Source organism: Stegodyphus dumicola, chromosome 12, assembly GCF_044657685.1.
Source record: "Stegodyphus dumicola isolate Sdum_Otavi_A_Nest chromosome 12, ASM4465768v1".
In the NCBI taxonomy this organism is placed as follows: Eukaryota; Metazoa; Arthropoda; class Arachnida; order Araneae; family Eresidae; genus Stegodyphus; species Stegodyphus dumicola.
This window is the reverse complement of record NC_140779.1, coordinates 43,465,837-44,619,269: the sequence shown is the minus strand read 5'-3', so window position 1 is coordinate 44,619,269 and position 1,153,433 is coordinate 43,465,837. Positions and strand designations below refer to the sequence as shown.

Here is a 1,153,433-nt window from a genome sequence, read left to right as displayed (position 1 = left end):
CAGCACCTATCACAAAGTTGAAAATCTAAAATTTCTGTTTAATTTTTAAAGATTGCAGAGTTTCGAATTTACACGCAATGTATGCAGAAACGGAGTTACATTTCTCATTATTAAAAAATATAATGTAGATAATATGCAAATTTATATCAAATCAATTACTAACGAAGATGTAAGTAGGTATTTCTTATTATTACAAAAATAACTTTTTTCTACACGTTTCACATTAAAAGAACATTAGTTTAAGCCAGACTTCAGGTACTATGATAGAATCTGGCTACAAGTTTGTTTTCAGTTTTGTCGAGTAATATAGTGAAACTCTTAATATCTTTGATATTCGATAATGTGAAGTTATAAAGATCACATAAAAGATAGTTTTTCTATCATAATATCAATGTCGAATGTTTCAGATTACGCATTTTCATCGTAAACCTTAAGTATTACACAATATCAGAATAAAAATAATTCCTATTTCTTCTAAAAAAACCAAAGCAAAACTCCATGACGTAAATAAAATTGTGCAAACACACACATGACATGAAAGGTATAACTTCTAAATACACTCTAGGAAATTGTCAAATACTTCCAAAAGCCCATTACAAACTGGTTTCAAAAGATGCCACTTAGAAAGGAGAAATCAGCCCAGAAATGTATCTTTGAGAAGAGCATTTGGTCGGCGGGCAATTTCCTCTCTAATGCCCCACGAGACCACTCCTCGTCGACAGATTCTTTCTTCTTCGTGAAAAAGGCCTAGTGGTATATGACGGGCAGTGTTCCACCATCAGAGTTTGAGAAATTGCTGGCGCTTTTTGCTTTATTTTCGGTATTTTGAGAGAGGAAAAAATGTGTATGCGAGTAATAGGTTATACTTTTTCCCTCGAGGATAAAGCGTAGAACTTTTAAGACGTTTAAAATAAAGAGAGGGAGGAGTGGGATCTTCCGAAGAATGGTTTTTCATTTTTTGTGCCATTATATGGGCGCGAGTGCTCACACACATGTACATATCTCACAAGAAAGACTCGGAATGGTGTCACGCAAAATATAATGATATAAATCTTTCTTACATTATGATTTGGCACACACTTAAAAAACACTAGGTTTATAACAAATTCCAGACATGTATGGAATATTCATGCACTTCTTTCTAAATCTGATGAAATTCCGCCAAAATGTAATTTTTATTTTTCCTAGATCTCAGTTAGAAATCGCTTTATATATGTTTCAGAATACTATTTATTTAATGCCCCAAAATGTATTGCAGGTCTTCAAATGAAATCAACGTCAAAGATTAAAATTTTACCAATTATTTTATTGCACTAAACGTATTTCTTGAAGCATTAACACTTAACCTATCAATTATATGTAAAATGAGATAGATAACCAATTAAGGTAAGGAAGTTTCTTCCATTCCGTAAATTTTAGCTTACAGTTTAATATTTGAGATAAGGTTTTAAACTTATATAGGTAAAAAAAATATATGTGTTGTTGCCAACTGATAAAACTAAATATTTATTGTAAATCAAAATTAAAACTCAACTCGAAAGAAAAGAATGGGGAATGAAAAGAAAAAGAATTCAATTTTGAAACCTCGTGTTCTTGTTTCTGTATTTCCATCTTGAAAATTATGAGGAAAAATTAAAAAAATTTGAAAAGTACGTCACCGTTTAAAAAGGATTACCATTTCAATAAAATTAAATAGGAACTACAATCTATATTCGGCCCACCAGCGGCCGAGCGGTAAAGTCGCTGAACACTGGTAGTTCGGTCCGAGGTTCGAATCCCGCGAACGGGCTGGCTGCATGGGCGTTTTCGTGGTTTTCCCCATGTGTAACGTGTATACGAGCCAGTTTCCCTTAGAAAGTCCTCCACGAAAGGCATTCCTCCCCTTAGGCAGATAGCCCTCGTGTGCTTTGCCATAATTAAATACACCATACACCACAATCTATATTCTATTACAATATTTGTTCATTATCTTTAGACTGCATTTTTAATGCATGAAATATTATGCATAACAACTAAAATTAGAAATTTTGCCACCGGCTTATTATATGGCAGAAAATTTGGCGAAAAAAGAAAATTTAGAGTAGGTTCTTCTAATGAGATTTTAAATAAAATAGCTTTTCTATTAATTTCGAATTTATGCTGATAAAGCACTAATGTGCTATAGTGTGTGGAACCATATTGTCTTCGTTATGATAATAAGACTGCACTTGTTGTAAAATATAATTAAAAAGCAAAAAATTGCTTTTCAACAATTTACTGCCTCTCATTGATCAAAAACGCACTTTTATAATATATAAGAGAAAAGAAAATTCCATTAAGAACAATTTCCGATCTATATTTGCAGCCAACAAAAATCGCTAATTTAAAACAATAACAGTTCCATGAGATGTTAAACATGTTGCCAGTTTACAGATAGAAGTTAAGACTTAATTTCATTCATAATCCCACCTATAGATATCTTCGACTTGAATTCAAATTAAGGAGATAGTAAACATAAATATTATTAACAATAACAATTCCATGAGATGTTAAACATGTTGCCAGTTTACAGATAGAAATTAAGACTTAATTTCATTCATAATTCCATCTATAGATATCTTCGACTTGAATTCCAATTAAGGAGATAGTAAACATAAATATTCTTCCAAGGGAGAAAAAAGTAAATAAAATTAAAACTTTTTATACACCTTAAATGTAGAAAATTCACGTACAAAATCTAAGACAATTACACACGTAGAGGTAAAAATAAAATGCGATAAGATCGATCAAACACGGGGGTGGGGAAGGAGTTTTAATCATTAAGCTTTGAAACTATACGGATTTATTTGAAATAAAATTATTTCTTAAAGAACCCTTCTGAAAGACTTTATTGTTTATTATTTTTTTCTAATTTTTTACCTAAAAGAATCACAAACAATAAATTGTTGGCAGCAATAAACAACAAATAGTTGTAAATTTGATATGAAACTGTTGAATTTCTATGTTATTTCAAGACTTAGAAATTCTGAACATATTCTTTGAAACATTAAGATAACTACATGCCACCTAGCATCAAAAATATTCCTGAAAGAAAAAATAGTTATTATGACTTGTCGCAGTTACCGAAGAAATGTATGTAGTTGAGGATGAGATACTTATGTTTTCAATCGCTTAGTATGAAGCTGACTGTATAACGTTTCTGTACTTTAGTTTCACTATTATTTGTATTCAGTATATTTGATCAGTAAATTTGATTCTTTAAATTATTACTGTATATTATTGCTGCATATCGGAAATTTGTATGAAAGAACAGCTTACTAGAACGCATGATATTTTTGCTTAAAACTCATGCTTGCTTTTTAACTTTCACATGGATATATTTTGATGATATTTTAAATGTAATTAAAATAGTTGCATTGAAAATTTTTTAGATAGGAATACACATAGCTTCGAATTATGTTTTATGAAATGAAGTCTAAACATTTTGTTTTTTCATGGCCTAAGTTTTGAAATTATTAAACACATCACTTTGAAAAACACATCATTTTGAAAATAAAAAGCCGCGTTCGAATATGATTAAGATGTGTAGATGCAGTCTAACTGGATTCTGCCATATGTTTTACTTTAGGCTTTCGTAACACGAATAGGAAAAAAAAATTAATTTGCAATTTCAAAACTTCAGATTACAGTTTAAAGCACCAAAGAAGATTTTCACGTGAAAATAATGTGAAAAATTAAAAAAAAAAAAAAATGCAAATATTTAACTTTTCTTGCTAAATAAAATTAACGCCTGTTGTTTACAACTATTAAATCTAAGCTTTACCGTTTAAATTGTGACTATTATTTTCAGCTCTATCAACCATTAAGCGTTAAACTGCACACTATCCTATCGTTTCTTGGCTGCCATTATAATAATTCTCTTAGCTTTATGCAAGTTTAAATTGTATGCAAGCAAAGTTTAATAAGGCTGGTTCTTAAACACAAATTATGGTACAGTAGAATCACAAGAGAAATGCTGAGATTACTCTGGAGTTGTTCATGCTAATGAACATGAAATTCCGACCAAGGAGTAAGTGGTATTATTGCTTAGGTTACTATCGCAAATTAATTCAAGTATCTTTTCGTGTGAAATAGGCACTGACAGTGCAGATTGTAGAAAGGCAGTTAGCTAGCAAATATATTTAAAGTCACATATAGCACAGTCTTGTTTTGTACGGTATTTCTTAGTTTTTTCCATGCTGTAGAATTAAGTACATTTTTGTCATTGATATTTAGTTGTCTACAAACATATTTAGGCTTAATAAGTCTTAGCTTTGGTAAAAGCTATAGTTTGTTGTGACACTTAAAACAGTTTATACATTTTGTAAGAGATTTGTTTATGAAGCGGTGTCAAACTATTGTTTCGGGTAGAGCTACAAAATTAAATTAAAATTTAACTGAAAAGAAATTCCTGTTTTAAGGTTTGTTTTTGCTCCTGTTTTTTAAATGCAAAATGGTTTAAAAATGATATTATCAAAAGATTAAAATGTTTACTGCACTTTGAATGAAATTAAAAAATGAAAAATATGTAAAAACGGTTGCAGTACGTATGTAACTAAACATTCTCTCATTCTAATCAGATTTTATTTTTGGTAACGAAGGGAATGCTCATAAGAACTCGAGTTTAGAAGTTTACTATCGAAATAATACGTGTTAGAAGAGTATTTTAATTGTTATTCGAATAATATAAAGTGACATATTCGAATAATATAAAGTGACATGTGTTGCAAAATGCTTTTAATGGTCGCAGATTGTTTTAAGTGACTCATTTTGTTATGCTGATGAGCAATAAGTTTTTATAATAAACAGATTAAATAATTGGAAGATTTTACCCCTCACCAGCTGGCAACGTAGCTTCTTCTAATGCTCTTAATTTTTATTTTATTTACCAAATTTTATCCATCAGATTAAAGAAATAAGACCATTTGAGTATGTGCTGACGGTAATTTCTTTGATTGACCACAAAGTATAAATTTTTATCTAAAACTAATTTCTTTTACTGGATCGAAATGTGCAAGGTTTTATTTCCCTTACGCAAGCAATTTTCTCCCGTTCTTTTGACAGCTTTCTTTATTCAGCACTTGCTATTCTTGATGATGACAACTTTTCTTTGCAACAAATAGAGGAATGGACAAGTAAAGGAAACCTTTTACGACGTTTTTCAATGAAACCTGTGTAGGTTTGAACGAATGGTTTTAAACTGATTGAATTGCACTAATGGGAGAAAACAGAAAATGCATGGGGTTTCATTGAGAGAAAGTAAAAGTAAAGAAACTACAGTCAATTATTGTTATTCTACAAAATTTTGAATTCTTTTTCTCATTTTTATTTTATTTGGAAGTAATGATAGTCGTGCAAAAAATAGTGTGTGTGATTATGGCAAAGCCTCGAGGGCTATCTGCCTAAGGGGAGGGATACCTTCGTGGAGGGCTTTCTAAGGGAAACTGGCTCGTATACACGTTACACATGGGGAAAACCACGAAAACGCCCATGCAGCCAGCCCGTTCGCGGGATTCGAACCTCGGACCGAACTACCAGTGTTCAGCGACTTTACCGCTCGGCCGCTGGTGGGCCCCGTGCAAAAAAATAAAACGTTATTTTGCAGCCATACAAATATATATTGATATAATTAACAACATAAAGATGAAATATAATGTTATTCGAATCTTTTTATGTTTACCTTCAATCAGCTGTTGTGTGCATAAACATTTAAATTCTATTAAATTGGATATTTTAAAAGAATATTGAGTAAACAAAATTGTATAGAATTCTTATAAATTCGGCACTTTAGTTAGTTTTTGCTGTATGCTGTTTAAATGGCAATGCTTACATTTTGCTTTTTCCTAGTAAATCGGAGATAACGCTAGTCTGCTCTGTTATAACTGTTTGAATAACAGTTTATTAATGTCAACTTATCAATGTGACAAAGATATAGGTAAAATAGCAACATTTTTATCTTAATTGCTGACTTTTTTATTATATATTATGAAAGCTCACTTAAAATTTAAAAAAAAAACGTAAACATTTCGATTTTGTCAGAAAATAGAAATGAAGTGAATTAATATGCTAATGAAATTTATTATGTGTTTGTCTATTATTAAATTGTTGCATTGCATTTCTCTGAAAAATTTTAATTAACTTACAAATATTTGTTTTTACAATATGGCAATACATTGAATCTTACTTTTTAATTCCAAGAATTTTAATTTCAGTGTTAGGAAATAAAAATTGATTTTTCAGATAGAAAAACGGAAATTAAGAGGCGTTATTTATCAGAGAAATAACGATGTTATAAAGCAGAGAGAAGCCAAGGAATTCAAAGAACAATCTTAAACTGATTACTAAGATGATTAATTAATATTTTTTATTTGAATTTTTTGTAAAGAAGAAAAGTTTTAATTAATTGGACGGCATCAGGATATCACATGTCTGGCTTTTCTAACAAAACCTTTATTTAGAAACTGGATTTAAATAAAATATTCATTCTCTTTATGAGCAAACAATAACAGCTTTCAGCTTGAATGAATTAAAAATGAATTTGTTTTCTCGCTACTGTCATAAAAGCATTAAGTTCGTGTATTATAACTGAGGGAAGTTCAAAAGTAAAGCATTGCTGATAAACAGTAAAAACATATCGAAATATATTAATTAGTATTAATTAGTTCATTCATGTTCTGAAAACTGCGGAATAATTTGTAATATTTATAATTCACTCAAGCAAGATATAATTTTAATGACAGCTTTTTCACTGAATAGTTGCGTCTAAAGTTTAATGAATATTTAGACTTAAAAGAAAACATTCTGTTATTAATTAAATAGCAAATGATTTTTCTTTAAATTACACTACTTTTCAAGCTATTCCAAGTAAAACTTACGAAAATCATAAGGAAGGTATGCAGAGCTTAAAACACTTTTCCTGTAGCTTAGGTAACTTATACATAGATCACATAAAATGACATTTTGATGCTCTAATTTAAGAAGTAAGTTCTTTTACTTATGTTAACTTTACCCGAGGGAATAGAAATGCTAGACGTTTAAATTAGATGCTGCAATTAGCCATTTTGACAGCACACCACTTTTTCATTCTTACTCAACTAATGACAGTCGCAATGAGCATTTTCTCATGCGATAATGATGTAACTTTTATTATAATGTATTAATTAGTATTAATTAGTTCATTCATGTTCTGAAAACTGCGGAATAATTTGTAATATTTATAATTCACTCAAGCAAGATATAATTTTAATGACAGCTTTTTCACTGAATAGTTGCGTCTAAAGTTTAATGAATATTTAGACTTAAAAGAAAACATTCTGTTATTAATTAAATAGCAAATGATTTTTCTTTAAATTACACTACTTTTCAAGCTATTCCAAGTAAAACTTACGAAAATCATAAGGAAGGTATGCAGAGCTTAAAACACTTTTCCTGTAGCTTAGGTAACTTATACATAGATCACATAAAATGACATTTTGATGCTCTAATTTAAGAAGTAAGTTCTTTTACTTATGTTAACTTTACCCGAGGGAATAGAAATGCTAGACGTTTAAATTAGATGCTGCAATTAGCCATTTTGACAGCACACCACTTTTTCATTCTTACTCAACTAATGACAGTCGCAATGAGCATTTTCTCATGCGATAATGATGTAACTTTTTTTAACAATTCATATAAAAACGCAATTCAGGTACAAATGGAGTAGGCTGCTTTGGTTATAAAGCTGCTGATTTTTTTTATAATTATCTGATTTATTAATTTTATTACAAGTTCAAAACAAAAAATCGCCACTCGACTCTACACATCATGAATCTTCTAAAAAATCTTGTAGGAAGTAAATTTGTAACCTTGTTGAATCGTTAGGTTTTCGTGCAGCAGGAGACGTGAAATATCTGCAGTACCCTCACTGGTTCTCGAACCATGGACCTCTCGAATACGCATCGATCATGCTTCGAATTACATCACGCAGACCGAATTTTTTAAATATTTTTTCGTTTATATTATTTATAAACTAACTGAAATATTTTGTTAATAAAATGAAAATGTTTTTTACTCAACAGAAATGTAAAATTTAAAAAAAAGTCAGCAAAACAAATATAAACATTAATAGTAATATCTCAAAAGAAAAAATTCAAATTTGTATTTATTTTCTACTCGAAATCTAAGCTGCAAGATATTTTTGTTGGTTACGCTTTGTAACTCAAATACATTGACAGCCAAACATTAAATCTTTACACTGACTTTTATTTCAAATAGATGTTTAATTTATCCTTAAATAACTTACTTTAAATTCAACTAAAACTAACAAATTATAAAAACTTTCTAAGTTTGAGAAAATTTTCCAAGTAGGACAAAGCTTGAAAATAAATAATGGCTTATTCCTCTTATTTACTACATTTACTAAACGTTTTGAGGCGCATAAATAAAAGTGCTTGTGTGTTGTATGTAAATAATTATAAATTTTTTCTGTCGCCTTGTAGAGAAATTGCTAGAAATTTTCTACATCACAGATTGTAAATGCTCATCGGTCAATGAAACTTTTTTCTTATTAATGTTAAACTGTAAAAAATAGCTTTTCACATGTAAACACTATATTCCCAAACAAAGCGATTAATTCTTAGTTTTGAACAAGCATGCATTAAAGTTAATAAAATCTGTATCTTCAAATCTTTGAATATGATTTATATTACATTATAATTAAATACCTCCATTTATAGATTTTCTGGCGTTTTATTCATATTAATTTTTTAGTGGTAATGAAAATAATGTAAACTCCGTCTAAAATTCTAAAATCTTTTGCAACAAATGCATAACTAAAATGGATTTGCGTGAAACAGTTTGAAACTACTGGTCTCGGTATTAACGTTAATGCTATAACTGACAGAAATACATTTTGATATATTTTAAGGTATTTCAATTGTATTTTTTCAAGTATTATGCTAAAGTATATCTTGGTACTTCAATTAAAATACACTCACTTATTATTGAAATGTGTTTTCTGATATTCTTTGTATAAGTATTTAAATGCTAAGTACTTTGAAAGGAATTACAATATTTTAACACACTTGAATTAGCCATAAGTAATACTTTATTGTAATAACAATAAATCACAAGATTTCTAACTGCTGTTAAACTAAATGAGCAAATTTAAATCAAGAGGAATCAACCATAACAACAAACAATACAAAATTTCCTTATTTTTGACAACCAGATTTATTTAGCAAATAGATTAATAAAATTGCAACGAATATGTTTTTACTTTCTTGTACGAAGAAAAGAAAGTATTTGTCATCCTGAGAAATTCCGGGTATCATATTTCAGCAAAAATATCCATCTTAATGGCTATTGAATGAAATTTAATGATGTTTTTGCTTGACATTTGTACGTAAGGACAGAATAAAGGATTCTTTTTCTTCAAACGAATTATAAAGCTGATTTAAAATGGATTCAAGAGAGATCTTTTCTCGGCGTCTGTACGTATGTATGTATCTCGCATAACTCAAAAATGAGTAGCCTCAGAACGTTGAGATTTTGTATATAGGGCTGCTATAATATGCAGTTGTGCACCTCCCTTTTTGGTTGCAATCGGCAATAGCAGAAATATATATATATATACCCACTCTGTTACTCGGCTCAGTGAGCTCAGTTATTTTTATTCTTATATGTTGGTAAATTGTGCATGTTTTTCTTTAAAAACGATTGAATTACGTTGTTCTTACCTTCTGGTTAAGGTTTTTATGCGTTTAGTTAATCTGCATGCAATAGTTGTAGAACTATCGACAATTTAAAAGTTGTTTAAGTGTGGCTAAGCCTAATTTTTCTTACCATAGCAGCCATATTTGTCTACATTATAAATTTAGCAGAATAGTGAGATGCACCTTCAGTGTCTTTTTTCCGAGTGGGATCAGAAAGAAACTTTTAGTTTTGTGCACTGAATAATCTGCACTTTTGCCTGCTGGCTGAATTACTTGTTTTTGCGCAGAAACTCTAATTTTAATTGTAAACATTGTGTTTTTAATTGTTTTAACTCTATTTGGTGTTTTGCGTTTCTCTATATCTGTAAGTTTTTAATGAATATATTTTTTGTTTTTATGTATTTTTGCCTTGCCGCGAAATGGAAAGTGAATTAATTGAAGGCAAAATGTAACTCTAATGAAATTAGAGGGAATAAACCTTTCGTATTAGCAGGAAATATTGTCGCCAGTCTGTCTTGGACGGAGGATAATGTTTACGAGTAGCACATGCGCATTAGGCAAACGGCGCTAAATCTTCCGTGAAAAACTGTTTCTTTTTTATTTGTTTAATTTTTTTATACATCGTTTTGGATTTATTTTAGTATTTGAACAGAACATGGGGCAACGATTAGATAACTCTTCAGATGTTATAATGTTTGTGGATTCTGAGTTATAAAATGAAAGAGATTTAACTTATGTTAAGGAACCTATCGCCAAAGTGTCGCTATGGTAAATAAATATAGTGAATTTTAAAAAGTCCATTTGTTCTATTGTGGTTTATGCTGCATCGACGAAGTAGATTTAATTCAATTCAATAAGTTTAAATGAAATGCAGGAAAAATGCGTATAATTATTTCGTACAAAGAAGTCATGTGGTGTGTACATCAGATTTTGTTTTATGAGATTGGCAGGCAATTGTAAGAAGGAAGCAAACTTTTTTTTTAACATAAACCTAAAAGCAAAATTATATTCATTACCTCGGAAAACCTAGGAAACGACATTGGTTTCTGCAAAATGCTTCTTAGTGAATAAATTCCTCATGCAATTTTAAATTCTAAATAAATTATCAAATTCGATAAATTAAGTATTATGTAAACTTAAGAAATTAGTATCATTTCGCCATGAGGAATGCAAGAACGAAATCCCATCGGCAAATGGCGACCTATAGGCTGTTTTTAAAACAGAATTTAGCTTTGTCGTAAATCACTATCTTTCATGTTACTAAATACTTCTAGTTATTTGCTACGCTTGTAGGACGCAGCTGGTGAAAAAATATTATATCAGGACGAGAGATGCGACCTTAAATCAAAAGAACACTTCAGAGAGCCTACAAACGGAACATATATCAATGAAACTTTCTCTGCATATGCTCAGCTCTAGCGTTTTGACCTCAGAATCAAATTTGCATTTTAGCAAAGCTTCAGAAATGATCCTGATACCCACAAAATGCAGAATCTCAAATGTGTAGCTTTATCGTTTATCGTTTACAAGTTCCATTTACACTGATGGCATCATCACTCAGGTTGACATAATGATAGAGTGGCGTATTACGTTCGTTTCCGAAGCGTAGGTCTTTGAAATTTTCTTGGATGGGCTTTAGTTTAGTTCTGTCAAGAAACTTCCCTAGCGTCAAAAAAGTTTCGTTCGCAAGGCATGTGTTTAAGTTCTTTTTAAAAGCAAATAATAAACGCCGTCTTAAGCTACTTCAGCGACGCATTTAACACAAATACCCTTTTCAGTTTCACTAAAAATAATTTCGAGCTCTTCTCATAGTTCGAATGTAATTCCAGTAGCATATTTCACAAGATAAATTTTGTGAAAGATTTGAACCTTCTGTTTAAATTCCCATGATTTATTACTCAGAAACATTTTCATATGTATTCATTATATTTGTATGCATATTAGGAATAACCTCTCTGAAGGGAAGTGACGAAAATAATGAGCTTCTTTGAAATAAGCTACACCGTTTCAGTCTAACTTTCTACACGTAAGTAATTAAGCAAATAATATATATATTAAATAAATATATAGTATATATATTTATGCTTAAAAATTTGCTTTAAAAATTGTGTTTATTAATCAATTTTCAAGCAACTCCGAATACTCAGCTTCGTTACTGAAATTTATTGCGGCAAAATAAATTACATTTATGTGGTTTAAAATAGAAGTCTTTCTTTACGAGTTTGAGAGAAAACAGTTTCGTATGCCCTCCGTGAAAAGTGAACTAAAATTTCAGATTATCAAATCATGCTCATTTTCTAGAACGTAAGAAAAAATGCAAATAGACAGATATTCTTATAGTTATTGTAATAATGGATTTTAAGAGAATATGAATAAAGGGGGTAATATTTCTGAGAAATATCAAGAAAATTGAGCTTATGACAGAAATGCTAAAAATCGTATAATGTTAACAGTTCTTTTGTCATTGTACATTACAGCTACAATATAGCACTAACTACTTAGAAAAAAAGAAAATAAATTTAGCATAGTGGGAACATCTGCTTTTGTTTTTTCTAATAGTAGACATTTTTGGAATATCGAAAAAATCCAAGAATTTCTGATCTTTTTCATTAAATTTCTGTTACATATATTGTTAGATAAATTTTATAATTAAATAACATTTATTATAAATACTTTGTTTCCTCAAATATGCTGTTAAATAATGCTATTTCATAACCAAAGGAGAATTTTGAATTAGCACAATTCTTGTTGAACTTGTGGATTATAAGGAAAAAAATCTGTATAAGTACAGCGCAATGTATAAGAACACCATATAATAATTAAGTGGTAATTTAGATCTAAAATAACGATAATGAGTACATTTTTAGAACTTGACCAGTTTATAAATGAAAATTTCATTTAAAAGTTTTAAACTAATGTTTATTTAATTATGCACTAGTTATTTGTATTGTTGCTTGGCTTTTGATAGACACCCCTCTCCCCTAAATACAAAGAAAATCTACGATTAGAAAATTATTCAAGAAATTATTTAGTTATTTTAAATTATTGAAGAACAGTGAAGCACAGTTTACATTTTTTCTTTCTTTATGACTTCATTTCTCATCTTTGTTTCGACTCATTCATATTCATATTGAAAGAAAAGTATGTTATTTATGTCATTTGGAAAAAAGTAACTTTCTTTATGCAACTTTTCTCTCTGAAATATTTATGGATGTTTCTTTTAATAGATGAAGTAGTTTCTCCAATAATGCTTTCTTTCTCTCCATAGCATTCGGAAAATATACATTAAGATATGAGGGAAAGAAATAAAGACATGGCATATCACAGACCAGTGCAGGCTTTGTAGTCTGGCTAGTCGATAGAAAGAGGCCGTTTAGAGGAATAGAATATGCAATGAATCTACTGCCAGTTTGTTAAGAAGTTTATGTTTGTTAAGAAAGGAGATTTCATTTTCTAGTCTTTTGGTAAGCATATTTTGATCCGACTGCTGTTTGCCTTTTGCATTGTTATTTAATTAGACATTGGTCATTAAAATAGCAACACGGGAAAGGAATGATATGACGAACGTCAAAATCACATGAAAGGAGGAAATTGGGATATGCAAATGATTAGTATTTAAGCACATTTAGACGACGCAGGAGAGAGAAACGACATCTGAAGCATTGCATAAAAGAAACGTTGTATAGTGGATTTCTCATTCGGAAAGTGTTTTGTAAAGTTGGATTTTACTCAGAACATCGTGTTACCTCGAATGAGAAGAGGAAATGCTTACCAGCGTGTTTCGAAATTTGATAAAGAAGGATAGTTGCCTATCAAAAGTGTAGATTATCGTTCCGTGATATCGCCGGTCGCACTGGACGACATCCAACCACTGTCATGCCCTCCAATGACTAACGCCAGGGAGGACAGACATATTGTGAGGTCATCTCTGCAAAACCGTACGACGACATGACGGACCGTTAGTCAGGAAATGGGCATGTTTGCAGCACACCCAATATCCGCTCATACATTTGCAGCAGCGTGGACAACCACAGGGTGATCATTACTTCGGTTTCCCTTAACAAAGGCATTCGATATCGGCATAGAAGCCCTGTACCTGGTGTGATGGTTTGAGCAGCCATTGGGTACACAATACGCTCATCTCTGGTTGGGATCGACAGTAATTTGAACACAGATGGATACATTTTTGATATCTTATGTCCAGTGGTTGTGCCCTATCTTTGTGTTAGCATTTAATTAGTTTATTAAAAACACATTCCGTCAAACATTAATTGTTAAATACTTGCTTTATTCAGAAACATTACCGTCAACATTACTGCTCAAAAAACATTACCGTTCAAATTATTATCGTTCTGAAAAAAACTGTTGTTGCCAATCGTGAAAATACATTTTAAATAAAATTAATACGTTGCGTTTACATTCGGGCATCCTGACTTAGTTACGACCTCGGAACATTAAGAACTTATATTTAAAAAATTAAATCTGTAATATTATTGTTTATAGTTCGAAAGTCTTTAGCTGTCATGTCGTCGTACGGTTTTGCAGAGATGACCTCACAATATAGATTCAGCGTCGTTTTCTATTCTTTTTCCGTGTCCTAGTTTTAGTAATATGCGGCGTGTTGTTATCGTTATCCCCAGTAACACTAATGTCATCACCATCATCATCGTCTTCTTTTGATTCAGCTTGACACTGCCATGACTTTAATTGGCTCACATGAGCTGTCGTACTAAAGAAATGTCCTTTCACCTTCTCTTCTAATTGAGTCACTCTATATCACTTGGTAAAACTTCTGTAACTACCAAAGGTCCTCGATACTTTTGTTGTGTTTTGGTTGATTCTCCAGTTGATTTAGGTACTCTTCTCATAACTACTATTTCTCCTCGTTCGAATGTTAAAGAATTACTTTTCTTCTTGTCATAATTTGCTTTCATTTTCATCTGCATATCTTCAATTCTCTTTCTAGCTTCATTCTGTAAGATTACTGGATTCTCCCATTTATCTGCGTCTTCATCTGTAATCATCCTCATCAATCCGTCGTTAAATTTTGGTGAATAACCGTGAAGCATTTCGAAAGGAGTTTTATTTGTAGTCTTATTTATCATATTGTTTAGATTTCTTTCGCATTCCTTAATCTTTTTGTCCCAGTCTCTCTGATTCGGATTTTCCATACTCGTTTTAATCGTAGCCAAAATTGTTCGATTTGCTCTTTCCACCATTCCATTACCACTTGGATGCTGAGTTGAATTGAGTGTATGACTGATTCCATTATTTTGACAGTACTCTCGAAATTCCTTCGCTGTGAAACATGTTCCTCTATCGCTGATAATTTTTTCTGGTAACCCAAAATCATCTACAAAATTCTTCAATGCAACTAACACATACTTGGTTGCAGTACTTTTCATAGGATATAAGCGTGTAAATCTCGTAAAATTATCAATTATTACAAATAATTCTGTATTTCCTCTTGAACTTTTTACGAATGGTCCTAAATGATCTATATGTATAATTGCAAAAGGTCTTCTACCAGGTCTAATTGGATGCAGTACTCCTTGTTTCTTACCACTAGGCATTTTATTTACTAGGCATTCGAAACACATCGAAATGTGACACATAACATATCGTTTCATTCCTTTAAACCAGTATGATTCCTTGATTTTGGCAACAGTTCTGTCTGCTGAAAAATGTCCCAAAAGATCGTGAAATTTTACTACAATACCTTTTCTCATCGATTTAGGTATGACATATAACAATTTCTCCTTTTCCTGATCTTTCACTTTACGAAACAATCGATTATTCTTCAAGACGTAATTTTCAGTTACATATTTCTCTGCATTCGTTCTATCATTTATCTTTTTCTTTAAAATGTCTATTAATTTGCGTAATTCTGGATCTTAATGCTGAATCATAAGAATTTGTTCATCTATCGTTAGCGTTAAACAAACTTCCAAGTTGTTTTCAATTATAGAGTCTAAAGTTTCTTCTGGCTGATCAACTGGCGATCGGCTCAATGCATCTATGTGACTCATTCTTTTGCCTTGCCTGTGCTTTATTTCAAGATTGTATTCCTGGATCAGATTACTCCACCTTGCTATCTGAGGATTTGAAGTTTTCTTCGCGTTTAAATAAACTAAAGCTTGGCAGTCTGTAATTACCGTAAATCGGATTCCAATTAAAAATTGTCGAAGTCGTGTCGAAGTCCAAACTATAGCCATTAATTCTAATTTGCTTGAATGATAATTCTTTTCTGTTTCTGTTGTTCCTTTACTTACACAATAAACTAAATGCCACTTTCTATCTTCACCTTTTTGCAACAGCATTCCTGCCAGTCCTTTGTTGCTCGCGTCTGTGTGCACTTCAGTCTCTGCTTCGGGATTATATGATGCTAGTATTGGTTCATTAGTTAAATGATCCCTTAAAGTACTAAATGCTTCTTGCTGATCTTCGTTCCAACGAAATGTTTCATCCTTCCTCGTCAGTCTCGTTAGCGGCTCAGCCTTCTTTGCGTATTTCGGTACAAACCTTCTAAAGAAACTTGTAAGACCTAAAAATTGTTTAACTTCATGTTCATTGGTTGTTTAATATGGCTCGTACTTTTCTTGGTCCAGGTTGCATACTATTTGATTTTATTAGAAATCCCAAATACTCAACTTCATCTTTTCCAAATTCGCATTTTGTCAGTTTCAATGTCAGCATTGCTTCTCTCAATCTATCAAACACTTTCCTAAGTTTTTCCATCATTTCTTCCCAAGATTTAGCCGGAATTAATATGTCGTCCAAATAGCACAATACTTCTTTATTAAGCAATGGACCTAAAACTTGATTCATAAGTCTCTGAAATTCTGCAGGTGCATTAGCTAACCCAAAGATCATACGTTCAAATTGACCAGTATCATCTGGAGTGATGAAAGCTGTTTTCAGTTTCGCTTCTTCAGTTAAAGGAATCTGCAAATATCCATGAGCTAAGTCCAATGTAGTGAAAACTTTACACTCACTAAGACATTCAAGAAGATCATCTATCCTAGGGAGTGGAAATTTATCTTTAACAGTTTGCGAATTCAACTTTCTATAATCTATCACTAATCATAATTCACCTGCTTTTTTCTTTACGAGTAAAACTGGACTAGCATACGGAGATCTTGTTTCAGTAACAATTCCATATTTCTTCCATTCATTTATTATCTTCTTTATAGAAGCACGCTCTTCGGCATTGATTTATACGACTCATGCAAATAGGCTTACTCCCTTCAATTTCTTTAATATCCATTTTTGTTAAGTTTGTACACCATAATTCCTCCATATTTAATGCAAAACAATCTCGATACTCATTTATCAAATGTAAAACTTCCTTCTTTCTCTCTGGCGTAATATTGTTATTAACTTTAATTTCTTCTAAAGTAATCGGTCTCCTAAACTTCTTAATTTCATTTATTATCAGTCTTCTAAAGTAATCGGTCTCCTAAACTTCTTAATTTCATTTATTATCAGTATTTCCTTTTGACTTGAATTTTCAGTTTTCTGATCTGAACTTGGTTCAACTAATTCTGCTACTTCCGCTCTACCGATACATTGATTCTCTTTCAAAATTAGTTTTCGATCGCTGTAGTTAGTGACTGGTATCACTGTTTCTCCCTGTATTACTTTCAATAATGAGCCTAACTCATCTTCCGATCCACTTATTAAAACATAACCGTTATTTATTTCATCAGTTTTAACTTTCACGAAATTAACTGTATTACTTTCGATTTGAGTTTCTTTGGAAGCCTTCAGTTTAATTCGCGGAGTGTTGCTTTCATTTTGCAACTGTGAAAATGGGCAGTCATTAGCATAGCGTATGTGTAAGGTATTTCCTATCTTGGCGTATGCAATATGCGGTAAATCAATCCATGTTCGACCAACTAATAAGTCGCATGGTTGCGTTTCATCTCCAACAATTAGAACTGTAATGTCCTTTCCTTCCACATTATCAATCTCTAAGTTAACAGTTACTTTTCCCAATGTTCTAGCGGCTGGTTTATTCTGGTTCCCAAAGCCAAACAATTCTTCCACATCAGGTTTTACAATAAGATTCAGTCTCTTAGCCGCAGACTGTTTCAATAAACACGAACTAGAACCCGCATCTATGATTGCAGTAATTTCTTCTCCATTATTGATGCGAGCATACTTTAAATATACAGCTGGTGAAACACCTGAATTCTGATCCACGGATAAATTATTTTTAACATTTGTCAAGTCTGGATTCTTAGACGTACACCTTTTAAAAGTATGACCCTTTTCATTACATTTCCTGCAAGTAATTTCTTTTTTAGGCTGAGGACAATCCATCGCTATATGTCCATAATCATTACAATTGAAGCATTTCGGCTCACCCTTTTCATTGCGGATGCCAGAATTATATTCCTTTTTCCTTTCGTGTGTTTTATAAAATTTATCTCTCAGATTGTATTTATTATCAAAACTATTTTTAAAACCCACTTTGAAATTACCATCTGTCTGCATGGAATCGTTAACATTTCTTTGTCTTGAATACTGATTATAGGACCCTTCATAAAATTTAGAACCAGATTTGGGCTTAGAATTATTCCTAAAAGTTTTATTTTCTACTTGAAGTACTTTTATCCCTGCCCGAATATTTTCATATTCATCTAGTTTTTCAGCCAACTCTTCAGGATTTATGAATTTAGACCAATCATCAATGAAATGGTCTCGGATAGCAGCGGGGACCCTCTTCTTTAATTGATCAGTAATAATAAGTTGTTTTAAAGAGTCAAAATCTGTTACATTTAATCCAGCAAGCCACTCTTCAAAATAATTTTTTAATTCAAACGTGAAGTCCTTCCACGTATTACGCAACGTTTTAATATGATCAATGAACTTTTGCCGAAACTGTTCAGGGCTTAACTTAAATTTTCTCAGTAGCAGTTGCTTAACGTGCTTATAGTCGTTAGCTTTTTCTTCTGATTCACGGGCAATTAATTGAGTTATTTCATAAGGCAATAGACCCAACAGCTGCGAAACCCAGTTTTGTTCTTCTAACCCAATACGTCGTGCCTGTCTCTCAAATAAAACTAGATAAAAACTTATATCACCTTCATTCAAATCATACTTATGCATTAATTTACTCATATCACAAATATTACTTCTACTAACATTAGAAGGAACAGAATCATTTACATTACTACTTCTGATTTCCGCTTCTATTTTCAATTTTTCAAGTTCAAATGCTCTTTGTTTATCTTTTTCTTTTTCTAAAATTTCTACCTTTTCCCTGTCTAAACGATCATTTATAATTCTATCTAGCATTTGTTTAGTAAAGTCTTCGTTATAATTCTTACTATTCAAAATCATATCTCTTAAGCCTACAATTTTAATATCAGAAGGGACATCTACATCAAGTTCCAAAGCAAGTTCTTTTAAATCACATTTTTTGCCTCTTGCCAAATAAGCCATCTTAGACTTCAATTTTCAAATACTAATACAATAATTATACATAAGTTCTTTCCGTTTAATACTTAGACATAACATAAACAGTTTATAAATTCACGTACCTTTCTACTTTCAGTTTTGGCGAGCTTCCGCATTCAGTTTAGGCTTAGCGTACGTTAAGGCAATAAGTTGTTAAATCTAGATAATAATTCTAGTTTATCCCACTTCTGAAATGTTAGCATTTAATTAGTTTATTAAAAATACATTCCGTCAAACATTAATTGTTAAATACTTGCTTTATTCAGAAACATTACCGTCAACATTACTGCTAAAAAACATTACCGTTCAAATTATTATCGTTCTGAAAAAAACTGTTGTTGCCAATCGTGAAAAGACATTTTAAATAAAATTAATACGTTGCGTTTACATTTGTTATGTCACGAGTTTTAATTTTTAATATGTGTTTTAAGTTATCATTATTCTAGTATTTTTATTTGTACTCATGTGTATTTTAATCTGGTAAAAAGAGTTTTCTTAAATTGTTAAAGCCTTATTTAACTGGTAATTCTTGAAAGTGTAGTGTAAAAAAGACAGGAAACGGTTGCAAGAGCCACCTGTATTTTTGGTTTATGGCTTTTTTTCTAACAGTAAGAGCAGTTACGTTATTGTCGCTTTCTTCGCTGGTGGTCTTTTCTACTAATGGCGTCGTAATAGAAAATCGTCTTCCTTTCGCTTTGTTGTATTTGCAATGTTTCTTTCAGTAAGCTTAGGTAATTGGATTCTCGTATAGCTTAGTTTCCGCTTGTTAGTTAGGGGATCCACTTTATTTCCCACGTTGTGTGTACATAAGTTTTTGGACACAATTGTCAGATTTTTCTTGTTTTTGATTCGTTGTGGGGGTGTAATTTTCTCAGTTTAGATAAAGTAAAAAATTCTGGCATTGGTGTGATTTTAACTTTATGGTTTTTTTGTAAGCCAATGAAATTTTCGGGAGGTGAGAGGAGAGTTTACCTCGGTGCTTACACCTTGTCTGAATTCATTCTGATTCTGATTTTCGAGCTAAAAGGAAGAGCAGAAAAGAGTGGGGGCTTGCTCTCGCGAGCTCCGGCTATTGATTCAGATTTCGGAGCGGAGTTGCAACATTTTTAAAGTCTCGTAAGAGTGCGCGGGGGCTTTCGCCCTGCGGCTGGCTTCGACCCAAAACGGCATCGGGACATTGACTAAGCTAAGAAGAGCGTTTTCTTCTAGAAAGATTTAAAATAAAGTGCTAATTTCCAAGAGTACTCTACCGACTACGTTAAGCACTGATTACTTCTGGTTATCTTCTTCTTTATTCTTTGTTCTTTATTCTCTGCTGTTATGAACGCAGCGTTAAAGGCAAATCATTTTAATATCTGTGAGGAGTATCCGACGCGGTGCGGGTTTCGACAACGGTTCTTTTGAGGTCATTGACTACTTTTCGCAAAGAGATGATTCCATGAAAAGGGAAATAGACTTTTCTCGGTGAGTAGAAGGATTGTAATGTTCCTAAGAATCTAAGAGATGAATTCACGAAAAGAAAGAGACTTTTCCCTGTGTCTAGAAGGATTGTATGGTGCGGAAGAATCAGTGAGTGATGATTTTGTATTTTTTATTTATTTTGAATTACCTTAATGATTATTCTCAATAACCAGGCTGGAGTTGTCAGTTTAATGTTTGCTGAAATTAGAATATGATATCGTAGGGTTAAATTTGCTTAAAAAATTAATTAATCGTTACCTTGCAAATTTCTTTATTCTTATAGGCAATTACCATGGTTAACACTTGATGTCAAAGATGAAATGGGTAAAATATTAGTGTTACAGTTATGATACTGTAGGATCTGAGAATGTTAACTTAATTAATGTGTAAGCTGTAACTGGGTGTGATATTCAGTGTTATTTAGCACATTATTATTATGGTAGGGAATTGATCAGTTTACCTAGTTATCTTATGTTTGAATGTTCTAGAAATTAATAAATGTGTTTGATATACATATTATGTTTCATTTGCTTAATTTTGTGTGTAATTTACTGTGGTCTGTCATGTCCCTCCATTTGTTTGAGCCGGGAGGCTTTTTAAGAAACATATAGTTAATTGAATTTGGATTATTGTTTTTCCTTTTACTTAGGTTTTCTCACAACGCGAACCAAAAATTTAACTTGTACTACCATTGTACGATTGTTGTTCTTATGATATATGATATGTTCTTATGATGATTATATTGAGTTTGAGTTTTTGTCCGGTAAAATGAGCCAGTTTGAGTTAAAGTCATAAATGTATACAACCCCTAATTAATTTGTCTTCCTACACTACTGTTTTCGTGTAATAAATATCTTTTTTGTATTTGCTTTCCTTCATGGTGTTGCATTTTTATTGGCCAGCAGTGTATATTTTTAAAATGTCTAGAATACGAAAGACATGAAAAGAAAAATTCCCATAAAAAGACGAAACTGAAAACTTGAATGTTACAAACATACAAGATTCAGAAATGTAGAAATATAACTGGGTATATTTGTAATAATATTTATGAAGGAAACAAAGGGGGGAAGCAGCCCCTTGTGGAAAATTAGCAACAAAACATTACGTATTCAAGGATAAGGACGTTTTGCAAAAGTCTGTAACTATGTTCAAATCCTTACAAGAAGGATATGTTACTTATTAAAGATGAGTTACTCAAAAACAAAAGGTATGGTTATTATCATCTTGATATTAAAGTTGTTACAGTTTGAATTCTTATGATTAGAAAATTAAATATCTTAATTTTTAAAATTGTAGGCAAAAATTATAAAAGACAGGATTAAAACTTTGAGTAATAGCTACAGTATACAGAACTAGTTTACTTCCAATATTGAAATTCTCAGTCTTAAATAAATATCTTACATCTTAAACTGATATTTCTTCTATATATTGGTCTGGTTTACGCACATTTTATAAGCGGTCCCTTGAGAGATGTATAACTGGTACTTTACTGTATAAATTCTAGACCACGAAAGTTTTGCGAATTCTGTTCGCCCCCATCACGATAAAATTACTCCCTTGCTTATAAACCATAATTTTTCTCTTCGAAATATCGGCTGCTTACGGCGAAATGTTTAAATGGAACATTTTGTTGGATTCTTCGCAGTCGATAATCTGATGCTATCGATTCAAATGCACAGCAGTAAAAAGGAATAGCGTTCGTTCTCAAAGCACAGTGCAACTATTATGAAACAGTTGCAAGCAGTTTACTGCAAAATAATGTGTAACTGCTCTTACTCGTCTTTTTATTCACCAGATTTATTACCTGCGGATGCTTTCTATTTTTTAAAGCGGGATTTTACTTTGAAAGGAACAATTTTCAGAGAATTTCGGGTGTTCAGAAAATCGCAATAAAGGTATAAATGGTGCTTTTCAAAACCTGCCTCTTACGAATTTATAAGCTCTCTACAAAGACGCAAATATGTAGAGGACTTTCTAAGGAAAAATGACTCGTATTAACACGTAACGCATGGGGAAAAACCACGACAGTGCCAATGCAGCAGCCCGTTCGTGGGATTCGAACCTCGGACCGAACTACCAGCGTTCAGGAACTTCACGGCTCAGCCGCTGGAGGGTCTTTTTCATGCATTTAATCCTAAAACTTTGTAGATGATTTGTAGGTTCACCTTGATAATTTTCGTGATTTAACTAATTACAACATTTGCAAACTTTCTTATCAACAGTTATATGTAAAAATAATGAAAATAAAATCTGAAAGGTTTCATATTTTATATTATGCCCAAACGGGCGTCTTTTCATTTACAGACACTTACGCGTTCCGAAAGCACTTGGGTTACCGCTACTTTGGGGTAAAAATATTTAAAAGCAGCATATCTTTAGAATTTTCGATGGACACTCTCGCGCGCTAGAAATGAAAATGTTTTATTCCCCACAGTGTTGCCACTATTTATAAAAAATGAAATAGACAATAAAACAATTTCCAAATTCCGGGTTCCAGGTGGAGGACTATGCTAATCAGAATTTGATGGCTCAGTTTGATTTCACAGTGCGAGAAACATACACACATTCATGCAGATTCTTTTTTATTTAGTTTCTTTAAATATAATACAGGGCGATTATATTTGGTGGCAACAAACTGAAAAGTAATACCTCGCATTTATGTAATTCAACGCAAAATGCCGTTTTGAGATTAACAGCGCTTCTGAGCTAGGCTCCTTTGAGATAAAAAGTAATAATAAAAATAAATAAGAATTAAGCTGAAATGGGTAAAATGTAAGAAAATCCCATGTAATCTCCACAATCAAATTACACACTTAAAAGCTGGATTAGCACATACTTTAAAATATTTTATACATTGTGAGTTCAGGGCACACGTTGCACTGCATTACCATCAGAATAATGTAGCAGAAAATAATTTTGACAGCATTATATTTTACATCGTAGGTTACGTTTCTCAGGTAAAGTATCATTAATATTCATTCTCTTGTTTATTAAAGAAACCCAGCTGCATAGCCATCAATGTATTTAAAACTAAGTTTAGCTGCTCTCTAGATTATAAATGAAGCTTCTTTTAAATATGTAAGGTAATCAATCAAAAACTTCAACAAAATATAACACCAAGACTGGCAGACTTTTAAGAAGAAGGGAAAAAATAACGTTGCAAAGATAATATTTTTCATCTTGATGCTTTTCTTTTTTAGATCAGAAGTTAAAAACTTCTTGAAGAATATAAAATGTTAGTGCATTTTTTCTAGCATAGAGTAAAATTTAAATCTTTAATGTTACTTCTGGTCTTGACAGCTAGTTTCCACCAGTTTCAGATTACATTAACGTGTTTGCCAAACGTACGACGTTATTTAACTTAGTGTATGATTTTCCTTGGTGTCGTTTAAATCAGAACGATGATGCGAGTATTATTTCGGATTATTATTTTTATTCTCTTAGTTACTCAAGCATTTGATAGTTTTGAATTTAATCTCTGGAATTGCCCCAAAGTACAATTTATTCAGAAATTTCTACTGCTAAATTCTAATGCGTTCAGTAAATTTTCAATACACTTTAACAAATGAAAAGGAAATACTTCTTTTGTTTCAAAAAATTTCCAGAAGTTATCCTTGTCATCTAGTGTAGTTTGTTTTAATCAAGTAATAGTGTTTCGTCGTTGGTATAAAAATGAATGGCATCACAGTGTCACATGGAAAAGTGTCACATGGAATTTCGCTTTAGCATTATGCATCGATTCACTGTATATGCCCATATCACTTTTCAGACTGTTGCCACTATATATTATCTCCCTGTGTTATGTTTAAATGAATTGAATAATGAATAATCTGAATAAATGTATGTATATTTCTCGCATTCTGATAAAACAATGGTACCTAGAGCCATCAAACTTTGAATAACGTAATCCTCCTCCGAATATGAAAGCCCAATTGGAATTTGTTTTATTATCGATTTCATATTTTGTAACACTTTAACGAATTCTTGGTTAAGAACTTCAACGATTCCAAAGTGAGCAATGGCAACACTCTACGAAAATAAAATAAAAAAAAAACATTTTTATCTCCAGCGCAGGAGACTGTGTAACGGAAATTCTAAAGATATGTTCATTGTAAAGTTATTTTGCGATATTGCTGTTGAATTGAATTTTATAGTTTAAGTGCGAAGAACATAATATATAATAAATAAAGGTAACACAGAAAATGCTAAAGAAACACCCTGTTGGGCGTAATGTAAAATCTGAAAGCTTTCTGATTTTTTGTCTTTTCTTGATTTTTAAGTCTTTCATGAAATTTATAAATATAACTGAAGAGCGTACTGTTATGTATTCATATAAATATTTGTTATGCGTTCATATTTTGCTGTATCAAGTGGTAACATAGGAAAATTTTAACAGAATTACACTTTCTGCTTTCATAGGTAGCGAAATGGTTCTAAATTGGTTATCTCACTTCATCATGAATATTATTATCTGGCTAAAATAACTGCTATTCAGAATCATTAGCTAGTTTAATGTCAGTTTCGTTTTGGATATAGCTACTTTCATATTCTGTTCACTGTTTCCAGAGATGCTTTAGCTTCTTAAACATAAGTTGCAGCCTACTTTCTGAGAATTGGAATAAGAGAGCCGATGCGGCAACTTTCATTCCCTGATCCGTACTGAACATATTTCTTCTTATTGCTGAACATATTTTCTAAGTTAAATTTCTTAAGAGTTACGTGCTGCACAGAAATCACAATTTGCGCCATGTGAATTATACAGAGAAAACTCTAGAGACTGATCTTTTCTGAAGCTGTCTTAGTGGTGTTCCACATGGGGAAGTAGATTTACATTGACTTAGTAGCGTTACACTGAAGGAGAAACATTTTCATAAAACACTTCACACATTTTTTCCTCCATTCGAATTGTTCTTTGCAAAGTATTACCATAATATTCTACATTTTCAATTTATTTCTTCCGAGCGCAATGCTGCAGTACTGTTCTACGAATATGAAAAAAATAAAACCAATGTGGACATTTTCCGTTGAGGAATCAAAAACGAAATTTCTGTCAACCAGATGGTATAGTGGTTAGGGGAGCCTACTACGTTACCGAAGCGCCCGGGTTCGAATCCCGGGAAAGACATGGATATGTGTAAATGCATAGGGTCGGAGAGGGATGGCGGCACTCTAGGCACTCGAAATATGCGACGAGTCGAAAGTCTTCTCGTGGGCATTGGTGGGAGAGGAGAGGGGTGGGAGACCCCTCATCCCCCCCGCCGGGATGCACTCTCTCAAAATTGGAGGTTAGAATAGAAGTCCAACTACTCTTCGGACTCGGCTCTGGCAACTATTGTTCCATATAATGTGGACAAGACAGCAACAACAACGAAATTTCTTTAGATGCTCTGATTTGCTGTGCTTCCATATGCTGGATAGCTAAACATAATGCCCCATACAAGGTTCTTCTGCGGTAATTATTCTGTTCAAGCACTGAGAATATTCTTCTGTTTCTCGTAGGAGAAATGATTGGTAGTCATGGAGATTAAGTTCTTCATTCACTGAACGCAATACAAACAAACATGAGACACTTTCACCTGCTTTTGAAATATGATGTGATATATTTCGACCGTTTCAAACGCAACTCTGGGAGGCATTCTACCAAAACACAGTTACTCGTCCGAAAGGGGTGTCATTACTTCCTGCAACGTGAAAGTCTTCTTTCTCCTGAAAGAGAGGAGACCTCGCTATGTTCGACGGAAAAAAAGTCCCCATCCTTCCCCCTTTTTTGACTATAATTCTGTCCCAATGGCGCATATGTGTTTGCTCTCATGGTCGCGGATGAGTCGATCGAACTGTACTAACATTCAAGAGCGGATCATTAAATATCTGTTGTCTTTCAAAAATGTCCTTGCTTTCCCAATTTCCTTGTTGTTACAGATGTTGATGGGCGTACATTCTTAGGCTCATCTACATACTGCGTTTGCCTTCCTTGAAATGCTTTCTCCAATTGAATGCAGTCAGTCTCAGGATTCTTTCTTCAATATACTGTAGTTTCCTGTCAGATATTTAACTACTACTCCGTAGTTCAACAGTGAACAACAACGAAAATTTAGATGGTAATTAAAGGTATAATCTCCTCGTCTACTAGAAAATTGAATATAGACAACTGACTTCTCTAAAAAGAAAAAAATAACTTCACGCTGCTCTGGTTATATTAATAAAATATGACAGAGGCTATCTTAACCGACGGACAGTTATGGAATCGCTCCTACAGAATGTGTGCAGGGTTGCCAGTCTATGAACTTTCGGAACAGCCGTCGTATCTAATAATGTAGGACCACCATTCTTATTTAATTGGTTTATTTAATCTTTTAGCTAAATCCGTTATATTCTTTTATTGCTATTTTTACAGCCTGCTGTGAATTATTTTCCACCTCTGCTGGAAAGAAGCATCTTCCTCCGAAATTCTGCCCTGCATGTTTTAAAATAAACAGTAAAAAATTTTTCTTGTTTTTATAAAACATATTGCTGCTATTTTGGTGAAACTACCTTCTTTTGACGTATCTTTATTGTGTTATATCATATCTCCATAACCGCCTTCATGATTAATAATAACCATTTCTTTATGATGTTTGTCATTTATAAATATTTCTGAAGCTCTTGTTATGAAAGCTTTTCATAAGCACTAAAATCATAGACAGATTTTACGTGCAAAATATAAATGTGTGTTTAATCTTTTAACGATCAGAAGACGGAAACGCCTGCTCTATTTAAAGAAATGTTTCTTTGTACCTTACTTTTTTCCACTAATTGAACCTTTTATTACATATAAAAAATTTGTGTAAATCCTAGTGTAACGAGATGTGCAGCCGCGGTAAGGTAGCTTCCTCGCAAAGCAGGTTTAAGGTTGCTATTAAATGTCAAGTGAAGGCAGGGCTGCCAGATTTGGAGAGAAATTGCCCATTTGGCAATATGTCATGACGGATGGAGAACCTTCTGGAACGAATTCTTACTGGCTTAGCCCAGAATGTTCTCGAACGCAAGCCAAAAGTTATATAAACCCTGCTGGTACGCGGAGACTCAGTGTGGAGTCTATCGAGTTGATAGTCAGTGAGTGAGTGCCTAGTCCAGTCAGTTAAGAGTCACTAAGGAGGGTCTCTTAGTCTTGTGCGTAGTTGGTCGTCGAGTGCATCGACAGAGACTCTTAGTGTATCACGAGTTAGTGCATCGTCGAGTTTCATCTTATAGAGTGTGTTGAGCTCAGAACGACCGAATCGAGTCGGGAGCTGTACTCTAATATATCGTCGAGGGCATCGCAAGGTTTAGCGCTCAGAGTCTTAAGAGTATACAGAGTTCCGAGAACGATCTAGAAGAGTCAGGTGCTTTGGCTTGAAGCTGTCACCACCGTTATAGTCTGATAGTGTGAAGGCTATGTCGCTGATTGTTTCAGCGTGTTTGTAGTAGTTCTTCGACGGCTCTAAACGTGTTATTGGAGCTAAGCAAAAATTAATTACAGATTGACATTAGTTTAAAGAAACTAAGATCTTTATGAGAAAGACAGGAATACTATCCTTCTTCGAGGAATATATATCTTGTATGCCATGAATTAGGTAGAATTTTCACATACAATTTCTTATAATCTTATGTTGATTTTTGCCTGATTAAAAGTTTTACCATATTTCATAGTATATATACAATTAATTCCTTTTACTCTTCAAGTAATGCCGTAGTCGGTTAAATATTTACAGCTATTTATGTAATACTGTTATCCTGTTATTAGTGGAAGGCTGTAGGTCGGCAAGAAAAAACGCAGTAGGATATGCACGTGAAAATTACTTTTCACAAAATGTTTACTAATTTGAAAAACTTACGCTGCTTAACAATTTAAAGTCAGGCAAGAAAGCAAATTGATATTAAAGTAAATTTTAAATAATAACTAGAATAAAATCACACACTCATTTTATTGAAACAAATTTCGCGACATTTTTAATGGAAACATTGTGTTTGAAATATCATTTGACAGAATAACATCTACAGTTTCTACATGTCTAAAATATTCGCAAGAAAAATGAGCTAATTACCCAAAGCCTAAGAATATATCATTAGTTCATCGTCACTACATTCCTTTTTATGCACCACTACTGAAGTTTGCTACTGTTTACTAAAATCTAGAAGATTCTGTGAATAAAATATTTTCAAAAACAAAAATTATACTTAAGATACAATAACACGCCAAACAAGCATTAATTTAGAAAATTATAAAACTAAAACTCAGTGGCGTAACAGCCCTAATGGGTCAAGGCCTACAGTGCCCGAAATTTGCTTTCTTGACTTTGGGCCCCGGAGTGCGTAAGCATATGCTCTGGTCAGCTTGTCGCAGGACCCCAGTGTTTAGTCCCCAAGCAAACTTGGTACTCATTTTATCGACCCAAGTGATGGAAATCAAAGGATGAAAGGCTGAGTTGACCTTGCCCAGCCCGCGAATCGAACGCCGGACCTGTGGTGCTGCTGCACGCCTGATGCGCTAGCCACTGCGCCAGCGGGTCTCATAAAAATTATACTTGCTGCAATATTTTTTACAATAATCTGCAGAGATGCAAATGCAAAAATTTCGCTCTTCAATTTGTGTATGCCTCCTGAATTTGATTCCTAAACTTGATATCAAATGTATCAGCCAATTTTTGTCGTACGGCAACTTTTTTGTGTCTCGTTGTTTATAAGGAGTATGAAATTTTCCTAAATATAAGGATACTAAGACTGTTAGCACAATTTTAGATGATATTCATTGCAGTTATAGAAATATTTTACCTAACATTGTTATGCTTTAAATGTTCTGTTTGATAACCCTTATTCTTCATTATCTTTATACACCATGATTTCCAAGGCAATAAAGCCTTTTGTAGTATGGGAAGAGGTATTTTATCCCATTGCACTCGAACAGCTTTCCAATATCTAAGGAGGTTGTAGGTCAACGTTTGGACGACTGGTTTTTGAAAAGAACAGAAGCGCAAAAATACATCGGTGGTAGATCAGAAGATCTAGCAGGTATATGAGTGAAAGGTAGGGCATTGATATCCGTTTCTTGTTCCATTTCTTCCATTAAATTAACAGTAGATTTTGATATGCCGCTTCTTGCTTTATCTTGATGCAGTTCTACTTATTGATCACACTGTGTGTAAAGAAAAGGTGTTTCATATTTGAAAATTTGGTATTCAATATATTTTTGATATTATGTGGAGTTGATCTTAACATTTTTCTTCAGTTTCCTTATTTTTAATTTGCCGTTATATGAAAAACCAACAACAATCATAAATCCCTTACAAAAACATCTTTAGATTCCTTGAACCATGTTTTAAGAATTTTTTCCCTGTTTAATGATAATAAATGGATCTCTTTTTATTGCAGCCATTTAAGTACATTCAAGATTCATCCATCGTAGCAACATTTTTTAATTTTTATCCGAATAAATGCTTCCCATAAAGAATTCTTCAGCGCGTTCTGCGTTCGGGGATATGTCGTGCAGAAAGTTATGCACGTTATGGCTTTTTGCTTTTTTACGTTTCAAAGCGCATTAGTGACGTTGTTTACAGTTGAAATTGATTTTGCAACTGTTCTTTGACTCGGCAGATTTTCTTTTAACATTAAAGATCTTTCTATTGCAAAATTCGAAGTATTCCGTTTTTTCCTTTGATAGGTATTTAGAATAATTTTCCCACTTAAAGCTAAATTTTTACTTTTTTCTTTTGTTGTTGCCAACATTACCTATCGTAGCTTTAGATATCGGAAAACCGTGGCTTTCACAACGTTTTTTCTAGTAACTAGATACAAATAATTTTCTTCGGAAAGAATACAAACATAGCCATCCATCCATTGCTTCTTTGAAAGCAACATTTTGCACCAAAACAAAACTATCAAGTAGCAGACGATAATTTATACTTTCAAAAAATTAAGCAGTTAGAAAAAATTCCAAGTAGATGTTTTTACAGCAGAGCAAAATCGTCTAAAAATGCGTCAACAGCCTCTGTAGAAGGTGGAGAAACGTCGAAAAAGTTAATTTCGTAATTTTTATAAAATCGACTTTTTGAACTTAGAACGACTTATGAAAATTTGAGCTATTTAAAACACTTTTGTCACTGGAAGTAGTATATGTCTACGATCAACGATTGCGAAAATAAAGACCTGGTAAGGGTTTTTGTGGACATGGTGCATAATTCCGTAGAGGCTTTGAATGTAAATCATATTTGATGGTCAACTGCAGTCAAAAAATTAATCTTGAATTTAGAATTTTGGAATTTAATATTATTTAGAATGCCCCCAAGCAGCACAGACACAATACATTTACAAATAACCATGCCTTATCCGTGATTCAAATTCGAGCCTTTTGGTATGAAAGTTAGCGCTGTTAGCCACTATCCCGTTTGAACGGCTCAGGACCAGTTTTACTCATTAGTCAATATTTCTTCTTTCCAAAAGATGGTTAATGTCATAACGCATAATTTAGTAATCGGAATTTTCAGTGAACAAGGATGATGTGAAATTTTAAATGTTTTTATCGAAATTTTTTCCTCTTAAAATTATTGTATTCTGAAATTGTTTTTTGCTTGATTCATTTTTAAAATATTTGATGTTTTTGTTTAATTGACTGCAAAAAGAGTGCAAGCATTAATTATCTTCGAAAAATTGCCTTCGTGGATGATTCTCTAAGGTGAACTCGTTCTGCTCATTTTGAAAACTGAAAAAAACTATGCAAACCCTTTCATAAGGAAACAAACTTGCAATAAACTACCAAATTTCAAGAGTTTTCTTAGACTGGAATAATCAGTTGGCCACAAGATACGAAGTCGGGATATTTAGAATTAACTAACTATGTCTTAAAATTAATTGTTTTTAATGAAGTTTTCTCTTATAGGATTAATTGGAAATATGCACATTTTGCAAATTATTAAGGTGCTTTCGCTGTTAAAATATTTCCTCATTTGGTCAAAACGGAAATTCTGTTTCACATATACACTTTTAATGTTTGAATGTGTACTTTGTTATTTAAAGTTCTTTACATTTCGCGTGTTTTACAACTTAATTTTGCATTTTGAATTTGATTTGTATTTTAAAACTTTCTTTTAAAGCAGAGCGAGTAAAATTGTTTTTCTAAATGATCTTAGCTGTATAACATATCAGATATTGTGTTAATAATAATTAAAATAGTCTGTATAGTAATTAAGAAGTTTGAAGTTTTTCAAATAGTCAGTCAGAAGAATAATAGCCAACTAGAATGAATAAGAAAATAAAATGGTAATCTACTAGAACTATTGCTTTTCTGTTACTTTATTGCTATTTATAGTTTAGTATAGAAGTTATATAATTAGAGAATTTAGGCATTTAGGGTATTTTAACGTGTTTAGGACTTCAGTCAATGCAAAATGTTAAGCACATAATTTTTAAAGTACGGTATAAATGCATTAAAAATGAATAGTTTTGTAAATAAGAGGTTGACTAAAAACAGAGAATTATTCAGCAGTCGAGTGCAACATTTTTTTTAAATATAACCTCGATATTCTCAACAATTCTCAAAAGGGAGTCATAAATTTCAGAAAATAAATTAAGTAATTATTAGGGGATTTCCATACCCAAGGAAAGCAAAAGATTTGGGAAAACACAATCACCGTATAGCTATCGAATTACAAAAATATACTGAAAACCCCCGTGAGAAGAATTAAGACACCGCAAACTAAATAATGTAAAATACTTTGCTAACGACGAATTTAATATGTTCACATGAACTAGAGTAACCATTTATATTTAGAAGGAAATCCGTAGAGAATGAATTAGACTCATACTAATGTATCAAAAATTGAGAAAAATCAGTGTATGTCCCAGAAGTATAATCACAAAGTCCCTTAAGTGCAGTTTGGCAGGTATTAATTCAAGGAAAGTTTCAAGATCTTGATTTATGCAAATGTGGCCTCTAGCCAAAGTGTTTAAAAGGTTGTTTTACAAAATTAAACAAGGGGAGAATTTCAGGATAGGTAGAAAAATTTCGTATGTTCTTCGAAACCAAATTTCGAACAAAAAAGAATAAATTATGAAAGTATCGAAGATACATTGATAATAAAAGTACTATTAATGGCTAGCTTTTCTCGTAATATTCTATATTTACATAAATATTTTTGAAGTAAAAACTATAAGGCGAGAGCAATTAAAATGTTGGCTTCTCAAATTTGCGTACGGTTTCTGCTACTCTATTAATCATTCTTATTGGAATCTCAAATAAGGTGTTATTATTTTCATATAATATGTAAAATGCGCAGATATGGTCATATTTATGAAAACCTAACGCATGTCAAGTACCCGAAAAAATCTGAAAGTAATACTTGGCAAGTGTTATTATTTTGAGAAACTCAATTCTAAGTAATTTAATTTTTAATGCTATTTTATTGATGTTTCAGTTTGATATAGTTTTAAAAGTATTTAATTTATAATATGATATGCTCAAACGATAATTTTATGAATATTTGCAGCTTTTTTATGATTAATAAACATATTTATAACGCAGTACTTTATTTTATGCAACTGGTACGGAATCATTTGTTTTAAATTTTAAATTGTTTACACTTTTAACTTCTTTTTTTTTTTTTTTTTTGAAAATTTTAACAATAATTAATTACCTTGAGATATTTAAAAAATTCAGAATGCATTTTATATGCTGTTAGCAGACTGTTTGTCTTTCCTATGAAGCAGTATCACTTAAAATTTTTATATAATTTATTACATTGAGGTACTTTAGGATGGTCCCGCACGGAAAAAAGCGTTTTAAAAAAACTAGATACAAAATACATTTATACTTCCTTTGTATGAAGTAAAGGAAATAATGTAATTGCGAAAATTTTCGGGTACATATTTCAACGAAAATATCCATTTTGATCTCTCTCGAACCAATTTATTTATTTTTTTCCCTTGACATCTGTACGTACGGATAGAATAAAGAACTCTTTTATCCAAAACGGATTTTGAAATAGATTTAAAATGAATTCAAAAGAGATTTTTTTCGTAACGTCTGTACGTCTGTATCTCTCTCGCATAACTCAAAAACGAATAGACGTAGAATGCTGAAATTTTGTATACGGGACTATTGTAACGTATAGTTGTGCATCTCTCCTTTTTGTTGCAATCACTGCACCAAACATATACATATATATATATATATATATATATATTCTCCTCCCTGTTACCTTGCTCCGTGAGCTCAATATTTTTATTCTTATATTTTGGTAAACTGTGCATTTTTTTTAAAAGCGGTTGAATTGTGTTCCTCTTAGGTCCGGTTAAGCCTTTAGTTAATCTATGTTAAAGCAATAATTGTAGAGTTACCAACAACTTAAAAGTTTAAATCGCGCTAGGCCTAACGAGGCTCTGCCATTTGTTTCATCTGAAAATCTTAGTAGAATAGTGAATTAAGTCAGCTTGGTGCACCAAATTCAGTATCTCTTTGCCCCGTGGGACTAAAAGTTAACTTTGTGCACCTAAACTAACAACTAACAACTTTGTACACCGGAACTTTGATCTTCCTGCTCGTTGATCGAATTGCTTGTTATGGCGTTGAAGATCTAAGTTTAATTGTAAAAGTTGTTTCTTTTTTAACTATATTTTTTAAATTTAAGTTAAAAATTTTAATAATGATGTTTTTAAGTTTAATGGATTTTTGTGTTTCCGAGAAATGATAACTGAATTGATTGAATGAGAAATATATCTCTAATGAAATTCGAGGAAATACGTTTAAATGAAGTTCAGGAAAAATTTTTATAACTTAATAGGCCGCACAAGGAAGTAATGTGGTGTCCACATCAGATTAATGTGTTTATAAAATAACAAAGGAATATCTCCGCAGTGTTATTAACAGTGGATGTGTGAACACATCGCCTATAAGTGATCGAATAAATGTCTTATTTTCAATATAGGCTCATCATTTGAATCTAATCCAAGAGGTGAAAGCCTAGTGCTTCGTTTTGAAAACTAAATTTCACCGACGGGTGATTTCTCCTGAGAAACGTGATTAGCCGCAGTTTCATCGTTAGGCTGGATTGACTAGTGGACTATCTACGATGGAGGTCGAGACTGAGGATTTCTGTTCTGGAGGTTTAATCACTGAATCATTGCCTGTGAAAGAAGTAAATGTTTAGTAGCTTTATGTATGTTGGACCTTTTTCTTGTCATCTTTCTTCTTTGGTAGTTTGCCCAGTAAGAAAGATGTAGGAATTCATTTAATTTATGTAAGAGCTAATTTTATTTTTTGAACAGCCTGTCCTATTATTCTCGTTTCTCAATCCACAATTTTTTTGCCAGAATGTTGTTGAGTCAGCGAGCTTGTATTCAAATGAGGTAGAAAGAAGTTAGTATTTAAGGAAAGGTTTTGCAAGATGAATTCAGAACGAGAAGAAAGCGTATTCTGGCTTCTGAAAGCTATTAGATATGTATAGCGTTGAGCACTTCTAGCCATTAGGTTTGTTTACACCGACGTTTACGAGTCACAGCCTGCCTGCGCGTTAAGTAACCTGTGAAAGTCTGTTAGGCTAATTTAATTCTATTTTATTTTAAGTTACTTGACCTTTTGAGTTAAGTCAGAAGTGTTAGCTTTCTGTAAACACGAGTCGGTGCCATCTGTGAAAAGTTAGTGAGATAATAAAAGGGTCTTTACATCCTTCTCTGGATTTTGTCTTTTTTGAGGATAATTCTTCATACAGTCTTCTAGCATTTCGTTAGTTTATGCTTGCTAATAATACTAAAGGCTACAAAGAAAAATCATCATTTTCCTATGTTACCGGATCGCCTTCATCTTGAAGAATGGTAAATATATTATTCATGAACTCTACTGAGACAGGTGAGCTTAACGGTGCCTTGTTACGGGATTGTTACTAGTCCGTATCTTCCGTATCCGATTTGGTCAAATGTTGCACAAAGTCATTTTCCAAGTTGGTTCAGTAGCATGTATATTCAAAAAGGTAAAGAGTAGTGCGAGACTACACAATTCAATTTTAGCTAAGAGGTTGATTCAGAAACTACACCAGCAGGATAGTAACTTGGCAGCAAGAATGTGTAGCCAACAATGCATAACAGTTGGCAGAAACTAACAACGCGCGCACGCTTACAATAGCGAATCCCGCTCTGTCTAACGTTTTCGCTCCAACAGTTTAAATACTCTCGTTCACTCAGTTACATCCTGACAAAGAAATGTGAGAGAACTGAGAGAATTCAGGAAAGGCTCACAAATTAAAATATCTATTGGTAAAAATAAATAGAAGCCTATAAAGCTGGGTAGCATTATTTTCGTAAATGCCCTTGTCTATTATAGTTTACTGATTATATTTCTATCACACTTTATTTCACTTTATTGTAATTTCTGTTTCAGTTTGCCTTGCTCTCTTCCACTGCTTTCAGTCTTTTGTCAGCTCCATCACCGCTTTCAGCAGCACTGTCTTTTTTCGTACTCTTTGTACTTTTTTACTAGCATGAATGTGCAGTACTTACTTTCAGGACATGCTCCATAGCATTCTTCCTGCAGTCTGAAATTAGAGTTGCGTTAAGTTTTCAGTATCAGTCATCAGTTCTTGAAGTGTTTCTTCTACCTTCTGTTGTCGAGTTACAAGCCGCAGTGAGCGGTAATAATTGAGAAAGCTTTCTCCAAACCACAGACCTAATACATTGATCAAAGCGTCAATATCTGAACGTTTTCCTGTTCGAAATGTCAGTAAGATGACAGTAATATCTTCTGTCAAAGACGTAGCCAGATTCATGGCTTTGGTGACAGAGTCCCAAAGATCTGCCTACGAAATCATTTGAAGATATGTTTTGTAGACGCTCCATGATGGCTTCTTGTCGCACGAAGACAGCTTAATTGTGATACGAAATAAAGAAATGGGGACAAACACAAAACAAACAAAAGAAAAAAATAAATAAATGCAATAAATACCAATTTCTTCCTGCTCATCTGAAGTGAGTATTATATATATATACACACTGGTGTTTGTTTTTCAAAAAAATGATCAATTATGTCTCGTAGTAAATAGTGATTATCGTTTGATCACGTATCCGAGTTCGACAGAAGGAGGATAGTGGCCTACCGAGGGTGTGGATTATCTTTCATGGAAATCGGTAGTCGTGTTGGACAAAACCAAACAACTGTAATGCGGATATGTGACCGTTGGCTGTAGGAGGGTACGACGGAACGACGTGTTCGATCGCATCCTTCTCAGTGCACCACTTCACGTGATGACAGGCACATTGTGCGCATGGCAGTGACGGATCGCTCGGTCACATCTCGAACCATAGCACAACACATTCAGTCTGTAACGCATCATCTAGTGTCTGCGCCTACCATTCGATGCCGTTTACAGCAGAGTGGTCTGCCCGCAAGACAACCATAGCTTCGTCTACCCTTGACGCAGAACCACAGACGTCTCCGCGGCAATGGTGCGATGAAAGAAGGATGTGGACGGCAGAATGGAATGAAATTGTCTTTACTGACGAGTCACGCTTCTGTCTGCAACGCCACGATGATCAGATTCGAGTCTGGAGACACCGTGGAGAGAGGATGCTGAACAGCTGTGTTATGCGCCGCCACACTGGTCCTGTACCGGGTATTATGGTATGGTTCGGTATTAAATATCACTCTCGCACTCCTCTAGTACGCATTGCCAGTACTTTAAACAGCCAGCGCTACATCTCCGAGGTGTTGGAGCCAGTTGTCCTTTCTTACCTTCAGAGCTTGCCCACAGCCATATTTCAACAGGATAATGCGCGACCACACATGGCACGCATTGTCCAAGTGTTCTTCGTCAATCGTCAAATTGAATTGCTTCCCTGGCAGTTTCGCTCTCCGGATCTTTCGCCGATAGAAAACATGTGGTCCGTGGTTGCTGAACGATTGACCCACATTACATCCCAAGCTGCCACACCAGATCAACTTTGGCAACGTGTGGAAGCTACCCCAAGAACACATCCAAACGCTCTTTGAATGAATGCCGTGGCGTGGGGCAGCGGTGATCTCCAACAATGGCGGCTGTGGCAGCGGTGATCTGGCTACTGATTCTGGAAGGAATCACATTTCCCAGAAGTCTATAAATTTAATCATTTGATACGTGGTCAACATGCTATCTACTAAATAAATTTTGTTGTGATATCTCTTGTCTTTCTTGGTGCTGCAATTTGGGTGGCCAACAGTGTAGTTCCTAGATATAAATAATTATCAGAAATTTCTATAAAATGCTTAAACAAAGTTATAAAGTGGAATGAAGTTTTTAGCTATAAAACTCTTTCAAACCTTTTCACAATTAAGTATATTGATAAAACAAAGGATAGTAGTGACATCATATTGAAAATAGATATGTCGGAAGAAGTTGCGAATATTGTTACGAAGTGCCGAGCAGCGGTAAAATAGTTTCCCTTCAAAGCGGGTTTTAAGTTTGCCAGAAAATGGCAAAGGAAGGGAGTGTTGCCAGATCTTTTGCCGATAGAAAACATGTGGTCCATGGTTGCTGAACGATTGACCCAGATTACATACCAAGCTGCAACACCAGATCAATTTTGGCAACGTGTGGAAGCTGCTTGGTCTGCTGTACCCCAAGAACACATCCAAAGTCTCTTTGAATCAATGTCGAGGCGTGTGGCAGCGGTGATCTCCAACAATGGCGGATACTCTGGCTACTGATTGGTCAACATCTTATATGCTGAATAAATTTTGTTGTGATATTTCTTGTCTTTCTTGGTGTTGCAATTTGGTGGGTAAAATGAATGAGTTGGAGCTTGGCGGTTGCGTAATAGATGAGTAGCGGAGAAACTTAGCAAGGGAAGCATGTCTTTGACCCGCTACGGTAGACGTTGAATTTAGAAAAATAAATCCAGAAGAGTTCTTTTCCCGCGCAGAATAAATAAATCCTGGCGTCTAATTAATAAGCTGTGATATTTTAGCAGTCAGGAGCATGAGTTCCGGACGTTGTTGCGGCTGAGTGTTAAGGCAGCATCCAATGACGACGCAGAAGGATTTCACATTTTACTATTCCGCATCTTTATTTCAATTTTCACCGCAGATCATTTTTATTTTAGATGAAATTCTCCAAATTACATATTCAATAGTGATTTAATTTAAGTACGATTAAAGTTAGACTTTCTGCGTCATAACTATTCTAACAAAGGAAAGATGGGTTAAGCAGCAGCGAAGTGTTATAGCGCAGGAGGAGAGAAGCAATCAATCTGACGCAAAATGGCGCGACTTCATTATTTATGGAAGCGGTTACGTAATAGGCTCGAATGTTCTGCAAAGTATTGGTCTAGGGGGGAGATCCTGAATTGCAGAAATTTAATTAAAGGTTGGTTATTATAGACACTGCGATGACATTTCCACTTGAATTCCAACACACAGAACATGTATCCTGTCAACTCAATTGTAATAAATTCAGGAGCAGGAGTTTTGATGGCTTAGAAGTGTTGATCCATAATGACTAGGAAATTGGAGGGGAATGCAGATTAAATCTTCAGTTTTATTTTCAGCAACATGTTGCGGCTACACACAAGTCAGCACATTAAAATGTGCCTGTTCCAAAAGTCTTACATTTTTGACAACTTTGTAGCAAGAAAGCAGCAGCAGACAGGCAGCAGTCTAGCTAAGCCAAAGCTTGAAAAGCATGTGCGTTATGTTCAGGAGGAAAGCTCAAATCAGACTGAGTTAGTTTTGGTTTTCAAAGAATTTTGATTGGACAGTTAATATTGTTGTAAAATTACTATTGGCTGGTTGAGTTTTAGTTCCATTTACATCATCATAATTACGTAAGAATCATATGACATAGAATAGTCTCGAAATGACGCAGTGCGGAGACGGGTTATTATTTTTAGAATTGAGAAGGGAAATTTAAGTTGCTAATTTAATATTTTACATACCCTTTATTTTTCTTACATATATATATATACTATTGCGTGTTCGTTATGAAATGAATGCACAAGTCCGATGAAAAATGAACAAAAATTTATTATTATCACAACAAAAATGCTTAAATTTTCTCAAATTATCATGCAGTATTACAATATCTCACAGTAGTTATCTTTTAACTACTCAAATGTCCAATAGAACGTAATTCAAAACAGCTAAAGAACGCTAATCCGTGAATTCGCTACAATCAACAAGAGCAGTTTTCTAAACAACAACAAACTAAGCAATTACTACAAACTGAGATGTTTTCCTCATTTTATAAGATTTTAAAATCACGCGCTAGAATTTTCCAGTACTTTCTCGAAATCAAAAAGAGATATTTATTTATTTAATGCACGCGCTCTTGTATTTTCAATTTTCCGGCTTAGCTTTCTTTTAATATTCGTCACGCGCTGCACTGCGCGAGAAATAAAACCATTTAATTTGTAATTGAACTAACATTCGCTTTTTAAATACCAAATTCGTAACACTGCCCCCTTCCCAAGGACTGCACGTCCCGGGCAGTACAATCCCTGGACAGGAAGCTAAACTTAAAACTGTGGCATAACTGCAACTGAGGCATAAACATTACATCACAATATCAAACAACATGAACAATAAATGCAATAACTAACTTAAATCAAATGCTATCAAATACTAAATACAAAACAAATACTAAATACAAATCAAATCAAATATACATTTAAAAACAAAAAGGACCATGGTCTTATACTATTTACAATTATTTACATTACGTACTATGGCCATAGTAATGAGCTAACCTGTCGTAATGAACGACTTTAGGTTTAGAGTTCGAAGACTTACGAATCCGAACCACGACGTCATTCAGCCTATTTAGGACTGTGTACGGGCCATCCCAAGGTGACTGTAATTTCGGACAAAGTCCTTTCCGTCGAGTCGGATTCCACAACCACACCTTGTCTCCTTCGTGGAATTGATGTTCAGTAGCTCTTGTGTCGTAGCGGGTCTTCATCTTCTCTGTCGCCAAGTTGACTCTCTTTCGTGCAAAGTTGTGCATCACTTCAAACCGGGCCTGGAGATCTTGAATATATTCCTCAGACGATGAAGGAGAATCCGGAGGGCGACCAAACAATATATCACAAGACAGACGAAGGTCACGACCGAAGAGCATCTGTGATGGGGAATAGACGGCAGTCTCGTGAACAGCACTGCGGTAAGCCAGTAAAAAGAGTTTTAATTTCTTGTCCCAGTCCTGCTGGTTTCTGGAAACCACTAATGAGAGGTTATTAAGGATGGTTCGATTGAACCTCTCTACCATGCCGTCCGACTGGGGATGTAATGGCGTCGTTTGGGTTTTGTCAATGCCGAGTAGTTTGCATAGTTCTTTGATTACTACCGAGGTAAAATTCCTTCCCTGATCGGAATGTAACTGAAGAGGCACCACGAACCTGGAAATCCAGTGCTGTATCATCACCTCAGCTACTGTAACAGCCTCTTGATCAGGAATAGGATACGCTTCAGGCCACTTGATGAAGTAATTAATGACAACGAGTATGTATTTCTTACCATCAGCAGTTCGTGGCAGAGGTCCCAAGATATCAAAGGCGATACGTTCAAACGGCGCACCTACGTTGTAACGTTGCAGCTTACCTCGGCTGCGTTTCCTTGGTCCTTTCCGACCTGCACAGGCATCGCAATATCGGCACCACTTTTGCACGTCATCCTTTGCATTATTCCAGTAAAATCGCTCACGAACTCTCAGTAAGGTCTTCATAATTCCAAAGTGACCTCCTGTAGGGCTGTTATGTAATTCTTTGAGGACATCAGGAATCCGGGATCTTGGAAGTATCAGTTGCCATCGGAACGTCTTCCCATCATCCGACTCGAATTTCCGGTATAAGACGCCGTTTCGAATGTGAAGTGAATCCAAGAGTGCCCAGTATTGTTTTGTTGTAGGACTACAGATAGAAATGTCCTGCCATGTAGGTTTTCTGTTTGATGACTCTATTAAATCAAGTATGGGTTTAATGTCGCGGTCTTCCAGCTGGTCTTTCCTGACTTCATCATCACTCCACGGGTCTCGATCAGCCGATGTTGATGTTGTAATTTGTCTTGCGACCGGAGTCAGCAGCTCGTATTTCGCTTCCACCCTGGAGCAATATCGGCAGCTTTCTGGGCAAGGTCTATTAGACAGGGCGTCGGCGTTCCCGTGTGATGATCCCTTTCGATGACGGATAGTGATGTCATATTCTTGGAGTCTCTGTATCCACCTGGCTATTTGACCCTCAAGATTCTTGAAATTTAAAAGCCAGGCTAATGAGGCATGGTCCGTGCGGAGGAGGAATTTTCTGCCGTATAGATAATGATGGAAATGTTCTACAGCTTTGACTATGGCGAGCAACTCTTTCCTGGTGACACAGTAATTCCTCTCCGGTTTAGACAGGCACTTGCTCCAGTACGCTACTACACGTTCTTGGCCGTCTATTTCTTGGGACAAAACCGCACCGACACTTTCATTGCTCGCGTCCGTGTCGAGAATAAATGGTCTGTCGAGCTGAGGATACGTCAGGATTGGAGCAGATGTTAAAGCTTCCTTTAAGTTGTTAAATGCATCCTCGCATTCTTTTGTCCACAAGAACGTTTGCTTGCTCTCTGTCAGCTTGTGAAGCGATCTTGCGATGGAAGAAAAGTCCTTCACGAATCTAGTAGGTGCAAAGCCCTAGGAAGCTTCTCAGCTGATAGACATTTTCGGTACGTGTCCAGGATTTAACCGCTGATACCTTTTCAGGATCCGTGCGTACACCTTCTGCAGAGATGACATGTCCCAGATAAGTCACTTCCTTTCGGAACACTTTGCATTTAGCGGGACTCAGCTTCAGATTGTCTTCTTTCAGTTTCTGAAGCACCTTCCTAAAATTTTCTAAATGTTCTTCAAAACTCTTTCCGACGATGATGATGTCGTCCAGGTATATCAGGCAGGCTTCGTAGGAAAGGCCTTTCAAAACAGTCTCCATAAGACGTTCGAATGTTGCCGGCGCATTACACAGTCCAAACGGCATCACCTTGAATTGCCAAAGCCCTTGTCCCGTAGTAAATGCCGTCTTTTCTCGGTCATCAGGGTGTATTTCTACCTGCCAATACCCACTCTTTAAATCAAGTGTTGAGAACCACTTGTTTCCAGAAAGAGTGTCCAAAATGTCGTCAATTCTAGGAAGAGGGTAATTGTCTTTCTTCGTAACCTCATTCAACCGACGATAGTCAACGCAAAATCTTGTTGAGCCGTCTTTCTTTCTGACAAGAACGATGGGAGATGCCCATGGACTTGCTGAAGGCTCGATAACATCGCTTTCTTCCATATCCTTTAAAAGTGTTCGTACCTCTTCCTGGTTAGCAAACGGTAGGCGTCTTGGATGTTGCATGATCGGGTGATGATCGCCGGTATCGATTCTATGTTGTGTCAAACTAGTTCGACCCACGTCAGAAGACGAGCGGGAGAAAACAACTTGAAGATCTTTAATGACGCGTTCGGCAGCATTCTTCTCTTCATCGTTTAATTGCGCATTCTGCAATAACTCCGGTGTAATGCTCTCTGAGGACACGGGTTCTGGGATGTTGCTCTTTCTTTCAAGGCTGGTTACTGGAGTACATGCTGCAACCACGTCGCCTTTCTTAATAACTCTCGCCTTCTCAGTTACATTGGCAACTCTCACAGGAATAACCATTCTCGATAGGTCGACGAGTGTTGAGGCTACTAGTACTCCTTTCGGGCTATTACAGTTATTGGGATATTCTATGATGCCGTAGCGAAAATCTCTGTTTTCGGCTATAGATCCAGGGAGTAAAATTTCTGTTCTTGCCGGTATTGTGATATTGTCTTGTGCTATGATTCTGTGGACAGATTTAACTTCTTCATTATTAATTCCAAATAACGTTATGTCCTCAGACGCAGAATGCAATTCATTATTTTTAATGTCCAAGGAAAAATTATATTTCCTTAAAAAGTCTAATCCGAGTATGCAAGGATCTGTAACGTCTGCTACATATGTCATGTGATGGTAAGTGGCACTTCCAAACCTGATATTAACGTTCACTTTCCCCGCGATATCGATCTTCTCACCGGACACAGTCTGGAGGGTAACGTAGGGCGGCGTCCAGATAAGTTTGCTTCCCAATTGTTGAGCCAAATCTTTTCGGATGATGGTAACGTTGGCTCCTGTATCTATTGTCATATTGCAGGGAACTCCATTAATATGTCCTATTATAAAAAGTTCATTACTGCCGCCTCTCACTGCAGAAATCTGAAGTGCTTTAAACTGGGGCTTTTCATTATCTGGCAACCTCCGCCCCACGAGATGGCCACTAATTAGTTTCCCTGCTGCTTGCTAGGAGCGGTCTTAACATCCGTGCCCTGGGGTGTTCTGCAGTTTCGTCGTATGTGTCCTTCAGCACCGCAGTTCCAGCACTTAACGGTCGGTTTCTTATCACCAATATTCCGTCTCAAGGTGTTGAGTTGTCTAGTTAAATCGTCTAGACGAGCAGTGACTTGATTCTCTGGCTGATGGACTTGAGCAGCTCTCACGGGGTGGCGGTCTTGACGAGTGGCTTGCTGGGCTGCCTCGAATTTCATGGCGTACACTAAAGCGCTTTTCAAACCTTTAACATCCGCCATTCGTAGAGCCTTCTGTATTTCGGGATCCCGGATGCCATCGATAAAGTACTGCAGGGACAGGATTTCCCTCGTTTCTCTCGGGCACTCCGTAAAGGCGAGGTGGGACAGCGTTTCAACATCTGTGGCGAGTTCCTGGAGTGATTCGGTGGGCTTCTGTTGACGGGATTTTAATTGAAGCCTGCTGTAGTCTTTTAAACATTTCTCGCCAAAGCGCAGCTCCAATGCACCGGATAAAGCTTCGAAGTCAAGTCTTTGGTTTTCTGGAAGCGTCTGCAGGATATCCGCTGCGTCTGCTCTTAGAGAAGCGGCGAGATGGCAGGCCTTAGTTTGGGAATCCCATCCATTCGCATCCGAAACGATAGAAAATTGTGTTTTATACACTTGCCAGGATGTCTTCCCATCATATGTGCATAGCTTCAGAGAGAAGCGAGCAGGCATAGATAGAAATTTAAAACCTTCAGAATTGCTTCCTGCCATCGCTATGCACTTCTTTAGGCTGTCAACTTCTTTGGCGACGGCACCAGAAACCCTATCATCAATTTGGGATTCGATTTGTTGTTGAACAGAACAAACTCTTCCTTCTATTTCTTCTTTGACAGAATCAACTCTGTAACCTATTTGTTGTTCCACTGCCGAAACTCTGTCTTCTATTTGCTCTTTCACAGAAAAGACTTTTTTTTTCAATTTGTCCAACTTTAATTTCAACCGCGTCTATTCTGCCTCCCATAACCTCAAATTTATTTTCTATTATGCAGGTAATTTCTCTTTTCATCTCTTCTTGTCTTACTTCAATCTTTTCCTGTCCTGCTTCAATCTTTTCCTGATTAGATTTCATTTCTTCTTTCAACGAGGCAAAGGCTGAGATCAACTGCCTTAATTGCTTTTCCATCGCTCTTGTTATTGGCATTCAAACCCCACTCCTGACACCAAAAATTATTGCGTGCGTACGAGTTCGTTATGAAATGAATGCACAAGTCCGATGAAAAATGAACAAAAATTTATTATTATCACAACAAAAATGCTTAAATTTTCTCAAATTATCATGCAGTATTACAATATCTCACAGTAGTTATCTTTTAACTACTCAAATGTCCAATAGAACGTAATTCAAAACAGCTAAAGAACGCTAATCCGCGAATTCGCTACAATCAACAAGAGCAGTTTTCTAAGCAACAACAAAAACTAAGCAACTACTACAAACTGAGACTTTTCCTCCTTTTATAAGATTTTAAAATCACGCGCTAGAATTTTCCAGTACTTTCTCGAAATCAAAAAGAGATATTTATTTATTTAATGCACGCGCTCTTGTATTTTCAATTTTCCGGCTTAGCTTTCTTTTAATATTCGTCACGCGCTGCACTGCGCGAGAAATAAAACCATTTAATTTGTAATTGAACTAACATTAGCTTTTTAAATACCAAATTCGTAACACTGCTCCCTTCCCAAGGACTGCACGTCCCGGGCAGTACAATCCCTGGACAGGAAGCTAAACTTACAACTGTGGCATAAATGCAACTGAGGCATAAACATTACATCACAATATCAAACAACATGAACAATAAATGCAATAACGAACTTAAATCAAATGCTATCAAATACTAAATACAAAACAAATACTAAATACAAATCAAATCAAATATACATTTAAAAACAAAAAGGACCATGGTCTTATACTATTTACAATTATTTACATTACGTACTATGGCCATAGTAATGAGCTAACCTGTCGTAATGAACGACTTTGGTTTAGAGTTCGAAGACTTACGAATCCGAACCACGACGTCATTCAGCCTATTTAGGACTGTGTACGGGCCATCCCAAGGTGACTGTAATTTCGGACAAAGTCCTTTCCGTCGAGTCGGATTCCACAACCACACCTTGTCTCCTTCGTGGAATTGATGTTCAGTAGCTCTTGTGTCGTAGCGGGTCTTCATCTTCTCTGTCGCCAAGTTGACTCTCTCTCGTGCAAAGTTGTGCATCACTTCAAACCGGGCCTGGAGATCTTGAATATATTCCTCAGACGATGAAGGAGAATCCGGAGGGCGACCAAACAATATATCACAAGGCAGACGAAGGTCACGACCGAAGAGCATCTGTGATGGGGAATAGCCGGTAGTCTCGTGAACAGCACTGCGGTAAGCCAGTAAAAAGAGTTTTAATTTCTTGTCCCAGTCCTGCTGGTTTCTGGAAACCACTAATGAGAGGTTATTAAGGATGGTTCGATTGAACCTCTCTACCATGCCGTCCGACTGGGGATGTAATGGCGTCGTTTGGGTTTTGTCAATGCCGAGTGGTTTGCATAGTTCTTTGATTAACTACCGAGGTAAAATTCCTTCCCTGATCGGAATGTAACTGAAGAGGCACCCCGAACCTGGAAATCCAGTGCTGTATCATCACCTCAGCTACTGTAACAGCCTCTTGATCAGGAATAGGATACGCTTCAGGCCACTTGGTGAAGTAATCAATGACAACGAGTATGTATTTCTTACCATCAGCAGTTCGTGGCAGAGGTCCCAAGATGTCAAAGGCGATACGTTCAAACGGCGCACCTACGTTGTAACGTTGCAGCTTGCCTCGGCTGCGTTTCCTTGGTCCTTTCCGACCTGCACAGGCATCGCAATATCGGCACCACTTTTGCACGTCATCCTTTGCATTATTCCAGTAAAATCGCTCACGAACTCTCAGTAAGGTCTTCATAATTCCAAAGTGACCTCCTGTAGGGCTGTTATGTAATTCTTTGAGGACATCAGGAATCCGGGATCTTGGAAGTATCAGTTGCCATCGGAACGTCTTCCCATCATCCGACTCGAATTTCCGGTATAAGACGCCGTTTCGAATGTGAAGTGAATCCCAGAGTGCCCAGTATTGTTTTGTAGGACTACAGATAGAAATGTCCTACCATGTAGGTTTTCTGTTTGATGACTCTATTAAATCAAGTATGGGTTTAATGTCGCGGTCTTCCAGCTGGTCTTTCCTGACTTCATCATCACTCCACGGGTCTCGATCAGCCGATGTTGATGTTGTAATTTGTCTTGCGACCGGAGTCAGCAGCTCGTATTTCGCTTCCACCCTGGAGCAATATCGGCAGCTTTCTGGGCAAGGTCTATTAGACAGGGCGTCGGCGTTCCCGTGTGATGATCCCTTTCGATGACGGATAGTGATGTCATATTCTTGGAGTCTCTGTATCCACCTGGCTATTTGACCCTCAAGATTCTTGAAATTTAAAAGCCAGGCTAATGAGGCATGGTCCGTGCGGAGGAGGAATTTTCTGCCGTATAGATAATGATGGAAATGTTCTACAGCTTTGACTATGGCGAGCAACTCTTTCCTGGTGACACAGTAATTCCTCTCCGGTTTAGACAGGCACTTGCTCCAGTACGCTACTACACGTTCTTGGCCGTCTATTTCTTGGGACAAAACCGCACCGACACTTTCATTGCTCGCGTCCGTGTCGAGAATAAATGGTCTGTCGAGCTGAGGATACGTCAGGATTGGAGCAGATGTTAAAGCTTCCTTTAAGTTGTTAAATGCATCCTCGCATTCTTTTGTCCACAAGAACGTTTGCTTGCTCTCTGTCAGCTTGTGAAGCGATCTTGCGATGGAAGAAAAGTCCTTCACGAATCTAGTAGGTGCAAAGCCCTAGGAAGCTTCTCAGCTGATAGACATTTTCGGTACGTGTCCAGGATTTAACCGCTGATACCTTTTCAGGATCCGTGCGTACACCTTCTGCAGAGATGACATGTCCCAGATAAGTCACTTCCTTTCGGAACACTTTGCATTTAGCGGGACTCAGCTTCAGATTGTCTTCTTTCAGTTTCTGAAGCACCTTCCTAAAATTTTCTAAATGTTCTTCAAAACTCTTTCCGACGATGATGATGTCGTCCAGGTATATCAGGCAGGCTTCGTAGGAAAGGCCTTTCAAAACAGTCTCCATAAGACGTTCGAATGTTGCCGGCGCATTACACAGTCCAAACGGCATCACCTTGAATTGCCAAAGCCCTTGTCCCGTAGTAAATGCCGTCTTTTCTCGGTCATCAGGGTGTATTTCTACCTGCCAATACCCACTCTTTAAATCAAGTGTTGAGAACCACTTGTTTCCAGAAAGAGTGTCCAAAATGTCGTCAATTCTAGGAAGAGGGTAACTGTCTTTCTTCGTAACCTCATTCAACCGACGATAGTCAACGCAAAATCTTGTTGAGCCGTCTTTCTTTCTGACAAGAACGATGGGAGATGCCCATGGACTTGCTGAAGGCTCGATAACATCGCTTTCTTCCATATCCTTTAAAAGTGTTCGTACCTCTTCCTGGTTAGCAAACGGTAGGCGTCTTGGATGTTGCATGATCGGGTGATGATCGCCGGTATCGATTCTATGTTGTGTCAAACTAGTTCGACCCACGTCAGAAGACGAGCGGGAGAAAACAACTTGAAGATCTTTAATGACGCGTTCGGCAGCATTCTTCTCTTCATCGTTTAATTGCGCATTCTGCAATAACTCCGGTGTAATGCTCTCTGAGGACACGGGTTCTGGGATGTTGCTCTTTCTTTCAACGCTGGTTACTGGAGTACATGCTGCAACCACGTCGCCTTTCTTAATAACTCTCGCCTTCTCAGTTACATTGGCAACTCTCACAGGAATAACCATTCTCGATAGGTCGACGAGTGTTGAGGCTACTAGTACTCCTTTCGGGCTATTACAGTTATTGGGATATTCTATGATGCCGTAGCGAAAATCTCTGTTTTCGGCTATAGATCCAGGGAGTAAAATTTCTGTTCTTGCCGGTATTGTGATATTGTCTTGTGCTATGATTCTGTGGACAGATTTAACTTCTTCATTATTAATTCCAAATAACGTTATGTCCTCAGACGCAGAATGCAATTCATTATTTTTAATGTCCAAGGAAAAATTATATTTCCTTAAAAAGTCTAATCCGAGTATGCAAGGATCTGTAACGTCTGCTACATATGTCATGTGATGGTAAGTGGCACTTCCAAACCTGATATTAACGTTCACTTTCCCCGCGATATCGATCTTCTCACCGGACACAGTCTGGAGGGTAACGTAGGGCGGCGTCCAGATAAGTTTGCTTCCCAATTGTTGAGCCAAATCTTTTCGGATGATGGTAACGTTGGCTCCTGTATCTATTGTCATATTGCAGGGAACTCCATTAATATGTCCTATTATAAAAAGTTCATTACTGCCGCCTCTCACTGCAGAAATCTGAAGTGCTTTAAACTGGGGCTTTTCATTATCTGGCAACCTCCGCCCCACGAGATGGCCACTAATTAGTTTCCCTGCTGCTTGCTAGGAGCGGTCTTAACATCCGTGCCCTGGGGTGTTCTGCAGTTTCGTCGTATGTGTCCTTCAGCACCGCAGTTCCAGCACTTAACGGTCGGTTTCTTATCACCAATATTCCGTCTCAAGGTGTTGAGTTGTCTAGTTAAATCGTCTAGACGAGCAGTGACTTGATTCTCTGGCTGATGGACTTGAGCAGCTCTCACGGGGTGGCGGTCTTGACGAGTGGCTTGCTGGGCTGCCTCGAATTTCATGGCGTACACTAAAGCGCTTTTCAAATCTTTAACATCCGCCATTCGTAGAGCCTTCTGTATTTCGGGTTCCCGGATGCCATCGATAAAGTACTGCAGGGACAGGATTTCCCTCGTTTCTCTCGGGCACACCGTAAAGGCGAGGTGGGACAGCGTTTCAACATCTGTGGCGAGTTCCTGGAGTGATTCGGTGGGCTTCTGTTGACGGGATTTTAATTGAAGCCTGCTGTAGTCTTTTAAACATTTCTCGCCAAAGCGCAGCTCCAATGCACCGGATAAAGCTTCGAAGTCAAGTCTTTGGTTTTCTGGAAGCGTCTGCAGGATATCCGCTGCGTCTGCTCTTAGAGAAGCGGCGAGATGGCAGGCCTTAGTTTGGGAATCCCATCCATTCGCATCCGAAACGATAGAAAATTGTGTTTTATACACTTGCCAGGATGTCTTCCCATCATATGTGCATAGCTTCAGAGAGAAGCGAGCAGGCATAGATAGAAATTTAAAACCTTCAGAATTGCTTCCTGCCATCGCTATGCACTTCTTTAGGCTGTCAACTTCTTTGGCGACGGCACCAGAAACCCTATCATCAATTTGGGATTCGATTTGTTGTTGAACAGAACAAACTCTTCCTTCTATTTCTTCTTTGACAGAATCAACTCTGTAACCTATTTGTTGTTCCACTGCCGAAACTCTGTCTTCTATTTGCTCTTTCACAGAAAAGACTTTTTTTTTCAATTTGTCCAACTTTAATTTCAACCGCGTCTATTCTGCCTCCCATAACCTCAAATTTATTTTCTATTATGCAGGTAATTTCTCTTTTCATCTCTTCTTGTCTTACTTCAATCTTTTCCTGTCCTGCTTCAATCTTTTCCTGATTAGATTTCATTTCTTCTTTCAACGAGGCAAAGGCTGAGATCAACTGCCTTAATTGCTTTTCCATCGCTCTTGTTATTGGCATTCAAACCCCACTCCTGACACCAAAAATTATTGCGTGCGTACGAGTTCGTTATGAAATGAATGCACAAGTCCGATGAAAAATGAACAAAATATTTTTATTATCACAACAAAAATGCTTAAATTTTCTCAAATTATCATGCAGTATTACAATATCTCACAGTAGTTATCTTTTAACTACTCAAATGTCCAATAGAACGTAATTCAAAACAGCTAAAGAACGCTAATCCGCGAATTCGCTACAATCAACAAGAGCAGTTTTCTAAGCAACAACAAAAACTAAGCAACTACTACAAACTGAGACGTTTTCCTCCTTTTATAAGATTTTAAAATCACGCGCTAGAATTTTCCAGTACTTTCTCGAAATCAAAAAGAGATATTTATTTATTTAATGCACGCGCTCTTGTATTTTCAATTTTCCGGCTTAGCTTTCTTTTAATATTCGTCACGCGCTGCACTGCGCGAGAAATAAAACCATTTAATTTGTAATTGAACTAACATTAGCTTTTTAAATACCAAATTCGTAACACTGCCCCCTTCCCAAGGACTGCACGTCCCGGGCAGTACAATCCCTGGACAGGAAGCTAAACTTACAACTGTGGCATAAATGCAACTGAGGCATAAACATTACATCACAATATCAAACAACATGAACAATAAATGCAATAACGAACTTAAATCAAATGCTATCAAATACTAAATACAAAACAAATACTAAATACAAATCAAATCAAATATACATTTAAAAACAAAAAGGACCATGGTCTTATACTATTTACAATTATTTACATTACGTACTATGGCCATAGTAATGAGCTAACCTGTCGTAATGAACGACTTTGGTTTAGAGTTCGAAGACTTACGAATCCGAACCACGACGTCATTCAGCCTATTTAGGACTGTGTTGGCCCGTACATTGATGTTCCGAAATTACAGTCCGAAATTACAGTCACCTTGTCCTTTACAGTCACCTTGAAATTACAGTCACCTTGGGATGTACATACACCGTACATCCCAAGGTGACTGTAATTTCGGACAAAGTCCTTTCCGTCGAGTCGGATTCCACAACAACACCTTGTCTCCTTCGTGGAATTGATGTTCAGTAGCTCTTGTGTCGTAGCGGGTCTTCATCTTCTCTGTCGCCAAGTTGACTCTCTCTCGTGCAAAGTTGTGCATCACTTCAAACCGGGCCTGGAGATCTTGAATATATTCCTCAGACGATGAAGGAGAATCCGGAGGGCGACCAAACAATATATCACAAGGCAGACGAAGGTCACGACCGAAGAGCATCTGTGATGGGGAATAGCCGGTAGTCTCGTGAACAGCACTGCGGTAAGCCAGTAAAAAGAGTTTTAATTTCTTGTCCCAGTCCTGCTGGTTTCTGGAAACCACTAATGAGAGGTTATTAAGGATGGTTCGATTGAACCTCTCTACCATGCCGTCCGACTGGGGATGTAATGGCGTCGTTTGGGTTTTGTCAATGCCGAGTAGTTTGCATAGTTCTTTGATTAACTACCGAGGTAAAATTCCTTCCCTGATCGGAATGTAACTGAAGAGGCACCCCGAACCTGGAAATCCAGTGCTGTATCATCACCTCAGCTACTGTAACAGCCTCTTGATCAGGAATAGGATACGCTTCAGGCCACTTGGTGAAGTAATCAATGACAACGAGTATGTATTTCTTACCATCAGCAGTTCGTGGCAGAGGTCCCAAGATGTCAAAGGCGATACGTTCAAACGGCGCACCTACGTTGTAACGTTGCAGCTTGCCTCGGCTGCGTTTCCTTGGTCCTTTCCGACCTGCACAGGCATCGCAATATCGGCACCACTTTTGCACGTCATCCTTTGCATTATTCCAGTAAAATCGCTCACGAACTCTCAGTAAGGTCTTCATAATTCCAAAGTGACCTCCTGTAGGGCTGTTATGTAATTCTTTGAGGACATCAGGAATCCGGGATCTTGGAAGTATCAGTTGCCATCGGAACGTCTTCCCATCATCCGACTCGAATTTCCGGTATAAGACGCCGTTTCGAATGTGAAGTGAATCCCAGAGTGCCCAGTATTGTTTTGTTGTAGGACTACAGATAGAAATGTCCTACCATGTAGGTTTTCTGTTTGATGACTCTATTAAATCAAGTATGGGTTTAATGTCGCGGTCTTCCAGCTGGTCTTTCCTGACTTCATCATCACTCCACGGGTCTCGATCAGCCGATGTTGATGTTGTAATTTGTCTTGCGACCGGAGTCAGCAGCTCGTATTTCGCTTCCACCCTGGAGCAATATCGGCAGCTTTCTGGGCAAGGTCTATTAGACAGGGCGTCGGCGTTCCCGTGTGATGATCCCTTTCAATGACGGATAGTGATGTCATATTCTTGGAGTCTCTGTATCCACCTGGCTATTTGACCCTCAAGATTCTTGAAATTTAAAAGCCAGGCTAATGAGGCATGGTCCGTGCGGAGGAGGAATTTTCTGCCGTATAGATAATGATGGAAATGTTCTACAGCTTTGACTATGGCGAGCAACTCTTTCCTGGTGACACAGTAATTCCTCTCCGGTTTAGACAGGCACTTGCTCCAGTACGCTACTACACGTTCTTGGCCGTCTATTTCTTGGGACAAAACCGCACCGACACTTTCATTGCTCGCGTCCGTGTCGAGAATAAATGGTCTGTCGAGCTGAGGATACGTCAGGATTGGAGCAGATGTTAAAGCTTCCTTTAAGTTGTTAAATGCATCCTCGCATTCTTTTGTCCACAAGAACGTTTGCTTGCTCTCTGTCAGCTTGTGAAGCGATCTTGCGATGGAAGAAAAGTCCTTCACGAATCTAGTAGGTGCAAAGCCCTAGGAAGCTTCTCAGCTGATAGACATTTTCGGTACGTGTCCAGGATTTAACCGCTGATACCTTTTCAGGATCCGTGCGTACACCTTCTGCAGAGATGACATGTCCCAGATAAGTCACTTCCTTTCGGAACACTTTGCATTTAGCGGGACTCAGCTTCAGATTGTCTTCTTTCAGTTTCTGAAGCACCTTCCTAAAATTTTCTAAATGTTCTTCAAAACTCTTTCCGACGATGATGATGTCGTCCAGGTATATCAGGCAGGCTTCGTAGGAAAGGCCTTTCAAAACAGTCTCCATAAGACGTTCGAATGTTGCCGGCGCATTACACAGTCCAAACGGCATCACCTTGAATTGCCAAAGCCCTTGTCCCGTAGTAAATGCCGTCTTTTCTCGGTCATCAGGGTGTATTTCTACCTGCCAATACCCACTCTTTAAATCAAGTGTTGAGAACCACTTGTTTCCAGAAAGAGTGTCCAAAATGTCGTCAATTCTAGGAAGAGGGTAACTGTCTTTCTTCGTAACCTCATTCAACCGACGATAGTCAACGCAAAATCTTGTTGAGCCGTCTTTCTTTCTGACAAGAACGATGGGAGATGCCCATGGACTTGCTGAAGGCTCGATAACATCGCTTTCTTCCATATCCTTTAAAAGTGTTCGTACCTCTTCCTGGTTAGCAAACGGTAGGCGTCTTGGATGTTGCTTGATCGGGTGATGATCGCCGGTATCGATTCTATGTTGTGTCAAACTAGTTCGACCCACGTCAGAAGACGAGCGGGAGAAAACAACTTGAAGATCTTTAATGACGCGTTCGGCAGCATTCTTCTCTTCATCGTTTAATTGCGCATTCTGCAATAACTCCGGTGTAATGCTCTCTGAGGACACGGGTTCTGGGATGTTGCTCTTTCTTTCAACGCTGGTTACTGGAGTACATGCTGCAACCACGTCGCCTTTCTTAATAACTCTCGCCTTCTCAGTTACATTGGCAACTCTCACAGGAATAACCATTCTCGATAGGTCGACGAGTGTTGAGGCTACTAGTACTCCTTTCGGGCTATTACAGTTATTGGGATATTCTATGATGCCGTAGCGAAAATCTCTGTTTTCGGCTATAGATCCAGGGAGTAAAATTTCTGTTCTTGCCGGTATTGTGATATTGTCTTGTGCTATGATTCTGTGGACAGATTTAACTTCTTCATTATTAATTCCAAATAACGTTATGTCCTCAGACGCAGAATGCAATTCATTATTTTTAATGTCCAAGGAAAAATTATATTTCCTTAAAAAGTCTAATCCGAGTATGCAAGGATCTGTAACGTCTGCTACATATGTCATGTGATGGTAAGTGGCACTTCCAAACCTGATATTAACGTTCACTTTCCCCGCGATATCGATCTTCTCACCGGACACAGTCTGGAGGGTAACGCAGGGCGGCGTCCAGATAAGTTTGCTTCCCAATTGTTGAGCCAAATCTTTTCGGATGATGGTAACGTTGGCTCCTGTATCTATTGTCATATTGCAGGGAACTCCATTAATATGTCCTATTATAAAAAGTTCATTACTGCCGCCTCTCACTGCAGAAATCTGAAGCGCTTTAAACTGGGGCTTTTCATTATCTGGCAACCTCCGCCCCACGAGATGGCCACTAATTAGTTTCCCTGCTGCTTGCTAGGAGCGGTCTTAACATCCGTGCCCTGGGGTGTTCTGCAGTTTCGTCGTATGTGTCCTTCAGCACCGCAGTTCCAGCACTTAACGGTCGGTTTCTTATCACCAATATTCCGTCTCAAGGCGTTGAGTTGTCTAGTTAAATCGTCTAGACGAGCAGTGACTTGATTCTCTGGCTGATGGACTTGAGCAGCTCTCACGGGGTGGCGGTCTTGACGAGTGGCTTGCTGGGCTGCCTCGAATTTCATGGCGTACACTAAAGCGCTTTTCAAATCTTTAACATCCGCCATTCGTAGAGCCTTCTGTATTTCGGGATCCCGGATGCCATCGATAAAGTACTGCAGGGACAGGATTTCCCTCGTTTCTCTCGGGCACTCCGTAAAGGCGAGGTGGGACAGCGTTTCAACATCTGTGGCGAGTTCCTGGAGTGATTCGGTGGGCTTCTGTTGACGGCATTTTAATTGAAGCCTGCTGTAGTCTTTTAAACATTTCTCGCCAAAGCGCAGCTCCAATGCACCGGATAAAGCTTCGAAGTCAAGTCTTTGGTTTTCTGGAAGCGTCTGCAGGATATCCGCTGCGTCTGCTCTTAGAGAAGCGGCGAGATGGCAGGCCTTAGTTTGGGAATCCCATCCATTCGCATCCGAAACGATAGAAAATTGTGTTTTATACACTTGCCAGGATGTCTTCCCATCATATGTGCATAGCTTCAGAGAGAAGCGAGCAGGCATAGATAGAAATTTAAAACCTTCAGAATTGCTTCCTGCCATCGCTATGCACTTTTTTAGGCTGTCAACTTCTTTGGCGACGGCACCAGAAACCCTATCATCAATTTGGGATTCGATTTGTTGTTGAACAGAACAAACTCTTCCTTCTATTTCTTCTTTGACAGAATCAACTCTGTAACCTATTTGTTGTTCCACTGCCGAAACTCTGTCTTCTATTTGCTCTTTCACAGAAAAGACTTTTTTTCAATTTGTCCAACTTTAATTTCGACCGCGTCTATTCTGCCTCCCATAACCTCAAATTTATTTTCTATTATGCAGGTAATTTCTCTTTTCATCTCTTCTTGTCTTACTTCAATCTTTTCCTGTCCTGCTTCAATCTTTTCCTGATTAGATTTCATTTCTTCATTCAACGAGGCAAAGGCTGAGATCAACTGCCTTAATTGCTCTTCCATCGCTCTTGTTATTGGCATTCAAACCCCACTCCTGACACCAAAAATTATTGCGTGCGTACGAGTTCGTTATGAAATGAATGCACAAGTCCGATGAAAAATGAACAAAAATTTATTATTATCACAACAAAAATGCTTAAATTTTCTCAAATTATCATGCAGTATTACAATATCTCACAGTAGTTATCTTTTAACTACTCAAATGTCCAATAGAACGTAATTCAAAACAGCTAAAGAACGCTAATCCGCGAATTCGCTACAATCAACAAGAGCAGTTTCCTAAGCAACAACAAAAACTAAGCAACTACTACAAACTGAGACGTTTTCCTCCTTTTATAAGATTTTAAAATCACGCGCTAGAATTTTCCAGTACTTTCTCGAAATCAAAAAGAGATATTTATTTATTTAATGCACGCGCTCTTGTATTTTCAATTTTCCGGCTTAGCTTTCTTTTAATATTCGTCACGCGCTGCACTGCGCGAGAAATAAAACCATTTAATTTGTAATTGAACTAACATTAGCTTTTTAAATACCAAATTCGTAACACTGCCCCCTTCCCAAGGACTGCACGTCCCGGGCAGTACAATCCCTGGACAGGAAGCTAAACTTACAACTGTGGCATAAATGCAACTGAGGCATAAACATTACATCACAATATCAAACAACATGAACAATAAATGCAATAACGAACTTAAATCAAATGCTATCAAATACTAAATACAAAACAAATACTAAATACAAATCAAATCAAATATACATTTAAAAACAAAAAGGACCATGGTCTTATACTATTTACAATTATTTACATTACGTACTATGGCCATAGTAATGAGCTAACCTGTCGTAATGAACGACTTTGGTTTAGAGTTCGAAGACTTACGAATCCGAACCACGACGTCATTCAGCCTATTTAGGACTGTGTACGGGCCATCCCAAGGTGACTGTAATTTCGGACAAAGTCCTTTCCGTCGAGTCGGATTCCACAACCACACCTTGTCTCCTTCGTGGAATTGATGTTCAGTAGCTCTTGTGTCGTAGCGGGTCTTCATCTTCTCTGTCGCCAAGTTGACTCTCTCTCGTGCAAAGTTGTGCATCACTTCAAACCGGGCCTGGAGATCTTGAATATATTCCTCAGACGATGAAGGAGAATCCGGAGGGCGACCAAACAATATATCACAAGGCAGACGAAGGTCACGACCGAAGAGCATCTGTGATGGGGAATAGCCGGTAGTCTCGTGAACAGCACTGCGGTAAGCCAGTAAAAAGAGTTTTAATTTCTTGTCCCAGTCCTGCTGGTTTCTGGAAACCACTAATGAGAGGTTATTAAGGATGGTTCGATTGAACCTCTCTACCATGCCGTCCGACTGGGGATGTAATGGCGTCGTTTGGGTTTTGTCAATGCCGAGTGGTTTGCATAGTTCTTTGATTAACTACCGAGGTAAAATTCCTTCCCTGATCGGAATGTAACTGAACAGGCACCCCGAACCTGGAAATCCAGTGCTGTATCATCACCTCAGCTACTGTAACAGCCTCTTGATCAGGAATAGGATACGCTTCAGGCCACTTGGTGAAGTAATCAATGACAACGAGTATGTATTTCTTACCATCAGCAGTTCGTGGCAGAGGTCCCAAGATGTCAAAGGCGATACGTTCAAACGGCGCACCTACGTTGTAACGTTGCAGCTTGCCTCGGCTGCGTTTCCTTGGTCCTTTCCGACCTGCACAGGCATCGCAATATCGGCACCACTTTTGCACGTCATCCTTTGCATTATTCCAGTAAAATCGCTCACGAACTCTCAGTAAGGTCTTCATAATTCCAAAGTGACCTCCTGTAGGGCTGTTATGTAATTCTTTGAGGACATTAGGAATCCGGGATCTTGGAAGTATCAGTTGCCATCGGAACGTCTTCCCATCATCCGACTCGAATTTCCGGTATAAGACGCCGTTTCGAATGTGAAGTGAATCCCAGAGTGCCCAGTATTGTTTTGTTGTAGGACTACAGATAGAAATGTCCTGCCATGTAGGTTTTCTGTTTGATGACTCTATTAAATCAAGTATGGGTTTAATGTCGCGGTCTTCCAGCTGGTCTTTCCTGACTTCATCATCACTCCACGGGTCTCGATCAGCCGATGTTGATGTTGTAATTTGTCTTGCGACCGGAGTCAGCAGCTCGTATTTCGCTTCCACCCTGGAGCAATATCGGCAGCTTTCTGGGCAAGGTCTTTTAGACAGGGCGTCGGCGTTCCCGTGTGATGATCCCTTTCGATGACGGATAGTGATGTCATATTCTTGGAGTCTCTGTATCCACCTGGCTATTTGACCCTCAAGATTCTTGAAATTTAAAAGCCAGGCTAATGAGGCATGGTCCGTGCGGAGGAGGAATTTTCTGCCGTATAGATAATGATGGAAATGTTCTACAGCTTTGACTATGGCGAGCAACTCTTTCCTGGTGACACAGTAATTCCTCTCCGGTTTAGACAGGCACTTGCTCCAGTACGCTACTACACGTTCTTGGCCGTCTATTTCTTGGGACAAAACCGCACCGACACTTTCATTGCTCGCGTCCGTGTCGAGAATAAATGGTCTGTCGAGCTGAGGATACGTCAGGATTGGAGCAGATGTTAAAGCTTCCTTTAAGTTGTTAAATGCATCCTCGCATTCTTTTGTCCACAAGAACGTTTGCTTGCTCTCTGTCAGCTTGTGAAGCGATCTTGCGATGGAAGAAAAGTCCTTCACGAATCTAGTAGGTGCAAAGCCCTAGGAAGCTTCTCAGCTGATAGACATTTTCGGTACGTGTCCAGGATTTAACCGCTGATACCTTTTCAGGATCCGTGCGTACACCTTCTGCAGAGATGACATGTCCCAGATAAGTCACTTCCTTTCGGAACACTTTGCATTTAGCGGGACTCAGCTTCAGATTGTCTTCTTTCAGTTTCTGAAGCACCTTCCTAAAATTTTCTAAATGTTCTTCAAAACTCTTTCCGACGATGATGATGTCGTCCAGGTATATCAGGCAGGCTTCGTAGGAAAGGCCTTTCAAAACAGTCTCCATAAGACGTTCGAATGTTGCCGGCGCATTACACAGTCCAAACGGCATCACCTTGAATTGCCAAAGCCCTTGTCCCGTAGTAAATGCCGTCTTTTCTCGGTCATCAGGGTGTATTTCTACCTGCCAATACCCACTCTTTAAATCAAGTGTTGAGAACCACTTGTTTCCAGAAAGAGTGTCCAAAATGTCGTCAAATCTAGGAAGAGGGTAACTGTCTTTCTTCGTAACCTCATTCAACCGACGATAGTCAACGCAAAATCTTGTTGAGCCGTCTTTCTTTCTGACAAGAACGATGGGAGATGCCCATGGACTTGCTGAAGGCTCGATAACATCGCTTTCTTCCATATCCTTTAAAAGTGTTCGTACCTCTTCCTGGTTAGCAAACGGTAGGCGTCTTGGATGTTGCTTGATCGGGTGATGATCGCCGGTATCGATTCTATGTTGTGTCAAACTAGTTCGACCCACGTCAGAAGACGAGCGGGAGAAAACAACTTGAAGATCTTTAATGACGCGTTCGGCAGCATTCTTCTCTTCATCGTTTAATTGCGCATTCTGCAATAACTCCGGTGTAATGCTCTCTGAGGACACGGGTTCTGGGATGTTGCTCTTTCTTTCAACGCTGGTTACTGGAGTACATGCTGCAACCACGTCGCCTTTCTTAATAACTCTCGCCTTCTCAGTTACATTGGCAACTCTCACAGGAATAACCATTCTCGATAGGTCGACGAGTGTTGAGGCTACTAGTACTCCTTTCGGGCTATTACAGTTATTGGGATATTCTATGATGCCGTAGCGAAAATCTCTGTTTTCGGCTATAGATCCAGGGAGTAAAATTTCTGTTCTTGCCGGTATTGTGATATTGTCTTGTGCTATGATTCTGTGGACAGATTTAACTTCTTCATTATTAATTCCAAATAACGTTATGTCCTCAGACGCAGAATGCAATTCATTATTTTTAATGTCCAAGGAAAAATTATATTTCCTTAAAAAGTCTAATCCGAGTATGCAAGGATCTGTAACGTCTGCTACATATGTCATGTGATGGTAAGTGGCACTTCCAAACCTGATATTAACGTTCACTTTCCCCGCGATATCGATCTTCTCACCGGACACAGTCTGGAGGGTAACGCAGGGCGGCGTCCAGATAAGTTTGCTTCCCAATTGTTGAGCCAAATCTTTTCGGATAAATGGTAACGTTGGCTCCTGTATCTATTGTCATATTGCAGGGAACTCCATTAATATGTCCTATTATAAAAAGTTCATTACTGCCGCCTCTCACTGCAGAAATCTGAAGCGCTTTAAACTGGGGCTTTTCATTATCTGGCAACCTCCGCCCCACGAGATGGCCACTAATTAGTTTCCCTGCTGCTTGCTAGGAGCGGTCTTAACATCCGTGCCCTGGGGTGTTCTGCAGTTTCGTCGTATGTGTCCTTCAGCACCGCAGTTCCAGCACTTAACGGTCGGTTTCTTATCACCAATATTCCGTCTCAAGGCGTTGAGTTGTCTAGTTAAATCGTCTAGACGAGCAGTGACTTGATTCTCTGGCTGATGGACTTGAGCAGCTCTCACGGGGTGGCGGTCTTGACGAGTGGCTTGCTGGGCTGCCTCGAATTTCATGGCGTACACTAAAGCGCTTTTCAAATCTTTAACATCCGCCATTCGTAGAGCCTTCTGTATTTCGGGATCCCGGATGCCATCGATAAAGTACTGCAGGGACAGGATTTCCCTCGTTTCTCTCGGGCACTCCGTAAAGGCGAGGTGGGACAGCGTTTCAACATCTGTGGCGAGTTCCTGGAGTGATTCGGTGGGCTTCTGTTGACGGCATTTTAATTGAAGCCTGCTGTAGTCTTTTAAACATTTCTCGCCAAAGCGCAGCTCCAATGCACCGGATAAAGCTTCGAAGTCAAGTCTTTGGTTTTCTGGAAGCGTCTGCAGGATATCCGCTGCGTCTGCTCTTAGAGAAGCGGCGAGATGGCAGGCCTTAGTTTGGGAATCCCATCCATTCGCATCCGAAACGATAGAAAATTGTGTTTTATACACTTGCCAGGATGTCTTCCCATCATATGTGCATAGCTTCAGAGAGAAGCGAGCAGGCATAGATAGAAATTTAAAACCTTCAGAATTGCTTCCTGCCATCGCTATGCACTTCTTTAGGCTGTCAACTTCTTTGGCGACGGCACCAGAAACCCTATCATCAATTTGGGATTCGATTTGTTGTTGAACAGAACAAACTCTTCCTTCTATTTCTTCTTTGACAGGATCAACTCTGTAACCTATTTGTTGTTCCACTGCCGAAACTCTGTCTTCTATTTGCTCTTTCACAGAAAAGACTTTTTTTTCAATTTGTCCAACTTTAATTTCAACCGCGTCTATTCTGCCTCCCATAACCTCAAATTTCTTTTCTATTATGCAGGTAATTTCTCTTTTCATCTCTTCTTGTCTTACTTCAATCTTTTCCTGTCCTGCTTCAATCTTTTCCTGATTAGATTTCATTTCTTCATTCAACGAGGCAAAGGCTGAGATCAACTGCCTTAATTGCTCTTCCATCGCTCTTGTTATTGGCATTCAAACCCCACTCCTGACACCAAAAATTATTGCGTGCGTACGAGTTCGTTATGAAATGAATGCACAAGTCCGATGAAAAATGAACAAAAATTTATTATTATCACAACAAAAATGCTTAAATTTTCTCAAATTATCATGCAGTATTACAATATCTCACAGTAGTTATCTTTTAACTACTCAAATGTCCAATAGAACGTAATTCAAAACAGCTAAAGAACGCTAATCCGCGAATTCGCTACAATCAACAAGAGCAGTTTTCTAAGCAACAACAAAAACTAAGCAACTACTACAAACTGAGACGTTTTCCTCCTTTTATAAGATTTTAAAATCACGCGCTAGAATTTTCCAGTACTTTCTCGAAATCAAAAAGAGATATTTATTTATTTAATGCACGCGCTCTTGTATTTTCAATTTTCCGGCTTAGCTTTCTTTTAATATTCGTCACGCGCTGCACTGCGCGAGAAATAAAACCATTTAATTTGTAATTGAACTAACATTAGCTTTTTAAATACCAAATTCGTAACACTGCCCCCTTCCCAAGGACTGCACGTCCCGGGCAGTACAATCCCTGGACAGGAAGCTAAACTTACAACTGTGGCATAAATGCAACTGAGGCATAAACATTACATCACAATATCAAACAACATGAACAATAAATGCAATAACGAACTTAAATCAAATGCTATCAAATACTAAATACAAAACAAATACTAAATACAAATCAAATCAAATATACATTTAAAAACAAAAAGGACCATGGTCTTATACTATTTACAATTATTTACATTACGTACTATGGCCATAGTAATGAGCTAATCTGTCGTAATGAACGACTTTGGTTTAGAGTTCGAAGACTTACGAATCCGAACCACGACGTCATTCAGCCTATTTAGGACTGTGTACGGGCCATCCCAAGGTGACTGTAATTTCGGACAAAGTCCTTTCCGTCGAGTCGGATTCCACAACCACACCTTGTCTCCTTCGTGGAATTGATGTTCAGTAGCTCTTGTGTCGTAGCGGGTCTTCATCTTCTCTGTCGCCAAGTTGACTCTCTCTCGTGCAAAGTTGTGCATCACTTCAAAACGGGCCTGGAGATCTTGAATATATTCCTCAGACGATGAAGGAGAATCCGGAGGGCGACCAAACAATATATCACAAGGCAGACGAAGGTCACGACCGAAGAGCATCTGTGATGGGGAATAGCCGGTAGTCTCGTGAACAGCACTGCGGTAAGCCAGTAAAAAGAGTTTTAATTTCTTGTCCCAGTCCTGCTGGTTTCTGGAAACCACTAATGAGAGGTTATTAAGGATGGTTCGATTGAACCTCTCTACCATGCCGTCCGACTGGGGATGTAATGGCGTCGTTTGGGTTTTGTCAATGCCGAGTAGTTTGCATAGTTCTTTGATTAACTACCGAGGTAAAATTCCTTCCCTGATCGGAATGTAACTGAAGAGGCACCCCGAACCTGGAAATCCAGTGCTGTATCATCACCTCAGCTACTGTAACAGCCTCTTGATCAGGAATAGGATACGCTTCAGGCCACTTGGTGAAGTAATCAATGACAACGAGTATGTATTTCTTACCATCAGCAGTTCGTGGCAGAGGTCCCAAGATGTCAAAGGCGATACGTTCAAACGGCGCACCTACGTTGTAACGTTGCAGCTTGCCTCGGCTGCGTTTCCTTGGTCCTTTCCGACCTGCACAGGCATCGCAATATCGGCACCACTTTTGCACGTCATCCTTTGCATTATTCCAGTAAAATCGCTCACGAACTCTCAGTAAGGTCTTCATAATTCCAAAGTGACCTCCTGTAGGGCTGTTATGTAATTCTTTGAGGACATTAGAAATCCAGGATCTTGGAAGTATCAGTTGTCATCGGAACGTCTTCCCATCATCCGACTCGAATTTCCGGTATAAGACGCCGTTTCGAATGTGAAGTGAATCCCAGAGTGCCCAGTATTGTTTTGTTGTAGGACTACAGATAGAAATGTCCTGCCATGTAGGTTTTCTGTTTGATGACTCTATTAAATCAAGTATGGGTTTAATGTCGCGGTCTTCCAGCTGGTCTTTCCTGACTTCATCATCACTCCACGGGTCTCGATCAGCCGATGTTGATGTTGTAATTTGTCTTGTGACCGGAGTCAGCAGCTCGTATTTCGCTTCCACCCTGGAGCAATATCGGCAGCTTTCTGGGCAAGGTCTTTTAGACAGGGCGTCGGCGTTCCCGTGTGATGATCCCTTTCGATGACGGATAGTGATGTCATATTCTTGGAGTCTCTGTATCCACGTGGGCTATTTGACCCTCAAGATTCTTGAAATTTAAAAGCCAGGCTAATGAGGCATGGTCCGTGCGGAGGAGGAATTTCTGCCGTATAGATAATGATGGAAATGTTCTACAGCTTTGACTATGGCGAGCAAATCTTTCCTGGTGACACAGTAATTCCTCTCCGGTTTAGACAGGCACTTGCTCCAGTACGCTACTACACGTTCTTGGCCGTCTATTTCTTGGGACAAAACCGCACCGACACTTTCATTGCTCGCGTCCGTGTCGAGAATAAATGGTCTGTCGAGCTGAGGATACGTCAGGATTGGAGCAGATGTTAAAGCTTCCTTTAAGTTGTTAAATGCATCCTCGCATTCTTTTGTCCACAAGAACGTTTGCTTGCTCTCTGTCAGCTTGTGAAGCGATCTTGCGATGGAAGAAAAGTCCTTCACGAATCTCCTTCACGAATCTAGTAGGTGCAAAGCCCTAGAAAGCTTCTCAGCTGATAGACATTTTCGGTACGCGTCCAGGATTTAACCGCTGATACCTTTTCAGGATCCGTGCGTACACCTTCTGCAGAGATGACATGTCCCAGATAAGTCACTTCCTTTCGGAACACTTTGCATTTAGCGGGACTCAGCTTCAGATTGTCTTCTTTCAGTTTCTGAAGCACCTTCCTAAAATTTTCTAAATGTTCTTCAAAACTCTTTCCGACGATGATGATGTCGTCCAGGTATATCAGGCAGGCTTCGTAGGAAAGGCCTTTCAAAACAGTCTCCATAAGACGTTCGAATGTTGCCGGCGCATTACACAGTCCAAACGGCATCACCTTGAATTGCCAAAGCCCTTGTCCCGTAGTAAATGCCGTCTTTTCTCGGTCATTAGGGTGTATTTCTACCTGCCAATACCCACTCTTTAAATCAAGTGTTGAGAACCACTTGCTTCCAGAAAGAGTGTCCAAAATGTCGTCAATTCTAGGAAGAGGGTAACTGTCTTTCTTCGTAACCTCATTCAACCGACGATAGTCAACGCAAAATCTTGTTGAGCCGTCTTTCTTTCTGACAAGAACGATGGGAGATGCCCATGGACTTGCTGAAGGCTCGATAACATCGCTTTCTTCCATATCCTTTAATAGTGTTCGTACCTCTTCCTGGTTAGCAGACGGTAGGCGTCTTGGATGTTGCTTGATCGGGTGATGATCGCCGGTATCGATTCTATGTTGTGTCAAACTAGTTCGACCCACGTCAGAAGACGAGCGGGAGAAAACAACTTGAAGATCTTTAATGACGCGTTCGGCAGCATTCTTCTCTTCATCGTTTAATTGCGCATTCTGCAATAACTCCGGTGTAATGCTCTCTGAGGACACGGGTTCTGGGATGTTGCTCTTTCTTTCAACGCTGGTTACTGGAGTACATGCTGCAACCACGTCGCCTTTCTTAATAACTCTCGCCTTCTCAGTTACATTGGCAACTCTCACAGGAATAACCATTCTCGATAGGTCGACGAGTGTTGAGGCTACTAGTACTCCTTTCGGGCTATTACAGTTATTGGGATATTCTATGATGCCGTAGCGAAAATCTCTGTTTTCGGCTATAGATCCAGGGAGTAAAATTTCTGTTCTTGCCGGTATTGTGATATTGTCTTGTGCTATGATTCTGTGGACAGATTTAACTTCTTCATTATTAATTCCAAATAACGTTATGTCCTCAGACGCAGAATGCAATTCATTATTTTTAATGTCCAAGGAAAAATTATATTTCCTTAAAAAGTCTAATCCGAGTATGCAAGGATCTGTAACGTCTGCTACATATGTCATGTGATGGTAAGTGGCACTTCCAAACCTGATATTAACGTTCACCTTCCCCGCGATATCGATCTTCTCACCGGACACAGTCTGGAGGGTAACGCAGGGCGGCGTCCAGATAAGTTTGCTTCCCAATTGTTGAGCCAAATCTTTTCGGATGATGGTAACGTTGGCTCCTGTATCTATTGTCATATTGCAGGGAACTCCATTAATATGTCCTATTATAAAAAGTCCATTACTGCCGCCTCTCACTGCAGAAATCTGAAGCGCTTTAAACTGGGGCTTTTCTTTATCTGGCAACCTCCGCCCCACGAGATGGCCACTAATTAGTTTCCCTGCTGCTTGCTAGGAGCGGTCTTAACATCCGTGCCCTGGGGTGTTCTGCAGTTTCGTCGTATGTGTCCTTCAGCACCGCAGTTCCAGCACTTAACGGTCGGTTTCTTATCACCAATATTCCGTCTCAAGGCGTTGAGTTGTCTAGTTAAATCGTCTAGACGAGCAGTGACTTGATTCTCTGGCTGATGGACTTGAGCAGCTCTCACGGGGTGGCGGTCTTGACGAGTGGCTTGCTGGGCTGCCTCGAATTTCATGGCGTAAACTAAAGCGCTTTTCAAATCTTTAACATCCGCCATTCGTAGAGCCTTCTGTATTTCGGGATCCCGGATGCCATCGATAAAGTACTGCAGGGACAGGATTTCCCTCGTTTCTCTCGGGCACACCGTAAAGGCGAGGTGGGACAGCGTTTCAACATCTGTGGCGAGTTCCTGGAGTGATTCGGTGGGCTTCTGTTGACGGGATTTTAATTGAAGCCTGCTGTAGTCTTTTAAACATTTCTCGCCAAAGCGCAGCTCCAATGCACCGGATAAAGCTTCGAAGTCAAGTCTTTGGTTTTCTGGAAGCGTCTGCAGAATATCCGCTGCGTCTGCTCTCAGAGAAGCGGCGAGATGGCAGGCCTTAGTTTGGGAATCCCATCCATTCGCATCCGAAACGATAGAAAATTGTGTTTTATACACTTGCCAGGATGTCTTCCCATCATATGTGCATAGCTTCAGAGAGAAGCGAGCAGGCATAGATAGAAATTTAAAACCTTCAGAATTGCTTCCTGCCATCGCTATGCACTTCTTTAGGCTGTCAACTTCTTTGGCGACGGCACCAGAAACCCTATCATCAATTTGGGATTCGATTTGTTGTTGAACAGAACAAACTCTTCCTTCTATTTCTTCTTTGACAGAATCAACTCTGTAACATATTTGTTGTTCCACTGCCGAAACTCTGTCTTCTATTTGCTCTTTCACAGAAAAGACTTTTTTTTTCAATTTGTCCAACTTTAATTTCAACCGCGTCTATTCTGCCTCCCATAACCTCAAATTTATTTTCTATTATGCAGGTAATTTCTCTTTTCATCTCTTCTTGTCTTACTTCAATCTTTTCCTGTCCTGCTTCAATCTTTTCCTGATTAGATTTCATTTCTTCTTTCAACGAGGCAAAGGCTGAGATCAACTGCCTTAATTGCTCTTCCATCGCTCTTGTTATTGGCATTCAAACCCCACTCCTGACACCAAAAATTATTGCGTGCGTACGAGTTCGTTATGAAATGAATGCACAAGTCCGATGAAAAATGAACAAAAATTTATTATTATCACAACAAAAATGCTTAACTTTTCTCAAATTATCATGCAGTATTACAATATCTCACAGTAGTTATCTTTTAACTACTCAAATGTCCAATAGAACCTAATTCAAAACAGCTAAAGAACGCTAATCCGCGAATTCGCTACAATCAACAAGAGCAGTTTTCTAAGCAACAACAAAAACTAAGCAACTACTACAAACTGAGACGTTTTCCTCCTTTTATAAGATTTTAAAATCACGCGCTAGAATTTTCCAGTACTTTCTCGAAATCAAAAAGAGATATTTATTTATTTAATGCACGCGCTCTTGTATTTTCAATTTTCCGGCTTAGCTTTCTTTTAATATTCGTCACGCGCTGCACTGCGCGAGAAATAAAACCATTTAATTTGTAATTGAACTAACATTAGCTTTTTAAATACCAAATTCGTAACACTGCCCCCTTCCCAAGGACTGCACGTCCCGGGCAGTACAATCCCTGGACAGGAAGCTAAACTTACAACTGTGGCATAAATGCAACTGAGGCATAAACATTACATCACAATATCAAACAACATGAACAATAAATGCAATAACGAACTTAAATCAAATGCTATCAAATACTAAATACAAAACAAATACTAAATACAAATCAAATCAAATATACATTTAAAAACAAAAAGGACCATGGTCTTATACTATTTACAAATATTTACATTACGTACTATGGCCATAGTAATCAGCTAATCTGTCGTAATGAACGACTTTGGTTTAGAGTTCGAAGACTTACGAATCCGAACCACGACGTCATTCAGCCTATTTAGGACTGTGTACGGGCCATCCCAAGGTGACTGTAATTTCGGACAAAGTCCTTTCCGTCGAGTCGGATTCCACAACCACACCTTGTCTCCTTCGTGGAATTGATGTTCAGTAGCTCTTGTGTCGTAGCGGGTCTTCATCTTCTCTGTCGCCAAGTTGACTCTCTCTCGTGCAAAGTTGTGCATCACTTCAAAACGGGCCTGGAGATCTTGAATATATTCCTCAGACGATGAAGGAGAATCCGGAGGGCGACCAAACAATATATCACAAGGCAGACGAAGGTCACGACCGAAGAGCATCTGTGATGGGGAATAGCCGGTAGTCTCGTGAACAGCACTGCGGTAAGCCAGTAAAAAGAGTTTTAATTTCTTGTCCCAGTCCTGCTGGTTTCTGGAAACCACTAATGAGAGGTTATTAAGGATGGTTCGATTGAACCTCTCTACCATGCCGTCCGACTGGGGATGTAATGGCGTCGTTTGGGTTTTGTCAATGCCGAGTAGTTTGCATAGTTCTTTGATTAACTACCGAGGTAAAATTCCTTCCCTGATCGGAATGTAACTGAAGAGGCACCCCGAACCTGGAAATCCAGTGCTGTATCATCACCTCAGCTACTGTAACAGCCTCTTGATCAGGAATAGGATACACTTCAGGCCACTTGGTGAAGTAATCAATGACAACGAGTATGTATTTCTTACCATCAGCAGTTCGTGGCAGAGGTCCCAAGATGTCAAAGGCGATACGTTCAAACGGCGCACCTACGTTGTAACGTTGCAGCTTGCCTCGGCTGCGTTTCCTTGGTCCTTTCCGATCTGCACAGGCATCGCAATATCGGCACCACTTTTGCACGTCATCCTTTGCATTATTCCAGTAAAATCGCTCACGAACTCTCAGTAAGGTCTTCATAATTCCAAAGTGACCTCCTGTAGGGCTGTTATGTAATTCTTTGAGGACATTAGGAATCCAGGATCTTGGAAGTATCAGTTGTCATCGGAACGTCTTCCCATCATCCGACTCGAATTTCCGGTATAAGACGCCGTTTCGAATGTGAAGTGAATCCCAGAGTGCCCAGTATTGTTTTGTTGTAGGACTACAGATAGAAATGTCCTGCCATGTAGGTTTTCTGTTTGATGACTCTATTAAATCAAGTATGGGTTTAATGTCGCGGTCTTCCAGCTGGTCTTTCCTGACTTCATCATCACTCCACGGGTCTCGATCAGCCGATGTTGATGTTGTAATTTGTCTTGCGACCGGAGTCAGCAGCTCGTATTTCGCTTCCACCCTGGAGCAATATCGGCAGCTTTCTGGGCAAGGTCTTTTAGACAGGGCGTCGGCGTTCCCGTGTGATGATCCCTTTCGATGACGGATAGTGATGTCATATTCTTGGAGTCTCTGTATCCACGTGGCTATTTGACCCTCAAGATTCTTGAAATTTAAAAGCCAGGCTAATGAGGCATGGTCCGTGCGGAGGAGGAATTTTCTGCCGTATAGATAATGATGGAAATGTTCTACAGCTTTGACTATGGCGAGCAAATCTTTCCTGGTGACACAGTAATTCCTCTCCGGTTTAGACAGGCACTTGCTCCAGTACGCTACTACACGTTCTTGGCCGTCTATTTCTTGGGACAAAACCGCACCGACACTTTCATTGCTCGCGTCCGTGTCGAGAATAAATGGTCTGTCGAGCTGAGGATACGTCAGGATTGGAGCAGATGTTAAAGCTTCCTTTAAGTTGTTAAATGCATCCTCGCATTCTTTTGTCCACAAGAACGTTTGCTTGCTCTCTGTCAGCCTGTGAAGCGATCTTGCGATGGAAGAAAAGTCCTTCACGAATCTCCTTCACGAATCTAGTAGGTGCAAAGCCCTAGAAAGCTTCTCAGCTGATAGACATTTTCGGTACGTGTCCAGGATTTAACCGCTGATACCTTTTCAGGATCCGTGCGTACACCTTCTGCAGAGATGACATGTCCCAGATAAGTCACTTCCTTTCGGAACACTTTGCATTTAGCGGGACTCAGCTTCAGATTGTCTTCTTTCAGTTTCTGAAGCACCTTCCTAAAATTTTCTAAATGTTCTTCAAAACTCTTTCCGACGATGATGATGTCGTCCAGGTATATCAGGCAGGCTTCGTAGGAAAGGCCTTTCAAAACAGTCTCCATAAGACGTTCGAATGTTGCCGGCGCATTACACAGTCCAAACGGCATCACCTTGAATTGCCAAAGCCCTTGTCCCGTAGTAAATGCCGTCTTTTCTCGGTCATTAGGGTGTATTTCTACCTGCCAATACCCACTCTTTAAATCAAGTGTTGAGAACCACTTGCTTCCAGAAAGAGTGTCCAAAATGTCGTCAATTCTAGGAAGAGGGTAACTGTCTTTCTTCGTAACCTCATTCAACCGACGATAGTCAACGCAAAATCTTGTTGAGCCGTCTTTCTTTCTGACAAGAACGATGGGAGATGCCCATGGACTTGCTGAAAGCTCGATAACATCGCTTTCTTCCATATCCTTTAATAGTGTTCGTACCTCTTCCTGGTTAGCAGACGGTAGGCGTCTTGGATGTTGCTTGATCGGGTGATGATCGCCGGTATCGATTCTATGTTGTGTCAAACTAGTTCGACCCACGTCAGAAGACGAGCGGGAGAAAACAACTTGAAGATCTTTAATGACGCGTTCGGCAGCATTCTTCTCTTCATCGTTTAATTGCGCATTCTGCAATAACTCCGGTGTAATGCTCTCTGAGGACACGGGTTCTGGGATGTTGCTCTTTCTTTCAACGCTGGTTACTGGAGTACATGCTGCAACCACGTCGCCTTTCTTAATAACTCTCGCCTTCTCAGTTACATTGGCAACTCTCACAGGAATAACCATTCTCGATAGGTCGACGAGTGTTGAGGCTACTAGTACTCCTTTCGGGCTATTACAGTTATTGGGATATTCTATGATGCCGTAGCGAAAATCTCTGTTTTCGGCTATAGATCCAGGGAGTAAAATTTCTGTTCTTGCCGGTATTGTGATATTGTCTTGTGCTATGATTCTGTGGACAGATTTAACTTCTTCATTATTAATTCCAAATAACGTTATGTCCTCAGACGCAGAATGCAATTCATTATTTTTAATGTCCAAGGAAAAATTATATTTCCTTAAAAAGTCTAATCCGAGTATGCAAGGATCTGTAACGTCTGCTACATATGTCATGTGATGGTAAGTGGCACTTCCAAACCTGATATTAACGTTCACTTTCCCCGCGATATCGATCTTCTCACCGGACACAGTCTGGAGGGTAACGCAGGGCGGCGTCCAGATAAGTTTGCTTCCCAATTGTTGAGCCAAATCTTTTCGGATGATGGTAACGTTGGCTCCTGTATCTATTGTCATATTGCAGGGAACTCCATTAATATGTCCTATTATAAAAAGTCCATTACTGCCGCCTCTCACTGCAGAAATCTGAAGCGCTTTAAACTGGGGCTTTTCTTTATCTGGCAACCTCCGCCCCACGAGATGGCCACTAATTAGTTTCCCTGCTGCTTGCTAGGAGCGGTCTTAACATCCGTGCCCTGGGGTGTTCTGCAGTTTCGTCGTATGTGTCCTTCAGCACCGCAGTTCCAGCACTTAACGGTCGGTTTCTTATCACCAATATTCCGTCTCAAGGCGTTGAGTTGTCTAGTTAAATCGTCTAGACGAGCAGTGACTTGATTCTCTGGCTGATGGACTTGAGCAGCTCTCACGGGGTGGCGGTCTTGACGAGTGGCTTGCTGGGCTGCCTCGAATTTCATGGCGTAAACTAAAGCGCTTTTCAAATCTTTAACATCCGCTATTCGTAGAGCCTTCTGTATTTCGGGATCCCGGATGCCATCGATAAAGTACTGCAGGGACAGGATTTCCCTCGTTTCTCTCGGGCACACCGTAAAGGCGAGGTGGGACAGCGTTTCAACATCTGTGGCGAGTTCCTGGAGTGATTCGGTGGGCTTCTGTTGACGGGATTTTAATTGAAGCCTGCTGTAGTCTTTTAAACATTTCTCGCCAAAGCGCAGCTCCAATGCACCGGATAAAGCTTCGAAGTCAAGTCTTTGGTTTTCTGGAAGCGTCTGCAGAATATCCGCTGCGTCTGCTCTCAGAGAAGCGGCGAGATGGCAGGCCTTAGTTTGGGAATCCCATCCATTCGCATCCGAAACGATAGAAAATTGTGTTTTATACACTTGCCAGGATGTCTTCCCATCATATGTGCATAGCTTCAGAGAGAAGCGAGCAGGCATAGATAGAAATTTAAAACCTTCAGAATTGCTTCCTGCCATCGCTATGCACTTCTTTAGGCTGTCAACTTCTTTGGCGACGGCACCAGAAACCCTATCATCAATTTGGGATTCGATTTGTTGTTGAACAGAACAAACTCTTCCTTCTATTTCTTCTTTGACAGAATCAACTCTGTAACATATTTGTTGTTCCACTGCCGAAACTCTGTCTTCTATTTGCTCTTTCACAGAAAAGACTTTTTTTTTCAATTTGTCCAACTTTAATTTCAACCGCGTCTATTCTGCCTCCCATAACCTCAAATTTATTTTCTATTATGCAGGTAATTTCTCTTTTCATCTCTTCTTGTCTTACTTCAATCTTTTCCTGTCCTGCTTCAATCTTTTCCTGATTAGATTTCATTTCTTCTTTCAACGAGGCAAAGGCTGAGATCAACTGCCTTAATTGCTCTTCCATCGCTCTTGTTATTGGCATTCAAACCCCACTCCTGACACCAAAAATTATTGCGTGCGTACGAGTTCGTTATGAAATGAATGCACAAATCCGATGAAAAATGAACAAAAATTTATTATTATCACAACAAAAATGCTTAAATTTTCTCAAATTATCATGCAGTATTACAATATCTCACAGTAGTTATCTTTTAACTACTCAAATGTCCAATAGAACGTAATTCAAAACAGCTAAAGAACGCTAATCCGCGAATTCGCTACAATCAACAAGAGCAGTTTTCTAAGCAACAACAAAAACTAAGCAACTACTACAAACTGAGACGTTTTCCTCCTTTTATAAGATTTTAAAATCACGCGCTAGAATTTTCCAGTACTTTCTCGAAATCAAAAAGAGATATTTATTTATTTAATGCACGCGCTCTTGTATTTTCAATTTTCCGCCTTAGCTTTCTTTTAATATTCGTCACGCGCTGCACTGCGCGAGAAATAAAACCATTTAATTTGTAATTGAACTAACATTAGCTTTTTAAATACCAAATTCGTAATACTGCCCCCTTCCCAAGGACTGCACGTCCCGGGCAGTACAATCCCTGGACAGGAAGCTAAACTTACAACTGTGGCATAAATGCAACTGAGGCATAAACATTACATCACAACATCAAACAACATGAACAATAAATGCAATAACGAACTTAAATCAAATGATATCAAATACTAAATACAAAACAAATACTAAATACAAAACAAATACTAAATACAAAACAAATACTAAATACAAATCAAATCAAATATACATTTAAAAACAAAAAGGACCATGGTCTTATACTATTTACAATTATTTACATTACGTACTATGGCCATAGTAATGAGCTAACCTGTCGTAATGAACGACTTTGGTTTAGAGTTCGAAGACTTACGAATCCGAACCACGACGTCATTCAGCCTATTTAGGACTGTGTACGGGACATCCCAAGGTGACTGTAATTTCGGACAAAGTCCTTTCCGTCGAGTCGGATTCCACAACCACACCTTGTCTCCTTCGTGGAATTGATGTTCAGTAGCTCTTGTGTCGTAGCGGGTCTTCATCTTCTCTGTCGCCAAGTTGACTCTCTCTCGTGCAAAGTTGTGCATCACTTCAAACCGGGCCTGGAGATCTTGAATATATTCCTCAGACGATGAAGGAGAATCCGGAGGGCGACCAAACAATATATCACAAGGCAGACGAAGGTCACGACCGAAGAGCATCTGTGATGGGGAATAGCCGGTAGTCTCGTGAACAGCACTGCGGTAAGCCAGTAAAAAGAGTTTTAATTTCTTGTCCCAGTCCTGCTGGTTTCTGGAAACCACTAATGAGAGGTTATTAAGGATGGTTCGATTGAACCTCTCTACCATGCCGTCCGACTGGGGATGTAATGGCGTCGTTTGGGTTTTGTCAATGCCGAGTAGTTTGCATAGTTCTTTGATTAACTACCGAGGTAAAATTCCTTCCCTGATCGGAATGTAACTGAAGAGGCACCCCGAACCTGGAAATCCAGTGCTGTATCATCACCTCAGCTACTGTAACAGCCTCTTGATCAGGAATAGGATACGCTTCAGGCCACTTGGTGAAGTAATCAATGACAACGAGTATGTATTTCTTACCATCAGCAGTTCGTGGCAGAGGTCCCAAGATGTCAAAGGCGATACGTTCAAACGGCGCACCTACGTTGTAACGTTGCAGCTTGCCTCGGCTGCGTTTCCTTGGTCCTTTCCGACCTGCACAGGCATCGCAATATCGGCACCACTTTTGCACGTCATCCTTTGCATTATTCCAGTAAAATCGCTCACGAACTCTCAGTAAGGTCTTCATAATTCCAAAGTGACCTCCTGTAGGGCTGTTATGTAATTCTTTGAGGACATTAGGAATCCGGGATCTTGGAAGTATCAGTTGCCATCGGAACGTCTTCCCATCATCCGACTCGAATTTCCGGTATAAGACGCCGTTTCGAATGTGAAGTGAATCCCAGAGTGCCCAGTATTGTTTTGTTGTAGGACTACAGATAGAAATGTCCTGCCATGTAGGTTTTCTGTTTGATGACTCTATTAAATCAAGTATGGGTTTAATGTCGCGGTCTTCCAGCTGGTCTTTCCTGACTTCATCATCACTCCACGGGTCTCGATCAGCCGATGTTGATGTTGTAATTTGTCTTGCGACCGGAGTCAGCAGCTCGTATTTCGCTTCCACCCTGGAGCAATATCGGCAGCTTTCTGGGCAAGGTCTTCTAGACAGGGCGTCGGCGTTCCCGTGTGATGATCCCTTTCGATGACGGATAGTGATGTCATATTCTTGGAGTCTCTGTATCCACCTGGCTATTTGACCCTCAAGATTCTTGAAATTTAAAAGCCAGGCTAATGAGGCATGGTCCGTGCGGAGGAGGAATTTTCTGCCGTATAGTTAATGATGGAAATGTTCTACAGCTTTGACTATGGCGAGCAACTCTTTCCTGGTGACACAGTAATTCCTCTCCGGTTTAGACAGGCACTTGCTCCAGTACGCTACTACACGTTCTTGGCCGTCTATTTCTTGGGACAAAACCGCACCGACACTTTCATTGCTCGCGTCCGTGTCGAGAATAAATGGTCTCTCGAGCTGAGGATACGTCAAGATTGAAGCAGATGTTAAAGCTTCCTTTAAGTTCTTAAATGCATCCTCGCATTCTTTTGTCCACAAGAACGTTTGCTTGCTCTCTGTCAGCTTGTGAAGCGGTCTTGCGATGGAAGAAAAGTCCTTCACGAATCTCCTTCACGAATCTAGTAGGTGCAAAGCCCTAGGAAGCTTCTCAGCTGATAGACATTTTCGGGACGTGTCCAGGATTTAACCGCTGATACCTTTTCAGGATCCGTGCGTACACCTTCTGCAGAGATGACATGTCCCAGATAAGTCACTTCCTTTCGGAACAATTTGCATTTAGCGGGACTCAGCTTCAGATTGGCTTCTTTCAGTTTCTGAAGCACCTTCCTAAAATTTTCTAAATGTTCTTCAAAACTCTTTCCGACGATGATGATGTCGTCCAGGTATATCAGGCAGGCTTCGTAGGAAAGGCTTTTCAAAACAGTCTCCATAAGACGTTCGAATGTTGCCGGCGCATTACACAGTCCAAACGGACTCACCTTGAATTGCCAAAGCCCTTGTCCCGTAGTAAATGCCGTCTTTTCTCGGTCATCAGGGTGTATTTCTACCTGCCAATACCCACTCTTTAAATCAAGTGTTGAGAACCACTTGCTTCCAGAAAGAGTGTCCAAAATGTCGTCAATTCTAGGAAGAGGGTAACTGTCTTTCTTCGTAACCTCATTCAATCGACGATAGTCAACGCAAAATCTTGTTGAGCCGTCTTTCTTTCTGACAAGAACGATGGGAGATGCCCATGGACTTGCTGAAGGCTCGATAACATCGCTTTCTTCCATATCCTTTAAAAGTGTTCGTACCTCTTCCTGGTTAGCAAACGGTAGGCGTCTTGGATGTTGCTTGATCGGGTGCTGATCGCCGGTATCGATTCTATGTTGTGTCAAACTAGTTCGACCCACGTCAGAAGACGAGCGAGAGAAAACAACTTGAAGATCTTTAATGACGCGTTCGGCAGCATTCTTCTCTTCATCTTTTAATTGCGCATTCTGCAATAACTCCGATGTAATGCTGTCTGAGGACACGGGTTCTGAGATGTTGCTCTTTCTTTCAACGCTGGTTACTGGAGTACATGCTGCAACCACGTCGCCTTTCTTAATAACTCTCGCCTTCTCAGTTACATTGGCAACTCTCACAGGAATAACCATTCTCGATAGGTCGACGAGTGTTGAGGCTACTAGTACTCCTTTCGGGCTATTACAGTTATTGGGATATTCTATGATGCCGTAGCGAAAATCTCTGTTTTCGGCTATAGATCCAGGGAGTAAAATTTCTGTTCTTGCCGGTATTGTGATATTGTCTTGTGCTATGATTCTGTGGACAGATTTAACTTCTTCATTATTAATTCCAAATAACGTTATGTCCTCAGACGCAGAATGCAATTCATTATTTTTAAAGTCCAAGGAAAAATTATATTTCCTTAAAAAGTGTAATCCGAGTATGCAAGGATCTGTAACGTCTGATACATATGGCATGTGATGGTAAGTGGCACTTCCAAACCTGATATTAACGTTCACTTTCCCCGCGATATCGATCTTCTCACCGGACACAGTCTGGAGTGTAACGCAGGGCGGCGTCCAGATAAGTTTGCTTCCCAATTGTTGAGCCAAATCTTTTCGGATGATGGTAACGTTGGCTCGTGTATCTATTGTCATATTGCAGGGAACTCCATTAATACGTCCTATTATAAAAAGTCCATTACTGCCGCCTCTCACTGCAGAAATCTGAAGTGCTTTAAACTGGGGCTTTTCATTATCTGGCAACCTCCGCCCCACGAGATGGCCACTAATTAGTTTCCCTGCTGCTTGCTAGGAGCGGTCTTAACATCCGTGCCCTGGGGTGTTCTGCAGTTTCGTCGTATGTGTCCTTCAGCACCGCAGTTCCAGCACTTAACGGTCGGTTTCTTATCACCAATATTCCGTCTCAAGGCGTTGAGTTGTCTAGTTAAATCGTCTAGACGAGCAGTGACTTGATTCTCTGGCTGATGGACTTGAGCAGCTCTCACGGGGTGGCGGTCTTGACGAGTGGCTTGCTGGGCTGCCTCGAATTTCATGGCGTACACTAAAGCGCTTTTCAAATTTTTAACATCCGCCATTCGTAGAGCCTTCTGTATTTCGGGATCCCGGATGCCATCGATAAAGTACTGCAGGGACAGGATTTCCCTCGTTTCTCTCGGGCACTCCGTAAAGGCGAGGTGGGACAGCGTTTCAACATCTGTGGCGAGTTCCTGGAGTGATTCGGTGGGCTTCTGTTGACGGGATTTTAATTGAAGCCTGCTGTAGTCTTTTAAACATTTCTCGCCAAAGCGCAGCTCCAATGCACCGGATAAAGCTTCGAAGTCAAGTCTTTGGTTTTCTGGAAGCGTCTGCAGGATATCCGCTGCGTCTGCTCTCAGAGAAGCGGCGAGATGGCAGGCCTTAGTTTGGGAATCCCATCCATTCGCATCCGAAACGATAGAAAATTGTGTTTTATACACTTGCCAGGATGTCTTCCCATCATATGTGCATAGCTTCAGAGAGAAGCGAGCAGGCATAGATAGAAATTTAAAACCTTCAGAATTGCTTCCTGCCATCGCTATGCACTTTTTTAGGCTGTCAACGTCTTTGGCGACGGCACCAGAAACCCTATCATCAATTTGGGATTCGATTTGTTGTTGAACAGAACAAACTCTTCCTTCTATTTCTTCTTTGACAGAATCAACTCTGTAACCTATTTGTTGTTCCACTGCCGAAACTCTGTCTTCTATTTGCTCTTTCACAGAAAAGACTTTTTTTTCAATTTTTCCAACTTTAATTTCAACCGCGTCTATTCTGCCTCCCATAACCTCAAATTTATTTTCTATTATGCAGGTAATTTCTCTTTTCATCTCTTCTTGTCTTACTTCAATCTTTTCCTGTCCTGCTTCAATCTTTTCCTGATTAGATTTCATTTCTTCTTTCAACGAGGCAAAGGCTGAGATCAACTGCCTTAATTGCTCTTCCATCGCTCTTGTTATTGGCATTCAAACCCCACTCCTGACACCAAAAATTATTGCGTGCGTACGAGTTCGTTATGAAATGAATGCACAAGTCCGATGAAAAATGAACAAAATATTTTTATTATCACAACAAAAATGCTTAAATTTTCTCAAATTATCATGCAGTATTACAATATCTCACAGTAGTTATCTTTTAACTACTCAAATGTCCAATAGAACGTAATTCAAAACAGCTAAAGAACGCTAATCCGCGAATTCGCTACAATCAACAAGAACAGTTTTCTAAGCAACAACAAAAACTAAGCAACTACTACAAACTGAGACGTTTTCCTCCTTTTATAAGATTTTAAAATCACGCGCTAGAATTTTCCAGTACTTTCTCGAAATCAAAAAGAGATATTTATTTATTTAATGCACGCGCTCTTGTATTTTCAATTTTCCGGCTTAGCTTTCTTTTAATATTCGTCACGCGCTGCACTGCGCGAGAAATAAAACCATTTAATTTGTAATTGAAGTAACATTAGCTTTTTAAATATCAAATTCGTAACACTACATTGAAGTGACAAAAGTCATGGGATAGCAATATGCAAATATACAGATGGCAGTAGTATCGCGTAGAAAAAATATAAATGCGAATATTTTTTAATTTTATATTTGTTTTGGCAGGGCTTTCATTCGTGTTCAAGTTATTCATGTGAAGAGGCTTTGACGTGATTATTGCCGCACGACGAGAATTAACAGACTTTGAAAGCGGAATGGTAGTTGGAGCTGGACGCATGGGTCATTCCATTTCGGATATCGTTAGAGAATTCAACATTCCAAGATCCACAGTGTCAAGAGTGTGCTGAGAGTATCTAAGTTCAGGCATAATATTCCACCATGGACAGCGCAGTGGCCGACCACCTGCACTTAACGACCGAGACCAGCGACGTCTGCGTAGAGTTGTTAATGTTCACTGACAAGCAACACTGCGTCAAATAACAGCAGAAATCAATGTGGGACGTACGAGGGACGTGTCCGATAGGACAGTGCGGCGAAATTTGTCTTTCTTGGGCTATGCCAGCAGAAGACCGACTCGAGTGCCTTTACTGACAGCACGACATCGCCTGCAGCGACTCTCGTGGCCTCGTGAGCATATCGGTTGGTCCCTAAACGAATGGAAAACCGTTGCTTGGTCAGATGAGTCACGATTTCAGTTGGTAAGAGCTGATGGTGGGGTTCGAGTGTTGCGCAGACCCCACGAAGCCATGGACCCAAGTTGTCAACAAGGCACTGTTCAAGCTGGTGGTGGTTCCATAATGGTCTGGGCGGTTTTTACATGGCATGGACTCGGTCCTCTGGTGCAACTGAACCGATCATTGACTGGAAATGGATACCTTCAGCTACTTGGAGATCACTTACAGCCATTCATGTACTTCACGTAGTCAAACAACGATGGGATTTTTATGGATGACAATGCGACATGTCACCGGGCCACAATTGTTCGCGATTGGTTAGAAGAACATTCTGGACAATTCCAGCGAATGATCTGGCCACCTAGATCGCCCGATATGAATCCCATCGAACATTTATGGAAAATCATCGAGAGGTCAGTTCGTGCCCAAAATCCTGCACCGTCAACACTTTCACAATTATGGACGACTATAGAGGCAGCATGGCTCAATATTCCTGCAGGGGACTCAAAACTGACTATTCTAAATTTTATGTTCTCCCTTTAAGTTTATCTTTTCTCCCAGATTCGAGATCTCTCCAAATTGCGTAACGCGGCTTACAAAGAGAACTAAAACCTAAAATTAACCAATCGCAGCTTAACTGTTGTAGTGCACCTGCCTAGTATAAATACTGCTTCGCGAACAATTACGTCATTCTTTTTCTTAACTTCTGCTGCCCTGCAAAACCTCTGCGCTGCTATGCTTAATTGTCCCCCTTTGTTCTTTACTTAAAACCCGTGTACATAAAAATTTTGTATTGAATTATGATCGAGAAATATCTTGTCTACTAAAAAATGATTTGCTGTCCATTATCATGGAATAAAATGATGGTTCCAAGCGGCCACATCTGTACTCAAGTGCCATCTTTCTAACTGCGCAATTTTCAAGCAGCGCATTAAAATATCACATATATATGTAGTTTCGCAGCAAGTTTAATTAGCGAAGAATTAAATCGGAGCATTAATTAGCAAAGACTGTAAATCACCTTTCAGTTGTGAGATTTTTAACACTTTTCGGCACGCTACCTTTTAAAGTTGGAGATTTGTTAAAAAAAAAAAAAAAAAAAAAAAAAAAAAAAAAAAAAAAAAGAAGCAGTCTAATTAGGCCTAGAGGAGTACACAAGTAAAAGTTTGTGAAGATAGCACTTATCGTTTTAATTCTGTGGATTGAACAGAGCTTCGAAAAGAGTGCTGAAACGAGCATTGTTGTTAATGAACTGACCGATGAGATGCGGAGAAACAAAGAATACAGACTGTCAGTTGTCCTAGATTATCAGTGAGCCCAGACTGGGCACACCTAGGGTTCACCGTTTGATTTTAGCAAGATTTTAAGGTAAAAATTTAAAACTAATATAGAATAAGGGAATTAGCATACAGCCAAAAAAATAACATAAAAAATTTCTTTTCAAACAATTACTTTTATACCGTAAAAAATCTGGAAGATTTCTTTGAAAACTGAGGGTCTTAAAAAACTAAACATGGCTAAAATATATGGATTAGTTTGTGTTGAGCTGCCATCTACTATAAATAAAGAGGCTTCAGAGTAACCTATAGTAACCTATTAATCCTTTTTCATTCAACTTTTCTGTGCGTACAGAAGGAAATTTTTAGGTGTGTGCAGACCGGACACACTGTGCCGCAAAGGTTTAAATAATAAAGAATAATAATTTGATTTTAGAATTCTGATGATTTGTTGATGTGATTTCTGCTGTTTGAGCGATATTATCGAAAGGTTAACTCATTTAATTTAAAATACTTAACATTTGGCATAATCACCATTGCATTTTTAAAAATTTCCTGGCAGAAGTTAGAAGAAAAATATCAGAAGTTTTTCAAGAACTTATAACAAACTTATCGATTTAATTAGTTGGAGAACTATTTGTGTCCGGAAAAATCTGAACGATCTCTGCAAGAATTAATTTGGATGTCTTTAGAAACAACAAGCTAGTATGTGAAATGGCTATAAATTGTCCAATATAAAGACAATAAAGATCAAATTAAAAAGAATTGTGAATTATTCAGCAGAAGATTGCTTCGGGTGTGAAACCAGAATATGAGCACTGTGTACTAATATGTTGTGTAAGTGCTTAGTCAAATCCACTTCATATATGACAAGAATATAACTTTTATTAATATTTGAAAATAAACAAAATTGTCGCATAGAACAGAAAATGCGAAACATTTTATACTTTTGTATTAGGTTTAATATATTATCAGCTTTATTTCAGATTTTTTAAATTTGAAAGTGACCAGAAATAAAGATTAGCTCTTGAATTTGTGGCCCTTGGGACATTTCTTAAAGTAATTATCAGTTTAATGCGATCACTTGCAATGTCCGAAAAGCGAGTCCCGCTTAATTAACCACTCCGTCAAGATGTTTACTTTTCGGATTTATGGGGTGATTTCTAGACTATCCCATTAACTTGCATCTTTATTATCCCTTGTTTATGGCCTAAGCTATGTCATCTGGACATTGCAGCTGAAGCGTAAATCATCACGTTTGAGCTAGAAAAGCCTCTGTCCTGTTTTTGTCCAGTATCTAATCCTTCCTCTTTTAATCTTCTTATGTGATAGAGCACACGACATTTGGTTGTGTCACTTTGGAAGCAAACACAAAAAATACCCTATTTAAAATGTGTTTTCCTGACGCTCAAGTTTTATGGAAAAGAAGTATCTTCCATTTGTTACTTATTCTCCACGATGGGCTATTTTTCTCAACAAGTTTCCAGTACAGAACATTTTCAGCAGTAGTTTTATTTACAAGGGTCGTTTAAAATAGGCTGAAAACAAGATATGTCAAAAACATGAAAAAAGAGAGAAACGTACTGCAAATGGGAATGCAATTTAGGTGCTTTTCGTATGGTTTAAATGAGCTAGTATTTTATTTTTGGAAGAAATATTTTCATACTAACACAGAAACATCAGAACATCCTAGCGCAGACCATTTCAGCAATTTAAAGGAACTTAAATTGACTCTTTAGAGATAAACCATTTCGAATAGATGAAACTAATTGAAATTAAATTTAAGTAAAATATAGATGTATGTTCAAAACACAGAGCAAATACAGCATCCTTTTGATACCATATTAAATATAAATTAAATCTCATTGGCATTTTATTGCACTTCCGTAAAATTGTGCTTTGAAATTGTTCGAGAATAATTGAAAAAAAAAATTATAAGCAGTTTATAGGAATAAAAGTACTTTTCGGGAATTATAAATACTATGTGAAGTTATTAAGATTCTTTTATCGAAAGTATATTTATTATCTAAGTTTTCATTTTACTTTCTTGTATAAATTAAAGGGATTATTGTAATCGCAAAAAGCTTCGGCTATCATATTTAAACGAAAATATCCATTTTGACCGCTCTCGAATTCATTCAAACGATTTTTTTGCATGACATCTACATATGCGAATAGAATAAATGACTCTTTTCCCCCAAACTGATTGAAAAATGGATTTAAAATGAATTCAGAAGAGATTTTCTTTTTTTTTTTTGTGATATCTGTACGTAAGTACGAATGTATATATCTTGCATAACACAAAAACGAGTAGTCTCAGAATGTTGAAATTTTGTATATGGGATTGCTAGAACATGTAGTTGTACACCTTTCATTTTGGTTACAAACGGCTACACCAAAAGTACATATATATATATATATATATATATATATATACAGACATAGAGAAAGTGGCAATCCCCTCTGTTACTTGGCTCGGTGAGTTTAGTTTTTATTCTTATGTGCCAGTAAATTATGTAATTTTTGTTTTAAAAGTGATTAAATTATATTGTTCTTGTGTTCAGGTTAAGATTTTTATGGCTTTAGTTAATCTGCATGCAATAGCTATAGAATTATCAACAATTTGAATACTGTTTAAACGCTACTAATCCTAACGAAACAGCTATTTGTTTATATTTGAAAACTCTTAGTAGAACAGTGAATTAAGTGAGTTTCTGCATCTTCAGTGCTTTTTGCGGAATGGGAGCACAAGTAAACTTTCAGTTTTGTGCACCGAAAAATATGCCTTTTGGCCCGTTGATCGAATTGCTTGTTTTTCCGTAGAAACTCTAATTTAAATTTAATTTTTTTTTTAACTGTGTTAACTGTTTCGTATTTCTCTGTATTGCACAATTTTTAGTGGAGATGTTATCAGTTTTGTGTATTTTTGCCATGCCCCGAAGTGAGAACCGAATTAATTGAACGAGAAATATATCTCTAATGAAATTCGAGGAAATAAGTTTAAATGAAAGGCAGTAAAAAATGTGTATAAATTAATAGGGCGTACAAAAACTCATATGGTATTCACATCAGGTCTTTTATTCTAATTTTAGGTTTAGCTTTGCTTGAAAACGGTATTTCCTACGAAATAAAAAAAATTCTTATGACATTATAAGGGTTGGAAGTAATTTTGACTATTAAGTAGCATGAATGGTGGCAAAGATTTTCGATAGTATGAAATTACAGAGCCTGTGGACTACGTCTTTGTAGGACATAGCTGCTTCTTACATCCGCTGATCAGGTTGTTAGAATTTAAGAAATATTAAGTACTAAATTTGAAAATTAGGATGATTGAGAGCTTTCTTTAAATTCTTTTATAGGTTAGGCTAGGCTATTTAATTACGGCAAAGCCACGAGGGCTATCTGCCTAAGGTGAGGGATGCCTTCGTGGAAGACTTTCTAAGAGAAACTGGCTCGTATACATGTTACACATGGGGAAAACCACTAAAACACCCATGCAGCCAGCCCGTTCGTGGGATTCGAAACTCGGACCGAACTACCAGTGTTCAGCGACTTTTATGTTTCGCACACTCAGTGTTCGCTAACATAATTCCTTTATTAATATAAAGTTATTAACTGTTTAGAAACTTTAATTTACAGAAAAGAGCCTCTTATCTCATATCCTTTGCAAATAAAATGTCACCAAGTGTCTTAAGGGAAACAAAATCTTCCGCTAAAAAGATAACAATTTCTTCTTTCGTTTTATTGATTATACAAATTTCTCGAATGCTCTATAAATTCTGAAGAAATGCTTTTCCAATTTAATAAAACATCTTTTTTTATTTTTAAAGACTCAATTATTTCATTTATCTCTTAAAATTTGCAGCGTAGTGTCCATATGTGGTTTAATGTACAAGGTGTCCCTTTCACTCAGAAAAGTTGAAATTTAACTGTTAGCAGTAACTACCAGTATATTTACAGAACAATGGAAATTTCCTTAAACATACTTTGAAGTGAGGAAATTTAAATGGATTGCAAAACAGACCTTCACAATCCAAAACGTTTGGCTATTTTAGCTTAAAGTGTATACACATCTGCAACTACATATAATGCAGTGAAATGTGATTTTTCAGTTGGCTGGAAGGTTTCACCTGTTACCGAGTGGCTAAGACTATTGAATTCTGGTAGTTAGACCTTCAGAGAATAAGCTAGTTGTGTGTTTGCGTTTTATCGTATTCCCAATATGTAACATAAAGGAGGGCCAGTTTATCTCAGAAAACCATCCACGAAGACATTCTTCCTCAAGCATATTACCTCCATGTGCTTTGTTATATTCAAATAACTTAACCTAAGCAGTTACCAAACTATTACATTTTGAAAGTAAGTTACAAATTAAACGGTATTTTGAATTGCAGTTTTAGAAAAGCTACAGCATTTATTACAATTTAGAAAAGCTACAGCATTTATTACATTTTGAAAGTAAGTTACAAATTAAACGGTATTTTGAATTGCAGTTTTAGAAAAGCTACAGCATTTATTACAATTTAGAAAAGCTACAGCATTTATTACATTTTGAAAGTAAGTTACAAATTAAACGGTATTTTGAATTGCAGTTTTAGAAAAGCTACAGCATTTATTACAATTTAGAAAAGCTACAGCATTTATTACATTTTGAAAGTAAGTTACAAATTAAACGGTATTTTGAATTGCAGTTTTAGAAAAGCTACAGCATTTATTACAATTTAGAAAAGCTACAGCATTTATTACATTTTGAAAGTAAGTTACAAATTAAACGGTATTTTGAATTGCAGTTTTAGAAAAGCTACAGCATTTATTACAATTTAGAAAAGCTACAGCATTTATTACATTTTGAAAGTAAGTTACAAATTAAACGGTATTTTGAATTGCAGTTTTAGAAAAGCTACAGCATTTATTACAATTTAGAAAAGCTACAGCATTTATTACATTTTGAAAGTAAGTTACAAATTAAACGGTATTTTGAATTGCAGTTTTAGAAAAGCTACAGCATTTATTACAATTTATATAATCCATGGTGCATTGAATGGATTCGCCGAGTGACTTATTGTGTAAGCTATCCAGTATATTAATTTTTAGATTTAATGGTACAAAGAAAAATGAGTAATGAAAACCGCTTAAGTCAATTTATATGCTCACTTGTCTCACAATAACATCAGAACAAGCCCACGAACTTCAGCGAAGCTACGAGAGCAAGACTGCTCCTGTCGTTGGCAAGAACAGACAGCTGACAGAACGACTTTGCTCAGTCTGCCCTCAGATTTGATTGAGAGCTACCCGGAGGGATGGTTCCGAGGGTTTCCTACCTCTCTTCCCCTACCACCAACCTCCCGAAAGGACTTTAAGCTCGCCGCATGTTTAGAGCGCCCCCCCCATACCGCGCAGCCACTATAAATTTAAGACTCTACCTGTTTTTACGAGCTCCTTAATATCTCAGAAAGGAAAATTTCGCTAATTCGGAAGCAAGATTAATTATTACCTATATGTAGTTATTTTTTTATCTTAAATTATCATCGATTGAAAAACGCACATTTAAATTAAACCGTCCTAGAATTATATGCTTTTCATATCGGGACGGGAGGACACAAAATTATGAAAAAAAAAAGCATAAAAGCTCAATTTTGAAAATATTTGTCATTTAAGTATTCTACAAAACCTAACTTCTATGTAATATTTTTCTTTATATTTAGATTAAAGGTAGCAGTGAAAATCACTTAAACAGTTTTAATGCTTTTAAAAAACTTATATTGGTGAGTATGTATTGCTCATTCGATAGAGGTAATATTATATATTATGTTCTTCTTTTGACTCTAATATCTTTCCTTTCTCGGGCTTCATACTAGTACAACGAATTTAATTTTTTTTTCCAGTAAATGAGCAACCTAGATTAAATAGCAAACAAAACACCATATCAATTTCCTTCCGTCAGATGGCGCTGATTTTCCATTGTACTCTTGTCTATACGAGTTTGCCATTATTCTTGCCAAATAGACGTTCCATTAGTCTTCTAAAAAAATGACTGCATTATCTGAAATTCTTTTAGTGCTGCTCGTTTTATCTTGCCTTCCAAAAAAATACAGGTGTAAGCTTTTTTCAAGAGAAACTTTATCCCGATTAAGAATATTTTCTGCATGATTACTCTGGAATTATTTCTTTACAAAAGAAAAAAAAAAGTTTCGTTACTTAACACTACTTGTGCATGTTATAAAATCTAACGGGTCATTGCTCGCTACAACAATTATTAGAAGGGTAATGGAATTAAATAATAAAATCTTTTGTAGTCGATACAATGTTTGCGTTGTGTATTTAAAATTTACCGGAAAGAATTTATAATAAAATTTTCGGAACTTTGCGCATGAGTTAAATGCAAACAATGAAGAAGTTAGCGAAACTACGTTGCAGTACTAATATTTCGTTGCAGAATATACAGCAAATTATACAGCAGATACAGCATAATATACAGCATATACAACATCGTATACAGCAAATTCAAAGCAAACTTTTGGAATGCCCACCCTATTCGCAACTAGTTGAGAAAATGCTTGAAACAGATTTTATATAGAAAACACAGCATCTACAATAAGTTTTTTTTAAGCCTTCTGATATGGTTTATTAGATTACACATAGCACAACCTTTAAGTCTTTCCGTAATAGTAAAGTTATTCAACTTCTGACGACCAACTGCTTCACTACGGCAATTCACTAATCGCAGAAAAGTTCTTATTTTAAGTATAAATGTTTATTAAACGAATATTTAAGCCAGAAAATTCGTAACATGTGTCTGCAATCATACACACAGAAATATTTCGCTTTAGATTTTACATGCGTATTTGGATGAGGTCACTTTCCCAGCTACAATGTTCGTTTGCATACTGTGTTAACAATTCTCAAATAAATAATAATCGAACTTAGGACAAATGTTCCATTACACTGCTCATAATAAAACTAAGAATAAAATTTTTATTCGTTACATACAGTCTTTTGCATAACAATCGAAGCACCATGAAGGAATTGGTTGTTTTTGATGAAATTGAATATGTGTATAACTCATACACAGATAATAAAATGATTAAAAAATCAAGATCATAGTACCTGTTCACTGCTCACAATCACCCATTGAGTGTTCAAATTAGTAGTTGGTCGAACCGCCCCTGGCGGCAATGCATGCTTCAATTCGTCGAGGCAAGTCGGGTCCTAATGTCGTCCTGCGACACATTCTGCCAGGCATTCATCAGTTGTCCCTCCAGATCGGCGATATTTTGTGGTGCCCGAGTCTGGCTGTTTACTATTCCCCAGACATGCTCGATTGGTGAAGAGTCTGGTGACCTTGCTGGCCAAGGAAGAATATCAACCGCACACAGACAGTCCAGAGATATGCGAGCGCTATCTGGCCTGGCATTATCTTGTTGGAAAATGGCCCCAGGATGACGTGCCATGAAGGGTAATGCAACCAGCTGCAGTATGGTATCAACATATCGTTGAGCTGTTAAAGATGTACGAAGGATGACTAAAGATGACTTGCTGTCATAAGAAATAGCGCACCACATAATCACACCAGGGGTTATGGCTGTATGCCTTTGTAAAACAAAGGCTCATTACGATCGCTGGCCCCACCCTCTCTACAGACGAGCATGGTGGTCGTCTGCTTCAAGAGTGAAGCGGGATTGATCGCTGAACACTATACGATGCCAGTCTGATGGCAGCCATAATGATCGGCTGCGACACCCCTCCAGACGACACCGCTGATGTTGTTGGGTCAAAGGCAAACATATTAAAGGCCTCTGTGAGCATAAGCCCGCCTCAGATAAACGCCGTGATATGGTGATATACCTCCCGTGGTACCACGGGAGGTATAGACGTGGCTGTAGTGCGTTGAATAGTGGACAATGATACCAATGGGGCGGTTCGGGCCTGGCGAAGAATAATCCTATCTTGCCTCGCATTTGTGATCCCTGGCCTTCCACAGCCTTCATTTCGTCGGCAATTTCTTTGTAGCAACCATTGCTGCCAAAATCTTTGCACAGCAGTGTTTGTACGCTGCAGGTGGCGGCCTAATGCTCAGTATAACCACCCAGCTCCACGCAACCCTACAATACGACCCCGTTTGAAGTCGTTTAGTTGTATATAAGGTCTTTGATATCGTCGTAATGGCATCTTTAGTGGCTTCTTTACCGAATTATAATGGCAGCAACATAAAAAGATAAATTTTCCGCCTCTGTTACTGCTATTTTATACTTTGCGAATTGCGCACTAGAAATGCGCGCTAGGATCGTAATTCCTGTTCATTTGCCTTGAAACTTTGATCATTTGCATGTCCGATCACGTTGTTTTTGCATACCAAATTTCCCCAGGATTACAAAAATCTTTCTTGGTGCTTCGATTTGTTTTGCAAAAGAGTGTAATTAATGTGCAAAATTTAATTATGCGTATCTAACATCAAATTTGCATTAATATTTATGTACTTTACAAATGTTAAATTTGAATACATATGTAAATATATACTTCAGTTATTCACACGTATATATGACACATACATGTTTGTTAGAGCAGGTATTGTTATGTTTTACCTGTCCAGAAAAAATTTGTGAAGTTAACTTCGAAATATTTGCCTTAAGTAATAACTGTGTGTAGTATATGATTCCAAATATCCAGATAAATTTTAAATGACAAGGTTTTTATCAACGGTCAGCTAGGGATTGTTTTCGAATATTTCAGAATAAAAAAATATATCGCTATAATGTTACGTAAAATTTGTAAATAAGGTAAATAAGTGCAAGTATTTTACGTACATTCTTATGACTTTGGTTTCCGAACATACGTTGCGTACGTTTTGTATATAGTAGGTAGTGTTAGTTATTAATGTTCCATTCCCAAAGGAACACTAATAAGTAACATTACAAAAGTAATATAAACATATAAACTGCACTTTTACATTTTCGACGAAATTCGGATTTAGAGACTTTAAAAGCAGCAACGAAGGCTTGAAATTGTTAAACTTTCATGTCCTTTGCTATTGTCATATACAATGTAAAATTGCTGACGTTCAGTAATTAATAGCTTAGTGACACAACTGTACGAATTTAACGTAATCATTAAAGCAGTTTTCTTTTGTGGCTTTTATTTATATTAAACGTATTATTGTCTGTTTTTCATAAAAAAAGCTCTTACCAGTTAGTCTGCAGCTGTCTGTTCCAGTAGAAACGAGGCTTGACCCATTTTTCGAAGGGATGTCTTGAAGATTTACTTTTCAGTTTGCTATCTTGGCGCATTTAAAGATGAATTGGCAACCCTTGGTTTCGTCCCTATTTGAAATATACTAGCCCTGTTGCTATAGCGACCGCCACTCGCCAGACACTGTGGCAGGATCTATTCTCGTAGGCAGAAAGTACATTTTCCAAACATTTCCTTCGGGTTGTTCTTGAAGCTATTTTATTTAAAACATTAATATAAATTAGAAACTCTATTTTTTAGAAACTGTTGCCATTCTTTTCGATCCGTATCTATTATAGAACGAATTTCGTTCCCACTGAAGAACTGTACATAAGCCTTTTCGTATGTCTTTAATAATGAAAAATAAAAGGAGGCATTTGGGATATGTAATATCGCATCATTTTAAAACCGGTTACAGTGCGAAGGGTATTGCATTCGTGAAATTCCGCGGCATAGTTGTTATTCATGTACCAGCACCTGCATTAAATATTCCACGAACAACGGTACTGAATCTCAAGAAAGGATTGAAAAATTTTTAAGGTATTTGTAATTTTCATCTTGCAATAAATTGTACCTAAGATAGCATTCATGTTATTGCGAAACGATGATACATAAAATATTTAATTTTTCTTTAACATTGCGTAAGAACTTTGTTCAATACAACATTAATGATCGAAAAAGGTCATTATACTTGGATTTCTTAGCAATATTTTAATTTTATTTTAAGAACATAATAAATAAAACCACTTCCTAAGTAGTGGGGGGAATTCAAATTTTCTAACTGTATCTTTCGGGTTAAGTTATTGTCTGGGTCTAGACTAAAATTTAATGATTGTTCTTGAAAGACTCTTTGTGGAAACTTCTACTAGATAACAAATTTGGTACATCAAAAAACGTTTTTAAATTAAACTACTTCACTTTATGACACAATTACGAAGAAATTTTGTAGTATTAAGAGATTACAAGCGTTATATATTAGCGTTATATTTGTTTTCAGTTTTATTCAAACGTTTATATGGGTTTAATAGCTTGATATTTTTCTGTTTACAGCATTTTTATGAAAAAAGAAGAAAGAAGAAGAAAAGAAAAAAGGAAGAAAGAAAAAACAGTGCTTCTTACTGAAATTCATTTTGAGTTGACTTTTGAATTTATTCAAAAGCAAAGATACAATTTCATCAGCTGGCAGCAGCAGATGTTATGTTTATTTGAAGGAAAAGTGAAATATCTATACTTTTCTTTTCACATTTTTGAGCTTTATGCAGACTTTAAAAATTAGTGATCTTTTAGTGGTAAAGTTTTCTTTGAGGTTTCAGACTGTTTTTAATTTTATTTTTTTCGTTTTGGAAGAATTTTCTTATGATATATCGCAAACAATCTTCTGAACGGAACTGCCTAAATTAAAGAAAAATTCTTCTACATCCTACGACAAGACCACACGGTTACAGATACAAAATATAATTAAGCAGTACTAAACTGCAATATGTTTACTAAAGGAGAATCAACGAAATATGTATGTGACAACAGAAATTAAGCAAAATGTAATCAAAACTATTATTTATGCTTTCAATTTTGATTACATTTAATTACATTTAAATACGAGCGAAGATAAATAAAAACTGTTAAATTATAGAAGTAAAGATATAAGTAAATTAAAACTAAATATAAAACCAGAAACCTGAATAGCAAATAATAAAATGTATAAACAACAAAAAGTTTCTTCTTCTAGGCTATTCTGTAAAAATCTGCGAGCTCTGTAGATAAGGTAGCTCATTAATTTCACATTCAAGCGTAAAATATTATATCTAAACTCTCTTATCTTACTAACTTTTACTTAGCCAACGAAATCTCTATGTATTTCCCCTAGAGATGAAAATCGGGTTCTGCATATTAAATAAGGCTTAGCCTTTCTAATATGTCTTGCACATGACCAGAATGTCTAAAATAATAGCAAACAATAGTATATCATTTTAAAATCTTTATGTAAAAAACATAATATACTTTAGAAGGACGGAAATAATTTGCAAAGTAACTTTTTAAATTATGTTTTCCAGGAAATCATGTTTTCTAATCAGTAATGAGATGCTTAAAATTTAAAATTTTGCAAACTATATTTTCTAAATAGCTATTATTTTAGTGCATTCATATCCATGTATAATAATTAAACATATATTGCGTTTTCATAAAGTAAAACCTAAAATGAAGTAGTACGCTTAAACACACATTTATTGAAACTATAATAAAAATAAAGTACACCAAATACATATTGTAAACAAATGTTAAGCCATAAAAATTGGAGTTTGTTTCTTAAGATTATAGGTTATATTTAGAAATATGTTTTCTTTACGCTTTCTTAACATTTTGCTACACAAATAATGATCAATATTTAGTAATGCTTCTTCATTAAAAGCAGAAAAGGAGATCTCAGTTCCTATGCTTCGTTTTGTAGATATTGCACTATGTGTGGTGGTGAGGTGTTTCTAACTGAACGTGAGGTGAAACACTAGTTGTATGACATTGAGTGAAACTGCATGTTATGACAATTTTCTCGAAATGTACCGAATGAAAAGTACAAATTAGACAACTATATAAAAAATGCTAGTGCCTAAAGGTGTGTGTGGTTTATTTAGGGAAGGGCTGATAAAGACGAACATGGCATTTTCCGCGCTTCCTTCAGTCTTCCTCCTCGTTCACCCCAAAAATTTATCGAAATTCGAAAGCATGCAGTTGAAATTAATAATAACCAGCGATTGAATAAGCTGCAGAATCGTTGGAAGACTGATAAAAGGGTAGAGTCAGGTTCATTTTACCAGAGACTTGAATATAAGGGCAGAGTCAAGTGCATATTACCAGAGACTTGAATATAACGCCCAGAATCATGTGAAACTGAACAGTTTAAGAATACCGAATCCATAAATAGAAAGCGTGAGAGAGATCATTATAGAAAATAGTGAAAATCGATATGAAGCGAAGAGAACCAGGAGTGCAGTAGCTTTTGAGCGCTCTTGTGACTTCCATGTGGCCACAGGAATCCATGCATCAAGTATAGTGGCGGTGTACTTTAGGTTTGAAGATATAAATAACTTTGATAGTATAGATATCCTGGTCTAATATAAGAAAAAGAGGAGTCCCGGGTACATTCACAAAGGCTGTTTATTCATTACGCCATACTAGACTGTGCTCCATAACGATTATTCGACTCCTGCCACTGTAAAATCCTTCCTCCTATTTCTGGCACTGAAAAACGGCGTTCTTCTGTTCAGAATGTAGCTTCATAGCCTTCGTAATAACAGCCAACATCTCCAGTACGTGGAGATCTGACGAAAAGCGAAACCCAAAAGTAGCACACTCTAGAAGAAAAAAGAAAAGGTCTGTCTTAACGCATTAAATAAGGATGTGAACAGCATCTACACATAAAAACGTCTCCGGTAGTAATGCCATATTAGCACTCACTCCACTAACTGCAAGCGAAAGCAAAGAAAAACCAGCTGCGAAAAACAGGCTTCTGTTGCGTAAAGTAGCAAGATTACCAAGCAACAAAAAGGCAAAAAGTCAAGAGGTTCTTTGATACTTTGATTACTATTGTTATTATTCTGGCATGCAGCGGGGAATTCCCATCCCTGCTGTTTCCAGGTACCTGAATGAACCTTGGAATTGGGCCTGACGTCTAAGGAAGTCCGTAAATAGTAATCTCGAGATGAGGTATAAATTGTGGTGGGAAAAACTTTGAAGCCCATTGCTTCCTGCGAGAAAATGCCCAGACTGAATGAAGCTGTAGAAGGAACTGTGGTCAGGCACCGTTTAGCTGGTCACTTGGCCTAAAGCAGCAATCTAATGACGAAGTTTACGTATTCTCTCTATTTATAAGCTAGTGCTGCTAAACCAACAGTTATGTATCTCAGTCAATGTAAACATTTCACTGTGAAAGGAACAATCTATCATAATGTTCCTCTTAATTACCATACAAACTGAACGGAAATGAGTTCTTGTCCGATGAAATTGCTTAGACATGTTTTAACAAAGCTGTTGGCGAAACACGGTTGCCAAGTGAAACAGATGAAATCTCTTAGCTGTTTTTATAAGGTTGTAATAATTCGAAAGACTTAAATTTAATGTGATCTCGTGACAATGAAGGTTATATTTTCCAGACGGTTACACGAGAAAGCTCTGTTTGCAGGAAGACCTGTTATTTATCTTCGTCTTAATTCTTTACACAACACAGCCTGTTTAGCTTGGTGCAGAGAACATTGACTTTGGACTAAGCATTTGAAAGGGGGGGCTATCCTTCTCGCTGAGTCTCGATATAGCACCTCGATTTATTCTCAACCTACCATAATCTAGAAAAAAATCAAGGACATTCCATCCTGCTCACCAACATCCGACAAACAAATCAAAGAAAGATTGAGTAAACTGCAATTTTTTAACATAAGCATTGCATTGGAAGGGCCAGTTATTACATGCTTGGCCGTTCTCGACCGTATCGTGTTTAGACATGCTCATAGCAAAAGCCAACTCATTGACGCAGTCATACCAGTGTCGGTGATGATTTATTCAATGTTCCTGCTATCTTTAGAAAATCAGCGCCTAAAATGACTGAAGCTTATAAATTACGCACAACAAAAGAAATTGATTTTCAGCCTCATTCTTTACCTGCGTATTGAACGTCTTTTTACCTATACATGCACAATGTTTGTTTTGCGCTGCAAGAACCTTCGTGTTTTTAACTTTAAATAATCTGCATTTCTTAAAATTTTTCCGAAATAAATTTTCTGCAATAAAATTTGCTTGCCCCCCAGTGTCCACTAAGGCCTCTGTTGGCACGTTATTCAGTAGCATCTGTATAACAGGTAGAGACAAATGTTTTATTATTACCATATTTAATTGTACTTTCGAGGGATTTTTATCCGAACGGGATGACTGTACCCTCCTTTCAGCAATACGGCCTAGTTTAACTAGTGCTTTATCGCCCTCCCCCCCCGTTTAGAAATTTTCCGCTTATTTTGGTGATCGTCTTTCTTCTTATCTAGAAATATATTCCCGCCGTTGAATCTCCTTGTTTATTCTGAATTCGGCCTAGAAAACTGTCCGTTTAATTCTCTGGCCATAACCTCTTCTTCGAGTACTTTCTGCAATCCTCCTGCTTTTCAAATTTCACCGCCAGCTCAAACAATTGTTCTAGTGTGCTGGGGTTTCTTACTTCGATACAATCCTGCGTTTGCGGCAATAGTCGGGGCAAAATAATCTGAACAATATCTGCATCGGGCCTTTTCCCGTACAACAAATTAGTGGTTTGAACCTTCCTTAAAATAAATTCTGTTAATTCCTCGACTTTAAATTGGTACTTGCCATACAATTCGGCTTCAAGCTTCGTTTTATTTTTGACCACAGGGAATGCTTTTACCAGAGCAATTTTGAAATTTTCGAACGAACACGTGAGGATGCCTATTTCACTCAGAAGAAATTTCTCGATGCCTTTAAACCAACTTAGTGACAGTCCTCGCATCGCTATAGTTATCTTTTGAACTTAAGGGACTGGATAAAATAGAAAATGGTTGTCCAGTTGTTCTAGGAAGCTAATGACCGACGTTCTTCCGTCGAATGTCACTGGAGACCCGTACTATAGGTAGCCGAATCCTTCCATTATATTACTAAGAGCTGGTGGAATTTGCAATGTAGATGGAGCTAGCTTAACTGTAGCATCGTTTTCAGCCATCAATTCGACTTCTGATGGACGCCACTTGTAAGATCGTTTTCTCTTTAGCCACATAAACTCTACAAGATCCTACTAAGGAACCCGGTGACTTCTTGCACAGGCGTAAAGGAACACAGAACAAGAGAAAAAATAACCATTTATTATTATTCAACTATGAACAGAAAGACACGTACTTCGTGCTTACAATAACACCGACAACTTGCGATTTAACTTAAAAATTGTTACGCAATAAATTCAAGGCCAAAGAGTAGTGCTGGACTAGAACTTTAAGTTAAAGCTAACTAGGTTGACTGGAAAACCTGCCCGGCCTGGTAATTACCTAAATGGCCAAAAATGCGTATCAACAACTCCGCGTAATAGCAAAAACAGACTCGTAACGTGAGCTGGCTAGCGAAAACACGCTTTGAATAAACTCGAAGATTCACCCTTTCAAATACTCACTTAATTTTAAATTTGCATTCTGGTGAGGAAATGAGAGGGAAGTTGAGGAGTTCAGAAAACATAACAAGAATTTGAGTAATTGCTTAACTGAACTAAGGGAAACCCTACAATAATTGTCTGTAAATGAGAAAATTTAATGGGGACACCACAAGACTTCCTTGCATGGCTTTATTAAATTACGCGCATTTTTGTGCTGCATTTCATTTAAACTTATTTTCTAGAATTTTATAAGAGATATATTTTTCATTCAATTAATTTCACTTCACAGCAAAATGAAATATATTCCTGCATCTTCATTAAACATAAAAATTGAAAACATCTTCATTAAAATTCTTAAATACAGAAAAACATAAAACACCAAACACAGTTAAAAAACAAATTTCATTATTAAAATTAGAGTTTCTACACAAAACCAAGCAGTTCAGCCAGCGGGCAAGAAAGCAGATTTTTCGATGGGCAAAACTGAAAGTTTACTTTTGTCCCGTGGAACAAAAACACATTGAGGGCACAGAAAATTCATCATTCTACAGAGTTTCAAATATAAAGAAATGGCGGTTCATTAGGCTTAACTCTCTGCTTAAACTTTTAAATTTTTGATAATTCTACAACTATTCCATACAGATTAACTAAATGCATAAAACCTTAACCGGAACATCAAAAACACATAATTTAATAAAATTTAAAGAAAAAATGCTCAATTTACCAACATATAAGAATTAACTAAGTTCACCGAGCCAGGTACTGGAGTAGGAATATATATAAATATACATTATTATAAATATACATATTTATATACGACTGGTGAAGCCAGCTGCAATGAAAAAGGGAGCGGCACAACTACATGTTATAGGAGTCCCATGTATAAAATTTCTAATGTTTTACGGCTGCACGTTTTTGATTTATGAGAGATACATACATACCTACGTACGTACAGAACAAGAAAATAATCTCTTCGGAATCCATTTTAAATCTATTTTACAATCCTTTTTGGCTAAAACAGTCCTTTATTCTATCCGTACGTGCACGGAAAAACATCGTTCAGATTTTTTCGAGAATGGTGGAAATGGATATTTTCGCTGAAACATAATGCCTGAAAAGTTTCGCGATTATAATACTTCTTTTCCTTCGTACAAGGAAATAATAACGCTCGTTTAGGCGTAATATAAAGTCTGAAAGCTTTTAGACTTTATTCACGCTGTTCTATGACGAAGAGCGAACATTTCTCTGTACAGTTGTACTCTTACTTTCTGCTTGCAAAACAGAATTCAATGTCTTTCAAAACTTAATCTTAGCTGACATCGACGAAGCGGCCGTGATCAGTTATCGTTGAATGTAACTTTTAAAATCAAATTCAGCGCAGAAACAAGCATGACATCTAAAAAATGGGTTATAGCGAAAGAACTTCTTCTGTGCGTGTAAAAACTGAATTCTACATCACAAGAAATCTAAGAAACATCGCAAAAACAAGTTGTATCGAAGCCTTTTATATATGCCTGATTTTTATACATGTCTAACTTCAAAACAGAATTTGAAATCCTTGAAAAATTATTGAAATGGCGGTGACAGAGGGACATGCAGGAATGGAACTACTTCCGCGTAAGCGCAATCTTAAATTTATCGCAAAATCAAGTCTGCATCCTGAAAAGTAAACAAATCACCCTAAACTAAAAAAATTGCTAAATCGTGCAAGTATGAGAGTTTAACGTTTTTGGTATTGCCAGTTCTCATTCCGAAATAACTTTCAGGATATAGCTAGCCTCATCACGTAGTGATATAATGGTCATTTTTTATATTTATTATATTTTTTTTGGTTTCATTGTGGCAAAGCACTCGAGAGCTATCTGCCTAAGAGGAGGGATGCCTTCTTGGAGGACTTTCTAAGCGAAGCTGGCTCGTATGCACATTACACCGCCAAAACGCCCATGCAGCCAGCCCGTTCGTCAGAATTTGAACCCCCGACCGAAATACAAGTGCTCAGTGCCTTTACTGTTCGGCCACAGGTGGGCTATTTATTATGGTCATATTTAGCAAAGGTAATTATTGGGCTAATGTATAGAGTTAATATTAAAATATTAAATAAATAATGTTTTAATTTGAGCTCAAAGTATTGCGTCAATATATTCCCATGTAGCCACAACTATATCTAATAATAATATAAAAGAGTCTTCTTCATTTCCTCTTCGTGTATTTAAAAAAAGGGTATTTTTTCACTACACAATTATATATACGTTAAGAAATTAATATATTTTGCCAAGGTAATGGAATTTAAATTATTTTTTATTGTTTCAGACAAAACAGTCTTAGTTTCATTAAGTGGTTTTCTCATCGAGTTTAATTGAGTTGACGTGTTTTTATCAATCGGTTACATAACAACATTAAGAACAAAAACATAATTCTAATATAGCTAAAAGAAGGTACAATGGAACTTTATTTCTTAAACACGTCCTACACGTACTAAGATTTTATTATTCTTTCTTCTGAAAACAAAAAATCCAGCTATACATTCTTTCTCAATTGCTTTCAATTTCCCAACTCTTTCTAATATCCGAATGGTATACGATTCAATTCAGTTAAATGTGTTTCCAAGCTCCGTCTATTCAAGAGACGATATCTTTAAAACACTTTGAGGCAAACTAAACTTTCTTAACACGAAATCAATCTGAGCCCTTTTATTGAACACAGTCTGTAGTCTTTTGCCGACTAAATGCAGAGAAGAATCTAAGGTTTAAATTTTTCTTTCTTTTGAAGTGGATAAAACCCACAAAAAAATAAAAAAATAAAAAAATCTGAAAACTTTCAGGTTTTACATTACGCCCAAAGGGGCCTATTTTTAGAGTTTTGTGCGTTACCTTCGTTTATTAAATATCATTTCTTACTCATCTTCGCACTTAAATCATAGAATACATTTCAACAGCAATAGCGCACAATAATTTTAAAATAATCATATCTTTAGAATTTCCGATACCAAGTCTCGCGCGCTGGAGATAAAAATGTTTTTTTCTCGTACAGTGTTGCCAGTACACAATTATATAAATTTTTCTTATATTTTGTTCTTAATGAAGTAATTACTAAAGTTTTAATATGATACATGACATTCTTAAATTTTTCCGGTTTTGGTTATTGGCAGTCCTGGAGCTTCTTTTCTATGATTATTAAAGATAATTAATACATTTGAATTAAGATAGTGGTAGGACTAAAGTAAATTTGTAAAATAAATTAATTGTTTAAATAGAATTATGATTATACAAATAATATGCTATTAAAGTAATACTGTAGGGAATTCGGTTTGACCTTCTGCAGGTTATTTAAATTGGGAATTCCTCGATAGCTTTGGACCGCCTGTGCCTGTTCCGAAAATTCATGCGAATGAATGTTTCTTGAAAGTTTCCGCCACTCTGTTTGCCCGTGGGGTTTTTAATTGTTTTTGGATTTTGATTGTTTGGTGTTGTGCTTCGTTGTTTGTATGTCTCTTCCTTATTTTTAGTTCGTTAATTAACCTCCAATTATTTTAGTTAATTAGCTTTTTTTTCTCTCTTCTTTCCTTTTGTGGTCTTGAGGGGGTCGACCCTTTATAATCATATGGTCCAGTGGGACTAGGAGGATGGGTCTTTCCTGTATTATGACTATTATGACAGTGTTGCCATTGCTCGCTTTGAAATAGTTGAGTTTCTTAATTAAAAACTCATAAATACTTTACAAAATATGAAACAGATACTAAAACAAATTCCATGTTTGGGCTTGCCCATATTCAGCGGAGGGTTAAATTATTCAAAATTGGATGGCTCTAGGTACCGATGTTTTATCACAATGCGAGAAACATACATACATTTATGCAGATTCTTCATTATTTAATTTCTTTAAATATAATACAGGGCTCTAATATTTGGTGGCAACAGTTTGAAAAGTGAATCAACGCAGAAAGGTGAAAATGACAAAACGAAATCTTTTGAGCTAACGCCCCTTTGGGCTAAAAGTTTAAATCCGCATTGTTTTTATGTGCTAATGTATTTTATGTGAAGTGTACAAGAGAGTTGCTTATATTAGATATTAATCACATTAATTTGTCTGTTTAACTTCATATTTAGCCCAAAGGCCGTTAGCCTAGATGGGGTCTTAATTTCGTTTGGGCATTTTGCGTTGAAAACTTTAAATATTAGTTCATTTGTCAAATTTTTTCTACCAAATATTATCGCCATGTGTTATATCTAAATAAATTAAATAATGAAGAATCTGCATAAATGTATGTATGTTTCTCGCATTGTGATAAAACGATGGTACTTAGAGCCATCCAGTTTTGAATAACTTAATCTTCCACAGAATATGGACATCTGGAAACCCTAATTTGGAATTTGAAATTTGTTTTATTATCGCTTACATATTTTGTAACACTTCAACGAATTTTTGATACGAGCTCAACGATTTCGAAGCGAGCAATGGCAAAGCATTTTTATCTCCAGCGCGCAAGTTTTTGTATCGGAAATTCTAAAGATAGGCTTATTTTAAAATTATTTTGAGATATTGCTGTTGAATTGAATTTTATGATTCAAGTGCAAAGAATATTTAATAAATAAATGTAACACACAAAATGTTAAGAAAACGTCTCTTTGGGCATAATGTAAAATCTGAAAGATTTGAGTTTTTATATATATATATATATATATATATATATATATATCATGATGGTGGGTTGTGACTATGGCTAAGTAATGTGTGATGCAGAGCAGCGAATGCAGTTTTCTTCTTCTAATTTTCAAATAGTAAAAAGTGACCATATTTTAACTGTTACGGTACAAAATTTTTCTGCCTAGAAATTTTCACGAAATATTAATGTTCGAAATTCAGATATATTTAATAAATGAAAGGATTTTAAGAAATACCTTTTTATTAAAAAAATTAAAATTTGTTTATTAAAACTTTATTGATATCAGTAAAGTGATTCAAAAACAAAAATACTATAATTTAAGTAAATAATGTAAACAAAATTAAAAGACAAAAATTGAAACCTTAAATTGAATTATTTACAGCTAAATCATTAATTTATTTTCCTAATTTTAACCAGTTTAATGAAGAACATTCCCGTGGAAGTTTATACTCATTATAGACTACTACCTTTTAAACTATATTTTATATACTACCACGTCTTAAGCCATATTATATATATTACTGATTGTTATTACGTTTTATGTCTGACGGTTTAAGACTATAAAAATGTTTACCAGTTGGTCAGATGTTTCGAGGACAGATAAGTTATCAGAAAATTTGAATGGAAATTTTGAAAAATGTTTTAGATTGGAAAATTATTTCCAAATACCAGGCGTTATCAGAACCTTTTATTTTATGATATAAATATAAAGTGGTTGGTTTAATATTTGTGCATATCAAAGGTTATCAGAAAAATTATCATCGAAAATGAACATTTAATTTATAGGGATTTATATTCTATATAACAGACATTATCTGAAGTGAAAATGTTTCTAAGGAGATTAGGAGAAAATTTCCGAATATCAAACATCAGGTGTTAGTTTCATTATATAGTTCATTTGATAACTTAAATAAAAAATAGTTCCTATATATTAAAAAATTATCAGAAAGTTCTACAAAATGCTTAAACGAAGTTATAAAGTGGAATGAAGTTTTCAGCTATAAAACTCTTTCAAAACTTTTCACAATGAAGTATATTGATAAAATAAAAGATAGTGACATCATATTGAAAACAGATATGTCGGAAGAAGTTGTGAATACTGTTACGAAATGCCCAGCAGCGGTAAAATAGTTGCCAGCGCGGCAAAACGGTTTTTAGGCTTGCCAGAAAATGACAAAGGAAGGCAGTGTTGCCAGATTTAGCGCGTTATCGCCCACTCCGAGATATTTGGCAACAAAATTGGCCATATGCCATAGACGGATGGCGAATATTTTATAACGAATTCTTACCAGTTTGCCCCAGAATGTTCTTGACAGACCAAAAGGTATATAAATCCCGCCTGTACGCGAAATAGCAGTGTATCGCGAGAGTGTCTCGTAATGCATCGAGAGTGTGCGTCGTTGAGGCTATTGAGTTTTATCTTTAGTGTGTTGAGCTCCGAGAACGACCGAATCGAGTCGGGAGCTGTACCTTAGTGCTTTGCCGTGAAGCTGTCTTTACCGTTATAGCCTGATAGCCTGAAGGCTGTGTTGCTGATTGTTTCAGCGTGTTTGTTGCAGTTTTTTGACGTCTGCAAACGTGTTTTTTGAGCTGCCCTGAGTAATACTGTCTAAAAAATTGTGTTTTATTTCTCCATCAAGTGTTGTCGTTATTCATTCCAAACCCATGAACCCACAGAAACGCAACAATATTGTATTCAAGAAAATAGTTTTAAATTATTGATCTTAAATTTATTCAAAATTTAATTTTTATTCCTACTTTTCGAATTTTTATATGTATTTTCCTTTATGTTACATTTTTACTTCCTCTCAGATTTTCAAGTACGTAGACTGAGGAATCTAAATATTTTGTTAAAATAATTTTTTAAAATATAAATTTATTTCCTATTATTTCTAATTGTAATTCCTTTTCATATAAATTTGTATCTCTTTTTTAAAAACATATTGCACTCTCTAAATAATGTGTTCTTTACCTTGTGCAAAAATAAAATAAAATTATGTAACGCCGAAAGAAAAACAAAGTACACTTCTCTTTACTCTTCAAGGACGCATCACACCGTGAATGGCTTGCTTGAAAAAATGCGCGTGAAGATAGAAAATGTATACGCCATTTCTTCAAGCGCTTGGACGATTTATAATTTATCCATGTTCACGCGATCTAAGTGCAAAACTTTTTTTTTACTTTGAAAATTGGTGCAGAGACAACTTTTTAAAACACACTGAGTTTTAACTGGAACACTGAGACGAAATGTTGGCGGCTTTCAAGAACAAGACTTCGGAGAAAGACATAATAAGTTTTACATTTTTTTTGGGGGGGGGGTTATGGAAGATAAGAGCGCAGAGGTTGTTTGCGCATTTTTTACACGATTTTCCTTTGCTGTTAAAAAAAAACCATACGCTTAAAAAAACATTTTTTTAATGCAACTATGTTTTTGAAAGTATAAATTATCTTCTTCTTCTTGATAGATCCGTTTTCATGTAAAATATCTCTTTAGAGAAGAAATGGATGGAAGGTTATGTTTATGTTCTTTTGGAAGAAAATTATTCGTATCAAGTTGTTAAAACATGGACTGCAATAAAACATATCCATTTATTATCATCAAAGAGCAGAAAATAATCTTAGAAATGGTTCAAGGAAAAGAAAGTTTTCCTAAGGGATTTGTGATTGTTGCTGGTTTTTCATATAACGGCGAATTAAAAATAAAGAGATTAAAGAAAAATGTTAAGATCATCTCCACATATTATCAGAAACATATTTTATGCCCAATTTTTACAAAATCGTACAAAGTAAAGGAAGTATTGTAATCGTGAAAATTTTTGGACATCGCATTTCAACGACAATATCCATTTGACAGCTATCGAATGAGAACTTAACGATGCTTTAGCGTGACATCTGTATGTAAGGACAGAATAAAGGACTCTTTTTCCAAAAACGGGTTGCAAAACGGATTTAAAATGTATTCAGAGGAGTTTTTTTTAGTGTCGTCTGTACGTACACGTATGCATCACGCATAACTCAAAAACGAGTAGCCTCAGAACTTTGAAATTTTGTATATAGGACTGCTACAACATGTAGTTGTGCATCTCCTTTTTTGATTGCAATCGACAGCACCAAAAGTATATATATACTTATCCGCTCTATTACTCGGCTCAGTGAACTCAGTTTTTTTATTCTTATATATTGGTAAATTGCTTTAAAAAGGATTGAATTTTTTGCTTTAAAAAGGATTGAATTATCTTGTTCTTAACATCCAGTTAAGGTTTTTATGCCTTTAGTTAATATGTATGCAAAACAAATATTAATTTAGAAGCCAAACAACAAAAATCAGCGTTATATTTTCAAATTTTCACAGGACTAGTTTGGATGGTTTTACCGAACCATCATCCTCAGCAGCAAAAGCGCAAACGAACGAGATAAGATATAATGATTAGATAAGAAAAGATAAGAAAGTCGGGACAAGAAATAAGTTACTGGCGCCATCTGTTGATGAAACCAGAACTAAAACATAATTTATTTAAAGGCTGAAGGCAAAGATGGATTGGAATTAGGGTCGTTAACTAGAACAGAAAGATTTTTTTGAATGTGAAATGCCTCTAGAAAATACAGTTCACCAATGAAAGATTTCTTTTCAATAGTTTTGGCAGCAGAAAAATTGAAAGTGTGATTTTCGGACCAACAATGTTGGGCAACAGAGGACTTCTGTGTTTACGTTTTTCTAAAATATGCCTCTTGTGCCTTAACGCGAAATTTTAAGGCTCTCTTACTTTGTCCAATGTAAATTAAACCAGACTGGCAAGGAATTCTGCATATACCCCAGGAAGTTACATACGTATACATATGTTGCGAGTAACACTTGCCTATGGTGTAAATAAATGATGCATGCATACTACACGATTAACAAATAGATGAAACAAAATATTATTATATCTGTCTGTTGGAGATGCGTCAGATAATCATACGTCAAAATCGTTATACACGAAAGCCAAAGTTCCGAAAAATTCTCTTCTTACTAAGGAAAATCCCAGGGATAGTACAAAAAAATTTCAAAAGAAAATAAAAAGTAATATAAAATAGTAGTAGTAAAATGATAAAAAAGTAGAATAAAAATAAGATAAATGCAACAATAAGAAGAAATTGTAAAATTGTATATTAATAGAATTTTCATCAGCAGAATAGAGGGCGCAAATGTCATTTGTCAAATATTTTTTAATTAAGAAAACAGATACAAAACTCCTCGTGTCCCACGAAGTATTCCAGAAAGCTCACAGACGTAAGTAAATAACTCACAGTACAAGGAATTCAACATTGAAAACATCAAATCTAGGACTGTACAAAGCAAAGAAAAAAAAAAAAAAAAAAAAACAGCTGCCCTAAACTCACTTTAAATGCGCTTCTGGCAGTCGCATGCAACTTATAATGCAATAAACATCTCCCACAGCATCGCCGCAAGCATAGAGTTCACTGGTTTCAATACTGAAACGAAGTAAAGTAAGTTCCAAAATTCTCATGAGCAGTCAAAATCTGAGTGAGTTTACAATCCGGTTGAAAATGCCTACACTTAAGTAGTAGCTTCTTTTGAAACACACTTAGAAAAATCTCTTTGCCCACTGGGCCTTCGAAGAAGCAAGGTATTTAGCATTCCAATCACCCACAGTTTTCTTTTAAGCCACATGTTTCCAATAAACGTCTCATTCTTATAAGTTTTATAACCATTTAACGGCAAGATTTATGCTCAGAAACTCTGCTTGAAAACAGAACATACATCTGGTATCTTATATTGAACCTCTCTACCATTTTCCTAAAAAACAAATGCAAGGCCAACAACCTCCATTAAACTTACTACCATCTGTGAAACCAATAATACTGTATTCTTGGAAAACACTATTATCATAAGTAACAACTCTCACAGGATTTCTGTCTGAAGGGTGAGGTAAATATGAAAAAGAAAGTTTCCCAATCAAGGGATGCAAGGTTTGTTATCAGGAGGTCTATCTCTAACATCCAGATCATTTAAGATCATTAAATCAATAGGCGGAAGACCAGAAATAACGAATTCTGCCTCGTTACTAACAGTCCTGTAACCACAAATGATGCGGAAGAGAAATCTTCTTTGAATTCTTCTAAGAAGTTTACACTTAATTTTCTTCCTCAAAGAATGCCCCCAAGCTCTTGAGGCATAGGAAATGAGTGGTACAATGGCCTGATTAGAAATCAGTTTGAGAACGTCACTTTTCATCCAATAAGTGTTCTTTGAAATTTGCAGTAAGCCTTGAACTTTTTCACGTTTACTGGAAATATAAGAATTATGTTGCTTTTACTGTAATTTATTGTCCACAATAATTCCTAAATATTTAAGCCACTGCACTTCTTCAATAGGCTCACTCCCGACAGTTAAATCAATCTTATAAGACGACACTAATTTTTTGCGTATCGTCATAACTTTTGACTTAAAAGTAACCTGAAGGATTAAAATCAAGCGTGTCGGGCTTTGACAAATCAAAAATCTAGTTGAAAGTACTCTGAGAATGAGCACTGGCGTCGTTAATATTCTTACTTTATGTAGTAACAAGTAAATCATCTGCAAAAGCGATCTGATGACTGTTCTGAAATTTTCTCAAATTACAAAGCAAATCATTCATAATAAGATTACAAATAAAAGGACCAGAAGGAGAACCCTGAGGACATCCTTTCTCTAAATCAAATTTTTTTTTGTCACATTACGCGAAGTAATTGTAGCAGAACGAAACTTCAAGAAACTCTTCATTAAATGAAATAACTTCTTAGGAACTTCTAAGCAAAAGAAGAAAACCAGACCACCATGCATTATCGAATGCACCTCTAATATCTAAGAATATAAGAAAGCTGACGTAATTCCTACGCATCCCTGAGCAACACTGTTACATAATCGAAGCAAAGCATCATCAGCAGAGTTTTGAAGAACAAATCCAAACTAATCTTCACTCAAAAGACCAAAACGGCGGGCAAGATAGTTAAGTCTGTTTACACATAGTGTCTCATTTATCAAATATTGGATCAAATTATAATTCTCTTATATATAAAATATTAGAACATATTATAATTTTATGCATATTAATAATCTACAAAAATGTATTGTAAATGTATTGTAAATTTTAAAACTTTAGCATTCTGATATTTTTGCAATAGGGAGGAAAAAGGAAATTATAAAAAAATATTGTAAGTTATACATATATAAGGATTTGTACACTCAGAATGCCATTAATAAAAGTATTCTTATGTAAGATTTTTTTTTACATAAAATTGCAAAACTTAGTTTCTTTTCGATTAGTTTGAAAATGAATGCGTAGGAATATATCAGAGTAGGTATATAAGAGTTATAATTTAACTGTGTCTAAAAGCGTCTTATCGTCATGTGCCTCATAGTCTGGAAATGATTTTAACTTTCTCAATTAAAAGTTCATGAAGAAATATGCTTTTGTATCATCTAATGCGCTGTCAGATATGAAGTACACATACTTGGTTAAAAAAGGTTAATATTTTACGCTTATGAGATGCTGTTTAAAAAGATTTATTTTGCACATTTTAATGTCGTGGTATTTCATAAATTAAGGCGTCTACTGAAATATAATCCTTACGCTTATTCAGATATAATGAACGCAGTAGTTAGGAAGTTATATAGTGTTGCTCATAATTAGGGGATATACGCTATTGGATCTTTATTTAATGCTGTGCGGGAATTTCAGGAAACTAAGTTAAATTTAGCGTAAGCTTTTAAATATACTGTTTCCCATTCTTAATGACTCATCAAATTTGCAAATGGAGCAAATAATGTTTCATTGTTTAAGAATGGTGAAAAGTTCCAAATTTTAATGTAATCGTCGAATCTTTAAAATACGTGATTTATAGTACGGTAGAATTTCAATTATCCGAATCAATTGGAACCATACCCCATTTGGATAATCAAAATTTCAGATAATTGGATTTTTTCCGAAGAAAGGGCCTACGTACACTTTGATTAATTACTGTATGTACTGTATGCTGGAAATGAGAGAAAAATAAAATCCATAGATAAAATGCATTTCAAGGAACTCTGCGTTCGTGCAGCGATAAATGTGCGCGAAATGACGATTTACGCCAAAAGAATTCTTTTATGACAGCGTTCTGTGCCACATAACGCGAAACGTTTGCACTCAGATTCCATTTCAAAATCTGTTTATTTGTTCCCCTTATCTTTTTGTCAGATATTTCTGAATCACCCAATATATCAATATATATACAAATAAAAAAGTTACACTTAGTTTCAAAAATCTGTATTGCCTATATAATAAGAAGAATTAAAAGGTGCTGCACACTATAATGAACATTATTACTATTCAAAATTCTGTAGTACAGTAGAACTACAATTGTCCGAATCATTTGGGACCGAGCCCCATTCGGATAATCAAAAATTCGGATAACCGGATTTTTCCGAAGAAAGAGTCTACGTACACTTTAATTTATTACTATATGAACTGTATGTTGAAAATGTCAGAAAAAACTACTTTTAAAGGAAAATAGGTTTTAAGTAATTAAAAGGAAACACTTTTAGGTAAGAAAATGCAAAAAGGGAATGATAATGAAATAAAATTTTAATGAAAATAGGCATCTATCTAACTGATGATTTGAGTGAATATTTTTAATGTTACTTGAATTATTGAAGTTGTTTTAGAGCAAAATTTTATACATTTCAGTAAAATTGTTTTTATCCGTTGGTTATTTATTCTATTTCGCTGAAATTTTTTATTGCAGTATTTTATGTTTTTTCATGTAAGATATGAAAGTATTAATACTATTTATAGCATCAATCTTCAAACTTAACGTAATATAATGGGATGTAATCTAACCTAAATGCAAGAAAATATATACAATACAGTACAATGTTATATAATACAAAATATTACTATATAATGTAATATACTATATAATGTAATACATAAATAATGTTTATACTATATAATGCAATATATGTATAATGTTTATACTATATAATGCAATATATGTATAATGTTTATACTATATAATGTAATATATGTATAATGTTTATACTATATAATGTAATATATGTATAATGTTTATACTATATAATGTAATAAACTATATAATATTATACTATATAATGCAATATACTATGTAATGTAATATACTATATAATGTAATATACTATGTAATGTAATATACTATATTATGGTTATATTATATAATGTAATATACAGTATAATGTTTATACTATATAATGTAATATACTATATAATGTTTATACCATATAATGTAATATACTATATAATGATTATGCTATATAATGTAATGTAATGAAATAGACATGCTCTTTAACTAAACGGGTGCACTTATAATGCTGAGATTCCCAGACGGTAGTAAATCCAGACTCAGCGACCAGTGAGAGAATCTCGCACTACAGAGTTGCACGATCGATCATAGACTTGCAAGAGGCTATGAGTCTGTTTCTTTGTCGTACTTAAAAATATTACTTCGCGTATCCAAAGGGATACGGAAAAGTGATGTCCAAAGTATCCAAAGGGGGGTACGTATCTGCCACTTTGGATACCACTGATTTATTGCAGGATCAAAAATATGACTTGTTATTCTCAGTATTTACTGAATTTCAAATACAGTCGCAATAAAAATATAGAATATAGAGCAAGATACTACTCAAAATTTAAAATTCCTTCTATTTTCCTCCCTAAGGTTGTGACAAAATATAGCTATTTCATGTTTGAAGTGATGTAGCTCAAAACATTGATATCAGTGATATTCGTAACAAATGGGAACAGAAGTTATAAATTTCGAAAACATCCAACAGAAATTGGTTCACATGATCAACAAATTCATCACCAAGGCTGACTCTTACATAAAGGCAATACGCGGCATTTTCATCCACTGGCATTCAGTTCATTTGAAATACTACTGAATTTCTCGGTTAAATTTCTTCATTTGTCAGTTTTTGAAACATCTCGGATATGCAATTAAGGCAGATCTTTCCTGAAACGAAATCCACTTGGGAGCAGTTTAACAAACTCGGCCGCGTGTTTTGATCTGTTGAAGTGTACAAAATTCTCTGATAACATATGCCGCTTGATGCATCCATTCGAAACTCAGTGATATTGTATACCAATACTTTTTGCTACGTGTGGCTTATCGTGATTGTTTTGCTTTACCATTTCTTTTAGGATTTTGTCCCTTTAAGTATAATAATCGCGCCTCACGCTAGTTCATGAGCTCTAAAACACACATCTCTTTCACTTGAAGTTTTCCTAGTTCCATTGTTCGTTATTTTCCTTACTTTTTGGAAACCAGTCAGCTTTGAGTAACTGCCTAGCTGTAGATCACTAAGATTCTTTTTGCCGCTGTGAGAAAGTACTTACGCCTGAGAGATACCAGGTTAGAAACTACTCAGTTCTAAGGGATTCGATATAGTGAATGAAATTGCTTAGAGAGATGTGTAGGGATTACATTAATGCGGGGTTTGATAGAACTATTATTAGTACAAAGGGGCTTTGTCCCTGAGGGACTATTGTTTTCGTTTTGCGATTTTGAGTCGAATCACTCTGAATGTCCGTTTCACTTTTCAAACTGTTGCGACCAAATATTATCGCCCTGTATTATATTTGAAGAAATTAAATAATGAAGAAACTGCATAAATGTATGTATGTTTCTCGCATTGTTACAAAGCAACGGTACCTACAACCATCCAATTTTGAATGACGTAATTCTACTGCAAATATGGGCATGTGGAAGCAGAAATTTCAAATTTGGAATTTGATTATCGATTTCATATTCTGTAAAACTCTAACAAATTTTTGATTAACAAACTCAAGGATTTGAAAACGAGCAATAGAAACGTTGTACAGAAAAAAAAAACATTTTTATCTGTAGCGCGTGAGATTGTGTATCGGAAATTCTGAAGACATGTCCCATTTAAAATTATTTTGCGATATTGCTCTTGAACTGAATTTTACGGTTTAAGTGCGATGAACATGATATTTAATAAATAAAGGTAACACGCAAAATATTAAAGGAAACGCCCTTTTGGACGTAATTTTAAAATCTGAAACCTTTCAGATTTTCTTTTTTATTATTGACAATTTCTGCTTTTGTTATGAAGAATAAAACAGGAAGTAAATCATAAAAATCCCTGGTTAAAATCGTTGGTTCACCAACCTCATCAATCGTGCATTATATTTGTAATCATCACCTGGACTGCACGAAGCACGTTATGTTATATTAATAAAAGGTACAATCAAATGGTTTTGCATTTTCGGCTGCTTCTTGAAAGCTCTGCTAATTTTAAATAGATTTTTATCTTTTATTTTATCTTTTTTTATCTTATTATTCTCTGACCATCTTAATAAACATAAATCGAGATTTCTTATGCTTTTAATATAAATTGCTTTTCCGATATTCAACATCATCTTCCCGCGCCGAAAAACTGAATCCCCTGAACGAACACCAAACCTAAATAAAAATAAAAAAAATATCTCATAATTCTCGGTGTCGGAAATTCTTCTCCCTCAAGAAAACGTAAAAGAGGCATTAAATGAGATTGACCGGAGGCGTATCTGCTAGGCCAGGCAGAGAAGGATAGCAGTCAGTAATTTTCCCTTTACGATCCGTAAAATTATTCAAAGCTTCTAAGGCAGGAGAGAGTCATAACAAAAGCCCTTTTATCAGGCTCTCGCATTTAATCCCTTTATTGTAACAAGCAGAACAAAAGACCCATTAGAGAAACTAAAATCTGTCCTGGAAGTTTCATTACAATTTTTATTAAAGATTAATACAGCTGTTTACCTTCAGCTTCGGATAAATAGCTCACTAGACGGTTTTGTAATAAAATATGAGAATGCAAGCAATTTGATAGAAAAATTTTCCTAGTGTTAACGAACACGTGCGAGAAAAAAAAAAAAAAAAAAAAAAAAAAAAAACTAAACTAACTGCAGATCAAAACAGAAGAGAAACAAGCCAAAGTGAAACATAAAATTACCAAGAAAACAACCTTTGCGTTTGGCGTAAATTTAGTCAATAACTCAATCGTTTTTGAAGGCACACAGGTACAGGTCCCTCTTCATGAGCAAAGAAATCTGCTAGACAGGAAAGTAGTAGGCGCAATGGTCATATTTATACCCTACGGCAGTAAAGGAAACTAGAAGGTAGCGCCATCTATCGGGAAAAATATTAATGAAATACAAAAATTAAGCTAATGGAACTTTAAAAGTGTTAGGATGAATTGGAATTGGCTTAAAGTCATTAACTTTATAAGGTATTTCTCCAGCCTTTTTAGCATACCTGCGTGGTGTAGTGGTCAGCACACTCCACGCGTATTCGAGGAGTCCGTGGTTCGAGTGCCGGTGAGGGCATCGCTCACTTTCCATGTCTCCTGCTTCGAAATAACCTGATGCCTCTACAATTTATCAATAGAAATCTTTGTGAATGTGAAAAGCTTCAAGCAAATCCAGTTCACCAATTGGAGAAACTTTTTGAAAACGTTTTGCAGATCGAAAGTTAAAATTGAGATTAAATTTCTAACTATGATTAATTGTCGAAGACTTGCTAATTTCGAATTTTCGGAGATAAGATTCGTGTTTCCTTGATACAAAACTTTTACGTTCTTTAGTCGATATATCTCAAACAACACTGACACGATGTGCTATAAATTTCCCAAAAATTAAAGTCAGAAATCGAATCTTTAAAAATCAAACCATTGATTTTATTGAGAGGCGAGAAAAGGACTTAAAAATTAACACTAGAAGCGCCGTTGGGGTCATTTTGACCTTTTTTTTCCAATTTTCCGCGTTTTTTTTTAACATACAGCTGAGCTTCAAAGCTGATATTTTTTTTACTTTTTCTAAAATGTTTCCAAGTATACTATGCCAATTTTTCATATTTCTACGTTAATTATTTAAATAAATAATCGCAGATATACCTAAAGCAGCCAACTGGGGTCATTTTGACCCTCATAAGAAAAACGACATAAACAGAGAGATATGTATTTGAGTTAGATATTATGTATCTAACTCAAATACATATCTCTCTGTCTAACAAAACAAGTTTGTTCAAATATTTAATGTTAAATTCAACAGATAAAGTTGGCTAATACTTTTTTAACATTTTTCTGTTTCAAACTATTCTTCTATTATTAGAAAAGAGTTTCTTTCGCATTTTCTTTCTTGTTATGTGTAATTTAGATTAAGCTCTATGATTATTATAATCCTTCGGTAAATAAAGGTAACACACAAAAAAATAAAACACTTAGTAACTAGTAAAGGTAACACATAATAAATAAAGGTAACACGCAAAACATTAAAAAAAATCCTTCGGTTTTTTTTTTTTTAATGTTTTGCGTGTTACCTTTATTTATTAAATAACATGTTCTTCGCATTTAAGCCATAAAATTCAATTCAACACTAATATCACAAAATATTTTTTAAGAAAGCATATCTTTAGAATTTCCGATACACAGTCTTGCACGCTGGAGATAAAAATGTTTTTTTTTTCGTACAGTGTTGCCATTGCTCGCTTTGAAATCGTTGAGTTTGTTAATAAAAAATTCGTTAAAGTTTTAGAAAATATTAATATGAGGTTTTAGATAATAAAACAAATTCTAAATTCCAAATTTGGGCTTCCAGATGCTCATATTCGAGTGCAGTTATTTAGAATTTGATGTTTCTATTCAGAATTTGTTTAGGTACTGTTGTTTTTTCACATTGCGAAAAACATACATACATTTATATTTATGCAAAATTTATGTAGATTCTTCATTATTTAATTTCTTTAAATATAGTGCAAGGCTGTAGTTTCTTTAAATATAGTTTAAATATTTGGTGGCAACTTTTTGAAAAGTGAAGAGCCGGACGCAAAATGCCAAAACGAAATTAATTGCCCTTCTGAGCAAATTGCCCATTTGGCTAATAATGTAGGAAATACAATTTACTAATAAATTAGCTCTCAGAGGGAAAAGCTATTTACGGCATAGGAACGGAAAATTATGCGAATATTTTTAAAATTTTCCGAAACTAGCTCTAAAAATCTAGAAGGGGGATTACACGAAGAAATACGGTAATTATTGTTTTTTAAACTTTTTTTTAATTACTGATTTCCACATAAATATAAGCATTAAAACACGTGGTTAACTCCAATATATATTTTTCAGAAAAGCAAATACTGTGACTTTAATCTTAAATAGCTTTTCATTTCATCTCACAGGAAATTTTAAAACTGTTATTCAATAGTCTTTCACTGCACGACAAGCCTTCTGAGCTTACTAATTGCAGCTGCAAATCTCCTTTGGGATTTAGTTCCCTGTAGATGAAAGACTGACACAAAAGATCTCGTACTTCTCCTAAAATGATATAAATACGATACATCAGCCTTCTAACCTTCTGCGAATGTAATCATCAAATCAAGTACTGTATAATGATTTCCATAAGGTAATACTATGTATGTAATATTGTAAATGCAGGAAAATGTCTTTACAGGTGCACTACGTTCTCGCTAAGAGAACGCATTCCACGAACGTAATCGGATTAAAAATTGCCCTGATTTTGTGCAAAAGAAAAAAAGAAAACATAAATAAATGATGCAAAGAAAAATAAAAAATCGGAAAGCTTTCAGATTTTATATTACGCCCCCATTTATAACCTTTCCGATTTTTTATTTTTTATTTATTTATTTATTTATTAGTCCAAAGGGGCATTGTCCCTGAAGGACTATTGTTTTCGTTTTGCGATTTTGCGTCGGACTCATAAACGTCGGTTCACTTTTCAAACTGTTGCCACAAAATGTTAGAGTCCTGCATTATATTTGAAGAAATTAAATAATGAAAAATCTGCATAAATGATTGTCTATTTCTCGCATTGTGATAAAACAATGGTACGTAGAGCCATCGAATTTTGAATGACGAAATCCTACTGCGAATATGGGCATCTGAAATCCCAAATTTGGAATTTATTTTATTATAGATTTTATATTTTGTAAAACTTTAACGAATTTTTGATTTACAAACTCAATGCTTTAAAAGCGAGAAATGGCAACGTTATATAGAAAAAAAAATACTTTTATCTCCAGCTCGCGAGACTGTGTATATCGGAAATTTTAAAGATATGCTTAATTTAACATTATTTTGCGATATTGCTCTTGAACTGAATTTTATGGTTTAAGTGCAAAGAACATGATATTTAATAAATAAAGGTAACACTTAAAACGTTAAAAAAACGCCCCTTTGGACGTAATTTAAAATCTGAAACATTTCAGATTTTTTTTTTAGTCCAAAGGGATTTGAATCCCGAAGGACTATTAGTTTCGTTTTGGCATTTCGCGTCGGACGGATAAATGTCGGTTCACTTTTCAAACTGTTGCCATAAAATGTTAGAGTCCTGCATTTTTTTTTGTGTGTGTGTGATGGTATGTGTGAATGTGTGTTCAGTGTACTTCTCAGATGCAAAATTTCAGACTAGGAGTTTGATTAGGTAAGACTTCAGACAAGCTCTTGCATGAATGTAAATACATTTCGGTAGGGCCTCAAAGATTGAAATGGATAATTATACATATTAAATCAGCGTTATAATTATTTATATTTCGTAGATTCGTTTGCAAGCAAACGAAAAGAAACAAAACTGTAAGGCAATAGCAGAGCAGAAAAAGTTAAGTGGCTTTAAATGGACAGGATGGGCAGAAACATCAAGAATGTCATAATCGAAAAAATATGCTTCCTTCTTATTCGTTTCCTATCACTTTAGTTAAGTTTCTTCAAAGAAGCACTACGTCCGCACTACATATTTAAACAGCTAACAATGACTCTCGATGCCTTCTTTGATTGTTCTAAAGTGGATCATTTTGTGTTTTACTGAAACACATATTCAATTTGTGAAAAATGAATTCGAACAGACCTCATTCGCTCGCTGATATTATCAAATTGATTCATGCGTAGGTGACGCTCAAAAAGGAAATAAGTCTTTAAGCAAATCATCGCTATAACTGGAAATGTATCATAGCTGAAAAATAGTTTGTGTAACTGATAGTTTCTTATTGTCAGTTATCCCCCTACTCAAATTAAGTTAAAAATTCATCATTGTTATGAGGAATTGCGTAGCTACAGTCATTGTCCAAGGTTCTGGACGCTTTATAGGTAGTAGCACAATATTTTGCTAACTTATTATCAAGTTTGATTGAAAACATATTGGGAGATAAAATCTTATGTTCTCCTTTCCTTACCACAAGCATTTCATGTCCAGCTGAAGGATACTGTCGCGTGTCAATGGGATTGGAATTGAGTATCTTAATGAATTATTTTAAAGGGAAACGTAATTTTTAGTAAACATATACAGGTAAAATGAAACAGATCATTTAATGAGTTTTCAACTAGTTGTAGTTGATATCTTTTATTAAATTAGTTATGTTTTACATAGAATTATACTGAAGAATATTTTATTAATTAATTACGGAATAATATATTTAAATCATTAAAATTCAGGTCTATGCGTCCAACTAAGTTAAATTATAATTAATGTTAATTTAAATTAATGTAATAAAATGCCAGTCTACATATATAAAATTTTTCTATATTGTCATTAGGTATTTTTGAAGTAGGAGACTTGAAAAATGTGCAATGACATCTCCGGGACCTCTCGAATACAGGCTGAGTGTGCTATAGCACGAATGCATGCAAAAAGGGGGGGGGAGAAAACACCTAATATTATCTGGTGTGTTTTGTGCGTAATTAACACCTTCATGTTTATATTTACATATTTTGTATTTATTTTAATGAATAAGCATTTAATTAACCTGAATGCTTAGCTATACTATCAAAATTTGTCAGCTATTTTGGACAAATTTTGATAGTATTAATTATTTTGATAGTATTAATTATTTGATGATTAAAGATCTTTTACGAAGTTTCTTCAAAATATTTTTATGAGTACTTGACTAATATATGGGGTGCTTAATAATGCCATTTTTTAGCGGGTTTTATTCCTAACGAAGAGGCTGCTTGCATGAATTTTTTTTTTTTTTTTTGGTGCGTGTGTTTTTCATTTTTGTATATCTTAAATGCTATCTAGTTATCTTCAGAAAGTCCTACATGGAGGCGTCCTTAAGTGGCAAACATTCGCGTACTTTGTCATAATCCAGTAACTAACAAACAAAGTGAATGTTCATTACTTTTGCATTAGGTAGCTACAGGATACATTCGGTTACCAGGGCATTTACCAATCGAAGCACTTGGTAAATATTGTCACTGCCCGAGATATAAGATCTTTAAATCATCTTTTTAGACAAACTGGGAAAACGCAGTTTCACGAATACTTCCGTGAGGTACCAGATAAATTCTATAGTTTCTCTTTCGAAATATTAATAGCTAATCTAACAGATAATCTTTATGAAATTTTCATTGTTATTTTAATTAGCAAAAGATATTTCTGATGACTACGTTACATAAAGAATCTTTTTTTTTTCTTGTTTTTTTATGGTTTTACAGAAATATATCTGCTATTATTTTCTTCTAGCAACCTACGTGAAATGTGTTAGTTCAAAAGGGCAATTTGCCCACAAGAGGTATTAATTTCGTTTCGACATTTTGTGTTGATTCACTATAAATGGCGAATCCTTTTTTAAATTGTCACCCCCAAATATTAAAGCCCTGTATTATGCTTAAAGAAATGAAATAATTAAGAATCTACATATGTATGTTTCTGGGATTGTGATACAACACCGGTACTTAGAACCATCAAATTTTGAATAACGTACATCTCCACCCGACGGTGGGCATCTGGAAGCCCAAATTTGGAATTTGTTTTATTATCTGTTTCATATTTTGTAACGCATTTATGAGTTTTTGATTAAGAAATTCAACGATTTCAAAGTCAGCAATGGCAACATTGTACGAAAAAAAAACCCTTTTTTATCTCCAGCGCGCGAGAGTGTGTATCGGAAAGTCTAAAGATATGCTTATTTTAAAATTATTTTGCGATATTGCTGTTGAATTTAATTTTTTGGTTTAAGTGTGAAGAACATTGTAAGGATCCTAAGTTTTACTAACGTTTATTTTATTTTAAATCTTTACTATCACTTCTTATTTTCTACTTCCGGCCAGAATTAAAAGCTTTAACATATTTATGCAAATTTGTTTTGCTGACGCCAAGTACTTAAGTTGTGGCTTTTTGCCAAGCAAGAGAGAGGAAGGAGTGATTAGAAGCAGGCCGCTTGCCATAGCAGTTTTACTCGGTTGCTGGTTGCCTTCAAGGCCAGAGGTTTAATCCTCTTGATAACTTTAAACGTATCGTAGTGTTAGCAGTTCTCTGTACTACATACGGCTTTTTGATAATATACTGCCAATCTTGGAGTTAGGCACTTGTTTATTAATCCAAAGTAGTTTAGTTAGATTTTTAGTTAATATTTTTTATATTCTTACGTTCAGACCACAAGTGGTTGGTCTCTGTATTCCGAAGTTCCGGAATTCATTGTAAAGAGAGAAAAATAAAGGGTTTCGTATACCCTTCCTGTGTGTATTGTCTACTTCCCAAATTTATTGAACATAGCTTTAGTAAACTCCCTGTTCCGAGTCAGAGGCCCACCAGCGGCTGAGCGGTAAAATCGCTGAACACTGGTAGTTCGGTCCGAGGTTCGAATTCCGCGAACGGGCTGGCTGCATGGGCGTTTTCGTGGTTTTCCCCATGTGTAACGTGTATACAAGCCAGTTTCCCTTAGAAAGTCCTCCACGAAAGGCATCCCTCCCCTTAGGCAGATAGCCCTAGTGTGCTTTGCCGTATTCTCACTACACCTGTTCCGAGTCAGGACAGTTAATGTTCCCAAAGCAAGTAAGGAGGAACACAGAACCTGATAACATGATATTTAATAAATAAAGATAGCATACAAAACGTTGAAAAAAAAACTTTGTAAAATCTGAAAGAATTTAGATTTTATTTTTTACATTTATTGTTGCTAATTTTATTTTTAAATTAATGTTATTATTTCGAGCCTATGTAATAAATTACACATGTAATAAGTTACACAATAATTTTAATGTAATTTATTAATTCCATGACGCCAAGTATAATAATTATTCTGATTGAATATTTTAGTTCTTTCATTGTATATTCTTTTGAAATTTCATTCTTCATTTAAGAAACTATGACAGGCCTAGCACTCTTATTAGCATGAATAATCATTGACTGTAGAGAAAGCGGCACAGTTTCGAGAAAATCAACAAATGTGAAAATAGCGGCAGAAATATGAAAGTCAATTAACCTCCGGCAGAGCACTATTAATTTTATCGCTACAATATATCAAAGGAACTGCTTCAAACGACAGAATCCAGAGTTAAATTCAGTAGCGAAGTCACGAAAATAATCGTGTTTATTCATTCTTTAATGCTCATAAACTTATCATTTCATCCCCCGTCGTGCCACCACCGTTCTGTTTCGGAACAAAGTAGAAACAAAAGCTTTCGATCGCGGAGAAAATAAATAGTGGATTCATTTGCAGCGTATTGTGAAATCCAATCATTTTTTTTTATTCTTTCACCCGAAAGGAACTTAATTTTCGGATTGTGGCTAAATGGCGAAACAAGATGTTTGGATATAGTTCTTTTTAAAAACTGCTTTTCACGGCTTGGGAAATAAATTAAACACAGCTGTAAAAGCGGCATTTCAGTATGCTGTTTATTTTAAAGTACAAATGATGAAGCAAATGAAATTGCTTGCTTTAAGTAATGGACTTCGAAATCAGTAAACCTTATAAATGTGTCTGTTTGAGATATTTTCTTTCACGTTTAATACCATCCTTTTTCTTTGTACTATGAGCCACTGCACTTCCAAGCACTCTTATGAAATGTTTAAATACTTCCATTTTAAATCTATTTCACAAGTTCGTGCTTGCGCAGTGCATAAATAAATGCGTGTTCTCAGGAGTAATTTAGATTCACTTTAAGTACCGCCTCCCATTCGGGGTAGTGGTTAGCGACACTGATTGTCGTAGCGAAGGGTCCAGATTCTAGTCCTGGAGAAGACATGGATGTTTGTAAATGTATTGTCTTTGCGGCATGGGGGCACTCTAAATATATGGCGAGTCGAAATTCGTGTGGTTTGGTGGTAGAGGAAAGGGGTGGGAGATCCTCGAACCGCCCTCTCCCAGGTGCTTCCGCTCAAAATTGGGGTGGAAGTGTATAAGTCCAACCTTCTTGAGCCTCTGGCAACTATTCTTCTATGAAGTGCATAGGCATGACAACAACTTACATTGTAGTATGCTTGACGAGAAAAGTTATTTTAACATTATTTTCATTAAAAAAATATTTAGAACCTTCAGGTTTTCTAGCGAATTTTGTCTTTACCCTGAAGACTGTCAAGACAAAATGCTACGAAAGTACAAAATGCTACGAAACTACAAAATGAACTAAAACCTTTTATGTGATTTCTACTCTCTGTTAGGTTAAATTGTAAAGTCAATATAAAATACAAATCAGATAGCCCCTGATTTTGAAGTTAAGCCTAAACTAAACTAGTAATAAGCTATTTTTCCTTTCGGAAAAACTAAACAGTCAAAGGCTCTGTCTGACTGGTAGATTACGTTGAAATTCTCACAGAATCATTGCCGGTATAAGACTGAATCCGACTTCATCAAGTACAAGATCTGTGTGTGTGTCTGATAGTAATATAGACCAAGCCCACGAAGATCATCGTGGCAAGGAGAGCAAGATTGTGCCTGCCGTTGGCAAAAACCTTGAGCAATATACAGGTGCCGGGAGCTTATTGCGGTACCGAAGGACCCGGGTTCAGATCCAGGAGAAGGCATGGATGTTTGTAAATGTATAGTGTCGTTATGGTATGGGAGCACTCTAAATACATGACAAATCGAAAGTCCTCTCGGAGAGATTGGAGGTAGGGAAAGAGGTGCGGGAGAAGCTCGGACCCGTCCCGGCGGGGTGCTCGCCATCAAAACAGGGGGCGAAACTGAGCAAAGTCGCACTGTCACTTGTATGCTGCTCAGTGCTCTTGCCAACGACAGGAGCAAACTTGCCGCGATGAATTTCACGGGCTTGTTCTTATGTTACTGTGAGACCAGTGAGATAAGTCACAACACAGGATCTCTGAGAATGAATGTGAGATTTCATGTGGTTTCTATCACCTTTATGTTGTGCAAAATAAACGGAAAGTGCTCTTTATCAATTCAGCCAATCAAGAATTCATTATGTGTATGTGTTTTTATTGTGCGTGACGTCAAGTATAAGAACTTGAAGTTATATTCCAGTAAGTAACAGTTGCATTTAGAATGAAAACTAATTCTGAAAAATGGATATGGAAGATCCTGAATTGCAAATCGTTTTTCAACAGGATGCGGCATTTTGCGAATCATATGCGAGATGAGTTGAAGTGCTAAACTTCTGGACGAAAGATTGGCAAAAATTTGCGTATCTTACAATCGGCAAGGAATCCCATCTTTCCCTATCAGACATCTTTCTCCGGGGCGCTGTTAAAAATGAGATTTAAAGAAAGATCATCTCAAGGACAGATTGACTCGAGCGATTGCGAGCGTTACGCCAAACATACTTGCAGAATATAGACCTAAGCAAAATACTGCTATGACATCTCTTACGTTGTTAAAGCTGTTTAACTGAAACCCATGATGGTACTATCGCATTATTTCAAAACGTCCCTGCAAAGTAGCCAATTTTTCGTCAGCCTAACATATGAAAATCAGTAGGCATTTAAAAAATTAACAAAATTAAAAACGCAAAAAAAAAGTCCATAATGAAGAGTAGAAAATTACTATAAAAAACATCCATAACGAAACACCGAAAATTATATAAAACAGCAATAATATAAATAAATTAAAAACTCACCAGTGAACAGCAATATATTTTAACTTAAAAAAATCTAATGTGGACACCATATGACTTCCATGTACGGCGTTGCAAATTATACACACTTTTTGAGCATTTTATTTAAACTTATTTCCTCAAATTTCATTAGAGATAAATTTCTAATTCAGTTAATTCAGTCCTCACTTCGCGGCCAGGCAAAAATTCAAACTGTAAACTACAGAAAATCTAAAACACCGAATACAATTAAAAACAGTTAAAAAAATCAATTTTTACAATTAAAATTAGAGTTTATATAAAGAAAAAAAAAAAATTCGACCACGGGCAGGAAGGCAGATTTTTTGGTGCTAAAAACTAAAATTTTCCTTTTGACCCTGCTTGGCAAAAAGATTCTGAAGTTGACGCACCAAAGTGACTTAATTCACTATTCTACTAAAAGTTTCAAATGCAAACGAGTAGCGGCTTCATTAGGCTTAGTAACACTTAAATAACTTTTAAACTGATACTTATTCTACAGCTATAACATGCAGATTAACTAAAGGCATACAAAACTTTAACCGGACTATAAGATTAACGTAATTCAAACACTTTTAAAGTAAAAAATGCACAATTTACCAACGTACAGGAATAAAAAAACTGGATTGAACGAGCCGAATAACAGAGTGGTAATATAAATTGCGATTGGTGCGGTCGATCTAGGAATAGTGGCTGCAAAGTCAATCAAAATAAAGATTAGTATTTAATTTGCCACGGATGATTAGTTTACACCAGTTGCATATGCAAAATTTCAACGTTCTACGGCTAAACGTTTTGAGTTATGCGATATACATACATACGTACTGATGTCCCGAAAAAAGCCCTTTTGAGTCCATTTTGCAATCCATTTTGGAAGATGAGCTTTTTTCTGTGCGTACATACAGATGCCACGCAAAAAGTCGGCCTAATGAAATCGAATACTTCGTACAAGGAAGTTAAAAAAAAAAAAAAAAAAAACTTTTATCACTCACAGAAACCGCAAACATATACTTCGAATTGTACAATCCCAAGCATTAGTGGGTTGCTAGATAAAATACATTTTCGTTAAATTCAGGGTTGCCTACTTGGCGACGTAGCGCTTTGTCCTGTGATTCTTACCACTGTAGTGCAGATAATACGATAGTACCCATATTAATTTTATTTGCGATCATTATGAGCGATTGAATTAAATAAAAGTACTTTCAGCCATAGACATTATAAGAAATAGACTAACCCAAACGAGTTTTCTCCCTCGTCTGAGGCGTTACCGGCTGTCACCTTGAACACATCCGGAGGAGTAGGGACGACTTGCAGAAATTTAACATTTGTTGCCTATTGCAACGTGTATAATTGTCAAGAAAAAGCTGGTTGTAGGCCTCATTTCACAAATTAGAATTTCTACATATTTTTATTTTTGAAATTGAGATTGATTTTTAAAAATTTAGCATATTTATCAAGCATAATTACCGTTCCAAATAATTATAAAGCTATTGCATGCTTTCAGGAGTGGATATTTTTTTAGCTTTTCCTATGCTGTAAGGAAATTTGTAACTACTTCTTTTAGAAAATAATATTTTAAATCTGAACTAATAGAAAATTTCAAACAAGCAATAAAGAAATTTTATTTCAATTATATTTCATAATACATCATAGTGATAAACACTTTTGACTCCTTAAAAATGTTTATACATTTAATTCTAATATTAAAATTGTATTTAACCGTAATAATTAATTTTGCTTGTATTTTATAGTGATTTTTTTAAAATTTATTTTTAGTTCTGCATAAGATTTTTTTTATTTACTGTTAATTTAATTTATTAGCCTAAAGGGGCGGTAGCCTAGAAAGTTTCGAAGCGGCATTTTGAGCTGTTTTACTATAAATGTCCGTGTCTCCTTGTAAATTGTTGCTAATAAATATTATCGCCCTGTATTATATGTAAAGAAATTAAATAATGAAGAATCTGCATGAATACATGTATGTTTCTCGCACTGTGACGGAAACGACATTATCTAGAGCAGCGAGCACTGTACGGAAAATAACAGTTTTATCTCCAGTGCGGAAATTCTAAAGATATGCTGTTTTCAAATGCATGTGGTTTACGGGCGAAGAACATGATATTCAATAAATATAGGTAACACACAAAACTTTAAAAAAAGGTTCCTTTTGGGCGTAATATAAAATCTGAGTGCTTCTAGAGATTATTTTATCTTTTTTCTTTCCCTTCATTAGGCTCAGAAAATTTTATGCTCCGAAATTTATGAATTATTAAAATAACTAATCCACTTTAATGTTAATAATTTAATGATCATATAATCAAATAAATATGATCGTTTTGTAATGTTATTATAGTTTGGAAAATCACTGCCTGAAAATGTTCATTAAATTAAAAAAAAAAATTATCAGATCTTGTTTAATTTTACCTTACTTATTTCAAAGCATCGCGTACTATCAATCTTATTTAATTTTACTTTATTTTTACGCAAAATTAAGTTCATAAATTTTGTGCTTAGAGTTCTTACCGTTTTACCAAAGTAAAGATGTTTGTACAAGAATTACGCGTGAAAAAAAATGCGCGAAATGCAGTAAAAAGTGCTTTAATGAGATATATTAAATCCTATTTGGAAACAACTGTGGCTTTCATAACCTCATCACTATACAACGTATCACATTTAATAATTAAAAAGAGTTATGTGATACAAACGCCATAGGTTTCAGTGTTAAAGTAAACCAGATCGTCCCTACTCTTTCTTGCCGACATGTCGGTGACGCGCGCCCCGCCCACTGGGTTAGTCTACCTCTTTTAAGGTCCATGCTTTCCGCCCATTCCACGGAATATATTGATCATAGAGATTTCATAAAACCACAGAGTTCATTCCCAGAGATCTTATACACAGTCTTCAGGTAAATGCAATGCAGTTTTAAAGTAACAGTCCATTAATTGACTTCTACTTTTTCTTCATTCGCATACAACTAATCTGTTCCTAATTTACATCTTCTAAAAGGTTTGAATGGAATAGAAGATTCAAAGAAAAAAGGCCGCCAAAAACTAGAATTTAATGCAGAGCAATCAGAGCTTAAACCTGAAAAATTCTAAATATTCCACGCAATATGTCGAAACAATATTATAGCATTAACAAATACATAGTTATTCATACGAAATATTAATCTCACATACTCTTTTATGCATCCATTATTTCTATACTTAATTAAACATTGATAAAATATAATACCCTTCGCGTTCATTCACAATAAGAATAATGATCCTTTTAGTACCTCACAGATAACTTTCCAATACATCAGTAAAGAGAAGGATAATAATAGAAATATGGAAGTTAATTAACCTTTGTGTGTCCACCATTAATTTTACCTCTGCCATATATCAAATGAATGACTTCGAGAGACATACGCAGGATTAAATTCAAGGTTTATATCATAAAATTCTGTCGGCGTTATTTATACACCAGGCTTATAATTTAACACCCAACCGTTCTCTTTCAAAGCAAAGTAAAACGTAAACTGTTCGATCTATGGAAGAGACAGACGATTAATTTTCAAGTCATTAGAAAAAATAAAGAATGCTTTTTATATTGTAACATTTTTTCTGGTGAAAATGATTTAAATTACGGGAAGTGTGGATATAAATTTTTAGAATCGAGTGGAAATTTAATAGCATGATTCAGGCCCCGCAGAAAAATGGTACCTAAACGAACAGCAAGTTTAGACATTAAAGTTTTAATAAAGACATAAAGCATTTAAAATGTCTTGCCAATAACTGCAAAAGAAATAAAATTAAATTAAAATATATTATGCAAAAACGGGCATTTTTTCATTTACAGACACGTACACGTTTCAAGAGCATTTTAGATAAAAATATTTTTTAAAAAAGGATATGTTTATAATTTTGGATAGACAGTATCGCACGCTAGGAATAAAATTTTTTTCTTCTCCCAACCCTTACAGTGTTGCCATTGCTCGCTTTGAAATCGCTGAGTTTGTTAATCAAAAAATCGTTCAAGTTTTACAAAATATGAAACAGACGATAAAATAAACTCAAAATTCGGAAGTTGTACTTCCAGGTGCCTATGTTCGGGTGGAGGACTATATTATTCAAAATTTGAGGACTCTAGATTCTGTTGCTTTTTCACAGTATGCAAGAAATATAAATACATTCTAGCTGCATGTCAATGCATACATTCTGGGCTAACCTCCCTTTGGGCTAAAAAACATATCTGAAATCTTGCAGAGTTTGTATTACATCCAAAAAGAGCGTTTTTCCCATTTACAAATATATTCATTTACACATATATTTCCCATTTACACATATATTTACACACGCTTTGAAAACATTTAGGTTAATGTCCCTTCTGGCTAAAAATATATAAAAACAGCATATCTTTAGAATTTTCGATAGACAGTCTCATGCGCTAGAGCTAAAAATGTTTTTTTCCGTACAATGTTGCCAATGCTCGCTTTGAAATCTTTGAGTCTGTTACCAAAAATACGTTAAAGTTTTACAAAATATTAAATGGACAATAATAAAACAAATTCGAAAAACCAAACTCGAGTTTCAAAGTGCTCATATTCGGGTGGAGGACTACGCTATTAAAAATTGGTATTTCTATGTACTGTTGCTTTTTCACAATTCGAGAAACATACATACATTCATATAGATTCTTCATTATATAATTACTTTAAATATAATACAGAACCGGTAACATTTGGAGGCAACAATTTGAAAAGCGATATAACGCTTTTAATGATTCAACGCAAAATGCCGTTTCGACACTAATAGTCCTTCTGGGCAAGTCCCTTTGGGTTAAACAAAATACGAGTAAAGTTATAGAAAAGAGTTTTTAATTGGGATAAAATTTACCTTTTCGTTTGATTTCGAAAATTGTATTTCAAACCATGATCCGATATATCTACTTCCAGAAACGCTGTTTCTCATCGTAAGATACAAAAGAAAATATTTTTAGCGTTATATTTTGAAGTCTATGTAAATATTAGATTAATCTTTTTATTTGATACTTGCAAAGAAAATACGAAATTTTACCGCATTATAAAAACATTTATACCTAGAAGATATGAAATTTCAACACACTATAAAAACAATTATTTTACCTTATTTTATTTTCATCTGTTGAGTCTCAATGATACTTTTTCTTTTGAATTATTCTACTGAAATGTCGTTTTTCAGCAATGCAAAATATTTGTGTTGCATCAAAATATCAAAAAAATTGAATAGGTTTCGAAGATTCGCCACAAAAATAAGAAATGAATATATAAACTTCATTTAGATAGTATTTTTTCTAGCTTTCTTCCATTACGCAAACCGTAAAATTATGAGAGCTTTTGTTTGTTTATTAAACGAATATATGTTTGTTGTATAATTTGTCAAAATTTCGAAGCTTTGTAAAGATCACCGAAAATTTAGAAATTAAGCTAAACTTTTTATACAAAGTTCATTTAAAAGATTTTGTTTCGCTCTATCCGACGGTAAAATTCTTATATTTTTATTTTGTTCGTGTTTTTGTGCGAAAAAACATTCACTCATTAATTAAAAAAATTCTAAATCGAATTTTGAAGTAATCGCTTCACCACATTGCATTTGCGATCCACAAACACTTTGAGTACAAAATTTGAACTCAACAGATTACCAGAAAAAATGTTAAAAATCGATGACAAACGTTTAGCCAGGCAAACCATCACCATCAGTGAACTAAGTGAAAGTTAATAAAAACGCAAGTAGCCATTTCTGGAGAATAGCGGTTCCGTTTTGAGTAAAACACTCATGAAATGGAAAATGATTATATGAATCTTACAACGCTTCTTTAAATGAAAAGTTGTTTCTATTGCTTCTTAGTTCTGTGTATAGAATCTCTTAAATATCTTTCAGCATGTTTTAAAACATCGTGAGTGGTGCTCATTTTGAACATATCAATTTCTTCAGCTTTGGGTCCCAATCTCACCAATGATTCTAAATCCGTTTAAGGGGACTCGTACACCTTAAAACCCATAAGATTTTCGAATATGTGACTGTTGCAAGAATTGGGATAACTTATTTATTTTAAAAGCAATTGCTTCCAAATTTTTACAGCTGACTACATAATATAGCTGTTTTTTGAAATAGTGATCAGAACGTTTGTGTTGCCACAAATATTTTTATGATTTAATCCGCTTTTTTACAAAATGTTTCGCCATGCTTCCACCTTGCGCGCATAGTTTAAAACATTCTGTTGCATAATTTAATTCCATATTTAATATACAGCTTTTATAACATTTGGAAACTACTGTGAATCAAAAAATTCTAAGAATTTCATGTTAAATTTTCATTTTGTTTAGAGTCGAGTTTATAAAATGTATTTTGTTAAAAAAATATGTAATGTTTTCGTCCATAAAATTTTTTAATATTAAAATATTCATCAGATTTTAGCTTCAGTTAAAAGATAGGGCTGATATAAAGAATTCCATGAAATTTCAAGTATGTACCATTAGCCATTTTTAAAATATCGTGCGCGCAAGGTGGAAACGTGACGAAAAATTTTGTCACAAAGCGGATTAAATTACAAACATATTTGTGGCAACACAAACTTTTTGATCACTATTTCAGAAAGCAGCTATATTATGTAGTCAGCTGTAAAAAGTTGGAAGTAATTGATTTTAAAATAAATAAAATATCCCAATTCTTGCAACAGTCACATATTCGAAAGGTGTTAAGGGGTCTAAGGTGTATGAGCCCCCTTAAACAGAAGTAATAAAGAAAACGATAGACGATACATTTAGCATTGCGATACAATACATCAATCTTGTAGTTTAAGCTCAAGATTTTGCGAACTTCGAATAATATCTATTAGTTTATTGGTAGCCCAAAGGACGTTACCAGTGTAACAGCTTTAAATATTGTTGGTAAAAATCTCTTTGAAAGAGATGAATAATAATGCATACGTTACTGGCAATGTATGAAAGGCAGGCTGAAGAGCCGCATGCGGTTCTCGTACGAAGAAAGTATTAATTTTATTTTCAAAAAGTTAGAACACGTTTTTCATTCTTGTTTGCATGTCGCCTTTTTTTCTGAGTGTATCTTTAACCTTGTGAACTTAAAGTGTTAAATAACGTCAAATGCTGTGTTCCCTCAATTGAGTTTGTTTCAACGGCGAAACAAATATCACACCAAGAAGGGCTATTAGTTTAGAAACGGCATTTTGCGTCGAATCGCTAAAAGCGTTGAATCACTTTTTAAGTTGTTGCCACCAAATATTATCGCTTTGTATTATATTTAAAGAAATTCAGTATTAAAGAATCTGCATGAATGAATGCATGTTTGTCGCATTGTTAAAAAAACCAGTGGTACCTAGAGCCATCAAATTCTGAATAACATAGTCTTCCACCCGAATATTTGTTTTAAAAGCCATTAGCCTTGCTCTACTACAAAGGCTCGAAGTGGTGGCCATTTTATTACGAAAGCACCTAATAGGTTACCGCCGTTGCCTCGTATGAAGAGACAGACAGTTACACTCATAGCTTCTGGGGGATTCGAATCCAGACCCATCATCACAGTAGTCAAGGTTACTTACCACTATACCGGCGGCAGGTCACACCTGGAAGCACGAAACCTGAATTTTGAATTTCTTTTATTATCTATTTCATATTTTTTAAACTTTAACGAATTTTGGGCTAAAAATCTCAGTGATTTTAAATCGAACAGTGGCCTATACGGAATAAAATATTTTTATCTCCAGTCTATCGGAAATCCTAATGGTATGCTGTTTTTAAATATTTTTAATCCAAATGATCTCGAAACGTTTGTATGTGTGAAAATGAAAAAAAAGTCCACTTAGGAATACTTTAAAATCTGAAAGATTTCAGATTATATTTATTTTTTTCCTTTCTGTTCTCAGATTCGCTCCTATAGTCTTCGCGTTCCCAAGTACATTTTTTGTTGTTTTTAAGTGTCGATATTGAGTACTTAAGGAAATAAAAGGCTCAACTAACTTGAATTTAGAAAAGTGAATTTTATTATTAACCCAAGTAGAAAAGAATGAGCTATCGTAATCTTATATTGCTGCATTGCCAATAAAGGGAGGATGGCACGCTTTTCAGCACAACGACCATTTTCAACAAGGCCAAATATATAAAAGAAGTAGACTTTATACGCAACAACAAATATTAAACCTAGAATTAATTTGACGTGGACTATGTCCATCGAAAAATCGCAAACATTTCAGTTACAGATAAATTAACGACAAATTCTTCCTAGCTACTTCATGTTAAACATTTAAGTTTGAGACAGTAATAAGACAACTAGAAAAAATTACAAAAATAACAACAAAAGAAGTTAAACTAAAAATTTATTGAGCGTTAGCCATGCGGAACTACATGGTAAGCATTTAACTCAGCACAAAATTTTGAGCAAAATTTTACTCAAGAGAAATTCAGGCTTAAGTTTATAGACCTTGTAGAGCCATTAGGTTGTTTTGAAGCAGGATACATGAAAAAATGTGCAATGCCATTTCAGGAGCTCGAGTCTGAACCTGTCGAACATGCGTCGAAGGGCTATCGTTACACCATGAAGGCATGCTGAAATACCTTTTAGAGAAAATACCTTTTAACTTACGTAATAGATTAGGAGGTCTCAAACTTTTCAAAATAGACGTACTACCATAGAAAGCATTTCGCCATTAAAAATTAGTGCATCCTAACTGGAGTGTATATAATCAAAAAAATAAAACTTTTAAAATTTATATTATTTAATTATATTCGTAAATGAAACTTTGACATTACAATAAAATATAAATAAGTGTACTAAAAGTATATATATAAAATTGTGGTAAGTAGTGAGAAATAATATATGTATTAAGCAAATAATATAGTTGTACAAAGCAAAAAAGACACCTGAGTCACAGAGCCAGCATTGAGAAGATGCGTTTAGAAAAATATATACATTCTGTCTTCTTGACATTTTAGATACTACAAGGTTTAAAAAAAATGGTAAATATTGTGAAATTTAGAGAGTTTTCTTGGAAAAGTCGTCATTTCTGCATTAAAGCCGTAAAAGTCAAAAACTTCAATATATGTGTTTCTGAATCATAAAGTTTAAAATAAAATGTTAAAAGGGGTGCAATTTTACATTAATTTTGAACGTTCATTTAATATTTTCTGTAAAAATTGTACCACTAAAAATATTGTAATGTACCACCAATGGTACATGTACCACAATTTGAGAAACTATATTATAGATTATGGTAAAAGGTGTGAGACCTTTTCGTCTTGGAGAATTTAAAAAGCAAATTGGCTGATATTAGCTTTACGTATTAGAAAAACCACGAAAACAAGCAACGTTTGCTGATTATTATGTGATTAGCAGTCATATTTACTTGGTCTCTGGTGGGCACCTGAGGTAAAAGACGTTAAAAAGTTTTACTTTAGTTTTTATAGTGCAGTCTTTCTGGAAGTTTAGTTCATAATAAAAAAGAAAAACGTAACAGTCATTAAACGTTCAGTGAATTAATTTTAATTCTAATAACCATTGCAGATTCAAATAAATGCTTACACACATATAAGCATATCAATCAATTATTAATTAATTCTCTTTTCTGAATAATGTTACTGCATTTTACTTTATCCGTTATAAGCAGGCATATCTCAATAATATATAGTATTTTCCTTTCAGTCCAAAGGGGCTTTGTCCCTGAAGGACTATTGTTTCCGTTTTGCGATTTGGCGTTGGTTCACTTTAAATGTCCGTTTCACTTTTCAAACTGTTGCCACCCAATGTTAAAGTCCTGCATTATATTTTAAGAAATTAAAAAATGAAAAATCTGCATAAATGTATGTATATTTCTCGCATTGTGATAAAACAACGGTACGTAGAGCCATCGAATTTTGAATGACATAATCCTATTGCGAATATGGTTATGTGGTAGCCCAAATTGGAAATGTGGAACTTGTTTTATGATCAATTTCATATTTTGTAAAACTTTAACGAATTTTTGATTAACAAACTCAAGGATTTCAAAGCGAGCAATGGTAACGTTGTACATAAAAATAATTTTTATCTCCAGCGCGCGAGACTCTGTATCAGAAATTCTAAAGATATGCTCAATTAAAAACTATTTTGCGCTATTGCTCTTGAACTGAATTTTATGGTTTAAATGCGAAGGACTTGATATTAAATAAATAAATGTAACAGACAATATGCTAAAAAAACGCCCCTTTGGACATAATTTAAAATCTGAAACCTTTCAGATTTTTTTCTTTTCTTTGGGGAGGTGTTTATTTTTTTTATGTATTTATATTTACTGAAAGGTAATCTTACAATTTCAGTCCTCAACTCCAACTATTTAATTTTCTGCTTCTTACCTTCATGTAGTACAAGAGGAAGAAGGTCATTAGCTAATCTGCTTGATGTAAAATCTGGCAACATGAAATAATGTAATAGTGTTTTTTGATAATTACTCCACAAATCGAAAAATTCTTTCTTAGAAAATGTATTTACTGTAATAACAGTTTCTTTTCTTTTTAAAAATAGTTTGTTAAACGCTTTTGCTAATAAACGCATCTTGTTTCTTGTTAGGCTAACTGCGCACGCTATTTACTCATATAAATCGTACATTCGATTGCATGTAAAAAAAACTATATTTTCAGCTATATTATACTTCCAAACATTTCTCTTTTTCATATCTGAAGTCTTCATTAAACATGGAAGAGGATAAATCATTCACTAATTTGAATTCATCTGCTGTGAGTAGTCACTCTTCCTGCATTCGCCTTTAGTTGTGAGAAGTACAAGGAAGGAAACTCACCACATTTGGACTTGGGGGTGAAGAGGTCAATTAATCGAAAATGTAGTATTAGTCTCTGGATAAAGAGAGCGTTTATGCCATGTTTTTCTGCACTGTACTCTTAAGTGGTGTGGTGGTGGTTTATTGAGAATATGGCAAAGCACACTAGGGCTATCTGCCTAAGGGAAAGGATGCCTTCGTGGAGGGCTTTCTAGTACTCTTAAAAATACAGAATAGAAAATCTTTAATTTGATATGCTAAGTACGGCTGCTTGTATTCTTTAGTCAAAAATTCTCAATTTTCTCAAATGCCCGCTTAAGAATTTGAAATAGATTTTAGAAAAAAAAAATACTCATACACGAATAAGTATGTACATCTAATTTCTTAGATTATTTTCGCCACGAATTTCAGCTATTTAAGGATATATTCTTATTTCTTTAAGTTTTCTTGTCAGTTTTATTTCCCTGAAGGGTTTGTGTTTAGATTCCTAAATGATTCTCTTGGATACAGGTTCTGTTGACCAATATATAGCGAAAGAGTCTTTTATACTAACAGAAATAGTGATTTCTTTCGACAGAAACTAAACTCACTTCTTTTTTCAAGACTTGGGAACGAGCCTCAGGTTTCAATGAATACCATTATCGAGTGAAATACCTTTGGGTATTTTGGTCGAAGAAATAGCTCCGAAGAGTTTAAATTTAAAGTGTGAGATTGATAGGGATATAATGTTTCATATAAATGTTAACTTTGGAATAATATACTGACTGCGTTGAAAATTTATGTAGCAGATATATAAAGCATTGTACTTTTCTTATAGCTATTCATTATATTACTTTTCGGAAAGATTTTACTTGAGGAAAGCGATAATCTTATATCTTATCTACAAGATATTTATCCTCACTTATCAAACTAGGATTGTTTCTGTTCACTGTTCACCGTAGACTACTTGTAATTTAGATATTAGTGCCAATGTCTAGTACTCGTATTACCATTATTAGCCCAAAGGGTGTTAGCCCAGAAGGGCTATTAATTTCGTTTTAGCATTTTGCGTCGATTAACTTTTCAAACTGTTGCCGCCAAATATTACAGCCTTGTATTATATTTAAAGAAATTAAATAATTAAGAATCTACTTAAATGAATGTATGTTTATGGCACTCTGATAAAACACCGGTACCTAGAGCCATCCAATTTGGAATAACGTAACCACCCAGCGGATATGGGCATCTGGAAGCCCTAGTTTGGAATTTGTTTTATTATCTATCTCATATTTAGTCAAACATTAAAGAATTTTAGATTAAAAAATTAAACGATTTCAAAGCGAGGAATGGCAACACTGTATGAGAGAAAAACATTTTTACCTCCAGCGCGTGAGGCTTTGTATCGGAAATTCTAAAGATATGATCATTTTAAAATTATTTTGCGGTATCGCTGTTGAACTTCAAACTGTTTGCTTTATCTTGATGTTAACGTCGCAGTGTCATTTTAAAGCCGCTCAACAAAATATTCTCCTTTTGTTAGTAAGTGAATAAGGTTTATGTAGTCATATGTTTCTTTGAATGGAAATCTTAAAAATCAATAGTCAAGAAGCGAAGTTTAGATCTTCAGATTGCTATCTAGATCTGCTGACCATTGCATCATAAGTATATTGAGGAGCAAATGCTAACGTAATTGCTAATATTAAGCGTCTTAAATGACCATTAATTAAACAAAAATAATTAAGAAGACTGGAAATTTTCAATACTCTTTATAGGAACTTATTTTGATGTAAAGAAGTTTTTTACAATGTTATTATCTTCGAAATTTACTGTTACAAGACACATTTACATGCTTAAAAACGAGTCTTTAATACCGTAGACATAACAGAAACGGAAAGTTTTATCTAAATGATAATATAATAAAAATGATAGAGATGATAGATTTTTGCGATAGATTATCAATAATAAAAATCTGATGTATACATCACATGACTCGCCTTTAGTATAGTTAATGACTACTCGTTTTTGAGTTATGCGAGATACGTACGTACGTACGTACGTACATACGGTCGTACAGACGCCACGAAAAATTCTCTTCAGAATTCATTTTAAAGCAGTTTTATAATTTTTTTGGAGGGGAAGAGTCTTTTATTCTATCTTTATGTACAGATATCACGCAAAAACTTCGTTAAATTGCATTCAATAGCAGTCAAAATGGATATTTTCGTTGAAATATGCTGCCTGAAAATTTTCGCGATTACAATACTTCCTTTTTACTTCGTACAAGGAAGTAAAAATGATACAGAATACTTATAATTTCCTAAATAATCAATGTGTTAAACTTATGACTTTTAAAACGTTAAAACTAACTTTGATTTCTTATTTACAAACCTTGTAACATTCTGTATTGTGTACTTTCAAGTTACAGTTGAATGTGAAGAATCTTAAGAACTGGTAAGCGAATAATCGCTTGAATTCGTGAGACAATAAATAAAACTTGAAAAGAGTTAAAAACCCTTAATTATTCCAATAAGGTTTATCCAGAACTCCGTCTTGGAGTTTTACAATAAAGCCGCCACTCGGGCTTAAACTCAAAAACTAAGAAATTAACTAATTTTAACTAAAAAGGTAATCCGAAACTATCAAGATTCTAATCGAGTTGGCCCCTTAAAGCTGAATAACGGCGAAGCTATCAAGGGCCTAAAGTACGGCCGAGCGTAATAATAGCTTAAGAGAGAGAGTAGCCTAAAAAGGCAGACGCGGGCTAGCCAGAATCAGTGGTTCTCTCTAATGAAGTCAGTAGAACTTTGAGGTTAAATACTTCTCCTGAATTTGCATTCAAACGCGATTCTAAAAATACGTTCTGGCTGGAAGTTGTAAGTTGAAACTTAGGAAGACAGGAGAGGAACTTTAAATTTAACTGTTAAAGAAATTAACATAATCCTTACAACCTAATGGCTGATTTTAGAGCTTACATACTATCTACGCTAGAGATATAGGCTATAGAGAGCCTTTAGCATGGTTAATGACATCTCAGCCTCTAGAGACGAAAGCCTCAGTGGTCATCCCTAGGAGACAAAATACAAGGTCAGGTTTATACATGCGCAAGGCAAGCCACCAGTCAACACTGATCACCAAAAACCAAAGACAACGCAACAAGGTTAGTTCCCTGAGCTGACCAACGGATACGAACAACTGAGGACAACCTTTATATTATTTACCATGTATCAATCACACAGCCCAAGACAGACTTGAAAGTACTCTTAAGGTCTCTGCCGCGCCTGAACGGACCACCAAATTGTCGATGGTTCTAGTCAATGTAAAGACTGATTATGTACCCCAGGAGAGAGTCTGTATAAATACAGAGAGCTCATATACAGAAGTTATAGCCTGATTCTGAGTAACTAATTAGCATACAAGATAAGACTTAAGGTTACACTATAGCATAACTTTTTAAGTCACGCCTTGTGATTTGAGATGTTAAAACTAAGTTGAAGCGTTTATTCACAAGCCTAGCAGCTGATCGGAAAGTTCTGTGCCTCCCAGTCCAGTGATTGAGATCTCTGAACACTAGTAATTGGACCTAGATTCTAACGTAGGCGAATGGGTTAGCTGCATGGTGTAGAACTCTTCACCGAAACACAGAGCAAAAAGACTGTGCATCCAGTACTTTATCCCTTTAATTAAAAATGAGCTTGACCTTTATGAACAGTTCAAAACCACAGCAAAGCTCTTTCTTAAGTAATGAGCCACGGTCCGCAGATGGAGACTTAAAAAAGTCTATCGGTGCTTGTATCGCCTTCTATTCTTTCTTACTTCTTTAATAAGCTATTAATAAAATGCTTTGGCATATTTGTCTTTTTCTTTGCTTGGATTACCCTAAAATAAGTAAGAGTTTCGAACTCTATTCCTTGCGGTTCTTAGAGTTCTTAGAGTTATAATGCGTTTCTTCTACGACGGTTGGTATTTTATGGGTTCTTTTTTTTTCGTGTGTGATGTGAATACGAGCCAACTTCCCTTATAAAGCTATCCAGAAAAGCATAGACCCTTTAGGCAGTTAGCCTTCATATACAAGTCTAACGTATTTCAAGCGGATGTACGTCGAGGTACCACTGTAATTCTTATGTATTGTTGGTCCAGTCCAGGAATAGTTCCTCAGTGAGCCCTCCTCAGCTGCTGCATTTACCATTTCTAATTTGAATTATACACAGCATTTACGGTGACATTTGTATTAAATAAGTAATTTTTTACCTATCTGTTAGAGCAGGGGCTCTCAATCATGGAGAATTTTTCCCAATAAATGTAATTTGACTACCGGAAAGTTCTATCCGATAATATTCGTAATTATAAATTTCCGTACGCATGCAGTGTTCAACTGAGATATATATGACTCTCTCCCTTTATCACTATAATTATGCACATGTGCTCTTCTAAATCAATTGAAACATTTTTTTCAATGATGGGCTATAGCTGTTTACAGGCATTGGCCACTGCTAGGGCCGGAAGCGGTGGTTATTTTATTAATGAGGTACCTAATAGGTGGACTACCGATATGCCTTCTGTGAAGGGGTGGATAAATTACACCCATGCCTTCTTCGAGATTCGAACCCGGGCTCTTCGATATGGCAGGCAAATTCACTAACCACTCCTGTCTGCGCGGTACTAAAACAAAAGTGTATCACATCCTTTTTAAGTGAGACGTGATTGTATACACGTGGCTCCATAGCTACTGTTAAAATTCATTTACGGCACTGTATTTTGCATGAATTCCAACTAGGAAGAAATGCTACAGAAGACTGTGAAAATGCAGTTTTGAACAGAACGTCCAGGAGATGGTTCGAAAATTTTGAAGTAGGTGATTTTGACTTAATCATCAGCCAAGTTCTGGGTGGGCACCTTCAATCTATGACGATATTTCCAATAATAGAGCAACAATAGAGCAAGATTCTTTTTGACAACATTAGAGATTGCGGAAAAGTTAAAATCAGCTGAACAAAACCATTTCGGACCATATCCGCAAATTAAGATTGGCTTATAAATATTCTAGTTGGGTGCCTCATGAGTTAAGTGAAAAAAATTTGCATGATTATGTCGTCTTATGCACATCTCTGGTAGCTCTGGAACTACAACGATCCTATCATGGATAACTGCTGATGATAAATGGATTACCTACGAAAATATCATTACGAAAAGAAGCAATGTGTTAGCCAGGACAACCTGCTACCTCCACCTCTAAACCGAGCTTGATCTTGAATAAGAGAATGCTGTGTATGTGATAGGACGTCCAAGACCGATACATTATCAGTTTCTGAAACCTAACAAAAGGCTCAATACGGAAATTCCCTGTCAACAAAGGATGATTTAAACAAAACAGTCAAAGAAAAGATGTCGATGATGTTCAATAGAAAACACACTGCGTCATGATAATGCCAGACTACACGCTCCTTTAGAGACAAGTTATAAAATCGTAGTACTAGGCTGAGAAATTCTGCTGTATTCATAGTTCCCTGACCTAGAGCCCTTCGATTATCACTTGTGTTTCTCCTTGCTAAAGTTTTTAAAGAGAACAAATTCAAAATGGAAGCAGACGTTAGCCAAGCAATACTTGATTTTTTCTCTTCTGAGGAAAAGATATTTTTCAAAAATGGTATTTAAAATATACAAATTAAAATTTTTGCTGGCAAGAGGTCATAAATAACAACAGAAATTAAAGTGTACAATATTAATTAATGATATGAAAAATGCAATGTTTTCTTTCGCTTCCCAAATAGACAGCATATTCCGGTAAATCCCGGTATTTTTCAAGTTTTGGAAAGGAAAGGGCAAAGGAAAGGTTTGGAATGGGGCAAAAGTGTTGAGAACCATTGGTTTAGAAAAAACGCCGGACAGCATGGGCATGATTTATATATATATATATATGTATGTATGTATATTAATGTATTTAATTTAATTCAATCTTTGATATATATATATATACCGGAAAGTTGTATATATTATATATATATACGTATATAAATAAACTAGATAATCAATCGTAACAAATTTCCTAATACTTTCCTAAAGCTGCAAAGTAATATAATAATAATTTATTTATGTTAATATACTCAATTTAATTCAATCTTTTATATATATATACATATGAGATGTAATTAGACTCAGTCCTAATAGTGACAAGAACAGTGTTGGCATTTTATGACTTTTTAATGACGAAAACGATTAACACGAAGGTAACACATAAAAGAAGTAAGAAGAAAAATAAGTCTGTACATAACTGCCATCAAAACATAATAATATCGTAAGAAGGAACCAGTCCTTCACATTCGAATTCCATCACTGCTTCGGACTCACGCCATCGCTCGACTCCCTCTCAAATGGCGGACTCCTCTCTATTTTATCACACTGCTTGGAAAATCATCTACCTGCTACTGAAGTGGCCAGATTTCCTGTCGGGAGGAGTTGTAGAAGCGAATGACCACATATATATACATATGTAAGTAAACTAGTTAATGAATCGTAATAAATTTCCTAATACTTGCGCTAAAGCTGCAAAGTAATAAAATAATATTTTATTTTCTAATAGGATTAGATTGGATTATTTAATTATGGCTATGCACACGAGGGCTATCTGCCTAAAGGGAGGGATGCCTTCGTGGAAGACTTTGTAAGGGAAACTGGTTCCTATACACGTTACACATGGGGAAAACCACGAAAACGCCCACCTCGGACCGAACAACTTGTGTTCAGCGTCTTTACCGCTCGGCCGCTGGTGGGCTCTTACTTTCTTACTTTCTAATAGATTTATTATTATATTATTTCCTTTGAAAAAAGCAGTTAGAATTCTATTGAAATGAAGTATATCATTAGCATATTTAAATTGGAATCTTATATATTTCAAAATAAGATTCCAATTTAAAATATAAATAATATTAAATATATTAAATATATTTAAAATGGAAACATTAAAAAGGTATAATTAAAAGTGAAAATGCAACCAAGAAACTAAGTAATTTTCTCAAGTAAGAAAATAAAACTCCCTATTATAAAAATAAAACTCACTCTTATAAGAATTATATCCCGATTTTAAAACTGATTTTAAAACTTTACAGTACAGCCAGTTTCTTACAGAATTCTAATTAGCAATTTGAATAAACTAAAACTCATCTTTCTGAAAAGCTTTTTTTGTCACAATTCTTATTTGAGAAAAAGACGAAACACTTTCGCATTTATTAATTATTTCTAATTGATGCGAAAGTGTTTTTCCTCCTTGAAAAATCAGCTAATTTCTGGTCAATAGTGATAATAACTTAGCTTTTTGTTTGCATTTTCAATTTTAATTGTGACTTTTTAATGTTTCCATTTTAAATATATTCAAGACTTCAATTTAAATATGCTAAAGAGATACTTCAATAGAATTATAACTTCTTTTGTCAAAGGAGTTAATCTATTAAATAACCTATTAGAATATTTATATGTATATCTGTGTGTATAATGCTTTGTATAAGGATGTATCAGGAAGTTTATATTCGGGCTGTGGGTGTCCGCGTTCTCCTTGAGCTATTTTCATAACTTAAACGTTGCCACACTCAGAAAGGAAATAACAACAATTCCATATACGAAAAAACTTATGAAAAAAACATGCGGGTTCATATACAAAACAAATAATGACACTTAAAATTGTGTTGTGTGAATATAAAATCTCAATAATTTTAGATTTTTATATTTCATTTTAATAGACTGTATTTTAATCGGATTTTCTGTACAACAAAAACTCGAAGTTTCGCAGTTGACAAATATCCTCAAGAAGAAAATTATAAATTAAAATTTTACTCCAGTGAGGAGCTCAAGTCTCGAGACCATTCGAGACTATAAGAGTCAAAGTAACTAATGGCTCAGAGCTTTCGTTTTCGAAACGTAAGCGTGGGCCTTTGCTACTCATTTTCAAAAACTTTACGCAGCATTCAATGGATGTGTATCTTTTGATAAATAACAATAGACTTAACCCATGGATAGTACCCATGAACCAGGTTATAGTTCATTTTATTTTTTTATAGTCACTCTACTAAAATTTCCTAATTTATTGAGTAATTTCTTAAATTAACTTTGATTCTGTGTTTTACGACAGGAACTTTTATTCTTTACTTAAGCCATTGTCCACTCATCGACTGATATTAGCCTTACATTTTAATTTGGTATTTTCATGCCTTCAGAAAGAAAATCGCTGCAAGTCACGTTTTGGCTATTCTTTAAATTAAATCTGCTTTAAGAACCATTATAACAAAGCATCATGAAACCTAATGGTAACTCCGCTTAAGTATGTTTAATTAAGGTTAATGCGACTTAGAAACTGGAAAGACTTAATGTACTGGGTACTAAAGGATTTCTTCTAATAATGCTTTGCGTAGTTGACAATATACACATGGGTGTAGTACTTACCAAGAAAATATACTTCGACCGCGATTGAGAGGGATTATTTATTCTTAAAATAGCTTGTTTATGTATTTTATTAAGATACTTTATTTGTGACTTTTTAAGCTTCAGTTGAATCCACTGAAATCTGAACCGTCACTGATGTTTAATATGTTATCAACACTAATTTTCTCTCAATTCGTTAATTGAAGTAACTGGCATTTCTTTAGCTGCATTTTAATTAATTTACGTAAAGTGAGTTTCATACGAAACATACTGCGAATTGAGGTATATAGATCAGTAGAAAATTCAAGTTTAGTTGAAATGAAGAATGTTAATTAAAATAAGCAATGGTAATCAACGATTGTGCGGTTTTAAGCTATGCATTTGGTAATGGCGTGACTACATTTTCCGCCCGGGGTAGATCCTATGTTTTCTTCTTTTTCCAATATACACCAAAAGTCATCAAATTGGAACATATACAGGGAAATAAATTAAAACTCAGTGTTTACTTCTGGAGTTAAAAATTTTGATTTCAAGATTCTGAAAACGAGATTTTAAAGTATTATTTATTATTCTAAAGTGTTATTATTATTATTGATTTATTGTTACAAAACCGTCGATTACGTTATTGAAGTCTACTTGCTAATTAATTATCCTTCTGTATACAGTATAGTAAGATCTAATGAACGCATGATACTGAGTAGGCAATTTTAACCCGTTTTGACTTAAAACTCCTCTTATTAACTAATAAAAATTCTTATTAACTAATAAAACTAATAACTTATTAATTAAACTAATAACTTATTAATTAACTTATTAATAAAACTAATAACTTATTAACTAATAAAACTAATAACTTATTACTTAATAACTTATTAACTAATAAAACTAATAAAAACTCCTCTTATTAACGAATAAAAATTATAACAACTGTCAGAGAATTTTGCAGTTGTTTTACAATACAATGAACTCTCTCTGAGACGAATATCTACAATCCCAGATTATTTTACCTTTTTGAAAAAATATAAGCAATAAAGGAATAGCTTAGGTAAGCATTTTTTGACGAGCTGCAGGGAGCTGTTGAGCAGAATTCAGACAAAGGTTGCTTTCCAGTGGGTGGTATCACATTGTAGCCTTTGAGGAAATGAGATGGCGGACCTTTTGACAAAGAAAAAGTACGGATATTCTACAAAGGTCTTCCAGAGAATTATCCCTTTATTCTGCTAAATATGAAATCAAAAGGATTTATAAAAAATCCTTTCGTAATGCTGTTGTTAATGCTACTGAAGTCATGGAGGGTGCTATTAAAAGCCGACTGTGTCTCGGACGCTCCTCGTGCTACTGCTGAGTTTAGATTATTGACTGGACACGAATACCTTGGTACTCATTTGTTTCGTTTTAATCTGACTGTCTCACCTTTATGTGCTTTGTGTGATGCTGGACAAGTCATGGAAGCTGCTCATCTGGACGCATGCTCTGCACTTAAGAGTTTGGACTCTATTGTAAAGAAGTATTGGAAAGCTCATTGCCTAATGACCTGATGCCTGATGGTCAATGGCCAGGCATTTGATAAATAAAAAATTAGAGTAAACAAAAAAAAATTGTAAGCTTTCGGACAAATCTAAAGCAGAGCTACATCTCTGAATATAATTAACTATATTTAAACATTTTCAATTTTTATTTCCATTAATTTATCAATCAAATCCTTTTTAACATTATGTACGTCGAAATGTGAAAAAGTGCTCTGTAATTATTTTGTGTGTTACATTTTCCCCAGTAAAACAATACACAAAATAACTATAACAAAACAAGGTAACTAAAGTAAAGCAATCATTTCTATGTTTATAGAAAACGCTTCCCCAGGTCAGCAAACCTACAGTCTGTACTTACCTCAGCTTTAAACGGAATTTGGGAAAAGAATACAGTGGATTTTAAACCTCCAAAGAGAAAGCTGTTGAGTTAAAGTCAACAGCTAAATTCCTGTAGATGAAACAGAGTAAATAAACAAAACGCCTTTACTTACCAAAGGCAAACTTTTTGCCAGAATTTACTCAGCTTTAAGAATTCTTTTCTTCTGATAGTCTTAGGTCAAGAAAATATTCGCACAAAGTTTCGCCTTGCGGAATATTTCAGTCTGTACTTTCAAGTTCATTATATTCAAGTTTTGTACACTTTATTTTTGTTGCATTATATGCATATTATCATTTTTAATTACAGACTCTTGTTTGTATTTCTGTAAATATCTTTTTTTCCCGTTTCTTCCTTTCTTTATAATTTTACTTTTTGGGTGAGGCAGTTTTAAAGTAATTGTATTTTAACTTACAATGGAGCTGATCGCCGGTCTAAAAGTCAACAAGACACTGCATTACACTTTAAACTATGTCCTTACTTCCATCAGAAAGTTAATTTACAGATATTTCGTCAAATAATGAATATGATCAGAAAAAAAAATCAGTGTTTCAGTCATTATTATGGATTATAAGAAAAAAGCTGTGAAACTACTGCTACGGCGCAGTAGAAAATCTAAGAAACAATTAGCATAGAATGTTTCCAAAACAAATTTAAGCAAGTGAAAATTTGAAGAATTACAAAAAGATAGGCTTGTATACACGTTTACCATGAGAAACAATTGCTAAAGTTGCCCTAAAGCGAGTTTTTTCACCGTGATTTGTACCTACTTCGAAATACCTGAGTTAACTATTTCCTCGGTCTGTCGCCTATAGTCATGTAGAGGCATTTAGTTATTTTGAATGCAGGAGATATGAAAAATGTGCAGTGCCTTCGCCAGGACTAGAACCTGAACCTGTCAAATACGTGCCGAATGTGCTACCGTTACACTACGAAGGCATACAGAAAGCAAGGAAAAAGTACCTTATATACTCCTTCTTTTAAACGCGACTGAGGATTAGGAGACCTAGTCGTCAAATCATGGTGGTGAAGAATCATCATTCATCACCTTTTAGTTCGGGTGCCACTGTAGAGATATTAGGTTATTTTGAAGCAGGAAACATGAAAAATGTGCAGTGCCCTCGAAGGAACTCGAACCTGAACCTTTCGAATGCGCGCTGAGTGTGTTACCATTACACCATGAAGGCATGCAGAAAGCAGAGAGAAAATAGCTTATAGTCTTCGATTCATTTCTGTGATTACAAATGGTGTAAAACTGATTAAAGTTTTGAACGTTCTTTTTTACTATAATTTCTCTGTGCAATACATTCAATTCGCAATCAGGGTTCCCTATGACATCAAGTGTGTACTCTTTGTATCGTTCTAAAATAATTATAATATGAGATATTTTCCCACATTAAAATGATATCCAGAACGTCTTATATTCTAACTAATTTTTCAATGATTACGTTTTCATCATGTTAACTTTTAAGTTACTGTCTATAAGAATCAATCTGGCGCCATTCCATATTTTCAAAACTGAAAATTTAGAAAATTGTCAAATAGCGCTGCATCGCCAAATCTCATTATTTGTAACAATTTTTAACTGCTTATCTGTAGAATATTAGCAGCTAGTTCTTTTACCACATTTTATAACTTTATAAATTTATTAGATTATATATTTTTAGATAAGTAGATTGATTTTTTTTTTCAGACAATTTCAGTGTTTTAACTTGGAAGACATTCCTTGTTAAACGGTTTCTGATGTTCAATTAAAACTGTGGTTTGTAATGAACTTTAGACAGTATTCCACAATTCTAGACGGCAACCAGGCTGATCCGACGTACTGCGCATACGCGACTTAACAGCAGTGGGTTAGATTTTACGTCTTGGAGAAGGATTGGGAGTTCCGCCAACGAAGTGAAGTATAAGGATATTTTCGTCTACCGATGTCAGTTATAATGGATGCTAATATAATATAATGGCCGATTTTTTCGTCTTTGAAAATATCATCAACTCTGAAATCTATTTATATTTCTAATGTGTGCAAATTAAAATTTATGTGTGTGCCTTCATGTATTGTGATAGGAATGTAAATGAAAGACTGATACATCACTAATTTTGCCTTCCTTGCGTCTGGGATATTAACGACGTCACAGCTTTCATAATTCTTTCTTGATCAAAAATTTTCGTTATTTTTCATCCCGTATCGCTATTATTTCATTTAAATTTTAAAGCTTGCAACAGGGAACAAAATAAAGTCAATTAAGGTAGAAAAATGTAAGTATAGAAAAGTTTCAAGCCCACCAGCGGCCGAGCGGTAAAGTCGCTGAACACTGGTAGTTCGGTCCGAGGTTCGAATCCTGCGAACGGGATGGCTGCATGGGTGTTTTCGTAGTTTTTCCCACGTGTAACGTGTATACGAGCCAGTTTCCCTTTGAAAGTCCTCCACGAAGGCATCCCTCCCTTAGGCAGATAGCCCTCGAGGCTTTGCCATAATCACACACACACACACACATTTAAGAAAAGTTTCAAATCGATTAGAAAAAAATTTAAAAATAAGAATTAGCGTGTAAACCAAAAACACGTACGCGCGAACGGGCTGGCTGCATGGGCGTTTTCGTGGTTTTCCCCATGTGTAACGTGTATACGAGCCAGTTTCTCTTAGAAAGTCCTCCACGAAGGCATCCCTCCTCTTAGGCAGATAGCCCTCGAGGCTTTGCCATAATCACACACACACACACACAAAAAAAAAAAAAAAAAAAAAAAAAAAAAAACACGTACGGAATACAAATCCAAATGTAAATAAAAAAGAAAAAAAAAATGTAACGCAAAAATGAAAATGTTACTACAAACATTCTTGTTTTTTATTGTTAGGACCTTTCTGATCTTTGATTAAGTATTTGTTTTTAACCCTCGTGAAATACGTATTCTTTCGAGTTACATTTTGTAATTTATTTTTGTAATTTAGCTTATGACAATCTTTAGAAGTACAGAAACCATTTAATATACCACCTGCTTCTTTATTACGCTTTACAATTCATCAAACTCCTTTTGTCTTCCATGAATGACGTCACGAGTAAAATGTTCCTTTTTTGCCTGCGGTTACCACGGAAACTAGAATGCCCTTCATCATTTTTGGGATTGTGTAGATTCTATCTTCCATTTTATTTCCATTAGAGAACAGGATAAAAAAACTTTCATCGCTTAGAAAACAACAGAAAAAAGCTTCTAGGAGTTTTTTCAGATGGCAGTAAAAAGGAGATTTAATACTCAACTCTTCGGAATTCTCAGTATTTTTATTTCTATGGGTGACTATTTTTTATTCCGCATAGGAGGATAGATGAAATTTTTAAAACATTCTCTCGGACGGAATGGTTTCTGTACCAGGAATTCATAAATCATTGTCTTTAAATTTCATTGGAAAGAGGTGTTCTGTATTACATGGCATTTTTATTTTTATTTAAAATTATAACGTAATGTTTTATCATGGCGCAATATGAGTTTCAGGTCTAAATTCTACTTCTGAAATTCTGTTTTAATGGCTATCCTCCAGCTGTTTCCGGTTAGTTACTATGTTCGCAAAGCTTCACTAACATACTTTAAATAAGCATTAGTTAAGAGCAATAATGACTTTAAAGCAGCCACGACCTTCATAGAATTCAAATCAAGTTGGCTGTATAAATAAACACTTCAGTGTAATAATTGAGTAAGATATTTATAAATATCACAAGTTGTCAGAGATTGACTGCTCAAACTGACTACATAATCACAAAAGTAAATAAGCTACATAGTTATTAGTAACTTAAGTCATGTCCATAAAAAAAAACGAGGAAAAATTACTGACAAAAATCTTCTAATATAAACAAATAATCGCCTAAAAACGGAGTGACAACCAGTAATCATGTGCAATTTAACAAATAAAAGTGCCATCAAATCGAAAAAATAATAAAAATTAAAATAAAAATAAAAAACCTTTCAATTCTTTCATGGGGCCGACAACGGGCAACTGGTAAAAGCCGCTGAACACTGGTAGTTAGGTTAATTAGAGTTCCGGAAAATGGGCTGGCTGCATGGGCGATTTCGTGGTTCTCCACATATGAAGTGGATACAGCCCAGTTTTCCTTAAGAAGTCCTCCACAGGTCTACGTTACTTTCCGCGTAACGTCTAACGCCGAAACAAGTACAGTAAGACCCCGCTTAACGCGGGGGATACGTTCCATCGAAGTAGAGCGTAATGCGAAACAGCGCTAAGCGAGGCTATCTTAACATGTAAATAATGGGGTATGTGGAAGACGGATAAAAAATGGTTAGGCATTAAATTTAATAATGTTTTTTTAATAAAAATAAAATCAAACATTTATTTCTTACAAAAATAAAAAAACAATATAAACGCATATACTTTTAAAAACAAATAAAATGTTCATTCAGATCATTCAGTCTATTCTTAGTTTCCAATTTTCTGTTTTGTTAAGAAGGCATTATGATAGATTGGCTTAATGGCATATTGCGTTCAATTTCGTCGTCAATCCATATAGACAGTCGTTTTTCCATTTCCTCTATAATGTTATTTCTAGAACGGGTAATTCTAGTTGCAGAGCTTGACGTAGTTGCAGTTGCCGATGACAGTATTTTTTCTTTATTCTTAAGAATTGTCCTTATTGTTGAAGTTGCCAAAATCAATGCAGCACTAATTTGAGATTGACGTTCACCAGAATCTAATCTTCTAATCACTTGCATTTGAGTTTCCAGTGAAATGCTTTTTCTGGTTGCTTTCTTTTCTTGTTTTTTATTATCACCCATGATAAAAACTAAAGATCATAATATTTGTCACTGTATTAATCGTTATAGTATTATACAAATTTAAACTTACAATAATGTCAACAAATGTTTCAAATGATAAAAATGCGTCCACAAAGCAATAAACACAACTACACTGTTTCGGATATGTTATTTGGAAACCTAGCGCTGCGCACAATTTCGGAGAATCCCCGGGTTGAAATAAAAGAGCGCTAAACCGAAACAGCGTTAAGCGGGGTCTTACTGTAATAAAATAATAAAAATATGTGAGGATGATAATTAATAGCAAAGTATATAAGGACGATAGCCTATGGGACGGTCTTTACGCTGAACGTTCTAAGAGACAGTAAATTGTGTGTACATTGGTGGACAAATTTAAGAGATGGAAAACATTCTCCCACCTTTCCTCCTAAAATACCACACAAAATCTGGACAGTTGGTTGCCATATAATATCGCTGTTGCACTGGTGTCGCTGAGATTGAATTAACCCATTCTTGTGGGCGTTGCTACGCCAGCAGGAGGTATAAAAATCCCTGTCCAGCTGTTCAGCTCCTTCCGCTCTGCAACACGGCAGTGATTTTTTTTTTTTTTTTCTAATAATCTTGTTGTTTTTTTGCTGCTTTATGGGTGAAATGAATACACATCTTCTGTTAGACGAAGCTATGAGTTGGAGAATCGTGGGTAGGCTTGAGGCAGGGCAGTCCCAAGTTTAGGTTGGAAGAGAGCTGGATATAACGCTAAGTGTCACCTCTAATTTTTGGAATCACTTTAGAAACAGCGGGACAGTGTCCAGAAGACCAGTGAAAGGTCGCCGGAGAAACACAACGACCAATGACGACCGGTGTCTGGTTCTTTCAGCCAAGTGCCAGAGGACGTCTACAGCTACTCAACTGTCTTGTGATCTTGCTACTGCCACAGGAGCATGAGTTTCAAGGAAGATAGTTGCTAGAAGGCTTCATGAGACAGGATTGTATGCCAGAAAGTCCGTTATTTGCATCCCACTCAATCTCTCCAACAAAAGAGAGTGTTTACAATGGTGCGTACGACACTAACGCTGGACGCAGCTTCAATGGACTAATTAGTCGAATGAGCCACAGAACTAATTCATGGATGAGTCCAGATTCGGTCTACAACCTGATTCTCGACAATTCTTGATATGGAGGGAACCTGAAACCCGATACCATCCAAGCAACATCATGGGAAAGGTGTATTATGGTTATGAAGGAGTGATGGTCTGGCCAGGGATCACGCAAGATACCTGCACACAGCTCCATGTGTTTGCCACTGATTCCGTAAATGCCCGGAGGGATAGACAGGAGATCCTAGAGCCCTATGTGCGACTTTTCATGGGTTTTATGGACGACAATACACGACCACATAGAGCTCACCTGGTTGATGACTATTTGGAAAGCGAGCACATTCATCGAATGATTTGGTCAGACAAATCTCTGACCTTACTCCTATTGAACATGCTTGGGGCGTTCTTGGGAGGGCTATTGCAATAGGACACCCCACAGAACCATTCAGGTATTAAAAACTGCTCTAGTGGAAGAGCGGGTGCAACTTCCACGGGGACTCCTGAACTCTCTAATTAAAAACATGGCTTTTCGTTGTGCATGCTATCTGTCTATGAAAGGCGACCACACACCACACTAAGCATATTTTCCCTGCTATCTTACAAACTCAAATTTGGACTACATTAGACTCTTGGCCATAACTAAAGCTAATGAATTTCGTTTTCGTTGTTGTTTTGAACACATTGGAGGGTTTGAGTCACTACTGTGGGAGTGACTATCAGGTTGGCCTGTGTTGAGTGGCTTCAGGTAGCGTATCTGACTCCACATCAGAAGGTTGAGTCTTCAAATCACGTCTGGGTCACCATTTGAGGATTTCGGTCACTGCTACGAAAGTGATTGTAAAGTTACCTTGTGTTGAGTGGCTGCAGGTAGCGCATCTGACTTCTTATAATGATTGGGTAAGGTTGCGGGGTTGCGCATTCCTACTACATTTTAAACTCAAAACATATTTATTACAATTACGGGAAACTCTCTAAACATGTATAATTCTTAGATAGCATAGATAAGTTGTAGCGTTGCGCGCCTCCAACTTGCACGCAACCAAGAGGTGACTGTTGAAACTGGATAAAAGACAGAGTCTTGTTAAGGGTTTAAGTCCCTTTTTATTCAACGTAATAAATTACAAGTGCGTGCTCTTGACGCTCACAAATTACGCCATCTCGGCGGTCAAATAAAAATAATAACCTGAAAAGAAACTAAAGACAAGACTCTAACTACGAGGCTCTCTAAAAGTAACTAACCTCACCGCGTTTTACAATACCGCTGCTAATTCAGCAAACTTGAAGATCACGTTGAACGATTAACAATACTTCCAGGCAAGCACACAGGCCGAAACGCGGGGTTCTTCAATTTCTGGCTAACTACCTCCGCGCTCGTGAAGTAAGAACAGCACACCTCGAACTCGTTTCCTTTCTATTTAACTCAGAATACTTCCGCTGATAATTTGAATCCTTGCGCGTTCTACTAAAATTTACATATTCTGGCATTGGCAGTTCCAGGGGAAAGTAAGGCTTGACAGGAAAGGTAGTTTAAACTTTAAATAAATGTTAGTTAAAATAAATATAAACCCTACAAAGTATTTAAACGACTTATAGTCCTCATATTGTGAGGAGTCTGCTAACGAAGGTCTCTCTAGTCGAGAGCTCAAGACCATTGTAGGTTACTCTAGTCGAAAGTTCAGGAGCGTTCTTCTGATGTTACTCCGATGGCAAAAATCGTCAGACTGAATTAGCCACGCCTCAGAATTTTTGGTATCAGCCTCTGATTCGTTATATCTGGAACGATATCAGAGCAAAAATCAGATCATGGGTTCGTCACTCCTCCTGAAATCGAGAGGCTTTGACGACAGACACGGTGCAGAACATTAAAATCTCCTGACACTAGTCATGAAGTTATGTCTCTGCGATGTCAAAAACATGTCGTGTGACACATCGTAAAGGCTGGGAGCAGTAAATTGCAGGGACCGTACACACGATTTACTTATCTCTGTGTGGTCCGCCGCAACATTATTGCCATACAATAAACTATATCCATACCTAATTTCATTTATTTCTATCCGGTATTTCTCAAGATATTTGGGGAAAAGTGTTTCATTTCTTAATTTTGTGCACCATTATCTTTATAATATGTAGAAAATATGGCGAAATATTGCTTACAACCAGTTATATACACACTGCAAATCGAATTTATTACTGTTATTCAAGTATTGAAATTACCAAACAATAGCCAATTCTTTATCACTGAACCAGCAAGAATCGACAAGTCACTGAGAAATGTTTATTTTAAAATTTCTATTTATTTCTTTCATCAATTACTGAAAAGCACACAAAGGCTATCTATAAACCTAAAAGAAATATTGCCTACTTGGAGAACCTTACAAAACAAATTAGCTCATAATCGCATTACATACGGACAAAACCCTTAATATGTCCATGCAGCCAATGCTTTCACAGGAATTTGAGCCGAATCAAATTACCAGTGTACAGCGTTTGCGTCCAATCGATTACACATGGATTGTAATTATTAAGACAATAAAGTATTTCTTAATTGATTAAAAAATTATTATATATATGACGTTGTACTTTTTCCTCTCTCTTGGTGTTCAGTCCTTGGACTGACTGCTAGAATATTCGAGAGTCGGAAGTCGTTGGCTCAATAGTAAGTAATAGTGCCGACAGAACCAATTTGTTTCCAACTGTACCCAATTTTTGCAAGCAAACATTCCATTCACAAAAGTCTTGTATTAACAGAAGGCTCTAAGAATGAGGTTTTTTAAATTAAAATAATAGTAAAATATTTGATGTGGACGCCACATAACTTCCTTGCACAGCCTCTTAAATATACACATTTTTGCTACATCTCATTTAAATTTATTTCTTCGAATTTTATTAGGCATACATACATATACTATATATATGTTTCTCATTCAATCAGCTCAGGTCCCACTTCGTGACCACATAAAAATAGAAAACACGTTCATTAAAAATTGTAAAATATAGAAAAACATAAAACACCAAATACAATTAAAAACTGTTAAAAATTATTTTTAACAAGTAAAATTAAAGTTTCTACGCAAAAACTAGCAATTCGGCCAAAGGGCAAGAGAAAATTTCCATGCACAAAACTGAAAGTTAACTTTCGATCCCACACTTTGCAGAAAACACCATAGATAGTGCACCAGCTGACTTAATTCATTATCTTTTAAAAGTTCAGATGTAAACAAATGGTGGCCTCGTTAGGCCTAGAGCAGTTTAAACTTCTAAATTATTGATAATTCTAGACGTACTGCATGCAGATTAACTAAAGGTGTAGAAACAGTAATCGGAACATTAGAATAGCATAATTCAACCATTTTTAAAGTAAAACAACCATATCTTCAGCTCGTAAGATTGTCTACCGGAAATTCTAAAGATATGCTGTTTTAAAATATTTTGTGATATTGCTGTTGAATTGAATTCTATGTGTTTAAGTGTGAATAACATGATGTTTAAAAATAAAGACAACACGCAAAATGTTAAATAAACGCCCTTTTGAGTGTAATATAAAATTTGAAAGCTTTCAGATTTTTTTTTTCTTTGCCTAGGGATTTTTTATTATTGTTTTAGGAAATTTGTACCTACAATCAGATAAAGGTTAAATCAGAATATCCTTCATAACAGGCAGGAAGAGTTATCAAGGCCTCTGAGTTAATTGTTTATCAAATGATATCCTGTTTTCGCTGTGAACTTTCAGAGAGTATTTTTGGCTACTTTATCACAAATTCCCTACTTTTTACCATGCTTTACATTGTTTTATATGAAACTCTCCCTGTTTTGGAAGACCACTAGTTCTGTCCTCAAAAGTAAGCTTACACTCTGACTGTTGAGATTCAATAATAGTAAATTCTTGATGTTTTTCATTCGATCACTAAACAGACATTAAACTAGCTGTAAAAACAAAAATGGGCGCCTAATTAACGTAATAGACAGGAAATGTGCTGAGCACTGATACAGAAAGGCGGGAAGTTAGTAATTGTGAAAAACCCAATTGTGATTTAGATATGCCGATTGGGAATGAGCAGTAATTAGATCCATTTTAGATATAACATTTCGCTCTCTTGATGGGCATTCAGAGAAATAGTTTAGCGATGTTATTCAATTAATGTTTCTCCTGTCTTCGAGCCATTTAGTAGTGCAACGTTTCTATTTGAGATCGCTAATGCATTTAAATGCATTATCTAAGAGAACGATGAAATGAATCCGTTACTGGAGAGACGAATATCAATAAATTACTTTCAAAACCTCGACAGAAATCTACATTGTCATTTATCTTGCTGCCGTTATATTCCGTGAGAAGATTGCGTTAAGAACGTATTTCTTATTTCGACATCAATATTACGGAAAATCTTTTAATACATAATTTTGTAATTTTTTAATACTGAATAATTCACTAACTTAATAATCATAATTTTTGTTAATTTCCAGGTACTAGAAATAATGCATAAAAATTTACTACCACTTTTGAAGAAAAATTATTTTATAGATATTTATTTATATAATTTTCACTAATTCCTAAATACATGGACGAAAGAAGTTACGAACCTTTATGATCAAATGAATTCTAAAATTGCTGCTTCTACTTACTAGGCCTGTTCGCACATTTTTTGACGCTTTTCATTGCATTTGCAGAAATGCTTTACCTAAACTTTTGTGTCATGAATGTTCCATTTGATAACTCTTATACTTCAATATCTTTCTACGCCGTAATTTCCAAAACAGCAAAGCTTTTTTAGTAGCGGAAGAGGTATTTTATGCCATTCCTCTTGAACGGACTTCAGGTTGGTTGTAGGTCGACTAGTTCTGGGCAATCCGCTTTTGAAAAGCCCCAAACCGCAAAAATCTGTGGGTAATAAATACATCGGGATATTTAGTAATATGAGTCAATAGTTTAGCCTTAATACAGGCCATGTGGATGAACATAAAATGTTTCATATTTGAAGATTGGGTGTAATATATGCTCCTGATAATATGTGGAGTTGAGCTTAACAGTTTTCTGCACTCTCTTTAATTTTTATTTGTTGTTATATTAAAAACCAGCAATAATCATAAATTCCTTTGGAAAACTTTCTTTAGATGTTTTCAACCATGTTCTAAGATTTCATCCTTCTCTTTGATCACAATAAACGGATCTCTTTTATTGCGCTCCTTTAAACCTACCCAAGATTCATCTGTTTTGATAACAGTTTTCCATTTTTGTCAGAATAATTGTTTCTAATAGAGAATTCTGCAGGGAGTTCTGCTTTCGGCTGTACGTCGTGTAGAAAGACGATGCACATTAAAATTTTTCGCCTTTTAATTATTCAAATCAGCATTAATCACTTTATTTAGAGTTGACACTGATCATTTTAGTGATTATGCGACTTTCCTTTGACTTCAAAGATTTTATTTTAAAATTTAAGTTCTTATCTTTGCAACATTCGAAACATTCCGTTTTTTCCTTGGATATGCATTTTGAACACTGTTTCTCCTTGAAGACAAACTTTGACGTTTTTTTTCCTTACTGATAAGAGCAGTAAATTCGCTGAACACTGGTAGTTCGGCCCAAGGTTCGAATCCCGCGAACGGACTGGCTGCATGGGTGTTTTTGTGGTTTTCCTCATGTGTAACGTGTATACGAGCCAGTTTCCCTTAGAAAGTCCTCCACGAAAGGCATCCCTCCCGTTAGGCAGATAGCCCTAGTGTGCTTTGCCGTAATTAAATACACCACACCACACCACACCACACCACCACCTTACTGATAATATTAAAAATCATTGCTACAGATGCCGAAAAATCATTGCTTTAACAGCACTTTTTAATATCTATATACGAATAATTTTCTTCGAAAAGAGCACAAACATAGCCTTCTATCCATTTCTTCTTTAAAAGAGCCATTTTGCATGACAAGAAAATTGTCAAACAACAGACGAAAGGCAAACTTTAAAAATATATTTTCAGTTAAAAATTTTTTTTCCAAGCAGGCGATTCTTTACATAGAATGAAAAGTCGCCTAAAAATGTGCGAATAGCCTCTGTATTATATATTACATAATTCTATACTATTTAATTATGTTATATATTATATTATCACTACTACTAATGTTGGAGACGGCTGCTGCAGACAGACGATTACGTAACGGCTGGGCGAAGTCGACAGAAGGAGCGCCGCATTTGATTAGACTATTTTTTATTATTCTTATTTTTTCCCTTTAACTGCGAACTAAGCGGGGAAATTCCTTTTTCACTCAGTATATGTACGAAGTTGTTAGAGTAATGTAACGTTTTCAGCTTGTGTGAGATATCCATATTAAAATATTTATATTAATAATCCTTGCTGTGATTATTTAATTTGTAACCTGCACGTTGTAGCTATGAGAGTTGCATCTGGCGTCCGCGACAGGATATGTGGATACAGAAAAATATGTGGATGTGTTCCAAAAGTAGTTGATCACAATACCCTGAAAGAATTAAAAGAAAGAAATATTACCTTGGCTTATCTGCAAGCTAAAGAATATGACATTGAATTGCTTTTAGGAGCAGGTGCCATTGGGGACATTATTACTGGCAGCTCTCTGAAACTGAACTCTGGTGTAACTATAGTTTAGACTAAATTCGGATACACTGTGATTGGTAAAGAAAGAGCTTATCTAAAGAACTTACTTCAGCTACTATTCCAGCATTACTAGAAAATAATTTGTCCAGTAATTTAGTTTCGTTGCATTGTGCTAATCTTAGCGTAACTGAAATCTGGAATTTTGATGCCATTGGCATAATAGACCCAACTGTAGATGTTAAACGTAAATTTTCTCACTCTGACGCCGTTAAGCAATTTAAAGAGAATTTAAATGTTCTTCCTGATGGCCGATACGAATTGCCACTACCCTTTAAATCTGAAATTCTGTTACCTAACAATAAGTCTATGACTTTTAAAAGGCATCAAAGAATGTGTCAACGAATTAATGAAGAAAATCAATTAGATAAATATAAGGTAGTTTTTAAGCAATGGGAAGACCTAAAAGTAATAGAAAAGGTTCCTGAAGCTGAAATTGATAATTTGAGTTTTTTTTCCCTCCCATATACCTGTTATAAAGCATACTAGCTAAACAATGAAGGTAACGCCGGTGTTTGACACTTCAGCCCGAGAGAGAAATCAACCATCCCTAAATGATTGTTTAAATAGAGGGCCAAATTTAATTGAACTCATACCTGATATAACTGACAGGTTTAGATTATATTCCGTTGGTTTATCATCGGATATAGAGAAAGCGTTTCTTCAGCTGAGTATTATCCCAGAACATAGAGATTATTTCAGGTTTTTTCTTCCAACTCTTGAAGAACCTATGATTTACAGACAGTGCAGAGTGGTGTTCGGCGTTTGTTCGCCTCCGTTCCAACTCTCTGCATCGATAGAGCATCTCTTGGATAATTCCCCTGCCGAGTTTGACGATGTGACCCAAAGATTAAAGCAATCGCTTTATGTTGACAATTGTGTCACTGGGATTCACGATATCAAACAGCAAGAAACTTATATAGTTAAGGCGACAGAAGTAATGGCTCGGGGACGTTTTAACCTACGGGGTTGGGAAATAATGTTCCAGGTCATTGTATTTCCCGTAGTTCAGGTATAACTTCTCTTCTTGGAATCTTATGGGATTTGGCTAACGATACATTAAAATGTAGTCTTAATTATTCAATGGATAATGAGATAAGTAAACGTAATATTTTGGCTATGGTACATAAAATTTTTGATCCGCAGGGTTTTTTTTTTTTTTTGAATCCAAATACCTTGTTATCTAAGTTACTATTACAGGGGGCTTCGACTATGAAATTAAAATGGGATTATCCCTTGCCAGATAACATTCAGAAAACTTTTCAGAAGTGGCAGAATGAAATTAAATATCTTGAGAAAATTAGTATTCCACGATATGTAGAGATAAATGAGAATTCAGAGTTACATCTATTCGTTGATGCATGTAAGACCTCCTATGGTGCATGTGTCTAAATTAGAACTGTAACGCCCGTGGGAGTCAAAATTCGATTGATCAGAGCCAAATCCAGAGTAGCGCCGTTAAAATCTCTGACGATTCCCCGGTTAGAATTGATGGCCTGTTGCATTGGCGCGAGAGTGGTTCACTCAATATACGCCGCCTTGGATTTGCCCTTATTTGAAATTTTTTTGCATGGAGTGATTCTATGGTAGCACTGTGGTGGATTAAAAACCGTGGTGGGTGATTGGTCAGTGTTCGTTGCGAATAGAGTAAAGGAAATAAACAGTCTGATTCCTTCTCCGTGTTGGCGCCATGTACCATGTTGATTTAAACCCGGCATATATGCTTTGAAGAGGCAGTTCCCCTCGTTCATTTTCCGATTCCCTTTGGTGGGAGGGTCCGTCCTGGCTCCTGGAACCTAATAACAACTGGCCACTAGACCGTTTGGCTTACGAGACCTCTGAGGTAGAACGAGAAAAAAGTAAATTGTGTAAAGTCAGATTGTGTAACCTTAATTCGGTTGAAGAGGAAATACCTTGGTATGCAATTAGGTTTTCGAATTTTCAATCCATCATTCGATTAGTCGCATGGATATTGCGGTTTGTGAAAAACGCAAAAAGTAAACGCGCATTTCGAGAGACTGGAGATTTAACCGTTCATGAGATGAAATATGCCGAAAAAACTCTTATAAAAATTGTACAAAATAAGTATTTTCCCTACGCCGACTCTATTCCCAAAATGAGTATCGTCTCAGACAGAGAGGGTATAAAAAGGGGGAAAACGCGCATTACAGAGCGATCAGACGACCATGAATTTATTTGTCCAATTATTTTACCAGACCGGTGCATTTTTAACCAGCGTCTGATAGAATATTATCATTCACAAAATTGTCACGCTGGAACCCAAATATTACTCGGAATATTAAGGGAACGATTTTGGATAGTGAGGGGCAGAAGAGCGGTCAGGAAAGTCGAAAAAATTGTGTAAGATGAATCGGTACGAGGCCAAGTCTTCCGGTTGCGAGCCGGTGTCGCTACCAAGCGATTGTGTCAATGACGCAGCGGTGTTCGAGGTGGTAGGAGTTGATTTGGCAGGACCCATGTATGTGAAGGGAGGTGAAAAAGTTTGGATTGTTTTGCTCACATGTGCAATATATAGAGTCGTTCATTTGGAATTGACTTGATTAACGTAACGCCTCATTGTCTACCGGCGCATTCTTGTTGTCGTCGAGACGATTCATAGCGAGAAGAGGGAGGCCGAGAATAATTTATTCCGACAAGCAATTCAGAGGAGCGCAAAGAGAACTTAGTAACATTGATTGGGAAAACATTTCGAGGCAAACGGCTATACAACGCATAATATGAAAGTTTAATCCTCCCAGAGCTGCTTGCGGGGAAGGCTGGTGGAAGAGGTTAGTTCGTGTAGTAAAGGAACTGTTGAGTAGGACACTCGGGAACGCGGTTCTTACAACCGAGGAGTTGTACACAGTATTGTGCGACTGTGAGTCAATAATTAACTCTAGACCTCTTACCTATCTGTTCGAAAATCCGGATGATTTAATCCCACTTTCCCCAGCCATGTTTCTCATCGAGAATCTTGTAGCTTAGGTGTTCCGGATGTTGATTTCTGCGATTCAAAAGGTCTTCTAAAACGGGCTACACATTGCCAAAAACTGCTTAATGATTTAAGGCATAGATTTAGGAAAGAATATTTAGGCCTTCTGGTCGAAAATAAGAAAGGTCCATCGTCAGAGCTACCGCTGGGTGAAATTGTCCTAATAGGAGATGACATCAAAAAACGGATGCATTGGCCTTTAGCTAAGGTCATTCAACTAATTCCTGGGAAAGATGGCAGGGTGAGAACTGTAGAACTAAAGACTAAGCTGGTACACTGCTTCGTACCATTCAGCGAGTCTTTCCATTGGAAGTGCAGTTAACGAACATACCCACTGATCCCATACACGATACCTCTTTTACTAATCCTATTTCTTCTATTTCTAGTGATGAGTATTCAGATTCTAATGACTCTTCAAATGACTCTAGTAACATCCTGCCATGTGCTAAAGTGTCAAGATTTGGACGTGTGATCAAGGTGCCTCAGAGATTAGATGTCTTCGACCAGGTACTGTATGTCTTTGAGCCAACCTGAAGTCGACTCAAAGAGGGGGAGAATGTTGGAGACGGCTGCTGCAGACAGATGATTACGTAACAGCTGGGCGAAGTCGACAGAAGGAGCGCCGCATTTCATTGGACTATTTTTTATTATTCTTATTTTTTCTTTAACTGCGAACTAAACACGGAAATTCCCTTTTCACTCAGTATATGTATGCAGTTGTTAAAGTAATGTAACGTTTTCAGCTTGTGGGAGAAATCCATATTAAAATCTTTATATTAATAATCCCTGCTGTGATTATTTAATTTGTAACCTGCACGTTGTAGCCCTGAGAGTTGGAACAACTATCATATTATTCTATTACAACTATATTATTCTATTATATACTATTTGATATCTAAATGCTTTTGGGATTTAGATTTTTGTTGACATAAACTTAGGATTATTTGTCCATATATAAAATATACAAAGTATGAAGCTCGTAAAACAGTTAAAGAATTTAAATTATTGTTTAATTTTCAAACTTTTAAAACGCAGTCGGCATTATTGTAGAATATTTAATACCTTTTCATGGCATAAGTAACGCTTTACGAACTTTTGTTTCTTTTAATACTATATTTCTCCTGAAAACTATTTTTGGGTTATTTTTGAATTTTATGTATCACTGATTTTGTAGTCATGCTCAAAACACCTCCCATCTGTTTATTATACCCAAATATATCTGAATATAGGCTTATGTATTACATTTTATATAATATGTGGAATCAAGTTTCCGATTTGCACTTATTTTTGTTTTATAGGCCTGCAAAGGCAATATACACACACTGGCCAATGAATTAGAAACCCAAGATCAATATTTTACTGGACCACCTTTTGCACGGATAACTGGTCTGATTCGTTTGAGTATCGCGTCTACATGCTTCTGGAGGGCATTTACGTCCAGAGGATACCATGCATTGGTTATACAGCTTTTTAGATCTTGTAAATAAGATGGAAGAGGAGAGTGCTGTCGGGTGCGTCTTTCCACAATATTCTACACATTTTCTATGGGGTTAAGATATGGGCTATGCCGTGGCCAGGGAAGGTATTGGAAGTCAGAATGATGTTCAGCGAACCAATTTTGAACACTTCTGTCGCGGTGTATAGTTGCATTATCGTCCATGAAGTATCCGTCGCCATCAGGGTAAAAATGCAACATTGCAGAGTGCACTTGATCTTCCAGAATATCTAGGTATCTCATGGCTGTTTGGTTACCCTCGACGAACACCAGGGTACCACTTCCATGCCAACAGAACATGATCCATATCATTACACTCCCACCAGACCCTTGCACAGTGCGAGGAAGGCAAGATGGATTCATGGCTTCCTGAAATTTTCGCCAAATTCGACGTCTTGTGCAAAATAAGGTGTATCATTATTCGCCCAACCACATTAGCCGTTTCCAATTCTCAGCTGTCCAGTGTCTGCTTTCCTGACACCACTGCAAACGAATTCTTGCATTTCTCACAGGCTCTGACTATGTTTTCCTATCCTCGGCAATTCTTTGGACATGGTTCGAGTTGGAATCTGTTTGGAAGAGTCTTGGTTGACGATCTGTGTCAGTTGAAGCAGAGCCCTATTCTAGAGTAATAGTCCTCATTTATCAGAGATGACGCCGATCACTCTCTTGGAAAACTGCTCTCGAACCGCAGTTATGTCTCTTGGAAAACTGCTCTCGAACCGCAATTATGTCTTTAAGAGAAGGTCTGTGGGTTCTGATTCCAACTTTTGATACGGTTGCTTTTGAGAACCCAGTGAGATTTGTTGTCTTCGAAATCAAGGCCCCTGCTAAACGGGCACCAACAATAAGCTCCTTTTCAAATGGCGAAAGATCTGTCTTTTTTCACATTTTATTTCATTCATCGTGAAAAGCACTTTTACACCTTACTTGTACTATCATTCTCACCACGTGTAACCCACGTCATAAAACAATTTGCATACTATATCCCTAGCATTCAAATGAAAATTTCAAAGGTTTCTAATTCATTGGCCAAGTGTGTGTATTAAGTTCCATTAAGAAATCCCTCAGAAAGCATGTTTCACCTCAGGCAATAGCCCGCGTTTTAAAATAATTCGCTTACTGAAATAAAATTACCCTCTAATATTAGATTAACGAATATCGCTTATTTATACAGCTGCGCAATCCGTTTTTATAGGTATAGGGAGAAGTTCTTTAAAAAACACTACAATCCGAGAAGAAAATAGATACACATAATTTTAATATAGATATATTTTGAGACAAATACAAAGAAGATTTTTAAAAATATATTTGAAAATATTTTATTCTTAGAATTCATCACAGTGTAGTACATCCAGTTTAAAAGATTTCCCTTTTCTTCAAACGATACAGTGTGGCAATCTAAGACATATAGTAAAGAATGTAGTCTCAATTTACTACTCTTATTTCAGCAAAATCTGAACTGCTACGCAAGCGTTTTGATGCACTTCGAAAAAGAAATATTGTTTTTTCTGTTGAGTTAATAAAATTAAGTATTGACTGATTCCGCTGTCAGAGCACTTAGAAAGATTGCTTTCTCCTAAATTATGTGAATAGAAAAACGCGGAATAAAAGATACAGTTTTTCTTCGAAGGAAAAGATTATACCAAAGAAGAGATGAGTACAATTTCATATTTAATTTCAATTAAACAGACATGACGAACCAATTTAATTTTATTTCGTCTTTAATATCTGCAAAGATATCATGAAATTTAATTTTAAATAAATGTCGGTGTTCTTTTTAAATAAATTCGTGGTGTTCTGATTTCTCTCTAAAATTATGATATATTTCTTGGATTTTGAAAAATAATCTGAAAGCATTCAGATTTAATATTATACCCAAAGGAGTTTTTTTTTAACATTTAGTGTGTTATCGTTATTTATTAAATATCATATTCTTTACACTTAACCCACATAAAATTCAGCTTAACAGCAATATCACAAAATATTTAAGAACAGCATGTCTTTAGAATTTCCGACAAACAGACTCATATGTTGGAGATAAAAAATGCTTTATTTTTCTGTGCAGTGTTGCCATTGTTCGCTTTGAAATCGTGGAGTTTGTTTATCAAAGTATCATTAAAGTTTTAAAGAATGCGAAATAGATAACAAAACAAATTCAAAATTCAAAATTCGGGTTTCCAAGTGTCCATGTTCGGGTGGAGGATTATGTTGGTCAAAATTTGGTGGCTCTAGGCGCCGTCGTTTTTTCACAATGCTGTAAAGTATTTCTCCCGCCTTCTTAGCATGCTTTCGTGGTGTAATGGTCAGCTCACTCGGCGCGTATTCGAGAGGTCGGAGGTTTTTGTCGAGACGAGGGCATTGCTCATTTTTCACGAATCCTGCTTTAAAATACCTAATATCTCTATAATGCGAGAAACATACATACATTCATGCAAATTTTTTATTATTTAATTTTTTTAAATACAATACAGGTCGATAATATTTGGTGGCAACAACTGAAACGTGATCCCCCGTCTTGGGCTGAAAAGGTACAATTAGTAAGCAGTTTCTAATGCTACTAAAGAACGTTTCTTAAAAATTCCATTTCCATGAATACGCAAACTTGACTCCGAAAAATGTTTTCTTCAAGCCAACCAAAGCAATAATTTGGTTAACTTTATCCTCGTAAGAATAAAAAGAATGCTAGAAGTAGATTGAAAACAAATTTAAAGGAAGTTAAAATTTCAGACTTTGAAAAAAAGGCATTTTTAGCCCAAAGGGCGTTAGCCTAGAAGGGATTTTAATTTTGTTTTGGCATTTTGCATTGATTCACGATAAATGTCAGTTCACTTTTAAAACTGTTGCCACCAAATACTACAGCCCTGTATTATATTTAAAGAAATTAAATAATAAGAATCTGCATAAATACACATATATGTTTCTCGCACTGTGATAAAACAACGGTATCTAGAGCTATCAAATTTTGAATAACATTCGCTTCCATCCGAATATGAGCATCTGGAAGCCGAAATTTCGATTTGTTTTATTATCTATTTCGCATTTTGTAAAATTTTAACGAATTTTTGATTAACAAACTCAGCCATTTCAAAGCCAGCAGTGGCAACACTGTACGAAAACAAAACACATTTTATCTCCAGCGTGCGAGAATGTGTATTAGTATAATAATTTTAAAATCAGCATATGTAAACATATGGCTGATTTGAAAATTATTTTGCTTATTGCTGTTGAACGGAATTTTATGGCTTAAGTGCGAAGAACATGTTTAATAAATAAAGGTAACACACAAAACGTTATAGAAAAGCCTCTTTGGGCGATATAACCCCTTTGGGTTATAGAAACGCCCCTTTGTAAAATCTGAAAGATTTCAGATTTTATTTATTTATTTTTTAGTTCAAAGCATAAAATTATCGATCAGTAAATGTCATGTTGAAACTCTTGCGGTTTGTTGTAAAGCACGATGATAAAAGCGTAACGATATGTGTATGTAAAGAGAAAACAGGAAATTAGACATTTGGATTTTATTGGTTCACTGATGAATTAGCACAAATATATCGCCACATTTTAAAAGAAATTTGCTAACTGTTGCTGTAATTTTGTGAAATGTTAAGTTAATGATTCTATAAAGCACTGAAAAATCCTTTGGTTTTGCGCAAGTACTGTGAACTGCTCTAAACCTCTCTGTAATCGCAATATTAAAAGACTGCTAAAACTTTATTTACTTAGATACTGATATAAAAAAATCTGATGTGGGCACCACATGTTTTCCTTGTACGAAATATTAAATTATACCCATTTTTTCTTGCATCTCATTTAAACTTATTGAATTCAATTAAAGCTACTTCGCCGACAGCGCATAAACCACAATAGAACAAATGCATTCTCCAAAATCCACTCTAGTATTTATTTACCATAGCGACACTCTGGCGCTAGATTCACTTAACAGTATTATATTTCGTTCATATTGTAACTCATAATGCACAAAATTTATATCATTTAAAGAATAGAATTATCTAATCATTGCCACATGTTCTATTCGAATACTATAATAAAGCTAGAATGATGTATAAAGGATAAAGGATGTACAAAGGATTAGCGCATAAACCACAATAGAATAAATGCACTCTTTAAAATTCACTTTATTTGTTTACTATAGCGGCACTCTGGCCCTAGGTTCACTTAACAGCGTTACATTTTATTCATTTTTTAACTCAGAGTGCACTAGATTTATATCATCTTAAGAATTATCTAATCATTGCCGCATGTTCTATTCAAATACTAAATAAAACTAAAACGATGTATAAAAAAAATTAAGCAAAGTATAACAAAAAAAAAAAAAAAAAAAATTCACAGACGCTTCAGTATTTCTCCTTCAATTAATTCAGTTCTCTCTTCGCGACAAGGCAAAAATACATTAAAACTCAAGCTGTCTGTATTAAAAATTATGAAGTAAATCTTAACCACTTATTTCCTCGAATAAATTCCAGAATGGGTCAAGCTTGATTTAATTCGCAATTATAAAAGAAGGCGTTATCTTTGTTATTGCGAAGCTTACTTTCTCTATATTGGCAACAAATGTACTCTTCTGCTGTTTCAAATGGAAACAAGCAATGGCCGCCATGGAAAAAATTCTTAGGCTTAGCGGTACTTAAACAACTCTTAAATTGTTGATAATTCTAAAGGTATTGCATACAGATTCACTAAAACATAAAAACCTTAACTGGAAGATAAGAAAAACATAATTCAATCATATTTAAAACAAAAAATGCACAATTTACCGACATATAGGAATAAAGAAACTGAGATCACTGAGCCGAGTAACAGAGTGGATATATATATATATTTATATACTTTTGTGCGGCCGATTGCAACCAAAATGCGAGGTGCACATTTACATGTTATAGCAGTCCTATATACAAAATTTCAATGTTCTGAGGCTATTCGTTTTTGAGTTATGCGAGATACATACGTACGTATGTACGCATAGACGCCACGTAAATTTATCTTCAGAATTCCTTTTAAATTAGTTTTACAATTTTTTCGGGGAAAACGAGTCCTTTATCCTGTCTTTACGTACAGATGTCACCCAAAAACATCGTTAAATTGCATTCGATAGCGGTGAAAATGCCTATTTGCTTTGAAATATGATGCCTGTAATTTTTCGAGATTACATTACTTCCTTTTTACTTCGTACAAGGAAGTAAAAACAATATTATCGAACAGATAGTTGAAATAAAGTAATGTTTACTAACAAAAGAAAATAATTTAATCGTTTGGTGAAAAATGGTGAACTCTGATCAAAACTCATGGAACTTGTTGAAAATAATAAAGAGGTATATATATTTATGAAGTTTAATTATTATTCCTTTAAAAAAAGTATATAAGCCTCAGTTTGGCGTAAAAATTTGCATTTTAAATGAAAAATATCTAAACTGGTGTGAAAATGTCTGCCAATATCTATTGGTTTGTTAATATAACTAATATGCTTTTTCTCTGATTATTCGAGAACATTTAATCAAAACTTTTCAATAATTTTTTGTAAAACCAAAAGTGCGTTGAAATTCGCACGTGTTTCACTGCTATTTACCGTATACACAGACGTAACTACAGAAGACTCACAGAGTATTAATGAGATTAAAGAAGTTACTTAATTAAAACGATATTTCATCTTTTCTTCTCATTTCTTTCGAAGGAAATGCAGTGAAAGAATAGTAAAAGGAATTTACAGAATAAACAATATTCAGAACGCGCAAATGGAATTAACTTCTCTTCGAATCCCCTTTAAACCAGGCAACACGGAAGTGAAATCCTTTCCTCCAATAGGAGTCAGCAGACGCCAAATGATGGCTTTATTTCCCGGAAGAAGCCGGATTGTCGGAGATTCAAAGTTTTGCCAGGCGATGGGGCCTCCATCGAGTCTGGGGATCGAAGTTCTGGTGGCGAAGGGCGGATTGCAATTGATTAGAGAAGCTAGAACACAGTTTCCTACCTACCTCTACATCACTGTCCGTCTTTTAGAAAGCCCACTTGCTGAATCTCCGAATCTTTGTTTTCCGGGTTCGTTTGCAGTCTCCCGGGATTTGCGAGCGGAATTCTGAGATGTTTATCGCAAAGAAGGAAATGTGAACTGTTATTTTTCTTCTTTTGGGCTGGGGAAAAGTTTTAATTAATGAGTTTTATTCTTTTTAGTGCTGTGTTTGGGCACGTAACACTTTTCATGAAATTGCAGTTTTTTGTCTAAAATAAAAACATAATTTATATTTCCAGCGAAAGAGGATCGGCAATTCTAAAGAAACGCTATTTTTAAATATATATATTTTTTTAATTTTGCCGTTGAAATGAATTTTATGTGATGTAAGTACGAAGAACATGATATTTAAAAAATCTGATGTGTACACCACATGACTTCCTTGTACGGAATATTAAATTATACGCATTTTTTCTTGCATTTCATTTAAACTTATTGGATTGAATTAGATCTACTTCGCCGACAGCGCATAAACCACAACAGAATAAATGCATTCTTTAAAATTCGCTCTAGTATTTGTTTACCATAGCGACACTCCTAGATTCACTTAACAGTATTATATTTCGTTCATATTATAACTCATAATGTACAAAATTTATATCATTTAAAGAATAGAATTATCTAATCGTTGCCACATGTTCTATTCCAATACTATAATAAAGCTAGAATGATGTATAAAAGAAATTAAGCAAACAAAACAAAAAAGAAACAGTTTCTCACAGACGATTGAGTATTTCTCATTCAATTAATTCAGTTCTCACTTCGCGAGAAGGCAAAAATACATAAAAACTCAAAATATCTATATTAAAAATTACGAAGTAAATCTTAAACACTTATTTCCTCGAAAAAATTCCAGAAAGAATTAAGCATGATTTAATTGGCAATAATAAATGAAGGCGTTATCTTTGTTGTTGCGAATTTAAGTTTCTCTAGATTGGCAACAAATCCACTAGCTGCTGCTGTTTTAAATGTAAACAATCAATGGCCGCCAAAAAAAAAATGCTTAGCGGCACTTAAACAACTTCAAAATTGTTGGTAATTGTAAAAATATTGCATACGGATTTACTAAAGGAATAAAAATCTCAACGGAAGATAAAAACAACATAATTCAATCATTTTTAAAGCAAAAAATTGTACAATTTACAAACATATAAGAGTAAAGAAACTGAGATCACTGAGCCGGGTAACAGAGTGGATATATATATAAATATATTTACATACGTTTGGTACGGCCGATTGCAAACAAAATACGAGATGCACATCTACATGTTATAACAGTCCTATATACAAAATTTCAACGTTCTGAGGCTACTCGTTTTTGAGTTATGCGAGATACGTACGTACGCACGTACGTACCTATGTTCGTACAGACGCCACGAAAAATTCTCTTCAAAATTAATTTTAAAGCAGTTTTATAATTTTTTTGGAGGAAACGAGTCTTTTATTCTGTCCTTACGTACAGATATCACGCAAAAACATCGTTAAATTGCATTCGATAGCGGTCAAAATGGATATTTTCTTTGAAATATGCTGCGTGAAACTTTTCGTGATTACAATACTTTCTTTTTACTTCGTACGAGAAAGTAAAAATAAAAAGAACAAAAAAAAAAAAAAAAAAAAAAAAAAGGCGTTAACAGTAGCCAAAAATGGTTTCTTACTGTTTTTTTACGCTATCGCTGAGCTCGCAGTCTACCAGTCTGCTGTTGCACATGCTCATGCTAACCCATAAATTTTTGTCTTTTTAGCTTTATTTATAAGCATAATTTTCTTCGCCCTTCCATTTAAAATAAATACAATTAAATCAAATCCCTTCCAAATAAAATAATACAAGAAAGAGAAAGAGCATTAAAAACGGTAAATTAAAATTTATTTTACTCCAATTTGCCTGTTACAAGGAAGTAATATAAATTAAACAGTTGCTGTTCTCAGACTAGTAATGGAATAACAGGTACCTTATGTGCATTTCAGTTTATTCTTCTAAATAAATAAAATAAACTTTAACCTTAAATCAGAGACAGAGGGACATATTTTACTTGCTAGTAATACAATAACAAATTAATTTATTGTCTCCTATCTTAGCCAAGATTACTAAGACACCGTCTTACTAAACGATAGGTAAGAAATCAGATTTAAAATACTGCCGACTAAAATTTTCTGCACTGCTCAATTTCAAGGCAGTTATAATCAGAATAACTTAGGTTCTATAGAATTTGTATCCTTCAAGTGTTTGAATTATTGCCAGGAATAAGATGTGGCGTCGAATGACCGTAGTTATTTGAGTTTCCACACACTCAGTTTAATAATTTTACTGAGTAACATATTTTAGAATCCGCGTTGAATTATTTTCTGAATAGTTTAGAAACGTTTTTGGCTTAGGAATTTTTAAGCTTCATTGGAAATTTCAGAAGATCATCGAATTTATTCATTTTTGCCACATGACTTCCTTGTACGGAATATTAAATTATACGCATCTCTTTCCTGCACTTCATTTAAACTTATTTGCGCGAATTTCATTAGAGATACATTTCTCATTCAATTAATTCAGTTCTCACTTCTCGGCAGTCTCTTAGCAACCCATGACCAGGTGACAAATCTGGAAACCGTTTAGGTAAGGGAGGCAATCAAATACCCGAATAATACCGAGGAAAGTCAGACGTGCAACATGCGGTCTGGCATTATCTTGTTGGAAAATGGCGTTTGACAGGTGTCGAAGATAGGACACAACCACTGGACTTAAGATGTACTAAATGTACCGATCTGTGTTCAAATTACCGTCGATCTAAACTAGAGATGTGCGTGTCGTGTACTGAATGGCTACCTAAACCATCACACTAGGTGCAGGACCCCTATGCCGATTATGAATTTCAAGCAGGCAACGTGCAGTCTTCTCGGAGCTTCCAGACACGAATACGGCTATTAGAATACTGAACGCAGAACCGGAACTCGTCTGAAAAGACAACATTGTGCCACTCTTGTATGCAGCTTTGTCATTCATCGCACCAGAGTCGCCATCTCTCTCTGTGCGCTATTATCACGGAAAGTCGAAGTAATAGTTGCCGTGCTGATATCCACGCTGCTGCAAATGTCGAGGCACCGTACGAGCGTATATTGGTACGTGCTGCAAACATGTCCATTTCCTGAATAATGGTCCATGATGTGGCTGTACGGTTTTGCAGGGCCGACCTCACAATCTGCCTGTCCTTTCGGGAGTTACTCATGGGAAGTCGTTGAGATCCTGCATGCCGTTCAGTATCATACTCAGCAAACATTGATTCCATATTCGCATGCCAGTGGTTGGATGTTGACCAGTGCGACGCAGGATATCACGGAACGATAATATACACTTTCGATAGGCAACAATCCTACTTCTACCGAATTGCGATACTTCTTGGTAAGCATTTCATATTCTTATTCAAGGCATAACACGATTATTTTCTTATTCTTATTCGAGGCGATCTGAGCAAACGCCGACCTTACAAAGCGCTTTCCGAATGAGACATCCACTACGCAACTTTCCTTTTATGCAGTGCTTCAGATATCTTTCTGCGTTCTGCGTCGTTTAAATGCGCTGAAATACCAATCATTTGCGTATCCCAACCTCGTCTTCCTATCTTGTGATTTGTGTTTTGACGTTCGTCAGATCACTCCTTCCTGGTGTTGCAATTTTAAGTAGTGCATATTATATATATGTTGTAATAATAGCACAAGGAAAAGTGGGAACACTGTTGATGCGTACGTACATCCATATTGAAGAGGGAAAATTCTGATTGCGTGGTATGCTAATATGTTTTAATTTACTTATTTTTATTACTTATTTTACTTTTTAATTTACTTATTTTACTTACTTATTTTGTTTTCTAATTTACTTATTTTGTACAAACTGGAAGACCCCTCAGCTTTCTCCTAGTACACACATATCCAGCTATTTGGGCAGTTATTTGAAAAGTCTACACACACACACACACACACACACACACATATATATATATATATATATTTAACTCGATTAATTAATTAATACTTTTACTATGTTTTAAATATACCTTAATTAGTTTAGCATATTGCTTACTATTAATATTGATTTTTACTTGAAATAATCAAATGTTATATTTTTCTCTTTTAACACATTTCATTGCAACTAATTTTGCTTATGTTAAAGTTTTCACGGAACCACAGTATTTAAGCAGCTTTTTAGCGTTCGTACTAGAATTTCTCTTTTAATTTCTTTAATTTTGCAGCACAATGCGCAAAGTTTTTGACCACATAAGTCTTTTATTGTTTAATCTTTTTACTTTACTTTAAATTATATATATATATATATATATATATATATATAATGTTTATACTTTTGGTGCGGCCGATTGCAACCAAAAAGGGAGGTGCACAACTACATGTTATAAAAGTCTCATATACAAAATCTCAACGTTCTCAAATTATTCGTTTTTGAAGTATGTGTGATACATACATACGCACGTACAGACATAACGAGGAAATCTCTCCTTAATCCATTTTAAGCTCATTTTATAATCCGTTTTGCGAAAAAGAATCCTTTATTCTGTCCTTTCGTATATATGTAACGCAAAAATATTATTAAATTGCATTCGATAGTGGTCAAAATGTGTATTTTCTTTGAAATATAATAAACGTAAATTTTCGTGATTACAATAACTCCTTTACTTCGTACAAGGAAGTAAAAATATATTACTGATGTACTAAAAAACGCACTAAAACGTAAAATGGCAAATTACAGCTTTTTAACAGTACATCAGGTGCAGAAGAAATCGTTCCAGAAATTGGTACAGTTTAAGCTAAGATCATTTATCATTGTTAATTCCAGTGGGAATGGGTTTCCATTTCAGAGATTGAGATCGAGAATTCGAATTCTAGCTTTTAAACAGTAAAAATAGAAATATTTCTGTAAATACTACAAACAAAGTGAAAGAAAATTTTTCTTCTTTAATTCACGTATTCTTGATTAATGATCATGTAAAATAGTTGTGCGCATATTCTCGGGACAAATTATAATTGATGTTTTAGTTAAGCATTCTTATCTCTTAACGTTAAAACTGATGGTCTTTTCTGTGACCTACCAATGTACATTTGGGTTTTTAATCGTTTATTTTTAATGAAAAAAGTAGAATTTTGCTCTTTTTCTCTTGCACTACTTTGTAGTTTCTGTTCAGTGCGTTACTTTATGCGTTTAAAATGTGCAACGTTTAGCAACTTATAGGTTGTATAGTTTATTTATCAAACATTAATGGGCTTTAATGAATATGGACAAAATGTACATATCCAATATTTTGCATCTCTTGATTTTTGCAAGAAATTTACCAGTACTGCTGGGTATATGATTAATAATTTCTTCTCAACGAAGTTGCATACTTTTGACTCTGATAATAAAAAGATGAAACTGTTTCTTTAAATATGTACTCGTAAACTAAAATGCTTTTTAACTATAACATCTAAAAGCTTTCAAATTTTACATTAAGCTCTAAGGGTTGTTTTTTAACTTTTTGTGTGTTACCTTTGTTTGTTAAATATCATATTCTTTGCATTTAAGCCACATAAAATTCAATTCAGCAGCAATATCATAAAATATTTAAAAACAGCATATCTTTAGAATTTTTGATAGACAGTCTAGAGGTAAAAATGATTTTCCTGTATGGTGTTGCCATTGCTCGGTTTGAAATTGTTGAGTTTTTTTTAAACAAAAATTCGTTAAAGTTTTAAAAAATGCGAAATAGATAATAAAACAAATTCGAAATTCAAAATTTAGTCTTCCAGGTACAAATATTCTGATGGAGGATTACGTTTTTCACAATTTGATGGCTTTAGATGCCGTTGTTTGGTCACAATGCGAGAAACACGTATGTATTCATGCACATTCGCCTTTATTTAATTTCGTTTAACTTAATACGGGGCAATAATATTTGTTGGCAACAACTTGAAAAGTAATTCAGACTTCATAGTAATTAAACGTAAAATCCCGTTTTGAGGCTAATAGTTATTTTGGGTTTACATTTCTTTGGGCTAAAAAGAATTTATTGAAGCCCCTTTTCTTTAACTTTTCGTTATATTGAAAGTTAGTAAAACGGTCAATAAATGTTTTTTTTTTCTTCATTTCTTGCTAATACTGTAGTTCGCTTCAAATTCTCATTTTTTTATTACACATATTTAGAAATTCGATGCTTCATCAACGGTAGCAAATTATTTTAACTCACCTTTGGCTAACGAACTTATCTGCACATCCTGTTTTTAACCATATATCAAGTAATGAGCATTATTTTTTTGTCTTTTTTTTAAAGATTTAAATATTTAATTAATATTTTATTTGATTCTGTAATATAAATGAAACAGATTTCGATTGTCTTTAGTTACCAGTATTAATTATTTCATATTTGAAAATGTTTACTGTGTGATTATCACAACTTTGTTCAACCAAAGGATTTCTCTTTAAAAAGGACAAACTATATCCGCAGACCCAAAGCTTTATTTGCATGCTCTATTTTTAAAGCAAATGATATTTAATTGCAACTGACTATAATTTAGATTTAAATTGATAAACTGCTTACATTTTCGGATAACAATAATTTTGGAATATTTAACAATGAATTCGTATTTTTTGGCTTGTTTTTCATCAAAATCGTTTTAAGGATATGTAAGCAACTTTCTAGGGGTTAAAACGGGTTATGAAAAGAATTAAAAGAAATACTCAATTTGTTACTTTGTTAGAAGCGCTACATAATAAAGAATATTATTACGGATTTTTGATTTAGTTAGCTATTTTTAGTAGAACTGTAATTAAAGTTGTTTCATTTCCCCATGCAATGACGAATTTTAAGAGAAAGCTACGCCGAAAAAGTAAAACGTAGATGAGCGCGCGCATTTAACAAAACAGATATCTCATAATTTATATTTAAACTGGATAAATGTAATTGACTACTGTGTTAGCTGTGACCGTAATTCCACTCTTTTGTTTTCCAGAAAACTCAAGAAAACGGAAATTACCAGAACATTCTCGTGCCCGATTAAAAACGTATAAAAAGCCGGAGAGTTGAATTGCGTTCTATTTAATGTTTTTGCAGTTTAAAATATAGCTACTGATTATATTGAGTGACATTAAAATACTGTACGAATATTTTTGAGGAAAAATATATGGCTCTATGTACCGTTGTTTTATCACAATGCGAGGTACATACATTTATTCAGATTTTTCATCATTTAATTTCTTCAAATATAATGCAAGACTCCAACATTCGGTGGCAACAGTTTGAAAAGTGAAACGGACATTTATAGTGATTCAACTCAAAATCGCAAAACGGAAACAATACAATTGAGGAAGGATTGAGGACAAAGCCCTCAATCCTTCAGGGACAAAGCCCCTTTGGACTAAAAATGAGATTTGGCAGATTCTATTTGGCGACGTTTAAAAATTTCGAAATGTAGTTTTGAAATTATGAAAAGTCGTCAAGATGACCGATTCACACAACGAAATTACAGAATAATGAACGAAGATGTAAAATACGATAGACACATGTACTTTATTCTCAATATATGATAACATAAAATGAAAGGTTAAATAGATCTGATGACAGAAAAAACTGAAATACAGAAAAAACTGAAAATCGTATATCTATAGAAAGATGTCTTACATTTTAGTGATTTTAGCACTATACATGCAGTATATTCTTTACGTAATAATAAATATGTTGATCATGGTTTAATGTATGGCACAGATAAAAAATGCAGTAAAACATTTGTCAAAATAGTAATCTGTTTCACACCAGTTGTAATATATTAGTGTTTTTTAATGATATTAGACAAGTTCATACTGCTTAGTTTTCAGAGAAAAACTCTAATTTCAAATGAAAAATTCATCAACTTTGGTATGTTTTAAGTAATGAAGAAATTTGGTATTTTTTAAAGTAGAGAAGGAACACTTAGGTATTTACATATTTAATTATTAATTTTCTATTTATGATTATGTCCTAGAAAAAGGAATGTAAAACTATTGGAAATTGAAATTAAGAAGTGTTAGTACTTAAGGAACTGAGTTAAAAGTATAAGAAGCGTATAATAAATTTAAAAGAAATATAAAATTTGTAATAGTATTCATTAAAACCCATATTTTAAGAAAGGGAAAAAATAGTAAACTGAAGTTCTAAAATTGAAAATTAAATTTACATGTTTAGTCTTAGTAGCGACAACACTAGGTTTTCACTTTCAAAATCCATCTCTACCTCATGCTTTATTTACTTAATACATTTAAAAATTAGATTTTCTTTAAATGTTTCAAAATCCTTTCTCCAAAATTTCTTGCCGAGTTTAAAAATCTCTAACAGTAAACCAGAATTACATTCCTAATGACTGTTATTCAACCATACAATGTGCTGGTCTTTTTGCGTACTGACGCCAAAAGACTGAATTAAATGGAAGTTTAATTTAATTTATTCTAGACTGTATAAAATTCCATTTTCTGCCATTGTTAACAGATTTTGATGCATAGAACCTCTTTCTGAAAATTTAACCATTTTTTTGCATACTTAATGAATTATTTGACACGTTGAGTTTCTATTTGTGTAATTACAGTTGATTTACTTTTATCGTGGAAGACTAGTTATGTAGAGGTGGCGTTTTTAATTTTCATAGGTGCAAATAAGTTAAGATAATTAATTTCGGTTCCTCATCTAATTGGAAGCAAACAGAAACATAACTGTTAATGACAGGAATAGACATAATACCCGCGTCAGATTCTTCCACCTTTTGAGAACGTATGAAACTGACAGTGATGAAGCAGCTTTTTCCTAATTGTATTTAGTACCTATATTTCATATATCCTTTTATCCAGCCATTTCTTTGCATACTTAACAAATTATTTTATTCGTTGAATTTCTATATGAATAATTACAGTTGATTTACTTGTGTTATAGCACTTTGATTATGGTATTGCGCCATTTTTCTGATTATATTTAACATTTGTATTTTGCGTATTCTTCATATTTTTATTTAATTACTTTTCCAACTTAGGCCAATTTAATTTAATAGTCACTGAATTTGCTAAATAATTTTTAATAATTTGATTAAATTAAAAAAGTAGTTTATTCTTTCCCTATTTAGTTAATTAAATAATTATTTTATGTAAATCTTGGAAACAATTGCGAAGAATATTGTTTTGGAAGTCCTATTTACATAATTTTTTCCAATTTTAATATATAAATTGTTTTTGTTTGTTTGTTCCACTGTGGCAAAACAATGCGAAGACAATCATTTTAAATTTACAGTTTTTCAAAACTTAAGTGTAAAATGTCAGTTTTATCTTCAAGATAGAGCAAAATATAATCTGTTTTGTATCAAGTTCAGTATTATTTGGTTCTTTACGGTTTTCTTTTCTGTATTCAGGCACTAAAGAAAGCTGTTCCAAATTCTAAAACGTTTTTTATTTTCCAGCTTCTCTTTCAGTGCTTCTACCGTAGATGACATAATTTCAACGTTTGGTTTTTATAAGGAAAAGTTTTTTAGAGAAGTACTTTTAATTTTTTTTTTGATAAAGTAAAGAGATAAAATTTTTCGCTAAAAATTCACGAGATAAACTTATAAAGTAAAGTATTTATAGAGCTCCTGCTAATTAAATCGATTTTAAAAACTAAGTACTTCTCTCTGTAAAATAGAAAAATGAGAAAATTTCAAAAAATTAGTAGCTCAGTTAGTTTATATAAAAATTATCTGAAAGCTGTAGATGTTGCAATGAATTCAAACTTAAAAAGAACTACAGTATAAATTTATTGTCAAATGTGCTGTCTGAAGCACCCAAACACGAAATCAAGTACCTTGCAGTTCAATTTCTTTTAAAATTTTATAATGCAATTCAGTATTTGACTTGTTTTTATTTTTGCCTCCTAATGGAAGAAGATGAAATTATTCTTAAAGGAGAAAAATCCTTGCTTCTCGAAATTGAATTTTTCGTTTAACCCATAATCAATTAACCACTCTACAACAGCCCCGTTAAAGTTACTTTTGTAATGTCGATTTTTGAAAATATACTTAATATTTTGAAATAGAACAAAATTTAGTTATGGAAAGGCATATCATGAAGTATGGAACCTTAAATGACCATGTAAAACAAATAGTATGATGCAGGAACAGAAAATGAGAAAACTACCTCTACAGAAACTTCCACACCAGAAAGAAACTCATACGCAAAAATCGTTACATATTGAGAAAAATAAGCCAAAACTCAGTGGAAGATTTATTATTTTCATTTATTTGAATTTAGTTTCGCGAGTTTTCTTCGCTGTTAAATTAGAAAGGACAGCAGTAAAAACGCATTACAAATCAGAGTAAAAAAATCTGATGTGAACAACACGTGACTTCCTTGTATGGCCTATTAAATTATAAATTTTGATGCATTTTATTTAAACTTATTTCCTCGAATTTTATTGGAGATATATTTCTGTTTCGATTAATTCAGTTCTTCGCGGCAAAGCAAAAATACATAAAACTAAAAAACATCTTCATTAAAATTGTAAAATACAGAAAAACATAAAACACTAAATGCAGTTAAAACAGTTAAAAAAACAATTATTACAATTAAACTTAGAATTTCTACCCAAAAACAAGCAACTTGGCCATCGGGCAAGAAGGTAGATTGTTTGGTGCACAAAACTGAAAGTTTGCTTTTGGTCCTACTCAGCAAAAAGACATTGGCGGTGCAGAAACTGACTTAATTCACTATTTTACTGAATTTCAAATGTAAACAAATGGGGGTTAGTTAGGTTTAATTCGCCCCTTAAAGTTTTAAATTATTGGTAATTCTACAAAAATTGCATGCAGATTAACTAAAGGCATAAAAATCTTAACCGGAGTATAAAAACATATAATTCAATCACTTTTAAAGCAAAAAATGCACAATTTGCCAACATATAAGAATAAAAAAACTAAGCTCACCGAGCCAGGTAACAGAGTGGGAATATATATATATATATATATATGTCATAATAAAAGCAAAGGAAAAGACGGAATACTGTAGATGTGTGATTAGACCCATATTGAAGAAGATTTTGATTGCGTAGTATGCTAGTAATGCTAACTTGGTAATATCTAAAGAACTTGGCAGTCGAGGCAGTTTTAATTCCATTTTTATTTGCAACTGATATTTGTTGCCACAATCACTTGGCACTCTAGTCGTGCCTTTCCACAGAAGATTTACATTTTTGATATTGTTCAGATAGAAAGCAAGCCAGCGAAATTACATCTTAGCACAGTAGAGAGCAAAAGCTGAAGTGCGTAGTTATGCAAGATGGAAGCACGCGAAGAGAAAAGTTTTGGTTTACAATTATTACGTCATCAGAGTTGAGCAGGCCATAGAGTGATCTTGAAATGACGCAATGCAGAGAAGTTATTACGATTTTAGAATAGAGAGGAAGAATTAATGTTTATAGTTATATTATAATTCTGATTCATATATTTTTATCTTACATGTATATATTTATAAACGACTGGTGCAGTGATTGCAAGGGAAAAGGGAGGTGCACAGCTACATGTTATAGCAGTCCCATATACAAAATTTCAACGTCCTACGACTACTCGTTCTTGAGTTATACGAAATACATACATGCGAATGTACGTACGTACAGACGTCGAGGAAAAAAAATCTCTTCTGAATCCATTTTAAATCCATTTTACAATTCTTTTTGGCAAACGCACTCCTTTATTCCAGCCGTACGTAGAGATATCACGCAGAAACATCGTTGAAATGGTTTCGAGATCGGTTGAAATGGATCTTTTGGTTGAAATATGATACCCGAAATTTTTCGCAATTGTGGTACTTCCTTTAGTTCCCGCAAGGAAGTAAAAAAGTTAAATAACATATAATCAACACTTTGCTTAAGATCATTACTATTACTTTCGGTTTATTAAGTTCTCACGTATTGCCAAGTGTGTATTACTAACAACTTATTTTTGTTTAATTTTTTCTTTTTTTTTAGATTTCAGTAAAACCTTAGGTTTAATGGAAAGTGATTTTTAATTGTCTAGAATGAACAAAAAGTAGAATATAGTATAACTAGCTTTAAGTTTTATTCTAGCTCTGGAAATCGAGATTTAAAATTCAAACTAATGAGATTTGAAGTGCCTTTATTTTCATCAGTTTTGCATAATTTGTCTGAGAATGCGAAACGTCCTGTAAATTAAGAAATTTTTGTCGAAACATATTCTGAAATACTGTCAAGAATTTCAGATATGTCGAATTAAATTTACATTTATCACTTAATCTCGAGGTTTAAATGAAAGAATAAGAAATTAGAAATGTTTTCGTTGTAAACTCTTCATTATTATTATTATTCAGCGTTGACGTGTCTATGAAACTTACCGAGTCTGCCATTGGTTTTTTTATTGAGTACTGTCAGAAGCAGTTTTGTGTATTACGACGTAAAATCTCATAGTATTCGCAATAAAGCTATGCTATTTCTTTGAAAATGTGTTATTGTTCTTTCGATTGGACTTGAAACTGATCTGAGTGATACTTTTTTGTCACAGTCTGTGAAGTGCTTAATCCTTTGTCACTGAACGCTGACAGAAATTTAGTCACTAGTTTAAATATAAAATATTAACCATGGATTTGAAAACTATCGCAACTTCTGAAGAAAAGCTTAGTTGCTAATAAATTTTACTTTTTTCTCAAACTAATAAACTTAAAATTAATACTAATTAAAAGATTAATTGGTTGCACTGGATGACCTTCCCTTGACATTACATCTTTAAACTAGATGAACATGCCAATGCAAATTTTAGATTTTTGAATAAATCTCTGTCGACTTCAAGAATAAATCAAATGTATTCAGGTTTCTTGTTCTTTAGAAGCAAAAACAAATTTTTGAAATAAAAACAAATTATTTTTGCTCCTCAACATGAGTGATCTGTATCTGGTCGGTTTCGAAATCGAAAGAATATTATTCAGATGCTATGGCAAATGGATGATACATTTTTACATAATTTTAAACATTGCATTTTTATTTTGTTATCTATTACAAAAGTTATTTAATTTGTTATGTATCATAAATGACTATATTTTGTTATATAATTATTTGTTGTGTGTAAATCATTGTTATTTTATTATATAATGATTTTTTATGCACAAACTATTGCTATTTTATTATATGATAATTTTTTATGCGTAAATTCTTGTAATTTTGTAATATAATGTTGTTACGAAATTAGAAATAAATATACAGGGTTATCCAAATTAAACTTCTATAATTCAGAGGCCTGTGCAGAGTGTTGTATGGGTCATAATGTGATGAAATTTTAAAAACAGACACTTCAGATCATGCGCTCGAGATTTATTACATAAAAAAATTAGTACAAGAAGTTTCCGATAGGTGGCGCTGTAACACTAGTAATGTGCATATTGCAACAACGTGATTTGCAGAAATAAAGCTTCTGCGCAACTTATCCAAAAGACGAGCTCTACAAAAAGTGGAAGACAGGCCTTGCGCAGGCAGTTGTTTCCAGCTCGCTGATGCACAATGGCGACTTTGAAAGACAAAGCTCTGTTAGTGAAACTTTTCTACCAGAATGACGAGAACTCTGCTGCGATAAGAGCATTCTGTCGGCTGAAGATCTTACGCCGAGGACCAATGACACCATGCGCTCTACGAGACATGATGAATAAGTTCGAAAGAACGGGGCAGCTGGGAATTTTACAAGGTAGAGGACGACAGGTTGTGGAATCTGCACGCGTAGAAGTCGTTGCTTTGGCGGTCGTGGACCCCACTAGCCAATCGCCACATGGTGTTGTCAGTGTGCTAACTGTTTCTCGTGCTGTTGATATGCCCTATACGACCGTCTGGCGTGTGATGCGTCGAATCCTCGGTTATTTTCCTTACAAAATCCATAGTCGTCATCAGCTGTCCGACGGGGATCCTGTAGTTCGGGAAACATTTGCGTTGCAGTTCCTTTCCAGAATGGAAGTCGATGCTGCTTGGCCGTGGAACATCCTTTGGACGGATGAGGCGCATTTTCATCTGAATGGTCAAGTGAATACGCATAACTGCCGCATTGGGCAAGTGAAAACCCGCGCGCTATCCATCAAGTGCCCTTGAACCCTCCAAAGGTTACTGTATGGTGCTGTTTCACTGTAACATTCGTCATTGGGCCTTATTTTTTTGAAGAGGTGACTCCAACAGGGTTCAAAACCTGCTCTGTTACAGGAAAAGGTATCAGGACATGTTGACAACGTTTGTGATACCTGAACTGCAACAACGTGGCCGCCTCCAGGACACGATATTTATGCAGGATGGTGCACCTCCCCATGTTCTTCGTGGCGTTCAACAGGTGTTACGGGCAACTTTTACCGATGCACGTGTAATCAGCCGCTGTTTCCCTACAGCTTGGCCTCCCCGCTCGCCTGATCTAACGCCATGCGACTTTTGGTTATGGGGATTTTTAAAGGATCAGGTCTACCGAGAACACCCCAGCAACCTTGGCACATCTGAAAGACGCAATTATTCGACATGTTCGTGGAATTAATGTGGACTTACTGCGTTCCGCTGGGGAACACACTGCTTTGCGAATGGAAAGAGTTGTAGAGAACCACGGCACACATATGGAACATCTGTAGAATGTCTTGTTGATCTGCAGCGCCACCTATCGGCAACTTCTTGTACTTTTTTTTTTTTTTTTTGTTTAATAAATCTCGAGCGCATGATCTGAAGTGTCTGTTTTTAAAATTTCATCACGTTATGACCCATACAACACTCTGCACAGCCCTCTGAGTTGGGGAAGTTTAATTTGGATAACCCTGTATTTATTAGAAGTAAATAATGAATATTCTTATTTCTAACTTTGCATATATTTTCAATAATTATATGGTTTAGTTGTTGCTATTGCATCATTGTGTTATTTCCTTCTTACTTGCTCCTCTTTTTTATTCCCAGAGGATAAAAATCCCATCACTTGTGGTTATCCCACCGCGTGTGGTTAAAGATAAATCGCAACCGCAGAGGATGTTCCCAAAGTTCTAGGAAATAGCTCTAGTTCAGGTTCTAGAATTAGGACAATGATATCTACCAAAGAAAAGTCTTGTTGTTGTTGTCTTGTCCATATAACATGGAACAGTGGTTGCCATAGCTTACTCCGAAGAGAGGTTGGACTTCTATTTTCCATCCCTAATTTTGAGGGAGTGCACCACGGGGGGATCCGGGGTGTCTTCCACCAATCCATACGAAAGGACTTTCGGCTCGCAGCCTATTTAGAGTGCTGCCATGCCGCAACGTTACTAAACATTTACAAGCATCCATGCCTTCTACGGGATTTGAACCCGAGCCTTTCGGTACCGTAGTAGGCTTCCCTAAACACTATACCGTCTGGGCGACCGAGAGACAAGTCTTGACATGTTTAAGTAGCTCTCCCGTGCAGTACTGTTTAGTTCGATTTAGTTGTTTGACTGATACATGCATTCAGAAGTCAAACAACAAAAATCAGCGTTATATTTTCACAGGACTAGTTTCGATGGTTTTACCGAACCACCATCCTCAGCATCATCTGCAGCTGAGGATGGTGGTTCGGTAAAACCATCGAAACTAGTCCTGTGAAAATTTTGAAAATATAACGCTGATTTTTGTTGTTTGACTTCTGAATTAGTATTTGTTCGGCGTGTTATTGTGTCTTAATGATATACATGCATATTTTTAAAACAGTGTTTTTGCAACTATGGAACTTGCGAAGAACAATCTTTAGTATATTCCGTAAAAGAAGGTGGAAATATTAAGAATATATTTAACATCTGAGAGGAGTATTAATTCTGTTCACACATATCTGTTCTCATGTTTAAAAAAATCTTTACAGGATCTTCGATTTAAGAGTCTGATCATATCATAAATAGGGGGGGATTCAGAAGACACCGAAAAACGTTCGTTGAGAGTAGCCAAAAAAATTAGTATTCGTAGGGGAAGTGAATTCAATTAAGTAGGAATTATGTTGAAAAACTGCACTGTAATATTGAAGAAACTGACAAAAGAAAAAAGTTTATACTAAATTTATATAACTTTAAAAACCCCCTCGGATTTGGATCGATAAATACATGATCGTGATTCTAGAAATTTTTGAAGTATTCATATGTATTTAAGTAGTTTTGCAGCAAGTTTTTGAAAGAATGGCAAAAATATTTCGAGTACATTAAGATTACATAATAAGTAACTAAAGTCACGATTTTATGTATATACGTATATATATAGTATATAAATATTTAAATACATAAGAAGAAATGAAAAGGTTTAAGATGAACGGAATCTGATAACAAGTTACGTAGTTTTAAATTTCTAAACTACGCAGAACTGCAGCGAATTACCTCAATTTTATAAATAATCGATTTTTGTGAAGGAAGTGCTTCTAAATTTGGGAGCTTTTGAATAGAACTGTTTGCTGCAGAGAAGATGCAGCTCTCGTGTTACCCTGTCAGTTAGATTTAATTGGAATAAATCGGAAGCTCCGAGTGCTTTTCTTTCCCTTCCCCATTTTTTTATTTCGTTTTTATAACAAGTATGGGGTCCAATACTTTATTTACAGCAGAAGTTCGATAAATTCTTTCCTTATCTTGCCAATTTCAAAAATTCTTCCACTTATTCGATAAAAGGAATAGTTTGTACTTTGAAACTCGATAAATAAAATATTCTTCATTGGCTCAAAAAAGGTGATGATAGAAACTAAAGAATATCAGTAAATCGTTTTATATTTTAAAATTCTTGCCTGAAAATAGATTTGCATTCTTGATACTCATACTTTTCTCGAAACTGATATTTTTTCTTTTAGTATAGTTCAAAGTACGCCAAATATGCGGCTGAAAGTCTTCTGTTCCTTATCACAAATTGTTATTAAATTGGTGAAAAAATTATTATAGACTGAATGTTGGTTCAATAAGCTTGAAAGAGAACAAGCCTCATCAGTGGCCGTGTGTTTAAGATGGTTGAGAACTAGTAGTTTGGTTCGGATTCAAACCAGGCGAACGGGCTCGCTTCATATTTGGTTTTCGTAATTTTTTCCATGTGTAGCTTGAATATGTGGCAGTTTCTCTACGGAAGCCTCCTCAATGGCATCTGTTCGCTTAGGCAGATATTTTCCGAGTGCTTGCCGTATTCGAATAACATAACTTAAGTAATGAACATAGACAAAAAGTAAGAAATCTCAGTAAGATTGAAAGGTTTATTTTAATTTTTCTAATAAATCATCATTTTTAAATTTCTCTTGTAATAACCTAAACGAAAATGTTTTTTTTCCCAGAAAATTTTGAATTAAATAAACGGGAGTTTAAATAAATAAATAAATACACACAATGACGCATTTTACGCGCCATTGCATTGGCTAACTTAAACTATAATTTATTCTTTTTTTGCGATCGGCTTGGCCATCATTTGAGTCTAAGTAAAAATAATAGGTGCGGTTCCTAAGTTAAGAGACTTGGAGGATTTGAAGATATATCCCGGGATAAGTTGTATTTATTGAGACTTTAAGAAAAATAGCAAAACAACTACTTTCCCTCCGAGGTTTAGTTTACTGCTATCATAATAAATCTTCTTAATTCAGGTTAAGATAAACCCCGAATAAAGATTATTGGAGAAGTTAAACACAAGAATCTGTGTAATGTTTGTAAATTTTTGCAGGATTAGTTTCGATGGTTTAGATGCAGAACCAACTTCTTTAGCTGCCTGTGTGCAAATGAACGAGATAAAATAAGGTGATAAGATAAGAATAGGGTGATATTATATCTCATTCATTTGCACTTAATTAAATGAAGAAGATGGTTCTGTAATTAAGCCATCGATTCCAGTCCTGCAAAATTTACAAACATTACACTGATTACTGTTGTTTAACTTCTCCAATAAATCTTCGTAACTTTGCATTATAATTTTTACTTCCTTGTACGAAGTCATAAGGAAGTATTGTAATCGTGAAAAGTTTCAGGCAGCATATTTCAACGAAAATATCCATTTTGACCGCTATCGAATGCAATTTAACGATGTTTTTGCGTGATATCTGTACGTAAGGACAGAATAAAATACGATTTTCCTTCAAAAAAATTATAAAATTGCTTTAAAATTAATTCTGAAGAGAGTTTTTCGTGGCGTCTGTACGAACGTAGGTACGTACGTGCGTACATACGTATCTCGCATAACTCAAAAACGAGTAGCCTCAGAACTTTGAAATTTTGTATATAGGACTGCTATAACATGTAGACGTGCACGTCGTATTTTGGTTGCAATCGGCCCAACCAAACGTATATAAATATATTTATATATATATCCACTCTGTTACCCGGCTCAGTGATCTCAGTTTCTTTAATCTTATATGTTTGTAAATTGTACATTTTTTGCTTTAAAAATGATTGTATTATGTTGTTTTTATCTTCCGGTTAAAGTTTTTATGCCTTTAGTAAATATGTATGCAATATTTTCAGAATTATCAACAATTTTAAAGTTGTCTAAGTGCCGCTAAGTCTTTTTTTATGGCGGCCATTGAAGTTTACATTTGAAAGAGCAGACTAGTGGATTCGTTGCCAATCTAGAGAAACTTAGCTTCGCAACAACAAATATAACGCATTCATGTATTATTGCCGATTAAATCATGCTTAATTCCTTCTGGAATTTTTTCGAGGAAATAAGTGTTTAAGATTTACTTCGTAATTTTTAATAGAGATATTTTGAGTTTTTATGTATTTTTGCCTTCTCGTGAAGTGAGAACTGAATTAATTAAATGAGAAATACTGAATCGTCTGTGATTTTTTTTTCTTTTTTTTTTTTTTTCCTTTTTTTGTTATACTGTCTGTGAAAAACTGTTTCTTTTTTGTTTTGTTTGCTTAATTTCTTTTATACATCATTCTAGCTTTATTATAGTATTTGAATAGAACATGTGGCAACGAATAGATAGTTCTATTCTTTAAATGATATAAATTTTGTGCATTATGAGTTATAATATGAACGAAATATATAAGTTAACTGTTTTATAATTATTAATACTGTTAAGTGAATCTAGCGCCAGAGTGTCGCTATGGTAAATAAATACTAGAGTGAATTTTAAAGAATGCATTTATTCTATTGTGGTTTATGCGCTGTCGGCGAAGTAGATTTAATTCAATCCAATAAGTTTAAATGAAATGGAAGAAAAAAATGCGTATAATTTAATATTCCGTACAAGGAAGTCATGTGGTGTACACATCAGATGTTTTATATTTTAAGATCTAGAGTATTTTTTGTTCGTTTTTCGTATTTAAGATGTAAACAGCTGAGGTTTATATTGAATTTAATCGCATGTTTTCATAAATTTGAGAGCTTATTTGTCGCTCATGTTTTGTGATAATTTATTGAAGATATAGATAAAAAAATAGAAGTATATTGAGGCGAACAGTTGTCCATTTACAAAACTTAATAATTATAAACTAGATGCTGGAAATGTAAGATTAATTAAGGAACAGAGAGTACACCTAGACGATGGAAAATCCCATAGCAATGCATGGTCGGAAACGCGTTTTTGGTGCGGTAGTGACGACGCACAGCACAAGAAAGGATGGACACGAACAGGGTGAGAAAACATCTTAATTTTGTCCAGTGCAGCTAAAATGTTGGGAATGTTAAATTTTTGCATACATTAACAACCTTGATGCGCGTCTCCATCTGAATGCAACGTATCCATAACATTGGATCGGCAAGGGTGGTCCGGTGGCATATTTCACAAGTGCACATCAGCGTAACCACTGAGAGAGGGGTTTCGAAAATGGACCAATGAGCTTCTATTATTTTTTTGACACTAAATCTTCGCGCATGTTGTTTACGTTTTAACTTGAATCGCTGACATTTCACTTTCGCGATTTGTATCTCGCATTAATATTTGGATTGATGTTCACTGCATATTATCGCTCTTTACATCGAGAAAAATGACTCAAGCTATAATTAGCCCCGAATATTATGTATTTACTAACACCTGTGTATTAAAAGAATTCAAGTGCGTAGCTTTTTTTAATTGAGCTAAGAAGGACGGAAAGTGTCACAATGAATCTAGTGTTTTCTTATTTCAGTGCTTGCATTCTTTTGATTTTCAAAGCGTAAGATTCAGAATACGTATTGTGTGTGATTTGATTATATCCATTGTTAACATTAAAAGTTATATGTTAATAAGTTGAATATATTCATTGTGAATAAGATAAATTCATTCTGTTTGATGAATATTTCTGGAGAAGACAATACATTTAAGAGTGAGCAGTTATTAAATGTGAAATTTAACACACTAAATGTATACGAATGCAAATTAGTAAAGTTCACTTTGAATAAAATTATGCATTGGTTATTATTATAGAACATCTTTTTCATATAGACTGCAATAAAAAGTGCTGACTTCTATTTACATATATAATCGGTGTAAATATTTTTCTCATATGCATAGTTTTATGTAAAGATAGCATTTGGGTTCAGATATTTATCACATATTTTTTTCTTATTATTATTTACGAATCATTAAATAATATTTCACATGGATATTTTTGCGGAGTATCCAACATGTGTTTTTATTTATTTTAAATCCTTTCAACCAGGAAATCTTCACAGTTGCTTATATTTGATCCAACTTCGCAATGAACATTTTCAGAAAAAATGGACGATACTTTAACTATTTTGTACAGAAAATTGCGTTGCAAAATATTTTCAAACATCTTGCTCAAATATTAAAGCACGCGAAAGGTCATATGACATGACAGAAATATTACTGGATGCCGATTGGTCCATCCTAGAAGCCACTCCCTCGGTGGCTACACAGATGTGCACTTGTGGAATATGCGGTCCGGTGCATTAGCCGGCAAGATCGCCACACTTCGCTTCACTGACTACATTCTGTGGGGATACATCAAAACACTAGTGTACAAAACTCCCGTTAACAGTGTTCATAAACTTGTTGCACGCATCGTGGCAACTGCTGGAAAAGTTCGGGACAAGCCATGTATCTCCAGAACATCAGATCTTCCATGCGCAAGAGATGCGAGTGCATCACGGTTCGGGGTTGTAATTTCGATGTCGCAAAATTGAAGTCTTTCTATGATGACTATTGTTGTCGGTTTTTGTTTTCATTTCTTGGTTTCTGCTGCAATGGACATAATAAATATGTTTTGTCACTCTGTTCGTGTCCATCCTTGTGTTTGTTTTGTGTCCTCACTACTGCGCCAGGAAAGCGTTGCGGACTCGAATTGCTATGTGATTTTACATCGTCCAGGTACACTCTGTCTCTCCTGAAAGTTTATAATCAAATTGCTGAAACAACCTGTATGAATCTTTAAGGCACTATCCCACATCTGCGTTCATTAACAGTCGATTATTAAGTTGATGATTAATCGACTCTTAAACTGAGAACTGCAAAATTTACTAAACTCGCTTAGTACTAAATAAAAATAATATAAATAAAAAAATAAAATATCTTGATTATAATAAAATTAAACTTTACAAGAGAAGATAATTTAAATTTGAAACTTTAAAATTAAGTAAATTGCAATCTACCATTATCAAAAAGTGACTGGTAGCATAGTTTATCATATTGAATGGGAAAAAAAAGTAATTGCACGGAAGTTTCTCACTTGAAAGAAGAAAATATTTTACTAACTGATACTATAATTAAAAAATAAATCCCTAAGAAATTTATTAATTTTTTCCTTGAAAAATCTGGCGTTAACTATCAAATTTAATCTTTAATCTTATTCATAATGATCGCATTATTCCAAACTGTCCAGGATAAAAGTGCGGAACGAGTTAATTAGGATTAGAAATATGTATACATTGTGATGCAAGAAATACGCCTTTTATGCATAAAAACATATTTGTCAAAATCTTTCCCATAAAAAGCGAACGCAAATCAGCATGCGTTTTATTTTTCTTTTCGTTAAAGAATACAAATTAATTCTTTTTATCTTATGATTGATATAGCTGCTAACGGAAACTCGATAGGCACATATAGTCTAGGGTTTGAATTGCCAGCAAGCCCTAGATGTTTAACACTTTACTCTGTTGAAAAGCAGGGGCACTCAAACTCAGTTAACATTTTTTCAGGCTGTAGAGGCAAGTAAAAGGCTTTATTTACTTTAATGAGTTGAAAATAGGTTTACTCCTCAACATTTTTGAGGTTCTAAGTGGAAATAAAAAGCATTAATCAAACTATAAGGTATTTTCTCCCTCCTTTCCGCATGCCTTCGGGGTGTAATTAAAAGCACACTCGATGCGTATTCAAGAGGTCCAGTGAGGCTGTAAAGTTCGTATCAAAAGTGTTCGCATCTCTAGCATTAAAAATTTTCAAAAATGTTCGCATATCTACCATTAAAAAAAAAAAAGATTAAAATCTGAAGGTTTTCAGATTTTAAATTACGTCCAAAGGGGCGTTTTTATAACGTTTTGTGTGTTACCTTTATTTATTAAATATCATGTTCTACGTACTTAAAACATAAAATTTAGTTCAGCCGCAACATCGCAAGATAATTTTAAAATGAGCATATCTTTGGAATTTCTGATACAGAGTCTTGCGCGTTGGAGATAAAATGGTTTTTTTTTCCCGTACAGTGTTGCCACTGCTCGCTTTGAAATCGTTTATTTTTTTAATCAAAAATTCGTTGAAGTGTTACATAATATGAAATCCATAATAAAACAAATTTAAAATTCAAATTAGGGCTTACACATGCCCATATTCTATGGAAGATCACCTTACTCAAATTTTGGTGGCTCTAGGTAGCGTTGTTTTATCACAATGCGAGAAACATGCATACATTCACGCAGATTCTTCATTATTTAATTTCTTTAAATATAATACAGGGCGATAATATTTGGTGGAAACAATTTGAAAAGTGATTCACCATTTATGGTTTCAACGCAAAATACCAAAACGAAATTAATAGTCCTTCAGGGCAAATTGCCCCTTTTTACTACTAAAAACCAATGACTCTACAAAGCAAAAATAAATAAATAAATAAATAAATAAAAATAAAATGAAGTTTAAACCGTCACTTGAATGTGAGCATAAAAAAGGTACAATGATGTTGTAACTTTTAGATACATTATTTTATCAATATAGCGGAATATAAGTAGTCGTACTGATTAAATTTATGTGAAAATAATTTTACGAACTGATTAAATTAATGCGCGCCACTTTACGTCCCTATTTTTGAAGTTAAATAGCACTGTGAAATGCCACAATTCGCAAATAAAAACCCAAAATAGTTGTTCTGTTTCCATATTTGATCTCTTCTTGGGTATGTTCATATCTTCAATACGTCCCCCAGATTTCTTTTTAAACACACTTGGTCTAAGCATTTCGAGAGCTAAGTAAATTGACATTATATCTACTGTTAATGAACGTTTACTCATAATTCAGAGAAAGCGTTAAATTCGTCATATAAAAGATGAACAAATAGCTTTAGTTACCTGTTTTTATGATTATGTTGTACCTTTGTAATGTACATTTTTCTGTTAAGGAAACCTTTACTTTAATATGCATGCATCAATGATTTTGATTTCGAAACTTTTAATATGCAACGCCTCTTCGTCTCTAATTTCATCCGAACTATCGTGTAAATTAAATACTCCATTAACAACACATTTTCCATTGAGTTTTGGACTCTTCCTGTAGTTCTGTTACAGAATGCAATTGCACTGTGGTTGAGGCATTAAGTTATATCTAGCATGAATTACTTTTCTATCCTCTTCTACATACGTTGCTATTCTTGTGCACATCGGTCAGCTGAAGGTAAGAACCAGAAAATAATATAACGGACTAACTGGTTTTTTCCCGAAGCGTGAATCCTCCATGTTGCATAATAACACTCCATGTCGTTCCTCACATTCAGATGCTTCTAGTAACAGAATTATTTCCGAGCCCTTGGTTTTTAACTCAGAAGTAAGTCAGACCCCTGTAAATGGCATCAGATATGTGAATGTGCTTAACTACCTAATTCAAATCTAACTATACAGTTAAATTTAAACTTTGTTCGGGTATTTTCCTAGCATCTATATTTTCAGATTTTTATTTGATAATTTAGAATTTTAAATTTTGCAAAACGACTTAATTCGAAATTTTCAAAATCATTCAAATAATGGGCGCTGGATAGCCATTTTCAATAGTTAAAATTACATTAATATGATGCCAGCCTAAATCCGTCAAACGTCTAAGAAACTTAAAGTATTTTTAAACATTTGCATACTTTTATAAGTTTAAACATATTAGTATATTTTTTTCCTTTTTTTTTTTTAAGATTTGACTTTATCAGTACCTCATTTCAAACACCTAAAACTCGCTTTGTTCAATTCTTTGCTACTCGAAAGCTTTTGCTGTTTCACTTTTTTAATTTCATTATTAGTAAGAAGTATTACCTCCGTTTATAATGAGTAGGGAGATATTATCGGGGGAATGAAATATCCTTTTCTATTATCGATCGCTATACAGATAAGCTCTTTAACCATTAAGTTAATGGTAAGGAACTACGCTCAACGTTTTTCCTACCCTTTTTTACGCAACGTTTTTTTTCCCTACATGTTGATCTACGATTAAACTGATTAAATTAATGCATACTTTTCTAGTTCATTGTTAGGAGTTTTTACTTTCTATATTACTGATAAGGAAAATTATTAGCGTGGATCAAATTTTTTTCGCTTTGCCATAATTTTCATTAAAAATTAATAATCTGCAGATAACAGGATCCTTTAATGCCTCGATAAATCAGTAACAGTTAAAATTTCCGAGGTTTCCCTCCAAATAAAGCAGATCTTAAAAAAGAAATTAACTTGATTTAATTATTTGACTGCTTTAATCACTTTAATCTACTCTCTCCATCATTTTAACCTACTCTTTAAAATTATGGTATTTCTAATTAATATATATTCCTGATTAAAATATTATAAATAGTTTATTCGTAAATAAGATATTAAAAATAGTCTATTAGTAGTTGCAGACGAAAACATCGGGGAGAAAACAACGCAAGGAGAAAACGTCATAAAATGCATCGTGAGAGAAGAGAAAGTAATGAAAGAGTATCGCAGTTCTAGAACATCGTCTTCGAAAATAAATAGATTTAAAAGCATCGCACCTTTAAAACATTGTCGTCGACAATCTGTGGCAAAAAAAAAAAAAAAAAAAAAAAAAAAAAAAGAAAATTAAGACTATATATAAAAGGATTTTACCAGCATAAAAACAAAATCTGAAATGTTTCAGATTTTAAATTACGTCCAAAGGGGCGTTTTTTAACATTTTGTGTGTTACCTTTCTTTATTAAATATCATGTTCCTCGCACTTAAACCATAAGATCCAGTGCAACAGCAATATCGCAAAATAGTTTTAAAACGAGCATATCTTTAGAATTTCCGATACAGAGACTCACGCGCTGGAGATAAAAATGTTTTTTCTGCACAACGTTGCCATTGCTCGCTTTGAAATCCTTGAGTTTGTTAATCAAAAATTCGTCAAAGTTTTAAAAAATAGGAAATCGATCATAAAACAAATTTCAAATTTCAAATTTGGTCTTCCACATGCTCATATTCGTTGGAGGATTACGTTATTCAAAATTCGATGACTCTATGTACCGTTGTTTTATCACAATACGAGAAATATATATACATTTATGCAGATTTTTCATTTTTTAATTTCTTCAAATATAATGCAGGACTCTAACATTTTGTGGCAACAGTTTGAAAAGTGAACCGACATTTATGAGTCCGACGCAAAATGCCAAAACGAAACTAATAGTCCTTCGGGATTCAAATCCCTTTGGACTAAAAAAAAAGCACGTACAAATCATTGAATGACGATAACATCTCAGATGAGTTTTTCAGGCATTAAAATCTGCAAATGCACGTTCGTAAATCTGAAAATGCACGTGGAATGGATGAAATGCTATATTTATGTTCTTTCCGAAGAAAATTATTCATATCTAGTTATTAAAACATTGTAAAACGCCACGGCTTTCCGATATCTAAAGCTACGATAGGTAATGCTGTCAACAATAATGGAAATAAAAAAAAACATCAAAAGTTAGCTTCAAGGTGGAAAAATTGTTCCAAATAAGTATCGAAGCGAAAAACGGAGTGTTTCGAATTCCGCAAAAGTAAGCTATTTATTATTATTAAAACAGAATTCCCTAGATCAAAGGGACAAATGCAGAATCATTGAAATGCTCACTGCCAGCTGTAAATAAAGTGGTTAATGATGATTTGAATCGTGAAAAGGCAAAAATACGTAATGAGAATTGTCTTTCTCCAGGACATATTGCCTAACACAGAAGGCGCTGCAGAATTCTTTATGAGAAACATATATCCGGATCAAAATGGGAAAATGTTGTCACGGTAGAAGAAGCTTGGGAGTACTTAACTGATTGCAATAAAAAGAGCTAAGGGCTTCATGTAGCAAATTAAAAATAAAGAAAGTGGAGTAAAATGTTAAGATCAACTCCACATATTATCAAAAACATATTTTATACCCAATTTGCAAATATTATATACCTCCTCTTCACCCACAGTGTGGTCAATCAGTAGAACCGCATCAAGACCAAGCAAGCAGCCATACGTCAAAATCCATTAGTGTTTTCCCAAAAACAAATATAACAAGAAACGGGTATCTACGCCATACCCATCACTCATATCCCTGCAAAATCTTCTGATATATCCCCCATAGATATTTGTGCTTTTGGACCTTTAAAATGCGGGTTGTCCAGACATTGACCTACAATTTCCTTACAGCTTGGAAAGTTGTTCTAAAGCAATAGAATAAAATAACTCTTCCGATTACACAAAAGTTTTTATTGTCTTGGAAATTACGGTATACAAAGATAGTCAAGAATAAGGATTATCAAACAGAACAATTAAAACAAAAATTTTAGTTAAAATATTTCTCTAATTACAATAAAATTCGTCCAAAAAAATGAGCGAACAGCCTCACTCTCACAATACGGTTTGAGAAATAAGCTTCGAATTTGAGAAAAATTCCACAATTGCCTGACTCCATATTACTAAATTTATCAATAGAAGCGAAAAAAATTCAAGGAAATTGAATTTGGAAAAAGAATAGCGGGAATAGAGAATATTAGGAATGACTGTACTACAGAATCTGAAGATAGCTCTGAAGATAAAGCTATATTGTTAGAAAGAAAAATAGTCCAGTATATAATCAAATCCATTTTCTAAAAACCATATTTATAAAGCAATAGAAACAACAGCAAGAGGAAATGCTTTTAGACTCCCAGAGTTTTGAGGTTACATGAAACATTAAGCTCAGAAATGAAAATATGCATATTTTATAGGAGCAGGAATCTGATAACTGCATGAGAGCTGTTTAGAAAATCTTTTGCCAGAAAGTGTTAATTTAGGTGATATGAAAAATCCAGTAGACTATGTAGTTGAAGAAACCGTTGCAATTTTGAAGACTTTGATTTTGCTGTTGTTGATGCAGAACATGTTAAACAATAATTGTATTAAATTTGAAAACATTTGATAAAAAGCGACGTTCTTTAAACTGAACAAGGAGACTGAATCACTTCTATGAAGTTCTGAAAAACTCAAAGAAAGGAATGGAATATTTTGCATTTTGAAATCTCTTAGGGTGCTGTAAAATGGATATGGATCCAGATTGTAATCTAAGCACACTGGTCTAGAGAATCTTGCTGAGATCGAGACAATTATTTTTCTTTTTAGCTCATGTAAGCTCGTGTTATTTGAATATGACAAAGCAAGCAAGGGCTATCTGCCTAAAGGAAGGGATGCCTTCTTGGAGGGAGTTCTAAGAGAAACTGGACGGTATTCACTTAATACATGGGGAAAATCAAGAAACCCAATTATGCAGTAAGAATAAGGTAGAACTACCCATCCTACCCAGGTAGAACTACTAATAGAATCCCAGATAGAAGTACTAGTATTTAGTTTGTAAGATTCTCACTAGTGTATTTCTCAGTTACTGTAGAAAGTGACGAATCTTAAGAACTAGTTAGCGAATAATCGCTTAAGTTCGTGTGACAAGAAACAACAGGAAGGAAGGGTAACTAACCCTTTATTATTTCAATAAGATTTAACAAAACTCCGTCTTGGAGTGTACAATAAAAGCCGACACTTGGGCATGAACTTAAGAGACTAATAAATAAATTAAACTAAGATTAACTAAAGAGATATAGCCGAAGCTATCAAGATTCTAATCGAGTTGACCCTTTAACTCTATTTGACTACGGAACTTATCAAGGGCCTGAGTACGGCCGAGCGTAATAACAGCTTTGAGAGAGAGAGTAGCCAAAAGGCAGACGCGCGCAAATCGGAAACTCTGATTCTCTCTATAACTCTGCAAGTAGACTTCGAGGTTTAAATACCGATCCTCCTCATTAAGTATTCAGAGTGATTCCAAAACTACGTTCTGACCGGAAGTAGTAAGTTGAAGTTAAGAATTTGACAAGAAAAGAATTTTAACTTAAAACTTTACTGTTAATAAAATTAACATAATCCTTACAAGTTGTTTTAACTATTTGGCGATTGGTGGGGCTTATTTTTGTTTTTATCAAATATTAATGTTGTTAAATTAAAAAATGTAAAGCTGTTCGAATGATTCTTGATAATTCTTTCTTTCACTAGCAACAGAAAATATAATACTTTAAGTACTTATCAATACTTAATTTGGATTCATTTTCAGTTTTCCAAAAACGTTACACATAAAGCAAATAATTGTTATATATGATTAAATGGCTTTTGATCCAAGTTTAACATCAACAGATTAATGTATTGCATTAATAAAATGATGTTTGATGTTTATAATGTTGTAAACCTTTACTTAATTATTGTGCATCTCATATAGGTAATTACATCGCGAAATTATTCTAGCGGTTTGTATGGAACAGTTTTGCTTTAGCAAGGCATCGTGGGGGAAAAGTAAAGGGAAAAATTACAATGATTTATTCATTATGCAATATGCTACGTTTGTGACTAAGCTCCGATTGTGAAACCACCAATATTTCATATACTCATGCTCTTCTTCCCTTAATTTTAAAAATGGTGATACTTTTTATTTGTTAGCTTATTTAACGAATGACATTATGATACGTTTTTAGTAGAAACATACCTGTTTTTTTTTTTTTCAGCCTGAGGATCATTTTTGCATGAATAACGCAAATGAGATAGAATTTCGCCAGTATGTTCTTTACAAAAGCATCAGTTTTCCAAATACAGAATTCACAAGTGTTGGCCATGTTTTGATAACTTAAAATTTCCAAATTTTCTATATCATTATAATTTTATTTCTACTGTTTATGGCAAATTTGATATTTTCTGAAAAAAAAAAAAAAAAAAAAAAAAAAAAACAATTAGAGGAACTAGATAAAGAACTAAGACTGAAAAATTAAAGTAACTAATAAACTAAAAAAATGCCATTAATACTAATAAACTGTATCTTAAATTCCTGGACTTGTATAATTCCATAGATTTCATTAGAAATCTAGTTAAACTATTCCATATTTTTACCAACAGAATCTCCAGAATTACTTCAAAAATAAGTATTTGGCCTGTCAGTTGCTAAAGACCTTGTTTTAGATTTTATAAAATTTAAATTTCAAGTTAACAAAATAAAGCTCCATGATTAGCACTAAAACTGGTTTTTAGCATCCTTATTTTCATGGTGTAAATTTCCACATATTTTTAAAAACTTGCAATATCTTTTTTCTGCAATAGAGTCAAAGACAAAAGTCAGTCTCAAATACTCTAAAACACGAAGTAACTGGCTTACCAACCATCATCAGATAGACTAAGTAGCAATTTGATTTTGCAAAGATAATTTCGGTGTCCCCACTAATTAGAAGCGAACAGAAACATAACTGATAATGCCAGAAAAAGCAGTAGTATCGGTATGAAGATTCTTCCAGCTCTTAGGAAAATTCAATCTAAAGAGGTTATCACACATGGCTACAGTCCCTGCTAGACGGGACGTTTCTGAGAAACGAGATTCTGTTATCACTGGTTTAAACGGGAGGATTACTATCACAAAGAGCCCGCCTGAAGCGAAGTCCCGCTTAGCTACGGAAGCAATGTTGCGGCTACGCGGGATTTTCTCAAACCTCACCGAAAATGTCTCGGGTCCCGTGTAGAGACAACCAATCAGGCGAAAGTTCTGCTTCTAAAGGATCACGTGATCCCGATTTGAGCGATAATCGATTACTGTTTGGCGTTCAAGTCTTTGTAGTAAGTGAGAATGGTAACCTAGCTACGTGTGTTCCCTGGAATTGTGCGGGTTCTGAGAATTGCCCCTTTCGACGTCAAGTTCCGCGTAGCCGAAACATAATGTGATTGAGACCTGACAGTTACGTATATTACAGCTTTTTCTGAAATGTACTTAAAATTTTGCATTTCATATATTTTTTATGTATTTACTAAGTGATTTTTACAAGTTAATCCGGTTAATTTCATACATTTCAATAATTTTACTTAGTTCTTTTTATTAATCTGATAAAATTTGAACTTTTAAAATTCATTCTTTGCCTGTGTAGTTACAATTTCGCTTAATTAAATAATTATTTTATATCAGGCTTAGCAGCAATGGTGCAGAATTTTGTTTAAAGTTGTATTTAAATAATTTTTTTTTAATTTTGATAATATATATATACATTAATTTTTGTTATTAAATTTTTTAAGTATTTCAAATTAATATTCAACTTTAAAATGCTCAATACCTAGTTCAAAATGCTTTAATGTTTACAAATGCTTTTCTTAATTTTATTTACAGTTAAAATGTTTTTCAAATTTCCAGGATAGTACAATTTTTATATTAAAAAATTTAATATTAAAAAAATCTTAAGCAGCTTAAGATCTCGATTTTGTTATTATTATATTCTTTTAATCTATTTTAGTCCTTAAAAAATTTCTGAATTATTTATATGTATATTAATTCTGAATTACTTATATATATATATATATACCTTGAATAAAATCCGCATTATGAAAATGATGAAAATGAAAGAAAAGGACGTGACTTGAATGAATATAAAACATTTCTTATTTCTTCTAATTTATGAAATCATATTTAAGGCTTTTATCATTTGTGGTAGATATACCAAGTACAGGGAAATTAATTTTAGTTTTAATCGTGCTATACATTTAACATAGATGGCACATCCAACTTTGTAGGTGATTAATTTTTCTAAAAGCCATACTTTCGCGTGATGGATTTATTGACTTACAACATGAACAGCCAGCCATCCCCGCTAAATGATACCTCCACATGCCAAACTTGCTTCTTAAGGCGGTTCTATGTTGGCAGCAGAAGTTGGGAGGGTTAAGTAATCGTTCGGAAACAAGGTCACATTATTTGCGACACCAGAGTCCATTTGTGGAATAGCACGGTAATTGTTGTTGGCATCACGTGACTGTTCTGATCTTAATAGCGACATTTTTTCCTTTCATCCATGCTACTTATGGTTGAAAAAGTACGTGTAACCACGCATGCAATTAAGCAGCGAACTGTACGTGAAACTATTATACCAACCATTTTATCTTCATCAATGGCTCTGAGACAGACATCTCTAAATTAGAGGCGAACGTACACATTAAACCCTTCGAATATATATATATATATATATATATATTTTTTAATTTCGATTTATTTACCGATATTCATTGACTAGAAGGTAGAACGTTGAAGAAATTCCAAGTATTTCATTTAAGGGAGTCACCATTCCATATTTTTAATTTTAGTTGTTTTATTTCTTTATTTCAACTTTACTATGTACACATTTAGCCATTTTGTGTCCTAATTTATTAGAAGACAAAACATTTTAAGTAAAATTCGCACCTAATTAATGCAATGCACGAACTGGGGAAGGGCAAGTTTCGTTTAAATTATGAATAATTAAATAGACTGTAAAATGAATGTAGTTGCAAACACTCAAAGAACATTTCACAGAAACAAGTAAAATATTAAGGCTAAAAGTCTTAGTCAGTTCCATAGCGATAAAATTCCGCAGTTTGCTCCAGTAAGTGCAATTCTTTCTAAACTAATAAAAATATTGGATACAGTCTGATACGGTAGCTAGACTCTTCTCTTGTTTCCATTTCATTAAATCTAAAAAAAAATTAACAGAAAAACTATAAAGTTTGTTTTAATCAACCCGTTAATATTATGTTTTATACTTCCATTTCTTCCCTCAGCTTCACCGGAAATACATAAGATTCAAAAGGCGAATAAAGATGTGAATTTGAGAGTGAGAATTCGGCAAAGTTCAGACTTTCAAAAACATCTCTTTCTGATGAGAAACATTTTAGTTTTAGTTCACTCGATGGGAATTGCTTTATTAATATTATTCTCAATTTCCTTCGCAACGAGTTTCATAAATTTGTTCCGTACGAATTTTTGTTTACAAACACGGATTTTTTTATCGCCCTTTATTAAGCTTTTAAATCAAGTGTTATTAAAAATAATCAAATACTAAGATATATCTAATTGCAGTATGAATGTTTCGAATCAAATCAAACTCAAATGTTAGCGAGGATGTAACGCTTTCAACAGGTAATTAATAAAAATATTGCATTTTATTGGAAATAATTTCATGTTGCTATACAGATTACAGATAAGATTCTATTAATTCCCTTTCTTTAAAAGTCTTTACATTACATTTCAAAAGTAAAAAAAAAGGTAGTCCATTTCTAGCTCTTTTCAACCCTTTGAATGCGCACTTTCGGTGATTTAAATGCCCATTTCCGGTTTTTGCGTCTTTATGAAATTCTAAATATCTCGGTTTCTAATTAACGTAGAAACAAAAGCAGACCAGTTTTGAAAAGCTATATAAACAGTCTATCCAATGAATGAATAAAAGAAAATTGCCATTGTTTGCCAAAATTGGCCTTTTCAACGTGTTCGGATACCTTAAATTACACTTTTCGGAACAGTTACAGCATATTAAGATTTTGGGCATAAACTTGGGATTTATAAAACAAAAATCTGTTAATAAAAAAGAAAATTTCTGATGACATAATCAATAAATAAATTTTAATCCATTTTTTTGTTTTTGTATCATTAAAAAAGTGCACATTCTGTATAAGTCACGAAATCGAACAAGTATCTTCATTTCTCGGATAAAAAATGAGTTTTAATAAGGGATATGGTTACTCTGAAAGCAATGATGAACATTTGTCAGGTAGAATCACTGAGAGTATTTGAGTATTTATTCTCTTGAATACCAGCAGAAAAGCTATTTGCGAGTGCTAAACTGTTTCTAGGAGCTATAAGCGACCACCATTCTTCTTCGTAGAATGTTCCAAATATGTTCGACTGTGTTGATGTATGCAAAACCTGCTGGCCTATCCATTCGAAGGATTCTTTCGTCGAAAAGAAAACTGTGTTGTTACTTAGGCTCACTTGTTTGACAGTAACATCAGCCCAAGCACACGAAATTCCTTGTAGCAAAGAACACAAGATAAGAACACAAGATACGCCTGTCGTTGGCAATAGTCTTGAGAACCATACAGGTGACACTACGATTTAACTCAGTTTCACCCCCAATTTTGATGGAGAGCACCCCGTAGGACGGGTCCGAGATTCTCCCACCCCTCTCCCTTTCCTCCAAACCACACGAGAGGACTTTCCGCTCGCCGCATATTTAGAGTGCCGCCATGCCGCACCAACACTATACATTTGCAAACATCCATGCCTTCGCCGGTATTCGAATCCCGGCCCTTTGGCACGGCAGTCACCGACGCTAACCACTATACCGGTTGGGCAGCACAGAAAATTGCTCATTAGGCAAGTATGATATGGTCTTTTATTTACTTTACGCAATCGACAGAACAGCTGGCCCACTGGGTTAGATGCTCTTCAGCCTGTTGTATCCCTTCGATGGAATTAAAAAAAGAGGTTGCTTAGTACCGTGTCCTCCGGGAATAAATCCATTCCCAGTTGCGGCAGCATAAAGGATTACACAACTCCGCGACAAGGATCACATCCGTATGTCGCGGAGCCGTAAGTGGTCACTTCTGATAATGTACGAATCCGTAAGGAATTCGTAGACCTACCTGCCGAGACCATTATTCTATCTCCTTCAAAGCGGGACATCTTCATTCGTAAATTACTCATAATGCTAGATTCTTTATAATAATAAAGAACTACCTATTGTCAAATACCCACTAAGGCGAGACTTCTTTGAGAAAACAACATTGTCCCATTCATTTCGTCTGTACATGAGATTTTCTTGTACCTACATTTAATTGCCCTCTGCTAAGGAAAGACAAATCATTGGTCTGCAAGCATACGAACTAATGCTATGGAGTTTGTTTCAAACAATTTGAGTTGAAATACGCCCTCAGTCGCCCTCAGAACAAGTTCTCTCAAAAGAGTGGCATTCGTATTGCAGTTTCGTTTTTTAGTGTCAAATATCTATATTTATGCTATTGCACCCTTCTAGTGGTCTTCGCTTAACCCTTTCAGTTTCCCCAAATCGATTGTTTAGTCTGGAAATGACAAATTGGACATTCAAAAAGCTTCCGCCAGAAGGGGTTTCTTTTGGCCCACTTTTCAGTGACGTATGGCTATTCAGATTATAGACTCGGCTAAGTAGCAGTTAGGACATCATATTCAACGCTGCAAACTATGAACTAGTTCCGTCGATTGTTTCTAATCTCCTACTACATAAAAATGTTATACTGGGTTTTCAATTCTTTTCGAAAGCGTGTAATTTTCGTCTAAACTCAAAAAACTAAACTCAGTGGCGTAACAGCCCTAGTGAGCCAAGGCCTGCAGTGCGCCTATATCTGCTTTATTGACGGTGACGATGGACCCCGGGGTGCATGAGCATATGCCCTGGACAAGTGGTTAGTTTGTCGGAATGCCCCCGGTGTTTAGTCCCCAAGCGAACTTGGTACTCAGTTTATCGACACACTAAGATTTTCCTCTCCTCAGACAAAATCTCCATATTCCAAAGTTTGAAAAATGCAGATGATAAATTTCCTTTAAAAGTATTTTTTCTTTCCCTTTTGTAAAAAAAAAAAAAAAAAACTTATCCAATTATGTTGTTGTTTCATACCGAATTAACAGTAGCTGAAGAATGTAAATTTTTAGTTGCAGTCATAAACTATTAAATTTTACTTTTAACGAAATTAGTTTCCGGTAATCCCTGAGTATATATTCACTAAAATTATCATCAAATCGAAGATCATCTTCATTTTTTTCTATATTTTACGATGGATCTTTACTTTTAAAAGCACAAAAATAAATACTAAAATTTTAAAAGAAATAAAGAAAAGTTTTTAAAAGAAATGAAATGCTTAGCGGAAAAAAAGAACCTTGGTGTCATCACGATGTTTTAACGAAAATTCGTATTCGAAAAACCATTCCGAATTGCTTTTGACTTTCTTTCAAAAATAATTAAATTAGAGCCTTTTGGAAAAAATAATTCGATTTAAGTCCCAACAGAAAGCATCGAATAGAATTTCAGATATACGTTTTTCTTCTTTAAGTACCAGCAAAAAACAAATTTTTCTTCCTGCAGCTTGAGAAATTATTCTACTGTTTTCATCTCTCCAGAACATTTGAAGCACCTGAAAAAGCATCTCAAACAAAGAAAAACTTTTTTCCGTTTCTTCCACATGTAGTTTCTGTTGTTTTAAAACATTATAAATGAATGAATTTAAGAGTTTTTTAAAAATACCGTTATTACTACTTAATTTTATTTTAAGCTTCTTAAAAGTTCTTAAACATTTGTTTACATTAAATTTTGCATGTGAGATCAGTTTAAAGTGGCTCGTGAGTATGTATGTCCGAAAGAGTATCTTAAGAAGTATTTAAAAGAAAAAAATGTAATTAACGTCTCTCAAAGAAGAAAGTTTGCCGAGAATTAAAAGATCGCTTGGAAAGGAAGAGAATTGTCATGTTACCAACCTATAAAGAATTTAAAATTTATTTTCATTTAAATTTAAAATTAAAGAACAACAGTCGATAAATTAATTAAGATAAACATATATTAATCAAGTGATTAGATTTCTGTAATAATTAAATTTTGTTTGATAAATGCAGCAAGTTTGTAAATTTCAGTTTTGGTCAATAATTTTAAAATGTGTGATTGCTTTAAAAAAGTGCAGAATACTTGGAGTACTGCCATTCTGCAAAAGAAATTATTTTTTACTGAATTAAAAAAATTCAGATTATTTATTGATTAAAACATTTGGTGGAAAGCTTGTATTTTTCCAATATCTAGTTATCTAAACATTCTCCATCTATATATTTCAAAACAAAAGGTCTTAAGACGTTTTTGTTTGCTTTTTAAATCACCTATCTAATTTTTACTACATATAGTTTTTAAACTTTTTCCGTTCTTTTCAAGTTATTTTGAATAAAATTCACAGAAACTTAAAATTTACAGTACTTTACCTTCTTCATCTGAAAATAAAAGTGCTGTATTTAACTTTATGTTCTTACATTTTTTAATTTATTACGACCTTCCAGAACTAGTCTTATGCTTCTTTTATTTGACTTAATTTTGAACTTCAAGTAAATTAATTAATTTCTAGCGTATGCGGTCTAATTACATCAATGGCAACAAAAGTTTATAAAAAATCAGTTATTTTGTATTTAATCTAAATCTAAAGATATAAGCTTCATGATTTTCATCGCTGAGCAATTGCTAATATCAGTTTCTTCTGTACGAAGTAGATCGAGATGATATACATTGAAAAATAATAATTGCTGTTATTAATATAATTAAAGTTAATGGAACACTTTTCTATTTAAATTAAATTTGTAAATACAAATATATAGGACAGCGAAATGCGATTCGGCTTTGATTGAAAAATCAGTAAGCTATGTATTTCGTAGAAAACTGCTTTCTCTTCTCATTAAAAAGTAGGAGATTAATATTATTCCCATTTCATTAAAAGATGTTATCTGAACTGAGCATATTCAAAGCAAAAAATAATGTTTTATTATGTTTTATTAGTAGCCCAAAAAAGAGCTCTTAGTCTCGAAACACGAGTTGCATTATTTTACTTGCCTCACTGCTTTGTTGTGTGGACTTACTTTTCCAGTCTGTTGCCATTTGGAAAAGCGTAATATATTATTTCTTCATATTTAATCCGTTTGTTATTAATCATCAAACTAAGCTATTTAAAAGCAATAGTTGCAGTTTCTAAGAATATTGTTTTTTTTTTTTTTTTTTTTTTTTTTTTTTTTACTAAAATATATGTAGTTCATGATATATCTAATTAAAAATTTAAATATTTTTATTGAATTACATTACGTATTTTTTCACTTTTTAACATGACTAACATAAGATATAATGTTAAATACTATATGAAAAATAACATAAGATATAATGTTGCAATATATGCTATAAAGTGTTTCTTTATTAAGTTTGAGCTATATCTATCGATAATCTAAACTGAAAAACCATATTAAACGTAAAAAACCCTTTTGGGTGATCATTAAAATCTGAATCCTTGCATACGTTTTAGACCATATAGGCATTAGTCTCAAAACGTCATTTTGCATTGAATCACTATAAAAGGTAATACGCAATCAATACATTAATATGTATGCTATTATTTTCAGTTTCAATTGTCATGTAAATAATACTGATAATTAGTATTATTGTACTTCTTCCCCTCGTAAATTAACTGTATAAATTTTGGTATATTATGAAGGATTATTCTGCTTTCAGATACGGAAAACTTCTTAACTCATTCAATGCGGTGTGTAGTAAGGATTTAAATTGTACAAAATTGTACCAAAATGAAGAAATGCATGTAATAAAAAATAAGAATTTTCCATGAGCATACGCAGCTTGCTCTTGAATGATTGAAACCTAATTATTTATTGTTTCTATCTTTTGCATAAAGTGAGTAAAGTTGTTATTTTGGAACTTAATTATGTCTAATAAATGCATGCTCACGTCATTACTATTCAAACAGATGAAATCACTGTATTGTATAATTTCATCAGTTTTTCTCACAATTTATTATACAAAAGCTTTTCTCATCTTTTTCCTGTAATGTACAAACATGAGATATCTGATATACTCTCAATAAAATGTAAAGGTAATCTCTTTAGTCAATAGTAATGATATTATCTGAGTCTCTAGGAGAAGTAAGTCTTTTTAGCAGCTCCCATTCAAATTTCCAATAAAAGCTTCTTATAATAAGGTTTTTCGTTAATTCTATGCTTCTATGGTTTTTACCTGTTACTATCTACATGGAAAAATTTTCTGACCTATACATAGGTACTCCACGTGCTGCTTAGAAAACCAATTCACAAATATCCGAACCTTGAAACTCGTATTCATCCTAAGGAAGATTTCGATCGTTGAACTCTTGCTTGTCCTTTAGAAAACTGCCACCATTAACCATATATTAACTATAAAAATAGATGCTGCCTAACCGGGATGTTGGTTACTGAATCTCATAGCCGTACCGAAAAGCCCGCGTTCGAATCCCGGAGAAGGCATGGATGTTTGTTAAGTGTCTGCCTGGCATGGCGGTACTCTAAATATGCGGCGAGCCAAAAGTCTTCTTAAGAGCTTGGTGGAAGAAGAGGGGGAGACCTTTGAATCCATTCTCCTCCCGAGATGCTCTCCATCAAAATTGAGGATGGAATTGAGCAAAGTCGTACAGTCACCTATATTGGGCTCAAGGCTATTGTCAACGTCAACTAGTCCTGACATTACACAGTCATGCGCCCTCCGGGCTAAAGTGTCAAGAGCCGGACACGTTGCGTAATAACAGCAATATCCCGGCAATAGCAATAATGAATGAATGTCAACGACAGGCACAATCTTGCACTTCTAGCCACGATGAATTCGAATTTCGTGGGCTTTGGCTGATGTAACTGTGAGACAAGTGAGATAAATCTCAACAGAACATAAAATAGATGGGTTCATACGCCATTTGGCTTCAGATCTTCTTCCAAGAAAGCATTTTCACCATTACCGAATAAGCATCTTCGTCAGTAGCGACTCATAGCAGGCGAACGAATGACTATGATATGTATTCGTTCACTTATTTAGAGATCACATAAAACTTTTCGATAAGTATTCAGACTACGAGAATAAATATAGTAAGTGTAAAAGAAGTAAAGGCAGTTTTCAGTTAAAATGCACATTTATTCAAAATCCTTTTGAAAATGACGTAAATAACTTTTTATTTTTTAATACGCAAAGGTATACTTCCAACCCACCAACTGCTACTGAAATCAAGAAACCAGCAGTTGATACATTCGTTAAAATGAAAGCATCGCATAGAGCGCAATGGATGAACGAATGCAAACCAAATGAAGGCCCAAATGTCTTCCCTAGAAGCTTTGGAGAAATTATTACAAGAAATGGATGAAAGCAAACCAATGAATTGTAACAAGGTCATATTAATCCCCTTGAATATATTGATATTAAGTACCAGCTAGATATTGATGACTTGGGAAAGGAAAACATTCCTGATGCAATATTGAAACCAAACACTTTATATATGTTACATGAGCAATACCCTGAACCTGAATGGACTAGAGAATGCACTGATGGCTCTAAAATACAAAACAACACTGGGGTTGGTGTATACAGTAAACTCTTTTCCGAATGTTCTTCAGTGGGACACTTCCTGGCGACTTTTGATGCTGAGATCCTTGCCATCTCACTGGCTCTGGAATTCCTTAAGATAAAGATCAATTGTTTCTCCAAAGCAGTTATGCTTTTGAGAAACGTGGGGAGATAAGTAAACTATACTGGAATGCCAGAGCTTTCATGAACTCCTTGTTAAGATTACATCTCTTATGTTCCTTTCCTTTTTGTTTAAATTTTTTAATTTTTACTTTTGTTCCCAGCTCATTTAGTCTGATTCTTACTTTTAATGTTTTTTTTTTATTATTTATCATTGTTCAAGTATGATACTTGAGCTGTTTTATATGTTTGAATTGATCTTTCCAATAAAGCCATATGTAAAAACAGCAACAACTTTTTATTTTATTTTTCTAGTATCTTCCAAATTACTAGGAACAAAATACATACTTAGAAATATGTAACCTCTTTTAGTTATTAAAAACATTTCAGTATTTTTTTAATTGTTCCATATAAAGAGACTAGTCTCTTTTAAGATGTGAACTTATAACAACAAAAAGTGTCTAAATGCTCATCCTTGCTTCTTGTACCTATTGGTTACAAGTTACTTCTTCGAGTCGGCGAGTTCTTGCATTTCCTTAATGCTTCCTGTAGACGTATACAACATGTAAAGAGAAAGCTAACAAAGCATTATTCGTCACAACTTGAAGGCTTAACTTAAAACAAATTATTTACTGCATGTGAACAGCGGCTAGCTGAAGCGTGTTAGAGTTATATTATTTACAGCGTGTAGGGTTTATATTTATTTTAACTAACATTTATTTTAAGTTTAAACTATCTTTCCTGTCAAGCCTTACTTTCCCCTGGAACTGCCAATGCCAGAATATGTAAATTTGAGTAGAACGCGCAAGGATTCAAATTATCAGCGGAAGTATTATGATTTAAATAGAAGGAAACGAGTTCGATGAGTGATTCTCTTACTTAGCGAGCGCGGAGGTAGTTAGCGAGAATTGAAGAACCCCGCGTTGCGGCCTATGTGCTTGGCGGGAAGTAGTGGTCATCGTTCCAGTGAGCTTCAAGTCTGCTGAATTAGCAGCGGTATTGTAAAACGCGGTGAGTTAAGTTATTTTAGAGAGCCTCGTAGTTAGAATCTTATCTTTACTTTCTTTTCAGGTTATTATTTTTATTTGACTGCCAAGTTGGCACCGTCTGTAAGCGTCAAGAGAACGCAATTGTAATTTATTACGTTGAATAAAAAGGGACTTAAACCCTTAATAAGACTCTGTGGTTTATACAAGCTTTCACAGTCACCCTTGGTTGCGTGCAAGTTGGAGGCGCGCAACGTTATAAGCGTATTAGCTGGATTATAAGTCCAGTTAACCTACGTTAAACTAGTACAGTACTAACTGTACAAGACAGACAAAGCGTGACTAACTTTCAAAACTTACCAACCATTCACGTGTGCTTGGATTAATGGGCTCTGTAAGCAAGCAAAGCAGCAGCCAGATCATCTACAGGTCATACTGGAAATGAAATTGCTTTTTATTTTAATATATTCCGCTTGTCATAAAAGTCTGCATGAACCTAAACCGTGCGATTAAGCAACACAACAGGGCTTAAAGGAAAGAATCAACACAAGTTAACTGTTGGCAAAAACAAACCACCTGTTCTTTTTACATTTAGAAATAAATTGATATAAATTGAACAATGCGCTGCTGATAACTTGATCTTGATAATTTTTAAATGTTTATACTCATGGGCAAAGGATTGTATTCCTCAGTGCAATCGAATAAATTACAAATAAGAAAAAGCCACTATAAAAATGCAAAGAAAGCAAATTGTTATTATTATTATCATTATTATTTTTAAGAAAAATTCTAGTCGGCGCATTATATTGTTGCGTGCGTACGGGTTCGTTATGAAATGAATGCACAAGTCCGATGAAAAATGAACAAAAATTTATTATTATCACAACAAAAATGCTTAAATTTTCTCAAATTATCATGCAGTATTACAATATCTCACAGTAGTTTTCTTTTAACTACTCAAATGTCAATAGAACGTAATTCAAAACAGCTAAAGAACGCTAATCCGCGAATTCGCTACAATCAACAACAGTAGTTTTCTAAACAACAACAAACTAAGCAACTACTACAAACTGAGATGTTTTCCTCCTTTTATAAGATTTTAAAATCACGCGCTAGAATTTTCCAGTACTTTCTCGAAATAAAAAGAGATATTTATTTAATTAATGCACGCGCTCTTGTATTTTCAATTTTCCGGCTTAGCTTTCTTTTAATATTCGTCACGCGCTGCACTGCGCGAGAAATAAAACCATTTAATTTATAATTGAACTAACATTAGCTTTTTAAATACCAAATTCGTAACACTGCCCCCTTCCCAAGGACTGCACGTCCCGGGCAGTACAATCCCTGGACAGGAAGCAAAACTTACAACTGTGGCATAAATGCATTAATAAGCATTACATTACAATAATAAACACCATGAACAATAAATGCAATACATAAAACAAATCAAATGCTATCAAATACAAACCAAATACACATTTAAAAACAAAATGGACCATGGTCTTATACTATTTACAATTATTTACATTATGTACTATGGCCATAGTAATGAGCTAACCTGTCGTAATGAACGACTTTACGTTTAGAGTTCGAAGACTTACGAATCCGAACCACGACGTCATTCAGCCTGTTTAGGACTGTGTACGGCCCATCCCAAGGTGACTGTAATTTCGGACAAAGTCCTTTCCGTCGAGTCGGATTCCACAACCACACCTTGTCTCCTTCGTGGAATTGATGTTCAGTAGCTCTTGTGTCGTATCGGGTCTTCATCTTCTCCGTCGCCAAGTTGACTCGCTCTGGTGCAAAATTGTGCATCACTTCAAACCGGGCCTGGAGATCTTGAATATATTCCTCAGACGATGAAGGAGCATCCGGAGGGCGGCCAAACAATAGATCACAAGGCAGACGAAGGTCAAGACCGAAGAGCATCTGTGATGGAGAATAGCCGGTAGTCTCGTGGACAGCACTGCGGTAAGCCAGTAAAAAGAGTGGTAATTTCTTGTCCCAGTCCTGTTGGTTTCTGGAAACCACTAATGAGAGGTTATTAAGGATGGTTCGATTGAACCTCTCTACCATGCCGTCCGACTGGGGATGCAATGGCGTCGTTTGAGTTTTGTCAATGCCAAGTAGTTTGCATAGTTATTTGATTACTGCCGAGGCAAAATTCCTTCCCTGATCGGAATGTAACTGAAGAGGCACTCCGAACCTGGAAATCCAGTGCTGTATCATTACCTCAGCTACTGTGACTGCCTCTTGATCAGGAATAGGATAAGCTTCAGGCCACTTGGTGAAGTAATCAATGACAACGAGTATGTATTTGTTGCCATCAGTAGTTCGTGGCAGAGGTCCCAGGATGTCAAAGGCGATACGTTCAAAAGGCGCACCTACGTTGTAACGTTGCAGTCTGCCTCGGCTGCGTTTCCTCGGTCTTTTCCGACCTGCACAGGCATCGCAAGATCGGCACCACTTTTGCACGTCATTCTTTGCATTATTCCAGTAAAAGCGCTCACGCACTCACTGTAAGGTCTTCATAATTCCAAAGTGACCTCCTGTAGGGCTGTTATGTAGTTCTTTGAGGACATCAGGAATCCGGGATCTTGGAAGTATCAGTTGCCATCGGAACGTCTTCCCATCATCCGACTCGAATTTCCGGTATAAGACACCGTTTCGAATGTAAAGTGAATCCCAGAGTGCCCAGTATTGTTTTGTTGTAGGACTACAGATAGAAATGTCCTGCCATGTAGGTTTTCTGTTTGATGACTCTATTAAATCAAGTATGGGTTTAATGTCGCGGTCTTCCAGCTGGTCTTTCCTGACTTCATCATCACTCCACGGGTCTCGAGCAGCCGATGTTGATGTTGTAATTTGTCTTGCGACCGGAGTCAGCAGCTCGTATTTCGCTTCCACCCTGGAACAATATCGGCAGTTTTCTTGGCAAGGTCTTCTAGACAGGGCGTCGGCGTTTCCGTGTGATGATCCCTTACGATGACGGATAGTGATGTCATATTCTTGGAGTCTCTGTATCCACCTGGCTATTTGACCCTCAGGACTTTTGAAATTTAAAAGCCACGCCAATGAGGCATGGTCCGTGCGGAGGAGGAATTTTCTCCCGTATAGATAATGATGGAAATGTTCTACAGCTTTGACTATGGCGAGCAACTCTTTCCTTGTGACACAGTAATTCCTCTCCGGTTTAGACAGGCACTTGCTCCAGTAAGCTACTACACGTTCTTGGCCGTCTATTTCTTGGGACAAAACAGCACCGACACTTTCATTGCTCGCGTCGGTGTCGAGAATAAATGGTCTGTCGAGCTGAGGATACGTCAGGATTGGAGCAGATGTTAAAGCTTCCTTTAAGTTGTTAAATGCATCCTCGCATTCCTTTGTCCACAAGAATCTTTGCTTGCTCTCTGTCAGCTTGTGAAGTGGTCTTGCGATGGAAGAAAAGTTCTTCACGAATCTCCTATAGTAGGTGCAAAGCCCTAGGAAGCTTCTCAGCTGATGGACATTTTCGGGACGCGTCCAGGATTTAACCGCTGATACCTTTTCAGGATCCGTGCGCACAACTTCTGCAGAGATGACATGTCCCAGCTAAGTCACTTCCTTTCGAAACAATTTGCATTTAGCGGGAGTCAGCTTCAGATTGGCCTCTTTCAGTTTCTGAAGCACCTTTCTAAGATTTTCTAGATGCTCTTCAAAACTCTTTCCGACGATGATGATATCGTCCAGGTATATCAGACAGGCTTCGTAAGAAAGGCCTTTCAAAACAGTCTCCATAAGACGTTCGAATGTTGCCGGCGCATTACACAGTCCAAACGGCATCACTTTGAACTGCCAAAGTCCTTGTCCCGTAGTAAATGCCGTCTTTTCTCGGTCATCAGGATGGATTTCTACCTGCCAATACCCACTCTTTAAATCAAGTGTTGAGAACCACTTGCTTCCAGAAAGAGTGTCTAGAATGTCAGCAATTCTAGGAAGAGGGTAACTGTCTTTCTTCGTAACCTCATTCAACCGGCGATAGTCAACGCAAAATCTTGTTGAGCCGTCTTTCTTTCTGACGAGAACGATGGGAGATGCCCATGGACTCGCTGAAGGCTCGATGACATCGCCTTCTTCCATATCTATTAACAGTGTTCGCACCTCTTCCTGTTTAGCAAACGGTAGACGTCTTGGATGTTGCTTGATCGGGGGATGATCGCCAGTATCTATTCTATGTTGTGTCAAACTAGTTCGACCCACGTCAGAAGACGAGCGGGAGAAAACAACTTGAAGATCTTTAATGACGCGATCGGCAGCATTTTTCTCTTTATCGTTTAATTGTGCATTCTGCAATAACTCCGATGTAATGCTCTCTGAGGACACGGATTCTGGGATGTTACTCTTTTTTTCAACGCTGGTTACTGGAGTAACTGTTGCAACCACTTCACCTTTCTTAATAACTCTCGATTTTTCAGTTACATTGGCGACTCTCACCGGGATAACCGTCCTGGATAGGTCGACGAGTGTTGAGGCTACTAATACTCCTTTTGGGATATTACAGTTATTGGGATATTCTATGATGCCGTAGCAGAAATTTCTATTTTCGGCTATGGATCCAGGAAGTAAAATTTCTGTTCTTGCCGGTATTGTAATATAGTCTTGTGCTATGATTTTATGGACAGATTTAACTTCTTCATCATTAACGAGAAATAACGCTATGTCCTCAGATGTAGAATGCAATTCGTTATTTTTAAAATCCAAGGAAAAATTGTATTTCCTTAGAAAGTCCAATCCGAGTATGCAAGAATCAGTGATCTCTGCTACATATGCCGTGTGATGGTAAGCGGCACTTCCAAACGTGATGTTAACATTTACTTTTCCGTCGATGTCGATCTTCTCACCGGACACAGTCTGGAGGGTAACGCAGGGCGGCGTCCAGATAAGTTTGTTTCCTAGTTGTTGAGCCAAATCTTTTCGGATGATGGTGACGTTGGCTCCTGTATCTATAGTCATATTGCACGGAACTCCATTAATATGTTCTATTATGAAAAGTACATTACTGCCGCCTCTCACTGCAGAAATCTGAAGCGCTTTAAACGGGGGCTTTTCATTATATGGCAACTTCCGCCCCGCGAGATGGCCACTAATTAGTTTCCCTGCTGCTTGTTAGAAGCGGTCTTAACATCAGTACCCTGGGGTGTTTTGCAGTTTCGTCGTATGTGTCCTTCAGCACCGCAGTTCCAGCACTTAACGGTCGGTTTCTTCTCACCAATATTCCGTCTCAAGGCTTTCAGTTGTCTAGTTAAATCGTCAAGTCGAGCGGTGACTTGATCCCCTGGCTCCTGGACTTGAGCAGCTCTGACTGGGTGGCGGTCTCGACGAGTGGCTTGCTGGGCTGCCTCAAATTTCATGGCGTACACTAGAGCACTTTTTAAATCTTTTACATCCGCCATTCGTAGAGCTTTCTGTATTTCAGTATCTCGGATGCCGTCGATAAAGTATTGCAAGGACAGGATTTCCCTTGTTTCTGTCGGGCATTCCGAAAAGGCGAGATGGGACAGCCTTTCAACATCCGCGGCGAGCTCCTGAAGTGTTTCGGTAGGCTTCTGTTGACGAGATTTTAATTGGAGCCTACTGTAGTCTTTTAAACACTTCTCCCCAAAGCGCAACTCCAAGGCGCCGGACAGAGCTTCGAAATCTAACCTTTTGTTTTCGGGAAGAGTCTGAAGGATATCCGCTGCGTCTGCTCTTAGAGAAGCGGCGAGATGACAGGCCTTAGCTTGGGAATCCCATCCATTCGCATCCGCCACGATAGAAAATTGTGTCTTATACACCTGCCAGGAGGTCTTCCCGTCATATGTGGATAGCTTCAGAGGTGGACGAGCAGGCATTGGTAAGAATTTAAAATCATCACTCCTGCTCCCTGCCGACGCTACGAATTTCTTTAAAGTGTCCATTTCTTTGGCAACTGCAGAAACTCTCTCGTCAATTTGTTCTTTTACAGAAGAAACTCTTTCTTCTATTTCTTCTTTCACCGAAGAAACTCTTTCTTCAATATGTCCAACTTTATTTTCAACTGCGTCAATTCTGCCTTCCATAGCTTCAAATTTATTTTCTATTATGCAAGTAATTTCTCTTTTCATTTCTTCTTGACCAGCTTGAACGGCTTTCATTTCGTCCTTAACGGATTCCTGGCCCAATTTCATTTCTTCCTTAAATGATGCTTGGCCAGCTTCCATCTTTTCTTGGAATGCAGCAAAAGCACTAATGAGCTGTCTCAATTGTTCTTCCATCGCTCTTGTTATTGGCATTCAAACCCCACTTCTGACACCAAAAATTGTTGCGTGCGTACGGGTTCGTTATGAAATGAATGCACAAGTCCGATGAAAAATGAACAAAAATTTATTATTATCACAACAAAAATGCTTAAATTTTCTCAAATTATCATGCAGTATTACAATATCTCACAGTAGTTTTCTTTTAACTACTCAAATGTCAATAGAACGTAATTCAAAACAGCTAAAGAACGCTAATCCGCGAATTCGCTACAATCAACAACAGTAGTTTTCTAAACAACAACAAACTAAGCAACTACTACAAACTGAGATGTTTTCCTCCTTTTAAAAGATTTTAAAATCACACGCTAGAATTTTCCAGTACTTTCTTGAAATAAAAAGAGATATTTATTTATTTAATGCACGCGCTCTTGTATTTTCAATTTTCCGGCTTAGCTTTCTTTTAATATTCGTCACGCGCTGCACTGCGCGAGAAATAAAACCATTTAATTTGTAATTGAACTAACATTAGCTTTTTAAATACCAAATTCGTAACAATATGTTTCCAGAGTCCATTTATCTTTTTAACTGCCTCTAGTTTGAAAGCTTCATTCTAAGAACTGATTTATAGGACAGGAAATTGTTTTGCCAGAAGATGACGAAAATATTTTTCGGATTTATCACACTAAAGTGATCAATAAATCTGAATCAACACAAACTGACCTAAATGTATGAAGTTTTAGCTTAAGACTGAGCCATAAATTCTCCAAATAAATGAGACCACCAATACTGTCTAATATAAAATTAAAGTTTTTTAGAAGAACCTTGTATTTTGTACCAACGACTGCTAATGAGCTGGACAAAAATTCATGTTTTCACTGCGGAAAAAGAGTTTTTTCCAAATAACTAAGAAAAAGTCATAGCATGAAAGTACTTTATAATTTAAACTGTCATTTATCAATAACATAATTTTTGTTTTCTCTCATTACCGTTATCATATTTAATAGAGTATTTTGTAAATGTTTAAATGCTTATGTTTAGATTTGTTGGGAGCTTTTGAATCTGATTTTATTTTCACAGATTAGGACGATTATGTTTAAACATGTAGCGTAAAGTGTGAATTCCAAACCATTACAATATATTTTGTTACTTGATAGAACAAACAGTCAATCGAATATATATGCGTTTTTACATGTTTTAAGTACTACTGAATTGGCATTGACAATCTGTCTTTTAAAAACAATTGTTTAGCAACTTTTAAAAATATTAAACACGTATACGATACAGATTCAGTGGGTTCCAATAAAAAAATAACTTTCATTTAAGAAGTCTACTGGGGAGAAACGTTCTTCCACGTTAGAGATCCTAGCTTTGTTCAAGCAACAGAAGATTGGTAGTCACCGGTTCGTTTGTTAGCTACTTCCTTGTTTTTGCAATCGACTTGCTGGTTCAAGTCGTTGTTTCTATATTTTATTCTGTTATTGCGAATAGTTGAAGAAAAATACATTTCATTTTCAAGTTTGTTTTTAAATAAAAATAAACTTCATATACAAATCAGTTCATGTTTCAATGAAGGAAATCAAGTTGTCAAATCAAGAAAGTAAAAAACAATCAGCATCCCAAAGAAAGAGAAAGTAATTATAGTTTTTTACTATACCGTTCTTCTTCTTCTTCTTCTTCTTTTTTTTTTTTTTTTTTTTTTGATAAAATACATCATGTTATGGATTTGTCTCCACCCAAAATATCTTACACTTTCACCATACATTCGTTAGTTTAACGCAGAAGGTTAAAATTTAAGGAAAATAATTAAATGAACAATATAACATGGCCGTTACCTAGTAATCTTTACGTCAATATAAATCAACAAAAAACCTGCAGCATCTTTTCTATAATTTTTAACCTAAAGGGGCAATTTGCCCAGAAGGGCTATTAATTTCCTTTTTGACATTTTGCGTCGATTCACTATTAACGTCGGTTCACTTTTCAAATTGTTACCACCAAATATAAGAGCCCTGTATTATATTTAAAAAAATAAATAAGGAATAATCTGCATAAATGTATATATGTTCCTCGATTGTGATAAAACAACAGTACTTAGAGCCATCAAATTTTGAATAACGTAATCCTCCTCCGAATATGGGCATCTGGAAGCCCAAACTTTGAATTAGTTTTATTATCTACTAGCCGCTACGCGGCCAGCCTTCGTCTGGCTTTCACATGTACCAGAAAAATGCCTAAAAGGAACACCAAACATTAAATTTAAAAACTGCACAGAATTTTACTCTGCAGAACAATATAAAAAAAAGAGAGAGAAAGAGAAACCACAAATTTCAATAAAAATATATTATATATGTAAAAATATTACAATGAAATAAGCAATGCTAAAAGCGCTTAAATTTAGTTTGTGTTAAAACGGACTGCTAACAAGTAATATAAAAAAAATCAAGCTAATTCCTACGTGGTCAACAAATTAAATTTTTATTTTAATTACTTTTTATTAACATTACTAACATTTTTTTGGTTCTAATTTATGAAGCTGATGGTGGTTTATAATTTCTCATTCTATCCATTTTTTGTAACGCTTCATTATTGCAAGGAACATTTCTAGTGATTTTCGAGCAGTCCGGTTCTTCAATTAATATTCCATCTAACGATTTCGCACGCCTCAAGGCGGCATATGCTTGACCTGCTGCGAAGGGTTTCCGTTTTACAAAGAACCCATTTTAAAGGGTTATATCTTAAACATATATAATTATCACGTTAACATAGAAATATGGGAAGAATTTTCGCTACATAATGGGACATTGCATCCGCTTCATCCAACTCTATAAAACTACAATTCTTTAATTCCGTGTACTTTAAAAATCTTTCGAACTCTGCCTTTACTGTTGCCACTTATTTTTGTTAAATATTACAATCCCATTTATCACAGTCATGTGCTATTATTTTTTATAAAATTAATTTCTACAGCACGTGAGAATTCCTAATAAACGGTCATTGTTTGTTGAGTCTTATAATATATTTAATGAAAAGCAGCATATCTTTAGTTCCGGATAAACAGGAATCAATAAGGAGGAATTGACTTTAATATGTGAAAAAAATGTATTAACATCAAGTGTTATCAGCTACAAGTTTAAAAACATGTACTTGGACTTGATGAATAAAAAGTATTTTATTAACGACTGAAAATTTGAACAAGATATAGGGAGAGTGTGAGGTAATAGTAGGAATATAGTAAAAAGGAAACTTCTACGAAGGCATCTATATCCTTAGGCAGATAGCCCTTGGGAGCTTTTATAAACCAAACTAATTTACATATATTTTAGATGTAAAATAATTTCGTAAGTTTCATTTGAGATAAAAGTGTCGTATTCAATTGAAAATTTATTATTATTAAAATACTAACTTTATTTTTCCTTCTTGTTGATATATCTACACTGTCTTTTATTTCAGAATGAATAAACACGGCGGTAATTTCAAGCAGACAGCTTCAAATTAAGATTCACAATAATAATAACATTGTTATAAACAACAGTGAGAGTAAATTAGCGCTAAAAGGAAACAAAAATAACAGAAATGAGGTGGAACATCTATAAAGATATACTTAATGTAACATAGATTATTGAATTACGGCAAAATGCTAATGAAATAATGTAGTCTTAAAGATTTGGCGTTTGATGCTGAAGGTTCGGTAAGAAATCTCTATATTTAATAAATAAAGAGAGAGGGAGAATCCATACTTAATGGAGTGAAGAAGAAATGTTCCATTCTTAGTGGGAAAAACTAAAGAAAACAAGTACATTTAAATACATTTTTTATTGTTATTAATTTTATTTTTAAATTTCTTTATTAAAGTAAAAGAATTTTAACATTAATTCATCCTGTTCCTAATATCCTTTGAGTTCAAAAGATATTTCGACATTTTTACTGTCGAAATTTACTTGAATATTTTGTTACGTTTGAGAAATTTTATTTCTTTTTTATACAATTCTGCCTTCCTTAATCCTTAAAAAATTCAACCACTGCATGTTTTTAAAAGCAACATCTTTCAGGCAAAGCTATTCAGAGTTGAAATTCATTAATTCCATCTAAGATATAACTTCCAAGCCTTGTTGCCCCCGAAAGGATTAATTTACTGGCAGAAAATTGAAAAGAATTTTTAAAGGAAAAAATGGCTAAACAGTAAGTATTATTAGGATTCGCTGACATTAAATTTTAATTGGGTTTTCTTCCATTGCCGCCCAATCTTTTTTTTTTTATCTTTTGCATAAATTTAATCATCAACTTTAATTAATTTCTGAAATTTCTTTGCCCGATATTCGAGCTAATACGAATGGACAAATTGGATGTACACTTGTTATCTCAATTTTTTTTGTTCTATTTTAAATAACTTAAGATCGCATTTCAAGAAATGACTCAATTTAGGAATACTTTTAATGACTTTTTGTGTTCAGAATTTTGAGAAAAATTGCAATTTCGTGAAACTTTTTTTATTAACTTTAGTTTAATTATGAATAAAATACCAAATTAGCAATCTTACTACACATTCGAAATTTACATCTATATACTGGATTCTTATAAAAAATTTGAATATTAATTTTAGCAGATATTTTTAAAAATGAATTCATAAATACAACCAGTAACGTAGTTGTTGTTGGGGTCGTGTTCATATTACATGGAACAATGGTTGCCATAGCCTACTCCGACAGTAACGTAGTAAAAACATAAATTGCATTTTAAACCTACGTCAAAATTAAGGTTGTTGGTTTGCCTAGTTTTAAATTCTAATTTGAGTGTTTATCTTCTCTCTTGCTCCAATAAAGACAGCATTATAATGCGACATTAAGGTGTGAAGCACAATCTACGTAAATAGTTCTAAGCAAATTCCCAAACACAAAAACAAATTGATTCTGTAATTTATTTGATCTTCTTTCGGTTTACTTAGTTGTAAATGATAATTGTCGAAACTATATGACCGTCCTACTAAATTTAGATTAAGAAGAAACTCGATTTTCTTAATATAAATTTAATAGAAATCTAAATTTAGTAGATTTTTAATCTAAATTTAGTATAATCGAACTTTCCCATGAAATTAGCCTCGAAATTTTCAGAAGAAGGGTGTCAAAACATATGAATAAAGTAAGACAGTTTGCATTTTGGGGCATCTTTTAGAATAGGAAATGTAAGGCATGCATTCTTCGAGTATTTACAGAAATAGATTGGCAAAGGTTGAGGTGTGTGACGCTGTGGTTTGAGGCATTCTATCATCAGCAGATATGACATATCTCATCACAAAATTGCCCTTGTGATACACGCCATAGTAAAGTGGTGGGAAAAGGCACAGCTGTAAGCAAATTTAGTGATCGCACCATAAGTGGATGATGACACTATTAGGCTCTCTTTATGTCACACAATAGTAAAATTTAACTCCAGAAAGGAAGAGGTGTTTCAGATGATGACAGAAATGCATGCGAAATTCAAAACTAGTATAGCTACTGCTTTGCCCCACACCTTTAGATGACAGTAATGAACTGTGAGATACATATCACACGCCTTTCAGAATTAGAGGTAATTGATGGCGAATTTGTGATATTTTGTATTCGGTTATAAAATATGTTTTAGGAGCCATGAGTAATTGGCCCATTATTTTTAGTATTGTCTTGTATTTTCAGACAATTGTTATTAAGAATTTTTATTGGTCGGATAGAGTAAATGTACTCAATGTACATTCGTACCGCATTAAGTAGATCTTCGTCATCATTTTCACTAATATTTGTACCACAAGATGAGGATTACAAGTCTTTTGGCTAATCGTACAGTGTACACTATTTATTAGTCTATAGCACTATTTGACAGCAGTCGAATATGCCCATGCATTACGTCACACTATTCAAGCAGCAGTTACTAGCCCACCTGCATGCCACAGGACAGGAATGCCCGTTGTCACACAACTTCCAGTTACCAAATATATTATGTTTGCCAGTCTGTGGCTCTAAATATTGCGGAAGCATGTGCTATTTTACGCGCACTGTTTTGGAGAAAAAGAAAGATTGTTTTGAATACCGCAGTTTGGACCACAAGTTTGAATACCGCAGTTTGGACCACAAGAAATACCACAGTTTGAATCTTTTTTTGGAGGGTGAGGGTTCATTTTTGCAAGTTTTATATCAATTTTTCTCAGAAAATCCATAGTTGTTCTTGTGAGATAACTTCTATGCTATGCTGCTAGCAATTATATTCTTTAAACTTTTGCAAGCATTTTCACCGGATGTAGAGTAGTGGCATGTTATCATAGTTAAAAGAAATGCTGCAGTCCATTCAAATGCGAAATAAAAGTGGGTTGCAGAATCTTACTAACTTATCGTGACAAAATCCTGGGCTACTGTCATTATATAGTAAAATTGTCTGCCATAACGCCCATCTGATGAGAAAGGGGGCAGTTGCTAACGACAGTTGGTCTGTCTTTTACTATGATTTAGCTCTACCCATCGATCATCAACGTCCACAAAGAACATAAGTTCATTACAGTAACTGTCTATTCGTGATTTCAATTCATGAGACTTCAGCACCAAGCTAGAGAAGAGGTGTAATAACTTTAAGTTTATGATCGTAGACGTGAATGTTGGCTTTGATTAGATTTCGTTTCAATAATCTTTCGTCGACAGTTCAGATCTTTACCATTAAGCCCTTGCTCGATAGGAAAGGATCAGAACATGATCAGAACTAGGGATTGCAACGTTTTGGTGTGAAAACAGCATGTGTCGAAAAATTACTACAAATGGAGAATTAGCATCTGTCGCAGCACAATATCCTCTGCAACTCCTAAATTTACTTTTTGCTAAAGATGGCAATAACATTTAACAATTTATACATCACATTGTTTATCTGAGGAAGTATAGACTATTTCGCATCACACAAACCTTCAAAGGCATCCAAACGGCGATTAATTGGCCAAGGCTTAGACCAACATTTTCAGTCAATGAGAGTTTCCAACCACAAACAGATTTGAAATATTGCAAGAGTTCATCTCGGGAAGGATATTTCACTATTCCTTGCATTTTTAGATAACGAGCATATAGTATTACAGTGTCTCACAAGAGTGATGGGACACTTCTGCTTTACAAAAGGAAACTGTAGTGAAATAAATTAAAAAAAAGTGTAAAACTTTTTTGTGGGTGTGTTTCATACTTGAATTTAGTAACAATTATTACATAACATACATTTTCTCAATTAAAATAGTAATTTAATAAAAATACAATTGTTTAGAACGGAGCAAAAAATGGCTCACATAAGTGATGGGACACTTACTTTTCCATCAAATATTGATCCAAAAATTTTACTTCTTAAAATGTTTTAATATTTTGTTGGATTTCCTTTTACTTTTAAAACGAGATTTAATCTTCTTGGGATGGATTCGACTAATTTTTTTGTGATTTCTGGAGTGATTTTACCCCATTCTTCTTGAAGCACCGATTTTAATTGTTGTTTTGAAGAAATGGTGTGTTTGCTAATTCTTGATTCCAATTCTTGCCAAATATTCTCTATGGGCTTTAAGTCTGGAGATTGTGGTGGTGCTTTTATTATTTCAGGACAGTTATACAGCAGCCAGAGTCTAACGTTCAAAGCAGTGTTCTTGGGGTCATTGTCCTGGTGGAATTTAAAATCGTTATGATGGTTCAATTTTCGTGCTGAAGACTTCAAATTTTGATTTAAAATGTCAATATACTTGTACTGATCCATTATACTGTCAATAAAAACAAGATTACCAACTCCAGCGGACGACATACACCCCCATACCATAACTCCTCCTCCACCATGTTTTACTATTGGCACCAAGTTCTGTTTGCGAAATTCTTTCCTGGGTTTTCTCTACACCAAGATTCTACCGTCAGAACTAAATATATTAAATTGACTCTCATCAGCAAATATAACTTCATTCCAGCAATCAGAGTTCTTATTTATGTTGGATTTTGCGAAAGCCAGTCTGAGTTTTCTATTCATTTCACTTACGAAGAATTTTTTCCTGGCTGCTCTACCGTGATATCCAGCAGATCGAATTACTCTTCTAATAGTCTCAGGATTAACAGTTATTCCATATAATGCTTGTAAATCAGCAGCAACTTTAGGAGCACTCATTCTTCGATTTTTGTAAATATTTTGAACAATAATTCGCTTTATTCCATTGGATAGCTTTGATGGTCGGCCAGGTCTTCTTTTATCCTGAATCATATGATTCTTTTTATATCGTTTAATGATATTGAAAACTGTTCAATGACTCATGTTAACTGTTTCAGCAGTTTCTCTAATAGATTTTTCACGTTCAATATGCAAATTAATAACTAATTTTCGAATTTGAGGCAAAGTTTCTTTTCGTTTAGCATTCATGGCTGCACAGAGCTAAAAAACACAAAAATTCCGAAACAAACTGGAGAGAAAGACGCCAGACGATCTTATAAATTATTGCCAATTGCTTCTGAGTAAAAATAAAAACCCAAAAAAATATTTTTATTGTAGTACGTAGTAGTATCTAATGGTGCCCCATCACTTACGTGAGCCATTTTTTGCTCCGTTCTAAACAATTGTATTTTTATTAAATTATTATTTTAATATTTTGAGAAAATGTATGTTATGTAATAATTTTTACTAAATTTAAGTATGAAACACACCCACAAAAAATTTTTACATGTTTTTTTAATTTATTTTATTACAGTTTCCTTTTGTAAAGCACAAGTGTCCCATCACTTTTGTGAGGCACTGTATATATTCCGAATTAATATTATCTCAAGTAGTCATCAACCCGCGCTGCGATGAGCATGTATGTAATACTTCTCTTCCGGAGTTCAAGTTCCTTGTTTCTACGATCCAATTCGTTTTCAGATGTATATTTATATCTTTTGATTATATTGCATTATATATATTGAATTTCTGTGCTTAGAAAGCGAAATGCATCGATAAGTTGAGAATGTGCACAGGGTGTCAAACAATAGTTATCATAATTATAAATTATTGTTGTGAATGACAAAGGTATGTAACCGGGAATTTTCAGTTATTTTGTAGCAGAACATTGCAAGAAATAATGCTATCCTTCAACTAATATTCAAAAGTTACCTTAATTTACCTAATCACAGTACAGTACTAATGCCTATTACAGTGCAACATTATTTTTGGTTGAAAACCTGAAGTCATTAGTAGCTTCAGATGGCAATGCTTGGGCAACTAAGGTGCCTGTTTCATAATATGAATGACTTTTCTGAGCACCTTTTAGCTCCAGATCAACGAAAAGATGAATTGGCTGTAAAATTTTTATACCGATATCAATGTGTGAATAAAATCTACTAGATAAAAAAAGACATACTTTTCTAGAAATGAAAGATACATCTCAACTTCAAACCAGCTGCCAATCTCGAGAAAGCTCTGATGGGATTTGCCTTTTTTAAACTTTTAGAGGTTTCCATTAAGGAAATAAAACTGAAGTCTTGAAACATGCATGTTTGGAATACAAGAGGAACGAATCACGCTGCTGTTTACAAAAACAAACTAAATTTTAAAAACGTATTCCATAGTGAAAGTAACAGCGCTGCTCTGTGTTGTGTCAATTTGCATACAACGTTACGAGACTACCTTTTTAGTATAACTCAATTCAAATCACGTGTTTTGGATTCTGCAACATAATTGAAAGAACGGTCCTGAAAAGCTCGCTTTCTGATGTGTAACTACACTTTTCCAACAATGTTTGAGGTAGGCACGCAAACAGTGGTTCCCATGGTAACATACTCCAGGGAAGGAATGTCAGCGATTGTAGTAAAGCTGTCGGAAAGATTCGCTTTTTGCGGACAACGTTGCAGAGATTCTGAATTTTGTTTATCCGCCCGCAGGTATTCCTTCATCAAACAGTCCTGATAGATTCTGAAAAATTTGTATACCAAGAGGAAAAAATTTAAAGGAAAAGCGAGCAGTTTGAAAAACTATTTTTCAATAGATTATGTTCGTATTTCAATAGATAACATGCTCGTATTTTCTTTTAGACCTCAATCGTACTGTCATAACTAGTACAAATACTACTCTATTTGCGATTGCATTTTGAAATGCGTAAAATTATACATCACATACAAATTAGTCTTTTTGGATCGAATCTAGGTAATAACATCAATTTATTTTATTCATAATTTTATAATATAAGAAAGAACCTACATGTACTCATGTATGTATTTTTCTCACATTATGGGAAAAGGGTGGTACCTAAAGACGTCAAATTTTGGATACACGTAGAACCGAACATGTGCACCTCAAGGGCCGAATGTAGAATTTTTATTTAATTTTTTTACCTTTTTTTTAATGAATTTTTTATTAACAAACTCAGGTATTTGAAAGCAAAGTGTAAGTGTGTTGGGCAAAACGGAAAATATTTATGTTTCAGATTTAATCAGAAAACTCTGAGATATTAATGAGGTCTATTTCTGTTGGGTAAAACCTAAGATACGCCTAACCTAAGATAGGTTGAATAGTGTAGCACCAGGGTACCAGTGCAAAAGGCACTCCCTTGTCGAATAAGTGTTCTTTTCTGGTATTTACGGCAAAATAACTTAATTGTATTTACGTAATTTTTTACTATGTTTGAGCTTGACAGCAAGAAGATAAATAATTAATATACAATTAATATAATATGATTTTACGGTGCTACTATACGCATATATGATGTTTCAAAAAGTAATAATTATAAAAGTAATATAGAAATTAGGTAGAGGGAGTGACACTTAAAATATATTTAGTTGTTTTGCTATTAATAGAGTCATTGACACTAGTAGCAAATTTTAATTGCTTCATTTTTAATATAATGTGCGTTGATTTTAGTGCAAATGTTGAGACCCAAATGGTAATAAAAGGTACGGAGTTGCATAATATTTGATTCTTCATGAAGCCTGTAATGATTAATTTATCTAACAGTTAAATTTTGAGTTAAACTTCCTTTCCTATCATTTCTGAATTTCAACTTACAACTTCCGGCTAGAATGTAGTTTTAGAATCACGTTTGAATGCAGTTTGAGGATATTTAACGGCGACGTTCTACTGCCTTAGTTAGAGAGAACTAGTGATTCTGGCTAGCACACGTCCGCCTTTTTAGGCTACTTTCTATTAAGCTATTATTATGCTCGGCCGTACTTTAGGCCCTTGATAGCTTCGCAGTTCAGCGTTAAGGGGCCAACTGTGTTAGACTTTTGATAGCTTCGGCAATATCTTTTTAGTTAAGATTAGTTTAGTTTAGTTCTTAGTCTCTTGAGTTAAAGCATGAGTGTCGGCTTTATTGTACAATCCAAGACGGAGTTCTGTTATACCTTATTGGAATAATAAAGGTTTATTTCCCCCTTCTTACTTGTTGTTTCCTGTACCACGAACTCAAGCTATTATTCGCTTATCAGTTCTTAAGATTCTTCACATTCAACTGTAACTTTAAAATACACACTACAGAATCTTACAAGCCTATTACTTCTTGTTCATGGAGCGTTTACAATCTGTCGCAGAGTACAGATCTGGGCAGTTTGCAAGGCTCTCCGATTAGTTGTATATGAGTATGTCCAGAGAGAGTAGCTATTGCATAGCATGAAGCCTAGAATGGTTTTATAAATGAGTAACCTTGTTATCAATAGATACAACGAAATATGTCGTTACGAAATGCCCTGCTGCGGTAAGATAGCTTCTTCGCAAAGCGTGTTTAGGGTTGCCAGAAAGTGTGAAAAAAGCAGATTGCCAGATTTGGCGCGAAATCGATCACTTGATGACAGAATTGGAGATATGCAATAGACGGAGCGAGAACATCCTGTCTATTACTGTTACTAAACGCGTTTCTGAGTGGAATGTGTGATACTTAAGATGGAAATGCTAATGTAATTAAAAAATAAATTACTTAAGTTGTTTACAGTATCATTCAGAGCACGTCATAGAGTAGTTTATTAATGTTTGAACTTTCATGTTTGCGCAGTTACTTTTTATAAACATTAATCGCATTAATATAATAATATATAAAATGTATTTCTGATTTCCCATGTATATTTTGCAAACTGACTATGAAATTTCTCTTAGATTTCTACATTAGTGTTTATTTTCTATCTTTGCACTTTAAAATTATTAAATATATGACTCTATTTGGGCAGTCCTACAGGTTTAGTAACTCTGACTACCGTACAGAAGGGCGCGGGTTCGAATCCCGGAAAAGGCATGGATATTGTAAATGTATAGTGCCTTTACAACATGGGAGCATTCTAAGTATATGGCAAGCCAAAAGACCTCTCGTGTGGTTTAATCATGGAGGTAAGAAAGGGTTAAATGGTCTTACTTCCTACCACAATGGGTTTAGTGGTAGGGAATAGGGGTGGGAGACTCTGGGACCCATCCCTGGAGTACTGCCCCTCAAACCTGTGGTGGAGCTGGACAAAGTCGAGGTTTGTACAACGGGCAGACGTAATCTTATATCCCTTGCAACTATAAAATTCATAAACTTGTTCTGATTAGGTCAGAAAGTGAGATTAGCCACAACAACAACTATGTTTATAATACAATTTAATGTGCGAAAATATTTTGCATTTATTAAATGGCCACCAACAAATTAGTTTATTTTTTATTTTTTTTTAAGTCTCAATTTTTTGACAAATAGCAAATGACTTGTAAAATAGATTTAGGTCTAAAAGACATTAGGTGTAACGTATTCGAAAAGTTAATATATTAAAATTCTATATATTCCTGGTTCCAATGTACTGGTTGTTAAAATATTTACGTAAAAAAATTTGTTTATCCCCTCACGATTTCTTGCTTTTGCCCACTAATTGTGTTACGGGAAGTTGTAAATTCATTGACATGTAACGGGTTTTATATATATATATATATGACTGATTTTTATTTTTTGATCACCTTGTTTATGAAAGAGCTTTTTCCAATTAACACCGCTTTTTGTGGCATCCTGTATTGCGGACAAAGAGTTCTGTAGCAAAATCTCGGAATAATAAATTATTTGCAAATCAGGGATTTTTTAATGTATCATACTTAATTTTGGAATGAACAATTAATATAAAAAATTTTAAGTTAATTCCTACTTAGGTCAACAGAGAACAATTTAAAAAATACTATTGTATTTGACGATTTTGTGTTCTTTGAAGAACCTTGAGAATTATGCGTAGAGGTGGGTATAGGACCGAGGTTCTCTGCTACAGAAGTATAAACTGCACCAAGTTGAAAAATTAAACATAAGATTTAATCAGTAACTTTCTATCCTTAATATTTAACAACATGTATGGACATACGTGTCAGAGTAGGCACATTAATGAACTTATATGATGGACAACATACGAATGTACTAAATTGGTACACTATGACTTGATCCTGCTTAACAGTCCTTTTCATAGGCAGTTATTTGGCGATGTAGATAGATAATCCAGAATGCTTATGTAGATTCTTATCTCCACTGCGCTGTTTCTTATTAGGATATCTTGCCTCATGTTTCTGCACCACGCTTGAGAGTATCACAGCTACTGGCTACGTTCGCAAATATCATCAGATAGGCGTAGCACGAAGGTCAGACTTCAGAACCATCAGAATCTAGAAGACAGACTACCATTTCTCCGTCTCCGTTGGGAGGAACCATCCGCACAACTATATAGTTCGCCTTATCTGCTCAGCGCAATCGCGAACGGGTTAGGTTAGGTTAGGTTATTTAATTACGGCAAAGCCTCGAGGGCTATCTGCCTAAGAGGAGGAATGATTTCGAGGAGGACTTTCTAAGGGAGACTGGCTTGTATACACGTTACACATGGGGAAAACCACGAAAACACCCATGCAGCCGGCCCGTTCGCGGGGTTCGAACCTCGGACCGAACTACCAGTGTTCAGCAACTTTACCGCTCGGCCGCTGGTGGGCCTCCAATCGCGAACGAGAGAAATACAAATTTCTGTTTCTAACAATAGTTTTTGTTACTGTTACAAAATATTACAATTTCGATTTTTGTAACAAAAAATTTTAAATTACAAAAAAAAAAAAAAAAAAAAAAAAAAAAAAAAATTAATATGTGTAAAAACTGTATTAACATCAAGTGCCATCCACAAGTTTAAAAAATGTATTTGAACTTGAGTGGATGAATAAAACGTATTTTATGAACGATCGAAAATTAATTAATTAAACAAATTTTTAAGTCAATTTCTAGTTAGGTCAACAAAGAAAAATTTTTAAAATACAAAATTTTTTTTAAATTAAAAATATTAAACACTTTTAATATGTAAAAAAAAACTGTATTAACATCAAGTGGCATCCACTACAATCTTAAAAAATGTATTTGAACTTGAGTGGATGAATAAAAAGTATTTTATCAACGATTGAAAATTTAAACAAGATATAGGGAGAGTGTGAGCTACTGGTAGAAATTTGAAAAGTGTTCATTGAATACTTTTAAATAGCACTCTAGAAAAGAAGATTTGCTTGTGAAGAAGATCATTAACAAAAAGAAATATATAACAATTAATTTTCCGTATTTCTTTTCTTTATTTACATGATAGTTTTACAGAGACATCAATTCCTTAAATAATACGTACTGACTGGTTGCAAGATCTTTAAAGAACGAAACCATATTCCAGATGAATTTACGCAAATATATCAATTCGGATATTGAATATGGATTCGAAATCTTCATATTTTATTTATCTTCGTTTTCGTAAGAAATAATAAACAAAAATACCTCATTATAAATACATAGCAATTGAAGGAAAAAATAATATTTTCCTTGTGCCATATACCATGCCATACTATCTTTCCTTCAAGCGTCAAATAACTCATATCAGGTAACTTGTATTAAAAAATCAGTCTTGCATGTAAAACAGCCCTTATCTTCACGCACGATGTGCTTTGCCCTGTTCCACCCCCATCTTATTCAGTGTCTTCCAGTCCTCCCCACTTGTGTAGCATATAAAAGTCTTCATCGCTGTTGCATTCATTAAGCCCTCTCCTCATAATTAAGGTCGCGTATAATTAACTACTGGTTAACGATCATCGGGCATTTCTTTGTAATTACTTGTGTCGTTTAAAAATAATTAATTGGAAGACCGTTTCTCTTCCTTTGGCGTTTGCATAAAGTTCGGAGAAAAGAGAGAAGATAACAAATATTTGAGTACCTCAAAAGCTTTTATTACCTTCAGTTTACAACTGTTTCAGATAATATTTAATTAAGTAATTAATTTTGTAGTGTGTCGTTTGCTTTCTTGCTGGTGAGGATGCACGATATTTGATATTTAAAATTAATTATACATCTTCTCAAAATTAGCATATCACTGTTACAGTCTTATTTAATGATAATAAATTCATGAGAAGTATTTTCAAGCTAACGACAAACCGGCTTTGTTATGTGTACCTTACCTTCTCTACAGCGGTCTGGATGTAATCTGATTGCCCCTGTTAATATAATTTCGGTTCGCCTGCCCTTAATAACTAAACTCCGTAATTAAGATTAGTACAGCCATACTCGTCAGGATTTGAGATATGAGCTCATCCTTCCAGTTATTGCTGGAGCTCTATTAACTAATTTCACACGATTGCCTTTTGGATTAATATGATGTTTCAAAATTTGATAACTGTTTACAAGCTTGCAAGTGTTATGAGGGTTACGTAGCATCGTATTAAAGATTTTGAACTGTGTTCTCATAAAACTGATCACTATTAAAAAAAATAGTAAAAAAGTTAGTAAAAATTAGTCGTTTGAGTAAAAATCAGGTATTATTGTTACAAAATTTATTTATTTAATGCTAATATTTTCCCATAACAAGCAAATTTGGTATATGATCCATTTGAAAGAAATAGTTTGATGGAAGAGCTAAAAGATAATTGCTCAATTACAAATTTATAATAACTTTTTTACTTTATTGAAGATTAAAAAGCCAGTAATTGATCATTTGAGGAACGTTCAGAAAAGTTATGTGAATTTTGATGATTGTGTCCACCTCGAAAAACTTAACAAATTTCTCGACATAAATGACAGTTTAATGCAAATACGTTGTAGAAACAATGCAGTATGTTCGTGCGTAAGACGCCTTATTATTGCGATGTTAAGCTATGTTCAGACGGTGGTGTAAATGTCATAGAGGATTAGTCATAAGGCAGAAAATGCGGGAGTTCTGTTCACACCTGCGAGACAGGGTATAAGCCGAAGCCAATTAGAGGAGTTAAATTTGCCCATGAGTGGATGTGTCTACAGCAAGGATGTCAAACTCGCGGCCCACAACAAATATTTTTGCGGCCCGGCCAATATATCGGCAAATAATAATATATAATAGTAAAATAACATATCTACGAAGAAAAAAATGAAATTTTTACTGCTAAGTAATTAACGATAATTTATTCAGTGTTGTTAGATTACTCACAGCGAGCTGACACACACACTACTTAAATTACAAACGCGTGTGAGTAGTTTGCGTTCAGCTACCTTCGGCTTTTGGAAGACACGTGCACTCAGAACTTGTACGCATCCCCCGATAGCCGAATGTGGCCGAACTCATGGTCTCAGTTTTCCAATTATAGTTTTATACGATATATTGGTGGATGCATGTGCATGCACTTTGCTTTATTATTAATTATTACTTAATTCATATTGTTACGGATTTCATAGTTATTTATTAATTTAGTTTTTTTATTTAGAATTGTAATTAGATTTGCTTCATGTTGCCTTAGCAACGCAGACGATTTTTGAAAAGACAGCTGCCTTGGAAGATTAAAAATAGAACAGCGCGTGCATTTAATACCTAAATAAATAAATATCTCGTAATTGCTGTTACCATCCATAAAAATCCAGATTATTTATAGATGTTTCCAGTATATTCGAGAAATTAATTATAAAGCTTATAAAAGCCGAGAACAAACAACTCATCTCAGTAGTAGCTGTAGTTCTAGCGAACTGTTTGTTTACTTAATGCTGTGATTGATTTGTAGCGATTTCGCTGTGAGATAGAATTAGTTTCTCTGTTTTGAATTGATTTTTGCTAAAGGTTTGACATTTTGTGATATTGTTAGAATATTTTTGAAGAAATATTTCAGCATTTTGATTTATCTCTTGTGGAAAGAATAAATGTTTGTTAACTTTTTAACGTTAAGTGCAAGTAACCGTGTTTATTCCAGCCCTTTGTATTCAGTATGTCTATATCAAAACCAAGTGGTAGTAAAATTAAACGAAAAATCGCTGACGAACATAGAATATTCCAAGTAAAATGGGAATTAGAATATTTTTGCTGTAAAATAAAAGATAAAATAATCTGCTTGATATGTAATAATACTATTAATGTACCAAAGTTATATAATGTTAAACGTCATTACGAACAACACAAATCGAAATATAACAATTACGAAGGATTAATGAGAGAAGAAAAGTTGAAAGAGCTCAAGTTAGGAGTGAAAAAGCAACAGTCCATGTTTAGTAAAGTTTTGCAAGAAAGTGAAGCGGCGGTACATGCAAGCTACGTCTTGTCCGAGTTGATAGCTAAACATTCGAAGCCTTTTACTGACGGTGATTTCATCAAGGAATGCCTAATGAAAGCTGGAGAAATTGTTTGTCCTGGAAATGTGAAGGCTTTTCAATCAATTTCATTGTCTCGAAATACAGTTGCGGAAAGAGTTACTAATTTAGCCGCGAATTTAAGTGATCAGATCAAAGCGAAATCATCTACTTTCGAAAGTTTCTCCATTGGCCTGTGACGAGAGCACTGACATTAGTGGCAAAGCTCAATTTGCAGTGTTTCTTCGTTCTTGTGACAGGAATTTTAACATTTTTGAGGAATTACTGGAACTAATACTGCCTGGTACTACCACAGGAGAAGATATATTTACTTGTGTTTTTGGACTTCTGCAGAAATACAATCTACCTTTGGCAAAATTCTGTAGCTACAGATAGGCGCTCCATCAATGACCGGGAAAAACAAGGGCTTCGTAGCATTACTAAGAAAAAAAATTTTCACGGTTCAAACATTCATCATATGGATTGTATTATACATCAAGAAGTTCTATGCACGAAAGTAATAAATATGGAGAGTGTTTTGTCATATATAAAAAAAGTTATAAATTTTATAAGATCTCGAGGTTTAAATCAGCGTCAATTCACTGCTTTCTTAAGTGAGTTAGTGAATATTTGGGTTTGTCCTACTATACGGAGGTACGTTGGTTATCTTGCTTCAAGATTCTCAAACAATTATGGGATTTGAAAGAAGAAATATGTCAGTTTTTAAAAACGAAAAATCAAGACGTAAGTTTGTTTTACGATCCAATATGGATACAAGATTTATCTTTCTTGGTTGATATAACCAAACACTTAACCAATTTAAATTTATCGTTACAAGGAAAAGATCATATCATTACGAACATGTTCGACATAATTAAAGCATTCAAATGTCAACTAGTTCTTTGGGAAAAACAACTTAAAAATGAAGATTTGACGCACTTCCCGACGTGCAGTGTGAAGAAATCAAGTTTAGATGATACTTGTTCGTATCAAAAATACGCAGAAAAAATTGCAAATGTAACAACTGAATTTGAAACGAGGTTTAATGATTTTAGTTCCCTCGAAGGCAATTTTTTTTTTTTTTTTTTTTTTTTTGTTTTTGTTGTTTTTTTTTTGTTTTCTTTGATTTTCTCAATAAGTATTGACTCAGTACCCAGCCATATGCAAATGGAGGTGATCGAGATTCAATGCAACTCAAATTCGAAAGCAAAATTCATTGAAGTGGGCGTGCCTGAATTTACAAATATTTACCAACCAGGTTTGAAAAGACTCGAAAATTCGCATATGAAATTATTTCCATGTTTGGTAGCACTTATCGGTGCGAGCAGTTATTTTCAGTCATGAAAGGTAATAAGTCTCCTATTAGAAACCGTATTAATGATGCTCACCTTGGGTCAGCGTTGAAAGTTATCACTGCACACAAAATTTCTCCCAAAATAGGAAAGATAATAGCAGAGAAGAGATGTCAAGTATAATATAAATTGTTATACTAATTATTGCTTTTGTTATCATATGAAGCGCCGTCAGCTGGCAGTTTTAAACACTTTTTCTCCACGACATTTCAAGCGTGTGCGTGTACATACCTACATTATTCAGTGAAGTATTGAATTTTCAAATGTTAATGAAATTTTGGGTCACCCTGTATATATTATGTTCCTTATGGGTTCAAAATAATTCCATTCATTTACCTGAAAAACTATTGAAGGACATTCTTGGCAAATTTCTAACTGGTTTCATTTTTCGAAGCCAATTTCATAAAAAATTTCAGGAATAACTACAGAGCAAAATTCGCTTTATTGGACGCGATTTCTGGCTTCATTTTCAGTAGAACAATATTTTAGCTGAATTTGTAGCTGCTCCTTTTACTTCGATGAAATTTTTGACTAAATGTTATAAGGTATTTCTCCCGCCTTCTCAGCATGCCTTCGTGGTGTAATGGTCAGCACGCTCGGCGCGTATTCGAGAGGTCCGAAATTCCCAGGCGAGCGCATTGCTCATTTTTCATGCCTCCTGCTTCGAAATGACCTAATGACTCGACAATGTATCTTCTGATATAGAACTCTGTTTCTAAATCATAAAAGCAAAATCCAAATTTTATTAATTAGAGGTTTTCTTCAGCTGGAAATAATAAATGCGTAGATTTTATTCCACAGAATTCTTTCCACTAACACTAATAAGTTTACTATTTATAAAGCTATATCCCTTATTTTCATAAATTTACAAAATGAAATATATTGTGTTGTTCGGAAAGTATTTCGAAACCAACTTCACACTTAATCCGCATAACCATTATATGTCTTGAGAGCTGATATTACAAGGCTTGTGTGTGAAAAAGTTCTATTAATTCTACGCAGTAATTTTTGGTTGGTGCCCTTTTAAATATGGAGAGCAATAAGCAGCATTTTCGTCATATTTTACTTTTTTACTTCAGAAAAGGTAAAAATGCTGTCCAAGCGAGAAAAAAATTGACGGATGTGTATGGAGAAGGTGTGTTAACAGTACGCCAGTGTCAGAACTGGTTTGCAAAGTTTCGATCCGCCAATTTTGATGTCGAAGATGCACCACGGTCTGGAAGGCCGGTTGAAGCTGACAAAGATGCGATAAAGGCATTAGTTGATGCAAAACGGCGAATAACCACACGAGAGATCGCTAAGAGGTTAAATTTGTCGAATTCGACTGTTTATGGCCACTTGAAAGGTCTGGGCTTAACCTCAAAGTTCGATGTGTGAGTGCCCCATGTTCTTACGGAGCGAAATTTGTGTCGTCGCGTTGACGTGTGTGATTCGCTCCTCAAACGTCAGGAAAATGATCCATTTTTGAAGCGGATTATTACTGGGGACGAAAAATGGGTCGTATATAACAATGTGAAACGCAAGAGGTCATGGAGCAGAAAATATGAAAGCGTTTCTCAAAGCGTTTCAAAAGCCAACATTCACCAAAAAAAGGTGATGCTGTCCGTTTGATGGGATTTCAAAGGAATCTTTTTTTTTTTTTTTTTTTTTTTTTTTTTTTTTTGAGCTTTTACCGGACAATACAACTATTAATTCGGAAGTCTATTGTCATCAGCTGGACAAATTGAATGATGCACTTAAACAGAAGAGGCCAGAATTAACCAACAGGAAGTAGTGTTCCACCAGGATAATGCGAGACCTCATACAAGTTTGGTCACTCGCCAAAAGCTTTTACAGCTTGAATGGGACATACTGCAACACCCACCATATTCTTCAGACCTGGCGCCTTCCGATTATTATTTGTTCCGGTCCCTGCAAAATTTTTTGGATGGTAAAACCTTCACCTCAAATGAAGATGTCAAAAACCACCTGAATCAGTTTTTTGCCAGCAAGGACCAAAACGTTTATGAGCGGGGAATCATGTTAGCCAGAAAGATGGCAAAATGTGTTGGACCAGAATGGCCAATATATAATTTAATAAAATATTTATTCATTATACGAAAATTGTCTTTCATGTTCCCCCCCCCCCAAAAAAAAACGAAATTACTTTCCGAACAACCCAATAAATCTATAGCCATTTTTTACGTAAATAAGACTCTGTAGCCACACTTTAGAACACTCTATTTGTTTTAGCTTTCGTTACATTTTGCGTAAATATAACATAACAAACTTATATTAGACAGCGGTCATTTCCTAGAATAGTTATCAGCAAGCGCATTCGGATTTATATATAATTACATTAAGCTCTTAAAAGCGACAGACCTAATCCTTAAGTTCGTAACTATGTTGATTACTGAACTGCAATGCCATTTCTAGCAAAACCATTTCATTTGTCAAGAGCGTCTCTCTATTACAAGAGATACTCTAGTGTGCTATTCCTGTTAACATTTTCCACGAGTCTGCTTTTGGGCTCATATTTAATGCCTTTGTGCATCCCAGAAGTCTTCGCACTAACAACTCTCAACAAGATTAACAGGAATTTCAATAAAGGCGGCTATCTTGTTCGCTAAAGAACGTATTGTTAAATAACTTGAAACGAATTATTATCTTTAAATGCAAACCACCTGCTTTATTAAAAATTCTCAGAGCGTTTTGATTATGTTTGTGGTGATGTCAGTGATCTGAAGAATATTCTCTAGATAGGGCATTAGCCCAGAAGGCTATTAATTTTTATTTGGCATTTGATTTGGGGCTTTTCAAATTGTTGCCACCAAATATCAGAACCCTGTATTTTATTTAAAGAAATTAAATAATGAAGAATCTGCATAAATGCAAGTATGTTTCTCTCATTGGGATAAGACAACGGTACCTAGAGCTATCAAATTTTGAATAGCGTACGTTTATACCAAATATGGGAATCCAGAAGACGAAATTTGGAATTTGTTGTATTATCTGTTTCATATTTTGCAAAGCATTTATGAGTTTTTGAATAAGAGACTCAATGACTTCAAAGCGAGCAATGGTAACACCGTATGGGGAAGGGGAATAAAAACATTTTTATCTCCAGCGCGCGAGACTGTGTATCGGAAATTCTAAAGGTATGCTCTTTTAAATATTTTGTGATGTTGCTGTTGAACTGACTTTTATGGTTTCAGTGTGAAGAACATGATATTTAATAAATAAAGATAATATACAAAACGTTAAAAAAAGCCCCTTTGGACGTAATAAAAAATCTGAAAGTTTTCAGATTTTTTATAGCTTTATTAATGCTCCCTCTGTAACATAATTTTTTTTGTTTGTTTTTTGAAAAGTGAATAGTCTTACTATATTGGGGTATCTTGAATTAGAACTGCTTTCCCCAAATACATCCAGGAGAAGATAACAAGCTGCAAAGAAGACGATATTTTATTTTTCTATTCCATAACTTCCAAAACCCTGCACTTTTATAATAGAACACACTTTGAGCTCAAACCATTCATGAAGAAACGTCTCCTACACCATAATTCCCTCCAAGATATAATTAATCTCAAATTAATTTGCAAATTGCTTCCCAAAGCATAAGGTGAATGAATAAAAAATGGCACCACAAACAAAACCACTGTCAGACATTTTTTGAAAGAGTAGTTTAGTGTTGGACTGAAACAAAATATTTTCCCCATATCTTAGGGTTAAGCAAAGTAAAAATAGCTTAAAATTAAAAAAAAATCTGAAATCTTTCAGATTTATTCAAATGGACGTTTTTCCATTTACATACACATACACTTTTCGAGAGCATTTTGGTTAATGTTCCTTTGGGATAAAACTATTTAAAAACAGTCTACCTTTATAATTTCCGATAGACTGTCTCGTGCTGGATATAAAAATTTTTTTTTTTTCCCGAACAATGTCGACACTGCTCGATTTGAAATCATTGAGTTTGCTTAAAAAAATTCGTTAAAGTTTTACAAAATACGAAATACACAATAAAACAAATTCGAAATTCAAAATTCGGGCTTACAGGTGTCCATATTCACGTGGAAGACTACGTTATTCAAAATTTGAAGGTTCTAGGTTTCATTGTGTTTTCACAATGCTAAAAACATGCATACGTTCATGCACATTCTTCATTATTTAATTTTTTAAATATATTATAAGAGGATAATATTTCATGGCAACGATTTGAAAAGTGATTCAGGCTTTTATAGTGATTCAACGGAAAATACCGTTTTGAGACTAATGGCCCCTCTGCGCTAATGCTTATATTAAAAAATATAATTCTTGCGTAAAAACGATAAAGTAATGGTCAAAACAGCATTGGGGCACACAAACATATTTAAACAAAACCTCTAACAAGTTAATGATATGGAATGGTGGGCCTCCTTTCCTTTTTATGTCTTCACTGAGTCTTCTAGACAAAGATTTTGTAAGATTTTGACAAAAACTAGTTCTACGAGATTGATTTCTAAAAGATTGTTTTTAAAAGCCCAAAACAGTGAATAAATTGTTAATGATTTCTCTTTGTTTGAGACTTGAACCCAGAATCTCTTAAGCTCTGAACGAGAAAGTTATCTCTACACTACTGATGCCTCTGATTAATCTGTTTAAACTTACCTCTGTCCAAACTTTCGAATACCTGCTTAAATATTTTAGACCGAAGGCATTCATACAATTAATCAAAATCAAAACTTTGTGAAGAAAACGAAAATCCCGTTGTATTCGAGAAGAAGCACGCGGATGTAGAACAGAATAAAAAGGAAGGGAAAGAAAAACAACTTTATGTTTGCGTAGATTTCAATATCAATTTCGAGACCTATCTCATATATGTTCCTCTTCTTCAGGAAGAAAAAACTTTATTCTATTGCCACTACCATATTGTATTCTATTTTGCCACTATTATAATAATAACTTGCTACAACAGCTTTACGCATATTCGCATAGGATTGTTATAATCTCAGAACGGCACATTTTTCTCAGTGTTTTCGAACATTATTTCGACTGGTTGAACATGGAAAATTCTAAACTCATAAACAGAACACTTGTTATTCGAAACAAAAACCGTTTTCCTACTATTTTACTTTTCATATGCTTTATACGAGAAAACAATTGCTCGAAAATATCATACATGCTTTCAAAATGAGGTTTATGGTGAAACGTTGAAAACGTTTCTTTAGGTAATACAAATATAACATTTAAATAGATTTCCTTTGCAACGTATATCCAACTGCAACTCTGCATATATTCCATTTGGAGGTTTGCAGTTATGTTTACTATTATTCGAGAAAAATTAGGGAATTTGCTGAAATACAGCTGGTATTTTCTGAAAGATTGAACCTAATTTCAAAGTCCGCTGATAAAATGGCTGCATACTTTTAGCTTGGTATGACTGTTCAGACGAGAGAGTTATATTTTACATTTTTATCTTTGATGGTCGCAAGTAAACCATGTCAGTTTACGAAACTTTATTTGCTAGTCGTTTTTGACTTCAAATGTCTATATGCCTAGTTCATTTAAGGAAGTAATTAAATCCAATAAAATATCTCGACCATTCTCATTTTCCTAACCCGTTACACTCAGGACCAGGATATGGTTGATGCGAGTCAATTAGTCATATTTCTTAATAAGAAGTAGTGATGTCTAGAAGTAGCACCCGCCTTCTTAGCGAGCCTTCGTGGTGCAGTTGTCTGCACGTTCAGCGCGTAATTGAGAGGTCCGCGGTTCGATTCCCGGGGAAGCCATTGCATATTTTTCATCTTGCCTGCTTCCAAAAAAAATATCTTATGTCTCTACACAATATTCGTAAATAATATAGTGATTACGCTTTATCAATGTGTTGGAGAGACGACAAACTATTTTTGAAAAATTGAAAAATTAATTTCTAAAAGATTATATACATTTAATAAAATCTGAAAGGTTACAGATTTTAAATGACGTCCAATTATATATATATATATAAGTATTTTTAAACAATCCTTATTTAGTTACCATTTTCTGCGTTTTATACATTCCATTTAACATTAATCGTTTTCATTACTTTTATGAAACTATTGAATGAATTTTAAATTGGAAGTCTCATCACAGAAAACATTTAAAAATTGATAAAAATGTATCATTGTATTTAAGATTTTAAAAAATATAGCATCTGATTTGGCACTTAAATATCAACATATTATAAAAGCTGTAGGAATTTGATTCAGCAATTTTAGTTATAAAATTTATGCAGTTTCAGTAATTTTGAATAGCAAGATGTGATGCGTATTGCTTTAAACTTCATTAGTGATATTAAATGATTCATTAATAAAATTAAATCATAATTCTACCCATTGGAAATATTTCTAATGTTACCATTAATGTAGTTACTGGTATAAGGCTCTTCAGTAAATTTTAATTAGTAAAACATTGATGAGGGTCTTACATAATTAAGAAAATTAATCAAAAATCGCTACTCAGATTGTTGAACACAAACTAAATAATCATAAACATTTCCAGGAAGAGAAAAGAGGAATTATTTTGTTTTGTTAAGCAGAAGAAAAATTTAATTATGTAACAGAACGGTGAATTAGTAATTGTTTCTTTTATATAAATTATATTGTTTTATACAATTTATCATTCTAACCATTTTATTTACGAATGTATTACTCCTATTCAAAAATATAAATCATTATTTTCCTGCATGTAAGCTGATCTTACTAAATCTCAAAATAAATAAAGTAATTACAATGTGGTACGTTGATTAAAAAACATCTTACGCTTTCTTTTTCAAAAAACCTCAACAGAATGTTTGATTTTGTATTGGACATAAGCGTGCACATTCACTTTTTTTGTCTAAAGTGAAGAAATACGTTACCATCGATCTGAGTCAAATGTGAAATATATATAAATAGCACATAAGGACAGTTAGGTACGAAATATATATAAATAGCGTATAAGGGCAGCATATAAAGATGAAATATTAAAATATATTCGCAGGATAGACATCACATAAAGATAAAATACACTCACTATAAATAATGTACACATTTGTGTACAAGAGAGACATGAAGCGAGAGAGGAAATTTGATATAGTTGTGCGGTACTTGAGACAGCGAATAACGCAAATAGATGGAGAGTAGATATACAGAAATCTCAAAATTCTTATAAGGTATTCTTTGATAAAACTACCGATAAACTGATGCTTTTAAACAGAGGAACATGCAGTTAAAATATAAGGATCGGAATCATATACGTAATGAAAATATATGATGGCTTATGTAGATTGCTAAATAGAAAAGAATTATGAAAACACATGAAAAGGATCAAAATTACATTCATTTATAGATGTCTACTGTACTGACACGAACGTAAAACATCTCATAAACCAACAACACCCGATTTTCACAAGCATTTAAATTGTCTAAAATTTCAACCACACATTGAAGTAATTACTCTTCCCTTTCAAGTTAAAAGAAAATATATTTATTTGGTTTAATTTCAAGGTATCGTATAATACTTTCAACATCTCAAGCAAAAGGTGTGATGATATCCATTGCAAATGCGATGCTACCCACTGTATGACAACTTCTTTGCCATGGAATGGATACCATCACACTGTGTCTTTCATGAAAATAATGTAGATTTGTTAGCAAAGAAAGAAGCAATATTCTCCAAATAACAGATAACCGTATTCCTTTTTACATTGTCAAAAGCGTAATAAAAATTATTGCAAAGAAAAGCTTTTTGGAAAGATATTATTGAAAGGAACTGTCATAAAGTATGGATTAACAAACTTTTTGACATTCCTTTATGGCCCAGAAAGAAATCTGTTGCCATACTTCGATTTGTTATTAGCCATAATGGTCTTATGAAATATCTGCATCGAATGAACAGTATCCAAACCCCAATTTGTAAGTTGTACAGCCTTCATGAGGAAATGGATGCCTAACATTTGAGTCTTGCCCTAAACGTGATGCTGGATTACTCTGGGAAAAATATTGGGAAACGACACATAAAACACATTTATAGATTATACCGTGGACTCATTTTTTAGTTCTGTTGGTCTCTTTCACCTTTGCTTGTTCTGTCTAGAGTTGCTTTTCTAATCTTCCGTTAGAAATAAAAACATCTCAAGCATATGTTATGCATATATAGAACATTTATATAAAGGCTAAAACATAGAATTGGCATATAGGAAATATACACAGGATGTATTTTTCGTTTTTAAAATTATATTGAGATTGCAAGATCTTCTCCTTAAAGCGATCTTAAATTCGAGCTAATAGGATGCATTATAAAACTAAGAATTGTCCTCAAGCTTCGTCATTAATAATGCGAAATGTATTGTTCTCAGTTTAGTTTATCTTTGATATGATTTCGAAAGCATTATTGGAACATTTCCTGTTATTAAGATACGTGTGCACAAAGAGACATAAATATCCATACGTACGTAAATGGCCGAGAACCAGATAATAGCGAAATTAGTGGTACAAGTAATTGCAAAACTTGAAAACAATGTAAATGGAAACGCATATTTAAAATTCTTCTTGTAAAGAAAAGCGCATTATTTCATAGAGAACAATATATTATCAGTGAAAAGAAAAAAAGGAAACTTGAACAATTAAAAAAATCACAAACTTATCCATTTTTTTAATTAACTCTTGCTCGTTATTTCTGTAATCGAACAAGAGTAAAATTTTGATGAAAGTAAGAAACGAAAGAATCATCCAAAGACTACATTTCAAGCTTTTGAAATGTTCCTCGTATGGTTCGAATGATACTGTGCAAAAATTTCGAGTAATGCTGGTGTCCTCCGTCAGGCGTAAAATAGATCGATGCTTCAAAATACTCACATTTCCTCTCTCTTGAATGCCTCTTTCACGCCTTCCCTGATGACAAAGGCAGTTCACTTCTGGGACAATCGATCATCCAGGATATTGAAATTCCAGTCATATCGTCTGCTCGTTCAGAGCGAACAACAGAAATATTCATTGAAAAGGCGAACACGGAGTGTTGCTTCAGAATCAAACGAATTTCCGACAAAGAGTTTATTGATGAATGATCTTTTGTTCTTCGACATAAGTGTTGACTTTTCATTTTTATCATTTCGGAATCTAATTGATCTTACAAACAATTTGTAGTTTGTCTTATTAGATCGTGAATAATTTTGATGGTATGAGGAATAATTTTTAAGACTTAACCCAACAAACGTTTGCACCGTTTGTGAATCTATTAAATAAAAGAAATCTGTTATGCAAACTTTAAGACTTATTGAAACCTAAATATGAGCGAGTGGAGAGAGTTACGGAATAATTTGAAGATGTTACTATATTACAGTTTGAAACAGATGCAGCTTCATAAAATTAAGAAATAATTATTGTGCACATGAAAGCTATTCAAGCGTGCTACACGAACTAAAGGAATTCTAGGATTCGAGCTTGAAGAATTTCATTTATTCTGAGCAATTGAGTGATGAAATATCAGAGCTGCATTTTGTTCTTTTATGTCATACTTACGCATTTGCTAAATTCCTGTAATACGTAACCATGCAAAATATAAATCTGAAAGACGATAGGAACGAATAGTGATTTCATCGCTCACTGTGTCTGATTCAGAGACAAGGTTATACATATGAACTCACCTCAGATAGTTTCTTTGAGTACTTTTTAAAATTTCTTCTGATTCAGAGACAAGGTTATACATATGAACTCACCTCAGATAGTTTCTTTAAGTGATTTTTAAAATTTCTTAAACAGCTATTAGGCTTAAAATTTTTGAATATATTTTAAGCTGAAATATGCGGTATTGCAAATTTTTAGAAACATATTAGTGTTTAGAAATATCGAAATTTTAGAAACATGCTGACTGATCGACAGATAATTAGTCGACAACAGTTTTTACAATAACCGATAGCTGAATAATATAAAGCAGTAGTTTTTTAAGTTTGTTTACATGAGGAACCTTTATAAATATAACGCTTTTTCGGGGAACCCCCAATCTAGTTTTAGTAAAATATATCTTAAAATAATATTTAAAGCAGATCAAAATGTTAGAAGTAATTTATGTAAAGACAATAAAAAAATATTGCATTTTTTATTAAAAATGTTAACGTAAACATTAATGTAATTTACTCATTAATGGCATTAAATCGTTCTCCAGGTGTCGCCTACCTATGTATTTAGTGACTGATTTGAGTTTACCTTTTCTTACTGTCGAGGTCTATCACAAACTGTTGAGTTTAGCTCTATCGATGTTATCTACAGTCGTAATTTTAAATTTTGCATTTAATTTGTTTTTGTTGCCGCATATGTTGAGAAATATTTTTCATTTAAATGCGTTACTCCGAATGCCTAAGAATGTTCATTTCGTAGCATTAAAATTTACGGGCAACCAAAAAATCATCTGCACGAATCTGCAATCAAAAAATTTAGGAGTCGCCTCTTGCTTAAATTTAGATTTTTTTGTCGAATGTGTTGATACGTCGACAAGTTATTATCTGTCATTCATCGGAAAATTTCTGATTTATCGTAACACTCGAAAGGATTTTTTATCCAGTAATACTTAGTTTTCTCTTCTAGGAAAAATTTTCTTATAATTTTCTACAACTGAAAAAGGTGCTCCGTTATGCAATTGTTAACACTGTCATCTATTTATAATTCATTTTCCATTAGGAAACTGTTTAGATTTGCATAGCATGTTACGTCATTCTCTCTGATATATGTGATATGTCGACTTTTATTTTGACTCGCGGAATCCCGATGCTCCGCAGAACACAGCTTGAAGGCCACTGATACAAACTGCAAAAACGATTTCTGTTGAAGATATTAATATGAGGAACTAACGGGAAATATAATCATGGTCCATATCTTATTGGGTCAGTAATTTTCCCAAAACGAAATGAGCTGAAGACCAGACCCTACAAAATGTATACATGAAAACAAGCAAAATCTGTACAGTAAGCTATTTGTTGTCGAAACTCGTATTGCGAAATGGTCGTTAAATACACTCCTGATGAGAAACGTTTGGTTTTAAGCCCAATTCATTACAAAAATTTGACAATCCTTCTGAAATAAAAAAAAAGGGTGAGATTAAAAAAATTTTTAATGAAAGAGCCAGGAATAAATGAGAACAAATTTTTTATGCCCCAAATTCCGTTGAATATCAAGAAACTAAGGCTGGTTACTAGCTTATAAAAGGATTCAGTTTCTGTTGCTTTATTAGTTGATCTGTCGACTGTCAGTTTGCTACAGTGTGGGCAAACCGACTTTTATCTGAATTCCTAAGCAATTAAAATTTCATACCTTTTACAGAATTTGAATGCTTTATATAACTTGTGCTTATTTTGCATTTCGTAGCATTAAAAAGCATTAAAAAGAAGAAAGAAAAAATTCAGTGGAGCAACAACCTTTAGTGAACAGTGACCTGCAGCGCCCTAATATCTACTTTCTTGAACGTGGATTCCGAGGTTCATGAGCATATACCCTGAACAAGTGGTCAGCTTGTCTCAGGACCTCCAACGTTTGGTCCCCAAGCCAACTTTGCGTTTATTTCATCAGCACACTGAATGGATGGAAGGCTGCGTCAACCTTGCCCAGCCCGGGTATCGAGCCCAGGACCTGTGGTGCTGCTGTGCGACGTTAGTCACTGCGCCACCGGGCCTTAATTGGAAGCATATTAGATGCGTATTCAAGACGTCCAGCGTGCGAGTTCCGGGTCAGCGTAATGGCAAACCGCACATTGAGTTGATGAATGTTAGCGAATTTCGCTTACTGCGCATGCTCAGTGGTGTACCGTTGGCGTGGGACTAAACATACCGGCGACTAAGCATAAGCAGCCCTACACAAGCCTGTTAGTAGTGTAGGTTTCACCTTTTTTTTTTTTTTTTTTTTTTTTTTTAATATCTGCAACAGTACGGAAACTTGTGTGTGCTTATTGCATGTTTTTCTATTTCATTTCATTTTTAGTTCATAAACATTACATTTTTGTTCATAAACTTTGCAATTAATATCAGTTATTTGACTTTAATTCAGTAATTTAAACTTCCTTAATTGGTTAAAATATGTACCAATGGATCATATGGTAAATACTCAACTGCTTTTATTCCTCAAGAGTATAATCAAATAAGCATTCAGCTAATATATCTTGTAATGTTTCCTGATTTGCTATCCTTCTTAAACGCAAATTTGCGTAGTTTACAATCGATAGTTACACTAAATAATGTAGCAACTTACAACTTAACACGTTTTAAAATCCCAAACTGTTTACGCCCAGATAACACAACATCAACCATATACCGCATTTATCTTCTTTTCAAATTGCGCAAAAGTTGTAGTTGTGCCAAATTCTATTCTGGGCATGCGCAGTAAGCGAAATTCGTTTCACATTGATCAACTCAATGTGAGGTTTGCCATTACGCTTCCGATGAGGGCACTGCATATTTTTCACTTCCCCTGCTACAAAATAACCTAATAACTATACAAAGACTTGTAACATTAAATTCTGTAACTTGACTACTATGCTATAATTCTACATAACAACATTCATCACTTAAAATAAATCTGGAGAATAATCAATATTTTATTAATTTAAATAATTAATCTAGTAATTAATTTAAAATATTACAAAATCTTTTTGTTAGGAAAAGTCGGAAGTCTGTCTACAAAGCCGTAAAAATAAGGCTAATATTTCACAATATGCCTATGATCTATGATTTTTCACTAAGCTTTTCAAATTCATTTAAATTATTTCATAAACTTTATAGAAATCTTTACTTTCTAGCCAAAAATAAATTTCTATACTACTAAAAACTCACTATTATTGGCATTCTGAAAAATCTGTTTGTTAAGAAAATAATTTTTTCCGCGTCTGTTGCTTCAAATCTGGATACAGCAAAGTTTCTTTGACGTACTGTAAATATTCAAACATGGCTTAAAAGTAGACTTCCAAGCTAAATCGGTATTTTGATAATTAAAAGCATATTCGCAATAATCGCTCTCGTATTTAATCTCTATTTGAATTTAATGTAAAAAGAATCAAACGTTTCTCGAGATTTTCTTACATATGACTTTAATTTTATTCATCATACATGAATTTGAATTTTTTAAAAAAGTCTTCTTTGTTCTTTTGCAGGAATCAATGATCTCAAAGAGAAAATAAAATAAATATCTTTCGAAGAAAGGATGATACATTTAGTTACAAAAGCAATTTTTCATGAACTGCTAAATTGTAAATAATATATTTATTATCATTTCTCCTAAGATTAAATTTTGGGTATAATTATCAGCGAAGATGAAATGCAATATTCAAAATTAATGCCATTATAATTTTGCAAAGAAATGATTCCATAAAATGGCTGCATATAAAAAGTGTAATTAATTAATTATTACTTTTAAGTATATAAAAAGTATAATTAATTTTGGCACTGTAGCGCTTTTATAGATACGAAAGATTAAAGGCTTCCATATGAAATTTATGAGTTATATTAGTTTATGACACAATAAATGTTAATTCACATATTTTGAAATATCTTTTCTGCAACTACACAGTTCTGCAGTTTAAATACAGGAATTTGGTTAATAGAAATAAAATTTAAATTGTGGTCCTGCCTTTTTATTTATTTTCGTTTTCAAAAGACTAGAAGCTTTCGTTAGCCAGCTGCAACCTCCTATGCCAGCTGCAGTCACGTACCACAGCTTAATACTACAGCTGAAAATGATAGCAGAAGACTAAATAATAATAACAGTTTGCAAACTAAAAATACTCTAACATATAGGTACGCAGTTTGATTTTTCTCTGATCAGTTTACAGGAAATTTTTAATTGATACTTTAAAGTCACACATTAAAGTTTTATTTCTTTAATAATTTTATAAGGTGATTATGTAATAGTTTATCATAAAGCAAAGATAAAGTGTACTAATGAATCATAGAAATATTTTCAAATAATAGGCAAAATATTAATTAAGTCTACAATCACTACATTGCCTGATGGTGTTCATATTTTTGGATTTTTATGTAATGTTTAGGTCTATCAGATCTTTATTCTATTCATCATCTTCCATGCTTTTAATATCAACTCATAAACAGAGTGCCTCACTTTTTTTTTTTACTTTTTATTTATTCACATTGCCAAACGAAAAGGAGAAAATTTGTAATAAGAATACTTCACTAAATTCTCCAGACTAATTGAAAGGCTTAAAATTATACAGTTAACAGATAACATAAAAAAGGGCGAAAACCGCATTTTTTATTTGCCTTTTAAAATTTCACTTCCGCTGTGGCAAACAATAACGATTTAGCATCTCTCGGAAAAACTGATAAATCTCTACTTCTAATAAGCATATCAAGAAAAGATCAAGTTGTTTTTGATAGCAAAGAGTGTGGCCTTTAAAAATTTTGGTACTTTTCCGTTTCGCCGGCGCAAATCTCGCCAAGCAGACTTTATTGGCGACAACATACAGTATACACATAAAAGATATTAAAAAAATTTTAGTTCTAAGAATTCTTTTAAAAAAAGAAGGCATAAAAATTTTAATATCGCTTAAAATTTTATAAAAAGCCAATAAATAAAGACAATAAGTTTGCAAAAAGACATTAATTTAAGAATTTACTATGCTTTCATGGTTCAACATCCTGTTTCGCCGGTTAATATCACGTGACCCCAAGCGATCTAATCTCACGTAAATTACGCTACAAAAATCTAATGCTCTCAGTAATTATCTACATTAATTTCAAGTTAAATCTTAATTTGCAACACAAGTTTAAATGCAAGAAATATTTCAATTCATACGAATAGCTTACTCAAAAATTATGTAAAACTGCAGTGCTTTACTTCGCTAATGCATTCTCATTAGAATGGATGAATATAACTCTTGACTTTACCTTTTCTATATTTTCGGCTTCGGATAAGCGCTGTGATTGCATCCTAATTGACTTAATTACCGAAAATGGCCTTAGACATAAAACTGAACTATCTGATAAAAATTCTATGTAATTATATGCAGTATTGAAAGAAACAATCAAGCTGATAAGAAAAAGCTGCGACTTGTTTTGAAAATGAGGCGTAAAAGGTTACCAGCGAGAATATTCCGTTTGGCATCGGTTTTACCATTATTGGCGACTTTATCGCTTGTGCCGGCAAAACGGAAAAGTACCAAAATTTTAAAAAATAAGTCTGAAAGTTTTCAGATTTTATATTACGCCCAAAAGAGCATTTTTTTAACGTTTTGTGAGCTGCCTTTTTTTTTTATCAAATATCATATGATATCGCGCTTAAACCATATAAAATTCAATACAACAGCAATATCATAAAAAATTTAAAAATAGCTTATCTTTAGAATTTCCGATACACAGACTCACGTGCTGAAGATAAAGTTGTTTTTTTCCGCACCGTGTTGCCATAGCTCACTTTGAAATTGTTGAGTTTGGGAATCAAAAATTCGTTAAAGTTTCACAAAATTTGAAATAGATAATGAAATTCAAAATTCGGGCCTTTAAAGTGCTCATATTCAGTTGGAAGACTACGTTATTCCAAATTTGATGGCTCTAGTTACCGTCGTTTTATCACAATGCGAGAAACTTACATACATTCACGCAGAATTTTCATTATTCAATTTCTTTGATTAAAATACATGGGGATAATATTTGATGGCAACAGTTTGAAAAGTGAAACGGCGCAAGCTCTTTGTGTCTAATACCCATTCGGTGTAATAAGTTTAAGATTTTTAGCCAAAATCTTCCTTTTGACCGCGTTCGGTTACCTGAACACTATTCCTTTTTCTGAAAAGGACTACGTTGTGAACTTATAAAAATGTGGTTTCTTTGTTTCTTTGTTATAATATTGTTAATATTTTATGCGGAAGCCGGAATATGAGGAACGCAAATATAAAAAATTTAAAAATTAAATTATCAGGGTTATTTTTATCATTTAGTAAATAAATTGATAAAAACCATTTATAGACTAGCATTTTCTGTTTTTATTAACACGGACACCTATTAGGAAAAAAGCAAAGATATGCGTAATATTCAAATATAAAATTTTAATTTGATAAATTTGATATTAAATACAAAAGTTAACAAAATGTCCTTAAGCCTAATTTTAGGACAACAGGATTGTATGTTGATTTCTTAAGGTTAGTAAAAGAGGAATGTCCTTGAAAAACTTAACTAAATAGTGAACTTTCTTTCTTAAGGCATATATTATGACTATCATTCGCTGCCGGAAAGTTTTGGTTTTAATACTATTGTACAGAATATCTACTTTATTTTTTTACTCTTGTTGAACTTTGACTACATAATTATCTACAGATAAATATAAATTAAAAATGCAATAACGTGTTCAAGTCTTTTATCCTCATATTTGATACTACAGAAGAAGAAGCTGTTTTCTTTCCTATATATACAGAAAAAGCAAACCATATAATATTGCTGAGATTTCGATGAAGCGAGTAAAATATGCCCCTATGGCAACCCATAAATAAATGAAATCTGCTGACGGAAGTGGGAAAGAGATTATCGGTCCTCGTACCGCTTTCAGAGCTTTGGGGGTTTGTTAAAGAACAAATTTCGCAAACTGGATTTCTATATGCACAAATTCTGAATTATTAATAGTTAGCGAGTAAGAATGAACTACTTGCTCGCTAACTATTTTTAATTCACAGTGCTTAGAAGGCCTTTTTTTTTTCAACTGCTTATTTACTTCTTTGAAAGATTTGTCTCTGAAACTTCCCATTAAAAATTAACTTGGTGTTTAAATATTTAGATCTATTTGAAAGTCCTAAAAGTTAAAACTAGCAGAGGTTTTGGGAAAGTAAATTTAATATTTCAGAAGTATTTAATGTTCATACGCAGTAAGCATTAACGAAATTTTTCAGATGAAATAGAACTTCAATAGAAAGAAATAGAAGAATAGTATGTTCTCAATATAATCGACATTTTCTTTTTCCTACCATATTCTCGTTTGACTTTCCTATTTTTGATTTCTGTTATGGTATTTTTTTAATCCGAGTTTTAAACTACGAGACAAATATTTGAAGTGCAATCCGAAATTGATTCAAAAGAGTTTTATGATAAGGAAAGAAACCTACGTAGTTTGAATACTTTAAATTACTTATGCTCGGATTCAGATTTACGGATTCTTTAAAGTCGGGTCTTTTAGATTTTTTAGGATCTCTTTCTGTAAAACTGTCCACTGTTTAAACAGGCTGGTTTTGAATTTAGCTTTGGTATATGCTAATATATAAGCAGTAACTGGCTGTAAGGGATTTTGTGAACGAATTCCGTTGATAGTCTATAAAAACCGCATGTTCAGCATAATGTGAATGTAAGAATATAAGAATTTGAATTTCAGTATCATTTTATGGATGACTTCAATACAGCCAGCTCAAAATAAGAAATCGATGCATTGTTGAAATGAAGAAAAAAATCCAAGATTCTTCCAGACATTATTAGCAATAGCATTAATTTGCATTTATGTATTTGTATATGTTAACATGTTAAGTGCCAAGCTTGTTCTGTTTTCCTTTCCGCTTAGCTCGCAAAATCCGATTTTACTGATACACTAAACGACCAGAGATCTCTGTAGAATTTGTCAAAAGATAGATTTAATAGAAGGATATAATTTTTTAAATAGCATATCGTCAGTTAACAGTGACTGACGCTGCCTGAACGAAAATTATCTAGTCAGTTACTAGTGAGAGACGAGTACTCCCTGTCTAGAAGAACAGCTCCCGAAACAGTGTTTGCAGGTGGCGGTCGCTATAGCAACAGAGCTAGTATATTTCAAATAAGGACGAACCAAAGGTTGCTTTATTGTTATTTTGTTTTTGGCGACTGTTGGCTTAGGAGAAAAGAGTTATCATTCGTCTTCAAGACACCGCCCCTACGTAAAATGGGTCAAAGTCGTTTCCATGGCAACAGATAGCTGCAGACTAAATGGCGAGAGCTTTTCGTATGCTAGACAGAATGTACGAAAGTAAAGTATAGTGTGAGACCAAAGAATATACATAGACGTTCTTCGGTCAGACACCGGTGACTGACATGATGGTTAAGAGATTAAATAAGTTCTGTTTGTACCACTTTTAATCGGCCTATCCCGATATTGCTGCACAACTGAGGATTTTTGCATCAGATACTTATTCATAACATCATTAGCTCAAAAGTCTAATTAGTCTTAAAACGGCATTTTGTGTTTACTCACTATAAAAGGCTGTTTCACTTTTCAAATTGTTGACACCAAATATTATCGCACTGCATTATATTTAAAGAAACTAAATTATGAAGAATCTGCATGAATGTATGCATGTTTCTCGCACCGTGAAAAAACAATGGCACCTAGAGTCAACGTATTTTGAATGACATAGTCCTCCGCCCGAACATGGGAAACTGGAAGCTAAATTTGGACTTTCGAATTTGTTCTATCATCTATTTCTTACTTTGTAAAACTCTAACAAATTTTTGATTAACAAACTTAGAGATTTCAAAGCGAGCGGTGGCAACATTTCACGGGGGAAAAACATTTTTATCTCCAGCGCACGAGATTTTTTATCGAAAATTCTAAAGATATGTTGTTTTTAAATATTTTGTGATTTAGCTGCTGAATCGAATTTTATGCCTAAGCGTCAACAACATGATACTTCATTAAATGTAAACAGAAAACGTTGATAATGAAAAAATAAAAGCAAAATAAAATTTAAAGCCATCTTAATAAGAAAACTGAATATTGTTAGACTAAGCTGATGAAAGACAAAAAAAAAAAAAAAAAAAAAAAAAGTGTATGCCAACAATTAACGCTGCATTGGGAATTCTAAACTTATGCTGCTATGCTGTTTTTAAAATTTTTGTCATTTTTCTGTTGAATTGTATATTGCGTAAATGCGAAGAAAATTATGTTTAACAATAAAGCTAAAAAAACCTCCCAAAAATGGATTAGTATAGGTGAGTGTAACAACAGACTGGTAGAGCGTAAAAAACACTTTTAACAAACATTTTTTCTGCTACCGTTGAAAGCTTTTAGCTTTTTGCATATTTGTATAGTTTAAGAAATAATTTATTAATTAGCACTCATTTGTAAAATGTCCGTGTAAAAATTTAAATCTCATGCAATTTATTAGATGTCACATAACAAAATCTAAGATGTCATATGACGAAATCTGTCATTGCGTTCTTTATTTGATTGAATTCTTAAATTGGTATGACAGGCCAATGATCAAGCATTCTAATCGTTGTAAAGTGATTTTGAAATTCCTGGAAAAATTTTGAAACTGTTATGTTTTTTTAAAAATAATTTACGAAATAATAAACTTACCCGATACTTTTATTAATGACAAAATCTTTAACTAATTAATCATTTAGTCATCAAAATCTGCTATAAAGAGAAATCTGTCCTCTACTTTTATCCTTAATGAGCTGGGAAAAAAGGGGGAAAGTGGGAATTTATTCTCTTCGAAAGAAAGGCGACAAATATTGCAAAGAAGCCTGTTTCATGTCATGTAAAAACAAATAAAAGCTAATTTTATTCAGCAGTTATTTAAATTTTTGAATATTACGAAATAACTTAATTCTTGAAAGGATTTAGTAATTAGCACTCGCTTGTGAGGCAGGAAATGGCGGCTCATTAATTATTCCGGGATACGAGAAGATCGAATAGAAGTCTTTTCATAACCTTTTCGTGCCTTGTATAATCTTCTTTTCGCAATCCTTATTCTCTATATGTAAGCGCCTTAACAATTTATCGTTACCATGGTAACTTTTCGGCGGCTTGTTAAGGAGAATCAATAACAGACAATTATTCATGACTTCGCTCTACAACTTGTAGATTCTGACATTGGCAAATTCTCATTGATTTTAAATTCTGTTGCGTCATGTACCGCTAAATAAATGGGAATAGAGCATTTGCCATCAAATTAATCATTTAAGTAAACGTCATCTTCGAATTACTCTGATTTCGTGGATCTAATACTCATATTGCTATTACTATTTTACACGTGCTAGAAGCCAATATTCTGTGCATATTAATGCAATTTTTATTGCAAATTTTGGAAGAAATGTGTGTATTTTATATCTTTAAAACTCTAATAACGTCAATATATGGGCTAATTTGTTACATCTCTTTCCATATATTCGATCAATGTAAAGAAATATTTGCATACATATATATACGCACATGATTATTATTATTATGGAAATGTTTTATGATAATTTTTGCAATGTCTTTTTAAAACAGTATATATAGATTGTAGATCGACGTTTGAACAATCCTGTTTTTATAAATCCAAAAGGGCAAAAACCCATACATGATACATTATTAGATTTAGTAAGACTATGGGTGTAGAGCATGGTCTTGATACTCGAATCTTACTCCATTTTTCCTAAGAAATTAACTGTGGATTTTGACGTGTCTTGCTTTGTCTTGATGAACTTCCACTGACTAATGATATTATGAGTAAAAACAAGGTATTTCATATTTGAAAAATGGCCATAAAATATGTTCTTGCTAATATGTGAAGTTGATCTTAACATTTTTCTCCACTCTCTTTATCTTTAATTTGTTGTTCTGTGAAAAACCAGCAACAATCATAAATCTCTTTGAAAAACTTTCTTGAGATTCTTTGAACCAAGGTTTAAGATTTTTTCTCCTCTTTGATGACAATAAATGGATCTGTTTTTATTGCCGTCATTTAAATACACCAAAGATACCATCGATTGTGATAAAATCTTTCTATTTTTGTCCGGATAAATGTTTATCATAAAGAATTCTGCAGGCATTGTGATTTCGGCAATATGTCGTGGAGAAAAACGATGCACAGTACGTTTTTTCTCCTTTTTAAGATTCAAATCAACATTAGTCACTTTGTTTGCAGTTAAGCTGGCTCACACACCTTAAACCCCTTATGATCTTTGAATATGTGACTGGTGCAAGAATTGGGATATTTTATTTATTTTAAAAGCAATTGCTAACACTTTTTACAGCTGACTCCATAATATAGCTGCTTTGGAAACTAGTAACGAGAAAGTTTGTGTTGCCACATATATTTTTGTAATTTAATCCGCTTTGTGAGAAACTTTTACGTCATGTTTCCAGCTTGTGCGCATGATATTTTAAAAATGGCTAATGGCGCATGCTTGAAATTGGATGGAATTCTTTATATGGACACTATTTTCTATTCTTTTTACCAAAAATCAGATGAATATTTTAATATTAAAACATTTTATGGACGAAAACATACAGATTTGTTTTATAAAATACATTTTATAAAAACAACTCCAAATAAAATAAAAATTTAACATGAAATTCTTATAATTTTTGGTTCATAGTAGTTTCCAAATGTTGTAAAAGCTATATATTAAATATGGAATTAAATTATACAACAAAATGTTTTAAACTGTGCACGCAAGGTGGAAACATGACGAAACACAAAGCGCGTTAAATTATAAAAATATTTGTGGCAACACAAACTTCCTATTTCAAAAAGCAGCTATATTATGTTATCAGCTGTAAAAAGTTGGAAGTAATTGCTTTTAAAATAAATACGTTATCCCAATTCTTGCAACACTCACATATTCGGAGATCTTATGGGTTTTAAGGTGTATGAGTCTCCTTAATACTGAGCATTTTAATGATATACAAGTTACATATATATTTTAAACTGTCCTTTGACTTAGAGGATTTTCTTTTAATATTAAATATTTTTCTTTTGCAATATTCGAAGCATTACGTTTTTTCCTTGGATATGTATTTGGAACAACTTTTCCACTTAAAGCAAAACTTTGACTTTTCTCTCCTTTCTTGTTGACAACATTACCTATCGTTGCTTTACATATTGAAAAACCAAAGCGTTCTTTTAATAAATAGCGTTCTTTTAATAAAGCGTTCTTTTAATAAATAGATATTAGTAATTTTCTTCGAAAAGAACACAAACATAGCTATTCATCCATTACTTCTCTAAAAGAGCTATTTTGTATGAAAATAAAACTGTCGAGTAACAGACGATAATTTATTTTTTTAAAAATGTAGCTGCTGTTAGAAAAAACATTTCCAACCAGATGATTTTCTTTTATATCAAAATAAAATCGTCTAAAATATTAAAATTTGTTCGAACGGCCTCTGTAGCTTGAATGGAATTATTTGAATGTGACGTTTACTTTTACCGATGTATGTATAAAAATGACTAACGAGTTTCCTTATTGTTTAGTGCTTGTGATAATATAAAACAGTTGACAGATTATTAAGTATTTCTCCTGCTTTCCTAGCGTGCCTTCGTGGTGTACTGGTCAGCACACTGAGCCGGTATTTCAGAGGTCCGTGGTTAGTTGCTAATTTTTCATCTCTCCGTCTTTCCCAAAAATCCTAATGTCTCTACAAGGTGAGTCAGTGACGTTCTTAACTACATTTACTTAATGATGTGTATACTTAAACATATTTCTCTAAACAAATTATTACATTGCATGAATAAACTACATAAAGTAAATAAAGGAAGAAATATTGTTATCTTTAACTTTCTAAGTTTCCCCGATGGTCCCATAACATCATTAAAATTGACGATAGGTTACTCTATTTTCATCTCTATAATTTAAATTAAGCTTATACAATTACACAATCTCACTCTTTTGTGACCCATACACTAAGCCGAGGCTCCGATAGTATGCTCACAGAAACGTAAGAAAGGTGTAAAAGCACCTTTTATTAAGAACTCAAATAACTTAACAGACGGCACTTTTTGTGCTTACGAAACCAGCCAGCATTTATGGCGTAACTCAAAAGATAAATTTTCAAATTAAAGGGAAAGCTAAATGGCAATTTAGCCAAAGATGACATAGAAATGATTAATGGATAAGTTGGCTCAAGCCTACTCTGGCGTGACAAACTCTATTGACAAGAGTAAAGTAACACCTAACGCAGAATTTCAACTAGCAACGTGGCCTTCAACAGGCGCAGCAAACTCTGACTAAACAATCTACCCGCAAACTAAAATTAGTATTCTGGCAGGAAAACGGAAAAGGAGAAATGACAGCATAGATTCTAAACATAAAATAATTGGTTAAATATAATCAATAAGCACTTTAATTTAGTACCAGTTTGTAGATAAATATTGACAAAAAATATACTAGCTAGAAGAAACTTTATTGCACTTGCTTTCCAATTTATTGCACTTCTATTTAATCTTGACATATCCTGAATAATAAAAAAGGAAAGAAAGAAATAATAATTTATAGAATTATAAAAAGGAAAGAAAGTTTACATTTCCCTAGATGGGCATTCATAAGAGCAACAGATCTCCCACCCTTGATTGAGTGGGGAATATAATAGGCCATTTGACTGTGGAAGAGTATCTGGTAAGTAAGTCAGTGAGTCGGGAGGGATCAGGTTTTGTTACATAAAGCTTCTGCTGTAATGTTTAGAGTCAGCCAATAGGTAGCAAAATATGCATCTGAATTGCCTTCATCTTTTAGAACGTAAATTAACTCAACGAAATCTCATGATTGTATGCACCAGAAGAAGATATCAATTATAAAAATAAGTTTGCGCAGTAATGCTTCTTCTTTCTCTAACAACAACGGGCTGCCAAAATATATATGAATTATCTTATTATAATAGGCAGTTTTATTATTTTAATTAGAAACTGTTTTCCTTGCATTCTTTCAGGGGATCACCTTCTTGGTAAGAACAAATGACTCAGCTCTGGAGGACAGTAATCTGTCGTACTTTTCCTTATTTCTTGTCTGTTGCTTTTTACGCTTTTTCTATCTCGTGTTTCTTTTCTAGAGGTTGGGGGTTCAAAGTGAGATGGTGCTACAGTCCTTCTGTTTCTAGTTTCCCACTGAGAGAAAACTGCGTACGCGTATGAAGACCTGCAAGATACAAAAGAGGAGCCTGGTAGTTTAAGGGCGAAGCACTGTCCCCAACAAAATTCTTTGGCTAATGATTCAGATTAGAAAGAGAGATACGTAATTTTACCCACTATGTGAACTCGGCTGGTCGCTAATCATTAGTGGCTTGGAGATGAGCTATCGGGAGAGCTGTATGGGGTACTTCAGTGAGTATATAGACTTGGTTAGCCCTGGCGTCCCTTTATGAATCCCCGATGGGTGGTACCGCTAAGTCTGAATTTCTATATTCTTTCATTATAGCTTCAAACATTAACCTTTATAATGTTCTCACAAGAAAACCAATAGCTCAATCAGAAGGAACTGCACTAGAAAGAGTACGTTCCTCTCTTTCCTGTTATCACCAGTCTATAAAGTGAACTACAAAAAATGTCTTATCATTCAAAGTATTTACAGTCTTATTCAAGAAAACTACCACTCAGATGATCATCTGATAGAATCTTCATTATCTAAACAGCTGTCACTTCTTAAAATTACCAGGGTGGGACAAGCTAATGTCAAAGCTTCAGGACACGAAACACTCAATATCTCACGAAGAGAGATCATTGAGACTGATCTTCTGTCCGTGTCAGAGGATAAAATTCTAATCCGAATCTCAGATCAAAATGTGTGTGCTGTCCGGCGAATCTAGATGCGTAGCTAAGGTCAATTAATGAATAGAAAGTATAGCATCCTGACATTCTGCACGCCTGTTCTGACAAAAGTCGTTAAGAAGTTCTTTAACTATACGGTTTTAAGTTTATTAGTCTAATATCTTATTTTTATTTATATTTAATTATTTATTTATTGCCTAAGCTAAGACTTCTATGTCCATCGGCTGCCACATGCAAATTAGTAATATATATAAAAGAATAGAACTTGAAATTGGGAGAAAACATTTTACAGTTTACGCTGATCGTTTCACTACCGTTTCCGTACAGCTTCTAAACTGACTTGAATCATCGGTTTTAGAGCTTTGTTAGAGCTGTTTGCTCGCTTGAGCTAAGGGCCTGAGCTGAAACTTAAAAGAGCATTTATGAATTTACACATTTTAAATACTTAAATATCATTTTTAACTTTGCATACTGTTAATTGCGCAATCAGCGGAATTCTGCTATTTCACGAGTTGCGTAATAAATTTGCACGAATTGTGTAATAAGAGAATTTTTTTAGACTGAAGAGCTAATACAAATGTTTGTTTAGGTTTGCTGTATAGATGGTGTTTCTTTTCTGGAAGATTTAGGACTAAGCGATAAGTCGCATGGTTTATCTTTATGGAATCACAATTGGAGGTGCATGTGTTCCGTACAAAATTGTCCCGTGAGACCTTACGTTCCATAGTATCTAAATTGCGACCATTGTTAGCGTTCAGGCCATACCCATATTTCTGTCGTGGTAATCTTATATGCGCTCACTGGTTAGTAGTCTTCCCGACAGTGAAAATTTTGTTGCTGAGCTACTGAGTACAAAAGGTAAGGAAAACCATGCAGCTTTTTCTCGGTCATATCCAAATTAGAAAACAGAGAAAGAAATTAAAGGAATTAACATTACACAAAAGATATCATATACCGAGACAAAGAAAATCATAAATGGTGCCCAACCGTGACTGAGGTATCCTATGCTAATGCCATTAAACTTACTGTACTAATAGTCGTGTAAACCGATAGTGTGCAGAAGAACCAGGCCCCAATGCAAAAAAAAATCGATCTTACCATCTGTTTATTTGTCTTGCTCTTTTGTACATTTAGTGTTGGAAATTATCCTCATAACAGTAATCATTTTCCCATTTTTGCATCTCTCAGAAGAGAAAGAATGAAACTCATATTAGCACCTTGCGTTTTGTTGTTACGGCAGCTTGGGAACTCCTCTCATGTTTCTTTCTGAGCTTCCGGAAGAAATTTTGAATAACATGTTTGATGATGAAGCAGCGCAAATCGTTGCGCGTATTATTCTGCAAGTGTCTTTATATGAGTCTTTATACCTGTTGCATCAAGAAAAGAATCAAAATATCCAAAGAACTGGTGAAACTGTGTTGTCAAGAAATATTGAAAGAGCAAGGAAAATCTTGGAGAGTTTTTGTACATACCCAGGGACCATTATGTATAACCCTATTTGTCTAGAATGATATCATATGCCAAGTAAAATAGTGTGGGAAAGAGTTAGAGAAACTTGTTCAGTATATAATGACTACTGACGTTTCTTTCTGGAAGAAGATGACAGGCTAATTATCAACACAGAATAAATTTCGAATATTATAAATGTGGTAGGGAAGTTGAAGATGAGTTGCTAGGGTCAATTAATAAGTCCAACGTTTTCCACACCCCAGAACATTTAATAAAAATAACAGAGAAAAGGTACATTAAATCAAGTCACAATGCCGTTGAATATAAACAGGATTCCGGATAGCTTTTACTAATCTTATAACATAGCAGCTTAGTGCCTACTCGCACTCGCTGTCATATTATGCAGTTCAATTTACCACCTCCTCGTAGAAACATACAGTTCATATTTAACACCTTCACGTGTAAACCTACGTCTTACCAGCTTCTCGTGGAGACATCTTACCCCTTTCGCGTGGGACAGAAGTCTGACTATATGTCGTACTCCTCTTTCACATCGTTCTCGCTGCTGGCGCATAGGTGAGGTCCTCTGGTGGTTGTGTTGCACTTACATAAGTGAGACTTTTACTGTTTACTCACCACATAAATGAGACTTTTGCTGTCATTTTGAATAGTAGCAATTTTTCTCGAACATTTCCGTCTTTCAAGATACTTCCCGGAAACATTCGCATATTTTTTTAGTTCTTTCAACTCGGAGCCATGTAATGGAGGATTTACTCTGTTTGAACTAAAGAGAGCTCTGTGTGGGACACATAGGCTTTGTTCTGGTTTAGATGGTGACAGTTATGAGTTTCTGCTCCCTGTTTGCAATCAAAGGTGGAAGAAAGCTACTGCTATTCTCAAAGCTAAGCTGTAAAATGACCCGAAGAATCCCTCCAACAATCGGCCCATCATTCTTAAGAGTTGAGTTTGTAAGCTATTTGAAAAAGTAGTAAACTTTCGTAAAGTCTGTTACTTGAAAAAGAATAACTTAACGTAATAATAATGTGGTTCTGTGAAAGAAGAATTACCATTGATAATATTTTCGTTTTGCAATCTCCATCCGAAAAGCCCTTTAAAAAACGGTTTAGTTTCTTACGTTTTGATACAGAAAAGGCTTAGAAGTATAAAGATATAGAAAATTATGTGGCTAGTAGCTAGTGCCACAACCTGTAAATTTATTTTGGAATTTAAGTTAAGACATTTTAAATAACGATTGACTCTATATTCACGGATGTCTGCGGGCAAGAAGAGGATGTTAGGCTATGTTCTGCACTTTGTTATGGCTATGTATGTACTTTGTTCAGTTTGTAAATAAATTCAATGTTAAAAGAGTAACTTTCTCCTACCGTTTAAGTGTTAAAAGAATACCTTTCTCCTACCGTTTAAGTATCACTATATATTGATGACTTCCGTATAAGTTATCATGATGCAGATATGAAATTTGTGGAAAGAAAATTGTATATTGCTGTTAATAGGATGTACAAATGTCAGATAAGCATGGATTTGTATTTTCAAAACAGAGGTCTGATGGCATGTAATTTAAAAAGCAAGGATTCCATCCTGAGCTTGAATGTCACCTTGAAAGGTCACCGATTCCAATTGCAGTCAAAATAACATGCTTAAGTATGTTGTTCGACACAACACTGAGTCCTGTACTTACGGAAAAAGTTTTAAAAAAGTATTAAATGCTTTAAATATTCCGGCTAACACTCCAGAGGGAAAAGAACGGGGACATTGCTTCGATTCACAGAGCGTTTATCCGCTGTACACTGAAATCTGACTCAACTGTCTGTATCCAGTACAGTCTCCATTGTCATTGAAATTAAATCCTGTTCATCCCAAGCTATGCGAATCTGATGTGGAGCCTGTAGTATATCTCCTGTTTAGATCCCTTAGATAAACGATTATGAACCATCACTGCAGTAAAATAGAATCTACTTACTCCTATTTACTTACTCAACTAAAACTTACTGGAATGGCCAGGCTGTTTCTAGTTAGTTTTTATTTGATGATACTAATTTCTACTATAATTTCTTTGTTTGATGAAAGCTGCAATCTATTATTAAAAACACGACCATCTTGTATGCCTTTCTCCTCTTTGAATATTCGCTTAGTGATTAAAGAGTATTCCATACCTAATGTGAATACCTAGTAAATGACAAATGTTAAAATCCCAAATTTAGGATCGATCATTGAGAGACTACGCGATATATTTCGTCATTTAGACAAAAGGAATACTAACGAAACGTTATATAAGTAGCTTTTTTTCCGAGCATAGACATAAATACATCAGTTATATTTCCATAAAAGATGACTCAAAAGCAATGGGATATCATTTATAATAAGAAATCACCTCGAATGCTGGCGGTTATATGAAACTTCATTTTACGCCATCTCTAAGGGACAAATAAATATTGCAAAGTGCAATTAAATGCTTATGCGTTGTCATACCATTTTCATTAAAAATATTATGTTTTGCTGTAAAAGCTCCTTTTTCCCATCCAGTTCACTTGACAATATTTTAATTAAAACATTCCAATTTTATAAGATTGAACAACTAAAAAAAATGGAATGAGAGTTTCGCCGTAATATGATAATTCAAGACTCAGCCATTGATTTGCGGTAACACTTCTGAGTGGTTTCTTTTTCCTTCTTTTGTCCCATCAGCTTAATTGCTTTTACCTGCAGAAAGCAAACAAGCTGTATGTCTTTATACTCCGGAAATTCATTTCGGAAATCGACTGCTAGTTTCCCTTCTTTTTTCGAGTAGGAAACGCATTACTTCGTAATTACTTCATATCAGTAGAAATGGTGTTTGAAGAAATTGTCAACAGCCTTTAATGTTCTGATATATCCTCGATTTACTCAGTGGATCTCTCCAGAGTAAATGGTTTGCTGTATTTTAACGGAACACTTAAGTTGGTTTTATATCAAAAGCATTAAAATACCTTTCTACCGATTTATTTTATAAATCTCTATTTGCTCATGCATGTATTATGATTATCGTGAACTCATATTTTGGTCTTTTTTCTTTAATATTTCATGATTCTTGATGTTCTTTACAATATTAGAGAAGACAATTTGGACAGTCGTGACAACTCTTTATTCCTTCCAAATATTATGGAAATATCAGCAGACAGTCATGTATAAATGCGGGAACATTTCTGAACAGATGCAATAGAGCATTCATTGAGTTGAAGTAAAAGGAAAAAGGGAGGCGGTTTCGAGTCAGTTCTAGTTTTCCTCCTGAATAGTTTACGTAAGAACCCACATAAATATGTAAGATCGCATTAGGATTTTTTTCGAGAATGTAACTTGCTATCTACCAACTAACTGAAGACATGCGCCTTTAGATTTATTACGTAATGAGAAAGACAACTTTATCTTTTTTAGAGCAGCTCGGTTAAGTGGTTCTTTAAAGCAAAATAGGAGACAATATTTGAACAAGACATGAAAACTCATGCATCAGAATAAGCGACTGATTTAGATTGAAAAAGGAATTAGCTTTCATAATAAAAAGGAGTTTACGATGAAATTTTAGCTATTATATTATTTCCAAAGTTTTAGGACGAATCTGATAAAAATATAAACTCTTAATAAAACTTCTTATCACTATTTTTCTCGATATATTTATTCCCTTTTATATTTCTTGGCACCGTCATGGAGCTTTAGAACTGTGTAGTAAAATTCAAGCTAGAATAAGACTCCTTTAACCATTTTTAGCGCTTTCTAATTTTTTTAAAGTTTTCTAAATATTCTGTTCGAAGTAGGATTTCATTTGTAGGGAGGAATGAAGTCTGAGTATGTGAAACCTAAGGAGTAAGGAAATATGCTTATGGTTAGGTTAGATTAGGTTATTTGAATAAGGCAAAGCCTGGAGGGTTATTTATCTGAGTTGAGGGATGCGTTCGTAGAGGGCTTTTCTGCGGGAAACTGGCTCATCTCACATTATATGTAGAGTAAACCACAAAACCCGACCGTGCAGCCAGTCCGTTTCCAAGAAATCGAACCCAAACCAGGTTAACCAGGATTCAACGATCTTAACCACTTGGCCAATAGCTGGATGAAGACGTTTAAGAAATTAAGTTTTTATTTGCAGTATGTTGGTTGGTGATAATTGTAATGCTGAAAGAGAGCTCTTTTGCTTTTTGTTCTGCAATCTTTGAATCCATAAGGCAAGGTGTTGGCTGCATAAAATTAAAAAAAAAATTATATTCAACTTGATAAAAATGAATTCCTTCGCAGAGACGACTAGTAACTTTTAATTAATGCTCGTTTTAAACAATCATAAAAGCCGCAGATAAGATTTAATTAACTTCTCCACTTAATCTTTATTTATTTTTTTAACTAATCCTTTTTAAACGAAATTTTATTAAATTATTTTATCCAAACTCGCTACCACATGCCATCTGTTAAATTTAAACTTTTCCGGAATGGGCAGTAATTAAAATTACCTAGCAACTTTAAAAAGAAGTTTAATAGAAAATACATTAATGGCTTGATACCTGTATTATGTTGTATCCACTCTAATTCTGTGATTTATGAAATTTTCCTTAAGAATTAGACACTTCTGCACTGCGAAAAGATAAAAATTCGTATTTTACTCTTGTTTATACTGGTATTTTCAATCTGTATAGTACTCGAAACAAAATAAAATTAGTCAAAGAAATAAAATTAGTCAAAGTTGAGCATTATATTATTACCATAAATTACGAGGCGCATGCAGAAACTAAGTACCGTTTTGAAAAAAAAAATAGTAAAACAATTTTTTCGAATCCAATTTTATTTTTACATGAAAATACATGTCTTAAACTATTTTTCAACATAGTTTCCGCAATGATCAAACACTTGTCATAGCGGGTGACCAGTTTTTGTATACCATCGTCAAAGAAACTTCCCGCCTGTTTCGATAACCACGACTCCACAGCATTTTTCGTGTCATCGTCAGATCCAAAGCGCTTGCCACCAAGCTCGCGCTTCATGTGCAGGAACAAGTGATAGTCGGACGGCGCCAAGTCCGGGCTGTACGGTGGGTGATCGAACTGCTCCCAATGAAACCGTCGAATTAACGATTGAGTGACACCAGCAGTATGGGGCCGAGCAGTGTCATGGAGCAACACAATTCCTTTACCGAGCATTCCTCTTCGTTTGTTTTGAATGGCACGTCTTAGTTTTGTTAAAGTCTCACAATATCGTGCCGCATTAATGGTTTCACCTCTGGGAAGAAATTCAGTAGGCAAAACGCCTTTCCTATCCCAGAAGACAGTGCACATGATTTTTTGTGATGACATTGTCACTTTGAACTTTTGTTTTTTCGGAGAATGAGTGTGTCTCCACTCCATCGATTGTTGTTTCGATTCTGGTGTGAAATGACACACCCAAGTTTCATCACCTGTCACAATTTGGTTTAAAAAGTTTTCTCCCTCATCACTGTACCGCGTGAGAAATGTCAGGGCACTACCAAGTCGCTTTGTTTTGTGAACATCAGTGAGCATTTTTGGAACCCATCGGGAACACAGTTTGCGATAATTCAAGCGGTCAGACACAATTTCGAACAAAACAGTACGTGAAATTTGTGGAAATGCCTCTGAAAGAGTTGTCATTGTGAAGCGTCTGTTCTCATGAATTGCTTCATCAACTTTCCTTACCAAATCATCGGGGACAACAGAAGGCCGACCACTCCGAGCCTTGGCGTGGACACTTGTTCGACCTGCATTAAACATTCTTTCACCATTCCGTCACTTATCGCGTATTCACCGTAAACTTCTGTCACTTGACGATAAATTTCGGCCGGTTTAACATTCCTCGCGTTCAAAAATTTAATCACGGCACGTATCTCACAGTCAGCGGGAGAATTAATTGTCTTAAACATTTTGAATGTGCACAGCAAACTGAAAACACAACATAGAGCAACCAAAATGGCGACAATTGAAAGTCAGTGAATAAGAAAGACTAGTGCGCATGCGCGGGACGCCTACCACAGCGCTGCGACGGCGCTAGAATGAAACGGTACTTAGTTTCCGAATACGCTACGTATTAACTACAAAATATTTAGAGAAAATATTATATTAACAATAAAGATATATTAAGCGAAACCAATTCCTTCCAAATCAAAACAAAACCATTCTGATCTTGTTGCCCACTACAATAATACATATTTGAAAAGATATATACTACGTAGCATGAACCAAATTCAGTAATTAAAAAAAAATTATAAACAGAATTTCTACATTATAATTTGTTGCTTTTAATATCTTTAACGTGTACATTTATTCTGATTCTTACTTTGAATGTTTTTTCTTTTTACTTTGTACGAAGTAAAAAGGAAGTATTGTAAACGCGAAAAATTTTGGGTATTATATTTCACCGAAAATATCCATTTTGACTGTTATTGAATGCAATTTAAGGATGTTTTTGCATTACATCTGAACCTAAGGACAGGATAAAGGACTCTTTTCCCCCAAAAAAATTATAAAACTGATTTAAAATGAACTCTGAAAAGAATTTTTCGTGAGCTCTGTGCATACGTACCTATGTATGTATTTCGCATAACTCAAAAATGAGTAGCTTCATAACATTGAAATTTTATATGTAGGACTGCTATAACATGTAGGTGTGCACCTCGCATTTTGATTGGAATAGGCCGCACCAAAGGTATATAAATATATATATATCATCCGGTTAGTTGGGGAGCAGTGGAAATGCTCGGGGTTTGCCCACCCTTTTCGAGTTTCCTCGTTGACCAAGGAAGACGGCAATGGTGCAGATCTGTTTTAATAATTTTTTTTCTCTAAAAGATATTTTATAGGTCTTAGCAAGACCCTTGCTACAATTCGTCTATTATATCTTTTCCGTTTTGATTTAAATATAATTTGCGGTACTTTTACAAAGTATTAACTCTTTAAGCTCGCAGGTCCACCCATAAGATCTTGTATATGTTGACTAATAGCATATCGCTATTTATTATTTTTTTCTGTACATCGGCATTTCCTTTCCATTATTTGTTTATTACCTTTTTACACCTTAATGTGTTAATGTAAGCGGACGCGTCGGGAAATTGGAACAGAGAATTGAGACTAAAGTTTTTGACATAGTTTATTTAATTCATTGAAAAAAATATGTCGCGTACAGTTTCAATTGTTTGTTTCGGCGAAACGCGTGATGGAAATAGCTTGGTTCGAAGTTCATTGAAAAATTTCCCCTGACGTGCCAAAATGAACTTCGAATTGAGCTAATCATCCATTTACCGCTTCTTAATTTTAATTTTATTTTTATTTTTACTTCGATCAATTGATTAGTTCTTTTACTATGTTTTAAATATACTTAATTATTTTAACATATACCTTCCTATTTTTGTTAATTTTTCTTGTAAATATTCAAATGTTGTACATTTCTCTTTTAACACAATTCACTGTAACTAAATTTGCTTATGTTGAAGTTTTTCGCGGAGCCACAGTTTTTAGCAACTTTTTAGCGTGCGTACTAAAATTTATCTTCTAATTTCCTTAATTTTGCAGCACAATGCGCAAAATTTTTTACCACATAGGTCTTTTATCGTTTGTTCATTCTACTTTACTTTAAATTATATATATATATATCCACTCTGTTACTCAGCTCAGTGAGCTCAGTTTCTTTATTCTTATACGTTTGTATATTGTGCATTTTTTGCTTTAAAAATGATTTAATCGTGTTGTTCTTATCTTCCGCTTAAGGTTTTTTATTCATTTAGTAAATCTGCATGCAATATTTTTAGAATTATCAACAATTTTAAAGTTGTTTAAGTGCCGTTAAGCCTAATAATTTGTTTGATGGCGGCCATTGCTTGTTTACATTTGAAACAGCAGGATAGTGGATTTGTTGCCAATCTAGAGAAACTTAGCTTCTCAACAACAAAGATAACACCTTCATTTATTATTGCCAATTAAATCATGCTTAATCCTTTCTGGAATTTTTTCGAGGAAATAAGTGTTTAAGATTTACTTCGTAAATTTTAATACAGATATTTTGAGTTTTTATGTATTTTTGCCTTGTCGCGAAGTAAGAACTGAATTAATTGAATGAGAAATACTCAATCGTCTGTGAAAAACTGGTTTTTTTTTTTTTTTTTTTTTTTTTTTTGTTTTGTTTGCTTAATTTCTTTTATACATCGTTCTAGCTTTATTATAGTATTTGAATGGAACATGTGGCAACGATTAGATAATCCTTTAAATGACATGAATTTTGTGCATTCTGAGTTATAATATGACAATTCTTCAAATGATATAAATTTTGTGCATTCTGAGTTATAATATGATGCTAATATGCGATTCTGAATTAAAAAATTACATGGATGAGATGTGTCTACATCCAAAGAGATGTCTTTGTGTCTACATCCAAAGAGATGCCTGTAATTACTTCAGATGACCCGACGCTTCAAAGTATAATTGCTACTCTAATTTCTACTAAGAAAAGTAAATCCCAGAGAAAAGAAAAGAAAACCGCAGGAAGTCCTAAGAAAATAGTCGATAATACTAAGAAATTCAAACCTTCAAATTTTGAAGCAGTAGTTAACAAACACAGAAAAGTTTTTCCTAATTTAACAGAAGCTATCTCGAAAGAATATCTTAATACTCAGCTTCCGACTAACCCAAAAGATCTCTCACTCAAATTAGAAAACGAAATCGCTGATAAATTAAACTGTATTGAGTCTATGACGACATTAACCTCCCCACCAGCGATAGAAATGCGTTCAAAGTTACGAGAAGAAATTCAACAAAATCAGTTCATTTTAGCAAGCATTCAGAACACCCCTAAGCTCGAAAATTCTAAAACAGATGATAAAACAATAAATCAGAAGGATTGGCAAACTCCAAAGAAAACAGTCAAAAATACCGATTCTATCTCACCACCCGATATTCCGCAAAATAACAGATTTGAAACTCTTAACGAAATTAATGAAGCTATGGAAGTTACAGATGAAACGCAGACGACTACAACACAGAATAACGCAGAAAATAAAACGAAATTCCCCTATTAGTCATTCCAGAAAACGATTTTCATTGTCCTGAAAATACAAAATGCTCAGAGAAATATGTAGACAAAATGCTCAGAGAAATATGTAGACAAAATGCTCAGAGAAATATGTAGAAACGAATTTGAAGTTAGAATCAAAGCCAGACAGATTTTCCTTTACACTACCACCGAAACCGATTATAAAGCTACAGTTGATAAATTCCAGAAAGCACAGATTAATTTACATACGTACCAAATTTTCTCAGCCTCTTCAATTAAAGCTATACTTAAGAATATCATATCTCAAGATCCTACACAGAGCAAGCAATTCACGCAGATTTAGAACGCAGAAGCTTCCCCTATAATATAATTAAAGTAAAGCAATTCACGAAGAAAGCAGAAGACCAAATTATCCGTTTACCTATATTTTTGCTTGAACTAAAAAGAAATTCTGCAGGAGAGGAAATTCATCAATTAAACAATATGTTCGGATTCAATATCACAATAGAAAAATATCAGCCCAGAAAACGTCCAATTCAATGTTTCAATTGCCAGGAGTTCGGGCACTCCCAAAATAACTGCTTTTTAAAGCTCAGGTGCTGTAAGTACGGACAAAATCACAGATCCAATACATGTAAAGTAAAACCAGATGAAAAATCAACTTGCATTTACTGTCACGAAAATCACGTTTCTTCTTATCGTGGTTGTAAGGTATACAGAAAAAGATTCAATCATTTAGAGAAGATAGAAAAACCACAAGAAATTCCCGCTAAAGATGATTTCTCCGAATTCAAGCTTCAACCCAACCTAATCAAGAAATGCCTAAAAACCCTTACAGTGACAAAGTTAAGCAGAAAACCCCGCAGGAAAATTTAGCAGAAATCATTAACATTTTCAAAGATCAGAAAACCCTTTATCTCATGAAGTCAGTAACCACAATAGCTCAGAGAATTAAACCAGCTAATTCAAATATGCAGAAACTTTGTCTAGCATGTCAAGAATCGAGATTATTTTGATCTTTGCAGATCAAGATTAATTCGCAGCTTCTCTTATTACTTCTCTTCTAGAGACTGTGCACTAGGTGCAAAAAGTACGTTCCATCTTACTGGATTCAACTGATCATTAGAGACACCCTACTTATAATATATTGGTAAATGCCGCACTAAGACGATTGTCATACCACTACCGCACTAGGCCGATTGACATACCACTACCGCACTAGGCCGATTGACCAATTGTGTTACAACATACACATAGACATAGTTAAAATACTAATGAAATATAACACTGTTAAATGAACCTAGCACCATAGCGTCACTATGGTAAAAAAGTATAGTGAATGTAAAAAAGAGTGCATTTATTCTATTGTGTGTTATGCGCTATCGACGAAGTAGATTTAATTCAATCCAATAAGTTTAAATGAAATGCAAGAATAAATGCGTATAATTTAATCTTATGTACAAGGAAGTCATGTGGTGTACACATCAGATTTTTTTTATTATATATCATTGTTGCTGTGTGACACATTAGCTGTTTTATATGTTTGGTTTGGTCTTTCCAATAAAGCCGTATGTAACAACATATCTTTAATGTGTAACGATGTTTACGAACAGTTATGTCAAAAAAATGTATATAATGTGTGTCTGCGTAATTACATATTTTGTTAAACTCTGATTTTGTAAATCCTTTTTAGATAGCTGGAACTTAGTTGGATTTGTGGTTCTTGTTTTGTAAATCCAATAAAATTAAACTTCCTTCTAATTTATTTACAAATTTTTAATTTTTCGCTTGTTTTAATAATATAAGAAAATTTTATATTTCAGTATATACTGTATTTTAATGAATCTACTAAATTAATTAAAATAAATATGTAAGATAGATCTACTCTTCCTTTTTAGTTCCGTAAAGCATTGTTTAAACATAAAAAAAAATATTTTTTTCCTCAAAACAAAACTAGGCATTTGGTGTGATATTAAATCAAGTTATCCTCATATATTTATACTATGTAACAGAATTCAACTGGTTACTTTCGATAAAGCGTAAATTGCGTCACTTGCGTTGCAACAAATACGTAATTTGATTACATATATAAAGTAATTCAATTACTCAGATTTTTCGAATACCAGGATAGTTTGTGGTTCCAGTTAATTAGCGCATTTAAAATTCTGCTGTTCACACAAATCAGTGTTCTATTGTCTGGCTTAAAAGTTAGTCAAAGATGTAAAATATTTCGATATATTTTAAACTGTGATAAATTTTGAGACATCCTTTAGCAAAGATTTTCGGTAGCAGACCGAAATGATGCCATATTCTCCAGACGTTTTCCTTTTACTTCCTTGTACGAAGTAAAAAGGAAGTATTGTAAACGCGAAAAATTTTGGGTATTATATTTCACCGAAAATATCCATTTTGACTGTTATTGAATGCAATTTAAGGATGTTTTTGCATTACATCTGAACCTAAGGACAGGATAAAGGACTCTTTTTCCGCAAAAAAATTATAAAACTGCTTTAAAATGAATTCTGAAAAGAATTTTTCGTGAGCTCTGTGCATACGTACGTATGTATGTATTTCGCATAACTCAAAAATGAGTAGCTTCATAACGTTGAAATTTTATATGTAGGACTGCTATAACATGTAGGTGTGCACCTCGCATTTTGGTTGGAATCGGCCGCACGAAAAGTATATAAATATATATATATCATCCGGTTAGTTGGGGAGCAGTGGAAATGCTCGGGGTTTGCCCACCCTTTTCGAGTTTCCTCGTTGACCAAGGAAGACGGCAATGGTACAGATCTGTTTTAATAATTTTTTTTCTCTAAAAGAATTTTTATAGGTCTTAGCAAGACCCTTGCTACAATTCGTCTATTATATCTTTTCCGTTTTGATTTAAATATAATTTGCGGTACTTTTACAAAGTATTAACTCTTTAAGCTCGCAGGTCCACCCATAAGATCTTGTATATGTTGACTAATAGCATATCGCTATTTATTATTTTTTTCTGTACATCGGCATTTCCTTTCCATTATTTGTTTATTACCTTTTTACACCTTAATGTGTTAATGTAAGCGGACGCGTCGGGAAATTGGAACAGAGAATTGAGACTAAAGTTTTTGACATAGTTTATTTAATTCATTGAAAAAATATGTCGCGTACAGTTTCAATTGTTTGTTTCGGCGAAACGCGTGATGGAAATAGCTTGGTTCGAAGTTCATTGAAAAAATTTCCCCTGACGTGCCAAAATGAACTTCGAATTGAGCTAATCATCCATTTACCGCTTCTTAATTTTAATTTTATTTTTATTTTTACTTCGATCAATTGATTAGTTCTTTTACTATGTTTTAAATATACTTAATTATTTTAACATATAGCTTCCTATTTTTGTTAATTTTTCTTGTAAATATTCAAATGTTGTACATTTCTCTTTTAACAAATTTCCTTATGTTGAAGTTTTTCGCGGAGCCACAGTTTTTAGCAACTTTTTAGCGTGCGTACTAAAATTTATCTATTAATTTCCTTAATTTTGCAGCACAATGCGCAAATTTTTTACCACATAGGTCTTTTATCGTTTGTTCATTCTACTTTACTTTAAATTATATATATATATCCACTCTATTACTCAGCTCAGTGAGCTCAGTTTCTTTATTCTTATATGTTTGTATATTGTGCATTTTTTGCTTTAAAAATGATTTAATCGTGTTGTTCTTATCTTCTGCTTAAGGTTTTTTATTCCTTTAGTAAATCTGCATGCAATAGTTTTAGAATTATAAACAAAAAGTTGTTTAAGTGCCGTTAAGCCTAATAATTTGTTTGATGGCGGCCATTGCTTGTTTACATTTGGAACAGCAGGATAGTGGATTTGTTGCCAATCTAGAGAAACTTAGCTTCTCAACAACAAAGATAACACCTTCATTTATTATTGCCAATTAAATCATGCTTAATCCTTTCTGGAATTTTTTCGAGGAAATAAATGTTTAAGATTTACTTCGTAATTTTTAATACATATATTTTGAGTTTTTATGTATTTTTGCCTTGTCGCGAAGTAAGAACTGAATTAATTGAATGAGAAATACTCAATCTTCTGTGAAAAACTGGTTTTTTTTGTTTTGTTTGCTTAATTTCTTTTATACATCGTTCTAGCTTTATTATAGTATTTGAATGGAACATGTGGCAACGATTAGATAATCCTTTAAATGACATGAATTTTGTGCATTCTGAGTTATAATATGACAATTCTTCAAATGATATAAATTTTGTGCATTCTGAGTTATAATATGATATAATATGATGCTAATATGCGATTCTGAATTAAAAAATTACATGGATGAGATGTGTCTACATCCAAAGAGATGTCTTTGTGTCTACATCCAAAGAGATGCCTGTAATTACTTCAGATGACCCGGCCCTTCAAAGTATAATTGCTGCTCTAATTTCTACTAAGAAAAGTAAATCCCAGAGAAAAGAAAAGAAAACCGCAGGAAGTCCTACGAAAATAGTCGATAATACTAAGAAATTCAAACCTTCAAATTTTGAAGCAGTAGTTAACAAACACAAAAAAGTTTTTCCTAATTTAACAGTAGCTATCTAAAAAGAATATCTTAATACTCAGCTTCCGACTAACCCAAAAGATCTCTCACTCAAATTAGAAAACGAAATCGCTGATAAATTAAACTGTATTGAGTCTATGACGACATTAACCTCCCCACCAGCGATAGAAATGCGTTCAAAGTTACGAGAAGAAATTCAACAAAATCAGTTCATTTTAGCAAGCATTCAGAACACCCCTAAGCTCGAAAATTCTAAAACAGATGATAAAACAATAAATCAGAAGGATTGGCAAACTCCAAAGAAAACAGTCAAAAATACCGATTCTATCCCACCACCCGATATTCCGCAAAATAACAGATTTGAAACTCTTAACGAAATTAATGAAGCTATGGAAGTTACAGATGAAACGCAGACGACTACAACACAGAATAACGCAGAAAATAAAACGAAATTCCCCTATTAGTCATTCCAGAAAACGATTTTCATTGTCCTGAAAATACAAAATGCTCAGAGAAATATGTAGACAAAATGCTCAGAGAAATATGTAGAAACGAATTTGAAGTTAGAATCAAAGCCAGACAGATTTTCCTTTACACTACCACCGAAACCGATTATAAAGCTACAGTTGATAAATTCCAGAAAGCACAGATTAATTTACATACGTACGAAATTTTCTGAGCCTCTTCAATTAAAGCTATACTTAAGAATATCATATCTCAAGATCCTACACAGAGCAAGCAATTCACGCAGATTTAGAACGCAGAAGCTTCCCCTATAATATAATTAAAGTAAAGCAATTCACGAAGAAAGCAGAAGACCAAATTATCCGTTTACCTATATTTTTCCTTGAACTAAAAAGAAATTCTGCAGGAGAGGAAATTCATCAATTAAACAATATGTTCGGATTCAATATCACAATAGAAAAATATCAGCCCAGAAAACGTCCAATTCAATGTTTCAATTGCCAGGAGTTCGGGCACTCCCAAAATAACTGCTTTTTAAAGCTCAGGTGCTGTAAGTACGGACAAAATCACAGATCCAATACATGTAAAGTAAAACCAGATGAAAAATCAACTTGCATTTACTGTCACGAAAATCACATTTCTTCTTATTGTGGTTATAAGGTATACAGAAAAAGATTCAATCATTTAGAGAAGATAGAAAAACCACAAGAAATTCCCGCTAAAGATGATTTCCCCGAATTCAAGCTTCAACCCAACCTAATCAAGAAATGCCTAAAAACCCTTACAGTGACAAAGTTAAGCAGAAAACCCCGCAGGAAAATTTAGCAGAAATCATTAACATTTTCAAAGATCAGAAAACCCTCTATCTCATGAAGTCAGTAACCACAATAGCTCAGAGAATTAAACCAGCTAATTCAAATATGCAGAAACTTTGTCTAGCATGTCAAGAATCGAGATTATTTTGATCTTTGCAGATCAAGATTAATTCGCAGCTTTTCTTATTACTTCTCTTCTAGAGACTGCACTAGGTGCAAAAAGTACGTTCCATCTTACTGGATTCAACTGATCATTAGAGACACCCTACTTATAATATATTGGTAAAGGCCGCACGCACTAAGACGATTGTCATACCACTACCGCACTAGGCCGATTGACATACCACTACCGCACTAGGCCGATTGACCAATTGTGTTACAACATACACATAGACATAGTTAAAATACTAATGAAATATAACACTGTTAAATGAACCTAGCACCATAGCGTCACTATGGTAAAAAAGTATAGTGAATGTAAAAAAGAGTGCATTTATTCTATTGTGTGTTATGCGCTATCGACGAAGTAGATTTAATTCAATCCAATAAGTTTAAATGAAATGCAAGAATAAATGCGTATAATTTAATCTTCCGTACAAGGAAGTCATGTGGTGTACACATCAGATTTTTTTTATTATATATCATTGTTGTTGTGTGACACATGAGCTGTTTTATATGTTTGGTTTGGTCTTTCCAATAAAGCCGTATGTAACAACATATCTTTAATGTGTAACGATGTTTACGAACAGTTATGTCAAAAAAATGTATATAATGTGTATCTGGGTATTTACATATTTTGTTAAACTCTGATTTTGTAAATCCTTTTTAGATAGCTGGAACTTAGTTGGATTTGTGGTTCTTGTTTTGTAAATCCAATAAAATTAAACTTCCTTCTAATTTATTTACAAATTTTTAATTTTTCGCTTGTTTTAATAATATAAGAAAATTTTATATTTCAGTATATACTGTATTTTAATGAATCTACTAAATTAATTAAAATAAATATGTAAGATAGATCTACTCTTCCTTTTTAGTTCCGTAAATCATTGTTTAAACATAAAAGTTTTTTTTTTTTTCCTCAAAACAAAACTAGGCATTTGGTGTGATATTAAATCAAGTTATCCTCATATATTTATACTATGTAACCGAATTCAACTGGTTACTTTCGATAAAGCGTAAATTGCGTCACTTGCGTTGCAACAAATACGTAATTTGATTACATATATAAAGTAATTCAATTACTCAGATTTTTCGAATACCAGGATAGTTTGTGGTTCCAGTTAATTAGCGCATTTAAAATTCTGCTGTTCACAAAAATCAGTGTTCTATTGTCTGGCTTAAAAGTTAGTCAAAGTTGTAAAATATTTCGATATATTTTAAACTGTGATAAATTTTGAGACATCCTTTAGCAAAGATTTTCGGTAGCAGACCGAAATGATGCCATATTCTCCAGACGTTTTCTTTTTACTTCCTTGTGCGAAGTAAAAAGGAAGTATTGTAATCGCGAAAAGCTTCAGGCAGCATATTTCAACGAAAATATTCACTTTGACCGCTTTCGAATGCAATTTAACGATGCTTTTGCGGGATATCTATACGTAAGGACAGAATAAAATACTCTTTTCCTCCAAAAAAAAAAAAAAAAAAACTAAAAAACTGCTTTAAAATGAATTCTGAATAGAATTTTTCGTGACGTCTGTACGAACGTACGTACGTATCTCGCATAACTCGAAAACTAGTAGCCTCAGAAAATTGAAATTTTGTATATAAGACTACTATAACATGTAGATGTGCACCTCGTATTTTGGTTTAAATCGGCCGCGCCAAACGTATATAAATATATTTATAAATATATCCACTCTGTTACCCGGCTCAGTGATCTCAGTTTCTTTACTCTTATATGTTTGTAAATTGTACATTTTTTGCTTTAGAAATGATTGAATTATGTTGTTTTTATCTTCCGGTTAAAGTTTTTATGCCTTTCGTAATTCTGGAAGCAATATTTGTACAATTATCAACAATTTTAAAGCTTTTTAAGGGTGGTTAAGTTTTAAATAACATGGCGGACATATTTGTTAACATTTGAAACAGCAGAATTGTAGATTTGTTGCCAGTCTGGAGAGACTAAGCTTCGCAACACAAAAATTACGCCTTCATTTATTATTGCGAATTAAATCATGCTTAATCCTTTCTGGAATTTTTTCGAGGAATTAATGTATTTAAGATTTACTTCGTAATTTTTAATACAGATATTTTGAATTTTTATGTATTTTTGCCTTGTCGCGAAGTAAGAACTGAATTAATTGAATGAGAAATACTCAATCGTCTGTGAAAAACTGGTTTTTTTTTTTTTTTTTGTTTTGTTTGCTTAATTTCTTTTATACATCGTTCTAGCTTTATTATAGTATTTGAATGGAACATGTGGCAACGATTAGATAATCCTTTAAATGACATGAATTTTGTGCATTCTGAGTTATAATATGACAATTCTTCAAATGATATAAATTTTGTGCATTCTGAGTTATAATATGATATAATATGATGCTAATATGCGATTCTGAATTAAAAAATTACATGGATGAGATGTGTCTACATCCAAAGAGATGTCTTTGTGTCTACATCCAAAGAGATGCCTGTAATTACTTCAGATGACCCGGCCCTTCAAAGTATAATTGCTGCTCTAATTTCTACTAAGAAAAGTAAATCCCAGAGAAAAGAAAAGAAAACCGCAGGAAGTCCTACGAAAATAGTCGATAATACTAAGAAATTCAAACCTTCAAATTTTGAAGCAGTAGTTAACAAACACAAAAAAGTTTTTCCTAATTTAACAGTAGCTATCTAAAAAGAATATCTTAATACTCAGCTTCCGACTAACCCAAAAGATCTCTCACTCAAATTAGAAAACGAAATCGCTGATAAATTAAACTGTATTGAGTCTATGACGACATTAACCTCCCCACCAGCGATAGAAATGCGTTCAAAGTTACGAGAAGAAATTCAACAAAATCAGTTCATTTTAGCAAGCATTCAGAACACCCCTAAGCTCGAAAATTCTAAAACAGATGATAAAACAATAAATCAGAAGGATTGGCAAACTCCAAAGAAAACAGTCAAAAATACCGATTCTATCCCACCACCCGATATTCCGCAAAATAACAGATTTGAAACTCTTAACGAAATTAATGAAGCTATGGAAGTTACAGATGAAACGCAGACGACTACAACACAGAATAACGCAGAAAATAAAACGAAATTCCCCTATTAGTCATTCCAGAAAACGATTTTCGTTGTCCTGAAAATACAAAATGCTCAGAGAAATATGTAGACAAAATGCTCAGAGAAATATGTAGACAAAATGCTCAGAGAAATATGTAGAAACGAATTTGAAGTTAGAATCAAAGCCAGACAGATTTTCCTTTACACTACCACCGAAACCGATTATAAAGCTACAGTTGATAAATTCCAGAAAGCACAGATTAATTTACATACGTACCAAATTTTCTCAGCCTCTTCAATTAAAGCTATACTTAAGAATATCATATCTCAAGATCCTACACAGAGCAAGCAATTCACGCAGATTTAGAACGCAGAAGCTTCCCCTATAATATAATTAAAGTAAAGCAATTCACGAAGAAAGCAGAAGACCAAATTATCCGTTTACCTATATTTTTCCTTGAACTAAAAAGAAATTCTGCAGGAGAGGAAATTCATCAATTAAACAATATGTTCGGATTCAATATCACAATAGAAAAATATCAGCCCAGAAAACGTCCAATTCAATGTTTCAATTGCCAGGAGTTCGGGCACTCCCAAAATAACTGCTTTTTAAAGCTCAGGTGCTGTAAGTACGGACAAAATCACAGATCCAATACATGTAAAGTAAAACCAGATGAAAAATCAACTTGCATTTACTGTCACGAAAATCACGTTTCTTCTTATCGTGGTTGTAAGGTATACAGAAAAAGATTCAATCATTTAGAGAAGATAGAAAAACCACAAGAAATTCCCGCTAAAGATGATTTCCCCGAATTCAAGCTTCAACCCAACCTAATCAAGAAATGCCTAAAAACCCTTACAGTGACAAAGTTAAGCAGAAAACCCCGCAGGAAAATTTAGCAGAAATCATTAACATTTTCAAAGATCAGAAAACCCTCTATCTCATGAAGTCAGTAACCACAATAGCTCAGAGAATTAAACCAGCTAATTCAAATATGCAGAAACTTTGTCTAGCATGTCAAGAATCGAGATTATTTTGATCTTTGCAGATCAAGATTAATTCGCAGCTTCTCTTATTACTTCTCTTCTAGAGACTGCACTAGGTGCAAAAAGTACGTTCCATCTTACTGGATTCAACTGATCATTAGAGACACCCTACTTATAATATATTGGTAAAGGCCGCACGCACTAAGACGATTGTCATACCACTACCGCACTAGGCCGATTGACATACCACTACCGCACTAGGCCGATTGACCAATTGTGTTACAACATACACATAGACATAGTTAAAATACTAATGACATATAACACTGTTAAATGAACCTAGCACCATAGCGTCACTATGGTAAAAAAGTATAGTGAATGTAAAAAAGAGTGCATTTATTCTATTGTGTGTTATGCGCTATCGACGAAGTAGATTTAATTCAATCCAATAAGTTTAAATGAAATGCAAGAATAAATGCGTATAATTTAATCTTATGTACAAGGAAGTCATGTGGTGTACACATCAGATTTTTTTTATTATATATCATTGTTGTTGTGTGACACATGAGCTGTTTTATATGTTTGGTCTTTCCAATAAAGCCGTATGTAACAACATATCTTTAATGTGTAACGATGTTTACGAACAGTTATGTCAAAAAAATGTATATAATGTGTATCTGCGTATTTACATATTTTGTTAAACTCTGATTTTGTAAATCCTTTTTAGATAGCTGGAACTTAGTTGGATTTGTGGTTCTTGTTTTCTAAATCCAATAAAATTAAACTTCCTTCTAATTTATTTACAAATTTTTAATTTTTCGCTTGTTTTAATAATATAAGAAAATTTTATATTTCAGTATATACTGTATTTTAATGAATCTACTAAATTAATTAAAATAAATATGTAAGATAGATCTACTCTTCCTTTTTAGTTCCGTAAATCATTGTTTAAACATAAAAGTTTTTTTTTTTTTCCTCAAAACAAAACTAGGCATTTGGTGTGATATTAAATCAAGTTATCCTCATATATTTATACTATGTAACCGAATTCAACTGGTTACTTTCGATAAAGCGTAAATTGCGTCACTTGCGTTGCAACAAATACGTAATTTGATTACATATATAAAGTAATTCAATTACTCAGATTTTTCGAATACCAGGATAGTTTGTGGTTCCAGTTAATTAGCGCATTTAAAATTCTGCTGTTCACAAAAATCAGTGTTCTATTGTCTGGCTTAAAAGTTAGTCAAAGTTGTAAAATATTTCGATATATTTTAAACTGTGATAAATTTTGAGACATCCTTTAGCAAAGATTTTCGGTAGCAGACCGAAATGATGCCATATTCTCCAGACGTTTTCTTTTTACTTCCTTGTGCGAAGTAAAAAGGAAGTATTGTAATCGCGAAAAGCTTCAGGCAGCATATTTCAACGAAAATATTCACTTTGACCGCTTTCGAATGCAATTTAACGATGCTTTTGCGGGATATCTATACGTAAGGACAGAATAAAATACTCTTTTCCTCCAAAAAAAAAAAAAAAAAACTAAAAAACTGCTTTAAAATGAATTCTGAATAGAATTTTTCGTGACGTCTGTACGAACGTACGTACGTATCTCGCATAACTCGAAAACTAGTAGCCTCAGAAAATTGAAATTTTGTATATAAGACTACTATAACATGTAGATGTGCACCTCGTATTTTGGTTTAAATCGGCCGCGCCAAACGTATATAAATATATTTATAAATATATCCACTCTGTTACCCGGCTCAGTGATCTCAGTTTCTTTACTCTTATATGTTTGTAAATTGTACATTTTTTGCTTTAGAAATGATTGAATTATGTTGTTTTTATCTTCCGGTTAAAGTTTTTATGCCTTTCGTAATTCTGGAAGCAATATTTGTACAATTATCAACAATTTTAAAGCTTTTTAAGGGTGGTTAAGTTTTAAATAACATGGCGGACATATTTGTTAACATTTGAAACAGCAGAATTGTAGATTTGTTGCCAGTCTGGAGAGACTAAGCTTCGCAACACAAAAATTACGCCTTCATTTATTATTGCGAATTAAATCATGCTTAATCCTTTCTGGAATTTTTTCGAGGAATTAATGTATTTAAGATTTACTTCGTAATTTTTAATACAGATATTTTGAATTTTTATGTATTTTTGCCTTGTCGCGAAGTAAGAACTGAATTAATTGAATGAGAAATACTCAATCGTCTGTGAAAAACTGGTTTTTTTTTTTTTTTTGTTTGCTTAATTTCTTTTATACATCGTTCTAGCTTTATTATAGTATTTGAATGGAACATGTGGCAACGATTAGATAATTCTTTAAATGATATAAATTTTGTGCATTCTGAGTTATAATATGAACGAAATATAATACTGTTAAGTAAACCTAGCGCCAGAGTGTCGCTATGGTAAACAAAGTGAATTTTAAAGAATGCATTTATTCTATTGTCGTTTATACGCTGTCGGCGAAGTAGGTTTAATTCAATCTAGTAAGTTCAATGAAATGCAAGAAAAAAATGCGTATAATTTAATATTCCGTACAAGGAAGTCATGTGGTGTACACATCAGATTTTTTTCTTTTTAAGATATGAAAACTAAATTAACATTTATTGGATAACCCCTACATATAACAAAAGAAAAAGTTTGTTTGTGTGTGTGTGTGTCTTTCGTTCGTGCTGCTCGTAAGCTAATAGACCCAGAAGTACGAAATTTGATACATAGATGCATCTAGACAAAAGCCAGTGCACCTCGAAGCGACTTTTTCAAAATTTGAATCAGACATTTCTTCTTTTTTTTTTTTTTTTTTTTTTTTTGATGAAATCGCATCATTTTGAATAGTTTCATGCTTTTAGAAATGTGGTTTTGGTAACAGTTTTTCATTCAATGCTTTGTATATTGGATTGCTGACTGTTGAAAATTCGAGATAAAATATTTATTGCTTATTTCACTGTTTTTAAGGTACTAAAAAGTTTAGCCTGATTTTTTTTCAGCGTCAAGTTGGTTAATTTATTTATTAGGATAATTAATATTTGTATTAAGGGATATTTCTTATTTCATGCTGCTTATTTTCTTTGGATTTTTGGGCACGCAAGAATCAGATCGCAGTCTTCTTATTCTGATGCGCATGTGTTTCGCGATGCCCAACAGAATTTTCTTTTTTCTTTTCTTTCTCTCTCTTTATTAGCTAATGGCAAAGAGGTTTGTATATTTTGAATTATGCCATCCACAAAGCACAATTTTGATTGGTTACTGTTTTCCGATGATAGTTTTATTCTTTTAGAAATGTGATTTTGGCAACAGTTTTTCATTTATTGCTTCGGTTACTGGACTGCTGACTGTTTTCTCTTGAAAATATGAGATTTATTCCTTATTTGATTGTAATTTTTTTATATTATGTTTTAATTATATAAAAAGGTTTGCATGATGTTTTTAGGAAACAAAGTTCTTAACTTCATTTATAGCATATGAATACTTAAGATTTTAAGATTTTAAGAATACTTAACCAAGACTGGAGTTTCACCGTTTTTAAAAATACTTCATGGATAAAATATTATAAATTACAGCTCTCACACGTTTAAAAATCTCTAATTAACAGAGAGCTATATTCGAATCAACTGATTAAATATGTTATTCCTTTTGCTTTTCTAGTTTGTAAAACAGCAAGAGATTTTTTTTAATAATGCAGCTTAATACATAACAATAAAGCATTAACAATATGAAACGAAAGTGGAATTATGGCACATAATGTATTATGACTGCATACATCATTTAAGGTACGTTACCAGTATACAAAGCTACGAATTTTCCATTGTATTTTTGTTATAAAAATTAATTAAACATGATCGTGATCTTTACTAAATTACTGGAAATTCCAGAATAAAGTCATTCTTAATTATTAACTTTGTATTCCTTTAATTATGACATAATTTCTTCTCTTAGATACATGTATAGATTTCCGTCTTCTTTGGTAGCCTAAATTTAACGGTAACTAGACTAAAGTAACTTATTATTATGGCGCTGAACTCAAAATGCTCAACGCCATAGTGCTTAACTCAAAGTACTTAACTCAAAAACTCAAGAACTTAACTCAAAAGTTAAGTACTAACGTTAATCAAAAACTCAAGAACTTAACTCAAAAGTTAAGAACTAACGTTAATTCAAAAGTTTGAGTTAAATACTAACTCAAGAACTTAACTCAAAAAGTAAGAGAATTTAAATTATGTTAAGTTAAACATAAGTTATTCAGGAGGCTACACAGACCTAAAACGTGCAAGTTGGCTCAGACCTAATACATGCAAGTTGACTCAGATCTAATACATACCGTCTTCAAAAGAATCAATTAGCAAACGTGGCTTTCAGTAGGAGAAACATGCTCTTTCTATTCTCTAAAACCTTCATTTAAAATATTATCTCTTTTCCACTTCATTTGAATACACATGAACAAGAAATTTGCATTCTTGTAGGAAAATGGGAAACGAGAAAGACAGCAAAGGATATTAACATAAAATAATTGGTTAGTATAACAATATATATCCTTATACATGTATGATACAAAGAAATAAGGCTTTATTCCATCACTGCACGGAACCAGTTTCTGGCAACACAGAATGAGGAAATATATTACAAGCGGTGACAGCCCATAGATTGATGACAGAAAATTACAGCATCTATTTATATTCCCAAATGTTATTATATAACCATGCAGTGGACGTTCAAAGTACGTCTAAAGGACAACTGTTATAATGCCTTCGAAAATGTCTGCATGCATAGGCATGAAAGCAACAGCGACGATGATATATGAATATTTTAGCATTCTGTGGGTATTAGGAATTTCTGTGTAGAGTCGTCATAATGCAGATGTCTATTATATATTCTAGAATATTGATGTTCATTCAAATTTGGCACAATTTGAAAACTTTAATCTAGGCTTAATATAAATTTTAAATGGCATTCAATTTGTTTCGTAATATGATTACATAGAATTTTTTCAACAGCAGAATAATACTAAAATTCCACCGCATTCCTTCGAAATTTATGTCGAAATATTTGATTTGTTTGCTGCCTCCCTCTCCCTTTCATCTTCCACATTATGTTGCATTTATTAAACTTGTTAGACTGTTTATATTGGAATACTTAAGGCATGACATATAACAGCTAACTTTGAAGCAGGAGATGTGAAATATGTCCGGTACCCTCACCGGGAGTCGAACCCTGAAACTCTCAAATACGCGTTGAGTGTGCTTTACAACGACGACATGCAGAAAGGAAGGAGAAAATATCTTATATACTTTCCTCTTTTAAAAGAGACTGGGAATGAGGGTATCCAATCGCTAAATCCTGGTGGCTACGAATTATAGTACACCGCCTTTTAGTTCGGGCGAGACTGTAGGGTCATTCGGGTTTTTGTCTGAAGCTGTAGACTTGAAAAAGCTGCAGCGTCGAACCCTGGACCTCTGGAATACGCGTCGAGTGGGCTTCCAGTTATACCACGAAGGCATCTGAAAAGGAGTGAGAAAATAAATAGTGGAAAGGATATATCCTTTCCAAACCAAATTCAAGGAAGACGGTACAGACTCATACAGTATGTCTGACACAATGAGACAATCAGATTGGCACGCTGCACTCGATTAAATTTTTAAAATTCAAAAAACATCAACTCACATTATTAAGTCATTGTGGGATTTTAGCTTTCACGTTCGTAATACATTTTTTTTTTTTTTTCCAAAGAGAATTTTTTAAACTTTTTAGTTGTTATTCACATCTATCAAAATACAAGAGGTTTCGGGATACATAAAATATTAATGTAAACAAACTTCCGAAGTCTTGTAATCCAGAAGATGTTAACATCGATAACTATTAAAAAAATGAAGATATAGTTGACACAGTTGACACACATAGAACGAAACACAGTTGAATGAAATCATAGCTCGTATATGAATTATACAGGCATTTAAGGACTGCTACTACATAAAGTGAAGTTACAAGGTGATAACATAGCAATTCATCTCAGGACTTCAGTCCTTAAATTGGTTTGCAGGGGGGTTAGGATTTTCGTAACAGTATTTTACGGTAATCCGGAAATTAATTTATTAGTTATTAATTATAAAAATATTTTAAAAGCGAATAAAACAAATTAAATTAGTGGAGTGATCCCATTAGCAACGTTTTATAATTTAGTAGCGCAAAAACTTACTTTATCTATTTGTAACTCTCTACAAATATGCAACATTTAGTTTACATTTTATTGTTTGTAAAACTCAAATAAAATTTATAATAAATTGCAGTTGTGGTTTCATCCTTGCTTGTAATTTATTATTAATTCTTAAATTTATGCTACATTACGTTACAGGTGATCAAAGGCAAAAATTCGACAAGGAAGATCTAAAATTATATGGGTAGACAGCTGTAAATATCATAATAACTGCTCGATTTTAATATTGGCGTATGGCTTTACTAGAACACTTTTTGCCATAAATTTTCCTTTTTCAGAATCTTTCTACTATCATTGTATTTGGTCAGGAACACTATCACAATATAATGAGATGTGAGAAAGCTGTGCCAGATCCTAAAATCATAGTCAGTTACATTCAAATCTCTCTAATTTCATCTTTTAAATAAAATTTGCTGCTCTGGATAATTTTTGGGGGAAATGTAGCTTATCTATAGGTTTGGTTCAGTTCAGGTTTGTTTCATATGTAAGTTTGGTTCCCTTATCTATAGGTTTGGTTCCATAAGGTTTTCAGTTCGATTCTGGATGGTTTCAGAGGATAGGTTATCATTTATGATATATTATTAGTTTCTTGAAGGTACGCTGCCCATCTTAAAATCTAATTGGATACATAACGCAGGCTCAATACCTACAAACTAAATAATTGTTCCATAGGCTTGCGCATCGCTAAATGTTTAAAACTGAGTGATACCATAAGATAATTAGCGCAGAAGGGTTATTAGTTTTTAAACGATATGTTGGGTCGGTTCAATATAAATGTCCGTTTCACCTTTTCAAATTGCTGCTACCAAATATCATCGACTTGTATTATATTTAAAGAAACTAAACAATGAAGAATCTGAATGAATGTATGTATGTTTCTCGTATCGCGAAAACAACAACGTACCTAGAGACATCAAATTTTGAAAAACATAGTTCTCCACCGGAAAATGGGCACCTAGACTGAACGATTTCAAAGTGAACATTGGCAACACAGTACGAAAAAAAAATTATCTCTAGTGCGCGAAACTCTCTAATCATTTTTAGCCCAAAGGGACATTAGCCTAAACGCTCTCGAAACGCCTGTGTGTGTATAGATGAAAAAAACGCCCCTTTGGGTGTGGTATAAAATATGAAAGCTTTCAGACTTTTTTAAGAGTATTTTCTTCGGTGCTTTGATAAAATGTCAGGTTTATATTTAATTTGCAGTTACTTATTATTTACTAAGATTCTAAGTATACGATAAAAGCAATTTAAACTATAATAATCTTAATATTTCCGAATATAAAACGGAAGTATTATTATGTACACGTTATAAGCAAAAATTCCGCAAACAGTATGGCAACACAATTAAAGAACGTTTTCAGAAATTAAATGTGAAAACGTTTTTTAAAGAACGTTTTCACATTAAATTTGATAATTCTAGACTCATAGTCTATTTAACTTTCATTGAAGCAAAGACCAAATGCGTATATACTCATTCACCGCAGAAAGTTTAAGTCACTTAATTATAATACTTATAATCGCTACGGTTTATTTTAATTTTAGGATTTCCAAACATCTGCCAATTAAGAATGGATCCTGAAAATACTTTTATTCCAATCACACTCTCAATACAAGCTTAATGATAGTCTGAGTTATTTTCGCAACTCTTAGACGAAATCTCTCTGAGTTTTTCTATTCAAACTTTGTCGGTTTCTGCGCCATAATGAGATTTCTGGGGCTTCTTCTGAAAGTCCTTCCTTGATTTCTTTATTGGATGAAATCGGATTATCCTGAATTACCGGTAGGTTGGAATATTTCGCAAAGTTTGGTGAAGTAGATATTTTCTTTGACCATTTTTATGTTCGATGTGTTTTTCTCTGTTTTCGGCGTGTTACAATGCAAAACTGCAGTTTCTTCTTCTAATCGTTCTTAAGCGCTTTATTATTTATTTCGTATTTCGCTATGCTCGAATAAATAATCCCAGAATTATATGCTACACATAAAAAATATTCAAGGGGATACCTTGAAGTGTCTCTTATCACTATCCTTCAAAACAATAACAGATTCGAGAAAGGTCGACCCATATAATCATCTTACCCGGTTGAAAGAGTAACCATCACAAGAAGCAAATTAATGAACAAGTATGGTATTCAATTAGGTTTTCAACTTATAACTCAGTGTCAAATATTGTATGGACGTTTAGAATAAACAGGCAGAATTTATTATGTGAATCTAAAAATGTAGTAAGAACAAAACAAAACAAAAAAAAGCAATGTGAAATTATTTTGATTTTTTTAGAAATAAAACATTATCTTCTTCAAATAAAACAATTCTTCGGGAAGTAAAACAAAGCCAATAAAGCCAGACAACTGAGATGCCAGTTTCGAGCTTGTCTGGATTCGCTAGCAATGGACTAGGCTATTACATAAATATCTGTCGTGCTTCAAAATGGCCGACAGCTTTTTAGCTCGAAAGTAGTACTCCTATATTATATGATTTGGTCTCTTCAGAGAGCTATTTTAATTCAGTAAACTCTGAATTTCAGAAGTTCACAGAAAACGTACCTTATGCAAAGTGTTTTCTCATATATATGATTTAAAAATCTAATTTAATTTTAGAGCAAAAGCTTTAATCGCCGACACAGACTTAGATTTAACTTAGATACCAACTGCTAAAATATAAATTTTCAGTGATGTAAAGCAAAAGGTGTTTAGAATGGTAATGATTTCTATTTTGCACTTCTGCAGCAATTTGTACGAAGTCAGCCACACGCGCCAGAGTTTAATTCCGTTCCTAAATATCACATTAATATTCCGTAATGTAGCATAAATTAAAGAATGATCAGAAATAAATATTTTCACAACTTCAGTGTCTGTTACCGTTCTTCAAACCCACGTTTGTAAATAATTTGAAATATTCACTATTCAACAGCTTCGGAAAGGACATTACACCGCTTGAATTTTCAGCGTTTCCATTTAGAATGATAATATTTACGGAACTTTTAAAACGACGTTAAGTGCGAACTCTCAAGGCGGTTTTTATGAACAATTAATTTATTCTCTTCCTTAGCGCATGTGAGGCTCCATGAATAGGTTACGAATTATCTCCTCTGTTACGAAAATAAAAATTCAGGATTATGTATAACAGAGGAATTAAAAGTTACTCGTGAAAGCATTTGCGCTTGCTATTGCACCAAACGGAAATATAAAAGTATCGCCATGGTTTTGAATTTCCTTCTCCATCTCCCTCATTAACGGTTAGATAAAGAGGGGTTTTGGCCAGGACAAAAGGAAAAATGGCTTTTCACGACGTTGCTAAATTGTCTCCGACACAGTAGAAGGCACCGCTTTGCACGATTTCCTCTTTCTTGCCTGTTCCCGCCAGTGAAATATGAGGCAGAAATATGTCGGTATCAAAAAAAAAAAAAAAAAAAAGAAAAAAAAAAAAGAAAAAAAGAAAAAAGTGCTATCGCTGCCGGCAATGGAAGAATATCGATCAGAACCAACACGTGATCGACTGTCTTTAGAAAGTATTGGGCCTGAATGAAGCGGGAAATGCGGCGATAGAAATCGACTTTTCCCAGTCGCTGAAAATTGCTGATTTGAGCTTCCCATTTTATTTTATTTACTTATTTATTTTTATGCTTTTATAATCTGGAGTCTGCAATTCAGTTGTTTGCTGAACCACAGTCTTCAAGACATGACTGATGGCAAGAATGATGAAAGTAGGTATTAAGCCCCATTTATTGGTGAACTACAAATAGATTCCAGCGTACACAACCTAACAGACATCTAATTGGAAGGAAAATGTGCCAATAAAGGCTAAGCCTATCTAAGGTTGCATTTTTCTTAGATATTAAATACATATATAGCTAATATTTTATGAAATATCAGTGACCCGTTTAAAGAATAAAAATGAATTATTTAAACTTATTTCCATATGTGTTTTTAACACCTTCTAATATGCATGGGGGATTAGGTGATGTCAATATTATTACGAAATGTCCAAGCGCGGTAAGATGGTTTCCCCGCAAAGCAGTTTTAGGGTTGGCATAAAATAGCAAGGAAAGGCAGTGTTGCCACATTTGGAAATAAATCGCCCATTTGGCGACAAAATTAGCGATATACCATATACGGTTGGAGAACATTCTGGAACGAATTATTACCGGTTTAGTCCAAAATGTTCTCGAACACAAGCCGAAAGCTATATAAACCCAGCTGGTCGCAGTCAGTGAGTGCGTGGTCGAGAGGGCGAGTCAGAGTGTGCCTCGAGAAGTGCGAGTGAGTCAGTAGCGAGTTGGTGCCTCATCAAGCGAGTCAATCCCTGCGGAGTCGATCGAGTTGACAGCCGGGTAGCGAGTGCCGAGTGGGTCGTCGAGTGCACCGAAAGAGTCTCGTAGTGTATTGCGATTAGTGCATCGTCGAGAGAGAGTGTTGAGCTCCAGAAACTACTGAACCGAAGAGTCGGGAGCTCTGCTCTGTGTGTCGTTGAGTGCATCGCGAGTTGCAGCATGGAGAGTCTCGAGAGTACTTGGTCCGAGAACGACCAAGCAGAGTCGGGAGCTGTACTCTGGTGTTTTGCAGTGAAGTTGTCTCCACCGTGATAGCCTGATAACCTGAAGACTGTGTCGCCGATTGTTCGAGCGACTGTTTATAGTAGATCTTCGAAGATTGTAAAAGTGACTTTGGAGCTGTCCTTATTAAATATTGCCCCAATAAAGTGTGTTTCGATACTTCATCATCGTTATTCACTCCAAATCTACGAACCCCGTACGAACGTGAAGGAAGAAAATAAGTAACAACTGGTGTCAGAAAAAAAAACAAAAACACAACAATATAATCTATGAATAAACGGTAGGGTAAATTACGATTAAGATTCCTTAAGCGGATACGTCTTTCGAGAAATATTTTAATAAATGTTATGTGATAAGGTACAGCTTTGTGTTGCTGAAATTCTAAATTCTTTTCCACCTAAATTTTTAAAAATATACCTTGCTCCGAGTCATTGAGTTTATTTAGAATAAACAACACTTTAGCATTGTACAACTTTCTAAAAATTTCTGAATAATAAAATTCAATGTAACTGAACAGCTTTACGGGCATGACGCAAAATACTATTTCGTAATAATGTCAGTTTCAACCACGCACTATTCATCAGGAAAAAGAAATGATAATTAGCAAACATTACAGTTTCACTTACTCGCGGTTCAGCGTGTTATTCATGTCAATGATGCTTTAGCGCTTCATAGGCTTTTCGATTATGGCATTTGGGGAGAGGGTTCACTATAACGTTAGAGTCCTTCAAGGAAAGGTTATAGTTCTTCAAGGCTACTTATCTGGCGGAGGTGGGCTTTCTGCGCAACTTATCTGCATCCGCTAAAAATATTTGTCAGCGATAAGTAAAGAAAAATATATTATTAAAAGCAACCCTGATTATAACGTCTTCTTTATGCCATCCACATATCTCTTTAATTTCTAAATCATTAAATTTTTTAGAGTCGATAGGCTGTCCCACATGCGTGATAAAACATCGCTGGTGGTCAAAAGATTTAAAATCTAGCAAAATACACTGCTGCCAATTAAAACTGCAGCACAGGGAAAGAATGATCGGACAAAAGTTCAAATCACATGAAAGGAAGAAAAAGTTTGGATATGAAAATGATTAGTATTACAGCGCATTTAGACGATACAGGAGGCAGAAACGACATCTGAAGCACTGCATAAAAGAAACGTTGTGTAGTGGATTTCAGTACTTTGTAAAGTTGGAGTTTGCTCAGAATATCGTATTAGCCTTGAATAAGAAGAGGAAATGCTTACCAGCAAGTTTCGAAATTCGATAGAGGTAGGACCGTTGCCTATCGAAAGCATAGATTATCGTTCCGTGATATCGCCGGTCGCACAAGTCGACATCCAACCACTGCCATGCGAATATGGAATCAATAGATTGCTGAGGGTCATACTGAACGGCAGGCAGGATTTTAACGCCCTCCCATAACTAACGCTGGAGAGGACAGACATATTGTGAGGCCAGACCTGCAAAACCGTAAGACCATATCACGGACCATTAGTCAGGAATTGAGCATGTGTGCAACACGCCCCGCATTAAATTGTAAGGTGCGAGCGTTTGCAGCAGCGTGGACTATCAGCAGAGGGACTATTACTTCGGCTTCTCTTCCCAATGCAGCATAGAGAGAGACCGCAATTCTCGTGCGACGAAGCTAGGTACTGGAGTGGCACAATGTCGCCTTTTCAAACGAGTCCCGGTTCTACGTGCAGTATTCTGATGGCCGTATACGTGTCTAGAATGTCCAAGGAGACCGCATGTTGCATTCGATATCGGCATAGGGACCCTGCACCTGGTGTGATGGTTTCGGCAACCATTGGGTACACGCCACGCACATCGTTAGTTCAGATCGAAGGTAATATGAACGTAGAAGAGTAAATTTCTGACATCTTACGTCTAGTGGTTGTGCCCTGTCTTCGAGGTCCACAAACTCCCTGTTACAACAAGATAATGTAAGATCACATGTTGCACGTCGTGTTCTGACTTTCCTCGATACACAGAATATTCGATTGCTGCCCTGGCTACGGTCTTCAGATCTGTCATCCATTAAAAACGTCTGGTCATGGGTTGCTGGAAGATTGGCCCGCCACCCCTCTCCAGCTAATACGGCTGATGAAGTGTGTGATTGAATGAATGGAATGAATTGCCCATTTCTGTCATCCAAGCCCAGTTTGATTCCATGCCTGATGGGGTGAGGGCTGTTTCAGCTGCCAGGTTCGGTAGCGGTTTCTACTAATTTCGCAGCTCTGTAAACCTCCAAAATGCTTAAAAATTTAATCATTTTGTCTCCACTCCATACTGTTTACGTGCAATAAATATCTTTTTGTATTTGTTTTCCTTCAAGGTGTTGCAATTTTAATGGCCAGCTGTGCATGTATCATGACTTCAATGCAGTGAAACAGATTCTGTCTGAAAATTTTTCAGCGAGTTCTTTAAACACATATCAAATCCAATTTCTGTTATCTAAAACTGAAAATGAAAGTTTGCTGTTTCGGCAATTAGTTATTCAATAACACTTTTAAAGATGTGGTTAACCAATTCTTAACATTAAACTTAATATGAAAGTGATCTTGTATTAGTGTTTATAGTAATACTCTACAAAGTAATCAATGAGTGCTGTAAAGATTCAGAGTAGTAGCGATTCGAAAACAAATTATAATTTTGATAGAATGTACTTTGTTACCTTCGCAAAATGTTATTCACCGACTTGCTAATTCCTTACTACATTATATTTAAGAACTGTAGAATCGTTTCGTGATAATGATATCAAATTTAAAATAAATTTTTAAAAATCTAAAAGGTTTCAGATTTTAACGGTCTCCCAAAAGGGATTGTTAATTTTTTTTAAGCCCTCGCTGAGCTCGCAGTCTCCCAGTCTGCTGTTACACTCATTCCTCTTAACCCCCTGTTTTGTGTCTTTTTAGCTTTATTGTTAAGCATCATTTTCTTCGCACTTACGACACATACAATTCAACAGCAAAATTACAAAAAAAATTAACAGCAGCATAGCAGTATATGTTTAGAATTCTCGATGCAACGTTAAGTGTTGGTATACATTTTTTAATTTTTTTTCAGTCTTTTCTCAGTTTATCATATCAGTGTGCAGTTTTCTTACTAAAGTGGCTTTACAAAACTTTTTTTTTTGTCTTTTTATTATTAATGTTTTGCGTGTTTACTTTTTTTATTAAACATCCCGTTCTTGGTGCTTACGCCACATAAAATTAGGTTAAACAGCAAAATCTTGAAACATTTAAAAACAGCATATCTTTAAAATTTCTGACAGACAGTCTCGCGCGCTGGAGATAAAAATCTCCCCCTCGCGTTCACTCTTGCCACTTCTCGCTTTCAGATCGCTAAGTATGTTATTGAATATTTAATTCAAAACGATAATTAGATTGTAATGTAATTTAATGGGATATGCATATAAAAATACAATTGAAATTGCGTTGACTAATTATTGTAATTATATAACGGGTCACTATATGTAAAAAACATGGTATGTGGAGAGCGTATGGGTTTAAAATTACTGTAGAATGTATTTTTACCTTTAAAAATAAATTATTCCTTACATTCTCTCTTACAAGTAAAGTTGAAGGTTACGGTCTTTTGAGAATGCATCCAGCACTTTTTTAAAAGAATTTTTTATGTAATGCTTTAATGCTATTTTCAAACACCAGTTAACTTTTAGGGAAAAAAGAGGCCTTTTCGAGTAACTGCCGAGCAACCTGTAACCACTGGTGAAGTAACATACCCATCACTTAAAGAGGATGTGATCAGCCTGATGAAGTGTTTGTTTTTAGAGAACTGCACCTCTGAATAAAAGTAAAAAGTGAAGTAATATATAAATAAAAATGAAATCGTAATTTCAGTAAATATATTACAGTACTTGTGACGTTAAAATTAAAATACAAATATGAAAATTAGAAGGTTACAAAGTTTTGTGATTTTTTTATAAGTAATCGAAATAAACAATAAGCACGTAAAAATATTTAATTTTAGATACTTTGTAAAGAAAAGTAAGGAACACATTCCCTGAAAAAATCATAATCTTCATTTGGATTTCGCAAAAACAAGAATGTTTTGCATTCGTCTAAGTACCGAAATTTCAATATGATTCCAAAATTTGCGATTATTCCTAAAAAAACGTAATACACAAAATTATTATTCTACATTATTTGAAAAGAGAATTAATTAATTAAAAATTTTACAATTCATGTTCTCTATATTCAATTTTTCTTTTTAATTTTCTAAAGCTTTAACTCTAGAACTTCCTTTCTAGAAAAGAAAATTCTACCGCTAGGCCCTTTTTATTTTCGAAGAAAGAAAATATATAGAATGAGGTAAAACTCAAAATTCTGGAATGAGATTTCATTTTGAATACGCTGCACTTGCTCTCTGCATCTTTTACTACTTAACTTTCGCTTGCTACTCCGATCTTGAAGAACCTATATACTTACTAAGTCACTTTTTTCCGTTTTGATTTAAAAATATATTTATAAGCTAGAAGATTAATGAGTGTCATAATCGGGCATAACTGCACGCTTCTTCTTTACACATTTCTATGCCATAGACCTTCCATATTTTATATATATTTATGTGTGTGTGTGTACACATGCATGTAAAATACAAAATACAAAATTTAGAAAAAATAAGATACTAACTTTAATTTCCAATGAATCCTTAATTCTTCTTTTTAATTTGGTTATTTTACTTTTCTAATTTGGTTTTTATATATAAAAACTGTAATTGCTTATAATAAATCACTTTAAATTGAGTTATTTCTAAATCAATTCATTGACATGATTCCAGCGAAAACGCTCATGATGTAGATACTTTCATAATGATTCAGCCATGTCGAACCTAAACCTAAAATTAACCAAAAGAGACAAATCTGAACAGAAATTAAATCATTCTGAAATTAGCTTTCATCTGAAATACCCTACATTTGTTCTCCCAACGCCCTACTGCAGCCTTTCTAACACTCGCTGATGTTCTTACAATAACATCTTAAAAATGTGAAGTTCTTAAGGAACAGAAATGCTTACTGTGGCATTTTATGTGTGTTAGCTTAAAAAATTAGAAAAAAATGTTAGGTTGGCCTTAATTGCAATAACTACTTTATGCATTTGTATGTCTTAAAAATCCAAAATATCGAAAAACCAAAAGAAGAAAGAGGTAGCAACCATTGTTAAATTTTTACAGTATTAGCTTCTGTAATAATTTTCTCATTATTATTAGTGCATTTTTAATTTTTAAATTTTTAAAATAAAATTGTATGACTTTCTTTAATATTGTATTTTAGAAATTTTATTGCTTTTAGAATATCCTGTGTTGATTTATGTATACTTATTTTCAGTTAAATTATTTTATGAGTTTTTGAATTCATGAACAGTAAACGGTTTAGGTAGATAGCTAGAAATATGTATGTATGTGTATGTACGTTACATACGTATGTGTATATGTACATTGAAGCATCACTGAATAATGGATAGCAAGTCAATAACGAGATGGGCCTCCTGCTTTCTTAATAATGGCTGCCACACGACAAAGTATAGATTCAGTAAGTTTGCATTCAGGTAGAGCTGTTCATAGTTCAGAAAGAGTCGCTATTGTTGTGTAATACGCTTTCACACCTTTCCTCCGAAATATCCGAAAGATGCTCGGTAGCATTTAAGCCAGCACACTTCTAGGTCGCTAATTCATGACAGATAAGTCAGAGGAATATTCATCCAACCAGTTAATAGCCAACCGGGACCTGTAATAGGTGCAGTTGTCTTACTGGAAACTCCATTTCCGTGTAAATGACAATACAGCATAAATGGATGGAGATGATCGCCCAGCAACTCTACATACCCACTGGGAGGTTGGTACAAGTACCAAAGATCCCAAACACTGGCAAAAGAAAACACCTTAGACCATGAATGAGCCGCCATTGCCTTGTACAGTTCCAACCTGGCATGCAGAATCTATGGCTTCATGAGCCTGATGCTATATTCTCAGGCTTCCATCAGCGTGAAGGTGTCGGAATTGAGACTCATCACTATATGCTACCCGTTTCTAGACGTCTAGAGTCTATTGTTTTGGCCAGGCAAGAGGCACAGCTCGATGGCATGCACTGAGCAATGGTACTCTCGTGGGTCTATGGCTCACGAAGTCCCCCATATGGTGAAACGAGCGTTGCATGATACGTTTACTGACTATACGACTGGTGCCCTAATTCAACTGGATGGTAAACTGAGTTGATGTTTGGTTTCGTTGGCTACGTACATTACGCCTGATGCTACGTCTGAGCCGTCTCACATTACGCTTGTTCAAGCAAGTTGTTTTTTGCAATTTGCCCGATCACTAGTTTCCCCCATCCATATATTATCAGTGTACTCTAGACACTGTCGACCTTGAAAATCCTAGCCCTCTGATGATTTCGAAAATTGAATTCCCTACGCTTTTAGCGCCTATTATAGGTCTGCGATCAAAGGTGTCAAAATCAGACATTTTACCCATACTGGCAACTGAAACTACTGAATAACAACAACCATAGGACTAGCTATATATCCAGTTACCACAACGCCCTCGAGTGCTACAAAATTTGCATAACCATGTCTATCCCTAATTCAGAGGCACTTCAGTGTATAATTTTGTGCATCTTTTATGTATATATTTTTACGAATTTTGTATACGTGTAAATAATTTTCGTGAAATTATATTATATTATAGTATCTCTTGTATAATGTAACATGAAAGCTTCAGAATTTGAAATTTTGTCGTAAAATAGGGTTAAGTCCATTTAACACTGAAGTATCTGCTGTCTTGCCAAATGGCGCTAAATTTGTGACGGTTGGGCAAGACACCGCCAGGCGTCGCCGCACTTGGTGACCATTTAACAACATTTTGGTCCGATCATTTTATAACAGTAACTAGTTCGAGCGCTGTGTAATTGTAACTGAGTCCGGCCCTATGTAATTTTAACTGAATTTACCTTCCAGCAATTTTGAGATATCGAAAGTACTGGAAATATTTCGGCAGCCGAGGAGAAAAACTATAAAATAGGAGAAAGCATCAGTTTTCAGTTTAGGTCAGAGTATTGAAAGATCATTGTCCGAGGTCACGCATTTGAAGCGTTGTCCTGTGTTCGATGTTTATCGTACTTTGAAATGGTACATGTCGGTTTGGCTCTGTAATACTGAAAAGAGCTGTAATAATACAGTGTGAAAAGTTCCAAAAGTGTTTATGGAAAAATAAATTTCATCAAGCTATCATCGATTCTGTGTGCTTTGAATCCATTACGAAACTGTACGCACGTAAAAACATGTCTCTTTCTATCGCAACAGTATCCATGTAAATTTTCTGGAAATAGGTACGGTTAGAGTGTTTAGTGAATTGTGGCTTCAAATGCGAATTTATTCCGCCTCGACTGCCAAGTATCTTAAATATTACGAACTCAACATATCAGCATACTACGCAATCAGAACTCTTCCACTTCAGTACGGAATCTTTTCAATATGCCATCTACTTACTTCGTCGTCAGAATTTCTGCGTTTCTACGTCTCAATGTTCCTACATCAGTTCTTATAAAATTTCTTTTTATTAAATATATAGAGAAAGAGAGAGAGATATCTATTATATACACTTACAACATATGAAGCTTGTCTGTTCTTTACTGCATATACACACAAAAAATGGACAGTTCATTATCTCCCGTTCTACTGGGCCGATTGATAAAATTCAACTTGCGCTTTTTATATCTCGAAAGCGCGACTTAGGATATATATTATATTTATATATAACATTGTTTTAATATAGGTATTTTCGATCAAATCGAACTTTTTCTGAAATGACATGACAATATTTTTCCGTATTTCAATTCTACGACTCAAATTAAGCCAGACTGCCAAGTTTTGCAAAAATCGTGGGAGTAGGTTTTAAAAAATTAGCTTTCAAAATTTTAGTTCCTCATCAGTGTTAATTGAATTTGGTATATATTTATTAATATCTCTTTCTTATTAAACGTGTTTTATTCTTCCTTTCATATTTTGAAATTTAGGTTCTTTCCAAATAAAATTTACCCATTTTTTATGATTTATTTTTTAAAATTTCTATTTTTAAATAATTTTTATAATTTTTTTTGAAAAACATTTTGAATTATAACCAAAAAACGTTTTGCCATCATCTTAAAGTAGATGTACTTCTAAGCATACCTGCAAAATATTAAAGTTTTTTATTCAAAATTTCCGAAAATATACGTGAACGTTAGCGCGTTTTGAAATTTGGCATATTTGTTCAAAGCGTTAATAACATCAAGTGTGGTTTAATCACTTTTTAAGAATTGTTTGAAAATAGGAACGATGTAACTTTTTTTCGGCTCATGCACAATGTTATACGGGAAAGGAAAATTTTCCTTTCCTTTATAAAAAGGGAAAGGAAAATAGGTTGACATAAATTAAGAAGTTCGCCAAGTGAATTATTCTAGGCGTAAACTGAAAAAGTGCGCCAAAAGAAAATTTTAAATTTCTCCATTTAATTTCGCACCAAACGCTATAAAATTTAATATTTAGGCATAATTTGAGTCATAGAATCGAAATATGGAAAAACGATTGGCATGCAATTTCAAAACATTTTGTGTCAGAATTCCTATATTAGAACAGTGTTTTATATAAATCTAATATATATCCTAAGTAGCGCTTTCGAGGCATAAAAAACGCAATTTCGTCAGTCAGCCCACTAGAACAAAAGATATAGAACTGTCCCCCGTTTTTTTGCGCAGTGCACATACATATGCATATATAGATACATGCATGTATATAATATGTGTGTGTGAACTATATACTTTTGCCAATTTTAGTGGTATGTTATTAGCAAACCAATCTCAGAGACACTTGAATAAATAAAAGCCTCGAATACTGGGCAAGCCGTACAGCTATTTTTATGGACTGCCCCTAAGAGAAACTAATTTTTCCTTTAACCATTATAACGTATGAGCTATCTGAGTTATAATAAGTAACTTATAACATTATAACTTACTTATTATAACTCATTTATGCAAATGAATATTTTGAAAAATAGTGTAATATTAAAAATTCTTTCATTGGTGCCGTTAAAATATTTCCCTTTTAGTGCAAATAATATGTAAGTATTGATAAGATAAGATAAGTCCAACTATATGCAGCAAATACAATTTAAAAGATGAAGTTCCCAACATTAACATTATTTTCATTTTCCCTTTACTAGCTAGAAATCAATAAGAAAATAAAGATGCATATTATTTTTTTATGAAAGAATGTATGATTGTGTAATAATTTATGCTACATAAAATGTGTAATAAGTTACTAGAATACTTCATATTTAGAACTTGATTTATTCTGCATCCCAAACTTCCGAAATAGAATTTTAAATTCTTTTCTGAGTCATATGAGAAAAATTGTCATCTCCGAAAAACGTATAAATTTCTTATTATGTTGGGCTTTCAAAATTGCTTTAGGTAAAGAACACACAAAAAAAATTACTTAACAAAAATAAATACTTAAAAAAAATATGGTACAAGCATCTTTGCGCTTCGAATAGAATTTTCAATTTCATTGCAATTGTTAAAAATATATTCAAGAAGAAATAAAATAACTCTTTTATCTACATGAACTCCGAAAAAAATGTTAAAACTTAGCAAAATAACAAGGCGGTTGAGAGCCAAAAAGATACTTAGTTTCAACAAAATAACTACTTTGAAACCCCATCTTGCAATCCAGAGAAAAGAACTACTACTTTTAAACCCGTCTTGCGATTTGCGATCTGTGTACAAATTCATTTTTGACATCTTCTTTCTCAATTTTCGAGAATATAATGACACTGAAGTTTCAAAGCGGTGCGTCTAATTATCTGAAGTTCCAATCTTTCTTCAGAAAACCCATGAAGATACTTCTTTCTTCAGAGGAAATAATTCCTCTTTTCGAAAACGATATCATTTAATCTAAAGAGCGAATTTTATGCAATCAGGAAAGTGATAAACAAATCAGAAAGTCCATTAAGAATATTCGAGTCATAAATGAAACTTTTAAGAGGAAATCGAAATGAGGCGTATAAATTATTATAAGCAAGTAAAGCAATTTATTTTTTTGTAGTCCTTTAAATGCTCTGCGGACCACCTTCTTGTACCTGTCTAAAGCAATTTTTTAGCATGCGTTGTAAGGATCTTAAGTTTTACTAACGTTTATTTTATGTTAAATCTTTACTATCACTTCTTATTTTCTACTTCCGGCCAGAATTAAAAGCGTTAACTTATTTATGCAAATTTGTCTTGCGAACGCCAAGTACTTAAGTTGTGGCTTTTTGCCAAGCAAGAGAGAGGAAGGAGCTATTAGAAGCAGGCCGCTTGCCATAGTAGTTTTACTCGGTTGCTGGTTGCCTTCAAGGCCAGAGGTTTAATCCTCTTGATAATTCTAAACGTATCGCAGTGTTAGCAGTTCTCTGTACTACATACGGCTTTTTGTTAATATACGGCCAATCTTGGAGTTAGGCACTTGTTTGATTAATCCAAAGTTAGTTTAGTTAGAGTTTAGTTAATATTTTTATATTCTTACGTTCAGACCACAAGTGGTTGGTCTCTGTATGCCGAAGTCCGGAAATCATTGTAAAGAGAGAAAAATAAAGGGTTTCGTATACCCTTCCTGTGTGCATTGTCTACTTCCCAAATTTATTGAACATAGCTTTAGTAAGCTCCCTGTTCCGAGTCAGGACATTTAATGTTCCCAAAGCAAGTAAGGAGGAACACGGAACCTGATAGCGTTACTACCAGTTTACTTGTATTTTAAATTACGATTAATTAAAATCCATTTAATTTTATATTGATATGAATAAGGTAACGAACATGTATCAGATGATCTTGTTAACGAGCTTGCTGCTGGACATGTGCTTGACATCTTTTCTAATGTACATCAATTCTTACGCCGCCGCTGTGAATCTTGTAACGCTCTTGGTGGCCGCTTTTTCGAACACCTGTTGTAAACTCTTAATATGTTTTTTCATTTGTTTTGTTATTTTCCTGTGATTCATACTGCTTTACGTACTAGCGCTTTAATGGGGCATTACCACACACTGATTCCTATATGAAATCTGTTTATTTAGGTCCCCTCTACCTACCTTTACATTTTTTGCATATAGTTTTGAACCACCCTGTACATAAAACGCAAGATTCCAGACACTATATAGTTTATACTTTGTAGAACGACATTATAATGCTTTGTAGAATGGCATTTGAATGGATCACGGTATGCCACCACTTGTTACCACAAATGTGAAGCAACAGCTTCATTATCGTATAGATAAGTTTTTGTTTCCACAGCTTTTTGATTATTTCTGTTCGCATTCCGTTCTTGTAACTTTCATGACTTTTTGGTCTAATATCGATGGATCTCTGGTTCTAAGTTTATATGAAGTCTCCGGGAGGAATTAGTCTGCCGAACTAATTCCTGCGTTGTGGGTAGCTTAAAGGAAAGCATCATGAGGAAAGTATAGTGTATCCTAATATCTGTCTTGCTGATGTTGTCTTCGTAGTTGGTTGTATGCAGGACATAAGGACAATAACAGTAACCCTATCAAACGTTTCTCACGTCTGTCTGTAATTAAAGAGTTTTTCTTCAATCCTTTATCTTCCATTTGACTCTTGTTATTTTTCTTCTACCTTTATCACAGTGCTTAAATAGAACCCTGTTCTTTTTCTGTCTACACACACTGTTTCAGCGCTCTTTTCTATAACAGAGAATCTTCTGCTATTGTTAAATCTTGGTGTCTGTATCGTGTTATTTCAGGATGCCTTTATGTTAATTTTAACCAAGATACGTATTCTAGCCTTGATTTCATTTACCACGACACTGTCCCCTGACGTATTCCTTAGGATTGCAACTTTCTTTCGAAAGCTTGAAAAAATTGCTCATTTTCTGTTTTCTTGAAGTCTGTTAGTTGCTCAAATTATTTTATAATCACCCTGTATTATATTTCTCAAAGGCGTATCACATAAAATCTTTTTAAGTTAGTTAAATACGTACGCAGAATAGTGTAGGGTTATCAGGCTTCATCGTAAATAAAGAAAAAAACATTCATAAAAACCCGCTCCATTTTTATTGTTTAATATATGTTGTATATAATGAAATCTCACGAAATTCTTCAAGAGAAGAAACGCTACTGGAAAAATAAGATTACAGAGGCAAATCCATTCAACATTGAGGTAAATGGCTCTCTCGCTAAATTGGCGAGATATTGCCAAGCTGGCGACAGATTTGGCGACAGAATTGTCACCAAAAGTTTGCGAAATTTGGTTGTGGTCTCTGTATAAACGTAATTGATCTCTATATATAACTGCTACTGTATCCGGCCCTTATACGTAACTTTAACTGTATATGTCTTTTAGTAATTTCGAGAAATGGAAGTTACGATAGATTCCGGTGGTCGGGAGGAAAACTATATAAGCACGGAGAAAGCATGAGTTGCCAATTTTAGTTCAGAGTTAGATATTCGTGAGAGCTTTGCTTCTTACATGCGAGCTGTATTTCGTTCTGTATAATAGTAGTGGTAACTGCTGATTATGCTCTGTGATACTAAGAATAGCCGTACGACTAACTTTGAAGAAAGTCCTAGACCTGTAAAGTTCTTCTTTTGTGAAAATAAATTTTATCAAACTATCATCCGTTCTATGTACATTCAATTGATTACTAAACCGTACGCGCGCAAGAATATTTGGCGTCTGAAGGGGTACTGAATGCCGGTCACAAGAGCGATGGATAAGGACTAAGAAAACCGTTGGCAAGCTTTACGGGGTTTAAAGAAGAGATGAAAGCGAGCCAAGCATCCGTTAAAGAAGATTTGTAAGCGAGCCAAGATTACGTTAAGTAGCGATGAAAGCTGTTGAAGAAAAGTGGAAGAGGTCGGCAAATCAGTTCAAGAAAAGAGTGAAATAGGTCAAGAGATAAAGAGAAATTACATCAATAATAGAAAACAAATTCGAACATAAGGAAGGCAAAATAGACATACTTCAAAATAAATTTGAATAAACTGAAGAAAGAGTTTCTGCTGCAGGAATAACAAATCGATAAAAGTGTTTCTACTTTCTTCAAGGATTTTAACAGCTTAAAGAAATCCATAGAGACAGCACGAAGCAATTATGAAGGTTTTAAATTTGTACTTATGTCTTATCGATCATCTCCAAAGCTATCCAATTATGAAGGAAGGATCTCTTGACGAGTGTACAAGACTCAGTTCTCTAAAGTGTCAAACGCAAATGAATTGGATTCCGAAATTATAGACTGTCATCTCATCGCTTCCCTGAGAGTAGATGCGTCGGATATTCTTCAAACTCTACCCGTAAACCAGAGGCTAGACTTCGAAACTCTATCCAGCGCTTTGGAGCTGCATTTAGATGAGAAATATTTAAAACACGGCAGGCTTCAACGAAATCCCGCTAACAGAAGCCCAGGAAAATACTGCATTATATACTGCAGGGATATTGAAAGGATATCTCATCTCGTGTTTTCAGAATGCCCAACGGAAACAAGAAAAATCCTGCCCCTGCAGTATTTCCTGGACGTAATCTAAGATACTGAGATACAGAAAGTCCTGCGAACGGCAGATATCAAGGATTTAAACAGAACTTTAGTGTACGCCATGAAATTCGAGACACCCACTGAGCAACCCACAGAGACCGCCATCCACTCAGGGATGTTCATGTCCAGAAGCCAGTGGATCAACTGATTTTCTCATCCAGAAGATTTAACCAAGTAAGTAAATGCCTTGAGATGGAATAAGAGTAACAAGCAACGACCCTTGATGCAGTGGGAAAGGCCACGTATTAAGGAACTGCAAAACACTGCAGGGCGCAGAGACTAAGATCACTCCCCAGCAAGGAGGCAGGAAACAAATCAGTGACCATTTCGTCGAGCGGAGGTTGCCAGATATTGAGAAGCTCCATTTTAAAGTGCTTAAGGTTTTGCAATGAGTACGGGCCGTAATTCGCTTTTCATCATGAAACATAAAAATGGAGTTCCTTACAATATGAACATTAGTACAAGAGCAGATGCTACGATCATCCAAAGAGATCTGTTTCAACAATTGGAAGGTAAACTTATCTGTACGCCACACTGCGCTACCCTTCATACTATGTCTGGTAATTAAATCAACTTAGTTAAATGCTGAAACATCACCTTTGGAAGTGTGCCTACCATCACACGGCATATGTAGCAAATATTATGTACCCTTCCATACTCGGATTAGACTTTCTAAGGAAATAAAATGTAATTTCTCAGGAATTTCTAAGGAAAATGTAATTTCTAAAGAAATAAAATGTTTCCTTGGACCTTAAAAAATAACGAACTGCATTCTGCCTCTGAGGATATAATCCTATTTGGAATTAAAGATGAAAGAGTTAAATCCGTACGCCAAATAATAGATATAACAGTACCAGCAAGAACAAAATTTTTACTACCTGGTTCGTAAATATAGAAATTATATAGATAGAAATGGAAATAGAAATTTCGCCTAGAGCATAATGGAATATTCTAAAACTCCGAAAGGTGTATTAGTAACTTTGGCAATCGCTACCGAAGACAGTCCTCCCGTGCGAGTTGCCAATGTAAGCAAAGTTATTAGTAAAGGCGAAGTTGTTATCGATAAAGGAGAGTGGTTAAGTGGTTGGTCGATAAAGTAACGTTATTAGGAAAGGCGAAGTGGTTGCAACATTCATTCCCGTGACCTGCGTTATCTTATCCGTTTTGCATTCCAAACCATTGCACATTTTTTAAGTTAGTTCCTTTAAAAGATCCAGTTATTTTTTCCCCTTAACTGTCAGTAATTTTTGGGAATAGTGGAAATATTTGATAAGACTTTGAATGAAAAGAAAATATTTAGATGCAAATAGAATTAAATCATATATGTATATACGTGTTAGATAAATTAGTTAAAAATTGTAACAATTCATATCATTCATAGATAAAAATGACGCCTGTGGAAGCATCTTATAAATATAACGAATCTGTAGTTTATAAGAATTTATATAAACCAATAAAAGTTTTTAAAGAAACCTAAATTTAAAATTGATGACACCGTTCGAATTCCTAAACTTAAATTTGCTTTTACTAGGGGATATAATCCTACGTTTACAGAAGAGTATTTTTATTATTTCTCAGGTTTAAACACGGGGACTCCTATTTACAGACAATATTTAAACACGGAAGAAATTGAGGACTTTTTATGAAAAAAGAATGGTTAAATATGATAAGAGGTATGACAATTTTAAAACTGAGAAAGAAATAAAATGAAAAAGAAACAAAACTTCTATTAAATGGCTAGGTTATATAGAAAGATTTAATTCTTGGATTAGTAAAAGGAAATCTTTTAAAATGATCTTCAAAAATCTAACTTATATGTTAAGTATTTATATTTTTAACTTCATTCATTTTTTTTTTAAATTCTTTCATTATTTCTTTTTTAAAAACAAATATACGGACATTTTAATATTTCATTTTAAAGACATTTTATTAAAAAATTGCATCCCTCAAAGTGTTCTGGTGTGATTATTAATGTTAGTTAATACAGATTTTGTTTTAATTGTTTTTTAGGATATTGAATTTTTATTAGAAACATTTTAATGTCCAAACTGAAAGTTTGAGCATGTAAATAAAAGTAAATTCTAAAACTTACAAACTAACTAAGATTTATCTTTTTTTTTAATTCTTTATTTCTTTTATATGCTTTCATATTAAAAAAAATTACATTTCCTTTTTGTTACCTTCAAGTTGTTATTAATTAACTATTACGAGCTTCTTAATTTCGTTCTAAATACCAGTAAGTCCGTAGCATTCGACTAGCAAGTACATAGTAAGAGCTGGGAGTAATAAAGAATTTTGTTACTTGTATGTTAATTATGCTGTGGAAAAGATATACATACTTTTTCCCACTGAACGAAACAGTTAATGAAATATTGCAAGAACTTGTTGATAAAAATGATGATTTTCCTGAACGTTTTAAAATTTTAATATAATTTTTGTCGGTAATAGATCTGCTTCTAGTTAATTTTATAAGTTTTTCCCAAAGCTCTCACGTAAAAAAAAATATCAAAGACGTAAAAACGAAACAAAAACACAAAAATGGGGATTAAATTTGGTTTTTTCGATTTCCTACCAAAAAAAGAAAATTGCTTTTTTCCAAAAAAGAGTAAAATTAGAGCCTTTATTTTGTAAACTGTAAATTAGAATTTTTATATTAAAAGTGGACGTAATGAATCTAGGAATTATTAGTTCAAATGTGTAGCTGCTAAGTTTTCGGTTAGATATTTAGAACAACAGATTCTCTTCCTTCCGTTCTGTCTAATAAAAGACACTGCGAATTTCGCCATATAAGAAAGAAGAAGTGGTACTTGCTTTAGGGTGCATGTTAGCTGCGATCAGTACTCTGACGCAGAACTGCGCGATCTTTGCCCGTTGCGGGAGAAAAGTTCATCTCAAACGCCTTGTAAGGTAAGCAGAAATCTAAACACGATAAAAGACTGGTCCGCCGTGCTACCCGCCTGGATGGGTGATCATTAAAAATTCCGTTCATGTATTTTAGACCCCGATAGCCAAGATTATCAGAGTGCACGCCTTAGGTTTTACTATTTTTTTACAATATTGACGTCCACTGACTATGTCACCTAAAATCATCGGGCTTTTACTGAAGTAAAGGAAACATTAAAATCCCAAAGGAATATTGTATTGTAACAAATCTATCATAAAATTTATCTATGGGATGCAAACATTTCGCACTGGCTTTTTAATTAACAGTTGAATGCTCTATTTCAATTAAACAAACCTGCGTGTGTGACATTATACCAGCCGACAGTCCCCTTTTAAATCGTGTTTAAGAAAGCTTAAATTCATTGTTGATTTAAGTGTGACGTAGGCTATCATTCGTCACTTTGATATGATGATCGTCATCTTGTATCTGATTTATCTGCAGCGGAATGAGTTCTAGAATAGAACCATAAAGAGTTTTAGTCCCGTTCATGAAGGTGCTGCAATTATCTTCCCTTTATTCAATATTTTTTTTCTTTACCAATAATAATTTTAAAAAAGAAATGCTTATTTAAATTTCACAGATCGCGATTTTCAGCAAGTTATTTATTTTTGTACAAGCGGTGCTGAGGCTCTCTACCTGAAATAGATCTTAGGTTCAGTATCTTAATTCAAAGGAAGCGTATTTGCACATATAACGAATAACTTCTAAGCTGATAATGAATCATCCTTCACAAATCTTCAATACATAGATTAACTTTCCTGCATCAATTCTGCGGCGAAAGGCCATTTACACTCCATCTAGAAGCTGTCAAGTTTTATTTATTAATCCTTTGAGTGCCAAGCCTTCGGTAATAGACATGGCAAATGGATAATTGCTTCATTGCATTTACCAGTACTATTTGCTTTATGGTATAATTTATAAACCAAACTCCAACTTTCTGTCCTGGCCCATTCATCCGCTCGATTATCCCTTTGTCTTGATGTGTTTGCTGCAGCAAGGATATTATGGGAAAAGAGGAAATAATGATTAATAACAGAGCATGCATTTGTCGGCGGACTGACATATGAATCCTTTTATATTTTATTTGGGACATTTGTCTTCTGTTTCGCGAAGAATCTTTCTCTAACAAATGCATCCTAAGGTAATTCTCTAGTTTGCAGCAGCCATTATGTATGTTAATGAAGATGTTGCCTATATTAGTAAATTAAGAAAGTATAGTATGTTTTGAAACATTTGAAGACGCCCATATTTGAAATTCAGAATAGATTTTCGAATCTTTAGTAAAACAATTTTAAGCCAAAATGTTTTACTAAAGATTAAGTGATTTTTGAGATAAGTAATGGAAGAAAGTATAACTGTCATTTTTGTATCATTTATATACAACTGCATATAAGAATAGGTTGCTGTTTAAGGAGAGTCTATTTTGATATTAATAACCCTGTTTCAGAATATGAATTTGAAAAAAACTGCCTAAAGATAATTAAAGATAATTAAATAAAAATAATTAACTGCATAAAGATAATTAAATAAAAATAATTAACTGCATAAAGATAATTAAATAAAAATGACTTACTCATGAAATATGCAATTTTTTAAAGTGAGAGAGTTGAGAGGAAATGTAGAAAAAATCTTGTCATAGGAAAGACTGAAACATTTTTTTCTACATATAAACACGTTTCACTTTGGAAATAGTTTTTTGGAGAGCTCTGGAAAGATCAAAAAGAGTGCATCTTATATGGTAAGTCATATTCTTCCTCCCATACTAACTCAATATCAGCTGATAAGAAATTAATGATACGAGAACAGTTTTCTGTAAAATTCGGAAATTTACATTGCATCGAAGGATTTAATTTATAAAAGCACACAAACTACCTAACACCCCCTCACAAGTTTAATCACTATCTGCATTCTAGGCAACCCTGCTTCTTACAATGTAATACCTATAAATCAAGTATACCTATACGAGCAAGCAAATATCATACTCTAATAAGAAACATTCGGGTGCTAGTTTATTGACTCTTAATTTTGTGTTTCATCTTCATTACCGCTTTTCCCTTCTTTAAACTGCATCATTTATCGGTGCACATTACCTTTTGTCAGAATATCGTAATCGTAGTATCCTTTAGCTTTCTTTCGATATCCTTCTTTTGCCAGGAGCTCAGTGACGGCATGTTCTTATATTCCGTTGCTGTTATTTACTTGCAATAAAGAAAATTATTATTATTCGCTTATAAAGAAACGTAACTCCAACTTGGCGAAACCTGAAAGATTTGTATCAGATAATAAAAACGTTATTGTATTATTCTTGGTACAAAATAACATACTGCATCATATATGAAGTAAATCCGTAATAACTAGTTCATTGAACATAGCGTCGAACTATAATCGTAATACTCACTCACTTTATTTACAATGTATTACAATAAACCGTCACAACATCCATACAACGACAACATAGTATATGGCGCTATCATGTTTGAATGTCTCTAATATTTTACCATAAAGCGACTAATAGTTTCAGTCAGTAAGTATTGTTTCTTGATTCTTAATATTTACTTTAATTATTAGACCTGAGTTAATACTGATGTAAATTCTCAATATTTGCTTTTCATAAACTCTGATCATATGGATAGTTATTGCTATATCTACACTGGTGAAAAAAATTAATAACTGTATAAATGTGCTTTATGTTAATTTGTAGAGTATTTATGTTAATGCATACATTATCTTTTCATTTGAGCTGTACTGTCACTTCTACGTTTCGTTAGCTCTCACAAGGAAGTAAATGAGGAACATGCATTCAGGAACAAAGATCTTGAAAGTCAGGCAGAGAAGCTCTGGGAACCAAGCTCAACTTTGTGGTAATTCCTTTCCGACATCTGAGATTTACGTTATCCTGCGGTAGTCCTTTTATACAAAACATTCGCGCATTTAGTAAGCATCGAGCCAACGCTTGATAGGAACTGTGTACGTACAGAAGTTTTATTTTAGTTTATATATTATTTGACATTCTGCAAACTGCGAAGATTAAAATTTTAAGCATAAGCCGTACGTCTTTTAAGTTTAAATAAAGCGATTGTTTAAACCTTTTATCTTAATCTGCAGTTACTTTCACAAATGTGACAATAAAATCGCCTTACGTCTCAGCAGATTCAAGAAATTGAGGCAATTTAGGAGGGAAACCTACAAATTGTATTCAGTGTTGCCCGAGAAAATATAGTTTGATTGGAAGCTCAAGGTCAACTCTATCACATAGGATTCACTTTTGTTGCACAGAAATATGCAAATTTTTGCTTGCTTTTATGGCATGTGTTAAAAGGAGTACAACGGGATGGTTCAGATCTAATTTCAAGGATTTTACTAGTAGTTGGATAAAAGTGGCGCGTGTGAGAAGTGGAACCTGTTGTTCTGAAGATGTCTGACGGTTTATGAGAAATAGGGGGGCGTGACTGGTAAATGGAAGATACTAACACGAGGTCTGTAAAAATCTGAAAGTAGACAAACACGTCGTATCAAGAATCTGGACACACAGTTAAAAGATACTGGTGATATACGCAAACAATGGTTAAAATCGAAACCCTGTCACAACAGAATCTCAGGACCGTTATTTGGCAATTATTTCTATAAGACACAAGCAATTGTCGCAAGCACAGATTGCAAGGGAGCTCGCTGCAGCTAACTCAATCATCCACATTCACGTTGAGTGACACGCATAGAAAAATTCTTATACACAAGAAATTTCATAATCTGCGCCCTGCTCAGGTTGCGAAACACATCCGATTGCCAAGTGTGCGGAAATCATCGTAAGTGGAGTACCACAGATTTGAGTTCTTTTTATTGCTGAGTTTCGTGTTTATTTGGAAAGTGACCTTAGACGTGTTATAATGTGTAGGGAGCAAAAACAATGAAATAAATTGTAATGTGTCCACTCCTGGATTAATTTAAACTTTAGTCCCTACTGAGACTGTCAGATGAACTATCGCTGCTTCTATGTAAAGAACAGCTATCGCCGGACGACATGATTCCGAAATTTGGGCGGAGAATATTACTAAGGTTGGCATATCTACCAAAGTTCTCTATCTAACTTTCCAGAAATCCTTTATTATTTACATTACCTACCTTACATCCTAATGATATCCAAAGGAGTTCAGAATTCATAGTATAGATCAGGTCATAAGACAATGGGTTAAATAACTAAAATCCTTACAAAGCGTGAACACATTCTTGAAAGACATTGTACAAAGAGGTAGAATCATGTTTTGGGTTGGAATTGTTTTGAATGGCCACACTAATCTATGCATATAGCACACCTGTGCAATGTGTGTAAACATTTCTGGAACCTCTTAAAAAAACCCATGCTAAATTTTCAAAAAAGCATTTTCATGAAACGTCTAGAATGATGCAAGTTGGCTAGAAATGGCAACTACTATTTCACCAAATGACATGGAGAGTGTTTCTATCCATATCTTCGGTCGTATTTGAGTTCTTCATACAATTCCAATTCCATTCGGCTTACAAATAAGAGATTCACAATCTAATATCGAAATATATTTTATAAATACGATGAATAGCCACAATTTCAAGATTGAATAGAATACACAATTAATAACAAAATCACCATGAAAATGCACTAAATAAGTAAATAAAAATTATTAAAATGCATAAAAACAAAATTACAAACAAATAACCTCAAATATTTAAAAAGCTACAACAATAACCAACTTATTCTACTGTAATCAGTACTTGTAATTTTACAAAGAAAAGGCAATATCTAACTAAAAATCGATACTTTTGTACCTAAACCTTCGCGTTCAAGGGATCTATCTTGCATTATTTATATATAATAATAACTATCCACCTTAAAATAAGATACTTGAAGTAACATTTGTTGAACAAATTATAAAAGAGTTTCACTTATCACATAGGAAGAATAGGCACTGTAAACGAAAACCCTGAGTGACATTTATTTTAAAATCAAGTGTCTTGATCTTCAAGCTATCATGAATGGTGAGAAGCTTTTGTTCGAAAAGCGTCATAAGTTACAAACTTTCATCTGCGTTTAAAATTTTTCAGATTATTTTTCAATTTGCATAACTTTATGATGGACGAAAACATGCAAAGGAAAGACAGGGCAGTTTTTAACTAAACTCGCGTTGGATGGCCTGAATTTATTAGATTTTGATAAGGCACTTTAGTTTTATTTACCTTAAGAACTTTTGTGAATGGCATTTTAAGGAATTCATCTAGTATTCAAATTGTCTGCAAATGTTGGCAGAACTTGAAACATAAATATGGCAGGTTTTTGGAAAAGAAAAAAAATCTCATTTTAGATCTTTCTTTAATTCAGCATTATTTATGAGTATATACAGTGGTGGCCAAAATTGTGGACACTTTTGGAAATTTTTATATTTTTGAACTCTGTATGCTTATAGAAAATGTTACGTTTCTGAAAATGCAAACTTGTATATATCATTTTAAAGAGAATTTATTACTGAATTCAATACAAAACACAAAATTCAATTATTTGCAATACAAAAAAAGTTATATGTACTTTAATATAAATAAAAAACGCAGTATGAAGTGGTTTGTAATGTCTAGCTTTTCTGGCCAATCACTGTTCTTGTTCTGAGAACCAATCAAATGTTAGTAACTACCAGTAGAAGCTGACATCATGTTTACACTTGAAACAATTCATTATTTTGCTTCGTTCTGTATAAGGAGGACCTGTTTCTTATACACTGCAATTACAAGTAGGAATTTTTGTACAAATTTTTAATATTTAGTCAAGAAGCAATGACATCAAATAAAAGAGTAGATTGGACACCTAGAAAGAGATGTAATATTATTGTGTTACGATAAAGTGGTCTTTCCTATGCTGAAATTGCAAGACAGGTGGGTGGTTCAGTGACTACATCTGGAATCCGAAAGTTTTGTTTACGATATCAGGAGACAAATTCAATAAAAAACAAAGAAGGAAAAGGCCTAAAAAGGTGCACCACATCTATTGATGACAGAAGAATATAAAGACTATGTCTCTAAGATAGAAAAATGTCATCAGCGGCCATCAGAAGTGATCTGAATGATGCTGGTGTTTCTGTCAGTTCAAGAACAATCAGGAGAAGATTAACAGATGTTGGACGGAGAGGTAGAATTCCACGAAAAAGCCTTATCTTAATTTTCAGCAAAAAAAAAAAAAAAAAAAAAAAAGACTACAGTGGGCAAAGGAACACATAATTTGGACAGATGATCAGTGGTCACAAGTTATATGGAGTGATGAAACTAAGATATCGTTATTCGGTAGTGATGGGCGAAAATATATAAGATGTAGAATAGGAGAAGAGCTACATCCTGACTGCATTCAAGCAACTGTGAAGAACCCAGTTAGTGTTATGATTTGGTCATGCATGTCAGCAGATGGTATTGGTCGCCTTCATGTCATCGATGGGACACTGAATGCCAGAAAATACATTGACACTATTCTAGAACCAAAACTTTTGTGACCTTCCATCAGAGATCTCTTTTCCAACAATGCTTCGTTTATTTTGCAGCAGGATTCTGCTCCTTGCCACACGGCCAAAATATCGAAAGAGTGGTTTGGTACAAAGAGCATTAAATTTTTGTCATGGCCAGGAAACAGTCCTGACCTCATCCCTATCGAAACTTTGTGGCACCGTTTGAAAACTCTTGTCCGAATGAGGCACCGATCAAATAAATGGGAACTAATTGAGGCTATAATTGTTTCCTGGCATCATGTGATAACGAAAGAAGAGCTTAAAACTCTTCTCAGCTCAATGAAATGTCGATGTGAAGCTGTAATCAAAAATAAAGGGTACCCTACTAAGCACTGATAACTCAATCATCACTATCTAATGTATATTGATAACTATTATCGTTTAACTTTTTTTGCATTGCAAATAATTGAATTTTGTGTTTTGTATTGAATTCAGTAATAAATTCTCTTTAAAATGATATATACAAGTTTGCATTTTGTGAAACGTAACGTTTTCTATAAGCATACAAAGTTCAAAAACATAAAAATTTCCAAAAGTGTCCACAATTTTGGCCACCACTGTATTGAGCTAACGAAAGGATATTCGGTTTAGAGCTCGCTTTGATCTAAGAAGAGAAAGCTCTTTGATGTAAGAGAGCAGATCTCAAATGCGCATCAACTTTAAGCACAAATGAGCACCACGCATTATTGTGCCATTTTTAGCCGATATCTAGAGGAAACCCTAGTACTCTTCAAAAAATTGATGAACAAATTAACAACTAATTGGTGAATAGGAAAATTCTTTTGCATGAGATCTCCAGAGATATGAATATTATTTCAAGGGTTCCAGATGGTAAAACATTAAAATAGAGTGCATTATTACATAGAAAACTTATTATATGACAGTGTTTTTTGTTTTAATATTGCTGATAAAAAATGCTTCAGAAGAACTGTTTAAACTTAGTAAGGATTTAGAAAGGTTTAGAGGAAAATTTCATTTAAAATACAAATAATTTAAGAGTTTGCAAAGAAACGATTTCTTAGTAAACCTATTCGTACAGAAAAGCATTAAATTACTATATAAGAGCAAATGTTTCTTAAATTTGAAACTTCTAAACTATTCTTTGATTACTCTAATCTAAATCGAGAAAAGATGGTAAATTTGAAATATAATTAACTGCGCGTTAGTGTACCAATCTTTAAAGAAATTCGACAAACTATGAACATTAAAGATGTTTCTTTCATAGGGATGAAAGTATAGAAATGGTTTTGAAAATTTGCATTAAGGTAATTATGTAACCCTAATTGGTTTTACGAAGAAAACTATTATAGAAAAATTTATTAAGAAAGCTTGAAATGTTAATAGTTAATAGTTCATAAATTTCGGGAGAAAAGCGAAAATTCGATGAATTTTTCTTTTTGTTGCTGGGTTTTTTAATACGAAAGCGAGTATCTTGAAAGATAAGTAAATTAGTGCTTTAAAAAATATTATCTGAAGCAGAAAATAATTACAATTTAATCATCATTTATGATCAAACATTTAAAAGCAACTGGAATAATCATTGTCTCTGCAAAGTGCGAGAAGGCTATTTAAGCAACCGCAGAGAAATATTGTCAATTTATCAGACATTGGTATCAAAATCAGACCAAAATTTTATATTTATTATGGAAATCCTTTAAGCGGTAAAGAAAAAAATTCTGAAACTTTCAAATTTTATATTATAACTAAAGGGGCGTTTTTTTCATTTACATACACACAAAAGTTTCGAGAGCATTTGGGCTAATGGCCATTTGGGCTAAAAATATTTAAAAACAACATATCTTTAGAATTTCCTGTAGACAGTCTCGCGCGCTGGAGATAAAAACTTTTTTTCCTGTACAATGTTGCCATTCATTGCGCGCTTTGAAAATGTTGAGTTTGTTAATCAAAAATTCATTAAAGTTTTACAAGATACGAAGTAGATGATAAATCAGAATCTAGATTCCAAATTCGGCTTCCAGGTGTTCATAGTCGGGTAGAGGACTACCCGAATATTCAAACTTTTAAAGCTCTAGGTACCGTAGCTTTTTCACAAAGCGAAAAACATCGATAATCATCGATAACAATGATGACAAACATCGATAATAATGAAATAGATAATAAAACAAATTCCAAATTAGGCCTTCCAGGTACCCATATTCAGTGGAGGATTACGTTATTCAAAATTCGATGGTTCTAAGTACCTTTATTTTATCACAATGCGAGAAACATACATACATTTATGCAGATTCTTCATTGTTTAATTTCTTTAGGTATAATGCAGGACGATAATATTTAGTGGCAACAATTTAAAAGGTGATACGTCATTTATAGTGAAACGTTGCAAAATGCCGTTTCGAAACTAATAGCCCTTCTGGACTCATGATCATTTGGGCGAATAACACAATAATTATTAAAAAATTTTTAGCTTAAAGGCTGATGAATGGCAAGAATACAACTGCAAACGTAAAATCGTTTATTACTATTGGCATTAATAAAGCAAAATTAAATAAGACAGAATAAATATAAATAGAATTATAAATAAAAAATAATAAAATTTAATTAGACTGATTCTGGTATAAGATTGTCACATTATACCGGCATTAATCATCTTATCAATAATCCTCGAAAGTGAAAAATCCCTCGAAAGTCAAAAAAAGATTCTAATATCGACAAAACGCTCGGAATCAGAATGCGAACAGGTTTGCAACATTTTAGAATTGCTATTCAATTTTCTCTAGTGAAGTATGTAGGATTCTCCACTGTGTAATTCTAAGTTACCGTTGGAAGTGAAGAATCTTAAGAATTGATAAGAGAATAATCGCTTGAGTTCGTGTGACAGGAAGCAACAAGATAGAAGGGTAAAATAATCCTTTATTATTCCAATTAAAGTTAAAAAAACTCCGTCTTGGAATTGTACAATAAAGCCGACACTTGGGCTTGAACTTAAGAGACCTTAACTAAAAAGACATAGTCGAAGCTATGAAAATTCTAACAGAGTTCGTCCCTTAACGCTAATTGTCTGCAAAGCTATCAAGGGCCTAAAGTAGGGCCGAGCATAATAATAGCTTACGAGAGAGTAGCCTAAAAAGGCGGACGCATGCTGACCAGAATATCTGGTATGTCTCTGTCTAAGACAGTAGAACTTCGCGGTTAAATACCGCTCTTCCTCATTAGCATTCAGACGTGATTCTAAAACTACGTTATGGCCGGAAGTGGTTAAGTAAGAATCGATAGGAAAGGAAGTTTAACTCAAAATTTAACTGTTAATAAAATTAACATAATCCTTACAAGTATATAAGAGTGACTAGGGTGTCATTAGTAGTAGTATACTGGGCCATTTCCGTAACGCGTGTTTAGATCATAATTTATTTGATAGAAGCATTTTCTAGCGTCGTCCTGCCCCTTCCTCAAAATACTAATTTCATGTTTGAGGGCCTCGAATCGATGATGCGCTCTTTGATCGATTGAGGTTTCATGAAGAGTTCTCATTAGAATGGCTATACAAAGTATTTGAAAAATAATGTTTGTATTCTGTGCTTCTGTGAAAGATAACGTATGTCCAGAGGAGCTATGTTTTTTTTTCCGCCGACACTTTGTTAGATCAAAGGTTTAGAAGAATCCGACAGCATCATTTTTACTAGGACGGTGTGCTACACTTCTTTTCAAAGATTGCCCAAGATGTGTTATATTTTTACTTCCGACGATAGACAATACCCATTACTTGGCCTCCAAAAATAAATCCCCTGTAAATTCCTTCTTTTGGTTTTATTTGAAAATACTGATTTACTGAAAAATGTTAGAATTTTGTCCATACGTTAGAAATAATCCCAGCAATGATACAAGCATTATCTGAAGATGTTCATTCTCATGAAAGGTTGAGCATTATTCTGAATGTGGAATACTATTAATGTAGCACAAATAGATATATTGTTTGTAAATATATATTATTCTAGAACGCTTATTAGTAGCTATTAGTATCATAAACTGTTATTAGTATTATTAACTGGCAAACTTATTAGTATTATAAACTGGCGTTAAAGACAATTCTTATTTTTCGGATATATTTGTTTTAATCATTATATTAATGTTCAGAGAAGAATGCAGAGAACTACGCAGCCTATTAAAAGCGATCTAAAATTTAAATTCTGTTCATTACTGGTCCAGTATAGATCCGAAGCTTATAACCATTTGAGCACTGTTATTTTTATCCGAATTTCGATTACTGATGAAACGAATCAACTGTGCGTTTTGACGGATTGCCTCATTTGATATATACTACATATGACAAAGATTTCTTTAGAAATTTCGCCACCAAATCTATAACATTTGTATGCCTTGCTTCATCAAATGTTTAAATGTACAGTACATCTCCAGTTATCCAAACTCCGACTATCCGAATCGCTGTTTATCTGAATCGATTTTAGAATTTAAGAAAAAAATTAAAACTAAAAATGTTTAGCGTGTGACCACATGCAACTTCTCATTGTCAATGACTTTCAGCACTTGTAAGTACTGTACAATACTCTATATAACATATATGTAAAAGTGTTATCTTTTTATTTTAATTAATTAAAACCACTTTTTAAAAAAAAGTTTTGTTCTCCCATTTTCAACACACAGTACATATAGTAATTGATTAATTTATACATAGACCCTTGCTTCGGAAACATCCAGTTATTCGAATGGGGTCTGGTCCCAGTTGATTCGGATAATTAGAGTTCTACTGTACTTTTATAAAACATTCTGTAATGAAATAAACAAAGGAAAAGCTACAGAAAAATTATAGAATATGGTATAACTATTATGCCATTTTTGAAAAAGAAGAATAGAAGCGAACCTGTTTCAAAAAGTCAAACCTAAGTTTAAGACAGGCAGTTTGCACAAAATATCTCAAAGGAATATATCCTCTTTTAAACGTAAAACTAATTTGTTTTTCAATAATTGTGTTCACTATGATTTAATCTTAAGCTCAAGACGTCACAAAACTAAAATTTATAGCATACCATTTGAAATACATTTACGATGAAATTCAATCTTAACAATCTGTAACAGCTAAAAGAAGGAAATAAAATTGTGTTTCTAATATATACTTTATGGCTGTTCACGAAATGTATTAATTTTAAAAAATGAAACTTTATTTACTCTTTTTATTATAATAATTCTTCTACACTTTACTGATCAAGCTCTGTATCCATATAAAGAGGATTTAGCTTTTTAACAGTTTTTAAGAATTTTATTGATTTCTTGTTAAAGCATTTAAATGATCGCACCTACATATGTTTATTATACCATAAAATTTTGTTCTCTAAATTTTTAAAAAGCTTAAAAAGACACATGGCATTTAAAGTCTGTGGTTAAAATTTTCGGCACATGACGCTAAAGAATATTCTATCACGATAATCCAAAAGATATAGGATTAAACAAAATCAAACAAGATATTAAAATTATACATAAATATATTATTTATGTTATAAAATGTCATGGAAGTTAGAGCAGATGAGGTAAGCATGACATCACAAAACTGAAGCCAAGAAAATGTTAGCAGTAGTCCGTCAGTCTTATCATGAACGCTATACAGCGCAGGGGGAAGATTACGGAATATATTGTTAAATAGAGTTACTGAATTTGAAAACAAATATCAATGTCCGAAGGCTCAGAAAGATGCATTTTAGGCATAATCTGCACGAAATTTCCGGTGATCTTCCAGGTTTTACCATCTGTTATAGCTACCGTTTACACATTTTCATGTACCTTGATTTTACTAAATTTAAAAATGTTATTTGCAATCCTTGTGATTTTCCTGTATCCTGAGTATAATATATTTTATGTTAAGTGTTAAAATTAGAACGGGATACTTATAAAAGCTCAATATTAAATAGCTAACATGCAAACAAAGCCGATTGGAATCTAAACAAAATCCGCTTATGGCAGCGGCCATGATAAGTAATGACGTCATACCGTGACGTTTTCAGGGCTTCATTGACATTGCACGGGATATTATGGAGAACGCTTATACTCCATCTATTCTAACCTCCATGATAAAATGTATTAGTGAAGAAATTTTGATGTAATAGATAAAGCATTTTTTTATTATAAGCATGTGTCAGAATAGACTTTTATCTCTCTATTGAATAAAAAAAATTAAATGACTAAAATATTTTGAACACAATACATTGGTATCGTTAGTTAAAAAACATTTTTAACTCTTCATAGATACCCTTAGAGTAAGAAAAAAAATGAACTTATTTATTACACAATCGTCATCACGTTTTCAACAATGGAAATTCCGTACACTGCTCAAAAAAAAAAAAAAAAAAAAATGGGACAGTGCTATATCTCCCGTTCTACTGGGCCGATTGACAAATTTCAAACTGCGTTTTTCATGTCTCGAAAGCGCGACTTAGGATATATATTAGATTTATATATAGCACTATTCTAACATAGGTATTTTGACACAAAATGGGACTTTTTCTGAAATAACATACCAATTTTTTTACATATTTCGATTCTACGGCTCAAATTATGCCAGAATACCAAGTTTTGTAAAAATCGTAAGAATAGTTTTTAAAATATTAGCTCTCAAAATTTTAGCTCCTCAATGTTAATTGAATTTGGCAAATATTTATTAATATCTCTTTTTTTATTAAACTTTTTTGATTTTTTCTCTCACATTCCGAAATTTTGGTTCATTCCAAATAAAATTTACCCATTTTTTGCGTTTTATTTTTTAAATTTCTATTTTTAAATAATTTCTATAGATTTTTCGAAAAAAACTTTGAATTATAACCTATAAAATTTTTACCATCATCTTAAAGTAGGTGTATTTTTAAGCATATCTGCAAAAAATTAGACTTTTTTATTCAAAATTTTCTAAGATATACACGAATTTACATAATTTCGCGTTTTGAAATTTGGCACCTTTTTTTTTGAGCGATAATAACGCCAAATGTGGTCTATGGATTTTTGTTACACTGAATTGCCACAGCTATTTTTAACCTTAAACTTCAAGTAAAATTTTACGGAGAATTAATTATATGACATTTTTTCCCTCAATGATGCGTAATAAATATTTATTAATACTATATGAAAGGCTATTTTTTAAATTATAGATGATATTATTCAAATTTTTAACTATTTTTTTTTTAAATTTCTCTCGTATCTTTTCTTAAGTCAAATTATGATATAAACACACAACCCTCTAGAGACTGAATTAATGGAAGTTCAATGGTTATGTAGAAATGATCTGCAGCTACTTAATGGCTGGATAAGTCAGCAGATTCTATGGACAAGTAAGAATAACTATATAAACGACACCAACAATCTGGATTCAATAAACAACGAGGATACGATGTTTACTAAATGAATTTAAGAAGTTTTAAAACATAAAAAATCAACTCATTTTTTCCCTAAAATGTATTTTTGTGCGTAGCGTATTTTCATTATATCCTTAAAATTCTAATTTGGAATGTAATTGACAAGAATTAAATCCTAATCATCAGTAATATAATAAGTAATTATTACGGTTATTAATAAATCCTTCTTATAAAGTAACTGCAAATATTTCAAAAAACTTTCTGTCTGAATGCAAACATTTTTCTATGCAAATATTTTTAATTTTATATTAATCAAGATTTCACACCATATTACTTATTTCCACTTCCATTCTTACCGTCAGTTCTAGTAGAATTTACAAATCAATTATATTTAATTAAGGATTGGATTGGATTATTTAATTATGGCAAAGCACACGAGGGCTATCTGCCTAAAGCGTCTTTACCGCTCGGCCGTTGGTGGGCTATTTAATTAAGGAATGACCATCTAAGTTAAGAAACAGCGTACCGTAACAACATTTCAATTATTGGCGCCGTATCTTTCATGTTACTCCCGACTGGCTAGCTACATGATTTTTAATGAGTATTCGGATTTTACTAGTAACTTCACTTGGAAATCGCGCTTAAACTAGGTTAGTTGGTTATTTGAACATAGAAAGAACATGGGAGCTATTTGATTAAGATGCTTTCATAGAGAATCTTTGTAAAGAGAACCTAAAAAACTACGAAAACCAACCATGCAGCCTGGGTTAGACTGAGCAGCAAACAATTAGTATTTAACAATCTTTTTTTTTTTTTTTTTTTTTTTTCAAATGCTAGGCAACTGATGAGGCTCCAATTAAATCTCCAATTTAATATTTTATTTGTAAATATTTAAAATATTGTTGTATTCTTAGACACAAAAAGCAGAATTTAAGTTTTGTTAACTCGTTAGTAAACTACCAAGCCGTAGTGCAAATGAATATTCAATTTCTTTGGCAATAATTGTATTCACTTAATATTCTTGGAATATGAGCTAAAGAAGGAACGTTCTCGGAAGATTAAAGAAGTGTTTAAATCCAGTGATATTAGGTTTGTCTTACAACCTGAGGATCAAAACGATTCTGCAATTGCCCGAGTAGTTGACTTGTAAATAGATGTGAATTAAGCAGATGACTTTTAATCTTACGTTATTCAGCCAGAAAACGTATTCCAAATGTTTTGTATTGCATGACAATGCATCTTTTCATTATTCAATAACCAGTCGGAGAACCGCTTGTGTTCCGAAAATAAGTATGTGTACTCAATCGTCCTGCATGTTCTTCAAATTTGTCTTCTTGTGATTTTTTTTTCTTTCTCAGAAACTAAAGTTGCCTCTCAAAGGAACGTTTTTTGACATTGAAGAGACAAAATTAATATGACATCTACTTTTAGAGGCATGTCAAAAACAGATCTCTACAAACCTTCTCTTCCATTACATGTTGTGCAGTCAGACAAAAAGTTACATCAGTGTAAATTCTATAATCTATTTTTATTACACTCTGATTACTTTATTAACATACAGTGAATATATACTAAATCTTTTACTTTAGCTTAAGTAATTCGGAATTTTTGACGGAATTGTTGTCGGAACTAGAACTTAGGAGATAAGTCGAACTGGTAGTTAGGTCCTAGGTTCGAATCCCGCGAACGGGCTGGCTGCATGGGCGTTTTCGTGGTTTCCCCATGTGTAACGTGTAGGCGAGCCAGTTTCCTTTAGAAAGTCCTCCAGGAAGGCATCCCTCCCCTAAGGCAGATAGCCGTAGTGTGCTTTGTCATAATAAAATAAACCAAAACCTTTTGATGAAACCAGTCTTTCCTTTCCTCTCATACCTTTAAAATGTTTAGCCTCTAAAGACTGATAAAGGCTCTGACGAAATACTTCGTGAAGAACTTTCTAAGAGAAACCAGCTGTCATACGCGGTACACATGAGAAAATCCACGAAAACGCCCATGCAACCAGCCCGTTTACCGGGGTTCGAACCCCGGAGTGAACTACCAGTGTTCAGCAACTTTACCGCTCGGCCGTTTGTGGGCCTTTATGAAATGGAAGGCGATAACTTTATTTAAAATGATTGTCAGAAATACCAAAATGTTTCGAAAAGTTGGATACTTTTCAATATACTTTCAGAATGCTTAAAGAAAAAGAGAAGAAAAATAAATTTTTTCGTAAAATTTAGCATTCGTATTTTTTTAAATTTAAAACTTTTCAATCTTATGATATTTGATTCTTGCGATTTCAAAAAAAAAAAAAAAAAAAAAAAAAAAAAAAATTGACTAAAATAAGAATAACATTTTAAGAAACCAAATGTAGGATAAAATTGTGTAAAGCAATGGGCACAATGATAAAACTGTTTAAAGCAGTGTATGCAAGTCATCCTAAATTAAAATATCAGTTATACATCTCTCTTATTTATATATATTTTTTCTGAACGTAACATTGAAAGACGTGCAAAACTGTACTTTACTGTATTTTCTCTTTTAATATAGTATGCAGTTTTCAAACGCATCGTAGTCTGGGTTACAAAGAATTTTTCCGAAAGAAACGCAGTTCAAATAAATAAAATCAAATTCTGGAAAATTGATATTAATAAATATATTTAAAATGCTCAGTTCGAAGGAATAAATAGAAAATTTTAAAACAATTATCTGAAGAGACAATGCAACACAAACAATTAAAATAAAAGTATAAAAATTTAAAAATGACCTAAAATAAAAACTATGACGAAAAATATATATAAAGAAAACTATTTGAAAAAAAAAATAAACGCTGCACCTTTATTTCCGCAGTTCGAATAGGTAAATGGAAATTTTTAAAACACTTATTCGAAAAAATAGTGCAACTTAAACAATTAAAATGAAATTCGAAAAAGAAAAAATTACTTAAAATAATAAGTTATAATTAAAAATATAATATAAAGAATATTATTTGGAAAAAAGGAACGATGGTGACTTTTTTTCCTCTCACGGGAAAGGAAACTAGGTTGCCATATATTAAGAAGTTCGCCAAGTAAAGTATTCTTGGCGCAAACTGACAAAAAAGTGCCAACATAAATTTGTGAATTTCTCCGTAAATTTCGCTCCAAATTTTACAAAATTTCATATTTAGGCGTAATTTCAGTCGTAGAATCGAAATATGTAAAAAAATTAGTATGTTATTTCAGAAAAAGTCCGATTTTTTGTCAAAATACCTATGTTAGTATAGTGCTATATATAAATCTAATATATATCCTAAGTCGCGCTTTCGAGACATGAAGAACGCAATTTGAATTTTGTCAATCGGCCCAGTAGATCGGGAGATATAGGACTGTCCCATTTTTTTTTTTTTTTTTTTTTTTTTTTTTTTTTTTTGAGCAGTGTACATCTTACAATTATATCACCACCTCTATTATGCCAAAATGAAACCATATTCATACAGTCATTTTCGGAAATATATTCAAGAGTTTCATGAAAAATTAAACCCTTTGTATGGAAAGAAGTTGTCTACTTTTCTATTAGCTGATAACGCTGCCGCACTTAATTGCAATTTAGAAGTATGTATTAATTGCAATCAACATCAGGGCATTTAGGGCAAGGAACCTTTTTTTCTTCCCCCCCTCCCCCAGCACATGTTATTCCTGCAGGGAACACAACTTAGATTTTTAAATTTGAGGACTCATAAAAGTATCATATGAAATATTCTAGGATATCTTATTGATGTCCAGAAATTTAAAAAAAAGTGTTAAAATATCAGACGCAACATCATGGATATGATGTTAATAATATTTAATAATATAGATCTTGTAATTGAAATCTATATTATATATGTAAGTTTTCTAATTTTATTTGATTATTAAATGTGAAAAATGTTATTAAATTAATTATTATTATTATTATTATTATTTATTAGTCCAAAGGAGCGTTAGCTCAGAAGAGCTATTAATTTCGTTTTGCCATCTTGCGTCGATTCACTTACTGCGTTGATTCCCTTTTCAAACTGTTGCCACCAAATATTACCACCTTGTGTTATATTTAAAGAAATTAAATAAATGAAGAATCTACATAAATGTATGTATGTTTCTCGCATGGTGATAAAACAAAGGTATCTAGAGCCATCCAATTTTAAATTACGTACGTTTCGTTCAAATATGGGCATCTAGAAGCCCAAATTTGGAATTTGTTTTATTATCTATTTCATATTTTGCAAACCTTTAACGAATTTTTAATTAACAAACTCAACTATTTCAAAGCGAGGAACAACAACGGAAAAAAAAAAAAAAAACATTTTTATCTCCACGCGCGAAACTGTGTATCTGCGATTCTAAAGATATGCTCATTTTAAAATTATTTTGCGGTACTGCTGTTGAATTGAATTGAATTGCTTAAGTGCGAAGAAAATTATATTTAATAAATGAAGATAACACATAAAATGTTAAAATAAACGTCCGTTTGGGCGTAATGTAAAATATGAAAGCATTCAAATTTTTTTTCATTAAATTTGTTTCAACATACTATTTTAGTTTCTTAACTCGCTGTCATAACATATAATTCTATTTGTTCTATTATCCTTTCGTTAGAAAGTAACTTTTAGTGCCCATTACATATTAATGAATCAATGAATTTTAAAAATGTTAGTATTTTCCTCTGTATTGATTAGAATTTTATCTAAGCAGTTTCGATGTTAAGGTTATTTCAAGACAAATATTGTTAAGCAAATATTAATCTAGATATTAAAAGGCTGTTAAATCTGAGATTTCATTTTTAAGAATTACTAACGAAAATTATTTCTTTAATTGGATGTCGAAATTCAGTATTTACATACCAGCAATGCAAATACTCGTGCACTACTTAAACTGTTAAAACTTTAAAGAAAAAGGCATTAATTACTGAAACGTTTCAAACAACTTACTCAGAAACAAATTAAACACTCACATTTTAAAAATATTATCTTTAAAGGACTACTTTTGTTTAAAAGTACCTGAAATTATTTCCTGCTTTTAAATAGATACGTGTATAAGAGAACTAAAGAGGAAAGAATTAATATAAAAATATAATACTTATTTTAGAAACGTGCTTAAACATCCTAAGAAAATGTTCGTGAATATGTGTGGAAGTGATAAATTACATGGAATACAGTAATATTCAAAGCAATCATTATCGCTTATGCGATAATACATTTTGAGTTTTTCATAGTTTATGATAATGACGATGATGGTTATAATAGGATACCGTGACTGATTAAACACTTCTTTATTGTTGGGTTGAGAACTTCTTTATTCATATCTGAAAGCTTGCATATATAAATAGACTCAAGATTAGAGCTCGGTGTATCATAATACAGCAGAACTCCAATTGTCCGAATTAAATGCAATCGGACCCCATTCGGATAATTAAAAATTTGGATAATTGGATTTTTTTTTTCGAAGAAAGAGTCTATGTACACTTTAATTAATTACTGTAAGTACTGTATGTTAAAAACGGGAGAAAATGTATTTTTAAAGAAAAAGAGCTTTCTAATTAATTAAAATGAAAAGGCAACACTTTTACATACATGTACAGTATATACAAGTGTTGAAAGTCATTGCTTGCTAAACATCTCGGTCAAAGAAAGCTGTTTGACTTTCTTCATCCGTTTTCAGGCAGCCAAGTCGCGCATCCGCTTGACAATGAAAAGCTGCATGTGTTCACACTTGGGCTGACGCTCCATCCACTTCAGCGCAGTTTCAACCCTGGCAAAAGCTTCACTAGTTGATTGTCCCGTGTTCGTTTGAACTTCGACGTTGTCATCTTCTTCCTCGACACTTTCTTCTCTCACCCTTTCAATAAATTCATCAGCATTTAGAATTTGAAAACTAGAGTCTGACAAATCATACATACATTCTGCTGTATCCTCAGCACTAACTTCTGGACATCCAGGAATTTTCAAATGAATGTTTCTTAATTCCTCATATGACACGTCATCCTCATCTTCTCCTGTCATCCTTCTTCCCTTTGCTTTTCTTGAGCTTTATTTTTCATTTTTCTCCTTTCCCTTCTCTTCCTCAGTTGGTTCTGAAAAATTCTGAACGCGATTCGGATAATCAAGGTTTCGGATAGTCGGAGTTTGGATAATTGGAGTTGTACTGTACTGATATTTCATGCATTCATAACATTTCCAAAATTATTACATAGTTCTTTACTAACACGATTAATTTCTTCTATTTAATACTGGGAATTCAATTAAGAAAATCTTTTTCAAATAATTTTACATTATAATGCATAAACATTCCAACTACACATTGGTTTCAGATAAGTTTATTTGTAGGGATTGTGTCTGCAACTAAGTGTAAATTGTGGCGAATCCTTAAACAGACGTATAGTATCTTTATGTCTTAAGATGAAATAGTACTTGAGAAGGTTGTGAACGACCCTTTTATTCAGAACTCAAAATAATTAAACAAACGACAATTTTTGTACTTATAAACCAGTCAGCAGCCTAATTGGTATATTAAGTCAATACAGTTTGTACTGTTTTGCTTTTGAAAGCCGAAAACATATAACAAGAGATTTCACCAGATGCAGTGACTCTTCAATGTCTTTGGACCACTCGAGCGATGACGGAGCGTAACTAGGTGAAGATACTTCGAGAAACAGAAACCATTGTTCCTTTGATTTCTTAAATAACTTACCAGAAGTCACTTTACGTTCTATGTCATTTCAGTATGAAAGCGCCTCACCATATCATCGATAGTCAATACAAAGCTGCTTGTCGGACAGTTTTAGGCATAATATATCATTAACTGTGGAAATAAAGACAAAAGGCCACTGAATTCACCCCACCTGTCCCTACTGATTTATTCATTAAGTTACATAAAATATCAAGTACATAAAATGCCATCCCGCTATTTTAACTATTTACGAACCCGTATCATTCAAGCTGTATACATATGTGGTATTGCGTCAAAAATGGACACACCGAGAGCATTTAACGTTTAATATTTACATCTCGTAATTCTAGAACATAACTTGATGTTTTTTCTTCAAAATGTTCTACTGTGCTACGAATTTCTTTCTATAATAACTTGCATTTTGTTGACATGTGGTTAGTTGTATTAGTAAACTAACATCCTCCTTATAATATCACACACTCGGATTAGTGCCCTACTTATGCCGTGATCGGATACCAAGGTGTTTGCATTTTAGGGCTTCTGTTCCAGTTATTGGTGTATATAGAACGTCTTTACAAACTAAATTGCCGCCCAGTAAGGACAGTGATTAGCGAAGTTGACTGCCGTACCTAAGGGCTCAGGTTTGAATCCCAGAGAAGGCGTGGATGTTTGTAAATGTATAGTGTCTGTGCGGCATGGGGTCACTCTAAATAATCTCGAGAGGTCGTGGTAGGGGAAGAGGAGTTGGAGACTTTCAGACCCGTGTCCCTGTATGTAAAACTGTATGTATATGTGGCACTGTAACCTTTTGGATAATTGTTAAAAATGTCATCCTGCCCGCTAGCTGTAACCACGGATAACAGGCATCTGCTAATATGATAATTGCACCGAGAGACTCGTTAAGTTTTAGGGTCGGTGGTTATTTTGGTAGTGTTTCTGGGGTGCTTTGCATCAAAATAGAGGGGGGGGCGGAACTGAGCAAAGTTGTTCTATCACCTGTATGGTGCTCTTGCACTCCCTGCCACAATGAATATCGTGGTCTTGTTTTGATGTTACAGTCAGACTAGTGAGATAAGTCACAACAACAACTACTAAATTAGTGACGCTTTATATTGTAATTTTTTTGGCTAGCTGTTACAGGGTTCAGGATTAGACCTCTAATTTCTAAAATTCATTTTTCAGTCTCATATACAGCATAGTTAATTTACTGGAATTAGTTTCAACTTCCACAACTCTAGCTTTCTGCGTAGAAAAGTTACTTCGGTGTTTGAGAATCTTATTATACACACTACATTTTATTTTATTTCAAATATTTTCATAAATATTTGGCAGCAGTAAATAAAACAGAGTAAAATTCCTTTTCATAGAGAAAAATTAAATAGCGGTTTTTTTTTTTTTTTTTTTAATTCGTAACAACTTTGATCTCGAAAATTACTGATTAAACTTCTGAGAGTACTTATTTTCGATTAATCTGAAGAAAGAAACATTATCAAAATCGGCATTAATTTCATTGTCAATCATAAAAATTAAAATTTCAAATTGATTCTGTATAGTCATTAAGTTATATCGATGCTTAAACAACGAAACGTTAACTATGCTTTCGAACTCCAGACATCTCAATTACGTGTAGAGAGTGCTTCCAATTACACCACTAAGCCACGGGATGAGGCGGGATAAAAAACCCTATAACTCATTCAAATGTCAATCATAGAAACTGACATCTTTACCTGATTTCTCGTATCATCGAAGCTATGACAATAGCTAAGAAAATAACTTGGTGCAGTTGTAATTATAAAAATAACAATTCCAGACAAGCCATAAGACCGAAATCTTGAGAACCAGAACAGCTGTTTACATTATTTGCTCCTCATAGGAAAGCTTTCGATCTTGAGTAGTTATGGCGTCTGACAGACGTTGCTAGGCGACCACAGCAAAGTAATAGTTTCTAAACAGAGATCCAATTTCTGAGGTGACATTCTTCCCGTTTTTTTTCCTTCTCAGTATTTCTGATCACAATTTTGAGCTTTAAATTTCTGTAATATTAAAAGGCGAGCTGTGAAAAAAAGGAAATTGGAAAGACGAAAGGAAATTTTATATTTTGGATTATATTTTTTAATGTGTAAGCTGGTAACATTCAAGCTAAAGAAGAAAGCTAGCAAAAATCATTTAAAAACGTTTCTTGTACAATCTTGTTTTCTGCTGGGGAAGTATTATAGTTAATTATGCTATTACATAATCTTATGGATTGAATAAGCATTTGATTAAGATTTAGCTGTGATATGAAATACTACAGAATTCATATACTTTTTTTCTAAGGAGTTCTTCGAAGCCTGGTCCTTATGAAAATTCAGTGCGTATATTACACAATTAATTTTTTTAATTCGCCGTTATTTAAAACTTACAAAAAGTAAAAATTTTCATGATTATTAATTTTATTAGTGAGCAGATTTATTCAGTTTATCAGGTACGTAACAGCTGAAATTTAAAGAAATAGGATGACTACCAAATTGATACTGACCTGTCATTTGAGCTTAAGACTTAATTTATTTTTGAAAACATAAAAGCAAATATGTCAAAAAGTCGGAATACGTAGCATTTTGTTAACATTTTTAAAGATCTAAAATGACAAATAAACTCATAAAATACATTTGATAACTTCATATACGAAACCTTTTGATTATTCGGAAGCTTTACAAAAATAATGTGCAAAGTGAATATTTAGTTAAAATATCTATTATACTCAAGAAATTTTTAAAAGGTAAGTAACAAAATCATAATATATAAAATATTCCATAGGCTCTAAGAATGCGTCTGATAAATTCGTGATATTGAGGAATCCAGATTAAGAAACTTTGCATTTTGAGTCTTTATAAAAACATTATCCATAATTTAAATAGTATTTTTGAAAAACGAAGGGAAGAAATCTCTGGAAGATCAGTTGCAAAGAGATTTATTTCAACAAAGATTTATTTCAAATTTGCAATATACCCGTTCCGTGCATTAGCCTCTTGGCTACTGTAGGAAAATATACCAATCTTCAGAAGGGATGAGAACTCATTATCTGCTATCCGTCTTTATTCAACCATAGAAACCTGAATATCACCAAAACTTAGCTTATGGAAGTTAAAAACTCTTCGTATCAACGTTAATGTTAACTTCCTTTGTAGAAACATTAGGCTATTTCGAAGCAGGAGAGATGAAAAATGAGCAACGCTTTCGCCCGGACTCGAACCACGAACCTCCCTCTCGAATACGTGCCGAGCATGCTGACCACTACACTACGAGGTTCTGCTAAGAAGGCGGGATAAATACCTTATACCTTAAGCTCTTCACAATGCTTGCGTCTCCAACCAGTGCCTACTTATGTCTGGACAGTCGATCGTGATTGTCTGTAACATGCAACATTTGGTTATTGTCAGCCGCATCCGCAGCGCTTTTTACCAATTCGTATTCAACAGCGCTTTTGAATTAATTTGCATTGAGTGCTTAACGTTTGGAAGGCATTGTACACTCTAAGCTCTTACACATCCCCCCTTAAAAGAGAAAAATGTTTGATCATAGAAAAGGTTTTTAGAAAAAAGTATTAGAGCATAAACAAAACAAGCAAAATACAAATATTAATAAACTTCCTTGCTGCAAAAGAATGCAAATGTACCTTATAAATTAATAAACCTAGAAAAATGGCAAAATATGGTACAATAACAAAATAAACGGTATATAAAAACGGTTAACAAACGAATCAGCGTAACTACTTGCTAACGGCTGTGGGATATTTAAATACAATGACAAATAAAAACTTCTGTTTCTTAATACAAAATGACTTGCTTTTAGCATTATATAAATATATTAAAGTTATTAATTGTGATTTATGGCCATAAAATTCATCAATATTACACAAATGAAGTAAAAACTTAAACGTATAAAAATTGAATTTGAAATTAAGACTAACAATTTGTATATTCAAAGCAAATTACAAATTTTGTGAATAAAACTTTACACAATATAGTAATATGGACCTCGTAAGTATCTATAATTTTGATACTGATATATATATGTAATAATAAAATTCCATAGTCAAGAATACACTTAAAATTCTAACTGTATGTTCTTTTCATTTTTAATGGCGATGGTCTCTTATTTGAAAGTAGGTGGAATTAAATATATAGCCCCGTAGTCAAGTTGTTTTTCCCGCTTTTTCTACACGTACAGTTATAGAATGTTCTGGAAATATTTAAAGCGAACTGGATTGGCTGATGAGGCTGACGTCATTTCTTAAAAGCCCCGATATTCTTTTGCGAGTCCTTTTATAGCCTCTGGAAAGGCGGAGCTTCCAAGAATTTCCGATAGATAGTCTGGCGCGATGGAGATGAGATGATGGATTGAGATTAAAAATAGGTAAAATTCCAGTGATGAAAACACAATTAAACCAAAATTGAAAAATTTATGTTAAAACGAAATGTTGTTATATTGATATGTTTCTCAAATTACCTTTTGTACCCATTGTTTCATTGTCCTAAAGAATCCTGCATTTATTGCAAAAACTTTTAGTTATTTTAAATTATACAACTTTATGACTTTTGACTGTAACATTCTGCAATATTTCTAGCCATTTATGTTTTAATATATATTCTTTATTTTTATTAGCCCAAAGGTGAGGTATCACAGAAGGGCTATTAGTCTCGAAATGACATTTTGCGTAGAATCTCTAAATCACTTTTCAGATTGTTGCCACTAAATATTATCTCCCTGTATTATATTTAAAGAAATTAAACATTGAAGAATCTGCATATATGTACGTGTGTTTCTCGCATTGTGCCTAACTTAAAAATTCAGGCAGTTTTTTTCTATGTTTACATTGTAAATTTACGCAAATGAAGTTTTTAAGATTGTTTTAAGAGATATTAGGAAAAATGATAGAACAGAATCAAAATTAAAGAAATTCTAAACAAAATTTGCATTGAAATTAGATATTATTAAATCTAATTTAATTTAGATTTATCCTTATTCAAGTTTCTTCTGTGAATGCAAATTATGTCAATAGCTTTCTATCTTAACCCAGTTCCAAAACAACCACTGACACTTTTTCTGAAAATACTCTTTAACGAACCTTATGAAGAACTTCAGAAAAAGCAAACAAACATCTACTAATTGGATTGAGAAATTTGTCACCTCGAAGTTTTAATTTTGTGTCTGTATTTTGTTAAATGTGCATTTAAAAAGAAGAAGGAACAAGAAGAGATAAAAGGATTACTTCCTTTCACTTTTAAAAGATTGATTTATTTTTGATGTCGCTTGAGAAATACTCCTTTTTTTCCTTCTTTAAGTTGCTGTCACTACGAAAACTTTGATAACATAATAATTTATTCCCTGAGATCTTATTATTTAAAAAATTTTTTTCAGCTAAAAATAGATGCATTTTAAAAGTTCTATTTGAAGCGAAGTTATATACGGATTTTCTCTCAGTTGAGGAATGCGTGTATGAAAGATTATTTTAACAGAATGGCTAAATTGAATTATATAAAGAAGAAAGAAATTCAAATACAAATTGAGTTTTCTCTATGGTAATTGAAGACTGATCAAGATAAAATGCAAAAGACAGGTATAAATCATTAATGATTGAAACGTTGAACTGCAAACTTAATTTGCGCTTAACAATTTATGATATTCGAAAAGAATATTAAAAACATTAATGATGTTCAAAAAAAGATAAAAATTTACGACGAACATGAAGTTTGAGTTATATGCACCGCTATAAAATAAGTTCTATTTTTTGTCATTATTTTTACCAGTAGTGGGCAACTTAATGGTGTCCTCAAAACTTAATTGAATTCACAAATATACTGTTTATCCGTATTTGAACTTCTATATCTCATACTTATCACATCAACTCATGATCAAAATGCTCAAATTTTTGTGTAAAAAAATCAAAAATCTCTCTATTTTAGTAGCAAACAAATCAAATGCTTTGACCATACCTATGTTAATTTTAATTTAAACACATATTTTTTTTTCTACAGTCTTCTACAAGCAAACTACCCAAAAGCATATATTAATACCCAAAAGCATGTATTAATACCCAAAATCATGTATTAATACCCCAAATCATGTATTAATACCCAAAAGCATATATTAATAGTAATCTAATATTCGTAGCCGACCATCTGAAACGGCTACCTAGAAAACATCCCTTTCCATTATACTTAAGTCATGATTTTTTGTTGTCTCCATTCTTTACTGACGTAACAGACTGGCGTATATTTCTCATATAATAACACTATATCTTTCTGCATTGCTTTCCTCTCCTAAGAGTGGAACAAATACAAATTGTTCCTCATAGACTTCAGGCACTTTTAGGATAGATTTCTTTGCTTCATCAATTTCGTCACTAAATGAAACGAATCGTCCTATTCTTTACAGCTTGGAATGAAAAAGAGTTGAAAGACTAGGACGAAACATTTCTTATCTGTTATATTTTCTTCTCTTTAGTTTTGGTTTTTTTCTTTTTTTTTTCACGTTTCTTTCCTAGCTTTCTTTTGTTGCAGTTTTAGCATTTTTAAATTCTCCTCTTGCAATGCTGAGAAATACAACGTAGTTATATGAAGAAACACACATTCTCTGTTTTTCTCCAGCTAGTTAGCTTCTATTTCTAATCAGAAAAGGCTTAGAAGAAATAGTACACTTTCCAGCTGTCTACCAACGACAGCATCCACTGGCACTTGGCGTATTGCACTTCTACCAAATTAAATAGGTCTCTTTTGAATACTAGAATCTCCTGAGCATATCCACTTACACTTTCACTGTACTCCCGCTGAACAGGTTCTGCTATCTCTTTACTATAAAAGTGTAGAATGAGAACACATTTAATAACACCAGCCTACAATTTAACACCTTAAGTATTTTTTCTGCCATAAAGATGGAAATATTCCTTTTAACTAAACGCACTCGTCTGACCAAAAACTGACAGTCAAATGATAGGGTTAGTAATTTAACCCTTTCAGAACTGAACGTTTTGAGACGCACGCAAATAAATAAATAAATAAAAGTAAGATAAATTAAACAAATAAAAAGTTACAAAGTAGTGTTTATGAATGTTAGAAGAATTATCTTTCAACAGGCTAACATGCTCCTACTTGAGTTCTAGAAAGTAGATTGTAGTGGCAGTTACCACCATCTGGTTCAGTTCAAACTGTTGAGATGTGTTTTTCAACTGTCGAGTTGAAACACAAATGCCAAACAGTCGCCTCAGGAGACCTCTGGAGGTAAAAGTAAATCAATTTCTACTAGAATATAATAGACCTTAACATAGGAAGTGGAAAACACCAGCAGCAGGGCAGAAAAGGTTAAAATACTGCTAAGCCGTGTGCAAACGTGCGCAAAATTAAGCGGGACGGCGCACTGGCCAGAAGGCAGTTGTGATGTCCTTGTGGCAATTAATACCACTCTTGTAGCAAGGCGGTTTTCAAATTAGAGATGCTATTTGAAGGGAAATGTCGAGATGAAATGGTCCTTCCAAGAGCTTCCTAGACATTCCATATAAGGTTAAGTTCAGGACATCTGGCTGGCCAAGCCATGCGGTGATTATCCTCACTGTCCAGGTAATGTGCGACCAGCTAAAAACTATGTGGAGGAGCACTGTCGTCCATTAACACGAAACCGGGACCAAGTGCAATCTTGAAAAGTAAAACATAGGGCCCAAAGATCTCCTCATAGCAGCCAGGAAACATTTGTCAAATACGTGCAGGGATGTGCGGCCGTTCAGCGTAATGTTTGTTCAAACCATTACAACACCGATACCATAATGATCCTTTTCCCTGATGAGGGAGGAATGGTATCGTGTTCCAGGCTCTCTCCAAGTACAGGTACGCCAGAATCAGTATCCAGGTTGAATCTCGACTCATTTGTAAAACGAACGATGCTCCACTGTAGTCTGGTTCAAGGTGCATATTGTCTACACCATGCTAAACGCGTTCTCTTGTGTGCTACAGAGAGCGGGACGCAAACAGAGGATCTCCTGTCATACATCTCTGTCTCAGGAAGCCTTCGAGCAACTGCAGACCGTGAAAATCGGAATCCAGTGACAGCATACAGCCCTAATGTGAGCGGTGAAGCTGCAGCTATCCTGTGTCGTTTAGCTGAAAATACCACATAGCGATCCTCATTCGTCCTTGATGGATCTTATTCGACCTTGTCCATGTCTTCTCGATGTAAATTCAGTATTCTGAAACTATTCCCACAAATTGCAAACGACACTGGACGTTACATTGTTCTCTATAACACCCCTGTGTGACTAGCCTTCCTCCAATCAACGAACAATTTTGCATCTCTTTCCGTCATCCTCACATTGGTGGCTAGTCATTTTTTCTGATTCCTTATAAATTTACCCAACTCTTGCGAGAAACATGGCGAATATCGGGAAGGAGTACGAGCACACAAATCACCGTAATCCCCTTGTGCACTTGTATCATCTCTATAACCACAGCTCCGCAGACACTCGCACATAAGCTTACGTATCTGACTCTGAATATTTACATAATTCTTCGGCGGCATAAATAGTACCTCTGATTTAATACTTTTCGTAAAATAGATATAATTTGAAAATTCTTTAAATTTTGCTTACGAATGCATTAAATCTTGGTATATGATATTTTTATTTAGCACATAAGGCAATACAGATTAAAATTAACTAATAACGCTAATTGCCCATATTTAAACTTATTTCTGTATTTTAACGTTCTTCTCATTTTTAAAACTGATTTTTAAATTGTTTTGTCCCGGGTGTTATTGTTCTCTATTTGGAAACCAGAAATAGTTACCTAGGTTCCCATTTGCGTCGATATCTTTGCTCCATTTTATGAATATATTAAAAATCCTTCCCCTGTTTTCTTATCATAACGCGTCTGTATTCTCAGAGAAAAAGAACTCAGGTGGTATCTCCCTGTATTATATTTAAAGAAATTAAACATTGAAGAATCTGCATATATGTACGTGTGTTTCTCGCATTGTGCCTAACTTACAAATTCAGGCAGTTTTTTTCTATGTTTACATTGTAAATCTACGTAAATGAAGTTTTTAAGATTGTTTTAAGAGATATTAGGAAAAATGATAGAACAAAATAAACATTAAAGAAATTCTAAACAAAATTTGCCTTAAAATTAGATATTATTAAATCTAATTTAATTTAGAATTATCCTTATTTAATTTTCTTCTGTGAATGCAAATTATGTCAATAGTTTTCTATCTTAACCCAGTTCCAAAACAACCACTGACTCTTTTTCTGAAAATACTCTTTAACGAACCTTATGAAGAACTTCAGAAAGAGCAAACAAACATCTACTAATTGGTAAGATAAATACTAATTGGTAGATAAGAGGTGGTAAGAAAGAAAATGAATTTTTAGATGCATTCTGCATCTCCCTTTGAGGTTACTATTAAATGTTCTTGAACCAAATGTTGCGAATTTTCTTTCTTTTTATATTCTGTATAAATTCACATGCAATTTCACCCAAACTACTGCTAATCAATCAAAATTTAACTTATTATGAAAATTTAACGAAAATCTTCAAATTTGAAGAACAACAAATATCATCTGTTTCACTTTTGCATTACTAGCCTTATTTATTTATTTATTTATTTATTTATTTTTGTGCGTGTATGCGTGAACTCTAATTTTAACTCCTCGTGTTCCACAAACTATAGGAGGCATGTAAGGTATACCACTACCAACATACAAAAAAATGTATAATAGCACTGCAAATGGCTAAATATTATTAAAAGCAATAAATAAAATAATAAATAAAAAAACAAGTAAAAGAAAAATAAAATGATAGGTAAAATCATCTCAGTAACTCAGTATTTTAAATTGAGTATGAAATTTCGAGGATCGGAAATTGTCTCTTTAGTCTGAAAAATTTCAGAAAAAATTGGTGGCCAAGATACAAGGCCAGGTTTTTCAAAGTTGCCTGAAGTATCTTCCTCTGTTGGACATGATGAATGCACTCAAGATAAACATGTTTAATATCCGCATCGTCAGCCGCTACCGCAACTGCACAGATAAGATAAAATAATTTTGTTGTTTGACTTCTAAATTAACACTTGAAGTAAATCAAGATCGCTCTGAATAGCTCTTAAAATTACCATGTGCAGTCAAAAACTGAGTTACTTTAAAATCCGTTGAAACTCGAATAACTTTTATTCTGCGAAAAATTGCAGGAATAAAAATTTGGTGAATTGCGCTTTTGGTGAAGCCAGATATTCTCTGTTCCAAGCGTCCCTAGCTTTGGAATGTATTTTCTGAGATATACAAATTCTCTTCAGCTCTTTCATACGCGTCAATGAAGTTTTTGACTAGGACTAATTTTATCCCTAGTGAAATAAACTATATATTCTAGCTATGTAGGAGTGGTAGCAGTTCCTTGCTCGTTTATCCTACTGAAATGTAAGGTACTAGTATAAATTGTTCTCTTGTTGGTTACTTTTTACCTAGCAAATTATTGAGGGCGCATGACCTTCCTGTTTACTAATTTTTTCTTAATCAATGGGTTACATATTAATATTTTATTCTTATATGTTTGATCCATTTCTCGCTGCGTATCTCCTCTATTGTATGGTATAATTTCGTATGCATTGTAATGTACTTAACATGCTAAAGCATTTTAATCTAAGATCTAACATTTTGGCACCAAAGACTAGCACTCACCTCCTAGTTGATATACACTGAAGTGACAAAAGTCATGGGATAGCTATATGCAAATATACAGATGGCAGTAGTATCGCGTAGAAAATGTATAAATGCGAAGTGCTTTGGCGGTGCTTTCATTTGTGTTCAAGTTATTCGTGTGAAGAGGCTTTGACGTGATTATGGCCGCACGACGAGAATTAACCGACTTTGAACGCGGAATGGTAGTTGGAGCTAGAGGCATGGGTCATTCCATTTCGGATATCGTTAGGGAATTCAACATTCCGAGATCCACAGTGTCAAGAGTGTGCCGAGAGTATCTAATTTCAGGCATAACATCCCACCATGGACAGCGCAGTGGCCGACCACCTGCACTTAACGACCGAGACCAGCGACGTCTGCGTAGAGTTGTCACTGTTCACAGACAAGCAACACTGCGTCAAACAACCGCAGAAATTAATGTGGGACGTACGAGGGACGTGTCCGATAGGACAGTGCGGCGAAATTTGTCTTCCTTGGGCTATGCCAGCAGAAGACCGACTCGAGTGCCTTTACTGACAGCACGACATCGCCTGCAGCGACTCTCGGGGGCTCGTGAGCATATCGGTTGGTCCCTAAACGAATGGAAAACCGTGGCTTGGTCAAATGAGTCACGATTTCAGTTGGTAATAGCTGATGGTAGGATTCGAGTGTGCCGCAGATCCCACGAAGCCATGGACCCAAGTTGTCAACAAGGCACTGTTCAAGCTGGTGGTGGTTCATAATGGTCTGCGCTGTTTTTACATGGCATGGACTCGGTCCTCCGGTGCAACTGAACCTATCATTGACTAGAAATGGATAACTTCAGCTACTTGGAGATCACTTACAGCCATTCATGGACTTCACGTACTCAAACAACGATGGGATTTTTATGGATGACAATGCGCCATGTCACCGGGCCACAATTGTTCGCGATTGGTTAGAAGAACATTCTGGACAATTCCAACGAATGATCTGGCCCCCTAGATCGCCCGACATGAATCCCATCGAACATTTATGGGACATCATCGAGAGGTCAGTTCGTGCCAAAACCCTGCACCGTCAACACTTTTACAATCATGGACGTTTATAGAGGCAGCATGGCTCAATATTCCTGCAGGGGATTTCCAACGACTTGTTGAGTCCATGCCACGTCGAGTTGCTGCACTTTGCCGGGCAAAAGGAGGACCGACAAAATATTAGGAGGTATCCCATGACTTTTGTCACTTCAGTGTAGTTATGTCTTGCTTTACATCTTTATGTTTTCAGCTCATAGCACCAGCTCGCATGACACTTTTCCAGATGCCCTGGCATTTTCTTACTAGTCCCTACAAACTTTTTGCGACTTGCAATAGTCATCATTTCTTCCTATATATAATTTAATTATTCAAAAAAAAGTTATTAACGCCTCATTTCATTAAGATATACGGTATTTCTCTCACCTTCCTAGTGTGCCTTTGTGGTGTAGTGGTTCTGCAATCTGGGCCGGTATTCCAGAGGTCCGTGGTTCGATTCCCGGCGAAGGCAGTTGCTAATTTTTCATCTTGCCTGCTTCCAAAAAATACCTAATGTCTCTACAAAAATATGGCTAAAATTCATTATTGTACATATCCATTAGTCAGTATTTACATATATTTTTGTTAGTTCCTTGTATTTATTCCTAAATACCCGATTTTTCGATTCAGGGTAAGGTCTCTGACCTAGGTACATTGGTGTTGCATCACTCTCTAGGGTTGCTTTTCAGCCAGTTACCCTACTGTCTCTAAAATCAAAACAAAACAAACCCGTCAGTAGTATTTTGTATTCTGCCTTGTAATCAAAATAACGTGGTAATGATATTTAAATCTCCACAAGTTTGCTGGACGTCCTTGAAATAAATCTATGTTTACACTGTTTGTACTTGCAGCAATCTGTATTCCTTCTCTTGGATATGTATGAAACTTTTCATAATTATTAGCGACAAAATATTTTTTAAGCATAGTTTGAAACCTATGGATGCATCGCTTCTAGACCCATATCAGCAGGAATACCGAAACAGGTAATTCTGTGGAGAAAGTTCTAGAGACATTAGGTACTTTGTTTAAAGCAAAAGACATGAAAAATGAGCAACGCCTTCGCCGGGAATTGAACCGCGGACATCTGGAATGCGCATCCAGCGTGCAAACAACTACACCACGAAGGCACGCTAAGAAGATGGGAGAAATACCTTATAAACTTCACAAGTTTCTCTCTATTATATTTGCACTGTTTTTAATAACAGTCGATGAATTATGAACTTAATGATGAACACTGTACTTAATAACTGTCGATGAAATTTAATCGAATGAATTATGAGACATTTGAAAGTATGTCTCATAACAGAAAAAAACGCGATTTTTTTATTATACGATGTTTTTGTTAAAAGTGAATATAATTACATGAACGCATTTAATTTTCTCTAACAATGACTTTATGCGAAAGTGCTTTTGATGATTTGCTGTAAAATGGTACGGAACAATTCTTATTTTCATATTCCTAAAAAGCGCGTAAAGATTTCTTTAAAGTATATATTTTCTCGCATGTGACAAAAACTTTGTTAACACATGTAAGCAAAGCTTAATAAACTAGATCCTAATAATTTTTAAATTACGTTACTCTTGTTTGGTGACTTGGTTCACTCCATTGGACCAGCGACCAATGGAGGCAAAAATTCGACATCTGCATTCACTGTTAAAAGAACAGTCAAAATAAAATTTGCAGCTTCCGTCAGTGATTTGTTATGCACGCATTTGATCACTATTTTGCTGGCATAGGGTTTAAAGAGATGCAAAATCATCATAGTTGTAAACATTTCATAAATTATGTGAAGTATCTTCTTTCTGTTTTAAATATAGGTTAAAGGCACTTCTTATCTACCAGTAGTTCAGGTTTGGATCTGTGTCCATTCTGGTGTAAGAATATTCTCTTAAAAATAAGCTCAGGCTGTTTTTCTCCTCTTTGGAAATGTTTCTGTTCTTGAGAAAGTAACGTAAAACTGTTTTCAAATTTTGTTACGTATCATGTATCATTTGTTACGTATGTTGTTGTATCAGCGTTTCGTTTAAAACAGAAAAACCCAGAGTCTGGAGAAGTTTTAAACCGTAGAATGATGCTACTTTCTTTCTGTTATTAACAAAGATAAGTAAACCTTTGTAACGTGAATTTTGCTCTTTTTAATTACTATTCAAATAGCTTCTATTTTTGCTTTTTTAAAATTAGTTTTCTATATAATTTTACGAAGACTGTCATCTAATAAAATATATTAGCAAAATAAATCTTCGCTATTATGATAGGCCAATAAAACCAAGCAACCCATTCCCAATTTTTTTCCTTTACGCTGAGTGAATGTCCTGTTATAGCTTTAAAACTGACCTTTCCTCCAATTAATAAAATTTCATTTAATACTTTAAACTTAATATGTAAAATATTAAATATACACTTAACAGAAATAGGATATTTAAGTACAAAACTGCTGTATTTAATGAAGATTTACCTAGTAAGGAAAACAGACAGTCTAAAATGTCCTTCTATTTGACCCTTCTTGAAAACACATTTCCAGTTCATGAATGAGCTGCCTAGTGAGACTGTGCTCCATTTTGAAAACTAATGGTTCATTGTTGATATATTGCCACTCTAGACTTGTATACTTAGTAAAGAATATTCATAAATTTATGTTTTGATGTTATAAATCTTATGATTTTTCATATGTATTTTGTAATCCATAATCAATTTCCTATTTGGGTTTTATTTGCCTCATCCATGCCTTAAATCTGCTGAATTATCTATTTATTTTCTTTCCGCCAGTCTGATTGCTTTTTCCTTCCGATTCGTATTGTTTCCAGCCTCTTCACTGTTTTATTACTGGCATGTTTTCTCCAAATGATTTTCTTTTTACTTTCTAGTTTCTATGATCGTAGTTAGGCTTTTATTTCATCAATTCTAGAAATTCATTTGTTCTTTATGCTGATTTCTGCCGTGTAATATGTTCATAAATCCATTTTATCACTTATGTATGTTCTTTAATGTGTTACATATATTTAACAATTTATTCGCATTTTTTATCAATTTAATTATTTCCATTCCTCGCTTTCTTTTGTAGTGTAATACTACTTCATTTACTCCAAAGGGGTTTATTCGAATTTTGAAAAGTATACTTTAATATTTGGCGTCTACTTTTAGTTTTTTTCCATTACACCTGCGAAACACCTTGTTCATTACACACACAGACAATGTTTTTTCTCGCAAAAAGGCTTCTCTGTCGCTCCGCCTTTTTCTCTTTGAAAGGGGGAATGTGTAGGATAACAAATATGAAAGCAAACTTTTAATTTTAATTGGCTATAGTACCTTTTATTTTTTTAATTTGGGGAATTCCTGTCTATCTTAAAAATAGTGCTATTAAGTCTAAACTGCGTCATTCCACTTAATCATGTTATCTTAAGTAACAATTACTGCAGATTGCCCAAACAAATAATTGTAAACGAAAACTTTTTAACTCGAGCTGAAAATTTTTAACTCCTTTTCTTCTTCCTCTGAATTGCTGCGCCACTTTCGCTTACGCTTTCCTCCTGGCAAGACGCTCCTGCAAACATCTATCCGCTGCTATGCTTTTCTATCTAAGATGACGTCTTGCTTTCTAACCTGCGCATATAACCATTATTGTAGTTGCTTATGATCAAAAAGTATATTGCCTAAAAAGAAATGATTTTGATGTACCTAAAAATAAAGATTCGCAGAACTTAGTTTTGTCAACATCTTCTTCGTTAGGCATCTATTACGCCACCACCAATTTCCAAATCATTCATATCTGGACATATATGTATATATAATATAATATTATCTATATATATATATTCACAAATCTTCTCTATTCGTATAAAGCAAAAATAAAATTAAAATTTAATTAAGAAATTTAAATTGCAAAGAAATAAAAAAAATAATTATTATTGCTGCGAATGTTTCATGAGACTCACAACTACCAACTGAAGTGGTGAGTTTATAGATATCTTGAAATATTTTTTGCTATTTTCCTTCCAATCTGGTGGTTTCAAATCTAGTTTACCATCTTCGATTTAGCCTTAACCCAAAAAGACTATTAATCTTGAAACGTGATTCTGCGTTGTTTCTGATTAATGAGCTGTTTCACTTTTCATTCATTGTCATTCGGAAAAATGTAAGATACTTATTTGTCTTTCAAATGTAATCTTGACAGATTTAATCTATTATTGATGGACAAACTAAGCTATTTAAAAGCAAGACATATAGTTCTTTAAGAACTATATTCTTTTTCTCTTTTTTTAACTTTTGAATAAATGAAAATGCATTTAGTTCATGATATATCTAATTAGAAACATTAAATATTTTTATAATTATATTAAATATTACGTTATATAATTTTTTTCACTTTCCAAATATATTTTTACCTCAAAACTGCTATTAATCTCAAGCATGTTTTTGAGTTTTTTCACTTCTCATTCGAGTCTATTGCCATTCTGCAAAATATAAGATATTTATCTTTCAAATCTAATCTCTTTGTTGTTGATATTCAAACTAAGCTACTTAAAAGCAATAAATATATAGTTCTTAAGAATAATATTTTTTTACATTTTAATCTGATTATTTTAAATAAAAATGGATATAATTCATGATATTGTGGGATGGCATCGTTCATTATAATCGGATGAAGCGACAAGCTGTGAGAATAAATCTTTTAACTTTTCCGATGATAGAAGTAAGACGATTCCGCCATTAAGATGATGACGCGATTAAAAGATGTTTGAATGTAAAAGACGATTCCTTCTCTTCATCTGTAAATAATCTCATCTATTTCCTTCTACGTATGTAATTACTTTGTAGTTTGTAGCAACTATTCATGTTTCATTAAATATTCAAGTTTTACATAAATCGGACTAGTTTATTAGCCCTTAGACAGCCACCTAAGAAGTAAGTTTACAGACATCATATTCCTAGACAGTAAGTACCGATTCTACAATATATCTAATTAAAAATATTAAATATTTTTATAGAATGACGTTATGTACTTTCTCGCTTTTCAAATATCCCGGAGATATGTAATGTTCCCATGCTAGTTTTAATGTATATTCATCGAGTATCGTATAGAATGCTTCACTATTCAACCCGGGCTATCTCTAGTTATAATATCTACTGATAAACCATCTTAAGTTTTAAAAAAGCATTTTGGGCGAACATTAAAAAATCTAAGCCCTTTCAGGTTTTTATGTATTTTTAATGTTTTAGCTGAAAGGGCGTTTACGCAGAATTTCGTTTTCGCATTTTGCGTTGCAACCTTTAAATGTAGGTTGCTAAAATCCTCAGTCAGCACAGGCAAAGTCTTGACAGGTCTCTTTAATAACCACAAGTCACAAATGCCAATCTTCCGAAGTAATATTATAAATTCCGCTATAAATTTTAGTATTCTATAGAGGTTTTTGGCCAGGCCTAGAGTAATAGAATGCTCCACCGATTGCGTACAAATGTTGTTAGTCATAGTCAAATAACAGACGGTACAGCAACACAGCTATGGTAATTAAGTAAGGACGTTTTGTAGCTTTCTTCAAGTATAAACTGAATACGAGATAATTTCCCTTAAAACATTCTTCACGAAGATATCCCTTCCTTTAGGCAGACCGTCTCTTTGTACTCTGCCATAGCTGGTTGAAAAAAAAAACAATAAACAGATTATTCTTCCATTTCAAGAAATTTATAATTTTTTCGCTTACATTTATTATTTTCTTTATTCTTGAAACTAAGCATTTTTCTACACGAAAAAGAACTTTTTGCTTCTTTAGTACAATATGTAACCAGTCCCTTCCAGCTTCCTTTTCTGCACTTTCATATCCCAACAAACACTCTTGGCATTAAATGCTGCTCCTTCCTGGTACACAAGGGATCTATCGTATTGATTGACCCCAAAAATAAAAATTGAACACTTGGAATTTTATTCAAAACTTTACTTTCTATGTTCTGATTCAAAAAGACATTTCTCCTTTCTTCCGCCTAAGCTGTCTTCGATTCTATGTAAATTCTTTGCCATTGATTTCAAAATCTGACAATCTTGTTTTTTCCATTATGGAAAACAAATTTAAATTCTTGCTTTTAAGACAGCACATATTCTTAAGCACAGTTTCATAGCTACATGTCAAATTAGTCAATTTTTGAAGGAAAAAGTATTTATTCCGACAAATACCAAAGGTTGAAACTTTATTTCCTTTATTATTTCAATTTTTAGAGAATTAAAAATATATATATGCATATATATATATATATATATATCCACTCAGTTTCTTTATTTTTATATGTTTGTAAATTGTACATTTTTTACTCTAAAAATGATTGAATTATGTTGTTCTTATCATTCGGTTAAGGTTTTTATGTTTTTAGTTAACCTGCATGCAATAATTGTGGAGTTATCAAAAATATAAAAGTTTTTTAAGTGCGGCTAAGCCTAATTTTTGTTTACCAAAGCAGCCATATTTGTTTATATTTGAACCTTAGCAGAATAGTGGATTTGTTGCCAACCTAAAGAAACTAAGCTTAGCAACAACAAAGTAACGTCTTCTTTTATTATTGCGGATAAAATTATGCTTAATTCATTCTCGAATTATCATTTAAGTTATTAGCTTGTTTCTGCGTAGAAACTAATTTTAATGGTAAAAATTGTTTTCTGAATTATTTTAACTGTACTTGATGTTTTATGCTTTTCTATAGCTTTCAATTTTTAATGAAAATATTTTAAATTTTTATGTATTTTTGCCTTGCCGCGAAGTGATAACTGATTAAATTAGTAGCGCGTGCGCATTAGGTAAGCGGAACTGAATCGTCTGTAAAAAACTGTTTCTTTTTTTATTTGTTTACGTTCTTTTAAATATTGTTTTAGATTTATGATAGAATTTGAATAGAACATGTGGTAATTCTTCAGATGATATAATTTTTATGTGATATAATAAAGTTTCGCTATGGTAAATAAATTAAGTGAACTTTTAAGAGTGCATTTATTTTACTTATTTTATTGTGGTTTCTGAGCTATCAATGAAGTAGATTTAAGTAAAAACTTAGATTTAAGTAACTTTTAATTGAATATGTTTAAATAAAATGCAGTAAAAATGCGTATAATTTAATATTCAGTAAAAGGAGGTGTACACATCGGATTTCTTTTTTTTTTTTTTTTTTTTTTTTTTTTCTAAAGAGGCTAATTACTTGTAAAAAACATATTTATCAGTTTTCCCTACACGAAAAACAGCGCTTAATCTGAATTTTGACTTTTTTTTTTTTTTTTTTTTTTTTTGTTTTGGCAAAAATTATACATAAAGCTTCTTCACTACCTCTTTCGGATTTTCTTGGTTTAACATCACCTCTTATTAAAGATTCCAGAATTCTAATATCTTAATTTTTTACATTTCATTGATTCCTTGAAAATTTTCATATGATTTTTGCTAAAACTTTCAGGATTCTAATGACTTAGTTTTTCACTTTTCACTAGTACTTATGCCAGTAACAGATGCCAATAACAGTGCCATTAGCAGATGGCACTGTTTTGATTTACGCTTTGCTCCGCCCATTGTTTTTGATATACAGTGTTGTCACTCGTTCTATTTTTAGTCCAAAATGGCAATTTGCTCGAAAGGGCTCTTACTTTCGTTTTAACATTTTGTGTTGATTCACAATAAACATTTCATTTTTCAGATTGTTGCCACTAAATATTATCGCTCTGCATTATATTTAAAGAAATTAAATAATGAAGAACCTGTATGAATGTGCGTATCTTACTTGCACTATGAAAAAACAACGGTACCTAGAGATATCAAATTCTGAATAACGTAGTCCTCCACTCGAATATGGGCACCTGTAAGCCAAATTTGAAATTTATTTTATTATCTATTTCATATTTTGTAAAGTATTTATGAGTTTTTAGTTAAGAAACTAAGCGATTTTAAAGCGAGCAATGGCAACATTATACGGGAAAAAAGCATTTTTATCTCCAAGGCGCAACACTGTGTATCAGAAATTCTAAAGATATGTGCTGTTTAAATTATTTTGTGATATTGATGTTTAATTGAGCTTTATGGTTTAAGTGCGAATAATATGATATTTAATAAATAAAAGTAACACACAAAAAGTTGAAAAGCGTCCCTTGTCCTATGCGCATCCCTTGTCCCTTGTCCTATCCTTGTCCTTGTCTTAAGTCCTATGCGCTTAATATAAAATCTGAAAGCTTTCATTTTTTTTAATTACTTTTTCTCTTCTGCATTTTCTTTTTCGGTTTTCGAGACCTAATATATTTATTTCTGCCTTTTCTTTGAAGAAATTTCGTATCCAATATTCCTACAGCTCAATTCTGAGTATATCAATGCAAGCAGCTCCATGTGCATATTTATAATTTCATACGTATGTATGTAAAATACTGGGATATCCAATTCGCGTTTCTCATAGTAATACTTTAATCAAAACCAGAATTCCAAACTTTTCGCTTTTCGAAATTTTCTAGATTTCCAAATTTCAAAGAAGATATTTTTAAAAATTTGTGAAGAAAAATAAATTGTCGCCGAAACAACTTCCTTAAACTTATATTCGGCATTTTTTTAAGCTGATAAATTTGATTTCGTGAGCTTCGTTCCTTTCGGATTTTATGGCGCTCAAGCAAGATAAAAAATGTACTATAGAACAGGAGGACTAATATTTCAAGAACTATCTCGTATTCAAAATGCTGATGTAAGGAAAGAAATTCTTTCAGTAAGATAAAAAAATGTAGAAATGCAGACGAAAAGTTTCTGTTTAAAATATGTCTTTCACCCTCTGTAACCTCAAAATGTACATGCTAGAGGATGTTATTCTACATTCTAAAGGCAGAAAAATCTTTTTTTCTTGCTTAAAGAAACGCGGTTTTTCTCGATCAAAAATTTCGTAGTGATATATAGAATGGATTTCTTTCTTTTGGCTTATAAAATAATTTTACTGCTACTACTGCGAAGAACGTTTAGGTAGCTCAGGGTTTGAAAGGCAATAAATGTTTAGTGTTTCTGCTTAGCTTAAATGTGTTGCCCTAAAACGTTTGGGGTTATAAAACTTTGTAAAAGTTGAATGGTTTTGCGTCCATTAATGAAATTAAATCTACTTAAGACTGAGAATCAAAACAGATGATTTGTTTCAATTGCCATTATTGCTACGTTTTCTTGCAAACTAACTATTACTATGATTGCTATGTTGACGAGCAAACTAACTATTACAGTAAAAAGATTGATTGATTCGGCAAGCTCGGTAAGAATGAATGATGAATTGAACGGGAGAATGAATTAATGAAGATGTTTTGAATGTTTATGTATTTTTGCCTTGCAACGAAATGAGGACTTAATTGATTAATTGAAAAATATTTCTTATGAAAATCGAGGGAATAATTTTAAATGAAGTGCATCAAAAAGTGTGTATGATTTAATATGCCTTGCAAGGAAGTCATGGGATGTCCACATCAGATATTTTAAAACAATATTCCTTCCTAACTTTCGGCAACACTTTCTGGTTAAATGTCCAGCAAATATAAAATCATAGTGTGTTTCCAACAGTAAAAATCGCATTTACATTGAACTACGCCCATAACTACACTGCAATCGTAATGTAATAAAGCTTGCTTAAAGAAAGCCTATATTTGCGCTTCTAAACAGCTCCTTTATCCGTAGGATGAATCAGTATTTGTGGATGGTACATTGAAAATGGTTCGTTTAAATATTTTGCAAATGCAAAGACCATATAATTATCCAATAGAAAGAACTCCTGAGTAGAAAACTGAAGAAGATCCTTAAGAAGTCGTGTTTTTCAAAATTATTTTAATGCGAGCTGCGAGAAATAAAGAATCAATAACATAAATGGATTTGGAGAAAAACAGCTGAAGAATGTTTTCGAAGAGTGTTGTTAAATGAGATGCTTGAAATGTCGAATGGCATGCAATTCGTAGGTACGTGTGCCGGATTAACGAAAGGAACGAAACATTGGATGTCAAATAATCGGAATTTTACTGAACTTGATAAATAATATTTTCTTCATTCTGATGTTTTCGAATAACTCTAGATGTCTTATGTAGTCGAACACATTTAAGGAAATAACACACATAAATCAAAAGTTAGTTTTTTCTAAGAATAATGACCTTGTATTGTTCCGTTATCTTTTCTTCTGACACCAGTTATTACGTTATTTTCTTCCTTCACGTTCGTAAATTTGGAATGAATAACGACGACACTTGATGAAGTTTCGAAACATTTTATTGACCGGTATTAATCAGGACAACTCCAAAATCTCGTTCACAGTCGTCGAACTGTTATAAACACGCTGACACGATCAGCGACACAGCTTTCAGGTTATCAAGCTATCACGGTGGAGAGAGCTTCACTGCAAAGCACGGGAGTACAGCTCCCGACTCTGCTTGGTCGTTCTCGAAATTCTCCACGCTACAACTCGCGATGCACTCGGCGACACACAGAGCACAGCTCCCGACTCTTAGGTTCAGTCGTTTCCGGAGCTCAACACGCTCTCTCGACGATGCACTAACCGCGATACACGAAGAGACTCATTCGGTGCACTCGACGACCCACTCGGCACTCGCTGGCCGGCTGTCAACTCGATCGTCTCCGCACGGACTAACTAGACGAGGCACTCGTTCCTAGACGATGCACTCTGACTCGCCCTCTCGACGAGGCACACACATTCTCTGACTGCGGGCCAGCAGGGTTTATATAGCTTTCGGCTTGTGTTAGAGAACATTCTAGGCTAAACCGGTAAGAATTCGTTCCAGAAGGTTATTCAACCGTCCATGGTATATCGCCAATTTTTTCGCCAAATGGGCGATTTCTTACCAAATGTGGCAACCTTGGCTTTCCTTGTTATTTTATGCCAACCCTAAAACTGCTTTGCGGGGAAGCCATCTTACCGCGCCTGTACATTTCGTAACAGTATGTTTTAAATCATTAGTAAAGTATTCTACATTAAGTAAATTAGAAAACCTTGCATTGTTTATAATTAATAAAAAGCCAATATACATTACCAGATAAAGCACACATTTGAAACTTCGTCCTATATGAGTTAGGAGAGAGGTTTCTGTATGGGTCTTAATTTCTAAGGTAAGACCTTACATTCTTTGATTTCGTTAAAGCCAAACGATTTTAGGTCTGGCTGGTTTCTCTGGTTGCCACAAAATAGTTCTGAGCTCTGTTTTATGTGTTTTAAGTATTTATCCCATTACACTAATTAACAAAGATTGCTTTTTATCCGCGTAATTTATATGAGATTCTGTTGGACTGACAGCAACATTTCTTCAAAGAAAATGTGAATTTCCAGTTTAAATTTGAAAGTTAAAATAGAATTTAAATTCTGTTTTAAAAAAGTGTGTGAGCATCTTCACATCACAAGCCCGGAATTCAAACCTTAAAACCTATATATTTATTTTTCGTGTTATTTCGCCTTTATACTGGCGTACCAGTTGCCAAAAGCTGAAGTCGCTGAACGTTGACAGTTCGACCTAGATGCGATTTTAGGCAAAAGGGCTGGCAGGATGGGCGTTTTCGAAATTTTCTTCATATTTAACGTGGATACGAGCCAGTTTTCTTTAAAAAATCCTCCACGAAGGCAACACTACCTTTCGGCAGGTACCCCTATCTTGCTTTGCCGTAAACCAACCGTCGCTTTTTTACACTAACCGTGTAAAATCTTTTAGAATTTTTTGAAGTCATGAAATTGAAGAATTCCTCAGTGCCCTCATCGGAATTCGAACTCCAGACCTCCGAAATTCGCGTCGAGTTTGCTTCCAGTTACACCACGAAGGCATGTGAGAAGGAGGAAGAAAATGCCTTATAACCGTCAGGCCTGTTCTTCGTACTGTTTCATCTTTTATAATAAGGCGGTTATTTTTCAGAAATGTTCGGTGTCATTAGTGACTGCTTTGATTCGTGAACTGTTGCTTCTGTAATCATCGTCACCTTTGATGAATACTAGAGGAAACTGCATCAGATAGTCATATATGTGAAATTCATGCATATATTGCTAAGTATTGCACTCTCATCATGGAACGGCAGTCTTGCTTAACCATCAACTATGCGACTTCTTGGAGAACTGCATTATCCTATATCCTATACTCTTTTTTGCTTTTTAGCATAAACTGAAATTTTATAGTTATTCTTCTCAGAAATTACTTGTGGTATACATATTAAGAAACTACACACAGTTTCCCCTTTTCCCCCTCACAAAAAATGGAAGTAAAAAAAAAAAAAAAAAAAAGACATACATTTTCCATCCCCCGAAAAAGTGACTTAAGATATACATTATGTTTATAACACTTCCATAATAGTGTTTAACGCAAATCGAGTGTTTTCTGAAATATCATACTAATTTTTTTTACCATACATTACTACAAGTATCAGGACTGCTGTTCCTTCTAATTGCCTTTGGAAGCACTTACTAATCCTGAATGGGAGCAGGGAGCTTACTCAAACTATACTAGTGTGTGTGGAGGACATAAACACCACTAAGAAGAGTTAACTTACCCTTTATATCTCAAAGCTCCTGCACTTCGGGATACAGAACCAACACGTATGGTCTAAAAGGTAGAAAATAAGAAATAAACTAACTTAACTAAATAACAACTAAATTTAGATGCTTTACAGAGACTAGTAACGCGAAGATTGGCCTTTTGGCATTACAAAATACAAAAGCTACAATGCATCTTCCAATATCAGCGGAACTAAGTTCTGATCTTAAAGGCAGACATGAACTGACTGAAAAGCACGCGCGTGGTAAAGGAGCAAGAAGTCGCTTTCTCTCTTGGCTAAAAGCTACTTCCTAAATACCTATACAGTTGGCAACCTGATTAGCATAAACAATTCTATTCGTCCTTATTCTGGCCGGAAATGGGAAAATAAGAAAAGATAGCAAAGTTTTAAAATAAAATAAACATTAGTATAACTTAAAATCTTTACACACGTAATCATGCTTGAACACCGAATTTTGTAAAAAATGGATCTTCTAATTTACATTAATCCTGATATATACGAGTATATATATATATATATATATATATATATATACACCTTTTATGACTGATCACGGAATGGCTTCATCGGAACTTAAAGTGCAGGTTCTTATGAATTTCGAATTTTAATTACAATGCTTTCGTTATTTCCAAATTTTTCTATTTTTTTTTAATTTACGCATTTTATAAATGTGTAAGCTAACAAGGAAATATTTCGAGAATTTTTAAAACAGCAAATTCCTTTAAAATTTCACTGATTTGCCAGTAAATTTTGACAGTTTTTAGTATCGTCTGCGATATCAAGGATAAAGAGCTATCTGAGCACCGAGTGTCTAATACAACGTGTCTTCAGAGGGTTTCTTTGATTTGATTTAGTTTGTTATGGTAAAACAAACTAGAGCTATCTGCCTATAAGGGGAGGGATACCTTCTTAGAGACTCTCTGAGGAAAATTGGCTGATATGCACCTTACACATGACGAAAACTACGAAAACGTCCATACAGCCAGTCCATTCGCCTGGAACAGAGCCCAAGTTGGAACTACCAGTGTTTAGCTATTTTACCGCTCGACCATTGGTGGACCTAGATAACTGTTAAACTGACACCACTGCTAATGACATATTTTAAAAGATAGTTATTGATTTGATAGGAAGTAAGTAATATTAGCTACAGTTGGCTTTTAAAGTAGATGAAACCCAAATTTATTGTAAAAAATATTCAAAAATTAAGGTTACTTTTACAACATCATAAGATAGGTGTAATTACAAAGTCAACGAAGACAGTCTTACTCTCGCAAGTTACTAAGGCAATTACACGTATCAAGAATACTGTCAATTATCCCAGAAATATTATACGAAAAATCAAAAAAATTCATAAAATATATATATTTAAGAATTTCGCAACTCGCATAGACGTCAGACATCAGAGTTTTGTTAGCAATTGCAGGATTACTATGCTTTCTTTTCATTACTTTTTCCAGACCGCATTTTATTTTTAGTAATTAGTTTAGGAGAAAGAAACTTATCTTCTCGTTTTGAATTAAATAAACAATGATGCATATATTTGTTTATTGTAAAATATTCATTCTCTTTTTAAATCATTTTCTCCGCCTGTTAAGGCTCAAATTTACAATTATCTAAAAGTTCTATTGATAATATTATTTAAAAACATTAATTGTTTAATAGAAATGCAAAACAACAGCTCTGCATTATAGACTGAAAAATAATTTACGATTCTCGTAAAATGTTGACACGTGTTTTTGTTTAATATGTCAAGGACCTCACAGAAAGCGAAACCTAATATTCATGACACGAAAATATGCAGCTGAGATTCACTTTGCTGCATTAGCATAAGTAAAACTGGCACAGTAAGAACAAAGACCATTCTACCCTTTTATTATCGTTATTATTTCTCTATCCATTTTAAATGCCCCCTTTCCTGATTTGGGACCAAGGACTGATTATAAATATGCTGGCCTATTTTTCCTTGATGTTGCCGCAACCGTAAAATTTATGTTTTGATTTATAACCTGCGAAATATAAAAATTTTTAGTGATCACAAGATATGAGGTTTTGGTAAATACAATATGTATTTGTGAATAATATGCACTTCATTAGATTTTATCTTAAGTAATTCTTTCAACAACTATCATAAATTATTAACATTAATAAGCTGCAATTATCTTTGGGTGGAAATTATTTCACACTCGTCCTCAAAAGGTCCATGGATGTTTTCTGTCGTATTTTACATTATACTGTAAAACCTCTTCTCAACAATTGCAAAATTAAATTACTTTAATTTTTTTCGAAACATAAACTTTGTAAAATTATCTTTTACAATGTCATAATCATACGCACTGGAAATATTTTTCAGGAAAGCAATGCAAATTAATAGTGTATTTGAGGTAGGAAAGTTTTAAAACTATTATATAATAAATTATTCGCATTACAAATATCAATTTTCAGGAAATAGGAATGGTTACGTTTCTTCCCCTCTTCCTTATTAAAATTTTTCCTTATTTAAAATTTTTGTTGATTGTTTTGAAAATTAATTCTACTCATAATTAATTTTAAAAACAATCAACAAAAATTTTATTAATTTTTATAATATCCTTAAATAAATTACATTCAGTTACTTATTTTCGTCGAAGGATGACGTCCTACATCGTAAAAATCCTCTGTGTCTCACAAAAGTGATCAGACACCAATAATTTCTGAAAGTAATAACAAAGGTTAAAAGATCGAAATGGCACTGCAAAATATGATTTTTCTTGAAGTTAAGTTTATAAGGTATTTTTCGCGCTTTCTTAGCATGCCTTCGTGGTGTAATCGTCAGCACACTAGGCGCGTATTCGAGAGGTCCAGGGTTCGAGTCCCAGTGAGGGCATTGCTCATTTTTCCTGACTTCTGCTTCAAAATATCCTAATGACTTTACAGTATCTTCCAAACTAAAAAATGTGGTGGATGATAATTCTCCACCAGCAGGATTTGAAGATTGGGTCCCCTAATCCTTAGTCACCCTTTAAAAGGGGAAGTATATAAGGTATTTCTCCCGCCTTCTTAGTATGCCTTCGTGGTGCAATGGTCAGCACACTCGGCGTGTTTTGGAGACGTCCGAGGTTCGAGTCCCGACAAGGACATTGCTCATTTTTCATGACTCCTTCTTCAAAATATCCCAATGACAAGTTTAATTAGACTTCTTGATTTTATCCAAAATATTTTCTCACATAAATGTTTTTTTAGAGTGGAGAAGTCTGTTATAAAAGTATCTAGAAATCAGAGAGATGAAAAACAAAATCATCTACAATGAATACAGTAAGTAGATTTGCGATGTTTTTGAATCTGTTCTACAAGAAAAATTTAAAAGATTTGTGTACTGGGATTTTTTAAGTTTTCTTAGACTTCGTGTTATTTCATCGTTTCGTTAACACAGCTTATTCAAGAAAACATGTATGACTTAAAATTCGCAAATTTATTCTTAGTTTCCGATTGGAAAAGTGGAATCTGTTAGAAAAGATGTTAAAAGGATTCATTTAAAGCATCTAACTCTTCACAGGACAGCAAAATGTTATCCAAAGCAAAACAGAATTTAAAAAATATGTGAATGCTTTCATATTTTATATTACTGCCAAAGGGGAGTTTCCTTAACGTTTTGTGTGTTAACTTTATTTATTAAATATCACGCTCTTCGCAGTTAAACCATAAAATCCAATTCAACAGCAATATCACAAAATATTTAAAACAGTATATCTTTAGAATTTCTCATACAACTTACATATCTCGTGCGCTGGAGATAACTTTAAATCCTACTGAACATATCTGCTTAGAAATTGAATATAAATGATTTCTTTTAAGCAACGGTTAAAATTAATGAGACAAAATTCGAGAAAAATTACATTTGAGTTTACAGTAAAATAGCTAGCCAAATTTATAATATTTCATATTAATTCTTGTGAAAATTTTAAATCATGTTTTGACAAAGTAATAATGATAAACAAAGACATTGAAAAATTTTTATTAAATGGGAGAAAGGTTTTCGCCATTAATGCATTAAATGTTCAGCTATTTGGAGCAACAACATAAAATAATACAGCACAACTTTGCTTTGACTTACGTGGAAATTAAAATACGATGCTGATGTTTGTATTAAGGAACCCTATCTAAAAATAAACTAAATTTTTTTTCTACATTTTGTACAGTATACAGTACCGCGCTTGAGAATTCTCATTTCAAGCTTATTTTGTTGTAAACGGGAAAGTGCTAAGAAGTGGTTCATTAATGTTTGAACGAAACACAACAGGGTCTGTGTTGTCTGCAATCAAAAATTTAAAGATGACAAAGCACTAGGGTATAAAGAAATGGAACGTTATTTCTCACAGTCCACACAACAGCTTCAAGCTTTACATATTTATACATATTTAAATTACATATAGCCAATATTTCAAATATTTCAGGGTAACGTTGTAAGATATATCTCTACATTGTCCACATTAATTGACTTAGATCCTACAATGAACCTGGCGAATTCTCGCACAGGCGTGAAATAAATACCAGCACAGAAGAAGGGTGCAAAATAACCCTTTATTAACTCAAACTAATTATAACAGACAACACGGGCTTCGTGCGTTACAAAAACACTGTTCACTTGCGGCGATAACTTAAACGTAGACGAGAATACAAAATCAAATCTGAAAAATAAATGAGTGCAAGGAACGCACTTTCAGAATTACTCCTACGAGATAGACTTGTTACGGTGAAACACCGAAATCTGGAGAATGTCGACTTTCACTGGTGAATGTCAACATTCACATAGTCTCTTGGTGTATGTCCAAAATATTTTCCAAATATTCTTATTTCTGACTTACACCGATCAATGTCGACATTCACCAGGTACTAATGGTGAATGTTGAACATGTAACAATATTATATTTTCTTCTCCGTAATTCAGTCGCGAATAAACGCACTTGAAACTTGAAATAAGAACTTAAGAACACGAGAACCTAAAACACACAACACATTCAAAATGAGAAAGGAAAATAATAGAAGTTAAAAACTTACTTAATTATACAGTACGTTCTAAATGAGAAAACAAAATAACAGTAATAAAAAAGTTACTAAATTATGTGATTCAAATCTTATTTATTGCAACAACTTAAACTATTATGGCACTTTATGACCTCTCTTTTCGACTTTCACCAGAGCATATCTGTGATTGTCGACATACACCGGTGAGGGTCCGAATATACAAGAATGTAGTGAAATATTCGGTCTTTCACCGACGTATTTGGTGAATGTTGATATTCTCCGGTGAAAGTCGACATTCTCCAATTTCGGTCTTTCACGGTAACAGACTCACAGAAATGTAACCGGCGTGGTACTAAACTGATGAGGCCAAAGGGCTTACTCGAGTGACCGCGAAATAACAACGAAACGTGCGCTAGGCTAGCGAAACATGCTCTGAATAAACTGAGATAATCACACTTTTAAATAGCACTTCACTTAACTTTAAATTTAACTCCTGGCGAGAGAATGTGAGAGGAAGTTTGAGAAGTTGAGAACAGGAAAACTTAAAATAAATTTGTTACGCAAATTAAGAAAAACGCTACAAAGTATAAAAAATTAGAGAAATGTCCTTAATGTTTGAGCACTATGACTTCTTAGAAATGCTATTTAAATAATGCTTTAACGTAAGGAAAAATGTAGGAATAATCTCTGTAGATTCACGTAAATTGATCTGAACATTAGAAAGAATTAGAAATTGCTTAATTGCTTTTATGAAAGCCAGTTAGCAGCCAGACGCTTATAATAAAATTTAACATTGTCTTCAAGTGATTCCCACATGTCCTAAACTACACGTAATTTCTTTGCCTCTGTGATTTTAGACGTTGTTTCTAATTTCTACTTGTGCCTCAGTTTGTAGAAATTCTCTACTCTTGAAGCTTTTCAATATTGGAGTTCACTCAAACATGTTTCATTGGTTCAAGAGTTTTCTTAGCTAGCGAATTTGTGGAGTTCGTTATGAAGACTACTTTTCATGATACAAAGTGTTTAGAATATGCTTTCCACAGAGAGCTGTTACCAGTTGTCTGCTGTTTATAGTCTCATTAATGAACTTTAAAATAAACGTTGTTAAATGTTAACTGTACGTTGATTGATTTTGTCTTCTGGACTGGGACTCCCAAAAGTCAAGCAAAGGAACAATCACAGTTAATTCTAAATCAGACTCTAAAGATTTTAAAACACTGGTGCTATATTCATAATATGGTGCTATATACATAGTTAATTTAGAGAAGACAAGTTGACTCTTTTTGACAACCAGGTTGTCTCAGGTCAGACTGGTCTTTGTCTCTTTGGAAACATACAACGTATACTTTAACCCTCTGAGCGGCTAGGGTTTTCGCTAAGAAAGCACAAATTTCCCAAAACTACTATGAGAACAAGTTATTATTATTATTATTATTATTATTTTTTGATGATTTTAATGTAAAAACTCTCCTGGTATTTCATACCTGAATTTGTTTTCTTTTAATATATTGCCTTAATTTCTTTGACATATTTTAATATTCACGTATATATACGTTCTTACAGATATCACAAAACATATTCTAGGCCATATATATACAGCCTAAAAGGACTATTGAAGAATTATCTTCTAGCCTTGATAAACAAAACAGAAATCAGAAGAAGGGTGTATAAGGCCCTTCTTCTAATTTCTGTTTCATATCACAGATGCATTTATTTCATACCAACAACTGTTTCAAACAATTTTTTTGCCTGGTTTACTATTGAAAGAAAGATGCGCAATTTTTTCCTTCCTTTCGAAAACAAAAATTGCAAGTTGTTCGTTTTCAACCAATCAGCTATCAGCTTGTTTGTAAACGAAAACCAATTTCCCCTTTAAATGTTAACCCCAGAGTGATCTGTAGTGATTGCAAAGCAGAAAAATTGTTCCAAACAGTTGTTCTTTCGAAACAAACAGATGTGTGATAGCAGCCTACGACACTTTTATTCAAACATAAAGTTAGCAAATGACCTAACTTTGGGTTACAAGAACAGAGAATTTAAGTTCCTAAGAATAGTAAGATACTCCTTTTGCTAGTGAGTTCGTCTACTTTATAAGAAATAATTTTTAATGTTAAACCCCACCATGTCGGATTAGTCGAAAGAGTGTAAATACCCAGAAAGCATTTTTGCATTACTTTTGTTAATGTTACATTGGAGTCTCAAACTAAGAAACCATTTATATGTCTTAATTTATGTTTCTGCTATTTAAATCGTGCAAGTGGCGGAGTTTTAAATTTGTTTTAAATTTTAATAATCTGCAATTTATTAAATTCAAGTTTTAATAAATAGGTTAGTTAAAAACCTCTAAGGACTTCTTTCACGGAATGAGCGAAAACTCTCTTAAAATCTTAAATGTTAAATAATTTTAACTTAGATTTACACAGATAGTAACCCTATAACTGAATGTATATTTTCGAAGTTTTATTATAAATAACACAACTGGAAATTGTAATTAATTTTTATTTAATATTTCTTCATCCGCGTAAAGCAAGAAATAGGTATTCAGCCTAAGACAAATAGCTTCCATACTGGTAGATGATAATTTCATTTTCTTCATGATGTGTAGAAATGTACAAGAGTGTTTTACAACATTCCTCAAGTATGTTTAAAATTCTCTTTATTCAAATTTAAAAAAAATTAAATTCGTATTTAAAACATTACCTGAAGTTCTTCATCAGCACTTTATTAAATATATATTTCACAGTTTTTTATGTTTATGATCAATTAAAAGGTTTCTCTACGTAAGTTAATGAATTCAATGAGAAGTAGTGAAATTCCTACACATATGTTTTTATTAAAGACAATTTAAATGGAATGAAATGAAATCTTATGTTCTACAGAATAAGGCACAGAAGCAAGTGAAAACCATTCTGCAACTAATCTTAATATATCTTTTATTCAGATCTCTTTCTAATTTTGAAAAACAATTCCTATAAATTATGATTAAACGGCTTAATGTGATTTACGGGACTAAAATTAGAATGGAAGTTGTCATCGAACAGCATTTATATTGAAAGATACTACATTAAACAATTGAACCTGGTCATCAATATGCATTTTATGTGAAGAAAACTATTTTTTCAATATACGTTTTCAGTTTTATGTTTTTCATTTTGTTGAGTTTAATAGTATTATTTCATAACCTAACAAAGGCAGTATAAACGTCATATCACTTCTTGAACAAAGTTCCAATGCAATATCCAGCACAGATGCCACTGATACATAGAGGAAGTAGTAGAGATGCATGCTCGTCTATTCCTTTTCGAATGAAACAATGTTTCCTAATGTAAGCACGAAAATCATTTGAATGATTTCCTTTGTGTCCTGTTAAAGGTTGCTCAGTTCCAGGTTGTATCGGCATATACATCGGCAGAAAGATCCATCTTATAATGTTCTTTACTTTCTTTTAATTTTCGTTCTGTATATTCATTGACTAACGCGCTTTCACGGAAAACATCAAGAGGATCGTATTTGACGTCTAGAAAAGGTGTCTTGGATTTTTTAAAATTAGTTTCAATAAGAGTAGATGTCTTTGTCTCCCGTCTTGCGGATTCCTTTTGTTAACATTTGAAACCACATTTAAAAGTAATTCTTGCTCTGAATCCTGCAGTTTGTTGTGTCTTTCGGTATAGTCACTTGAATTATTCTCATGTTTTTCACAGTCAATGATATTATCGCAGCGATATATTTGAACCACGGTTAGAGATGTTTATTTTTATTGTTACTGTATCGTTTCCAAAAACGTCATTTCCGCTACCCGGTGTAAACTGACGAGCGTCAGAGAAATCCATTCTGTAGTGTCCTGTCGATAGATCAGCTAAATTGCTCTCACATTGTATGTGCGTATTTGCACTAATTGTGTAGATGTTCTTCCTGCATTTCTCAAGGGGTTTCTTACCTTCTAACTCAGATTAGGTACATCATTGCAAATTTCATGTCAAGTGTCCTTTTTTAATCGTTGTAAATACGCTTTCTTCAAAACATTCATTCTTCTCCTTTAGAAAAATTTGACTTTTTGTAGAGGCGCCAGTTTCATAGCATTCTTTCAATAGATCTATTAAAATAATGTCATCCAGTCGTTTCGTATTTCTAATATTGATGCTTCATGCTTATCTCGTCATGCGCGAATGGATTCATACGTTGGATACATTTATTTTGGTACTTTTCCGTTTTGCTGGCGCAGGCGATAAAGTCGCCACTAATGGTACAACTGATGCCAAACGAAATATCCTCGCTGGTAACCTTTTACGCCTCATTTTCAAAACAAGTCGCAGCCATTTTTTAACAGATTGATTCTTTCAATATTGGCCTACAATTACATAGAATTTTTACCAGATAGTACAATTTTATGCCCTAAGGCCATTCGCGGCAATTAAGTCAATTAGAATGCAATCACACCGCTCACCCGAAGGCGAGAATACAGAAAGCCAAAGTTTAAATTGATCACTTCTAATGAGAATACACTAGCGAAGTAAATCACTGCGGTTTTACATAATTCCTGAGTAAGCTATTCGTACGAATTGAAATAATTCTTGCATTGTCTTTATTTATTGGCCTTTTTACAAAATTTTAAACGATATTAAAAGGTTTATGCCTTCAAAATAAAAAATTCTTAGAACTAACATTTGTTAGCATTTTTTATGTGTATGCAGTATGTTGTTGTCAATAAAGTCTGCTTGGCGAGATTTGCGCCGGCGGAACGAAAAAAGTACCTTTATTTTCATCCGAAATTTGGATATTCCGTAGATCGCGCTTCAAGTGTTTCTCTAGTAAGACTTCTACTATCATTTGCATCAGCATCAATTAGTTTTTCAATTTCATGAACTTTACGTTCGTTCACCAAGAGCATTTTCTCAGAAATGTCTTCATTTTTATTAAAAGTAGAATTTTCGAGAAAAATACTCCTGTTTTGATAATATACATTACATTCAGTGCAAAAGTCAGAAAGTTCAATATCGATTTTTCATTTAATACATTTTAGTTGGCGACAGTGCTATATCCATAATGTTATATTTTACATCGGAATATCTTTTATCCTTTTTTTTTTTCTTCAAATTGTACACTATAATTTTGTTACTTCTAATTGTACCAAATACAGAAGCTGTTCACACATTTTTTAGACGATGTATATTGTATTCACAAAACTAAATACCAAAAAAATCTTGTGTTTTAAATGTTCTATTTGACGTCCCTTGTTCTGAACTATCTTTCGACACCGCAATTTCCACGATAATAATGCTTTTTGAAGTGGCAGAAGAGTATTCTATCCCATTCCTCCCGACCAGCTTTCCAGAGTCCTGTTAGGGTTTGGGGACAACGTTTGGATAATGCAGTTTTTAAAATTCCAAAAGCACAAAAATCCACAGGAGACATATCGGGAGATTTAGTAGGGATATCAGTGAAGGGTATGGCCTTGATACCAGATTTCGTTCCATTTCTTTTAGGAAATTTACAGTGGATTTTGATGTGTGACTGCTAGCTTTGTCCTGATGGAGTCTCACAGATTGATAGCACTGTGGGTAAAGGGATGGTATTTGATTCAGAAAAATTGGCGATAAAATATGTTCCTGATAGTATTTGGAGTTAATCTTGACATTTTTTTGCCCTCTCTTTATTAACTTGCCATTATAAGAAAAACCAGCAACATTCATGAATCTGTGATACTTCTTTGGCGATATGAAGCACTTCCAATGATGGAACACAGCAATAACTTTCATTTAACACTCAAAAATGGCGACATACAAACAAAAAGAGAAAACATATTCTAACATTTAAAAATAAATTACATTCTTCGTGCGAGAGTCGCACGTGGCACTCGAGTCTGGTTTCAAATATTGCCATTAACAAATACCTTAATGTTAATCTATTTAAATTATTTAAACTACAAGATTTTAATAATATGTAAAGTTGTTACAACCTCTCCCCCAACGGAGAGACTTTTACCGAAGGGAAAAGTTCTGTAAAATTCGAAGGTTTATAAGCTCGGCATTCTGAATTATTTTAAGAAGAGGTAATTTCTCCCATAAGTTCTAAACTTTACACCAAAATTTTATGTTTTCAACAAATACTTTTACACCACATTTAAATAGAAAAAAATGGAGAATGATTTAGTCTTCCTTTTTTTTCTTGACGGCGCCTAGATCTCTTCCATAGTGGACCAGTTCCTCGGCTATAATTCACAGCAAAGCCTTTCCTCAGTTCATCTGTGCCTTTCGGATAATATTCAATTGTCATTTGCTTTCGACAATTGTTTTCTTCGTCTATTAGTAGCGGCTTTGATATTAAATCAAAAGCCAAAAGATGATGATAACGCTGCATTGCAAAATGATTCTCAATATTAATTTCTTTATCGTTTTTCAAATTTTCGTGAACATCTTCCACGTTTAATTCTGGTGATTTAACTTCTTCTTCAAATACATATCTGGATGCTTTATTTTCTTCCTTCATCGGTTCCAAGATCTTCTCTTCAGCTATTTTTCTTTTCCTTTGAGCTCTAGTAGAAACGGCATTAAAATGGTATCACTAAGTTTACGTTCAAGTTATAAACTAATAAAATAAGGCAGTTCAGTGTTAACAGGAAGTAATAACCTGATATCACTAATATTACGTTCAGTGATGAACTAATAAAATAAGGCAATTCAATATCAACAGGAAGTAATAACCTGGTATCACTAATATTGCTTTCAGTGATGAGCTAATACAATAAAGCAATTCAATATTAACAGAAAGTAATAATCTGGTATCGCTAATATTGCGTTCAGTGATGAACTAATAAAAAAAAAATATGCACGATTATTCGATCTCGTCGGTGCCTCCAAAATAATTAAGACTGTGATACTTCTTTGGCGATATGAAGCACTTCCAATGATGGAACACAGCAATAACTTTTATTTAACACTCAAAAATGGCGACATACAAACAAAAAGAGAAAACATATTCTAACATTTAAAAATAAATTACATTCTTCGTGCGAGAGTCGCACGTGGCACTCGAGTCTGGTTTCAAATATTGCCATTAACAAATACCTTAATGTTCATCTATTTAAATTATTTAAACTACAAGATTTTAATAATATGTAAAGCTGTTACAAATCCCTTAGAAAAACCTTCTTTCGATTCTTTGGCGTTGGCGTATTTAATTATGGCAAAGCACGCTAGGACTATCTGCCTAAGGGGGGGGATGCCTTCGTGGAGGACTTTCTAAGGGGAACTGGCTCGTATACACGTTACACATGAGGAAAACCACGAAAATGCCCATGCAGCCAGCCCGTTCGCGGGATTCGAACCTCGGACCGAACTACCAGTGTTCAGCGACTTTACCGCTCGGCCGCTGGTGGGCCCTTTCGATTCTTTTAACCATGTACTTAAATTTTTCTCCCCTTTATGATAATAAATGGCTCTTTTTTGTTACAATCATTTAAATACACCCATGTTTCATCTTTTGTGACAATTGTTTTCCATTTTTCTTTGCATAAGTGTTTCTCAAATAGAATTCTGCAGCGTGTCCTGCGTTGAGCGATATGCTTAGGAAGAAGATGATGCACTTTGCGTTTTTTCGCTTTCTTAAAATTTAAATCAAAGTTTATCATTTTTTTACAGTGGACACCGAGCATTTTAATGATTTTGCAACTGTCCTTTGACTACGGGGATTTTCTTTTAACATTAAACAACCTACCTTTGCAATAGTCGAAGATGTCTGTTTTTTCCTTGGATACTTGTTTGGAATTTTCGTCCCACTTGAGGCTCCAATTTGACGTTGTTTTCCTTTCTTGTTGATGATATTACCTATCGACGCTTTCGATATCACAAAACCATGACTCTCACATCGTTTTTGGATAAACGAATTACGCATATTTCTCTTCGGAAAGAGCGTAAATATAGCCTTCGAACCACTGCTTTGATAAATTCGCCATTTTGAATAAAAACAAAACTTTCAAGCCACAGACGATAATTTTGAGTTTTAAAAACATAGTACAATTGCAATTACTACTTCTTTTGCAGCAAACGAGTTTTTATTACCGCTTACCAAAATCGTCTAAAAATGTGAGAATAGCCTCTGTAATACAAAACTAATTGTCATATATAAGTTTATAACCATGCAACTTGCCTGCATTCCAAGATAGTTAAAAGCAAAAACCACAATTACTGTTAGAATCAAGAAAGAAAATGTGAAAATTATTCTACGCAGCATCCACGCATTATGTACTGCAATCGCCGTCTTGCGGCTCATTCCCACCACCTAAAAGCAGTTATCAGTTATAAAATAGCTTTTCTACAAAGCATTAAATTAGCAAACTAAATCATATTCTGAAAACATTTCATTCCAGAAACGAAATAACGTTATAATAATATTTTAGAAATAGTTCACATTTGTTTTTTTAACTAATGAATTTTATTAGTTTTCTTTGAAGGGGCAGACAGAAAACAGGAATACGTTCTTCAACTAGTTATTACTTATATTACTATTTATATTATTTATGTTATTATATAAACATAGTTTTACTAAAGAAAATTATTTCTAAAATTGTAGTTAAACGGTCGTACTTTTCAAACATACGCTATGATATTATGTACTATATTTGATCTGCTGCAAAAATGAATCATGATTCTATTAAAGACGATAAATGTAAGGCAAATGTTATTTTTTCAAAAATTATAAGAGCGTTGTTGCTTATAATTCGAATCAATATACCTCTAAAAATCAGCTATACCATTATTACTGGAATTATTTGTTACAAAAAATTTTAATCATCTCTTTATACTGAAATAACTGAAAATATTCTTACTCAAATTGTTTTAAAGCCTTTTTTAACCTATATTCTAGAATGAGAAAGGCTGAAATGTTGTTTCTAGTGCTCACATTTATTAAATTTAAATCGATTGTCGACTTTTGGAGCAACATACCATATCTTTCAGACGAGATTTCTGTTCCAGACAAATCCATTCAAAATGTCATTTCGTTTTCCCATAATTTGATAAACAGTTGTCTGAGGTCTACAGGAATATTCGTACTTTAATTTCGTAACAAACAATCTCCTCTTACACACATTAGATCTGCTTCTAATTACGTTGTCATGACTAATCGAGTAAAAGTAATGAAAGCATAATACATAACTGAAAATTAAGGAAGTTTATAAACTTAATTCCACAACGAAGAAATATAGTAGAAAATGGAAATTTTCAAACTTTTGAGCAGTATGGTTTAATTAATACAGATCGACATCTAGAAATGCACTCAGTGGATAATTCCTATTCATATGTCATTAGTCATAAATTGATTACAGAATGTATAAAATGTAGTCTGTAGTAATACAAATTAATTATTGAATCTCATAATTGCTAGTTCATCAACTGCAAATTGCATACAAGCATAGTTACAACTAAACATCTGTCATACGTAATGAGTGCCATGCTTTTCCAAAATGTGCCACATGCGTTGAAATTCTAATCTATGTGTAATATTATACTCTATGTGTACAGCGTAGTATTCTAATCTATGTGTACGGCGTTGAAATTCCATAACTGCCTACAGAGTGAATCTGAAGAAGTGGGCAAACCTTTAGGGGGTGATTCGTCATAGAATGTAATGTAATATGTGAGTGTGCTGCAGCCCTCCTAGCTGATACTAATCGGCCTCACGATTAACGCAGCACACCCAACACAGATCACGTCATAGAATGTCTGGTCGGAACGCAAACGGCGAGCCGCTAGGTGGCATTGTAAATGGTATAAAAGGGTCGGATTCCGCTAAGGAACAAGAAACCTAACAGCATTTTCTATCGAGGATTGCCGAGAGGGTGGCTGGTTTTACAAACTATGAAATTTCCAAGGTGATGGATTGGTAAAGATGGTTCCATAACTTAGCCACTATGATCAGCGGATCACTCGTATTTGGACTTTTCCTGTCGGGTCATATGAAAAGTCTAACCTATGAGTGCCCCTTTGAAACCGATATAGATCTAGTAGCCAGGACCGTCGTTTGTTGGCTGCCATATTCTGGAAATGCCTGGTGTCTTCGGAAATGTGCGTCAGTTCCCTATCCCGCAGATGTGAAGCCTGCATTACAGCTGGAGGAAGGTCTTTTGAGCAGTTTCTTGGAACATATACATCAGCTACAGTCCTGTTAATAAAATGTATTTGAAAGTATATCTTCTCATTCTTGTGTTAATTCTTTTAATGTGACAGTGGGAATCTGCCCTTTAACTTCTCACTGCTTGCGTTCCGACCATACATTCTATGACGAATACCGCTCGTATAACTACGTTCTGTCACCCCGTAAAGTTTTATCGACTTTTCATGTTCACCTTGTATATGCTCAGAGTGTAGAGTGGTAAAAATATACTATAAAACAGGGGCTTCTGCTGTTGCTACAATTTTCGATTACCTTGGCCAACCATACCAAGGGAATGATGCTATACTGTTTCTGTCGTTTAGATGGTGGAATTGTCAATTGTCTGTCAGATGAGGATCGAAGGCAAGAAAAGGCCACACCGCCTGAACCTTGTATCACACATTCAAAGCATTTGAAAGAGGAGCTATTTAGAGCATTTTTCTACTTTGTTACGGGATATAAAACAGCCAATCACTATGAATTACTTTAGGGTTACCATGTAAAAGGAAAAGAAGTTCTCCATTGGACATGGATACCACGAGTAAACATGGATACCACGAACAAAGAACACCCATTCAATTTCTTTAATTCTATGTTGATTGGGAGAAAGCGTACAATCTAAATCTTTTTGCAGAAGGGAGGAGAATATTGCATATCTTTCTTTCCGGTAGGGAAAAAAAACCTACCGGAAATCAGTAGGAAGAAATATTTGAAATGGTTGTCCGTCCGAAAAAGATGGATATGTGATAGTGCTCTTAAAAACGTCTCTAATACTACACATACATATAGTATAATCAATCCACAATGCTTATCGGATACCACCAGTAGACTGAAAAGTAGCTGCACTTTGTTGTACAAATGATTAATAATCACTTAATTTGGCAAGCATATACGTATATGACTAATATTTAGGTGACTGCAAAATCTTTGTATTCACCTTTAGTATACCAAACCTAAGCTTGAAATCGACATGTAAGACGCGTAGATTAAACTTAATACATGAAGTAAATTCTTAACGAGAGACGTATTCATCACAAATGGTAGCAGTATTATCAAATGTAACAAAAATTGTTTTGTAACAGAGTTTTGTCTAAGCAAGGATTTCTGTCAACAATATATAGTCGATGACATTTAATTAGCAGTTATTCCTCTCTAATTAATGGAAATTCACAACGATTAAATGTTGATGTACACGTCTATAATTTGTCGTTTTTCTCTTACATATTACCAATGTTGCAAAATTAGATTTGATAGTTTTTCAGTCTTCCCGCTAGATGGCGCATCAGTTGCTAGATTAGACATGTCCCTTTACTAGAAATGGAACTAAGGTGCATAGTTTGGGTAGTTATCCTAAAATAAAAAGGAATACATTATCTTTTGGACTTTACACATACGGAAGAACAACGGGTGTAAGAAACAAAATAGCATTTAAAAAACTATTTTTCATGTTCATGGAAGATATAACCATTGAGAGTAACCTATTTTGACGTTTTTCAAGATTAGAAAGAATAGTTATTAGACGCATATGCTCTTTTTAAAACAAAGTTAAAAAATCGAGAAAGAAAGAAGCGTAACTGCATAATACTTTCATCTGATAAAATTTTAGTTTAGTTTCCAAAGCATTTCAAATTTCAGTTTTTCCACCCCTTTCTTTTTTTTTTTTTTTTTTTTCTTTTTTTTTTTTTAGATACTGTTCACCCCCAATAACTTTAATCACACACATTCCTTATCTTATTCTAAACTAACATTATAACTTTTTTTCCTAATCTTACATCTGAAATTCGCTAAAGAGAAAATGATTGCTTGAAAATGTGTAAATTCTCTCATGCCGGCACGAATTTCTTGCTCATTAAAATAAGAAGACCAATGTTGTAATTTTTTAGCGTTAGAGCTCGACAGATCCAACATCTGTTTATTTTATTCTTAGATGATCATGATACTTAACAGAACTTTTTTAATCTCTTAAATTTAGGTCATGAAGAATGTCATACGATCAAAAAGGGTTAAGTATTAATTACTTTAGAAGGTATTATGTCTGATAAAAAAAATAATGATTTAATGGTTAAAAATGATTTTTCTTCTTCAGCTAATAAATTGTTTTTGTACAGATAATTTATCAATAAGATATCATGGTATGTAAGTTTTCCAGGGATAACCTCAAATGCAAGCTGTAAAACTGCTTTAATTTTGCACATAAATAAGATTTAATATTTATATTCTTCCATGTGTCTTTTAAGTGGTTTTTCAATCACACCAACAAAAGTGGGTGTAAGCTATCAACTCCCTTTTAATTAGTATACGGTTAGAAACCTTCAAAATACAACAATTACTCTGCATTTACGTTTCGGCAACAACTGCCATGGACCACTTCTACTGAAATACTAAAATGACAAGGAACTTAAAAAGCATTGCCACTGAAAAAAGGTAGTGGATGATGATTCTTCACCGACAGGATTTGGTACTGGGTCCCCTAATCCCCATTCGCCCTTTAAAAGAGAGAGTATATAAGGTAGAATTATTGCAATTTTTGCCGCGTGGGAAGGACAGCACACAACGGTTACTAGTGAATAGCCGGAGTATATAAGGTATTTTCTCTCTCTTTTTTGCATGCCTTCGTGGTGTAATGGTCAGCACACTCGGCGCGTATTCGAGAGGTCCAATTTCGAGTCCCTGCGAGAGCAAAGCTCATTTTTAATGTTTCCTGCTTCAGCAACAGCATTTTAATGTCTCTACAGTGGCGCCCGAACCAAAAGGTGGTGAATGATAACTCTTTACCACCAGGATTTGAGGAATGGGTCATCTAATCCTCAGTCACCTTTAAAAGACGGAATATATAAGGTAGTTTTCCCTTCTTTCTGAATAACTTCGAGGTTAGCACACTCGGCGTGTATTCAACAGATCCAGGTTCGAGTCCGGGCGAGAGCATTGCTCATTTTTCATGTATCTTGCTTAAAAATAACCTAATGACTCTAAAACAGAAGTAAACATTACAAATAGTGACAATAGTAATCACATATAGCGACTGGTGAAAGAAAACTAAAATAATATTGCCAGATAAAAGGAACCAAAGTAACTTTTGGCGCACTAGTAAATAAAAATAAAATTTATACTTTTATAATCAATAATTTTCATACGGTCGACTAAAAGATGTGTAAGAAGAAGTCGAAAATACTAAAAGATGTGTAACACCAAATGAACAATGTTTGTAAAGTCGCAGATGAGCATAAGTGTACTGTCTCTGCAATATTTCCACATTCGCATAAAGTTGTAGCACTATATATATCGATTGTTTACATCAAGTAACTTGTTTACTACAGACGGTACCTAAAGCCTCGTAGGGATTTCTCCCGAACCTCCTAAAACACGTCCTCGGGAGTGCTTAATGTTACGTCCCATTATATCGACTGCAGAGTGCAGTGGATAATGTGTCCTCAGGACATCTTCACTAGTTTCCTTTAACAAGATGCAGAGATGTCGTGAACACTTAAGGACGAACTTACCATGTGCCGATTTTGCTCTCTGGTGTTCCTTCTGAGAAGAAAAAGAATTGAAAAATTATGTAATTTTTAGATTTGTTAAACTTAAATTACAATTTATTTAATAATTCTTAAAAAAAAGAAACGAAAATCTGAAAAGTTTCAGATTTTAAATTACGTCCAAAGGGGCGTTTTTTAAATATTTTGTGTGCTACATATATATATTAAATATCATTTTCTTCGCACTCAAACCATAAAATTCAGTTCAATAGCAATATCGCAAAATAATTTTAAATCGAAGATATCTTTAGCGTTTCCGATCACAGTCTCCCGCATTGGAGATAAAAATGTTTTTCCTGTACAACGTTGCCATGTCTCGCTTTGAAATCCTTGAGTTTGTTAATAAAAAATTTGTTAAAGTTTTACAAAATATGAAATTGATAATAAAACAAATTCCAAATCTGGACTTCCAGATGCTCATAGTCGCAGTAGGATTACGTCATTCAAAATTGGATGGCTCTAGGTACCGTTGTGTTTTCACAATGCGAGAAACATTCATGCATTTATGCAGATCTTTCATTATTTAATTTCTTCAAATATAATACAGAGCGATAATATATGGCGACAACAGTTTGAAAAATGAAATGGACATGCAGAGAGATTCGACGCAAAATCGCAAAACGAAAACCATAGCCCCTCAGGAACAAAGCCCTTTTGGATTAAAAAATCCAAAAGTATGCAAGGAAAAGTAAAGTAAATCTTCAGTACAAAGCACGAAGTACGGAAGATGCATTTTAAGTTTGCTTCAACAGCGTTAAGCAAAACAATAAATACAAAAAAAATTGCTATTAATTTTTAAATTGCGATTTAAAATATTTTGAAGATTTTTTTAAACAGACACCAATTCCTAAATAATAAAATTAACTGTTTAATAATTTTTTAAGATTTAAAGAACCGTCTTTCTCCAATACAAATAAATTACGGCGAAACTTTACTAGGATGTTTTGCTAACAAAAATATTTTTTACTTAAGATAACTCATATTTTTAGCCACACAGTAATAGATATTAATAAATAGTTTTGCTAAAGCAAAATTTTACAAGCTAGAAACAGTTAATTCATTGAAAATATCTTTATTATACTTAGCAATGAATAAAAAATGTAAGAAAAAGCAGCAGTGAAACTAAAAGAGTAACTTAATATAGATACCAATACAAATTCAAAGTATGTATGAAAATAAAAGCATATATATACTTCCAAGATCTGAAAATTTTAAAAGTTAAAACCGCTAGAAGAAGTGAGAATAAACGTTTGCAGAATGTTTGATGATGACATTCCTTCAGAAATGCAGTACAAATATTTTTAAGTTATTAAACGACGAAATCACCAAGCCATCTAGAGAAACAACATTTTCAAGAAATTATTTGAGATCCTAAAGCATAGCGAGTTGAGGACATCTTTCTGGGTGTTCAACTAACAAAACCTCACGCAGTTTGAGTTAAAAAAAAAAGTTAATATTTTAAAATTTGGTCCCATATAACCAAGACACACAATTTTCTATATACAATAAGATATACAATAAATATAGAATTTTCTTGACTTGGTACTATCAGTATTAATCATTATAAAAGGAACCATATTCGTGGATACTTGAATGTGTCAATTTATTCTTTTCAAAAAGGGAAGCTTTTTTTTAATCCTTATCCGAAGTAAAGGAAGCACTGTAATCGCCAATAATTTCGTTTATCATATTTCAAAGGAAATATCCATTCTGACAGTTCTCGAATACATTTGGATGGCTTTTTTTTTTTTTTTTTTTTTTTTTTTTTTTTCTTTGCTTGATGTCTGTTTGTATGGACAGGTACTGTTTTGTCTGCTCGTTGGTTGTAGAGGCGCTACATGATTTACCGAATGTTGTCCTTGCGAGTTTGCCTATCCTTGATCAGCACCGGAGGACAGACTTTTACCTGACTTCGTTCTCTCTGTAAATGACCACCATTGACGGTCGCCATTGACTTGTATGTTTTAAACTTTGACTGTATGAAATTTCCCCCCCTGGCTTGCTCGGGGTGCCTCCTTGGATGTTGTGGTGTAGTGGTGCTACAAAAAAAAACCCCGGGTTGTAATACAGGGTTGAAATGAACTTCTAACTCAAGTTATAACAATATCATGAATTTTAATAACATAAAAACATTAACAAGTGCATATCCAGACGATGTGGGACTTGAATATATTCAGTCTCATAATTTCGGAATTTTACTAACAGGAAGAATGCTCTATCGCTACTAATATTATACATGAGAAGTGATAGTTCTAGCGGACCAACATGCCCATATCTCCATCAGAAAAGTAGTCGCTTTTTTCAGTAAAAATCTTTTATATCTCATTGTGTCGTTACCTGCACTGAATTCCCGGGCAGTGGGGGCAGAAGATCCCTTCTCTCGTACGTAACAAAAGTGTCCAGATTCTGACCCTGATGGAAAGACTTTTTTTTATCTCTTTGTCTCTTGGAGTTGTAGGGTTTATATTTATTTTAACTAATTTTTATTTTAAGTTTAAACTATCTTTCCTGTCAAGCCTTACTTTTCCCTGGAACTGCCAATGCCAGAGTATGTAAATTTTAAGGATTCAAATTATCAGCGGAAGTAATCTGAGTTAAATAGAATGGAAACGAGTTCGAGGTGTGCTGTTCTTACTTCACGAGCGCGGAGGTAGTTAGCCAGAAATTGAAGAACCCCGCGTTTCGGCCTGTGTGCTTGCCTCGGAGAATTGTTAATCGTTCAACGTGATATTCAAAGTAGAGTCTTGTTATTATTTCTTTTCAGGTTCTTATTTTTATTTTACCGCCGGGTCGGCGTAGTTTGTGAGCGTCAAGAGCACGCAATTGTAATTTCTTAAGTTGAATAAAAAGGGACTTAAACCCTTAGCAAGACTCTGTCTATTTTCCAGTTTCAACAGTCACCTCTTGGTTGCGTGCAGGGTGAAGGCGCGCAACTCTACATTGGCGCCCGAACTCTTATCGAACTGAAATGGCCGAAAATCGGATGGAAGCCGCGGGACAACACCAAGAAATGGCAAGCCAATTGGAAGGATTTGGATACCTGGTCCAGACTTTGAGAGCGTCAATCAAGCCAAACGTCAATTTCGACGGAAAAAATTCGGTGGCGATATTTCTAGAAGGCCTAGAAAATCACTTTGAGCTCTACCCTGTGCCTGAAAGACAAAAAGTTGCCATCGCCACATCCGCACTAAGAGGACAGGCCGCGCTATGGTGGAAGAATATAGGCAAATTTTTATTAGGGGAATTTGGAAGCCAGACATATACATTTGAAAATTTCAAAACATCGTTAGTAAAGGCCTTCCCCATAGTGAAAGATCAAGCAAGGCTGGAAGCCGAACTATATAGTTTCTATCAACGGGATATAGAAGAGTTGACGGACTTCATTTTGCGAAAAATTAAGCTAACGGATATGCTGTATGGGAAGAAACCCGACGCGGAGATTATTGAAATAATCTTACCAAGATTGTTACCTGCTGTTCCAGACTACTTCGAAATTAGAAACCCAAGCACATTGCAGGAGCTCTTTGAATTGGCGGTGAAATTCCGAAATCGCAGAATAGCGGAAAAAGCTAGAGGGGCATCGTATTCTCAAAGTACCCGAAGGAAATCTTCAAATGAGCAAACCGCTCTTATGGGGGAAAGAGCTATCAAGCTAACTCATCAAACCTCGAAGGTCAAGTCCCAAAAAGGAAATTCGAAAATAAACATCCGCGTACCCAGAAGGCAGAAGTTGAAAGGAAAGAGCCTGTGAAAGCGAGGGTCCAGACCCCGGAAGTTTTAAAAAAACCCTCAAAAAGACATTTAAATACGGTCATCGTAAAGAACTCACATCTACCAATTATACAAGTCCTGGTTGGCGATGTACCAGTAGAAGCCCTCATCAATACAGGAGCAGAAGGAAATTTTATGAGCGAAACATTCTTCAAAAAGAATTTTTATAGGGTACGATTATTTAAAACCAAAAATACGGAAATTATAGCGGCTCAAGGAAAAACCTGTCACTGCATCGGGAAATTATCATTAAACATACAAGTAAAAGAGGAAAGCCTCAAAGTATTAATTTTTGTAGTGAAGAATCTGCAAAATCCTCTTATTTTAGGTATGGAGTTTTTAAGGGCCGCGAGGGCCAAATTGAATTTTCAAGACAGTTCAGTTGTGCTGGAGATGGACCAGAGGGTGGTGGAACCTGTGGAACAACCGCAAGTGGACCTTAGCCATCTGAATGACCATGAAAGTCAAGCAAGCCATCCAGCAAGTGGTGAGTAATTTCTCTAACTTGTTTTCAGAAAAGCCTGGTAGTTGTCAAATAGTTACGCATCAGATACAATTAACTGCCGAAAAACCTTGTAGAACTAAACCATATCGTTATGATAAACAAAAAGACGTAATCATCAAAGAACATATTCAGGAGATGTTAAAGAATAAAATAATAACACCCATAAATAGTGAGTACGCGAGTCCAGTCGTACTATGTAGGAAAAAGAACGAGTTTCCTCCTTCGGATAAAAGGGCTTGGAGGTTTGCTATCGATTACAGAAAACTAAATAGTATTACTAAATTTCCAGTTTACCCTTTGCCGGTTATAGAGGAAATTATTAGAAAGATCAAATCTACAAGATACATGTCTACTTTGGACTTAACGTCTGGCTACTATCAAATAGCTATGAGACCCGAAGACATACATAAAACCGCGTTTATAACAAAATCGGGCACTTATGCATTTTTACGCATGCCCTTTGGGTTGTGTGGGGCCCCATCAACATTCCAGAGAGCTATGGACATTGTTCTAAAGCCTGTCCTAGGAAAATCAACTTTAATTTATCTAGATGATATAATTATAACGAGTAGTACGTTGGAACAACACATTAATGACCTCGAACAAATTTTTAAATTACTAAAAGAGGCCGGTCTTACAATTAACGCCTCAAAATGCAAGTTCGCAACTAAAGAACTTAAATATCTCGGTTATAAAATTTCGCAAAAGGGTATAGAAAAGCAAGATTCAAAAATAAAAGCTATTAAGAATTTCCCACCGCCCAACACCGCCAAGAAACTTTCGTCTTTCCTTGGATTATGTTCTTACTATCGATCTTTCATAAAAGATTTCGCTAATATTGTTGAACCACTCTTAGTAATCAAAAGAAAAAAGAGTAAATTTACGTGGACAGCGGAAGCTAACACAGCTTTTGAAAGATTAAAAGAAGCGCTTATTAATGCCCCTGTTTTAAAATTCCCTGAGGGGGACGAAAACCTGGAAATTGCGGCAGATGCGTCAGACTATGCGGTGGGTGCGGTTCTTATGCAAAATAACCATCCGCTGGCATTTTTTAGTAAAACATTGAATCAGACACAAAGGAATTATACAGCTACAGAAAGAGAAACATTAGCCGTATTAATGGCTGTACACAAATTTCGAGTTTATTTCGGCAAAGCGCCAGTAACAGTCTTTTCGGATCATGCGGCTGTTGGTAGACTTTACTCGGGGAAAAACCTAACGCCCAGGTTAATAAGATGGGCTTTAAAACTCCAAGAATATAATATCACAATAAAATATAAACCGGGTAAGGAAAACAATGTAGCTGACGCACTTTCTCGTATAAAACTGGACGATGAAGGGAATGAACTTAAATGCGCTGTGTTGACTTCAAAAATTTTAGATTCTAGAGATACGATTATCACTGAACTGAAAGCTGATCCTGAATTTGGAAATATCTATGCATATTTGAAAGACCCCGAAAGCGTTGAGCACACAGATATCGATGCGATAAGAAATAGAGCAGAAAACTATGAAATAATAGATAATTTATTATTTTATACGAAAACAACAAACGAAAATCTCGAGTACAAACCAGTCATCCCAGCCTCGCTTCGATTAAGCATTTTGAAGGAATTACACGACGCGAAAACAGCGGGTCATTTAGGGGTCAAAAAGACTTTAAAAAGGGTACGCGAGGTGGTATATTTCCCGCAATTATACAAAATAGTAACTGCGTATGTCAGGTCCTGCAATCAATGTCAATTAATAAATGATATTAATTACAGCCCGGCCGGGTACTTAAATAGCATTCGCGCTACATTTCCGAATGAAATTTTAGGCATAGATCTTCTTGGTCCCTTCCCCCAGAGCGAGTTAAATAAAAATCGTTTTCTTTTAGTAATAGTAGATCATTTTTCAAAATGGACAGAAATTGTTCCACTTAAACGCGCGTCAGCCAAAACAGTCGCAGATGCATTCTTACACAGATACATTTTAAAATACGGTGCACCGATAAAAGTCATTAGCGATAACGGAAAACAATTCATTAGTCAAATATTTGAAAACATATGCACTGGACTTGGCATACGCCATATCAAAATAGTTCCGTATAGACCACAGGCAAACATAGGAGAAAGAGTGAACAAAAACATTATAAAAATAATTCGCAGTTACGTTAGCACACATCACAAGCGCTGGGATGGCTACATAAATGAATTAGCTTATGCTTTAAGAACGGCAAATCACGACACTACGGGAAAATCTCCAGCAGAATTATTTTTAGGCCGAAAGTTAATTACGCCTTTAGATAAATTATTCTTTGTGAAACAAAGAGAGCAAGAGTTTAAACAGAAAGATGTGCAAAAACTTATTGATCAGGCGCTTAAAAGCTCGGATACGGCAAGAAATAAGCAAAAAGTGTATTACGATAGAAAACGCCGTGAAGCAGATTTTAAAGTTGGGGATAAAGTATTGAAGCGGAAATATTCTTTATCAAGTGCCCCAGACAATTTTACTGCAATGTTAGCTCCAAAATTTGAAGGCCCCTATGTAATTCAGGAAATCAAAGGAGTCGTATTTTACCTTAAGAACGAGAGAGGGGAAATCTGTAAAGCAAGTCCTGACCAGGTGAAAAAATACTATAATCCAAGTGATTTTGAAATCCTTAAAAGTTTCTTGCAGGAATCAAGTCTAAAAGAAGTAGAAGGTCCAGAAATAACAACAACTGTTCCACCACCCAAGAAGCAGAGAACTGAAGAGAGACCTAGCCCTTCTACAACCCAGACGACGGTACCAAAAACAAAAAATGAAAACTTTCAAACTCCAGCATTTAAGAAAAACAAGAATGAAAAGCCACAGCGTAAAGAAACCTTGGTAAAGAGGAAAACACCACCTACAACGTATCGCAGTAGAAATTATACATCAAGGAGAACGCTCCCAGGGCCAGAGAGTCAGGTGCAAGCAAGGCCGCCGTTCCGGAAACTGAAACGATAGCAGGAGGAACGAAAATACCAGGAACAACAGAAGAAATTCAAGAAGGACTCCAGACCGGAGGACGTCAAGACCAGCCGTCCAATAGAAAAACGAAAAAAGACAGCAACCCGGCGATTACTCCGCCAAGAGGCCACCATGCAGAGGACGCAAAAGAAAAACTAATGTGGACGACACTCGGAGGTCAGTAAGGAGAAGATTGACGTCCATGAAACCTATAACGTGGGAACAATTTTGCCAGAACAGAATGACAGAGTTTCAATCATCGAAAACTCAAAGATAAGTTAAAATCTTCTATAATTTTTTTTTTCTTTTGTTCCGAAATGTTATGCGTAAGTACGAAGTTCTATGTTTTGACGAAAGTCAATATGTCTCGGTTGAGACTTAGTTTTGTTTTACTTTATTTGGCTAAGGCAAAAGTATTATTTTCTTTAAGTATAAAATCTAAGAAAAAGCATTTTCTGTTGGTCGAAAGACTAATTCTGTTATGTTAAAGCCAAAATTTGGCCGAAGATAAAAATAACTTCGTATTCTTGTATTAATAAGAATTTTAGTTTCAGTGCCGCCAGCTTGGCGAAGAATGAGTAAAGTAAAAATTTATTTTCTCTTATTCATTTTATGGTAAATTGTAAAAATCATATGTATTAAAATTTTGTAAATGTACGTAAACACTTGAATGTTATGTAAAAGTAGAATTTAGTCTAGAAGCATAAAATTTTAGATGCTAAAAGTAAATGCTTAAAAGCAATGAATTCGAATTTAAGTATTAAACTATGGATAAAATCATGCTTTAGAGCGAAAGCCTGCATGTCTATAGATGAATGAGGGGGAAGTTAGAATGAATGTGTTTTATAGGGTTCTCCACCTACACTTGAATTTTTAAGAATGTTAAAGTAGCTCATCGAGTTGTAGAATGCCGAGTAAGGTGTGTCTATTTGGTCGTTGAATTCTAACAAATCATGGTGGTTAGGGGAAGTGTTGTAAGACTAAAACACGGATATTCCCGTTTGACACCACACACGGTGGAGAGCCAGGGTAAAGTTAAATTAATGCTTGAAAAATTGAATGAATGTGAATTAAGCAATAACTAAGGAAAACGAATCGTTTAAAAACAAAAATTTATTGTGTCAAGAAAGTGTAAATTATAATGTATTTAGAAAGATACTGATACTTATTCCTTCCAGATGCTGGAAGGAAAAGACCAAGATTGATTGATGAAGTCCAGGAAAAGTTGCTGTAAGAAGAGAGAGTTATAACTATCAACAGAATTTTAGTAGACAATTTGTTACATAAGATTTTTTTTTGTGTAAACGAGGTTCTCGACAGTTAGTTCAGAATTAGAGAAACTTACAACAGGTCGTTTGTAGGACCTGCTTCCAAGTTTTCCAAATTCTGGCAGCGGCAAATGTAGGGTTTACATTTATTTTAACTAACATTTATTTTAAGTTTAAACTATCTTTCCTGTCAAGCCTTACTTTACCCTGGAACTGCCAATGCCAGAGTATGTAAATTTAGTAGAACGCGCAAGGATTCAAATTATCAGTGGAAGTATTCTGAGTTAAATAGAATGGAAACGAGTTCGAGGTGTGCTGTTCTTACTTCACGAGCGCGGAGGTAGTTAGCCAGAAATTGAAGAACCCCGCTTTTCGGCCTGTGTGCTTGCCTCGGAGAATTGTTAATCGTTCAACGTGATATTCAAAGTTTGCTGAATTAGCAGCGGTATTGTAAAACACGGTGAGGTTAGTTACTTTTAGAGAGCCTCGTAGTTAGTCTTGTTATTATTTCTTTTCAGGTTCTTATTTTTATTTTACGGCCGGATCGGCGTAGTTTGTGAGCGTCAAGAGCACGCAATTGTAATTTCTTAAGTTGAATAAAAAGGGACTTAAACCCTTAGCAAGACTCTGTCTATTTTCCAGTTTCAACAGTCACCTCTTGGTTGCATGCAGGGTGGAGGCGCGCAACTCTACAGAGTGACTTTCGAGGCTGCAACCGAAATCATTAACAAAAGCACCTCATTGAAACAGGATTTTACCACTGATCTAAAAGAGCCACCATTGCCGTCTGCAATCATTCATCCCAGACAAAGAACATCTATGCGATCTTATCACAATCGCCTCCGGAGGAGGTGGCGCATTTAGCCGCGTATGGGCTTGAAAACGGACTAGGTCTGAGAGCCTCCTTTCACTCCGGTTGATTTGTTGACTTTTAATGGCACAAAACCTTGAAGGTTATTATACACCAGACGAATGGTGAATAAAATCCAAAATGCACAAACACACTGTATCAGATGCATTGTTGAAATGAACCTGTAATGCTGATGAAGTCATGGAGAAATGACTGAGAAATGCTCTAGCAACAGGTAGAGCAGGATAAAATGTAGTTCAAATCATATAGTAAAAAGAGATGTCTTTTAAAAAATCTTATGAGGTTGATGTGAGGGTTTCTTCCAATGAGATCTGTTAAGTTAACATTCGTAGAGTTAAAATAAAATTCACGTTTTTGACTAAAAGCAGGACAGCAGGTTAAAATGTGATTGACTGAAACGGGAACGTTGCACGTGCCACAAATAGGCTCATTATCTTCTTTTAAGAGATACTGATGTGTCAGTCTGCAATGACCAGTTCGTGGAGAGTCAGTAGTACTCGTACATCCTCCTTTCGATTCCCCCTCGACTCCTAATACTCCAAATTGGGTTTTACCTGCCTAATTTGTTCTAAATTTGGCATTCCCAGAGTTCTTGCCATCTGGACAAGATCTTTGTTCTGATGTAATTCCGTATGTCTGTAAAAGAGACTTGATTTTCAGAGGTAATTTCAGCAGATTTTGCTGCGATATCGGCGAGTTCATTGACTTTGATGCCAGCATGTCCAGGCACCCAGCAGTACGCAATATAATAGCCTGCGTTTCTCAAACGGAGGTGTGCCTTTAAAATTTTTAAGACAAAGGGTGGCTGGTATTTGTATTTATTGAATCAAGAGCACTCAGAGAATCAGAGTAGATGATGAACTTTCTGCTATTCTGCCTAGAGATAAAGATTAAGGAATTAAAAATGGCAAAAGCTTCCGCAGTAAAGACAGATGCAGCCTTATGAAGTTTACTACCCTTGATTCCTTTATCACAAACAAAAGCTGCCCCGACATGATCATGATTCTTTGAGCCATCAGTAAAAATTTCTTTGTAGTTAGAATGACTGCTTCTATGCTCTAGGAAAATTTATTGATATTAGACATAATTTGGTACTGCTCTTCTTTAGTTCACCAAAAACGTTAAGTTAGTGAATATTCACTTGATACCGGGAAGCAATACCGAAAAGGTTAAAGCTTTTGGGATGCAGATCTTTTAGGTTGAGTTCTTCAATCAGTGACTGAATGCGAAAATCAAAAGGGGGGATACATGAAGGACGTACTTGGTAGATACGCCAGTACTGATCAGACGTCATGAGTCGGACAGGATGTTTGGCTTGTGACATTACTTTATAATGGAGATCAATGGACAACTGCTTGCGTCTGAATTCCAGAGATGGTTCAAAACAGATGACATATAAACTTTGGAATGGAGATGTTCTGAAGTCTCCACAGCAAATCCGTAGCGCTTGATGGTGGACTGGATCCAATTTCAGTAGCACAGAAGGTCTTGCCGATCCATAGATAACACAGCCATAGTCACGTTTGGAGCGGATTAAAGCTCTATAAATGCGGAAAGATATAAATTCTTTAGATTTAAGATATGCGAAAGGAAAGTGAGCTTTCTGTCAAATATAACTGCTGAGAATTTTGCTTCTGGCTCAACGCGGATCAAAGAGCCGTCAAGATACAGCTCTGGATCAGGATGGATCAGGATGTAGGATGTAGTCTTTTGCGACAGAAATGCACGCAGACGGTCTTCTGGCTAGAAAAATTAAAACCATTGTTGTTGGGCCATTTTATGATTCTATTTAGAGCAATTTGTAGCTGTCTCTCAATGTATCTCATATCTTGACCGTGACAGTAGATCATCAACATATAGGGAACCATGCACTGTAGGAGGAAGTTCTCTTAAAATGGAATTAATTTTGAGGCTGAAAAGAGTGACACTAAGCATTGAACTTTGGGGTACACCTTCTTGTTGTACAATTACTTGAGAGGGCAACGAACCATTCTTAACTTGGAAAGTGCGGTCCTTCAGAAAGCTTTGAATGAAGATAGGTAAATTCTAAAAACAGGGCATTGTCGAATGAAGATCTTTCCTTACGGAAACCATTTTCGTAAGCCGATAGGCAATGATTAGTCTCCAGATAGTAGGTGAGACGGTGATTTACCATTTTTTCCATAATCTTGCAAAGGCAGCTTGTGAGCGCGATGGGGCGATAATTTAAAGGACTTTTCGGGTCCTTGCCGGGTTTTACTATAGGGATAACAAAGGCCCTGCACCAGGCAGTTGGAAAATTTGTTCCTTCCATATCTTATTATAAAGAGCAAGGGAGGTGCACAATTAGATGTTATTGCGATTCAAAGAGCAAGAAGGACCACTAGAGATCCATAGGGCAGATGCTTTATCATCAAATAACTTATGCCATCAGGACCGGAGCAAGTCCCTATCAGTGAGAGATATTACACTTCTTAATTCAAACATGGTGAGATCTTTGTTACAAGATTCTGCATTAGGATGGGATAAGGCGATTTGCATCCTTTTTAAGTGCATCTTTGTGGACAGAAACTCTTTTGAGTAATTCCTACTGCCAGATACAGCAGCGAATGTATCACCTAAAGCATCGACTATGTCTTCTCTAGTGCATATCAACTTTCCATCTTTTTCTAGAACAGGAGAGGAATAATCATTATATAGTCCAGAATGCTTTGCGGACTCTTTCCCAAACCTGTTTGCTAAACATTGAGGAGGTAATAGTGGACACATAGGCTGCCTATGATTTTCTCTGACTTTACCGCCTCACTTTTCTTGCATTTGCCTTAGCTTTTTAAAAGGCAAGACGATTTGCCAGTGTTGGATACCGGCGAAAGATACGCCAAGCTTTCTTTTGCTCTCTCGAAGCTTCATGACAACCACTGTTTCACCATGGTTTAGAGAACTTTGTTGAGGACTTAGGAATTCAGAGTCCAGCTGCTTATACAATAGTATCAGAGATCATTTTTACTGCTGTATTAATGTCCACATTGTTAACCATTTCTTCAGTCAGCACAGCACAAGATGCAAAAAGATCCCAATCAGCTTTATCGTAAAGTAAGCGTGGTTGTCTAGAGATCACTGACTTTCCTACAATAACTGGGAAATGGTCACCTATCGTAGAGATTCTCCCCTACATTGAAAGGCCAGAAAGGTAGTAGAGATGGAGAACAAAAAAACCAGATCAATTGCATGAAATGTTGTAGTCGGCTGATGAAAGTGTATTCTCCATTATTAAGGAGACAAATAGAAACTCCATTCCGGTGTGCGGCGTATGGTATATATGCACAGAAATAAAAAGGCTGTTTTTTAGAAAAGGGATTGTAAAATGGATTTAAAATAGATTCAAAATGGATTTTTTCGCGACTACTGTACGTAAATGCGCATGTATGTATGTACCTCCCCTAACTCAATAAACGTTTGGTCGCATAACATTGAAATTTTGTATATGGAATCGCAATAACATCTAATTGTACACCTCCTTTTTTTATTGCAATCGGCAGTAAGAAAAGTATATTTATGTATAACTAACCCATCCTTTATCCGGCTTAAAAGTCCTTACCCTACTTTTATTCTCACAATAGTAATCACATACTTCCACTTGCAGAAGTGTTTTAAATGACGATAATACTCACGTTTTGACAATTTCAAATTAAAAAAATAGCGAAATCTAACTTTTAAATCGATCTATTGGCTCTTATACTTGTATTTTGTAACGTTTTTATAAAAAAATAAAACTATAAGTTTGACTTCCATACGAGAAAAATTGACAGGGATATTCAATTTTAAAATTTGCAGTTTTTGATGTCATTTTTAACTTGTCTTAAGGGATCAGTTAATTCAGTTAGAATAATTGTAGGAAATAAGTTTAAATGAAGTGCAGCAAAAACGTGTAAATAAAGAACAAAAGAATCCCACATGATTGTCTTGAAACAAGCAAGTACTTGTCCCTACAACAAAGTCATGTTGTGTCCTTATCAAATTTTTTACTTTCCTATTTCTGAAAGTTAAGCCTTTTTTTTTTTTTTTTCTATTTCATTAACTGTCATGCTTCTGTCATGCTATTCTGCCTTGCTTTTGTGAATAATGGAGTTATTTAAAACTGATACTGTTTCTGATTTTTCAACGCATTGTGACTATTTTAATTGAATGAAATCAAATTTTATCGCTCATTAATTATAACACCTATCCTTAAGCTACATGTTCTAACATCTTACTGATAAAAGTGATCAATGTTAAAACAACCAAGCGAAAAACGTGTACTTTAAACTAATAAAATAACATGTAGAGAAAAAGTAGTCTAAAAGTGAATGAAATATGGCATATTATATATAAATATGGCAATCTAAATTTTTATTCTAGATTCCATGTGCTGTTATTAACAGTAATAATTGTTAGAAATATTAATAACCTTAATTCTGGGCATGATAAAAAGTTTCGATGGAATTCGAAGATAAAGAAGAAGAAGAAATAAGATTAAATTTAATATGATATTTACATTAAATCTTTCATAAGCTTTTACGCGTGAGGAGCATATTGTAATATTTTCGGGTCATCTGCTTTTTAGAACAACCGAGGTCTTGAATTCCTTCCGTTATTTCTAGCGCCATGTTTATTTTTCAAGTGGGGATACGTGGTGATGATATGCATGTGTGGGAACGAATGAACGGGAAAGCACAAGGTGTCGAATCTGTAGGTGGAGATTTCTAATTTAAAATCAAAGTTGCATGTGGCGATGACGCGTGGATGTGGGAGTGGATGAATACAGACAAGCACAAAGTATCACATCTGTAGGCGGAGATTTCTAAATTAGAATCAAACATGTATATTACAACTAACATTAAGTGGGGTAAACTCTTCGTGGTATATTAAATTAGAGATTTTCACAGTAATAAAATATAACCAGGGTATGGATGTCTGTCTATGGAGAGGAGAATTATGCTTTCGGATACCTACAATCTTCTGATTTTCTTCATTGCATTTTTGATAAATTCTGTAATAACAAAGATTGAGAATGTTTTTAATATTATGATACATTTCTTTGGATCTTTCGACCTCCTGTTTCTTTGCATATTAATTATAATCAACTGATGTCTGGTTCTTACGAACTTTATGTATATCATTTAAATGATAAAAGGAAAAACATGAGGATCAAAACAACTAAAAATTACAGAATATTGTCCCATTGCCATAATACAGGTTTATCTGATTCAAAGAATTTCAGAAACCTTCTTCTTTCCTTTCCCCCCACTCTTTAAATATAATAATATTTCTAAAAATATCAAAGTTTACAGTATGTCTTTTTAACGATTATTACAGTTGACGCCACAACAGATATAAACACATTCCTTTGAGATAGAAGGACAAAAATATAGACCTAAATAAGGGTTCGTGAAATTCGGAAATAATAATAAAGAAGCGTCATTCTATTATGACATTATAGTGCAGTTATTTTCGGGAAAGATGGTTATTTAAGTTTAAATTTTGGACTTGACATTTAGAAAATTATTACTAACACTAATCATGTCACATATAAATCGTTTCGTTAAAGCCACATTTATCCCCTTTTTCTTTTGTGATTTTGGAAAATCGCCATAGTATTTTCTCATTCGATCTTTTTTTATTTAAAAAAGTATGGGTTATAAAGTAAATATACAGAAACATATGTATTGCAGACAATTAAAAGAGGAAATTATTGATTAAAAGGATAGAAGAAGGTGAGCAAGAATTTAAATCAAAATTCAACAAGTTTACTATTTTGGATTTTGAAATTTACGTGAAAACAGAGGTATTAAAATAGATCAAAAGTTAAAAGCACGGGGATTTTTGGCCGTTTAGTTCCGTAGTATTTCTAACATAGAAAAATAAACATGAAGCCTAAAGGAAAGAGACACATTTTAACTGTTGACAGTTCCCTCATTTTAACCCTCTAAGCGGCAAGGTCGTATATATTCGGCCTTTTTTGTCATATCTCTAAGAATGTATATGTTACCGTGAAAGATTGAAATTGGGGAATGTCGACTTTCACAGGAGAATGTCAAAATTCACCAAATACGTAGGTGAAAGATCGAATATTGCATTACATTCTTGTACATTCGGACCCTCACCGGTCGACAGTCACAGATATGTTCTGGTGTAGGTCCAAAAGAGAGGTCATAAAGTATCATAATAGTTTAAATTGTTGCAATAAATAAGATTTGAATCACATCATTTAGTAAGTTTTTTATTACTATTATTTTATTTTCTCATTTAGAACGTACTGTATGATTAAATAAGTTTTTAACTTCTATTATTTTCCTTTCTCATTTTGAATGTACCGTGGGTTTTAAGTTCTTATATTCTTAAGTTCTTATTTTAACTCTTAAGTGCGTTTTTTCGCGACTGAATTACGGAGAAGAAAATATAATATTCTTATATGTTGAACATTCGCCATTATTACATGGTGAATGTCGACATTTACCGGTGTAACTCAGAAATGAGAGTATTTGGAAAATATTTCGGACATACAGCAAGTGACTAGGTGATTGTTGACATTCACCGGTGAAAGTCGAAATTCTCCAGATTTCGGTGTTTCACCGTAATATATATATACGTGCATATTAAAATATGTCAAAGAAATTAAGGCAATATATCAAAGGTACACAAATCCAAGTATCAAATAACAGCAGAGGTTTTACATTAAAATAAAAAAAAATTTTTTTTCTCATAGTAGTTTTGGGAAAATTGTGCTTTCTTAGCAAAAACCCTGGCCGCTCATCTAGTTCAACATTAGGTTCTCGAAATTTAGGTACTGTATGATGATTCGGATTAAGAGCCTGCACAATTTCGACATTGCCTGTATAAAATCTGAGACGTCCGCGTATGATTTTATACGCTGTACTCCATAACACTTAAAGTTGACATGAAGCCTGTCTAATCGATTTCTGTGGCACTCCTTTAAATAATGTTCGAACTGCTTATAATGTAGCGTTTACAACCGCTTACAACAATTTGCAGCTTACAACCTCGTCAGAAACGAACGATCTGCAGCTGCCTGTGCCCTTCATGACGGAATCTGAACCTCCCTGATTTAAATAACTTCTCATAAAGGAGTGTTTTCCCATAACGTGTTTAGAATATTTATGCTCTGTTATAACTTCTTTGCTACGAGACACACATCATTTTGTACCGTCTTCAGCAGGGAGGCCATTTTAATAACACGTATCGCATTGTGCTCCTAGCGGCAAAGGCGAGTGTAATACAACTTTGGAGAAACTGAGTTCCATGTGTACCTGCAACCATGTGTACCACAGTACCATCAATATAATTGTTATAGATGATTATAATCAGGGTAAACATTTATGGATACTCTATATGATAATAACTAAAGAATCCCGCTAAAGTATTTTCATAGCGAGTAGCTAGTATATCGTATGCACTCGTGCTTATATCATAAATTATAGTGACGGTAATTATCGTGTGCATTCAGTTATTGATCAAATGAAGAATCAAGAAATACTGGATTATCATACAAAATTGAACTGCGGTGAAGATGATTTTTTATATTGGACAGAGAAATTACAGCGAGATTTCACCAGCTTCATGTTCTTACAACGGTTTCCTTCCATTCCACTGAAACGTTTGAATGTAAGATTTTGATATAAATTGAATTGTGATCATAATGACGTAAATAAGACAGAATTTTTTGCCAGGAGAGAAATATTTAGAATTTTATTTATGTTTCTGCTTTAGAAGATGAAACAAAATAGTGGAAGGACGGTCTGTCTGAACTTTTGCAGTTTACTGTGAAGTTCAATTTCCAGAATGCAGCTATAAATTTTCCTCACAATTTCTGTAGGTGTTACTTGTGAGAAACACATTTAACGACAGTTGAATTAAAAAACCCATCTTGGTTCTAAAATGAGTGCATTTAATTTAATGCTTGGCCCACCAGAGGAAGATGAATAATAATTCTGAAAATTGTAGCAGTTCGATCTGGGCTCACATTCCCCCAGTAAGATTGGCTGCGAGGGCGTTTTCTAGATTTCCCCCATTTGTAACAAATTTTTCCTTAAGCATTAATCCGCGAAGGGAGGGTGTTACTTCATAGAGAACGATTCCTTATATGCTTTGTTTTAATCAAAATCAAACAAAAAAACCCAACTCGATTAAATATTTGAAATCGTATGGTTCACTTCTTCAATTGTAATTAGTTTCGTACTATTAAATTTTTAAAAAACGCAATGTATAATTATTAATATTATCCATACGTGCAACCATTGATTATCTAAATTTCTCGCATTCACATTTTGAAATAAAACTATTCTGCAGTGTAATGTTTCAGTTACAGAATTTGACAACGCAGTGTTACTCGGTCTTTAGCTTATACTATCGAGCATAGTTCACTATCAGTAGTGGTGAACAGTAAATAAATGCACTGTAACATCATAAACTCGCACTTGAATTATGAATCCAGCTTATGTAAGTCTATATGTAACTTGTGTAATTCATTTCATTTTTTTTTATTCTTAAGAATGGAAAAGATAAGCGACTGCCTTGGAAGTGCAGTTTCTTGGCATTAAAATGTGAATTTCAAAAGCAAAAAAAAATTAAATGATTTGAATAAAATGAAAAAGGAAATTTTTGCGGTTTTACTAAAAACGAGAAGTCTATAAGCAGCCGAGAGGTAAAGTCCTTGAACACTGGTAGTTCGGTTCGAATCCTGCGAACCGGCTGGTAGGATGGGCGTTTTCGCGATTTTCCCCATGTGTAACGTGTTAAAAAGTCAGTTTGCCTTATAAATTACTTCACGAAGACATCTATACCTTCCACGTAGTTCCTTAGGGCGGAACATGTAAATAATAATGCTAAAACCAAGAGAGACAATTGTTTTCTAATAATGTTTTGTTTCTTTGTTTGAATTTTGGAAATCACATGAGAGCTATCTGTGTCAAGGGAAGAATGCCTTCATTTAAGTTTAGTAAATAGCTCATGTTTATATTGCACATGGGAGAAAACATTTAAGATCCTTTCTCAGGATTCAAAGCTACAGCGAAAAGGTTTTCAGCGGTCTTACTCAGCCCCCTGTAGTTTTTTTTTTTTTTTTTTTTTTCTTTGGGTAGTCGTTCTTAATTTGCTTTGCTGTTGTTCATATCGAAAACCCTCTTGAGGATGAAGCATTGCATTGATTATTGGTCCCTATATCATAGAAAATCTCAAAATAGTAGCCAAGGTTATATTATACAAGTTGGAAATTTGTGCTGCCAGTACTAAAGGGATTAAGACTCATGAACACTCCATGAACAGTTCGATGTCGGTTTAATCTCAGAAGAACGGGCTGTCTGCATGGTTTTTGTTTTTAATTTCTCATCTAACGAAAATATGAGGCCATTGATTCCCTTCACAAAATCCTTCATGAAGACATCTATCCTCTTGTGTGACTTGACACATTAAAATAACAACCTAACTCCTCAAATACTCGATGGCATACTCTGGAAGATCTCAACAGTCTAACCAAGGTTATATTATACATGTTAATTTCAGTTATATAATATTGTATAATCAGTATCCCAACATGCGCGTTATCAGCCATGAGTAGCTACTACAGAAATACAGGCAGCCTTTGTTAATCTAGGGTGCATTAGAGGCATTCAGAAGCAAGTGAGCAAATAAAAACAGTTGGAAATTCAACTCCTTTAAAACTTTCGGAACAAACTTAAACATTCACTTGGTTTCATAAAAATTATAATCTAATTATGACAGACGATCTTTCATATGCGTTAGTTTCAATGCGGGCTATTTCTATTCCAACAGAACAATGTGCGTAGCGGACTTTCAGTCTAATATTCTAAACTCTTGATCACAAATCCATACTTTCAGCTATATCCAACAACCGCCAAATGCAGTGTTCTTTCGTTTGATACTACTACGAGTGCGTTAGCAAGAATCTAGAGCTCGTTTTCTCAGTTTCGTTACTTGTTGGGCGAGAATAGTTTTAGAAGCTTTAAATCGTTATTTTGTGTTTGTACTTCGTGATGCTTCAACTCTTAATTTAATGAAATGCAAGCTCAAAAAATACTAAAAATGTTTAAATGTTTTCTTTCAATATCTAGGGAGAGGCGCTATACTAACTAGAAAAGGACGTTGAAGAAAACAGCCTCAGAAAAAGAGCTGAGTTGAAAGATTTTGTGAATGTAAAGATTTTTGCTGTTCATGAAGACAGATTGGTTACTTGATTCAAACCAATCTGTCTTCATGAACAGCAAAATGATTCATGAGAGATACCTTAGGGTAGTTGGTTATTCGAATATGGTGAAGCGCACTAGCGATAGCACTAGCGCACTTAAGGGAAGGAATGCCTTTACGGGGCGCTTTTATGGAAACTTTTGGCATGATCACGAAAGCAGTCATGTAGCCAGAACGTTCGAAGGAATTCGAATCCGATCTTAACCATTCAACCACTGGTAGGCGGAGGGCTATCTCGAGACGAGGGGACAAAGGACAACTTCTTTCAGAATGCAATGATTTTGCCTGAATTTTAGCGACAAGAGAAATCAATTTCTTGTTTTCGTTTCTACGCAAGAATTTCTCTATCATGCTATTACCAAGGTATCATCTTAAGATTTTGGTTCCTCCTGAACTGCAAAATCATCTTGAGGTTATTAAGACAGGTGAAGTTGAGAAAAGTGTTAAAAGCATGGTAAGTAAATGCCAATGACAAAGTAAATTTGTGAAAACTGCCAAGTGAAATGTAAAATCGCAAGTAAATCAAAGAAATGGTCAAGAACATGTTAAACTTGTCTCGGCTATTTTTATTTGATTATGCTTGACATTCAGGCATGTTCCAGTTAAGAGGTTAAACTGGGCCTCTGAATTTTTACTTCATCATTCCAATAAATGCAATATCTTGACAGTGGAAGAGTAAAATTGCAAACGCTTGTATTATACTGTGCTTTATCCTAAAGGAAAACTCACTCCTATATGTAACTGAATATTAGCATTTTTTATAGTTGAAAAATAAACCTGCATTTGATTCTCATGTAAATAACAGTAGTACGTAAAAACGCCAAATTGTGGATTTGGCAACAAAAAATGAAAATGCACGGATTTGCTAATTTTTTCTTATAATGAGTATTTGGCAATTTTGGGTTCAATAAACTCCAGAACAATTCAGATTAGTTTTTTTGTATGTTTATTTAAATTATTAAAATATTCGTTTCAATTGTATAGGCTTAAACTAAGCAGTTCGTATGAGTAGAACATAATTAAGATTGTTACATGACGCAAAAAGTATTTATGTCTTGAATCAAGAAAAACAATTGAAGATCTCCATCTAAGAAACTACTCGGCATTAAAATTGAGCAAGATATGTTCCCAAAATTTGCAGTGTGGAATCAGCTTTCCAATTTGTATTGTCCAGGCTAAGTTATCAACATGAATAAGCTTCATGCAAGTGTAGGAGTGTCAGACGCGATTATCATTTCATGGAATAGTGTTCCCATTTACTTAGAATAATGCATATATATTTTGATACTTTCAAATTTCAATACTGCCTATTTGACGTCCTCATATTCGTACTAATTTTCTTAATGAGGTAGTTGAGAAACATTTAAAACTGCTATAAGATTTTAAGTCCCAAATATACGTCAACACTTTGGCTGCCAAGTCGTACGCATTCAGATAAAATTTCTTCGAGTACCGACTAGTTAAAGTAGGAGTTTGCAAAAATTATTTTTGAAAGAAACTGAAAGGATTATTTACGATTGCTAAATTCATTTCGCTGAGTAAATTTAATTGTGTTTTCTTCTGTATTAACTTTCTCCCTAAACAACCAATTCTTGTAAAATATGATCAGTAGTATCTACACCGCATTTATTACGACTTCATCGATCAGTATTTGAATAGGAATCCGAAAATGTAATTTCGTTTATAATTATCTCTCAAAAGTCTCGATTGTTCCGCATCGCTACTATTCGAATTTTTGTAAGGCTCACAATAGGTTTCTTCAATGCTGTACGTTCCACTTCAAAATTACTCTCATTCACTTTTAGTAAAAAGTTGGGGCAACAATTTTAACACAAAAACTTTCAACCCTTTGTCACTATAGAAGAAATATTTGGAAAATAATTTTCAAATCTCGTAATCTTAGATAGTTCGCCCCTTAAGAAAAGATTTTAAACTCAATGCTTGTTCCAAAATGTTTCGTTCCAACTCCTAACAACGGAAACAATGGACGCATGGTATAGCAAATCTCGTGGCCTAACGTAGACTTCCTTACAAACTCGCGTGGCAGTCAACGTGTTAAAGACGAACACAATACAAGTCGTTGTCACTTTTAATGTTAATTTCAGTGCTAGACAGTTTGTTAGTCCCACATTAAACACTTTAAGCTACCAAGGATATCAGCAAGGTTAGCGTCACGCATAGGGAAAGCTCAGCAGTTCGAAGTAAACTACCTTTTTTTTAGGAGAAGAGGGTGGCTTTTGCCCTCCGAAATTTGATAGCCTAAACGGCTGATTATGTAGATTATTCCTGGAATTGACCTCGCAGTTCGATTCAGTATTACTGTAAAAATGAATATTTCTCAAAATAAAAGTTAAATCATAACTGCTGCCCAAATTTGTTGCACACCTGAATAAAATATTATAATTTTAAAAGTCTCTGATTTAAAATAAGTCCCAATCACTTCTAAATCTCCCAGTTGCCCATCATATACATTGCAAATTTGATTGTTAATTTTATGTCAATACTATATTAACAACAATCTAATATCTACTGCAATTCTTAATTAAGAAAAGCTTTTTGAAAAATAATTTTTGAAGCCACTGTTTAACTACCTTTAACACAAACTTTAATTTCATGTTTAAGAAACTAAACATCCTTAGAAACTAAATTCAGAAACATTTCCATACTCTTAACACTAAAAATCCTTGTATGTATAGTTGGATAGGTAGCATAATTAAACAATTCCAGAGCAAGAATATTAAAATTTTCAAACTTAGCTGAAACTTGCAATTGTAGGTTTGCTTAGAGTTTTGTTAGCTTTTCTTTCACATGAGCTGGACTTTCCTTAAGAATTAAAACCACCCTGGGAATGTGAATTCAGTGAAAGTTTTAAATATTAATTTCGAGAAATAAAGTTTCCAAAGTATCGAAAAGTGACCTGCAAATTTTCATTTAAAATTACGTAGAAAATTCTGACTACAACACAGTACTTCAAACAGATTGTTTTGAATAAAAAGAATCCTTTCGTATTTCTTATATTAGTGTTACTTGCAAAAATTTAAATTATTGTGGCAATATCCCAATTAGAATTCAAAGATGTAAATTATGTATCTGTAATTTAAATAGTAAAATGATTTAAAATAACTTAATGCCATTAAATAGGATAATGATAAACAGGTAAGTTCAGTAACTATGATAGAGAATGATTTGAAAGCAAATAAATGAGAAATGCTTAAAAACTGAATTTAATATCTACATGTTTAAAATACGAAAAGGCAGCTATATCATTAGAGTTGCATAAGTATATACAAATATCAGTTACAGAGAGAGCCGTAAAATTTGAATTTAGTATCAAGAACATTAAAAATATTAAAAGACGGTTCACTGAAATTTTCCTAAAAACAAAATACAAAATTTAAAGTTCGAATATATAAGATTTCAAGAGCTTTTACAGTTTATCACAAGAAAATATTACCCATTTCTTTAGTTTGCCGGTACCTCGTTATTTCGTGAGTAAATCCAAATTACAATCTTACATCTTCGTCAGCGGATGCGGAGTTCAGTTAATTTTGCTTTGATTTGTTAGTTCCATTCTAGGGTTCTGTTCTTAGAGTCTCAAGGATTCACCCCTTTTTTTGGAGACTCTTTCGCAGTTTTCTCAGGAACTTCTGATGGCGGACAAGCTGATCGCTTTAAACTCGCTTTTCCCTTTTTTGAAGTCACACCAGCTTTGGCACCAGCTTCGTCACTTACAGAAAACGTTGATGAATCTGCAGATGACGGTCCAGGTTCACATACTGATGTAACGTGTTGAATTTGCTGAGAAGGATCTTTGCCAGGTTCCAACTTGTCAAATTTATTCATCCTATCCTTCCTTTGAGGAAGATGGTCTTTAAACTTATCTATGAATGAAATGGGGTCATAAATAAGTTCAAGCTGCGAAAGAATATTTTCTGCGTTAGTACTCACGATTTTTGAAACTTTTGCTTTCTTTTTCAGCTCATCCCAGCCTCCCTTTTTCATGAATTCAGCTAAGAATCTATCACTGAAGAAACTCGCCCAACATGCGGGCACTGGTGCTAAATCAAAATTTCTATTTTCATTGTATTTACGCACAGCAAATTCAGCGAAAATTATACATGATCCTAGGGTTATGTCTAAAATATTCTTTTTCGGTACGAAAGCGTGCAAAAATCTTTCTATAAAATTTTCGAAACCTGGGGTTCCTATTACCAGATTTGGCTCCTTATCGAAAGCATACTTTAAGTCACTTCTAAAGCATAGTGCAGTAATAACAACACAGTATCCAATATCCTCGGTATAGTCATCAGAATGTGGTTTGCTACCGGCGAAGTTGATCTTGTTCGCTGGTACTTTCAGGTGAGCGAATACATAGCTAAATAAATCATAAGAAAAACGTTGAACTCGATCTGCCATGCTTTTCCTTCTTAATTGCCAATTACTCTTCTAAACACAAAACATAAGAAACAGCCAAAACGAAGTCTTTAAAAGCTTATTTTCAAACGCCTATTTATATAATCGTGCCTAATTTGTGTAGCTTCAAACTATCTCGTCTGGATATCGTGTTCCATTTCTTCCTTACGGCACTCTAACACGAATGAACTAATTGTATATTACTGATAATTAAATAATTTACTTTCCAAGCGCTTGGCATGGGATAAAATAAACGAACATTAATTTTTAATTTCCTGTTTATATTGGGAGCTATTTAGGTAATGCATTTAAGTGTCGCTTCCGTCATATTCTGAATTTTCGTAAACTGAATGCTGTTGTATACCAAATTTTTATTAATTATGTTAATGAATGAAAGTTAGCATTATTTAAAAGCTGGCTATAGTATTTGCGTAATAATATTGTTAAATACTGCTAAGTATGTAAAATAATGAAAAGCACATAATACAAATTTAAAATTCAGTAGATTTTAGTATAATATTTTAGTTAAGATTTTACCTGGCTTATTTATTTATAGCATTATATATAACAACCGCTTAACCACTCTTTCTTTCAGTGTTAATACAAATCGACTCTGATTACGTTCGTGTTGATACTGGCAAAATTAGAGAATAAATTTTACGTTTCACTCAGAATTTTACAAATATTGCTGGCGTATACATACGGTATAAACTCATTTACAGTTTTTAATACAGTTTACAGTGAAAACCAAAGCAGTCAACTCAAATAATTCGCTAGACTGTATTAAGTTTTTTTAACATTATTTCGGGAAAATTAGGAAAAGAAAATCTCCCTGCATAAAGAATGTTCGCGAATTCAATTGTTAAGAAACAATTTACTTGAGCATTTTGCAGTTTTACAATACATTTAAGTGATTTCACATTTTTCATTACGCATTCCATTTCGGAAGGGGGGGGGAAAAAAGCACTTTTTTTTTTTTTTTTTTTTTTTTTTTTTTTTTAAATTTTATTGGCTGACTAGTTTTTTAATTGAAACAAACAGAAATAGCTATATTCTTTTTATGGCATTCATACAAACTTTGAACTGTCACTTTCTAAGATTATTTTGAAGAGTAAGAAATATCCATGCTTCACTGTGGTTATTAGCAGAAAGAAGCAGTTTGGCCAGAAGTGTTATTAAAACCCTCTGAACACTATGACCGGCTTCATCCGGTCATCAGAAGTTTTGCTACTTGACATATATTAGCGTATAATTTAAGATAGTTTGCTTTCTTACTTTCTTTAATAATGTAAATATCATCTTAATGTAAGTTTATGAAAATACACACTAAAATAAGTAATTATACAAACTCAATTAATAAATGCTGTTTAAATACTGGTGTTCATGACGGATCTAAAATCATGTGCCGCTCAGAGGGTTAAATGTTGATATCTCGATTAGTAAAATTAAAAATATGATCTACAGTAGGCAAGTTTCCAGCAAAATATAAACAGGTAACACACTTTATAAGGTATTTTCTCATTACTTTTCCCGTGCCTTTGTGGTGTAACTGGAAGCATACTCGATAGGTCCAGGGTTCAAATCCCGGTAAAGGCACTGCAAATTTCCATATCTCCTGCTTGAAAAAAATGATGACTCTACAATGGTGTCTGAACTAAAAGGGTGTGGATGATATTTCGGAACTTTTCCGCTTTGCCGACGCAGGCGATAAAGTCGCCATATTGGTACAACTGATGCCAAACGGAATATCATCGCTGGTAACCTTTTACGCATCATTCTCAAAACAAATCGCAGCCATTTCTTATCAGTTTGGTTTGGTTTATTAGATTACGGCAAAGCACTCGAGGGCTAACTGCCTTAAGGGAGGGATGTTTTCGTGGAGGACGTTTTAAGGGAAACTGGCTCGTATACACGTTACACATGGGGAAAACCACGAATACACCCATGCAGCCGGCCCGTTCGCGGGATTCGAACCTCGGACCGAACTACCAGTGTTCAGCGTCGCCATTTCTTATCAGATTGATTGTTTCTTTCAATACTGGCATACAATTATATAGAAGTTTTATCAGATAGTTCACTTTTATGCTCTAGGCCTTTCGCGGTAATTATGTCAATTAGGATGCAATCACACCGCTCACCCGAAGGCGAAAATATAGAAAAGGCAAAGTCAAGGGTTCAATTCTAATGAGAACGCATTAGCGAAGTAAAGCACTAGGGTTTTACATAATTTCTGAGTAAGCTATTCGTACGAATTCAAATAATTCTTGCATTCCAAATTAAGATTTAGCTTGAAATTAATGCAGATAATTACTAAGAGAATTAGATTTTTGTAGCGTAGTTTACGCGAGATGAGATCACTTAGGTTCACGTGATATAAACCGGCGAATCAGGATTTTGAACCATGAAAGCATAGTAAATTCTTAAATTAATGTCTTTTTACAAATTTATGGTTTTTATTTATTAGCTTTTCACAAAATTTTAAACGATATTAAAATGTTTATGCCTTCAAAATAAAAAATTCTTAGAACTAACATTTTTTATGTGTATACTGTATGTTGTCGCCAATAAAATCTGCTTGGCGGCGAAACGGAAAAGTACCGATAATTCTTCAGCACCAGCATTTTCCGACTGGGTCCTTTCATCCCCAGTCGCCCTTTAAAAGGGAGATTATATAAGACATTTTCCCTCTACTTTCTGCATTCCTTCGTGATGTAACTGGAAGCATACTCGAGACGTATTCGAGAAGGCCAGGGTTCGAGTTCCGAGGAGGGCACTGCACAATTTTCACGTCTCCTATTTAAAAAAAATAACAATAATAATAATAATAATAATAATAATAGTGAATCAACAACTCATTTTATTATAATTTAAAGGTAATAAAGAAACAGATAAAAATTATTTAAAACTCAAATATAGCAAAACGAATTCAGTTACTATTATCAACTTGAATGCAAAACTTTTCTTCTGTAATTACAAATATTAAATATGCAATATAAATATTAAATAACCTAAATATTAAATATAAAATATCGTTTTTCTTGCATATACTAATGGCAAGAATAACAAAACCTAAGAAATAATATGCAGTTCCAGATATCCTTCTCAGTTTACTTAATAAACTTTAGATGTAAAAATACACCATTACACATTTCGATAACAAAAAATATTAATTAAATATACATTCTTACAAAATTGAAAGTTACATGTATTTATAAAAAAAATCATATTTATTTATAAAAGACCACATGTATTTATGAAAACTCACGTGCGTTTATTTTGTTAACCCTCCAGTGATGAAATTCCTATCGTTGTTCTCCTCTAGAATGCCTGACTTTTCTATTTTCAAGATTTTATAATGAATTATGTTCGTTCTTCTACTTTACTTCGAAGAATGCCTGGTCTAAAATGTGTGACGTTCACTTCTTACTGAATGTCACCTTTACATATACAATAAGGATGCCATTCTGAAATAGAGAATGTCCGCCAGTGGCAGCAGCAGATAAGACTGCTAACAACAAAGGTTCAAATTCTGACGAAGGGATAAATTGTATGGATATTTTCGTTGTTTTCCCGAAAGTAACGTAAATATGAGCAAATTTCCTTTCTTCGAAAGTCTTCCAATAAGACATTTGCTTTCAAGGACAGACAGCTCTTACGCGTTTTCCCATAACTAAGAGAATCTAATCCTATAATCCCACAAGTTTCATTTAGAAGAGCTGATTCCATTAACGGGAATGGCATTGAAGCATACTTTTATATAACAGCACTAAATAATTCCAAAGCAAACAATATTAATTTTAATATAGTATACAATTATAGTCTCAAATGACTTTTGTTCGTTTAATTAGCTTTAATGGATATCTAATTTGTATATCATACAGGAATATTTCCTCGTAAACATGTATTAAATAATCTATTTCACAGTTTTAACATAGCTCAACACGTTCACGCCGGAGCCAATTTTTATGTTCTTCGCCGTGAGGCGGCGCTCGAATTTTTGCCGCGTTTCATCTGCCGGCGTGCGATTATTACCTGTTGAAACCTGTATACGAGTTGTACGTTTGCTAATAGTATAGTGAGTACTTATTTTGCAAGTTGTGTAACTCGTGCGGTTTTTTTTTTTTTTTTTTTCATCTTAACCTCAGATTTCTGCCAATAAGTATAACTAGAAAGGCAGAATGTTTTTTTAATTTTTTCCCTTATAAATAATAGATAACAGGCATATGGAAATAAGTGATTCATCTGATGAATCTATCAATAGAAGAAGAAATAGCAAAAGAAGATATCAATAGAAGCAATCTAATAACATGAGCGAATGAGTACCACCGGTGGTACGCGGCGCCCGATAAGACGGACTAGTGCGGGCCACCGGTGGTAGGCGCCGCCCGAATGAGACAGACTAGTGCGGGCCACCGGTGGTCGACTCCGGCGTGAACGTGTTAAACCGCATAGATGAAGCGTATAATTGATAATTATTGTGCGATGAACTCTTTTGCTTAAATTAAAGAACACTCAAAACTTCCTATGTTATACAAGAAATCCAGTCATTAAAATGTAATTGAAAATAAATGCAACGAAGCTTGCAGCTGATCTTTATCATTCGTATGAAGAATTTGTGTATACGAGCCAGTTCCCCTTAAAAAGTCCTCCACGAAGGCATCCCTCCCTTAAGGCAGATAGCCCTCAAGTGCTTTGCCGTAATCTAATAAACCAAACCAAACAACGTACGAAGAATTAGGTAATCCAGAAGTGTTAAAATGATTATTTTAGCTGCTGGACATAATTGCCGAGCGGTAAGAGAAAAATTTTGTGTTTGTAAAGGCAAATAAAAATTCACTTTCTTTCTCAAAATCTCCGAATGCATGAACGAGAATAGCCGAAGCTAATTTAAAATCTTTGGTTTAGAATCATCAGTTTATCGTATGGAAAAGACCCAAAGCAGAATTTCAGGAGCAGATGTAGATACTAATATAGTGAAGACAATACTATAATTATTATATACTTCTAATTTAGTAGCAGAATATTGTGAAGAACTCCACTTTTGGAGATGCCGTATACAAAGCGTGTACACTATGACATGAATTGAAAATGTTACGTTCCTCACTAGAATATATATGACATAACTTGGAAGACATAGATTTTGATTAAAATAAAAAAAACGTATTAAGTTATGAATTTTTCCCAAAACATCATTTCCTTAAAAATAAAGGGACAGTTCCTGACAGTCTGAAACTGAAACAAAAGATATGTCAAATTTTAGGAACATATCAATTTCTATAGTTACTAAATGGGGGGGGGAAGTAATTCACTGAAACTGTATTTTTAAGTTTATTGATGATGTTGTAGAGACATTAAGTTATTTCGGAGAGATAAAAAATGAGTAATGCCCTCGCCAGGACTCAAACCGCGGACCTCTCGAATTCGAGTCGAGCGTGCTGACCACTACACCACGAAGGCATGCTAAGAAGGCGGAAGAAATACCTTATAATGTAAGAGATAAATATAAACATCCTACTGATATTTTGAAATGATTACCACAAAATTTAATTTTTTATATATTTCATATTCTACCAATCTAGTAATTTTGAAAATGAGTATGAACCTCTAATTACCATGCAAGGTTTTTCTTTTTTCTTACTGCGTGCCTTCGTGGTGTAACTGGAAAGTGCTTCCGGTAGGCAATCGGAAGGTCCTAACTTCAAGTCCAGGCAAGGGCATTGTACACTTTTCTTGGTCTTGTGTTCAAAAATAAAATACCTGTAATGCATCTGTAACTTTTCTTAAATAATCAAAACACTTCACAATGCCTAGAACTAAACATTGTCAGACAAAATTAACAAGAAATGGAAAATTTTTATTTAATTTAATAACTGAAATTAGTAATAGAACATGAGTATGGAACAAAATTAAGACAAAATTACCAAAATATTCAGTTTCAGCTATGCCAGAATATTTACACTATACTTTAAAAGATAATACTAATAAAGTAACATACTGAAATCAATTTAAAAAACACATAAGTATATATAATGTTTCGCTGCTATATTGAATAATTAATTACTTTATTAATTTTGAGGTCATTATTTTGTATTATAATGTGTATTATGCTGTTTACATTCACTTTATGCCCCCTTATTATGAAATCAATATAAAACTTTATATATTTATAAGTTTATAAATATAAAAACTATAAAATATACAATATAAAAACTTTGTATATTTTCAAACTTAAATATTCAAAAGATAACAATATGAAAGCCTCAGTACAAACCATTCTCATAAAGATAACTATTTTAAATTTGAAAAGGCAAAGACCAAGAAATGAGTGGAGTGGATTCACTCAATTATTGGTGTTTACGTTTGTAGAGTGTCAAGTGTTGCCATACCTTTCTTTTATATTCGCTACATTATTTATATATGGAATGTAAATTGATGAAGATGTCCAAATATCTTCCCCTGCAAAGAGTTACTTACTGCTTGGAGGTGTAAAAAAAGCTAAAAATATTTGGTTAACTTCTTTTTCTTATGCTAGTATCCGCCGGTGATCTTAAATAAAGGCCAACTCTGTTAGCTAATTCTGTGCATTTCGGCTGTTTTTATTTTAGTTGGTATAAGATCAGTTTCCTTTTTTCTATAACTTGAATTAAAGTCCAGAAGTAGGCTTATTGTAAGCTTGAGAAAGGTCTATCTGTTCATCTATTTTGAGTTAGAATAAAGGTAAATTTAACACTCCTTTGGACTGATTACTAGCTAGAACTCTCCGATACGTTCTAACAGGTGGCCACCTTTGCCTCCTACGAAGGGACGGGCAGTTACATCCATGCCTTCTCCGGGACTCGAACCCGCGGCAATCTCTACGGCAGTCATGTTCACTGAATAGCATTTTCTTTGATATACAACAACAGACGAAATCCTACTATATTTCTTCCTCAGTGTATTTCTTATTGTATTTTTGTATTAAAATCTGGAGGATGCTGCGAAATATAATTTGTGACATTTCTAATAATGATTTTGAAACATTTCCTTTACATCAGTTATATTTCTTGTATTTTCTGATTTAGCTATGAAATCTTATAATTTAAACAAAATTTTCTTTACATTGCATTTGTTGTTAAACTTAAAAGTTTTTAATTGAAATAGACTGTAGTGAAAAGATTTTTAATTTCTTTTTATGCCACAGAATGTACCTTTCATTTACAGATTCCTAAGCTAAGAACCGATAATAATAAAAAATAAGATAAATAGAGAAAAGATTAGCTTAATTTTTAAAAAGTGTTACTTTAAAATCAATTGACACTGAAATTTATTAACTTGTATCCTTATAACTCTTAAGTTTACACTTTCCAAACTTTAGTCAAGTCTACGGAAATAAATCCAACACACTTAGAATTTATCAAGGCTTAGGTACAGCATTATAACCACAGTCAGTACTAAAATTTTGAAATAAAAGTATTTCTTTCACACAAAAGTAAACCTTACTTGAAACGTGTACTTGTTGTATACCAAACTGTACTAATTTCGTGTTTAAAATACTTCAGAGGGTCGGTTTGGGTTTTCACTTGCTCGAAGAAAATAGAAGGGAATCAGTAATTATTATGCTTCATCACATAATTTACACGTTCCGATTTGAAATGATAAGAATTTATGGCGGTTTTAGAAAACAATCCACTAGAAGCTATTTCTGCGTCTTACAGATGCATATACGTCACATTTTTACTATAAAGTTAAATCTTGACAGAGATAATCGGATTTTATAAATACTACAGACTTATTTTTAAAGAATAAAAATTAATCCCTTTCCTCCAAAAATGCCAACTTAAACACAAATAGGTTTATCTTGATCACTTATATATATAAGATATTATTATATATAATATATTATATATAATATTATATAATATATAATATTATATATAATATATTATATATATTTAATATTTTATTGTATACTCGTTTTACAATAGCTATAATGCTAGTAGAATGATAATAAAGGACACCGTTGATATAAATTAATAATTCTATGGGAAAAGTCACCTATATGCAGTATTTGCTGATTTAATATTCCAAATAAATGAGTGAGTAAATAAGTGATTTATATACAGCATAAATGAACAAATACTGTAGCATATGAATTTAATCTTCTGGTTTGATGTATTTGCGGGATATGCAACTTATTAATCTTGCAAGGTAACCTATGATGGCGTAATATGCTTGCAAAGATCTAAATGATTAATTTTCTTCTTCCAGTTTAATGATGAAAATCAATGTACAATAAAATAAATGGAAAAGATGCGAAGTAATAAGCAACTTTAAAAAAAAATAGCTTCGATCTGATATAGTTCAAACTTTTCTTAGAACTTCATTTCTGAAAATTATGGCCAAAATTATATAGCTCACCATCGGCCAAGCAGTAAAGTCTTGAACACTGGTCGTTCGTTCTCGAGTTCGAATTCCGTGAACGGGTTGGCTGCATGGGCGTTTTCGTGGTTTTTCCCAAGTGTAACGTGTTTACGAGTCAATTTCCTCAAGGAAGTCCTCCTCGAAGATATCTCTCTCCTTAGGCAGACAGGCCCACCAGCGGCCAAGCGGTAAAGTCGCTGAACACTGGTAGTTCGGTTCGAGGTTCGAATCCCGAGAACGGGCTGGCACCATGGACTTTTTCGTGGTTTTTCCATGTGTAACGTGTATACGAGCCAGTTTCCCTTAGAACGTCCTCCCCGAAGGCATCCCTCCCCTTAGGCAGATAGCCCTAGTGTGCTTTGCCGTAACTAAATAAACGAAACCAAAACAAAGCAACCTTAGGTAGATAGTCCTCGAATTTGCCGTAATCACATAAACCAAACTAATCTGAAAATTCTGTGCTTAGATTGCTAAAAGGGAGAATTTTTTTAAATGAAGGGAGAATTTTTTCTGATGTATATGATTTTACACTAGTTGCATAACATGTGGGACTGAAAATATCTTTTATTAATTATATTAAAGCTGCACATTCTCATATAAATTCAATTGCGTAGTTAGACGGGGGACGGAGGGGGGTTGCTGCCCCGAGGGGTACATTTAAGGACGATATTTTTTACATGAAACTTTATTTTATAAGGGTTGATCATGTGTATTGTCGAAGTAGGTGAAGTAGGTACAAGATTCTAATTTGTGGTATGGAATTAAATTGAGAAGACAAGTAGTTTTGACTCTAGATAAGATATTCAAAGAAATCACCGAGACATCTCTATAGTTACATACACTTGTTATCCCTTTTAACCCTCTTTTTATTCCGTCGTAACTTTTGAATTAAAATTGCGAATACCAACTAAATTATAATCACGACGGCATTAATAGGGAAGAATTTCTCATTAAGAGAATGTCAGAATTTTCTTTTGTTTTTGCTAGGGAAAACGAAACAGGAGCGTAAAAGGACGGTCTTTTTGAATTTTTGCAGTTTGTCAGTAACACAATCTCTAGAACAATGTTGTTACAGATATGTAAAACCGAACAAAGTAAATACAGTCTCTAGAAATTACAAATATTGTAATATTACAGCCAACTTTCTTAAAAATTGTTGTATATGTTTCTAGCATTAAGAGGAGTTTTCTAAATAAAAGCCATTTAGGATGTATTTAAGAGATAAAAGCGTTTGTATTGTACTTGGGAAATCTTTGTATACTTCTGTGTAACAACAGTTGAAACAATCAAATACACCTCTACAATGTTATCGTTGGTTCTTCGAACAAATAATAATAATTACATAATTTTGAAGTATTGGAATTAACGTTTTTCTTCAGAAGCAAACGTAGAGTTTTAATTTGCCTCCTTGTATGTCATATTGTCATTTTTTTTAAATTATTAATTTGTACAGCTAGCGGAGCGGGAGTTCAGGGGCCGCTCTAGGCGACAAACTCAATGATCACCCAGAATGGGGGAAAAAATCTAGCTACTCCACTATACGGGGTGTCTCCAAATGTCGTTGCCGAACTTCACGTGTTGGTCTGTCATATCGTGACAAACAAGATTTACATAATGGCATGTGGAGAAAGAGGCAGTCCCGACCAGTATATATTCAAATGCCCCCTTACAGCAGACCATCATCTAAAAGTACAAAATTCAGAGAGTGAAGTGACTCCCTTTCATGCCCCTTAACTGAGGATATTCACATAAAATCCCCAAGAACTGATCTCTCGCCATTCCAAAGGTTTTTAATCAAAGATAAACATCAGTATCCAAAGTTTCAGAAAATTATGAAAAGACTCTCTTCCTACGGCCTACATTTCTATCAAGTGTAAGTCCACATACTGCTTAGTAAACTTTTACTTGTTTTGATTATGGATAAAATGGCTCCCCTCGTGAACTTTATAAACTGCAATAAACCAATATAACTGAAATAACCCATGGACACCCACCTCTTTAGCATTATTATTACAAATCATTTTAACATTGTGTTGCCAGTACTAATTATAATTATCTCATTATGTTTATCTGTTTATTAATTATGTTTATCTCCTATTTTTGTTGCACCAAATCAGATGTTCAATTTATCTTGTGAATCTCAAATTGTATTCCGACTATTTTGTAATCTACTTATGTCCTACATCATTATTTTAATTAAATACTGGATGCAGGGCGTACTGTGGGATTGCACGATGTACCATAATAGGCAAACTCTAGACCTTTTGGAAAGCTTCAGTCTATGTAAATTCCTATAAAACTTGCAATTCCCCCCTTTTTTTTAAAGAGTTAGTATGGGAAGGCATTACCAGTTGACCTATGGTACATCGCTGGTGTCCCCCATACTTTTATCTTTACCTTTACCTTTATTAGATACGCTACCAAGAACATCCATCTCCGAAAAAAAATCATAATTATAACGAGCTTCTTGTCCACAAGAGGCACTGAGCTATGCAGCACAACCTAGAATAATATAACAAAGCTATTATTTAAAACATAGTATGCAAGCAGACCTGGAGCTGCCCTCCATAGCATGTACGTGCGAAAGGCACCAACTGTAAAAACGCTAATGTATATTTAAGGGGAAAAGAAAGGCACTGCCCGCGGTCTGGTAAAATACAAAGCATTGCAAGCAACGCCTGGCAGGATCCCCTGTAAGTCCTGTGGGGTGTAATTTATCTGGATATCTAGTGTGGCTGGACAGTACCCATATTGCCAATGTTTAAACAATGGGTGTCCACCACATTTCTCCACATCCATATCCATATCCATAGGCAACAAGAACTTTTGTCCAAAAAAGGCCGAATGGTGAGCGCTAGATCGCAATGTTGGCAAGCGTAGACGAGAAGCAAGAAGGGATGCCAAAAGAGGTGTTAATATGAATTTTATTAAAGAATAGGATTAAATCACAAAAGGTGTTCAAAGTTCCTACCATTCGCCACAATGTATACTTCACAGCTTCGACGCATGGATTTACGGGCACGTCCAAAATGGGCAGGTATGACACGGACACATGCTGCCGCTTCCACGATCCTAGCGACAAGATCAATGTCCGGTGTTTTTGTCGTCTCACACATTATGGACTTCATGCATAGGTAGAAATCAGGGCAGTCAGGTCAAGGGATCGCTGTGGCCATACGATTGGTCTCCCTCTGCCAATCCAGCGATCAGGATGTGTCCTGTCAAGGTGTTCCCGCACCAAAGTGCTCTAAAAATGTGCAGGCTCTCCATCAGGCTGAAACCAGATGTTTCGGAAAGTCAACCATCAGATCCGGCAACACTCTTTTCACAAAATGCCACATAAAATGTCCATAAAGAACTGTAGTAAACTCATTCATCTTTCTCCTGTAACTTCATCACCTGAAATTATCACACTTCCCACTCTCCATGAGCCTGCGAGCATTTCCCTCTAGCGGTCGAGCACAAGTTCCTATGTAAATCTTGTTTTTCACGGTATTACAGACCAGTACGTTAAGTTTGACCATGATCTTTTGAGACACCTTGTATAAGTTATCAGTTGAGTATAAATTCGACGCATTTTGATTTACGCTAATTATGTACAAGAAGAATAGAAGTCAATATTATTAAAATGCGAGTTTATTGCTTTCAGATCACTGATTTTGTTAATGAATAACAGACTGCTTAAATCTCTAAGATCAAGGTCAAGATCTTATTCTTGTGATGATTACAGCAGCACTTTGTGCGAGAGGGCGAATGAAAGATAAATAAAATGTGTTATGTTTCAAGAAGTGGCAGAACTAGCCAAGGGCGGTATCACTTATTGTTTTTATTCGTCTCGGCAGTAGGTTTCCAAGGCCTTGATCATGTTCACGGATTTTGTTTTGCCAAAACAGAATTCTAATATTAGAGAAACAACACGTTTTCTTACAGGTATTTGTAGGGTTCCAGTATCTAATTAGTTTAACTTGGTCCTTTCCGGAGACTGTCAGACGATTTGTAGGCCTATCTATATGGAAATCATAAATGTGTCAGAAAAAGGTTTAAACAACCTTTTTATTTTAAACTTTACATTCACCAAATTCACGGCTCGTGCTTAAAAATAAATCTTCGCTATCTATGGGATTTCAGTATAATATAAAATTGTAATCACAATTTAACAAATAACAAAATTAAATAGTAATCAATTCTGGATGTTTACAAAGGTCAGCCTAACAAGCGTTGGCTCAAATGTAATTCATTGCACGGACACCTTGTCTGGGGACAAGCCGACGCTGGATAATTTAATGCTCAGAGTTTGGAAGAGGGAGCACAATGGTCAGAGTCGCTACCGAAGCTCTCTGTCTAACCTTTAAAAATCCAGTTCTTATATACACATATTTCATTTTCATCCTGGTAAGAGCTAACGAAAAGTGATAGCACAGTTCAGAATCGTAAGGTTATAGGTCAATTAGATGAAATAATTTACAAATATGCACTTGAAGAAAAAATACGCTATTTGGTCACAAAGTTGGTTGATAATTATTTAGGAAAAACAATCGGAAGCTGTTTGCCTTGGAAATCTCCAATAATATGTAAAACAGAATTCACGGAATTTTTTCTTTCAGCCTATTCCGTCAAACAAATGTTGGAAAAACGAGTAAGTATTCAGCGGTTTTAAGGCACTTGTCGACTAATTAAACATTATTTTCAAGCTAAATAGGTTGATTCTAATATTTTCATTCTAAATAATAATTTTAAATCCGTTTTCGAGAGATCATTTAAAAATTCAAATCATCATTTGTAGTTCGCAAACTTTGACGAAATAGCATTGACAGTTTCACAGTATCAGCGTTGGAAGATGATATTTTGCTTAAAACGTTTTCGATTGCTTTGCATTATTTTGAATATAAAAAGATATCATTTGAAAGAATTACAGAAATTTTTCGTCATCAAAAATTAACAACTGGGAAAGAAGAATGCTACGAAAATATTAAGAAAGTGGAAGAACGTTCAGTAATCCTCATACGTTGTACCGTGGCACCGTCATTGCTATACTAAAAAAAATTCTATAAAACGGGAATGTTACTTGCGACATGGTAGTTATGGTCACAAGACAGAGAAAGTTGAAAGTTGAGCCACAGTTCTTTTCACAACAGCAAATATTTCAAAAGCTCCTTTTAACAACTCTTAAGAGTAATGTTTTTGGTTTATTTTGGTTCATTAAATTAAGGCAAAGTACGTTTAGCTTATCTGCCCGAGGATGGGGATGTTTTCGTGGAGGATTTTCGAAGGGAAAAATTAAGCAAACGCCTGTGCAGCCAGAAACAGGGAAAAGTGCATGGAGCATCAGAACTTCGCCTACAAGTTTAGCTCCATCGCATTACTGTTCTAGCACACCATTCATCACGGGGCATACTGCGCTCTCCCGTTCGCCTGGAATCGAACACAGGACCGACTCTACCAGTGATCAGCAACCTTTCTGTTCGACAGTTAATGTGCATAATAGTAGTGCAATTTGTTTTTAGGTTGTTAACAAATTTTTTGAATGAATTTTGACTAACCAAATACATAAATTAAAACAAAGAATAAAAATTATAGAAAAATGCCTTTATTCTGTGAGATTAATTACTCTGCTACAATTAAAGATCTCGAAAATGCCGCATGTAAAAAAATCCTGGATAGAAGACTACGTTTTCGTACTTTCCGAGAAAACATATTCTTATTTCTCATTACAAAACTGATGTAGCACTTGGAATCTGAATATTTAAAGGCACAACAAAGAATATCACCCATATTAAATAATCAGCAATCGTCATTTTTTGTGCAAAGAACAGATTGTTAAAATGTTTATCCAAAAGAGATATATGCGTCAACGTATATTTCAAAATTAAATCTATAATTCTAAAAGAGGTTTCTTCTTTTCAACAGTATAAGGTGTTTTCTCACTCCTTTCTGCATGCCTTCAGGTGTAGCGGTAGCCACGTATTCTAGAGACCCACAGTTCAAGTCCCGGCGAGGTCATTGCTCATATTTCATATCTCCAATATCAAAATAAACGCTGAACTGAAAGGTGGCTTGTGATGATTCTTACCCCCCCCCCAAGATTTGCGAGTGGGTCCCTAATCCCCAGTCGCCCTTTACAAGGGGAGTATATAAGGTACCAAAAGTGGGCGTAGTCCGACCCACCTAACCAAACAAGTCGGCCTTATGGTCATAACAGGTGACGCAAAGGAGTATATAAGGTATTTTCTCCCTCTTTTCTGCGCCTGCCTAGCTCTAATTTTCTTGACTTGGACTTGATCTGGAAAATGTCAATTGTTCAGCAAATTGTGGATCGCTTTCATGCACTGACTTCCAGGAATGATAGCCTTGATTCATATCTGAAAAGTGCAGAAAATTGTGATGGAATGGAAAGTGTTAAAGTGATGGTGAATCTACCCAACATTGGGAATGTCACTTTCTGTGCGATGTATAACCGCCCTGGGAACAAGCTCAGTGCTGAAATTCTGGATAGACTTATTAACTCAGACTTCCCCACCTTTCTAGGTGGCGATTTAAACGCCAAGCATCTCGACTGGGGATGCCGCAACTCGAATTATAATGGACACATAGTGCATGATTTTGTGTGTAATTACCCTGTCTTTCTGCATGTGCCGGATGAGCCTACCTATAGGCCAAATATACTCAACCATCGGCCTGACATTCTGGATATTTTTATTACGACGTTCAATATTCCTATGGCTATTACGGTAACATGTGACATGTCTTCTGATCATGTACCTGTACTTGCTTACCTTGGAGTGGAAAATGCTAAGAACCTACCGCCAATTAAGCATACTGATTGGAATCTTTATCATAATACTTTGATGACCACTGATTTTAATTGTGACTCGTTACAAAGCACTACGGATATTGAACGTGCTATAACAGACTTTACTTCGTACCTGCATTCTGCTAAGTCCCTAGCTACGACTGAGGTTGACCGTGTCAGACATGAGCACACGCTTCCTGCCAATATTCGTGAAATAATCTGCTTTCGAAATCATCTCCGAAAGGAATTTAATCTCACCTGGGATCCTGCTATCAAAACTCAAATTAACAGGCTTAATAGGAAGATCAAGCAAAAGATTCAGGACCATCGTTCTAGCTTATGGCAGGATAAGATGGAAAAGATCAACGACGAACCTGGCGCCATCTGGCGTCATACAAGGACACTAAAACGCCCCTGTTCTGCCAGAAAACCGCTTAAATGCGATAACGGATTTGCTTACTCCGATCAAGACAAAGCGGAACTTTTTGCGGAACACCTTTCTAATTAGTTCATTCCAAATTCCTTCCCCTCAGATCATAGTTCGGACATTCAAGTTCATTACCTTAACCTTCTACGGAACCTTCTATCAAACTAACCACGCCGCACGAAGTGCAGAACATTATTAAGGGACTTAAATTAAAGAAAGCTCCAGGAAAGGACAAGATCACGAACCAGATGCTGAAAAACATGCCTTTTAAGACCGTATGCAAATTAACAGACATTCTCAATGCATGTTTGTATCAAAATTATTTCCCGCTTTTCTGGAAGCAAGCAAGCATCCTAATGATTCCTAAGCCAGGGAAAACACAGGATTACCCGGCAAACTTTAGACCCATCAGCCTGCTGTCCTCCATAAGCAAGATCCTGGAACGTATTATTTATCTCAGAATGCAAGGAAACTTGGACTTTCTCGTTGATCACCAGCACGGTTTCCGGAAAGGACTTTCGACCACAACGCAGTTAGTCAGGCTCACGGAGTTCATCGGCGCGGCTATGCACAACAGAATGAGTGTTGCTATCCTGATGCTAGACGTGGCAAAGGCTTTTGACCGCGTCTGGCATCCAGGGCTAATCTATAAGCTAATTCATCTCGGTTTCCCCAGAAATCTGAAACTCATTATCAAGTCCTTCCTTGAAAATAGAACTTACACCGTTGGAGTTGGAAATGCAACTTCATGTGTCAAAAATATTTACGCAGGTATTCCTCAAGGGTCAATTTTAGGCCCGCTTTTTTACATCATCTATACCAACGATTTCCCTTGCTTTTCCGAGGATACAAATGTTCTCGCAGCCAGCTACGCTGATGATACAGCGATAGCCACCAAGTCTCTAAACCCAGAGTATGCCTTGTCAAGAATTCAGGCCAAAATCCCTGCTATTGAGGGGTGGTGCAGTCGCTGGAAAACGTGCATTCAGCCAGAAAAGTCCAAGATTCTACTCATTCGAAATCGCAGACAGAGGAAAAGGGTCAGAACTGAGGTTAAACTTTTTGGCAAAATCATCCCTACAGTTGATAAAGCTAATTACCTGGGAGTTACCCTTAACAAGAACTACAATTTGAAGGATCATATGCTTAGAGTAAGCGGAAAAGCACACGAGATCATTTTCAGGCTTTTTCCTCTCCTAAAGAATGAAAACCTCACCCTCAGACTGAAAAAGAGTATTTATGAAACTGTAATCCGACCCATTCTCACGTATGCTTCCCCAGCCTGGGCAAACTACAAAGCAAACGAAATTAGCAAACTCCAAGTGCTTCAAAATAAGGTGCTAAGAATCATCACAAAAGCTCCTTACTATGTTCGGAATAGGACTCTCCACTCCGACTTGAAAATAGATACTATTCAGGACTACCTCAGCAGAATAAAAAACAACTTTTTTAATAATATTATCAATGTGAATCCCGCTAATTTCACGGACATTCTTATCTACGAAATCCTATCTGAAGACAAAAACCTCCGCCCATTTGCCGCCCACCTCTTGAGTTCAGAATTCTAAGTTCCAGTTTTCTGGTTTTCAAGCAGCATCGATCGGGGTCAGTTTCTGGGAGGGTGACCTCCCACGTGACTGGCTCCGACGAATAAACAGTTAGTATTCGGGCTATCTTACACAGGTCATCCGAAGTTTCTTTCTCCGGCCCCTGCTAGGCGGATTCCATCCAAGATGTAGCAGTACAGGAGCAAAGTGCTTCTTTTTCTCTTTTTCTCTCTCCAGCACACTTCTACCACCACGAGAGAAAATTTCTTTCAGGTTTCTACTCTGTCAGGCCCCACATGGGATCACATCAGGAACTGGCAAGAGAAGGATTTTAATTTCCTGCTGAAAGCCAGTATAACCGCAAAGTTCCAAAGTTTTTCTGCGCCCACCAGCGGCCGAGCGGTAAAGTCGCTGAACACTGGTATTTCGGTCCGAGGTTCGAATCCCGCGATCAGGCTGGCTGCATGGGCGTTTTCGTGGTTTTCCCCATGTGTAACGTGTATACGAGCCAGTTTCCCTTAGAAAGTCCTCCACGAAGGCATCCCCCCTCTTAGGCAGATAGCCCTAGTGTGCTTTGCCATAATGAAATACACACACACCCTCTTTTCTGCATGCCTTGGTCGTGTCACGGTAGCACACTCGGCGCGTATTAGAGAGATCCTGATTCGAGTCCCGGTGAGGGCACTGTACACTTTTCCAGTCTTCTGCTTCAAAATAACCTAATGACTCTGTAATATCCCCCACTTTTATTATTCTCGTCTCTGCTACGAATAAAATAATGAAAAAAAATTTAAGTAAAAGAACAAAGAGTACAATATTAATCGTCTTGTTTCGAAAAATGTAATACAGCGTAAATCGAAGCACAGAATTCTTGCGAAAATCATTAATCATCTGAAAGTCGGAATTTGTTGTGATTATAGATCGAGCATGGCTACATTTGAGTTACTACAGCAGAAAGCGATCAATTTATCATCCTAAAAGAGAAAGAAAGACCAGAAGCCTTGTTTTTGAAGAGTCTAAAGTAGGTTTCGAAGAAAGGTTTATTATGATCATAAATGTTTCTTTTTCTTTAAAAAATTAACTAAAATGAAGAAGACTCTGAAGAAGTCTGAAGCAAAATTTTATGTATACTCAAAGCAATATTTTTAATACTTTTAACTCCCATTAAAAATAAAGAAAGAAAAAAAATAGGCAAAGAGAAAAAAAAAACTAAATGCAAATTGGAAAGAAAATAAACCTATACTTTTGTGAGAGATTATAGCATTACTTTATGCGTTCACCTAGCAATCGGACGATTAATGGTTCCAGTTGTAGATTTTTCATATTTCTCAGACCTGATAATCCTAGTAATGCCTCGACAGTGATTCCTGAGCTAAAATGCGGTGGTTGTCACTACTTGGATTTCATTTAATGGGCCTTGAGCCCTTTCCTAGTCGTCCTAAGTAGGGAAGAGTGTACGGAATTAACGTATTGAACTGTTCTTTTTTATCGTACTGTCACATGCTCAAGAACTTTTAGAATCATCATTTTAATATTTTCCATTGCTTAACTTTCATTAACAAAGCCTGTAAGTGTTTGTAAAGTCTGTAAAGGCTGAATTCATGATACTGTAAGTGACTTACAGTATAACGAATTCAGCCTGAAGGGTATAAGGGCCAAATTGGGTTGCAGGTAGAGACTTTGAGCCCTTTGACACTTAAGGCCTTTTTTTCTTACTTATGATATTGTGTCTCTAAGCAAAAACTACGGGGCTTAAGAAGTTAACAATGAGGATATGGAGAATAGAATGAAGGAACATGAAATGAACTCAAAAGTAAAAAACAACAACAACAAAAGATAACTGTGGAAAAAATATCTTCAAAAAGAAGAGGAAGATAAGAAAATTTTGCTAGTTCTCTGATCCTCGATATGTCTGCAAAAAGAGGTAAGATACAGAGGTTTTATGTAAGATACCACCCTGATAAAGCAATAGCAAACTTCAAAAATACCATTCTCATTGGCAATTCTATGTCTCACTTTTAAAACCTATTGTATTCACCTTTTTAAACATGTTCTATGTCACCTTTTTAAACGTAGGCAACTACAGATAACTTTGGATAAGTTTTGAATGAGACAGAGGGCCCAGAGAATCTCAAGTAGAGTCGACTAGCTCTGAGAAACAAAGAAAAACTGAACGAAGATTCCTCTTAAAGACCTCATTTTTTTATGGAAGGGAATTTCTCATTCAAGTAGAAATATCTTCATCATTATTTTCCACTCATGCCGCCCACACTCATTCGTACAGGTACAGTAAAATTAAATAAAGATTTCTTCTATTTTTATCTGCTTAAAATTGTTTTTATGTTTTTGTTTTATATTTGCTAATTTCCACTGGTTTTGTGCGCAAAGTTTTGTTTCAAAATTTAAATAAACAATCATTTGCGGTTCAGGAGCGGATTAAGTCATTTTATATTGATTCCTATAAGGAAAATTGTTTCGGTACTCGAACAGCTTTCGGAAATAAATTGACTTCGTGAAACGATAAACTTCAGTTAAAAAGCTTTATTAAAATATGAGAAGACTCCATTTTACTAAGTATTTGTTTAAATGCGGCTAAGAACAATGTCTGTTCAAAGGCAGTATTTGGAAAAGACATTAGCTCGTACTTATTTTGCGCATAGGAAAATCGCAAAAACCACACAGGGAATTGAACCTGGGGTAAACTAATAAACTTCAGCGGTCTTATCCTCTCGGATACTGTTAGCTCTTTTACAAAGCGAAAAATAAATATTTGGTTAATATTTTTTGCACTTTTTCTTCTTCCATAGCCATTTTACTTATTTAGTTCACTTTCACTATGAAAATGTCGCTCCATATATATGGTAAAAGTGGAGTTGTTGCAAAAATAAAGTGCTAGCGGTAATATATCATAACTGACGCACTACTTTCGATAATAAAGGGGAAGGGGCGCTTATAATTCCTGTCATTTAACATTCGCTTTGGTAAATCACAAAATCGTGATAAAAAGAGAATTTCACATTGTCAAAAGAAGAAATGGTGTCAGTGAGGCATTCATCCAAAGGTGATATGTTCTTGTCATGTCGAAAGGGCGCTAAAATATGAAGAAGTATAAAAAAAGTATTCGTTCACTTTTTGAAAACTGGCACGTCATTGATTCGGCCCAAGGACCGAGATATCACGTGACAGCCTTGACCAATGAAGTGTGATGTTTGAGCGTGGATTCGTTGCACGGCCAATCGAGAATGAGCTTACGTAAACTCTCCAGAATCGATCTCTTTAAACAAGAAGAGATTTAGTCTCTTCGAGATCTTTATCGCTTTTTTTGGCGACAACTTTTATTCAAGTTTTCATTTTAGGTTTCGTTTTGCTGTCAACGAAGTGATGCCCGTTAGAATGATTCTAAAAACATCTATGGATAAGATCCTTATATTTCATGCTTTTATTTTCGTTAAAATTTTAGTTCTTTACGTGGTACACAAGACCAGCTTTTCATTAAACATTCAGCCACCAGTGACCATGTCTGGTTAAAGAATATGCTTAAGCGATAATAACTTGATTAAAGCACTCGGACTTGGGCCTCTGGCAGTTACATAAGGAATTTTGTAGTTTTCGAGAAGTGTAGCACAAGTCAGGTTATCTTGACTATTAGAGGGTTTTTCACGAAGGTTTCTCTACACTTAGGATTTGAACGCATTATTTAATATATTCAAAAGGCACGATTATAAGACATTTTTTCCTTCCTTACTGCGTGTCTTCGTGGTGTAATTGGAAAACACATCTGGATAGTAATGAAAAGGTTCTGAGACGATTCGAATTCAAGAGATACACATTTTTCACGTTTTCTAATTGATGATAACAATATATATATATATATCTGAAGGCTTTCAGATTTTAAATTACACCTAAAGGGGCGTTTCTTAACGTTTTATATATTACCTTTGTTTATTAAATATCATGTTCTTCGCACTTAAACCATAAAATTCAATTCAACAGCAATATCGGAATATTATTTTAACATGAGCCTTTCTTTAGAATTTCTGATACACAGTCTCGCGCGCTGGAGATAAAAATGATATTTTTTTCCGTAAAGTGTTGCCATTGCTCGCTTTGATATCGTTGAATTTCTTAATCAAAAACTCCTAAATGCTTTACAAAATATGAAATAGATAGTAAAATAAATTCCAAATTAGGTCTTCTTGATGTCCATATTCAGGTGGAGACGTACATTATCCAAAATTTGATGGCTCTAGGTACCGTTGTTTTATCCCAATGCGAGAAACATACATACACTTATTCATTATTTAATTTCTTTAAATGTAACACAGGCGATAATATTTGGTGGCAACAATTTGAAAAGTGAAACGGCATTTAATAATTTCAACGCTAAATGCCAAAACGAAATAAACAGCCTTTCTAGGCTAACGCCCTTAGGGCTAAAAAAAATAATTAGTTTACAAGCTTCGTCGAACTTTTGATTAAACACATCCCAGGCATGAACGCGGAGGGTCTCATATCTTTTAATTGTTCAAAATGACTTCAGATCGACAGCTTTGGAATTTTTCCGTGGTTTAAGGTATCACAGACTTCCATGCCTTATGTGGGATTTGAATTTAAACCTAAAATCTGAGATTCAATCAACTTGCGCTAACTAACGTACTGTCCAGGGCGGTCACTTCTCTTAGATAGCTGCTTTATACGGCGTGTTTAATCATTCCAGCTCAACTTTTCTTCTACTTCTTTTTAACTTTCTGGTCAGTATATAGAAGAAGAATATGAAAATCTACTTCTTTCGTCTTATTTTTCGGAATGAAATTTTAAATATTATCTTTTTCCATTTCCATTTTTAAATTTTATTTATTTATTTTTTATTTTATTTTTATTTTTGCTCTATTTTCATTTTTCCACTTTTCTTTTCAAAATTCAATTTTAACCGCTGATTTAACTCAATTTAATTTTGTCTATTTATAATTTTGTCAACTTAATTTTGTCTATTTTCAACTTCCGGCTTTATTTACTTAATGATATATCATTATGCAAAAGCCTGTTACTGTGTACCCAGATGCATCAAAACGATTGGCGATCTCATAATTAATTATTCTAAATTTTATGTTCTCCCCACTAAATTCATCTGTTCTCCCAAATTTGAGATCTTTCCATGTTACATAACAGCCTAAAATTAGCCAATCACAGATTAGCTGTACTTATGCATCATACTTACTATAAATACTGCATACTGGTATAGTCTACCACTATTGAATTCATTATACCAATATTTTACAGTGCAGTAGTGCTTTTTTAAGAATGAAGTTCTTTATAAAGCACCATACTACATCTTTATACACCTCTGTAAAAAGAATTAAGTTCATCGAAGTTAAGAAAGTTATGAAAAATAATCGCATGAAAATGTTCACGAGTCAGTTCTATTTTTTTGCCCGATATTAATTTTTCCATTAATTGTAAACAACACAAATTACGCTAAAATGGAAAAACTTTCTGAGGAATTTATGTTAAAAAATGTGAGACTTTCGACTGGATTCGTCTGAGGTCGCCTAGCAACACTTAGTGTTGCCAAGGCCAGAAATATAGATAGCATCCTTCTTACAATTTAAAAGCAATAGAATAAAAGATGTTTCTTTAATTTCGAATTCCTCCATTTTCATCAAAACTGTCTGAAGTTGAAATGAAAGTTTTAAATATTTGCTGCAATTATTCTGGTATAATTGTATCTGATATTTAGGAAGCAACTATTAATAGATAAAATTGTAAAGTCTGATTGAATTATTTTAGAACTGAAAAAAACCTTATTGGAAAAGGAGAATTACTCAGTGTTAATAGATTGCTATTGAAATAAAATTTAAATGCTTGTGAAAATAACGTTATATATAATTAAATATTAGAATTACTGCGAAGAGATATTTCTGTTACTTTTATCAATATGAAAACGCGGGTGTATCTTTGAACTGAAGACTGACAAAATAGCAACTGCATTGATAAAAAAAAAATGGAAATATTTCATAGAATTTTGACTTTTGCTTTGTCTTTTGCTCAACAAAGACAGTTCTTAAAGCGGTATACATTTAAACTATGAATGTTATTAAGCAGTTGCTGATGGGTCTAATTATTCATTTTATAATCATTTAATATCATAATACATCTCTATAACTAAGTTAACCATTTTTATACACACTTACTGAAAACGAAAATATTCATATGACAAAATTTTTCTGGGTAGCTTCTTCTGATATTTTTTTAAGAAAACCTAAATATTATTTTAAATAAATCGAGTAAAAGTAACATACACAAACAAAAGATCGTTCAAAGATGAAATATACTCTTAAATATATATGAGTGAAAAATTCCAGTTTTTGAAGCTATTTTCGATACTGTTCCTACTTTTTTTCAATTATCATTAACTAGTAATAAAAGCGTATTCTGAAAAATAATAGAATATAATATAGATATTTAGCGCCAGAGTTAACAGGGTCATGAATTTAGACAAGTTGCAATAGCCATCTGCTAAAGACAACCTTTGTAGAAAGATTTCATAAAAGATTGATTCATGCTACACCAGGCAACCCAGCGATATCACCCAGTCAATCACTAGTACAAGTTCGTCAAATCTGTTTTGCTGCATTTAGTTTAAACTTATTTCTTCAAATTTCATTAGAGATATTTCTTAGGCAATTAATTAATTCAGTTCTCACTTAGCGGCAAGTCAAAAACACTTAAAAACTCAAAACATCTTCATTAAAAATTGTAAAATACAGAAAAACAGCAACTATTGTAAAACAGCATCTACAGTTAAAAACAGTTAATTTTTTCCTGCAATTAAAATTAAAGTTTCTACGCCCAAAGTAAGTAATTCGACCAGCGTGTAAGAAGGCAGATTTTCCTGTGCGTAAAACTGAAAATTTACTTTTGGTCGCACTCGGCAAAACGACACTGAAGTTGATGCACAAACTAACTTAATTCACTATTCTACTAATAATTTCAAATGTAAATAAATTACGGAGTATTTAGGCTTAATAGCATTTAAAAAACTTTAAAAATGTTGGTAATTCTACAACTATTGCATGCAGATTAACTAAAGGCATAAAAACCTTGACCGGAACATAAGGACAGCATAATGCAATCACTATTAAAGCAACAAATGCACAGTTTACCAGCATATAAGAATTAAAAAAAACTGAGCTCACTGAGCCAGGTAACAGAGTGGATATATATCTGAATACTTTTGGTATGGCCGAATGCAACCAAAAAGGGAGGTGCACAACTACATGTTATAGCAGTACCATGTCTTGTTCTGATCCTACTCGTTTTTGAGTTAAATCAGATGAACATATACGTATGCACGAACTTACGTACAGACATCTCGAAAAATATCTCTTTTGAATCCATTTAAAATGCATTTTACAATCCGTTTTGGGAAAAAGAGTCCTTTATTCTGTCCTTATGTGCAGATGTTATTTGGAGTGGATTTGAGGGCGGTCAAAATAGATATTTTCGTTGAAATAAGATACGCGAAATTTTTTACGATTGCAGTACTTCCTTTACTTCGTATAAGAAAGTAAAAATTAGGGTACGCTTCGTGAAAATTGCTTTTTGTCTAAAAAAGGACTTAATTTATTTTGTTTGCCGAGACATACCCATTGATCTAAAGTTAATATTTATATTTTAAACATATTTAAGCTATAAATTTTAAGCAAATCTTTTGACAACTAATTAGCGAATCTCATAGAAGTTCAATTGATTAATTAATTAAATAACAAGCTTCTATATATTACTAAACTCCGAAACACATTCGTATATTTTTCCTGTACATCCCTATCATTTATATTCCTGTATGAGGATGTCTGACCCTAAATGTGCTCTTAACTAATTAATAACATATTGGAAACTATAGAAACAGTATAAAAAATGCTCTCAAAATATATTATTTTAACATTTCTCTTGAGGATATCTACAATATAAAAAGAAACATTTTAAGAATAATTCTTAGTAAATATAAACATGAGATTGATTTTCATCTTTTGTATGAATGCATAACGTGCATTTCTGACAGTTATCTATATGTATATATATGATATTGAAATATTATTTGAGAATATTAAGTACTTCTTTTCATGAATAATTGAGAACTTACTGACTGGAGCAATTGAAAATCGAAATAATTTCAAATTCTAATTCTTGATGTTCTCCGAAAGCTAAGCACATCATTATCACGCGATCAAAGAGGCAAAGAAAGCATAATATTGAAAATGCAATTCATAGATTGGAACAGATTATAGAAGAGACATAAGGATCTCTTTACAGACGCTACCACTCAAGACGAGGAAATTATCAATAAATATGTACATTAGTTAAGTAGAACCGAAGAGACTGTTTGCTCAAAAGAATGATTTAACTGAGATGCGCAGAGCACAAAATAATTTATTATATGAGTTATGTATCTAAAATTAATATTACTGGCATAAAGAAATATTTTAATTGCTGACTATTTAATTTTTTCAGATCTTTATGCTACGTTGTGTTACATTACGATGCCATTTTTCAGATATGTGCTCTAGTGTTACGTTTCAGGCGACCTGATAAGCAGATATTTTCGAAAACGTATTGGTTCCAAAATCCTGCATAAGATGTTTAATTTATCTGATAACTTACAACTGTTGAATAAATTGCGCTCTTTAAAAGCAATAAATGAACTTTTTATATTATGTTTAAAAAAATTGTTTAGTAGGCATAAAACACTTCAAATTAATAATAATTCCAGCTGATAAGTTCTCTGAAATTTGCAGCACCAGATTTCCATTTTATGGTTAATTGAGGACGTTTTTATCGTCATATATGATGAATTTGATATAGAATAGAGCATGTTTTGATTTTTATTTTGTTATCATTTAATAACTAATAACTAATGCTAAGGACCTATTGAGTCACCATTATTCTGGAGTTTCTGACGTTTATCCCAATTTCTTTTAAAAATTCTTCCGAGAAGGAAAAGCTTCTCAGAGAGACATATTTTTATATATTTTTCGTGTTTAAAAGCTCCAGGCGTAAACTTCAATTTTTTTTTTTTTAAATTAAGGAACAAAACATTAAGCAGTTTAAATAGTAGAAAAAAAATTAATAATATATTACGCCCAGACGAACATGTTTTTCATTTATAGACACATACACGTATCACGCCTTTGGGCTAAAAATATTTAAAAATAGCATATCTTTAGAATTTCCAATAGAAAGTCTCGCGCGCTGGAGATGAAAATACTTTTTTCATACAGTGCTTTTTTTTCATCATTTTTTCACTGCTCGCTTTGAAATCGTTGAGTTTGTTAATCAAAATTCCTTAACGTTTTACAAAATATGAAATAGACAATAAAGTAAATTCTAAATTCGAGGTGCCCATGTTCGGATGGAGGATTATGTTATTCAAAATTAGATGGCTCTAGGTATCGCTGTTTTTTCACAGTGCGAGAAACATACATTCATTCACACTCTTTATTACTTAATTTTTTTAAATATAATACAGGGCGATAACATTTGGTGGCAACAATTTGAAACGTGATACAGCCGTTTATAGTGATTCGATGCAAATGCCGTGTCGACACTTATAGCCCCTTTGGGCTAATAATCAGTTTAATAAATCAATTTATATGCTAACAAAAGTTGTTTATTATTCTTAAAACTATATTAGCAATTTTTAAAAATAATATTGTCAAGTAATATATTATCATGCTGGCAACCACGAGCATAACAGACGATCCTCAGCAAAGAATTAGCAATATACATCACAAACCTAAAGGTATAAAAAGCTCTTGAACGTAAATGCATGTAGCGTTTTGTACCTAACTTCTTAAAGCATGATGAATAATTTCCTAAGTTTTTCCCTGTGACAATCATGTAAAAACTTTATTATTTTGTACTATATTTCAAATATAGTACAAAGTACAATATAGTACTATAAGCAACATTTCAAGAACCATAGTACTGAAATTGTTTTAGAAAATTTCTTTATTTTAGTTTCAAAGATTACAATTGAAAGTACGTATCTAGGATCTTACAGGTGTACCGTTTTCAGATGTTCTGTTATACTTACGAATAGAATATATTCAAAATTAAGTATGCGAGAGAGTACGAAATACGTGTCTTAAAAACAAATACGCGATAGAGTGCAAAACACATATCTTAAAAACAGAGACTGAACTATGAAATGAGTGTTTTATTCCAAAGGGGCTTTGTCCCTGAAGGACTATTATTTTCGTTTTGCGATTTTGCGTTGACTCACTATAAATGTCCGTTTCAGTTTTCTAAATGTTGCCACCAAATGTTAGAGTCCTGCATTATATTTGAAGAAATTAAATAATGAAAAATCTTCAGAAATGTATGTATATTTCTCGCATTGTGATAAAACAACGGTACATGGAGCCATCGAATTTTGAATGACGTAATCCTCCTTCGAATATGGGCATGTGGAAGACCAAATTTGAAATTTGGAATTTCTTTTATTATCGATTTCCTATTTTCTAAAACTTTAACGAATATTTGAGTATCAAACTCAACGATTTAAAAGCGATGAATGGCAACACTCTACGGCGGGGGAAAAAAACCTTTTTATCTCCAGCGGGCGCGGAACTGTGTATCGAAAATTCTAAAGATCAAAACGTTAAAAAAACGCCCCTTTGGACGTAATTTAAAATCTTAATCCTTTCAGATTTTTTTAGGGGGTGGGAATTGTGGTTTTTTTTTTTTTTTTTTTTTTTTTTTTTTTTTTTTTTTTTTCCATTCGTATAAATATTTTATACCATTTTTTCAATTTAGTAAATATAAGCTTGTAGAATCATTAGTCTTTTTTCTTTTTAAATCAGGAGACTTCAAAAAATGGGCAGTGCCCTCATTGGGGCTCGAACCTTGACCTCTCAAAATACACGCCGAATGTGCTGTCGTTACACCACGAAGGCAAGCTGAAAGGAGAAAGAAATTGCCTTATACTTCTGAAATGTTTGCTATGGGATTCAATTAAACGTTTTCAAGCGACAGTAGTTTGAAAATAAAATTTAAATGCTTATTGAGTACAACAGCTTTGTAATGGGAATCCTGAATGATTTCGAATTTTATCAACAAGTTTATTTTCAGTTTTCGAAATTTTCAGTGACATTCCTGGTACTCACTTCAGACGTGGAATATTATTAGGCATAAATGGGAGACATGTAGGAGTTTAGAAGATGATCACTTGTGGATACTTCTCTGGCTTGTGTATCTTCTACTAAAACAGAGGGTCTTTGTTGTGTATCGAAAGTCGCAATATTTATGCTCATGTCTGTATACCTATCGATACCTAAAAAAGCCAAAAGCATTGTCCAGTCGGGCTAACTGTAGTATCTCTACAGAGGCGGAATTCATCGGAAAAGAATATTGTAAAGTTAAAAAGATATGCAGCTTTAAAACATAAAATAATTATTCAAGTTATGGAGAACTGTAGTGAAATAACCTTTGTTTTTTAAGAAGAATGGCTGAAAACATCTTTACTGATTATACGAGACGTGCAATCTGTTGCGTAGCTAGATAGGAGAGCTGGAGACGGTCAGTCTGCCTCGAGCGAACCTTTCTTTTGTTTAGGGGGAAGGGGGTGTTTATCATGCAAAATACAAATATCATTGAATGTGTGCTCAAAAGGAAACTTTTATTACTTATTTATTTTTAAAAATTAATACATAGTTGCTAAATGTTAGTAAGTATGCTTTCTAAGAACTTTTGTATCAAACTACAATAAATATACAAATCCAATAAAACTGTTACACATTTTCTTCTTAATGTAAACCGAACTCTTAATAGTAAAGTAATAAAACGAATTCCAGACAATTGCTTTATTAATTTTACAGCGTCAGTTGCCAATACACGTTGCGAAGATATATTGCATTTTCCCCCCTATATAATAGATAACCTCATCATTAGTTGTGTGTGTGCATGTTTAATTTGTGTCACAATTATACACAATAGCCCATTACAAAAACTTTTATAAATATTCATTATGTAGCTTGTACGTATTAAGTTCAGAACCGTCTTGTCGAATATTAAAGTCATCACATATATCATCACATATTCATCACATATGGCTATAGCCACATGTGATGAAGGAACACTTGAAATGCAGTTGCTGGAATATAACCATTTTCAACTTTCTATTTAATTAGTTTAATCTAAGTGAAAGACAAAATATTTTTCTTTAAGCATGCTTAAAATCTAACGTTTTTAAAGCATGTCCATTTTTCCCAGTATGCATTCTACTTTTAAAATTTTAGATGCTTAAAAAGATCGGACTTTTTCTATTTTCTGCTATCCATGTGTAGGTAAAACTGTTTTCACTACTTAGAATGAACTTTTAGAAATTTTGGGTAAATGGTAATATGAAAGGTAAAATAAAAAATGAAAGGTTATCGAAAAAGTAGTTTTCTATGACATTCGATAGCATTCTTTACATTTCTCACTACGTTTAAAGGAACCACAGAGGAATGGTGAAGGTTGTGGATGGGAAAAAAATGAAGTTTGTGGAATCATTTATTGGTTTCATCGAGAAAAAGAAAAATAAAACTGCTTAGACTACTTCATCTATTATTTTGTAGTAAAGATATTAGTAAACGATGAATCTGATGTTTACATTTATAAAAGTCAAACATACGATAATGCTCTTGTTATAGCTGGTCAATGTACTTATGTTTACAGATATATCAAGAAATTAATAGAAAAGGAGGATTATCGTATAAATAAACTACTAGCTGAATTTGACCGGCGTATATACAGCGCCTGTTGTGAATTATGTTACCTTTCTGAAAATTACGGAAAGTTTCTACGCATTTCTTTTTTTACTCTATCTTTAAATGGAATATTCTAGTTTCCTTCATTAATGGAAATATTAAGCGTGTAGTAGAAGTTCAGTGGAATATATTGGGAAATGTAGTAGCTTGTAAAAAGATTCACAGAAAATATATTTAGTTCTGTAGAACATTTAATTAGTGAAGACGATAGATGATGGCATGCTGTTTGTTGTGTTTTTCTTTTCGAGACTTGCTAGCTTACAGGAATCTGTCCTTAAAAAACACAACAATTTTAACTTTAAACTACAGAATCAAATATACAAGACTGTCATATAAATCTCAAGGCTAAAGAAAAATCTGAATAAAAATAGGAGAGAATTCCTTAAAAGTTTAATACTTTATATGAAACCATCTAATAGGGATTAAAGATAATTATGGATAGTCAGTGGGGATCTATGGGGATCAAAGAGGCGGAATTGAATTCAGCTGAAGGTTCATTCGACGTCTCTCTTTTTATGAAGAAAGAGATGAAAATGTGAAAGAATTTTTTGATCCGCACGAGATGTCAATAACAATTTTTTTTATTTTTTATTTTTTATTTTTTATTTATTTATTTTTTTTTTTTTTTTTTGCTACATTTTCTATACTTAACGAATCGTCTGAATGATACCAATGCGAACTAAATGATTATCAAGTTGACATTAAAGAAGATGGCGATTTCTTCGTTTAGGGGAAAATCTTTAGAGATTTCGTCTGGTTTATTTGATTACGACAAAGTACATAAAGGCTGTCTGCCTAAGGGCAGGGATGCCTTCGTTTAGTTTGCAGTTTATTCTGAAAATTTCTAGAGCTCAGTTTCCAAATATCATAATAAAGCTGTACTTTATTTTCTCAGTTTCTAAAGCATTACTAGTTATGAAAGCTGTTCTGCATGTAAAATTCATTTAAGAATATCCTACAACATACAAATGAGAAATTAAATTACTCTACTGAGCACAAGACAGGGAAAGAGTAATAAAATACACTTCTATAATATCATCCACGATTTTGCTAACAGTAAAGCAAGAAAAGTAACGTTTTAGAATGCAAGACATAAAGTTTTACTTTAAACGTTATGTATAGATATTTTCTAACTTTCTTGGTGAGTACTGAGAATTGTGGCAAACTCATGAACAGCCCCGAATGGGAGAATGTCTAGCTACGCCACCGCTTGGAATGGTCCTTTTCAAGAAAAATTGATGGAGTACTAATCTTCAAAAGAAGCCATTTACCATATTAATAAAGTATTACACTCTAGGGAGCCCACCAGTTCTAGGGAGCCCACCAGCGGCCGAACGGTAAAATCGCTGAATGCAGGTAGTTCCGACCTGGGTTCAATTCCAGGGGAATGAGCTGGTTTCATGGGCGTTTTCGTTGTTTTCCTATGTGTAGCGTGTATGCGAGCCAGTTTCCCTTAGAACATCCTCCATAAAGGCATCACTGTGCAGAGTTGATTTGGTTTAGTTTATTTAATTATGGGAAAGCCCTCGAGATCTGGCTATGGGGAGGGAGGCCTTCGGGGAGCACTTTCTAAGGGAAACTGGCTCATATACACGTTGCACATGGGAAAAGCTAGGAAAATCCCACGCAGACGGTTCGCCGGGATTCAAACTCCAGAACAAAATACCAGTGTTCAACTACTTTATCACAGGGCTTTACCGGGATTGAACTACTAGTGTTCAGCGACTTTGCGACATGCCACTGGTGAGCCCTTCACTGTTTACATAATGAACAGTTATCATTTTTGTATCAATAAGAAAAGATTGAAAACAGAAAAAAAGGCTTAAGTGCATAATTTAGAGAATCAAAATATGCGAAAATCTCTTATTAAAAAAAAAAAAGATGATATTAGAGAGAATGCTTGAAAAAAAAACGCTTACATTCATGTTATACTCGTCATAAATATAAAAATGAATTTTAAAATAAATTATTCGATACATTATTTTTCTTCTGCCGCTATAATATCTTATCATAACGAAACTGAAGATGAAATTGTTGAAATTTCCCTATTCAAATATTATGCAAATTTATTAAACGAAATTCTTCGGCATTTTAGAAAACGTACTAAAACAGGCTTATTGGGCCCACCAGCGGCCGAGCGGTAAAGTCGCTGAACACTGGTAGTTCGGTCCGAGGTTCGAATCCCGCGAACGGGCTGGCTGCATGGGCGTTTTCGTGGTTTTCCCCATGTGTATACGAGCCAGTTTCCCTTAGAAAGTCCTCCACGAAAGGCATCCCTCCCCTTAGGCAGATAGCCCTAGTGTGCTTTGCCATAATTAAATACACACACATACACCTATTAAAAACAGGCTTATTATATTCACCCGCAAGAAATTTATTGTAATAATTTAACATTTTTAATGAAATATGCTGATAAAATTCATGAAATTGGCTTTTTAGTAAACATACTGTTCCTGATTAAAATATTTTTTTAGATTTCATTGGTGGATATCATCCTATTTCTTTTAGAAAATCTTCCAAGAAGATATTCCTCTCCACAAACATATAGCCTTTGTGTCCTCTATCGTAAATGATTAAAGAAACTTAATTTTTATTAAAAGAAATATTTGCTTTTCAACTATTAAAAAAACTTCGGTATGTTTCTCAGTTTCCTAGTGCAATAAAAGAAAAATTGGCTTAGAAACATTTTTTATGCTTTTTGTGTTTACATTACAGAAAATTAGAGAGCCTTTTATATTTATATAAATTTAATTTTCCTAGTTATTTGTTCATATTCCTCTCAAAATTTAATAAAGAGCTTAAAGCTGATAAAACTTTCCTCGGTTGTTTTCGGTACTCTCTAAAGTCGCCAAATTTGGCGCCAAACTCGCTTTTCACGAAATCCAGCAACCTGGGCTCTGGAACGAACCATGTGCTTTTGAAGAAAAACAGGGTTGTGTTGTGGTGGCTGGTTCAGTTAGTTATTGGATGTTCACTTGTTAGCGTATGTATAGCGAGTTCTATATTGTGTGTTTCTTGCATTTCGAAGAACGTGGGTTTTCTGTCTTACCTATGGGTTTGCATACAAGTGCGCTATGATTTTCCATTTTGGGTTTTTGAATCTTGACCAACAGACGATTCAGTGTGATAAGTGATTGCGTTTCACTTCATTTACTGAGTTACCGAAAGTTATTAAACGTCGTTTTTTGTTTTTTAATTACTTTTTAGAAATATCGTTTCGGAACTGGATAGAAAGCGCTGTGCTCTATTAGCCATGACAAGGATTAATCTGCAGCAGTATGTTTTGATTTTCTTCATAACAGGTAAGTTCTTTTGGATGTATGTCCCAAATGTCTTCTAAAACTTGATAAATGTGTGTCAAAATATAATTCCACGTTCTTTTTTTAGAATCTGTATTCTGATAAATGCATTTTAAACTACTGTCAAAATTTGAAACTTGAAAGAGAATATAGTTTTTGCATTCTATAATTTAATCTTTTACAGCAAAAGCTATGCAAACTGTATATTAACGGCCTTATATTAATATTTTGTATTAAAAGAACACGGAGCTAAGCGTATTATAGAATAGTGTAACATTTTTTGTTTAGTAAAAATAATTCATGAGTGAAATGCATTTTTTAAAATCCTTGTAAAATACTTCCAGTTCATATATATATGTAGGAGAGTTAAATTTCTATTCATATTTTTGCGTGGTTTTTCAAAAACAGTTTCTCAGAACAGTTTGTATTCATAAAGCTTAAATAAAATGTTAAGACTTCTTGACTACTTCTCGTAGTTTTTATTATCTAAACAATGGAGTAATGAATTCTTTCTAATATGATTATCAAATTGTTTCAAAACTTTTACCCGTCGAAGAAGCAAATATGTAGAAGCATTTATACAGAAAACTGAAATTTGGGGAAAATAAACGCTGAAGGTGTGTTTTAAGATTTTTTTTGTTCTGAAACGGAGATGATCAGACATGTATAAGAACAGTGATGAATCCAAACTATTTTATGTAACTGGTTCATTAACAGTATCATCGTGAGTTTTCTAAATGACATTAAAATGGCATATTTTTAGATATACATTTAATAAATAATCAGTATGAATGGCTGTTTTGAAAAGTAATTATAGAATGCCTTCTTAAACTTCCATATGATCTAAAAATACCAAGTTTATTAAACACAGTTGTATTCCACTGTATATTTGAAATGCAAATTTAAAATCGACTATTATAATGTTAGAAACTTAAAGTAGTCATTTTAATAATGTTTAAATCCTAACTTAAAAATTTAAATTTTTCTTAATTTAAAACTAAATTTTCATTGAAATATCTAGATGCTGTATTTCTCTGCAATCATTCTTTTACAACTTAAAAGATTTTTTATTGAGAAATTAAATCATTTACTGCTTTAAAAATTTTATAACATCTGTTTTCATATTTCTAAATTTTCCGAGTGCACATTTTTGATGAGAACGAATTATGTACGTAGTTATAAATTTATTTGGAAATTTTGAAAACTGGGGTTAATTTTTGCTTTCTAAAAATTCAAATGAAAGCGTTTTAATTTTTTGGAAAAGCCCAGTAAATTGTTAAAGCTGTAAAACAGTTATTTTTTCATTCTGGATTCTATTTATTCCTGTAAGTAGAAACATGGCTGCATAAATATTTTGATTTAAAATCGAGAGAAATCTTTCTTATGCGCAGCTTGAATATCAGCCATCAGTTGTTTCCATAACGAAAATCGTCTATGAAGTCCCACATTATACGGGGAAAAAAGTAGCTTCTCCAGAAAAAAGTAGCTTTCAAGTGCTTAACTAATATTAATTTCCCTTTTAGACTCATGTTAATAAACTTGCCAAATACGATAAAATAACTATATGCTAATGAATGTGCGCCAAAGCATAATCTGTAGTGCATATTGTGACAGCATGTGTATCCAGCATATTCTCTATTTCACATCTGCAACACTTGATTATTCACATTTCTAAGCTTTTTATGCCGCGTTTTATTGAACCTGTAACACTCCTCAACATGATGTAATGATAATTTTAATTTTTGAAACATGATTACTGTAACAATTTAGTCAACTGGATTACAAAAACTCCTAACGGAAAGTTTGAGATGATGCGCACGTGTTATCGAAAATGTTTTCTTAACTAAAAGTAAGAAGAAATATCGGAACCCAGATGTCATTATAAGTCGTAAAACAAATTGGCAAAATCATATAAAATAATTTAAAATGTTATCTTAATTGAAAACTATTGTTCTATAATAATTAAAAGTGTCTGATATGTTGTTTACACGTAGTAGCAGATGTCTCAATTCGGTCTACACTAAACGTGTTTTTTGCAGTTGATCAAATAGCTCAAAGAAACAATTGAGACTTCTTAAGTCTAAGGTATTTATTTAAACCAGTTGCTGCAATTTTACTACAATTCCAAGCTCATGATAAACAAATTTTCTTGAATTATGATCAATTGCGCGAGAAAAATATTCTTCAAATATTTTGGTCCATTGAAGACGAATTTGATTCAGAAAACTCAAGAAATATAAATACTTTTCCATGTGAGGAGTTAAAACAAAAACTTAGTTATCCCTATGGAAAAGATTGAAACTAGAAAAGATTATGTATAACTTTCAAGATGCCAAAAATATTTTTCTAAATCATATAATTTATTCTACAGTGAAGAGTGCCAAACTGAATAAATATTGAAGTTATGCGTTTGTTTTGTGCATTTTAAAGTTGCAGGTCCATTGAAGTTAGGTTGTATAAGAGATTTTCTGCCTAAGGAATGCCACCGTGGAGGACTTTCTAACCATATTTCGGCTGAAATGACGGCTTAAGGGTTTTGGTATCTAAAGTAAAATTTGATGCCAAATAATCATAGAATTCCTGTGTTTACTTAAACGCTTAGACATTTAGTAATTTACTTGGATAAGTAATGTGTGCTGTCGACTCTTCACATAATTTGATGGGTTACCAAGGCAAATGATATTGAGATCACTGATGAGATTTTGGGAAATAAAAGGACTATAGGTACAATGCTTTATAATAATAAAAAAAAGACTACAGAAACTTTAATTATGAGAAGTAGTACCAGAAATACATTTAACAAATGTGCGGAAGAGTGTTATCTTCCAGCAGTAGTTCATTAAATTTTTAGCGGTGTTTAAGTTGTGTGGTCAACTTTGACTCTGGTCACGTTTTAACATTTTTTGCCTTTATTTCTTTAATGGTTAACTTATCTTTGGCAAAGCATGAGAGGATTATCTGTTTCTCATGCTTTGTTAAAAATAAGCTAACGTCCTAAGGCAGTGGTGGCGAACCTTTTGGGGGCCACGTACCCAAAATGGAATGGCCGCGTGCCCTTCCGTTTAAGATGTTAAATAAGAATTATTCATAAGTTACATCAAAATGTTTAGATCTGAAAACTGGAATCTATTTAACAATAATAGTGTTAAAACTCACCGGTAATCTGCAATAAATTTGAATTCGTTTATTAAATATTAGCTGCTTCAACTTTGTCGTATTCTTTGCCGTGTAGCAAGTAATTTGCCCAAACAATCGAAACGTCACAAATTGTGTCAATATGTATATCATTTCTATGGCGATGTATGAAAATCTTATGTCTAGCCTTAGGCCTTATGCCAGTGGAATTATGCGATAAGTAAGCTAAACGTTTAAAGAACATACTAAAACACTCATTTAAATTACATAGTATTATTTTATTATGATTATTGATTAAGGAAGTAATATTTTAATCGTGTGCCGGCTTATGAGGCTCTGCTTTTCGCCATCACTGTCCCTAAGGGAAGAGGAATGCTTTAATGGCGAACTTCCTAAGAGACTCTCGTATACGCATTATACAGGGTAAATCACGAGAACTTTGCTTATAGTCTATAGGAAAAGTAATCGCTGTTGGTGAAAACGACTGGCTTTATATAGAATTCAAACGCAACTATCAGTTTTCAGAGATGCTAAGCGCTTGAAGTTCCTGAAGACATATGTTTTCCCCATTTTTGAACTAAATATTAACAAGTTTCTCTTAGAAATATTTCATGAACCATCCCTCCCTTGGGAAGATAAACCTCATTTAGTGCCTTAATCAGCCAATCGACTAATCAATCAATCGTACTTATGTTTAAGTTTTGTGAAAGTTTCTTATTTTGCAAGGTTAGCGAACATATCCGCAGATTCCAGGACTCGTTTTCTGTAAGATGATAGTGAACATTTCCCATACATGAATTTTGAATATGTCCAGGAGTAAGTTATGGGACTTCCAACTTTAGAGATTAGCAATGTGAAGTATTTGCTATTTTCACAATATAGCATAGCATATTTCAAGCTCGTGATTAAATTTTACTATAAACTATATTGTTTAGAATTCTAAGAATGTTATTTCTGAGCACTAGAATATTGTGCTAATTTTACGCAGAAGTTATGTTTGAAACACTTTTGCTAAAACGCAAATTTCCTCTCTGGAGAGTTGAAGGAAGCTATTAGTTTCCTGGAAAACCAGCTTGAATTAACGATGCAAAAAAGTTAGTTTTTCAGTTTTTTCGTAAAATTTATTTACTTGAATACGCATATTTACTGTAACATTTTGAATTCAGCGAGATAATATGTCAGCTCATTACTAATAGAAAGCTTTCTCTCTTAATATACGAATGGAAGAAAAAGCTCCAATACATATTTTCTCATTTATTATAAAAAGGTATGTATATTTCCAAAAGTTAGTGTTTAACGAATTTTCAAATCGGTATTCAAACACACAAACACTCACAGGTGGAAAAAAAATACACGGAAGATTCGAGTATTTGCAATATCAATTTTTTTAAGATCTGTAGAACCGAATGACTCATTCCTTGTAAAAACATGATTCTTAAATTATTTTAGAAGAAATAAATTAGTTAAAGTAAGAGTTGTAAATAGCCTTTCTCGGTTCAAGTTTGGTAATTTAAACACAGAATGTTTAGAAATGAAATAGCAAGAACCTTTCGGTTCGGCTTTAGGTGTATTAATCAGAGGAAAGCACAGTAGAGCTATGTATCTAAGGAAAGATATACCTTCGTGGAAGAACTTTCTTAGGAAAACTGACTCCTGTACACGTTAAACATGGGGAGGAAACCACAAAAACGCTTATAAAGACAGCCCATTTGCCTGGAATTGAACCCATTACGGAACTACCAGTGTTCAGCGATTTTATTGCTCGGCTGCTGATAGGCCTCAAGAGCATTTCAAATTATATCAAACAGAAGTCACTTTTTCAGAATGAGGCCCACCAGCGGCCGAGCGGTAAAGTCGCTGAACACTGGTAGTTCGGTCCGAGGTTCGAATCCCGCGAACGGGCTGGCTGCATGGGTGTTTTCGTGGTTTTCCCCATGTGTAACGTGTATACGAGCCAGTTTCCCTTAGAAAGTCCTCCACGAAGGCATCCCTCCCCTTAGGCAGATAGCCCTAGTGTGCTTTGCCATAATTAAATACACCATACTTTTTCAGAATGCTGCTCATTGTTTCCAACTTCATTCTCCAAGATTGTTACACATAATCCCATTCTTCATGACAAAAGTGGGAGAGAGGAATATGATTCTTGAAAAGATGAAATTATATCATTTATAGTTTTGCTTAAGACTCTGTAGGTTTTTTTTAAGTCCTGTAAATACTCCGAAAAGAAAACTAAATTAATAAATTGTAATGTTTATTCAGCTACGCCGAATATGGAGTATACTTCAATAGTGATTTTTTATTACACTAGTTTTTAACTGGTGTGTGAATAGCTAAAATAAACTGTACCTTGTTTAGCAGCTTATCGAGAGACTCATCACTCCAATCTTGATTGACTTTATCGTTAGTTTATATCCTGCGTTGTTTTTCGTTAACCTTTTTAAATTAATATTCGGTAAATTGCAAACAGCTATTTTAACTTCTCGCCCTGAGCATAATTAATGCAGTTTTTGATATTATCGGTAAACGCTGAAGCGTTATCTCACAAATATGCTAATACTTAGAAACGTGACCGGTTGAAAGAGTTAAAACATGGGTAAATACGGTTACACTGTCCATTGATTCTGTATTACGTTATTAAAAAGAATTTCTTGCCGTTGACGTTTTTGACTGAAAAACTTTTAATATTTCTTATCGTTTCATGACAAAACTGCCAATCACTACATTTGTTAACTTTTTACATAACGTTTTATTTTCTTAGATAATTCGAAATCTATATTTTGTTATTAATGTAAAGAATTGCTCCAAGTTTACAGTGTACTACCATGTGATTTGTTTTTCTGTTTAGCCTAATATTAAAAAAGGTCTAAGAAACTGTCAAGAGATAAATTTAGGTTGCTGTAAGGTTTTTCGCTTAGGAATTATTTCACTGTTTACTTACTAATTTTTCTGACGACCAAGCAGTAAAGTTGCTGAACGGTAGTAATTCGGTTCGGGTTGCAACCCTGGTGAACGAGCTAGCTGCATGAGCGTTTTTCCCATGTGCAACGTGTATACAAGCCAATTCCCCTTAGAATGTCCTCCATGAAGGCATCTGCCTCTTAGGCAAATAGCTCTCGAGGGCTTTGCCGGAATCAAATAAACCAAATCAAGCCGTTTTCAAATTCATTTTAAGTTCTGTTCATCTTATCCAAACTAATTCAGCTGAACAATTTAGTGACTGCTTACTCATGAGTTTTAAGTTTTATCTACAATGTAAAGATTAGTCATTTTCAGAAAATTTGAGACAATCAGAAAATGAAGAATTCCACCATTCTGAGACTATAGATAAACTGGATAGTTAATCGAAAGTACTTACGATAAGCTTACTTTTTGAAGTAATACGCTCAAGTAGTTGTGTAACCAACTGAATTGCAAAATTACTTTGTGTAAGTTATTATAAAGAATTCAAAACCATGTTATATGTATTTTAGTATTGCTTCTTTTGTTCAATTTTTAACGCCAAACTCCCAATATCTAGTGGTGTTAGTACTGAGTTTTTGAAGTAGTTGATTACGTTTAAGGTGGGAATAAATTTTAAATTATGATTCTTAGCATCAAATGGTACATAATTTACCGTATCTAAATTCATTAATAGACCGACTAGTAGCTGTATGCATATTTGGAGTTTGGTCCAAAAACCTTGTGGAAGATGTTCATTTAGCCAAGTGCTTGCATTCGCTCCTGACAAGAAGCAATGCTTTAAGAAAAATCAGAAAACTTCTCACTTTTGGAATTGGTCTTTCCATAAAGATACTTTTCCGCGCATTTATTAGAACATACCTGGAGATGAGTACTTCCTTTCCAGTTTTTAAAGAATCATAAGCAAAGAATGTGTTGGGGTTCTTTGTTTAATGCTGAAGCTAAGAATTATTTGCAGAAGTTGAGATTTAGTTGTTTTTAGATTCACATTAGACATATTCTCAGCTAAATATTTTAGACTTTACCGACACGAGTTGGGCTTTTCCATATTCCTCTGTGGAAATCTTTATCGATAGTTTATTGCCAATCTACATTGCATCTTTTGGCTGCCCAAGACGGGAGAGTGGTTATTGACTCTTGACTACCATACCGAAGAAACCGGGCTCGAATCCCGGAGAAAGCATGAATATAAATCATCTGTTCTTTCATGTAAGGCAGTAGTGGCCCACCTAATTAGACGCATCCATAATAAAATGACCACCGCTTTCCCGCTTTAGTAGGGTCCAACTCCTATGGCGGCTAGTGCCCGCCATTGGAAGAAATCATTGCACCTTTTGTAATGTACATGACTTGGTGAAACGAAGTGAACCATTTAAAAACTACATATAATGTAATGCTGATGTTTATGTGTATTAATGGAAACGAGATTAGTAACATAATATTTACTGTTTGAATAATAATTTTTTGGGGGAAATTATAGTAGTGTGCGATGCAAATCTGTAAGAGACTTCAGTGCATTTAAATTTAAGAACTAAACTGAAATAAATCAAAATGCTCACATGAAAAGGTTATACGAGATAATTAACCTAAGGTGCAAAATTATTAGGTGAAACACAAGACAAATTTCCGATAATATTGTCTCAAAAATTTCAATCTTGAATTTAATTCAAGCGAAAGACTTCTCGGCAGCATTCTGGAAATATTTCATAAAATTCATTCGGAATAAATTGTGTACCCTAGAGGAGGACATTGATTATCCCTTTTCTCGGGAGTTATAAAATATCGGAAATGAGAAGTACTGCAATAGCACTGGAAAGTTCTAAAATTTATATGCACGAAATCCTGTCATCTTAACTCATTTCGTCCTCGCAGAAGATGAATTTTGCTACTCGTCTTTCCTGAAAATGGAACACGATAAGTTGACAGGAGTTGGATTTAAATTAATCTTTCACATAATTTTGGAATAAAGAGCACATTTATATAAAGCACCCAGCATTTAATTTCATTCCTTCCCTAACTAATTTATCATCACCCCATTTCGTGTACTCAAACTAAGCAAGTTTGTAATCATCTGCTATGAATAAATGTGTAACTGTATTCATGTTTAATGCAACTCGCATATAATAGAATAAACCTAAAGATCAAATAAATGAAAATGCAGAGGGGTTGGAGAATAGTTCTTATTCTTTTCCGGCATAATCCTGAGTCACAAAAGGCTTTGATTGTAACGAACTATAAATCTGAAAGTAATCGCTCTGCCTCATGTGACATTTGTAGCTTACAGTAATTACTTGATTGATTAAATACCAAGTACAGGCAAAGACTGTAAGATAGTGAAACAATTGTCGTACAGTGCTCAACCTAAAGCCTTTTTTGAATAATATTCTTACTTTCTCACTTTGGTTTTAAAAATTTCGCATCGATGAAATCACTATGTGTTGGCAGCTGATTATTGTATACACTTGTATAACTAAAGGCTCGATTGTTGGCAGATAGCTATAGTATGCAGTGGCACCTTGGCATACGCGTTCAAATTTACATCTTGCTTGGACGCAAAAGTTATTGATTGGTGACTTCGTTTGATACTTAGGTATTAACGCAGCCACCTTGGCACTTTTTTACAGATGCAAAGGTAAAATTTATTAATCAGATGAGTTTGTTATTTTTGTGAATTTTTTTTTTTTTTTTTTTTTTTTGAAAGATTCCCATACTATCGATATCTACCATAAGTCGCTAAACATTGTCTGCATATGAAAAGAAAACATACTTTAGTAATTTAAAATACAAATTCTATTTATTAACCACTTGCGCTACGACTAAACTTTGTTTTTCCCACCTTACTCGCGAGTGTAATATCAGTCTTATCGCTCTTGTGGGCCATCTACGACGTTCTGAAGAGGAAACAGCTAGAAGACTAATGGGTTCTGTCATTCCTGATGACTGCTTTCCAGGCAGTCACTAGGGGGGAGAAAACTTCGAAATCCTGCTCCTATTTGAAAGCTGATGTCATCTGACTTCTCAAAATATTTCTTAAGTTTGTCAATAGCCTATCATTAATTGTATTTCACGAATTATTATTCCAAAGGGGCTTTGTCCCTGAAGGACTAATGTTTTCGTTTTGCGATTTTGCGTTGAATCACTATAAATGTCTGTTTCACTTTTCAAACTGTTGCCACCAAATGTTAGCGACCTGCTTTATATTTGAAGAAATTAAAAATCTGCATAAATGTATGTATATTTCTTGCATTGTGAAAACAACGGTACATAGAGCCATCGAATTTTGAATGACGTAATCCTCCTACGAATATGGGCATGTGGAAGACCAAATTTGGAATTTGTTTTATTATCGATTTCATATTTTGTAAAACTTTAACGAATTTTTGATTAACAAACTCAAGGATTTCAAAGCGAGGAATGGGAACGTTGTACAGAAAAAAAAACATTTTTATCTCCAGCGCGCTAGAATCTGTATTAGAAATTCTAAAGGATGTGCTCAGTTTAAAACTATTTTGTGATATTGCTGTTGAACTGAATTTTATGGTTTAAGTGCGAAGAACGTGATATTTAATAAATAAAGGTAACACACAAAACGTTAAAAAAACGCCCCTTTGGACGTAATTTAAAATCTGAAACCTTTCAGATTTTTTGTTATGTATTTTGTAATTTGAATGGTCTTTCCCATTAAATATTTTTTGTAGTGAAGAGTTAAGCAAAGGAATTTGAAAAAATTATTTTCAAATGGTTTTTATTTCGTGTAGCCAGCCATTCTTGCAAGGAACAGCTAAATCAGTAGTACAAATTTTCGGAAGATATCCATATAATCCAATGCGACTAAATCTATCTAGTCGATTATAATTGGAAACTGAAATCTGCAACTGGTGTTCCGAGTCTAGAAGCTTAACTACACAGAATGAGTTTCAAGATGAATCTTATCCAAATCCTACCTTTGACATGTTGCTGTATGCTATTGATATCGTCCCTTCAAACTGGGTTCACTAAGATCGAGATGTTCATTGCATTTATTGTTAAAATCTCGTGTTATTTGCCCAAAGGGGATGCATTTTTCTTTCTTCTAGAAACTGCATTTTTCTTTGAATCATTTAAATGCGATGCATCACTTTTCAGATTGCTGCCACCAAATATTTATATGGCCTTGTATAATTCCCCATAAATGAATGTACGTTTCCCGCATTGTGAAGAAACAACGGTATCTAGACTCATCAAATTTTGAATAACGAAGTCCCGCACCCGAGCATGGGCACCTGGAAGTCAGAATGTGTTTTATTCTCTATTTCATATATTGTAAAACTTTAACGAATTTTTGATTAAAAATGTCGGCAATTTCAAAGCGAGGAGTGGTAGCAGTATCGCTCCACCGCGCAAGCTTGTATGCCGGAAGTTCTGAAGATATGCTGTTTTTAAATATTTTTAGTCCAAATGCTCTCAAAACGTGCCTGTACATGAAAAAAACTCCCATTTGAGTCTAATATTACAAAGTTTTCATCTTAAATATCTGAAATCTGAGATTTTGTTTTATTAGCTCAAAGGGCGTTATCCCAGAAGGGCTGTTAATTTCGTTTTGGCATTTTGCGTTTAAAACTTTAATTGTCGGTTCACTTTTCAAATTGTTCCCACCAAATATTATCGACCTGTGTTTGTGTTATATTTAAAGAAATTAAATAATGAAGAATCTTATGATTCTCGCAATGTAATAAAACAACGATACCTAGAGCCATCCAATTTTGAATAACGTACTTTTCTGGGGGATATGGGCATCAAGAAGACCAAATTTTAAAGTTATTTTATTATCTGTTTCATATTTTGTAAACCTTTAACGAATTTTCGATTAAAAAATTCAACTATTCCAAAGCGAGCAATGGCAACACTGTACGGAAGGAATAACATTATTATATCCAGGGCGCGTGACTGTGTATCGGACATTCTAAAGAGAGGCTCATTTTAAAATTATTTTGCGATATTGCTGTTGAAGTAAATTTTATGGTTTAAGTACGAAGAACATATTTAATAAATAAAGGTAACCCACAAAACGTTAAAAAAAAAAGACCGTTTGGGAGCAATGTAAAATCTGAAAGCTTTCAAACTTTTTCTTTTATTTATATTGATATTCTATTATTTTCAATTGCTTTTCTGTTTCCAGACGAAATAATTCGTTAAATTTTACTAAACCATAATTCGAGAGATGAGATATTTTCCGATGTACGTAGTATTTAATTACAGCAAGGCAGTCCAATATTTTCATAATCTCTTAAAATGCTTACACATTGTTATCATTTTATTTTCTGAATTACAATCGTGAGCATTTCCTCATTGTCACATCTTTGTAGAATGTTTTAGCCAATCAAGAATTATGTTTTTATTTCATGCTAATCTATTCTTTCAGGAATTTTTTCATAACGTTTAACATTTTTCGAATTTTATGAGACAGTTCTAAAGAAAGGCTTGCACTCCAAAATCAGTTCTGTGTGCCTATTTGTTGTATACAGAATGAATTCCAAGGAAGTTTATATTTTATAGACGTTTTTTCTGAAAAATTAAAGTAACAATTAGAGTATGAATATAAACATTCTATTTGTCTCTATTTATTTTTTACTAAAATTAAAGAATATTCTGATGAGAAATAAAAACTAAAAATTTTACGAGAGCATTTTAGTTCAAATCCCGAGTAAATATTTTGTAAATAAAATGTAGGTATACAAGTGGTATTTATGAAAAAAAATACGAGGGAGAAATTTAGTTATAAAAATATTAATAGTTTTTTGAAAGAGTTTTGTGCTGGAACAGAAAATTTAATTTTAGGGAGTTTGTTAAATTTGGTGGTTTAGCATTAAATGTGAAAGATTACTAAAGAAAAATCCATATTAAAATCTGTAACAGAGTGATAAAGTGAGGTTAAAGCTGTAATTCATTTCTAGTTAATACAGTTTTGCTTTAGATTTTTAGGAAACTGAAGTGATTAGATTGATTCTAACTATGCAGTAATTCATTATTTACGATGTAAATTAATAAAATTAAAAGTTAATTCGGTGTGTTTAAATTTGAGATTTTTTTATGGAGGAGATTTTATTGTAATAAAGTGGCAGTTAACTTTTTGCATTTTTAGGTAAATCTGGTGTAATGTTTTCTAATTTAAGGTAATTCTTTTGTAATTTTTTGTTAAACGCAGATTCTTTACTTACTTAAAAAATAAATTTTCTCATGATATATGTAAATTTTCTTAAATTTAATTATTTGATTTACCGATTATTTGATTTATCATTACTTTGGAAAGGGAAAAATCTTAAAAAATCATACATCATCGAATTATATCTTCATTTTGCTATACTGTAAAAGAAAGTTATAGATGTTTCAAGATATTTATGAAGTAAACAATGTTTAAACTGAATAGCTATTCATTTCATGTTTAAAAGCTTGCAAGTACGACAGTAAAGCTTACATTTTAAATTTCTGATGGTACAGGATAGGATTATCAGAACTTTATTATTACGCTAGGGAAGGGAGGAAAATGGTAAAATGTTTAAAAAAAAAAGGGGGGGGGCAAATTACATACAAAATCAGTGTTGGATATTTTGCTGCTCTATTTTTTCCATCGAAATTTTATCTTTAATATTTCTGAAAAGTTTTAAGTGGTAAAATTGCTGTAATGCTGCATAATGTTTTTAAATAGCATTTTCAGTGAAATAAAATATTCTGTGAAACGAGTATTGAAGTAAGAGATACATAAGTTTATTCTGATGAGAGAACTCATTTATATATGAAATCTTAACGTAATAAAATTTATTGTTGTGACGGTATGTCCATGAAATAGCGTTATCTGTAGGTACGTGTTGAGGAATTTTAAGAAAGAGAAATTTAAAATCTATGAAAGTTAGGAGTGCCCATGCCCGGAATTGCGGAGGCGTATAGAAATCAAAATTCTACCCAAATTTGCTTGGTTACTTTCTTAGAGCTATCAATGCGTTTTTATTTCGTTTTGAATTTAATTTTTAATTCGTTTTGACTCTCACTTAGTCCGTTTTAAGATCCTACTCCTAGTTTATTTTACCTTAAAAATTTTCAAGCACTGATGTATTCCGAAAGAAAATATTAAGCTCACATGAATAACAGGGGATAAAAGGTATGGAAGACAGCCAAGCAATGTAACTTCTCCTGTAAAAACCTTTGAATATTTACATATATTAAGACATAAATGCTGAAATAAATTATTTGATCCCATTTCTTTTCCGAATGAATACGTCAGATATTTCAAGTCGGAAATTAAATACAAAGTATCTTTAAGTAATAAGTGAATTTTTATGCTTCATAATTTTTTAATATTTGGAAATTCATTTCTCCGTATCTCAGTCAAGACGCTTAAGAGCCCACGACTGCCGAGTGGACGAAATCGCTGCACTCTAGTAGTTCCATTTAGACTGTCATACGAGCGAACAGGCTGGCTGCATAAGATTTTCAGTGTTTTTACCCATGTGTAACGTAAATCCGAATGTTTCGTGTAGAAAGTCCTCCATAAAAGCATACCTTATTGGAATGTTTTACTGTAACCAAATAATACAAGTTTCTGAAATATCGAACAAAAATCAGTTAACTTGGCTGAAAGAGTTAAAATATCATCATATGCTACTTAATGAAGAATGGCACTTCTTATTGAAACAAATTATTAAATTTAGCTATTAAATTTCTCTCATCACCTTGAAACAAATTTAATGACTAATTAGGAATTGATAAAAATTATTTAAAGTTTTGCATATCTGTATTAGTAGCTTTTGCATAATAAAATAAGATGCGAAAATTCTATTGTCGTAAAACTATTATTACTGTTTATTTCTAAATAATCTGCACTTCAGATTCCATACTCTCTTTAGACCATAAATAATTTCCTAGTAAGAAGTCACGAGATACACTAATCACCATTCTTCCTAAAATCAACCTGATATCTTAGTTTACGTTATTGATATAATATTTTCTATACTATACTGTTTCGATGAAAATGAATTACGCGAAAATTTATGTTAAAATTTTTTCTCTTATTTTAAGACATCGAAATCATGCTTGTTTCTCGCAATATATATGTATAAAACTACTTAGAAAAGGCGAGCTGGTTTCCTGTTTAATGATTCCACCCCTTCTCCTCTGCATAAAATGGAATATCAAAGAGCTGCACTATATCACCGTAAAACTAGTTAGCGAATGTTAGCGTTTGTAATGAATTCAAATATTTGTCTTGAAATTATTCTTCAGTTTTCAATAAAATTCAATTTCAGCGTAAAAAGCATTTATATGCATTTCTTATCCGTAGATTATTACTATTAAATGATAAAATGAGTGAAGAAATGCATAAATATTGCACAACATTCCAGTTTGTTGTGCATACATTTGTGCACATTTCTTATGCACATATATTGCAAAACATTCCAGTTTTCAAAGTGATCATTTTTGAGAAAGTCATCTAAGCAAGACGTCTTTTTAAACCAATTGATTATGACTAATGATGCTTAACGTGTCTTTATCTGTCAGATTATTGACAAACAAAACAGATTTCTTTGGCTTAAGATTAATTCGCGCTCCTCCGATCGACACTCTCCGATAGTAATCATCCTAAATCGACGTTCCCGTTGCCATATTGCTTATTCTACTTCCCAGACTCGAATCGAATCTCAAGACTCTTCTACAACATACATGAAAAGGAAACTTATGCCTTACTTCAATGCTTATCTATGATTCATTCACGATCGACAACGTTCGGAAACATATCCACGTATTCGACTGGGATGAGGGTTTTCTAACCCAGGAGCCCACAAAAACCTGAACTTCGTTCACGCATCGGCTTAAGATCAATTACATTAGTTGAAAGTCTTTATTTTGCTAAGTATAAATGGATAAAATCGTCTTCCCGATGCACAGAAAGTAAAACTGTTCTTTAGTGTAACCCATACATTATGATTAATGAACAAGGAAAGTGCACGTAAATCTAATCTAACGTAAGAATAAACTTTTCTGTGTTAAAAAACAAGAAACATCAGCTTTCCATGCTCTATTAATCGACTAAGCGAACTTTTAAAAATGAAATAAACTTTTTAACTTCGTTAACAAGAATTGGAAAAAGAAAAAAAATCTTTTTAAAACGAGAAGGAAATAAGGACTATTATCTTTTTGCTGGTTTCTTGGAAACAAGCGCTATTTTTTTCCCCTTCATCTCGTCATTGAGTTGTTTTAAATGGGTTCTGCTCGATGTAATGCTATGTGAGGGAAATTGGGATTCTCTCGCAGAATGCATGAAGAATTTTTATTGCTTATTTTCCTGGTGTAATGACATTTATTTAATTTTGTCTTGAAAAGTTGAATTTAGGCGGATTATGTATGTAATAGAAGTAATTGAATTGGAAATGACGCTTGAAACTTCATAATAGGTATTCCCAGTTTTATTGTTTTTAATTCTTATTTCTGTGCTTTTGCTCTCGTAATGAAAATGTATTATTAAAGTATCCTGGAAATAATGTAATTTATACTAAGACAAATTTCTGTATTTTTGTCCCACGAACTAAATTTTAGAAGTCTGATATAACCTACATTTTAGAATTTAGATAGTGTAATTAGAAAGTTCTGTGCACGAAGGAATGGTTTTGTGTCAATGTGAGTGTATATAAATTTTTACATGTACTGAGAATGCAAATCATTCGAAAAATAAAGATTCCGTATTTTCTTTTGCAAATGGCACAGAGTAATACGAATCATTTGCAGAAAAAATAACTTAACGGAATTATTAAATAGAAATGCTTCATTTTTGAACCACGTAGCAATGATAAAACCACGTAGCAGTATTAGAATAAATAATATAGACATTAGCCCAAAGGGGCTAATAGTTTCGCTTCGGCATTTGTGGCGTTTCACTTTTCAGATTGCTGCCACCAAATGTTATCACCCTATATTATATTCAAAGAAATTAAATATTGAAGAAGCTGCATAAATGTTTCTCGCATAGTGATAAAACAACGGTACCTAGAGCCATCAAATTTTGAATAACGTAATCCTCCACCGAATATGGGCATTTGGAAGCCCGAATTTGGAATTTGTTTTATTATCGATTTCTTATTTTGTAAAACGATAATGAATTTTTGATTAACAATCTCAACGATTTCAAAGAGGGCAATGGCAACACTGTACGGAAAAAGAGCACTTTTATCTCCAGTGCGCGAGACTGTGTATCGAAAATTTTAAAGATATGCGGTTTTTAAATTATTTTGTGATATTGGTGTTGAATTGAATTTTATGGTTTAAGTGCGAAGAATATGATATTTAATGAATAAAGGCAACACACAAAACGTTAAAAAAAAAGCCTCATTCGGCGTAATATAAAATCTGAAAACTTTCAGATTTTTTTGGTTATTATGTTCATCGTGAATTGTAAAATAAGCTAATCGTTTGTAAGAATGGCATATGCCATTTGGGTCACACCAGTGATTGAGTGGAAAACATCTGAATACTGGTAATTTTGCCCCAGTTCAGTCCCGATCGCTGAGAAGTGTCTGAATTCCATAGCAAAAAATCAAAGGAAAGTCTTTACCTTTGGCATCTACCTTAGAAAAACAGCAGTTGCGTACTTTGCTTTAATTAACAAACCAGCCAACCAATCATGCACAATTTAAGACAATAAAAATTTTGTAAAACTATCACCGTCTTCCCAAAAGATGATTTTTCCCTAATATTATAAACACTAAGATTTAGCATAATTTTATTAATAAATTTAAATGTCATTATAAAAAACCATGTTTATTCAATTAAGTTTGGGAGCCAAGTTTCGTGTTTCATCCATATAAGGGTTTCTAATAGGTTAGGTTATTTAATTACGCAAAGCCTCGAGGGCTATCTAAGGGGAGGAATGCCTTCATGGAGGACTTTCTAAGGAAAACTGGCTTGTATACACGTTACACATGGGGAAAACCACGAAAACACCCATGCAGCCAGCCCGGTCGCGGGATTCGAACCGAACTACCAGTGTTCAGCGACTTTACCGCTCGGCCGCTGGTGAGCACTAAGAGTTTCTAATAATAGAATCTCTAAAGCTCCTGTAACTCCTATTCCCAACCAGCGATTTGTTCCTACTGTAGGCTGTAGAAATTTGCTCCAGCCATATTTCATTGCTGAAAGGTTTGTGAATCCATTTGCACAGTTAATTCATTTTTATTTCCTGTTTAGATATTTACGGTAAAACAAAGAGCAAGAAAAGTAGGAACGGAGGCAATCCTATCCAAATAATATTAAACAAAACTTGAAAGAGTATTTTTGATTAGCAGTTAATTGACTGTTAGAATTTATCTTAATTTCACCATTTATTGCTTCCATTTTTAAGGTTCTAACAAGACCATAAAATTCTGAAGTTTAATTTGAAATTTTGCCTAATACTATTTAATCTACAGTGTCTCACAAAAGTGATGGGACACTTGTGCTTTACAAAAGGAAACTGTAGTAAAATAAATTAAAAAGACATGTAAAAATTTTTTGTGGGTGTGTTTCATACTTAAATTTAGGTACAATTATTACATAATATACATTTTCTCAAAATAATAATTTAATAAAAATACAATTGTTTAGAACGGAGCAAAAAATGGCTCACATAAGTGATGGGACACTTTTCCATTAAATATTTATCCAAAAATTTTACTTTTTAAAAGGTTTTAATATTTTGTTGGATATCCTTTTACTTTTAAAACATGATTTAATCTTCTTGGGATGGTTTCGACTAATTTTTTTGTGATTTCTGGAATGATTTTACCCCATTCTTCTTGAAGCACCGATTTTAATTGTTGTTTTGAAGAAATTGTGTGTTTGCGAATTCTTGATTCCAATTCTTGCCAAATATTCTCTATGGGATTTAAGTCTGGAGATTGTGGTGGTGTTTTTATTATTTTAGGACAGTTATACAGCAGCCAGAGTCTAACTTTCAAAGCAGTGTGCTTGGGGTCATTGTCGTGGTAGAATTTAGAATCATTATGAAGGTTCAATTTTCATGCTGAAGATTTCAAATTTTGATTTAAAATGTCAATATACTTGTACTGATCCATTATACTGTCAATAAAAACAAGATTGCCAACTCCAGCGGACGACATACAGCCCCATACCATAACTCCTCCTCCACCATGTTTTACTGTTGGCACCAAGTTGTTTGCGAAATTCTTCCCTGGGTTTTCTCCACAGCAAGATTTTACCGTCAGAACCAAATATATTAAATTTACTCTCATCAGCAAATATAACTTCATTCCAGTAATCAGAATTCTTATTTATGTTGGATTTTGCGAAAGCCAGTCCGAGTTTTCTATTCTTTTCACTTACGAAGAATTTTTTCCTGGCTGCTCTACCGTGATATGCTGGAGATCGAATTACTCTTCTAATAGTCTCAGGATTAACAATTACTCCATATAATGCTTGTAAATCAGCAGCAACTTTAGAAGCACTCATTCTTGGATTTTTTTTTTAATATTTGGAACGATAATTCGCTTTATTCCATTGAATAGCTTTGATGGTCGGCCAGGTCTTCTTTTATCCTGAATCATATGATTCTTTTTATATCGTTTAATGATATCGAAAACTGTTAAATGACTCAAGTTAACTGTTTCAGCAGTTTCTCTAATAGATTTTCCACGTTCATTATGCAAATTAATAACTAATTTTCGAATATCAAGCAAAGTTTCTTTTCGTTTAGCATTCATGGCTGCACAGAGCTAAAAAACACAAAAATTCCAAAACAAACTGGAGAGAAATATTGAACACGATTTTATAAATTATTGCCAATTGGTTTTGAGTAAAAATAAAAACCACAAATATTTTTATTGTAGTACGTAGTAATATCTAATGGTGTCCCATTACTTATGTGAGCCATTTTTTGCTCCGTTCTAAACAATTGTATTTTTATTAAATTAATATTTTAATATTTTTAGATGGTGTTGGTGTATTTAATTATGGCAAAGCACACGAGGGCTATCTGCCTAAGAGGAGGAATGCCTTCGTGGAGGACTTTCTAAGGGAAACTGGCTTGTATACACGTTACACATGGGGAAAACCACGAAAACGCCCACGCAGCCAGCCCGTTCGCGGGATTTGAACCTTGGACCGAACTACCAGTGTTCAGCGACGTTACCGCTCGGCCGCTGGTGGGCTATTTTTAGAAAATGTATGTTATGTAATTGTTACTAAATTTATGTATGAAACACACCCACAAAAAATGTTCACATGTTTTTTAATTTATTTTATTACAGTTTCCTTTTGTAAAGCGCAAGTGTCCCATCACTTTTGTGAGACACTGTAATTTGTCCTATTTAAAATTTGTTGTGTGTAATATTCACGAGTAATACTGCACTAAAATCTCGGAATACTTAATACAATTAGTTAATGGTATGTAATCATGAGACTTCATTCCATAGTTTGATTCTTTAATGTAACCATCATTTTAGTTGCGATGAAATTTCTAGTACGAGCCCACCAGCGACCGAGCGGTAAAGTCGCTGAACACTGGTAGCTCGGTCCGAGGTTCGAATCCCGCGAACGGGCTGGCTGCATGGGCGTTTTCGTGGGTTTCCCATGTGTAACGTGTATACGAGCCAGTTTCCCTTAGAAAGTCCTCCACGAAGACATCCCTCCTCTTAGGCAGATAGCCCTCGAGGCTTTGCCATACTCTCTCTCTCACACACACACACACATTTATAGTACCAATCTTCGTTTTGATAACCAAGTCGACGACATTGAACGTTTTTCTAAATAGTAATTTTTTCTGGAGAATCGATGTATATTTAATCATTGTTCTTTGTTATGGAGAACGAAAGGCTTTTATGGGATCAAATTTTCTTAAGACCCAGTGGATCAAGCATCTTTTTGGTGGATACAGCAGTATAGAATACATAGCGGAAAGGAATAAAAAGGAAAGGAGAGAGAGAAGACTTGATTTGAGATTATGCCACACATTTATTTTTAAAACGAATGCTAATTTCAGATTTATACTTGATTCATGTAAAAAAGACGGAAGAAATCGTTTGGTTTCCAAGCATTTAGATTTGTTGTCTAATTTAACGCTTTTGTAACAAGTTTATGTTCTCTGTTCTTCGATTCAGCTATCTTATTTTTTACGTGTTTGAAAGGCTTTCGTTACTTATTTTTCATCAAATATTTATTTTAATGAGATTTACATATGATAATGCCAACTCATTTTCTTAGCTATAAATTTGAAATGCTGTGATATGTTTCGTGAATTTCAGAACATTTTTCTCTGTGGAATTCAACTTTTTCACTTAGAAATTTGAGAAATTCATATTTTAAATTTAAAAAATATATACTTGATTCACTGATGGTAATTTTTTGATAAAATGGTGACTAGTCGCAAGAAATATTCAGAAAGGGACCTTGTCTAATTTCAAAAGATTTGTATGATAAAAGAGAGATTTTGTGTGTTTTAGATTATCTTTTAAACTATCAACTTTTTGTGTTACTAACAGAAGGACAATGTCTTTTCAAATAGTGCGTAAAAAATCTTACGAAGTACCGAAAACAAATATTTCAAGTTTTTACGCCAACAAAAGTAGGTCGAATTGCTGGGCAGCCACTACGTAGTCGAAATTCTCCTGCAGAAACGAGTGGATTTACCGGTCTTTTTTTGTTTTCCGACATTCTGCCTCAAGCATTAATTTCGAAAGCAAGTTTTCTTGCTTAATTGCCAGAATTTTCTTTCCTACCATCGCTTTTATGACAGCTTAAAGTATAATAAAACCTTTAGAAGCTCTTCATAAGATTAATTGAAGGAACTAGGGATAAAAAGGGAACAGACTACATATTGTTTCACATTAGTAATTAATTACTTTAAATTACCCAAAGATTGTTTAAAATGCTGCATTTAAATTTTTATTAAATTTTGGAGGAGAGGAAGAACTGTCTTAAATTTATTTTTAATAGGGTGAATTTACTGCACATAAAACTGTTTTTTCTGAAATGTTTTTGCCTCAGAGGTTGAGCGGATTTACGACGCAATTAGATAGACGTATATAATTAAAACTTTTCTTGAATTTTTAAAAATTGTTATTAAAATCGGAATATTTCAAAGCAAAATTTCATCGCCTCTCTTTAACATAACAGTTCCTATATTTCATTATTAGTTCTATTTTATTTATAAGGTGTATTAATCCTTTGCATTAGGAGCCGCAACTTGTGTGTTAACAACTCGACTGCGCTTGTTCGCAAAAATATAGATTATAAATTATAAAATTAAACCAAAAATGTAAAATTTAGTTCAGATATTGATCCGTATTGTTTTACACTTCATCGTGAACTGCGTTCGCCCACCAGCGGACGAGTAGTAAAGTCGCTGAACACTGGTAGCTCGGTTCGAATTCAACGAACAGGCTGGTTTCATGGGCATTTTCGTGATTTTCCCCATGTGCAAGGTATATACGAGCCAGTTTCCCTCAGAACTTCCCTTAAGCAGATAGCCTTCGAGGCTTTGCCGTAATCATATAAACGTAACCTGAACACGATTTGCGTTCGTATCTGAATATATTTCTTCTAAGCCAGTTTTAAATTGTTTTGAAATTGTACATTATTTGACGAAGGATATGAATAAATACGCTTTACATTTACAAACACCTTTTATCACTTTTTTAAAACTTCATTTGTTCTTTTTCGACGTAACACTGGCTAATATTTTTGGCACTTGCGTATTGACGCAACCAACTTGGTACTCTTTGGTATTTTTTTGCACAAGAAAAAGAATGACTTATAATTCTAAAACCTTACTTACTGTTACTTACTTTTTTTTACTGTATACATATTTCGCGCTCTAATTATGTATTTACTTTGAAAATCAAATAATAAACCTACTTATAAGCGGGTTTTCATTTCTTTTATTCCGATAGAAATTTTGTGGAGATAGCTGATTCAATGGAGGGTTCCATTTAGTGACTTTACCGCAAAATAATGTATTCCTACACAACTTTTACGGCAGTTTCTTCCATTGCAAGCAAATTCCACCAAGCGTATACTTTAAAATGAATTTAATCCAAAAACTATATTTTTTTTTATAAAAATCGTTCAGAACTTTGGAAAAATAAGGTGACTTTGCTTGTTAAAACTTAAGAATTGTTGTGTCATGGCTATTTGAAGTAGTATTATGTTTAATAGCTGCCAGTGTTTGATGCATTCCTCAAAATTTAGCAACGTCTAGTAATGCGGTTGCGCTAATAATGTAAGTACCATAGCTTTTATTTACGTTTCCTCATCCAAACAATATTTTGATTTCACTTTTTATGTCATTTATAGCAGAAAACTTTAAGGAAACATAGATTTAAAAAGTGTTGGCATAAGTTATCTCTCATAATTATAAATAAACTCTTATGTGCCTTGAGTGGGAACATCCTCCGAGAGGTATATTGGACTTTCTATGTCCCTTTAGAAAGAGCTACAGATCCCAAAGAATAAAGTTCTGTAGAAATGAGTAATGGAATCGTTAAAATCTATCTTCGCCTTTGACATTAGGTCAGAAACTGATCGACTGCATATTTTGCATAGTTTTCGCTTCAACGTGTAAGTAAATGTATGGCCACGCTCATCTCGATGGCTGTCAAGTTTTTTGAATAATATGTTTTGTACTTTGTCCTGATTCAAATCGTTAAAATTTATTTTGTAAAATCATCAAAAATTTATTTTATTCTTATTCCTTTCTTATTTTATTCTAATTCGAATTTTTATTTTTGTTGCTTAAAAATTTTCTGAGTTTACATGAGATCGTAAAGTGTCGCAATAATATGAGGGTAAAATGTATAGACAAAATATTTGATATACTGTTCATTTTCAAATAGTTAAAGAAAAAACTTCGCTAAAGAAACCATGAATTGAGTTTTAGTCTTGTATAGCAATTTATCAGTCAAACTGGCAAACGTAATTTCACCTTGGTTTTCATTTCTGCCAGAACTACTAGTTTCAGAAATTTTTTTGCGGTTTCCCTCATGTTTTTACGTAAATCAAAATTATTTATCCTCTCTAATGACGACTTTTCCTTAAACTGTAATAGCATTCTTAGTATAAGAAATATATGAATTTTTATATGTAACAGTAAGAAACCTATCAGACCATCGTGTATAGCAATAAAACAATTTGATGTGAAGCAGTGTAAAAGAAACTAAATTAGTAGACAATTGTCAAGTGAATATTGTGTTTACTGCTATTGTAGGTTACAGCTAAAAGCAACAAAATATCACGTAAACAAAATTGCACCTGCCATTTTGATAAAGTATTTATGAATACTACGAGTAATTTTTATACTGTCTTACAGTTTGTGTCGATTAGGTTATTTGAATATGGCAAAGCTGCTGCGATCTATCTGTCTAAAAGTAAAGTCGACTTTCCAAGGGAAATTTGTTGATATTCACTTTACACATGGGTAAAACCACGAAAACTAACCATGTAACAGCTCTTTTGCCGGAGTTCGAACCCAGGTCGAACTATCATTATTCAGATATCTTAACTACTAGGCCCGTTGGTGTGATCTGTATTTGCGTTGGGCTTTCCAAGAGGAAAATTGCCTCGTAATTCTAATGCACGTAGGAAGTTCACGAAAACTCCTCGAAGTCTCTTCTGAGCTGCCTCTTGTTCGTCAGTTGCAAACAAGTAATTATTTAAAAATAACTTGATTGTATTACTTTGAAAATTTATCTAAGCTATCTTAAGCTAGGTATTTTCCAACTTTCAACAACATTACAAGCTGGAAAAGCCGACATTGCCATAAGGAAAGCTCGTAAACATAATTCCAGTTTTTCCCAGTAGCTTTCTGTTCCGTACCATTTTATCGTGTAATATGCAACAGTTCATAGCCATTTATATATTTGTACTGAATGTAATACTTTTGGTGTCTTTTTTCTTGTATTTTAATCTGATAAATCTATAAAAATGCTTCAGAAATAGGTCAATATACTCTTGAAAACTCATTTCGAGAAATTTAGCTGCAGAAAAAAAATACATTCATTCAGGTTTTAAAATACCTACTCCAATGGGTAGGAGATGCATCACGGTTACCAATTCGATATAAACTATTGTTATAATCTGTTCTGGAAGAACAATAGTGAAGCTTATAGAATAGTTTTTAATCCATTTCCATCGGGTTAGCCAGCTGATACGAGAGAACAATAGTTTTCCTTTTTTAATAAAATAACTAAACTAATATTATTGTTCTATATTTGTGGAAACTATTGTTCTGGGAAGATCAACGTAGCTTTAATTCAAATTACAAATTCAAACATTCAAATGAAAGGGAAAATCAGTTCTCTACTATTCGCCCAAATGAAATTAAATACTTCGGTATTAATAACTTACCGCTAATGATTTTCAAGCCAGTAGAATTTTTGCTTTGAGTTCAAATTATTTAACTAATTGAATATAATAACTGTAACATAAAGAGTCATGCAGAATTTCAACAGAGCCTTATACTGGTAGAAGTTGTCAGACGCTCTTCTAGTGAATAGTAGTTTTTTATAGTTTTTCCCACGTCTAACAGGAATGTGAGCCCATTTTCTTCATGAAGTTCTCATGAAAGAGGAGGAGTCAAATAGCCTTATGTATTTCTTTCCTAAACTATTTTCCCCTATTCCTTTGATTCATGCCCTAAAGTAGACCCATTAAGTGGCCGAGCGGTAAATCGCTGAACACTGGTAGTTCGGTCTGATGTTCGAATCCCGCAAATAGGCTGGCTGCATGGGCATTTTTGTAGTTTTCCCCATATGTAACATGTATATCAGCCAGTTTCCCTTAAAAAGTCGTTTACGAACGCATCCCTCCCCTTAGGGCAGATAGTTCTCAAGGCTTTGTCGTAACCACATAACCAACCTTACCCCTGAAGTTAAAACAAATAAATATTTGATTTGCAAAGATATTAATCATTTATAAAACATTAAAAACAACATTATTGTAAAATTAATGTGCTAAAAAGGATTTTTTGAGTTTGTCAATTTAAACAGTGGTGTAAATCATATTAGGATTATTATTCGCAGCAAACTTAACGCTTTTTGCTACGATATAATTAATTTATAACTTATTTAGTTAGTTAAAGTTAGCACTTTTATATAAATGACCTTCATTTAATGGGAAAGACAAATTTCCCCTTTTATGACTCACTACGTGGTTCTTCTTTGAATAGCGGTTTAAATGTAACATGATCCTTCCTAGGCTTCCACCCACCGTTAGAATACTTAGGTGCAGGAGCACGGAAGAAAAGAAGGCGTCATCCGTTAACTGTTCAGTAATAATACCTTAGAAGTTCGCATCCTGTTATATTTGGGAAGATAATCCTTGACTTTTCTAGCGAAAGTAGTTTCAGTTGCAGTATACACCCTTGGACACCTACTTGTTGTTTCATTAACGCTTTTGTGCAACTTGTTGAAATTGAAATTTTCGGCCCGGAAAGGCATCGTAATTTTTGTCAGTAAATTAAAATGGCTGGTTTAGTCGTCACATGTGTTTTCAGCTACTTTTCGTAATTTTTGTCAGTAAATTAAAATGGCTATTTTAGTCGTCACATGTGTTTTCAACTACTTTTACCATATATATATTTCATGCAAAACAATACTGAAAATCCGAATTATCGCTATAATGCATAGTATAAATAAGTAGGGTTTTAAATAATTTAATCTCAGCATCTTCATAAATTTTGATAAAGGACATAATCCAGTGAGTTTTTGAGTGATGATTTTTGCTTATACTAAATGTATTTGATGCAGTGACAAAAAATGAATTCTCTCTCTTGATTAATTATATGGTTTCTAAAAATGCCTCTATTTTTATGGTCTTGCTGTATGTGGCTTTCTAAAAACCCTAGAGTTGTTAAAACTGAAACTTCAAAAGGAAGATCTTCGAGATGTTTATTGTTTGCAATTAACGGAGTTCCTGTCCATTTCAAAATAAAGTATTGCCACTTGAAATATTTAAAGCTTCGTGCGTAAATTATCCTAGAGAAATGAATTTACATTTTTGTCTTGAATAATTAAGATCTCTATATTAAATACGTGCACAAGCTTCTAGTGGTATTAATTTATAATGAAATGACACTATAGCAAATTTTGCCCCAACCATTTTGCGTTTCCGTATAAAGCGGCGAAATTATGTAGCGCATATTAATTTAATTCAATTATAAAAAGAAGGAAAAAAAGGAAACACTGCGGGGAAACTTTTATTTTTTTTTTCAGGGGGGGGAGGCAAGTAGTAAATTGCCTGGGAATTGAAATAATTATGAAATTATTCAATTATATTAACGCATGTGTTTATTAAAATATCTGTTATTTATTTTGGTACGATTATATTAAAGAAAATAAGAAAGAAAAGATAAGCATGAAAATTCCTCGGATCAGTGTTGTCAGATCGTGCGATTTTTCGCAAATTTGCGACTTTTGACAAATTTATGCTGCTATAATTTTAGTATTTGTGATTTTGCGAAATTTTTGCGACATCCATCATTTTCTTATGCTACTTTTTGCGATTTCAAAGATTTTTTTAATATAATGTAAAATGTTTTTATGTTAAAATAGTGTATCAATTAATAATAATTTATATTAAAAAACAGTTTATTTAGGCTTAAGTAGAACCTGGCATCTGACAATCTTTTTTTTACATGTGGGTTTTCCTTTACGAGGCTGCACAGGCTGATGCCGTTATAACGAGAAAGGGGTAAAGGAAGTGAAAAAAGTGGGAAGAAAGAAAAAAAAAAAAAATGCTTCGGGACATCTTATCACTTTCCCTTGTCCCCTGTGCGTTTAGTTTTGAAGTCAGTTCCCCCTCCCCCTAGTTCTGTGGTGCTAATGAATCGAACCAAAGATCTTGCGGCTTGCACACCATATACTGGGTACCCAAACAGAGAAAGAAATGAAACTCATACTCCTGATTATAATATTGCTAAGAACTAAGCGATGGAAGTAACTTAAAAATGAAAGCAGCGACATTTTTCTAAATACCAACGCAAATAAATTAAACAGTAAAAGAAGGTTTTCCTAAGTAATCAGAATTTGAAGCAGATCCACCACATCAAAACATTTAGTACAAAAGCGCCAACAATATAAACGTGAGGAATCTCTTAAGAATGGATATCCAAAAATTAATTTTAAAATAAAAACCTAAATTAAATGAAGTCATTAAAAAAGAAATGGATATTTAAACAATTGGAAATGAGCAATATATGTAGTTTTCAAATTTTCGTTAAAGCTAGGATGCATAATTAAAAAGACTAAGAATCGAAACTTAACAGAACCAATAGACGGTAAATTTGTAAGGAAGTCATGTGAGCATGCGTAACTCTGACGTCTCAAAAAGCACGTGATCTCTGACCTCATTTGAGATTTTTTGCGCCTATCTTTAGTCTCCTTTTGCTCCTTTAGTTGAAAATTTTCTGGCAACACTGCCTCAGACACCATTCCGTTAATATACGCTGAATTAAATAAAGATCTCACTTATAAATGCTAATTTAAAATTTGCATTTAACTTTAAATTTTTCGTTTTATTAGCACTGCAATTTTAAGTAAATGATTATCTTGAAAATATGCATGCTTTTATTCACATTTCTTTTTACGAGTTCCTCATTGGCCGAGTAGGTAAAACTATTAAACACTGCGTCTTAAGTTGCATTCTCGGTTGCAGAACGAGCAGATTAAACGAATCTTTATTTCCCAGATTTAACAGTCTCTTCTAAATGTGTAATGTAATGTCTTCTAAATGTCTGACGATGTAAAATGTTTTAAGAGTTTATTTATAAGGACAACTAAGCAGAAAGAAAACTAGAGTACCTAATAGAGAGGGGGACTTTCTGAACAAATAAAGTCTTCCTTGGAAAGTCAAAACAGCGTTAACTTTAGTAAATTTTTGTAATTCCTGGCGACAAACCCTGTAATATTTTGGATAATATTTAGTACACACGAACATAATATGCATTTCTTTCAATGTCCTGAATTAAACAGTTTAGTAATGCTAGAAGATTCGAAAGTAATCTTGACAAAATTTTAAATTTCTTCTACATTGCGTTGTTGACTAAAATTCAGAAGCCGCAAATTTCTTTGTGATTAAATCAATGCTACATAACAAAAATCTGTACAAAAAGTAGATCAGATTAATGACAATCGTTGTTTAATGCCTTAAAATAATAGTAATAAAACTATCCTTGCTACTCAAGCGGAAAAATAGTTTCCAAAATTACGTAAACAAGTGCCTTCCAAATAACTTCCTTCTGTAGGCAAGGACAAGAACTGCCTACAGAACAAACATTTGCCGGGAGGAACGAAACAATTTTGTAATCAAATACAGTATCAAGCTCAGCAATGGCAAAGAAGAAAAAAATAATGGAAAATTTGATAATAGCGAGTGAAAGTAGGCCAAGAATTCCTGAAGACATCTTCACCACCTTTTGGAACCTGTTTGTCGATGATACCGATGCAACCGGTTTCAATCCGTGCAAATTATGAAAATTCGCTTTCGACTTGTTGTGCAAGTCAAGAGAATCTGATGTTGAAAATAAGCTGAAACGCCTTGTTTGAGGAAAATGGAATATTCCAGAAAATAGTAAACAGATAATGATTCGTTGAAGTAAATTTCTATATGCAAGATAGAGATTGCTCAGTATTTTCGCCAAATTTATGCTTGACTAAAACAAATCATTGGTGATAAGAAAGCAGATTTGCAAAGTCAAAATCATGCAAAATTCTGGTTTTTAGTGTTAGGTTTATAAAGCATTTGTTATGTGTATGGTTAATTCTGATACAAATTGTTCTTCAAGGAACAAAAATATTTTGCTAATAAATCTTGATTAGGGATCATAAATATAGTTTTTTTATTACTGTTTATATTAAAAGTGAGTTTTTACTAAACATTTCCCGTTTTTTTATTTGCACATTCGCTAACTTAAAATCGTAAAAGGAAAAACTAACATATTACATTATCTTGAATATTTTTATAGAGGTTATACTTCGTAATATCTTATTATATAATTTATTTAATGTTATTTAGTTTTTAAAATAATAGCTTTTTCCCAAAAAATTTGCAAAGCAATCAACGCTCCATAATTCTTACAATTTATATGGTAGAATTTCAAGAGTTTCTACTTCTGTTAAATAAAATCAGTTTTTCCACAAAAGTATTTCTTAATGCATCTTTTCTAGTAACGAAAGCAATATATAAAACTTGCAAAAGTTGTCTTAGATTAGGGTAAATTTTATCTAGATGCTTTGTGCCATTTCAAAAGAATTACCTTGGGCTTCTTCAGAGGAAAGAAATATCTTAGAAGAAAATTTCATTGTTAAACTAAACAAAACTGAAGTTTTAAACGAAATTCATCGGTGTGCTTCCTTATATTATAGAATCACTGTATTTAGCATGCCATAATTTTTTAGACAAAATGCAGAAATGTTACTTAAGAAGTTAAACGTGTTTCTTCTGCATAAATCTAATGATATTTTTAGTTTTTATTTTTGTTTTAATTCAATTTTTAGTTACAGTAATTCAAATTCTTATGAAAATTCAACAACTTAATATCGAGAAGGAAGATAAAATTCTTAATTATTTTTTGAAGTCTTTCTAAAAATGAGCTTATGTGAATTTTAAACTACGGCTAATCAAATGTGAGCCTTGAAGTGGTTTCCGAAGTTTCCAGATATTTTCACACGCCTCTATAATAATTAGTTATTTCGATCAAAGCAGTTTTAATTGTATATTTCGGATTTTATGTAAGTATTTCTTTCTATTGATCTGGAATTCTTTTTCTTGCATCGACCAAAATTTATTTTAAAATTCATAAACTTAATTACTTGAAAATACTGTAGAAACATTAGTTACTCGAAGTAATAGCTTCAGTAGACTTCGAGTACGTGAATAATCGAATTAAACCAAAGAGCATTTCGATTCAGCTAACAAAAGTTTTCAGAATTTTTTATTGTAATTATCTTTTTAAGCTTTCGTCTGTGCTGTAAGCGAGTTCAATGTTATTTAAATGCAAAGAACACTCAAATGCGCCCTTGTATTTGTGGTACATCGTTTGTAATACTATTAATGTGTAGACATTTAAGAATAAAAATCTGCGTTAATTGTTGCAATTATAATATAAGTAGAATGTCTCAAACTGATGCGAAAATAGTAAACATTAAAAAGGGAAAAATATTTTTTCTCACATTTTACTGTTTTGAGAGTTTTTTTAGAATATTCCTTGGACCTTCTTATTACTGCTTTCTTGTTCTCATTCCGGATCATTACGCACCTCCAGTATCTAAATTCTTGTGTTTAATAAATCAAAATTTTCTTCCGGCAACGTTTATACAATCCTTATGAAAAATCTTGGGTTAATTTTCTGTGTGCCTGTGCAGAAGTCATTATAAAGCATTTATGAACTATAGGGTATGAAGCCGCTGTCTTCGGGAACTCGCCACAAATGTTTTTCCTCCTTTCAATGGTGGGACTAGCTATTACAGGCTTGGCCACTACTAAGGCCGTGGTCACTTTATTATGAAGACATTTAATAGGTGGGCTACCGTTGTCTCCTGTGAAGGGACAGACAATTTACACCCATGCCTTCTCCGGAATTTGGACCCTGGCCCTTCGGTATAGTAATCAGAATTACTAACCACTTTCCTGTCTGGGCGGCGTACAAATAATGTAGACCTTTGAATAATTGGCTTCTTTAGTATAAATAAATGATTTTATCAAGCTAATGTTTATCGAAATTAGAAAGCTGTAATTTTCAATATAAAAAAAAATAAAGGAGTTTGTGAATTTATGGAAGATAAATATTAAAATAGGAAATATATTTTTATAACGACACAACATAACAATAAGAACATTTTCTTAATATTTTTGAGACGTTTTAAAACAAAACTGAAAGCTGCAACCAAAATTCAAATATTCCTTGAAGTATGACCTAAAACATTTTCTTAATTTGCCCCGATTTTCAGCAACTGTTCAACAACTAAAAGCTTCTGCCATATAATAATGCGAATGTCTTTCGAACAATGAAAAGGGAAGTAATCATCTAAAATTACTCTATCTGAAAAGAGGAGTTTTCTGTTTTGCGAATTCATCGGAAGGAAACAATTAGCTCTTACTTAACGCTTACTTATTAACTAAAAACGTTCAGTGTTTTAACATAGTTTCTTAACGAATATTTCTCATTAAGAATTGCTTTTAAGTTACGTTACTGTATTGCCTCGATTCTTAGATGCGTTTCAAGTTATAAAATCAACTTTTTGCTTCTAAACTGTTATTTTTTGCGAGAGATATGAGAGACTTGATTTAAATATATGTCATTATCTTTATTTAAATCACATTTTATGGTCAGATTTTTAAAATGTAAAACTAAATAAACGTAAAAAAGTATCAATTACAAATGAGTTGCATTTTAAAATTCAAAGCGAATGTTTTAAAACATCTGAAGATTCTCAGTACATTATGTAGCTCATTAGATTTATTACGACCTATTGAAACAAATAAAAATATTCCTTATTTTTTAGTATCAATTATAAGATCATCTTTATTACAATTTAGATTATTGGCTGCATAGGCTTTATCAACCAAAACTGCGATATATCATTTTGCAACGGCCACTGGTAATTTCCTTCTGCAGCCTTGTTTCTAGAACTAATGTAAAGGATGCTTTCATGCTTTGCTTGTGCAAGTAAATAACAGTCAATATTGGAACTAGTAAATGACAATCCATGGGATGTTAAAAATTCTATTTGCATTCTTGGCAGGATTGACTGATTGCTTATGCGTTTACATGTTATCCACCTCTGTTAAAGGCTTAAGTTCCTTTATAAATACATTTATTCAAAAGCATATAGCCTTTAAGAACTCTGTGCTGTCGTACGTCGAAATGCCTAGATTAGATTCTTAGGTCCCATTTTATGTAATATTGAACACATTAAGCAAAATATTGGCTGGGTAGTTTTAAGTATTTCATAAATACGTACAAATTTCTGCAGCTCGTCGCAATAATATGGAATAATCTAAGAATCGTGAAAATTTCACTGTCATTAGAAATGAATGGTATTTGCAAATAATCACAAATAAAATACCTCAGATGAGTGACTAAAAAAATTCTTTTATTTAGTCATAAGTCTGGCGTTCCTCCTCTTAGGCAGATATTACTCTAGGCTTGGCCTTAACCACATACCAAACGAAACCAAACCCTTTAGTGATTTTGCAGAAAATTATTATATTCCTATAGACATTTTACGACACTTTTTACCAATTCAAACAAATCCCACAAGTACCTATTTTAAAATTAAGTTTAAAGCAAAAATCACAATTCATCTATATAAAAGCCGTTGTAACTTGGAATTTAAAAAAAAAAGTATATGGAAATGCCAACGTTGGTTGTTAAAATTGAAGAATTATTACGCACAAGGGTGCCAAAGTTTGGAGCATTTTAAAAATGTGTCAAATTTTGTAAACCATGCGGGGATTAGAGACATCAGTTAGCGACTTCTGTTAAATTGGTTGCGATAATACCTTTAGTACCGCGATTTTATTTGCTAAGCCCCAGTTTAAACACAGGCCACGATTAATGCACAGCTAGAGGTGCTCTTGTGGCTGGTGGTTGGACGCCGAACCCTATGACATACAGATGACCTCTGGTGGTTTACACTTGGACACATTTTTATCCAATTATTGCTAGATGATGACTCAAATTTGACTTGCGAATTTTACCTTCTAAATAGATATGTATATCTTATATAGTCATTCGTCTATCTCAACGATGTTCCTTCAGTATTGCATGGGTGAGCTAGTTGAATATGACTACTCCAATATCAACATGTTGTTTGATAATACCTATACCACTGTGATAAACTGCGCTATACTGTTCTACTGCACTGATGCTTCTTCGCAGATGACTGGTAACCTTACTCTTAGACCAATAGGTTTCACGTAGTCAGATTATATGCTATTCTTCTTTGTGTTATTCGAGTGGTGATCTGACTCTGGATATTATGTGGTTCAAAATTTTCAGAAGAATTTTTTGGGGACATCTTTAAAAGTTTGAAGAATGGGATTAAATACTGAAGTTTTTCTTTGTTGTGTAACTAAGCGACCGAAGACTGCGAATTTCTCAGTTGTACCCAACAATTTTGTGATTTGCTTAAATCTACGTTTTGAGTAATTCTGTAGATTCTCCTTCATGGTTCTGCGCATCGACTATTGAGGAGTAAATAATAGTGTAAATCTATAAATGTAATATTTAAGTATAAACAAGTACGCAGGCATTTAAATATAACCATCTCTGTCTAATTTAGCCCTATTTTTATGGATTAATTTGGTGCACATTTGTACGTTGGAAGTTTCTTATTTTAGACAAAGAAATTCGGATACGGATTACAAAATATGATGAAACTATCATCAGAAGGATTTTTTGTATCAACTTCTGCTGGGATAATGGATGTAGTATGTAATACTACTAGATAAAATTAATATTTAACTCGGAAATAAATTACTAAATTTTTTACATAATCGATTTAAACTTATCAAGATTAAAATAATTTTCTGCTGAATTCAATCTTATGCGACTATATTAAGATTCTTATATGAAACAGTTTTTTAACTGTTTCATTTTCCTGACACTTGCTTCTCCCTTTTCACAATTAAAATACCATGAGATATTTTGATAGCATCAACTTATCATCTGCATAATACTAAAGCATATCTCAATGTGCAGAGCAGATGTACAGGCTAAAATATTTTGACATTATGAGTGTTCAGAACAAGCGCATGCATCTGACTCAAGAACATGGAACCCTTCAACAAGCTCTCCCTCTTCATTCGGTCGTCGCTTTATATTCGGCCACAATTTACATAAACCCTTCTACATGTTAAGAGTACAGATTCTTGGATGCAACATTGACACTCAGTGAATGTGTCATAAATAATAAAAGTATCCCACATCTCTTAAAGCAGCATTTCTTAATCTGTGGTCCTCCAAGCCTGCCCGTAGGGCTTCCCAGATTTGAAAAAAGATAAAATAAAACAAAAAATCTGAAGTCTTTCAGATTTTACATTACGCCAAAGGGACCTTTTTTCTAACGTTTTTATGTTACCTTTATTTATTATCTATCATGTTCTTCGCACTTAAAATGCATAAAATTCAATTCAACAGCAATATCGGAAAATGTTTAAAAAGAGCATATCTTTAGAATTTCCGACAGACAGTCCCGCGGATTGGAGATAAAACTGTTACTTTTTTGTATTTTTTCGTTTTCCATTGCTTGCTTTGAAATCGTTTAGTTTGGAAATAAAAAAAAATTCGTTAAAATTTTACAAAATATAAAATAGGTAATAAAACAAATTCAAAATTCGGGCTTTCAGGTGTCCATGTTTGGGTGGAAGATTACGTTATTCAAACTTTGATGGCTGTAGGTACAATTTTTTTTCACAGTGCAAAAAACCATCCTTACATTCATGCAGATTCTTCATTATTTAATATCTTTAATTATAATAAAGGGCGATATTATTGTTGACAAGAATTTTAAGTCATACGCCGTTTATAGTGAACCGACATGTAGTGAACAAAATGATGTTTCGAGACTGGGCTAGCGTTCCTTTGGGTTAAAAATTCAAATTAACTGATTAATAAGCGGTATTGAAAAGAAAACACTATCACTGAATGAAGGAGAGCGGTTAAATGAATTCTCAAATGACACATGACTTAAAAATGAATAAAACAGAAGATATGGTTATTTACTGGACCTCAGTACCACTGAAAACAGAATGTAGTGAACTTAACATTATGTTTTAAAAATAATAAATAATTCTACGTGTCTGTGTGAAAAAAAGATTTTCATCACTAACTCGAATAGAAACTGAAAGTACCGAAATCGACCTGACGTTTGTGACGATCTCAGATTTAAGAGTACCAGCATCCATCCAAACACAGAAAGCTGTGTAAAAATAGACAGACTCATCCATCTCATTAATGTGAGTAACGCAGTTAATAAGATAGATTATTAAAATTCTAATAGCCTTGCACTGTTAAAAACAAATATAAATTTTCTTTTATAGTTTAATTATTTAATACAAATATAAAATTCAAAGAATTTTAAAATTTTAATTGGATATATTTAAAATTTTTAGTATACTGTGGTAACATGCTAAAAATATGCTTTCGAACCGGATAAGAGTAAAGAGGGTTTGCAGAGTATTCTGATTTATAGAAGTTTTCTCCGCTTAAAAAAGGTTTCCGACAGGCGGTCACAGATCATCTTATGCTCAAAATCGAAGCGATAGATATTCGACACCTGTCGGCACATGTATTCTACAAATGAATAAATTCTACGAAAAATGTGTCGCATGTATTCTACGAGTGAGTTTTCACTACACTAATTTCTAACTCTAAAAACAGATATAAAAAATAAATTTATTCCACTTCACCATTTCGATTAAATTAGTATACAGTAGAAAATTACCAGTAACCTCTTGGACCTGATTTAAAAGTCATAAACTTTATTAAAACCCTTAACTTCTTATATTCTTATGCGAGGCTACAAGCTTTACCTAGACCGCGACAGAAATTAAAACGTATATGTTATCAACACAAAGCTATCCCTTCACTAAGATCATTAGAAAGCCGTCCACGAAGGCATCCCTCCCTTTAAGCAAATAGCCCTCGTGTGCTTTGCCATAATTAAATAATCCAATCCAATCACTAAGATCAACGTGGGAGTCGCCAGCATAGAGCTAAACTGTTGTTGTGACTTTTATCTCACTTGTCTGACAGTAACATCGGAACAAGGCAACGAAATTCATCGTAGCAGGGAGTGCAAGATTTAGCCTTGTAGTCGTCAATAGCCTGAGCACCATACAGGTGACAGTATGACTTTGCTCAGTTCCGCCCCCAATTAGGATGGAGAGCATTCCTGGAGGGGACGGGTCCGAGGGTCTAATACACCTCTTCTCCTACCACTAACCTTTCGAGAGGGCTTTCATGCTGGACAAGCTCTATACATTTACAAACATCCATGCCTTTTCAGAGATTAGAACCCGGGACCTTCAGTATGGCAGTCAGCGTTGCTAACCAGTATCCCGATTGGGCGGTAGAGCTAAACTTTACACGGCAAAACAATTGTGGTTAGCAGGCTAAAACTGTCTATAAGCTATGAGGAATTTTTTTTTAACTTTAGCCTAAGACGGCCTGCCATTTAAATCTATACGAATTCTGGACTAACCTCGTGGCGAAATGAGGCGCACAGAAAAGATGCAAATTAAATATCATTTTGTTAGTAAATCAAAAATGCTACAATAAGACATCGGAGGCTTAGAAGCGAATTCATAGATTTTCCTGAATGTCTTAAGCTCTCACAGAATATTTTATACACTGTGTTGCTACTCAGGCATTGGATTTTCGATGTATCTGTTGACACGAACGAACATCTTAGGCATAATCCCTCACATTGCATCTTAGGCTAAGAATCGGCTGTCGTTGCGAACTTAGGCTCAGTCGATCACAGAATATTTTAGGGTTAGAATCGAGTAGTTAGATTTTCGACATCTGTGGACAAGAACGTCTTAGGCTCAATCCGGGGCAGGACGTTTTATAATCGAGTTAGTAATCTCGAGATGATGTCGGCGCGAGCTTCTAGACCAGCATTTCTCGGTGTGTAGTCCGAGGACCAGAAGTGGTGATCAAAGCCTAATCTTGTTGCCATACTGGATTTTCCCAAAAAAGGTCAAAAAATGAATGAAAGATGAGATTTAATTGAACTGTGGAAATTACACAGGACATAAAGTGAAATTATAGGCAGAAAAGTATGATTAATTTCTGGATCTCATTATCAGCGAAAATGAAATCTAATTAACTGAGCAGGGAGGGGTAAAATAATACGTATTTGCTTATTCGTGCCTGCGTGAGAAAGCGTTTTCATTCTTAACTGAAACCGAAAATCGAAAGGTACTGAAATCGATTTAACTTATGTGACGATCTCAGTTTTAATCTTAACATACGTGCTTATCTAAATATAGAACAACTGTGTAAAATTCAGCAAGTTCATTAATCTCAGTAATGTAGGTAACAACATGTATTTAATTTTTAGGTAATGAGATAAATTAACCAAACTCTAATAGCCTTGAATTATTAACAAATATTAATTTTAACTTAATGCTAGTATAAAACTCCGTTAATTTTGATTAATTGTATTTTAAAAATTTAAGTACATTCTAGTAACATATGCTAAAAATTGTTTTCGAAACGTTGTTCTACAAAAGATTCTATTTTATAAAAACGGTCTCTGCTTTAGAAACGTAAGAGAAACGCTGCATTAGAGTTATTCTTTCTTTCTTTTTTTTTATTACTGTTTTAGTATAAAACAGACTTGGGAAATTTATAGTAGTGGTGAAGAAAAGTAATACATTCGTTCTCAAAGTTCGTATCCGTCGCCGTTAACTATAGGAGTAATTATTCTCATTCGCAATATTATTCTTTTTAGCTGTGTTGCTACTTTTAAATTGAAATCTGAATGAAGATTTTGCAATTTTAACAATGAAAGATTTCTTGTGAAAATTAAAAAAAAAAGTTTATTAAAATCCCGAAGCTAAACACCATATTGCCCACCTATATTAACAGTAATTGACCATTGTATAAGTAAGAAAGATGTTGAAATATGAACATCAGGGCATTCAGAATACTAAATGTGCGAAATGTTCCGAAAATTACATATATTTTAACTTCATGATTGAGTGATTTAATTAAACGATGGTATGAATTATATGATGCTCATTGATAGGAATATCATATGATACATGTGTAATATATATTCGTAGCATTTAGAAATCATTAGAACATCATACGTGTGTAATACCATTCGTAATATTTAGAAAACGTTTTCCCTCCAATAATTGCACTGTAGGTTCCATGCTAATTTTTTTTTTGGGGGGGGTTCCTTTAGTATATTCTATCTGCAGGGGGAAAAAAGAGTTTTTGCAATTGTAAAGGATACATTTAAGAAAAGAATTTTCCGTTCTAATTCTGCCTCGTGACAAAAATAAAAATGGCAATGCAAGTAAAGTCCAATGTGATGCTCCCTATATTTCGATTTGGTATTCGCCGTTAAACGCAAATTCAGATTTGTTGGGGAGATGTGCCTATCTTAGATGGGAACCATCTAGGAGTAGGCGAGTGTCTTTTTCTTTCTGCATAGGTAAGGAATGCGTTCCGATAAACAAGGATATTCCGAGTTTTCGTGTCCCTGTCGATGGATAACGGTAATGGACTCTTCGACAAATACTCTTCTGAGCTCATATTTTCCTACGAAGATAAAGAGAAAATAATGCACATATGCATTAGTTGCTCCCAATTGTGAAATTCTGCCTATCAAAGTGTTTGTGTAAATGTTTACGTATAAGAGTGGATCGAGATTGACTAGTTGCAAAAAAAGTTAGCTCGGAGTAATAATAGGTTAAGAGTAAGACGCAACATCCGCTGAGTGTATTCTTAGTTGAAATTTTAAGCACTTAATATTTGTACTTGTATGATTATTTTTGTATGATTATTTCAGTCGTTATTATTTGAGTTACTAGCTATTTGAATTAAAGCAAACTTAAAACTAATTAGTTTTCAAGCGTATACTTATAAACCGATTAACTCTAATTTATTTATGTACCTTTAATGATTTCAGTAACATCTGCCTGATGTTGCCCTACCTGTAACCGAATGTGTAAGACTGCAGAATTCTGGGAGTTCGACCTGGGTTCGATCTTAGGCAAACAGGCTGGCTGCGTGGTTGGTTTTCCCAGGTTTCTCGTGTAAAACTGGAATACGAGACAGTTATCCTAAGGAAATCTTAAAGAAAGCATCCCTCCCATTAGGCAGATAGCCTTCGTGAGCTTTCTTATATTCAGATAACCGTAACGATTAGCTCATAAATTTTGAACAGTCATTTTGATTATTTTTGTTTACAGATTCGATATAATTTTTGAACACGTATCATAAATGACATTTTAAATTAAGTACTTCCGATTATCCGAACCCCGATTTCTTTTGTAATCCGACTTCCGATTATCCGAACTAATTTACGTATTGGATATACACTGATAACCTAGATTTGTATGTTATGAAAAGAAAAACAAAATCAGTGCTTTGAACTAAAAGACGTCCAGTACATTGTTAGGTTTGAGAGGTTTTCAATCCCTAACTATAATAGGTTTCAATATAAACCAATGAAAGAAGTTTATATTTTGTTTCCGACCCATATTCCTGTTCTTTTGGCGAAAAGTGTGTAAACTGTGCAATTCTTTAAACTAATACTTGAATTTGTTAATTCATGTTGTTACGCATCTCCACATTCTAGTGCCCATCGCGTATTATTTTTGTTTTTCTTACCTTCATTCTGTCTCCTATTTTACTTATTTACGAGTTGCTGCATTTAAAACATCTAATAAAATTCTATCGGCCTTTATTGAGTAATCGTTTCTGAAGCTATTTTCTCATATTTTCCAACTTATTTTGAAAACATTCAACACTAGAAATGAATCCAACATTATTACCCCTGAGTCTGAGAAATGTTCTTAGTTTCAAATCTCAAGCATCAGTTTCTTTAGAGATGATTTTAACTTCATTCCAAGCATTAGTATGAAATAGACCGCATCAAAAATCGGTGTTTCTTTTAAAAGTCGCCATTTTGGTTTTCATTTTCTGTAAATTTTCTTAGCATTAAATCTAAAAAGAAGCCTCTGCTAGTTGTTTAGCGTTTTCAGTTTGTTTATTTTGTCTTGAAACAAAATATACTTTCGCTTGAGGAAAATATTTGTTGTGAATGTCGTAGGCAAGCTTCCAGTGGAATAAGTGCTCAGATGCGATTTGAATAATTCTTTTCTTTATTAAATAAGAATGTTAATCTGCAAGTGGAGATAATTCATGATGAAATACTATCTTATCAATTGTTTTCTACTGTTTGGCTTTCTAATCTTGAAAAGCTCATTTTAATCATAAGACTTTATGTTCTTAAATTTCTGGACTACTCACTGTTAAACAAGAAGGCAAATAATAGGAGTATAGCTAAAAATTATTTAAGACTTTAAACTGTAATCAACAGACATAAATTTTAAATTATGGGTTTTTAAAAGCTTGATTTTTTATATTTTAAAATGTTTTAAATATTTAAAAATAAAAACATTTCTGAAACTTTGATAAAAATTTCCAAAGCGTTACTTCGATATTTTCAGTAATTTCTAGCCCAGAAGGGTTATTAATTTCGTTTAGGCATTTTGCGTGTCGAAAACTTTAAATGTCCGTTTCACTTTTCTAATTTTTGCTACCAAATATTATCGCCCTGTGTTATATTTAAAGAAATTAAATAATGAAGAATGTGCATAAATTTATGTATTTCTCGCATTGTGATAAAACGAAGGTACTTGGAACCAAAATTTTCATTAACAAATTCAACGATTTCAAAGCGAGCAATGACAACGCTGTGCAGAAAAAAAAAAAAAATTTTTTTTATCTCCAGCGCTCGAGACTGTGTATCCAATATTCTAAAGATGTACTCATTTGAAAATTATGTTGCGATATTGTTGTTGAATTGAGTTTTATGGTTTAAGTGCGCAGTACATGATATTAAATAAATAAAGGTAACGCACAAAACGTTAAAAAAAAAGCCCCCCTTGGGCATAATGTAAAATCTGAAAGCTTTCTTTTTTTTTTTTTTTTTGGCGAAAGTGCGTTATCCCAGAAGGGCTATTAATTTTGTTCTGGCATTTTGCGTTGGTTCACTATAAATTTCGGTTAACCTTTCAAATAGTTGCCACCAAATATTAGAGCCCTGTATTATAATTAATGAAATTAAATAATGAATCTCCATAAATATATATACTTGTATGTTTCTCGCATGGCCCACCAGCGGCCGAGCGGTAAAGTCGCTGAACACTGGTAGTTCGGTCCGAGGTTCGAATCCCGCGAACGGGCTGACTGCATGGGCGTTTTCGTGGTTTTCCCCATGTATAACGTGTATACGAGCCAGTTTCCCTTAGAAAGTCCTCCACGAAGGCATCCCTCCTCTTAGGCAGATAGCCCTCGTGTGCTTTGCCATAATTGAATACACACACACACACATGTATGTTTCTCGCATTGTGATAAAACAGCAGTCCCTAGAATTTTGAATTACGTAAGTTTCCACTCGAATATCGGCATCTGGAAGCCTAAATTTGGAATTTGTTTTATTATCTATTTCATATTTTGCAAAACTTTAACGAATTTTGAATTAACAAACTCAGATTTCAAAGCGAGGAACAACAACGGGAGGGGGGGGGCATTTTTATCTCCAGCGCGCGAGACTGTGTATCGGAAATTCTAAAGATACACATTTTTTTAAATTATTTTGCGATATTGTTGTTGAACTGAATTTTCTGTTTTAAGTAAGGCTATGATATTTAGTAAAATAAAGGTAATGCATAAAACGTTAAAAAAGCTACCCTTTGGACATAATCTAAAATCTGAAAGCATTCAGATTTTTTATATTATTTTACTTTAGAAATGGGGGCAAAGACAAAAACCAGAATTTGAATATTTTTACCAAATCGGTCGTTTGAGAAGTAAGTTTTTTAAGTTCTGCGTCATTCCTGTGAATTTCCTTTCTCCAACAGGAAACGTCTTACTATGTTGGCCTGCTGTAGCCATGCAGGAACCTAAATCCGGACTCATTATAGAATGAATTTCAATCCTCCGCCATTAACCCGCTGTTCCAGATTGGATTAAAACTGTTACGAGAGGAGTGAAGTCTCGGAATTAAGATGCACGGCTCATTCTCCCCGCCCAAATGGAAGAGAGCCATTAAAGTGGCGCCGTCATTTCCAAGTTTAGACCATCCCCTAGCTTTATCCTTGCCTCATTTGCATTGCGTTTATGTGGCGCTCCGAGAACCATAACATTTTTAAGACGTTGCTGGAGTTCTAAACATTAGTTTGCGCACAATTATGTGTTTACTGGGTTGGAAAGTTGAGAGACGCGTACTCGATTTGAGCGTATGGGAATTATTTGGTTGTTGAACTCTTATTTATCGAGAAATTTTTAAACTGACTAACGTAGCCACCCATGTAGGAAGAAATATTAAATTTTGATTTTGCTAATCATATGTTTATTACTCCTTTTAAACATAGCATAAGAAAATGTATAAAAATATTTTGCTCTAAAAAAAGCACACTTGATCAGGATATAATTCGTAAACAAACAACTTGAAACTGAAAGATGCTTTTCTCAAGCTTTATCTGACATTTCATGCCGTTACCTATTTTCACAATATTATTTTATGTCGCATGTTTTTCAACAGCATATAGCAAAATAATCTAATGGGATCCTGTGAAATATAATTTCCGTATCTGTAAATAGGAGCTATTTTCTGTTAGCAAGTTCTCAGCGAAAGCATTCCGCAAATAGTCATTCTGTGAATTGCCTTAAACGTGAAATTAGAAGGTATATTTTCCTCCTTCCAGCATGCATTCATAGTATACTAGAAACACACTCCACGTATTTGAAAGTTAGAGTCCCGGTGATGGCATTGCACATTTTTCATGTTTTCTGCTTTTAAGTATGACACATAACTATTGTGTCTTAATTACATAACTACCTTTCAAAAGCTGAGAATGAGCCTATTTGTTTTGCTTCAATTGTAATGTTTGTTTTTCTTTCCGTCATATTTTAATTAAGAGTCCAAGTTTTAATAATCTTTGCCAGAAATATTTCAATAGCTATGACTTACTTCTCGACCGTTTAATCGGAAGAGAGGTCAATTGTAATTTATTATTTAAAAGAGATTGGCTATTATTACCTAATTTAATCTGATTTGAAGATTGTGTATCGTATTTTAATGTTTAACACTTGTGTGCTTTTACCTTGCTTTTCTATGACTTCATTCTCTGGATTTGGAACATCTGTCAACCTTCCTGTTCTATTTATTAACAATTTGCTTTGAATTCATCAAGGTGCGTCATAATTATCTTTGGTTTTGCATCAATAATCCGACTCACTAACCCCCCTGCTTTAAAATAACCTTATGACTCTACAAATGGCGCCCGAACTTAAAAGGTGGTGGACAATAATTCGTTATCACCAGCATTTGGCGATTGGGTCCCCCTTTAAGAGAGGGAGTATGTAAGGTAACCAGTATCGGGCGAGGCCCAGTCCACCTAACCGTCTCAAGTACAGTTTTATGACTGTAACGGGCCCCATCCGGTCCAATCGCAAACAAATATAACTAAATATAATTGAAAATTAATAAAAAAAACTAAAATATAAGAAAGAGGGCAATATACACAAAAAAAAAAAAAAAAAAAAAAAAAAAAAAAAAAACATACAAGAACAAACGCGAAGAACAAACACACAACATAACCAACCTTAAACAAGAACGCCAACTACCCGGCGATCACTGTTAATAGATTTCATAACTACTCTACAAACATTTTTAAATTCAATAAATGTTAAAAAAAATTATCGTTAAAATTAATTTTAAATTCCTTTCTGAAATAATAGGCATCTCTCGAGGAAGTGCTGAGCATGCCTCCACCTCTCCACAGTTCAAAGAAAGATTGTCTTGCATTTTAAATCTGAAGAAGGAATACAGAGAAGCGCTCGTGCATTTTCTTTCTTTCGAAAAATATATTTAGATTGCCTTTCAGAGTTCAAACATTTATTTTCCCATTCTGTAAGATAAAATTTATGAATTAATTTAACACCAATTTTTATATAACCGTGGACATACGGGGGGGTCTCCAGAAAACTCCCCAGTGTGTAAGGTAAATTCTCTCTCCTTCCAGCATACCTTCATGGTGCAGCGGTAGCACACTCGGCGCAGGTTCAGGTTCGAGTCCCGGCGAGGGCATTGTTTATTTTTCGTGTGCTCCTGCTTCAAAATAACCTAATGACTCTAAAAAATAATAAAATGTCTTTAAAAATTTCCGATAAGCTTTAAGATATCATGATTAAAAATTACCTGTTGATTTTATTTAGACAAACATTAAATTCTTATTTCCTGAAATCAGTTATTTAAAAGAAATTCAAAGAATAAGTCTTTTGATTTTCTATTAAGGAGAACAATGAAAATTTCTGATTTCTACGATTTAAAAAAAAATGATCTAAACCAGGCTTTTTTTCCTACAATTACAACGAGCAATTTCTCCATATTTCTAATTAAAACTTAAAAATATAGATCCGCTCTGATGGGAATTTTCTGTAAATATAAAATAAAACGTTTGATATGGCTGTCGACGAGCAAAAATTTCAGTCTCTTAAATACAAAACGTTTCTTACCTTTACCTTCAAAATTCACAGAGATATGCATAACGAATACTTTCATGTATCTAATTATAAATAAGATATTCTTCGCTGCTTTACTCAGTGCGAAATCATTAACCGCCGGAACTAACAACTTATGTTCTATACTTTTTTCGTCGATTAGCGTCTTCAGCTTTGCGCGTTGATATGCAGAGAAAATTGGTATAAGTCAGTAAATTCATTTTGTATGCATTCACGGAAATATGTCCATCCTATTTCCGGGAACTGGATTTCCGGAATATAATGCAGAAGTTATTCATAGGAATACCTGTTGGACATATTAAATTAAATGTCTTTAAAATTGTGTCGATTGTAATTAAAAGTAATACAACAATTTACATGATTGAAAAGTGCTTTCATTTATTTTACTTTGTTATTCTTGAGCAGTTGCAACCCGGTTAAATATAAAAAATGCATTAAGGTCTTACATTTTGCCAAATGTCAGTCAATAATTTGGGAAACTGATATTAAAGAACCCGCGTGTAAGACTGATGTTATGTTTCCCGCAAAGTAAATACTATATTTGATAGCGTAATGCAATATTACAAAAGTTCCGGAAACGTCAGAAAATCTGTAGCCACCAATTTTCAAACATCCTTTAGAGTACAAATTATAGATGAAAATGTTTTGGTCAATACATGACTGAAAGACGACAGTTAAAGAATTGTAAATTTGAAGAATAAAGTTTTCTAATTAAAGTCTGAACTTCGTCATTCGTTTACTATTTTATAAGCCCTGCGAGTTTGTTTTAACCAATTCGTGTTAAATTAATTGCAATAGTAAAATATTCTTTTTATTCTCCTTTTTTGAATATAAGCCATTTCCATTAAAATAGAAGCATCAGCTAGCGGTAATGCGAAGAAGCATTAAAAAGTATTAATTTTAGTTTTACTTTTCAGAAGATTTTTTATTAAACTAGGCTATTAATCAAACGACATTAAACTAAAACGGAACTCCTAAACAGTTTCCTTCACTGAAGAGAGGAGAGCGGGGACTTTGGAATGAAAAAAAGTCTTTAATTTTTAATAGTGAAATGGAAAGGGAGATGCGGGAGAAATTAAATTTGGAATCCAATTTGGGTTCCTTCGAGTTATTTTTATTTAATCTCATTTTATTCCCCTTTTCCATGTTTTGCTCTCTATTCTTAAAAGTAAAAAGAGAGCCCAAGAGGAAGATCGTTTCATCTGAAGATCCTTCATCCAGTGGAACAATGAACAGACCTAGAATAAACAAATCTCTGAAAATATTCCACCAGAATCGGAAATGGTTTTGTTCTATGTCAACTATCAGTTGGGCAGTTCGGAAATGTCTATTTGAAGAACAGCAGTAATATTTTATTTTGAACATGACTTCCTAAATCCGAAATAAAAAGATTTCAGAGCCGTGCTTCCTATAATACTACAGTAAACTCTAAATGCGTTTGAAATCGTTAAAAAGTGGTTTCGTAGTATTAAAACTGTCACTTTTGTTCCCATTAAAAATAGTTTTATTTATTTATTATATTTTAGATTTATTTTGTTTTTGTTAATTTATTACTTTATATCTAATAACTACTGTTTATATTTTCACTTTGTCCTTCATTTTCTCTTTTGTATTTCTTGTTTAATCCGTTGCTTAAAACATTAACATACATTTGAGCATTTAATTATTGTTTGGAGTGGCAGCATACCGCTCACTTACGAATCCTGCCCCATTTTTGCTTCTGAAATAATTACCAGTTAACATCGAGCTATTGAATAGAAGCTTTATAGGAGGTATAAAAATGTAGAACGTGAATATGAGACAGATTTCTCTTGAAAAGTCGTCCTCGTGTACGAAGGCAACTCTCTCGTTAACCAAATAGCCCTCGTAAGCTTTGCCGTATTTAATTAACCTTACTAGTAACATAAGTAAATATATTAACTAGTATGTTAGATGCTTATATCTATGGTAAACTGTATTCATTCAATAAAGTAAATTTATAGTTACACATAGTTACACAAATATTACTAGCCCAGCAGCACATTATTATTGATTTCTAATAAATGTTTCTAACAATCAGTGCAGTTGTTGCGATTGCTTCGCGGTAGTTTAGTATATAAAATGTATCACAAAAGTTAGTTTTGTATATAATGTATCGTAAAAGTTAATGGTGGTTTTTCTGTATTTTACAATTTTTAGTGAAGATAGTCTGAGTTTTTATGTATTTTTGCCTTGCTGTGAAGTTAGAATTGAATTGATTGAATTAGAAATATATATCTCAGGAAAAAAGTTTAAATGAAGTGCAGAAAAAATATGTACAATTTAATAGGCCGTACACGGAAGTCGTGTGGTGTCCACATCAGATTTTTATCATTCATTGCTCAATGTGCTTATACTTTCCAATTAAATAGCCCAACGTTTTACTGAAAGAAAAGCTAGAAACAATAAGAATCTAAGATTTTGAAATATGTTTAAAATTAAGACTGATATATTCCACAAAATTACTGCTGAAGGTTAAATGAGTTTAAACATACTTAATGGCCCACCAGCGGCCGAGCGGTAAAGTCGCTGAACATTGGTAGTTCGGTCCGAGGTTCGAATCCCGCGAACGGGCTGGCTGCATGGGCGTTTTCGTTGTTTTCCCCATGTGTAACGTGTATACAAGCCAGTTTCCCTTAGAAAGTCCTCCACGAAGACATCCCTTCCCTTAGGCAGATAGCCCTCGAGGCTTTGCCGTAATTAAATAACCTAACCTAACCTTAAACATACTTAGAATCGAATGTGAATCAAATTTTGTATTTAAATGCTTCAGAATTGGGAAAAAATTAAGCTTGTTCTATCTAAAGTAAAAGCGAATTTAGAAGTTATTTTTACATATGGCATATTTTTGGAATCGATAATTGTATTTCTTAAAAAAATATTTTGTAGAGGTGAACACAATGCTGTATTCAGGTTTTCTGTTCGTGACATTCTGTTCATGTTTTGACATTTGTTGAAAAGTTCAAAAACTACTAGCTGACAAGGCTTAAGACCTTTTTATTTGTCTTCCAGTATATAAAAGGATGTAAGTCATTCCGTACAAAGCTGAATCATTTAAAAAGTAATTTTTTCTATACGTCTTACATCGATAATTTGTCGACTGAGAAATTTTGAACTGTATTTGGATACACTGTCATCTGTTTTAAAAATAAAAACCGCAAGTAGAATGAAATTTTGTACAAGCATAGACTGCAGTTTTCTGCCTGTGTTTTATTTAATTCAAAGAAAAACCATGTTTTCCAAGATAGCAACTTTTTTAAACGTATTCTTCTTGTATCATTTTGCACTCGATAGAAAACAACGGAGAGCTGAAGTGTTTAGTCTTTTTATATAGTTAATTTTTCTAAACTGTAAGGAATTGGTTTGTCTTTTCCGTAACAAGACAACAAGTGCCAATTTTCTGTGGAAAGATACATGAGCCGATGTTGCCCATTATCTATCTCTAAAAGTGTCTAAGTGAAATGTGATGTTCTTATTCCTTATAACAATGGTCTTGTTTTAAAAGTAAATATTGCCATTAAAAAGTTTTAAAACTGTGATGACCAAAAATTTTCTCACTTGAAGTGTCAAGTTGGGGCTAAAAGAATTGTTTGGTGCGCGTTACCCTATAACACAATAAAGATCCTTTAGTTTTATCACTTGGCAACAGTGATAAGTTGTTTCTCATTAAATGATAAATTAATTTTTAGTGAGATTTTATACTGTAAGCTGAAGTTTTTCAAAATGCAAGTGTTCTTGGTTGGTATAAGTGGTCTTTGCCGTAGTCCTTCAGATGTGACAGGTCTAAAAGTAATAAACGTAATAAAGGTCTAAATGAATTTTTACTGTTCATTGTTAACGTAAATCAAATGCATTTTAAAATATACCTACTGGATAATTTTAACAAATATATGTAGCACTGTAATTAATCACAGACGCTTCTTCAGTTCTATAAAGGAAAATAAAAATAACACAAATTCCACTTTATTGAACTATTTAAAGAAACTATGATTTCAGGTGTTGCGTTTTAGTTAGATACAGATTAGATTATTTTATTTACACAAAAAGTGCTATCTGCCTAAGTTTAATCCCAATTCTGGTGCAGTCGAGCATTCTGGTACTCCTGTTCCCTTGCTTTTGGGTAGGAAGGGCCTCCATGTGACAAAAAAGCTGCTGTCACAAATGTCCGTGCCGTCCCCAACTCGAATCCAACGGTATCAGAAACAATCGCCATGCTATAATATGACGTCCGAAGCTGCTACTTCATTACAAAATAATGTCTTATACTATATTTATAGCAAATGATTTCGGTTGCGGTTTTAAGTGTCACGAAAATTCTTCCAATGATTTCCTGGATAAGACAGAAAATGCTGATTTCTAAGAAAGGTAGTAATGAGTAATAGGACATAATTTTCGTAAAAACATCTTGTTTTAGAATATAAATGGTTTGTTTTAAAAAATCATACTTAGTATAAAAAATTAGTAAAATATTAAAAAACGCTATTTTTTGACACCTTAAGACATCCGGAATTTTAATCATTATTTTCGGAACCTGAATTTGCACGATAAGCGGTGCGAAAAACTGGTATTGTTAGCGAAGATACAAATTGGATTTCGTAAACGAAAAAGGTTATTTCAGAACAAGCTTCTAATTTTTTAATTCCACCGATTATTTTCAAGCTATGGCTATTTTTTTTTTTTTTTTTTTTTTTTTTTTTTTTGTTGTATTATTTAGCAAACTTCGGAATTACCTTTGGAATGCACTTGTAATAAATTTAATTCTTAAACAAATATTCAAATGGCTTAAGGAAAGTTCCATTTCGAAAACTCGTCTTATTGAAATAACGAAAACATTTATTTTTCATTGAACTAAAGATTCTTTCAGTATTTTGGGGTTTTATATTTTTAAACTTTAAGAATAATCTTCCGAAGCTAGACGAGTTTTCAATATTATCGATTTTGATACGTTCCGCACTCTGTTCAAAGAGTATAAACAAGCAAAAATAAAAGAAGTACAATTTATCGTTTGCATTCAGTAGCACTGCCATTTTGCCCGAAGCGAAGAAACAAAAACTCATTTTTCCGATACTTTTCGGATGGTGGCGGTCGCAATGTCAACATTTTAGAATCTTCTGTCAGGATATTAGATTTTTTGCCTCGTGAGTAAATCGCTGGCGAAATAAATTTTACATTGGGTTGTGAAATGAATTCGGCGAAGCTGTCGAATATATCACCTAGATGGCGCTTTAAAGATCTAACTGGAATTCCCGTTAACTTCTCTTACATACTAAGAATAACTAGATTCGTTTGATTATGTGCCACCGCCGTCCAACTAAGTTAAATTTAATACCTCAGGCTCTAGACATTTAGTGGGATATGATTTATAATTTCCTTTGCATCTGAGGAAAATTACGCTTCTGTCTGATGCAAATTAAAATTCAGTTAGACAAGGCGTTGAAATTATTATACATATAAATATGAATGTGAAATTAAATAAAATGAGATAATGTTCATTAATCCACCCATTAAAAGCAATTCATTTCTTAAGATTGTATTAATATATGAATTATCATACACTCTTAATGTATGAATGTATTATTAATCTAAACCATTGAGAGAATTTAGTGCTACGGGAAAATACAAGAGATGACAAATGACATAATTTTTAATTAATTCCAGGCAGGGATGGCTGTGTAAACAGAATCCAACTGAAACCATGTTTTCTGTTACTAAATGGCCGATGATAAACATCACCAGTTTAGTAACAGTGTTATGAGTGTTGATGAAATGGTGGAATTAATTCATGCTGTTTATCTCTTACCAAACTGAAAAAGGCCCACAAGCGGCCGAGCGGTAAAAACGCTGAGCACTAAATGCGTGTGCGTTTTTTTTTTTTTTTTTTTCGTGGTTTTGCCCCGTGTGTAACAGGTATACAAGCCAGTTCCCTTAGAAAGGCCTTCACGGAGGCACCCTTACCCTTAGGTAGGTAGCTCTCGAGTGCTTTACCGTAATTATATAAACCAAACCAAAGTGAAATAATTCGAAAATCACAGTAAATGCATCTTTAAAAAGAAACAGTAAAATGCGTAAATTAGGATGCCCTTTGAATCGAAGATCTGGTGTCATAAATGTAACGGCTAACAAAGTAGTATTTAGTAACAGAAACAAGTTAGGAATTTTACTGCTTTTGCGTATTTTCTTGTATGCTATACTGTATCTGCACAGTATCTGACAAACGTTGCCTAGAATGAGAATATATAATTTTTTATGGTTAAATTGTACATGTCTAAGCTACTTCTGATAAAGCGTAAGCATATACGATATTTTGTCTTTCGGTAGGTATTTCTGTCGCCATAATTGTATTTGCCATTAAATATAAAGCTGTTCTCAACATTTATTACTTCCAGATTCAGTCAACGTTTTTGAGTAATATTTGATCAGGAAATTGTATGAGTTTTCGCGTGACATCTGTACGCAAGGACAGAATAAAGGACTCTGTTTCTCAAAACGGATTGTAAAATGGATTTAAAATGCATTCAGAAGTTTTTTCGAGACATCTGTATGTATCTCTCATAACTCGGAATCTAATAACCTCAGAACATTGAAGTTTTGTATTTCGAACTGTGCTATAGCATGTAGTTATGCACCTCCCTTTCTCGTTGCAATCGGTCGCACCAAACGTGTTTAAACATATATATAATAATTTCGAGAAGCATAGAAGAGAAATCAGCTGCAATGGTTTTGGCGGAGAGAGAAGGCTTACAGATGAAGACAACAAATTATGAACTTAATTTCCAGTCTTTATTTGCACGCATGTAAAATCATTTCCATAGATGTTTATTCAATCGTAATGAAATACGAGACATATCTATGGTTTAATCATAACGAAAATATGATAAATTTCTATGTACACCGATTCTAAGAATTTAAGACGCAGGCAGTTTAGTAGGGGAAGCAAAGCGAGGAGATATTAGCAAGGTAGAAGCTAGGAAAACAGTGACACAATTAACTGCCAGTGGAATTTATACCAAGTTTGATGTGCAAGTACAGTTAATCTATGATTGGTTAGTTAGTAGCGTTACATAACGTAGAAAAATCTCGAATTTGGGAGAACAGATGAATTTAGGGGGAGATCGCCAAATTTAGAATGTTAATTTTGAGGTCGCCAATTATTTTTTTTAAAGCAGCTATCGTATTTTGCTACATCTTTCATATGTATACCCACTGAGATACCCGGGTCCATGAGCTCAGTTTTTTTTATTCTTATATTTTGGTAAATTGTGCATTTTTTGCTTTAAAAGTGATTGAATTATGTTATGTTCTGGTTAAGGTTTTTATGCCTTTAGTTAATCTACATGCAATAGTTGTAGAATAATCAAAAATTTTAAAGTTGTTTAAGTCTCGCTAAGCCTAACGAAGCCGCCATTTATTTACATTTGAATCTCTTAGTAGAACAGGGAATTGAGTCAATTTCTGCATCAACTTCAGTTTTTGCCAAGTGGGAGCAAAAGTAAACTTAGTTTTCTGGATCGAGAAATCTGCCTTCCTTCTGGCTGGTTGAACGCTTGTTTTGCGTTAGAAACTCGAATTTTAATTGTAATTTTTTAACTGTTTTTGGTGTTTTATATTTTTCTCTATTCTGCAGTTTTTAATGAGTTTTTATGTATGTTTGCTCTACCGCCAAGTGAGAGCGGAATTAACTGAATGAAAAATTTATCTCTATTGAAATTCGAGGAAATAAGTTTAAATGAAACGTAGCGAAAAATGTGTGTAATTTAATAGACCGTGCAAGGAATTCACGTGGTGTCCACATCAGATTTTTTTTCATGTCATTTTTACCTTACTGTAAGAAACTCCATTCGTAATTATTATGCATAATCAGTAATTTGTGCCAGATGAAAGGAGTGTGCTCTGCTCTTTTTAAAATATCGGGTCTGTCCATAAGTTCATGCGCATTAGGAGAATTCACTATGACGCATTTACTAAAGCAATTAATTTTGAATCTGTTGAAACTTGTCATCGTTTGACTAACATATTGTTCAGTTCATCACCAACTTTCGTAAATATCGAACGCATTTTAGTACCCACAGAAGATGAATATAGATAATCAGTACAAACGTGCTGTGCTACATTTTTATTTTCGTGTGGTGAATCTGCCAGGTTTGCAGCGATAAAAATTAATGGTGTACATGGTGAACACACTATTAGTGCAAGGACTGCCCAGAAATGGTTTAAAAAATTTAAAGTTTGAAAAAGCAGCATTGATGATGAACCCCGTTCAGGACGTTTTGAACGGTTAGAACCAAATCAAACGATTAATTCAGAAGCTTATAGTGAACAACTTTACCGTCTAAACCCAGAATTGATCAAAAAACGCCCACGTTTGGTGAATATCAAGAAAGTGTTGCTTCACCATGATAACGCTAGACCGCATACGGCTCGAACAACACTGCAAAAAATTAGTGTATTTAATTGGGAGCTTTTGCCACATCCTGCTTACTCCCCAGATATTGCCCCAAGTGATTTTCACTTATTTCATGCCTTACAAATTTTTTTTACGGGGGGAAATATTAAATTCTAAACAGGATGCACCCAATGAACTTTCAAGTTTTTTTGCATCAAAACCAGAGTCTTTCTACAGCAATGGCATAAAAATGCTGCCTGTAAAATAGCGAGACATTGTAGATATTGGAGGAAAATATATAATTGATTAAAATGTTAAATTGTGTTTTTTATATTATTTAAAAATTTACCAAAAAATGCGCACGAATTTATGGACTGACACAATATATTAAAATTTCTCTGTATGCAGTGGGAGATAGTTTTTAAAACTAATGACAGTTTCGTGTTTTGTCTACACTTGCGTTTTAATGCATTGAAGATAAATAAATATGTTCTCTTATGCTTTAATTTTAATGCATGTCTTACACTCTCAGGTGTCTGCACCTATATTTTCTGGGTCAATCAATGTCTTATACTTGCAAAAATGAAATACTGCATGTATACTTTTGTCAAACCCTCTCTCAAGGTCTTATGCTTGCATTTTACTGACTGCACTTGCATTTTAAGTCACTGAAAACATGCTTCATAACATTATTTCAACTGTTAATAGCATTACATAATGAATTCTTGGGACTCAAGTTCTTAAATTGCATAAATTAAGTATTTTCTGAGAAACCCAATTGAATATGCAAATTGGTTTCTAAAATACTCAGTTTTGTCCCCTACCTTATTTCTAAAATTTATTTAATTAATGAGATCTAAAACGTAATGATTAGTGTGACTAATGAAGAGTGGGCTTACAAGTACTTTTAAATTTCGACTTAAATAGTATTAGGATCAACTTGCGTAGGACTTGTGATGATAAGCAGAATGTTTGAAAATGTGATTACCAGCTTTATTTCCTTAAACAGCGATTTAAAATGCACTTTTAACCTTTTATGTGGCCCTTATAAAACGTAACATACGAAACGTTTAGCGTTTTTAGATGAAAAACTTGGAGAGATGACGGAGAGTGAGTTTTATGAGACAAGTTTCATCGATTTAATTAAGAGTGCTGTTTGATAGAATGCTGAAGCATCAATCACCTAAATAAAAACTAATACTTTGTAAATTTGATATAACCCTACTTTAGGCGCATAGTTTTTGTTGAATAATAAGACGGGTATCCCCCACTTATTAAAATGCATCCAGAATAAAGAAAATCGTTTTAATACTTGCGTATTATTCCGTCTACCGTTGGTGTAAATTTCGGCAGCGGTCACCAGTCGTTTTGTGGAATTCTAAAGAACACGGTTATCCATAATTGGTACTCAGTCACGCTGCTTAACCGGTCGATGGCATTATATGTAAGTATTTCGTTTTTAAATGACGATTCTTTCATTTAGTTGACAAAATTTTAATTGTAGGTTATACGTTTGATTTTATACAACGTTTTGCTAAATATAATTTTTTTCTTCAACATTTGTATCTTCAACAACATTTCGTAACATTCGCATCTTTTGTTTTATCCGTCTACCAGCGTTCTTGCGTTTTACTTGTTAGTATATAGGCGAGCGGTTGACACCTGACCTCTACGCTCGTAATCTAGAGTTAATTATATCGAATTGTATCTGTCAAAGAAAAAGTAGTAGTTTAAATCGTCTGTAATATCTTCGCGAAGTTTTCACGTCAAAAGTGTGAAACTGACATTTTTTACTAACCCAAAGGGTCAATTTTACCCAGAAGGGCTATTAATTTCGTTTTGGCATTTTGCGTTGGTTCATTATAAACGGTGTTTCACTTTTCAAATTGTTGCCACCAAATATTAGAGGTCTGCATTATATTTAAAAAAGTTAAATAATGAAGAATCTTCATGAATGTATGTACGTTTCTCGCAATGTGAAAAAGAACGGTATGTAGAGACATCAAATTTTGAAATACTCCACTCGAATATGAACATCTGGAAGCCCGAATTTGGAATTTATTATTTGCTTCATATTTTGTAAAACTTTTTTTTTTATTAACAAACTCAACAATTTCAAAGCGAGCAATGACAAACATTGTACGAAAACATTTTTTATCTCCAGCGCGCCAGACTGTTTATAGGAAATTCTAAAGCTCTTCTTAAATTATTTTGTGATATTGCTGTTGAAATGAATTCTGTGGTTTAAGTGCGAAGAATATATTTTAATAAAGGTGCTACTTTGGTAGACGGTTGCACGGATTTTGGCGATTTTTCTTTTGGCGAATAATACGACTTATGGTAAACCCATTGCTGGATAAGTTATTTATGGTAACCGATACTTTGTTGTCATTTTATTTAAGAAATAATGCGTGTTATTATGCATAAATTCCGTGTTTTAAATATTATTTATGGCTTCTAGAAATTAAAAATAAATTTAATTTTGAATTTTTATTTGAAATAAAAATTTTATTGTGTATGATATTTTATGAAATTTTATGCTGTGGATGATGTAATCAATGACGTCACCTTATTTTAAATGTAATTGGTTTTAATATCTATAAATTTAATCTAGTGCTTTAAATATTATTTATGGCTCTTAAATATTAAAATACAATTTAATTTTGCATTTCTTTTTTAAAATGATTTTATTATGTATGATTATTTAAATAATTTTAATTCTAGGCGTGATGTAATCAGCTCTCTAATTGGTTATAGAATATTTGTCATTAACGAGCTGTAATCAGCTCCCTGATAGGTTGCTGAAAATTTGTGCATTACCGCGCCATTTTAAAATTTAATTCATATCTTTGAATTACTTCAAAAATGTCTCTTTCAAAGATGAATGTTGTTTTTGATAAGTACCAAGAATTATTGGTATCGGAATCAAAAAATTGTCCTTTGAGTCCTTATTTTGGCCAGCCTGGCTTTCCTAATCAAAAATTTATTTATAAATTCTTACAAGGGTCAGAGGAAATTTATTTAAAAATTTTGGAGGAAACCTCGCTAATTGCTTCTTTAATGAAGTGCGAAAATGTAAATCACAGATGAAGATCGTTAGAAGATCCGATTCTGACGACGGCCGTATATGGTAGTGTGGTCATGTTGGAAGAAATAACCGCTGTAACTGTAAGAAAAGTATTAGACATTCCTTTTTTTTTTTTTTTACCGACAATAAACTAATTGCTGTCATTTTAGCTCTAGTGTAGGAAGCGTTCTTATTTACTTAAAGTATTTAAGTAATATTTTAATTCTTTTAAACGTTGGTATGCTTGTTGTTAATTCGATATTCAATTTACGTAATATTTTAATCCAATTAAACGTTGGCGCAATGTTTTTATAGCGGTATTTTTATTCTATTTTTTGCTATATAAAAGTAATAATTTAACCTTTCTTTAGTATTGTATACTCGTAGTAAATGTATTTATTTACATTTGCTTGCCATCTTAAGAAAACAACGTTTTCAACAAAAAATTAATCCATTATTTTTAACGATACTTATTTTTTTAAAGTTTCGAATACTTTACTATGCGGAAAATAACGTAAAAACGGCGTTTTTCAAGATGGCTGACGATTGTAAACATGCGCCAAAGTAAATCGCCAAAAATCCGTGCAACCGTCTGCCAAGGTAGCATCTTAATAAATAATGGTAACACACAAAACGTTAGAAAAACGCCCCCTTGCGCGTAATATAAAATCTAAGTTTTGATATTTTTAATTTATTAAGCCATAATGAGCATTTTTATAATTGAGATTTCTGCTGTACGAGACTACGAAGCTCAAGTGCTGAAATGCGTGGCATAAAATCTTTTACCTCGGTTTGAAAAATTTCATCACTAATTTGACTGCATAATTATGATCAGTTTCTAAGAAACTTGTATTTGCAGCCACTTTTTTTAAACTTCTTGGGTTGATAACCAGCCACTTTGAGGTACGATATCTTCCTAGCATACATACCCTCTGTGCGTATAATTATCGCCTTCTTTGCATTGTCTAGTTAATAATTAAAACAGGATTAAAGTTTCTGAATATATTAACAAATTTAAAAATTCCTAATTGAAATTAATTCATGTATAAAATGGCTTTGCGGATAAGTTCCTCTCCAACGAACCCAGATTTAGAATTGCTAGCGAAAGTTTTTGATATTCTTACTGGTTGAAAAACACTAACATTTTTAAAAAGTGAATCTTGAGCTGTTATTAAAATTGTCCTTATCTCCATAATGACTATTAATCTGACGTATTAATACGTACTTCAATAATCTTTTCCTTCATTTTATTTAATCTGCTTATGTCTGATGCCAGATTTAATTTCCCACTGAGTGTAAGTATAACTTAATAAAGAAAGTGAAATACCTGAAACGTCGCGAAATTTCTATTGTAAGGGGTAAAAATTAGAAACTGTAGAAGTAAAAATCGAGTTATAAATGAAAGTTGAATTTACAAACTCTGTATCGCTCCACTGAACCATAATACTTTGCTCGAACGGGAAAAACAATCAGAATTTTGTATCACGCAGTTTTATATGTCGAATTCAATTGGAAACTAACAAAGCGCAGATGATTTTGAGAACTAAAGTTCTATTTTCAAGAATAATGAAGCGTAAAAACTCTCTATCAAAATAGGGCATTTTCTATGTTGTTAATTCTTTTTATCTGCTCCATTATAACAAAAGTGACGGGATTCTTCATTTGTCTTTGAAGAAATGCAGTCACTAGATTTAATTTTTTACAAAGATTGCTGTAATTAATTCCTGTTCTGGTAGGCAAATGTCAAGGATAAAGAACAGCCGAGAAATATCAACAATTAATAAATAAATAAAGAAAATATGAAAATTTAGAATAATTTCCAAGTATACATTGTGATCTTATCTACTAAAATTTTACTGTCCATTTCGTCCATCAATGACAATGCTGATGAAACCTCTAAATGGCTGGTAGTTTGACAGGAATTTAACTTTCGATAAATGGCTGTTTTCATTTTTACCCCCAAAGGGGCGTTAGCCCTAGAAGGGCTACTTGTTTCGTGCATTTTACGTCAAATCACTAAAAGCGTTGAATCACTTTTCAAATTGTTGCCACCAAATATTATCGCCCTGTAGTATATTTAAAGACATAAAATAATGAAGAAGTTGCATGAATGTATGCATGTTTTTCGAATTGCGAAAGAACAACTGTATCTAGAGCCATCAAAATTTTAATAATGTAGTCCTCCATCCGAATATGCACAACTGGAAGCCCGAATTTCGAATTTGTTTCATTATCTGTTTCCTGCTTTTTAAAACTTTGACGAACTTTTGATTAAAAAGCTCAATGATTTTAAAGCGAGCAGTGGCAAAACTATACGGACTAAAACATTTTTACTTCCAGCGAGCGAGACTGTCTATCGAAAGTTCTAAAGCTATCTGTTTTTGAGCATTTTTAGCGCAAAGAGAAGTTAGCGAAAATGTTCTCGAAACTGCTGTCGAAACGTATATGTATGTGTAAATGAAAACAAAATGCCTCATTGGGCGTAATATAAAATCGGAATGCTTTCAGATTTTATTATTTTCCCCTTGTGTAACTGATTTTGAACTTTTTCTCTTAGAAAGTTGTTCTCGAAAGCATTTTTTTTTTTTTTTTTTAGGTTCCTTGGTACGCTTTGCTAAAGTAAATAAATCCAACGGGTAGTTTCCCGTTTCTAAAGTGTGTAGCTGTAATTAAATATTTATTTCTGTGTCAAATGCTTCGCGGAAAAATGGCTTTTAAAATCGAAAGCAAAATTTTCTCAAAGCGCTGCATGTTTTACAATACAAAATCGGCATGATATTTTAAAAAGTAAACTATTTCTAATAGATTAATATTGCCACTGAATCGTATGTTTATTGAATAATTCTCCCTAGCTAATACGTAAACATGTTTTCCTGCAGTTTTCCTTTCTAAAATAAGATATTGATTTGCGGCTTAGGAAGTTAGTGTTTTAAGTATCCTGCAGTGATGGCAGTATGCAGTTCTACTTCCCGTAGCATCAATCAGCTCCGTACACCAGTGCTTTCCAAACTGCTGAAATAAGAACACTGTCGTCCACAGCTGTAGACATGATAAAATTCAAAACCAGAACAGCAAGTAATCGTAAAATTATAGGAAGCAAACCGTAATAAACAGAAGAAATCATTTTTCTTCGACGACGGTAAAAATGCTGGATAAAGCCATAACATTAAAACGATAATTCATTTTAGTGCAGAATCAGGATTATGTCCCGTCAGGCTTTCTCGGGTGAAGCACTTTTAAAACAAATAGTCAATTTCAGGCTTTTCTCCGTGTGTTAGGCAGTAAGTTTCCATTTCAGCCTTTTATTTAACTTAAAGTCCGAAAATGTGATTCGAGGTTGTAGAATTTTGACATATGTGATATGATGTTATGGCGCTATGGTCCTTAACGTTGTATCTAAATTTTGTTTGAATATGAACTTCACATAAGAAGACTAAAATAACACAATAAACGTGGAAATATCCCTTATACGATTATAATTCAATGCTATCTTTAAATGTGGCTATTTTTATTTTTAATACTCACGGTTAAATACTTCTATCTATGCCTTAAATGAAAGCAAAAAATGAGAACTTTTGAAGACTGGTTTAGCATTAAATCTTATTTAAAAATATAATGCTCGAAAGACTCAAGAAATTACCAGTGATATTGCTATCAAAATATCTGATAAATTACATTCATTATTTTACTAATTGTTTAAAAATGTTCATTTCTTTGGGAAAAAGAATATTGAGCCGCATATACAGAAGTGTACTTATTACGACCATCAACCAAACAGGGCTACTGTATTGTGATTTTCAACAGATGTGTCCTATTTCCAGCTTTTATAGACAATTTATTTCAGAGCTGTTTAAAATATAGGAATTTCATTTTGAAATTCATGTTGCGAAAATAAACAATGATAGGGTTCTGTCACTGATAAATATTCGATTGCCAAGAAGTGGAATTGATTTATGAAGTTAATTCGCTGTGAATAAAATTTAGACAACGATGTGTGATAGCCATTCAATACAATTTAATAAGTGTTTGATTTTTTTTTTTTTTTGAATAATTATTTGGTAAAGAAAAAGGTTTGCTATGATATCAAAGAAGGCTGAAATGAAACCTTTGTTGCCAACTTTAGAAAGTTAAAAAACACTTTAAAAATGTGTATGTGCGCACATTTCAAGAATGAAGTAATTAAAAAACTACAAAAGGTAAATAGACAGTTAAGATGCCTGATGAAACATAAAATTATTTTCATATTATTGAAGGAGTATATTTGATTACACAAACAACAATTTGCTATTTCTTGTTTATTTGGCAAATAAATGAGAAATTTTTATTTTTAAATGCTAAAATTACGTATCCCTAGCTATTGGTTGTCAAATTTTGAATCTTAAAGGGGTTTGTGCCAACACTGAACCGAAGCAACTCTAATAATTGTGAAATAAAAAAACTAATTTGTTTAACAGATGTAAAACTGTGTAGTTAAAAATAAAGTAATAAAAAAATTGTTATATTCTAATGATAATGGACCATTTAAACGTAGTCTTGGTTAGAAATTTAAAATAAATTTACACTTCCAATAATTTTAAATAGTTTTTTAATGCTTTCATTATTAATTACCTAAACCATTCCTTTGTTCTAAGCAGATTAAATAATGCTCCTATTGAAAGCTCAATTCCAACAGAAGGAAAACTTAGAAAGCAGGAAGCAACCAAAAAAAAAAAAAAAAAAATCTTTGGCTTTTATGAACGAAAATAAAATCGTCTGCACTTCTCTTTTCTGCTACTGGTTTTCTCAGGAAAGCGAGCAGAACGAAAGGGAAATTCTCGAGGACATCCCGAATTGGGGCGTAGCAGAGAGTGAATTTTCTTTTCTCCTAGATTGCACAATGATACAAAACCACATCGATCATTGTTACGCACGGGTACCGTTTCACAATCCCTTTGTTAGGCCGAGGAGTTGTTCTCGGCCGTAATCATGGGTTCATTGCGGAAACGTGGACGAATGGTCACGTGGAGTTCCCAAAAAAGAAAAATGTCATTTCATTGTTTGTAGTGATGGCAGTTTGTTGGGCAGCTAAGCCCACATAGGTCATCCTTTTTAACGCTGCGCTTTAAAATTTTTTGTCCCTAATGAATTACATAAATGAAAGAATTGTAGGCTGATAAAAAAACTTTTAACTTCACGTATTTTCAGACAGAATGAAATGTTGCTTAATTGTTCACTATATAAATAATTAATTTCCTCCTTCAGTTCTTGTTAGAAATCTCTTTAGCGATATAGTAATTGATACTTCCCTAACCACGAATTGACTCTTCAGTATAGTTTCGCCGGTTATATTATCATTGCACTGCTTTTCACTGAAGGGATCACAAATTCCTTTATGCTCAGAATGTTATTTGTCTCGTTATCCTGCTAGTAATAAAGATTTTCCCTATATAACGAGGTGATTTTCTTTTGCTGTGATGATGATGATAGTACCAACTATAGAAGTTTATTAGCCTATTCAGAAATTTACAAAAATATCAATAAGGGCTTCATAAATGTAAAAGAAAGTTTACAAATAGGAGTGTTAAAATGCTAGCATTACTTTTGAAAATATTTCTGATGCCAATGAGTAATATATAACTCGACAGTGAAATTCCTGAATCTGAAAACCGATCATTAGTCGAGCAGGTAAAACAGTTGGACTGAATACGGGTATTACGACCGGATACTTGAAATACTCGTAATTACAAGTTCGTTTCCCATAAAAGTGTTTCAACTGAGCAGGCACCGCATATGTTCTTTGCCTGAGTCAGTTTTGCTTTTGTGAAAGAATTCCATTGAGTACTTTTAATATTTCTGATCAAAATGTTTTTAATATATTTCTGTTGAGTACTTTTCATTTTCTAATTCATTTTATATTTCTGATTTAACTACGATTAAATATTACACACCTTCCTGGAAGATATTCCGAAATCCCTGAGTATGGTATGACAACAGCCGCGATTTTCATAAATTATAATACATTATACTGAAAAAGGGGAAGTTATAGTTTTGGACTGAGCAATAATATTTATTCTAATTTTCATATCAGCACGTCAGCATTTTTAAGGTTGTTACGTCCAATGAATTTTCCTCCCCATTTTTAGGATTGGATTTCACATCGAAGTATTTCGTCGATGACGCTGAAACTTTTATTTGTTTACTCTGATCTACACAGGTTTTAGAATAATTACAGGAAAACTCTAAAGAAGACCATAAAAGAATATCTTTTCAAGCCTTTATAAGATGAAGCATCTTTTTATTTTAGCAGTCAGACGTTGATTAGTTTGGTTCATTTAATTACAGCAAGGCACACGAAAGATATCTGCCCAAGAGTAGGGTTGCCTTCGTGGAGGACGTTCTTGGGACACTGTCTCGTATCCACATTACACATGGAGAAAACCACGAAAACGCTCATGCAGCCAACCCATTCACTGCGATTCGAACCCCGGACCAAACTAACAGTGTTCAGCGACTTTACCGCTCTGCCGCTGATGCGCCTAGCAGTCAGAGGAAAAGAAAGAATAGATGCATACGTCAAAGTTGCACAGTATGGGTATAATATAAAACAAATCTCTACAGCACATCTAAAATACGAAATTCTTTTCGCAGTTCAGTGCATTTTAGAAGTTAATTTTTCCGATTTTTTATGCCAGTAGGCGCTAGTTTCTGTATCCTTGAAGGTCAGTTTAATTGTTTGCCATCGATGGTTATAAAATAATATGTTTAGTAAGTATTTAGAAATATGCTCTGAAGAAATCAGCACGTGGTATTTCAAGATTTTTATGCTGGTCGTTTCAAGCAATTTTAAAAATAGTCCCAAGTGAAAATTAAGTCGGCTAGAATTATGAACATATACTTCCCGCGTGTGTGACACTATATGGTTTTTATTGTTTGCGTTATGTGAAAAACGTAGGTGCGTATACTTTGAACTCCATAGAAAAGACTTATGTTAAAATCATAATTCACTTTTTTCTTAAATTTCAAACTTTAAAACGTGACATTTCTTAGCATTAATTCTGCAGATCTGTTGTTTTGGTGGAGCGCTGACAAACTTAAATATTCAGCTGATTTATCATTTTTTAATCATGTCGGAAAACAAGTTGTTAACTTCATTTCTGGTTCAGGAAGTTAGTATCATTTGAAAAATTACATAAAAGACAAAGTACGTTGATAAAAAATAAATCTGAAATTACTAATTTTTAGAATGTAATTTAAGTATAAAACTTTAATTTCTGTGAAAGCAGTGCAAATTTCAAATCGTATCATAGCTTTGATGAAATCAGATTACCTTCTATCTGAAGGAAAAAATTGCTCTGAAGTTAAAAAATGTTCTACAAAATTACTGTATTTTCCCTTTGCAGTTTTTTTATCTAAGACTTTTCATTATCTAGCTATGCTTCATCTTGTTTCCCCTTTTTCATAAGGAAAATCTTCTTATCATAATTAATAAATTAATTTATTAATTTCCGACATTTTTCGTTATTCGATTAAAATCAGTAAATAATCAATTTTGACATTATTTATGTAGCTGTAGACTAGAGAAATTCCCTTTTCTAATTACATTGTAATTCCACTTTGCAAGTATGTTTTTTCAACTTGGATAAACAGTAAAGATGATTAAATATGGAATACAATGAGGGATTTATGTTTACGTTTTACTTAACGAAATGTTATTTCATTCAATTCTTTCTTTTCTGCGTCTTTTTGTCACTCATTTCAGAATTTATGTAGATTTTGAGTGGCAAGCAGTTTTACTTTAAAGGGCAGAACTTTAAGAATAGGAGGGCACGTGCTTGGCCTGCTTTCCCGCTGCCTTGCCTATCGAAGAAAAAGGCTGTTAGTTACGATAGTCTTGCTGAGAATATTTTCAACCAGGGGGGGGGGAATTCCCTCTAGTTTGGAATTTCATAGTTTCAGGAGAGGGGGATGTAAACAACTTTTTATCTGCTCAGCAAAAGCTAGTTTATGAATGTAAACCACTTTTATTCAAGCATTGGTATTAACCAAAATTTTCTCTACTTTTTCTTTTTATTGTTTGACATACATTAAAAAATAATCTAATTATAAGTAAATGTATATATTTTTGAAGCTTTCGAAACGGGGGAGGCAGGATTTACAAAGTGTTTCCGCGGCAATAACTTATTGAGGGAAGAATTATTTAACTTTCCTCTGCGGTATATGTATGTATACTTCATGCATATTCGAAAGATAGGAAATTTGATCATCCTTGAAAGAAACATTTGAAAACATCGCGTTATAGTTCAATAAGCTGTGTTAGCCGAAACGGACAATTCGCCCAGAAAGGCTAACAATTTTGTTTTGGCATTTTATGTCGGTTCCCTTTTCAAATTGTTGGCGCCAAATATTAGAGGTCTGCATTATACTTAAAGAAATTAAATACTGAAGAATCTGCATGAATGTATGAATATTTTTCGCATTGTGAAATTGGTTTTACAATGTACCTAGAGACATCAGATTTTGAATAACTCCATTAGAATATGGACATCTGGAAGCTCAAATTTGGAATTAATTTTATTATCTAATTCATATTTTGTTAAAAATTAAAGAAGTTTTGATTAACGAACTCAACGATTTCAAAGCGAGCAATGGCAACACTGTACGGAAAAAAAATTATCTCCAGCACATCAGACTGTGTATCGCAAATTCTAAAATATGCTCTTTTAAATATTTTGTGATGTTGCTGTTGAATTGAATTTTATGGTTTTAGATCCGAAGAACATGATATTTAATAAGTTAAAGGTAACACACGAAACATTAAAAATCTGAAAACTTAGATTTTTATTTTATTTATTTTTATTTCGTGATATTTTGATAAGGAAGTGTTTCACAATAAAATAAATAAGAATGAAAATTTTCGAAAATACCACTGCCGGATGAGTAACTACTAACTCCTGGATTTCTCCTCCACCAAGAGGTTAGAAGATCAAAGTTTAGAAGCTCGGGGAATACTTCATTATAATAAATATGAAAAATATTTTAAGTATTAAAAAGCAAACGCATAGTTTCCTGTTACAGTTACGAATTCCATGTAAAGAAAATTTAACCGTATAAAAGACATTCTTTTGATTAATTAAATATTGTATTTTTGTCATACATCATACATTAGAAGTTCAATTTGTAAATACAGTGCTGTTTACAAATTGTATACTATTTACAATATAGTCGGATTTTCTTCCAGTCTCGTAGTTCAAGTTTTAGAGTTATGTGAAGAATTTTCTAGAGTTCTACTATATTCTTAAATTGTTCGAATGAGAATTTCTGCTGACAAATGATTGCCTTTTTCATTTGTTTTGAGATTTCAAAAGTATGACATTTTCTTTTTTCAAGATGAGCAATTTTTCACGTTGTAAGAATTTTTATCCTAACTAAATGTTTACAACCCATCAACAAAGTGTCTTTTCTTGTTTTCGAGCGTGATTTCTCTCTAGCGAAAAGTCCCATTGCGCAAGCGATGACACGACTGGCTCTTTTCCTTTGAAGCTTACAAGAAATATGTCACTGTAGTTATTTTGAAACTATACCGTCTCTGGATATATTCCGTATGCAGCGTCTGTATTTAATCATTTATTCTTTCTTATACTGTCAAGAGAATACAAGATTCTAATGATAAATGCTAAATACCTTATATTTCAAACATGCCCTTTTTTTTTTTTTTTTACTGTCAAAAGAATACAAGATTCTAATGATAAATGCTAAATATCTTATATTTCAAACATGCCTGTTTTTTTTTTAACTTGTAAAAGCCTGAGAAGATGTTTTCTGAAAATTCTCTATGTATAAAATAGTTGGGGGCCCACCAGCGGCCGAACGGTAAAGTCTCTGGACACTGGTAGTTCGGTTCGAGGTTTGAATCCCGCGAACGGGCTGCCTGCATGGGTGTTTTCGTGATTTTCCCCATGTGTAATGTGTATAAGAGCCAGTTTTCCTTAGAAAGCCCTCCACGAAGGCATCCCTTCCCTTAGGCATATAGCCCTAGTATGCTTTGCCATAATTAAATACACCACCACACTACACCATAAAATAGTTGGTTTATAGGAAACGTTTCAAAGCATGTTTATAAGAGGGCTAAAAATATTACGGAAATATTCTTCATTCTTTGTGTTACTATCCCTTGTATAGAATCGTGAACCTTCCCCATTTTTATTGGTGTTGATATAAATGACGTGGGTTCTTCTAGTATAATAGAAATTCTGTTAATGAAATTTTTCATGTCTGATATTGATAGGATTCAAATTTTTCGCTGCTGTTAAAATTTGCTTAAAAAATCTTAAAATACTAAGATTACTCGGAAAGAGTTCCATGCATAAGGACGTTTTTATTCTAAACACAGAATCTTCACAGAGGAATTTTTCTTTTTTTCTTTTTACTTCCTTGTATGAAATAATGTGTAGTAATAGTGAAGAGTACCATATTTCAACGAAAATATCAATTTTGACCACTTTTCAATCAATTTGATGTTTTTGCGTGACATCTGTACATTGGACTGAATAATGGACTTTATTTTTTCAAAGCGGATTGTAAAATGGATTTAAAATGGTTACAGAAGATATTTTTACATGCACGTATGTAATTTATATAACTCGTATATCTCAAAACTGAATCACCGTAGAGCACTGAAATTTTGTATATGGGACTGTTATAACATCTAGTTCAGCAATTTCCGTTTTCGTTGCAATCGGCTGCACCAAACTTATATAAACACACACACACACACACACACACACACATATATATAGGATGTAGTTGTACTTACAGATTATATAGCAAAAGTCTTATTGATGACAACGGGTAGAAACATTTAGTAATTTAATTACGAAAAGACGCGAGCAAAACAGACGTAATTAACACGAAGATTACTCATAAAAATAAGAAGAGCAAGTCTGTCTATAGCATCATAAAAACGGAATAACATCAAAATATAATAATCATAATTCAGTGTTTCAATTTTCAAACTTCATCGTTGTTCTCGTCTCGCGTCTTGCTGAGAAGATATCGCGTGATCATGCTGGTGAATGCGTTGCCGTTCTTATAAAAAGATGCGTATTACCACACACACACACACATATATATACACATACATAATGGCACTCTGTTATCCAGGATCGTGAGCTCAGAATTTTTATTCTTTTAAATTTTGCATTTTTTGCATTAAAAGTGATGGAATTATGTTGTTCTTATGCTCCGGTTAAAGTTTTTATGTTTTTAAGTTAATCTGTATGCAGTAGTTATAGAATTATCAACATTTTAAAAGTTTAAGTGGCGCTATGCCTAACGAAGCCATTTATTTTCATTTGAAACTTTTAGTAGGATAGTGAATTAAGTCAATTTCTGCACTTTCTGTGCCTTTTTGCAGAGTGGCACCAAAAGTAAACTTTCAGTTTTGTGCAGCGAGAAATCTGCCTTCTTGCCCGCCGACCGAATTGCTTGCTTTTGCATAGAAAGTCTAATTTTAATTTCAAAAATTGTTTAACTGTACTTGGTGTTTCATATTTTTCTGTATTTTGCAGGTTTTAATGAAGTTGTTTCAAGCTTTCATGTGTTTCTGCCTTGCTGCGAAATGAGAACTGAATTACTTGATTGAGAAATAGTATACCTTTAATTAAATTAGAGGAAATAAGTTTAAATGAAATTCATCAAAAAATGTATAATTTAATAGGCTGTACAAGGAAGTCGTGGTGTCCACATCAGATTTTTTAATATACAGCTGGCTAAAAATATTTATTGGAGGGTTGTAAGGCAACAAGAATCGACGTAATATTCACAAAATTCTTGTTGCCGTAGTGTCTCCAATAATTGGTATTTGGCGTAACTCGGCCTAAAAATATTTTTTGAAAAGACGTCTGATTACGCAGAAACTAGTATAGCAAACCACAATAACATTTGTTCACAAACAGAAGATTCACGAAATAACTGTAAGCTTTTGCACCAGGAAATCCACTGCGACCGCTACCACCACCGTACTGTAAATAACGGATAATAATTTCATAAAGATTTTGCTTGACGGAGTCAATTTATAAAAATATTTTTTCAATTTTAAGGTATATGATCAGGTAATGAATTTTACAATTCATAACGTTTTGAATAATTGAACTTTTTTCCTCCTATTTAGATTGCTTTTATGGTAAGGTCTTGGATGCATAATAATTCAAAAGGAATAATTTTAATTTATAATGTTCAAAATTTTAAAGAATGTTTAGTTTTCAGCCAAAAGCTATTAGTCTTGCGTCCTATATTTATTACTTTATTTGCCTATTGTTTATTATTCGTTGTCGTTTCAAGTCTGCCATAACAAAATTTTAAGTTTCGTTTAAATATGCGCATTCATTTCAGTGTCTGCAGTTTACAGTAAAATGACTTTCTGAGTTCATACCACTTCTACACTTAATGGAATAAAGATCAGGTTTAATTCCAAATTGCCTGGATAAAACTGGGCAAAAAATTTGACAGCTAAATGTAATGGGCTGGATGTTGCTAGTCCTCTTTTACCGATAAATTGATTATTCCCTGCCCGCGGTTTAGCTTTTACGTTATGAGCATAATATCCAGCTTACTTTAGAAGCAGCATTTAAATATAAATACCATTTGAAGAAAGAATGAGGGCGTTTTAGAATGAATGAGGTTCTTATGTTTTCCAAATGAGGATCATTTTTCATCGGTGCAAATGGATTAGACATGATTTTAGGAAATATTAATATCACAGTTCGTTCTACATTAATTTTAATATTGCATTCTCTTACCTGCTGTACCAAATTCTTTTCTCTTTCCAAAGCTTATACAAAGAATTTTTAAGTGTTATTCTAATTTCAATTTATTCAGACTTTCCGTCTAACTTCGGCGTTTTCTTAGCTTTTTATTACTAGCGGTAGAAATTTCTGAAATTATTATCGCAAAAATAAATGCATAATTTTTGTTTAATGAACTTCAGCGTTGTCTTTCCACTGCGTCTCCTCATTGTCTTCTCTCTGTCTTCTCATCATTAGTGTTTTCAGTCAACCATAGCAAAACATTTTAACTACGTTGTGCTGAATGTCACCAAAACTTTGAAATACTCATCGAATGAATCATCATACAGACATATCATTACAAAGTGAAAATACATACGGCAGGTCGCAAAAATTTTGTTTTATAATTCTAGCCATCAAACAAAAAAAAAAGTGTTTGATAATCAATATGCAAATCGATAATGCGATTAATTTACTAAGTGATAAATAAAAAACAAGTGTGCTTATTCCACTGCCTGACCTAACGTTTTCCCGTTAGTGTTGATTAACACAAATGATAACGTTCAGCCCTTCTGTAACAGGCACAGGTTTGAAATGTTTTTTATCCAATGGCGGGCGCTTGCCTATTCAGCACTGGCCACTCCTAAGGCCAGAAGTGGTGGCCATTTTATTGTGGAGGCACTTAATAGGCGGCCACCATTGCCTTCTATGAGGGTATGGACAGTTACAACAATGCCTTCTCCGGGATTCGAATCCGGGCTCTTTGGTACTGCAGTAGGCTCCTCTAACCACTGTACTTCTTGGGCGGAACAGATTTGAAATACCATCTACTACTGAAAGCCCCAATAAAAAAGCCTTGTATTTCTGAAGCAGGGTGCTGGACTCAATTTGAAGCACAATAATCGTAATATAAAGAACAATTACAGTTTTATGATTCAAATTTACATCATTCAACAAACAAGCTTACAAAACCAGGCAATAAAACCAATGCGAGATACTAAATGACTGCCTTTTTGCGGTATAAGATTATGCAAATAATCTGATCTGTTAAGCTCACTACACTTTTAAAATGCATGCAGTTTTTATTCTGTAGATAAAAAGCCACCGTCTTAACCAACCGAGGCTCTAGCAGTGGCCTAGTGGGTAAGACCGCTGAATGCTGGGAGTTCAAACGAGGTTCGATAACAGGCGAATGGGCTGCCTATATGATTTTCGTGGTTTGGGCCATATGTAACGTGAATGCGTGCCAGCTGGAATGGAACTTACAACTACTAACTACTTAATGGAACAAACATTACGAAGTCTTCCATTAAGGCATCTGTTCTGCTAAACAGATAGCCTTCGTGTCCTTTGCCAAACTCAAATAACCTAACATATCCTTAATCAACTAAGCTATGTAAAATCATGCGTGGAACTGAAAATGAAGAATAACTTAACTCCCGGGTTTTAGCCATAAAGTGATAATCCTAAATAGCTAGAATCTTTTAACACCAGTAATGTAAACACATATTTCTCCTGACGCCGTTAAGAGAAGGTCGTTTCGAAAGATTATTAAAGTTACGCATTTAAACAATAAGACTCGTGACATGCAAACCGCGAAGTTTCCTCATTTGATTCCATCGCGATTACTTTGTCTCTCCGCACGTGACAGCTGGAAGTTATTAATAAATTTCAATTCAGTTACATAGTCTTTCTGTACAGGAACAGATTGTTAGTTGAAGTCATTCACCCATTTATCGATAATGCTCATATTCTTATCAGAACATGAAACTATTTGTCCTTAATTGAAAATAGAAATGTGTGGTATTTTGAAGGTATTTCTGTTGATGATAAAGGAAAACGTTACTTAAAATTTTATATATTGGCTCCCAAAAAGGATTGGGAACACCTTACACTCTGCTATAAATATAGTTATATTATACAAGCATGTAAAAATTACAATTTTTGCTCATATTTTTAATAGCATCTCAAGATTTATCTTTGCAAAATTTTGTATGAAGCTGGTTTAAATAATTATTTTAACAATTTAAAAAAAAGTATGAATCAGTCGGCAATGCGAAGAATAAGTCCACCAAATTGTTGGGACACCGCTTTTTTCCCAGAAAAGTCAAAACTTGCGAACAATCTTTCGCTTACGAGGGCATTTTTCGCATATTTTTATTTTGAAGCTGTGGCAATAGCATAAACACCGGCTTTGTTTGAATATGTATTGCAGATAAATTACTATTATATATTCCTTAACATCACGGCATGGTATCATACAGAATATTAAATGAGGTTAGAAAATTAGTTTTATTTCAAAAGAATCTAAAAATACATAAAGCGCACTATAATCTCTCTCTCTATATATATATATATAAAGAAGAATGCGTGTTTTTTCGCGATTAACTCAGTCACTTTTATAGCTATCGTCATCAAACTTTCTACCGTTCTTTTCTAGGGTCTTGGAAAAGGTCGAAGTACACTTTTTGCCCCCCCCCGAAAAATATATTAATTAAAAACTCTGAAAACTCAAATTTTTGGCCTTCACTTTTCCGAGTGGCAACAGTCTTGCACGCTGGAAATAAAAATCGGCTTTGTTTTGAGAAGTGTTGCCGCTGCTCGCTTTCAAATCGTAGAGTTTGTTAATAAAAAATTACTACGTTTTACAATGAAATAAAAATAACACTGATAAATATTAAATACATTATTCCCGATTCCAAAAATTCGTGGAAAGCCATTTCGACTGTTCCCATATTCGTACGACTTTAATCAGCCGAAATATTAATTAAAATCTCTGAAAACACTAATTTTCACACTCATTTTTCCGAGTGGCAACAGTTTCGCGCGTTGGAGATAAAAATGTTTTATTTCGAAAAGTGTTGCTACTGCTCTCTTTCAAATCGTAGTTTGTTAATCAAAAATTTGTAAGTTTTACAAAATCTGTATGTATAACGAAGAATGTCTGTTTGTATGTGTGTGTGTGTGTTCGTTCGCGTTGATTTCTGATCAATTATAATCAATGTTTTGCCACATTTAATCGACTAAAATTGAATATCAGGGAAATATTGGATGGAACTTCAGCTCAGCTTTTACGACCATATGATTAGAGAGACGAAAATCATTAAAAATTGCGTGCCATTGTTGCTGATAATGAGAGAGAATTAGTTTATTTTTCTATCGAAATTTTTTATATGGGTTCCATATCGCATCTGACTGAAAAATGTATGGCTATGAATCGTACTTTTTGCATCGTTCTAAGAGATGGATTTCAGCGATATCGTTCTCTTTGTTATTAGATACAGTACTCCCAGTCTAATTTAACTGGCATCGGGTACTTCTTCTAGTATTATTACTAGTTTTAAAAGTAGAATTTATCCTGCATTATTATAAATGATTTTCATAGTTATAATACAAATGTGTTAATAATTGGCCAAATTAGACTTTCCTCGCATCATTCAAATTAAACTCTGGATTTTGTCAGTTAGCCATACCTAAATTAGCATGCAACTTCTGCCTCTATTTCTTCCTCGAGTAAATGAGTACCCAGATCCTTTCCCAATGACTAGGCGACGTTTATCTTTACTACTATACGTAATAAGAAGTTTTAACTCTCAAGCGATTCATTCTTCCAGTTTTCTCAGAAAGTTCCAAAGAGTATTTGTGTGCTTTATTTAGGCCATGAAGTACATGCACCCTTTGCACCCTGCAGGCCTTGCACATGAGATGAATGATAAAGACTAAAACAAAGAACATCTACTTAATTTAGCTTTCGACCAAAATATTCGAATCGTGTACCCAGAGGTCAAACAAAGCGGTTACCATAGAAACCTAAACGACAACAGGTCAATTTTCAGTTGGCGATACGGCTAGAGATTTTGAATTCCAAGTCACGCATGCGTACTTTGCCGATTCGTTTCTCGCTCTTTTCTTTACTCTCGAAAGGCCAACTAATCAAGATTCTTCCTGTTTGTCTTTTTGTCCCGCGAAACCTGGTAGAATACATGATTGGGCAGATACTTCTGTTTCTTTAAACCCGGCTTTAAGTAACCGGGTTTAGGTAATTGGTATTTCTTGGATACTTTGATCTAATTCCTTCTTTTTTATTGGAAAAAGAGTTAGCGAAGTTACGTTGGAACTTACAAGTAGTTTTAACTGAGCAAGATGTTTAACTTTGAACGAATATAAAGTTGACTGTAAATCTGATTATCAATATTGATTTGGTATTGATTACCAAAATCTTTTTTAACATTTTAATTTTTATGCTTTACATGCAATTTTCGCTCAATCACAATGCTATTAATTGCATGTTACTGTTATGTTATATTTGAATGCCAAAAATTAAATATTTCAAGCACATACGTGATTTTACTCTGTAAAAAATTTACATGTTCATTTCTAGCTCGAATTGTTTTATTCTATATCAATTTGCATACAATTATTTTAACAATTTTAAGAAAGTATGAATTAGTCGGCAATGCAAAAAATAAGTCCACCAAATTGTTGGGACACCACTTTTTTCCTAGAAAAGTCGAGACTTACGAACAATTTTTCGCATCTTTCGCATATTTTTATTTTGAAGCTGTGGCAACAACGGCTTTGTTTGAATATGTATTGCAGATAAATTACTATTATACATTCCATGGCATCGCGGCATGTTATCATACAGCATATTAAATGAAGTTGGAAAACTAGTTTCATTTCAAAAGAATCTAAAAATACATAAAGCTCATATATAAAGAAGAATGTCTATTTGTGTGTTCTTTCGCGATTAACTCAGTCACTATTATAGCTATCGTCTTGAAACTGTGTACCATTCTTTTCTGGGTCCTGGAAAAGGTCAAAGTACACTTTTTGCCCCCCCCCCAAATATATTAATTAAAAACTCTGAAAACTTAAAATTTTTTACCTTCACTTTTCCGAGTAACTTTTAAAGCTCCGAGTAACTTTTTAAGCTCTCAAACTTTAATTCTTCGCAGTCAGTTTTTAAAAGTATTTGATAAAGCCACAAATTATGTGTGAAAATTTGTAAGGAATGGAAAGCATTACTCTTATGAGTTCATGTTATCATAGACTGCCAGTAGCTGGAAGTTTTCGGTTTCGATTCCAGCAGCTATAGCTGATTTTTCAAGATTTTTATTCACGGAATTCTAAAAGCTGTACAATCTTCTGGTTGGGTTGGTTTCACAATTACGGTAAAGCCTCGAGGGCTATCTGCCTAAGGGGATGAATGCCTTCATGAAGGACTTTCTAAGGGATTTTACTCGTATACACGTTACCCGTGGGGAAAACCACGGAAACCCCCATGGAGCCAGCCTGTTCGCAGAATTCGAATCTCGGACCGAGCTACCAGTGTTCAGCGACTTTTCCGCTTGGCTACTGGGGTACCCTTCAATCTTCTGGAAACTGAAGTTATAAAATATAAGTATATATGAATTTGAAAATAAATTTCTATATCGTTGCTAATGGCTCGGTTTGAATAATCAGACTCTAACCATGCACGAAAGGTCTGACGTGACCAGCGCAAGACCTCCCGCCAATCTGATATTTTCAAGAGCAACGAGCTTTAATTAAAGTATTACTTCCGGTTGATTGTTTATGAACAAAACCTAATTCGTTGTTTCAATGAGTAGAAAGGTCTGTAATAGAAAAGCAAATTGATTAAATTTTATTAGGTACAAATAACCATGTGTAAAAAACTAGTTTTTCTGAATTTATACCAATATAATCAAATGCTTTCTCCCTTGTTTCTTTTTATTAAAAATTGTATTTTATCGGACCTTTCAACAACATATAATTTCATTTTTTTTACTTAATTATTTAAAATACATTTAAAACAAATACTTTGAAACGTATACCTGAATACAATTTTCTTTGTATCAACAAATCTTTATTTTTATTTTCAAATTTTATTGTATCAACAAATCTAAATTCGTTTTGATCTGCACGTATATCCCTGCTATATCTAGGTATTGGTAAAAAAATGTTCGTTAGTTTTTGAAATTACAACTGAATAGTCACTACAAGGCATTCCGGGTTCAGGTAATAAGCGGTTTCGAATTTGCTCTTTGTCATCATCAGCAGTGCAAGAGAATAACATATGCACATTTTGGTAATCTGGCCGTATTACAAGGATTTGAAGTTCTGCAAACGAAATGCTGTTATAAAAATCATTACCCTCTACGCCTTGTTATATATTATAAATATCATACAGTAAGACCCCGCTTAACGCTGTTTCGTTTAGCGCTATTTCGGTTTAGCGCTCTTTTATTTCAACCCGGGGATTCCACGAAATCGCTCGCAGCATACGGGGATTCCCCGAAATATTATGAAGCGATAGGTTTCAAATACATATCCGAAAGAGTGTACTCGTATTTCTTGTTTGGTGCGGTATTGTACAGACATATTTTGAAGGGGTAAATGTGGAAGATGTCGAAGAAATAATTCAAGAAGCAGCGGCTAGTCTTTCTAATGATGAGCTCAAGGAATTAACTGAACAAGAAGAAAACAAAAGTATTGACAGCAGTGATTCAGAAGAAGAGCAAAAGGAACTTTCGATGGCGTTTGTAAAAAGGAGTTTGTCTACCATAACTGAAATAATGGATCAATTCATTGAAAATGATCCGAATTTTGACAGGAGCTCAAAAGTAAGGCGTGGTGTTAGAGATGCTCTATCCGTTTATGAAGAACTTTTAAGAGAACAACGCAAAAGAAAAAGGCAAACAACATTAGATGCTTTTGTCACAAGAAGGCAGAACACTGAAAACGCGGAAGGCTAACTAAATATGACTGACTTAGAATTTTATTTGTTTTTTTTTTTTTTTTAAGAATATTCGTTTTATTTATATTTTGTTTTTATTTTTGCAAGAAATAATAATGTGGTATTAATTTGGGCTTTAAGAAATAAATGTTTGGTTTTATTTTTATTAAAAAAACATACTTTTTAAATTTAATACCTAACCAATTTCCTAGCCATCTTCCCCTAACCCCAATATTTACATGTAAAGATAGCCTCGTTTAGCGCTGTTTCGCATTACGGTCTACTTTGATGGAACGTATCCCCCGCGTTAAGCGGGGTCTTACTGTATCTAGATATAACAGAAATAACCTTAAAATATGCTGCATTATTTTAGATTAAAATCTTATGGTGATTCTCTTTTTTTCCATGAAAGTCTGTTAAGAGTTCAAGTCAAGTACCACTTTTGGTTTATATCATATGTACTCAAAATTTAATGATGTTCTGAATCATGATTGTATATGTAACGTATATACGTATGAAAATTTTAAATTTGAGAATTTTTGTATTATATCGTAATATATTTTTCACGAAAATGTCAGAGCTTCAAGAAAAGTATTACTTCCGATTCGTCAGTTTTAGCCAAAATCTAGTTGATTGAGTAAGTCTTAAACACTGAAACTAAAGTTTTGAGTTATATTTTCACGTATGCTTTCATTTAAAAACTGTTATAGGTTTCAAGTAAAGTACCACTTCCTTTTGTCCATTAAAAACTGTTCTGGGATTCAAGTAATATACCATTTCCGGTTATCCAGTTTTACCCAAAATCTAATGAAATCTCTATGGGAATGCAGAAAACTTAAAAATAGAAATTCGAAAATTTCGAAAGTTTAATACAAGAGTTATTGGTAGGCGAAAAAAAAAATCAGACATACACGCAGAAGTCACCATCAAATTTTTGATTTTTCGATCAAATCAGTCCCATCAAATTTTTGACTTTTCAATCAAATCAGTCCCATCAAATTTTTGACTTTACTTGTGTAATATAGGTTAGCTGGAGGTAAAAAGCTGATCTCGTCTATATGATTCTTTAGCCTTCTAAAAATTATAATTTGTGCCATCTAGTGATGTAATGCAGCAACTAAAAGAAATTCGTCGCAGTTATACAGACAGGATTTTAATCGAAAGACTAACTAAAACTTGTGACCGGATCTGATCCAAGAAGGTGAGCTCAAAGTATGAAACAGGATATTTAATTAAAGGAATTATTTAAGAACTTTAATCTAAATTCAGAGACATATAAACTGGCTTGATGAAAATGGTGCATTTACCAGAAGAGAATTTACGATAGGGAGGATCTCTCTCTTCTGTACTTCTGGGGTACTTTATTTAAAGTCACAGAATGTGCTTACTATTCCTTAGTAAAATAAGTGACGCATGGCCTCTTAAAATTGCTACTAGAAAAAAACCCTTAAATTCATTTCTGCTTTTAACTGTAGTTGAATTTACTGGATATAGTTCTACATTTTTCTTACTTATTTTTACGAACCGATTTCTGTTAGAATCATCTTCACTAAGTGAAGACAGACCTCTGTTCCTCGTATAATTATCAGATACTACCTTTCTCGTCATTGACTACTTTGGTTAGAATATCATCGAATGTTTCCAACAACAGTACGAAATTCTTAACCTGTAATTTTATTCTCAACTATAATTTTTTTTCACTTCGGATTCTTACCCGCTCTCCCACAGAGAAACATCTAGAAAATTGTATATGTTTGAGTTTTGTAAAGGAGAGGGAACTGATGTTCTAGGAGTGGTGAAAGGGGTGTATTGGGGCAAAAAAAAGGCTGAAAACTGTTGCTATAGATTAACCAGGTTTCCGTTCGTTTCTTTACTTCCCAAAAGAACGTTGAACGAATATTTTTCCTCCTTTGAAAAAATTTTCGGATATTTTTGAAGTTTTTCTTAAGTTTCCTCACATTGTTAACATGTGATAGCGTGTTTTCTCTGACAACATTACAAAAGAATTCGTATTTCTTTCTTCCCCGGGCGAGAGAGTAAGCAAAATTATTTCTAAAAATTTTATCAACGGAATACTTTGTGCCTTGAAGCAGAAAATTTATTTTAAAGTATGTTAATTCCGATTTGATGCAACAAGGTACTGGGAAAAAATCGAAGAAGCAAATTACAGAGGAAACAAAATATATTGAATTTGAATTTAAAAAATGCTTTTTTTTTTTTTTTTTTTTTTTTTTTTTTTTTTTTTTTTTTTTTTTTTTTGCTGAGCATATATCATATTGTAAATTATGTAAGCATATAGTACCGTTGCTTCCGATAAAAAATTGCCAAATGATTTTTGTTTTGTTTTTGTTTTCAACTAAGTGTGCTTTTTTAATTTTCCTGTCTTTAATAATTTAAAGTTGGGGCTTGTGTATTTCTAATGGCCTCTCAGACAGTATACTGATTAGAAATATTGACTGCTTTACCGATGTGCCCGGGTTCGAACCCCGGAAAATTCAGGATGTTTCTAAGCGGATAGTGTCTGTGTATCAGGGGGTACCCAAAATACATTGTGAGCCAAAAGTCTTCTCGAAAGGTTGGTGGTAGGGGAAGAAGGACGGAAGACCTTTAGAAGCTCAAGGAGTATTCTTCTTTAAAATTGGGGCGGAACTCCACAATTAATGCGGCGGGACTTTACGACCAATGGTGAAATTAATGTTTCCCGTCTACTTCTACATTTCTAGTGCACGCCTTGAAATGGATATAATATTCGTGGTCATGATAAATAATGTAAATATTACTATATGTAATAAAATCGGAAAACAGCCTTTAACTATCCACATAGCTTGCATATTTCCTCAATTTATCGTAAACATAGTAATATACTTAAAAGTCTCTCTGAACTGCGTCATTTCAAAATTGATCCTAGTCATATGATTCTTGCATAAAGCTCATGACGTTTGTATTTACACTTCGGCCAGTAATATTAAAATTTCTGGACCAAAATTTGAAATAACCAACAGAAACCATAAATGTATCACTGCTAATCTCGTATCCTGATCGGTATAGTGGTTCTAGCAGCTATATCCTATAGCGCGTAGGTAAAAATCTTTGGGAATTTTTGGATGTTTGTAAAAATTAATGCCAATGCGATGTAGGAGTATTCAAAATGCACAGCAAACCCAAAGCCTTCTTGACCGGTCTGACGGTAACAGAAGCATGGTGAGAAATCATTGGAACGAGATATTTTTTTAAAGTGGGACGAAGCTGAACAAAGCTGTCCTATTAACCTGTATGATGCTGAAGGCCCATGCCAACGACAGACGCAATCCTGCGCTTCTAGCTACGATAAAATTCGTGGACTTTTTTTTTATGTTACAGTCAAGCAAGGGAAATAAGTCGCAACAACATATTGGAATCTGCGTGTTCTGAGCCATTTTATTTTACAAATTTCTTGTAGTACCATTATTTGAAAATAATAATGTTTTAACGGAAACGATAAGTGTAAAACATTTTATTGGAGTATGTTATCTTGAATGGTAATCAGCTATCGTTTTCTCTTCCTTTGCAGGAGTAGTTCCGAATTTCGTGAATTGCATGAAATTCAGTTTTAAAATTAATATTTTATTTTAAATTTTGAATTTAGTTGTAATATACGTTTAAAACTGAATATTATGACAAGAAATCGTTTCTTATTTGAAATAATTGTTCACTCTTTCAGTCGTATTGGCGGATCAACGAATTCTGACCTGCAATCAAAACTTTAACTATCACCACAAACAAATTATGATCACGACTTATCTTAGCTGTGCTCTTTTAAGAAACAGTTGAAATAGTAATTGTCCCGTCTCTCTAAAGCGAAACCAAAGTCATTTAATTACCCCATTTCGTAATCCTTTTTACACGTAGAATAAGATGTTATTCTTTTCGCTATGCGAATTTCGTATTCTGGTAAAATAGCAGTTATTACTATTATTGGCTTCACTTGAGGATAATATTTGTTGCAAGCCTCGGGAACAGATTTATCTTGTTGAATACGAGGTAAAGCGCGTACGTTGAAATCTAACTCTGCCCTTTGTCCCATTAATTTGAGATATAAAGTATAAAATAAAATAATAGCATAGCTTCGTGTTGGTTAAATCGGGGTACTAGAGTACTTAAGTCTTCTTTATTAAATAAGTTCAGAAGTATTCATGTAACGTTAATTTATGATGGAGGGCTGTCGTACCAACCTACTCATTGCTGTTTTCAGCAAGTGGCTTCAAATTTTTATTTTGAATCGCGATATTCTAGGAAACGATTGTAGAGACATTAGGTTATTTCGAAGCAGGATAGAGGAAAAATGAGCAACGCCTTCGCCGGGAATCGAACCATAGATCTCTAGAATACGCGCCCAGCTTGCTGACCCCTATACTACGAAGGCATGCTAAGAAGGCGGGAGAAATACCTTATATACATCTCCTTTTAATGGATGACTGGGGTTTTAGGGGATCCAATCGCCAAATCCTGGTGGTGGTGAGGAATCATCATCCACCGCCTTTTATATCGGGCACCACTGTAGAGACATTAGGTTTTTTTTTTTAAAGCAGGAGAGGTAAAACACGAGCAACGCCTTCGCCGGTAATCGAACCACGGACCTCTGGAATTCGCGGCCAGAGAGCTGACTACTACACTACGAAAGCAAAGATTTTTAAATTAATAGGCCTATCGTTACTGTTTAATTTCAAAACTGTTTCAAATAATAAATTCAAATGTGAATACGAAGATCCGATAGCAGTTTATCATTTTTGTGATTTTCATTTAATTTGTTTATTTATTTTGATATTCTAAATTTTAATGATTGGGAGGGGGCTGTAATCTGAAGTTATGCAGCAGTGGTTTCCGTTGTCTGACCATTACTCAATCTTTTTTGTAGTTTTTTTCGTTATGATACAGACAGTATGCATCAAGCTAAAAGAAAATGGATCTTCATTTCTAAAGGCTAACTGTAGACGTTGAAAGCATTCTTCTTGATTAATCCTACTTTAAAATCATAGAAAATAATAGCGCTATAATGTTATCGCGTCAACTCCATTTTCCTTCTGCCTAAAATTTATTCTACGCTAAACTATTCGCAGTGTCTTCTGGGAACCGTTAATTGTTTTTCTGCCACTTATCGTCTGCACGTATCTTTAAAATTTCAGAGCTCCGTATAAGTTACCTCATAATATATCAAAAAACGTTAGCTGTATGTATCATGCTGCATTTACCATGAAAACTTGCACGAACTTTATGAAACTTAATTCGGTGTCTCAGTACTGCTGCTAATTACCTTGTTAAATGCTGATCACATTTCAAAAGTGGTCCCATTTGGTGGCGATTGCTGTATTTCATTATAACTAGTCAATTTTTTGCCGTATTTCATTATAACTAGTCAATTTTTGCCGTATTTCATTAACTAGTCAATTTTTTTCCGTATTTCATTATAACTAGTCAGTTTTTTGCCGTATTTCATTATAACTAGTCAATTTTTGCCGTATTTCATTATAACTAGTCAATTTTTTGCCGTATTTCATTATAACTAGTCAATTTTTTGCCGTATTTCATTATAACTGGTCAATATTTTGCCGTATTTTATTATAACTAATATATCAACATAGTGACGATTTGAGGCGATTATTTAATGACTAATAAACAGCATGCAAGCTTAAGCAAAACGCCTTTTGTAAAATAAATTAATCGCATAACTTGGGTTACTCGTTTATATTCATTTATGGTACAGTTTCTGAAGCCTATCTCGGCTCATCAGTGGCCGAGTAGTAAAGTTGCTGAACACTGGTAGTTCGGTTCGTGGCTCGAATCCCGACGAACGGGCTGACTGCATGGGCTTTTTTGTGGTTTTCCTCCTGTATAACGTATATACAAGCGAATTTCCTTTAGAAATTCCTCTACGAAGGTATCCCTTCCCTTAGGCAAGTAGCACTTGATTGCTTTGTCATAAACAAGTAAACCAAGCCTTACGTCTATCTGCTTAGAGAGGATACCTTAAAAAGGAATTATGAGAGGGATATTGACTTATGTTCAATAAAAATACCTACGAAATAGTTTTGTTCGAAGAAGCGTCGAATTTAAAATGTAAGTCTTCATCACAGGATCACTGTTAGGTTGCACTTTTTGCAGTAATATTTGGCTTGTAATTATTTTGATTTGAGGAAATTTGCAAAAATCTTAGACATTTTAACTCCTCATTTAGAACAAGAAATGAACTAAATTCTCCGTCGTGCAGAACTTAATTCCTAAAATTAGAAGTGCGGAAACCCTATGGAAGGCTGTCAAAAATTAAAATAGATAAAAAAACTAATAATTAGTTAAATAAAATTAAATAAAATGTTAAAAAATAAATTAAAATTAATAAATTTTTGAATTAATGGTAAATAGTCAAATAATAAAAAAGTACTTCTTATTTTGGGCTCTGGATAAAATTATAATTTCATTCCAAAACTAAGAAATGGAGGATTCCAGACTCCGACTGAATTTAAGGCCTGAATAAACAGCATAACATTTTATTTCAGGGAATGATAGAAACAAGGATCATTCTTTTCCTAGCATACCGATAAAGGAAAACAAAATGATTTAAGCCTCACTAATGAGAACAGAGAATGTGTTAGAAACAATATGAGTGTATGAAAGGAAATTTTAACATAGAATTTTAAGTAGGAAAACAAATAGAAATGATATTCAAACCATTCTGGCCACGATGCTGTCGGCGTAATTCTAGCTGTCATGAAATATGTGGCAAGGGAAAATTTTCCCGCGAATCCGAGAGCGATGGTTGATTTATAAGCTGAGAAATTTTATACATCTGACCATTTAATCTCTCTTATTTGCTTACATTGTTCCAAAATTTATGTAGGTAATCTGAAGCCATGTAAAGACCTTATTTTATGCTAACCAATTATTTCTAGTTGATTTTCCTTTCCCTCTTGATTTCAGTTTCCAGCAAGAATGCAAATTTTAATGACGTAGTATGCAAAATCCAAGTGTGTTTAGAAGTAGTATTTAAGCTGCGTTTTAAGAATTCGTAGGTGTAGTAGTCGAGTTAGTTCCGAGTTTATTTTGTTTTCTTGAAATAACTCTCTAGTTGGTGTTAGCCATCCTCTTCCAATTGTATTGATATTTTAGGCTCGGCTTTGCTGTATGAAGAGGGTTTAGATAAATAAAGAGGTAGTCGTTTAGCAGTTTTAATTTAAGGTGATTTTACATTTTTATTTTCTGTTCAATTTATTTAAGCCACAAGTTGTGGTGAATTGTGAGCACCGAGTGAGTGCATCGCTGTTACGTTAGTTCAAATAGAAAGTTATTTAAACCTTCTTTTGTAGTAGCTCTTCTTCAAAGACATGGCGAGAATTCGCTACGCAGTCTTTTCATGTAGGGTCTATCGTGAATGCTCACAGAAAGACGGACTCTACAGTCACTAACATCGGACTTAGTTCAACCGTTTATCTTAGTACCTCATTATGTTAAGCCTGTTGTAACTTGAAGCGGGTTTTTCTTTCAATGGTTTCACTTTCCCACTCGGATAGTAATTAAAACCGCCAATAGCGAATCAGTGAGTACGATAGCATAACTAGGGAGATCACTTAGAGTACTTTCGAGAATAAAAATTTTTTGCAGCCTGACCGGCGTAGTGGTTAGCGACGCTGACTGCTGTACCGTAGAGCTTGGATTCGAATCCCGGAGAAGACATGGGTGTTTGTAAATGTTTCTGCGGCATGAGGACACTCTAAATAGGCGGCGGGCGAAAAGACCTCTCGAGAGGTTGGCTTTAGGGAAAGAGAGGGGTAAACATCGGGCTCGTGTACCTAGGATGCTTTCCATTAAAACTGGGGCGGATCTGAGCAAAGTTGTGGTGTCACCTGTATGGTGCTTCAGGATGTTGCCAGAGACGGGCGAAATCTTGCACTCCTTGCCATGGTGAATTTTGTGGGCTTGTTCTGATGTTATTGTCAGACAAGTCAGATACGTCTGAACAACCAACATGAAAAATTTTCCTGTTCTCAAGTAAGCTTTAATAAGTTCATCGCACTTCCTGGAGGCTAAGATTTTGACATGTGAGAGGGGCTTTTCTTTAATTTAAATTCTCAACTTGTGTCTAGTGATTGGCTGCCTAGAGGCGGAAGCGTCTACATCGGAAGTTAGAATAGATTTTGTTATTATTAAAACAAAATTTTATGGAATGCAAAAAATTTTCTGCTAAAATTGTGGTTTATTTTCACAAAAGAAGTGCCGGACCCCACCTTATTTAGAGCTCCATTCTGCTCCTACTAGAATTACGATTTATCTCAAAAACTGAAAATCACCAGAGCTTTGCTGTGGCACATATTTTAAATCCTGCCCTCGTGAGAAATGCAGTCCAAAGCAGATGAGCAATGTTTTAAAGAAAGATTAATATAAAACAGAGGTTTTTTTCATCCCGAAGACGAAGCCAAATCGGTGCTGTCACAGATATTGGGGGAGGGAGGTCATTTAGCCTTGGACTGGTAGATTCAACCTAAGTAAAACGCTCGGAGTGTAAAAACTAGCTTGGGTGTGGTTGAAATCACGAGGTCCTGAAAGAGGCTGAAAAATAAATGCATTTCATATGTGTACTCAATAAAACAAATATAAAACATTTCCTTGTTTATATTCCATGTTTATTGTTTAATTTCCTTGTTTATTAGGTATAGTAATTTTTCTAATAGCACAATACATTTGCAGGGTAAGTTGACCACAGACCTTTTTCCATCCTGAAATATTTATTAATTCTAGATTCTAATTACAATGTTTCTCAAAATCAAGCATATGATTTTATGAAAATATTTCGAATAAGGTTTGGGATGTAGCATTCTTTTAAACATAAATGTATTTGTAGACGCATTTAAACACTTTGTACATTTGTGTGATCTCCTGAAAGATGTCCAATAACTATAATACTTATTATGCTTTCGTATTTTATATGGAAGGTATTATATATACTTTGCATGCCAAATTAACGAAAGTATTTTGTAATTAATAGTTTCCTAATACCAAATACGTAGTTAATAAGAAGAGCTTTTTCTGCCAATATGGAACCATTAATCTCAAAACGATCAACTTTTGTTTTGTAGTTTCTTCCTCAAATTGATGGCAAATCCATGACAGCTATCTAAGAGAAGAGATGTCTTCCTGGAGAGCTTTCTGAGGAAAATTGGCTCGTATTCACGTTACACATGCAGGAAACCAACCATGCAGCCTGCCCGTTCCTTAATCTGACTGAAAAATAGTCATATTTGTTGTGTTACCTATGCTTAACGTGATCTAAGGAAGGAAGCTCATTCTTTTGTTTATTTGTAAATTTTGCACCTAAAAGAATGGAACTTGCTGTATTTAACTTAGTAAGACAGCGTCGTGAATATTACTAATTAGGCTTTCTACTCTATGGAAATAGCATGAAAAAGTTTTGCATGTGATCTTTGGACAGTGAAACTGATTGAACTGCAGAAATTTGATAAAATAAGTGGAAGTACATACTAAGATCAATATTTAAGAAGATAATATTACTGGCCTCCCTTTTGAACACATTGTACACTTATTAAATGATATATACCTTATGTCTGACTATCGCTGTTCTATACGAAATTGTTTTCAATTTTGTATTTGGGATAATTTTATTTTCGAATGCAACTGTAAAGGGAATGACTTTCTGATACACTGGTGAAAATGACAGATGGAACGGAAATGATTGAAAGCCATTGACACAGAACTGAGAATTTCAAAAACTTTTTATGCTAAGTTACCTTTATGGTTACTCAGTTGAAGATTCTGATAATATTAACAATTTCGTTAAATATCGTTAATAAATGGAAAAACACTTCAGTGGAGTTTCTTTTTTGATTGTATGATGTTAGCTTTTCTTTCCTAAGCTTCTCTGTCTGGGTCTTAGCATTTTTTTAATTTTTATTTATTTATTTTTAGTTGTTTCGTTACGGAAGGTTTTAATATTTTCTCCACATTTTCTAAAAATAAAGCTATCAAAATCGACATGTCTTAATGAATCCTTATATATCCATATTTCAATATTTTAAGACTTTGTTTTAAATTTCTGTTGTAAATTTAAGGGGTATACCGACAATGTTAAATTGGCCATTTATTTTCTCAAAATCTGCTGTAGATACAAGCTTGAAATTTTTTCTGCGATTAAAGTATACCTATCTGATTATACTGAAATGAGCTTTTGAAACATTTTGAATTTTAGAGTAAATTACAGAATATTTTGTTAAGCATAGTGAAATTTAGCACTTTTCGCACACAAAAAAAAATTTTAAAAATTTATTTCTAAGCTTATTACAAAAAGCTCATTTCAGTAAATATTAGGGAACCTAATAAATAAGCCATAAAAAGTTGATACCTGTGAGCAGTAGTTCCTGAGAAAAGGTACATCGAATATAAAAAAATCACGTTTGGAGAAAAACGCGTTTTTATGTAAAAATCCTCATTGATCAAAGCAGTAGATGACAAATTAAAACTAGATTTTTTTACAGTTCTAATTTTCATAGAAATTAAAGAATGGTATTTTTAGAAAGATAAACGTGTAGAGAATTTGAAAATGCAAAAATCCGAAATCACAATTTTTTGAAGATTTTGGGATTCCAACACCCCTTAAATTAAAAAGAATTTCATAAATTTTGCAATGTGTAAAACCGAATACTTTGGGGGTTCAAATAAATCAAAACGGGCTGGAAAGATACTTGCGTTACGAAGAACATAAGCTTCTTATCTATGCTATAATCCAAGTTATCTGGGATTCTGAACACAAAAGAAGTACCAATTTTACAAGTTTGGCAATATCATGCATTTCGTTCTTAATAAGTAAGTGTAAAAATTCCCACCAACTGTTATTTAATGTCTAATATTTATCACTTGAGACATTCCGAGTGATAAATACCACTGCCTCTCCTGGAGATTGTTTGGACGTGCGTATCAGTTCTAATTGCCTTTAACATCTAATGTGCAAACCCAGAGAGCCCAAATGAGGAGGATACGAGTGTGTAAACACATAAGATCTCAACCAAATAAACATTCAAGTTCATTAGAAATCAGAAATCTTGATGAACGTGAAAAGATTTAAAGAAATCTGATTCACTTGTGCAAGAAGATTTTGCAGTAAAAGAAAAAATGTTTGCGAATGACTAACAAGGAATACAAATGAAATATTTACTAATTCGTGGTTTTCAGATAAATATTCATTGTGCTAAATTAGTTTCGCACTTTTTTATATACATCTGTTCCCGACAAAGTTTGTAATCCGGCATTGTATATAAGGCCTAAAACTAGCCGGCAATATATGAAACAATTCATATTTCACACATTTCCTGGGCATTCTGTATAATGCCAAATGACAAACCGGGCAAAGTATGAAATATATTTCCGATTCATTTAGAAGAAAAGAAACTACAGAAAATAAATGATGTAAAAAAAGCCAAAATGACTACTAAGGAGGAACCATGGAACTACTAGCTGCTGAATCGCTAGGATATGATGTTTGTGGAAAAAAATGTACATTCATTCATCCTGTTAAAGAAAGCGTCAGTACTATAAAGTATTACGTCACGGCCAAGTTATTTCCCTTACTTCATGAAAACTTATTTGAGTTCTGGAAGGGGACGACGTGACAGAATGTTGAAAGAACTTTCAACCAAATACAAAAAGGTTACATTTAACGATATTGAACTGTACAACCACATTTGTGAGCTCTGCCAAAAAAAAAAAAAAAAAAAAAAAGAGAGAGAGGGAGAGGAAGGGTATTGTTGTGAAATTTGTAATTGTTTCCGAACTTAATTACTTAATTTCCGTTGTCAAGTTACTGATTCCCAATCTCAGCTAAATCGAAAATATAAATTTATTATGTTGCATCAAGAACATCTCACTATTTTTTACATATTTCCAATAACAGTTTTTTAATGACACTGTTTCGTTAATTTTTAAAAACATTTGTATTTTTAAGGAATGAACGTCTTTTAAATAATTAGCTTTATCATAAACTTTTTCCATACCTTGCCTGAAGAGCATTTGTTATTTTATAGAATGCTTAGATATTATATATAATGCCTAGGAAAAGTATGAAATAATTCTCATATTTCATACTTTGCCACAAAACTTCCGGCACTGCCTAGGCATTCTATAGAATGCCAGGGTTTCATATTTTGCTGGTAAAGTATATATTAAAATACACTATATTCTGTTACTTTAGAATAAACACATCAGGTTGTTGCGATCCTTACTCTGCTACGATCGTAACGCATGTTGTCACTTATTTTCTCTGCCGCTCAACCGGTAAACGCTCGCCGTGCCGAATTGCCCTGGTTCGAAACCCAGAATGGGAGAATCTAGGACCCGCCCCCCCCGAAGTGCTCTCCAACAAAATTGGGTCTGGAACTAAAAACTGAACTAAATCACGCTGTTACCCGAATGGTGCTCAAGGCTGTTGGACAACAGCAAGCGTAATCTAGCTCTCCTTGCCACGAGAAATTTTGTGGGCTTTGGCTGACTATGTCAGACAAGTGAGCATAAGCAACAACTTAAACTTATTTTCTCTACCTTATTTGAGACTGTGTATTCCTTGATGCCCTTTTAGGGAAGTGAAACAGTCTAAACATAAATGAAGTGTGGGAGGGGGATGAATTTGAGGATTTCACTCATCTTTTGCAGCTGTCGTTAGGATGGTTACGAGGAAAGCCGGGAGACGGAAAATAACCTTGAAGTGCCTAATTCAAAGGAGCAGACTATGTTAAGGGAGGAGATAAATACCCTGATAATTAAAATCTGATCCTTGAGACTTTATTCAGTGCTATCGAAAGCGAGCAGAATACTAAAGCCCACATTATCCGGATTTGGTTGTTTGAAATGTTTTCGAACTTTCCTGAGAATGTGAACTAATACGAACATTTTAAAACAGCTTGCCCTGCCTTAACCCCCCCCCCACATACACATTAAGTATGCATCATTTCCCGCCTCCGTGGCACTGAAATATTTCATGGAAGTAGCGAAAGAAGTCCATCCTGGTTTTTTCTTTCCAAAACCCCCATCCGTCATTTTGCTTGGAAATGAGGGCATTGTTTTTCACCTCCCTCCCTGCCCTTGGGGAAGTTGCCATTTCAGCGCTCAGCGAAATCAATAAATGCAAGATCTGTGGTAAAGAGTGCAGGGAGGTGGAAAAGAAATTAATGTTAATGGTGATGGCTGTCTGCTTGAAGATATGATTTCAAAATTTCATTTCTCTTTTTCGTTGCTTTCAGAAAATCGTATTATCCTCTTCCGTGTATTCCCACCCCTTCTCTTTTCTTCTTCCCTCGTAAGAAATAGAGGGAGCTGAGCTGCGAGATATTGAGAAAGTTTGAAGAAGTTATATTAGCCTAACGCATGGATGTATTCCGTGCGTTAGGCTATAATTAAATATTATATGTATTCCGTGCGCAGGAAAACGTTTCTTCTCAAAACATAATCGTGATGTGAGTTTCTAAAATGCTGACAACTTAAAAATAATAGTCATTTAAAGTAGTATAAATGACAAAATAATATTTTCGTAAATTTATATTGTACATTAAAATTTAACTAATTTCACTTATTTAATGGTTCTTCTACGCGTGTGATTGATATTAAATTTGAAACTCTAAGCACAACTAATAGGGAGGGTGGGGAATTAAGATGTCTCATCCTTTAGATCAGTGATCTTCAAACTGTGTTCTGCGAATCAATTCCTAGAGTTCCACGAATCAAAATAAAAATTTAAAAGGAAAATTGTGGAGCACTGCATTGACTAATGTTTATTAACTAAAAAAAATAGGAATTATAGATTGGTTTTAAAATTTAACATGTGGTCATCATATGTCAAATAGAATGACGTGCAATGCTCTGCAAAACTGAACAGTTTGCTTGCGGAAAATGAATTGAGTTTAGATGGCAGTTTTAAAAATTGTACAATGGAGCATTTTTTTCAATTGAAGAAAAGTGTAAAAGAGTATTTTTCAGAAGCAAAAACTAACTATAAAAAACCTGTTCGAATAATAGGAGGGTGTTGGTGTATGCGACTATGGCAAAGCCTTGAGGGCTATCTGCTTGAGGGAAGGGATGACTTCGTGAGGGAAACTGGCTCGTATACATGTTACATATTGGGAAACCCGGGCGAAAATACCCATGCAGCGAGGCCGTTTGCGGGATTTGAACCCTAATCGAACTACCAGAGTTCAGCGACTTAACCCCTCGGCCGCTGCTGGGTCTTAAAATAGAAGGTAACAATGTATCAGCATATCAGTGGATTCGACATTAACATCCAAATTTAAACAGCTCCTAAATCTTTGGTTGTAGATTCGTGTAGAATACCTATAAATTTCTCCCACAGCTATAAACATTTTAATGCCATTCAGAGTAACAAATTTAAATGCAAAATCTTTCTCAACGCATGTGGCAACAAAAAATATGCAAACGAATTTAATGCAGAATATGAAATGCGACTGCAGATAATATGAATAGATCTAGACTTTGACAGTCTGTGTAAAAAGGTGAAGGCGGACTTCCGTCGCTTAATATAATGCAAGAGAAGATGATGACACCTGGAGCATGTGTTAAACGAAGCTTTTCTTTAATTATCTTTACATTAAATTATCTGTAACATTCATCTACTTGAAATATTATTTTATGATTAATTTTTCTAATGCTGGGCTTCATTTTCTCCCGACTTTCAGCATGCCTTCGTGGTGTAACGATAGCACACTCGGCGCGTATTCGAGAGGTCCAGGTTCGAGTCCGGCGAGGGCTTATTTTTCATGTCTATTGCATCCCCCCCCAAAAAAAAACCCTAATGACTCTATACCGTAATAAACCTTATAGTTCTAAGTGTTTCACGAGTCGACTAAATTAGAAAACCACTGCTTTATATTGTGGTATAAACCTTAAAAGAGGTTTCTATTCTTTGCTGTCTGTAATATATCAGCGAAAGACTTTAAATCTATCCAGAGTTGTAGTAAAGCTAAAATATAAACAAACAACGGCTGGCGTTGATTAAGCAGGGAACAATATCCTTTGAACTTCAAAAAAATATTTGTCTATATATTTTATATTCAAATATAAATTCTATATATTTTATATTCATCAAATAGAAATAATTATAAAATTCTATAAATACTAAATTCTATATTCATATATATTTAAAATGTATATACAAATATATTTATATATAGAATTTAACGATTTTCAAGTAAAACTTTAAATTCTAACATGTTTCCCCCCTTGTTCTTTCAGTATCGTCAGTGCATCTATTTCATATCCTTTTGTTCTGTACTCGGTATGGTAAAGTTTCACTAATTCCAGGTCTCATTTAATGATCAGGAAAGAATAAAATTTCCATTTGAAAGTCCTCCATGTAGACATTGCTGAGAAGTTTTACCCTAGTTTATGCTGCAAAGTGCATAAAAGGCTTAAGATGAGTGAGCATATCTGCTTAAGACCTATGGAATGACTAAGAATCCAACCAAGTAATAATGTAAATAATACTAACCTGAACATTTGTTCAAAAATTTTAAGACTTATAAGGAATTTTATTTTGTAATATGAAGAGAAATGGAGCATTTTACATTGCGTGGACTGGCCACAGCTTTATTCTTGGGTTCGCTTTGGGGAATTTCGAAAGAATTGGTGTAAAGAATCGAGGAGAATTTTAAGGACTCGTAACGTTTTCAGTATTTTAAAATTTTGTATTTAAATTTTAAAATGGAATAGTTTAAAGGAGTAATAAATGATATTTCCCGCATTAATTATTAGAGTTAAAATATATTTTAAATGAAACGTGCTGTTTAATTAAAACATGTAACATACTTTTCACTAAGGTACTTACTTACTCGATTTAAAACTATGCGTACTCTATCGTGATGTGTAAACTACAGTTGCTAATAAAGAAACAATTAGTCGAGCCCACCACAACCGAACAGTTAAATTAACTAAACGCTGATGCTGTGTCCCAGTTTCGATTATCAGCTACAAGTTAGCTTGGAGGTCTTGTGTTTTACTTATGAATTGGATCCAGTATTCCTTAAAATGCCCTGCACGATTGTATTCTTACGGAAGTAACATCCGAATTCTTTACCATTAATGACAACCGTAAAGGTGTTTTGAAGTTTTTGAACAACTCGGATATCAGCTGAATTTTTCAGAAATTCCGTAAATGGTGTAAAATGGTCAAAGGAATATTTTAGATTATTTAACCTTATTAATACGCGTTACTCATTAGTGTTATCAGCAATGTTTATTTCTTACTTTGCTATACATTTATATCTTATACTGCTTAAGCTAAGCAGTGGATGAGCGGTATAACTGCTTAACACTGACAGTTTGACGGGTTCAAACCCCCATCGAACGGGCGTTTTGTGAGAGTGTTCGTGTTTTTCTCCATATATAGCCACATATCTCTTAGGATGTCCTCCATAAAGGCATTCGTTCCTCATAAGCAGATAGTCATCTCGTCTTTGCCATAATCTAAATAATCCTGCTGCTTACGTTTAACATATTTAAAAATTCAGGTTTTTTTATTAACTTCAATAATTTTTTTTAATTAATGAGGTGTTTAGTTGGTTGATTAAACCCTAGCAATTTTGAACTGAACGCTTCTGTAAACTGAACACTGACAGTTCGACTAGGGTTTAAATACCAGTGAACGGGCTTTTTTTTTTTTTTTTTTTTTTTTTTTTTTTTTTTTTTTTTTTCTGGTGGGAGTGTTCGTGTTTTTCTTCATAGATAGGCAGTTCCTCTTGGAATGCCCTCCATAAAGGCTTTCCTTTCTCATAAGCGGCTGAGCGGTTAAAGTCGCTGAACACTGGTGGTTCGGTCTGAGGTTCGAATCCCGCGAATGGGCTAGCTGCATGGGCGTTTTCTTGGTTTTCCCCATTTGTAACGTGTATATGAGCCAGTTTTCCTTAAAAAAATCATCCACGAAGGCATCCCTTTCCTTAGGCAGATAGCCCGAGTGTGCTTTGCCATAATTAAACAAAACCGTTCTCATAAGCAGGTAATAAAAGTAATGAAATATTTAGTTGGTTGATTACACACTGACATTTCGTTTTTAAAATTCAAACAGACTGCCATTTTAAAATTCAAGTTTTTTGATTAACTTCAATAATTATTTAAAAGTAATGAGGTACTTAGTTGTTTGATTAAAGAGTAAAATATTAGAGGGGGCATCGGGGAAAAAAACAGTTCGTAATACATCTCGCATTATTATGAAAATGTAAGATGGATCAGTTGACACTAATAATAAGTCGTATTTTGCAACATTTATCTTTGAAAATTAAACTTCTTTGTTTAACCCTCTGAGCGGCCACGGTTTTCGCTGAGAAAGCACAATTTTCCCCAAACTACTATGAGAACAAATTATTTTTTTGATTTTAATGTAAAAAACTCTCCTGGTATTTCGTACCTGGATTTGTATTTTTGATATATTGCCTTAATTTCTTTGACATTTTAATATGCACGTATATGTACGTTCTTACAGATATCACAAAAAATATTCTAGGCCTTGCCGCTTACCGGGTTTTAAATTATTTGCTATTAAAACTATTAAGCCAAACACGTACTTTAAAACAACGAATGAATTCTGGTATTTCTTTTTACACTAACGTAACTTTAATCATAGAATTTCAGATGAACACCATTCATAACTGAGATAAATTACTGTCATCTCCATCTTTGTTTGCTCTGATTACTATTCAAAAGCTCATACATTTTATGAGAGATAAAAAAAATTGTTTCTCACCTTCAGGAACGAAACGTTCTGTTTTATATCTAATGCAAATATTTTCATAGTTTTAGGTACAGAGGTTCCCGTTTTGCTTTATAATTTTATGTATGATGTAATAAATTATCATGCCACCCAGTCGGTACAGTAGTCGAGGAAGCTGACTGCGATGCTGAAGGCCTGGGTTCGAATCCCGGAGAAGGCATGGTTGGAACTGTCCGTCCCTTCATAAGAAAGGCTATGGTGGCCCACCTATTAGGTGCCTCCATAATAAAGAGACCACCACATCCGGCCTTGTATAGATTAATGGACTGGGTTACATTTGTAATTGTTCACAATCTGCCATTGGAAATAAAATAAAAATAAATTATCATTAGCTGCAAAGTTTTTGCTGCTTGGAATTGCCCATTTGCTACCACAATTCTTAACGTATCTATAGTCATGTGAAACTAATTTTCCTCGCTTAGAAATAAATTAATGTTTACGTAACCTGATTTCCAATTTGAACTACGATCTTTGTAATAACGTTGTTTCAAGAAAGGAAATTACTCCAATAGAATAGGAAAAGTCTGTACTCTCAAAATTAGCTCATGTGGCTTGGAGCAGACATGTTCATCGGACGTGACTTCGAGAAAGCTTTATTAATGCTGTTTGAAATCCTTGTAGGAAGGAGCGCCCTCTGGCCCGAGTTCGGTCGATGACAAACAGGCAGGAACAGCAACTGAAGGCTTTCGGAAATCGAGGCGACGAAGTGACAGCGATTTGTCTTTTCTGAGTGCAAGCCACTAATTCTCCTTAGTCAGAAGCCTTAGTATTGATCAGCAACTTATCATATCTGAGAAGATTATTTTTAAAGATCTATTTAAGTTTGGCTTTCTTCTTCCGTATAGCTAAATGCATTACTTTTAAATATTCTAAGCAGTGTAATACTAATTCTTAATCTGGATGGATAATTTGTATTTCTAATTTGGACACAAACTGTTTCCCGTAAAGCAGAATACAGGTTTTCCTGATGTTTCTCGGAACAAATATTTCATCATTTTCAGCTGATTTTTTTTTAATATGTATAATTTAATTGTTGGTATGTTCAAGAAAGGTCAACTCTAGGGAAATCAAGATTATATTGTAGAGAACGTAGAGCTAGCATTTATACTCTTCATTAGACCGCGAATTGAGATCAACAACTATGCACACGTCCACCTGCCACATTTTGATACCTGCAATCCTAAGTTACTGCATGTCTCTTTGTAATCCTTCTAATTTTAATAAATGTCTCAATTATAAGAAGATGCAGCCAAGCCGATGAACCTGGATTCTATACTTGGATAAGGTATTGATGATTTCGACTGTTGTGTCTATGGATCAAACTAGTATAGAACCTGTCGATGAGGAAAGTCGAATCGGCTAGCCGGAAGAAGGATCCGAGATTTTCTGATAAATCCTCCGGGCGTCCAACGGAAAAAAACTGGGATGAATTTTGATGGCTTCTCAAGCTTTGGACTGTTTCGAAGCTGTCCCCATGAATAGAGTGCCAAAATCTTTTCATTAAACCACTTTTTAAATTTTTGTGGCGAGAGAGGAAATATCAAACTTTGAAAGCTGAAGACTGTAATCTGTTGCATGATAGACAGCTATGATATACTTCTCTTCGTGGGTTTACGAGGAGTTTGTGCTTTAGTTTGACATTTTATCCATTTTGAAAATGTCTTCGCGAGATTTCCGAAGTGGTGAAAGTGAAATAATTGCTGATAAGTTAGATCGTGAACTTGATAGTAGCAGCAATTACCCAGAGGAAAGTAATATTATTTCATTCAGAAAACGCTATCGCATATATTATTTTCTTGGCAGTGATTCTAAGATAAATTGGAATGAAATTGATAAAAACCCGAATTTGGAAATGTTTTTTTTAATTAGGCTTAAAACTGTGAAACAGCCAAAGCGACTTGTAATGTTCTTGATAAACTGTGCCCTTTTCATCTGTTATTGGCATATAAACTTTTAAGTAAGAAAAGATAAAAAATACAGCGAGATACAAAAATGTTTATATAATTTGGGTGGAAGTAGTCGTTACTGATGAACGCATGAAACAGTGCCTTCAACATTCAGGTTCACTTCAAAATAATAATCTAAGGCTATCTGCAGAACTTCCCAAACGTAATTCAGAAAACATTAACTATAGCTAAACTTAAATATCCACTCGAAAGGGTAGTGCATGCACTACCGTTTCGAGTTGAAATTATTCATGCAAAACTTATGCGGTGAAATCCAATAAAGTTTTTTTTAATATGGCGCTACATAAAAAAGATTGCTTTGAACTTTATTATTCTTTAATTAAATACTAATTATCATTTTGTAAAATGAACTTTTATTTTTCAAACTTAAAATAGATTTATACATGTACTTGGCCAATCTTTCCTTTAAGTACTAAACATCACGCTTCTCTTCTGCAAAGTATTAATAAACGTATTTATTACTTTTTCCCCCTTATTACTTATTTCTGGATTCTGTTTGCCTGAAAACGAATGTCAGACTGGCATAACTGTTATCGTCAAACTTTAATTTTGTCGCAATCAACGTGCTATGTATTTCGCTTACAGAAAGGAAAATATTATATTCAACCGACTTTTTCGAATATTCAGATAAAGTGTAGTGCCTGTTAGACCGAATATTTGAAATTCTGATGCATTTATAAAGTATTTAATTCGGAAAATGAGTAAACGTCGTGTATGAAACATTTCCTTAGATCTCCTTTTAATGTAGGATATTTAATCGAAAACGTCAATTTTAATTACATGTAGGTACTATAAATCGATATTTTCAATCTTCGGAAAATTTCTTCAGGCTGGATAATGTCCTTTTCAGTGAGATTAAATAATTAAAGTTTAAAAAGCAAGAATAGTATAATAAACAATACTCAGCTACATTCGCAAAATGCAATGGGCACTTGTTAATTCGGCAATAATATAGGCATGACTTTAATTTTAGTTAAAATGTAATCGTAATTTTGCTTTAATTGCATGAAACAGTTCGACTTTTATTTCTTAGTCAGTTACGGAATTCAAATTATAATTTCCGAATTAACATAGTATTTTGGATGTTAAATAAACTTTTTAAAATAACATTAAATAACTAAATAAATAAAATACCGAATAAACATTTGAAATAAAGTAAATAATTAGAAATCCATGCAAATTAGAAATTTTGGCATATTTAGTTTATTAGAAAGTGTTAATAATTACTACAGTTCGTTGGCTCCTACTACAACTATTGTATTTTCGAAATTCAGTGTTTTAAAATTTAAATAGGGTTTGTTGTATAAAATTTCTTCAGTTTCTCCCCTCCTCTTAAAATTATTTTCTTAATTCTCATTTTCATAAACACAAAGATGAAAAATCGGTTTTAATATGAGCAATAACTGCATTTTAATCAAGTTGATCACAGATTATTATTTTGAAACTTAAACCCTTATTCCTACTTGATGAGATTCTAAGCAATTAAAAAATTCATGCTTATTAACTAATATTCAGATAAAGTGTAGTGCCTGATAGACCGAATATTTGAAATTCTGATGCATTTATAAAGTATTTAATTCGGAAAATGAGTAAAAGTCGTGTATGAAACATTTCCTTAGATCTCCTTTTAATGGGAGGATATTTAATCGAAAACGTCAGTTTCAATTACATGTAGGTACAATAAATCGATATTTTCAATCTTCGGAAAATTAATTTTCAAAACATTAAATCGGTTTCATTTGTACATGCTGACCTAAATGCGAAAAAAAATCCCGCGGATATGCGGATAGGAATGAGCTTTAATTTCAAGGCTTTTACCGTTAACTTTCTCCACAACGACAATAAGAAATTCCTTATTAAGAAAAGCAGCGCATGCGCATTAATGGTTCGAAGGTCGCCAGATTTGAGCTGGTGAATTATTAAAAGCTTTTGAAACCAGCCACCGAAAGGCGATATCAAGAGGAAAAGGCGTCTTTCTTCTTTCGTTATTGTGCAGATGCTAATAATGTTTTGTTCGCTACCAGCAACATTGGGAATTCATTGTTTGCAAGCATGGCTTTTCGAGGTCTCCAGAAGAACCATATTGACTTTTATTTACATTGTTATGTAAAAGAGGGCTTTTGCCGCTGGGATTACCCTGGGCAAAGCATCTTGAGAATTCTTTACGGTTCTACTTTAATTTGGTATTTGAATCCTTTCTTTTTTATAAAATGCTTTCATTGATGTTTTTCAATATTCGTAAAATGCAAAGAAACCCAGGAACATGTAAAATATATACAGCTTTCCTGAAGTTTTGCTTTTGAAAATGTCATATTAACACCTTCCTTTCAAAAATAGTTTTGTGATTTTTACGTATGTTTTTACTGCCTCTAAACACGTTCCACTGAATGTTTTTATGATCGGCTGATTTTATTACTTCTACGTAAGTTATTTACTTCCTCAATGAGGACTCCAAATAAATATTGGTTATTAGGTTGTGTTTACGTACCTATATTAGAATGGCACCGAAATTGAAAGAGTAGTGAACAGAAATATAAAGAAAGTAGAACAGAAATACAAGATGCTTATATTTCTGTTCTGTAACTTCAGAAATAAAAACAAAATCTTTTTTGGATCGAAATGATTTTGAGAAAAGTTTAAAATTATTTTGCTCTTAACTATATTTGTTATTTTGCGACAGTTTGATTAGTTGAAATGTTTTTTATTGCTTAGCAAGAAACATAGTTTTTAGTTAATTTTGTGTAAAATTTCAATAATCGGTATATATATATATATCGTATAAAATGTTTTCGTAGTTCTATAGTTTCTTATATAAGTAGACTTGCAAAGATTGAAGCTGAAAATTATTAATCATCCAATTTTACGAACTTTAATTCTGAATAAAATGCTTTCATTGATTTTTTTCAATATTAAGGTTATCTGACTATGGAGAAGGCTGCCTTGGTGTAAGAGATTTTAAGGGAAACTGGCTCGTAGCCATGCTACATATGGGGAAAACCACAAAAGCTGTCATGTTTCCAATTCTTTTGCTGGAATTTTGAACCCCGGTCGAAGTAATAACGTAAAGGCTCAAATCAGCTAGGGCAAAAGGTATTCAGTGCCAATCTTTAGTAAGTGTATTTATATTGGATGTCAGGAAGTGTTGAAAAAGCTGTGTAAGCACTGTACAGATATTGTACTTTCCTTTATCTAGCAAACAACAAATATCGGTAGCTTTTCACATTCAGCAAATATTTAAAATTACTTAGATTATTAGTTTTATCTATTTTTCCATTCCTATGAGAAAGATTGAATAAACTAAAGAAAAACTTCTATCCATGATGATCTTTCGTGAGATAAACTCTTTCGTTAGCTTTTTTATTTAAGGAAGTAAGTGAGGTTTCTGATGAGCGTGTTTGCTTACCATTTTCTTTGTACATCACATCAATGTTAAAAGTAAATATTCAATATTTTGAAGCACGATTACTCTATTAAACATACCTATCTATGATAAATGAATTTTATATTTTTGTTACAAAGTAAGATTTTAAATTTTAATTCTTCTTTGAAAGTTCAATTTCTTTCCTGACGCGTATATTGTTTTGCGAAAGATAAAATAGAAATTATTTGTATTTACTAATAAGAATCTGGGGTTTTGGTAGAATACCACACTAAATTTAAAGCCTTGATGTAAAATAAGCCTTAATGGATATTATTTGATACGCAATCTTGAATCTTCTGGGTCCTTTTATGGTGTACACAAACCCTCTTCTTTAAAGCTCCTCATTTTTAATAAAAGTGGATTTCTTAACATTGGAATTTCCATTTTCTGCGAAGACAATAAAGGAAATTTTAGAGAAGGACATTCGCGAATCGCCTTTGTTAGCTTTTACATATTTGTGAATCATATCAGCGGAATCTAACGTGTTTACGAGAGTTTCTCTCTAGTTTCACATAAATCGAAAAGTAAATATAATTTATTCTGTAGCTTTATCACTATTTTTTTCACACAGGTTACAAAAACGTAGGACTTAATTACGAAGGAATAGGACTTTTGTTTCAAATTTTAATGTGTGAATAATCATAAAGTAATGAATCAGTGCGAATAATCAGTAATGAATTCTTGCTCAACAATTCAAATGTAAAATGTTTTATCTAGGACTTTTTGTGTCGAATTTCGAATAACCTTGTTTTCATCTTAGGGTTCATAAACAACCTTCATAATAAAAATTAGAGATTATAAATCCTTTTCGTGGTTTTGACTTTAGAAGTGAGCAAATGAACAGCTGTTTTAAAACTAAAATCTTATAAGATATCTTTGAAAATTTTTTTTGTAATATTTTTATTAGTTTCACTAAATAACAGGAATTTTTAAGGCTAGTGCTGTATGAAATTTAAAATCTCAAATTTAGCAGTGTAGCTCAATGGGAAGAGAAATACGTCAATATAAAATTTTAAAATAGTCCTCCTCAAAAAAAAATTAAAAACTGTCTTTTCGTTGATATTGAATCAAATCTATCGACTTCGCAAATAATCTGACATAAGTCTCTTCGGTAGTAAAATAATTTATGCTTCTGACTTAGGATAGATCAGTCTCAAAATCGATATTCATAATCTACTCCAATCTACGTTGATTTCTTGCTTATTTTTAATTCACAGTGAGTACATTTTTTTATAATTACTTCAATAGAGTTCAAACCTTTTGTCGTTCCTATTTAAGTAATATGATTAAGAACTATTAGGGATTTAAACGGACGTGCCAAATCCTTTACATTCCATTTCCTTTTTCCTGTTTCATTGTCGTTTAAATTCTTATGACGCATTAGCAATGTGAAACTGAAACTGAAAGTGCATTGGTAGAAGCATTTTAATGAATTCTTTCAACAGTTCTTTGAATCCAAAAGCTGACATTCTTTCTAAAATAAAGGTTGCGGAAATTCATGCGTATAAAAGTAGCTTTGAATAAATGATGTGAAGGAAAACAAATCAGCATCATTCTTGGGGGATGCAAAAATAGAGACTGCCCTATCCTTTCCTTCCATTTAACTCAAACCTGTAGAAACGAACATACAATTGAAACGACGAAAAAATATTAGGGTTAAGAGGTAATTGAAATTCTGAAAAAGTTATCATTGTTCGTAAATTCAAAATATACAATGTTTTTGGATTATCCAGTATCTCAAGAGCTAATTAAACTAGACAATTGAAATATGAATGTTTGTAGTTTCAACATTTATACAATCAACGATGACAGAATAGAGATATATCATTGTATTTAATGCAGTTAAATGACAATTCCATTTACAATGTTTTCTACAAAAGAACTTTCTTTATGAATACTCTAGTCATCCAAAGCCTAGTTATTAGGCTGCAAAATATGTCTTTGTTTCTTATCCCTGTTCTGAGGGAAAAAATCCATTTCCTTAGTTATTTCTTTGGTTTTTCGTGCGTAAAATTTAGACCAGTTTCCTTTGAAAGTCCTTCCTATGAAAGCATTCCTTCCTACGCAAAAGTTCTCAAATGCTTTACCATAACTAAATAATCTACTAACTCGTGTCAAATTTTCTAGTTTCCTTCGACTTACGAAAGCTTTTTTACTAATGCAGTACGAATGCTTTTTTTACTAGTGCAAAGGAAAACTAAGATTTTACTTTTTCACAAAATTATTTCTTGCTGTTTTTGATACACCGTTAATACAGTAGGAAAGATTATATTTTCAAGTTTCGTTACGCTTTATGTGCTGTTTTAAATTTATGAAACGATAATATGTTTTGTAATTAATCTCCAGGCGTAAACGTTTGTGATTTTCCTATCTGGGTATTCATCATAGAGGGCATAGATGAGCCATCTTTACCACATTAAAAGAATTTCGATACTGAATTTGTTGCAATAGTGCATTCTGTAATTGATGGAAGCTAAATGACGTTGATACGAAATTCCTTATCGCCTTGATGTATGTTGACTTACGAAAAGTGCACATTTAAACTGTTTACAGTTAGCAAACTTTCATTTTTACCCTATTAGCTGTTCTTGTGCTACATTTTCTTATTGTAAGAAATAATGATTCACTGAATGTATAAAGTCTACTCCTTCGGTTGAAGAATCCTCATTAATTAATAAATTCTCTAAAACTGAAGCAATTCTTTATTTAGTGGGGACAAAAAGTTCTATAAAAATAAAAACAAATTAAATTTTATTATGTATGAATAATTGTGCTTTCAAAGTGAATTGTTAGAATAGGAAATATTTCACAGTAATCTGGATAAAATAAACTTTTCGTACCAAACTCGTTTTATTTAGATTTAAGATTATTGATAAAAGTTTATTTTTGCTATAAAAATTGCTTATGGTTGAGTTACCTGCATTATAAGCACTGATTTACTGAATGGCAAATTTTGCAGTATCAGAAGAACGGAGCATTCATTATTAAAGATATATGCATTGTCAGGTTCGGTTAAAGTCTCGAAATAAAGATACCTTGCGAGGACGAAATTTCAGGAAATTTTTTCTTCAGAATTATGTATAAATATTTATATAAAAAGAGAAATTGTCACTTTCTCGGATATTCTCCTTTCTCAACAATCGAGCGTAAAAAACACTTGTGCTTTGGGCGTCATCAGAATGCAATTCGTTGCTCTTGGCAACCAACCAATCACGTTACCGAGGCTTTTGGCTTAGTATCAATAGTTTTATTGTTAGTCGATATGTCGCGAAGCACGTGATGAGCGGCACCTTGGGGTGGGTCATTAGTGTTTTCACAAGCTTTCAACTAGTAACGTGGTTGATATATCGGAAATTCGATTATTCCAATCAAATTATGATTAATTAATGCAAGAATGTTGTCTATTCACAAATGCATCAATGATTAACAACAAACTAATTTTCTTTCTGCAATGAATATTTTACTACTAAGAATAGAAACATTTTAAGCGTGGTGAAACGTGTTTTCAAGCTGCCCTTGCATAAGCGAATTACACAATTAATAATTCATGAACCTTCCTTTTTGGGAATCAAATTAGAAAATATTAATTGAGTTTATAATTTGTACGATTTTGGTTTTGAAAAATGTGTTTTAAATGATTGCGAGATCATAAAATGCGGTAAATTTTAATAGAGTGTAGCTATACAAAAAAGCAGTTTGGTCTGATTTTTTATCACAACATCACGTGCGATCCAAACAGAAGTACTAAAGAAACTCTCTGTCAATTATATTAATACACACAATTCAATTTACCGGGCTATTTCTAGCCCTTTGCACTCGAGAGCCGCAACTCGAGAGATGACTCTTGCTCACCACTTAGTTTGATGCGGAAACTCAAAGAGTGGCAATAACCGTTTACGTTTAGTTTCTTCAAAGTGGGTTCCTACGCTCTTTCTGTATAACTTTAGAAGTGTAAAATTATACCCTTTTAAATCGAGATATTTTCTTATCTGCAATCTTATCTTTTCTTATCTGTCAAAGTCTGTTCTCAGAGGAATGAACCCGGAAAAAGGCATCAAACCACATATTATTGTAATACTTGCCCCGACAAGCAGGGAATGCATCTTGGGAATTGTTACATGATATATCATACACAGAAAAATTACAGAGACTGATATTTGAGAAATTATGTTTATAAATGTGGTAGAGGAGTTGAAGATGCTAAATAACAATTCCAACGTTTTCCACACCACAGAACATTTAATAAAAATAACAGAAGGTACATTAAATCGAGTCACAGTGCCGTTTGATACAAACAGGATTCTGGATAGCTTTTGCCAATTTTATAATATAGTAGCTTAGTGCCTACTCGCACTTGCTGTCGTATTATGCAGTTCAGTTTACCACCTCCTCGTTGAAACATACATTTCATTATTTAACCACCTTCTCGTGGAGAACTACGTCTTAGCATCTTCTATTGGAGATATCTTACCACCTTCGCGTGGGATAGAAGACTCTGTGTCTAATGTCATCCTCCTCTTTCACCTCGCTCTCACTGCTGGCGCATAGGTGAGGCCCTCTGGTGGCTGTGTTGCACTTACGGATACTACATAAATGTGTAAAGATGTATAAAATGTTAAAATATAAAAATTGTATACATTAATTTTGGTGTGTAATGATTGTAAAGTTACTGGTAAGAAATTCGTCAACAAGGCTGCGAAACGTCTCGAGTTGCGTGTGCAAAGGGCTAGTAATATTCGCTATTTTCATTTCCTGGAGCTCAGATAATTCTCTGACGGTTACTTATGGGCCTTAAATCGTTCTCAGAAATGTAAATTTTTTAGCAATTTACCTTGTATGTATTTAAGATCGAAATGACTAACAGACACTTCTAACAGAGCTTAAAAAATTATCAGTATAACAGTCTTTGTTAATTTTTTCCTCTGTCATGCTGTCTCATCAGTGGCAGAATGGTTAAGGCCGCTGAATATTGATAGTTCGAATTCAGGCGAACATGCGTGTTACATGGTGAGTTTCCGCGTTTTCTCCCCGTGTAACCTGAATACAAGTCCGTTTTCCTTAGGCAGTCATTCATGCCAAATCCCTTCTCTTAAGCAGATAGCCTTATGTGATTTGCCATTTTCAAATTCATATTCGCCATATTAACCTCACCTTCTCTATATGTCTACTCATTTATATGAGAAAATTAAATTTTCATATTGGCTTGAATATAAGACAATGCACCTCTTCACCTTAAATGAACTATTAAAAATCCTACCAACCTAAAATGCATGGCGGGGAAGAAATGAAAAGGGAACTAACTGTATAATAAATTGACACGGTGCCCATTGTTAATTCCTTGTACGAAGTAAAGGAAATATTGTGATCGCGAAAATTTTTGGGTATCGCATTTCAACGAAAATACCCATTTTGACCGCTGTCGAATGCAATTTAACGATGTTTTTGCGTGACATCTGTACATAAAAACAGAATAAAGGACTCGTTTTCATCAAACGGATAATAAAATTGATTTAAGATAGATTTAGAAGAGATTTTTTCATGGTGTCTGTCTGTGCGTGCACGCACGTATGTATGTATTTAGCATAACTGGAAAACAAGTAGCCTCAAAGTGTTAAAATTTTGTATATACGACTGCTATAACATGTAGATATGCACCTCTGCTTTTGGTTGCAATCGGCCGTACCAAACGTATATATATACCCACTCTGTTACTGGGCTCCGTAAGCTCAGTTCTTTTTAGTCTTATATGTTGGTAAATTGTGCATTTTTTGCTTTAAAAATGATTGAGTTATGTTGTTCTTATCTTCCGGTTAAAATTTTTATTACTTTAGTTAATCTGCATGCAGTAGAAGTAGAAGAGTTCTCAATAATTTAAAAGTTATTTAAGTGCGTCTAAGCCTAATTTTTTTTAACCATAGCAGCCATATTTGTTTACAATTGAAAATTAGCAGAATTTTGAATTAAGTCAGCTTCTGCACCTTCAGAATCTTTTTGCCGAGTGTGACTTTCAGTTTTGAGCACTGAAAAATCTGCCTTCTTGCACGCTGGACGAATTTTTTGTTTTTGTGTAGAAACTCTAAATGTAATTGTACAAATTGTTTTTAATTTTTTTTTTTTTTTTTTTTTTTTTTTTTTTTTTTTGTTTTGTGTTTTATATTTTTCTATATTTTCAATTTTTAATAAAGATATTTTTAGGTCTTATGTATTTTTGTTTGTCGGGAAGTGACAACTGAATTAATTGAATGAGAAATATATCTCTAATGAAATAAGTTAAAATGAAATGCAAGAAAAAATGCGTATAATTTAATATTCCGTGCAAGGAAGTCATGTGGTGTACACATCAAATTGTTTAAATATGCATTCAGCGTCATTTAGTGGAAACTCTTCGCTTACTTAAAAAAAAGTCATCCAGCATCATTAGTTTACCTTAATATGCAAATGCAGCTTAGCCAGGCATGCAAACTGATGCACAGGATAAAGCCAGTGAAAGCATAGAATGAGACTTCATAAGAATGTGCACCCCAAAATAAACACTTGATCATTCACTACAAGAGTGCTGATAAATTGAATTATAATTATTACTTGAATTCGCTTGAACAACCATATCAGAATAAAATAAGAGTACGGAATACAGTTTAAAAACTAAATGAATATATCTGTATCAGGATGAAAGAGTTTGAATGTATAGCAGTCTGTGACATTACATCTATTTACCATGAACAACTGTGTGAGTTGCTACATGCATTCTTTGTGGCCAGTAGTCTTAGTGTGTTACATACTTCGCATAGCGCTTAGACTATCCCTTTGTTTTATAAATCTGAATGTTAGTTTGCACTCTTTTGAAAGTTTTAAAGCTACGTTTGTGAGTGTGCAACTGAAAATTAAGTCTGCTATATCTCCGTTTTACGCATAAGTCACGATCACAGTAACCAAATAGAAATCATCCCCTCCTTGCTTTGATTTCTTCTCGTAAACCTGCTGTTCTTAGATCTTAGAGCTTTAATAATAAAATGGCGTCTGTGCATTCTTAATGTAACGAAGAATACTACTTTATGTTACGCTTTTTCTTATAGCATTCAGTTATAATAATATAAAATAGCTACAGAATATTCAGCTACCAGAAACGACAACTACTACGACAATACCTTGTTCCCACAGAAAGATTATTCGGCAACAGCATGGATTTGATTTTAGAAGTTTAATTTGTACTTGATCTCAGGATTTATTTTTAATACTGACTCTGGTAATAATCCTTACCAGCTATACGACATGCATAAATGATGCGATACATGAAAAAATGCCGCAGGCGCTGAGATACATTACAGCTGCATTTTCACATGAGGAAAGCCACGCAGAAAGGTTTAGAAACTTAGGAGCATACGTGACCTTCCAAGAAGGGAAAGGCAATTTTGAGTGTCGAGATTATTAAGGGCTTTTGTGAATCAGGCAGAGGACATATCAAGGACTGAGTTTTTCCTAAACCATGTTCAGATATTAATATTTCGAACATGTCCAAAAAGTAAAAATGTCTAATTTAAGTAGCTTTTGTGCAATAAATTTTTGTAATCATGGAAAGACTTTATGTTCCCATTGTATTTCAGTATATCAATATAAATGTAAATTTTATAAGTATAGAAATAGTTCTTATTATTAAATGTACTTTATTTTCCTAAAATGCTAGGATCCAACATACTACTAAGTATGAAACATAAAACTTTAGTGGTTTATCTAAAACTATAACCGAATTATAACGTTTGTAAATTAAATTTTGTTTAAATTAAACTCGTTGTTAAGAACAATAAAAATGGCTTTGTAAGAACTTATATCAACCACAAAGAACAGGTATTGATATAAAAATCTGTGTTATAAAGTTGGTTTTATATGCTTCTTTACATTCAAAACATAAATTTAAATAGCTTTTGAGAAATATTTCGATGTTTCGCTAGAATAAAAGTCCAGTTTTATGCATAATCAGATTGTGATGAATTTTTTTTTTTTTTTTTTTTTTTTTGTCTGTTGCTTGCTCTTAACTTATTTCTCGGTGTACTTTTTTCTTAGTGGAAAAACTTTCCTCTTGCTTTTCGATCGAATCTCACTGCGAAATATTATATTTTTCTTACGCTCGTGAACGTTACGTTCTTACGCTCGTGAACGTTACGTTACTTAGCTGTTAAGTATTTAGTTTTAATTTATGACTTTGAAGAATTACTTTTGTTCAAGTTTTGATGTTTATTATCATTTCTGCACTTTGCTTAATTTACAAAACATTAAAAAAATATCTAGATCAGCATGTAGGATTCCACACTGTGTAATTCTAAGTTACAGTTGAATGTGAAGAATCTTAAGAACTAGTAAGCGAATTATCGCTTGAGTTGGTGAGACAGTAAATAAACTTGGAAAGGGTTAAAAGAACCTTTATTGTTCAAATAAGATTTAACAGAACTCCGTCTTGGACACTCAGGCTTGAACTTAAGAGACTAAGAATTAAACTAAACTAATTTTTAACTAAAAAGATATAGCCGAAGCTATCAAACTTCTAACGGAGTTGTCCCCTTAACGCTAAATGACTGAACTATCAAGGACCTAAAGAACGGCTGAGCTTAATAATAGCTTAAGAGAGATTAGCCTAAAATGGTTCAACGCGTGCTAGACAGAATCGCTAGTTCTCTCTAAGATAGTAGAACTTTGCGGTTAAATACCGCTCTTCCTCGATTTGCATCCAAACGTGATTCTAAAACTACGTTCTGTCCGGAAGTGGTAAGTTGAAGTTAAGAAGAGATAGGAAAGGAAGTTTAACACAAAATTTAACTGTTGATAAAATTAACATAATCCTTACAAGCATAAATGTATATAATTCAGAAGTCGGACAACAAAAATCAGCGTTATATTTCAAATTTTCACTGGACTAGTTTCGATGGTTTTACCGAACCACCATCGTCAGCTGCAAAAGTGAAAATTTGAAAATATAACGCTGATTTTTGTTGTTTGACTTCTGAATTAGTATTTGCTGGGCGTGTTATTGTGTCTTAATTATAAATGTATATATTTATTTATTTATAGAATTTGGGACAGGAGCGGGGGGGGATGATCTTCCAGAAATGGTAGCGTGGGGTAAAAAAGGCAAAGAATTACTGATTTGTTTCTTTCAACATTGAAATGGTTTTCCTGGTGCTTTCAGATTCAAAGTTCCAATTGCTGGAGTTATGATATATGCTTTTGTCTTGGAAATATGTTCATCCAAACACTTCATGCGAATAAAATCTAAAAGCAAAATAACCTTGGATTATGAAATTCTAACATTACCGTTGGTCAGCTAAATATATAACTAACATTATTAGCGGAAAATTTCAGCGACAATAAATAAGTTAATCGCCATTCCAGATATTTTAAAGCGACTGATATTTTTTATATTTTTCTGTGCAGGAATTGCATCAGTATCTTGTAAGTGTAATTTTTTATGTGCGTAAGTATACTTTCTTAAAATATCATCTGCATTTTCCGGAATGAATTATGCACATGATCTTTCCTCCTTTCAAATAAAGCACTTCTCCAACTGCAATTCGTTCGTAAACGGCTGTTTGATGAATTTTGTTGTTCCTGAACGAAGAAGGATATCATGTTATTTTTATAGCACTGCTATTATTTTTTCTCGGAAAATAAGTGATTTTGAAAACGAACACAAAATTGAAGTTTGAGGCAGATACATTTAATTGCTGATCAACTTATGAATCATATCTTCCTAATGAATCTTATCATCATAATTAATCTTGTATCCTATTAAATACTAAATGCTCCGTTATTTTCATGCTTTTATTTATTTCATGCATAAACTGTGTATTTTTATTTTATTTCATGCATAAACTGTGTATTCAATGATTCCAATTACTTATGGGATTTCATTTTCAGAACGTTTAAAATATTTTTTAATGTTTTTTATAATTAATATAAAAATATAAGTCTTTAATAATTTTTTTAATGTTTTGAATAACCTTTTTCAAAATGAGCAGATTTTAAAGTTGTAGGAGACATTAGGATTTTTCGAGAAGCAGGAAAGATTAAAAATATGCAACGTCTTCGCCGGGAATCGAAACACGGACCTCTGGAATACGCGCCCAGCATGCAGACCACCACACCACGAAGGCGGGAGAAATACCTTATATACTTCCCTTTTAAAGGACGACTGGGGTTTAGGTGACTTTAGGGGACCCAATCGCCAAATTTTGGGTGGGGAAAATCCTCATCCAGCATCCTTTTATTTGGGGCGTCGCTGTAGAGGCATTGGATAATATGGAAGCAGGAAGTTAAATAAGCAAGCGCCTTCGCTGGGAATCGAACCGCGCACATCTGAAATACGCGCATAGCGTGTAGACCACCACACCACGAAGTTATGCCAAGAAGGCTGAAGAAATATATTATAAAGCAGGTGATAAATAAATAATACATGTGAAGGGAAAGTAAAGTCACTTTGCTTATATTTTAGTAACTGATATTTGCAAATAAAAGTGAAAACCCCACAAGTGTCCGAAAACATGCGAGTCACTAGTTATAGGTTTGCGAAAAGTAATAAAATGTGTGGCATGTGTCAAAATATCATTGTCATCTAAATTACAAGATCAGCTACTGACGCTTATAAAAAAATTAAAACGCTGTATTTAATTACATTAGTTCTCATAATTTATGCAAAAGAATTTCAGTAAGAACGTTAAAATGAAAGAATTATCATTTCCTTCGCTAGACAATCTTCAATTTTATTCATGTTCGCTCGCTAAATTTTCTAATTTTCTTAATACCTGAGATCATATCCTCTATTCTGGATCAAATATTGTTAGTTAATTTTTACGTCACTGCTTTTTTTTAGTATTTTCTAAGATTACGTTCCCTTGACAACATAGTTTCATTAGGTAGGCGCAGTAACTGCCTTTAATTGCATCACCTTCAGTACTAGAGCAGACGACTAATAACGGCGGAAGAACTGTTTTCTAAAATATTTGGATAGTTTCCAACTCTGTTCCGAGGGAATAAATAATAAAGTCAGATATATTAAATAAATATTCACAGAATCTGATTACTTCCGTGTTTTTTCTTTCTTTTTAAATTTTTTATGCCTCTCGGAGAATTTAAGCTGTGCTGTTTTTCCTCTGTAAGATTTTCTTTCGTAATTGGCTCGTGTAGGTATAATGCAGTGAGTTTGATTAAGTCTGCTGTTGTCATAGCAATATTATCGAATAAACCTGGTCCCAAAAGCAAATTAGAATTTTTTTGGCCAATGCTTATAATCACATAAAAGGAGTATATTCGAATGTGTTTTTATTTCCTACGCTGTTTCCTTTCGCTGTGCTACGGATAAGATTTTTTAAATTTTAGAAGTAATTTCACTTCTTCAAAAATATATTTAATATTTCGATTTACATTATGTTTATGTTCTACTATATTTATAAAGGTGTATTAAAACTCTTTCGTCAAATATAGCGCTATATGTCTTAAAGCTGGAAAAATTAATTTTCTCGAAGACTTAAAACAAGGACAAAGAAATAATTACGCATATTAAATAGTTTCTGGCAAGGTCTTATTATAAAAATTATGTAAATCGTGCTGAGATCATGCTGTAAAACCAGGGAATGAAAGAAAGCTTCATTCGCTATTTCTATCAAACATCCAAGATCGAAGTTACTAAAGCTGATATAAAAGATCAATTCTACTCTTCTTCGGAATCGCTTTATTTAGAGTGGGCCTATCACCCAACCGTAAGCAATACGTGCATTTAACTTGACCGTGAGCAATTGTTTTAAATGTTTGATTATTATTATTACATACTTTTCCCGCGCATTGATATGTAGCGATATTGTTTGTAGGAAAATTACTGGTCACGCTCACGAAAAGGGCTTCGTTTAGAGATTAAAGGTGGCTATTCCTTCTTGAAATGTGACATTCAGATTACTTAAGACCTGTCCAAATAAAAAATAAAAGAATTAGTGGAAGTTTTCATTTCGCTATTTATATAAAGAGCTAACTTGCAATTAACTTAAATAGAATTCAAAATTCTTATATAGATTTATAATCCAATAACTATAAAAATTACCTTTTTTTCTGCGAAATTCAAAACCATCTGGTCTATGTGGGGATGAGATTGTAAGCTAATAACTGGACACAGAACCTTTTTAGTATCTGAAGCCAGATACTCCTAGTTACTCAATGTACAAAAATTAAAAAAATCTGATGTGTACACCACATGACTTCCTTGTACGGAATATTAAATTATACGCCTTTTTTCTTGCATTTCGTTTAAACTTATTGGATTGAATTAAATCTACTTCGCCGACAGCGCATAAACCACAATAGAATAAATGCATTCTTTAAAATTCACTCGATTTGTTTACCATAGCGACTCTCTGGCGCTAGGTTCACTTAACAGTATTATATTTCGTTCATATTATAATTAAGAATGCAGAAAATTTATAGCATTTAAAGAATCATCTAATCGTTGCCACATGTTCTATTCCAATACTATAATAAAGCTAGACCGATGTATAAAAGAAATTAAGCAAACAAAACAAAAAAGAAAGTTTTTCACAGACGATTGAGTATTTCTCATTCAATTAATTCAGTTCTCACTTCGCGAGAAGGCAAAAATACATAAAAACTCAAAATATCTATATTTAAAATTACGAAGTAAATCTTAAACACTTATTTCCTCGAAAAAATTCCCAGAAAGGATTAAGCATGATTTAATTGGCAATAATAAATGAAGGCGTTATCTTTGTTGTTGAAGCTAAGTTTCTCTAGATTGGTAACAAATCCACTACTCTGCAGTTTAAAATGTAAACAAGCAATGACTGCCATCAAAAACATTGTTAGGCTCAGCGGCACTTAAACAACTTTAATATTGTTGATAGTTCTAAAACTATTGCATACAGATTTACTAAAGGCATAAAACCTTAACCGGAAGATAAGAACAACATAAATCAATAATTTTTAAAGCAAAATATGTACAATTTACAAACATATAAGAGTAAAGAAACTGAGATCACTGAGCCGGGTAACAGACTGGATATGTTACGGTGAAACACCGAAATCTGGAGAATGTCGACTTTCACCGGTGAATGTCAACATTCACATAGTCTCGTGGTGTATGTCCAAAATATTTTCCAAATACCCTTATTTCTGTCTTAACCGGTCAATGTCGACATTCACCATGTACTAATGGTGAATGTTGAACATATAACAATATTATATTTTCTTCTCCGTAATTCAGTCGCGAATAAACGCACTTGAGACTTGAAATAAGAACTTAAGAACATGAGAACCTAAAACACACAATACATTCAAAATGAGAAAGGAAAATAATAGAAGTTAAAAACTTACTTAATTATACAGTACGTTCTAAATGAGAAAATAAAATAACAGTAATAAAAAAATTACTAAATTATGTGATTCAAATCTTATTTATTGCAACAACTTAAACTATTATGGCACTTTATGACCTCTCTTTTCGACTTTCACCAGAGCATATCTGTGATTGTCGACATACACCGGTGAGGGTCCGAATATACAAGAATGTAGTGAAATATTCGGTCTTTCACCGACGTATTTGGTGAATGTTGATATTCTCCGATGAAAGTCGACATTCTCCAATTTCGGTCTTTCACGGTAACAGATATATATAAATATATTTATATACGTTTGGCGCCGCCGATTGCAACTAAAATACGAGGTGCACATCTACATGTTATAGTAGTCCTATATACAAAATTTCAACGTTCTGAGGCTACTCGTTTTTGAGTTATACGAGATACATACGTACATGCGTTCGTACAGACGCCACGAAAAATTCTCTTCAGAATTTATTTTAAAGCAGTTTTATAATTTTTTTGAAGGAAAAGCGTCTTTTATTCTGTCCTTACGTACAGATATCACGCGAAAACATCGTTAAATTGCATTCGAAAGCGGTCAAAATGGATATTTTTGTTGAAATGTGCTGCCTGAAACTTTTCGCTATTACAATACTTCCTTTGTACTTCGTACAAGTAAAATGGAAGTAAAAAATGCTTATACGAAATCATTTTTAAACTATTTTTATGTAACACATGAGCTGTTGGCGAATTCCAGTGAAACTTAAGAGTAAAGAACCTGAGAACCATTCTCAATCCACGAAAGCTCTACTTAAGTGTCACAGTACGATGGAATAGTCGTCCAGAAAAACAAAATGTTTGCTAATGATGATTCGGAACAGCCGAACATACGGAAAATAATTCCGTTATAATGCCATCATTCAGAGCGGGGGAACTCTAGAGATCCATCCAGCGTAATGAATATTGAAAATACCATAGTCATCCTATTAAAATCTCTAAATTACATTTTTACTTTCAATGTCATTGAAATTGCTTTCCAGATCTACTTGATGTTGATTAATTAAAACATACTTTATCCCATTATTCTTTTATTCTCAGCACGAACATAAACGAAGTGTTCGATGAACAATTGTCATTGGGGTACAGCATTCTGGAAATTGAACAAACAGTTCTTTAATCGTTTAATAGTCATCTTCCTACAGTAAACAGCGATATTATGCATGCAATGTTCATTTGATTTTGTTCTGTTGTGTTAAATCACGCACTAGTGACGTTTCCTTTCGGCCTCTAATATCCAAATAATGAATTTGTATTATTTTCGATCGATGATGTCTACTGGTCTTCGCACAGTTGCACCTTCTGTACTGAAAATCACCGAGCAAAGAGAGCAATTCTGTGGCCAATTCTGAACTCCTCTATTATATTTTCTAACAGTCCGACCTTTCAGCCTTCCATTAAATGAGCATAATTAAAGTCAATTAAATTCATCCTTCACCCTAAAAGATCGATTTAATGAAATAAAAGAAAACTTTTGAAGACGAGGCACACTTTTCGGTAACTTTCTGTGTTGATACCTGAACAAAGTTAAAGAATCTTCTCACGTAACTCATTTGTCCCCTACGCGCCTATATTCCACATTTACTCTGTTAAGCATTGTCTTCGATATTTTCTCGTTTCGTTGGCTGACGCTGCTATATGTGACATTATTTTAGTCCTTTTTTATTTTCCTTTCAATCAAATGTAATTTGTACATTTACACAGCTATATATTATCTACAACATTGCATTTGATCAAGTTTCTAAATAGAAGTTACTTAATTTATTGTTAATAAACAGTTGCTTTTAACTTTTCAAAAGTAATAATTTCTGTTCTATTTTGTATTTTTTCAATAAATATTTATATAGGCTCTTTTCATTCTTTAGGTATATCCTTAACAGTTGCACTGGAAACTACAGTCGCTACGACTGTTTTACAAACAGAGACCACCAATGAAGAAATCTCATCAGAAACTGTTTACAGCTCTTATATTACAAGCTCCAATTTAGATTTCTCTCATACTATAACAGAAACCTCATCCCACGCTAAAGAATATGAAAGCAAATTGGCAAGTTCAACACCTGTTGAAAATTCATCATTTGATGAATCTAATCAAAACTCGTCATCTGGAACTGAGAATCAAGGATCCAGCACGTCGGTAGTGGAGGATTTAATATCTCCACATTATAGAAGTAATGATACTCAAGAGGCCTTACAAACAAAAACTTCTACAGATTCGCTGGTGCAGCCATTTCAAAAGGCGGTGACTGAATCTTTCAGTGGTTATACTACTCAGCAGAGTGAGTCAACTGAAAGCAACACTTTTAATGCAGAGAGTGTAGAATCTGTATCGGAACTGCAAAAAGCCGAATTGCAAAGAAATGTAAATGAATCTAAAGAATTTGGTACTGAGGGATCGACGACGGTCTCATTATTTCACATTGCAACGGAAACTCAAGCTACTAAATCTTCGATTCACACATCAAGTAAAACTGCTTTAAATGATGCTAGTAATACTGATGCTATCACCGATGCAGCTGAAACTTCGACAACCACAACGGAGAAAGAGATGATTATCACGGCAGCCGAAGCTGAAGACATAAAAGACAGCAGCAGCATTTCTAAAAATCCGACAACAGCAATTATAATAACTGACGTTTTTCAAAACTTCTCTACTAAATTGGTCGATAATTCGACGCCTACTGTAGATGAATTAAATCATTCTTCCCAATCAGGGGCAAAAGAATCTTTTGAGTCATCTGTCAGCGATGAAACCACCACTGCAGCTTCTCAGAAGGTGGAAGAAACGACGGTGTTTGAGAGCACATCTCAAAAATCTGAGACTGCTTCAGATGGAAAATTTACCCTACCTCTGAAAAGTGCCACCCATAAGAGAAGTTTGAACACGACATTTATTACGAAACCTAGTAATGAAACTGATTCGATTACAGTTCAGTTAACTTCTCCCTCTACAACTGGATTTTCTGTAGAAGAAATTGGTACAGAGAGAAGTCCAAATAAATCTAATTTTGATGCATCTGAAACAAATATATCAAATGAAGAAAATCATGAAATCCATTTATCTACGAGAGAAATGAGCACCAACACCGCATTATTGGGCGAAATGGTTTCTTCAGAACATCCATTTAAAGACGGAAATTTTGAGATAGACACTCAAACTGAGAAAGCAGCGACGACAATTGTTGATGGAATAAAATTTGAAGCAGAAAATGATTTTCCAAGCACAATTTATACGAACACTTCAGAAATCACGCAGACTGCCTTCTACGATAAAAGTCTTCAATCTGCTAGCAGTGTAATGACAGACGTTGAGACTAATTCCAAGGAAGCGTTGAAAGTACAAAGTATGAACAACAATGTTGAAAACATGAGCATATCTCCAGAAAGAATGGTGTCGAAATCGCATGATGGAATTGGTTTCAATTTCGTTGATCATGAGGTAAAAAATGAACCTTCAGGAATTACTTTCGATCCAAATGGTCTAAGCAATGATGATATTCAAGATCCTGATTCCATTACGTTTTCCCTTGCGACTATCAATTCCAACACTGCTGATCATGATATTCTTAATGCTGCAGGATCTGAACTGACGATCGAAATTATTAATAATTTAACAGCAGCATTTGTAAAGCAAAATATTACTATTTATGGAAATGGGCATAGCGAGCATGAAACACGAGAAATGGAATACTTGGAAAATGACAACCATTATAAGACCCCATTTTTTGCAAACCTATTACCTGAGGAACCTGGCTTTAAGGATGTTATTTCTAACAATGATTCAGAATATATACCATCCAACCATACTTCGTTACACGAATACATTTTGCTGACTCCAGAGAAAAGTGAGCCTGGAAAATTAATTCAAAATACCACTTTATTGCCGATGATGCAGGATGACAGTGCTGAAATGCTCAATGATGCTCCTCATTTATATGAAACAGAATACATTCATAGCACACGAAATAACACAACAGCTGCACACATTGCTGAATTAGAAAAGGGTAAGAAAAAAGAGGGAGTACTATCAGCCATTCACGTAACTGATGATTCTGTTTTTATGAGCACTATCATCCCTTCGGTTGCTGTAACAGAAACTGTGAAAAGTGGTTCCCCAGTAGAGCCTTTGACACTCCAATCAGTAATCCGTCCAGTTCGAATTCGTTTCACAAGCCCAGCGGATGAATCAAAATCTACCTCTATCCTGCCTGATTCGTCTTTGACAAAAAGTGTGGAATCAATTACCACACAGAGCTCTTCATTTGCCCAAACAACAGCTCAAACAGCCCTCTCTGAAAAGAGTGGACCAACGTCTCCTGAAACACCAAGCCCATCCATCCTTCCGAATCCAGCGCCAGTAGTTACAGAAAAGACTCAAAGTTCAGATCTGTCCACTATAAGAATGCAACCAGAACTTCCTGTGGCCTTCTCAGGTAAAAACGCCTCTGAAATTATACTTATGGAGCCCTTAGTTGTAGATAATGCAACAAATTCTACAATAGCTGGTGTTGCTGTTAAGACTTCAGTTTCTGTATCCCTCCCGTTATCAAAGTTGACAAATGGCAGTGAAAGTATTCATCCACTCTCCAGCGACAGCGTGCTCAGAAATGACAGCATTTCCTCCATCACTGGACCTGCCGTGAATTTTACATCTGTTTTGGAGTTAAATACAGGTACAATTTACTATTTTAATCTTTATTTAAAAGGGATATCTCTTTTTGCATTCTTACGTTAAATCGTAAATATTCCTTCTTTCTAAATAAACATTTTATTCCTAGACATTTTAAATATACATACATTTCATTATTGGACATGATTAGACATTTTGAACTAACAAAATATACAGCAAAATGTATCTGTATCTAAGCCAGTCTGATAACATAAACGACGATAAATAAAAGCTAAACCTTTTAATATTAGAGATAAAATGTGATTGCATTGACAATTATGGCATTAATGTTGTTACCTAACTAAGAAACAGAAATTCTGAAATAGCATGAAACAAATTGTATATCTTCATGTAATTACTATATGCAAATGAATGATGGAAGTTTTTCGAAGAAATATTATTAATTAATCTTTTGAACAGTATAGGTAACGCTTAAGGGGAAAATGTCTTTTCAATTTGAAAGATGGCAGAATAAACATAATGTGATATGTTTATGAGAATGCTAAAACATTAGTTTCAGATGTATATATTATGATTAGCGTTTAAATCTTCAAACTACGTTTGAAATGCCGCAGTATTAGAAGTATATTTACCCTATTAAAATGCTTTTGATGTCTAAATTTTTAATTTTTCGTTCTGTTACTTTAAACATTGAAAACAACAGGACGAAATCTTTTTATTGATAGATTTCAATGAAATGTTTCATGTGAAAATTTAGGTTAGTAAAAGGTTGCAAATAGATTCAGTGAGTATAAATTTTAATAAAATTCTGAATGAAATTTTTATTATATAACAGGAAACGTTATTCATGAAATTTGAACTCATTTATTTTGCTTTCCATTGAGTTCATTTTAGATAAGCCATATTATACTGGAAACTGCACCGTACAGATAGGATAATGTTATTTACATCACATTTTATCATACATGACAGAGAAAAAAGCACATTTTAAAGCTAAACATTAGCATTATGCAGTTAAATTCGAAAAACTTCTTTTACAGTCTTCCAGTTCAAAAACTCTTCCCATTGTAAACATTAAGCCAATAGTTAATATTTACGTTAGTTTATTAGAAGAACAAGAGAGAATTTTAAAATATAATTTTAACTTCTCACAAATCTGTAAACCCTGGATTCCAAAGATTTTGGCTCCTATCGAAAAAGCTTTCAAGTTCAGTAAAGTTTCAGATTCCCAGAAAGAAATGATTAGGCATCTTATCGCTCATAATGTGAAATTCAATAATAAATCTTTGAAACCAAATATAAAAGCGAGAGAAAAAGCTACAATGGGCGAAATTCGTTGTAACTCTGATATTATTATTCCAAAGGCGGACAAAGGTGGCCAGATAGTCATCATGGATAAGAACACTTGCATAGATGGTGTCACTAAACTCTTAAACGAAGGACCATATAATCCCTAAAGATCCTTCACCTTCGGACCTGTCAAAAATAAAAACTGCGATCAAATCTTGACAAATCCTTTCAAGCAACTTAAAACATTCGCTTATCTCATCTTTTGCGAATTGTGCCAGATTATATGCTCTTCCCAAAATTCATAAAAGTGGAAAGGAAATATATTCCTTTCCGCCCTGTTTTATCAAATTTAGGTAGTGCCTCGTATCCGTTAGCTAAATATTTAGTTTCTAGATTTTAAACTGTATTAGACAATAACATTTATATCATAAATAATTCAATAGAGTTTGTAAAAAAAGGTTAAAATTATTTCTCCTAGAAATTCACTCATGATTTCTTTTGATGTAAAATCATTATTCACCAATATTCCAGTGGAGGGTGCATTAAGATGTCTAGACACCAGACTTCGTGATTTTAATTTCTCTTGCGTCGAAATTGATAAGCTCACTCAACTCTGTTTGAAACAAACGCATTTTGTTTTCCAAAATAAATATTACAAGCAAACTAAAGGATTAGCCATGGGAAGCCCACTCAGTCCCATACTGGCTGATATCTACATGCATTATTATGAATCAAATTTGTTTGAAACTTAAACTTCCCGGTATGGTTTCGCTGCGTAGACGATACTTTTTACCCTGTTTGAAGGTAATAAAGATGATTTAAACAAACTTATTTCAACAATGAATTCTATTGATACTGCTATTCAGTTCACTTTTGAGCTTGAGACTTGCAATTCTCTTCCGTTTCTCGACATTCTGGTCACACGTAACACATCTAACTTCAATACTACGGTTTACCGTAAACTTTCCTCAGTTTGCCTTCCACCACAATTCAGATCATATATCCGACTAAACAAAAGTTAGCTTCATTTTATTCCTATGTTTTCCGTGCTCTTCAAGCTTGCTCCTCCAAACTATCCCTTGATGAAGAACTAAATTATTTAAAAACAATAGCTATTGACACGGGCTTTTCACCCAACATTATTAATCAAGTAGTTAAAAAATTCTCATCTCAACACACCAAAAGGCACACTCTTGTTTTAGGAGATTATAAAAAATTTTGTTGTCATTCCCTTCTTTCCATCAATTAGCTATAAAGTTGCACATATTTTGCAGAAATTTAACTTTCGGGTTGTTTATTCTCCCATCAATAAAATTCCGAGTTCCATACTCAAGGACCTCATTCCGGATATGACCTCCTGAGGTATTTACAGGATTCCTTGGCAGTGTGGTTTAATTTACATTGGTCAAACTAAGAGAGCCTTAAAATTTCGCATTAAGGAACATGAGGCATATGTTAGAAAAAAGGAAACACTAAAGTCCTCTGTTGCCCAACATTGTTGTTCCGAAAATCACACTTTTAATTTTTCTATTACCAAACTTATTCAAAACTCATCTTCGATTGGTGAACTGGATTTTCTAGAGGCATTTCACATTCAAAGAAATCTTTCTGTTCTAGTTAACGAAACTAATTCTAATCCATCTTTGCCTTCAGCCTTTAAAGAAATTATGTTTCAGTTCTGGTTTCATCAACAGATGGCGCCAGTAGCTTATCTCCTTTCCAAGCGTTCTTATCTTATCTAACCATTATATCTTACCTCGTTCATTTGCGCTTTTGCAGCTGAGGATGATGGTTCGGTAAAACCATCGAAACTAGTCCTGTGAAAATTTGAAAATATAACGCTGATTTTTGTTGTTTGACTTCTAAATTAACAAAATATCTCTCCAAAGTTTAAATAAATTTTATTCAGCATTAATATATTTTGTAAATTTGCTTAATTTTGTTTCTTTAAAACATTTATTCAAACTATTTGCTTTATTAGCGCCTTGAAATAAAGTCGCCTTATGTTAATAGGGTTTCATAATGTTGAAAATTATTCGTTACACAGAACGTGTTGCAGAAAAATGTATTACAGTGGCTGTTTAATATACTATACTTCTCTTGAGAGAAATGTTCCAAGGTAACCTCCATTATTTAACGGGAAAGAAAACAGAATTTTAAGATGATCTTAGAGTCATTAAATGTATTTGAAGCAAGAGACGAAAAGTGTGCATTGCCCTCGCCGGGACTCGAACCCTGAACCTCTCGAATATGCGGCCAGTATGCTTCCAATTACACCACGAAGACATGCAAAAAGGAGAAAGAAAACACATTATATTCTTGCCAAATTCTGTATCCAAAGTAGTCTAATTCTGGGTAGGTTTAAAATTATTCCTTGTTAATAAATTAAGAATTGTAATTTGAAAGCGTCTCTTATTAGCATTCAAGAAATACTTAAACACACGATCTTTTTCAAACCTCTTTTATTATCCCCATAGTATTAACTTATGCTGTGTTTCTATGATCATGAGAATGCTCTAATCCTCTGTTAATAGGTGCAACAAGTACTATATCGTTTTCTGTAATAGTGCTATGCTTTATATAGTATCATTTCAATATAAAATAACTTTAGATCAAATTAAATTTCCTAATGAATTTTATGCGTAGATTCGAGTCAACCATCAGTGAAGTCGGCAACAGATACTCCTACTACAAGTGCACCGCGAATTTTAAAACCAAAGATACGAATCCCTGGTACTTCGGACGCAGGTGCTCCCAGGACACGCAAACCTTACATTCCATCATTGAAGAGGCCCACTACCACTGCTGGACCTCCGGTTTCCATCTTCAAAAAGTCTCGCACTCGAATCGGCTCGATAACATCCTCCACGACGGCGAACACTCCAGTTCGTTTGTCGACGCTGAGAGTCCATTATGCCGACAGAATTCCTCCTGGAATGCTGCCACCGGGCTTCACCTTCCCAGAAGGTAAGTTGAAAATTTCTGAAAAAATGCACGAAATGCACCTTTTTTAAAAATGCATAACACTTATGCAGTTCTTCAGATTTAAAATCATTTTATTATTATTATTATTAAATTCTTCAGTGCAAATTTTTATAAACTGGGTTTCAATACGGGGAAAAAATCATTAGGGTTAACATGTCGGTTGTTGGGCATACAGGAAAGTTTTGAAACTAATGGAAACAAAAATCATTTTATTATTATTATTAAATTCTTCAGTGCAGATTTTTATAAACTAGGTTTCAATACGGGGAAAAAAATCATTAGGATTAACATGTCGGTTGTTGAGCATACAAGAAAGTTTTAATCATGGAAACAAATTGTTATGCCTGTTCTCAGGTTTTATGAGTAAAGTTAGGTAATATGGAAAAGGTGTTTAAGATGGAATAGAAAATTTTCCCATCGCTGCGATAGATAGTTACGATTTTTCCATTGTTTGCAATACAAAATTTTTCCATCATTTTGCAATAAGCTAAACTAATCGTGTGTTAGACAAAGTCCGGCTAATTCGCCTACGGTTAATTAAAAGTTAACGGTATTTGCAAATATATTGCATATATCATCAGAAATTTTACTCATGTTGCATTTTTACTATAACAGTTTTAAAACTTCTGGCCTAATGAAATCGAAAGATACACAATTTACTTCTTGTTAACTTCATTTCCTTTAATTAGTCTCATTCCTCTAAATAAGCTGTACAAATCACAGACGATTTTTACATACAGTATTTTCTTTACGTCGAATATGTATGTACTATTCTGTATCATTTAGAAAGAACGGGGCCCACCAGCGGCCGAGCGGTAACGTCTCTGAACACTGGTAGTTCGGTCCGAGGTTCTAATCCCGCGAACGGGCCGGCTGCATGGGTGTTTTCGTGGTTTTCTCCATGTGTAACGTGTATACGAGCCAGTTTCCCTTAAAACGTCCTCCACGAAGGCATCCCTCCCTTAAGGCAGATAGCCCTCGAATGCTTTGCCGTAATTTAATAAACCAAACCAAACCATTTAGAAAGAACGAAAGAAAAAACACTTCCTCTGTCTAGAAATAAATCTGATTTATGATTATTTATAATAAATAACTTTCTTTGAAAAATAATGTAATCGATCATAATTAGATAGAAACATTAAATAAATTTGACTTATGTAATAATTATGCTGCATTTACTATGCCATGTTTTTGAGGCAAAGTCTGCATTCGTCTACATCACAGCTCGTACAATAGTTTGGAGTTAAACTTGGCGTCGTTAGTAAGCTGTAATAATAAATGTAACAGACCTTATCGTTCTAGTTACAAACTTGATTTCTTTCATAGACTCTGTAGTCGAAATACAGTTTCTATCATCTGTGTTTAGCTTCATGTAGTGAACCATGTAGTGTGAATAGTAAAAGGAAATTAAGGATATTCCTTGCTTTCAATGAACCGTTCTACCAATTTGCAAAATAATACAATGAATTTCAAATTGTTTGCATAATATCTGTTTATTATAAATGTCGTGTTAACATCTTTTTGTTGAAGAACAAGGCTTCCTTCCACGATAATTTCTTAAGATTTGCAAAGTGGGCACTTATTTCTGAGCACGGTATCAGTAAAAGATATTCATGAGATCAGTAGTATCACAATAAGTGTTCCAAATCAAAAAAAAAAAAAAAAAAAAGTGATAAAGATAAGATTTAAAAAAATATGAAAGTAAATTAGAAAATTTGACAAGCATTCCTTTTGTGTCAGAAAAGAATTGATATGTTAATGCAGGTTTTTAAGAGTAGAGAACAAAATTCTCAGCACCCAGGATTATTAGAAGAGACATAATTAAAATATAAGTTAATTAAAAGGAGAGTAACAAAACTTCTTAATAAAGTTTTTAATTCGTTTACTTAAATTTTAGTAAAGAAATAAGTGGATGCAAAAAATTAATTTAGTAGTTTTTAATTTATAAAACTAATCGGTAAGAAGTATTTAAATGTTACTTTTCGCGATTTACTGAGATATCTGAAAGCTTTAATTCATGGTCATTTAATCTGTAATACAATACCGGGTAAGGCAAGCATATTTGCGCATTCTTATGATTTTTCTGTAAATTTTAAATTCTGCTTCATTATATAATAAATTTACAGTAATATTCGTCATAAATAATTTATAGAGACTGTTCCTACAACCGTTCCAACAACCACCACCACTGAAGAAGAATTCTCGGTGGAGCCTTTCACGGATACAACTCATGTGCCTACCGTTTCTGATGTGGATGAAGTAATCTTGCAGAAGGTAGGAGGAACTATCGTCGTCAACCGAGGTCTAAAGTGGATTGAGCAACTAAGCAATCGACATTCACCCGAGTATAAAGAAGAGGCCAAAACTGTTCATTTGCATGTAAGTTTTCCATTTTTAAAAAATTGTTTTAGCTTGAGATGCTTTCATAGTTATTTTGCCTAATCCTTATCTTCACGTACCCAACAACTCACCAGGGAGAAGAGGCACTAAGGACCTGCTTAGTAGCTGTACACGGTTAATCGGCCGAATCCCTGGACGCGATCCAAGGCGGCATAACCTCCTCCCGGTCAATACAGGGGGACATATATAATCACGCAGTCTGGGTGAAAGTACACAATGTCAAAAGTGGACGCAAGGCATCCACAAGCGAAGAAAGGAAAATGAAACGTAGTCCTTCCCAAGGCTTACCAGGGAAAGCCAAACACCCAAGGACAACCTTTGTAATCTAGCCATGTAGCAATTCCACAGCCAAAGGACAGACAAGGCAGTACCAATACGGTCCTTGTCAAGCCTGAACCATCCCCCGAATGAACAGAGGGTCTAGTCCTGTGAAGACTGATTATGTACCCCCGTGGCCGATACTAAATACAGATTCTAGTCAGGAGCTTCACAGAGTTCTCTTCATCGAATCCCCGGAGGGAGGTTTCACATACATAAATGGAAAATGAATCTCAACACCAAAAAGAAATCATTTTAGAGCAGGGATCGGCAAACTACGATCCGCAGGCGAAATCCGGCCCGCGGTTAAATAGTGTTTTTTACGTGGAAAAAGTGTAAATAAATGAAACTACGCACTTTAATGCTATTGCCGATAGTCCAGTTGAGAAGTTTTGAATAATGACGGCAAGTGGCGTCGCACATCTGCATTCTGTTCTTTGCCGTTGCCATAAAACAAGTATTGCCAGTTCTCTAAATTTTGCGCACATAATGTTGTCTGTCACATCTGTCGGCGTCGCTGAACACTGGTAGTTCGGTTCGAAGTTCGAATCCCGCGGGCTGGCTGCATGGGTGTTTTCTAGGTTTTCCCCATGTGTAACGTGTATGCGAGCCAGTTTCCCTTAAAAATTCCTCCACGAAGGCATCCCTCCCTTAAGGCAGATAGACCTCGAGTGCTTTGCCGTAATCTAATAAACCAAACCAAACTACATCTGTCGGCTTCCTGTGATTTCTCTTCATTTTTAGTTAAAGGATCGTTAGCCCGGAAAGGCTATAGTCTTGAAACAACATTTTTGCGTCGGTTAACTGTTAACATTTGCAGCGTATCACTGTTTAAATTGTTGCCGCCAAATATTAGAGTCCTGATTTATATTTAAAGAAATTAAATAATGTAGAATTTGCGTGAATCCTGCGTATGTTTCTCGCATTGTGAAAACACAACGTTACCTAGAGACATCAAATTTTCAATAATATGGGCATCCTCGAATATCAGCATCTTCCCCTCGAATATGGGCATCTAGAAGCCCGAATTTGGAATTTCTTTTATTATTTATTTCATATTTTGTAAAACTTTAACGAATTTTTGATTAACATACGCAACGATTTCAAAACGAGCGTTAACAACACTATACGGAAAAAGACTTTTTTTATCTCCAGCGTGTGAAACTGTCTATCCGAAATTCTAAAGATGTGCTGTTTTTAAATATTTTTTAATATTGTTATTGAATTGAATTTTATGTGGTTTAAGTGCGAATAACGTGCTCTTTAATAAATAAGCGTAACGCACGAAACGTTAAAAAACACCCCTTTTGGCATAATATAAAATCTGAAAGCTTTTAGATTTTTTTATATATTTTGTTTATTACCCAACGTTTTCCTGCTCTCTCAAGATCGGATAAGAGAAGAAAAGTGGACATCGAATGTCGTGGTTTAAAATCAGAACGCAGTACGAGTTATTTAGTCATATAATTAAATGACAGTTTAATAAGTTTATTATATTCTGGTATAATAATAGTGCAAAACAAGTACAGTATTCGTACCAAACTAAGCACTCCACACAATATTTAAAACTCGCAGAAAATGAGCGATTGCTATAACTGAAAAGTTCAAAACGGAATGCTCCATCACAGGGGCCTTCCAAGTCCTGCTATGCTGCCTCAACGTGGCGGGGGTGTCACTGGGCAGAACGGGTGAAGTACGTCAGGAGCATAGCTCCTGGCAGGGCCACCCTAGGCAGGCGTGAAGGCCGTTCCAACATGCCCAACTAAAGGTGAAGATCCCTCAGGGGGTTACCGTCTCGTTGATCGGGTGTCACAATCCTGGAGTCCCAGTGATCTCTCCTTTCTGCCTCCTCTCCTCTTAACTGCAACTTTTCCCGTTTTTCTTTTCCCGTGTGGTTTCCTTTTCCGAGGTTCGGGGTCGTCATAACAAACTGGAACTGCCTTATCCCTAGTTCTAGTGGCGAGAAAACTGCCCATGTGTTTGCCGAGCGTAGAGACCCGTGTCACTGGAAAGGAGGGTCCTGGTAGTTAAAGGGCGAGATACTGTCCCCAACACACTGCTTTGGCCTCTGCTTCAGTTAAACGGGAAGCACCTTTTCGTCCTCACGGGTGTTAATCGGTTGGTCACTAGTCCTTGTGTGTGAGTGGCTTGGGGACAAGCTCTCGGGAGTACCTGCTTTTGGGAAAGCCAACTGTGGGGCTTCAGTTTGCGTATAGGTTCGGCTAGCCCTGGCGTAGGAATCTGCGTTCCCTTGTTGGGCTCCATGGTGGGTGGGGCGGTCGGACCCGAATCTTTCTCCATTTAAATATGAATGATATGATTCCTGCTCCAACAATGCACCCGATACTCCAACTGTGACCAAAAGACTAAGAAGCGACATAGAAAGCACTGTATCAGATGTACTTTGTTCACGTTTCTTAATTATAACCAGCTCTGAAGAAATGAAAAAACTGTCACCCTTTCTAATAAGCAAACATCTTTTGTCTTCTATAGAAGAATTGAAAAATATTAAGAGACTTCCGTCTGGAGACCTTTTGATAGAAACTGCGTCCGGAAAGCAGTCTAACAGTCTTTTGAAACTAACTAAATTAGGACAAGCAAACATTGCAGTTAAGCCACATAACACTCTAAATTCGTCCCGAGGAGTAATCTCTGAAATAGACTTACTGTCAGTAACTGAAGAGGAATTTGTTAAAGAGTTGGCAGATCAAAACGTGTGTGGTACTCGTAGGATCAAAATATGGAAAGAAGGTCAACTCATTCCCACTAAACATGTCATACTTTCTTTCAAGTCTTCTAACCTGCCTAAAAACATCAAAGCTGGATACCTAAGCTGTTCAGTCAGGCCATGTATACCGAATCCAATGCGTTACTTTCAATGTCAGCGCTTTGGACATGGAAAGATCTCTTGTCGCGGTAGCCTCACGTGCGCTCGATGTTCCATCGTAGGTCATGCTAGTGAAAGTGCTGCCCCCTTGTGTATAAACTGTAAAGGCGAGCATCCAGCTTTTTCAAGATCATGTCCAAAACGGCAGACAGAAAAACAAATTCAGAACATTAAAGTTACACAAAAGATATCATTTTCAGAAGCCAAAAGACTTGTTCTCTCTAATCAGCCAAGACCTAATAAATCTTTCGCATCCGCAACAAAATCATTAAGATCAAATATCAACGAAACCACAATAGCCGCACAGAAAAAAGATCTAGCAATGACAGAAGATCCTAGAAACCAAAAATCAGAGAAAAAAACGTGATGTTGAAAGTAGTACGCCGGTGACTGCGCCCAAAGGAAAACAGAATGTCCAACAGAACAAACATAGAGATGGTATCAAAGAGGAAAAATAAGCAAAAACCCACGACTCCCAGTCAAAGTTCCATTGCAAGCATGAGTTCAGGACGCCTAGACGACTCAGACGAAATGGACGTTGAAGAAGGATTATCCCTTCCGAAACACATTTTGTCTCGAAAGTGAAAAGAACACCGCCAAAACAAGCATCCATAATGGGTAAATTTATTTCGTGGAATTGCCGGAGTTTTCGTCTAAACCTGGATACCATCAAAGATTTAATAAACATGCATCAACCTGCCTGTCTTGCGCTTCAGGAGACCTTGTTAAAACCGAGCAGATATGCTAAGATAGGGAGATATACCACAGTAAAAAAGGACAACCCATCTGGGGATCGTGCCTGTGGTGGTGTGGGCCTTATCGCCTCCCACAATCACCCATACGCTGCTCTCCCTTTGACGACCTCCCTTCAAGCTGTGGCGGTTCAGATTAATTTACGCTTTTCAAACTCTGTATACACCATTTCTTTACCCCCACATGAGCATGTTGGACAAAATAATAGAGCAGCTCCCAGAACCCTTTTTGCTTTTAGGTGACTTAAGTGCCCATAGTACGTTATTGGGAAGTAAGGACACTAATTCAAGGGGCCGTCAGATCGAACAATTAATGGAAGATCATTCTATTTGTCTCCTTAATAATGGAGAATACACTTACTTTCATCAGCCGACTAGAACATTTCACGCAATTGATCTGGTTTCTTGTTCTCCATCTCTACTACCTTTCTGCTCTTTCAGTGTAGGGGAGAATCTCTACGATAGTGACCACTTCCCAGTCATTGTAAATATTAGAGGAAAATCAAAGATCTCAAGACAACCACGCTACTTTACAATAAAGCTGACTGGGATCTTTTTGCATCTTGTGCTGTGCTGACTGAAGAAATGGTTAACGATGTGGACATTAATACAGTAGTAAAAATGATTTCCGATACAAGCAGCTCAACTCTGTATTCCGAAGTCCTCGACAAAGTTCCCTAAACTCTGGTGGAACAGTGATTGTCATGAAACTTCAAGAGAGCAAAAGAAAGCTTGGCGTATCTTTCGCCGATATCCAACACAACTAAGTGCTAACAATAAAATAACAGACAGCGATCTCTTGACAAGGCATTGGTTTCAACCTAGTTCTAAACGCTATGAGCCTATAACATATACCTCCTGTCCAATGGTAATAAGCGTTCAGTTTACTAAATGAATTTCTATGTTTCATTCGAATTTAGTAACGAAGAAGCCTCAGTTATGATATTCCGCACTTCTGGTACAGTTCATCACCTTGATATTACGTCTCAGTTGAGACTTGATCTTTTCCAGTCGAAATCAACATGATCATTTTATATCCTGCATTGCGCTTCTAATATTTCTTTTAATTAAAATGCATTTGTTATAGTTTTTAAACCTTTCGAAACGCACTGTTTTTTAATTTCTTGGAAATAAGATGAAAAGCTTACATCGAATTTCTCCCATTTCTTGAATTAGATTTGCAGCATATGTATGTAGTGCATTTAACGGTTAGAGAAATGTGCCTTGTATAAAATTCCGCGATAATAGTCTTCATATTATGTCACAGAATAGCAGCATTTGACAACTATATTTTTCTCTTTAATGATAGGTTTTTAAGAACTGCTATACATAAATATTAATGTAACGTGAGACTTTATTTTAAGCTCCATCATCATCATCATTGCTTAAAATCCGCATTCAGCTTGAATATTGATTTGATTGATTGTTGAAAACACGTAATATAATTCCGGAAATGGAAGAGTGCGGTTGTTCTGTACAGGTAAAAGCTGGGCCAGCACCTCTGTAGTACCGCAGGTTTTTGAAGTATTGCTGAACTTTGCTAATTGTTATGCTTCCGCCCCACTTTTGAGGCGGTTCAAGAGTCTTCCATCCCTCTTCCCCTAACAACAACCTTTCGAAAGGACTTTGATTCGCAGTATATTTTGAATGAGTTTTTGCTGTGCAAATACTATACGCTTACAAGAACTCGTGCTTTTTACGAGTTTTGGAACCGAGGCCATCAGCGACACTAATTACTATACTAACTAGGTGGCGGTTGTTCTGTACGAATGTGCCGGTAGTGAGCGACATATAAGGATTCACAACTGATCATACTTATAGTCTCGCCGCACTACAACAACGTTTTTTATATTCTTGTCTTATACGAACATATGAATACTCTTTCTTAATACAAAAAGGCTCTTACAAAATAAAAAACTGGTTATAGTATAATAAATAAATACTGACTATAGTTAATATAAAAATATAATGGTTAATGATGCTGGCTGTCGTATGCTTGTTTCCGGGCTCGAATTCCGGAGAAGGAATGGGTGTTTGAAAGTGCGTAGTATTTATGTAGCAGGGGTCACTAATAATACTGGCGAACCGACGTCCTCTCGAGTAGGCAGGTGGTGAAAGACCCTCAAATCCATCTCCCGAGAAGTTCTGCATCAAAATTAGGGCTCAGCTGCATCTGTATCACCAATGATAAAATTCTGATCTTCTGCTCAGAATAGAAAGATGGAAAATAATTTATAAAACTAAAACGTGTAATACCATTAATATGCTATTCTTGAACCCCCTTCTAATTTTAAATGTTTTATTAGTCCAAAGGGATTTGAGTCCCGGAGGGCTCTTACTTTCGTTTTGACATTTTGCGTGACTCCTATAAATGTCGGTTCACTTTTCAAACGTGACAATAATAAGTACAAGTTGTTACAAAATGTTAGTCCTACATTATATTTGAAGAAAATAAATAATGAAAAATCTGCATAAATGTATACATATTTCTCGCATTGTGATAAAACAGCGGTATCTAGAGCCATCCAATTTTGAATGACTTAATCCTACTGCGAATATGGGCATCTGAAATCCCCAATTTGAAATTTTGTTTTATAATCGATTTCATATTTTGTAAAACTTTAACGAATTTTTGAGTGACAAACTCAACGATTTAAAAGCGAGCAATGGCAACACTTTCGGAGGGGCGAACCTTTTTTTATCTCCAGCGCGTCGAACTGTGTATCGAAAATTCTAAAGATATGCTCATTTTAAAATTTTTTTACGACATTGCTATTGAACTGAATTTTATGGGTTAAATGCAAAGAACATGATATTTAATAAATAAAGGTAACACACAAAACGTTAAAAAAAAACGCCCCTTTGGACGTAATTTAAAATCTGAAATATTTCAGTTTTTTTAAAGTGCATTTGAAAACTCATTAGTGTTATCAGCTTATCGATATTCACAATTTGTTTGTTGAGACTCTACTCATATACAAATTCTTTTCATTCTTATCTTGAATCTTGTATTCTGTTTATGTCATATATTACATTGATCTCACATTGGACGACATCTGTAGCAACTGTTTTCAATTTCAGCTGGAGAGATTGTTCCGGTCTTCGCCGATAGCTTCCCGCGTGTGGAAGATAGAAATCGATGGCTTCAGGTGAGTCGTTTTATTATTCATTAACACTCTTGTGCAATATCTTCCACCCTGATGGATCGGGGCAACCTAATATGTTTATCGCCATCAGAGGCTCAAGGAAATGGAGGCTTTATCGGTTATTTTGGTGCCTGCACTTCTAAGAGGGGAATGAGATTATGAAAATTCTATCCCCCCCCTAAATTTTTATCTTCGAGATCTCGGAGAAGGTAAATTAAATTCGCGAAGACCACCCTGGAGTTTTATGCGCAGCTGTTTCTGAATATATAGTAAACGCTTGGCGATAAATTTTGATATTAAATCAATGACTGTGTCGAGTTTTCTTTATTATTCTTTTGCTACATTTGCTAAACTCATCTCCTAGTCTTCAAATTCTGGCTCGTTTTTAGTCTTAAATGGTGTTGAGGAAGACAAGCTCTGTGCTGACGGATGTTATCTCACGTATTTTGAAGTTTAATTTTATGATAATAACTCTATAAATTCTAGTTTTCTGCGTCTCACCAGTGGCCGATAGGCTGAAAACTGGCGAGTACCGGTAGTTCGTCCTGAGTCCAAACTCAGGCAAACGAGAAGGCTGTGTATTGTGCTTATCGTGGTTTTCCCCGTGTGTAACATGAATACGACCCAGCTATCCTTAGAAAGTCCTCCATGAAGGCATCTTTGCATGTTTTGTCACATTCAAATCACCAACCATTATAATCTTTATTACTGGCACGTTATATATGAAACAAAGGAATTTTTTTGTTCACTAGAATATAAATTCTTCTCTTGAAATAAGAAGGAGAGAAAGAAGAAATCAAGAAAAGTTCGTGTAAAGAAAGCGCTTATACTCGCAAAAGTGAAAGGCTGGTCTGTTTTTTTGATAAATTAAGAATCACCTTGTATTTGATTTGGTATTATACAAATAACCCTTTTATGCCAAAATAGATATGCGATTTAATTTATTAAACTGGAAGATGATAAAATTGCAATATATTGAAATAACTCATTTAGTCGCATTAAAATAAAAAGAAAAGAAAATGGTATGTTTTTGTTTAACAAACCCAAGAATTCGCGCATTTTGTTCATACAACTATTTAAATTCATGAAATTATTATTCGTAATTTGCATAATTATGAATAATTTTTTCAGAATTTTTATTTTGATTTATAATTAACATATTTAGCTAATTTAATTTATAATTGGCATAAACTTATTTTTTGTTGAGAGGAAACATACCTACTTGATGAATAAATTTTTTATTATGATAAAGGAATATATGGCTTTCTTGCCTTAATACAAATGCATTCCTGGGTAACTCTAATGGAAAATGGGTTTATGCTGTATTATATACAGAAAAAACTATAAACACTCCATTGTAGCCAACTCAACTCGTAGTCACACTTAGTCCCATCCTTCAGCCAGCAATTAAGAATTATTCATTTGCTACTTTTAAAACAGCAGAAACCTTAGTTCTAATGTTTTAACTTTGTTGGACAATATTTTTTAATCTACAAAGGATGTTGCTGAATCTGAAGAAAGCTTGGTAACGTCGGCATTCTACATTTAATTCTTTCTTTTCCGGTTCTTCATTTATTACTTGATTCTCACATTTGTATAGTAACATCCGGATTTTCTTTTTAAGGCTGCTATTTATTCTTAAAATCGGATAATAGCTTTCGATTTATACCCTAATATCAGTTATTCTACTCTTATTTCCGTGTTAAAGTGTTCCATTTATTTAAGTGTGTTATTGTCCCGTACACGATTTGGCGTATATTTTTGTTAATAACTTTTAACATTTTTAATAAAATTCTGCATTTTTCTTGAGCAAATAAATACGTCCGTTTTTACTCAGTCTGCGAAAAACGTAATTATTACTCCATTTTTGAAGAGGTGAACATTTTGAGATTGGTATTCAACTCTTCTGTCTATTGGAAACGTGAAATCAATGTATTTCGAATTGAATTTGAATGCGCTTCCAGAAAATTAAACTCCTCTGAGTGGGAAAGATAGGCTTTAAGAACCAATTTGGCATGATCGCAGCTTTACTAGCTTGCTAAAGACTAATTTCCCGAATACTAAAATGATTCCACGTTTTGAATAAATACATCAGCACTGGCGGTTCATGGATTGGAAAGTTTCGAATGGTAGAATGAACAAGAAAAATAAAACCCTCGGCTACAAATTACTTTTATCTATAACCAGCTATTGCCAGGTTGTATAAAAGTTTTTCACTCTTTTCGTGCAAACCATAATAGTAGATTTAATTCTGTATCTTGATTATTAGGTTTTGTGAAAACAGAGTATAGTGTCATATAATAGAAACCTATGATTATACAAATATAATTTCTTCAGTTGTACACAGCTGTTCTTTCTATATATGTGTAATGCGTATTCGAAATCTAAGGCTTTTTATATCCTTAACTAATGACTCCAAAAACAACAATATGTTGTTGTCCTGTCCATGTATTAGATGGAAGAACTTGTCAGAGAATCAAGGAGGTTTGCCTTCTATTTCCCCCCCCCAATTTTGAGGGGGTGGTCTGAGGGTCTCGAACTCCTCTTTCCTGCCAACAAACCACAGGAGAGGACTTTCGGCTCGCCGTATATTTAGAGTGCTCCCGTGTGGCAAAGACACTATACATTTACAAACAGTCATGCCTTCTCCGGGATTGGAATACCGTGCCGCAATATGTTTAAAAATATTCAAAATTCTAAACTTTTCTTTTATTTATCAGTATCTTCGACATAGCAAGCTGGGCATAAAAGTTTTGACAAAACTCGGAAGTGCTGATAGTAAATTTTGTTTCTCATTCATAGTCGCCATACTGAGTACTTTTTTCATTGTTCTTTTCGTTTATTTCTCATAGTGGCCACAAGAAACAACGTAATGTGAGTGTGGATTTCTTTCTGTATCTCATAAAAGCAGATGATGAAATTGCGATGGAACATCTGGCGTCGGTATTTCATCAGAAGTTAAAGAATAATACCTTCGACAGGTACAGAGTGGATACAAGTCAAACCCATTTCGAGAGTAAGTTTTAGATCTATTCTTCAGTATTTCTCAATGCATGTATGTCTTGCATGGTAATCAAATTGGCCAGTAGGTTTCATTTGGCAATCTTGTAGGTCTCCAGTAATAAAAAAGTTTTAAAAAAATCAATATGCACATTTTTAGCGTTTCAGCGTTATTTACGTTTTTAGGCTCTGCTATATATGTTTATATCTCATTTAAGGCGAATCTTTTAAAGTTTTCATGTTGACGTGGAGACCAAGTATATGTTTTAATATTATCCGATATTTGTTGAAATGCATAGCGCAGTATAAATACGTTAACAAAGCTTGCAATGAAAAATCTAATTCTTGTTATTTTTGTGTCTCGGATTAAATATTTTAGTGTAGCTCTTAATAATAGTTTTATTTTTTTAGAAAATCAATGATGAAAAGGTAACAGAAAAGTTACCTCACAAAAGTCTTTATATACTTTAAAGAACATATTAGTAAATATTAGAGGGCCATGCGCGTAGGATCGTTATCCTGGTAAAAAATACAGTTTTCAGTGCACAAATTTTAGGCAAATAATTTTAAATTATTTTTAGAATATTTAAATAAAGATCATGGCTCATTATACTATCAGTAAATACTGAAATACCTAATACTGATGATTACTTGCGTCTCCATACAAGCACCTTCATGCTTTACTATTCCAACCAAGTTTTTCGGAATGAAGTTCCTCATTTTTCCTTTTCTTTACAATTATATTTTCTTCGGAATCCAAAATGTTTAAGTTGCTTTCATCTTCAAATAAGACATGGTTAAAGTAGATTTCAGGCTTATTTGCCGTTGAGTTTGAGAAGGAAAGCATAAGCTTTCTATTTTTTGCATTTACAGAAAATGTTTATTCGAGCAGACCGCTTATGGAATCCAGTTGATCTGAGTACTCGTCGAACAGTTTCAGGTGAAACTGAAGTAGAGGATTTTCAGTAAATTCTGTAGAAATCTTTACTGCACTCAAAAATGGATTTTTCACATACTTTCTAACTGTAAATCTCTGATCACGTTCAGTTAAATTTGCCGGACGACCTCTGCTTACTTTATTTTCAATCTGATTTTCTTCTTTAAAGCCTCTTATCACATACTGCACAGTAGAATGGGATAAATGTACTAATTTAGTGATATTCCGGATTGATTTTCCACACTTATGATGAAAAAATGATCACTTTTTGAATGATATATATATGTTTTCTTATGACTATCACCCATTTTCTAATACTTAATAAAATATAGTGAAGTAAGCTAGTAAAGAATAAGGCCAAATGAAATTTTTAAATGTTATCAAAATTCAAAAATATGAGAAAAGTGGCAGACGATACTTTTATGAAATTTTACGAAAATGTTTCGGTGCACAATCACTTTTATGACGTGTCTACAGTCTCTCACAAAAGTGTTCTCACACTTTAAGAATTTGCGGAAAAGGCGCTGTAAGCCGGAATTGAATTCAAACATAAAGCCCAATATTTTTTCATATGATCTCCACGTGACTTTGAATAAAACCAAATTTTTTAATACCGACTTGTTTTCTTTTTCTAAAATTAAAAGTGTAAGGAGGCATAGATATAAAACGCCACAAAAATAATCGTACACCGAAACATTTTCGTAAATTTTCATAAATAAAATTATCGTCTACCATTTTTTTTATTTTACGTTTTGGTGACGTTTAAAAAATTGTTCGGCTTTATTTTTTTGCTTGCTTACTTCGTTATATTTTATTTAATGTTTAAAGATGGCTCGTAGTCGTAAGAAAACAACAAACAGTATTCGGCAAGCAGTCATTTTTTTATCATAAGGATGGAAATTCTTTTCGGAATATCGCTAAATTAGTACATTTATCCCCATTCTACGGTGCAGTTTGTGATAAAATGCTTTAAAGAAGAAAATCCAATCCAAAATAAAATAAGAAGAGGTTGTCCGGCAAAGAGGACTCAGCGTGATCAGAGATTTATAGTTAAATATCTGTGAAAAATTTATGTTTGAGTGCGTTAAAGATTTCTACAGAATTTACTAAAACATTTTCTGCTTCAATTTCACGAGTGTTCAGATCAGCTGGATTACATGGGCGCATGCATGCTTGAAGAAAATGTTTTGGAAGTGCAAAAAATAGAAAGCGTAGGCTTTTCTTCTCAAAATCGACAGTAAATAAGCCCGAAACATATCAGAATCGTGTCTTATTTGCTGATGAGCGCAAATTTAACATTTTGATTCCGATGGGCGTATAATTGTAGGGAAGAAAACAAATTAGCTTAATCCCGAGACGTTGTTTACGACAGTAAAGCATGGTGGGGGGGGTGTTATGTGAGGTTGTATGTCAGCATCAGGATTAAATTATTTAGTATTTATTGATGGCACGATGAATCATGCTTTTTATTTCAATATTTTAAAAGATAATTTAAAATTACGCCCAAAATTTGGATGATGGTAAAAACTTTATTTTTTACCAGGATAACGATTCGTTGAGCATACCGCTCTCAACGTCTATAATTGTCTACAAGTTTTGGAAACACCACCTCAGTCCCCAGATTTAAACCCGACAAAACACATCTGGGGAGAATTCGAGGTTAGAGTACGAAGACACAACATTAAAACAAAAACCGAAATGAAAACAGTAATGATGGAAGAAAGGAGGAACATTGATGCAAATATTATATAACAATTAGTGAACTCTATGCCCAGACTTCTAAAAGCTATCATAAATACCGCAGTATACAGGGTGGTGCAAAACTATGTGTGAAAAATGTAAAGGCAGGTAGAGGGAACCTGATTAAGCAGATTTCGTATACGAATGTGTGTGCGGTAATGTCGCATTAAAGCGCTAGCACGTAAAGCAGGAAACTGAAAAGACAAGTAAAGACGAGGGGAAAAATTATTAATAGTTTACAATAGGTGCTTGAAAGAGCGGTCACCAACAGAGATCCAAGATTTACAGTAGCGGCGTATGGATCGGCGTACGTTAGAAAAGACTTCAGGCATGTCGAGCACATGCCCAGCAGCAACAGACAAGCGGGCAACAAGATCTTCTGCATATGTGACGGGACTCCTAGGTGCACGAGACCTTTAGTATGACCCCAAAAGAAGAAATCCAAGCAGGTTAAATCAAGAGAACGCGGTGGCCAGGAAACTGGCCCTCCCCGTTCTGTCCATTGCTGTAGGCAGTGTCCAGGTGATTCCTGACTTTCCGGCTGAAGTGAGCTGGGGCTGCGTCATGCTGGAACCTAATTCGTCTGCGAATGGCTAGAGAAACATCGACTAAAATTCCAAGTCATGTAGAATCGTTCCCTATATATTCTTTGAGCAGCTAATCCATTTCCTTGTGCACATCAGTGCTCTCTACTGGTTCAACGCGGCATTATCGCACTCATATTCCTGTACGAAATCTGCTTATTTAGATCCCCTCTACCTGCCTTTACATTTTTGACATATAGTTTTGAACCACCCTGTATACTGCATAATACTAACTGACAGAAATACTACAATATTCACTAATATATGCAGATTTCTTGAAAGCGTATGAAAACTTTTGTGGGATAACTTTTCTGTTACCCTTTTATTATTGATTTTCCAGAAAAAAAGTTTTAATATGTTAATGAAATGATTAATGTAGTTTTGCTAAGAGAAATTTGTAGATATTATTAGAAATTTTCATTCTAAAATATTAATTTTTATTAATGAATAAAGCAAGATTTCACTGAAACTTAAGTGTAAAAATGTGTACGAACGCTTTCGTGAGCCATTGTATGCCTCCTTAGATTTTTTCAATTTTAGAAAAAGAAAAGTCAGTATTAAAAAAAGTTTAGTTTTATTCCGTATCACATGGAGATATGAAAAAGTATTGGGGCATATATTCGAATGCAATTCCAGGCTACAGCGCCGTTTTCTACAAATTCTTAAAGTGTACGTACACTTTTGGGAGCCACCGTAGGTTTTTGTTTTAACATTACTTATTCTTTTTATCTCTAAAATAATCGTGGATTATAATTTTAGAACACCATAAATAGGGCTTAAGAAATCCTTATTCTCTAGCCATTTTTACTTAATTATAAATGAAAATGGCAGTGAAATTTATTTGACATCAGGTATTAATTTTACCCTAAGAAATAGCTTGTCTTTTCTCAAGTTAGTAGTATTTTAGAGATAATTAACTCAATATTTTTTTACGTAAGATCGTATTTTCTTTGAGAACATCGTTTAATAACGATTAAAATTTCTTTCTATTCAGTAAATGTTCCTTAGAGAAAGACGAAAGATGATGAAGAGAAAATAATTATTAATATCAAATTGGTCATTAAAAGTATTTCACTGCAAAAGGATTTAGAAATTCTCTGTGATGCGCTTGTTAAGTGTTCTTAAATTTAAATAAGTAACTTCCGAAAACGAAAAGCTGAAGTAAAAATCCTTTCCTCATTTCAATATAATGAATATTGAATCTCGTAGGAAGAATAAAGCTAATTTTTCAGAATAAACAAAATACTTTTATTTAAATTTTAAAACAGAACCAAAAAAAAAAAAATAAATACTGCAGCTCTAAACTATCAAAATTTTAAACTGTTAACTACTGCAGTTAAAACTCTTACAACTATTAAAATATTAAAAAATCTTAAACTCTCTAAAACAAAATATATATAAAAATCTTTCGAATCCTCTTCTTGTTGCCACACCGTAAAATGCAAGTTCTTGTCCTATTATTTATATTTCACGTTCTCTTTAAGTCACGATCTTTACAAGTCATGATCTTTACAAGTCACGATCTTTACAAGTCACGATCTTTACAAGTCACGATCTTTACAAGTCACGATCTTTACAAGTCATGATCTTTACAAGTCATGATCTTTACAAGTCATGATCTTTACAAGTCATGATCTTTACAAGTCATGATCTTTACAAGTCATGATCTTTACAAGTCATGATCTTTACAAGTCATGATCTTTACAAGTCATGATCTTTACAAGTCATGATCTTTACAAGTCATGATCTTTACAAGTCATGATCTTTACAAGTCACGATCTTTACAAGTCACGATCTTTACAAGTCTCCCCACAAGAAGCACATTCGTCACCGTAGAGACAATGTTGCTCAGAGTTCATTGAGAGAGAAAGAGTTAACAGCTAACCTTGACAAAGCATCAGCATTCCCATGTGAACTTCCTTTGCGGTATGTCACAGTCATGTTATACCGTTGTAACGCTAAGGCCCAACGAGACAGTTTAGCACCATGAGGGGCGCTTTGGGTCAAGTAGGTGAGGGGATTGTGATCAGACACAATCTGCACTTTGGCACCGAAAATCCATGTGTCAAATTTTTTCAAGGCTTCGATGACACAAAATGCTTCTCGTTCGATGGTTGACCATCGTTGTTGACAGGGCGTTAATTTCTTGCTGAAAAATGCTATGGGCATTTCTTTGCCATGTTCGTCGTTTTGAGCTAAACACGCTCCAATTGCGAAAGCAGATGCATCCGTATAGAGTTGAAAGGGCTTGCTGATGTCCGGAGTATGCAGAGATGGCATTTTAATCAACTCTTCTTTAAGTTTGTTAAAAGCTGCTTCTTTTTCAGAGTCCCATGGAATATTATTTGGAACACTCTTCTTTGTAAGGTTTGTTAGAGGTAAAACAATCTCAGAAAAATTTGGGATATAATCCCTATAGTAGCTTGCTAGCCCTAAAAGACTCCTGACTTCTTTTTTAGTGGTAGGCTTAGACAGATTTCTGATGACTTCTACTTTCTCAGGATCTGGAGAGTGAGTGCCAGAACCTATTACATGTCCTAGAAACTTCACGTGGCTCTTTCCGAAATCACACTTTTCTAGATTTGCGGTTAGACCTGCGCTTCTCAGTGTCTGAAACACTTGGTCGATGTGATAGAGGTGGCCATCCCAAGTTTCAGAAAATATTGCCACATCATCAATATATGAACGGCAGTAGTTCTTATGGTTTGCAAGCACCTTATCCATCGATTTTTGGAAGGTACTTCCAGCATTTTTCAAACCGAAAGGGAGAACTTTCCATTGGTAATGGCCGGAATGAGTGATAAATGCTGTGTAGGGTTTAGCTTCTTCTTTCATAGGAATTTGCCAATATCCCTTGGTTAAATCGAGAACTGTTATGAATTTGGCTTTCCCTATTTCGAATAGTAAATCTTTAGCAATCTTCATCGGATAGGCGTCCGGAATTGTGAAGCTATTTAAAAGCCTGAAGTCTATGCACAGTCTAACGCCGCCATTCTTTTTTGCAACACATACTATAGGATGTGCCCAGTTACTGTCACTGGGTTCTATAAGATCCCATTCTAACAGTTCTTTAACTTGACGATCGACTTCCTCTTGAAGTGAAACAGGAACACGGTAGGGCCTCAATCTTTTCGGATTACATCCTTCTGTAACCTTGATGTCATGACCATCAACATTGGCTTGACCAGGTTTGCTACTGAAAACATCTACATAAGATTTTAGTACTTTAAATAGTCCTTCCCGTTGGTAATATTTTAAGTCACCTTTCGAATTTTGTAAATGGGTCCAGATATCATCAGCAGATTTATTCATAAGATCTGCTGGTGCATAGTGGATATCTCCAAACTCTTCATCTTGGTCAAAAATGATACCAACGTGATCTACACGAGCAATATATGGCCTTAACTTATTTATATGGAGTTCCCTAATACTTCCGTTTTCCATTTCGATTTTGGCAGAGTGTGGCCTGGTAAGTTTGATCACGGTAGCTGGTCCTTGCCACGTGTTGAGCAATTTATGTGATGATGATGGCATTAACACGAGGACTTTGTCCCCAACATTGAAAGTCTTTTCTTGAGAACGTAAATTGTATCTTGAAGTGTACTCTTCTTGAGATATTTTGGAATTTGCTGATGCAATGTCATGAGCTTTTCTTAATTTTTCTAAAAGGTCTTGTAGATAATTTTCAATTGAACGGGAAGCTGTAACTGGAATGCTACGTTCACCTGTCCATATTTCTTTCAGCAAAGATAATGGTCCTGGTGGTATTCTTCCATATACCATCTGGAAGGGAGACAAACCAGTGGTGCTATGTGGCACTTCTCTGTAGGCAAACAGGAGATGGAGAAGATTCAAATCCCAGTTTCTGCCATGTTCTTGGATATTTTTGTTCATCATCTCTTTTAAGGTTCTATTCCAACGCTCGACAGCACCCATACTCTCGGGGTGTCCTGGAGTGGAGAATCGTGGAGACACACCAAGTAAGTTCTCAAAGGCTCGGGTGAGTTTGGCTGTGAAATTAGTTCCCTGGTCGGAACAAATCACTTTTGGAAATCCAGTTTGAGTAAAAAACCTCATCAAAACGTTGCATGTTGTTTTCGCACTTATGTCTTTGACGGGGGTGGCTTCTGCCCATCTGGTGCATAGGTCAACTGCACATATCACAAACCGATGACCTCTCCTGGATGGAGGTTCTAATGGCCCGATACAATCCACGCTCCATACTTCAAAGGGTGTTTCCGGCCTAACAATAGGTTGAATTGGGATTCGATCTTTGTACGTAACTGTTCTCCTCAATTGGCATTCTTTACAACTTTCACAGAATTTTTTAACATCTTGCTTAATAGTAGGCCAAAAGAATGAGTACTTGATTCGTTGAATTGTCTTTTTCTCACCGAGGTGGCCGGCAAGAGGGATTTCATGTGCCATTCTTAGGACTTCCCTTCTTTTTTCTAAAGGTAATACAACTTGCTTAATGTTTTCACCACAGATATATTCGGAATGAAGTAATATGCCATCATCGAAAGTATATGAATTTTGATTTTTATTTGCCCATTCAAAGCATTTTTTCAGAGTTTCGTCTTGTTCTTGATGTGTCTTGAATTCTAGTCTTACCTTGTTCGTTGTTTTCAGAGACTCTATGTTTTCTTGGGAAATCTGATTAACAACAGCCAAATTTGTAGTAATGTCTTCAACTGGTGAGGGTTTATCATCTGTCTCTTTGTACTCTAAGGGGGATGCATCCCAATGACGATCACAGTTCCACAGTTCGATATTTCCACAGAGTGTTTCATAAGCTGAAGAACTCAATAGCAAGTCGGTAACTAGCTTTTTTGAAACAGCACACGTAATGGACACTCTACCGTGAAAATCATCGTCAATTTTCATCTGGAAAATCTTTAGTGGAGTAATTTCGTTTTCACCAAAAGCAGAAGATATCTCTATTTTACTTTCTCCTTTGCAAGGTATGTTGTCAACCAATTTCTCACGGACTACTGAAATTTGTGCTCCCGTGTCTACGATTCCATTTAGAATAATATCTCCACATTTAACTTTGACCAGTTTTAATTCATCTATGTTTCTAGATACGTCTACTGATTTTGAGACAGGAATAGAGATCTTGGCAGTTAGCACTTCTGGTTTTTCTTTTTCTGTAAGGGGTGCTTGTGTTTGTATTAAGTTGTTTTGTGCTGTTACAGAAGCACTTCTTGGTATCCGATTTTTGGTACATAACTTAGATGTATGACCTTCTTTTCCACAATTATAGCAAGTTAGTTTGAAACTAGGCTTTTGTGGTTCGTCACTCTTACGGGATGGGTACACTCTTGCCGTGTTTTCAGCGGACAGCGATTTATTTCTGAAAGCTCTTTCTGGAAGAGGAGAATGAGGTTGCCATTTTTTATTAGTTCTGTCTGCTGATGGATTACCACCAGTCCGTTTTGAGATATTACGAACACTGTCATATTCGTCAAGTTTATCAGCTAATTTGGTTGGAGAAACGAACTTCGCCCAGTCGTCCAGAAGATGGTCTCTTACTTCATAGGGTACTCTTTTCTTAATTTGGTCAGTAATAATCAAGTCTTTTAACGCGGCAAAATTTGTGATTTCAAGACCATTGATCCATTCTTCAAAATAACTTGTAATTTCGTAGCAAAAATCTCTCCATGATTTTTCAGCGCTCTTTTGGTGCATCACAAATTTTTTTCTAAAGCTTTCAAGATTTAATTTAAATCTCTTCAATAAAATGGCCTTAATGTACTCATAATCTTCAAAATTTTCTTCAGATTCCCTACCAATTAATTGAATGATTTCAGATGGCATTAAAGTCAATAAACATGAAACCCAATCTTTAGGATTAATCTTTGTCCTTTTAGCTTGTCTTTCAAATAAGGATAAATAAATCACAATATCATCGTGTCTTAAATTGAATTTGGGAATAAGCTTAATTAAATCAAAATTATGATGTCCATTTTCATTTGTTGGTGGAGTTTGTGTTAGTCGAACACGAGATTCAATTTCGAGTTTCCTCAATTCAAACTCCATTTGCTCTCTTTTCTGCTGTGCTTCTAATTCTTCTTTCCTTCGCCTTTCCTCAAGCTCTTCTTTCTCCTTTCTTCGCTGTTCCTCAATCTCTTCTTTTTCCTTTCTTCGCTGTTCCTCAATCTCTTCTTTTTCCTTTCTTCGCTGTTCCTCAATCTCTTCTTTCTCCTTTCTTCGCTGTTCCTCAATCTCTTCTTTTTCCTTTCTTCGCTGTTCCTCAATCTCTTCTTTCTCCTTTCTTCGCTGTTCCTCTTCTTTTCTTTTCCTCTCTTCAATAATCGTTAAAAACACTTCTTTAGCAAATGCTTCATCATATGTATCACTTTGAATTATTTCATTTTTTATCGCCACGATTTTCATACTTGGATCTACTTGAATTTCTAATACAGCAGCTAAAGCCAGCAAATCCTCTTTTTTCCCACGTCCCATAAAAGCCATGTCTCGATTTTATTCAACCAATAGACTCTTAGTTTTATGAAAAGCTATTTTTTTTTCTTTTCTTTTTCTATTTAAATATAATTCACAATGAATTTAATTTTATTCGACACGAAAATCAATCAGTAGAATCAATACTTAATGTGTTGTTCACCTACTCTGGCGAGTCAAACGAAATTACATTTGAACACTGGCGTATTCATTACTTTGAAAATTACATTTGAACACTGGCGTATTCATTACTTTGAAAATTACTTTTGAACACTGGCGTATTCATTACTTTGAAAATTACATTTGAACACTGGCGTATTCATTACTTTGAAAATTACATTTGAACACTGGCGTATTCATTACTTTGACAAGTAAATAAACTAAGATTCCATGACGGAAACAATAATTAACTTTTCATAATCTTAATTAACTATTTTACGTTTCCAAGGTAAATTGAGCTCTCACCTGAGTTATTTTGGTTCGTAATTATATGCGGGGAAACTCCGATCCTGTCGACTGCGCCAGTAAAGATCCTTTCCTCATTTCAATATAATGAATATTGAATCTCGTAGGAAGAATAAAGCTAATTTTTCAGAATAAACAAAATACTTTTATTTAAATTTTAAAACAGAACCAAAAAAAAAAATAAATACTGCAGCTCTAAACTATCAAAATTTTAAACTGTTAACTATTGCAGTTAAAACTCTTACAACTATTAAAATATTAAAAAATATTAAACTCTCTAAAACAAAATATATATAAAATCTTTCGAATCCTCTTCTTGTTGCCACACCGTAAAATGCAAGTTCTTGTCCTATTATTTATATTTCACGTTCTCTTTAAGTCACGATCTTCACAAGTCACGATCTTTACAAGTCACGATCTTTACAAGTCACGATCTTTACAAGTCACGATCTTTACAAGTCACGATCTTTACAAGTCACGATCTTTACAAGTCACGATCTTTACAAGTCACGATCTTTACAAGTCACGATCTTTACAAGTCACGATCTTTACAAGTCACGATCTTTACAAGTCACGATCTTTACAAGTCACGATCTTTACAAGTCACGATCTTTACAAGTCACGATCTTTACAAGTCACGATCTTTACAGCTGAATATTAAATAAATGAACGAAAGTTTGAGATGAAGATAACTGAAATGTTTCACCTATGTAACTGGCAAGTGTTGCCATTGCACGAAACAAAATCTTTAATTTATCTTTCAAGTTTAACTTTAATTGCTCAGCAATTTAAAAGAAAAAATCTCGCTTAATAATTAAAATCTTAAAATATATTTTTTAAAAAATAAAATAATGCAGCTTAAAATACATTTGGTTTATAATGTAATCAATAGGCACTTGGACATTTGCAATGTTATTTTAATTAATGAATTTCGCATATATTATGTACTATCTATATATAGATGAGTAGAAGCTGTGTTTAGATTATATAGGTATTACAGGAAATATATTATTGCACGTAATTATAAAAACATTATATACTTAAAAGTTTTTATTCGTTTGAATAGTAGAAAACTTCATTGACTCTACATTAAGTCTGACTTGCTTCTTGGCTGTGCAGCATCAAAAGGCGAAACTTCACCACTATTTGCTTTACGACAGAAATGCAAAAATAAAATTTGCTTTTTAAACAACTTCGAAATAAACTGCGTGAAACAAGTAACCGAGAAATAAGTAGCCGTGTTTTAAATATTACAGTGTAATTGAATTGTAATCAAATTTAAAAAACGAATTTTCAGATATATATTATAGTCAGCGATATTTATATTGTATTCAAACAGTGTTTGGAAACGGAATTTTAAAGGACAGTTTCACTGCAGCATCACTACAGCTTCATGTAAATTTCAACGGTCATGTGAAATTTCTTTCGTGCTTGAGAATTTACCTCTGAATGGAAACGCTGAAGTGGGAAGCTCTTCTTTTCTATCCTCTCGAATGAAACTGAAATGAAATGATTTTCAAGAAAGCTTGAGTGCTGTTCGAGAGAGCTATATAATGAATTATTACGAAAATTTATCGTTGCCACCGTAATATGCAAATTCTAAACTGTTATTTTGTAAATTTTTGTATTTTATATTCGTTGTAAAGAATTAACTTGTATGATTTTTGTTATTCACCTAATATTGTTTATAGGTTTGAGCTTGACCAAGAATTAAGAATTCAGAATATTGAAATGGCATTTTTGCTTGGACGAGGCAAAGCAACTTAGACTATACTATCGCTTACTATTCTCTTACAGAACTGAATTAAATGAGACTCATAAAGTACTTGCTGTTATTTGTATGGCGGTTTATATGGAATCAAATTGTAAATCAATCTTTTGTAGTGTATCCTAAAATCTGCTTAAAACCCATCTGCGACCCACCAAGGCAATTTTTCATGGCTTACATTATTGTTACGTAGCATCTTCTGAGAAAATAAATTTCAAGCTGTATCTAATGTGCATGATTAATTTGCCCTAGAGCTTGATTAATTTGTGGAATAGAATTTTGATGGATCGTTATTAGCACGGATGACGGGTCGCGTTTCCTAATTTGAGCAAGCAAACAAGTTGTCCGAGTAAAGCCTCATTGCAGGTTATAATTGCGGATTTACTTTTCAGCAGTAATTCAGCTACGAACTGAAGTGAAATGTTATAAGAATCGACAATAAGTGGATTACATAGTCGCTTTCTTTATTACTATTAGGATATGTGAAGCGTAAAACTATTTTACTATTACATGAATAGTTTTAAATGATATTTAGTTGAAGTTTATTTCGTCTTATTTAATGTGGAACACTCAAATTTTGTTGTGATTTGTTATAGAGCTTACTGAGGCCAGCCAGTAAATGACTTGTCATTGATCTGTGTTTAAATTTTATGTATCGGTTTTATAGAGTATATTTTAGTTATGCTTCTTATGTAATTTTCAAAATATATGAGTATTTAATTTATGTTGAACTCAGACTTTTCTTTTGTATACGACAGAACGAGTACATAAAGATCAAATCATTATTCTAAATGTGTTTTTAGATAAAAAGCAATCTTAGATAAAATGAAAGAAATTTACCCTCACATTTATCTCACATAGGGAAAAGGTCTGTTTTGTTTAAAGTCTTTATTACTTTTTTAAAGTGAGCTATAGGAAAGAGAGGCATGTCAACGTACGACATAAAATTAGGCGAAAATTCAGTCTTAAGCTGATGTCAATTTTACAGAAAAATCTGTCGGTATCTCTATAGTTAGCCAGGAAGAACAAAATTATTAACGAGAACAAAATGCTTTTTCTCCTTGAAGAACCAGGGCCTTGCAAGTTCCTTTAAAAGCGATCGAATTTTCTCTTGACGCCGCATCGGTCCCTAGGCACTGACTGGGAGGTTAAAAAAAAAAAAAAAAAAAACGCTTAGCGTTTAACGTGTTAAACAACTTCGACCGAAGTTGCATTTTTTCGAAGTTATTAACCTGTTTTAATTTTCTGAAAACTTTTCATGTTTTTCAGAAGTTTTATCTACAACTCCTTATGTGATCTACTTTCGTGTAATTTAAAATTTTCCTGTGTATTTGTTCCATTACTATCATGAAAATGTAACAATAAAAATAATGGAGTTACAAAGGGATGGACATATGTTACCTTTTCAGTGTATAATTCATTTGTTTCATTAAATAATTGATCAAGTCATTAAACTATGTAATAATCTAATAAGTTCACACTTTAACTAGTTATTTAATAAAATTGCTAGTTATTCCAAAAATTAACTAATGCTAGTGTAAAATAAACAATTTAACTGAAGTACATAGCATACAAAATGTTATTTGTACAAAGACGCAAAAAGCATTTTTTATGAGTGATTTCTAAAATAGTACTTGCATAAAATAGTTTTAAATAAATATATTTTTAGCACTCAGGGTTTTACATGAACACTTTTTAATCCTTCACCTGTACTTGAATTTTAAGCTCTAGCAACCGAAGGGACAAGTTTTTCTATATCCGTCATTTCTTTCATCTGAATTAGTTTTCATTCACAGATGCTGAACTGGGACTGAAATAGCAATTTTATGTTGCCGCTTTTTGTTCTCAATTAAAAAATTAAAAAATTCTATTTTTTTATTACTTTCATGATAACAGCTATCATAGATTTGGCATCATCTCTTGTTGTCTCAGCTTGAGGTACTGGGATACGGATTGTAAACATTACAGCTTTCAGAATGAGATTTATCTAACATTAAATACATTTTCATAGCTTGAATTTCAAAACGTTCTTTACAATTTGTTTGTTCCCTACAAACAAATAATTAATTAAAACACAATTTGAAGATCTTCGGTACATCTATGTCCGTTAAAAGAGTCTTCTAAACATATGTCGACAGGCTCTTATATTCCGAATTAACTAGATTTCTCTGCACCCTTGTGAACAAACTATGCATACTTTACTAATGGCATTATTTATCTTTGCTTTTTCAACCAGCACCTCATTATCAGGTTAAGACGAAGTACTTATTGCAGTTAAAAGCACCTTGTAATTGAACTTCCTCATCCAGTGAATCAATTGCTTCCTTCGGAATAAGAATTGACAGCCCGACTCTGACTGCACAAACATGGTCTCGTAAGGGGACTTTTTAGTACCAGACTGAAATGCTCTGTTTCTCCTGAAACGAATAAATTTCATTTCCTTTTTTCAGGAAGTCTACTCAAAGCTTGTCTACTCAAAGTAGACTATATTGTCTTGCATATTTGTCGTCATTACGAATTTTGTATACATGTGTAAATAATTTTACGTAATTATATGTAAATTGTAGTATAATATACATGTTGTATAATATACATGAAAGACCTCAAGAGAGTGAAGAGGAAAAATAAGGTTACCGCGGCAAGCCCGTTTAACAATGAGATTGTCTCACCAAATTGACGAGATAGCACCAAGCTGGAGATGGTTTTGTCACCAAAGGTGGCGGGAAATTGCCAAAGTCGCCAAATTTGCGACATTTTGGTCCGATCCTTGTATAACTGTAACTGCTCCAAATTACTATGTAACTGAAACTGTAGGCGCCTTCCAGCAAATTCGAGAAATCCAAAGGTATGGGAAATTTCCCGGCGGACGAGGGTAAACTATAAGAGAGGGAAGTTTTCTATAAAGACTATAAGAGAGGGAAGAGAGGAACTTCAGTTTTATAGATCAGATTTGAGTTCAGAATTGAGCCCAGAGTATTGAGAGATCATTCTGCGAACTTACGTATTGAGGCTTCGTATATTGTCTTGTGCTTAACGTTCTTAGCATTTTGAAGTGGCAAGTACTCTTTGTGCTCTGTCATACTGAGAAGCGCTGTGACGAGTACTGTTGTGAGAAGTTCCCGAACAGTTTCTTTTGAGAAAATAAATTTTATCAACTCGTCATGGGTTCTGTATGCGTTCAATCCATTACGAACCCGTACGCACGTAACAATACGTTTTCTATATCCTGATTTGCTCTTTCAGCACTACCTTGGCTTTGACTAAGTCATAGTTTGCTGTGCATGATCTTAAGCTTTGGCCTTTGGCCAGATTACTTTTAAGTCCATTACAAATTCTCCTCCATTGCCCGACTAATACATTTTAAGCTTCAAACAACAGGAATATATTAAGTAACAGTGCTACAATTTCTTTCTTTGCTTCAAGAGTCTTAGAACAGTGAACTGAATAAGATGATGGTCGTCATATTTTTTAACTGAACATAAAATTGCATATCATTATTATTATATATAGCCCTTTATAGCAGGTTGGAAATGGTTTACTGTTTAGTGATTCTCACTTCGCAGCCTATTGAATATGGAACTTTAATTAAAATCACTCTGTTTATCTCTATGCAGTAGCCAACAAGTTGGATAAGCCATGTCTGTTATTTAAAATTTTAACAGGATGCAGATCATCATTCTATGAAATAAATTGTTGAAGTGTAGAATTATAATTTATTACACACTTTAACTAATTTGATCAGTTATTACGTGAAATAACTAGGTATTCTAAAAAATAACGGATTTTATACCTTAACGGTAACACACACACGTACACTGAATCTTATTTAACCCAGTTGGACAACATTTTATATTCAGTTCTGAAACAGTGCGCCGCAATCTGTTTCAATTATGCAAATAAGCCAAGCTATTAAGTTTACAGAATTTCAGATTTCTTTTCCCAGAATTTCTTGAACATTTTATCCCCCTCCCTCATTTAACACTGCATTTGCATTTCCCTAACATGCGCAAATAGCGTTAAGTTTTCAGTTTTCACATTCTCCTAATGTAGTTGCAAAGCATTGCAATTAATTTTCCAAACTAAAACTCAGTTCAAGAAAGCACTGCATTATTTATTTTATTTTGCAAAATTATCGCATTTTCTATTTTTATTATTTTGAGCAATTACATGTTACAAATAGTTATAAATTTCATAAAATTTTAAATGCTTTGTAGCATAAATTTTACGAACAGCGCGCTTCCATTTGTATTACATAGTTTTCAAAAGTATCGTATATATCTATAATATTCTATTATTAAACTAGTGAAAAAAAGCTTTGATTATTAAAATCAAATTCCTTTCGGAAGTCATTTTTCCCATAATCAAAATGCAAAATATGAAATATTTTATATATTATGTATTTTAAGAATGTATTTTAAGTTCTTTTATTTTCACTTAAATAACGTGCATAAAAACGCCTTTTTTATTAGAAATATATTAGTTTCCTTACTTTTATGCGTTTCGAAATAAAGTCTATTATGTTCTTTGATGTTTTTGAAAGCTTCATTGAAGTGTATTTTCTTTTTTTGCCTTCATTCAGTCGTTTTGGACCACAGAGTATTTTAAATGGGCTCTTATTTATTCAAGATTCTTTTCAGATTCTGAAATAAGAATGCAGAAAGTAACATGAGATGACAGGCGAGGCAAATTTCACTCACTTATAAAGACATTTATATTTTATTATCCGGGTTCTTTTTTAAAAATTGTGAGGCCAGTCAAGAGTTTTGGAGGCTCAGTATCAAATTTAAAACAATTAAGTTTTCCATATTTACTGACATCATTGAAAAAAAATCTTGGATCTCATTCATCCTCCTATTTAATTCAGTATGCACTAAGAAAAGAATTGCAAAGTTTAGCTGTTAGTTTTATTTATTTAATGTTGTTATGCATCAAAGTTGAGAAATTTCCAAATAAAAGAAAGCAAAAAACGCTTTTTATTATTTCTCTACGTATTTTACGATAGCTAACAATTGCAATATTAATTATGCACTTAATAAAGACAATAACACGCCGAACAAATGCTAATTCATAAGTCGAACAACAAACATCAGCGCTATATTTTCAAATTTTCACAGGGCTAGTTTCGATGGTTTTACCGAACAACCATCGTCAGCTGCAAAAGCGCAAATCATTTGTGAAAATATAACGCTGAGTTTTGTTGTTTGACTTCTGAATTGGTAATTATGCACTTGTTTTGAATTTATATTAATTAAAAACATCCGGTGCACTCACTTGTTATGAGATGCAGAAATGGCGTTTTCTTTAAAATCAAATGATTCCGTGAATGCACTATTGTTCTTGCCTTAAATACAAACACGTTAAATTGCTATAAGATCTGGCATTGAGTCTGCTTGCCTAAACTGAAGGTTACTTTCGTCGAGAAATCTCTAAGGGAAACTAATTCGAATTCATAATAGGTAAAATCATGAAAAACTCAACTAATTAATTATTTGCCTTGTTTGGAACAAAATTAACAGTAATTTGCGATTTAGAATTTAGTGGCGACTCATGATAGATAAGTCACGCCTTCTAATGAGTAAAATGTACGGCAAATAAAGGCAGGTTTGAAGTAACAGGTGTATTCATGAATAGAGAGGACTGTAATTAAATTAAGAAGCTAAAATTCACAGGTAGTATTGAACATGAGGAATATGAAGAAATATTATTCATAAACTGAAATGTTTTAAATAATTTTTGTAAAAGCAAAGCCGAAAACGCGGATCTGCCGACAGTTTAAAACACACACACATACAGTTCAGTTTTAAAACCTAGTGAATGTTTTGTCATAATCAATGGAAAACTAAATATCTATTTTGCCAAATTTTAATCTTTTACTAATCTAAAGTCGTACTTTACGAAATTTTGCCTTGTAAAACTCGAAAAATTACAAATTCAGCTATTGAAAGTAAAAATGTTTTAATGGAAATTTGTTCAAATGTTTATGCTGGCCATGTAACGAACGACTGGTAGCGCATATCGTTACAACAGTAGTGGCAAATTTTAATATTTTCTAATGGAAAGTCATACTTTACGAAATTTTGCCTTGGAAAACTCGAAAAATTACAAATTCAGCTCTTTAAAGTAAAAATGTTTTAATGGAAATTAGTTCAAATGTTTATGCTGGCCATGTAACGAACGACTGGTAGCTCATATCGTTACAACAGTAGTGGCAAATTTTAATATTTTACTAATGGAAAGTCATACTTTACGAAATCTTGCCTTGGAAAACTCGAAAAATTAAAAATTCAGCTCTTGAAAGTAAAAATGTTTTAATGGAAATTTGTTCAAATGTTTATGGTGGCCATGTAACGAACGACTGCTAGCGCATATCGTTACAACAGTAGTGGCATATAAGGCAAACTTTGGATGAATAATTGTGCTTTACGTTACGAATTCCCTCTTCACAAGTTACTATAAAAATAATTGGTAAAGTTGAGGCATTCCTAGATTCTTTCATGTATTATGTAAGATAGGCTGTTCATAAAATCGAGGCCGCTAGTTATCAAATAGAAAAGAATGCTCAATACTATTAATTTGATTCGTCTTTGAATCGCAGCGAATGAGCTGGCTGAAAGTGATTTTGCGATTTTCTTTGTGTTACAAGAATACTAGGTGTTTTTCCTCATGAAGTCCTTTTACAAAGACATATCTCTTAGGCAGATATCCCCCGCATTGCTGTTCATAATAAAAAGGATACCTTAAATTTAGATACCCTAACTTCCAGAATTAATTACTACCACAATGAAGCACTCTGAAGACATAACGCTCTTTTGAATTGTGTAGTGGCACAAGATGGACAGCACGTTTTTACACTTTTCCACTCAACATTTTATGAAGTGCTCATTATTGTTTGTAAGAAATCTGCAATTCTAATCTTGCAATAAAAGATCTGGTGTAAATTACCAGCTAATTCAATATTTATGCTGCGTGCAGCAACTAAATTTTTCATGTTGTACAAATATCTCAGGGTGTTTAGTCGACGATAAAAAAATTTATTATGTTATTTCGAAGAGACTGCGACTACACAGATCTCTCGACATTATGTTGCACATGGATTTTTTTGTGCAGGTTCTTATCTAAAGAGAGTGTACAGGAAAATTCCAGGCACTATAGATTGTCTTACACGATAACATAATAAGATTTTATTATGTATTTACAATTAAAAAAACTTATATGCAGTTTAATTAAGTGTTGCGGCAGGTGGTATCTACTTTTAACTTCCTATATTATGTTGTTAATCTTCTTACGCAGTAGTATACATATGCTAAAATTTAAGAAAGAACGGTATTTTTGTTCGTATAGAGGAAATTGTATATGAATGAAATAAATATGGCAGGCTATACATTTTCCAACGTTTAGTACAATACCATAATTGACAACCAAATCAAAACAATGACAGCAAGTCTTTAGCAAGCATTACACATAGATGTTGGCTTTAGTTTAAGGATGGTTTGCAAATACTTAGTAGTGCCTAGACAATTTCACTTTGATATTGAAATTTCATGTTGAATAAGTAATAAATTTCATCGAACTGTAAGGAAGTAATCAACTCGGCATGGAACTCATTACTAAATTATGTAGGATTTCTTGTGGGAAATTTTTACATTCCTCCTCTAAAGCATGAATTAAGTTTCGCTTATTTTCCAGGAAGAGGGCCCAACAGCGGCCGAGCGGTAAACTCGCTGAACACTAGTAGTTCGGTCCGAGGTTCAAATCCCGCAAACGGGCTGGCTCCATGGGTGTTTTTTGTGGTTTTTCCCATGTGTAACGTGTATAAGAGCCAGTTCCCTTAGAAAGGCCTCCACGAAGGCATCCCTCTCCTTAGGCAGATAGCCCTAGTATGCTTTGCCATAATTAAATAAACCAAACCATCCAGGAAGAGACTGAATTTCACTGTTCCTGTAATGTTATGTTTATGCTGAATAAGCATGAGATCTAAGGAAGCACACAAATCTGTTGTTTTGATGGAAATTCTCATTCTTCAGGAATATTTCCATTCTTCTATTTGAGGCATGGCGTTATTCTTAAAAAGAAAGGCTTCTTCAGAGTAACAAGTTCTCGCCCGTCATGTGTCCCGTTATTCGGTACCTATAGCTCCGAACCTCCATCAGTCAAGATGCCGTTCCTAAGTCAATGCAGTCCAATCACAATGATTTTTCTCGTATAATGTCCTGCTGATACTTCTTACAACTTTTACGCCTCATAGGTGTTTTACAATGAATCTGCAATCCAAATGCAGACTGAATCGACTCTTATCTTAGAACAAAACTCTGGCCCATAGCTCCAGCTCCTGTGCATCTAACACCGCCAGAAACGCTTTTACAGAACTGTCTCAACAGCACAACAGAAAAAACTGGAATTGGCCCACCAGCGGCCGAGCGGTAAAGTCGCTGAACGTTGGTAGTTCGGTCCGAGGTTCGAATCCCGCGAACGGGCTGGCTGCATGGGTGTTTTCGTGGTTTTCCCCATTTGTAACGTGCATACGAGCCAGTTTCCCTTAGAAAGTCCTCCACGAAAGGCATCCCTCCCCTTAGGCAGATAGCCCTCGTGTGCTTTGCCATAATTAAATACACCAACACCAACACCAAAAAACTGGACTTGTACAACTCTGTATAACTCATATTATGTCGCAGTTTGTAAAGATATCCTTGTTTTTTTGTTGGAATAGAATCGTTTTGCAAATTGGCTAAGCTTTGTAGTGTCTATTGCATTTATGTAGGTGATGCCGCTAAATATTATTTTTCTTTAACTATCGTAGAAAGAGAGAGACTTTCCGGAGTGCGTTTTAAATGCACGGCTGTTATTAGAAACGCTGCCTAGAGTTATTTCGTACCGACTCCATTCCAAATTTGCTCATTGTGAGGCCTTTTTTGGAACTTTATGACATCCTTCCGTTTGTAAAATCATTGAAATGTGTTAGAAGCACGAAGAAAATTTTTACATTTATAAGTTTATTTATCTATGTTTAATATTTTTCAAAAACAAAAAATAATTTCCTTTCCATCATCTTTTGAATTACTATTTGATCTCTAAATGAAAAAAAAATAAATTTACATATTTGCCAGTTTTATATATTTTAAATTATGCAAATCACAATAAGAGGATTCGTCATATTTTGCAGCATTAACCTAAAACAATGATGTTAATTTTTAGATAAGAATGCATACCGTATGCTTTTATGTGAATCCTTCCACTCCAAGCATCTAACAGCATTTTTGCTCGAATATTTTAAAGTAACCAGATACCCATCCATCTCGAAATGTGTTGAAGCAATTTAGCCGTGTCTACTGTCTTGTAGATAGTCATGTAGGAAAAGCAAAAATATTCCGGTGTTTGCAAAAATCTAAGCGCAAGGAAACTAAACTGAGTTCTATACGATTTCAAACTCTTTCAAAATAATATGATGGCTGCTTTTGTTATCAATTGAAAAATTCTAAGCCAGTGGACCCAAACTCAGTTTGCATGCGAGCCAAATGATTGATCTGAAAACTGCTAACGCGCCAAAATTTTTAACGAAATGAAATACTTTAATTCAGTTTTAAATTTCTCTTACGAAATATTTATCAATATATATATGAACAATAAAAATTTTGCAAATGAAAAAACAAATTATATTTTCTATCTGAATTCTAAAGTTTGGTAGACAGTTTCGTTGGTTACTTTGTAATTCAAATATGCTGACAACTAAATATTAAATTCTTAAACTGATATTTCTTTCAAATAATTCTAACATGTTTATCTAACATTTTGACATCTTAAATAGCTTACTTTAATATGAACTAAAAATAAACAGATAATAAAAACTTCCCAAGTGAGCAAAACTTAAAAATAATAGTCTCTTTCTCATATTTAGTAAATTTTTCTTTGACACGTAAATAAAAATACATATATTTTGTATATAAATGATAATAAATTTCTTCATTTCTTACCGCAACTTCACAGATGATGGCATTTTGATTCTATTAAAGCATGTAGCCTTAGAGAAAAATTATTAGAAATTATCTTAATCATGGGTTGCAAAGGCTTACCTGTCAATTGTGTTCTTTCCTTATTACTTTTCAACTATAACAAAACTCTACGACATAGAAATATATTCTGAAACAAATCTCTGAATAAGATTTATATCACTTTATTAATTAATAAGCATAATTTATAGATTTTCTTGTGTCTTTACTCACATTCGTTTTTAATGCTAATGAAACTAATGTAAACTTGGACTAAAAATAACTCTAAAATCTCGAAATCTTTGTAACAAACGCGTAAGTCAAATGTATAAAATTGTTTCGGGAGCCGCATGCATCTAGTTCGAGACTACTGTTTTAAGGTATTGATAATGAGCATGAAAAATCACTTTTTGCATGTTATATAAGTAATTAATTTCTGAAATTATTGTTTCATGAATTTATGAGCAGCTTATATTTATTACCCTGTACAGATTTCATTTATTTTATAACTTTCATATTTCTATGCAACTTTAACAATCAAAAACACCGTGAAACATATTTTACGTTGATTATTATTTAAACGCAGAAACCTTTTCATCACTGAATTGCTCTCTCATGAAACCAATTACCAAATAGCTATAGACACAACATACCCGTAATTTTCTTATATATTCGACTCTTGAGGGTGACACGAAAGTTAAATGATGGCATGAGCGCTGGCGCGGTTCCTCCATTATTAGCACATTAAATACAAGTCAATTTCCACTCCTTTTCGAAGAAAACCTTTCCTATATGGGTAACAATCAAGTAATTTACGACTGTCAACTATGCAGCTAACTCAACAAACTTTGTTGAAACTGTTACCCACTGTAACTTGAAATATTATAATTCATGGTTTTATTCCATGATTTAATTTCCTAAATCTAATAGAAATTCTTATGACCGGTGTGATTACTAAGGAGCTCCCTAATTTAAATTTTAAACGAGTTACATATTACTTGCAAATTAAGACTCGTGTTAATTTGATTACGAAAATTAAATCAAATTTAAACTTAAAATTTGCATATATTAAGGCTTTCTTATTAAGTCGAAAATTTATGAAGTTTCCATAAATTTCAGACAACGTGATAAATCAAATGAATTTTGCATACCTTCAGAAACAGTTTTTAATAATTCAATGACGTTAAATGTTTGTGAAGTTTGATTTTGCTGAACAAACCAAACTCGTACTAAATTTCCATAATTTTCTTCCGAGATCATCCTTCTCAATAAGACCCGTCTGAAAACTGGTTAACCTGAACTTTATGTTCAACAGATGAAGTCTTCGAGTTCGGATGCTGGGATACATGCTCGTAGCAATTCAGAATTCACGTTAACAAGAACCTCCTGGCGACGATTGACTTAAGCTGCAAAACGATGATAATTTTCAAGATCTTTTTTCCAGTAATAGAGAGTGAGCGACGGCGTAGATGTTTTTATGTATAGCAAGATACTGAGTCAGTTTCCTTTGGGATGATTAATGAATTCCCTTACAGAACCGTCTACCTTAAGATATGGTTCTGTAACGGAAAGCTTTTATGTTGCATATGGGAGGAACTACAAAATCTTCTTGCATCCCTTTTGCTCGGATTTGAAGTTGGGTCAAACCCAAAATATTCTGTGGTCTTTATCTACTCGGCCGCGTGCGGGCCGATTTCTTTCAAGAAGTAACCTTCAGTCCCTTACTTAAGGATTATTTAACAGTTCTGCCCTGTTCCGTTAGCCCTCGCTTAGGAAGAGTGTCTGAATACTGAGTAACCTTGTAGAGACATTAGATTATTTCGAAGCCGGAGAGATGAAAAACGAGCAACGCCTTCGCCAAGACTCGAACCACGGGCCTCTCAAATACGTGCCGAGCGTGCTGACCACTCCACCACGAAGGCATGCTGAGAAGGTGGGAGAAAAAATACCTTATATGCTCCCCTTTTAAAAGACAACTGGGGATTAGAGGACCCAATCGCCAAATCCTGGTGGTGGAGAATCATCGTCTACCACCTTCTTTAGTTCGGGCGCCATTAGGTTATTTCGAAGGTGGAGACATGAAAAATGAGCAGCGCCTTCGCTGGGACTCAAACCACGGGCCTCTCGAATACTCGTCGAGCATGCTCACCACGAAGGACTAGAGAAATATTTTATAACATAACAAAATTCTAACTTTATAATTTATATATGTAGGAATTGAAAAACCTTACTAACTTTCTTTTTTAATTTTAATGCTTATACGTTTTCTTTATCATTAGCAGTGTTTTCATGGTAAAAATACTTTTTGCCCTCTATTTGTTTTTGCCTCCTTCGAAGTATTTTTTAATATAATTTAGTAATTTTACTAGAATAAATTCTTCGAAAAGGTTTACGGTCAGGTGTTATTTTCATCCCGAAAAAGTTTAAAAAAAACTTTCTAGAAATAATGTTTCGATGCATCCATATCCTAGAACTGAAAAGATTATGTGACGCTTGCGATATGTTATTTTTCCGTGAAACGAGCCACAAATTGCAATGTGAATAGAACTATGATTTTAGTCTTTCTTTGCAGCGGATTTTTAACGTAAACATCATACAAAAACGGGAGGAGAGTAATATCACGCATCGGCAATCGATGAAAATTCATAGGGTACCAGCGTTTCTGCTCTGCTTCCTGTGATAATGTTCCTTTCAATTCCTATCCAAACTCTTCCTCGGTGCTATTAATCTCAAGAAAATAAGCGCGCTCACTCCTCAAAAATACGACTCAGCAGTGCTGGAAATAAATTCGAGATTGCGCGGAAAAATCGATGATAACCCAATTTAACGAAGAAAATATTCCTAGGAGGACTCCCGTCGCCACGTCCTCGTCGATTTTGTCTCGTCTCATTGTGGAATGAGGCATTGATCCGAAGTCAGTTAGGACTGCTAACCGAATTACGAAAACTCTTCCCCAACCCATTTAAGGTGAGCTTTGAAAGAGAGATGAAAAAGGAGATCCCGTCACAGTTCATTCCGTACTTTGAAACAGTTAATTCATAATGAAACTCTAACGCGATATCGGAAACTTCCGTCACCCTGTTTGTTAGTAATTAACCAAATTGTTCTGGCAACTAAGAATCGCAAGTTTAGTCAAATCTTATTTCTAGTTAGGGAGACTGACGACGAGATTCATACAAGCGAATATGAATCAAATGATTATTCCAGTTCATGCTGTGTTGTGGCTTAACTCACTTGTCTAACAGTGACATGACACTGTGGTTTTTAGTGCGACCGAAAAACAAAGGTTGTACCTGTCGTAACTTAGGCCTTTGACCTAATAGGTGGCAGGACGAATTTGCGTAGCTTAGTCCCACTTTTGAAAGGATAATCCCCCAGGATCGGACTTGAGTCTCCCCATCCTTTTCACTTACCACCAACCTCTCGAAAGAAATTTTGCCTCGACAGTATTTTAAGTACCTCCGTGCCGTAAAATTGCTGTAAAATTATATTATTATAGCCTCCTCCGGAATACAAACCCGGGTCCAAAGCTGCGGAAATTGTTTTTCTTACCACCATGCCGACAGAGCGGCAAGTTCCTGCGGCAATCTCTGCATGAAACATCAGTTTCTTTGTGATGAGCAAACGCATAATTAGGAAAATATGAAATTTATCTAAATTTAGATGTAAATTTTCTACCTTCAATATCCCAAGCTAATGAAGCCTATTTCTGAACAATGTATATAAAAATGGGCATGCATATTGTATCAAATATCGGTTCTTGAAAGGGATAAATGCAGATTTTGTAACTACATGACTCTGCAACTTAATCGAAGGGGGTCTTTGGAGGTGTATTAATCTAATATTCATCTTAGAATAAAACATAGGTTATAACGTAAATTTTTTGCCGAATTCAATCATTTTTTATTAATTATTTTGTTTTTTTAACAGCCCAAAATTTGTTGTAATTAAATTTCCATTACTTCCAGTGCTCTTTTTGAAGATCCAAAAGATTCTCACAGTGGTTCAAAATATTGATGAGAGTGGAAAAAAAGGGAACCTTGATCTTTCAACAAATTACGACTTCTTGCAGTTACATTTTAATGCCTATATACTATCTACGTAATATGAATAAATTCAAAATTTCGTTCTTTTAAATAATAGAATGTATTTGCTCCTTAAAATTTACATTGATAATCGTTATAATAAACAATCAAGTTGCTTTGCATACCTAAACCGCTTTTACACACTTTTTCACATTCTTTAGCGAAATTCTTGAAGAATACCTGTTTGTAACGAATTTAAAAATTCCTTTATTTTTCCTTTATTTTAGATCAGATATTGGAGAAAGATTGTTTTTGAGAGTAGATGGATATTATATGGGGAGTAAGTTACATATATTTATAAAGTTAAAAATAAAGTTAAACGCCAAGTGACCTCACTTAGAAATGGCCCGGTTTTTAAGGATGAGGAAACTTTCTCACTGTTTAAATTCGTAATGCTCCTATATTTGGAAAAGAAAGCATTATTAATTTTTATCACTGTTTTAAGAAAGCCAAGAGTTTCTTTTACATTTTATAAAAATTTCAAAATTTTGTAACGTGTATATTTTTAGATCGTAAAATTTAAAAATAATGGATGTGCAATGGTCTGAAAAATTACGAGATTTTTTTCAGTTCGCCAAAAAACCAGTAAACTATGTTAGATGTTTACAATAAATTTCATTTAAAATATTGTTCTCCTCTGCTCCATAGTTACAAACAGTGAAATTCAGGGATTATTAGCTTGTGAAAGGAATTTATGACCGAGACATATTTAATGTAGAAAGGATTTTACTATATAAAAAACTATGTCAAATTTTGAAAAAGGTGTTTCCAGGCGGTTACCTTCATTGCTCAGATGCGAAACGTTTTTTAGGTCTGGGTCTATCTGTTTACGCTTTATTTCAGGGCTTCTTAAATTTTTTTCAGTCGCGACCCCTTTTAATCACTGAGATTTTTTTCACGACCCCAGGATCCCGTAATATTTACGAAAATTTTGGGGGACCCGATAAGCATTAAACTCTATACACGCGTGAATGAAACTGTCAATTTTTTCACTTGTACTGTAATATACTATTGCAGTTTTAGGTCATTAACTTTAATTTCTAATTTTAAAACATAGAATAATGTTAAAATTTCAAATAAGCAGCAGACGAAATGACAGCATCACGTGCAAAGCAAGTAAAGTGAGCGTTTATATTATAAAGAGAATGCGTGGAAACGCTTTCATTTTTTCTTTCCCTGTATTGCCTTATCTTTATCCATTTTAAGATACATTGTGTAAAAATATTTGGTAATTGTTAAAATTATTATAATAAGTTAAAGAAATATCAAAATTGCTAAAATGTTTGGCAACTCCCTGCTGCAGGTCCCGAAACCACCATGGGAGTCGCGACCCACAGTTTAAGAAACTCTGCTCTATTCGATACACATACTCTGAAATTATTTTTTACTATTACATTTAGAGGCAAATTTTCAGTATATTGAGGCTTCTACACATAATCTCCTGAGATTTATTCAAAGAAAGCCTTTTTTAATTTGATGTCCATATAATTTAACATACCAACAATGAGTTCATATTATGCTTTAAAATACTGTTGATAAGCATATCTTTATTTTTATCTTGGTTTTAAATTTTTTAGAGATGGATGAAGAGCCGTTGAATAAAGTGACGGTAGCCCCAGAAAATACGGAAGAGCCGCCAATCCCTCAGTGGGCCATAGCTGTTATTGTTATTGGTGCTGCTTCATTAATATTTATCGTCCTTTTCGCTGCTGTTACGGTAAGTTAAGTGTAATGAACACTTATCCGTGTACAAGTCATCTACTGTTGTTATATTCCCAATTTTTCGTACGCTCCAGAAATGCTCGCCGATTAGAAGCATTGGACGTGAATTTATTTCTTATCGTGATGATTAATTTTAAGCTGCAAACGTGTATATATATATATGTACGTGTATACATTATTGTATATGTATATATCTATCTATCTATATATATATATACATATACAATAACATTTTAGCTCATGGAAATGTTACGAGAAATAAATGGTGTTCATTCAATTTAAAAAGCTGCTTCATCAAACGCGGCTGAATGAAAGTAAACAGAATGTGCTTCTTCTTCCCTAATATCCTTTTTACATATTGAGGCCACTATCAAAATATTACCCTTTATTCATTTTATTCATTTATAGGCTTTATCTTCATAGAGAGCGTTTTATCATCGGAAATTAAATCTCATAATAATTTAATATAAATTCGAGCATCGTATTTTTACATCGTAATACATTTTGTATGGCCCATAATTATAAGCACATCTTCATAAATTAAATTTGGACCGTGTAGGTTAATATCTTAGCCTTCCATCTTAAAACGGATCCTCGTATCTCTGACTACGTAATTAGAATTACGATCCATTATTAGAAACTGGTACCCTATCGATGATATCCTGTATCAGCTATGCATTCAATTCATATCAGCCACGTTTACATTAAATTTCTTGATTAGATCTATAATTCTATACGAAAATACAAATTCGACTATAGCTAACCTCTGTAAGAGCTTCGGTCTACGTAAATAATCAATAAGTAATGATTAACATTAAGGAAACGCAAAATAAACATTTTGATTCTAGTTTCTATGTATAGATCGCAAATTTTGTAAAACTTCTAACAGTTGTCGGTTAAGCAATAAAGCCGTAGGAATTCTTTTACAGACGCAATTTTGTCAAATTGTTTGTCTTTGAAGGTCAAAAGTGTACGCTTTTTACTAATTTATCCACAGACTAATTTTGAATGGATCGTTAATTTTGAATTTATAGATGCATCCCTACTTTTTTCCAAACCATTTAGGTCTTTCCACTTGAAAGACTTCCCAGAAATTCGTTCCTTTATTCCAAAAATTCATAGAAAGAAAATAAAAACACGCGCATTTTATTCCGTAATAAAATTTCTGAATTGTAGATCTAGACTTAAGTTTTTCATATTGCTGTTTCATCAGCAGAGTTAGATCCTGTTTATATTTCACATCAAAATATTTTAACTTCAACCAAATGAATATTTTGAGGAAGAAATATTTCTGAAATACTTTTTAATGTTGCATTAGTCTGGAATACAGCAGATTTATATACTTTTACTTGACATGTTGTTGCACGTCAATGTTTAAAAGATATGCATACGTCTTCATAAAATCTCATATTTATTCCGTGATTGCTTTCTAACGGTAGATGTATGGACGACATCATATGAGACGGCGTTACAGTAACAAGCTGAGCGAAGAGGATTCGGACCACCCTGGTGAATGGGAGAGGAAGATGGCCGAAGCTTACGAAAATTTGGCTGCAGATTCCATCTACGATGTCGAGGACCTGCACAGCAACACCTACAAGAAGGTAAGCTTGCATTTCTGAGAATATATCGTTTTGTTGAGCAAGAACAGAGGACTGTATAAAACATTAACTCTGTTGCTCTGTTAGCTACCTTCTGGTTTGAGAAATTCTGATTACTATAAAATTAAATAAAGTTTCATTTGCGGGAAATTTGCGTGGGATGGGAGAAAGGAAAATTAAAGTGGGATTAATCATTTAAAAATATAATTATTTATTAATAAATACTTACTTCTGTTATCTGATTTCATAGTTAATGCGTAGCTAATCTCCATTGCGTTTTCTGCATTGAAAGTTGAGTTACTTGCACACCCATCCTGGCGACTATCTAGCTGCTGGGTGTTGAAAGCAGAGCTTAAATTGCGCCGAAGCCCGTGTCCGGTACTTCTTAGTTTCTGAGGTAAATCTTAATTCTAGCTGGAGCGCATCGCAGTCATTAATAAAATGGCTCCAGTACATCCTTTACGTAAGTAAAACACAGTTTCAGCTGACAGATACTACTTTAAAACTAAATTTACCTCTAAAACCGATTATAATTTCCGAATTCAAGCCTGTTTTTCTCTGAGCAGCAAACACTTTGACGGAGGTTAAGACTTTTAAGGATAGAAAAGCCCCCATCCACGTGTCAAAGGCCTAATTCTCCAGATAGTGCAATAAATTTATGAAACCAAGTAAAATGTTTTGTTCCCGAAAGTATTAACAATGATTACCCTGGCTTAACACGTCCAGTGCTAGTTCCTTTCATTGCAATGCTCCTGCAGACTTGAACTATGCAAAAAATACGGGAGAAAAAAAATTGTCACTTATGCAGATGTTACTTTTGTTCATCGGATCGTATTCGAGGGAATATTTTTTTGCCCAGTTTCATTCTGCTTTACAGCTAGAATTATATTGGCAGGGCATCGCAGTCAGAAAGCGTTGACTCTTCTCTCTTTGTTTTGGAAGCTACACTTGTTCATTAAAATTTCTTTCCATACTCGCATATTGTTTCTAGCTTTCTCTCTATTTTCATTAGTGACGCTTTAATTGTTTTACTTTTTTCCACTGACGTTCTGAAAAAAGAACTTTCCACCGCCCGCTCATTGAAATAGTACTTTGTACTGTATATTTAGAGGCTAAATTCTTCCGGCTGAGCTGTTTTCTTGTTTGAAATTATAAATCTAATCGGAGCACCAAATAGGGTGAGGTCCGATGTTTTATTTCTTTTAGCTATTTATAATTAATTTAATAATTTATTAAATTTTTATTTTTATCTTTATATTTATTGAATTTTAATTTAAATTTAATTATTCTAGTTATCAGGTGTTTTATTTATTTATTTTTACCCTTCTTCCTGACGGCCATCCAGAGGGCTCCGGCACTTCTGATTTTAAAAATTAAACCCTGGTTAAAAGTGATGGTTACGTAGTAGGATATTGAACGTCAAAGATATAAATGATATAATACAAAGTTTTGATCGGGTCTTTGTTTACACTTGGCAGGATAAATGAACAATATATGTCAATGTATGACATATGAAAAGAACAGTATGAGATAAATTAGATGTTAACTTGGCATGATAATTGCTGCATCATATCTATCGGATTCACTTTATCATTATATCCATCGGTAGGCACACTACGAATCCGATGCGTTACTACATTGTAGATACTGCCTGGGATACTAAATTTCTTATATCATTCATAACTTCGACAACAGCATCCACGTCAGCATGCCGTGCACATGACACCGTACCATGATAGGGAGTACCACAGCTATAACTAGCAACCATGATGATATCCATGATGATAGCCACCTAAGTACTGATTTCTGCTAGAGTCTAAATGTAGTTTTACTTCTTTTTCATTTTCAGGCTCATCAACGGCCGAGCGGTCGTTGAACACTGATAGTTTGACCTGGGTTTAATTCCAAGTAAATGGGCTGGCTGCATGGGAGTTTACGTAGTTTTTCTCATGAGTAACGTGGTTACGAACGAGTTTCTCTTAGAATACCCTCCACGAAGATATCTCTCGCCTTAGGCAGATAGCCCTAACCTGCTTTGCCTCAATCAAATAAACTAAACCAAACCAGAATCTTCCTTTTCCCTGCTGCGCAGACTCGAGGAGAAATGCAAATTTCCAACATTAGCTTTCAGTACTGTCATTTTTAGTCTAACAACCAATAGATATAATTTATTAATTTTTATTTATCTATTTTTACTTTCTTGATATGGTAAGTTTCAGAAAACATTTACTGATGAATGGAATATTTTAAACAAGTAATCTCTCTGTAGTTATTTTATCATTCTTAAAAATGCATTTAATGCTTTTTCTCTCTATCTGTAATAATGCTTTTTTTTTTTCTTTTCATGCAGTCTTACATAGCGGACTAAAAGGTATAGTACTTCAACTATATAATATGCTATTCTATAATATATAGCTTGCAATTATCATAAATTTTACCAAAATTAATGGACCGCATACGATCCAAATCTTTTCTCAGTAATGCTTCTTAATTGTCGCACCCAAATAAGTCGCTAGGAAGGTGCTTGCATTCTTTCAGTGCATGCAGTAATAAAGTTGATGTGGTATTATCTCTTATTACGTGGTTAAAAAGTAATTCAATCAATTTATCAAAAGTTAATCAATAATTTAATGAATCAAGGAAGTTTCATTCATTGAAAAACAAATGTAAAACTTAGAAATCAGAAGAATACTGTGGACGTTTTTCTGATTCAGCATTGCTTCTAAAACAGGTATAAAATCGACACTTTCGAAGTTACAATACTAACACCATTAGTGTAATTTTTTAATTATAATTTTTCCTTCCAACTCATAATGCCACTAAAATTTAAAATGACTTTTCTTGATGAAATTTGCTCGAACAAAGTTTGCTCAGAGATCGCATTGAAGAAAGAAAATGTGTGGTAAATTTTTATTGCGATAATTAGACTTGAAGACTATTTCTTATTTTCTATGAAACTTTACAGGCGAATCAACACATCATGAGAGATTATTTCTCATCTTGAAATGAATATGTGACTGACTTTAAGTAATGTGAATTTCAAAAGACATAGAATGTTGTTCAGAACCTTCTGATATATGCCATTTCTGTTAATTTTACATACAATTCCTAATCTCTGAAGTTTATTTTTATAACCAAGATAAATTTACCATTATGTAGAAATCGTATAGCTCAAGACCATCTGGCTACCTCTACAACATTTTACTGAAGAAATAAGATTCTTCATTTCAAGTTCAGTATAGGGTTTTCGCCACACTATTTGTTTCTAATCGCTCTCAAAATATGAAATTTAATTTCGTCTATAAATATAGCCGAATTAAAAACATTTTGAAGTTTTTTAATACAGATTTTTATGAATTGTATTGATGCCCATCAATTCGCTTTGCTGAGAAATGATTTTCTTTCAGTTATTCGTACAAAAGTTATATTTTCATAAAATATTTGTAGCAGTTTCTGCATTATTAGATTTGCCAAATGCTTGTTCAGCTTTGAAAGTCAATCTTACTTCACTGATTTTAGGATTATAAATAGCATTTTAACGATCCACTTTTTCGTCGCTTTGCGTGAGTTTCCTCGGATGCCTTGTCCGTAGCTTGTTTTCAAGCAAATTTGTGTTACAGTAGTTCAGAATTAAATGAAATACATTATATTATTTTTAATTCAATAATTTGTTTATTTTCTGCTCAGAGTTTCAGGATTCCAATGAAAAATCGCAAGTTTTCTCTCTTCAGAAAAATCTGAGAGTTTCTGCTATCCATATTTATCAAAGTAGTTCCTAAATCATAACCTGTATCTTTTTCAGGTTTAAAATTCTTCTTCCAGGTGTTTTACAAGAAACGTCTGCTAGAACGTTTCCTAATATGATTAACTTAATTTCAGTTTTAAAGGCAAGGTTTTAGAAGTATCTCATTCATTTATTGGTGTTCTTCAATATTGTCCCTCGTAACAGATTTAACGTGGTATTTAGACACTAATAGAATGAAAAATATTCAGTTTCGTAATAAAAGCTGAAATTTTATCAGCAAATATTTGAAAGTTTCTTATAACTCTACGTTTCAGAGTCACTTTATTTCATTTAACTTACTATTAAGTCAACTCAATATCATCCTAAAGCCTAACAGGATTTTCAAAAGAGCATCTATTTTTAAAATTTTATTGAAGGTAGTAATTGTAGATGTAATTTGCTGTGATGCCATTTCTGTAAATAACAGCAATGCGAATAATTTTTACATTACTATCTGAAAAATGAAGTAAAATCAATTTTAGTACTTTTATTGAGTAATTTTTGTAGTTTAAATTATATTTTTCAATCTATCCAATCATTTATGTCTTGAGAATTTTTTCATATATACTCTACAACAAAAAAAAAAAAAAAAAAAAAATCGACGCGCCATCTTCCGGTTGGAAACATCCGGTTGCTTTGAAATTTCGTATGCATAAAGTTTTGACAACATGTGCAAATAATTAATTAAACTTTGGTGTTCAATGAATGAATAGGGCGATCTCCAACGAATCGGAACTGCGCATCCAGCAGATGTATATAAGGAGCTGTTCTTAAACTGTTGTTAAAAATTAATGTTGCATTGCGATTCAGAATATCTTTCAAAGACTGAAAAAATGCCTCGCCGCAGGATTCGAGCTCTTTCCATGACATCTGTACGTAAGGACAGAATAAAGGACTCTTTTTCTCCAAACGATCTATAAAACGGATTTAAAATTGATTCAGAAGAAATTTTTTCGTGGCGTCTGTATGTATGTATATCGCATAACTGAAAAACGAGTAGCCTCCGAACATTGAAATTTTGTATATATAACTGCTACAACATGCAGTTGTGCATCTCCCTTTTTGACCGCAATCGGCTGCACCAAATATATATATATACACATATATACAGTCAGAGTTTGAAAGAGGTCGTATCATTGGATTGAAAGAGGCAGGTTGGGAAAATCGGAGAATCGCTCGTCCTATGAGCCGAAGCGATGCGGCAATAAGAAGATGCTGGGAAGAATGGTTTTACAATGGCAGATTTCAGCGTCATGATGGTAGCGGTCGACCTAGGGTCACAACAGAGCGGGAGGACAGAGTGATTGTCAGATCAACTGTCACAGCGCCTGATTCGTAGCTATCAACCATCAGACATTCGACTCGCGCACGAGTGTCCACCATGATCATTTACAGACGGCTGATAGAGCGAAATCTACCCTCGTACCGACCGTCATGCCACCTGCCACTCACGCCTGCACACTGTCGAGCCACATTACAGTGGTGCTTGGCTCGATCAGGTTGGAATGATTCTGACTGGGAACGTGTAGTCTTTAGCGACGATTCCCGCTTCCAACTGTGTCGTAACGAGCATCGAAGACGTGTCTGGAGACGCCCAGAGCAACGTGCCGATCCTGCTTTCACAATTGGATGGTACATAGGCCCTCAACCAGGATTTATGGTCAAGGCTGCCATTTCCCTTTATAACCTGCCCCCTTTGATCGTCATTAGATGCACACTTACAGCACAGCGGTACATCCACAACATTCTGAAATCTATTTTGCTACCGTTCCTTTCTAGTACCCTGGCCTTATTCAGCAAGATAATGCCAGACCGCATACAGGAACTGCTATGAACTGTCTTACAGCTTGTCGAACACTTCCTTGGCCAGCCAGATCTCTCTTCCATCGAGAATGTCTGGGATATGATGGGAAGGCGACGGCCTCTACTAGGGAATGTTTGATGACCTAGCTCGACAATTGGAGGAAATTCTGCAAGAATCACCGCAGGAGACCATCCGAAAACTTTATCAGTCTGTGCCATGCCGTGTGGCAGCTTGCATTCAGGCTAGAGGAGGGTGAACACTTTATTGAGCTCGTTTCTTTGTAATTATGTAACTCTGAAATAAATCATTAATTTGTTCTGAAAATTTAATCATTTCCTATTCTGTATATAATCTTCCTATCCACCAATGTTGTCTCCATTGGACAACTCCTTCTTATGGTGCGTCGATTTTTTTTTAATATGTAGAGTGTATCTGCTGAACTTTTTTTTTTCCAAAATGTAAAACCTGCATTGAGTTAATAACTTGTGGATACTTTTTCTCTCCAAATAAACTTAAAAAAAATCAAGTGAAAGTTCTGAGACTAATACTCTATTTTTCATTAATTATCTGTCGCATTTGCTTATTGAGAAAAAACACATGTAAAGATCTGAAATCCACTTTAAGCAATAACTTCTGGTCTTATTAACTCTTTTGTGCAAAAACTGTTTCGTGAAGTAAAATGTCATACTATTCCAGCAAAGGAGGGTAGTGTTTAGTATGTTCAAAACATTCTGTAATTCCAGAAAAATTTATTTTTAAGGCTGTTATATATATTATAAATATATTGCCTACTCGCCATACATATATATATATATATGATTCTACTTTAGATCTGTGCAAGTGTATTTATTAGCCTAAAGGAGTGTTAGCTCAGAAGGGTTCATTAGTCTCGAAATAGGATTTTGCGTTGTTTAAATAGTTGCCACTAAATATTACCGCCTTGCATTATATTTAAAAAAATTACATAATGAAGAATCTGCATGTATGTTTCTCGCACTGTGAAAATAGACGGTACTTAGAGCTATCAAATTTTGAATAACTTAGTCCTCCACCAGAACATGGCCAACTGGACGCCCTAATTCTGAATTTCGAATTTGTCTAATTATCTATTTCATATTTTGTAAAATTTAACGAATTTTTGATTAACAAACTCGACGATTTCAAGCAAGCAGCGACAACACTGTACGGGAAAAGACATTTTTATCTCCAGCAAGCGAGACTGTTTATAGGAAATTCTAAAGATACAATGTTTTATATATTTTGTTACATTGCCGTTGAATTGAATGTTATGGATAAGTGCAAAGAACAAGATTTTTAATAAATAAAGGTAACTTACAAACTGTAATCTGAAAGTTTTCAGATGTTTTATTTGCTTTTTTTTTTTATTTTTTTATTTTTGAAGTATCGCAATTTTCCCTAGATTTCCAAAAACGAAATGCAGAATCGATTTATTTCATCTAAACGAATGCGAAACGCCGTTGTGGTATGTCGAATTACAAGTAGCTCATGCAGATTTGTAACTATTGTGAATTAATTTTCCGAATACTTGAAATATTTATAAATCATCGGAGACTTTCATTCATTCTGATTTCGAAACCCAACATAACCTTTACCTTTATTCCTCTTTTCAAACAAGCGATGGAAATCATTGTTACCTACATAGTGGAAAATCAATTTACAGTAAATAAAGAGTTCAGCGTTCAAGCATAAATTTCTCGAATATAGATGTGATTATGAAAATTCAGATAGCTATTTTTCCTCTAATTTCGATGAAAAAGAATGCTTTCTCTCTTTTTAATGCGTTTTGTAAAACCTAACGAATTTTTGACTTGATTATTAAAAAGAGCTTATTAAAATTTCTTTTCTTCGAACTTTTTATTAATCTTATTAACGCTAATACTTCAGAATACGAAACTAAATAAAAAGTTAGCGTAAATAACTCCTCATCTGGAACTGTATAATTTTTTATTTTAATTAAATCGTGCACATTCTGACACACAGCGTTCAAAAGACGATGGCATATTTTAAATTATATTGTGATACATTAAAATTTAAAATACTTACGTTTGATTAAGTATCAGAATGCTTTGGCCTTTGTGAAATTTTTAATTCTAAGACACATTACCTATTTCGTCATTACTTGCCATTTATTCATTTTCAGAAACTGAATCAGAATATAGATTTAAAACAATGTAGCCCTTTAATATAAGTTTTAAGTTTTCAAAACTTTGCGGCAAAAATTTCTCATATGCGAAACATAGAGGAAGTACTTGAAATTATGGAAAAGTATTGTTACTTAAAACTCTGTGAGGACAGTCACACTGTGTTTTAATAAATATACACGTAGGTACATTTCTTAAAAATTAACAGAATTCGTAAACACACTTCTATGCCGTTTAAGTTACTTAAATATTTACTGGGCTATTAAGTTCCAACTATTCAAGACCAGGGATTACTGGTAGTTACATCCCGGTTTCAATCTATAATAAATTTCCTTCAACAGTAGGAGAATTTTGTACGAGCGTTTTTTGGCTTTAGTTTTAAATAACATATAACTATTTCCCTTATTAAAACTCCTTGCGAAAATATCTCTCCGGAACAAGTTGGTCTTAGTATCGTTTGCTGCAGTAAATTGGCTGCTTACTGTAGAGTCACAAATTCTTTTTAGCTTTCCTACCATGCACAAACTTGTAAATTATATATTTCTTCTATTTCTGCTCCTGGGAAATCAGGAATTATCCTCATTAGCATTAAATATTATAGTTGAAATTATTATGCTCATATAAAATGTAATTTGTTACGCTCATAGTTAGTGACACATTAGCATAATTAACTACTAATCTATAAAATTGTTTTTGAATTAATTATTAACTTAAAAGCTCATTAACTTTAAAAAGAGACTCTTTATTTTCTTGCGTTACATTATTATTTTATATATATCATCTTACCAGTTACCATCTTCAATAACTTTACTAAGAGAGAAAAAGATGGATTTTGTGCCAGCGGTGTTCGAAAATCGCTAATGATATAATCCGTAACAAAAAATTTGAGTTAAGATAAGATTTCTTGTGTGATGAATCTTCTTCTGAATTGGTTTAGTAACGGCGAAGAAGTGAGAATAGTTCGTTAAATCTCGATAAATGTTTGCCGTAACTGACTAAATTTACTGAAGAGAAGAGTGATATGATATAATCTTCTAGTCAGATCTAATCCCAAATTATTCGGGAAAAAAAAATTAAAAGAACGTTTAAAGAAAACGAAAATCTGAAAGGTTTCAGATTTTAAATTACGTCTAAAGGGGCGTATTTTTAACATTTTGTCTGCTACCTTTATTTATTAAATATCACGTTCTTCGCACTTAAACCATAAAATTCTGTTAACGTACAATATCGTGAAATAGTTTTAAATTGAACATATCTTTAGAATTTCCAATAAGCAGTCTCACGCTCTGGAGATAAAAATATTTTTTTCTGTACAACGTTGCCATTGCTCTCTCTGAAATCCTTAAGTGAGTTAATAAAAAATTCGTTAAATATTTACAAAATATGAAATCAATAATAAAACAAATTTCAAATTTGGGCTTCCGCATGCCCATATTCGCAGTAGGATTACGTCATTCAAAATTCGATGGTTCTATGTACCGTTGTTTTATCACACTGCTAGAAATTTACATACATTTATGCAGTTTTTCATTATTTAATTTCTTTAAATATAATACAGGACTCTAACATTTGGGGGCAACAGTTTGAAAAGTAAAACGGGCATCGGGCATTTATAGTGAACCAACGGAAAATCACAAAACAAAAACAATAGTCCTTCAGGGACAAAGCCCCTTTGGACTAAAAATATCGTTTCTATCGCTAAAGAAGAGAAACCCATCATATATTTTTCACATATCACTTTTTGATGCAATCTTTGGATTTTATTTTAATCTTTTAGTGCTCTCTTCTTTCAGTATGACAAGTTGAGATATTGTTTTCACTTCTTGGATCCCCGGCAATATATTTAGAAAAGTTACACACTAAAAACGTGCAAAACTCTTCGTATAGATGGAAGCCGGTCAAATTGTTTAGATATTATTTGAAAAACTTAAATGGTGTCTCTTAGATGATGGAAGTATTTTTTATGCAAATGCGTTTATTTGATTAACAAAATATTTTTTTTTTGCAAAAAACAAACGACTTTTATCACAGATTTCATGAAATTTATGCGATCCTGAATAGGTTAAGCCCTTTTACATATGAGAAAACCTGGAGATCGAAATCACCGAGATCCATCATAAAAGAATTAGGCAAACAGTAAAAGTAAATTTGAAAGAAAAAAAAACCAGAAAGACTTTCAGATTTTGTGTTACTCCCAGGCTTATGTTACTTGTTACACTTACAGGACTAAAGCAGCAGTACTACACGAATATATAACCTTGTATATTAATTTGTCTCAATATTTGAAGCAAATATTCTCTCTGTTTTTCCTTTTACTTGTGATATAAATGGTTTCAATAAAACTAATTTGTAATATATCAGTTCCAAAATCAAAGATTTTGAATTCCGAGTTCAAACTTACTTACTCACACATCATAAAACTGAATGTTTGGTGCCATTAAGAAGAAACTCATAAAAGAGGAGAAAATGGAGAGCAAACATGAGTCACAAATGACTTGAATATTAATGGGGAAAAAAAGTATCTCATAGCTTTTATAAATTTATGTACTTTTTCAGAAAGTAATGAAGAATAATGTGTAATAGAAGCATAGTAATACTTCCTTTTAACCCACATAAAAAACTGAAATCTTTACTCACGCATGAAACAAGGTACCCAATAATAATTGGAATTGTTTTTAAGCAATTATGTTATACTTTACGCTTACATATATTAGATCCTTCAAAGTGTTTTCTACCAGCATTGATTCACTTTTCCCACGCTTTGCCAGCTGTTGAAACAGTTCTGGTACTCTTGACACGAAGTATTATTTAAGGCGAGTGCAAATTTTCTTGCAGCTCATTCACATTATTAAGTTGCTTTTTGAGATATTTCTTTACCTGTGAAAATAGGATAAAGTCGCGTTGTGCAAAACGATTTGGCGAGTAGCATGAGTGAAAGATAAGCATCATCATGTTGTGTTCTCAGAGAACTATCAGATGAAAGTTTTGCTCAGAGAAGGTCTGGCGACCATCTCCGTTAATCTCTCATTCTGTAGTTTTACTGTTTTCTTCATTACAGCTTCTTTTTTGATGTCTAATTTGTGGTATTTGACACGTCGCCATTTTTGCATCTTAAAAATCGTTCGTCCACTTGGGACTTACTCAAAGAATAAATTCAACTGAGATCACTTTATTGCAAAAACAATGATAAAAAAGCAAAATTTGCAAACATTGCAAATTTTTACAAAAGCATAAAAATGGCCTCAGGTGCAATTTTCTTGGGGGGGGGGATTCACACAAATTCTGTTATTCTTTTTGGTTGTTAATCGCAAAAATTACAGGATATTGTGAATAGAAAAACGCATAAATCAGCACCGAGGATGAACCTTTCTATTCAGACTGATCCCATTTTGCAAATAGGTGCAGGAAATCCTAAATTAATAAGCACGGCACATTTCTTAGTTACGAAGCAATGCTATCATTCTTGTTATTTTTGGATTCTTACGATTATTTGTATATGTCTCTCTTTGTGCATGTATAGCGAATAAGCTGACTGCATGTATATTTTTGTAACTTTCCTCACGTGTAACGTGAGTAAAGCCAGTTTCCCTTAGGAAAGCCCATCACGAAATCTTCTTCTAAGGTAAATTTACCCTAATGCGCTTTTAAATAATCCAATGAAGCTATATACAAGTCAGAATTTTCATTTAGTGGAACTGACAATCAAGATGTAGAGTTCGAAATTAATGTTAACTGTTCCTGATAAGCTGAATCTTCCATCAGGCAAGGGCCCACCAGCGGCCTAGCGGTGAAGTCGCGGAACACTGGTAGTTCTGTCCGAGATTCGAATCCCGCGGACGAGCTGCCTGCATGGGCATTTTTGTGGTGTTCCCCCATGTGTAAAGTGTATACGAGCCAGTTTCCTTTAGAAAGTCCTCCACGAAGGCATCCCTCCCCTTAGGCAGATAGCCCTCGACGCTTTGTCGTAATCACAAAAACCATCGGGCAAGTCTCCCCTCAAATACTATCAATTATTGAAGCTTGGCTAACATATATAATAATATCACATTTATATTAAATGCAGTCGAATACTTTTATAAATTACCTCTATTTGAATAAGCTACATAATCTTTAATATTCTGGGCTTTACAAGGGTAATAATCCAGGTCGTAATGGTAATTGCATTCAACGAAATCATCGCTTAATTTTTTTAAAGCATTTCCTTGTAACTACATTAAATGTACGTAATTACTCTAGAAAATAAAATACCCGCTACCCAAGTTAAAAAAATAAAAGGGATGAGTGAGACATCTCTGTTTTTCTTTAGAATAAGCACTAACGCGATCTTCCTCTGAACCGTTATTCAGACTTAACGAGGGATTCTCTGGTGGCCGCTTCATTCCATCAAATATAATTTTATCTCTGTGTTTAAATGGAAGAATTCTTCATATTAAGCTCTTCTGGACGCCTATGCAATGCTATTCTTAACCTTGTGAAATGCTTTATCTACTACTATAAAATACTATCAAATTAATGTCCCAAACAGAAACATAATAGTTTTCATCAATTCAGATTTTCTGCAATTTAATACACAAGCTATTAAAATATTTAAGTATTTTAAACTGTAAGTTTTAAACATGTACATTAAATACTCTGGAGGTTCAAGTCAGTTATTTTTACATATCTTAGAAAAAGTTCAGTGTTATGAGTTTTTTGAAAAGCAAAATACATTGATAAATGTAATATTAGGAAAGAATTAGTTTGGAAAGAATTAGTTTGGAAAGAATTATCGCCATTTATCGGATATCAAAAGAAAAGAAAGATTTATGTTGAGTTTAGAAAGTGCGAAAATTTATTTCCGTACATTTTTAAACCGCGTCTACTAAGCCATATAAGGATCACTGAAAAAGCAGTAATAATTATACCACGGAAGTATTAGATTAAAAACTGTAATACACAAGCTATTCGCTTCGGGTGCCATACATATTGGGGCTCTAAATTCAATACAATACAAAATTAATCATCAACTTTGCAGTTAAGTCTGAATATCTGGTATTTAAAAGATTATAACAAAATTTCTCATCGGTGCCGACTCATGCAGGCGAGCTACTCCCTTCAAAGGAAGAAAGGAGGAAAATAGGAACTTTAATATTAGTTTTTATTAAATATCTATTTAAATTAAATTATTTGTAATAAATACTGTAGATTGGAATGGCATTCAGAAAAGTGAAAGCTATTTATCGCTATGCTTAATATAGAATTAACGGTAGCGTCAAATCAACCGGACGTTAAAATTATGCAAGATATGCTTCAGAATGATTGCAAGAATTAATATTTTTTAATGAATTGATCGTAGTCTCGTATGATTCCAGTTTAAGAAATTAGTCGTAAAAGATAGGTTTCAAACTTATGACAAGTTTTGCTTACCCAACTTTTAGCAAAAACGCAAACATTTGTAACGACCTCGTAGACGAATATCAATAAGAAACATTTTTGTTCAGTGTACCTCCGTGTTCGGAAGTTATTTCAATGGCCACTACTCACTCAAAAAGATCAATGCTTAAGTAAGTAAAGGCCCACCAGCGGCCGAGCGGTAAAGTCGCTGAACACGGGTAGTTCGGTCCGAGGTTCGAATCCCGCGAACGGGCTGGCTGCATGGGTGTTTCTGTGGTTTTCTCTTCCCCATGTGTAACGTATATATGAGCCAGTTTTGCTTAGAAAGTCCTCCACGAAGGCATCCCTCCTCTTAGGCCGATAGCTCTCGAGGCTTTGCCATAATCACACACACACACAAGTAAGTAAAACTTTTGGGGATTATATAGTACAAATACTGCTAATGTCAACATTGGGTAAACGATAATGTCTTGGTGAATACAGTGCTCCGAAGCTCAAGCATATTGTTGCGAATTTTGTATATAGATAGCTAATTTTAGAATTATAATTAAAATTGTTGTATTCCCCCGTGCAATGCACCGCGAGATAAATTTTAAGGGAAAGCTATGCCAGAAAAGTAAAAAAAAATGCAGAAGCACATGAATTTATCAGTGAATAAATGAATATCTTGGTAATTTGTATTCAAGTTGAATAAATGTAATTAACCACTATATTACCTGTAACCGTAATTCCAACCTCTTATTGCTTTCCAGAAATCTCGAGAAGCAGAAATAACTAGAAATATCTTGCAACCGGTTGAAATCTTTAAAAAGTGAGAGAACATCTTGGTTCAGCTGTTTTGTTAATTGTTTAGTTACTGTTATTGTGAGTTATAGTTCCGCGTGAACTGAGACAAATCGGAGTTAGCTTTCTCTTTAGATGTACGCTTTGCACTGCATTGTACTATTTTAAAGTTTTTAGTAATTTGAAGTATAACTACTGATAATATGCGAGGTATTGTGAACACTTGTACGAATATCTCTCAGGAAAATTCCAGAGTATTTTTTTTGATAAGAATAAATTTCGGACTTGTGTATTCAATCTTATTGCGAACCAGTATGCACGCAACAGTATGTACTACCAGTTGGAAATTCAAATTAATTTTGTATTTTTCAGCAATAATATTTGATGTTAAGTTTCTACAGGTTACAGATACTGACTTCAAACAATGAGAATTATAATGCTCAGTAGGGGATATTTCGAAGTTCAAATAATGGTGTTCGCCAAAAACATCAAGAATGGAAACTTCGCTGAGCAAACAACACAAGGAGAAAACGTGTGAGAAAAGAAAGCAAGGGAAAACATCGCTGTTCTAAAAAAAAATGGTATAAAACGTCATCACAGAAAATAAAGTGGTCGAAAAAGCTCGCAGTTTTAAAATATCGTCGTAGAAAATATCGTGGTTAAAAATAGAGCACTTGCAAATTATCATATGATGATAAAATTCCAAATATGTGTTTTCAGACCTTAAAAGGGTTAAATGCGCATTCTCATAATGATTTGTCAGCTTAAGAAGGAATAAGGAATATGTTTATTTCTACATTTAACATTTTTAATTAACTAATGAATTTTAACTGAAAAGGCAAGAAGGAAACTTAATAACTGAAGATATTCAAAACATTAATGCTACGTATAGCGATTAATAGAATTTTATACTTATGTAGTTAGCTATTAGTGTCCTTCTTGCATCTTCAGCAAAAAATTATTAGTTCATTTATAAATATGGAATATAGCTATAAAAATATTTCTCATTCCTTCTTATTTTCGCAAATTATTTGTTACCGTGCGTTTAAAACTTCTAAATTCTGAAAATAAATGTCTGCGATGTTTTCATATGATTATTTGTAGGAGCTTTATTTTTACCATTATATATTTTATGAGAGTGTTTCAAAACTGCAAAGTTTTCAACCGCTTTATTTACCGCTACCACGATGTTTTAGAATTGTAATATTTTCACCTTGATAAGATCGAATTGTCACGATGCCCCTGTTTTGCAAGAGAAATGGTTAAAAAAACTTCTACGATTCACAATACCACTGTTTTGCAAGAAGAATGGTTAAAAGTACTTCTAATAGTGAGTTTTCTACATAGTGAGCAATACTTATATTTGCCATTTTCAAGAATCGCTGCAATAATGAACTTCGAAAATGGCTTCCATTTAATTATTATAATCTAGATGTATTTATTTCGGTTTTATTATCATGGCCTTTTTTGTCCTTTACCTAAACAGCATTTGTCATCTTATAGAATGCCTATGTATTGTATGCAGGGAAAAGTAGTATATAAGAATTCTCATATTTCATTCTTTCCCTAAAAACACCATACGTTCTATAGAATACCAGCGTTTCATACATTGCCTGTAACATAATACATTTAATATATTTCTGAAGAACTCTGACGCTCTAGCACGCGAAAATTATGCGACAATTTAGATTTCTTTCTTATATGTGTATTACATACTGCGTTGTAGGTAATAGTGCAAGGACCCGTAAATTTGTGTTATTTATAACAATGTTTTAAGTCAAATGCTTTTTAATAAACAAATAACAGAGTTTGAGGAGTAAATTTCTAAAACCACATGGAATGTATCCATGAGGATTTGCTAAATATTGCACAGTTACATTAATTACTCTTGTTAATTCGTGACTCGATATAGAAAGGACATAGGATGCATTTACAGTAGTTGCAGCAAAAATTTTTAAAATTATTTTACGTCTGGTAGCAATTAGTGCAACACATAAAATTTTAGGTTAATAAAGGGAATAGTTTATACTTTTTTATAAAATCGGAAAATTTGTGGGAAGTAACGATGTATGGGAAATCTGATTGCTAATAATTGAGATTTGCTATAAAGGCATGTCCAGGTCTTTCAGTTTAAAGTAAATAATATTATATCGACAAATATCCTTTGTTTAGCAGAAATAATAGTTTATGATATCGACGAAGATCCTGCCATCTGCCTCACAATACCATTGTATTATTGAAAACATCGAGTACTTTATATTTGTTTCGAATTCGAGTATAAAAATAGATTCCTTAGAACTCATTTCTGCAATTTTAAATTTGTTTAATCCTCTCTTTTTCATTGTTCCTTTTAAATGTTCCCATTTATCGAGAGCATTTATAAAAATACGCTGTTCATACGTAATAGTTCATATAAACTACTTACGAGTTTATTTCAATTGATATTTGAAATAAGTTTTTCCAATTAAAAAAGAAGTACGGAAACTTCGCTGAGAATTAAGAAATGCTTCGTCATTAAGAAACATCTATATACTTTTTGTATGAAAAGTTCTTCAAAGAATTTCATTTAATATGCATGTTTCTTTTTCTCTTCCTCTTCCAGGGGCAACATATTGCTACCTTTCACGGCAGGCCTACCAAACCGAAACGTGGCGACAGTTGGTCAAGCAGTGATTGGACAACACAACCCAGACGACAGAGGCCTCATGTCCACAGAATAGTCTATTGATCACTCATAAATATCCCAATTAAAATTGTTCTGTGCATGCACTCTACACCCAGTTTCAAGGAAACATGGAGACCACTCTGCAGCACATGGAACCCAAGTCTGCATCTCACGTGCCTTACGGGGTATTCTAAAAGAAACTTAAAAGAATACAATTACGCTTTTTTCTTTGTCTTTTCAGGTGTTATAAACTTTTAACTGTTAGTACATTTTTCTCTCGTATTGTTAAGTTTACTATGTTATATCTCTGGTGCAAAGTTTTAACTCGTACTTCAAAAATGAAGCTAACTTACTGGTGCAATACTGAGCAATGCGTTTGTAGCACTGAATTGTTCATCAACGTGTGCTGTAGAAACGTGCCAAACGCATTGTTTGAATAAATGGAAAATTTCTGCAAGTTTAGACTTCTTTGCTGTGAACGTTATATTTCACCAGCTTCTTTTATTTTATTGTATCAAAGTTACTGTTCAGTGCCATAAATGTAGATCAGAGATGTATTTCAGTAACTTTTTATTACTTTTGATCTTTTAAGCATCTTACAAAATTGAATTTTTTTCTGTTGTAAGAGCAGAACGCCACAAGTGTATACAAATCATTATTTAGTAGTAGTGTAATATTTTAATAACTTATGTTAAATTTGTAGTTCATAATTATCTGCGAAGAGCTTTTAAGGATATTCTGAGCATAATTTTTGCATAGATTTTAAAACAATAACGTATAGTTTCTTTTCAAAACGCATACTTTTACCCTTTTTATTATTGCATTTTGGGGGCAAAAGCACGTCAAAAATCATTCAAGCTCGATTTTGTTTTATGTTTTTCACATCAAGTTAAGTTTCTATTACCGTATTTTTTCCTCGGGGTTATATTTATAAAGTGTTTCTTAAGAATACCCCGTACTTTCACTGTAAGTAATATGTAAATATTCTAGTAGTTTAGTGTCACAAGCTTACATTTTTAACTACCAGATTGGTCACGCCATCTCTCGGAGTATACTGACACTACTTTATGACAAATACTGGGTTGTAGCTATAGCTACTTACAGGAATTGTTCGATTGCGAACGGTGATAACTTTGTACTTTTATGTTTATTTAGTATTAGTAGACAATATATTAGTATGAAATGTTTTTATTTGATAGTATGGAATGTTTGTTTTAACATTAGTGCTACCTCTGAGGTATCAAACAAATTAAACTTCTAAAAGTGTTTTTGATTTTAATTTTGCACAAATTAATGCATATACTTATTGTCTGAGAGACGAACTGATCTTCTAAGCACCTAACTTGAAAAGAATCGGTCCATATTTATATTTTTTAGTAACAGATCTGTTTTCAATTTTGTAGCAATGTTTTTTCGAAACTCGAGTTTTTTTTCTGAGAGGTAGCACTTAAGAGATCTAGTCATTAGAAAACATTGCATAAATTATTCGTAGGCTTTTATATTATTTTCCAATTGCTATGACCTCTTATCTTCGCTTTATAGGTAAGGTGATAGACTAAAAGCACAGTTAGTTGTTTTGTACAAGAAAAATATAGTTTATTAAATTTCTGTACTATATATTTACAGTCGTTTTGACACAATGTCTCTTACAGTGCAAATTAGATTTTTTAAGAATGTAAAAAAAAAATCAGTGGCGAAGAGGCGAGATTATAAAAACATGGTAACATTTTAAGCAACAGTGCTGAATTGAAATATAGTGACAGTCTGAGTTCTTTCACTTCACTTGACGTTTTAACTATTAGTTGAGAAATTTTGAAATTGTTGTATTAGATGGAGCTACCAAAATTCGATAAAATAAACTAAATAAACAGGATAAAACGCTTAAAATAATAAAACGGGTAAAGATAAAGTGCATCATAAATAAATGAATTCCATGGAGAATATTGAAACAAATCGTGCGCACGTTTGATTCGTAAGTTTCATTTGTTTATTTACGAGGAGAAATATTTGGAAAGAAGAAAAAGTCGATGAATAGAAATGAAATTGTGATCTAAATAAGTGGCTTGATTATTGGGTAGCTGCAAATATTATTATAATATATTAATATAGTTAAATATAATTCCAAGATTTATAGTCTATAATGCTCGTGGTACATTGAAACACAGCTGAAATATTTCGTAATTTCTCGGGTAATTTAGGAAACGAAGTACGGCTTCTTCAACAAAGAGGGAAAATAATTAGATTCAAAGGAATAAAAAGATAAAAAATTGCATAAGTCAAATGGGACTCGATCACATAGAAATGAAAGCTTTTATTAAAAGATTTACATCTTCACTGTACCATAGGGAGAATAAATTGCTATTTAGTAATAGATTATTTACTTAAAAAATTAGTAACTTACATTTATTTTATAATTAAAAGAAAAGTTCTGAGAAGGCCTGTTTGATTAACTCCAGGTATTCTTTTAATAGTTTTTCAAGTTTATTTTTAGAAACGAAAACTGGTGAAAGAATTTGCAGATTCCTGAATCGCTATAAAAAATATTGAAACTCTTCACATCTTTTAATTTTTGATAATCAGATCTGTTAACCTGGAAGCTCACGTTACATTTTGTAAACGTGTATGGGAAGCTTTAGAATTTGAAGCAAATTACATGTTTGAATACAATATTTGTAACTTTTAGCGCTTAAATGAATTTAAATCGTTGAAAATGCATAAAGAATTTTTAACCCTTTAGTTAACTTTGTTTTTTGATAGATAGTATTGTGACATTCGTTTAGTTGATATTTTTATTATTCCATTAATTAAATGCATGAAATATTGCCATTTCATGTATTAAAGGTGCTAAGCCGTGCTATTAGTATACGAAGTCCAATTTAATCTTCAAATTTTTAATGAATTAAACTTCAGCCTCGCCTCTTTGTACGAAAAAAACATTTAACTAAGCTATTTTTGATCGCTTTTGCGGGAATTTCTTAAATTTTATTAACATTTACTTATAGTTAGAATTCATATATTAGTTTGAAATCTTCAGATGCCTTTAAATTTTGTTTGAACCTTTCAAAGTATATCGCACGTTCTACATCCACTCTTTATCAAATAGAAAGGTTTATTACCTGCCCAACGTACCTGATGGTTTCTTCCTATCTGATTACTTATTGCATAAATAACAAGTATTAATATTACTCAGTTGTAGAAAATAAACTCTTAATGTATCGGTTGTTTATAAAATCTGAATTTTAATATCATGTACATATAAAAAATCACAGTTAAACTGAGAAAAAGAAACTGAATACTGACTATTTTCTGAATAGAAAAGTGCTTTTAAAATTATGTAATTAAAATAATTTTAAAAATGCAAGACGGTAGAAAATTTTGTTGATTTTTTAATAAAATTTAAGAATTTTTAAACACTGACAATTTATGTTGTGCACATGTTTTTCAAAAATCAAGTTTTTAAATGTTAGCTATACATTTCATGTAAATTCCGTTCCACCGTTTTTTTAAATTGCAACAGAATGAGAGGGGCTTCTAATACAATTGTCTCCAATAGGATATCATAAAGAGATATGTATAAAAAACATTCACTTATTTTTTTTTTAAATTTAACATAATCATTAAATCTACATAGTCCTAACTGCATTGTTGAAAATAAAATTGAAACTTCCAAGATTAACCATATTTCTGCCTTCGAAATTTTATTTATAGCTTATTCTGTTCTTATTTTTACAGTCGATACTGAAGCAATTATGTTGTCCACAGTTATATGCTGTGGAGCTATGTTTAAAATTATATTTAAATTTTATGATAGTGAAGATCGATTTTTTTCCTCCCTTATTTTGACATGATTACCAAAAAAACTGCCTTTTAATCAGATTTACCGACTTAAATTATTAAGAGTAATTTGTAAAAATTTTTATACTGAAATGATGAAATATACTTAAAATTCCTATGGAATTAAAGTCCATCATGAAATGTGACATACATAATAAATTTCATAGTGATGGTATGTGTAAAAAGAAAATTAGTTTTAAATTGCACAAAGTAAATCAAAATAAATTTTTAAAAGGACTTGTATGTAGCTTTCTTAAAAAAAAAAGCCTGAAAATGCTATAAATGGATTTTTCATTAATCTACCATACCAAATATGATAGATTAATATGAACTTTTGCGTAAAAGGCCTAATTTAGCAAATCAGAAGCGTCAATGCATGCTGATTGAATGAAATGACGCCATTAGTAGTTTGCTGCATTACCTTAAAGTGAAATGTATCTTATTGTTTGAATCTCTAAGTGTCTGTTGTTTTCAAAAGTGCTTTCATTGACACTGCATTTACTGTTACTAATGTATGTAAAGTAATTATTATTTTTGATCGATACTTCAAATGTAAATCTTGTACTGCGTCCACTGTCTTCTTAGTCTTGTATTGTACTTCTTATTCAACTGGAATGATTACCTAAATATAAATATATTGGTATAACTTTTCGACAGAGTCTTATGTGATACTGAACTTTATTGTAAACTGCTTCTTTGTTTAAATAAAATTTGCACTGCTAGTTTCTATGTGTGTCTGTGTCATTTATGTTCGATTAATATTACCATCTCCCCATCCACAAAAAAAATTAAGCTTAGAATGCATATATAGGCAGACCGTGAAGAAGTTCATTTTATTTATTTTCTTTCATTTGACCATGAAGAAGTTCTTTTCATTTATTTAATTTTTTATCATTTTTTTTTAATCGGAGGAAGTTTGTAAGTTGATGTTTGATCAAATTTCCTATTCTTGCCTAGCTTCCTAATTCATACCGCCTGTGATGAAAAATTACATAAATTTTCCCTGGACTTGGCTAGGTAACGGATTAAGGAAGACTATCTATCTGCCTAAGGAGGTGAATTTCTAAGGGTGGTTCGTATCCACGTAATAGAAAGGAAAACTCCCATGTAACCTATCTGGTTTCGGAAACGGAAAGTACCTGTGTTCGACTATCTTACTTACTCAAACTGTACGTGGAGGTTTTTGAAAACATCAACTCTGAGGAAACACAGATCGCCAAGGAAATTAGTTTGTTTATTTATGGTAAAGCACAAGATGACTATCTGCCTAAAGGAAGGGATGTCTTCATGGAGGACTTTCTAAGGGAAACTGGCTCAGATACACTTTACGCATGGAAGAAAACCAGTGCCCAGGCAACCAGACCATTCCTCGGGATTCGAACCCCGGACCGAACTACTAGTTCTCAACGACTTTACCACACGGTCGTTGTTGCGCCGAGGAAGATTTTGAAAGGCATGAAAATCATTCGTTTCTAACTATATGGGTACGATCAGTTTCTTGCTAGTAAAGTGCTTTGATAAACTTTTGGTTTAGGGGGGAAGTGGGTAGCTTGGCATTCTCCTGAAGCGAATGCATTTCTGAATTAAGAAAACTACCTATTTGGTTTTGTCTTTGACCTGGCCTTTTAACCTGGTTTCGATCGTCCGTTATTGTTGATTGTCATGCACGCGGCCTTTTCACGGCCCTACTAAAGTTTCTTATACACCTCTTTACTATTAAAAACATACTTTTATGTTTACTATTAACCTCTTTACTCTTAAAAATTTTACTATTATACCTCTTTACTATTAAAAACATATGTTCATCACATGTTTTCTCCTGAAGTAAAACTGATGATGAATCCTTACTGGTGTCACTTTTTTTTAAAGATCCGACTAACAAGTGTCTGGAGCTACCAATGTACTTGTAAAGTACTGTTTTCCTGTTCTCGGTGATTTAATCGATAAACTAAATGAGGCTTTTCATGAAGTGTAACATGAATACGAGGCAGTTTCTCTTAAAAGTCTTTCTTGTAAATAACCTTATTGGTCAGCAGACAATGTTAGTGTATTGCGCTATAATTAAGTAATTTAAGTAATTTCATATTTAAAATTAATTTTATACTGTATTCTTTTCAAGAACACTTTTTTTTTTTTTTTTTTTTTTTTTTGTTTGTTTGTTTGTTTAAAAGTTTCAGGGTGTTGGAGAATTCTGTCTTGCGCTTCTTCTGTTTTCTGTAATATCCGTTTATTATAAGTTGTTTGCTTTTAAAAGTGTGCTATTTCTGACATATGGCTTCCTTCTAAATACGTTGTTACAAGTCGCATTCTTATTTAAAATTTTTCACTCCTTAAAGTGAACAGAATATGCCTGCAATACCAGTACTAATTTCGTTTAAAGCAGAATATCTTCAATATATTTTCCTCTTACTTGTGGGCCCACCAGCGGCCGAGCGGTAAAGTCGCTGAACACTGGTAGTTCGGTCCGAAGTTCGAATATCGCGAACCGCCTGGCTGCATGGGCGGTTTCGTAGTATATACGAGCCAGTTCCCCTTAGAAAGTCCTCCACGAAAGCATCCATCCACTTAAGCAGATAGCTTTAGTGTGCTTTGCTATAATTCAGTAAACCAAACCAAACCTCTTACTTGTATTTATATTTTGCTTACTTTTTACGATGCTATCAAATTAATTTTTCACATGCGATCATCATTTTATTTTCCTATAATATCAATTTTGAGCTCAAAAAATTGGAATACGGCTTTTTAAAATTATTTATTTTTGAACGCAGGATCAATTCACAAATGCAGAGTTATCATTGGAAATCAAATTTTATTCTTACACATATGACGTACCCAATTAAGTAATTACAAATAACTCAATGTTGTTACTTATGTTCACTTGTCTGACCGCAACATCAGCTCAAGCCTACGAAATACCTCGTGACAAGGAGCGTTAGTTTACGCCTCTCGTTGGCAAAAGTCTCGAGCACCTTGCAGGTGACAGTGCGAATTTGCTCAGTTCCGCCGTAATTTTGATGGAGAGCACTCGGGGGGACGGGTCCGAGGGTCTTCCATCCCTCTCCCCTTCCACCAAACCACACGAGAAGACCTCCGGCTCGCCGCATATTTAGAATGCCGCACCGACACTCCGGGATCCGAACCCGGGCCCTTCGGCGCAGCAGTCAGCGACGCTATCCCCTATACCGGTTGGGCGGCACTCGTTTAATAAATAATTCAATAAATTAGATATTTGGATCATTCTTTAATGTATGTAAAAACAATCACTAGAAATTTTTAGTTATTTTTGGTACAATCCGATTATTATTCCTTTCCTCATTGCACTTTCTTATCAATGACTATTTATCTTAAAAGATCAAGATACTTACTGAATTTCATTTTCAACAATAACATCACCATATGTGTAACGAAATACAGATAATTCAATAATGATAATTTTGGAAAGTAAATTTATTCCCACAAAGCAGGTGATAAACGCATTCGTAATCTTATATTATTAATTTATTATAGTAGTTTTAAAAGATTTGAAGAGATAAAAACTTAGGATATATATGCCTGAAACTTTGATTTCATTTAAATAATCAAGGGTAGCCAAAAATATGTGTCAACATATAACAATTGGAAAGGAGGAGATAAGAGATAATCATGTTCTCTTTTCATTATTCATAGCGCATTGAATTCAGGGTACCACATTCAACGGTCACAGATAACAAACCTTTTGTTTTAGTGCTTATGTGGTGATCTGTTATCTTCTTCGAGAATACATTCAGAGTGAGAGCTCGTTTTTTTCAATCGTCTTCCAAAATGCAGTTGTCCCTTCGTTTGTAGGCGGTTAGGGATAGATAGCTCCTGAGCATTTAAAATGAAAATGCAGCTTCGGTTGTTCCTGTCTATTTATCTGTTATCGCTTTTGGGATGGCATGTTCTAGCCCAAGGTGAGTGCAATTGTGTTTTCATCCTTTTAACAAAACATTTGTATATTGCACAGCAGTTCTAGAATAGCGGTGTTTGGGTTTTGATAACCAGGATCCATAATGTAAGAGATGCCTTCATCTGGGATAATTTGCTTCTTCCTTCAGAAAAAAGAAAATACTAATGTTTTATCCTGATTATAAACATTACTTCTGGGACCCTTTCGTGTACCAGACTCATAACATCAGTTAAGAAAAAAGCAAGGCCAGATAAAAATCCCAGAAGAGTTTCTATCTAAAACATCAGCAATAAATTCGATTGTATGAAATTAATTTGTTAAGGCAAAAGTACATGAGGATTATCTCATCCCTCTTCCGTTACATCAAACTCTTAACACTAATTTCTAGTACCGCCGAGTTTTAAATACCCACATTCAAAACCTTTGCTCTCATTAGTTTCTCTCCTCAGGGATTTGAAAATAGCTTCATAACATATGTAGAGCTTCTGCTCACGACTAAACTATTCGCTATGTAGCGGTAGAAAAGTTGTGGTAACGTTTAAAATTCTTGTCGATAGGATCACTGAACACTAGTAGTTTGGTTCGGGTTTCGAAATCTGGAGAATGAGTTAGCTGCATGGGCGTTTTCGTAATTTTTCTGATGTGTAATGTGTATACGATCCGGGTTTCATTAGAAAATCCTCCATTCCCTTCATTTAAGAAGGTAGTCCTTGAGTGCTTTGCCATAATTAAATAAACCAAACTTGTCGGTGTAACCTGTGACGGTGCTGGTAGTAACAGCGGAACTAGTTCGTAACGGTAGAATTGGCTGGATTGGATTAATGTTTGCAAGGGTTTGTAATGTTACATTACTATGAATGTCATTTTCTGAAAAAAACTCCTGCGACATAGTATCGCCTCTAAAGTTTAATAGCTTTTGAATGCTTTACGTTAGATTCGTTAGATTAAATAATTCAGGCAGAACTTATTTGAAAAGAGGCAATTACATGGATTTTTTCTAGTCTTTCTTAAAGTATTCATATATAAAATGACTTTTATTCTTTAAATCGTGTAAAACAAGATAAATCAGCAGTGTGAAGGAGAGAATGATCATTGGGAAAATGTTTTTTTTTTTTTTTTAATAAAAGGAAATAAAGAAGCAAATAGCACTGCAAATTAAAATCTGACAACACGTATACACTTTCCTATTCGAGAGAAATAATTAAGACTAGACAAAAAAATTATAAAGCAACAGCACATGAAACTGTTAAGTCGATCTAGGACGGATGTTACCTTGGAAGTGTACTGTTTATTCCTGAAGTGATGAAAACGGGTGTGTATTACGAATATTAAAATTTTCATGGCGTTTCCAAAGTTCGCAAACTTTATACAATAATAATGTTATGTAGCTAAAATATTTTAATTCCGTGAATTCAAAATAAAAGTACTGCCTTATATTTCAGTAAATTTAAAGAACTAAAGTAAAAGCAAAATAAAGGATTACATAGATACAATATTATGATAACGAACAATAAAAATGCTGATATTTGACAAATCGGAAACAGTAGCATAAAAAAAGAAAGGGAGGTATAATCTTCTTTTCAGTCAAATTTTAAGCAAAATAGGAAAACAAGATAGAGGGTTTTTTTTTTTTTTTTTTTTTTTTTTAATCTGGCGATTAGAATACCTAAACTAAGTTCAAGTTTGATAGTGTAATATTACATGATTCTCAGTTTCTTGCATTGCTTACTAAAAGCTAGCGCAAAGGTAAATATTTGACTAATTAAGTTATTAAATGTATAACTTTGCAATATTTCCATAACAAATATTTGGATAATTTAATGTTAGAAGACTATAAATTAATGTATTGTTACGAATTCTGTGCATAAGATGGATAATTTTATGGAAATTACATGTGAAATTGTTTTTTTTTTCTATATAAGGCAATATGAAAATCTATATGCCGGAAAAACAAAGTTACAGGCGCAAGTGTATTTAACATTGGTTAAATGGCTATCTCGCTGAATTGGCGAGATATCGCCAAACTCGCAAAGTTTTTCGCGACTAATTTTTGTCAAATTTGGCGTAAAATCACCAAAGGTTGCCAAACTTGACGACTATTTGGCGATATTTGTGTTCGGTCCCTGTATCATAGGTACTATGTATTGTAATTGAAAAACTGTAATTGATCACTACATTAGCTGTAACCGCATCTGGGTCTCCTATGCCTTCCAGTTATTTCGAGAAACAAAAAGTACTTGAAATATCTCGGTAACCAGGTATGAAGTAGTATATAAGACCGGAAAGAGCATCAGTTCTCAGTTGTAGTTTTTGTTGTGAGTATTGAGTTCGGTGAGTAAGTCTGAGTTTTGTGTATTGAGACATCTCCGGGTTAGCTTACTCTTTAGATGAACTTGGCATTGCTTTGTGTTTAACGTTCTCAGTAGTTTGAAGTGCAACTACTGATTGTACTCTGTGACACTGTGAAGAACTATGCCAGTATTTCTGTGGAAAAATGCAGGACTCTGGAATGCTTTTTTTTAATCTAAATTTTATCAACCTCTCGTCGGACCTCTGTGCATTTAATCTATTACGAACCCATTAGCTCGCAACAGTACGAATAAACTCATGTATATTTTTTAACAACTGAATATCAAAAATTCATTAATTTCCCTCTTCGCGTACCTTTAAAAGAAGAAAAGGTTTTCGATAACAGAGTCGTGAAACATGGGCCCACCAGCGGCCGAGCGGTAAAGTCGCTGAACACTGGTAGTTCGGTCCGAGGTTCGAATCCCGGGAACGGGCTGGCTGAATGGGCGTTTTCGTGGTTTTCTCCATGTGTAACGTATATACGAGTCAGTTTCCCTTAGAAAGTCCTCCACGAAGGCATCCCTCCTCTTAGGCAGATAGCCCTCGAGGCTTTGCCATAATCACACACACACACGTGAAACATGTTTATTCTTATATTGCATTTGTATACGTAATTAATTTCACACTCTTGGATTTAATTCTGTGTATCTATCATTGAAAATATTTATATATTTTCTAAATGTGTGTTAATAATTATTTTCAGTGTCATAAGTTAAATAACTAAAATTTTACTAATTATTAATTGGCACTACAAATGGAAGTATAAAATTTGGGTCCAACTAGTATAAAGCAGTGTTTTTCAAATTATAGATCATTACACAATTTTTGATGCATGACAGAAAAATTTTCTAGCTTTATCTTTTATTATATAACTAGCCGCTAGCTTTCGTCTGGCTTTTAAATGTACCGGAATAATGCCTAAAAGAAACACCAAACATAAAATTTAAAAACTGCGCAGAATATTACTCTGCAGAACAACTTTATCAAAAAACAAAATGCAAGAAAAATGTGTTGCATATAAAAAACACTACAATGAAATAAGAAGTATTCCTTAGTACAAATATTAATTATCCTAATAAATAAATTAATCGACCTCCCGTTGCCTTCTCTCGACAAACGTCTAGTATCCTAAAGAAATATAAAATTTAAAACTGCACATAATTATCGCCCTCGTTTTTCCGAATGGCAACAATGTTGATATCAGCAACAATGATATATCAGCAATAATGGCTGTGTGCCATTGTTGCTGATATAATCAGAGAGAATTATCCATATCACCAAAAAATAAATAAATAAATAAATAAAAAATCTGAAATGTTTCAGATTTTAAATTACGTCCAAAGAGGCGTTTTTTAACATTTTGTGTGTTACCTTTCTTTATTAAATATCACGTTCCTCGCACTTAAACCATAAGATCCAGTGCAACAGCAATATCGCAAAATAGTTTTAAAACGAGCATATCTTTAGAATTTCCGATACAGAGACTCACGCGCTGGAGATAAAAATGTTTTTTTCTGCACAACGTTGCCATTGCTCGCTTTGAAATCCTTGAGTTTGTTAATCAAAAATTCGTCAAAGTTTTAAAAAATAGGAAATCGATCATAAAACAAATTTCAAATTTGGTCTTCCACATGCTCATATTCGTTGGAGGATTACGTTATTCAAAATTCGATGACTCTATGTACCGTTGTTTTATCACAATACGAGAAATATACATATATTTATGCAGATTTTTCATTATTTAATTTCTTCAAATATAATGCAGGACATTTTGTGGCAACAGTTTGAAAAGTGAACCGACATTTATGAGTCCGACGCAAAATGCCAAAACGAAACTAATAGTCCTTCGGGATTCAAATCCCTTTGGACTAATAAAAACTCATTCCAATTTTGAAACAATAGCCACTGGCTCTTATTTAGATCTACCCCTATTTGCTAAATTTCATAGCCCTGGGTCTGTTAGCTTACGAGCCACACGAACGAAAGACGCACAAACAGACTCTACTGTTTATTATAGGTAGAGATTATACATATTGTTGCGTGCGTACGGGTTCGTTACGAAATGAATGCACAAGTCTGATGAAAAATGAACAAAATGTATTATTATCACAACAAAAATTTCCTCAGATATTCTTTGAGTATTACAATATCGCACAGTAGTTATCTTAACTACTCAAACGTTCAACAGAAGTTAATTCAAAACAGCTAAAGAAAGCTAATCCGCGAATTCGCTACAGTCAAAAAGAGCAGTTTTCTAAACAAACTCTTAAAACAACAGAGAGAAACTAACTAAAACAACTGACTGACCAAATTGTGAGGTTTTCCTCCTTTTTATAAGATTTTTAAATCGCGCGCGAGAACTTTCTGGAACTTTCTCGAAATAAAAAAAGAGATATTTATTAAATGTTACATGCACGCGCTCTTGTATTTTCAATTTTCCGGCTTAGCTTTCTTTTAATACTCGTCACGCACTGAACTGCGCGGGAAATAAAACCATTTAATTTACAATTCGACTAACATTAGCTATTTAAATAACAAATCCGTAATAATATTTACTTAAAATCATCGGTTAATTATTATGAATTACAAGCAGTTATATATTATCAGTCCATTACTATTAATTTTATTGTAGATCTCTTTTCTGTCTGTTTGGTTTAATAGCAATTATATGCTTGTGAATCGTAGTAAGTTGCAATTATACATATATGGTCAGAAAATGAAAATTTTGGGAAATACTGTTATAACGTATTCACGAGTTTTTGAAATTAATCTTTTTAATTAATCAATGTAACCAATTGTGAACATCTATCAAATTTTTTAACTGTTTATTTTCAGAATAATGCATTAATGTTAACGCCAATTCTCTAAGTACCTTGTTTAATGGTTTTAATAGCGATTTGGAAAGAAATTTTTAAAATGTTAGGTTAATCTGAAAGCAATGCTGCATTTTGGCTTATAAGAATTCGAATTTAATTCTGAAATCTAAATTTTTATAGATTACTGTCATATTGACGTCACCCTTTTCGGTTGCCAACTACATAAAGTTAATATTTATTTAATTGTACTCCAATGTAAATGATATAATTGAACCGTATTATAAGCTAATATAGCCCATTGTTACTCTATGTGTTTTGTTAATTCGCCAGTGCGAATATGCTGTTGCGTTCGTTAATGGATTGAATGCATAAAGAACCGATAATAGTTTGATAAAATTTATTTTTCCTAAAGAACAGTTTACAGTTCGGGAACTTTTCACAAAAGTACTCGTATAGCACTTCTCGGTATGACAAAGTACAAATAGCAGGTACCACTTCAAACTAGTACTAAGAACGTTAAGCCCAAAACAATATACAAAGCTTCAGTGCGTAAGTTCGCAGAGTGATCCTCTCAATATTCTTAACTAATCCCTAAACTCAAATCTGAACTGAAGTAGAGTGACATTTTCTCTGGTCTTATATAGCATTCCTCTGTCTGTTGAGAAATTTCCAATATCTTCGATTTGTCGAAATTGCTGAAATTGCAAATACTGCCGATGCGAAATAACAATAATATGCAATGAACTGTATGAAACTGCTTTTTTTTTATTCTCAAGCGATAAAATACGTTACGAATAACAGCGGAAAATAAATCATCTACTCTCGTCGGGAAAGCGCGAGCAGTCACGTGATAAAATAAAAATAAACTGCGCTCGTAATAACATCGTGATTAACCATTATATATGGTCGGACACAGTTGCAGTTATGCAAGGACCAGAACAGAATGTCGCCAACGGCTCGCCAAGTTTGGCGAGTTTTAGTGATTTCTGGCAATATTTGGCGACAAAGATTAATCGCCGAAACCATCGCTGACTTGGCGTTATCTCGCCAATAGCCTCATGTTAAATGGATTTACCCCTGTAAACTTATTTTTCTTTTCATGTTGCATTATATGAATGATACTACAATTTATGTTTAATTTCACTAAATTATTTACATATGTACAAAATTCATAATAATTTTTAGTAAATTAATGCTTAAATAATAAATAATTAAATAGCTTTTCATTATATGTAAAGAATCTTTAAGATTTAAATTTAGGATTCTTTTATTTTTATCCGGCGTTAATTCTTGTACTAGCTACTGCATTGTAGCTAAGAAGTAATGCTTTAGTAAAAAGTAATTAAAAACTCCTACGAGGATTTTAGGTAAATAATAAAACGAAAATTTCTAAATTTCTGAACATTCTTCTCTGCAGTATTGAAGTATTTAATCAGGCAAAGTAATGCAGAACTATTTTTCTAAAAGAAATCATTCTTGTGTGGGAAACATTCTAAATGAAATTTGCTCGTATTTGTTTACACATGAGGAGGGAACGCTTAAGCCCATTTGTTGGTCCGTGCAGCTGCAAACATATAATCAGTCACTCACCGACTTATGATCACTCTGTTTATTATAATCCTGATATTCTATCAATATATAAGAGAAAAAAGTAACCTTTATAAATGTAGCTAGATTAGGCTTATCCGCACACTTCTCTAACTGTTGTTAAATAAAATGGCTTTTAGAATTATGATTCCTTTTTATTTATTTATTATCTTCTATACAAGTATTATCTAGTATTATTATCTTCTAAACAATACTACATAAAAAAAACTGCCGATTGTTAAGGCAACTCGTAAATAGTCGTTAAGCTTCTAGAGTGATAGGTACTTCTGATTGCATTTGCATCAATGTTTTTGCAAAGTAAAAATTTAAAAACTTTCTGTGGGGAAGAAAACAATGTTTTCATGTTTCCTGATTAAACTTATGGACCACCTAAAGTGCACAAGCGCACAAATTCCTGACCAACGAAAAGAAATACTTATTCGCTAGGAAGTATCTAGTCGCTGTTGCAAGAAAAGAGACAAAGAAAAGAATCTCTAATAGTGATATTCTTGACACCTGGCCGACTGGGGTTGTGTGTTTCATAGATCTGTTCATGTAGTATAAAATACCTGAGAAGCATATGTTGCACATTTACAAAGGATGCTCCAGGAACTGAGCTCTAGTTGAATTTCTGAAACTTATAGGGAAAGCTATCGGCCACAGACAAGTCTTGACATATTTATGCAGCTATTCCGTCCAATAATGTTTAGTGAGATTCAATATTTTTGACTTATATAGGCGCACGTTTGTATCACTGATTTTATAACCATTGAAAATATGAAGAGCAATAATTTCTTATTTTTTTGCGGGGGTAGGATATGAAAACTTCAGAACTTATTCAACGTTTGCAAAAAAGTATTCTGTTCCTGTATCTGTCCCTACATTTGGAGAAAAAAAAAAAAACTTTACGGGGTGTTCGATTTCAGAGATTAACCATGCCACAAATAGATGGATTAAGGAGACATAGAAAAACCTTTTGAGGATCGCTTAAAATAATTGGCTTTTCTTTGGGTAAACACATTTAATTAAATGAGGATTATATTGAAAAACTGCATTGTAATATTTATGAAAACTAACAACGTAAAAAAAATTATACCTGACTTTCTAGAACTTTTGAAATATCCGCCGTATATTACAAACATTACCATAATTAATAGTATACCATACTATACCGTTACTATATTACTTTCGGACTTAAGCAGGTGGGACATTTACATCGCTGCCTGGATTATACTGTAGAAAATTTTTTTAAGATTTTTCCATTAGGATTTTTTTATCCTGAAAGACATGAAAAATGAGTGACGGCTTTGCCGGGAATCGAACTACGGGCCTCTGGAATATGCGTCCAGCGCGCTAACCACTACATTATGAAGACATGCTAAGAAGGCGGGAGAAATACCTTATATACTCTCCCTTTTTAAAAGGCGACTGGGGTTTTAGGGGACCCAATCGCCAAATTCTGGGGTGGGGAGAATCATCATCCACTACTCTTTTAGTTCGGGCGCCACTGTAGAGACATTAGGTATTTTTTGAAAGCAGGAGAAATGAAAAACGAGCAACGCTTGATTCGAACCACGGGATTCTCGATTACGCGTCGAACGTGCTGACCATTACACTACGTAGGCATGCTAGGAAAGCGGGAGGAATATCTTATAATATTACATTAAACATTGTATGCACGCAGTGGCTGTAACAGGAATACATTGCACTGTTGCTTAATTAATATGTTAGGCAGCTTGGCTGATGGGGCATAGCATTTAACTGAGTGCGAAATGATGGCATCTTCATGACACCTGGCCATTCGTTGCTTAGAAATACATAAACTGAGCACTTTGCACTACTTGGAACTGCTCTAAGTCCTGCTTCATGCTGTTAGGTGCGGCGGCGTTTATTGCTTTCTTGTGGAGTTGCATGTACAAATATTTGATCTGTATTTAATTCCTTTATCTCGGACTCGAATCTCGGACCTCTCGATTACGTGCTCAGCGTGTTAATCATTATCCCATCAAGGCATGCACAAACCAGGAAGAAAATACCTTATATACTCCCCTTTTAAAGGGCGACTGGGGATTAAGGAATCCAATCGCCAAGTTCTGATGATGGAGAATCATCATGGCTTATTTTTTAGTTCAGGCGGCACTGTAGAGACATTAGGTTATTTCGAATAAGGATATGTGAAAAAAGAGCAGTGCCCTCACCGGGATTCGAACCATGGACCTCTCAATAAGCGCCGAGTGTGATGACCATTACACCGCGAAGGTATGCTAAAAGGGGGCAAAATACCTTATAACTGCAGCACTCCTTTTTGGCGGCTAATTTTCGTTGCATAGCTCTTGAATTCTGACAGCTAGGAAGTCAAATAACCTTTGCTATTTTATTAAGTGCTTATTTTTGAGTGCATATCTTAGGAAAGAGAATAAATCCCTTTTGAATTTGGCTTCTTTAGATGTTGTTAGTCTGTTAACGGACATGAAGAAAGATTATGTTCAAGGTGACCCCTTTCTTCACATGCGCACAGGAATCTGTTGAAGAGAGATTCCTTGCACGCGAAGTAGAAGTACGCGAGACAGACGCTGTGCGCTTTAATAAACCACATGATTTGCCTGATAACATGAATCCCAGAGGAGTTAACTCTGGGAAAGACGTTGCGGACTCTTACTTGCTTTCCTATACAATGATTTCATAATTTCCTGGCTTTCTCACAAATGAGTGGGAAAGAGTTGAAGAGCTGTTTTCATTCAGCTTGAAAGATGGTAGGATACAGCATCCAGTGGATAAATGAAGGCATAGATACAATATCTCATATTTTGAAGGATGTTATACTTTCCTTTTTACTTAATGGCTACATGCCGTACATGAATTTCCCTTAGGCGCTAACGTGCACCGCCGCAGTTTCAAGGAGAATAAATTTTAATTAAGACTGTCGTATGTTTTTTATCCGCCAGTCATAATTTTTTATTGCTACTGTACCAACTCAGGTACGACATCTTTCGTGACCGCACAGTTATAAATTGTCATCAGCTGTATTTGCATACGGCATATAATTTTGCTTGAGACTTGCGTTTTTAAAAAGGCACCTTAAATTAAATGTATTAATATTAATTAAGAAATTTATTTTTTCTAAACAGGTCCCCCGGCTGTGACTGGAAGTTACAAAGCTTCAGGAGAGATAGTAAACAAGCTTGAAGATGACTCAGGCATCACTCTTCAGATTGCTTTCGACGAAAGTTACGATGCAGAATCAAACAATGCTGTCTTCCTCTTGTGGGTTATGGGGAAAAATGTATCTTTCTTTGAAAACTTCAAGACTAATCAAACATTTCGATATAGCGATGCTAAAAGTAAGGGAAAAAACATTAGATCTTTTTTATCTCTCTATTAAAAACGAATCTCGAACGATATTAACACGTAGTAAAGTGAACATAAGAATAACAAATAAACTACAATATGAAATTATGCATAAAACTTACTTTTTACTTTTTTTACTTCAGAGGCATTCTCGGTGTTTTCTAAGTATGTGATTAAATCGTTTCAACAAATGAACCTTTTATACTTACTGGCTTCAGTTAAAATATTTCTTTGAATGCATTTTTCTATTATGAATTAAATTTTATTAGCTTATTTATTATACGACGGATATGTTGAACTGAAATTAATAATTAGAAGGTGGATGTGTTAGTTTATGCCAGTGATCAAAGATCCATCATTATTGATAGTTACATCAGTTGAATAACAAGTTGAAAATTCCTTGTTAAAATTCCCAAAAGTTTCATGAAAGCTTTTTTGTTGGTTATTAAAAAAAGTCTGTTGAGGCTTGAAATATGTTCCACTAGTTCCAGTCACTAGTCCACTAGTTCCATAATATATTAGACTCAAAAATAAAACTGTAAATTTATACATGCATAATAAAATTCAAAAATAATACATGTAGCAGTATCTTGGATTTGCATATTTGTTTAATATAGTTCTTGTACCTGTTCTGTTGCAAACTTGCTTAATTTAGTTCTTGTAGCTATTTTGTTATTTAAATATTCAAAAATCTCTGTTAAGTATGTCACCTCAAATGAGTAATTAAAATTTAATAATTATGATCATTTAATTAAAATTTATTTTACTTCAGTTCATTCTGTCAGTTTAAGATGTCCTTAAAATAGTTTCCTAAAAGATGATTAAATAAGTTAAGGACTCTGAGCGCAATAAAAGCTACTTATATGCTTGCAGTCCTTATATGTGTAAAATCAATGAACATCTGAGACAAACCATTAGTACGGTATATTTTAATAAAGTGTTTAATCCAAGTTTATAGTTTTCAGTAGCTCATTGAAAGCGCTTTTTAACTGTTTCTGCGCATTTTTCTTAGCTGCAGTTGCTTTTGTCCGACACTGCAGTACTTTTTGTGCATATCTAAAGAAACTGAACTTACAGTTGTTATATAGAAAAAAATTATCACGGCCCCATTGTTATGTCTGAAAAAATTTATGTTTTTAATACTTTTAACTTTAAATTTTGACTGATGGTGCCGGACAAAAAATAACAAAAAAAAAAAAAAAAAAAAAAAAAAAAAACATAATTCACATTCATAATATTCATCATTCAAAATCTAATTCATAATATTCATATATCATTTCGACATTCTTATAAATATTCGTATAGTAAATCTATCAATCAATCATATATCATATCTATCAATCAATCGTATATCATATCTATCAATCAATCGTATAGTGGTAGTGCAGTACAATTTACTTTTAGGTTTGCGTTGTGAGTAACCTATGTAAAGAGAAAATCAATAACTCCAAATTCAATTAAACTCCATGTTTCTTAAAAGCCTCCCGGCTCAAACAAATGGAGGGACATGACAGACCACAGTAAATTATACGCTACATAAATACACAAATGCAATTAAATTTTAGACACACATTTATTAAATTATTTTATATAATTAAATAATGGATAATTGATCAGTAATACATATTTTTCTAAGCAAGATAACACACAATACTACACCAAATTACAGCTTATATTAATTAAGATTAACATTATTTTTTTTTCAAATTAATTAGGTGTAACAAAATTTAATCCTCCAAATAACAGGTTCTTATTAATTAGAAAATAACGTTTTTCTAGCTCACAAAATTCAGTAGGTGAAACAAATTTTAATCCTCCCAAAACTGGCCTTCACTTGAAATTATAAATAACTTCTCAATTTTTAAACTGTAATATTTAATTTATATAAGCAATAACAATATACGGATAGATAAATCATTATTAACTGTTCTGCATTCGGGAAAACTAAGAGAGAGAGACAGAGAAAATATACTTAAAATTTCACTCACAGATGGAAAACAGTTTTTCCTGATTAGCAGGATCCTTAGTGTCCAATCCACATGGAAATAAGCCAAGCCCATTTTTCTTGGAAATTACAGTCTAATAATTCTTCAAACAGCCAGGCATCGCTTTAACTGTCCATTAGGTGGGAAACAATAGTCCAATTTAGAAGGATCTTTTATCTGTCCATTAGGTGGGAACCAATAGTCCATTTTAGAAGGATCTTTTTTCAATTCAATAACAGGTAGCTGAATATACACCAGTTTTTAGCACAATCACGTGCATCATCGAAGCGGCGAGGCAACATTTTATGCTGAATGTTTCGGAAAAGGGCCCTTGGAGATTAACCGGCGATTCAGGTGAAGCGAGAAAATCTGTGCTAAATTTTCTTGGTAGATTTTTTTTTCTATACATCTCAATCAGCTCTCAGTAAAAATGCTCTTTACAGCTCGCGCACATTTCTTTATACATCACGCAGGAAAATAATGTTCCTTGCATTTGCTCAGAAAGCCCGCAGCAGAGCAAAGCGCCCCACGATCTTTCTTTCTCTTTCACATCGCGGCTGCCCAAAATTCACTCAAATCCGACTCCGCTACAACCATCACCGCAGCCCGCTTGTACAAGTCGCTCGCCCCGTAAAGGGGGAGCCCGGCAAAACTTTCTGCTTCTCCTTTTCCTTTTCGCTCAAAAATCTGAATCAGAATGATCTCTAGTCTGGTGCAAGCACCCAGGAAATCTCGGTTTCTCCGCCTCTGTGAGTCCATAGGCTTTCAAAAAAATCATAAAATTAAATCTTACCAATCCCGGAATTTTATGTTATCTAAATTGAGAAAATGACACACCCATGACGAATCAAACACCAGAAAATCTGACAATGAAATCCGAAAAACATCTGCACACATAACGTGAGAAAAAGAAGTAGACCCCCCAACTAACAAGCGAAACTAGCTTTTACGAGTATCCAATTATGTAACTTAGTACACCTCCCACTGTCTTGAAGTAAGAAGACTGCAAACTTTAACAAAGCGATTTCCGTTTCCCACGCAAAGAGTTAAAAGGGCGACACACGACTCCCAACTGCCTCCACTGTTGGAAAAGGCCATAAACCAGATGGCTCCCGCAACCGTTTCCCACCTTAGTTACAATTCCTACTCAAGAACAACAAGTTAAATAAAACCTTAAGAGCCTAAGAATACTTTTTTCCAGATTAAAATACACATGAATACAAATAAAAATATTAGAATAATAATAATTTAAAACACATATTAAAAATTGAAATTCGCGACGTAACATATTTCTATTAGAATAATAACTTGAAACACATATTAATAATTGAAATTCTCGACATAACACAGTCTCGCCTACATTGTTCAATATGTGTACTTATTATCTGCTATTCGTTATTTATGTGGGCATATAGTATAATCTAAACGAAGAGTAGCCAGACAGTAGCAGAATAGTCTTTTTCCTAAAACATTTTCATGATATTTCTGGGAAATGAAAATGCACAAACCACGCTGACTTTTGATATTTGCTTTTTTCCATATTGTTGAAGAGATTTGGACTTCTCATATTGGGCGTACCCACACAGAACCTTTCTGTACTATCTGCAAGAACAGAAAATTAAAAGATATTCAGATGTTCCAAATAAGCCTTCTTAAATTTCAACCCTATTAATGATGCTTCTCGTTATTCATAAGAAACTACTTTTTTATACATACTTTCAATACGAAGAAAATATGAGAGGACGTATTTTTATTCTATGATTTAAAACTTTTCTTGGAACACTTCTGGCCGATTAACACATTCATTTTCACGAATCTAACTGAAAAACTGTGTTATATACTGCGAGAATGCTCTATCGTGCAAAATAATCCGCAGATTTTTCATTTTCAAGAAAACGTCACCTATCTTTAAAAATAAAATATGCTTTAAAAATTTAAACTAATAAGAAATATGTTAAGTTTTTAAACAATATTTTGAAATTTAGGTAATAATGATCTAGCTGAATTTGTGGTTCTTGCAAGCTAGATTTCTTGTGAACTGTGCTGCGAAGTATCGCAGAGTTCACTAATGTAAATGAAAGTCGGGGAGGGGTTAAATTTACCTTTTATTCAACTCAAAAATTCTTTATAGATGGTCTCCCTCTTGAGCTTACAGAAGACCTCCGCTTGGCTTTAACGTAAGATAGAAAATAAAAAACTAATCTAATGCTAGCTAAACTAAAACCAGCCGAAGCTGCACAAAAATAACTAACAGAGTTAGCCCTTATTTAAAGCTCGCAGGCGAATATTAGCAGGCACATAACAATACAACTTAAAGCTTGTAAGATTATATAGCAAGATTAGGCTTAAGGCGGAACACGCTCTACTAAGAACTTCTAAACTCTTCTGCAAAAGTGATTGAGACTTCCATTTAAATACCAGTTTCTACTCATTTACATAAAACGCAATCCTGAAAACTCATTCTTGTAGGTATTCATAGGTGAGAAATAAGGAATTAAATGAAAACATGTTTAAAAATAAAAATACATATTTGGAAATTAAAATAAAGCCCCACAAGGGAACCACATAATAATTCCTGATCTGATTTTTATACTTTTATTTACCTATGTACAGTCCAATAAATTAAATATCAGAATCCTTTAAAATATGCTTAAAATACGCACAGATAGAAGATATTAATATACTTTTTGGTAATGCTACTACACATAATTAAATTTTCAGTGCAAGCTATTTTGAAATATATGCTTCTTTATTATAATTTGTTCAGAAGTTAACTACTAGAGAAACATTTTTACAGTAAACATTATTTATATATTTTTGTGTATGTATTTCATTATAATAAAAATATAAAATCACTATTCTTTGGCGCAAAATGAGATGCATTCAGATGACACCAGAAATCACGTGACTTATGAGAAGCTAATGTAAACAAACAAGGTTATTCTTCAAATTCCCTTGCAAAATGTATCTCGTTGAATAGCGTGTGAAATGTGAGTTGAAAATTGTGTGCAATGTGTGTAATACAATAAATGTATTGTTTCCGTTCGTAATTTTCAGTTTAATCAGAGTTGCTTTATGTTGTTCTATCGTAAAATCTTGATTCACTATATCCACCAAATTATTTTCAGCATGCCTTATTTGAAACCAAACATTTCCTGCTTTTAAATACACATGTATCCTACCCGTGTAGTTTTATAGGTTTTCCATTTAGATATAATTTAAAGTAAGCATAAACTTTCATTAAATAAAATTTAAATGTTTGTCATCTGTTTGAAAAGATATGTGATTATGAAAAATAGTAATCAAAGTTTTTCATTTTAGCCTGCCAACTGCAAACGGTGGACGAATGGATAAAAACAAAATCTCCGCCATCCTTGATGAATTACGAAGATACCAATGGCACTGTGAGGTTTTCTTTGAAGCAGCTCTTCTCACTCTCAGACAATTATCTCACAGAAAAAAATGTTCCTGACACATATCGTGGCATTCCTGCAAGAAAATGGATGTACGAAATCAAAGGACGGGAACAAGAAGGTGGAGGAAGAAGAGTGCTCAATGTGTACGCTTATTGGTCAGGTACAATAATTTCATGGATTAAGCTTAATCTCAGAGATTAAATTTAATAATAAATAATATTTTTAAATGCTGACCTAGAAACTGCATTAAGGTAGGCATGTTGATGATGCTTATGCTTTTTTTATTGGTGAAAATTGCTCTTTATAACAGGCAGTCGCGGATATTTTTACAGTCTCATTGGTTTTTGCATAATTCCTTGAATAAACGCAGAGATGGACGTCCTCGCTGTTCTACTGTTACATTTCACATTTAGTCGGAAAACGAGGAGAGAAAGACACGCGGCTGACAAAATACTGTGAAAACAGTAAAAAGAGTTATAATAGTACAATAATACTTTACAGAGGCTGTTCACACATTTTTAGACGATGTATATTGTATTCACAAAACTAAATTACATAAAATTGTGTTTTAAATGTTCTATTTGACATCCCTTATTCTGAACTAACTTTCGACACTGCAGTTTCCAGGATAATAATGCCTTTTCAAGTGCAGAAGAGGTATTCTATCCCATTACTCCCGAACAGTGTTAAATGTTCATCTAAAAGTGGCGTTTTCCGCTAGTGGGCGCCAGAGGTTTCATTAGTGAGAGAAATAAAAACCTTGTTTTTTTTAATTCTTTTTTGTAAACAGTAGATAGTTCGGTTTCGAATCAGTGTGATGGATGGATAAATTGTTTCGTACAGCCATAAGAGAAAAAGAGAGGCTGTACAAGAAAATGGACTTAAATCTGAATTTTTTCCTTTTGAATGTTTTATGTAAATAAAATGTGATGTCAAGAAATTCAATTGCGGTTTTCCTGTAAAGAAGATTGCTAGCTGAAACATCACGTCCGATTCAACGAAGCATCAGAAAAGGTAAATGTATTTAGTTCTTGTTTTTTAATCAGTCATAAACAGAACCTGCATACGTCAGTGGATTCTGACAACTTCGATCAACAGTAGTTGATTAATTACGTAATATAAGTTTTGGCGTCCGCCATCAGGACGTGTTGTCCTAAAGCAGAACTAGTTATTTATGCTTCCGAAAACGGAAGTACTTGAAATATGTTTATATTTTGAAGATGCATTTTGTTGAATGAAAGCATGCTAATATTTAAGTTGAATAGAAATAGATATTTAGTATTTTCAGCTGAAACTACTATATATTAGAAGTTTTATGCTCTTGATTAAAAGTAATTTTAACTTAAAAGAAATTCAGGTATATGAATCCAATTAAGGATTGAGGAAATAGGATTACTTTAAAATTTAAGATAAAATATTTGAGTGAAGTTTAAAGTAAAAATGAATGTTGATATGATAAAGAAAAAATGTGCAGCGGCACGCAGTGCTTTCACTAGAACGGTTAAGGTTCTAAAGAACGAAATTAGTAAAAATGCTCAAGCAGATAAAGCTGTATTAAAAGATAAAATTGTGAAGTTACAAACGATAACTGGTGAGTTAAAATCTTATGATTCAGAGGTACTAGATTTATTAATTAAGGGCAGTGCCTCTGAAGATGATTTAGAAACCGAAGTTATAAGCTGTGAGGAATATTCTGATGAATTCATCACAATTGAATGAAAAGTTAGTGAATTACTAAATGTAAACAAAGTTCCAAATGACGTAGTTTTTAGTAATTCTGATGTCAGTAGTAACTCTAAAGTTAAACGGTATAAATTACCTAAATTGAATATAAAACCTTTTGATTCTCAGTTAATTAATTATTTGCCCTTTTGGGCACAGTTTAAGAAGATACATGAAGATAAAGAATTAGATGATTGTGAAGTTAAGTAAATAAGTTCCAATATTTGCTACAAGCTGTAGAACCTGGAACTCGTGCTAGGCATTTATTAGAAAGTTACCCGATAACTTCAGAAAATTATTCGAAAGCTTTGCGAGCTTTTCAAGAGCGTTATGGGGACAAAGATATTCTTATCGAAGTTTATGGTCAGGGAATTTTTGAAATTAATTACAGTAAATGTTCAAGCTAGGGGTAAAGACAGATTATCATTGTGTGACTTATTTACCAAGGTAGAAGCACATTTAAGGTCTTTAGAATCCATGGGGCTTGATATAGAAAGTAATTCAGCCTAGCTATACCCCATGATAGAATCCTGCTTACCTGATGATATTTTAAGAGCATGGCAGAGATGCAATATTAGGGTAAAGGAAGATTCTGATAGTGAAGTGAGTTTTCCAAAGTCGAGTTTAACGTTGTTAATGAACTTTTTGAAGCGGGATGTAGCGGGTGAAGAATACAGTTAGCTAGGTCAGGCTTTGAAAGTATTATCCCAAAAGGGAAGGTAAAAGAGAAAATACTGAAAAGGGATAGCAAGTACCCTACTGCAGCTGGTTTATTCGCTGCTAAAGAAATGTCGTGTTTGTTCTGTGGTAAGTCGCATGAAAGTAAGGAATGTGTAGTCGCCAGATCGTTCTCTCTGGAAGAAAAAATAAAGAAAGTCAGGGAAAAGAACTTTTGTCTGAAATGTTTACGCTTTGGCCACCGTGCCAAAATGTGTAAAGTTTTTGTACGCTGTCATGTCTGCTCAAAACCTCATACAGAGCTTTTCTGTCCTGAGATAGGTAAAACGAAAGGAATTAGTGATAAAAGTAAACCCCTAGCGAATATCCAGAACACACTTGCAAATCAGCAGTGTTCAAAAGAAGTAGCTCTCATGACACTAGAAATACTAATTAAGAGTAATAAAAAAATTAATAAGGTTAGGGCACTATTGGACAGTGGGTCCCAGAGGAGTTATATTTTAAAGAGCACCGCGAAAGAACTTGGTCTTAAGCCTCTGGCTACAGCAACTATTACCCACACGGTATTTGGAGGTGCAGAGATAGAAGCTAAACCTCATAGTAAATACAAAATTAAATTAAGTGCACCGGGTAATGGTCACAAATCAGTTATCACAACCGAATTCCTTTACCAAGAAAAGATATGTGGGAACATTCCACGCATTACAAAGGAGTCTGTTCTAGAAGAGCTTAAGAAACATAGATTATGGATGTCAGATATTGGTACTGGGTGTCCTGAAATAGAAATTTTAATTGGCAGTGATGTTTATGGCCAACTCCTAACAGGACGAATCAAGCAGCTGAACAACGGTCTAACCTGCAATTCAGACAAAACTTGGATGGACAATTTGCGGTGAGTTAGAGAATCCGTCTCAAGGTTACGTGAATAGTGGAACAGCTAACGTTGATGACTAATTTACCTCTGAGAGAACTTAGCATTCCAGATTTATGGCGGCTAGAGACAATAGGAGTTAATGATCCCGCTGAAACGTTGTCTAAGAAAGAAGAACAAGAGCTAGCCCATGATTTGTTCCTCAAAGAACTTACGAGAAGTGAAGACGGGCGTTACCGTGTTGGTCTTCCATGGACTTGTATTAACCCAAACATTCCTTCAAATAGAAATGAAGCAGAAAGAAGGTTGTTTAGCACTACAAGAAGACTGAAGGAATTAAGTAAATTTGAAGATTATGACCTAGTCTTTAAAGAATGGCAGAAAGAGAATGTCATACAGGAAGTCTCAAAAAAGGAACTAGAAGAAGTTGGAGGTCATTACTTGTGTCACCATCCAGTTATTAAGCCAGAGAGTGCTACTACGTCTATCAGACCAGTTTTTGACGCCTCATGCAAAGTTGGAAGAGCACCATCCCTAAATGACTGTCTCTTCAAAGGACCAAACTTGATAGAAGAAATTCCCGCTATATTATTGAGATTCCGAGAAAAGGCTATTGCTGTTTTATCCGACATCAGAAGAGCCTTCCTCCAAATTGAAATTAAGGAAGAAGATCGGCGATTTTTGAGATTTTTATGGTGGGAGAAAGCAAATAAAATTAAAGTCTATCAACATAACAGAGTATTGCTTGGAGCTTACCTGTAGCCCTTTTTTACTCAGCGCGGTTATAAGATACCATTTGAACAAATATCCAAAACAACTCAAAACAGTTACTGACAAACTCTTGAAGTCCTTCTATATTGACAACTGCATAACCTCCGTAGACAGTACATCCGAATTAGAATTTATCTCAAAGTCAACTGAAATTATGACTGAAGCTAAGATGGATTTGAGATTATGGCAGTTCGGCCCGGTAGAAGAAATAGAAAAGTTGTCAACTGAGAACAGAAGCTTGTTTAAAGAAGATCTTACAACTCCAGTTTCGGTTTTTGGGGATTAATTTGGATAGAAAGGAGGATTGTTTAATGATCTGCAATAAATTTGATGCTGAAACAGAAAATCCTACTAAACGGAAGATCTTGTCTATAACACAAGGTATTTACGATCCCATCGGTTTTCTCATCCCAGCATTGTTGCCAGCCAAGCGAATGATTCAGGAGGCCTGGTCAGCTAAGTCAGAATGGGATTCCCCGCTTCCAGAGAAGATCCAAAAGGACTTTCATAAATGGTATAGTGAATTGAAACAATTATCTAACTTAAAGGTAAACAGACGCATAGGTTACGGAAATAAAGAAAAATGGTCTATACATGTTTTTTTGCGACGCGAGTCAGAATGCATATGCAACAGTAATTTTCCTGCGATGTGAAGATAATAATAGGATTTCGGTGCAGCTTCTAGGAGCAAAATCTCGCCAAAAACGACTTTGACAATCCCGCGTCTAGAACTTCTTGCTTGTGTTTTGGGAGCTAGATTAGCAAACTATATTCGTGAGGCTCTGGATGTCCCTACAATACCAGTTTATCACTGGACACCATAAATTAAAGGTGGGAGTATGTTAAATGTTCATCTAAAGTGGCGTTCTCCCGCTAGGGGGCGCCAGAGGTTTCATTAGTAAGAGAAATAAAAAACCTTGTTTTTTTAATTCTTTTTTGTAAACAGTAGATATTTCGGTTTCGAATCCGTGTGATGGACGGATAAATTGTTTCGTACAGCCATAAGAGAAAAAGAGAGGCTGTAAAAGAAAATGTATTTAAATCTTAATTTTTTTCCTTTTGAATGTTTTTTTATGTAAATAAAATGTGGTGTCAAGAAATTCAATTGTGGGTTTCCTGTAAAGAAGATTGCTAGCTGAAACATCACGTCAGATTCAACGATGCATCAGAAAAGGTAAATGAATTTAGTTCTTGTTTTTTAATCAGTTATAAACAGAACCTGCATACGTCAGTGGATTCTGACAACTTCGATCAACAGTAGTTGACATGAACCTTATAAGAGATAGATTAACCCAGTGGGCGGGCCGTGCGTCACCAACATGTCGGCAAGAAAGTGTAGGGACGATCTGGTTTACTTTAACACTGAAACCTATGGCGTTTGTATCACATAAATCGTTTTAATTATTAAATGTATAGTGATGAGATTATGAAGCCACAGTTTTTTCCAAATAGGATTTAATATATCTCATTAAAGCACTTTTTACTGCATTTTCGCGCATTTTTTTCACGCGTAATTCTTGTACAAAAATCTTTACTTTGGTAAAACGGTAAAAACTCTAAGCACAAAATTTATGAAATTTAATTTTTACAAATTTATAAATTTTTACAAAATTTAATTTTTTTTAATTTAATGAACATTTTCAGGCAGGGATTTTTCAAACTATAATAACATTACAAAACGATTATATTTATTTGATTATATGATCATTAAATTATTAACATTAAAGTGGATTAGTTATTTTAATAATTCATAAAATTCGGAGCATAAAATTTTCTGAGCGTAATGAAGTGAAAAAAAAAAGATAAAGTAAAATTTAGAAGCACTGAGATTTTATACTACGCCCAAAGGGAAGCTTTTCTAAAGCTTTGTGTGTTACCTATATTTATTGAATATCATGCTCTTGGCCCGTAAACCACATACATTTGAAAACAGAATATCTTTAGAATTTCCGCACTGGAGATAAAATTGTTATTTTCCGTACAGTGTTCGCTTTGAACGCGTTGAGTTTGTTAATCAAAAATTCGTTAAAGTTTTACAAAATATGAAATAGATTAAAACAAATGCGAAAACGGCCGTCCATTTGCCCATGTTCGAGTGGAGGATTATATTATTCAAAATTTGATGGCTCTAGATATTGTCGTTTTTGTCACAGTGCAAGAAACGTACATGTATTCATGCAGATTCTTCATTATTTAATTTCTTATACATATAATACAGGACGGTAATATTTGGTAACAACAATTTGCAAGGAGACACGAACATTTATACTAAAACAGCGCAAAATGCCACTTCGAAACTAACAGCCTTTCTAGGCTACCGCCGCTTTGGGCTAATAAATTAAATTAAGAGTAAAAAAAAATCTTATGCAGAACTAAAAATAAATTTTAAAAAATAATCACTATAAAATACAAGCAAAATTAATTGTTACGGTTAAATACAATTTTAATATTAGAATTAAATGTATAAAAATTTTTAAGGAGTCAAAAGTGTTTATCACTATGATCTATTATGAAATATAATTGAAATAAAATTCCTTTATAGAAATTGTGCTATAATACTCATCTACAATTTTAAAAAAGCAGCACAATTTAGAAATTTAAACAAAACTTTCTAAAAATCGATTTTAAAGATTTAATATTTTTTACTTATTTACACTAATAAAAAGCACAAAAAAATGCAAGAGAAAATTGCTTGTTTGAAATTTTCTATTAGTTCAGATTTAAAATATTATTTTCTAAAAAAGTAGTTACAAATTTCCTTACGGCATAGAAAAAGCTAAAAAAATATCCAGCCCTGAAAGCATGCAATAGCTTCATAATTATTTGGAACGTTAATTATGCTTGATAAATATGCTAAATTTTTAAAAATCAATCTCAATTTCAAAAATAAAAATATGTAGAAATTCTGATTTGTGAAATGAGGCGCTATAACCAACATTTTCTTGACAATTATACACGCTGCAATAGGCAACCAATGTTAAATTTCTGCAAGTCGTCCCTACTCCTCCGGATGTTATCAAGGTGACAGCCGGCAACACCTCAGAGGAGGGAGAAAACCCGTTTGGGTTAGTCTATTTCTTATGAGGTCCATGGTAGTTGATTAATTACGTAATAAACAGCTTTCCAGAGTCCTGTTAGGGTTTGGGGACAACGTTTGTATAATGCAGTTTTTAAAAGTCCGAAAGCACAAAAATCCATAGGTGATACATCGGGAGATTTAGTAGGGATATCAGTGAAGGTCTTGATACCAGTTTTTTGTTCCATTTCGTTTAGGAAATTTACAGTGGATTTTGATGTGACTGCTAGCTTTGTCCTGATGGAGTCTCACAGATTGATGGCACTGTGGGTAAAGCGATGGTATTTCATTCAGAAAAATTGGCGATAAAATATGTTCCTGATAGTATTTGGAGTTAATCTTGACATTTTTTGCACTCTCTTTATTTTTAACTTGCCATTATAAGAAAACCAGCAACAATCATGAATCCCTCAGAAAAACTTTCTTTTGATTCTTTGAACCATGTACTTAAATTTTTTTCTCCCCTTTTTATGATAATAAATGGCTTTTTTTTTTTTTTTTTTTTTTTTTTTTTTTTGTTACTATCATTTAAATACACCCATGCCTCATCTATTGTGACAATTGTTTCCCATTTTTCTTTGGATAAGTGTTTCTCATATAGAATTCTGCAGCGTGTCCTGCGTTGAGCGATATGCTTTGAAAGAAGACGATGCACATTGCGTTTTTTCGCTTTCTTAAGATTTAAATCAACGTTTATCATTTTGTTTACAGTGGACACCGAGCGTTTTAAAGCCTGAGTAAAAACCTTAAGGCCAACGTAGAAAATAACATATAAGAAAAACGTTACAAATTCTTAGAAGGTTGTGTAGGAGCCATTTCTTCGAATTACTTCAAATATTCTTGTTTTCATGGATGAAACGAGTTTTTGACAAAGGGTGGGGTCGGTTTTATACCATTCATATTCGATAGTAGATTTCAGCTCTGTTGTTGATGTAAAATGTCTCCCATTTGCATAAACTCTTCTCGCTAAGTCACCCCAAAGGTTCTCGATTGGGTTGAGGTCAGGTGATCTAGCTGGCCATTTCACAGTTTCAACATTGTTGACTTGGAACCAATTTTATGTGCTGTTACTCGAATGGATCGATGCATTATCTTGCTGATATTTCCAATTTTCTCCAGTAAGACATTCAGCATTTGGCAAAAGATAATTTGTTAGGACATTTTGGTATCCTTGTGAATTCATTCTACCTGAAACGAATGCAAATGAGCCCACATCATTGTAAGCAAAACAACCCCAAGTCCTGACAGACCCTCCACCTAATTGGCGCTTGGGAAATATTTCTTTTCATTTCTGCCAGTAGAAATTCCAGCCATCTGGTCCATCCAAATTCCATTTTGTTTCGTCAGAAAAAAAAATTTCTATCTATTGGTTGTCCCAGGTCATGACTTTCTGGTCAAAGTTCAAACGCTCTATTTTGTGTCTCTGCAGTAACCGAGGATTAGTCAATTTTGCTGTATAAGTGAACCTTCCAGACCTTCTAATTGGATTATAAATCGTTTTTTGACAAACTTTTAAACCTGTCGTCGGAATCAGTTTCCTGGTTGTAGTTGTTTACTTTAAAGTAGATACAAGTTGGCAAACTCTTCTTTCATCACGCGAGGACAAAACTTTAGGTCTTCCCCCAGTATTCTTTTTACCATAATTGTCTTTCAATTTTAAAAAATTGTTGACTACAGTCTTTGATCTTTCTATCTTTATCGCAATAGCACGACTACTCATTCCTGTTGAAGGCAAAGCTTCGATCTCTCCTCTTTCACGATCAGTTAACTTCTTACCCTTCGCCATCTTCACAAATATTACCAATACTTCGAAGAAACGTATGACAAATATGAAAATTGCAGCGTTGTCACAAGCTAGTAGTTGCAAGTTCCAAGTTCCAAGTTACACTTACGCCGAGATTATCAAGCATTCTGCTTGATGTGTTCCGGCTGTCATCAGATGTTTGCTTTTGGAGCGCTGAAAAGAGAATAAGTTCGAAGTGTGAGTCCAGAAGGGCAGGAGCTAATGGCGAAGGGGCGTGACCAGTTGTCACGTGGGCTGCAAGCTGACTTATCATTGGTTACGTGTCTTCTGAGAAATACCTCGCTAAAATTGCAATTAAATACAGTACAAAACATATATGAAAGTAGAAATAGTGAAATTAATTTCAAAAATCAGTTTTCTAAATTATTTACATATGCGTATTAGTCCAAGCTCGTCAGGAGATAAACACAAGGCACGGGAAGAAGGGCCCGTAAGTCACATGGGTGGTCATCCAACCAAGCTGAGGCTCAGACGCTTGCTGCTTGAGTTTGGTGTCACTGAGAGTAGATACTATCGTGATCATTATTTAATAGACACTAATTAAGTCTTAATTTTCCTTAATCAGGTAAGCAGCATAAGGCCTGAGAATCCTATCTTCGGCAAATATCTCGTAGTGAAACAAGTTAAAGTTCATAAGATGTTCACAATTTACCGCACCATTGAAGAAACTTGCATTAATCTTGCGAATAAATTGATTTAGTGGTTCAATTTTCATGTCTCTATGAAATACTTCGTTTCTGACATAATAGTGGGCATTTGTGCTAATCCTAAGGAACTTGTTCTGCACTTTCTGGAGTTTCTCTATATCTTTTTCAGTGGCGGTAGCCCAGGCTGGCGCCGCATATGTCATAATTGGTCTGATGGTACTAAGATAAATTAGTCTTTTCTTATACAGAACCAATTTTGAAAACTTTCCTATAATTGGGTAGAGACATTTCATGACTCTTAGTGCATGGTTACGAACATTCTCAATATGTGCAGTCCAGGTAAGTCGATTATTGATAGTTATGCCAAGATATTTCGCTTTATTAACAATTGGCACTGGTTCGTTAAACAGTAACAGTTCCTTTTTAAGGGGGCATTCCTCTTTCTTTTTCTGACAATAAGGAGTTGGGATTTTTGCGCATTAATCCGGACTTTCCAGCGTTTGCACCAGTTTTCAATGTAAGGGACGTTTTCCTGTAGTTTTTTAATTGCATGATTAAGATTCGCTGACTTCATCGCGACAGCAGTGTCGTCAGCATAGCATGCAAGTATTGCATTATTATTGCAGTGGATTTTCGGAAAATCTGCGACGTAGAACAAGTAGAGTATCGGACCTAAAACTGATCCCTGAGCAATACCACTCAGCATGATTCTTTTAGTAGAGAGGGAGTTTCGAACGGAGACTTTAAAATTCCTATTCGATATGAAAGAAAGTAGCACAAGAATGAGTTCTCTTTCAAAATCAAGATCGATCAATTTGCAAACTAGCCCCTTATGATAAACGCGGTCGAAAGCCTTCGCCACGTCTAGCATGAGGACAACTGTATTCAAATTATTGTGAAGTGCTTGCCCCACAAAGTCAGTAATTCTTACTAATTGTTTGATGGTCGATAGATGTTCACGGAATCCAAATTACTCCGGTGGTAGCTTTTGGAGATGCAATTTCATACGGGTAAGTAAAATTCTTTCGTAAAGTTTAGAAAGTCCAGGCAGGAGGCTGATTGGTCGGAAACCATCTGTTTGCATATGATCTTTCCCTGGTTTGGGGATCATAATAATTTTGGCCGTCTTCCATTTTTGTGGAAAGTAAGAGTGAGTCATGCAAGCGTTAAAGATAGAAGTAATCTTGCATATAACGTTGATAGGCAGGTTTTCCATGGCAGTGTTTGTGATGCCGTCAAGCCCCGGGGCTTTTTTGGTCTTCAATTTTTTAATGAGGGACTGAACTTCGGATGGAGTTGCAAGCTTCATTAAATTATTAGCTGTATGTGAATTAAGCCAGTCCTTCACTTTGGAGAGCGTGTGCAGTTCAAAATCAGCATCGACGGGCCAGCAATTTGGCGAAAACTGATCTTCTAGGTAGTAGTTGCAATGGTAATTACACGATTATATTATATTTATTTTTAAAAAATGACTGGTGGCCTTAAAGTTTTCACTCAGGCAGAAATACTAACTTTGTAAATAATAACATGTTTCTCATAATTATGTATTTACAAATTATGTTTATAGTATTTATTTCTTATCAATGAACTTTAATAATTAATATTATTTGAATCCCTTTTATTTCATTTTAGATTTTCTCAAAAATTTTTACTGGCCTTAAAGTTTTTACTCAGGCTGTAATGATTTTGAAACTGTTCTTTGACTAGGGAGATTTTCTTTTAACATTAAACAGCGTACCTTGGCAGTAGTCGAAGATGTCCGTTTTTTCCTTGGATACTTATTTGGAATTTTCGTCCTACTTGAGGCTCCAATTTGACTTTTTTTCCTTTCTAGTTGATGATATTACCTATCGACGCTTTAGATATCACAAAACCATGACTCTCACATCGTTTTTGGACAATGGAGTATGCATATTTCTCTTCGAAAAGAGCGTAAATGTAGTCTTCGAACCACTGCTTTGTTAAATTCGCCATTTTGAATAAAAACAAAACTTACAAGCCACAGACGATAATTTTGACTTTTAAAAACATAGCACAATTGCAATTACTTCTTTTGTAGCAAACGATTTTTTATTACCGCTTACCAAAATCGTCTAAAAAATGTTCGAACAGCCTCTGTATTTAGATTAGTGAAGTTATGGTTCTGTTTTCCATTAGTTGATGAAGCTTGTGGTATGTAAATTTTAACATTATAACTAAGTGAAAATCTTTTTATGTTATGAGTGTACATGCATAATGAGCGTTATGAGAGAATAATATAAGTGTGATTAATTTTGAAATCACGTAGTTTGAATAGATTTATATTAAGCTTGTCGCTGTTTTTAGGATAAAAAGGAGAAACACTCAAATTAAAAAGAAACTTAACAATCTATAACAAATTAAAGATAGAAATTTATTTTGCACATTTTGCATGTTTCATATATATATATATATATATATATATATCGTTTTCTCAAAAGTTCTTATCCAGCCTTTAGTTTCGGAACCGTTTGTCGTAGATGCATCTCCTTTCATTTAGAAAAATGTTTAATAGACGTAAATATTCCTGTTGTGGTATTTTTAAATGAGAAAAAAAAAAAAAAAAAAAAAAGAAAAAGAAAAAAAAAAACATTGCAAAAAAAAAAGTTCGGTTTGATTCCATTACAAGAGATTAGATGCATGAGCGTTTTCGGGTTTTTCCCATGTCTAAACATACATACGAGTCAGTTTCCTCTTAAAATCCTTCCCCGAAGCCACACCTTCCCTTAGTCAGATATACCTCGCTTGCTTTACCACAGTCAAATAAATCAAATCAAACCGATACCAGTCGAACCTTGTCACTAACATCGGGGAATGGATTAACTAGCATGGCTTTGAAAACAATTAATATGTACATTGCGAAAAAAAGGGGGGAGAGTTCTATATCTCCCGTTCTACTGGGCCAATTAACGAAATTCAAATTGCGTTTTTCATGTCTCGAAAGCGCGACTTAGGATATGTATTAGATTTATATATATATATCATTGTTCTAATATATGTTTCACAAGAATATAGTAAAATGAAATTTAAGTTTTGACACGGATGTTTCGGACTTTTTCTGAAATGACATGGCAATTTTTTTTCCGTATTTCAATTCTACGACTTAAATTACGCCAAACTGCCAAGTTTTGTAAAAATCCCAAGAGTTGTTTTTAAAAAATTAGTTTAGAATATATTATATATATATATAGTTTTTAATAAACTAAATATACCAAACTATATATAAATATAGTTATACCAAACTATATTTATATACACTTTGGTATATTTAGTTTGGTATATATTTATTAATTTCTCTTTTTTTTAATTAAACTTGTTTGATTCTTCCTTTCACATTTCGAAATTCAGGTTCATTCCAAATAAAATTCACCCATTTTTTGTGATTTATTTTTTAAATTCGTATTTTTAAATAATTTTTATAAATTTTTCGAAAACATTTTGAATTATTATCTATAAAATTTTTACCATCGTCTTAAAGTAGATGTATTTCTAAGTACACCTGAAAAAAATTACACGTTTTTATTCAAAATTTCCGAAGATATACGTGAATTTATATATTGACGCGTTTTGAAATTTGGCATATTTGTTGAAAGCGATAAAACATCAAATGTGGCTTAGACACTTCGTTAAAATTATTTGAAAGTAGGAACGAAGTGACATTTTTTCCGCTAATGCAATGTAAAAATGTAGGAACGAGGTGATTTTTTTTCCTCTCCGGCATAATGGAATGGAAAGGAAAATAAGTTGCCATGTATTAAGAAGTTCGCCAAATGAATTAGTCTTGGCGCAAACTGAAAAAAAAAAAAAAAAAAAAAAAAAAAAAAAAAAAAAAAAAAAAAAAAGTGCCAAGATAAATTTTTGAATTCCCCCGCAAATTTTACAAAATTTAATATCTAGGCATAATTTGAGTCGTAGAATCGAAATATGGAAAAAATTTGGTATGTTATTTCAGAAAAAGGTCTAATTTTGTGTTCAAAATACTTATGTTATAACAATGCTATATGTAAATCTAATACATATCCTAAGTCGCGCTTTCGAGACATGAAAAACGCAATTTGAATTTCGTCAATCGGCCCAGTAGAACGGGAGATATAGAACTGCCCCCCGCCTTTTTTGCGCAGTGTACAAAGGGTGTTTATATATTTTTAGAGGCCCATCAGCGGCCGAGCGGTAACGTCGCTGAACACTGGTAGTTCGGTCCGAGGTTCGAATCCCGCGAACGGGCTGGCTGCATCGGTGTTTTCGTGGTTTTCTTCATGTGCAACGTGTATACGAGCCAGTTTCCCTTAACAAGTCTTCCACGAAGGCAGGTGACAGGTGACGGAGGACGGGGACGCCTGGCGTATAACATAGGTAAACAGGCATATGTCCCACGTCCTCCACTATCTCGAAGAAGCAACTCGCTGGAGTTTACATGGCCATACAGGGGCTAGATGTCGAGTAGTTTTTACATAGGACGTTGTTAATAACACAAAGTAACTTAAAAAGAATATAAGTTGGTGTATTTAATTACGGCAAAGCACACTAGGGCTATCTGCCTAAAGGGAGGGATGCCTTCGTGGAGGACTTTCTAAGGGAAACTGGCTCGTATACACGTTACACATGGGGAAAACCACGAAAACACCCATGCAGCCAGCCCGTTCGCGGGATTCGAACCTCGGACCGAACTACCAGTGTTCAGCGACTTTACCGCTCGGCCGCTGGTGGGCTAAAAAGAATATAAAGGATAGCATTAAAACACTAAAACACTCATATAAGCTGAAACACATAGATATACAGAATTAAACGTAAAAGCATAAAAACACAGTCGTAATTACGTAACATAAAGACATAAAAACACACACGAGAATACATATCATGACACATAGACTACATATGGAAACACGTAGAGCACATAAATGCAAATATTACACACAGAAGAAACATATGAGACATAGTAAGGTGTGCGTAAAGCAGTAGCGCTGTGCGGAAATATGCTCAGTTCCCATAATACATAATGTACATACTTTCATTAGGGGCTTCTGTTGCATGAATTACATATTTCGTTGCATACACTACATTCGTGCATTGTACGGATATTATATATTTCGATTTACGATAACACATCATTCCATTGGGTGCCCAGTGCTTTACACTGATAAACATGTCAGAAACATTATTTCTGCAAGTTGGTGGCTGTTGAAAGCAGATGTTAACACGAGGCTCGAAATTGAATGTGGAATGTGTATTACAGAATGTGTACATACTGCGAATATCTAATCGTTGAGTACATTGTCTGCAGTACCATGCTACTGTGGCTCGCAAATGTCTTGCCCTAGGGCATTGATTTGCTGTACAACTGCGCAGATACTCCTTATAGCTGGCGGGTTAGTAAAGTGTTCTATCATTCGTTGTATGTGGTTAGTGGTGGTTTGTTGTTAGACCGCAATCAAATAGGTAGTGCTCGGGAGAACCTAGCATGCCACAGACACAATTGTCAGATGCTGAGATGCCATGACGCATAAAATAAGATGGAAATGGGCCATGACTCGTTATGTACTGTGTCAGTGGGGCTATTGTTATAGGACGTTCCGTGTCTACCTTTGGTAGGAAGTTATACGTCCTTCTCCCTGTGTCGCCACTATTCCATTCTTGCCACTTTTCTTTACAGATATTACGCAGAGTTTTCTTGAGGTGTGAGACGGGGGTAGGGGCTCTTATAGTTAGAGCGTGGATGTTGTTGGCAGCCTCATTAGCCAGTCGGTCTGCGACGTCATTCCCTTCGTTGTCGGAGTGTCCTTTCACCCATACCATGTTAAAGTGGGCTTGATGATTATTGCGTAAAAGTTGCTGTATATCTATGATGATGGGTGAAGTGTGGTGATGATCCCTGAGTGCGTGTAGCACTGACATGCTGTCCGTGTAAAAAGTCGCATTGGTAAGGGAAAGGTTGAGGGCATGTCGTAACGCATTCAATATTGCTAGTGCCTCTGCTTGGAAGATACTATTGCTGTTAGTAAGATGTCCTTTACATTCCTTTACTAGTGTGCCGTGTTCGTAGTGAGCAAACGCGCAGCCCACTCCCTGATCATCTTTTGATCCATCAGTAAACAGTTGTGTAATCGCAGAGGAAGTGTGTTGTCTGGAGTGCGATTGCTGATGTTGGATTTTGACAACGATCCCTATACCTTTGATGGCAGGGTGGATGTGTTGCACACTGCCAGGGAGTTCATACTTTGTTGTTCTGAATGTAATTCTTGCATATGTGGCTTCTTGTCTGTGATGGGTGATTCGTACATAGGTAGCCTCTGCCTCTGCCTTTATGTGTAATGGCAGCAGGCCTGCAAGGATCGTGGCGGCGCTGGACGCTGTTGTGCGATAACCTCAGCAGATGTTTAATGCAAACGGCCGTTGAATTGTGGTCGGTAGCTTGGTCTTTCGGGTGCTCATTGGTTGTGCCCATATGACTGCGGCGTAGAGAATTATTCTCTCTGCCACTGTCAGATATAATAGTTTCCTGATATGGGGGTTTTGTCCCCAATTTCTCCCTTGAAATTGCCTGGTTTTCCTTGCGATGGTCGATGTTTTTGTACGTATTTCTTGGAGGTGCGGTAACCAGGTGAGTCTTTGATCCCAAGTGACTCCTAGATATTTAATCGTCTTCGTTATTTTTAAGTTCTTGCCCAGTAGCTTTATACATGGACGTCTTGTGGGATTTGTGCCAGGACGTGGAATTACGATGGCTGCAGACTTTTGTCGAGAGATGGTTAACTTAAGTTTATTGCATAGGTCCGTGAATATCGAGCAGGTTTCTGTGGCATTCCGTTCCAGTTCATCTCTTGTGCGGCCAGACACCAGAAGGGCTACATCGTCGGCGTATGCTATGATATCTGTGTGCAAAGGCCATTCATGTTGTAGTGTGGAGTTAAAGGTTATTATCCAGAGCAACGGACCGGCGCAAGAGCCTTGTGGACACCCTCTTTCCTGCCGCTTGATAGTGAGGCCATTGTTGTTGGCTACTATGAGGCTACGTGCATGTAGATAGTCCGTGATGATGTTAAAGATGTTTTGGGGACATTGTGCCTCTCTAAGTGCTTGCTTTATAGCAAGCCACCAGAGGGTGTCAAAGGCGCTTTGTAGGTCCAGGGATATGAATGCCGTGTGAAGATTTCTGCCTCTATTTTGTTCTATGCTATCTTTAAGATGACTCAGGGCATGCGTGGTTGACAAGCCAGTTCGGAACCCGTATTGCCGTGGGCTGAGGAAGTTGATCTGCTGGAGATGGAATTTAAGGCATCCCTCCCTTAAGGCAGATAGCCCTCGAGTGCTTTGCCGTAATCTAATAAACCAAACCCAATCATATTTTTAGAACGACTTCTGGGCCGTTTAATTAATGTTTAAAATGAAGAGGCTGTTTTCTTGACAGAATGCCTTTAAAAAACATTTCCAGGGATACTGATTTCCATTCCTTTCCGCTAATTTCGGAATTTTTCTTTACTGCTTTAGTTAGTTCTCTTTATTGCCTTAGTTACTCAGGATACCGTCAAGTTATATAGTCGACTGGAGATTCCAAAAGTTATTTCAGTGCATTTCTGGATACGTCTGAGAGCGTATTTGTTGCTACAGATGTATTTACCCATACGTGTTTGTTTTCAGCTAATAGAATGCTGAGATGATAAGCACTTGTTTCTGAACAGTTAAATATATAACGATCAGGGTCTCCAACCCCTACCCACATGCACTACGCAGTGTCCCGAAAGCCGAAACGAAATAAATAGCTTATGTATAGGCCATGCCGGTCAAGAATTGTGTCAGCTCAGAAGTACCCCTATGTAATTTATCTCCTATCCTGGGAAGATAATTATATACTCTCCTGCCAGTGTCTTTGTTATCTTAGGAAACGGTTTTTAACAGTGACAAATGCAATGCCGATTCCCTGCGGCAGATTTGTTGTCTAGCAGTCGGTTGCAGAGAACTGTTGTAGAATGGTGCCAGAATAGAGCATCTGCGAATTCCGTTTCTGTCTTATCAATGATCATCATCGTGTGATTTTTGTCTGGGAGTCTGTAGACGTTTTGACAAATGGAGGATTGTGTGCCTCTTGTAGTGCACCTCAGAGCCCATCACGTTGGACTCATAATTTGGAGCATTGTTATCGTCAACAGCTGCTCATCTCTAGCACGCATTACGGGTACCTTAACAGGCATCTCCAACAGGATCTACAAGGCATCTCCAACAGGAAAATTCTGGTCATATGCATCTCAGATTAGCGTCACTACTTTGTAGGGTGTAGGGATACTTCCTCGCTCATCCTGATCCACTGACCTCTTGCTAACCGCGAATCTGTGAGAAATGATTGGATTTTGATTGAATACCTTCCCATTCCCATTAAAGGAAGATGAAGTATTGACTTGGATAAGCACTATAATACACATTACCATATAGCATTATCCAAATACTCATCTAATCTGTGCCACGTCAAGTTCAGCAATTTATCGCTCAAAATAAAGGCCCGTGTTCATACTTGATTACTCTGCATTAGTATTAAGCCTTGTATGAGTGTGGAAATTAAATCATTTATTATGGTTGATATGCTTGCTTACCCTTGCTTGAAGGTTTTTTGAACGTCTCTTCGAATTGTAATATTTTCTCTTTCAGTAGTGTAAATTGCTAAATTTTGTAAACTGAATTTACTTTATCAGTAACCTTTATAAAATTATTTCCAAATAAAATTCCAGAAGAAAATATTCTTTTTTCCTTTTTTAGATGGTTCATGGAATGTAACTTCCCACTCTTCTCAAGTTCCCTTAGGATATATTGTGTCTAAATGGACATACAAAAACAAAGCAAAAGATGTAAAACTTCACGAATCATTCATCAACGTATATTCTTTTGTACCTGATACAATTAACCACAAGTTGTTTGAGGTAAGCTTGTACTTAATTTTCCTAAGTTCCAGAGAAAGCTTCTAATTAAAAATATTAGTAGCTCAAAGGGCGTTAGCCCAGAAGGGCTATTAATTTCGTTTTGGTATTTTGCGTTCATTCGCTATAAACGCCGAATCACATTTTAAATTGTTGCCACCAAATATTATAGCCCTGTATTATATTTAAACAAATCTAATAATGAAGAATCTGCATATATGTATGTATGTTTCTCGCATTGTCATAAAACAACGGTACCTAGAGCCATTTAGTTTTGAATAACGTACGTCTCCATCCGAATATGGGCATCTGGAAGCCCTAATTTGGAATCGCTGAAAGCGCTGGTTGCTGCTAAAATAAATTCGTGCTAATCTTCGTTAGTTTGCTTAGAATAAGCATGATAGTTTTATAACATGAGTAACTCCACAAAAGTAAGACTAGTTATGAAATTTTAAAAATATTATGTTTATTTTTCTTTATTACTCTTTAATTTTTATCAATATTATCATTTTATTTAAATGCATTGAAGGGTTCCTTACTCTTTTTCTACTAAATGAACATTGAGGAATCTAGTGAACTGTTAAGCAACTTATCTCTGAGTTCAAATAATTAAAGACGTAGACTCAAGAAGGTTTAACTACCCTTTATTTCACTCACAATAAAATGAACAGTTTGCCTCTTTCTCGGGCTTACAACAAAACCTCCACTCGGGCTTCAACTCAAAATAAGAAATAGAATAAGCATGATAGAAGAAATAGGAACTAAACTATAATTAACTGAGAAAAACGTAGCTGAAGCTAAACACAAGATCTAACGTAGTTGGCTCTTAATTTAAACCAGCCGGCGAAAATCAAAAGGCACGTAATATACAACCGAGCGTAACAACTTCAAGAGATATATAGCCCGAAAGCAAGCATGCGCTACTCAGGATTCGTAGCTCTCTCTCTCTCTCACACGAAGTAAGTTGAACCTACCTTAAATACTACTTCTAACTCATTGGCATTCAACGCGATTCTAAAAACTCATTCTGGTAGGAAGTTGTTAAGAATCGATAAGAAAGCACATTTAAATTAAAATAACTGTTATAAAATTAAAATACATCTTACAGCATTTTTGTTATTCTGTATTTTTTCAAAATATAAATTTATTGAACACGCTTTCATTTACTTATTTTAAAAGAAATATTGAATTATACCCATCTTTTCGGAATATTTCATAAGTGCTTTTTATTATTTCTATTCATACTTAAGTAAGAAAGTTTTGAAAAATTAACAGATATGTGGAAAGGGTGTAATATCTTCTGCAGAAATTTCAAACATAGAACTCGGTTAAATTTCTATCTTTATAAAAGCACAATTTAAAGTACCTTTTTGTTAATTCTTTGCATCATTTTATCATCAATTGGAGCTAATGCTGCCAAATAATGTAACCCTCAGTATAACTTAATTTTCCCTCGTACATTTAAAATACAGAAATCGCACTTTTTATCAATCATGATTAAAGCACAGGATTATTTTGTCGCAGCAATAAAAATTAGGATTAACTAATAATTTTTACAGTTCTTTATTTCAATAACGTTGTGAAAATGTGAGTTTTCTTCACTCGTGCGCAAAATTCAGATAATTTGCATATAATATCTATTTTTACGGAAAGTATTGAGCCAAAGGTATTAATTGTGCCGCGAAAGAGTTACGCAAATATTCAGAGTGGAATATGTAAGCGAACACGTGCGTGTCTGCTGAACTGTGATTGTCCATGGTGATTGTGGAGAGGATGTAAGCACACGAGGGGTTTTCGGCGATTTGTGCTGCTTCAAAGCAGCTAGTCAGGCTAGTTGAATTTATCGCGACAGTTCTGCAGCATAAGAAACGCACGGCACTCGTTATACTTACGCGACGAAAGCATTCTACTCGTCTGGCATAAGGAATTGATTAAGATGAACTTTAGTCTGGAAATTATTATTCTCCTCAATTCCTTCTTACTGGCCGAACTTTCAGCTTCAGTCAAGGAAATTCAGGCTTCAAAACCATTATTGCAGGAGTTCCCTAGGATTCCTGTTTTTCCCTCAATGTCTACTTTTTACGTAATCGATTTTTTTCAGGGATAAACTGGGTCATAACTCTATGTTAGCCGATTATATGGCGAAAGCAGTGAGCATTACAGTGAGTTTCGGAGATGGCATCCAACCCAATAATGCCATCTCCGAAGTCCTGAATTTTGTTTCAGATATTGAGGATTCGTGCAGGAAATGGAGACTCGATATAAATGCCTCAACGTTTGAGCTTTTACTATCAAGGAAGCCCAAGATTCTGAAAATAGCATTGTACAATCTTTACTCATTTGGGAAAACTGTAAACCGTGTAAAAAACATAACCTATCTGTAGGTTATCATTAACCAAGAGCTTACATAGCCTTGTCATATTTCGCACGTCATAGGAAAAGCCTCAAGTATCACCAGACAACTTTCTGTACTCATTGGAAATTACTTTGGACTGTCTGTCTATCGACAAAAAGGAGAGGGTTATACCAATGCATTGTAAGATCAATTCTATACTACGCATCTGAAGCCTGGGGGGAGGGGTCAAAGGCAAACTTCCAAAATTTCATGTAATACAGAATAACATTCTGAGAAGAATTGGAAATGCTTATTAGCTGATAAAAAAAATAAACTGATCCATGAAAATCGATCCTATAGTGCACCGCATTACTAAACCTAATAAACGTTTCTTCAGAACTAAGCTGTAATGCTGCAAATTTTTCAGAAGTTTTAGCTGCGATGCTGCAAATGTTTTAGAAGTTTTTAATTAATAAATAATTTTAGAAGATAATTTGACCAGACCATTTGTTACTAATATGCTTCGTAACACACACAAGAGACGCAATTTCGTAACCTATCACTAACTTTCGACGTGTACTTGAGTGGCATAACTTTAGTCTCTCCTTCGATTTCCAACTAATTGGCGCACATGCAGTACAGGAGTCAATGGTCCTCACTTTTACCGTAATTTCTTGACCGTTCTTGGAGTTTCAGCTGCTAGCTCGTCAAAATCATCTTTCCTCAGAGGCTTAATATTCTTATCTAGTTTATTAAGGCTCTTCCTGGGACCACATAAGCATCTTCATAATCAGTATCCGTATCCGCATCGGCGATTTGTGTGCTCGTATACATGGCAAATGTCCTTCATGACATTTGCCATGTATCTCGCAAGAGTTGGATAAATTTGATAAGGTATCAGGTAAAATGAGTAGCTACGAATAAGTCGACGACTGAATGAGATGGAGAGTTGTCGGTAGACTGGACGCAGGCGATTCACAAGCACAAGTGTCTACAGAGCTCGATGTAATGCCCACTGTGGTTTGCAATTTGTGAAAACAATTTCAGGACAATAGACCGATATCGAGAAGGCTTGGACAAAATTGACGTAGATCCACAATGACGAAAGAGAATGGTTATTTAGCACTTCCAGCATGGCAACACAGGACTGCTACTGCTTCACAGCTCTCATGTGAACTGTATGTTACCACTAGAAACCGAGTTTCACGGTCTACTGTTTCTAGAAGGCTTTATGAGATAGGGCAGTATGTCAGAAGACCCACTGTTTGCCTTCTGCTCATTGTAGCAGAAGAAAGATCGCGTTTATCATGGTGCAAACAACATGCGCTTTGGACCAGACAGCAATGTATCTTTATAAGTCGAGATTCAGCCAGAACACTGATTTAGGCGTATCTGTATCTGGAGAGAGCTTCGAACATGATACAGTTCTTTCAACATCAGGAAAATTATCATTACGTTTTAAGTGTAATGCTTTGAGCAGCAATTATAATGGGCGGCCGCACACTCCTGCATGTGTTTGATAAAGGTTCTCTGACTACTATGGAGCATAGTAAGGAAATCTTACAGCTCTATATTCGAAATTTCAGGGACGCGTTTATAAGGATTTTCATGGTCCTGGGTTTTATGTTAATAGGCGACAACACTCGTCCACATAGGGTTTAGCTGACCGACGTCTACCTGTATTCGCCGCATAGATTGGCCAAACAGATCTCCTGTCCTTAATTTTATAGATCATGTCTGAGATGCTCTTGGGATTGTAATTTCATCTCGTCATCCCCTTCCGAAGACCGTCCTAGAGCTGAAAACTGCCTTTGTTGCAGGAGTGGGATCGACTTCCACAAGGAATCCTCAACTGCCTCCTGTTCAATGCGCCGTCAATCTGCGCGACTGGTCTGGCTGTAATAGGCACCGTATCCCATATTATCTTCAGTTCGATATCATAGCGTGGATTTTGGACATCCCTGCACTATGAGCTCTGCTGATAATCATGCGTACATAAAATGACTTTCGACGGTGCATTTCTTTCTCTATTACAAATATATTATTCGTATCAAATTTCATGAAACTCTCAATTAGTTTTTCAGAAATTCGACATAAAGTGCAAATTCTCATAATTTCACACCCTAGTTATCTGCCTGTAAATTTACCTTCGAATAAAAAACTGTAAAATGTATTTAAAAGTTGAAAAAAACGAACGATTTTGCACTGAGGTACTTTTGTAAGGATCTTAAGTTTTACTAACGTTTATTTTATTTTAAATCTTTACTATCACTTCTTATTTTCTACTTCCGCCCAGAATTATAAGCGTGAAGGAGTTTATGCAAAGTTGTCTGGCGAACGCCAAGTATTTAAGTGTGGCCTTTTTGCCAAGCAGAAGAGAGGAAGCCGTGAGTTCGAAGCAGGCCGCTTACCTTAGAAGTTACGCAGTTGCTACTTTGCCTTCCAGGCCAGAGGTTTTAATCCTCTTGATAAATTAAACGTATTGTAGTGTTCACAGTCTCTGTGCTACATACGCTTTCTGTTATTATAAGGCCAATCTTATTCTAAAGTTAAATTAGAGTTTAGTTTTATTTTGATATCTTTTAAGTTAGACCCCGAGTGGAGGGTCATTGTATTCCGAAGTACGGAAGTCATTGTATATAAAGAAAAAATAAAGGGTTTTGTATACCCTTCGTCTGTATCCTGTCTACTTACTACAATTAGTGAACATAGCTTTAGTAAGCTCTCTGTTCCGAGTCAGGTCCTTGCATGTTCCCGAAGAAGGTTAGAAGGATCATTGAACCTGATACTACTACCAATCTAAATAATCATTAGATAGATGATAGAGCACAATGAGTCAAAAATAGCAAAATTTTGCTGACGTCAAAGATCACACGCGCGATCGCGTGCGAGTGGCAAAGTCGTCTGCTAGACAGTCGCACGAAAAAATAGTCAGCGTGTTTGGGTGGTTTTTGCTGTATTTTATTTTATTTCGCTGAGCGGCAAAGTCGTCTGATAGACAGCCGCGAGTAGACATTCAGCGTGTTCGGGTGGTGCTTGTTGTATTTTATTTAATTTTACCAAGTGGTAAGGTCGTCTGATAGACAACCGAGCGTAGAAAGTCAATGTGTTCTTTTGATGTTTGCTGTATTTTATACGAAATGAGAAGGCATTTGATTTTATGAAACATAGCTTTTTAATCTCAACATGCTGCAAGTAGCTATTCAAGCACAGTTGGCAATTTATTTATAGATTTACAATTAATAAGAATATAACTGCAGATTATGTAGTATATGCAGTATGTAGTATAATGGGAATATAACTGCAGATTAAATTATGTACCTTATTTTTCCTATCATCGACCAGTTTAACATAGGGTCATTTTGATTGAGCAAATGTAATAAATAAAATATAAAATAATATAAAATATATGCGTACATACAAAATCCTTTCTTTGTATCGGATAGTTTGAAACATTTAATCTTTAAAAAATTCACCTAGAATTTGCATTTATGTTACTTTGAACACATCTAAGATTTGGAAAACTGAACCATTTAGATGAACCGTTTAGACGTATCTAAAAAATTCAGAGGGACCTTCGTATTAAATTTTTCAAACGTGAATTTCTCACAACTTCTTCTAACAGACATTCTTCTATTCTTCTTTCTAGCAGAACATTGAAATAGTGAACGAAAACACATTGGTTTAAAATAACACGCCAAATAACGACTACTGGAGATGCTAAGGCAACAAGAGCTTAATATTCATAAATTTCCAGGAATAGTTTCGAAGGTTTAAATACATTACATATTTTTGTTCGGTCAGGTCATTGTATGTTTCCGAAGAGGGTTAGAAGAAACATTGAACCTGATACTTTAAGCGATTTTTTTTTTATTAATGATGTACAATAATGCTGCAAATTTTATACTTATCAATTGGAATTATGTATATGAAATACATTTTAAATTCAATCATTTTATTAAAGATTCAAGTTGTTAAAGAAGCTCGTGGCTTCTAAATGAACATGAATGTCATATCTTGTCGAATGGCAACTGTCTAGAAGCCGGCTACTTTCCAGACCACGGGGCAGGTAAACTGAAGGTCTAATGACTTTATACAATGATAATATGTATTTTTCAGATCACGTAAATGATAAATGGCATGGTAGTGCAACGTAGCATTTCGATCCAGAAACTTTGGGTGTACTGAAAGAATTTTTATATAGAAGTTTAGAATTTGGAACTTCAAGATTACAGTTTAAATACACCAAAGGATATTTTACTCTTATAAATAAAAATAATTAAGTCGCCACATGATAAATCTAAATCTTTAATTAAATAAAATTAAAATTCAGAAACAGATTTTCAGTTGTGATAAGAAAAACAGCTGCAAATTTTGTAATCTATCAGTTTCATGCTACTTTAGAGACAAATTTTAATCATTATAAATTTTTATTATTAAGGGTAAGAAATAACATTTGTTGCAAAATACTATAACGAGTACAGATTAAATTGTGATTTAAATTATTCACTTTGTTATGGTGATGAGAAACGCACTTTTTATGTTAGAAATATAAGTAAAAGATCTTACTCTTCATCGACTGGTAACAACATACTGATTTTAAATATATTGTAAGGTACATCTTAATTTTATAACAGTTATTTTAATTTTAAAGTCCCTTTCCTATCAATTCTTCTTTCCACTTACAACTCTCTACCAGAATGAGTTTTTAGAATCACGTTGAATGCAAATAAGTTAGAAGAAGTATTTAAGGAAGTTCCGACTTACTTCGTGAGAGAGAGCTAGGAATCCTGAGTGGCGCATGCTTGCCTTCGGGCTAAATATCTCTTGAATTTGTTACGCTCGGTCGTATTATTATGTGCCTTTTGATATTCGCCGGTTAGTTTAAATTAATGGCCAACCACGTTAGATACTTGTGTTTAGCTTCGGCTAAGTTTCCTTTATTTAGTTATAGTTTAGTTTTTTATTACGTATTCTGAGTTAAGCCCGAGTGTAGGCTTTGTTTTAAGCCCGAGAAAGAAGACAACTGTTATTTTTATTCCAGTGAAATAATGGGTAGTTTAACCCTTCTTGAGTCTATATCTTTAGTTATTTGAACTCAGCGATAAGTCGCTAAACAATTCACTAAGTTCCTCGACATTCATCTTAAACAAATAGTGTGAGGATCCCTATACAAACCGCTAAGTGTTTTTAAACACATTTAAGACGTTATTGGCAATAATAACTGAAAAGACATTCGAGGTTTCAATTCTGTCTAACAACTATCAAAAAGTTGTATTTATAGTTACAGCATTCTTTTAGAATTTAAGAATATTTTTAAATCAAGGGCTTTCTTTTGTCGAATTACTCCAACGGAATTATTATTGACAAGCAAAATTGCGTGAATTTGGAAAAATATCCTTATAAATCGTTAAGCTAAAAAAATATTGTTACGAAACTCTCTGAGAAGTACTGAAATTGATAGTGGAAAACAACTAATAAATGTAATGGGAAAGAAAGATATTGCACCGGGTACATAATATATGTTATTAAAACATTTTTATGAACTACAATAACGTCCCAAATACTTATAAAATGAAGCAGAAGATTGCATCAAAAATCAAATGCATTTGATTTATATAAGTTAACCGTGTTGCTAAAAATGTGAAAAAAATTCTTTATCTGCAGAAGTGCGGATTTATTGCTTTAGTTTTCTAAGAAATTAGATCGATTAAATTTGAAAGCCAAATTAAAGATCTTGCCGAACGGAACACTTTGAGAACTGGCTATGCGAGACGCTGAGGGGAATATAAATTTTAAAACAAAAGAATACTTTATATTAGGTATAATTAAGATAACGTAGAAGATAAATTTGTCTTTTGCCCAGTGAATATACTTGCCAGGTATGGTATGGTAGAAGTAACGTAACATACCATACTTAATGTAAAACTCGAAAACTTTTCGAAAGACGATTCCACATTAAAGGCGATTCTAACTTTTATAAATGGCTATGCGAGACGCTACGTGGAAGATAAATTAAATAAAAAGAACACTTTATATTAGGTATAATTAAGATAACGTGGAAGATAAATTTTTCTTTCGCCTAAAATCACTTGAAAACGCATTTTGTCTGGACATCTTAACAGCAGTTTGAAACAGTTCTTATTGTATACCATGAATACCACAAATAAAACACATTTACAACACATTATTAATAGATCGATTGCAAAATTTCTACCTCTACTCTTTGTATATACTATGACTTGTACCAAAATAAAATCTAATGATTATATGCTACTCAAAACAATTACGGAATATTATGATTTTGGATATAAACTGAGGAGGAGGAAACGTTTTGGTGACTGATAAATAATCTGTAGGTGTTGTCAGATATCAGAAAAGAAAAAGAAGCAAGAATTTTATTGATTATATTTGTCGGTAAACAGAAAAATGAACAATTTGTGCATATTATACAAACAGAAAAGTGGGATTTCTTGGATACAAATGAGTTTCAATAAGAGGTATGGTTTCCCCAAGTCGAAGGCAATATTGCAAACCTACGAGGCATGGAATCAATGAGGTTACCAATGAGGGACTGGGGTATTCTTCCCCGTTCCTATAGAAAGGATCTTTCAAAGTGTTGAGTTGTTTTGTGGGGGATAAGCGACTAACAACTCTTCTCTCTAGAATGTCCCAAATATATACTATTGGGTTCATATCTGAAGAACATGTTGCCCAATCCATTCAAAGGATTCCTTAGTCGAAAAGGAAACTGTCCACTAACTGAGCACGATGTGACTTGGCGTTATCATCCATGAGAAGGAATTCATCCACTTTTCCTGCAGCATAAATGAGTACAATATGTCTGAGGATCTCATACCTATATACTTGAGCCGTTGTTTCATTCCTGAAAATGTACAGATCAGTGCGGCCATTGATAAAATTATCAGCCCATACCGTCACTCCATCTCCGCCAAATCGGACACTTTCATTGCCTAATGCAGGAATATTCCGTTTACTAGTACTCTCCAGGTGAGGTACCTCCTATTGTCTGGTTGTACACTAAAAGCTGGATACCTCCCAGAAGAGCATATTGCTCCACTCAACTATTCCCCATCTGAGATCCTCCTGTGCCGACCTTCTGAGGGCAGCGAAGTGGCTAAAACTGTGGCCTTCTGAGGGTAGCGCTGTGTCAACGAAACACCAACCTTAGGTCTGCAAGCATACAAACTGACATGGTGGAGTCGGTTTCGAACAGTTTAAGCCGAAACTGTGGTACCTGCAGCCCTCTGAAGGAGCTATTGCAAGAAAATGGCGTTCATAGTGCTTTCTTCTGTCCATTACCTATCCTTATTTTGTATTGCTGTTAAATACCTATCCTTATTTTGTATTGTTGCAGGCATACGACATTGTTCTCCTACTCGGTGAACATTTCCAGTTTCCAAAAATTTGATTCCATAGCCTGGAAATGACACTTTCAGAAACTTGTAATTCTTTCTCTACAACTAATTGCGTTTGACCCACCTATAAACGACCAGTGACCCTCCAGGTTACTGACTGAGCTAAGTCATCATGTTGAAACATCGTATTCACGGTTACAAAACATTCAAAGAGTGTCAATTGTTTTTCATCTCCTACAGAAGAAATGCTGCAGGCCGCTTTTCAAGCCATATCTAAAACGAGAGTTTTCGACGTCACAGAGAAAATTTGCATATTCCCAACTTTTTAAACATTGTAATTTTCCTTTCTAACCTCTTCTATTTCATTTTTATTAAAAAAGTTGCAAATTATATAGCTATTTTATACCGAACTCACAATATCTCCTAACTGTTTTGAGCAGTGTAATTTAACTTAACATACAGTTATAATAACTGTATAATCTTTCATAATAACATAGAGTTGTAAGCGTCTCTCTACTTTTTCTTAATTTTCTTTAAGTGGTAATATACGCTTTTCGGTTGTAAGGTTTATGTTAATTTTATTAACAGTTAAATTTTAAGTTAAAATTCCTTTCCTGTGAAATTCTTAACTTCAACTTACTACTTCCGGCCAGAACGTAGTTTTGGAATTTGCTGAATATTTAATGAGAAGGAGCGGTATTTAAATCACGAAGTTACTTACTGAGACAGAGAGAGAATCAGAGTTTCTGAACTACGCACGTCTGCCTTTTTGGCCGCTCTCTCTCTCAAAGCTATTTTTACGCTTGGCCGTACTCAGGCCCTTGCTAAGCTTCGTAGTAAAATAAGTTAAGGGGCCAACTCTAATTGAACCTTGACAGCTTTGGCTATACTTATTTAGTTAATCTTAGTTTTAATTTAATTCTTAGTCCTTTAAGTTCAAGTCCAAAGTGCGGGCTTTACTTGTACACTCCCAGGCGGAGTTTTGTTAAATCTTATCGAAATAATATAGGGTTAGTTACCCTTCTCTCTTGTTGTTTCTTGTCATCGAACTCTAGCGATTATTCGCTTATCAGTTCTTAGGTTCCTCACTTCCAACATTAACTTAGAATTCCAAAGTGAGGTACTTTACACGGTATTTTTAAATATTTCTATATCTGCTATTTACATTAAAAAATAAATGCAGAAGCATTTGAACATTAATATTCTTTCTAAATTATATTTTATTTTTGTTTAAAGCTAAAACCTGATTTTTATGAATTGACAACAAATTTTAATGAAGAAAAGTGAAACATTTGTTTATTTTTCACATTTCTTATGTATGTTTTAAAAATTTCTAACAGTTAATTAATAACCGAAATTTTCAGATTGAAAACTTTTTAACAGCTCGAAGAAAAGTATTACTGTTTTCGTTACGCGAAATTTCGTATTCTGACACAACAGAAATTTTTACCACTCGAATTTAAAAAATATTTGCTGTAAGCCTCTTGTGCCAATGATAAGGTAAAAATACGCATAGCTATGTTTACAAGAATAATTGTTTTCTTTATTAAATGTATTCACAAGTCGCTATGTGGAATTGATCGAATTATATTAGGTCATCCCCTCTATCGTTTGCATTTGCGATATTTTAAATCTATTGTATTATTTGGAAAGCATCTGCCAAACGTTGGTTTATTTGATTATCGCAAAGCATTCGAGGGCTCCTAAGGGAAAGGATGGCTTCTTCGAAGACTTTCTAAGGAAAAACTGCCTCATGCACACGCTACACATAGCGACATGACGATCAGCCAGTATTTCCACTGTTGATCAATATGCGCAACATGATCAGCAGACAAAACACTAGTCTGGAAAAAAAGTGTGTATGTTGGTGGACGTACACCTTTTAGTACATGTGAAGAATTCATTATTAGTCATATAAATTCCTCGTATAGGAAAAAGATTAGTAATCCTTTTTTAATCTGTGTTTATTATCGAAAATATCAAGATATAAATACTTCAAAAAATTACTCGAGCAAGTTTCCTGTGTCTTAATTTCACACTGAATGTAAAGGATTTTCACTGAAATTCAATGGCATGGCTTCCGACTTCGCAACAAAACGCTGTTACGTATAATGTAATGTAGAAAGAAAATATTTTTTTTAATTAGTCAAACGTGTTGAAATAAGAAATGACATTATATTCTACCGAAAGATATGCTATATATTCGCACTGCGTACACAGCGAAGTTAAAGGTTGATGAATGTCAAGATCTCTCATTCAAAGAATACTGAATCATTAATGAAAGAAACTTGATACAAATTTCGATTGTTATAAATTTTCGCTACTTTTATTAGAGTTAAAACAGAACCTGAAAATTTCATCTGCAAAGGACATTCTAATTCATCAAAGATTTTGGTGCTCTCTTTCTTTTCCATTTTCTCTTTTTGGAATGGATAATCACAATTCTCTGATCTTATTTCTGTTCCACGGAAATTTATTTGTCTTCCACCGAGAACTGTGATACCACAACTTGTAACTAAGGACAATGTGAAATGAAACTGGTTCGCTGGAACTTCCTAAAACAGTGAAACGTGTGTACGGGTTCGTGATGGATTAAGAGCACACAGGACCGATGATAGCTTGATAAAATTTATTTTCACAAAAGAAACACTTTATAGCTCTAGAACCTTCCACAAAAGTACTTATACAGCTCTTCTCAGTATGAAAAGGCACAAAAAGTAGTTACCACTTTAAACTACTAACAGCGTTTAACAGAACACAACGCAAAGCGCATGTGAAGCTCCCAAGAAGATCTGACTGAACTAAAAACTGAGAACTGATGCTCTCTGCGGACTTATATAGTTTTCCCATCGGCTGCGAAGAAATCTCTAGAGCTTTCCATTTCTCGAAATTACTGGAAGGCATATTCGGATAAAGTTACATATAGAGGCCGGATGTGGTTACAGTTACATATAAGGGCCGAATACTGTCATAGTTACATAGAGGGATCAATTACAATTATTCAGTAACGGTATCAAACGAAGTTATAAGGGAACCATACCGAAATATCGCCAAAGGATCACCTTTTGGCAATTTCTTGTCAAATTTGGCGACAAAAATTAGTCGCCGAAATCATCGCTAATTAAGCTAGATAGCAATTTACCTCAATGCTAAATAAACTTGACCTTGCAATCTTACTTTTCCGGTAGAGCTTCACTCACTCAAGCATTTCATTCTGAATTATATAAAATTTACTACAGTTTCACATGTTATTTCACTAAAATTATTTACATAGATACAAAATTCATAACAGTAGCAATGATTCTGCAAAAGATGTAAAAAAAAATGTGTAAAATAATACGACAAGATGTTTTAATTTCTGTGTTTCTTTGAGTAGGCTATCATTCCATTACTGATATCTCCATGTTGCTTAAGTTCGTATCTCTATTTAGTTGAAATCGTTTCCCTACCGAAAATTGTGATTTTATTCATTTCCGATGATTTCCCAAATTGTGATTAAAGATGCTGGAAAACAAAACTGCTAGACTAGAAATTTCCAAAATCTCATTGGCTCTATATTGCATATCGTAATAATGTATTACACATAACAGTACCAAAAGAAATTTAAATGTTTGATTTTCATATTCCTAACAAATGTTGGTATTTCTTTATTAATGCCGTTGCTTCACTTAATCGCGAAAATTGGCAAACTTAGACGCCAAATTTCGAACGTGCAACTTTAAATATCACCAAAAGGCTGCTTTAAAAATAAAGTTTTTAAAAGGTTCTTTTTTTTATTTTCAGCCTGTTCAAGGAGTAGTGTGCCCAGATCGGAAGCAGACCTTACAGTTTCCTTATGTATTTGATTGGCAGGCTATGGCGATGCACTCTGAATTGATTTTACCTGATTATCAAGAAATTAGATATGTAGATGTAAGTTGTATTGTTGTTTTTTTAAATTAAAACAAAAGATCTTCCAGTCCTGAAATATCAATGCGTCTGATATATATTATGTATATGCAGGGTGGTTCACAACTATATATGAAAATTGTAAAGGCAGGTAGAGGGGACCTAAATAATCATATTCTGTATAGGAATGTGTGTGCGGTAATGGCGCGTTGAGCCGGCAGAAAGCGCTAATGGAGTGCGGCGTATAAAAGTCCTGCGCTAGCTGGATTCTTCATTCCCCGCACGGATCTCGAGTAAAATGCATCGTTACACCATTTCGGAGCTTGAAGACATGTATTTCATGTATGGGGCTGTACAAGAAAATGGATTAGCTGCTCAAAGGATATACAGGAAGCGATTCCCGGATAGGAATCACCCGGATCGTGGAAATTTCGAGCATCTTCATCGTGAGTTAAGCACGAGTGGATCGTTTTATACATCCAGGAACTTCAGAAATCACTTGGACGCTGTCTACGGCTAGCGCTGGATAGGACGAGATAGACTACATTCCTGGCCTCCGCGTTATTCTTATTTAACTCGCTCGGATTTCTTCTTTTCGTGTCATATTAAAAGCTTTGTGTACGAGAGTCCCGTCACATCTGCAGTTCTTGTTGCCTGCTTGTCTATCGGTGCTGGACATGTGGTCGACATGCCCGACGTCTTTTCTAATGTACGCCGATTCGTGCTTCACAGCTGTGAATCTTGTATCGCTGTTGGTGGCCGCTCTTTCGGGCACCTATTGTAAACTGTTAATTTCGGTTTTCTTTTGTTTTTATTTGTGTTTTCAGTGTGCGGCATTACCGCACACGCATTTCTATACGAAATTTGCTTATTCAAGTCCCCTCTACCTGCCTTTATAATTTTATCATATAGTTTTGAACCACCCTGTATATTCGAAATATTGGGAGCTCAAGGTTACAGAGGTTGTAGATGAGCAAATTCATATGTGTGTGTATATAAACAGACAGATAGAGATAGGTATTTTAATGATTTGATAAAAAAAATTTCACTGAAACAAGACAGAAAACACGAAAAAAAAATATTGTAATGAAAAATATTATTCAAAATATTTTTAAAAAAAAAATCTGGTGAAATGAAAAAAAATCTAGGGAAAATTAGCAAAAAAAATATTTATCAATCTTATCTTTAAGACAATTTTAAAACACTATAAAAAGCATATAATTTATTATTCATAGTCTAATGCGTCACCTAAAACTCGTCACAGAGTAATTAACTAAAACATTAAACAAGAACAATTAAAGGAGTTCTGAATATACACACTTCGTTATTTCTGACCGTTTGTGTGAAGAAGTTTTAAATTAGTACACAATATATACATATATATTTAAATTAAAGCCATTTGCTTACTTTAAAATAGCTCTTTCCACTTACGTTAGTTTACTAATTTTGCAATATTTATTTATCAGTTTATGTATATATATATATGTTTAATAATAAAATTCCATAGTCAAGAATACACTTAAAATTCTAACTGTATGTTCTTTTCATTTTTAATGGCGACGATCTCTTATTTGAAAGTACGTGAAATTAAATCCACAGCCCCGTAGTCAAGTTGTTTTTCCCGCCGCCTTTTCTACACGTACAGTTATAGAATGTTCTGGAAATATTTAAAGCGAACTGGATTGGCTGACGTCATTTCTTGGAAGCTCCGTCTTTCCAGAGGCTATAAAAGTACTCTCAAAAGAATATCGGGGGCCTTTTTCTTAAATGTCATGATGCAGTAAACTTCATACAAAAAGTTATTAGCAATTCTTTTTATTTACTCCGGATATCTGATTTTGTAACTGCTATTTCTCTTGAATAATAATAAATGGATCCTGTTTTTTTAAAATTATCGTCTGATAATTTAAGTTACGACTAAAGCTGGTACATCACATATATATATATATACAGGATAACCCAAAAGTCTGTTAGCATTTTAAAATTCAATAATTCAGTGAATAATGTAGGTAGAGAGATAAAAACTGACACACATGCTTGAAATGTCATGGGGTTTTATTGAAAGAAGAAAAGGTGATCATATCACTAACGAATAGGAACTTTTTTTCAATGTCCGGACGCTTAGCCATCAACATTGATCCACAACAAGGGCCGTAAGTAGTGGCCATTTCATTATGGAAAGGTCTAATAGGTGGCCGCCACTGTACGATTGAAAACTTGATTGATTAGTTCAAACACGATAACCGCAAACATTTTTCTAAACATAGTTAATTTTATACATATTTTCATGTCTAAACTTGATGTTAAACGTATGTATGAGTGATATTTTCAGCAATATTTTAAGAACAAAATTTGTTATTGGAAGGAGGGAAAGGCCTTGCTTGCTTTTCCCCTCTGCCCTTTTCTTAGAGGAAAGAGATCAGTTTAATATTTTACTTTATTACTTTTGAACTGCATTCCTCCGCATTTTCATGTTTATGTGCCTTTTATTTACGATATGATTCTTTTTACTTATGATGTTTGATATTTATAGACGTGGTACAATCCAAGCAGCAAGTTGGTCAGGGTAGACATAGAAAGACTTAAAGAAGAAGTTCCTCCTTTCCAAGAAAAGGAACGGCGTTACCAATCAGAGATGGTTAGTGGCGAAATGGGTACGTTATATTTCAGGTCAATCTGAGTTAAATATCATTACTCCAAGAGTTATTTAAGTGAAGCTTCGACGCAGTTGTATCACACATTATCTCCTACAGAATGAGGTAACATGTAGTATATACTTAGCACAACAATACAAATTTTTTAAAAGATATTGTCTAAAGGAATTTAAGGAAATATACCTGATTACTGATTAACAAATCTCACTTAACTACCCGTTAATTAAGATATCCATACAAATAATGAAAACATTCTTCTTGAATTTTTTGTGTACCTGTTGAATTTGTATTTTTTGGTCTCCTGCTAATTGTCTTGCGGGGAAAAGCAATTCGTATAAATGAACAAGTTAGTGATTAAATTAATAATACATAAATAAACATGAATCAATAAACTATGAATTTCATGTAATTTAGTTTTAGCATCATGGTTGCATAAAATACTTCTCAATATATACATATACAGAGAGAGTATCATTTTATACTAGTATAGTACTGAGTAGTATATACATATATATATATACAAAACGAAACACAATAGAGGGGCTAAAAAGCAAAATATGTATATGTATATATATTCTCATTTTATTAATTCCATAAATTAAATTATATCGCCTGGCCTTCATTTAAATGGTGTTCTTGAGGTAAAATTATGATTAGAACCGAAGAAGTAACAAAATATGAAGTATTGAATCTGGCTTGAAACGTTGAGACTTATGCGACATAAATGTGAAAGATAAATTAGTTTAAAAGCGAACAGAAGTTGTATAGCTTCTCTGGTTGGTATTTCTTTTCAGTTACGAAGGTAGATCCTTTTGATGTGCAGAGGTCCACAATATGTATGCTCATGTCTGTATAATGAGAAGAGTCAAGAACGTTGCCCAAGCGGAGTTATTGCCGAGTAAAGAGAAGTTTTCTGGAAAGGATGCTAAAGTGTTAATGAGATTTACAGTTAAAAAATATGAAACGGTGTGTTCTCAAATTATGGCGAACTTAACATTCTTTTACTCAAACGTGCCTTAATGAGGTTAATATTCAGTATCGGGCAGCTCTAGCAAAAACATCGGTAATCGGCTTGATCCTATGCTAAACACTGATTTTAGCAGCGTCAAGAACACAAATGACGTAGGAGTTAACACAGATCACGTGCTGTCAAAAAAGGAGCTCACCTTCACGTACTACTTCTCCGCTTCTTTCTGTGTAGATAAGTCCTTCTTCTGTGTAGGATTGGAAGTGGCGGGAATTTCTGTGTACATAAGTAGATAAGTCCTTCAGACGCGTGTGTGATTCAGATTGTTTCGGGCACATTGAAGTGGAATGGTTAAGGCTCGGTATACAGTATTTTGGAGTTCTCTGGGAACACTGATTTTTTTTAATGATTACATCACCTGCAAATATTATCGATGCACCAAATCCACACAAATTGCATCTCGGAGGACGTGCCGTATATCAGGATGACAGTACATTGTTTTATATTGTAAAACTGGTGATAGAGTTGGAGAACATAAGTGACCTTGAAGCTCTTCCTAATTGCTGCACAATCCTCTGATCTTGACGGTATTGCGTCTAAATAGTATCTGAGAGCGTACGAAGTTTGAAAACGTTTTCTTAGCCGCCATTATGAAAAGAAATAGCCGTTGTTTTGCAAGAAGAATGGTTAAAAATACTTTTAAAAATAGGAGGAAACCTTACTTACCGTAAGAATCTCTATAGTATTGGTCTTCAAAAGAAAGTTTAAACTGAACTCGATGTCACAAATAGCCCATAGAGAGCCATGGCCGGCAGAGCCCTAATACACTCATTGCCATAAAAATTTGCGCACCAAAAAATAATTGTGGGATCGTAACGAAACTTGGCATGAAGTTACATGTTGAGTAGACATGCAAATGATTAGAAATGCAGCTCGATTGTGCATTTCGTAATACCACTAGAGGGAGTTGAACTTCGTTCTTCTTTGAGTATAAAACAGGTAAGAAGAGTTTGTTTTAGTGTACTTAATCTTTTGCTAAGGAAACGCTGAGGTAGACATGCTGTTACGCCGCCATCTAAGCCAATATTAGCAGCTGTCAGTGTCCGAGAGGGGAAGAATCATCGGGATGGTGGAAGCTAGATGGTCAGCTTGGCGAGTGGCTCGTCAGGTAAGCCGTTCTGATTTTACTGTGAGGAGGTGTTGGAACCAGTGGACAGAAGAGACGTCATGTACACGGCTACCAGGCTCAGGAAGCCCTCGATAGACCAGTCGTGGAGAAGACCGTCACATCATACTACACGCACGCGTGTAGCCAGCTGCCTCATTGGCCGCTATCCAGGCACAGGCAGCAGCTTCATTACGGATCCCTGTGTCTTCCCAAACCATCGCAAGACGCCTGGTTGAAGGACATTCTGGTAGTGCGGTACTCATTACGTGTCCTGCCAATGACACCCACCCATCGACGCCTCCGTTTGGAGTGGTGTCGCACACGACAGGATTGCACTTTAACGGAATGGAACCAGGTCTTCTTCAGCGACAAATCTAGATTCAATTTGACCAGTGATGACAATCGTATTCGTGGGTGGAGACCCCATGGCGAACGTCTCAATCCTGAATTACGATACACGGGCACCTCTAATATTGATCCATGGTACAATGACAGGCCAGCGGTACGTCCATGACATCCTTCAGCCACATGTGTAGCCACCCTGTTTTCAACAAGGCAATTCTCGGCAACACACAGCACACGGATGTCACAAGACTGACTCCGACACATTAACACCTTTACATGGCCTGCTGGATCCCCAGATTTGTCACCAATCGAGCTTATCTGAGATCGTTTGGGACGGCAAGTCGGACAGTCTACGAAATTGGCCAAACTAGAGGCGCATTTAAAGCAACTGTGGAACGAGATGTCTTAGGACACCATAAGGAACTTGTAAGCCTCAATGTTCGCTCGTATCGCACTGAAAGGCTGAGTCAACCTTGCCCATCCCGAAGATAGAACCCCGGACCTGTGGTGCTGCTGCGCCACGCGCTAGCTACTGCGCCACCTGGCCCTAAAAGAGAGTTTAGAGCGTATTAATAAAGTATTATGCTCTAGATACAAATGTTTCAGATTCATTATCGACTTCCTCTATGTGCGAGATGTCGAACCTGCTGCAATTTATGAATTAATTGTTTCACTTACTTGCGTCATTTATTTAATTTGTTCCTGGTAAGAATACCTGCATATCAATAGTTAACAGGGTGTTGTTTGTATAGCGCCGTAAATAGTTACATTCCGGTGAATTTTAATCAATTTTTGCATAATTAACATCATTTTTACAATTACTTTTCAATTTTAAATACCAGTGTAATAAAAAAACGACAAAATTTAGATGTGAAATTGTGAATAACTTTTTAAATTGCCTGTTTATTAATTTTCATTTCTGAAATATTTGTTTTCCAGGAGTTGTATTTAGAGTAGGTTACGTCAAAGGCTTAATCAGCTGCAAAGTTATTCCATTAGATCAGTACGAATTTGATGTACAGAATCTGATTAATTTTAATCTTCCCTTGAGAGAGTGGAGAATAGGCAAACTTTTTGGCCTCAATGATACGACATACGTATATCTAGGAAAGGTAAGACCATTTATTATACCTCATATGGTGATATATCGTGTTCAGTGTCCTGTCAAAAATATCCCGTAGCTCATAAGATCCAAAAGCTTGAAACATTTTAAATGGAAATACACTTGTATCAAAAATTGCCTTGAATATCTCTAGAAGAATGTCTAAAGAACTAAAAATTCGGATATTTTCTTTTAAACCGTTCTAGTAAATTGTGAACGATGCAAGTACTTAATATTTTGATATAAAACAATTATGTCTATGAACTCTGAATCTTCAGGCGATTTCCTATAATGAACCAACTCTCCTAAATTTAGATTTCAATTTTAATGCCCATTTCGGAATGTGAGGGTTAATGCGTAATTGTTCCCATTATCAATATTTAAATCTCCAAATGTGATTTTAAAAGCTTATAACCCCATATGAAATTAATGTTTTTGAAACAATATTAATACAATACACAATAAGATCAATTTTTAGCAATACTGAAAGAAACCTGTTCTAGACATTTATTCTTTTATTATGTTACTAGCCGCTACGCAGCCAGCGTTCGTCTGGCTTTTAAATGTACCGGAAAAATGCCTAAAGAGAAAACCAAACATTAAATTTAAAAAACCCGCATAAGGAAGAAGAAAATGTTTTATATAGTTAAGAGGAAAAATAAATCTTTAAAACAAATTTTAAAGTGAAAGTTTATTTTTAATTGCATGTTTCTGATATTACATACTACATTTTGCTTACTACGGTGAAATCACTGCTTTCCGTATAATTGCTGGGTACACACTTACAGCCTATTAGGAATTATTTTTGCTAAAAGAATTGCCTGTTGATTTTACTACGAGTAGTATGCTAGCTGTTGTTACAAAAGTCACCATTATGTTACTCTTTACCAGTGCTCTATAAATAAATCTAAGAGGTTATTTGTACGTGCTGTGAATAAAGAATTATTTATGGATACTGAATATTATAGCATTCGTTTGTAAGATTCAACTTGAACTAGCGCACTATTACTTTAGTCCTATAACCCTAACAGACGTGGAGTGAGTTATCGCTATGTCTAAGATAAAACGGCAAAATCTTAGGAGAGTTATAAAACCACCTCTTTAGATAAACGTAATTTTGAACATAAAGGCATGACTTTGTGCTACAAATTGCCACAATTAGTGGAAATGCAAATTAAAATAGAAATAGTCAAATCAAGTTAAATGTTGATCAGTAGCCGAAGCCTACACAATTAAGTACTAAGCTAGAAGTTGGATCAATAATTTACAAGTATGTCCAATTAAAGTATCAGCAATGAAAGACAACAAAGTCGAATAATTACACTTAACTAGAGCTAACTCCTCAAAATCCAGAAACCCGAGCTTAAATACACAAGCAATTAATTTTCATTCTTGTGAGAAATATAGAAATTATAAACACCAAAATGAAAATAACTAGTTAATTGCCATAAGATAATCCACACGCTAATGATAAAACTACCTGATTATGTGTTCTACGGGCTCGTCGATTTGAAGTAATCAATGATAACACTTGATGAAGAATTAAAATACAGTGTAATAATGCCAATAAGCACTATTACACAGGACAGTTCCAAAGGCACGCTTACACTCGTCGAAAAACTACGACAAACACGCTGAAACAATCAGCAACACAGCCTTCAGGTTATAACGGTGAAGAGAGCTTCTCGTCAAAGCACTAGAGTACAGCTCCCGACTCGGTCGATTGCTATCAAGCTAAACTCTGAGCTCAAAATACTACAGATACTCTCCATATAGGCAGGGTATATGTAGCTTTACCTTCGAGAATAATCTCGAAAAGTACCGCTAAAAACGCGTTCTAGAATGTTCTCGTTCCTAGAATGTTCTGTTCTCTCTATGACATTTAGCCAATTTTTGTCGCCAAATATCATCAAATGGGCGATTTCGCGCCATAAGTTCGCCTGCTTTGCGGGGAAGCTATCTCACCTAGTAGCCGCTGGGCATTTCGAAATTATTCTAAATAACGTGTTGCTGTTTTTTTTTTTTTTTCGGGGGGGAGGTGGTAAGGCAACAAGAATCAGCGTAATATTCATAAATTTGCAGGACAAGTTTCTCATGTATCGAAATTAATAACAAAAGTTTAGACAAACTTAAATAATTTCCATTACTTTGTCTGAAACAAACACATTTTGTTTTTCAAAATAAAGTATTGCAAGCAGACTAATGGATTAGTCATGGGACGTTCTATCCTTGCTGACATCTATATGCGTTGATTCAGAAGTCAAACAACAAAAATCAGCGTTAATTCACAAAATTTTCACAGGACTAGTTTCGATGGTTTTACCGAACCATCATCTTCAGCTGCAAAACCGCAAATGAACAAGATAGGAAATAATGTTTAGATAAGATAAGAAAGCCTGGACAAGAATAAGCAAGTGGCGCCATCTGTTGGCGAAACCAGAACTAAAACATAATTTCTCTAAAAGCCGAAGGCAAATTTGGATTGGAATTAGGATCGTTAACTAGAACAGAAAGATTTTTATGAATGTGAAATGCCTCTAGAAAATCCAGTTCTCCAATGGAAGATGTTTTTTGAATAATTTTGGCAGCAGAAAAATTGAAAGTGTGATTTTCGGACCAACAATGTTGAGCAACAGAAGACTTCTGTGTTTCCTTTTTTCTAACATATGCCTCATGTTCTTTGACGCGAAATTTTAAGGCTCTCTTAGTTTGGCCAATGTAAATTAAACCGCACTGGCAAGGAATCCTATAAATACCCCAGGAATTCATATCCGGAATGGGGTCCTTGAGTATAGAAGTTGGAATTTTATTGATGGGAGAGTAAACAACCCGAAAGTTAAATTTCTGCAAAATATGTGCAACTTTATAGCTAATTGATGGAAAGAAGGGAATGACAACAGAATTTTTATAATCTCCTAAAATAAGAGTGTGGCTTTTAGTGTGTTGAGATGAGAATTTTTTAACTGCTTGATTAATAATGTTGGGTGAAAAGCCCCTGTCAATAGCTATTGCTTTTAAATAATTTAGTTCTTCATCAAGGGCTAGTTTGGAGGAGCAAACTTGAAGAGCACGGAAAACATAGGAATAAAATGAAGCTAACTTTTGTTTAGTCGGATGACATGATTTAAAGTGTGGTGGAAGGCAAACCGATGAAGGTTTACGGTAAACTGTAGTACTGAAGTTGGATGTGTTACGTGTGACCAGAATGTCGAGAAACGGAAGCTATAAAGTTGCACATATTTTGCAGAAATTTAACTTTCGGGTTGTTTACTCTCCCATCAATAAAATTCCAACTTCTATACTCAAGGACCCCATTCCGGATATGAATTCCTGGGGTATTTATAGGATTCCTTGCCAGTGCGGTTTAATTTACATTGGCCAAACTAAGAGAGCCTTAAAATTTCGCGTCAAAGAACATGAGGCATATGTTAGAAAAAAGGAAACACAGAAGTCTTCTGTTGCTCAACATTGTTGGTCCGAAAATCACACTTTCAATTTTTCTGCTGCCAAAATTATTCAAAAAACATCTTCCATTGGAGAACTGGATTTTCTAGAGGCATTTCACATTCATAAAAATCTTTCTGTTCTAGTTAACGATCCTAATTCCAATCCAAATTTGCCTTCGGCTTTTAGAGAAATTATGTTTTAGTTCTGGTTTCGCCAACAGATGGCGCCACTTGCTTATTCTTGTCCAGGCTTTCTTATCTTATCTAAACATTATTTCCTATCTTGTTCATTTGCGGTTTTGCAGCTGAAGATGATGGTTCGGTAAAACCATCGAAACTAGTCCTGTGAAAATTTTGTGAATTAACGCTGATTTTTGTTGTTTGACTTCTGAATCAGTATTTATTCGGCGTGTTATTGTGTCTTAATTATAGAAGCCCCAAACAGGCTTACATTTTGCTTTCTTTTTTGCACGTGGTGTGGCCGCCATTTTGTGATTGTAGGAGTTTCGGTGAGTACATTTTTGCAATTTTCAAGTTATGTTTATGTTTTGTACATTTGGATATTGTGCTTTGCTTGTCTGATTTCATGCATTTTGCTTACAAACATTTTGTTTTCTATTCATTTCAGTGAGGGATTTTTCTGCTATTTTGTGTGTACTTTATTATTGCTCAGTTAATTTAGTTTGATTTTCTGCATTGTTTATCATGCCTTCATCCGTTAATCGTTTCACTAAATTATGCCTGAAACGGCAAAAATTCCTGAATCATCTTGACTTTTTACTTAAATGTAAATGTAAAAAATTGATCCCCAATTTTATTCAAATCAAATCTAATCAAAAACCTTCGAGTCGCGTTTCAAGAATTCTGTTAAATTGCAAACTTGCCTTACTTCGGTCCGTGATAAGGGATACACGTCAACAATTGTCCAAAATTGAACATGAACTCTATAAGCTTCATCTGGAACTCGCTAAAACATATCCAAAATTCACTGCCCTTGAACAAAAGTCTTGGTCTAGAACGGAGAATGCAGTTAACCGTCAGAAAAACACCCTTGCAGTTAAATTCGAAAAACTTCTTTTACAGTCTTCCAGTTCAAGTAGTTCAAAAAATCTTCCCATTGTAAAGATCAAGCCAATAGTTAATATTTCTAATGTTAGTCTTTCAGAAGAACAAGAGAGAATTCTAAAATATAATTTTAACTTCTCACTAACCTGTAAACCCTCGATTCCAAAGATTTTGGCTCCTATCGAAAAAGCTTTCAAGTTCAGTAAAGTTTCAGATTCACAGAAAGAAATGATTAGGCATCTTATCGCTCATAATGTGAAATTCAATAATAAACCTTTGAAACCAAATCTAACTGCGAGAGAAAGAGCTACAATGCGCGAGATTCATTCTAACCCGGATATTGTCATTTCAAAGGCCGACAAAGGTGGCCAGATAGTCGTCATGGATAAGAACACTTACATCGATGGTGTCACTAAACTCTTAAACGAAGGACCATATAATCCGATCCCTAAAGATCCTTCACCTTCGGACTTATCCAAAATAAAAACTGCGATCAAATCTTCGCAAATCATTTCAAGCAACTTAAAACATTCGCTTATCCCATCTGTTGCGAATTGTGCCAGATTATATGCTCTTCCCAAAATTCATAAAAGTGGTATTCCTTTCCGCCCTATTGTATCAAATTTAGGTACTGCCTCGTATCCATTAGCTAAATATTTAGTTTCTAGATTTTCCACTCTATTAGACAATAACATTTACACCATAAAAAATTCAATAGAGTTTGTAAAAAAGGTTAAAAACATTTCTCCTCGTAATTTACTCATGGTTTCTTTTGATGTAAAATCATTATTCACCAATGTCCCAGTGGAGGGTGCATTAAGATGTCTAGAAACCAGACTTCGCGAATTTCATTTCTCTTGCATCGAAATTGATGAGCTAATTTCTCTCACTCAACTCTGTTTGAAACAAACACATTTTGTTTTCCAAAATAAATATTACAAGCAAACTGAGGGATTAGCCATGGGAAGCCCCCTCAGTCCCATTCTGGCTGATATCTACATGCATTATTATGAATCAAAATTGTTTGAAACTTTAAACTTCCCGGCATGGTTCCGCTACGTAGACGATACTTTTACCCTGTTTGAAGGTAATAAAGATGATTTAAATAGAGTTATTTCAACAATGAATTCTATTGATCTTGCTATTCAGGTCACTTTTGAACTTGAGACTTACAATTCTCTTCCGTTTCTCGACATTCTGGTCACACGTAACACATCCAACTTCAGTACTACAGTTTACCGTAAACCTTCATCGGTTTGCCTTCCACCACACTTTAAATCATGTCATCCGACTAAACAAAAGTTAGCTTCATTTTATTCCTATGTTTTCCGTGCTCTTCAAGTTTGCTCCTCCAAACTAGCCCTTGATGAAGAACTAAATTATTTAAAAGCAATAGCTATTGACAGGGGCTTTTCACCCAACATTATTAATCAAGCAGTTAGAAAATTCTCATCTCAACACACTAAAAGCCACACTCTTATTTTAGGAGATTATAAAAATTCTGTTGTCATTCCCTTCTTTCCATCAATTAGCTATAAAGTTGCACATATTTTGCAGAAATTTAACTTTCGGGTTGTTTACTCTCCCATCAATAAAATTCCAACTTCTATACTCAAGGACCCCATTCCGGATATGAATTCCTGGGGTATTTATAGGATTCCTTGCCAGTGCGGTTTAATTTACATTGGCCAAACTAAGAGAGCCTTAAAATTTCGCGTCAAAGAACATGAGGCATATGTTAGAAAAAAGGAAACACAGAAGTCTTCTGTTGCTCAACATTGTTGGTCCGAAAATCACACTTTCAATTTTTCTGCTGCCAAAATTATTCAAAAAACATCTTCCATTGGAGAACTGGATTTTCTAGAGGCATTTCACATTCATAAAAATCTTTCTGTTCTAGTTAACGATCCTAATTCCAATCCAAATTTGCCTTCGGCTTTTAGAGAAATTATGTTTTAGTTCTGGTTTCGCCAACAGATGGCGCCACTTGCTTATTCTTGTCCAGGCTTTCTTATCTTATCTAAACATTATTTCCTATCTTGTTCATTTGCGGTTTTGCAGCTGAAGATGATGGTTCGGTAAAACCATCGAAACTAGTCCTGTGAAAATTTTGTGAATTAACGCTGATTTTTGTTGTTTGACTTCTGAATCAGTATTTATTCGGCGTGTTATTGTGTCTTAATCTATATGCGTTATTTATAAATCCAAATTATATAGCGATTATTGCGTTGGCGATACCTTTACTTATAAAGATTCTGCTGGTAATAATGAGTATTTAAACAAAGTATTTTCATAAATGAATTCGATTTATCTTGGTGTTCAGTTAACTTTCTTTAACTGAAATTTAGACATCCATCCCTTTCATTCCTCGACATCCTGGTCACAAGCAATGTATCCAACTTCAATACTACTGTACATAGTAAACCTTCATGTGTCTGCCTTTCATCATATTGCAAATCATGTTATTCGACGAAATAAAAGGTAGCTTCATTTCGTTCTTTCGTTTCTTAAACAGTTCAATTTCGTTCCTCCAAACTGGGTCTTGATCAAGAATTAAAATGCTTAGAAGCAGTTGCTATTGACAGAGGCTTTTCAGTCAACATTATTGATCAAGCGGTTAAAAAAATTCTCGCCTCAACACATCAAAAAGAAAGATCTCGTTTTAAAGATGGACTGGAATTGGGATCGTTAACTACAACTGAAAGATTTGTGTCTCCTTTGACAAGAAATTCTGCATTTACCCCAGGAGTTCATATCCAGACAGAAGACAAAACTAGCTTTAAGTTGGACATCAGTAAAATGCGTGCTCTTTTATAGTAATCGATGGAAAGAAAGAAATGACAATATAATTCTTATGATCCTTTAACCTCAGCTTTTAAGGAAGTTATTTCGTAGTTGTTTTAATTTTTATCAATGAATGGAGCCAATAACTTTTCCTCTTTCTTATCATTGTTATCGTCTAAGCATAGGCTTCTCTTTCGTCATTTGCAATTCTGCAACCGAACAAAAATATGTAATGTATTTAAACCTTCGAAACTATTCCTGGAAATTTATGAATATTAAGCTCTTGTTGCCTTAGCATCTCCAGTAGTCGTTATTTGGCGTGTTATTTTAAACCAATGTGTTTTCGTTCACTATTTCAATGTTCTGCTAGAAAGAAGAATAGAAGAATGTCTGTTAGAAAGAAGTTGTGAGAAATTCACGTTTGAAAAATTTAATACGAAGGTCCCTCTGAATTTTTTAGATACGTCTAAACGGTTCATCTAAATGGTTCAGTTTTCCAAATCTTAGATGTGTTCAAAGTAACATAAATGCAAATTCTAGGTGAATTTTTTAAAGATTAAATGTTTCAAACTATCCGATACAAAGAAAGGATTTTGTATGTACGCATATATTTTATATTATTTTATATTTTATTTATTACATTTGCTCAATCAAAATGACCCTATGTTAAACTGGTCGATGATAGGAAAAATAAGGTACATAATTTAATCTGCAGTTATATTCCCATTATACTACATACTGCATATACTACATAATCTGCAGTTATATTCTTATTAATTGTAAATCTATAAATAAATTGCCAACTGTGCTTGAATAGCTACTTGCAGCATGTTGAGATTAAAAAGCTATGTTTCATAAAATCAAATGCCTTCTCATTTCGTATAAAATACAGCAAACATCAAAAGAACACATTGACTTTCTACGCTCGGTTGTCTATCAGACGACCTTACCACTTGGTAAAATTAAATAAAATACAACAAGCACCACCCGAACACGCTGAATGTCTACTCGCGGCTGTCTATCAGACGACTTTGCCGCTCAGCGAAATAAAATAAAATACAGCAAAAACCACCCAAACACGCTGACTATTTTTTCGTGCGACTGTCTAGCAGACGACTTTGCCACTCGCACGCGATCGCGCGTGTGATCTTTGACGTCAGCAAAATTTTGCTATTTTTGACTCATTGTGCTCTATCATCTATCTAATGATTATTTAGATTGGTAGTAGTATCAGGTTCAATGATCCTTCTAACCTTCTTCGGGAACATGCAAGGACCTGACTCGGAACAGAGAGCTTACTAAAGCTATGTTCAAAACTGTGGGAAGTAAACAGGATACACAAGAAGGGTATACAAAACCCTTTATTTTTCTGTATTTACAAAAACTTCCGTACTTCGGAATATACAGACCCGCTACTCGGGGTCTAACGTAAAAATATAAAAATAGAACTAAACTCTAATTTAACTTTAAAATAATAAACGTGGAAGATTGGCCTTATAATAACAGGAAGCGTATGTAGTACAGAGAACTGTGAACACTACAATACGTTTACAATTTATCAAAAGGATTAAAACCTCTGGCCTGAAAGGCAACAAGCAACTGCGTAACTTCTAAGGTAAGCGGCCTGCTTCGACTCACTGCTTTCTCTCTCTCGCTTGGCAAAAAGCTACAACTTAAATACTTGGCGTTCGCCAGACAAACTTTGCATAAAAACCTTCACGCTTATAATTCTGGCCGGAAGTAGAAAATAAGAAGTGATAGTAAAGATTTAAAATAAAATAAACGTTAGTAAAACTTAAGATCCTTACATACTTCCCGCCAGAGTTAATTAGTTTGAAACTGAGGTCTAAAACGACCTTGTTGAAAACTTTTAGCTCAATAACTTTTTACAATAACTTTTTACAATATTTAAGTCTTTACACAACGCTATTATACATCAACTTTAGTTTTACGCGCGAGTAATTGAAAAACATAATACCAAAATCGGTAACAACTCATTTCTCGCCCTTTTGGCGATAAAGGTAGGCCTCGCATGAGGTAAAACTTCTTGAAATCTGCCACTTGCAGTAAGAATGAAAGATTAACTTAATGTTTGCAAAGTAACAAAAAATTTTACTCATCTTTGTGATATTCGGACATCCTTTTCTGGGCCCAGCCCTTAAAGGTATTGCAGATAGTTGTTTGATTTATCCTCCTCCTTGTACGGGCTCGCCCTTCAGTGCCTTCCTCTGGAAGCTTCCTTTTTTCACCAGTTCGGTCACCCTTGAATACCTTCTTTTTCTCCTCTGCTTGTGGTCTTGGCCGTTTGATGGCAGCTGGTCTTGGCGGAACCGGTAAACTTCTTTCGTGTTCCTGCTTGGACCTCGTTGCTGGCCGTTCAAATTTTCCTTGTAACTTTTCCTCCGCCGCTGATGGCCCTTCCGCAGTTCGGCGACATTTGCTGCGGAGAGTCCTATCGGATGAGTAGATCTTCCGTTTTAGAGCCGGGTTATAGTTGCCGTCATTTCTCCTGGTTCTCTTCACATACGTCGTCCTTCTCCCTTCTTCATTCTGGGGGTATTCGTGAACTCTCTTTTCTGGACGGTGCAACGGCTTCTTTTTCTTGCTACCTTCAATTTTTCCGCGGGGAAATTTTCTTTTCACTTGCTCCTGCCTCTTAATGGCTTGCCCTTGTACTTGTCGTTTTTCCACCTCTGGAGCTTGTGCCTGCAGTGTCTGCCGTGCCGGATCCTGCAAAAGATCTGAAAATATTTGCATTTTATTACGATCGAAGTAGGGTTTGATTTGATCAATGTTTGCGGAGCAGGTTTCACCATTTCTGGCTTTTAACACTACTACAGCGTGAGTTATTTTTTCTATAACATATGGTCCTTCAAATCGAGGGAAAAATTTGGCAGTCTTATCTTCTGGTGCTGAAGAAAGTGAATGCTTAATTTTTAAAACTTCATCCCCTACTTTATAAGTTACTCCCCGTCGTTTCAAATCATAATAGAGCTTCTGTTTTCTTTGTGCTACTTCCGTATTCTTCTTTGCTTCCTTAATTAGTTTTTCTATATCACCCATTTTAAATTCTGGGGCTCTTTGTTGCACATAAAATAATTTATCTAACGGCGTTATAATCTTTCTGCCTAGAAATAACTCAGCAGGAGTTTTGCCCGTTGTATCATGTTTTGCGGTCCTAAGGGCGAAAGCAAATTCATTGACATAGTTATCCCAGCTTTTATGAAATTTTTAGCATAACTACGGATAATTTTCACTATATTTCTATTGACCCGTTCCGCTATATTTGATTGCGGCCGATACGGGACTATTTTTAAATGACGTATGCCCAGTTTTTGGCACATGTCTTCAAATATATTACTTACAAAATAAGGACCATTATCCGATATAACTTTTAGGGGCGCCCCGTATTTTAAAATATATTTATTTAAAATAGAATCAGTAACTAATTTCGCGGAGGCTCGTTTTAAGGGAACAATTTCGGTCCATTTACTAAAATGATCAACCATAACAAGGAGATAGCGACTTTTATTTAACTGACTTTTTGGGAAAGGGCCCAATAAATCGATGCCAATTATTTCATTTGGAAATTCGGATTTAATACTATTTAGAAACCCGGCCGGGCGGAAATTAATATAATTAACTGCTTGACATGTTGGGCAGGACTGGACATACGCCCTTGTTAACTTTTGCAGTTCAGGAAAGTAGACTGCCTCGCGTACGCGTTGGATAGTTTTTCGAATACCAGCATGAGAAGCTAAAGGGCTGTCATGGAGCTCCTGCAGGATATTTAATCTAAGACTAGCTGGAATAACAGGTCGAAATTCGTTGTTGGAGTTCGTAGTTTTTGTATAAAATAATAAACCATCTATTAGTTCGTAATGGGCCGCCCTATTTCTTATCGCCACAATATCTTGGTGGCTAAAATTTTCAGGATCCTTCAAATACTCATAAATGCTTCCAAACTCAGGATCCTTACCCAGTTCTGTTATTACAGTTTCTCGGGAATTTATTGTACATGCTGTAAGCATTGCCACCTTTACGGTATTACCTTGTTCGTCTATTTTAATTCTTGATAGGGCATCTGCTACGATATTTTCCTTTCCGGGGGTATGCTTGATTACCAGATTATATTCTTGCAGCTTGAGTGCCCATCTTATTAACCTTGGAGATAAATTTTTCCCTGAGTACAATCTAGTTACCGCCGCATGATCAGAGTACACTGTTATCGGCGCCTTTCCAAAATAGACTCGGAACTTTTGCACTGCTAACAGAACTGCAAGTGCCTCTCTCTCGGTCGCGGAATAGTTTCTTTGTGTTTGATTTAAAGTTCGGCTAAAAAATGCCACGGGCTGCTGATTTTGCGAAAGTACCGCTCCTACCGCATAATCCGAAGCATCCGCTGAAATTTCTAAATTCTCATCCTTTTCAGGAAATTTCAACACAGGGGCTTGCGTTAATGCTTGTTTTAATTTTTCGAAAGCACTATTGGCTTCGGCCGTCCACGAGAATCTTGCCTTTTTCCTTTTAAATTTTAACAATGGCTCAGCGATAGCTGCAAAATCTTTTATAAAGGACCTATAATATGAACAAAGTCCTAGAAAAGAAGAGAGCTTCTTTGCCGTGTTTGGAGTCGGATACTTTTGTACAGCGATTATTTTTGATTCATCTGTCTCGATTCCTTTCTGAGATATCTTGTAACCTAAATATTTTAATTCAGGGGCTGCAAATTTGCACTTTAGACCGACATTAACTTTTAGACATTAACTTTTAGACCGGCCTCATTTAATAAAGAAAACACCTGTCTTAAATCCTGTACATGTTGGTCGAGATTATCACTAGTAATAATGATATCGTCTAAATAGATAAATGTGGACTTTCCAAGAACAGGTCTTAACACAATGTCCATGCATCGCTGAAATGTTGCCGGGGCCCCTGAAAGGCCAAACGGCATACGCAAAAATGCATAAGTGCCAGACTTGGTTATAAAAGCAGTCTTAGGCACGTCCTCAGGCCTAACCCCTATTTGAAAATAACCAGTCGTTAAGTCTAAAGTCGTCATTAATTTGGTTGATTTTATGTTCCTTAGAATTTCTTCAATGATCGGTAACGGATATACCGGATATTTAGTTATGGAGTTTAATTTACGGTAATCAATAGCGAATCTCCACCTTTTTGGATGCGTCAAAGGATAGTCATTATTTTTCTTACATAAAACCACCGGGCTAGCATAACTACTTGAGATGGGCGTTATGATCTTTTTACGTAGCATATCGGTAATATGCCATTCTATAATTTTTTCCTTATTCTTATCATACCGGTATGGTTTTTGGAGCACTGGCATTGCATCTCCGGTGTCAATACTATGGTTAGTAACCTGAGTAAATCCTGGAATATCACTAAATAACGAAGCAAATTCACTTACCACTTGTCGGATTCTTCCTTGCTCGTCATTAGGGAGGTGGTCAAGTTTTAACATCGGCGGTTCAGCCTTTTCTGCACGAACTGGTTTCATTGTCAGCTTAAGGGACGCTTCATTAAAATCCAGTGTTGCTTGTGCGTCTGAAAGAAAATCTATTCCTAAGATTACATGTGCTTGCAGATTCTTTACTATAAAAAACATCACCTTTACTTGTTCGTCCTTGATACGGATATACAACGGTACTTTACCTATGCACTTACATTTTTCTCCTTGCGCAGCTAACACTGTCGTATTATCCGAATTATATATGCGATATTTACGAAAATACTTCCTAAAAAAACTTCTGCCACACAGGAACACTGCGCGCCGGTATCCAGGAGTGCGGTGGCTGGGATATTATTCACCAACACTTCAATCTTCGGAAGAGTCAAATTTTTCACCATTACTGTATTTAACTTGTAGGAAGAGGGGTTTTCGTGGCCTTCGGATTTCCGCACCCTCCCGTCAGCAGAAATCCGTTTTAGTTTAAATCCTTTTTTGTTTCCATGCTTTCCTTCTTTTTCCACTGGCCTTGAGACTTTTTCCCTGGGTTGCTATTGAACTGTCGACGTTCGCCGGCTGTTTTTGAATGCTCGGGTTTCCTTGCCCACTGATTCGCTTTGCCTCCGTAGCCGTGTGCTTGAGTTTGCTGTAGTCTTGGCGTACCAAATTGGTTTCGCTGTTGATATTGGCGTCTTCTTTCGACGTCCGCCGTTCTTCTACTTTCAAACTGGATTGCTAGCTCAAATAACTTTTCCAGTGTAGTCGGATTTCTCAATTCAATAAAGTCTTGCACTTGGGGTAGTAACCTCGGCAAAATCACTTGAATTATTTCAGGATCCGGACGGTTTCCATACAAGAGTTTGAAGACGTGAATTTTTCTTAAAATAAAGCTTGAGAGGTTTTCGATTCTTTGTTGATATATACTGAACCGTTTCTAATTTCGCACGATCCCTTACAACAGGGAAGGGTTTTAGTAGGGCAGTCTTGAAATTCTCGTAAGTATAGGTGGGACTTCCTGCTTGACCCAAGAGACTTCTGCCTATTCATTTGAACCAGTTAAGCGCTTGGCCCCTCAAAGCGCTGGTAGCTAAGGTAACTTTTTGAAACTCGTGCACGGGGTAGAGCATGAAGTGGTCATCCAATTTTTCCAAAAAACTGGTTACCGGTGAGTTTCCATTAAATGTTGCTTCTGGTTTCATCGAAGCGCGCATGGTCTGGACGATGTAACCAAATCCTTCCAGGGCGGCAGCTGGCATTTCTGGATTCTGAGCTGTTTCTGCAGGCAGCACAGGTTCTTCTTGAAACTCGGCCATGGTTATTCTTCTTCGTTGGGCGCCACTATCAGGTTCAATTGTTCCGTCTTACCTTCTTCGGGAACATGCAAGGACCTGACTCGGAACAGAGAGCTTACTAAAGCTATGTTCAAAACTGTGGGAAGTAAACAGGATACACAAGAAGGGTATACAAAACCCTTTATTTTTCTCTATTTACAAAAACTTCCGTACTTCGGAATACACAGACCCGCTACTCGGGGTCTAACGTAAAAATATAAAAATAGAACTAAACTCTAATTTAACTTTAAAATAATAAACGTGGAAGATTGGCCTTATAATAACAGGAAGCGTATGTAGTACAGAGAACTGTGAACACTACAATACGTTTACAATTTATCAAGAGGATTAAAACCTCTGGCCTGGAAGGCAACAAGCAACTGCGTAACTTCTAAGGTAAGCGGCCTGCTTCGACTCACTGCTTCCTCTCTCTCGCTTGGCAAAAAGCCACAACTTAAATACTTGGCGTTCGCCAGACAAACTTTGCATAAAAACCTTCACGCTTATAATTCTGGCCGGAAGTAGAAAATAAGAAGTGATAGTAAAGATTTAAAATAAAATAAACGTTAGTAAAACTTAAGATCCTTACAGTAGCATTAGCAGTTTCGAAGATATAAGCATTCGCGGACACTTTAAATAGCTTTCCCATCAGACCATTATAGAGGAACGTAAACCTACGTTAAACGTTCACATATAACAACTTTATACAGTTATCGTTAGGACCTATAAAGCGTCTAAAGAGTATTTAATGTAGCAAACACTTCAGAGTTTAAGACTCAGGCATAACAGAATGAGCATGTGTTAATTCTAATCAAGTTTTCTCATTTAATTCCATGATTTATTTTCAATGATTACTTCCTGTCAATAAAACGCAAACAAAGCAGTGCGGTATGGTTTTACGCATTATGTCCAGTGCAGGGCAATATGGTCTTAGGGTCTAAACCAAAAATTAATCTTAAAAGTTCAATTGTTGGGCAAATTTTTAAAATATTGAGTGGAAGAAGGATGATTTCATGAAACTCTGGAAACAAATGGCCGCCACGCTCGCTTAACTTAACTGCTTCAGCCTTTTTCCTATATGGCTAATTTGAAAGAGCGCGTATACCATAACAATCCCGAACCACTCAGCAACTGAAGGCTAGCAACCAAGAAGAAATTTCGGAAATAAGCCGAGAAACATTCAGACAGGTTATGATTAGAAAGAGTGCGTCAGTGTGAAGCGTAAAATGGTGGCTGTTTAACGGATATAAGTTTCAAAACCAAATTAAATTTCTTTCCAAGAAGTCTGTTTTCTGTCTATAAAAGAACAAATTCATATTATAAATTTTTTAAAAAATGTTATTTCATTTTAAAATGGTGTAGTAACCTTCGGATCACCTTGTATTTGAGTACATACATGGTAATAAATACGCTGATTAGAGATTGAAAGAATGTATAGCACAAATTAAGTGCGGGGAAAAAATTATCAAAGTAACTTTTATAACTTTTTCTACATCAGTTGCAAATAGCACTATGAATTGCAATATTTTCAAAACAAACTGAAAGGCTATCTGCGACCGAAAACTCAGTTTTTATCATTTCTGATCTGATTATCTGTAGAATGTTAGCAAATAGTGCAAATTTTTTTAACTGTTATGTATTTCTAGATAAATAGATTCATTTATGTAAATTTTGGTGAAAATTTAGGATTCAAGGTTGAAAGATCTTCCTTATCAGTGTTTCCATATTTTACATAATAAACACAAAATAGTAGAATTCCAAAATTAAGTTTTCAGCTAAAAGAAAACATAAAACATCCCAAAAAGCCAAAAAAGGAAAAAACATAAAGCCACCAAAAAGGTAATTTGTTAATTTGCGTTCAAACTATATATAAAATGCTATTTGGAATGACTGGTGAAATATTTTATTTTGATACGAAAGAAAATATTGACACAGGTCTATTTTTTTTTGGTCATGTCATAATAAATGAAAGTAAACAGTTAAGTAATTTCTATTGTTTCTTATTTTTATTTATTATATGACATGATCACGAAAAGTAAATCTTATTTCAAACTATTTGTTAATTTATTTATTTTATAATGTCGTAGAACGTAAGCTAAACAAATATGATAAATAAACTAATACATGAAGTAATTAAATATTTCATAATTTTAACTTTTCTTCTGTATTCATCTCTATAACTGACATTTTGACAATGCATATGTTTTGTAGTGACTTACAAAATTTAAGACGTTTTGATTATTTTAGACGACAAAGATGGATATACCCTGCCACTTGTTTCAAGGCATACGTACAGACTGGCCGGAGGCTTCTTTAAATGTTAAATCCCTTTGGGAGTGGTGCTTCTCTGTCAACATGTCCAAAAAGGTTTGTAATTTAATCTTCAGAAAAGTCGTCGGTTCTGAATTCCGAAATAGATAAAATTTAACAAGGAAAGTGATTCAAATGTAAATAAAGATTGCAACATAAATTTCGAAGATTTTTTTTTTCGATTGATATTATGAAAATGAGTGTTTGAAATTAATCAATTTCTCAACTTATTTTACTTATTTTAGTAACTTCGTACGAATGGAAATACGAGGAAGAGTCAAATGAAAACCATAATTATTTTTTTAAATATTATTTATTGGTCACACAGGGTACAGAAGTAAATCACTTTTCAACATAGTCCCCTCCTCGTTCAATGCAAGTCCGCCAGCGCTTCGGAAGAGCCTGAATACCTGCAGAAAAAAAGTCTTTTGGGCGACGGCGCAACCACTCGTTCACCGCGTTGCGGACCTCTTCATCGGAGTGGAACTTCCTGCCGCCCATTGCTTCTTTGAGCGGACCAAACAGATGGAAATCGCTCGGTGCGAGGTTTGGCGAGTAAGGGGGATGTGGAAGGCATTCAAATTTCAGGTCTGTGATGATCGCAACCGTTGCACGTGCCGTATGGGGCCGTGCATTGTCGTGTTGCAGCAACACACCGGCTGACAGCAATCCACGTCGTTTCGTTTTGATGGCAGGCCGGAGCTGATTTTTTAGGAGGTCCGAGTACGTAGCACTCGTAACAGAGGTTCCTCGTGGCGTGTAGTGTTCCAAGATGATGCCCTTTTCGTCCCAAAAGAGGGTCAGCATAACCTTCCCTGCAGACGGCTGTGTCCGAAACTTTTTGGGTTTCGGTGATGAAGAGTGGCGCCACTCCTTGCTCGCTCGCTTTGTTCCAGGCTGATGGTAAGGCACCCATGTTTCGTCACCAGTGACGATTCGTGACAGGAAGGCATTACCGTAACGTTCAGCACGCCGCAAAAGGTCTTCGCACTCATCAACACGTCGCTGTTTCAGTTCAGGCGTCAGTTGTCGGGGCACCCATCTTGCAGACACCTTATGAAACTGGAGAACATCATGCACAATATGATGTGCCGATCCATAACTCATGTGTACAAATGCTGCAATTTCGTCTATTGTCATACGGCGGTTTTCCAAAGCAATGGCTTCAAAGGCTGAAATGGTCTCTGGAGTCACTACGCGCCGAGCCTGGCCGGGGCGTGGAGCATCGGCCACGGACGTAACACCATTTGCAAATTTCCGGCACCATTCATAGATTTGTGGCTGTGACAAACACGCATCTCCATACTGAACCTTCATTCGCTTAAAAATGTCAATCGGTTTCACACCTTCACTTCGCAAAAACCGAATCACAGAACGCTGCTCCTCGCTGGTGCATGTGGCTAGTGGGGCTGCCATTTTGGAACTGTTGTTGCGCCGGTGTTTGTGCATCTGCCGGCTGCTGCCACCTAGGAGACATCCGGCATAATATCGCAAACAGGCATGCCAACTTACAGCTCACTGGAGCCATATCCGGATTTTTATTTCTACTTTTATGGTTTTCAGTTGACTCCCCTACGTATATTTCGCAGAGAAAACTTTTTAATTAACAACGGACTTATTTATTTCGCATTCTAAACATTTGAAAAAAAGAAGGAACATTCCGTGCGCTATCCGCTCAAAGCATATGTAAACAAAAACATCACTTTTGCCACAAAAAATCTTCATTAAAATGAACATATTAAATTATTGTGTATTAATTGAGTTCGAGCACGTTCCTTAACATCCGGCCAACTTGCAAGTTTAGGAAATTGCAGCATATTCTCTACTCAGTTCAGAGATTCAATCGATGAGGAACTTTTACTTCTCTTCCGACCCTAATGGGTAGGGGACTCGATCAGAGGCTCAACTACCCTTGATGTATCAATCTGACCATCCAGAGCTGTTGGTTGTGTGAAGGATCTTCTATGATCTGCATCTTGATCTGGATTTAACGAGACTTGAGGCTGAAAACGCTGAGGTAGCTCTGAGGGACGAGTCACTTCTAAAGGACTCAGGTTTTGGACGGGTCTTATTTTTTCTCCGTCAACCTTTCTTACTTTTGCCACTCTTACATAACCATCTGCACCTGCAAATACTTGAACAGCAAGTCCCGAGTGGCCAGTTGATGTGCTTTTTCGGAGTTCCAGTCAACACCACATCACCCACTTCTAAAGTGTCTCCTCTTCGTTCTCTTCTATGGACTAGCAGGGCTAGGTACTCATTTTTAAATCTCGAGCGTAAAAACTCATTCCGAAGATTTTATAAATCGAACGCAAGCGACGATTTAAAATTTTGCTGTCTATAGTATCCAGATCCTTTACATCATGGTGAGGGATTCCTTGTATAAAATATGCAGGTGTCAATGGCTTTAACTCCGCAGTCTCGTCTTCTAAGTAAGTTAGGAGTCGTGAATTCATTGTTACTTCACAGTCGCATAGTATAGTTTCCATCTCAATATAACTGACTGTTTTAGAACCCAAAACTAGTCTTAAAAGGTCTTTTACAATCCGTACCAACCTCTCCCAAAATCTTACCCACCAGGGAGCGGTTGGAGGATTAAACTTCCATTTAATCTTCTCAATTGTTGAGAACTCCGTTATTTTTTCCCAATCAAGTTCGTTTAATGCATTATTCGTTCCTACAAAATTGGTACCATTGTCGGTATATATCATGCTTACTCTACCCCTTCTTGCAATGAATCTTCGAAGTGCCATTATAAAGGAATCTGCTGATAAAGATTTTGTCAAGTCAAAGTGCACAGCACGATATCGCACAAGTAAAAGTCACAATCCATGATTTTTCGTCAGACAATACATACAGTGGGCCAGTCAAATCGATGCCAGTGACCTCAAAAGCTCCATCATATTTAATGCGGTCCTTTGGTAAGGGTGCAAATGGTAGTTGAACAAATTTCCCTTTGAATATTTTACAAATAACCCACTTTGAACAAATTCTCTTCACAAGACATCTCACACCGACAATCCAATTATCTTCTCGCAGTCCCTAGTCCGTGAACCTGCATGTTGCAGTCGCCGATGTTTCTGTTCTATTAGGCGATGAACTAGTGTATGGTTCCTAGGCAATAGAATAGGACACTTAAAGTTTTCTTCTTCATTCCTTAAAATTAGTTCAGTTCTTACTCGAAGAAGTCCAAAGTCATCCTTAAAGCATCTCTTTCAAATTTTTACCATCAGTACACCGAAAGTTTTCGGCCTGGATTTCGGTTTGAAATTTTACAATAATTCAAGAAGTGTATTCTTTTGAGCCAAGTCTGAAATTCTCTTTCTATACCTTGTGGAAGATTTTCATCCCAGGAAAGTTTCATCTTCCATGTTTCTTGCAGAATGAGTTTTGGCATTAATGCAGTTGGAATAGTAAATCCTATGGGATCGAATATCCTCTGTGAAACTGATAACAGATATCTTTTCGTGTGGGCACTCTCCGAACATGTCAAAGGGGTTAAATTGCAATAAATTTCATCATTCTCGGTGTCCCACAATTGGAATAATCTTCTGATAGGAAGTCATGCTTCTCCCTTTAAATGGTACAACAGTCCACCCTCTAAGATCAAAACCTCCTGGAAACATTAGAGTTAGGATTCTTCTTTGAACTTAACTATTTCCTCTTCGGTTTCAAAACTAGCTATACAATTGTCGACATAAAAGGATTTCTTCAATCTAACTGCCGTTCCTCTTAAATCTTGTGGAGCATTATTCAAACGGTTGGAAATCGTTGCTCCCAACAGAAATCGACTCGAAAAAATGCCGAACACGACACGACAGTGTCTGTAGGTAACAATTTCGGTTTGATTTGAATCTTTCCACCACAGGAATTTCAAAAAGTCTCTGTTTCTACCACACAAACCGATTTGTAAGAAAGTTTTCCTTATATCTGCAGTTACACCAATTGTATGCTGCCGGGATTGCATCAAACGTTTTGGAAGCAATTCTATTAAATTCGGCCCCTTTTTGAGGCAAGTATTCAAGGAATTCTCATTTTCATCCTTCAATGATGCATCGAATACAGGTCGTACTTTAGTAGTCAGACTGGAATCCCTGATTACTGCCTGATGGGATAAAGTGATCAGTATCACTATTATTCGAAGCTATTTGAATTATACCTTCCTCGTGCCGGCCTTTAATAATATCATCATATTCTTCGAAAAATCCCATCTTCGTGTATTGGCGAAAAGTCTTTTTTTCCGCTTTATCTTTATTATCTTCAAGAATCCGATGACTATCCTTCCAAGGCAAACAGACTTCATACCTATTGCCCTCGATTACTTTAATGTTTTCTAGGAAAAATGTGATCGTTTCAGTGTCTAAATTCTCCTTAGTTTTCACTTCAGCCGGATCTTTTATGTCAATTGTCTCTAAATTCCACAGTTCTGTGAGATCCGAATAGCAAAGTCCGACGGTATCAAGCAAGGCATTATTCCCCGTGCAGTGTTTTATTCCCCTTGCAGTGTAGCGCGTGATGAATATTAAAGGAAAGCTAAGCCGCAAAATTTAAAATACAAGAGCACGTGCATTTAACATTTAGTAAATATCTCTTTGATTTCGAGAAAGTTCCAGAAAATTCTCGCACGCGATGTAAAAATCTTGTAAAAAGGAGAAAAACCTCTCAATTCGATGATTTTAGTTTGTTTGTTGTTGCTTTAAGAATTTGTTTAGAAAACTGCTCTTGTTGACTGTAGCGAATTCGTGGATTAGCTTTCTTTAGCTGTTTCGAATTAAGTTCTCTTGAACGTTTGAGTAGTTGAAAGATAACTACTGTAACATATTGTAATACTGCACGAATATCTGAGGAGATTTAAGCATTTTTGCTGTGATAATAATAAATTTTGTTCCTTTTTCATCGGACTTGTGCATTCATTTCGTAACGAACTCGTACGCACGCAACAATTTTTGGTGGCAGCGGCGGGATTTGAATGCCAATAACAAGAGCGATGGAAGAGCAATTAAGGCAGTTGATATCAGTCTTTCCCTCGTTTAAAGAAGAAATGAAAGAAGAGTGAAATCTAATCAGGAAAAGATTGAAGCAGGACAGGAAAAGATTGAAGGAGGACAGAAAAAGATTGAAGCAGGACAGGAAAAGAATCAAGCAAGACAAGAAGAGATGAAAAGAGAAATTACCTGCATAATAGAAAATAAATTTGAGGTTATGGGAGGCAGAATAGACGCGTTTGAAATTACAGTTGGACAAATTGAAGAAAAAGTTTCTTCTGTGAAAGAGAAAATAGAAGACAGAGTTTCGGCCGTGGAACAATATCATTCGTCATCAACTGTCCGGAATAGTCGGCTCCTATTAACAATCCGGTATCTGGTGCATCTCTACCAGAATCACTGAGTTTGATTTTATGTTCTCGAAGTGAGGAACATATATGGTTGAATTTCACTCTAGGAATTTATCCACAAATTTTGTCTTTATCTAAAACCGATAATTCGTACTTGAATTTATTTTCCATATCCTGTATTTCGATATCAAAATACCATGGACCTAAGATTCAGTTTCAACTTCACCAAACAGATTGTGGCTCAAAGTCTCTTGATCTAATGGGACTAAATCTAGTCTCTTTATTATGTCTTTCCGTAAGTAAGATCTTTGTGACCCACTGTCTAAAAGCGTTCTCACAGCTCTGTTTTTTCCATTATGGACAATCTTCACCATAATAGTTTGGAGAAGAGTTGTTTGCAGTTTTTGATAAGACAATAAAGTCTCACTCGTTTCGTTATCTACTTTAGGTGCTTCCTTTTTCTTCCTTTTCCTTTTTCTAGAACTTCTAGAACCTTTTAGTTCTCTGCACATCACCGTTACATGACGTTTGCTGGATAATAGGCATTTCACAGAACCTTTACACTTTTCGGCAGCATGCCCAATTTTCAGGAAATTAAAACAAGCTTTTTTCTTACTTAATAATTAGTAATTGTGATTAAATTAGTAATTAACTTACTTAGTAAATTTTCTTGTCTTTCAATGAAAGGCTGTGCAGTTTAAAGTACTAATAGGAATTATGTGTTTCCTTGTCACACCAAACACAAAAATCAAGCTGTTTCTTCTTTGAATCTCCTGCATAAATACAAGCTGCTGTGGCTGGAACCGAGCCAACTTTGTCTGGAGCAGAAAAACTCGTACGGGGCAACTGAAGACATTCTTCACTTTCAACTTCAATTCGGAGAAAATGTAATAAATTTCGCAAATTTTCAGTATGTGCAACACTTTCCCTACGCTGGCGAGCTAGCTCCCATGCCCTCAGAATTTCTTCAGGTAATGAAGACTCTACAAAGGGATACAGCATAGCTGCATAAATCTCACCTTTTACCCTCAACGTCTCCAAAGCTCTGAGTTGCGTCTCTAACTTATCAGATAAGTTAGAACATTTCCTTTTCTGCCAGCTTCAGCCAAAACCAACTTCGCGAACATCGATTTCTACCAATAATTCGTCGCAATCGTAATTTTTACCAGTAATTCGCGAACATAGATTTCTACCAATAATTCGTCGCGTGCAAATCAAGATTTTAACTGCTTGATAGCTTCTTTATAATTCGCACCTGAGGGAGGATAACTATCTATGAGCTCTCTCGCTGGGATCCAACGACAGTTGCCTGCAATATGTATTAAAATTTGTCATCGTCATCTATATTTACATCTTCGTCGATCTTCTTAACTTGTCCCCAAAATCCTAACCAATTTCAGGTCTCCCGATTGAATTTTTGAAGCTCCAACTTTGGTAATTTAAAGTTCCTCTTTGTGGAATTTTCTAAAGTTCCAGGTGTAATTACAGGAATGGAATTCACCATTTTATTTTCTACTTTTGTTCCTAAACTGATATATTTATCACGATATGGGCTCTAGTGTAGAATTGGGTGCACCTTCGATTAGCGATATTTTTTTCTTAATTTTGGCGATGAAACCTCATTTCTGGTTACCATGATAGTTTAACTTTGTTTTAGCTTCCTGATTTTTTTTAAATGAAAATAGATTGATGTGTACATGGACAAATTTAAGGCAGTGCGCAATGCCTAGTTTGTGCAATTCTGGGATGTTTTTTAAGTGAAAACAGATCGATGTGTACATGGACACAGAGTTTGTGCAATTCTTTGACTTTTTATTTTTGTTTTGTGTAGCGGCCATCTTGAAATTGGGTGCTACTTTGGTAGAAGGTTTCACGGATTTTGGTGAGATTTTTTGGCGAGCTATACGACTTATGGTAAACACATTGCTGGACATGTTATTTATGGTAACCGATACTTTGTTGTCATTTTATTAAAAAGAATAATGCGTTTCATTATGCTTAAATTTCGTGTTTTAAATATTATTTATGGCTTCTAAATATTAAAAATCAATTTAATTTTTCATTTTTTATTTGAAATAAAAATTTTGTTAATGATATTTTGGATAATTTATGTTGTGGATGATGTAATCAATAACATCACCTTGCTTTAAAAGTAATTGGTTTTAATATCTATGAATTTAATCTAATGTTTTAAACATTATTTATGGCTGTTAAATATTAAAATACAATTTAATTTTGCATTTTGTTTTGAAAAATGATTTTAATATGTATGATTATTTAAATAATTTTAATTCTAGGCGTGATGTAGTCAGCTCCCTGATTGGTTACAAAATATTTGTGCATTACCGCGCCATTTTAAAATTTTATTATTCATCTCTTCGAATTCCTTTAATTTCATAGGAAACAGATATTTCCCTTTCAAAGATTAATGTTGTTATTGGTAAATACCAAAAATTATTGGTATCGGAATAAAAAAATTGTCCTTTAAGACCTTATTTTGAGACCCGACATGGCTTTCCTAATCAAAGATTTATTTATAAATTGCTACAAGGGTCAGAAGAAAATAAAATTTTTGAAGGAAACCTCTCTAATTGCTTCTTCAATGAAGTGCGAGAAATGGGGATCACAGATGGAGATCGGTAGAAGAGTCGATTCTGAGGACGGCCGTATATGGTATTGCGGTCACGGTGGAAGAAATAATCGCTGTAACGGTAAAAAAAGTATTACACATTCCTCCTATTTTACCGGCAATAAACTAATTGCTGTCATTTTAGCTTTAGTGTACGAAGCGTTCTTATTTACTTATTTTTAAGTATTTGAATTTAACTAATATTTTAATTCTTTTAAACGTTGGTATGATGGTTTTGAATTCGATATTCAGTTTACGTAATATTTTAATCCAATTAAACGTTGGCGTAATGTTTTTATAGCGGTGTTTTTATTCTATTTCTTTGCTATATGAAAGTAATAATTTTACCTTACTTTAGTATTTTATACTCGTAGTAAATGTATTTATTTACATTTGTCTGCCATCTTAAAAAACAACGTTTTCAACAAAAAAAAATAATCCATTATTTTTAACAATATTTATTTTTTTGGAGTTTCGAATACTTAGTATGCGCAAAATACGTAAAAACAGTGTTTTTCAATATGGCTGACGATTGTAAAAACCACGCCAACAATTGCGCTAAAGTAAATCGCCAAAAATCCGTGCAACCTTCTACCAAAGTAGCACCTGAAATTGTTCCGTCCTGGCCCTATCTTGGCGTCAAAAAAGAATCGCCAAAAAACAAGGGGCACCCAATTGTAAACTTTTACCACGATATGTTTCCTTTTCTAAAGTAACTCCGCCCCCTTATTACTGTTCGGCCGTTCTTCTAAATTTGTATGGTCTGGAAAGAGCCTATAGCCCCTCCCCCTAGCACACAAATTACACTGGACGCAATATGCTTGCTCTCTTCTTGCTCCTGACAAAGCTACATCTACCTCTGGCTATCGAATACCTTTCAGCTGCTGCACTCCTACGATGAAGCTGTACATCTCATCACAGAGTAGCTATCGAATATATTTCGCTTCAACAATCTACATGTCTCATATACTGATTACTGTACCTCATCGGACTTTCTACAGAATTGCTCTCTGCTGCTACAGATTTCCCAGAACTCTTTCCTCTTTTATCTTATGTTGCTCAAAACTTCACTTTATGATCATCAATGTTCGGAAAGCTGTATACATATTATATTGGGATAGGGAGTCTTCCCAGGAGCCCGAGGAAATGAACTATGTTCACGAAGCGGTATGTTTCATTCGTGTCAAAATCAGCCAAATATTCACTTTCCAACAAAAGTTCGAAAATTTGTGATTGAACTTCATCTTATCTGTTGAATTTACCTTCTAATTTGCGAGCTCAATACTTGGAGTTGATTAATCTCCACGTCAGGCTTTAGAATTTCAGCATCTAAAGCATTGGCAGTAATCGTAAACAATTGCCTTAGAGGCTTACGCTTTCGTAATAAGATTTCCATGATTTTAAATTCAGTATGTCCAATATAATCAAATAATAAAGGATATAATCAAATAAATCATAAACTCACTTGATAAATTCCAATACGAACTCGATGTTTTGTTTTCTTCAAATAGCCATTCCGTCCTGTCAAATAAGGCCAGTTCTTTGAAATTAAACAATTTCTTAACTTATTTTAATAACTTTGGAGGAATGGAAATATAATTCGTAGAGAAAACCTTTTTAATTAACAACGGACCTATTTATTTAGCATTCTAAACATATGAAAAATAGGAACATTCCGTGCGTTATCACGCTCAAAGCATATGTAAACGAAAACATCACTGTTGCCACAAAAAATCTACATTAAAATGAACATATTGAATTATTAGTCCAAAGGGATTTGAATCCCGAAGGACTATTAGTTTCGTTTTGGCATTTTGCGTCGGACGGATAAATGTCGGTTCACTTTTCAAACTGTTGCCATAAAATGTTAGAGTCCTGCATTATATTTGAAGAAATTAAATAATGAAAATCTGCGTAAATGTATGTATATTTCTCACATTGTCATAAAATAACGGTACATAGAGTCATCGAATTTTGAATAACGTAATCCTCCAACGAATATGAGCATGTGGAAGACCAAATTTGAAATTTGAAATTTGTTTTATGATCGATTTCCTATTTTTTAAAACTTTGACGAATTTTTGATTAACAAACTCAAGGATTTCAAAGCAAGCAATGGCAACGTTGTGCAGAAAAAACATTTTTATCTCCAGCGCGTGAGTCTCTGTATCGGAAATTCTAAAGATATGCTCGTTTTAAAACTATTTTGCGATATTGCTGTTGCACTGGATCTTATGGTTTAAGTGCGAGGAACGTGATATTTAATAAAGAAAGGTAACACACAAAATGTTAAAAAACGCCCCTTTGGACGTAATTTAAAATCTGAAACATTTCGCATTTTTTTGTGTATTAATTGAGTTCGTGCACTTTCCTTAATAATAAGATTCAGAATAATGTGAACCAAAAAGAGATCAAAACCAGAAAGAGATCATACGCAAAAAATTCTTCAAATTTGGTAGAAAAAGAAATACCTAACGCCATCTATTGATGGAAAATTGGAAGAGAAACAACTGACAACTCAGTTTCTCTTTTAAAGTCGAAGTTTCATGAGGTTAGAATCTGAATCATTAAAAGCAAAACAAAGATTTTTTTTTTAGCGTGGTTAAGACTCCAGAAAATTTAATTCGCTGACTAAAGAAATCTTTTGATTATATGTCAAGTTGGGACCATAGGGGATTAGTGACGGATTATATTTTAATTAACAGAATTTTCAGCATACTGAAATTTCAAGATTATGGGTATTAGGACAGAATGTCAAATTATTTATTGAAGTACTATAAATGTATGAATTTTAATGACTCTTAGAAAAATGATAAAAAATTATAATTAATTTTATAAAATTTATAATTATTTTTATTCTTTCTTTAGGACGATAAAGTTGTATTCAGAAATGGAGAATTTGGGCTGGTTTCAGCTCAAATAAAAATCCTAGAGGTAAAAATTTATTAGTAATAACTTGTAAAAAATATTCATGTCTTATATCTTGTTATACGTCGCATAGATATTATCGCATCAGAAAAAATATTTTCCTAACAAGATTATTTTCATATAATGTTGTTACTTATTAGTCGTAAGAAGATTATCACATAAAAATCTTTTTTACCGCTTTAAAATAAAACAGCATCTCCTCTAAAAAACAAAGTAACATACCTAAATTAACGTAAGGAAATTGCCGCAAACCTAAAAAGAAAGCTAGACAGATACTTAGTTTTCTTTTATTAATTATTAATTGTTAAAATATTTTTGTACACAAAAAAGTAAAATAACATATACATAAAATAATGTAAATAAATTATCAAAAGGGGATAAAAAAGTTGGCTAAGAGATCAAAATCGGTCTTTCTTACTCTTATTTCTTTATTCTTTATCCATAAGGTATGGATAGCGATTCTCAACCTTTTTGACTAACACGTGCCATCTAAACAAAAATTTTAAAAACTTTTAGTACAACCATTGCATTTTATAATGATTTTTTTTTACTGAGTAGAAATATTTAAAAAAAAAAAAAACATATTTTGCCCATTTGCACAACCTGTTGGCTATTTATATTAAATATGCACACACAAAAAAATATTAGATTAAAAATTAGTTACCATTTTAATTATCAAAGTTTAAGTTATAATTCTTTAATTCTAAAATTTAGAGGAAATTTGAGCCTGCTTAAGAGAGATTAATTTCTTTATGTTTTACTCAATTTTAACCGTAAATTAGGATCCACTTTGAGTTTTGTTCTGTGTTTATTTTTCAAATACAACATGAAAGAAAATTCGGTACTTTTCCGTTTCGTCGACGCAAATCTCGCCAACCAGACTTTATTGGCGACAACATACAGTTATACACATAAAAAATATTAACAAATGTTAGTTCTAAGAAATTTGTATTTTGAAGGCATACACATTTTAATAGGGTTTAAAATTTTGTAAAAATCCAATAAATAAAGACAATAAATTTGTAAAAAATATTAATTTAAGAATTTACTATGCTATCATGGTTCAACATCCTGATTCGCCGGTTCGTATCACATGACCTCAAGTGTTCTCATCTCACGTAAACTGCTTTACAAAAATATAATTATCTCAGTAATTATATAGTACATTAATTTCAAGTTAAATATTAATTTGGAATACAAGTTTAAATGCAAGAATTATTACAATTCGTACGAATAGCTTACTCAGAAATTATGTAAAACCGCAGTGCTTTACTTCGCTAGTGCATTCTCATTAGAATGGATCAATTTAACGCTTGACTTTGCGTTTTCTATACTTTCGCCTTCGGGTGAGCGGTGTGATTGCATTCTAATTGATTTAATTACTGCGAATGGTCTTACGGCATAAAATTTAATTATCTTTGTAAATATTCTATGTAATTTTATGCCCGTATTGAAAAAACAATCAATCTGGTAAAAAAAATGGCTGCGACGTGTTTTGAAAATGAGGAATAAAATGTTACCAGAGAAGATATTGCGTTTGGCATCAGTTGTACGATTATTGGCGACTTTATCTTTTGCGCCGGCAAAACGGAAAAGTACCGAAAATTCTTGTTCACACAAATACATTGTGCAAAAAGGCAATAAAAAATTTAATAGCTTTATTTTAAATGCCTTTATTTTTTTTGGGGGGAGGGGTTCAGCCAAAGTGAACAGGTGTGTTATTTTTGAATTCTTCAGTTAGAGTTCGATTACAGGATTTTTTTTTTTTTTTTTTTTTTTTTTTTTTTTGACTTTACGATACAAAATTTCTGGTACATTTAAACAAAATGGATATCTAATTCAATTTTATTTTTCATAATCCTCGGGAAAATACATGTAATCATGCTTGAAAATGCATGTAATCACAGTAGAATCATAATAAATAGACACAACTTAGGTTCTTTATGATGTAAAAAACACTTCTACTGGGATGTAAAAAAAACTAAAATGTTCTACTGGGATTTTTTTGGAACTTTAATGTTCTTCGGCCCAGGAACTCGAAACTTGTGGCCTCCGGCCACCTAAGACTTTTCGAGCTTTTGACCAGCCACTGTATGACAGCTCAAATTTCTTCGCACAAATATAAGACTTTAGATTGTTCAAGACTATATAAGACAAATTCAAATTCACTGGCAAAAGTATCAGTTTCAATGAATCATTAGATAAATTTCCCACCACTGTTAAATTAGCATATCTTGTGTCTAAAAGTGCACATTGTTTCATACACCCGCATTTATTTTTCTCTTAGTGAGCCAATTCTACCTAGAATATATTATTCGCGTTATGAACAACAGTTCTTGCATTGGTGGCAATAGCCACTATGAAAGCATATTACTATTATCCCAGAAGGGCTACGTCGCGAACTATGATTTTACGTTTATTCACATTAAACGCAGTAAATGTGTAACACTGTAAATGCGTTTTTAGTCCAAAGGGGCAATCTGCCAGAAAGACTATTAATTTCGTTTTGGCATTTTACTTTGAAATGTTGGTTCATTTTTCAAATTGTTGCCACCAAATATTAGAGCCCTGTATTGTATTTAAAGAAATAAAATAAAGAAGAATCAGCATAAATGAATGTATTTTTCTGGCACTGTGATAAAACATCAGTACCTAAAGCCATCAAATTTTGAATAACGTAATCCTGCACCCGAATATGGGCGTCTGGAAGCCTAAATTTGGAATTTGGAGTATGTTTTGTTTTCATATTATGTAAAACTTTATCGAATTTTTTATTAACAAACTCAAAGATTTAAAATCGAGCAATGGCAACACTAAACGGAAAAAAAAAAAAAAGAAAAAAGAAAAAAGAAAAAAAAAAACATTTATATCTTCAGAGTGCGAAACTATGTATCGGAAATTCTAAAGATATGCTCATTTAAAAATTATTTTGAGATATTGCTGTTGAAGACTTATGTGCATATCACGTTTGGTCAGGCTCCTGGGGGGGCTCCTCATCTTGCGTTTAACCGCGTAGCAACATCGCATAACTTTTCTTATACATGACGTATGTGAAAAACCAAGCTGAGGGTAAAATCTCATTACAGGCGATGAATAAGTCTTCGTATATATATCTAGGAATTACTCTGTTAATAAAGTCCGTCTAATAAAAATCAATACTATGGCAATGATGTGCCAGTGCACAGCTTGGCCTCAGTAACAGATGGAACGAGAGTAACAAATGGAAAATCGTCCGAAAAAGTCCATAGGGTGGAGCTAACTGGTTTAGAAGTGCATTATCTAATGAGCGACCAGGAAAGAAAGCACTAATTCCTAGCAAATCAGGCATTGGTGGGGGGGGGGGCGAGTTTATTTAAACTGCATGACTTTAGCTGAAATTACAGAGCTACAAAACATAAAATTAAGTTAAGAAAATAAATTTTTCGCGTAAAAAGATCAAGGACCATGTAGTGTCGCTTCAGTTCCGTTAAGTTTCTAATGAAATTTAGTTAAACCGGAATGGCAACACCTTCTAGTCTCCGCGAAGAACGAAGTAAACAAACTTCGAGTTTTTGTCACGCGATGCTACGTGCATGTAAAATGTAAATAAATCTTATGAATAAGAATCTATAACATCGTAAGGAATAAAATATTGGTTCCATAGGAGTCAGAGAAGTGTTATTTTTCTATATTTGCACACCAGACACTTCACTGGTGTATCCCGGTGTGATCGAATTCTACAATGGCTGACGAAGACGAAACCGAAATTAAAGCAACAACTCCATCTGTCGCCAAGGTAAGCGTTAAAGTTCCTCCTTTTTGGAAGCCAGATCCTAAAATATGGTTTATTCAACTAGAAGCACAATTTAGAAATGCAAAAATTAGTGCAGATCAAACAAAATATGATTATGTTATAAGTTCCATTGAACCCGATATTTTGTCACAGGTATCTGATATTTTGCTAAGTCCACCACAAGATAATAAATATGAGGCAATTAAAAATAGACTAATTTCATTATATGCTGATTCAGAGACTCAAAAAACCCAAAAATTACTGAGTGAGTTAGAACTGGGTGACAAAAAGCCATCTCAATTACTGTGTGAGAAGCGTAATTTGGCTGGCGATAAAGTAACAGATACTTTCCTAAAAACATTTTGGCTACAACGTTTACCCGTTAATATGCGTAGCATTATATCTGTTAGTAGTGAAGATTTGTCAAAAGTGGCTACAATGGCCGATAAGATTTGGGAATTAAACCCTGTTACTCCCCAAATAGCTGCTGCATCATCCATAACGGTAAAAACGGAAGTGATTGAAAGTTTACAAAAACAGGTTAGTGAACTTAGCTTACAAGTTTCTGCTTTAAACAAGCAACGCTGCAGTCGTCCCTATTGTCGTAACCGATCCAAATCACGAGATAGGAGTTACAGTGGTAACAGATCTAGTGATATTTGTTACTATCATAAAAAATTCGGTGATAAGTCATTTAAGTGTAAACAACCCTGCAACTACTCATCAACATCACAGACAAATAGTCCGGAAAACCAGCTCCCGTCTCTCATTGACGACGGAGGGACAAGGGGTGCTGCTGAGTGGTCTTTTCATCAGCGACAAAGAAACGGCTACCCAATTTTTAATAGATACTGGGGCAGAAATTTCTGTCATTCCTTCCTTACCTGCAGATAAAAAAAAACATCTCAAAATTAGAACTCTTTGCTGCAAATGGTACGAAAATTAAAACATATGGCCAAAAATTACTCAAGCTTGATCTTGGACTCAGACGATCATTCACATGGCCTTTTGTAATTGCTGAGGTAAACAAACCGATAATAGGGATGGATTTTCTTGCAAATTTTAACCTTTTGGTAGATTCTAAAAATCGCAAGTTGATTGATGGTACTACATTCTTAACAACCAATGGAACTCCTTGTTTTCAAAATAACAATAATAATATTCCGATTTTAAACGCCGTAAATGATCCATATAAACGTATAATTAACGATTTTCCGGATTTGTTAAAACTGAATGTAGTTAATAATAAAGTTAAAAATCATAACATCGAACATTATATCGAAACCAGAGGTCCACCTGTTTTCGCTAAAGCCAGGAGACTGTCAGCTGAGAAACTTAATGCGGCTAAAAAGGAGTTTGAATTTATGCTCCAAATGGGTTTATGCAGGCCATCCAAAAGTAACTGGTCGAGCCCACTACATCTCGCTATGAAGAAATCAGGTGATTGGAGACCTTGTGGAGACTATCGAGCGTTAAACAACGTCACGATTCCTGATAGATATCCTCTCCCATTTTTAACAGATTGCAGTTTCATTTTAGCTGGAAAAAGAGTTTACTCATCCATAGACCTCATTAGAGCGTACCAACAAATTCCAGTTCGCGAAGAAGATATACCGAAAACGGCCATTCTCACTCCCTTTGGCTTATTCGAGTTCCCATTCATGACGTTCGGCCTACGAAATGCGGCCCAAACGTTCCAACGTTTCATGAACAGTGTGTTGAATGGACTAGAATTCGTGTTTTGCTATTTGGATGACATTCTAATAGCCTCTCCAGATGAAGAAACTCACCGAAAACATCTACGAGCAGTCCTCGAGAGACTAAACGAATATGGCCTGCGTATTAATGCGGCAAAGTGTAAATTTGGTCAAACAAAACTTGCATTCCTGGGATACGAAGTGTCAGCTGAAGGACTTAAACCTCTCTCAACGAAAGTTGATGCCATCAAAAATTTCCCAGAACCAAAGTCATTTACTAGTTTAAGACGATTTTTAGGTATGGTGAATTTTTATCACAGATTCATACCAAATTGTGCAAAACTGCAACAACCTTTAACAACATTGCTCAGTGGTATTAAAATGAACTGCAGAAAAGAAATAACCTGGACGGCAGAAACAAGAAACGCCTTCCAGATCTTAAAAGATGCATTTATTCATGCCACAAACTTCCGAAAACACCCATCCGAAAAGGCTAAATATCGCTAACAACTAATGCTTCCGATACTGCCATTGGAGCCGTTTTACATCAGACTGTGAATAATGCAAAACAACCCTTAAGTTTCTTTTCCCGAAATTTGACATCAGTACAACAAAAATATAGTGCCTACGACAGAGAACTCTTAGCCATCTATACAGCAGTAAAACATTTCAAATACATCTTAGAAGGGCGAACTTTTGCAATATACACGGATCACAAACCACTAACATTTGCCTTCCAACAAAATTTGGAAAAAGCTTCGCCACGACAAGCTAGACAACTGTCATATATTGGCCAGTTCTCAACCGATATCCGATTCATACAAGGGCATGAAAATACCGTCGCTGAAGCTCTCTCTCGCATAGACACCGTTTCTGTACCATCTGCAATAGACTTACAAACTATAGTAGACTGTCAATATGACGACTTGGAGATACTAAAAAACAACCCAAACTTAAAAATCCTACAGATCCCTATACCGGACAGCGACAAGAAAATTTGCTGTGATACTTCTACAAATTATAATCGACCATACATCCCTGCAAAGTTTCGGCAGAAAATATTTTCTTCAATCCATAATTTATCTCATCCTGGAATAAGATCCACGATAAAATTGATAACACGACGTTTCATATGGCCCAATATGAATAAAGACTGCCAACTATGGACTAGAACATGTTTATCTTGCCAAAGATCTAAAGTTCACAGACATACACATTCATCTTTGGGAGAATTCAAAGTACCTCCACACAGATTCCAGCATTTAAACATAGATCTGGTGGGTCCGCTACCTCCTTGCAAAGGATTCAAATATCTTCTAACCATCATCGATCGTTATACACGATGGATCGAAGCGGTACCGTTAGAAGATCAATCAGCAGAATCTATTGCTAAAGCTTTGATTTATACTTGGTTTTCACGCTTTGGAATTCCGAATCGCATAACATCTGACCAAGGTCGGCAATTTGATAGCCAACTTTTTCAAGCCTTAGGAAAATATCTTGGTTTTCATACAAACACTACAACTGCGTACCATCCACAGGCAAATGGCCTGATCGAAAGACAACACCGAACTTTAAAAGCAAGTCTCAAGTGTCATCTACTCGAATCAAAATCATGGCTGGAAGCATTGCCTTTCGTTCTTTTAGGCATAAGATCTGCCATCAAGGAAGACTTAGGTTGCTCATCCGCAGAACTTGTATACGGAACTTCTTTAGCATTACCTGGTGAATTCTTTTCAACAGTACCTCATATGAAACAGTCTGAATTTTCTCAAAACCTTCAGAAAATAATAAGAGCTATGAAGCCAAGTTCTACCACCACCCATGGAAATAGAACAGTCTTTGTTTCTAAACATCTTTCCAACTGTTCTCACGTATTCCTATACAACAACATTAATAATTCGTCGCTTCAGCCTGTCTATCTTGGACCGTATCCTGTAAGAGCAAGAAAGGATAAGTACTTCGATATTGAAATCCAAGGAAAAGTTAAAAGAGTTTCAATAGACAGACTAAAGCCATGTTTCCTAGTGCAAGATTCTGATATTTCTTTTCAAAACTCCCATTCCAAGAAAGCGGAACTTGGGGAAACACCTGCACTCAAGAACACTGAAGAAAGTTCAGAAACTCATCGTAAAACCAAGACTACTAGAACCGGCAGACATGTGAGGTTTCCCAGTCACTTTAAAGACTATCTTCCATAATAATCGCTATCACTAGGAAGGGGTTGTGTAGTGTCGCTTCAGTTCCGTTAAGTTTCTAATGAAATTTAGTTAAACCGGAATGGCAACACCTTCTAGTCTCCGCGAAGAACGAAGTAAACAAACTTCGAGTTTTTGTCACGCGATGCTACGTGCATGTAAAATGTAAATAAATCTTATGAATAAGAATGTATAACATCGTAAGTAATAAAATATTGGTTCCATAAGAATCAGAGAAGTGTTATTTTTCTATATTTGCACACCAGACACTTCAGACCAAGATAATTTGAAGCCTAAACATCTATTGATAAATTTAAGGAGACTAGAAGATACTTTAATTACATATTTAAAGGGAAAAAATAAGTGCAAGTTTTCTATTTAAATGGAGCGATCCTGCACCTGGTCTTTTTCTATTTGTGCTATCTTCATAATTATTATTCATGACAGGAATTGATACATTATTTATTTTTTCGATGTTTCTGAAAAACTTTTTGCAATACATACACTTATTTTATTAACATTTAATTCCCTATGTATTGCCTCATTTCTTATAAACCATTGGAAATTTGCCATTTGTCTAAGTGTGACATTTTGTATTTGCTGTATTTTTAACATTCGAGTATCACATATATAGCCCCAGACAGGACGCATGTTATGATGTTTATGTTATGATGGGACGCAAAATGGATTTATACACCAAAACTTTATTGTCTATAAATAAACCAGAATTTCTAGAAATTAAGGGGCTGAGTAAAGCTTTAGTACCCCGAAATTTATTTAGAATATATGTAACGTGTGGGGGGGCCAAGTGAGTTTATGGTCTAAAATAACACCAAGGACTTGCTTGGTCCAGGGGATATTTGGTTATACATTTTCAGAGTTATATTCAAGTCAATATTGATTTTTTGAGTGAAATACACAGCTTCTGATTTTTCCATGTTGGTTTTTTGAGTGAAATACACAGCTTCTGATTTTTCCATTTTGGTTTTTATTTTCCACTTCAACATCCAGGACTTTAGTGCCTGGATGCGTTCTTGTAATGCTTGTACAACTGCGGCCATTGACGCGTTTTGGTGGAGGACTGCAATGTCATCTGCGTATAATGCTAGCGTAGTGGAGGTTGTGTTGAATGTAGTTCGTATAAATTGAAAAAAAGGTGGGTGAGAGTAAGCTCCCTTGAGGCAAGCCTGCAAGGGTTTCTCTGCGTGTGGAGTAAGCTTGTTTATAACGAACGACAAAGTATGTATCGTACAGATAGGAATTAATGAAGTTTATGATGTAATCTGGAAAACCCAGAGTTAATAACTTAAATGTGAGACCCTGTAGCCATACACAGTCGAAAGCTTTCGAAATATCAAGAAAGAGGGCACTAGTTACACGTTTATTTTTATTATTGCTGTTGAGCTGACTTTAATGGTTTAAGTGCGAAGAAGATGATATTTAATAAATATAGGTAACACACAAAACGTTAAAAAAAGCGCCCCTTTGGGCGTAGTGTAAAATCTGAAAGCTTTCAGAATTTTATATTTTTTTTTCCACTTTTTATTCAAGCCCGTTCATCTGTCTGCTATGGATTAATAAACTAAGCTGTTTAAAAGCAGTAGATTCAAGTCTTAGTATTATTTTTTACTTTTTAATCTGTTTTATTTATATAAAAATGCGTTTAATTCGTGATAATCTAATTAAAAACTTTAAATATTTTATATATGTACGTTACTTTTTTTTTTTTTTCTTTTCACTTTTTAAGTGGTCAGAAGATATGTAACATGCCCATTTTAGTCTAAATGTATATTCAGGAGGTATCCTATTACATGTTTCGCTATTCCACCTGGGCCGTCTCTATTGATAATCTGTACTTATAAGCCATGCTAAACTCCGAAAGCGCTCTTTTGGTCGACCTTTAAAATATAAACGCTTAGCTTTATTATTCTAAAGGGGCAATTCGCCCTGAACGACTATTAATTCCGTTTTGGCATTTTACGTTGGTTCACTATAAATGTCGGTTCATTTTTCAAATTGTTGCCGCCAAATATTATAGACCTGTGTTAAGTTTAAAGAAATTAAATAATTGCATAAATATATGTTTCTCACATTGGGATAAACCAACGGAACCTTGAGCCATCAAATTTTGAATAACGTAATCTTCCACCGAATATGGGCATCTGGAAGCCCTAATTTGGAATCTGAAATTTGTTTCATTATCGATTACATATTTTGTGACACTTTAACGAATTTTTGATTAGAAAACTCAACGATTTCAAAACGAACAATGGCAACACTGTGCGAGGGGGAAACATTTTTAATTTCAGCGCGCGAGATTTTGTATAGGAAATTCTAAAGATATGCTCATTTGAAAATTATTTTGAGATATTGCTGTTGAGTTGAATTTTAGAACATGATACTTAATAAACAAAGGTAACACACAAAACGTTCAAAAAAGTCCCTTTGGGCGTAATATAAAAAATCCGAAAACTTTCAGAAATTTTTTATTATTATATATATATATATATATATATATATATATATATATATTTGTATTGAATTTCAAATGTTAATTAGCAAGTTAGCAATAAAGCATTTTGATGAGAACCATGACTACAAAATAATAAGATTTTTTTATTCAGTATAATTAATATTTATATATAATTTATAAAAATTCATAACTCATAAATCTGTAAAGAATAAAAATCTCTCTGTCGGGAAAACTTTCATGATTTTGCTGCATAAATAATAAAGACATAGTTAGGTTTTGCTGCGGGAGCTTAATAATGAGGAGTTAAGGAAAACAGAAGTAAAATTTAATATTAAGTACGTAAAAGCAGGTTAAATAGAATGCATTGTAAGAATTCAAACTTCGCCAAGCAAAATTAATGTTCTTTTGAAAACGATTAAACTGCTGTTGCCACAAATTGAATTTTAAACATCGGAATATTTCCCTATTGTATATATATTTATTGCATCAACATTTAATATCGTTATATGATTATTACTGAATGAAATGATGCTGTCTGTCTCTAATTTCTTCAATAAAAACAGAAAATAACCGGAAGTTGTTTTGTAATTTGAAGTTGTTATAATAAACTTTCAATCTTTGATTACTAAACTAGAAGATGTTTTTGTACAATATGATGCATTCACATAATAAGGTGATAATTTGCAGAGTGGTAAACCTAGCGATTATCCTACAAATTTCCGCATGATTCACCACTTTTATGATGTGAACATTAAAGATCCTGCCTTGATGGAGGCCAAAAGTTTTGATATTAGTAGGTGTTTTCAAGAGAATGAGAAAAGACGCCTCCAATTCGAAGTTGATTGTAAGTATCAAAAATTATTTTAAAAAATCAGAATATTCTGGTTATTTGTTGTAATATTTGTTACCTTCGAAATCTGCTTTTTTTAATTTTTAATTTAAATATATTTTTAATGTAATATACGAGTGTGCAGCAACCGTCCTGGCTGATAATAATCAGCTTCATGGTTATTGCAGCACACCCAACACAGACAAAGAAAAATACAATTAAAAACAATTAAAAGAATAAAATGCAGATTAAAACAGAAATACAGTTAAAAACATCAAACCTTAATTCCCAGTATTGTTCTATTGCCATATATAAAGTTCATTAAATCCTTTGCAAATCTAAACTCTTTATTGCGGAAGTAGAATTCCTTTATGTTACCATGTTTTTCCGTAACATGTCACAATAATACACAATCTTCGACAAAATTTTGTGCATTGCTTTCAGCACTATAAACACTACTGTTTTGCAAATTAAATCTTTTCATGTACGCCTGGAAGTGCCTGTGTCCAGTAATTATTTGATTGTAATAAAAATCACATATCATTCTCATATTTTTAGAAACTTCAAAGTTCATCAATTTTCCCAAAATGCTCCATTCTTCTTTCCAGTAATCATAATAGAAATTCAGTAATCATAATAGAAATCCTTGATTTTTACCAAAAGAATTCTTTTTTATGCTTGAATATCGAACGCATCCCCGACATTACCGATAGCAGCCTCTTTGGCCAGCATGTCGCCCCTCTCATTGCCCTCTCGTTTACCATTATGGGCTTTCGCCCAGTTCATTTTCACTTCATGTATTTTCTCAACTTTTACAAAGAGATTTTTTTTGTATATGAGACCAAAATATTAGTACCATTAACATCTACTAGTGATTCAAAACTAGATAATATATCCATATATATATATTAATATATGTTTTACAGTCAGGTTTTTCATCAATCCACTTAAGAGCAAATATGATAATATTATATATTTTAATGTCTCAGTTTACTGAGTTTCATATGATAGTTTATGAATCTGTAACGGTTTTATTATGCTGCTTTTTTAGCACGGAGTACTAAAAATATTATATCATGAAGTCAAACCTCGAGCAGTCTTACTCAGTTATTACGAAGGGTTAGTCTCAATAAAATATATTCTGTCTTTAACGCTTTAAAAAAAATGAAACACGTTACATTTATTGGCAGGTGTTCGTTAGTTAACATTTGTATTTTACCATTTCTCTTTATGTTTTAGAGCACCTATACTTGTATTTTTCATCTGACAATATACATTAGTATACAAAACGTAAGTAATAAATTCATTTTTCAATGTACAACTATGAAATAGTTGAAAAGGGCCATTATCGTCACCGGATTCCTAAATGAATGATTCAGAAATGCACATTCATGTATACATATATTTCTATACATACTTTTATACAGTCCGGATAACAGAAAAGTATTAATAGGGATTTTTCAATAGGGATCAATAGGTAAATTATCAATAGGGATCAGTACAATGAAAAGCCAACTCAGTAGAAAGGCGATTCATACTCAAATATCACCATGACATCAGAGGGTACATCAATGCACGCAAAATGCACGGAGTCAGCATGCATAGAGCAACGCAATTTAAAACCAAGAAAGAATGGTGTGTTTCCAGGTGTTGTTCTACAAATAACAAGGGGATTGTACGTGTAGTATGACTAGAAGTAAAAAACAGGGTACCTTTTGCACGTGGTAGAATGATTGGCAAGCTTAAGGAGGGGCGTAGTTAATTTGGGGAACCTTCCATATGACAGGTATAGCTGTAAGAGAGATTGGTGGTGCTTGGTCAAGGGAAATAAGAAGACTGATGACCAATACACTGTCCTGCAAGCAAAAAGAGATCGAAATCAGACAGTGGACAAAACTGCTCAGCAGTTGCGCACGACACTGAAGGACAGGTACCCCACTGCAGCCAGACGACTTTGTAAAGGTGGCTTATTCGTCCACCTATCCAGAACGCTGCCTACCATTGAAAGGAACCCCTAGGAGGCTCCATTTGCAGTGGTTTAGAGAACACAAAGACTGGATACCTCCTCAATGCAGTTACGTTCTCTTTATCGGTGAGAGCGGTTTCAGTCTGACAACTATTCTTGATAATGAGAGAGATAGAGATATGCTTTCATCCCACTAACATCAGAAAAAGAGACTGATGGGTTGGTCCTGGCGTGCTTGTATGGGAGGCATTATGATGAACATACCAGTGGAGAGAGATTCACTTACCTAAGATCATTACTGGGATTAAATTATTCTCTCCTCGTGCGTCTTTTCTGGGGTGCCATTAATCTCGACTGTGTTTTTATGGAGGGCAATGCCCGGCCACACAGGATTCATGCTATTGCGGAGCTCCTGGAAAGTGAAAATATCCATAGAATGGATTGGCCAGCATGCTTTCCTGATTTAAATCCCACTGAAAATATGTCAGATGCTGTATACCGAGATGCCTGGCAGAACGATCTTACTCTCCAGAGAACAGCTGACAACTGAAAGAGATGCTCCTTGAAGAATGAGTATTCTTACCCCTGGGACTGTTAGCGTCAAATGGTGCTACACCAAAAGCTTCCCTTTCACCTCCGGAAAAAGCTTTATTCACGATACACCAAATCAAAATCACGCGAACGATAAATTATTACACTGAAGGTTCAATTAGGGAACTATCAGCGAATTCTAACTTTTGAAGGTACCACGCTCTGCTGTTAAACATAGAAAATGCCGTGGTTCGCAAAACAAATATTTATTACTGAGATATGCAGAGATACACGCAGAGTTACATGCAGAGATAAGTAAGTACAAGCACTAGCAGCGATAATCCAATTCCAATTGCTTTCGCTCGCACTTGGTTTCAATTACACAGAGTTATTACCAAAAGTTCAGAGTTGCCAAAGGCCAATCACGGTAGTAAAATAAAAGAGATGTACTTTAGGTACATCTGTCACCCGGAGGTGTAAAAGACTTTCAGAGCTTGGGACTGGCATTCCTGGTCGTGGTGGCAAATGTTGCATTCAAAAATAACAAAAGTCGTAATTATAAAACATAGAAAAAAGCTGAAAACTATTTACATAAATACAACTACCAAGACGGGTTGTGATGTATGGTGCGGGGTCTTTTGACCACATATTCAACATTAGGGTCATAGTCGCACAGGCTTCTAATAGAAGCGTAGGAAGAGGTTCTAAGGCTTTCAAAGAAATTATGTGAAGTGATCAAAATTTGTTCATGCATGGCCTTCACATTCAGATCCTCCTGAATTTGAGAGTTCCTCACAAACCACGGTGAGTTCACAATCGCTCTAAGTATTTTATTTTGTAATATGTCTAGTTTAGCACGCTCAGTCTTGTTGGCTGTCGCCCATGCTGGCACTGCATATAACATAATCGGTCTGGTTAAGGACAGATACAGTGTTCTTTTGATTTTTATCGATAAGTTAACTTCCTGCCAATCAAGCTGTAAAGGGCACAGAACGCAGCATTCGCTTTTTCCGCTACGGCTGTAACATGGTATTTAAAGGTAAGCTTGCTATCTATAATAACTCTTAAATACTTATAGGAGTCAGCCATCGGAACTGTATCGTTTTTAATTTTGATATCCGTATTAACAATTACATTCTGCCTGTAGCGTCTGTAAAGCACAACGCAGCATTTACTAGAATTTAAATTGATTTTCCAATCCTCGCACCATTTCGTAACGATATTTACTATGAATTGCCAGTTTTTCCATTGCAAGAGGCGGGCTGACAGAATCCGTAAGTACGACCGTGTCGTCGGCGTATTTTAGAATCTTGGAATCCAAGGGAGGTCATTTATAAATAAATTATATATTGAAAAGACAGGGAGCGAGGACTGCTCCTTGCGGGATGCCACTGTAAATTATCTTTTTCATGGAAATTGAATTTCCACACTTTACTTGGAATGCTCTACGGTAAAGATATGAAATCATAAGTTGAATAAAGCTGACCGGGAGCAAGAAACTGATGAGCTTATGGATAAGTCCTGCGTTCCACACTCGATCGAATGCCTTTCTGAAATCGAGGAAGCACGCAGCGACTGCCTTCTTTTTTTGAAAGTTGCCTGCAATATATTCAACCAGATTTAAAATTTGATGCGTAGTGGAATGACTGCTTCGAAATCCAAATTGCGAACTGTCGATGAGGTCAAGTCTCTCAAGGTGATTGGTAAGTCTGATTTTTAGAACTCTTTCAAAAACCTTTCCCAAAGCAGGAAGCAGACTAATCGTCCTGTAACTAGTTATTAATTTCGGGTCTTTACCCGGCTTCGGAATTGTAATGATGATGCTGTGCTTCCATTGCTGGGGAAAATATCTATGTCGTATGCAGGCATTAAAGATTTTCACGAGAAGCACAATACACTTTCTTGGCAGGGCCTTGAGAGCGTCATTACTGATTTCATCAAAACCTCTGGCCTTGAGAACTTTAAGATTTTTGATAATCTGTCGAACTTCTCTGGGGGTGGTGAGATCGAAGTAGTTAGATGGAGTGCTGCATTTAAGCGAGATAACGGAGTATTGAATTTCTCTTTCATGCTCGGTATCCTCTTCTGGGTGGGGCTGGAAAACTTTACTTATTTCTTCTGCCATTAAGTTCGCAATTTCAGTCTCAGAATGATGTATGTTACCCATGTGATGATTTGGAGTAATGCTATTGGTCCTTGTGGTTCGAAGCGAGCGTGCGATTCTCCAGACCGACCCTGGCTGCAAGTCAATATTTTCCAGCAAAGAATTCCATTTTTCAGAGCGGAAATCCTGAATTTCGCGTTTGATTTCCCTGTTAAGATAATTAACAAGTCTCTTATCTCTGGGGTTACGGGATAATTGCCACTGCTTTCTAATGCGATTTCTCCGCTTAATAATGTCCTTAATTCTTGTCGGAAGGGCGAGATAACTTTCAGAATTCCTCGGCGAGGAAGCGTTCTTAATGGCATTCTGCATTTTGTGAGTAAAAAGGTAGATTTAATTTTCGATGTCACCGCAATGGTTAAAGCTGCAATTACAGGGGTAATCTCTGAGCTGGTCTGTGAAGGAGTTCCAATTTATTTTATAGGAGATCTTTTTTAAAGGCGGATAAATTCCATAAAATTCAAACGTGACCGGGAAGAGGTCCGATGACAATTCTTCGTGCACTTCAAGTAGTGGAGTCGTACTAATGTTCTTGAGTAAGACAATGTCCAAGATATTCCCACTCCATTATTACGGATGTGAGTAGGTAAGTGAGGGGCAACTAGTCTCACATCGTTCCTAAGCAGATAATTATTTAGAATTCTTCCATTCGGGTTATCCTTCCTAGTGTGCCAAGTATGAAATTTCGCATTCATATCACCCGCAATGATCGTGGGGTAATTCGTGGACGTCAAAATATTGAGATCCTGTACCTGAAGAAGTCTATTGGGAGGGTTGTAAACTGCTATGAAGAGATAGGCCTCATTTGTGGTGCTATACACTAAAACAGCTGTATGTTCAATAAAGCTAGTAGCAGGGAGGTGGAAAACTAAATGCTTGATGTGATTCCTGATTAAAATAGCGGTACCGCCACCACTATTGTGCCTTCTTTCATTTCTGGCGATAGCATATCCTGGAAGTTTGATCTTGTCATTAACTCGGAGTTTAGTCTCATTGATGAGCATGATATCAATTTGAAATTTATCAAGGAAGTTTCCAATTTCATGGAGTTGATGTTTTATGCCATTAGCATTGAAGTAAGCAATTTTCATAAAGCCTGCGTTGGCTGCGATCACTGTATTTATATTTTGTGACGTTTTAAAATTCATAGTCTAGACTAGTAAAATATTCGAAGGCTTTCATGCCTACTTCCAATTTAGCTAATATATTTTTAGCCTTTTTAAATTCATTAAACAGTTCCTTCGCTTTTTGGATTTGCGTTTTAATCCAATCAAAGAAAGTGGGAGGGTCTTCAGACTCTTTGATCCAAGCCGACACTTTCGCATTAGGGTTAACGCTGGGTAGCGCGGGAAATTCATCATTTTTGAGCTCGAAACCTTTCGCTTTAGCTTCCTTCAGTTTTTTACGATTTTCAATGCTTTTCTGTATATTTTCTGTATGCTGAGAACACCCCTTATAAGAAGAAACGTGCGGTCCACCGCAAAGGGCACAAATCGCAGGCTTTTGTTAGTTAATTTACATGTATGCGTTTCGTGAAATTCAGAGCATTTCAAGCAGCGCGCTTTATAATTACACAGGGGGCGTGTGTGACCATAGCGCTGACACTTATGGCACTGCACGGGCCCCGGTCTAGATTTGTAAGTCTCAATACGTACATCAAGTCCTCTCAAAGTTTCAATTTGGTAAATCTGCTTACCTAGAGAGTTTCTCTTGCATTCAGCCACAAATAGTGGAAGCGGAGTCTTTATAGCTTTTGAGCTGACGAATTTTCTCAATAGGGATCCCTTGATCCTTTATCTCATTTAGGACTAATTCCGTGTTAGTATTTCTGGGGAGCTTCCTGGTAAGAGCCTTTATGGGCTTTTCGGAGTTTATCTGAAAAGTGTGAAAAGGAATTCCACGTTCTTTTAGCATTTTCGTGACGGCTCTGTAGTCGTCCGAATCGAACACTTTAATTTTGAGGGTATTTCTGGTCATATTACCCTTAACTTTTTTAATTCCTTTCGCCTCAGTTTCCTCTTTGAGCTTTTCCCAGTTTGCATTAAAATCATCCAAGACTATAGAGGGAATATGTCCTGCAGTCTTTTTTGGTTGAACAAAATCACTTGTGCTTACATTGTCTTGGTCCATTTGATCATCTGGGTTAAGATTTTCAAACTTATTCTTTTGCGCTGGGGCTTCATAATCAGTGTTCGACCGAGTACGCTTATGCGTTATTCTCAGCGAAATATAACCTTCCTCATCAGTTTCATTTTTCTTTTTCCGCAATTTAGTGCTTGCAGTTCTAGTGACTTGCTTTCTCGGTTTATCAGAATTTACAGTTAAATTTTCCATCTTTTCATTTGCTATCAGCGTATTTATTTTAATCAGTGAAATTTCTAAGAAGTTTATTCTAGCAATCGTATCCTCATCTTTATCAGTTACAGCAAAAAGCTTTGCGTGCTTTTTTTCTAGCAGTTGCTTAAGTGCGCGTGCAGAATCTTTATCATTTCCTAACTGACAAATAGTGCTCTCAATTGATTTCAAATCTAATAACGTTGCTACTTTATTCATAACTCCTTAACTTCGAAATGCTAGCCCTAGCCTAAGTAAGGTGCCGACATCCCAAATCAAGAAATTTTTTACCCTGCAGTAAAACGCACTAAGGCCTTTTTACGCAAAATAATTACAATTCCATTTCCAATTCGCAGATACAGTAGAAATCTACGGCGTAAATGAAAAACACACAAGTAATATAGAACTCTCTATATATACGCTAATAAGTCTGGAAACCAGTGCTCGAATGGTGTAGCAGCGATAAGCGGTTACAGAGGTCATATATATAACTTTATAACAGATCATGGTTTAACAAATCATATACAAGACACAATAAATAACCAATCAAAAGTAACATAAAGAATGGTATTAAGTTTCAGAATAACTCGGACCTGGCTGAAAGCTAATGAATGTATTGGACGTGACAGAAGCTATACTTCCTTTTAACCAGTAAGAATGCGATTACAAATATCTCAACACAAATCATCGGTGACAACAGAAGGCCGACCACTCCGAGCCTCGGCGTGGACATTTGTTCGACCTGCATTAAACATTCTTACCCACTTTCTCACCATTCCATCACTTATCGCGTATTCACCGTAAACTTCTGTCACTTGACGATAAATTTCGGCCGGTTTAACATTCCTCGCGTTAAAAAATTTAATCACGGCACGAATCTCACAGTCAGCGGGAGAACTAATTGTCTTAAACATTTTGAATGTGCACAGCAAACTGAAAACACAACATAGAGCAACCAAAATGGCGACAATTGAAAGTGAGTGAACAAGAAAGACTAGTGCGCATGCGCGGGACGCCTACCACAGCGCTGCGACGGCGCTAGAATGAAACGGTACTTAGTTTCCGAATACACTACGTATTACGTACTCCATCTTTTGGCATTACACGAAAAGGAAGGTATACCGTATAGGACTTTTTAAAGGAATCTGGCTCGTATCCAAGTTACACATGGGAGAAACCACGAAAACACCCATGCAGCCAGCCTATTCGCCGGAACTCGAACCTCGGACCGAACAACAAATATTCAGCGGTTTTTAAAAAGCTCAGTGGATTACCACTTTATATCATTATTTTCATTATTTCAAGAATTTTATATTTTATTAGTGTTCCTATAAAGAGACTTTGTTAGAACTACTGAATTTTGGACTTATAAACTCTTTCAGGACACACAAACTGAATTAATTATGTGTGTTTCACCATCCCGCCTTCTAAACTGTGACTTATGCTGAAATATTGTGCCTTTTAAAATTACAAGTGTTTCTAAAAAAGTGTGTTTATTCCAGAACTTCGTACAGTGTGAACTATTTGTGAATACTGTTAATTTATATGACTTTAACATTTCTCATACGAGAACTCTTGAAATTCACCAGAAATATATTACTGTTGACTTATTCGTCATTTGGGCCACTCCCACCAGTATAATTACGATCCATTTCATTCTGAACCTGTTTCAAAAACATACTTAATTTAAATTACTTAATGTTTATTTTTTCAAATGCTTTATTAAGCAAACTTTTCAGTTAGTTATATCTTTTGTCACAGCTCGAACAGCTCCCAGATGCTTTTTCATTTCATGACCTTTGTATTTGCTTCAGCTTCGCCTAGTAGGCGCGGCGTTACACGCCCATTTTTCAATTATATATACCAAAGCCTAAGGGCATTTTTTTTTTTTCAAAAGCGGTGGTTAAAGCAGCAGAGGCTGCTAATTGCCTCTTAACCATTCAAAAGACAAAGACCGTTCGGCCACTGGTGGGCCTTATATGTACAATAAATAAGAATCTGCTATTTGCTTTTCTTCTGGTCGTACCAGTTTAAATGGCCAGCAGTGTATTAGAAATTGCACTATTTCATCGCTGTTTTATCATTTGTTTCCTTGGCTGATTTGAATTATAATCCGATCAATTAATTCTTTTTCCAGTTTACGCTTCTGTAATTAACATAATTTCGGAGTACTTTCGAAACGCTCAGCGCTCAAGATCATTGCACTTCATGTTTATGCCACAATGAATACGTCTCCTGTTCAGGCATTTGTTCAGTTTTAACGAAACATTCGTTATCACCCGAAACTTATCAATGAGCACAAAATAACGTCTGGTATAAAATAGCATAATCTCTGGAGCATTTTTAACTTTCATGACTGCAACTAAGCTATATTGATTAATATTATTCATGAAGATTTTGACAATGAGGTGAATAATATTTTTTAAATTCTCGATTTAAAAAAAAAAAATTGTATTTTTCCAGTTGCCAATTATTCATAATACATGTGACTGATAATAGATGTAACTGGGTACTATTCCGTTAGAGAGGCGTCAGTTAAAAATGAAGAAAATTGAGAAGAAAACAATGCTACATCAACACGCCAAATATAGTGGCACGAGATTTTAACGTTTAAAATATGTTGGGGCCATAGTTTACCATTTTTTTAGAGCCACGTATTACACAATTTGGCAATTACCTAATGACGAAAAGGCTGTCATAATATTCTTTCAGGACAAAGAAATAATTCATAGCAATAGACTTTGTTCTCAAAATTATTCGATGAGCTTAACTTTTAACTCAAAGCTCCTATATGACGTGTTTACGTTCTTCTAGTGAAAAAAAAAAGGGGGGATTGAATTGACGTCGATTGAATTCTGCTAACTTCAGCTAGAAATCAAATCAGCTATAATACGACAATAGATTGGAATAGCTACTTTAAAGTCTCTTCGCAAAAAGAAAAAAAGTGTTAGACGTGATCTTCCGGGACAATGGGTATTCAGGGGTTTATGCCGGGGAAGGAAAAAATGTTTTTTGGTCGCCGTTACCGATCTTTGTTCTAAAACATTGATGACTGCTATTCAGGAAAACATCGCGCATGGCAGCATTATACTTTCAGGTTGCTGGAAAGGATGTAAGAAAGAGGAATTAAGAAATGCTGGAGGAATTAAGAACATTTCACTGTGAATCACAGTTATAATATTGAAGACTCCGAAACTGGATGCCATACTCAAACTATGGAGCGATTGTATGGCAGTGCTAAATGGAGAAATAAAACGTCAGTTGGGCATTGCTCACAACCATTTACAGTGATATCTGATAGAAGTTATGCGGCGTCGATTATATTCAAAAACTGAAATTTTTTCTACAGTATTGAATGATATTTGTAATTTTATGCCACCTGCTTAGATTGAATTTCGTTTTGTTTCATTATTTTTTATTTACGTAGAATACTGTAGATTAAAAAATTTAAAAGAAAAATTTACTTTCTTTAGGAATTAAACAAATTTTTTTAATTTACTTTTTACGGAGCTAATTTTTTTAGTCTTTCAAACTCTATTATCATTTTATACTTGGCAACAACTGGTGGAAAAAAAAAAAAGAAGCGGGCATTTTTAACTGACACCGCTTTAACGGAATAGTACCTGTAACAATAAGCACAGTGATAAATGTACCTGTAACAATAAGCACAGTGATAAATGTACCTGTAACAATAAGCACAGTAATGATGTGACTGATAGCATAGTCTATAACTAGAAGCAACCATTTATCGGATATAATTCCATGTGACTACATTCAGTAAATCATTGTATGAAAATATTTTTTTTTTTTAATTATTCCTACATTTTCACTAAAATGATTTCACGTAAATAATCATTTAGATTTAGAGGAATAACTAAAACATTCAAAACATACTTTTCTTAAGCTATCAGGTAACTTGCATTCACACAACTATCGCTGAGCCGGAGGTTACTGAAGTGAGATTTAAATAGTCATAACAAGATGTATAAGGAACGATTTAAAAATCAGTAACAGCAAAATGATAGAAAGAGGTGCAAAAAAGAGCAATATAAATAAGAGCAAACTCAAGTTAAGAGCAATATAAATATTTTTTTGAAATTTATGCAGTTGTTGTTGTTGCCTTGACCATGTAATTTTCACGGACGAATGATTGCCAGAGCCTCAAGGAGGTTGGATTTCTACTTTCCACTCCAATTTTGAGAGAGAGCACTCCGGCATATGGTCCCTGGTATTTCAACCCTCTCACCCACCACCAAACCACACGAGAGGACTTCTGGTTAGAAATATATTTAGACTACGCCCATGCTGCAAAGACACTATACATTTACAAACATCTATACTTTCCCCTGGATTCAAACCCGGGCTCTTCGGTACTCCCCTAACCACAATACCGTCCCGGAGGCATGCAATTCAATTATGGATATAACGGATCGGCATAAAGGTAAAAATGATACAAGTTTAACAACAGTAACAATAATAAAATAGAGGGATTAATAAAAAAAAACTGATGTATTTACTCCCACAGCAGTGGAATATTAAGGTGTCCGCCGAAAACCTCGCAGCAAAAACATCGCGAACGAAAACGTCGCGGAGAAAACAACGCAAGGAGAAAACATCGTGGTAAAAAATAAAGCGGCTCAAAAACTTCGCATTTTAAAAACATCATCGTCAAAAATATCGTGGTAAAAAATAAAGTACCTACAAATCATCGCCTGACGATAGCATCGCTCACATGCGTTTTTAGGTTTTAAAAGTTGTAAATGCATGTTCGTATAAAGATCATAGAACGCAAGAAGGAAAGAGGGATTCTTTCACTTCTATATATCATATATTTGAACGAACTAATAAATTTTTGCTGAAAAAAATATGAAGGAAACTTAAACATTTAAAATTCGAAAATGAGTAGAAAATTAATGCAGTTTAAAAAGCTTAATAGAATTTTAAATTTATATAGTTAATTAACAAACGTCATTAATAAATTAAGCTTTTTTTGTAAAGTTTAACTGATAATGTTTCATTAAAAATACAGTCTAAAAATGTTTAGAAAAAGGAAGATAAATAACTGCATGAGGTTACCTCTATAGAAATTGCTTAGTTAATGATCAAATTATTTTCTGTCACATTTGCTAATCTGATACTGTTTTACTGAAAATTTTATATTGTTTTGTTTCCTTTTGTTCTTAAAGTGTCGTTAACATTTTCATATATGGTGCACAATCAATTTTTCGGATGTCGATTTGTTAGTTATGATTTGTAAGTCATTTACATAATATATCGCTATGCGATTTGAAAATCTCATGTATGCGATGTTATCGTCATGCAATGTTTCGTAGTTACTTTATTTTTTACCACGTTGTTTTCGACGACGATATTTTTAAACTGCGAAGTTTTTGAACCGCTTTATTTTCGACCACGATATTTTAGAATTGCGATATTTTCTCTTTGCGGTGTTTTCTCTCACGATGTTTTGTACCACGACGTTTTGTGCTTTTGCGTTGTTTTCCCCGCGACGTCTTCGTCCGCGATGTTTTTGAGGCGATGTTTTCGGCTGTAAGAAATATTAAAAACTAAGGAGAACAAACTTATGTCTTTAAAATACGTCACGCTGAAATTTTATTCCTCTGTTAATGAATTAAAATGAATTAATTGCATATCTACTTCAACATATACTCAATTATAGACACTGGACATAAGCTATAGTAAAAGAAAACGTATTTTTATAATAAAGATTCTAACGACGAGTTTTCAAGAATATTTCCTTAATATTTATGAAGCATTGATTATTCTATAAAAATACACCTAAATGTAAAATATGCACTTAAAATAAAGATAAACATAAATATGGAAGCAAAATTACTCTTCGTATTGAGTTCACTTCACTTGATTCTTTTCTTATGTTCTATTTATTTATATATTTTCCTCACAGGGAAAATCACAGATGGCAACTTAATGGATGTGGAGAATGCTACATCAGATATCAAGTTCTTGCAAAAGTGGAAACAAGCAATTTATCAGTTCTCCGAGATAAAAACTTCAACATTAAGAGTCTCCTCAGTTACAGCGGTAATATATATATATTAAAAGTTATTTTATTTTTAACATGCAAATGACATATTTAATCTCTTGCTACTAAAGTTTTCAGAAAACTGTATTACTTATAGGTCTCCCTCGTTTCACATAAGTGCGTTTTAAACTACTTCCACTTTTATAAAAGACATATATTCGCAACTGTTTTCCCTAATCGAAAGAAATCTGAAAACTGGAATGTTAAAATATATATCTTATATAAATTAATGCTAATTGTATTTTTGTTTCTTACAAAAGCACTTAATTATGACAAAGCATACGAAAACTATGTATCTGTTTAAAGGAAGGGATTCTGTTTATACTTTCGTCGTGAAGCACTTCCCAAGAAAAACTGTTTCAAGTTTATATTATGTGTGAGAAAACCTTTTTCAGCTCACGGAAAATTCCGTAGAAACGTTCTGCGTATTCTATACCAGATTCATGTTATTTTTTAATAAATTGCATCTGTTCTCATTTGATAAGGTAAATAAGGTGTGCTACAAATATATATGAACATAATTTATTTTCACATACATGATCAAGATTTTTTTCCTTGGATTATGGCGATGCACAGTCAAGATGAGAGAGTACTTCGTGGAGGAATTTGAAAGGAAAGTTTTCTAGTACCCATACTACATATTAAAGCTCCTACGCACCTACGAACGGAAACTCGCGTTTATTCCTGGGAATTCAATGTCTACTAGTTTTCAACAATTTTACCGCTCGAAAGCTGCGGGCAAGATCAAAATTTTAAAAAGAAACTTTTCGACAACACATACAAAATTTAAAAAAAAAAAAAAAAAAAAAAAAGTACATAAAGGTGGTTTAAGGCTATTCGATCAAAGTTTAAGGATGCTAGAACATACCTAAGCAACTTCGTCACACACTGCATGGTCGTAAATCAAGCGGCTAAACAATATCGTATTTGCTATATCTTGTCGAAATCTGAAAGGTAAAAAGAAACGGGGAATCCGTATTTCCAGCCGTTTCTGAAATACGATGGATTCATCATAGATGAAATCTACTAAGAGCTTGACCACATTCACCCAATGGTTGCTGTGAGCATCCTCACTTTGGACGCCTAAAATCATGTGCATATCGACAATAGCTGGCGGATGTGCTACCTCCAAGGTCCAGCGCGGATTACAGGAACGAACAGCTTCAGTATTTATTTTGTTCAAGACTAGATTACATTTACATTGCTGCCTTGGGACAATTTCAAAATGTATTGATCAAGCTAATTCATTCTTAATTGTATATGGATTCAAAAAATTTAGTTCTAAAACAATACAGTCTTAGTTATAGGTCTAAATACTCTCCTCCTACAAATAATTTTATGTAAATAATACAGTCCTAATGCAATTAAAAATAAATAAAATGAATTACAGTCCTAATAAAACTATATTTCATTTAAGGATCATTGTAACAGTTCAACGCTGCTATTAATAATAGCTAATAATAGCAGTTTCATGTTCTTTGGCAGAAGTCCTTACTTTCACATGATAGTTTGTTCACAGTATTGTTGATTTGGTTCATTAAAACTGGAGTTTTAATGATATGTCTTTTAAATATCCCGTTAATATATATGTCTTTTAAATATCCCGTTTACATGAAATTTCTTGTACATTGGACATTGGAAGGCATAGTGATCTGGATCTCCCCGTTCCCCACAAATGTAGTTGATAAGAGAAAAATAGTATTTCTATCGAACAAATATGTGCGGAAGGGCCGTGGTCTGTTCCAACTGAATAAGGGACGAACTGGAGTTTGTTAGCATTTTTTAAGCAAATCGCGTATTCCCCTCCTTTCTGGTGCGGAGTCCCATTCTTGTTGCCAGCTCTCTAGTGCTATTTTCTTCAATTTGAAATTTATGTGAGAGCGTGGCCTGATGAATTCTGACGAATGAACCTGTTTACATTTGAGCTGCTTGCTTGACAAGTTCATCCGCCTTCTAATTTTCTTGGCAGCCAGAGTGAGTTCTTATCCAAGATATCGTGCAGTTGATTTCAAATTGGGTTAAGATTTTATTAATATACTGTACTATTGAAAAGAAGTCCGCTGGAAGTTTGATAGCCAGGAGAGCTGCTTGATTGTCGTTGAAAACATTTATGTTCTTCAAATGTAATTTGGATGCAGACAAGATCGCTGCTTGTATCGAGGTTAATTCTGCTTGGAAAACGCTGTTGTGGTTAAGGTGCCCCTGCCATGTAATGGAATTTTCTGGAGATGCATCAATCAAATCCGCTGCCCCCCAATCGGTCCACGATTTTTTTAACTATCTGTGTATTTTGTTTAAAAATTCTGCTTGGCCGTATGTCTAATTGTATTTTGTTTGCAGGTGATGCTGAATGATGACGGGGAAAAGTTTTTTTTCGAATTGATCTGGGATGAGCATTGCTTTCTCCCTTCGACGCTTAGTTTTAGTTGACCTCCGTGCTTACTGCTTCAATTTCTGTCATAATGGTGATGGCAATTATTACCGAAAGAACATTTAGGGCTATATTTGATGTCGTTTGGGCATTAAGAAAGATCTTTGTATAACAAAATCTCCAGTTACAGCTATAACTGGATAACACACCAGAATTTCACCGTAGGTTGTACAAGCCAAAATCCACAGTAGAATTGACGAAGAGCTCGAAAAGCTAAGTTTGTATGCCTTCACTGAAGCGCATCCTCTATCGCTTCATATCTTGAGTTATGGGCCAAGGATTGCATGACGAAATATATTTTGTTAACTTGTACTGTATCACTACTTCAAGTTAAGTCCAAGAATTTTGAATCACTCTATATAGCGAATATTATATTCGATGAAACTGAAATATGCCGTAGATAATATGTTGTTCTTCTGTAATGGTACAAAATAACTATACTAGTGAAAAATAAGCTCTCCTCATATAATATTCTCTTCTCATTTAATCGGAAAAACTTGATGTCATGCGAAATAATATCTCGTGTACTTTACGATCTCATTCAATTTAGAGTAAAACCATTTTTAGATGCAGGCATGTTTGACCTTCATTTTTTACCATAGTTTCTGCTTCTTTTCTTTGAATCGTCTGTTTTCACATATCTTTCATGCAAACACGTAAACATTTGATGGCTGGATACTGTGTGAGGTGTTGTTCACGATGCATTCACTACTTCATTAGGCAAGGTGTATACAAGCCATCTTCACTTTAATATAATAATGCCTTAGAAAGCAACATTATATTAAATACGATGGTTCTCGATTCTACATTAAATACAATGGTTATTATATTAAATACGATACTTGTACAAAATATGATGGTTCGCTCTGTCCACTTGCTCTTCTATCACCCTCGGGTGGTATTTCCCAGGGCATTTTCTAACCGAACGAGGGTTTTTTTTAATTTTTTTTTATTTGTCGGAATTACTTTTATATTTTCAGCTGGGAATTTTGAATCATATTGTACAAAGTGCTGAAACCCGAAAGTAGACAGTTTAGATCTCAAACGAGACACATTTCTTCTTAACTTGGAGATCGAATTTATAATTTTATTACGTTTTCTGAACTCTAACGTCATAAATGTTTGATGCCAAGTGTTCGGAACCGAATCTTTAATGCATCTAATTCTGTTTTTACAAGACAGATACATTCCTCATGAATAGGTGCAAAAAAAGGCATTGTATCTTTACTCGAGAAGAAAATTGCTTCCAGATCTAAAAAACCAGCAAAAATTGTATTAAAAAAACAAACCGTCTGGAAACATTCTCTTTAAGCTTATACATTATCTTCAGCAAAATACTCATGTAATAATTATAATAAAAATGTACTAAAGTAAACTTGCATTTGAAATGAAAAAAAAATATCGGTTTCTCACATAACAAGATTTTATTTTCACTTTTTGGCAATAAAAGGCGCATATGTTTATGCACGATTTGATATTACTGTTATCACTAAAAATGTTGAAGACATCGTCTCCCTTCTCTATTAACGAATTCTTTTTGTAATCTCTTGAGCAAAACCACCATGAATCTTCTCTCGTGTTGATGTTTCACCGGTTTTACGAACGAGTTCAGCATTAAACGTTATGTTTTGCTTTGGCTGTTATATGATTCTCTTTAAGACGTTGTCAGTAATTTCAATTCATGTTGAAACTTCTCACCGCGTGTCTAAGATGATGTTTGACAAAATGATTATACAATTTTCTGGCAAATTCCAGACTTTCTTTCATTAAACCTTTATTTAGAACGAGACAATTTTCTTCATTATCAGTACGTTTTGTGGGATTAATAGTCCCTAGCACAAACTCTAATATTTCAACTTCACTTATGACTTCGTCGGCTAAGAATTCATCAGTATCTTCAAATGACAGATCATTGAATCCTTCTTCAAATGCTGTAAATACCATTGTCTTGATGTTGGGAAATTCGGTCGCAGTGATGGGATCTTTACTTTTTACAAATTTTGACCAAACTGCTTTCAAACACCCATTCAAAATTGTTGATTTTAATTCAGTTCACGCTAATTCAACTTCATTGAATATAATCCATGATTGAAAATCTCTTCCAAACTTCAGTGACTGTTTAGTGTTTTATCATTCACTTTTCCTAAAATGTATTGGATTGTTCATTTTGCTTAGAATGCTTTGCAGTTCGCAATAGTTGTAAGCGGTTGTAACAAAAATGGTAGCAGGAATTATTAAGTAGCAGTAATAAATTTGTACATTTGGTGTTTAAGACAGAATGGCAGGTTCATTGTCAAGAATAAGAAGAACTTCATAGAATTTTAGGGAAGAAAATTTATAATTTGCCTTGCTCGCTCGTGTTAAATCAAAATGACATGGGTAAAAAAAGAAAAAAAAAAAAAAAAAAGAATGAAATATTTATTTTGAATTCGTGTTAAATCTTCGTATAAAAACAGAATTAAGTGTATTTGTTTCTATTTCTAAAAGAGTTAAAAGTATTTGGAAACTACATTTTGCTTCTTACCTCATTGCATTGTATTTTGGTTTGGAATTGTGATAAAGGATGCAGTTTTTCATCCCGTCAACATATTCAGGACGACACGAATCATGCAACAGTTATGATACTACATAAGAAATCACCATTAACAATTTTTACTTGCTTGGATTGCTTTTATTAACGGCAGTGTGTTGGAAGAAAGCTAAACTTAAAATTATAAAATGTATCATTAGATATCTGTTTATCATAATTCTGCATATTGATTCATTTTTAATGAAACTGGTAAAAAGTTGCCACTTATCACTATGTTAAGTTTGAAAGTTTACTAATAAAGTACAGATACTCTTATAAAATTTTCATATTTCATAAATCATGTATGATTGTTAAATGCAAACACTTGAGTTATTTCTCTTAACTGAAATTTTATAAACGTAGTTTACCTTTTCTTTACGCGCAAGAGTTATTTTGAAAAAGTACTTACCAAAAAAGACTCAAGTTAGATGAAACCAGTATTCTTTGTAAAGACTTTCTTTCAAAACTGACTTTTAGTTATGGTAAGAATGCAAATTTCTTTTTTAGATGGTGAAAGATAAGAAGCTCTACATAAAGTTCCTGCTGCTAGGCGTTCATAAAGACCTGCCGAAGAGCGTAAGAGATGGTCAAAAGACTGCATTTCAAGCCGAGATTACCTTCAGAAACCGTGTCAATGATGGAAAAGTCTTCATTTATCATAGGCCTACTCCAAATGCACGGGTAAAGTGAGATGCATAATTATATTCAAAATTTCAATGAGAGCAGATTCCAAGCATATTGAGTATATTTGCAGATATTTAAATTAGAATTTAAACTGATGTTTAATTTACCAAACACATCTAGCTGGAAGACTAGTCAATTACATAGGACTGAAATAAGGTACTGCAAGAAATATTAATCTCATTCTATGCAAGTCTGTTTGCTGGTAGTCTATAATATCTCGGATGTTTTAGCAGCATACTCATATGCAGCAAATGTTCCATTGAAACAGTAATTAATGCAAGATTCAAAATTAATACCTCAAATTCAGTGAACAGTATAATATAATTCAGAATTATTATACTATTCAATGAAAAGTATAAGTCATCCTATAATCAACACACTTTAAATTTGACACATTAAATGGCGTTTATAGAAGTATATATATATATATAAAAAAAAAAAAAAAAAAAAAAATCTAATTAGTGCAAATTTTTACTAACTACAGTAAAAATAAGGCAAATGGAGGAATAAAATGTTTTGGAATCGCGCATAAATAGTAATATAAAATGTGTAACATAAATTAAGTGTTCTAGGTATGACTAAAATCAGCTCAAAGAGAAACTAAGTTCTGGAATTTATCAGATCACTTTCCAGAAAGACGAAGGATCAAATGGTTCATTTCTTTCCATTACAATGACAGGGTGGTGCTACTTTGGTAGACGGTTGCAGGGAATGTTAGCGATTTTTTGGAGATTTTTCTTTTGGCGGGTAATACGACTTATAGTAAGCACATTGCTAGATAAGTTATTTATGGTAACCGATACTTTGTTCTCATTTTATTTTTTAAATAATGTGTTTTATTATGCATAAATTCCGTGTTTTAAATATTATTTATGGCTTCTAAATATTAATTAATTAAAAATCAATTTAATTTTGCATTTTTATTTGAAATAAAAATTTTATTGTTTATGAAATTTTATGTTGTGGATGATGTAATCAAAGACGTCACCTTACTTTAAATGTAATTGGTTTTAATATCTATAAATTTAATCTAATGTTTTAAACATTTTTTATGTCTGTTAAATATTAAAATACAATTTAATTTTGCATTTTTTTAAAAAAATGATTCTATTATGTATGATTATCTAAATAATTTTAATTCTAGGCGTGATGTAATCAGCCCTCTGATTGGTTATAGAATATTTGTGTATTAACAAGCTGTAATCTCTTTGATTGGTTACTGAAAATTTGTGCATTACCGCGCCATTTTAAAATTTAATTCATATATTCGAATTCCTTCAAAAATGTCTGTTTTAAAGATGAATGTTGTTATTGGTAAGTACCAAGAATTATTGGTATCGGAATAAAAAAATTGTCCTTTGAGACCTTAATTTGGCCAGCCTGGCCTTCCTAATCAAAGATTCATTTATAAATTGCTACAAGAGTCAGAGGAAATATATTTTAAATTTTGGGATGAAACCTCGAAAATTGCTTCTTCATTAAAGTGCGAAAATGTAGATCACAGATGAAGATCGTTAGAAGAGCCGATTCTGAGGACGGCCGTATATGGTATTGTGGTCATGTTGGAAGAAATAACCGCTGTAACGGTAAGAAAATTATTAGACATTCCTCCTTTTTTACCGACAATAAACTAATTGCTGTCATTTTAGCTCTAGTGTAGGAAGCGTTCTTATTTACTTATTTTAAAGTATTTAATTTAAGTAATATTTTAATTCGGTGCTACTTTGGTTGACGGTTGCATGGATTTTTGGCGATTTACGTTGGCGCAATTGTTGACGCGGTTTTTACAATCGTCAGTCATCTTGAAAAACGCCGTTTTTACGTTATTTTGCGCATAGTAAAGTATTCGAAACTTAAAAAAAAATAAATATCGTTAATAATGGATTAATTTTTTGTTGAGAACGTTGTTCTTTAAGATGGCACGCAAATGTAAATAAATACATTTACTACGAGTATAAAATACTAAAGAAAGGTTAAAATATTTCTTTCATATAGCACAGAAATAGAATAAAAATACCTCTATAAAAACATTGTGCCAACGTTTAATTGGATTAAAATATTACGTAAATTGAATATTGAATTAAAAACAATCATACCAACGTTTAAAATAATTAAAATATTACTTAAATAGTTTAAAATAAGTAAATAAGAACGCTTTGTACACTAGAGCTAAAATGACAGCATTTAGTTTAATGTCGGTAAAAAAGGAGGAATGTCTAATACTTTTCTTACCGTTACAGCGGTTATTTCTTCCAACATGACTACACTACCATATACGGCCGTCCTCAGAATAGGCTCTTCTAACGATCTTCATCTGTGATCTACATTTTTGCCCTTCAATGAAGAAGCAATTTTCGAGGTTTCATCCAAAAATTTAAAATGAATTTCCTCTGAACCTTGTAGCAATTTATAAATAAATCTTTGATTAGGATGGCCAAGCTGGCCAAATTAAGGTCTCAAAGGACAATTTTTTTATTCCGATACCAATAATTCTTGGTACTTACACCAATAACAGCATTCATCTCTGAAAGAGAGATTTTTGAAGAAATTCGAAGATATGAATTAAATTTTAAAATGGCGCGGTAATGCACAAATTTTCAGTAACCAATCAGGGAGCTGATTACAGCTCGTTAATGCACAAATATTCCATAACCAATCAGAGAGCTGATTACATCACGCCTAGATTTAAATAATCATACATAATAAAATCATTTTTAAAAAAAAATGCAAAATTAAATTGTATTTTAATGTTTAACAGTCATAAATAATGTTTAAAACATTAGATTAAATTTATAGATATTAAAACCAATTACATTTAAAGTAAGGTGACGTCATTGATTACATCATCCACAACATAAAATATCATAAACAATAAAATTTTTATGTCAAATAAAAATGCAAAATTAAATTGATTTTTAATATTTAGAAGCCATAAATAATATTTAAAACACGGAATTTATGCATAATAAAACGCATTATTTTTTAAATAAAATGACGACAAAGTATCCGTTACCATAAATAATTTAGCCAGCAATGTGTTTACCATAAGTCGTACTACTGGCCAAAAGAAAAATCGCCACAATCCGTGCAACCCTCTACCAAAGTAGGACCTTTAATTCTTTTAAACGTTGGTATGATGGTTTTTAATTCGATATTCAATTTACGTAATATTTTAATCCAATTAAACGTTGGCGCAATGTTTTTATAGTGGTATTTTTATTCTATTTCTATGCTATATGAAAGTAATAATTTAACCTGTCTTTAGTATTTTATACTCGAAGTAAATGTATTTATTTACATTTGCGTGCCATCTTAAAGAACAACGTTTTCAACAAAAAATTAATCCACTATTTTTAACGATATTTATTTTTTTAAAGTTTCGAATACTTTACTATGCGCAAAATAACGTAAAAACGGCGTTTTTCAAGATGGCTGAAGATTGTGAAAAACCGCGCCAACAATTGCGCCAAAAATCCGTGAAATGTAGTTAACGACTCTAATTCCAATCCATCTTTACCTTTAAGGAAGCCTTTAAGCCTCTAGCCTCTAAGCCTTTAAGGAAATTATGTTTTAGTTTTTGTTGTTTTTATTTTAATATATGAAACTTAGTACCTTAACCTCTGTCCAGCCATTCTTACATATCATTATATCTTATCTTGCTCATTTGCGCTTAGGCAGCTGAGGAAGGTGGTTTGGTATTTAAACCATAAAAACTAGTCTTGGAAACTTGTCAAATATTGTGCTGATTCTTGTTGTTTGACTTCTCCAATAAAAGATCAGTGGTTGAAAAAATTTTAGTGCATGATGGATAATTGAATCATAAATTGAAAAGCAAGGCAAATAGAGCTTTTCAAATGTTAGAAAAAGAAACTCATTCTATTTGTTGAATATTTAGAGAGTAAAATTTTAGTGGTATTTAAAAATAAAAGCTGTGGAAGATGGTTTGGTATTTAAATTATTGAAACTAGTCCTGCAAAATTTAGAAATCTTACATTGATCCTTGTTGTTTGCCTTCTCCAATAATCATTATTCAGCGTGTTAATTTTAACCTAAATCACGGATCTCTTGTTAATTCTGAAGTGAACATTCGAGTTTTCGAAGAATATTTTGATTTCATTTATGCATGATGCAAAATGCTCTAGTAAATGCTTTGCATCATCTGAAAAAGTTCTGGGTTTTTCTAAATCAAAATGTATTTTTTTCTAATTGTTTTGTAAATGCTGAAAGGGATTGACCTGAATTCGACTGTTAGAGAAACCAAATATTCATAGTCACGTTATGTTATTCTTGCATGTATTAAAATATTTTTGTTTCAGTTCAGTTCTAAACCTTAAGGATAAGAAACAATGGCTTTTGTCGTAATTAAGCTCTTTCATTTCACAAAAGTAAAAAAATGCCAGCCATAAGCACATAAATTTTTTTGTTGTATGAATAAAGAGATGATGACACTATTTGAAGATGGTTTGAGGAGTTTAAGCATGGAATCAAAGAGGAGCGATAAGCCTCTTATTTGGCCCCAACTAGTTCTTTATATTTGTTGTGGTATATTAGTACCATTGAAGAAAAAAATAGTTTCACCTCAATATTTACCTACTTAAAGATTCTATACTTGTGGTCCAAAGGTACAAATTCTTACAAGTAAAAGCATGAATATAGTTAGCACTTTTCTTGATACAAAATGCTCATAAAAAAACTAACTCAGTATTCTAAAGAAACTTAATAATTATTACATTTGTCATTTATCTTCTTAGTCAGAGCAACCAGCGACAGCATCTTCTAACAAATCTATATAATGTGCTGATGCTTTTTATGTGTGATGTCGAATGTGCTCATAATACTCAAGGAACCACAATAAGAATGCAATATGAGCAAAACACCCCAGCACACGAGCTCCAACTTTACACTGGCAAGACCAGCACTGGGCACCAGCTCGATTTTATTGAATCGAAAGTACACACTTTTCAATAATGTATGTCTGCTTTGAATCAAAACCCCTATTACATCAGAATATTCTCTGTGAATAAACAACTTGTAAAGCGTTTATCACTATATAAATGCGTTGTTGTGATCCTCAGTATGTTTAGATGTATAACTCTCTGCTTGTGTCAAGTGATAAATATTCTAAATATTCACGGTCAACCCTCTCAATTCTTTCATTATGTGGAAAACCTTATTATCTGCCATTTCTTTCCAGATAACTCATTTTACCTTTTTTTGCCAATTAACAACACTTATTCATTTATCCTTTCTGGAATTATTGTGCTATTTTTGTTGTTGGAGGTCTAAAAGCATTGTAAATAATACACACTATTCTACGGACAGGTACAATAGTCTCCTAGGTAATGGCAGTTGTGAATTGGGCATCACGATTAAGTGCTTTAAATTTGTTTATTAGCACATTCGCAGCTTCTACCACTTGCATTATCAATGTCCCTAATCGAGACTCATTAGATTCTTCTGTAGTATGCTGGTTTTGGTTCTGCAGAAAATGTGGCATTCTGATGATCAGGTTAATAATTTCTTCTATTAGTTCGACACTTTTCTCTAAATTCCCGGTCAATTATCATTATATCATAGTCATATAACCACCTTCTCAGTCTTTCAGTTTGTTTTCTCATGTGAACTGTTATTGTGGAAACATTATCATTCCTCCCATCAACAAAATAAGACTCTAAAACATCTAAAATATACCATTATACTCACAATTAATAATGGCTTTACAAGTGGTCTACTTTTGTGTAACAAACAGGTTTATTAAAAAAAAAAAGAAAGAACTTCTTTTTTCTTCTCTATATAGATAGTATAGGTTCCGTCTAACATGAAAAGACACTGGTGTGCAAAAATTAAGGACGAGACGGAAAATCAGCATAAAAGCGGAATAAAACTACAGAATAGACTGAAAGATCAATCAGGAGGTAGATTTGGGACAGGTACAATATGGCATGTGCATATATGGTACATGACTTAAAAAAAAGGGTGTCGCGCAAGGGCGATGTACACTCAGTAATTCAGTGAAAGGTACTGTACAGTGATTCGTACGATGATGAGTTGCTGCTACGTGTGATATGGCTATTACGAGATATCATCAGGATGACTGATAATATATAATAATTCTTTGGATCTTTTACTGGGAAGTTGGAAGAAGGTCGAAGTGTGACTGATGCAGTGGAGGGGTTCGGGATCACTTACAACATCGTTTCACGACCTAGATAACATTACTCACAGCAAGAACGTTCACCAGTGGTCGTCCACGAGCAACAACAGCGGTGAACGACTACTGGCGAGAAAAGACAAGAGCGGCAGACAGCAGGAGATATAGCAAAGCACATGCAATAGACTACTGAATGTGGCCAGGAGGCTGTGCAAACATGGTCTAAATGATTAATGGCCTGTACGGTGTAAGTTATTACTGCCTGTTGATTAACGATTCTGTTTCTGTGGTGCTGGGGCATTTTAGAGGCTAGCAAATTAATATACCATATATTCCAGCATATAACGTGCATTTTTAATGCCAAAATTATGATCGAAATTTACGGGTGCTCATCATACGCCAGGTATAAAAATGATAGATTAAAAATAGGGAATAAATCAGCATACAAAAGTTACATTTTTACATGTACTTATGCTGTGTATTTAAAAGAATGGCATACTTTTTGAACTTAAAATCTTTTCATGATTGGTTAACATGAAAAGTTCGTTTTCCATTACATCTTCAGGTACATCATCGATTTCTGAGTCATCTTTACCATCACTGTTTCCCTGATCCATTAAATAATCGCCACCCGTTCCATCTTTCACGAACACCAAACATCCTTGCTGCAGCATGATTTCCATTTTCTTTCACAAACTGAATGACTTCGCATTTAAAAAATTATGTTGCTTCGTTTGGAAGCAGCCATATTTAGTACTAAAAGGAATGCTAGATTAACTGTATTTTAAATAAAATCTTCGATGTTGATTTAGAAATCACGGCTTTGACTAAAAATCACTATTTAATTTATAAAAATTGACTAAAAATCACGGCTCAAAATGAACATAGAAAGAGAAAACATCTGAATCATAATTCCGCGAACGTTTTCGGGTTTTAAGTGCTTTCTTACTCCAAATTATATCCCCCTTTTCTCGAAATCCTACAATAACATTCCTCTGTTCACTTGCACCGAATACAATGTACCCTCTTTGCAGGCATATTTATTTCCTTAAGCATGTAACCCACACACATACTGTTCCTGTTATTGTTTGCGAGTTCAGTATAACATTGTTCGAAAGGCTAAGACAAATCTTCAAATAAGTGACCCCAGAAAACCAAAACATTGGACATGCATCTTTTAAGTTTTTTCGTAAAGAATTGGGTGTGCGTTATACGGCGAATATACCTAAAAATTTTTAAAAATGTAGCTCGAAAATATAAGTGCACATTATACACCAGTGCACGTTATACTCCAGAAAATACAGAACATTTAGACTAACATGGGAATGTTAAATATCTTCTGTACACTTAAAAATGTAAAATTATGTTATGTAATTCTATAAAAATATTTAATGTTTTTAATTAGATATATTGTGAATTATATGCATTTTTATTTAAATCAATCAGATTAAAAGTAGAAAAAGTATGAACTGCATCAGAAGAACAGCATCCATTGCTTTTAAATAGCTTAGTTTATAAGTCAATATAACTCAAATTAAATTTGAGAAATAAAATATCTTGCATTTTGCGAAATGGCAATATACTTGAATGCAAAGTTAATGCATTTATTGAGAATGACATTTACAGTGAATCATACAAAATTATGTTTCGAAACTAATAGCACTTTGGGCTAAAAAACAGTCTCTCTGAAGATCCTGGTTGCATAGTTCAAGAATTAGCAGACGGAAAAAATATACTAAAAGCACAGCACATGATTGTTTGAAGAAGCTTGAGAACGTAAGCCACTAAGTGCGAGTACCCCATATTTTCATGGAACAGAGTATGTTTGCTTGAGATATATCATGCAATTCTTTTCTGACAGAACATTCAGAATGTCCTTTTTTGAAACTTGGAAAGTCTTCCACAAAGACATCCCTCCCCTTAAGGAGATAGCCCTCAAGTGCTTTACCGTAACTAAAAATGAACTAAATTCTTCTTCGAAGCGGTGATCACTATGGCTACCTCCCTACCAAATATTGATGATGAATTCAACCCTGTGTATATATATATTGCCTTATTTTTGACAGTAAATAGACTATTTTTGCTGCAGTTATTTAAGTAAACTCTTACTTAATCAAAGATCACAATGTATTTCCATTTCTCTTCTGCTAAATAGTCTGCATAGAGCTCAGCACATTAGCAGTTCTACAAATTACGTTTTGAGCCTTATGCCTAGGCAAAATCTGACTAACATTTATGTTTTTCAATGTTGTACATCTTCGTTTATCATTTCATTTATTGTTGCTATAGATGTATTTAAACATTTTGCAAATGACTTATACATTGGCGGATTTTCTCTTGGTACCAACGATTTAACTTTTAGAAACATTATACGAGTATATCTTTTTTGGAGTCTTCTTTCCACGTACAAGTAATGATTGATGGTTTTTCTCTTTCTGCTTAATAAAGTTGCTAATTTTGCACTTAAAATTTTTAATATGCACTTCAGAATGTTTCTGAATTTTGGAATAGGAATATTTCTCTTTGAAAAGCGAAAGCATATCCTACAATCCACAGCTTGTTTACATGTGACATTTTGAAAGAATAAATTTAAAAGCAGCAGGCAACATTTCTGATTTTAAATAATATGCTGTTACCAGAAATTTTTATTCCGAAGCATATACTTTTTAAAATTCTTTATTGAATCGTTCCCAAAATATGTAAACACACTCTGTACAATTTTATGTAGATATGAACTTTTTTTCCCATGCACTCAAGAATGGCTCTTCCAGTGTGTTCAATGATTCCATTCTTTCAAACACTGAGATTATATGTACTATAAAAAAGGAAAATCTGTTGTGTTCTCGAGGGCGCAACATGCATGCATATACTGTAATTTTATTTCAGCCATATATATATATATATACACATACATATAGAAAAACAACCACATATGGTTTAGCCATAATTTGCAAATAATGCCTTTTCTAAAAATATAAAAATTTTTTTTCTTGTTATCGTGGCCACTCATTATAAATGTATGTATATACAAAAGTTAAAGTAATAAAAATTGCTTTTATCCAACAGTTATAACAGAATCTTCTTTTTACAGCAGAAAATAATGCAAAGCCAGTTTCCTCAGTGGGAAGATTTCACAAACCTACTTAGAAACAAACATTTTCTTTATATCTTACATTCAGGGTTTCATCTTCAAAGGTAGATACATAATAAGATGGAGAGAGCTATTTTTCTTTCTTTTGACAGTTATAATAAAGTCAGTTTGGTTAAAGTACAATACCTGAACAAGAAATCCAAGAAATCAGCAAAAGTAATTTCCCAAAGCTACAATCTATCATTAACATTCAAGGAAAACTTTTACCTAGTACCTTTTTTATGAATGCACAAAAAAAGAATTGTAATCCTCTAAATATTTAAAAATGCTTAAGTTTCTGCCCAAAAGCAAAAAATGTTTCCTGAACAGACATTTTAATGCAATAATATACATTTAAAACACAATGCATACATTCAAAACATGATATTTATCATTGAGTGTAATTTAAATCATCCTGTTAAAATACCTTAAATGTAGTCGATACAAGTCTTGCATACAGATTATTTGAGAACTGAAAATTATTTTAATGACTCTCCTATTCTAAAAAGGTTAAGAAATGCTTATTGTAATATTTTCAGTATTCATGGTACTACTATTTTTGTAAATTATATAGAATCAATAACTGAAATAATTTATCATTTTTACACCTTTAGATCCAGAAAATTTATGTGGTCAAACATAGCGTGAATCTCCAACTTAATCGCACATTTGAGCGTCATACTGGGCCGACGGAAGGACCTACACAACCTACTACGCCAAAAAGGTTCCCTTTTAGCTTGATTACTGAGCCAGAAAAAGAAAAAAGCACAAAAGAAGGTGGTTTAACAGCTAATATAATCTCCACACCTCCAGGTGGTATTTCGATCACAAGCTCACCAGACACAAGAACTGAAAAGCCAGAAAAATTGACACGCCCTAAATCTACAAAATACCAAGGTGGTGCTGTTGCTTCTGTGTCAGTAGCCATGCTTTTGGTAGGAATTACCATTGGTGCCTCTGGTACTTTCATTAAATTTAGTGGTATGCCAACATGTTTGCAAGGTTTATGCTCTTCAAATGCATAAACCCTAACAATATACCTTATCTTTGTTGGTTATTAATAAATGTTTCGAAACTGTATATAGTTATTTGTCTGTGTGTAAGCAAAGTCTAAAAAATATTAAAAAGACAAGAATGTTTTGTGGAAAAGAAATGCTTTAGTTGCATTATATAAGTATACATCTAAATAAACTTTGGTTTGATTAGATTAAATTTTTTATTACAGAAAACACATAAATACAGTATACTGTGTATAAGTAACTTTTTTGACTGTATAATTAATGTATTTATACTCCCATCACTTTAACACAAAATCTGATTACTTATAATTAACAAAGTGTTAATTCATTTAATACTACTGATACTGCATTCACTATATCTTTTATTTATTTATTAATTTAAAATTAGGCAAAAAGGCAAATTTAGATTAGCTTAGATTTTGTATGAAATTCTTATCGTTTTCGCAGGTGATCAGACATAGATCTCTCCCTCTCTTTCATTTCCCCCCCCCCCAAAGATAGAAGGAAATCATTTTATATGGAAACTAATGTATGAAGCAAAGTGAAAATAAATCGTCACCTGTCAGAGATAATATTAATAAAACATAAAAAGGCTAAGAGTTCAAGTTCTGAAAGGCATTTAGAACTACTAGATTAGAATTAATGCCATTGACTAAAGACGCATTTTCATGAATAAAGATTTCAATAGAAATACAGTTTACCAAATGAAGAAGCTCTGCAGATAATATTTGCACAACTGAAGTCAAAATTACTGTAAATTCCCAACTATGATTAGCGAGAGCCATACTTACATATTTTTTCACCTCAGGCAAAAAGATAAATTACATATACATGTAATGTGTTTATCTATCTAATATATATGTACACACACATATATGTGGGAACCATCACCGCCCGATGCTGAATTAGAATACCAGCATTATGACGTCATCACCGCTCAGCGCAGTAAGAATCATCCCAGACAGCGAGAGATAGCGTCCAGACGTAGACGTGAGCAGACGGCTCTCTCCTCTTCAAGAGTTAAAGAAGACAGATGGTCTTGTTCTTCTTTCGATTTTTCGCCTTTAGCTGTGATGACTTTAGATGATCATACTATTTAAAACTAGTTGGAATTAATATATCCTATTAACGCCGGAGGAACTCTATGTGAAAGGACTGTCTGTGATTGTGCATCATTACATGAACCATTCAACATTTAAACTTTACTTAATTTATCATTATTACCCTTTATTTCTTATCGTTAAATAAAAGCATATTTAAAAAATACTACGTCAAGATCTGATTTAAAAGAGAATTCCACATACATATAAAACTTTTCTTGCTTTTAACCCTTCGGCAGTTGTGAGATTAAGTAATTCTTTCTTTCTAAATACACATACCTGTCAGTCATAAAATTGTAATCCTAGATGTTCATTTGCACCCACTGCAGTGTATAACTGGAATTCTAGCTGCAATCCCTGATGACCATCAAAAGGTTAATGAAGCAAAATCATCAGTAGTTATTTCAAAATTTCACTTGGCCATTTATTTAATTCACATTTTATAAAGAAAATGTGCCATGCTGGAAGTTTTTCCTGACATAGTAAAAGTCTCATAGAATTTTTTCCCCCAAAAGCATCCCTTTTCTTAGGCATATAGACCTAGTGGGTTTGGTATAATCAAATAAATATAAACCGAACCAACAAATTTGCCCTTTTTTATAATATTTTTCTTTTTCTCAGTATAAAAATGTTATTAACTTAAATATTTAAAACAAAAAACAATATTCCATTTGCATGTTTCAGAACTTATTATTCAAAGTACTCTTGATTCCAACCAATTTTGATAACTCTTCTCTATAAACTGAATATTCATTAAAATAACTAGCTTTGAAATAAGAAAATTACAAAACTGTTAACAAATTTAACCTCTTTTTTAAAAACACACTTTAAAGTCTCATTAAATAATATTCCTAATTTTATTAGTTAAAACTTTTTTACAAGATATCATTATACAGAAATGCAACATAAGTTTGATTTTAAACATTATAATAAATTTCAACAGTAGCTAGAAAATAGACTATTTCAAAGACACTGAGGCTAACTGCTCTAAAATCTTCATGTAGAACAGGGGTTGTCAACACTAAAGCCCGCAGGTACTATTGCAACTGTCAACAGTTTTGTGTGCCGGCTGCCTATGATAAAAATATTTAATTTTCAATAAAATATATTTTTTTTTAAATACTTAGCAGCTTATCTCAGAAATATAAGTGTATTTGTTTACATCAATCAAAAGCATCATACTAGATAAAATCGCTTTCCGGTTCCATATATTTTTGTGAATCACTGTTTTCAATAATTAATATCACAAAATAAAAGTACACAAATCAACTTTGATATGAACAACTTGATTGCTTATGAGCAGGGATTTCATCACACTGGTCCTAATTACGAAGCAATAGCTGATAAAATGAAATGGCAAATAATGCACTTTAAGAATAACATTCCTTATAAAGAACTTTTAATAAACCTGTAAATTATTTAGTAATTATTTACTTTTCGCATGAATTCAATCAATAATTTTTATAACTTGAAATTATATTTTTAAATACTTTTTAAAATTTTTTCATATATTATGTCAACTAATAAATTTACCTTGAAAATATCAATGTACTCGCCATCCGACTGGTGTGCTTCCCTGAAACTGGCTTGTGTTTGTAGGGTTTGCGTGCAAGTTGGAGGCACGCAACGTTATATGTTTACAAATGGAACCAATCAATGTAATCAATTCATTTTATCAGAAGTAAAATTTGCACAGAATTACCAGTCTTCAATAAGTTCAACAGAAATATACAAAATTTTGCCATATAAATACATTCGGGGGGAAGCAACAATTCAAAATTGGTAAAAAACAATGAAAATTTATTATTGGAATTGAAATTTTATACAGGAGTTACACAATAATCCAGAGCAAAAGAAGAATATACAGATAATACTAGATCACATAAATCTTTCGATAGTTACTATTGAGGCAAGCAAATACAGTTTGTAAATAATTTGTATGTTACGTTTGTAAATAATTTCTCCTTCAGGGAGAAGAGATTCAAATAACTGAATAGTCTATGATGGATAAACTACAGATAAATATAATTGAACTTTTATATATTTTAATTAGACTTCCATCCCAAATTCTTTATTGAGCAAATCAAGATCTTTGTTGTCAACAGCTTGATATAAATCCGTCCTCTTCATGAGCGTCATTACAGTACGCAGAGTAGACCAAATATTGCTTGACATAGCAGCTTTAGATGACTTCCCTTGTGGACCTCTTCCAGCATTCTGTAGATTAAGTGCAGACAAAAAGTGCTCAGCTGCTTCTCTGAAAATTATAAAGAGCATTATTATTAGTTATACATCATGGAATGATTAACATAAAAAGAGCATTGAAATGCTTTATGAACTGCAGCTGCATTTTTTGCTTTTTATTTTCCTGAACAATAATTTGAATCAATGTAAAAAATTAATATGCTCAGTTAAAGTATAATCAACAAGTGTAATTTAATATATTACTGTTGGTTACTCCCTAAGATATCACAAACAGCTTCAAAAATACACAGAATAAACTTATATCAATAATTATCAGTTAAAAGACTGAAAATTTCAAACATAAAAGGGCTGCAAAATATTGTCTAAAGAGAGATACAGCAATTTTTATCTACTATCCTCACCAAAAGTTCTCAAGAACAGCAGTTGACTTCTCAGTATTTTCTGCAAATGACTACACTGCAGAAAGTCAACTCACAAGACTGGAGAAATGATAATATCAGATACGGCCTTAATCTTTAAATTTCTAACAAAAAGACAGCACAATACATAAAAACGTTTTTGTAGATTTGACAAACTTCACAATTAAATTTCCTCCAAAGTTGTAATATTTTGTTATGAACAGAAGCACAAGCAAAATTCCGCTAATATGCATGAATAATTTTCTCCTTGCTCAAAATATTTTGGAAAAAACAATTATTAAATTTTTAAGGGGATTGCTTTTAGAAAGTTTTTTTATTGAAACTAAGGATGACTTAGAAGTTCTATGAAAAAGCAAATCCTGTTAATTTCAGGAGGGAATAGAATAATCACTGAATCAGATCAAATCTTATTAACAGAGCTAACAACCTATCTCACCTAAAGCAGGTTGGCTAAGTACAGTAATAAAAATTTTTTTAATCCTTGTGTAGCTAAATGAATTTTACGAAAGGAAATAATTATTTTGGATAAGAATAACACTTTTTTCCCTATAATCAGAAACGGCTACAGTGAACCTGATTTATAACATAATGAAGAAACCTTTTAGTTCCATCCAATTTCCCATACACTCAATGTTATTTTACGTGGCTATAGCACAACTCCAAATGTATGAAAATCAGATATAACAAACTTTATGGAAATCTTTGACTTACATGTTTTAACATTTTTCATATTTTTTGTAAGTTTTATCAGAAAAATTACTAGCTCTCAAAATGATCTACATTTAGAAAGGACCCACATTCATTTATAGTGAGGGTAGGAAAAAACCTTTACGTTATTGTTCCTTTATTTACAGTTCCATCCTATTATGTGTTATTAAATGCTAGGGGAAATGGATAAAATTACACAGTTCTCCAATAAGCGTAGCTTGATGTTATAATAGTGTCCATGACCATTAAAATCACAGAACTTGAATATTTCTTTTGATAACATTCAAATAATTTGATTCAGCTGACAGATGGAGCTTTGTTCAAGGTTGATACTATGATGATAATTTTGAAATTTTAGTTTTTCAAGGATGGAGGAAGTAGTGAGTAAATTCTTATGATCTTGGTACCTATACAGATGATTCATCTTTTATGGAATGGGATTTCTTTTATTCTTGTTGGTTTATTTTGCTGCAGTGATTAAGATGTTATGTTTTCTGAATAGGAGGGCAGTGTGTTCTTTATATCTTTGGAAAGATTTATATTCTTTATAAGGGTTATTTTGCATTTTTACTTTGCAACTATGCATATCTTGGGAGAAATTAATGCATTCCCCTTGAAACCAAACAGGAGAGATTAGCGATGATGAATACTCCTTCATATCTTTCAGAAGAGCTAAAATATTCTTTTACCTACATCTCTTCACCATATTGAAAACTCATCTGTACAGTAGGACATAAAAGACACAATGTTCTGTATCAAAGAATTTAATAAATGTTACTTGAAAAATACAGAATTGGATGTAGCTAAATTAACCATTGGCCCAGAATATAGTTTCTACAAATCTGTAGTTAGTACTATATGGCAAAGCTGCAGCATTGTCATGATGCAACATCCAGGACTGATACCATCCCCCACCCCACAATTCAGGACTATTAGTACATACAACTAACTGTGTTAAAATTCTTTGGTAGACTTTCTTGTTTTCCATCTGACCATGTGATAGAAATTCATGATGCACTCTGAACATGTTGGTCATATGTTGACATGAAAGGTCACCAAGCCATTGGATCTTCATCAATCAAACTTTGACTCTCCTTTTTAAAATGTTGAAATCAATTAAAGTATGGTGTTTGGCTCTTGCAGTCGTTTTTATCTGGTTAATCAGGCATTCAGAATGCTTCCACGAAAGTTTTCCCCTGTTTCGGCAAAGACTTCACACCAGATGCCCAAGACTTCTATTATTATTCTTCCAATTCCTTCATTTTTGCCTCTTCACTAATTGACAAGCAGCCTACACTTAACCTTACACAAACAGTAGCTGCCTGACAACAAATGCAGAGACTGGAACCCAGTACAATCAATATATTAAAGATATGCCTTTAGGTATGCAAGATTGATGGAGCACACCATCTACAGTCATTAACACACAATTTAAAAGTCTTTTTTTAATATGCATCTTTACAGACAACGTTTTCAAACATTTCATATATGCACAAAAGCATTTATGTTTTCCCAAAGCTAATTCACAATAAACAATACAATGTCTGGAATCCAGATATCTAATATCTGCAATAATCTAATATCCAAACCTCCAGACAACCAACAATATTTTTAAAACAAATCCAGGACATGAGAATAATAACAATAAACAGGGATACCATAAAAGCAATTTTCCTCTTAACTAGCTAAGAGTACTGTATGTCAACTTTAATGACAATGCATTGATTGACAGATACTTGTATTAAAATTGCCTCCGTTGCCTCACATGATCCCATTAAGAGGCCAACAAGTAAAAGATTCCTCAGGTAGTCTCCTAAAAGGAAAAAAAGGGGGGGAGTCACTTTCGCCTATGGAAAAGTGATTGCATCATGAAACGGTTTAGTAAACAAATGAATAATTTTGGCTGGAAAGGAAAGCATGTATCCAGATTTGAGGGGGTCACAGTTTCCAGACCAATGGTTGGGCACATCTTGAGAAGCTCTCATCAGACGAAACCATTTGTTTAATAGCTTTGCATTTTGCTCTCTCTTACTAAGGAATTACAATATTGACTGATTTTAACCTTGACCACACTTCAGGCCCCTGAATGGTTGCAGGGAACATTTTTCTGACCTAAACAATGACCAAGATGTTAAGACATGATTACTTGGAGTAGAGTGTAGCTCATACTGGTTTTTTTCTCATTACCATAGTAGCAGGGAGGAGAAAAAAGAATTAGATTCTGAAAAACTTACGTTCAGTTAACATAGCAAATTGTATTCTTCTAAACTTCCCAATTTGATCCACCTTATTATTATTTTGCAGGATATTATTTACAACTACATCAAAATTAAAGTTTGAATTTATATCTGTGTCAAAAAGAGTTTCTAATTCTGAAGCTGTAGCAGGCTATGCAAAGCGAAAGCATGTTGAGTATTTGCCTTCTATGTAAAAGTGATATTTTCTACGGGCTTGTGAAAGTGCTATTTTAAAATAAGCAATGATCTAGTTTTTATACATGGTGAAAAGAAGGTGAAATTTTCCAGTTAATGGAATTAGTGAAAAAATGTGGAGAAATGATAATAAATGAAGATGATATAACAGATGTTTGCCACTGCAAGGAGACAGTGCTGCAATAAGCAATCAACTAATGTACAGCAAAATTTGTCACATGGTTTTAAATCCTGTTATGTTTTAAATCCAGTTGATCTGTCATATGGTTATTTGCTGCTGATAATGAAGAAAATGACAGAGATCTCTGAAAATGAAAAGATTTTGACAGTTTAGTGGGAACTTTTGAGTTACAGAACTTGAACAGTGGAATTTCATAAATGAATACGAAATTGTATCTGTCCATCAAATTAAAGAGAGATTATTAATATAAAAAATGAAGCAATAAAACTGCTTCAAACTAGATTATTTGATAAAAATGTTTAAAGTACATAGTTTTTTTTTTTTTTTTTTTTTTTTTTTTTTTTGGGTTGTTTTTCCCCCCACTCTGATTCCTTAAGATCATAAATGCCTCATTTTAATTTTATAATTTCTACATGTTATCTTATTAGATTGATGATCTACAAATTTCTAAGAACCCAGGATAGCAGAAATCTCGATTCTGTACCTCATACTTTGTCCATATACATAAACACTCATGTACTAGTACAAAAAAAAAAAGCTTCAGAGCTATCATACTTACTTAGCAGCACCAAGATTGATACAGCTGATACCCAAATTGAAACGAGCACGAATGAAGCCTGGATAGAGTTCTAAAGCACGATAATAAGCTTCAATAGCTTCTCCAGGCCTATTACTATTAGCTAAGGTTGCCCCAATTCGGTTCCAAAGCAAACTATCCTATAATAATAATAATAATAATAATAATAATGTAACAAACTCAAACTACAGCTAACACTAAAAAATATAAAACTACACTAAAAATTAAAACTTTGGCATCCTTCTGAAAAAATTCACGAAGAATATTCAAATAAAAATTTAAAACGTACACTCGTGCAGCTTAATTAACACATTAACTGCCAAAACTACAAGGAATGATTCTTTTCTCATGAAAACAATAACAAATATTAAATTTAGCATTTCTAACATTAATTTACAGTTAAAATTTTAAAAAAAGCTCTACCTGAGAAAAAAAGCGAGTGTTGCGTTCATGCAACATCAGCGGAATAAGAGTATGGATGTTTAATGAATAGGATTGTACTCGTGCGATGTTTCCTTTAAGTGGAGCACTGGATTACTTTTTAGCTTATAATGTTTTATAAATCTACAAATCACTTTTCTTGTAATATATTCAATATTAAAATATACATTATATTTCTTTTACAAATACAGATTATTTCAATTGAAAGATTCAAGCATGAAATCTTGATTACAATCATGATGTAAAGCTACATTACATACTTTGCATCTATAAACAGTCCGACTATGGCACTCTACTACGAAGGCTTTTGTTATCATCGGACTTTACAATAAAATGTCTACCATCTCCATGCAGTGGTGTTTGAATGCTGAATTTACTAGGTCTTTCTGTTGCTGATCTATTTCTGGCTAATTCACCTCTCAATAGGAGGTTACAAAAGGAATAATGCAATCTCGCATTTGAAATCTAAAAGAGACTTTTTATTTCCAGTAATAGAAAGTTATGAGATTTAGTAAGTTTAGATATGGTCTCACCTTATATAATTTATCAGTACTTTCAGTTTGACAATTGTCAGCTAAATGCAAATTCTGCTTCATATTCCTGTATTGCATACATGATATCAATTCTCGTACAATAGGAACAGAAATATCTTTATCAAGAGAACAATGCATTTCTTCTTGAGGTAAAGAAGGATATCCCGTAAGCAATAATATTCCAATAAATCTTCCCATATAGGCTTCAGATGCAATAAATTCTGGGTGATTTTTTGGCTAAGCATATATATTTGTCTGTTCAACGAGAAGAGAGTAAATGTCTAAAAGAAAATAAAAAATCTCTCCACTAGTTTTACCTTGTATTTTGTATTTTGTAGCTTTTCTTCTATCTCTCTTCCTGAGACATAACTGAGGGTTCCTTTTTTTATCCATTTCAAGTTTTCAGTTTTATGCTTTTTAAACTTTTTCGTATGACTATCACTGCTTTTAGAAGGCTGAAACTTATTTCTTTCGTGAATTTCAACTTCCCCAGCAATATCATTTGGTAAAATATCATAATCATTGTTTAAAACATTGTCATTCCCTTCTTCTTCATCTCTAGCTTCTGCAATTTCTGGGGGAGAACAACAACAATATCAGTTTCATTCTGATTATTATTAACATTATCATCAACTATTTCTTCATCAAAAAATCTTTGAAGGTCTTCTTCTAATGTAAGATACCACCTCATTATAGGCATTTTTAAAGCAGCCAGAACATAAACCAGAACATCGAAAGGAATGAGTAAAAAAGGAGATTACCAGTTTCCTGCTGAAGTTGTGTTAGCGCAACACCCGTTTTCCCTTCCTTCCCAACACAAATATAAACATCTGATTAATGTAATGATCTGATAAACAGTGACCTTGACTAAAAAAAATCCCTCATAAAAACAGCAATTCTTTTGTTAAATATTTTTGGCAAAACTACCTGGTCAAACATTTTGCTGGTCTACAAGTATAAGATTAATTACTACAAATAAAATGATTGTTGAAGGCAAATATATTTTTCGAAAAAAATCTTCATAATATTCCCTACACATAATCATCTGCTGGTATAAAATATCTTGGGTAGTTATATTTAAATATGCATTTATTTTTACAGTTGTGTCAACACAACACCAGCGGCTAATGGTTTAAAGAAAGTTACTACATAAAAATGATTCACATTAAGTGCTGTGTCACATTAATGTAATGATCTGATAAACAGTGACCTTGACTAAAAAAAATCCCTCATAAAAACAGCAATTCTTTTGTTAAATATTTTTGGCAAAACTACCTGGTCAAACATTTTGCTGGTCTTAAGTATAAGATTAATTACTACAAATAAAATGATTGTTGAAGGCAAATATATTTTTCGAAAAAAATCTTCATAATATTCCCTACACATAATCATCTGCTGGTATAAAATATCTTGGGTAGTTATATTTAAATATGCATTTATTTTTACAGTTGTGTCAACACAACACCAGCGGCTAATGGTTTAAAGAAAGTTACTACATAAAAATGATTCACATTAAGTGCTGTGCACTACTTGAATACTAAATTATAAAGAAACCCTAAAAAAAAAAAAAAAAAAAAAAAAAAAAAAAAAAAAAAAAAATTTTTTTTTTTTTTTTTTTTAAACATAAATATATCACAACAAGATTCTTTTAATGTGCATATCTCAGGAATACAGGTTTTCTGGATTAGTGACGTTACTTGATTATAGCTTGTTGTTTTCCCGAGTATTACTTACATTTTTCTCTTCTTAAATTTTATAGCATGTTTTGATTATCTGTACATAAATAACTAAAACTCATATATTATGAATTCTTTAATACAACACCATTATATTTTTTATTTTAATACAAAACCATTATATTTTTATATTATATACAAACATTATTGCTATAAATAGTTACTTTTATATTTTTGAAACATCATTTCTACTGTTGCTTAACATTTAAGGCTTTCTTCTTCAGTATTTTTTTCTTAAAGTGTACACCTATTTGTAAGTTTACACTGTAGTGTAATAATGTCTTACTTCCTAGTCAGTTACAAAAAAGTTAAAAGTTTAGATATTATTAGCTTAATGCTAAATCCCCATCCCTCACTATCTGAATTTTCATCAGCTGGGTTTAAAATACTGAAAAAATTTCATTACAATAGGAACCACATATACTCGAGTCAGCCAGTTTAAAATACTTCTTTCTGTTAATAGTTAAAGCAAACCTATAGCTCCACTTCTTGGTCAACAATACTTCTGCAACTTTTGCATAAGAAAACAAAGCCTGAGAAATCTGTTAGGACACCTTCAGTTTCAATACATAGTGTCAGTGCCCACACAATTACTAGTTATTTACAAATAATTTTTCCAAGAAGTCCATAAAAAATATTTCAATTTTAATAGGCATGAGACCCCCCCCCCCCCCCGAAAAGGAAAAGAAAAACATGTTCACATTCTTTCATAAATATAGAGAGCTCTGGTGCAATTCAAACCCAAAACAAAAGCGAGTACAAGTGTGGAAACATAGAACAGACTTAAGAGATAGATCACAGAGACATCTTTTGAAAAATATAAAAACAAATTGAAATATTTTATATAAACAAACCTGAATATTTACCCAAAATATTTTTTAAATTTTAAATAGGAGGGGAAATGATCGTCTAGCAACAGTAAAAAGGACGCATGGGGCAAAAAAGGTTCAGAACCCTTAACCTTACACCACCACCAATCTTATAAAAAAGCTTAATGTCCATTTAATTTTTAGATTTGAATCAAATGTTTATAATTTACCTAACCTTAAATTAAAGGGAGAAAAAGACACAAAATTCCTTTTATACATAACAATAAGAACGTGTATAATTCATTCGATACACAATTTTGATATGCTAAAAGATGAAAGAATCAGCGTAAGGATTAATGGCAATACTTACATCTGGTCTTACTTGCAAAGCAGCTTTAAAACAATCTATTGCTTTGTCATATTCACTGGAGAGGTTAAAGAGAACACCTAGACCATTCTGAACATCAGGATCTGGATCTGTAGGGTTCATTCGAGCTGCTTCAATAAACATTTCTTTGGCCGCTTCCCGTTTCTTACTAAGAAAAATAAATGCATAAAATACAACAAAATCTCTAAATATTTTTCATAATCAAAAGAATAAAATGATACAGAACAATTTCTGAGGTGAGAACAGGGCTAAAATTCAAAATGGCTATTCATCTTTATTAAGTTAGAATACAGTTCCATCTATTGTAAACAGAAAGAAACTTTTATCCATGTATATAATTATTAACTTTTATCCATGTATATATTGGGCCACGGATTTCAGCAACATAGTAGTACTGAATGTAGTAATTACCATTAATACAGTTGTTCCAGTTCTTTACTATATAGTCCACTCATTTAGCTTAGAATTATAGAATCTCAGTACATTAATCCATTGAATTAGAGTAAAGAACAAAATATTGGCACTGGAGAGAAATAAAACAGTGTTAAAATTCAAACTAACTCAATTAGAAAATATAGATAAGGAATATGATAATAATGTAAATGAAAACAAAACTCAAATAAAGTATAGAATGCTCTAAAGTATTCAAATGGACATCAGAAACTTAAGAAATAAATATTTTGAAAGTGTTGATAAAAAAAAAAAAAAAAAGATGATGTAACAGCAATTAATGAAGAAACTGCCAAAATAATAGAATTGGAGAATTATGGAAATTTAATCATCTATTCTATCATTCTGAAAATGAAAGAAATTATAGTAAATTTGATTTTAAAGTACAAATACATTTGCCAGAATTATCAATTCCTAAATTTTTTGGTAAATATACCAAATAGAATCATTTTAAGTTGCAATTTGAAAACATTATTGAAAATAATACTCAGTTAACTATTATTTATAGACTGCATTAATTCACAAAGCAAAAACTCTTCAAACTGTTGATGATACTTTCAGTTCTCTGTTTAAAGCTCTTCATGATAAATATGAAAATAAAAGAATCTTAATCAAGATGCATGCAAAGTCAATAATGGATATATATAATGTTACTTTCAAATCATCGAAGGGGATAAGCTATGTAATAGATAATGTTACTAAAAACATAAGGGATTTGAATATTTTAAAGTATAAGAAAAATAATTTATCAGATATTCTGTTATTAAATATCATTCCTCAAGCTAGATTATAAAACACATAAACAATTTCATCTAAGCATTAATGCTAGAGAAGTTCCTACATTTGATAAATTATTTTCGTTGTTAGAAAAAATATCAATTACTGGATAACATTAACAGCTATACTAGTTAAATAATAATAAAAAAATATATCCATCAGAAAAAAAGTTCAAAAACTCTGATGCTTAAAATTGATAGTGCTTCGTCTTATGTGACATGTAAAAATAATAATTTACTACATAAATGCCACTCAATTTTGAAATTAAATCCAAATCAAAGATATGAAATAGTTAAAAACAATAAATTGTGCTTAAACTGACTTAGAAAGGAGCATTTTATCACAAAATATTATTCTAAGTTCAGATGTTCTGAATGCCATAAAAAACATCATTTGTTAATCCATCGACTCTCAGCAATGGTGCCATTAATCAAACGTAAATAGAAATATCCAGTGATGACATTACTAACAACAATGCATATTGTTCTCAAAAAATTAAGTTTCTTTTTACATCAAAAAATGTGTTTATTAGTGACTGCAATAGTATATGTTTGTAATTCAAAAGGAAAAAGATTCCAGTTAAAAGGTTTCCTTGATTCCAAAACTTGATCAAGTTTCCTTGATTCCAGTATCAAGGAAAAAGACATCCTCGATAACAGCAACATGCCCTGTTTTCTGATAGAAAGAGTTGCCAGTTTGTTAAATAAAAAGAAGAAAGAATTTATGCATCCATATCTGGAATAAATGAGAACATTAGAAATATTAATTATCAAGTAGATGTACATATTTCAAATAAGGATTTAACATATTGTAGAGACATTAGGATATTAGGAAGCAAGAGAGATTGAAAAATTAGCAACCGCCTTCGCAGGGAATTGAACCGCAGGCCTCTGGAGTACCAGCCCAGTATGCAGAACCACTACACTACGAAAGCAGGCTAGGAAAGCGGGAGAAATACTTTATATACTCCCCTTTTTAAAGGGCGACTGGGGTTTTTAGAGGACAATTGCCAAATCCTGAGTGTGGAGAATCCTCATCCAACACCTCTTTTAGTTCGGGCACCACTGTAGAGACATCAGGATATTTGGAAGCAAGAGAGATTAAAAATTAGCAATCGCCTTTGCCGGGAATCGAACCGAGGACCTCTGGAGTATCAGCCCAGCATGCAGAACCACTACACCATGAAGGCAGGCTAGGAAAGTGGGAGAAATGCCTTATAATATGTAAGATGAATCAACTGCTTGGTTATTTCCAAAATTAACAACATAACCCCCATCAAAGAATTTAAATGTACAGTCATTAAATATTCTCACTAACATTCAATTAGCTGATCCCCAATTTGGAACTTCTAATAAAATAGATATGTTACTAGGAGTCAAATAATTCTTTGAGATTTTAAAATTAGGAAAATTTCAATACAAAAATCAACCCTTGATATGCCACGAAACAGTTTTTGGATATACCATGTCTGCTTCATGCAAAGTTCAATTACACTTTAAGAAAGGTGTGGAATTGGAAGAATCAAAAATGCTTGCTGAGAAAAGATTACATTAATTGTGAAACTGACTAGAAAGCGGTTCAAATATGAAAACCTTGTATAAGAATTTTATCCATGTATATAAAGATTTAAATAACGCGGACGAAGTTCAAGAAACTGAAATAGCTACCTGCAATTATCTTAATCATAGTTTATCATCTAAAGAAAACCTCTACCAAACTGTGCATTGTGTTGAATACATCAGCCACTACTACTAATGGAAAATCAACTTAATTCAACTTTTTTTTTCCCTACTAATATTAGATTTTGAAAGCACAACTATGTACTAGGAGCTGATGTTCAGATGATGTATACACAAATACTTATTGAACCGTCTCAAACCTTGCAGAAGAATTGATACGTAGCCCTGCACAAACTTATTGTCTGTCTCATTAGTTGGTTCTGAAATTGTTAAATTTTGTGTCTTTAATTTACATATTGAAATTTGGAATATCAACCGGCAGTGGCATATTAAGTTAGAATGCAGCGCTCCCTATTCTAGAGACAAAGAAAATCTCACTTGGCCACTGGTTTCGGCTAAGGCAACAAGTAATAGTACTGAATAAAGTAATTACTGTTAATAAAGTTGCTAGCGTTCTTTATTATACAGTCCATTCATTTAGTTTACAATTACAGAATCACAGTACTATCTTCATGTAATTGCTTACACAATTATTTTGTTTGACTTAATACTCTTCCTATATAAATCAATAAGACACTTATTCAAAAGCAAATATCCTCTCACCTCCTCATATCCTTTAAATAATAAACATGTTTTCAAACATAATCAAACCTAAAGACAATAATAATCCATAAATTCTTATAGTTAGATTGTAATAAACATAATATGGTTGTTTTGATTAAATGATTATGGAAAAGCAAACAAGGGACAGAGGAAAAGGATGCCTCTAAGAAACACAAGATTTTTCATCTAATACATATACGTGGCCAACAGCAGCCAAGTGGTAAGAGCCCTGAGCACTGGTAGTTTGCCCAGGTTTCAAACCCAGGCAATTCGTTTGCTCGCAAAGAAGTTTTCATAATTTTTCCTATGTGTAAACATGACTACAAGCTAGTTTCCTTTAAAAAATCGTCTGGTACTCATTTCCCTAGGTCTTGTGCAGTTTCCATAATCCAAACAGCCCAAGCCATATGTATACATATACAGGTGTCTGAATCAAATGTATCTAATTTAGAGAGGTCGCTCTACTTAACAGAAAGTTTAAAAGCATAAGAAAACTGTAAAATTAGATACCAATACTTGGAAAGTTTTTATTAAACAATCAGTACAATTCCTCGTGAGCTCCCTTAGTAGCGCAGAGAATGTCCAATTCCACCCATATCGGGTGTAGCATTTCCAGACTCACAGTAGCACTAGCCAAAGTTACGGAGGCACAAAAGTTTTTATTATCACAGATGTTCCCTGAGTAAACTGTCTTTCATGTACCTCCAAAGGAAGAAAGAGGTATCACGTCCAGATATGTTGGTGGCTAGGCAATTGGGCCACTGCGTCCTATCCATTGGTTAGGGAAAGTTGTATTTAAAAATTCGCAGCTCCAGTAATGAGGGGCTGGATCTTGATGGAAGATAACAGTGAGTTGTAAATGCTGCGTTTGGAGTATTGTGTAAATTTGTAACATGTCCAGGTAAATGTTTGCCATCACAGACGTCTCAGTAGAGAGAAATTGTCCTATGACTGTATCATGTGACAAAAAACACCAGACATCGATTTTGGGGTTGCTCAATTCCGATTCATGTAGTGAATGGCAATTATCTGAGCCCCATGTTCTGCAGCTGTGTTTATTAATGTTTTGCTAAGATGATATGTAGCTTCATCTGAAAAAACAGAAATTCAGAAAACTGTGTTGATTTTCGTTGTGACATAACATTTCCATGGCAAATGCTGCACACTGTGGCCCCATCATGGCTGCAGTTTCCGTACAATCTGCATTTTATATGCATGCAAGCTCAGTTTTCAATGCAGCACATCATGAATAGTTGATTGTGGCACAGATAATTCAGAAGCTGCCTGTCTGATCGACTGAAAAGGGTTCTGAACGAAAGCTTGTCGAACATCTTCCACACATGAAAGCCGATCACCTCTGCATCTTTTCCAGGCACTTCCCGTTTCGAGAAACGTTTTGTGTCACTTTTTTATGCTCTTAGCTTGAGGTGGATTTCTTTCGTAAACTGAATATGGATATGTGTTTTGCATACCAGAGAACAATTTGTGCCTTCTCTTGCAGTCATGCCATTTTTTCGTTTCTCGGCTCAGCTAAAGCACAAGTGCCTTAGATGCAAGAAAAAAAATATTGTCACCAAACTCTGTGAATTAAGCTCCCACGTGTGGCCAATATTACCCTTGTAGTGGTAAAACTTTGTTTCTAATCGACTGTTCAAAATAAATACATTTGATTCGGACACCCTGTATATATGTATGTGTTTGTGTGCAGAATACAAAATATGAAACTAAATCATTAACAAAATTATTAACAATTGGCAATTAGACCTTTAAATTTCCTTTTCTAGATTTTTATTAATGATTGGTAATGATTTTTAAATTTCCTTTTTATATGCCCTTGCATTTGATAATGCATCAAAATTTAATGGCAGTGGGGCTAGGTCACAACCAATCAAAATTCAGAGAGAAACACTATATCTGGACCTTTAAATAGATAAGCTACTCTACATCAACCTTTTTTTGGGGGGGGTGCTTCTGCTTTGCCCTACTTGCTGCTGACAACTTGAGTATTCTCCCAGTTCTGCTTTGTCCAAAGATTTAAAAACGTAATCCATTATATAAAAGTACGGAGGGTGCAATAAGCACCTAAAATGATATATGAACATGTTTATGCCTATCAAGAATGCCCACGAATAAATAAATGCGTTGCTTTCGTCAAGTGTGTCTCCATTATATCACCTTGTGAATCTACAAATTAAAGTCTTTCCAAGTAATTACAGATAACATCTCATCATTAACAGTTAATTTAGTCATACAGAATCCCTCAAGTACGGAACGGAAATTTATTCAGCCACCTCTTCAATATTTAGAAGTGAAAAAAAAAATTATCATTGTTCTGCTGTGATGGTTTAAAAATCACTTGTGCTGCAACAAATAATCATGCATACTGTTTTTAGAATGAAAATAATCTGATATGTTCAAAAGTACTTTGAAGGTCACTGAACCTTCCTCTGGCTCTTATGCGAATAATTTTGGTTCTCTTTTACTGTTTTATGCTTGAACCTGTATGCTAGAAGATTATTTCCCTTCTGCTTTCTTCAATTCTAACGATATTACGAATAATTTATTTATCAATTGGTTCTATCCTGAAATTTTAACATATAATGTTGTTTTATCACTACACTGGTTTAAGAAAATGTACAAATGTTTGATGAAAATAAAAAAATTAAAATTTCATGCTATCAAAAGTTTTAATTATTTATAATTATGTTTGATAAAATTACATAATGAATTTTTAAGATTTTTTTTAAAAATTATTTTTAGGGAAGCTTACTAAGATAGATAATTATAATTTGAATTTATATCGAAAATGTTTTAATAGTTGATAAGAATTTTTAAAGGAATGAAACATTTATTTGGAATATAGTGTAGAATATGATAAAAAAAAAGTGTTTCTTGAGTATAATACACAAAACATTTAACATCTGAATACTGAATATTGAAATGATATAGTCATTTTCATTTTTAAATATTAATAATTTAAAAAATTGAACAACAACAATAAAACTGATTATGAGTAATGTAATTAAGAAGTGAAATTGATGCAGATAGGTAATATGAAAATATGGTAAATGAATGTTAAAAGTAATTGATAATTGTGTGCTAATACAGAATATGTTAAGAGAAAATTTTGAAAGCTCCCACCTTATGAAAAAATGGAATGTTTTAGTGCATTTCCAAAAGGCAAGCTACTTAAACGAGGAATAAAGGCTTTTAGAAATAACTGCTGTAAGCACCTCACCAGTGGTTAACACGGGTGAAAATTCATACATTAATTTGTTAATGTGGATTTGCCCATAAGATGGATAAGTTAGTATTTACAGATAGCTGTGGGGGGGCTTTAAGTTTTAAATTTAAAAAATATACTAATACAGTCAAAAGTCGTTAATTCGGACACCCATACACACAAACACATGTACATACAGAGTAAACAATTTTGTTTACAGATTTTAAAAACACTAAAGGATAAAATTACAATAACCTCATACATTAATGCACTTTTTAGGCATTCAAGAGAAAAGTATATTAAATTAATTGGAACAATTTCTAACTGAGTTAAACAATTTTTTTTACAGATTTTAAAAACACTAATGGGTAAAAATACAGTAACCTCGTACATCAATGCATTTTTTAGGTATTCGAAAGAAAAGCATAATAACTTAACTGGAACAATTATTTCAAAAAGGAAAAGAATACATATGAATATATAAATTGTAATCTATTTGATACTCTACCTTGGCAATATAGATGATACTGGCAAAGTGTCATCAACAAAGTTAGATTTAACTAAGTGGGTGTATTTTGGATTTTTTAATAGCCACTTCACCAATGTTTCACATGCTTGAACTTGAAGTGTTTCATTTGTGTAACTAACTGCTAAAGACATTAATGCATGTAAATTATCAGGATCCAACTCCAAGCACCTATAATACAGAATAAAATACTTAAAAAACACAGCAATACACACTAACATAAACTCAGATGAAAATACTTTTTTAATACTGAATTTCATATAAAAATAATGAATGCTGGAATTTCAAATAAGACACTGCAAGCATAACCTCAGGTGCAAAATGAAAAATGTCTTCTCCCGATTGAAGCCTAAACTCTGCTGCTCCCCATGGTTAAAGTAAGTATCAAAACACACTATTCAAAACTCATACTAATTTTAAGTCACATTTTCAGTATTTTGTGAGATATGTTCCTTCTGTTTTGAATTGAAATTTGACTCCAATCACCTGACTGTAATCATTCACCCATATAAGGAAAAGTTTTTCCATGATTTACATATTTCATGCTATGCAGCATTAAATTAAGTATTTGAAAAACTAAATAAATTAACTTTTAAAAGTATGACAGTTTTGGTGACATCCCATCTTTTAATAAAAATGTATGAAACTAAAATTTTTATATTAACCCTCTTACAAAGAATGTTTCAAGTTTTTCTTCATTTTATTTATTACATATAGTTTTAAAAAAATGCTCTTTAATATGGCAATTGCAAATCTTAAAAATTGTCAAAATTATATGTTTAGATTATTTGCATCCCATATTAAGATCAGATAACTTGATGACATAGAAAAAACACTGGATTTTGTTGACTAGAAAAATTCTGGGATATGTTTTATTACTCTGTCATTTCAAACATCTGTTCACAATTCACACATCTGTTCATCTCGAGCATTGAACTCGGACATCTGTTCATAATCCGAGTCATAAGATTCGGAATAGCAATAAAGACTTCCTCTACAATATCTATGGAAAGTTCGTCAACCCCCGGGCACTTTTCCTCTTTCTGTAGATTTGATGATATTGTTTATTTCTTGGGTAGTTATCGGGAGATCATCAACGACGAGCTTTCTATAGATATTGTAGAGGAAGTCTTTATTGGTAATCCAAACACCTAATGACTCAAATTATGAACAGATGTTTAGAAATTGGTTACTTTCCAGAAGAATGGAAGACTGGTAATTTAGTCCTTTTTCAGAAAGAAGGGAAAGATGCTACAAATCTCAATGCCTACAGACCTATTTGCCTTTTATCAGCTTAGGGAAAGATATTAGATAAGATTATTGCATGACAACTAACTCATTTTTTTATTGCAAAAAAATACTCAATAGCCAACAATATGGTTTCACAGCGGGTCATAGCACAATTGATGCAGTAAATAACCTAGTTAATGAAATTCATAACAATACAATGAACAATCTTCATACTTGTGTTATTTCCTTAGATGTTGCATTTGCATTCAATAACCTTTGGTGGCCTGGATTGCTATCAAGCTTAAATAAAGTCATGTCCAAGAAATCTTTTTCGCATAATTCGAAGTTATTTGAGCAACTGGAAAATACAATATAAAAGAGATGGGAGTCAATATCTCACATTCTTATCAGAAAAGGGCACCTCAAGGTTCAAACCTAGGGCCCACTTTATGGAATATCTTGGCTGATACAACTTTAAATTTAGAATTTGACACAGACGTAAAAAATTCAAGCATATGCTGATGATTTCTTAGTCATCATTTCTGGTAGCAACAGACTGCGAATTGAAGAAATGGCTCATAGAACTTTAGAAAAACTTAAGCACTGGAGCAACAAATATCAACTTAATTTTAGTATTGATAAAACCAAATTAATTTTGTTTCCTAAAGGCACTAAATTACATAGATCGCCTCCACCTATTAAATGGGAAAACATTACCATCTCAAGAAGTTAAAATACTTGGGTTTTATTCTTGATCAGAAACTCACATAGATTCCACACTTAGTACACTTAAAGAAGAAAACACAAAATTTAATTAATAAACTAAATCGGATCATTTCTCAAAACTGGAGCAAGAAAGAAAAATTACTTAAAATACTTTATCTCAGAGCTATCGAGCAATTAATACTTTATGGGTGTCCCATGTGGTTCATGGGAACTGTATGTCAGAAGCAAAAACTTTCACAAATACAAAGGCGAGTTCTTTTATGTATTACCAAATGTTATTCAACATCTCCCACATCAGCCCTGCAAGTTCTCTCGGGCCTTATGCCTTTAGACATAAAAGCTGAGATGGAGAGAAAATTCTTTAGACTAATTCATTATAAAGAAAACTTGGAAATAAGCAATCTTGTTATATGGTACAATACCTTAGAAGAAAAAGTCCCGCAGTTCCACACACACCCTGCTCATCAAGACATAATTCCCTAGCATAAAAATACTCCAACACAGGAAAATATCAAAAACTTTACAGATGGATCTAAGATTGGTAAACATGTAGGTGTGGCTTTCGTTACGTACAACAATGGGCACGAAGTTCATTCAGAAATTTATAGATTAAATGATACGGCTTCCGTGTTCCAAGCAGAGATTGCTTTAAAAAAAAGCACTCATTTCCACAGTAACTGACAACATTCCTATTCATATTTTTACAGATAGTCGTAGTTCCCTTCCTAAGTTTAAATAGTGATAAAATTATAAAAAGAAGCATTCTTAGCCTAAAAGAAATCATAAAAACTCTTTTAGATTCCCATTCTCTACGGTTTAATTGGATTAAAGCTCACATTGGAATCGCAGGGAACGAAAGAGCAGATTCCGAAGCAAAAGGGGCAATACAACAAGATCATTTTAGATGATGTGCCACTTTCAGAGATTTCAGCAAAACACCAAATCCTGCAAGAATTGTTTAAAACATGGCAGCAAAGATGGGATGAGGACTCTACAGGACATTCGACTTATACCTTTTTCCCACAATTTCTCTCTCTTGCATACAATCAGATCACATTTTAAATCAAATCTTGACAAATTATGGCAAATTTCCGCAATATATTCAAAGTTTTCATAAAAAGAACACAAGATGCGGCTGTGAGACAAGTGGAGAGCTTGCAAGAGCTCTCTATTTCATCACGTTTTGTCCAATAACAGTGAAAGAAAGAACATCTCTTTTTCCATCACCACTGCCTTCACCGGGAACATCGGCAAAAGGCAATTCTACTCTTAATGCCATGAAGTCAATTATGCAACTTATACATGTAAACGACTTATTGTTTATCGTTAATCCTACAATGTTTACGTCATTCTGATTGTTATTTTTCCTTCTATTCACTTCAATTTAATGCTCAATTATTTAGTCACTGTGGTGTTTACTTACACCTGCAGCAAATTGTATATCTGTTTATAAGTTTATTTGAATTTTTCTATTATTTTGTTATTATTGTTATTTATTATTGTTACTTACTTTTGTTATTATTATTAATCATTTTGTTATTATTTATTTGTTATGATTATTATTATTATTTTTATTTCTTATGGTTATTACTTTGTTTGTGTATATGTTTATTTTAATTTTACTCTGCTTTAATTAATTGTTCATTTATGTAAAAAGGTGTTCCCCCCCCCCTAAATTACGCTAGCATTCTAACTTAACTGGCCATCTCTTCACTTCCTGTTTTAGCCATCATAACTTCCCCCCTTTTTTGTTTTAAGTTTACAAAGCTTTCTCTTTCCCCGTTTAGCTTTCCCTCTCAGCCCCTTTTAGTCGATAGGCTTTGCTTCATTTCGCCTGTTTCCCTTCTTTTTTAGCCGTTATGGCTCTCCCCTTCTTAGACCAGTTTTTAGCTTTCTGCTTATTCCCTTTTTAGCCAAAAGACACCCCCTCCTCTTTTAGCCGCTTGTTTTTTTTTTTTTTTTGGGGGGGGGGGCTTTTGCTCAGCTGATGTGTTCTGCCTTGTTTTAGCCTATTGGCTTTTGCCCACTTTGGTAGTTAGCACCTGTCTCCTCATGCCTAATTCGGAGTGAGATAATGGAGTGTTTAGAAGTGTGGATTCAAACAGACTTACTGGCAGCAATCGTTTCAAAACACCGCAGTTGCTTTCAGTAGCAGGAGCGGTTATAAGAGTTTGTTGTTGTACTCTGTCATTTGGTACAGGTTTATTAACTCAACTATTTGCCCCCAAACCAAGTTGCTTCAATTTCTTTATGGAATACAATAAATATTAAAAGGTAGATAGTGCAGACATATTTGCCAAGTGCTTCAAAAATTCATTAAGGCATTAGGAAAAAACATAATTTTTTGCATCCCCCACCAATGAATGCTCCTCCCTTCTGATTTTAAAACTAAAAATCTGAACTTATTTGGATAATATTCTAAGAAACAAAAAGTAGAATGTTAAAAACACATAAAGCTATATCTCAATAACAAAACTCTTCAAAAGCAATGGGGAATTAAGTGCATGCATATTATCCTAAATTAAATTAACTATGCATCTTTCTCATGTACTTTCTTCACTTCATATCTCATTTCTTAACGATCCACTGAAAAACATATTAACTGTGCTTTGCTGTATTTCTTCTTACAGTGCATTATGCAGTTTTCAAATTCATTGTGACAAATCCTGGATCACAAACTATTTTTTTGAAAGGAATGAATTCAAATAAATGAAAACAAACCAAAAAAAAAAAAAAAAAAGTTCATGAATTAAAAATACTTAAAAGTATACAATCTGAATGGATAAGCAAAAATTTTTTAAATGATTACTTGAAGAAATATAATTCTACAAAAGTGAAGTAATTAAAATCGAGTTCTATAAATAAAAAATATATATGAAAATAGCAACTGTGAATAAAAAATATAATACAAAGCAAAAATATCTGCGCGATAGAAGAAAACATCAGGTTTTTTCCATATGTTCAGAATGAAGTGGAAAGTGAAATAATTAACATAAACCATTAAATCTGTCGAGTGAATTACCCTTGGCAGAAAGTGAAAAAGTGCACCAAACTATATATTTTACAAAATTTGGTATCAAGTATAATTTGAGTTATAGAATCAAAATATGGAAAACAATCAGCATGCCATGTCAGGAAAAATCCGATTTTGCATCAAGGAACAACCAGCATATATAAATCTAGTATATATCCTAAGGCACACTTTCAAAACATGAAAAATGCAAATTGAATTTCATCACTCAGCCAAACACAGCAGGAGGCATACAACTGCCCCCCCTTTTTTTGACTCAGTGTACCTATCGCTCGATTAAAACACAAAAGTTTTGTACCATTCGCCCAGATGGGTTAGCGACTCTGACTGCCATCCAGAAGAGCTCACTTTTAAATTTCAAAGAGGGGATGGATGTAAATTGTCAGTCCTTTCAAGAAGGTAACAGTAGCTGCCTATTAGGTGCCTTCATAGTAAAATAACCACCATTTTTGGCCTTAGCAGTGGGCAAAGCCTAAATATGGCTAGTGCCTGGCATAAATTTAAAAAATGTTTTTTTTTTTTTTTTTTTTTTTAACGTTTTACACCAATACAATAATATTACAGTAAGTCCACGATAAAAAATGATGCACACAAAATATGAATGTGATTCTGAATGCTTCTTATACATTCAAATATCAGAAACTGAAGATTAGTGAAAAAAATTTACCTTTTAAGAGCTACTATAGCAGCATGATCCTGCTCATTCTTTGCTTGGCTTGAACCTAAATACTGCCAGGCCTAGAAATAAATATTTCAAAGATTTCAAAGAATTAATATTAAATTATAACTACAATTATGCACAACACAAAATTCTTGGAATTAATGCTGACAAAATAATATAGTATTCAAGAAATTAATTATATAAAAACTTAATACTAAGTTGATCATTATTACAATGATGAAAAAATAAGAAAATTACATATTTTATAACATACATTTAATATATTAGGCACTTTAAAAACATGCATATGAGGAAGCAAACATGGCCACATTACTGTTTTTAAGAATAACAATTTGAATTTAAAGCATGATAAATTGTATTTAACTGCCAAGCTGGATGTCCTTCTCCTAACATTTAATTCACCATCCACTACACCTACTCGCATGTAAAAATCATTTTATTTATTTTAAATCAAAACTTTTTAAATGCTTACACTAAAATTTCAGATTAAACAATACTTTGAAATCACTAAAATAATCAGTCAAAACAACATACATGTTACTTGAAACTCTAGAACAAATAATATGGTCTTTTTTTCTGTTAATCCTCATTGAAAAGAAAATATTAATAAATCTGAAGCAACTAAAATCACTTATAATTTAAAATTTTACAGCAGGATAATTAATTAAAAAACTAATTGAAATTATATAGCTCACTGAAATCAGCAGACAATATCTGATTTATAGCTGGAAGCATTTCTGTGAATCAATTCCAATTTTCTGAACGAAGGCTAGAGAATCTTATGTATAAACACATATGTATATTTATATGTATATTTCACATAAAAATATCATACATTATTAGTTGCATAAGAATAATATATGATATGTTCTTAAATTTTATGGATTTTTCAATCCAGTAAAAAGAACTGTGCATACAGATACATTAAATATATCTAGTAATTCAGCATAAATCCATTCCAATACATATTATGTCTGCTAATGTTTCAGATTATTAAGCTGCAATGTCCTGAAGAAATTATGAAGAGAATGATAACCAGGTATTTTCTAATAATTTAAAATTAAACACAAAATCATAACAGTGTGGTTTAAATCATATTTTCTTTGTTTTTTTCCACCCTTTTCTTTTCCTTTTTTTAAGCCTAGAATATAATAAATAGCTTTTTAAAACAGAATAGGAAAAAATATTACGTTTTTATTTACTAATTTTCACATACTCACACAGCTGGAATCTTAGTTTAAAATAGTCATGTGGTTGGTTCTCAATCGATCTGCATTTTGCATTTTCTATTTATGCTTAAGAGTAAATGATGGAGCCTTGCCCCCCCCCCAAAAAAAAGGGAAATCATAAGTGTTTGTATATTAGACTGAAAACTAATTAGTGCACTTAGGCAATATCAAAAAAGGAAAGTTTTTTAGTTAGGAGTTATTTAAAATGTTAGCTTTTGAAACAGTTTTAAGAGGACCCCCTTTTTAATATTTAAAAACTTACTTGTATGTGCTCCGGATCTTTTTGCACTGCAGCTTCAAACAGCAAAACAGCACTTGGTAAATCCCCGCTTCCTAATTTCTCAAGACCTTCCGCAAAAGCATCAGTCACCTCCATAAATGGGTTTTTACTCGTGAAAGTATACTCCTATTAATAATCAAAACACCACATTACAGAATTACATAAACACAATAAATTTTTAACTAAGGCTTTATTTACAAGTACCAATCTACACAACAGATGTGATACAAAGTAATTACAGACAACAAATACCTTTTTACCTCTTATTTATTATGAATTTTAAGACAGTTAAAAAATTCCAAATACATATTTAAAAATTTCGCTCAAATCGAACCGTCTGCTTATTTTTAGTTGCTATAATTTAAAGTTTCATTTATATACATTTATATATGTAAGAGTGTAAGTATAGTAAACAGAGATCGAAAAAGGAGAAAAAATTAACCATACATAAAAAAATCACAAAAGAAAATTCTGAAAATAATAATAGCAGAATATAACTTCGACAGCTATCTCTTGTATTTTTCACCACAGTTAAGGCATCCCTGTAAATGTAGTATTAAACAAAATAGTGTTCATCTGATATAAGAATGCATATAAAGAATCTATGTATTTAATATAAGACTACATATAAAATAATGCAACTTTGTATTATCTGTACCTTACACTGCTTGTATTTAATAAAATCTTATTTTACAGTTCTTTTTCTCTTTAATTATTAAAATCAAAAGGAAGTGAAATTAAATACTAAATTCTGAAAATACTTTTAACTGTAGAAACAAAATGCATTTATTTAGTTGACACAAATTAGTTTGGACAGGTAATAAATCACTCAGAAAAACTGCATATTTCCCTCAAGTTTTGGATCAACTCAATACTTGTTGCTTTACCTTGTTTGTAAGTGAAAAACATATTCTGAAATTCCTATATTAATTATTGAGTACATTCTCTCCCTCAGTATGACAACACTCACTGATGAATGATGATAGATTGATTACTTCTGTTAAATTCTTCATGTTTTGAGTTAAAAATTCCTGCACATGCCGAGTTAAATCAATAAAATCAGTTGCGTAATGTGGCAAAAGTGCTAGCGTTCATTTAAAAGAAAAATTGACCTTGCTTAGACCATCTTTCAGTAAAATTCATCTAATATTTAATAAAAACCTACAATTAAGGATCATGTTAAGTGAAAGTTGACTGTATTATACATGTAAGTCAATGTTAGCAAGATTCAATAATAATACTGTTCAAAATAATCATAAAAAGAACCTTTCCTTTTTACTTCCTTTTAACACATGCTGGAAAAATTTAATTCACTAAATTGTAGCTTTAAAATTCTGTTTCTGGTTCACTAATATTAATTCCACCCAAGAGTTTTATGAAACAGCAAGCATTTCTGATGACTTTGCTCATATATATAAATATAATAATTTTATTTAACCGTTTTGCTTGGAGAAAAGTGGTTTTTAAAACATAAAATTTCAATCTACTAAAAGAAATTCCAGTTCTAACCCTAAATGAGTTAAAAACTTTAATTTTATGATGTAAGAAATAACCTAGCACAGTATCACATTATTAAAAAACGCATTAAGTTTCCTACCCTTCAGATTTTTCACTCTCATTTCATCTCCTCCATTTATTTAAATCTCACCAACCCATAAATTCATCTATCCAGAAACTATCTTTAGCCTGGATTCAAATGACTATCGAGTATGGCATAGATGGATAGTCATGGACAGTTAAAAGTTCCCAATAAATAGTGTTAGATATGGCCTAATTGGCTTTCAGTCACAATGGAATGAAGGCATGCAAATATGCAGTGTTAAGTAGCCAGTCCTACGATAGCTAGGCACTGTAATGTTGAAAAATACTTAAGCAAATGATTGAAAAATGCTGCCAAAGCATGATGCTATTGTGTAGGTGCTAAGCAAGATTTCAAAAGCACTTGTTAATATAGGAAACGTCTCCCAAAATAGTCACATTGAGTGCAGAAGCCCTAAGGTATTCCATGATGAAAATAATATTCTGTGCTTTTGCTGGCTTATTTCCGCAAACAGGTACATGCTGGTCATAAGCATTAATGTGTACAGCTCACCTACAAAGACTTCTGGACATAATGCATATCGCGACCATGGAATTGAGGTAGATTTTAGATTCAGTCCTTGAAGTGTTATGATTTTATATATGATAGGAAGTTTTGAATTTATAGTGGTGATATGATTATTTAGTTGTTGTAAATTAATTTGAAATTTAGTTTTGAAAGCAGAAGTAGTTTATGCAAACATGGTGAAACAAGTTGAAAGGTTAAAGCAGAAACGAAACTGCATTAGGCAGCTTTTTTGTAACCTTTTGTCAAAAATCGAAGACGCAATAAATAAACCTTTAAGTGAAATTTACAATAAAGAACAAAAACTTGATGGTCTTTATGATCAAAGAAACCAGTTGACTGAAAAGATAAAGAATCTTAAGGGTTTAGATCAGGGATGGGCAAACTACGGCGCGCCTGAAGATTCTATCTGGCCCTCCGATAGAATTTTAATTTGCTGGTCCGAGGCAAATTAAAAGAAATACATATTTATTCATTATATATTTATCTCCTTTTCTACTTCGTTTAAATATTATTTTTTTCTTCTTTCCCAAAAGACTGATGATCTTTTTATTTTCTATATTTTTGTTCTACAAAACATAAATTGACAGAAATAGCAAGCACAGACAGCTTTCAACCGGTAAAGTGTTAAAAGCGGGAAGTTATTTGTTAGTTATAGCTGTAGATTGGCACCAACAAGCGTTATCGCTTTCTCGGGGAGCAGACATATGGGAATCTAGTGTAGGTGAATTAGATTTCACATGTGGCAGACTGCGCATTTTAAGCTCCAGCCAGCGGCCTTTTCTTTTGGCGCGAGGTGTAATATTATTCATTGCGTATGGAAAGATTGCGGACATATAGCATCATTGTCAATAGTGGTGAAATTATTAAAAGTATAGCGTAGTTAGTGCTTGTTTGGGTTATTCATAAAATATTTAAACCCCAAAATGGCTACTAATAAACGTAAAGTTGATTCAGAGTGCCGTGCTTTTAATTATGAATGGACCTGGAAATATTTTTTACAGCTGTAAAAGATAAACCAGTGTGTCTCATGTGCAACGAAGCTGAAGCAGTCTTCAAGGAATATAACATTTCCCGTCATTTCACACCTAAGCATAAGAATTCCAGTTACGAAGAATATGAAAGCAAACAAAATGCAGAAAGTCTTTGTAAAAAATTATTTGGCTGACAAAATATTTATAAGAAGATTAACAGTATCCAAATCGCAAGATTTCAGTGCCATTCAAACAGAAGTGGATATTTTTACCATACCTTTCAACATAAATTGTGAAGCAGTGTGTTCAGATTTGCAGCTTGAATTAATTGAGTTGCAATCTAACAATCATCTCAAGCAGTTGTTTCTAAATATGCCAAAGTTAGAGTTTTACAAATCATTATCGAACGTAAGTTTCCCAAATTTAATTACTCACGCCCAGAAAATCATTGCTATGTTTGCTTCATCTTATATATGTGAACAAGTGTTTCAAGTATAAACCTTGGAAAAGCATTATTTCAGAAGTAGACAGACTAATGAGCATTTAGTCTCGTTCCTTAGAATTAGTACATCTCACTTCGAAGCTCAATATAAGGAACTTTTAAAAATTAAATCGCGATTTCATTCATCTCGTTAACATATTTAAATTGTAATACTTGTATATTGTTTTTAAAATTTTAGAAAAATTTATGAGTGAAGAATATCAGGAACGCGGTATTCAATGAAAAACGAAACTAGATAGGCATATAGAAAGTGGTTTTAACGGGCCTTTGCAAAATGAAACTTGAGTTAATGAAAATGTTAGGTTGGAACAACGCATAGTAAGAAAAGAAAGTAGTGTAGTTAAGCTTCCAAAACTAAGTATTGCGAAGTTTTATAGTGATTAAAGCTCTTGGTTGAATTTCTGGAATTCCTACGAAGTAGCTATTCATAACAACAATTCCTTAAGTAAGGTTGAGAAGTTTTCGTATCTGAAAACATTTTTGAGATATACTGCCTTGTCAGCAGTTTCAGGATTTTCTTTAACAAACGAAAACTACGATTCCTCAATTAAGTTGTTAAAAGAAAGATTCGGAAGGCTAGATTTGATTATAAGCTCGCATATGAATAAACTGTTGCTGATTGATTCTGTTAAGACATGCACGAACGTTCCAGCATTGCGAAGAATGTATGATATGATTGAGATTCAAATTCGATCATTAAAGTCTTTAGGTGTTGCAGCAGGAACTTATAGTAGTTTACTTTGCGTTTGGTAATACTACAGAAAATTACAGAAGAGCTAAATTTGTATTACAATAGACAACGTGAATTGCGTGAATCATTTGATATAGAGCACTTAGTTAAGTTTTTGAGAAAAGAGGTAGAAATAAGAGCAGCGTCTTCTTTATTATCAGATTCAAAAAACTTTAAGCGAAATGAAATTCCTTTCGGTAATAGAGGAACGAGTCAAAATTATTAGAAAAATTATGTAGACTCAAAATGAAACATTTCAAAAGCGCACATTCCAACAGCAGCTGCTTTAACAGCCGTAGCGAATGAAATATGTAGTTTTTGTTCGGATAAATCTCACAAAACTCATAAATGTCCTTCACCATTAACAGAAAAAAGAAATTCTTTAAAAACACAGCATCGATGTTACATTTGCCTGAAATGTAGACATACATGGAAATTTTGCTGGAAAAAGGACCAGCTCTGCAAAATATGTAAAAACCTCACAATTATTTAATATGCGATAAGGCTGAACCGACAAATAATTTAGCAGAATCAAATGGTAAAGAAACGGACAATAATTTATCTACAGTACAGTCATTGCATTGCTTCGGAGGAAGTAAAAGGGAATCTGCAAACAAAACCGAGAGCGCAGGAGCGTCGTCCCCAGTTTTATTACAAACATTCAGTGCTATAGTAAAAACAAAAAGAGCGAAATCTTAAGGGTGTTAATAGACGGCAGGAGTAATAGAACATTTATCAGAAGTAAAACTGCGGACTCATTAGGATCGAAGGCTACAAGATGTGAAACGTTTGAAACATATGGGTTTGGTAGCGAGCGTAAACCGAAACAGCAGTATAATATAGTTCAGTTTGATTTGCAGAACAGAATCAACCCAAGTAAAAAACTCAGCATAGAAGCAGTGGTAATTGATGCAATTACGGATGACCACACAGAAGTTCCTTCAAAGTGGGTTAGAAACATTGCTCTAAGTAAGGGAATAAAATTGGCCGACATTGGAAATACGAAGGAGATACACACATTGATCAGCTCAGATTACATTTGGGAAATCTTATATGAAAAAAACATAAGATTAGGGAAAAGATTAGTTACTACGGACAGTTTATTTGGGTTTGTAATCCAAGGTAAGGAAATGGGATTCGATAATCATAGCAGTTATGAGTATGATAAGACTTTTGTAAACCCTATCTCTTGAAGGAACAAACAGATTTTGAAAGAGTTCGGAATTTATGGGATTTGGAGGCTATAGGAATAAATCAGGAGAAGGAAATTTTGCGATCAGATGCAGATGTCATAGATATGTTTGAAAGAAATACCATGTTTAAAAATGGGAGATATGAAACTAAATTATTATGGAAAGAGGGTTGTAACACATTGAATAGTAATTATGAAGTTGCAGAAAGATGTTTGATAAGCTTAAATAATAAATTTAGGCATGATCCGCATCTGTATTTTTGTTATAAAGAAATAATTAATGAGCAGTTAAGGGATGGTATTTTCGAGCAAGTTGCGTTTCACTGAGATTGTGATAGGAAAATTGATTATTTTTTGCCTCATTATGCTGTAGTATGTGAATCAAAGGAAAGTACGAAAGTTAGGATTGTGTATGATGCGTCGTCGAAAGTTAGAGATGGACAGTCGTTGAATGATTGTTTAGATAGTGGTCCCAACCTTAATCCAGATTTGTTCAGGATAATTTTAAGATTTTGGTGTCACCCAGTTGCGTTTTGTGCTGATATTCAGAGAGCATTTTTAGAGATTGGCATAGTAGAAGAGGATAGAAAGTTTTTGCAGTTTTTATGGAGAAATGAGGGGGGGGGGGGGAACGAACTTGATTTCAATGGTCATGATATCAGAATTTTACGAATGATACATGTTCCTTTTGGTGTGAAATGCAGTCCTTTTATTTTGACAGCAACTATATGACTTCATTTAAAGAAATATGAAAATTCACACAATGAAGCATGTTCTATTTTAAAAGAACTTTATGTTGATGACTTAATACGTGGGGTATCAACTGTTGAAGAAGCAGTATCTTTTGCAAGAGACTCTAAATTTATACTGAGTGAAGCAAACATGAATTTACGGCAATGGTCTTCGAATTCAGCTATCCTTAATTAAAGATGGAAGGAAACCCAAATGGAATGTCAGACACCATCGAATCAAATAGATATACTGTTAAAGGTATTAGGATTAATTTGATATAATGATAAGGACACCTTGAAGATAGATCTGAATCAATTTACAAAATTTAAATATGTGACACCAACAAAACATATAGTTCTAAGTGTATGTGGCATGTTGTTTGATCCATTAGGTTTAATTACACCATTCAGTGTTAGAATTACATTGATAGTGCAGACTCTTTGGGAAAAAGGCTTAAAATGAGATGAAAATATTCCAGCAGAATTGGAATCTATATTCCATGAGTGGTGGAATGAAATAACCAAGCTTGACAGGCTTGTCATACCTCGACCACATTTTGACGAGCTTGAGATTCAACAGCTGGAAGTACATACATTTTCTGATGCAAGCCCAAAAGCATATGATGCGGTCGCATATTTCAAGATTACCATGACAAATGTGCGAGAAGTTTTATAATTTCAAAATGTCGTCTAGCTTCACTGAGGAAAATGACTTTGCTGTGATTAGAGCTGCTAGGAAACTTGATTTCCGCACGAATGTCTGATTATATACGATCTATGTTTTCTTCATTGAAAGAAAGTGACATTTTCATGTGGACAGATTCCACAATATGCCTGCATTGGATTAGAGATGTTGCGAACGATTGGAAACAATTCGTCCACAACAGAGTGTTGGAAATCAAAGAAAAGACAATTCCATCAAATTGGAATTTTTGCAACAGAAAGCTGAATCCTGCAGATAAACTTACTAGGGGAGTAAATGCGCGATCTTTAATTAATGATGAAACCTGGTGGAGAGGCCCCTTGTGGCTAATAGAAGTTGATTTTCTAAACAGTGAAGAAATACCGAATGCTAATATTGATACATTTGAAGCGGAAAAGGAGAGAAAAAGGAACTGTATTGCTTTACCAAGATACGTTGAACGTACCGATAGCTTGTTGAATTTACACAGATACAGTGACTTATCTAAGGTTTTTCGAATCACTGCATATGTCCTTTATTAATAACTCTAAGAGGAATTCCGAAGGGCGTAAAGGAGCACTAACTGCCGAAGAACTCACAAGTTTTATACAGCGTATTGAGTTTGAAAAGCATCTTATTAAATTGATACGAAAGGAATCACTTAATGCCGATTTCAAATTATATGGTCTAAACCCAATCCTGACGGCAGAAGGACTCGTATGTCTTGGTGGTAGATTCCAACATTCTGACTTTCAGTTTCAAGAAAAGCATCCATGGATTATACCAAAAAAATCTAGATTCACTGAATTGCTAATCAAAAGAGAACATGAGAACTTGCTTCATGCTGGTGTTTCAGATACACTCACTCAAACTCAAGAAAATTATTGGATCATCCAAGGCAGACAAGCTGTAAAATCGTGCTTGAATAACTGTTTCATTTGCAGGAAATTTAAGGCTAAAAAGAACACTCAAGTGATTGCTCCATTACCAGCGGATAGAATTCATGAAGCGAATCCCTTTGAAATCACAGGTGTTGATTCTGCTGGACCTTTGTTTACGAAAAATGGAGACTAGGTTTACATTTGTTTGTTTATTTGTGCAGTCACACGTGCAGTTCATCTTGAAATTGTTTCTAGCCTAAGCACCGAGCATTTCCTTCAAGCATTTCGTCGCTTTGTGTCAAGAAGTGTTTGCCGAACTATAAACTCTGACAAATCTTTAAAAGGTGCAGATGTAGAAATGAAGAAGTTATATGCAAATATTGATCCATCTGTACAAAATTATTTTGGTATAAAAGGAATAAGATGGCATTTTACTGTCGAAAGAGCAGCTTGGTGGGGTGGATACTGGGAGAGAATGGTGAAGATGACTAAAGATATTTTGAGAAAAGTACTAGGAAAGGCTTCAGCTTCCTTTGAAGAATTACAAACCATTTTGACAAAAATAGAATCTATTCTAGATTCTAGACCACTTACTTACATTTATAATGATCCATCAGAGACATTCCCTCTCACTCCTGCTTATTTCCTAACTGGAAAACAGTTAACATCCTTACCACACCAGGCTGGTCATAATAAAGAACATATTGCAAGTAACAAAAGAATTTTAATTAAAAGATATTTGTATCGGGAGAAAATTTTAAATTATTTTTTGCAGACGATGGAAAAGAGAGTATCTTCTCCAATTAAAAGGTGCAAATTGTTTCAACCTGTTAATGTAACCACTGATTTGAATATAAATGATGTAGTTTTGATAGGGATGAAAAACTACCTCGGCAGCTGTTGAAGCTGGGAAAGGTGATGGAGTTGCATAGAGGCCGTGATAACAAGGTAAGAAGTATTACAGTGAAAACTTCTTCAGGTGTAGTAAAAGGACCTATTCAAATGTTATATCATTTGGAACTTGGCAAGAGATATGAATGACTGTTTTCAGAATTTTCAAGTATCTATTTAGTATTTCTTTAGTAACTGAAATTTGTTACTTGTGTTAGTTATTATTTGATGATAAATGTTTTCCTTTCTATTTGCATTTAGCTTGTGGTAGTTAGTAAGATAAAATGTATAGTAGTAGCTAGTATGATGAAAATGGCCTTTATATACAAAGTATTCATGCTATGTTGTATGCTAGAAGTTTTGTAAAAGTATAAGATGTACTATTTTATTGTAAGATTTTGAATTTATGATAAATGCCTTCATCGCTGGCCAGAGGATGTTCCAACTAAAATTCCCTAAAGAGATAAACCGACGTTCATTTTTCCCGCGGCGGGTAAAAATACAGTTAGAATACACAGGAACGATGATGTGGGAAGATGTATAGATCCGGCACTGTACCACGTATGATATTTCATAATTTGTTTCAATCATGTTTGTTACTGTTAACAATAAATAATCAAAAGACAACTACTGTGAATTAAATGACTCAACACTTCAGAACGAAGACACCACATTGTACTTAAAAAAGAAATAAAAATCATATAAAAAATAGAAAAATGAAAGAATTTTCTTTTTCACAACATTATGTTTCTTCTTCTTCTTTTCTCTCTCTCTCTTTTTTTTTTTTTTTTAAATCTCAACTATAAAATATATTCTTTTCACATATCTTTTTAAATTGCCTGTCTTTATATGTACATAAAAATTTTGTTTATGTATTTCATAACATACCTTATACGGATCACAGTTTTCTAAATCAGGCAAATAAAGATGTTCAGTGCTTTCATCCCTAGGGGAGGAAAAAGACAATTGATTCCTTAAATGAAAACTAATTTAATTTGCACTGAAAAACTAATATTGGAATCTTTGAAATTACAGATTAAAAACACAATTTTTTTAAAGATACATAAATACATTGATGAGAAAAAGGATAAACTATAAAAAAAGTGCTTTATGTTTGGTAATTCAGGGTTAAATGTTATTGCATAATCCAGCGAGTTTCCTTCTGCTACATAGAAATATACTAATTTTTACAACTGTCAGGGTTGCCACTCAAACAGGAGAATGAAATTGCTCACTTTTCCAGGTGTGTTTTAAGAAAATTCCAGTCTATCTGTGTAGTGCCGTTGGCTGGGCTGAGAGGTAAATTACTTATGGTACCACTTGAAAACACAATTTGCCAATTACATATGACTTACACACACATATATATCTATAATACCCAAAGCATTACTATTATAACTATAACAGGAGTTGTTTTCTCCAGTGAAGACTGAGATTAGAATCCGACCAGTCTGGATTAAAAAAATATCTCTTTTTTGGGGGGGGCACATATTTTGCAGCTAAATGAAAGAAAGAAATCTATTTAATGATAGTTTAAAATAAATTTATTAAGCAGCATACATGAGCAAAAATATGTGCATTAAATTTTGTGATAGTATGTCATCATACTGCTAGAATTAGTTTCAGGATTATGCTACAGAAAATTGCCTGAAATATGAAAGTATTAATAATTAATAAATAAATTTAAAGGGAAGAAGCCACATTAAATGGTACGAATAACATAAAAATAAAGTTAATTACTTAATTGAATAACAATAATCAATGATACGAGGGCCATCCAGGAAGTAGATTACGTTTCCGTCTGTGTCCGCTAGGGGCGGGGCTAGCGCGGCCATCTTGGGGTCAGAGCGTTGCGCAGCTCAGTCTGCATCTAGCCGTGCTAGTGAGAGGTTCGTGCTGTGCTCCGTTCAGATACTGTGATGGTTTGAAATGTCTGCGTTAATTGAAAATCCCGCGAGCTGCGCTCAGTAATAAGGTTTCTGACTGCAAAAAACTGTAAACCGATAGAAATCTATCGGCAGCTTCGTGAAGTGTATGGGGACTGAAGGTGGAGTGCGTCAGTGGGTCATAAGATTTCAAAATGGCCGAACCAATGTTCACGACGAAGATCGAAGTGGGAGACCCAGCATAGTGACCGCCGAACTTCTCGAAAAAGTCGATGCTAAAGTCTGTGAAAATCGAAATTTCACAATAACGGAACTTTCTTTGAGTTTTCCACAAATTTCGCGAAGTTTGTTGCACGAAATCATCAGCGAAAAGCTTGGTTACCACAAGTTTTGTGCAAGATGGAAGGCAAGAAGAGGTAACGAAGTGGTTGAAGGCGCAGGCGGCCGAATTTTTCGACGAAGGAATTTCCAAGCTCGTACATCGCTACGATAAATGCCTTAATTTGTATGGTGACTATGTAGAAAAGTAGTATTTGAGTGTGGCTTTCATCTGTATATAATAAAATTTGTTTCCTATACTTTGTTTATTTTTTTATTCCAAAACGTAATCTACTTTCTGGATAGCCCTCGTATTTTGGCAAATAGTTATATTAAATGATGATGATTACTATTTTGATATAATCATCACCATTTAATATAACTATTATAATGTTTTCATCATTGATTACTATTTTTACTTCCTTGTACAAAATAAAGGAAGTATTGTAATCACGAAAACTTCCGTGTACCATATTTCAACAAAAATATCCATTTTGACCACTATCGAATGTAATTAAACAATGTTCTTGTGTGACATCTGTACATAAGGACAGAATAAAAGGCTCTCTCCCCACACCAATTATAAAACTGATTTAAATTGGATTCAGAAGAGATTTTTTATGGCATCTGTACGTACGTACGTATCTCGCATAACTCAAAAATGAGTTGCTTCAGAATGTTGAAATTATGTACATATGGTTTGCTATATAACATGTAGCTGTGCACCTCCCTTTTTGATTGCAATCGGTCGCAAAACATGTAGCTGTGCACCTCCCTTTTTGATTGCAATCGGTCGCAACATATATATATATATATATATATATATATATATATATATATCAGGTGGTTATAATTAAACTTCCTCCATAAACGGCCTTCTACAGTGGAAACGGATGAACAGAATGCAACGAAATTTTGTATACGGGCTATACACGAGATGCGCTCATGTAATTTTGAAAAAAAAATTTTAACTCCAAAATATTATTCAGAGGGTGCCTTTTTGGGAAAAACAGGAAATTTAACACAATAAACAACCAAAACAGAATACAGAATCTATATTAACATTTATTGACTAGTTTCTGAGAACCACATTAAGTAAAAGTACGGAACATACAAACACAGTTCAGTTTGCAGAGACAAGAACAGATTAGGACAAAATTACACAAGAGAAGCAGCTGTTAATCAAGCCCAGGAAGATGTAGGGAAAGGTGCTCTATGTGACCACCCTCATTCACCTGCAAAATTTCAAGTCAATGGACAGTGTGTTCAACAGCAGATCGTAACTGATTAGTTGTGAGGCTTCGCACATGAAACATTATGGAGTTCTTTAAGTCATTCAATATCTCACATGTAGTTAGATCTGGTGAACATAGTTGCCATGGAACAACGAATAACATATTCCTCTGTGAAGTGTTGGAGCAATAGCACCTTCACAGACCCATGGATATGTGAGGTCACACCATCCTGCATGAAAACATTAGATGTAAGGACCCAGCTTGCAACAATTTGCAGCATGTCATGGTACCAATAGCCCATAATGGAACATATGATAGGAGCACATTTACTAATTTCCTCAAAGAAGAATGCTGCCATGAATCCAGCCCAGACAGTGACCTAAGGAGAATTTCAGTGTGGATCTGTGGGTGTTCCATAGCCCAAATGCGGCAATTCTGTGTGTTGACTGTCCCATTGAGGTAGAAATGAGCTGCATCACTCCACAGAATATTCTAAAGCCATGACAGATCAACAGTCATTCTGTTGAGAAAACTGGCTGCAAATGAGAGACGTTGTCTTGTCCCTATATCAAGCAACTCCTGGGTATGGCGGCTCTTGAATGGGAAGTAGTGCATTATGTTTTTGAATGCTTTTTGTATGGTGCTGTAAAAATAGCCTGTCTGGCGAGAAATTGCCCGTGCGCTACTGCCACCAAACTCTGATGTCCATGACTGTGCATCAACAGCTGTCTTGATGGCATCAACAAATACCAGTGTGACACGTATACAGCCTCTTCCAGGTTGAACTCCTACTTTCCCCATCTCCTCAAATCTCTTAATCATGGCCCAGATACCTTTAGTAGACATTGGTCCACGCCGTAGGTTATTTCTACGATAAAATTAATGAACTGCAGCAGAAGCTCTTGTTTTCGTAAAACAGCCTCACCAATAATGCACGTTCAACTAAAGAGACTGTCACTAGTACAGCTGGAAACATTGGCTTCCTCTTTTCTTCCCAAGTATGCAAATCTAGAGATTTTTCTCCTACAACTGACAGCTTTTTCCGGTTTTGCATTTTATTCTTCATAATTCTTGTTCTGGATTGTTACTATTGTTTCTGTATTTCGTTTTGGTCGTATATTGTATTAAATTTCATATTTTTCTCAAAAAGGCGCCCTCTGGTGGACATTTTGAAACTAAAATTTATTTTTCGAAAATCACGAGCGAATCAGCCCATATACAAAATTTTGTTGCATTCCGTTCACCCGTTTGCTCTGTAGGATGCCGTTTACAGGGAAAGTTTGATATTTTCCTTTCTAAAGATACAGTAAAATAAAATTTTCCTCTATTTTATCTGTTGAATATACTGTTCCTATTCTTTTGCTGTAGATGTAATGGTTTCCAAAGAATTACCAATTATTACTTAACATTATGTGCAATTTGTTTTATTTTCATAATAAATTTACTTCAGTTTTGTTCAACCAAATTATTAATTAACCAAATTATAAAGTCAATTGTTTTATTTTGTGCCTTCCTGCTAGAAAATCCATTACTTTAGATTGATAATTAATTTTTAATTGTATATATTTTATACCTTTCTTAATTGTGTGTATGCAGAAGCTTGCATAAGTTTACATATAGAGAATAAAATAAAACCGATATTTAAATCAACTAAAAAGGGCCCACTATCTAGTCCGAAGAAAACAAAAATCTAACATGAACCATAGACCTGGAACACAATCCTGAAACACAGAACATCAATTAAAACAAAAACAAAATAATTAAATTATTTTTTTTTAAATCTTTGTCAAGCAGAAGCCAAGAAAATTATCAACAGAGCCACACGACTGAATTACATCTGGATGTATTGAATCTGATGACATCTGATGCAGTGAATTACATCTGAATAGTACACAATTAAATTTTTTGATGAAAAATTAGAGAAATTTTTTAAAAGCATTCTCTTGCCCTGTTGTAACTTGAAAGAAAGTATTTAATATTTATTTTATACTTTACAATTAATTACAATTCATAAAAACAAAGGTCAGATGAGTATATACACAGAAAACGTTAATACATCTTAATTTCAAATCAAAGTTAATCTGTTTTTCAGAATTTGTTTTATATTAAATAAACATTATTTATGAAAACAAATTTATTTGCATAAATTTTTAAAAAAGTATACAAAATACCAAAGAGGTTAACTTTACAAACTGACACAGGAAATACAGGAGAAAGTCAACTGCTAAAACAAAAGCTTCTAAAGAAATCCCAAAATAGTGCAAAAAACGGGAGAAAAAATTTCATGAAAAACCAGTGACCTAAGTAAATTTTTTTGTGATTCACTCAGATATAATTCAAAAATGTAACTTGGTTTATAATTCTTTTGAGTGCTCCTAGCATAAAGATCAAAGAACTATCAGGTTAGATTGCTTTGTTTAAATTTGCATTGTCTCAGGATCGATTTCCAAACGTATGCTTAATATTAGGTAACTTGCCACTTTTAATAGATTTATACAGTCAAAAGTCATTAATCCGGACTCGTCTGGACTTCGGCGATTCCAGATTATAGATCATCAGTTTAAATCTCGTAAGATGGCATGCAGAAATTCTAAAATTAAAAATATGAAACCTTAATTTATGAAATAAAGAACAATTATAATCTAAAGGGTATCAAAATTTACAAAAAAAAAAAAAAGCTTAATATTTATTTGTTTACTTTATTAAACATTTCGGTACTTACGTATTAATGCAACCAGGCCAAAATTCACATAAATTGCCAAATTTGGCGACCCTACTTACGAGAACCCTACGTGTTATACGAAGTTTTTCGTACAGAAATTATTTTTCTTACTGGTTAGATTGAATGCCCTGAAATACTTTAATTACTTTTTTGCAGAATTATTTTTTTGGTTACTGTACCTAACAGAAGCGTCGTTACCCTCATGGAAAAAATTTGCGAAATTATCAAGGAAGGAAGCATTATTTATTCGGACTGCTGGAAAGGATACAATACAAAATGAGTTCGAAAATGCTGGATTTCTGCATGGAACTGTTAATCACAAATATAACTTTGTGGATCCCAACACGGGCATTCACACACAACATGTAGAGCACATGTGGGGCTCAGCCAAATGGCGCAACAAAAAACAGAGAGGAACAGCCCGTCATCATCTTGACTCATACCTTATCGAATTTATATGGCAGCAAGCTCAAGCTGTTAATGGCGAAGACGGTTTTCAATCAGTGCTAAAAGCAATAGCCAAAAGATTTCCGCCGAAAAAAATAATTCTGCAACTTATTCAAATTTGAAACCGGAAGGGTTTAATTGCTATTTTATATTTTAAAACAAAATAATATAAAAAAACTGTATTAAAAATTATCTGTAATTAATAAATGTACATTTTCTTTCTATTCATACTTTTTTACTCAAACTTACAAATAGTGCCAACCTGGTTGCGATAATACATAAGCACCCAAAATAATATAAAAAACTGTATTAAAAATTATCTGTAATTAATAAATGTCCATTTTCTTTCCATTCATACTTTTTTACTCAAACTTACAAATCGTGCCAACCTGGTTGCGATAATATGTAAGTACCAACATTTCTTTCAATGTAAGTTGTTTTAAGTTGCTTCGTTTTATGTGATACTTTCTCTTTAAATCTATAAAGAGACACAATTTCTAGTTCAGTTACAAAGTTCCGCTGTTCAAGTCCCGTTAATTGTTGTACCGAGAATACCGACTAACTTGTCAATCGAAATTTTTTCGTTTTCACTAACCTCTCTGTCACATTCTTCATGTCTTTATCCATTTTTTGCAGCAATTCCACTTTTTGTTTGATGGACATCGAAACACTTTCGTTTTGTACGATCCTTTGGGAGCTCCAGAATCGGAAATTCTATTTGACATAATCGAAAGTTCAAGTTTACTTTTATAAAATTGCTCTTACAGTCTGCAAAAAAATAATAAGCCGGATCCATTTCGAAGATTAAGGAACAATGCAATCATCAACATTAACTGAAATAGATAATTAGATAATTTTAGATTATAACATCCGTTATACATAAAATGCGCACGCGAAAACGTATTCTGCGCTTGCGCACACGCATATGCGCAGTGGTAAAAGGTCTTACGCGAACGCGTAAACGCCTATGCGCATGTGTCAACGTGGCGCATGCGCAGAAAGTTTTTAGCTTTGAGGTCCGGATTATGGGTGTCCGAATTAACGACTTTTGACTGCATTCTATTTCCATCAATTTTGCATGATATTCTGTTTTTAATTCAATATTTTTTAACTATTTATCACTCTCTCTCTAGATGGTCATTTGGAAAGCAAGTTTCCCACATTACCAAAAGATGGCACGCAAAACGACCGAAACACGAAGGCACAAGCCAGGTAGTTTATGTTTGTCGCTATTGTATGGAGCAGTTGTAATTTCCGAACGACTTATGTTAACATCATCATAATGCATAAATATTTTGTCTATGAAATGTTTCTGAATGCACAGAAAGTAGCTATCGAAGTCTATCGTCAGTTGCATTTAGTACATGGACCGGATGTGATGAGCAAACAGATGGTTCATCATTAGTGTCAAGATTTTTTCAAAAGTACGGTAAAATGTCCATGATGAACAGTGCTGTGGCTGGCCATTCCTGCTCAATGATGGCCTTGTGGAGTAGGCGGTGCAGTGCATTTTGCAGAATCGTCAGTTTACACTTATGAAACTCAGTAGCCATTTTCACAGATATCACAAACTGTGGTGCATGAAATTATCATGAAAGATCTGTTGTTCTGGAAATTGTGTCCCAGGTGGGAGCCGAACAACAAACGAAATGCATGGAAGCTACAGAATCGTTATGGGTGATGAGAGAAGGTTAGATCACTTGACCACAGAAATAAAGCAACAGTAGATGCCTGGTATCACAGCGGATTTCCGTGCTGAACCAAATTGAGACTGTACTCGCATGAAAACTGATGTCCACGGTCTTCTGGGACAGGAAAGGCACTCCACTCATTGACTTCTTGCTGAAAGGTGCTACAGAGAATGCTGAACATTACTGTGCAATACTAGAAGTTGTGAAGAACTGTTCAGAACAAGAGGCATGAAGTGCTCAGTTCTGGTGTTTCGTTGCTCCATGACAATACTCGCCTGCATATGGCGAATTCCATAAAAATCTGCTGCAGAAATTTCACTGGGTGGTGTTCGACCATCCAACTTTATAGTCTGGATCTTGTTCCCAGTTACTTGCATATGAAATTCCTGTCAGGGCATCACTTTTCTATAGATGAAGATGTGCACACAACTGCTATATGCTGGCTGCATTAAAAGACAGCAGACTTCAATGACATTGTACTACAAAAACTTATCCCACAGTACTGCAAGTTATAATTCCACTGGTTCTTGTACTGAGAAGTAGCTGAAATAGTATTGTTGTATCTCTTACAATAAATCATTCCAGGGAATGTTGTTTTGCTTTTTTTCATGGGCCATGGGCAAACTTACTTTCTGGATGACCCTTGTATAATGTAATTTTTTTTTTAATTGCTTAAACATCATCCCATATTCAAATTGGAATAAATCACATGAAAAAAAAAAAAAAAAAAAAAAAGGACGCACAATGCTAAACTGCAAGAACTAGGGGGCAAAACATGCCAAAACCGAAAATTAAAAAGAAATTTTCATCTTTTATTACATCATCATCAGGGAGCCTGACCAATGAAAGAAGTACATAAAATAAACAGTCTGTTCCTGAACTGACAAACACATAAATAAAAGTTTAAAATTTCAAAATAATCTCAGAAAAACAATCAAAGCAATTAGCACCTTTCCACTGTATGAAGGCCATGAAAAACCATAAGATATTTTTTATTATAACAGTATTAATAAATTTTAAATATATTAGAAATGAAATACACTTTAAATTGCCACCCAGACAGTATAGTGATTAGGGAAGCCTGACTGTAATACCAAAGGGCCTGGGTTTGAATCCCGGAGAAGGCAGGTTGTAACTTGTCCGTCCCTTCATAGGAGGCGATGGTGGCCCACCTATTAAGTGCCTCCATAATAAAGAGACCATCAGATCTGGCCTTGTATAGATTAATGGACTGTGTTACACTGTAACTGTTCACGATCTGCCATTGAGAAAACAAAAATACACTTTAAATTTCAACAGGGGCTATAAATTTACAGATGTCTTGCAAAATTTTGGAAAAATTTCATTTTTTTATGTAATTGCCACCACATAAACTCTAAGGTGCCATGTTTGCAATTATTATGACAATCTGCACTGCCCTACATTCTTTCAACTGTTTGTGTATGGCAAGTGTTTGGATCTATGAAATTGTATCTGTGGTTAACTGCGAGATGATCACATCCTGCTTATTTTAAATCCTGTTTTCTATGTTTTCCAGCGATCAGAAAAAATTGTACTACTAACTGCAACATTTTTTTTTTTTCAATTCAGCCATGTAAAGTTTTAGCTGAGTGATCCAAAACTGCTACAAGAAAACATTCTTTTGCTTCTCTACGAAGGCTCCAAAAAACACACTGTCAAGGAAGAACACGTCCAACATCACTCTTTCTTCTCATAAAAAGATTGTGAACCTCTATTGTTCTGTTATTTCCACCAATTTTTAACTTCAGGTCTACATAACAAGGCATGAGTGCAAACCCTCCATGTATAATAGTTCCAGTTGACGACTAAACTGTGGTTCATTTTTAATTGCATATTACAAAACTCAACTTAGGTCACTTCGTGGCACCAACAGTAGATAAATTTTACAGCTGAAGGAAATTTAAGCGCAATCCTACAACCCAAGTGTGAGATATGGCCCGTATTTATTTTTCTCTGCAGCAAGATCTAAAAGGGCAGCAATGCCATTTTGGTTTATTGCAATTAGTAAAACAAAACATCATTTTGTAATTATTTTTACAAAAATGTTGCTTATGAAGAATTCCTTTATGCCACAGTAATTTCACTGCCTTCTACTCATCTTCAGGTAAATCCCAGATTGTGAAATTAATTTTCTCTATATAGAATTACTAAAAGCATTTTTAAAGGGGGAAACCCTATAAAAATGCTTTTAGTCAAATAATGTACATAAAGAAAGTCATTTATCAAATTATGTTTCATGCAGTTCTTAAAAAAAGGCTGCTAAACAAAATATGCAAATATTTGGCACGTTTTTATTCATAAAACTGAGATGGCTTAGCTGATCACATTGTCGATCAACACTTCAACATATTACTATGCATTTTAACTTTTTTTTTTTTTTTTTTTTAAACCACCTGTATAACGGAAAAGTACCAAGCAATCTCCCTGTAAGTCAAACCCCTACATACCAAAGTAAGCAGTGCTAAAAATACATATTTTAAAAAAAAAATACATATAGATAAGTTTGTGAAAATATTTTGAGCAGAGCGAGTCCCAAAACAAAATTTGCACAAATATTAAACGAACATATATATACAGTTTTTAATCTAAAATAAGAAATAACAAACTATATGCAAATCTTGAAATCACACAAGTTGGATTAAAAAAATAACAGCGTATATCACAGACAAGCAAAAAATCCACAAAATCAGATTTTTTTGGGGGGGGATATAAATGAACGAGTCCAAAAACATGCAAAACAGAAACAATCTAAGATATGCAAAAACAAAAATAATTGAAAATTTGATCCAAAAATACAAAACAAAAAATATATATAATACATGAGTAAATTCTTAAAATCAACAAAAGCAACAGAAGTTTTGAAATAAAAAATATGTATGCCTCTACAGTGGCAAGACTGAAATGTGTCATGTAATGACAGATAAACAACGAATTGAATAAAAACAATTAGAAAAAACTTCACTGCAACATAAAAAATGCAGAAAAAATATGAAATTACTTGGATTATCCTAAAAGATCAATAATTTGAGTTCAAGTGAAGTATTATTAATTCATTTCAACAAATGGAAAAAGTTGTAATGTTTAGGTCAATGACTGCAATAAGTTGCAATGTAAATTATGAATTAATAAAAATCAAATTTTAATATATATAAAATCAAATGAAATGGCATTACTCTTACAACAATTCCAATAAAGTAAAAATTTAAGATTTACAATTTGAAGGCTACATAAATTCAAATCTACACAGTCATAATAGGAAAACGAAAAAAGTAAAAGTTAAAAAATAATCTTATAGAAACCAAAAGTTAAAATAAAAAGTACTTTTGAAAAGAATTTTCAAATATTGTAAAAGAAAAATGTAAAAGGACAGATGGAAGAAAATTGCCTTACAAGCACTAGCTAATAGTTGTGGAAAAGCAAATGAAATTGAGATGCAAAAATACAAACGCAAATTAAAAGGAAATTACTGAAAACATAGCAAAATAATGGCGACGCTTTAATAGGAATTAGCTTATTTTATCCTCTTCCCAACTGCTCAGACATCGTGCTTTGTCCTAGCCATGCATATGAAATTTAAAAATTTCTATAATGAAATTTTCAATTCCCTAAATTTAGCTAACTCATATGAATGTCAAGAATTCCCCTAGATAATGAAAATCAATCTAAAAATTATTTGAAACATTTATATAAAAAGAAAAAACATTATTTAAAAATGTAAAAAACCATTAGAACAATATGCATATATTAGTCAATAATGGGACCAAAGCATGTAACAATGTGTAAATAAAACATGTAAATGAAAATGTAAACAAATAGGGAAATACCCTATATTAAAAAAATCTACAAAAATATTCAATTAAATGAAACCAGCATATTTAAAATAATAAATTAGGCCAGAATAATTTTTAAAAGCTATGATAAACTTACTTAATGCATCGACCTTGGTAACAACCATGAACGGGAGTTTTCTTAATTCCAAGGGCAAGCATGTTTGTTTGCAGTTGCCAGGATTTAAGAGAACGTTAAATATAAGGTAGGTGAAAAATGGAAGTTAGCTATGGCATGGCTACACAGTGCGACTAGCTATTAAATTGAAGCCTTTAGTTTATGTTTATATAAGTTTTTTTTTTAATATATCCTCCTCAAGGAACAAAAATTAATGTGATTAATTGATGGAATAAATTTGAAGTATTCTAAGTTATCTAGATGTCTATTTGAGTAAAATACTTTAATAAGCTAAATAATAAATAAAATATAAAAAAAAATTCGGTACTATTCCGCTAGATCGGCATTAGTTAAAATTCAAGAAAAAATTAGAAGAAAACAATGCTTTAACATGCCAAATATTGTGGCTTGAGATTTCCAGTTTTTGTTTGAAATACCATCACTTTCTAAAATTTTTTGGAAGTTAATGATGAAGAGGCTGCTATTAAGATTTCTTTAGGACAAAGGAGTAATTCACAACAATTGACTTTGTTCTCAAAATCATTCGATGAAGTTCATTTTTGACTCAAACAAAGCTCCTATATGGCATTGTTACATACGTTCTTGCTGTGAAACAAAAAAGGATTGAGAACCAAAACATGGTTTGAAGGCTTTTGTCTTTCTTTCCTCAGTGCCATTCGTTTTACCTATCTGTGGTATCAAGAATTGATATCGAATGAATTTTACCACTTCAGTTAGAAATCATTTACAGTATGATAGTAAACTGGAATAATTACATGAGGGAGATATGTGCAAATAGCTTAATGTCTCGTAAAAGAAAAAAAAAATGGTGCAGCAAGCAAAAATCGCAGAAATAGACAAAAGTCTTTTCACAAAAAGAAAAAACAACACTGCATGTGTTCTTCCAGAACAATGGGTATTTGGAGGTTTATGCCAGAAGCAAGTAATGTTTTCTGGTTGCCGTTCCCAGTCACTGTGCTACAACATTGATGACTGCCATCCACGAAAGCATCGCAGATAGCAGTATAATATTTTCAGACTGCTAAAACGGATATAAAAAAAAGAGGAATTAAGAAATGCTGAACTTTTCACGGCGAATCACAGCTATAATTTTGTAAACCCCATCTGGTTGGATGCTGTCACCAAACTGTAGAGTGACTGTGGCGCAGTGCTAAATGGAGAAACAAATTTCAGCAGGACACTGCTTGCCACCATTACAGTCATATTTCATAGAATTTATGTAGTGTCGATTATATACAAAAACTGAAATTTTTTCTACAATATCGAATGATATTTGTAATTTTATGCCACCTGTTTAGATTAAACTTTGTTTCATTTTGTTATTTTTCATTGATGTGTAGAATACTCTAGATTAAAAAATTAAAAAGAAAAATTTACTTTAAGAATTATGAAATAAAAAATACTTATTACATAAAAACTTATTACTTACAAAAATACTATTATTATTTTATAATTTTATACTTGGTAACAATTGGTGGCCAAATAAAAAGAAGTATGTCTTTAACCGCCCCCCCCCAACGGAATGAAACCAAATTTTTTAAACCTATATTGTAACATAGAATTGTAAAAGAAAAACAGACTATTTGAAAAAGTAAAAAACATCAAACTACCTCTATAATCATGATAAAATTATCACTAATTTGAGTTCAAGTGAAGGATAAATTCACTTCAGTTCAATGAAAAATTTCTAGTGTTTGATTCAACAAATGGAATAAGTTGTGTTCAACACCAAAACAATAATTTTTTATTAAGTAAAAATTTGTATTTAAGTAAAAATTTGTAATGAATAAATAAATTAAAAAACTAAAATTGTAATGTAGTAAGGGCTGTTTCTAGTAAACTTTAAAAATGCTAAAAAGAAATTTAGAAAAAATATCATAAATTAAAGGTAACCTAAAAGAGAATAAAAGCAGAAAACAATCAGACATCAAATGTTACAGAATCTAGAACTCACTCAAGCAGGCTCTCTTGAGACTTTATGAGTATGCCCATTTTGTTAATAAAAGGGACAGGAAGCTATTTGACAGTTAATCTAAATTAAAATCAATGCTACAATTTTGACATGAATGCCTAATCCAACTGTGTTAAGAACATGAAAACAATACTGCCATGATAGCTTAGATATAGCTTTATCACAAAAAACAGCAGTTTTTGGTAGTGAAAACAATTTTTATAATAATTTTCATTCATTTACTTCTTTCACCCCCCCCCCCCCGATGATGAAACAAAGAATGTAAATTTCATTTTCTGTTTTAGTGTATCTGCCTCTATTTCTTGCAGTTTGCCACTGGGCTCCACCCCCCCTTTTTTTTTCGTTTTGTTTTTGCACGTGTTTTATTCCAAACTGAATATGGGATAAATTTTAAATGCATTTTTTTTTTTTATTTTGCATTATTACCACCACTTGTTGCTGCTATCAGCAGGCAACTGGATTAGATTTTGAAAAAAAAAAAAAAATTTTTTTTTTTTTTTTGGCTTTGTATTTATTCATTTACATATATGACAAAACAAATATCACTCACTTAGCAGCCATTTTTCCAAAAAATTCGCATTCTCGTTGAAGATCATTAAAAAGAACTTCATCATTTTGTGCTTCTTCCATCTTTTCATCTTCAGTTTGAGGGACAGTTTTAAAATCCTTATTAGCATGTTGACTCCCTTCCCAAACAACTTCCAAACCTTCAGCTGACTAGAATAAAGACATGAATTCGATTGACCAATAAGAACACAACAAACATATACACAGTGCTGCCATATGTTCTTTCAGTAAAATCTAAAAGCGTTGTAGTATGGTAACTGCAAATGAAGAAGCATGCCAATACTGTATGTCATGGTCAATAAGGTCATGCCAATAGCAGGCAGCAGTGAAAGATGGAGTGGGGAGCATATGAAAATCATACTGCTGTATTGGAATTATTTTGCTGCAGAAAGCGAGCTAAGAAATTTGTTTCTAAGCTGAAACCTCACAGTATCAATGAACAATTTGTGTTTCAGACAATAACATGATTTAAATAAATTGCTGTAAATGTGATCGTGTCAGTTCAGGCCATCCTAAGTGCGTAAGTAGGAAAAAAAAAAAAAACTGTGAATGCTATTCGTGCAAGAATTCGATGCAATCCTTTGCATAAACAAACAATTTTGTCTTGAGAAATAGATGTATCTCCACAGGCTATGTCCCATATTCCGAAGGATGATTTTTACATGTTGGTGCATACAAAAGGTAAATATGGCATTTACTAACTGAAAAATAAAGGAGATACACTGAGATACATACTAGGCTTTATTAGCGACATATAAAGAGAGGCAATATTGCAACATCCCATTCACAGGTGAAAAAATATTCACTGTGGAAGTCATTTAACAAGCAAAACGATCATGTGTTTGTGTGTATGCACAGTACTCAAAAGCAAGGAAAAGAGAAAGTTCCATATGTGCAGGGAGGGCACGCCTTCATTTCCGGCATAGTATGGCAGACAGTTTTCTTGTGGGGGAGCATCGAAAGTGCATTAGGCAAAGTAACGACTTCTGCAGCTGCCTATCAGATAATGCTGGAAAAGGCAATACCATTTATCAATTTGAAGCTGTTTGAATGAAAATCATGGATTTTTCAGCAGGACAGCACTCCTCCACACAAAGCAAAAACCAGGCGAGACATGATTTGTGCAGCTATTCATGAGTGGCATCAATGTCTTCACCATGGTATTGCCACACATGGTGATCATTTCAAATACTAGCATGTTCATTCCGTAGCATTTTTTGCTTTTTCAGAATTTATATTAATGGGTTTGCATAGTTTTATTTGGTAGTTACATGCAATGAAAGTACTGACAGAAGTAATGGCAATACTGTGTACACAAAATATTTCTATATGAAATATGATTCATAAATAGAAACCAAAACTCAAAATATCTTTAAAAAGTAATAATATGATCTTACAAAATAAAGCTAATTGTTATTCTGATGACCCATATAAAATAAAAGCAAATATTTATTAATTTAATCAGGAAACATATCTTTGTACCTTAAAAAATATATGAAATTTGCATGTTCATGGAATACTCAACACATTATAATGTACTGGTGAAACAGTAAATACAGTCAAAAATCTTTAATTCGGACTCGTCGGGACTTAGGCGATTCCGGATTATCGATTTTTCCAGATTATAGATCATCAGTTTAAATCTGGTAAGATGTCATGCAGAAATTATAAAATTAAAAATATGAAACCGTAATTTATGAAATAAAGAGCAATTATGATCTAGAGCGTATCAAAATTTACAAAAAAAAAAAAAAAAAAAAAAAAAACTTAATATTTGTTTACTTTATTAAAAATTTCTTTCAATGTAAGTTAAGTTGCTTCGTTTTTTGTATTAATAGTTTCTCTTTAATTCTATAAACAGACATAATTTCTTGTTTAGTTACAAAGTTCCACTGTTCCAAGTCCTGTAATTGCTGTGTCGATCATAATGACTAACTTGTCAATCAAAACCTTTTTGTTTTCAATAACCTCTCTGTCACTTCTTTCACTATCGGAAGCAGTATTTTCTGGATCTAAAACCATACTACAGATTTCGCCATCCATTGATTGATTGATGATTGGGGCATTGTCATTGCAATGAAAAACTTCTGTTATATCATCTTCATTCATTACCGCTTCTCCACATTTCTTTACAAAATTCGTTAACTGGAAAATTTCACCTTTAGTTTGTGATATCCAAAAACCTTAAAATTCGCGGCTATCATCTTCATCATCCTCGCCATGAAATACACTCACTACCAATAAGTATTTGGACACCTGTGATAGAAAAGAAAAACTAACTTTATTCAAAATCAATAGTTGGTACAGCCTCCACGAGAGGTAACTACAGCGTGGACCCTCCGGGGCATACTTGCCACAAGTCTTTGTATGACAGCTAGTGGTATTTTCTTCCACTTCGCTTGGAGAAGACATAGAACTTCCTTCAACGATTTTGCACAGATAGTGCACTCATGAATTCGGCGATGAAACTCGTCCCAGAGGTCCTCGATAGGGTTCAGGTCTGGACTCTGGGCAGGCCAATCCATTCGATGAACTCCATTAGCACCATACAAACCCTTGGTTAACATCGAAACATAACAACTGGCATTGTCGTCCTGAAAGTAACAGGGGTCCAACCCGTAAAACTGCCACAACATAGGAAGCACATTGTCATCCAAAATAGTGCAGTAGGCATCGGAGTTGAGCTTACCATGAATGGGGACCAAGGGTCTCAGCCCATACCAGGAGAAACACCCTCAGACCATAATTCCACCTCCACCGAACTTGACTGTTGGCACAATGCATTCTGGCAGGAGACGTTCTCCAGGTAGACGCCAGACCCAGACCCTGCCATCTGAGTGGTAAAGGGTGAACCTTGATTCGTCACTCCAAAGAACCCGTTTCCACTGATCTACGGTCCAATTTCGATGTGCTTTGCACCACATTAACCGAGCAGCGCAGTTGGACTTTGTGATCAAAGGCTTATGGACAGCAGCACGACCATGAAAACCAAGCAGATGTGCTTCCTTAGCCCCCGTTCAGACGAAGGCGTAAAGGGCATAAGTGGTTAAAGCCGAGCTCTGTTGCCAAGGCAACCAGTCACTGCTACGTCACAGAATCTGGTTTAGGGCTCGTGGCACAAGGTTCCAAGGTTTCAACTTGACTCCGAGTTTGGGATAAGCGTCGACCAATCAGAGCAAAGCTAAAATGAAGCGGCTTTCTTAGACGATTTCGCTGTCACATCGAAGGCAACGTTTTTTTTAATGTGGAACATATCGTATCCGAATGAGTTGTAATCATATCCGAATGAAATACAGAGTTGATCTCGCAAGAAATCTATGATGATGACATGCATTTTTTAATGAGTTTTTAATGCATTTTTTAATGAGTTTTTCAATTTATATTGAAAATTATGGATGAAACTCGTAAAGCGAAAATTAAGCTCAGGATTATGCATGCTGTGTATTATCCTGTAGATGATTGATCCCTTCCAATATTTTTCATTTTATTATGAAAATTCTTTAAAAAATGCATGCTTGCAAAAATTTTATTTTTTCTGTGTAAATTATTATTATTACTTTCTTTCTGTCTATAATTTTTTTAAATTATTACTGTAAATTTTTCCTGTTTAATTATTTTTGTATTTAAGAATAAATTTATTAAAAAAGCTGGAAATATTGTATTCGTATTTGCTTCAAATGCTGATTTTCTTTCAAAACAAACTTCATGAATTAATTTTACTAAAACATCAAATCAATATAAAAAATCTGCAGGTTTTTTAACAGTAAAAATATTACTTTAAAAAAAATTATTTTCACTTATTTAAGAATAGTCACAAAAGTCAATTCAATAGTGTAACCTTTGTATAAGTAATAAAAGATTAATCTTTTGAGAAAAATGCTCTTATGAATTCCAAGAAAGAAAAAATGTAGTGAAATATCCTTAAAACAGCAGTCAATAGTCTAGACAGTTTTGTCTCCTGTTGAAGTGCAGTTTTGTCTGTTCTGTTTTTTATTTACGTTCTCCATGAAAGGAATTTACTTTTAATGAAACTAAATAGCACACATAATATGGACTATAATTTAATGAATAGTATTTTTTATTATTATCCACTTTTTATTACTATCATTTGAATGGAGTTTTGATCATTAAATTCATGCTATTTCTCTGGTAGAAATTCCTGGATAAGGTATGAATGTTTATAATTTTGATATATTTGAAGACTTGGGTACCTAAAATTTGTCAATGTGAAATTACTTTTGAGATTTGGTCGTAAATAGAAATGACAGCATATCTTGAAATTAAATTCAGGGGTGCGGCTTATACATGCAAATTATTAAAAATAGATGTATAAAACTACTGGCAAGACAGCAAAATGTATTTAATGATTGAACATAAAACACATTGTTGGGTGAACGTTTCCTAGTATTGTACTAGTTGTGTTTGCTGGTCATTGTGACCAGTGGTGGGATACTAGTACTAGTGATAATTGATACTGGTAGTGCAGCAAACTACTATAGTGATCGACAGGGACAGTGAATAAGGAGTGCTAAGCACACATGCTTCGCTGTTACAGAAACATGTTCCTTTTGATTGAAAATTAAAAAAAAAAAAAAATAAATAAAATAATTATAATGTATGGTAAGTACTGTTTTTAGCTTAACTGCTTTCACACCTGCAAAATAGAAAAATATTATATACAGGTTATCTGTTAGTTATCCTCAAGGTTTGTTTTAAAATTAGACATATTTAGAATATCGTATTTCTCCTAAGAGAAATTATATATAAAAATTGAAGAAGGTTTTATTTAGTACATAAATATGCATGTGCATGTTTATAGTATAGAGTACAATGCAGAAATATTCCATACTACTTTGTACAGAAAGATATGTGCCAACCAAGTATTGGTCTTTCAAAAAAATATCTCTAGACCATTTCGTTATTTTTCTTTTTTTACCTTGTTCTGTTGCCTCTTGGCTAATGAGAAGGGCAGATAAAATATCATTCTGTTGAGCCAGCAAAACTTTGTGGCGAGCTGAAAAAGCCATGACACAACGAAAAAACCAAGCAGAGCGAATGCGGGAAATCAATCGAGCGGGAGAACAGCGCGGGAAAGTTGTAGACATTCCACACATGCGCAAATTTAGCTTCTCTCATTGGCCATGGCTTACACCTCGTTCTCGCAGGTGTGAACGGGTCTCCCGTATTTTATGCCGTTATGACTATGCCTCTATGCGCTTTACGCCCACGTCTGAACGCACCTTTACGGATGGTATTCATTGAAACAATACTCCCGGATGCCTGTTGAAACTTCTCGCGGATGAGGGCCATCGGTTGGGTGCGGTTCTTCTAAATTTCTCTGGACAGCACTCGTCGGTCTCTATCTCCCAGTTTCGTTGGTCTGCCGACTCGGGGCACATTCCGACAATCACCGCTCACCTTCCACTTCTTAATCACATAGGCCACTGTCGATTTTGGGTATTTCAGATCGCTAGATATGTCCCTTAATGATCGGCCACATTTTTTATACCCGATAATTATACCTTTCTCGAAATCAGAGAGCTCCGAACTGCAAGGCATCTTGCATGCGACTAAAGCCGATGCTGTTTCCTACACGATATATACCGGCGGAGTCCGTGATGTACCTTAGGACTGCACATATTGTCATTTGCATAGGTGTCCAAATACTTATTGGTAGTCAGTGTACGGTAGCTGGCCATGAATTATGCCAAGCATTTTTTTAACATATCTGGAGACACATTCTTCCATGATCTTGCGATGCTCCACACAGCAGATGTTATGCTAAAATATTTTTTTAATTCTTGAATAGTCTTGCCATTATGAACTATTCCGATATCCACAGGCTGAATGACAGACGTACAATTTGGAGAGAAGACTAATACGGATACGTTATTAATTCAGAAGACAAACAACAAATACGTTATCTTTCACTAAAACTTTAAGTGAAGTATGAGCCGAACAGTTGTCTACAATCAGGACTATTTTCAAGTCAACATGTGTAAACCAACTGAATTCAAATGTTGCTGATCCTTGGGTATTAAATGATTTGAAAACTAATCATTCATTAACGCTTAATTCATTCTGCTCTTTTATTTGCACGATATATAATGGGGAAAATCGTTACTCCTTTAAACGCTAGAGGTTGTGCATGTTTTCCCAATTTATATTTCCGATTTTGCATTATTAAAAACTTCTCATTCCTTAATTTTGGCACTCGGTGCTTCCCCAAATACCAAAAAGTTTGTCTTCCTTAAATACTGCTACCCCTTCTGGGTTTATGGTGAATAACATATCAATTATTCTTAATTAAAATAGCACTAAATGTAATCTTTTGGCCTATGAGTTTCATTAACTAAATATATTTTTAGCACATGAAAAGAAATTTTTGTTGAATTTTTCCTCGTCAAACATATCTTAGAGCATTTAAAAATCTATAATCATCGCTAAGCGTAATGTTAGCATAAAAGGTTACTGTACTCTTGTTTTTCAGTAACTAATATAAAAAAAATTTAGACATCACAGCATGAGGTATTATTGAAGCTATCATGTATTAATAAACATGCAGTGATGAAAGCAAAATATAATAATGACTCGCCAGTTCAGCATCAGGGATATAAAATAGGTGAATGTTTCGGTTTGAGATGTATGCTGAGCCAAATTATTAATCTCACAAATTTATGCTTACATGATTGTTTTTCCATGACGAGGTATTTTATTTAGTGCTGAAGTGAAAATCTACACATTTTACTATGGAAGGAAAAATCAAATGCGCATGTGTTAAGCATAGCAAAAAAAAAAAAAAATGTTTGTGGCTTTGAAGTTCATATTTTAGATCATTCTGGATAGACATATGGATATCGGACTTTGTACTGTACATTATTATTCCTTCAAATTTAGCAGAAATATGCAATGAATACTCTAAATATCTTTATTCAGACAGTACAGTAGTAAAAATTATTAAAATAATTTTACTAATCTTCTACATCTAAAACTAAACATAAGGTAATTAATGGCTTATGTTTAAAACACAATGAAAAAGATGATAAACACAGATGAATCATTTCCTTAATTTAAAGGCAAAGGAAAATAAAATACAGATTATGCAGAAATTTTACCGCAGGTTAATTAATACACAGTGTGACAAATAAACGGGAAGGTATTTTAAAAAACAGAAAAGTTGTATAACTTATGCTAATGTATAGTGTTTAAAATATAATCACGTTGTTTTAACACAAACAGTGACATGAATAAGAGTAATGGAAGACCATAGAGGTCCATTCTTGGAATGATAAAAAGTGGATGCCACAGCTGTTTGAATATCTTCAATAGCATGAAAAATGCTTTCCTATGAGAGAATGGTTTAGTTTAGGGGGGAAAAAAAGCAGTCATGAGGACGTAAATCCGAAGGATAGGAGTATGGTTAGATAAACACACTTGCTTAAGAAAACACAGTACTAAAAAATCACCAAATTATATATTATTTAGTTTCAAGTGGCTCAAATTTTAACTGCATCTCTTTTAAATATACAGTGGTACCTCACAATATGCATCTACATTAAAATATATCTAACTATATGTCTTTATTTGGAAGTGAAAAACATATCACCTACTATATGACATTTGTTTGGAATACAATTGATTTTACAAGTTTGTATTCCACGAGTCGCAATTGTGCACACTACGACGGGTCACAACTACACACACTACACTTGTTTATCTCCTTCAAGACAATAATATGAATGCCCATGAGCATCAGTATACCTGTTACTTCTATTCAGTACACAACCTGCAATTAACTCTAAATTTTTAATAAATTTTTTAAAAAATGTCGTCTTTTTTTGCATAATGTTTTGTAAATTCATTAACAGGAAAGTTAATGAGAATACTCAAGCAATGCAAGAAATAGTAAAAATCAACTTTGAGCTGGAAAAGAGAAAAAAAAAAAAAAAAAACATAGATTGTTTAAAAGAATGAAAATGGCATGTGTGTAGTGGAACATAATTTAATGTTTCTATATAATTATTAAGATTTCTTAAGTGGCAACATAATGTAATGTTTTGAATAGTTATTAAGATTCTGTGTGTAGCAGCGAGTCGAGCTAAAAACATCGTTACATGGAGTGTTCCTTGATAAGCGTTGCATAAGCTTTATTTCTTAAAAGTTTGTTATATTTTTATGTAAAAAATAAGTAACATGTTGCAAACAAGACTGGAAAATGTAAAAATAAATATACTGTTTCTTTTAAGACCAAAATAAGCATTTATTTCACTTATGAAATGCTCTGGCTGATCATTCGATTTCGCTTATTCATCAAATCCTAATGTGTATCCAGGATTTGGCTATTGAACACCATATGCTGAGTACAACAGTATCTATGAATGTTGAAAACAAAGGCACTATTAAATCAGCTAATGTTGTAAATGGGAGCGAAATTAATTATCAAACAAAGATCAGACGTTAGAGCAAGCATTCCCAAACCTATGCCTGCAGGCACCATGGCACCTGCTTATCATTTGTCTGCCTGACGCTGTGTGATCGCAATAAAAATGTTTTAGTTTTCAATGAAATATAAAATTGCATCCAACACAGATGCCAGTACAAACCACCATATGCTGAGACAACAGTATCTATGATTGTTGAAAACAAAGACACTATTAAATCAGCTAATGTTGTAAATGGGGTGAAATTAATTATCAAAGATCAGACGTTACAAACCTATACCCGCGGGCACCATGGCACCTGCTGATCATTTCTGTGCCTGACGCTGTGCGATCACAACAAACATGTTTTAGTTTTCAATGAAATATAAAATTGTATCCAACACAGATACCAGTACAAAGAGAAATGCAACCGATCTCTTTTCTTTTTATGTGCATGCATTATCCAACCATAAATTCAACTTGAAAAAGTAAATGGTGCTTGCCATCCAACAGTCTAGAATGTAAAATTCTTAGGGTAAAAATGGTTGGGAACTCCTGCATTAGAGGATGTCAAAAATAGCTTTTGAATTGTATAATACAGTCAAAAGTCGTTAATTCGGACACCCATAATCCGGAATGATCTATAATCCGAACCTCAAAGCTAAAAACTTTCTGCGCATGCACCGCGTTGACACATGCGCACAGGCGTTTACGCGTGCACGTAAGACCTTTTACCACTGTGCATATGCGTGTGCGCAAGCGCAGAATACGTTTTCGCATGCACGTTTTATGTATAACGGATGTTATAATCTAAAATTATCTAATTATCTATTTCAGTTAATATTGATGATTGCGTTGTTTCTTAATCTTCGAATTGGATCCGGCTTATTATTTTTTGCTGACTGTAAGAGCAATTTTATAAAAGTAAACTTGAACTTTCGATTATGTCAAATAGAATTTCCGATTCTGGAGCTCCCAAAGCATCGTACAAAACGAAAGTATGTTTCGATGTCCATCAAACAAAAAGTGGAATTGCTGCAAAAAATGGATAAAGACATGAAGAATGTGACAGAGAGGTTAGTGAAAACGAAAAAATTTCGATTGACAAGTTAGTCGGTATTCTCGGTACAACAATTAACGGGACTTGAACAGCTGAACTTTGTAACTGAACAAGAAATTGTGTCTGTTTATAGAATTAAAGAGAAAGTATTATCACATAAAACGAAGCAACTTAAAACAACTTACATTGAAAGAAATGTTTAATAAAGTAAACAAATAAATATTAAGCTTTTTTTTTTGTTTGTTTTGTTAATTGTGATACCCTTTAGATTATAATTGTTCTTTATTTCATAAATTAAGGTTTCATATTTTTAATTTTAAAATTTTTGCATGCCATCTTACGAGATTTAAACTGATGATCCATAATCCGGAAAAATCGATAATCCGGAATCGCCGAAGTCCCGACGAGTCCGGATTAACGACTTTTGACTGTAGTAAAAATGTTTATGTACAGTGTCATGTACAGTGCTTGATTTGTGTAAAATACATATTTCATGCACTGCATTTGAATTTTAATATTAAAAACAGCATTATTATAATAATAATAATTTCCTATAAAAGCAAATTAATCACTTTGCCTTTATTTCTCAATGGAAAAATTCACTTGATATATCCCTAAGGATTTGGAATGCATAATTTGATATATGAGGCACTACAGAATTTTTTCCCTCACATATCATAATTATACTTCCGATAAAACATTGCATTAACATTTGTAGTTTATATATTGTTACAATTTGAATCCCGACAACAAGAGTGATGGAAGAACAGTTAAAGCAATTCATGGCAGCCTTTGCTGCATTTTAAGAGATGAAAAATTCTGTTAAAGATGAGAGCTGTTCAAGCTGAGGTGAAAGTTGATCAAGAAAAGATTGAAGCAGGACAACAAAAGATGAAAAGAGAAATTACTTGCATAATAGAAAATAAAGGAAGGCAGAATAGACGCAGTTGAAAACAAAGAAGGGCAAAGTGAAGGAAAGGTTTCTTCTGTCAATGAACAAATAGAAGAAAGAGTTTTGGCCATAGAACAACAAATCGATTATAGCGTATCTTCTGTAAACGATCAAATAGAGGAAAGAGTTTCTGCTGTGCAGCAACGAATAGAAGAAATCGTTTCTGCCATCCAACAACAAATTGATGAAAGGGTTTCTGCTGCTGTCAACAAAGAAGTTGATACCTTAAAAGAAGTGCATATCGACAGAAGGAAGCAATTCTGAGGGTTTAAAATTTTTACTCATGCTTGCTCGTCCCTCCCTGAAGTTGGATGGAAAGACCTCCTGACAAGTATATTAGACGTAATTTTTAATAGCAGCAGATGCAAACAGAGAGGGATTCCCAAGGTAAAGCCTGTCATCTCACTGCTTCTCTGAGAGCAAACGTTGCGGATATCCTTCAGACTCTTCCGGAAAACCAAAGGCTAGATTTCGAAGCTTCAGCCGCCGTACTGAAACCGTGCTTTGGCGAGAAATGCATAAAAGATTACAGCAAACTTCAATTTAAATTGCATGAAGAGAAGCCTACGGAACAACTCCAGAAGCTCGCCACAGATGTTGAAAAGCTGTCCCACCTCGCCATCTCGGAATGCCCGACAGAAACAAGGAAAATCCTATCGGTGAAATATTTCACAGATGGCATCCTGGATCCTGATATACAGAAAGCTCTGAGAAAGGTGAGACATAAATGTCAAAGACATAAAAAGCACATTAATGCACACCATGAAATTCGAAGTGGCCCAGCAACTCGTAGAGATCGTTACCCAGTCAGAGCTGCATGAGTCCACGAGCCAGTAGATCATTTGATGGCACAATTAGATGATTTAACCAGATTAATTAATGCTTTGAGAAGGAGTAGGAGTGAGAACAAAGTGACTGTAAGGTGTTGGAAATGTGGTACTGAAGGCCACATACAATGACATTGCAGAACACCCCAGGGCACAAAAAATTAAATGGATGATGAACAACAAAATGCTCTCAGAATCAGAGGACATAACTATCCATCACATAAGAAGAGATCCTCACCTGGAAAAGATGACGTCTCGTTTGAAAGAACCTGCTCAGAAAGCTGCCAATATCATACTAGGGTTGAAGAGAAACGCAAAACTACCGGCTATTCTCCATCTCATATGCTCTTCGGTCGTGACCTTGGTCTGCCTTGTGACCTTCTGTTTGGTTGCGATCCGGATGCACCTTCATCGCCTGAAGAATACATACAAGATGTCCAGGCCCAGTTTGAAGTGATGCACCGTTCTGAATGAGAGCGAGTCAACTTAGCAACGGAGAAGGTGAAGACCAGATATGACACGAGAGCTAGTGGACATTGATTCAACGAAGGAGACTAGGTGTGGTTGTGAAATCCGATTCAACAGAAAGGACTCAGTTCTAAATTACAGTCACCTTGGGAGGGTCCTTACATGGTCCTAAACAGACAGAATGATGTCGTGGTTCGGATCCATAAGTCAACGAACTATAAACCTAAAGTCGTTCAATACGAAAGATTAGCTCATTACTATGGCCATCGTATGTAGTGTAAATAATTGTAAATAGTATACGATCATACTCCTTTTTGTTTCTAATTTTGTAAAATTTATGCACTTACTTGATTTGTATTTAGTATTTGATAATATTTGAGTTGTTTTAAGTTACTATTGCAATTATTGTTTCTGTTGTTTGTCACTGTAATGTAATGTTTATTATTGCATTGATGCCTTAGTTGTAAGTTTAGCTTCCTATCCAGGGATTGTAATGCATGGGACATGCAGTCCTTGGGAAGAGGGTTGTATTACGGATTTTGTATTTATTTAGCTATTTTTGGTAGAAATTGTAATTAAAATTGTTTTATATTCTTATGTAATGCAGCACGTGACTTATTTGAAGAGAAAGCAAATGTGTAGTTATCCAACACATAGGCTTATAAAGAGAAAGGTTTTGGTTTAAGTTTTGAATTAGCTACTTCATCATTGTTAAGTAAGTAAGTCATATAATAGGAATAATCTAGAAATGACACAGTCCAGAAAAAATTATTACTATTTTTAGAACACAGAAAGACTGTTATGGAGAATTAAGAGGCTGTGGCTAATTTAAGTTATAATTTTGACTTACATATATTTTATCCTACATATTCCACCTCCTTCAATGAGAAAATAAAATGAATAAAAGAAAACTACCAATTTTAATTTAGCAATAAGTACTTTTAATTTGGCTAAATTGTTTATAATAATTTTTCTGGGCTGTGTATTTCCAAATTAATTTGATCATCCTTGCTCACATAATCCTCCTGGATTACAGATGGCTCTCATCCAATCACACAGCTCAAAATTTAAACAAAGAAACCAAGGCTTTAAATATTGATGCTACTACTATTGTGGAGCCCTTTTTTCCTCGATTCACCTTGCTGCTAGTCATGAAGTTTACTTTCTGCTTCATCGTTTGTCTAAGAAGAGCAAATCTGTTTACGCATATGAAGGCTTGCTCTATTAACGGGAAAATATATATATATATATATGTATTTACATCAGTTGCCACATCTGAAAGTTTTTCCTCTCTACTATTCTCTTATCATAAGTATAAATGCAGCTGTTTTCTTAATCTCAAGATCTACACAGAATTATTATATATATATCATCAAGAAGTGGTATTTTATACATAAATGGAAACTATAATCCAAATTTTACTTAGCATTTTGGCAATTCAACATTCTGAAACATTATACACTATTTTGCTTGGAAGTGAGATAAAGTACATCTCATAGTCAACAGTATTTTTTCTCCTTCTGACACTACTCAGACCCCACTCAATCTATCAGCCAGATTGCCATCAAATTTGGCAAGGGAGACTAATGATGACAGGGGCAAAAATTCTCTAAAAAATAATTAGTTTCAAAAAGTTGCCAGCAGTGGAAAATATGGAGCTGCATGTTCTGAGAACAAGACAAATCAATAACAATGAACTTTCAGTTCAACACTGATTTAATACAGCAAATGAACTGCTTTAAAGGGTTCAGAGATAATATTTCAGTGCACCATAGCACTTTATTCAATAAAAACGTTTCTGTAGGAAGGCCATAGGCTTCTTGCAATATGACAACCCATGCCTTGAATTACACATTGCATTTTGTACATAAGTTTCACAATGGCTGAACATAATATGTCACTAGAAATGCTAAGCACAGACCGTGATAAATGTCCTTTAAGGTTGTGTAGGAAGCCCACCAAGACCTTGAACTTTAAATAATCCCATAGGAAAAAGTCACATGGGTTAGATATAGAGAGCAAGGTGACTATGCAAGTGGAATAAAGCCACTTGCGTATTTTTTTATGTAAAGGGATGGTGCAACAACAAATGTGCAGTAGTATTCCAGCCATCATTAAAGTTATCCAATCCCAAAAATTTAAAACTAGTCACCATATCACGTGTGGTCTTAACTCTTTGCGGCATGGTGTGTCCATATGTGTCCCGCCTAATTAATATTTATTTTCTCAGTTAGCAATTTCCATTAGAGATTTTCTAATCTTTTAAAAATAATCAATTTTAGTTATTATTTTTTTCAGTAGATGTCACTACTATATCAAAGCTTAAGTTCATAAGCAAAAAATATTCAAAATAGGATCACAGGAGTGATATCTAGGTATCTCGCATTTTTCAAAATTTTAAAAACTTTAAAATAAATTAGGGTATGTACGAGTCTTTTTAATATTCAAAGTTACTTTATTTTCAAAAATCTTAATTGGATTCAATATTTTAGAACATTAATTTTGCAGTTGAAATAAGTGGGTTAAAATTTGTCCCACCACACACTTGAATTTCTGCTCAATAGATGGCAGCACTCAAGTTTATTTTTTCTTTTCTTTTTGCATCTAATTTTTTCGAGTTTGAGCGCGCTTTTACATCCGTTGCATGTTCTGATGTGCTAAAATGTCTAGAAAAAAATTAACAACTCAGAAAGTTTTGGATCTTTTTACTGAATTGCCATCTGATTGTGATTCAAAGGCTTCAGATGTCAGTTCTGATTCAGATGAAATTGAAATCCAAGAGAGAATAACTGATGTTGAAGTTATTGCTGAAGAAGAACGGAGTTATTGCTGAAGAAGAAAATGGATAGCTGTGACAACAGGGCTGAGTTTGCAGAACCCTCAGAGTCTTCTGTTCTGTGCTGGAACAAACAAGAAGTTGATATTTCACTTCCAGAATTCAAAGAAGATTCGAGACCGACATGTGAGATTTTTGATTTGGATGATCCAACATCTGTAAATTTATTCATAAGTATATTCACCCTTAAGTTTATAGAACATATTGTTTTTCAATCAAACTTATATGCAACACAGAAAAACAGTGCGTTTTTCCCTCTTGATAGTAACGAGTTTTTGCAATTTCTCGTTGTAAATTTGCTAATGGGCATAAAAAAGTTTCCAAGTTATCGGGACTACTGGAGAAGTACTCCACTATTACACGATGATTATATAGCAAACATAATGCCTGTCAAACAGGTTCAGTTGGATACTGGAAAATTTTCATCTAAATGATAATTGTTTACAACCTAAGTGACGGGAAGCTAATTTTGATAAGCTATACAAAATACCCCCTCTTTTAAATCATCTCTCGGAAAGGTTTATGGCAGTTTTTAATCCCAATGAAACTCGGGCCATTGACGAATCAATGATTCGCTTCAAAGGGAGAAGCAGCCTAAAGCAGCATATGCCTAAAAAACCCATCAAACGCGGTTACAAAGTATGGATGCGATACCATGTCACTGGATTTGCATGCCAATTTGAAATTTATACTGGCAAACTCGGTGACTCTATCGAAAAACATCTAGGGTAGTGAAAACTTTGTGCCAGCCTCTTTATGATAAGAACCCTAGAATTTTCATAGACAATTACTTCAGTAGTTATAATTTATTTCTTTAAAGACACAGAACATCTATGCATGTGGCACTGTAAATATGGGTCGGAAGTATCTTCCCAAAAATTTAAAAGAAGACAAATTTATATCGAGAGGAAATATAGACTTTTCAGTTAGCAATTATTCAATTTATTGCAGAAAATTGAAGGATAAAAGATCCGTTTCTATTCTGTCTTGCTTGGAAAAGGCAACTGAAATGAAAGAAATTAATAGAAAAGAATGAGATGGAAAAACAAAAAAAAGTACTCTGCACAAACAGCATTATTTCATATAATATGAATATGGGATATGTCAATATATTTGACCAACTGAAAGGACTATATGAAATAGACCGCAAAAGCAAGAAATGGTGGCACAAGATCTTTTTTTTAACTTTTTAGATGCGAGTATAGTAAACGCATTTATTCTATTTAAGTTTGTTCGCGAACCTGATCATGATGTAAAAACAATGAAAGATTTTCATCTCTCAGTTACAGAATGTCTAATGGCACTTGCAGGCAAGAAAGAGCTGAAAAGAAAACTGAAATCTTCAGTTCAAATAAAAACTAAAAAATCATTCATAGAACCAGAAAAGAGACTAAAAAATGTAATTCACACACCAAAGAGAATGAGCAGGAGAAGATGTGCATATTGCAGCACATCGAAAGAAGAACAACGAACATTTTAGATGTGTGAAACATGTGAAGTGACTCTATGCTTACAAAAGAATGAAACAACATGTTTTTCAGTTTCATGAAAAATGACTTTTTTCATTTTTAATCACATATAAATTTTTTTGAATCAAGTGCCAATTTTAATATTTTATTTAGTATCGTATGTACACGTATCAAATTTTAATCTTAAAATAATATCCAAGAAAATATTTTATTTTGTTCCTAAAATTAAAAAATATTAAATATATTGTACAAAGGCATTTTAATGTGTTATTATCAATATTTTAGAATGCATGTTTTATTTTGTTTATTCATTCCACATATGATTTTTTTCCTGCTATACACTAATATGCTACAAGACATGGGCTAGTTGCATGGTGTGACAAACAGTATCCCACCTTCCCCCCCCCCCCGTAAAAAATAAAAGTGCAGAATTTTTTTCAAGCCTGAAAGACACCTAAGTAAGTCCATCCGACTTATTCTAAGCCATTTTTTTAAAGATTAAAATATATTTCAAATATGCGTGGCACAAAGGGTTAAGAGTAATGTTCTCAAAAAGGAATACTCCACTGATGTGCCACACCAAACAGTGCAAAGCCACACCAAACGGTGATTTTTGGTGAATGCAGTGAGATTTCCTGAACTGCATAAAATTCTTCAGATGCCCAAATTCGAGAACTGTAAGTGTTAACAGTCCCATTTAGGTAAAAATGGGTTTCATCTCCCCAAAAACTTTCCACAGCCAAATATCATAATTCTCCATCCTGGCAAGAAATTTCAAAACAAATATCATCTGTTTATCATAATTGTTGTGTTTACATTCCTGTATATGGCTTACCTCATATAGATACAACTGAAGAATTTCCAGAAAGATTAGTAATGCTGTTCAAAGATTCATATCCAATTGATGTGCAGTTCCCCAAGTACTTTTATTATCACCAATAATGGTCCCATAGGTGACATCAACAATTACAGTCATGAAATCATCACAGTAACTGTCAGGTTTGACACCACCTCTATCAAAACAAACTGCTAAGGATCCTGTTTTCTTCAAACTTTTGAATCATGCCTTTCAAAACATTAATCTTCTTTTTTCTTTACATACTGGTCCCACATATACATTTATAAGCAAACATTATCAACACATCAAGAGGAAACAATTTAAAATACAAATATGAATTGTTTAATAAGAAATATACAATGCATTAAACATTACATATATTACTTTAGATGATACCTTATCATTGTTTTTCCCATGTACGCAGCAATCCATTTTTGCTTTAAAAAATCAGAGAATTGCACAAATTCAGCATCATGTACACCAAAAAGGTTTTATTAAATCTAATAACAAAATCATTCAAAATTCCATGTAGGATTTTGTGTGATATAACTCAAAAAAAAGGGGGGGATCAAAATCAGCAATATTTAAAAATATAGTAGCAGACTTAAAGAAATAATTTTTTTAAATAATTTAAATTTTGATTCAAGCTAGCAATAATACTTTTTTTTTTCTCCAAATTCCATTTGTACTTCTTCGGTAAATACAATTTTCACTATAAATTTTTAATTAATTTAAAAGAATTTAACAGTTTTGTGTCATTTTAATGGCCATAAATTGCTATAAGTACACTGTTCGATGTGAAGGTACATTCCCATACCATGCAATGCAATGCACTTCAAAAAATGGCAACATTAAAAAACATGTCCTCGGGCAGGTCATAAATGAGCATTTCAAATTGGTAGGAAGCTTTTAATGATCAGTTTTAGATTTATTTTTTTAATATATTCTCATTACATAATTGTCCCACTATAGTATATACAGTAAGCCCACGCTTAACGCTGGTTCGTTTAATGATGTTTCAGTTTAACGTGTTACTATTGGAATAATGAGATTTCCTGAAAACTGAACGCAGCATTGGACTTCCCCAAAATCGAAAGTGATTTATCGGCATTACCTCTCCTCTATAGTGTTACACAACAATATTTTTATTATTTCAAACATTTGTTGCTGTTACTGCAAGTAAAAATTTATATATGTAATGATTGATATAGTGATAAATATTATAATTTTTAGTTTTTAATATAGGTGATAATAAGAAACACGAAAATAAAGCAAAATGAAAAAGCATTTCACAGAAAAAAAAATGCAAGTGCTTAGAAGATTAGATGGTGAACTTCAGTGTCAAATTGGTGCTGCAATCAACTTCAACAAATAAGGACAATTCTCAAGAATAAAGAAAAAATAGAGTTATCAGCAACTACAATACAAAAACCTCTGCATCTAAGAATAACTCGTTCTAGAAACACAATAGAGATGGGAAAATGACTTTCTATGTGGACTCGCAACAAATTGAAAGCAATATGCCATTAAGACAAGCTATTATAATGGAAAAAGCAAGAAAAATTTTTAATCACATTTAGATTGAAACAGATGACACAAATGAAACTTTCGTTGCAAGTTGAAGATGGTTTTATAGATTTAAACATTGAGATAATCTTCACAAGATACAGATTACAGAAAAGGCAACAAGTGGAGATATAAAAGCAGTGGCTGAATTCCCAGCAACATTAAGAAAAATAATTGAAAGAGGAAACTATTCCCCAGAATTAGTTTTAATTTCAATAAAACAGGCCTATTTTGGAAAAGAATACCAAAACATACATTTCTATCCCATGAAGAAAAACATGTGACTGGATTTAAAGCTGCGAAAGATGCTTAACACTTCTGGGTGCTAACACAAATGGAGACTTCAATACAAATTAAAGCCACTTTTTGTTTATCATTCCAAAAACTCAAGAGCAATGAAAGGAATATTAAAATCAACTTTACTTTAGGAGTCTAATAAAAAATCATAGATAACTATGAAAATTTTCCAGAATTGGTTCACTGAACATTTTTGCCCATCTGTTAAATGATATTGTGAAATAAAATATGTTGTCGTTGTTGATATGAAAACAAAATGTGAAACAAACAGGTTTAGATGACATAAATGTAGGAAGATCTCAAATTTTGCAACAAACAGCAGAAAGTCTCTAACGATGAGCTCAGGGAATTAGCAGATCAAGAACACAAAAATATTAAAAATAACTATTCTGAAGAAGACCAAAAAGAATTTTCAATGGCATTTCTACAAAACCAGTTTAGCTTCCATAACAGAAATTATGGGCTTAATGAAGTAGATTTTGATAGGAGTTCAAAGGCAAGACATGATGTCATGAATGCCTTGTCCCCTTATCAACAACTTCTTATGGAGTGGAAAAGAAAAATGCAAATTACATTAAATACCTTCTTGATAAAAAACAGAAAATTGGAAATGCAGAAATATCTGATCTAAAATATCAATGGTGACTTGGAATTTTACTTATTTTTATATATTCATTTCTTATGTTGTAAGAAATAACTTTTTATTTTGTATTGTTATAAAAAAAAATATTTATTGAACTTAAGTAACAAAATACTTGAATAATTTTTATTTTATACACAACGCCATTATTTACATGATGAGACGACCTCGTTTAACGCTATTTCACGCTCTACTTTGATGGAATGTAACTTCCGCATTAAGTGAGGTTTTACTATATTGTATATATTTAGAACTTCTAAACAGGAGACATTAAAAATAACTACAAGTAGTCCTTCTACAACACAGCATCCTGTAACACGCTTTCGCTATAACACGATTCATAAATTGCGAGAACCCTCCTACAACACGTTTTTTTTTTTTTTTTATAATACGGTTTCTCTCTAACATGATAAAAAAATTGCCCAAGCAACGGAAAGAAGTTTAACGAACTCTCCACAAAGATTTTCCATATTGAGCAAAGCACCCATATAGTAATTTAACACATAAGAATCCTTGTTTTTAAGTTTTGCCAGTTGTCTTCCAAGATGCAGTACCCACAAAAACAAATGTCCTCAAGGAGATGAGCCACATGGTGGTGAGCAACCACTGAATTCTTAACCTGTAATGGAGGAAAATCGTTTCTTTGCATGAAATTCAAAGCCCAATAACACAACAAAAACAATACTCATGTCTCAAGAGAACACAATCACCAGATAACAATGAAGAAACCTCACTATCGCAGAAGGTGAACAACATGAGGTCACAATAAGTGCTCTAAAACGCACAACCTGTACATTTGGCTTCCAAAATTCGAATCCTCATCTTTGTGGCCTGAAAACAAAAGTATCTCATGCTGCTGGTCGGCAGTCTGCGTCTAGTCACAGAGTGTTAAAGAATAACTTTTTCACTTTTAAGACATTAAGTTTCAGACCCAAAACATGTTCAATAAAGGTAAAGACACAACGTTTAAGAGGTAATTTATTTCTTTAGAAGTAAAGACACAAATTTTTGGACCATCTTTTAAAAGGAGAAAAGTCATCTCACATTGGGAAAAGTTTTAATCTGAATGAAGTAACAGTCCGAACCTATTAAGAAAAATGAAAAAGAAATTAAGTGTAGTTCCTGCAGGATCTTCGACATCCGCAAAACGTGCAGTTTGCCTCTCGAGCGCCAATAATTGAGAAGATGGAAAAGGCACTCAGCATTTGGATTGATGACAGCTGTCAAAAATTAATTCTGTTGGGTGCTAATATCATTAAACAAAAAGCACTCAAAATTTTCATGCACCTTAAAGAACATGGAGAATCCTCTGTCAACCCAGATTTTGTAACAAGTTGGTTCATAAATTTCAAAAAGCGTTTTGCAATTCATAGCATAAGAATTTAAGGAGAATCTGCATCGGCTGATTGTGAAGCTGTTAGGATGTTGATTATGAATCTAAAGATCGGCTTTTAAATTGTTTTGTTCCAGACACTGAACGCTACTTAAGGCAGAAAAATTTGAACTTCAAGGTGCTATTACTATTAGATAATGCTCCACGTCACCCATAAGATTTGAATCATCCCAACTTCAAAATACTTTTCCTACCACCTACTTTGTTACTCCAACCATTAGATCAAGGTATTATTTATACCTTTAAAAGATATTACATAAGAAGAGCATTACAGTGAATTTTAGATGTAACCGATTCAAAATCAATTAATGTAATAGAAGCTTGGAAGACATACAGGACAGCACTATCAACATGGTATCTTTGTCTCTGAAAGAACCGAAAGCATCAACATTAAATGCATGTTAGGAAGATGAAATAGCTCTCTTCAATTGAAATATAAAATGTGCGGTAATCGTCAAAGAGTGAAATTGGTGGTAAAGAACTTGCTAAAATCTACCACCAAGATGAAGGTTACCTAAAAATACCACCAAGATGAAGGTTTTTGTCGAGGATGTTGTTCAGATGGCTGTTGAGGACGTTCAAGAATTATTTGCGGAAGCAGATTTGATTGAAATGGCATCTGAAGCTGTAAATCAAATCGATTCTGAGGACACTAGCACTGATGAAGACTGTAAAGTTAATAATTTAATATTAAAAAAAATTAAAAGAAGACCTTGGTTGAAAATTTCGAATCACTTTCTTGACTGCAGACCCTTAAGCTGAAATAAGGCGAAAATTCAAATGGGAGTTGCAAAACTGTCTAGCTCCATATCAAGAAATTTACATTGAGCTGGTCAGAACTAGTAAGCAAAGTAAAATTACAGATTTTTTAAAGAGGGCTGCCAGAATTTTAAATGAAGAAAAGAAATTCTGAAAGTGAAAACGATTTCATTCCACTGAAAAAACGCTCTCGGTTGATTATACTGACAGCGAAGAAATTTGTTAAATAAAGTTGTGTTAATTTAAAATATGTAATATTTTTTTGTTTTGTGTTGTACATACATATATATGTTTCATAAAAATTAAGTTGGTTATGTAGAATTAAAAAAATATTTTTTTAATAAATTTTTGGAATGTAACCCCCCTTTTTATACTGGCTCCGGGTCTTATACAACATGGTTTCCACAACATGGCATTTTCTATGAACCTATCTACCGTGTTATACAAGGATTACCTGCACTTCCTTCAAGAATGCGCACATTAAACATTATGCATTAAGAAAGGCCATCAGAAGAAATTAACAAAAAATAAATCCATTAACTAATAAAACAATTTAAAATTAAAATTCAATAAAATGTATAGAGATAAATAAAAACTGAATTAAATTTATAATAAATAGTTAAATGGTACAAAAAATACCAGACATCATCTTATAAGTATCACTTATTGTAACAGAGAGATTACTAGGAAGAGTAGGGAGTATGGAAGAAAATTATCATTGAGGAATATAGGCTTGAAAAGAAAAAGAGATGATTCCAACATTTTCCATCCTGACCATGATATCCGATATAATTTTAGCTGTCAAGCAGAATGTGATAGAAGAAAAATTATTCCCAATTCCAAGGAGCGACACATACTGAGGGGAAAACATAAGGTTCTGTACTCCATCACCTTTAATATTTGGCTATATCATTCTGAAAAGTCTGTAGCAGCTCTTTGCCATAAGAAACCACTAGCACTGGACACGTCTGGGACATTTATCTTAACATTTCACTACTTCAATACATGTGACACCCGTTGATTTAGGAACATAAGTAACAGCTTTTTTTACATTTTGTTACAAACCGTGAGTAAAACTGACATTACTCAATTGGTGGATAACAATGGCATGTAAAAGTAATTATAATTTACTTACAAATGCAAAGATTTGGAATTTATAAATAAATTTTTACACTACTCTAATTATAAATTTTTTATACTATTCTGGTATGTCCACAGCTAATTCTTTTAATATGACAGAATTCTAACGTTTAAATACATTAAAAAACTGCTTCGAATGGTTTAAAAATATAAAATTAGAAGTTGAATTAAAATTTAAACAAAATAGCATTTGGCTTTTATAACATACATTACATCTTTTATGAAGAAAGCTGATATTTTGATTGTACTGCACTAATTTCTTTATGTTTGAGAAAAACCATGCGATTTACAGTCATTTTTTCCATCATGGGCAACTGAAAAAGTCTTTGTTCCATACAGTGCATTGTGCATGACTTGGAGCTCTTTAGCTTTTTATTTTGAAGGAGCATAATTCACAGTCTTTAATTATTTCCAGTTTAGCTACAACTAAGAACAAACACAGGCTCTTTTTTTTTTTTTTTTTTTTTTTTTTTTTTCCTCATAATCTAAAAGGAATGGAGCAGAACAGTCAGCAGGGTAAGCAAGCTCTTTGCTGTTAGGTGATTGGACTGGAAAAATTAATGGTCAAAGTTTGCAGATCTATGATTGGCTACAACTTAAAAACCAGCAATATTACTACCCATATGATACATTTTTCAAGTCATGATCATTTTATTAATCATCAAACAAATAAGTTTTGCTCCGTTTTCATTCCATTTCCCTTGCCATCTTTTGTTAAAATCCAGTTTTTTCCAGACTTTCCGTAGCTCATAAACTTTAAGGAATTTCCATTACAACTACAGAGAATTTGTAGCAGTTAATGTATAAATTACACAAATATATAAATTACACAAGAATTCAAAACTTACATTCACCCGTGGAGAAGCAAAGTCTGCACTCCATATATCAGCAATGATCTTTGTTGGCAGTTGTTTCTCTCTCTCTATCTGCTCTAGATCAAATTTTCCATCTCCAACATTTCGAATAAATTTCATGAACTAAGTAAGAAGGCAAAATTAATGAAATAATAAGAGGATATACTTCAAAGACAATCTGCAAAAGTGATATTCTGAAACATAAATAACACACATATGGTTAAGTACATATATATATGATAATGTTGCAAGCTATCAGTTTGCTGATATCTCTCAGAAGGATCACTCTATATACACAATTAATAATTTATATTAAAAATTAATTACACATGACACAGTAACTCCAAGCAGCTTAAGCAGAAAGCTGATATAAAAAATTCCTCTTTAACGTGCTAGAAATACAACATTCACCAAAACCACTTGCATAGTAACACAGATGAATAACAAATAAAACAGCAAGCATAATAACTCATATGCATCATCTTAACTATATTTATATAGACCAGGGTATGGGTTTGGTATAGCACAAGTTTTTAGAAACTTTGGGGAAAGATCTGTCACCAAGGCCTGTAAAGAGTTTATCTAATGTGTCACTTATGCTTTTTTACATTCTGAGCATTGCCACTGTCAGAGCAATAAAATCAATTCCATTCAAGACACACAGATATAAAAAATATATATGACCACAAGTAAAAAGTTAATAAATAACCAAACGATACAACATTGCAATAAAAAGTATTTAAATATGGATAGATATACAGAATGCCCACTTAAGTCCGGTACCACCAATTTAACTGCAGAATGGCTGTAACAAAAAAGTAATAAAAAAAACAGTAATAAAAAAAGGTATCTAGACATAGTAAAAGTGGCTATGCACTACTAGGTGAAAGCGCTTACAGAACCACTCAATGAAAAACAGTGAAGTTAGCATTCCTATCTCAAAAATCTGATGTGAACATCACGACTTATATGTAAGGAATATTAAATTATACACAATTTTTCTTGTACTTCATTTAAACTTATTTCCTAGAACTTCACCACAGATATATTTCTCATTCAATTTAGCTCTCATTTCGCGACAAGGCAAAAATATATAAAACCTTAAAATAGCTTTATTAAAAATTGAAATAGTGAAAACTATAAAAAAATACAGTTAAAGCAATTAAAAATACAATTTTTACAATTCAAATTAGAGTTTCTATGCAAAAACAGGCAATCAGCCAATGGGCAAGAAGGCAGATTTTTCAATGCACAAAACTGAAAGTTTACTTTTGGTCTCACTCAGCAAAAAGACACTGAAGGTGCAGAAACTGACTTGATTCACTATTCTGCCAAGTTTCAAATGTAAATACACTGGTTACCATAAATTAAGGAAAAAACATGATTACTGAAAAAGTTACATGTAGAATTTTATGAAACTTACCCACAATATACAATACATAATAAGGTATCAAATAACATAAAAATAAATTACTAGACAATTATGGTAGTATAGAAATTAGCACATGTATAAAATGAACAAATCGAAGGTGTCAGTTTGTTATAGGAAAAGTACCTTCAATATGGAATATGGTCGCCTCTAGAAGCAATACAGCACATACAGCGATGTGTGATGCTTTCAATTATGCGGTCTATTAGTTCCATAGGAAGCAAGAGCCATTGCTCTTGCAAAGCAGTTGCAAGCGCGCCAAGGATCTGAGGGAGCGGATTGAGAGCAACTAGACATCTCTCTAAAGCATCCCAAATGTGCTCGATAGTATTCAAGTTTCCTGTTGAAGATAATCATCTATGATGCGAGCCCTGTGTGGTCTTGGATTGTCGTCCTGTAACAGGAAAGCCTCACCTATTGCCCCGGCACATGGGCGCATATAAGCACCAAGGATGTCATCTCTATAAACCGAAGCATTCACGGTTTCCATTGGAAAGACATGGAGGTCTGTGCGTCCACCCAAAGAGATGCCACTTTAAAAACAGACACTGCCTTTTCTGTATGCATCTCTTTAACGAATGTTTGACAGATGATAATAGGTTCCAGGTACTCTCCATATCAAATAATGCCTACTATCGCTTTCTAGACTAAATCTGGACTCATCTGTAAAGAGAACCATCCTCCACTGATCAGGCGTCTAGTGGACATCATGTCGTGCCTACTGCAAATGGTCCTTCCTATGGCATGACGTAAGCAACACGCAAATGGCTGGTCGTCTCGCACACACATACAGACCACCTTCATGAACCCTTCTACGCACAGTTGACGTTGACACCAACCTTCCGGTGGCTGCAGCAAGGGAGGATCAGAGAAGAGTCGGAGTAGCGGTTCTATTCCTGCGTGTGAATAATGTCAAATATCGGTGATCGGTGCTCGTCGTAGCAGTTGGCCGTCCTTGGCATAACCTCCTAGATGCCAAATCTGTGGTTTGAAATCGCCTCCAAAGTTATGAACCACAGAAGGACTCATATTTAGCCATCTGGCCACTTCTGTTAGACTTTATCCTGCCTCTAGTCTCCCAATGGCTTTCCATCGTAATTCTGCAGGCAAATGATGCCTGGAGGTCATTGTTATGAATTGGCTATCTCAGATTTCTGATGTCACTATCACAGTGCAATATAAGGGCTTGCTCTCAAACATGGACTTTAATTCTCCTCGCAGATGACGTACTCCGAGTGCAGCGCCACTAATTTGCATATTGCAGTTTTACTCAGATACTCTTACTTGGCAACATATTCAAATTTTACACGATATCACTATTCAAATTTTACACGGCTTATTTTTGAAGTAGTTATCGATAATTTTGTGATTTTTCCTTAATTTATGATAATCAGTGTAAATATGGATCCTATGACAAAAAAATTATTAGCATCACTGTCATCATCATCATCATTTTCATCAGAGCAGATTTTGTTCATTATTCACCGTTCACTCTCAACAATGCACTAACTGCGATAGACTAAAGGCCCGTCTACACGAAACGATTTTCTCGGTCAACTTTCTCGTAGAGCAACAATTTTAAGGATGTGGCATGCATCAAAAATCGGTCATGTTCTCTGCCACGATTTCAGAACTGGTGTTCACTGCTCACTAGTGTACGATAAAATCGGTGTCTCTAGTCAATAAGATTGCTTTGAGATATCACGTGCTTTTCTCCTCATTTGGAATAATAAACATGGCTGCATTTCGTTGGAGCGAAACTCAAATTTTTCAACTAATAGATTTCTATAGAGAAAATGTTGTGTTGTGGGACACGAGTAATGTAAATTTTAAAAATAAAAAATTAAGGGATTCTCTTATTTTGGCAAGCTTTGTCTTCTCCATTACTTTATATATTCAAATATTTTCTATTCGGGGTGAAAATTATTTTTACTCCCCCAAGAAAAGTTCTAAAAATTATTAATGCTGCCATGTCACGGGTACTAGATGAAAATATTCAGAAACTACTTGAAACTATGGTTGCACTTATTGAAAAAATTCAGAAAGCAAAATCTCCAGTCGAGAAATTACGGGCCGATTTAAAACAGCGCAGAGACTCATTGACTTTGCAGAAAATGGGAGTTAACCCCTTCGAGCCGGGTAGCGAAAACGCGCGCTTATCACAGAGGCTGGCAGTGTCTTCCGCGAGCGTCTCTCCAGGGCCGGGGGCTTTTTTGCTACTAAGCCTAAATCCATGAAATCTCCGAAGTATCAACCCATTGTTTAATAATGCTCTATAGAGTATTTAAACGGCTTATGCTTTATAAATATTTTATATATATACTTTAATTACCTTATTTCTTGTTTAAATGCATATTTTACACATTTTATTTTAATTACTCACCATTTTATGACTTTTAACATTATACATCTGAAAACTAAATATATTACTTAAAAATCTCTTTTCGTATGACACACAGTCCTACGTTACATTCCTTGAACTCGTAATAACTCATTTGCCGTTTTGGAGGATTTTTCCGGGAATGTGAACAGACGAAGCATCGTCGTCTCATTTTCTTATCAGTCTCTTCTGAACAAAGTTTTGGAAAATGTCTTTCAGTTAATCTTTCAGAATCAATATCAGAATATCAGAATTTCAGAATCAATATCTGAAATATTTTACGTCATTTCTGCTATTTCATGCTCTGTTAAACATTTTCGACGCTTCGACATTAACAGAACAGAAAAACAGAAAGAATTCACGTCTAACAAGATCTAATTATTTTCTAAAAACTGAACTGTAAACCGAAATACTCAACGCTTTAGCGCATATAAAACTTCTACTTACAATAAACAACTACCACGTGCGAATAAAGTGCGATTTAAAGAGACGTCATAAATCACGCCATTCAGAAACATTTCGTTCCCAGTTTGTTTATATAATCAAAAACACGTGTATGTGAGTCATGCTTCTCTCATTTCGAGTAGAAGGTCTAATCTTACATGTATCTGAAACCATATGGACATACAGTGCCATCTTGTGGCAGAAATTATAGTTTGAAAAACGTTCCAAGGTAGTGGCACAAATACGTGACATTCGGTAGAAAACGCAACAATGCTGTGGCACGCCTGCGTGTCGGCCGGTAGATAAGTGTGTTCGTTGCTGGCACGTATACGTGACAGTCGGCACGAAGGGGTTAATCGGGTGAAGAAATACATAGCTTTTCCGACACCTCCTACATGAGCAATCATAGTTCAGTGGTAAAGAGCAGAGCAGGTTGTACATTGGGATCGTGGATTCGATCCCCCACCCTAGTTTTGGACTTTCTGCGCCTGCAAGGACCTTTTTAATTTCCTTTCTCCATCACTAAATTCGAACTGCATGACATAAAAGACACTTTTTAATTTTTCGCCTATGGGTGTGGTGTTTATCGATTTTTAACGCCTTTCTTTTTATTTTTCGAATGGCCGTTGGCACGTGTTTTAGATCTACTGGTCAAAAGAAAATCACAAGTCACAAACTCAGTTTTGTGTTAACTGAGTTTTGCAAAAACAGATTACAGCCCAATTTAATATAATATTGCTAAATTTTATTAGCTAATTAACTGATAGAGTCATATGATCATAGTTTTCAGACTGTATTATTTATTTAATTACGCTGATATTAGTTTTTTAATGTTCAATAAATATACTACTTAAGACTTTGCACCTTTATGATATTTCTTATTTGAAATTTTTGCACAGAAATTACACTGTTGCTTTAGTAATGTAGTAATCTTTATTCTTTATTACTACTTTTTACTCATATTGGTTTGATATTCATGACATTATTGTCTATTTATTCATTAATAAAGGTTTTGATTACTTATTTTTCCTGAATAGCCCAGTAGTTTCTTTTTCCCAGTAGTTACTTATTTTTTCTGAAACATGGTTATTTTATTATTTCAAGATTTAAGTGCACAAATAGGAGTGCCAGAAAATGAAATTTAAAAATAAATAAATAAAATAGAAAAGGAGTAATCTGTGCACTCAGTACATACAGGAAAAGCTTTTTTTTTTTTTTTTTAATTTTGCTGTAAATTAAATTTAGCAAAAAATAAAAATCACGCGGCATCATCCGTAAATACTTTCCGAATTGCACCGTGTCTTCAATACGCAACTCCCAGAGCAGGGTATTACGAAGGCACCATGAATTTTTCCTCGTTTGACACAATTTCTGGTTCAAACGCATTTTCTTTTTTTTCCCCCTCTTTTGTAGCAGTAGCTAAGTTCAAAATTGTAGCTGTATCTATAGTAGCAATTTAAAATAGTCGTCCATCATTTTGACACAGTGTGACAGTGTAAGGGTGGGAACACTTCCTATCACAGTGATTGGCTGAGTGAATTCCTGTACTAACGAGAAAATCGTTCCATGTGGACAGGCGAGCTATCTCAAATATTGTCACCCGGCTAAGTCGGCCGAGAAAATCGCTACGTGTAGACGGACCTTTAGAGATTCTTTAATGCACTCGACGACCAACTCGGCGCTAATCTTCGAGACACTCGCTCAATGACTGACTATCAGCTCGCTAGATGAAGCACACACACACTGCAGACCAGCAGGGTTTATATAGTTTTTGGCTTGTGTTCGACAACATTCTGGGCGAAAACGATAAGAATTCATTCCAGAAAGTTCTCCATCCGTCCATGGCATATTGCCAATTTTGCCGCCAAATGGGCAATTTATTGCCAAATGTGGCAACCCTGCCTTCCCTTGCCATTTTATGGCAACCCTAAACCAGCTTTGCAAGGAAGCTATTTTACCGCGCCTGGACATTTCGTAACAATATTTTGCAATGCATGTTGCAGGGAAGCTTAGTTTTCCATTCTTTTTCTCATGAACAGGAGTGCTATAAAATATCGATGGAAATAGAACTGCTTAATCCTTTTTTTTAGTCAGGATATTTTTCTGTAGTTCCAATATTTAAAAAATAGACAAAAAGGAAGAGGAAAATAAAGATTAAAAATTTGTCCATAATTTTCAAGAACTAAACTTAATTTCAATTACTCATTTGCATCTTGTTTATACCTTTTTCACAATAATATGCAAGTTTCTAAATCCCTAAAACAAATCAGTTTTAGATAATTTTAAACATTTTTAGTTACATGCAATATTATTATAAATATCTTCAGTTATAAGTAGCTTGGCCTAAACATTGTCTAACTGGGAAAAAAGGCAATTTTTCTTGATATCAGTCACTTCTGTTACATGAAATTTTATATCCTTTATCTCTTTCTCAATAACGAATTACTGGAAAAAGTGTTGTTTTTGTTAATTTATCACATAGAAAACTGTTTGGTGGTGCATGCAAAACATGTTTGTAGAATTCTGTTTGGTTTCTGCTAAAAACATCACAGTAAAACCCCCATAGGGAAAAAAAAATAACACAGAAAACAAGACAAATAGCATAGTCATAGAAAACATCATGGCTGGTAGGGATAAAAGGAGAAAACTTAATAGCTAAAAAAACAGAAGAAAAAAGGGGGAATGTATTATCATCGCAGAAATAAACTAGAGACAAAATTTCATAATTTGAAAACACTGCCATACGAAATGTCATGGTATTAAAAAAAAAAAAAAAAAAAAAAACAGCTGCAAACGATGAAGTAAGTGACACCAAATTTTAGATTATTTCTTGCGAAAAATGGCTGCCTCAAATTAAATAAGTGAACCTTCTTGTGGACACTAATATCAATTTTCAACACAAGCTTCTCTAAAAAAGACAATTCTACACTATAAGACCAAAATCATCTGGAATTGTGAGCAATTGTTTTAGAAAGGCTTAACCATTTAAATAAAATGATAAGGTGGTTGAAACCTCAGGTAAGACTGTTTAGGTGTGGTGTTGAGAATTTTTTGCTAATGGATGAGTGTTCATCTGCACCAAGCATCTCTAGTGTCAGAACACTCAGAAACAAAAGTCATCATTGAAATAGACAGCTAGCTTACACACCAGATTTAAACCTGATTCAGTACATGTTGGATAACTTAAACCACTGAACTGCAATATGTCTAATGCCTCCCTGGATCCTGCAGGATCTGAAAAGTGCACTTTCAGAAAACTGACAAGAAATTATACAAGACTTGATCATTAGTTTGGTAAAGATATGAGGTTTGTATTTCGGCTAGAGGTAATAATATACCATTTTAAAGAAAGATTTCTTGGAAAACATGCGAGATCATTTTTTTATTATTTTTTAATTTTCTTACACTTGACTTCAAATTCAACATCTACTGGTAAACATAGTAATTTATGTTACTATGTACTAAATATGTATATGTTACTATATAATGTATATAGTAATTTATGTTAAATAATGCTTTGTACAAATTCTATTTAATTATTTTGCAACAAATGTTTGGAATAACGTTTTTGCAGCAACATTCAGTATCTGTCACTATCCTTTAATTCTGTGCACTTTTATTTCGGCACCACAAATTTTTCAACCTGGCTAACAATACATAATGATGTTCTACTATAACCTTGAAAGACTTTAAAAGCATTTTTGATAAACAGCATCAATTTATTTAAAACTTTCCAACGCTTTTAAAATGTATCTGAATCATGTTTAATGGAAGGAAGAAGGGGAGCAGGTAAACAGAAAATAAAAATATTTTTTAAAAAAAACCTACCTTAGATTCTGATATTTTAGGATCTGTGACAGAATCAGATAAACCAGTTGCTATTTCATTAATTTCACTACAACTCTGAGCTTTAAAGTTTTGAGCCCATTCATTGCCTAAGGGACGCTGATTTCTGCAAGATAAATAAATAAGAATTTAAACATCATAAAACTTTTAATACTGACAAACATTTGTTATAAAGAGTTATAGTGCATTTGAAATGGTCAATTTTAAGCAATGCTGGGTTAGTCTGGTTTTGTTTCTTTGATTACGGTAAAGGACATCAGAGCTATCTGCTTAAGAGAAAGGATGCCTTTGTGAAAAAATGTGGAAATTCGCAAAAACACCCATACAGCCAACCCATTCACCTGAAATCAAACCCAAGTTAAATTATAAGTTTAGTGACTTTACTGCACAGTTGCTACCAGTAATGCTGGAAATAACCACTGAATTACTAGTATGCAGCCACTAATATTGCATGAATATCATATACTTGGTAACTTGTGATTGATAAACTGTGCTGTTCAATTGGCTAGGCATTACAGTATTGTGTTTATATTGAGCTATCAAAGTAAATTATGGATTTTAAGACACTTCAGGTAATTTTTCTTTGAATTCAACCTAGGTAGCATTCTAAAATGGATAATACTAATCATCACAATCTGATAAATGCTAAATAAATGCATCATCCACAGCTGGTTTGAAATGTTTTGTGCAGGCAACATCACTTGCAAATGAACCATATGGACATTGACCATAATCTTATGCAAATACTCTTATAAGGCAAACTGTGGAAGCTAATCCCCCAAAATTGCCCTTAGGATAGTTGAGAAATTTAATATCTATTATTGATACTAATTGCACTGTACTTTGACACATGGCTGTAACAGACAAGATACGGTGGACAAGTCAGATACATTGGTATTCTACAATCTTAATCGCATGAACAAGGCATGTTAAGTAGGAAGTTTAACTCCCTCACACTGAGGAAGAATAGGGAGAGAATTTGCTTTGAATTGTTAGCTGCAACAAGAAAGGCCTAGGGAAAAAAAATGTCCCTGGTCAATTAAGTCTTTGTATGTGAAGGAGCATTTATAGTGCTTCCCAAATTCACCCCTCCACCCTAAGAAAGTATTCTTATTGTGTGGTAATGTTATTCTATTATCATTTACCATGTCTTTCTCACATATAGTGAAACAATATAATAAAACAAATTTACCTGAAGTAGCTAATCAAGAGACATAATATCCTTATGCAACAAGACACTCGTTCCCATATATCATAAAATATCCAGCTAATATCACATTAGGCCACATAACCCTTGCTTACCAACCATATTCACAAAATCTATGGCTGAACAAGAAATGATAGCAACAACCGAAATCCCTATTAATACAGTACAAATCCGAGATCCGGACGTCCAATGTCTGGAATGATCGAAAATACGGTCCTCAAAGTCACCAACAGTCTTTTCTTTAGGAAATTTTTTTAATGTTTTACGCATACGCATTTGATTTTTTTCACTCCATAATAAAACATCAGGAGAGTCTTGATTCTTAATTTTACTTTGGCACCGAATAAAATACAATGTTACTGAAGAAATGATCATTTTAGCATAAATTTGTGTGATCAATAATTTAGCCTGCTTGGCATACATCTCAAACCAAAACATTCTCCATAGAAACATCATTGATTTTACACCTATCAATATGGTATATCCCTGACGCCATCATTCCAAACCATTATTTATTATAATTTGGTTTCATAACTACATGTTTATTAACACATGACAACTTGAGTAAAACTCATACAGCAATGCCTAAACAATTTTTTTTAATTAGTAATTGAATAACAAAGAGTATACAAACCTTTTACATTGACATTACGCTTGGCTATGATTACAGTTTAAATTAAATGCGCTAAATGTTGACGAGGAAAAATCTAACAAAAATTTCTTTCCATATGCTCAAAATAGATTTTGTTAATGATGCTCATATGCCAAAAGATGACACTTGGTGTTATTTGAATTATGAATAACTGATTTTCCTATTCACATAAACTCAGAACCCAAGCCAGAGCTCGTTCGGCCTCAGCAGACAGCAGAATTTAAGGAACACAAAATTTTTGGAATTAAGAGAAGCACTTTGTAACAAAATTAAGAGATCATAAAATTTTTAGAACTTAGGGAAAGCACTGGGACCCAAACTTAAGGGTCGGCAAAAATTTAGAACTTACGAAGGCTCTTGGTAGCAGAATTTAGGACTCGCAGTGACAGCATCAGGAGCCAAAATATCTAGCGCCAGCCTTCAGTAAGCTTAAGTATATGAGGGACTTTATTTATTCAGAATTCAGCCTTAAGCATGTGCAAGAAATAGACGTTAATATAATAAATAACTAAAATAATACAATTTTAGGCTTAATTGTCTCAGTGTATGATAGAAGCAAGACAAAGTTTAGCGGAACAACTTGTCTTTCGTCGACAATTTCATGATACAAAGCCAATAATGTATAGTGGACGTGTTAAGCTAGGCTAAAATTACACTTAACTGATTCTAAGAAATTTCAGTTAATATAGCTGATTGCGCTGCTCCTTAACTTTCTGATTTGATCCACCTTGTTATTTTTTGCAGGCTGTCATTATTACAGCAATTTTATGAAAACTAAAGTTTGAACTTCCACTTACGTAAAAGAGTTTCTAATTCTGGAGCTATTCTAACAAGACATACAAAGGGAAGACTTTGATGTGCATTAAACAAAAAGTAGAACTGCTACAAAAAATGGAAAATAATATGACATAAGAAAATATACATGATATAAGAAAACAGGAAAAGGAACTTTTTCAATTTTTTGTGGATTCCGATATCCCGCTTACAATGAATAATGGAAAAATTATTCGTTATACTAGAAGTTACGATCGTGACAAAGTGATGCTTGGCATAATTTATGGCCAAATATCATATTTCATGGTGAGGATGATGAAAATGATAGCTGTAAATTTGGAGGTTTTCAGATATTGCAAACCAAAGATAAAATTTTCCAATTAATGGATTTTGTAAAGAAATGTGGAGAAGCGGTAATAAATGAATATGATATAACAAATTTTTCATTGCGATGACTATGTCCCAATCATCAGTCAATTCATGGATGGCAAAATCTGTAGTATGATTCAAAATCCAGAAAATACCGCTACCGATAGTAAAGAAAGTGACAGAGAGGTGATTGTAAATGTAAAAATTTGATTTCTAAGTTATTTGAATTCTTGACACAGCAATTACAGGAATTTAACAATGGAACTTTATGACTGGGCAAGAAATTATGTCTACAGAATTAAAGAGAAAGTATTAGCATAAAAAACAAACTCAAAACAGCTTACATTGAAAGAAATGTTTAATAATGTAAAGAAATAAATATTAAGCTTTTTTTCCCTCTGTAAATTTTGATACCCTTTAAATCATAAATGCTTCATTATTTTGTATTTTTAATTTTATAACTTCTACATGCCATCTTAATAGATATAAACAGATGATCTAATATCTGGAAAAACCCCAAATCCGGAAACACTTAAGTCCCAACGAGTCCGGATCTCGGACATCCTACTGTAATTACTTATAAATGCCAAATCTGAAAGGAGGAATTCACATAAAAAGAGAGAATAAGGCTAAAATCTTACTGTATATCTTGCTCAGATGTTATCAAAAATTCATCACCCCATTTATTATCGAAAGACTCAGAATCTAAAGCATTTAATCTATTGTTTTCATACGCAAGATTATGTGAATCTGAATAAATTTGCCTCCAGACGTTTTCACCAGAAAAATCTTCAACTTTTTCACCTGGAAATAAAAAAAATTTGTAGAAAACTTTCAGAAAAGATTAGAAAATGACAACTTTCACATTTTCTCAATAATCATTGATAAAAATAATAAAATTCATATAACAACCTCAATAATTACTCTAAAAATCAAATATTTTGCTCATCATAATTATCATAGTCTATATCAATTTGTTTTCAATTTTTTTTTTTTTTTTTTTTTTTTTTCCCAGGGCTTAAATTTTAAAAATAAGTTGTAATATAAACAGGATACTTAATAGCACACAGAACATAAAACAGTGATTAAAAAAGGCCAAGACAAACGCAGTAAGATTTAGAAATAAACGCAGTAAGAAATAAAAATTTTAAATTAAAACATAAAATTAATGAAGCAGGAAAGGAAAGCAATTAATTGTGAGATATAGCTCATATTGAAAATATATACAAAACATCATCTCTTTTATTATACATATTAATATTCATTATACATAACTTGAAGGTAGATTTTTTTTTAACAGAGTGTGTGTGTGTGTGGGATTATGGCAAAGCCTAGAGGGCTATCTGCCTAAGGGGAGGGATGCCTTCGTGGAGGACTTTCTAAGGGAAACTGGCTCGTATACACGTTACACATGGGGAAAACCACGAAAACGCCCATGCAGCCAGCCCGTTCGCGGGATTCGAACCTCGGACCGAACTACCAGTGTTCAGCGACTTTACCGCTCGGCCGCTGGTGGGCTTTTTTTAACAGAATATACTTCTACAAAACAACTTCATGACATAGTTTCATACAGTTATACTCAATTAGTTAGCTGGTTCGTTGGTGGGTATCCTGAAGCATAACCTGACCAGAGTGTAGGCAAAAAATGTATGGTTATGTCTGTGCTCTCATTTAGAATCAGCATAAAAATCATAAATCTCACAGCAATATTATGTTGATAAAATTTTATGAGGGGAGAGTGAAACATTAGAATCATAAAAGCAATAAAATAATGGACTATTGTATATTTATTAATGTAATGAAATAATTCCAATGACAAGATGGATAAAGAAATATAAAACCAGGTAAACTCTCATATTGTTAAGAGTAATATTTTACATTCAATTCAGATTAAGTGATAAAGCCCAATCTTTCTTAAGAACTAAAAGAGATTAAAACTAATAATTTTAGTTGTAATTAAAAGGTAAAGACTGAGATGAGAACTATTAAAATTCTTCACATGAGGTCTTGCCAAAAATAAGCATTTTAGCAAAATGTGATTGATGCATCAAATGAATAATACTACAATTCGAAAATTCAGCTTCACTCTCGGCTTTTAACCCTCTCGCTACGTATCCTGCGGTTTCCACAGGCAATGTAGAAGTAGTAAAATTTGCGCAACCTGCAGTTTTCATGGGGATGCATTTGTACTGTTCCGTTATCAGGAATGGGTTAAGAAACGTATATGTGTATGCATACATGTATGTGTTCATGTAAGCATGTATACATATACAAGTACAAATGTATCTGTGTATATACATACATGCACATACATAACAAACACAAATTCATATATTCAGACATTTCTGAAGCCGGTCCCAATAACAGGAAAACCATGTATTTTATTTCTTTCTTTCTTTTTTTTTTTTTTTTTTTCTTCTGTCTACTTAACTGTGCAACCTGCTCTTTTCCTATTCGTGGTTTCATTTCAGCTTTTCTGTAATGTTTAATTGTTTATTCAGATCTGGGTTAACATGATGGCATTATCTGTCCATATTTCTGCGAATATACAAGCATGATTTGCAACATTTTGTGTGTTCTTCTCAAAGCTCAAAGATGTCTGTAGTTCAACTCTCAATCCCATGAGACTAATTGCTCAACATTTTGCTGCCCGTATACCCCCAATTGCATTAAGAAACAACCTTGTACACAGTGTTTGTTGCTAAAAAGGGTCTGAAACTGTCAAAAAGATTTGCAAAGAAACGCTAATTTGGTACAAAGATTGCAAAGGTAAGACTCTGCCTTGAGCTTTGTTTCGAAGTTTATCATAGTAAACTTCATTTCTAATAAATATTTTGTACGTATTTTGATTATTTTTAATAGTATATACATTTTACCTTTGTATTTCATAAAATTTAACCATGAATAATTTTCAAAATTTTGATTTCACATAATTATTCTTCAATTTCAATTTTTTAACAACCTTTTTTATAATCCAAATATATATTGAGGGGGGGACTCTTTTACAAAAAAACTTTTTTTTGTATTTTAACTCTAAAATATGAGTAGATTTTAAATATATAATAAAAACATGCAATTTTTGAACCTATTTTGATAAAAAAATTATGCAGCGAGAGGGTTAATGGTTAACTGTGTGTAACTCAGTGACAGATTCTAAGATGAGTTAAAAGGGCCTTCTCCTTCCAACTTCTCTTCACCTACTACTACTCTACTCTAGGCATTATGCTTCTTAATCAATTATTTACTTGCAAGTTCTATTAGTCATTGCCAAGACTTGATTACTATTTTAATCTCTCAAAAAAAGAAAATTACAAACAAACAAAACAAACAAACAAAAAAAAAAAAAAAAAAAGATTAAAAAAAATCTGAACTGTTTCAGATTTTAAATTACGTACAAAGAGGCTTTTTTTTTTAACATTTTATGTGTTACCTTTATTTAGTTAATATCATGTTCTTCGCACTTAAACCATAAAATTTAGTTCAAGAGCTTTATCGAAAAATAATTTTAAATTGAGCATTTCTTTAGAATTTCAGATACAAAGTCTCACGCACTGGAGATAAAAATGTTTTTTCTGTACTACAAACATTGCCATTTCTCATTTGTTAATCAAAAATTCGTTGAGGTTTTAAAAAATATGTAATCGATAATAAAACAAATTCCAAATTTGGGCTTTCAGATGCCCATATTTGCAGTAGGATTACGTCATTCAAAATTGGATGGCTCTAAATACCATTGTTTTATCACAATGCTAGGAACATGATTTATGCAGATTGTTCATTATTTAATTTCTTCAAATATAATGTAGGGCAATAATATTTGGTGGCAATAGCTTGAAAAGCGATACAGCCATTTATAGAGTTTCAATGCAAAATCGCAAAACGAAAACAATAGTCCCTCAGGGACAAAGCCCCTTTGGACTAAAAAAAGGACCAACTGGAGAATTTCATAGCAGACTTTACTATAAGGTCTGGCAGCTCATTACTTTTTATCTTTACCCATCACAGAATCTAATAGTAGAGAATTTGGTACCCACATCTCTAAGTTTAGATATTATTGAACAAATTCTGCAGCAACAGAATTTTGGGTCTCAGAAAAAAATGTTTTAAAGCTTTCAGTGTACTAAGCGAATCAGCCCACATTATGCACTTTCTCCTATTAAATACACAGTAAGCATCATGCAGGCCTCGAATCACAAATGACACTCCAACATGACAAACTGTTTTTGAACCACCTGTGTACATTGATTGAAATGCAACTACCATATTTATATCTGTGCTTAATAAAATATTACTTATATATTATCTCATTAATTTTTCTTTTATCAAGATAATGGAAAATACACAGGAGCTGAAATTCTCAGTTATCCTGAGGCAGGATTTCAAGATGTTTTATGGTTTGGATCTTCAAATCAGAAGACATGTATTTTTCTGTCAGTGGCTGTGTTCCTTTATTACTGAGGGAACAGAGGAACACAGACAGGCTATACTGCAAATAATAGGTTTAACAGTCATCAAGCATACAGAGACTAGGATGGTAAGGTTGCGACATCATACTAAAAAAGTGTTGAAGAAATATCTGTTCATGTCTTCATTAAAATGATGATTCTAAGCAACAAGCATACATGGGAGATGATTTGAAAAATCAAGATCAAATATACAGAGCCTGATGATGAACAGAATCTAGTTTCAACAAAACACAAGACTGCACCATTCCATAAATGACAGCCATAAATTAGAACAATGAGTACCATATAAATGTGGAACAACAAATCATGCTCTGCACCTCAGGAGGAAAGTAAAGCAAGATTGTAAAGAGGGAGAAAGGCAGTCAATGACTTTGGCCAGGCTAGATAATGTCAGGCCAGGACTTTCAGAAGATTTAAGAATATTTTTTCTTCAAGTAAAGGAAAAGTGCAAGGAAAACCAGCTTTTGTTCAAACATCATTTTTAAGAACTTCACTTCAGATGCAACTGGAATGACCCTTCAAGGTGAATCTCAGGATGAAGATTTCACTTTCTGAAAAAAATGCCCGATAGCAGTTTTTCATTTTGAAAACAAAAATTCATGTTCTTTGACCATACCTGAATCCTGTTAAAAATTATATGCAATTATCTCTCAGCAATACTACATATCTGGACTCTAGCATCTTATATGGAGGTCATCAACATACGTAGGTTGATCCAAAAAAAAAGTTTACAAGCAGAAGCATTTGAAATGTAATAATTGTGGAGTGAATATTTCCACCCAGGATGGTTGACAGATGGCGCTAGTTGTCCTACAGTGGTTCTACGAGTAAGTAGCGTCAGTACGCAGACACTTAAGAGCGACAGTAATGGCATGACGTCTAGAAAAGTGGTCTCGCATAGAGGTGCAAGCTGTAATTCGATTCTTATGGGCTAAGAATGTGGCTGCATCCGAAATTCACAGACAAATCGTTGAGGTATATGGAGACAAAAGTAGCAAAATGGTGTCATTCTTATTAAGCGGGCAGGGAGCATGTGGAAAACTGCAATATACAAGCGAGCAGCCATCCAAGTTCTTCAAAAACGGATATCAACATGGCACGTGTTGAAGAAATCATCCAAAGGGATCGACGAGTAACCGTGCGTGAGATTGCCTCACAATTGGACCTGAGTTATGGTAACGTTCAACGTATCGTAACCAATGAGTTGCGATATTCCAAAGTTTGTGCCTGCTGGGTGCCACGTGCATTGTCTGCGGAGCATAAGGCCACTCTAATGATGTGCAGCCTCACATTTCTTCAGCGATACCATTCAGACAACCAACACTTCATTGATCGCATCGTTACCAGTGATGGAACATGGCTTCATCACCCCCACATCCAAAAGAGCCACGATGGAGTGGAAACACGCTGGATCACCGATGAGGAAGAAGTTTAAGGTCACACCCTCTGCCGCTAAAATGATGGCAACCGTTTTCTAGGATACGACTGGTGTTATCCTAATCGAGTATTTGGAGCGTGGCCATACCATTAAGGCTGATTGTTATGATCAACCATAACGAAATTGAGTAAAGCCATCCTACACAAACGGCCTGGATTACTGAGCAAAGGCGTCATTCTTCTGCATGACAATGCCAGGCTCCATACAGCTCGGCAGACTCAGGAATTGCTGCAAAGGTTCAAGTGGGAGGTCTGGAATCACCCCCCATACAGCCCTGATTTGGCTCCAAGTGACTATTTCATTTTTCCGGCGTTGAAGCGATACTTATCCGGAACACGGTTCACCTCAGACGATGCAGTGAAAACAGCTGCCGAGAAATGGCTCAAAGAGCATGGCCCTGAATACTACCAAGACAGGATAAACAAGTTGGTCGAACGTTCTCACAAATGCCTAAACAGGTTTGGCGACTATGTAGAAAAGTGAAGGTCAGATGTGTCTCTTGATTCCCATTTGTATCTTGTTTCTATTGTTAATAAATACTTTTTCATTTGCCTTGTAAACTTTTTTTTTTGGATCACTCTCATAATGATCCTGAAATAGCTACAGAAAGTTCATTCAGAACAGAATTTATTTTTAAACTGAACAGCAAGACAAAGCAGACTTTAAATTTGACTTTAAAGAATTGATCGATTACTCGAAGAAAAGGTACTGCAATATTTCAAAACTGACATACCTAGACTTTAGTTATACATATGTGTCTACAACAAAACTCCCCTTAATTCAAATATCATTACGTGGCTCTGAGATAGAAGAGCCAAGGGTAATCCGAATTTTCTCACAGCACAGCACTGGTGTCGAAGGAACAAGATTGATCGCCACCCAAGGCAAACAGTGAAAAATGAACACCACACAGTTATTTTCTTTATGGTGAAAAATCTGCAAGTAAACTTAATGTTGGGAATGGATTTCTTGGCTGTGGGTGCAAAAATTAATTTTCAAGATGCTACTGTGCAAATGGATATGAATAAGCTGTTGGAAAAAGAAATCCAGCCACCAGCTTTGAATTTAAAGAAACTGAATACGGACGAGACAGCTGAAGCAGTTGCTAAGAAAATTTTCAAATTTATTTAATGAGGCACCACGGTTGCCTGAAGTGGTAAATCACACAATAGAAACTAGGAACACTTCCCACCAAGCAAAAACCTACCACTATAAGATCAAGGAAGAAATAATAAAACAACATATTGTAGAAATTCTAAAGAATAAAATTATAGTCCCCATAAATAGTCCATACATTAGCCCTGTAGTATTATGCCAAGCAAAAAATTAAGAAATGCTGAAAGAATTTTGCTATCCTATTTAATTTTCTGTAGTCAATAACACAGCATTTTGCTATTACCTATAGAAAACTAAATAGTATAATAAAATATCTGGTTTATCCCTTACCAATAATTGAGGAAATAGTTAGGAAAATCAAATCCGCGAAATACGTGATGACACTAGACCTCTCCTCATCAGATATATAAGAAACCAGAAGATATACCAAAAACTGCACTTATTACCAAATCAGAAGTTAATGCTTTACTTGGAATGCTATCTGGCTTACATGGAGCATCTGCCATGTTTTAAAAAGACATGAATATTATTCTAAGACCTGTCCTCGCGAAATCTATGTTTATTTACTTAGCCGATATAATAGTTACTAGTGAGACAATAGACGAAAACATTTGGGATTTACAAGAAATGTTTCTACTTCTAAGAGAAGCAGGTTTAAAGGTGAATGCGGACAAATGAAAATTCAGACCTGGGCTATACAATATCTCAAATGGGAATCAAGACAAATGATTCTAAAATTAGAGCAATAAAAAAATTACCCTAATCTAGAAAAAAAAACCATTGACATCATTTTTGGGCTTGTGCTTTCATTATTAGGGTTGTAGAGTCGGAGTTAGAGTCATAGAGTCGGAATCGGAGTTGGGCAGATTTTGGGGTAAAAGGAGCCGGAGTCTCTAAAAACAGGTTTACTCCGACTCCAAATCCAGTTTTTGTTGGACAGTTTGAAATGAAATTAAAATGAATTGAAAAAAATTAATGACAAGCTGAGTTATTATTTTTATTTATGGACTGTATACATTAATAAAGAGTTATTTTCTATTTTATTGACATATTAAGAAATAAATATAAGGATGGGTGTGATATTTGCCATTAGTAATTAAACTGATTCATTTAGTTATAAATCTCATTGGTAAATTTACGTAAGCAGCAATAGAAGCCAGCACTCCTAAAATTGATGTCATTCTTAGGAAACGAGCAGGAAAAGGAGCAATTATTGATCAAGCAACACAATAAGGAAGTACATATTTGATGATAAAGAGCTTTTAGAATTAAGAACTTGTTTTGAAGAAATAGATAATGCTAATGTTTCACTGACAGAAAAACTGTGGAGTGATCTTGCAGAATTGGAAACTCTTCTTTCTACACCATATATAGCCACAAAAAAGCTGCAATATGAAGAATTGACAGGAGACAAGAATGGAAGAATGGGATGTTTGTTCTTTCTGAAATGGTAGGTTTATTGCAGAAGGAATCATTTCTTCAATAAAGAAAAGAGAAACTAGTCTGCTAGACAATGAGATCTTGCTGAGTTCAATATATGTAGATCTGAAACATTGAATTTTCTTGGATGACGAACAAATTAAAAAGGCAAAGAAAGTCATCTATGAGCTTTCATTAAGAATGAAATTATACTCAGAAGAATTAGAGAATTCGAATCAGGATAGGAAACTGCAAACATTGCAATTGAGTCTCTATCATCCTCTTCTAGTGATGAATTAAATTTTAAGAAATATTTTTGGATAATATTGAAAAGGCAAGGGCAAAGCGAATGAAATAAAGAACCAAGAACCTTTAGATATAAAAACGAAAAAATAAAAACAAGATTTCTACACGGCCTTTGAAGAAATAGAGAAATATGATTGCGCTTGCAAGACACCTCTTTTAGAACTTTAAAAATTCTACCCTGAAAAGTTAAAAGAAGTAGCCCTAACAGTAACAACTCTTCCTCCTACTCAAGTTAGTGTGGAAAGACTCTACTCAGCTCTGAAGTTTATCAAATCGGATCCATAGGCCTCCAACAAAGAAGATCTTGCCGAAGCTATACTGTTTCTTAGAAACAACTAATGCCAGTTTTTCTATTTCATAATAAATGATAATTAATATAAATAATTTGCTATGCTATCAGTTTTTTTCCCTGTAGCATCTATTACTTTATATTAAAAAATAAGCTGTAACCCATACACATATATGAGGGAGTCGGAGTCTGTCATTTACCCTACTGTCTCCACAGCCCTGCTCATTACAGCACTTTCATAAAATATTTTGCTCATAGCAGAACAATTATTAAACTTCTAGGGGGGAAAAATGCAGGTTCACCTGGTTGGCAGAAGAAATAAAACATTCGAAAGACTTAAAGCAGCATTAATTCAAGCTCCCATCATGAAATTTCCTGAAACAGATGGTAAATTACAAATCTTCGCACATGCATTGGATTTTGTAATAGGAGCTGTAATTATGCAAAACAGCAGTTAATTGCATATTTTAGCAAGACATTAAATCCAACTCAAATTATATCACTATCTAAAAGGGAAATGCTAGCAGTCCTTTTTGTGGTACAGAAATTTCAAGTGTACTTTGGGAAGGCACCATATCGGTTCACCTAGACTCGTACAATGCGCTTCAATTAAAATAATATTAAACAATGAAAAACAATTCCTACGTCAAATTTTTCAGGTTACATGTTCAGGGCTTCGCATACAATGTTTTAGGATGGCTCCTTATCGATCATAGTCGTACAGGCAGGTGAAGGGAAAGTTAGTTAAAATTATCTGCAGCTAGGCAAAAAATTAACACAAGCTTTGGGATGACTGTGTGAACAAACTCTTTATTTGCCTTTAAGATGGCCAAACATCATATGATTTGGAAGACATCACGTGAACTATTTCTTCGCACAAAGTTAATTATGCCCCTAAATATATGTATATATTTTTCAAGTCTGAGGAATTTAAGATGATAGACATTCAGAAATTACTGAACGAGGCAGTTAAAATTTGGATTTGGTAAGGACAAAACAAAAGCATTATGACAAGAAAAGGCTAGAAGTTGGTTCTAAGGTGGGAGATAAAGTGATGAAAATTAAACCAGAAGGAAATGTAGGAAGTTTCTAAGTTCAAAGGACCATTTTTGATTGAGCAAAGGACAGAAACAGTGGTATTTATGAAAGGTCAAAATGGTGAAAGCACCAATGCAAATCTCAATCAGATGAAGCGCTATTATGAGCATGCTGATATGCCACTGCAAACAAAGATTTTGCGGAAATCACAAATGTACACAAATCACAATGAAGGGCCATCTAGAAATGCAGCAGGTACATTATGAACATCCGGAGTACACAGGTTCATAAAGAAAGCGAAAGAAGGCCGGAAATGGTGAAAAGAGAAGAAAAACTAACCAACAAGTCTGAAAACCAAGAAGTCTGAAAAAAAAAAACAGGCCAAAAAGATAGAACAGAAACTTGTCAAAATGGCAAAGAAAAGTGCAAAGATACCAAAGATATGGCAACCAGTTGAGGAATCAGCAGTGACCATTGGAAGTTAACAAACATGAAGCCCATTCACAAAATAGCTTTGCAACAATGGGAAGAGTTCAGGGCAATAAAGCCAGAATTTGCATGGCAAGCAACTGATGGAGGATGAGCCAGGACAATAGTGAAGTTCCAGGCGAATCAAAGGAGGTTTTCAATGGTACCTCAAGTAGCAAGAAAGTGGCTGCATACACCAAAACTCCCACAGGCCTAGAGGAAATCCAAATGAGTAAGAGTCAATACCCAGAAGTGCAAACTACCAATTGACGAACCAAGAAATCAATGGCCCAGATAGAAACTACAGATTCATCAAATGATTTTATGTCTTTTGCAACAGTTGCCAGGTATGTTGAGTTTTGCTTTAAGGCAGGAGATCTTAGATTTTATTCAGCAAGAAGTTCTCCAATTAGTTTTTAGTAAAATATGATACTGTTATTTTAGTTCAAAAGACTATTAAGAAAATTTGGCACATTTGCAGAACAGATATTAACAAATTATGTACACTGTAAAACAAAGTGCAAACTAGGTAATCTTTTAAATGTAAATGAAATTTAAATGCTTTTCCATGAAATATGTTCTGATACCATGGAGGATAAAATTTAATGTACGAGCTCGCAAATGATAATGATTTCAAATAAAGTAAAAGAGACCGGTAAAGTAAAAGAGACCATAGTGAATTTAAGTGGTTAAAAAATAGGCTCTCCATTCAATACATAAGTTTTAATGAAAATTAAGCTTAGAACATTTTAGAACATTAGATACAGTTTAAAATAGGATGTCCTTGAAGTCTAGTATATCTAAGTTATTATCATGCAAGATTTCAGTTAGCAGGCAGTTTGTTGAAACCTTTGTACATTTTCACATGTACTGGCATACATTACAATGATCAACAGCAAGAAGAAAAACATATATACATATATATATATTTTTTTTAATGGAAGTTGAAATCTATAAATTTCAAATGTGTTTTTGCTAAAATATTTTTTTCTTCCAGATGCCTATAAGAAGATGAGTATGAACTAAATTGAGATGACACTAAGTTCTGTATAACCAAATTGACACTTCTATAACAATTTTTATTTAGTTTTACACATTTAACTCCGTGATCATAAAAGTTGGCTCATGTTGTAGGTTTAACCTTAGCAAAGTCATTAATTACTTAAATTCTTATGGGGAAAAATGTAGTGAATTTTATGTTAATTAACCAATTATTTATAATATCAGCCTTTATTATAACTTCATCTTTCCATATTCCTCACCAGAACATGAATCACCAGTATTTAAACTGAAGTTTTTGAGATTTTAAGATAGAGCATGTTTCTGGCATCACGTGCACACTATTAGTTTCCTTCCAGGTCTGATAGTTGTCATTAATCTGATAGTTAATTGATAGTTGATTTATCTATTTAGATCAGTCACCTCCACTGGTAGATTATAATGTTGCACAAGAAAGTGACTGCCTTTGTGTTCTAAATTCTGTTTAAATAAAAAGGATAATTTTTAACCTTCTCATGATTTTGTCATTGTTTCAGACATAGCAATAATTTGCTTCAATTCGATTAGGGTTATTGGATTAATTAACTTTACCAGATAAAGAAAAAACTTAAAAAGAAGTTGAAAGTTATTCTTCCTCTAGCAAAACACACAAATACTGGAAGATGGTCATTATCATAAGGATTCCTTTGTACACAAGAAGTATAAGGGCAAGATGGTGACATAGAGGAAGAACAGCATGAGAGATCCTTAAAAAAAAGAGTGGTGGAAGTAATTGTATTATTTAGCAAGCAAAGGCCATGGTTTGAAATTGTTTGCTCAGTTTGAATTCTGTTTATTCTTACTTCTGTATAATGAATTATGGCTATTGAAATTTACAATTTAAAAAAAAAAAAAAAAAAAAAAAAGGTTTAAGTAGCTCTTCTATAAATAAGGGCATCCAGGCTTCATACACATTTCTGAACACGAAAATTAAGTACTTTTAAAGACGATTAATGAAAAAATTAAGAACCTTTGAGCAAATGGGAACTGAGTAAATTCAATTAAAAATATTATCTGTGCCTGAACTTCACTTTAGTAATGCCATACTAAAAATAAAATATATCCGTAAGTAGAATGCATTATTATTAAAAATGAATTAATTAACATAATTATTAATAAGTCTCAGAATAAAAGAAACTTTATAAAATTTATCAGGTAGAATTAAATATTTTACACTTTTAATAATTGGACATCAGTGTAGAGGTTTAGTAAATAGCAAGTAGATTTTATGTCAAGCAAAATAGGTTAAAATGAGAAGTAAGATCATAATAAGCATGATTCATAGCAAAAGACTACATGTTGTCACCACTGTTGCTTGCCTAGAGAGACATGCTGGTTAGAATAAACCTGAGCGGCCTGATGTAGGTATGGTTGGCAAGTTTTGAAAGTTAATCGAGCTCTGTCTGATGCAGTTAGTGTCGTAGCTTCGTGTCAAGTTTTACGGGTTGTAACCCACTTAAGCCACTAAAGCACCAGAGGTGATAATTTGTTTTGTATTATTTTAAGTCTCACTAGATGGAAAAAAAAAAAAAAAAAAAAAAAACAAGTTTTACATTAATTTTTACATTTTAGTGTTTTATCTTGTGATTACAGTAAGGATTAATGAAATGCAACAACTCGCTTTATACAGAGATAATTTTTAAGGGTAAGCAGTTAGTTGAAAATAATTAAATTAGGTAGTTAGCTATCCCTAGTTATTAAATAGAAATGGAAAATTATAGTAAAGGCTGAAATTATAAACAACTGGGTAATTTACATAATAATAATTGTACAGATCTTTGAAGAAAAATTTTATGTATTCATTTCTTTCTTCAACATGTTTGCTTTTCATCTTGAAAATTTTGGATTTAATAAAGCGTTTCTGTTATTCTAAAAAAACTAAATGCATTTTGAGTGTATAAAAAATCTGTTAATTTTACTTCTTTAGTAATATGAACATTCATACAAAATATGACGAATATATAGTAATATATAGGGCCGGATACAGAGATGATATGGCAGAATTTTTAGAATTTAGTGACACACTGAGCAACAAAATCTAGAAACGGCAAAATTTTTAGAATTTATAGGAGGCATTGAAATCAGAATTTAGAAAGGCACTATGCAGCATAATTTAGGATCCACAGAGACTGCTTAAGGTGGGAAAATGCCTAGCCCCAGCCTATGCATGATGCATTAAGATATATGAAACTTTTAAATTGTCAGTTTTCTTTATTAATAAACAAAATCCATTTCTATAATGCCTGCCCATGTGATAAGATTTGAGGCATTTTTGCTATTTTCCATGTTTGTGTCTCGTGAACAGTAGAGAAAATAAAGGAAAGATAAACATGTTAAGAAAATGACTTCTAGTATCAAAAGCAAACCATTCAAATATTATGTTTTCATTGTTCTTCCAAACATTCTCCCAAAAAGTAAGAAATTCAACACACTCTTTCTTTAAAATACATCCTTTATGTGTTAATACCATTTGGTCATATTTTTCTGGAATCTTCTAGAATTGTGGGTCTATAAATCTTGCCTTCAAATCCTTCTAAACTTTCCAAGCTGTAATAACTAAAATCTTAAAGAAAAATTATCCCTACTAATTCTGTACGAGCAAAAAGCCACAAATATTTTTGGGGCAGGGAAACACCAGAGGGAAAAAGTATAAAATTAATTTTATACAGAAAACTGATGCATATACTGAGAATTCTGAATATTTTGAGAACAATTAAATGGGAAAAACTCTTACCATGAAAAACTTAAAACGACATTTTTAATTAATAATATAGCTAATTTTGCCTTCACTAAGAACTTTTTCATATATTGTGCCCTACATATATTGTGCATTACACCTTATTTTTTAAATTCAAAATATTGCATACTAAGTTGCCAAAACGAAATTTTACAATATGACAGTGAAAAATAAAAATGTTTTATTTTAAAGTTATTTTTCCAATATAATTTCAATATATTACAATTGTTTTAATGGAATTTCATCAATGTTACAATGTTTAAAACAAAATCGTCAAAAAATTTCCAGTTCTCGGAATTAAGAATTTTCTATAGAAGCTGATGTTAAAATTGCCAAAGAACTGCTTAAAAACAGAATTCACATCCCCAAAAGTGAAAAGTTGTTTAATAACTCTTCATCAGAAAAAAATTAAATAATTTTGAAATGCTTATGTTTCACTTCTTGCTTAGAAACTCGAGTATCCCACCATTTATATTAGAAATAGAAACAAATTATAATCCATTCACCCATTCAAAAGATAACTATATATGTCAGTGAATCGGAAAATATATATATATATGTCTCCAAAATGCTAATTCACACTCAAAATGGAAGTCGTAAAAATAGACAATAATTTCAGATGATTAAAATTAAGCACCTTCTGCCAATTTTGGCTGAAATTAAGGACTTTAAGCACAAAAAATCGATTCCAAAAAACCTAAGGACTCTTAAGGACTGTACGAACCCTAGCATCCTAGTCTTGCTGATCTTCGTAGGCATACAAATTGACTGAAATCAATTTTCTGACACTAAGCTGTACTGAAACAGTTTGAAGGAAAGTAGTCAATGTGATGCATTAGATGAATGGTGAAGAAAGTGACACAGAGGTTATTGAAAACGAAAAAATTTCGATTGACAAATTAGTCGGTATTCTCGACTTAGCAATTATAGGACTTGAACAGCGGAACTTTGTAACTGAACAAGAAATTATGTCTGTTTATAGAATTAAAGAGAGAGTATTATCACATAAAACGAAGCAACTTAAACAACTTACATTTAAAGAAATGTTTAATAAAGTAAACAAATAAATAATTAAGCTTTTTCATTTTGTAAGTTTTGATACCCTTTAGATCATAATTGTTCTTTATTTTGTAAATTACGGTTTCATATTTTTAATTTTATAATTTCTGCATGCCATCTTACCAGATTTTAAATGATTATCTATAATCCGGAATCGCCGAAGTCCCGATGAGTCCGGATTAACGACTTCTGACTGTACAATATTTTCATATTCATTTTAATTTTACCCATCTTTAACTTTCCGAAATTATGGTTAATTTATCCAAAGATATGTCATATTTTATTATCAAAATGAATTTATAAAAGACATACATTCATTCTTATCAATTTAAATTAATGGCTAAGATTAATGTTAAAAACTGGATATTTTCATATTAAAACATTAATTAGAATTCTTACAGAGATAAAAATGTTATGCTACAGAATTATGGTAATGTGTACACACACACACACACACACACATATATATACAGTGGTACCTCGGCATACTTTAATTCGTTCCGTAACCTTGCTCGTATCTCAAAGCAATTTTCTCCATTGAAATTAATTGAAATGCCATTAACCCATTCCAGCTTCCAAAACACCACCTCAGTTGTTTTTGTTAAGTGTGTTTGAATAAGACAAATGTATTTACAAGAAGAAACATTTATTTATAAATAACAAATACATACTCTATAAAAACATAATTAAAAGAAAAAGTGAAGTGCTTACGGAAGCACTTAATTTTCATCACTGGTCTTCGCTTTTTACGTTACGCTTAGCTCATTTTCACCTGCAGATCGTTTAAAAAAACTGTCCAAGTAGGTTTGTTTCTTCCTCCCTTTCAGGATATTGCGGAAATGAGTTAGGCAAATTTCGTTGAACAACTCCGATACACGACCAGTTGCAACTTTTTCGGGGTGGTTTTTATCCACGAACTCTACAATTTTCTCCTACATTCCCAAGATCTCCTTTATATCTCTTATAGGTATAACCTCCTCTGGCCCCTCTTCAAAACTAATTTTTTGTTGAACCACCGTATGCTGCTGCGAATGTACATCGTGTAACTCCTCGGTTGTCAGCTCCTGAGACTGTTCCTCGACGAGTTTGTTCACATCTCTCTCATCCACCTCCAGACCCATAGATTTTCCCAGAGAAACAGGTGTACAACTTCTTAGAATTAGAAATCACTTACTGATCGATGGGCTGCAGGATAGGAGTGGTGTTGGGTGGTAGGTAGAGAACCTTCATAAACTTGAACTCTTCCGAGTAAATCATCTTCGAGATTTGGTAGGTGAGCAGGGGCATTGTCGAGGACGAGAAGGTTGTTTTACTGTAGATATTTTTTAACAGAAGGGCAAAACACCAGGTTTATCTACTCCACAAAGAATTTCCTGGTAACCCACGCCTTGGGGTTTGCCCTCCACATAACTGGCAGTTTTTCTTTTAAAATCTTATCTGACTTAAAGGTTCTTGGATTTTCTGAATGGTTTACTAGCAGAGGCTTGATTTTGCAGTCGCCACTCGCATTGGCGCAAAGTGCTAGAGTTAATCTATCCTTCATGGGTTTGTGACCTGGCATTGTCTTCTCTGCTGTTATGCAAGTTCTATTCGGTATCCTTTTCGAGAAAAGCCCTGTCTCGTCACAGTTGAAAACTTGCTGGGGAATGTATCCTTTGGCTTCTATCAGTTTGAAAAATCTTTTGATGTAAACCTCAGCTGCCTTCACATCCGAACTTGCTGCCTCACCATGCTTGACGACAAAGTGAATGCCGATCCTTTTCCTAAAGTTGTCAAACCAGCCCTGACTGGCTTTAAACAAGTCTTCCGATTCCTCGTTTGTGGAAGTGTGTGGAATCTGCTTCAGCAAATCACCATAAATTGCTCGTACCTTTTCACATATGATGCTTTGTGTTAAGGTTCCTCCTTGAAGCTGCTTCTCTGTCACCCACACCATCAATAGTTTCTCCATCTTTTCATGGAGAGAGGTCCGGAGCTTAGAAATTATTGTAACGCCCTTAGCTGGCGTTATAACCTTTATCAACTCCTTCTGTTTAAGCACAGTACACATCATTGATGTGCTACACCTGTACATCCTCGCCAAGTCAATTACTCGCACACCTTGCTCATGTTTTTGTACGATTTTACGCTTTAATTCAATAGATATCATATTCTTCTTCGGAACCATGGTTATAAAAATTAATGTGATAATGTTTTGTAAATGTACAAAAAGCAAAAAAAGGCGAAACCAACTTATTAAAAATGCTTCGAAAACGAGGGAAACAAGCACACAGACTGAGGTTTAGTCTGAAGTGGGGGAAACTGTTAGATGCTGCACACAACACCAACATGCGTGCGCATGTTGCGGTCATGTGCAACGGTGTAGTGTGGGATTCCTCGTATCTCAAATCTTGCTCTCATCTCAAAGCAAAATATCGCTCGCTTGGCGGCTCGTATCTCGAAACACTTGTATATTAGGGCACTCATATATCGAGGTACCACTGTATATATATATGCACACATGCTCGCACACACACACATATATATATATATTAGCATACAGAACAATCACAATTACAGAATATATACAAAAAAAAAGATTACAAATATACAGGATTTACCAAGTTTGGATACTTCGGATCTGAGAACATAAAAAAGCTGAAATTCTAGCTGTATTCAGACCAAAATCACCCTTGTATACACAGACATAAAACAAAATTAAATACAAATGTTAACTGATTAAACATTCTGAACATATCAAATAAAATTTAAGATGAAAAAATTCTCTGAAAATGCCTACAGATGGAAAACAGAATTTGCACAACTTTAATTAATTCAATGAATTTAATTTATTGCCAAGTAATATTTTCCTTAGTAAAGCGTAAAAATTAGAAACAGCAGATTAGTGAATTACTGAGGAAGCTGGTGTCTGTTTTGCTCAAAAAAGTACAAACTGTCATTTAATAAAACAAAACCTAATTAATCTATACTCCTATTTTTAAGTATTAATTACGGGAAGAGTCAAAGTAAAATATAATAATGCAAGAACCTCGCACATTTATGCAAAAATGATGCTCTACTTTCACTCTTAAACCTGAAAATACTTTTGTTAAGCCATTTCTTTCAAACATAGAGCCTTTTCCTTCAAAACTGAATTTTAAGAACTTTTTTGTTTCATGTGCTGGTATTAGATTTACTAGAAATGTTTCCGTTAAAATTTATTTTTGCCATATGGTATACAATTATAAACAAATATAAAATTTTAATTTAATTCTTTCTAAACATAAAATTATATTAATAACAAAATTTTACAACCTGAAGAAATTTTTAACATTAATTTTGTATACCTTCATTAGGTCTTTGATGATAAGATGCACTGATCTCAGTCATCTGATGAAGTAATGCATCCATGTTAAAGGTTTCGGGTGCATGTCTTTCAGCTTCATTTGCATCATAAAGAAATTCTTTCACCAACTGAAAAAAGAAATTGTATTTAACATTTTATTTACCGACATAAGGAAATGCTTTTATTATGGAAAAATAAACTAAATGTACATTATTATTTGTTACAAATTGTAAAATTTATTTTCACATTAGACTAATGCACAGCAGTTACTTTGAATTGCTGTAACATAAAAGAGCTGGCTAAATATGCTGGAAGAAAAATTAACACGAACTATGAAAAAATGTTTTGTGTTAAATATTAAATTAAGTTCACTAAAAAGTGTTTGGTTAGTAGCTAAGGTCAATGCTATCCTACACTCCAAAGGGATTCTCCTTGACTACACAAAATATCCAATTTTTTGGGCATCTTCTTTCGTTATGCAAGAAGGTATTTCAAGAACTTTATTAGTAGTTAGGACAATTTTTTATATATGGAGGGTTGCACATGTTTTTAAGAAAGCGCAAGACAGAATGGGAGAAATGGTGAACAATTCAGAAAACAAAAGCTAGTTAGATACCAACATGAATATCAGAGAGCATTTAAAACAGGTAAAAGTGTCATGTTATGAACCAAGACACAGTTTAAAGACACTGGTAATGTATGCAGACTATTAAGTCAAGATCAGAAACATGCCACAACATACTCTCAGGACCATTATTTAGAAATGATTGCTAAAAGAAATAGACAAATGACGTCAGCCCTAATAGCAAGAGAGTTCATTGCAGCTACTGGAACTAAACTATTCAGATATACTATGAATGACATGTTGCATAAAAGAGGACTGTATGCAAGAAATTCATGATTTGTGCCCCATTAAGGCAGACTGCAAAATGTCCCCAGACGCAAAATGTCCCCAGTACAGATCGCCGTAGAGCTCTGACTTCCTTTTAAGCTCCATTTACATTAAAGCATATCCATTTTTTTTTCATATAAATAAATAGCATTCTTGATAACAGCTGTTTTCAAATGCTGGATGAACAACCAATCAAGGACCCCAAAAATGTGATTTCAGGTTTGCTAACAAATAATTTTGGTTTACAAGACATTTGCAATGACTTCATAATGAGCCACATAGTTTGAGTTTCATATTTAACCAAAATATTAATTAACATTTAGGATGGCACTTGTAAAAAAAAAGACGGAAAGGTCAGATGAGCAAAATTATGCACAGTTTGCAGCAAGTTTTCAGCAAAATTGAGGACTTTAAAAACCAAAACTCTTCTCCAAAAAACCTGATGACTTTCAAGGACTTACAACAAGGATCAGTAAAATCTCAACATATTATTCCTTTATAACATGGCAAACCCTTGCCAAACATGGACTTGGGAATGTGATTTAAGCATATGCATTTTCTTCATTGTCTCCATTAAATTTGTCCAATGCGAGAATATCAATTACATGGGTATCCTGCACAGAATCAGCTGCATAGTGATTCCTCTCTTTAATGACTAGTTTGAAAATTCATTCATTAAAGTCAAATGCTTAGAAAAACAAAAACTTGAGCTTTAAAGTTCTTCCTAATTTTCAATAATGCTCCATGATATGGTGCTGAAGCCCTCGCAATATGGCATTCAAATGGTTTTATTTCTTTCCCTAAACACCACTTCCATAACCCAAACAATGAAATCAAGGAATCATAAGAACATTCAATGCCTCTTATGTCAGACATGTTTACATCTCTGCACATAAAGCAATAGACGAGGCAAGCATGAAACTCTAATGCCCTTTGTAAGTAATTTAACATAAGACACTGCATAGAAATGATTAAACTTGCATGGGAATAAATGAATTCATCAAGAATGAATGCTTGCCGGCATAGCTACTGGCCAGAAGCTGTTAGCAATTGTAAAGGATTTCCAACTATTGAAAATGAAGCCAAAGAAATCTTACAAATTACAAAAGCAATAGGCTTTTCAGATATGGAAGAAGGAGAAATTAAAGAGAATTTTAATGAGAAATACAGTAAACAATTGCCGCTTTCAACACAAAACACATTCTATTTACTATTTCTCATTAACTATAATTTTTTTAATTTATTCCCGAAAATTCATAAAATAAGATCAAATCTGATGTGTACTCCACATGAATTCCTTGTATGGAATATTTAATTATACAAACTGCATTTCAGCTTATTTCCTTGAATTTCATTAGATGTATATTTCTCATTCAATTTATTCTGTTCTCAGATTGTGGCATGGCAAAAATACATAAAACCTCAAAATATCTTCATTAAAAATTGAAAAATATACAAAAAAATAAAAACCAAATACAGTTAAAACAATCAAAAAAAGCAATTTTTACAATTAAAATTAGAGTTTCTATGAAAAAACAAGCAATTCTGCCAAAAGCCAACACGACAGATTTTTCAGTGCACAAAAATTAGTTTAATTTTGGTCCCACTTGGCAAAAAGACATTGAAGGTGCAGAAACTGAATCCACTATTCTGTATTAAGTTTCAAATGTAAACAAATATGACTGCTATGGTAAACAAAAATTAAGCTTAGCCTCACTTAAACTCTTAAATTCTTGATAATTCTACAATTATTGCATGCAGATTAACTAAAGGCATAAAAACCTTAACCGAAAGATAAGAACAATGTAATTCAATCATTTTTAAAGCAAAAAATATGCAATTTACCTAAATATAAGAATTAAAAAAATTAATTCACTGCTCTGTTACTCAGCTACTTTTGGAAGTGAGTGTGTATATATATATATATATATAATATATATTTAAATTTAAACAAATTTAAATTTTATTTTTAACAAATATGTATAAAGGTAAAAAAGCAAATTTAAATCCTAAAAAAAGGAAAAGAGCCAAAATAATTTTTAAAAAAATGTGCAAACATATAAAAGATTTAATACTCGAACTAATCTACAATATCATTTAAATTCAGAAGCATAAGCAAATCAAGTGCAAAATCAATCCATGAAAATAAATTTACTAATTTAATAAATTAAAATTAAACATTTTTTTAAAAAAATGCATATGTGAATGATTGTTGAGTAGGCAGGAGACAGACTTATCAAGGGGAAGTTGCCTCCAAACCTAACTCTCCAATCATTCAATTCGTGTTTCGTCATTCATGCAGGCAAGGGTAAAAGTCAAAACCAAAAGTAATTCCAATAAAGTGGTTCCCTTAGAAATTAACATTTAAGAATTAAAGTTCAAAAGGTTCAAAAAGGAAAATACTAATGAAGTCTTTTGAGAAACAAGCAAGTAAAGTCAAGAATTAAACTTTTTTTTTTTTAAATATATATATATATAACAATATATATATATATATATATATATATATATATATATATATATATATACACTCACTTCCAAAAGTTAAGCATGGAGAGAAAAATGCTAATTTCTGGAAGCCAATCAGAATTGAAGAGCATGCAATTCGCTTCAGAGGTAGATGGAAGTGTGCAAATATGTTAGGTAACCGCCAATCTCGCTTTCAAGAAATATACAAAAAAGGCTATCTTATAAGAAGCCAGCTTTATAAAGGTTTACAGAAATTGATTTTAAGTACTGATAGAAGGTGTTTAAAACTTTCATACAAGTTGTTTTCAAGACATACGTGTTATGACTTCCAGAAGACAAATGAAAGATTCCAAGCGCTGGTGTGCTGTGGGGCGCATTGAAGCAGGACAGTCGATCATAAATGTTGCTCTTTTCTTCAACGTTTATCATTCTGTAATTTCACGTTTATGGAAACAATTCCAAACCACACAGACAGTTGTCTGAAGGCCCGTAGCCGGTCACCCAAGAGTTATCACCCCAGCGGAAGATCCGATATATTGCTATTGTAGCCAAGCGGAATCGCAGAGTGACCTCTACATGTGTGACATCTATGGTTACAGCGTCCACTGGTAAGGCGATATCTGCAGCTACTGTACACCGAAGATTACATAAGAGTGGACTGTATGCCCGGGTACCTCGAGTTTGTGTTCCTCTAGCTGTCCAATTAAGAGGGGCATGATTACAGTAGTGCCGAGAACATGTCAATTGGAATGTGTCTGACTGGGGCAATGTCATGTTTACCGATGAGTCAAGATTTGCTCTGGAGACAGATGACAAGAGTATAAGAATATGGCATAAACAACGAACCGCAATCAGTCCCAAAACATCACCGAACATCACGCATTCCCAAGCGGAAGGATTATGGTGTGGGTAGGGATTTTATTAGGATACCGCACCGGCCTGCAAATCTTCAAACGGAGTTCTTTGACGGCTGTCCGTTATCGAGATGAAGTCCTAGAACCCATTGTGAGATTGTACGCTGCAGCAGTTGGCCCAACTTTTGTTTTATTGGACGATAACGCACATCCTCATAGAGCTGACATCGTCGATGACTACCTGGAGAATGAAGGGATTGCACATATAGTGTGGCCAGCATATTCGCCCGACCTTAATCCCATTCAAAAACCTTTGGGATGCTCTCGGCCGTGCTGTATCTTCACGTTTCCCACCTCCAGCCACTCTTATTGAGTTGAAAACTGCTCTACAAGAAGAATGGCGATTGCTTAATTCTGCGGTGGTTGACCACCTAATTGAAAGAATAGTCACAAGGTGTAAACTTTGTATACCAGGGTTCGTACACATTTCTGCACACGGAAATTAAGGTCTTTTAAGAACCATTAATGAAAAAAATTAAGGACCTATGAGCAAATGGGAACTGAATAAATTCAATTAAAAATATTATTCTATGCCTGAATTTCACTTTTGTAATACCATCCTAAAAATAAAATACATCCCTAAGTAGTACGCATTATTACTAAACATGAATTAACATAATTATTAATAAGTCTGAGAATAAAATAAACTTTATGCAATTTATCAAGTAGCATTAAATATTTTACACTTATAATAGTTCGTCATATTTGAAAAAAGATAAGTGAAATTTACGTTTTACTAACAGTCAGCTTTATGTTGATTTTTTTATATCTTATTTTGTCACATACTTGGTCAGTCTAGAGGTTTAGTAAATAGCAGGTGGATTTTATGTCAAACGGCATACGTTAAAATGAGAAGATCATATGGTGTATGGTGTATTGAGAATACGGCAAAGTACACTAGGGCTATCTGCCTAAGGGGAGGGATGCCTTCGTGGAGGACTTTCTAAGGAAAACTGGCTTGTAGACACGTTACACATAGGGAAAACCAAGAAAACGCCCATGCAGCCAGCCCGTTCACGGATTTGAACCTTGGACCGAACTACCAGTGTTCAGCGATTTTACCGCTCGGCCACTGATGGGCGAAGTAAGATCATAATCAGCACGATTCATAACAAGAGACAATGTCACCGCTGCTGCTTGTCTAGAGACACACTTGCTGATCAGAACAAACGTGAAAGTCCTGATGTAGGCATGGTTTGGGCAAGTGCTGATGTTAGTCAGGCTCTGTTTGATGCAGTTAGTGTCGTAGCTTTGTGTACAGTTCCAGAGGCTGTAACCCAGTTAATATACTTTAAGGTTCCAATAAGCCATTAAAGCACCAGAGGCGATAAGTTATTTTGTATTATTTTAAGTCTCAGTAGATGCAAAGTTTTACTTTAATTTTTACATTTTTGTACCTTATCTTTTAACCACAGTGAGTATTAATGAAAGGCAATAACTCGCTTTAATATGTAGAGATAATTTTAAAGGGTAAGCAGTTAATTATACATAATTAAATAAGGTAATTTGATAACCTCAGTCCTTATGGATTTACATGACCACTATTAAATTTTATTTTTTTAACAATATTTGTTAAAAAAGCCCTATTAAAACAAAAATCTAATAAATTTCACAGTTTAACATGCATGTAATTTATGACATTGATTCTTAAACGATATTAGGATAATTACACATTAAAAGCTACAAAACATTTATGTTTTGTAACAACAACACTCAACAAAATATTTATCCGTCATTTTAATTTGAAGCCTTCCCAGGCATTTTGGCTAGTTTATATCGATTTCTTTCTCTTTAAGCATCTTTTCTAACAATTAGAGATTTGTCTCAATACCAAACCAATGTTTTTGCTAGTTTCTGCATACTTTATATCCTAACTTTTCAACCTCTCCACAATGTACCTTTGAGGGTTTACTTGATCTGGTAAAAGTTAAATGGTCCAAAACTCCCGACAGACGTGAAGCATATTATCGCTATGTCTGAAATTAACTACAATATCAAACAAAGGTTTAAATAAGAATCTTATTTAAAAAGAACTTAGAAGATAAAGGTATGCTCTGATGCTAACAAAATCAATTACAGCTCACAGTGATGTAATTAAACAAGAACACTCAAATTCAAACTAAAAATGTGGACTAGTGGTCAAAGATTATACAATTTAATTTTTATCAGGGTTCATACACATTTCCTTACATGAAAATTAAGGACTTTTAAGGACCATCAAAGAAAAATTAAGGACCTATCAGCAAACAAAAAAAAAAAAAAAAAGAATAGAATAAAGCAATTATCCATACAACCGACTTCATGCTTGTAATTTCACTTTAAGAAACTAACAGAAGTGTGTATTATGCACTATTATTAAATTCAATTTAATACTTAACATAAAACAATTTTGAAAATTAAACTAACTCCTTACAAGTTATGAAGTAGATAACATTAAATTAGGAACATAATTTCTTGAAAAACATGTATAAGTGTATTTTACACTAATAACAGTCACAGATATTTTAGAGATTTACATGATTATTATTTAACTTATTTGATATTTATTTAAACACAGTCAACTACTATTATAATCACAATGTAAGAATATTTTGCAGATTAAAATAACAGATTTGTAAACATACAATTTATTTCCTTGGTTTTTTTGAAAGATACTAGAATAATAAACTATACAATAAAAGATACAAAACATTTATACTTTTCTTAAATCTGAAATTTTTTCAGATATTTTAACATCTAATTTATTTATGTCTAACTAATTTATTTATGTCTATGTTCCTTTTCTTTAACTATTCTTCTAAGTTCATTTGCTTTGTTTGATAAACAAATCAATGTTCCTGCTGGTCTCGGCTTCATCTAATTCTTCATTAATATCTTTAATGTTTCTTTGAAGAAATTTTTTTCTTCTACTTCATATAATCAATTTCTTCCTCAATAATATTTCTTTTCCTCTTTGAATTCTCAGATTTAGTTAAAGATTTTTGTTCTTCTAAATACTACTGCATATATTTAGACCTTGCAGAAGCTGCTGCTGATCTCATTTCTTTATTAATTTCGATATTAAGAATACCTCCAGAAAATTTTATGTAATCAAATACTGTGCAATAAAAAATGTATGATGAGTCACTTAAATTTTCAATTGCTTTATTTACCGAGAAGCCCCTTTCCACAGAGGCCTGTCCATGTGACAAGATAAGAATCATTTTCACTATTTTCCATACTTTTTGAATAGTGAAAATCATGAAAATAAGAAGTGAAAAATGTGTCAAGAGAAAGATTTTGAGGATCAAAAATAGAAAATTCATGTAAATTTGTCTTAACTACTTTGTTTAGAAACTCTCCAAACTGCAGCAGAATTTCATCACAATCATCTTGTAAAATGCGTTTATTTGGCATTAATACCGTTAGAAGTATTTTCATTTTGTTCTGGGCTTTTTCTGGACTTTTAGCCATCAATCGTGGGTCTACACAAGATGCATTTCGAATAAGAGAATAATTTATTGGACATTTAGACATTAAGTGTTATACCATTGTTAAGACACATTGTTGACCTTCTTGTTTCAATGCAAAACTTTCAGCTTGTGAAATGTCCTTCTTGCGGCATTTATCATTCATTAACTGCTCGGCAATGAATCCCAAATAAACTTTGCTTTTATCATTATAACAATTTGGATCATTAAAATTAAATTTATAAAGATTTTCTGCTTTAGTTATTTTTGAATATTCTAGTTTCAAAATTTTAAGGTGCTGAAGCGAAGGCAATCATTTACAAGTTTTAAGATATCTCCAGCAAAAAAGGGAATAAGTAGTTTATCACTTTGATAATATTCAAGGAAAGGCAATAATATTTTCGACAGAGACATAAAAAATTTAATTTTATAAGAAATGTTTTATCTTTAGTTGCCTCCAAAATATTTGAGAAGGATTTCGATGAATTTTTTTTAAACTTCCCCATTTCAACTTTTTTAATGTACAGTAGCAAGTCATCCCATATTTCAATGGCTCTTTCAACTGCTGGGACATTTTGCAACCATCGGTAAACGCAGAACTTCACAGGTAGCTTTTTTAAGCCAGATATACTTAAAAAATCTTCACGTCTTGCAGGAGAATCTTTAAAAATCCAATATAAGGAGGATAAGAATGATGGAATGTCCCAGCCAGTGGATGACATCCCATACTTGAAAGCATTGTTAAGAATGTGTAAACCACATGTTTCTAATGTCGAGCATTGAATGTTATATTCCTTTGTCAAGTCCTGTTGCAATAAATCATAAAATTTCCAGTTTACTGCAGGACCATCCATCGATATTTGTAAAAGTTTTGACAAGTCTAGTTTCTCAACACATTCATAAAATTTGGATAAAATAATTTCACTTGTTGCATGCCCTATAAATACAGAAGTAAGGTACTAAGTTCTGACCTTATTTTCATGACCTTACCTCACATGAATATCTAGTTGCTTCTTTTGATTTGTCAGATTAAGAGTCTCATCAATTAGTAATGTAAAAAAGTCAGCATTTTTACAATGCTTTAGTAACAAAGTTTTAAAATAAGGGCCAAGACCAAAATGACAGATATAAGCACATTTCTTTTCACCACATGAAAACTGTTTTGCAATGGAACTATTTAGGAACATTTTAGTGAATAACGGCACAATATCATCGCACGATTTAAAAGAATAGTGCCTTTTGATGCACTTGAAAGCCCACAATATTTCTGCATCTGTAACTTCAGATTTGAAAAGAAAAGAATTGATTTTATTATTTTCTACACTTATTGATGTTGAATTAGCAGTTACATCTTTTCCTGAAGTAGATGGTTCTTCTAACAAAATTCATGATACTGTTAGAAGAAACTCTGCAGTTGAGAAGGGAAAGATATTTTGCACCTAAAAGGGGCATTACATGCACGGCATTAGTAAAATTAAATATTGCATATATATATACAGTCAAAAGTCTTTAATCCGGACTCATCGGGACTTCGGCGATTCCGGATTATCGATTTTTCCGGATTATAGATCATCAGTTTAAATCTGGTAAGATCTCATGCAGAAATTATAAAATTAAAAATATGAAACCGTAATTTATAAAATAATGAGCAATTATGATCTAAAGGGTATCAAAATTTACAAAAAAAGAAGCTTAATATTTATTTGTTTACTTTAATAACCATTTCTTTCATCGCGCGCATGCGTAAAGCATACATTACGCATAGTCGAAATTAGAAAATTGCAACCAGAAAACTATTTGATTTGTATTCGTGATATTTATAATGACGAGGAATTTGATTTAAATCATATCAAAGACGGAGTAGATCGAGATGAAATACAACATTTAGTAAGGAATTATAAGCCGACTAAAATTAAAACATCCGCCCTGAAGATAACGATAGTGCTGACAGATCAACTTACAGTTCATTGCTAGCCGCAACGCTTATGCTAAAAATAGATTTTGTTAATGATACTCATAGGACAAACGATTATATTTAGTGCTATTTGAATTAAGAATAACTTATTTGTTATTCACATAAAGCCAGAACCTGCGCCAGAGCTCGCATGACCGCACCAGGCAGCAGAATTTAGGGAAGTTAAACAGAACTTTTTCATTGCGATGACAATGCCCCAATTATCAATCAATTAACGGATGTCGAAATCTATAGTATGGTTCTAAATCCAGAAAATACAGCTACCGATAGCAAAGAAAGTAACAGAGAGGTTACTGAAATAGAAAAAATTTTGATTGACAAGTTATTCGGAATTCTCGACACAGCAATTACAGGACTTGAACAATGGAACTGAATAACTGAACAAGAAATTATATGTCTATAGTATTAGTCTAAAGTATTAGCAGAGAAAACAAATCAAACAACTTACATTGAAAGAAATGTTTAATAAAGTAAACATATAAATATTAAGCTCTTTTCTTTTGTAAATTTTGTTACCTTTTAAATCCTAAATGCTTAATTATTTCATAAATTACGATTTCATATTTTCAATTTTATAATTTCTACGTGCCATCTTAGTAGATTTAAAATGGTCTAATATACGAAAAAATCTCAAATCTGGGATCGCCGAAGTCCCGACCTCGGACTTGTACTGTATATAATACGGAATGTATATTTTCAGTTAAACTTCTACCCAATAACTTTAGCAATTGATGAAAGTTAATTTTGCGTCTAGTTAATTCAGGAAAATTAGTTTCAATTAGTTGTTTTCAGCTTTAAAAATATTACAAAAAAATTTAATTAGTTGTTTTCAACTAATAATTGTATCGCCATTAGTAAAAATAATGCATTAATTACTATCAACAGCAGTTTTTTTTTTTTTTTTAATTCGCTAAAACTTCGTATATATCCCGTTACTGCTCATCATAAAGTCGCCAAATCCCTTGTGCATAGGATTAAACCAAATACTTAATTGTCTATTGAAGCTTCAAAAAGTATTTCCGAACTTCACTTTTTCTCATCTAGCGTTACCGAATTTGCCCTTGGCTATCTAAAATCGAAATGGAGCCAACAGATTTCCCGCGAAATCGATAACACACCCTGTGCAGAAATAAACTCATAATCCCAATATCCCATGCATATATGTGCAAAAGAGAATAAACTCCGTAGAAGGTGGTCAAAAATTAATTTATGGCTTAGAACTTCCGGCTTCACGCTTTCGTCACAATCTGCCTAAATTTATAGATAACACCTGTTTCGAAAGATTGGGTGAATAGCCAATCAGACACCGATATACTTTCGTTCTAGGGTAGCTAATTGTTTTTTTATCATTTGCAACGCAAATCCGCCAACAGATTGGTTAAGAGCCGTGTAATTTTAATTCCATATTCATGAGAAATCGCAATTCACACTTAGAATGGCAATCATTAGAAACGATAAGAAATGTCAAATGAGCAAAATTGAGTACCGTTTATTCATTTTGACCAAAATTAAGGACTTTTAAGGACCAAAAATCATTTTTGAAAAATTTAAGGACCGTACGAACCCTGTTTATTTAATCTGGTTCAGTAACTCTATCATATGAGGAAATTGAAATGGGAAATTATAGTAAAGGCTAAAATCATAAATAACTGGCTAATTTACATAATAATAACTGCATATATCTTTGAAGAATAATTTTCTTTATGCATTCAATTTCTTCAACATGTTTCCTTTTCATTTTAGAATTTTTGGACTTAATTAAGGATTTCTGTTATTCTAAAAAAACACTAAATGCATTTAGGATGTACAGAAAAAGTGGCTAATTTTATTTCTTTAGCAATATCCAAATTCAGAAGAAATACAAAATATATACGGTAAAGGCCGGTTACAGAGCTGATGTGGCAGAATTTTTAGAATTTAGTGACACACGGAACAACAAAATCTAGAAATGGCAAAATTTTTAGAATTTAGAGCAGGAAATGAAAGCAGAATTTAGAAAGGCACTAAGCAGCAGAATTTAGGATCTACAGACATTGCATCAGGTGGGAAAATGCCTAGTGCGAGCTATGTGTATGATGCAATAAGACATATTAGATAAATCTTTTAAATTATAAGTATTCAATTTCTTTATTAATAAAAAAATCCCTTTCTATAATGCCTGCCCATGTGATAAGATTAGAAGCATTTTTGATATATTTCATGCTTGTGTCTTAGTGAAAAGTAGAGAAAATAAAGGGAAGATAAACATGTTAAGATTCCAGTATCAGAAGTGAAACATTCAAATATTATGTTTTCATTGTTCTTCCAGACGTTCTCCAAAAAGTAAAAAATTCACTGCAAACTTTCTGTAAAATACATCTATTATGTGTTGCTACCATGGAGATGCATTTCATTTTGTCACATATTTCTTGAATCTTCTAGAATCGGTCTATAAATCTTGCCTTCAAATCCTTCTAAAATTTCCAAGCTGCAATGTTTAAAATCATAAAGAAAAATTATCCCTACCATTTCTATAACAGAAATATTTTGGGAAAAAAAAAAGGAGGGGAAAAGGTCTACGCGGACATTCTTCGCGAAATAAAAAAGTAGCATGTAAGCATGTTCTCAGAATATGCATCAGTTTTCTCTATAAAATTCTGAGAATTTTAAATATTCTGAGACAATTACATGGGAAAAACTCTAATTACGAAAAAATTAAAAACAAGACATTTAAAATTAATTATATAGCTAATTTTGCTTTTGCTAAGAGCTGTTTCGTAAATTGAGCTTTATAGCATTACACCTTGTTTATTTTTCAGATATAAAATATTGTATAATAAGTTGCCAAAATGAAACTTTATAATATGACAGCGGAAAAATAAAAATGTTTTATTTTAATGTATTTTAATGAAATATTTTATATTTATAAATTATAATGTATTTTAATGAAATTAATCATAAATTATAATGTATTTTAATGAAATTAATGTTACGATGTTTAAAAAGAAATCATCGAAAAATTCTCAGATCTCGGATTTAGAAAGTTTCTGTACAAACTGATCTTAAAATTGCCAAAATGTTGAAAAGTCGCCAAATTTAGAGCCATTTAATAAAAGAATTCACATTCTCGAAAGTGAAAAGTTGTTTATGAGCTCTTTAACCCTCTGAGCATAATGACCGGGTTTAGGCGGTCAAGACGGCCTATCTCGAAAGCGTTATGGACACTTCTAGGCGGTCACTGGAAAAGTGTTCGAAAGCGTTACTGACGGTTCTAGGCGGTCAGTGGTGAAGACCTCGAAAGCGTTATGACCGCCTTAAAGCGGCCGTGCAGATGTCTCCTGCCCCCCTTATTTCTGGAACCCTGAAGATCTCTAAATGACAGTTCTCAGTAGGAAGCAAAGAGGGTTGCTCTTTTTCGTTTTAAACCGCTATGTTTAATCGCCAAGAAAACGCTTGAGCATGTAGTGGTTTATAAACAACAAACAAACGTGGACATTCTTCGTGAAATAAAAAAGTAGCATATAAGCATGTTTTTTCAATACTCTCTTTAAACAGATAACATTTTCATAAAATATCCTTTAGTTTTTAAATTGAATGTTCAGAAATATGCGAAATGCTCGTGAATTCAATTAAAAAATAGCATTAGGAAATATTTAAACAAATTTACTTATGGATATATAGATACATAATTAAAACCGACAAGTTATAAGCTTTAATTATTCGAGTGAAACGAATAGCGCATTTAATTACTGCATTTAATTTAATATGGCATTTAATATGAGTGATATATACATGTAAAGAATAACATAATTAAACAATAATTCAAATAAAAATTAGCCATCAACAGTAATTTATAGTAAGCGTATTTTGAACGGGTTTATGAAGCATAATCTAATTTGATAGTAAAAATAAAAATGGCGAATTATTTATTCATTTTGGAACAATATTCGTTGCTTATACTGGTTTGATGAAGTTCTGTTCAAATTCATTTCAAATATTCCAAATCTTTTTATGTACATTGATTTAAATGCGATTTTTATTAGAAAAAAATTCAATGAGTTTGATTTTCTTACATAATTGTAATTAGATTGTTCAACGGAAAATAACTACAAGCAGAAAGGCAAAGGTGTGTTAAAATTTCTGTATTTTGCTATATAAATTATTAAAATAACCAACCTACAGCCTAACAACTGAATGTCCGAAATATAACCCGCAACTTTTCTAAATGTAACAAATTTCAGTCAAAAAAAACCACAGTAAATAAATAAAACGAAATACTATTAAGAAAAGAAGCACGAAAATTTACTTTATGTTTGCTTACTTTATTTTTAGTCCAAAAAAAATTTTTGCCCTGAGGGACTTTTAATTTCGCTTTGGCATTTTTTATTGAAAACTATAAACGGCGAATCACTTTTCAAATTGTTGCCACTAAATATTATCGCTCTGTATTATACTTAAAGAAATTAAATAATGAAGAATCTGCATGAATGTACGTATGTTTCTCGCATTGTAATAAAATAACGGTACCTAGATCTATCAAAATTTAAATAACGTAATCCTCCATACAATATGGGCATGTGGAAGCCCTAATTTGAATTTGAAATTTGTTTTATTATCGATTTCATATTTTTATAACACTTCAACGAATTTTTGATTAAAAAACTAAACGATTTCAAAGCGAGTAATGTCAACCCCGTACGAAAAAATCCCATTTTTATCTCCAGCGTGAGAGACTCTAAGATATGCTCATTTTAAAATCATTTTTAGATATTGATGTTGAACTGAACTTTATGGTTTGAGTACGTAGAACATGATATTTAATGAGGTAACACACAAAACGTTAAAAACACTCCTTTGGATGTAGTTTAAAATCTGAAACCTTTCATATTTTTATTTATTATTCCAAAGGGGCGTATTTGTATTTAAAACAATAGTCCTTGAGAGACTATTGTTTTAAATACTAATACTGTTTTCGTTTTTGCGATTTTGCGTTGAATCACTACAAACGGCAAATCCCTTTCAGACTGTTGCCACCAAATGTTAGAGTCTCGCATTACATTTGAAGTAATTAAATAATGAAAATCTGCATAAATGTGTGTATATTTCTCACAGAAAAAAAGGTTTGAAAAAAGGCCATCCAAGTTTGAATGACGTAATCCTCCTACGGATATGGGCATGTGGAAGATCAAATTTGAAATTTGGAATTTGTTTTATTATCTATTTCATATTTTGTTAAACTTTAACGAATTTTTGAGAAACAAACTCAACGATTTCAAAGCAAGCAATAGAAACACTCTACGGGGGTGGAAACCTTTTTATCTCCAGCGCGCGGAATTGTTTACCGGAAATTCTAAATATATGCTCATTTTAAAATTAATTATCGACATTGCTATTGAACTGAATTTTGTGGTGTAAGTGAAAAGAACATGATATTTAATAAATAAAGGTACTACACAAAACGTTAAAGAAATGTCCTTTTGGACGTAATTTAAAATCTGAAACCTGTCAGATTTTTTTAAAAAAATTTTATTGTTTTTTGAATGTATGTTGTTGGTGAATGACACAGTAGTCGTGTATAATCTGAATATATAATAATTATTTGTGCTATTTTTTATTTGAAATGCATAGAATTCTCTAAAATAGTAGCATTCTTAGATTGAATATTGTCTAAGCAGGTGCAATGATATATTAACTTCATTACCATACCAAATACAGTTTCTTTTTAATTTAAAAACTTCGTCAGCGGTCTGAAGCACCTTTTTGAATCATAGGATGAGTTTTAATAAAATTTGTAGTAGCCCGAATTTTTATAAGTATTCAGAAATACTGAAATAAAAAAGCTAAACTTTTTAGAATTTCTTTATCAAAGTATTACATCTTAGGCCAGCAAGACCTGATTAGTAAAATCTGGAAAGGATTTTTGATTGTTTAGTAAGAAGTAAAAAAAAAAGTACTCTAGGTCTAAGCAGTAAAAAAAAAAAAAAAAAAAAAAGCTTGTCCCTCTATCGAAAATTATCACGTTAGAAAAGATTTTGCAAGACATTAATATTTTAGATTTTTTTTAATTTAGTCTCTTGTTTTGGAGATGGTGTTCAAGCATTTTACCATTTTATATTTTCACATGTGCAGAATTTTTATATTTTTTATTGATCACTGTATTTTTAACTTCCATAGCATAAATTAAAGAAATACACATAGCAACTTCCGCCATAAACAGATGACTTAAGAGAAATTTGTTTTGACATATTTATGCGAAAGACTAAATAAATATTAAATGCTTTTGCATTTATGTTACATGACAGTAATTAGAAAACAATAACTGTAGATGTGCAAAAAACCTGTACTTCTGTATTTTTAAAGAAAGTACAAAATAGTTCAGAATAGCAGATGGCTTTGAGATCATTCAGTAATGTCATCGTAAGTATATTCTCTTCACGTTTTGGAAGAACTGCAGCAGTTCAGATTTGTCGTAAAAGAGTAATTACACCCCTGGGGATTGGCGTACTTACGGAACGGAGAAACAAGCTTTGAAAACATACTCATACAAAAGTCCTACCTTTTCTTCGACAGATAAATGACAGATGTGATATTTTGAACATATGCTTTCAATCAGTTGTTTCCTTCTAACAAAGTGTCTTGCGTGGCTAGCAGGATCCTAGCAAAGTCTTGTAATAGTCTCTTGTTTTAAATATGCTGTGTTCGAACTCAAATTCAAAGACAGGCATTTAAAAGATTTTATTAATGCTTTTTTTTTTTTTTTTTTTTTTTTTTTTACATTCGACTATTCAATATTTGTTAAAAAAATAAACACATAAATAAACTTGCATAGCAGATCAAAATTATGTTGCTGTGGAAATGTTTCATCAACAGTTATTAGTAGTTATAACAGCATAACTAAGTAAGCCCATTTCGAAATATGGATGATATTGCATTCATTATTTTTAATCTGAAACAATATCAAGTTGTTATTACTAGATAAAATGGCTTAAAATAAGCTGACACATGATAAGAAAATTTTTTTAAATGAAAATTGGATTTACTTTCTTTCACATAATATCTGACCAGTTCTTCCAAAATATTTTAAAGCTTACTTTACTACATAATAGAATTGTCTCCACGTTCGTTGTTTTTAGTTAGTAATTTTAATTGGGGCTGTTATATAAGAATGCTATTTGTCGTTGTTGTTTTGTTATAGTGCTTATTTTATTGCATAATGCAAATTTTGATCAATTTGTTAATTTTATAATGTATAGAGGAACTTCAAAAAGAACAAAAGTAATTTCCACCGTTATAATATGTCCTTAAATGGTTCGCAATAAAAACATAGTTAACTAAGTAGTATACTACATTATATTAATTAATTTACTAACCAAATAGCAAAAACATTTCAAATTCGAAATCCATCTTTTTACTAAGTACTTTTTGCAAAGTAACAAAAATTCTAATCCCTTTGTTGTTTAAATTAAAGATAAATAATTTTTTTTTTTTCCCATGAAATGCTAATTTTATGTTATTTGATAAAAACTGGGAAGTGCAAAATCAAAATCCTGGCGAAATACATATACTTATGAATGAACACAGCACACAAACATTTCTTCACCCTAAGCCTGAACACAAATAATACTTTAAACAGCTTAAAATGAATCCACTTTCAAAGTACTTAATTTGTGATAGCTATTGACAGCTAAAAACATTTTCCAATATTACAAGATAAAATGAGGTTATTTCTCAGATAGTTTCACAAATAAACTCACAAAATAAAGAACGCTTTTTTAAATTTTTAATTTGCAATATGTTAGATGCTTTATTGAAGAATTTGCAACATCGTTCTGATTTTCATTTTATCCAAGATTGCCATTATGTTTCACTGATGAGCAACTTTCTAATTGTTAGTCCAATGTAGAGTCCTCCTTCTGTTTTCTCATAAAATAGCCTTTGTAAATTTAGAGTTTAATTTAGCAAAACGTTTTCCACCTAAGTGTAAAATTTCTTCGTAAAGGATTCCCTAAAGAAATCTGCTTGTATTTATGTTGCATTTAGGGATTATTTTCAAAAACACACGCTGCTGTTTGTAATTTTTACTAGGTGAACAAAAGAAATATTTTTTTTTAAGAAAAAATATAACTTAACTGCAAGCTATATCTTATTCCTAGATAGCGAAGCTTGATTACAAACTCAATTTTTAAAACACAGTTAATTATCTTTATGCTTTAAAAAATGACTTGTCTGGTAATTGTAAATGCATAAATCACTTGTTTTTTAAAACTAAGTGATCCACTCTAAGTTGAATAATTACAAATAGCATAATGTGAACGATTAATGAAGCTAGAACCGCCAGTTTATTCTTATGTAATTAATAAAAATTTCATTGTTTCAGCATCCTAATATCTTTCTTCTTCCATACTAAAGCTCACATTTAAGCTTTAGAAAATAATCATATTTCTTTCAATTACCATCCCTCAGTCGAAACTGATGAATAAGAGTTTTCATGCATAACAAAGGTGTTTTACTGGGTATTCGGGTAGAAAAAAAATTCTCGAAAAATCTAAGTTGTTAATATATTTTTGGATAACATCCTGAGAGGAATTCATTAATAATAGTAATACGTAAAGCCATGAAACAGGTAAACTCAAAACATCCTTGGAAGGATCAAAATCATGATCGATTCAGTTATTTAAATAACGCAAACCTGCGAGGGTTACCTGCCTATGAGGAAGTATGAATCGTGGAGGACATTCTGAGGAAAACTAGCATATTATACAGGGGGAAAACCACAAGAACCAACCATGCAGCCGGTCAGTTTGTTTGTGATTGAAACCAAACCAGGTCGAACTGCCAGTATTCAGAGGTGTATCTTAACTACTGATGAGGCTTGGATCACAATCATGAATCTTCAAACTTATTCATCTAGACGTGCTGTCAATTTATCTTAGAAGGGCACACACAAAAAAAAAAAAAAAAAAAAAAGAAAGAAAAAAAAAAGAAAAAACTTTCCTTATGTTCTCTACTACTTGCACCACCACAGGACACAAGGTAAACCAGTAAGCAGGGTTGCCACTCAAACAGGAGAATGAAATTCCCTGACTTTTCCAGGTTTTCCAGGTGTGTTTCAAGAAAATTCCAGTCTATCCGCATAATGTACGTTGGCTGTGCTAAGAGGTAAATTAATTATGGTATTACTTGTAGTGTGTAGCAAATTCACTTAATTATTCAACAAATCCCAGAGGACATTTATTCTTAATTATTCTTGGTATACTTTGTTTGATAATTTTGTTTAGTTTTCCACTTAAGAAACTTAATAAAATTTAAGATATATACATTGGATAACAAATATATGTTTTATTTAATTATTACTCATGATCATCACCAGTTCAACATGAGGCTAACCCGGTCCTTATAAATCACAACGCAATGCTAAACAGTTAGGTTAGATTTTAGGTAAATTTAATTTGCGTGAGGTATGTTCTTAAAAGGCACCTTAACACTTGAAAACACAAATATAATTATAATAGTTGTTGTTTTCTCCACTGAAGATTGAGATTAGAATCTTCCCAATCTGGAATAAAATAAGGCTTTTTTTTTGCAGACATTCTGCAGCTAATCGAAAGAAAGAAATCTATTTTAATAAATTGAGGTATTTTATATTTATTTCGCAGCATACATAAGGAAAAAATATGTGCATTAAATTTCGTGATGGTATGTCATCATATTGCTATAATTAATTTCAGGATTATGCCAGAGAAAATTTCCTGAAAATTGGAAATATTATTTACTAATAATAAATAAATTTAGAGGGAAGAAGCAACATTAAATTATATGAATAACATACAAATAATTACTTAAAAATTGAATTAGAATAATCAACGATATTTTAGCGAATATAGTTATATTACATGGCTAGCCTAGATGACTGATTACTATTTTTTTATTTTACTGCAAAATGGCAAGGTATTTATTAAAAAGAAAAAAAAAAGGTTTAAAAAGATTTTGCGGTAAAATTCTAGTATACGGTAAGGCTTTGGCACGATTTTGAAAATTGTCGCCAAGACCAAAATGACCCGTTTACTGCGCATTATGATGTCGCCAAATCCCATTATTATTCTAACCAAAGAACGTGTATGTAAAGAAGAAAACGTTCCATTCAAGTAAAATGCTATAACGCCGTTAGAATGCGAAGGGAAAATTTGCCAAGGGATTTGGCGACGGAACCTGGCAGCCAGAATTTCCCTCTCCGCGATGTGTACAGGAAATTGAGAAACACGTGTTAAGAAGAAACGCTCTTTGACAAAAAGAAAACTACGAAAATCCGTTTTTAAAATTATTGCGAAAAATCCACGCAATAATTTTAAAAACGGATTTTCGTAGTTTTTTTTCCCCCTGAAAATAACTAATCCATGAATTAATTTACTTGCGCCAAAAAATATTTTCTTTTCCTTTAGAGTTTAACCACTTGCGCTAAGACTAAACTTCACGGTTGCGGTGCCGTGCGCTACAATATAACAAGCGGTAAAGTGTCTCATTTACGCCGCTCCGCATCTGCGAGTGCAATCCAGAGCTGTAACTCGAGAAATAAACAATCTCGTTGTTAGGCGATATTTTCATTTTTGCGATAAATGCTTATCGACGTGGTGTTCATGTCGCTCACAATTTGAGACAAAAGCATCTCGACGTGCGTGGCACGTCTTTTTAGCGCAAGTCGTTAAAGAAATTTTAAAGGATATTCATTTTATGAACTCTTGATAACGTGACCTTCGAACTTCGACACCGGTTTCGAGCTTTGGCTACAGATATCAGACATGCACAGCTGTTTCCCTCTATGATGGAACGGAGCCACGTCTGTTGCAGAGAGGTTTTCCTTCTTTACAATACATATTCTTTGATTCTAACCTCCATGGTACCGTATACTAGGATTAAACCCATTTTGTTTTATACGAGAACAGGTACTTTCTTTAGTTCATGCACTGCACATGTACTGGAAACCAAAAGTTGTGGGAAAGTTGCTTTGCCTTTCTAAAAGACAATCAAATTGGAGCTGCGAAAATTGGCTCTATGCCAGCTACCCGAATGACACTCACGTGATACATAATTCGCCAAAAAAGTTATCTCTTCCGACGTCTGCGCAAAAATCGCTTTTTTTGGCGGGATCGTTGTATGAACTTCCCTGACTTTTCCAGATTTTGACAAAAATACTTAAATTCCCTGACTTTTCCCTGAATATTTTGGTCAATTTTCGAATTCCCTGACTTTTCCCGGTTCTCCCGGTTTTCCAGGTAGCGTGGCAACCCTGAGTAAGTCTTTATAAATGTACTAGCACGACAGCATTATATGAATTGTTGGGCATTTTAACTTCAAAAATTAGATAGAATAATTATTGAAAATATTATGTTCAATTATTTTTAAGTTTGTTTGCAAACTGATTTTTGCCTTTCCAATTAAAAAAAATTTCGAATCATATCTAGATGCTAGATATATCATTAAAACATTTACTTGATTTGGCCATTCACTTAACTTACACGCTGACTATTTAAATAGGGCACTACCAATTGGCACACTGAAAATTATCATATTCATCTAAGCGAGATGGATATGATTCGCATCTCTTTTCTGTTTCGCATCTCTTTCTCGGAAACAAATCTACCTCTGTAGTAGATTAATGTATAGGTAGCAGACATTCTGCTACTGTCAGCCGAGCGGTAAAGTCGCTGAATAGTCGCAGAATACCGAGTTCTGACTTAAGTTCGATTCTAGAACGGGCTGGCTGCAGGAGCATTTTCATAGTTTTCCGCATATATAACATATATACGAGCAGTTTCTTTAAACAGTCCTGGGGCCCACCAGTGGACGAGCGGTAAAGACGCTGAACACTGGTAGTTCGGTCCGAGGTTCGAATCCAGCGAACGGGCTGGCTGCATGGGTGTTTTCGTGGTTTTCACCATGTGTAACGTGTATACGAGCCAGTTTCCCTTAGAAAGTTCTCCATAAAGCCATCCCTTCCCTTAGGCAGATAGCCCTCGAGACTTTGCCGTAATTAAATAACCTAACCTTTAAAAAGTCCTCCACGAAGAGACCCTTCTCTTAGGCAGACAGCTCTAGTATGCTTTGATGTAGTCAAATAAGCCAAAACATTCTGTTGGCAAAAAAGCAAGATTGCATTTATTGTGAATAATTTCTAATGCAAAAGTTATACTTGTTACTAAGGAAAGAATTTATTTTTGTGTAAAATTCAGATTGCTTGAATTTTAATAATTCTCAGAAACGAAACACAAATAACAAAAAACTAAAAAAATATTCATAATTAATTAGGATATATAAACGATGTTATCATTAAGCATATTTTTAAAGAAAGAATATTTTGTAATAAATAAATGAAAAATATATTTAATATTAAAGAATCCTCTATATATCTCTACAAAGTATAAAAATTACAAATATTTTTCAAGGTGAACGTGTATATGTACCTGATAAAAATATTTACATTGTTTATTATTCTAGCGATATTTTTAACCAGGTGCATATTTTCCGTGAGGCATTTTCCGGAGATTTTTTTTTTCCAATATACATTTTCAGGATATTTTCTTGGCATTCGTTTTACTCAAGTGGTTAGATTAAAGTGTTATTTTGTGTGCTGTGAAACCTAACTAGAATTTATTTTCATTCCATAGTTGCTTCACATAAATTTTTAATTTCATGTAATATTCAGTTTCATAATGGCACTATCATTTTGAGATTTACTATACTTTTCAGTTTTTTTTATTAAATGTCGTCTACAACTACTTTCAATAAAATACTGATATATAATAGGGAAATATAACATACACGTGCACACATGCTCACAAACATACATCACCATATGTATACAGTGTTTTGTATGTGTGCTTACATATATATATATATATAGTTTACATACAAAACAGTTTTAATAATTCCTACGAAAAATGTGATAAATTTTCAGGAAATAAACTGCTTAAATTTATATATATATATATATATTGCGCTTTCCATAGTTTTAACAATTCTGCAACAAAGAATATTTTTTTTTGTTGTTGTTGTTGTTTCTATTAACATCTCGATAATGCACTTAGTATATAAATACTTGCATTGTAACTCATATATAGCTAATTACAAGGAAATTGCGTTGTAACTCGAAAATACATTTATTTTCTCAAGAAGCTACTTCGACCAAGCTATTTACTTGTTGCTACCCCCAAAGTGATTTTACTCTATAAAAGCCGAACTGCCTGATCTCATTCATCAGCCACTTCATCTATTCTGCTGTTGAGTTATGCAATATACATGCATACATACGTCGTGCTAAAACTAGTCATAAGTCCCAAATATAAAATTTCAACATTTTATGTCAAGTTATGCGACATACGTACGTGTAAACGTCATGATGGAACTATTCAAAATGGAAATTTTCTTTGAAATATGAAAATCGAAATGTTTTGCGATTACAATACTTTATTTATTTCTCACAACTCAAAATGGTGTCATAAATAACTAACTACTAATAAATTTATGATGCAATCTAAAGAATTATTTAAATCTAATACTTTAAACTGGAATAAACTTATAATATTTGAAAATTAAATATAAACATAATACTAAAATAAGTTGCGAATAATTTGTATTCGAAAAATTGGAACACGAGAGAAAAAAATTCTCACAAATTTCCTTTGTATATTAAAATGTATTTCCTCAGAAAATAAGGATAAAAAAATGCAAGATTAATTTTTCACCATTATCGAAGCAATTCCTTAAAGAAACTGGAAATTTAAAGCATTTTACGTAGTTTCTCTTACTGATGTATATTGACTAACTTTCTGTATTCGGCACATTGATTTAAGGTACGAGTAATATACAGCATATGTGTTAGTGTGCAAATTATAAAGTAGCCAAATAGGAGATAAAATACTATTTTAGCAGCCAGTCTCGTGATGAAGATACCATAGGGAGAAAAACTAATTTCACTCGCTAAATTCAATTAATTCGGAGGGGAGAATTAGCTTAATTATATCCACATGGAAAGGGAGGGCCGCTTTTGAAGTAGTTTGAGTAAAAATGCTTGCCGTTTTTGCGACAGACCAGGTAAGAAAACACGATTATTTTTATGCCGTGTCCTGAAAAAACCCGTAACGCTCGGGGGGGTTAATAGAAAAAACGAATTTCGAAATGCTTATGTTTCACTTCTTGCTTAGAAACTCTATATTAGAAATAGAAACAAATTATAACCCCCGAACCAATTCAAAACATAACCACGTATGTCAGTGAATTTCCAAAAGTATTACTCCAAAATGCTAATTTACACTCAAAATAGCAGATGTAAAAACAGACATAAATTTCAGATGATTAAAATTAAGAACCTTCTGCTGATTTTGCCCAAAATTAAGGACTTTTAAGGACCAAAAATCGATTCAAAAAAATCTAAGGACTCTTAAGGACTGTACGAACCCTGGTATACAGATGAGGGGGGATCACATACCTTATTAATGTCTTTTTCATTTTACGCTGTTTATTTTCAAAGTCTCCAGTATGTCATTATCTGATAATTTACAAAAATTTAATATTGTTTTCATTTCTGTATATAATTATTGATTTTGTTTTATGCATAAATATATATGCTACCTTCCTGCCACATTTTGTGTCAATCAAAGCAGTTTTGTCAATTTTTTTGCATTTTACATCTTCGTGCTTAACTTTTGGAAGTGAGTCTATTTATATACTTTTAGTGTGGCCAATTGTTACCAAAAAGGGAAGTGCGCAACTACATATTATAGCAGTCACATATACAAAATTTCAATGTTCTGAGGCTAATCATTTTTGAGTTATGCGAGATACACACGTATATACGCCACAGAAAAATTTCTTCTGAATTCATTTTAAATCAGTTTTAGAATTCATCTGGAGGAAAAGAGTCCGTTATTTCTTACGTACAGATATCACACCAAAACGTCATTCAATAGCGGTCAAAATGGATATTTTCGTTCAAATTGCAATACCCTGAACTTTTCGCAATTACAATACTTCCTTTTTACTTCGCACAAGGCAGTAAAAAAATTCTGCAGCAGCAGCTGTGTAGCATATTTAGAGCGACCATACACTAAAAGAAAAACATGACTATGAATTCAGTTTGTAAACCAAATCTTTTGTAAACCTACTGTTCATAAAAAAAAACATAAAATGTGCTCTTAAAATCATATAAAAGAGAACTTTTTTTGTTATTTTACAAATGATAAATGCAATAACATCTCTTAATTCAGGCAAGATTCAGTGCTTGCAGCAGTTTTAGCCATGTGGCTTACATAAAATCCTTATATTTTGTTGCCAAATGAATCATTCAATCCTTTACATTTTTTTAATCAAACATTAATTTGAAATTTCTGTATTAAATGCAATTTACAATTTCATATCTTAAGTCAATTAACTTATTCTCACATCACATAACACTTTACAATTATTTTTGAAATTGCATCGTGTCGACGTTTTGTTTAATATACGAGGGTTGGGGCAAAAGTCATGGCAACTTTTTTTTTTTTTTTTTTTTTTTTTTTTTTTTTTTTTTTTTGTAGATATGTGAACGGATCACAAAACATATATGTGTCATGTGGAAGTTCTGCAGGCACAGTGTGTATGCAGAACAACAGATGGCTCTGTGATAGCTGGCTGTGTGGTAGCGAGGGCTCTGAAATCAGTCAGTTGGTGAGTGTCGTGCGAGATGGAAATAACCAGTGTTGAGCAGCGCGCTTACATCAAAATAGCCATTCTCCGAGGGAGAAATGCGATGGAATGTCACAGTGAATTAGTAGAAGCCCTTGGGAATAATGCCCTACCATATCGTACAGAAACACGGTGGGTAAGAAAGCTTCAGCAAGGACGTGTGTCAACCAGTGATGAGCAACGTTTGGGACGACTGGAGAGTGTGCCGTCATTGAGCACTTCATGGATGAAGACAGACGATGGACGTTACTGGAGTTCGATAGGGCAAGTGGCATCGAGAAATGCACTGTCCACAGGATATTGCGTAATAAGCTACAGCTACGCAAAATTGCTTTGTGGTGGGTACCGCATGCACTGATAGAAGTTTAAAGGTCTGTGTGCTATGCAATATGCTCCAACCACTTTGCTCGCTGGCAAAAGGAAGGCGATCAATTCTTTTCACGAATAATCCCCATCGATGAATTTTGGGCCAGGGCATAACAAACCAGAACTGAAATGTCAGTCTGCAGAGTGGCGACATCCTGGATCACCAAGGGAGCAGAAGGTCCATCAGAATCCTTTCCCAGTCAAATTGATGGTGATCATCGCGTATGACGTCAGGGGTGTCACTGTTTGCCACTTTGTTCCTCATGACAGAGCAGTGACCGCACGGTGCTACAGGGGCTCATGTCAACTTTATGAGTATTGTGTTATCATTCTTTTGCACGGTGAAGGCCATATTGTCCTGTATACTACCATAATAAATTCGTGTGTTACGATATTTCAGTGCTATTCATTGTCCACACATGTAGTTAAAGCCTTGTCCTTTCATCAGTATATGTCACATTTTCCAACCGGACTGGTATCTTCAAGAAAAAAAAATAGTTGCCATGACTTTTGCCCCAACCTACGTATTACTAACTTTTAGTAAGAAATTTAAATTATAACAAACTTACCTGATCTGAAGCAGAAGCACTTGAAGGTTGCCCAGCCTGAAATTTCGGAAGAGAAAATTACTACCAATAAACAATTTTTGAAGCTCAAGTAATATTTATATATATATGTATGCATTACAGACACAGAAAAAAGTCTAAGATATCTCTTTTGAGAAAGCACTAATAACAACACATTTGATATGTAAAACTTTTATATTATTTCATATATTTCACCTGAAAATCTTGTAGAATAAAACAGCTCTCATAAAACTTTTTAGAATTAACGGATCCTTCATTGAAAAAAAATTAAATGAAATGTAATACATTTCATAAAACATGACAGTTGCTTAACTAAAAGAATAAAATCTACAATAACAGTCCCTTTTAATATTTTCATGACAAGTTTTAAATTACAAATTCAGCTTAAAATTAACCATAGAAATACTTCACAATCACCTTACATTTGCATGTATATCTCAAATTTCTATTAAAAATCTGTAATCTGACTCTCACCTTAGCATGAATAATAATTAATACAGGCCAAAAAAATTACAACAGATATTTTATTTTGTAAGTTTCTGTACAGTCAAAAGACGTTAATTCGGACACCCATAATCCGGAATGATCTATAATCCGGACCTCAAAGCTACAAACTTTCTGCGCATGCGTCTGTACAGTCAAAAGATGTTAATTCGGACACCTATAATCCGGAATGATCCATAATCCGGACCTCAAAGCTACAAACTTTCTGCGCATGCGTCTCTTTGACGCATGCGCGTAAGACCTTTACGGCTGTGCATATGCATGTGCGCATGCGCATAATACGTTTACGCATGCACGTCTAATGTATAACGCATGGTATAAGCTAAAATTATCCAATTATTTTTTTCAATTAATGTTGCAGACTGCGTTGTTCCTTAATCTTAGAACTGGATCCGGCTTATTATTTTTTGCAGACTAACTTTCGATTATCTCAAATAGAATTTCCGATGCTGGATCTACAAAGCGAAAGTATGTTTCGATGTCCATCAAACAAAAAGTGGAATTGCTGCGAAAAATTGATAAAGGCACATCCTTTGTTTCTCTAACCATTCCGAAATCTGTTTATCAATTTCACACTGCTCTGCGGCGAAGGGGGGGGGGAACGAAATGAATTGGAAGTTGATCTGTCAGCACTATCCTTATCCTGACGACAGATGTTTTTATTTTATTTGGTTTATAATTCCTTACTAAATGTAGTATTTCATCTCGATGTACTCCGTCTTTGATATGATTTAAATCAAATTCCTCGTCATTATAATTCGCTTCCGATAGTGAAGAAAGTGACACAGAGGTTATTGAAAACGAAAAAATTTCAATTGACAAATTAGTTGGTATTCTCGACACAGCAATTATAGGACTTGAACAGCGGAACTTTGTAACTGAACAAGAAATTATGTCTGTTTATAGAATTAAAGAGAAAGTATTATCACATAAAACGAAGCAACTTAAACAACTTACATTAAAAGAAATGTTTAATAAAGTAAACAAATAAATATTAAGCTTTTTTTTGTAAATTTTGATAACCTTTAGATCATAATTGTTCTTAATTTCATAAATTACGGTTTCATATTTTTAATTTTATAATTTCTGCAAGCCATCTTGTCAGATTTAAACTGATGATCTATAATCCGGAATCGCGGAAGTCCAGACAAGTCCGGATTAATGACTTTTGACTGTATAACTCTTTCTTTGTAAACTTACTTCTTTTTTGGTATTTTATTTTATGTGACATTTCTCCTGAAAGACAAATTAATCTTTGCATCCTGCAGGGTTGCCACTCAAACAGGAGAATGAAATTCCCTGACTTTCCAGGTATGTTTTGAAAGAATTCCAGTCTATCCGTGTAATGTACGTTGGCTGTGCTAAGAGGTAAATTAATTATGGTGTTACTTGTACTGTGTAGCAAATTCACTAAATTATTCAATAAATCCCAGAGGACATTTATTCTTAATTATTCTTGGTACACTTTGTTTGATAATTTTGTTTACTTTTCTGCTTAAAAAACTTAATAAAATTTAAGATATATACATTGGATAACCAACTGTATGTTTTATTTAATTATTACTCATGATCATCACCAGTTCAACATGAGGCTAACCCGGTCCTTATAAATCACAACGCAATGCTAAACAGTTAGGTTAGATTTTAGGTAAATTTAATTTGCGTGAGGTATGTTCTTAAAAGGCACCTTAACACTTGAAAACACAAATATAATTATAATAGTTGTTGTTTTCTCCACTGAAGATTGAGATTAGAATCTTCCCAATCTGGAATAAAATAAGGCTTTTTTTTTGCAGACATTCTGCAGCTAAACGAAAGAAAGAAATCTATTTTAATAAATTGAGGTATTTTATATTTATTTCGCAGCATACATAAGGAAAAAATATGTGCATTAAATTTCGTGATGGTATGTCATCATATTGCTATAATTAATTTCAGGATTATGCCAGAGAAAATTTCCTGAAATTTGGAAATATTACTTACTAATGATAAATAAATTTAGAGGGAAGAAGCAACATTAAATGATATGAATAACATAAAAATAAAGATAATTGCTTAAAATTTAATTAGAATAATCAACGATATTTTAGCGAATATAGTTATATTACATGGTTATCCTAGATGATTGATTACTATTTTTTTTTTTTTATTTTACTGCAAAATGACAAGGTATTTATTAAAAAGAAAAAGAAAAAAAAAAAATTGCGGTAAAATCCTAGTATACGATACGGCCTTCACATGATTTTGAAAATTGTCACCAAGAACAAAATGACCCGTTTACTGCTCATCATCATGTCGCCAAATCCCGCTGAAGACTAGCTCTTTCCTTGCTTATATTCCATCGCTCAATTAACAGTAAGCCACTACAAAAGTAACTGCAATAGCATCATTGAAGAATGCTCAATAGCTTAAAAAAGCATGTTTTAAATAAATTCACAAGCCTGTAAAAAGCCTACTACAGGCTTCATAAGCTCTGTACATAAGAGCAGATTCGACCGGTAGCGAAAACCAGTTCTTCAACATGTCCCATTCACATGGCGAACAAGCATTAACTGCCTCGCAGAATTGGAGGTAGAACTTGGTTAAATGTTCCTACCTGTCTCTGGAGCAGGGCAAATGGGGAGATTTCCCATACTGCACTGCACATTTGCGCCGTTCACTAATTTTAACAAACAACAAGGTTACATGCAACAGAATGCTCACTGGACTGTCAGCGAAACAATTGCATTGATAGATATCTGGAGATGCGATATCGTCCAAAAAAATTAGATGGAACCGTACGAAATACGGAAATTTGTAAACTAGTATAGACAAAGTTATCTGATCTGGGTATTCCAGAAACGCCATTCAAATTAAAACTAAAGACATGCATATCGTCTTCAACGAGACGGAACTCGGTACCTTTTAAATGATTTTTTTTTTAATTTAAGAACTTTCATCTACTTTTTTTTAATATTATTAAATAGTTTTGCACGACAAGATAATTTTAAGCTGAAAGAAAATTTTTAGTCCAAAGGGCCCTGTATTATATTTAAATAAATAATGAATCTGCACAAATGTATGTATGTTTTTCGCATTGTGATCAAACAATGGTACCTAGAGCCATCCAATTTTGAATAACGTGCGTTTCGACCCCAGTACGGGCATCTGGAAGCCCAAATTTGGAACTTGTTTTATTTACTATTTCATATTTTGTAAAAATTTCAGAATTTTTTTATTAACAAACTCGATGATTTCAAAGCAAGCAATGGCAAAACTTCACACACACACACACCAAAAAAAGAAAAAAAAAGAAACTTCTTGTATCTCCTGCATGCGAGACTCTGTATCGAAAATTCTAAAGGTATGCTCATTTTAAAATTATTTTGCGATACTGCTGTTGAACTTAATTTTGTAGTTCGAGTACATAGAACATGATATTTAATAAATAAAAGTAACACACAAAACGTTAAAAAAACGCCCCTTTGGACATAATTTAAAATCTGAAAACCTTTCAAATTATTTTCTACTTTTCTTTTGGCCAGTAATTTTTTTTAATTAAAATTTTTTTAGGAATTTTTTTAATTTTTTGAATGTTTTAACAATTAAAATGTCATTCTTGTCCCACAATTTTCAATGGTTTTTCCAAATTTTCTTATTGTATTTATTAGAAAGTTCTTAAATTTAATGATCGATTATGCAATTAATGAATTAGTTTCTAAGAAAAATAAAAACATAATTTTATGTAAAAACTTTGAAACAAATATCTCATTCACATTTTCACTTCAAAGAAATTTTCTTTTCAGTATTTTGCAAAACCCATCCCTGTTTCTATAAAGTATATAATTTTAAATAAGTGGTAAAAATATTAAATAATTTAGGCCATATCTATATAAATTTTAGGACATTAAATAAAAAGATTTATCGAAAAAATGCAAACTGAGAAAATGCATAAATGGCCTAAACCGTCATTAAATCATTTCAAATATATATATATATATAATAAAACCTAATGCTATTCAATTGGTTAATATAAACATAAATTACAAGCTTTTATTTAAAATCTTTGTAAAACAGGTTCAAAACAATTTTAATGCATGAATTAATTATAATATATTTTCTAAAACGTTTATAATCAATATTAAAATGTTTATAATTAATGTAAATAATACTAATTTGTCGTTTTATTCATTTTCTCAAAAAGCGAAGTTTGAAATTTTAACAGCCAGAAAACATTTTATTTAAAACCGTTCAGCAATATATGTGATTTCTTTTCTTCTTTTAACCATTTGGTCTCTATATAATTGCATTTTAAATTCATTTAGGTGTATTTTAGTTAATTAAAGAGTTGAACTCCGATGGCTTTCGATAGCAATAGTAAACAATGCCAAAAAAGATGTGAGCAAACGTTAGAAATCCGCCAATCCGATCTGCATTCGTGACATCATTCATTGCTCGCAGTGGCTTACGGGTTGAGGGATGGAAGACGATGTGCATCTGAACTGGTCCTGAAGGCGAAACTGCTTCATATCCCCATTTCTCCCTCATACAAATGGCTGCACGAAAGAGCGTTGCATGTGAACGGGGCTTTACACACTTCTGCATGTGGAAATTAAGTACTTTTCAGGTCTTTTAAGGACTATTAATGAAAAAAATTAGGGACCTATCAAGCAAATAGGAACTTTATAAGCTAAAGCAATTATTTATACTCGAACTTCGCTTTTGTAGTTTGTAAAAATAAAATAAATATGCAAGTAGGAAGCATTATTATTAAACACAACCTAATATTTAACTTAATTATAAAACAAATTCAAAAATAAAATAAACTTCATAAATTCTTTTGAGTAATAGCATTAAAATTATAAAATTTCTTGAAATATTAACATTTTACCCTTAAAATAGTCAAACATATTTTAAAAGAAAATAAGTGGCTTTTTATTTACATTTTACTAACACATAGCTTTATATTTTTTATGCCTCATTTTGTCATGTTCTCCCTCAGTCCAGAGTTATGTACAAATTTTATGTCAAGGGACATAAGTTATATTGTGAAGAAAACAATAATCAGCATGACTTATGACAGATGACTCTAGTTAATGCCACTGCTGCTGCTTGCTTACAGACACAGAGCCAATGATCAGAATAGAGAAGAACACCAGCTGTTGGCGCAGTTGGTAAATGATGAAAGCTATCTCTACTTTCCCAGATGTAGTTGGTGTCTAGAATTTGTTGGAGTCATATCCAAATAAGCCGCTGAAGCACTAGATATGATATGTTGCTTTGTATTATTTTAAGCCTACTCTTGCCCATTGTTCTGTGGGTGGTGGTTGCACTGTGAAATCACCGTGCGTCTAGGACTTTGAAACTTACTGAGGTAGTAGGGGGAAAAACTTATATTTCTTCGTGCGTATTTCCAATAAATGACGAAATTAACGAATTTTAGAAAGTGTATGTAAGAATTGCATTATATATAATTTTTTTACATTATTTTAGAAAGTAAATCATCAGAAAAAATTAAAAAGTAAACATTTATGTAATTTTTCTATAGCAGTGAAAATATAAGTACCTACATAATAAGGACGTTTGCCTAAATGGATTTAAAAAAAAGACTGTTTTTTTTTATTATTATTATTTCACAGAACAAAATTTTTGTGACAATGTTCAAAGCATGTTTTGTCTTTTTGGTACATGCATAGACCCACATTGAAAGTTTCGCTCATGTATCTTCTTCTATGGGGTTTATTCCTTGTGCTACCTGCCTAGATCTAAATTTCACTGGTATACGTCCGGCGTTAGTTTCTATTCATCTCGCACACGAAATTTGTGTTTTTTTTTTTATGTTAATGTGAGGGGAGGCTTGGTCTTTTTGGCTTTGGTATGGATCATTCGTTTCCCATTCATACTTATTTTATTCGTATTTCGTCCCAAAATATCCAGAAAATATTTTTAATTTAAATAACACTTTATGTGATTTCTATTTTTAATTATAGTAAAGTATATTTGCATTAAATTTAAAACACAGAAAATAATTTATAAAATCACAATACTAGCTTGGGAAGCAAGTGTGTTGAACTCGGAAAAAAATCTCTGGAAAAGAAAGACCTTTTCACTGTGCAGGTACACATATTGTTTAGTAATAAAATAAATCTGTGGTTTCAAAGCCTCTTATCTATATCCGGGTAAAAATAAACATTCGTATTTGAAAAGCAAGCAAGTGCCATTATAAAGAGCAGTGGTTCCAAGGCATGACCACCGAGCCTCTAGAGCAGGGATGTCAAACTCATAGGTATACTTGGACCAAACAAACAAGGTTTAACTTTAGGTGGGCCACAAAATAAAAATCAATATTCATAGAAACGTGGATTTATTTCGAATAATACAATAATAAACATATATATTTATATACAAAAGAACAAGAAAAATTTAATGTTTACGTCCTGATACTTGACATCTCTTCTCTGCTATTGTCTTTCCTATTTCGGGAGAAATTTTGTTTGCAGTGATAACTTTCAACGCTGACCAAAGGTGAGCATCATTAATACGGTTTCTAATAGGAGACTTATTACCTTTCATGACTGAAAATAACTGCTCGCACCGATTAGTGCTACCAAACATGGAAATAATTTCATATGCGAATTTTCGAGTATTTTCAAACCTGGCTGGTAAATATTTGTAAAATTCAGGCACGCCCACTTCATTGAATTTTGCTTTCAAATTTGTGTTGCATTGAATCTCGATCACCTCCATTTGCATATGGCTGGGTACTGAGTCAATACTTATTGAGAAAATCGAAGAGAACAAAAAAAAAAAAAAAAAAAAATTGTCCTCGGGGGAACTAAAATCATTAAACCTCGTTTCAAATTCAGTTGTTAAATTTGCAATTTTTTCTGCGTATTTTTGATAGGAACAAGTATCATCTAAACTTGATTTGTTCATGCTGCACATCGGGAAGTGCATCAAATCTTCATTTTTAAGTTGTTTTTCCCAAAGAACTAGTTGACATTTGAATGCTTTAATTATGTCAAACATGTTCGTAGTGATATGATCTTTTCCTTGTAACGATAAATTTAAATCGGTTAAGTGTTTGGTTATATCAACCAAGAAAGATAAATCTTGTATCCATATTGGATCGTAAAACAAACTTACGTCTTGATTTTTCGTTTTTAAACACTGACATATTTCTTCTTTCAAATCCCAGAATTGTTTGAGAATCTTGGAGCAAGATAACCAACGTACCTCAGTATAGTAGGACAAACCCGAATATTCACTATCTAACTCACTTAAGAAAGCAGTGAATTGACGCTGATTTAAAACTCGAGATCTTATAAAATTTATAACTTTTTTTTATATATGACAAAACATTCTCCATATTTATTACTTTCATGCATAGAACTTCTTGATGTATAATACAATGCATATGATGAATGTTTGAACCGTGAATTTCCCCAAGTTTTTTTCTTAGTTATGCTACGAAGCCCTTGTTTTTCCCGGTCATTGATGGAGCGCCATCTGTAGCTACAGAATTTAATTTTGCCAAAGGTAGATTGTATTTCTGCAGAAGTCCAAAAACACAAGTAAATATATCTTCTCCTGTGGTAGTACCAGGCATCGGTATTAGTTCCAGTAATTCCTCAAAAATGTTAAAATTCTTGTCACAAGAACAAAGAAACACTGCTAATTGAGCTTTGCCACTAATGTCCGTGCTCTCGTCACAGGCAATGGAGAAACTTTCGAAACTAGATGATTTTGCTTTGATCTGATCGCTTAAATTCGCGGCTAAATCAGTAACTCTTTCCGCAACTGTATTTCGAGACAATGAAATTGATTGAAAAGCCTTCACATTTCCAGGAAAAACAATTTCTCCAGCTTTCATTAGGCATTCCTTGATGAAATCACCGTCAGTAAAAGACTTCGAATGTTTAGCTATCAACTCGGACAAGACGTAGCTTGCATGTACCGCCGCTTCACTTTCTTGCAATACTTTACTAAACATGGAGTGTTGCTTTTTCACTCCTAACTTGAGCTCTTTCAACTTTTCTTCTCTCATTAATCCTTCGTAATTGTTATATTTCGATTTGTGTTGTTCGTAATGACATTTAATATTATATAACTTTGGTACATTAATAGTATTATTACATACCAAGCAGATTATTTTATCTTTTATTTCACAGCAAAAAAATTCTAATTTCCATTTTACTTGGAATATTCTAGGTTCGTCAGCGATTTTTCGTTTAATTTTACTACCACTTGGTTTTGATATAGACATACTGAATACAAAGGGCTGGAATAAACACGATTAACGTTAAAAAGTTAACAATAATTTATTCTTTCCACAAGAGATAAATCAAAATGCTGAAATATTTCTTCAAAAATATTCTAACAATATCACAAAATGTCAAATGTTTATCAAAAATCAATTCAAAACAGAGAAACTAATTCTATCTCACAGCGAAATCGATACAAATCAATCACAGCATTAAGTAAACAAACAGTTCGCTAGAACTACAGCTACTACGGAGATGAGTTGTTTGTTCTTGGCTTTTATAAGCTTTATAATTAATTTCTCGAATATACTGGAAACGTCTATAAATATCTGGATTTTTGTGGATGGCAACAGCAATTATGAGATATTTATTTATTAGGTATTAAATGCACATGCTGTTCTATTTTTAACCTTCCAACGCAGCTGTCTTTACAAAAATCTAATGCAACTTTACAAAAATTTTTACAAAAATCTTTTTTGCTAATGGAACATGAAGCAAATCTAATTACAATTCTAAATAAAAAAAACTAAATAAATAAATAACTATGAAATCCGTAACAATATGAATTAAGTAATAATAATAAAGCAAAGTGCATCGTACAAAACTATGATTGAGACCATGTGTTCGGCCACATTCTTCTATCGGGGGATGCGTACAAGTTCTGAGTGCACGTGTCCCCCAAAAGCCGAAGGTAGTTGAACGCAAGCTACTCACACGCGTTTGTAATTTAAGTAGTGTGTGTGTGTCAGCTCGCTGTGAGTAATCTAACAACACTGAATAAATTATCGTTAATTACTTAGCAGTAAACATTTCATTTTTTTCTTCGTGTTTTTTGCACTTGCCATAAAATTCAATTCAACAGCAATATCACAAAATAATTTAAAAAGAGTATATCGTTAGAATTTCCGATACGCAGTCTCATGTAATGGAGATAATTCCCCCCCGTACAGTGTCGCCATTGCTTGCTTTGAAATTGTTGAGTTTCTTACTAAAAACTCATAAATGCTTTACAAAATATGGAATAGATAATAAAACAAATTCCAAATTTTGGCTTCCAGATGCTCATATTCAGGTGGAGACATACGTTATTCAAAGTTTGATAACTCTGGGTACCGTTGTTTTATCATAATGCGAGATGCAGATTCTCCATTATTTAATTCCTTTGAATATAATACAGGGGTGATAATATTTGGTGGCAACAATTTGAAAAGTGAAATGCCATTTATATAGTCAGATTCAGTAAATTAATTAAACATTTCTGATATCCCACAAATCAACAAACATAAGTTTTTTCCACCTCTAATCTGCATCTAGGTAAAAAAGCAGACGATTCACTCAACTCTTCTTTCAAGTTCACAATTCACGTTGCTGTATTTTCTGAGCTTTGTTATTTCACGAGATTATTTGGTGCTGCCTTCATTTTTTATCTGGATATTTTGTGGATAAATTAAGAATATTTTAAATTTCAGCACTTTTTGATACAATTACAGATAAGATACGCACTCATGATTTTACTGCTTGCAACGTTGAAAAACATAAACATTGACGGTAATACAAAAAGTGCAAATTCTGCAAAAGATGGAAGCAGGTGCTATTCCTCAGTTTATAGCAGAATCGTATGGAATTGCGACACGATTGTGTATGATAGACAGAAAAATAAAGAAAAGCTGTTGAAATTTTACAGCAACAGTTATTCTAACACTGGAATCCGAAACCAGAAACCTTTGCATGAGGCGAAATCGGCAAACCTCGATGCTGTGTACATATAATAATACAATGAATAATATAATCAATCTATATATGTAATAATAATTTAATGCATATAATAAGTTATAGCAATAATGTACCTAATCATTTAATTACATGTATCTAATACGCCTTATTTATTTTGCACTTTTAGTCTGAATATAATGATTTATCTTTCCTGTCCTGAAATCTACAAAATCCAAAAATCCGTGCAACCTCTGGTCCCAAGCTCTGCGGATTTCTGGACTTCTACTGTACTTGGATATCAAGTCAGAATAAACTGTGCTTAATTGCCAATTATACCATGACGCTGATCTTCTATGAGTACTGCAGCAATTCTAAATGTTGTTTCCAATTACATTGCTGGCCACCGTAAATGCAACATCCTGAAGGAAGCATGCAAATAACATGAAATTTACAATATGCATTAGCGGAGGTGAGACTTCATATGATGACAGGAACATTGTGCACATGGCAGTGACGGATCGCTCAGTCACATCACGAACCATAGCACAGCACATTCAGTCACTAATGCATCATCCAGTATCTGCGCGTACCATTCGACGTCATTTACAGCAGAGTGGTCTGTCTGCAAAGACGTCCATTGCTTCGTCTACCCTTGACGCAGAACTACAGACGACGACGTAACCAATGGTGTGATGAAAGAAGAGAGTGGACGACAGAATGGAATGAAATTGTCTTTACTGATGAGTCACGCTTCTGTCTGCAATACCACGATGGTTGGATTCTGATGCTAAAGCAAAGTTTAAAGTTTAAAGAAATTAAACATTTAGCAGTAGTAAGCAATAAAAGCTCCCTGAGATATCATGTTGTGAAGACATTGAAGACAATAAAAGGTTTTGAACTTAACCAATTTATTAACAATATAATAAAGAATAAAAACACAGAAAATAAATTTCAACAATATCAGAGTCTTAGGGAAAATATAATATAACCATCATTCATCAAATAATATTTTTACCTGGTCTCCAAAACACTGGCATTCAATACAAATAAAATGTCCTAAACAGTAATTAAGCGGCCTAAAAATTAAGCTGGCTACACATTCAATAAGTCCATAATCAATGGTCAAGAAAAACACCAGAAATTTAAATCAAGTTCTTGAAAACACTTAAAACCGGTCTAACTCCGTTTGCACTAGGAATCGCCGCTCACATGTTTTAAATGCCGCCTTTATTGAAGAACATGGATGCCGCCCACGGCAGTCACTCACATGGTAGCCTCTGGAACCAAGGAATTTATTCCGGAACAATAATCTTGTGGACATGAACCAAGGAACTCCATTCCGGAACAACCATCCCGCGGACAGGCACCAAGGAACTTTATTCAGGAACAGCCTTCCTGCAAACCAGAACCAAGGCACTTTAATCACCGGACTGCATGCATCCTTCTGAAGGGGCTGGAAACCGCTCACTCAAGTGCCAGGAAAGCAGTAACTAGAAGGGTTGAACCAGAGCGACGCGAGATACTTATAGCAGAAGTATGAATGACGTCATCTCACGGCAACCAATCAGCTATCGGCACGAATCGGCTTTTCAGATGACGTAACATCACGTTTCGTTTTTGCATCTCAATTGCAAAAACGAAACATGATGTTACGTCATCTGAAACAGTCCGTTCTCAATGCAAACAGTGGCAGCAAGAAAAAGAAGTAGAAGTAACTACTATATTACATTAAAATAAGAACTAAACTAAATAAACATTTCAAGGAGGAGAGATGATGCAGTAAAAGGTTTACAATAAGCTACATTTTCCAACAGATTCGAGTCTGGAGACACAGTGGAGAGAGGATGCTGAACAGTCACACTGGTCCTGCACCTGGTACAGTCAAAAGTCGTTAATTCGGACACCCATAATCCAGAATGATCTATAATCCGGACCTCAAAGCTACAAACTTTCTTCGCATGCGCCGCGTTCACGCATGCGCACAGGCGTTTACGAGAGCGCGTAAGACCCTTATGGCTGCGAATATGTTTGTGCGCATGCGCGTTTAATGTGTAACGGAGTTATACGCTAAGCTAATGTTATCTAATTCAGTTAATGTTGCAGATTGCGTTGTTCCTTAATCTTCGAATTAGATCCGGCTTCTTATTTTTTGCAGACTGTTAGAGCAATTTTATAAAAGTAAGCTTGAACTTTCGATTATGTCAAATAGAATTTCCGATATATATTTACTACAAAGCGAAAGTATGTTTTGAAATCCGAAATCTGTTTATCAATTTCACGCTGCTCTGCCGCAGGGGGGGGGCAGAAACGTCATTATTAGATTATGATAGATTAGAAAGATTATGTCAAATAGAATTTCCGATATATATTTACTAATATGTAATTTGTATCTACAAAGCGAAAGTATGTTTTGAAATCCGAAATTTGTTTATCAATTTCACACTGCGGATTGGAAGTTGATCTCTCAGCACTATCCTTATCTTCAGAGCAGATGTTTTTATTTTATTTGGTTTATAATTCCCCACTAAGTGTAGTATTTCATCTCGATGTACGTCTTTGATATGATTTAAATCAAGTTCCTCGGGCTTCCGATAGTGAAGAAAGTGACCCAGAGGTTATTGAAAACGAAAACATTTCGATTGACAAATTAGTCGGTATTCTCAACACAGCAATATAGGACTTGAACAGCGGAACTTTGTAACTAAACAAGAAATTATGTCTGTTTAATAGAATTAAAGAGAAAGTATTATCACATGAAACGAAGCAACTTACATTGAAGGAAATGTTTAATAAAGTAAACAAATAAATATTAAGCTTTTTCTTTTTGTAAATTTTGATACCCTTTAGATCATAATTGTTCTTTATTTCATAAATTACGGTTTCATATTTTTAATTTTGTAATTTCTGCATGCCATCTTACCAGATTTAAACTGATGATCTATAATCCGGAAAAATCGATAATCCGGAATCACCGAAGTCCCGACGAGTCCGGATTAACGACTTTTGACTGTATTATGGTATGGGCAGTATTGGATATCATTCTCGCACTCCTCTAATACGCATTGCCGGTACTTTAAACAGCTAGCTCTCGTTACATCTCCGAGGTGTTGGAGCCAATAGTCCTTCCTTACCTTCAGGGCTTGCCCACAGCCATATTTCAACAGGATAATGCGTGACCACACGTAGCCCGCATTGTTTATTTGTTCTTCGTCAATCACCAGATTGAATTGCTTTCCTCGCCGGCTCGCTCTCCGGATCTTTCGCCAATAGAAAACATGCGGTCCATGGTTGCTGAACGATTACCCCAGATTACATCCCAAGCTGCAACACCAGATCAACTTTGACAACGTGTGGAAGCTGCTTGGTCTGCTGTACCCCAAGAACACATCCAAAGTCTCTTTGAATTACTGCCGAGTTGTGTGGCAGCTGATCTCCAACAATGGCGGCTTCTCTGGATACTGATTCTGAAAGCAACCACACTTCACAGAAGTCTATAAATTTAATCATTGGATACTTGGTCAACATGTTATCTACTAAATAAATTTTGTTGTGATATCTCTTGTCTTTCTTGATTTTGCAATTTGGGTGGCCAGCAGTGTATTTTGAAAAGATGCAATCCCCCACATCCTGTTAATATTTGGAAGGTTAAAGGAAGGTAAGGAAGGCTTCTTTCTTTATTTCAACATCAACTGCATACCAATTACAGCAAAAGCTACCTGCACTGGATTACCTTTTTAGGTGTGTGTGTGTGATTATGGCAAAGCCTCGAGGGCTATCTGCCTAAGGAGAGGGATGCCTTCGTGGAGACTTATAAGGAAACAAAAATGCCCATTCGCATGATTTGAACCTCGGACCAAACTACCTGTATTCAGTGACTTTACCACTCAGCCGCTGGTAGGCTTACCTTTTAAGGACACCTACAAAAAGTTATCAGGATAATGTTTGTATGCCTCATGTTAACTTTTACTGCATTTTCTATCACGCATTTAAAAGATTTGCAAAGAAATGAACCACAAGCATTAGTTTATTTTCAAGTATGTGGTATTCTACCAAATAATCATGACAATTCTAATTGTTACCCTATGACACTATACATGATTGAAGGTATTCGATGGAAATGTTAATATTTATCAACAAAGCATTAAACTAAGAGCTAACTAAATTAGTTCAAGAAAAGTCACTTGGTTCTTATTTAAGAAAGCTCATACATATGCAAAGTGTGGAGAACAGTAATTTGATGCAATTTTGAATGTGATTACTAAACAATATCCATTCAATATATATATATATATATATATATATATATATATATTGAGTGGATATTATATATATATATAAACACCTTATTTAATTATCTGATGTTAAAACATGGTTGGTTACTCTATATTTTAGGGTGTCCCTTGGATTATCGGCAAGTTGTTTCATTTATCTCCAAATTGTTGTTTCATTTATGGTAACCTGAGTAGTTGAATGTTATGGAAACCCTATTACGACATGATTGGTTGTGTGATTGTGGTGAATTTGAATGATGGGAAAATATTTGTAAGAGGCATTTCTGAGTTGTATGTCGGTTAGGAAATTTGTGCTTTGCCTCGTAAAATGGCTGCTGGTGATAAACTGGGTGTTTGGTGGTATAGAACAAGAAGAGAACAGAAGGTGTTTTTTGAGGACAGAAGAAAAGAAACTTTGTTGGATGTAATTCAATGGAATATTTTATCTGAAACAATGATCGAATCCAACTGCTAGATGTCATACGACTGTATTTTTGATAATGGCTTCGTTCACTTCTCAGTAAATCATGCAGTGACATTTAAGGATCTGGAAACCGGAGTTCATATCAACACTACTAAATGTATGTGGAATGTAAAAGGGATTGGATTATTTAATTATGGCAAAGCACACGAGGGCTATCTGCCTAAAGGGAGGGATGCGTTCGTGGAGGACTTTCTAAGGGAAACTGGCTCGTATACACGTTACACATGGGGAAAAACCACGAAAATAACCATGCAGCCAGCCCGTTTGCAGGATTCGAACCTCGGACCGAACTACCAGTGTTCAGAGTCTTTACCGTTCGGTCGCTGGTGGGCTTATAATAAAAAGGGATTTCTGGAAGAAATGCCATTGACAGTCTGGCACCATGGACGATATTTTTCACTCTTATTTTTGTGAATTTATGTGGCAATGGCAATATGTACATTTTAGTTCAGATAATTTTAGAAAGTTTTTCAATGCTGTTAAGAAATTTTCTGTGTGACAGACTGAAGACACAGAAATTTATAAATAAGGTTAAGTCAGCATTTCCTTTCTGTTGTACATGTATGAGATAATATATATTTCCTTTTTTATGTTATTTCATGGTGTGGTTTTAAATATAGTATATTGAGCTTCAACTGGCTACAAATTTTGTTCAATTCTGGAAATGAGTAACTTTGTTTTAACCTTACATAATGCCATCACTCTCCTGATTTTTTAAAGAGAAAATAGTTCGATGGGTATATGGACAAAGTCAAGGCAATGCGTTATGCCGAGTTTACGCAATTCTCTGATGTTTTTTTAAATGAAATTAGATCGATGTGTGCATGGACACCGATTTTGTGCAATTCTTTGACTTGTTCTTTTGGTTTTGTGTAGTGGCCTTCTTGAAATTGTGCTTTGCTGGCCAGTCGCCAAAAATTGCCAAGGGGCACCCTGAAATATATTTTTAACCACGTGGTTCACTACTAAAGGACACCAACAGAAATCCAAGCAAAGTGAAATTTAACTTGTTACATAATTTTATCATTCCTAACATATTCGAAAGAAGATTCAAAAAAAAAAAAATTCATTTAACCATACCTGAGGACCCTTATTTTGGGCAAAATGGCCAGCAATCTTCAAGAGGGGGTTGGTTACCCCACAGTCACCATCAATCAAATCTCTCATAGCCATAATTCGACCAGAGATGGTTGCAGATCAATCAATCAAATGTCGTGTGAAACATGTATTCCAAGAGTTGGCCACCCCCTATCGTCTTTTGATATCATGACTAGAATAACAAGATTTATTAATACAATTATATTTATCAAGTTTATCACACAACATTATACAAAAACTCTGGAGAGTCTAAACAAATTATACATGATGTACAAGATTAAGGTAAGCAAACAATTGAAAAGATTTTCAAACTTATGTAATAGAGAAATTAATACAGACACAGTACTTTCAATTTTGAGTACAATGATTTGTATAAAAAAACTAAAAGAATGCACTTACAAACTATACACAAAAGTCCAAATTATTCAATTTTAAGTTTGTATATGCTAATTCTAATGAATGCACACACAATTTTTTTGTAATTAAAAAGAGTAAAATATTTAAAACTTAACAATTTATACAAAACTGAAATTACAGACTTGATGTGAGCATTATTAACACTTCTCTAAAATAGCCACTATAATAAAATTAGTTTCAAAAGTAATTTTAGAATTTTTTTAGAAATTTTCTTTCAAAACACTAATTTGACAATATTTTAATGGGAACATTACTAACTAGAAATTCTGAATAAAAATATTCAATCAAATGCACATTAAATTTGTTGTTTTTAATATCTTTAAAAATTTTAATTAACTTTAAAAATAATAAAAATTTTGATCTTTTGATCTGCAATTTTCTTAACAATAGGAGAAGTTTTGAAAATTTTGATAAAATGTTTAGGAATTAACAAATATGCTTTTCAAAGGGCCCACAATTAGAAGACTGTCTTCCTTGTCCAATGATTTAAATCAGTGAATGGAAGCACTTCCACAAAGAACCATGTAAATGTAAATACAGTCAAGAGTCGTTAATTCGGACACCCATAATCCAGAATGATCTATAATCCGGACCTCAAAGCTAAAAACTTTCTGCGCATGCATCGCGTTGGCACATGCGTTTTACGCGTGCACGTAAGACCTTGACTACTGCGCATATGCGTGTGCGCAAGTGCAGAATACGTTTTCGTCTGCACATTTAAATGTATAACGGACGGTGTAAGCTAAAATTATCTAATTATCTATTTCAGTTAATGTTAATGATTGCGTTGTTCCTTAATCTTCGAATTGGATCCCGCTTATTATTTTTTGCAGACTGCTTGAACTTTCGATTATGACAAATAGAATTTCCGATGCTGGAACTTCCAAAGGATCTACAAAACGAAAGTATGTTTCGATGTCCAACAAACAAAAAGTGGAATTGCTGCAAAAAATGGATAAAGACATGAAGAATGTGACAGAGAGGTTAGTGAAAACGAAAAAATTTCGATTCACAAGTTAGTCGGTATTCTCGGCACGGCAATTAACAGGACTTGAACAGCGGAACTTTGTAACTGAACAAGAAATTATGTCTGTTTATAGAATTAAAGAAAAAGTATTATCACATAAAATGAAGCAACTTAAACAACATACATTGAAAGAAATGTTTAATAAAGTAAACAAATAAATATTAAGCTTTTTTTTTTTTTTTTTTTTTTTTTTGTAAATTTTGATACCCTTTAGATCATAATTGTTCTTTATTTCGTAAATTACGGTTTCATATTTTTAATTTTAGAATTTCTGCATGCCATCTTACGAGATTTAAACTGATGATCTATAATCCGGAAAAATCAATAATCCGGAATCGCCGAAGTCCCAACGAGTCCAGATTAACGACTTTTGAATGTACCACCAACAAATGACAATAATAGCTCAAACCTGGTAACCCAACCAATTTGATGGTAGAAGTCATTCCTTTTATGTTGTTATTGTTGAAGCATCAGACTCATTGTTTACCTTTACACATGAAATTCATTCTTCACTAATTTACTATTATTCTGTCTTGATTTCCTCACTAATTCTTATGAATTTTTTAATGGATAGAAATATTTTCTTGCATATACAAACTGTTAAAATGGTACAAGAGCAAGATAATCCATTTTACATTAATTCTTATGAAGAAAATTTTCTCAGTTCACAAACATTTCAGTTAATAAACGGCCATTAAGAATGAATTAAATTCGTGAACTGAGGTTTCCCAGTACCGTAATTTAAACTGAAATGCACAGTTCCAATATAACTATAAAAGCCAACTGTAAAGACTACTTAAAATAAATATGCTTGATGCTTGTGATTTAAAGCAATAAATGCATTTCATAATAATTTAAATCTTTGTTAATAATAAATGAACTCATAATGTATCCAATAGGAATTCTTAAACCATCTGCATTTTGTTGTAATTAATAAAAAAAAAAAAAAATTCTAGAACTATATTACTAATTTAACTAGTATGGGATTAATGTTTTTCATAAAATTTTGAGTGTTTTACAATTTTTACATTGGAAATTTTAATGATAAATTATTCTTTGAGTCATTAAGACTGCAAATCTGATTCACAAAGTTTACAATATTTTTATTTGTTTTATTTTGTTTTTAATTTTAACAGAAATAAACAAGACAGGACTAAATGTATTGCAGGTGGGTTTGTTAAACTCTAACAGATTAGGAGAAAATAACTTACTTAAAATTTTACTAAATATAAACATTTTACTTTTGGCTACATAAACATATAAAAAATGTAATTAAAAAAAAAAAAAATAAATAAATAACCCAAGGAACATATTATTAGTTCTTCTGTTTCTAAGAAGAATACGGTTTTTAAACATTATCATGTTCCTACATGTTATATTTAGATAACAGCAAAAAATTTCATTGAAATTGAGGAAATTAACATGTAGGCAAAACATGTAGATCAGTGATTCTCAACCTTTTGACTAATGCGTACCATCTATAAAAAAAATTAAAACCTTTAGTACCACCACTACAAAGTACTAGCACCCCCACCACTCTTGAACAAAGCATAAATTTACGAGTGTTACAGAAAAAAACTCAAGCAGGATGTTGAGGTTTTAATTTTTTATATTAATAGTTAAAAATACTTTGCTTCTTTGCGTACCATTTATTTCCTATTTTTTTCTTGCGTACCACCAGTTGAGAATCCCTAATACAGATGTTTAAATGAAAAAAAAAAAAAAATGTAGGTGTTTCTCCCTAAAATTAACTATCAAGTTCAACTGCAGCTTCATCACATAAAATGACTTAACTAAATATGTTGAATGTGGCAAGAAGTCACAAAAAGTGCAGTGAATTGAAGGAATCAGACATCTCCAAGCAAGGCATACATGGATAACTTGAAGAACAAGGCAAAAAGCCATGAAAAGATCATTATAGCTTAGTCTGCATTATCAGGTTAATGTTATGATGTGTAAACTAACACATAAATTTAATGATGAATACAACAAATTCAAAACACATGGTGCACGATATACATAAATATGCTGCAAAAACACGATCTTCTCGAGAATCTACAATAGACTATTGGGTACGTAAATTTTTTATGCTACAAAGGCATCATTTTGCATTGCAGAAAAACCTTCATTTCATGATATTAATAGAAATACTGAATCCTGTATACGTCTTCCTCTAAAAGTGACTTAAGTAATAAATAATAAGTAAAAATAAATTTTGAAAGAAAGGAAAAGAGCTGGCATGGCAGCATAACTGCAGTATGATTTTAAAGGTAGGGCTACATCAAGAATTCCTTCAACATCTAAAATTAGCATACGGAAATGAAGTTCCATCAGATAGTTTACTGAATTTCACAAAAAGCATGCAGGAAGATCTTCATAAGCTGTAGTCTCAGAAAATTAACAGATATACAAAAAATATTAATTAATGCTAAATCACTGTACCTACCAAATGACACAGAAGAAAATCAACATTGGATCTACAGCCATACATAAAATAATTCATAAAGAACTACATTTAACTGCATCACAAAGAAAAAATTAATTTGTCATCGATTACCTCATAATTTAACAAAACACAAAAACACAGAATATTATAAAATCAGTAAAAAAACCCTAAAATTATTTAATGATGGTACACACTGCATTATTTCTAAAATTATAACAGGTGATGAAATATTACTGTTTTTTAACATTCCAATATGATCAAAAAGTAAAATAATGGGTCTTTGAAGACGACCAACCAATCTTGGTGAAAAGATGAACAAGCAGTGAAAAAAAATATATGCCATACTGTTTTTCCCAAAGTAAAAGACTGTTAAAAGCCTATAAGTAAAAGAGACAGCAGATGAGCTAACTGGTGCACTATTACGCCTTCCAGAAATTCTTCAACTGAACATCAGGGGACTCATACTTGACAATAATAGTGCAGCTTCTCACTCAGCATAATTAATAGCGGAAATTCTTGGGGGGGGGATTCAAACTGATACAGCATCTACCCTGTCTTCCTATGCGTGACTTTTGGCTATTTTTTAATGTAAACAAAGCTGATTTGTTGAACAAACAATTGATGAACAACCGTTGAAATATGAAAGTCTGAAAACAACAAATTAATTTGAAAACAACATTCATTCTGAAGATGAAAGTGAGGTTATAAAAGCAGATTTTTTTTAATGATTCCAAGAAACTGATAGCTTGAAACATTTAATCTTTAACTGAAATTCACCAACAAAAGTGTACTGGTGTTGGATGTAACTACTCTTGAACACAGGTAAGTTGCACCATTAAGCTGTATCTAAAAAATTACAGTGTAACCGTCATATGAAAAACACAGAAATGCAATAATGTTTTAATTAATCAAACAGTAGATGGTGCTAAATGGTTGATCAAACAATAACCTGTATATGTGCTTGAACTGCATATATAGTGGAAAATATTCATATTTCCTTCATACAAGTGAAAATTTACTAACCCTTGCCTTTTATACTATTAAAGTTACAGTAGATGCCATATAATGTGATCATGTTTGTTTAGGACTATTTTTGATAATGTTAACTAATGATAAAATTAAGTAATATTATGCACATATAAATGCTTAGTTTTATAGCATTTAAATTATGGAAAAGTCATTAATACTTGACCGTCTGCAAATGTTTCACAAAACTTAATTTATAAAATATTCATAATGCTTCTAAAAATTATATGATCGATGTACCCCTAATCTTAATACTCATCTCAGAAATTGCAGGAAACGCATTGATTTTATCATTTTCTTCTTCAAAATGCTTATCACATTATGTACTTAGATTTATCCTACTTGGACATTTTCTTTTGTCAATGATGCTGCAATTTGAACTATTTCATCAATACCCACCCAAGCGCTAATTGATCCCAATTCATAGAGACTTTTTTAAAAGTTCAACTTCTATTTCAAGGGATATTAAATAACTGGCATGCTTAAATCTGTTATTTTATTACTTTATCTGAGGTGCAATTCCGAGATATGTGTAGTAAATTAGCACATCAACAACGGTAGTTTCCTTTGCTAATTCATTTGCACTTATATCTGTGTATATTACTGTGTATTTATGGGTACAATTCTGTTAGATTGGCAACAGTTAAAAATGTGCCACTTCCTTTTTTGCCACCAAGTATAAAATTATATAATAATACTATTCAAAATAGGAAAAACTAGTTTATTATTTAAGAATTAGAGATGTATTTTTTTCTTTTTGATCTAGAACAGGGTTTCTTACACTTTTTGGTGTGGGAGGACCCCATAATATTTACGAAAGTTTTGTGGGACGTCATAAACATTGCACAAATCCGACACAAGCGTGAATGAAACAATAACTTTTTTCACTTCTACTGTAATATACTATTGCAGTTTCAGGCCATTAACTCTCATTTTTAAAGTAAAATGAACATCTCTATTATAAAAAAATACATCGAAACATTTTCATTTTTTCTTTGTCTGCATTGTCTTATATATATTTACAGATACATTATGTAAAAATATTTGGTAATTATAATAAGTTAAATAGCTAAATTACTAAAGTTTTTGGCGACCCCTACTGCAAGTCCCGTGAACCCCAGTTTAAGAAATTCTGATCCAAAATATTCCACATATAAATAAAAAATAACACATCAAAATGAAATTCAGTCTAACAGGTGGCATAAAATTAAAAACATCATTCAATACTTTTTTTATTTTACACTGCTAAGGAGGACTACTGACCCGGGAACAAGCCCTTGCAGTATGATGTCCGCCCTGCAGACATTTATTAAGTCTAAATTAAAAAAAAAAAAAAAAAAAAAGAGAGAGATCATCATTCAATACTGTAGAAAAAAATTTGTTTCTGAATATAACCGACGCCACATAAATTCTATTCAATACGAGTCTAAATGGTGGCGAGCAGTGCCTTGTTGAGGATTTTTTTTCTCCACTTAGCACTACCTCACTATTGCTCCACAGTTTGGGTATGACATCTAGTTTCAGGGTCTACAAAATTATAACTGTGATTTTGTTCACAGTTATAACTGTGATTCACAGTTATAATTTTGTAGAAATATTAAATGTTGATAACCAGCATTTCTCAATTCCTCTTTTTTCCTTTTCCAGCAGTCTGAAACTACAATGCTGCCATCCTCAATGTTTTTCCGAATAGCAGTCATAAATGTTTTAACACACCTTTGGTTTTGCAGTATAAGCACTGAATACCTATTATTTCAGAAGAACCCGTTCAATATTGTGTTTTTTTTTCCTTGTGAAAAGACATTAATTTATTTCTACAATTTTGTTGGCTCCACCGACTTTATTTCTTTCACGAGACTTCAAATTATTTTCATACAATTCCCTCAACTAGTTGTTCCAATCTATGGTTGTATTATAGTTGATTTCTAACTAAAGTTGGCAAAATTCTTTGACATCAATTTCTGACAACATACACAAATAACCATAAACACCATCTTTGTTACAGTCATGTTTCCCATTTTTACAACTATTTCTGCAGCTTTCTGCCACATTAATGGTCAACTAATTGTCATATTAACTTCATAAACATTTGGAAAACAAATCTTCAGTGCTTTCTCAACACTGAGATCTTTCTTGCTATGCAGCTGCTTTGTGTTTTGCTTTGATTTGCAAACGGTATCTTCACAATTTCCCAAAATCTTGCATAAGAGAGATTGAGAACTATTTAGCTTATGAACAAACATTCCAATGACTGAGTTTTTGGAGTTTGTTATAGGAGTCAACAGGTCGATTTAGATCATTAAGCATTATACTAGACATCATGATAATGTCTCAACTGAGTAAAAAATGCATTTCATGGAACAGCATGTTAAAAAAAGTGAAGAGACATTCTGGCATGAAAAACAAGGTCATAAAAAAATATAGAAAATATAGAAAAATAATAAAAATCAAATACAGTTAAAAAAATCAAAAAAGACATTTCTACGATTAAAATTAGAGTTTCTATGCAAAAACAAGCAATTCTGCCAACAGGCAACAAGACAGATTTTCAGTGCACAAAAATGAAAGTTTAATTTTGGTCCCACTCGGCAAAAAGACACTGAAGGTGCAGAAACTGAATCCACTATCCTGTTCCTATTCTGTATTAAGTTTCAAATGTAAACAAATATGGCTGCTATAGTAAACAAAAATTAAGCTTAGCGGCACTTAAACAACTGTAAAATTGTTGATAATTCTAAAAATATTGCATACAGATTTACTCAAGGCATAAAAACCTTAACTGGAAGATAAAAACAACATAATTCAATCATTTTTAAAGCAAAAAATGTACAATTTACAAACATATAAGAGTAAAGAAACTGAGATCACTGAGCCGGGTAACAGAGTGGATATATATATAAATATATTTATATACGTTTGGTGCGGCCGATTGCTACCAAAATACGAGGTGCACATCTACATGTTACAGCAGTCCTATATACAAAATTTCAATGTTCTGAGGCTACTCATTTTTGAGTTATGAGAGATACGTACATACACACGTTCGTACAGACGCCACGAAAAATTCTCTTCAGAATTCATTTTAAAGGAGTTTTATAATTTTTTTGGAGGAAACGAGTCTTTTATTCTGTCCTTACGTACAGATATCACACAAAAACATCGTTAAATTGCATTCGATAGCGGTCAAAATGGATATTTTCATTGAAATATGCTGCCCGAAACTTTTCGCGATTACAATACTTCCTTTTTACTTCGTACAAGGATGTAATAATCTCTTTTTGCTCCAGATTTTGAAAGAGAAACTTTGATTCACTTTTCAAGCCTGTTGAAACATTGCCAAGAAAATAATTCCGATATTAATATTTGCTATTTCAAAACAACAGTTTTAAATATGAGAGAAGTTTTTCCTCAGCAGGTTTCAGGAATTAAGAAACAACAAAGCAACACTAGCCTTTGTTAAAAAAACCTCTTAATATTACTATAAATCAATTTTTCTCCCTTTAATACTGACATCGGCAACTTCGAAATCCAATTGCTGGACTTAAAAAACAAAGAACCATTTAGCTCAAAATTTGAACTTCTTAATGCTGGCATAGAAACACTGGAGAAAAACAAACGTGAGCTTATTTCGCAGCACAAGTGGTCTGCTTTGAAAGTCCTAGAGAAGGAAGATATGTTGATTTTAAACACATGAAATAATATTCATGAATCGTATAATCAGCTGAAAAAACTAGCACTTGCTGTTCTTTCCTTATTCAGGTCTATATATTCATGTGAACAATCATTTTCAAGCATGAACCTTATCATGAGTAAACTGAGTAGTTGTCTTATGGACAAAACCTTAGAATCATGCTTAAAATTTAAAAAAAAAAAAAAAAAAACATGCAAACCCGAGTTACACAAACTTTCTAAGGAGAGTGAGGCCCCTGGTCACATTAGTGATTGTTCATCATTATCATAATTTAGGTTTCTGGATACCTATAATTTTATTTTATCAATAAATAGTATCTTTATTACGTATAATATCAAGTTTACTCGACATATGTATATAGTTTAACTGAGAATTAAAAACTGAGTTATTAAGTTAATTTTACGGAATGTTGCGAAGTAAAAAAAAAAATGTAGGGTTGAGAATTCAGAAAGATATGTTAAGATGGTTTGGACATCGAGAGAGAATGAACGAAAGACGACACACGAAACAAGTATGCAAGACAAGTGTTGATGGGAAAGTTGGAAGAAGATTGACCTCAGCAAAAGTTTGTTGATCAGATTGAGGACATTCCTAGTAAAAGCCAGAATAGACAACTTACTGATCACAATAAGTGATATATTTTTTCTCTTTCATATATAAATGGATGGGACCTCAGCAATTCAATAACAATATCCAAATGATTGCACTAACTATGATCACATTAAGCAGTCAATACTGTAAAAATAAAAACTGAAACGTAAAAATTGTAGACATGTAATCTATAATATGGCATGAAATGAAGTAAGGATGAGTCTTCAGTCTAACGACTTTTACTCGGAAGTTATTTACCCTACGGGGTTCGTCGTAGTGAAAAGTAAAGTCCACTTCAAATAAAAAGTGGAAAGTTCATGAGTTTTAGCTGTATTGGATTCTTGAGAAGTCTGTAGTCAAAGTCCGCAGGAGTGTCGCCATCTGATGCTAGTGAAGAGAACCTTAAAATTATAAAGTCCGCAAATGTGTCACCATCTGGTGATACTGTAGAGAATCATGAATTTGAAAAGTCGTAAAAATTAAATAAGGCATAACTACTTGTAGGAGATGTCGTGAGAAAGTAAAATAAGTAAGCTGGTTGCAGTTAAAAGTCCAGGATAACTCGTGAAAATTAATACAAGTGAGGTAGAAATTGTAACTGAACGTCCAATCGAAATTCGCAGAGAGGTCATGCGAGGTTCATCGCAAATGCTACTAAGAATTAGATAAAGTCTTAACAATTTGACGTAATAAAAATTCAGATAGTAATCTTCAGCTGGGAATCAATTTTCTTCAGAGAACTTCATGAATAATTCAACTGTTCTAAATGCCAGTAACATCTTCTGGGTGGGATTGTGAGAGGTATGAAGTTTTTGTGCTATTTCTGTGAGCTGATTAATGGAGTTAACAAATTTAGGATATTGAAGAATTTCTCAGAGTTGTTATTCTGAATTTAATGTATTTTATAATGTAGCACTGTAATTAACTTTCGGGTTATTGAAGGTTTTACTGTGATTTACATTAGTATTCAGGAGCATAGTGGTAAAATCTTGTTCTGTAGGTGAGGGGTGGCAGAACTTTTATTTTTTCGAATCTTTTTTTATAAACCTCACAACCATAAGACGATATGTGTTCTTGAGAGCAAAATGAGCATTTATATTTCTGATTTTCTTTAAAAGTGCAAATATTACTTCTGTGGTTACCGGTGCATTTAACACATTTAATCTGTTTAAAGCAATTTGTTTGAGAATGGCCGAACTCATGGTAATCATAACATTGGACGGGTCTTCTCTAGGCGGCGTATTTTTCGATGATAATGTTAAAATCAAAAATATTACTGAGTCTATGAATATTTTCTCCTGCTGGATCACGGTGTTCGAAAAAGTAAATCGGGAGTAAAATTTTATGATTTTCTATTTTCTTTGAAAATTATTTTACTTTAATTATTGGGAAACCTCTTTTGGAAAGGTCGTCTTGTATTTCTAATTCAGTGATGGTGCAAGGCATATTTTTCAAAATAACTTTAAGAGTAGCTTCATTATTTAATTGGTAGGTGTGAAATTGGATGCCTGACTTTTTAAGCTTTTCTACTGTAATTTTAGAAGTCATCAGAATTTTTGGTTTGAAGGTATATTGCTGTATTTTTCTTGTCTGCTTTGATGCTATCCTTGCATGTCTGCATGCACATTTTGAGAATAGATTTCCAATCCGGATTTCTTTCAGTGATAACGATTGGTGGGATTTTTCCTGAAGATTTATTTTCGGTTCTTATCTGCTCTGTGTCAAGAGTAGTAAATCTATTTTTTTGTAGTATATCAGATTTCTTAGTTAAATTAATGGTTGGTTTACAGGTTTATTCAGCATTCGCCATTCAGTTTTTTCGTTTTGAGTTTTTCAAGAAGTTTTTTTAGAAGGGCTATTAGGTGGAGTGGTAATTTTATTGGTATTTTTCTTAGAGTTTTCGTCCATATTTTCATGTGTGTGAATTTCACGAATTTGATTAGTAGAGTCAGTGCTTGGTACGGCATCTACTAAGGGCATATTAAAAAATTGCTGATGTAATTCAATTTCCTCGACAATAGCGAGTAATACACGTTGATACATTTGGGGATAATTCTTCATCGTTTTCATGTCTGCTCAACAATTTTTCTCTATCAGCTTCTAGGAAGCTTTTTTTATCAGCATACATTCTAATCCCCATATTGGAGAATGAGGCGGATAAATTGAAGGGCGAGTAGAAACTTCACTCATTTTCGCACTCTGATTGCCTTTTTTCCTGCTTTTTTTATGTTGATCGAAACAATACCATTAAGTAACACCATGGAGAGTATTTATTTTTTTCATTAAATTTAACTTTGCAATTTACGAATGGCAAAAAGATACTAAGGTATTTTGTTGTTCTTATGTTACTAATTAATAAAATAATGCATAATTCATATTATCTCCAACTACTAATCATTACATTAATTCTTGAGTAAAAACATGTTCCTAATATCATTGATTTGTTTATAATGTTTACTTATTCTGAAAAAACTACAATGCATGGTAACCATTTAAGTTAATGTGGGAGGAACATGATTTAATTTTTAAAAATCTGAATTTTTCTACTCAATTTTTTTAATCAAGATTTTTTTTTTATTCTGCTGCACAATGGCTTAGTTGAAACTTTTTCTCATGATAGAGCACAGCATTTTTCATTAACTTGTACTATATTTTAAACTATAAAATGTATGTTTATACATATTTATTAAATAATGTACTTAAAATATCATTTTGAATTTCTTGAGAATTGAATTTAAAATATCATTTTGAATTTCTCGAGAATTGAATTTAAAATATCATCTTGAATTTCTTGAGAATTGAATTTCAGTGTACAGTATAATTATATATATGTATATATAGGGAAAAGTGTAGAATCACTTACTGCTTGGCACGTGTTTCAAAATTGGCAATTTGAAAATAAAAAGTCAAAGAATTGCACAAACTTGGTATCCATGTACATATCAACCTATTTTCACTTACAAAAAAAATCGAAGAATTGCACAAACTCGGCATTGCGCACACCCTTGATTTTGCCCATGTACACATCGATAAAGAGGGGGAATAAGTAGGCGATTCTGCATTTCACCTTATATATATATAGAAAGAAAGAGAACCAAATGTGTATATAATATACATATGGATATATTTCTAAGCACTGCCTAAAAATGCATACTAAGTAGCATGCTCGGTAAAATCCTAGTATACGGCACGGCCTTGACGCATTTTTGAAAACTTTCACCAACACCAAAATGACCCCTTTACTGCTCATGTTTACTTCTCCTAGTAATGTTGCCAAATCCCGTGTGTACCATATACTAGGATTAAACCACATACTCCAGCAAAAAGCCTTTTAAATTGGCTCTTTTATACATAAAATTTACCTGTCACTGAAATACAAATTGGTACACATAAAATCTAATAAACAATAAAAATTAAAATTAGAGTTGACTTTAGGGTACCCCTTGTATTATTGCCAAATTGTTGTTTCATGTATCGCCAAGTTGTTGTCTCATTTATGACAACCTGAGTAGTTGAAGGAGTAGTCTATGGAAACCCTATTATGACGTTATTGGTTGTGGCGAATTTGAATCATGGAAAAAATTTGGAAAGTGTGCGTCAGATTTGGGGTATGATGGATTAGTACTTTGTTACTTTGCGATTTGCTGAGGTTAATCTTTGGATTATGGTAACTTGGCGATTTTTTGGCAACCAATCCTGCTACAGCAACCTGCTAGTTTTTGTTTGGACGCCATTTTGTTTTCATGAAGTAAAGGCATTTTTTTTTAATTATTATTTTTTTTATTTATTTATTTATTTATTTTACTCAGCACTTTTTTTCTGACAATCTGCTAGCCGAATTACACTTATGCTAGAACTTTTATGGAACAAAAGTGCTTAATCATGATGAAGATTAGGTGCGAAATTGCAGAATTCGCAAACTGCTTGCCGCGTTTTAAGAATTGCACATACACGGTAACCATGTACACGTCGACCTATTTTCACTTAAAAAAAACACCAGAATTGCACAAAAATGGCATTGTGCACACTCTTGACTTTATCCATGTACACTGCTAAAGTCCTAGCTAGTAACCTTCATCGCCTTACCAAAATGTCGCCAAACTACTTGTTACCATATTCCAAAGATTAGCTTTGGCTGAAAGTGTCAAGATTAATTTGAAGTTTCAGTAGGATTTGGAAGGAAAAGGAAAAAAGCATTAATTGGCTGGTGTGTAAATCAATGTTTACTTAGTAGCCATTATTATGTGTCCGGTTTGGAGGAAGGAAATGCGTATAGTCGAACATCAGATATTTTCAAAGGAGGATACTTTTTACTCTTATTTTGTGAATTTATGCAACGACAACAGTATACAGATTCTAGTTCAGATAGTTTGGATGCTGTTAAGGAATTTTGTTTGACTGAAGACGTGTAAATTCATAAATAAGGTAAATAGATATTTCCTTCATGTTAATCGTTTAAGATGAATTTCCTTTTTTATGTTATTTCATTGTTTGATTTAAAATGTAGTTTATTCAGATTATATATTTTTTCTTGAATGCTCCTTTGATGTTTTAAGTGAATATAGTTCGATGTGTACATGGACAAAGTCAAGGGAGTGCGCAAAACCTAGTTTGTGCAATTCTCTGAAGTTTTTTTAAAGTGAAAATAGGTTGATGTGTACATGGATACCGACTTTGTGCAAATTGTTATTTTGGCTTTGTGTAGCAGCGATTTTTGGGCCAAAATAACAAGTAAAAGAATTGCAGAAACTCGGTAACCATTTACCGCCAAGTTTCTCCAAAGGGTACCCTAAAATATACTTTTACCAAAATTAATAATAAATATTAAAAAAGGGGGGCAGTCTGAAGTTTATTCAAATTATAGTCTACCACCTAAAAAAAAAAAAAAGAAAAAAAGAAAAAAAAGAAATTTGTCGTTAAAATGTTTTGAAAATATAAAAGTCATTAAAATAGGAAAACCTAACTTGATCTTTCCATTCAAATTCAATTCAACATCAGACACAAGATTTAGACTTTAAAAATTTGTATTGGACATACTAGATCAAAATTATCGCTAGAAATTCAAGATACAGGACATGTACATATATTTAAAACAAATTAGGTTTACAATAAAAAAAGAAAGGAGGACTTGCTAGAATATTACTATATCATAAATGAATGCCATCACACATTTATAAGACTTCTGCACTTGATAAATAAAAAATAAAAAAATTATTCAAGACTAAGCTAAGCACCTTTTCCACCCACTAGACTGTTTGTGCATGAGGCTTAGAACACTTATTTCTAAGGATAGAAGTGTTAATGCTTCTTTTATGAGGACAAAAAAAAATTATGTAACAAAAACTTTGAGGTTTTAATAATTAGAATCACTAATATTTTCACCCATTGACTTTTCATATTTTATAACAAAACATAATGTTGGCTAATCTTTGGAATGTGGTAACAGGTAGTTTGGCTACATTTTGGTAAGGCGATAAAGGTTACTAGCTAGGACTTTAGCCGTGTACATGGATAAAGTCAAGAGTGTGCGCAATGTCATTTTTGTGCAATTCTGGGATGTTTTTTTAAGTGAAAATTGGTCGACGTGTACATGGATACCGTGTATGTGGAATTCTTAAAAACCGTGGCAAGCAGTGTGCGATTCTGCACTGTCTCCCAATTTCGCACCTAATCTTCGTCATGATTAAGCACTTTTGTTCCATAAAAGTTCTAGCATAAGCGTAATTCGGCTAGCAGATTATTGGGGGAAAAAATGTTGAGTGAGTAAAAAAAAAGAATGCCTTTACTTCGTGAAAACAAAATGGCATCCAAAACAAAACTAGCAGGTTGCTGTAGCAGGGTTGTTCGCCAAATTTTCGCCAAGTTACCATAATCCAAAGATTAACCGTAACGTCTTATGGCCCTTATTAAAAATATAATATTTAGAAAATACTTTAACCCTCTCAGCTTTAAGGATTGAAAATTTCATATAAAAGGGTGGCTTTCATATTCAATACACATACAAATTTCTGCCAGCTTTAAAGGCGTTCGATTTCAGATTGGATGTATACCAAAAATGAAAGTAAAGGAATCAAGGTACAAAGTGGGAGATTCTTTTTTTAATTATAACCAAGAAAATACAATTTATTCATGATATTTTGAGAAGCATTGAAATTTCAAGGCTAAACTCATAACGCTCAGAGGGTTAAAGTGTCACAAAAAACTGCACTTACAAAACATTTATAACTTCAAAATCAAGGACAAAACACAGCAAAAACAAAGAACTGATAAAATCTGACATAATGTATGAATTTTATAATTATAAATAAGATCCGATATTAAGATTACATGTTTTATAATGCCCATAATTAAATTCACATCGAAAGAATTCTATGATTTTTATCAAAAAACAAGATACACAAGTTTTATTTTCTATCAATTTCACTTTTTTAATTTAAATAAAGTAAAAATAAATTAAATATATATATAATTGTTATGAGATAAATGAAATGAGGGGTTTAAATATTCATATATATGACTTTAATATATTCATATATATGACTTTAATATATTCATATATATGACTTTAATATATAATGATTCATATATATTAAGACTGCACAACAACCAAGATGTATAATAAACACAAATTTATAAACATTTACATCAATAAAATACTCAATGTAACCATATTAATTTTATAATTCAGAAGGGAATGGAGATAAACAATCACCTTCACTTTTTCACAATGGGAAAATTCAGCACAAACTTTCATTACCAGAACTAAAAATAGGTCAAGGATGTGAAATTTACAAACCTCCAAACTATACCTATACCAAGATATTATGAGTAATTAACATTTTTTACTTAACGTACCATTACACAAGAAACCATGATGTACACAAAAAGATAAGGGATTATTAAATGCCCTTTTTAATAATATACTTAAAATAATTTCACTACTGAATACAAAATACAATATTAGTCTAAAGGAAATGTTCTAATAAATATACAATCAACAACGCATAAAAACTATACAAAAAAAATATTATTATTTCTAATTACCAAATTGTGTGAAACAAAACACTACCTTTTTCGCCTTTTCGGAATTTATATTTAGGGAATTAAAGGAACATGGAAAACGCATTTCAAACGGAAAAATCAGTATACGCAATAACTTAAATGCAGCAATTTTCTAATTCAAGGAAAGTGCTAAATGATAACCTTTGGTTCTCTATGGTGAACAAGTTGCATCACCCATTTTTAGGAATTAATCTATATGCTGCGAAATTATAAAATAACTAGGCTTACTGAAAACTTGACCTCTTTTACAGAGAAACAAATTATCATATAACTTATATAATGTTATCTTAAACTAAACATTTTTACACAATTTATTCAAAAACTTACTCGTCTGAAGTTCACAACTTGAAAGTATCGATATATATATATAATACAGTTATGTATACTACTCAAAACTTTCTAAATACAGATATTATTACAGACATCTTTCATATTGATGCCACAAATATTTTAATCAAAAGATAATGACGCAAAAAAGTTTTTATTTATTTATTTAAAAATTTTTAGCTGAATTTTATAGTATTCCAGTAGTTTAAAAATATTTTAGGCACATTAAATGAACGAAATATTTTCCGCATTCAATAATAGTTAATGAACATTAAGGAAAACAAATCTTTGTTGATGACATATTTCTAAATCATTTAAATAAAGGCTTATTTAAATTTTACAAACTCAATACCTTAAAGAACTAGAAATTTAATCAAATTGTTTGCCGATAAAAATTTCTTAGACATGTATATCATCACGAGACTCCATTTTTATGCTCTATCATAATGTCAGAATCAAATTTTGGTCAACATTCTTAGTGGAAGCTTACAGATAGTACTTTGGGGTCTATATAACTGCTAAATACTCAATTATAAAAATAAATTAATATGAAGAATGAAAATATGCTCAATGCGTTAGAATAACATTAATCTTAGCGATGAATAAAGTGTGTAGAGTCGGTCACAAAAGTATTTGAACACCGGTACCCATTCAGAAAATTTACTTTTCGATTGAGAAACAAAATGATGGCTCGTGTCAATCTTGGTTGGATGGGAACACAAAAGAGTGGCTCACGTCAATCTTGGCTAGGTGTCGAAAAAAACACAACACGATCTATCTGGGTGAGATGGGAAACAACATGGCTGCTCAAATGATCGAGGTTTGGACGCAGAGAAACGGTCGCTGAGCCAAGGCCAACTAGATATCTACAGGCCTGCTCCAATCTGATGATCACATGATCTGACGTCATAATCTTAGGCTTTCAATTTTGTAAGTTGACATTGCTTCGCCGTAGGTAAGGCTCTTCTAAACCAGGCTGAATCACCAACTTTTCTCTCTTGGCGAGGGAGGGAACGCGCTACCAATTTTGGCGCGTTTATCGCACACGCTGGCTGAATGTCTGCTGTTTTTTTTTTTAAAGATTTATTTTATAGACGCGCGGCATTCAGCGCACATAAACTTTTCGGATAATTAATTAATTCTCGAATAGTATATAGACGTTTTCACTTAAATAAAAATTTCGCGTATATTTTGTAAACATATTCAAAATAAATTATTCTTTAGATGTTTCAGTTTCGTTAGCAGACTAAAATAAATAAGATATGAATAAAAACTTTCAATAATGTCAAATGGGGAAATAGTTAAAGCGGAGAGTGTGCAAATAAATTTATCTTAATGACATTTTAACAAAAATTTCCATAAAAACACTGTAAATTCATACTAAAAAAATAACTTAAGAATATGTTGTCATTTTAGTCTGAGGTATATGGAAATAATTGTGCAAGACTCTGAAGAAACACTTTCTTTTAAATGTGTGAAATATTTCATAACATATATGGAAGAAGAAAGTACAGCATTCTGTGTTTTGGATGACTTTCACCAAATGTAATATAAATACGAACTAGAAACCGTAATAAAAAGTCCTTCCTCTCCAATCAGATCACCTTTGTGTTGCATTGTATTTGTAATACTTCTAAAAATCCAATTTTTACCTAAATTAAAAAACAGTTATTCCATAAAAGATAATAAATTTGAACGTATATAGAATGAATTTTGTAATTTGAGTTATGTTACAAAATAATTCATAGTTTATATATTTTATACTAATAATTTAGATAAAACCTGTCCAATTTAAGAATGTGTGTTAACCACATTCTTAAATTGTAAAAGGACGACTTAACCACATGTAATTCATTTCAAAGCATAAAAGAAAGCTTATTTTTTATTTTACACAGCAACAGCATTTTCATGCAGTCAAGTTTTTTTAATTGTTAGTTATTATACATAATACTTAATTTTTAACACATTCTTATTAGAAAGCATAACTAAGAAACTTCTTTTTAAAGCCCCACAGTAATTGCAAAGAATGTCGTTAAATTTACAAAAGTATTGAAGATATATTGAACAGCATTATAACAAGAAACTACTGTACAAAATATGTAAATTTAACATAACTTCTTTTTTAGTATTTGCATAGTTTCCTCCAAATGAACCTTAATGGGAAGTTATCTTGCAAAAATTTAAAAGTATTAAAATGGCCTCTATTTAAGATGTAACTGCATTTATAATTATTTTGTAATTGTGAATAGATTATATTATTGCAATTAGATTATGCACTTACAACATAATTGCATAAAGTAATGAAATTAAGAGTTCACAGATACAATGTAATATAATTACAAAGCAATTATCTAAATTGTAATTATAATCACTTATTTAATATCACAATATTATTACAATCACAATGTAATTTAAATTGGGTACTATATTTGTATACCCTCCACTCAAAAGGAGGTACTGATAAGCCTGGAAGTTATTATCAACAAAAAGCCTGTTCAGGACAGTTTGATGACAATTTCCACCGGGCGAAAAGTACATTCTTAAGCCCAGGCAAATCATGACAATAAAAATCATTTAGTCTCATGATTCACTATATTTCAAACCCTAAATTTGAATTCTGCACCAAATTATTTACCTATATTTTAATATAATTTATGAATTATTAGAAGCGATATGGCAAATATCTTCTAAAAATAACTGTAAAATATTTGTATCCATTAATTGATTCAGATACACACTTTTATTATTTAAGTATATCAAAATAACAGTTTCATGTTCCTGAAATACAAAAGTTATGAAAAAAGTTAAAGTAATATTCTTAGAAGCATATGATATTAGTCACCAGCTGCAAAACAGTTAATTTTTTGCCCTAAATACAAGTTTATTACACAGTAGTCATACGTGTAACTTAATAACATGGTATATAAAAAATTAATGATAATAAGTTTATCAGAAATGAATTAATTCTGCAAATAAACTTTCTGCATTTGAAAATTTTCTACACCTGAGGGGAGGGACAGATCTAGTAAAATTAGATTTATTATAACTTCAGTTGGACCAAATACCTTCTCTCTCTATATATATATGCATCACTAAAGAAATAAATAAAATTATCATGCTTAAAAAACAGATGTACCATACCAGTTTTTTTCCCCTTGTTACCCTTTACATTGAGAAATAACAAACAGTACAACGCTGAAAAATACTATCTTTGAAATTTTATTTAAATGAAGAAACACACACCATCTTTTTATTTAAGCATTACACTTCAAAAACAGATACACATACCAATTTATTTTCACTAGCCTTTATACTAATAACATGCCATATAAAAATGAAAAGAATTATCCTTGAAATTTAGATAAAATGAAGTAACACAATGAAAAATTTATGCACACGGACATCTTTTTTCTATTGCATGTTGTCTGACATGATCCACAAGTGCCTAAAAATGTACCCAAGGAAACACATTTCAATATTAACAAAAAATTGTTTACAGATTAAAATTCATTCATTTCATACCAGTATTATAAAGATCATGCATGAAACAAATCTGCTTTCCCATACTTTTAAGTAAAACTGAACTGAAATTTTATACTGGAAAATATGCTATATTTCTATATATTAGAAACAAGAAAATAATACCATAATAATATACTCATAGCCTAGCAGAAAGTAACATATATAACATCAAACACAGAAATTTATATACTTGTAGCCTAGGAAAAAGTAATACATATTACATAAAACACATAAATTATTTAATATAAAACATACATACCTTCTAAAATTATTTTACTTTTTGTTTCTTATTGGCCGATGCTGATGAATATGAAACGTTATGGGCTCTTTTGTTGATAAGATGCTGTGTAAGGCCTTTGCATCTAGTAATAAAAAAAATTATCAATAATTACTTTCTTAAGATTACAGCATTCTGGCATGGCCACATGCGTACATTTATCAATTATTCTTTCAACTAATTCTTTTGTGATGGCTGATTGTAAACGAAGGAGTACATCTTTACATTTTTGAAATTCTCGTTCAGCTTCCCTACATATTTGATACATTCCTGAAGAGATGACCTTCAGTCCACCTTTATTGCTATGTTTTGTAAGAATTGTGCGATGCTCGGGTATGTCAGGTTCCAGCATGTCCTCTGAAATGGTCATAGCTGTTTTACAGTTTTCACATATGCTTTTTTTTTTCAACAACTTATTATATATGGCTCCTGCGATGTAATGTATATCATTTTCTTCCACAGCTGGGGGCAAGCGACGTTTCACTGCCACTGCAGAAGAGGTAGATGGCACTACAGAATTGGAGATAGGATGCAAGACCTCCTTTCTGATAGCAACCTCTAATTCAGAAGCATCAAAGAGGCTGTGGTCACTTTCAGAACAATAATTTGGATTATTGATATCTGAAATGAACTGTGATAGGCACACTAATTTCAGTGCTCTCTTGGCTTGCAAAGCAGTAGGCTTTGCACCCAACTTTCGTCTAATCTGTGAAAAGGCATTTTCCAGCGCATCTTGTGTCAACCTGCCTGGTAAGAAAAATGTAAACCCCTCGGAAAATAATTCTTTTGAGAGTTTCACAACACTCAATGTGCTTATAATAATGCCAGTTTGAAATGGCTTCCATGCTTTCCCAAACTGAACAGTTTCAGTCACATGAATGAATTTCAATCAAATATTAAATTTCTCATCTTGATTTTTGATAGTGATGCCTTTTTTTGGATGCCTTGTAGTCATAATTGTAAACCATTCTGCTACAAGTCTCAGCCACCATGCAGAAGTTAATGCTTCCTTTGCAACTTGGTGTAAAATACCTGCTTTTTCAATAGCAGCAGCTGTTTTTACAGAAAACAATTGCACAGCAGATGCCCCATTCATCGAGGAAAAGTGTGTTGGGAAGAGATGAACTCTGTTCAAGTGATGTAGAGATCTCAGGGCAGCATCTGCTTCTATCTCACTTGACCAGAGTCGTTTCACATACACTGAAGATACTATCCTCGATGGCAAGGCATGCTGGTGGCGAAATTCCTCTGGTAATATTATAATACTTGAAAGAAATGTATTTCTCATATTTTTAATGAGATGTGGTACATCTGCAATACTGTGAATGAAAACATCAGGTCCTCCAATGTTGTAATTTGTCTTCCTATCTCTCCTAGAGACAGACACATCCAATGACGACCACATTGCTCTGTTATTGCTTCCCATATCTGAAACAGAGGCTCTTACAGTTAAACCTATTTCTGTAGCTGCTACTACAGTTCTATGAATTAGATCTTTCATGTCAGAACCTGATGTTGAAGGCCCTGTTAATTCATTGGCAACAATCTGTTTCCATGATGTTTTAAGGCCTCTAAGCATTACAATAGTGTAATGCTTAGCTTCCTAACGTAACATTTCCAATGAATGACTTAGACGATGTATCAAAATCTTGATATGAAGCTATTTCCATTTCGTCAACTAAAAGGCAGCAGTTCCTATCAAGAGCATCCAATGAATGAACTTTTGTCTTGAGGAAAAAAAACAAATTTTCTAAAATGCCGAAATTAATTTTTATGTCCCTAATCCTCCTGTTCAAGGTACTGTACGATGGTGCTGGATATCCAGTACTTCTGAGGTAATTATATCCATGTTTGCTCAAAGCAAATCGCATCTTCAGTCCTTTTATAATGGACTTTTCTGACCAGTTCCTTTTTGACTGCACAGCAAGGGTTCCTACTTGCTCATCGGACAAAAATGATGTCAATTTTGCATCTTTTTCTTGAAGCTGTTGCTCAAGGAATTCTATTTTTTTTAACAACTCTTCATTTGAAGCAGGTAGAGTTTCCTAAATTCAAAAAGAAATAGTAAACATGTTATGCTGTGATTATTTTTTTAAACAATGGTTGACTGAATTAATATATTTGTAATAACAATGATTTTTTCAACAATTTTTTTGGAGAATATTAAATAATTTACCCCTTCAGTATTTGGCTTAGGACATCTTACTTCTCTTATCCTCTTGTCAGTTACAGATGGTGGTGGATTTGGAATGCTAAAGAGTGTTGGTACTGCAGTTTTTCTTAGTTTTTAACTATCTTTGCATAGTGACTCAAATTGAGATTCCTCAAAATGATCCTGTAAATACATAAAGTAATAAAAAAAAGTATACAAAATAAATAAAAGTACAAAAAACAAACCACACGAAAGAAATGTGAGAAAAGTGTTTCACACAGTGAGGTTGTGCCAAAGGCAGCAAGCATGAACTGTAAGTAAGTATAGACAATAAATAAATATGCAGGTAATTAAATTAGGCCCAGTATTATAAAAAACTGAAACAATAAACAAACCATGTCTAACATATCAGCAGCAGCATCTTGTAAGCTTGGGCAGAATTTAATTATCCAATATTTATTTTTTGCCTATAATTTAAAGTGTTCTTTAGAACATTATCCAAAAATTAAATGAAGTAGTGTTTTGCTATAAAATTAAAAACAACTAAAATAAAACTTTATATTTCTTGCTATAGTGCTCTTACAATAGATAAGAAAATATGAGTTCACTTCACCCAACTTTTAAGATACTAGGCCGATAAATACATTTATAATTAGAGCAGACTATGATTCTTGTTATAATTGTAGTAATGTTTATTGCTTTAATTGAAATATTTAATTTTTAATTCTCTAATCATTCAAAACATAGGCCTAATTTCGAAGCACAGTGCCAACATGCATTTTAAAAAGCATCAAGGCCAGTTTAAACGACAATTTTTTAAATTACATCCCCACAGACATATCCAATTAAAGTTATTAAAAACTCTAGAACGTAGTTCAGTAGCTTTCTGAATTTGCAGGCAATTTCTTATTTAGAGATGACAACACAAAATAACGCTTCAGAAAATATTATTTATCATGTATAAAAATCTGCTTTGTAACACATATCAGTAATAACTGTTTATCAATGTCATGAGGATTTAATTTGACGAGATCACATTCTTTAGAAGTATCAAATTCATGAAAGGATTTTGGCTTGGCCTTTGAAATTCATCATTATAGGCAGATTTATTTGATTGTTATGCATACATTAAACACTACACATGCATTAAAAACACTACAATTATTTTTGAAAAATACACATGCTGTTTCACAAGTTTTCTGTGCTTATTTGAATGTTCTGCATTCATTTCTAAATCTTTACTCCATTGCCAAATTGTATAATACTGTGATTATAAATATATGGTACTTGCAGTTATTGAAGTCAGATTATATATATTTTGTCTCATACTATTCAATTTATTCTATTGACTTCAGATGTCAATGTCAAAATTCTGGAAGTTATTTTAACCAAGAAACATTAGTGGGCACCGTGCATAAAAAACTCATCTAACTTTTTAACAATAGTGATTATAAAATAAAGAAAAAAATTATATATCATTCCAACGATATTGCAACTATAGTATAATGTTACATATATCTTTAGCAAACATTCAGATTTTATCTTGACTTTCCAAATTATGATTTGTTTTTTAATAAATTTCAATATGCTAATTTTCATGTTACATTAGTATAATTTCCACAATTAGCACAGGAAAACAAAATTTGCGCTTTATATTAGAAGAGAAATTTCTTTTCCACATTCAAAACATCCACATTGGCGATGTTTGGCGACGGGTACATTAACCCTAGACTAATTTAATTATAGCTATTATTACAGAAATTAGCAGATACTTAGGTTATTGTACACAAGAATTTCACTTTACTTACACATTATAAACATCAGAGAAGATATAAACTCTAAATCAAGGCGTAATTAACATTATACTTACTAAGCAAATTTCAGCGCTTGGACCAGGTTTCCAATTGTCTCTTCGGCAATTATTTACCCATATTTTTCTTCTTTCTTCATTTTTAGGAAATTTTACCAATGTATGACCTTTCCGTGAATGATTTGAACAATTAATAGCTGCACATCCGCCCATTTTACACAAAAAAAACACAAAAAATTGTTGCACCGTAACTACACAGCCGCCATTTAATCTCCCACTTGGGATAGCGAATGCCTGATGATTCAGCCTGGTATATAGGAGCCTTAGCCGTAGGACTAGTGCTAGTGAAATAATTGTTTACATGTGTTTTTCTTCTGAAAAATTTTGTATTTTACCGGAAAGTAAAATATTATATTGTGAATTCGAATTTATAAGAAAAAGTGTGTTTTAGAATGCCAAGAAAGTGTAGTGTATCTAAATGCCGATCAAATTACGATAGCAGTAATGAACAACTGTCGACTTTCAAATTTCCTTCGTATCCTGTACTCTCTCAGAAATGGATAAAAAATATTAATCGCAAAGATTTTGCAGCTGGCAAACACAGTATTGTATGCATTAAGCATTTTGAAGAAAAAATTTGTCGTTCGAGAAGATAAAGCTGTTCGTGATGATGGAACGGTATTAGTAATGGTTTTGCAAGAAAAATAGATCTTCCCTCATCATGGATATTCATAACCAAAGGTAAGATCTTTTGGCTATCGAAATTAGAATTTTTAAACTGTTCAAAAGTGCTTGTATCTTTAAAAATATTGGACGATTTAAATGTAAGAGTTTTTTGCAATGAAAATGAAATTCCCATTGAAAAGTTCAAATGGATATTTGGAGAAGAAAAGCTATGTGATAAATGGTTTAAACTTGAGACAGTGATTAGCCATTTGGATGGTTTTTCTGCTTCTGATATTCATGATGACTGCAATTGAAATTTAGATAAAATATCAGAACTACTGTTGAAATGTGCAGAAACAGAAAATAATCCACATTCTGAGAAATTTAAGTTTTTGTATGAACAGATTCAATTAATGCAAATGAAACAGCATTCGTATAGTGCAGAATTCTTTGCCTGGTCTTGTTATATATTTTATTGTAATCCAAACAGCTACAATATTATACGTAACAGTAAGTATTTTATATTGCCTCATCCGTCATACTTAAGGAAGTTATCTCTGAAAATTGGCCGAGCAGATTCTGGATTACAAACAAGTCACTGGATGTATTTGAAAAAAAAAAAAATGTGAAATTTTAAATGATTCTGAAAAAATTGTCAATTTATTATTAGATGAGATATATATAAAACCACAAGTTTCGTATAAAAGTGGTCGTGTTTTAGGTTTTTCGGGTAATTCGCAGATGGAGGCCACAACACTGTAAACATTTATGATAAGCTATATTAGCAAAAGACAGAGATATTGTAGCAATGTTTCCCGTAAAAAACTTATCATCACATCAATTATTAATATTTACAAAACAAGTAATTGACCATGTACAGTCTTGTGGCTATCGAATCATAACTCTAATATAAGACAATAATAGAATTAACGGAAATATGTTCAAAATGCTTTGTGGTGGTGCATTAAAATCCTCATTTATAAACCCTACCATGCATAATCTTCCTATATTTACATTATTTGATACAGTTCGTTGGTAAAAGATTACAATTGGGTGCCCCTCGTTTATTGGCGATTCTTTCTTGATGCCAAGATCGGCGCCAGGAAGTCACAATTTCAAGATGGCCGCTACACAAAACCAAAATAAGAAGTCGAAGAATTACATAAGGTCTATGTCCACGTATACATCGATCTGTTTTTACTTAAAAAAACATCCTAGAATTGCACAAACTAGGCATTGCGCCTTAAATATGTCCATGTACACATCAATCTATTTTCATTTAAATAAAATCAGGAAGCTAAAACAAATTGAAAACTATTGTGGTAACCAGAAGTGAGGTTTCATCGCCAAAATTTTTTAAAAAATGTCGCCAATCGAAGGGGCACCCAATTCTACTCTAAAGCCAGTTCATTTATCGAAATCTATACGAAACAACTGGTTCAATCAGAACGATTCAAACCAAACATTTTTTATACCGTCATTTGAAAACTCAAATATTGTTTACAATTCCAGTGTTCTACATTTAAAAAGATTGTATAAAATAGAAAAAAACGATAATATTAAAATGGCTCCAACTTTATCAAGGAAAGTTTTATTTCCGTCTTCTATAGAGGAACAGAATGTAAGTACTGCTATTAAACTTTTTGATGAAAAGACTTTAGCTGCTCTGCAAATTGAATCGCAGAATAATAGAACTTGGTATGGAAAAGATGTCTTAAGAACTAAACATTTTATTGATGTAATTTTAAAGTGGTGGAAAATTGTGAATGTTAAACACTCTAAAAAAGCCTTACAGTTTCGAGATGTATTTATGCAGCTTATAAGGACAACAGAAGATAAAAGCTTAGAATGTTTATCACAGTTTTGTTCGTGGCTTATATCATGGAACGATTTTTGCCTAACAACAAAAAACTGTAAGTCACAAATTGGGGAAACTGTCAAAAGAAGCCCAAGTTGCTCTTCTCCATACAACAGCAACATTGAATGAACTTTCAAAGTATTTTTTAAAAGAATTTAAATTACCTTTTATTCCTTCAGGAAAATTTCAGACAGATAACCTTGAGGGACCTTTTGGTCAATTTCAACAAATGAGTGGCTGTAATTATAATGTATCCTTACAGCAGATTATAGAGTCGAAAAGAAAACTAAAATTAATTAGTTTGCTTAAAATGCAATTTCTGAGAAAGGTTCATTTATTTTATAACATTTTTCTTGTCATGATATTGAAGATTTTAATGATGATCAACTTATTGATAAGGAATTTGGTGATGTTTTGCATCAATCCAATGATGTTAATGTTACAGAAAAAGATACAATGTATCTAATTTACATTTCTGGATATGTTTGTAGATCTGTATTGAAGCATATAAATTGTAATCTCTGCAGGAAAAAATTAATTCTTGACAAAGAAATGATAGTTGAATATTGGGAAGATTTTGCGTACTTGGCTGCTATTGATCGAGGTGGTTTATTTTGGTCAACAGAATTCGTGCTTTTCATTAATACCTCTGCATTTAAAATATTTTCAATCCTAATATCTGAAATGTATGAGAAATTATATATTTCATCAAAAGATCAACATTTCTATATTAATAAGTTGAAAACAGGGTTATTTGGAATGATAGTATTTGTGAATATGGCAAATCATTGCATGTCACATGCATTTCCAATATATTGCAGAATATTTACTGTAAGGTTAAAAATAACAATTTAAAGGAAACCAATGACCAAAAAAGAAAAATGGGTAAATTAAATAATTCTGGAATTTAGGTGAATTTTTTATGTAATTTTAAAGTTAAATAATTAGTATTTGCAAACTGTGCATAACTGAGCCATAGAAACTTGCTGCTGCCTACTAGTGGCTGAGTGGTAAAATAGCTGAAAACTGATAGTTTGGTCTGGAGTTCCAATCTCGGTGAACGGGCTTGTTATATATGTAACTGTAACTGTATCTATTATTATGTTTAACCATAACTGTAATATAGAATAGTAGATGAGTAATGTAGAATAAACGATGTTTGTGTACAACTTGTAATCATAACTGAGCAGTACCCAACACATATAAAATACAACACATGGCGCAGCCCGTCGTTGATTAAAAAAGAAAATCTTTTTTCAAGAACCATGCAGCCTCGGTAAAGATGTTCTAAACAAAAACATCATGGGAAGTTGTTTACTGTGAAATCGAAACTTATATCGCTGGTAAGTGAGTTGTTTATTTTTATTGGAAGTGGCTAAAAATACGTATATATAAACTATTTAATGTCCTAAATTAAATATGGATGGATTAAAGCCACCAAGTAATCTAAGTTTCGAAGGAAATTTAAGCGAAAATTGGAAGAAATGGAAACAAAAATTCCAAATTTATATGTTAGCGTCTGGTGGTATTACTAAATCACCTGAAATTAAAGTAGCTATTTTATTGCATATAATTGGTGAAGAAGCACTTGAAAAATTTAATACTTTTAATTTAAGTGAAGAAGATAAGAAGGATGTTGACAAAGTAACTGAAGCTTTCGAAAATTTTTGCATACCGAAAGCAAACGAAAGTGTTGATAGACATATATTTTTCTGTCGAACACAACATGTAGGTGAATCGTTTGATGATTTCTTAACCGATTTAAAGAAATTAAGTAGCAACTGTGGATTTGCAGAATTAAAAGATAGTTTAATAAGGGATAGAATAGTAAGTGGAATTCTAAATAAAAATCTCAAAGACAGATTATTAAGGGAAGATCAGTTAACATTGGAAAAATGTATTAAAATGTGTAAAGCTTCTGAATTAGCAGAACTTCAGCTGAAAACTTTAACTGAAGAAAATAAAATAGAAGCTATCAAACGTAATAAATTTCGACCTTCAGAAGAAAAAAGTCAGCCTTGTAAGAAAGACTATCATGTAAAACAAAGTACTAAATCTTCTTCAAACTATCAAGGAAATAAGTACAATAATCCAAAACCATGTAGAAAATGTGGAACTTTTCATAAGTTATACAACTGTCCTGCTTATAATAAGATTTGCTTGTACTGTAAAAAGAAAAATCACTTTTCTAAAATGTGCACTTTTAAAAATGTTAATGTTGTACAGAATAATTTAGAGCATGAGTTACATAATAATGGTAATGAATATATTTTAGGGTCAGTAGAAGATATAAATCCATTTTCTAAAAATAAAACCGAATGGTTTGAAAAACTAAAAGTAAACATATCTAAATATTTATTTGTTAAGTTGGATACTGGAGCTCAGTGTAATGTGCTACCATTGCCTAAATTTAAACAATTAAATTTAAGAGAGAAATGTTTGACTAAATCAAAAGTCACTTTAAATAATTACAATGGTACTACAATTGATGTAGTTGGAAAATGTAAATTATTATGTGAAACATCAAAAGGGAACAAGGATGAAATAGAATTTCAAGTCGTAGCATGTGATAAAAATGTTCCAGCTATTTTAGGGTTACCTACATTGCAAAAATTAAACCTAATACAAAGGATTTGTACAGTAAATCCTGATTCTAACGAAATGTTACCAGAACTTTTAAAAGGATATCAAGATTTGTTTAAAGGAACTGGGAATTTAACTGGATATACATATCATATTAAATTAAAACCAGGAGCTGTTGGTAAAATAGAACCCTGTAGGAAAATTCCACTTAGTTTATTAAATCCATTAAAAAAGGAATTAGCAAGAATGGAAAAAGATGGTATTATAAAGAAAGTTAACCAACCAACAGAATTCGTGAATTCATTAGTGGTAGTAAGGAAAAAGGATGGAAATTTAAGAGTGTGTTTAGATCCTCAGCACCTTAACCAAAATATACTGAGAGAACATTATCACATACCAACCTTTGAAGAAATTTCATCTCAAATGACAAATGCAAAGGTCTTTAGTATTTTAGATGCAAACAAAGCATTTTGGCAAATTAAACTGTCAGATTCAAGTTGTGAATTTACTACATTTAACACTCCGTTTGGTAGATATTGTTTTTTAAGGTTGCCATATGGACTGAGTTCATCACCAGAAGTTTTCCACAGAAGTTTTTCTGAAATTTTTAGTGATTTAGAAGGAGTTCAAATATATATAGATGACTTATTAGTTTGGGGTAAAGATAAAAAAGAACATGATTCAAGATTAAAGAAGTTGTTGGACAGAGCCAGAGAAAAGAATGTTAAATTTAATTTAAATAAATGTAAATTTGGGCTGAATGAAGTGAAATATATGGGACATATATTTTCTAAAGATGGTTTAAAACCAGATGAAGACAAAATTAAGGCTATTCTAGATATAAAACCACCAAAAAATGTGAAAGAATTAGAAACTTTCCTAGGAATGATTACATATGTTTCTAGATTTATACCTAATGTATCAGAATTGACATCATGTTTAAGAGATTTGTTGAAAAAACAAGTTATCTGGAACTGGAATGCAACACATGAAAAAGCATTTAGAAGACTAAAAGATGTCTTGGTAAATAAACCAGTTTTACAGTATTATAATATAAACATGCCAGTAGTTTTATCTGTAGATGCATCTCAAGAAGGACTAGGAGCAGTCTTACTGCAGAATAATTTACCAGTGGCATATGCATCTAAGGCATTAACAGATACACAGAAGAATTATGCTCAAATTGAAAAGGAAACTTTAGCTATTGTATTTGCGTGTGAGAAATTTCACCAGTATATATTTGGAAAAAATATTACTGTGGAAAGTGATCATAAACCACTGGAATCAATTTTTAAAAAGCCATTAAATAAATGCCCTGTAAGACTACAAAGAATGCGTATAAGATTACAGCCATATCAGTTTGAGATAAAATATAAACCAGGAAAAGAACTTTTTATAGCGGATGCATTATCAAGATCATTCACTGATAAAGGATCTGATTTCTTTGAAGGAGAAATAGAAGCTCATGTTGGATTAGTTGTAGAATGTATACCAATGTCTAATGGTAAAATGGAAGTTTTTCAACTGGAAACAGAAAAAGATGAAGAACTACAAGTTTTAAGAAAATTAATTAAAACTGGATGGCCAGATGAAAAATGTATGGTTCCAGAACTGGCAAAACCATATTTTAACTTCAGAGAAGAACTATCAGAAGCAAATGGATTAATATTTAAAAATTCCTGTGTTGTTGTACCAAGAAGTTTACGAAAAGATATGTTAAGCAGAATTCATTATGGTCATTTAGGAGTAGTAAAATGCAAGATCAAAGCAAGAGAAATATTATATTGGCCAGGAATGTCCAAAGAAATTGAAGATTTGGTACTGAATTGTCAGACATGTTTAAGTTTACAAAAAGCTAATACTAAAGAACCAATGATATCTAAAGAAATACCTAATGGTCCATGGGAAGTATTGGGAACAGACCTCTTTTACTTTCAAGGAAGGGATTATCTAATAGTTATAGATTATTTTAGCAAATATGTTGAAATTGGACATTTGGAAGATTTGTCAAGTGTAGCAGTGATAAAGCAATTGAAATCAATTTTTGCAAGACATGGTATTCCGAAAATAGTATATTCGGATAATGGTCCACAATATAATTGCAGGAAATATAAAGATTTTGCAAGAAGATGGAATTTTGAAACCAGAACTTCAAGTCCAAAATACCCACAGTCTAATGGAATGGTTGAAAGACATATTCAAACTGTCAAGCGAATGTTAGAAAAAGCTGTAGTTGACAACAAGGATCCATATTTAGTTTTACTGGAATATCGTAACTCTCCTATTTCAGATGAAATTAAGTCACCTTCAGAATTGATGTTTGGAAGAAAAGTAAATGGATTGATGCCTATAAAAGAGAATTTTGTCCAAGCTAAACGATATGAAGACCATAAACAACATTTACTGAAGAGACAAATCTTACAAAAAAGTTATTATGATAGGAATGCAAGACCATTAAAACGACTGAAAACAGGAGATCATGTTTACATAAAAGAGAAAGGGAAAAAACTAAATGAAAGAGGGAAAATTATAGAAGAAGCAGAAAGACCACGTTCATATAGGATTATAAGAACAGATGGAAGAATTGTAGAAAGGAACAGAAGAGACCTTTTTAAAGGAACTAATCAGGAAGAGTTTGCAATACAAAACAACTATGAGAATGAAGTTATAGATGAGCCCGAGATACATGAAAATAATAGGAGCACTTCAAATTTAGATGTGCCTGTAAGTCCTTCAAAATCTAACAGAAGTGTTGTGTCACCAAATAGCAAAAGAGGTATAGTATCATCAAATTTTTCAAATGGACATAACTACGTCACTCGATCTGGTAGGACTGTTAAGAAACCTTATTATTTAAAAGAATATGTTTAATTTTACTACTATTATTATTTTTTATAAAAAAGGGAGATGTTATATATGTAACTGTAACTGTATCTATTATTATGTTTAACCATAACTGTAATATAGAATAGTAGATGAGTAATGTAGAATAAACGATGTTTGTGTACAACTTGTAATCATAACTGAGCAGTACCCAACACATATAAAATACAACACAGGGCTGGCTGATAATTACCTTATACGAGCAAATAGAATTGATAATTACCTTATATGATCAAATAGAATCAAAAGTTAATAAAGTTTGAAAATATTGACAAGTGTGATAGAAGCTGATGAACCAACAAAAAGGAAGATGTTAATTTTAAAAGTGAAATAAAAACTTGGGAAATATGGGATGATAATGCGATAGCAAGAAATCTAATGAATTAGACTGTGACAGCTCCATAAGCGTTAAAATATGTGAATGAACAGAATACAAAGAAATGATGGGAGAAAATAAAAAATGAAATGGCGGCAAAAACAGAAGATATTCATATCAAATGTAGAAAGAATTAGCTCAACTGAAAATGAGTCGAAACGAATCTGTAGATGCTTACATAAATACAGCTGTAATTCTGAAAAGTAAAAGCATTCAAGTTGGGATGAAATAAGAGATAAAAAATTAATTTACTTCATACTAGAAGGACGTTAAAGTTGATTGTTGTTAAAAGTATCAAAAGTAATAAAGAGAAAGATCTAGCTTCAATTATACAAGCTTTAAGATAAACAAATTGTAGATCATGATTTAAAAGCAATTTTTACCAAAACTAAAGCAGAAGAAAAGATGAGCGAGAACAATGAAAAAAGATTATGTAGTATGATGTATGAAATGATAGAAAAACTAAGTTCAATGGAGGCTCATGAAGTCTGGAAATTAGTTGAAAGATCTATCAATAAGAAAATTACGATGTTTACGAAAACTACAAAATAAGATTTTTGATGTAAAAACTGCATATTTAAATGGATACTTGAATAAACCAATTTATATGGAACAACCACCTGGATTTAAATCAGATTCAGACTGTCAAGCATTAATAGATTGGATTAAAAAAACAAAACAAAGTAGTAGTTCAAGGCACATTAATCGAAATCCTTTGCCGTAAGCCAAATCAACTAGCTAAATCATGTTTATTTTTGTAGACCTCAAATCAGGGGCTACAATGATAAGCCTGTTTTGGCATTCATATTTCAAAAATTTGAATGGCAAATATTTGTTGATGTGAATTAATGATGTTTAACTTAATAATTAATATCTTATAACATTGTAATGATATGCTGGATTTTTCATTGCTTAATACTGCATGCATCTTTACTATTTGTCTATTATTAAATAAATTTACAGTGTATATTTAATCAGATGTTCTTTCATAAGAATTTTTATAGCATGATATTGTGCTCATTGGGGTAGATTGCATAGTTATGATCTCACTTTGTTTTCAGGGAATTTTATAATATATTTTTGGATATGCTACAAGATTTCTCGTATAATGTTCATGCTTTAAAACATCTTTAAAATAAAACATTTTTTGTCATATATTTCCCAAAATGTTCACTTGTATGTTTATAATTAAAAAGTACCTTAAGATATTGGATTAAATGTTGAAATGTTTTTATGAGAAAGAAAAAAAATGGCTTTTGCTTCAATAGAATTGCATGTAAAATCATAAATGTAAATCAAAATTTTATTTAAATTAATATGTTTATGAATTTTGTTATGAAATATCACATATCTTTTTAATATTTAAGCAGTATAAATCAATCTAATTAATTTAAGCAATACAAATTAATGTAGTAGTATGTGGTGTATAAAGAGTTTCAATATTTTTAAAAGAAAAAAAAAAGAATGTCTAAATTAATTGAATACTAAGCATCTGTAAACTATATCCATTTTGGTATATAGAATGATATAGATGATATATTGTAATATCAGTGAGTCGTAGAAACTTATTCAAGTTTATGAAGTTTATTTTTGTGGACCTCAATGTTCCCTTATTAATATTTAAAAAATTCAAATGACAACTTATTGCAGACGTGAAATGATAATTTCAACTGGCTAATCAGTATCTTATAGTATCGTAATGACTCGCAGGATTTTTCATTGCTTAATATTGTGCATTTTTAATGAGATGTATTAAGAGTGTATTTTTAATAAGATTTTCTTTCATAAGAATTTTTTGGAGCATGATATGATGCTCATTGGGATTGATTGCATAGTTATGATCTTGCTTTTTTTAAGAGAACTTGAAATATATTTTTGAATATTCTGTGTAATGTTTTTGCTATAAAACATCTTTAGAATGAATCTTTTTTCAATGTGTAGACTAAACTTCAGATATACTTTTAATATATTAATGTATTAATAAGATTTATGTATTTCACTTAATGTCCACTTGTGTATTTATTATTAAAATCATCTTAGGATCTCTGATTGAATCTTGAAAAATCTTTATGGGAATAAAAAAAAGAAAGAGTTCATTTTGCTTCAATATCATTGCACCAAAAACAATTATAAAGCAATATTATATTAGAATTAATGAATTCATATTAATTTTATTATGAAATACTATATTTGTTTGTTTAGTATTCAAGCAGTATAAATCAGTCTTCATAATTTAAGCAATATAAAATCATCTGAGAGCTTTAACATATTTTTTCTTTTTATTACAAAATGAAAACATCTCCTGTTTAGTTCATTACATATGTTATATTTTCATTGATATTATCATACCGTATAATTTTTATAAATAATTTTTGTGTCCATTTTATTTCCGTATAAAAGTTCAGATATGTTTCAGTTTAATTTAAATCAGCTCTGCTAAATTTACAATATCACTCAAATCTTATTTTTATTTTCTGTTTAATAAATCGGTATTTAGTATTTAAATATCATTATGATATAACATAGTACGTTATTATTCCTAAAATTGGAAATATTAGTTGTAAAAATTAATTTAACTTGACTTTTGTGTTGGAAATAAAACGCTGCGTACTACATAAATGAAACAGTCGGCTGCGTCTACCGTGGGAACGATCGCCTTCGATTGTGACGTCACAAATCGGTGGAGCAGGCCTGTAGATATCTAGTTGGCCTTGGCTGAGCCCACTCTCGGTTCGCGAAGAGCGAAAGAACAAAATTGTCTCACTCATCTATCTTATTTCGTTGGGAAAACAAAAGGGTGGCTCACGTCAAACTTGGCTAGGTGTCGAAAAAAATACACGACGACCTATCTGGGTGAGATGCGAAACAAAATGGTTATTCAAACTATGAAGGTTTAAGAGCAGAGAAAACGCAAACGGTCGCTACGCCCCGTGTCGGTTCGCGAAGATCGAAAACACAAAATGTTCTCCATAGTCCATCTTAGTTCAATGGGAAAAGCAAAAGGGTGACTCACGTCAAATTTGGCTAGGCTTAGGAAAAAAATACAACATGACCTATCTGGGTGAGATGGGAAACAAAATGGATGCTCAAGCTATAAAGGTTTAAGCGCAGAGAAAACACAAACGGTCGCTGCGCCCCATCTTGGCTCGCGAAGAGAGAAGGAACACAATAGTCTCCTCAGAAAGTCTTCATTGGATGGGAAACAAATGGCTGCTCCCACCATCATGGTTTGAGATGAGAAACAAAATGGTGGCTCTCAAACTATCGCGGTTTAAGAGCACAAAGTGGTTCGAGTTAAATGAGCTTTCGTGAGACTAGAAAATAGTTTAGCTTATTCGTCAAAATGTCCCATGCTTGAGTCAAAATGTCATCTAAAAAAAATTCTATACGAACAACGTTCATGAATAGCAGAAACAATTTTTCTGTTAGAGGAATCCAGACTGAAGGAGCAAGGTGTCCGTCTTGTAGAAAAGCGCACAGCGTAATAACTCGTCAAGGAACACCGGGAATGCATATTGATAGGAGGGAGAAGTGTGTCTCCAGGTCGAATGAATAGAACAGACTGATCTGTAGCCGAAATTCCAGTGCTTTAAATAAATAAGCGAGAATTCCTTCTAGAAACAATTTGGATATGTCTTGTTTTGGTAATCTAGTTGACTGGGAAAAATTCTCAGAGCTTAGACAAGAAATTCTAAGTGGGGAGAAAAAAAAATAAATAAATAAAGCCCTACTTTTAATTTTATAATGTCTTTAAACATGAGTTATGGTGTGTTTTTAGAAAGGGTGAGACATAATCGATGACCAAAACAAGACATATCAAAATTCCTTCTAGAAGGAATTTTCACTTATCAATTTAAGCCACTCGAGTTTCAGCTTCTGATCAGTGTGTGCTGTGCATTCAACCTGGATACACCTGCTTCTCCCTCCTGGACGCCTAGTCTATGATCACTGGGAGCCCTAGTCTGGACACCGTCGAGATAGAAGAACGGGTCGCTTTTTGCGATCTACTCGACAGAGAATAAGTCTGGTGTCATCGTCTCGATCATTACAGAGATCGACGCGTCTCTCCCAGAAATTCTCCCGTCAGCTGGACAGCTGCCGTTTAAGTTTCTGACTGTCGTTTTAGAGCTAAACTGAGGACGGCGGAGGTCACGGATTGTTTTTGAAAGTGTACGTAATAGATATTTTAATTTCTTAAGATTTGTGAAAAACTCGAGTATTTCGCCATAGAAATAACGCATTTGATGCTGACGATTCTACATTATTTGTTTATTCTACATTACCAATGCCTTAATTAAATTTTAGTGAAAATAATATATTTTGTGTTTTTCTATTTCACATATAAAGAAGGGGTGCATACTTTTAATTTAAAATTGTAATTTTTAGACTAATATATATATCAATGTACTTAATTTCATGTTTTGATGAGTACTTTATAAATTTTGAAATTTTATGTTTTAAATTATAATGTATTTCCCTCTACTTTTATTTGAATTTGTAGTGTATAAAAATGTAACACATTAGACATGCATTAAAGAATATGCAGTATATAATTCAAACTATGCACATCCTAAATTCAACATTTACATTAAATTGCTTTGAGTTGAAAAATTTATTTAAGTAGTTTTAACTGTACCGATATCAATGTCAATTTCCAATCGTTTCTAGAATCTCCTGTATAAAACAAGTTAAATTCCTGTATAATTTTCGGTTAAATTCTTGTCAATATTATAATGCAAGATTTATAATTAGTGTAGTGAGGGAGTTGAAGATGCTAAATAACAATTCCAACGTTGTTTTCCACACCACAGAACATTTAATAAAGATAATCAGAAGAAGGTACAGATTAGATTAATCACAAGTGCCGTTTGATCCAAACATAATTCTGTATAGTTTTACCAGTCTTATCACATAACCGATTAGTGCCTACTCGCACTTGCTGATGTATTATACAGTCAATTTACCACCTTCGCGTGGAAAACTACAGTTCCTTATTCTACACCTTCACGTGCAGACAGACATCTCACCACTTTCGCGTGGGATGGCAGAAGAGTCTCTGTCATACTCCTCTTTCACCTCGCTGCTGGCGCATCGGTGAGGCCCTCTGGTGGTTGTGTCGCACTTCCAGATACTACTACTCGGCCGTCTTGACACTTTTTCGTCCACGAAAACACGGATCAGCAACACTGGAACATCAAGACAGCACCTGAAAATAAATTAAAAAAAAAAACAAAAGAAAAAGGAAAAAAACAAAAAGAAAGAAGTGCGGAAGAACCACACATAGTCTTATATAGTAGAAGTCCACGGCTTCATGAGATCAGCTGCTGTAGTGGTACATCCAGGACCTTCATGGTGTCCCACTTTTTCCACCTGGTAACGATCTTTGCCTTTCCTCGCTGTTACACGATATGGGCCGAAGAACTTTGGCCTTAACTTTAGTCACCTCCATATTGCGTTCTTTGTATGGCAACTAGGTCGTTCACCTTGTATACTCGTGCCTCTTTTTCCTTCTTGTTGTTTTTCTATTCTCTTCCTGAATTTTTAGAATGTTTTTCCTTGCTTCCTCTCTCATATCTTCTCGATCTTTCATCATAGTATTTCTTTCTTCTTCAAGAATTTCCATAATCTTTAAGTCTTCTCGATTTCTCATTTTAACACCAGTGAGAAGCTCAAATGGAGAACTCTTTGTGCTTATGCTCTTAGTGCTGTTCAAGATCCGTTGTACATCTCCAACATATTTGTACCACTTGGTTAGATCATCTATGGATAATTTGGATAGGACTGGAATCAGAGTGAGATGAATTCTTTCCACTTGTCCATTTCCTCTAGGAACGCCTGTAGTTGTAAATATGTGCTGGATCTTCTCTTTATTACAGTAATCTTCAAAATCTAGAGAGAGGTAAACGCCTCTCTCTAGATTTTGATTAGATTCTTCAAAAGAGGTAAACGCCGTACCTTTGTCACTTATAATTCTCAAAGGATTACCGAAAGTTGATTGTTGCAGTTTCAGCTTCTGCAATGCCTCTTGAGCTGATGTAGATTTTACTGGATAGAGCCACATGAACTTTGTGAACGCATCAACCACGGTTAAGATGTGATTGTATTTCTTATTTGTCGACGGTTATGGTCCTATGAAATCGATATGAAAAGTGCTCAAAGGGATACTATCTTTTGGTATGGGATTCAGCAATCCTTCGCTCTTACCTCGTTTTCCGTCGCACAAAATACATTCTACACAATTTGAAATAACTTGTTCAATTCGTTTTCTAAGGTTAGTAATATAAAAGTCGGTTTTCAGCAGATCTTCTGTTTTAGACACTGCGAAATGTCCCTTGTTGTGGATACTACGTATGATTTCTAACTCTAATGCTTCGGATACCACAAGTAGCTCACGACCACTTTCGAACTTGTATAATACTCCATTTTTCACTAGAAAATCTTTCTTTAGTCCTTGCTCGACTAAGGATTTTAGCAACTGGAGACGCTCATCACTTCTTTGCGCAGCTGCAATTTTGGCTGTAACTTCTCCCTGAGAACAAGTAACCATCATAACTGCGTTCCTACTTAATGAATCCACATGCTTCATTTGTTGCCCAGATCTGTGAACAATTTCATAGTCAAATTCTTCTAGAAGTAACGCCCATCTCGCCACTTTAGGGGTTAGATCTTTCTTAAACATGGTCTTCTGGAAAGCATCGCAATCCGTAACGATCCTGACCTTAGATCCTAAAAGGTAATTCCTGAATTTCTTTAGAGCCTCTACTATAGCTAAAACTTCAAGCTCATAACTAGATAGCTTCTCTTGTTGGAGACTCGTTTTTTTACTCATGAAGTAAATGGGGTGTAACTGTCCATCATCTGACTTTTGTAGCAATACAGTGCCGAAACCATGACTGCTTGCGTCTGTATGCAATTCTAATGGTGCTCCTTGTTTAAAAATATGAAGAACCGGACTTGTGGATAAAAGTTCTTTCAATTTATTAAATGCATCTTTTTGCTCAGGCCCAAAATTGAATTCTGCTCCGTTACGAAGAAGATCACTTAGTGGTTTCGCTATTTTTGAATAATTGGCAATAAATTTCCTAAAATACCCAGTAAGGCCCAAGAAACTTTGAATCTGCTTAAGGTTTTTAGGTTCCGGGAAATTTTCAACAGCCCTGGTTTTTTCAGTAGAGGGGCGAATTGTACCATCCTCAATAACATACCCGAGAAATTCTATTTTTCTTTTCAAAAATTGGCATTTCTTAAAATTAACCTCCAAACCATATTCTTTGGCTACTTCTAAAACGCGTTTCAACTTTTCTAAAGCTTCGTTCTCGTTTTGTGCTGGAATAATAAAATTGTCCATGTAAGTAACAACAGTGTCATCGCGAATTAAATCTCTAAACACATTATAAATAAATCTTTGAAACACACTAGGGGACGTGCACAAACCAAAATGTGCTTTTAGAAATTCGTACAAGCCTGCATGAGTAATAAATGCCAAATATTTAGTACAGTTTTCCTCCACTGGAACATGAAAAAACCCATTTTTTAAGTCTAATGTCGAAAAAACCTTTGCTTCACCCAAACTATCTAAAACTTCTTCTACTTGTGCCATAGGAAAAGAATCCTTAACTATTTTTTTATTTAACTGCCTGAAGTCAACACAAATCCGTGTCTTCCCCGATTTTTTCCTACACAAAACAATTGGCGAAGCATATTCTGAACACGACGGCTTTATAATCCCATCCTTTAACCATTCATCTATTTGATTATCAACAATTTTTTGATCAGCAAAAGGAATTCTCCTCGAACGCTGAGAAACTGGAATATCATCTTTTAATATTACTTTCATTTTTAAGTCTGTACTGCACGGCTTTTCTAACGGTTTATACTCGTTAATAAGAGTGGAAACAGTATTGCGTAATCCTTCATCTTTAATATGCCATAAATCTATTTTGCTGTCTCCCTCAATGGCTGCAGAAATAAAACACAAAAAATTCCTTTCCGAAGAGACGGAATCATTTTCATATTGCGTAATCATCACCTGGTCACAACAGATCATCTTTAGACAGAAAGGGGAAAAAATACAGTCTGTTATCAATTCATCAACCATCGCTGCTTCTATCTCTTTTTGTTTTTTGCTTTCGCATAAAGAAAAAATAAACTTTTTCCGCTTTAACCACGTGACCAAACGAACTTTTGAGTTCTATACATCCACTTGATAATTTATTCGGAAAAAGGGATTTCTTTACAACTATCAATTCACTTCCAGAATCTATTAAACATTTTACTTTCTTACCATCAATCAACAGTTCAATAAATTCTAACTTATTTCTAGCTGCATTATTCGATTCAATCTCTAACCCAGATACCTTTTTTGGAAACAAACTTTCCTCCTTTCCTAACCGTTTGGGACAATTTCTCGCAAAGTGAAATAATTCCCCTTTACTCCCACAAACATAGCAAATACGTTCTGGTTTACTACTACCCTGATTTACAAACTTCCCTGAATCCTTGAAATTGTTCTGAGTTCTTCTAAGATTGTTTTTGGAAAAATTAAGCTTTTTATTTACTGGAGTTTCGATTCGCGTGTTACTGGTATCCACTAACGATTTACCTCTGGATGAATAAAATAAATCGCATTCTCTTCCCAATTGATTAGGTTGGAACCAACTTTGGCCCTCTCGAACAGCAATATGTTCCTTTGTTTTAGAATCCAGAGTTTCATACAACTTATCAGATACAATGAGATCACACAATTTCTTAAAGTCATCTACCTCTCTTAACTTGCAATAATAATTGAAAGTTGCACTGAGTCGAGACGCGAACTGAACATGCGATTCAGATGAATGTCTCTGCGCATTTTTAAAATTGTTCAAACACTCACGCGGTGTTGGCTGAAATTCTTTCAAGATTAGAGTTTTTAATTTATCATAATCCGCGATTTCTTGTTCAGAAACATACGTAAGAACATTATTACATTTATCACCTAATATATTAATCAACACTTCTGATTTTAACTCCACTGGTACACTTTTAGTAGTAAAAGCTTTCTCAAGTGACTGAAAAAACAAATGCATAGCTTCCGGTTTCTGAGGTACAGCTATAGTTAGTGTTTTGACGCTTTTAATAATATCTTCAACACTAGTCTGCGCGTTTCCTCTATCACTCGATAATGATTGTGATTTTAAACTTTCTAATTCAATTTGATTCTCAATTTGAGCTAATTTAAGACGTTCGATCTCTAACAGATAGTGTTCATTACTTGTTTTAGGCGTCCGATCCTCTGCGATCGACTTGACGACGCCACGAACAAATTCAACGTTCGTTTTGAAAACATCAGAATTTTCAATAATTTTTTTAATGTCAGCCTTTTTAGCATTTTCTGGAACAGTCTGTCCAATTTGTTCCGCAATTACTATTAAATCACTTTTCTTTAAATTATTTAGGAAACTCATTTTAAAATAAAAAAAAAAAGTATCACTATCTTCAAGAAAGAAATAAAGCAAAGTTTTCACAGTACCTTCTCTGAAGTATCCAAGTATGAATTATCCAAATATCAAGTATCCAAATATCCCGGACAGGCCCCCAGATTTTCTGTAGTGGGGGAGTTGAAGATGCTAAATAACAATTCCAACGTTGTTTTCCACACCACAGAACATTTAATAAAGATAATCAGAAGAAGGTACAGATAAGATTAATCACAAGTGCCGTTTGATCCAAACATAATTCTGTATAGTTTTACCAGTCTTATCACATAACCGATTAGTGCCTACTCGCACTTGCTGATGTATTATGATGTAAAATTCGTGATATAATTAATAATGAAAATACTGTTTAAGCTAAAAACCGCTTTGAATCTTTTTTTTCATTATAGGGTAACATGAGCCAAACAATTTTCGTTAGAAATATACAATTATGCTAACTTGACACATCAGACAGAAAATATTTTATCGTCATCATCGGCTATGATAAAAGGTTTTTACGCTTAAGGTTTTGGATTATGATAAAGCACACAGGACCCATTTGTCTAAGGGAAAGAAAGTTTTCATGGTAGATTTTTTTTGTGGGAAATAAACTGTTAATTCATAATTGTACTTATGAAAAACCCCTAAGCCTCCCATGCAGCCGCTAGAATTTACCGGTGCTCAGCTATCTTACCGCTTGGAGACTAGTTGGCTTTCTGAACTTACGCAATATCTATCTGAATTTGAATATTTGCATAAAAAACGAGCGAAATAAAATGACACATTGTAAATAGTACATTTTACTGAAATCAAACTTTCTTAGAAAAAGGAAAATTAATTGTAAGGAATAAGATGGATGCATTTAATTAAACGGCGCGCAATAACAGCGCCTGGTCATATGTTTCGTATAGGAAATCATTTTCTTCGTGTTATCGTATAACGGAAAATATCCACAGGTTATATTTTACAGTTTTTAAGAAGTCATGGGTTATCTGCTTTAAGAGAACACCTTCGTGGGCAATTTTCTAAATAAAATTAGCTTGAATTCACGTTACGCATCGGGAAAATCATAAAGACCACAAGCAGCTAAACTGTTCGGTTGCCAACAACAAACTACCAACATCCAGCAATCTTATTCACTCAACTATAGTGAACTTAAACTAATGTTTGTATATTATTATTAGTAGTATTAAAATAACGAAAATATTTATTCTAATAAAAATTTTTGTTTGAATATCCTCCCTAGTAAGGTATTTCCTTTGGTTGGAGATTTGTCAACAATAAATGCTATGTTCAAACAAGACATTTACTTAGAGCATAATGCTTCAAAAATGTATGCTGGGTTCCCTAGAAAAAAAATATCGCCGGAAAATATATCTCCGAAAAAATATTTAATTATTCATATTCTTATGATTAATTATTAAATAATTAATAACTTTTATAATTATTAAATGAAATGCTTATTTTTACTTTACCAAATGTACAGCAACACTCTTTCTTTACAAAAATACCATATTAAATAAATTATATTGTAAGCTAATAAGTAACAACATTGCTTTGTTTAATTAAGATACAATAACAAGCCGAACAAATATTAAATTGGAAGTCAAACAACAAAAATCAGCGTTATATTTTCAAATTTTCACAATCTAATTTTCATTATATCTTATCTCGTTCATTTGCGCTTTTGCAGCTGAAGATGATGGTTCGGTAAAACCATCGAAACTAGTCCTGTGAAAATTTGAAAATATAACACTGATTTCTGTTCTTTGACTTCAAAATTAATTGCTTTGTTTGTTATTAATATGTCTCATCTTTCCTATTTCAGATAAAATTTACTAGTGTTTCTTGGACAGGAAAGCAATAATTTTTAATTTGAATCAATAAATTTATGATACACTGAAAACGGTTTCAAGTTATAATTCTCTTTCTGAATATCTTGAATGTATATGAAAAAGTAAAATGCAAATTTAATATTAATATTATCACTATTAAAAACACCCAAATGTTTCGCTTATTACTCTCTTAAAACTACGTAATAATCAAGGAAAAAAGAAATTATTTAAAATAATTATTAGTTGCATGCAGTTGAAGAATATAGGAAAATGCTGAAGGTTTTAAAGATTTTTAATTAATGACAAAAATACAGAAAATCGGAAATAACACGAAATGTTTCAGCAATATCTCAGAAGGAATGAAAGTTGCACCAGATATTTGTCAGAATATAATTTTAGTGATAGCAGTTTAATCAGTCTGCATTGAAATTCCGGTGATAATCAGTAACATACAGATTTAGGTTACTTAGGTTAAAAATGCGTAATAATTTAAAATATAACCGGGTAAATTTTAAAACCAATTTATTTGAAAACTAGCAGCTTCGCTGCGAGCCTTCGTCTGACTTTTAAATGTACAGGAAAAATGGCTGAAGGGAACTCCAAACGTTAAATTTAAAAACTGCGTAGGATTTTACTCTGCAGAACAACTTCATAAAAAAAGTTATTACGTATAACAAAATTACAATGAAATAAGCAATATCCCTTAATACAAATATTAATTATCCTAATAAATAAATTAACCAAATTCCCTTTGCAAACTCTTAAGAACTCAAATGGTATAAAGGAGGTTAAGAACTTTGTTTCCTAAAAAAATCAGTCAAAACTTTTCAATATCTAAAAACAGTGAAATGAGCAATAAATAAAATAAAAGAATGCAAAAAACAAAAAATTCTGAAAAGCAAAGTATAATTAATGATATTTTATCTTATGTTTTCAAGGGAAAAATTACAATGAAATAAGCTATATCTCTTAATACAAATATTAATTATCCTAATTAAAAAATTAACCAACTTTCCGTAGAACAAAAATCATGCAAAACTTTTCAATATCTTATAAACAGGGAAATAAGCAAAAAATAACATGAAAGCAACTCGAAAAACATAAAATTCCGCGCAGAATTTTACTCCACAGAACAACTTTATATATAAAAAAAAAAAAATCAATAAAAATATATTATATTTATATAAAAATGACAATGAAATATGCCAATCTCTTAAAAACAGTGACATAAGAAATACGAAGAAAAATTGTTGCCAAACCCATATTTCTAAAAGAATGAAACTATTCAAAATGATGCGATTTCATCAAAAATCTATCAACAACAATAAGACAGGAAAATTGCTGCCAAAATCACATTTTTAAAGATGTGAGATGTGAGAAGTGTACTCGGAAGCTTCATTTAAAAAATCTTTTAAAAATACAAAATATTATCATTTTTCCAAAATTCTTTTTGTAAAAGTATTCGCAAGGATGAAAGTTTAACGTGTCCAAAAATCAAAGTAAAAAATAAATTGTACATTTTTAAAAATAAACTTTTTTAGAAAAAATCCCATTGAAAAAGTGTTAAGCTCCCTTTGTTAAATAAATTCGTATTTAATCGATTTATTGAAACACGAAATTTATTTTAAGTTCGTAAAATAGCTATGTGCCTACGTTTCATGACGATGTAAAAATGGAGTGTGTAGAGTAAAATCTCGTTTTCCTGTAGCTCATTATGTTTCAAAATGACACGATTTCGTCACAAAATATTGTAAGGATCTTAAGTTTTACTAACGTTTATTTTATTTTAAATCTTTACTATCACTTCTTATTTTCTACTTCCGGCCAGAATTAAAAGCTTTAACTTATTTATGCAAATTTGTCTTGCGAACGCCAAGTACTTAAGTTGTGGCTTTTTGCCAAGCAAGAGAGAGGAAGGAGTGGTTAGGAGCAGGTCGCTTGCCATAGCAGTTTTACTCGGTTGCTGGTTGCCTTCAAGGCCAGAGGTTTAATCCTCTTGATAATTTTAAACGTATCGTAGAGTTAACAGTTCTCTGTACTACATACGGCCTTTCTGTTAATATCCGGCCAATCTTCAAGTAGGCACTTGTTTATTAATCCAAAGTTAGTTTAGTTAGAGTTTAGTTAATATTTTTATATTCTTACGTTCAGACCACAAGTAGTTGGTCTCTGTATTCCGAAGTCCGGAAATCATTGTAAAGAGAGAAAAATAAAGGGTTTCGTATACCCTTCCTGTGTATCTTGTCTACTTCCCACATTTATTGAACATAGCTTTAGTAAGCTCCCTGTTCCGAGTCAGGTCATTTAATGTTCCCAAAGCAAGTAAGGAAGAACACAGAACCTGATAGTGGCGCCCAAAGAAGAAGAATAACCATGGCCGAGTTTCAAGAAGAACCTGTGCTGCCTGCAGAAGCGGCTCAGAATCCAGAAATGCCAGCTGCCGCCCTGGAAGGATTTGGTTACATCGTCCAGACCATGCGCGCATCGATGAAATCAGAAGCAACATTTAATGGAAACTCACCGGTAACCAGTTTTTTGGAAAAATTGGATGACCACTTCATGCTGTATCCCGTGCATGAGTTCCAGAAAGTCACCTTAGCTACCAGCGCTTTGAGGGGCCAAGCGCTTAATTGGTTCAAATGTATAGGCAGAAGCCTCTTGGGTCAAGCGGGAAGTCCCACCTATACTTACGAAAATTTCAAAACTGCCTTAGTAAAAGCCTTCCCTGTCGTAAGAGATCGTGCAATATTAGAAGCGGAACGTTTCAGCATATACCAGAAACGAATTGAAAATCTCTTAAGCTGTATTTTAAGAAAAATTCACGTCTTCAAACTCTTGTATGGAAACCGTCCGGATCCTGAGATAATTCAAGTGATTTTGCCGAGGTTACTTCCCCAAGTACAAGACTTTATTGAATTAAGGAATCCGACTACACTGGAAAAGTTATTTGAGCTAGCAATCCAGTTTGAAAGTAGAAGAACGGCGGACATTGAAAGAAGACGCCAGTATGAACAACGAAACCAGTTTGGTGCGCCAAGACCACAGCAAAGTCAAGAACACGGCTACGGAAGCAAAGCGAATCAGTGGGCAAGGAAACCCGAGTATCCAAAAACAACCGGCGAACGTCGACAGTTCAATAGTAAGCCAGGAAAAAAGTCTGGAGGCCAGTGGAAAAAGAAGGAAGGCATGGAAAGGAAAAAACAAGATTTAAACTAAAACGGATTTCTGCTGACGGGAGGGTGCGGAAATCCGAAGGCCAAGAAAACCCCTCTTCCTTCAAGTTAAATACAGTGATGGTGAAAAATTTGACTCTTCCAAAGATTGAAGTGTTGGTGAATAACATCCCAGCCACCGCACTCCTGGATACAGGCGCGCAGTGTTCCTGTGTGGCAGAAGATTTTTTTAGGAAGTATTTTCGTAAATACCGCATATATAATTCGGATAATACGGCAATGTTAGCTGCGCAGGGCGAAAGATGGTAGTGCATAGGTAAATTACCGCTATACGTTCGTATCAAGGACGAACAAGTAAAGATTATGTTTTTTATAGTAAAGAATTTGCAAGCACATATCATCTTAGGGATAGATTTTCTTTCAGAGGCAGAAGCAACGCTGGATTTTAACGAAGCGTCCCTTAAGCTGACGATGAAACCAGTTCGAGAAGAAAAAACAGAACCACCAACTTTAAACCTTGACCACCTGCCTAAAGAAGAGCAACAAAAAATCCGACAAGTGGTAAGTGAATTTGCTTCGTTATTTAGTGATATTCCAAGATTTACTCAAGTTACTAACCATAGTATCGACACCGGAGATTCACTGCCAGTTCGCCACAAACCATACCGATATAAGAATAAAGAAAAAATTATAGAGTGGCACATTAAAGATATGTTACGTAAAAAGATCATAACGCCCATCTCAAGTAGTTATGCTAGCCCGGTTGTTTTATGTAAGAAAAACAATGACTATCCAGTAACACATGAAAAAAGGTGGCGTTTTGCAATTGACTATCGTAAATTAAACTCCATGACTAAATATCCGGTATATCCGTTACCTATTATTGAAGAAATTCTAAGGAACATAACTTCTACCAAATGCATGACGACTTTAGACTTAACGACTGGTTATTTTCAAATAGGCGTTAGACCGGAAGATGTGCCTAAGACTGCTTTTATAACCAAGTCTGGCACTTATGCATTCCTGCGTATGCCGTTTGGCCTTTCAGGGGCACCGGCAACATTTCAGCGATGTATGGACATTGTGCTAAGGCCTGTTCTTGGAAAGTCCACATTTATCTATTTAGTCGATATCATTATTACTAGTGATAATCTGGACCAACATGTACAGGATTTAAGACAGGTGTTTTCATTATTAAATGAGGCCGGTCTAAAAGTTAATGTCGAAAAGTGCAAATTTGCAGCCCCTGAATTAAAATACTTAGGTTTCAAAATATCTCAGAAAGGAATCGAGACAGACGAATCAAAAATAATCGCTGTGCAAAAGTATCCGCCGCCAAATACGGCGAAGAAGCTCTCTTCTTTTCTAGGACTTTGTTCATATTATAGGTCCTTTATAAAAGATTTTGCAGCTATTGCTGAACCATTGTTAAAATTAACCCCCCCCCCCGAGCGTTACGGGTTTTTTTCAGGAAACGACGTAAAAATAATCGTGTTTTCTTACCAGGACTGTCGCAAAAGCGGCAAGCATTTTTACTCAAACTACTTCAAAAGCGGGCCCCCCTTACCATGTGGATATAAATCCTCCCGTCCGTTGAATTTAGCGAGTGAAATTAGTTTTTCTCCCTATGGTATCTTCGTCACGAGACTGGTTGCTAAAATAGTATTTTATCTCCTATTTGGCTACTTTATAATTTGCACACTAACACATATGCTGTATATTACTCGTACCTTAAATCAAGATGTGTGCCGAATACAGAAAGTTAATCATTCATATACATCAGTAAGAGAAACTACTTAAAATGCTTTAAATTTTCAGTTTCTTTTAAGGAATTGCTTCGATAATGGTGAAAAATTAATCTTGCATTTTTTTATCCTTATTTTCCGAGGAAATACTTTTTAATATACAAAGGGAATTTGTGAGAATTTTTTTCTCTCGTGTTCCAATTTTTCGAATACAAATTATTCGCAACTTATTTTAGTATTATGTTTATATTTAATTTTCAAATATTATAAGTTTATTCCAGTTTAAAGTGTTAGATTTAAATAATTCTTTAGATTGCATCATAAATTTATTAGTAGTTAGTTATTTTTGACACCGTTTCGACTTGTGAGAAATAAATAAAGTATTGTAATCGCGAAACATTTCGATTTTCATATTTCAAAGGAAATTTCCATTTTGAATAGTTCCATCATGACGTTTACACGTACGTATGTCGCATAACTTAACATAAAATGTTGAAATTTTATATTTGGGACTTATGACTAGTTTTAGCGCGACGTATGTCTGTACGTATGTATGCATGTATATCGCATAACTCAAAAACGGTTAACCGTAGAATGTTGAAAGTTTCTGTATGGGGCATCCGTATAACATCTAATTGTGCACCTCCCTTTTTTATTGCTTTCGGCAGTGTCAAAGGGGCATTTTGAAATGGAAGATTATATCTCATTTTCAAACGAAATAGGTTTAAATGAAATAGGTTTAAATGAAGTTTAGCAAAAATTGCGTTTCATTTATTTGTCGTAAAAGGAAGTAATGTAGTGTCCGTATCAGATTTTTAAGATGTTTCAAAATAAATAAATATATGGTTTGAATATCAAATGATCTCAAATGTATCAGCTTTATTTGTTTGTAAATATTCTACAGGGAAGTCAAGAAATAATCTAAATAGCATATCTTGAGAAGAAACACATTAAATACATTTTCTTTTCAAGGAAAGTTGAAATTTTAAAGAATAACTGATTAAATTTTCTTTAAATCCTTTTATAAAATATTACATATAAAACCAGTTACGGTTTTCAGAAAGACAATTTAAGGAGGAAAATATTGTTTTAGAATGCATATCGCACAATATTTCCACCTTAAATTGTTTTTCTGAAAAATATTTGTGTAATATTCATTCTAAAGTAATATTTTTACTCATAAATTTGGTATGCTTAAATTTATGTTATCTACCTGTATATAATATAAGCAGTCAGTTCAACCACAATGTAACAATGATACAAGCTCTGTGTAAAGATCGATTTCTATCATCTATGTCCATCTGTTCTATAATCTATTTCTAACTCTATAATCAGCCAAAATAGTGTTATAATTATCCTTTTGAATATTGGAACGGGTAAAATATATCAATATGAAATATGCGATCAAGTAAAATTATCTCATTGCTGTTACAGGAGGATGTTGTGTGTAAAACGTCCTTTAAAAGGTGGCAAAAACACATAAGTGTTTTAGGTTTAGTTTTATTTATTTGATTGCGGCAAAACAAGTATTCTTAAGTATTATCTGCCTAATGAAAGCATGCTTTCGTGGAGAACTGCTTAAAACTGGCTGGCACTGACGTTAACACATAAGGAAAACGGTGAAAGCCTCCATGGAGTCAGCCTGTTTGCCAGAACTAGACGCTGGCTCGAAGTACTAGTGTTCAGAGATATTACCGCTGTACTATGTTAGAATTTTAAATGTATGTCGTCTTTAAGTTATTTAGCAGATACTATGTAACAACAAATTATTAAATTCTAATTGACTTGATTCAAGCAATTTTCTATAAAACTGGACCTTCTGATGGCCGATTGGATAAGCCCAAAGAATTTGTCTTTTCGACCTGTGCCAGAATCATAGCAAATGCCTGGCTGCATTTTTGGATTTCTCCATATGGAGTACAAATGTGAGGTAGGTTTCCTTACAGAATCCTTCACGAAAGCATTACGCTCTTTAGGCAGATAACCTTAGTATTTTTCATCGCTTACAGTTAAATCAAATGAGCTTCCGATAAAGTGCGATGTAAAAGTGGGACCGAGGAAGTACGACAGTCCTCTATATACATATATCGTTCTGAGGAAGTACGATATACATACACAGAGAAAGTATCACATAAAAAAAGGCAGTAAATACATTTGAAGTGTTGAAACTTTTTTCGAAGGAGAATAAAATGCAAACAATATTTTGCTAATTCAGAAGTCAAACAACAAAAATCAGCGTTATACCTACAAAATTTTCACAGGACTAGTTTCGATGGTTTTACCGAACCATCATCTTCAGCTGCAAAACCGCAAATGAACAAGATAGGAAATAATGATTAGATAAGATAAGAAAGCCTGGACAAGAATAAGCAAGTGGCGCCATCTGTTGGCGAAACCAGAACTAAAACATAATTTCTCTAAAAGCCGAAGGCAAATTTGGATTGGAATTGGGATCGTTAACTAGAACAGAAAGATTTTTTATGAATGTGAAATGCCTCTAGAAAATCCAGTTCTCCAATGGAAGATGTTTTTTGAATAATTTTGGCAGCAGAAAAATTGAAAGTGTGATTTTCGGACCAACAATGTTGACACTTTAAATCATGTCATCCGACCAACACTTTAAATCATGTCATCCGACTAAACGAAAGTTAGCTTCATTTTATTCCTATGTTTTCCGTGCTCTTCAAGTTTGCTCCTCCAAACTAGCCCTTGATGAAGAACTAAATTATTTAAAAGCAATAGCTATTGACAGGGGCTTTTCACCCAACATTATTAATCAAGCAGTTAAAAAATTCTCATCTCAACACACTAAAAGCCACACTCTTATTTTAGGAGATTATAAAAATTCTGTTGTCATTCCCTTCTTTCCATCAATTAGCTATAAAGTTGCACATATTTTGCAGAAGTTTAACTTTCGGGTTGTTTATTCTCCCATCAATAAAATTCCAACTTCTATACTCAAGGACCCCATTCCGGATATGAATTCCTGGGGTATTTATAGGATTCCTTGCCAGTGTGGTTTAATTTACATTGGCCAAACTAGGAGAGCCTTAAAATTTCGCGTCAAAGAACATGAGGCATATGTTAGAAAAAAGGAAACACAGAAGTCTTCTGTTGCTCAACATTGTTGGTCCGAAAATCACACTTTCAATTTTTCTGCTGCCAAAATTATTCAAAAAACATCTTCCATTGGAGAACTGGATTTTCTAGAGGCATTTCACATTCATAAAAAATCTTTCTGTTCTAGTTAACGATCCCAATTCCAATCCAAATTTGCCTTCGGCTTTTAGAGAAATTATGTTTTAGTTCTGGTTTCGCCAACAGATGGCGCCACTTGCTTATTCTTGTCCAGGCTTTCTTATCTTATCTAATCATTATTTCCTATCTTGTTCATTTGCGGTTTTGCAGCTGAAGATGATGGTTCGGTAAAACCATCGAAACTAGTCCTGTGAAAATTTTGTAGGTATAACGCTGATTTTTGTTGTTTGACTTCTGAATTAGTATTTATTCGGCGTGTTATTTTGTCTAATATTTTGCTTCTAGACACACTTTCCAAACTGGGATAAATCAGAGTGCAGAATGCACTTAAAACAAATTAGCTTGAATAATTTTATCAAAAAACTTATTCATGGATGAGAAATCATAAACACAATTTTTGTTATTTTTTACGTTGTAAAGACATTAGGTATTTTGGAAGCAGAAAAAATGAAAAATAAGCAATGCCGGGAAGCGAACCATGGACTTTTCAATTATGCGCTGAGCGTGCGGACTACCACACCACGAAGGCATACCAAGAAGGTGGGATTTGGCAACTGGGTTTTTAGGTCGCCGAATCCAGGGGGAGGAGAATCATCATCCAACACCCTTTTAGTTCGGGCGCCACTGTAGAGAAATTAGGTAATTTTTGGAAAGCAGGAGTGATGGAAAATATGCAACGCCTTTGCCGGGAATCGAACCTCGGACCTCTCAATTAATCGCTGAGCGTGCAGACCACCACACCACGAAGGCGGGAGAAATACCTTATAATGTAATGAAATTTATAAGTATTAAAAATTTTAATACAGCTAAATTAAAACTGCATATAAAATTAACTGCGATAATTCGATTCTTCGGTTATCGCCGTTTCAATTATGCAATTTTAATGTAATAACATAATTACAAAATATTTTGGCCGGTTTTTCAGCCGCCTTCTAAAAAAGGAGCATAGGATATGACGTGATTTTCTTCACTGCTTAGTTGTTCGATTTATTGCTCATTAGCTGTTTATTTATCTGATGTCTCACTATATATGTTATTAAATTAAGCAAAACTTTATGTATAATGCAACTTAATATTTGCCTATAGCAGTTCTGTTACAGATCGGACATACGTACATATTATTTGTCTCATCGGTATATCATATACCTGGGAGTCTAAATTCCCTTTTCTAACTATTTAAAATCTGATAAAATTATTACCTTTAAGTTGAGGTAAACTGGAATACCCTGTCACGCAAGGAAATTTCCCTTAAATTGTGCATTTTACATCCATTCGATCGTTGTTTTTTTTTTAAGTCCAAAAGTGCAGGTTGGCTCTGAAGGACTATTAATTTCGTTTTGGCATTTTGCTAAGAGGCTGAATCACTTTTGAAATCGTTGCCACCATGTATTATCGCCCTGTCTTATATTTAAAGAAATTAAATAATGAAGAATCTCAATAAATGTACACTGCTCAAAAAAAAAAAAAAAAAAAAAAAAAAAGGGGGACAGTGCTATATCTTCCGTTCTACTGGGCCGATTGACAAAATTCAAACTGCGTTTTTCATGTCTCGAAAGCGCGACTTAGGATATATATTAGATTTATATATAGCACTATTCTAACATAGGTATTTTGACACAAAATCGGACTTTTTCTGAAATATACCAATTTTTTTACATATTTCGATTCTACGACTCAAATTATGCCAGAATACCAAGTTTTGTAAAAATCGTACGAATAGTTTTTAAAATATTACCTCTCAAAATTTTAGCTCCTCAATGTTAATTGAATTTGGCAAATATTTATTAATATCTCTTTTTTTATTAAACTTTTTTGATTTTTTCTCTCACATTTCGAAATTTTGGTTCATTCCAAATAAAATTTATCCATTTTTTGCGTTTTATTTTTTAAATTTATATATTTAAATAATTTCTATAGATTTTTCGAAAAAAATTTTGAATTATAACCTATAAAATTTTTACCATCATCTTAAAGTAGGTGTATTTTTAAGCATATCTGCAAAAAATTAGACTTTTTTATTCAAAATTTTCTAAGATATACACTAATTTACCTAATTTCGCGTTTTGAAATTTGGCACCTTTTTTTTGAGCGATAATAACGCCAAATGTGGTCTATGGATTTTTGTTACACTGAATTGCCACAGCTATTTTTAACCTTAAACTTCAAGTAAAATTTTACGGAGAATTAATTATATGACATTTTTTCCCTCAATGATGCGTAATAAATCTTTATTAATACTATATGAAAGGCTATTTTTTTTAAATTATAGATGATATTATTCAAATTTTTAACTATTTTTTTTAAATTTCTCTCGTATCTTTTCTTTTTTTAAAAAATTTAAGAGTAAATTTTTACCTTCGGCGTTTTATCGTCTGCTACTTTGCTTTAACTTTGTTTAAATCGAATTGTCTATAACTGAGAATTTTCGTTTGATGTTTATTTGAATTTTATGAAAATATTTTATGACATTAACTGCATAATTTATTTCTAAAGAAACTGTTGCTTATGAAGTGGCTGAAAGAGCGGCTGATACTATCATCCATATTTTTAAAGCACAGTATATTTTTATAGAAACATAAGATTTAGAATAATCATTTTTATAAAAGTCAAATTATGATATAAACATACAACCCTCTAGAGACTGAATTAATGGGAGTTTAGTGGTTATGTAGAAATGATCTGCAGCTACTCAATGGCTGGATAAGTCAGCAGGTTATGTTTACAAGTATGAATAATTATATAAACGACACCAACATTCTGGATTCAATAAACAACGAGGATACGATGTTTACTAAATGAATTTAAGAAGTTTTAAAACATAAAAAATCAACTCATTTTTTTCCTAAAATGTATTTTTGTGCGTAGCGTATTTTCATTATATCCTTAAAATTCTAATTAGAATGTAATTGTCAAGAACTGAATCCTAATCATCAGTAATATAATAAGTAATTATTACGGTTATTAATAAATCCTTCTTATAAAGTAATTGCAAATATTTCAAAAAAACTTTCTGTCTGAATGCAAATATTTTTAATTTTATATTAATGAAGATTGCACACGATATTATTTATTTGCACTTGAATTCTTACCGTCAGCTCTAGTAGAAGTTACAAATAAATTATATTTAATTAAGGATTGGATTGGATTATTTAATTATGGCAAAGCACACGAGGGCTATCTGCCTAAAGGGAGGGATGCCTTCGTGGAGGACTTTCTAATGGAAACTGGCTCGTATACACGTTACACATGGGGAAAACCACGAAACCGCCCATGCGGCCAGCCCGATCGCTGGATTCGAACCTCGGACTGAACTACCGGTGTTCAGCGTCTTTACCGCTCGGCCGTTGATGGGCTATTTAATTAAAGAATGACCATCTAAGTTAAGAAACGGCGTACCGTAACAACATTTCAATTATTGGCGCCGTATCTTTCATGTTACTCTCGATTGGCTAGCTACATGATTTTTAATGAGTATTCGAATTTTACTAGTAACTTCACTTGGAAATCGCGCTTAAACTAGGGTAGTTGGTTATTTGAACATAGAAAGAACGTGGGAGCTATTTGATTAAGATGCTTTCATAGAGAATCTTTGTAAAGAGAACCTAAAAAACTACGAAAACCAACCATGCAGCCTGGGTTAGACTGAGCAGCAAACAATTAGTATTTAACAATCTTTTCTTTTTCAAATGCTAGGCAACTGATGAGGCTTCAATTAAATCTCCAATTTAATATTTTATTTGTAAATATTTAAAATATTGTTGTATTCTTAGACAAAAAAAGCAGAATTTAAGTTTTGTTAACTCGTTAGTAAATTACCAAGCCGTAGTGCAAATGAATATTCAATTTCTTTGGCAATAATTGCATCCACTTAATATTATTGGAATATGAGCTAAAGAAGGAACGTTCTCGGAAGATTAAAGAAGTGTTTAAATCCAGTGATATTAGATTTGTCTTACAAGCTCAGGATCAAAACGATTCTGCAATTGCCCGAGTAGTTGACTTGTAAATGGATGTGAATTAAGCAGATGACTTTTAATCTTATGTTATTCAGCCAGAAAACGTATTCCAAATGTTTTGTATTGCATGACAATGCATCTTTTCATTATTCAATAACCAGTCGGAGAACCGCTTGTGTTCCGAAAATAAGTATGTGTACTTAATCGTCCTGCATGTTCTTCAAATTTGTCTTCTTGTGATTTTTTTTCTTTCCCAAAAATTAAAGTTGCCTCTCAAAGGAAAGTTTTTTGACACTGAAGAGACAAAATTAATATGACATCTACTTTTAGAGGCATGTCAAAAACAGATCTCTACAAACCTTCTCTTCCATTACATGTTGTGCAGTCAGACAAAAAGTTACATCAGCGTAAATTCTATAATCTATTTTTATTACACTCTGATTACTTTATTAACATACAGTGAATATATACTAAATCTTTTACTTTAGCTTAAGTAATTCGGAATTTTTGACGGAATTGTTGTCAGAACTAGGACTTAGAAGATAAGTCAAATTAAATATTTCGATAACCCAGTAAATTCAAGTTCGAAATTTCAATATTTTATTTTCGGAGGGAGGGGAAATGTTTTCAGTTTTGGTCCATTATACTAAGTATATTTGCTTCGATTTTTTATTTTTCTACAAAAGCGAAAATTTTACGCATGGTATACATATAACGCATAGCTTCAAATTAAAATTTAATAATATACAGAGTGGTTATAATTAAAGTTCCACATTGAAACGGTCATAAAAGGAAAACTACTGGATCAAATGTTATCAAACTTGGAAATCGTGTAAAGGAGGTCATGGGAATTTATTTTCCGCGCAAAAAAGGAAGTTCGAAACCTCACCACCAGAGGGGAAATGGCGCTGTATGCAATATTGTTAAACGAAATATGGGTCGGAATCTAACTTAATCTTTTGTTAAACGGGTTTAATATGTTGTATACCCTTAAGAAACTTTGAAGTAGGCAAATTACCATTTAAAGACGTTAAATTCGATAAATGTCGAGTGCGCCATCCCTGTAAGTGAGAATTTCGTCCGTGAAAACCACGAATCAGCGATTAGAAAATGTGAGATCGCAAATCACTCTCACAAGTGCGTACAATCTGGAAATCGTTTTCTTACAGATCGCTAATTTGTAATTTTTTAAGCCTGAATTCGGCACTAAAACATGAAGATACTGATTCAAAACGCTTTTAATCGATTTGGGCCAAAGAAATCTCTCATGTTATCTATCTAGTTCCATTGCATTCTCCTACTGCATTCGATTGCATAACAGTCATTTCACACCGTTTACTGTTGAATGACAGCTAGTTTTATAACTGAACCATTTTTTTCTGAAGAGCAGTCGGCAGCTGGACTACTGCGATTGCAGCTCACTTAGAGCCAATATTAAAATGTTTCGTGATACATGAACTACAATAACGTGGCATTTTAGACACTACGATTTTTATGCAGGGCTGGGCACCACCTCAAGAGTGTCGCATAGTTACTTAGGCAACATTTCACGAATGAACGTCTTATAGGCCAACACTTCCCCTCTTCCCACCAGACCTCAACCTCTGTGACTTTTGTCTATGAGGTTATCTCAAAAGCACTGTTTCTGGTGATAATCTAAACAATTTTGCAGAAATGAAAAATGTGATACACTGATAACATTCCTCCTGATATGCTATGTGTAACGTGTATACGAGCCAGTTTCCCTTAAAAAGTCCTCCACGAAGGCATCCCTCCCTTAAGGCAGATAGCCCTCGAGTGCTTTGCCGTAATCTAATAAACCAAACCAAAACCAAACCTGATATGCTAAGAGCTGCTGTTGAGAATGCAGTAACATGATTTAACTTGCTTTCGGAAAATGCTGGACGCTACATTGAACATGCTTTGTAACACGTTTCGGAAAATATTAAACACATTTTAAACAGATGTTTTCGTGTCTTATTTCATTTAACAATATTGTATACACCGCCATTTTTCCCCTGATGGTGAGTTTTTGAACTCTTTTTTTTTCCGCCGAAAATAAATTTCCATAACCTCCTTTACACGATTCCCAAGTTTGATAACATTTGGTCCGGTAGTTTTCCTTTTATGACCATTTCAAATTGAAACTTTAATTATAACCACCATGTAAATTAAACTTTAAAATAAAAATTTTATATAAAGCATATTATTTGGAAAAAAGGAACGATGGTGACTTTTTTTTCCTCTCACGGGAAAGGAAACTAGCTTGCCATACATTAAGAAGTTCGCCAAGTAAAGTATTCTTGGCGCAAACTGACAAAAAAGTGCCAACATAAATTTGTGAATTTCTCCGTAAATTTCGCTCCAAATTTTACAAAATTTCATATTTAGGCGTAATTTGAGTCGTAGAATCGAAATATGTAAAAAAATTGGTATGTTATTTCAGAAAAAGTCCGATTTTGTGTCAAAATACCTATGTTAGAATAGTGCTATATATAAATCTAATATATATCCTAAGTGGCGCTTTTTTTTAGCAGTGTACGTATGTTTCTCGCATTGAGATAAAAAAAAAAAAACCTAGAGCCACCCAAATTTGAATAACATAATTTTCCATAGAATATGGGTACGTGGAAGCCCTAATTTGAATTTGAAATTTATTTTATTATCGATTTCAGATTTTGTAACCCTTCAACGAATTTTTGATTAAAAAAACGAAACGATTTCATAGCGAGCAATAGCAACACTGTACGGGAAAAAAAAATTATCTCCAGCGCGAGACTCTGAATCGGAATTTCTAAATATATGTAATTTGAGATATTGCTGTTGAACTGAATTTTATAGTTTGAGTACGTACAACATAATATTTAATAAATAAAGGTGAACACAAAACGTTAACAAAGGTAAATAAATAAAAGTAAACACAAAACGTTGAAAAAAAAAAAAAAAGAAACTTCGACATGTAGCCTCTGTCAATCCCTCTTAAGAGAGACAGGGAGGAGAAAAGAAAGAGTTCTGAGGAGGCAAAAGAAACGGTCTGGAAGGAAAAGGGTGCATTAGGAGAAAATGATTGTCCTCTTTTTCTCCTAATGCACTCTTTTCCTTCCAGACCCATTTTTTATCACTTCTTCAAGCCGCTCTTGAAAGGTGGACACAATAAATTTTGCGTAAAGTTCATTTCGATCAAGACTGGAATTTTTTGAAAAAAACATAATGTTATAGCCGGATCTTAGAGACAAAATTTCCTACACAAAATCTTTTGAATAGACTCCCCATGAAGAGCGAAATGGGGGAATGACTTGAGAAATGGATAACTTACCAACTGTTTCCACAACACAGAGTGATTTGAAGCGAAACTTCAATGGTTTAAATAGGCAAGCGAGAGTCCATTCTAGAAAGAATTGAATCATATCTTGTCCTTCGAGTTGGCTGGGAAAAAATTCTGAGGGCCGGAAAAAAATTCTCTTGATCAGATTTAAAAACAAAATACCCCCCTTTTTGTCTCTAAATGATGTCTCACAATTTTTAGAAATTGTGAGACATCATTCCCAGACAAAAAGTGGGTAACTTATTTTTATAATTGCACCAATTCCAAGAATGAATCACGGTTTGTTTTCGAAAGGGTGAGACATCATTCCTAGACAACAAGGTTTTTTTTAACTCTCTAACTTTGAGCCAGAGAAATTTTTTTTTCCGGCTCTCAGAAATTTTTCCCAGCCGACTCGACGAATAAAACTTCACCGTTTTTTAAGAATGGGCTCATTGCTATCTATTTCAGTATTCTACGTTTCGCGTCCAATGACTGCCGGCTGTTCAAGAATGCAGATCCACATACTAGATTTTCTACAGAGAAGCCTGAATTTATGGAGAGTGGATGACTATTTTCCAAGATTTCCGACTTTGGACCGTCAAGAGGTGAAGAATCTTTTTAAAAAAATAATGGATGGATTCATTTATTTTTGGATGGGCATAGAAAAATAGGACAAAGTTCTTTTCCAATATTGGATGAGAGAGGGACCCAAAAAAAAATGTGTCTCGGAAGGAATGGAATGAATTCCATTTTTTTGGTCTCCTGATTCGTCTCTCTCTCTTAGTCCATTTCCATAAATATAGGGAAAGTGGAGAATCTTTGCCTACTTATTTTTTTTAAAAAATCTTTTTTTTTTCTGAGTTTATATCAATTCAAATATTTTTGAGAACGGTCATCCCAATTCTCTGTCGTCTTTTCGGTTTCATCGTCCCAACACTCTGACCTACTCTCAGTGGATTTCGGAGCATTGGGTTGGGTAGACAGTTCATCGTCCCAGCACTCTGACCTAGTCTCAGTGGAATTTGGAGCGTTCGTAGTCAGTTCATCATCCCAACACTCTGAGAAATCTCAGTGGATTCTGTCTTTGGATCCTCTGAAGATATTTTGGGGGTGTCAGGAGATTCTTTGGGAGGTTCGCCCCAACAAGTTGCTGGATCGTAATGGGGTATATTTTCAGGTAGGTCTTCCCAACCCTCCGTCTTGCTAGAGCTATTGGAAGAAGAAGAAGACGTCGACGAATGAGAGCCCATCTAGTGGAAAGGCGTAAGCTCATCTGGATTTTCAATCACTTGGAAACAGGTCAGATTTTCCCATTTCTGGAGGAGCTCATCGTACGTTTTCGGGACGGATCCTTCTCTAACTGATCGTAGGCCTTATCAAAAGCTTGCAGAGGATCGTCTTCCTGCTCCTCTTCGTTCTCCGTTCCGTCTGGATAGACGTGATTGACAGTGTTACGAAATGTACAAGCGCGCTAAGATGGCTTCTCCGCAAAGCAGTTTTAGGGTTGCCATAAAATAGCAAGGAGGGCAAGGTTGCCACATTTGGCTAGAAATCGCCCATTTGGCGACAAAATTGGGCGATTAAATTTTTAGCCCTCATCTCGGCTAAGAAGCCCATCAAAGTCTTCGTTTCCTCCGCCATGGCTTTTTTCCTCCAGGCGAGTCACTGGCAGTCACTCGCAAATCCCACTTCTGACACCAGCTGTTACGCTTTTCTTTTCTTCGGCTCAGGCAAACTCGATGAGTTTTCGCAAAGTGGGTTCCCGCGTTACGACGCTATCCCGGGATAAGAGGTGTGCGATTTTCGAACCTTTGAGCGTCGAACAGTTGGATACAAAATTCGAGCACAATGAGTTCGTAACAAGAACCGATGATATGAGTCCTGAAGAAACACCAGTAGCTGATATGCCTTAGACGGAGATAAGTGTGCAATGGCGTAGTCAAAAAGAAATTGCCTATCGCTAGTCTGAATAGGAGTCCGTGTGACCACTCATCATAGTACAAATATATAAACATAAATACATAACATTCCATAGGTAATTTAAAAAATACATTATAAGGAAAAATACATAAAACATAAAGTGAGAAATATGTACACTATATACAGATATTTAGTCAGGCGGCGAGTCAATTCAAATCAAATCAAATCAAATCAACTCTCTAGTAAGGGAGGGTGTTTAAATAATTAAATTATAAAAGTTGTATTAATTTAGGTATCTTAGTACCGCAAGCGGCCGTTTGCTATTAATATCAAGTGTATAATCATAGTGAGGCACAGGTATTGAACTATTGTTTACATTAGGAATATTATAGAAAAATTTTTCTGCAAGGAGTGCGAAATAATTTGAGATAGTTAGAATTTCCAACTCCTCATGAATGGCCGTATTTCTTATGAACCAACGGCTTCTGGAGAGTTGTCGAAGCGTGACATTCTGCAAGACTTGCAGTGTATTGATATCGGTATGGCTGGTATATCCCCAAACAGGGCAGGCATAAGAAAGTATGGGACGCAAAAGGGTTTTGTAAATGAGCCACTTATTATCAATAGAGAGAACGGAGTTCCGGCTAATTAATGGGGTAAGCGTTCGTTTACGAGCACGGAACTTGGCAATAAGCTGTGTAATGTGTGGGGTCCATGTGAGTCGCCTATCTAAAGTAATGCCTAGGTATCGGGCTTGCCTAGTCCACTGTACTGGAGTGTCATACATGATGATGCAATCTTCCGAGTCGATGTTTACTCTTTTCGTGAACCAGATCGCCTCCGCCTTGTCCACGTTGATCTTAAATTTCAAGGCAGTGAGCCAGGACTCGAGTGGGTGGATGTGTGCTTGGAGTGCTTGTATAACTGGACCAGGAGATGCATTTTTTGAGAGGATTGCCGTGTCGTCGGCGTACATAGCCAGGGTGTTGTGTGGTGATTGTGGGATATCGTTCGTGTAGATATTATAGTAGATGGGCCCAAGGAGGCTCCCTTGCGGGACCCCAGCCCTGATAGCCCGTGAGGTTGAGTATGTGTTGTTTACACGAACGACAAAGTGTCTATCCTTAAGATAGAAGTAAGTGATGGCTGTAATGTAATCTGGGAAACCCAGAGAGATAATTTTGTGCATGAAGCCCTCCAGCCAAACACGATCAAAGGCCTTAGCTACATCAAGGAAGATGGCACCTGTGGTCTGCCGCTCCTGCAGTCCATGAGAGATGTATTCCGTCACCCGGTACAGCTGGTGGACAGAGGAGTGTTTCTTCCTGAAACCATGTTGTTGTGGGATGATGACATTCTTTAGGTCCATGTAACCATGGAGTCTTGTCAGGATGATGTGCTCCGCCACCTTGCTGAGCGAGGACAGAAGACTAATTGGTCGGTATGAGGCTGGTTCTGCAGGAGGTTTTCCAGGCTTGAGAATAGGTATAATAATGGCAGTCTTCCAGGGCGTTGGATAATGTCCCAGTCTTAGCATGTCGTTGATGATGGATGTAAGTTTCAGCAGCATGAGGATTCCCATACATCTGATTATCTTGTTAGAAATTTTGTCTATGCCAGGGCTTTTCTTGACCAGCAGTTTTTCGATGTAGCCATAGACCTCTGAGGGTTTGACAGGAGTAATGTTGTTCGTGCGTGGCTTTGAGAGGAATTCTGTTAGTGTGGTGTTAACAAGGTGTTCTGTTTGAGGGTGAGAAATGTTGTTTGTGCAAAATTGAGAAGCATAGTGATCAGCCAGTGACTCAGCTTTCTCAATTTCTGTGAGGGCAATATTCTGTTGGCCGTTTAAGGGCAAAATGTTGGTGTGGCATCTCTTAAGCTTAGAAGTCGCCTTCCAGACAGAGCTTTGATCTGCTGAAAGGGAAGTGAGGTAGTTGGTCCAGTCTCGTTGTGTATGTTGGTGAGTACGAGTCCTGACCTGGTGGGTCAGTCTGTTGAGGGTTGTCTTGTCAGCCGGGAAACGATATCTTTGCCACACCTTTCGGGCAGCATTTCTTTCCTGGATGAGCTTCTTCAGTTCAGAATCTGTTGCCTTGTGCCTGTGAGAGACTGGAGTGCTGTTTGCATCCAGGGCAGTAGTTAAGTTTGTGGTGAGTTCTTGGACCAAAGCATCTAACTCATCACCCGTGGTAGCTGTTGGAATGTGTAGTGTGGTGTTGATTAAGGCTTTGGCATATCCTGCCCAGTTAGTAATGAAGGCCTTTTTGTGTGGTGTGCTACAGACAGAGGTCCCCACCTGTATCATGACCGGATTATGATCAGAGGATAACTCGGTGAGGGTTTGAATAGATCTGTGGTGGCAGCCTTTTAGAAGGAAAAAATCCAGGACATTAGCTGATCTGGCATTGTAGCGTGTTGGGGTGTCTGGAGCTGCAATGGTAACACCTGCCTCAGTGGCAAATCGGTGAATTACAGAGCCTAGGTAGTTTGAGCGATTGCAGTTCCATGCTCGGTGGTGTGCGTTGAAGTCTCCGCCTATAATAGTTTTTCTGTTAAGTTGGAATAGCACTTCAATATCCTGCGCAATATTTGCTTGTGATCTTTTGTTGCTGGGTATATAGGCAGAGATAACAGTGAGTGGGTGTGAGGTGAGTGTGGTGACTGTGATAGCTATGGCCTCGAGGCCTAAAAGCTGTGGCAGTGTTGTGTGGTTGTGGGTGATGGAGCGCTTGACGAGGGTTAGAAGTCCACCTCCTGGATGACTATTAGTCCTCTCACGGTCGAGCCTGTAGACGCAGTAGTTGGCAATCTGGACATTAGTGTGTGGACTAAGCTTGTGTTCCTGTAGGAGTAAAATGTCAGGACAGTGCTCATTTACAAAAATGCGTAGTTCGTCAAGTTTGTGGAATAACCCATTTGAGTTCCATGTTACAATTACAAGATCATTAGTCATAATTACTCATTATTAACTAGCCCGTGAATTTCTTCTAGTATGATGTGCAAAACCTGGATCTTGTCCAGAATGTGTTCACATTTTCTGAGTTCGGGCATTTTACTTTTGTAAACATTGATTATTTTACTTATGTTACATCCAAAAATAGTTTCAATTTCTTTCGTAATATTGATTAGTTCAAAAATATCATTGTTACCATTACTAATATTTTTCTTAACGGTATTTACATTTTCAGGTGTAGATTTAGGAGCATTTTCATAAGTGCCATTTATCTTACTTGCATTAATAGGTAAGTCAGCCTTTTGAGAGTATTACTTTTTTGCCTGACCCGCATCCGCAGAGACACTTGTGGCAGAGGCATTGCTGGTTTTGATAGAATTCTTAGTTGCCTGGGCATAGCTAACGCCTGGCTTGGTATTAACATTTTTGTTGACTTTTTTATATGTAGGGAACCTGGGGCACCCTCTATAAGAAGCCACATGTGGTCCAAGACAATTTACACAGACGGGATTTTCTATTTTCCCCGGTTTGTCGCAATTGCCAGTTTTGTGGAATCCTGCACATTTGACACACCTAGGTGCAACATGGCAGTTTTCGGAAGAATGATGCCATTTCTGGCAATTATGGCATTGTGGAACCTGGTTTTTTGCAATATACTATTCAACAGTGACCTTAAAGTACATATGGTGTTTAATATTATATATCTTTTCCAGATTTTTATCCGGGAAAATTTGCACTTGGAATAACGGCATTAAGGCCTTAGTTCTATATTTAGTCAGTTGAACAACTTTATTGATATTAAAGTTTAGTTCCCGCAATGCCTCAGTGATGGTATTGACTTCTGCATCAATTGGAAGGCCTCTGATAAGGACCTTGACTGGTTTTTTATTTTTTGGATTTACCACATAGTGCTCAATTTTGTTAATCAAAAAGAACTCACTTAGCGTCCGATGATGATCAGCAGTGGAAGGTTCCACTTTTAAGAATTCGCCGGTGACCCGGCCAAAGAACTTGCATTCTGGTACTTTAGTAGCAACCTCTTTGAGGAAATCATAATATTTGGTGCCGACTTTGGGCCTAACCATAATAGGGGGGTTGCAAGTCAATCTGCGGGTGCGGGTTCCCTGACTGGGGATTTACAACACCAGCTTGATTTTCAGAATTAACATTAGTACACACATTATCAGAATTATCAGAATTATTAACAACATTTTCAATGCATGCATTGATATGCTCATCCATTAAATCATTACATGTTTCAGCATTTGGGTTTTGAACAGATAAATTTGCAAATTTATTTTGCAAAGGTAGCATTGCCTGAGGCTGAATCAGTCTAACGCCTTTTGCAGTCTTAGGTGGTTTTTGAAAACCATCGTCATCATTTATTTTTGCATATTTGGCAGAATTTTTTCTCTTATTTTTTACATTTTTACTAACATTTGAATTACTAGCATTATCTTCACAATTAACATCAAGAACAAGTTTAGCAGAATCATAAAGGTTGTAACATAGCCATGCACACTTACCTTGCAAGTCGACGGAGAACTCCTGGTACATTTTACATTATTTTTTATTTCACGAATTATGTTATCCGATAAAAACACAGGTGTATCCAGAAGCGCACAATCCCGTTGGATAGCAGCTTGTAATTTTTCAAGGCACACTCCGTAAAATTTAATAACGGCATTCGCGTGAGCCTGATCGAGCTTTTTTGCAAGTTGCACATTTATCAACACACATTTTTTTAACGATGTTGATATCCGTGGAGTTTAATCTGTTAACATTTCGGAGGAATTCCAGAGATTCATTTTCGGAGAACACATTTTCCGCTGATTGAGTAGCCGTTTCTGTATCCATTTTATCATGTTTATCCATAACATCAGACCACGAGGTAGGCTTAGCGCCTTCGCCATTTTCGGCCGGTGTAACACAAAGCGGGGGAAAATTTTCCTCCGAGGGAGAAATATTCACCGCACTATTCGAAGATTTCATATCAATCCGAGCACAAAAACACTAAGGGCAGCACAAAAGAACGCACCTCAGGAAAGCGAGAAGTAATCCATAATCGAAAAGAAATGCAAAGCAGTTTCTTCGGACATCTCGCTCACAGTTTTGCAGAGAAAATCTTTTCTTCCGACACGTTCGTACGGGGTTCGTAGCTTTGGAGTGAATAACGACGACACCGGATGAAGTATCGAAACACACTTTATTTATCAGTATTAATCAGGACAGCTTGAAAACACTTTTACAGTCGTCGAAGATCTATAAACACGCTGGAACAATCAGCGACACAGCCTTCAGGTTATCAGGCAATCACGGTGGAGACAGCTTCCTGCAAAGCATCCGACTCTGCTTTCCGGAGTACAGCTCCCGACTCTGCTTGGTCGTTCTCGGAACTCCACGTACCCTCGCTACAACTTGCGATGCACTCGAGGACACACAGCGCACAGCTCCTGACTTCTTCGGTTCAGTCGTTCCCGGAGCTGAACACGCTCTCTCGACGATGCATTAACCGCGATAGACTACGAGACTCCTTCGGTGAACTCGACGACCCACTCGGCACTCGTTGCCCGGCTATCAACTCGATCGACTCCGCAGGGATTGACTCGCTAGACGAGGGACACACACTTACTGACTGCTGACCAGCAGGGTTTATATAGCTTTCGGCTTGTCTTCGGGAACATTCTGGACTAAACCGGTAAGAATTCCTTCCAGAAGATTCTCCAACCGTCAATGGTATATTACCCGCCAAATGTGGCAACCATGCCATCCTTACTATTTTATGGCAACCCTAAAACTGCTTTGCGGAGAAGCCATCTTACCGCGCTTGTACATTTCGTAACACTATAAAAATCCCCTTCCGTAATGTGCCACCGATAGTTGCGCACTTCGTTTTCGGCACAATGGAACGATTTCCTCCTTTGATGACGTCGGCCACATTTTCCCCGATACCTCCAAATGATTCCATCTGACACATAAATTTCCGTCACGGGTTTCTGATAGTATAAGACTTTAGCGAAGAATTTGGCTTTCTGGCATCCCAGCACATAAATCGTGGAGAAGTTGTGAGTGAGCGATTGGAGAATGCGCCCTGAATGGTTGTAGGGAATATGGCTTTCGTTCCAACGAACACCGTGTCGGTTTCTCGTCAGCCAGGCATCGTCTTTTGGTTTTTGGCACTCAGTTGGTTGAAGGGTTGAGGAGGTCCAAACGTCAACGATTCTACGGTCAAAAGATCTTTTGTCGCATCACGTGAGAGACAGGCGTTGCACACCGTACGCCTAAACTGCACATTATCACATCTTGCTTCACAAACGGTTTTCATATCTTTCTAGTATTTACTGTCATTTGCACTGTAAGTTCCAATGGTCTCTTGTACAGTTATGATTATTTGTTCTAGTCATCAAATATGTACGCAAATGTTTCAGATTTTGGAATGTGGGTTATGTTAGTTAGGAACGAATTGGAAAATGGCTAAATTTTATAAGATCTAATATGTGGAACATTCTCAACATCGACACATTATGGCAGGTAATTAAAGATGGAAAATAAATGCCAGGATTAGATTTTATGAATGATGCTTGCTAAATCATTAACAGAAATTTAGTAAAATTACCAGATGCACAAAATTTTACTTTCCAGGCAAGTACGATTATCTGCCCAAACAGAAGTGAAATATTAATTTTACTAAATAGCCATGAAACAAGGTATTATTGTAGAATGTATTTTCATCTAAGGTATATTGATAAACGTATTTCAAAAGAGAAAGACCTAATTTTTTTCTTTGCACGAACTGTGAAATGCATGCTTACAGTGTTCAGAACATCCATGCTTAAAATGGGTAATCCATGCTATTATCATGATGGTAGGAGAGGTGGCTAAGGGTATAGACATCCCACGACTGATCTTGTTCAATCAGATTTTTTAGTCATTTCAAAATTCCCTCAAATGCCTTAATTCTTTGGATAATGTCCCAAAAATCTTCATAAATTTTTATACACAGCTACAGATTTCGTAAAAAAAACATTTTCCAGCTGTCAGAGAGACGGTTCATAAGTCATAATTGGTGCTTATGTTATTCAACAAAGTATTCTGTCATTCATGTACTACTTCCAGGGGTGTTTGTGCTCCGGGGAAACCTCGGAATTCCGGGGATTTTGAACTTCGATACTCGGAAATCCCGGGGATCGTCGTTCAAAAGGAAGTAGGAATAATAATGAATTATTTATTTTGATCTGGGTAATTTTGTTTGCTTTGAAAGCAGAAAACGCAAGGTCAGTGTGTGTGGTGAAAACTTTTCCTTTCTTTCTCCAAAGGCAGTGATAATGCGTGAAAAGGGGGAAAAAACTTCTTTTTTGTTCTTTCCTTATTGCGAGTTATGACTCATTCCCCCGGTTCTCGGACATTCTCTTCTGGATTCTTTTCGGCAAGTAGGCGGGGCACAAAAAAAAGGGAGAGACTTCGTTCGACCAGATGTGCGATCACGTGACTCTGGGTTCAAAGGTCTTATCTCTCCTGGCGTGGCTCCAATAAGTAGAGCAGGGGGATTTTTCGCCGTATTAGCTATTTGTCATTGATCGCTTCTCAACATTTTTTTTCTCCGCTGTGTAAAATTTTCGTTTCATTTATTGATGCACGTGTAAATTTTTCGTTTCGTTTATTGAAATATTTTTTATTTATGTACGCAAGAGAATTTCACCATGAAATTTCTCGATATAAATAGTGATATTATACAATTAGAAGAAGGTGTCCAGAATGCATTTAGGTGGAATTGGATTGAACGGAGAGATGGTAATGGGGATACCATCGGCACATGGTGCAAGAAAATAAATGTTGCTGGACAAGCATATTGTGTTTTTTGTAACTCACTGCTGAAGTATGGTGGGAAAGGATTCAAGGCTTTCACAAATCATTCTAAAACTGTGACGCACATAAAATATTAAAAGTGCATTAGACATTCAATGACTTTAAGTAATTATGCTAATTCAAAAAATACTGATGACTTACTGGAGACTGATGCTCGGCCATTGGATATAGTGACAAGAAAAGCACGCCAAGAGGTATTAATAACTTCGTTTATCGCCGAGAATTCTCTTTCTTTCAATGTAGCTCCCAATTTAATTGAACTCTGCAAACAGTTGAGCCGCGATCAGACGGCACTAATCTCGTTGGAAATGTCCAGGACTACTGCATGTTATAAGATGAAATATGGGCTCGCAAAAACTATTAAGGAAAATATCATTAAAACTTTAAAGGAGATTCCATTTTCTCTAAATTTGGATGAAAGTACTAGCAATACTCAAGAAAGTATACTGGCAATATTGGTGCAGTTTTATGACAACAATCAAAATGAAGTTGTAGTTCATCATTTTGCATCTCTAAAGATGGAATCTTGCAATTCAGAAGCTGTTTTTAAAGCAGTTGTTAAGACTATTGAAGATAATAATATTCCATGGGCAAACTTAATTAGTGTATTAATGGACTTATGTAACACCATGCGTGGAAAAAAAAGGGTGTTGAAACCAGACTACGATCAAACAAAGCACCCCACTTATTAGATATTGATGGTGACACATGTCACACAGCTAATAACTGTGCAAAAAAATTTGCTTCATGTTTTGATAGATACTTAGATTTGTTTGATGACATCTATTTTGATATGAAAAGCTGCAGTAAAAGAGAAAATTTTTTCAAAATCTGTGAATCCCTTGCTATTAAAAAACTTAAGCCCTTGAAGAGACCAGACCATAGGTGGGTGTACATTTTATGTGTTTTAGAAAGAATCAAAGATCTGTGGGATGCTCTTATGGCATTTTATTTTCACTACTTGGATAAAACTGATAAAGGGGATTATTTTTCTTATGTTGAAACTGTATACAATAAAAGAAATATTTCTGCTGCTCAGAAAAAAATTGTTGAAGGGGTCTATTCTTGCTTGCATTCCCAACAACTCGCAAAGGATGCTTTAGCTCGGGAAAAAGAATACTAAATGGGTTATTTGTTATACAAAATAAACTTTATGGCATATGGCATTATATTCAGCAGTATTACCAGAGTTCAATACATATATTAAATTATTTGAAACAAAAAAAAAAAAAAAAACAATGCTTCATTTAATACATTCCAGTATTTTTAAATTGATGACAAAATTTTTCTCTTTTCTTATGAAGCCAGAAAATGTAGAGTGCACATCTTATAATGATTTATTAAAGGTTGATGTCACAAATACAGAATTCCATCTACCTAGCAAAGTAATATTTACTGGTGCAGAAGCTTCCACTCTCCTGAAGAAATTATCAAAAAATCATCCAACAGCAAAAGAATTCCAAATTTCTCTGATGAAAACCACAGCATATGAAACAGAAATTACCCCTTAAAAATTCATATCTAATTAGTTTTACAGCATTAGATCCAGAGTTAAGATGTAAAACCAGTACAATATTAGCTTTTGAAAAATTATCATCTTTTATGTCCCATACTTTTAGTGATAATGAAAAGTCAAACGTAGAAGCTGAAATAAGGTTATACCAGAGTGATATTGATATCACCAAAGAAATGCTCTACACATCTGATGAAAGTGGAAATCAAGTCAAGTGTACAATTGATAAATATTGGTCTAAAGTTTTTAATTTAAAAGATGATTTCACAAATGATTATAAGTATCCTACATTGGCTGAATTGGTCAAAGCCTGCCTTAACTGCTTCCATGGCCCAATAGTGGAAAGTGCATTCAACTCAATGGATACACTTGTCACTGATTATAGAACCTCTCTTAAGATTGATTCCCTAGATGCAGTGCAGACTATTAAATATGATTTAATGGCTTCTAAAGAAACCTCATGTGAAAAATATGGCTAAAAAAATCCAATGACTGATCCAATTCACAAAGATCTCTTACTGAATATGAACAGAAGTTGGAAAACATATCAAGAGGACTTAAAAACATGTACCGTAATTTCGCGCGTATAGTCCGCGGACTATCTGTGTTTAACCCTCCAAGTGGCCGAGCCGTATATATACGTTCAACCAAAATTGTGCTCTAAGCGGCCAGCAAGCATATATACGTCCAACCAAAATCCTCTTCTAAGCGCCCAGCAAGCATATATACGTCCAACCAAAATATTGCTCTAAGCGGCCAGCAAGCATACATACGCTCGCGTTAGGATTTCTTTCCCCCAGCAATTTCGACGGGAGTGATTGCACTAATAGGCTCCCTGCTGGGAAGGGTTTCGGTTTTCTGAAATTTAGCTTGTTATTTTGGGGTTGCTGCACATAACTGTTGAGTCGCCAAACATCTATGTTTTGTTCGAATTTTTAATACTGCTATCGAATTAGCCAAGACAGCAGAAATACTTTCAACACGTACTGAAAGTAAAAATGGAATTTATTTCTTCATCTAATATCTGAAATGGAGAATAAAAATAATTGAATAATAACCGCTCTTCAACTAAAATCTGGTTTGACAGTTTGAAGCTAATATATAAATCCAGAGTATTTAATCAAAGTTCCTATTTTTTAATTAGAATCGAATATCCGCAACACAATAAGTTGAACAGAATCATTAAAATAAATTTTTAAAATGTTAATGTTTCAACGTACCTTAACATTTAATGAAGATTTGTTTTAATAGAAGCATATCGGTATAGTATTGAAAATTTAAATATACAAGAGATGTTTTAATCACAGACTTTTGACAGCATAAGACTGATATTAACGTTATAAACATAGAAACATCTTTATTTTCGGAAATACTAGAATAATAAAAATCGAAATCGAAATCGAGTCAATGGCTAGGCGGCAATTAGTAGCCAACCGCTACTTTAACCGTCTCTGTTGGTAAATTGCCCTAAGGCGTTGGTACTTAAGTTTTTAATTAAGGCGATTTACGCCGCGCCAACTAGGCGAAACTTGTCAAATTTTGTGAAATGTAGGTGGAGTAAGGGAGATGATTGGCAGGAGCCTGTCACGCGGGTGGTCACCAGCTTACACGTACAATGAGAAATATTGGAAATATTAATAATTATCAAGTTTTGAAACAGGTTATCTAGATTGGAATAAACTAATATCACGATCTAAATGAAGACAAATGGCACAACTAAGTGCAACAGATTAGCTAAACAAAATATTCAAATTCATCCTTTCTGTAAAACACAGATTGGACAGTGGTAGTCACGTGGGAGTCACCCTCCCGTGAACTGTCCACAGCCCAATGCATCTTGAAATAGTAGATATCACAATTCAGTGAAGTCTTGGTCTGAGAAATTAAACACTAAAGTTCTTGTACAACACTGAGGCACATGTAGAATAATAAACATGTTACAAGAATTTTAAATAATCGTAAGCTTTAAACTGATACTCGTTGAAACCAGGACTGACGTCACAGCAGAAGCGCTAGAATAAAAAGGCAGGAAAATTTTTAGAATTTAGAAAAACACTGAGCAGCAAAATTTAGGGATGGCAAAAATTTTGGACTTTAGGTAATACACAAGGCAGAGGCATTTAGAAGCTGAAAATGTTTTTTTAATTTAGTAATGCACCGGAAAGCAAAATTTAAAACCTTCAAAAGTTACGCCGATCGACAAAATGCCTAGCGCCGGCCATGGTTGCAACGTATGCTATCATATGTTAGAGGTTCTGAACTTTATTACGTAAGCACAGTAATGAGCAGAGTGATTTTTATTAAATATAGAAGTAAACGAGTAATAAAATAAATATTATCATTCTTTTCTATACAACTTTTCCTTAACTTCGTTTATTATTAAAATTATTGTTATTATTATACCAATACCAGCTACTTATGGATCTTTCACTACATATTTTAAAGGCGATAACTGAATTCATCTCCCTCAGTAATCTATAGTATAATAAACATATATTTAAATAGCTTATTGTTTCGTATATGTTTGGGAAAATGGACTAATTTTCATAACAGCAATCTTACAAATAATGAGCAATTTAAATCCGAATAAAAATATTTTATTATTCCAAAGGGCCTTAGCCCAGAAGGGCTATTAATTTCGTTTTGGCATTTTACGTCGATTCACTTTCTGCGTTGATTCATTTTTCAAACTGTTGCCATCAAATATTACAGCCCTGTATTATATTTAAAGAAATTAAATAATGAAGAATCTTCATAAATGTATGTATGTTTCTCGCATTGTGATAAAACAATGGTACTTAAAGACATCAGATTTTGAATAACGTAATCTTCCACCAAATATGGTCATCTGGAATTTGTTTTATTATCGATTTCATATTTTGGAACACTGTAAGGAATTCTTGATAAACAAACTCAACGATTTCAAAGTGAGCAATGACAATATTGTACGGGGGGGGATTATCTCCAACGCTCGAGACTGTGTTTCGGAAATTCTAATGATACGCTCATTTTAAAATTATTTTTCGATATTGCTGTTGAATTGAATTCTATGGTTTAAGTGCGAAGAACATGATATTTAATAAATGAAAGTAAACACACAAAACCTTAAAATTGGACGTAATGTAAAATCTGAAAACGTTTTCAGATTTTATTTATTTTTTCTTCTCATTAAAACTGCAGTTGTGACGTGAATACCAGCAATTTTTCCTACAAAGTCTCTCTATAAAGATGTCTACCTCAAGGTAAATAGCTTTTCTGTGCATTTCCATTTAATTTTATCAAATCTCTCTACAAACACAGACGTCTAGTGATTATCTAAACAGTATGAAAACGTAGTCGTTTAATACGTATGCGTAAAAAAATGTTATACATATTTTATTATAGTGTATTGTAAAAAGTGTTGCTTAAACACTGCCATAAAGCAGTGAATGAGAAGGAAAAAAAAAAGAGCTTCTCACTTTTCGTACAGCTGTTAACAGGATCATTATTTTGTTTTCAAACAGAGAGCGAAATTTTCAGAGGATGAAATATGTCGAAAGAAATTAATGGTGTTACCGCAATTTCGGTTTGGGAATTTTAAAAAATCCATACAATATGCACAAATCTATAACAATCACTTGAATGATTTTTAATACCCAATTTAGAAGACAGACCTGATATTTGATCAATATGCTTTCAGTTTTATCTTCTTCTCGGTATTAATAGATTGAATTAAACTTTTCCTTGAAAGCATCAATTTCATTTGTAAATGTTTTGCAATACTAAATACTAATATTATTAAAATTCTCAGCCTTAGTAAAAGGCCAACCACTGGCAGAGTGAATAAGAGTACTGTAATTGTGTTAAGCCGGCGTTAAAATCCCAGAGAATGAGGTGGCTACTTAGTCGTTTTTGTATTTTTTTTTCCCCATGAGCAATGCGAACACGAGCTAGTTGCCCTTGAAAACTCCTCGTATGCGTCCTTTGCCTTAGGGTAATAGCCCTCGTATGCTATATCAGGTGCGCTGCAAACTCGGGAAAGTTTATATTCTTTCATTATAGTTAATTAAAAAAGCAATCAAACCCAATAATACTGTTTATGGATGTTTCAGAAGTTATTCAAGACTTAAAAAAACATACGACTAGTGCCTTTTGTAAGCGTTACTAGAACAGAAATTTTGATAGGATTAAATTAGATCAAGAAAATTGCAATCTATCGGCTATGCATTAAAGAGAAACAATTAATTCCAAATTATCATTCATTTCAACATGTTATGGACAAATACGTATTTATAACAAAAACAAGATCAAAAGAGGAAAATATTTCAATTTGATTGTGAAGAAGTAGAAAAATGCAATAAATTTTTCGTATGCTTTAAGAATTCTTCAATTTCATAGTATCGACCTAGCGGTAATGTCGCTGAACTGGTAGTTTGACCTAGGTTGAAATCCTAGTGAACGGGTGGACTGCATGGGAGTTTTAATGGTTTCCTTTTCTGTAGCGTGAATACGAGATATTTTGTCTTCACGAAAGCATCCTTGTTCATAGGCAGATAGTTTTAGTCTCTTAGTTAAGAAGAATCGTAGGTTACCTCTCTTGCGTAAACAAACGAAAGTGAGTTCTCGCTCTATATTGGCTCTTATAGACTTTTGCATTGATTTAAGTTTAATGTAAATTTGAACGTGACTGTAAAATTAATTTTTTTATGTCACAAATATTATTAAATTTATATAGCATAATCATTGGTACTCAAGTGAGCTAACCTGTTCTTCTACGGACTTTGAGTCATTACGGCTTTTGATGGTGCAGACGTGAAAAATGTACATTGCCCTTTGCCGGGATTCGAACCCTGGAGCTCTCGAATACGCGTCGAGTATGCTTCTAATTACACCGCGATGCATTACGTAAAGGAGGGGGAAAATACCTTATTAATTAAACTAACTATCATAGTGTCCAAACTCTGCTATTCTATTCTAAGCAAGGCATTGAAGAAAGTTGCTCTGCAGAAACTCTTATTCTCGAAGTAAAGGAAAACAAACTACTGAAATATTATGTCTTTTGATTGCAATCAATTTTGAGTTTTCCTCGTTTGAAAATATAGTTATTTTAAAGAATTTTTTTTTTCTTTTATGAAAATAAACGATCTACTGTTTACTGAGATCAATGTACTAGGAAAAAGAAACATAATTTATCATATCATATATACATGAAAACAATGAACAAATTAGAACTCACTTCTGTTATCTGCAATCAATGCATATATTCTCTAGGAATACATCAAAGATGAATGCGTTGATTATATAATGGAATTCACGGATTTATATAAGATTAAAAGCACTTCCTTCATTAGGGACTTGAAAACGACATCTAAGGACGTAGGTGTGGAATTGCAATTAAAAAGCGCATAGGATAAGCGATTTTGTAGAAGAATAACAAATATCATAAGCTTGAATTATTTTGTCGGTTATGGAACTTAGAATTTCAAAATTGTGAACATTACTGATAAAACAGTAATAATAATAATAATAAAATAATATTTAAATAATAAATTATAAAATATTATATATATTATTAATAATTATTTAATAATATATATTATTAAATACTTATTTAATAATATATATTATTAAATACTTATAAATAATTATTTAATAATATATATTATTAAATACTTATTAATAATATATATTATTAAAATAATAAATTATGCAATAAGGGGCGTTTTTTTTAATGTTTTGTGCGTTACCTTTATTTATTAAATATCATGCTCTTCGCACTTAACCATAAAATTCAATTCAACAGCAATATCGCAAAATAATTTAAAAATAAACAGATCTTTAGAATTTCCAATTCAGAGTCTCGCGCGCTGAAGGTAATTTTTTTTTTTTAAATCTCTTACAATGTTGTCATTTCTCGCTTTGAAATTGTTGAGTTTGTTAATCAAAAATTCTTTAATGTCTGACAAAATATGAAATAAATAGTAAACCAAACTCCAAATTAGGGCTTCCAGAAAAGTGAATCAACACAGAAAGTGAATGGACGCAAAATGCCAAAACGAAATTAATATCCTTTCTGGGCTAATGCCCTTTGGGCTAAAATGAAACTACGCAAAATGATTTTTTTTTTTTATTTATCCAAGTTATTTACATTTGCAGAATAAAAGAAAAATCTGAAAAGTTTCAGATTTTAAATTACGTCCAAAGGGACTTTTTTTTAACATTTTGTGTGTTACCTTTATTTATTAAATATCACGTTCTTTGCACTTAAACAATAAAATTCAGTTCAAGAGCAATATCGCAAAGTAGTTTTAAATTGAGCATATCTTTAGAATTTCCGATACACAGTTCCGCGTGCTGGAGATAAAAAGGTTTTTTTCTCTACAACATTGCTTAACAACATTGTACAACGCTCGCCTTTAAATCGTTTAGTTTGCTACTCAAAAATTCGTTAAAGTTTTCCAAAATATCAAATCGATCACGAAACAAATTCCAAATTTCAAATTTGGGCTTCCACATACCCATATACGCAGTAGGATTACGTCGTTCAAAATTCGATGGCTGTATGTATCAATGTTTTATCACAATGCGGGAAATATACATACATTTATGCAGATTTTTCATCATTTAATTTTTTTCAAATATAATGCAGGACTCTAACATTGGGTGGCAACAGTTTGAAAATTGAAACGGACATTTATAGTGAACCAACGCAAAATCGCAAAACGAAAACAATAGCCTCCAAGGACAAAGCCCCTTTTGAACTAAAAAGAATATTAGTGAAAAGACTTAGACATTATTCTTTAAATTGTTAAGCATTATTCGTTAGATTAACCTTTGAGAGAATTTAGGGAATTACGTAAGAGTTTCACTTATCATGTAGTGTTAAAAAATCTTTACTGTCCTTTTTTTGTTTGTTTTGTTTCTAAAAATTGTTGCAACAAACTGTAGTTTTATTCTTAAAACGTAATTCTAACTTAAAACAGGAATGAAAGCTTGAAAAAAATCTTCAAATGAAATGACAGATACTTTCTCACGATTCCGAAAATCAAAGATATATATCGTCTGCATCTTTCCTTTTGGATACAGGGCCAAGTCAAAATTGCTTGAATGCGGCGGGGGCGGGGGGGGAACAGAAGAAAAGGCAGGGACAACCATTCTGTCTGTTTCATTGTGACTGAGGGTAATAAAATTTCCCGCGCTGCTGGAGAAGTTGTCCCTTCATCTAAATTAGGTTGCAATAATTGTAACGTTTTGGTCCCCCTTTTTTTTCCTTTTGAAGGATTTTCTAAGCTTTCACATTAAAGAAAAATTCTGATATTTTGTATTTCCTATCTGTTGTCTAAAAGTGTGTAATACAGAAGATGTAAATCTTTAGTTCAATTTCAATCAAATTTAATCATATTAAAATTATTATTTTCTTAAATCACTGAATAATAATTTACGATAAAATATCAATCATTCGTATAATGGCATAGTTTAAAATTTTTACGTCGTTCGTTTTAGAGTTTCGGATGACCTCTTGTTGTCCATCCATTAAAAGTATTATCCACTGAACGATGAGTGCGCATTCAAAACATAAAAATTTTAAAAAGTAGATGAATAAAGATTTTAATTAATTTTGGAAATATGTATAGTCTACACTAAAAATGGATAAAAAATATTTGAGCTATCTTATTCCAAAAGCGTTAAATTTCTAAAAGCATTTCAAAACATTTTTGATTGTTGCTATGATAAAATAATACGAAATACCAAAAGCAGATTTTGTTTTTTGAAATAAAAATTACTATCATGAAACTACATTTATAATATTCTGTTGCATTCTGATGACCATACTTTAGATACTCCTTCCAGTTTTTAAATTAAATGTTGAATAGAATTGCAGATATAAATTTATGCACAATGAGGTTGAAATTTACGTATGGTGGAAATAATCATACAATACTTGCCACCAAGAATAATTCTATGTAACAGAACAGTACTTCAGGTTCTGCATATAGAACTGTACAATGTTAGTTATATTATAAAATGTTCAGGGAACATCAAGAATTTCACTTTATTTGTAATCATTCTCATTCAGCGTTGCAAGTAAATTCGTGGTAATCATGAACTCCATGTGTGCAATTTTCGCTCAAACAATCGAGCATTTTCAATTATTATATCATTTCCATAGTAAAGTTCTCGTTTTCTTCTTTACTTACTCAAAAAGAAAGCTAGAAAAGTACATCGTTCGAGAGTCCTCCCTTTTTGAGGTATATTTATCGAATTCCATTAAATTATTTGTCTAATGTGTAGTTAAGAGCTGAAGGTTAAGAATTATGCAGTTAAGAACTTTTTTGACTGAGTCAAATTTTGAAATAAATTTCTGATTTGCTTTGCCAATTTCAGTTGCTTCTGCAGAGTCGTTTCTGCGACGCTAGTACAATATTTCACCGAATACGAGTTTTCCCATTTGGTATTTTTATTCTGACAGAAAATTCAGTGTGGGTCCATAAGGTTCAAATTTTTCTTTGTGTTTCTAACCACATTATTAGATTTAAAAAGACATGGAGGTGCTTCAAATTACAAAACGAACAAAAGTGTAGGAAATTAAAAGATGCAAAATGAAACGTATTAAAAAATCTTTTTAATTACTCAGTTTTCAGAACGTCATTGGACGCCTCGGTTTAAAATGTAGCTAGTGGGTTATCAGGTCAGGGTATTTGGATATGACAAAGCACACGACGGCTGTCCTAAGGGAAGGTATATTTTCGAGGACGACTTGCTCAGCGAAACTAGGTCGTATTCACATTACACAAGCAGAAAGCCACAAAATGGTCTATATAATAACAACCGCTCTTCTGCGCAATAACCTAGATCGAACTACCAGTATACAACTGTTTACTTCTCGACCACAAGTCCCTACTCCACAGATCACGTAATTTAACGAAACAGAATTTTTTTTTCATTCTTGATTGTTCGCTTAATTGGATTTGATGCACACAAAAGCTACATACCTAAGGGAAGGGATGCCTTCATGGAGGACCTTTTAAGAAAAATTAACTCCCATTCATGCTATACAGTGGAAAAATCGCTTTTCTTGTTGAATTGAAATTTTAAGCTATAGCTAGCCTGGGTAAGGAAACGAAATTAAATAAAAGAATTTAAATAAAGAATTTAAATAAAGAATTTAAATAAAGAATTTAAATAAAGAAATTAAATAAAAGAATTTAAATAAAGAATAAAGAATTTAAAATACATAAAGTTCAAAATATATACGTTAAAGTATATGTGTTTTAATTATAAGTGTTTAAAAATAATGAGGACAAGAATCCTTTGAAAAGTGTTGTATGATTTTGACTTTAGTATCATATGATCAGAACTGTTGGGATAATTTAAGAATTATTTTTTTATTTTTCAATGCATTCTGATAAAACTTGCATTTTTTGCAAAAACAAAGATTTTATATATATGTACATATGCATGTATGTGTAAATTTCCACACAGAGCATGATTTCAAGTATCATATTCTTGAATTTTCAATATAGCAAATTAATAAGAAAAGAAGCATGCCAATATAATAGTTAAAATTTGTAAAAAATAAACTTTAAATTCGCATAGATTTTTAAATAAACATTTATCAATTTCAAGAGCGAACTTGCATAAGTCCTTCTTCTTCAGACGCGAAACAGATTTACTGCAATTTGCCTGCTCAAGATTGCTCTAGAAATCGATAGTGTATTATATCCTTACGTATGTTTTCCACTATCGTTTTAGCTGCAGGCTCCGTAAATTAAAAAATATTACTGTAACTTTCCCCTTCCTCAATGCGTTCAGAGGACGCAGTCCTCTAAATTTTAAATTGGATTCATCCACGTCGTGATTGTTTTCATCTTATTGACAAAAACAAATCCCTGCAAACTACCTGTGAAGGTAACGCCGAACCTTTCCCTTCTAACTCTTGAAATTTATGCCTAATACAAGAACCGACGCATAACAGCGAAGTAAACCCGAACTGACATTCACTCTAAGATTTATCTAAGTCAGCTACACATTCCTCTTCTCTAATTATTTACGGATGTCTTGGAGCCTAGGAGTAGCAGCGACAACTTTAAAAACGGGAAAGCATCAGCTTTAACACTGTACAGAGAAAAAAAACATTTCTTATTTAATGTCATATAATTTTATCTAACACGATTCAAGACACACTTATTTCAAGGCATTTTAATTTAATTCTGAAACTATATTTCCGTTCAAGAATGTGTTTCTAGAATTTATAACAAAAAAAGACGCTTCTTTAGGGAAATGTTTAAAAACAGTTTTAACTTTGAAAATACAGCATCTTAAAACTGAATTTTAGATTTTTTCAGTGCACTAAATTAGGCAAAATTCTTCTCAGTTCTACGTTTATTCGCACGATAGTTTTAGTCTTAATTTTCAATTTAAGTTAGAAATACTTAAAGCATTAATAAAAGAAAGTGAAAAAATTATATTTTGGAAGTTTTCTGTGCGTATGTACGAATTTAGAAAAATTTCAAGTAATTTATCGTTTTTCAGTACATGATTTAAAATCATCATTATAAACTTTTAATATGGAAAAGGAATTTTTAATAAATAAAATCATTCAAAAATCTAGATAGTAATATAGTTTATCTGAAAGGAGTTCATTTATGTGCCGGCTTTTCACTTTAGACAATCTTTTATCATTGCACTCTACTTCATGACACAGTTTTCTTTCCGCAAATCTCTCCAGCGACGAGGGGAAGGCATTGAGGGTCTTAATGTAGCAAAGAATATTTTATTTTTATCTAAAAAAAGTATTTATAATAACGATGAATAGGAAGCTGAGAATTAAAGTTAAGATTTTGGTAGGAAAAAAAGAAAAATGCAGAACTTGTAAAAACTGAATGGTATAGGAAAATTTTTAATTTAATATTCTATCACATAAATTCGTTGTGATCAACGTTCAAAGTTACCATGTAAAGTAAAGAAACATTTTTGAAATTCAAATTCATCTCAAATAGATTTAGTAATAATTCAAGTCAATGTCGTTGGAAAATATTCATGTTAACGTCATTCAGAAAAGATTATTGATTAGAATATAAATTGAAGTAATTAAAAGATAAAATTAGTTGTTTATTAAACTATAGGCTAACGTAATGCATTTTATTTAGAACATAAATTGTGTACGTTTTTATTTGTATAATGCGATGAGTAGAAAATTTTGATGACCGTATCTTTTCTATGGGCCTAATTATTAGTTCTATTCTTCTTCTTGCTACGTAATACAAATGAGTAATGGTACAAAGTTATGGTGGAATCAAAACGTAATTTTCTGTAAATTTTTGCGTGAGGAATGACTACAATTTTTATGCAGATTTTGTGAAATATTTTAGTAAAACACGGAGAAATAAAAGTAAATAATTTTCCAAATAAAAAACTAAAAACGCAAAGCAATATCAATTTCAAACACATATTCATAAAGTACGTACGCTGTTTAAAATCTGCTTAGTTACGCAGCCAACACGGCGATAACCACTAAAATCTGGTATACATTCAATTAAATCTTTCTTGCCATAACGGGAGCCTGCTGGACAAAAGGACATGGACACGTCAATACGCCCCGCTGAACGACGGTCATTTGAGTGGGGGGAAAGCAACTAAAGACAGCGAAACGTCTGCCGCTTTTAGCTTTAATCTGGATACAGAATGGGCAGAAGAAATAGTAGAATCTGGTTTCTTTTCAAGACTTGAGATGAAGAGATTTTAGTTGAGGGTCTCGGCCACTAAGAAGGTTAAAATGCGAATTTTTGAAGCTGCGGACAATACGCTGGTTGTTCACGGTTAAAATCGTTCAAATTTAAAAAACACGCTGTCGTGAACTGCCGATGATCAAATATAAGAAAAAAAGCGCGAGATTCCAAGAAAACATTCGTATGTATCGTATCGATAGTAAACCATAGAACATAGTGCAGAACGAATGAGTAGTAGCAAGTAGAGCTCCTAAAATCCAGGCTGGCGCATCAAGCGATGCCGGGATATGAGCCAAAGAAAAGTCTTGTATGAGCACTCACTTAGCGCAACCAGAGTCTTGTATCCCAGTATCCTTCGCACTGCTTTAGCGCAACTGCCGGGAGGGGGAAAAGTAATTGATGCGTCAGCTAGGTTTTTAGGAGCCATAGTAGCAAGTACCTGGAGTACGAAAAAAAAAAAAAAAAAAGCGTGATTCGTTTACTTATAAGCGTGGTTTGGCAACACCAAGTGAGTGGGGTCGAAGGTCACATTTCATTATCGGAGATCGGAGATCATCATTCGTTAAGTGGTGTTCGACCCGAGGGCCTTTACCACTACATGTTTATCAATCCCCTAAGGACCTGTAAAAGTTCGTTAAATTCCATAAACTGGAAAAGTCCTGTGCACTTGTAATAAAAGTGCAAAGTCTTCAGTAGTGAAGAAGTTGATCAGGGGTGGCGACTTATATCGGCCACAGATGAAGTCTTCGTTGGATAAGCTATAATAGCAACTAAATTTTGGCATATCTTTTACACATTATCGTATATTTGACACAGTATCGTACATTAGTAAGATGAAAAGGATGATAAAGATGAAACAAAATCTAGATTAAATAGTTGAAAATAATAAAATATATACAAGAACTACCATTTAACATTATGATGTATACCACTTATCACGAGTATAGCACGTTGCACAGTATTTTGTTTTTCATCTTCGATAACTTTGATGAAACATCGCTGGGAAAAAGATGGAAATAGAGAAGCGGGCCGTTATTGGTTTAATCCTAGTATTCGGTGCACACGGGATTTGGCTACTTTTGGCGACTTTATGATGAGCAGTGAAAACGAGACATATACGATGAGTAGTTAACGGGTCATTCAAAGAAAATATATAGTTAAACATAGTATATACTATGTATATAGTATATATACTATGTGTGTATAGTATATACATAGACGTTCTTTGGATCATTTTTGGTGTTGGCGATCATTTTCAAAGTCGCGCCAAGGCTGCACCGTATACTAGGATTTTACCTCGTTATTTTGAAGTGGACGAGAAAGCGGTGAGAAATTGTCGCAAACAAAGCATGTGTTTAAAAAGCATGGGAATATTGCCGTATTAAAAAAAACGTAATTTCGGACGTATAGTCCGAGGACTATCCGGTGGTGCGGACTATCTGACGATTTTTGAAATTTTTTTTATATATAAAATCGTGTCTGCGGACTATACGTGCGAAATTACGGTATTTCAGATGAGTCACCTGTAAAAGTCTCTGAAAAACCTTCTACATTAGCAGAAAAGCAAACTGCTTCTACCTCTGCATGTGCAGTTCTCGAGGAAATTTCTTCAACTGTAAATGAGGAAAATAAAAAGTCAACCTTCCTGCAATTATGAAGTTCACCACAAAAGAAAGACAAGCCCACAAACATCAGAAAATAAAAAAAAGCAGCAGAAATTAGATAATTTTTTTTAAAGAATTAATTCAGGTAATTTAAAATATTTACATAAAATGTAGTAGTTTATATGTTTGAAAATTTATGGTTATTAATTTTGCAAAAAAAGTAATTCATTGAACTTTTATAATTAGGTCAGTCAATACTTCATAATTGTAATTTTTCATTTCTCTTCCCCCCCCTTCTCGAAACTCCAAAATGTCGGTAAGTCCGTAAAAGTTTCAGGGGTTTTTTTGGGGTCCCACAAACACCCCTGTCATTCAGAAATATTTCCCATTAAATTAAAGTAAAACCTTCCAGTGATACATCACCTCTGGAAAGCCACATAACTTAATTACATTGGAGTACATCAATTCTTTTCCCTTGCTATAACAATATTAGCAATCCTAATTATAAATTCTATAATTTTAATGAAGTCTTCTGGAAATATTTTTCCAGTTAAGAGCTTCCTGTTGGAGTACATATGGAGAATAATCACTTCATGATTCATTTTGCTTCATTGAAACAAAACTTTTTTACTCCCATCATATTTTTTGCACCATTGGTAAAAATAATATAAAGGGTGTTTAGACAATTTCTGACTGATTTTGGGGCCGTTTAATTATGTTTAAAATGTAAAAATTACTTTTTTAAGTGTTTAAATCTGATAGCCTTTTTTCTGGCCCTTAAATCTGCATCATGATTTTTATAATGGAAGGGCTTTTTGTAAAATTTCAAAGGATATTATTTTCACTTTTTTCCAGAGTCTATCTTTTGTGGAGGTTTGTGCTTAGAAGGTTTTTCTTCTTTTACAGTAAACAAAAGACACAATAGTCCACAGGCGAAATGGTCAGAGTCAGGCGATTTCACAGAAATATGTTGAAACAATATATATGTAACAGTAGTAGCAGTCTTCATTTTTACAAGGAATGTAATGATTACAATTATTTATCATTGTAAAGGAACTTTCAGAAATCATAAACCCCTTACTGAAACTTTCTTTGCATTGATGGATCCTGAGTTTGACATACATATATATATAGGGTGATTCAGAATTCATCATCAATATTTGGCGGGGAGGTAGGGAATAGGAAAAGAAGGAGATTTCACATACGGAAAGTATGGGTGCAGACAAACGCATGGTGGCGTAGAGGGCCTGTGTGTACACAACTTCCATACATAAGCACAGCTGTTTGACATGTGCAGCCAGTTGTCATTCGACTAGGTGACTTTGCAGGAGTAACATGAACTGGTAAACGTGGAATGAACTTGCAGATATGCATGTAAATATCAGGTATATTCAGAAGGTCCGGTTGTCCATGCAACGTCGTTGTGAGTCATGCATTCTAACATATGGTCAGCAGTTCGAGCACCTCTTGTAAGTCCGTAAAACCGATGCAAAGAAATGTTACATGTAGGATAATAAATGTTTTTTTCTTTACTACTTCCTTTTTATGTGTTCTTTCCATTATTGAACTGGGGTAATTTTGCCCTACTACATGGCATATGCACCCATGAATTCCTATGTTAAACCTCCTTTTCTATTCCCTACCTCCCCACCCAATATTGATGATGAATTCTGAATCACCGTGTATATATATATATATATATAAATATATATTGTTGAAAGATCTTAAATTCACTTAGTTCGAAAACAAGTTTTTATAATACTTGCACAATAGCTGCAAAGTAAGATAATAATAATTTATTTACTACAGAAATATTGATTACATTATCTCCTAATAAATTTAGTAATCAAAAAAGAGGGAACCCATTTGTAGGAAGTTTAATTCCGAAAATTGTGTTTTAAAGTACAGTAAAGTTTTTGTAGAAAAACTTTTAAACTTAAAAATAAAAATGCGGAGATAATATATAGAGGGAATGCATTAAAAAGAAAAATAGCACTAATAGCTGCTATTTGTATCTGTAATAGCTGCTATTTAGCATATCAAATGTTGAAAGATCTTAACCCATTCCCTGTCATGATATGGGGATTTTTGTATTTGTATACATTGTGACGTCATGCTGCACCTGGGTGGTCCCTTACGGGTGGTCATGCTTTCCTGAAGATTGCAACTAAGGATAGAAATTGTAAAAAAAAAACACGTGGACTCAGTCAGTTGAGCTCATGAGTTTATTTTTCTTGCTCTCATTCACGAGGAAAATAATACGGTTATTTTCAAAGCACAAAAAAGTTACTTAGGAACAATTATTTTTGTTGTAATGAATTTCTCTTGATCAGTGGTAAGTAATTAATGTATTTATATATTATTTATCCTCATACTGTAATTTGAATGGGTACAATGAACCTAGATATATCGATCCCCATTTGGGGATCATGGCTGATACTGACTAAAATTGTAACAAAAACTGTTTTTCTTTTTTCTTTTTTTTTCTTACCAGGAAATGTCGCGTAAAAGATATCTTTCTTTAAAAGAAATAGAAGAAATTGTAAATTCTGATGATTTTTTTTTGCATCTGACGATGACGACGATAATAGCCCCATAGATATTGTTGAAATCCCACCAGAGCGGGTTGATGAGATTTCAGATAATAAGGACATGGATGACAACGTAATTGATGATGGAGAACCACTTGATGTTCCCGGGTGTGTTGAAATTCACCGTGTGGCAGGATTTGAGGAAAATGTTTTAGTGAATGCAACTGAATCTTCAGCAAATGAAGTAACAAAAGGTACCGGCTTACCACCTGCTAAAAAGAGAAAAGAAGTATTGACTTTTAATTGGAAAAAGAAGCAACCTAAGTACTTGAAACTATATGAAAATTTTGACGTTATAGAGACAAGGCGAAATGACAAGGCGTCTCTGGTAGAGTGTTTTGAAATACTTTTTGATAATGAAACTGTCACCTATATTGTTCAGCAGTCTGTAATATACGCCAGACAGAAAAACATCAATTTCAGCTTTCTAATAACTGCCTAAAAAATTTATTGGAATACTTCTTTTCACTGATTATCATTCACTTCCGCAAGAACAATTATATTGGTGTGAAGATGAAGACATAAACATTCTGTATGTTAGAGTATGCATGAGACGGAATAGGTATCTGGAAATTAAACGGTACCTACATATCAGTGACAAATCCAATTTAGAAAGGATTCCACTAGGTGAACGTGATAACCTCTTCAAGATTCGCCTATTGATTGACAAGCTGAATGACAAATTTCAACAATTTGGGGTGTTTTCTGAAAGTTTGAGCATTGACAAACAGATGGTTCGTTACTATGGATATCACTACCTCAAACAATTTATAAGTGGTAAGATAGTGCGGTTTGGGTTCAAACAATGGGCTATCTGTTGTTCACAGACTGGATATTGTTATCAGACTCAAGTGTATGAAGGCAAATCAAAGAAATTAGGAGATGATGAAAGCATCAGTGGGCTTGAGACATCTGTTGTCTTTTAGATGGTATTTATTCTTCAGGCACCAAATGCTCATAAAGTTTACTTCATTAGAACCTCGGACCGAACTTTAGTGTTCGGCGACTTTACCACTCAGTCGTTCGTGGGCCGATATCTTGCTTTATCTTCAGAACTCTCAGATGCAAAAAAGGGTGGAAGGAATTCTTTCACTAAAGCATCAATTAATCGTGTTCCTACTGTTATCAGAACATCTGGTAACCATTATATTGAACGGACCGAAAATGGTAAACAAAGAAAATGTGCAGTGTGCAAAACAAATACAAGAAAACAATGTGGAAAATATAATGTTGGATTACACGTAGACTGTTTTGAACGCTGGCATTAAAAGTAGATAGTATGAGCCATGATCCCCATTTGGGGATCGGACTTAAAATTTCTGAAAAAAATTGACGCATTTATGAGAAAAACATGTTTTTCTTGTTATTTAGATATAAACTAACAGAAATAAAATAAGAATTGATGAAATAAAAATTTGGCAGTTAATGGGTTAAATTCACTTAGTTTGAAAATAAGTTTTTCTAATACTTGTGCAATAGCTGCAAAGGAAGATAATAATTTATTTACTAAAGGAATATTGATTATATTATCTCCTAATAAATTTAGTAGAAGTATCAAAAAATTTCGACAGTAAATAGACTAGTTTTGCTGCAGTTATTTAAGTAAACTCTTGCTTCATCAAGGATCACAATGTATTTTCATTTATCTCCTGCTAAATAGTTTGCATAGAGCTCAACACATAGCAGTTCTACAAATTGTTATGTTTTGATCCTTATGCCTAGGCAAAATCTGATTAACATTATGTTTTTCAATGTTGTACACCTTTATTTATCATTTCATTTATTGTTGCTATAGATGTATTTAAACATTTTGCAACTGACTTATGCATCAGTGGATTTTCTCATGGTACCAACGATTTAACATTATACATTTTTTGGGGGGTCTTCTTTCTATGTACAAGTAATGATTGATGGTTTTTCTCTTTCTGATTAATAAAGTTGCTTATTTTGCACATAAAAATTTTTAATATCATGAATTACAGAATGTTTCTGAATTTTGGAATAGGAATATTTCTCTTTGAAAAGCGCAAACATATCCTTCAATCCACAGCTTGTTTACATGCAACATTTTGAAAGAACAATAAATTTAAAAGCAACAGGCAATATTTCTAATTTTAAATAATAAGCTGTTACCAGAAATTTTTATTCCAAAACATATACTTTTTTAAAATTCTTTTTTGAAATTGGCACATTTGAGCATCATACTGTGCCCACGGAAAGACCTACACAAACTACTACGCCAAAAAGCTTCCCTTTTAGCTTGATTATTGAGCCAGAAAAAGAAAAAAGAATAAAAGAAGGTGGTTTGACAGCTAATATAATCTCCACACCTTCAGGTGGTGTTTCAATCATAAGCTCACCAGACACAAGACCTGAAACGCCAGAAAAATTGACATGTTCTAAATCTACAAGATACCAAGATGGTGCTGTCGGTAGGAATTACCATTGGTGCCTTTGGTATTTTCATTAAATTTAATGGTATGTCAACATGTTTGCAAGGTTTATGCTCTTCAAATGCATAAACCCTAACAACATACCTTACTTTTGTTGGTTATTAATAAATGATATGAAACCCTCTACAATTATTTGTCTGTGTGTAAACAAAGTCTAAGAATATTAAAAGACAAGAATATATAGATAAAATTTTTTGAAAAAAAGAAGTGCTTTAGTTGCATTATATAAGTATACATCTAAATAAACTTTGGTTTGATTAGGTTAAATTATTTATTAGAAAACACACATAATTACAGTATACTGTATATATGTAACTTTTTTGACAATATAATTAATGTATTTATACTCCTATCACTTTAATACAAAATCTGATTACTTATAATTAACAAAGTGTTAATTCATTTAATACTACTGATACTGCATTCACATCTTTTATTTATTTATTAATTTAAAATTAGGCAAAAAGGCAAATTTAGATTAGCTTTGATTTTGTACGAAATTCTTATCATTTTCGAAGGTGAGATATAGATCTCTCTCTTTCAGTTTTATTTTATTTATTTTTTTGTAAGGATAGAAGGAAATCATTTTATATGGAAACTAATGGATGAAGCAAAGTGAAAATAAATCGTCAACTGTCAGAGATAATGTTAATAAAACATAAAAAGGCTAAGAATTCAAGTTCTGAAAGGCATTTAGAACTACTAGATTAGAATTAATGTCATTGACTAAAGAAGAAACATTTTTATGAATGGAAAGGCTTCAACAGAAATACCGTTTACCAAATGAAGAAGCTTTGCAGACAATATTTGCACAACTGAAGTAAAAATTGCGGTAAATGCCCAACTATGTTTAGCCAGAGCCATACTTACATATTTTTTCACCTCAAGCAAAGAGATAAATTACATATACATACAATGTGTTTATCTCTCTCTCTCTCTCTATATATATATATACACACACACACAGAACTTTTCTTGCTTTTAACCCTTCAGCAGTTGTGAGATTAAGCAATTCTTTCTTTCCAAATACACATATCTGTCAGTCATAAATTTGTAATCCTAGATGTTCATTTGCACCCACTGTAGAGCATAACTGGAATTCTAACTGCAATCACTGATGACCATCAAAAGGTTAATGAAGCAAAATCACCAGCAGTTATTTCAAAATTTCACTTGACCATTTATTTAATTCACATTTTATAAAGAAAATGTGCCATGCTGGAAGTTTTTCCTGACATAGTTAAAAGTCTTATAGAATTTTGTTTCCCTCAAAGCATCCCTTTTTTTGGGCAAATAGATTTAATGGGTTTGATATAATCAAATAAATATAAACCAAACCAACACATTTGCACTTTTTTATAATATTTTTTTCTTTTTCCCAGGATAAAAAGTTATTAATTTAAATATTTAAAACAAACACAATATTCCATTTGCATGTTTCAGAACTTATTATTCAAAGTACTTTTGATTCCAACCAATTTTGATAATTCTTCTCTATGTACTGAATATTCATTAAAATAACTAGCTTTGAAATAAGAAATTTACAAACCTGTTAACAAATTTAAGCTCTTTTAAAAAAAAATACACTTTAAAGTTTCATTAAATAATATTACTAATTTTATTAGTTAAACTTATTTACAAGATACCATTATACAGAAATGCAACATAAGTTTGATTTTAAACATTATAATAAATTTCAACAGTAGCTAGAAAATAGACTATTTCAAAGACACTGAGGCTAACTGCTCTAAAATCTTCATGTAGAACAGGGGTCGTCAACTCTAAAGCCCGCAGGTACCATTGCAACTGTCAACAGTTTTATGTGTGCCGGCTGTCCTGTGACTATGATAAAAATATTTAATTTTTCAATAAAATATAACTTTTTTAAATACTTAGCAGCTTACCTCAGAAATATAAGTGTATTTGTTTACATCAATCAAGAGCATCATACTAGATAAAATCGCTTTTCGATTCCATATATTTTTGTGAATCACTGTTTTCAATAATTAATATCACAAAATAAAAGTACACAAATCAACTTCAATATGAACAACTTGATTGCTTATGAGCAGGGATTTCATCACACTGGTCCTAATTATGAAGCAATAGCTGATAAAATGTCAAATAATGTACTGACTTTAAGAATAACATTCCTTATAAAGAACTTTTAAACCTATTAATTATTTAGTAATTATTTACTTTTCACATGAATTCAATCAATAATTTTTATAACTTGAATTTATATTTTTGAATACTTATATTATGTAAACTAATAAATTTACCCTACCAGTATTCTAGAACGTGCTTTGCTGAAACTGGCTTGTGCTTACAAATGGGACCAATCAATGTAATTAGTTCATTTTATCAAAATTAAAATTTTAACAGAATTACCAGTCTTCAATAAGTTCAGCAGATATATACAAAAATTTTGCCATGTAAATACATTCTGGGGGATTATGACCATTTCAAAGTGGGACTTTAATTATAACCACCATGTAAATTAAACTTTAAAAGTTTTACAGTTTGGTTCAAGTCCCAGCTTTAAAAAAATATATATATAAATATAAATTTTTATATTAATTCTCCTAGAAAGAATGTTTTAAGAAGCTAATATTTCTCTCGCGTCATAGATTGTATATATATAAAAAAAAACATTCTGGGGGGCGGGGAAGCAACAATTCCAAAATTGGTAAAAAACAATGAAAATTTATTATTGGAATTGAAATTTTATGCAGGAGTTACACAATAATAAAGAGCAAAAGAAGAATATAGAAATAATACTAGATCATATAAATCTTTGGAAGGTTACTATAGAGGCAAGCAAATACAGTATGTAAATAATTTGTATGTTACGTTTGTAAATAATTTCTTCTTTATGGAGAAGAAATTCAAATAACTGAATAGTCTATGATGGATAAACTACAAATAAATATAATTGAATTTTTATATATTTTAATTAGACTTCCATCCCAAATTCTTTATTGAGCAAATCAAGATCTTTGTTGTCAACAGCTTGGTATAAATCCATCCTCTTCATGAGTGTCATTACAATACGCAGAGTAGACCAAATATTGCTTGACATAGCAGCTTTAGATGACTTCCCTTGTGGACCTCTTCCAGCATTCTGTAGATTAAGTGCAGACAAAAAGTGCTCAGCTGCTTCTCTGAAAATTATAAAGACCATTATTATTAGTTATATATCATGAAATGATTAACATAAAAAGAGCATAAAGCTAAATGCTTTATGAACTGCTGCTGCATTTTTGCTTTTTATTTTCCTGAACAGTAACTTGAATTAATATAAAAAATTAATATGCTCAGTTAAAATCAAGTATAATCAACAAGTGTAATTTAATATGTTACTGTTGGTTACTCCCTAAGATATCACAAACAGCTTCAGAAATACACAGAATAAAATTAATATGTCAATCATTATCAGTTAAAAGACTGAAAATTTCAAACATAAAAAGGCTGCAAAATATTGTCTAAAGACAGATACAGCAATTTTTATCCACTATCCTCACCAAAACTTCTCAAGAACAGTAGTTAATTTCTCAGTACTTTCTGCAAATGACTACACTGCTATGAGAAAGGGAATGCCTTTGGAAACTAACTTTTAATGATGACTTTGCAGAGCATCCTAATTTTTTAGAACTTTCCAAAATTTGACCGGTAACTAACAGTGAAATTTTATGATCTGATCTTTTCTGAACTCTTTTCAAGCAGTTACACAAAATGTACAAAAAAGTAAAATACAATAGTAAGCAGTACTTAAATTGATACTTCCAAATTAAGCATAAAAATATACAGCAATTTACATTATTTCAAAACAATGTTACTATCCTGTGACTACGAACATTGGTTACCACTGAACAATCAAAGCTGGTGGATATTCCACCAAGATTGCAGCAATTGTTCCTGCAGAATTCCGAAGGAATTATCTCTCTTTATTTAATAAACAACAATGATTCGACCTACTTCCCCCCGGCCTTTCCTAAGAAAGCTTTTGCCAATTTCTGCTATTTTGTTAATTCTCCAATTTTACCTGCAAGCCTGTTTACAATGCTATTAAGTACAGATTTTTCACAGGCAACTGTTAAAAATTAATACTCTTTTTTTGTTTATATTTAGCTGACCACACCATATCCATTACTAAATACATTTTTTATGGTATGACACCCCAACCTTGTCAACAATCTATCATTTACTGTTTTGTAGAAGACAAGTCCCAAATTTTAATCAAATATGCAACAAAAAATATAGCAATAACAGCTAATTTATAGCCTTGTTCATGAAAAAAGAGGTCATCAAACATGAAGAAAACATCATGAATCACTGGGGTTACATCAAGCAAACATTCAGATGTTATGAATCTGTTGTTATGGCGTGATCATCCATCACTGACACTAAATCACGCTGCTTGGTGACAATTTCACAGTCAACAGGATAACATATAATTACCCAATATTTTATCAAAATAATATTTCACAATTACTCATAATAAAAGAATATTTGAAAGAACTTGATAAAATTGTGATCAGATTTAAATTTACCCTACTCAATATCAGCTCCAGAAACATTCATTAACTAATTATAAACACAAGACCTATATTAAATATAATGAAAGAAAAGAACAAGCAATACAAAAATTATCATGCTTGCTTACAAGAAACTTTTTGTTAATTTACACAACAGTTTCAAAATGCCAAAGAAATAAAAAGAATTCCCATCAATAGCAAATGCAATACAATCTTATAAAATGATTTTTATCTCACCTTTTGAATAGTATAAAAAAGTACAGATAATTATCAGATGTCTCATTGAAAGATATATAATAACAGTTGCTTTGTTTAATATTTCATTAACACAAAAGTGATAATGTTTTTATTATAATAAGAAAACTACGTAAATAAAAATAAGACTCTGTTAAAAGAGGAAGATCTTCAAATCAACCTGTCATAATTTTTATGTACAAGTAAATATCTCTCAACATTAAAAAATAATTAAGTTTTTATTGCATATTTCATATTGTTTCTGTTGGCTTTTTAAGTATTAAGCTGCTATCTAAAAAATCAGACTGCAAATTTATTACTTTTACTGTCCATTCAGTTTTGAAACAGTTCATTTCAAAAGTGAATTCCCCTAAGCCTGAGGAGGAAACACATTTTTTTTTTTTTTCTGTTAAGTACATATGTTTAACAATACTAAAAATTACATATTTAAATGCATTTATTGAACAGAAAACTTCATTTAGTATGAGTTTGTTGACTAATATTTTAACCTCTCATTAAATTAACCCAGATACAGCCTTAATCTTTAAACTTAATTTGAAAAATTTTCTAACAAAAAGACAGCACAATACATAAAAACTTTTTTGTAGATTTGACAAACTTCCCAATTAAATTTCCTCCGAAGTTGTAATATTTTGTTATGAACAGAAGCACAAGCAAAATTAACCATTGGCCCAGGATATAGTTTCTAAAAATCTGCTGTTAGTACTATATGGCAAAGCTAGAGCATTGTCACGATGCAACATTCAGGACTGATTCACCCCCCCACACACACAATTCAGGTCTATTACTACATACAGCCTCTCTAAACTGTGTTAAAATTCTCTGGTAGACTTTCTTGCTTTCCATCTGAACATGTGATAGAAATTCATGATGCACTCTGAACATAAGCCCCGTTCACATGCAACGCTCCTTCGCACAGCTGCCGTTAGCAAGGGGAGAAAAAGGAGACATGAAAGAGTTTCGTCTTTAGGACCCGTTCAGAAGACCACCGTCTTCCTTCCCCTTTACACCTAAAGCCTCTATGAACAATCACGTCTCCGAATTGGCAGATTTCTAATACTGTTCACACATTTTTAACGTGGTTTACTGTTGTTAATTTTGTAATTTGTACTTTCGTAACTGATATCTGAACTTTCGTAATGGTTCCTGAAAAATATATGCTTTTTAATTATTATTATTATTATATAAGCTATTATTTAGTTCACTCTTGGTGCTTGTCGCTATGGTTAAAAGATGGTAATGAATTTTTAAACTGCTTCCCGATATGATATAGAACTCAAACTTTGTACATACACTGCTTGTGGATGTGGTGTCACGCTTTTGATTTTTAGAGGATTAGATTTTTTTTCAAATTTAAAGTTGAAACGACTTTTTGCAAATATTAACAAATAAACTGAGAATCTCAGAATATTATAGTTTGCACCATAACACACTGTGAAAGAAAAAAAAATTAAATGAAATTTTTAGCGTAATTTTTTTTAAAAATATTTTGGGAGAATTTTTGAAAATCGTTCATATTTTTAGACTTTTTGACGCCCATTAATTTTAAATTTTCATATCTAAAAATATATCGGTTACAAACTTCCGACATTTTCACAGTTTATAAAACAAACTTTTCGCATTAAAAAAATGATAAAGGAAATTAAATGGATGATTTTGTACTTTTTTGAAAGATATGCAATGAAGCAGAATGGAAAATATTGGTTCTTCTTGGGCATCAATTCGAAACATCGGTTTCAAAGTAATAATCTCATTATACCACACTATTTTTATGACATTATTTACGCTATATAAGTTGTTATTGTTACCAGTTGTTAGTTCAGCGTGAGATTGGAGATATTTCTGAGTTAACTTTCTCTTAAGATGCGTTGTGTTTAACGTTCTTTAGATTGAAGCATAACTACTGATTATACTTAGTGATATGCTAAACACTTGTACGAGTATTTCTGTGGAAAATTCCAGAACTTTGAAGTGTTTATGTTGATAAAATAAAATTAATTAAACTATCATCGGATTTGAGTGCAATGACAACTATTAAAAACTATTATCAATCTATTACAAACCCGTACGCACGCAGCAATATTATAAGTAATTAATGTATTAAAATTGTTTTGAACGTGTTTTACAAAACAAAAACAGGTAAAGAAAAATTCTGCTTGCTTTTTATAAGTTTTTGCAATTTTTCTGGCCACATAAGGTTTTAAAAAAAGGATTGTAATTTATGTTTATATTTACCAATTGAATAAATAGCACTAGGTTTGATTTATATACATGTGTGTATATTGAAATTCAGTAATAAAATTTTAAAGATTTGAAATGATTAAATGTCTATTTAGACAGTTTGAATTCTTTAAACTGCAAATGCAAACTGAGAAACTTTTGCACTTTTTCCAATAAATCCTTTTACTCCTAAAATATATACAGGTATGGATTAAATTTTTTATTATTTTTACTGCTTATATAAAATTATATACTTTATAGAAACAAGGATGGATTTTGCAAAATACTTTCGGAAAAAATTATTTGAAATGAAAATGTGACTGAGATCATATTTGTTTTAAAGATTTTAGATAAAAGTGTATTTTTCCCCCCTCAGAAACTAATTCATTAATTGCAAAATCATTCCTTGAAGTTATTAAGAACACTTTAATAAATACAATAAAAAACTGGGGGGAGACATTGAAAATTGTAGGAGAAGAAAGACATTTTAATCGTAAAATTTTTCTTCAAAAATTTAAATTAAAAAAATGCTAGCAAAAACTTTTTTTCAGCTCAAAATTATTTTGTCTCACAAAACCATTTAATAATATTCATAATTATTAAATGGATGATTCATAATTATTAAGTAGATGAAAATGCTTAAATTTTAAAAAAAAATCATTCAAAAGGTACCGAGTCCCTTTTTGCGTTGAAGCCGATATGCACTTGTTTTAACTTTAGTTTTAATTTGAACGATATTTTTGGATTACCTAGCATCAGATAAACCTTGTCTGTATTTGCCTATAATTTCCGTATCTTGTACAGTTCTGTCTAATTTTGGGGGGGATGCTATCACATCCCCAGACATCTATCAGCGCGATTGTTTCGCTGACAGTCCAGCGAGCAGTAACTAAAATTAAGTGAACCGCGCAGTATAGTACGGGAAATCTCCCCATTTGCCCTGCTCCCGAGAGGTAAGAAACATTCAACCAAGTTCTACCTCCAATTCGGCGAGGCAGTTAATGCTTGTCCCATGTGAACGGGACACGTTGGAAGAACCGGTTTTCGCTACCGGTCGAATCTGCTCTTGTGAACGGGGCTATAATGGTCATCAAGCCCACTGGATCTTCATCAATCGAACTTCGGCCCTCCTTTTTAAAATGTTGAAATCAATCAAAGTATGGCATTTGGTTCTTGCAGTCGTCTTTATGTGCTTAATCAGGCATTCAGAATGCTTCCACGAACGTTTTCCTCAGTTTCGCGCAAAAAATTCACACCAGATGCACAAGACCTATATTATTGTTCTTCCAATTCCTTCATTTTTGCCTCTTCACTGATTGACAAGCAGCCTATACTTAACCTTGCACAAGCAGTAGCTGAAAACAAATGCAGAGACTGGAACCCAGTACAAGCAATATATTAAAGATATGCAACTAGGTATGCAAGATTGACGGAGCACACCATCTGCAGTCATCAACACACACTTTAAAAGCTTTTTTTTTTTTTTTTTATATGCCTCTTATATACTAATTCAGAAGTCAAACAACAAAAATCAGCATTATATTTTCAAATTTTCACTTCCTTTTTTGCACGTTTGTGGCCGCCATTTTGTGATTGCATGGGTTTCGGTAAGTACTATTTGCAATTTTGAAGTTCTTTGGCTGTGAAAATTTTAAAATATAATATGAAAATTTAAAATATAAATTGTTGTTTGAATTCTGAATTAGTATTTGTTCGGCGTATTATTGTGTCTTAACCCGTCAGCACCTGCAACGGGACATTTCCCATCCCACTCCTATATTTTTAGTAAGAAAAGAAGAAATGCTGTACATGACTGTTCTGGTATTTCCGTTACTTTTCAGGGTTGAGTTCATAAAGGCATGGTTGAAAGGAATTTTTCCACGATGTCTGAATGGCTAGACTATTTACAGATAAAGAGCTGTGGGACGGTAGCAACCTTGCACGGTGTGGAATGTTCTACTTGTATTCACTTCTTCAGTCGAAATGAGTGCGTACGAACCTGAACAAGAGAGACTGCGAGCTCCGCTTGCGAGTGTTGAAACAGATAGTGAAATAGAAGATTCTGAATGAGAGGATGATAATATATCAGAAAGTGACCACAATACACATTCTGAATAAGAACATGATGTAAATGATTTATGTGTTACATCTTCTGTCTCATCCGAAGATTTCTATGTGGGAAAAGATGGAACAAACTGGTCTAATGTATTGCCTTTCAAAAATGTTCGGACTCCGTCGAAAAACATTGTAACCCATTTACCTGGTGTAAAAAAACAATATCGAAATTTAAAAACTCCAGTTGATTGTTTACTTCAAATTTTGGATGATGATATTATAGAAGATTTGGTCAACTATACTAATATTTATATTTCAACAATAAAAGATAAATTTTCCAGAGAAAGAGATGCTCTTGAAACAAATGTAGCTAAACTGAAGGCTTTGTTTGGATTGTTATACAGTCAAAAGTCGTTAATCCGGACTCGTCGGGACTTCGGCGATTCCGGATTATAGATCATCAGTTTAAATCTCGTAAGATGGCATGCAGAAATTCTAAAATTAAAAGTATGAAACCGTAATTTATGAAATAAAGAACAATTATGATCTAAAGGGTATCAAAATTTACCAAAAAAAAAAAAAAAAAAAAAAAAAAGCTTAATATTTATTTGTTTACTTTATTAAACATTTCTTTCAATGTAAGTTGTTCAAGTTGCTTCGTTTTATGTGATAATACTTTCTCTTTAATTCTATAAACAGACATAATTTCTTGTTCAGTTACAAAGTTCCGCTGTTCAAGTCCCGTAAATTGCTGTGCCGAGAATTCCGACTAACTTGTCAATCGAAATTTTTTCGTTTTCACTAACCTCTCTGTCACCTTCTTCATGCCTTTATCCATTTTTTGCAGCAATTCCACTTTTTGTTTGATGGACATCGAAACATACTTTCATTTTGTAGATCCTTTGGGAGCTCCAGCATCGGAAATTCTATTTGACATAATCGAAAGTTCAAGTTTACTTTTATAAAATTGCTCTTACAGTCTGAAAAAAGGTAATAAGCTGGATCCAGTTCGAAGATTAAGGAACAACGCAATCATCAACATTAACTGAAATAGATAATTTTAGCTTATACCGTCCATTATACATTAAACGCGCACGCAAAAACGTATTCTGCGCTTGCGCAGACGCATATGCGCAGTCGTAAAGGTCTTACATGCACGCGTAAATGCCTATGCGCATGTGTCAACGCGGAGCATGCGCAGAAAGTTTTTAGCTTTGAGGTCCGGATTATAGATCATTCCGGATTATGGGTGTCCGAATTAACAACTTTTGACTGTACTATGCTGGTGTTTTGAGAGCAGCGCACCTGAACGCAAAAGACTTGTGGTCTACTGATGGTTGTGGAGTTAGTATTTTTAGAAATACAATAACACTCAATCGTTTCCATTTCCTTTTGAGATGCATTAGATTTGATAATATAAATTCGCGATCACAAAGAAAAGAAACTGATACACTCGCATCTTTTAGGGACATTTTTGAAAAATTCTTGAAGAACATACAGAAACTGTACTCTCTCTCAGAATATTGCACAGTTGATGAAAAACTTGAAGCATTTAGAGGAAGGTGTCAATTCAGACAATACATGAGAAATAAGTCAGCCAAGTATGGTATTAAAATTTTTGCTTTATGTGATTCTCGCACGTTTTACACATATAATTTAGAAATTTATGCCAGACAACAGCCTATCGGACCTTACAGGCAATCAAATACGGCATCTGATGTTGTCAAAAGAATCATTTCTCCGATAAAAGGAACATGTAGGAATATAACAATGGATAATTGGTTCATGAGTGTTTCTTTAGTGACTGATTTATTACACAATTATAAACTTACTTGTGTCGGTACACTTCAAAAAAATAAAAGAGAAATTCCGTTAGAATTTTTACCTCGTAAAGGCCTATACACTCTTCACTATTTGGCTTCAAAAATAAGGAACTTACTTAAACATCGTATGTAAAAAAAAAAAAAAATCGGTCCTGGTATAGTTATCCATGCTGCATGATGACAACAAAATTGATCCACAATCAGGCGAACAGAACAAACCCGAAATGATAATGTTCTACAATATGACTTAGGTGGTGTTGATACTGTAGACGAATTATGTGGAACATATTCAGTTTCAAGAAGATGCCGACGTTGGTCGCTTACAATATTTTTTGGACTAATGAATATTGCCGGGATTAATGCATTCATAATACACAACTCTAACCATGAGCAGAGTAATATGAAATGAAGGGATTTCTTGAAGGAATTATCATTAGCCCTTGTAAAAGAACATGCAGTAATTCAATCAAATATCACATCCCTACCCATTGCACTAAAAATTGGAGTGAAGAGGTTGGCTGGAGTCGATGTAACTAATGAACCAAAAAAGTTTCAAAAGAGAAGCTGCAGATGATGTGACATTTGTCCAAGAAAAGACGACTGGAAAACATCTATATCTTGTTTAGAATGCAACAAATTAATTTGTAAGAAACATGTAAATATCTTATATGAAGATTGTTTCAAAAATAAAGATTCTGAATAATTAAAGGTATGTTTTTCAGTTATTGTATTACTGTACTTAATTTTGATAGAGATGAAATGATAAATTGTGTTACTGAACTTAATTTTGAAAGGGATAAAATGATAAATTGTATTACTGTACTTAATTTTGAAAGGGATGGCTTGATAAATTGCATTATAATATAATTAGAAATTAAATGGAATAATTTAATTAGATTAAATAATAAAATCAACGGAATTTATTTTTTATTTAAAATTTGACTGTGAATGTAATTAAAAAATAATGTGCATTTATACATTTTATAGTTTTCTTTTGAATACCGATGATGTGCAAGACCTTAAATTAAGTCATATGTTTTAAAATACACTTAAAATTAAACATATTAAATTAATCTCTTGCAAAATTAGAATTTCTGGTTTCAATCCAAGCAATAAACTGTGCTCATTCATTATATTTAACATGAAATGTGGACAATGAAACCTTGGGGTGAAAATTGTCTCGCGCGGTTACTAACGTGGCGAAAGGGAGCGTGGGTGCTGAAGGGTTAATTATGCCTCTTATATGTTCAGAATTTATATTCAAGGAAATGAAACTTGCAGCCAACTTTTTCAAACACTTCATATATGTACAAAAGCATTTATGTTTTCCCAAAGCAAATTCCCAATAAACAATACAAAGTCCAGAATCCAGATATCTAATATCTGCAATAATCTAATATCCAAACCTCCAGACAACCAGCAATATTTTTAAAACAAATCCAGTACATGAGAATAATAATAATAATAATAAACAGGGATGCCATAAAAGCAATTTTTCTCCCAACTAGCTAAGAGTACTACTGTATGTCAACTTTGATGACAATACATTGATTGACAGATACTTGTATTAAAATTGCCTCCGTTGTCTCATGTGATCCTATTAAGAGGCCAACAAGTAAAAGATTCCTCAGGTAGTCTCCTGAAAGGATCTGAAAAGGAAAAAAAAGGGAGAGGCACTTTCGCCTATGGCTGGGAAGAAAGCAAGCATCCAGATTTGGGGGGGGTACACGGTTTCCAGAGAAATGGTTGAGCACATAATCTTGAAATGCACTCTTCAGATGAAGCCATTTGTTTAATAGCTTTGCATTTTGCTCTCTCTTACTAAGGAATTACAATATTGACTGTTTTTAACCTTGACCACACTTCAGGAACTTGAATGGTTGCACGGAACATTTTTCTATCTGAACTAAATCCAGTTGATCTGTCATATGGTTATTTGCTGCTGATAATGAAGAAAATATAAAAAATGAAGCAATAAAACTGCTTCAAACTACATAGTTTGACAAAATTTTAAAGCACAGTTTTTTTTGTGGTTGTTTTTCCCCCCACTCTGATTCCTTAAGATCATAAATGCCTCATTTTCATTTTATAATTTCTACATGTTATCTTATTAAGATTGATGATCTACAAATTTCCAAGAATCCGGGATAGCAGAAATCTCGATTCTGTACCTCCTACTTTGTCCACATACATAAACACACATGTACTAGTACAAAAAAATGCTTCAGAGCTATCATACTTACTTAGCAGCACCAAGATTGATACAGCTGATACCCAAATTGAAACGAGCACGAATGAAGCCTGGATAGAGTTCTAAAGCATGATAATAAGCTTCAATAGCTTCTCCAGGCCTATTACTATTAGCTAAGGTTGCCCCAATTCGGTTCCAAAGCAAACTATCCTATAATAATAATAATAATAATAAAAAGGTAACAAACTCAAACTACAGCTAACACCAAAAAATATAAAACTACACTAAAAATTAAAACTTTGGCATCCTTCTGAAAAAATTCACGAAGAATATTCAAATAAAAATTTAAAACGTACTCTCGTGCAGCTTAATTAACACATTAGCCGCCAAAACTACAAGGAATGATTCTTTTCTCATGAAAACAATAACAAATATTAAATTAAGCATTTCTAACATTAATTTACATTTAAAATTTTAAAAAAAGCTCTACCTGTGAAAAAAGCGAGTGTTGTGTTCATGCAACATCAGCGGAATAAGAGTACGGATGTTTAGTGAATAGGATTGTACTCATGCGATGTTTTCTTTAAGTGGAGCACTGGATTACTTTTTAGCTTATAACGTTTTATAAATCTACAAATCACTTTTCTTGTAATATATTCAATATTAAAATATACATTATATTTCTTTTACAAATACAGATTATTTCAATTGAAAGATTCAAGCATGAAAATCTTGATTACAATCATGATGTAAAGCTACATTACATACTTTGCATCTATAAACAGTCTGACTATGGCGCTCTACTACGAAGTCTTTTGTTATCATCGGATTTTATGATAAAATGTCTACCATCTCCATGCAGTGGTGTTTGAATACTGAATTTACTAGGTCTTCCTGTTGCTGATCTATTTCTGGCTAATTCACCTCTCAATAGGAGTTTACAAAAGGAATCTCGCATTTGAAATCTAAAAGAGACTTTTTATTTCCAGTAATAAAAAGTCATGATATTTACTAAGTTTAGATATGGTCTCACCTTATATAATTTATCAGTATTGTCAGTTTGACAATTGTCAGCTAAATGCAAATTCTGCTTCATATTCCTGTATTGCAAACATGATATCAATTCTCGTACCTTAGGAACAGAAATATCTTTATCAAGAGAACAATGCATTTCTTCTTGAGGTAAAGAAGGATATCCCGTAAGCAATAATATTCCAATAAATCTTCCCATATAGGCTTCAGATGCAATAAATTCTGGGTGATTTTTTGGCTGAGCATATATATTTGTCTGTTCAACGAGAAGAGAGTAAATATCTAAAAGAAAATCAAAAATCTCTCCACTAGTTTTACCTTGTATTTTGTCTTTTGTAGCTTTTCTTCTATCTCTCTTCCTGAGACATAACTGAGGGTTCCTTTTTTTTAATCCATTTCAAGTTTTCAGTTTTGTGCTTTTTAAACTTTTTCGTATGACTACCACTGCTTTTAGAAGGCTGAAACTTATTTCTTTTGTGAATTTCAACTTCCCCAGCAATATCATTTGGTAAAATATCATAATTATTGTTTAAAACATTGTCATTCCCTTCTTCTTCATCTCTAGCTTCTGCAATTTCTGGGGGAACAGCAACAATATCAGTTTCATTCTGGTCTTTATTAACATTATCATCAACTATTTCTTCATAAAAAAATCTTTGAAGGGCTTCTTCTAATGTAAGATACCTCATTATAGGCATTTTTAAAGCAGCCAGAAAATGAATCAGAACATCGAAAGGAATGACTAAAAAAGGAGATTACCCATTTCCTGCTGACGTTGCATCAGAGTAACACCTGTTTTCCCTTCCTTCCCAACACAAGTATAAACTTCTGATTGATGTAATGTTCTGATAAGCGGTGACCTTGACCAAAAATAGATAACTCATAAAGACAGCGATTCTTTCGTTATATGTTTTTGGCAAAAATACCCGGTCCAAAATTTTGCTTACAGCATGAGATTAATTATTATAAATAAAATGATTGTTGAAGGCAAATATTTTTTTACAGAAATAATCTTCATAATATTCCCTACACAAAATCATCTGCTGGTATAAAACATGTTAGGTAGTTATATTTATATATGCATTTATTTTGATTGTTGCATCAATGCAACACCAGCGGCTAATGGGTTAAAGAAAGTTACCGTATAGAAATGATTCACATTAAGTGTTGCGAACTACTTGAATACTAAATTATAAAGAAACCTGGGGGGGGAGGGAGAAAAAGAAAGAAACGTTTTGATACATAAAATATATTACAAGATTCTTTTAATGTGCATATCTCAGAAATAAAGGTTTTTTGGATTAGTGAAGTTACTTGATTATAGCTTGTGTTTTCCTGAGTATTACTTACATTTTGCTTTTTTTAAATTTTATAGCATGTTTTGATTATCTGCACAGAAACAACTAAAACAAACTCGTATATTACGAATTCTTTAATACAACACCATTATATTTTTTATTTTAATACAAAACCATTACATTTTTTTTATTTTAATACAAAATCATTATATTTTTTTATATTATATACAAACATTATTGCTATAAATAGTTACTTTTATATTTCAGGAACATCATTTCTACTGTTACTTAACACATAAGGCTTTCTTCTTCAGTATTTTTTTCTTAAAGTGTACACCTATTTGTAAGTCTACAGTGTAGTGTAATAATGTCTTACTTTCTACTCAGTTACAAAAAAGTTAAAAGTTTAGATATTATTAGCTTAATGCTAAATCCTCATCCCTCACTAACTGAATTTTCATCAGCTGGGTTTAAAATACTGAAATAATTTCATTATAATAGGAATATACTCGAGTCATATACATACTATATACTACTATACACATATACTCGAGTCAGCCAGTTTAAAATACTTCTTTCCGTTAACAGTTAAAGCAAACACATAGCTCCACTTCTTGGTCAACAATACTTCTGCAGCTTTTGCATAAAGAAAAACAAAGCCTGGAAAATCTGTTAGGAAACCTTCAGTTTACATACAGAGTGTCAATAGCCACACAATTAGTGGTTGTTTACATATAATTTTTCCAAGAAGTTATTAAAAATATTTCAATTTTAATAGGCATGAGACCCCCCCTCCCCAAAAGGAAAAGAAAAACGTGTTCACATTCTTTCATGAATATATAGAGCTCTGGTGCAATTCAAACCCAAAACAAAAGTGAGTACAAGGGTGGAAACATAGCCCAGAGTTAAGAGATAGATGATAGAGACATTTTTTGAAAATGAAAAAACTCTTAAATGTCCACTTAATTTTTAATTTGAATCAAATGTTTATAATTTACCTAACCTTAAATTAAAAGGAGAAAAAAGACACAGAAAATTCATTTTATACATAACAATGTGAACATACATGTATAGTTCATTCGATACACAATTTTGATATGCTAAAAGATGCAAGAATCAGCATAAGGATTAATGGTAATACTTACATCTGGTCTTACTTGCAAAGCAGCTTTAAAACAATCTACTGCTTTGCCATATTCACTGGAGAGGTTAAAGAGAACACCTAGACCATTCTGAACATCAGGATCTGGATCAGTAGGGTTCATTCGAGCTGCTTCAATAAACATTTCTTTGGCCGCTTCCCTTTTGTTACTAAGAAAAATAAATGAATAAAATACAACAAAATCTCTAAATATTTTTCATAATAAAAAGAATAAAATGATACAGAGCAACTTCTGAGGTGAGAACAAGGCTAAAATTCAAAATGGCTGTTCATCTTTATTAAGTTAGAATACAGTGCCACCTATTATAAACAGAAAGAAACTTTTAGTGGGCCATGCATTTCAGCTAAGACAACATAGTAGTACTGAATGTAGTAATCACCATTAATAAAGTTGTTCATGTTCTTTACTATATAGTCCACTCATTTAGCTTAGAATTAAAGAATCACAGTATATTAATCCTTTGAACTAGAGTAAAGAACAAAATATTGGCACTGGAGAGAAATAAAAGTGTGTTAAAATTGAAACTAAATTAGAAAATGTAGTTAAGGAATGTGATGATAATGTAAACGAAAACAAAAATAAAGTATAGAATGCTCTAAAATATTCAAATGGACATCAGAAACTTAATAAATAAATATTTTCAAAGTGTTGATAAAAAAGATGATGTAACAGCCATTGATGAAGAAACTGCAGAAATGATAGAAGAATTGGATAATTATGGAAATTTGATCATCTATTCTATCATTCTGAAAATGAAAGAGATTATAGTAAATTTGATTTTAAAGTACAAATACATTTGCCAGAATTATCAATTCCTACATTTTCTGGTAAATATACAAAATGGAATCATTTTAAGTGGCAATTTGAAAACATTATTGCAAATAATACTCAGTTAACTATTATTCATAGACTGCATTAATTCACAAAGCAAAAAAATTCAAACTGTTGATGATACTTTCAGTTCTCTGTTTAAAGCTCTTCATGATAAATATGAAAATAAAAGAATCTTAATCAAGATGCATGCAAAGTCAATAATGGATATACATAATGTTACTTTCAAATCATCGAAGGGGATAAGCTATGTAATAGATAATGTTACTAAAAGCATAAGGGATTTGAATATTTTAAAGTATGAGAAAAATAATTTATCAGATATTCTGTTGTTAAATATCATTCCTCAAGCTAGATTATGAAATGCATATACAATTTCATCTAAGCATTAATGCTAGAGAAGTTCCTACATTTGATAAATTATTTTTGTTGTTAGAGAAAAGATATCAATTACTAGATAACATTAACAGCTATACTAGTTAAATAATAAAAAAAAAAAATATCCATTAAAAAAAAGTTCAAAAACTCTGATGCTTAAAATTGATAGTGCTTCGGCTTATGTGACATGTAAAAATAATAATAATTTACAACATAAATGCCACTCAATTTTGAAATTAAATCCAAATCAAAGATATGAAATAGTTAAAAACAATAAATTGTGCTTAAACTGAGAAAGGAGCATTTTATCACAAAATATTATTCTAAGTTCAGATGTTCTGAATGCCATAAAAAACATCATTTGTTAATCTATCGACTCTCAGCAATGGTGCCATCAGTCAAACATAAATGGAAATATCCAGTGACGACATTATTAACAAGAATGCATAAGGTTCTAAAAAAAATTAAGTTCCTTTTTACATCAAGAAAAATTGTTTTTATTAGTGACTGCAATAGTATATGTTTGTAAATCAGAAGGAAAAGATTCCAGTTCAGGACATCCTTGATAACAGCAACATGCCCTGTCTTCTGACAGAGTTGCCAGTTTGTTAAATATAAAGAAGAAAGAATTTAAGCATCCATATCTGGAATAAATGAGAACATTAGAAATATTAAGTTCCTTTTTACATCAAGAAAAAATAAATGTGCATATTTCAAATAAGGATTTAACATATGTAAGATGAATCAACTGTTTGGTTATTTTTAAAATTAACATTATAACACCCCCATCAAGGAATTTAAATGTGCAGTCATTAAACATTCTCACTAACATTCAATTAGCTGATCCCCAATTTGGAACTCCTAATAAAATATATATGTTACTAGGGGCCAAATGATTCTTTGAGATTTTAAAATTAGAAAAATTTCAATACGAAAATCAAGCCTTGACATGCCACGAAACAGTTTTCAGATATACTGTATCTGGTTCATGCAAAGTTCAATTACACTTTAAGAAAGGTTCGGAATTGGACGAATCAAAAATGCTTGCTGAGAAAAGATTACATTAATTGTGGAATCGGCTAGAAAGTGGTTCAAAAATGAAAACCTTGTATAAGAATTTTACCTATGTATATAAAGATTTAAATAACGCAGAAGAAGTTCCAGAAACTGAAATAGCTACCTGCAATTATCTTAGTCATCATTGAGTTTATCATCTAAAGAAAACCTCTACCAAACTGTGCATTGTGTTGAATACATCAGTGACTACTACTAATGGAAAATCAAGTTAATTCAACTTTTTTCCTACTATTATTAGATTTTTGAAAGTACATCTATGTACTAGGAGCTGATGTTCAGATGATGTATAGACAAATACTTATTGAACCATCTCAAAGAAACTTGCAAACTGATCTTATAGAAGAATTGATAAGTAGCCCTGTACAGACTTACTGTCTCAGTTTTTTCTGAAATTGTTAAATTTTGTGTCTATAATTTACATATTAAAATTTGGAATATCAGCCGTCAGTGGCATATTAAGTTAGAATACAGCGCTACCTATTCTAGAGACAAAGAAACTCTCACTTGGCCGCTGCTTTCGGCTAAGGCAACAAGTAATAATACTGAATGTAGTAATTACTGTTAATAAAGTTGCTAGTGTTCTTTATTATACTGTCCATTCATTTAGCTTGCAATTACAGAATCACAGTACAGTCAAAAGTCGTTAATTCGGACACCCATAATCTGGAATGATCTATAATCCAAACCTCAAAGCTACAAACTTTCTGCGCATGCGTCGCGTTGCCGCATGCACTTAAAGGCCCGTCCACACGAGTACGCCCGAAACGTAGCTGACGAACGCGCTTTTACGTTACCAGCGTAAAAGCATCCAAACGAGTACGCTTGCGAAGAGTGCATTTAACCAATAGAATTATTTTGCGCAAAAATCATGTGACGCTGTAATATAGCGTCAACAGAGCTGTATCTTATTACTTCACTGTTCTTCTGTGTGTTTGCGGCAAGTTGTCCGAATCAGGATGATTTTTTTTATAGCTGAAACTTTACTATTAAGTGCAATTATTAAGCAGAGGCAAAACCGCAAAAAATAGCAAGAATGGGTCCGAAAGATTTATTTAGAGTGACTTGTTCAAAAAGATTTTTTTTTTTTTTTTTTACTGCCTTGTTTGCGAAAGGAATATCTGGAATTATTAAATTACTACTATTAGCTCACACTCTCCCTATATCTTGTTCAAATTTTCAGTACATAAAATGCTTTTTATTCATCCACTCAAGTTCAAATACAATTTTTTAAACTTGTAGTGAATGACACTTGACGTTAATACAGCTTTTTCACATATTAAATTTTTTTACTTTAAAAAATTCTGTTTGTATTTTTATTTATTTATTTATTTATTTTTGTATTTTTAAAATTTTTCTTTGTGGACCTAAGTAGGAATTGACTTAATTTTTTGGGGAAGGGGGGTATATTACTTGTTTTTTAATTCCTTCAGGATGAGTATCGAACCAGTTTGACAGACTTGCAGATTCTATATCGTATGAAATTTAGGATTTATAAAATTGGTTTGGAATACAGTATGTAAAGAGAATTAAATTACTTAATTTTCTTTATATACACCATCCACCATATAATAAAACCAACTTCATATTTTTTTAACTCCCTCTCCCTTGGTCTTTTGTTTTTCTTTTTATTTATTTTTGAATTTAGAATGAGGTTCAAACTTGGACAGTTTATGAGAAATTATGTGCATGATAAAATATGTAATAAAGTAAAAATAAAGAGAGAATTTATAGATGATATATGATAAAGAGATGCAGATATATTATTACATAAGGATTTCTATTTGCACAGCACATTTTTAAACTAAATTAAAAACAATAATATTAATGAATAAAATAAGAAATGAAAACAATAGTAATAGGTAAAATAAGAATACAATGATTCATGATTAAATATAAGAAACACATTTCAAAATGAGAAAAGCTAACTGAATTATATTCCGTCAACGGGTGAGGTTCGAACTCACCACCTTTCCATTCCTCCGCCACCAAAGCAGTGCGCTGACCACTCAGCTATCTGTGATAGCAGTGTTTGTGAAAAATAATGTAACAAGTAGAAGTCGCTGCAAAGGTAATTTAATTAAACTTCAATAAATGATTGCTGTATGACACAAGTTGTAACTTTCCTCCAAAATTTCGTAATTGTATTTTATTGAATACTCTTTCACAGTCAACTGCTTTATTTTAGAAGTTGTTATATTGCTGAAGTTAGTTTTTGGTGTATTTAATATTGGGATATTTATAGAGCTTTTTATTAAACATGATATAGCCAATATTTATAATAATTAAGGAGAATTTTGTACAGAAACTTTGATTTCGTAGAAACTGTAATTTATTTAGGTTCCTATTACTTACGGTGTTATAAATAGGTGAAGCATATGGATATACTGGTCGGATCATTGCTTTATAAATATAAAGTTTCCCCTTTAATGAGAATTGTAAATGTATACCAATATGTACGGTTTGAGAAATCTGAAGATGGTGTGAAGAATGCTGATTATTTTATTGCTGTATACAGTTATATTTCTAAGCAAAAACTCATCTCTGTGTGGTTCTGATGCCATATTGAAACGGGCAAGTAAGAAGATTTTCTGATTATGACATGTGATAAAAACTCGGTCGGCTATTGGCTATACGCGCGCGTCGCGGGCGAAAAAGCTGAACAGGAGCGTATTCAGTTTTACGTCTTCTGCATCAAACGAATTTACGCAGGCGTCAAAAAAATTACGTCAACTACGTCAGGAGCGTCCTTGTGTGGACGGGCCTTAAGACATTTATGGCTGCGAATATGCGTGTGCGCATGCGCAAAATATGTTTACGAATGTGCGTTTAATGTATAATGGACAGTATAAGCTAAGCTAAAATTATCTAATTCAGTTAATGTTGCAGATTGCATTGTTCCTTAATCTTCGAATTGGATCCGGCTTATTATTTTTTGCAGACTGTTAGAGCAATTTTATAAAAGTAAGCTTGAACTTTATGTCAAATAGAATTTGTGATATATATTTACTAATATGTAAAGGATCTACAAAGCGAAAGTATGTTTCGAAGTCCATTAAACAAAAAGTGGAATTGATGCAAAAAATGGATAAAGGCATATCCTTTGTTTATCTAACCATTCCGAAATTTGTTTATGAATTTCACGCTTCTCTGCATGTGTGTGTGTGTGGGGGGAACGTTGCGGCGCGCAATGAACTGGAAGTTGATCTGTCAGCACTATCCTTATCTTCAGGGCAAATGTTTTTATTTTATTTGGCTTATAATTCCTTACTAAATGTAGTATTTCATCTCGACGTATTCCGTCTTTGATATGATTTAAATAGAATTCCTTGTCATTATAATTCGTTTCCAATAGCGAAGAAAGTGACACAGAAGTTATTGAAAACGAAAAAATTTTGATTGACAAATTAGTCGGTATTCTTGACACAGCAATTATAGGACTTGAACAGCGGAACTTTGTAACTGAACAAGAAATTATGTCTGTTTATAGAATTAAAGAGAAAGTATTAACACATAAAAAACGAAGCAATTTAAACAACTTATATTGAAAGAAATGTTTAATAAAGTAAACAAATAAATATTAAGCTTTTTTTTTTTTTGTAAATTTTGATACCCTTTAGATCATAATTGTTCTTTATTTCATAAATTACGGTTTCATATTTTTAATTTTATAATTTCTGCATGCCATCTTACGAGATTTAAACTGATGATCTATAATCCGGAAAAATTGATAATCCGGAATCGAAGTCCCAACGAGTCCGGATTAACGACTTTTGACTGTACTATCTTCATGTAATTACTTACACAATTATTTTGTTTGACTTATTAATCTTTCTACATAAATCAATAAGACACTTATTCAAAAGCAAATATCCTCTCATCTCATCCTATCCTTTAAATAATAAACAAGTTTTCAAACATAATGAAACCAAAAGACAATAATAATCCAGAAATTCTTATTGTCAGATTGCAATAAACATAATATGGTTGTTTTAGATTAAATGATTATGGGAAAGCAAGGGACAGAGGAAAAGGATGTCTCTAAGGAACACAAGATTTTCATCTAATACATATATGTGGCCAACAGCAGCCAAGTGGTAAGAGCCCTGAGCACTGGTAGTTTGCCCAGGTTTCAAACCATGGCAATTCGGTTGCTCACATGGAAGTTTTCATAATTTTTCCTATGTGTAACATGACTACAAGCTAGTTTGCTTTAAAAAATCATCTGGCACTCATTTCCCTAGGTCTTGTGCAGTTTCCATAATCCAAACAGCCCAAGCCATACGTATACATATACAGGGTGTCTGAATCAAATGTATCTAATTTGGAGAGGTCACTCTACTTAACACAAAGTTTAAAAGCATAAGAAGACTGTAAAATTAGATACCAACACTCAGAAAGTTTCTATTAAACAATCAGTACAATTCCACATGAGTTCCTTTAGTAGCCCTGAGAATGTCTAGTTCTAGCCATGTCGGGTGTAGCATTTCCGGAGTCGCAGTAGCAATAGCCGTGGTTATGGAGGCATGAAGGTTTTCATTACCACGGATGTTCTCTGAGTAGACTGCTTTTCATGTAGCTCCAAAAGAAGAAACTGTCACGTCGGGAGATGTTGATGGCTAGGCAATTGGGCCACTGCGTAGCATCCATCGGATAGGGAAAGTTGTATTTAAAAATGGGCAAACATGCTTGCTCCAGTGAGGAGGGGCCGCATCTTGATGGAAGATAACAGTGGATTGTAAATGCTGCATTTGGGGTATTGTGTAAATTTGTAACATGTCCAGGTAAATGTTTGCTGTCACAGACGTCTCAGTACAGAAAAATTGTCCTATGACTGTATCATATGATAGAGAACACCAGACATCGATTTTGGGGCTGCTCCATTCCGATTCGTGTAGTGAATGGCAATTATCTGAGCCCCAAATTCTGCAGCTGTGTTTATTAACGTTTTGCTAACATGAAGCATGAAATGTAGCTTCATCTGAAAAAACAGAAATTCAGAAACTGTGTTGCTTTTTGGTGTGACATAACATCCCCACAGCAAATGCTGCACGCTGTGGCCCCATCATTTGGCTGAAGTTTCTGTACAATCTCCATTTTATATGTATGCAAGCTCAGTTTTGGATGCAGCACATCATGAATAGTTGATTGTGGTACAGATAATTCAGAAGCTGCCCACCTCATCGACTGACAAGGGGTCTGAATGAAAGCTTGTCGAACATTTTCCACATGTGAAAGTCTATTACATCCGGATCTTTTCCAGGCACTTCCCGTTTCGAGAAATGTTTTGTGCCACTTTTTTATACTCTTAGCTTAGGGTGGATTTCTTTTGTAAACTGCTTCAAAGATTCTTTCCACTTTTACTATGGATTTGTGTTTTGCATACCAGAGAACAATTTGTGCCTTCTCTTGCGGTCATGCCATTTTTCTGTTTCTTGGCTCAGCTAAAGCACAGGTGCCTTAGACGCAAAAAAAAAAAAAAAAAAAAAAAAAAAAAAAAAAGTTAATCTTTGGATTATGGTAACTTGGCAATTTTTGGCAACCATCCCTGCTACAGCAACCTGCTAGTTTTTGTTTGGATGGCATTTTGTTTTCACAAAGTAAAGGTTTTTTTTTTTTTTTTTTAACTTGACACTTTTTTCCAACAATCTGCTAGCCGCTTACGCTTATGCTAGAACTTTTATGGAAAAAAAGTGCTTAATCATGACGAAGATTAGGTGCGAAATTGGGAGAAAGTGCAGAATTGCAAACTGCTTGCCGCGTTTTTAAGAACTGCACATACATGGTATCATGTACACGTCGACGTATTTTCACTTAAAAAAAAATCCCAGAATTGCACAAAAATGGCATTGTGCACACTCTTGACTTTATCGATGTACACTGCTAAAGTCCTAGCTAGTAACCTTTATCGCCTTACCAAAATGTCGCCGAACTACCTGTTACCATATTCCAAAGATTAGAGGAGAAAAAAAAAAAAAAAAAAAAAAAACATTGTCACCAAACTCTTCGAATTAACCTCTTACATGTGCCCAATATAACCCTTGTAGTGTCAGCCAATCAGCTGTTCAAAATAGGCACATTTGATTCGGACTCCTTGCATATATGTATGCGTTTCTGTGTAAAATACAAAATATTAAACTAAATCATTAACAAAATTATTAATAACTGGCAATTAGACCTTTAAATTTCCTTTTTAGATTTTTAATTGTCCCCGCATTTGATAATGCGTCAAAATTTAACAGCAGTGGGGCTATGTCATAGCCAATCAAAATTCAGAGAGAAACAATATATCTGGACCTTTAAATAGATGAGCTACTCTGCATCAACCTGTGCTCCTGCTTTGCCCTACTTGCTGCTGACAACTTGTGTATTCTCCCAGTTCTGCCCTGTCCAATAATTAATCCATTATATAAAAGTACGGAGGGTTCAATAAGCACCTAAAATGATATATGAACATGTTTATGCCTATCAAGAATGCCCACGAATAAATAAATGTGTTGCTTTCGTCAAGTGTGTCTCCATTATTTCACCTTGTGAATCTACAAATTAAAGCCTTTCCAAGTAATTACAGATAACATTTCCAAGTAAATCATTAAGAGTTCATTTAGTCAGACAGGATCCCTCAAGTATGAAATGGAAATTTATTCAGCCACCTCTTCAATATTCAGAAATGAAAAAAAAAAAAAAAAAAAAATATATATATATATATATATATATCATTGTTCTGCTGCGATGCTTCAAAAAATAATCATGCATCCCGTTTTTAGAATGAAAATAATCTGATAAGTTCAAAAATACTTTGAAGGTTACAGAACCGAGCAACTTCCTCTGGCTCTTATGCGAATAATTTTGGTTCTCTTTTACTGTTTTATGCTTCCCTTCTGCTTTCTCCAGTTGTAACGATATTATGAATAAATTATTTATCAATTGGTTCTATACTGAAATTTTAACATATAATGTTGTTTTATCACTACACTGGTTTAAGAAAATGTAGAAATGTTTGATGAAAATAAAAAAATTAAAATTTCATGGTATCAAAAGTTTTAATTATTTATAATTATGTTTGATAAAATTGCATAATGAATTTTAAAGATTTTTTTAAAAATTATTTTTAGGGAAGCTTACTAAGATAGATAATTATAATTTGAATTTATATCAAATATGTTTTAATAGTTGATAAGAATTTTTAAAGGAATGAAACATTTATTTGTGTATGGTGTATAGGAATATATAGTTTATTTGTGTATAGGAATACAGTGTAGAATATGATAAAAAAAAGTGTTTCTTGAGTATAATACACAAAACATTTAACATCTGAATACAAAATATTGAAATGATATAGTCATTTTCATTTTTAAATATTAATAATTTAAAAAAATGAACAACAACAATAAAACTGATTATGAGTAATGTAATTAAGAAATGAAATTAATGCAGATAGGTAATATGAAAATATGATAAATGAATGTTAAAAGTAATTGATAACTGTATACTAATACAGAATATGTTAAGAGAAAATTTTGAAAGCTCCCACCTTATGAAAAAATGGAATTTTATTACAGAATTTTTATTTTTTCATATAATGATGTTACATATATAAATGGAATGTTTTAGTGCAGTTCCAAAAGGCAAGCTACTTAAACGAGGAATAAAGGCTTTTAGAAATAACTGCTGTAAGCACCTCACCAGTGGTTAACACTGGTGAAAATTCATACATTAATTTGTTAATGTGGATTTGCCCATAAGATGGATAAGTTAGTATTTACAGATGGCTGTGGGGGCCTCTCAGTTGTAATTTAAAAAATACTAATAATAAAAAGCATAATATGAATAAAACTATTTTAAATGATGTTAAATGGAATGAGAATTATAAAATTTTTTAAGTGTGTTTCGATCATATATAATATCATTGGATGTATTCAAAATTTTGATATTTTAATACAGTGTGGAAAATTTTAAAGGGACTTTCCCTAATTAAATATAATGAATCTACATTTAATTATGACAGACGCATTTCCCAATTAGATTTTTTTCTCTCAATCTGGCTTTCTTTAAACTAAAAGTTTTTCTTAAAAATTATTATTATAGAGTAATGTAAAATTACATTTATTAATTTTTGAAGACATAACTTGATTACGCAAGTTATTCATTTTTAAGTTTTAATTTTTCTACAGTACAAAGTCTTTAAATCCCGACTCGTCGGGACTTCAGCAATTCCGGATTATAGATCATCAATTTCAATCTGGTAAGATGGCATACAGAAATTATAAAATTAAATATATGAAACCGTAATTTATGAAATAAAGAGCAATTATGATCTAAAGGGCATCAAAATTTACAAAAAAAAAAAAAAAAAAAAAAAAAAGCTTAATATATATTTGTTTACTTTATTAAACATTTCTTACAATGTAAGTTTACTTCGTTTTATGTGCTAATACTTTCTCTTTAATTCTATAAACAGACATAATTTCTCGTTGACTTACAATGTTCCGCTGTTCAAGTCATGTAATTGCTGTGCTGATAATACCGACTAACTTGTCAATCGAAATTTTTTCATTTTCACCAACCTCTCAGTCACTTTCTTCATGCCTTTATCCATTTTTTGCAGCAATTCCACTTTTTGTTTGATGGACATCGAAACATGCTTTCACTTTGTAGATCCTTTGGCTGCTCTAGAATCAGAAACTCTTTTTGACATAATCGAAAGTTCAAGCTTACTTTTTATAAAATTGCTCTAATAGTCTGCAAAAAATAATAAGCCGGATCTAATTAGAAAATTAAGGAACAATGCAATCTGCAATATTAACTGAAATAGATAATTTTAGCCTACCTTATACCATCTGCTATACACTAAAGGCGGATGCGTAAACGTATTATGCTCGTGCATAAACACATAATGTATTTATGCATGCGCAGAAAGTTTGTAGGTTTGAGGTCCGTATTATAGATTATTCCGGATTATGGACATCCGGATTAAAGACTTTGTATTGTATATTTATTTTTTTATTACAAGTACATAACATCAAAGAATTTTTATGGCCATAACACTAAATCACAACTCTGATTTTATCATACAATACTAAAAACCAGTTACCGTTTATAAAGAACAGAGATTTTTATGTGTCATTGTATTTAAGCATCCCATAGACATCAGCATGTAATCACACTGATTTGCTTGTCGAAGACATGACAAATTTTATCAAAGATTTATTATTATGTTATTGTATTCTATCGTATTTATTACTGCGTATTAATTTCAAACCTACATTTACATTACTTTGCAATAAGAACATGTAATTTTACTTAATATTAAGGATATTTTTTAATTTTCATAGAATTTCATGAATATATGTGGAAATCATCAACGCCCGATGCTGATTTAGCGAATTACCAGCTGACGTCATCAGCATAGCTCAATCCGAAGCATTCCAGACAGCGTCAGATAGCATCCAGATGTGGTCAAGAATGGAGAGTAGATGTGAGCAGACGGCTCGCTTTTCTTCAAGAGTTGAAGAAGACAGACGGTCTTCTTTTGGAGTTTTGGGTCTTCTTTGGTGCCTTTGTTACTTAATACAAGCTGAACATACTATTTAAAACTAGCTGGTGACTGACGTATTCTATCAACGCCGGAGGAACTAATATTGTCTGTGATTGTGCATCATTAAACGAATCCTGCAACATTAATTTTACTTAACTTTATCACTTTATTCTACTTCTTATTATTAAAATAAAGCATTTAAAAATGCTACGTTCATGCTCTATCTCTGATTTAAAAGAAAACCCCACAATTTTTGGCACCAAACGTGGCGCCTCGAACTCAAAAGTGTGCAAGTAGTAGAACTGTGCTTTGAACTGACTGAGTGAACTGTGGTCACAAGCTATTGGATTACTGTTTAAGCGTGTGGATTACCCAATTGAAGACGATCATCTGTCGGGTGAGTACAAAACTTTCTTTCCAATATGAAGTTAGTAGAAATTCCAGAATTGGAAGCAGCTTTAAAGAACAGTAAAAGTTCTGAAATCAAAAGTTTGCATAAGCTTATTTTTAATACTGATGGAGATCGAAATAACCGGAAAAGATTACGTGAATTTTCTGGCTTTATATTTAAACCAGATTCTGAAGAATTTAATAAGAAAATAGATACAGTGCAGAATAGTTTTACTTTGAATGAGTTAATTAAAGTTTGCAATGTACTATGTATAAATTCAGAAGGTTTAAAATCAGAAGTCGTAACCCGAATGATCTCTTTCCTATGTGATTTATCTGTATTATTTGAAAATATTTTGCATGAAGAAAATAGTGATATTGAAGATGAAACTATTAATAAAATTTCTGAAGTAATGCTTGATGATATTCAAAGAGACAATCCTGGTTTTAACGAGTCTCAAGTAAATAACAGCATGCAGCTTCCAATTCAAGATCATTTTAAACCTCATCTTAGTTTTTCGGATATTGAAAGTATTGTTAATCCTTTTTTCTGGTAATGCATATGAAAATGTTGATAAATGGATTGATGAATTTGAAGATGTTATAAATTCTTTGAAATTGAGTGATTTGCATAAATTAGTTTTTGCTAAAAGATCATTAAAAGGTAAAGCGAAACTATTTATTCAGAGTGAATCTAAAGTTAATGACTGGTGTAAGTTAAAAAAGCTTTTGAAATCTGAATTTGGTAAAGCTTTTAATTCTGCTGAATTGCATGAAATGTTATGTAAGCGTAAATAAATGCCTAATGAATCTTTAGACGAGTATTTTTTGAAAATGAAAGAAGTGTGTTCGCGAGGTAACATTGAAGATGCTTCATTAATTAAATATGTTATTGATGGTATTCCTGATTCTGTGGTGAGGAAAACTATACTCTATGGTTGCGAAACAATATCTGAATTTAAACAAAGGCTTAAAATTTATGATAAAATGAGATCGGACAATGATAAATTTAAAAATCCGAAATCGAAAGTAGACACCCAAGTTAAAGATAGAAGCAAGCTTCAAACCGAACCGTCATCAAACCGAAATCAATCTAACGTTAATAAGGTCAAATGTTTTAATTGCCAGGAATTTGGGCATCGGTCATCGCACTGTGTCATTGAAGAATGTTTATGATCTTTCTCAATCATCTGGCGTCTCTGTTAATGTAAACAAAAACCCCGAAAGCGGAAGTCGTTCGAAAATTAATTACCTTTCACATCTGGTAAATGTTATTTCTGTCAACGAGATTGATTTATCGCATATTTCAAATGTAGAACATAAAGAAAGACTGTGTAAATTAATCAATTCGTACCAGCCTCGGAAAAATAGACAATCTGATTCAAGATGCAAATAAATTTATGCGATGAAATTCCTGTCTGTCAAAATAGAAGATACATGTCTTTCGTGAAACAAAAAATTGTTGACGATCAAATTAAGGAATGGCTAAAAGAAAAAATAATAAAACCTAGCAACTCTAACTATGCGGCACCTATTGTTTTGTGTAATAAGCGAGATAATTCTAAAAGATTATGCATTGACTATCGGAAATTAAATAAGAAGATTATTAAAGACAAATTTCCACTGCCTTTAATTCCGGAAATTCTTGATCGTTTAGAACAGTCAAAGGTCTTCACGACACTAGATTTGAAAAATGGCTTTTTCCATATAGACATAGATGAAAATTTCACTAAATATACTGCGTTTGTAACACATAATGATATTTATGAATTTCTTAAAGCTCCTTTTGGTTTACGTATTAGTCCAAATGTTTTTCAAAGGTATATTTATTCAGTATTTTGTGACTTGCTAAATGAGGGTGTACGAATTATTTATATGGATGATATAGTCATACCAGCTAATGATGAAGTTGAATGTTTAGACAAATTAGAAAGAATATTCAAAACTGCTTCGGAATATGGATTACAAATAAATTTCAAAAAGTGCCAATTCTTAAAACATAAAATTGAATTTTTGGGACATGTAATTGAAAACGGAACTATTCGACCATCGCCTTCCAAAACTGTTGCTGTTCGAAACTTTCCACAACCGCGTAACTGTAAACAACTACAAAGCTTTTTAGGACTAACGAGATATTTTTGTAAATTCATTCCTCATTATTCTAAAATAGCTAAACCTCTTAGTGACTTTCTTAGAAAAGGTATTGGTTTTAAGTTCGATTCCGAACAACAGGAAGCATTTTGCAGATTAAAAGAAATTCTCTCTCAAGCACCTGTTCTACACATATTTAGGCAAGGATATTCATTAGAACTTCATACTGATGCAAGGCTTTGGTGCGGTATTACTCCAATTGTCTGACGATGGTAATTATCACCCAATCCAGTAAATGAGTAAGAAGACTTCACCGCAGCAAGAGAAACTCTGTAGTTACGAATTAGAAGCCCTTGCAGTTATAGAAGCTCTGAAGAAGTTTAGAAACTATTTGTTAGGGTCTAAATTCAAAATTGTAACTGATTGCAGTGCTTTTCAGAAAACTTTAGATAAGAAGGATTTAACTCCTACGATCACAAGATGGGTAATGTTTATTGAAGAATTCGATTACGAAATTGTACATCATTCAGGAAGCCAAATGAAATATGCTGATGCTCTAAGTAGAAATGCTCTAATTTTAACATCATACACGCCTGATGTAACTGGGAAGATTCGGTTAGCACAACAACAGAATGAAGATGAACATGTGAAATTGATAAAGAATTTATTTGAGAAGGGAGAAGAAAATGGATTCTTTGTAAGAAATGATATTTTGTACAAATTTGAAAATGGTAAAGATTTGCTAGTAGTGCCAGAATCTTTACAGAATGAAACCATACAGAAGGTACATAAAAAAGGTCACTTTGTTGTAGATAAAACTGTGAATGCTATTGAGCAAGAATTCTACATTCCCAGACTGAAATGCAAAGTTGAAAAAGTAATTGCTAACTGTATAGAATGTATACTGTACAACAAGAAGCAAGGAAAAGCAGAAGGATTTCTTCATCCTGTACTAAAAGAAAATGTTCCCTTCAGTACGTACCATGTCGACTTTATTAGACCTCTTCCATCAACGAACAAGAGATGCCAACACATTCTAACTGTGGTCGATGCTTTTACGAAATTTACTTGGTTCTATCCAGTGAAATCACCAACTACGCAAGAAGTTATTTCAAAATTGAAGCAACAACAGACTGTATTTTAAAATCCAGCCAGTATCATTTCAGATTGAGGTAGTGCCTTTACATCGAAAGAATTTTCAACTTATTGTACAGAAGAGGGTATAGAACATGTCAAAATTACTACCGGTATTCCAAGAGGTAACGGACAGATTGAGTGAATCCATAGCATTTTGATTCCTGTTTTGTCAAAATTATCACATGAGGATTCAACGAAATGGTTTAAGTATGTTCCAGATGTCCAGAGGATAATCAACAGTACAACTACGAGAAGTACAAAATATTCACCATTTGAGCTTCTCATAGGCACGAAAATGAAGAATAAAGAAGATCTGAGAATTAGTGAGATATTGAATGAAGAATATTTAAAGCAATTGATGCAAGAACGTGATGAAATGAGAGAAGATGCTAAAAACAACATTTTGAAGATACAAGAAGAGAATCGAAAACAATTTAACAAAAGACGTAAGAAACCGAAACTGTACAAGATTGGCGACGTGGTAGCCATTCAGAGAACTCAGTATGGGACTGGTTTGAAATTATAACCTAAATTTCATGGACCGTATAAAATCATAGCTGTTAGATCGAATGACAGATATGAAGTCGAAAAAGTAGGATGCCATGAAGGACCGAATTTGACATCTACTGCGGCTGACCATATGAAGCCATGGTCAAATTGATTTGATGTTTGTATCAGCTGAAAACCTAAGGACCTGATACTCTTTTTTGTTTTTTTATTCTCTTTGCAGGTAGATGATAGTGATGTCCATTCAACAGACATCGAGGACGATGCCTCTTCAGGCTGGCCGAAGCTGTGGAAATCATCAACGTCCGATGCTGACTTAGCAAATTACCAGCTGACGTCATCAGCATAGCTCAGTGCGAAGCATTCCAGACAGCGTCAGATAGCATCCAGACGTGGTCGAGAGTGGAGAGTAGATGTGAGCAGACGGCTCGCTTTTCTTCAAGAGTTGAAGAAGACAGACGGTCTTCTTTTGGAGTTTTGTGTCTTCTTTGGTGCCTTTATTACTTAATACAAGCTGAACATACTATTTAAAACTAGCTGGGGACTAACGTATTCTATCAACGCCGGAGGAACTAATATTGTCTGTGATTGTGCATCATTACATGAATCCTGCGACATTAATTTTACTTAACCTTTATCACTTTATTCTATTTCTTATTATTAAAATAAAGCATTTAAAAATGCTACGTTCGTGCTCTATCTCCGATTTAAAAGAAAACCCCACATATATAATTCAAATATTTTGATTTTACACTCATAAAGATTTGAGACTTTTAAAACACCAGAACTTTAAAATTTATTTAAGAGTGCTATTCAAGAATTGAAGAACATTTCAAAACTTATATTTCAGAAAAATTGCATTCTAATTTTAAAATAATTTTGTTGTACTATTTCCAAATTAGATTTTTATGTTTTATATCAGATATAAACACACTAGGTTTCTTTTGCTTTGCTAACTTACCAATGTTTTTCCCTCAAAAGGCTTTCCAAGCCTTGCTCTTTGAAGATGAGCGGAAATATGTAAAGCATCAAATACGAAATTAAATCATAAATAAAATTACTAACAACTGGCAATCAGACCTTTAAATTTCCTTTTCAGATTTTTATAAGTCTTTCTCTTAGCATTTGCAATACATCAAAATTTCTTGGTAGTAGAATCTTAGCCAATCAATATTTCGATGGAAACAATAGATCTAGAACTTATAAATAACTGAGCTACTCTGCGCCATGCTGCCACCCCCTTGTTTCACCTCGCTTGCTGCTGACAACATGTGTGTTCTCTATGCTCCGTTTTGTCCACTGATCTGGAAATGTAATATGTTATATAAAAGTGTGAAGGGTGCGATAAGCACTTAAACTTACATGTGAACATGTTTATGCCTGTCAAGGATGCCTACAAATAAATGTGTTGTTTCCATCAAGTCTGTCTTTGTTGTTATCATCTTGTGAATCTATGCATTAAAGCTTTTTCAAGTAACTACAGATAAGATCTCATCATTAACAGCCATCTTCTAATCTTCAAGTCATATCCTTCAAAAAGTATTAAAGTCATTGGCACAAACTGACAATAGACCTTTAAATTTTATTAATTTTTCATTAAAGTACAACCTCTTCAAAGCATATGCATTTTCCCTGCAATATCTGCATTACTGTAAACTTTAGCCTAATTTTTGCTCAGGATTAAAACAAAGATTTTCCAAACTTAAATAATACTGCAACTGACTATGCATCCTCTTTTCCCACTTCGTTTTCCTGCTGGCAACATGTCACTTGGCTTCTGCTAGCTATTCTCCCTCATATAAAATGTAAACTACATATTTAAAAGTATGGGATGTGCTTAGTACCTTCATTGTTCTACTAACTCAAAAAATATATGCTACGAAATTTGTCACCCTAAAAATAAATTATGTTTAACTGCCAAGCTGGTCATTCTTCTTCTAAAATTCAACCCGTCATCCACTACACTGCAAATTTCAGCCTACATCACAGCAGTTTTTTTGGCCATGACTAAAATAATAATTGGGGCCTTCCCTAATCAAGCTGTCATCTAATATTAAGTTATCTACAACAAAATAAATATCATAGTAAAATTTTTCATTAATCTGACTGGTTGACAAACAATGCAGAAGATTAAAATGACATAATGTAAAATTAGTTACCAGGCAGATCTGAAAACTTATTACTATTTTTAGAACATAAAAAAGGTGTTCAAATTAAAGCGGAATAAAGGCGCTATTGTTAATTTAAAGTATAATTCATAGTTGCATACTTTTCATCCTACACACAAACACATGTACACTGCTTAAATAAAAAAAAAAAGGGACAGTGCTATATCTCCCGTTCTACTGGGCCGATTGACAAAATTCAAACTGCGTTTTTCATGTCTTGAAAGCGCGACTTAGGATATATATTAGATTTATATATAGCACTATTCTAACATAGGTATTTTGACTCAAAATCGGACTTTTTCTGAAATAACATATCAACATTTTTCCATATTTCGATTCTACGACTCAAATTATGCCAGAATACCAAGTTTTGTAAAAATCGTACGAGTAGTTTTTAAAATATTAGCTTTCAAAATTTTAGCTCCTCAATGTTAATTGAATTTGGTAAATATTTATTAATATCTCTTTTTTTATTAAACTTTCATTATTTTTCCTTTCACATTCCGAAATTTAGGTTCATTCCAAATAAAATTTACCCATTTTTTGTGTTTTATTTTTTAAATTTCTATTTTTAAATAATTTTTATAAATTTTTTGAAAAAAATTTTGAATTATAACCTATAACCTTTTCACCATCATCTTAAACTAGGTGTATTTTCAGGCATATCTGCAAAAAATTAGACTTTTTTATTTAAAATTTTCCAAGATATACACAAATTTACATACTTTCGCATTTTGAAATTTGGCATCTTTTTTTTGAGCGATAATAATGCCAAGTGTGGTTTATGGATTTTTGTTACAGTGAATTGCCATAGCTATTTTGAACCTTAAATTTCAATAAAATTTTATGGAGAATTAATTATATGAAATTTTTTCCCTCAATGATGCATAATAAATATTTATTAATACTATATGAAAAGCTATTTTTTTAAATTATAGATGATATTATTCAAATTTTCAACTACTTTTTAAAATTTCTCTCTATCTTCCTCTTTTAAAAAAAAATAAGAGTAAATTTTTACCTTCGGCGTTTTATCGTCTGCTACTTTACTTCGTTTAAATCGAATTGTCTAAAACTGAGATTTTTCGTTTGATGTTTATTTGAATTTTATGACATTAACTGCATAATTTATTTCTAAACAAACTGTTGCTTTTAAAGTGGCTGAAAGAGCGCTTGATACAATCATCCATATTTTTAAAGCACAGTATATTTTTATAGAAACATATGATTTAGAATAGTCATTTTTATAAAAGTCAAATTATGATATAAACATACAACCCTCTAAAGACTGAATTAATAGAAGTTAAATGGTTATGTAGAAATAATCTGCAGCTACTTAATGGCTGGATAAGTCAGCAGGTTCTGTGGACAAGTAAGAATAATCATATAAATGACACCCAACATTCTGGATTCATTAACAACGAGGATACGATGTTTATTAAATGAATTTAAGAAGTTTTAAAACATAAAAAAATCAACTCATTTTTTATCCTAAAATGTATTTTTGTGTGTAACATATTTTCATTATATCCTTAAAATTCTAATTTGGAATGTAACTGTCAAGAACTGAATCCTAATCATCAGAAATATAATAAGTAATTATTACGGTTATTAATAAATCCTTCTTATAAAGTAATTGCAAATATTTCAAAAACCTTTGTCTGAATGCAAATATTTTTAATTTTATATTAATCAAGATTGCACACGATATTATTTATTTGCAGTTGAATTCTTACCGTCAGCTCTAGTAGAAGTTACAAATAAATTATATTTAATTAAGGATTGGATTATTTAATTATGGCAAAGCAAACAAGGGCTATCTGCCTAAAGGGAGGGATGCCTTCGTGAAGGACTTTCTAATGGAAACTGGCTCGTATACACGTTACACATGAGGAAAACCACGAAAACACCCATGCGGCCAGCCCGTTCGCGGGATTCGAACTTCGGACCGAACTACCAGTGTTCAGCGTCTTTACCGCTCAGCCGCTGGTGGGCTATTTAATTAAGGAATGACCATCTAAGTTTAGAAACAGCGCACCGTAAAAGCAATTGAATTATTGGCGCCGTATCTTTCATGTTACTCCCGATTGGCAAGTTACATGATTCTTAATGAGTATTCGGATTTTGCTAGTAACTTCATTTGGAAATCGCACTTAAACTAGCTTAGTTGGTTATTTGAACATAGAAAGAACATGGGATCTATTTGATTAAGACGTTTTCATAGAGAACCTTTGTAAAGAGAACCTAGAAAACTACAAAAACCATCCACGCAGCCTGGGTTAGACTTCACAGCAAACAATTAGTATTTAACAATCTTCAAATGCTAGGCAACTGGTGAGGCTCCAATTAAATCTACAATTTAATATTTTATATGTAAATATTTTAAATATTGTTGCATTCTTAGACACAAAAAGCAGAATTTAAGCTTTGTTAACTCGTTAGTAAACTACCAAGCCATAGTGCAAATGAATATTCAATTTCTTTTGCAATAATTGTATTCACTTAATATTCTTGGAATATAAGCTAAAGAAGGAACGTTCTCGGAAGATTAACCCTCTGAGCGTTATGACCGGGTTTAGGCGGTCAAGACGGCCTACCTCGAAAGCATTATGGACGCTTCTAGGCGGTCACTGGAAAAGTGTTCAAAAGCATTACTGACGGTTCTAAGCGGTCAGTGGTGAAGACCTCGAAAGCGTTATGACCGCCTTAAAGCGGCTGTGCAGCTGTCTCCTGCTTACCTTATTTCTGGAAACCTGGAGATCTCTAAATGACAGTTCTCAGTAGGAGGCAAAGAGGGTTGCTCTTTTTCGTTTTAGACCGCTATCTTTAATCGCGAAGAAAACGCTTGAGCATGTAGTGGTTTATAAACAACAAACAAACGTGGACATTCTTCGCGAAATAAAAAAGTAGCATGTAAGCATGTTTTTTCAATACTCTCTTTAAACAGATAACATTTTCATAAAATATCCTTTAGTTTTTAAATTGAATGTTCAGAAATATGCGAAATGCTCGTGAATTCAATTAAAAAATAGCATTAGGAAATATTTAAACAAATTTACTTATGGATATACAGATACATAATTAAAACCGACAAGTTATAAGTTTTAATTATTCGAGCGAAACGAATAGCGCATTTAATTACTGCATTTAATATGAGTGATATATACATGTAAAGAATAACATAATTAAACAATAATTCAAATAAAAATTAGCCATCAACAGTAATTTATAATAAGCATATTTTGAACGGGTTTATGAAACATAATCTAATTTGATAGTAAAAATAATAATGGCGAATTATTTGTTCATTTTGGAACAATATTCGTCGCTTATACTGGTTTGATGAAGTTCTGTTCAAATTCATTTCAAATATTCCAAATCTTTTTATGTACATTGATTTCAATGCGATTTTTATTAGAAAAAAATTCAACGAGTTTGATTTTCTTACATTATTGTAATAACATTGTTCAACGCAAAATAACTACAAGCAGAAAGGCAAAGATGTGTTAAAATTTCTGCATTTTGCTATATAAATTATTAAAATAACCAACCTACAGCCTAACAACTGAATGTCCGAAATTTAACCCGCAACTTTTCTAAAAGCAGCAAATTTCAGTTAAAAAAAACGCAGTAAATAAATAAAACGAAATACTATTAAGAGAAGAAGCACGAAAATTTACTTTTTTATGTTCGCTTACCTTATTTTTAGTCCAAAGAGGGAATTTGCCCTGAAGGACTTTTAATTTCGCTTTGGCATTTTTCTTTGAAAACTATAAACGGCGAATCACTTTTCAAATTGTTGCCACTAAATATTATCGCTCTGTATTACACTTAAAGAAATTAAATAATGAAGAATCTGCATGAATGAACGTATGTTTCTCAGATTGTAATGAACCAATGGTACCTAGAGCTATCAAAATTTAAATAACGTAATCTCCCATACAATATGGGCATGTGGAAGCCCTAATTTGAATTTGAAATTTGTTTTATTATCGATTTCATATTTTATAACACTTCAACGAATTTTTGATTAAAAAACTAAACGATTTCAAAGCGAGTAATGTCAACACTGTACGAAAAAAATCCCATTTTTATCTCCAGCGCCAGAGACTCTAAGAAACGCTCATTTTAAAATAATTTTGAGATATTGCTGTTGAACTGAACTTTATGGTTTGAGTACGTAGAACATAATATTTAATGAGATAACACAAAATGTTAAAAACGCTCCTTTGGACGTAGTTTAAAATCTGAAACCTTTAAATTTTTATTTATTACTCCAAAGAGGCATATTAGTATTTAAAACAATAGTCCTTGGGAGACTATTGTTTTAAATACTAATACTGTTTTCGTTTTTGCGATTTTGCGTTGAATCACTTTTCAGACTGTTGCCACCAAATGTTAGAGTCCCACATTACATTTGAAGTAACTGAATAATGAAAATTTGCGTAAATGTGTGTATATTTCTCGCATTGTGATAAAAAAAGGTTTGAAAAAAGGCCATCCAAGTTTGAATGACGTAATCCTCCTACGAATATGGGCATTTGGAAGATCAAATTTGAAATTTGGAATTTGTTTTATTATCTATTTCATATTTAGTGAAACATTAAAAAATTTTTGAGTAACAAACTCAACGATTTCAAAGCAAAGCAACAGCAACACTCTACGGGGGTGGAAACCTTTCTATCTTCAGCGCGTGGAATTGTGTACCGGAAATTCTAAATATATGCTCATTTTAAAATTAATTATAGACATTGCTATTGAACTGAATTTTATGGTGTAAGTGTAAAGAACATGATATTTAATAAATAAGGGTACCACACAAAACGTTAAAGAAATGTCTTTTTGGATGTAATTTAAAATCTGAAAACTGTCAGATTTTTTAAAAAAAATTTTATTGTTTTTTGAATGCATGTAATGACGCAGTAGTCGTGTATATATATAATATATAATAATATTTAATATATAATAATTATTTGTGCTATTTTTTATTTGAAATGCATAGAATTCTCTAAAATAGTAGCATTCTTAGATTGAATATTGTCTAAGCAGGTACAATGATATTTAACTTCATTACCATATCAAATACAGTTTCTTTTTAATTTAAAAACTTCGTCAGCGGTTTGAAACACCTTTTTGAATCATAGGATGAGTTTTAATAAAATTTGTAGTAGTCCGAATTTTTACAAGTCTTCAGAATTACTGAAATAAAAAAAGCTAAACGTTTTAGAATTTCTTTATTACAGTATTACATCTTAGGCCAGCAAGATCCGATTAGTAAAATCTGTATTTTTAACTTCCATAGCATAAATTAAAGAAATACACCTAGAAACTTCAGCCATAAACAGATGACTTAAAAGAAATTTGTTTTGACATATTATGCGAAAGACTAAATAAATATTAAATGCTTTTGCATTTATGTTACATGACAGTTATTAGAAAACAATAACTGTAAATGTATCTTCTGTATTTTTAAAGAAAGTACAAAATAGTTCAGAATAGCAGATGGCTTTGAGATCATTCAGTAATGTCATCGTAAGTATATTCTCTTCACGTTTTGGAAGAACTGCAGCAGTTCAGATTTGTCGTAAAAGAGTAATTACACCCCTGGGGATTGGCGTACTTATGGAACGGAGAAACAAGCTTTGAAAACATACTCATACAAAAGTCCTACCTTTTCTTCGACAGATAAATGACAGATGTGATATTTTGAACATATGCTTTCAATCAGTTGTTTCCTTCTAACAAAGCGTCTTGCACGGCTAGCAGGATCCTAGCAAAGTCTTGTAATAGTCTCTTGTTTTAAATATGCTGTGTTCGAACTCAAATTCAAAGACAGGCATTTAAAGATTTTATTAATGCTTTTTTTTTTACATTCGACGATTCAATATTTGTTAAAAAAAATAAACACATAAATAAACTTGCATAGCAGATCAAAATTATGTTGCTGTGGAAATGTTTCATCAACAGTTATTAGTAGTTATAACAGCATAACTAAAAATGCCCATTTCGAAATATGGATGATATTGCATTCATTATTTTTAATCTGAAACAATATCAAGTTGTTATTACTAGATAAAATGGCTTAAAATAAGCTGACACATTATAAGAAATTTTTTTTTAAATGAAAATTAGATTCACTTTCTTTCACATTATTTCTCACCAGTTCTTCCAAAATATTTTAAAGCTTACTTTACTACATAATAGAACTGTCTCCACGTTTGTTGTTTTTAGTTAGTAATTTTAATTGGGGCTGTTATATAAGAAGGCTATTTATCGTTGTTGTTGTTGTGTTATAGTACTTATTTTATTGTATAATGCAAATTTTGGTTTTGCAATTGGTTAATTTTATAATGTATAGATGAAATTCAAAAAGAACAAAAGTAATTTCCACCGTTATAATATGTCCTTAAACGGTTCCCAATCAAAACATAGTTAACTAAGTAGTATACTACATTATATTAATTAATTTACTAACCAAACAGCAAAAACATTTCAAATTTGAAATCCATCTTTTTACTAAGTACTTTTTGCAAAGTAACAAAAATTCTAATCCCTTTGTTGTTTAAATTAAAGATAAACAAAAATGTTTTTTTTTTCCATGAAATGCTAATTTTATGTTATTTGATAAAAACTGGTGAAATAAATATTTGATAAAAACTAAAATAAGTGCAAAATCAAAATCCTGGCGAAATACATATACTTATGAATGAACACAGCACACAAACATTTCTTCACCCTAAGCACGAACACAAATAATATTTTAAACAGCTTAAAAGGAATCCACTTTCAAAGTATTAATTTGTGATAGATAATGACAGCTGAAAACATTTTCCAATATTACAAGATAAAATGAGGTTATTTCTCAGATAGTTTTACAAATAAACTCACAAAATAAAGAAAGCTTTTTTAAATTTTTAATTTGCAATATGTTAGATGCTTTATTGAAGAATTTGCAATAATATAGTTCTGATTTTCATTTTATCCAAGATTGCCATTATGTTTCACTGATGAGCAACTTGCTAATTATTAGTCCAATGTAGAGTCCTCCTTCTGTTTTCTCACAAAATCGCCTTAGTAAATTTAGAGTTTAATTTAGCAACACGTTTTCTATCTTAGTGGTAAAATGTCTTCGTAAAGGATTCCCTAAAGAAATCTGCCTTGTATTTATGTTGCATTTAGGGATATTTTCAAAAACACATGCCGCTGATTGTTATTTTTAATAGGTGTTCACCTATTAAAAATATTTTTTAAAGAAATATTTTTTAAGAAAGAATATAACTTAATTGCAGCTATATCTTATTCCTAGATAGCGAAGCTTGATTACAAACTAAAGCACACATTTAAGCTTTAGAAAATAATAATATTTCTTTCAATTACCATCCCTCAATCGAAACTGATGAATAAGAGTTTTTATGCATAACAAAGGTGTTTTACTGGGTATTCGGACAGAAAAAAAAATTCTCGAAAAATCTGAGTTGTTAATATATTTTTGGATAACATCCTGAGAGGAATTCATTAATAATAGTAATATGTAAAGCCATGAAACAGGTAAACTCAAAACATCCTTGGAAGGATCAAAATCATAATCGATTCAGTTATTTAAATAACGCAAAGCTGCGATGGCTACCTGCCTATGAGGAAGAATGCCTTCGTGGAGGACATTCTGAGGAAAACTAGCATATTATACAGGGGGAAAACCACAAGAACCAACCATGCAGCCGGTCAGTTCGTTTGTGATCGAACCCAAACCAGGTCGAACTGCCAGTATTCAGAGGTGTATCTTAACCACTGATGAGGCTTGGATCACAATCATGAATCTTCAAACTTATTCATCCAGACGCGCTGTCAATTTACCTTACAAGAGCACACGGACGCACGCACGCACACACACACACAAAAAAAAAAAAAAAAAAAAAAAGAAGATCATTCCTTATATTCTCTACTACTTGCACCACCCACCACAGGATGCAAGGTAAACCAGTAAGTCTTTATAAATGTACTAGCATGACAGCATTATATGAATTGTTGGGCATTTTAACTTCGAAAATTAGATAGAATAGTATTTGAAAATGAATATTATGTTCAATTATTTTTAAGTTTGTTTGCAAACTGATCGTTGCCTTTCCAATTCAAAAAAATTTCGAATCATATCTAGATGCTAGATATACCATTAAAACATTTACTTGATTTGGCCACCCACTTAACTTACACGTTGACCATTTAAATAGAGCACTACCAAGTGGCACATTGAAAATGATCATATTCATCTCAGTGAGATGGATATGATTCGCATCTCTTTCTCGGAAACAAATCTACCTCTGTAGTAGATTAATGTATAGGTAGCAGACATTTTGTCACTGTCAGCCGAGCGCTGAATAGTCGCAGAATACCGAGTTCTGACTTAAGTTCGATTCTAGGAGAACGGGCTGGCTGCATGGGTGTTTTCATAGTTTTCCGCATATATAACATATATACGAGCAGTTTCTTAAAAAAGTCCTGGGGTCCACCAGCGGCCAAGCGGTAAAGTCGCTGAGCACTGGTAGTTCGGTCCAAGGTTCGAATCCCGCGAACGGGCTGGCTGCATGGGTGTTTTCGTGGTTTTTACCATGTCTAACGTGTATACAAGCCAGTTTCCCTTAAAAAGTCCTCCCCGAAGCCATCCCTTCCCTTAGGCGGATAGCCCTCGAGGCTTTGCCGTAATTAAATAACCTAACCTTTAAAATGTCCCTCATGAAGAGACCCTCTTCTTAGGCAGACAGCTCTAGTATGCTTTGATGTAGTCAAATAAGCCAAAACATTCTGTTGGCGAAAAAGCAAGATTGCATTTATCGTGAATAATTTCTAATGCAAAAGTTATACTCGCTGCTAAGGAAAGAATTTATTTTTGTGTAAAATTCAGATTGCTTGAATTTTAATAATTCTCAGAAACGAAACACAAATAACAAGAAACTAAAAAAATATTCATAATTAATTAGGATATATAAACAATGTAATCATTAAGCATATTTTTAGTAAGAAAGAATATTTTGTAATAAATCAATGAAAAATATATTTAATATTAAAGAATCCTCTATATATCTCTACAAAGTATAAAAATTACAAATATTTTTTAAGGTGCATGTGTATATGTACACGATAAAAATATTTACATTGTTTATTATTCTAGCGATACTTTTAACCAGGTGCATATTTTCCGTGAGGCATTTTCCGGAGATTTTTTTTCCCGATATACATTTTCAGGATATTTTCTTGGCATTCGTTTTACTCAAGTGGTTAGATTAAAGTGTTATTTATGCTGTGAAACCTAACTAGAATTTATTTTCAATCCATAGTTGCTTCACATAAATTTTCGATTTTATGTAATATTCAGTTTCATAATGGCACTATCATTTTGAGATTTATTATACTTTTCAGTTTTTCTTATTAAATGTCATCTACAACTACTTTCAATTAAATACTGATATATAATAGGGAAATATAACATACACGTGCACACATGCTCACAAACATACATCACCATATGTATACACAGTGTTTTCTATGTGTGTTTACATATATATATATGTATAGTTTACATACAAAACAGTTTCAATAATTCCTACGAAAAATGTGATAAATTTTTACGAAATAAACTGCTTAAATTTATATATATATATATTGCGCTTTCCATAGTTTAACATAGATGAAGTTTTTAAAATCTGAATTCAAATAATGATATTGTGTTTACATATGCACTGTAATTACTGATGAAAGGATGTTTCTGAATTTAAAGCCAGGGTAGCTTATATTACTAACAGACGGCAAATTCACAACTTGCAATCAGAGTCTTAGGAAGAAGCAATAAATTTAGAATTTACGGCAGCTCCATTTCTCGTCATAGTTAACAAAATGAAAGAAGTGAGAAAGATCAGAGTTATAGATAGCAGATGCTTTTTTGTCCTTGCACAAAGGTAATGGTCTTCCATATAAAGTAGAAAATGTACAAAGGTGGTAAGCTTTTAGTTCAGTACCCCCTGGAGGTATAATTATGTTGAAGTCCACTTGGAGATTCCGCTATTAGGTGTTTTCTTTGAAAAGGGTAATATTTTTTTCAGCACATAACCAGAAATAAGAGTTTATGTTTTCATTACTTAATCTTCAAAGCTGTATAATTTGGAGCATCTGCTCGGAAAACTGTTAACTTATTTTTCATCATTCATGAAAAGAATACACACCTGCGTTAATGTCTTGGAGAAATAACATCATTAACAATTTTGCTACAAAGAATTTTTTTTTTGGTTTCTATTAACATCTCGATATTGCACGTAGTATATAAATACTTGCATTGTAACTCATATATAGCTAACTACAAGGAAATTGCATTGTAACTCGAGAATACATTTATTTGCTCAAGAAGTCCTTTGACCAAGCTATTTACTTGTTTTCTACCCCCAAAGTGATTGTACTCTATAAAAGCCAAACTGCCTGATCTCATTCATCAGCCACTTCATTTTTCTGCCTTTGAGTTATGCGATATACATGCATACATACGTACAGACATACGTTGTGCTAAAACTAGTCATAAGTTCCAAATATAAAATTTCAACATTTTATGTTAAGTTATGCAATATACGTACGTGTAAATGTCATGATGGAACTATTCAAAATGGAAATTTCCTTTGAAATATGAAAATCGAAATGTTTCGCGATTATAATGCTTTATTTATTTCTCACAAGTCAAAACGGTGTCATAAATAATAACCTACTAATAAATTTATGATGCAATCTAAAGAATTATTTAAATCTAACACTTTAAACTGGAATAAACTTATAATATTTGAAAATTAAATACAAACATAATACTAAAATAAGTTGCGAATAATTTGCATTCGAAAAATTGGAACACAAGAGAAAAAAATTCTCACAAATTCCCTTTGTATATTAAAAAGTATTTCCTCAGAAAATAAGGATAAAAAAATGCAAGATTAATTTTTCACCATTATCGAAGCAATTCCTTAAAGAAACTGGAAATTTAAAGCATTTTACGTAGTTTCTCTTACTGATGTATATTGACTAACTTTCTGTATTCGGCACATATCTTGATTTAAGATACGAGTAATATACAGCATATGTGTTAGTGTGCAAATTATAAGGTAGCCAAATAGGAGATAAAATACTATTTTAGCAACCAGTCTTGTGACGAAGATACCATAGGGAGAAAAACTAATTTCACTCGCTAAATTCAACGGACGGGAGGATTTATATCCACATGGTAAGGGGGGCCCGCTTTTGAAGTAGTTTGAGTAAAAATGCTTGCCGTTTTTGCGACAGACCTGGTAAGAAAACATGATTATTTTTACGTTGTTTCCTGAAAAAAACCCGTAACGCTCGGGGGGTTAAAAAAGTGTTTAAATCCAGTGATATTAGGTTTGTCTTACAAGCTCAGGATCAAAACGATTCTGCAATTGCCCGAGCAGTTGACTTGTAAATAGCTGTGAATTAAGCAGATGACTTTTAATCTTACGTTTTCAGTCACAAAACGCATTCCAAATGTTTTGTATTGCATGACAATGCATGTTTTCATTATTCAATAACCAGTCAGAGAACCGGTTGTGTTCCGAAAATAAGTATGTGTACTCAATCGTCCTGCATGTTCTTCAAATTTGTCTTCTTGTGATTTTTTTTCTTTCCCAAAAACTAAAGTTGCCTCTCAAAGGAAAGTTTTTTGACATTGAAGCGACAAAAGGAGTATGACATCTACTTTTAGAGGCATGTAAAACAGATCTCTACAAGCCTTCTCTTCCATTACATGTTGTGCAGTCAGACAAAAAGTTACATCAGCATAAGTTCTATAATCTATTTTTAATACACATACAGTGAATATATACTAAATCTTTTACTTCAGCTTAAGTAATTCGGAATTTTTGACGGAACTGTTGTCGGAACTAGGGCTTAGAAGATAAGTAAAATTAAACATTTCGATAACCCAATAAATTCAAGGTCGAAGTTTCAATATTTTATTTTCTGAAGGGAGGGAAAATGTTTTCAGTTTTGGTGCATTATCCTAAGTATATTTGCTTCGATTCTTTATTTTTCCATAAAAGCAAAAATTTTACACATGGTATACATATAACGCATAGCTTAAATTAAAATTTAATAATATACAGAGTGGTTATAATTAAAGTTCCACATTGAAATGGTCATAAAAGGAAAACTACCAGACCAAATGTTATCAAACTTGGTAATCGTGTAAAGGAGGCCATGAGAATTTATTTTCCGCGAAAAAAATAAAGTTCGAAACCTCACCACCAGGATGGAAATGGCGCTGTATGCAATATTGTTAAACGAAATATGGGTCGGAATCTAACTTAACCTTTTGTTACACGGGTTTAATATGTTGTATAACCTTAAGAAACTTTGAAGTAGGCAAATTACCATTTAAAGACGTTTAATGTGATAAAAGTCGAGTGCGCCATCCGTGTAAGTGAGAAATTCGTCTGTGAAAATTACGAATCAGCGATTAGAAAATGTGTTATCTCAAATCATTCGCACAAGTGCATACAATCTGGAAATTGTTTTCTTACAGATTGCTAATTTTTAAATTTTGAAGGCTGAATTCGGCCCTAAAACGTGAAAATACTGATTCAAAACGCTTTTAATCGATTTGGGCCAAAGAAATCCCTCATGTTATCTATCTAGTTCCATTGCATTCGATTGCATAGCAGTCATTCCACACCGTTTGGTGTAGAGCTAGTTTTATAACTGAACCATTTTTCTCTGAAGAGCAGTCAACAGCTGGACCACTGTGATTGAAGCTCACTTAGAGTCAATGTTAAAATGTTTCGTGATACATGAACTACAATAACGTGGCATTTTAGACACTACGATTTTTATGCAGGGCTGCGCCCCACCTCACGTGTGTCGCACAGTTACTTAGGCAACATTTCATGAATGAACGTTTTATAGGCAACACTTTGCCTCTTCCCACCAGACCTCAACCTCTGTGACTTTTGGCTATGGGGTTATCTCAAAAGCACTGTTTACGGTGATAATCTAAACAATTTAGCAGAAATGAAAAATGTGATACACTGACATGTCCGTAACATTCCTCCTGATATGCTAAGAGCTGCTGTTGAGAACACAGTAACAGGATTTAACTTGTTTTCGGAAAATGCTGGACGCTACATTGAACATGCTTTGTAACACGTTTCGGAAACTATTAAACACATTTTAAACAGATGTTTTGATGTCTTATTTCATTTAAATATATTGTATACAGCGCCATTTTTCCCCTGGTGGTGAGTTTTTGAACTCTTTTTTTCCACGGAAAATAAATTCCCATAACCTCCGTTACACAATTCCCAAGTTTGATAACATTTGGTCAGGTAGTTTTCTTTTATGACCATTTCAACTTGTAACTTAAATTATAACCACCATGTAAATTAAACTTTAAAAGTTTGACAGTTTGGTTAAAGTCCCGGCTTTAAAAATATATATATAAATATAATCTTTTATATTAATCCTCTTAGAAAGAATGTTTTAAGAAGATAATTTTTCTCTCGCGTTATAGATTGTATAAAAAAACATGATCTTTAATATGATTTAGATTGTTTCTGCTGATATATGAATCGGGTCACTTGGTGGTACAGAATAAACCCTACTGGACTGTTTTATTTCTTTGTCATTTAGCAAAAAATTTTTAATTAAAATATTTATCCTTTGGACTTCGCTTTAAACTTTATTTATACTTAAAATGACTAGAAAATGAAAAGCTGTCTTCAACTGAAACACAATTCATGTAATTGCTATTTTAAAAAATTGACAAGAATGCAAAATTTATGGAAGGTCTAGCAATCGAAAAATCTTAATTTTCTTGTGTGAGCACTGAAAATAACTGTAGAAGGAAAGAAGAAAATTAGGGAGAAAAGTAAGCAAAAATTTGCAGGGAAATTTGGCTGTCAGACATACCAAGATGTTTCAAAATGTTGGACGCTTTTGAAAATACTTTCAGGATACTTCAAAGAATTTAGGTGTTCAAAGAGAAAACACTTGGACGTGTACACCAGCAAATACCATCAACTGAGCTTGTGTTAACAGAAAAGACAAAAAGGATATCATTGCAGATTAAAGTGAAGAGTGACTGGTTTTAGACGATATGGTTGTATAAATTTAAATTATGTTATAGAACATCATATCGTATTATAAATGGGGAATCCCATGATTATCTCAGTCGAATTATTTGAAGATTCAGGAGTTTATCCAGTGATGTATGTGGATGTCACCTAAAGATGTTTTTTTTCCCTCCTGATGAAACAGCGGCCGAGCGGTAAAGTCGCTGAACACTGGTATTTCGGTTCGAGGTTCGAATCCCGCGAACCAGCTGGCTGCATGGGCGTTTTCGTGGTTTTCCCCATGTGTAACGTGTATGTGAGTTAGTTTCCCTTAGAAAGTCCTCCCTCCCCTTAGACAGATAGCCCTAATGTGCTTTTTCATAATTAAATAAACCAAAACCTCTTGATGAAACCAGTCTTTCCTTTCATCTCATACCTTCAAAATGTTTAGCCTCTAGAGACTGATAAAGGCTCTGACCAAATACTTTATGAAGAACTTTCTAAGGGAAACCAGATGCCATACACGGTACACATGAGAAAATCCATGAAAACGCCCATGCAACCAGCCCGTTTACCGGGATTTGAACCCCGGAGTGAGCTACCAGTGTTCAGCAACTTTACCGTTCGGCCGTTTGTGGGCCTTTATGAAATGGAAGGCGATAACTTTATTTAAAATGATTGTCAGAAATATCAAGATATTTAGAAAAGTTGGATGGCTTTTAATATACTTGCAGAATGCCTAAAGAAAAAAGCAAGAATAAAGTAGAATGCCAAAGAAAATGAGAAGAAAAAATAAATTTTTGCGTAAAATTTAGTTTTGTATTTTTATAAAATTTAAAACCTTTTAATCTTATGATATTTGATTCTTACGATTTCAAAAATAAAATATTTGACTAAAATATGAATAACATTTTAAGAAACCAAATGTAGGATAAAATTGTGTAAAGCAATGGGCACAATGATAAAACTGTTTAAATCAGTGTATGCAAGTCATCCTAAGTTAAAATGTCGGTTATACATCTCTCTTATTTATATATATCTTTTCTGAACGGAACATTGAAAGGCGTGTTAACTGTGCTTTTCTGTATTTTCTCTTTTAACATATGCAGTTTTCAAACACATCGTAGTCTGGGTTACAAAGTATTCTTCCGAAAGAAACACAATTCAAATAAATAATATCAAATTCTAGAAAATTTATATTAATAAATATATTTAAAATGCTCAGTTCGAAGGAATAAATAGAAAATTTTAAAACAATTATCTGAAGAGACAATGCAACACAAACAATTAAAATAAAAGTATAAAAATTTAAAAATTACCAAAAATAATAACTATGACGAAAATATATATAAAGAAAACTATAGGTAAATAGAAATTTTAGTATAGAATAGGTAAATAGAAATTTTTAAAACAGTTATTCGAAAAAAAACCACGCAACTTAATCAATTAAAATGAAATTCGAAAAAGAAAAAATTACTTAAAATAATAAGTTATAATTAAAAATATAATATAAAGAATATTATTTGGAAAAAAGGAACGATGGTGACTCTTTTCCCTCTTACTGGAAAGGAAACTAGGTTGCCGTATATTAAGAAGTTCGCCAAGTGAACTATTCTTGGCGCAAACTGAAAAAAAAGTGCCAACATAATTTGTGAACTTGTCCATAAATTTTGCTCCAAATTTTACAAAATTTCATATTTAGGAGTAATTTGAGTTGTAATATCGAAATATGTAAAAAAATTGGTATGTTATTTCAGAAAAAGTTCGATTTTGTGTCAAAATACCTATGTTAGAATAGTGCTATATATAAATCTAATATATATCCTAAGTCGCGCTTTCGAGACATAAAGAACGCAATTTGAATTTTGTCAATTGGCCCAGTAGAACGGGAGATATAGAACTGTCCCTTTTTTTTTTTGGAGCAGTGTACATACAGAGGAAACAATTTTGTTTACAGATTTTAAAAACACTAAAGGATAAAATTACAATAACCTCATACATTAATGCACTTTTTAGGCATTCAAGAGAAAAGTATATTAACTTAATTGGAACAATTTTAACTGAGTTAAACAATTTTGTTTACAGATTTTAAAAACACTAATGGGTAAAAATACAGTAACCTCATACATCAATGCATATTTTAGGTATTCGAAAGAAAAGCGTATTAACTTAATTGGAACAATTATTTCAAAAAGGAAAAGAATACATATGAATATATAAATTGTAATTTATTTGAAACCCTACCTTGGTAATATAGATGATACTGGCCAAGAGTCATCAACAAAGTTAGATTTAACTAAGTGGGTGTATTTTGGATTTTTTAACAGCCACTTCACCAATGTTTCACATGCTTGAACTTGAAGTGTTTCATTTGTGTAACTAACTGCTAAAGACATTAACGCATTTAAATCATCAGGATCCAACTCCAAGCACCTATAATACAGAATAAAATACTTAAAAAACACAGCAATACACACTAACATAAACTCAGATGAAAATACTTTTTTAATACTGAATTTCGTATAAAAATAATGAATGCTGCAATTTCAGATAAGACACTGCAAGCATAGCCTCAGGTACAAAATGAAAAATGTCTTCTCCCGATTGAAGCCTAAACTCTGCTGCACCCCATGGTTAAAGTAAGTATCAAAACATACTATTCAAAACTGATACTAATTTAAAAGTCACATTTTCAATATTTTGTGAGATATGTTCCTTCTATTTTGACTTATTGAAATTTGACTAATTCACCCATATAAGGAAAAGTTTTTCCATGATTTACCTATTTCATGCTATGCAGCATTAAATTAAGTATTTGAAAAACTAAATAAATAACTCTTAAAAGTATGATAATTTTGGTGACATCCCATCTTTTAATAAAAACGTATGAAATAAAAATTTTTATATTAACCCTTGTACAAAGAATGTTTCAAATAGCTGGTTTTTCTTCATTTTATTACATACAGTTTTAAAAACATGCTCTTTAATATGGCAATTGCAAATCTTAAAAAATTGTCAAAATTATATGTTTAGATTATTTGCATCCCATATTAAGATCACTTTATGACATAGGAAAAAACACTGGATTTTGCTGACTAGGAAAATTCTGGGATATGTTTTATTATCTGTCATTTGGAACAGGTTTATTAACTCAATTTTTTGTCTCCAAAACAAAGTGTTTTAATTTTTTTATGGAATACGGTGAATATTAAAAGGTGGATGGTGCAGATATATTTGCCAAATGCTTCAAATATCATCAAGGCAATCAGGTTTTCTTAGGGAAATAAGGCATTAGGAAGAAAAATAATTTTTTGCATCCCCCACCAATAAATGCTTCCCCCTTGTGATTTTAGAAACTAAAAATCTGAACTTATTTGGATTATATTCTAAGAAACAAAAAGTAGAATGTTAAAAACACATAAAGCTATATCTCAATAACAAAAACTGTTCAAAAGCAACGGGGAATTAAGTGCATGCATATTATCCTAAATTAAATTAATTATGCATTTTTCTCATGTACATTCTTCACTTCATATCTCACTTCTTAACGATTCACTGAAAAACATATTAACTGTGCTTTGCTGTATTTCTTCTTTCAGTGCATTATGCAGTTTTCAAATTCTTTGTGACAAATCCTGAATCACAAATCATTCTTTTGAAAGGAATGCAATTCAAATAAATAAAAATTCAAAAATCATTTACATGAATAAAAATACTTAAAGTATACAGTCTGAATGAATAAACAGAAATTTTTTAAATGATTACTTGAAGAAATATAATTTAACTACAAAAGTAAAGTAAATAAAATCGAATTTTATAAATAAAAAATATATTTGAAAATAACAACTATGAATAAAAATACAAAGCAAAAATATTTGGAAGAAAACATCACGTTTTTTCCATGTGTGTAGAATAAAGTGGAGAGTGAAATAATGAACATAAACCAAGACATCTGTCAAGTGAATTATCCTTGGCAGAAAGTGAAAAAGTGCACCAAGCTATATATTTTACAAAATTTGGAATCTAAGCATAATTTGAGTTATAAAATCAAAATATGGAAAACAATCAGTATGCCATATCAGGAAAAATCCGATTTTGCATCAAAGAACAACCAGCATATATAAATCTAGTATATATCCTAAGGCACACTTTCAAAACATGAAAAATGCAAATTGAATTTCATCACTCAGCCAAACACAGCAGGAGGTATACAACTGCCCCCCCTTTCTTTTGACTCAGTGTACCTATCGCTCGATTAAAACACAAAAGGTTTGTACCAGTCGCCCAGATGGGAAAGCGGTTAGCAACTCTGACTGCCATGCAGAAGAGCTCACTTTTAAATTCCAGAGAGCGGATGGATGTAAATTGTCTGTCCTTTCAAGAAGGTAACAGTAGCTGCCTATTAGGTGCCTTCATAATAAAATAACCACCATTTTTGGCCTTAGCAGTGGGCAAAGCCTAAATATGGCTAGTGCCTGCCATATAAAAAAAAATAAAAAATAAACCTTTTACACCAATACATTATTAAAACAATAATATTACAGTAGGTCCACGATAAAAAATGATGCATACAAAATATGAATGCGAGTATGGATGTTTTTTATACATTCAAATAAAAGAAACTGAAGATTGATGATTTACCTTTTCAGAGCTGCTATAGCAGCATGATCCTGCTCATTCTTTGCTTGGCTTGAACCTAAATACTGCCAAGCCTAGAAATAAATATTTCAAAGGCTTTAACAAATTAATATTAAATTATAACTACAATTATACAAAACACAAAATTCTTGGAATTAAAGCTGACAAAAGTAATACAGTATTCAAGAAATTAATTATATAAAAATTTAATACTAAGTTGATCCTTATTACAATGATGAAAAAATAAGAAAATTACATATTTTATAACATATATTTAATATAGTAGGCACTTTAAAAACATGCATATGAGGAAGCAAACATAGTCACATTACAGTTTTTAAGAATAACAGTTTGCATTTAAAGAATGATAAATTATAAATTTTGTTTAACTGCCAAGCTGGATGTCTTCCAAAATTTAATCCACCATCCACTACACCTACTCATATGTAAAAATCATTTTATTTATTTTCAATCAAAACTTTTTAAATGCTTACACTAGAATTTCAGATTAAACAATACTTTGAAATCACTAAAATAATCAGTCAAAACAACATACATGTGACTTGAAACCCTAGTACAAATAGTACGTGCCTTTTTTTTTTTTTTTTAATCATCATTGAAAAGAAAATAATAAATCTGAAGCTGCCAAAATCACTTATTATTTAAAATTTTACAGCAGGATAATTAATTAAAAAACTAATTGAAATCAGCAGACAAAATCTGATTTATAGCTTGAAGCATTTCTGTGAATCAATTCCAATTTTCTGAACGAAGGCTTGAGGATCTATGTATAAACACATATATGTATATTTCACATAAAGGTATCATACATTATTAGTTGCATAAGAATAATAAACGATATGTTTTAAAATTTTATGGACTTTTGAATCCAGTAAAAAGAACTGTGCATACAGATACATTAAATAGATCTAGCAACTCAGCATACATCCATTCCAATACATGTTATATCTGCTAATGTTGTTTCAGATTATTAAGCTGCAATGTCTTGAAGAAATTATGAGGAGGTGTTTTCTAATAATTTAAAATGAAACACAAAATCATAATAGTATGGTTTAAATCACATTTCCTTTGTTTTCCTCCCTCCCTTTTCTTTTTTTTCCCCCTTAAAAAAAAAAAAAACAAAAAAAAAAAAAAAAAAAAAAAAAAAAACCTAGAATATAATATATAGCTTTTTAAAACAGAATGGGAAAAATATTAAGTTTCTATTTACTAATTTTCACATATTCACAGCTGCAATCTTAGTTTAAAATAGTCATGTGGTTCTCAATCGATCTGCATTTTGCATTTTCTATTTCTGCTTAAGAGTAAATGATGGACCCCCCCCCCCCCAATATCAGAAGTGTTTATACAGTCAAAAGTCTTTAATCCGGATTCGTCGATACTTAGGCAAATCCGGATTATCGGTTTTTCCTGATTATAGATCATCAGTTTAAATCTGTTAAGACGGCATGTGGAAATTATAAAATTAAAAATATGACACCGTAATTTATGAAATAAAGAGCAATTATGATCTAAAGGATATCAAAATTTAAAAAAAAAAAAAAAAAAAAAAAAAAAAAAAAAAAAAAAAAAAGCTTAATATTTATTTGTTTATTTTATTAAACATTTCTTTCAACGCACGCATGCGTAAAGCATACATTACGCATAGTCGAAATTAGAAAATTGCAACTAGAAAACTATTTGATGTGTATTCAAGATATTTATAATGAAGAGGAATTTGATTTAAATCACATCAAAGACAGAGTACATCGAGATGAAATACTACATTTAGTAAGGAATTTATAAGCCAAATAAAATAAAAACATCTGCCCTGAAGATAAGGATAGTGCTAACAGATCAACTTGTTGGAAAATATAGCTTATTTTTAAACCTTTTACTGCATCATCTCTCCTCGAAATGTTTATTTAGTTTAGTCCTTATTTTAATGTAATATAGTAGTTACTTCTACTTCTTTTTCTTGCTGCCACTGTTTGCATTGAGAACGGACTGTTTCAACCTAATTGAGATGCAAAAACGAAACATGATGTTACGTCATCTGAAAAGCCGATTCGTGCCGATAGCTGATTGGTTGCCGTGAGATGACGTCATTCCTACTTCTGCTATAAGTATCTCGCGTCGAAAATCCCGCTTGTACTATAGAAAATGCTGCAGTACTCATCTATAGTGGTTTTAGAGAACCTTTTCTTTTTATCTCCGTATACAATCCCCCCTCCAGCACTCTTGATCTCAATAATCTGAAACTACTTACTGAAAATAACTACCCCACCTTAATAGCAGGTGATTTAAATGCTAAACATTCCTCTTGGAACTGTAGAGTCACAAATAGAAATGGAGAAAATTTAAGCAACTTCATCCACAATAGTAACATCAATCTCATTGCTCCCAATCACCCAACGCACTATACGCACAACGGACTAGGGGATATTTTAGATATAGTTTTGATGAAAAACCTTCCTAATATTCCTAATCTTGATGTTCTCCCAGAACTTTCGTCTGACCATCTCCCTATAGTCTTCAACTTCTATGGATTTTATCCCCCTCTCCCTAAAGCTCATACAAAAGTTAATTGGTATATGGTTACCGAACAGCTAAATTCTGTTGACAGCAGAGCCACACTTCGTTACGACTGCGATATTGAGCTGGAAATCACCAGATTAAACTCCAAAATTCAAAACGCTATCAATAATGCTACCTATACAGTCAAGAATAAAAATCCCTATGACATCCCAGAAGAAATTAAATCCCTTATACAAGAAAGAAATAGACTTAGAAAAAGATGGCATATTACTCACAATCCTACTGAAAAACGTCATGTTAATTATCTACACAGAAAAATAAAAGAAGACATCGCCACCCATCGATCAAATTCGTGGGATAATTTCCTAGAAAACATGGATCTTTACCCAAACTCTGTTTGGAAAGTAGCTAAATCACTCAGAAATCTTTCACCCAATCAAATTCACCCCCTGTATCACATGGGCAAAATTCACCACTCCGAAGACTCCATAGCTGAAATTCATGCAAAAGAATTAGAAAACATTTTTAAACAACATGAAAATAAAAATTCTGATCACGAAAAAGATATTAATTACTCTGTCAATAGCATCCTCAACAGTCCCAGCATTAATTTTTTTATGCCTGCATCTCCAAACGAAGTTCAGCAAATTATTAAAAAATTAAAGAAGCGCAAAGCTAAAGGATATGACATGATTTCTAATGAAGCGTTGCAAGCTTTACCTAGAAGATGCATAGTCTTAATTACAAATATTTTTAATGCTTGTATTAGACTCAGCTACTTTCCATCGCAGTGGAAACATTCGATCATTGTTACAATCCCGAAACCAGGAAAAGATCCAAAGCTAGCAAATAATTACAGACCCATCAGTCTTCTGCCAGCGCTTGGAAAAGTTTTCGAACGAGTACTTAGTGCTCGGCTCACCAATCATCTAGAACGCCTTAATCTAATAGACAAGCATCAATTTGGATTCCGCAAAGGCCACAATACCACACATCAAATATTAAATTTAGTTGAATTTATTGCCCAAGAATTTACAAAAAAGAACGGAGTAGCGGCATGCTTCCTCGATTTCGAAAAAGCTTTCGATCGAGTGTGGCATGCTGCCTTACTTCATAAGCTATCTAACTTCCTTTTACCAAACAGCTTTATTAAGCTTATGCATTCTTATTTTAAACATCGTACTTTTCAAGTGCGCTGTGGTGAAGCAATCTCTTCAAAAAAAGTGATTTACAGTGGAGTAGCTCAAGGCAGTGTTTTAGGACCGAAGCTTTTTACAATATTCATAAATGATATGCCTCTACCTTTTCATTCTAATATACTCAAATATGCCGACGACACAGTCATCCTCACCAGTTCACGAAGTCCAAATAATGCTTTAGAGAAACTTCAGCTCCAAGTCAACATTATTAACAAATTTTGTCAAGACTGGAAAATCAAACTAAATACTGATAAATGCTGCGTAGTTCTCTTTCGCAGTTACAGAAAAAATATCCCAGTGAATATAAATATCCGACTCAATAACCAAGATATTCCTGTTGCCAACTCCTATAAATATTTAGGTGTCTATATTGACAAAACCCTAAATTTCAAAGATCATATTCAATATGTTACAAATAAGGCTAACGCTGCTTTCATTGCTCTCTACTCATTAATTGGAAGAAACTCTAAGTTAAGCCTCCGTACCAAGAAAAATATCTACATCTCACTTATTCGACCAATAATCCTCTATGAAGTTCCAGCCTGGGCTACTGAACGAAAAATAGACAGACAAAAATTAAATGTACTCCAAAACAAAATCTTATGTAGCATAGTGAACGCACCCTGGTTCGTGCGAAATTCTCAAATTCACAAAGACCTGGATATCAATCCAATTCACGACCAAATCCTAATTTCTGCACACAACTTCTTTGAAGATATGAGAAATTCTCCCTATGAAGCTATTAAATCGCTTACAGACTATGACCCTACTATTGAGAACGTAGTGAAAAGACCTCGAACGATCCACCACAATTCTAAGTGGTGGTAGTGTATATAATGTGTATAAAAATATAATAATAATAATAATAATAATAATAATAATTACTATTCCTTTGCAGTTACTATTCAAGAAAGATGAACTTTGCAAAATTAGGACTTTTTTTTCATCGATGAATTCTTCGTTTTACTAATTATTTAACCAAGATGTTTACTTTTTATTTTTAATATTTCGTATCGTGTGTTTTAAAATCAAAGTTCGTGGTAACACCAAGTGCTTACTCTCACTCATTAGCCCTAGTGAGCTACATGACCTCATTTTCACCTTTTACAGTTTCCTATTCATTTAATGATTATATCGCAAGTTTAGAAGATTTTCAAGTGTCTCAAAAGACATAAGACTCTTAAATTCACAAATAGATGTTGCTTTTATAATGTTCAAACTTTATTTATTTCCAAAAACTACAAAAACTTCAATTTTCGAACTCTGACTCCTCGACCAATCTAAATGCCGGACGCTGATCACGTGCTCCTGCTCTTCTTGACTCACGCAGAAGCTTAGAATTTCATTTCGCTTCTCGCCACCATTTACGTATATAATCACCCATGCTATGCCATGATATGCAACTTAGCAAAACTTATTTTATGAGTTCTCTCATTTATTGATCTCGCCTTCGGGCGCGGTGTATTTTAAATACACCTCTTAAATTTTTAACTTTATGGCCTATGGTAAAATGATAATATACTGGTAAGAGCTCCTAGTAGCTAAAGCCAGCAGTAAAGATATGATCCAAGATCCAAGCTCAACCTTTCAGCGTCCTCCTCACACTTTCGATTTGGTAGTGCTGGCATGAGGTGATGCTGTTGATTAAAGAAATTGTTCTTTCTGTCTACGGCGTTGCTTTTCTTGCGATTTTGTGAAGTAAGGGAAAACGACATTGCTCTCACTACTGAAGCTGATCCGGAGTTGCTGTCGTCTCTTCTTGATGTTCACGATAAGTATGTTTTCTTTATTCTTTTCGCCATTAGGTTAAAAAGTTAGGATTCATGCATATCATGGACAAGGAGGCGATTGAAAACCGTATCAAATCTGTGTGTGATCACAGAAATCTGGAAGTTACCTGCGGTAACTTAGAAAAACTTAAGCAACTTATGCTTTCTGAGTTTCATGCTTATCAAAATTCATTTAATCCAAATAATGCGACTGAAGTTCACTTAGCCCACGTCAATGCTATGGAAAAGGATATACAAATCTTAGAATTATACATTAATGAAATGAAACAAAAAGAAACCCTAAATAATCCAACAGAGGAAGCAAATCAATCTGATATTACTGCTAGTCAAAAATCTAGAATCAAAAAGAAAACCACAATAGATAAAGAAGGATACATAACCCCTAGAAAAACTCATAAAAGAACTCTATCAAATTCCGAAATTGAAGAACCAGCTCAAAAAAATAAATTCGAGGAACTAAACCCTGAAGACAATATGGAAGCAGAGGAAGGTGAATTTATTACACCCAACAAAAAAGCAGGACACATTCCCCCTATAGTCTTAGCAGACTTCACGGGGGATTGGGATAAGATGAAAGAAGATTTTGAAGAGCAATTAAATATAAAAAAATATCGTGGAAACCTAAGGGGAGGTACACTGACCATAAGAGTTTATGACTCAGACCACTACCGCACAGTTACTAAATACCTAACTAAACTACTTATTCCTTTTCATACTTATAAACTCAACAGTGAAAAGCCTATCAAGGCAATAATTAAAAAACTTCCAAAAACAGCTAATATGGAACTAATCAAAAACGAAATTGCCCAAGAAGGTATCCCAATTCAAAAAATTCGACAAGTAATTCACACTATTGAAGGAAAGAAAGTTCATCTTCCTGTTTTTATAGCAGAATGTACTAGAAATAAAGAAGGTAAAAGAATATATGATCTAAAGAAACTCAGAGGTCTGGATGTCTTCATCGAGCCTTTTAAAGCTCGCCCTGGACCCGTGCAGTACCATAAGTGCCAAAGGTACGGGCACACACGGGACAAATGTCACTATAAACCTCGCTGTTTAAAATGTGCAGAGCCTCATGAAACATTCACTTGTAAACAAACAAAAAATGACAACAAACTCCCTGTCTGTGCCCTCTGTGGGCAAAATCACGTTTCTTCCTTCAAAGGTTGCAGTAAACATCCTTATAATGTTCAGAAGCAAATCGAAGAATCTAAAGCTTTCAAAGAAGAAAAGAAAAAAGAACAATTTAAATTTAACAAAAAGGATTTTCCTTCACTCCCTGAGAACAAACCAAAAAATGCATGGAATACTTCCAAGGAAAATGAAAACACTAGTAAAACAGAAGACACAAACTCAAACCCACTTAGCTTTTTTGACTGGATAAAAATCCAATTCACTCAAGTTAAAGAATTCTTTCAGAAATTTAAAACAGCAAAAACAATATTAGACAAACTAGAGGTCGGTATGGCGGCCTTTGAATATTTCTCAAATCTAAACTATGAATTTTAATCAAACTCATAGTCAAATAAATTTTATCTCAGCTACAAATAGCTTCTTAAAGATTTGTTACTATAATGCAAACGGCATCAGATACCAACAAGTGGAAATTTCAAATTTTCTTACTAGACATAACATTGATGTTATGCTAGTAAATGAAACCCATCTCCGCTCTTGCGACAAATTTAAAATACAAGGCTACCGCATCTACAGAAAAGACAGAAGACATAATAGAGGGGGAGGAAACGCAATTCTCATTAAAAACCATATCAAAACAGCCAAATATGATTTAAATCCCGCTTGTACTATAGAAAATGCTGCAGTACTTATCTATAGTGGTTTTAGAGAACCTTTTCTTTTTATCTCCGTATACAATCCCCCCTCCAGCACTCTTGATCTCAATAATCTGAAACTACTTACTGAAAATAACTACCCCACCTTAATAGCAGGTGATTTAAATGCTAAACATTCCTCTTGGAACTGTAGAGTCACAAATAGAAATGGAGAAAATTTAAGCAACTTCATCCACAATAGTAACATCAATCTCATTGCTCCCAATCACCCAACGCACTATACGCACAACGGACTAGGGGATATTTTAGATATAGTTTTGATGAAAAACCTTCCTAATATTCCTAACCTTGATGTTCTCCCAGAACTTTCGTCTGACCATCTCCCTATAGTCTTCAACTTCTATGGATTTTATCCCCCTCTCCCTAAAGCTCATACAAAAGTTAATTGGTATATGGTTACCGAACAGCTAAATTCTGTTGACAGCAGAGCCACACTTCGTTACGACTGCGATATTGAGCTGGAAATCACCAGATTAAACTCCAAAATTCAAAACGCTATCAATAATGCTACCTATACAGTCAAGAATAAAAATCCCTATGACATCCCAGAAGAAATTAAATCCCTTATACAAGAAAGAAATAGACTTAGAAAAAGATGGCATATTACTCACAATCCTACTGAAAAACGTCATGTTAATTATCTAAACAGAAAAATAAAAGAAGACATCGCCACCCATCGATCAAATTCGTGGGATAATTTCCTAGAAAACATGGATCTTTACCCAAACTCTGTTTGGAAAGTAGCTAAATCACTCAGAAATCTTTCACCCAATCAAATTCACCCCCTGTATCACATGGGCAAAATTCACCACTCCGAAGACTCCATAGCTGAAATTCATGCAAAAGAATTAGAAAACATTTTTAAACAACATGAAAATAAAAATTCTGATCACGAAAAAGATATTAATTACTCTGTCAATAGCATCCTCAACAGTCCCAGCATTAATTTTTTTATGCCTGCATCTCCAAACGAAGTTCAGCAAATTATTAAAAAATTAAAGAAGCGCAAAGCTAAAGGATATGACATGATTTCTAATGAAGCGTTGCAAGCTTTACCTAGAAGATGCATAGTCTTAATTACAAATATTTTTAATGCTTGTATTAGACTCAGCTACTTTCCATCGCAGTGGAAACATTCGATCATTGTTACAATCCCGAAACCAGGAAAAGATCCAAAGCTAGCAAATAATTACAGACCCATCAGTCTTCTGCCAGCGCTTGGAAAAGTTTTCGAACGAGTACTTAGTGCTCGGCTCACCAATCATCTAGAACGCCTTAATCTAATAGACAAGCATCAATTTGGATTCCGCAAAGGCCACAATACCACACATCAAATATTAAATTTAGTTGAATTTATTGCCCAAGAATTTACAAAAAAGAACGGAGTAGCGGCATGCTTCCTCGATTTCGAAAAAGCTTTCGATCGAGTGTGGCATGCTGCCTTACTTCATAAGCTATCTAACTTCCTAACTTCCTTTTACCAAACAGCTTTATTAAGCTTATGCATTCTTATTTTAAACATCGTACTTTTCAAGTGCGCTGTGGTGAAGCAATCTCTTCAAAAAAAGTGATTTACAGTGGAGTAGCTCAAGGCAGTGTTTTAGGACCGAAGCTTTTTACAATATTCATAAATGATATGCCTCTACCTTTTCATTCTAATATACTCAAATATGCCGACGACACAGTCATCCTCACCAGTTCACGAAGTCCAAATAATGCTTTAGAGAAACTTCAGCTCCAAGTCAACATTATTAACAAATTTTGTCAAGACTGGAAAATCAAACTAAATACTGATAAATGCTGCGTAGTTCTCTTTTGCAGTTACAGAAAAAATATCCCAGTGAATATACATATCCGACTCAATAACCAAGATATTCCTGTTGCCAACTCCTATAAATATTTAGGTGTCTATATTGACAAAACCCTAAATTTCGAAGATCATATTCAATATGTTACAAATAAGGCTAACGCTGCTTTCATTGCTCTCTACTCATTAATTGGAAGAAACTCTAAGTTAAGCCTCCGTACCAAGAAAAATATCTACATCTCACTTATTCGACCAATAATCCTCTATGCAGTTCCAGCCTGGGCTACTGCCCGAAAAATAGACAGACAAAAATTAAATGTACTCCAAAACAAAATCTTATGTAGCATAGTGAACGCACCCTGGTTCATGCGAAATTCTCAAATTCACAAAGACCTGGATATCAATCCAATTCACGACCAAATCCTAATTTCTGCACACAACTTCTTTGAAGATATGAGAAATTCTCCCTATGAAGCTATTAAATCGCTTACAGACTATGACCCTACTATTGAGAACGTAGTGAAAAGACCTCGAACGATCCACCACAATTCTAAGTGGTGGTAGTGTATATAATGTGTATATAATAATAATAATAATAATAATAATAATAATAATAATAATAATAATTACTATTCCTTTGCAGTTACTATTCAAGAAAGATGAACTTTGCAAAATTAGGACTTTTTTTTCATCGATGAATTCTTCGTTTTACTAATTATTTAACCAAGATGTTTACTTTTTATTTTTAATATTTCGTATCGTGTGTTTTAAAATCAAAGTTCGTGGCAACACCAAGTGCTTACTCTCACTCATTAGCCCTAGTGAGCTACATGACCTCATTTTCACCTTTTACAGTTTCCTATTCATTTAATGATTATATCGCAAGTTTAGAAGATTTTCAAGTGTCTCAAAAGACATAAGACTCTTAAATTCACAAATAGATGTTGCTTTTATAATGTTCAAACTTTATTTATTTCCAAAAACTACAAAAACTTCAATTTTCGAACTCTGACTCCTCGACCAATCTAAATGCCGGACGCTGATCACGTGCTCCTGCTCTTCTTGACTCACGCAGAAGCTTAGAATTTCATTTCGCTTCTCGCCACCATTTACGTATATAATCACCCATGCTATGCCATGATATGCAACTTAGCAAAACTTATTTTATGAGTTCTCTCATTTATTGATCTCGCCTTCGGGCGCGGTGTATTTTAAATACACCTCTTAAATTTTTAACTTTATGGCCTATGGTAAAATGATAATATACTGGTAAGAGCTCCTAGTAGCTAAAGCCAGCAGTAAAGATATGATCCAAGATCCAAGCTCAACCTTTCAGCGTCCTCCTCACACTTTCGATTTGGTAGTGCTGGCATGAGGTGTTGCTGTTGATTAAAGAAATTGTTCTTTCTGTCTACGGCGTTGCTTTTCTTGCGATTTTGTGAAGTAAGGGAAAACGACATTGCTCTCACTACTGAAGCTGATCCTGAGTTGCTGTCGTCTCTTCTTGATGTTCACGATAAGTATGTTTTCTTTATTCTTTTCGCCATTAGGTTAAAAAGTTAGGATTCATGCATATCATGGACAAGGAGGCGATTGAAAACCGTATCAAATCTGTGTGTGATCACAGAAATCTGGAAGTTACCTGCGATAACTTAGAAAAACTTAAGCAACTTATGCTTTCTGAGTTTCATGCTTATCAAAATTCATTTAATCCAAATAATGCGACTGAAGTTCACTTAGCCCACGTCAATGCTATGGAAAAGGATATACAAATCTTAGAATTATACATTAATGAAATGAAACAAAAAGAAACCCTAAATAATCCAACAGAGGAAACAAATCAATCTGATATTACTGCTAGTCAAAAATCTAGAATCAAAAAGAAAACCACAATAGATAAAGAAGGATACATAACCCCTAGAGAAACTCATAAAAGAACTCTATCAAATTCCGAAATTGAAGAACCAGCTCAAAAAAATAAATTCGAGGAACTAAACCCTGAAGACAATGTGGAAGCAGAGGAAGGTGAATTTATTACACCCAACAAAAAAGCAGGACACATTCCCCCTATAGTCTTAGCAGACTTCACGGGGGATTGGGATAAGATGAAAGAAGATTTTGAAGAGCAATTAAATATAAAAAAATATCGTGGAAACCTAAGGGGAGGTACACTGACCATAAGAGTTTATGACTCAGACCACTACCGCACAGTTACTAAATACCTAACTAAACTACTTATTCCTTTTCATACTTATAAACTCAACAGTGAAAAGCCTATCAAGGCAATAATTAAAAAACTTCCAAAAACAGCTAATATGGAACTAATCAAAAACGAAATTGCCCAAGAAGGTATCCCAATTCAAAAAATTCGACAAGTAATTCACACTATTGAAGGAAAGAAAGTTCATCTTCCTGTTTTTATAGCAGAATGTACTAGAAATAAAGAAGGTAAAAGAATATATGATCTAAAGAAACTCAGAGGTCTGGATGTCTTCATCGAGCCTTTTAAAGCTCGCCCTGGACCCGTGCAGTACCATAAGTGCCAAAGGTACGGGCACACACGGGACAAATGTCACTATAAACCTCGCTGTTTAAAATGTGCAGAGCCTCATGAAACATTCACTTGTAAACAAACAAAAAATGACAACAAACTCCCTGTCTGTGCCCTCTGTGGGCAAAATCACGTTTCTTCCTTCAAAGGTTGCAGTAAACATCCTTATAATGTTCAGAAGCAAATCGAAGAATCTAAAGCTTTCAAAGAAGAAAAGAAAAAAGAACAATTTAAATTTAACAAAAAGGATTTTCCTTCACTCCCTGAGAACAAACCAAAAAATGCATGGAATACTTCCAAGGAAAATGAAAACACTAGTAAAACAGAAGACACAAACTCAAACCCACTTAGCTTTTTTGACTGGATAAAAATCCAATTCACTCAAGTTAAAGAATTCTTTCAGAAATTTAAAACAGCAAAAACAATATTAGACAAACTAGAGGTCGGTATGGCGGCCTTTGAATATTTCTCAAATCTAAACTATGAATTTTAATCAAACTCATAGTCAAATAAATTTTATCTCAGCTACAAATAGCTTCTTAAAGATTTGTTACTATAATGCAAACGGCATCAGATACCAACAAGTGGAAATTTCAAATTTTCTTACTAGACATAACATTGATGTTATGCTAGTAAATGAAACCCATCTCCGCTCTTGCGACAAATTTAAAATACAAGGCTACCGCATCTACAGAAAAGACAGAAGACATAATAGAGGGGGAGGAAACGCAATTCTCATTAAAAACCATATCAAAACAGCCAAATATGATTTAAATCCCGCTTGTACTATAGAAAATGCTGCAGTACTTATCTATAGTGGTTTTAGAGAACCTTTTCTTTTTATCTCCGTATACAATCCCCCCTCCAGCACTCTTGATCTCAATAATCTGAAACTACTTACTGAAAATAACTACCCCACCTTAATAGCAGGTGATTTAAATGCTAAACATTCCTCTTGGAACTGTAGAGTCACAAATAGAAATGGAGAAAATTTAAGCAACTTCATCCACAATAGTAACATCAATCTCATTGCTCCCAATCACCCAACGCACTATACGCACAACGGACTAGGGGATATTTTAGATATAGTTTTGATGAAAAACCTTCCTAATATTCCTAACCTTGATGTTCTCCCAGAACTTTCGTCTGACCATCTCCCTATAGTCTTCAACTTCTATGGATTTTATCCCCCTCTCCCTAAAGCTCATACAAAAGTTAATTGGTATATGGTTACCGAACAGCTAAATTCTGTTGACAGCAGAGCCACACTTCGTTACGACTGCGATATTGAGCTGGAAATCACCAGATTAAACTCCAAAATTCAAAACGCTATCAATAATGCTACCTATACAGTCAAGAATAAAAATCCCTATGACATCCCAGAAGAAATTAAATCCCTTATACAAGAAAGAAATAGACTTAGAAAAAGATGGCATATTACTCACAATCCTACTGAAAAACGTCATGTTAATTATCTAAACAGAAAAATAAAAGAAGACATCGCCACCCATCGATCAAATTCGTGGGATAATTTCCTAGAAAACATGGATCTTTACCCAAACTCTGTTTGGAAAGTAGCTAAATCACTCAGAAATCTTTCACCCAATCAAATTCACCCCCTGTATCACATGGGCAAAATTCACCACTCCGAAGACTCCATAGCTGAAATTCATGCAAAAGAATTAGAAAACATTTTTAAACAACATGAAAATAAAAATTCTGATCACGAAAAAGATATTAATTACTCTGTCAATAGCATCCTCAACAGTCCCAGCATTAATTTTTTTATGCCTGCATCTCCAAACGAAGTTCAGCAAATTATTAAAAAATTAAAGAAGCGCAAAGCTAAAGGATATGACATGATTTCTAATGAAGCGTTGCAAGCTTTACCTAGAAGATGCATAGTCTTAATTACAAATATTTTTAATGCTTGTATTAGACTCAGCTACTTTCCATCGCAGTGGAAACATTCGATCATTGTTACAATCCCGAAACCAGGAAAAGATCCAAAGCTAGCAAATAATTACAGACCCATCAGTCTTCTGCCAGCGCTTGGAAAAGTTTTCGAACGAGTACTTAGTGCTCGGCTCACCAATCATCTAGAACGCCTTAATCTAATAGACAAGCATCAATTTGGATTCCGCAAAGGCCACAATACCACACATCAAATATTAAATTTAGTTGAATTTATTGCCCAAGAATTTACAAAAAAGAACGGAGTAGCGGCATGCTTCCTCGATTTCGAAAAAGCTTTCGATCGAGTGTGGCATGCTGCCTTACTTCATAAGCTATCTAACTTCCTTTTACCAAACAGCTTTATTAAGCTTATGCATTCTTATTTTAAACATCGTACTTTTCAAGTGCGCTGTGGTGAAGCAATCTCTTCAAAAAAAGTGATTTACAGTGGAGTAGCTCAAGGCAGTGTTTTAGGACCGAAGCTTTTTACAATATTCATAAATGATATGCCTCTACCTTTTCATTCTAATATACTCAAATATGCCGACGACACAGTCATCCTCACCAGTTCACGAAGTCCAAATAATGCTTTAGAGAAACTTCAGCTCCAAGTCAACATTATTAACAAATTTTGTCAAGACTGGAAAATCAAACTAAATACTGATAAATGCTGCGTAGTTCTCTTTCGCAGTTACAGAAAAAATATCCCAGTGAATATAAATATCCGACTCAATAACCAAGATATTCCTGTTGCCAACTCCTATAAATATTTAGGTGTCTATATTGACAAAACCCTAAATTTCGAAGATCATATTCAATATGTTACAAATAAGGCTAACGCTGCTTTCATTGCTCTCTACTCATTAATTGGAAGAAACTCTAAGTTAAGCCTCCGTACCAAGAAAAATATCTACATCTCACTTATTCGACCAATAATCCTCTATGCAGTTCCAGCCTGGGCTACTGCCCGAAAAATAGACAGACAAAAATTAAATGTACTCCAAAACAAAATCTTATGTAGCATAGTGAACGCACCCTGGTTCGTGCGAAATTCTCAAATTCACAAAGACCTGGATATCAATCCAATTCACGACCAAATCCTAATTTCTGCACACAACTTCTTTGAAGATATGAGAAATTCTCCCTATGAAGCTATTAAATCGCTTACAGACTATGACCCTACTATTGAGAACGTAGTGAAAAGACCTCGAACGATCCACCACAATTCTAAGTGGTGGTAGTGTATATAATGTGTATAAAAATAATAATAATAATAATAATAATAATAATAATTACTATTCCTTTGCAGTTACTATTCAAGAAAGATGAACTTTGCAAAATTAGGACTTTTTTTTCATCGATGAATTCTTCGTTTTACTAATTATTTAACCAAGATGTTTACTTTTTATTTTTAATATTTCGTATCGTGTGTTTTAAAATCAAAGTTCGTGGCAACACCAAGTGCTTACTCTCACTCATTAGCCCTAGTGAGCTACATGACCTCATTTTCACCTTTTACAGTTTCCTATTCATTTAATGATTATATCGCAAGTTTAGAAGATTTTCAAGTGTCTCAAAAGACATAAGACTCTTAAATTCACAAATAGATGTTGCTTTTATAATGTTCGAACTTTATTTATTTCCAAAAACTACAAAAACTTCAATTTTCGAACTCTGACTCCTCGACCAATCTAAATGCCGGACGCTGATCACGTGCTCCTGCTCTTCTTGACTCACGCAGAAGCTTAGAATTTCATTTCGCTTCTCGCCACCATTTACGTATATAATCACCCATGCTATGCCATGATATGCAACTTAGCAAAACTTATTTTATGAGTTCTCTCATTTATTGATCTCGCCTTTGGGCGCGGTGTATTTTAAATACACCTCTTAAATTTTTAACTTTATGGCCTATGGTAAAATGATAATATACTGGTAAGAGCTCCTAGTAGCTAAAGCCAGCAGTAAAGATATGATCCAAGATCCAAGCTCAACCTTTCTAGTTCCTGCTTTCCCGGCACTTGAGTGAGCGATTTCCAGCCCCTTCAGAAGGATGCATGCAGTCCGGTGATTAAAGTGCCTTGGTTCCGTTTTGCGGGATGATTGTTCCAGATTAAAGTTCTTTGGTTCCAGAGGGTACCATGTGAGTGACTGCAGTGGGCGGCATCATGTTCTTCAATAAAGGCGGCAATTAAAAATACGTGAGCGGCGACTCCTTGTGCAAACGGAGTTAGGCCTGTTTTAAGTGCTTTCAAGAACTTCATTTAAATTTTCAGGTGTTTTTTCTTGACCACTGATTATGAACTTATTGAATGTGTAGCCAGCTTTATTTTTAGGCCGCATAATTACTGTTTAGGACATTTTTGTTTGTACAGAATGCCAGTGTTTTGGAGACCAGGTAAAAATATTTGATGAATGATGGTTATATTATATTTTTCCTAAGACTCTAATATTGTTTACATTTATTTTTCTGTGTTTTTATTCTTTATTATATTGTTAATAAATTGGTTAAGTTCAAAATCTTTTATTGTCTTCAATGTCTGCACAACATATCTCAGGGAGCTTTTATTGCTACTACTGCTAAATGTTTAATTTCTTTAAACTTTAAACTTTGCTTTAGCATCATTTTGGTTATGGGCCACCAGCTCCTGAGTTATTTTTAGTGCAGACTTTTGAAGCTTAAAGTTAATTTAGGACTTAAGAGATTGGGGGGCAGTTTTTGTTAAAATTCAAATATGGCTACTGTTAGTGTCATGCATAATATTGCTAAACTTGATGCATGTAATTATTTTACATGGTCCAAAGATATGAAGTTTGTCTTGAATGAAAAAAATGCATGGCTTTTGGTCAAAGGTATTGAAAAATGTCCTGATTTAGATGATGTTAAGGGTATTGGAAAGAAATTATTGCCGACTATCAAAATAGAAGTCGATTGGCATTATCATTAATTTATATGAATGTAAGCCCTGAATATAGAAATTTGATATGTGAAATTGATGACCCGGTAGTGGCATGGAATACGCTTGCCAAATATTTCCAGCCAGATTATCGGTCAAGACATATGTCCCTGTTTTCAGAGTTCTTAAATTGTAAAATTAAGCCAAATGAAAGTATTAGTTTCTTTTCTTCTAGATTAAAACGCGTAACTGAACAGTTAGCTGATATTAATCAGGCTGTAAGAGACGTATATATATGTTTCCAGTTTCTTAGGTTCCTTCCAGATAAATTTGATCAAGTAGTTCAGAATATTTTGAGGTGGCCAGATGAAACGTTCATTTTTAAAAATGTTGAACTTGAAATTCTAGCAGAGGAAACACGTCTTAATTTAAGAGAGATAGATAGGGAAAACTCCAATAAGACTATAGAAGTTCAAAGTACTCACTGTGAACCCAAATTTAAGCAGATTAAAGGGCTCAAGTGTTATAAATGTGGCCATCCAGGTCATATTCAAAAATACTGTAGAATGAGAGGTAACTTTTCCAGATCACCCTCACCTGCTTCTTCTGTTTCCTCAGCTGTATCTAGTAGTAATAAAACATCTTTTAAGTGTAAGAATAAACCCAAGTTGAGTAAAAGTAAAAATAATTCCCATGCACAGTCCCATTTTATAGCTCAAGCCAATGTTAACAATGTGGAAGAAAATGATGATAGTTGGATTTTTGATACGGCTGCATATCATCATTTTTGTAAAAATCGTGAATTGTTTGATACCTTTTCTCCTGTGAAAAATGAGAATATGCTAGTAGCTATTGATGGGGTAACTTTTCCAATTCGTGGGAAGAGTACTGTTAAAATGAAATTTGGGGATACGGTTATTTTGCTTAAAGATGTGTTATATTCACCTGAACTGAGAAGAAATTTAATATCTGGACCTAGGGTGGATATCAATGGAGCAAGATTTTATGGTAAAAATGAACAAATTAAAGTTACTGATGATGAGAATTCAACTTTGTACAAGGCTAAGTTGATAGGAAGTAACTATCATGTATTCCCGAAAATAATCAAAAAGGGGGGCAAATCTGTAAAATTTGAGGCATCCACAGTTCAACATAATAATAGTGAATTATGGCATGGTCGGTTTGGTCATATAAATTATGATACTATTGTCAGGACTAGTAAGAGACATTCAGTTTGAGGTCTTCCTGTGTTAAAGCACTCACCTAATTTGTTTTGTGAACATTGCCAAATCAATAAGCAAAGACGAATCTCCTATAGACCTTTAGAAGGTATTCAAGTAAAGAGACCGCTTGAAAGGGTTTTCTCTGATGTATGGGGACCTATTAACATTCCAGGTAGGAATGGTGAACGTTATTTCGTTTCCTTTATTGACGAATATTCTCGTTACGTGGTAGTGTACCCCATTGTGGAGAAAAGTCAGGTGTTTGAAGTATTTGAAAGGCATATAGCACGTGCGGAAAGATCTTTGAACCTTAGATTGAAATACTTTAGGACTGACAATGGGCGAGAATATGATAATGATCAATTCAGGTCATATTGTAATAAAAATGGTGTAAAGCACGAATTTACAGATGTCTATACTCCAGAACAGAATGGAGTTTGTGAGAGATTTAATCAGACAGCTCTCAATAATGTACGTGCAATCTTACACGATAGTGGAATGAGTTCCGAATTTTGGTCAGATGCAGTAATGTATTTTGCATATTCATTTAATAGAATTTGTCATAAGGGCCAAGATAGAACCCCATTCGAATTATACACTAAGCGGAAACCATCAGTACGTCATCTTAAGGCATTTGGAACGATTGCCTATGTGGGAATCCCAAAGGCTAAAAGAAATTCTAAACTTGATCCAAAGGCAACAAAGGGCCGATTGATTGGGTAGAGTGTACGAACAAAAGGGTACAAGATTTTGTTGGAAAATGAGCAAAAGGTAGTAGAAACCCTAAATGCTACTTTTAAAGAGTCAATTGGAATGCAGAAAAGTGGCAGTGAAGCTGCACTGGGCACCCTTCCTGATTTGGAATCTGAAGAAAGGGTAGAGTTCCAATCTACTGACACTCCAGTTGGCTATTTTCCTGAAATAGAGGAAAGAACCGATACCAATGTACCTTCTTCTACAATTGGCACTGATACTCGATCTGCATTGAGCCAAGTAACTTGGCTTCATAAACCTGTTCCAAGGCCAGACGGCACTCGTACGGACGTGTATTATTTTGAGAAGGGGTCTAATCAAAGACTACGATCACCAAATGATGTAGAAAGGTATTGCACTGAACATAATATTCAGTATGATCCTACCTTGTTTGATTTCAAGGGAAGCAATACTTATAGTGGTGAAATCGACCCAACTGGTACTCCTTCAACGTCGTATACCCGAGATAGCTGACTAGATGTTTCAATTCCAAACACTTATAACCAGGCAATGAAATCTGCAGAAAAGCTTAAATGGATAGAGGCAATGGAAGAGGAAATGGCCAACATGCGAAAGCATAAGGTATGGCATCTTGTTCCACTTCCTAAAGACAAGACTCCACTAGGTTGCAGGTGGATTTTCAACATTAAACGTGACGAATTTGGAAACATTGTTCGTTTTAAAGCTCGTTTAGTGGCTCAGGGTTATCGGCAAATTAAATACGATACCTATGATGAAACCTACTCTCCTGTAGTCAACTTTTCAGTAATAAGGCTCTTTTTCTCCCTTTTAGTTGCACACCTTGGATGGGCAAATATACAATGTGACGTGAAAAGTGCCTATCTCTACGCTCCTTTATCAGAGGAAATTTACATGTCCCAACCTCAGGGTTTTGTGGAGCGAGATAAAGAAACTTTTGTGTGTCGCTTAGATAGAGCCTTGTATGGTTTGCATCAGAGTGGACGATTATGGTACTACGAGTTGGATAGAACACTATGTAACCTAGGGTTTATCAAGTTTGAGTGGTGTAATTGTGTCTATCGTTTTAAAGATTTTGTCATTCTGTTGGTTTATGTTGATGATATAGTTGTGTTTGGGAAAAGTGAAGTTCAGGCCAAAAGGATATTAAAAGTCCTGAGTTCACATTTTGATTTGAAAATTTTAGGTAAAACAAGAAAGCTTCTGGGTGTGGAGTTTGAATAGGAGAACAATAGTGTTTTAATTCATCAGCAATTATATATAGAAGACATAGTTGATCGATTTAAGTCTTTTAAAATACAAATTACTTCCCTTCCAATAGTTAAAGGTGTGAAATACTCAAAGTCTCAGTACACAAGAAGAAACGACTGAAATGATGAATTATCCTTATAGAAATGTTTTGGGATGTCTCTCGTTTCTTTGCAATCGTACTTGTCCGGATATAGCTTATGATGTTAATATATTTTCTCAGTTCCAAAGCAATCCTGGTAAGTTTCACTGGGAAGGATTACTTAAACTGTTAGGGTACGTTTCCAATACCAGACAGCACAAACTCAAACTGGTATGCAAGGAACTGAAGCTCAATATATATTCAGATTCGGATTTTGCTTCAAGCAGGGATGCTATGGTGTCTATTGGTGGACAAATAGCTTTGTTGGGAGAATCACCTGTATCTTGGCGTACATTTAAAGAAAAGGGAGTGAGTTTATCTACTATGGAGGCTGAATTTATCTCCATGACTGAATCAGCAAAAGAATTAGTTTGGTTTAAAAACATTTTGGATGAATGCATTCAGTTTAAGATTGCAAGTAACTATGTTTCGAGGCCAATATTGTTTGCTGATAATATAGCTGCTATATGTTTTACAAAATCCCCCATTGAAAACTCGAGGACAAAACATATAGATGTGAAACTATTTTTCATTCGTGATCTATTGAACAGGGAAATTTTTGATTTAAAATATGTCCCAAGTAAAGATAATCTGGCTGATCCCATGACAAAACCGCTGACTAAGCATAATCTGATAAGATTTTGTGGAACAATTTTCTTATGAAATTTGTTTTTGTGTGTATTTAAATTAAGAGTTTTGTTAATTTGAAAATATGCTATAAGTCATATATGATGGATATTAGGTAAATGTAAAATTGTACAGTGTAGAATGTTGTATGAGTGACCAGGGCCTTGGGTAAATGTATTGAGTGTATGATCATATATATGTCTTTGTATTGTTCTGTAACATGCTAGACTTTCTTGCTACGGTAAAATTTTTGAATAATGGGATAAGATTTTCCCAAAGAAAAATTTTCTTAAAAATTTCTGAATGAAATTGTGATATTTATTTATTCTTGTTTTGAATTTTGTAAAGATACTGGCATTCGGTTTTTATTTCAGGTCAGAGATGATGATGTGGGGGGCATTTGTTGGAAAATATAGCTTATTTTTAAACCTTTTACTGCATCATCTCTCCTCCTTGAAATGTTTATTTAGTTTAGTCCTTATTTTAATGTAATATAGTAGTTACTTCTACTTCTTTTTCTTGCTGCCACTGTTTGCATTGAGAACGGACTGTTTCAACCTAATTGAGATGCAAAAACGAAACATGATGTTACGTCATCTGAAAAGCAGATTCGTGCCGATAGCTGATTGGTTGCCGTGAGATGACGTCATTCCTACTTCTGCTATAAGTATCTCGTGTCGCTCTGGCTCAACCTTTCTAGTTCCTGCTTTCCCGGCACTTGAGTGAGCGGTTTCCAGCCCCTTCAGAAGGATGCATGCAGTCTGGTGATTAAAGTGCCTTGTTTCCGGTTTGCGGGATGATTGTTCCAGATTAAAGTTCTTTGGTTCCAGAGGCTACCATGTGAGTGACTGCCGCGGATGGCATCCATGTTCTTCAATAAAGGCGGCAATTAAAAATACGTGAGCGGCGACTCCTTGTGCAAACGGAGTTAGGCCTGTTTTAAGTGCTTTCAAGAACTTCATTTAAATTTTCAAGTTTTTTTCTTGACCATTGATTATGAACTTATTGAATGTGTAGCCAGCTTTATTTTTAAGCCGCATAATTACTGTTTAGGACATTTTTGTTTGTATAGAATGCCAGTGTTTTGGAGACCAGGTAAAAATATTTGATGAATGATGGTTATATTATATTTTTCCTAAGACTCTAATATTGTTGACATTTATTTTTCTGTGTTTTTATTCTTTATTATATTGTTAATAAATTGGTTAAGTTCAAAATCTTTTATTGTCTTCAATGTCTGCACAACATATCTCAGGGAGCTTTTATTGCTACTTCTGCTAAATGTTTAATTTCTTTAAACTTTAAACTTTGCTTCAGCATCACAACTTCCAGTTCATTGCACGCTGTGATATCCCCCCCCCCCGAGCAGCGTGAAATTGATAAACACATTTTCGAATGGTTAAAGAAACAAAGGACATGCCATTATCCATTTTTTGCAGCAATTCCACTTTTTGTTTGATGGACATCAAAACATGCTTTCACTTTGTAGATCCTTTGGCAGCTCCAGAATAGGAAATTCTTTTTGACATAATCGAAAGTTCAAGCTTACTTTTATAAAATTGCTCTAGCAGTCTGCAAAAAATAAGCTGAATCCAATTCAAAGATTAAGGAACAACACAATCTGCAACATTAACTGAAATAGATAATTAGATAATTTTAGCTTAGCTTATACCAGCCGTTATACATTAAACGAGCATGTGTAAACATCTTATGCGCAGAAAGTTTGTAGCTTTATTGGTCCGGATTATAGATCATTCCGGATTATGGACATCCGGATTACGGACTTTTGATTGTATATTAGACCGAAAGCTAATTACTGCACTCAGACAATATAGAAAGAGGAAGTGTTTTAGTTAGGAGTTATTTAAAATGTTAGCTTTTAAAACAGTTTTAAGAGGACCCCCTTTTTAATATTTAAAAACTTACTTCTATGTGATCAGGATTTTTTTGTGCTGCAGCTTCAAACAGTAAAACAGCACTTGGTAAATCCCCACTTTCTAATTTCTTAAGACCTTCGGTAAAAGCATCAGTCTCCTCTATAAATGGGTTTTCACTAGTGAAAGTATACTCCTAGAAATAATCAAAACACCACATTACAGAATTACATAAAGACATTAATCATTGACTAAGGCTTTATTTACAAGTACCAATCTACCCAACAGATGTGATACAAAGTAATTACAGACAGCAAATACCTTTTTACCTCTTATTTATTATGAATTTTAAGATAGTTAAAAAATTCCAAATACATTTTTAAAAATTTCGCTCAAGCCAAACTGTTTGCTTATTTTTAGTTGCTATAATCTAAAGTTTCATCTATAGACATTTATATATATAAATATGTAAAAATGTACATATAGTAAACAGAGATCAAAAAAGGAGAAAAAATTAACCATACATAAAAATAAAAAAAAAAATAAAAAATACATTTTTTTTTAAAATCACAAAAGAAAATTATAAAAATAATAATAGCAAAATATAATTTAGACAGCTGTCTCTTATATTTTTGCACTACAGTTAAGGCATCCATGAAATTATAGTTTTAAACAGAATAGTGTTCATCTAATATAAGAATACATATAAAGAATCTATGTATCTAATACAAGACTACATATAAAATAATGCAACCTTATATTATCTGTACTTTACACTGCTTACACTTGTATTTAATAAAATCTTGTTTTACAGCTTTATTTCTCTTTAACTAATTATTAAAATCAAAAGGAAGTGAAATTAAATACTAAATTCTGAAAACACTTTTAACTGTAGAAACAAAATGCATTTATTTAGTTGACACAAATTAGTTTGGACAGGTAATGAATCACTCAGAAAAACTGCATATTTCTCTCAAGTTTTGGATCAACTCAATACTTGTTGCTTTACCTTCTTTGGTAGTGAAAAACATATTCTGAAAATCCAATATTAATTATTGAGTACATTCTGTCCCTCGGTATGACAACACTCACTGATGAATGATGATAGATTACTTCTGTTAAATTCTTCATGTTTTGAGTTAAAAATTCCTGCACATGCCGAGTTAAATCAATAAAATCAGTTGCGTAATGTGGCAAAAGTGCTAACGTTCATTTAAAAGAAAAATTGACATTGCTTAGACCATCTTTCAGTAAAATTCATCTAATATTTAATAAAAACCTACAATTAAGGATCATGTTAAGTGAAAGTTGACTGTATTATACATGTAAGTCAATGTTAGCAAGATTCAATAACAATATCGTTCAAAATAATCATAAAAAGAACCTTTCCTTTTTACTCATGCTGGAAAAATTTAATTCACTAAATCGTAGCTTTAAAATTCCGTTTCTGATTCACTAACATTAATTCCACCCAAAAGACTTTTATGAAACAGCAAGCATTTCTGATGACTTTGCTCATATCGGCATACCGCTATTTGATGGTTCGGACTATTTTAATTGGAAAGTGCGTATGATGAAATTTCTTCAATTTAAAAAGTGTAAAGATGTGGTTCAGCGAAAAGTCAGTGAAAATGATGACGTGGAAAAATGGGAAGAAAAGGATATACAAGCTACAAATTACATTTACGGCGCCATAACAAACAAGCAATTGGAATATATTCACGAGTGTGAGACTGCATTTGATATAATTACGAAATTTGATACAATGTATTTAAAAACTTCAATATCTCTACAAATTGTTTGTCGAAATAACTTAGAATGTGTTAAACTGAAAAATTATCCTGATGTAAATATATTTTTCGATGATTTTGAGAAGTATGTGAACGAACTGAAACATGCCTGCGCCACCGTGACGGAACAAGAAAAATTGAACTATATGCTACATTACCTTCAAATTACAGTCACATTGGTGACTTAGTAGATGTATTACCAGAGAAGGACAGAACAGTCGATTACCTAAAGAGCAAAATCAAATCAAAATTACTTGAAGAGAAAAATGATTATGAAGATCGTGCACCAGCAGAAAAATCAAATGTGTTCAAAATCGAAACAAGCAAATCGGGTCCACAAGGGAATGTCTGTTATAACTGTGGAAAACCTGGTCACATTAAAAAGAATTGTTGGCATGTCCATCAAAGGAACTATCCTTGTAATGGCTCCACTAATTATCGCGGTCGAAGTTCTTCAAACAATCGAGGACGTAGGCGTGCTTTTAGTGGACATCGTGAACGTGGAACATACTCTAACCAGAGAATAAACAGTCATCAAGGCAATAGTTTTCACACCACTGTTATCGAAAGTAACATGACAAGTTCCAGTGCAAATATTGTGACAAATAAAAATGAAATCAATTGGTTACTGGATAGCGGATGCACAGACCACATTATAAACAGTGATGAATATTTCAAAGAGCAAGTCACTTTGAAGGATCCTATTCAAGTGAAAGTCGGTGACGGAAGGATTTTGAAAGCTACAAAGGTTGGCAATATAATAGTTTCTTTTCCTGTATATAACTCTGAATCTATTGTAACATTGAAGAATGTATTTTATGTAAAAGAAATGAAAGCAAATTTATTAAGTTATTCGAAGATTACTGATAATCATAAAATAGTTTCAAAAGAAAAGTTTTCTAAAATATATGATGTCAATGGTTCATTAGTAGCAATAGCAAAGAAAGAAGAAAGATTATATAAAGTAAAGAGTTATGTTAAAAATAGCAAAATATTTGCAAATTTGACCAACAATAAGTTAACGTTAAAAGAAAAATTGCACCGTTCATTTGGACATGTAAATTTTAAATATCTGGATATTATGTGCAAAGATCAGCTTTTAGAAGGAATCCCTAAAGAAATAGAAACCGAATATATGAAGTGTGCCATATGTATTGAAAATAAAATGCACAATTTACCATTCAAGAATAATAGAAGAAAAGCAGAAGATATTCTGGAGATTATACATACAGATGTAAATGGACCTCACAGAACAATTGGATGTAATGGTGAGAAATACTTTGTGAGTTTTATTGATGATTATAGCAAGTTGGCAAAAATTTATTGTATCAAATCTAAGGATCAAGTCTCTGATTGCTTAATTGAATATGTAAATGAAATTCAAAATTTAACAGGGAAGACTATCAAAGAACTAAGATGTGATAATGGTAGTGAATATATGAATAGCAAGATATACAAATTTGCAAGAGAAAAAGGTTTCAAGATAAAGTCATGCCCACCATATGTACACGAATTAAATGGTACTGCTGAGCGTTACAACAGAACTATAATGGATATGGCAAGATGTTTTTTAGCCGAAGCAAAAGTTGACAGACGTTACTGGCCTGAAGTAATTAAAGCTGCTGCTTATTTGAAAAACAGGACATTAACAAATACTATTGTAAAGAAGACACCATATGAAATATTTTTCAATAGGAAACCATCTGCTAATGAATTGAAATTATACGGAAGTAGAGTGTATGTAAGAATACCAGAAGAAAAGAGAAAGTCGAAGTGGGATAAAAAGGCTGAATTTGGAATTTTACTTGGGTATACAGAAGTTGGATATAGAGTTTTGATGAATAACAGAATAATAGTTGCCAGACATGTTGATATTATTGAAGAAGACATAATGTGTGTAGGTTGTGATGATGAAGATAAGAATGATGATACGAATAAGAAAAATGAACCTCAAGAGTCGTGTGAATCGAGTAATGATAACTCCAAGGACAGTGTGATAAATGAAGATGAAACAAAAAGTGGAATGAGACCAAAAAGGCAAATCAAACCACCAGTTCGATTTCATGAAGAATTCGGGTACTACTGTGTTAGTGCAAATTTTTGTGATGCTACAGTTCCAGTTAACTTTGAGGAGGTGACAACATGCAGTGAGGCTGGACATTGGAAAGAGGCAATGGACAGTGAAATGAACAGTCTTGTTAAAAATAACACTTGGACACTAGTGACTAAACCAGAGGATAAAGCAATTCTAGATGTGAAGTGGGTATTCAAAAGAAAACCAGGTAATGTTTTTAAAGCTAGATTAGTGGTTCGAGGTTTCCAGCAAAAAGATAGTATCGAGGACACTTACTCCCCTGTCATCAAGATGCAAACCTTAAAATTGTTACTTTCATATTCCTGTCAGTATAATTTAAATATTCATCAAATGGATGTTGAGACTGCCTTTTTAAATGGCTATGTTGTGTCTGAGGTTTATGTTAAACAACCACAAGGCTATAATGATAATTCGAATAGAGTGTATAAATTAAAGAAAGCACTATATGGTTTGAAAGAAAGCCCTCGTGCTTGGTATGAGTGTTTTAACGAGTATATTGAGAGTCTAGGATTTTGTAGAAGTAAATATGATTATTGTCTTTACGTAAAATCTGAAAATGATGTATTTGTATATATTCTTTTATTTGTTGATGATTTGTTGATATGTTGCAGAGATACTCGGGTAATTAATGATATTAAGGAACAACTACATAAAAAATTTAAAATGAAGGATTTAAATAAAGTAAAAAGCTACATTGGAATTGATATTGAATATGATGAGAAAAGCAATATAATAACACTGAGTCAGGAAAATTATATTGAATCTTTAGCTAAACTGTATGGTATTAAAAATTCAAAGCTTTATGATACACCAATGGAGACTAATCTTAAACTAAGCCAATCTAATTTAAATCAAAATGTCAAATATAGAAATCTAATAGGAGCACTCTTGTATATTAGTCATGGTACTAGACCAGACATATCTTTTAGCGTAAATTATTTAAGTAGATTTCAAAATTGTTATGATGAGACACATTTCAAATATGCTTTGAGAGTTTTAAAGTATTTGTACTTAACAAAACATCTAAAATTAACCTATAGTAAAAATCTTAAAACTGATATTATGAATTGTTATGTTGATGCTGATTGGGCAGGTGATATTGTTGACAGAAAGTAAACTACTGGGTTTGTTATTGAATTATTTGGTAATCCAATTTACTGGAAATCCAAAAAGCAAAATTGTGTGACAAAATCTTCCACTTTTGCCGAATATATTGCTCTATCTGAGGCTGTGACAGAAATTAATTTCTTGAAAAATGTTGTGAATGATGTTTTTGCTGATATAACTCACCCCATTAAAATTTATGAAGATAATTCAGGAGCTTTGGCCATTGCTAATTATGGGAACTTCACTAAAAATTCAAAACACATAGAAGTTCAATATCACTATGTTCACGAAAATGTTCAAAATGGAGTAATTGAAATTGTAAAGATTGATTCAGAATCAAATATTGCAGATATCTTTACTAAGTCTTTAGGAAAGATTAAATTTATGAAATTTAGAGAAGGTTTGAAATTGAAATAAATTTTGTGTACTGTTTATTTAAGTGATGTTTATTTAAATATATTTAAATGAAATAGATTTTGGTAATGTCCTTATGTAAACTAAATTGTGTTTAACTTTGATTTTAACATTTAAGTTAATGAAAGAAACTTTTTTAAAAATAATTTGTGTTAAGTGTTGAATGTTATTGTTTATATCTATGCTTAATTGTAAATGGTAAAGATGAAAAGATTGCTTATATCTATGTTTGTTTGTAATTAGTAAATATAAATGTAAGGAGGCGTGTTAGTTTGGTACATTTATATTTACCGTATTGGCAACACCAAGTTTTTTCTTCTCTGTATGCGAGCTATGGATGCCGATGTAATGTTGTGCACGTGTTGTGTTAAGTTTCAATAAAAAATGTGAAAAGATACGTTTCTTATTTTTCGACTTGCTTCTTCATATGATATCGATTTATTTAACACCGTTTTGCTTGGAGAAAAGGGGTTTTTAAAACAAAAAATTTCTATCTACTAAAAGAAATTCCAGTTCTAACCCTCAATGAGTTAAAAACTTTAATTTTATGATGTAAGCAATAACCTAGCACAGTATCACATTATTAAAAAACGTATTCAGTTTCCTAACCTTCAGATTTTTCACTCTCATTTCATCTCCTCCATTTATTTAAATCTCACCAACCCATAAATTCATCTATCCAGAAACCATCTTTAGCCTGAATTCAAATGACTATCAAGTATGGCATAGATGCATAAAGTCATGGACAGTTAAAAGTTCCCAATAAATAGTGTTAGATATGGTCTAATTGGCTTTCAGTCACAATGGAATGAAGGCATGCAAATATGCAGTGTTAAGTAACCAGTCCTACGATAGCTAGTGTAGCGATTTTAGAACAGTCAGGTTTTTTATTTGGGTAGCGTAAATAAATTAAAGGTAAGTGTTAAATTTCACAAATTGAATTTTAAGGTAAGTTCAACTGCTTATCATAACAAAGTAGTTTGCTTAGCAAAGTAGTCCGTTTACAATAGGAAACGATAACCACTTGAGTTCAAAGAAAGTTCAAACAGAGGTAGCGGAGAAAAAGTCCAGCTACGCTTCTTTGAGAGTTTCTTTTTCTGCTCTTGACAGAGCTTAGTAGCGACACGGGACGAGCCGTAAAATACACAAGAGAGAAAGGGGCTCTCTAAAGCTTACTAGCGACTCGGGAAGAGCCGTAAAATACAAGAGAAAGGCTCTCTCTTCTCTACGCAACGACTGCGTGTTCTGCAGACTAAAAACTCTCTAATTATTTTCACTCACTGTTTTTATGTTCAGGTTTTCTGGGCGTGTCTTGTGCGTCTGCTGCAGTGATTCGCTAAACGTCTTTTTCGGAGCATCTCTCCATTGGTTAACAGGCGCGGATTTGTTCTCAGATACTGTCTTGACAGCCTGAGAAACTGAGATTTTCTGTGGGAAAATTCAGAACGTCTTTTTGGGAGGTCTATCTAAATTATTTCGAGAAACAGGCAGTTGGCGACAGTCTATCGCATACACACAATGGACACTCCACAACCCGTGAGAACTTGTATGAAAGTTTTCTCCTTTCGTAAAAACAATATGCTTTCCACACTTTGTTGGGGGTCACGTTCGACCTCAAGAATTCGTAAGTGTCATCAGGGTGGTCATCTGACGCCCATTTGAAGTCTCCTTTTCCCAGACTTCGTGGGAGCCTGTGGGAAAATAGCTGACGACGTTACACTAGGCACTGTAATGTTGAAAAATACTTAGAAGAAGCAAATGATTGAAAAATGCTGCCAAAGCATGATGCTATTGTGTAGGTGCTAAGCAGGATTTCAAAAGCACTTGTTAATATAAGAAATGTCTCCCAAAATAGTCACATTCAGTGCAGAAGCCCTAAGGTATTCCACGATGAAAATAAAATTCTGTGCTTTTGCTGGCTTATTTCCGCAAACAGGTACATGCTGGTCATAAGCATTAATGTGTACAGCTCACCTACAAAGACAACTTCACATTGCTGGACATATGCATACTAACTGGTGAGACGTCATTACAAATGGTTCTAATGGTATGTATCTAAAGATGACACAATAAAGCACCAGATAGTAAAAAAAGTGAAGGAATGAATGTTGCTTATGAAACTCTTAGTGTTTTTCTAATATTTTACCACTATCCTGGGATACTAAATGTACAATACTTAAATCTTCCACAATTCACTGGCATAAACATTGCTTTTGTTACAGCCCTGCTTTAGACTGCATCAAAAAGCCTCTTTCAATCCAATGACATGGCTTCCTTCAGTCTCCCGCAACAACTCCATTATGTTAAGAATCATTATTGATGCATTCTTTAGGCAATTACAATCTGCTGTCCCAACTGTGCTTGCTTTTATGCTTTGTTCTTTATATCTTTTCACATTTAACTGTTTTTGATATGCTAAGGAGCATTATTTGATTATTGTTTATAAACCTTTAATCATTTACTGATTTGAACCTGGGGTATTTGTACGAGTTTCATCTAAACATTGTATACAGACGCATGAATTTAATTAAATTGTGTACTATGGCAAGGAAACTGAATACAATTTCTGACAATAATATTACAGACCAGTAAGAAATGACAAAGAATAAAACACAAAACTTAAAAAAATAGTGACTAAGGTAATTAATAACATATAAAGTACTCTCTAAAAATTAAACAATAGCATTTCTTCTAGCTATTTAAAAAACGGCATGAGAGATATTAGCAGAAAACTGCTAACAATTCCCAATACTACAAACAACTAATTATACTTAGTATTTTATTTCCTTCCAATTCTGATCAAAACAGGCATGAAAGTACAAGTTGACAAAAAAAAGCTGAACAACGCGCAGACACAAAATTACACAAAAACTGATTGCGCACGTGCAACCTAAAAAAAACACCTTTTAATATAAAAAGTATTAAACATATACATATAATTTAACTAAAATAATACTTGTACTTACTATTTTGCTATTAATTTTATCTTCCACTTGTAAAAAAAAAAAAAAAAAAAAAAAAAAAAAATCACCAAGAGATTGTAATGAATTAACCTTCTTTATGTAACTTAATTTAACAGTTGATACATGAATACTGTACACAACATTACAACACACTAATATACATATTTATGCTATATATTACTACCCATTTTCAGGCAATGACAAGTTTTAGAGATAAAATATATATAACTGTTACTACAGCTTTCAATTATCTTCACTTTTTAGCTCAATAAACAGTACTTTATATAACATCAGAAAAAGTAGTCATGCGAGATAATATAGTTACAAAATAACATATAGTTAAAGGAGGAATACAAAAAATAACTATTTTGTCTCAGTCTCACTAGATCCGGATTAACATTTTTTAAGGAAAACGCTTTTTCTTTTTTGCTACTTTTGCAGCCAACTTTTCTAATTTCCGTTTGCGAGCTAGTCTCAATTTTTTTTTTTTTTTTTTTTTTTTTTTTTTGAGCATTCCTTAAATTTTTACATAGAATTTTGTGTACTGGAGAATGCAAGTGGTTATCCGTATGTCCAACAGATGGCGCCAGCACCGATCACTGAAATTATTGAAGTCAGTTCTCGTTTGACGGTTGCTTGCTCTTCTTTGATTCGATATTCATACGCATCTAGTTCCGCCTTTCCACATAAGCCCCACCTACTTCGCCTTGATGTGAAACAACGCAGGATTTAGAAGAGAAGGGCTAGTCATAGAGCTTTTCCCCCTGAAGCAGAAAGTGAAAAGTGATGACGTAGCCATGATGACACTGAGCGTGCCAATATAATTCACAGCTTGGAAATTAGCGTTTTTGAACCAGAGTTTAAAATGAGCTGTGTGTGAAAGATAGCTATAATTTGGAAGAGGCAATGTTACTGCTTTATGCATTTTAGACTGAACCATTAAAAAATTTAATAATGCTTACTCAATTTTAAAATAATAGATAAAATGTGCTACTCTTTTAACATAAAGTTCCATGCTTTTTTTTTTTTTTTTTCAGGTTTTTTTATTTAATGCACGTTTATTTCTAATCATTTCTTTATTTGCATGCTAACTGAGAGAATTTTTATGCTGCTTCTAAGATAACTATAATAGCAGCTACTTAAATTTACTCAAAAAACAACTTTACATTGACAAAGGTTTAAATATATATGACATATATGGCAACATTTCTGCTAACTTACGTTTGATTTTTTGCCTAATTGTAAATTTTACATTGTTATAATTCTCTTCCGATTCAATATAATAGATATTTTTAAAATAATTTTGTAATTTATACTTATATCTATATTACAATTAAATAAATGTATGTAAGATTGTTACCTTAATATTGACAAAATAGCTTTATTCAGAACCTAAAACAGTTATTTAATTTTTCAAAAGTGTGAGTAAAGGAAGCAGGTCTTTTTATGCCAATTTTAATGTTTTATACTATTATATTTTATCTAGAATGCTAATCTAGCACAAAATCTAATCAATAATTAGTTACAAAGGATACAATAAGAATAACTTTAACAAGTACTTAACAAAATTAGTTTGTTAAATACTTGTTATTCTTGTTGGTACTATTTTGGTACTATTCATAATACCGAAGATATTATCGATTAACTCATAGAAGTCAGATGTTTTCTGATTTTCTGTGGGGTAGAGTATACCTTTTGCGGTACTTTTTGAAAATAATGTTTTCTCTGGAGCGACTTTTTGTCTCTCGTTTCCCTTGACCATTAAATAATTTGGTTTTAGTTTGGGACACAATTTGATTTCTTCTCAATCTCTATTTAAAACATCTTTAATAATATTAAAATTTAAAACAGTTACATCATCTAAAACAAATCCTCTATCTAAAACGCGGTTTCTCAGTAATTTGAGGCAGAGCGCGAAATGAGACCTCTGATTAAAACAAACTGCACATTTTGAAAAGAACCAACTTAGTCCAGTTTAGAGTCATAGCAGAGTTTTCAATCTATACGCATTTCGTCGAAACTGAGAACGCATATTTTTTCTACAGAATACAAATATTCGCCTCTTTCCTTCTTCAGAGTAAGAACATTACTTTGAATTCTTGGACTACACTAAAATTTAGAAAACACTAAAAAATAAAATAAACACCATTTCTTTAATTTGATAATACTAGGTAAAGATATTCCAATTTTTTTTCTTTCCAAAAATCATAGCTTTAAGATGACAGAGCTCTTATGACAATGCAACGTGAGATATTTTCACTAGTCCACCTGATTTTTTTCTTCTTTTTCAGTAATGCATTAATCTACGTCTTTATAAAAATAGGCTTTAGACATTTTTCCAAATTCTCCGATTTGTGCTCCCCCCCCAAATTTCGCTATTTGAGATTTTAATTTCTGATACCAATTTCTGTCTAGATGTCGTCCACCTTCTTTGTCGCTGAACAAACATTCTAAAATTTTTCTTTTCTCTATTTTTCAATACTTTAATACAATTTAATACAATTTTCTAAGGATATTATTTTGTTCTTCAAATTATCAATGCATTCTTGTTTATCCTTAAACATTCAGGATGATCTACATTTTCATTTGTGAGTTTTATTTCAAAACTATTAAAATTTGATTTATTATTGTCATCATCAATTTCGATTTATTATTGTCCTCATAATTTACTTTCGGCACAGCATTCCATTTCAACAGTTTCTTTTTGTGGCTATCCAAACAAGCGATTTTTCATATCATCTTCATAAACACTGCATAGAAAATGTTCGCTGCAGATTTTTCCGCTCTTCACATTAATATAATCTTCTCTTTGACATTTGTGCATCCATTCTTTCGTCAAAAGCAAACTCTCATTTGGATCCTTTGGTCCCATGAAATAAAATATCTCATCCTTTCATACTTCTGTAAGTGCTACGGCACGTTACTGCAGAGCAGAAAGCCATATTATGTAAACGATACTTTACAATATAGAATTTAAAATAAAAACTGACTAAAATTACATATATATAAATTATTTTAAATATATACATTATTAGAAAACAGATATATATATATTTAAAATTAATTTGGGATATGTAACCTCTAGAAAATCGTCTCGCAGCTCAATGAAACTACTGTTTTAAACGCAGGAAATCAGGACAGGTGGCATCACAGTGACGTCAGATTATTGCCTGTTATGTCCCCCCATTAGGCTCACGTCGGCGAGGAGTCGAACAAAGAAATGAGCTAGCCCTTCTATTTATCCCTGGAAACAACGTATTTCGCGATCTCGGCTCAGGCAAACTCGAAAAGTTCGCAACAAGGGGTGCCCGCGTTTGATCGCTAACCCGGCGTAATATCATACGATGGCATGATGTAAAGTTTTTTTACAAAGAAAAGGGGAAGAGAGAGAGCATGTCCATTCATTTACCCCCCCCCACACACACACATTTGCCGGTTGCGATTTCTCAACGGTTCTGCATCGATCTCAGAAACAGCCCGGGTGACATTCAAAAAAGCAAAATTCCGCGAAAAAGCGGAAAACTTTCATGCCTGTCAAAAATTGAAATAAGCACAAATAGCCAGCTTCAAAATAGACAAAAAGAAACTTCCTTAAATTACACTTAAAAAGAGATAAAAACCATATAAAAAATAGAAAAATGAAAGACTTATCCCTTTTTTTTTACCTCAACTATAAAATATATTCTTTTCATACATCTTTTTAAATTGACTGTCTTTATATGTATATATAAATTTTGCTTATGTATTTCATAACATACCTTATAAGGATCACAATTTTCTAAATCGGGCAAAAAAAGATGTTCGGTGATTTCATCCCTAGAGGAGAAAAAAGACAATTTATTACAAACTAATTTAATTAAAAATTTATTACAAACTAATTTAATTTGCACTGAAAAACTAATATTGGAATCTTTGAAATTAGAGATTAATAATACAATTTTTTAAAAGATATACATAAATACATTGATGAGAAACAGGATAAACTATAAAAAAGTGCTTTAGGTTTGGTAGTTCAAGGTCAAATGTTATTGCATAATCCAGTGAGTTTCCCTCTGCTACATAGAAATACATTATTTTTTACAACTGTCAGGGTTGCCACTCAAACAGGAGAATGAAATTTCCTCAGGTTTCCAGGTGTGTTTTAAGAAAATTCCAGTCCATCCGCATAAGTGCATGTTAGCTGTGCTGAGAGGAAAATTAATTATGGTACCACTTGAAAACACAATTTACCAATTACATATGACTTACACATACACATATATATGTGGTATCCGTAATTGCACCACAACCACCAGAGGGCCTCACCGATGCGCCAGTAACAAGAGCGAGGTGAAAGAGGTGTATGACATATGGAGAGAGTCTTCTATCCCATGCGAAGGTGGTTAAATAATGATCTCTATGTTCTCACGTGAATGTGAAAATTGAACTGCATAATACCACAGCAATTGCGAGTAGACACTAAGTTACTATGTTACAAAATAGGCAAAAACCATCCAGAATCCTGTTTGTATCAAACGGTACGGTGACACTATTTAATGTACCTTCTTCTGATTTTTTATCATAACTGCTACGATGAGCTCCGATGACCGACATTTGACATAAGGGCACGCAGGAATAGAACACTACTCCGACTCTTCTTAGATCCTCCCTTGCTGCAGCCACCGGAAATTTAATGTCAATGTCAACTGTGCGTAGAAGGCTTCACGAAGATGGTCTGTATGCGAGGCGACCAGCCATTTGTGTGCCGCTTACGTCACGCCATAGGAGGGACCATTTTCAGTGGGCACGACAACATGTCCACTGGACGCCTGATCAATGGTGGGTGGTTCTCTTTACGGATGAGTCCAGGTTTAGTCTAGAAAGCGAGAGTAGGCATCATTTGATATGGAGAGAACCTAGAACCCGTTATCATACGTCAAACATCCGTGAAAGAGATGCATACGTAAAGGGCAGTGTCTGTGTTTGGGGTGGCATCTCTATGGGTGGATGCACAGACTTCCATGTCTTTCCAAGGGAAGCCGTGAATGCTCAGATTTATAGAGATGACATCCTTGATGCTTATGTGCATCCATATGCCGGGCAATAGGTGATGCTTTCCTGTTACCGGACGACAACGCAAGACCACACAGGGCTCGCATCGTAGATGATTATCTTCAACAGGAAACAATTATGCGCATGGAGTGGTCAGCTCTATCCCCGGACTTGAATCCTATCGAGCATGTTTGGGATGCTTTAGGGAGACGCATAGCTGCTCTCAATACGCCCCCTCCGACCCTTGCCGTGCTTGCAACTGCTTTGCAAGAGCAATGGCTTTCGCTTCCTATGGAACTGATAGACCACATAATTCAAAGCATCACACATAGCTGTATTGCTTCTAGAGGCGATCACATTCCATATTGAAGGTACTTTTCCTATAACAAACGGACACCTTCAATTTGTTCATTTTATACATGTGCTAATTTCTATACTACCATAATTGTCTGGTAATTTCCTTTTATGTTATTTGATACCTTACTATGTGTTGTATATTGTGGGTAAGTTTCTTAAAATTCTACATGTAACTTTTTCAATAATCATGATTTTTGCGATTTTTCCTTAATTTATGATAACCAGTGTACAATCATATCTTAACCGTGGTTGATGCATTCACTAAGTTCGCATGGCTCTATCCAGTAAAGTCTACATCAGCTCAAGAGGCATTGCAGAAGCTGAAACTGCAACAATCAACTTTCGGTAATCCTTTGAGAATTATAAGTGACATAGGTACGCCCTTTACATCTAAAGACTTTGAAGATGTAGTCAAGGAAGTAGTCAAGAGAAGAACAAGCACATATTTACAACTAGAGATGTTCCTAGAGGAAATGGACAAGTGGAAAGAATTCATCTCACTTTGATTTTAGTCCTATCCAAATTATCCATAGATGATCCAACCAAGTGGTACAAATATGTTGGAGATGTACAACGAATCTTTAACAGCATTAAGAGCAGCAGCACAAAGAGTTCTCCATTTGAGCTCCTCACTGGTGTTAAAATGAGAAATCGAGAAGACTTCAAGATTATGGAAATTCTCGAAGAGGAAAGAAATATCATGCTGAAAGACCGAGAAGATATCAGAGAGAAAGCAAGGAAAAACATTCTAAAAATTCAGGAAGAGAATAGAAAAACATACAAGAAGAGAAAAGAGGCACAGGTATACAATGCGAAGGACTTAGTTGCCACGCAAAGAACACAGTATGGAGGTGGTCTAAAGTTAAGGCCAAAGTTCTTTGGTCCATAGCATGTAACAGCGAGAAAAGGCAAAGATCGCTACCAGGTGGAAAAAATGGGACACCATGAAGGTCCTGGATGTACCACTACAGCAGCTGATCACATGAAAGCTTGGACTATATAGAACTATGTGTGGTTCTTCTGCACTTCTTTTTTTTCCTTTTCTTTTCTTTTTTTTTTTAAATTTATTTTCAAGTGCTGTCTTGATGTTCTAGTGTTGCTGATCCGTATTTTCGAGGTCGAAAAGGGTCAGGAAGGTCGATTGTGGTATCCATAAGTGCAACACAACCACCAGAAGGCCTCACCAATGCGCCAGCAACGAGAGCAAGGTGAAAAAGGAGTATGACATATGGAGAGTCTTCTATCCCATGCAAAGGTGGTAAGACGTTCTCCACGAGAAGGTGGTTAAATAATGAACTCTATGTTCCCACGTGAATGTGGTAAATTGAACTGCATAATACGACAGCAAGTGCAAGTAGGCACTAAGCTACTATGTTATAAAATAGGCGAAAGCTATCCAGAATCCTGTTTGTATCAAACGGCACTGTGACACTATTTAATGTACCTTCTTCTGATTTTTTATTAAATATTCTGCGGTGTGGAAAATGTTGGAATTGTTATTTAGCATCTTCAACTTCTCTACTACATACATATAATCCCCAAAGCATTACTATTATAACTATAACAGGAGTTGTTTCCTCTACTGAAGACTGATTAGAATCTCTCCAGTCTGGATTCCAAATTTTTTTTTTTCTTTCCACATATTTCGCAGCTAAGCGAAAGAAAGAAATCTATTTAATGATAGTTTAAAATAAATTTATTTAGCAACATACATAAGCAAAAATATGTGCATTAAATTTTGTGATAGGATGTCAGCATACTGCTAGAATTAGTTTCAGGATTATGCCAGAGAAAACTACCCGAAATTTGAAAGTATTATTAATTAATAATAAATAAATTTAAAGGGAAGAAGCTACATTAAATGGAAGAATAACATTAAATTAAAGTTAATTACTTAATTGAATAACAATAATAAATGATATTTTGGCAAATACAGTCAAAGTCTTTAATCCGGATGTCCATAATCCGGACCTTAAAGCTACAAACTTTCTGCGCATGCGTAAATGCATTATACGTTTATGCATGCGCGTTTAATGTATAACGGACGTATAAGTTAAGCTATAATTATCTAATTAACTATTTCAGTTAATGTTGCAGATTGCATTGTTCCTTAATCTTCAAATTGGATCCGGCTTATTATTTTTTGCAGACTGTTAGAGCAATTTTATAAAAGTAAGCTTGAACTTTCGATTATGTCAAATAGAATTTCTGATATATATTTACTAATATGTAAAGGATCTACAAAGCGAAAGTATGTTTCGAAGTCCATTAAACAAGAAGTGGAATTGCTGCAAAAAATGGATAAAGGCATATCCTTTGTTTCTCTAACCATTCCGAAATGTGTTTATCAATTTCACGCTGCTCGGGGGGGGGGAATGTCTCAGCACGCAATGAACTGGAAGTTGATCTGTTACACTATCCTTATCTTCAGGGCAGAAGTGTTTATTTTATTCGGCTTATAATTCCTTACTAAATGTAGCACGCTGCTTTTGGGGGGGGGGACGTCTGAGCATGCAATGAACTGGAAGTTGATCTGTTACACTATCCTTATCTTCAGGGCAGAAGTGTTTATTTTATTCGGCTTATAATTCCTTACTAAATGTAGCACGCTGCTCTGGGGGGGGGGACGTCTCAGCATGCAATGAACTGGAAGTTGATCTGTTACACTATCCTTATCTTCAGGGCAGAAGTGTTTATTTTATTCGGCTTATAATTCCTTACTAAATGTAGTATTTCATCTCAATGTACTCCGTCTTTGATATGATTTAAATCAAATTCTTCGTCATTATAAATATCACGAATACATATCAAATAGTTTTCTGGTTGGAATTTTCTAATTTCGACTATGTGTAATGTACGCTTTACGTATGCACTCGTTGAAAGAAATGTTTAATAAAGTAAAGAAATAAAGATTAAGCTTTTTTTTTTTTTTTAATTTTATACCTTTTAGATCATAATTGCTTTTTGTTTCATAAATTACGGTTTCATATTTTTAATTTTATAATTTCTGCAAACCATCTTACCAGATTTAAATTGATGATCTATAATCTGGAATCGCCGAAGTCCCGACGAGTCCGGATTAAAGACTTTTGACTGTACTTATATTAAATGATGATTTTGATATAATCATCATCATTTAATGTAACTCTTGTAATGCTCTGATCACTGATTACTACTTTTACTTCCTTGTAGAAAGTAAAGGAACTATTGTAATCCCGAAAAATTTTCTGTGCCACGTTTCAACGAAAATATCCATTTTGACCACTATCGAATGTAATTAAACTATGTTTTTGTGTGACATCTGTACATAAGGACAGAATAAAGGACTCTTTCTAACCACATGAATTATAAAACTGATTTAAAATGGATTCAGAAGAGATTTTTTTATGATGTCTGTACGTACGTATCTCGCATGGTGATCGAGGCGATGGTGGCCTACCTATCAGGTGCCTCCATAATAAAGAGACCACCACATCTGGCCTTGTATAGATTAATGGACTGTGTTACACTATACCTGTTCACAGTCTGCCATTGGGGGAAAAAATACACTTTAAATTTGAACAGGGCTATAAATTTAGAGATGCCTTGCAAAATTTTGGAAAAATTTCATTTTTTTATGTAATTGTCACCACATAAACTCTAAGATGCCATGTTTGCATTTATTACAACAATCTGCACTGCCCTACATTCTTTCAACTGTTTGTGTATGACAAGTGTTTGGATTTATGAAATTGTATCTGTGGTTAACTGTGAGATGATCATATCCTGCTTATTTTAAATACTGTTTTCTACACTTTCCAGCAATCAGAAAAAATTGTACTACTAAATGCGACATTTTTTCAATCGAGCTATGTAAAGTTTTAGCTGAGTGATCTGAAACTGCTACAAGAACATTCTTTTGCTTCTCTACAAAGGTTTTTAAAAACCCACTGTCAAGGAAGAACACGTCCAACATCACTCTTTCTACTCATAAAAAGATTGTGAATTTCTACTGTTCTGTTATTTCCACCAATTTTTAACTTCAGGTCTACATAATAAGGCATGAGTGCAAACCCTCCATGTATAATAGTTCCAGCCGACGACTAAACTGTGGTTCATTTTTAATTGCATATTACAAAACTCAACTTAGGTCACTTAGTGGCACCAACAGTAGATAAATTTTACAGCTGAAGGAAATTTAAGCGCAATCCTGCAAACCAAGTGTGAGATCTGGCCTGTATTTATTCTTCTCTGCAGCAAGATCTAAAAAGGTTCCAATGCCATTTTGGTTAATTGCAATTAGTAAAACACAACATCATTTTGTGATTATTTTTACAAAAATGTCACCTATGAAGAATTCCTTTATGCCACAGTAATTTCACTGCCTTCTACTCATCTTCAGGTAAATCCCAGATTGTGAAATTAATTTTCTTTTCCCTCCTAAAAAATGCTTTTAGTCAAATAATGTACACGAAGAAAGTCATTTATCAAATTATGTTTCATGCAGGTCTCAAAAAAGGCTGTTAAACAAAACATGTCAATAATTGGCTCGATTTTACTCTAAATTTAAATGACTTAGCTGTTCATATTGTTGCTAACCTCAGCATATTACTACCGTTTTTTTGGTGCCACCTGTATAATGGAAAAGTACCAAGTAATCCCCCTGTAAGTCAAACCTTTACACACCAAAGTAAGCAGTGCTAAAAATGCAAAACCAAAAGTAGAAATTAAAAAAAAAATAAATAAATTCCAGGCCAGAATAATTTTTAATAATTAATTTTATTTTAGGCCAGAATAATTTTTAAAAGCTGTGATAAACTTATTTAGTGCATCGTACTTGGTAGCAATCATGAATGGAGTTTTTAATTAATTCCAAGTGCAAGCATATTTGCAGTTGCCAGGATTAAGAGAATGTTAAATATAAGGTAGGTGAAAAATGGAAGTTAGCTATGGCCGCAGCCATTAAATCAAATCCTTTATGTTATGAATTATTACTATAGGTGGCGCTAGCGTTAGCGGATATAAATCATTTTTAGTGTCGAAAGGGCTATGTAGGCCCACTATCTGAATATGTATATAATATTGTATATAGTGTTTAATCATCGAAATAAATGCTGTGTGTGAACTTCGCTTAATCCTTGAAAAGTCACTGACCACAAACAGCATCTTGTAACTACACCTCTGGAGACTTGGAGCCTTTTATGATAACTCACCTACATCTCTTGGAGCAACACCAGAGAGGACTGGACAGCTAAATTTGGTCGGTAAGACTTTGAATTATTTATTTCTTGGTATCGATCTTTGAAAACAAAACATAATGGATGATTTAGTAAAAGAGAAAAAGAAACGTGCTATTGTACGTAGTAAAGTTACACCACTTCTAAATAAACATGAGGAACTACTATCAGAAGAATTAAATAAAGAACATGTAGAAGATTTAAATTCATCTTATGAATTGTTAATTGAATACCATGAGAAACTTAAAAGCCTTGACTCAAAGAAAGATGCTCTTATAATTGATGAAAAAGAATATGATAATGAACTACTTGCATGTGAAGAGTATAATGAAAAAATAATAACATTTAAAGCTAAGATTGTTAGTAAAATAAAGAAAATAAACAATAGTGAAGTTTTGAAAGAAATGTACTTACAACTAGTAATGGTATTAGTAGTACTCTGAATGGTAACTATGTTGTTACAAGTAGTGCTTCAGTAAAGTTACCTAAATTAAATATTGAAAAATTTGCAGGTGATCCCAGTAAATGGCTCGCATTTTTTAATTCATGTGATAATGCTATTCATTCTAATCCAAATTTATCTAAGATAAGTTTACATATTTGAAAAGTTTATTACAGTCAAAAGTCGTTAATCCAGACTCGTCGGGTCTTCGGCGACTCCGGATTATAGATCATCAGTTTAAATCTCATAAGATGGCATGCAGAAATTCTAAAATTTAAAATATGAAACCTTAATTTATGAAATAAAGAACAATTATAATCTACAGGGTATCAAAATTTACAAAAAAAAAAAAAAAAAAAAAAAAAAAAAAAAAATGCTTAATATTTATTTGTTTATTTTATTAAACATTTCTTTCAATGTAACTTGTTTTAAGTTGCTTCGTTTTATGTCATAATACTTTCTCTTTAATTCTATAAACAGACACAATTTCTTGTTCGGTTACAAAGTTCCGCGGTAAAGTCCCGTTAATTGTTGTGCCGAGAATACCGACTAACTTGTCAATCGAAAATTTTTCGTTTTCACTAACCTCTCTGTCGCATTCTTCATGTCTTTATCCATTTTTTGCAGCAATTCCACTTTTTGTTTGATGGACATCGAAACATACTTTCGTTTTGTACGATCCTTTGGGAGCTCCAGAATCGGAAATTCTATTTGACATAATCGAAAGTTCAAGTTTACTTTTATAAAATTGCTCTTACAGTCTGCAAAAAATAATAAGCTGGATCCAATTCGAAGATTAAGGAACAGCGCAATCATCAACATTAACTGAAATAGATAATTAGATAATTTTAGATTATACTGTCCGTTATACATTAAACGCGCACGCGGAAACGTATTCTACGCTTGCGCACACGCATATGCGCAGTGGTAACAGGTCTTACGCGCACGCGTAAATGCCTATGCGCATGTGTCAACGCGGCGCATGCGCAGAAAGTTTTTAGCTTCGAGGTCTGGATTATAGATCATTCTGGATTATGGGTGTCCGAATTAACGACTTTTGACTGTATCTGGTTCTGCATATAATTGTGTATCTGGTTATGCTTTATCTGAAGAAAATTATGATATATGTATTAAAAGTTTAGAAGAGAGGTTTGGTCGTAAAGATGTTATTATATCAAAATTCATGCAAATGTTATTATAGTACCAGTTAAAAGTTTTTCAAACGTTTTTAAGTTAAAAAAGCTCTATGATCAGTTACAAATTTGTGTTAGAAATTTAAGTAGTTTAGATGTTACTAGCGGTTCATATGTTCAGTTATTGAACCTAATAATTCTTAAATTGTTACCTGAAGATTTAGCTCTTGAATTCCATAGGACAAGATCATCTAACCAAAATACTGAAGTGAGTGAATTAATAGAGTTCATTAAAATCAAAACCAAATGACGAGAAGCAAGCAAGTTGATTAATACTCAAAAAGTAATAAATACGCAGGGGTTAATCCTAAACAAAGGTTCAAAAATTATAAAGATAAATCATCAACATCTACATTTAATAATTCTGTTAAGAAATTTTGTGTCTTTTGTAATATTTATAATGAATATACTTATGAACAAAACGAAAGTACTTGAGGGGTGTTGAAACCCCCAAATCTTCAAAAATTGTGATTTCGGATTTTTGAATTTTCAAATTCTCTACACTTTTATCTTTCTAAAAATACCATTCTTTAATCTCTATGAAAATTAGAACTGTAAAAAATCTAGTTTTAATTTGTCATGTAACAACAACAACAACAATAGGGCGCTTCCTTCTGAATAGAAGGAAAGGAGTTTAGGCAAAATTGCCCATTACTCTTCCGCCATTTGATCATTTAAGTTAAGGGATTTAAATGGTAACTCCCGTAAAAGGTAAATAATAAATAGATAAGATCTCAAACTGACAGCAAATCTATAGTATCAGCAAAAGATCCCATCTCTAAGTTCAAGGTGTCGGCTGGATCGTAAAAACTTCCCTATTGGATGGAAAACCGATTCAATCCCTCCCAAACCACCAAACGCAATTCTTGACCAAACAAGAGTGCGATGGAGAGTCAAATAAATAAATAAATAAGGAGGGCAGAGGTGCATTCTCAAGCCAAATGGCCAGGTAGTGTATAAAGATTTGATATCATTATATTCCAAAACACAGCTATGAGAGGGAAATCCCTGCATAGTTTCTTAAAAAAAAAAAAAAAAAAAAAAAAAAAAAAAACCCTCACAGGGCGTCTCAAAGCTTGTTTCTTGTGGTTCCATATTCACCTTACCTGTAGGTGTTTAGTATACATCAGAAACCCTATTATGCCAGAGAGCCCTTTGTATAAAAGGGCTTGATCAAAGGTAATATAGGGAAACCCAAGGAATTTGTTTCTAGGAACAGAGAATACCGGACATCGTCCCAAAAAGTGAAAAGATGTTTCCTCTTCTTCTCCACAAGCTGGGCAGAGAGGAGATTCAACAAGACCACATTTGTGGAGATGCTTAGCTAGATAAGCATGTCCAGTAACAATTTGAATTACTCGGCGTAAGTTAGTTCTACTGAGGTGTATGAGTTTACCTGAAAAGTTAAGTGTACTGAGCACCAATTTAGAATGAGCACAGTCTGGAAGTTTAGACCATATATCATCATGTTTGTTCTTTATCCAGCTTCTTACTTCTTTTTTAACCGTTTGATATGAAACTGGGTAAAATGGTTCTGGGCCAGACATGGGGAGTTGCGAAGCATCTTTAGCTACTTTATCAGCTAGTTCATTTCCAGCAAAATCACAATGACCTGGGACCCAGACTAAACTAATGGTATTATGGGCCTGAGCCAGAGAATTGAGATCTTGAGTACAGTTCAAAACACAGTTTTGTAACTTGACACGATTAGCCAGGGCAAGGATGGCTGATTGGCTGTCAGAAAGTATATATATATACTTATTAACTGTATTTTTAGCTAAGAGCTCCTTGGCGACCATATTGATCGCCAGAACCTCGGCTTGGAAAACAGTTGTAAATTTACCAAGGTATAGATGAAATCTAATGAAATCTTCTTCAGATCCCTTGGTCCTTATAATAGCTCCAGCTCCAGTGAAGTTGGATTTTGATCCATCTGTGTAACATTCAATTGAGCCTGTTGGAATTAGGTCAATTAGAGATTCTATCTCATTCCTTTTTGGTATATGAGTTAAAAATAGTTTATCTGGAACTATTGTTTTAGTAATTGCATCTTTGGGCATATAGATTATAGGGATCTCATTGCCCAAGTCCAGGCATATGTCAATGTGGCTTTTCAGGTGGCTTTTATGACCAAAACCTGTCCTTTGGCACCATGTGCCATTTTTATTCAATCTATACATGGCTTTAATTCTCCGCTCAAGAATAATTTCAAGGGTGGAATTTGCAGTAAAAATTCTAATGCAGCAGTAGGGGTACTATTTAAAGCCCCACTAATGCTTAGGCAAGCAAGTCTTTGCACCTTTTGTAAAATGTTTAAATACGAGCTTTTGTTAATAACATTAATCCAGACCACGCATCCGTAAGAAAGCATTGGCCGGACAATGGCAGTATAAATCCATAGAGTAGATTTTGGGTTAAGGCCCCATTGTTTACCAAGAATTCGCCTACAAAGTACTAGAACATTTGTGGCTGTTTGTGCCTTTTCTTTTATATGGGTGATCCATGTAAGTTTACTATCCAGGTAACATCCTAGGTATTTAACGCATTATTTACGCCTAATAATCTGGTGACCCAGATATAAATCTGCCAGTTTCCATTTCCTTCTCCACGTGAAAACTATGACCTCAGATTTTTCAGCAGAGAAAGAAAGGCCATTTGTATCACCCCAGTGTGAAACTTTATTTAAGATCTGCTGAGCTTGATTATGTAGGGTTCCGATATCGAAACCCTGTAATAACACAATAAGGTCATCTGCATAAGCCTGTGACATGCCAGGTTCCTCCCGTAGAAGTACTAAGAGTGAGTCGAAAACCAGGTTCCACAGGAACGGAGAAAGAATACCACCCTGCGGACACCCTTTAGTAATATCTCTCTTTACTTCATAGTCAGCGAGACTAACACAGATATTCCTGTTTTTAATCATGAAGATGACCCAGCTAGTTATCATAGGGTGAATATGACTTCCAGTAAGGGCCTTATGTATTTTCTCGAAACCGATGTTATCAAAGGCTCCTACAATATCCAGTAGAATCCCAATGGCAAAGTGTCCGTCTATAATTGTCTTTTCTATTCTCCACACGAGTTGGTGTAAGGCCGACTCAGTGGAGAAGCCAGGCCTAAAACCATGTTGGTCTAAGCCAAAGATATGTTTCAGATTATTATCTGACTGGAGGTGCCAGAAAATCAATCGCTCCAACAGCTTAAGCTGGAAGGATGTTAGCGTGATCATTCTAAAAGAGTTTGGTTTCTCATATGTATCTTTTCCTGGTTTAGTAAGAAACACACCTCGTGAAGTTCTCCAGACCTTAGGAACATATCCTAAAATCAAACTGGACCTGAATATGTCCACGAGAATGTGACCAAAAATATCCCAGCCTTTCTGAAGCAGAATTGGGTAAATGCCATCGTTCCCTGGAGATTTAAAGGGAAGAAATACATCAAGGGCCGCTTTAGCCTTTTCAAAATTCACAATTGTCTTAGCAAAATCCAGATCTAATGGATTATGAAGTAGTTCCAATGGATTTTCCTGGGGGTCAGAGGTGACACTTCTGTCCCCCAGATGAAAATTCAACATGGTCGAAAGTGTATCCAAAGGGTTTATAGTATAACTGCCATCAGGTCGCATAACCGATGAGAGTTGAGACTCCTGAGATCTTTTAAGAATCTTATGTACTCTGGCAGTCTCATGGTAGGACAGAATATCTGTGCAGAACGATCTCCATGAGTTGTATTTAGTTTTCCTGATTTCACTTTTAAATTTCCTTTGTAGAATTTTGAAGTTAGACCAGTTAACTTCAGATTTATTTCTGACAGCTTTCCTGTGCGCTCTCCGAACCTCTAGGCGGAGGCTTTCAAGCTCCTTGGTCCACCAAACTCTCTTGCTGGGAGAGTACTTCCTTCGTTTGAGAGGGCATGATGCATGATAAGATTCAATAATGATATTTGTCAAGTTGTTTGCTTGAATATCAAGCTCCTCGACTGTACAATTATTGTCTAAAACCTGAAGGTTAATAACATTAGAAACCAGGAAATCCTTATAAAGGTCCCAATTTGTGTTTTTAATGTTTCTGAAATATTCAACTGGAATTTCATCTCTAATACAAAATTGTATAAGGCGATGGTCAGAAAGTGAGGGATTGTCACTTACATGCCAATTCTCAATAAGGTTATAAATATCAGATGAAGTAAATGTGAGGTCAATGACTTCTTCTCTTCTTCTGTTAACAAAGGTGGGGCGATTTCCCCTATTTACCCAAGTTAGGTTGGTATTCATTATAAATTCCATGAGTTTTTCTCCTCTAGGATTAGTATCAGAACTGCCCCATGACAGGTGGTGAGCGTTAACATCACCACCAATAACCATAGGAATATTGTTTATTTCACAGAAGCTCACAAGATCTATAAATTCTTGCGGAATGTTAAGGTCATAAGCCATGTAAACTGAGCAAAAACAAATGTTTCCTCTCAGTGAACTGTTTATGTCCTTAATTACAATAGCAGTTAAGTCCTCTGATGTAAATTGGGATAATTTCATAGCCTTTATATTTTTAGAAATGTAAATGCTAGTTCTAGGTCTTTTATCACGTCCCTCTGTCGAAAAGAAGTGCACGTTCATGGGCCTACCAAGGATTTTACCCTTGTACACCCAAGGTTCTTGAATTAATGCAACAAAAGTGTCTTGCTTACCTAATTGAGCAGCTAAATTATATGAAGCTGCTCTGCTATGTTGCAAGTTTAACTGACTAACCTTAACCATTAAAACAGGTTAAATGAAAGAAAAGAACTTACCCTGAAGGATTTTAGGAGAGACTTAGTTAAAAGCCGCATCCTTAGCATACTACTTCAAAGGAAGTAGTGACAAGGGAGACCTATTTAGGTGTCTTCTCCAGAGCCTCCAAAGAAAGCTCTGGTTCCGACTCCTTTTCGGTCTCCCTTTCTTCCGTCAACTGTTTCTTTGGAGGATCCCTGGGCGAAGGAATTGATTTCTCCTGTTGCCTTGGTTCCTTCAACTGTACACAGCCACGGGCACCACAAAAAAGTTTGAAATTCTGGGCCTCCAGATAATCCATAAGTTCATGTTCTACTCCCAGCACCAAGGTATTACCTCCGTCTCCAGGGATAACTGCCTTGATGGCGATCTTCTTAACATCAAGGCCCTTGTTGCAGGCATCAAGGAGCTTGATGTTATCTTTTGGTGACCTGTTTCCAGGAAACCAAGCGAAAAACCTCTTCATGGGGGGGGGTCTGTCTCCGGGAGCCATGGCATGATAACCTGGATGGTTTTCTTCAGGGCCGGGTAGATCATTAATTAAAGTCTTCAGGACGTCCGCAGTCTCCTGGTCCTCACATGCAATGTTGAGGCCATTCGGCTGCAGGACTGTCTTGTGGACCCTGCAGGTGGTGATAGAGCCATCTATAATTCGATCATCAATTATAGAGGTGATGAAATCTGAATCCACCGATGTTATGTCTCTGGAATCATCCTTGCAGACGATTCGCAGAGTGATTGCCTTTCTTGCAGCTTGACTATATAGCCGTCGTTTCTTGAGGGCCATTTCCGGGGTGTCACCAGCAATGCGTTCTCTCTTACGAGACTCTTCATTGCTTGGATGGTTCTTCCTCACCGGTTTGGAGGTTGCTCCAGAGGTCCCAGCTTTATCTGTTTTCTCTTTCGCTCCCTTCTCCCCAGAGATCGAGATTCCTTCCATGGCCCTCTCCAGTCGTTTCCGCTCTTTCTGGCGTTGCCTTTTTTCTCTTTTTTTATTTACAACCTCCATCATTGGTGACTGGTCATCCGCTTGCGCATCTGGCACAGTACTTCTGACAGAGGAGTCAGTATCCATCCCCACTGGGTTCAAGGCGTCCGTGTCCGAAGGCACATTCACCCTTTCACCAGCGGTTCTGGTTTCTGTAGTCCTAAAGAGAAGAGCGTCCGCACCCGAGGGTACATTCACTCCCTCAGAAGGAATTACAGTGGTTATAGTGGGGATTTCAGAAGATGCGTTTTTATCTAATTTTGTATTACAAGCATCCATTCTGGTATAAGATTGAAGGAAGGGGGAGAAAAATTCCTTCCGATTTTCTAAGAGCCAGTTTGGAGGGGCTAGCCCCAGATTCAGCAGCCAGTAGTGACCTCGGAAGAGCCCCCCGCTCTGCCATGCAGGATCCCACGCAGGCACCACCTGGAACTACAAGGCAGGCGAGATTATACACCAGCTGATAGAGCAGCCAGGACATGCTGGTTAGGCTGCCCCGGGCTCCTGTACTATCTGGCGGCCTGAGACGCAAAACTCAGCTTTTCTCCTGTATCCTCTACATGGCTGCTTCCTCCAAGACCCCTCCTCTCCAGATCAAAGGTCCTCGGAATTTCAAATCCTCCCCACAATCGCCGGTTTTCCCAGGGATCTGTACATAAGGACAGAATAAAGGACTCTTTCTAACCACATGAATTATAAAACTGATTTAAAATGGATTCAGAAGAGATTTTTTTATGATGTCTGTACGTACGTATCTCGCATGGTGATCGAGGCGATGGTGGCCTACCTATCAGGTGCCTCCATAATAAAGAGACCACCACATCTGGCCTTGTATAGATTAATGGACTGTGTTACACTATACCTGTTCACAGTCTGCCATTGGGGGAAAAAATAAACTTTAAATTTGAACAGGGCTATAAATTTAGAGATGCCTTGCAAAATTTTGGAAAAATTTCATTTTTTTATGTAATTGTCACCACATAAACTCTAAGATGCCATGTTTGCATTTATTACAACAATCTGCACTGCCCTACATTCTTTCAACTGTTTGTGTATGACAAGTGTTTGGATTTATGAAATTGTATCTGTGGTTAACTGTGAGATGATCATATCCTGCTTATTTTAAATACTGTTTTCTACACTTTCCAGCAATCAGAAAAAATTGTACTACTAAATGCGACATTTTTTCAATCGAGCTATGTAAAGTTTTAGCTGAGTGATCTGAAACTGCTACAAGAACATTCTTTTGCTTCTCTACAAAGGTTTTTAAAAACCCACTGTCAAGGAAGAACACGTCCAACATCACTCTTTCTACTCATAAAAAGATTGTGAACTTCTACTGTTCTGTTATTTCCACCAATTTTTAACTTCAGGTCTACATAATAAGGCATGAGTGCAAACCCTCCATGTATAATAGTTCCAGCCGATGACTAAACTGTGGTTCATTTTTAATTGCATATTACAAAACTCAACTTAGGTCACTTAGTGGCACCAACAGTAGATAAATTTTACAGCTGAAGGAAATTTAAGCGCAATCCTGCAAACCAAGTGTGAGATCTGGCCTGTATTTATTCTTCTCTGCAGCAAGATCTAAAAAGGTTCCAATGCCATTTTGGTTAATTGCAATTAGTAAAACACAACATCATTTTGTGATTATTTTTACAAAAATGTCACCTATGAAGAATTCCTTTATGCCACAGTAATTTCACTGCCTTCTACTCATCTTCAGGTAAATCCCAGATTGTGAAATTAATTTTCTTTTCCCTCCTAAAAAATGCTTTTAGTCAAATAATGTACACGAAGAAAGTCATTTATCAAATTATGTTTCATGCAGGTCTCAAAAAAGGCTGTTAAACAAAACATGTCAATAATTGGCTCGATTTTACTCTAAATTTAAATGACTTAGCTGTTCATATTGTTGCTAACCTCAGCATATTACTACCGTTTTTTTGGTGCCACCTGTATAATGGAAAAGTACCAAGTAATCCCCCTGTAAGTCAAACCTCTACACACCAAAGTAAGCAGTGCTAAAAATGCAAAACCAAAAGTAGAAATTAAAAAATAAATAAATAAATTCCAGGCCAGAATAATTTTTAATAATTAATTTTATTTTAGGCCAGAATAATTTTTAAAAGCTGTGATAAACTTATTTAGTGCATCGTACTTGGTAGCAATCATGAATGGAGTTTTTAATTAATTCCAAGTGCAAGCATATTTGCAGTTGCCAGGATTAAGAGAATGTTAAATATAAGGTAGGTGAAAAATGGAAGTTAGCTATGGCCGCAGCCATTAAATTAAATCCTTTATGTTATGAATTATTACTATAGGTGGCGCTAGCGTCAGCGGATATAAATCATTTTTAGTGTCGAAAGGGCTATGTAGGCCCACTATCTGAATATGTATATAATATTGTATATAGTGTTTAATCATCGAAATAAATGCTGTGTGTGAACTTCGCTTAATCCTTGAAAAGTCACTGACCACAAACAGCATCTTGTAACTACACCTCTGGAGACTTGGAGCCTTTTATGATAACTCACCTACATCTCTTGGAGCAACACCAGAGAGGACTGGACAGCTAAATTTGGTCGGTAAGACTTTGAATTATTTATTTCTTGGTATCGATCTTTGAAAACAAAACATAATGGATGATTTAGTAAAAGAGAAAAAGAAACGTGCTATTGTACGTAGTAAAGTTACACCACTTCTAAATAAACATGAGGAACTACTATCAGAAGAATTAAATAAAGAACATGTAGAAGATTTAAATTCATCTTATGAATTGTTAATTGAATACCATGAGAAACTTAAAAGCCTTGACCCAAAGAAAGATGCTCTTATAATTGATGAAAAAGAATATGATAATGAACTACTTGCATGTGAAGAGTATAATGAAAAAATAATAACATTTAAAGCTAAGATTGTTAGTAAAATAAAGAAAATAAACAATAGTGAAGTTTTGAAAGAAATGTACTTACAACTAGTAATGGTATTAGTAGTACTCTGAATGGTAACTATGTTGTTACAAGTAGTGCTTCAGTAAAGTTACCTAAATTAAATATTGAAAAATTTGCAGGTGATCCCAGTAAATGGCTCGCATTTTTTAATTCATGTGATAATGCTATTCATTCTAATCCAAATTTATCTAAGATAAGTTTACATATTTGAAAAGTTTATTACAGTCAAAAGTCGTTAATCCAGACTCGTCGGGTCTTCGGCGACTCCGGATTATAGATCATCAGTTTAAATCTCATAAGATGGCATGCAGAAATTCTAAAATTTAAAATATGAAACCTTAATTTATGAAATAAAGAACAATTATAATCTACAGGGTATCAAAATTTACAAAAAAAAAAAAAAAAAAAAAATGCTTAATATTTATTTGTTTACTTTATTAAACATTTCTTTCAATGTAACTTGTTTTAAGTTGCTTCGTTTTATGTCATAATACTTTCTCTTTAATTCTATAAACAGACACAATTTCTTGTTCGGTTACAAAGTTCCGCAGTAAAGTCCCGTTAATTGTTGTGCCGAGAATACCGACTAACTTGTCAATCGAAAATTTTTTGTTTTCACTAACCTCTCTGTCGCATTCTTCATGTCTTTATCCATTTTTTGCAGAAATTCCACTTTTTGTTTGATGGACATCGAAACATACTTTCGTTTTGTACGATCCTTTGGGAGCTCCAGAATCGGAAATTCTATTTGACATAATCGGAAGTTCAAGTTTACTTTTATAAAATTGCTCTTACAGTCTGCAAAAAATAATAAGCTGGATCCAATTCGAAGATTAAGGAACAGCGCAATCATCAACATTAACTGAAATAGATAATTAGATAATTTTAGATTATACTGTCCGTTATACATTAAACGCGCACGCGGAAACGTATTCTACGCTTGCGCACACGCATATGCGCAGTGGTAACAGGTCTTACGCGCACGCGTAAATGCCTATGCGCATGTGTCAACGCGGCGCATGCGCAGAAAGTTTTTAGCTTCGAGGTCCGGATTATAGATCATTCTGGATTATGGGTGTCCGAATTAACGACTTTTGACTGTATCTGGTTCTGCATATAATTGTGTATCTGGTTATGCTTTATCTGAAGAAAATTATGATATATGTATTAAAAGTTTAGAAGAGAGGTTTGGTCGTAAAGATGTTATTATATCAAAATTCATGCAAATGTTATTATAGTACCAGTTAAAAGTTTTTCAAACGTTTTTAAGTTAAAAAAGCTCTATGATCAGTTACAAATTTGTGTTAGAAATTTAAGTAGTTTAGATGTTACTAGCGGTTCATATGTTCAGTTATTGAACCTAATAATTCTTAAATTGTTACCTGAAGATTTAGCTCTTGAATTCCATAGGACAAGATCATCTAACCAAAATACTGAAGTGAGTGAATTAATAGAGTTCATTAAAATCAAAACCAAATGACGAGAAGCAAGCAAGTTGATTAATACTCAAAAAGTAATAAATACGCAGGGGTTAATCCTAAACAAAGGTTCAAAAATTATAAAGATAAATCATCAACATCTACATTTAATAATTCTGTTAAGAAATTTTGTGTCTTTTGTAATATTTATAATGAATATACTTATGAACAAAACGAAAGTACTTGAGGGGTGTTGAAACCCCCAAATCTTCAAAAATTGTGATTTCGGATTTTTGAATTTTCAAATTCTCTACACTTTTATCTTTCTAAAAATACCATTCTTTAATCTCTATGAAAATTAGAACTGTAAAAAATCTAGTTTTAATTTGTCATCTACTGCTTTGATCAAGAAGGATTTTTACATAAAAACGCATTTTTCTCCAAACGTGATTTTTTTATACTCGGTGTACCTTTTCTCAGGAACTACTGCTCACAGGTATCTAAACTTTTTATGGCTTATTTATTAGGTTCCCTAATATTTGCTGAAATGAGCTTTTTGTAATTAACTTAGAAAAAAAAAATTTTTTTTAAAATTTTTTTGTGTGAGAAAAGTGCTAAATTTTACTATGCCTAACAAAATATTCTGTAATTTACTCTAAAATTCAAAATGTTTCAAAAGCTCATTTCAGTATAATCAGATAGGTATACTTTAATTACAGAAAAAATTTCAAGCTTGTATCTACAGCAGATTTTGAGAAAATTACATCGAAAATGGGCAATTTAACATTGTCGGTATAGGGGTTTCCGATACCCCTTAAAAACACCTAATTTGTGTTATCGCTGCTTTAAGAAACATAGGGCAGTTCACTGTAGAACACGCATAGAAGCTTGTGAAATTTGTAAAAAATCATCCCATAATAAACTATTTTGTTTATCTAAAAACAAACCAGAAGTTCAGAATTCTACAATGGAAGTAAGTGCAAACGAAAATAAAACTGTAGTGTCTACAACGGAGTTGAACAACAAATCCGTATTATTACAAACATGTTTGGTTGTCACGCAATGTAAACAAAAGAAACCAATTTGTTGAGTGTTAATTGATTCAGGTTCAGAATTAAGCTATTGATCTCAAGATTTAGCAAACAAATTAAATTTGCCTATAAAAAGAATAGAGAAGTTAAATTTTATTCCTTTGGAAATAGTTGCCAAGAAAAGGAATTTCCTGTTAGTTCAATAACTCTCAAACGTAGAACTGATCCGTCAAAAAAGAATATTTATTGAGGTTTACATAACCGATAACATATCCCATAACGATAGCTAACTTCAAGGTCAACTGTCACCGTGCATGATAGAATTTATGAGAAAGCAAAGGCGTTAACTAGCAAATGATCCGAGTGAAACAAAAATAAGCGTTTTAACCCATTAGCTGCTGGTGTTGCCTTGACGCAACGGTCAAAATAAATCTACCTAAGATATTTTATACCAGCAGATGATTTTGTGTAGGGAATATTATGAAGATTATTTTTGTAAAAAATATTTGCCTTCAACAATCATATTGTTTATAATAATTAATCTCATACTTTAAACAAAATTTTCGACCGGGTATTTTGGCTGAAAATATTTAACGAAAGAATTGCCGTATTTATCAGTGATCTATTTTTAGTCAAGATCACCGTTTATCAGAACATTACATCAGTCAGATGTTTATATTTGTGTTGGGAAGGAAGGGAAAACAGGTGTTGCACTGACGCAACACCTGTTGGTAGGAAATGGGTAGTCAATCTCCTTCTTCACTTATTCCTTTCGATGTTCTGGTTGTTTAAAAATGCCTAAAACAAGGTATCTTTACATTAGAAGAAGCCCTTCAAAGACTTTTTGATGAAGAAACAGATGATAATAATGTTAATAATGACCAGAATGAAACTGATATTGTTATTGTTCCCCCAGAAATTGTAGAAGCTAGTGACGAAGAAGAAATGAATGGCAATGTTTTAAATAATAATAATGATATTTTACCAAATGATACTGCTGGGGAAGTTGAAATTCACGTAAGAATTAAGTTTCAGCCTTTTAAAAGCAGTTATAGTCATACTAAAAATTTAAAAAGCAGAAGACTGAAATCTTGAAGTGGATAAAAAAGGAACTGTGAGTTATGTTTCAGAACATGAAGAAAGAGATAGAAGAGAAATTATAAAAGACAAAATACAAGGTAAAACTAGTGCTTTTAGACATTTACTCTCTTCTCGTTGAACATAGAAATATATACGCTCAGGAGAAAAAAAAAAAAAAAAAAAATGCTCAGAATTTATTGCATCTGAAGCCTATATGAGAATATTTTTTGGAATATTATTGCTTACAGGATATCATTCTTTACCTCAAAAATGTATTGGTTTTTTGATAAGGACATTTCTGTTCCTGTTGTACGAGAAACAGTATCACGTTTGCAGTACAGGAATATGAAGCAGAATTTGCATTTTTTACTACTGGAAATATAAAGTCTCTTTTAGATTTCAGATGTGAGAATGCATTATTCCTTTTGCAAACGCCTATTGAGAGTGTAGAATTAGCCAGAAATAGATCAGCAACAGGAAGACCTAGTAAATTCAGTGTTCAAAAACCATTGCATGGAGATGGTACACATTTTATCGTAAAGTACGTTGATAACAAAAGACTTTGTTGTAAAGAGTACAATAGCTAGACTGTTTATAGATGCAAAGTATGTAATGTAGCTTTAAATCATGATTGTAATCGAGCTTTTCATGCTTGAATATTTCAATTGAAATAATCTGCATTTGTAAAAGAAATATGAAGTATATTTTAATATTAAATTAATTATAAGTAAAGTGATTTGTAGAGTTATAAAACATCATACAGCTAAAAAGTAATCCTGCGCTCCACTCAAAAGAAACATCACACGAGTACAATCCTACTCACTAAACATCTGTAGTCTTATTCTGTTACGCAACACTCGCGTTTTCTACAGGTAAGAGCATTTTTTAAATTTTCAATGTAAATTTATGTTATAAATTCTTAATTTAATATTCGTTATTATTTTCATGAGAAAAGAAACATTCCTTGTAGTTTTGGCGGTTAATGGGTTAATCAGCATTGGTCTATACAAACAGGCCTAGGAAGAAAAATATCGGATGAGTTATTTTTAATTGGAGAAACAATTTGCGGATGTTTTGAAAAATCTTCATAAATCAAAACGTTTCAAATGTTAATACTTGTTATGCTTCAGTTAAGAGAAGTAGACGCTAAGTCAGCAATTCTGTTTGACATTCAGTCATTTTGGCGTCTAGAGGAATTCTTTATGAGAGACAGCGATGCATTATCGCAGGAAGACTTTGAGGTTATTGATCTGTTTAATAAGAATTTACGTTGCGAAAATATAAAATACATCGTTAAGTATTATTTAACGAAAAAAATCAGAGCTTAAAAATAATTTCCTAATTGCTAAACAGAGGTTTTTGAAGCTAGAAAACAAAATGAGACATAATGAGTTGTTATTTAGTGAATACAAGAAATTAATTAATGAATAATTAGAGAAAGGTATAATTGAAAAATGTTCTAATGTTGTAAATTGCAAACTTGAGAAGGATAGCTATTTTGCCCCTCATAGTCCTGTAATTCGCTTTGACAAGACAACTACCGTTGTGCATATTGTCTATGATTGTTCCTCTAAGGACAAAGGTGAAAAATCTCTGAACAAGTGTCTAATTCAGGGACCCAACTTGTATAGCAATTTATTAGATATCATTTTAAAATTTAGGTTACACAAGGTAGCTTTTGGGCCAGATATAAAAGGTGCATTTCATTCTATTTTGCTTGACGAAGATTCAAAAAATTATTTAAAATTTATTTGGTTCGGAAATGATGAAAATTCGCCATTTCAAATATACAAAATGTCGCGATTGCCTTTTGGTACATGTCAGTCACCATTTACACTTGCGGCAACTATTAAATATCATATAAAGAAATATAAAGAGGAACATAGTAACGGTGTAGAAATTTTAGATAAATTCTTGTATGTAGATGACTTTTTGCACGGGGCCGAAAATGATGATAAGGCCTTTTATCTGTCAACTACTGCAGCGAATATTCTGAAAGACGCAAACATGCATCTTCGTAAAATGAAAAGCAATTCTAGAGTTCTAAGAGAACTATGGGTCAAAAGTGGAATTGATATTGAGGAAAATAATTTAAATAAAAACTCGTCAAAATTTCTAGGCTTGAAGTGGGATACAGATCAAGATAAAATATGTTTAGATGTTACACAATTCAGGGGATCGCTTAATGGATAAACAGTAAATAAAAAGACTCATTTTGCAAACTGTAGCCAAAATATATGATCCTATTGGATTAATTTCAACATATGTTATTAGAGCTAAGTTTATGATTCAAGAATTATGGGAATCTGGTTGTGATTGGAATTCAGAGGTACCTGATTGCACTAAGAAGGAAGTTCTTGACATGGTATTCTGAAATCAAGGATCTTACTAACATTAATATTCCTAGAAGATATTTTTGTGTGGTTCAGCAATTAATGCAGAAAATATGATCCTAATTGGTTTCGCGGATGCCAGTATCAAAGGATATGGAAGTATAGCATATCTTAAAAATCCCAGTACTTTGGAGACATCCTTTGCACTATCTAAAAGCATAGTAGCTCCCTTAAAAAAGCTTGGAAGAAGCTCCCTTAAAGTGCTTGGAACTGATGGCAGCTACTATTGCTGCTAGGATAGCTATTATCTGAAAACACTCTTTAATATCAAGGAATGCAATATTTATTGCTTTAGCGACTCTCAGATACTACTTCATTAGATAAAGGGCTCTGCCAATAATTGGAAGCCTTTCGTAGCAAATTGTGTTAGAGAGATACGGAATTTAATTGCTCCTTCTCAATGGCAGTTTTGAAAGGGATCTGAAAACCCAGCAGATGTTGTACTATGAGGTACAAAGTTAATAGATCTAATAGACAATGAACTTTGGTTTCACTGTCCACCTTGGCTAAGACAAGGTAACTTCGGTAATCAAAGGGTTGAATCTATTTTAGATCCTGAACTTAAGGAACTTTTTCTTGAAGAGCAGCGAAAAACTGTGGCGTGCATTGCATCCAATAATCAAAATGAATTTGACATTCTTACTAAATTTTCATCCTGGAATAAGCTCAAACACGTAATGGCATGGTGTCTTAGATTTGTGAAAAATGACAGTTCTTCAACATTAAAAATTAAAGAAGTTTTAATTGTTCCTGGACTCAAGAGAGCTTCAGACATTATTGTGAGCTTAGTCCAAGAAAGTGAATTTAAAGCCGAAATCTTGGCATTAAGAGCAGGGAAAAACATCAGCTCTAACAGCAGAATTATCTTCTTGGATAACATAAATATTCTTCACGTTGGAAGAAGGCTAAGGAATGCAAATATACCTGAAAATCAAAAGCACCAGGCAATTCTTCCTAAGAAGCATCACATGACAAAATTATTAACTAAGTATTCTCATGAAACTCATCTTCATGGGGGAACTTCACTTACAATTTTGGCTATCCAACAGAAATATTGGATAATTAACTGTAGAGATGAAGTACGGAAAGTTATTAGAAATTGCATGAAATGCTTTAGAAATTGTACAAATACTGCATCACAAATAATGACCGATCTTCCGGCATCTTGAGTTGTGCCAAGCAGAGTTTTTTCTAGAGTAGGCCTTGATTATGCAGGGCCCTTCCTTGTGAAACCCTGTAAGGGGAGAGGAGTAAAGCCCATCAAGTGCTATGTATGCCTGTTCATATGTTTTACAACAAAAGCAGTACACTTGGATGTTGTGAGTGATCTCTCTTTAGAAGCCTTTTTGGCAGCATTAAGAAGGTTTGTCGCCTGTCGGGCAAACTGCAAAATATGTTTTCTGATCAAGGAATTAACTTTGTTGGTGCAAATCGTGAATTAAAAAGAATTATGGCATCCATTTTATTATCAGAAAAGTTCCAAAATCAGTTAACACACGAAAACATTGTTTGGAAATTCAATGCTCCCTCCGCCCCACATTTCGGGGGTCTTGGTAAAATGGCATTAAGCAAATGAAAAATCACTTAAAGCGTACAATAGGAGCTCAACTGCTCACATCTGAAGAATTTCTTACCTTGATAACTCAAATTGAAGCTTGCCTAAATTCCATACCTATAGTGACGATTTCCAATGATCCTAATGACTTAAGCGCTTTAACACCTGGTCACTTCCTTATTGGAACCGCGCTAACAACCATTCCTGAACCAAATTTGATTGATGATAAGGTAACGCCTGTTGAACTTTGGAAACAGATTCAGCAACTTTTTCAGCACTTTTGGAAACGGTGGTCATCCGATTATCTCTCCCAATTGCAAGGACGAGCAAAATGGCTAAAGAACAAACCAAATTTAAATACCAATGACTTGGTGCTGGTAAAAGCTGATAACTTACCAAATTTAAGGTGGCATTTAGGTAGAGTAATTAATATTTACCCAGGATCTGATGGAAAAGTGTGAGTAGTGGACTTAAAAACTATCAATGGTGTAGTTAAACATCCTATCAACAAACTCTCACCATTAACATTTTGCCATCGTGAAATTTAATGACTAAAATTTTTATTCTTATTTTCACATATAATTAATTGCATTTGTATTTTAGTTTTGTAGTAATGTTTGTGTCCAAATATAGTAAGTATCTTAATAATTTTCTCTTTCAGCTTATAGAGGTTTTGAAATTCATATTTTAACTTTAACTTGTCATAAGATTGTTGAAAATCTTGTTAATATTGAATACTACATTAAAATAATTCTAAATTTGAAGCTTGTATGTTATGAAGTATTACTATAGGTGGCACTAACGCACCACAAGAAAGAGTTAGATCTTGCAAATCAGCGGCAGCGAACGTATGTCATTTTTAGCGTCAAAAGGGTATGTTATTTTTAGCTCCACTATCTGAATATGTACATAATATACTATACAGTCAAAAGTCTTTAATCCGGACTCATCGAGACTTTGGCGATTCCAGATTATCGGTTTTTTCGGATTATAGATCATCAGATTGAGAAACAAAGGACATGCCTTTATTCATTTTTTGCAGCAATTCCACTTTTTGTTTGATGAACATCGAAACATGCTTTCGCTTTGTAGATCCTTTGGCAGCTCCAGAATCGGAAATTCTTTTTGACATAATCGAAAGTTCAAGCTTACTTTTATAAAATTGCTATAACAGTCTGCAAAAAATAATAAGCCGGATCCAATTCAAAGATTAAGGAACAACACAATCTGCAACATTAACTGAAATAGTTAATTACATAATTTTAGCTCAGCTTATACTGTCCCTTATACATTAAATGCGCATGTGTAAACGGATAATGCGTTTACGCATGCACAGAAAGTTTGTAGCTTTGAGGTCCGGATTATAGACGTCCAAATTAAAGACTTTTGCCTGTACAGTGTTTAATCATTGAAATAAATGTTGTGTGTGAACTTCACTTAATCCTTGACAAGTCACCGACCACAAACAGCATCTTGTAACTACACCTCTGGATACTTGGAGCCTTTCATGATAGCTCACCTACACTTTATGTTTATATAAGTTTTTTTTTTTATTATATCATCTTCAAGGAACAAAAATTAATGTGATTAATTATTGGAATAAATTTGAAGAAGTATTCTAAGTATAAGTTATTTAGATGTCTATTGGTGTAAAATACTTTAAAAGTTACATAATAAAAATTTCGGTATTATTCAGTTAGATCGGCATCAGTTAAAAATGAAGAAAAAAATTAGAAGAAAACAATGTTTTAACGTGCCAGATATTATGGCCTGAAATTTCCAGTTTTCATTTGAAATACCATCACTTTTTTTTTTATGTTTTGGAAGAATTTCGCTTTTTTTTTTTTTTTTTTTTTTTGTATGATGAACTAAACAGTTTGGTAATTACCTAATGACGAAGAGGCTGCCATAAAGATTTCTTCAGGACAAAGGAATAATTCACAGCAATTGACTTTATTCTCAAAATCATCTAACGAAGTTAATTTTTGACTCGAACAAAGCTCCTATATGGCATTGTTACATATGTTCTTGCTGTGAAAAAAAAAAAAGGATTGAGAATCAAAACATGGTTTGAAGGCTTGAGTCTTTCTTTCCTCAGTGACATTCGTTTTACCTATCTGTGGTGTCAGGAATCGACATCAAATGAAATTTGCGAACTTCAGTTAGAAATCAATCACAGTAAACTGGAATAAATACTTGAGGAAGATATGTGCAAATAGTTTGATGTCTCGTAAAAGAAATAAAATTGGTGAAGCCAACAAAAGCGCAGAAATAGACAGAAGTCCTTTCACAAAAAGAAAAACAACACTAGAACAATGAGTATTTTGGGGTTTAGCCAGAAGCAAGTAATGTTTTCTGGTTGCTGTTCCCAATCCCTGCATTACAACATTGATGACTGACATCCAGAAAAACATCGCAGATAGCAGCATGATATTTTCAGACTGCTATGGTGATTGTGGCGCAGTGCTAAATGGAGAAATTTCAGCAGGACACTGCTTGCCACCATTAGAGTCATATTTGATAGAATTTATGTGGTGTCGATTATATTCAAAAACTGAAATTTTTTCTACAATATTGAATAATATTTGTAATTTTATGCCACCTGTTTAGATTAAACTTTGTTTTATTTCGTTATTTTTTATTGATGTGAAGAATACTCTAGATTAAAAAATTAAAAAGAAAAATTTACTTTAAGAATTATAAAATAAAAAATACTTATTACATAAAAACTTATTACTTACAAAAATACTATTATTATTATATAATTTTACACTTGGTAACAATTGGTGGCCAAATAAAAAAAAGTATGTCTTTAACACACCCCCTAATGGAATGAAACCAAATTTTTTAAACCTATATTGTAACATAGAATTGTAAAAGAAAAACAGACTATTTGAAAAAGTAAAAAACATCAAACTACCTCTATAATCATGATAAAATTATCACTAATTTGAGTTCAAGTGAAGGATAAATTCACTTCAGTTCAATGAAAAATTTCTAGCGTTTGATTCAACAAATGGAATAAGTTGTGTTCAACACCAAAATAATAATTTTTTATTAAGTAAAAATTTGTAATGAATAAATAAATTAAAAAACTAAAATTGTAATGTAGTAAGGGCTGTTTCTAGTAAACTTTGAAAATGCTAAAAAGAAATTTAGAAAAAATATCATAAATTAAAGGTAACCTAAAAGAGAATAAAAGCAGAAAACAATCAGACATCAAATGTTACAGAATCTAGAACTCACTCAAGCAGGCTCTCTTGAGACTTTATGAGTATGCCCATTTTGTTAATAAAAGGGACTTACAAAATCACTTACAAAAATACTATTATTATTTTATAATTTTATACTTGGTAACAACTGGTGACCAAATAAAAAAGTATGTTTTCAGACTACCCCTCCTCTAACGGAATGAAACCAAATTTTTTAAACCTATATTGTAACATAGAATTTTAAAAGAAAAACAGACTATTTGAAAAAGGGAAAAACATCAAACTACCTCTATAATCATGATAAAATTATCACTAATTTGAGTTCAAGTGAAGTATAAATTCACTTCAGTTCAATGAAAAAGTTCTAGTGTTTGATTCAACATATGGAATAAGTTATGTTCAACAACAAAATAATATATATATATATATATATATATTTAAATTTTAATGCATTGTGAATTTAAGTAAAAAATTTGTGATGAATAAATAAATTAAAAAACTAAATTTGTAATGTAGTAAGGGCTGTTTCTAGTAATTTTTGAAAATGCCAAACAGAAATTTAGAAAAAATATCATAAATTAAAGGTAACCTAAAAGAGAATAAAAGCAGAAAACAATCAGACGTTAAATGTTACAGAATCTAGAACTCACTCAAGCAGGCTTTCTTGAGACTTGAAAGCTGAAGTATGCCCATTTTGTTAATAAAAGAGACAGGAAGCTGTAAGACAATCATTTAATCAAATTAAAATAAATGCTACAATTTTGAAAAGAATGCCTAATCCAAATGTGTTAAGAACATGCAAACAATACTGCTATAATGGCTTAGATATAGCTTTATCCCCCAAAACAGAAGTTTTTGGTAGTGAAAACAATATTTATAATAATAATAATTTTCATTCATTTACTTCTTTCAATGCACCCCCCCCCCCCGATGATGAGGAATGTAAATTTTGTTTTCTGTTTTGGTGTATCTGCCCCTATTTCTTGCAGTTTGCCACTGTGCTTCCCCGCTTTTTTGGTTTTGTTTTGGCACGTGGTTTATTCTAAACTGAATATGGGATACATTTTAAATGCTTTTTTAAAATTTATTTTGTATTATTACAACCACTTGTTGCTGCTATCAGCAGGCAACTGGATTAGATTTTGAAAAGTGTTTTTTTTTTTACTTTGTATTTATTCATTTACATATATAACAAAACAAATATCACTCACTTAGCAGCCATTTTTACAAAAATTTCCCATTCTCGTTGAAGATCATTAAAAAGAATTTCATCATTTTGTGCTTCATTCTTTTCATCTTCAGTTCGAGAGACAGTTTTAAAATCCTTATTAGCATGTTGACTTCCTTCCCAAACAACTTCCAAATCTTCAGCTGACTAGAATAAAGACATGAATTCCATTGATCAATAAGAACACAATAAAAATATACACAGTGCTGCCATATGTTCTTTCAGTAAAATCTAAAAGTGTTGCATTATGGTAATTACGAATGATAAAGCATGCCAATAGCAGGCAGCAGTGAAAGATAGAGTGGGGAGCATACAGAAATCATATTGCTGTATTGGAATTATTTTGCTGCAGAAAGCGAGCTAAGAAATTTATTTCTAAGCTGAAACCTCACAGTATCAATGAACAATTTGTGTTTCAGACAATAACATGATTTAAACAAATCGCTGTAGAAGTGATCATGTCAGTTCAGGTCATCCTAAGTGCGTAAGTAGAAAAAAAAAAAGCTGTGAATGCTATTTGTGCAAGAATTCAATGCAATCCTTTGCATAAACAAACAATTTTGTCTTGAGAAATAGATGTATCTCCACAGACTATGTCCCATATTTCGAAGGATGGTTTTTACATGTTGGTGCATACAAAAGGTAAATATGGCATTTACTAACTGAAAAATAAAGGAGATATACTGAGATACATGCTAGGCTTTATTAGCGACATATAAAGAGAGGTAATATTGCGACATCCTATTCACAGATGATGGAATATTCATTGTGGAAGTCATTTAACAAGCAAAAAGATCATGTGTATACACAGTACTCCCAGGAAGCAAAAGAGAAAGTTCTACATGTGCAGGGAGGACACCCTTTCAATTTCGACATAGTATGGCAGACAGTTTTCTTGTGGGGAGCATCAGAAGTGCATTTTGCAAAGTAAAGACTTCTGCACCTGCCTATCAGACAATGTTGGAAAAGACAATACCATTTATCAATTTGAAGCTGTTTGAATGGAAATCATGGATTTTTCAGCAGGACAGCACTCCTCCACACAAAGCAAAAACCAGGCGAGACATGATTTGTGCAGCTATTCATGAGTGGCATCAATGTCTTCACCATGGTATTGCCACACATGGTGATCGTTTCAAATACTAGTATGTTCACTCTGTAGCATTTTTGTGTTTTTTCAGAATTTATATTAATGGGTATGCATAGTTTTATTTGGTAGTTACATGCATTGAAAGTACTGACAGAAGTAATGGCAATACTGTGTACATAAAATATTTTTCTATGAAATATGATTCATAAATAGAAAGCAAAACTCAAAATATCTTTTAAAAGTAATAATCCGATCTTATAAAATAAAGCTAATTGTTATTCTGATGACCCATACAAAATAAAAGCAAATATTTATTAATTTAATCAGGTAACATACTTTGAACCTTAAAATATATATGAAATTCACATGTTCATGGAATACCCAAGTTATTATAATGTACTGGTGAAACAGCAAGTAATTTCTGTTTTGATTCACACATACTTTGTTTGAATTTCAATACTTCTGAATAATAAAATAAACCTGAAACAAGAATCCCATTAATAAGTATACAATATTACTCATTACTGAATTGAAAACAAAATAAAAGATCTCAATATCAAATATTGTGACATGAAACAAGTTTATTCCCCTCTTCATTTACATTACAGTACAAAGTCCGGATTTGGGATTTTTCCAGATATTAGATCATGAATATAAATCTGCTAAGATGACATGCAGAAATTATACAATTACAAATATGAAATCGTAATTTATGAAATAAAGAGCAATTATGATATAAAGGGAATCAAAATTTACAGAAAAAAAGCTTAATATTTATTTGTTTACTTTATTAAAAATTTCTTTCAACGTAAGTTGTTTATGTTGGTTCGTTTTCTGTGCTAATACTTTCTCTTTAATTCTATAAACAGACATAATTTCTTGTTCAGTTACAAAGTTCCGCGGTTCAAGTCCCGTTAATTGTTGTGCCGAGAATACCGACTAACTTGTCAATTGAAATTTTTTCGTTTTCACTAACCTCTCTGTCGCATTCTTCATGTCTTTATCCATTTTTTGCAGCAATTCCACTTTTTGTTTGATGGACATCGAAACATACTTTCGTTTTGTACGATCCTTTGGGAGCTCCAGAATAGGAAATTCTATTTGACATAATCGAAAGTTCAAGTTTACTTTTATAAAATTGCTCTTACAGTCTGCAAAAAATAATAAGCCGGATCCAATTCGAAGATTAAGGAACAGCGCAATCATCAACATTACCTGAAATAGATAATTAGATAATTTTAGATTATACCGTCTGTTATACATAAAACGCGCATGCGAAAACGTATTCTGCGCTTGCGCACACGCATATGCACAGTGGTAAAAGGTCTTACGCGCACGCATAAATGCCATTGCGCATGTGTCAACGCGGCACATGCGCAGAAAGTTTTTAGCTTCGAGGTCCGGATTATAGATCATTCCGGATTATGGGTGTCCGAATTAACGACTTTTGACTGTATCTGGTTCTGCATATAATTGTGTATCTGGTTACGCTTAATCTGAAGAAAATTATGATATATGTATTAAAAGTTTAGAAGAGAGGTTTGGTCATAAAGATGTTATTATATCAAAATTCATGCAAATGTTATTATAGTACCAGTTAAAAGTTTTCCACTGTTCAAGTCCTGCAATTGCTGTGTCGAGCATAACGACTAACTTGTCAATCGAAACTTTATCGTTTTCAATAACATCTCTGCCAATTTCTTCACTATCGAAAGCAGTATTTTCTGGATCTAGAACCATACTACAGATTTCGCCATCCATTAATTGATTGATGATTGGGGCATTGTCATTGCAATGAAAAACTTCTGTTACGTCATCTTCATTCATTACCGCTTCTCCACATTTCTTTAAAAAATCCATTAACTGGAAAATTTCACCTTAAGCTTGCGATATCCGAAAACCTTCAAACTCGAGGCTATCGTCTTCATTGTCCTCACTGTGAAATATGGTAGCTGGCCATAAATTATGCCAAGCATTTTTTAACATATCTGGAGACACATCCTTCCACGATCTTGTGATACTCCACATAGATTTTATGCTAAAATATTTAAAAAAAAAAAAAAAAAAAAAAAAACCACTCTTGAATAGTCTTGCCATTGTTCAAGAAATTTAACATGCATTTAAAAAACAGTGCTTTATATTTGCACTTCAGTGCATGCACTATTCCGATATCCGTAGGGTGAATGCCAGACATAGAATTTGGAGAGAAGAATAATACGTATACGCTATCTTTCACTAAAACTTTAAGTATGAGCCAAACAGTTGTCTACAATCAATACATGCTACTATCGTTACTCCTTTAAATGCTAGAGGTTGTGCATGTTTTCCGATTTTGCATTATAAAAAACTTCTCATCCCTTAATTTTGCTACTCGGTGCTTCCCCAAATTTCAAAAAGTTTGTCTTCCTTAAATTCTACCGCCGCTTCTGAGTTTATGGTGAATAACATATCAGTTATTCTTAATTAAAATAGCACTAAATGTAATCTTTTGGCCTATGAGTTTCATTAACAAAATCTATTCTTAGCATACAAAAAGAAATTTTTGTTGAATTTTTCCTCGTCAAACAAAATCTCATCGGTGAAATATTTCATCAACAGCAATTATTTTGTGCCAGATGCTGAATGTTATTTAAGGCGAAAAATGTGAGCTTCAAGGCGCTATTACTATTAGATAATGCTCCATGTCACCCACAAGATTTGAATCATCCCAATTTCAAAATAATGTTCCTACCACCTACTTTATTACTCCAACCATCGGATCAAGGTATTATTTATATCTTTAAAACATATTACATAAGAAGAGCATTAGAGTGGATTTTAGACGTAACCGATTCAAAATCAATCAATGTAATGGAACAGGGTTCGTACACATTTCTGGGCACGGAAATTAAGTACTTTTAAGGACTTTTAATGACCACTAATAAAAAAAAAAAAATTAAGGACCTATGAGCGAATGGGAACTGAATAAATTCAATTCAAAATATTATCTATGCCTGAACTTCACTTTTGTAATACCATCCTAAAAATAAAATAGATCCGTAAGTAGGATGCATTATTATTAAACATGACTTAATTAACATAATTATTATTAAGTCTGAGAATAAAATATATGAAATTTATCAAGGAGCATTATATATTTTACACTTATAAGAACTGAACATATTTGAAAGGAGATAAGTGACATTTTATTTAAGTTTTACTAACAGTTAGTTTTATGTTGATTTTATTTTATACCTTATTTTGTCACATACTTGCTCAGTCTAAAACTTTAGTAAATAGTAAGCAGATTTTATGTCAAGCGGCATAGGTTAAAATGTGAGGTCAAATCATAATCAGGATGATGAACAACAAAAGACTGGCTGTTGTCACTGCTACTGCTTACTTGCAGAGGTTGTGACTCAGTTAATATACTTTAAGATTCTAATAAGCCACTAAAGCACCAGAGGTGATAAGTTGTTTTACATTATTTTAAGTCTCACTAGATGCGAAGAATAAGTTTTACATTTTTGTGTTTTATCTTGTGACTACGGTAAGGGTTGATGAAAGGCAATAACTCACTTTAATATGCAGAGATACATTTTAAGGGCAAGCAGTAAGCAGTTATAAGTAATTAAATTAGGTACAACATAACGTTAGTCATTATGGATTTGCATAGTCACTATTCAATTTTATTTTTTTAGCTCTATTAAAATCCCAATGTAATAAAATTTTACTATTTAAAATACATGTAATTTATGACATTGATTCTTAAATGATATTCGGATTTCACGTAAAACATTTATGTTTTGTAGTAGCAATACTCAACAAAATAGTTATGCATCTTTTTAATCTGAAGCCTTCCCAGACTTTTTGGTTAATTTATATCGATTTCCTTCTCTGTAAGCACCTTTTTTAACAATTAGGAATTTGTCTCAATACAAAAAAGAATGCTATCACTAATTTCTGCGTGTTTTATCTCCTAACCTGTCAACCTGTCCATCATGTACCTATGAAGGTTTATTTGATCCGGTAAAAGTTAAATAGTCCAAAACACATCAACAGATATGAAGCAAATTATCGCTATGCCTGAAAGTAACTACAATGTCCGACAAAGGTTTAAATAAGATTCTTATTTAAAAAGAACTTCAAAAATAAAGGCATGTTCTTATGCTAACAAAATCAATTACAGCTCGTAGTGATGTAATGAAACAAGAAGAGTCAAATTCAAACTAAAAATATGAATTAGTGGTCAAAGACTAAACAATTTAATTTGATTTTAAGGCTGGCTCAATAACTCTCTATCATCATAACAAACTCAAATGTCGCCAACGGTAAGCCAAGACTAACAATTATAAATTATCAGAGCGGGCAGGAACGAATGCAGTGAGCAAGTGGAGGTCAGAAACACACTCTTGTCTTACACTCCAAAAATCTCGGTTTAAAAACTGTCTACGGGATTTGCATTCTGGTGAGAAAATAGAAAAGAGAAATTATAGTAAGGGCTGAAATTGTAAACAATTGGGTAATTTACATAATAATAACTGTACATATCTTTGAAGAGTAAATTTGTTTTTTGTTAGATATTCAGTTTCTTCTTCCACGTTTTCTCTTCATTTTAGAATTTTTGGATTCAATTAAAGATTTCTGATATTCTAAATAAACTAAATGCATTTAGAATGCATAGAAAAAGCTGCTAATTTTATTTCTTTAGTAATATGAACATTCAGAAGAAATATGAAATATATATGGTAAACTTCGGTTAGAGATGTGGCATCATTTTTAGAATTTAGTGACACACTGAGCGGTAAAGTCCAGAAATGGCAAAACTTTTATAACTTAGAACAGGCATTGGAAGCAGAATTTAGAAAGGCACCAGGCAGCAGAATTTACGACCCACAGAGACTGCATCAGATGGGAAAATGCCTAGTGCCAGCCCTGTGTGTGATGCATTAAGAAATATTAGATGAATCTTTTAAATTTTCAATTCTCAATATCTTTATTAATAAAAGAATTCCTTTGTATAATGCCTGTTCATATGATAAGATTAGAAGCATTTTTGATATTTTCTATGTTTGTGTCTAGTGAAAAGTAGAGAAAATAAAGGGAAGATTAAAATGTTAAGAAAAGATTCTAGTATCAGAAGTAAAACATTCAACTATAATGTTTTCATTGTTCTTCCAGAGCTTAAATTGCGCCCCAGCCCTGCTCCGGCACAATTTAAGCTCTGGAGAAAACTGATGTATATTTTGAGAATTCTGAATATTCTCTGACAATTACACGGGAAAAGCTCTTACCATGAAAATATTAAAGCTACATTTTTAATTAATTACATAGCTAGTTTGCTTTTGCTAAGAACTTTTTCATAAATGGTGCTTTATAGAATTATACCTTGCTTATTTTCCACATATAATAAATAGCTGAAATTACAATGTTCTAAGAAAAACTGTTGAAAATATCCTAGATCTCGGAATTAAAAATTTTCTATAAAAACAGATCTTAAAATCGCCAAAAATTTAGAAGGGTTTAATAAAAGAATTAACATCCCAAAAAGGGAAAAGTTTTTTAAGAGCTCTTCATTATAAAAAATGAAATAATTTTGAAATGCTCATGTTTCACTTCCTGCTCAGAAACTCGAGTATCACACCATTTAATATTAGAAATAGGAACAAATTATAATCCATGAACCCATTTAAAAGATAACCATATTTGTCAGCAAATCGCCAAAAATATTACTCTAAAATGTTAATTCACACTCAAAATGGCAGTCGTAAAAACAGACAGAAATTTCTGATGATTAAGATTAAGGACCTTCTGATGATTTTTGCTGAAATTAAGGACTTTTAAGGACCAAAAATCGATTCCAAAAAACTTAAGGACTTTTAAGAACTCTTAAGGACCGTACGAACCCTGATGGAAGATTGGAAGACATACAGGACAGCACTGTATCAATATGGTATCCTTGTCTTTGAAACAACGAAAAGCATCAACATTAAATGCATGTTAGGAAGAAGATATGGCTCTCTTCAATTGAAATAGAAAATGTGCGGTAATCGTCAGAAAGTGAAATTGGTGGTAGATTTAGCAAGTTCTAATAATAGAACTTGCTAATCATTCGGAGATGAAGGTTTTGCCGAGGACATTGTTGGGATGGCTGTTGAGGACGTTTAAGAATTATTAGCGGAAGGAGAAATTGACAAAACAGATTTGACGAAAATGGCATCCAAAGCTGTAAATCAAATCGATTCTGAGGACACTAGTACTGATGAAGATAGTGCAGTTAATAATTTAACATTAAAAAAATTAAAAGAAGACCTTAGTTAAAAACTTCAAATCTTTTTCTTGACTGCAGACCCTTACGCTGAAATAAGCCGAAAATTCAAATGGGAGTTGCAAAACAGTCTAGCTCCATACTAATTCAGAAGTCAAACAACAAAAATCAGCGTAATATTTTCAAAATTTTTACACGACTAGTTTTGATAGTTTTACCGAACCACCATCCTCAGCTGCAAAACCGCAAATAAACAAGATACTTGAGACTTGCAATTTTCTTCCGTTTCTCGACATTCTGGTCACACGTAATACATCCAACTTCAGTACTACGGTTTACCGTAAACCTTCATCGGTTTGCCTTCCACCACACTTTAAATAATGTCATACGACTAAACAAAAGTTAGCTTCATTTTATTCCTACGTTTTCCGTGCTCTTCAAGTTTGCTCCTCCAAACTAGCCCTTGATGAAGAACATTTTAAAAGCAATAGCTATTGACAGGGGCTTTTCACCCAACATTATTAATCAAGCAGTTAAAAAATTCTCATCTCAACACACTAAAAAACACTATCTTGTTTTAGGAGATTATAAAAATTCTGTTGTCATTCCCTTCTTTCCGTCAATTAGCTATAAAGTTGCACATATTTTGCAGAAATTGAACTTTCGGGTTGTTTATTCTCCCATCAATAAAATTCCGAGTTCCATACTCAAGGACCCCATTCCGGATATGAATTCTTGGGGTATTTATAGGATTCCTTGCCAGTGTGGTTTGATTTACATTGGCCAAAGTAAGAGAGCCTTAAAATTTTGCGTCAAGGAACATGAGGCACATGTTAGAAAAAAGGAAACACAGAACTCTTCTGTTGCTAAACATTGTTGGTCAATTTTTCTGCTGCCAAAATTATTCAGAAAACATCTTCCATTGGAGAACTGGATTTTCTAGAGGCATTTCACATTCAAAAAAATTTTTCTGTTCTAGTTAACGATCCTAATTCCAATCCATCTTTGCCTTCAGCCTTTAAAGAAATTATGTTTTAGTTCTGGTTTCACCAACAGATGGCACCACTTGCTTATTCTTGTCCAAGATTTCTTATCTAATCATTATTTCCCATCTTGTTTATTTGCAGTTTTGCAGCTGAGGATGGTGGTTCGGTAAAACCATCGAAACTAGTCCTGTAAAAATTTTGAAAATATTACGCTGATTTTTGTTGTTTGACTTCTGAATTAGTACTTATTCGGCGTGTTATTGTGTCTTAGTCTAGCTCCATATCGAGAAATTTACATACATTGACCTGGTAAGAACTCATAAGCAAAGTAAAATTACAGACTTTTTAAAGAGGGAATAAATTGCCAGAACTTTAAATGAAGAAAAGAAATTCTGAAAGTTAAAACGATTTCATTCCAGTGAAAAAAACGTTCTCAGTTGATTATACTGACAGCGAAAAAATTTGTTAAACTACAGTTGCGTTAATTTAAAATATGTAATGTTTTTTGTTTTGTGTTGTACATACATATATATGTTTAATAAAAATTAAGTTGGTTATGTAGAATTAAAAAAATGTTTTTAATAAGTTTTCAGAACATAACCCCCCCTTTTCATACTGGCTCCAGGTCTCATAAAACACGGTTTCACACAACACGGCATTTTCTAGGAACCTATCTACCGTGTTATACGAAGGTTACCTGTACTTCCAAGAATGCACACATTAAGCATTATGCATTAAGAATGGCTGAAAATTTCATAATTTGAAAACACTGCCATACGAAATGTCATAATATGAAAAAAACAGCTTCAACTGATGAAGTAGTGAACCCGAATTTTAGATTATTTCTTGCGAAAAAGAAAGATTTCTTGGAAAACATGCGAGACCATTTTTCTATTACTTTTTAATTTTCTATTATTTTTTTGCTGCAGCATCCAGTATCTGTCAATATCCTTTAATTCTGTGCAGTTTTATTTCTTCATCATAAATTTTTCAACCTGGCTAACAACACATAATGATGTTCTACTATAACCTTGAAAGACTTCGGTTGAATTTCATATGAAACTATAAAAAAAAATTTCAATGAAATAATCATTTACATAGCTAACAATTTTTAAGCATTTTTGATAAACAGCATCAATTAATTTAAAACTTTCCAACACTTTTAAAATGTATCTGAATCATGTTTAATGAAAGGAAGAAGAGAAGTAAGTACACAGAAAATAAAAAATAATATAAAAAAAAACCTACCTTAGATACTGAAATTTTGGGATCTGCGACATAATCACATAAACCAGTTGTTATTTCATTAATTTCACTACAACTCTGAGCTTTAAAGTTTTGAGCCCAGTCGTTGCCTAAGGGACACTGATTTCTGTAAGATAAATAAATAAGAATTTAAACATCATAAAACTTTTAATATTGACAAATATTTGTATAAAGAGTTATAGTGCATTTGAAATGGTCAATTTTAAGCAATGCTGGATTAGTCTGGTTTTGTTTCTTTGATTACGGTAAAGCACATCAGAGCTATCTGCTTAAGAGAAAGGATGCCTTTGTGAAAAAATGTGGAAATTCGCAAAAACACCCATACAGCCAACCCATTCACCTGAAATCATACCCAAGTTAAATTATAAGTTTAGTGACTTTACTGCACAGTTGCTACCAGTAATGCTGGAAATAACCACTGAATTACTAGTATGCAGCCACTAATATTGCATGAATATCATATACTTGGTAACTTGTGATTGATAAACTGTGCTGTTCAATTGGCTAGGCATTACAGTATTGTGTTTATATTGAGCTGTCAAAGTAAATTATGGATTTTATGACACTGCAGGTAATTTTTCTTTGAATTCAAACTAAGCAGCATTTTCAAATGGATAATATTAATCATCACAATTTGATAAATGCTTCATAAATGCACCATCAGCAGCTGGTTTGAAATGTTTTGTGCAGGCAACATTACTGGGAAATGAACCATATGGGACATTGACCATAATCTTTTGCAAATACTCTTATAAGGCAAACTGTAGAAGATAATCCCCAACAAAGTGCCCTTAGGATAGTTGAGAAATTTAATATCTATTATTGATACTAATTGCACTGCACTTTGGCACATGGTCAGATACAAGATGAAGTCAGATAGGTTGGTATTCTACAGTCTTAATCGCATGAACAAGGCATGTTAGCTAGGAAGTTTAATTCCCTCATGCTGAGGAAGAATAGGGAGAGGAATTATCTTGTGTGGTAGTGTGTAGCTATCATTTACCATGTCTTTCTCACATATACAATATAATGAAACAAATTTATCTGATGCAGCTAATCAAGAGCAACATGATGCTCATTTCCATATATCATAAGATATCTAGCTAATATCACATTAGGCCACATAACCCTTGCTTACCAACCATATTCACAAAATCTATGCCTAAGAGATCAACACCTTTTTCTTTAGCAAAATAATTTTCTTTCCAGTAGGAAGCTTCAAAATCCCAATAATGTTTATCAGGCAATCGAAAAATTTCTTGAGGTAACAGGCATCAGCATCTCTTAGACACAAGTTTCATAGTTTAGACAACACTGGCAAAAATAGAAATATGCTGACTGTGACAATTTTGTCTACGATTTTCTGTTTTTGTTAGTTATATTACATTTTTTTTGTTCAGATCTTGCATATAGGATTGGTCATTTATTGAACATTTCAAATGCGTCAACCTAATAATAGTGCGAAAACTGAACAAGAAACGATAGCAACAACCGAAATCCCTATTAATACAGTACAAATCAGAGATCCGGACGTCCAATATCTGGAATGATCTAAAATACGGTCCTCAAAGTCACCAACAGTCTTTTTTTTTTAGGAAATTTTTTTAATGTTTTACGCATACGCATTTGATTTTTTTTCACTCCATAATAAATCATCAGGAGAGTCTTGATTCTTAATTTCACTTCGGCAGCGAATAAAAATACAATGTTATTGAAGAAACGATCATTTTAGCATACATTTGTGTGATCAATAATTTAGCCTGCTTGGCATACATCTCAAACCATAACATTCTACATAGAAACATCATTGATTTTATACCTATCAATATCGTATATCCCTGAGGCCATCATTGCGAACAATTATTTATTATATTTTGGTTTCATAACTACATGTTTATCAACACATGACAACTTGAGTAATGACTCATGCAGCGATGCCTAAACATTTTTTTTTTCATTAGTAATTGAATAACAAAGAGTATAGAAAACTTTTACACTGACATTATGCTTGGAAATGATTAAAGTTTAAGTTAAATGCACTAAATGTTGACAAGGAAAAATTTAACAAAAATTTCTTTAGATATGCTATAAATAGATTTTGTTAATGATACTCATAGGCCAAAAGATGACACTTAGTGCTATTTGAATTATGAATAACTGATTTTCCTATTCACATAAACTCAGAACTCAAGCCAGAGCTCGTTTGGCCTCACCGGATGGCAGAAGTTAAGGAACACAAAATTTTTGGAATTAAGAGAAGCAGCAAGTAACAAAATTAAGAGATCATAAAATTTTTAGAATTTAGAGAAAGCACTGGAACCCAAAATTAAATGTTGGCAAAAATTTAGAACTTATGGAGGCTTTTGGTAGGAGAATTTAGGACTCGCAGAGACAGCATCAGGAGCCAAAATATCTAGCGCCAGCATTCAGTAAGCTTAAATATATGAGGAAATTTATTTATTCAGAACTCAGCCTTAAGCATGTGCAAGAAATAGACATTAATATAATAAATAACTAAAATAATACAATTTTAGGCTTAATTGCCTCAGTGCATGATAGAAGAAAAACAATGCTTAGCAGAACAACTCTTCTTTCATCGACAATTTCATGATACAAAGCCAATAATGTATGGTGGATGCTGTTAAGCTAGGCTAAAATTACACTTAACTGATTCTAGGAAATTTCAGTTAATATAGCTACAGCAATTTTATGCAGCAATTACAGCAATTTTATGAAAACTAAAGTTAGAACTTCTTATGTCGAAGAGTATTTAATTCTGGAGCTATTCTAACAGGACATACAGAGCAAATGCTTTGATGTGCATTAAACAAAACGTGGAACTGCTACAAAAAATGGATAAAGGTCAATATCCCTCTCAAAATTATGGCAGGAATATGGCATTGGAAAGTCTTGATGAGAAAATAATATGACATAAGGAAATGTACATGACGTAAGAAAACAGAAACAGGAACTTTTTGAATTTTTTGTGCAATCCGATATCCCACTTGCAATGAATAATGGAAAAATTATTTGTTATACTAGAAGTTACGATCATGACAAAGTGATACTTGGCATAATTTATGGCCAGCTACCATAATTCATGGTGAGGATGATGAATATGATAGCCGTGAAGTTTTCAGAGATTGCAAACCAAAGATAAAACTTTCCAATTAATGGATTTTGTAAAGAAATGTGGAGAAGCAGTAATAAATGAAGATGATATAACAGAAGTTTTTCATTGCGATGATAATCACCAGTCAATTAACAGACAGCAAAATCTGTAGTATGGTTCAAGATCCAGAAAATACCGCTACCAATAGTGAAGAAAATGACAGAAAAGTGATTGAAAATGTAAAAATTTGATTTCTAAGTTATTAGAATTTCTTGACATGGCAATTACAGGACTTGAACAATGGAACTTTATGACTGGACAAGAAATTATGTCTGTCTACAGAATTAAAGAGAAAGTATTAGCATAGAAAACAAAGCAACTTAAACAGCTTACATTGAAAGAAATGTTTAATAATGTAAAGAAATAAATATTAAGCTTTTTTTTTTCCCTGTAAATTTTGATACCCTTTAAATCATAAATGCTTCATTATTTCATATTTTTAATTTTATAATTTCTTATCCATCTTAACAGATATAAACAGATGATCAAATATCTGGAAAAAACCCAAATCTGGAATCGCTTAAGTCCCGACGAGTCTGGATCTCAGGCTTTCTACTGTAATTACTTATAAATGCCTAATTTGAAAAGAGGAATTCACATAAGAAGAGAGAGCAAGGCTAAAATCTTACTGTATAACTTGCTCATATGTTGCCAATTTATTATTATCGAAAGACTCAAATCTGATGTTTTCACATATAAGATCATGTGAATCTGAATAACTTTGCCTCCAGACGTTTTCAAAAGAAAAATCTTCAACTTTTTCACCTGGAAATAAAAAATGTTTATAGAAAACTTTCAGAAAAGATTAGAAAATGACAACTTTCCTATTTTCTCAATAATCATTGATAAAAATAATAAAATTCATATAACAACCTCAATAATTACTCTAAAAAACAAATATTTTGTTCATCATAATATTGTTAATAATCATCATAGTCTACATCAATTTGTTTTCAATGCTTTTATTTTTTCAGGGCTTAAATTTTAAAAATAAGTTGCAATATAAACAGTATGCTTAATAGCACACAGAACATAAAACAGTGATTAAAAAAGGCCAAGACAAATGCAGTATATGAAGAATAAATAAAATTTTAAAATTAAAACATAAAATTAATGAAGCAGGAAAGGAAAGCAATCAATTGTGAGATGTAGCTGAGATTGAAAAAATATGGATATTATAAACTATCTCTTTTATTATACATAACTTTAAGATAGATTTTTTTAATAGAATATACTTCTACAAAACAACTTCATGACATAGTTTCATACAGTTATACTCAATTAGTTATCTGGTTGGTTGGTGGGTATGCTTATGCACAACCTGACCGAAGTGTAGGCCCAAAATGTATGGCTATGTCTCTGCTCTCATTTAGAATCAGCATAAAAATCATAAATCTCACAGCAATAATATGTTGATGAAATTTTACGAGGGGGTGTGAAACACTAGAATCATAAAAGCAATAAAATAATGGACTACTGGATATTTATTAATGTAATGAAATGATTCCAATGAAAAGATGGATAAAGAAATATAAAACCAGGTAAACTCTCATATTGTTACAGTACTATTTTATATTCAATTCAGGTTAAGTGATAAAGCCCAATCTCTCTTAACTAAAAGAGATTAAAACTAATAATTTTACTTTTAATTAAGAGGTCAAAAGGTTAAGACTGAGATCAGAACTATTAAAATTCTTCCTATGAGGTCTTGGCAAAAATAAGCATTTTAGCAAAATGTAATGCATCAAATGAACAATACTACAATCTGAAAATGCAGCTTCACTCTCGGCTTTTAACGCTCTTGCTACGTATCCTGCAGTTTCCACAAGCAAAATTTGCATAACCTGCAGTTTCCGTGGGGATGCATTTATACTGTTCCGTTATCAGGACCGGGTTCAGAAATGTATGAGTGTATGCATACATGTATGTGTTCATGTAGGCATGTATAAATACACTCATGTCCAAAATTATCTTTACATACCCAAAAATGATGATATTCAATGAAATATCGAATCAATGTGATCCGTATTTGCGGGGAATGTATGAAAACCAAGCCTAATTAGCATTATCCAATCAAAAGTAATCAAACGGTTTGTGATATACAAATCTAGGCGTTACGTCATCCAAGGGTGAATAAAGCGCTTTGCGCAAACTGAATATTTGAGTGAATTTCTGCAACATAGCGTTTGATTTCAGTGTGTAGGGACTCAAAGCGGTTTGTTATGGCTTCGAAGTATCATTTGGAAGAATCTGTAAAGTGGCGAATTATCGGCCGTTTAGAAGCAGGGCAGTCAATCATGGAAACAGCCACATGTCTGAATATTTCAAGACAGACAGTCTCTAAGCTATGGAAACAGTTTCAAAATGATGGAAGTGTTGTAAGGAGGCCTGGACAAGGTTGGAAACGAATGACAACGGCTTCTAAAGATCGGTATCTAGCATTAACTACCCATCGTAACAGAAAGGCTACTGCTCGCCAGTTAAGTTCAGAGCTTGCAGCCGCCACTGGAACTGTTGCATCACGGCAAACAATATACAGAAGGCTTAATGAAAAAGGCCTTTATGCCAGAAAGCCAAGGGTATGTGTTTTACTGTCTTTACAGTAAAAGAGGGATCGCTTTAATTGGTGTAAAGAACATCAAAACTGGACTGAACATCAATGGTCCCATGTTCTCTTTACTGATGAGTCGCGGTTTAGTTTAACTGGTGATTCTAAGCGTGTTTACATCTGGAGGGAGTCAGGAACACGAAATGATCCCTCGAACATTGTGGAACGTGACCGTTTCGGTAGTGGAGGTGTGATGGTACGAGGTGGAATAATGATCGATGGACGTACGCCCCTACACGTGTTCAGCAGCGGATCTGTGACAGGCCAGATATATTGGGATGAGGTCTTAGATCCTTATGTAAGACTTTTCCGGGATGCATATGGACCTGACTTTTTATTTATGGATGATAATGCCCGTCCACATCGAGCAAACCTCTTTGATGAATTCCTTGAAAGTGAAGACATTAAGCGAGTACCTTAGCCACCAAACTCTCCTGACCTTAACCCGATAGAGAACTTATGGGACTACCTTGGAAGAGCAATTGCACGTATACATCCTCCTCCTAGAGATGTAAATGCTCTGAAGACGGCATTGCTAGAAGAGTGGAGATTAATTCCCCAAACTGTGCTTAACAACGTTATTTCCAGCCTTAAAACACGTTGTGATATGTGTGTAAAAGTCAGGGGAGATCATATTCCATATTAAATTCGTAAGACTTAATTCTTTTTCTGAATCACTCCTTTTTTTCTTAACTCTCTTTGTCACACTTTATTAAGATTTTTATTGTTTCATGCTACAATTTTATATCATATGAGGTGATCTTCAATTTTTTCTTTTGCATTTATGTGTCATCATGTTATGTATGATTCCACGAAAATTCATTAAATTATAAGTCATAGTCTCTGAGAAATCCGTGAATTTATGCATGTAAACATAATTTTGGACATGAGTGTATATAAGTATAAATGTATACATATATAAGTATAGAAATGTATATACATATATGCACATACATACAAAAACAAATTCATATGTTCAGACATTTCTGACGCCGGTCCCCAAAACAGAACAAAACCATGTATTTTTTTTGTCTATTTAACTGTGTAGCCTGCTCTTTTCCTATTCGTGGTTTCATTTCAGCTTTTCTGTAATGTTTAATTGTTTATTCAGATCTGGGTTAACATGATGGCATTAGCTGTCTATATTTCTGCGAATATACAAGCATGATTTGCACCATTTTGTGTGTTCTTTTCAAAGCTCAAAGATGTCTGTAGTTGAACTCTCAATCCCATGAGACTAACTGCTCAACATTTTGCTGGCCATATACCCCCAATTTCATCATGAAACAACCTCGTACACAGTGAACTATTTGATGCTAAAAAGCAGCTGAAACTGTCAAAAAGATTCGCAAAGAAATGCTATTTTGGTGCAAAGATTGCAAAGGTAAGAATCTGCCTTGAGCTTTGTTTCGAAGTTTATCATAGTAAACTTCATTTCTAATAAATATTTTGTACGTATTTTGATTATTTTCAATAGTATATACGTTTTACCTTTGTATTTCATAAAATTTAACCAAAGACCAAGTTAATTTTCAAAATTTTGCTTTAACATGATTATTCTTCAATTTAAATTTTCCGACAACCTGTTTTCAATTCTTTATTGGGAGGAAAAAAACTCCTTTGCAAAAAACGTTTCTTGTATAACTCTAAAATATATGTAGATTTTAAGTATGTAATAAAAATATGCAATTTTTGAACCTATTTTGATAAACAAATTATGCAGCGAGAGAGTTAATAGTTAACTGTGTGTAACTCAGTGACAGATTTTCAGACGAGTTAAAAGGGCCTTCACCTTCCAACTTCTCTTCACCTATCAATATTCTACTCTAGGTTTTATGCTTCTTAATCAATTATTTACTTGCAAGTTCTATTAGTCATTGCCAAGACTTGATTACTATTTTAATCTCTCTCAAAAAATTTTTTTGAACTGTTTCAAATTTTAAATTACGCACAAAGGGGCTTTTTTATAACATTTCATGTGTTACCTTTATTTAATTAATATCATGTTCTTCACACTTAAATCATAAAATTCACTTCAAGAGCTTTATCGCAAAATAATTTTAAATTGAGCATATCTTTAGAATTTCAGATACAAAGTCTCATGCACTGGAGATAAAAATGTTTTCTCAGTACTACAAACGTTGCCATTTCTCACTTTGTTAATAAAAATTCGCTGAAGTTTTAAAAATATGAAATCGATAATAAAACAAATTTCAAATTTGGGCTTTCAGATGCCCATATTTGCAGTAGGATTACGTCATTCAAAATTGGATGGCTCTAGGTACCGTTGTTTTATCACAATGCTAGGAAAATGCATACATTTAAGCAAATTCTTCATTATTTAATTTCTTCAAATATAATGCAGGGAAATGATATTTGGTGGCAACAGTCTGAAAAGTGATACAGCCATTTGTAGTGTTTCAATCCAAAACCACAAAACGAAAACAATAGTCCCTCAGGAACAAAGCCCCGTTGGACTAAAAAAAGAACCAACTGGAGAATTTCATAGCAGACTTTACTATGAAGTCTGGCAGCTCGCTACTTTTTATCTTTACCCATCAGAGAATCTAACAGTATAGAATTTGGTACCCACACTGTAAGTTTAGATATAATTGTACAAATTCTGTAGCAAAAAAATTTTGGGTTTCAGAAAAAAAAAAAAAAAAAAAAAAAAAAAAAAAAAATTTAAAGCTTTCTGTCCAAGCAAATCAGTCCACATTATACACTTCTTCCCACTGAATACACATCATGCAGGCCTCAAACCACAAATGACACTCCAACATGAGAAGCTCTTTTTGAACCACCTGCGTACATTGATTGAAATGTAACTAATAAAATGTTACTTATATACTATCTCATTAGTTTTTCTCTTATCAAGATGATGGAAAATACACAGAGGCTGAAATTCTCAGTTATCCTGAGGCAGTATTTCAAGATGCTTTATGATTTGGGTCTTCAAATCAGAAGACATGCAGTATTTTTCTATCAGTGGCTGAATTTCTATATTTTTCTATCAGTGGCTGTGTTCCTTTATTACTGAGGGAACAGAAGAACACAGACAGACTATACTGCAAATAATAGACTAGGATGGTCAGGTTGACCATCCTAGTCTATTATCCAAGTCCAAGCGTAAAGAGACTAGGATGGTCAGGTTGTGACATCATACTAAAACAATGTTGAAGAAATATCTGTTCATGTCTTCATTAAAATGATGATTCTAAGCAACAAGCATACATGGGAGATGATTTGAAAAATCAAGATTAAATATACAGAGCCTGATGATGTACAGAATCTAGTTTCAACAAAACACAAGACTGCACCATTCCATAAATGACTGAGCCATAAATTAGAGCAATGAGTACCATATAAATGTGGAGCAATAAATCATGCTCTGCACCTCAGGAGGAAAGTAAAGCAAGATTGTAAAGAGGGAGAAAGGCAGTAAATGACTTTGGCCAGGCTAGATAACGTCAGCCCAGGACTTTCAGAAGATTTAAGAATAAGATCTCACTTTCTGAAAAAAATGCCTGATAGCCGCCTTTCATTTTGAAAACAAAAATTCATGTTCTTTGACCACACCTGAATCCTGTTAAAAATTATGTGCAATTATCTCTCAGCAATACTCATATCTGGACTTTGGCATCTTATCTGGAGGTCATCAACATATAATGATCCTGAAACAGCTAGAGAAAGTTCATTCAGAACAGAATTTATTTTTAAACTGAACAGCAAGACAAAGCAGACTTGGAATTTGACTTTAAAGAATTGATCAATTACTGGAAGAAAAGGTACTGCAATATTTCAAAACAGACATTACCTTGACTTTTGTTAGACATATGTGTCTGCAACAAAACTCTCCTTAATTCAAATATCATTATGTGGCTCTGAGATAGAAGAGGCGAGGGTTATCCGAATTTTCTCACAGCACAGCACTGGTGTTGAAGGAACAAGATTGATCGCCACCCAAGGCAAACAGTAAAAAATGAACACCACACAGTCATTTTCTTTACAGTGAAAAATCTGCAAATAAACTTAATGTTGGGAATGGATTTCTTGGCTGTGGGTGCAAAAATTAATTTTCAAGATGCTACTGTGAAAATGGATATGAATAAGCTGTTGGAAAAAGAAATCCAGCCACCAGCTTTGAATTTAAAGAAACTGAATACGGACGAGACAGCTGAAGCAGTTGCTAAGAAAATTTTCAAATTTATTTAATGAGGCACCACGGTTGCCTGAAGTGGTAAATCACACAATAGAAACTAGGAACACTTCCCACCAAGCAAAAACCTACCACTATACGATTACGATTGTTTCTTCAAGCAAAAACCTACCACTATACGATCAAGGAAGAAATAATAAAACAACATATTGTAGAAATTTTACAGAATAAAATTATAGTCCCCATAAATAGTCCATACACTAGCCCTGTAGTATTATGCCAAACAAAAAATTAAGAAATGCCGAAAGAATTTTGATATCCTATTTAGTTTACTATAGTCACATTAACATTTTGCTATTACCTATAGAATAACACAGCATTTTGCTATTACCTATAGAAAACTAAATAGTATAATAAAATATCTGGTTTATCCCTTACCAATAATTGAGGAAATAGTTAGGAAAATCAAATCCGTGAAATACGTGATGACACTAGACCTCTCCTCTCTTCAGATATATACGAAACCAGAAGATATACCAAAAACTGCATTTATTACCAAATCAGAAGTTAATGCTTTACTTGGAATGCTATCTGGCTTACATGGAGCATCTGCCATGTTTTAAAAAGCCATGAATATTATTCTAAGACCTGTCCTCGCGAAATCTATGTTTATTTACTTAATCGATATAATAGTTACTAGTGAGACAATAGATGAAAACATTTGAGATTTACAAGTGTTTCCACTTCTAAGAGAAGCAGGTTTAAAGGTGAATATGGGCAAATGTAAATTCAAGACCTGGGCTGTATGATATCTCAAAAGGGAATCAAGACAGGGATAGCAGAACAATTATTAAACTTCTAGGAAAAAAAAAGCACCAGATTCACATGGTTGGCAGAAGAATTAAAACATCTGAAAGACTTAAAGCAGCATTAATTCAAGCTCCCACCTTGAAATTTCCTGAAGCAGATGGTAAATTACAAATCTTCGCACATGCATTGGATTTTGTAATAGGAGCTGTGATTACGCAAAACAGACAGCTACTTGTATATTTTAGCAAGACATTTAATCCAGCTCAAATTATATCACTATCAAAAGGGAAATGCTAGCAGTCCTTTTTGTGGTACAGAAATTTCAAGTGTACTTCGGGAAGGCACCGGATCGGTTGTCCAGGCAGATCATGTGGCCTTCACTTTTCTGTATTCTGGGAAGAATTTATCACCCAGACTCGTACAATGCGCTTCACTTAAAATAATATTGAACAATGAAAAACAATTCCTAAGTCAAATTTTCCAGGTTACATGTTCAGGACTTCGCATAGAATGTTTCAGGATGGCTCCTTATCTGTCATAGTCGCAAAGGCGGGTGAACAGAAACATAGTTAAAATTATCCGCAGCTAGGTAAAAAATTAACACAAGCAATGGGATGACTGTGTCAACAAACTCTTTATTTGCCTTTAGTATGGCTAAACATGATACGATTTGGAAGACATCAAGTTAACTATTTCTTGGCACAAAGTTAATTACGCCCCTAAATATATGTATATATTTTTCAAGTCTCAGGAATTTAAGATCATAGACATTCAGAAATTACTGGACGAGGCAGTTAAAATTTGGATATGTTAAGAACAAAACAAAAGTATTATGACAAGAAAAGGCAGGAAGTTAATTTTAAGGTGGGAGATAAAATGATAAAAATTAATCCTTTTTTTTTTTTTTTTTTTTCCCCCTCATGTGCACCAGATGGAAATATAGTTTTATATATGAAATAGTATAATAAGTTTCATATGTTTGAAATGTGGACAATGAAGGGCCATCTAGAAATGCGGCAGGTACATTATGAACATCCAGAGTACAAAGGTTCACAAAGAAAGAAAAAAAAAAAAAAGAAAAAAAAGAAGGTCGGAAATGGTGAAAAGAGAAGAAAAACCTATATTCAACAAGTCTGAAAAAAGCAGAGCTGTGGAAAACAGGTCAAAAAGATAGAATAAAAACTTGTCCAAATGGTACAGAAAAGTGCAAAGATACCAAAGATATGGCAACCAGTTGAGGAATCAGCAATGACCGTTGGAAGTCAACAAACATGAAGCCCGGTCACAAGATAGGTTTGCAACAATGGGAAGAGGTCAGGACAATACAGCCAGAATTTACATGGCAAGCGACTGATGGATGACAAGCCAGAGCAACAGTGAAGTTCCAGGCGAACCAAAGGAGGTTTTCGATGGCACCTCAAGTAGCAAGAAAGTGGCTGCATACACCAAAACTCCCACAGGCCTAGAGGAAATCCAAATGAGTAAGAGCCAAGACCCAGAAGTGCAAACTACCAGTTGACGAACCAAAAAATCAATGGCCAAGATAGAAACTACGGATTCATCAAATGATTTTATGTCTTTTGCAACAGTTGCCAGGTATGTTGAGTTTTGCTTTAAGCCAGGAGATCCTAGATTTTATTCAGCAAGAAGTTCTCCAATTAGTTTTTAGTATAAATATGATACCGTTATTTTAGTTCAAAAGACTATTAAGAAACTTTGGCACATTTTCAGAACAGATATTAACAAATTATGTACACTGTGAAACAAAGTGCAAACTAGGTAATCTTTTAAATGTAAGTGAAATTTAAATGCTTTTCCATGAAGTATGTTCTGATACCATGGAGGATAAAATTTACTGTACGAGCTCGCAAATGATAATGATTTCAAATAAATTAAAAGAACTAGCATAGTGAATTTAAGTAGTTAAAGAATAGGCTCTTCATTCAACACATAAGATTTAATGAAAATTAAGCTTAGAAAATTAGATACAGTTTAAAATAGGATGTCCTTGAAGTCTAGTATATCTAAGTTATTAACATGTAAGATTTCAGTTAGCAGGCAGTTTGTTGAAACCTTTGTACATTTTCACATGTACTGGCATACATTACAATGATCAACAGCAGGAAGAAAAACAAAAAAAGTTTTTTTTAATGGAAGTTGAAATCTATAAATTTCAAAGTTTGCTAAAATATTTTTCCTTCCAGATGCCTATAAGGAGATCAGTATGAACTAAATTGAGATGAAACAAGTTCTGTATAACCAAATTGAAACTTCTATAAAAATTTTAATTTAGTTTTACACATTTAACTCAGTGATCATAAAAGTTGGCTCATGTTGTAGGTTTAACCTTAGCAAGTCATTAATTACTTAAATTCTTATGGGGGAAAATGTAGTGAATTTTATGTTAATTAACCAGTTATTTATAATATCAGCCTTTATTATAACTTCTTCTTTCCATATTCCTCACCAGAACATGAATCACCAGTATTTAAACTGAAGTTTTTGAGATTTTAAGATAGAGCATGTTTCTGGCATCACGTGCACACTATTAATTTCCTTCCAGGTCTGATAGTTGTCATTAATCTGATAGTTGTTTGATAATTGATTTATCTATTTAGATAGTCACCTCCACTCGTAGATTATAATGTTGCACAAGAAAGTGATTGCCTTTGTGTTCTAAATTCTGTTTAAATAAAAAGGATAATTTTTAACCTTCTCATGATTTTGTCATTGTTTCAGACATAGCAATAATTTGCTTCAATTCTTTTAGGGTTATTGGACTAATTAACTTTACCAGATCAAGTGAAACCTTACAAAGTTATTCTTCCTCTAGCAAAACACGCAAAAACTGGAAGATGGTCATTATCATAAGGATTCCTTTGTACACAAGAAGTGTAAGGGCAAGATGGATGGTGACATAGAGGAAGAACAGCATGAGAGATCCTTAAAAAAAAGAGTGGTGGAAGTAATTGTATTATTTAGCAAGCAAAAGCCATGGTTTCTAATTGCTTGCTCAATTTGAATTCTGTTTATTTTTACTTCTGCATAATGAATTATGGCTATTGAAATTTACAATTAAAAAAAGGCTGGATGCCCTTATTTATAGCTGTTCTACAAATAAGGGCATCCAGCCTTCGTACACATTCCAGCACATGGAAATTAAGTACTTTTAAGGACCATTAATGAAAAAATTAAGGACCTATGAGCAGATGGGAACTGAATAAATTCAATTAAAAATATTATCTATGCCTGAACTTCACTTTAGTAATACAATTCTAAAAATAAAATATATCTGTAAATAGAATGCATTATTATAAACCATGAAGTAGCATAATTATCAATAAGTCTCAGAATAAAAGAAACTTTATGAAATTGATCAAGTAGAATTACATATTTTACACTTGTAATAGTTGGAGATATTTGAAAGAAGGTAAGTGGCATTTTATTTACGTTTTACTAAGAGTTAGCTTAGTGATTTTTTTATTTTTTATTTTATTTATTTATTTATTTTTTAATGTCTTATTTTGTCATATACGTACTCAGTCTAGAGGTTTAGTAAATAGCAAGTGGATTTTATGTCAAGCAAAATAGGTTAAAATGAGAAGTAAGATCATAATCAGTATGATTCATAACAAAAGACTAGATGTTGTCACCACTGTTGCTTGCCTAGAGAGAGAGATGTTGGTTAGAACAAACCTGAGAGGCCTGATGTAGGCATAATTGGCAAGTTTTGAAAGTTAATCAGGCTCTGTCTGATGCAGTTAGTGTCAAGTTCTAGGTGTTGTAACCCAGTTACGCCACTAAAGCACCAGAGGTGATAAGTTGTTTTGTATTATTTTTTAAGTCTCACTAGATGCAAAAAGTAAGTTTTAGATGAAATTTTACATTTTGTCTTTTATCTTGTGACCATGGTAAGGATTAATGAAAGGCAAGAACTCACTTTAATATACAGAGATAATTTTTAAGGGTAAGCAGTTAGTTGTAAATAATTAAATTAGGTAGTTAGATACCTCTAGTTATTAAGAATTTACATGGCCACTATTACATTTTATTTATTTTTTAACAACATTTGTTAAAAAAACCATATTAAAATCACAATCTAATAAAATTTCACAGTTTAAAATACATGTAATCTATGACATTGCTTCTTAAACGACATTAGGATAATTACACATTAAACATTTATATTTTATAGCAACAACACTCAACAAATTATTTATGCTACTTTTTAATTTGAAGTCTTCCCAAACATTTTTGCTAATTCATATTGATTTACGTCTCTTTAAGCATCTTTTCTAACAATCAGTAATTTGTCTCAATATGCAAGCCAACATTCTCACTAATTTCTGCGTGCTTTATCACCTAACTTGTCAACCTCTCCACAATGTACCTATAGAGGGTTACTTGATCTGTTGTCCAAACCCCCCGCTGATGCAAATTATCGCTGTGTCTGAAACTCAGACAAAGGTTTATATAAGCCTCTTATTTAAAAACAACTTAAGCTGAAATTAAATATTTAAAAAGAAATATGGAACATAAAGGCATGTTCTGATGCTAACAAAACAATTTACAGCTCACGGTGATGTAATTAAACAAGAACAGTCAAATTCAAACTAAAAATGTGGACTAGTGTCAAAGACTATACAATTAGTTTAATTTTAATTTACGCTGGCTTAGTAACTCTATCATATGAGGAAATAGAAATGAAGAATTATAGTAAAGGCTGAAATTATAAACAACTGGGTAATTTACATAATAATAACTGTACATATCTTTGAAGAATAATTTTATGTATTCAGTTTCTTTCTTCAACATATTTGCTTTTCATTTTGAAATTTTTGGATTTAATTAAGGATTTCTGTTATTCTAAAAAAAACTAAATGCATTTTGAAAGTATAAAAAAGCTGCTTTACTTCTTTAGTAATATGAACATTCATACGAAATATATATGATAAGGGCCTGTTACAGAGATGATGTGTCAGAATTTTTAGAATTTAATGACACACTGAGCAAGAAAATCTAGAAAAGGCAAAATTTTTAGAATTTAGAAGAGGCACTGGAATCAGAAGTTAGAAAGTCACTACGCAACATAAGTTAGGATACACAGAGATTGCATCAGGTGGAAAAATGCTTAGCCTCAGCCTATGTATGATGCATTAAGGTATATTATATGAATCTTTTAAATTGTCAGTTTTCAATTTCTTTATTAATTAAAAAAATCCATTTCTATAATGCCTGCCCATGTGATAAGATTTGAGGCATTTTTGCTATTTTCCGAAAAGTACAGAAAATAAAGGGAAGATAAATAAGTTAAGAAAAAGGACTTCTAATATCAAAAGCAAATCATTAAAATATGTTTTCATTGTTCTTCCAAACATTCTCCCAAAAAGTAAGAAATTCAACACAGACTTTCCGTAAAATACATCCTTTATGTATTAATACCATGGAGACATTTCTCATTTGATCATATTTTTCTAGAATCTCCTAGAACCGGTATATAAATCTTACCTTCAAATTCTTCTGAACTTTCCAAGCTGTAATGTCTAAAATTCTAAAGAAAAATTATCCCTATTAATTATGTAAGAGCAAAATGCCACAAATATTTTGGGGGCAGGGAAACACCAGAGGGAAAAGTATAAAATTAATTTTATAGAGAAAACTAATGCATATACTGAGAATTCTGAATATTTTGAGAACAATTACATGGGAAAAAATCTTACCATGAAAAACTTAAAAAGATATTTTTAATTAATTATATAGCTAATTTTGCTTTCACTAAGAACCTTTTCATATATTGTGCATTACATCTTACTATATGAAAACATAATTTATTTTTTAAATTCAAAATATTGTATAAGTTAACAAAACGGAATTTTACAATATGACAGCGAATAAAAAAATGTTTTATATTTTAATGTTATTTTTCCAATAAAATTTTAATATATTACAATTGTTTTAATGGAATTTTATCAATGTTACAATGTTTAAAACAAAATCGTCGAAAAAATTTCCAGATCTCGGAATTAAGAATTTTCTATAGAAGCCGATGTTAAAATAGCCAAAGAACTGTTTAAAAAAAGAATTCACATCCCCAAAAGTGAAAAGTTGTTTAATAACTCTTCATTAAAAAAAATTAAATAATTTTGAAATGTTTATGGTCCACCTCTTGCTTAGAAACTCGAGTATCTCACCATTTATATTAGAAATAGGAATGAATTATAATCCATGAACCCATTCAAAATATAACCATATATGTCAGTGAATCAGCCCCCAAAAAATATATTTCTCCAAAATGCTAATTCACACTCAAAATGGAAGTCGTAAAAACAGACAAAAATTGCAGATGATTAAAATTAAGGACCTTCTGCCAATTTTGGCCGAAATTAAGGACTTTAAGGACCAAAAATTGATTCCAAAAAACCTAAGGACTCTTAAGGACTGTACGAACCATGGCATCCAAGTCTTGCTGATCAATGCACTCATTCGTAGGCATACAAATTGACTGAAATCAATTTTCTTACACTAAGCTGTACTGCAACAGTTTGAAGGAAAGTAGTCAATGTGATGCATTAGATGAATGGAGAAGTGCACTGTGAGTAACTCCACACTCTCACAAACACAATCACCAGCAGAATTATCCTTTTATATAAGACAATGCCCCTGAAGCTTTACCGGTTGATTCAGTTTCAGAAATATTTCCTGTACTCAATGTATAGATGATTTACATGGATCACATGTTTGATACTAACAAGACAAGCAAAAACTGTAACAGTTCCATGAAATAAGAATAGCCATTTATGCATGCTGTTTGTTTTGTCTGTGCTGTTTTTTGGTTTTCCTTGGAATATGTTTTGGGACTGTAATTCCCTTTTCTGTCTCCATTTCTGATTTAATTATGTCAGACTGCACACTCTCAAATGAGCTAATACTCATTATTACTTTATTAAAGGTTTTACAGTTTTAGTTCCAAGTGCTGCAATTACACAGTCAGCCATGATAACTAAGCAATGCAAAGCTTCGGAAAAAGCTTTCTCTGCATGTTACAAGAGCCAGCAGAAGTATTGCCAGATGTGTCAATACCAGCACTCTATTTGACCTAATTTAAAGATACAAAGGACAGCTAATTTAGGAAATACAATATTTTCATATTGTTTTAATCCCCCCCCCCATCTTTAACTTTCTGAAAAGATGATTAACTTATCCAAAGATATGTAATATTTTATTCTTATCAATTTAAATTAATGGCTAAGATTAATGTTAAAAACTGCATATTAATTTCATATTAAAACATTAATTAGAATTTTCAGAGAGATAAAAATTTTATGCTACAGAATTATGGTAATGTGTGCGTGCATGCATGCTAATATATATATATTAGCATACATACATATATATATATATATACATATGCTAATATATATATATATATATTAGCATACAGAACAATCATAAGACAGAATATATACATAAAAAGATTACGAATATACAAGATTTACCAATACTTCGGATCTGAGAACATAAAAAAGTTGAAATTCTGGCTTTATTCAGACCACAATGACCCTTGTATACACAGATATAAAACAAAGTTAAATACAAATGTTAACTGACTAAACATGATCTAAACAAATCAAATAAAATTTAAGATAAATGCCTACGGATGGAAAATGGAATTTGTACAACTTTAATTAATTCAATAAATTTAATTTATTGCTAAGTAATATTTTCCTTAGTAAAGAGTAAAAATTAGAAACAGTAGAATGGTGAATTACTGAGGGAGCTGGTGTCTGTTTTGCTCAAAAAAGTACAAACTGTCATTTAATAAAACAAAACCTGACTAATCTATACTCCCATTTTTAAGTATTAATTACAGGATGAATTAAAGTAAGAATATTTCTTGAATATTTTATTTCTGCAGAATATTTGCTCTATACTTTCACTCTTATTTGCTTATTTGCTCTATACTTTCACTTTTAAACCTGAAAATACTTTTGTTAAGCTATTTCTCTCAAACATAGAGCCTCTTCTTTCAAAATTGAATTTTAAGAACATTTTTGTTTAGTGTGCTGGTATTAGATTCACTAAAAATGTTTTCCTTAAAATTTATTTTTGTCATATGGTATACAATTATAATCAAATATAAAATTTTAATTTAATTCTTTCTAAACATGAAATCAAAATTATATTAATAAGAAAATTTTACAACTTGAAGAAATTTTTAACATTAATTTTGTATACCTTCATTAGGTCTTTGATGATAAGATGCACTGATCTCAGTCATCTGATTAAATAATGCATGCATATTAAAGGTTTCGGGTGCATGTCTTTCAGCTTCATTTGCATCAAAAAGAAATTCCTTCACTAACTGGGGGGAAAAAATTATATTTAACATTATATTTACCTACATAAGGAAATACTTTTATTATGAAAAAATAAACTAAATGCACATCATTATTTGTTACAAATCATAAAATTTATTTTCACAAATAGACTAATGCACAGCAGTTACTTTGAATTGCTGTAACATAAAAGAGTTGGCTAAATATGCTGGAAGAAAAATTAACACAAACTATAAAAAAGTGTTTTGTGTTAAATATTACATTAAGTTCAATGAAAAGTGGTTGGTTAGTAGCTAAGGTCAATGCTATCACACAGTCCAAAGGGATTCCTCCTTGACTACACAAAATATTCAATTTTTGTGGCCTCTTCTTTCATTATGCATTAAAAGGAATGCAAGAAGACATTTCAAGAACTTTATTAATAGTTAGGATAAAATTTTTATATATGGAGGATTAGACATGTTTTTAAGAATTCAGAAAACAAAAGCTAGTCAGATAGCAACATGGATATCCGAGAGCCTTAAAAACAAAAAACAGCTAAAAGTGTCATGTTATGAACCTAGACACAGCTTAAAGACATTGGTGATGTATGCAGATTATTAAGACAAGATCGAAAGCATGCCACAACATACTCTCAGGACCATTATTTGGAAATGATTGCTAAAAGAAATAGACAAATGATGTCAGCCCTAATAGCAAGAAAGTTCACTGCAGCTATTGGAACTAAACCATCCAGATATACTATGAGTAACAGGCTGCATAAAAGATGACTGTATGCAAGAAACTCATGATTTGTGTCCCATTAAGCCAGACTGCAAAAAGTCCCCAGTCGCAAAATATCACCAGTACAGACACAGTAGAGCTCTGACATCCTTTTAAGTCACATTTATATTAAAGCATATCCATATTTTTTTTTCATATAAGTAAATAGTATCCTTGATAACAGCTGTTTTCAAAGGCTGGATGAACAACCAATCAAGGACCCCCAAAATTTGATTTCAGGTTGGTCAACAGATAATTTTGTTTTACAAGACTATTTGCAATGACTCCATTATGAGCCACATGGTTTATAGTTTCATATTTAACCAAAATATTAATTAAATTTAGGATGGCATTTGTAAAAAAGAGACAGAAAAGTCAGATGAGCAAAATTACACACAGTTTGAAGGTTTCCAGCAAAATTGAGGACTTTAAAGACCAAAACTCTTCTCCCAAAAACCTGATGACTTTCAAGGACTTACAAGGATCAGTAAAATCTCAACATACTGTTCCTCTATAACATGGCAAACCCTTACCAAATATGGACTCAGGAATGCGATTTAAGCACATGCATTTTCTTCATTGTCTCCATTAAATTTGTCCAATACGAGAATATCAATTACATGCAGTATGCTGCAGAGCATCGGCTGCATCGTGATTACTCTCTTTAATGACTAGTTTGAAAATTCATTCATTAAAGTCAAATGTTTAGAAAAACAAAAACTTGAGCTATAAAATTCTTCCTAATTTTCAATAATGCTCCATGATATGGCACTGAAGCCTTCACAATATGGCATCCAAATGGTTTTATTTCTTTCACTGAACATCACTTCCTTAACCAATCAAGGAATCATAAGAACATTCAATGCCTATTATGTCAGGCATGCTTACAACTCTGCACATGAAGCAATAGAAGAGGCAAGCATGAAACTCTAATGCCATCTGGAAGTAATTCAACATAAGACACTGCATAGAAATGATTAAACTTGCATGGGAACAAATGAATTCATCAACAATTAATGCTCGCTGGCATAGCTGTGGGCACAAATTACAAAAGCAATAGGCTTTTCAGATATGGAAGAAGGAGAAATTAAAGAAAATTTTCATGGGAAATACAGTACACGATTGTTGCTTTCAACACAAAACACATTCTATTTACTATTTCTCATTAACTATAATTTTCTAAATTTATTCCCGAAAATTCGTAAAATAAGAAGAACAAATCTGATGTGTACACCACACGACTTCCTTGTACGGAATATTTAATTATACAAATTGCATTTCAACTTATTTCCTTGAATTTCAACTAGATATATATTTCTGCTCTCAGTTTGTGGCATGGCAAAAATACATAAAACCTCAAAATATATACATTAAAAATTGAAAAATATAGAAAAATAATAAAAACCAAATACAGTTAAAAAAATCAAAAAAAAAAGCCATTTTTACAATTAAAATTAGAGTTTCTATGCAAAAACAAGCAATTCTGCCAACAAGCAACAAGACAGATTTTCAGTGCACAAAAATGAAAGTTTAATTTTGGTCCCACTCGACAAAAAGACACTGAAGGTGCAGAAACTGAATCCACTATTCTGTTCCTATTCTGTATTAAGTTTCAAATGTAAACAAATATGGCTGCTATAGTAAACAAAAATTAAGCTTACCGTCACTTAAACAACTCTTAAATTCTTGATAATTCTACAACTATTGCATGCAGATTAACTAAAGGCATAAAAACCTTAACCGAAAGATAAGAACAATGTAATTCAATCATTTTTAAAGCAAAAAATATGCAATTTAGCAATATATAAGAATAAAAAAAAAATTAGCTCACATATATATACACACTCACTTACAAAAGTTAAGCATGGAGAGGAAAATGCTAATTTCCGGAAGACAATCAGAATTGAAGAGGATGTAATTCGCTTCAGAGGTAGATGGATGTGTGCAAATACGTTAGGTAACAGCCAATCGCGCTTTCATGTCAAAAAATATACAAAAAAGGCAATCTTATAAGAAGCCAGCTTTATGAAGGGTTACAGAAATTGATTATAAGTGCTGATAGAAGGTGTTTAAAGCAGAGTTTGTACACATTTCTGCACACAGAAATTAAGTACTTTTAAGGACATTAATGAAAAAAATTAAGGACCTACAAGCAAATGCCAATAAATGGGAATAAAGAAAATAAAGGGAAGATAAACATGTTAAGAAAAAGATTCTAGTATCAGAAGTAAAACATCCAAATATTATGTTTTTATTGTTCTTCCAGATGTTCTCCAAACAGTAAGAAATTCATCGCAAACTTTCAGTAGAATACATTCATTACATGTTAATACCACGAACACATTTCATTTTGTCACATTTTCTAGAATCGTGGGTCTATAAATCTTGCCTTCAAATCTTTCTAAACTTTCCAATTTGCAACATCTAAAATCTAAAAGAAAAATTACCCCTGCCAATTCTGTAACAGCAAAAAGCCACATATATTTTGGAAAAAAAATCAGAGAGGGAAAACGTGTAAAATTAATTTTATAGAGAAAACTGATGCATATTCTGAGACAAACAATTACATGGAAAAAAAAAAACTCTTACAATGAAAAAATTAAAAACACATTTTTAATTAATTACACAGCTGCTTTTGCCAAGATCTGTTCGTAAACTGTACGTTATAGTGTTATACCTTGTTTATTTTTCAGATTCAAAATACTGTATAATATGTAGGCAAAATGGAACTTTACAGTATGACAGCAAAAAATTTTTTATTTCAATGTTATTTTTTAAATATAATTGCAATATATTAACTTTATTTTAATGAAATTTATGAATGTTACAATGTTTTAAAAAAATTGTGGAAAAATTCCCAGATCTCGGAATTAAAAATTTTCCATAGAAACTAATCTTAAAATTGCCAAAATGTTGATAAATGGCTTAATTTAGAACCGTTTGATAAAAGAATTCACATTCCCCAAAGCGAAAAGTTGTTTAAGAGCTCTTCATTAGAAAAAACGAAATAATTTTGAAATGCATATGTTTCTTGCTCAGAAACTCGAGTACTCCACCATTTATATTAGAAACAGAAACAAATTATAACCCATTAACCTATTCAAAAGATAACCATAGTTATCAGTGAATCACCAAAAATATTTCTCCAAAATGCTAATTCACACTCAAAATAGTAGTTGTAAAACCAGACAGAAATTTCAGATGATTAAAATTAAGGACCTTCTGCCAATTTTTGCCGAAATTAAGGACTTTTAAGGACCAAAAATCGATTAAAAAAACCTAAGGTCTTTTAAGGACTCTTAAAGAGCGTACGAGCCCTGCAAAGGCATAAAAACCTTAACCAAAAGATAAGAACAGCATAATTCAATCACTTTTAAAGCAAAAAATGTGCAATTTACCAATACATAAGAATACAGGAAAAATTAGCCCACTGAGCCGAGTTTGTACATATATATATTTATATACTTTTAGTGTGGATAATTGCAACCAAAAAGGGAGGTGCACAACTACATATTATAGCAGTCATATATACAAAATTTGAACATTCTGAGGCTACACATTTTTGAGTTATGCGAGATACACACGTACAGATGCACGGAAAAATTTCTTCTGAATTCATTTTAAATCAGCTTTATAATTCGTTTGGAGGAAAAGAGTCCTTTATTCCTTACGTACAGATGTCACATCAAAACATCGTTAAATAGCATTCAATAGCAGTCAAAATTGGATATTTTCGTTGAAATTACGATACCCTGAATTTTTTGCGATTACAATACTTCCTTTACTTTATACAAGGAAGTAAATTCTCAAGAAACAGCTGTGTAGCATATTTAGAGAAACCATACACTAAAAGAAAAACATGACTATGAATTCATATCGTTTGAAAACCAAATCTTTTGTAAATTTACTGTTCATAAAAAACTTAAAACGTGCTCTTAAAATCATATAAAAGAGACCTTTTTTCTGTTATTTTACAAATGATAAATGCAATAACAACACCATCTCTTTATTCATGCAAGATTCAGCCCTTGCAGCAGCTCTAACCATGTGGCTTACATAAAATCCTTATATTTTGTTGCCATATGAATCATTCAATTCTTTACTTTTTTTATTCAAACTTTAATTTGAAATTTCTGTATTAAATGCAATTTACAATTTCATATCTTAAGTCGATTAACTTATTCTCACATCACATAACACTTTAAAATTATTTATGAAACTGCACCGTGCCACATTTTGTTTAATATATTACTTACTAACTTTTAGTGAGAAATTTAAATTATAACAAACTTACCTGATCTGAAGCAGAAGCACTTGAAGGTTGCCCAGCCTGAAATTTCGGAAGAGAAAATTACTACTAATAAACAATTTTTGAAGCTCAAGTAATACATATATATATATATATATACTTGCAATTGATTTACATATGCTCTCAGAATTTAAATGATATTAATAGTATAGATTGTAGATTAGTTTGCAACAATAATTAATCATTTATTTGTTTGCATTAAATTTCATTTAAATTAATTAACTTTAATTTGCTTTTTATGAATAGAGAATGTTTGTTAAATATACATACATGTATATTTAACACATACATGTAGAAATACATACCCGTGTGTGTGTGTTACAAACACAGAAAAAAAGTCTAAGATATCTCTTTTAAGAAAGCACTAATAACGACAGATTTGATATGTAAAACTTTTATATTATTTCACATATTTCACTGGAAAATCTTGTAGAATAAAATCAGCTCCCATAAAATTTATCAGAATTAATGGATCCTTTCGTTGAAAAAATATTAAAAATTAAATATGACAGTTGCTTAACTAAAAGACTAAAATCTACAATAACAGTCCCTTCTAATATTTTCATAACAAGTTTTAAATTACAAATGCAGCTTAAAATTAACAATATAAATACTTCACAATCATGTATTCACAATCATGCATTTGTATGTATTATCTTAAATTTCTATTAAAAATCTGTAATTTCAGACTCTCACCTTAGCATGAATAATTATTAATACAGGCGAAAAAAATTACAATAGATATTTTATTTTATAAGTTTCCGTATAACCCTTTCTTTGTAAACCTAGTTCTTCTTCGGTATTTTATTTTATGTGACATTTCTCCTGAAAGAGAAATTAATCTTTGCATCCTGCTAAACACTATCTCTTTCCTTACTTATATTTTATCGCTCCCACTTAGCAATTAACTGTAAGCCAATACACAAGTAACTGCCATAGCATTAATGAAAAATGCTCAATAACTTAAAAAAGCATGTTTTAAATAAATTCACAAGCCTGTAAAAAGCCTACTACAGGCTTCATATGTACTTCTGCATGTGGAAATTAAGTACTTTTCAGATCTTTTAAGGACTATTAATGAAAAAAATTAAGGACCTATCAAGCAACTAGGAACTTTATAAGCCAGGGGTGGGCCAACCTGTAGCTCGTGAGCCACTTGCGGCTCTTTGAAGGATTATTTGTGGCTCTCAATAGATGTACCCCAGTTCCCTTTTCATTTTTGTGTTATTATATTAAAAAAATTATTATCGTTCCGTATGTGTTTCAAAATGTCTATTTCAAAATAAATTACAGACAACAAATATGAAAGACTAAGTGCAAAGTTGTAACAAATTTCATTTCCATCCATCGCCTCTTGATATTTTTCTGAATCCATCTGAAATTAGCATAATTGAAGGTGAGTTTTCCATTTCCAATATAATTATGACCCAAAAAGCATCTGGAGAATTAGAATTAATAGAGATGCAAGAAGATCAAGCCCTACAATTAAAATATAAATCGACGCCGATTACTAAATTTCGGAAATTTGTACCAGAATCAAAGTATCCTGAATTAAAAAAGGGTGCTTCTTGAATTATTTCAATATTCAGAAGAACTTACTTATGTGAATCATTTTATTCCACTTTAAAATTTGTGAAATCCAAATATCGATCAGTATTATCTAACCAGCATCTCAAAGAATTAATGAGAAGTGCTGTCATCAATTATTCACCAAATTTTAAAGAATTATCAAGAAAAGTAAAATAAAAGTGTTTAATTTTTAATATTTAAATTCAATACACATACAGCGGATGGACAAAAATATGGAAACACCTTGTGAAATGCATGTTTGAAAAGAAAGATTGATTTTAATGAAATATGTAGGTGGCGCTGGCATTTTTGACTACTGACGCCACCTATACAACTTCGTAAATGTGCTAAACAGTTCAGTTGTTGTCGGAGTACTGTTATGTGAGGTTGTCATTGCATTATGTCAGAGTTAAGAGACTTCGAACGTGGGCAAATTGTTGGAGCACATATGGTAGGTGCTTCCGTAAGCAAGGTAGCCGAGGTGTTTAGTGTTTCAAGAGGTACTGCATCGAAGATTTATTCCGCATATTTGAAAAGCGGAAAAAACATCATCTGCTAAATCACAGCGTGAACGAAAGTGTGTCCTGAGTGATCGTGACAGACGATCATTAAGGGCAATTGTGACGAAAAATAAGAAGACCACAGCTGCAAAAGTTACTGCTGAAATGAATGATGTGTTACCGAACCCTGTGAGTACCAAAACAATTAGAAGGGAGCTTCATAAACAGGGAATTGCTGGCCTTGCTGCAATTGAGAAGCCACTCATCAGTGATGCTAATGCCCGTAACAGGAAAAGGTGGTGTTTAAGTCATAAAGCCTGTACTATAGAGCAGTGGAAGCGAGTAATATGGTCTGACGAGTCTTCTTTCACATTGTTTTCCACTTCTGGCTGAGTTTACGTCTGGAGAATGCCATCTCAAGCCTATAATACAGACTTCTCTGCTAGCCCCATGATAACTGTGTCAAGGCACATGACTGCCAAGACTTATGTGAACATTTTGGCCAATCAAGTTCATCCCATGGTAAAAACTTTGTTCCCCGATGGTGATGGTGTGTTCCAAGACGACAAAGCCCCTGTTCACACAGCTCACATTGTCCAGGACTGGTTTTCTGAGCACGAGGATGAGTTGTCCCATCTCCCCTGGCCACCACAGTCACCAGAGCTGAATATTATCTAACCTTTGTGGTCTACATTGGAACGGAAAGTGCGTTCTCGTTATCCACCACCTACATCGTTATCTGAACTTGCCACCTTTTTGCTGGAAGAATGGTATAATATTCCCTTGGCAAACATACAGGAACTGTATTTATCCATTCCGAGAAGACTGCAAGCTGTTTTGGATGCCAACGAGTTTCCTACACCATATTAAGCAAAGAAACATGTTTTTTTAAAGGTGTTTCCATATTTTTGTCCAACCCCTGTATTTTGTACTTTTATTTATATGTTTTCAATAAATATAATTTCTGCAAAAAATTTTTTTAGTACCTTTTCAATACATATGTAATTGCGGCTCGCCAAAAATTTCAAATTTTGAAAAATGGCTCGGACTATCAAGGAGCTTGGCCACTCCTGTTATAAGCTAAAGCAATTACTTATACTTCACTTTTGTAATACCACCTTTGTAGTTTGTAAAAATAAAATAAATATGCAAGTAGGATGCATTATTATTAAACACAACCTAATATTTAACTTAATTATAAAATAAATTCAAAAAATTAAGTAAACTTCATAAATTCTTTCAAGTAATTAGCATTAAAATTATAAAATTTCTTGAAATATGTACATTTTACCCTTAAAATAGTCCAACATATTTTAAAAGAAAATAGGTGGTTTTTTATTTACATTTTATTCACGCATAGCATTTTCTTTTATGACTCATTTCGTCATGTTCTTCCTCAGTCCAGAGGTATATACAAATTTTATGTCAAGGGACATAAGCTATACTGCGAAGAAAACAATAATCAGCATGACTCATGACAGATGACTCTGGTTAATGGCACTGCTGTTACTTGCTTACAGACACAGAGCCATTGATCAGAACAGAGAACACCACCAGCTGTTGGTACAGTTGGTAAATGATGAAAGCTAGCTCTACTTTGCCAGACCCAGTTGGTGCCCATAGAATTTGTTGGAGTTGTAATCCAAAAGTTCCAATAAGCCTCTGAAGCACTAGATATGATATGTTGTTTTGTATTATTTTAAGCCTCATTAACTGTAAGGAATACAGTTTGACGTTAATTTTACATTTTTCTGCTGTATCTTGCTTCCACAATAAGGATTAGGGAAAGAAGATAACTCATCTTAACATGTAAAGATAACTTCTAAGGGTGAGCAGTTAGTTACAAATAATTAAATTACATAATAATAAAATAGTAAACTAGGAAAAATAATCTGAAAGTGTTCAGATTTTATGACACCCAAAGGGGCATTTTTTAAAAATGTTTTGGATGTTACCTTTATTTATTAAATATCATGTTTTTTGCACTTGCCATAAAATTCAATTCAACAGCAATATCACAAAATAATTTTAAAAGAGTATATCTTTAGAATTTCTGATATGCAGTCTACGTGCTAGAGATAATCCCTCCTTCCCCGTACAGTGCCTCCATTGCTCAGTTTGAAATTGTTGAGTTTCTTAATCAAAAACTCATAAATGCTTTACAAAATATGAAATAGATAATAAAAGAAATTCCAAATTTGGGCTTCCAGATGCACATATTCAGGTGGAGACATACATTATTCAAAGCTTGATGGCTCTAGGTACCATTGTTTTATCACAATGTGAGAAACATACATACTTTTATGCAGATTCTCTATTATTTAATTTCTTTGAATAAAATACAGGGCGATGATATTTGGTAGCAACAATTAGAAAAGTGAAATGCCATTTATAGTTTATAGTCAGATCTAGTAAGTTAATCAAACATTCCTGATATCCCACAAATAAACAAACAATTAATGGGAATGATACAAGCATGTAGCTATTATAAAGCAGACTGAAATAATTATGTGTTATTCATCACAAAAAAAAAAAAAAAAAATTACGATACTTTGGAAAGAAACAAGTGAAAATGTGTTTTAACTTGCAGATAAGAATTAAATGGAAAACTGATACTTGGATATCAGTAAGAATAAACTGTGATAAACCTGCCAATTATACCATGACTCTAGGTACTGTTGTTTTATCACAATGTGAGAAACATACATACTTTTATACTGATTCTCCTTCTTCTGTGTGAGCATATCTGTGATAATGATTGCTGCAGTGATCACAGATCTTCTGTGAGCTCAATCTGTAGCTCACAGATTTTCTGTGAGCACTGCAGCAATCCTAAAATATTGTTTCCAATTATTTTGAAAAGATGTAATCCCCCAACTCCTGTTAATATTTGGAAGGTTAAAGGAGGGTAAGAAATGCTCCTTTCTTTATTTCAACATCAACTGCATACTAATTACAGCAAAAGCTACCTGCACTGCATCTCCTTTTTAGGAAACCTACAGAAAATTATCAGGATAATGTTTGTATGCCTCATGTTAACTTTTACAGCAATTTCTATCATGCATTTAAAAGATTTTCCATGAAATGAACCACAAGCATTAATTTATTTATTAAGTATGTGATATTCTACCCAATAATCATGACAATTCCAATTATTACACAATGACACTGTACATGATTGAAGGTATTCGATTAAAATTAAATGTTAATATTTGTCAGCAAAGCCATAAACTAAGAGCTAACTAAATTAGTTCAAGAAAAGTCACTTGCTGCTTATTTAAGTTCATACAGAGGCAAAGTGTGGAGAACAGTAATTTGATGCAATTTTGAATGTGATTACTAAACAACATCCACTCAATATATATATATGTGTGTGTGTGTGTGTGTGTGTAATATATTCAGGAGCAGGAATTTTGGTGGCATAGAAGTGTTGATCCATAATTTGACTAGGAAATTGGAGGCGAAGGCATATTAAATCTTCAGTTTTATTTTCAGCAACACGTTGCGGCTACACACAAGTCGGCACATTAAATGTGCCTGTTCCAAAAGGCTTACATTTTTGGTAGATTTGCAGCAAAAAAAGAAGAAGCAAACAGACTGCAGTCCAGCTAAGGCAGAAAGTGTGTAATGTTCAGGATGTAATCTTAAGTCAAACTGAGTTAGTTTTGGTTCTCAAAACATTTTGATTGGACAGTTAATATTGCTGTAAAATTATTATTGGCTGCATGAAGTTTAGTTCAATTTACATTACCAGAATTACGTAAGACTCATATAACATAGATTTTTCTCGAAATGACGCAGTGCAAATAGATGTTGCTATTTTTAGAATAGAGAAAGGAAAATTAATTTACGCTGCTAATTTATACTTTTACATATTCTTTTATTTTTCTCTTACATTATATATATATATATGTATATAAACACCTTATTTAATTGATCTGTTGATGTTAAAAACATGGTTGGTTAGTCTATATTTTAGGGTATCTCTTGGATTATCGTCAAATTGTTCTTTCATTTATGGTAACTTGAGTAGTTGAATGTTATGGAAACCTTATTATGACATGATTGGTTGGGTGATTGTGGTGAATTTGAATGATGGGAAAACATCTGTAAGAGGTATTTCTGCATTGGATGTTGGTTAGGAAATACATTGTACATTTTGTGCTTTGCATCATAAAATGGCTGCCGGTGATAAACTGGATGTTTGGTGGTATAGAACAAAAAGAGAGCAGAAGGTGTTTTTTGAGGACAGAAGGAAAGAAACTTTGTTGGATGTAATTCAATAGAATATTTTATCTGAAACAATGATCATTTCCAACTGCTGGAAGACATACGATTGTCATTTTGATAACGGCTTATTTCACTTCTCAGTAAATCATGCAGTGACATTTAAGGATCCGGAAACTGGAGTTCATATCAACACTATCAAATGTATATGGAATGTAATAAAAAGGGATTTTTGGAAGAAATGCCACCAACAGTCTGACACTACGGAGTATATTTTTTACTCTTATTTTTGTAAATTTATGTGGCAACAGCAGTATGTACATTTTAGTTCAGATAATTTTAAAAAGTTTTTGGATGCTGTTAAGGAATTTTGTGTGCCACAGACTGAAGACACAGAAATTTCTAAATAAAATGAAGTCAATATTTCCTTTCTGTAGTACATGTATGAGATAATGTGTATTTCCTTTTTTATGTTATTTCATGGTGTGATTTAAAATGCAGTTTAATGAGCTTCGATTGGCTACAAATTTTGTTCAATTTTGGCGACAAGTAACTTTGTTTTAATCTTATATGATACTATCATTCTCCTGATTTTTTTAAGGAGAAAATAGATCGATGCATATATGGACAAAGTCAAGGCAATGCGTAATGCTGAGTTTGTGCAATTGTCTGATTTTTTTTAAAAAATGAAAATAGATCAATGTGTACATGGACACCGATTCTGTGCAATGTTTTTACTTGTTATTTTGGTTTTGTGTAGTGGCCATCTTGAAACTGTGCCTTGCTGGCCAGTCGCTAAAAATCGTTGAGGGGCACGCTGAGACACCAACAGATTGTTGGCAGCTTATTAATGAGTGTCAGTTAAAACTCAAGCAAAGTGAAATTAACTTGTTACATAATTTTATCATTCCTAACATATTTCAAAGAAGATTCAATGTAAAAAAAATTTCATTTAACCATACCTGAGGACCCTTATTTTGGGTAAAATGGCCAGCAATCTTCAAGAGGGGGTTGGTTACCCCACAGTCACCATCAATCAAATCTCTCATAGCCATAATTCGAGCAGAGATGGTGGCAGACCAATCAATCAATTAATCAAATGTCATGTGAAACGTGTATTCCAAGTGGTGACCACCGCCTATCATCTTTCGATAGCATGACTAAATAATAAGATTTATTAATACAATTATGTTTATCAAGTTTATCACACAACATTACAAAATTAATTACAAAAACTCTGGAGAATATCTAAACAAATTATACATGATGTATAAGATTAAGGTAAGCAAAGAATTGAAAAGATTTTACAACTTATGTAATACATAAATTAATACCCTGCATTTTCAATTTTGAGTACAATGATTTATATAAAAAAACTAAAAAAATGCACTTACAAACTATACACAATAAAAATCAAAAAAGTCCAAATTACTCAATTTTAAGTTTGTGTATGCTAATTCTAATGAATGCACACACAAATTGTTTGTAATGAAAAAGAGTGAAATATTTAACACTTAACAACAATTTATACAAAACACAAATTACAGACTCCATGTGAGCATTATTAACACTCCTCTAAAATAGCCACTATAATAAAATTAGTTTCAAAAGTAATTTTAGAATTATTTTAGGAATTTTCTACACTAATTTGACAATGATAATGGCAACATTACAAACTAGAAATTCTGAATAAAAATATTCAATCAAATGCACATGTTAAATTTGTTGTTTTTAATATCTTTAAAAATTTTAATGAACTTCAAAATAATAACAATTTTCATTTGCAATTTTCTTAACAATAGGAAAAGTTTTGAAAATTTTAATAAAATGTTTAGGACTTCAAAAAATATGCTTTTCAAGGGGCCCGCAATAACAAGACTGCTTTCCTTGTCCATTGATTTAAATCAATAATTAAAATCAGTGATTTAAATCAGTGAATGGAAGCACTTGAACAAAGAACCATGTAAATGTAAATACAGTCAAAAGTTGTTAATTCGGACACCCATAATCCGGAATGATCTATAATCCGGACCTCAAAGCTACAAACTTTCTGCACATGCATCGCGGACCTTTACGGCTGTAAATATGCGTGTGCGCGTACGCATAAAACGTTTATGCATGCGCATTTAATGTATAACAGATGGTATAAGCTAAGCTAAAATTATCTAATTCAGTTAATGTTGCAGATTGCATTGTTCCTTAATCTTCGAATTGGATCCAGCTTATTATTTTTTGCAGACTGTTAGAGCAATTTTATAAAAGTAAGCTTGAACTTTCGATTATATCAAATAGAATTTCCGATATATATTTGCTAATATGTAAAGGATCTAAAGCGAAAGTATGTTTCAAAATCCGAAATCTGTTTATAAATTTCACGCTGCTCGGCCGCGGCGCGCAATGAATTGGAAGTTGATCTGTCAGCACTATCCTTATCTTCACGGCAGATGTTTTTATTTTATTTGGCTTATAATTCCTTACTAAATGTAGTATTTCATCTCGATGTACTCCGTCTTTGATATGATTTAAAACAAGTTCCTCGTCATTATAATTCGCTTCCGATAGTGAAGAAAGTGGCAGAGCTTATTGAAAACGAAAAAATTTCGATTGACAAATTAGTCGGTATTCTCGACACAGCAATTATAGGACTTGAACAGCGGAACTTTGTAACTGAACAAGAAATTATGTCTGTTTATAGAATTAAAGAGAAAGTATTATCACATAAAACGAAGCAACTTAAAGAACTTACATTGAAAGAAATGTTTAATAAAGTACACAAATAAATATTAAGCTCTTTTTTTTTTTTTTGTACATTTTGATACCCTTTAGATCATAATTGTTCTTTATTTCATAAATTACGGTTTCATATTTTTAATTTTATAATTTCTGCATGCCATCTTACCAGATTTAAACTGATGATCGATAATCCAGAATTGCCAAAGTCCCGACGAGTCTGGATTAACGACTTTTGACTGTATAAACACTTATGATTGCCCACACTTATGATATTAGGGGGGGGCTCTACCATTTACTCTTAAGCAGAAATAGAAAATGCAAAATGCAGATCGATTGAGAACCACATGACTATTTTAAACTAAGATTCCAGCTGTGAATATGTGAAAATTAGTAAATAAAAACTTAACATTTTTTCCTATTCTGTTTTAAAAAGCTATTTATTATAGTCTAGGGAAAAAAAAAAAAAAAAACTTCCACGAAGAACCATGTAAATGTAAATACCACCAACAATGGCAATTACAGTTCAAACCTGGTAACTCAACCAATTCGCTTGTTTGATGGTAGAAGACATTCCTCTTATGTTGTTATTATTGAAGCATCAGACTCATTGTTCACCTTTACACATGTCATTCATTCTTCACTAATTGACTATTATTCTGTCCTGATTTCCTCACTATTTTTTATGAATTTTTTAACAATGGATAGAAATATTTTCCTGTATAGTACAAGCTGTCACAATGATACAGGAGCAAATTAATCCATTTTACATTAATTCTTATGAAGAAAATTTTCTCAGTTCACAAACATTTCAGTTAATAAACAGCCATTAAGAATGAATTAAATTCATGAACTGAGGTTTCCCAGTACCGTAATTTATACTGAAATGCACACTTCCAATATAACTATAAAAGCCAATTGTAAAGACTACTGTTATATTGTAATATCGTTACAAAATGTACAGGAGCGGTGAGATAGCTTCCCTGCAAAGCAGTTTTAGGGTTGCCATACAATGGCAAGGAAAAGCAGGGGTGCCACATTTGGGGGAGAAATCGTCCATTTGGCGACAAAACCAGACGACTTTTAGAAAAAAAAAGAAAAAAATGCAGAATCAAGTATTCGTTTTTCGTCTTTTTCAATAAAAGCAAAAGTTCTTTTCTTTCCAAACTGAAAAAGAAAACTAGATCTTTTGTGAAACAGAAATAGTGTAAAAGAATTTTAATAAAAGAAGGGATCTTTTAGATATCTTCAAAGTTTTTGTATTCGTGGCACTTCGTTCTTTGAATTTAATTGTAACTGATGTTGGGCAATTATTGGCTGAAATTAATTTTTTTAATATTGTTAAATAATTACAGATATATTTATCAATACTTAATAAGATATACTAAATTGTAATATCATTGAGTAACACTAGAATCATAACTGATACAATATGATAGAGCATAATAAAAAGAGTGCAGCTTCTCATATTACATAAGTAAAATCTTGAAAAGTTCGAATGATGTAATAAATGATAAATAGAAAAACAAAAATGAAATGTGCTACTCAGTATCTGTTAGGTATAACATTTAAGTTTGTAAGGTATTTATTTTAAGTAACCAGTTATTTTATGTTACGAACCTTTACTGTCACTTACCTCTTTCCTGTCAGAATGCAAATTTTAGCTTGCATCTATTTAAGTGAGATTTTGAGATTGCTTTAGTCAGAGCGTGTTCCTCCAGCTAAAAGCCAGTTGACAACAATTTTGTTTACTAAGTAATTTTATTCTTGCAGACCGAGCTGTCATGCCTGTGTAGGTTACAGCCAACTTGCATGTTTAATCATCTCTGTGTAAACTTAGGCTAACTATGATTTAGTTTTAATTTAAAATTCTACTTTCTGATTTCAGGCCATAAATGCTGGCCGGTTTCGTAAGCATTAGGAGTGCCTTCTATTCAACTTATTGGAATTCTTAATAAAAGTGTGTTTTACACCCTTAGTACGCTTTTTGTTGGCTTATCTAGACATAGCGAAAAGTTGCTTATACGTATATTGGAGGATTTACCACAAATTACATTTAGTTACAGGCAAAATCCCTAGAAGTTTATTAGTTTAATCGTTATACACTATTGTTATGAAATGTACAGGCGCAGTAAAATAGCTTCCCCCCAAAGCAGATTTAGGGTTGCCACATTTGGCGATATACCATGGACGAATGGAGAACTTTCTGGAACGAATTTTTACCTGTTTAGCGCAAAATGTTCTCGAACACAAGCTGAAAGCTATATAAACCTTGTTGGTCCGCAGTCAGTGTGTGTGTGCCTCGTCTAGTGAGCTGATAGTCAGTCATTGACATTGAGCGAGTGTCTCGAAGTCTAGTGCCGCATTCATCGAGAGAGTCTTTTAGTGTATCGCAAATTAGTGCATCGTCGAGTTTCGTCTTATACTGTGGTAAGTCGAGAGCTATACTCTTGTGCATCGCGAGTTGTAGTGCGGAGAGTCTCGAGAGTACGTGAAGTTCCGAGAACAACCGAGCAGAGTCGGGAGCTGCACTCTGGTGTTTTGTGGTGAAGCTGTCTCCACCGTTATTGCATGACAGTGTGAACGCTGTGTCGCTGATTATTCCAGCGTATTTATAGCAGATCTTCAATGACTGTAAAAGTGTTTTCGAGCTGTCCTGATTAATATTGATAAATAAAGTGTGTTTCGATACTTCATCAAGTGTTGTCGTTATTCACTCCAAATCTAAGAATGTGAAGGAAGAAAATAACATAACAACTGGTGTCAGAAGAAAGAAAAACGTAACAGCTGGTAAAGGAAGTGGGATTTGTGAGTAAATGCCAGTGACCCGCCTGCAGAGCATAGCCATGGCGTAAGAAATGGACATTTTAGACAAGATCAAAGCCGGATATGTTACGATGAGGGCTGAGATGAAAGCTGTATATAAAGAGATGACCGCTGAGATCAAAGCTGGACTGAAAGGGAGGAGAGCCGGATTGGAAAAGAAGAAAGCCTGACAAGAAGAAATAAATGGTGATGAAGAAAAGGTGCGAAAACAACTCCTACAGGTGAAAGTGGAGCTTACAGAAGAAACTGGAGGCATAAAAGACGATGTGGAAATGAGACAAGTGACATCTGAAGAATCAAAGGATGAAGAAATGAAGGAAGTAGCTAACAAACTGCCTGAGAAAGATCCAGAAATCATCAATGAAATATCTAACGGGATTAAAGAAAAAAAAAAAAAAAAACGTAAAATTGACACATAAAAATTGTAGACATGTAATCTATAATATGGCATGAAATGAAGTAAGGATGAGTCTTCTGTCTAAAGACTTTTACTCAGAAGTTATTTACCCTACGGGGTATGTTGTAATGAAAAGTTAAGTCTACTTTAAATAAAAAGTGGAAAGTTAGCGAGTTTTAGCTGTATAGGATTCTTGAGAAGTTTGTAGTCAAAGTCCGCAAGACTGTCGCCATCTGATGCTAGTGAAGAGAACCTTAAAATTGAGAAGTCTGCAAATGTGCCACCATCTGGCGATACTGTAGAGATAAATTTGAAAAGTCGTAGAAATTAAATAAGGCATAACTACTTGTAGATGTCATGAGAAAGTAAAATAAATGAGCTGGTCGCAGTTAAAAGTTCAGGATAACTCGTGAAAATTAATACAAGTGAGGTAGAAATTGTAACTGAACGTCCAATCGAAGTTCGTAGAGAGGTCACGTGAGGCTTATCGCAAATGCTACTAAGAATTAGATAGAAAGCCTTAACAATTTGAAGTAATGAAAATTCGGAAAGTAATCTTCAGCTGGGAATTAATTTTCTTCAGAGAACTTCATCAATAATTCAACTGTTCTAAATGCCAGTAACATCTTCTGGGTGGGTTTGTGGGATGTATGAAGTTTTTGTGCTATTTCTGTGAGCTGATTAATGAGGTTAAAAAATTTAGGATATTGAAGAACTGAGCTGTTCTTCTTGATTTAATGTATTTTTTAATGCAGCACTGTAATTAGCTTTCGGGTATTGAAGGTTTTACGGTAATTTGGTTTAGTATTCGCGAGCGTAGTGGGAAAATTTTCATCTGTAGGTGGCAGAACTTTTATTTTTTCAAATCTTCTTTTATAAACCTCCTAACCATGATAAGACAATATGTGTTTCTGAGAGCAAAATAAGCATTTAGGTGTCTGATTTTCTTGAAGAGTGCAAGTATTACTTCTGTGTTTAACGGTGCATTTAACATATTTAGTCTGCTTAAAGCAATTTGTCTGAGAATGGCCGAACTCTTGGCAATTATAACATTGGATGGGTCTCTTCTTGAGGGCGTATTTTCAATGATAATGTTAAAATCAAAAACATTATTGAGTCTATGTATATTTTCTTCAGCTGGATTACGGTGTTCGAGAAAGTAAATCGGGAGTAAAACTTTATAATTTTCTATTTAAAATTTTTCTCTATCAGCATACATTCTAATCTCCATATTGGAGAATAAGGCAGATAAACTGAAGGGCGAGTAGGAACTTCACTCATTTTCGCATTCTGATTGCCTTTTTTCCTGATGATTGAAATGATACCGTTAAGTAACACCATGAAAAGTATTTATTTGTTAATCTATAACATTGTTTATTTATCTATAATATTATTTGTTAATCTATAATATTATTTATTTGTTTGTTTATATTATATATAGCATATACAATGTAATAAGTCATTAAAATTAACTTTGCAATTTACTAATGGTAAAAAAGCTGCTAAGGTATTTTGTTTTTATGTTACTAATTAACAAACTAATGCATAATTTATATTATCCCCAACTATTAATCATTACAATAATTCTCGAGTAAAAACGAGTTTTTATAATGTTTAATTATTCTGAAAAGCTACAATGCATGGTAACTATTTAAGTTAATGTCGGAGGAATATGATTTAATTTTTAAAAATCTGAATTTGTCTACTCAATTTTTTTTAATCAAGATTTTTTTTTATTCTGCTGCACAATGACTTCAGTTGAAGCTTTTTCTTATGATAGTGCACAGTATTTTTCATCAACTTGTATGATATTTTAAACTCTAAAATGTATGTTTATACATATTTATTAAATAATGTACTTAAAATATCATTTTGAATTTCTTGAGAATTGAGTTTCAGTGTGCAGTATGTCAAAAGTCGTTAATCCGGACTCGTCGGGACTTCGGCAATTCTGGATTATCGATTTTTCCGGATTATAGATCATCAGTTTAAATCTCGTAAGATGGCATACAGAAATTATAAAATTAAAAATATGAAACCGTAATTTATGAAATAAAGAACAATTATGATCTAAAGGGTATCAAAATTTACAAAAGAAAAAGCTTAATATTTAATAACATTTCATTCAATGTAAGTTGTTTAAGTGGCTTCGTTTTATGTGATAATACTTTCTCTTTAATTCTATAAACAGACATAATTTCTTGTTCAGTTACAAAGTTCCGCTGTTCAAGTCCCATTAATTGCTGTGCCGAGAATACCGACTAACTTGTCAATCGAAATTTTTTCGTTTTCACTAACCTCTCTGTCACATTCTTCATGTCTTTATCCATTTTTTGAAGCAATTCCACTTTTTGTTTGATGGACATCGAAACATACTTTCGTTTTGTATGATCCTTTGGGAGCTCCAGAATCGGAAATTCTATTTGACATAATTGAAAGTTCAAGTTTACTTTTATAGTATTGCTCTTACAGTCTGCAAAAAATAATAAGCCGGATCCAATTCGAAAATTAAAAACAATGCAATCATCAACATTAACTGAAATAGATAATTAGATAATTTTAACTTATACCGTCCATTATACATAAAACGCGCATGCGAAAACGTATTCTGCACTTGCGCACACGCATATGCGCAGACGTAAAAGGTCTTACGCGCACGCGTAAACACCTATGCGCATGTGTCAACGCGACGCATGCGCAGAAAGTTTTTAGCTTTGAGGTCCGGTTTATGGGTGTCCGAATTAACGGCTTTCGACTGTATAACATTTAGTTATGCATATGTACAGTCAAAAGTCATTAATTCGGACACCCATAATCTGGACCTCAAAGCTACAAACTTTCTGCGCATGTGTCGTGTTGATGCATGCGCGTAAGACCTCTATGGCTACGAATATGCGTGTGCACATACGCACAATACATTTATGCATGCACGTTTAATGTATAACGGACGGTATAAGCTAAGCTAAAATTATCTAATTCAGTTAATGTTGCAGATTGTGTTGTTCCTTAATCTTCGAACTGGATCCGGCTTATTATTTTTTACAGACTGTTAGAGCAGTTTTATAAAAGTAAGCTTGAACTTTAGATTATGTCAAATAGAATTTCCGATATATATTTACTAATATGTAAAGGATTTACAAAGCGAAAGTATGTTTCGAAGTCCATTAAACAAAAAGTGGAATTGCTGCAAAAAATGGATAAAGGCATATCCTTCGTTTCTCTAACCATTCCGAAATTTGTTTATAAATTTCACGCCACAGCACGCAATGAATTTGAAGTTGATCTGTCAGCACTCTCCTTATCTTCAGGGCAGTGTTTTTATTTTATTTGGTTTATAATTCCTTGCTAAATGTAGTATTTCATCTCAATGTACTCCGCCCTTCCATATGATTTAAATCAAACTCCTCGTCATTATAATTCGCTTCCCATAGTGAAGAAAGTGACACAGAGATTATTGAAAACGAAAAAATGTTGATTGACAAATTAGTCAGTATTCTCGACACAGCAATTATAGGACTTGAACAGCGGAACTTTGTAATTAAAGAAGAAATTATGTCTGTTTATAGAATTAAAGAGAAAGTATTATCACATAAAACGAAGCAACTTAAACAACTTACATTGAAAGAAATGTTTAATAAAGTAAACAAATAAATATTAAGCTTTTTTTCTTGTAAATTTTGATACCCTTTAGATCATAATTGTTCTTTATTTCATAAATTACGGTTTCATATTTTTAATTTTATAATTTCTGCATGCCATCTTACCAGATTTAAACTGATGATCTATAATCCAAAAAAATCGATAATCCAGAATCGCCGAAGTCCCGACGAGTCCGGATTAACGACTTTTGACTGTATATATAGGGAAAAGTGTAGAATCACCTACTGCTTGGCACGCGTTTCAAAATTGTCAATTTGAAAATAACAAGTCAAAGAATTGCACATACTTGGTATCCATGTACATATCGACCTATTTTCACTTGAAAAAAATCAGAGAATTGCACAAACTCGGCATTGCACACCCCCTTGATTTTGCCAATGTACACATCGAAAAAGAGGGGGAATAATTAGGCGATTCTGCATTTCACCACCTTGTATAAAGAAAGAGAACCAAATGTGCATATATATATATATATATATATATATATATATATATATATATATATATACATATGGATTTATTTCTAAACACTGCCTAAAAATGCATACTAAGTAGCAGCACGCTTGGTAAAATCCTAGTTTATGATACTGCCTTGGCGCATTTTTGAAAACTGTCACCAACACCAAAATGACCCATTTACTGCTCATCATAAATGTCATGTTTACTTCTCACAGTAATGTCGCCAAATCCCGTGTGTACCGTATACTAGGATTAAACCACATACTCCAGCAAAAAGCATTTTAAATTGGCTCTTTTATACATAAAATTTGCCTGTCACTGAAATACAAATTAGTACACATAAAATCTAATAACCAATAAAAATTAATAAATATTGAAAAAAGAGGTAATCTGAAGTTTTCAAATTATAGTCTACCACCTAAAAAAAAGAAAGAAAGAAATTTGTCGTTAAAATGGTTTGAAAAAAAAATTATTTAAAAATATAAAAGTCATTAAAATAGGAAAACCTAATTTGATCTTTCCATTCAAATTCCAATTCAACATCAGACACAAGATTTAGGCTTTAAAAATTTATATTAGACGTACTAGATCAAAATTATCTCTAGAAAATCAAGATACAGGACATGTACATATATTTAAAACAGATTAGGTTTATAATAAAAAAAGAAAAGAAAGGAAGAGGACTTGCTAGAATATTACTATATCATAAACGAATGTATGAATGTCATCACATATTTATAAGACTTCTGCACTTGATAAATAAAAAAAAAATTATTCAAGACAAAGCTCAGCACCTTTTCCACTCATTGGACTGTTTATACATGAGGCTTAGACACTTATTTCTAAGAATAGAAGTGTTAATGCTTTCTGTTTTATGAGAAAAAAAAAAAATTATGTAATAAAAACTTTGAAGTTTTAATAATTAGAATCACTAATATTTTCCCACGTTGACTTTTCATATTTTATAATAAAATGTAATGTTTTATGACCTTCATTAAAAATATAATATTTAGAAAATGCTTTAACTCTCTCAGCTTTAAGGATTGAAAATTCCATATAGAAGGGTGGCTTTCATATTCAATACACATACAAATTTCTGCCAGCTTGAAAGGCGTTCGATTTCAGATTGGATGTATATCAAAAATGAAAGTAAAGGAATAAAGGTACAAGTGAGAGATTCTTTTTTTAATTATAATCAAGAAAATACAATTTATTCATGACATTTTGAGAAACATTGAAATTTCAAGGCTAAACTCATAACGTTCAGAGGGTTAAAGTGTCACAAAAAACTGCACTTACAAAACATTTATAACCTCAAAATCAAGGACAAAACACAGCAAAAACAAAGAACTGATAAAATTTGACATAATGTATGAATTTTATAATTATAAAGAAGATCGGATATTAAGATTACATGTTTTATAATGCCCAAAATTAAATTCACATCCAAAAAATTCTATGATTTTTATCAAAAAACAAGATACACAAGTTTTATTCTCTATCAGTTTCACTTTTTAAAATTTAAATAAAGTAAAAATAAATCAAATATATATAATTGTTATGAGATAAATGAAATGAGGGGTTTAAAAATCCATATATATGACTTTTTAAGACTGCACAACAATGAAGATATATAATAAACAATAAAAAATTATAAATATTTACATCCATCCAATGGCTCTAGTGTCCAATAAAATACTCAATGTAACCATAATAATTTTATAATTAAGAAGGGGAATGGAGATAAACAATCACCTTCACTTTCTTACAATGGGAAAATTCAGCACAAACTTTCATTACCAGGAACTAAAAATAGGTCAAGGATGTAAAATTTACAACCCTCCAAACTATACCTATACCAAGATATTATGAGTAAATAACAATTTTTATTTAACGTACCATTACACAAGAAACCAGGATATATATAAAAAGATAAGAGATTATTAAATGCCCTTTTTTAATAACATACTTAAAATAATTTCACTACTGACTACAAAATACAATATTTGTCTAAAGGATATGTTCTAATAAATATACAATCAACAACACATAAAAACTATAAAAAATATATTATTATTTCTAATTACCAAATTCTATGAAACAAAACACTACCTTTTTCGCCTTTTCGGAATTTATATTTAGGGAATTAAAGGAACATGGAAAACACATTTCAAAGGGGAAAATCAGCATACGCAATAACTTAAATGGAGCAATTTTTTTACGCAAGGAAAGTACTAAACGATAACCTTTGGTTCTCTACGGTGTACAAGTTGCATCGCCCATTTCTAGAAATTAATCTAAATGCTGCGAAATTATAAAATAACTAGGCTTACTGAAAGTGCATAATCGCCCACTTATTCCTTCGGCGCTTTTTACAAGAGTAAGAAGAATTTTATTTTTGTCAATTTTCTTTGACTTTTTAAGTGAAAATGGGTCGATGTGTACATGGATAAAGTCAAGAGTGTACGCAATGCCATTTCTGTGCAATTCTGGGATGTATTTTTAAGTGAAAATAGGTCGACGTGTACATCGATACCGAGTATGTGCAATTCTTAAAATCACGACAAGCAGTGGGCGATTCTGCACTTTCTCCTTTTATAGAGAAACAAATTATCATATAATTCATATAATGTTATCTTAAATTAAACATTTTTACGCAGTTTATTCAAAAACTTACTCTTCTGAAGTTCACAACTTGAAAGTTTCGATATATATATATATAATACAATCATGTATACTATTAAAAAATTTCTAAGTACAGATATTACAGACTTCTTTCATATTGATGACACAAATATTTTAGTCAAAAGATAATGAATAATAATTTACGCAAAAAAGTTTTTATTTATTTATTTAAAAATTTTTAGCTGAATTTTATAGTATTCCATCAGTTTAAAAATATTTTAGGCACATTAATTGAACGAAATATTTTCCGGATTCAATAATAGTTAATGAACATTAAGGAAAACAAATCTTTGTTGATGATATATTTCTAAATCATTTAAATAAATGCTCGATTAGTAAAATTTTACAAACTCAATACCTCAAAGAACTAGAAATTTAATCAAATTGTTTGCCGATAAAAGTTTCTTAGACATGTATATCATCATAAGACTGTATTTTTATGCTCTATTATAATGTCAGGATCAAATTTTGGTCAAAATTCTTAGTGAAAGCTTACAGATAGTACTTTGGGGGTTTTTGTAACTGATAAATACCCATTTATAAAAATAAATTCTTTTAATAAATCAAAATATGCACATATCGTTAGAATAACATTAATCTCAGCGATGAATAAAGTGTTTAGACGAACTTGTAAAAACAGGAGGGAAGTGTTCTTTTTTGCCGTCTCACGAGATGCCTCTCTCTCTCGAGATGAGATTCTTATCGCGCATGCGCGAGGGTGAGAAATCGAAGCGCTCAAAAAATGTGGGGAAGAAAAACCCCACACCATCTCCCTTCATGGAAAAAAAAACATGCTAAAAATCTAAAAAAGAGAAAAAGAATTTAGTCATGCACAAATCGTTTTAGAAAGTGAAGACGACGTCCTGAATGAGTTTGGTAATTTGCTTTCGCAGGAGCACTTTTTTCAGATGACTGTTCGTTTACTGGACAGGCTGGTTACTGTAATGAGGTCTTATCAACATTAATGGAAACTAAGAGGTTCAGGTGCATCGTCTGGGACTAAATAAGCAGGTTCTACCCTGTCAAAAGACGCAGTGATATCATGTACTTTTTTAGAGATGATAAAAGTTTTATCACCATGTTAAAGTACTTTATAAGAACCAGTGTAAGGTGTATGCAACCAAGGCCAACTAGATATCTACAGGCCTGCTCCAATCTGATGATCACATGATCTGACGTCATAATCTTAGTCCTTCAATTTTGTAAGTTGACATTGCTTCGCCGTAGGACTAGTGCTAGTGAGATAATTGTTTACGTGTGTTTTTTCTTCTGAAAAAATTTTGTATTTTACCGGAAAGTAAAATATTATATTGTGAATTCGAATTTATAAGAAAAAGTGTGTTTTAGAATGCCAAGAAAGTGTAGTGTACCTAGATGCCGATCAAATTACGATAGCAGTAATGAACATGTGTCGACTTTCAAATTTCCTTCGTATCCTGTACTCTCTCAGAAATGGATAAAAAATATTAATCGCAAAGATTTTGTAGCTGGCAAACACAGTAGTGTATGCATTAAGCATTTTGAAGAAAAAATTTGTCGTTCGAGAAGATAAAGCTGTTCGTGATGATGGAACGGCATTAGTAATGGTTTTGCAAGAAAAATAGATCTTCCCTCTTCATGGATATTCATAACCAAAGGTAAGATCTTTTGGCTATCGAAATTAGAATTTTTAAACTGTTCAAAAGTGCTTGTATCTTTAAAAATATTGGACGATTTAAATGTAAGAGTTTTTTTTCAATGAAAATGAAATTCCCATTGAAAAGTTCGGCTAAATCGCAGAATAGGCTGCATCAGTCGATGCTGTGTTTACTTCTCTTATGCTTGGACACGCCTTTTTATGACGTAATATTGGTTACGCCTCTTCTTCAAAACAAGTTATAAGTATGCTATAGCATCGTATTTAAAGAAAACTTATATTATATTTTAACTGAGTTGAAATAGTAGGTTTATAATGTTCTGTGCGAGATTTTTTAAATTGTAAATCTACTTTTGTGTGTTGTGTGGTATTGTTAGCATTTAGCGCAACGAATTATCTCTCACAAATGTATTATTAAGATACCAAACGATTGAAAACGATCATTAGCAAACGATTGAAAATATTGAATGCATGAATTAAAAATTATAACCGTAACTTCTGAAAATACAGAAAAGAATTCTTTTGCTTAAAGAATGTTTTGATTATTCATGAGTGTGTTTAATCCGGTGCTTACTGCAGAATGGATGAGTATTTGAATCTGGATTTCTTTTATCAGTTGGAGCGAAGAGATAAAAAATGTGTTATTGAGTGGTGTATGGAGAAAGGTTTGATTGCAATATCGTATAAGTGCCCGATTTGTGGAACAAATATGAAACTAGTAGAGCGAAAAAACCGTATAGACGGTTTTGAGTGGATGTGCAGAGTTACTGGAGGCGAATGTAGGCATCGAATTTCAAGATCAATTCGAAAGAACTCCTGGTTTGCGAAGAGTAAATTGAGCATGTGTGATGTTTTGCGAGTTACCTATATGTGGTTGGGTAAGTGCGGGAATGATTTTATACGAACGGAATTACGTATTGCTAAAAATACGGTGACAGATTGGAAAAGTTTTTGTAGAGAAGTATGCATGGAGTTATGTTTGAAGGAGAATGTTAAGTTGGGTGGGGAAGGTGTCATTGTCGAAATCGACGAAAGCAAGTTTGGCAAGCAAAAGTATCATAGAGGGAAAAGAGTCGAAGGAAAATGGGTTTTTGGTTTGGTTGAGAGAGGAACAGATAAATGCGTCTTTAGAGTTGTTGAAAACAGAGGTGCCGAAACATTGCTGGAAATCATTAAAGAGAATGTTCTCCCAGGATCGATTATTATATCCGATTGTTGGAAAGCGTACGACTGTCTCGAGTTCGAAGGGTATGCGCACCTGAAAGTCAATCATAGCTTGAGTTTTAAAGATCCAGAAATGTGGTGCGCAATGCCGAGTTTGTGCAATTCTGGGATGTTTTTTTAAGTGAAAATAGGTTGATGTGCACATGGGCAAAGCCAATGTGGTGCGCTATGCCGAGTTTGTGCAACTCTGGGATGTTTTTTTAAGTGAAAATAAATCGATGTGCACATGGGCAAAGCCATGTGGTGCTCAATGCAGAGTTTGTGCAACTCTGGGGTGTTTTTTAAGTGAAAATAGATCGATGTGCACATGGGCAAAGCCAATGTGGTGCGCAATGCCGAGTTTGTGCAATTCTGGGATGTTTTTTAAGTGAAAATAGGTCGATGTGCACATGGGCAAATCCAATGTGGTGCGCAATGCCGAGTTTGTGCAACTCTGGGATGTTTTTTTAAGTGAAAATAGATCGATGTGCACATGGGAAAAGCCAATGTGGTGTGCAATGCCGAGTTTGTGCAATTCTGGGATGTTTTTTTAAGTGAAAATAGATCGATGTGCACATGGGCAAAGCCAATGTGGTGCGCGATGCCGAGTTTGTGCAATTCTGGGATATTTTTAAAGTGAAAATAGGTCGATGTGCACATGGGCAAATCCAATGTGGTGCGCAATGTCGAGTTTGTGCAACTCTGGGATGTTTTTTAAGTGAAAATAGATCGATGTGCACATGGGAAAAGCCAATGTGGTGCGCAATGCCGAGTTTGTGCAATTTTGGGATGTTTTTTTAAGTGAAAATAGATGGATGTGCACACGGGCAAAACAAATGTGATGCGCAATGCCGAGTTTGTGCAATTCTGGGATGTTTTTTTAAGTGAAAATAGGTCGATGTGCACATGGGCAAATCCAATGTGGTGCGCAATGCCGAGTTTGTGCAACTCTGGGATGTTTTTTTAAGTGAAAATAGATCGATGTGCACATGGGCAAAGCCAATGTGGTGCGCAATGCCGAGTTTGTGCGCGATGCCGAATTTGTGCAATTCTGGGATGTTTTTTAAGTGAAAATAGGTCGATGTGCACATGGGCAAATCCAATGTGGTGCGCAATGCCGAGTTTGTGCAACTCTGGGATGTTTTTTTAAGTGAAAATAGATCGATGTGCACATGGGAAAAGCCAATGTGGTGCGCAATGCCGAGTTTGTGCAATTCTGGGATGTTTTTTTAAGTGAAAATAGATCGATGTGCACATGGGCGAAGCCAATGTGGTGCGCGATGCCGAGTTTGTGCAATTCTGGGATTTTTTTAAAGTGAAAATAGGTCGATGTGCACATGGGCAAATCCAATGTGGTGCGCGATGCCGAGTTTGTGCAACTCTGGGATGTTTATTTAAGTGAAAATAGATCGATGTGCACATGGGAAAAGCCAATGTGGTGCGCAATGACGAGTTTGTGCGCGATGCCGAGTTTGTGCAATTCTGGGATGTTTTTTTAAGTGAAAATGGATGGATGTGCACATGGGTAAAGCCAATGTGGTGCGCGATGCCGAGTTTGTGCAATTCTGGGATGTTTTTTTAAGTGAAAATAGGTCGATGTGCACATGGGCAAATCCAATGTGGTGCGCAATGCCGAGTTTGTGCAACTCTGGGATGTTTTTTTAAGTGAAAATAGATCGATGTGCACATGGGAAAAAGCCAATGTGGTGCGCAATGCCGAGTTTGTGCAACTCTGGGATGTTTTTTTAAGTGAAAATAGATCGATGTGCACATGGGAAAAGCCAATGTGGTGCGCAATGCCGAGTTTGTGCAATTCTGGGATGTTTTTTTAAGTGAAAATAGGTCGATGTGCACATGGGCAAATCCAATGTGGTGCGCGATGCCGAGTTTGTGCAACTCTGGGATGTTTATTTAAGTGAAAATAGATCGATGTGCACATGGGAAAAGCCAATGTGGTGCGCAATGACGAGTTTGTGCGCGATGCCGAGTTTGTGCAATTCTGGGATGTTTTTTTAAGTGAAAATGGATGGATGTGCACATGGGTAAAGCCAATGTGGTGCGCGATGCCGAGTTTGTGCAATTCTGGGATGTTTTTTTAAGTGAAAATAGGTCGATGTGCACATGGGCAAATCCAATGTGGTGCGCAATGCCGAGTTTGTGCAACTCTGGGATGTTTTTTTAAGTGAAAATAGATCGATGTGCACATGGGAAAAAGCCAATGTGGTGCGCAATGCCGAGTTTGTGCAACTCTGGGATGTTTTTTTAAGTGAAAATAGATCGATGTGCACATGGGAAAAGCCAATGTGGTGCGCAATGCCGAGTTTGTGCAATTCTGGGATGTTTTTTTAAGTGAAAATAGGTCGATGTGCACATGGGCAAAACAAATGTGATGCGCAATGCCGAGTTTGTGCAACTCTGGGATGTTTTTGTAAGTGAAAAAAGATCGATGTGCACATGGGAAAAGCCAATGTGGTGCGCAATGCCGAGTTTGTGCGCGATGCCGAGTTTGTGCAATTCTGGGATTTTTTTAAGTGAAAATAGATCGATGTGCACATGGGCAAAGCCGATGTGGTGCGCGATGCGGAGTTTGTGCAATTCTGGGATGTTTTTTAAGTGAAAATAGGTCGATGTGCACATGGGCAAATGCAATGTGGTGCGCAATGCCGAGTTTGTGCAACTCTGGGATGTTTTTTTAAGTGAAAATAGATCGATGTGCACATGGGAAAAAGCCAATGTGGTGCGCGATTCCGAGTTTGTGCAATTCTGGGATGTTTTTTTAAGTGAAAATAGGTCGATGTGCACATGGGCAAATCCAATGTGGTGCGCAATGCCGAGCTTGTGCAACTCTTGAATGTTTTTTTAAGTGAAAATAGATCGATGTGCACATGGGCAAAGCCAATGTGGTGCGCAATGCCGAGTTTGAGCAATTGTCTGATTTTTCTTTATGTGAAAATAGATAAATGAGCACAAGGACACCGAGTTTGTGGATTTCTTTAATGTTTTTCGAGCGAATACTGATCATTGAGTAAAAGGGAAAACGAGGTTGTGCGTGATGTCGAGGAGTAATGTGACTTTATTTATGTGCAATGTTTAACATATCGTTTGTGTATTTTAAATTTGTATTGTTGTTTTAATTGTGAATTATATTTAAGACATAATTTTTCATTTAAATTGTATTTTTAATTTTTTGTTTTTTGATATGTTTATAACGCTTTCCGATTTACGATATATATGGATAGTCCGACGATCGACTCAACAGTAGCAAAACTGTAAACTTTAACGCTTGAAGGAACGTTTACCTCATATTTTAATACGTAGTGTTTGGTATCGTAATTGCAAATAATATGTGTGTGTGTGCGTATGTGAAGCATTGCTTAGTGTTCCAAGTTTGTAGTATTTATTTTATTATATTATTTTCTTTCATTCTGAGAAATTAGATTTTTTTATTTATTAATGCGTAGAATTCTAGCATGCCTGCACAGAATATAGCGTGATTTAGGAATTTTAGAAACTGATATGAAAGCTGTGTAATGATGTTCATATGCAATAAAAAATATTCTTTTTTTATTAACGTAAAGTTTAAAATTTTTAGAAATAATGAAAATTGTCTAATTATTGGTATGTAAGGAATTATGTCGTTACGTAGCAAGAAGGTAATTTGTAAAAATGATAAAATTGAAATGTTCCACAATATGAATTTAAATTAAAAAAATAGTTTATTTGTATAAATAAAAAAAATTAATAAAAAAATAATAATTTAATATTGAAGCTCTACAACTATTAGAGACTGCGACGTTGTTTATCGTTTTAATAATTGGTAGAATTCGCTCACTGTATCATGGTAATTTTATAAACGATTTATTATACTTATTATCAGTAACGCCTAAACTTAAATGTTATAAATGTAAATTAAAAGTAAAGAATTTGATATTAATTTACAATAATAAACAATTTATTATTGTTATTTTTAAGAGAAAATAGAAAGTACACGTAGTGTAAATGCGAGACTACATTGTGACGTCATAAGCTTAGTCCCACCCATTTAATGACGTCACGCAGCTCCTCATACTGAACTTTGTTGATGCAGCCTATTCTGCGCTTTTACCGAAAAGTTCAAATGGATATTTGGAGAAGAAAAACTATGTGATAAATGGTTTAAACTTGAGACAGTGATTAGCCATTTGGATGGTTTTTCTGCTTCTGATATTCATGATGACTGCAATTTAAATTTAGATAAAATATCAGAACTACTGTTGAAATGTGCAGAAACAGAAAATAATCCACATTCTGAGAAATTTAAGTTTTTGTATGAGCAGATTCAATTAATGCAAATGAAACAGCATTCGTATAGTGCAGAATTCTTTGCCTGGTCTTGTTATATATTTTATTGTAATCCAAACAGCTACAATATTATACGTAACAGTAAGTATTTTATATTGCCTCATCCGTCATACTTAAGGAAGTTATCTCTGAAAATTGGCCGAGCAGATTCTGGATTACAAACAAGTCACTGGATGTATTTGAAAAAAAAAAAAAAAAAAAAAAAAGTGAAATTTTAAATGATTCTTAAAAAATTGTCAATTTATTATTAGATGTGATATATATAAAACCACAAGTTTCGTATAAAAGTGGTCGTGTTTTAGGTTTTTCGGATAATTCGCAGATGGAGGCCACAACTCTGCAAACATTTATGATAAGCTATATTAGCAAAAAACAGAGATATAGTAGCAATGTTTCCCGTAAAAAACTTATCATCACATCAATTATTAATATTTACAAAACAAGTAATTGACCATGTACAGTCTTGTGGCTATCGAATCATAACTCTAATATAAGACAATAATAGAATTAACAGAAATATGTTCAAAATGCTTTGTGGTGGTGCATTAAAATCCTCATTTATAAACCCTACCATGCATAATCTTCCTATATTTACATTATTTGATACAGTTCATTGGTAAAAGTTTACAATTGGGTGCCCCTCGTTTATTGGCAATTCTTTCTTGACGCCAAGATCGGCGCGAGGAAGTCACAATTTCAAGATGGCCGCTACACAAAACCAAAATAAAAAGTCGAAGAATTGCATAAGATCTGTGTCCATGTACACATCGATCTGTTTTTACTTAAAAAAACATCCTAGAATTGCACAAACTAGGCATTGCGCCTTAAATATGTCCATGTACACATCAATCTATTTTCATTTAAATAAAATCGGGAAGCTAAAACAAATTTAAAACTATTGTGGTAACCAGAAGTGAGGTTTCATCGCCAAAATTTTTAAAAAAATGTCGCCAATCGAAGGGGCACCCAATTCTACACTAAAGCCAGTTCATTTATCGAAATCTATACGAAACAACTGGTTCAATCAGAACGATTCAAACCAAACATTTTTTATACCGTCATTTGAAAACTCGGATATTGTTTACAATTCCAGTGTTCTACATTAAAAAAAAATGTATAAAATAGAAAAAAAAATGATAATATTAAAATGGCTCCAACTTTTAGTTTTATTTCCGTCTTCTATAGAGAAACAGAATGTAAGTACTGCTATTAAACTTTCTGATGAAAAGACTTTAGCTGCTCTGCAAATTGAATCGCAGAATAATAGAACTCGGTATGGAAAAGATGTCTTAAGAACTAAACATTTTATTGATGTAATTTTAAAGTGGTAGAAAATTGTGAATGTTAAACACTCTATAAAGGCCTTACAGTTTCGAGATGTATTTATACAGCCTATAAGGACAACAGAAGATAAAAGCTTAGAATGTTTATCACAGTTTTGTTCGTGGCTTATATCATGGAACGATTTTTGCCCAACAACAAAAAATTGTAAGTCACAAATTGGGGAAACTGTCAAAAGAAGCCCAAGTTGCTCTTCTCCATACAACAGCAACATTGAATGAACTTTCAAAGTATTTGTTAAAAGAATTTAAATTACCTTTTATTCCTTCAGGAAAATTTCAGACAGATAACCTTGAGGGACGTTTTGGTCAATTTCAACAAATGAGTGGCTGTAATTATAATGTATCCTTACAGCAGATTATAGAGTAGGAAAGAAAACTAAAATTAATTAGTTTGCTTAAAATGCAATTTCTGAGAAAGGTTCATTTATTTTACAACATTTTTCTTGTAATGATATTGCAGATTTTAATGATGATCAACTTATTGATAAGGAATTTGGTGATGTTTTGCATCAATCCAATGATGTTAATGTTACAGAAAAAGATACAATGTGTCTAATTTACATTTCTGGATATGTTTGTAGATCTGTATTGAAGCATATAAATTGTAATCTCTCCAGGAAAAAATTAATTCTTGACAAAGAAATGATAGTTGAATATTGGGAAGATTTTGCGTACTTAGCTGCTATTGATCGAGGTGGTTTATTTTGGCCAACAGAATTCGTGCTTTTCATTAATACCTCTGCATTTAAAATATTTTCAATCCTAATATCTGAAATGTATGAGAAATTATATATTTCATCAAAAAATCAACATTCTATATTAATAAGTCTAATCACAGAGAAAGTTGAAAACAGGATTATTTGGAATGATAGTATTTGTGAATGTGGCAAATCATTGCATGATTTGTTGAAAAGTTGTGTCACATGCATTTCCAATATATTGCAGAATATTTACTGTAAGGTTAAAAATAACAATTTAAAGGAAACCAATGACAAAAAAAAAAAAAAAAAAAAAAAAAAAAAAAAGGTAAATTAAATAATTCTGGAATTTAGGTGAATTTTTTATGTAATTTTAAAGTTAAATAATTAGTATTTGCAAACTGTGCATAACTGAGCCATAGAAACTTGCTGCTGCCTACTAGTGGCTGAGTTCTAAAAACTGATAGTTTGGTCTGGAGTTCCAATCTCGGCGAACGGGCTGGCTGATAATTACCTTATACGGGCAAATAGAATTGATAATTACCTTATATGATCAAATAGAATCAAAAGTTAATTAAGTTTGAAAATATTGACAAGTGTGATAGAAGCTGATGAACCAACAAAAAGGAAGATGTTAATTTTAAAAGTGAAATAAAAACTTGGGAAATATGGGATGATAATGCGATAGCAAGAAATCTAATGAATTAGACTGTGACAGCTCCATAAGCTTTAAAATATGTGAATGAACAGAATACAAAGAAATGATGGGAGAAAATAAAAAATGAAATGGCGGCAAGAACAGAAGATATTCATATCAAATGTAGAAAGAATTAGCTCAACTGAAAATGAGTCAAAATGAATCTGTAGATGCTTACATGAATACAGCTGTAATTCTGAAAAGTAAAAGCATTCAAGTTGGGATGAAATAAGAGATAAAAAATTAATTTACCTCATACTAGAAGGACGTTAAAGTTGATTGTTGTTAAAATTATCAAAAGTAATAAAGAGAAAGATATAGCTTCAATTATACAAGCTTTAAGATAAACAAATTGTAGATCATGATTTAAAAGCAATTTTTACCAAAACTAAAGCAGAAGAAAAGACGAGCGAGAACAATGAAAAAGGATTATGTAGTATGATGTATGAAATGATAGAAGAACTAAGTTCCATGGAGGCTCATGAAGTCTGGAAATTAGTTGAAAGATCTATCAATAAGAAAATTACGATGTTTGCGAAAACTACAAAATAAGATTTTTGATGTAAAAACTGCATATTTAAATGGATACTTGAATAAACCAATTTATATGGAACAACCACCTGGATTTAAATCAGATTCAGACTGTCAAGCATTAATAGATTGGATAAAAAAAAACAAAGTAGTAGTTCAAGGCACATTAATCAAAATCCTTTTCCGTAAGCCAAATCAACTAGCTAAATCATGTTTATTTTTGTAGACCTCAAATCAGGGGCTACAATGATAAGCCTGTTTTCGCATTCATATTTCAAAAATTTGAATGGCAAACTTTTTGTTGATGTGAATTAATGATGTTTAACTTAATAATTAATATCTTATAACATTGTAATGATATGCTGGATTTTTCATTGCTTAATACTGCATGCATCTTTTACTATTTGTCTATTATTAAATAAATTTACAGTGTATATTTAATCAGATGTTCTTTCATAAGAATTTTTTATAGCATGATATGGTGCTCATTGGGGTAGATTGCATAGTTATGATCTCACTTTGTTTTCAGGGAATTTTATAATATATTTTTGGATATGCTATAAGATTTCTCGTATAATGTTCATGCTTTAAAACATCTTTAAAATAAAACTTTTTTTGTCATATATTTTCCAAAATGTTCACTTGTATGTTTATAATTAAAAAGTACCTTAAGATATTGGATTAAATGTTGAAATGTTTTTATGAGAAAGAAAAAAAAAAAAAAATGGCTTTTGCTTCAATAGAATTGCATGTAAAATCATAAATGTAAATCAAAATTTTATTTAAATTAATATGTTTATGAATTTTGTTATGAAATATCACATATCTTTTTAATATTTAAGCAGTATAAATCAATCTAATTAATTTAAGCAATACAAATTAATGTAGTAGTATGGGGTGTATAAAGAGTTTAAATATTTTTAAAAGAAAAAAAAAGAATGTCTAAATTAATTGAATACTAAGCATCTGTAAACTATATCCATTTTGGTATATAGAATGATATAGATGATATATTGTAATATCAGTGAGTCGTAGAAACTTATTCAAGTTTATGAAGTTTATTTTTGTGGACCTCGCATCAGAGTCTGCAATAATAATGTTCCATTATTAATATTTAAAAAATTCAAATGACAACTGACGTGAAATGATAATTTCAACTGGCTAATGAGTATCTTATACTATCGTAATGACTCGCAGGATTTTTCATTGCTTAATATTGTGTATTTTTAATGAGATGTATTAAGAGTGTATTTTTAATAAGATTTTCTTTCATAAGAATTTTTTGGAGCATGATATGATGCTCATTGGGATTGATTGCATAGTTATGATCTTGCTTTTTTTAAGAGAACTTGAAATATATTTTTGAATATTCTGTGTAATGTTTTTGCTATAAAACATCTTTAGAATGAATCTTTTTTCAATATGTAGACTAAACTTCAGATATACTTTTAATATATTAATGTATTAATAAGATTTATGTATTTCACTTAATGTCCACATGTGTATTTATTATTAAAAAGCATCTTAGGATCTCTGATTGAATCTTGAAAGATCTTTATGGGAATAAAGAAAAGAAAGAGTTCATTTTGCTTCAATATCATTGCACCAAAAACAATTATAAAGCAATATTATATTAGAATTAATGAATTGATATTAATTTTATTATGAAATACTATATGTGTTTGTTTAATATTCAAGCAGTATAAATCAGTCTTCATAATTTAAGCAATATAAAATCATCTGAGAGCTTTAACATATTTTTTCTTTTTATTACAAAATGAAAACATCTCATGTTTAGTTCATTACATATGTTATATTTTCATTGCTATTATCATACCGTATAATTTTTATAACTAATTTTTGTGTCCATTTTATTTCCGTATAAAAGTTCAGATATGTTTCAGTTTAATTTAAATCAGCTCTGCTAAATTTACAATATCACTCAAATCTTATTTTTATTTTCTGTTTAATAAATCGGTATTTAATATTTAAATATCATTACGATATAACATAGTACGTTATTATTCCTAAAATTCGAAATATTAGTTGTAAAAATTAATTTGACTTGACTTTTGTGTTGGAAATAAAACGCTGCGCACTACATAAATAAATGAAACAGTCGGCTGCGTCTACCGTGGGAACGATCGCCTTCGATTGTGACGTCACAAATCGGTGGAGCAGGCCTGTAGATATCTAGTTGGCCTTGATGCAACGCGCTGTGGCTAATCGCACCGACAGTGCGAATAGCTAAGGGGCTATTCACAAGACCTACGTTCGCGATTGCGTACGATTAGTTCAGGTACCAACATTTTACGCCGATTTCCATAAGGCAGGCGGTAGCGAGAGCGAAGGTAGTTAACCCTAACTCAGCAATAGAAAGGATTGTTAATAGTTCACCAGCAAGAGAATAATTTGCAAGTAATAATTATGAGTTAAAAAGACGAGATCAATGTATATACATGGTAAAGTTCAGGAAATTATTAGATAAAATAGGGATTTAATGATGGTTCTAACTGCAAGCGAGGACGTGTAATTAGTTAAAAACTCTTTAATGTATTGACAAAAAGGCTACAGAAATTACTTAAATTCTTTTATTTAACTGAGAAATTTTTATGCAAACGTAGACCCTAATCTTATAGCATAGGTCTGTCAGAATTTATTATTCAATAAGAAAACTTGTTGAACATTATAATATTATCTATTCATCACTTTTTAAGTATTCACACATGCTTATAGGTTCAAATGCCATATTTCAAAATCAAAGTTATTTTTGAAATAAAACCTTATAAAATCTGATAAATCATTTGTGTGTCCAAATTTTTAAATCTAAATCTCTTACATTAAATTATTTCTGTCTAAATTACATCCCATTATTTATTTCAATTTAATTTATTAATGTATTTGTAATAATATTTCAAACTTCTTTGAAATACTTTTTGTGTCCTGAAAATGCCGAGTATTTCCATAAAAAAATACACAGGCATACAAAATTATTAATAACTAGTATTATATGATTAATTATTCATTTAATAATTGATTTAATCGCTTTTAACTTATTTCATGTCTAAATTTTCTACAGAAAAATCCTGTATCTAATTTTTATTATCTTTTCTCAGACAATTTTCAAAGAGGAATAAATTATAGTCTTCATTGTGCAAAACATATCTTTGAAGCTAAATGTATTCTAAAAAGTACAAAAATTGTAAACAAGATTCCCCCTCCCAATCAGTCATTTAAACTATTCCAACCGTTCAGGGAAACGATAAACATTGTGAACATAAATATCTGCCCCTTTTTATATATACTTTAATAAAAAGAAATGCGTTCCTTCTTTTAATATATGTAAGAAAAGGAACCCATTTTCCTTTCTAAACTTTTGAAAGTCGCCAATGCTTAAAAAATGATAAACTACGCCAAGGTAGTAACCCACCTTTAAAAAAAAGATTCACTATAACACTTAGGCAGTTCGGGTACGGTGAATCCGTTCTTTTCGATTGTGTTCAAATGACGGATCCGAAAACTCAATGCGCATGCATGGTTAATGTTAGTGCGAATAGCTCAAGCGGCTAATTTCACCGCTGGTGCGAATAGCATCGGCCTACGCAACGAGGGTTTCTCGGCGTCCTACACTCAGAAAAACATGAAAACATGTATCTAAGTCTTTGTACATAAAGATCTGTTTTTTTTGGAGTGATTTGTAGTAGCAGTCGGCCGAAGGTGTTCTATATGGTCATTTAATTTTTGTAGGAAATGTTAGTTCGAATTGTTGCTGTCGGGAGGCATAAAGAATGGTCCTGGAAGGCGTAATGTTTGACCATACACCAGTTCGGCTAGAAATCAGTTAAGTTCCTTTTTAAAACCGGTCCGAAGTCCTAAAGGAACTGAGTTAAGGCAATAGTATAGTATTCAGATGTATGGCATATTATGGACTGTTTAAGCGATCTGTGCCATCTTTCAATGATGACGTTGGCTTGTGGGTGGTAAGCGGTGGTATGAGAAAGGCGAATACCAAAGTTTTTAGCTAGTTCTCTAAAGAGTCCACTTCGAAGTTGACTACCACGATTAGGGATGATTTGGGCAGGCACACCAGATCTTTAAATGCAGGCCTGCATAAAAAACAGTGGTGGTGGTCTCTGCCCATGTATCTTTCATTGGATATGCTTTGGGACAGCGAGTATACCTGTCGATGCATGTCAAACAGTGAGACATTCTTTGAGATGAAGGAAGAGGTCCAAACAAATCTATATTGATATGAGAAAAACGTTCATCTGGAACTATAAAAGTAGTTAAAGGAGAGTATAAATGAGGAGACATTTTAGCCTTTTGATATAGTATGCAAGTTTAGCGAGGTTCGAAACATCCTTTTTCATTCCGTGCCAGATAAATTGGTCACTAATTAACTTCAGCGTTGCTTTAAGTCCAGGATGGGAAAGATTATGCAGAGCTAAAACATCTATTACTGTCTGGAACAAAAGGACGGATTTTACCATGTGAAATGTCGCAATACAATTCTACATAACTCTCAAGTTTTTTTAACTTCTTTAATTCCAGAACTGGATTTTCTTTGTCTAAAAAGGATTGGAGTACAGTGTCACTCTGTTGTGCTTGCTAAATAGATTTATAATAAGTGCTTGCTAAATAGATTCATAATAGTTAATACGAATGACATTAGTAACCATTTCCATGCTTGAAACAGCATTGGCTAGTCCATTTTCTGTACCACTCACATGTTGAATATCAGTAGTGAACTGGCCGACGAAATGAAGTTGATTAATTTGTCAAGGTGAGAGCTTGTTATACTTGTGGAAAAAAGCTTTTGTTAGTGGCTTATGATTTGTAAATACTGTAAAGTTCGTAACTTCAAGCAGATATCTGAAGTATTTAATAGCGGCAAATATTGGCAACAGCTCTCTGTCGTATGCATTGTACTTTTGTTCCGTATCGCTCAATTTTCTGGAGGAAAATCCTAATGGTTCCCATGTTTGGGCATTAAGCTGTTGGACGCAAGCGTCTATGGCTTTATCTGATGCGTCGCACATGAGACAGTTTTCTTTTTTGGGTCTAATTTTAGATGGACTAAATTTTTAGCCTATGTCAGAAGCTGTTTACATGATTCAAAGACTGTTTCAGTGTCTATTGACCAATTTAAGGGTGTTTTGTCTTTTTTCTTACAACTTCCCAACGTACCATTTAAATGTAAATTGAACTTCTTTAGCAGGATTTAAAAATCTCCTATAGAAAATTAAAAATTCCCCCAAAAGTCTGAGTTCATTAATAGTTTTGGATTTGGGAAAATCTTGGATAATTTTAATTTTTTCTGGTAAAGGTGTAGAGTTGCGCGCCTCCAACTTGCACGCAACCAAGAGGTGACTGTTGAAACTGGAAAATAGACAAAGTCTTGCTAAGGGTTTAAGTCCCTTTTTATTCAACGTA

At 33.6% G+C, this 1,153,433-nt stretch overlaps 5 protein-coding genes and 1 non-coding gene across 12 annotated transcripts; 2 read left to right on the top strand and 4 right to left on the bottom strand.

Moving 5' to 3' along the window:
• Positions 1–397,099: 397,099 nt before the first annotated feature.
• TRNAS-CGA (transfer RNA serine (anticodon CGA)) lies at positions 397,100–397,172 on the bottom strand. The gene has a single exon. It is a non-coding gene; the product is annotated as a tRNA-Ser (tRNA).
• Positions 397,173–424,634: 27,462 nt separating this feature from the next.
• On the top strand, positions 424,635–608,825 carry LOC146993551 (uncharacterized). 2 transcript variants are annotated; one of them, XM_085827673.1, is made up of 10 exons: positions 424,635–424,990; positions 538,801–541,608; positions 545,502–545,822; positions 547,993–548,219; positions 555,279–555,346; positions 558,196–558,359; positions 585,948–586,087; positions 587,532–587,696; positions 590,044–590,064; positions 604,202–604,340. In XM_085827673.1, the coding sequence occupies exons 1-9, from the start codon at positions 424,942–424,944 to the stop codon at positions 590,059–590,061; spliced, it is 3,960 nt and encodes a 1,319-aa protein (XP_085683799.1). In that variant the 5' UTR covers positions 424,635–424,941; the 3' UTR covers positions 590,062–590,064; positions 604,202–604,340. The 2 variants fall into 2 exon arrangements, with proteins under 2 accessions (XP_085683799.1, XP_085683798.1); XM_085827672.1 differs by lacking the exon at positions 590,044–590,064 and having other exon boundaries at positions 604,202–608,825.
• A 3,026-nt stretch (positions 608,826–611,851) lies between these two features.
• Positions 611,852–733,220, top strand: LOC118198977 (uncharacterized). Its single transcript, XM_035370757.2, has 13 exons — positions 611,852–612,030; positions 621,907–622,119; positions 627,433–627,687; positions 645,860–646,020; positions 659,515–659,643; positions 662,153–662,273; positions 665,693–665,865; positions 682,193–682,312; positions 693,088–693,153; positions 703,975–704,131; positions 717,038–717,174; positions 722,683–722,856; positions 732,755–733,220. Exons 1-13 carry the CDS (start codon positions 611,958–611,960, stop codon positions 733,163–733,165), a joined length of 2,190 nt encoding a protein of 729 aa, XP_035226648.1. The 5' UTR covers positions 611,852–611,957; the 3' UTR covers positions 733,166–733,220.
• Positions 733,221–736,038: 2,818 nt separating this feature from the next.
• Positions 736,039–895,994, bottom strand: LOC118198978 (peroxisomal targeting signal 1 receptor-like). 2 transcript variants are annotated; one of them, XM_085827671.1, is made up of 15 exons: positions 895,868–895,994; positions 878,599–878,788; positions 862,286–862,321; positions 835,957–836,083; positions 817,898–818,060; positions 814,237–814,360; positions 806,150–806,278; positions 782,620–782,786; positions 768,700–768,757; positions 759,107–759,250; positions 757,601–757,671; positions 751,929–752,117; positions 744,671–744,836; positions 740,764–740,921; positions 736,039–736,516 (listed from the first exon to the last, which is right to left on the bottom strand). In XM_085827671.1, exons 2-15 carry the CDS (start codon positions 878,689–878,691, stop codon positions 736,309–736,311), a joined length of 1,833 nt encoding a protein of 610 aa, XP_085683797.1. In that variant the 5' UTR covers positions 878,692–878,788; positions 895,868–895,994; the 3' UTR covers positions 736,039–736,308. The 2 variants fall into 2 exon arrangements, with proteins under 2 accessions (XP_085683797.1, XP_085683796.1); XM_085827670.1 differs by lacking the exon at positions 895,868–895,994 and adding an exon at positions 895,204–895,348.
• LOC146993550 (uncharacterized) lies at positions 837,390–844,866 on the bottom strand. Its single transcript, XM_085806910.1, has 3 exons — positions 844,780–844,866; positions 843,358–843,439; positions 837,390–837,502 (listed from the first exon to the last, which is right to left on the bottom strand). The coding sequence occupies exons 1-3, from the start codon at positions 844,864–844,866 to the stop codon at positions 837,390–837,392; spliced, it is 282 nt and encodes a 93-aa protein (XP_085663036.1).
• Positions 895,995–969,258: 73,264 nt separating the features above from the next.
• LOC118196907 (peroxisomal targeting signal 1 receptor-like) lies at positions 969,259–1,138,336 on the bottom strand. 5 transcript variants are annotated; one of them, XM_085827665.1, is made up of 14 exons: positions 1,138,180–1,138,336; positions 1,125,757–1,125,954; positions 1,118,484–1,118,519; positions 1,113,327–1,113,453; positions 1,098,144–1,098,279; positions 1,094,325–1,094,448; positions 1,084,737–1,084,900; positions 1,055,643–1,055,700; positions 1,043,568–1,043,711; positions 1,021,085–1,021,155; positions 1,018,688–1,018,876; positions 984,222–984,387; positions 980,799–980,956; positions 969,259–970,828 (listed from the first exon to the last, which is right to left on the bottom strand). In XM_085827665.1, the coding sequence occupies exons 2-14, from the start codon at positions 1,125,847–1,125,849 to the stop codon at positions 970,621–970,623; spliced, it is 1,674 nt and encodes a 557-aa protein (XP_085683791.1). In that variant the 5' UTR covers positions 1,125,850–1,125,954; positions 1,138,180–1,138,336; the 3' UTR covers positions 969,259–970,620. The 5 variants fall into 5 exon arrangements, with proteins under 5 accessions (XP_085683791.1, XP_085683792.1, XP_085683794.1 ...); XM_085827666.1 differs by lacking the exon at positions 1,138,180–1,138,336 and adding an exon at positions 1,137,910–1,138,173; XM_085827668.1 differs by lacking the exon at positions 1,138,180–1,138,336 and adding an exon at positions 1,138,048–1,138,156.
• Positions 1,138,337–1,153,433: the final 15,097 nt, after the last annotated feature.

Excerpts from the sequence above, each read along its gene's own strand:
- LOC146993551 (XM_085827672.1), top strand. The coding sequence starts at position 424,942 with ATGACAAGGATTAATCTGCAGCAGTATGTTTTGATTTTCTTCATAACA. Across the intron at positions 424,991-538,800 it reads TTTGATTTTCTTCATAACAG|GTATATCCTTAACAGTTGCA; the intron begins GTAAGTTCTTTT and ends TTCATTCTTTAG. Across the intron at positions 586,088-587,531 it reads TCCTTTTCGCTGCTGTTACG|ATGTATGGACGACATCATAT; the intron begins GTAAGTTAAGTG and ends TTCTAACGGTAG.
- LOC118198977 (XM_035370757.2), top strand. The coding sequence starts at position 611,958 with ATGAAAATGCAGCTTCGGTTGTTCCTGTCTATTTATCTGTTATCGCTT. Across the intron at positions 612,031-621,906 it reads ATGGCATGTTCTAGCCCAAG|GTCCCCCGGCTGTGACTGGA; the intron begins GTGAGTGCAATT and ends TTTTCTAAACAG. Across the intron at positions 704,132-717,037 it reads CCTCCAATTCGAAGTTGATT|GGAAAATCACAGATGGCAAC; the intron begins GTAAGTATCAAA and ends TTTTCCTCACAG.
- LOC146993550 (XM_085806910.1), bottom strand. The coding sequence starts at position 844,866 with ATGTTCCTAAATAGTTCCATTGCAAAACAGTTTTCATGTGGTGAAAAG. Across the intron at positions 843,440-844,779 it reads ATTTTGGTCTTGGCCCTTAT|GTGAAAATGATTCTTATCTT; the intron begins TTTAAAACTTTG and ends GTATGGAAAATA. Across the intron at positions 837,503-843,357 it reads TAAAGCAATTGAAAATTTAA|TCATTAAAGAGAGGAATCAC; the intron begins GTGACTCATCAT and ends TTTTCAAACTAG.
- LOC118198978 (XM_085827671.1), bottom strand. The coding sequence starts at position 878,691 with ATGGCTATGAGAGATTTGATTGATGGTGACTGTGGGGTAACCAACCCC. Across the intron at positions 818,061-835,956 it reads TCATCAAAGACCTAATGAAG|GTGAAAAAGTTGAAGATTTT; the intron begins GTATACAAAATT and ends TTTTATTTCCAG. Across the intron at positions 814,361-817,897 it reads ACATCTGAGCAAGATATACA|AAATCAGCGTCCCTTAGGCA; the intron begins GTAAGATTTTAG and ends TTTATCTTGCAG.
- LOC118196907 (XM_085827665.1), bottom strand. The coding sequence starts at position 1,125,849 with ATGGCTATGAGAGATTTGATTGATGGTGACTGTGGGGTAACCAACCCC. Across the intron at positions 1,113,454-1,118,483 it reads GTGCTTCTGCTTCAGATCAG|TTAGTGAAGGAATTTCTTTT; the intron begins GTAAGTTTGTTA and ends TTTTCCCCCCAG. Across the intron at positions 1,098,280-1,113,326 it reads TCATCAAAGACCTAATGAAG|GTGAAAAAGTTGAAGATTTT; the intron begins GTATACAAAATT and ends TTTTATTTCCAG.